Here is a 1,153,433-nt window from a genome sequence, read left to right on the forward strand (position 1 = left end):
CCTGTTAGCCAATTGTATTGTTCTTTCTTTAATCCCTTGACCAATGTATTATACCCAATTCCTTTAAATGTATGTAGAAATAGTGAAGTGAATATACTTCATGCCTAAAAGTGGCTTGCTAGAACATATCAAATAGTTTAAAAGAGACTAAATAAAAAACAATTGTCAATTTTCTTACAGAATGCAGTAGCTTTTTAAATGATGAAAACCTTATTATGGCTTCTTTGATGTTTATAATGTCCATAAACTAATTAGAAGTGATTCGTCTTCTTTGCCACGTGTAGACTCATATGCATGAATCTGTTCTTCTCCAGTTTAGAAAAAGAAGACTTTGTTTTTCTGCTGAACTTTTGCTGTTTCCTGTCATTGGTAGTCACATTTCTCATTGTATTGCCCTGGACTGTTTCATAGCAGTTAATCCCAAAGTTCTAACTATGATAATGAGCCCAAGCAACAATTTTATATGTTCTTTATCTTCACTCTTTTCCTATCTCTAACAAACAGTTTCTCAGAGAATAAAACATTTCTGGTAGAAGCTATGAAATAAAACCCATAAGAAAGATTAAATTAGATATTCTGTGTATCTCTCTCTCTCTTTTTCCTTCCTCTCTCCCCTCTCTTTCACTGTTTTTATCATGAATGTCAAGCTCATTTAAAACAACTGCTTCTTGAATAACAAAAATATTTGGATTTTTCATGTCCAACTTGATGCCTTGCACATTTCATAATGATCAATAATTATACCGTGGTAACAACTGGTTCTTTCCTTTCTCATTTGCCCCATGGTTTCCTAGGTAACAGGAGCAAGTGCACCACCATTCATGAGACTAAGGATGTTTTCAGAACAAAATCTTTTAGAAGACTTATTGAGGGTATTTGTATACAAAGAATTGTGTATATTTAATGTGTACAATTTAATGAGGTGGGAAATAAACAAACATTTATGAAATACCACTGAGATTTTTCACAAAGGCAGAAACCCATGAGGCAGAAGTAAGTTTGTAAGTTGATGGATTTTGTCTATCCATTTACAGAATGTGTTAGCCTAATAGCATTTTAATCACATAGAATGTGACTAATTCTCAAGATAACATTGTAGGAACTTTGAGAGATGAGTCCACTTAATTATAGAAAATGCAGCTAGGATTTTCTACACAAGGAAAATAAATTTCCACAAAAATGATTTTTTTACTAAGAACTGTTTAAAATCTAAGACCCAAGTGGATATTGACATTATTATTAAAGATAAAAACAGAATTAATTCAGACCGCCAATTTATCATTGCAATAGTTGTCCAAAGAGAGATACCTAGTCATTGCCATAATTGAGAAATTGTGTCAGGGGTTGAAATCTTAAGTATGGTTTGAGCATTTAGCTGGCAATAGCTATGCTATGACTTTCATCATCCACCTTTTTATGTGAGTATGTCAAATTTTATTTCTGTAAAAATAAAGACAAAACATAAAATAAAAACAAAACAAAATAAAAACACAAAAGAGAAAGAAAAGCCAGCTTGTACATAGTTTTCAATGAATGAATCATTTCTGTCAAACTCAAAATGATATAGAATCTAGAAGTAAAGAAAAATTATGTTTTCCTATACAAAAATGTTTTTATAGTTTGTGTGTAATCAACTATTCTCGGTTAAATATTGTTTTTTAAATAAGTTTTTATTGTGAAAATACCATACATACAAAGGGGTTACAATTACATGAGCAAGGTAATGAGTACATTTCTGATCAAGCATTGTTGCCTCCTCCTTTGTTTTCCCCTACCATTCCTGCCCTCCCATCTCCACGACTACACTCTGCCACTCACCCCGCAAAGTTGTAAAGTTCGTTTTTCAACATAGCATTTTGTACATCTCATTGTTGCACTGGGTCACCTGTGTCCCTATTTAAACAATTTGTTTTATTGCCTTCCCCTCCCCAAATTATACCAACATCAAATACAGTGAAAACAGGGGTTATACCTGTGAGGAACAATCACCTTATAAGTATGTTAGAAACAATAGCAAGAAAGAAAAAACCACTTGTGTCCTTATCTTGAGGTTTCTTTCGCCTAACATCATCTTATCTGATCTTTTCTGCTTGTCTCAGACATATACTAGTTATTGCAAATAAGGGAAAGCATGAGACCTATGTTTATTTGGGCCTGGCTTATGTCACTTAATATAATTTGTTCCAAGTCTTTCCATTTCCTAACAAATGGGGCAATGTCATTCTTTTTGATGGAGGCATAGAATTCCATTGTGCATATATATCACATTTTCTTGATTCATTCATCTACTGAGGGGCATCTGGGTTGGTTCCATATCTTAGCTATGGTAAATAATGCTGCAATAAACATAGTTGTGCTAGTAGCTTTAGTATGCTGAAAATATTACAGGAAGGAATAGGAGAAACCCTAGGTCTCCTTGGCACAGGCCAAAATTTTCTTAATAGAGACCCAGAAACACAACAAATCAAAGAAAGGTTGGACAAATTGGATTGCATGAAAATGCACAGCTTCTGCATGCCAAACGATGTAGCTGGCAAGATCAATAGAAAGTCTACGGAATGGGAGAAGGTCTTCACTAGCCATACAACAGACAAAGGTCTCATATCTAAAATATACCTGGAATTCAAAAAATTAAATCCCCCAACAACAAATTCTCAAAGAAACAACTGCCCAATAAATAAGTGGGCTAAAGACTTACAGAGAAACTTCTCTGAAGAGGAAAGAAGGATGGCCAATAGGCACATGGAGAAATGCTCAAACTCTCTAGCCATAAAAGAAATGTAAATCAAAATAATATTGCGATACCACCTCACCCCAGCTAGAATGGCTATAATCAAGAACTCTAATAACAACAGATGCTGGAGGGGATGTGGACAGAAGGGAACCCTACTGCATTGTTGGTGGGAGTGTATCCTTGTTCAACCACTTTGGAAAGTAGTATGGAGGATCCTCAAAAGACTCCACATAGAGCTCCCCTATGACCCAGCAATCCCACATTTGGGCATTTATCTAAATGATCACAAATACTGGGTTTTTAAAAATTTAACTGTAGCACCAAACATGTTTTAACTAAAAAAATTATTAATATGTAAAAATTTGTAGTTGCTAGACTTCAACCAATTTTGGTGACATTTCATCACAAAAGAAGCAATCGAAAATGACTATTATCTAAAAGACAAAAGATAACAAATACTAGTTAGGATATGGGGGAAGGGAGTTCGTCTGAGATTGCTTAAAAAAATTATTAAATACTTTCATTTAAGGGAGAAAAGTGTTGTTCATTTCACATTTCTTGACTCAGGACCAATGTTGTTAATGAGGATGGTTTGGGGTAGGAGGTCACAGAGGTAGAGTGCCTGGTATACATGAGACCTTGGGTTTGATCTCCAGGATCCCAAAACTGAGCTAGTAAGGTGGCTCAATACTTAGCATCCTACTTTGATGGGAGGCAGAGATCAAGAGGATGGTAGTCAGAGGACAGTTGAGGTCACAATTAGTTGAGATTCCATATCAATCAATGAGCACAGCTAGGCTTATTGATTGATAATAATGATCAAAATAAGATTGCTTAAGTCTTTGATCCCTATAGGTGGGAGGCCCAGATAGAAAGATTATGGTCTAAAGTTGATCCTTGAGTACAAAAGCAATAATCCATCAGAAAATTAACTAAAATTTAGTAAAAAGCCAGGTTGGTTGCGGGGGTGGGGCAAGTTGTAGAGGGTCTGTTCCATATGTGCAAAACCCTGCGCTCAAACCCTAGTATTTTCAAAATAATAAATAAATATAAAGAATTGGCTGAGAAGCTCTGATAATGTAGTTGGACACACTAAATTGGTCTTATTTGAAGTAAATCATCAGGATATTTAATATAGCTCCCTAGGCAGTAAGCATGAGAATAGTTACAGTAGGGTGAGTAGTTACAGTGTTCCTTGCTCCTCTTCTTCATGACTGCCTGTTTTCCTTCCCTGGAACAGAAACCTCTCAGGTTTCATGGTGACTGGTCAGATACCATCCACCTGCCAGCGCTCTATGGAACTAGGAGAGTATGTGATCGAAGCTTAGAAGGCCTGGGAAGGGGTCAGTTTTTCCACTTACATGTACAATGTAATCCTGGAAAAACAAGATCTTTGCTTAGTCCTGGATAAAATAAATGTAAGAATAGTACACAATCCACCCAAGGTTTTTGAAATTCTGGTTAAACAATATGTGGAGAAAGAAGTTTTATAGTCATAAAAACATGGATCTGTGCATCTTGGGAATAAACCATGTTGATTCTTAGTGACACTTTTGGAGAGCTACAATCAACATCTATAACTGAAGATAAAAACAATATTAGTTCTCTAGTCAGAGCATTCATTGACCAGTTCAGCAAACATTCACTATAAATATTTTTTCTTTTAAAATTATTTTTTATTTTATTGTTATCGTAGAGTTGATATACAGAGTTGTTACAGTTACATGAATCAGGTATTGAACACAATTCTTTTTGAAACGTATCTCTCCTTCCTTTGCTCTCTCCCAGTTTGTTCCTCCTGTCTCCACCTACAAGATGTACACTTCATTTTACACATAATGTTGAGTGAGTACCACTGCTGTATTTGTTAACCCTTTGTTCCAACTTTTCTGTGGCCCCTTCCCCTCCCCAATACAAAAATATGAAAAACAAAAAACAAAAACAAAAAACAAAAAAGAAAACCCAGCAACAACAGCAACAAAAATATCTTCTTTCCTTTCATTAAAATATACACATATATGTATACACACATATACAGTGATATGAAAAATAATATAAGACCCTAGATTTCCATAGACACAGGCCAAAGGAATGCACAGGAATGGTTGCGAAAGTCTCAATAGCTATGTGCACATGATCATATAAAATAATATTTTGTGAAATGAACTCCATTCACTATATTTCTATGGGCCCAGTATGACACAGATTGAGCATACAAAGAGAAGAAAGAAATCAGTGTTTCCTCTCAAAGAGCTTCAGTGGAGGTTCTTAGAAATGGTTGGATACACATAAACTCCTGAGTGATTTGATATGCTTTTACAAGGGCTAATCTTTGAAAATATGGAAGATAATTAAAGTAGTGGTGGAATTAATTTTTAAGTTCCTTGAAAAAACTGTTATGATGATTATGAAGTAAGAAAATTGGTACTATTTTCATGTGAGTTGGTCAGATATATATTATACATATAATATTCATATTATATGTATAATATATTCATATATTAATGATTTTAATTACTTAAACAAATGTCAGGGCATAGTGTCACACACAAACAACATTTCTATTTTTGTAGACAAGACCACAAGGAAAGGGAAAATTAAAAAAAACTAAATATTACAACTATGCCAAATGTAATAAGATATTTAGATACAAATCTAACAAAATAATGTGTAATAATCATCTCCTGAAAATAATGCCATGTTAATGAAAAAAAACTAAATATGTGACAACACTCTTTAATAAACATGTTATTCTTTACAAGTTGATTTATAGGCGTCATATGATCCCTGATAAACTTTTAGGGTGTCTTTGTGGCCATGTAGATATGTTTATTCTATAATATATATGGAAGGGTGAAGTCTCACAAAAGCTAATTTTTTTAAAAACTTATTACAAAGTAGATTGAATCATTTTTCTTTTGTTGTAAAAGTTATCAAATGACTATAGTAATAAATGAAATGTGACATTATTGAGAGAGGAATCTAGACACATAGATGAATGAAACAAAGTAAAAAACTAGAAATGGATGCACAGAAATATGTCCAACTGACTTCTGACAACGATAAAGCAATTCAAATATAAAAGGCATCCCTTCCTAAAAATGGTACTAAAGCAACTGATTATCTATTGGAAAACAATGTGAATCTTGAATTAACACTTATACCTTACACAAAGATTAGCTTAAATTTTTGTTAAATATGAAGAAAAATTTTAGGAATAAGGATGAATATTTAGACTTGATATCAAGAGCATAATCCATAAAAGTAAATATCAAGAAATTGGAACTAATCAGAATTCAAAATTTTTACTTTGCCCAAAAACTTTGGGAAAAAAAAGAAACCTAGAGGCAAAGAGAAAATGTTTACAAACAACATATTTGAAACAGGAAAATTATTTAGAATATATAGAACGCTCTCAAAAGTCAATATTACAAAACAAACAACTCAATTAAAAATGGGCAGAAGGCAAGGGCCACATATTTTTCTGAAGAATATGTACAGATGGCAAATATGCAAATCAAAATATGTTTAATCAAATTAGCTGTTAGAGAAATGCAAAATGAAGCGATAATGAATAATGCCACTGTCAAAGATGAGACAGGACAGGCACTGGTTAAGGTGGTAAGGTCAGATTTTAATCTGCAATACAGTACTGTGATAGGCGGAAGCATCCAGTATGAACTGATGTCAAATTCCACGTGTATAGATGTTACTGGGCATTTTAAAAGGAGAATAAAGGAATGTGGGGAGAGTAAGCAGAGACTAGGCAGTGTCAGGAGAGTGGAAAATTACAAAAAGCAGGAATTGAGATTGGTTCATATGAATTCATATGGATTTGTTACTGGTGATTATGGAATTCAGGCCCTCACTGCCTGAGGAGATGGGAGAAATGTGCCTATCTTCAATGTTGATAGAAACTTAAACTTTCAGAAGCCTTTTGTTTTCTCAAACAGGGACACTTTTAAAGGTTATACACTGCACAACTCTTCATAGATAATGTGCCTGAATTGATAATTTATAGGTATGAAGAACAGATTAGTGAATAATAGGAGTTCCAGGATGAGCTAACAAAACAAAGACCCTTTAAATTGCAGCTCCAAACAGGGATTGTAGTGATAAGAATACTCTCTATGTTTATTGTCTTATTGGTCACAGCTGTACATATGGAAAGAAGTAAATATAAACACAAAATACATGTTTGTGAAACATAAAATCTGATAAGGTCAGTGGATTGTATCTGCCATGTATAATTTTTGTATGCTCCAAAACTAATAGGAAATGTAATGGCTTTTAGTCTGCAGAACCTTTGGCAGGTTATTATGTTATGAGTGATATGATTATGTCAGGGAAACTAGCTGATGGGTACGTGTAATCTCTGCTATTTCTCAGAATCCAGGTGAATCTGTAGTTTTTAGAAAATTTAGTCCTAGAAGGATACATTGGTAGTGGCGCTGCAATTGACAGATTTCCAGGGTCATTGAACGAGTGTGTATGTGTTTACTAGGGAGGAAGCAGAGAAGAAAGTCGCCACTAGGTTATTCTTGGATTTCACTGATCAGAAGAGAAAACAAGAGAAATAAGTGATTGGAGAACAGTGAGAAATTCAGTTTTGCTTTTACTGTGCCTGATTTCTATTTAATCAACCAGGCAGAGTAGAAAAGACGAGAAGTCAAGAGGAAAGAGCAAGAGGCAAGGAAGAGATACCCAAATTCTCTGCTAGGTTTTGGATATCTAATAGTCACATAAACTTTCAACGTGAAAATGAAGATTAAAATATCAGTAATGTATATCTAAAGACAAGGGGATTTATTTTAAAAAATTAAGGGGCAAGACAAAAATCTATGAAAGTATCTGAGTGAATTCCAAATGCAGGCCAGATAAAATAAATTGTATTAGCATTATATCATAAAGAGGAAATAAGTAGTTTCCACGTGTTAAGTACTGCATCAGTACTAAGAAGTATTATCTTGTTTAAACTTTATAACAGGCCTTAAAAAGCTTTGTGTTAATATCAAATTTTCCTATTCATCGAATTTAATGCATTTGCCAAATGGAATAAAGCCAGTAGGTAATTTCTTGGGCTAAAATTTGAATCTACATGGAAGCCCCAACCTCACAGTCATTCCATTATAAAAAGAAATTTGTCTTAGATTAGGGAGAGGAACTTAGACCTTTTGGGAACTATGGACATTATACTTTTGTTCTTGTAAGGCTTTTAATGTTAAACTTCTACTTTTGTACTTATAAGTCTTTGATTTCCTCTGTTTATGTCCTTGGCAGAGTCTCCCAGGATAGCATATCATATGAATATTCATACCTCTCTGTTCTCTGAGTGACATGCCCAGCCATTGCTTGGAAGCCAGCTTTTCCCTGGATGACAAATAGTTTAAAATTTTATACTAACAAGTAGACAATCTCCTTCCTTTTTAGTTTTCCAGTCCACACTTCCATGAGCTTGTTCGCAAGGTACCCAAGCCCTTATGTTTTGTTAATGAGTGTCTTTTACTTAACTAATACAAAGAGATAAACAGTAGGACTCTTCAGTTCTGGGTCCCCAAGCTTACATAGCACATTAGTTCCAGCTTCATTAAGTACTAACACAGGAGTTACTAAACCTTCACATGTGGGAGCAAGTAAATAGAAACATCTTTCCATTTCTCTAGACAACCCTGCATATTATAAGGTTCTTATTTCTCCACCTGTGGTGATTTTCTCTGTTTTCTTGGCCTCCTGTGTTTCCTCCGAAGTGTGCCATTGAAAGATTTTTAAGGTTGCTACATCATGCCTATGATCTCTAGGGCCTGAAAGCCAATTTCCTTACAGTTCATCACAATCCAGTCAATTGAAGGCCAACAGGAGTCAAACTTAGCCTTGAAGAGTAAATATCATGTACAAATCAGAATTGTTGTCTAAATGAAAAACTATAAACCCTCTTCCCATCCCCACCCACCCCTGCCAGAGATCTCAGTGACGATGGTATAACGATGGTGGTTTGGTACACTTGATTTAATCATCGAAGGTATTTTAATAAGAAACTACATCTCATCTCATATCCACCTGCGCAAGGTCCACATTTGTACTATTCAAACCTGAATATATACAACACCAAAAAAAAAAAGTAGGTGATAGTAGGAATTTGACGCTGTAATGTGATTCGCTTCTTCCTTCTACCAGTTAATTGTTTGAACCTTCACCTTTCCTAAGCTACCAAACCTTAGGTGTGTAGAGTTAATGTCTCGCCATTTTCGCCATCTAGTGGCTATAAAGGTTATAGGTTTGGTTTTCAGATAGTTTTTTTTTTTCTTTCTTTTTATGACTTAGGGGGAAGGGGAGAGCTGGGGTCCAAGCAAAACAGTACCCGCCCCAAAAAAAAAGCTTGCTCAATTCAGATGACCGTCTTTCCACCCCCACTCACCCTTCACACTACCCCTATAGCTCCTATTAACCTTTGTTTTTTTCATATGCGCAGAGATGTCCGCGGGACCAAGGAACATACATCCCTGCATCCTGACATTGGGGGTGGGAGGGGTGGAAAACAGAATTCTTAGTTCTGTCATTTGCAAAGGACGGGGTTGGTGGCGGGGGGGGGGGGGGGTGGGGGGGACAGGGGAGGGAAGAAGGGTGGGGGAGAGTTTGTGCGAAGACCTCCATGGAGAAAAACACTGCCAGACTTTTCAGCAAGTTACACAGATGACCTAGTAACCCCAGCACCCTTCACATCGGCTTTGAACTACATAGAAATGAGAGAGAAAGGAAAGCAGTTTTAAAATAATAATAATAATAACAGTAATAATGGCAAAGGTTCCACCGCGGATCTTCGCAGGCAGGTCTTGCGGACCCCGTGGTGCCCAAAAGACAACCAACAACTCGTGCGTGGTCCGCTCTGCTCACCCTCCTGTGCCCAGCTTGAGTCTCCGATTTGATTTATTTGCTTATTTATTTATTTAGCCCCCCTTCCTCTTTTTTCCCACGCTCTCTTTGAACCCACACTTGGGGGTTGGGGGGGGGCAGAAGGAAAGGTAACCCGGGTCCCCTTCCTCCACTCCTCCACCAAACCACCGCAGCCCAGCGCGTGAATCTTCTCTTTGTTCATCCGAGGCTGGCTCTCCTCTACCCCCCCCGCCCCCCCTCCCCACCCCGGCAGAAGCACCTGCATGCTCTCCCTGGGTGACATTTGGCGCCGGGGCTGGTGGGTGGCTGGGGTGGAGCGAGCGGAGTCCACGGGGGCGGGGGCGGAGAAAGGTCAAGCCGAGGGAACAGGCAAGGAGACGCCTTTCCTAACCTGCGTGGCGGGCTTGGACCACGCGTGCGGATTTCTTTATTTCCTCCTTATTTATTGATCGCCCGAGCTGAGCAGCGCGGGGAGCTCTCAGGGGGGGGCGGGGTGGGGGTGGGGGGGGAGATGCAGGACCACCCACTGGCGGGGAAGCAGCGAGCAGCCCTCCCGCGCCCCCGCGCTGCCGCCCCGCGCCTGCAGCCTCCGCGCGCCTCCGAGAACCGCTGCCGACCCCGGCCCGGGTCCCCCCCGCCGCCGCCGCCGCCGCCGCCGCCGCCGCCGCTGCCGCCACCGCCGCGCCACCGCCTCCAGCCCGGCCGCCCCACGACGCACCGCCCCGGCCGGCCGAGGGGCGCAGCGGCCGCGCAGTAAGTTGGCCAGGAGCGAGCGTGTGTGTCCTCGGTTCTCGCCTCCCCCGCACCTTTTGAACTTGTTGCTGCTGCTCGGGGGCTCCACTGCGCCTGGATTTTTTTTGGGGGGGGAGGGAGGTGAGGCAGAGGAGGAGGTGGGGACGGGGTAGGGGGGGCACGGAGCGATGGGGGAAGGGGAAGAAGAGCTCGCTTGAGCTTTATTTATGCACCCTCGGCCCATCGGATCAGGCTGCTCCAGACCTGCAATCTCTTGTTCCTCTCGCTCGCTTTTTTCTTCCTTCCTTCCTTTTCCTCTCTTCTCTCTCTCCTCTCTTCTTTTCCTTTTCCGGGTGCACGGCGAGGAGAAAGTCTCTCTGCAACTCAGCCCCGGCGGCGCGCACTTCGCCAGGTAGGTACCGCGGGCCAGGCGCGTGGGGCGCCCAGACAGATGCTCTTGTCGCCAAGGCGGCGGCGGCGGCGGCCCGGGCGCCCAGCTGCTGGGCTCGGTGACAGTCACACTGCACCTGAGCTGAACTTGAGAAGAGAGTGAAGCGGCGAAGAGCAGAGAGAGAAAGAAAGAGAAAGAGAGGGGGCTTTTTTGACAAACACAGATGGTGTGCCGAGAGGGGCAGGAGGAGGATCTATATTAACGCCTCTCCACCACCGTGCTCCGGGGACCCTCATCTCCATCTCTGCAAAGACCAGAGGAGTAGGGGCAGCGAGCACACTTCCTGCGACCTGGGGCAGCTGGCTTGCAGAAGCATCTGGGAAGCTACAACAGGTCTTTCCCTCCCCCACCCTCATCCCCCTTTGGAGACTCCTTTGGCGGGAAGAACTACATGGACTAGAGGTTTGGAAGAGCTAAATGGGAAGGTGAAAGTATTCCACGGGTGACCCCTGTTGGCTTTTTTTTGGGGGGGGGTACTCTCCAAACTGACTCCATATATTCCCCAGACTGTGTGGTGAAGCTGTCAGAGACACCTGTCGCTGACCTGAAGTCACCTGTGTGCTTATTTGTGCCAGGAGGTGGCCTACTTCAAGTGCTGGCACAGACTTTGGGTTAGATTCTGTGGAGAGCAGTTGTTAGGACATTGCCATTTGCTTGCTTGTTGTTGTTGGTGGTGGTGGCTGTTTCCAATACCTGTCTGGGAAGGGCACTTGTTCTGAGAACTGAGACTTTGCTAGGCGCTCTCCCTTGGAAAAAGATTGAGAGCGACAAAGGCCCTTTCTAACCCAGTGTTCCCGTGTGACCCGAGGAAGGGAGTCAGTTGCTTCTGGGATTGACCACTGGTAGAAACAACTTGGTCCTCGTGGCCTCCAAGGGAAGGCGACATGGCGGCCGGTGTGGCGGCATGGCTGCCCTTCGCCAGGGCAGCGGCCATCGGGTGGATGCCAGTGGCCTCGGGGCCCATGCCAGCTCCCCCGAGGCAGGAGAGGAAGAGGACTCAGGATGCGCTCATTGTGCTGAATGTGAGTGGCACCCGTTTCCAGACGTGGCAGGACACCCTGGAACGGTACCCAGACACCCTGCTGGGCAGCTCTGAGAGAGACTTTTTCTACCATCCCGAGACTCAACAATATTTTTTTGACCGAGATCCTGACATCTTCCGCCATATCCTGAATTTCTATCGTACGGGGAAGCTCCACTATCCCCGCCATGAATGCATCTCTGCTTACGACGAAGAATTGGCCTTCTTTGGCCTCATCCCAGAGATCATTGGGGACTGCTGTTACGAGGAGTACAAGGACCGCAGGCGGGAGAACGCTGAGCGCCTGCAGGACGATGCTGACACCGACACCACGGGGGAGAGTGCCCTGCCCACCATGACAGCGCGCCAGAGGGTCTGGCGGGCCTTTGAGAACCCCCACACCAGCACCATGGCTCTGGTCTTCTACTATGTGACAGGCTTCTTCATTGCTGTCTCCGTCATCGCCAACGTGGTAGAAACAGTCCCATGTGGCTCCAGCCCGGGCCACATTAAAGAACTCCCTTGTGGGGAGCGGTATGCGGTGGCCTTCTTCTGCTTGGATACGGCCTGTGTCATGATCTTCACGGTGGAGTACTTGCTTCGCCTGGCTGCAGCACCTAGTCGTTACCGCTTCGTGCGCAGCGTCATGAGCATCATCGACGTGGTGGCCATCCTGCCCTATTACATTGGGCTGGTGATGACAGACAATGAGGATGTCAGTGGGGCCTTTGTCACACTCCGAGTCTTTCGAGTCTTCAGGATCTTTAAGTTTTCCCGCCATTCCCAAGGCCTCCGCATCCTGGGCTACACGCTGAAGAGCTGTGCCTCCGAGTTGGGCTTCTTGCTCTTTTCACTCACCATGGCTATCATCATTTTCGCCACCGTGATGTTCTACGCAGAGAAGGGGTCTTCGGCCAGTAAGTTCACCAGCATTCCTGCAGCCTTTTGGTACACCATCGTCACCATGACGACACTAGGGTAGGTGCCATCAAGGAAAGTGGGGTGGGGGTTGGAGGTGGATGGTGGGGTTGCCTGTGGACTTCATCGATGTTACATGAAATTTTGGAGATGTTAACTTTTTTTTCTTTCAAGGGATTTAGGAAAGTAGTATCTACATGATTTGGAACATAATTTTGACCTCTGAAATGGATCTGGCCTACAGATTGAGGTCCTAGGGGATTGTTGGCAAATAGGGATTAATGATGACTGAAAAGGACAAATACACAAAGAAGTTTTGAGAATTCCTCAAGATAGGGATTGTTAAAAACATATATTATGAGCACATAAAAATACAATGACAAAGTAAAGCAAAATGTATGTCCTAATAGGTATCCTAATTAACTATCTTCACCATACAGTGAAATGTGTAGAAAGTGCTTTGACACATGAAAACTGAGTTCCCTACATAGAGTGTAGTATTAGTTTTCATATTTATAATTCATGGCATGTATTTTTCTTCTAAGAATCTTAATTCTTAATTTACAACATTACATAAATAATATAGAGATTATTAGATATCTGTGTATATAAACATAAATATTGATATCCGAAATTTTTATGCCTCAGCACATGATCGCATATATGCACTGGAATTATGGCTGGTAAGTTATGTGTTTGGATATTAGTGCTGAAATTGATCGGCTCTACAAAATATAGTGGAATGGCATTTAGAACTCTAGATTCATAGTTACAAAGAAGCAGCACATAGCTGTCATTCATGATTTTCTTATAAGCTGCAGATCTTATCAGGCAATGGGTCCAAGTCTAGCACAATGGAAGATGGAAAAGTAGCTGATACCAATGCTCACCACAGCTAGGCTGCACTTTAGAATTTTTATCTTTATTTTCTCCTAGAATTCTCTCCTGTATCCTTTTATTTGGTTGTATAAAGTTTTGTGAAGCCAGAGTATATTCTGAATTCAGTTGGTATTTAAAATGAACTTTTATGGAGAGCAGGAACTTTCTTTCAATGATGTTGGAGAAAGAAGGAAGGTGTATAGTGATTAACAATGCTAATGAAACTTCAGAAAACCAAAGCATTTTCCTGATTAGAAAAATTCAATAAAATAAAAATACTGAGAGCATTTTATGCATTCTTAAATAAGCCAGATAGAGATCTGGGAGCCCTGTCTTCAGCTCCATGCTACTTTTCTGGCATAGGCAGTCAGCTCCCTAAGAATTTCATAATGGTTATAAGAAAAATGTTATACCAATGGTAGCCTTTTAACTCCTATGTTTCTGGTTAACTTAATTGATTTTGTAAAATGACATTATGGTTAAAGTCAGTTTAATTTTATTAGGCATATTGTATTGAATGGGATTTCTTTTGTTGTCTAATGACCAACAAATAGGACACTGTTATGTGAGGATACAATACAATGCTTCTGATGCTGATTTAGCCTTATGTAGATTTGAAGATCTATCTGTGGGCTTTTGAAAAGTGAACTGGTGAAATGCACACCATTTTGTTGATATTTTCCTTAATACTGTTGGCAACTTTAGGATGGCGATGAAGACCATGTAGACAGCATTAGCAGTGAGGTGCAAAGTCTTTTTAGAGGGTTTGTTTACTGTTTTTTGTATTGTCTCTGTGTCAGTTGAAATCAAGATTAAGGACAATTCAGTAGTGTGAGTAGCTGAGATTTTCATCATCTTACTAGTGAGGCATTTAATGTTACTTTCAGTCTTTAAGATTGAATTTAGGAATAATTACAATAAGTGTTGATGAATTGCTGAAAGTTCCAGATTTCAAAAGTTGCTGCAGCTTTAGAGGATGAGGTATGAAGTATAAACTTTTTGAAAATATTCAATAGTTTCAGCTAATGTCAAGATATGTCTGAGATATGATTAATCAAGAATCCTCCACTATTTCAGTGTTCTGATGCGGCTGTTATTATTAACAATGCTACAGTTGATTAGTTGTTGGCATTAGATGTGAAGAGGTGATCAGATCATTAGATGTAAAGAGGTATTTTTAGGAGTATTAGCTTATATAAACAATGTTTACATGGATAGCTAGAACTTTGTCATTCAGACTTAGCAGAATCACCTGATAATTCTTAGGTTAATTTGGTCACTATCCACTTGACTTTTTTAATTGAAAGGATATATTGTTGTATCTCAAATCTATCATGTATTTAAGTAAAAATTATTTGCTTCCTGAAATATGAAATAGAAGTTTAACCTTTCAGTAAAATTAATACTGTAAAATACAGAAATAAAAAGTATTTAGAATGGTTAAATAGTTCTTCTATTATCTTGTAATTTATTTATTCATTCATTCATTTACTCTTCTGGCCCCAGGGTGTTTGAACTCCAGGCTTCAGACTTGGTCTGCTTATACTCCACAACTTGAACCATGCTGCCGGCTTGGGTTTTTTCCTGGTTATTTTACATGGAGTCTGCTAGACTTTTCTGTCCTAATTGGCTTCAAGCCTTGAACCTCTGGAGCTCATCCTCCTAAATATCTAGGAGTGCAGGTGTGATACACCAGCCTTGACTTCTATTTCTTCCTTTGAGCATATTTATTGACTTACACAGGTTCCTGATTTCCTTTTTGCCCCTGACCTCTAGTTTTCCCTCAATAATGTCAGTTCTAATTATTGCCTGAAACTGTTGTAATAGGAAAAGAATCAGGAATTCCCCTTTTGTCCTAAACTTCTTTAAAAGATTACACACAGTTTGTATTTTTCATTCAGATGATGATATTTATATGTTGCTACATTTAGGAAATTTCTAAATGTCCAAGAATAAAAATAATTTTTGTGGACTGGGAAGATGGTTCAGTGGTAGAGCGCTTGCCTTGCATGCATGAGGCCCTGGGTTCTATTCCTCAGTGCCACATAAGCAGAAAAAGCCAGAAGTGGCATTGTGGCTCAAGTGGTAGAGCTCTACCCTTGAGCTAAATTGCTCAGGGACAGCTCCAGACCCAGAGTTCAAGCCCTGAAGCCCTGTGGGAGTTGTCCCTGAGCTCTTCAGCTCAAGGGTAGAGCTCTACCACTTGAGCCACAGTGCCATTTCTGATTTTCTGGATGGTTTATTGGAAATAAAAGTCTTATGGACTTTTCATGCCCGGCTGGCTTTGAACCATGATCCTCAGATCTCAGCCTCCTGAGTCGCTAGGATTATAGGCATGAGTCACTAAAATAAATTTTACTGTGTAAAAATTTATTTAGTAGAGTAAAACATTGGCTTATCATTTTATTTCATTCTCATGACTTTGGAGTTAGAAGTGAGTTCAGGTAGCATACTAAATATTTTGAGGAGTTATTACTGTATTGTTGGCCATGATTACTAACCATATTTAAAGTTTCTTATATATCATATTCATGGAATGAAACTGAAGAATTCACAAATGTCATTTCTATGGTTTATAATATCTTTAACTTTAAAATGTTATTTTTTTCAGTTTTCAATGTGGGAATGAAAAATGCCATGTGGCATTTATACAATAAAGTTTAGATTTAAAATGAAGTTTTGTGATTTTTATCTACATAAATGATTTTACTATTTCTGAGTAGATTTTAGAAAACAGAAAGTCTACTTTCTCTATCTTAAATAAATAGGATTTCTTTTATATTACATGTAACTTGTTACAGGTATGTATTTCATAAAACCCTCAGGAATTAGCTTTCTCAATTTTAATAAACTGGTGAATTATGATTTTTAAGAAATGAAATGTGGGGACTGTGAATGTAATTCTGTGTACAGGAGACCATGAATTCATTCCCCAGCACAAAACTAAACCAAACCAAAATGAAAAATTAATTTTCACAGCAGTTTTTCAAACATGGTGTCACTGCAAAACAATAGTGTTTGATCACTAGCCTTGAGCAAAAATGGTCACAGTGCCAGTGGCTAACACCTGTAATCCTAGCTGCTCAGGATGCTGAAATTTGAGGATCATGTTTCGAAGCCATCAAGGGCAGAAAAGGTCTGTGAAACTCTTATCTCCAATAAACTACTCAGAAAAAGTTGGAAGTGGCACTGTGGCTCAAGTGATAAAATGCTAGCCTTGAACACAAAAAGGCTCAGGGACAGAGCACAGGCCCTGAGTTCAAGTCCCAGGACTAGTAAAACAAACAAACAAAAAGAACTTTTAAATTTTCTTAAATTTATAAAACCATTATTTAGAGACCTTTAATATACCCAGCTTAATATTAAATGTCTTAATTCTGTTGTAGAGATTATTTGAATTAGAAATAATGTTTGACTAGGCATTCTAAAACAATATGTTTATTCTCCTAGCACATAAATCTTAAAACTTTAGCATGCATTTGATTGCAGACAGGAGTATGTCAGAAGGAAATAATTTGTGTTTTCTATACAGAGTAGAATATACTCTAGAAAGGGGACAGTTTATTCAGGGAGTCTGTTCTGTTAGGCTGATCTTTTCTTTTTTCCCGTTTCCTTTTAGACTAACAATTGGCTTGAACTTATTTTATTTTGACAGTCAAATCATTAATTCTGATCTTTCCTCCTCGTGATGTTCCTCTTCAAGCATGATTACTGAAGTAAAAAATTTCTAACTCCCTGATTATGCAATTTTAAGTGGAAAAATCCGAGCAGTTATTTAAATTTTATCATTTTATATAGGCAAAATTTTGTGTCTGACCCATAGTTAGTGACTAAAATAGCAATTCTTTTTGAACTTTCATTTGTTTGCTCATTTTTTTTCTGAAGATTGTTATACTCTAGTAATGTGTGCAATTATCTAGGATTGTTTTTGATTTTAGAGAGCTAGGCAATGGAATAAGTTGACTATTTATTCCACTGAATACTATGCATTTCTCTCCTAGGTCTATACTTTGCTACTTACCTTTCACGAAACTTCCTCAATATCGCTGCTGGCTTTATGTTTATATTACATAGCAAAAGTGGGCTTTGCTTTAAATATAGCCAGTCATCTTCATAGAATCTGGTATGAAACTTTGGTCCATTTGGGGGGAAAGCATTTAGTGACATCTGGCCTGATACAAAAGAAACTAAATCAATTACTTAGGTTATAAGAAAAGAACTGGCCTATGAGTAGCAGAAAATGTACAATTTGACCACTCATTCATTGGAAGAACAAAATAGTTTAAAAAATCACTGGAAAAGAAAGTATGATTTTCTCCCTTAGAATTAGAATTAGAATTAGAATTAGAATTACACATTCATTGTTTCCTTCTCACCACTCTTACAATGTTCTCTGAGCATGTATAGATAGAAAGATAATAGATAGATAGATAGATATGCTAATGTGAGAACAATGCATATGTGTATATATATATATGTGTGTGTGTGTGTGTGTGTATATATACATATATATATATGTATATACATATATGCATACAGCTTTAGCAGCTGTATTTGGGAGTGTAGGAAATAGTCTTGTATTGCCAAGAAACCCAATGGTGAAAGACCACCTCTTTGTTTCTGTTTACTTTGTGCAGCTCTTTGTGGTAATAGACTCCACTTAAATATTTTTACCTTTTAGTTCTTCCCTCTGAGAACTACCCTTTGCATTGGCCTTCTCCATGAAGCTGACTCACTCTCCCAATATTACATGTTTATTTGGAATTATCTTTGACACTGGTAAAATGCTATTTTACGTATAACTGATAGTTTTACTTCTTGTCTTCCTAATTAGATTGGCATGCTTTTGAGATTGAGTGTATGTATATCTCTTTTTTAAATTATATTTTATTGTAAAGATGCTCTAAGAGGGGTTACAGTTACATGAGTAAGATAAGAAGCTTACTATCCCTTCCCTCCCCTCCTCCCACTTCCCTCAACCCCCCTGTAAAGTTGTGAAGTTCATTTCCAATACGCTGTCTTGTGGGTATCATTGTTGCAATGGGTCATCCTGTGTCCTTGTTCCAGCATTTTGTTATTCCCCTTTCCCTCCTCAAGTTAGACAAATGCATATACCAGATGCAGGGTACCAAAATTAAGTACAGTGACAACAGGGAATATACTATAGGGAGAAGAACATGCAAAGGAAACAAAAAATCATAGTACACTAAAAAACAACAACAAAGAAAGGCCTCTTGTGTCCGTATCTTGGGGTTCATTTCACTTAACATCATCTTTTGTGGTCATATGTACATAGCTTTTGAGCTTTTCTGCTCATCTAATACAATTATCTTAGATGTATACTAATTATTGCAAATAAGGGAAATCATTTGTGACCTAATACCTGGTCTATTGCTTGAATATAGGAAATGATTTTGTGTTCATGTGTTAATGGTCATTGAGTGTGATGATTCTACACATCAAGGAGGGAACCTTATCCATGAACCTGAGGACTCACAATTAGCAATAATCTATTCATTTTATCAAACTCTTACCTTTGCTCAATGCCCAAAGTAATTAAATTTATTCTTTCAAGCATTTCCTTCTAAGGTACTGCTATCTTCCCTTATTTTTTTCTATTTTGACTAGGAAGGACTATAGGAATACTTCACATTTTTAACCATAACTAGTTCAATTGCAATGGTTAGAATGAGTGCTTGCCAGAGCTAGTTTTCTTAAATTGCTTGTTTTCTTGTGATGACAAGGTAAATTGTAAATACCTCTGGGAAGCATGAAGAGACTTCATAAAATAGGTCAATTAGCAAAGCAATAGATTGCCTTCAAGCTCATTTAAATATGAGGAGCTCCAGGAGACCTTGGCTCAAGAGTTACCTTGATGACACTTTATCACTACAAAGATGTTCTATCTCTTATCTGGAGCACACATGACATGTTTTGCTTTATCCAATTTATGCATAAAAATAGTGGAATGTACTGTCTTATAAATGTCACATATGTGACGTTGTTGGAAAGAAGTCCACATTGTAAAGGATTAAAAGGTAGATTATAAAGTGTAAACGTGAATATAAGTACATACTCTAGCATGCTGTAACCTATTTTGCCTTGGGAATTTTGACAAGTCTTATGTAATATAAATCTGAATCACAGAAAGTGTGGTGGGGGGAGTGCTGAACGAATTATCACAAGTTAATAGTGAGAAAAAATAACATTGAAAGAGTAGGATGGTAGTTGAAATGATGTCAAATCAGATGGGAAGGTTTTGTTCTGAAAACAGAAGGTCTTGCTTTTTTTTTTCTTCTGTTGTGTGGACTTAATTCACCCATCTCCCTCATTTTCTTCACTTTTAAGAGTTCCAGTAATAATTCTTTTGGAAATCCAAAGTAATACCAGTAGTTGTACTCTCAGAAAAAAAAAATGTGCTGTACATTTTCAGTTCATAATGACAGACTTTTGTGGATCACTTAGTATTTGTCATTAACACAGCAATGGATATAGAGTCAACCACTTAATATCAAGAAGCATGCATAACTAGAACTAGAATCCACAGAAAATTAAACAAAGATATAGTAGAGTAGCAGTGTGTGATAAGCAATGTGAAAGAAATAGATCTGAGACAGAAGTCTGCTTTCCCAATGGGATGACATTTGAGCTGCTGGCAAATGCAGAAGATGGAACAAGTCTAAGACTATCTGACATAGAGCTTTACAGCAGGACAGAAAAGTAGTGAGTATTATGTATATACCATATATGAAATGGTTGAGGTCACGGGGATTTTCATATTTTAGAGTAATGGTCATGTATAATGAGATCACTTGGGTAGGCAAATCAAATGTAGACATGAAATTTCCTTTATATTGCATTATACTAAACCTTCCTGCATTTGATATTTTTACTGTGACCTGTTAATTGTGGTGAGAGGTGGAATTTTTCATAATGGCTCTGGGAAGGTTACAGAGCGAGGAACATTTTGGATTTTAAAATTAGGGATAGTTAATATTTACAAAGATCTTAAGGTAGTAGAGAACTCCATACTTGAAACAAGTAGATTGAAAGGGCTGAGGAACCAATGGACTCTTAAGGGTGTTTGGGCAGAGATGAATTATAGACCACAGAGAAGACATCTGTGCTTTACAGTAGTTTTAATAGTAGATATGATTCGGAGGCTTAATGCAAACTTTTGTGAAGGTACTACCCAGTTCATTACTCAAATGTAGAAATAAGTTAAGTTGTTGGTAATCTTAGATTGAGATGTTCCTGAACACCATTGAATGCTCCACATGGAGCCTTGTACTGAATATTAGCAGTAAAATACCAGCACCAGTGGCTTATGACTCTAATCCTAGCTGCTTGGGAGGCCAAAACCTGAGGATCATGATTCAGTCAGCCCAGACAAGCAAATCTGAGAGATTCAGATAACTAATAAAAAGCCTGAAGTGGAGTTTGGCGCAAGCATTAAAGTATCAGTCTTGAGCTAAAAAAACTAAGTGAGAGTATGAGGCGCTAAATTTAAGCCACAATACTGACCCAAAGGAAAAAATAGCAATAATCTAGTAGTTAACACAAATTTAGATTTAAAAGCAAAAAAAAAAAAAAAAAAAGAGTTGGAAAAGCAAGACATAACATGGTAAGATACCATTACAGTTTTAAAATGAGCACAAATGCTAAAAATATTTTTCAAAAATTTAAATGACAGATTTAAACCTACCTTCTTTTTTGTACAAATTTTCACTTTTAATTAGATTTGCTGTTTTTACCTTCACTTAAAACTATTTATAAGATTGCCTAAAAATTAAGTATTTTATAATAGTATATAAATAACTTGTTTCTAACTCATTAAAGCTAGTTGAAATGAAAAAGTGAATATTTTAACTGAAAAGAAAATGAGTAGTGTTCAATAGATATGGAATTACAAGGGAAAATGACAGGATCATGTTAAAATTTTGAATATAGATTTCAAGATTAACTGCTGTCAATTCTAATATCAGTGCTGGAGAATATCACATTCATTTTGAATCTATTTAAAGGTTTTCCATTCCCCTTTTTTTAACTCACTTTGCAGTAGATACATATCTTCTCTAGGTATTTTGTTATTGTTATGAATTTGAAAGAGAAAATGACTTACCTGTCTTGAAATCTGTGAACACTGCCATATGTATTTTTCATTACAAATCAATTGGGAATATGTTTATAGCAGATGTATGATGAAAACTTGTACAGCTTTAAAAGAGCATTTGATTAAGAAACACCATGTTGGAGATTTAAACATAATCACAAATGGATAATTGAACAAACTTAGATTTAGAAGACAATAATTGAAGTCATATCACATACATACTGGCATTAATTTTTATTGCACATATATATGACATGATACATTATGGAGTGTATCACACACATATTCTTATATACTTGAAAGTAAGGGAATTGAGTGTGGCATCTTACTTTGGACTACTGTTTCCATGAAAACAGCTTCTCTTCATGTAATACTACATCCTGCCTAGAATTCTAAAAGGAAAACAAATTTCAAAAGGAATTGCTTCTATTACAAAAAAGGCTTAGTTATAGACTCCAAAAAGAATGTTATTTCCAGTTCTTCATAATTAGCCTCCCAATTTTGATCATGTTTTCGATAAAAGGCATTTGTTTAAAAAATAATTATGAATTTCGACTTGATACATGTTAAGCTGTTGTCTTTGTTTTTTAATGTAACATTCCTGCTTTGCATCAAAATTACATGGATTTGATGCAATATGTTAGAAGATTACACACTATTGTACTCTAATAAAAAAGAGTGCAATTTAGAAAGTGGCTATCAAATCTTTCTAACCAGAAAACATCTCAAGGTTGACGTGGTCCTAGCATACTGATAACTAAAAAGTCTATTGATATTCCAAAGAGCTTTACCATTTTCTTGAAAATTATCCAAGTACTTCATAGTCACCTAAATAAATGACAAGGTTATCTTATAAAAATATAAAAAGCAGGCTTTTTTCCTAGTCAGGTAGCAAATGTTCATAATATGTTCCAAAATATTTAAGTCAAACTTGGAGTAAAGTAAGAAATCATTTGACAGACTATTCAATTTTTCTAAACTTCTATTTTTCATTATTTCTCACAGTCTTCAGTGCCCAATTCCTAGAGGTATAAATGTTGCTATAAATATTACTGAAACATGTGAATATTGATGTATATTTTGGAAATGCAACATATATACAGAAGTACAAACACACAGACATGTGAATGAATAGTTTTTGCTTGTGGATATGTCTGTATATACCATTCTTCACATTTTTCTGTGAAAAGCCCAAATAAGCTATTGGTGATGATACTTCCAGGTGCTTTATAATAAATAAAACATGTACATGCAAAAAACAACTTATGAGGGGCTGGGAAGGTGGCTCAGTGGTAGTGTGCTTGCCTTGCATGAATGAGGCCTTGGGCTCGATTCCTCAGCACCAAATAGGCAGAAAAAGCTGGAAGTGGCTCAAGTGGTAGACTGCTAGCCTTGAGATGAAGAGCTCAGGGACAGTGCCCAGGCCCAGAGTTCAGGACCCATGACATTGGGAGGGAAGGGGGGTACTTATGACAGCTTTTTAGTTTCTATTTTCTATGTAACACCCTCACTAAATGTTATCTAAATTAATCTCTTCTACAATAATTCTCTAATTATTCATGAGAAAACCTATTAAATGCATAAAGTAATAGAAAATATACTGGCTGAAGAAAAACTACAAGTTCTAGTGTTAAGAACAACTAAATAAGAAAATATAGCTGCTTTGTTTTGGGGAGTTGGGACTGTGAGCTTTTAAAGTTATTGCTTTCCTAACACTGTGAGAGAAGGAAGACTAAGATTTCCTTAGAAAAAGATACAAGATAATGGATCAACAGAGCCTAATAAAACTGAGGAACATGGAATTAGGTTGGAACATCCAAGGAACAGAGGTGCTTACAAGAAATTAAAATGCAGAAAGTATGAAAGCAGCCTAGACTTCATAACACTTGCATACTCTTTGGTTTATTTTTCCTCTTTTTATAATTTTTGTCTTCAGTGTGAACAAAAAAGTTGGCTTGAAAGTATTGGATTTTCATCCTATGTATTGGATTTAAACTCTGCAGGACCTAAAGGTTAAAAAAATTACTGATGGATTCTTCGATTATAATTGAATATATAGAGGGATTTTGTAAAAATCCTACTGAATAATTGGTTTTAGATTGAACTGTTTAATTGGCTTCTCAGGTCTATACCAAGTGATTTTGAGTTTTTCCCATACGTATAGGTGAGGAAGTGGTAGCTATCTCCGTGAAAAGAGAACTGAACTTAAAATGCATTGTTTGACTATCAGCATAGCCGGAAATAAAAAATCATCCTCTCATCTCAAAGAGTGCTGTCGAAGCCATTTTTCAGTATTTTGTGGCTGTGGATACACGAGTTTTGGATATTGTTGTTAAAAATGGGTAAACCTATAATAAATGTAATAAATGTGATCTTATCACAGAAGTTTGGAAAATATCATCTCATGCAAACCCAGATGTTACCTAGGAATAAGTGACAATAGCAACAACTATGATGATAATAAAAATAAGTAATGAGATCTGAAGTGAAGCCTTGAAATTTGGATAGGAACTACTTTTAATCAAATGAGACAAGCTTATCCCAAGTTGGGTAAATAAGGAAGAATGTGTTATAAATTTTTTCTAATGCCTCTCTTCCTGAATAGAATATATGTGAGTAGAGAAAAGGAAGAAAGGGTAGAAGTAGAACAGAGGGAGAGAGTGGGGGATGGGCTAAAAGAGAGTAGAAGAGAGGGAGACAAAAAGGGAGGGAGACAGAGAGACAAGGGACAAAGAATGGGAGGAGAGAGAGAAGTGGAAGAATGTAATCTAACATTTTTGCTGGCACTAGGATCTGAATTCAAGGCCTTGAACTTACCAACGAGTCATATTCCTCCACTCTTCACTTTAGTATATTTTGCGGGTGATGTCTCCATTTTGTCTGGGCCAGCATCAGATCATGGTCCTCTCATACCACTGTGTCTGGCTTGTTTGCTGATGGGCAGGTCTAATTATTTTCTGTTTGATTTGGTTTGCTTTTCCCTTTTTTATTTACTTTTATTGGGAGGGTCTGGGCTGACCTCAAATAAGGATCCTTCCAAACTCACCTCCTGAGTAGTTGGGATTAAAATCATGAGTCACCTTTAATTAGGCAAAGGAAAAAGATATGTCTATTGTGCCCCTTGTTCCATGGCAGACCCTACCCATGGGAAAAAACTGTGTGCATTGTTTCCCTTGATTTGCTGCAGTGGTTGTGCAACCAAATAAAACAGATGAACCCAGACAATGACTAATCACTGAAAAATTGTTTAAGTTCAAGCACCGAAGCTAACTGAAAAGGAAAAAAAATCAAACTATTTTCATTAAAAGAAAAGAAATCAATAAAACATGTTCTGTAAAGCAAGTCCAGGTTTTAATATAAGAAGTGTTTTTTAGGGTAATGCAAGAGCAGATGCAGGAACAACAACATTTACAGGCTTGATCTCATGTCCCTGATCAGGTGTCCTAGTAGAACTTCATGCTCCCATTGGAGTCTTGAGCCACAAAATAAAGAGGCCATCTTATCTTCTCACACAAAAGATCAGTGGATGTGTGAAGAATCGCAGCTTCCTTTCCCCTGTACCTAAGGCCAGACAAAAGTATCAGCCACAGACCCCATGCAAAGGTCCTGACCCACTGTTCAGATTAAAAATATTGAAAACAGTATAGCTTCCAACCTTTACTCAAGATCTGTTTTAGTCAGCTCTATGAATCTTGTTCACCTTTCTTGTACTTAATTTGGAGGAATCTGTCAAATGGTTGAGCTACACATACAGTGTATTTTTAGTCAGTTATTTCTAAGCTGTCATTGTATTCCCATTTATATGTGGTGTCCTTAGGAACTAAATAAGAAAAGAAACACATGGTTCTGTAATGCTCTACCTGGAGCCATGTTATGCCTTAGGTGCCAGATGACAATTTTTTTTCTCTCTTCAAAGTACCCCAGACTTTAGTTGAAATCACTCCCACAGGTTTTATAACAATGCCTAAAACATTACTTTTTGGGTCATAGATGCTGAATAAAGATTTTCTTTTCCTTTGGCTGAAGAGTTAAAGGTCTGTTTAATTTTAGGAATGCCTTTCACTACTAGTACTTTCTACCTAGTTTTCCTGAAGCATTTAGATGTCTCTGATACCCAAAGCTCTGTAATCAGAAATAAACTTTCCACAGAAGCAGCGTTGAAATCAAACTACATCAAAAATTTCACAGGAGATAAACTTCTAGGACATTGACACTTCTTGGAAATGCAAATTCATTCTTCTTAAAACTATTTTCTGAACTCTTTCTTATTCATTATCTTTGACCATTGAAAGACATTGCCTGCATTTCTCTGCTGTTTCTCTTTTTTCTTTATGCGGTTGGCTTAGAGCAATGGCTATATGTTCTGGGTTATTTTTTCTAAGCTTCAGACAACAGCTTCTAGATTTATGTCACCAGGAAATGTTATGGCCTTGACTTTCATAGATTATCAGCATAAGAAATGGCCAATAGAATTTATCAATCTAATTTAAAACCATTATACTAGAATATTGTATATCTAGCGTGGTATTCCATATGGTATATATTAAGCTGTGCATATATATGGAAATGTATCTTCTGTCTTGCTTGTCAGTTCTATTAGTGTATACATAATTTCTGCCATAATTGATGGGAATTCATAATCATCATGGATGCATGCCACGATCAACAATTTCTGTTAATCATAGGTGAGAAACAGGCAAGGATTTCCTCATCTGCCATAAGCAATGATCTTAGTGTCAGATAAACACTGGGCATATTCTGTGCATTATGAGTAGATTTATTTGTTGTTCACATAGTTGTGAGATATCGACTGAACAAAATGTTGGAATCAATTGTCCCAATTTGAATTTAAATGCATTCTTTTATGAATGGATTCAAGAGAAATTATAGTAGCCCCAAATTAGCACTTTTATTTATACATTATATTTTTGTTTTATTTTTAATTTGGGGAAATGGTTTTCCCATTTTAAGTGGTCAATTCATGAAATAAATAAAAGAATAAATTATACACATTCCATGAATGTATATATATGTATTCTATGAATATATAAACACTTGATTCATTTAAAGATAGAGAAATATTATTCTTGCAGGATACAACAGTTGGCACAAAATGACATTTGATGTTTATTTAATGAGCCTCCCAAATAATATGTATTTTATGAGATGATGCTATTTACCTCATGTAGAATTCTTATTTATAGCCATTTAGCCATTTCTCACCACTCTCTTAAGATCATTATTCATTAACGTCAGTATAATAGCTGATGTGAAAAACTGAACAAATGTGAACACTGTCAGTTATCAGAAATAAATAAATTATCCAGAAGTATAAAAAAGAAATGCACAGTTGTATGTGTACCCATTGTAGCAAGTAAACACAAAGTTCAGATTTCAGTTAATTTGATGCATTGACACCGCCTTAAGAGTCTGACAATATTGTTGGCTGTGAAGGAAGTTATAAGCATAGGGAATTAAGTCATGTGTAGATGTGGGATTTTACACCAGTGATCAATGACCTTAAAACCAAGCTCTTCTCAGCAGCTAACCCTTCAGAGTCTCGAAGTTGTTTAAAATTTATTTGTGTTTGCATGAAATAAAAATTTGTAACAAATACTTCAATGCTCTGAAATGACCAATTTTCTGCTTGAGTTGAAAAGGTCAAGTCAAACATCAATTGAGATGAAATGTAACCTGAAATGCAACATTCTTCTGAGATTCATTTATCCAAATTAGTTTTTATGAGGCTAAATTGATTATGTTTTCATTTTCATACCCTTTCTAGGGTGGTAGTTAAGAAGATCTATTTTGCCTCTCAGACTTGTCATTTCTGGGCCTAACCCCCATAAGTCATTCAAACTTTGTTTTATGAAATGATTTTTGGGTCCTTCACTGTCTTGATTTTAATCCTTTGAAGTTGGTTTTACCAGAAAAGAGTATACTTGAATTTTGACCTACCATGACATCAGCAGTTTATGTCTCTGAAAAGAGCCCAAGTGCATTGACTTGCATCAATCTCCTCATAAAGTAACAGGTCTTCTATTTTTCCTTGAAATATGACAATATGCATTCTTCCTTTTCTTCTACTGTTACTATATCCTACTTAGGAATTAATTATACTGTATTTTTCAGCAATCTTATTACATTCAATCTTACGTATCTTTTATAATATCTGAGTCTTCTCATCAGTGTAATGGTTTATCTAGATTGTAGTGCTCAAAGTATCTACCCATATGTATATCCAGATGTTTAAAAATCCAGTAGGCTGGGAAGTGAGAAGGATGAGTACATTAAATAGTTATTCCAGCACTACAGTACGTTCCAGTTTTAGTGAACCAGAATCTGAGCTTTGTTCAGGTGTCTGATGATATTTCTCTTCATTCTGCAAGAGACATATCAAGAGACATATCTGAAGGACGTAATATGTCCTTCAGATAGAAGGACATGACCATAGACATTCTACTTATTTGATAAAATTCATTAAAAAACGAAATGGCCAAAGTCATCTTCTTTCATCATCATCATCATCATCATCTTTGATGCTCTCTGCTAATAAACTTTTTAAAAAATTTTACCATAGTCAGCTTGATTTTTATCTATAGTATTTTATTCCATGTAAATCTACATCATAGGCAATATGTTTATTTCACAGAGAAACAAATGTGACTCAGAAATGATTAGAATTTGTTCTTTTACCCAAACAGAAAGGCTGTATTATAAGCAGGAATGCATAGGCTTGGAAATTATTTTTAATTTTCACACAATTAGTAGTAGCGCTATAAACTGTCAGTCTAAAGTCTTTGATCAAAGCACTCAAGACTAGGAATAACAGAACTAAATTTCCTGCTCTTGAATTGTTTTCATAGACTATCATTGAGTATATAAGAATATTTTCTCTTGCAATGGACAGATTGATACTATTAAAGTGATATGTAAATTTTCCTCACTAGACATATGTTGATTTGTGATTTATGAAGATGAAAATTCCTAGTTTGAGTCATCCAGAATGAAAAAAAAATCTTAATATGAGCCTTCTTAAACATTTTAGTGGAAAGACAGATTATGCACCCATTTTTACTTTATCTCCTAGCACAAATAACTGGTTCTTGAAGTTATTATTTTCATATCTTGTGCTTGATGTTATTTTCTCAGCATCAGTAAAGTAATATATGACTGGATTGACCATATAACCATTATAATGGGAGGAGAGAATTGTTTATATTACTGTGTTAGAAATAGAAATTAAGCTAGGTTCTGGTGGCTCACACCTATAATCCTAGCTACTCATGAGGCTGAGTTCTGAGGATCGAGGTTCAAAGCCAGCCCAGGCAGGAAAGTCTGTGAGACTCTTGTAGAGATGATATTTAATACAAGAAGTTAGTTGTAGACTGCCTATTGGTCATATCAGCATTAACAGACATCTACTAAGTTTGAAAATGATATCAGCTTACCCTTACTAAATCAACAGAAAATATTTAACTTTTCTAATCTTTTTGCCTCCTGGAATTAATTTTATTATATCTATCATTATTATTATCATTATTATACTTCTCATGTTATATTATTTCTCATATTTGATTATACATAGTATGTAAAAGAAAATGCTATGATTACAAAATATATATGCATAAAGATATTTTCATCTCACTTAAAATTTAGACAGAGCCTTCATGGAAGTTATAGCAGGTATTTTATGCATAAAGATATTTTCATCTCACTTAAAATTTAGACAGAGCCTTCATGGAAGTTATAGCAGGTATTTTATAATGGATTCATAATTTGTTGAACATAAATTAGGATTTTATTAAACCCTATTTCTAAATTAAAATAATTTTAATCATTAATGTGATAATGCATTAAAAAAATTACAGTTGATAGATAAATGCCTTAGACATACTTTGTTTATCGTCTTTAAATTTCTAATATACATATATGTATACACACAATACATACATATGCAAAGTATTTGTGTTTTTTTATGTTGTAAACTGTTAGAGCACAAATTTTTGGAGGTCAAAATGAGCTTTGAATACATTGTTCTCTGGTTTTTATGTGTTTTTTGATGAAAGTACACAGTATTCTTTTTGTAAAAGGGAATTATCTTGACTTGGAGATAATGATTTTCAATAAGTAGCAATATGATTTCATATTGATGCCAAAGAAGCAAACTCAATAAAATATCAGTTTGGTTCAGATTTGGCTGCAAGACTATTTATTATGTTCAGTTTTAGTAGCTATTAGAAAATATCAAGATTCCCTTCTTTCCTTTATTCAGCAAATATTTGAGTAAGTATTCAGAACCATGTGTTTGCAAACTGTTAAGGTTGAAGATTAATGAGGCATATATTCTACATTGAAGGAAAGCATCTCTTTCTGTGTCTGTATGTCCGTGTGTCTGTGTATCTGTGTGTCTTGTGTGTATCTCTCTCTTTCTCTCCCTCTTTCTCCCTCCCTCTCCCTCTCCCTCTCTTTCTCTCTCTCTCTCTCTCACACACACACACATACTACACTGCAGTGCAAAAAGTACAGTAATAAATTTTTATCAGAAAATTATGGTATCTTGAGAAAGAATACCTAATCTAGGTGGAGGTCTTACTGAAGACTTGCTTATAATAAGTTCTGAATGAATTACTTAAAGATTAATATGAAGTATAGAGGAGAATGAGGATGGATACAGGGTAGATGGACATTATAGCAAAAATAAAGAATATAGGAAATTACAGCATAAACCCTAAATATTAGGTATTACATGTCCAATGTCTACTAGGAAATATAAGAAGTTGGTTTTTTTTAAACAAATGGGCTCTATAGTTTTATGCCTAACAATAGCTTTATAAAATGAGTGCAGTTTTTGTACTTGGAAGACAAAGCAATGAAAACTCATAGTACAAATGTTCAAGGAGCTAGAATTCAAATAAGAGAGTCTGATCCAGAATCTCTTCTGCTAAGCATCCTCATACAGCATTTCCATTTTGAATCAGGAAATCCCAAAAATTCAGAGTGGTTATAAACCATTCCCTAAGAAACTACTGGGCTGGAATCCTATAGAGAAAAATCATTGGAATTTTTGACATGAAAATAAAATTCTGAAATATAACCTACAACCATTTGTATGTTTTTGTAATGCATAGTACTGAAATTTTTATTATACTCTTTACACATTGAAAGGGTTGTTAGATCTTCTATATCTATTTATAGATAGATAAAGATATAAAAATAGATATAGATGGATAGACAGATATGTGCACATATTTTTCAGGCATGTATTTGCAGGTTAAGACTTGCATTCATATACAGTATATAAGAAACTAGAATATTGTATTTAAGGGTGAAATTTCTTTCAATTTAGGAAAGGTGTGTTCTGTACATCATACGTTTCTAACTGAAGTATTTAAGGTCATATCTCAAAATTTTCAGTGCTGGATTTCATTAAGTTATTACGTTTAATCCCTAGGACCAAACAGAGAGGGAAATTCCTATTAAATTTAATTTCCCCCAAATTAATTTCCCATTTCAAATAATTCCCCTGAGAAAGAATAAGTGCTAATAATTAGATTTACTTTATCACTCACTTTAAGAAAACAGAACTCAGTATGGGAGTAAGGTATGCTCAGATGGGAATCCTAATTGTTGATGTGAGAAAGCCTATTTCATCTCTACTAAAATGGTACAACAATGAATTCTGTATATTCATCCTAATTATCTAGTTCATACACATCAAATAAATTTGGGCAAATACTATGCACGTGATATTGTATACATAAGAGCTGAAGGAAGTAGTTTTCTAACACTCACAGAAATTGTCTTTAGATCATTGGCTAAAGTGTAAGGAAGCAGAGTCAGAACTGGAAATGAGACAGCATTTTTTTCTGGTCCTGGGACTTGAACTCAGGGCCTGTATTCTGTCTCTGAGCCTCCTTTTGCTCAAGGCTAGTGCTCTACTGCTTCAGCCTCAACACCACTTCTGGCTTTTTCTGAGTAGTTTATTGTAGATAAGAATCTCATGGACTTTTCTCCTCAGGCTGACTTTGAACCATGATCTTCAGATCACAGCTTCCTGAGTATCTAGGGTTACAGGCATGAGCCACCAGTGGCTGGCTTAGCAATTTTTTTAAAATTTTATTGTCAAGGTGATGTACAGAAGGGTTACAATTACAAATGTAAGGTAGCGAGTATATTTCTTGTCAAACTTGTTACCCCCTTCTTCATTTTTCTCCCACTTTCCCTTCCTGGCTCTCCCCCTGCCAAGTTATACAGCTCATTTCCAACATATTGTTTTGTATCACTGTTGCCTTGGTTCACCCTTTGTCCTTTGTCTCACCATTTTGTCATTCCTCTTCCCTTCCCTAATTCAAATAGATGTATATACAATACCCAGAATACCAAAATCAAATACAGTGGCAACAGGGGACAAACCACTTGAAAAAGAAAAAGAAACACAAAAGAAAAAGGAAATCACATAGCATATTTAAGATAACAACCACGAAAAAAAACCTCTTGTTTCCATGTTTTGGAGTTCATTTCACTTAGCATCATATTATATGGTTATATGTATATAGCTATTGAGCTATATAGCTATTAAGCTATTCTGCTAATCTGCTAGGATTATCCTAGACATATAATAATTGTTAGAAATAAGGGAAACGATACACCACACACACACACACACACACACACACACACACACACACACACACACACACACACACACACACACACACACCATTTTCTTGATCCATTCATCTACTTAGGGGCATCTGGGTTAGTTCCTAGTGGCTCACACCTGTAATCCTAGCTACTCAGGTGGCTGAGATCTAAGGATCTTAGTTCCAAGCCAGCTAGGGCAAGAAAGTCTGTGAGATGCTTATCTCCAATAAACCACTAGATATCCAGAAGTTTCCCTATGGCTCAAGTGGTAGAATGCTAGCCTTGAGCTGAAGAGCTGAGAAACAGGGCCCAGGCCCAGAGTTCAAGCCCCAGGAATGACAAAAGAAAAGAAAAATTCAATAAACATAGCTGTGCTGGCAGCTTTAGTATAGCCTTGTTTGTGGTCATTTGGGTTAATGCCCAGAAGTGGGATTGCTGGGTCATAGGGAGCTCTAAGTTTAGTCTTTTGAAGAACCTCCACACTGCTTTCCAGAGTAGTTGAACAAGTTTCCAACAGTGTAGTAGCCATATCCCCTTTTGGCCATATCCCCTCTAGCATCTGTTATTAGAGTTCTTGATTACAGCCATTCTAAATGGAGTGAGGTAGAATCTCAATGTTGTTTCAATTTGCATTTCTTTTTTTTTTTTTTCACAATGCACAACTCATTACTCTTGAAATGTTCTGAGTTTCTTGGATTTGTCACTTCATGCATTACATTAGTTTTGAGAAGTTCTCTGAAAGGATATATACAAAATTGGGTGACATTGTCCAAAAGAAATATACTTTTTGTCTGACTTATATAAGTGTAATCACTGTTTTTCGAGTAATTGTTTTTTTAAACTCACAGAATTGGAAACCTTTGGGTAGATTGGCAAAGAAAAAGATACAACATAAATAAAACCAGAAACGAAGGGGAAAGTATTACTACTAGCATTGTTATAATACAAAGGATTATAAAGAAAACATGAAGAATTTACATGAACAATTGCATCACATAGAGGATATGGGCAAATTCTTAGAAACATGCAATCAATTTGCATTTCTTTTATGGCCAGAGATTTTGAGCATTTCTTCATGTGTATATAGGCCATTCTTATTTCCTCTTCAGAGAAGTCTCTCTTTATGTCTTTTGCACCCTTATTTTTTTTTTTGAGCTGTTGAATTGGGAGTTTTTATTAGAAAGTCAGCATCTGCAGGTGGACTATTGTCACAAAGACCTGCAGCCCCCAAAGAGCTTACACAGAGCCTTTAAAAACAAAACCACATGCTTGGCATGGAGACCAAGACAACAAAAGCAGATCTTATTTGGACACCCTCAGGTAAAAGCTTAGGTACCAGGAGAACTTTTCCATCTAGGGAAGAGAAAGCCTCAACCTTCCAAATAGGGGAAATTTTAGAGGCCACTCAGGGGCCAGTGATTCAAGCTACTGGGGAAGTAATCAAGGGAGAGTCAGAGTATTTTCTATTCAAGTCATTCCTAAGGCCATAACGTCTGCATTTCTCTGAAGCAGAGCCCTTCTAGCTCACTTTGAGCTAGGCATCTGCATTCAATGAATAGCCTCTCTCACCTCTAGACTTTGCAGCATTGGTGGAGAACTCTCTCCACCCAACAAGAGGCACCAGGCTATTGTAAGGTCCATTCCTGGATGGCCAGCAGACCCTGCCCAGTACCTGCATTACCTAGGCAACTGGGACACCTGGAAGATGTCACATCTGCATCCGCTGAGGTCACATCTGGATCTGATGTGGCCATACTTTTCTCCCACCTGGTCCCACCTCCTCTTACCTGGTCCCACTTCCCTTTACCTGGACACACCTTTCCCCACTCCTACCCTAGATAAGGCCTAACCCAGGGCCAGATGCCCTCTTTGCCAGCCTCGTGGAGTTCCAACCTGGCCTGGTCCCAGCAGGTCTACTGAATAAACCTACCCCTTACCTGAATACCACATGTGTGGTTTTAGCTCCTTAATTAATAGGGCAGTTGTTTCTTGGAGAATTTGTTTTGGGGATCGAGGGCTCCTTGACATGGGCTGAAATTTTCTTAATAAAGACCCAGAAACATAAAGAAGTCAAGGAAAGATTGGACAAATTGGATTTCATTAAACTACAGAGCTTTTGTATTGCAAAGAACATAGCCAGTAAAATAAATATAAAGCCCACAGATTGGGAGATCATACAGAGGCCCCATATCTAAAATATACTTAGCATTTATTTAAAATGTCAAGAATAATTAATTAGAGAGTCCAACCCAGTGTCTTTATCCATTTATCAGTTATTTTCTTCTGCCTGACTGATTGCTTGCCTACCTGTCTTCCTTTCCTTTCCTTCTTTCCTCCTACCTTTCTTCCTTTCTTCCTTCCACCAGTTATGGGGCTTGAACTTTGTTCCTGGGTGTTGACCCTAAGCTTTTGTGCTCATGGTTACAGAACTCTGTTACTTGGGCCATAACTCCACTTCCAACTGTTTTGGTAGTTAATTGGAGAGTCTCATCTTTTTTCTGCCCTAGGCTTTCTTGGATCTCATCCTCTTGATTAGCTAAGATTATAGGCATGAACCACCAGTGCCCAGCTGTTCTTTTTTTTTCTACAAATATTTTTTTTGGGAGGCCCGGTCGTGGGGCCTGAACTCTGGGCCTGGGCGCTGTCCCTCAGCTCTTCAGCTCAAGGCTAGCACTCTACCACTTGAGCCACAGTGCCACTTCTGGCTTTTTTCTTTTTGCTTATTTGGTGCTGAGGAATCGAATCCAGGGCCTCATGAATGCAAGGCAAGCACTCTACCACTGAGCAACCTTCCCAGCCCTCTACAAATATTTTGAACTGCTGGTTTATAAGAATTATAATTCTGAAATGGAAAGGAGACATGATTCTATGGTTCTTTGTTGTCAGTTAAAATCTTCTTATGATGCCTCTTTCAAATCAGATCATTACAAGGAATTTCCCTAAAACAACTATTTTTCAGAATCTTGAATGTTTTGTGTATTTCTGCTCATATGTTTGGTAAATAGTTATGGTTTCTTGTGAGTTTTCAAACAGCCTTTGCTCTCATTAAAACACTTTGGAGCCATTTTTTTTTTGTCAGTTGTCGGGGCTGAACTCTGGGCCTAGGTGCTGTTCCTCAGCTCTTTAGCTCAAGGGTAGCACCCTACCACTTGAGCCACAGCAACGCTTCTGGCTTTTTTCTGCTTATGTGGTGCTGAGGAATTGAACCCAGGGCTTCATGCAGGTGAGGCAAGCACTCTACCACTGAGCCAACTTCCAGCCCTGGAGCCTTTTTTAATGCAATGTTTGGTCAATTGAGTAAGGACTAAAGACATACTTATAAGAAATATTCACTTTGTATTTTTAAATTAATTCTATTTGCAAATGTATTTTTACCTTGAAAATTGAGGTTATCACTATATTGAAGAAGGTTTTGTGAGGATGGAAATGCTGTATATCTGTTATGTTCAGTCCCATCGACACTAGCCATGTGACTAGCCCTGTTAACAATGTAGCTGAACTGACTGAGGGATTGAATTTGGAAAATTATTTACTTTAAATTTAAGTAGTAACATGTGTGATAGAAAGTTTCCAACTACTTTTCTTCTGGTTTTACTAGTCTGAATTCAAAATTTTGTGCTGCTTGGCTCTATTACTTGACCCCTGCCTTCAGCCATTTATGCTCTATGTTATTTTTCAGATAATTTCTCAAAATGTAACCAGACTGGCTGGATATTATGCTTCTCCTACTTATGTCTCTTTTGTAGCTCATATTAATAGCTTCAACCACCATGTAAGCTTGTTGTGTTGCAGCAGAATCTATCCGACATCTTCCTCTGATTTCTACTTTATCATTTGCTGGGATTATAGGCATGAACCATCTGACAAGACCCTAATTACTATATTTTAACAAGGTAGTTATTGAAATGCTGTCTTGCTAAAGATACATAATCAAGGTACTAAAAAGGCATCACAAGAGAGAGGTCTGGACACAAAGTTCCTAGGCTCTACATGGTCTATTCTATCCCATAGTAATTTCATGGTAACATTGAAATGAACACAAAGGAAACACATAACTAGCATCTCAGTTGTGTAGCCGTGTGACTGTGGTATTGAAATAAAAATGTCTCCACTTTGAGAACAACTAGAAATATGAAAAAACACCAAGTGCCACCGACAAAAGTTTTCTGACACCTTAATTCTATTCAGCCTAGCTGAAAAGTAGTGATTGATGGATTCATAATTTAAATTGAATATTCAGTGTGATTTGGATGATGGATGATTGGAAACACTTCCTCATGCACCCATACATTTCTGGTGTTCCTGCTAATAATGTCTTAAAATAAACATTAAAAGTCAATCCTAAACAGCTTTTTGGGATAAGGTGCTATTTCAACCCTTTCTTCTTGAATAACATTAAAACCATAGATGTTGGAGAAGAGAACTATTCCTTTCATGGTTAATTATAACAAAACTACAGAGAAAATTAAGAGCCAGTTTCGGCTTGTAGTCATTGCTATTAATCCAGCACAAATGTTAGAAAGCATTGCTTTTCCTTTGGTTCTGAGTCACCACTGCCAGAAATCTTAAGGATGAATTAGGTGGTTAGTGTCATTTCTTCTTTTGTGTTCTGTTTTGTTTCCTGTTCTTCATATATTATAAACTCTAGTAAAAAGAAAGTAGAATAGACAGACAAATACCATTCATAGACAAAAAAAATGGTTTACCACTGAGATAAGAACTTGATACATTTCTTAAGGTTCTAAGACTGCAGAGCAAATTCATTTTCAACCCTGTATGCTTGTGTGTGTATGTGTGTGTGTGTGTATGTGTGTTATAACATTTGTCTGTGACATTTCTGAACATTCAAAGTTTTTTCTCTCTTGCTCTTTTAAAGCCAGTGTTTCAGGCTGCTCTGGAATTTTCTTCATTAGAGTCATAGGATTCTTTATCTAGAATTTATCTCTGCCAAATTTAGTGCATGATTCTATCTTATGACTACTCTGGCTAATAGAACTCAAAATTTCATGTCTGTGCTCCAGAGAATAAGGCAAAAAGAGAAAGGAAAACCAGCAAAGTCCTACAGCTACTCTCTTTCAAGATATTTCATGGCAGTTGTCACTCAGAATTACTATTTTTAAGACTGAATATCACCATGCCTACCTGCAAGGTTGCTGATCTAGGACTTTCTGACAGAAAGAATGAAACATTTAGATCCTAATAATAGTGAGGTTTTCTTTTGAACATCAGAGTTGAACTAGAATGATGACCTGCCTTCTTTTAGAAATAGACTATTTTGGGCACATATTGGAACTATTTATGAGATATACAGGCAGGAGAATATATCATAAAAATATAAAACATACCAAGAGTATGTGTTGTAAGAAGTAGCCAAGTTGGTACTAAGAAAAGAAACAATGTAAAATGTGTTGGTGGTTGTTCATGAGAAAATGAGACCTGACAAGAGATTATTTTAAGAATATTTTAGAAGAGTCATTTCACTGGATTTATCAGTTTAGAATGGATTGATTTATGTTAGGTGAATAATATTTTTAATGTTTTAATTCTATTGTGTTGTAGCCAGAGAATAAGGGAGAAGAAAAAAGGAAAACTCAAAGCTTAAGATGAACTCTTTGGAACAAATACATGAAAGAATTGGAAGATGTATCCAACAGAATGAATCATAAATTCATATGCAAGCCAAGCACTGGATTTGCATTTTGATGGCTGACTTGGCAGAATGACTTAGAGAATAAAGGAAGAACATTTGGATTGCTATTTAAGAATAATGGTATATGTTGTTTTGATTTCAAAATTATCTGAAGGTTATTATTTGCCTTTAAAGTACATGGTGATATGAGTGCAATTCAGAGGGAAAACATTGAATATTGAGTATGTAGCCTAATTATGTTCTCGTTTTCATAAAAGTGGTCTTCATGGTAATTGATGCATTGTAAACATGTTCTCACCAATTTACAGATACAGCAAAACTCTTCATTATCATCTAGAAACTTAAAAGCCATTCTCTTCATATATTCCAAGTTCACAAAGACTGACATTTGGCGTCCAACTTACCCACTATGTATACTAGACAAAGTAGCGTTGGGCCCATGAAAATAGTTTACTTACTTTTAATACAGGAAGTCAAGAAGAAGTCAATCTTTCATATTTATACCCCTCCAGTTATGACATGTGACTTTTGAACTTTTTAAGGGAGAAAAGAGCCTGCAAATGAAAAAGTCCTCAGACCTTATGGGAACTACATTATACCATTATATCCCTAGATATCTTAATAAAAATCTGAAAAAAAATCTCCTTTGCAATGAGGAATTCCAGATAACAACCAAATCATAGCAAATAGCAAACTGTCATAATGTTCACCAAAATTTGTTTAAATATTTGTATCTAAATTATATATATATATGTCTAGAACAAGTTATGAGATCCGTGTTATAATTATTAAAATTCTCAAAATTATTAAAAAATAAAATTATTTTTATAGTCTGTGAAACTCTTTAACTTCTAGGCAAGACCATGTGGAATTTGTTCAGCAGGTATTAGGTTTTTCTGAGCAGCATGTTAACAGTGAGTCAGTCCCTGGCATTATCTGCTTAGTAAAGAAATGAAACATCCTATAAAGTCTCTTTCTCATTATCTCTCATTATGTTTTGTGTATAACATACATAATTCAAAGAGCATTTTATCTGTCTAATTTACCAATAATGATATCACTAGCAAAGACTTAGATAAAGGTCAAAACAGTTTGCAAACCACTTATTTAGATACATGATGACTTTCACAGACTTAATGAATTGTTGCATAAATTATATACTTAAATATTAGTGATTATGATATTAAATATAGCTGTAGAAATGGTATTTAAATCTGTTGATATATGGTTGAAATGTTTGAATCTAAAACAGTGATACAATAACTGCTTATTACTTTCAAATCCACAAGGTGATATAATAATATTATTGTTAGGACTCAAGCATAAGCAATATCTAAAAGCATTATACCTGAACTAGGAACATTTTCATTAATTCTGTCTGTTCTATAATCTTACCTATGGACATCCCAGGATAGAGTCAATGCATCAAAACCTATCATGATCAGGAGAGCTTATATAGACCCTAGAGATTGCACAGTCTAATTAGCTCATTTTATGGATGAGGAAAATGAGAATTAGAAATGTGAAGTGATCTCTACAAGGTCTCTACAAGCTGTTTAGAGACCAAGGTGGAACTAAAAACATTGCATTATGACCTCAGACTCATCTCTTCCAGTGCACTCACTGCATTTCCTTCCTTATGATGCATGTATACAATTTAAAGTTTCATGGTTAATCAATTTTACTTTGTGTGGCAGACAGTTGTTATAAAGGAATGGTAGGAAATGGATATTACAAGTCAAAGTGACTAGAAAAACTGTCTTTTGGCCATAACATTTCCACAGGTTACAACAAGGAGCGATGAGACAATTACTTCATGAAGGAGGATATACTGCAATATTTGAGAAAGAATAGATTGGGAGATTTATTCTTTGAGATAGATGATCAGACACCTAAAATTGTAAAGACAAAGGAAGCCTTACCTCCATATATCATGAAACAACAAATTGGTAATCTACCATAGAGTACAAAACTGTATTTTCAAATAGAGCTATTCAGTTCCTTTTTACAAAAGCTAGTTCTAATATGTTAAAGGCAAAACTCACTAAACAATTGTCCTTGCAAATTCAGATCTATACTATATATTATACATATATATGTATATATGTCATGTGATATCTGCATACCAGAGATAAAGACATATATTGCATATATACACAGGTATATAATGTGATATATATATATATGTATACAGTATGTGTATAAAATATATTTTTAGCCTCAAGAAAAATTTAAGAATTTTTCAATGTTCTGCCCAGGGTAAAAATTTTTAAGCATGATTAGGGGAAATGCTTTTTACCTTTTAGCTTCTCTGATACTTCAAGGTATAGACCTGTTTTCAAGGATGTTAGTCCAGCGCATACGAGAAATGAAGTTCAGACCCTGTCTCACTAAGTATCTTTGGATTGTATGAAAGCGAAAATGTGCTTTTCCTGAATGAGTATATGATTGCTTGTGCTTTGTGTTTCATTGTCTCTTAGAAAGTAAGAATTATGAACAATAAAACTGATATGAAAGCAATAAGAAGCACAATGGGACTTTTTTTTGCTCTCTTTGGGGTTGTTGGAAAGGTTAAATATGCTAACATAAGATAGTCAAATAAGGCTTTGCCTCATGATTTCCAAAGATATTCTGAAACTAGACCAAAGTATACTTGCTCTGAAAATGCATGAAATGCCCATTTGTTACTTGAGCTCCGGGACCAATCTACCCCAATAGGATAAATGTGCACCATTGCCATGGGCTTATTGCTTTCTATTCACCTCTCAGATTAGGAGAAAATACAACGCACATCTGTGTAGTTATAGCAGGAATAAAAGTACCAGTGAATCTAAACAAATATGTATGTGGCATAAATTTAGCCTTTTGAAGGAAATGAAGACAACACTAGAAATGTATTGACCTTTCAATAGATGGTTAGATGTAGAGATAGAGAAGAGTTCTAAATGTGGTATCTAAACCGCTAGCATTAACATCAGAGATTACTACTGATTGGATTTAGAACATTCCCCAAATTACAGTGTGTTGAAGGCTTTCTCCTTACCCTGATGCCATTAGAGGGGATAAAGCTTTGTGAGATGAGGTTTAATATGAGAACTGAGGCTAATGGGACCTACCCTCGATGGAATTATTGTCACACAATCCATTCTCTTTTCCTTCACTTCCTAACAGCCAAAAAGTGAGCAGCTTGCTTCATCAAGAGTTCCAACTAAGATGTACTGCCCCAAAGCAACAGCCAAACTGACTAGTGTCTAAAACCTCCCCAAAGATTAATAAACCAAAATAAACCTTCTTTTTCTAACATAGTTATTCTCACATATTTCTTACAGCAACAGAAGGTTAACAAACCAAATAACTATTTAGTAATGTTAAAAAAAAAAAATATCTGGAAGTTGGCCTTGTTGATCTTTAAATTGACAGTATTCCTGTTCCTGCTTATTCTGATGCCAGTTAAGGATGAAAAACTTAATACATTGGCATCTCTGGTCTCCCTTTCTCATTCATTCTGTTCTTCCTCCTCCTCTCATCTTCCTCCTCCTTCCTTTTCTCTTGCTCTTTCTCTTCATTTTATCTATCAATCTCAATTTACCGCCCTCCCTGCAACTTTTGTGCCTACTTACTCCTCCTGTGAATTGGTGGTTGAAACTAGGTATTGCATTATTGTTAAGCTGGAATAGTTAGTAAGTTGACCAAAGTACTCAACTCATTACCAAGAAATCCTGCCTAAAGTGGCGCTGTAGCTCAAGTGGTAGAGCGCTCGCCTTGAGCTGAAGAGCTGAGGGACAGCGCCCAGGCCCAGAGTTCAAGCCCCACGACCGACAAAAAAAAAAAAAAAAAAAAAAAAAAGCATTCTGCTCTAATACTCAATCTAAATAAAAAAAAAAACAAAAAAAAAAAAAAAAAAGAAATCCTGCCTAGTCAATAATACAGTGCTCAGCCCAGCAATATTCCACTGTACCCTGGTATGCTATAAGGTTGAAAAGCTCTTCAAGAAACCTTCTATTGTCAATATTATTGTCCTTGGAGACACTGTCTCTCTGAATATAATAGAATTTCAAAGCTTACTGATTTAATCTTTCATGCTTCAAATCCAGACAGTGCTCTATTCTAGGTGAAAGATTGCTATTTCTTTATTATTAAAGGAGGAATTGTGTCTTCTTAGCTATAATTAGTTACATCAGCCTTCACATCAAAAGGATTGTAATTTTCTGAACCAGGGCTTTACAAAGCAGCAAGAAAATAATTTTATGAGTGTCTTTTTCAAGAGCATGAAAATTATGAGGCTGCAGGTTTAAACTATTAAGTTGAAAATGTGTCCAACTTAAGCCAGATATGAATTTATACTCTCTCATTTTTTTCATGTGGCACTGTGCAGCTAAGATATTTTGTCTCACCGAAAGGCATTATGAGGAAATGGATAGATATACAGTGATTATTTTTAAAAAGCCAGCTTGCAATAGAAGAAATTATATAGTGACTTATTTTCAATTCAAAGACTAGGAAGGTGTTTTTTACATACGAATTCAGACCCTATAAAACCTAATTTGTTGTTTATTTTGCACTTAAGTCTCTTTCTTTATCTGAACTCGAGTTTTCAAGGGCAATTCCATTATTATTTTCCTTCTTAGAATCTTGAGGAGTTTTCAGAACCTGTGTTTTCCTATCTCTCTTCAGTTGTCCAAAATATTTCTTCTCTAGACTTCTATGATTAAATATCTCTGCTCTGCTCATGGAAATCAAGCCTCATACATTTTCCCCAGAGGCATTGTGTAGAATTATAGTATGTATAAGTTTGTAGTAGTGAACTTCCATATTGCTAACTAGATTTGATGTGCTGATTCAGGGCTCTCTAAGAGCACAGTCCAGTTGTGAGACTGTGTAATCCTCCCTGGCCTTTACCTTTGTCAACATCTTGATATCTGGAATGACACTGGCCTTAAACTTTGGACACATAGGACATGATGGTATAGCTCTCTGAGCACTCATTGAGGTGACAGGTGAAAACGGTTTTCATTTAGAATAGCTGGAGTAAATGTTAGCTATATTCATTTCCTACACTGCATGGCATTCTCCCAGTAGTTCCTTCACCAAGAATTGTGTCCCTTTTCTTAATGTGAGAAATCTTGTACTGTTTTATTGTGCAGAGCAATGTCACTTCTGCCTTACATGGAGTACACAGAGAGACCAAATCAATCATTTCAATGATTTTTAAGGAATTTGAGGAATTGGGGTACATTGGTCTGGGACTTCAATTTAGGGCTTTATGCTTGAAAGGCAAGTACTCTATTACCTGAGACATACCTTCAGCCCAGAAGTAAGAGAACTGAGTCATGTTTAACTATTGACTTAAGTTGGAGACTGAAAAACATGGAATGAAATATTATAACACATAAATCTTTCTATAAAAAGTTCTTTAGTAAAAGCTAACTTTAAAATAAGTTACATAAAGTATTAGTAATTTTTTAGGATGAAAGTCTCAGTTGTAAAGTCTTTGTGTATTCTGCACAATCAAAGGAAAATTTTATTTTACAATTTCCTGTGTTACTACTACTACTATGATGTTAATGTTGTAACAGTTTTTATGTAATTGAAAAACATTTTATTAGTTTGAAAATTAACTATCAACTATTACACTCGAATGTATTTTACTAAATTAAAGGGACTGCTATATATTTATAATAATATTTAGCATTCAAGTTACAGAAGTGTGTATTACAGAAGTGTGTATGTGTTGAACAATACAGTATTGCACTGTCATTCAAGTTTTAAATCTGAAGGACTAGTAAAAGATAAGAAGTTATTCACAGGGGAAATTAAATTACATTTCAACTACTAGTGAAAAAGGAAGAATATTTAGACCCAAGGAGCATTTGAGCTCTCTAGTCTTTTGACTAAAGTCACATTTATTCATAGGTTTGTTTAGAAAATCAATGTTGTGTTTAAGATTGGAAGTATATTTGTGTTTGACATATGTTCTTTAGAATCTTAATTTTTCTCCTGATCTGATTGCATTTTTGTGAACCTATTAGGCATATCTCCCTTTCCCTTTGCATAACTTTTTCATTACAAGGGAAAAAAAAAAGAAAACCTCTGTACCATTAAAGAGACAGAATGATGTTATAACTAAGTTTTCCTGTTTTTTTAATGAGGGGAATAACCATATTCAGTGTATATTTTTAGAAAGATAATAGAGAGACTTTTTTGGTTGTTGTTTTGAAAGTTGTTTAGCACCTGCACACATTTAGAATTTATGATGTTAGTACCTACCTGGGCTTAGTTTATGCATTTCTTGTAACATTTATCAAAATTTATTAAAATAGGGCATTTATAAAGCTATGACATGCAGTTAAGATCTACAACAATCAACAATCTTTTCTTCTTCTTGAAGATAATTCCAAGGCCCAGAGTTTTTATATCCATCTTATTTCTAAAATGAGAAAGCCTTTCCAGTCATGAAAAAAAGACTGTTGAACAAGTAGAGAAAAACATTTACCATGCCTATGTGAACACATATATGTGCATAATCCATGCTGCATAATCTACTCAGTAAGCATGCCCTGGACACCTGAGTAGAAAATATCAATGTGTAAAAAATTGGAGTTACTCTTTAGAACTGAAGCAAGCTTTAATAGGTGCTGCGCAAGCTTTTGAAACTAGACACCATGAAGATTCTCTGAGCTATTTCATTAACAAATTGTATCTCTGCAGCCTGCATTTTCTCCACGTATTTATTGAACAGATAATAGGAAATAACTACTTTTTTTGTGAAGTCGTAAATAATACAGCAGAAGGATATTAAATGCAGTGAGATGTGACAGAAGAGCTAGAATTTGTGGGTTTTAGAATTTTATGATGCAAGCCTTTCCCCCCCATGAGAATATGTAAAATAAACAGATATATTTGAGTTGTTTATAGGGACAATTATCAAGTTAACATTGCAGCTGCTGAAATGAGACTATCTTAAAACCAGAAATCTTTCTTGTACTATTTCCTGCAATACCATTTGCTGAAGGGCTTTACTAAAGAGAAAGAGGGGAAAAAAATCTCATCCTTACCCCAGTCCAGCTTCAAATGATGCAAAACCTTTTATCATTATAAAGGTGGTTTTATGTCCATGCTTCTCATAATCACTGTGTGGTTTCTATAAAGGTGAGAGGAGGGCACAGGCTCTCCTAGTCTAACATAGCTTTGTTCTGTTTACTGAAATAGTTCCAAGCAACGCCATGCCGAGATGATACATTACTCTTCTTACTGCTATCAGCACGGGAGCTCTTTTGGTTTGTCTTTTGATGGCTTAGCAGGATTTTACAATTATGTTTTAACAGTAAGTGAAGAAAAACTCAAGTAGAGATAAAATTACAGAACGAAGGTTTCCAGGGGCAAAAACATAGTGTGTGATTTTTTTTTGATTACCTTAAATTATATTGGCCTATATAATTTGTTGGTTCGGGATTTGTTTTCAGTTATTAAGTATTGGGAGATAAATATCCAGTAGTTGATCATTTTGGTTTTCTCATCAAGAACTCAGATTTTCACTGTTCAAAGAAATGTGAGAGGGCTGGGAAGGTAGCTCAGTGGTAGAGTGCTCACCTTGCATGCATGAGGCCCTGGGTTCTAGTCCTCAGTACCACAAAAGCAGAAAAAGCCAGAAGTGGCACTGTGTCTGAAGTGGTAGAGTGCTAGCCTTAGCCTTGAGCTGAAGAGCTGAGGGACAGCGCCCAGGCGCCGAGTTCAGGCCTCAAGACTGCCAAAAAAATAATAAATAAATAAATGTGAGAGAGCAAAGCATGGTATGACAGCAGCATAGTTAGAACTCATTTTGTCCCTGGCTAATTATTAAGTATGTAAATGGCAAGTTGATTCACTTCTCTAGGATTCAGGTTTCTGATCAGAATTAAGCAAATGAGGGATGCTGTTTTAAGAAGTTGTAACCTCATTAAACTGAAAACAAATACTGAAATGTATAAGACTATAGGAAAAAATAGAAATGATAAGTTGATGCTAGGAGAATGAACCCCAAGATAAGTATTTAAATGATTTTTTTTCCTTCATGCGATTGTTTCTAACATATTTATAAGATTATTTCTTTGTTGCTTTGTATGTCCCTCCCCCATGGTATAACTCCTGCTTTCACTGTATTTGATGTCGGTATAATTTGTGGAGGGGAAGGGGAAAAACAAATCGTTTAACTAGGGATACAGGTAGACCATTGCAACAATGAGATATACAAGTCGTTATGTCGAAAAACGAACTTTACACCTTTGGTGGGCGGGGGAAGATCAGGTGGGGGAAGGCGGGAGAGTATGGGAAGGGATGGGAAGGGGAAACAAAGAGGAGGCAACAATGCTTGATAAGAAATGTACTCGTTATCTTGCCCATGTAATTGTAACTCCTCTGTATGGTATTCTCACAATTAAAAAAAAAATAGAAATGATAAGAGAAGGCAGCAAGTTAATGGCATAAAATCCTATTTGTAAATATTTAGCATAAGATTTTAAGAGATGAGATGGAAAATATATAAAGTATATTAAATAACAGGTTAAAGAAGACAAATATTTTTAACATGAATACCAACAGAGAACAAGCTACTGTATGTCTGAGAAAACCAGAAAGGCTCTTGAAGCACGGATTATTTGGAATTTTTGAGTACTTGATTAGGGAGTGAGTTGCAAGTGTTTGTCAGGAATAATTAGACCTCTGGATCTTAGTCACACCTTCTGTTCACTAGTATATACTCTTGACAGACCCTTAAAGAAAGCATTTAATCTTCAAAGAAATCCAACCAGAGAATGTTAGGAGAAAGAAGAGCTTGGGATAGCCAAAGGCAGAACTGATGCAGCATATGAAAATAAGTTTTAACAGCTATGTAGCTAGATAGAGCTCTAAAAGAAAATGAAAGCAAGGTACATAAGAGAACTTCCATGAAGCCTAGATAAAATGTAACAGGAATTTATTGCTTATTTATTATGTGTTTGTCTGTCTTGTCTATCTATCTGTAATCTGTCTATCTGATGCAGCACATTTATCATCTACAAAAAGGTTCAGGTAGGGTTCTCAATAAGTCAGTAACTTCCAGATAACTAATTTAAATTTGTTAGTAGTTTAAAACTGGTTGTTGACAACTCTTTCTATTTAATAGAAATGAAAACTTTTATTTGGTCAAACAAGGCCTTTTTGTCTATTTACTAGTAATCAGAACTTTCTAGACATAGAAAAAATTCTTTATATTACTTTAAATTTACATATATTGTTCTTTTAGGCTTTGACTCTTTAACATCAATGCACTTATCACATTTGTGTGAATTTTTTCAAATGTCAACTGTTATTTCTGTAATTACTTTCCTTCCTCTTCTAGTAGAAACCACTGAGTACTTTAATCTCATGTTTGCAGTGAAAATAGAACATCTCCCTATGACAACTCTTATGACACTATCCACATCCTCCAGGGATCAGGAGGAAAAAGAGAAAGAGAGAAGGAAGAGGGAATGAGGGAGGGGAAATAGGAAGAGAGGCACTAAGGAGAGAGGGAGAAAGGAATAAAAGCAGGAAAGGAGAGAAAGATGGGGGAGTGATAGATATTGAGAAAGAGAACCTAAGAGGACCTAAAGAGAAAGTCAAAATGGAGATATTGGAAGGATAACATCATAAGTATGCAATGAAAGCCAGGCATCAATGGCTTATGCCTATAGTCCTACGTACTCAACAGATTGGTATCTAGGATTACTGTTAAAAGCCAGACTGGGCAGGAAAGTCCTTCAGACTTTCAATCCCACTAACCGCCCAAAAGCCTGAAAGAGAGCTGTGGCTCCAGTAGTCGAGTATCAAAAAAGCTAAGGGGGATCATGCAGGCCCCAAGTTTTAAGCCCCAGCACCAACACACGCGTGCATGCATACACACATACATACACACACACACACACACACACACACACACACAAGACAAAAGTATACAATGCCAATTTTAGTATGAAGACAGGCTTTGTAACAAATAACTAACACTATTTAAAACTTGATAAGCAAGATATCAAAACATATCATAGAACTTCCAATTGTAATATATCATGTATGCTTTTCCATTTTTAAGAAAAAATATTTTGATTTGATTTATCTTTTATGTATTTCTTTACAAGCAACTTTCTTTTAGAAGGTTGTTAGCAGTCAACGAATATTTTCCAGCACTCATACGGAAGGTTCTATTCCATATTATAATTTAGATTTTATCTTGCTGGTATTAGACTTTATATATTCTTATTTTTACAGAATGCACAATTGTTTCTTCCCTATTTGGGCTTTTGATGAATTACAATCATTCCAAAATTGAGCTATTGCTTACAGAAATCTTAAGAAATCTAGTAGCATTTTGATAAGAACAAATATCCTATAGATCTTTTACATGATTTTGAAGATAAAGCGGCCTTTTTAAAAATATAAAACAAATATAAGCATTTTAAACATCTGTCCACATTTTCCATTACAATGATAGTAAGGGTTTTAGTTATCTATAAAGACAAGTAGCTTAGAATAGGACATCGAAAAGCAACATTAATTTAAGGAAAACTTCAGAAATGAGTCCTAATGTTTTTGAACTGCCCTCCTTTAGTAGCAACAATAATGAATATTCATTGAGCCATGTACAATACTCTAATAAATACTATAAATAGACTATCTCCTCATACTCAGAGAATATAATACAGCAGACATGATCTGTGTGTATGAGTGTGTATGTGTGTGTGTGTGTGTGTGTGTGTGTGTGTGTGTGTGTTGTGCACGCGTGCACATGTGCACGTGGATGACAAAATTGGAGCTTGAACTCAGAGCCTGGGCACTATTCCTGGATTTTTTTTGCTGAAAGCTCATGCTCTTGATCTACAGCTCTATTTTCAGCTTATTTTGAAAGTTCATTGGAAGGAAGCTGTAGATGTGTTAGAGAGAGATCACAATAAAAAAAACTTTTTAATAAAAAGAAAAGAAATGCACTCATTACCTTGCTCATGTAATTGTAACACCCCTGTTTGGTATTTTCATAATAAAAAAATTATTAAAAAACAGATTTGGATATTTAAAATACTTCATTCTTAACCATGTCTACAAAATCTTGTATATCTAGATTCAAAGAATTACTTCAATTCTTCTTTCATTTACCCTAGTAATAGACCTTTTCTCCTGCTTTCAATAAAAGTTATAGGTTAGTTATCCTTTAGTTATAAGTGGCTAAGCAGTGTAATTATAGAAAATAAACTTTCAAGATAGTATTAAGTGTCATATACACAAGATGAAGTTGTATTTGGATTGGAAAATGAGTAAATTATTAGTTGACCCAATCTCCTATCAACTATATTCAATAGATGTTTAAGCATCCTTTAAAAGGATTGATGAAAACTTTCTCATCTTTTTTTTTATGAACAAATAGCAAGTTTACAGTAGTGGGCAGCTTTACCTCATTTTAAAGTATCTCTGATGATATAGATCAGTGAGAACTAGTATTTGAGGGGTTTCCCATTGTAAAACATCTTAAACAGCTATATTTACTAATGGTAGTTTGTTGATACATTTAGAAACTTATGAAGGAAATCTTCTAGTCATCAACTGTCTAATTAAACACTTATCATTTTTGTATACCATCACATGAAAATTTCACTGAGAATTTTCTTTCGCTGGTTTTCCCATAGATAGAAATTTTGTATAATTTTGTCTTGTAATTTCCAACAAAATTAGCATGAAACAAAATGATTGATGAAGATAATTACTTGCCCTCTTAGCATAGTAGATAAAATATTACTGTTTTGTTTGTGTATAAATGTCTATAAAATTACATATATGGCAGCTTGTTCCATTCTTAAAGGCTTTGGGGGTTGAAAATATTTGTTGTTAACTGGTTTGATCTAGAATAAAAAGATCTAATTAAAAGCTTTAAAGTGTGTTGTAGTTGTATTAAATATTGGAAGTGTAGTTATAGTTGGATTTAACTGAAACGACATTTTCTACACTTTGCTCTTTCTTTTAGTGGTAACTACATGACCTGCATGACAAGGACAGGAAGCTGTCTTGAAGTTAGCACTGGGGCTTTGTTAAGTGTCATAGGTTACTTTGTTCCTGGCTTCCAAGTTGCTTCTAGGTTGCCGCCTGATGGTAGAGTACATGAGCTTTGTTGTTCCTTAGAAAACACTGCTCAAGATGTCTCCAGGGATTTTTTTCTGTAAATGTAAAGATAACGTGCCCTTTTTAGAACATGCAACAAGTTTAGATCTTGTGATAGCCTTCTAAAACATATAAGCTAAGAGTTTATACTTCCCTGTCCAGAAAGATAAATAGTAAGTCATCCTTGGAATTTCAAATCTATGGAAGGCTTTGCTAGGACACCTTTTTTCTGTGTAAATTCCAGGCAAAGAAAAGATGGAAGGAAGGAGGGAGGATGGAAGAAGGGAAAGATGGGAAGAAAAATATGAGTGCATGCTTCAAATTGTTCTAAAAGATTTCTATGCCAAAGAAAAGTACTGGAGAAAGGAGGACTATTCGGATTTATTAAATATATTTATTCTATGAAAGTAGAATATGGACTGTATTTTTACCTTTCTAAAATGTAGATGCACTGCTGTGACTTGATTCAAACTAAGAGAAAATACAATATGGATGTGTCTTTTTCTAACTCATAATTTAAAAAAATAGCAAAATGGTTAATTTGTCAACGAGTTAAGCATAAATAATATTGAATCAAGTGAGTACTTTGTAATTTTTTGGCATTTCATATGTTTTATACTGATTATCCTATAGTAATCAAAAGAAGAAATCATAAATCCTGTTTTATGTATAGACAAACAGACTTTCGCAGCTAGATTGGTCATTCAGACAGCTAATGATGGCATAAGTGATGGACATATAAACAGCATAAACAATGGCTAAATAAGTATGAATTTGTTATTTATGTAGTACAATATACAGTACAAAACAGTGCATAATTATAGCATCTTTTCAAGATATAGGTTATATGGTAAGAAATCTAAAATAAAAATGAAAATTTGATGAAACGATTATTTAAAAAATTTGATGTGTTTCAGATACAAGGACATGTCTTTGTGTATTCCATCCCCATTAGTTATTTTGGAAATATAAGTCCTCTACTTTGCTGAAATAATGCCTACATTACCCTCACTGAGGCTTTAATTAGAGGCACATACCTGCACACACACCATTTGTAGAAGATTAATTTAGTACAATTATTGAAAGATATACTGACGTTATCAACTTATCAATTGATTAAATCTTAGCCCAACTTAAATTTCTTCGTAAAGCAGGAAAAGCATTTATATGTTTTTATCTATTTGAGATCTATGCAAGTTTCAAAGCATTAGACCTTGCTCAGCATTTCATTAAGGCTTCTTCTCTTCCCTTCTGGCCTACCACACATTCACAGCCTTGCTTCCTACTCTTATAGGGAGAGTTCAACAGATTAAAGAATTTCTTGGTGCTGGGAATATGGCTTAGTGATAGAGTGCTTACTTAGCCTTCATGAAGCCCTGGGTTTGATTCCTCAGTACTACATAAACAGAAAAAGCCAGAATTGGCGCTGTGACTCACAAGGTACAGCACTAGACTTTAATGAAAAGGGGAGAGTGATAAGGCCCTGATTCAAGCCCCAAGACTGATAAGAAAAAAGAAAGTGAAGAATTTCCTGTGATAATACTGGTCATTCACAGGAAACTGTTTCTTCATATTCATCATGTGTCAGTCTGAAAAAAAAATGTGTCATACAGAATATGGAATATTATTTAGGGGGCACAAGGGAGTGAAGGAATGTAGGATGTTTATCAGTGACAGCAGAAACAGAAAGAACATAAACCTTGAATTTTCCATAGCAAGACGGAAGACTCAGAAGCTAAAGGAGGCTATCTCAAATGTCTACTTCTTCAATTCATTTTGCTATCAATTCCATTGTTTGACATAGACAATTGTACACATATTGCCTATGAAATAGTTGGCAAATCTGGTATAGATCTATGGCAGAACTATAGCACAATCTAACGCTGCCCAGTATGGTCTCTGTATCAGCATGTTGCAAAGTTTATGGTCATAAATGATGACTTGGTAAATATATGGAAAGTTAAGCAATGAGATTTCAAATAGCTCAAGCTTATTTATATTTATTTTTGTTTGTTTATGTTTGTGTAATACTGGAGTGAACTCAATGCCTCATGCTCTTATTTGCCTGTTTTTGCTCAAGAACGGTGGTTTACTAATTGCTAGTTAATTGGAGATAAGAGTCTCATGGACATTTCTGCCAGATCTGGTTTTGAAGCATAATCCTCTGATCTCAGGCTCCTTAGTAATTAGGATTTTAAATGTGAGCCAACAGTGCCTGTATCATGTGTTTTTTTACCCCACATGAAATGGGTATATGTGAGTGTGTGTGTGTGTGTGTGTGTGTGTGTGTGTGTGTGTGTGTGTGTGTGTGTGTATGTACATGGTTAGTATTGAGATTATTATCATCCAGTGGCACGGAACTAAGGAACACTTACATTGAAACATATTAAACTGAAGATTATTAATTTATTAAATAACATTGTTAGGGCAGAATTTTGTAAGTGCATCAAAATTCCAGGTCTCTAACGGATAGAAACAAAAAGAAAGTTAACAAAAATATAAATGCACAAACTTATTAAACATTGGTATGTGGTACTTAAAGAAGGACATGTTAGAAATATTATTTGTTTATCCCCAAGTTTGATATATTCATAGGTCCAATACATTATTAAGGAAAATTAAAAATTAGCATTTATGTCCAATTGTAGACACTTACCAGGTAACATCTATCTTACCCGATCTCATAGATGGAAATCCAGGTGCTTTGGTTTTCATACCACTTTTCTTTGTACCTATTAAGATTCCGATTTTGCTCTAAAGAAAGAAAAAGAAGTGATACTACTGTAGAAGTTGTTTAGCATGCTATGTGATACAGAAGCAGTTTTCAGATTTACATTCTTTTCACTGCTTCCTTAAGCTCAGTTATTTTAACAAGGTCTTCCAAATTCCCCTAATGTTTTTTTCTAACTACCTCCAGGTTACATTTAAATCAAAACTCATTTTTGAAATAACTCATCCCTCCTAGACTTTTGAAGTTTTTGGCAACAGACTTATATGGAGGTGCTATTTGTAAGTGTGAAGTTTAGTATAAATAATTTTTATTTCAATGGATTTATTAGGTGTTAGGTAAAAGCCACTAAGGTAATTGTTAGGTTTTCATCTTACAAGAATATTTTCATATTATGTTGGAATGTAGGACACTTATTCTGGTTACTATAAGAACAAGCTAACTAAATTTTGAAAGCAAGTTTTTCAGAAATGTCTGTGGGAAAAAGTTTTCACTTGAGGTTTTTATATAAAGCAAAAACATTTTGCTGATAGATTATGCAATCCATGTAAGGCTTTTAAAATTATATGATGATATTCTACTTGAAGACAATTTTATATATCCAGTAGTTTCATTTCTCAAACTTCTGAAAAATTAGGAATATTTTGATGTGTTTTTATGACAAATTGCAAATATTCCAAGATGAATCAAAACAAGACAACTATCTTTTTTTTAAAAAATGCCCAGGAGGATACAGTAAACCCACTAGCACAGTCATGTTCAGTGGAGCACTATTCACTATACCCAAAATACGTAATTAGCCTACATGCCCTTGATGGACAAATGGATCAAGAAAAGGAGGTATATATGCCCAATGGAATTTTACTTATCCATTAGAAAAAAAAGTTATTGCATCATTTGTGAAGAAAAGGAAAGACTTGGAAAAAAATTATCCAAAGTAAAGTAAGTCAGGCACAGAAAAAGATGGCACTCACATGTAGAAGATACAATTGGTTCATAAATATATGTCAATAACTTGGATAATATGCAAGTGTACATAAATGTATTAATTCAATGATCGGAGAAAACTCAAGCCATGTGATGCCTTAGAAAGGTAAAATCAGGGCTGGGAAGGTGGCTCAGTGGTAGAGCACTTACCTTGCATGCCTGAGGCCCTGGGTTCAATTCCTCAGCATCACCTAAGCAGAAAAAAAAAGCCAGAGTGGTGCTGTGGCTCAAGTGGTAGAGCACTAGCCTTGAGCTGAAGAGCTGAGGGACAGCACCCAGGCCCAGAGTTCAGGCCCTACAACCAGAACCCAATAAAAAAAGAAAGAAAAGAAAAAAGAAAGAAAATGTAAATTAAATAATTCTGTATGAATGTCTGACTAACATAATTTTGATCATGACATATATCTGTCATACCAAACAAGTTTTTATTACTAATTGCAAGCACATTCTTCAGAATGGGGGATTGTATTATTCCCAGCTGAACATAGGTTGAATTACATTTCTGCTACCAGGAACATTCCATTCTAATTAAAAAGACCATTCACAATACTTACTTCTAACATGACTTATGAGTTATCTACTATTTTAATACATGTTTAGAGTACTCCAAAGGAAAGCAAATTGTCTTTCATCCTTAAATTTCATCTGCACATGATTTGTGTGATTCTCTGATTCAGTTGAGATTACAGTACATGGCTTCAGAAATTAAATTGTCTTTAGAGATTATTACTACTGTGCATGTGTAATTAAGTGTACTCATTACTGTCTATAAAGCTGTAAAAAAATACCACAGTTTTATGGAGAAAGTATAAAGCCAGTGATTTCAAATCAATCAGTTGGAGAAAGTTCTATGATGTTCTAACCATTAGTTTTGTGAGAAACTTTTAAGTCGGCCTACATGGAAAAAGTAGTAAAAAGCTATGCCATATTAATTAAACAAGCATTCATTAAGTAACTGCTGTGCATTTGCCACTCTGCTTTAATGTGTGAAGGCTGAAATGAGAGATGTCAGACTACTGAATATTGGATTTAGAAAGATGTTTAGAGAAAATCTTGGTCCAATTTTCTGCTTTAATTTTAAGACATAGAAAACGTAAGTGACTTAAATTCCCACATCTAAAATTAGAGTCAGTACCAGAATTAGATCTCATAAGAGAAAACAAAATTAAAATGAGTGAACCTAAGAGCTCAGAGTAGGTGTTGAGTTGACTAAAGATAGTAAAGTGTAAACTGTAAAAATTACACAGCAGTGTCATCAGCAGTAAAGTCAAGGAATGATTAAACAGAAAATTCAGTTTAGTCATTGCTTCTCAATCAAAATTCCTGTTATTAAAAGATGATTTTGCATAAAAAGATCAATATAATTATTTATTAATTAAAGTCACTCATAATAGCAATAGAATTCTGGATTGATAGTTTCATAATACTTTAATTAATTATAACATTTGTCTTACCTGTTTTTGAAGGGCAACTAGGCCAAACCCATCACTTAGCAATCATGAATAGTGTTCCTGGCTATGTACATTTCCTTATTAGGTAGGGTATCATGTCCAATAATACCTCTGAAATCGAATAATAATTGAATATTGAACCAAAAAAAAACTTATTATGGCTTTTAATGTAGGCAGAAAAAATTAATTGTTAAATTGCCTCTGTTGTATATTTTCTTGCATCTTGATGTAGAATATTTGAACAATGTAATAATTTCCAAGTCATTATAACAATATTCTCCACTTCAATAACTCTTATTATATAAACATTTTGTCTTCTACTTAAGTTAGGGGGGCTCATTTAAACAATATTAAAATATATATTTCTATCTATATTTTAATTAGAAGCATAACAACTTTTTATTTTTGGTTATCTTGGGGCTTGAATTCGAGGCTTAGGCACTGTCCCTGAGCCTTTTCATTCAAGGCTCACACTCTACCACTTTTGCCACAGCTTCACTTCCAGATTTCTGGGAGTTAATTGGAGATAAGCGTCTCATCAACTTTTTCCTGCCTGGGCTAGCTTTGAGCCTTGATCCTCAGATCTCAGCTTCCTGAGTAGCTAGGATTATAGGCACAAGTCACAAGTGCCCAATCACATAACAACCTTTGTGTTTGTGGAAAAGTTTCTTAGCACAGTTTTTTTTTAGCATTGAATATTAATGTATGTGTATTTTATCTTAGTTTTTAAATTTTGATAGGAAATAGATTGAAAACATAGTCAAGTCAGTCTGAGTGACTCTGTGAAACCTAACATTCAGGTAGTGGATATATCTGTAAAATAAACAACATTAACAAAATTTAAATTGCCAAATGTGCAGATCTGGGAATCGAGTGGAGAAGATAGACATGGAATATAGTAAAATAACAGTTGGGCATTCCTGGACAGTTGCAGAACAAACCATGTCCTTTTTGTATAGGGATATTGGCAAAAGAAAGATTCACAGTGGAAATGTCACTTTGCTATGGCTGGGTAAGAGAATATGACCTGCTCAAGAATGGAAAGGAAAACCAGGGAATAGCAGATGCAAAAGCTACAAGAGTTAGGAAGTGGCATGCCTACAGAATGGCAAGTAGTTCTGTTTGTGCCATGCTTCTGGGGTTGCCAGGGTGAAGAGATGTAGACAAGAAATTAAGAGAACAACCTATCCCGTTCTGCAATTTTGCCTTTCCCTTTAGACTGTCCAAGATGGAGAGTTACTAAGGAATTTCCAATCATGAAGTAACAATGTGGTTGCACTATAGAAAAATTGATTGAATTGGTTGACATTGAAAGCAGAAAACCAATTAAAAGCTTATTGTAATGGCTTAAAAGGGAGAAAATGACAGTGAAGATATAGTGAAGGAGACCGGCACATTTAGAAAGTAAAATCAAAGGCTGTAGTGACAAACTGAAATGGGGTTAGAGAGACGAAGGTGATGTCTGTGTCAAACCTGCTCAACGGAATCATAAGTAGATGTATCAACAGAGATTAAAATTGGCAAAAAGCATGTGTGCTGGAGAAGATAAACTTGATAGGGTATATGACATTAAAAGGTGTGTGCAGATGAATGGTGCTTTAAAGAAAATACTATATTAAATAAGCGAAACATCTTTCATTTGGCGCATGTGGCCAACCTTAGAATCCAGTTTGAGAATATGTGTGTTAAGAATATTCAATCCATACTATCTTCTAGCATTATTGCTATCATTTTCATTATTGTGCTCACTAAGTAGCTCATTCATAAAAGTTTTGTAAGTTTTTCTATGTCGGTACTGCAAGAGAATCAATAAAGAATATACGGCCAGATCTCGGTTAGTTTAATTTAGTAGGGAAAAACCAAGAAGTGAACTACTAATACTGTGTGACAAGTGATGGCCTCGCAAGTAGTAGCCTATTGTTTAATAGCATTATTTTAATTATTAGAGAGGGAAAACACTTAAATAAATATTATGTAACTGCATTTCCATCCATGACATCTTTAGGACATTTACTTGTTAGAAAATCCAGGTGCTTAAACAACTTGTTCAAAGAGTTTATGGTTTTTGTTACTAGTAGGCTTTATTTAAACTATTATCTTCCATTTCTTGCACTTGCATATTAGTTTTTAATTTATAATTATATTTTTACTTTTAATTTTAAAATATTTCTGGCTATAAGGTTTCCATGCATGAAAATATATTACATGATACCTAGTAGAAAATTTATACACAATTAGCATTTTTAAATAGTTTTTAACTTTATGTTTTTCTTCCTTTATATTTGCTCTCTAATGTTCTAGTTAGTTCCAACAGCATTATTTGTTCATGCATAAACATTTATAAGAAGAAACTGAGGTTTAGAGAAACTACAAACTTTATAAATATACACACTAGTGACTGATCAAAAAATGATAAATAAATAAACAAATGTATAGTGTTTCTTTTCTGGCAACACAAAAATTATAGATATTTATGCTTTCACTACTCTTTTGTGAACTATAGATGTAATTTTTTAAACTTAAAAATAGGTTAAATTTGAATAAGTAACAAAAACTGAAGAATATTTTTGAACTGAAGAAATACAAAAAAGTGGAATAAGAAATTAAGAAGTGGGATTTATGTACGATTCTTTTTCAGATTGTCACTTTCACAAGAGATATTGAGAATCACAGGGAGTTTTAATGGTCTCCCAATTCAGTCACTTTTGTACAGTCTTCTTCACCTTTCTACCACGGGGCAAACTGCTCTCTGCTTCTACTCACCACTTATCTGGAAATACTTTCTGTACGTTGCATTTACTCCATTAAACCATTTAATGAATAAAATATTCAGCAAGCAAAAAAAAACAAGATACGAAAAGAAAACAACTTGCAAAAATAAGCAGAAAAAGAGTGTAATACAACATCATAAAGTTTAGGAGGGTTTTTTTTTTGGGGGGGGGCAGGGTGAGAGTCTAATCTACTGTATGTTTTCTACAAAGTACCAAATAGAGATCTAGATAAATTATGTGGAGATAAAATGCAATTGTTTAGCCTGTGCTACTTTTGGATTTGGGCTCCTGAGATCAACAAATGAAAACAACACAATACTATTGCATATGCATATGGTTCAAAGTAGCAATGAACAAAAAATTTATCTTAAATGAGGAATTAGAAAGGAAGATAGTAAAGGGAGAAAGAAGTGGGTGATGATGATGATGACACCTCAGATTAATTGTTCTTAGGTAGCATATTTGATCATTCTTAAATTTCTCAACATATAATTTAGCAAACATCAAAGAACCTCACTTCTCTTAGAACCAACTATAACTTTTATTGTCTACTTCCTATGTAAGATGTAGTCAAAGATTTTCATTTTACCTTTAACTATTTCTGTTACTAAGAATACATGTTTAAAATATGCTGCCTAGTGAAAATGCACACTTTGATAGTCAGTTGGTTTATTTTTCTCATGTAAATAAAATGGGTGAATTTTAACAATTTTGGAGATAAAGACAAAGGAGAGGATCACACAGTCTAAAATAATTTTGAGCAAAATCTGAAAGCAAAGGAAAAGCCAATGATAAATTTCAAAGTGGGTTCTTAAATAAAGGTAACAAGTTTAGATCAAGTAGATCTTAGTATTGAGTAAAAGCTATTTCTAAAAATAGTAAAGTCAGCTGGATAAAGCTCTGCATTCATTATACACTTTCAATTGTCCCATTCCCAAGATAGAGCAATCATCTTAGCATTATTTATTTATTTTTAATATTTTATTATCTTTCAGTAGCTGTAAAAAGGAGTTTATGGATACAATTCTTCTTGATCACATCTTTCAAAATTCCCACCCATCCTTCCCAATCTTCCCCTTCCCTCTCCTTTCTTAAGTTTGTAGAGTATTCATTGAAGTTTAGATTGCATTCTCCACTTCTCTTTCTTCTTATGACCTCCTCCCTTTAACCTTACCCTATACCCTTTAAGTACTCTTTCACAGTGTTTATTTTGTTGAATGGTGACTTTGCCTTTCTAAGGGATTGAGTTTTCCCCTAAACCTACCATATTTCAGTTAATACATTAATGCACACTTGCAAACTATCCAGGGTATTTACTAACATGTTTATGAACCAATTTTAGCTTCTACCTATGAAAGAAAACATGCAACGTTGTTTCTCTGAACCAGACTTGATTGAGAAATCACTAGGGAATCAGGTGCTCCAATATTAAGGATAGAGTTATCATTTTATAGCTAATTGAATTTCGGAAATATAAACTAATTTTACAACTAGACGTTAATCTTTTATCTTTTGGTGAGGAAACTGACACTCAAAGATGCTAAATGCTCACATAAGATAGCTTATCCGGTTAGAGACAATATTCAGGGAAAAATTCTAATTCTCTTCCCTAGTTTCACTGTTCTTTCAGCTACATAGTCTTAACACATAGGCCTTCCTTTTGTGAATTTGAAAGTATTCTAAAAACCATTGCATAAAAAAAACAAAGTTATTTCTTCCTATATCAAATGCCATTTAGTTGTTTGGGGATTCTCAGTCCTTGAATTTTTAAAGGCAATTTTTGTATACTTAATCTAACCATTTTCAGGAAGAAATGTGTTTTATATTGTTTTTATTTTTCCACTGGTATTATCTAATATTTTTAAAGTCTCTTTATTTTGTTCTCTGTTTTAGATCATTATATGAATCAATGACAGTATCCCTTTCTCTTTTATCTAGTTACTTGCTAATGCTTTTTTGTCTTGAGTTAAAGTATTACTCTTGTGACACTGTAGTTTTGTCTTTAGATAACAGTCTGCAGCTAAATGACTTTGGAGTGTTAGATCAATGAATTCTTGGCATTTTATCCAATACACTGAGAATTTTGAACTGAATTCTAGATATTATTAAAACTAACCATTTACTGTAAATTTAATGTTCTCTTTTGTAACAACAGCAACAAAGCCCATTCTAGCACAAGTTCAATGTCTGCAAAATGCTTTAAAGAGCTGAAGGAAAAGTGATATTATTTAAAAACAAAATCTGCCATCTGTAGGGTAGGATCATTGGAGATTATCATCACTGAAGAGCCATTGACATGTAGAGGATGTGGAGGGGACCTTTGGTCACAAAGTAGCTCATTTCTTACATCAGGAGAAGGAAACCGACATCAAAGAGAAAACAAGAAAATAATAGTTCAATTACCAGTGAAATTAGCAACCATGCTTTCAAAGTCTTTCTTAATTGCACAAATTGATTTTTTTAAGGAAGCAAGTTTGAAAAATGATATGTATTTGGACTTGCATAAAAAAACTTATAATTGAAAATACCTCTGGGCACATTTTGTTTTCTCCAGTTAATATATTATTAAAATATTATTTATATATACATTTAAATATTTATATTGGAAAATGTATGATGTTTTATTTATTCATCAAATACGCCCTTCCTTGATTGGGAAGGGAACAGAAAATACCAGAATACATCCATACGCAGATGTTGCCTTTTTTCCCCTTTGGACTTCCTGAAAAGAGTCTTCTGATAATTCAGTATAGCCTTTTAAAATGTTCATTGTTAAATGTTTCATTACTTTATGAGAGTGGAGTAGAAGAACAGCTCTTCTTATATGCATTTGTCATTGACACCTGGTCCAAAACTAAAAGCAAAATACAGAAAATTGTGAATAAAGGGTTTTTGAATTTCAAAAGGAAAACCAATTATGTATACATAATATTATTTGAGTATATTTCTTTAACTTTTTCAATGGACAAAATATGCAGAGTTGTGCATAAATCTCCATGAATATGTATAGCTATGAAAGCAAAATCAAGAATAATTATGGAAGGGGGAAATACATTTTATCTTGTATTTACAACAAAGGATTAGAATTTCTCTCAATAAGGTTGTACAGATAGGTCTAAGCAGATTCAATCAGAGTATGGTTAGAAAATATTAGATAAAATAAATTGTTTTTGAGTGTCTCAAACAATAAAACTTTATTGTCCCACAGTTTTGGAGTCTGGAAGTCTGAAATCAAATTGCTATATATATCCACGTTCCTTCCATAACCTGTAAGCAAGCAATTGTTCCATGCCCCTCTTCTACCTTCTTGTCCTCAGATGGCCCTTGGCTTACAGACACATTGTTCCGATCCTCAATCACACAGGGTGTGTTCCCTCCTAAACGCCTTCACATCATCTTCCCTGTAGATGTGCCCAATTCTTGCTGCTCTCCCCTTTACAAAAAGGACACAAAGGGCTGGGAAGGTGGCTCAGTGGTAGAGTGCATGCTTTGCATACATGAGGCCCTAGGTTCGATTCCTCAGCACCACATAAGTAGAAACAGATGGAAGTGGCACTGTGGCTCAAGTGGTAGAGCATTAGAGCTGAAGAGCTGGGACAGCACCCAGGCCCAGAGTTCAGGCCCCACGACCAACAAAAATAAAAATAATTAAAAAAGGACACAAGTCCTATTAGATTAGGGACTATAGGGACTACTTTATGACCAAATTTCAATTAGATTACTTCTTCATGGATTCTGTCTATCTAAGGTCATTATCTGAGGCCCTGGGGGTTAGGACTTAAAGTTACAATTGCCTAAATGTAAACAAAACTTAACTCGTGGACCCAGGTGGAAAACAAGGAATAAAGCCAGGAGAAGCTGGAGGTAAAGTGTGGTTCTTTGGTAGATATACTTCAGAGAACAAGAATAAGATGATGGTTGCTGTTAGGGCTCAATATGAAGTAGGGATTCTCTCTTCTATTTGATGACTTCCAAGCGAGTAGGCCATAGGAACCTTTGGCAGCCTATTTTTGTGCATTTTTCTTGCCAAATTCTGCCTCAGCCTGTGGAAGGCACTGGGTTCTCTTCCACATGGGCAGCGTGTGGAATAGAGAACACTGCATCAGGTACAAAATGTATGAAGCAGTTGCTTTCTGAGTCTCAGGTTTGTTTCTCTATAGAAAGAGAAGAACATTTACTCACTCCCTACGTTGTTACCTACAGTAAACTCTGTAAGGAACGAGTCATCCAAAAAGTGTCAAAACTGATGATGGCTTCAACAAACTCTTCATCCTTAGCCCTATCCTCCCTCCATCCGGGGAACTTTAAGAGACACTGAGGCTTACACTAAAGTACCCTTATACAGTGCAGGTATAGGTGGATGGAACATGGTTGTTTCTCCAGAGAACACATTTGCTAGCTGCTTCTGGAATGCTTGAGAAGCCTTGGAGAGTTAATCAAGCAATGGAGTAGGTTTCGAGAAGAATAAAACTGGCTCTATTACCAACATTCCCTTTCCCTTGGGAGCCTTTGCCTTTCTGATTGTCTTGGGTGACGAGATCGGATTCACTTTGTCTCTCTTCTGAGGACAATCACGTCTGTTGATGAATGGTCTCTTTTAGGGTCCAACCTCTTCTATGTTTTGCTCTTTAGAAGGACAGAGTGGCTACATCCTACACAGGCTTAGGTGCTAGATCAACAGCCATCAGGTACAGAGTGGAGACATTTTATCACTCAAAAGTGGCATGAGTTGGATGCCTGTAAAATTCCAGTTTCATTTACTAAGACAGTGACTTCTCAGTGCCAGCCAGCCAGCCGGCCTGCCTGAGGCCACATCCACAGCTCAGGGAGTTCTCTTGAGCCAAGACTTGCCCCTCTCTTTCCACCATCTATTTCTTCCATGCTGTTGTCTTGTGTCCCCTACCCTCACTCCACATCTTTTGCTCACTTTTCATCCTGGAAGGTGTTCTTCAAACTCTTGGCCTTTGCAGTCACACATTCAGGGTGAGGGTAGATAAAATAAATTTTAATCCATGTTTCCTTTCCCATGTTCTACAGATATGTCCTGGGAGTTATTTGAATATTTCTTACTCACAGGAATTTAAATTTCAGGAAAACACTATTAGAGTCTTCCTGCCTTATGAAGTATCCTTGGCAAGTAACAGTGCTAAGACCATAATAGACATCCAGGAAACACTGATGAAAAGATAAGAACCAGAAAAAGAAATTATATATGACCATGTACTGGTGACTTAGGCCAGTGTGTCTGCTCTCCTTATATCTAGTGAGGATATAATAATATATAAACATACATATATGTCAATAAATGTTCAATTGGAATTATTAACATGCAGGATAAATATTTTATTTAGATTTTAGTCTTTGTTGAGAATAAATCTCTCTTCATTGTAATGAAGTACATAATTTGGAAGTTTCACTAAAGTAGATTGTAAACCAAAAGGGGAAAAAGACTAATCACCTAGCAGAAGGGAGAGAAGGAAAGAAGAGGATGGTAAGGTGAAGAAAATTGAAGGACATTACACATGTACACACATATACGCACAGACACTCAACACAGATACACACACATACACAAACACATATGTAATACAGTATATTGACTCAAATACAATAAAATATTTCGAAAATGAGGCAAAAGGGAGATGATGAATGGAAATGAAAGGGGGGTATTTGTTCAAAGGGCACTGAGTACATGTGTAGATGTATTACAATGAAGTTCTCTCATTACAATTGTATGTTATCTCAAAAAATAATAAGACAAAGAGAAAAGATAAAGAAAAATGGAGTCTAATTCTTTTTTGACAGTTTATATTCTGGATGTAAGGATGTGAATTTGAATGTGAGGTTGAACATGCTTACCTATAGTGACCTATTATCAGGTCAAGATTTTTCTTGGTGGATGCTGCTTGGTTATGACTGTAATCCTAGCTACTCAGGAAGTTGAGATCTGAAGACCGTGCTTCAAAACCAGTCAGTGCAGGAAATTCTGTAAGACTCATATCTTATTGACCACCCAAAAGCCAAAAATGGCACTTTGGCTCAAGTGCTAGAGGTCAAGCACCTAAACTGTCACAAGTAAATAAAGCAATTAATTAAATTAAATAAATAAATGAGGCAAAAATTTTGTCTTGCAGATAGTATAGTATAGGAGCTACACTAAACCATTCTACTGTAATCGCACAAATATGACTTTCCACTAAACATTGATTACTAAATTTAATGTTTTTCAATTTACTATATCAAAATTTATCTTAATTATTCCTTACTTACAGTAGGTGAACAGTTCATATTCCATCTCCTTAATTTGTATGAAATTATTCTCCCTAAACTGAAAATAAAAAGATAACACTTTTGAAAGCTTGACTAGAATCAATGAAATTACAGCAGCTAAAGAAATTTATAAATTAATAAAATTATAAGAAATAATCAATTCTAATACGAGAGTCATATCACATGCTGTTTGACCCTGTTATAGTCTTTCTTCATTTATTTGATTCTGTTTCCTGAGAAAAGTGTAAAAATATGTCAACTTGCTGGGTGCTAGTGGCCCATGCCTGTAATCTTAGATACTCAGGAGGCTGAGATTTGAGGATCAAGGTTGAACTCCAGCCCAGACAGGAAAGTCTGTGAGACTCTCCAATTAATCCACAGAAAACGGGAAGTGGTACTGTGGCTCTAGTGGTTGAGCGTTGACCTTGAGTTGGAGAGCTCAGGGACAATGTATAAGCTCAGAGTTCAATCCCCATGACTGGCAAAACCAAAACCAACAATAAAAGTAAAAAATATGTAAACTCAGATTTTTTTTTTTATTGGTCAGTCATGGGGCTTGAACTCTAGGCCTGGGTGCAGTCCCTGAGCTCTTCATCTCAAGGAAAGCACTCTACCACTTGAGCCACAGCGCCACTTCTGGTTTCAGGTGATTAATTGGAGATAAGGGCTTTCCTGCCTGGTGCAAGCTTTGAACCGTGATCCTCAAATCTCAGTCTCCTGAGTAGCTAGGCTTACAGGTGTGAGGCATGGGTGCCCAGCTTCAGATTTAAAAAGAAGAACATTATCACCACAGAAGTTGCTTTATTTTTGAAAGCTTAAGCATAATCTTATTTTTAATTATTGTGGAATTAAAGAATGAAATGCATATATAAAACTTTGTGAAAATATCAGCTTCTTGAGGTGACTCATGCCTCACTTCCTTCCTCGTTTGGGTTTGGTTAGAAACCAAATCTGCACATTCATTATTGCTAAGATCTCTCTGAGCTCCTAACAAGCACTTACCAAAAGCTTTATCTTAGTTTTCCCAGTTACTTACTGCCATTATTCTGCCTGTCACATCTCTATATTTCATTTCAAAGTTGTGATGTAATATCCTCACATTCCCAACTGAAATCCATAAGGGTCTTTTAGTAACTCAGTTTTTGATAGACGTTATATTGCTTAGTCCTACAGTCTACTACAGTTCTTATGGGATTTTGCTATTTTAAAAAGAGATATCGCTCCTAAAATATCCTCCTTTGGTCTCGGCGTGTGAATACAATGTGTATCCTGTTTAATTTATCATGAACAAGTATATTTTTGTCTTTTCCATCTGATATGCTTATAGGCATATTCTAGTTATGAAGGAAACCGTGCAACCTATGTTTCTTTGGATAATACTGACTTTGCTTCATATAATTTTTCCAAGTCTTTCCATTTAAATACCAGTGGGCTGTGCCCACTTCTTCTGATGGAAGAATACAATTCCATTGTGTATAGATACCACATTTTCTTGATCCATTTGTCTACTGAGAGGCACCTGAGCTTAGTCCATATTTTGACTATGCAGGCTGCAGTGATCATTGTGTTGGTAGCTTTGTAGATATTTTTAGGAGAGGATCACAAATTCTCAATTCCTATGTACATATGATCATACAAAATGCTGTTTACTGAAATAAACTCCAAGAATGGAAATAAGAGGATTTTTGTTATTTTACATTTTTGTTTTTGTTTTGTTTTCCCCTTTGTCACAATTTTTTATTACTGTACCTTTTTTTCTTGTGAGTTTATCTGTTTTTGAGAGGGGAAAGGGGAACACATAAATGACACAACAAAAGGTGAGCAAATGTACTAGATACTCACTAAATACTATTTGATAATGAGCTGTACAACTTTTGGGTCCGATCGTGGGCCTGAACTTTGGGCCTGGGCACTGTCCCTCAGCTCTTAAGCTCAAGGCTAGTGCTCTACCACTTGAGCCACAGTGCCACTTCCAGCTTTTTTTTTCTGCTTATGTGGTGCTGAGGAATCGAACCCAAGACCTCAGGCATGCAAGGCAAGCACTCTACCACTGAGCCACCTTCCCAGCCCCCAAGCTGTACAACTTTTGAAAGAGGGGAGTCAGAAGGGAAAAACTGGGAGAAAATGAGGGAAGAGGTCACACTGTTCACAAAAAATGTATTCATCACCTGACTTATATAACTGTAACCTATTTGTACATCACCTTTACAATAACAATTAAAATAGTTTAAAAAGAGTTACCAAATTTTTAGGCAGTCAAATTCATGATTATCTTTTATTACATACTTAATAGTATTTATTGAATATGAACTTCGCAGTAAGCTGTGCACATTATCTCATTTAGTTTTTATGAAAATTTTTTAGTCTGTTGAGGGGCTTAAACTCTGGGCCTGGGCACTGTCCCTCAGCTCTTCAGCTCAATGCTAGTGCTCTACTACTTGAACCACGGCACCACTTCCATTTTTTTCTGCTTATGTGGTGCTTTAGAATCAAACCCAGGGCCTCATGCATGCAAGGCAAGCACTCTACCACTGAACCACCTTTCCAGCCCTCATTTAGTTTTAAGAACAACCTTTTTGGGATAGATATAAACATAAGTGATAAAACATAAGTGATAAACATAAAGATATAAACATAAGTGATAAAAAGCCAATCAAAAAGAGAAGTATAAACATAGGAAGGCTTAAATTTCATTGAGTCAAAATCCCAATGCACTTTAAAATTGCCTTAGTGTTGTATTCTTTATCCTTATAATTATGCATTTTAAAGATAATATTTTAATAAGCTTATATTCTTCAATCTTGAAACTCAGTCATCAGTATTTTTTAACATATCATGATTTTGTCTCACTAAAGTCATCTGGGCTAAAGCCATAAAAATATCTTGATATAAATGGTTCAATTGGTTACTTATTTGCCCTATCTTAATTCAGTTAGGAATACCCATAATCTAGCTAATGGGCAGCCACTGCAATCTACTGACATGGAAATAAAATAATATCTTGTGGTAAGATGAAACTGAAAGATAATGAAAATATAACCAGCTTAGTATGTATTTATCCCACACATATTTCGTGATTCAGAACCTTAATAGGAATTTTCAGTGCCATTTGAAAATTAAGTTAAATCTGCCAGCAGTTTATTCTGATGCTGATTTCATGAAAATGAGAAGTTAAATAAATTTTAAAAGACGTTGTTGCTTTTCCTAGTAGAAAATGGAGGGATTTGGTCTAGTAATGTGGGACTGATATCATTTTTCTGGGCATTTTGTCTCTTCTGAACTGACACTTCTGCTTTCTCAAGTCATTTTGACAATGAGTGAACTATTCTGAGATCTCCAAAATTTTCAGTGATTCAATAAAAATCTTTCAAACTATCTTTATACCAGCCTTTCTAGGTGCCAAGTAATTGATTCAGGAAAGACAGAGAGAAGGCAGTAATTGATTCAGTATAGAATGCTATCACACATTTCTGACTTTTTTTATACCAGTGAATTTTGAATTTAGACAAATGTGGAAAATGCTTGTGGATTATGCTGTAAATTTGTATAATACTCACCCTGTGTAATTATTCAAGGCTATAAAAGTAGCATATATTCAATTTCATTTTGCATTTGTAGCACATTAATAGAAAGGTCCTGTAGTAGGGTTTTAGCCTCTGGGAAGTATTTATTCATTTGCTTGCTTCATTTTCTTTTCCACCAAACAAGATATATCAAGGGATCCACCCTCTAGAATGATGACAAAGCTCTCTCTGCAATCACTGTCTGCATAAACCTTGGGCAAGTTACTTAAACCTTTCATGTGTCACTTTCTTTCTCTTTCAAGTGATGATCATAAAAAATACTTAGTCTAGATGGATGTCGTGTGGAAAATGAGTTCATCTAAAAATCAATTCATTTTGAATACTTAGAAAACTGTCTAGTACATAAAAAAATCAGTAAGCCTTAGCTAACATACTATTCTCAGTATAGGCTTTTACATCAAACTCAAAACCTTCCAAGGGGGAAAAAACACTATAGGAAGAAATTATTCATTTCTACATCAAAAGAAAGGGATGAAAACCATATCGGTGTAGTAAGTTAAAATATTCATGCAGGTGCAGAACAATTAATACATGCAGATATTTGGCTATGTCATTATTTTATAAGATAGTGTTAAAATAAAAAATGATGCTTTCAGCACCTCAAAAAGTTTTTTGTTTTTTTTTTTTTTCTAATCCTGGGGCTTCAACTCAGGGCCTGGGCACTGACCTTGAGCTTCTTTGAACTCAAGGCTAGAGCTCTACAACTTGAGCCACAGTATCACTTCCGAATTTTTCTGAGTAGTCTAATAGAGACAAGAGTCTCTTTCTTGCCTGGGCTGGCTTTGAACTGTGATCCTCAGAGCTCAGCCTCCTGAGTAGCTAGGATTACAGGCGTGAGTCACTTGTGCCTGGCTCAAAAACTAATTTTTAAAATAGATCACAAACTATGGATGATACTATGTAAAACTCACCTATACTTTTGGCCCTAATAGCAATAAAGAATGACAATAATTTCTAACTCATTTGAAGAGAAAAATAACATGAAAATTAAGCTAAAAACCTTTAGCAGAAAATTGTTTATGAACATTTTTCTTTTAAAATCATTTTGTGATGTTTCAAGGCAATATTTCCTTCTGTTTCAACTTATGCTAGTAGAATTTGACAGTCATAACAGCATGAAGCATTTAAATGTTTTTCCAGATTGATATTTTCATCATATGTCTACTTTTATTGGTGCAAGTCTATAATAATTTTCAAAATTAGTCTATTTTCATTAGGGTATGAATAGTTAACAAATGGAGCAGTTTCATTTTATTTCCACACAGGTATGTAATTTATTTTGATCATATTCACTCCATCTAATACCCTTTCTTCTAATACCCTTCCTTCTCCCCTTTCATATTTTCATATGAATTCTATATGAGTTTCATGATGACTTTTTTTTTTAATTTGCATTTTTTTAATTTAATTTTTATTTTATTTGAGAACATACTGTACAGAGGGGTTACAATTACATGGGCAGGATAATGCATACATTTCTTACCAAGCATTGCAGCCTCCTCCTTTGTTTACCCTTCTCCTCCCTTCCCAGCCTCCCCCCTCCCCCCAATCCCAATCCTTCTCCTTCCTCCCCCGCCCCACACCGACATTGTAAAGCTCGTTTTTGACATGACATTTTGTACTTCTCATTGTTGCAACAGGTCCACCTGACTCCTTAAACGACTTGTTTGTCCCCATCTCCTCCACAAGTTATACTGACATCAAATATAGTGAAAGCGGGGGTTACACTGTGGGGGAAGGACATACAAAGCAACATAGAAATAATCTTATAAATGCGTTAGAAACACATGCATGAAAGAAAAAAAACATTAAAATACACATGATGACTTTTTACACAAACATCATTTTCTTTCCCTCCTTCATCCTCTTCTTCCTCTCACAAGTTATCATCCAACACCAAATAGCAAATCATTTATGCTCGTGTCTTTATGTTTCATATGCTATAGAGTCTGCATATAGGAAAAAAGGTGCAATATTTTTCTGAGTGTGGCTGGTATTTCTTAGCAGGATGATCTCTAGTTTAACCATTTTTTTCTGCAAATGACATAATGCAGAATAATACTGTATTGTGTGTATAAATTTCAGTTTATGCATGCATCTGTCACTGAGTATCTAAGCTGATTTCATTACTTGTTATTGTGGATAGTGATTCAAAACTCTAAGGTATCTCAATTGTACGATGACATATTCTTTGAATATATGTCCAATTGTGGCATAAAATAAGATTGATTTTTTAGTTTCCTGAAGAATGTCCATACTGCTGGGCGCTGGTGGCTCATGTCTGTAATCCTAGCTACTCAGGAGGCTGAGATCTGAGGATCACAGTTCAAAGCCAGCCTGAGTAGGAAACTCTGTGAGACTCTTGTGTCCAATAAACCACTAGAAAACTAGAAGTGGTGCTGTGGCTCAAGTGGTAGAGCGCTTGCCTTGAGCTGAAGAGCTGAGGGACAGTGCCCAAGCCCAGAGTTCAAGCCCCACGATTGACCAAAAAAGGGGGAACATCCATACTAATTTGTTTCTTTTTTGTTGTTTTCTTATGTATTTTTATTGTAAAGATACTGTACAGAGGGTTACAGTTACATGAGTAAGGTAATGAGTACATTTCCTATGGAGTATTGTTACCCCCTCCTTTGTTTTCACTTACCATCCTTTCCTTCCCACCTCCCCATCTCTTCCCTTTCCCCCCCACCTCCCCCTCCACAAATTACAAAGTTCATTTTCAACATAGTATGACTGCACTAATTTATCTTCTCATCAACAGTGCATAATATCCCTTGCCAGCATTTGTATTTGTTGATTTTTTTTTTTTGATGATAACTTTTCTTAGTGATGTGAGGGAAGAGGACAGAAGGAAGGATGGAAGGAAGGACGGACGGAAGGAAGGAAGGATAGACATTAATCCCTGACCTCCTTTTGCTTATAGATCCTAAATAATAATAATAATAATAATAAATTGTGGGCAATTGTTGAAAATTTATATAAACGCTTATATAAAATCATTTAAGAATATCTGAAATAAGACCTAGACAACCATTTTAAATTAAGATTTTAGCCAAGATAAAAATTTTTAACATGTTGAAAATCATTTCACCTCAAATACTATTTGAAATTACATTACTCGGTTCACCCTCACAGATTTGTTTGAATAGTGATTTTCATGTAGATTTCATCATTATGATGTTCTTCAATTAGAATATAGTACTGGAGAAACTAAGACCACCTCCTGATTCTTTTTAGAAACTTATGTTATTCTGATATGTTAGGTGATTTTAGGCTTACTAGTCATAAATTACCTGTAAAAGGGAGCTAAAATTAATTCCTTTACTTTGTATATTAGTTTTCAGTGTCAGATGAGTTTTTTTTGTTTATTTCAAAATTGAAAATGGCTTACAATTATCATGGGTTATTCATACTTATAGATTAATTGCTATAATTGTGTTCAAATTTTCACTACTTGTCTTTGTTCCGGGACATGTTAATTTCTCTATGTTCTGTAGTGCAAATGGTTATGACCAATTACCAAGACAGAAGTATCAACATAGATGAATTCTTAGAAATACAATTACATTTGTTGAAACAGTCCCTATATCATAGAATTGTAAGAAATAAACAAGTTGGGTCAATGAAAAAAAATTACATTTGTTAAAAATGACTTGAAATCTTATAACAAACTCAGTTTCTATAAATGCATCTTAGGAATTTGCTATAATATCACAATTTGAAATGTAAAAAAATGCAGTAAGTTTTGTAGAGATTTAATAGGAATTTTGCAGAATAAAGTCTACTAATTGCACTATTTTATACTAAATTTTAATGAATTGTATTTTAGCTATTATTTTACATACATCAGGACATATTTAGCATGTAATTCCCATTCGCATCAACATTTGGTTCTAGGTTAACTATTAGCATTCATAAAATTGTATTGTAATTGCCAAACTTCTACACTACTGCATGTATTTGTATGATCTCTAAGTTCTGTCTTTCAACACATTTTCCAAAATTTGTTTAGAGGCTAAAAAGATATTAGTGTGATTAATGGAATTATTTTTAAATAGCATGTAAATATAAAATCATTTTTTGTGAATGCCTTACAATAACATTTTTATATTGTATTTGTTGAAAGATACTGGGTTTTAAAGTATAATTTATCAGCTAGCTTTATTATGAATTTCTGATATAATGGATAATTGTAAAAGAAAGCGTCAATGCACTTAGAAGAATTTTCCAGAGGCTTGAAGTTGAGTCACATGAAAATTCAGAAGAGGTTTACGGTGGGGCTGGATATATAGCTCAAGCAATTGAGTACCTAGAAAGCACAAAGCTCTAAGTTCAAACATAGTACTGCAAAATAATTAAGTAAGTAAATAAAGATTTTTTTTTGCTGTTTTTATTGGATTCATTATGAAAGCTAAACATAAAGACACCTTGGAAGCTGTTACAGAGACCCTCTTCTTCAGCAAATAATGGATGTTCTCATAATTTTAATGGTGAAACAATTGAAATAGTTGCTTTTTTCTTCTGATGATACTCACTTATTTGGGAAAGGTCTCTGTGTTTCTGAAACAATGCACATAACCTTAATAAACAGATAGTAACTGTTTCTGACTTGAAGGACACTGGTTTCACTCAAGGTCAAGCCTAGAAATTACCTTCTGGGAGGCCTTAACAAAGCACCCACTGACACTCAGTAAAACCACAATTTTCATTTTCTAGAGTTTTCCTAAAAAATAGAGTCACCATAGATAATATGCCCACATCTACAGATATTTCACTGTCATCAACATCTCTCTAACAGGATCCAGTGTATCTATCCCATCATAGCCCCAGAACTCTAGCAACGTGCTGGGTTCAGTGTTCAAGCAGTTTATCTGCTTCCTCCTTGGACCCCACAACTGGAAAATATCGAGTCTTGTATTTAAGCAATTTAGTGCCAAGATTTTAATCTCTACTACAAAGAGAAAGTTTGACTTTTTCCTTGTCTCCCTCAAACCCTTTCCTCCGAAGTAGGCTATTGTCATTGTGAAGGAATCTATTCTCCAATATGGAGGTGACAAGAACCACATATAGTGCTGACTCCTTGAAGAATCAGCTGACTGTGCTAATTCGCTGTCAGGTTACCCTAACTGCTGCCCCTTTGGAGGATACAGTGAATCTGAGAGGGAGGAACTTGTTTTCAGGAAAATGATAGCAGGCCAGGGTTTGTCTGTAGATTTTATTTTATTTTATTTTTAATTGTGAGAATACCGTACAGAGGAGTTACAACTACATGGGCAAGATAACGAATACGTTTCTTAACTTATCTTGGAGTTCAGTCCCCTAACATCAACTTATCTGACCTTTTCTGCTTGATTCAGACAACTAGTATATTTTCAATAACTAGTATTTATTTGTAATTTATACTTTACTTGTCTGTCACTTATAATGTGAAGACTTTCATGTTACAATTAACAAGAAGATTCATCTTTTAATCACTGTTTTTCTTCTTCCTTTCAAGTAGGAAGGTAAGGTTTTACTTCTTATCAGTATTACTTAACTATAAAAATTCAAAATCATACATCCCTATTTTTTTTTGTTTTTGGCTTAACCATTAAGTTACTTAAAAATCCATCATATCAGGCAGGCCCTGGTGGTTCACACTTGTAACCATAGCTATTCAGGAGGCTGAGATCTAAGGATCTCATTTCTAAGCCAGACTAGGCAGGAAGGTCCATGAAGCTCTAATCTCCATTTAATCAGCAAAATGCCAGAAGTGAAACTGTAGCTCAAGTGTCAAAAGACTATCCTTGATCATAAAGGCTTGGAGAGGGTTCATTTTCCTGACATCACATTATCTGACCTTTTCTGCTTGACTCATACATATACTAGATATTGCAAATAAGGGAAACCATGGGACCTATGTTTCTTTGGGCCTGGCTTACTTCACTTAATATAATTTTTTCCAAGTTTTTCCATTTCCTAACAAATGGGGCAATGTCATTCTTTCTGATGGAGGCATAGAATTCCATTGTGTATATATACCACATTTTCTTGATCCATTCATCTACTGAGGGGCATCTGGGTTGGTTCCATATCTTAGCTAGGGTAAATAATGCTGCAATAAACATAGTTGTGCTGGTAGCTTTAGTGTGGTCTTGTTTGTAAACATTTGGGTAAATGCCCAAAAGTGGGATTGCTGGGTCATAGGGGAGTTCTATGTGAAGTCTTTTGAGGAACCTCCATACTGCTTTCCAAAGTGGTTGAACAAGTTTACATTCCCACCAACAATGAAGTAAGGTTCCTTTCTGTCCACATCCTCTCCAGCATCTGTTGTTGTTAGAGTTCTTGATTTTTGCCGTTCTAACTTGGGTGAGGTGATATCTCAATGTTGTTTTGATTTGCATTTCTTTTATGGCTAGGGATGTTGAACGTTTCTTCATGTGTCTATTTGCCATCCTTCTTTCTTCTTCAGAGAAGTTTCTCTTTAAGTCTTTCGCCCACTTATTTATTGGGCAGTTGTTTCTTTGAGGATTTGTTGTTGGGGGGTTTAATTTTTTGAGTTCCAAGTATATTTTAGATATGAGACCCTTGTCCGTTGTATGGCTAGTAAAGATCTTCTCCCAATCCGTGGGCTTTCTATTGATCTTGCTAGCTATGTCATTTGCCCTGCAGAAGCTCTGCAACTTTATGCAATCCCATTTGTCCAACCTTTCTTTGATTTGTTGTGTTTCTGGGTCTCTATTCAAAAAATTTCGGCCTGAGCCAAGGAGACCTAGGGTTTCTCCTATTCCATCCTGTAATGTTTTCAGAGTGTCTGCTTTGACTTTAAGGCCTTTGATCCATTTGGAGTTGATTCTGGTGCAGGGTGATATATAAAGTGGCTCAAGTGGTAGAGTGCTAGTCTTGAGCTGAAGAGCTTAGGAACAGTGCCCAGGCCCAGAGTTCAAGCCTCAGAACCGACCAAAAAAAGAAAAGAAAAATTTGTGTGGCTTAAGGAGTAGAGTGCCAGTTGTCAGCAAGGAAGCCAAGAAAGCAAAAGTCCTTGAATTCAACTCCCCAACCCCACAATAAAAAGGAAAAATAGAAGTATAAAAAAAAAAAAAGGCTTGGAGACAAAACCAAAGCACTGAGTTAAAACCTCAGACTTATATAGACACAAAATAAGCTGTCTTACCATTTATCACAGTAGTTTTTTAAGCAAATTCATTAAAAGCCTGGTCAAACTATAGTAGAATTTATTTAAAGACAATAAGCAGAAAATAACTCTAAAGAATTGGTGGGGGGATGAGAATTGAATTGGGAATTTGCACATGCCAGTCAAGTGATCTAATACTGTAATATATACCCTAGACAAAAACATCTGTAGACATTTCTAACTCTAATTATCTTTGTCCCTGTTCATAAGCACCATGCTTTCCTTGTCCCACATGATGAAGCTGAAATTTCCTCTACATGGTCTACATTGCCATCCACTATGAAAATAACAAATTTATTTTTCTTCCTATGTATAGTTATATATGTATATTATATTATGCATTTCATATATGCCATAACATCATGTGTGCATGTGTAATACATGACATTTCCTTCATGTATCATATGTATGAATTTATATAGACATTTATATGTCATGCACTAGTTGTTTTTTTTTTCCAGGAAGCGTGTCCTAGTCTACTTTGTGTTTAAAGATCTTTCTACTCTATGTATATAGAAACTTGTCTATATAGAGCAGAAATTTCTCTATATCCATGCTTAGTTGAGCTGTTTATTTCCTGTAGCACAGTAGTATAGAAATACAGTTCATGGCTGTGGTAGTTTATAAATACATAAATATCAAACCAATGTTTTGGGTTCTAAGCTTCAATTATGTCAATAAGCTTTCCCGGTGGAATTAGTACATTCCAGTTCCCCTCAAACTGAGTAGCTTTCTGAAACGTTCAGTTGTACCAGTGGTTGCAGGATGAAAGAATGAGAAAGATCTGTCAACTGCATCAGGATGGGGAAGAGGAGAGTAGTTAACTGAAGAAGAAACAGAGAGCAGTGTTGGAAATTATCTCTAGACGTCAGTATTTCTCAGGAATACTCTCAATTTTTAAATATAAAAAGTACTTTCTTTAAATCAGGTTTTATTTATAATTTAATCACATATATTGCCACAGGAATTGATAGCATTGTGTGACAAATCAATTAATATTTGCATTGTATTTTTTTTCTTTTTCCCAGTAAGCTTATACTATAAGTCAAAGGAGAAACAAAACAAAACAATAGATGCCTTCCTTCCTACCACACAACAGGATTGTGACTCATGGTATAGATAGAGCCTACATGTTTAAAATATCACTTATTTTTTTTGAAACAAAAACAATCCTATGTTATTTTCCCCCATGGCAAGCAGATGCTTTCATTCATTTGAATTTTACAAATGGATACTTTGAAATAGGAAAGATATTGTGAAAGAACTCCCATGCAAGGCTGAATCAGCACTCTAAAGAAGCCCTGTCACCTCAAAATATAGAGAACACTGGGGATAGAGAAACTATATTGCTATGAGAGTCAGGAGACCTTAATACAGATGATTAATAGATTTTTAAATATCTTCCCATTCTGCTTCTTCTCAGTAAAATTAGGAATTTGGGGTAGATTAGAAAACATTTTATTTCCATTCTTAAGTGCTATCTCTGTTAACCTCAGATTAGTTGAACCAAGAATTGAGTAAGTAGCCGGGCGCCAGTGGCTCACGCCTGTAATCCTAGCTACTCAGGTGGCTGAGATCTGAGCATCATGGTTCAAAACAAGTCTGGGCAGGAAAGTGCATGAGACTCTTATCTCCAATAAACCACTAGAAAACTGGAAGTGGCCCTGTGGCTCAAGTGGTAGAGCGCTGTCCTTGAGCTGAAGAGCTGAGTCATAGCTAGCACCCAAGCCCAGAGTTCAAGCCCCACAACCGACAAAAAAAATAAAAACAATTGGGTAGGTATATGTGTATTTAAAATATACATTTACAAAGTAGGCATATTGTGACCCAAACAGAACACAGGTATAAAACACATACAGAAAAACAGTGATTATCATTTTGCAAAAGTTTTAATGAGACACAGTTATTGTTTTGAAAAAGAAACTTTTTAATATTTTTCTGACATCATGTCAAGAACTTGCTCCTTTTGAGCAATATTTCTAAGGCACTGTATTCTTTTCAAGTTTTTAAATATTTTTAACAAGCTATAAACAATAGTCTATTTGAACGTGACATGCTGACATGGAGAATCAAAAATATCCAGCTGCCTTACATTGTAGAGTTTCACAGTAATAATTGTCCTTCTATCTATTAAATATAACATTTTTTACACAGGAGATTCCTGATAGGATGATCTTTAGATATTTGAGGAGTTTAATGATATCACTGAGTACTGAAGGCTTGTTATTCATCATTGCTGTACTATTCTCCACCATTCTAATTATGAGTATTTAATTTTCCCTTCTAACTTTGTCCCCATTATATACAAATTACAACGGTTGAAAACTCTTCTTCTTCTTCTTCTTCTTTTTTGATTAGCCATGGGGCTTGAACTCTGGGCCTGGGTGCTGTCCCTAAGTTCTTCAACTCAAGTCCAGCACTCTACCACTTGAGCCACAGGGCCACTTCCGGTTTTCTGAGTGGTTCATTGGAGATAAGAGTCACAGATTTTCCTGCCCAGGATGGCTTTGAACCACGATCCTCAGATCTCAGCCTCCTGAGTAGCTAGGATTACAAGCATGAGCCACTGGTGCCTGGCTTGAAAACACTTCTTAAATCCAGATGTAAAGCTTGGGTTTTGTTTGGATTTAATAGCTTATTTTGAGTAGTTCTAAGTACAGCCTTTTTAAAGTTGTGTACTCAGTCTTCACTAATTATTTTAAGGAGGAATTAATCTAAGAGCTTAATTTTATCTGAATTTTGTCTACTTATGCTTTTGTTTTTACCTTCAACTTTTTCTAGAGCATCATATAACAGTGATTTATGATGTTATTTGAATGTTCTACCTCTTTGTTTTGTTAATCCTCCCTTTCTGCTTGATTCAGATAATATCAGAGGTGGTAGGGTTTTTATCAACCCCATAGTCTTATATTAGAGATACTTGAACTATTTCATAATGTTTGATCTTTGTATACACACACTTTGGTAATATTTTAAAATTGATTTAGTTTTATAGCTACTGTTAAATTGTTGGTGACTAATGTAGTCATATGGTTTTATTCAGTAGACATATTTAAATGCATTAACAGTTGTCTGAGCTAGGCGCCCATGACTCATGCCTGTAATCCTAGCTACTCAGGAGGCTGAGATCTGCGGATCCTGGCTCAAAGCCAGCCAGGGCAGGAAAGTCCATGAGGCTCTTATCTCCAATAATCCACTAGAAAACCGGAAGTGGCTCTGTGGCTCAAGTGGTAGAGAGCTCACCTTGAGCTGAGGAGCTCAAGGACAGCGCCCAAGCCCAGAGATCAAGCCCCATGACCAACAAAAAACAAAACAAAACAAAAAAAACAGTTGTCTGTAGAGTTGGGTATGTCTTTCGAGCTCAGTAAGGAAGAAATGAGGCTTCTAATTTTATCATCGCTACTTCTTTAATCTCTGTGTTGTTGTAGACAATACTAAATAACCTCAACTTACACTTTTCTCACTGTAGACTATGTCAAATCTCCACCATTACACAATACTCAAGCACGAATAGAAACTTAGTATGAAAAAATATAAAGACTACAATGCTTGATAAGAAATGTACTCATTATCTTGCCCGTGTAATTGTAACCCCTCTGTACAGTATTTTCACAATAAAAATAAAAAATGATCTTAAAAAATATATAAAGACTACATGCATAATTAGATTGTTTGACCTTTAAAATTCTATAAAGTAATTTTGAGAACTTAATACACTGTATGAGGAACTATTAATTATCCTTTGGTTGTAGGCAATAATATTTCAATTATTGAGGAAAAATTTTAAATTCTCTTTAGATTTATGCATGTTCAGGAGAGCACTATGTGAGTTTTATCAAGCTTGTTATATTTTATTGATCATCTACACTTGTGTAGAATTGTTCTGACACTTTAGTTTCATTGGAGAATCATATGTACAAACACAAGAGTACACCCATGAATACATTAGGTGCCAGAAAAGTCACATATGCACTGAAGAAAAGGGTAAGGGATTCAGATCACATTTAAAATGATCATTAAGTAGTTGTACAAAAGTGATTCAATTCAACGTACTAGTTATGAGAATAATGTATCTACATGAATATGATTCCTTCCATCATTCTCTCCCAGCTCTCCCAACCCCAACCCAGGTCATATTTACAATCTAACTAGACAGAACTGGTGTCACCAAAGGCTGGAAGACGTTCAGGGGTGTGACTAAAGAGGTTATCTGGACAACAACATTCTAAAAATGGCTTACACCAGTGAGAGCCTTTAAAGGAAAAGCAAGTGTGTTTACCGACTAGTCAGAAGTCAGTTCATGGAGGATGAAAAATGAAGGCATCCATTAAGTCTGAAAGGACGTAGAATCAGATCTTGTTTTCACTCCAGTGCATTTTGGTCACTTGACATGTCTTGAGTTTTACACTTAGCATCTTTCCTTAGAAGATTCAAAACAGAGAAACAGTTAATATGACTTCAATGTTATGTACAATACTCTGTCTCTGGTATGAAAAGTACTTTGCACATTGAGGAAAGAAAAGCAGAGATGATTATGAAAATTCTAGTGAATAGCAATTATGACTTGGTGTCAGATGAAATTAACAGAAATTCTACTTATTATATTTTTGAAGTATTGAGGTTTGAAGAGGGTCTTGTGATTGCAGGACAGACATTCTACCGCCTGAGCTTTTGTTATTTGGGGGATAAAAATAATGGGCCTGGACCACAATCCTCCTATCTATAGTCAAGATAACAGGTATACCCCACTATAGCTAGTTTTTTGTTTTGTTTTGTTTTTGTCAGTCGTGGGGCTTGAACTCTGGGCTTGGGTGCTGTCCCTGCACTCTTCAGCTCAAGGCAAGCACTCTACCACTTGAGCCACAGCGCCACTTCTGGTTTTCCAGTGGTTTATTGGAGATAAGAGTCTCACAGTCTTTCCTGCCTGGACTGGATTTGAACCATGATCCTCAGATCTCAGCCTCCTGAGTAGCTAGGATTACAGGCGTGAGCCACCAGTGCCCGGCCACTATAGCTAGTTTTTAATGGTTGGAGAGAGGATCTCATGAACTTTTACCTATGTTTATTTGGAAAATCAATCTCCCCAATCTCTGCCTATCAAGTAGCCAGCATTTAAGGAATGAGCCACTATACTTGGCTGGAATTAATTTTTATGATAAATCATTGGATTTTGTGTATATGATAAGGTATTAAAACAGTATTTCAGACAAATTGCATATGGATTCAAGATTGAAAGAGTCTAAAATGTTGCCAAGACCATTGTCTCAGTGACTGATAAGGACTGAGTTATTCCCTGCTTAAATGAGAAATCTGAAAAGGTGTGAATGAGAAGAAAGAGTGAATGAAAAGTTCAGTTTTAGAAATGTCATTTCCAAAATATTTATTTACCATGCCAAGGAATGTGTCAGGCAAGCAGTTGGATATATGTTTCAAGGTCATAAAACACATTTGGATGAAAAATATCAATTTGGGTGACAAGGGCATATTGCTGTTACTAAATGGCATATACTATACTTCTAAGGAGTCAGAGAACTGCATGTAGACAAGAGAGGGGAAGAGGATAGAATGCTGAACTCTAGAAAATCTCAGCATCTAGTAATCTAGAGAAACAAGAAAAATCAAAATGGAAAGTGGGGTGGAACAGTAATTATCATTGTAAGAAAAGAAGAATTGTGTCATGAATTCCAAGGGAAGAAAATGTATCAAAGCAGGACTTGATGTTGACAAAGGAAGTTTAGTAAGAATTTAAAAAGTAACCATTGGATTTAGTAAATTGGATGTCATTATTGAACTTGACAAGAATCATTTGGTAACATAATCCAAAGGCAAAACAAAACTGATTAGAGAGGAATTAGGAAGAATAAAAGGGATGGAATTAATGCGAATAGTCAGACATCTGGTGTTTTACTATAAAAATGAATACAATACTTGGAATTACAACTAGTAAGCAAAATGAGGTTTTAAATAAAGATCACTTTTGCCATGGAAGGGATATAACATTTGTTTGCATGTAGTGATTATTCTATTCACAGTAGAAAAACAATAGTGTAGAGAAAATGGATAATTACTATGTATGATTTTAATAGGTAACAGGACATTGTATTAATACACAGAGATACGTTTTAAGGGACAGTAAATGTAATTTACTTTCAAGCTCTTGTTCCAAGACAGAGTAATATATGAGTTCAATTGTGCATGGATAGAAGTGTTTGTGAGAGTTTCCGGAGAGAACCTCTGAATTTCTGAATGGTGGCTTCAATTTTCTAAGTAGAATAAAAAATATATAAAGCAAAGTTGTTGATTATTTGTCATTATGAGAATAGAAGGCTGGAATTTTATGAAAGAAAGTATAAAATAATCACCCAGGATGAAGGAAATATGTGGGCTATTGAAATATAGTGTATTTCAGGCATCATTAAAAATACTCTAGCAATTTATTAAAATGAATTTAAAATGAGATTATTTAGTCATGTGATTTTAATAAGTTTTTTATTGTGAAAATACTGTACAGAGGGGTTACAGTTACATGAGCAAGGTAATGAGTACATTTCTTATCAAGCATTGTTGCCTCCTCCTTTGTTTTTCTCCTGCCCATCCCTTCCCTCCTACCTTCATTATACTCCCTCTACCCCCTTGTAAAGTTTGTTTTTCAACATAGTGTCTTAGACTTCTCATTGTTATAATGGGTCAAACTGTATCCCTATTTAAACATTTTGTTTTTTCCCTTCCACTCCCCAAATTCTACCGACATCAAATACAGTGAAAACAGGGGTTATGCTGTGGGGGAGAAACATGCAAAGCAATAAAAAAAAAATCACATGGAACCTTTATAAATATGTTAGAAACAATAGCAAGAAAGAAAAGAAACACTTGTGTCCCTATCTGATTTTTGTGTGTACCTTTCATAGCTTAAGCATAGTTGATGAAAAGTAGAGAGAAAGATCTAAGCCTGACTTTAAGTTTTCTGAGGATATGAGGTTGGGGACATTGAGAAGTATACAAGGTCTGTTGATTGAAGGGAATGGTGGGAGCAAATGCTGGTTAGAGCTGAGACATTAGGACAAAGGGGTTGCAAAGATAGAAGATAACGATTGAAGACTTGGATGAATAAAACATATCTATGGGAGTATGAGTATGACTGGTAATTAGTGGATCTAGAAATAATTGGTTTTCAGTAGTTTAGGTGAAAGTCAAGAGGTTGTAGAGAAAAGACGATCATGGAATTAAGAGGCCAGATTTTAAAGACTATCCTATACATGTACATATTGAAATTTGTCAATAACTTAAGAAGGGACCTTGATGAGTAATAGTTTATCACAAGATAAAATAATTGAGATGAGGAGTTCATGGCAAGGCTATTTAATGACTGTCATAGTGTAACCTGAGGACAAGAGATGATAAGCTAGGATTTACGGCAAGGAAGGGAGGAGCAAGGTTTATATACCTTTAGAAAAGTGGAAAAGGACATTGTAAGGTTTTGCCAAAAGGAACTACCACACGGTTCGGGCAGGAAAGAGTGTATTATCCAAACTGTGGGCCAGCATACAGTGGAAGGGAAGAAGGGAAAGGCGACTCCAGGTGGAACTGGGGTTTTGTAGGGAGAGCCGTGGAGAGGAGGTGTGGTCATGACAGATGGGGCTGTGACCTCAAAGTCTGGGAACCGCCCAAGGTCAGAAGGAGGCATGATGGCAGATTCCAGGATGTGACCTCAGAGAAAGGGGGAGGGGGTAACTGTGTGTCAGGATAGAGTAGAGATGTTTTAGAGAATTAGAGTATTAAATTTCTGAAATGGGGTAAAAATGCCCCTCAGAATTGTTGTGAGAGGGTATATAAAATGATGTGCATAAAGTTCTTGACAAAGAATGAGCATTCAATTAAATTTAGTTTACTCCTCAAAGTAGAGATTCAAATATTAACTGTACTTAGAGGGTACTGTAACAAAGATAGACTTGAGAGATCACCATTGATAAATGATTCATTAACTCATTCATACAACAACTGTGTGTTATGTCATGAACTATAAAATGTGTTTGTGGACCCTTAGTAATTTTCTTTTTCAATTTCTGGCTTTATATCACTTATTAAAACATAAAAAGCAATAATCAGAAGAAAAGCTGGTTGTTCTGTATAATACAAAATACAAAAGTATATTTTTAATATTTTATTCCTTTTTTACAAACACATGGGTTCATAATTATTATCATATAGAGATAAAGCTGAACATTTAAAATAATTTTGTATAGGATAAAACTCATATAATTGAGTGATATATCGTGTTTATTCTACCAGATATCCAAGTAATACTTTGCCTGATAAACCATTAAAGCAGGCTTTGAAAGATACATGAAACAAGGTTTATTTCAAAAGTCTTATGCCAGGCAATGGTAGCCCACACCTGTAATCCTAGCTACTCAGAAGGGTGAGATCTAAGGATCATATATCAATATAGCCCAGACAGTAAAATCCATGAGACTGTTATCTCTAAGTAGTCAACAAAAACTGGGAAGTAGATGTGTTGCTCAAGATGTGACTCAATCTGTGGCTGGAAGAGTGTAAATTTAAAAAGTTAAGGCAGAGTTCAAGCTGTTTACCTGGGTGCGTGTGTGCGTGCACGTGCGCATGCGCACGTACACACACACATTCTCTCTGTCTCTTTCTCTCTGTCTCTGTCTCTCTTTCTTTCTTTCTCTCTCTCTCTCTCTCTCTCTCTCTCTCACACACACACACACACACACACACACACACACACACACACATCTTGTAACAGTTCAAGTAGAAATAAACCTGGTGACTTCCAGTGATGGTTTCACTCTGAATTTGAAGTAGGGTTTAAAAAATGGGGCATACACACTTCTTAGGAAATGGAAAGACGTGGAAAAAATTATATCAAGTCAAGTAAGCCAGGCCCAAAGAAACAGGCTCCATGGTTTCCCTTACTTGGAATAACTAGTACATGTCTAGGATAAACAGAAAAGATAAAAAGCTATGTACATATAACCATATAAGATGATGGTAAATGAAATGAACCCCAGCATAAGGACACATGAGGTTTTATCTTTCTTGCTGTAGTTTTTCTAAAACTACTTTGTAGTTTTATAATGTACTATGTGATTTTTTTTGTTTCTTTTGTATATTTTCCCCCATGGCATAACCCCTGTTGTCACTGTATTTGATTCCAGTGCCCTGTATCTTCTATATGCATTTTTCTAATTCGGGGAGAGGAAGGGAAGTAACAGAAAGATGAAATAAGGATATAAGTTGGTCCATTTTAACAAAGAGATGTATAAGACACTATGTTGAAAATGAAGTTTACAACTTTGTTGGGGGGAGGGAGGAGTTGGGCAGGTAGTGACAGAAGGGGTAGCAGAGGAAAAACAAAGGAGTAGGTAACAACGCTGGATAGGAAATGTACTTATCACCTTACTCACATAACTGTAACTCCTCTGTAAGTATCTACAATAAAAATATGTATAAAATGGGGCATAGAAAATCTTCATATACAGACAAAAATGATAAATTGAACTATGTTCAGGTCTTGGTTACATACTAGAATGAGACATTATGTGTTTATCTGGAAACTGTAACTAGTCATGTTATTTTAAGCCATAATTAAAACAACATTTTAATATATTTAATTAAAAGGCATATATCAAATGCATATGCACTAAGAAGTTTGTCAGCAAATGCATATAAAGCTGAGTTCTATAGTTGGATTTTTTAAAATTTTATTTTAGGCTCAATGAGCACTATTTAAACCTGAAACTCAGGTGGCATCTTTTTATAGAAAATCATGCATAAACATGTACATGAGTACAAACAGATTAGCATTTATGCTTATTACCAGGCAAGCATTTAGCACCACAACCATCATTCAGCGCATCATCAACAGATAGATCCATGAGGTCTTAATAGTAGAGAAGAACTGTTGAGGTCATAAACTCAAAGAAATCAAAAGTTTTTGTTGGTATTTTTTCTAAAGAATTAGTTCATTCTAAATCTAAATCTCTATATATGTCCCATAAGTTCTGAGGTTCAACATAGTGAAGAAGGAAATATTTCCTGTTGTCTTAATTATATCAACTAGAATGTGATGTCTTGCACAGAAAGGGTATTGACTAGATTGTCTTATTATCTTGGAAAACAGCTTATTTTAGCTACAGTTAGAAAAGAGAATATCTAGTATGACACACAAGAGGATATACATTAGGAAACAAATTATGGAGAACAGACTATACCACCCACTCAGAACTGAAGCAGACCAGATGAAGTGTATCAGAACAGATACTGCAGTAATGAGAGCACAGCTGTTTGGGATCTACTGAAATGTAGCAAACAGTATTCCTGGAACAAAGAAAGAAAGCTAAGAGAACAGCTTTAAAGTAGCGCCTTCAGATTTAGCCTCATATTGCATATTTACATATTTTAATCACATCTCACTTCCTTCCAAAATAGACTTGAGGTCCTTTGTAACAAGATGATGTTCCAGTACAGCACAGACACAGATAAAACAAGATGGGCCAGTGGTGGAATTACACCATATTACTCATGGTAGATTTATCAAAAAAGGGGCAAATTTTTATTTAGGGCATACCCTGTTCAGCTAGCCCCTTAGTCCTAAAAAAGAAAAGGAAAAAAAAGGAACAATTATATTTTATATATTTGATAAAAGAAGTTTATAGGGTATTTTATTTTCATTTTTTAATTTTCCCATAATTTTGATTCCCGTGAGGGATTTGTTTTACAATTCTTTCTTGGGGGTGTGGGTGGAAGATCTTCCAATCCTGGAGCTTGAACTCAGGGATTAGGCACTGATTCTGAGCTTACAAGGCTAGTGCTCTACTGCTTGAGCCATAATTCCTCTTCCAGCATTTTCCTGGTTAGTTGCCCAAGCTGGCTTCCAACTGTGGCTCTCAGATCTCAGCCTTTTGAGTAGCTAGGATTATAGGCATGAGCCAATGGCACCAGCATACAACTCCATAATAATTCAGATTTACAAGACATGAATTCAACATCCATATTTTGTAAATAACAAATTTGTATATTTTGTGTGTCTCTATTGACCTCTTAGAATACATGGATAACCTTAAGAATCTTACAGAATTGATGCCAATTAACCCCCAGAAAACCAGAAGTGGCTCCATTATTCAAGTAGTAGAGCGCTTACTTTGAGCTGAAGAGCTGAGGGACAGCGCCCAGGCCCAGAGTTCAAGTCCCATGACCAACAAAATAAATAAAATAAAAATAAATAAAAAGGAATCTCACAGTATTAACTGCCTAGGCAATAAGTAAGTTGCATTGCAAATAAAACTGTAGGGGCTGGGAAGGTGGCTCAGTGGTAGAGCGCTTGCCTTGCATGCCTGAGGCCCTGGGTTCAATTCCTCAGCACCACATAAGCAAAAAGAAAAAAGCCAGAAGTGGTGCTGTGGCTTAAGTGGTAGAGTGCTAGCCTTGAGCTGAAGACCTGGGGGACAGCGTCCAGGACCAGAGTTCAGGCCCCACGACCGGACCCAAAAAAATAAAATAAAATAAAAAAATAAAACTGTAGTCCAAAAGAAAGTGTATCAAGAAAGTGAAAACTTCATAAAGAATGAAATGTCAAGTTAGTCTTATAAGTAGTTCAAGGATTAAAAGAAAAATGGACAGAATTTCTTTGGCTATCAGAACAAATCCTGAATGAGTTTTTTTCTTCAAATTAGGGGCAGAATTCTATTAGAAAAAATACAAAACAAAATAATTTAGATACCTAAAATTAGGAAGAATTTATTTGGTAAATAAAGAAGGACTAAATTTCCTAAATGAGAAATTGTTTCCTTTAGCCCTACCAAAACATAATTCATTATATTTTGTTCACCTCACCATACACATATCTACATATATGTAAAAAGTTGGAGATGTCCGCCAAAAAAGAAAGTGTGCATTTTAATTTTATTTTTATGTTGTCAAAATATATATAGCATAAAACTGATGAATGTAGCAATATTAATCCGCTTTCATTGTCCAATATGTTCACCTTCCATGTACCTAGAAGCTAGATGTAGTATAACTTGCAAAAGTGAGACACTACCCATTAAACAGCTCTCCATGTTTCTCTTTCTTATCTCAGTCCCTAGAAAATCATTATAATATCTACTTCTATCAATGTGCCTACTAATGAACTTTTGTATAAGTAGACAATAGTAAAATATGGTTGTTTCAAAATTCTTGTGCTGTTAGGTGCTTATGGCTCATGCCTGTAATCTTAGTCAGGAGGCTGAGATCTGAGAATTGGGCAGAAAAGTCCAGGAGCCTCTTATCTACAATTAACCACTAGAAAAGGCAGGACGTAGTGCTGTGGCTCAATTTATAGAGTGACAGCCTTGAGCAAAAGGAGCTCAGGGACAGTGTCCAAGAGTTCAAGCCCCAGGACCACAAAAGAAAATAAATGTTCTTGTTTGTGGGGTGGGGCACAAGGGGGCTGGGGAGTGGTGGATCACACCTGTAATTTGAGCTACTCAGGATGTCAGGTTTAAGGATTGAGGTTCAAAATCAGCCCAAGAAAAAGTCTATGAGACTCTTATCCTCAAATACCAGCAAAAAAGTGGAGCTGGACGTGTGGCTCCAGATGTAAACACAAATATGTGCCCTCTAAGATCATTAATGTGGCAGGGATTTCCTTCCTTTTAAGGCTGAATTATATTTTATCCATTCATCCATTCATTGAGAATGTGTTGATTCTTTCTTTTGACTATGATGAATAATGCTGGTAAGAACATGGATGTGCAAATATTGCTTCAACTTTCAGCAATTCTAAGTATGTGCCTAGAAGTAGAAATGCTGTATCATATGGTGTCTATTTTTAATTTTTGAAAGAACCGTCACTCAGTTTCCATGGTAATCACATCATTTTTATGTTCCTACCAACAATTCATAAGAGGCTTTTTTTTTCTTCCCCTATCCTCTTCAGTACTTATTGTGTTCCAATACTTACTTTGCTCTTCCAATAGGTTACCCTTATGAGTGTGATGTCATAGCTTAGTGTGGTGGGTTTCACATTTCTGTCAAAATTAGAAGTGCTGAGAAACTTTTCATATGCTTTTTAGTCACTTGCATATCTTTTGAGAAATATCTATTCAAAACCCATTTTAGATTGAGTTAGTTATGTTTTTAGTGTGAAATTTTGACTTCTTTATATATTTTAGATATCAATTCCCTATCAAATATTTGATTTGCAGATATTTTATTCCATTATTTAATTTTGCCTTTCACTCATTTCTGTGTATGTCTTCAGAATTTTTTCTTTGAATCAAGGAAAATCTAGTAGTTGAGACTCATAATACAGATGAAGAAAAGTGCATTCTGGAAAAAAAAAAAAACAAGAATGTGAGTGGCTAAATTATTTATGCAATTTCTATTTCAAAATATTTGTTGTTAATGCTCATGCTGAAAATATTGTGGTTATAGTCTGTAAATCCATATTCCCAGAGAGAGTATGAAGCCTCATACCATAGTTGAATTGTAAAATTTAACTTTTACCAAACTGGAGTGAGTGACCAAAACTTTTACTTGTTTTCATTATCTATCAATTTGAGCTGTTGCTTTGATAATTATCCTTTTCTTTCTTTTCATTTTTAGTCTTCAAATAATTAGTTACCATTATTGTACTCTTGATGTCTAGCCTTTACTATTCAAAATAGGATTTGGCCTGTTTACGTGCAATTAAAAATCACTAAGCTCTTATTTTGCATCTGCATCCTCTGTGTCCAGGCATGTGCTGCCTTGATAACATTAAGGAGTTGAGTGACTTCAAGAAGGCAGCTCTCATGTTTGGCAGTAGAAAGGTAGCTTTTCTAGATGAGCATTATCTGAGTCTATGCATGCTATGGCAACAGAGGACATCATTTGGGTTGCTTATAAGCAACACATTTTCTTAGAATTTTAGAGACTGAAAGTACAAAACAGTATATCAAAATGGTCAAGCTCTTAGTTGAGGGTCCTTATCTGAACTTGACTTCCATTGTATGAAAGACAGCTAGAGCTTGCTGGACAACTATTCCCATTAATGAAGAGCCTGTCTCATGACAACATGTCCTCTCAAAGACTACATCACCTACCATCATCTCATATCCATTAGGAGCTCAATATATGAATTGAGGTGGTTACATTTAATCTATTGCAGATATAAACAGAATTCTTAGATTCACCATAATATGGTTTATTTGATTTCAAATACAGTGGAAAATTGTCTTAGGGATCCCACAGACTACTTTTAACAGAATAAAGTTATTATACATGAATCTTGTCACTGTTTTTCTACAAAGGGAGCCAGTAAGAGGCCTGGTTTGGTGAGATTCCAACTTTCCTTGAAAAACCTTCCTTGATAGAGCTTTAATGGAATTCCTGATAATATTATTCAAACCTTTTAACACTTGTTGTTCAAATAATATTGCAAGATTAAAGAGGTCATTGCTTTAGAACCACAGAAAATAGGCCCTTGTGTTTTGTCAGAATTAATATATACTCTTATAAAAGCTAGGTGTTTGTGTAGGTTCTCCTGAATCTACCATTCTCTAACAAATAATGCCAATGATCACAAAGAAAGCTATCGTCACTCAGCTCTGTACTCTGTATCTTAAGATAGACTGGTTTAGCCATGATTGAAGATATATATGTGAATGATTCATAACTTTGCCTTTCAGAAATTTAAGATTCTGCTTTCATACATTTACTTATTTATTATTATTTAAATATTTAATTCATGGCATCCTTTCAAAGCAGCCTTACTCGTGAGCCTATCATCAGCATTAGATCAGCCCTCAACAATAGACAAATATTAATCGTGTTTTGAATATCTGAGTGAGTGCACATGCACATATACACATATTGTCTGATGTAGAACAGGTATTATTAGGTTCCATAAACATCTTATCATGTCTCACATTTAGGGAAGTACTATACAAGTGATGATAGCCTCTTTGTTCAATCCTACTAAAAGTTAGTCAATATTAACTTTCATGTTTTTACATCCATTTAAGGAATTTAGGACATTCTCTGCTTTCCTAATTTTTCTCTGTGACTAATTAGACAGACATCTGACAAAAGGAAAGAAACTGTAGACCAACACTGCTACATCAAGCTAACACATGCGCTCATATACACAGACATCCTCGAGATGCTTTCCTATGCAGTGTGGTGTTTTAGCAGTGTCTCTGTGGAATTAATGCACCTGTGTTTGTGTTTTAGCTTACTGGGTTAAATAATGAGTAAAAATGTCTTCAAGTGCATAACATCCTCAGATAGGTTTTTTTGGCAGACCACATTCAACTTTCACTATTTTCCCCTTAGAAGTAGTCACCTCTATGACTCTTCCTCAGAATCATTTTCCTGATGAGAGGTTTTCCAAGATTTCCTTCTTACCAAAGGGGACTTGGTGAACTTTTGTGGTATCATAAAGATCATGTAAATAAATTCACTCTTAGGTATCGTTCAGCCACTAATTTATACCAGATTTACCTTTATATGCATAGATATTGTACATAGATGTATTCATCACCAAGTAAATTGTAGAAGGATGCTGGACCCTGGGACTTAAATTCCATTACTTATTATGGTGTTTCTGTTATGCATTTCATTATGTTGTTTATTGTAGACATTGTATGATAGTGAAATTTGATTAATGTTTGCTCATATTTATTCCTTCTACAAAGAACCTTTTCAGTTCCTTAAATCTAGTGAATAGTAATGGAAAAATTATATTTGATATTGATGTATATACTACAGAGTAAGTAAATTTGTCTATTTTATTTAATGGATACGGATGTTGGTAACTATATAACATGAATAATGTATTACAGATAATCTTTCAGGCTTATATACAATAACAACTTTTTAAGAGATAACTGTTAGTTTTTAAAAATGACCACATCATTAAAGTTTTCATTTAAGTCTTTAAATTCCGATGCTCTAAGAGCTTCCTTAAAGAAAACAGGTATCATATTTATTGAAGGAGTATAGTTCATTTTCTCAACTAGTTCATTTTATTAAATTGTAGAATCCTATGCTAATATGATGTTTAAGATGGAAACTATTAACCTTCATAACTCAAGCATGTGAAAAGTTAGGGTTTTCATTGCAGCATTAATTTCCTACATTTCTTATGCCTTATAATAAAATGTACATTTAGAGCACTAACCAGCAATCCAGGAATTATATATAATCACTGTTGGACAAGTTAATGTTAATAAGAAGATCTTAACTTTCGTATCCTCTGATTTGTTTTTAAATTTACAGCTTTAACAGTACACTAATGGAAGAATTTTTGCATTTAATTTCTAATACTTTTATGGAGTAGACAGAAACAGATAATAAAGATGGAAAATCTGGTAATACTTATTTCAGCATGATGATGACTTCACTCTCAAATTTAGAGGCAACCTTGTGAATTTTTAATCACTGTATTTTATTTTAGAGTGTTTGTGTATTTAACACATTCGTGTTATTTCTATCTCCACTCTAAAGACAAATTTCTGCACCCACGTTAGCCTCAACCCTACACCTGTTACTATCCATCGCATATAAAATAAGTTCCCAGGTTCTGAACTGGGTACCAATTTGATGCATACTGATATAAACAACTTACCCTCAGGTCCACTAGACATGAAATGTAAACATGAAATGTCTTATCAACTACAACATCAACATGCACCCAAAGAAAAGGCTACAAATAGCCAAGCCCTGGTGGCTCATCCCAGCTACTCAGGAGACTGAAATCTGAGGATCATATTCAAAGCCAGCCTAATCTGGAAAGTCTGTGAGATTCTTATCTCCAATAACCCATAGAAAAACCTGGAAGTGGCACAGTGACTCAACTGGAGGCCAGGGATAGCACTCAAGCTCAGAGTTCAAGCCCCATAAGTGGAAAAAAGAAAAGAAAAAGAAAGGAAGGAAGGAAAGAAGAGAGGAAGGAAGGAAGGAAAAAAGGAAGGAAGAAGTAAGGAAAGGAAGGAAGGAAGGAAAAAGAAGGAAGGAAAGAAAGAAACAAAGAAAGAAAGAAGGAAAGACATTTAAAATGTACATATGATATTTACTAAACACTGCATATAATTTTGTAATATAATTAATTTTGTAATTGAATTATTTTGTAGACCATTCCAGTTCTCCCTCAAGCCCATGGTAGGTTAATACTCCTTCATTTATGGATATTTAAAAGAATTTGGGCTTAGAATTTTGTAAGCCTGAAAAAATAATGCAATTTAGCTTATATAAATTTATCTTGTGAACATTATTATATTTTTACATATTGTTGCTTGATATTTACATAGTATCCTACAAATTATGATCTATTATTGAAAGAATGTAAATAGGGATGCTATTAGGCATATATTTATAGACAGTTCAGAGAAATGTTTACATTAATCATTAAACATCAACTATATTTCAAATGCTATCATGGATTTTGTATATACACAAATGTACTTAGCCCACTGAAGGTTCAAATATACCTCAAATGGAAATATTTGCTGAAATATACCATGCAATTAACCCTGATTGCAGTTGTATCTGTAGTCAACATGAATAGAAATTTTTCTTCATAAAATTATATGTTTACATTATATTAGCTACTAAAATTAGTACAGATATTATTTAAAGTATAAAGAAAGATGCCAAGAAGTTATGTAAATACTATACCATTCATATATATAAAAAGGATTTGAACATCCTCAGCTTTTGGTACCCATGAGAGCTCTGAGACCAGGCAACCTATGAGTACCTATTTGACTTAAAATTGCTAAATTTGAGGATCTCTTAGTTTAGGAATAAGAAACATATACATATATATATATATATGTCATATAATGTTTATAACCAATTTGAAAACTCTTCCTATGAGTGATTTTTGATGTTTTTTTTTATTTGTGTGATGAACTAGTTTGTAGGGACATAGAACATAATCAATTTAAAAGGAAAGTGTGTCATCTCAAGAAAGTCTCAGTCTCACAGTTGTTCTAGTGGCAACCTGGTGTAGCCACTGTGTAATGAAGTACTCTTTTTTTCTTAAAATAATAACTGCATGCAGAATATCATTATTAAAATATAAGATATTCTAAAAAACTAAGTTTAACTGGCCAGTCACAACTACTACTATAAATTCTATAGCTCCCATATACTTCAAGACTTTTCAATGCTAACAGTGAAAAAAATAAAAATGTGTTTTTCATATATATGTAATATAATACAATATGTTTATAACTCAAAGGTCAAATATTTTACAAATATTTAATTTTATGCTGTAAATGTATAATATTCATTTAAAGTATAAGATGTAGTAATACATTTTAATGTAAAAGTATATGAAAAAATTATTGATAAAGTTTCAAATTGCACTCAATACTTACATTTTTAGTACTTGGTACTTGCTGAAATTTGATATTCAAAGAAAAACATCTACAAATGGTTTCTGCAAATGATATCAAAATTCACTTCATATTCCTAACTATATATCTGCGTGAAGCAGAATTTCTTCATATATTAAGACTAATATGAAGAAAATATGAGAAGCTACCTCTCTTCTACTAAACCAGTCATTAAAATGATTTATAAAGTTGTAAAATAACAGTATTCTAATATTTTCAGAAAGTGTAATTATTTTTTCATGTCAGAGATGTTATATTTGTGAGCAAAAATGAGGTTCATTGCTGTTCATTATAAATTAATAGAAACATTTCAACATACAAACAGATTGTAACAGTAATTTGGAGGTGCTCTCAACGTTAATTATAAGGAAATGATAATTCTTACAACATTGATTTTCAATAATGGGCTTTTATGTGAATTCCTTTTTTATAAATGAGAGTACACAATCACAGTCACATGCTTAAGTATGATCTTATTTGCCATAGGCTAATGTGATTAAGTAATTAATTAATAATTTTGCTAAAGACATCTTAATTAGAAATTCCCTCAGGAAAGCTTACACATAGGTGAAACATGTTGCATCACTCATAATTTGACAACTGTCCCAAAATATGTTCAAATACATAATATTAATACAAATTCTTGGTGAATATAAGGAAATAATTAAATTATTTTGCTAGTCACTTAATCATTCTTCTTAAATTGTGTCACTTCAGACAACTAAGAAGTGACCATACCCTTCTTCCTTTGCTTGCTTTAAAAAAAAAATTAGCTTTCTAACATGAAAGATTCTTCTACAGAGAATCCATATTGGAGCAAACATGCATTAATTGATTTTTGGTACTCTTTTTTCAAACTTTTTTTGTTTTGTTTTGTTTTGTTTTGTTTTTGCCAATCCTGGTTCTTGAACTCAGGACTGGGCATTGTTCCTGAGCTCAAGGCTAGCACTCTACCACTTGAGCCGCAGTACTACTTCTGGGTTTTTCTGTTCATGTTGTACTGAAAAATCGAACCCAGGGCTTCTTGCATGCTAGGAAAGCACTGTACCACTAAGCCATACTCCCAGCCCTTTTTCAACTTTATTTACTGTAGTTTTTTTCCATATATATTTTTATTGCAAAAATACTGTACAGAGAAGGGTTACAGTTACATGAGTAGGGTAATGAGTAGATTTCCTATGGAGCATTGTTACCTCCTCCTTTGTTTTTACCCTACCATCCCTTCCCTCCCCACATCCCTAATTCCTCCCTCCCCCACCCCCTGAAAATGTTAAGCTCATTTTCAACATAGTGTCTTGTACATCTCATTGGAATTCTATGCCTCCACCAGAAAGAATGACATTGGCCCATTTGTTAGGAAATGCAAAGACTTGGAAAAAATTATATTAAGTAAAGTAAGTCAGACCCAAAGAAACATAGGTCCCATGGTTTCCCTTATTTACAATAACTAGGACATGTCTAGGACAAACAATAAAGATCAAAAGCTATGTACATAAGACCATATAAGATGATGTTAAGCAAAAATGAACCCCAGGATGGGGACACAAGTGTTTTTTTTTCTTTTTTGCTATTGTTTTAACATACTTATAATGCACTGTGATTCTTTTGTTTCTTTTGTATGTTCTTCCCCCATGGTATAACCCCTGTTGTCACTGTATCTGATTCCTGTGTCCTGCATCTTGTATATACATTTTTATAATTTGGGGAGGGGAAGGGATATAACAAATGTTTACTGTAAATTTTAAATCCTTCTTGCAGATTTCTTATAAATTACAGTGAGTCTATTCCCTCCTCATATTTATATGATTTATACCTAATTATTTCATAGAGAATATCAGATACATTTTTTGTCTTTTACTCAATTCTTATAATAAGGACATTTAAAGTGTTATATTTTAGAAGCAAGAGCTCTAGGATATCAAAGAACTCACATGGATGAGAAAAATTATTTGAAAGGACAAACTAGTCTCAATGGGAGTATGAATTCTGTAATTCATATTTGTTAACCTTGAACTGGGAGAGGGCACTTAATTCTTTACACCAACCCCCTATGAATAATGCTGTAATGGAAGGCTACTGAGATCTTAATATATTCCCTGAGCAGAAGGAATACCATCCCTGGTGTTTACATAATTGCAATATTTCTTACAAAGGCATGAAATAATATGTGCTCTCTTAGCTATACCGTTAACAATATCATAAACTATAATTTCACTGCTGAGATATAGCTGCTTTATGAGTAATAACATATATTACACTTTTTCACCATAAACACAAACCTAAAGGCATTATAATGTGAACTCTAAATCATAGATTAATATGACCACAGTCCTATAGCAATACCTCAAGTCTATAGTCATTTAAGTCATGATCAATCAAGTCATATTGCCATGACTTAATTAAAAATATGTTGTTCAGAACTACCTAGTCTGGACTACCTAATTCTGTATTCATGTGGAATTTTGGGGAAGTCACAGCACTCATTAAGCCAAAAAAAAAAACAAACACTGTGAAATGAAATGGAACAAGAAAATACCCATGATTTTCTTTACCTGGTCCTCCCTTCCTATGGGCATTGCCTTGTTTCACCTTCTTAGCCAGCATGAACCAAGGAACATAGAGATCAACTCTAGCACTAATATTTTCCCTATTTATTTTGTTCCCTTTGGATATAAACCTGTAGGCAAATCACAGGCTCTGTGCATATCTACACATTATCTTTCCTAATTATTTCCAGGCAACATAGCATTGTGGAAGACAAAACAAACAAGAAAGTACATGCACAGGAGATGTGGTAGATACCGTTAAAATGTTCATGTTCATGATTGTGCTGTTGTACAATATTTTTTAATTTCCCTTATTAATGTCTTCAACTTCTCTCAAACAGCTTACTTTTGCTTTACTTTTAAATCTATGCATTTTTGGCTAATGTATTCTTTTTTCTCTTTGAACTATGGAAATGATCAAACATCACTATCATTTATTAAGCAAATGTCACAAGAAATTAGAAATGGTGTTAACAATCAGATTCCTTCTAATACTAAAAGCCAAGGTTATTATTGTCCAATTAAACAAATGAGGAAACTGATACCCAACATCTAGTTCCTAATTGAAGTTACCATGATTCAAACTCACTATATGTAGTTAAATCAAAACCAGTTCTTGTTTCTCCTATCTGGGAAGTATTTTATATTTTTCTAAAGAACACATTTTCCTCTTTGAGTATCTGAAAGACATTCATGCTTGAGTGCATGTATATAATCATGTAACATTATTCCAGCAAATAAAATATCTTTACATGGTAAGAAATGTTGTTAAAATAGATATTTTGTTTACTGCCTTTCAGATAATCAGCAAGGCCAGCACAACTATGTTTATTGCAGCATTATTTACCATAGCTAAGATATGGAACCAACCCAGATGCCCCTCAGTAGATGAATGGATCAAGAAAATGTGGTATATGTACAAAATGGAATTCTATGCCTCCATCAGAAAGAATGACATTGCCCCATTTGTTAGGAAATGGAAAGACTTGGAAAAATTATATTAAGTGAAGTAAACCAGGCCCAAAGAAACATGGGTCTCATGCTTTCCCTTATTTTCAATAACTAGTATATGTGTGAGACAAGCAGAAATGGTTAGATAAATTGATGTTAGGTGAAATGAACCCCAAGATAAGGACTCAAAAGATTTTTCTTTCTTTCTATTGTTTCTAACATATTTATAAGCTATTTCTTTGTTGCTTTGTATGTCCTTCCCCCACGGTGTAACTCCTTTTTTCACTGTATTTGGTGTAGGTATAATTTGTGGAGTGGAAGGGAAATTGTTTAAGTAGGGATACAGGTGGACCCATTGCAGCAATAAGGTGTACAAGATGTTATGTCGAAAAACGAACTTTACAACTTTGGTGCAGGGGGCTGGGGGAAGATGAGGGGGAGACGGGAAGGGATGGGAAGGGGAAACAAAGGAGGAGGCAACAATGCTTGGTAATCAATATACTCATTACCTTGCCCATGTAATTTTAACCCCTCTGTATGGTATTTTCACAATAAAAAAATAAAAAATAGAAAAAATAACAGAGGATAAACTATTATGATGAAAATTGGTCATAAGGGAAAGAATGATTGTCTAGGGATTAGCAAGATACAGATATATTAGTACAGACAGTAATAACTTGAAAAATCCTCTTGAAAGTGACATTAGGGTTTTGTTTGGAGTTAGAAATGTTTGTCTCCTTTCTTCTTTACTCATACCAAAGCTCAGCAAATGCTGTGTTTTAATCAGAAAACCTAACTCTGTACTGAATTGATTTAAAGCTAAAATGATCAGCTAATAGTAGTTAGAATAACCAATTATTATTATTTCTTTTCCTGATTTCAAGTTGTTTTTTTTTTTTTTTTTCATTTTGGTGCTTTAATGATTTTAGTATAAGGCTTCATTTTCTTTTTTTTTTTTTGGGGGGGGGGGTCCGGTGTTGGCGCCTGAACTCTGGGCCTGGGCGCTGTCCCTCAGCTCTTCAGCTCAAGGCTAAAGCTCTACCACTTGAGCCACAGCACCACTTCCGGCTTTTTTCTTTTTGCTTACGTGGTGCTGGGGAATCGAACCCAGGGCCTCATGCATTCAAGGCAAGCACTCTACCACTGAGCCACCTTCCCAGCCCAAGCTTCATTTTCTTGTCTAAGTTTTTTTCTTCTTTTCTTTAGCATGAATCTTGTTTCTACTATTTCAACAGTATTTCTAATGTACAGACACAGAGGCTATATCCAGCCTCCTGAATTTGCTTGTGAATAAATCTTATCTGCCCTCTCCCGCTCCTCTTTATTAAACCAAGTGTCAAGATGACTTTCAAGACCCACTACAATACAAGTCAGCCATGCCTCAAATTTGTAACAAGTGAATTTCTACTATGGGAATAGTAGTTTCATACAAAACATTTGATAATGAACTGTCCTACATAGATCAATAGATATCTCATGCAAATACATTTTGCCCTCACAGCTAAAGGCAAAGGTTTCATTCTCCTCTTCCAATTCTGATTAGCCCATTATTCATTGATATTGTGCATATATTACATGCATAGTGCCTATAATCAACATACTTTAAATTTCCACTGTTGACACCGGTAGAAGATGTGGTGTGGTTTAGACAAGATATTTTAAATGAGAGAGAGAGAGAGGAAGAAAATGAAAGAACCCCTTGTAAGCCATAAGTGGCAGAGATCTCCCGAGCTTGCTTCTTTCCTTTGGGTTTTTTGAGGACCTAGTAGTAGCACCAGAGTGTTACAGATTGGAGGATGTCAAGTTATAGTCTTCTGTGTTTCTCTTAGTTGGGACAGATTGAGTTCAGTTCACAGTTTATCTTATGAGTGGCAAATTTTTCTCTGTGCATATATTTTTGTAATAATTTTCTGCCAAGGAAGGTACATACCCCTTTCCTTTCCATAACAGCATACATTCTGTATACTACAATTCATGAAGATGGCATGCAGGAAGAAAATAAATGTTTTGGCTTTTTATTTTTTTTTAATGTTTTATTATCTTTAAGTAGATGTACAAAGCAGTTGTCACTTAACAAAGCAATTTATGAATAAAACGCATCTTGGTCAGTGTCAACTCCTTCACCATGCCCATGACCCTTCCTTTATGTTTCTTAATTTTGTCGGCTATACAGTGAGTGAATTCTTGACTGTAACCTCCCCCCCCCACTTCTCTCTTCATTCTATACCCTTCTCTCCATGGCCCCAATATTCTAGTACAAATAAATGGTTTCATATTTTACTTTCTATTGACCTTTGGGCTTTTCAATGTACCATATCTTCTGTCGCCCTCATTGTGGGCTACAAAGCAAATGGCATTTCTAGATGGGCAGGTGGCTCACACCTGTAATCCTAGCTACTCAGGAGTCATCACGGTTCAAAATCAGTCTTGGCAGGAAAGTTCGTGAGACTCTTATCTCCAATAAACTACTCAAAAAAGCCAGAAATGGCACTGTGGCTCAAGTGGTAGAGTGCTAGCCTTGAACAAAATAAGCTGAGGGACAGTGCCCAGACCCCGAGTTTAAGCCCAAAACTGGAGAGAGGTGGGGGAAAAGACATTTCTAAACATTTCAAGTATGTTGAGACATCATGATATTTCAAGATCTTCACTGTCTTCACAATGTTTAGTGTGTATAAAAGTTGTTTTATTTCGTCTGTTGTGGGACTTGAACTCTGGGCCTGGGCACTGTCCCTCAGTTCTTCAGCTCAAGGCTAGCGCTCTACCACTTGAGCCACAGTGTCACTTCCACAAGTTTTTAAAAATCTCAAATTAGCTCTAATTTATAAAGTATTTCTGTTCTCATTGTTCCTTTTTAATAAAAGAAGTAAAAAATAGTAATTAAGAAAGTAAAATTTACAAATCCTCAAAGAAACAACTGCCCAATAAATAAGTGGGCGAAAGACTTAAAGAGAAACTTCTCTGAAGAAGAAAGAAGGATGGCCAATAGACACATGAAGAAATGTTCAACATCCCTAGCCATAAAAGAAATGCAAATCAAAACAACATTGAGATATCACCTCACCCCAGTTAGAACGGCAAAAATCAAGAACTCTAACAACAACAGATGCTGGAGGGGATGTGGACAGAAAGGAACCTTACTTCATTGTTGGTGGGAATGTAAACTTGTTCAACCACTTTGGAAAGCAGTATGGAGGTTCCTCAAAAGACTTCACATAGAACTCCCCTATGACCCAGCAATTCCACTTTTGGGCATTTACCCAAATGTTTACAAACAAGACCACACTAAAGCTACCAGCACAACTATGTTTATTGCAGCATTATTTACCATAACTAAGATATGGAACCAACCCAGATGCCCCTCAGAAGATGAATGGATCAAGAAAATGTGGTATATATACACAATGGAATTCTATGCCTCCATCAGAAAGAATGACATTGCCCCATTTGTTAGGAAATGGAAAAACTTGGAAAAAATTATATTAAGTGAGGTAAGCCAGGCCCAAAGAAACATAGGTCCCATGGTTTCCCTTATTTGCAATATCTAGTATATGTATGAGTCAAGTGGAAAAGGTCAGATAATGTGATGTCAAGAAAATGAACCCTTAGATATGTATTTTAATGTTTTTTTCTTTCATGCATGTGTTTCTAACGCATTTATAAGATTATCTCTTTGTTGCTTTGTATGTCCCTCCCCCACAGTATAACCTCTGCTTTCACTATATTTGATGTCAGTATAACTTGTGGAGGAGATGGGGAAAAACCAGTTGTTTAAGGATACAGGTGGACCTGTTGCAACAATGAGAAGTACAAGTTGTCATGTCCAAAACGAGCTTTATAATGTCCGTGCGGTGGTGGGGGGGGCAGGGGGGGGAAGGAGAAGGATTGGGATTGGGGGGGAGGGGGGAGGCTGGGAAGGGATGTGAAGGGTAAACCAAAGGAGGAGGCTGCAATGCTTGGTAAGAAATGTACGCATTATCCTGCCCATGTAATTGTAACCCCTCTGTACAGTATGTTCACAAATAAAATTAAATTAAATTAAAAAAAGAATGTAAAATTTAAGAACTTTAATAATTGAATTTGTTATTATGAATGAACTTCTATATTTTTAAACTTATAACCTGAGAGTTTATTATGTGGGTAGTGGATAGACTTTTTTTGGGAATGAGAGAGCAGCACAATTCTCCATGAAACATTCTGGTCAGGCCACTGGGAAGGATGATGGTAATTGTGACCATCAACTCATTTTTTCTACAATGTAATAAGATATATTCTTACTGACCTTTAGTAGTAACTAAAACTCTGACAGATTTTTCAGTGAAAGGGAATAGATCTGTGTCTTTATATAAAGGAATTTTTTAGGTTCCTTGTGAGTTAAAATTTCCAGTGACCTCTTATCAAAGCCTATCTTTGATGGATGTGGTCTGAGTACCTCATGTTATAATATAATATTGGATCTCAAAGCCTTGATACAGCTATCAGTTTAGAGGTGCAAAACTTAACAAGATACTCCTACCATCTGTTTAAATATTATGTCAATGTGCCGGTATTATCCAGTGCAAAGACATTCACTTTAAAATTCAACAGACTAGGGTCTGGGAAGGTGGCTCAGTGGTATAGTGCTTGCCTTGCAAGCATAAGTCCCTGGGTTCAATTCCTCAGTACCTTATAAGCAGAAAAACCAGAAATGGTCCTATGGCTCAAGTGGTAGAGGGTGAGCCTTGAGCTGAAGAGCTGACAGCAGCTAGGCCTAGAGTTCAGGCCCCATGGCCAACCAAAACAAAAAAAACTAACAGAGTGTTCTAAATGAATTCTTAAATTAAGGCTCAAGAACAGATCTGTTGAACAAATATGCCTTTTTTTTTAACCCTCTGTCAATGACCCTAAAAAAATGTTTCTAAAACCTATATGCATCATTACAGGAAATGTGGCTCTTCCCTAATTCTAAACGTTGATGCTTATATCATAAACTATTTAATTTAAGCACAGCAATGTTAAGCTTCAGGATACAATAAAACAATAAATGGAACCCTTAAAGAAAAACATAGCATTCAAGGAATGAAATAGCTTTTTTTCTGATTTTACCAAATCAAAAACTTCAAATGACAATCGTTTTTGCTTTTGTTTTTCCTTTTCTGTGGTTGTATTTGTGAATTTATAATGCATAAGCAAGTGGGAAAAATTGATTTAGTGCAGAATTGGGCATGGTGGTATATGCCTTTAATACCATATATGCTGTAGTTGGCAATAGAATGATTATGACCAGAAGCTGGCTTCAGAAAAAATGAGACCCTATTTGAAAAAATAAACTAAAGCAAAAAGGGCACAGGAGGTAGCTCAGTTGGTAAAGAGCTGGCTTTCCAAGTGTGAAGCTCTGAGTTCACTGTACCATCAAAAATGAACAATAGGAACAACAAATAAAACACTAGGATACACAGTGGATTTAAAAAAAAAAAAAACACAAAATTCACAATCAAATTAAGTTCAGTTCAAATACCACAGCTTTCTGTATGGGCACATATGGTAAGACTTTTAAAACTGATCATTCATCATGTCCGTCTGTTTAACCTTGCACTAGTGTAGTGATGTTTATGCCTCTTAGAGCTATTCTAGTAGCTTTGTGACTATAGCCTGCCAGTTCTTTTGGTAATTAACTATGCCATGCTTGATCGAAAAATTGAAGCTTAGGCTTGTTGGCGAATTTCTATGAGTCTGCACTAGCCTAATATTTTTCTAGTTCTGAAAAAAATGTAAGTTTGGTTCTTTTTATAATAAGCAGAGTTCAGTCCTAAAGACTTTTCTTTTTCCCCCCAAATAACATAAGCTTAGAAATAAAACACAAGTTAATTTCTCAGTAACTCACCTAACTATATTAAATTTTCAAGGAATCACCTTCCAATGTTTAGGATGATAATTTGTAAAAAGCTATTGCTTGGAAGATGGAGCTTTGGGACTTGAAAATCTCAAGGCAGGCAGACAAGAATAAGCAACTGCACCACATGGTGACTGAATCACATGCTAAACATGTTGCCGGAAAAGGAGAAGGCCAGGAAAAGAAGTTGGAAAAGCAGACAGCCAAAAGCTGAAGTGCTTAAAAACACAACTTCAACAATCTCACAAACTGATTTGCTCTAATCGCCATTAATCCTTATTTGGCTCATTAATGTAATGAGAGAAGCTGTTTGAAAGTACCTTTCAAAGTAAGTTCTAATTGTATTTAAAGATTATAGTGCAGCTCATTATTTAATTACCTTAAGAAGTCTAGGTTATTTCTGTACTGTCAGAAGTGAATAGAAGGATTTTCAGCTCTGTATGAAGCTATTGTATTCTTTGTAAATCCAGTAAATATCATAGTCTTGTGAGGATTTCCTGAAGATGCAGGAAGTAGAGCTAAAAAAAATTAAAATGCAATCAATAGCCTTCTGTTGTCTACAACTATGGAAGGTTATAATTAACACTATTCAATATGCCCTATCCTGATGGCATTGAATCTAGTATCTTTTTTCTCACATCCTAAACCTATCACTACAAAATGAAGCCTTGGCTGAAGGAAAATACTGCTGCAGAAATCTTCAGGTTAAAGAAAACTGTGATAGTCCAGCACCCTCTCCATAAATAATTTTTTGGAGCTTTTATAATGTCATTGTTTTCCTGTAGCCTGACTCTACTCATTTAAATGTCTTTTTAAAAGTTATGTTTCCTCTAGTTTAAATCCTCGGTTATCTTACTGGTGTAAATCAGTTTTCTGCTTGAGGCTTTAACAATCCATAGTCCTGTTCATGTTGAGGTTAACTGAAGGTCTCTAAACACAACTAATTAGAGAGGAAGGAAAAGACAAAGATTTGTTTTCAAAGCCAGGAAAATGGTGACTCTCTGCTGCAAGTCTGGCATTTAATTATATTTCCCAATAAAAATATGTAAATAACATATGGCTGTTGCAGAATATGAATTATAGCAAAAAACAAAAATACAGGAACTCGACTAAATGGCTCTTTGCCCTAATAGTTTTCAGGATCCCTGGGTTCTTGCTGCAGCTCTGTAATAACTAGATAACTGACCTTTGAAAGCCATTTATCCTTCTTGAGCTTCCTCTTCCTCTAGGATAAAATAAGAGCTTGCTGGAGATGCTGCCCAAGGTTCTGAAAAGTGTAGAATTCTATGACATCAGCTACATATTATGGCTTACTATCAAATTTTCACAACAAAGAGGGGTTTATCTTTGGAAATGACAGCATTTGTTTCTTCGGAGCATGACTGTAAGTTGAACCATGTATGAGCAGAACCAGGAAGGTCTAAGAAGGGGGCTTTCCTTACAAAGGTACTAATTGGGAGATAGAGAGGGTAAGAACTGGGAATGGAAGAGGTGAATGTAGAGAAAAGACAGATTTTTCTTTTAAGTTGGCTCTTGTAAATCCTCACAGCTAAGAAGGTTCTCAAATTCCATGTGCTTAAAACTAAACTTCTTTGTTGAATTTTTTTTGTCAAAGTGATGTACAGAGGGATTACAGTAAGGTAATAAGTACGTTTCTTGTCAAACTTCTTACCCCTTCCCTCATTTTTCTCTTATTTTCCCTCCCCCATGCTCACCACCATCAAGTTGTACAGATCATTTCCAACATGTTGTATTGTGTATATCTGTGGCATTGGTTCTTTGTCTCACCATTCTGTTGTTCCCCTTCCCTTCCCTAATTCAAACAAACGTATATACAATACCAGGGTACCAAAATCAAATACATTGACAACAGGGAATATACCATCAGAGGGGAAAACATACAATAGAAACAAAAAGTCACATAGTACATTAAAAACAACAACAAAGAAAAACCTCTTGTGTCCATAAAGTTCCAATTTTCTTCTAAAATTTCTTCTAACCAGAGCTTAACACAGTTGACAAAAGCCCTCTCCTTTTTCACATTCCAGGTGGCTTTATGCTTAAAATACTGCATATACAGAGATCAGTCACTTCTTGCTTTTGTCATCTGTCACCCCCATTGTTCCAGTGGCCATTTACCCTGAGTTCCTGATCAATCATTGGCCTAATTCAACTTCCAGAGTGATTCTGTCACATATACATTTTTTTTGTGCTTGGAACCATGAAGAAGCTTTCATATTTGCACAGAGAGAAGCCAGTCTTCACAGTAGTCAGTATGCTATTACCTCCTCATCTCTCCTGGTTCTCTTATCTGGCATCTCCATATGTTTCTATCTCTCTGCAGTATCTTCCCAAATGCCCTTCCTGCCCAAAATGGCCCAGCCTCACCAGCATCTTTCGAAGAGGCTGTCCAAGAGGGACTCCGGCATGTGTATCATTTTGCATGCAATTCTTTCAGGATAATCATCTGGCAAAGATGATCTCACCCTGTATGTTTCTGCATCAGTCTTTCATCCTACCCATCACTTTCATCTGTTTTGTTCACCGAACTATCTAATCACCTAAAACAGTTTCTCATCTGCAGTAAATGCTCGGTAACTATTTGGTGAAACTCTCAATCTTAGAGTCTGTATTTTAACAACAGGGCTGTCTTAATACCATAGATACACATAAAATCAATCTGTGTGTCATAGTTTATAAACTTTACCCTCAGATTATTTCCTACTTCATTTCCCCATATTCTTCTTTGGAGGAAAACTCACTATTGTCCCATGGGCTATCATCCCACTGTATTCAGCTTAGTGACTTGAGGAGTTTTGATGTCATCAATTACAAAACAAAGCAGTAGTGTGGGGAGAAGTCAAACACCACCTGCAAAGGAAAAGCATCCATTGACTAGGAGCTACATTTTAGGAAGAAAAAGCCAACCTAAGATGATAATGACAGGAGAACAAAGACTGTCAAATGAAGAAAAGAAAAATTATAAACTATACAAAAATGTTAAATATAAAATTGAAATTGCAGACAGTTGTATAAGAGAAGTATTTAAATTCATAAGGTAGTGATATTATGAGGAAGGAAGGAAGGAAGGAAGGGAGGGAGGGAGGGAGGGAGGGAGGGAGGGAGGAAGAAAAGAAAGAAAGGAGAGAGAAAAGGAGAACGTGGGAGGGAAGGAAGGAAGAAAGAAAGGGCTTCAGATATGGGTACTAAAAGAGTAAGGGTAAACAGGAGAGTCAAGACCAGTGATTGTGTAAGACAACAGCGATTCCAGAGGTTTCCACTTAGTCAGGATGTGAGGGACCTGAGAAGACTGAAAGGCTCTCCTTTCATAGTTCACATACTCATGTATGTAATAGCTAGGTTTTTCCTTTTCTTTATAATACTTTCGCAGAGGCAGACATGTATTTGTATTATTGCAGCCAGTGGTTTGGTCAGGGTCCTGCATAATCTGCCAGACCCTGATTCATATAGGGGCAGAGGTGCTGAAGAATTAGGCCTGTGGGAAATGAAGGTAGAAATGAGAAAAATATGGGGATGTCATTTGTGAAAGTCCTTAATATTTTTTGACATGCATGGTTAAGATTATAGAAAAGAAGCAAATAGAAAATGCACCTACAAGAAAAGATAAATGAGAATTTTCAAACAGGATGCCCATGTTCTAAATAGAAGCACTGTAGTTAGTTTAAATGTAAATTTCTGTAAGTATGAAAAAATGGATGTTTCAGTAAAGATTCAAAATAATGTATCTAAAAAAATGCAATGTTGGAACTTTGTAGTAATTTAAATAGGAACAACAGAAAAATGTTAGTAGAACTTCGGAATTATTATCCAACATTTGTTTAAAATGTTGGATTTGAAAAAAATCTTCAGGGTGTGGAGCTGACAAGGTTGCCTCTTACCTGTGAATGATTTTAGGAATCAGTGAATTAAAGAGGTTGTTCCAGGTAGCAAACAGATTCAGAGAATATTACATGGAAAAGGAAACATCATCATGGTCAATGAGAAATCACTGCCTTATAATGTCTAAAAACTCATACAACAATATGTACAAGAAACAATGGTTCAAAAATTGGGGGACAATTTTTGTTTTTGCTTTTGTCAGTCATGCAGCTTGAACTCTGGGCCTGCGCACTGTCCCTCAACTTTTCAGCTCAAGGCTAGCACTCTACCACTTGAGCTACAGTGCCATATCTGGTTTTCTGGTACATTTATTGGAGATAAGAGTTTCACAGACTTACCTGCCCAGGCATATCTCAGCCACCTGAGTAGCTAAGATTACAGGCTTGAGCCACCGGTGCCCAGATGGGGGAAATTTTATAAAGATTTTACTACAACATTTTAAAATTTAATTTCATTGTCAAGGTGATGTACAGAGGGATTACAGTTGCATATGTAAGGTCCACTACAACTTTTGAGGGCGTAGGGGAGGGGGAGGAAGCAAGAGATGGCAGACATATTAAGGCCATCTGCCACCTAGCTAACTTTTACATTGTTTTCTCATATCGTCTTTCTGTACTGAATTTGAACTTCGTAACTATCTTGGTCACTTGCTGTCCTTAATTTCAATTTAGCTACTAAGACATTGGCCATGACTATGGTGAGGTACAGAATTTTAATGCACCACTGATAATTTATATGTTCAAAACATCATCTTTAATGTTACAGTTTTTGAGAGGGTAAGTTCTGGGGCTTGAACTCAAGACTCTGCAGTTGGTAGATTGGCACTCTGCCACTTGAGCCATTACCTCCATATGAGACACATACATGTACCAGGAAAGTTCTCACTTTGATACCTTGGTCAGCCTGGACTGTTATCCTTCTACTTGGGCCTCCCTGTGTCACTGGGAATGAGGGGTGCACGTGACTGCACCCAGCTATTGTGCATCCCTGTGGATGGGATAATAGGTCTGAGATGACACCCAATCACTGATTGAGATGGAAGGTAGCAAACTTTAATGCCCAGATTCGTAGTACCCTCGATTACTTGATCTTCTCTTCCCAAGTTGCTAAGTCTACCACCTCAAGCACAGCCACCAAGTAAGGCTTGAAACCCTTTCAGTGATGCAATGAGTTCTATGGTACTGACATAGCCCCCGGATTGGGAACGCTGTGTAACATCAGAGATAGAATGTCTACATGAAAAGAGGTAGTGAGTTTAAAGAAACAAATGAATTAGAAAAGGGCGTAGTCTCAAATCCCTTGGGTGTGGTCAGATGGTCTGCAGACAGAGGTGAGGGCAGGGCTGCATTTTTTGATTGGCCAACTGGGTTTGTGATTCAGTCACATTCAGAGCAGAGATTAAAAGTTACATGTCCAAGTAAATGTTAAAAGTGTTATAAAGTTAGAGCTGTTTGGGTTATCTCAGCTTGGTTTTATGGTGTAATACCATTTTGTTATGTTGAATTATGAAAAGGAGTCTGTTGTTGAGGCTCTTCACTTAAGATTTGCGTCATTCTTTAAGCCTTTACTAGAATGCTGGAGGCGGATGTGGAAAGTAGTAAGGGTTTGGGATTTTCGGAGAAGCTCCTCATTATTTCAGAACCAGGCAGATGCTTATCTCCAAAACTCTCAGTGGAATAGGCCCTCTGTGTGCTGTGTGCTCCCTGCTGGAACCCAATGAGTGGAAAAACAGTGGGTGTTCTTAGAAGACAACTAGCCTGGAAAACAGCAAATTAGCTTACATCTAGCACTCCCTTAAGTTCTTTGAACCTCTACCTATACATTGCTTATATAAATAAAACAGATTTGACCAAATCAGTTCCAAAATCTAGACATCTGATATTACTATTTGACTTTGGTTGGATTACTAATATTTTTATCATTTTTTCATCTCCTCAGTAGGTTATTTTTGCTAGGTTGGTTTTGCTTGGTGGTACTAGGGTTCAAACTCAGGGACTTGATAAGTGTTCTACCACTTGGAATGTACTCCCAATGCATTTGTCTTTAGTTATTTTTCAGATAAGGTATTATTTTTTTACTTAGGCTAATCTGTGGAACAGGCTGACAAAGACCACAGTCTTCCTATTTATATTTGCCATGTACCCAGGATGATAGGAATGAACCACAATACGTGGCTTAATTTTGAGATAGAGGGCTATTTTTTTTTCCGGGCCCAGATGGGGTGAGTGGCCTAGAACCCTATTCTTCCCAAAGATCTTCTCCTGAGTAGCTGGATCCTTTATATTGTTAAGTGGAATAATACTTGTCAACCTGATTCATTCCTCTATCTTTCTTTCACTTTCTCCATCCCTCTTTTGTTTCTAGAATCCAGCGAGGTAATAAACAGGAAAGCGTTAACACTTTTTGATGTGGTATATAATTATAAGCATTACTGCAGTATCTATAGGAATGCTAGCTTATAGCTGGCATATTATACACCTTTATTATGCATCAAACATAGTGCTCTGTGTTTATAATACATTTTCCTTTAGAGATTTGGTACCCAATACACTGTAGTTAACCATAGCCTTCTTAGAGATGAGAGAAACTCGGAATTCTTGTGAGTAAAGGGACATCATTCAAAACATAAATAGCAGGAATCAAATCCAGGCCTGTCTGTAACCTGCGGCTTGAAGGGAAATATAGTCATGCCGTAACCCAAAGGGGAAAAGTAGCAGAGACTTTCCTGTTTTGTTCTGAATGAATGTAATGATATGCTCTTCTATTTCATTTAAACAGAAAGATGGACAATGCCTGTAGGCAGAGGAACTGGAGATCATTATGGAATGATGGTCTTTTGCCCTCATGCCCATTTGCATTGTTTTAGGATCCTGTCATTGGAATTGAATTTTAATAATGAATAATAAAGAAGAGGTTGGTGACTGAGTGTCTGTGTGAGAAAATAGTTTGAAATGCACACAGATATAATATAAAAAGACTCTGTCTAATGTATATATATCAGACATACATACAAATAATAATAATAAACCTACTTTATACTAATATATTGTCTAAAGAATAACCAGATAATATAAAACAAAGATTTGATAGAAATAAAAAAGAAAAGCACACAGATGATTTAAGCAGCCCCTCCTCCCAATAAGAGCATCTTATATTTTGTTCATTGAATTAAAAAAGAAAAGATTTTTTCTTACACAAATCAGAAAATTTCATTCTAATTAATAAAGAACTGCTGGGCTGATTCTCAGAGACAGAAGACTAAGCACACAGAATCAATTAATTTCAGAAAATAGCGACCGATAAATTTTATGATCATTTTCCAAAGGAATCAGTAGTAAGGAGGTCACAGCTGTTAATAGCTAAATCTTTCTCTTTCATTGTCCCATCAAGGTGACCAAGGAAGGTTGCCTCTATCCTGACAAATACCTGCTTTAAAGGCTTAGGTTCCTTTGGGAATCTTTGTTGCTAGTGTGTAAAAAGGTCTGGCATAGTTGTTTGATTTGATACTAATTCAGTGAGGCAAGCCATAACCAGCGGTGTCACACCTAAATGTCTGGACACACTGCCCATCTTCCCTCCAGGACTGGTCTCAGTTTATAGGACTGCATCAAGCGTTGCTTGTTCCCAGTACTTCAGCCTCAGTTCTTACCTCTCACTGGCTGCAACAAAAGAAATTTCCAGTGTAGAGGGTCAAGATTTATGTAATTTTTAATAATCTCTTTATGTTACGTTTCAGATTCTTCTTCCAGATCCAGGGATAATTTTTCTCTTTTGTGATATACGGGAAAAAAGTTAATTGCTGTTTGAGAACATGGTGAGGAGTTTCTGTATTTCAATGCAAATTTCTTGGTTTTCAAAATATTTCTTGTAACGTGTGTGTGCTCCTGTGTGTATGTGTGTCTTTGTAAAATTTAGAACTTAGAGTAAACTTAGAGTACTCCTTTGTAAACTTGAAAACTTCATAAACTTAAAGTAATCCTTTGTAAGCTTGGAAATGTCTGAAGTAAGGAGGCCAGGTCTAGCCAGCGCCATATTGGCCACATGGTGGATGGTATGGTCTGGCATCTTGTCTTCGTGCTTCGGGAAGGAAACCCCTCCCCATTGCCTTGCAGGTAATGGGCGTGCTCAGATCCCTGGAGACAGGGGCGGGCACTTGGCTGATAGGTTACTAAATCTGTCAGTCCAGTGCCTGGGACTGGGAATTTCCTGAGGATCTGCCCCCTGCCCAACCTATTTAGGCCCAGATCAGCCTAGCCCAGGATTCCATGCAACCTGTGTCTCCGTGATTGTGTCCTGTGTCCTGTCTTCTGGCTCGACGAACCCCAGTCATCATGGAGTCCCAATTCAGCTCTCCATTGGAGCTGAATTGGCTTGTTGGTATTGTTCTTGTTATTTCTTTCCTCTTTAGTTCCTAGCTGTGTTGCGTGTATTTGCATGTTACAGGCCTTTGTAACAACTGGCGGCCTGTAGCCTGTTAACTGTATAATACAGACTCCAATATTCTATATTTTAAAATGTAACTTCTGGGATGATTTACATTACAACATGACTATCCTGCATTTACTCAAAAAGTAATTGTTAGTACAAGCATAAGCTTAAAGTATTTGAGTATTAAATATTTAACATAAGTTAAAAATTTTGAGCTTCTTACAAAATGTCATGTCAAAACCAGCTTTACAATGTCGGTGGGGGGGGGGGGGGAGGGGGGGTATGAATGGGTGGGAGGGAGGGGGGAGGCTGGGAAGGGAGGTGAAGGGTAAACAAAGGAGGAGGCTGCAATGCTTGGTAAGAAATGTATGCATTATCCTGCCCATGTAATTGTAACCCCTCTGTACAGTATGTTCTCAAATAAAATAAAATAAAATTTAAAAAAAAAAAAAAAAAAAAGAAATGTACTCATTGCCTTGCCCATGTAATTGTAACCCCTCTGTACGGTATTTTCACAATTAAAAAAATAAAATAAATTAAAAAGCTAAAAAAAAAAAAAAAAAAAAAAAAATTTTGAGCTTCTAATAGAGGATAAAACTTTCTCTTGTTCTAAACATATAAGCTCTCTATATGTTCCATTTAGAATCTCATAAGCCTTTATTTTTATTAATTGCCTATCATTTCTAAGTTGGCCAATAATTTGAAAGTGTTTTTAGGCAATTTGACCATAAGCCATTTTTTTTGAAAAACATTATTGGCATCCATTTAAAAAAGGAAGGGGTTGAAAAGAGGAAGAATTCTTTGATAAAGACACCAGACATGTTCATGAAAGATAAATGACAGAAATGCTTTGAAGAAAGCAATGGGACACATTAAATCATTATGTTTTACCTCAAGTATTTTTCCTTCCTCAGAGTTTTGAAATTTACTGTCCTAAAAGATGATGATTTGTGTGGATAGGCTTCAAGTGTTCATTTCCCAAAGTAACATGGACCTGCTGTTTGGACCACTTGAGTGTGTTGATGGATTTGTGTGGTAGACATGCATGGTCTTTAGCTTTCACTTTGTATCTTTGATGTTTTTTTGATAAGTATTTGTGAGCTCATGTATGAGAGTTGACAATTTGGGGGTGTTCAGATAAATTTATTGTAATGAAAAGAATTTGAAGGGCATGATGATTTGAAATTAATATTTCATTAGAAACATTTTGAAGTGTCAAAATGTATACCAATCAGCTTTGTTTGTCCTCAAAAATGCAAATCATGTGGCTAATTAGTTTTCTTTCATATTTTGCCTTAGTTTATTTTCAGCTCTGTGAAGTTAAAAAGATGTCCCACCCGTGGCTTGTTGTGTAAGGGTGAGAAAAGAAGTACTATTTTCATCTTCAAAAACAACAGCTTGCAGGGGTCAGTCTTTTAAAGTAGATGCTTTACTTGCTGAAATTATTAATCAGTTTCCTTCAGGAAATCTATGAAATTAAATATTAAAGTACAGATCTAAACAGTTCTACAGGCTCAGGGCTTCTGAGGGCATGGATTCCTTATTAGCTTAAAATAGCTGACCTTCCTCGATCCAAATGTAGAATCTGCATGAATAGAACATATTTCATTTTGTCTCATCATTTGGGCTTCATTTACCTTTTAGCACTTTATAGCTTTTTTAAATAGACACAGTTTCTCAGAAGCTAACTTTTAACAATGGCATAGTTAACTGCTAAACAAAGGTCTTCGTTATCAAAGGTCTTAGTTAACTCAGCCAACAACCCTCATTTTCCACCTATCATGTATCAGATGATCCTAATTGCTCAGAATCAATGAACAGGATACCATTCTCCTAAGACTTTCATTATGTGACAGACACAAGACAATGTGGTAAATATGTATCAAGTGCAATGTATAGTAGGTTAGAAAATGATAAATGCTGTGGAAAAAAAAGAACTAAGAAAATGTGGATGTAGGTAAGGGTTGTCACACTCGTAAGTGACTGTGTCAGGGCTTATGAGAGAATTGCCATTAAAAAATAGAGTTTTTGACTTAGTAAGATGTTGACAGTCAGAGAAAGCTATGAGAAGTTAGCAACCAGCATTCTGGAAGACAGAGTTGACCAGGTATTAGAACAGCAGGAGCAAAGGCCCCAAGTGCCAGTCACAAGGAGGAGCTGAAGCATTTTACCTGGAGTTCAGAGAAGTGGGAACAGCATGAGGTGGGATTAGAGGTGGAATGGGAATGGCTTGAGCACATAATTGGCTATTGTAATGACTGAGTTTACCTTGAGATAAGAAGTAACTACTGCAAAGTGTTGAGAATGGAAATGACATAGTCGGATTTACCCACTACAGTCAACAGCATTTTAAACAAATTATTTTTTATTTTAATCACCCAGTTATTTACTTGTAGATGTATAGGCACATTCTAATTACCACAGATGGAAAAAAACAAAACAAAAAACATGCAGCCAGTGTTTCTTTGGCTTTGGCTTACTTTGCTTGATATATATTTTTTCCAAGTTTTTCCATTTCCTTAAAAATGGTACTATTCTTTAGCATACAGAGGCCAGTGGAGGCTATGCATAGGAATGGTGGACAAAGGCTCAATAGCTAAGTACAGATGCTCATATAAGAAATATCCTTTGAAATGAACTCCAAAAAAAAGGAAACAAGAGACAATCTTTAGTTGCCATTGTTGCTGCTTTTGTTTTCTTTTCCTTTTGTCTTTTTCTTTGTTTCTATTTGGGAGGAGATGGGAGGACACATAAAAGGTGAAACAAGGGTGAACAAAGACAACAGTGATACTCACTAGACACTATGGGGAAAATGACCTGGATGTCTTATGGGTGGGGACAGGAGGGAAAGACTGGGAGACATGGTTCAAAAAGAATTGTACTCATTTCTCATTACCTGACTCGTATAACTGTAACCCCTCTGCATATCAACTCTACAAAAACAATAAAAATAAATTTTAAAAGTAAACAAATTATTTTCTAAATTCCAAATGATTTACAAGGGGTTTACAATTTAGCAATGTCCATTTATGTGTCTGAAGTTTCTCAATCTGAGTATCCCCATCAGTGGATTAGAATGGAGTTTAGAAAGATAAAACACAAATTAAAGGTGTTACTTGTAAAATATGTAGACATTTTCAAAAGTAATATTCGTAGCAAAAATTAATAATGATATTAGTGACAATATCATGCCTTACATTAACATGTACTGGATAACTTTATCTTACAAGTGCTGATTCAGTTACTTCCAAAACTTTCAGCCATTATTACTCCCATATTATTTTAGTATAGAGGCATGGGAAGCACAGAAAACTAGGTCTTTGCCCAAGATGCCGCTGAAAAGGGCAAATTTGGATCTCAGCGTAGGCATTATGAGAGTGTGTGCTCAGGGTTGACATTATTCACATATTGAAACAAAGATTATACCAAAGCCCAAATAGCAAAAGGTAAAAAAAGAAAAACTTCTTATATTAGAAGGAATCTTCATCTGCTTCTTTATAAGGGAAAGATAAGAGCTGAGAAGACTTGACAGCACCACAGAGGAGTGATTGTATTACTTCAGAAAGGTTAGCTCCAGCAGTGGAAACAGAAGTCTCTCACCAAAGGTTTATTTCTCCCTGGTGTTAGAAAACTCTGAAGCACCCACTGCAACTTCATTTCCTCCTATCTTCATTCTGAGGCTCTGGCTGACAAGGCTGTCCTTATCTGGGTCAAGCCTGTGTCATAATTGATAGGAAAGAAGATGCATCTAACCAGAGACAGCCTTTTAAATCTTCTGTCTGGTGGACAGAATTTGCCTTTGACTTCTGCCTTGACCAAAATAAATCACCTGGGGATGCCTGAGTTGAACAGAGTAATACTATGTACATACCACACTGACAGGCCCATAGAAGGGAAATGGAATAGTCAATGAATAGATAAGAATCTACCACGTTGCATTTTAATCATGCTTAATTATTGTGCAGCTGCTAATCTGAGGGTGTTTTGTACAAGTGGGAAGATATATAAATAAAGAAATGATAAAACAAATCCTAGCTACAACATGCTTCTCCTAAGAGATTTCTTAGTTTCTCTAAGCCAGTTTCTAAGCAGAGAACCCTCAGGGAGTCATTTGACTAACAGTTTTCTTGAATTAGGCCGTGGGGAGAGGTGGGAGAGGAATTTTTGTTTTTTTGTAAGTAAATTAAGTATAAAATATGAGGAGATTCTGTTCCTCGGAAAGAATATAAAAGACCATGCCCTATAATCTTGGTAGGTAATCTCAATTTCATCTGTAAAGGACAGGAGGAAGTTAGGAAGATGTAAATTGACTCTAAAGCCTGGCATGATATTATCTATCTATAATCCCAGATACTTTAGGAAGATCACAAGTTCTAATCAAGCAGAAGCCAAGTTAGGCAGACCCTTTAAAACAAAACAGAAACAAAGAGCCCAGAATTGCTGCTTACATGGTAGAACACTTTGTTAGCAAATACAGGACCCAGACTGCAATCTCTAATATTGGATGTAAACAAATACAAATAAATTAGTAAATATTGTTTCAATAATGAAGCTCTCAGCTTTCTGGAGCAAGTTTGCATCCCTATCAAAAGTATACTAATGTTCCTTTTTCCTCAGCAGCAATGCCAGCATCTAAATTGAGCTAATGAATATAGCTATTACATCATGTAGCCAATGTATTATTTTGTGGTAATTTAAAATACACTTTGATAATCTCTTTTAAGAATATAGTATATTGGTTTTATTGTATCTTTTTCCTTTTTTAAAAATTTATTGTGAAAATACCATACAGAGGGGTTACAATTACATGAGCAAGGTAATGAGTATATTTCTATCAAGCATTGTTGCCTTTTTTCTTGTAGTACTGGAGGCTGAACTCTGGGCATGGAGCATGCCAGACCATGATCTACCACTTGAACCATATTCACAGCCCTTTTGTTGTTGCTTTTTTGTATTTTTCAATATTTAGTTAGTTAGTTGATTGTGAGACTTGAACTCAGGGCCTGGGCGCTATATCTGAGACTCATTGTGCTCAAGGCTAGCACTGTACCACTTGAGCCACAGCATCACTTCTGGTTTTTGAGTGGTCAATTGGAGATAAAAGTCTTAAGATTTTCTGCCTGGATTTGTTTTGAACTGTGACCACAAGAGCTCAGCCTCTTGAGTAGCTAGCATTACAGGTGTAAGCCACCGGCACCTGGCTGCTGTTATATTTCATCTCTTAAGATAAATTCTTGATAACTTTGCCCAGACTAGCCCTAAACTCATGATGCTTCTGTCTCTTTTTCCCTAGTTCTTATGGTTATAGATATACTCCACTTTATCACACAATTTATAGCAATTAACCCTTATTATGTTGTACAATATATGTCTTGAGTGTATTCCTGCTAATGGAAGTTTGTATAGTTTAATAATTATCTGCCCCCTCAGCCCACACCTTCAGTTAATATAGGTTGAAAATTTCCAGATTCTACATGAAATCATGCAATAGTTATTTTTATGTAGGTATTTTATTTCACTTAAGATGATATTCCTACAGGTTCATCCATGTTTGTAGCTGAATAGTATTCCATTGCAGAGTGGTACATCATATATTCCTTATAAGCGTATGTGAAGGCACTTAGGTTGACTGTATTTTGGCCACAGTGCCTAATGCCAAAATAAACACAAGGGTACAACTGTCTTTTTCCTGTTTCATTTCATTTCCTCTGGCCATGTATCCATTATTGGACTTTCTGGATATATTTTACCATTTTATATAAAATGTGCAAGTTGTGTGGCACAGATTTTCTTGAGAGTTAGGATAACAAAATGATACATATGGAGAGGTCAATTTACTCTATTTCTTGAAATACTTGCTTTGCCTAGGATTCTCCTTTATTTAAGTCATCCACTCTATGTCCTCTTTAAACCCCTGTTCTCACCTCTCCACTTCTGTTATAGATTTAAAATTGCTATAAAATCAAATTGATCTGAAAAGGTAAAAATACAGACTTCTTTCATAGACAGTTACATTCAGAATGTATCATCACTGATCTTATGCCACTGGGCAAAGTACAGAAGAGTTTGCTTTTCTTTTAATCTCAAATTATTATACTCTGTGCAAAAGAGAATACATCTGCTTGAATAAAATTAGGAACTCAAGTTTCTGTGTTTGTTTTTATGAGATGACACCCATGAGGCTTTTGACACCTAGTTCAAACGGTAGAGTGCTTGCGTGTCTAAGAACGTGTGTTCCAAACTCCAGTACCACAAAACACAACACCACACAACACAAAACAAGAACAAAAGAATTTATCTATTTTAAATATAGAAAATAAAAATAAAAGTTGAGATGATTTCCTTCCTTGTTCAAACAAAAACTATAGATTTCTCAGATAATAATTTTCCTTTTTTGAAATTATAATTCTAGGATTTTTGCACAGATAATAAAATTCGTGGCTAGACATTTGTCTTTTTTGTTTTGTAGTGCACTCTTTTCTTATCTGAGAGCTTTCTTTCTCCATAGAGGAATAAGACTGTTAAATATAGCACTGCCAAATACTCCGGGATCAAAGCTCTTTGCTCAGTCCCCAAAATGGAAAAGCTGCCACCAGCCTTTCAACCACAAGTCTTTATGAAACTGGACTTTCTTCTAGAAGTAGAAGTCTGTGAATTGAATTCTCTTTATAAAAAGTTTTACTTCAGATTTTGCCCTTAGTTTCATTTTTCCCCTCAGGGATCCTTTATTTTTACTAGAATATTCTCTGGAAAATGATCCAGTACAGTGACTTATGCTGAGGCCTTTGCACCCAGTTCTTTTAAGACATCTTCTGGAGTCGTATTCATTATTAAATTCAGAACAGAACTTGTTTGATTTTTGTCGTGATTATTCCTCATCTGCCATTTTTGTCTTGCTTTCCTCTGATCTAGGATAGATTTCTGCATATATCATTGACTTACTTCCTTTTACTTCTATGAAGAAGGCTGAATACGACAACATGCTCTTTTTGTTGATTGCAGAATAGAAAGTAACTTGTATTTATTGGCTCAGGGTGATCCAGAATAACCAGGGTACATTCATCATCTCACAGTCAAAAGGAGGAAACTCTTTTATAAGAAGTGATTCATATGCAAATCCAAAACCACTTTACCTCATACTTAGAACTGACTTAGCTTTAAATTGCTCTTTATTCTGGCAGTTAATTGTTCTGGAGTATCATCAGTACAACTGGAAGGACGGGCCTTCTGTGATTTTAGGAAAGGTCCAAGAGTTTCTTTTCCACAGAAGGAAAAAGTCTTCGCATAAGTCTTGAAATCTCAAAACATCTAATATTTTCATAATTTGAGCATACAGATTCATGAATTGATTGCACAGTACACCTAAATAAAAATGTGATTATGTTAACCAAACTTAGCTAACTGACTTTTCCTTTAAGAAATTCATGGTTTCAACCTGATCTCAGGAAAAAATAGCATAAGAAATTGGCTGCCAATGCTTCCCCCCCCATTAGGGAATTAAAGTGAAGTAATTCTGGTCAAACTAAAATAGAATTTTTTTGTCTCGCTTATGAATTTTTTTGAAAAAAAAAAAACCATTGAAATTATATGGCAAGTATAGGCAGTAATTATATATTTTTTAAACTTTTGCATTTTCTAGCTATTTAATAAACCAAAGATAGTTAATGCTATTAATAGTTTAATTGTGTTTTAACTCAGTTTTGTAGTTAGCACAGTTTTTTGTTTTTGTTTGAACTTGCAAGTTGAAAGTATTTCAAATTGTCATCTAAAGTATCAAATGCAGGGCTGTGCTCCTTTCAAAGTAAAGTTTTCTTACTTTACCTTAGAATCCCATTGCATTTTGTTTAAATGTAGTTTTTGATACTTATGCATTCAGTAATAACTTTAATTTTTTAACTGCTAGTGCTTACTACAGTCACCTTATAGATATTCAAGTAATATATGTTGGAATAAAAATTTACAGGGAAGAATTGCATATTTGCATCTAGTCAATATTTTTTTTTCTTTTTCTTTTTTCTCTCTTTTGTTGGTCCTGGGGCTTGAACTCTGGGCCTGGGCTCTATCCCACAGCTCTTCAGCTCAAGGCAAGCTCTATACCACTTGAGCCACAGTGTCATTTCCAGTTTTCTGGTGGTTTATTGGAGATAAGAGTTAACAGTTTCACAGACTTTCCTGCTCTGGTTGGCTTTGAACCATGATCCTCAAATCTCAGCCTCCTGAGTAGCTAAGATTACAGGTGTGAGCCACAGGTGCTTAGCATATTTTGTGTTTTAAGTGAGCATTTACAAAGCTTGTTAATTGGCTTAGTTCTATTTGTAGTTTAATTTGGTGTATCCTCAAAATGGAGGCATGAGCTACAGTTCAGGTAACTGATGATATTTTCTCTGGTTATTTTTTTTTTAAATTCTGAGATGAGTTATTGCAAGCTCTTGTCTCTGTGTTGTCTGTCTGTCTGTCTGTCTGTCTGTCTGTCTGTGTCTCTCTGTTGCTGTCCCTGTAACTGCCTGTCTCTGCCTGAATCTGTTTCTGTCTCCCACTCTCATACTCTTCCTATAAACCAGTCAGTTTCACCTCCCAAACTGCCAACAAGTTAAGCTTCATATTATATACTTTGATCTTAACTAAGAGACTTCTTTAATGATTTCCCATTGATTTTCAGATAAAATTTAGAATTTTTAAATAACAAATCCTTTCTCATATGCCTAACCTGGAGGAAGGGTTCTAAATTACTGAAATATTTTCTTTGCCAAAGCATACTTTTCCTCTTGGCATTTCTGTACCTTTAACTGTTATCTTTCTTCTAGCCTGGGTACGCAACCTTTCCTTCACTCTAACGGGCCCTGCTAGATTTTAATAATCCTTTGAAATGTACATCTAATACTTCTTTGCTGAACTTCATCAGTCTTCATCTCTTGAGGCCAAACCCTTAGCCTGCTAGCCTACTACCTTCTATGTTCACAGAACCCAGTCCCTTCCTGGAAAGCACACATGGCCAGTGTCTACAATCAGTCATCTCTCTTTAGAACCTGAACACATTCAAGACAGCATTCTGTCCTTTGTCTTATGTTCAGCAATGTGTATTCTACTCGACTAAATTAAAATCTCTCAATCTATGAGAGCTCGACTTTGTTTTATGTCAGTATTACTCCCTTGCATGTATATATATATATATACACACACATATAGATAGATAGATAGATAGATAGATAGATAGATAGATAGATAGATAGATAGATAGATAGATATCTTTAAAGGCATCAGTCACATATCTGGCTCCCTATTACAAAACACTATTAAGAGAGCAGTTCATTTAAGAAAAGCTATTCACTGATGCCACTACTACAACACAGTACACTAGGATATTTAGATTCATTTCAGTCTTCCATATATAAATGCCAGGCAGCATAAAGCTTATTACATACCATACGAAGTCTTTTAGATCAAAGAATCATTGTTCACTCTTACTTCTTGTCAGTTTAAATGTACCATAGCAGTGGAAATATGCCTTTTCAATATGCTGCATGAACTTATTTCAAGGCTTGATAACTGAACTGTCAGAAATCCTAAATTCATCAGAGACTGCATTATTTTTATGTAGATAAAAAGATATGGGTCTCTATTCTATAACATGAATTGTCATCATAATATTACAGTTAAAGCTAATGAACCATTCTCTGGCATTTGAAAAGCCAGTTAACGGAGCATTTTCCTGACGAAGCTCAAGTTTATAAATGAATTAAGTCTGTTTGTGTGGGTGCTGTAATGATCATGAAATTATTCTTTAATGTTATAAAATATCCCCTTTCTGCCCCCAATTAAGGCCAGCAAGTCCTACCAAAAACAAATCATATTTATTTAATCAAAATTAGATATGTATGGCTTGAGAAAAAAAATATCCATGAGAGGAATATTAGTTGTCATAGCAAACTTTTCTTATTAAAATTAGAGTTGAACTCTTGGCTTCAATCAGTTTGTTTTTGTCTTCCTATCCCAGTCAAGCACAGACAGTAGCACACCCTTGACGTAAATTCATTTCTAATAACATTTTTGTTTCTCAGTCAAGAAACAAAAGAATGCTCCGTATTATTTTTAGATTCCTAATCAATCTATGTTGCAGACTCAATTTTTGGAATTCCATTGATTGTTTAATGACTGCAGTTATCACAAGCATGGCTATGTTCAAGGCTGAGTCCTGCTAATACTGTGAGCCAAGAACATAGTTTCAAGTTGACAATTCTTTTTTTCCATATATATTTTTATTATAAAAATACTGTACAAAGGGGTTATAGTTACATGAGTAAGGTGATGAGTACATTCCTATGGAGCATTTATACCTCCTTTGTTTTACTCCTTCTCTCCCCACCTCCCCAACTCCTCCATCCCCCTCCCCTCCAAAATTGTAAAGTTCATTTTCAACCTAGTGTCTTGTACATCTCATTGTTACAATGGGTCAACCTGTATCCTTATTTAATCATTTTGTTATATCCCTTCCCCTCCCAAACTATAGAAATTATAGAAATATGTATAGAAGATGCAGGACACCAGACTCAGATATAGTAAAAACAGGGGTTATACCGTAGAGGAAGAACATACAAAAGAGACAAAAGAATCACATAGTGCATTATAAGTATGTTAAAAACAATAGCAAGAAAGATAAAACCACTCATGTCCCTGTCTTGGGGTTCATTTTGCTTAACATTATCTTATATGGTCATATGTACATAGCTTTTTACCTGTTTTGCATGTCCTAGACATGTAATAGTTATTGCAAATAACTAAACTTATGTTTCTTTCCGCCTGGCTTGCTTCAATTAATGTAATTTTTCCAAGTCTTTCCATTTCCTAACAAATTGGGTGATCATTCTTTCTGATGGAGGCATAAAATTCCATTATGTATATATATATATATATATATATATATATATATATATGTCACATTTTCTTGTCCGTTCATCTACTGAGGTTGGTTCTATATCTTAACTATGGTGAATAATGCTATGATAATCAAGTTGGCAATTCTTGAAGAAATCTTTTAACAAATTTTTAGGAACCAATTTTAGGTTTTCTTTGTTTTACAAAGAGAATAATTATTGGAAAACCTCAAATATGTTCACTTATTGGTATTGGATATTGTCTGCCTGCTGTGTCTGTAATGAATCCCATTGACTTCTATATGAAATGAAACATTTATCTTCATAAATATAAGATAGTTTAGTATGTATATATTGTATATTATGAGATTATGAATATAGGTATATTTAGGTATAAATATGAAATATAAAAACACATTTGCCTTCTCTTCAAAATCCTAGCCTTGAACCCCCTCACTTTGAAACAGGAAGTGAACAATAATACTTAGTTTTAGCTGATGCCCATTGACTCCTCTTATTTCAATTCATTAGCTAATTTTATTTTTCAGGAATCGTGACAAGCTTCAGATTCAATCAATTTTATCTCAATGAGATGCTAAAGTAACAATATCAAAAAATTCCTGTGAAGGGTTTTTTTTTGAAGTCTCTACATATTCAACAACTCCTGTAAAACATTCCCAATTCCAGATAGATAGATAGATAGATATTTGTTCAGCTTTTCTGGTATTGTATTGGCAGTATCTAGGGCTTCTAGTGGATATCTTCTATTGGCAGAAATTTTCTTAAATGTTTTCGGTCAAAGACATTTTCAAATTTGAACTTAATATTTTGATTAGTAATATATGAGGTTTGTGAGAAAGTGCTGAGCTTGAAATCTGAGAAATTATGTTCAAATTCTGACTTACCTTCTATCAGCTGTGTGATATAGTACATGCCACTTGACTATTTCGATAGGTAATATCATCCTTTAAAGCTGAAAGAACTAATGCTGAGTTATGAAGGAACTCCTTCATAAAAGGAACTGGAAAATAGAACATACAGATTTAATTTAAATTGTATTACATTAAATTTAGAAGCAAATTGCTATGTGCAACCAGAGTATTTATCTCAGAATATGGTAAATTGTTTTTCCATGTAATTTATCTAGAAGTTGAACAAGGAAATATGGTGGATTCAAGGTTTCACAGCCAGTGTTTAAAGCAGGATTATTAAAACTTGATTCCTTCCCTGCTGAATAGTTTTCAAAAAAAACAACAACAAAAATAGATTTAATCAGAGTAGTATGTCACTAGAATTTTTCTAGTTAATGTAGAATATTTAATATACTCATTTTTTATATACTTGCTATTTCTTATCTACTTTACCTCAAGAAAAATAAAATAAGCATGTGATGTTAAGTCAGTGGGTTACAGAGTCAGAAAAAATTCAAGTTTATACTTAAAACTGATAGATAGTTTCTTTACCTATTTAAACTCATTTGTAAGAATGGAAACCCAGACTGTTCATTTTTTGTTGTTTTTTCTTTTATTGTAAGGATGCTGTACAGAGGGGGTTTCAGATTCATGAGTAAGGTAATGAATACTTTTCTAGAACTGTTGTTCTTTTAAATGTATATATTGTAAGAAACTTCATTATTCTGCCATATTTCAAATGCATTGCTCATACCATCCATTCTGCACACTAGAACCTTACCCAATGTCTTCAATTAGAATTGCAATAAACACCCAAAATCTACTCAGAAAATACAATGTGCTCAGTGAAATGTTCTCTGTCACAGTCATTCAGGCTGTGTGTCCCTTACTAAATGTAATGTGAGTCCCCTTAAATTTAATTAATGTGTCGTAATTGGTTGTTCTTTTTCAAAAAAGATGATAATTTTTAGACTAAAGGGAATGACACATATAAAATACTGAATGCATATGTAGGATCACTGTGTATTTCTTGATTCTGAGTAACAATAATGTGTCCTGTTTCAACACATGAAACACTGAAGCCTAATTTTGAGGGTAAACTAATAATTAGTGCCTCATTTTATTCATATGTATATGCAGAAACACATGTATCTCATGTATAACTTTTTTAATGTTAAGCTTTGTATTATAATCATTTATACAAACTATTTTAATCACCACATATTCTGATAAACATTTTGAGGAATATAAAGGTGATATTAAAATAGAAGAAATGCTAAAAATAACCACATGTTATATTACTTTCTTTCAATGGGTAGAAATATTAATGGGGATATTTGGAATGCAAACTTTAAGCCTGGAATCACAAATTTTTCAGATCTGTCCTGATTAAACTCATACCAACTGAAGTGTAAATCTGTTCCCATAGAGTGTTTTGTCACAGTTAGAAATCAGATACCAAATTTGTCCTCAGTGGCTTTGTCTCGCCAGTGAAGTGAACATACAGGCTTTTAAACATACGCCTAACAAAAAGTAATAATGATAGAATCACTCTTGTAAACCACCTTTGCCATGATGGATGTTCCTATACAAGTTAATCATGGATGTTCCTATTACAATACAAGTTAATATAAAGTACATTCACATAAGGGTGATTCTTTAAAAAATTACCTAGTTATTAAAACCTTTAGGTTTAATTTCTGACCTCAGCATGAATTTTTAAATTCATTACTAAGTCAGAGTTAAAAAATGCCAGCGTCACAAATATTTGGCAAGAATAATTTTCTCCTTTGTTTAAAGTTTTTTGCCTTATATATAGAGAGAAAATCATATATTAGAATGATTCAAAAGACTTAGAGGGTGATAAAATCTTACTTATAATATTTTCTAATAGCAAATGGCTCATGTTTTTTGCTTTTAAGTATACTTAAAATTTATGTCTGTTCTAGAGAAGAACAGAGTTGTAACTAAAAATGCAATAAAACTGAAATCAGTGAGCAGAAAATTTTAATACTTCTTTAAATAGATGCCGATTTCTACTTATGAACTTTTCATGTAAATACTTACTGTGATTTTTTTCTTCACATTTAACTTTTTCTTGGAAAGGAAACCAAATGATTCTGACATGCAATGTAGTACAAGAAAGTAAGACAGAGATTTTCTAAATACCGTGGAAATTCCAAATTTGAAAATGCCAGTAATTATTTTTTGGCTATTGATATGAAGCCTTTCATCCATCCATATGTACATAATAATATATACCAGAAAAAAGGAGTAATTTCTGAATTATCGCTATTCTTTGTTTGGGATTGATGGTAGGGAATGAAAGGTTAGATAATGTATCATGGTCCAGGTCAATTTAAGTTTCATGACATTAGATCCTTCTCAGTTGGTTCAATTGCTTAGATAGTTAAATATTATGGATTTCAGTCTCATGAAATACATAAAAATATTGCTCAAATTTGCCTTTTTTCAACCATTCATAAATTTTCCCTTTTGGTCAGACAACCTTTTAAGGGTTTTGATTGTCATTTCTACTTCTTTTTAATGTTTTCTTTATTTTTATTGTAAAAATGATATACAGAAGTGTTAAAGTTACATCGGTTAGGTAATGAGTACATTTCTTTTTGACAGTGTCAACTCTTCCCTAGCTTTCTCCCAGGTTTTCCCTCCCAACCCCATCCCCCCCAAAATAGTATAGTTAATTTTCAACATAGTGTTTAGTTTGTGTCATTGCTGAATTAATTTACCTACATTACCTAGTCTATGTAATGTTCTGCCTAATATGATTGAGAGATCACATATGATGTATAAGCAAGAGCAGGCAATCTACTTTGAAGTATAAGTCAATAGCTCTCTGAATGTCATGTATTTACATGGGGATCCTACTGAGACAAAGTGGATTGAATTACTTACTCTTCATAAATAAAATAGCAGGCCTGAAAGTTTGTCATGCAAACATACTTTATATTATTGAAATATACATTTATCATTGAAAATAATGAAAATATTCAGGCTATGTCATTGAGCTTAGGGTCTTCACTTATTATATAACCTACTTTATTCTTGCTTAGAGCAAAAATGACTCTATCTTCACTTACATATTTTTTTTTGTTGTTTCTTTCTGAAGAAAAGATGCCCTTTTCCAACAAAATATAATAAAAATGCACACCATATGTGAAAATAATTTTATCTATCTGTAAATAAACTTACAGAAGTTGGAATAAATCTAGTTTGAATTCTAGGTAATGTTCAGAAATACCCATTTCCCAAAGGGACAATGATAATTACAGAAATTTTATCTGAGAATATTATTTTAAAAAACAACTTTCCAGAATGGAATACGGAAATAAGAATGTACAAACCTAGAAACAGAAACAGTATGGACAGCATTGTGTGTTGTCCCGGTCTTTGTTCATTCATTTCTAGCTTGAGTCTTCCATTCATTTAAGAACTGTGTTTGTTCTGAAGGAAGTAGTGTCTCTAGGTTAGGTACAGTAGGAATAGAAACTTGGAACCTGACAATGGGGGACCTGTAGTGGTTTCTGATTCAGTACAAATGCTAACCTTGGAAAACTATTAAAATTATGCAAAGAAATGGACAAAGCCACATACTAACATTTCAAATGGAACTTATCATGGATTGTTTAGTACATTTCACTCCATTTTGTATATGATACTGCCTTTTGTGTGCTGTTTGGCATTTTAGTGCCACCCATTTACTTTTTTTTTTTTTTCCCGGTCATGGGGCTTGAACTCTGGGCCTGGGTGCTGTCCCTCAGCTCTTCAGCTCAGGGCCAGTGCTCTACCACTTGAGCCAGAGCCCACTCTGGTTTTCTGAGTGGTTTATTGGAAATAAGAGTCTCAAGGATTTTCCTGCCAGGGCTGACTTTGAACCGCAATCCTCAGATCTCAGCCTCCTGAGTAGCTAGGATTACAGGTGTGAGCCACCAGTGCCCAGCCACACATTTACTTATATGACCTTAATTTTTTTTCTAGGTTGTCTTGGGATTTGAAGTTCTGTCCTGTGCTTATAAGATACATGTTCTTACCACTAGGCAACATTTCCAGTGATGATTTTTTTTTTTGCTCTTTATTTTTGAGATAATACTCACTTCTTATCTGAATGCGTGCATGGGTGTTTTTCACCTATATAAATCTTCCTGATAGCTAGTGTAACAGGTACCCATTATATGGTGACTGCTCTGCCACTAATCCACAGCTCCACGTTCAGATTTTTGGTAGTTATTTGGACAGAAGAATTTTATGGACTTTCCTGCCTGTGCTGGCTTCAAACAGCAATCCTCCGATCTCAGCTTCCATAGTAGCTAGGATTATAGGCATAAATCACTGGTGTCCAACAAATAGACTCTTTTTTAATGCAGAAAATAGTTACATATAGTAATTATATTTTTACACACAGCAAGTAATTTAAAATTTTACTGATAAAAATATTAAAGACACTAAAAATAAGATGTTAAATATTTTTCAGCTATATTCTACTAAAGGGTCTGCTAAAGGCTTTATTATCTTTTTAATTTCATGTAAGGTCAAGATAAGTGAAATAGGGTGCTACTTGGACAAGTAAGACTGATCCAATGAGGGTATGGAGATAGGTATAAATTACATTTATGATTTCAGTTATATCTATGAAATCCTCAAGTCAGATAAAACATAATTCTAGCTAAAATAGTAGAAAAAAATTATGAAGAACCAACGTCTGACATTATCAGCAAATGATTTGTATAATGTGTAATTGTAAACTTTGATTTGACTGAAACTCTAATTAGACTTAAACATTCTTTTATGTGAGAAAGAATGTTTAAGGATGTAAAAAGCAATTTATATTTAATTATGTGTTATGTCAATCAATTGCAAGAAAGGAAATGCAGAAACTACTACGTTCTCATTAGTTCATCAGTAGGACATCCAAAGATGAGTAAACACAAAATCCAAATTTATCATCTTTTACTCGTGGGAATATGAATTAACATAACCAGTGCTTCCATATAGGTTATTTACTTGAATTTATAGTTCATTCATAGTTCTATCTAGGATGCCATGAATTTGGCCATGCTGAAAACATTTTCATTCTTCTTTGAGGGGTTTGTAAAAACAAAATAGATGATTATTGAGCATCTTCCAACCAAGAAAAGGTAAGTGCTATTTTTACTTTCACTTCTTAATTCACAAAAGATGAGATTTTAGAATATATACATATATATATATAATTATCCTTTCTTCCCACCACACAACCACACAAATTTCTCAGTGCTCAAAGTGTGAATATGAGAACTTGAGTCTAATTTTTCAAAATCAAAATCATTTAGGGTAAAAAGAGCAGACATATACCAGGAATGTGGTGAATTTCCTGAAGCCACTAGAACAGAGACATCACAGAGAAGTATTCCCTTCATTTCAGGGCAATTACAAGTGTTTTTCTCTCAAATGAGCAAATATGGCTAATTATTAGTAGAATTGAAATACAAATGCAATGAATGGTATTGGTAAAGTTTAAAAAAAACTCACTGACACTTATAGGCAACGTTTCATTTTGAAACAGAATAAATAAATGGCTTTAAAGGATGTGATGTTGCCTTTTGTCAACTCTTTAATGATCTAGAAATAGGTGAACTAGAAAGCATCCCAAGTTCAAATTGATATCAAAGGTTTCCAAGAAAGAAAACTGTTTTTGATATGCACTGTTTTACCCAACATCCACAGATTTTTCATAGGATTTTTCTTTGCTGTATAATTGCAGTTCAGTTGACCTGTGCACTGGTTTCCAGTTGTTCTGAAATGCGCTATTTTTTTCTTCCAGCTTATAGTTATTTTCAGGCTCAAACTGGAAATGAGCACAGTGACCATCTGATGGTACAGGCTCCCTCCAGCCTTCTTTGTATTCTAAGATTGAGCACACGTTATCTGGGGCTTGACACTCCATTATATTGATCCTAAGAATTCTGTGCAAGACTCACATTTTCCGTCTAGCCTCAGGAGTTTTTAAGGAAGACACAGCTATTGAAATGTAGCTTTGCTGGTTAGACTCAGTCAATAGCATTAGTTCTTTGGTAAGCTCAGGGATCATTGTACTCAGATCTCAACTTGAAAAGAAAACTAGAATATTTCAGAGTACAACAATCACTTTCAAGGGTAAAAATCACTCTCATATTTAGGTTTCTCCCACCCCATTTTTGACATTCACTTGCAGTTGCCCCTTTTATGTGATCTTGTAGGGTTGACTAACCTCAGGGCTTTTTTTAGGGGGTGGATGGGGTCCTGGGGTTTGAACTCTGGAAACTCTCCTTGAACTTTTGTTCTTTAGGTTAGAGTTCTACCACTTGAACCACAGCTCCACTTCTGGTTCTTCAGTTTGGTAGTTAAGTGTCTTATGGACATTCTTGCCTGGGCTAGCTTTGAACCAGTCTCCAGATCTCTTCTTTCTGAATAGCTAGGATAACAGGCATAAGTCAGTGTCGCCCAGCTCACCTCAGATTTATTGGTTCCTCTTTACCATTATGATCCTCTCTCACTGTTCACCCCTTTCCTGCCTCTTTCCACCAGAAGATGTCTCATAAGAGCTAAAGGTGCCTGGAAGTCAACAGAAGTTCTTATTGGACTGAGAACCACAGGCAGTGTCTCTAATAGATCCAGATACAATATTTTTTGGTCATCTATTAAAACTATTTCTTAAAATGACCAAAGAATCTTCCATATTTGGGAATTCAGAAACACTAGGAGCTTGTTATATTTATTATTAACTCATTGACCTATTATAAGTTTAATTATAAAACATATTAGGTATAGTATGATAATTTAGCATACATATACAACATGTATGATCAAATCAGAATAGTGGACATTTCCATCTCCTTAAATTGGAAGAGATTTTTGGTTAACACATAATAGTTATACATACACACATATATGCATATATATATTTATAAAACAGTGCACTATTTTAATCCATGTATAAGACATATTGATCAAATCTGTATCCTTAGTGTTTCTATCACTTTATTTTTGCTTTATATTTGGAGTATTTGACAAATACCATTTATATTTGTACTCTCCTGACAAACACTCAATTCTATAAACTTCATAGTTAGAAACATTTGATCATTTTTATTCCTTCTTTTTATTGCAGGTTTTTTATATTAAAACTATTTGTCAGAAATTTCCTATAAATAAACAGAGCAACAAATATTGAGGCACTATATTCTGTTTAACTTTCTTTAAAGACATTTAAACCATGAAGACCAAAAATGTTTCTGTTCTTCCTTGCCTCATTTCTTTATTTAAATGTAGTAATTTCAGTGTTGTTACTTTAGCTCAAGTAAACCATCGGAAACGTGGTCACTTGCTTTATTTTGTTTCAGGCTATAACATCATATCCAACAGTATTCATAATATAGCAGACTCTAAATATAAAACCATTATATGAATAAAAGAATAACGTACTGAATGACTCTATATGAGGTGGCAATTTAGCATGTCATATTAGTTGTGATATTTTCCAAATTACTGTCAAAACATTTTGGCATAAATCTACGTTTAGTAACTTTTTCCCATTAAAGGAAGAAGAGATTATTGCTTCTAAATAAAGCTTTGAATGGCAAAGAGTATAATTGCATTTTAAATAAATAAATTAATACAGATATTTTCAATCATTTTTACATCTGAATGACTATTTTTCCTCATATGTCATCTTATAAACTAAATAGAGATCTTCACAGTAAATCTCTTCAGTATTTCTTATAGCTATAACCTCAAGTTTTCTCATTACAGAAGCTATTAAAAACAGCATGAAATCAAATCTCTATTTTATAAATCACAGTGATTTTTTTTCAAACATGTCTTTCTGCAAATGACAGATAAAATTTGATGACCAGAAGTCTGGACAGATTGGTCACATTAGAAAGTTTTTTTTTTAGAAAGTTTACTTAAACAACAGTAGATTTATTTAATTGCTTTTATTAAAAAATAAACTTCAAGATAATTAGTACCCCATTCTTTCTTAGAAGAATGCTGATTTTAAAGGTCTCAGATATCTCATTTTTCTATTTTCTGTTCGCTCTGGGGAAAAGTAAAAATTCAAAGCATCAATCATGTACCTTTAAATTAATGTCAATGTGAAAGATTAGAGTGACGTGAAAGTTAACTTTTTCTCTCCAGAAAACATTTGTATATAATTGAGTCAATTTTACAAATGCAACTTTGTAGAGTTTTCTGTCATCAGTGAATATTTCTTCCTGATATAAATGAGAATTAGTGACATTCTGGCCCAGAAGTATCTCCAAAAGCCAACATGGAATATTTTATAGAGTAGATGCTCATTAAATGGATGCAGAGTGAATGAATGTTTGCAAGCCGGAGACCTAGCACTATGATTCTGGGTTGGTTAAAGACTATAGTTGGAAACCTCTTGGAAATCTGTTAATGGATTTCAGAGGGAGCACAGGAGAAGTAAAAGACAGTAGCATGGAAGCAGAAGACAGATGGAGAACATTAAATCTTTAGAAGGAGCCTGTGAGGAAGAATCACACCCCAGTGAAGATCTATACTAGAAAGTAGTCTAGATGAGCTAGAAACAAGATCCACAACCTGCACATACAGATACCCATGGACTATTGGAAGATGTTACCTTCCTTCATAAGAAAGAAGAATTGGGTGATAATCTTGATGATAATGAAGACGGTGATGATGGTGTTGCTATGGTGATCTCCACCATTAATGTAGAATTTAAATTGACAATATTGTAGTCAGCACCTTTTTAAATTTTAACTAACTTGATCTTCACAGTAGCCCTATGATACAGATACCATTATTATAATAGATAGTCTTGGAAATTTCAAATTATTAAGTGAAGGTCACACATTTCTGGTGTACAAAGAATGAAATTCGTTTAATCTCCATGTTATATGCTTCTTTTCAAAATATTATTTTGATGTTTCAGATACACAACACTGAATAATATAGTCCCAATTAATAATTCTAACTTTTAGCTTCTATTTTTATCAATGAATAAGTATAATTTTCTTTCACAACATATTTTGCTTGAAGAAAAATGGAAATGTGTCCCATATGACATTTGTCCCTCTTTGATTAATGAAAATCTAAAATGTATATGTGTTAGAGTAAAAAAAAAAAAAGTTTGGTTCTTATGCATTCCCATGTCTGCAATTATACTCTAGCAAACACTTGATTATAAAAAAACAAGATTGTAAGACTCAGTATTTATGGACTTATTCTCTACATAAAGTAATACAATTATCTCATTCAATGGCAGGCTTGCTCATAATTTTGATATTTGCATATTGAGTTATTTTGACCATATGTTTATAATGTTGTTCTCCAAAGTACTTTATATAAGAAAATATTAAATCATAACAAAGCCCTAGTAAATGACTCTGAAGTGTTTTACCTGTTAGAAATATAGTTATTTTAATATTCCAGTACCATTTTTCTTTAACTGACATAGTCCACCTTTTTCTTCATGACAGATTTGTGTTACAGTTACCGCTAGGTATAAAAATGAGTGTTTTTATTTAACATAATAATTATACTTAGAGTTTTAAAACTGATGTCATAAAATTTAGAAACACCAGTAATCCTAACCACTTGGAGAGGAATATTTCCTAATATATACTGACATGTAGTTATTTTACTCTGTGGCTTTTCCTGTTTTCTCCAAAAAAGTAATTGAAATGTGTGCTCTCACATAAAACACAAAATTTTTATTTTGATAGTTTCAACTTCTCTTGTTTCTTCAATTCTCCAATGTATGTAGGCTTTTGAGTTAATAACATTTTCTCACCGATTATATTTACTGTTTGACCTTGAGGAGATGTGTAATTTCAGTGAGCCTTATTTTATTTATATCTTAAAAATATAAATACTTACTTATAACTGTCATATTTACTGGGCCAAATAATATATTAGTATGTAATTTCCTAGCATAATACTTGGCTCTTAGTGAATAATATTATTATTAGTTCTTTTTAATCTAATCCTTTAAAAATAGTTGGCTTTCTAAATCTGAGCTTCCATTTTCTTAAATGCGCTTCTTAAAGATGAGCTGTTTCCAATGTTTTAGATGTTTGAAATAACACATGTAGCTTCTTTCCTCTCTGAGTTTCAGCTGATTTGAGCCCTATTCTACCTGTGCTGAATGTGAAAATGTACATGGACTTAGAATTTAGAACTTCTATGATGATCACTTTGTCTCATTATCTAGGCTACTTATGAATGATTTCACAAAATAATTTTCTTATTGAAACACGTGTAGATAATGTCATCAGGTAACATGTGAATAACATTAATCCCTTGCTCTTTTTAAGTTTCAAAATTTATTCTGAGAAAATGTGTTTCAATTCTCTGTGTGTAGACATTGAAAGACAAAATTCTTTTTTTCCTTAATCAGTCTTCAAAGCAGCAAAACATCTTGAATTAAAAGCCATTTTTAAAACTAAAACTCTTTTGACTTCATAAAAGAAAGTATGATAAAGTGAAAAGAGTGGCAATTTATTTTGTGTTTCATGGATAGTATTTATGTTTATATCATAATGATGTAAATCAGAAGAAACATTCTTCTAATTGTGACCATATACATCTTAAGATTACTAACATTTCTCTTCCCCCAAACCCCCTTAGTTGTAGGACATTTCTCTTTCCTATACTTTGCTAAAGTGATATATTTTTCTCTGCTTCTTCGACTGCCAGAAGAATGTCCCTTGGTACCATTCAAATTAATGATAGCAAATGTACATTCCTCTCATTGAAACGATTAGAACTCTTTAACCCGTTATATGCTAGATATTTATCTCTAGAGTAACTTTTTCTGAAAATTTTCTAGTTTTGAAAATGAGTGTAAGTAACATCTGTGATAATATGGCTCTGTTTCCAGTCTTAATTAAATATTATGTGGCTAACAAACCATATTTCTTTTCTTCCAATTTTATATATTTGGGACAGTTTTCAATACTATTCTAATATTCCTACTTAATCTAACTCAGTGTAACTACATGTTAAAGAAGTAGTCCCCTATTTTATTTTTTCAGGCTATAAAGATTAACGTTGGCTTAGAATATTAAAATAAATGTTTGTGCAACGTAAGAATTGTAGTTCTTACTTCTTCCCTATAGTCTCTCCAATTTTGTTCTCTCTTGTAAGTAAACAGACCATTTCACCGAGGGCTAACTTTTATGTGTCCTTGGAACTTCCAACAGAACAAACCCTAACAGGTTATACAGAGGTAAATAAGTTATACAAATGTAATAGCTGTACTTCCATATGAGGTCAAATTAATAGTTTTAAGATCTGCTATGGCTGCATGTAGGCTACTATTTGTTTAATGTGATCCATGCAGGTAGCCTGATTGGTCAATGTCAAACCAAGATTAACACTATTATCTTGTGTTGACCCCGTTAATTATAAAATCAATTGGTTTTCCTCTTAATTATTGCAGACATCAAGTGAGATTCTCCATTGGGCTTCACGAAATCAACTGGTGTGCCTTAGCTAATAGTTTCCTGATTCATGTTTTTAATATCAAGTACAATATTTTATGTTGTATGTCCAGTGTATCTTTCTGACTTAGCCTGAAACAAGCTCAAGAGGGTTGCCCTGTGGACAAGGTAGAACAGTTGGTCATATGCTAACATTAATAATGGCACTTATTTGATTAGTTCTTTTTAGAAGACTCTTAGACATTGGACAGAATTTGAATTCTTCAACAGGCTGGTATATTTAATTGTGTAGATTGATTAATATTTTTGAACATGTTCCAACATTAGAAAAATGTGACTTATGGCTAATTCAATTAAAATTAAATAACAGTTTTACTGTGTGTGTATGTGTGTATATACGTGTGGGTATGTATAAATATAATAGCTAAATTGTTTTTGTATGCTTAAAATGTGATCCCTATCTGTTATGGGGAAGCAATGTGGCAAAAATCAGCATCCTTGCATACCACAGACTATTGTAGACATGTTGTACAATGATCCAGGTATCAATGGGGTCTGCTGTTACTTTATTGAATGCCTTAAATCTTGTTTAAAATGATTTTATGAGTTTTATCATATCCCTGAAGGCTTTAGGAAGTTATTCACATTTAATTGCTCAATTCTGTTTAAATTAATCTCTTAGAGTTGTTCCTTTGTTGCTTATCTGATTTCTTTTTTAGAGTATCTACATCTTTCTAAGAAGGAAGTCCCTCCATCTGTGAACACATTTAATTCTTTGTGGAATAAATAATGATACCCTTGCATTAGGATAGATTGAATACTACCTATTATAATAGCCCATTCAATAGCAAACATTAGCAAATTTCAAGTTAAGTTTTGAGTCTTCCTCTTAAGTCTATTCACCAAGGTAGAAAATGAAATTTCATTTTTTTATTTTTATTTATGTATTTTTTTGTTTATTTATTTATTGTCAATCATGGGGCTTGAACTTAGCCTGAGCACTATCCCTCAGCTCTTCAGCTCAAGGCGAGCGCTCTACCACTTGAGCTACAGTGCCACTTCTGGTTTTCCCAGTGTTTATTGGAGATAAGAGTCTCACAGACTTTCCTGCTCAGGATGGCTTTAAACCTCGATCCTCACATCTTAGCCTCCTGAGTAGCTAGGCATGAGCCACTGGCACCTGGCAAAAATGAAGTATTAATACAGTATAGAATGTTCCCAAGAATCTTACTATAGCTCTGGCTAGAAATAAGTATACATTTTTAAAAAAGTATTACCTTTTTTCCATTCTGTAGTCTTTTACTAAAATTATGCATTCAATTTTTATTTTATTTTATTGATATTAACAAAAATTTAAAAATACATAAAAATAAAAAATAATCAGTTACTTACATAATTTGATGTAAAGCTTTAAACCTCTATAAATTCACATTATTGGAACAATTGTGTTTATAATATTGAGGATTTATAAAACCTTTAAATCAATTATCTGGGAAAAGTTAACACACATAATACACATGGTGCAAAGAGTTTTTACGGTAATATTCTTCAAATACATTCAATATATTGTTTTGCCAATAGGTAATCTACCTCTAGTGAATTTTCCAAATTAGAGTTTGAATAAGGTTGTGTGTCTGTGAAACACCATAGAGACGCTGGTATAATTTTATGATGCCTGACTGAGCAGCAGCAGAAATAGTGGCCAAAGCATTCTGGCTGTATTAACCTGACTCTTCCGTTATGATAGTGACAATTTTTGGAATTCATCTGCCTACCACATTGGTATATCAGGCTATTGCGGTTGTTAAATGCTTAAATACAAAAGTATAATGCAATAAGGAAACATATTATATGCTTATTTGACAAATTTAAAGGAAGTACTTTTATTATGTTTATCACATAAACACCGAACTACCTGCACTCCAATTCAACATTATTATGTTTTCAAAGCACAGCTGTCCAATAGTTTTCCACAATTACTGGGGCTGAGGAGGCAATCTTACCTTCCACGTATTCACAGGACCTTGGGCTTACTGTGTGAGAGCACCTATAATATTCCTTTCAGTCTGCCATTGGCCTGTTTTGTCCACTGGAATGTAATATTACACTCTTTTCATTCTGATACTTCCAGAAACGATCAAATAACTTACACAGCAAAAGCAATAAGATATTGTGAATGGCTATTACTTGATTAACTAGTCTATCCTTATTTTTTATAGTTTGTTGGAATTTTAAAATTACCTGCAAGATTTAAGTTTAGGTTTCAGATCTCTTACCCTGCATACAGATTTTAGTTCAGTAGATTTTATAGTCTTAAGAATATGCATCTTACAAGGATATCAGTGTTTCTGACTCAAGACCAAGTGTTCTTTAAAAGTGTTGATAATGTGATGAAGAAACTTTTATGAACTAGACACAAGTGGCCCATGCTGGTAATTCTAGCTTCCTAGGAGACTGAGACTGGCAGGATCACAGTTTGAAGTAAGCCCAGGCCAAAAACAATCACCACCACTACCACAACAACAAAGTCCATGAAATTCCATCTCTAAAACAGTCAGCAAAAATCTGGGCTGACGATATGGCTCAAGGTAGAGCAACAGTTGAGCCAGCAAGCTGAGCAAGAATGAGATACTGAGTTCCAACCTTGGTACTGGCAAAAAAAGAAAATAATAACATCTGGATTCAGGTAAGCTTCAGAAAATTCATGAGGCCATTAATTGTTCATTGACTATATGACTCAATAAGATCAGCGTGAATGAGGATTGATTGCTCAGGGAGAACACACTCATCAAAGCCCTAGCTCTATCTTGTTTGATTGTGCAAAACAGACTTGTGAGATCGCTATGAGTAGAAAGTACATATAATAAAATTTGGTAGGACAGCCTATGAATGTTTGGTAGGACAGGCAATGACTGTTTTTCTAATTGTATTACTCATTTACCAATGATTCAAAAAAACAGAAAAGCAGGATCTGAAATATTAGGGCATGATACTATCCCCCAATATACAGTTCAGGCAGGCATGTTGACCCAGGAAACAACCTTAGTGAGTCTTATCACTCCAGGTCTGGCCCATCCTCCTTCAGTTCCTATTGGTAGTTGCTTTCTTTCATGCTAGTAGATGGCACCTAGAAAAGCGTGTGCTGTTTCTGTTTCCAGAAAGAAAAGCTTTTCAGATGCTCCCCAGTGTAGAGGGCTCGATCTGCTAAAGTTTTTTTTTAATATTTTCTAGCATCTTTTAAACATGCTGTATATATCCTTAGAGTCGGAGCCATGCCTTATATGTCTCCAGGGGCAAATACTGGTAATCTGATACTTAGGAGCTCTTGAGATGATTGAGGTGATTAGCCAGGTGTGAAAGCTGTTTCACTGAAAAGCCTTCTTAGCTTTTTTTTATTAATGAATATTTTAGTGTATTGATATGATATCAAGACCCATCTTTCTTTCTCAGCCACACATCTCTGCCTCTTGCATACTACTCTTCTTATCTAGTCTTCATAGCCATGTGTCTAAAATTATTTCATGGAGATTTGCTTTCTAAATATCCAAACTTCTAGCCAGAGTAGAAATTTCCTCTGTTCCTTTTGCCATCCATTTTGAGTGTAATGGCTTACTTTCTCTCCTTTTGTCCTGGGCACATTCAAGTCACAAAATCACACACCCCTCACACTTCCTTTATCAGGCATGCCCACACAGATAGTACATTAGCTGTCCTACATTTCTTTAAAAATTATGGTATAATGAACATAATGTTGTCTAAATGACTGGCCAAGGTCATCATTAATCTTTTTTAAAAGCTGGCAAACAAGAGAAAGCTTAACAAAAACACAAAATGGTACATGGGCTCAGAATAGACAGGGATGGCTAAGACATTTTGCAGGCAGACATTTAAACAAGACCCTCTTCCTTTGTAATTCATTTCTGGGATAGTTTTAGCTGCTCCTTGGCTCACTGCTCCCAGGTACTCAGCAACTGTAAAGAATAGCCATCAGCAAAGCTTTTGAAATTTGCAGATGAAAGGAAATAAATTAAAGAAGCTTCTCAGGTGTGTCCCTGCCTCCAAAATGGATGCTGAGTAAACTCAGAAATCAAGGTCCAGTAAGTACAACATGCTTATTCTTGTAACTTATCGCAGTCTAGCTTTTGAGAAACATAAAGGTCTATTTTATATGTACTGGGAATTATCTGTAATAAATATTTTTCTCAACTGAAGCAGGGGGATAGTAGACTTCATCTTAATATGTGAGTGAGAATAGAGGGCACATTATCAGTCAGGTACAGTATGTGGATTAACACCATAGGAGTTTCTTTCTTTGGTTATTGCAAAGCTGATTTCTATTTTAAAGCTATTAGTCACATGCAGTTGTACCTGAGATTGAAATTTTTCATTATTCTCCAAAAATGATTCTGGTTTTTTTTTGTGGTTTTGTTTTTTGTTTTTTGCTTAAAGGGGAAACTTTGAGAATAAACTGCAATGCACTTTTAATGTTCCAAAGGACTTAAAATACACCTGTAACTTTTTATATATTTAATATAGATTTTTATATAGACTACTTATGTAATCTACATCTTTTAAATAGATTATTATTGAAAAACTGGAAATAGAACTGACATATGATTCAGCAGCCCCACTTCTGGGTATATACCCAAACGAGTGAAATCAGGATGTCAAAGAGAGTTCTGCAGCCAAATGTTTACTGCAGCAGCTTTTACTGTACCCAGGATATAGGACCAATCTAGGTGTCTGTGGTCAGATGAATGGATAAAGAAAATATGGTATTAATAGATTGTTAGAGCAAATGAGTTCACAGTAGAAGGGTTTGTAATCTCTTTAAAATTTGTAGCAAACATTCCATACTATCATTCCTGTTGATTTATGGAACAAGAATTCATTTTAGGGGGAGGGAATCAAGAGTGATTAATGGTACACATGAAACTAGGAAACATAACATAAAATATAAACATGCTTAACATAGATTAAAATGACTATGAAGTGTTAAAACTTTGTATTAGAAATCTATAAAATTTAATCTTGTTATTGTATTTGACGATATTAGTGCTCATACTATAAAAAAGAGAAAACCAAGGTTGACTACTAAGACCAAATATCTGCTATACATTTTCTCTGATATGAGAATGTTCATGGGCTGTCAGGGTAAGAATTTTTAAATAATGCAGCATTGATTTTTTAACCATGCCCATCACACATACCTTAATTTTTAAATACAACTCAGAAAACAACTATTTGTAGTATGTATCATCTGCTCTGTAACTTTAAATCATTGTATTCAGGAAATATTTGTGCCTCAGAGAAGAGGTGTTTACTTGTTTTGATGTTATTTTTCTATAATAATTATGGTCAATGGAAAAAGGAAAACTCTTTTCAGTGTTGAAAGTTTAAATCATATTCTTGGTGAGTGTTTCACTGTTTTTAAACTTTATTGTAAAGGTTATGTACAGAGGGATTACAGTTACATAAGTCAAGTAATGAGTACATTCCTTTTAAACAGTGTCTTCCCCCATTCTCAGTTTTTCCCTCTCCCATTTCTGCTTCCCCCACTCACAAATTGTATAGTTCATGTCCAACATAGTGTCTAGTGAGTATCTCTGCTGAATTGGTTCCCTTTTGTCCCACCATTTCTATGTTTCTCTTTCCCCTCCGCAAATCAGATAAATATATACAAGACAAAGGATACAGAAATTAAAAACAAAAACAGAAGGGAGTAAAGCAAAGAAAAAAGAAAAGAAGAAAAAAAAAAAAGAAAAGAACCACAAACAATACAACAAAAATTACTTGTTTCCATTTCTTGGAGTTCATTTCCATAAACCATTTGGTATGAGCCTATGTACATGGCTATTTGTACACTTGTTTGTAAATTCACTGTAGTTCTTTGATTTTTGTTATTGAAAAAAAATAAATCAGTACTTCAGTGTGGTTTTTCATGCCTGTACTTCCAACTCCTCAGGAAATGGAAACCAGTAGGATTGCAGTTTGAATGCAGTTCAGGTAGAAGTTGGTGTGCAGCCCCCATTTGGTGAATCACAACTTTGATCCCATTTACACAGGAGGCATACTTAAGAGAACCAGCTGATAGGTGGGAGGATCAAATTCTGATACAAAATCTCTCTATGCAAAAATACAAGAGCCAGTCTGAAAACTAACCTAAAGCAAATCCTCTGAATGCATGACTCAAGTGGGAGAGACCCTGCCTAGCAAGTGCAGGACCCTGAGTTCAAACCCATGTCCCAAAGGAAAAAGAATGAGGGAAAGAGAAGGAAGAAGAAGGGGAGCAGGATGAGAAAGGAAAGAGGGAGAGGGGAAAGAGGAGGAAGAGAAAAAGAGGATGTTATTGACTTGCAGCCAGTAGCATGCACATCAGTACTGTGATAAGCTCATATGAAATTCTTGATGTACAAGAGATAGGATGCATACGTTTTGATTTTCTAGAAAATGATGCAAATGTCAATCTACTTTTATGTTGCTTTTACATTTTCTCTTAAAACTTTGTGTCAAACATTTCAATGGTTTTCTTTAGTCCTTCCCCCTAAATTCTACCCTGAGTATGATTATCAAAGACTAAAAACATTCTGTTGAAAACTCAAAATTTATTGTTACCAGTGATCTGGCTTTGTCAGTAGCTTTGATTTCCCATCACTAGGACAAGATCAGCTACAACTGTCAGTATTCACCCACTCTCCTATAGCAGTTGCTTTGATTTTGTTCCCAGTGTAGGAAGGAGGAGTATTTTTACCTTTTGAAAGTGTTTTGATGGAGAATTGCATTCTGAAGAGTGAGGAAATGTAGTGTGGGGAAGGTTTGGAGGATATATCAAATCAGAAGTGACATATTAAATCTTATACTAACAGTAAACCATGGCTATTTCCTACGGCAAGATCTCCTGTAATTCTTTTATTTTTATACTTTAATTTATGAATATTCCAAAAGGTACATCGCATGTAGTGGTGAATCTTCTAAAATATTCATGAACGTCATCTAAATATCAAGGTTACTGTTTTCAAATTCTTAATGTAAGTAAATATTCCCTTTTAAATGTCATATCTCACGCCATAAGTAATAAACTATACTTAGTTACTTGTAAAGTGATCTTTTAATGAGTTGTTGCAAACAAAATAATACAACTCCATCCTGAACTGTGGACATTCCAATGTGCAGGACATGTGCTGTGTTAACAAGGCAAGCACCTGATCTTCTGAGAAGGGAAGAATGTAAATGATCTCACAGGGGCCAATGTAACCATGATGATTCTTATGTCATATATTAGTAAGTTCAGGGTTCTGTACCAAATTCCATGGTGTCAATGTCTTAAAAAACAGGTATGCAGATACCCCACATACTGTTCACTGTAGCTTCCCATGCTAGACAAAGCACTATCTTATACCATTCCTCCTGATAAAGACACTGGTCCATTTGTGAAGGCTCCATCTTTACAAGATGATTGCCTTCCAGAGATCCCACCTCCAAATAGCATAGCATCAGAGATGAGATATCCCTGTAGGAATTTGTAGCACCAATTTGTGGCACACAGAGGAAAGGGCAGAGGGGCTTACAGGGAGATGGCATGTTGAGAAAGACTCAGCTAATTATTGTTCATTTTGATGAGGGAAATGGGTTAGGGGCAGAAAATGGGGGTGCTCTACAAGTTAGAATGTGGGTGAAAAAGACTTTTGCTCCTAGATCCAGAAAGGAATGCAATTTACTATGACCAATTTGCAGACTTCTGGTCTTTAGAAAAAGGTGAACTTTTAATGTTATTTTCAAGCCACTAAGTTTGTAGTCATTATTTTCAGAAGCAATAGAGAGTGAGCATTGGAGTCAAGTATACAGGAACTTGGGTGTTTCATGGAGAATCAAACCATAGGCTGAATTCCCAGTGCTGGTCTGTGAGTGTCTCAAATGCTATTTCTTGGAAACTCTATCACTTAGAAGCTTTGGACATAAAAATAGAGACCCTTCTGAGACCCAATGAAGAGATAAGAGAAAGTAAAACACATGAACTGCTTTATCAATTCTCCTTTTTCTCTTTCAAAATGGAAATATATAGATATATTTTTCTTATTTTATATGAATATACATGGGTAGACATGAAATTACCACCCACATCAGTTCACCAAATGCTAACAACCTTCTACTCCAGTTCTAACAACCAACTCTGTTGCCAAAAGTTTCCAAGTATCCCCAGGGAGCAAAATTACTCTGGATGAGAACCACAGGGAAATAGAATCTGAGCTTTTGCTGTCATTTTTTGCAAGGAGAAGCTTTTTGCTAGTCATTATTGGTAGGCAAGTTCTGTTTCAGCATTCCTTATCAAGGCACCTACAAGTAGAACGCGTGGATGACCTCAGGGCAGCTCAGAATTTAAATGCTATATTTCCCTTAGAATCAGCCACGGTAACAAGGTTTCTGCTATTAGTCCCAGAGCACCTTCCATCCCTCCTCTCTACTCTTCAACACCTGTTTACAAAGTGCCCTTGATTTTATCCACTGACTTATGGAGGAATCAACCCCTGAGAAGTCAGATGTGTAGAACTTCCCTTATTAATTGGTGGATTGTTCTAACCCATGAATATGTTAAATCCATTTATTTTAAAAGATTTTTTAAAATTTTAAGTAACTATACAAAGCGGCTTCAACTCCACAAGTCAGTTTATGAGTACACTGATCTACTTTCATAGTAATATTCATTCACTACTTATCTAGGTTCCACATAGTACACTCTATTATAACTAACAAAATTCATGTTTACAGTTTAAGAAAAAACTGATTTGAGACAAAACTGGCTAAGACTACTTACATATAAATCATTTCAGAAAATTAGGGCTTATGGAATGATTGGGTTGTCTACAAGGTCTGAAAATTGGCCAGGCTCTCTAGAAGATATGCACTCTTCATCAATGCCTCTTCGATACAGTTCCTTGGTTCTCACTTTCTGCAGACTGCCTTGTTTTTGTGCGATAACCCCATTGCAATATGACTGAACCACAGTTCCCAAAGGTTTATAAGAGTTTCCTTCTTAAGATAACCCAAACTGAACTATAGCTCTTAATTTCCATTTGCAGTCACTGACAGAATTGTAACTACATGGAAAACAACTTGTCTTGCTGCCAACTCAAAACGATGTGTGCGAGGTGACAGCCAGAAAATGTTCCAGAATCTTTTCTAAATCACCTTTTTCACCAACTGATAATGTGAGTTGCCATGTTTCAGATGTATAACGTATGATTAGAAACTATTGTATATACAAGAACTTTAATTGGATGAAAGCAACTTAAAACAAGACTGTATCATTTGGGAGAAGAAAACACATTTCTCTAATTACATAAAGACACCAAAATTTCAAATTTTACTTATCCAAAAGACCATTTTAAAAGACATTAGGGCATATACAGTGAACATCTTCTGTTCAGTAGAATAGAAATTTAGTTTTTCTTCTTACAATAAACAGATAAAAATCACCATCATGCCAAAGGATTCCTAAAGAATTTATTTGTACAATATTGAAATTACTTTTAAAGAAAAAGACTATGTCCCTTATTAGCATTTATCACCGTGTGTCAAAATGCAAAGATACATTTTATGTAAAGCACATTTTCTTAGATTGCTTGCAAATTCATATTTCCAGCAGATAGCATAAATGAAACTATATAAAAAAACAAGAATGTGTGGATTATTTTTGTTTTCCTTGTAAAGTTGTTCTGTTTTATTTTCTGACAAGTTCATTGACAGTTTCAGAGGTAACTTCACAGCATCTGTACTTACCTGTCAGCCAGGAATGAGTCAGTCCTGGATTTATTAAAAATGACATGATCAACATGGCCTAATAATGAACCCTGTAGAGGATGTAAGACATTCACTGGCACCAGAGGCTCTCATCAGTGCCATGGGTTTTATTGATACGTGCTGTCTTTCTACCCTCTGCAGCCCTGATGCAATACAACAGATACATACTAAGTATCGTAGCAATATGACATCTCTTAATGTCAAGTACCTTTATTTTTTCCAAACTTCTTTATAGTTTGCCAGATTTTCTAGCATATTTTAAAGCTGAAGAAATAGAGCAAAATTATATTAAAAATACATATATTTTTGTGAAAAAGAAGAAAACAAAGGAGGAAGCAATAATCCTCAATAGGAAATGTACTCCTTACTTTGCTCATGTAAGTAACCCCTCTGTGCAGAATTTTTTTTAAATTTTATTTTATTTGTGAACATACTGTACAGAGGGGTTACAATTACATGGGCAGGATAATGCATACATTTCTTACCAAGCATTGCAGCCTCCTCCTTTGTTTACCCTTCACCTCCCTTCCCAGCCTCCCCCCCAACCCAATCCTTCTCCCCCTCCCCCCCACCCACATTGTAAAGCTCGTTTTTGACATGACAATTTGTACGTCTCATTGTTGCAACAGGTCCACCTGAATCCTTAAACGACTTGTTTTTCCCCATCTCCCCACAAGTTATACTGACATCAAATATATTGAAAGCGGGGGTTATACTGTGGGGGAGGGACATACAAAGCAACAAAGAAATAATCTTATAAATGCGTTAGAAACACATGCATGAAAGAAAAAAAACATTAAAATACCTATCTAAGGGTTCATTTTCCTCACATCACATTATCTGACTTTTTCCGCTTGACTCATACATATACTAGATATTGCAAATAAGGGAAACCATGGGACCTGTGTTTCTTTGTGCCTGGCTTACTTCACTTAATATAATTTTTTCCAAGTTTTTCCATTTCCTAACAAATGGGGCAATGTCATTCTTTCTGATGGAGGCATAGAATTCCATTGTGTATATATACCACATTTTCTTGATCCATTCATCTACTGAAGGGCATCTGGGTTGGTTCCATATCTTAGCTATGGTAAATAATGCTGCAATAAACATAGTTGTGCTGTTTACAAACAAGACCACACTAAAGCTACCAGCAACCCAGCAATCCGACTTTTGGGCATTTACCCAAATGTGTACAAACAAGACCACACTGTGCAGCATTTTTTACAATAAAAAACGTACAAAAAAAAAAAACAAGAAAGAGAAGAAGAGGAGGCAGAGGAGGAGGAGGAAAAGAAGAGAATGAGGAGGAGGAAGAGAGAAAGAGGAAGAAAAAGAGGAAAGATCTGTTAATAAATTAATCCAGAAGAAACATTTGTATCCTATCACTTCTAATAGCCCAGGGAGGCACCATCATACCTAGGCTAATGCTATAGTCCCAGAAATAACCTGTGTGTTCCTCTTACCTTATGTCCATTTTGGACATGGGTGATAGATATCCTATCACTTCTAATAGCCCAGGGAGGCACCATCATACCTAGGCTAATGCTATAGTCCCAGAAATAACCTGTGTGTTCCTCTTACCTTATGTCCATTTTGGACATGGGTGATAGAGGATAAGAATGCTAAGGTTCTTTTTGCATGAAAATTGATTTTTTCATAGTCTTTTTTGATAGCTTCAGCCTCCTTTCCTTCCTTCCTTTTTCTGCTTCATAAATATTGTTGGGAAAAATAACAAACACACCACAGTGATGGACACAACAGATAAAATCATGCGGGCCAGGGGCTGGAAAGTGGCTCAGTGGTAGAGTGATTGCCTTGCATGCCTGAGGCCCTGGGTTCGATTCCTCAGCACCACATAAGCAGAAAAAGCCAGAAGTGATGCTGTGGCTCAAGTGGTAGAGCACTAGCCTTGAGATGAAGAGCTGAGGAACAGCACCCAGGCCCAGAGTTCAGACCCCCACGACCAACCAAAACAAAAACAAAAACATGCGGGCCATTTCTCTACTACAATATTCCAGTGAATTCCTTCACCCCATTTCATATTAAGCTGTGCAAAATAGAAAAACAAACTACAGCAATGTACTTAACAATCTGGATGCTGCTTATTAGAAATTTGCAGGAGAGTAAAGGAAGAATGCAGATTTGTGATGTAGTCTGCAGTTAATATTATCTTGATATATGATACATGATTTCTCTTCTTAAATTTAATTTTATTGTAAAGATGCTGTGCAGAGGGGTTACAGTTACATGAGTAAGGTAATGAGTACGTTTCTTGTTAAGAATTGTTACTCCCTCCTTTGTTATTCTCCCGCTATCCCTTCCTTCCTCCATGTCCCTCACTCCTCCCTGCCCCCACCCTGAAGTTGTAAAGCTCATTTCCAATGTACTGTCTTGTGAGTATCATTGCTGCAATGGGTCATCCTGTGGCCTTGTTCCAGCATTTTGCTCTTTCCTTCCCTACCCAAATTGGACAAATGTATATACTAGATGCAAATCAGAAACACGAAATTTCTCCTGTGTGAGAGAATGAGAGTAAAACAGATTGTGTTGGTCAGTGCAGTCCACCATTCATTACATTCAATGAATTTTATAGTGAACACTTCCCACATACTACTTTGAGACAACTTTGCAAAGCTTGTCACTGTTCATATCTAAAGTGGTGAGTCCCTAATGTCTCCTCTTGACATTTTCTCAGGAGTGACTGATAGTTCGGTGCTCAGGTAAACTGTACGGTTCAATACGATGCTGACACCACTAACATTTAAAACCAAAGGAGACGGTGGGAAAACACATCATAGGGATTATTTTCTAATGTTTTGTCTAAAGGAGAACATAATATTTGTGTGAAATCAGAGCAAAAAATTGTATATCCACATGTATTTATGTAAATATTTCAAATATATGAGTAAATAAGCACTAATTGATGTCACTCACATATGCACCATTTCAAGGTTATTTCTACTCAATTCATAACAATAGATGTCACCTCAACATCAAAATTAAAAGAACAGATTTTGCATAAAACAATACCATCTGATCTGTCAGGTAGTTACTGAACTACTTGTCATCATTTGTCTTTCTAAAGGCAGACTCATGACAGATATTAAATGTAGAATGAAGGTAAGAGTATTCCATATGTTTCTTGGGAGTGGTTTAAACATTAAAAAATCTCCTGGGGAATTCCACATGCTAGTGAGGCTATAAATTATGTGGAGTGTTTATTGGTTTCTGTTGTGGTATGGCAGGCATTAGCTTATAATGAAAAAAGAAAAGGAAGCAGAGAAATTCCTTTGTTTGGAGCTTTCATGTTTTAGTTTCAGAAAAGCATATTTGTCTTGTAAAGGAACTACTTTAGACTTCAATTCTAATCTAAGGCAAAGTATTTTAACATAATTTAATTTCCACAGAGAGATATAACAATGTCTGCTGAGTACCTGTGGTGCATCAATAGTTAATAATAATGAGTGTAAGTTACCTTTACTTCTTGAACACAGTTCTTCTCATAATTTTGTCAAATGAAGGATTACTTCAAATAAAATTCACCAAGGCTTTAAAATATACACGATTTCCTTTTAGTAATCTCACTATCAACCTACTTGGTGAAACATAAAATATGTAAGCCCTCCATTGTTTGAAGTACTCTTTTCAGAGACAGAATACACAATAAAGCTTGTGATTTAGGAAAAATCTCTTCCACTGGTTGAGAAGAAGCAACAACAAATCTGTAATTTACAGCATGTCTCTTGTCTTCATTACCCTGGATTGATGGGGAGAGAAGGTAAGGGTATGCCAGAACTTATCTTTGTAAGCCAAAACACACGAATGTTAAGTTTAAGTTTCCTTGTCAACAATAGATATCTGTTACAAAGCAGTGTATTATCAATACCATAATTAATGGTTTAGGCAGCAACTGCTAAGTTCATGGAAGAAGATGGCTGTGGTGGAGAGGTGAGTTACACATTCATTCAAAGCTTGCAACTGAGCTGAGGGATTAGGGATGGAGGCAGAGCTAAAGTCAGGCTTCACTAGCTCAAGAACTGTACAATAGTCCGTGCCAGTGGCTCATGCCTGTAATCCTAGCTACTCGGGAGACTGAAGTATGAGAATGGTAGTTCAAAGCCACCCGGAGCATAAAAGTCTCCAACAGACTCTTATCTCCAATAAACTACTCAAAAAAGCCAGAAGTGCACTGTGGCTAAAGTGGTAGAGAACTACCTTTGAGCACAAAGAAGCTCAGAGACAGTTCCCAGCCCTGAGTTTAAGCCTCAAGACAAGAAGAAAGAAGATACAAGAAAGAAGAAAGAACAAGGGATACGAAGAGCACAAAATTCCCAAAGCTAAATTAGCTGAGTAACAATCATTTTTTTTTGCTTTTTTATTATTAATAAGTTTTTTTATTGTGAAAATACTGTACAGACGGGTTACAATTACATGAACAAGGTAATGAGTACGTTTCTTATCCAGCATTGTTGCCTCCTCCTTTGTTTCCCCTTCCCATCTCCCATCCTCCCAGCCCCCACCCCCCAGCCAAAGTTGTAAAGTTCGTTTTTCAATATAACAACTTGTACATCTCATTGTTGCAATGGGTCCACCTGTATCCCTATTTAAATAATTTGTTTTTTCCCTTCCCCTCCACAAATTATACCAACATCAAATACAGTGAAAACAGGGGTCATACTGTGGGGGAGGGACATACAAAGCAACAAAGAAATATCTTATAAATATGTTAGAAACAATAGCAAGAAAGAAAAAACATTTGCGTCCTTAGCTTGGGGTTCATTTAGCTTAACATCAACTTATCTGAACATTTCTGCTCGTCTCAGATATATACTAGTTATTGCAAATAAGGGAAACCATGGGATCTATGTTTCTTTGGGCCTGGCTTACTTCACTTAATATCATTTTTTCCAAGTCTTTCCATTTCCTAACAAATGGGGAAATGTCATTCTTTCTGATGGAGGCATAGAATTCCATTGTGTATATATACCACATTTTCTTGATCCATTCATCTACTGAGGGGAATCTGGGTTGCTTCCATAGCTTAGCTATGGTAAATAATGCTGCAATAAACATAGTTGTGCTGGTAGCTTTAGTATGGTCTTGTTTGTGATCATTTGGGTAAATGCCCAAAAGTGGGATTGCTGGGTCATAGGGAAGCTCTATGTGGAGTCTTTTGAGGAACCTCCATTCTGCTTTCCAAAGTGTTTGAACAAATTTACACCCCTACCAACAATGCAGTAGGGTTCCCTTCTGTCCACATCCCCTCCAGTATCTGTTATTAGTGTTCTTGATTGTAGCTATTCTAACTTAAGATATGTTAGACACAATAACAAGAAAGAAAAACCATCTGAGTCCTTATCTTGGGGTTCATTTTGCCTAATATCAACTTATCCTTTTACGAAGAAGGAGGAAGAAGAAAAGGAGGAGATGGGAGAAGAGAAGGAACAGGAAATGGAGGAAGAGGAGTAGGAGAAAGAAAAAGAAGAAGAAGAAGGAAGAATTTAGTTTAGAAACAGGATATTGTGGCTTTTCAATGTGTAGCCAGGTGATTTGTTTTATTGATTTTTAAATGAGAATTTGTCAGCGAAGTTTTTAAAGCAATAGTTTATGAACAACAAGAGTTATTGCTGATATAGGCCTCAAAACAGAAAGGAGATTTAAAATCTCAAATATATTTGAAAAACCAAGTCAAATTTTCCTTAAAACACATTCTTATAGAGTCCCCAATACATTAACATAGGTGGGGAACTGGAAGAGATGGACATACAACAGATGAATCTTCAATGTCCCTTGTCCTACAGAGCATTGGACAGTATGGGTACCTGTGAGCCAACACTACCATCAGCCACTGCTGACAGAAAACAGCCACTAACTCGAAGTTCTTTCTGCTCTATTGTATTTCAAAAATACATTAGTGGTTAAAAGTATAGAGGTTAATGAGAAATAGACATCATTTTCAAAGAGGTCACAGTGTAAGTGGTGTAATAAAAAACAACTCTCCCTGAAAGCATAAGATAGCTTGATGAAGGCAATATTGAGACTATCTGAATTTAGGAGCAGGCATCTGGTAGGGTCTAGGCATGTGAGCATGAACATGCATCCTAAATTATTGGCTTGTCATTATTGTATGGGAAAGTAAATTGTAAATAGGAAATACAGTGGACATTTCCCTCTTTCTCACCTCAGCCCTTTCAAGTATCTGCTTCCTGGTATTTTATTTTGTTGAACTTTGATTTTGGTTTTCTACAGAATTGTATTGAGATCACCTTTATCTACTGTAGTTCAGTTAGTACATTTGTATACACTTGCATACCACCCAATGTATTTAATTATGAGTTTGGAGGCGAAATCTAGCTTCCACATAGAAGGAAAAACATGGATCCTTTGTCTCTGGACCTGGCTTACTTCACTTAACATGATTTTGAATGAACAAATTTTCTTGAGTTATCTAGGTGGGATTTTTACAATCTTCTATAAACAATTGTATTTACAATCTTCTATAAATAATTGTATTTTAACAGGTGTAGGCCACATTATTGTGTTTGCCTGTTACCCAACAGCCAGATACATGCTGAGTAAGACAGTTAGATTCAGCCTGGCACCAGAGGCTCACTCCTGTAATCCTAGCTACTCAGGAGGCTGAGATCTGAGGATCGCAGTTCAAAGCTAGCCTGGGCAGGAAAGTCCAAGAGATTCTTATCTCCAATAAACCACCAGAAAAACCGGAAGTGGTACTGTGGCTCAAGGGGTAGCTTTTCACCTTAAGCTGAAAAGCTGAGCAACAGTGACCAGGCCCAAAGTTCAAGCCTCACAACCGACAGAAAAAACAAAAAAACTTAAAACAATATTGTGCTACAGTATTTACTTTTATTCCATCTTCTCCAAAAATAGATCTTCATAAAAATACTTTACAAAGAGTACTTAATTATGAGATAAACAGAAAGGAAATGTTTTATAATAGTTTAATTCCAATGTGCCTAAATCTTATAGTTGAGTCAGTCAGAACTAACACAGTTACATCAAACAAACCAAATAAAAACCCAACTCATAAAGTGGCATAAGTTTAGTTTTCATCCCTTCCCTCTCACAAATCTAAATGGTTTTCGCATTTTCCACTGGAGAGGACTTAGATTGCTATTTCCTGCGCATATGTTTTGCAAAGAGAAACCATGAGTCCCATTATATATTGTTAGGTCTTTAGTTAATCTATTTGTAAGATTTTTTGAATTAATTTCATCATACTATGTTACTATGTCATCTTTTCTTAACTTTGAAAAATATGAACATAAAATAAATGGTTTGCAGTAATTCTTGATGATCCAGTAAAGACTCATTTTCTAGGGATTTTCCTTTGTTTTAAAAATTTAATTTAAAAAATTTAAATGACCGCATGTAGGGGATAAAGTTAACATGCTTATTTATGTTGCCATTGCTTCTTAGAGTCTCCACGTTCATCAATCTCCCCCATTCCATCTTCCCCTTCTCCTAGACTCATGTCACATTTCCCACTTCCTTTACAGGGACTTTTCTGACTGTATTTGTCCTCCATTGCTTTTTTAAAAATACAGTTACCTCCTTTTGACTACATTTTTCCACTCTAAGCTTGAAAATAACTACCCTACTTTATCCCTAGTTTCTTGACCTTGCTCTTGATGCCAACTTCACTAAGGCTATGTCTTTGCTAAAGCTGTAGTATTTGAAGTATATTTCTGAATGCTTTCTCCATAGTGTTTGGGAAATGTTCCTTCAAGAAAACATCAGATTTCTTCCTAGTAAAATATCATCTGAACTTCCAGCACTTCCATTTGAGAACTTGCAATCCACACAAGAACAAAGCTTCTACAAAGCAGTGACAGTGCTGCTATACAACAGACAACATTTACTGTATTCACAGGCTGATTCAAAATCCATTTTTGGTTCTGCTGAAATCTTAACAAACTGAAAAGCCCTGGGAAATGTTCTATTGTAGAACATTTATGGAGGAGGAAGAGTGAGTGCCACTACTAGCACTCAACGAGAGTACTGTGGTCCACAGAATGTTTCTATAAGAAGTAGGATATTTAGGAAATGGCCCTGTAGCTCAAGTGGTAGAGTGCTTGCCTTGAGTTGAAGAGCAGAGGGACAGCTCCCAGGCCCATAGTTCAAGCCCCACAATTGACAAAAAAAAAGTAGGATATTTAACTGAAGAGTCAATGTTCACAACATAGATATGATTGATAATGGGCAATTAATAAAATTCCATTGAATAATCAGTTGAAAATTCTCTGAGTATTGAGATCAAAATATGAACAGTGGAAAAAGTTAATATTTTACTTAAAATATTTTTAAGCTGGAAAATAATAATAGCTGAGTGTGTTAGATAAACATATTGCAATGTTTAGGTTAATATTTGTAGGTATTACTGCATATACAAATTATTACAGAAAAATTCATAATGGATATATGAAATTTATTTGACATATAATGTTAATAGTAGTTCATTCATCCCAATTACACACACACACACACACACACACACACACACACACATATTCCCAGTATATACACAAATAATAGTATCAAACTATTAGTATAACATATCCAAATAACCAGAACATTTTTGTTCTGTTTTGTAGTAATTTATCCCTGTTCATGCAAATTATCCTTGAAATTCTGAAACAAAATTACACTTCAGTTTATAATAAAATATGGAAACCATTCTTCACATTGAGTACAAAAGAGAAATATGACTGTTAGTTAGTACTTGTTTTCTGAATAACTGAGAGAAATGTTTCATGTTATGTGATTAACATGGGTTAGCTAGGGTTCTCTTCAGAAGAAAGAAGGACAGATGAATCAATGTTTCCATGATTCTTTTAGGCATTAAAATATATGGTTCTGTCTTATTCCTAAAACTGATTTATTATGTTTGAGATATTTCCTAAGGCAGTATCTTTTTCTGTTGTTCAGGGCATGTACAGAAAGTCAATCTATTAGAATGAGTTCAATTTTTTTTATCTTGTGTAAAACCTGCTGATGAGGTTATAATTCTTCTGCTAGGAAAAGAACCAGAAAATGCACAATAAATCCTGCATTTGTGGAAAACCTGTTTCCCCTTTATCATTGTTGATAATTCTCATTTCATTGTGAGAACAGTATAATCGTGCATTGTATAAAAATATTTACAATAGTAATAGGATTACTCCAATAGGTAATTACCCCAATAGGTAATTTATACAGAAAACAGACAACTTGAAGCAGAAAAAATAAGTACTATAAATAGTTTAAATTTCACTTAAATCAAAAGCTATTTAAGATTGTTCCAAATAGTATCCAATAGTGAAAAATAATTATCATGATCTACATATGGCTACTTTAAAAAATTAATGTCTGCTGAATGTAATTTATTTCAGCTTTCCTATGACATTCAATTTCTATTGTGGCTGTTGGTTCATAGGCATCTTAATATTCTTTTATGGAACATTAAGATAATTATGGTACCCTAATTATTAGAATTGAATTTGATTGTTTATTATTCCTTTATTTTGTTTTGCTTTGTGCCAGTCTTGGAGCTTGAACTCACGGCCTAGGCTTTTGCATTCAAGGTTAGTGCTCTACCACTTGAGCCACAGCTCTACTTTTGGCTTTGGTTTTGGTGGTTAATTGGAAATAAGAGTTTCATAGACTTTTCTGCCTGGGCCAATTTCAGCTTCAAACTGAGTTCATCACATTTCAGCCTCCTGTGTAGCTAGGATTAAAGGTGTGAGCCATGAGCACCTGGCCAAAACTGTTTTTGTTTTTGTTGTTGTTGCTTATGTGTTTCTTTTTACTTTATCTCCTATAAGCTTCTATACTATATTTAGTTACTCATATAGCCTTGAACTATACTGATCCACCCAGAGTCACCTTCACAAATGATTAGAGAAAGTGAGATACTCCGGAAGCAATACTTCGCTTAATGAGACATCTTTACCCCTGTGGTCATCTCAACACTTCATTTACCTGTTACCTTGATGCTCTTGTCCTTAGACTCTGTCATTTCTTACTGTGATTCCACAGTGGCTATGTATGGTCACTTTTCTATCTTAAGATGGAAAAGTGTTTCCTTATTCTTTAGCCTCTCCATTCTTTTTTATTTCTTCTAAAGCAACATAGATTAATGCTTAGTAATCAATTGTGATATTAGCAAGTTCATGGAAAAACAAAAACTTCCCATGATCTATCAGCTTTGATCTTCCATCAAGAAAACTAGTCACCCCAAAGAAGCCAACTGTGAGATAATAATAGTTTATATCAAACTAATATTGCTATAGCTAGCTTGTGTTCGTTAGCCTTGTCTGAACTGTCAACATTGTCATGCAAAAATGCCGCTTTTTGTCTCTTACATTCTGAAAAGATTATTTCTACAACTCATTTGACCCTGTCTTCCTGTTCACAATGAATTTTTGTCTAACATCACATATCATGTTTCTTCTTTCCTCTCTGTGCCACCTTCTCCATGCTCTGCTTGTCTGCATTCTTTGACTATTCTGTTAAACAGAACGGGCTTCATTCTATCTTCATTCTGTAGTCTACTCCAGACTAAACGAGTCGGTGGCTCCCATGTTTCATTCCTTATAGAAAGGGAAAACCATCATCCATATAAAATGCCAGGGACCTTAAGAATCATTCTGAATAGCTTTGATTGCTTCTCCACATTATCCAGACCATTAGCATGCCTCCTTGATTTTACCCAGATATGGTTGAAAAACTTTTACTTCTGTACATTTCTAGCCTCATGACACATTCCTACCAGTGTATCACTGTGCATATTCTCTCACCTAGGCTGCTTCAACAGGGTCAATAGTTTCCTGTCTGGTCTCTGCACATCTCTAAGGGCTCTCCCTTTTTTTTTTTAATATAACAGCCAAAGAATTTTGAAAGGCCAATTATTTATTAATCATCTGCTATTTGAAGCTATTCTGCTTCACTCTCTGCTGCATCACTACTGGCCTTTACATGTTTGTTTGTTTAAAAAAAAATGGGCTAACCTCTGTTTAGCACCTTCTGTTTGGCTCTACTTCAAACGCACTCCCTATGTGTCTCCATTGTCATCATACTTGCTTCCTAATATTGATATGGTCATGGCTTAAATACCATTTCATCATGAAGTTGTTTCTTGATAGTGCCCATATAATTAAACCTCCACATTTCTCTTTTAAGTATTTTCCATAAAAAAGCTGTTTTGATACTAAGTATGTATTGAACTGATGATAGAGTTTCATGAGGGATAATCAGTACCATTTAACAAGCATTTGTGGAGTCCTTTGTATATGTCAGAGGCAATTTATTGTCCTTATAACCTATTAGATAGATCACCGATACTTAAAAAATAAGCAAAATTACATTTAAAAAATCTATAGTGCGCATTTCAGCTGAATGACTGTTTATCATGCACTTTTGTGCAAGGCACAAAGGAAAGACATAAATAAACTTTGCAGTGGAGGAAATCACATACTTGCAGAGAAACAGGTACATTAAAATGAGTGGGATTTAAGGAGGGGAGACTGATGAATGGGGAGGCAAATGAAAGGGGAATGGAGACAGAGTACTCAATGTGCATGTGTGACAGAGGCACTAGGAACTTGAAAGTATGGGCGGGGTCGAGACAGGAAGATGATGGAAGGGTTGGCATTGGTCAAGATGCACTATACTCATGAAGTGACTTATTGAATTGAAAATCCATTGGGCAACCATCTTAAAGTATTAAAATACGTATATTTAATTTTAAAAGTGAATAAAATAAATATGATCATCACATGGGGAGCTACAATTGAAATACTCACTTAGAATATTTATTGACGACAGGAAGTTTGGGGCAGCCTGGATATGTATTTTCAACTAAATACTGTCTGAATAGATAGAATATATCATTCCTAAATCACAGAAAATGATTGTACCCCTCGGGTAAAATTTTTTTAAAGTTTAGTCTTTGGAAGTAAAATTTCAAAGGAACTCATAGAAAAATAATGCATTTACTTTTTCTTGGTGGTCAGAATATATTTGAACTAATCATACTGATTTCCCCTCCTCCTCCTTGGCTTTTCATTTTTTTTCAGATGACTGAAAAGATTTATTGAAACCTTACGGCTGTAACTCCCTAATAAAGTTCTCCTTCAGTCATGCTGCTAATTTGGTTGACTGGTCTATTTTTAAAAATTAGCAGTTTTCAGAAACAGCCTCCAGTATTGTGGCTGTGAAAAATCTGTTGAGAAGAAATAAAAGGCTGAAACAAAATCTAATACTGTAAGCAAGTAAAAATTTTTTGGAATGATATACGATCTTTTGTTGTGCCAGTTTAGTCCCTGAGGCAGGAAAGAAAGCAATCTGGTTTTCTGAAACATTCAAATTTCTCACCTAAGCTCTGCTAAGAATCCATCATTATGGGAAAGCAGAGTGGAAACTCACCATTTTATCCTTTAATTTACAGTGTCAGTGGGAACAGCGAAACACAGATCGAGAATTCAAAGAGGAAAAAAAAAATCTGTCTTATGGCTGATATAAACTTAATTTCTTTGAACCAGGAGCCTAGGCCCTGCTGTGTAGATGTAATGATGGGCATTCCAGACTTCTTTTAATGTTCTTTTTCTGAGCTAAAGATACATGACAAAATATTCACTTAAAAGAAACTACTAAGTAACCACTTGGTAAAAACTGATCCAAGAAAAGATTTCTTTTGTTGTTGTTGGATCCTCAAGTATTTTACCTGTTATAAAAGAGAATGTTTTTAGATTGTCCTTCATGCAATACAAAAGGTCAATTCTACTTTCTACTTCTGCCCATTTCTTTCTAAATTCTATTAAGAGAAGAGTAGATGATTCTTAACGTTATCATCTTAATACCAGGATCTCAAAAAAACATTTATCTAGATATAAACAAGTACATATGTTTTCCCAGAAGGTTATATTCTCATTGTGATCATGAAGAAGGGCACGCATACATTAGCTACCATCACTTCACAAACTTGTGAAGAACTTCTTTATAATAATGAAATAAAGTGGCAGAAAATGAGGAAGGAGTAACATTGTTTAAAAAGATATGTACCCATTACCTTACTTATGTAACTGTAACCCCTCTGTACATAGTCTTTACAATAAATTTTATATTAAAATAGAAAAAGAGGAAGAAATAATAAATGAAAACATAGCTAAAGTAAGCTACTTTCAGCCATAAAAATACACTTTGGACATATTTTGTAATAATATAGTATTCCAGCACTCAAACTAAGTGATTTGTTAGAATAACCCTAGGCAAATAGTGATTTACAGGTATATACTTTCTTCAGATATCTCCCTTATCGAGATCTTGGTGAAATGTGCATAGGGTCTTGGCAGGAGTATTTTTATGTGTATGTGCCAGTCCTAGAGCTTGAACTCAAGGCCATGGTACTGGCCCTGAGCTTTATTTTTATCAAGGCTAGTTCCACTTGCAGCATTTTGTTGTTTAATTGGAAACAAAAGTCTCACAGTCTTTCATGCCTGAGCTGGCTTTGAACCACTATCCTCAGATCTCAGCTTCCTGCAAAGCTAAAACTACATATGTAAGCCATAGGTGACCAGCTGGTGTGATTTTGTTTTAAACCAGTTCCTGGTGATGCATGTATTCAGCCTAGATGGACAATAAATGCATGTTTGACCATAATACACCATTCACATGAGGAGCATCATCTGTGTTAACCAGCTGAGTTCTGAGGACTTCACACAGAACCTTATCCACACCTCCCTATGGGCCAGTTATGGTTGCCTTCTATTCATTTAATTTTCCCACCAGACACAGCCATTTCTTTTATATTCCAAGCATTGCTAAAATATGATGTTAGCTATTCAACCAACCAGGAAATTCACTGGAACAAAAAACACAAGTTAAAGTATTTGCTTGGCTAATTGGACACTTAGGTTTCACTGAATTTTGAATTGTTTATCCCATGCTTAAATCCTGTATTGGTGAAATAAGATATCACGAGTTGAACCCTATCTTTTGAAAAGTATATAATTGTTTGTGACAAAATTTTTTCATTTGTATTTTCTTCAAATAAGCACTTGTTTCCATGTATGTATATGTGTGTAAATATATATATGTACATATATATATATAGGAATGCATGCTGATGTATATAAATACACTGATGTATATAAATATCACCCACCATCTTTTATTAACCTGGATCTCTTTTTTTCTTGAAATAAGAGGAAGGAACACCTATACTACTTGCCTCTCTAAAGCTTCAAATACCATGTTCTAAGATTGCATTGGAGCCTAGTGATAAATTTCCCATTGCTTTTGTCTGTTTTAGGAAATGAAAATGAAAGGTCAAAAATCACTTCTATAGGTTTATTTTAGCATATAATCAGATAGTACATATTTTAGTATTGTATTATGGGGACTCTTGCATACCAAGGAATATCACTTTTACCAAGTTTACTAAGCTGGGTAGGAGAGTCTAATATGAGACTTCTCCTGAGGCCCATCCAAAATGTTTCATAACAATATTCAAAGGTATCATATATGTAAACACAAATATTTATGCCACATATAATATGGTGCATGCTTATGAGTATGTTTGTGAATACAGGTGGTCCCCAAATTACTATGGATTTACTATTTTGAGTGTATGATATTACAAAAGCAATGTGCATGCAGTAGATACCTCTTCTAAATGTTCATGTTCACCCAGATAAGCAATATGTAGCATGGTATTCACAAATGATGTTGGGCAGTGGCAGCAAAGGCAGCTGAAGTCAGCTAGGTTTACACATGTGGCTTTGCCATTCTCTAACAATTGACTTTAAGAAATGTCCTAAGCTAAATCTCAGTTTATTATTGCTGTTGTTGATAGTGTTATTGGTATCATTGTAGTTCTGGAGTCAGAATACAAGACCTTGCACTTGCTCAACTTGCTTGTTCAGTATTATCATTCTACCATTGGATCTATGCTTCCATAGTAGTTGGACTTTGCTGCCCAAGCTGGCCTTTACCATGATCCTGTATATTTTACCTCCCAAATAATAGGGTAACAGGTGTGAGCTACCAGCATATGGACTCTATAATTATTGATATTACATTGCAAGAAAGAAATCTTTATGAGCTGGCAATTTATTCATCATTCTTGTACATATATTTAGTGATTTAAAAGAACAGACTATAGAGAGGAGCTGAATTAAAAATGATAAAGAGGTATTCATTACCTCTTACACACAGACTCAATAGAACACTGTCTGGTAGTGTAGACACAATTATGGTTCCTGACAGAATTAATTTAGTTTAACTAAGTCTTCTTTAGGAGAGGAAAGAATAAAAGAAGAGGTTGCTGATGGTGCCTCTGCAGGAACTGTGCCCCCTCTCTCTTTCTCACCTTGCATTATTGCATGAGTTCAAGCGCAAATGAATATTTAATGACAAGTCATGTCTCAGTCTAACAGGAAGGCCTTGGGTGCATATAATCTGGGGAGAGCTTTAGGGGAAGATGCATATCTATCCGGAGTGGAGAGGAGTGAGGTATGGAGGGAGATGTATAAGCAAGGCATCTGGTCAACTTCTGAGGGGCCCGCGAGGCAGAGTCCAGGGCCATTCAGTCTTGTCGCTTAACTAAGGAGGTGGATAAATTGTCATCATCTCAATTCAGTTAAAAAGTAAGTAAAAGGCAAAACCTAATTGAGGTTGAAAGACATTATAAAGACTTAAGGAAGGGAACACTATCTACAAGATGATTGTTGACAAAAACAAGCTCCTAAATAGTGGGAATTAACATTTTGTATATTATTTGGGACATGCAAAATCATAAACTCACTAAGATTTTTAAGGAAACAAGTTGGAGTATTGAGTGATATTGTTATAACAATAATAATTTTACCAGTAACAATTATGATTGTGATGATTAATATGATAGGTATCTCTAGTTGATCCTACTAAAATGAATGTATCAGTAAACAATGCTAGGACATGAAAATACATTTAAAAGAGTATCTCTTGTTATTAGATTGCTTCATCTCAGCATATGAAAATTTAAGTTCCTGCCACTATTTAATGTCAGATACAACAGAAGTGACGTTCAACTATCATCAGCAGTGCTAATATCTATGTGTATTGAGCATTGTGATCACTTTTGCTGTAGTAATTCCACAGTAGATAATTATCTCTATTCTAGACATGAGACTGTGGCTTAGAAAGGTTAGGCAACTTCCTGGAGATGAATGTATAGAACTAAGGCTGGGACATTCTGCATTTCCAAGCAAGTATTTGGTGCATATATCTACCTTCCTGAAACCCAGGTTTCCAATCTGCATAGTAGATATAAGAACACATCCATCATAGCATTGTTTTTAAATCTTAATGAGAAAAGCAATGCGAAAGTGCTGTTAGCATTTATCATGCGATGTATCATTCTCTGATGGCACCTAGGAATCTGCATTTTCTAAATAGTCATGGGCCATTGCTAATTATCAGCTGCCTTTGGAAACCATTATTTGGAGAGAAGTCAGCAGGGACCACTGAAGGCCCTGTAGCCCCTCGATTTTGTTTGTTTGTTTTTTTTTACATCACTCTTATTTTTAGTTCTGACAATGTGAGCACAAGTCATCATTTCAGACTTTTCCCACTTTGACTCCAACTCACACCTTGAATTGCTGGGCTATTCTTCATTCACAAAGCTAGATAGAACCCTTCTCTCCCTATCCTAGGACATGTGCTAACTGAACCCAGCTGTACCCTCATAGAACGCAATGAGAGCTGTTGGCTAGTGGTCATTTCTTAAGGAGTTGAATATGATGAAGATCAAAAGCCATAGCAGACCTTCTGTGAAGTTCTATGTAGAGATCCAGCAGGATGGCAAGAAGGAAGGAGGCTGTTTAGTACATCTTCCTTACACAGCCTTTAGGAAAATTTTGAAGTTTATGAAATGTTAAATGTGGGGGGAAAATGAAGGGGCGGCTCCTCATCTGGGCCTGGCATATGTAGCAGGATTGAATTCTACACACACTAATGCAGAGATGCCAAAAGCTATATTCTTTTTCTGTTCCTCACAAGTCTTATACCATCCTGGGAGGTAGAAAAGGAGGTAAGATTTCCATAGACAGTTGTATTTAAAGCCATTTGTTGTTCTTCCAAAAACTTCAAGTCTCAAGAAAACATGAAATCTATTCAAGCTCTAAATCCCGTGTGTGATTTTGTTTTATTTTCTCCCTCCATCATTAATTCAGTTCTCTTTGTAGGACTGGAGAAAGCTTCTCCTTCAGTAGACTGTGCTATGGTTTAGAGATGGTTTGATATCGTGGGAAGATTGCTTCCTAGTGTGGCTAGGCAAAACCTACTGATAGATCCCTGAGAGTTCTGGATTCAGGAAGGATTAAAGTAGTTTTTCTGAGCCTGGTTGCTCCTTCAACAGTGAGTTGTTGAACAGAAGAACAGGACTGGCCTTACCTCTCTTTCTTACTTCTCTTGACAGCTAAACTCTCCCCTCTGCATGAGCAGCCACCTTTCTCATATCCATTAAGAGACCCTCTCCAGAGATAAACTAATGACAGACAGTGCCATCCCATTAAATCCTCAACAACAACAACAAAAACCTGAGCTACATCTCATTCTTTTCTTTGCATTTCCTATCCAGCCTTCATGACAATTGGATTGTGAAAGAAAATATGCTGACTCAGGCTGTCTTCTAGGCTCAGGTTGGTCCCATATTCATCTGATCCTGCTGTAGCTCATCTTGATTCTGGGTGAGGGGAAGTTAGGCCTACCCCGCTAAGTAAAAGATGGTGGCTTCCACATGGCAAGTGGGGTGAGTGACTCAGGAAGACACTTGTGGCTAATCATGTATGGAGATGGGAACCACTCCCTGCAGTACAAGTCCACCCTGTATCAAGAGGGAAGAAGCAAGAGACCCTGCAGACACCCAGCTCCAGGACCTTTCTTTGCACGAGGAATCCATTTTGCTGTTTCACAGCTTCTTTCAAATAAACCTTCTCTGCCTACTCTAAACACTTTCCCTGTCCTTTAATTCTCTAATCAACTGAGAAAATGAACCCAAACCCTAGGCAGCATCATTGGCATCTGGCATTGGTGCCTATTGAGCCTTTTCAATCCCATTTGGTTCTGGTTATTCAATATTAGCAGATCTTATTGATCAGAGGAGAATCCTCTTGTTTCCATCCTTTTCACCCACATCTCTGGACTCTGCCTCTTCTTTCACAGATAAGACAAAGCAAAACTTGAGGCTTTGGCACTTCTCCACTCCAGCCTCCTGCTTTATGCTTTCTTGTTCCCATTGGCTACTAGGTAACTAAGAAGAAAGATATCTGTCTCCTAAAGTGAAACTGTCCCAACTTACTTAATCAGCTTTTCTAAGCTACAGTTGAGAACACAAATCAAGGTCTTGATATCTGGCTTCCCTTCCGTGACCCAACTATTTTCCCTTAACTAGAACACCACACATCATTTACTTCACCTTCCTATAGTATGATGTTTTCACAATTTGTTACTTCCTCCCAAAGTAACCTTTTTCTCTCCAATTTGGGACTAATGAAAAGGCAAAGGAAAAATTCTTTTTTCATCAGTTTAATGTTATCTTATAAATAAATAAATATGTAACTATATATGTAACTGTATATGTATAGATAGATAGATAGATAGCATTTGATTTGGTACAAGAATCTAGAGAAAGATTTTCTTGAAGATGATTTTCAGACCAGAACTTTAGATCATTTCGCAATAAGAGCTTGTCCTCCTCTTAAAGATCAGTCCCATAAGGATACACATGAATTGATACCTAGGCAGGTGAGAGAGAGAGAGACAGAGACAGAGAGAGACAGAGACAGAGACAGAGAGAGACAGACAGAGAGATGGAGATACAGAGAGACAGAGAGAGACAGACAAAGACAGACAGAGAGACAGAGGCAGAGAGACAGAGAGAGAGAGACAGAGAAAGAGAGAGAGGGTAGTCTGAATACAGGAATCGATTTAAAATGATACATAGTTGAATTGGAACTAATTTCTTTATCTGCCTTTACCTTCAATGCCAAAGAGGAGGTAGTTTTCTCTTTCCTGATTGATCATTACTGGCTCTAATAACACAAATGATACATTTTATAGCATTATTCATTGACTTTTTTTGCTCTGGTACATATTACCGGAATTGTAAAATTTGGGTTTTGATCCAAACCAATTGGCTATTCTTTATTTTCAATTGAACTTTTTAACCCAATTTGAATAAAATACAATAATTTGGGACATATAAATATAACTCTTTACAACCTTGATACCAAAACTGCTAATATCACATTAGGGTTGGCTCAAAGATATTATCTTTAACTCTTTTCTATGTATAGAAATATGAAAATTGTAAGTTATTTTACAGGTCTTTCAGCAAATGGCTCATTACTCCATCTGTGTTTTCTCTGAATGCACCAATGTCATTCACAAACTGCTATAACTTTTGCTAATATTGATGGATAATTTCATGCTTATTGTAACCTAATGATACTATCATGTGTGATCCATTTTTAAGAAAAGGAGCTTTGAGTTCATTTAGATGAATCCCAATATTACCACTATTGGCCCTGTGATCTTGAGTATATTAGTAATATCTCTGAAATCATCTTCTCCAAAATATTTACTACTTGGCAAAACTGAATTAAGAAAGACTGTATAAGATGGAGTATATTAAAAAAAAACTGCATCAGCCTAAGTCTTATGGGCACAGAGAATATGGACACACAGTTGGTAGCAACTAATTAAGATGGTGTTATCTGCATTACCATGTAAGTCAATCACAACAAATTACAGTAGTGAGGATACTTTGTTCACATTGACTTCTATTAATGGTCACAAGCCAAGCTCTGAAAACCAAAGACTGACTTCATAGGAAGAAAAATGTATTTGATCTGGAGCAAATACATGAATAAATAGATGAGCTGCTTTGTAAACAAGGCCTTTGTACACATGGATGCGACCCCTTCTTTCCCGTCACAGGCAAAGTTCACGAATCAGCCTATGTAAGAAATTTGAACCGAGCTACCAATGAAAATAATAGGAGGTATAAAAATAAATGAAGTTACCAATAAGTTTCCAGCTTATTTGACAGTAGATGTGAAATCAAGTTTAATCTCTCCTTTAATCTAAAGGCAAACTATTTAAGGACTTGTTTTTCTCCACAGTTTGACTCAGAGCTAATTACATTTGTGCTTTAGCGGTTTACATTTTGCTAGTTTATCTCCACAGTTAATAAATCTGCTATCATAGGTTTCATCTGAAAAAAAATATTTCAAGGCAGTTTCCTAAAAGGGGGAACAAATGGTTGCAATTTTTACAGCGAACTCCAGAATCATTTTATGTCCCTGTTCTTTTTCAAAGCTGTGCGTAATTAGTTTCCTCTGTATTACATATTTGAATATTCTTGTCCTTCTTCCTTATGTTCTTCTCTGCTATGTTTATATTTATATAACAGGTGCAAACTGAGCGTATAATAGTGGAAAATAACAGTAATAAATAGTAATCTCTTGGCTCACTCCCTCTACCAAGATTACTAGAAATAGAGGTTGCCCAACCTGGTTCCATTATACAAAACCTGTTGCTGGCCAAGTAAGGTGCATTGGCATGAATGTACAGAATGTAATGTACAAAAAATTGCAAATATAGACATATATATGTGTGTGGGTTTGTGTGGCTGTGTATATATATATATATATATATATATATATATATATACACACACACACACACACACACATATATATATATTATAATTTATATAGTCAAGGACACAGGTATGTTATGCTTGCCTAAGATAATGTTTTCAACATTCACTCAATTAACAACTATTTTTGAGCTTTTAATATGCTACATAATGTGATATATAGAGTCATGAGCCAGTTGAAACAATCCACCTTCATGGTGACACAGTGCCTGAATCATAGGTTTGATTTGTAGCTACGCTGGCTGAACACTCCATCTGCTCCTTTAGTATAATATGTCATCTGAAGCTCTGTTTGGGGTCTGCCTCAGTTGCTCAGTTCTACTCAGATTCTCCCATTGTCACTTAGCACAGCAATGCTTAAACATTTCCTTCTCTAGACTGCACCTTTACCAAAGTACTATCATTCTTTGTAGATGTGTTACTGAGACATTAACTCAGGCCTCTGTTCTGCTGGAGCATGTTGATTCCTGGCTTGTGGGAAATGAACGGGTTTGCCCTTCTCCATCATTTCAAGTACTTAATCTTTCCTTTATGTATTTATTTGATTTATAATTCAATACACCTCCCACTCTCCTCTCTGCCTTGTCTTCTTTCCTCATTTTTGTGCCCAACCAATTTGTTAGAATTTGTTTATTTTATTTTTAGAATAAAGCAATTGTCCTAAATAAACCACCTGTTAAATATTGCTGTTTATATTTTAAAAAATAATCTTAGGTGTACTGATAATTGACTATTTTCAAAAACGAATAAGAAAAATTGTCTCTCAGATCTGAACTGGGAATGTCACCTAATTAAAGTTGTTTGCTTTTATAATGCTTTGATGAGTAGAAAGAAGAAAATTTTAAAAATAACACTTTTTATTAAGTATATATTTTCTAAAAGATGCCATATCACAGAAACATAAACATTCATTCATATGACATTGTCTTTAGTCTCAAAGGTAAGTATTTCTGTTTAATACATGTAACAATCAAACAATTTAGATTTCTTTGTGTTCCAAAGGCTTAGATAACTTTTTAAAGAGATTTGCATTTTTGTGTTTCCAAGATGGTGATTTAATTTGAGATTTGACTCTTAAAAGTTTAATTATAAACTTGAGTTCAAATATTATTTATCATATTTCTACTTGCCATACTGTCACATACGACTCTTTTTAGAAAAACATTCATATGATGATACTGTTTTCATTTTCAAGTTCTCCCTATTGTTGTAATGTTTTTCTGGTCAGTGGATGAATCTCCAAGGGAAGTGATTTTTATTGCTAAAAGCCTTGGATAAATACAGAAGTATTTCCTTGTAAGCTGGCCATGTTTTCCTCATTAGTGCGTCAATGTAGAACATGGGTCTGAACAAATCCCCCCATGCTCCAAGCATCCTTCTCACAGTTCTAGGCAAGCTGTACACCAGGGCAAGTTTTTACTTCATCATAAACCAGCATCTATCAATATTTACAGTAAATTTACAGCCTCTAAGTCCTTCACAATTCCTAATGCATAATTCATTTCTTTTGCCTTCTTCTTTTCTCCCCTGCAATGGCTTAGGTATGCTCTTTTGTAAGTAAAGATTTGAAGGTCAGTCTGTGGAGCTCTGCACCATTATAATGTAACTGTAACTAGTCAGCTGATCAATACATCTTGAGGAACTTTTACATGAACCTTAGACTAATCTTTTTGGCCTTCCTATGAGAACACTCTTTATACCATTAGTATTCAGAAGTGGGAAGCATTCACTTGGGCATGCTCATTTTAGTACTCTACCCACTTGTGTAATAGTGACAAACTTCTAATATCAAATACATTGAGATGGGAATGAGTAACTAAAAGCTTAATATCAATGTGTAGTTTTCACATGAAAAATAAAATTTGAAGAATATAGAAATGTTTACATAATAGTTTTTCATATTTATATTAGTATAAAATAAAAGTATAGAGAGACATGTGGTGTCAAGGAATTATCGTTACTAAAACAACAATATTTTAAGAGTAAGTCAGATTTTTGCTTGGTTTGCTACTAAAGTAATTTTTCAATTCATTGTTGCTGTGACTCTTCTGTAGAATTACACAGCTATCTAACAACTGACAACAATGACTATTATCTATCTCTTCTTTTGTCTTTGATACTTCTGAAAAATTTTAGTACAACATATTGTTAGCAACAATGCCATTTTGTATCATAATAAAATTTCCTGTCTCTATATTATATGCAGAGGTTTATGATAAAGCAAACATAAAATTTAGTAGGTTTACATCTTATATGAAAGTTATAGGGATGGAAAAATATACAAATATCGGACAGCTTTTATCAAATTCTCCAAGCCACAGTGTTTTTAATTTGAACAGTTTAAATACTTAAAATAAAATAATGTACATTTACTATATTCTACTGGAGGTTCTATAAGATGTCTATCAATTCATTCTGTAAAATTCTCCTCTACTATTAATATGCTATAAAGCTACATCAACAGATAATTACCTTAGTCACTGATGTGGTAGTCATTAATATTATTGATCTTCCATTGCTTCAGGCTTCACAGAGGCCAAGAATGCAGTGGAACAATGGATTCTTGTATGACACGGTAAATGGTGTAATAACATAGTGTTAGGCAATATAGAGACAGTATTGGGAGGTAAAAAAAAAGTGTTATCTAAAGTGAAGCCACAACAGAAGAGGGGCAGGATTAGGAAATGAGTATCAGAAGAAAAAGAATGTTCCACTCCAAGGGGAAAACCTATGGGTGATTAGTGGTTTGGACAAAAAGAAAATATTCAAAGTCTGATAATTTATAGAGCTTTATCATTATATTGATGTAAGTAAAGTAGGTGATAAAGACTGAAGGTTAGAAATGAAAATGTTACCAAGATTGAGCCTTATTTTACAGTATTACTAAATTCGTATTTTCATTTTCCTAATTACTGAAGTGTTCACCTATGGTACAAGAGCACTGATGAGTCAATCTCAACAGTTGAACAGAAGTCACAATAGATATTGACTTCTTTACTTGACAAAAAGAAATAAAGTAGGAAAGATTGAGAGAAGAGTTGAGCAAAAGTAATAAAGAGGAAAAGAAAGAGAAAGGTGTAAGGGAAAGAAGTTCAGGTCACTTAATAATAATAATGATGAAGAAGAAAATTAACAATTTTATTAAATGTCATCTGTATTTTAATAATTGGTGACAATAGGGTAGGTCTATAGATGTAACGTGCTCCGTACTCACAGTCACCAGGTGAATGAATGAAAAGTTTTGTTCGTTTATTTTTTGTTTGTTTGTTTTGTCAGTCGTGGGGCTTGAACTCTGGGCTTGGGCATTGTCCCTGTGCTCTTCAGCTCAAGGTGAGTGCTCTACCTCTTGACCCACAGCACCACTTCTGGTTTTCTAGTGATTTATTGGAGATAAGAGTCTCATGGACTTTCCTTCCCTGGGCTGGCTTTGAACCTCGATCCTCAGATCTCAGCCTCCTGAGTAGCTAGGATTACCACTGAGCCACTGGTGCCTGGCTGAAAAAAAGTGTTTATGTGATTATTTTAGCTGGAGTTTTTATATATGTAACAGTTGTGTTGTTTTATAATAAATCATTATTATTATCTAAATGAAAAACTGGGATAACAGTCATTGTTAGTTAGATTTGAGCATTTTGCATTCATGTTGCTTTTAAATACAATGATCTCCTCACTTTACACAAAATGTCTGACAGTATAGCATTCTGCCTTTGATAAAATTTGGGTTTTCAGTAAAAAGCAGGAAGTTATAAACCTATTGTCTACTACTGTGAGCTTGTCATTTATAATACCAGTTTCTTTGCTGAAATATAGTTTAAATGCTTTTTAAAATTTATTTATTTATTTATATATTTTTTTGGGGGGGTCCAGTCGTGGGGCCTGAACTCTGGGCCTGGACACTGTCACTCAGCTCTTCAGCTCAAGGCTAGCGCTTTACCACTTGAGCCACAGCACCACTTCCGGCTTTTTTCTTTTTGCTTATGAGGTGCTGAGGAATCAAACCCAGGGCCTTAGGCATGCTAGGCAAGCGCTCTATCACTGAGCCACCTTCCCAGCCAAGTTTATTTAGTGTAATGAAGTGAGAAAACTTTGGAACATCTACAAAATTCAGTGGATTAATATGTTCCAAATAATCTCTTCATGATCATACGTGGATAAGAAGATAAATGTCTATGCAAAGTGAAATTTTTAAGCAAGTAGATATGCTCACTTCCTTGTAACTGTAACCTCTCTGCACATCACCTTTACAATAAAAAATAAATAAAAAAAAAAAGATCCTCTTGTGTATATTATAGAGTTTAGGGCACTGGGTAACAGTTGGAAAAGCCACAGAGTTGATAGTTTTAAAATCAGAAATATATGCCAGACACCAGTGGCTCACGCCTGTAATCCTAATTACTCAGGAGGCTGAGATCTGAGGATCCTGGTTCAAAGCCAGCCCGGGCAGGAAAGTCTGTGAGACTCTTATCTCCAACAAACCACTAGAAAACCAGAAGTGGCACTGTAGCTCAAGTGGTAGAGCGCTAGACTTGAGCTGAAGAGCGCAGGGTCAGTACCCAAGTCCAGAATTCAAGCTCCATGACGAACAAACAAAACAAACAAACAAAAAACCAAAAAAACTCAGAAATATATTCTCTCATAGTTCTGGAGGCTAGAGTTTAGGAAGCAGGTGCTGACAACTTTGATTTCTCTTCAGACCTGTCCTTGCTCTGTGTCTTTATTTGGCCTCTCTTCTGTGTATTAATCATTTTCTCCCTGGTTTTATAAAGATGTCTGTCTTGTTAAATTATAGTCCAGTTATTACGACTTTGTTAATTTTGTTTCCTGTTTAAAAGCTATATTTTAAACAGTAGGGATTAGAGTTTCGCCGTAGGAATTTGATATGTGTATATGAGTATGATGGTAATGGGAAGGTAGGAAGGAATAAAATACACTCTTACTACAATTTGACCTCAAATTCCACATTGGCAATCAACTTTTAGCGCCAGCCTCTTGCCAAATTTTTGGTATAATATCAAAGAAAAATACCCATGAGGACTTGCTAAAGCTATTGAACTATTCTCCCTTCTTCCAAATCTACATCTTTATAAAGCTGTTTTCTTCACTCACATCACTGATAAGAGCACATCATGAAAAATTCAGTGCGGAAGCAGCTGTCATCTATTAAGCCACTCATAAAATGTGCAAAAATTTACAAGGCCACCATTCTGCTAATTATTTTGTTTTCAAAGACAGAGTAATAATTTGTCATATAAGAAAACATGCTGCTTGTTTTAATGTGTGATAGGGTTTTTATTGTTATTTTTGATGAATGAGTCAGTAAATCTCTGTGTTAATATTTAACATGGTGAATATCAATAATTGCATCACACATATAAAAAAGCTCTTCAGGGTCCCCAGTAATTTCTAAGTATCTAAAATGTTACTAACACTAAAATGCTAAACATCTGAAGCTGTAAAATAGCAGCTGGATGTTGGATATGAGGGTTTAGAGCTTGTGGTCATCCTGAAGCTGGCTCATCAACATCAAAGATCAAGTAAGAAATAATCAGTAAGTTGGTAGAAAAACCCAAGAGATACCTGCAATTAAGGAACAAAAGAGGAGAATAATTTGGCAAAGAAAGTAAAAAAGATAGATATGTTTGCTAGTATGCTGAACACTACATCTGTAGAAGTATGCTGAGCTCTGGATATACAAAAATGAGAAAAAAAAAACATGTGCATGCTTTCACTCAGTTTATAGTTCAATGGAAAATAATTTTCCCCCATTAGAAACTAGTTTTAAGGAGGAAATAGCTACCACTTAATGAAAAACTTCAGTTAGATAGACTAGAAAGTATCCTCTGTAGTATCAGTATAATGGGTTTGGAGTAAAGGTAAGAATTCCATGGTGTCTGCCTTTTCAGCTTTCAGGAGTAGAGCAACATTTAATCCTCACTAATGGAAAGGATTGTCCAGAGTGTTTGAGGGAAGAAGCGCTTCTGTATTTCTAAGGCTCATTATTAATTATTTATTTACATAACAATAACATTCATAATAATTATATGTTAATAAACATCAAGAGCTCCTAACTTACCTGTCCATCTGTCCTTTCCTGTTTGTTTTCTCTCTTTCTCAGTCTTTCTCTCTCTCCTGCCCTACAGCCCTATAGACACACACACATAATTTTCTATACACAACTAACTTCTCCAAGCTTGAATACATGTAGTAATGGAAGGATTGTTGCAGCACAAATCATTACTCATCAGTTTTAATTTCTGAAACATTCAAGCTGTAGGATGTATTTACATTTGACGCTATTAAATATATGTTTATTTATCTTAGGTATGGCTTTGAGTCAGTCAAAACATAGGTATGCTATATGGAACTTCAAATATTTGAGGGCAGTCATTATTTGTTCCTTGACTCTTTTGTCTATCAATATAAATATTACCAGCTTTTTCAAGCAACTCTCAGGTGACAAGATTTTCATTACTTCAATCCTCTCAGTATGTCCCCTCAGGACATATCTTGGCATATTAATGTCTCTGGTGAAGGTTGTCTATGGATTATAGAGTGTGTTTTCAGGTGTGTTTGCAATAGTGTGTATACATTGGGGCCATTGTTCTTCTTGACATAGACAGTACAATGATTCTAATAATGTAAAAAAACTAACAGTGTACATTTACTTCTTTAGAACAGCATGAATAAATTTTATTTTTGGAGCATTTGTTAAAGTGCAATAAATATACCTTTTATATGTGAGTCTGTGTGTGTATACATATTGTATTTTAAAGTAACTGGAGAATAGCTTTTCAAAGAACTGAACCCTGTTTTGTTGTTGTTGCTGTTGGTGGTGGTGGTGGTGGTGCTGTTGTTGTTGCTGCTGCGGGTTTTGGCTAGTCCTTGGGCCTGAACTCTGAGTCTGGGCAATTTCCCTGAGCCCCTTTTTGCTCAATGTTAATGCCCCACCATCTGAGCCACAGTTCCGCTCTAAGCATTCACACAGTGAGAACAAAGGAGGATGGATATCCTTAGGAGAGGATCACCGGGGTTCAATATCTATGTGTATATGATCATTTAAAATGATGCTTATCTCAATGAACTCCGAGCAATGAAAGTAAGAGTATTGTTATTATTATACAATTTGAGGTTTTTTCTTTTCTTATTTTCTTCTTTCCTATTTTATTTATTTAATAATTTCTATTTCTGTTTTTGATTTCTGTACTCTTTGTCTTATATAAGTTTATCTGATGTTGGGAAGCACAGAAATGGTGAGACCAAGAGTAAACCAATTCAGCAGTGAAAGACAGAAGACACTATGTTGAAAACGAACTCTACAATTTTGGGAAGGGAAGTCAGGAGGGGAAAAACTGTAACCCCTCTTTACATCACCTTGACAAAATAAATGAAAGAACAAGTTGAGGACGTAATTCTCTCTCAGTAGGTATTAACAATGACTCATTAGTTATTGTCAAGAGGAGTCAAAATCCCTGGAGGGCTCATGAAGTCTTTGAGGTGAGGGAGAAGAATGTGTACAATATGAAGAATTCTGAAATCTAGATGTTTTTTTCTCTGTTCACTTGCACCATACCCTCTTAGTGTAGCTGAAAGCTTGCTAACACAGGTGCTCAGCTCATTCATCCATACGTGGAACCATGGATGAAAAACAGCAGGATCCAAGGAGATTAGGTTAGGTGTTGAGATTTGTGCTTGAAACCTATGGGGGAACCAGGCAGGGTTCTGAAACAGCCCCGTGAACTGCTTTGATCAGAACTAAGACTGTGTGTATGTGACTATTATACTGCCTAGGAAGGGAGGAAGATGGGAAGATGAACTCTCCAATGAGGATTCACCATTGTCTAAGCCAAGAGGAAGGAAAATGGGAGAAAAATGAGTGAGGGGGTAACAATGTTTGACAAGAAATGTACTCATTACAGTAGGCAACTGTACTCTCTGTACATCACATTGATTTAAAATTTAAAAAAGAAAAAAATTATGTTAACAGTAATTAGCAATCATGTTATTGAACACAATATTATGAGTTCATTTTTTTTTAAATTCAAAATATTTTGTCAAGGTGATGTAAAGAAGGAATGACAATATTCTCTCTACTTGTGTACTTCACAAAATCCAAATTGTAGGAATCCTGCCCTTACATGAAACTGACTGACTTCTTTCATCCCGATCTATACCTCATTGGAACTGTTTGAACTATTGCAGATGGCTATTATCTGCCCATTTTTGTTCCCTAAAAATACCTTGTAATATAGGACAATCTACTAGTTCATCTGTAAGCAGGTATCACATTTCTTTTTATTCTTATATTTGTAAGTCTGTCTTACTCCATGAGTGTAGAAACTATGTGTTATTGTTATCATAAACACTGTGATCTGGCAGGTAATAAATGTACTCTTAATAAGTATTAAATGAAATGATGGTATTCTCTGTATGAAAAAAATCAAACCTAATATTAAGCAGTAATAGATTGATGGTATTTTCTAGTCATTTAAAATAAGCTTAGAGCTGGGCTTGGTGACTCAGGACAGTAATCCAAACTACTCAAGAGGCTGAGATCCAAGGATCCACTCAAAACCAGCCAGGGAAGGAACATCCATGAGACTGTGATTTCCAATAAACTACTGAGGAAAAGCTGGAAATGGTGTTATGACTTAAGTGATTGAGCCCTAGCCTTGAGCAAAAAGGAGCTCGGGGACTGCACCCAATCCCTGAGTTCCAGCTCCAGGACTGGCGAAAGGGAGGGGGACAGGGAACTTATTCAGGAAACAATTACAGGTCTGAAACTTTTAGATGATTTAATCCCTCTAATCTCCTATCCCGTGTCCTATAATGTCCTAGGATAGTGTAACTAAATCAGGAAAATCTGTAAGAAAAATGAAAATAGAAATCTCTTTTTGCTTTGTTTTTGACTTGTGTTTTATTTATTTTTTTCCTTTTGTGCTGTGAGTGAAATCATCAGATGAATAAAAGTAGCCTGCCAATGGTTAGAATTTCAATTTCTTTGACTATTGGCAAAGTAGCTTCCATAAATATTGGGGGCAGCTGAAGAACCCAGATACTAACCTCTGGTAGTATCCTATCTTTCTCCTCAATAAAACTTGTAGTACTGGAATCTAGGTTCTAAGATCTAATACTGAGGCTATGGTTAAAAAATTTGATTTCTAGCCAGGTGCTGGTGGCTCATGCCTGTAATCCAAGCTATCAGGAGTCTGAGATCTGAGGATTCTACCCAGGTAGGAACATCTTGAGACTCTTGTCTCCAACTGAGCCCCTAAAAGGCAAAAGTGGAAATATGGCTCAAGTGGAAGAGCACTCACCATAAGCAAAACAGCTCAGAAACAATGCCCAAGCCCTGAGTTCAAGATCAGGATTGGCACAAATAAATAGATTTCTAACTTATTTTACTTTCCTTTTCTGTTTTTATTCATCCTATAACCTATATTTTCCCTATGAACCCTCTGTTAATTTTGTTGCAGTAAAACACAATGACAATTGCACTAAAAAGAGAAATGGTTAAATGCATCCTATTATGGCTGGAGTTTATTGCTTGTTTGCCTTTGGACAGTGGCCTCTTGTGGGGACACAAGAGAGAGAAAGACCGTCATAGCTCATGGGTCCCAATGTGATGCTTTGACCTAATTAGTTTATTTTCACTGCTGTGCAAAAAGATCCTAGAGGAAAAAAATAGACCTTTCCAGGTGTGAGCTATTACCTTGAAATAGCATTTCCCACCTGCACCAGACTGTGATCATTGTCCATTAGTAGATGTCAGAGGACACATTGTCTTCTATCCAAGGCTCACAGGACTAGCAGACTTTTTTTATTTCCAGAGAAGGAATGTGATACCATTGCATAGTAGAAAAATATTCCCATTTGTTCTGCAAGGAAACAGTATGAATAATTTATCCTGCAAAATTTTAAATTAGCCAGCAGAATAGCAAAAGATAAAATATATACTAGATCCCATACATTTCTTCTAGTTTACATTATGTTTTAGAAAGAACTAGGAATTCTTGTTTACATTATGTTTTAGAAAGAACTAGGACTGCCTCAAACTTTTCCTTAAAAGGCCAGGCATAGAACAAGAACATCATCTCAACTTTATAGGAAATACAGTAAGACATAATATAATGATGGCTATAAGAATGAATAATCCTATTCCAAAATCAATTATGCCTTGATATAATTCAAAACCCATCCAAACTCAGATTTGACCTGAATAATAATTTTTAAAAAACTGAAAATGGGGCTCTGAACCATTAAGCTGTACTGTAATTTCTTCTGACTTGTATAAGCATTGGGTACCTATTACCAGCATCACTGCGGCCAATCCTTCCTGCCCTTTCTGACACTGCCTTTTCAATGAGGGTGGTTCATGGAGCATTCAAGCAATGGATGTGTTTCACTGGTTCCCCTAGTAGAGCTTACTGGACTGCACTGCTCACTATATTGTGGAAAAGAATAACTTAAAACTTAGAATCTATACTCATTTAAAAGTTTGCCTAATTTGATGAAAAAGTTAGGAAATTGGTCTAAGCATACAATGTGAAAGTTGAAGTGCTTAATATAATTTAATATGACTACAATTAAAATTATACTTCTTAAAACTAAAGACATACATCACAGTAAGAAAGGGAAAGATTATAAAACATTTTTTGTCTTTTGAGATTAATAACTATTCAATTGAAGATGTAGAAAACTATAAGAAGAGAAAGAAAACAGGGTTAGGTAGACAAACGCTCTGATAATAAATTTGAATCTATTCTGCAGTAAAGAAATGAAAAGCAATTTAATTAATAAAACAATTGTGATCTGGTAATGTGAATGGTTAGCATATAAGCAGCAGGAAATAATTAGGTATACTATTAAAGCATAAATAATACTATTTTCCATATATTATTCATAGATGTGTAACAGAAAAAAATCTCAATGCATAAGATTAGGTGTTTATGTAGGAGACATGATTTTCTGTATTTTCCTTTTATCTTTTTTTGTTCTTTGTTATTGTAAAAATGCTGTACAGAGGAGTTAGTTACATGTGCAAGATAATGAGTACATTCCCTGTTGGGCATTGTTGCCTCCTCCTTTGTTTTCCCCCTACCATTCCTTCCCTCCCACCTCCACAGCTACCCCCATCCCCCAGCCCCCACTGACATTGTAAAGTTCATTTTCAACATAATGTTTTGTACATCTCATTGTCACAATGGGTCAACCTGTAACCTTATTTAAGCATTTTTTTCCCTTCCCTCCCCAAGCTAGAGAAGTATATATACAAGATGCAGTGCACCAACATCAAATACAGTGAAAATAGGGGTTATACCGTGGGGAGGAACATACAAAGCAACAAAAAATCCTATGATACATTATAAATACATTAGAAATAATAGCAAGCAAGAAAAAAGATATTTGTGTCCCTATCTTGGGGTTCATTTTGCTTAACATCATCTTATATGGTCATATGTACATAGCTTTTGGCTGTTCCTGTTTGTCCTACACACGTACTAGTTATTGCAAGTAAGGGAAACCATGAGACCTACATTTCTTTGGGCCTGGCTTACTTCACTTAATATAATTTTTTCCAAGTCTTTCTATTTCTGTACACATGGGACAGTGTCATTCTTTCTGATGGAGGCATAGAATTCCATTATACATGTATATATATATATATTTTTTTTTTTCTGGAGGTTTCTCAAAAGACTCCACATAGAGCTTCCTTATTATACAACAATCCCACTTTTGGGAATTTACCCAAACGATCACAAACAAGGCCATACTAAGACTACCAGAATATCTATGTTTATTGCAGCATTATTTACCATAGCTAAGATATGGAACCAACCCAGATGCCCCTCAGTAGATTGACAAACATTTTTCTTTTTGTGAATTTAATTTAATTTGGGGCCTAAACTCTATCATTAGGCAGAATCTCGATCTCCTTTAGCTCTCTCTGACTGTCTTCCATAACTGTTGCTACAAAATTCCACATGGTGGCCATCTGCCTTTCATATCATCAGCTATTCTTACTGGCACCCACCGAGACTTCCTCCCTTCAATCTGGGCTGTGGTCACTGGTCCTGACTTGTTGCCACTAAATTTCTCTTGACTGGATGCAAAGGACACATTAGGCCTTGTGGTGCGTGTATATTTCCCACTGGATGAATTTGAGCTTCTCTGAATGGCTCCAGACTAAGGATAATTCTGAGCTGTCCTCAATCCAAATGCCTTGAATTTTCTTTTCAAGAGTTTCAATTCTTTTAAGGGGTTTGTCATTCTCTTCCAGGAAGGAGGATTATTCTGTGGGATTCATTCAGCAAAGCAGTCACAAGATGGAAACTCTTCATTTTTACTTCTTAATTTCTTCCTTTACAGCCTATGGACTTTTCCCTGGAGAAAGAAAAGACAGAAGAAGAAAGATCGGTTCACTCCTTTTTCCTCTTTCATAAAATTTTTGGATTTGAAACCAAAAATGTAATAGCAAAATATTACTTTGTTCAGATTCTGATGTGTTAGCCCCTACTCAACAAATTGAGCATTCTAACTGCTATTCAAATTAGGAGAGACATGAAGTAAAAGGAAATGTAAAGAAGAGAACTCACACTGTGCTAAGCCCCCAGAGATAATATTTAAGTAATTATATAAACTTATTAACCATATAACCTTGAGAAATGTGAGGATTTTTTATATTGGATGCTAAATGATACAGCAAAAATATTCTCAGATTGTAGCGTCTTTTATGGCATCACACTAAAATTTAGAACTGTGTAGACACATTTTGAGTGATTAAACAAATGTGATCTAGCTTTATCCTGAGGCAAATGTTGGAAGACTTTTGTGAATATGTGCTTTATAGATAACACTCCTTTTAAAAATCAGGTGGTTTTTTTGTTTGTTTGAAGGAACAGAGGTTAAAGAGAAGACATTCCATGTTTTGCTATGTGGTGATCTTCTAGAAAGTCTGGTTGTCATTTTGGTCATGAATTCAGGGCATGTGTTTTAAAAGTGAGATCAGCAGTTGTCAGGTGTTCCAAGTTACTTTGAAACTCAAATGGACTTATGGAAGCCCACCAATCTCAATGCAAAGTGATCCATAGGCAGCCTCATCACATTCTCCAGGAAATGATTTGAAATCAGCAGGTAATCAAAGGTTTAAATGAGTTCCCAGACTAGAGAATAGTGGTCACCAAGAAAAATTCAATCTAGATATTATCAGAAATTGGACATAATAATGGAAGAATTTCATAATGTTCTCCTGGAACATCTTTTACTCATTGAAAGGATGTTTGGTACATCTATTTAATAAAAATATGTTTACTTTATTGAAACTAGTGACATTATTTCATATAGGTCAACTAGAATAACTTTGCCAAAGATAAAGGCAATAAGGAAGTACTTAGGAAAATATATGGAGAGATGAAGGAATGGAAATAGATATAGATATTTATATATTCTGGAAGGAACTTGATAGACATTAAGTCCAGTATTTTATTATGGCCACTTCATGGTCATAAAAGTAATAAAACCATATGACATGCATTACTAGATTTCCTGCATGCTAATTAAATCCAAAATGACTTGAAATCATAAAGCTAAACATTAAAATACATATTGGGAGAAGGGGAAAGAAATATTCTTCCAGGGCATCTCCTTCTCAGCCTTGATATTGGTTTCACTGGAATTCTGAACTATTTGTACTCATTCAGATTGACTCATCACTTGTTGCTGATCATTTTAATTTAATGTATATGCAATTTAGAAATTATAAAGCATATTGCATTGCTGTAAACAGATTTTTTTCCACACTATTCATGAGTTTCTCAATTCACAACTATTTGTTGAGCTTATTCATATCAGAACTATCTTCTAGGAACCCAAATCATGTTTGCTGTGTCTTGGACTTGAAGGTTTAAGAAGGTTAGTAGCAAAATAGCTATGCTAGTGCTGCCATCATCTGTATATGAAATATTAGGCTGAAAAATAAAGCCTGTATTTATTAGGAAGCCAGACATATTTTGAATGGGATTGAACTTTAAAGTTCCTTTTAGGATAAACTAGAGTGTTGTAAGTATATATTGTAGATCCTACATTTGAGGAAATAACCTTAAATAGAATGTTTGTTTGTTTTTTTTTAAGATCTAGAACCTGTCACACTGGGATTTAATTGTGTTTTGCATTAGAAGATCTTCATTTTGTGTTTTATTTTATTTGGAATTTTTTCCCAGTAGTGAAATTTTAGGAATAATTCAAGGAATCTTGACTATTTCAAAAACTAGATGCGACAATCAGAAACTACCAAAACTCATTTAATTTTGATTATTTATAGTCAATGAATACTAAATATTTGTTAGAAAGGTGTCAGTTCTATGTACAATGAACAGTAAAGTAAACTGAGTGCCTCTGCTTCCTGAGTTGATATTTGAGTTCTACATTTTTTTCAAGTTCCCTATAACCTCTCTTAGGAAATTCTTCCATACAATATACTTGCATTATTCTTTCAACAGACGATTGTTATACTGTAGATCCATTTAGAGAAAATGCAAATTAGGCAGTAAAATCTAACTTTATATCTTTCTTTAGTAGTGTCTCTGTTGTCTTGCTTGCATGCTGCCTTGTCAAAATGGAATGTGTGTGTGTGTGTGTGTGTGTGTGTGTGTGTGTGTGTGTGTGTGTGTGTGTGTGTGTGTGGTTGTATACCTGTTGATTAATTTTTCTTTTGGTTTACCTATTGTGATCTCTTCTCAAACCAGGAGCTAGATATATTTCAATCATGAAAGATTCAGAAGCACTGATGATTTTACAGCAATACCTTCATCATTATGATTCATCACTCTCAAGTTACTAGAGTTGATCTGAAACTTTGGCAAAGTAGCAGGGTATAAAACTAACCTTCAAAAACCAATGGCTTTTCTGTATGCCAATATTGAGAAGAGCAAAGCTGAAATCAGGAAAGCAACTCCATTTGAATATCCCTCCCCCCCAAAAAATCCTAGAAATTAACAGCCAAAGAAGTGAAGGACCTCTATGATGAAAATCTTAAAAACCAGCCGGGCACTGGTGGCTCACGCCTGTAATCCTAGCTACTCAGGAGGCTGAGATCTAAGGATCATGGTTCAAAGCCAGCCCAGGCAAGAAAGTCTGTGAGACTCTTATCTCCAATAAATCACTAGAAAACTAATAGAGCTGTGATTCAAGCGGTAGAGCACTCACCTTGAGCTGAAGAGCTAGAGGATAGTGCCCAAACCCAGAGTTCAAGCCCCATGACTGACAAAACAAACAAGAAAAAACCTGAAAAGGGAAATTAAAGCGGAACCAAGGAAGTGTAGAAACCTCCCATGTTCCTGGATTGTGAGGATCAACATCGTGAAAATGGCAATACTGCCAAAGGCTATCTCCAGATTCAATCCAATACCCATCAATATCTCAACATCATTCTTTAACGAAATAGAGGAAGCAATCCAAAAATTCATATGGAGTAATAAAAGATCCTGAATAGCAAAAAAACAATCCTTAGCAGAAAGAACAGTGCTGGAGGAATATCAAACTTATCAAACAAATACCAGACTTCAAATTCTATTACAAAGCTATAGAAATATCTATGGATGTGTAGTGTGTTGTATAACAAGGAGTTCCATTTGATAAATAATATATCAAACCAAATCTTAACTCATTTTTATGATCCTTTTTTAAAGCATATTTTTATTATAAAGGTGATATACAGAGAGGTTACAGTTACATAGATCAGGGTAATAAATACATTTCTTTTTGAATAATGTCACCTCTTCTGTCATTTTTCTCCCAATTTTTCCCTCCTGAACCCTCTTCCTACCAAAATTGTATAGTTCACTTTCAATAGACTATGCCTTTAAATCTACAAGTAAACACAATGGATGGTGAATGAAAAAAAATTGCACCTGGACATGATGAATTAAACAGGACTGTAAACATTCACACAGTGAGACCTGTAAGCATCATGCCCACCTTTGGTCCTCAGCTCCACCCAGACCTGCTGACCCCTCTCTCTCTCCACCCAGACCCTGAACTCCCATCTACTTCATTTCTTACCCCCAGATCCTGCTGCTGCATAGATAGTGGAGGCTGCCATTTGCTCTCTCCAGGAGAAATATGGCTCCTCTAATAAGCCTTGCAATAATCTTCCTCCTGTGCCTGTCTGCCTCTGCGTGGTCCCCTGGGATGGGTGTGAGGGATCCTTTCAAGACCAAAAGAGGTTATCTTTAGGAGAGGATCACAAGGGCTCAATAGCTATGTGCATATGATTATATAAAATGATGCTTATCTAAAAAAAGTTCTATGGTCCTTGAATTGAGATTGGTTAGCCCTACTTAAATCTTCAAAATAACTATTATATTGGTACATTCCTGTTGTTGGTAAGGCAGAATAATAGGCAGAACATTTAACTTCAGCTTTGAGATGAGACCGTTTACCAAATTAAAACAGATGGCCTTGCATCTTGTATATACATTTTTATAATTTGGGAAGGGGAAGAGATATAACAAAATGCTTAAATAAGGTTACAGATTGACCCATTGTAACAATGTGATATACAAGACAGTATGTTGAAAACGAACTTTACAACTTCAGGGTAGGCGGGGAAAGTTAGGGAGGTGGGAAGGGAAGGGATGGTAGGGGAAAAACAAAGGAGGAGGTAACAATACTCGAGAGGAAATGTACTCATTACCTTACTCAAGTAACTGTAACCTCTGTGTACAGTATTTTTACAATAAAAACCATTTTAAAAAAGGAAAAAAAACAGATGGGTTCCATTTCAGAATGAAAATACCATATAGAGGAGTTACAATTACATGGGCAAGATAATGAATACATTTCTTTCTCTCTCTCTCTCTCTCTTTTTTTATCGTGAGAATACCATACAAAGGAGTTACAATTACATGGGCAAGATAATGAATACATTTCTTTCTCTCTCTCTCTCTCTCTTTTTATCGTGAGAATACCATACAAAGGAGTTACAATTACATGGGCAAGATAACGAGTACATTTCTTATCAACATTGTTGCCTCCTCTTTGTTTCCCCTTCCCATCAATTCCTATACTCCCACAACCTCCCCCGACCCAATCCTCCCCCCTCCCACCAAAGTTGTAAAGTTCTTTTTTCGACATAACGACTTGTACATCTCATTGTTGCAATGGGTGCACCTGTATCCCTATTTAAATGATTTGTTTTTGCCTTTCCCCTCCACATATTATACCAACATCAAATACAGTGAAAACAGGGGTTATACCGTGGGGGAGGGACATACAAAGCAACAAAGAAATCATCTTATAAATATGTTAGAAACAATTGAAATGATGGTTTTCTTAAATGTTTCTATTGTTGAATCTACTTTACTATAAAGAAACTGGGGAAAGGAATAAATGCAAGTAATGAGATACTAGCTATTTGTTTTCAAAAGGGGCATCACAGGCTAAAACGTGCACTTAGAACTCCTCTATCTCCATCACTTTCCTGAATTTTCCATTTATGGAGGATGTTCCAGGGCTTGTCCAATTAACCAGAGCCCAGCCTCCATCTGAAATACACCCATAATCACTTTCAAATCATAGAGATAATATAATGCAGATAAGTTTTCATATTTTTAAGTTTATATATTTCTAGTTACTCTTGTCTTGAAAAATAAGCTATTTAATATAAAAGACCACCTTTCAATAAGTAAGTAACCAGTAATGCTTGAAATTTGAGCATGTATGTTTTTGTTGTCATTTGTAATAACAGCTCACCTGATTGAATGATAGTCAAGAAACTTCTTGCTATTTGTTCTTCTTGCAGATGCAATACTTCTGGCCACATAGTATTAACAGTACAAGAGCACCATGCAGTTAGTACACCTATAAATCCCATGAAATACAAAATAAATTGATCCAATTCTCTAGCTTCCATATGGCAGGCTAGTTCAGTAGGGACAATTTTATAAGTATTGAAATTGAACAAAATTATTCTATAGAACAAGAGGAGTTTGCATTTGGACCCTGACTGCAGAAGTATGAAAATTTGCAAGTTAATGAAAGAGAGAGAGTGTATCTCAGGAAAAAACTTTGATTGTGATACTCTTTTATTAAGTCAGGTTTTAAGCCTGGGAATGAATGGCAAAGTGTAGCTTCTTTGAAGTTTCATTACACAAAGAATGATTATAAGCCTTATAGTTGTGTGTAAAATAATAAATGCCTTATAAAAATAAATGTGCATCTATCCAGCAACTCAGAAGAAATAGAACATAGAAAATTATCTTTAATATAACATGTGATTAACCTGTAGAAAATGTTTCTGTACTTAATTAGACAGCAACTAATTTTCCAGTGAATTTAACAAATAGCTAGATATGGAAATAAAATTAATTAAGAGAAACACTATTGTGTTTAAGGAGTAAGTTCATCAGAAAATAATGCTTATGTCTATGATTTATTGTTATCCAATATTCTGCCGATGGCTATAAATTGCCTTATAGCACCTTAACAATTGTAGGTCTAAGTAAACTACTGCAAAGATAGCAAGCCAGAAGAGAAAACTCTTCCTAGACTCCTTTCATTGTTATTACCCTTCTGTTAGCTATTTGACAGTCAAATCGACCCCAAGGACTGAGAACAATTTCCTGTTCTTGATGGCCAATGCCTGTGATCCTAACTTCTCAGGAAGCTGAGATCTGAAGATCTGAAGCCAGACTATGCAGACAAGTCCATGAGACCCATCTCTAATTAACCAGCAAAAAGCTGGATGTGGAAGTGTGGCTTAAGCAAGTAAAGCCCTACCCTTGAGTGAAAATTTTAACAGATACAGATGAAGCCTCTAGTTTAAGCCCCAGTACTGACAATCATGCATAAAGACACACACACACACACACACACACACACACACACACACACACACACACACACACACACACACACACACACACACACACACACACACCACTAGCATATGTTCTTTCTTATTGAAGCAGTAAGTGCTTCACCACTTTACTATGGTAAGTGGAGCGAGTCAGAAGTTCCAAAATGAGATGATCTCCATTTTTCAGCCAGCAGTAGAACAACAGTAGAACAATGACATAACAATGACATAACTGAAGGAGGGTGTTTTTATACTCTGGGATCTCAAGCTAGTTGTCTGTAGGTTGAAGCATACTACAATGTGTGTGAGTGGGTGTGTGCACACCTGTGTAAATGCATGTGCCTATGTCAGTGATGGCATAATGTGTAAAGAAGTTGAATGTTGTGGGGCATGTTCTGCCTAATTTATCAATTCCTGCTCTGACACCTATTACCTTAATTGTGTGGATCTGAAATTGCAACCCCTTTCTTTATTTGACAGGAAAATAATAAATAGAGGTTTTAAAGAATTTCATAAAATACAAAATGTCATGCAAAACTAAGTGGGAACCTACAAGTCAATGGAGTGAATAAAGAAAATAGCAAATCCTCTTTGAAGTAACATATAATTGACCTATTGAACATCATGATTTACATAGTTGGAGAGCAATTAATGACTGGCTGTAATACAGACTCATGAAATACTTTTAATAGATACCCACCTGAGAAGTCACATAGAACATTTTCAAGAGCACAAATGGCTTAGTAAGCCATCAGTCCCTTTGTACAGTCCCTTTGTACATGTGGTCCATCATTCCAAACCTTTGCTTTAAGGCAAACACAAGAAGAAACAATTAGCTATAAACTATTCAAATTTCTATTTGAAAGAAAATTAAGCTTAAAAAAGAAATTTAAGGTCTATAAATGTTCTCAGAATTACTAATTTTCTACCTTGCTTTATTATATTATAGGTGACCATGTTCAAAAGTGAGCAAGCCCAATGGATAGTAAGAGACAGATAATTACACCTGGACATGATTCATTAAACAGCAGACTAAACATTCACACAGTGAAAAATAAAGGAGAATATTATTATGAGAGGATCACAAGGATTTAATAGCTACGTGTGTATGATCATATATAGTGATGCTTATCAAAATGAACTCCAAGGAATGGAAGCAAGAGGTTTTTATATTGTGCTGTTTATGGTTTTTTGTTCTTCTTCTTCTTTCCTTTGTTTCTTGGGTTTGTTCCTTTCTTTAGTTGTTTTTGATGTCTGTACACTTTGTCTTGTATATGAGTATATCTGGCTTGGGGAGGGTAAGGAGAAACACAGAAATGGTTAAACAAAAGGTGAACCAATTCAGCAATAAAACATACTACATACTATGTTGTAAATGAACTATACACCTTGAGGTGGGAGGAAGTCCAGAAGGGAAAAACTTGGAGAGAATGAGGGATGGGGTGACACTGTTCAAAAGGAAATGTACTCATTATTTGACTTATGTAACTGTTACCCCTCTGTACATCACATTTACAATAAAATTTTAAAAATCTAAAAAATGTGAGCATGAAAGTATGTGCCTCTGTGTGTGTGTGTGTGTGTGTGTGTGTGTGTGTGTGTGTGTGTGTGTGTGTGTTTGTGATGTCTCTGTCATTCACTCTGTCACTTTCAACTGTTTTGGGACTCATTCGCCACTGATCTTAATCAAGAACTACGTAACCCAAGTAATGTCCATTTAGATGAACAACTTCAGGTATGCAGCTCTTTATGGCTAATCAGGATGAGGTATCCTGGAGAAATTGCATTTCAGGCATTGCTTTCCTTCTCTACCCCTCAAAAGCAGTGTTATTACGGGTAGAAGGGATTCTGTATTTGAAAGATTATATAGGTTTCCTCCCCTTCTCAGTTCCCAAGTCTTCAGGGAAAAAAAATGGAAAATGCCATTGCTTTGTTATTCCCAAGAGGAACCATAGCAGTAGTACAATAAATAAAAATATGAGTATGTTTCTAAGAGCCTCAGTCCATTGTGGAGAATGTGGTATATTCAGAGATTCTCTCCTTTTATTGACTACTTCTCAATTCACACTCTCCCTCCACTCCAACTTCCTCGCCAAGGAATGGCAAACTCTTCTCAAATTCAATCACTCCTTACTTTCAACACTTTCATTGGCAAAGCATACCATCCTTCTCAAAACTTTCAGTGATACTTTTTGCCTAGGGTGAAAACACACCACTCACTTATATGCATTACATGTGATGTCACATGTGATTTTAGAATCTGCTTGTTGTTCATTGCTTGTTTTCATAGGCCTTATACTCTAGTTTTGGTTCAATTATTTTTCTTCTTTTAACGTGCAGTGCTTTTGTTGTTTTCCAGCATATTTCCTGGTGTAACACTCACAGAATCATTTTCAGTGCAGTAAACACCAGCAGCACCTCTTAGTACGACTACCAAAAATGCCATACTCACTTCTAAATCTCTGGATAAATAACGTTAGTCCCCTGAGATCTGGCTTTGATCTCCAATTAAATGTGAAAAATGTTGAAAGCGGAGTAGTGACTCTAGAGGTAGAATATAACTACCTCTGAATACAAAACTGAGGGACATCTTACAAGCCCTGAGTTCAAACCCTAGAGCTGACATACACATGCACACACACATGCACACAAACACATGCACACACACACACACACACACACACACACACACACATGTGAAAAAAGAAGATTAAAAAAAGAAATAAAGTACCTGAAACTGTTTTAGAATCCAGATCCAGAATAATAGAATATTAATTTAAGGGTCAATGATTGGGTCAAAACACCTCAACATATTGAAACTATGCACACTTTAATAAATTTAACTTTATTTTTTTAAACAAATATATTACAACAATGTCACTCTGTAAAACTACCCTATAATGTAAAGTTTGATATTTTGAGGCTGTTATAGGGTAATGAGTTGGATTACATGAAGAAGGGCAATTGCACAATTCCTGGTAACATCAATAGACTCACAGGGTAAAATTCACACCTGTCTCAGTGGAAGCATGACCTCCACTGTCACCAAACATGTTACTTTCCATGGTGTCTGATTTTCTCCTCTAATTTGAGGCAATTTAATTTTCTGCCCAGTTCACAAAGAAATGTCAGGCTGGATGACTAGAGCATTGATGTTGAACATTCCCTTCACACATTGTACTTACAGGGAAATGGATTCTGTTGCCCTGGATATAATCAAATACAGGCAAAAAGTGTTGTGTTTTAATACATACATTTTCCTTGGAAAATGAGAATTTGAAAGCAAATTGCAGTAGACTTTAAACACTCCTTCATGATAATGTGAATGTTTAAGAGTAAATTCTATTACAACAAAAGAGGCAGCACTGAATAAAAATAATACTAATGTGTTCTGCTGAAATTTCAGGATGAACTATAGAAATTTGATGTGATTTAATGCTTAGATTCGGTGTTTATTTTTACTTTTACTAAACAGCATTGGTTGAAAGGACAGTGTCTGAAATCAGACTCTACAGATTGAGCTACTGGTTACCGCTCCTACATGTACTGACGCACATCTCATCATGAGGCCAAGGGTCTATAGATTAAATTACTGGAATTGCTCCATTAAAGGACTGGTGTGAGTTTAAAATTAATTAATGTAAAGCACTTTTAATAGCGTTTTTGCATAAGTTAAATAAATATGTGCTTAATTTTCTATTGTGAAGATGATGTTCAGAGAGGTTACAGTTACATAAGTCAGGTAGTGAGTACATTTCTTTTTGAACAGTGTCACCTCTCCCTTCCTCTTCTCCCAGTTTTTCCTCCCTGACCCCTCTCCTCTCTTCCTAAAGTTGTACAGTTTACTTTCAACATAGTGTCTAATGAGTACCACTACTACATTCAATGTTATTATCTTATTTTACGAATGACAAATATGCCATTGCAGAAAATAAGATAAATCACCAATTTTCACATCAGCTTTACTATTTTGATCTTTTAAACTATTTTCACGAGTTTTCCCTCTTATTCTATGCCAGCAAAACACTTTAATATGTATGTTGCAAAATTATTTTAGAAGGCAATAAACAAAAGTAGAACTGAACTGGTAATCTGCATGAAATATTTGTATCTCTCTTCTTTTCCCCTTGAACCTAAAGCAGCTATTTAATCAAGTTGTTGAAGACATAGACCAGGACTTTTATCTGATTCTTCATTCTTATCTCCTGAAACATATTTGGCACTAGTAGGCACTCAGGACATATTTGTTTAATACATTAATCTTCTCCAAACAAGTATGTCATTTAATTACTGCACATTTCTATCAAGCCAGTGAAACTTTCCATCCTTACTCATGCCCTGGATCCTTTGCTCTGTTTCCTTTATGTGTAGAACACTTCGAAATTTAACACATGCTGGCTCCTTTACAGTACTTCTGGTTCACCTTTGTCACAGCCTGACCAAACTACTCTCAACCTTGTTTAATGAATAGTTTAGCACTACATGAGTTTATGCATATTCAACTGGACCACATAAACCTAGAGGCAGAAATGGACTTCACACTTCTTTTTTAGAATCTTGCGCTTTGGCATCCTGAAGTAATATTAATTGATCAAAAATAACACAAGAATGTTTCTTCTTACTGGTCAAATTGTCTATTTAAATCTGCTCCAATTATTCACTTTCTTCTTCAGTTCTAGAATTCAATTGTTTCAATAGTAAAGGAAAAAAGAGCTTATCATATTGCGTATTTTGTACATACACATATTATATATATATATATATATATATATATATATATATATATATTATATGAGGTTGGAAACTGGGGCAGGACTCTAGTTTCTAATTTAGGGACACTAAATGACTGCATGTTTTCTTTATACTCATAGATTAACGGGATTAAGCACTTGGACTTTTACTCAGTTTGTACTATTAAAGGTGAGGGAAGACACTAGAAAATTATTTTGAAGTTTTCCATGACTCTCAGTTATTAATTATGCTAAGTGTTAAGATGGCATTGGTACAATTTTACTCACCATTTTCTGAAGGTTACAAACCCTTTTTTTTGCCAATTTCTAAATCTCTAAAGCAATTCCTAAAGAGAATCAACATTTTATTGTGAAAATAGTATAAAAGCCTAATGTTTAAGTATATAAATTATAGCCAACTATTTTATACTAAAGATAGCTGATATGAGTTGACGGAGAAACTATTTTATCCCTATTTTATAAACAAGTATACTAAAATTTCTATAAGATTAAATAAACATTAAACAGAACATAGGTTAGAAATTATAAAATTATGATCCAAGACTTGGCCTTAAGGAGTTTTACCTTAAATCCCTGGCCCTCAGTTGAAATGACATAGTGCTGGTAAATAATATTGGTTGCCTACACAACCAAAGAAAGTAATTACATACTTCCTTTAATTCCAACATAATATTCAATTCCTTTTTCTTTTTAAAGGCATAAAAATTCATATTTCTCCTACTTTTACCCAATGGAATTGGAAGAAATGTTGTCTGAGTCTTTAATTATTTTACACTGACAAAAATAAAATAAAATAAGATGCAAAGGATGTGTTAATAGAATCCTACTTTCCCCCTTAATTTTAGTCATTGATTTGTGTGATGCAGTGTTTGAAACTTTTATAGCCATATTACAACTGAAAAGAAGGTCAAAGGAATTACTGTTTATTTCTGTGTGTATGTATGTCCTTTTTTGTCTGCAAATAACTATCTATTGTTTAAGCTATTTTGGGTTGATATCATAATCTACAGCTCAAAACTTCCAAATAGATAAACATGTGTATTTGCAGTCTTTAAGATTTTTCAAATTTTCAGTTCTTAATGTAATATTTAATGATTCTTCCCAATTAGTACCCCTAAGTGAATATTTTATTTATCTTAAATTTCTTCAGGTTGTGATGAGTATGTTGATGTACTTGTGAGAATGCTATAAGGACAGGGAGGAATATTCTTGACTTTTTTTTTTTTGGTTGGTCGTGGGGCTTGAACTCTGGGTTTGGGTGCTGTCCTTGTGCTCTGCAGCTCAAGGCAAGCGCTCTACCGCTTGAGCCACATTGGCACTTCCGGTTTTCTAGTGGTTTATTGGAGATAAGAATCTCAGGGACTTTCCTGTAGACTGGCTTTGAACCTGATCCTTAGATCTCAGCCTCCTGAGTAGCTAGGATCACAGGTGTGAGCCACCAGCACCTGGCAATATTCTTGATTTTTGTGCATATGCCTACTTAGAATAAAATGAACGATATTTAAGGAAGATTCCATGTAACATAGGGAAATAGAGTCCAGGTTTGCTTGACCTTTTCTTTTCTGAGTTTTGGGTTGGTTTTTCTTTTTGATACTTCTGGGTTTGAAATCAGGTGTTGGTTCTTGCTTAGCTTACTTGCTGGCCTAACACTCTACTACTTGAGCCATACCTCTAGACCTGATATTTATTTGTATATTTTGGAGATAGAATCTCTCAACTCTGCCTGATCCACCTTTGAACAGCCTCTGGAGTAAGTAGAGCAATTGTGTGCCACCATTTGACTTTTTGTTTATTTTTTATTGGTTCTAACATTGACCTTTTGCTTACTTTAATTTATTCAAACATGGTTAATATTTTAAAGATCCATCTTCATTTTAAAAAAAGGAGTTGGATTTCTTTATAGTAAGCATTAAGGAGAAGATTAAATCCATTGACACTAATAGAAGCAAATGCCTAATTTCTACAATGTTAGATAAGAAAACCATCCATTAGAGAAACTTGCAGTTGGAAGTAAGAAGACAGTGGCTCCTAGGTGAAGCCTGCCACTTAAATTTCCCTGCAGTGCTTCACTACCTGTGATGGCAAGGACATAACCTTGCAGCTCGTTAGGCACATTCTACATCTAAATCTGGAGTGACAGCAGGCCATTTACAGCCTTGAGTAAATGCATTGTGCAAAACTCAGAGTTTTCAATATATCACTTTGTATAATTCGAAATGTGCAAATGGGAGAAATAGGTAAGGGATATATCATTTAATGTCTAGAATTAGGTAAGGTGAGATATCATATAATGTCTTTTGAAGAAAACAGAAGTGTACCACTTCAAGACACAAGCATAGAGAATTGCTTTCTGAATAGAAATCCTAATAGCTCAGGATATAAGAGGAAGAATTAAAAAATGGAATTGCATCAAGTTAAAAAGTGTCCATGCAGCAAAGAGAAACAATTACCAGAGAGAATAGATTGCCTAAAGAATGGGAGAAAATCATTGGTAGTTATTCATCTTATAAGAAAGACAAAGGATATCTAAAATATGCAAAAAACTAAAAATATTAAATGCTACAAAGGTAAGTGATGCAATCTATAAATGGGCAGAAAACTGACATTTTTTCAAATAGGGAGATACAAATGGCCAATGGATACATGTAAAATGTCCAATGCCTTTAACCCTCATGATGAGCATTATCAAGAAAACAAACAACAACAAATACTGAAAAGAATCAGAGGAATCATGTACACTGCAACTGGGAATTTAAATTATCCTAAGTGGTGTGGAAATCACTAAGCTTCGTGTTGGTGAGTGACTTATTTATGTCATCCTTGCTTTCAAGGATCTGAAAGATCATGGTTCAAAGCCAGAAAGCAAGATCACAAGGCCCTAAGTGCAAACTTTGGTACCAGCTAAAATGTTACAAAATTACCATATGATCTTGCTATACTTCTTTGAGTTGTATATCCAAAAGAGTGATCTCTAGCTTATTATAGAGATACATGTGTTCCTATATTTATTTTCAGCCTTCTTCATAGTAGCCATGTTATGAAATTAGTTGAGATTCCCATGAATTGATAAATGGATAAAGAAAATGTGTTATATCATAGACAACTGGAGTATTAGTAAGCCATAAGGAAAGATACCGCTGAATGTTAATGCCTCACTTCTACAGCACTAGTCCCTCAGGATGCTGAGATCTAAGGGTCAAAGTTCAAAGTTAGCCCATAAGCATACATTTTCAAGGCTCTTATCTCAAATTATCCAGCCGTATGTCAAATGTGGAAGTGTGGCTCAAGTCTAATAGGTTGTGAAAAAGCTGAGAGAAAAATCAAGACCTGGATGAAATTCAATAATGATACTATGTCAAACTTTAATTTCTAAAATTGGAATTGGAAAGGAACATATTAAAAGAAGGAAGATTCAACAAAGATAGATATCATCATTTATCTGTTAGAAGTAGATTTTAGGTGGGATAAATGTATGGGACCATAAAACAAGTTTTAGGGTGGGGAAAATGTAAACGGGATCTAGCATAGGCTAAGGAAGGGGTTGAACTTCTCAAAGTGCCTTATATGCATGCACGAAAATGGAATAACAAAACCCATATTTGTACAAATAATCCCTGCTATAAAATATTGGGTTATAAATGCTTAAATACATGTATTTTACTCAAGTGAAGAAAGTACTTATGTCCACCTGAGTACATAATAGGAATTCACAATATGTTAGCTGTTTGAAGTGCATGGTGGAATGGCAGAGGAGAGAGGAAATTTTCAGTGACAGAAGATGAAACCCTCACTGGCAATGGAGGGAATCTCTTCACTGATAGGTACAGAAAGATATAAAACAGCTATACATGGCACAAACAGAACCCTAGCTTTGGTGTGCATTATTTCTGTTTTTTTTTTTTAGTTTGATTTTATTTGTATTGCAGTGCTAGGGATTGATTCCCAGGCCTCACATTTGCTAGGCAAGCAGCAATTTACTGTGCTACACTGCCAGCCCTCTCTGAAGTGTACAAGGTCATTCCACATGATCAGATGTAGAGATATTAGAAGATGACAAAGAAAATAAGATTGGACCAAGGTAACTATACAAACCACCAAGGCAGTGAATTTTGAGTTTCATTCAGGCCACAGTACATTTATTTTGTTTCATATTTTCCAAAAGCAGTGAGACTTCTTATGCACTGCTAAATGATTTTCACTCAAGATTGTTTACTCTACCGCTTGATCCACATATCCATTTCTGGCTTTTGGGTAGTTAATTGGAGAGAAGAGTCTCATGGGCTTTTTTGCTGCCTGGCTTCAAACCATCCTCTGATCTCAGCCTCCTGAGTAGCCAAGATAACAGTTGTGAGCCATAGTTGCTTAGTTAGGAAGAGAGGGAAGTGCTTTGACTGAAAGTAAATAATAATAATAATAATAATACACCACATTTCTTACCCTTGCTCTTTCTTTCTCATCTCTTTCCTTCTCTCTTGCCTGTTCCATAGGCCAAGTATTTTTAACCCTTACCTGCTTTCCTTGCTGATTGTCTACCAGTGTCTATAAAGCGTAATTCAGCCTTCGCTAATTGATTGCAACACAATCACTGCCAATCAATCTGCATTGGTCCATGAAATCTATTCACTATCGGAGTGCTAGTTTGGCCTCAGTTTGAGCGAAATTCTTGATGTAGTGTACTTAGATGTCAATGAAAATTCCAGAATATTTATCCTACAAGTATTCTCCAAATATCAAGTTACAGCCTAAGCTACCACATAATCAGAAGAGTCATCTTTTGTTTTCTTCTTGTGTGTGAAATATTTAGATGGTCTCTACATCTGTGAGTATTCAAGCTGCTGGAAAAATCAATAAGACATTTGTACTCATGAAGTAATTCTTATTTAACTTTTAAATTTGGCCTATTTCGGAGTTCATTTTTCAGACTATAAGAGACAAAAATGTTTGAATGTAGGATAGACAAAACATAAGGAAACATAGGCTTTACTGACTTCAGTTTTAAAATGGAAGAGCTTCCAAATATAAAGTTGTAAAGTGGAGACTGTTACGTTTCTTAGTTCTTGGTTCAGATTATGACTCTCTAAATGCTTCCTCATATAGACTATCTAAGCTTTCCACTCTGTTCGTCTTGTCTGTTAGATTGTATGATGGAAATATTGGTTAAAATATGGATTCTGGAAGCCCCTAGAATTGGGCCTCCACATATACAATCAATTATTATTATTTACAGGTGGTTACTAATAACAAAAGAAAAAGTGAAATAAAAATCCTTTAAGCTCTTCATACAGAAGGCTAACCGTCCCCTAAATTAGCTCTGATTTCATCTAATATATATGCATAAATTTGACTAAAAATTTCATCTGAACAAAGAATAATATACTTTCTGCTTTTAGATGATTGATCTAATTAAAGAATGTTCTTCTCTAAGTATAAAAGGAGGTCTTTATAGGGTGAGGATCAGTAGGAGGGAAGAGAGGAAAAAGAAGATGTTGTGGGTGGAAAAATAAAAGATGATAGGAGAATTCGTCTGGCATCACAGTAGCAAGATGTTGTTATAATAAAAACAATGGAATTTAAATTAAATTTTTGTCAAAATTGTAAAATATAGGAAGCTTGTATCTTTTTTGTTTTCTCCCTAAAATTGTTTTGGAAACAATAAAAAAATATTCCTCTGGAAGTAATGAATTGATGAATTACATGAGACATTACCTAACTTCTCTACTACACTGAACACATTTCTGCAAAGTAATGGCATTAGCTTAGATAATTTTCCCCTAAAACTTATAGCCTACAAAATCTGTTCTTAAATTTGAATTCATAATTCAGAATAGACGTGATGCTCACATTTTAATTCTTTGGCATTTATCTTTAAATTTTTATAGTGTTGGTAACTTTCTAGCAATATTAGTACTTAGAAAAATTCATCTACATATTTGTGTGGTTTTTTGGCATATTTTCTATTTGGGAATATCACATTAAGTAAGTACAATTTCATTACTTTGAAAATGATTATTACATTAGTTACAAATTTGGAAATCATATTTCTTTTGATTACATGTAAAAGCCAGAAAAGTCAGAGTAGATTTAGGCTAATATTTCACCTTCCAGAATGTGTTATTGAAAAGTACACAAACATTTATTAAAGACAAGATATGCCAAAGCATTTGATCCCATTAAAATTAGATGGAAAACATTTGTGATTTCAGTTATTAACAATATTGTATGCACATGATCTAAGCTATTTTCCATAGTCTCAAGTTCTCTGTGACCTAAAAATCAGAAATAGCTTCCATTAATCTCACCAAACCTTGCATGATTTCTGTTCTTTCCCTTCATTGTGCTCCTTAATATTTTGCAAGTAGCAGATAGGAATTTGGAAGATAGCCAGATCCTTTCTTCTATTCCATTTCTCAGTAATGGTTATGCATTGTAAAGATGAAGTTGACATCCAGGCACTGGTGATTCACTTCTGTATCCTGTAACTCTCACATCTCAGTTTTACATCAAACTCTATTTCAGAAATAATCTGAATAAGAAAGAGAAACAAATGTTAAGTGTATCTGAGATACTGACTCTCCTGGCTATGTTCTTTGCAGAGGTCCTTGCAAGGTCAACTTCAGACCACAGCTCTGTGTCCAAGTCCCAAGGAAACCGAGGAACCCCATATTTAACATACTTTATCCTCTGTAAAGCAGTCTACTCTGAATGGAGACGCAGCAGATGAGAGAGTTCCCACTGGTGTTCAGGGATTTGACCATTCTCCAGTGCTCAAGTCCTTTACCAACACTGAGAAAATGAAAATCAGACCATTTCTGCTTGTCTCAGACATATACTAGTTATTGCAAATAAAGGAAAACCATGGGACCTATGTTTCTTTGGGCCTGGCGTACTTCGCTTAATATAATATTTTCCAAGTCTTTCCATTTCCTAACAAATGGGGCAATGTCATTCTTTCTGATGGAGGCACAGAATTCCATTATGTATATATACCACATTTTCTTGAAGTTGATATTAGCCGAAATGAACCCCAATATAAGGATTCAAATGCTTTTTCTTTCTTGTGATTGTTTCTAACATATTTATAAGATATTTCTTTGTTGCGTTGTTTGTCCCTCCCCCACAATATAACCTTGTTCTCACTGTATTTGATGTTGGTATAATTTGTGGAGGGAAAGGGGAAAAACAAATTGTTTAAATAGGGATACAGGTGGACCCATTGCAACAATGAGATGTACAAGACGTTATGTGGAAAAACGAACTTTACAACTTTAGCAGGGGTGGGGGACAGGGGCGGATGGGAAGGGATGGGAAGGGGAAGCAAAGGAGGAGGCAACAATGCTTGATAAGAAATGTACTCATTCATTACCTTGCCCATTTAATTGTAACCCCTCTGTATGGTATTTTCACAATAAAAAAAGAAAATCACTAAGGCCATCATTCATTTTTAAGAAGAATAAATTCTAATAATGATATCAGTAATCAAATAAGAAATTTGAATTTTATATGATAAAGAACTATGGGAACATTAAAAGGAAACACAAAATTCAAAGGATGAAACTATGCCACAGTAAATTGAGAACTACTATTCACTTTTAGAAACCTTTTAGAGTCATCTTTAACTCTTCCTCTTTCACCTCATATCAACCTACTAGCTGCAGAGTGCTAAGAATCCCTCAGTGTTTATTCAGAAAACTTATTTTTTTATTATTACTTCATAATTTATTTACTGAATTTGCATAAATAACCAGCCAAAATAAAACATGGAAATGGAAGCTTGTTTCTCCAAACATTCCAGTGTTTCTCAAATTCTTCCAAAAAAGAGTTTAAATACTTTTTTTAGGGGGGTGGGAGTCCGGTCGTGGGGTCTGAACTCTGGGCCTAGATGCTGTCCCTCAGCTCTTCAGCTCAAGGCTAGTGCTCTACCACTTGAGCCACAGCATCACTTCCGGCTTTTTTCTTTTTGCTTATGTGAGGAATCGAACCCAGGGCCTCATGCATGCAAGGCAAGTCCTCTACCACTGAGCCACCTCTCCAGCCCCAGTTTAAATACTTTTGTGGCCATAAAATGTCCTAAAAATGTTTCCTATGTTATCACAGCAACGAATACTGTTGCCACGTGATTACTCACTCTGCATAGTACCCACTGTGCCTGCTTGCTGTATTTCCAATGTGGAAAGCTGTACTCCTCCCTGCCTTGAATGCTTGTTCTTAACTCATACTTCCCCTGTGGCATAGAATGCTTTCTCCCAGGTTCTCCAGTTAGCAAGTTCCTTCACCTTACTTTGTTTTAACTCAATTGTACTTTGTTAGTGAACACACTATTTAAAATCTAAATGGCCCCCTTTCTCATTAGCATGACACTGCCATCTCGCTGCCTTGATTTTTATTTTTCCATAGCCGTTATTGCTTTCTAGCATTCTTATAACACTTGTTTAATTTTCTGTATTACCGTATACTATTTATATTCTATATTTCTATCCTCCACTAGGATAGATCAGATATCATTATTGACTTATTTGATTAGCGCTATATCCACAGTGTCCCAAAGGGAAAATTCCTGAGTTATAGGTGTACTCATAAATATTTTTCAAATAAATTATTAAATATTAAGTGTTGGCCTGTGGTATCAACTGACCTCAATTGAAGGGTAAAATCACATAGAGAGGTTTTTTTTTTCTGCTCTACTTTTAGCCCTGTACCTCAGGATTTATTTTCTTAGTAATTTTAGTATCTCCTATTTGAACATCATATTTTTATCCTCACCCCTGTGAACTCTCAGCCCAGGAATCCTTATTCTTTTTCCTTAAATAAATGCTAGCAACAACAGACTTTCCTTGTTCTCCAAACATCAGAGAGAAAAGAACAAGGAAACACACACCCAATATATGGACACTGCATCTCTTTCTTTATTCCATTTTCAGTAGCTCTTTTCTTCTGCGTCTTTTTCATATCAAAAGTAATCTAGGCAGGAGTATAATGGTAGGTACTATTTAGAAAAAAAGTATTTACCTTGTTCAAATTTGGAAAAAAAGAAATCTTTGGATTTTTTTCCCAGCGTATCCTGGCCACCAGCTTCTGTCATAAATAAACAAATCCTTATTATCTCTGTTTAGCTGTAGTGAAGCCTCTCTTAGAATTTTATTACATGTGGACCTTAAAAGAGGTTATCTTGAGGGATTTTCAAGGCTGTAATATAGTTTAATTCAAACAACAATATTGGTACAATTTCAATATTTTAACATTATGGTTTATAAAACTGAAGTTGGACAAAAATAGGCAATGTGGCCAAGGTCATCCATCTAGTGAAAGAACCTGTGTCCAAACTTATGTCAGCCTGATTCCAAAAATGCTTCTTTTAGTCCACTCTTCTGACTCCTGATTGCAAATATCTCTTCATATATCCAGTCTTTTTTGTCATTCCTGTTTTATCCTCAGCCCCCAAGGGCATCTTTCATTTACTAAAAAGCTTAAGAAAATTCAATTCACTATCAAGATCTTTTTTTTTAAACCTGCTTGAAATTAGTCCAGAATATAAACCACAGAAACAATTATCTACTTTTGAAGGAAGTGAGTTACACACACACACACAAAAGTATCCAGGGTATTTAAAAATTCTGAAACATGTTTCTTTTTTTAAGTAATAAAAGAGAAAGCATAATTTGAGGATTCTGTCTGCCCTTGACCATTTTCTTTCAATCTCAACAAAGAGAAACATATAGAAGACAAAAAGATTTAGAAAGTTTGGCAGTCTAAAAATTCAACCAAGACAAAGAGAGTCTTTTGTTTATAGATCATTGAATAAAAAAAATAGCACTTACTGGATAGTTAAGAAAACTGGCTTTTGTTACATTGATATATTACCTGTAAGACAAAAAAAAGAGGGAAAATGTGTGCTCCTTGTTTATTTCATGCTTTGTTATTAAACCAATGTGTGCCTTTTTTTCACTTGTCACCAAGCCCAGAGTTTCTGGACACCCAAATTCCCACGAGGCAGTGTGCTGCCTAAAGGCTTCTTTGGTTGTTGGTTCAGCATACTGGCTTGAAGTAGTTTCTGCCCTATCCTCTACTACCTCTGATGATTGGTACCTATTGACAAAATCACAGATAATTAGCCTTGGTGGCTTGTCAGCTTCTACCAAAATTATTCAGCCTCTTTGTGGAAAATAGGTTTTGCAGGGAAAATTGCAATTATGTCCTTTCTCAGATAAAACATTTCTTCCTTTGCCTCTGAGTATTCAAGCAGCTGAAACAACAATATTTCAGGTATTTGACCTCATCCAGCTTTCGTCTGGACACGTGTCTCAGCTCTCTTGGAATTTCCTTTTCATTCATGTTCTTTTCTTCACCATGCATATAATCTTAGATATTTAAGAAAGCTGCTAATATTTAAGATGCTATTTGAAGTAAATCACTGTCAGAGACTTCTTCTAAACACCAAAGATTTCTAAGAGGTTCAGGATGATTTTTCAAAGAAGACTATAAATATATATGTAGATTAATGGAAATTGTGTTATTTTTTGAAGTATAGAATGCTATTTTTGTTTAAAAAACAGATTTCTGCTCCCATTTAATTCTGTTTTTGTCACCTTTCTAAAATCATAATCTTCCCACTCTTGTACTTGTAGTTTTCCATTGCAGATCTAACAGATTAGTGAGTAAGCTTAGTAAATGTAAGGAAATTTAAAATATACTAGGAAAGGGACACGTGTGTGGATCCCTTTTTAAATATATCTCCCACCCAATTTTATTTCTACCAATCCAAATAGCGACTGAAGAATATAAGAGATCTGTAGAATTGTAAGATTTACTCTTACAATACAGTGAGATGGATAAGAAGGGATAACAGATTTTTGTGCACCCCCGGTCCCCTCCCTGAAACCTGCAATCTAACCCTGTGCTAAATATCCATCCTTAGATTTTTAGTTCAAATCATTCTAGTAGTGTTGTTCCATTCTACAATTCAAAACATGTTGTCCAAAATATCCTAGGAAAATAAATTTGACATCTTTTTGGTATGCAATTATGTGAAGAGTTAAGGCTTTCAACTTGTGTTTGAAATTCTACATCTAAAATGGATTCCTATAAGCAAGGTTATTAAACTTGAGAAAATTCTTACCAAAGAAACATCATCTTTCTCAAAATGAAAAGACCAACATGAATATTTACTACTCTACTTTTTGCAGAAATTGTAGAATTTAAGATTCATTCATCTTCACCTTGTTGAGGGAAAATTTGTAGCTAACAGTTAGCATTTTTTAAAGCACTGATAATGAAAACCATAACCATCATTAGGCTCTGGGCAGGAAGAAATATGAGTATTTCTAGTAATGTTTCTTTTATAGAATAACACTTATGAGTATCTAAACCCTTAAAATGATTTTGAAAATCTGCTCCTATAGAAAGTAAAATAATATACTCTCTGCTCTGAGCTTTCTTTTGGCTGAAATTTACCTTCCTAACATCCCATATTGAGACATAACTATCTCTATTTTATCATAGAAAGTACAGCTCTTCTTTCTACGAACAGAAAAAAGAATATTACTATGATAAAGATGCAAGAGATGAAAAATAAACTATTTGAAAAAGAATTATGAGATAAACCAACCACTACAGTAGCTTTCATAGTCTCAATGCTAAGTACAAATACTGCTTATGATAAACTATGCTGAACTCACTTGTGCTTTCCTCTGCTTTAATCCTGTTTTCCAAGCATCTATTCCATTCAACTAATTTTCCTACCATCTATCTGTCCAGCAATGAGAGATTATGCTGCAATAATGAATCACAAAATTCTCATATTTTACCACAGCATCAGCTCATTCTTTCCTTGTGAAGTCCTATGGAGATTAGTAAGGTTAATCTATAAATGCTAGCTTATTCAAGTATTCACTTAAAAACTTCCTTCCCATAGAGATGGAGATAATGAATTAATAATTTTAAACTTAGAAATATATCTCCTTCACGAGAGAGGAATTATACCCTTCCTTTTTTTATTTTGATGATTTAAAAGAATATAATTAAAGTTCTCAAAGTAAATGAAGCTAAAACTTAAACTCTTGTCCATTATTGTTGCTTCGATAACTTTTATTTTTGCATGTGGATCTAAAAGTCAGAAACATGGGGATATAAGTAATCCTTATACTTTTCTCATTTGATTGAAAAGAATACCCAGTAATGCATTGTGTTATGCAGAGTTCTGTGTCCATGGGTCAAACTCTGTGCTTTCTTCACATGTTAATGTTGCTAATACAAGAGGCTTTTATTTTTTAAGTAGCAAATAGGTATAGTTTAAACAAAATCATTGGACTGTCAGTCTTCTCTTCAGGCTCTTAGGGTGACAATTATAGTGTGTATATTACCAACAGCCATAGTATTTGACTGGCACAAAAAAGCAAAGGAAAATGTTTTGATTTTCACATCTTTTACAATTTATATTTCTGGTTTACCAAAATAAACAGTAGCATTGATAATTATTATAATTCTAGAATAGAACTAAGAATTCCTGGATTGAACTTTAAAGTTGTAGGTAACATTTTTAAATATAGAAAGCTATTTAAGACCATTCTGGACAATCCTGCACTGATGTTCTTATATTGTAGAAAAATACCATGGCTAGACACTGGAATGTTGCAAAGGTCCTTTGTTTTCTTCTCTGCAGTGTGCACTTTTGCTTTTAGGAAGAACATGCTTTGATCCATCTCATAATATGTCACAGAGCTGCCTTGTTTTCTCATCTGTCAAACTACCTTTCTGTCAAATTGGGCTGTCAAGACTCCTGCCCTTGACTGAGTCCATTACTAACATTAGTTGAATAGGTATGATTTGTATCCTCAGGGTTCTAAAATTCATTTCCCTAGAGCCAAGCCCAGAGTATGACTATGGATTCAAAGGAATCATTTGAATCTCATTTGTCTATGTATCCTTTGAATATTATGTGACTAACACACAATATAAATACTCACCAGCTTAAAAGCCAGCGGATGGGACAGGATGTGGTCAGTAATCACAGTAGTTGCATGACCTAAGGTATACACTCAAAGCGATTCACTATAAGGGCAGAAGAGCTGTGGTTGGCTGAGTTTGGGTATACCCTTTCATTTCTGTCTAAACAATTAACATAAATAAGCTGCTTAAAACAATAGCCATTTCCTATCTCAAAGTACTCCAGGTGAGAAGTCTAAGCCAGTTTGGCTGGGAATTTTGTTCCAGATCTCACATGACTGAAATCAAGCTGTTGATTGACTGAGCTGAGCTTCCATGGAGAGGCTCTGGGGAAGAATTGCTTCAAGTCTTATGATGCAGACGGTCAGCATAATCCAGGGCTTTGCAACTGCAAGTTTGAAGTCCCTATTTCTCTGCTTGGTGATGACTAGAAGGCCATACTCTGCTCCTAGAAGCCAGCTGCCTCTCCCCGTCCCCGGAACCAACATGGTCTACTTGTTTTTAAAAGATAACAATGGTCCTTAGAACCTCAAGCTTCAAATGTCTCTGCTTTCACCTATTGGCAGCTACAGAAATGTCTGCTTTTAACAAGCTCTTGTTATTAGATAAAGAACACCTAGGTAATGTCCTTAATTGAAGAACTTTTGGCTGGTAAGGGAATTACTTATTTGTGGAACAACATGAATAAAGGTCACAGAAGTCATTCTAGAATTCTATGTACTTCCTTTAGTCAAGAAAGCTTTTGCAAAGGGGAAATTGAACCTTACTATTTTATAGGAAAGGAATAATGGGAATATGTCATGCAAATTCTAGAGTGTTTGTATCTACAAGTGCCTGCATCTTGAGAGATGCTAAGTAATTTCATTTCATTGGCTTTTATCACTATGCAGCTAATACCACATGGCAAACTGTGTAATTGATATAGCAGTGGAGGCCGTAAGAACACAGAGAATGAGCATAGAGGATGGTCATGTCATTCAACCCTTATCAGTTGGTGATGTCAAGAGAGGTTTCCATGAAGAAATTTGAACTGGGGTTTAAACAATAGAGTCAAGTAAATAGATGAAATTCAATGAATGGAAATGAAAGGGAAAAATAAAAGATCAAAGACATGAAGAATTTAGAAAGGGAGATATAGCACATTCAAGAAGAACAAGTTCCAGGAATAAAAAAATAAAATGATATTTGCTTATGTAAAATCTAAGTTGGATAATACAAAGAAATAGAGATGCATAGCCATAAGTTAGAACTACTTTCCTAAAATGCTCCAGAAGCAGAACTGCTTAATTACAGAAGAAATTAAATACAAATAGATGATAATAGTGTCACTTGTAGTTGGTAGTTTTCAAAACCATGGATTTGAAAGATTTACTTGTTCTCTTAAAGGACAGCACAAGGACATAGATGAACAAAGTAGATTACTATAATAATTGAGTAATGAGAAGTAAAGAGAGTAGAAAATATGAGTAGAGACTTCTTTGCAATAAGCCCAGCTTGGAAATAAGTACTTAATGCTAGTTGGAAGGTGATTTATCTTCTAGGAGAAAGATTGCTAACAGGCAACAGCAGCAGTATTGACATTTGCTACTGGATAATTATTTGCTATGATGAACTGTCGCATGCACTGTTGATGTAATTTGGGCATCCCTAATTTAAAACTCTGTGGTTTGAAAAGCCCCAAAATCTTATTGTTTTTGAGTTTCAGTATGATATCACAAGTAGAAAATTCTGGTTGTTACCTTCTTTGATGGATAACACTTAATACATTGGTACATTACAAATCATACTTAAGGTTACTTTTCTACTATTTATATATGGTGTCTATAAAACATAAACAAATGTTGTTTTTAAGACTTGTGTCATGTTCCCAAGATTCCCCATGCTGTATATATGCAAACATCCCAAAATTCCAATAAATCACAAATCTAAGACAGTTCTGTTCTCAAATATTGTACTAAGCATACTCACAGTTTACAGTTTGCAATCATCTCTGATGTCTACCCACTAGATGACAGTAATGACCCCTGTCATTGTAAGCTGAAACAATCAGAATGTCCCCAAACATAGCGAATGTCTTCAGGGGGAAGGGAATCATACCTGTTTGCAAACCACAGCTCTAGAAGATGTTCCTTCTATCCTCTATAAAGACAATTTCAATTGCAAAATGGTAAGAGTGAGATATAATATTGAGAGACTTAGTAGAGAAATCAATCTACTTATGAGATCCTTTAGAGTAGGAACATCTAAAATGGAAGGAAATACATATTACAATATTATTTATATGTTTGAATGAAAGACAAATCATTTGAGAACACAGCCAATGATCTTGTTTATGATTCCTGATGGAAAAAGGAATTCCATCATCATGTGCCTGAGGACCAGTCCTTCTATGTGAATCCTAGATACCTTCCTTCCTCACCTGCTGAAGGTGATTCCTCTAGCAATGCTCTTTACTTACCTTCATTAAGAAACTACCCTTCTCCATGCATTGTTCTTACATAAAATAGTTTAAGATTATAGGTAAATTATAACTTTGGTAATTGTATGGAGGTTTCCCAAAAAACTCCACATAGAGCTCCCCTATGACCCAGCAATCCCACTATTAGACATTTACCCAAACAATCACAAACAAGGGTATACTAAAGCTCTAAAGCTACCAGCAGAACTATGTTTACCTCAGTATTATTTACCATAGCTAAGATATGGAACCAACCTAGATGCCCCTCAGTAGATGAATGGATCAAGAAAATGTGATATATATATATATATATATACATACATACATACATACATACACACACACACACACACACACACACACACACACACACGCACACACAATGGAATTCTATGCCTCCATTTGTTAGGAAATGGAAAGACTTGGAAAAAAATATATTAAGTGCAGTAAGCCAGGCTCAAAGAAACATAGCCCCATTTGTTAGGAAATGGAAAGACTTGGAAAAAAATATATTAAGTGAAGTAAGCCAGGCTCAAAGAAACATAGGTCCCATGGTTTCCCTTATTTACAATAACTAGTATATGTCTAGGAAGAGGTCAAAAGCTATGTACATATGACCATATAAGATGATGTTAAATGAAATGAACCCCAAGACAGGGACATAAGAGGTTTTTTTTTTCTTGCTTGCTATTGTTTTTAACATACTTGTAATGTACTATGTGATAATTTTTTGGTTTCTCTTGTATGTTCTTCCCCATGGTATAATCCCTGTTTTCACTGTATTTGATTCTGGTGTTCTGCATCTTGTATGTACACTTTTCTAATTTGGGGAGGGGAAGGAAAAAACAAAATGATTAAATAAGGATACAGGTTGACCCATTGTAACAATAAGATGTACAAGACACTATGTTGAAAATCAACTTTACAATTTGTGGTAGGGAGGGAGGGAGGAGGCACAAGGTAGGGAGGGAAGGAATGGTAGGGGAAAAACAAAGGAAGAGGTAACAATGCTCGGTAGGTAATGTACTCATTACCTTACTCATATAACTGTACACTATTTTTACAATAAAAAGTATTTTTAAAAGATTATAGCTAAATTATATTAGAATGTATATTGATTTTCTACGGTCACTGTAACAAATCAATACCTACTTAGTGTTTAAAGCAGTCCATACAGATTTGCACTCTTTGGGCCTAGAGGTTGTAATCTGACATTTGATTTTATGAAGCTAAATTCAAGGCAATTGAAAGTCCGATATTCCATCTGCAGGCTTAAAAGAGGATCCATTTTGTGTCCTAATGGCCTCTTACATTCTTTGGCTCATAAACTCAAACCCATCTTCAGAGTGCATCATTTCCACTCTTCCCATCATCCTCTCTTCTTCTAATGACTTGAGCTTTCTCATTTCTATGTTGGAAGGACTCTTAATGGATCCACTGGGTCCACAAGGCTAATACAGAATAGCCTTCCCATATGGAGAACCTTAATTTTATCACATTACAAAGTCTCTTTCATTGTGTAAGGTAATATGCTCACCTGTTTAAGGGATTAGTGTAGGGACATCTTTGGGGGCCATCACAAACCATATCACTTTATGTTACAAAGATTGTTATGATTATATGAATGCTAGATACATAGGATTGAAGTGAAGATTACATTTGGTAGATGGCTTATTTGCACAAAAAATCAACCTTTGATTATAATATGTGTGATTTATTAAAAAAAAGGTAAGACTGCCATCAAAATCCTGAATTGTCAAGGTTTCATGTTACTAGGACCAGTGTCCTTAAAGGAAACAACAATATGTTATGATGGTTGATGCTCAGTCTCTTTTATTCCCATTTTTTATCAATCTACTAGAAAATTTAGCAGTTTAATTTCCAGGACATTTGGAGGCCATCAGGTGTTCCTTAAATGCAACCTCTCAAGAAAGTAAAGTTTCAACTGAAACATCTGGCAAGCCTACATTAACAAGGGAACTGAATGGCAGGCACAACCTGTTTGGGAGATATGTTGCATTCATTTCTGTTAGGCACAAATACTACTAATTTCTAATCTGAAAGTGCTCAAAGGAGTTTACTGTAACATTATGCATTCTTTTATTAGCCATGCGAAACGCAAAGATTACCTATTCTTTTCTGTCACCTATGATCAGTTGCAAAATATATACACAATGCACACCGCTACTAAGCACAGGAGAGAAAACGATTGTATCCAGAAGTGGGTGTTGATGTCTAATACATGTAAATGTAGTAAGAAACCATTAGACAATGAAAGTTAGCTCCCAGATGGTACGACCATCTGGAATATAAATTCATAAAGGTACTTCTGTAGTATTTTTGCAATGAAAAATCAGACCTCACTGAGAATTTCTAATGGGCACTTACAAAGTTCACTGTTAACATGAGTGTTGATAAATGACAATTATGTACATATACAAACTTGCATTCATCAAGGTAGGTTCTGGAAACTCTGAAGCTCTGTTCAAGGAAAAGTGTATTGTAAACTAATTGGTCTCTGGGAGAATGCCTGCAGTTGGCCTAGTGATTGGAATGAGAAAATACAATCCCATATACGTATAAGAAACCATCTTCATCTATTTAGACTTTTCTCTTTTTGTTTTCCTGTTATAACTCTCACAGATATTAATGTAGTACTTAATTATTTCTTACAATTTCATTTCAAAGCAAGTTGCTAAGATAAAGAAAACAACTAATTCATTTTCAGCTGTAAAGTAAAGAGCAAATGAAGGCTCTCTGCTCTAATGTGATTTTTTTCTCTAAAGCACCGTGGGAAATGAGAAAGCCTTTGTCTGGAGACCATCATAAAGATTTCCTTCTCAATGTCATGTTATCCATAATACAGACTTTTAGCACTCCTCAGACTTTTTTGCAGTAATTATTATCTCTACTGATAATTTGTACAAAACTCCAGATTTTATACCTGTAACCTTGTGTTGGGAAATTATCAAATAAAATCTACTTAGAAATTTATTTTATAGAGTATTTTTTCAAAAATATCATATCCTTTTGTGAATATTTAAAGATCCATAGCAACAACAAGCCCATCCAGATGTTATGGTTTTATTTACATACTTATGTATAGTTTAACATCAAATTGGTTCCACTGTTGCTGATTTCTATGGAACTAGAGTTTAAGAAGTTAAAGACTGAATTTCAATGTGATCTATCTGAGAAATGTACAATAAACAGCAGACAGATTGATTTCCTAAAAACTTGTCATAATTAGACTGCTCAGTAATTCTGTCCCAGCTTCAGGCTTATCCTTCATTGATTCCTTACTGCAAGCAGGGATATTACTGACCATGAAATCCTTTTGTCTCTATACTACATTTCTCCTATACTTAGGAGACATAATCACTAAAAAATTAATAACATTCTGGACAGGTCTTTATGATAGGCACACACACACACACACACACACACACACACACACACACACACACACACGCACACACACACTACCTGCCTTTCATCCTCAAAGTACCACTCTCAGACTTTGCATCTGCAAATAAATTGGAAATTTACTAACTTTTGATCCATGATGTATTTTATGGTATGAAACCCTCAAATGTCAAGCATGAGTAATTCACAAAACATAGATGAATTGGATCCTCTCATTTGTGAAGCTCAACACTTCATCTTTGTCATACCCATATAATGGAAGAGGTTCAGTTATTAGCTGAATATAATTTCATAAAGATGTGTATTTGAAAGTCAAATGGAATTCATGATTTTGTCCATGAGAGGCATATTTAAATTCTGTTCACAGTGAAGTGCTACATATAATTTCATTTTTGGAATTTTAAATGTTTTTAGTGGATGCACAGCTTTTTAGTGTTAAATATGTACTGTGAGTTCATGCTTAGTTCTCCAGTGCCATCAAACTTCAACAAGAGGCTATGGGAGAGTCTAACCATGCTGATGCTGTTAGAGAAATCATCATTAGTCAATGTTCTGTTTCAGCAGAGGAATCGAAACTCAAGTCCCAGCTCCCTTTTTGTCTGTTTCTTTCTGCCAGATGCATAGGAAATTTCCCCAGAAAGCTCCAGTGGAATATGACAGAGTCAAAAATCTAAATTAACAGCCTCGTATTTTGGCCAGGAGCTGGGATGAAATAGATCAGCCCAGATTTCTCTCATCTCATCTGGACCACTTGTGATTTTTTTTCTGATTGGAATAATTATAAATCTGAAATAAGTAGGCTAAATCAAAACCTGCTCAATGAACTGAATGAAACTAGTATTGGCAGTACTCAAATGAGAGACAAAATGCCTGTCTTCTGTTTCATAACAAAATCAAAAACTAAGAGACTAAAATTTTGTGTCCCATTAACACTGGAAAACTTCATGTTGGCATGTTGTTTCATTATTCAGATTGAGAATATTACTCTGAGACTTTAAATTATCTGTGATAGGGTAAGGAATGATAATATTTCATTTCATCTTTTTACTTTTTAACATTGTTGATTCATAGGATAACATGACATCTTAAATTGTTCCTTTTAAACCATAATAAGATTGAAATTCTTTCTATGCTTACATGGAGTACCAAATAGAGCTCTAAATTTATGTAGCCTTTTGCCATTATCAGTTACAACTATTCAAAACAAAGGATGAAGTGCATATATATATATATATATATGTATGCATATATATGTATATATCTTGTCAAATGAGTTTACAGGATTAAATATTTGTGGACCAACAAAGTTTCTAAATCTAGCACATTTCTATAAGGCACAACAGAAGAGTGTCTGCTTTCTCCTGGTGAGCTGGTACCACCCCTTTTCTTTGTAGATAATGGTATTTTATGTTCTATATAAAGTGCAATAATTAAAATTTTCAGATATAATTCTGCAAATGATAATTCTCTGCTCTCCACAGCTCATCAATTTCCACTTTTACTTATTTATTTTTTTGGTTGGTTGGTTGTGGGGCTTCAACTCTGGGTCTGGGCACTGTTCCTGAGCTCTTCTGCTCAAGGCGAGTGCTCCACCACTCGAGCCACAGTGCCACATTCAGTTTTCTGGTGGTTAATTGCAGATAAGAGTCTGAGCCTTCCCAGGCTGTCTTTGAGCTTTGATCCTCAAATCTCAGCCTCCCGAGTAGCTAGGATTACAGGTTGAAGAAGGAACTAAGTGAAATCCTTTCCAATGCCTAAAGAGCTTAAACTTCTATAAGAAAAAATAACTGGGCTAAAGCCAGGTGCCAGTGGCTCATGCCTGTAATCCTAGCTACTCAGGAGGCTGAAATCTGAGGATCATCGTTCAAAGCTAGCCTGGGCAGGAAAGTCTGTGAGACTCTTATCTTCAATTAACCACCAGAAAACCGGAAGTTGTGCTGTGGCTCAAGTGATAGAGCGTTAGCCTTGAGCTGAATAGTGCAGGGACAGCACTCAAGCCCAGAGTTCAAGCCCCATTACCAACAAAACAAACAAAAAAAACTGGGCTAGAAAAAGCAGAGAATATAAATTATAATCATAGATTAAAATATAAAATAAGGGATGGGTTTGAGGGTAAGTCAGTCCATTTGTATAGAGTCATGCACATTATATCATTTGGCATTGTATTGGAAGCATGTATGTCATACAGTGTGACAGTGTATTTGAAGTGTATAATGAAAATTTATCCCATTATTGATTTATAGATTGTATTACAGCTTTGATAATCTCTGATGGCTAAGCCATTGTGCAAGCTTAATAAGGGTCCCATCAACATCTTACTAATTTAAAGTTTAAAAAAAACACTATTTTCTGGGTGTGTAATATTAAAATGATTTTCTATTATACGAGAACAATTAATAATCACCTAGGAAGCTGGAGTTAGCTAAAGGCTGATAGGAATATCAGTTATCCCAAACTTTGAGAGAGCAGAAGTTAACTGTTATGAAACAAGTAAATAAGAAAGTATTTTAATGTTTTGGAAAAGAATATACTTCCTCTTTCTTGTTAGTAGCTCTTGAGGAACATCTGGAAACTTGTCTTTATTTTTGTTGTCCAATTTCTCATGAAAGATACTAAACCTAAATATAACAATGGTTACTTTATTGAAATTGTTTTAGGAAGAAATGTTGGGTTAGTGAGGGTGAAAGGGGGTGATTTAAATGTTTTGTACATATTCATGAATACTCCCTTGTATGGCTAATCTATGCTAATAAATAAAATCCTGAATATAAAGATAGATTCAATGTGGCAGATGTCTAAATAGCAACTAATGGCTAATTTGTCTGAAATAGAAGTGAAATCCCACCCCCATTGCATAATTGTAAGAAAAGATCATTCCAAGTATCTCAAAATTTTCTCTAAAAACAAAATAAACGCATGAACTATTGACACCTTAAAGTCACATACATTTAGGACTAGAAATCAAGTTATACTGTTCTTTTTTCATTAAGAGCACATTGTATAATAAATGCATAGAAATCTGAGCATTTCCCACTGTTGCTATCTCTCTGCTTCACTCATAGTCAGACCACCTAATCCCTCTAAGACTTTAATTTACTATCACCGCATCCCCACTGTCTTCCAGATCTATGTCAGGAGGAGACTGATGATGACAAGATAACATTATTTGTTTGAAGAATAACTCTGTTACACAGAATACAGAATTCTATTCTCAATGACAAAATAGAACACTGTAGTGAATTCTGCCCTCAATTACAAAATACTAGAATGCTGTCAAATGTTTTTGTAGTGCTTTTAATACTGAGGACTGTAATGTGTTGGGGAAACCATGGATTTGGTAGATGGTAATATACAAAAAGGAACCTTAGGCCTTTAGAGGAATGATACAATAATGAATAGCACAACTCTTAAAGAATATTTGTCCAATGACAACTATCCTAATAAAAACAGACATTTGGTATGTTAAGTATTACCTTCCTATAAGTAGTACTGTTATTATCCACCCATTTAGAAATCTGATTCAGCAAAAGTTATATTATTTTTAGGTTATACTGCTACTAATGAATGATAGAGAAAGACTGCAAAATAGAAACTTTTGTACAATTTCAACTCCAAAAATGTGTGAACAGCATACTGGGGAAATATCAGATAAATTTCTGGAGTTAAAACCCTGTGTCAAAGTAGAAAGTACACTTGCTTCATCATATCATTCTTCTGTTGTAAATATTTATTCTGTTTCTGATCAAGGCCAGTTTAATATATTAAGTCCAACTTCTTGTAAAGTAATGATAAATTTTTATTATAGTATTATTGCAAAACTTGAAGTATGCTACACACACACTTTGTTCATTGATTCAATTGATTAAGTAGTTGGCCGATTTGTGTTTTCTAAGTTTAAGGAGGAAGTCTAGAGTCTCATAAGAAGATGAATAAAATTATACCTAGTGAACATGATATGAAATGTTAAGACTCAGTAGAATACACAATGGGAAGAATGACTGGAAATGCAGCACTGGCAGTTTTGTAATCCAAACCTGCACTAAGGTTATGCTTCATTAAAGGATTTGACCTAGGTCACTCACAGAGAACAATATGTCTGGTGACAGCCAGCAACAAAAAGCACCTTTACAGAGGGGATTCCAGATCAGGTTTCCTGGCTCAGAGATGCTACATTTTCCGTGACTGATTTTCCTTTAGGGTCACTTAGCCAAGTCTCCAGTCTAATGACATTTGAATCAGGTGTCATCTTAAGAAAAGAGGAAATCCTCTGATCACTCCACTGAACACTATCTCATTCTGCCCCACATCCTTCTGTCAGGGCTGCAAATTCCTTTAGAACATCAAATCAGTTAATATAATTTATGCCTGTGGTTAACCAGGAAAGCTTTTTGCATATTCTATGAAATGGTTGATAAAAAATAACTTTTAACTCAAACCAATTTGAACAATTGTAATACTGTGCAGGCACAAGCAAATGTAATACTTTGTAATGCTGAGGTAATGCCGTGTAATCCATCTCTTAGATATTCTCCCCCAAATCTTCTTCCCTCTCTGAGTAGTCATTGTATAGACTGGAAGAGGAGGCTTGTGTCCAGATAGAGAAAGAAGAGATTTAGAAGATAGAGGAGAAACTCTTCAGCTCCTTGGGCCATGAGATCATGTTCTTTATCCTGTAAGTTGTCATTCTAGATGGAAATCTATAGACATATATTGAGTGTTGTGACTTAATAGTGCTCTGCTCATCTAAGCTCTCAGTTCCCCATGGCCCCCTTGTGGTTCTCTTGTGGTTCTGTTAGCCTCAGCTTGGGAAGACCATGTCCTTTTCAAAGCCAACAACCTTGACCCTTTCGAGTGGTGTCCACCTGTGGTAGCTTCCTAGCCACAGCTATAGGTTTGGATTCTCCATGTTAGCTCTGGCCTCCCGCTGGGCGATTACTACTCCATCAAGTGCATGGGAAGTGTCATGCCCTATATGCACATCTTAGTGGGCTTCTTTGAAGAGTTTTGCAGGAGAAGTAGAAGCAGGAATATTGTCTGTACTTTGTGAATCTCTTGTCCAGCTAACATCCTCTAACCTCAGAAACAATGATCTTTATTAAGCTTCTCCAGGGAAGGGAAGGACTAGAGTGTAAATGTCATTTGTCCCTCTGCACATTCTTGTTCTAGTTTTGCTTAAGCCAGACTTTCATCACCTGATCACTTCAATGTTTTCACTTTTAAAGACAGGGCTTTAGATACCAGAACTGAGCATTCAACATTTGCTTTCTGTGAATTATTGCTGCAAGAAATCCTAAGCTTTTTCATGCACTTTATTTAGAGAAGTCTTATGTTCAGAATAGCAAAAGGAGAGGAGAAAAAAAGACTAATCTTTTAAAAACATTACCACTTGAGAAATGAGGTGATTATATTTTAAAAAATCATTGCTTCGAGTTATACATATATATACAGGGATATACTCTATTGTATGCATATGAGGAGAAAATGTTAACTAAAATTTGTTGAGTGATTGCTATTCATCTAGTTCTTCTTTTTATCATTTCACTTTGACTCCCTTAAATAGGAATGTTTGCAATGATCTTGACAAATGCTTTACATGTAACAAGCTAGGCACCTTATATATTTAAAGTTATTTGTCATGTAATATTTTAATATGCTTCGAAAATGCCAAGGCATTTTTATTTCATTTGTCATATCAGATCCTCACACAAACCTTGTTTGTGTGGGACAAACCATTGGTAGCTCTATTTTAGAGATCAAACAGATTCACAAAGCTTAAGCAAGTGATTCCAGTGTGAAATTTCAGAACAAGATGGGCTTGTGACTAAAATGTATGTAAAAATGTATTTTTGCTCTTCTCTTCCACACTTCCTTACATTCGGTCATCATACTCAGCATAATCATAAGCAGACAAAATTCATTGTTCCCTTATAAAAAGTATATAATACTACACTGTTATAACCCTACCCTCTATAAACCAGAAATTGTACTAAATTTTGAAAAAATCTAGACAAAGAAACAAAGTATTATAAAGATCTCATAAACTCAAATCCTCATGCCTCATATGATAGATTACAATTTCCAGAATAATGGGCATGGATAGAAAGACAGTTCATCAAAGCTAACCTTAAAAAATCCCTATTAATTTGTTTTAAGAAATAATGTATCTGCATTGAACAAGGAATTCCTTTGTAAATATTTCCCTTTTAAGTTTCTATGAGGTCTCATAGAAATGTAAGAATTTAAGAATTAGAACCTAAAGAGAATTAAAACTGAGTACCAAAATTTCCTAGATTGTGGACTACAGTCACATCTCTTAATCTTTCAATACTTCCATTTCTTTCATCTGTATAAACAGGTTCAATATGGTAGGAAGCTGACAGCACATAACCTTAAATTGTGGCAGGAAAAACTCAAGTGATTTTTAGCTGTTACTACTGGAAGTATATTTATTGTCTTTGGTCATTATTATGTTTTCTGAATTTCTAATAATGCTTGGTTTAGAATATCCCTTTAAAATAAATGTCAGTTAATTGAATAGTTATTTTAACAAATAAGCAAAGTAAGTAACTTGAAGTTCACACACACACACAAACACTACATATCTCTTGATGTAAATTAATACATATACTTGATCTACTCTTAAATTCCATCAAATTCCTGTTATGCTCTATGGGGGATAAGAGAGTATGTGTCATCATGAAATATTGCTTTTCTACATAGACTTTCTAATTTTATACCTACTCCAACTTTTAAAATATCCATTGTAATATATCTTTGCAAAGAGTTTCCTACTGACTTAAAATAGGGGATACAACCTAATAAAATAGAAGTAGTAAATTACAGCCAATAAAAAGAAAAGGAAAGAAAAAATCTCTGAACCAAAAGCATTGCCACAGTGTTTGTGTATCACAGTGACAGTTTTAAGTTTTTGAATGCTTTTAATTTTTCCATTTCTAAGCCTGCAGGCCTGGTCTCTTTTTATGATGGAAGTGGTAAGATAGGCAGCCACCACCACAGACCTAACGTCAATGCACCAACGTGAAGATAGAGATAGGTCAGGGCAGGGATGCAATAGCTTGTACTGGTTTAGAAGTGTTCTTACTACCTTACTATTTGCTGACAGATTACTACATGTTAACTGTGTGTGTGTGTCAGTAAGTTTAGAGGGGCATTCTGAGCAATAAGGCAGCACTACCTTTTAATTTTAAGAGACAGAGAATCAATAGCACCTGAACCTTACTATAATCTGTGGACATGGATGGATAATGTAAGTTCATCAATGGTGACAGATGAACCTCTATAGTAGGGATTAGGAGGACTTGGGGACTGAAGGTAAATAGGGAATCCTTGACCTTTCTACACAATTTTGTTATGAACCTAAAACTGTTCTATAAAAATAATTTATTCATTCTACAAAAGCAAAAATATCTGAATGTATTTACAGAATACATTGTAAAAATGTAAGGGGAAATCCACCATACTACCTGCATCATGAAATTTATTTTTGCCAGCTCTGGTGCTTGACTTAGTGCTTACATTGCTCTACCATTTAAGTTAAGCCTCCAGCCCACCTTGTAGTTGGAGATAGAGTCCTTGGAGGTTTCTACCCATTCTAGCATTGAACAATGATTCTCCAAAACTTAGCCTCATAAATAACTAGGATTATGAGTGTGAGATACCAGCACCAAGCTATGACTATACTTTTTCTCTTCTTTTTTTTTGGCCACAGAGGTTCAGAAAATTTACATAGCAAAGAACAACTGGCTATAAAGTTAAAGAATTCCTCAAAACTTTCTAGTATTAGAGGCAGTTCTGGGTAAGTGCTGGGTAAGTGCTGTAGTTGAGCATGCTGGACAATTTAAGGCAGCATTTATCTGAAGTTGAGATAATTAGAGTAACATAAAACTAGCTGAATAATTCAGCAACATTTTGCAGCATGTTCCCTATCTGAACTTAGTGCTTGAATTATTACATGACACTAGAAGTGGTGTCAAAGCTGGTAAGAGATGTGTTCTAGTTCTAAATTCAGCTCACAAACATCTCAATTTATTTCTCATTACTAACATGCTTCTTCAAAAAGTTCACAATGGAAACCATTTCATTTTATATGAAAGTCAAAAATATAAAAATAATAATAACAATAGTGAGAGGCTTCTACTCACTGACACACTATGAATTACATATTATTGATAATTTAGAACATAAGAAATAAACTTTATAAATCAATCTTACGTCTGCCTAATTTTTATCCTAGCCTTTAAGATGTTTCTAAATGTAGCCCAAGTCAAAAATACTTCCTAAAACATTTTTTACTAGTAATATAACTGTAGACATAAAAAGATATGGTATTTTCATATGGTATGTGGCACTTTTAAATTTTCATTTATCACCCATAAATTTTCACTAATGTCATACATTAAATTGCTCTTACATTACACACAAATTATTCCTTATTTATACTAATGACATCTTTGATATCAATATTAAATTCTGACACTTTTTGCTAAAAATACTTATCAATGAATAGCATAGCCACTCTCTTAAGATCCTGCAGAAACAGTGTCACTATGGTCGTATTTTCTTTATGCCAGATACCTATGGGACCTGTGAAAAGAAATTTATCTTCAACTTAAATATTGAATCATATAAAAAGACTTTCTTTGCTCATGAAAAGTAACTTTTTAAAATCTAAATCTCTACCACTCTGAATGAAGATTTGCATAAATATTTTTGAATAATGTAATTATAGTTATAAGAAAAAAATGAGTTTTCTAAAAGCTCTGCCAACAATTCATATCCCTGACTTTATAAGAGTTTCTTGTACAAGCCTCTGGCTATAATGTTTTCTATCAGAGTGGAGAGACAGGATCTTTTGTCTCTTTCTTATACAAGCCAGGAAAACAACCACAGAGAAGATTTTATAATTATAGCCAAGTATAATATAATAAAAATTTGATCCACACTTACTTAACAGTGTATTAAACCATTAGTATTTTCTCCTCAATTATGTGATTTTGTAGGAAAGATAGCACCTGAGAGTGCTTTTCTTGCTTAAAATGATAAATTCATTTGAATTTGATGCTAGCCAGGGAAATAAGCATTTTCTGCTTCTCTGCTGTAGGGAACAATTGAAACAAATGTATTGAAATTCATGACTCACACTTGACTACAGGCAATATCAACTTAAAATTCAAGGTTGTCTTGTTGCAGAGGTGTTGTGAGTCTTCCTGCATGCAGTTCCATCAATTAGAAACAAAGGAAACCAAACCTCATGAATTCTCTAACAGACTTGAAATGCAGCCTTTTAATACAGAACTATGTTTGTTTATTCAGAAAAATACAAATATATGCTAAAGATTCCTAGGTTTGCAAATAGACCAGGCTCTTAGTGTTTAAACAGTAATAGTCCTATTTTAATTATAGATCTAGGAGATGATATTTATCTCTATACAAATTTTACCAAGAAATATTCTATTAATACTCATGTGTCTGTGTATGTGTAATAGTAAGTATAATGTGAAAGCTACACTGAATAATTATCTTTGATATTCTTTGTAATAAAATTAGCCCAATTCTTAACAGATAAATTATCAAATGTGCAAATTTCTTTCTATTAATTCACAAAATATTCTACTAGAATTTGATTTTGAAATACTTTTTATTTTAAATGAGTTTCTAAATGAATAGAAATACAGACATGTGACTTGCACACACACACACACACACACACACACACACACACACACACACACACACACACACACGCACCAGTACTAGGGCTTGAACTCATGACTAGGCCCTCTCCTTAAGCTTTTTTGGCTAAAGGCTAGCCGGGTTACTAACCGGGTTACCATTTGAGCTATACCTTTACTTCAGGCTTTTGGTTTATTGGAGAAAGAAAATCTGTGAGACTTTCTTACCTGGGCCAGCTTTGAACCATGAACCTCAAATTTCAGCCTCCTAAGTAGCTAGGATTAGATTTATGAGTCATTGGATCCAGCATGGAATAGTACTTTTAAAAACACATTTTTTTTGTAAAATAATATCATGGAGGATTAAATATACATATATATATATATATATATATATTTGAGAAAATTGGAGGCAGAATGAAGAAAAACAATACATAATAATGAATATTGGTTAGGTTTAACTTCGTGATTTATTTAGAATTTGTTTTAATATTGCTCTCAAATTTTGTATGATAAGAGGAAGTTTTTTAAAGATCTTTGAATGTGACCATTAAAATTCATGAGTTAGTTATGTTCAATTACTTGCCATATTTGATATCAGATTTAATTTTCTGTGATCATTTATAACATTCCTAATAGATTTATCTGAGGAAAATATATCTTCAGTTCTATCTGATCATTAACTAGGTCTTCATGACATTTTATAGATTCTTAAAAAATAGTGTCTGTGATTCTTAGAAATATGCAAGCAAAATTTATTTTTGTTCTATGTTTCAAGGTGAAAATGACTTTTTCACCTTGTTATGTCTCTTCTCCTTCCATATAGTGTCTAAAGTTTACCTACAACTGTGAATATAGGTACGCTTGAAATTAGTTTATATATTAACTCATCTCTGTACTGTTTTATCCTGATAGTAATTAGAAGACAGATTAACCATTTTTGTAGCTACACAGCTGATACTAGCTGATACCACAAAGTCTGATAAGAAAAGTTATAAGAGGGGGTGTGCTTAACTGAATCTAAAATCTATTTTTTCCCATCCCTGCATTGGCAATGGTATTCCACCCAACTAGAAGCACATTTTACAAACTCCTTTTTCACTATAGAGAGAAAAAGGATGGCCTTTGGAAAGTCCTTTTTTCTTTTCTCTTCTTTTTTCCTTTTTTTGGTTGGTTGGTTGTTGGGCTTTAACTCTGGGCCTGGGCACTGTCCCTGAGCTCTTCAGCTCAAGGCGAGCACTCTACCACTTGAGCCACAGCACCACTTTTGGTTTTCTGGTGATTAATTGTAGATAAGAATCTCATGGACTTTCCTGCCTGGGCTGGCTTCAAACTGCGATCCTCAGATCTCAGCCTAGGATTACAGGCGTGAGCCACTGACACCGGGAAAGCCCTTTGGAAGGGAAGTAGCATTCTTTATAAAAGTTGTTGACATATCTCCAGCCCAAAGTGCCATTTTGGACTCTCCATTATGTACTACAAATTCTATTCAATGATAATAACTTTTTCCTGAACTTACTTTCTATGCATTGAAATCAGGGCTAATTTGTTCATGATCAACTATATATGATTCCTTCTTATCACCTTTATTACTCATAACTCCCGTTATTTTTTACATTCTAAAATTGAGAAATGAAAGCTTGACCAGTTCTAGTGACTTTAGAAAGTTCATATAATTTACACTACCAAACTTGGGGTGGCATGTCTTGAAAAGTTAGGTTTTTAACCACCTTGTGTGTAAGGCCTCTTGAATAGTAAAACTTTTCATTTATTAAATATTGAACTTGAAGGAAACACTAATAAGCTCTATTTTACTGGCTATCAGAGGCCTTAAGAAGAATGGGTTATTTGTATTAGGTGTTCCATGGTTTATGGTTTTCTGGAACAGAAATTTGCTGAAGGAGCAAAAGAGTAGGAAACAGTGGTTTAGAGTTTGATAAGTGAGATATCAGAATGAGAAGGAGGAAGAGCTTATAGGCAATTGGCATGTGTATCTAGATCCCTCAGTTTTATAAAGGTCAAAGCTAGGTAAGTACATCTGTGAGTTATGTGCATAGAAGTGATAGCTAAAACAGTCTACATCTGAGATTGCCTGGAAAGAGAAATAGGAAACTAAAAATAATACTGATGAAGACTTCTTGAAATTCCCACACTTAAAAGAAGATGATAATAAAGAATTCAGAAGAAGTTAAATAATCTAGCTCATTCAAGTGAAAGAGAGAAAATCAGTAACATTCAGTGTAACAGCCACCAAATAACAGAGAAAGAAAACAGTACTAGAAAATGCTACGGAGACATCCACTAGGGTAAGAATTCAGATGTACATAATTAAAAAGGGTATTTTTAAGATGAAAGCAATTTCAGCCAACTAGCGAAATGAAAGACTGTTTTTATTGGACCAGTGAATAAATCTGAGATGAAGAATTGAATACACAATGATATAATATTATTTTTGAAAGTATAACAAAGATAAGAGCAAGTTTGAGCATATCTGAATAGAAAGAAGGGTCTAGAGGAAATTTGTTGTCATTGTTTGCTCATTGTTTTTGTTTCCATAGGGAAATTTGAATGTCTAATACATGAGGCGAAGAAAAACTAGCAAAAAGCAGAAAGGCTGTGAAGAGAAATGAAAAGTCAGTCGTGGTTCATAAGGAGCAAATCCTAAAAGATGCAGGAGAGGAAAGCCTCAGTAAGAGCTGGAATGGATTATCATTACAAGTGAAAAACACAGAGCTGCCATGGAGATAGGAAAGAAGGGCCAGAGACGTAAAGGGAAAGGACACACTGATGGGCTTGTTAGGGATCTATTTCCATTTAAGTAGCTATTATCACCTAATCCTTAATTTCTACTTCTGGATTCAGAAAGGATTTATAGATATCCTAAAATGTCAAGGCGGTTGACAAGGTGTGTTTTGTCCTCTTGGTACCAGCTGTGGAGGGTTTTGCCCATAATTTGATAAAGGCTTTACATCTGTTTTCTTTATGTAGATTCTTTTGTGTGCTTTTATAACGGCTTTACACCTATTTTATTTATGGAGATATGGACTAAATCCTATTACATAGGAGGAGAAATACCTATTTTCCAACTAAATTAATTTCTGATTCAGAATGCCTTTTAACAAATATGTATTTTTCAAGTATTTCAGAGGCATTTTCAAAGTATAATGTGCCTGTCATATTTTTTGCTTTCTAAGAGATTTCTTTTTTCTTCTTTAAAAAAATAATATATAGAATCTATAGTACATTTTAACAGAACCTCCAACGAAAGAAGTTTTGGGCATGCCTATGGCCTCTCATTTTATTATTGTCAAGATATTAGTGTGAACAAATAGCCCCCAGTTGAGAAGACTGTGTCCTTTTTCTCAAAATAAATTACATATACAGACACTTCCACTCTCTGAGATCGAGTTTAACATACATTATATAATACAGAGAGTATGTGTGTGTGTGTGTGTGTGTGTGTGTGTGTGTGTGAGAGAGAGAGAGAGAGAGGTACACATACATTTATTGTGAAAGGGAAAAGAAAGTTAAACTAATTGAGAGGTTATTCAAAAATAAATTCAATATAAGAAATTTAATATGATTTTTGCATTTAAAGGTATTTTGTGTTTTAATCAATACATAAAATTTGTGTTGATATTTTCAGTTTCATTTTGAGATAAACTAGAAAATATTCTTATTTTAAGTAATATTTGCAGCATTGTAATCTTGTTATAGTAAATTGTGTATTAATATTAGTTATGAAAATAAGACCTATATATTCTAGATAATATTTATTTCTCCAACTTACAAAACTCTACCCAAAATATGAAATTTTAGTACACATAAAGTTAATTATTCTAGGATACATAAATCTCAATTGTCTTTTCAAATATTTCCAGGAATGAATTGCTTCCATGACAATGTAAAAGATTAAAGGAATAACTTTTCTTCTTCCTCTGTAGGTACCAAGATATTGACATCTTATCATTGTTTACAAAGCAATTAAGAAAACAATAGTCCATAACTTGCTCACACCAAAAGTCAACCTTAAATTATTTTGCACAGTACCTGCCCCTATTGGGTTCAGTGAACACAAAGACATATAACTTTTGTGTACTGACATTAGGAAATACATTTGTCAAGCTAGAAATATAAAAGAAAGCATGTATGACAACTGATAGCTTGTCTGAGTTTTGCTCAAAGTCCTTTTCAGAGGGCCTGGAAGTTACCAGACAGTTACTGTCTGGTAACTTCCAGGCCTTTAAAATGTCTTACTCTTTCCATAGTCATCAGCATGTATAAAATTTTCAACTTTTCCCTTCTAGACAGCCAAAAACCTGATAAAAGTGGCCCATCTCTATTGTTTACCTCTGTACACTAAAATCTATTATATAAAATGTGTCAATGAATATGAATGAACAGGTCTGAACTATTAGAATTCATTCACTCAAAAGTTAATGTTTAACCATATTAACGTTTAATATCTATAAAATATAGCAAATATAAAGCATTACAGTTGTGTCAAGCTGTTAGTTGAAAATTATATTTGGATAGTATTTAGGTTGTTGAGATAGGTCTTTGAAACATCGATCTCATATCATCTTCATTGTAAGTTATTAGTATAAGTTAAGAAGTGTGTTTAACTTTGCTTTACCAGGAAGCCACACCAAGGTTACTATAAATTAAATAACGGAAGGTATCAAACTGTGGGAATCAAAGAAAATGGGACAAAAACTGATGAATAAAAAAATACTGAACCTCTGGACACTGAAGGGCCAGCAGATAAATGGTAGTTGACTTAGCAGAGTAGAAATCTGCACCTACAAGTGATGGGATTCAGAGGGATGTGAAATGAACCCAAGTCAGGGACACAAATGGTTTTTTGTTTCTTGCAATTGTTTTCAACATACTTATAATGCACTATGTGGTCCTTTTATTTCTTTTGTATGTTCATCCCCCACAATATAAGCCCTGTTTTCACTGTATCTAATTCTGGTGTCCTGTATCTTGTATATACATTTTTATATTTTGAGGAGGGGAAGGGATATAACAAGGATACAGATTAAATAAGGATAGGTTGACCCATTGTAACAATGAGATATACAAGACACCATGTTGAACACAAACTTTACAATTTCAGGGGAAGAGGGAGGAGTTGGGGAAGTTGGAGAAAAGGGATGTTAAGGAAAAAAACAAAGGAGGAGGTAACAATGCTGGACAGGAAATGTACTCATTACCCTACTCATGTAACTGTAACCCCCCAGTACAGTATTTTTATTATAAAAATATATATAGAAAAAGAAAAAAAAAGAAGATGCACTGTAAAGGGATAAATGCTGCATAACATGAGGACAGCTCAGAAGTTGTAGGCATCAAATTCCTCTAAGAATGGAAAATTATAGTTAGGAGACCTGATTGAAAATTCAAAGGGAAAGCACCCATCCAGAGGAGTAGGAAGAGGACCCAATGCTTACCTTTTACAGATGTTGAAACAAAAAGCCAGACTGAAATACTGTAGAGTCAAAGAGGAACTAAAATACTGTAATTCTTTAGAAAGGTAAAATCAAGTTCAACAAAATAAAAGACCACAAATCAGGCATTTGAAAGGGTGAGATGGAGTCTAGCAGAAAGAGATAGATAAATGAACAGGAGGAGAGGAAGAGAATACAGTTAAGAACCCAATGTATAGCCTACAAAATTAAGATGAGTTGAAGGAAGTGATGAGTAGGGGAGGGTGGGTGAGAATGTTGAAAGAGATGATATTAATCATGAATATTAATTATGTATTCATAAACCACTTGTTAAATGGCAACTTCTTTGTACAACTGCATAAGGATAATTTAAAAATTAAAAAAGAAATATACAATGCTTTGTTTTAAAAAAACAAATCAAGAGTCAGTATATAGATTCTTAGACCCAAGTAGTACCAAAATGAAGGGGTAATATTCTAAATCATCTTTCCTTCATTGCTCACTTATTTATTGTCATTTTTATTTGCATAGCTTACCAGATTATCTGAATCAGTGATAGTAATTAAGACAATGCAAAGGAAATCTGCGAAGTTTGTATAAAGAAACTTCCTATCCTAGCTTTCCTTTTAAAGATATACCATAGGCTTCAAATATATGACTAGAACTTGAAGAATATTAGACATTAAAATGCAAAAATCAATGCAAGCTTTCAATCCCTTTTTAAATGATCAAAACAAATTTTTTCAAAAACCAGAGTTAAAGAGGAAACATGCAGCCATGGAACAATTTCAGTGTTCCTGACTGACATAAGCAAATTGCAACTATAAGAAAGATCAAGGCTGTAAATGGCTTTGAAAGCCATAAATTGTAAAATCAATATGCTAAGCTACTCTCGTAGCCAATGTGAAAAGCTCAACAATAAGAGAACTCCAGTGATGCTTTTCTGCTCCCACAAAAATCTGGCATCCATATTCTGGAAAATGGCAACAGATTTGCCTTTCTCACCAAATAGGCTTGTGGTTCTTGCTAGAGAAAAGGACATTCATGGGGGCAAGCAACAATTTAGCTTAAGTATCAGAAGCTGAACTAAATGATTGATTACCAAAGATGGCAGAAAATGAACAACGATTTTTTAGTGTTGAATGAAACTCATGTTAATTGGAGTTTAGTTTAAATTGAAACTAATTGAAGATCATCAAAACAAATTTAATAAAAGATAAGGTGGAATATTAAGAAAATGATTCAAGTAAAAGATTGTGTAATGTGAGAAGGGAGAGGTTCAAAGAAGAGGGAGGAGAAATGAAAAAAGAGAAGGAGATGGAGGAGAGGAAGAGGGAGAGGGAGAGGATAGACTAACAAATAGAATCTTTTTTTAAATTTTTTATTGTAAAAATACTGTACAGAGGGGTTACAATTACGTGGCAAGGTAATGAGTACATTTCTTATCAAGCATTGTAGCCTCCTCCTTTGTTTCCCCTTCCCATCCCTTCCCATCTCTCCCGCCCCCCTCCCCTCTCCTGCCAAAGTTGTAAAGTTCGTTTTTTGACAAAACGACTTGTACATCTCATTGTTGCAATGGGTCCACCTGTATCCCTATTTAAATGATTTGTTTTTGCCCTTCCCCTCCAAAAATTATACCAACATCAAATACAATGAAAGCAGAGGTTATACCATGGAGGAGGGACATACAAAGCAACAAAGAAATCATCTTATAAATATGTTAGAAACAATCGCAAGAAAGAAAAAATATTTGAATACTAATCTTTGGGTTCATTTCACCTATTTGTTAGGAAATGGAAAGACTTGGAAAAAATTATATTAAGTGAAGTAAGCCAGGCCCAAAGAAACGTAGGTCCCATGGTTTCCCTTATTTGTAATAACTAGTGTATGTCTGAGACAAGCAGAAAAGGTCAGATAAGTCGATGTTAGGTCAAATAGAATCTTATCAACTGTGTTGTCACTAGTTTCAAGTACCCTTGGGCTCCTTGTGCCCTCTTCCTATCAAGTTTGGAAGTGTCCTTAGCATAGGTAAGCTCCCTTATGATTTGTCTCTCTACTTCCTACACAGGTAGCCCAAACCTAAAGGCCACATTGGTAGTCCCAAAGCTGTTATCTAATATATAATGTCCTTTCATGAAAGATGATTTGGTTGTGTGAGAGGACTATCTCTGCATATGGACATCACCCTTTCTGTGCCTGACATGCTTAAAAGGACAATTAATAAAATACTGAGAGCATACTTCATCTTGCTACCTAGATTTTGTCTTAGCTAAGACTTTGCATTAAGTAATATGAAAAAGATCTGAGTATTCGTCAAGACTTATCAAAGCCAAATTCATAATTTCTTACTTAAATCACTTACTTAAAGATAATAAACGGAAAATACAGGCAAAAATAACAGTGGCTTTATTTTGATAGGAAAATTAAGAGGATATTTTATTGTTTAAAAGCTTGCTAGAGAGTATATTATTTAAAAATTAAAATACTTCCTTTTGTTGTTGGTCATGAGGCCTGAACTCTGGGCCTGAGCACTGTCCCTCAGCTCTTCAGCTCAAGGCTAGCACTGTACCACTTGAGCCATAGCACCACTTCTGGCTTTATCTGCTTATGTGGTGCTAAGGAATTGAACCCAGGGCCTCAATCATGCAAGGCAAGCACTCTACCACTGAGCCACCTTTCCAGCTCTAAAATACATTTTGTAAAATAGCATTTGTTCTTATTTTGGAAAAATAAAGCTACCTCATTCTTTTTATTCCATTTCCCTTATGCTTACTTATTAATTATGTATCACCTTTTATGAGTTGTCTTAGATCCTTTTATACTTGAAAAACAAACTAAAAAATAATCAGTATTTAAATAGGAATAATGTACATCAAAAATCACAATCAACTTCATCTTGATTTGAACATCTAACATGCTAATTATAGTCAAAGCATACTTTCTAGAATTTTAAAAAATAAGCACATATTCAGTAAATTCCCCTAAGTAATCTGTCCAATTTCACCCTTCCATTTGAGTGTATAGAATGTTAGATCATTAGAATAAATCAGCAATTACATCTAAATGTTAACAAGTATCCTGATTAAAATTACTACTCTACTTGAGATAAATTCAATCTTTTACATATATATTAATATTCTATATATTAAATACAAACCAAAATAATTCTATGTTCCTAATTTGAAAAGTTTACATTATGTCACTTAACATATCACATTTAAAACACATAATATAAATAGGAATTAATTCATAAATAACACAAATGTCCTATTTATCTGAAGATTAATCTTCTAGTATAACTCGATAGAACTATCTTCAATTAATACATGTATACACATGTACAAATGTATGTATAATCATATGAAGCATTTAACTTGAATATTAAGAAGTATCATACAAAATTAGTTCTGTGATTTGATTAGTGATTTCTTTTCTTTCTTTTAAAATGTAGACATTCACCCAGTTGATAGAGTGTGAAAGGTAAGCCATAAACATTATATTGAAATCAGTGATCATAATATGCTGCAAATAAATAACATTCACAGAATTCCTTGTCCCTCTGCCCTTGATGGGTTGCTCAAGTTGCTGACCTAGGCATATTCTGGGAAGTTATTTTTCTGAGTTACATTTACAGTCATTTTTATGGAGACTAAAATGCTTTCATTTACATTGTTGTTGCACACAGACTTATATTCATAACATAAGAAATACTAATCTTGAAGTTATATTTAAGTAGTTAAAAGTCATACTTTATGCCCCATTTCAAAGTATAATAGAAATTTTGAAGTAATACTATTGTGAGATTTGCAACTTTAAGGAACTAATGAAGATTTTATATATATATATATATATATATATATATATATATGTATTAATTTCTATTATGGGTGTATTTCAGTAATTTTAATTTAAATACAGAATATTTCTAAAACATTCTGTAAATGAGCTAGCACCTAATCTTAAAGTAAGCATTATCACACAGGGAAAAATAAAAGCAGAATACTTAAGTCATTGTATAACTCAAAACCCCCAAAACACACCTTATTAAACATAGCACAGAACTTTGTCAAAGGGCGGGAGGTCTCATTCCTGGAAAAAATACTTGGAATGGTTTTGGCTCTACAGCTACCCTGGGTCAGAACCTGGTCTGGGCGATATAATAAGAAACAGGAATTCTACTAATACTCTAGTATCCTAGATTTTCGGTAGAAACAAAAGTAGTTTTTGGCCCAAATCTCCTTGATAACACAAATACAGACAGGAAACACTAAGTTATCACTGTATTCTGCTAATATGTGTTGTATCATGTTGTAGTAGCAGCAAATAATATGAAATGTCACCTGAACACATCACTACTTTGGGATATCAGAAATAGTAAATGCAATCTAAGAAGTTAAGATGCAATCTTTAACAAAGTATCATGTCATTGTTTTAATTCTTAGTAATTTGCAATTTTACTATAATATTACTTGTTTGTTCTGGAATCCAATGTACTTTAGGACTGTGTTCAGAAAACATATTCACACATTTCACCAATCCAAATATAAAAAAGGAGCATATCATACATAAATCATCAAGATACTCAGAAAGCAAACTCTGAGTTAACAGCAGCATGGCGTCACATTAAGCTGACAGTAGAGTGATGTTTGGGCCCCCTGTGTATGGTTCTAGTCTGTGCTGGAAAAACTCCCCAGAGAGTTTGCAAAAGTGCTAAAATCCACTAGTGGATTGAGAGTGACTGGTGAGAAGAATGATTTACATAAACCACATATGGGTAGTTCATAAAATAATATCTCTCTCCCTATTAAGCTTTCGTCACTAGCACCTGGTACAAAACTCCTGTTTAATCCGTAAATACGTCATCCCATTGTTGATGTTACCCAAATGTGCAGAGACTGATTGTACTTGTCTCATAGCACACAACTAACCAAAAGCTTCGTGAATGCTTGCTGAATGTGAAGGAACAAGTTCACTGAGAACTGCTTCGATGTTTTTACTCTGGAGACACCATGAGGAAAAAAGCTCTGTCATCCAGCGTTCTCACACACACAAATTACTAATACTCCATATCCTCAAAAACACACTTTTTATCAGACAGGTATATCACAATTCCAGTCTGACTCACTTTTAAAAAACATGAGGATACACACATGTACAACACACGCCTGCCTAGTGTATTTTCGGTGGATTAAAGACATTACCTTAATCAAGAGAACTGCTGTAATTTGAATGTTCTCTCCCAATTCATGTTGAATGTTAATTGCCATTTTAATGGTGCAAAGAGGTAGATTAAAGAGGTGATTCAGTCTGAGAGCTTTGCCCTATGTGGGTTAAAGCCATTGTCATAGGAGTGGATTAGGTATCGTGAGACTGGATTTGCTTTTTGCTCTGCCCCTTTCACTCTCTTTTTTTCTTATGCACCATGTTATGACATTGCATGGAGGCCCTTGTACAATGCCAGGATTGTGCTTTTAGACTTTACAAACTGAAGACGCAGAGGAACAGATTTTATTTTTTGATGAATGGCTCAGGAAGTGGTACTCCCGACAGCAGGAGAAAATGAATCAATACAATTACATTTCACAAATATAAGTTTATCAATTAATAATGTAACAGGATGTTATCTGTTGCACATTATTGATTAATTACTAATGTGCTCTTCTTAAAGTAATGGTGCAGGTGTGTTATTACAAGCATTCCACTATTTGTAGTGATAGCCAAAGGATTTCTGTCCTTAGACATGTGATATTTGGCATTCTACTGTTGATAATAAACAGATAACCTTTTTTTAAAAAAAAAAAAGCTGGAACTACTGTAAATGAAAAGAAAAAGGTTTGGGGCTGGGAAGGTGGCTCAGTGGTAGAGCGCTTGCCTTGCATGCATGAGGCCCTAGGTTCAATTCCTCAGCATCACATAAGCAAAAAGAAAAAAGCCAGAAGTGGCGCTGTGGCTCAAGTGGTAGAGCGCTAGCCTTGAGCTGAAGAGCTGAGGGACAGCGCCCAGGCCCAGAGATCAAGCCCCACGACCGGACCCTCCCCCCCACAAAAAAAGGTTTATCCTTGACATATGGAAAAGCTAATCTCCATTTGTAGTGTATAATAGAGCATATTTTGTACAGAAATTTCCAAGAAATAGTGTCATTTCTTTAGTAATAACATTAAATCTTAACAAAATATTGTGTGGGTTAAATGCTGTAAACATATTAGCCCATTTTGGAAAATAAATTCTCAGAATATTCTATCTCTCCACTTTGATTTTAGTCTTAATTTTTATCTTTTATTTTTGGAATTCTTGATGCAATTAGGGAACCTTTGCAAGAGCTATTGCATATTTATGTGATTAATGCGATTTGCTAATTAATGTAAATAATTTCAATTTAGCAATTATAGTTTGTTATGTTTAATAAAATACTTAGAATGTTAAGAAACTTCATGTCACAATTCTATTTTTAATTTAAATCTTGGAGTATTTAATTCTTTCCTAATCAAGTTTTGCATTAATGGTGTCATGCAAACACTGTGTTTCAATTCCATCATTTCAAATAGAGGGGAAAAAAGCCATCTTAGTACCTTGCACAAGATTATGCAAGACATTAGCATTTGTCCAACCACACTATTTCATGGCCATCATTCAAAAAAGTAATTTATTTCCTCAGATTGTAGTCATTTCAATTCCCATTTCTACTCATTCTGTGGGAAGAGAATCTAATAAAAATACAAACACACACAAAAATATATATTCTCTTTAGTAAAATGAAATTTAAAAATATGTTATTTAGCAAGGAAGTTTTATAGTAGGTGAATTTCTTGTAGAAAAACTATATATATGTATATATATATATATATATATATATATATGTATATATATATATATGTGTGTGTGTGTGTATATTATATATATACATATGTATCTATGTATTCTCATAAAGTACCATTCCAAGAAACCTACAATGTGTTTATTAATGGCTTAATAAGTAATTCCAGCAAAAGGACTTGTTATTAACTGCAAAATTAAGAAATATATGGTAATTATTAAGAACTATATAATAGTATCTATTCAATTATATATATTAGAATTACAATGTTGATCATTGCAGATTGACAATAAATTATAGTCACCACCTGCAAAGAACTAAATTAAATAATTAAATAAATTAAATATAAATTAAATTGAAATTAAATATAAATAAGTGCAGACAAACTTGAATGAATAATATATGATTTTAAAAATAATTATTGCAAATACCAAATCAAAAAGTTTGCAAAACTCATAAACAGGTTATTTCATGAAAAAACTGACAAAACACTAGAAAATTACAGAACACTGCTTAATATCAGCAGTAATAAAAAACTATAAGTTAAATCTATGCAGTTGAAATGCAACATTAGATGTGCTTTTTTTTGTTTTTGTTTTTGTCATGGGGCTTGAACTCTGGGTCTGAGCGCTGTCCTCAGCTCTTCAGCTCAAGGCTAGCGCTCTATCACTTGAGCTACAGCACCACTTCTGATTTTCTGGTTGTTTATTGAAGATAAGAGTTTCATGGACTTTCCTGCCAGGGCTGGCTTTGAACCGCTTTTCTCAGATCTCAGCTTCCTGAGTAGCTAGGATTATAGGTGTTAGCCACTGGCACCCAGCAGACATTAGATCTTTTTAATTAAGAATTTTAGCATGAGCGCTGGGAATGTGGCTTAGTGGTAGAGTGCTTGCCTAGCATGCATGAAGACCTGGGTTTGTTTCCTCAGCACCACATAAACTGAAAAAGCCTGAAGTGGCACTGTGGCTCAAATAGTAGAATGCTAGCTTTGAGAAAAAGAAGCTCAAAACAAAGCCAAGCCCTGAGTTCAAGCCTCAAGTCTGGCAAAAAAAAAAAAAAAAAAAAAAAATTAGCATGAGAAAGACGTACAATACCACTACTTATCAAGAAATGCAAATATAAGCCACAAGAATTACCATCCACACCAGTTAAAATGACTACTCCCTAGAAGAGAAAACAACAAATTCTGATGGGTGTTTGCCAATGAAACCTACTTGCACACTTGTATTACTAATCTATTCTAATGAAAATGTTGAGGAAAAAAAAATACTTGACTCTGAGTGGCTCAGTGAAAGCAGTAATTCAGAACACTTCAGTATTTAGAGGATGCTACTAATCTCTTTCTAGTTTCTGTGATCTCAGCCATCAGAATTGAAAGTGGTTCCATTACCATTATAATGATGAACTTCAAGGGGAAATTTATAGATCCATTGGACATCGAGATAAAAATAGATATGAATATTTTTTAACAATTAGATCCTGAATCATTTAGCAATTATGTGGAGAAAGGTGACACTATGTGTGGAAGCCACTCCATTGTTGTGTGATTAAATGCTATCCAGAGATGCAGAAGAATAGAATAAATATAATCATTGCCTTATTGAATTATACCAGTAAAGCCAATGAAGAAACTGTCAAGGCTATTCACTGAGTCATGTACCTGGAGTTCTCCTGATGCACCTTTGAGAATGTCACATACACATACATACTGGTGCTCAGTCCAGAGTCCCAGCCTAGCCTGTATTAAGACACTGGATTCTGGAATGAGAGTATTCTGAGGGTTCACACTAATATAACTTTTTTCTCTTAAAGTAGGTGTAGTTCTTCTTTGTTTCAACTTATTAAAAATGATCAATAGTTTGAAAATTGGAATAAATATTAGCGTCAAAACATTTTGATTAAAAAGATGTAAAGGCCCTCTTGTGTATGACAGGTTTGGTTTTGTTGTTGTTGTTTACTCTACTCTGCTCTCTTTGCAGATTTGTGCTATATTCTGCTTTCAGAATAGTTATGCAAATTGAACAAAAACAATATAAGGAAGGAAGTTTTTAATAAAGAAATTGCATTTATCAATTATTTCTATAAAGAATAGCATTAGAAGCCGGGCGCCGGTGGCTCCCGCCTGTAATCCTAGCTCCTCAGGAAGTTAAGATCTGAGGATCACAGTTCAAAGCCAGCCCAGGCAGGAAAGTCCTTGAGACTCTCACCTACAAAAAACCACTAGAAAACCAGAAGTGGCTCTGTGGTTCCAGTGGCAGAGCACTTGCCTTGAGCTGAAGAGCACAGGGACAGCGCCCAAGCCCAGAGTTCAAGCCCCATGACTGACAAAAACATAAATAAATAAATAATAAAAGAATAGCATTAAATTGCCAAAAAAGTCAAATTTTAACCTGATGGCATCTTAAGGAAGAAATAAAAATTACTGACCAACAGCTAATTATACTCAGCATGAATGAATCTTAGAAAATAGAAGACCCATAAACAAAGAAATGGGACTGTTTGACTATATATAGGGTCAATTATTTCAACAAGCTTAAAATTTGGTAAAACTAAACATAATATTGTTTAAGAAAAAGTATATGTGGTATAAAAATTCTACCTTAAGGCAATAAACTGATAAAGGAAAAGTTTCTAATACCCTATTTCCTCTGGTGGGCAGAGAAAAGATTGGATCCGTAATGGACAATTGGGGGTATTTGAAATGGCAGGGACATCTAGCTACAAGGGAACTGATGAACTTTTTGAAGAGCACTGAATCTCCATGTCTTATAGTTTAGTGTGGATTGCAAGCTTTCTATGCAATGTCAAATAGGAAGTGGGCTTAAATATTTTTGTTACACAAAGCATGTTTAAACCAGCAACATTTGGAGCTGGGAGCTCTTTTTCACAATTCAAATCTTAGCACTCAGGAGGCTGAGGCAGGCGCATTGTGAGTTTGAGGGCAGCCTTGACTGCATAGCAAGATCTGTCTCGAAAGTAAAACAAGTCAGTATTTGGCAAGCTTTATAGAAGTGCCGCCATTTAGTGGAGAAAAAAAATCACCTGGTAAAGCTACATTTAGGTCAGACTAATGTAGTATACAGAAACAAATAAGGCTGGGTCAATATAAGAAGATATCTCGTCATATGGACACAGTTTTTGTTTGTCTCACAAATGCCCTAATGCTCCAGAGATAAGCCCATTTAAACAGTTTTTAAAATATCTAAATTCTCTATTAAATAGCCTTGCTGTGGAATCCAAATAATAGTTTAATCAGTTAAATATGTTTGTAGATATATTCTAATGCATTTTAAATTCTGCAGAAATTTGTGTGCATGGCACACTATTTTATCCGGCAGTCCGCTGGACTAATGCATCTTTATAGGAAATGATTATATCACAGCATTTTAAATGTTATCCACATGTCTGAAAATAGTTCAAATATATGTAAATCTGTATATCAAGTAGGACCTAATGGAATCATTTAAATAAGCTTGTTGAAGTTTGACCTGTAATTGTGATTGCACCAGTGTGTTGTCAGTTTTACTTTCTACTGCTCCTTGATCAGCAGAGGACATAAATAGCCATGGAGTATATAATTGGTGCTGTGTTGCCACAAGTAGTTATTTAAATACAGATTCTCTTCTCCCCTGAAATCGTGTGCATTAGTAGTGATAAAGCTGTGAAATAAGTGCATGCCTCAGAAATAGAATCCCATCCTTGAAATGATAGGTCTTTTTTTCTTTTTCTTCTGAGCCATGCTAACCTGCAAACCCTCATATTTATTTTTTTACAAAAATTATATTTAAGTCTATTCTACAAGCTTTTACAAAAATTATATTTAAGTCTATTCTACAAGCATGAGATAATTCAAGCTTGTTTTTAAGCACAGCATTGTTTCAAAATTTAATGAAATAAAATTTCTTTAAAAGAGGAATTTTGCAGTCCATTCTTCCCTATTTTAAAAGTTAGAATAGAAACATTTTTTTACCTCAATTCAATAAGATAAAGCTCTCCAATGACATCACCTTGATCATTGTGAAATAAGAAACGAAGCTGTCAAACCAATTTGCCCACGTGACTATGTCCCTTTTCAATCAAGAAAGTTGGGCCGGGCACTGGTGGCTCACACCTGTAATCCTGGCTACTCCGGAGGCTGAGATCTGAGGATCGAGGTTCAAACCCAGCCCGGGAAGGAGTCCGTGAGACTCTTATCTCCAATAAGCCACTAAAAAACCGAAAGTGGCACTGTGGCTCAAGTGGTAGAGCGCTCGCCTTGAGCTGAAGAGCACAAGGACAGCGCCCAAGCCCAGAGTTCAAGCCCCACGACCATCCCTCCCCCCCAAAAAAGTTGGAGCTGTAATGTTATTGACCCAGAAATACCCAGGTTATGCATTAGCATAATGGCTGATCACCTTAATGCATTTTAATGCCATTAACATTTCCCCATCCTTAGGAAAGAAAAAGAAAGAGAAAGTTATAGTTTTAGCTTTGTCATGGGCAGATTTCAGATGAGTTCTCTAGAAAAATGTGGTTAGAAAGATTGCATTCAGTTATTCTGGTTTAGGCCAAGATTTAGAGGTAGATAAGTAGGATAGAAGGTAAACAGAAAAATTCAAAATATTCCACCTGTTTTGTGCCACTCCTAATTTAGGATTAGTTTCTGCCAGAGTTAGATAAACGTGTGATCTCAAGTCTTGTAATCATTTCCTAAAGAGAACAAGGAGATAAAATATGTAGTAGAGTGAAAGAATAAAATAATTATCTGGGCTGGGAAGGTGGTTCAGTGGTAGAGCGCTTGCCTTGCATGCATGAGGCCCTGGGTTTGATTCCTCAGCACCACATAAGCAAAAAGAAAAAAAAAAAAAGCCGGAAGTGGCACTGTGGCTCAAGTGGTAGAGCGCTAGCCTTAAGCTGAAGAGCTGAGGGAACAGCGCCCAGGCCCAGAGTTCAGGCCCAACAACCGGACCCCCCCCCCCCTGCCAAAAAAATAGTTATCTATGTTTTGTCAGGACAAACATGGCACAAGTAGCAAATGTGTGACATATCCACGCAAGTATTATAAGAGTGTTGCACGACCACCAAAAATGGGTTTAAAAAGTTGGAAATAAAGATATGTGTATATAACTATTAACAAAGTTTGTTGAAAGCAGGTGGGCAAGAACAATGTCTTCTTAAAACAATACTTCAGTGAGAAAGCTTTAGAGACCATCTACTCTGATTTGGATTTTTTTTAAATCTTTAAGTGGTTGTACAAAGGAATTGCCATTTAACAAAGCAGTTTATGGGCACAATATATCTTGATGAATGTCATCCCTTTGAGTAAAGGTTGTTCTGTTATTCTGCAAGTACTCTTCCTAAGGAAGCAACATTTTAGATTCTGAGGCTGGGTGACTTAGGTGACAGGTTTAAAATCTAACCAGAGAATCTGGTGGATTCCAACCTCTCTCTCTAAGCTCCTGGTGCCATCCCTGGTCCAGGTGAGGCCACAGTTAGTGTCCCATGAGAGGACTACTTATTTTAAGCTGACTCCAAGTTATACCACACTGTACTACTACTGCGTTCTCCTAGAATTATGCCTAGTGTCTGTGTATTGGCTGAAACTCATCATTCCTCTGAATATCTCTTGTACTTCATAGCGAGTATCTTACCTGATTTATGTTATAATTATTGTGCCTTACATTCACTACAAGTTGCTAACCTTCCCAAGAGTTAGAATTAAAGGTAATTTGTATACACGCCTTGTACTACTTAGTAAAATGGTTTGCTGAGCTAAATACAATTCATTACCTAACCTCATGAAGAGATTTGAATCTGGCTTAATGATGATGATGGCATTTGAATTTGTCTAGATTCTTTTTAAGATAAAGATAATTAGAAAAAAAAAAAAGCCCTGTCATATATCTGGAATTATAATAACATCCTTTCTCTACTGTTATGTGTAGCATGTAAAAATACTAATTAATCATTCTCTTTGTTAACCAGACTGATGTGACATAAAAATAAAGCATACTGCTAACATTTAGAGATAAAGTGAGTGAGCACATAAGAACAGCAATTCTATCATGAGCTCTTTAACTGCATTATTGTTAGAAATGCATAAGTGTCCTATCCCCCTGTTATCTGACCTAAATTTTAAGAGATCAAGTTGTCCTTTTAAAAATGCTTTGCTAAGTCAATATGGTCATGATTGGACAATGAAATATTCATATGAGCATGTAGGTGTGCATGGAATTGCTTAGTACTGAAAGACCTTCTGAAAGACATGAGGCCTTAGAACACTTGAGAAGAGTTAACAGCTTGTATTTCATCAGATTAATTGTATTTGTTTAAGTTAGGATTATATTAATGAGCTTTAAACCACGTTTATGTTTTCCTGATGTGGTAGAGAAGTGTGAAGTATTTGTATCCCCAGGCACATTCTAATTATCCACCTGGCCATTCCCATATTTCAACATAATAAATGGAACTTTAGCTGTATAGTCAAGGTCTTTTCAACAGAACAGGGGAAATATCTATGTACAAAGTGTGTCAAATGTTCCACTACACTCCTGCTTTAAGGAATGGCCTCAGAAGCTTGCTCAGAACATTTCTAATAGCATTTTATTGATCTAAGTTAATCACATGGTCACACACTACATTAAACACAATAATTTTTCTTGAGGTGCTTATATGAACTCAGATAAAACTCGGGCATTTTGTTTAACCACTGAGGAGGAAGAGAGGAAGATATATTCAAGAAGGGACACCTGGCAGTTTGTACCACACAATGATGGGGGGGAGAGCATGTGGTTATTTAAGAAAATATACAAAAGAAGCAAGAATGGAAGCCACACCATCTTAATCATATCTGCAATTGAACATCACTTCTGGTAGATATTCATTTGCCAACTTTATGTATTTTTATCTATCTCTCTCTTTATTTATTTACTTTTGGTTGGGTTAGGCCTGGTCACTGTCCCTGAGCTTCTCTGTGCTCAAGGGTAGCATTCTACCACCTGAGCCACAGTCCCACTTCCAGTTTTTCAGTGGTTAATTGCAGATAAGAGTCTCAATGGTACTTTTCTGCCTGCGCTGGCTTTGAACCATGATCCTCAGATCTCAGCCTCTTGAGTAATTTGAATTACAGGCATCAGTCACCAACACCCAGCTTTTGCCAACTTCTTAAAAGTATTATGTATCGAGTATTTTGAAATAAGCATCTTGTGAGGCACACTAACTTCTGGGGGCTTTTGAAGGAGCATTTAATAAACAAAATGATAGCAAGGTAGGAGAAGACCTTGTGGAAGTCTATGCCTTTTAGCATTCACCCACTGAAAACCAGTGTTGCCAGCAGTATTAGGCTAATCAGTGCATGAAATTTTTGTGTTTTATTATTCATTTTCAAATGAATTATATGCACTAGATACAAATTTCAGCATGGTGACTTCAAGATATAAGTAAAGCTATTAATACATAATACTATTCAGTTAACAGGAAAGTCTTCTTCTGGACTAGCATAAGAAATCTGTGACTTGACTTGCATCCAAAATTATGGGCAGAAAGCAGTTCATTGGCATGAGCTTTGTATCATAAATTATATTCTGATTGCCTAACTTGTCAGGTTTTTATATGGCCACACATCCAGCTGAATTAAAGGGAAGGAAACTTTATTATATTCTGAGACGCATTGAAATGGATTCTCTGATAAGGGGAATTTTACAAAGCCAACTCCCTCAGACTATGGAAACTAATGAATGTTAGGGAAAAAAACACATTAGTGCATTTTACTATAAATTGTACCTCAATGAAAAGCAAATAATGAATTATTTGTACTTAGATAATTAATTTAATATTATAAACTTTCAAGATGAAGGACGAACTTTTCTACTTTCCTCATCTGAAAAATGATATTTAATTTCCATTAGGTTATATTTTATGATTTCTTTGGGATCTGAATGAAATGCATTAAGCCAGATACAAGTGAGGGCCCTAGAGTCCTGGCTAGTTGGGAGGCTGAAAACAGGGAGTTTTTGTGGTCTGAGGCCAGCCCAGGCAGTAAAGTTCACAAGACTCCTTCTTGGTGCATGAACCTGTCATCTTAGGCCCGCACATCATGGGTTCCATTTGCAGCCCAGGCAATTGAAACTCCATCTCAGTGAAAGACACTGGGTATTGTGGTATGCTCATGTAATCTCAAGTACAATGAGAACTCTATAAAAGAGAGTTGATAATCCAAGTACTTACTCAGGCAGAAAGTGAAATTCTATGTCAAAAAGAATTGGAGTTGTGGCTCAATGGTACAGCACCCACAAACCAAGTGAGGATTCCTAAGTTTAAACTCCTGTATCACCAGAAACAATAAAAGAAATAAAACAAGATTAAGCCATATTTCTTAAATCTTAAAATTATCTTCAAGTAATCATTGATAGGAATTCTTACAAGTAATGTACATCTTTGCTCATATTCTGTTTATCTAAAATACTTTTCCTTTGCAGTTTGTACCAATTCTCTTTGCCCCTTGCCTCTCCTCTGCCCACACTGTCCTCATAAACTCTCTCTCTCTGTGTCTCTCTGTCTCTGTCTGTCTGTCTCTCTCTCTCTCTGTCTCTCTCTCTCTCTCTCTCTGTCTCTCTCTCTCTCTCTCACTCCCTCCCTCCTTACCTCCTTCCCCCTTCCCCTCCCCCGGCTGGTATTGGAACTTGAATTTAGGATGGTGATCTACCACTTGGACCATATTTCTACTTCTGGCTTTTTGTTGGTTAACTAGAGATAAAATCTCATGGACTTTACTCCTGGGGCTGGCTTTGAACCAGGAGACAGACCCCAGATCTCAGCCTCCTGAGTACTAAGATTATAGATGGAACCCATCAATGTCCTTTTCATAAAACAAATACAACTTAACTTTCAATAGGCATTTTGTGTGTTATCACCAAAGTATTTTATTCTATCCTCTCCTAGAAGGATGCTATTTCTTTTCCCTCCTTATCTAATATAACATACAGCACAGTTCTGTCATAATATTTTATATTTCTAGACCATATCTCCATTACCTTCTGCTGAGCAAAGGCTATGTAACATATAGTGAATGCTCAAAAAAATGAAATTCAATAGTTATCCATGCAAAGAAGGACACTTAAATCAATACTAGATCATATTTGCATTTTATAGAATTATATTTTACTTGAAAATTTTTTAGTCACAAAAACATTATTTGCTCTGAGTGATACCATATTATTATTTTCTAAAGTAAAAATACTTCTCAGAGATGAGAGATTATCTCTAACCTTCATGTTTGGGAATTTTTAGTTATGAATCAAAAAGGGTGTATTTGCATTAAGAGCACAGTGCACTAATTGAAATAATTAATCATTCACCAACTTACCAAGTTTCAGCAATAAGCAGGGTAGTGGTAGGTACAAACTATTTTTATGTATCATCTTCACCAATCATTGGCATAAGTGAAAACTCTTGTCCATAACACTTTGCAATTTTCATGACTACTTTAACAGTGTCTATTATTTTCTTATCAGATGGTAATATACCATAGTATATTTTCTGATAATTTAACATATTGCTTTCCCCTTACCTTGGGGACATTCTTGTAACAAATTCAAGATCGTCCCAATAACCATTACTGGAAATTCTCAGTCTTACTTTTTGAAATACTTTCAGAGGATAATCTGGGCTAATTGTTTAAACACTGTAAATATCTACATTGTTTAACCCCAAAATGAAACAAAAAAAAAACTAATTCAAAAATCAGTAAGAAAACAGTAACTTAAAACTGAAAGTGTGTTTGACATACACTTCCTGAAAGAAAAGCAGAAATATAATTTGATATTTTACTTTATTTTATTAACAAATATTTTAGATAGAATTCTAAATTCAGTAGACTTTATTGAAATCTTTTTTAAAGGAAGGCTGCTGCTTCTGGGATCTGTTAATCATTGTTCCTTGTTTCTTGGTTACACATGCTTTATATTTTGACATACGGAATCTTGAGGAACAAACTTAGTACAGTAATGACCTTGCCAAGGACCAAGAGGTGTGTCTTTAAGAATTATAATCTCTTGTAACTCGATTTATGTGATTACTGTGTAAAACAGAACTTGTTCAGCAATGATGGATGGCAATGCTTCAGGTATTGACTGATCTTTAGAAATATTTATATGACAGGTCCCGTAAGGTTTTGTACATTGTAGGAGAGAATAACTGCATACAGAAAAGAAATGAGCTGGGGCTTGGCTTCCTGAGCAGTGCACTTAATTATCATATTTCTTCCCTGCCCAGTCTAAAACCGCACATTTGCCAATGCAATGCAACAAGCGGCCTTCAAATAAATTCCCTTTCAGAGTATCACCTCCACAAGAAAATACTTTCCATTAAAGAAAATCTGAAATTATTTGAAAAGGAAAGGAATGTACTTAAAACCCAAACCTACTTGAATGACTTAGCTTTGATTGTTTTCTAGTCTTGGAATTACAGATACCACAGACACACAAACAAAAGAACCTTATTTAACCTAGTCTGACAGTTTGTCTATAGAATTCCAACCTGTGCTCTTATATTTATCTTATATTTTATAATTATATTTCTATGATTGCTTTGTATTTCTCTAGGTGTAATATATACACTTTTATCTTAAAATATTTTTCCATCAAATATTCACTCCATAAGAAATATGTCTTGATGAAGTTGGAGCTTTATATTTTGAAACTGTTTTCCTGAATCAAATAAGCAAAGCATCTTCACAGAAAAGCAACTTATAATAAGTATAATAAGTATAGTAAGTGTTTTTTTTTAATGTACTAAATACTTTCTCTTTACTGTTGTGTTTCCCCGCCCCCTCCAAGGCTTAGCCTCTGTTGTCACTGTATTTGATTTTGGTTACCCTAGGTATTGTATATATGTTTATCTGACTTAGGGAAGGGCAACAAAAAAATTAGTGAGACAAAGGAAAAAGATATAACCAATGCGAAAGTGATACAAGACAATATGTGAGAAATGATCTGTACACCTTGGGGCAGAGGGAGGGAAAGTGGGAGAAAAATGAGGGAGGGAGTAACAAGTTCAACAAGAAATGTACTCACTACTTTACTTACCTAATGTAACCCCTATGTACATCACTTTGACAATAAAATTTAAAAAAAAAAATAGAGTTGGTAAAAGTCCTGAGAATGAGCTGGAAAATAGGAGTTCCACAGGAAATGTCTTTTATGTGTGTGACTACTTTTTTTTTTTTTTTCGGTTGTGGGCCTGAACTCTGGGCCTGGGCACTGTCCCTCAGCTCTTCAGTTCAAGGCGAGTGCTCTACCAGTTGAGCCACAGCACCACTTCTGGTCTTTCTGCGTCTGTGGTGTTAAGGAACCAAACCCAGAGCCTCATGCATGCAAAGCAAGCACACTACCTCTGAGCCGCCTTACCAGCCCTGTGACTACTGACTTTTAAAATGTACTCCATGGGAATGTTATTCATCTGGAGGCATGGAACCATTTCCTGTTTACATAGCAAACCCAGCCTGTTCTTTTACCAGATTCCGTACAGCACCCCAATCTCTGGCCTAATAGCCCATTTCTTTACTTGCCAAAGCAGAGCCAACTAAAGAGTGGCTACTGTTTCTAGGAACCCAGGGTATTGCCTTCCTCTCCTTCCAACACCTGAGTAAAGAAGACCTTAAGTCTTCCAGGGCTGCTCCAAAAGTGAGCAGAAAGGAAGTGCAGAAAAACTCTCACCAGTCAGATAAGAAGGTATAGTCCTCCTGGGCCCAGCAGGTTTTACATTTCTCACAGGGCACTTCACTGCCATTGTTGCCTGAACTTCCCAGGGCTTAGAGGAAAGCTTCCTGCTTGGGCATCAATCAGCAACTCACAAATCCAATTCCACCTTCAGTGGGCTAAGTGTCCAGTGTATCTTCAGTCAACTGGTCCTATGAGGAAGGGCTTTAGAATTTTGGTCTTGAACAAATGATGAGAATGCAAGCTGAGTCACAGAGCAGTTCCTCTGCTTAGCCCCCTACTGACTTCCAGAAAGGTGGTATTTGCTTGAAATGGCAAGGACAGGAAACTGGTTCAGTGTTTATGTCTTTATTTTGAAAACCTAGGAGGATATGCTCTCTTTGCTCTATCTATGACCTCGGAGTGTAGGCTGAAACATCTGTTTTTAGATCTTGGTACAGTGAATACTATCTACCAAACTTTAGACACTTAGCAATTATTTCACAAACATTAGAATGGGGATCAAATTCAAGAAAAAGAAGAGGTTCACTTCCTGTGTCAGAAAAAAATGTATGTGATTTTTCTGCAATTTCTATTTTACTTACAAGATAGAAGTTAAATTCTAACTTAAATTTAGTACTAATATCGTATCTAGGATAATAGCAAATAAATCCAGGCTAATGTATCATAGTTGGTATTTGAAGCCAATTGGTTCATAAATTAGTGGGAAGCTGTGACTAAAAAGCAGTCATTTTGTTTCAGGAGGAGGCAACAATGCTTGATAAGAAATGTACTCATTACCTTGCACATGTAATTGTGTAACCCCTCTGTATGGTATTTTCATAATAAAAAAAAAAAGAAAGAAAAGCAGTCGTTTTATAACTCTCGAATTCTTTTCAAGAGGAGGTATTTTCCTTATTTTAATTTTCTGCTTTCACCTTTTATTTCACAGCCTCGTATTCTTTCATTCATCTAATCACACTTGCTTCACAATTTTGCATTATATTCAGTGTTTCTCTTCTACTTTTTGTTTGTGATGGTGGTGAAATTTATTTGTAATTCCTCAGACTTGTATCCTCTCTGTTTCTTTCTCAAGGCCTCAGCTGTATAAAACCCAAAAAATAGCCAGGCTTTGATGTCTCATGTCTGTAATCCTAGCTACTGAGACAGAGAATTGTAGTTTGAACCCACACCAGGCTGAAAATTTCAAGAGACTCTTTAAGTAACCAGCAAAACAAGGAGTGTGCAGTACAAATAGTAGAATACTACTCACTACAGTGTGTGAGAAAGCCAAGTGAGAGTGTAAGGCCTGGAATTCAGTACTGGAATGTACTGACACCAAAAAGAGAAAGGAAAAAGAAAACTTCCAGATGATCAAACATATATGAGTGGACTCTGTTACATGAAGTTCATAACTTATGAGATTCAAAAGGCACTGCTCTTTTAAAAAATAAGATGCAAAATAAGGAATACTTAAGAATTAAATAGGAATAAACTTACCTATGAAGGTGAAAAAAATCTATGATAGAAAATTACAGGGCCTTTAAGAAAAAAATCAAAGAAGACACTTGAAGATGGAAAGATTTCTCATGTTCAGATTGGAAGAATTAATATCACGAAAATAGCCACACAGGCATAATCTACAGATAAACTGCATGCCCATTAAAGTCCCAATGCTATTCTTCACAGAAATAGAAAAAAATCAATTCATATGGAAGTATAAAGACTGCAAGTAGTAAAAGACATCTAAGAAAAAAGAGCAATGATGGATGTATCATAATACTAGACTTCAAATTATACTACCAATCTATAATAACAAAAACAGCATGGTACTTGCACAACAACAGACTGGAAGAGCAAGAATGCCCAGAAATAAATCACGCAGATATAGCAATCTAATTTTTGACCAAGGAGTTAAAAATATACACTTGATAAAAAACAGTTCTTCAACAAATGGCACTGGCAAAATTACTTTTATGCATGCAGAGACTGCAACCTGAATCTTATCTCTCAAATCACCTCAAAATTGATAAAAAAAAAAAAAAAGAACTGAACATATGACTTGAAACTTTAAATCTACTCCTACTATAGAAAAAAGAAAATCATGGGAATGTACACACAAGCAAAACTAATATCTGAATAGGACATAAGTTACTCCCCCAAAAGGATTGATTTATGAAACTACACCAATTTAAATGTATGTGTATCAAACAACAACAACAGCATTAGATCCACAAGACAACTAACTCATGGGATGGGAAAAAATTCACAACAGATATTCAATAGATAAGATATTAATACCCAGAATAACGAAGAGTTTCGTAGTTAAACAAAAGAACCATCCAATTACTAAATGTGCATGTGAGTTGAAGCAAAAGATAGTTCTCAGCCAAAGATAGTTTCTATATCAAAGAAGAGAAATGTGAAGCATTTTATCCACAAAGGAAAATACAAATCAACATTACACTGATGTCATTTCATCCCAGTGAGGATGGTCATCATCAGGAACAAACAGTATCAAATGCTAGTGAAGATTCAGGGAACAGGAATCTTTATACTCTGTTTGTGGAAATTAAAACTAGTGAAACTATTATGAAAGTCAATGTGGGAATTCTAAAACTAGATGTACCTTATGATCTTATGATACCACTATTGGGTAGATACCTGATTGAGTTTATTAACATACAAAAAAAAAAGAATCTCCTAAAACCCATGTTTGGCTTGAATCAGCTAAGGTACCCAATCACAAAGGAATATTACTGGGAAATATTACATAGAAGAAAAGAAATGAAATAATATTATTCACAAGAAAATGGATGGAACCAGAAATCATTTTGTTGAGTAAGATAGTGCAACCTAGAAAAAATCTAGGTATTTGGTTTTTGCTCATCTGTGAAAGCTAAGCCTAAAGAACACACATATTCATGAACATGTACGTAAGTATACATACATGCATACATGATTCTAACTACTTAGGAGAAGGAGAAGAGAGGAGAAAGGATGACAGACAGTTACACAGAAAATTTGCAACTATGTATTAAGATGGCCTAAGATCTCAATTAAAGCTGCTGGCTAAAAGTGAGGGGGGGATGCTCAAGGATGGGGAAAGAGAAAAGATTTTTATGATTAAGATATAATATATCTATACCTGAAAACTATCATGAAACAGTGAATACACTAAAATAAGAAAATGAACGACTGGATAGTAAAAGAATCTATTTGGGAGAGGTAAATAACAGCAAGAGTGGGGGAAAATGAAAGTTCTATGGATCACAGTGAATATGGTTGTAGATTGCTATTTGCTTTATGAAAATATGAAATAATATGTATACAATAAAGTTAAGGGCCATGGAAGGACTTTTGCCAGCAAAAGTCTTTGAAGCTTTGTTAGCATCAAAGCACATCCTCCTCTGCTTTGCTATATAAAAAGCTTTGAACAATCTTTGCTCCTTTCTTCTATCCCACTGAAACTGTCATAATTAGATAGCTGCTTTCCTATGCCTTTCCCTTAGGTTATATAAGAATAAATAATGAAAGAAACATGTTAGTTCAAATCTTCAGGATCAGATTCTTAAGTGGGTGTTAAATATAAAAGCCACATCACAGTAATTAAGTAACTCTTTTTTAGTAAGCACAAATGTAGTGCAGGAAAATAATTCTGGCTCATTCAAAGCCCTCACGCTTATATAACTAATAAGATGCCAAAGTAATATTACTATGTTTCTTAAAATAATACTTTAGTTCAAAATATATGATAAATAGAGTAATTTTTGGGTTCTTTCCTCCTTACTATACTAACAAAATTAGTTAAACACAATAAAATATACAACATATCAGTTTTTTTGGTATCATCATTATATAAACTTTAAAATTATAATCTCAAGCATATGAGTGTATTTTTGTCATTCATTGAAAAATGCCTTCTGCTTGCTTTTTCTTGTAAATAACTGAATTTAAAATGCGTGTCCCTCATGTTATATTTGATGCAGTTAATTGTTAGTTGGTTTTAATTATACATCATCTTCTTTGTTCTGGAGACAATCCAAAGAGTAGATCAACTTGGTGTGTAATTTACTCAAACAGTTTCTAGGCAGACTGCCATACTAAAGACCATGTGGTACAATTGTCATTAAAATTAGAAAAATATTAGTATACATGTTTGAATTTAGGATTAAGTCATGGTTCTGCAAATTATGGAATGCTCTACATAATATTACCAAGATTTGAGTTCATCCAAAAGCCTGATTTCTAAATATTGCCACAATACACAGATGTAGGTTGTGTACCTGTGATAAGACTTCAGTGAATGCTGGTAAAATTCAAATTACTCATGAATATTGATATGCACTATTTTAGCAGGTGAGTAGGTGGGTAAATGTTGCTAGCATCTGGATGTTGGATAAGATACAAAGAAATACTCATTCATTACACAATATCCAGAGCACTTTTGCCCTTTAAAATAAGAATCCAAAAATACTGAAAATCTTCAGATAGTAGTGAAAGTCAGAAATTCATTTTGGGGGATTGGAGGCATGGCTAAGTCAGAGTGCTTGCCATTAACCAAAAGTGTCAGGTACCAAGTCTGAAAGAAATCGAGAAAGAAAGAAAAAGAGAAAGAGAGAAAGAGGGGGAAGGTAGGAAGGAAGGAGGGAAGGAAGAAGGAAAGGAAGGAAGGAAGTGAAGGAGGGAGAGAGGGACGGAGGAGAAAGGGAGGCAGGGAGTAGAGGGAAGGGAAGAAAAGGAGGAAAGGGAGAGAGGACAAGAAAGAAAAAAGTTCTTTTTATGGAATACAAAACACTGCTCAGAAAAAAAAAAAAAAAACACTGCTCAGGTAGCCCCCGTTGAATAACATCATTAATCACTATTTTATTTTTAGCATTTTCTTTTGAAATTTAGTACATAGGTGTCAGGTAAAAACTATCATTGGATGGCCAAAGATAGTAACATCCTGTAGCCTTTTGTAATGAAAGATAAGCTCACCCTCTCCTTCTTAATATTTATCTTTACATTCTTCAAAGCAAATCTCAGAGCAGTTTACAGAAAACAAATAAGACAGACAAACAACACATAGTTGGGTAAGTAAAGCTGGCAGCTGCAGAAAAGCTAAGGAATTCAGTCATTTTTTTTTCTTTTAATCTTAGCATCATGCAGAAGACATATGCTTGTTTTTTTTTAAGCACATTTGACATTATGGTATATTTTAATATTTTTATGACTTACTGTTAATAAAATAATTATAAAAGTAGGTGCTGTCTAGTGTTGTATCCAGTAATGTAAATGAATTGTTACATCCTCCATAAGAAAAATATATTCCTGCTTTCCATTTCAATAACAGGGAAAAAGTCAAGATATTACTTTTTGTTTTGTTTCCTCTAAAAATTTGGAAGAGGAAATACATAGAGAGTAGGTTTTTTTCAGATAATTAAGATAGGATTATAGCTTAATTTAATAGATATTGAGCTCAATCCAAGTGTGTTAGATACTGAGTACACAAAAAGATAAATAGAATTGATACACGCAAACAGCTTATAGACAAAGACAGTGGCTCCTTAATTACATTAGAACACCATCCCAATGAAGTTAAGAACCCCCTCATGATCTAATTAGCTTGTCTTTGCTCTATGGCTATAGATTGCATACAGATTAATTCTATTCATGGATTTGTGCATTTGTACACTAACCAAAAGTAATTTAAAATACCATACAGTAATAAAGATGTACAGAATAAAAAAGTTAAGGGACAAAGTACAGCAAAGACTTTTGAGGCTTTATTTCAAAAATTTGTCCTTAATTTTAATGTCTGTTTGAGACTAAGAAACATATTAAAATTGAAATTTGCTGATTAATCTTTAATATGGAAAATAAGTAAAATGGTAAGATGTTTTAAATAAAGAATTTTGGAAATTCCCCCAATTAATACATTAGGTACTGAATCTTAAATATAGAATCAAGATTTAATAACACATAGAACTCTACACACACAAGTTACACAAGTAGAACTAAATTTTGAAGTTGAGACTGAATTGTTTTATATTAAAATTTTGTCAAGCACTATCTTATTAATTTCTTATTTAGTTATTACTTAACAATATTTGCTTAAGTCTTTAATTGGTTTCAGGATCATAATTATCATCATTTTATTTATTTGAAGGAAGGTAACATGCAAAGAACTAAGAATGAATTTTTGACTAAATGTTATAGCCTATGCATCTATTTCCATATATATCTATCATTTGCAAATCATTTATGACACATTCATCAGTTACTGGTCCAATTAAACATTTGTTCAAAATATTTATTTGACACTATTCTTGAAAAACACACTGGATGATGACACATCGTGAAACATTTATCTTTTATTCAAGAGGTTAAACATTTAGGAAAGTTACAGACTTCAAAAGCATAACAAAATGAAATTTGAATATGTAACATTTATGTCTAATATTTATAATTTCTGTACCAGATTTGTGCAAATGGAGACGTTCTTGATTTTTGTGTATCAGCATATGTGACAGGAGCTTCTGCTCATGCTAAATGTCTGTCTTCTCTTCTTTATTAGTAATATTTCTCTGACCTTAGCTGAACACGTGGCCCTTTGAACAATGACCATGTCTCTCAGCCTTTCTTGCAATTAGGTATAGCCAACCCATGAATAACTGCCAATAAAATGTGTACAGAAGTTTTGACTGGGCAGTGTGTAAGGCATGCTATTCGTAGGTGGGAACATGACCAATTCAATTGTCCCTCTTTGCTGATGGGAATGATAATGTGATTTTAACTTTATAGGAGATGCAGTTTTCACTCAAATAACGATGTGATATTTTCTGCATCCCCCAAATAGGAAACTATTATTTTTGATAGCATACCAAATGAACTGATCATCTTTCAGGATTCCTTGCTCAAAGAAGCTATAAAAGATGTTTTAAGGTCAGGCGCCAATGACTCACACCTGTAACTCTATTTACTCAGGAAGCTGAGATCTGAGGATGCAGCTTCAAAGACAGCCTGGGCAGGAAAGTCCATGAGACTCTTAACTCCAATAAACCACTCAGAAAATCGGGAGCGGCTCTGTGGCTCAAGAGGTAGAGTGCTAGCCTTGGGCTGAAAAGCTGAAGGACAGCACCAAGGGCCCAGAGTTCAAGCCCCACAACTGACAAAAAAAAAAAAAAAAAGATGTTTTAAGAAGTAATGGTATACATATAATTATCTCATTCATTCTACTTTCTTATTACAATTCACTACTTAATAAAATGAATTTTACTTTTTATTCCTGCATTTACATATTTGTTTTTTATTGTAAAGTTGATATGCAGAAGGATTGCTGTTACATAAGGTAATGAGTACCTTTCATTTATTTTTATATTTTGTAAAGGTGTTATACAAAGGGGTTACAGTTACATAAACAAGGTAATGAGTACATTTCTTTTTGAACAGTGTTACCCCCTCCATCTCTATCTCCCACTTTCCCTCCCCCATCTCTTCCCCTACATGTTGTAACGTTCATTTCAACATAGTGTCTAGTTAGTATCACTGTTGCATTGGTTCAGCCTTTGCCCATCATTTCTGTGATTCTATTTCCCATCCCCAGATCATATAAATTTATATATAAGATAAAGGGTAGAAATCACAAACAGTGACCATAGGGAATAAACCTGAGGGGGAAAAAAGAAAGATAAAAGAAATTACTGCAAACAGCATTTCCTCTCTCCACTCTCTGTGAGTGTGTGTGTGTGTGTGTGTGTGTGTGTGTGTGTGTGTGTGTGTGTGTTTCCACATCTTGGAGTTAATTTCTATTAGCTTCATTTTATATGGTCATATGCACATAGCTATTGATCTATTGTGATCCTCTGTCATGACTATCCTATGTGTATACTAATTATTAAACATGAGGGAAACCATGAAATCTATGTTTCTTTGGGTCTGGCTTACTTAATATGATTTTTTTTCCAAGTCTTATCATTTTCTTATGAATGGGGAGGTGTCATTCTTTCTGATCCACTCATCTACTGAGGGACATCTGGGTTGATTCCCTAACATAGCTAGGATAAATAATGTGGCAATAAAAATGTTTATGTTAATTTTCTCTGAGTTATGGAAAATAATTTAAAAACTGTTCCCAATAACAGGTAAAATGGTTGTTACCAATTATACAAATCCTATCCTGTCATGAAATTATGCATTTGCAGCTAACAATGTAATCTCTATGAACATAGTCACCAAGGCAAAATAGATTAATCCACTTATTTTCCTCCAAATACACACTCTCAGATTGAAAATTATAATCTGCATATATTTTTAAGAAGACCAGTTAAGGTCTTTTTAAAGAAAGGAATAAGGAGCGGGCTGCTCTTTTTACCATGCATGTCTCCAATTGCAGAGATTGGTCCAGAATAATACATCAGAAAAATCTGTCTGTGACAGTATATATGATATTAACTGCCAAAATAGGAAGCTTGCCCATCCCTGATTAGAAATTTGCTAATCACTGATTAGAAATTTGCCAATCAGCATATGGAATATATAAATTAAACTCTACTTATAATTATATTTATTATATAATAATTTGATGCTACAGGAGCTTAGAGACGTATGACTGATAAGTGTCATATGACAACCTTGATCAGATTGTGAAACAGAAAAAGAATATTAAGTAAAAATGAAAGAGATTTGAACCAAGTGGACACTTCAGTAACTAATTGTGTATTGATATTGATTTATCAATAATAAGAAATGTACCATAGTAATTTAAGTAGTCAATGGAGGAAATTAGCCACGGGGTAAAAGCAAATTTTGTACTGTAATTTTTTTTCCTATAAAGTGGTTTTAAAATGAAAAGTACCTTTAAAATAACCCTTTAAAGTATCAAATTCTTCCCACAGTAGGTGTATTCAAAAAACAGTATCTTCTCTAAGAATTGAACTGCCCCTCAAGTTATTGGATTCAGAAAGATCACATTTGACTACTTTTGACAATACATTACAGAGGGATGTATGGCTTTTTAGGAGTCAAATGATAGCTTCATTTTGTTGTTATTTATTAACATTTGTTATAATTGTGCATGCAATAAAAGGTATGTCTTAATAGATTAACAAGGCACTACAATGATTAATTGTATGTTATTTATCTTAGTGCAAAATACAAACAACATTAGTTGCGAATTTACTAGTCAAATTATTTTCATGTCCTTAAAATGGATTCTGTTTCTTGCACAGGAAATAATTACCAAAATCCTTTAAATGAGATATATATACATATTTAGGTGAAATATGGGTTTGGATATCACTTAGGATAAGTTTTTGGCTCTCTCTTCTACCAAAGCCTTGCCAGATAATAGGAGTTGTAGGGTTGATGTCGTTACCAGATACTTAGAATCTTTTGAAGGAAAAGCAATGCAGATGAAACCAAGCTAAGTACAGGGACTTACAGGCAATGCTTTAATGGGAGGTTAGCTCACAAGAAGGAAGGCAGCAATGACTCAAGAGAAGAGATGCTGCTCATCAAGCAGAGAGAGACAATCTTTCATGGATTTGCCAGGATGGACTAACAGAAAGTCATCATGTTGCCTGAAGGATTTCAAGCCCCTTAAATGCATGAGAGGAATGCAGAGGTTGAGGGATTTCACAAACTCAACGTGCCACACCTTCTAACAAAGTCATATGGATAGGACAGCTCCAATACTTGGTCAGTATATCTATATGCATAGCTCAATAGAATTTGACCCGTGTTTAAGGCATTACGGAAGACGACAAAAGTGACAAGCCTTTTCTTCCCATTCTAGTTAATCATCGGACAGCTGGAACCCTAAGTGAAGCTGGAGCGTTTATTTAGATTGTCCCCGGGGAACAGTAGCAATTATGACAAAATTACTCTATCTTACATGGACGAACTAGTCACTAAACCCTAAAGGAAACCAGTCTCTTTGTCTATAGTGGCTTGTGTTCCAGTACTTGTAGTTTAGTATGTCAGCATTCCTGTATGATTCAAATCTCTTTGTAAAACTGCTATGAAAATTAAAGCTCTGGCTAAGAACTCTTGACTTCCAAGAGTCTCTTGTTAGTGAAATAGGTTGACTGCAGCATCCTAAATGCAGCATATTGTACTTTTAGAGACACAAAAATATTATAAAAATTGTACATATATTGAAGTTCATATTTAATAGACTTCTTGAGGTTGACATTGTTTCTATCTGAGAAAACGACAGAAATCCTAATTTACTTGCCCCAGAGCTCCATCTAGTAAGTATGGGGCTCAAGGTTAAGCCCAGGTAGATTAGATCTAAGTTCTTGTCACATATTTCCTGCCACAATTTTCTGTACACAGGAAAATACGGAGGAGAGACTTGTTTGGTAAACTGTAAAAAATAAAATTGAACCCAATCATAGTTGAAAGTCTTTAATCATTTCATATCAATATATCAATTAGTAAGTGTATATATTGAAGTAGATACAATAATGAATAAACGAATGAATGTAAAAAGTGTGTATTTCCTGCAGTATGTACAAGGATACATTTAGCAGGGATTCTTCTCTTCTTTCATGATGGATACATTTAAAGAACAATTTCTACACCATTTGAATACAATAGTCATCACTACCTCATTTTTGACACAGCAGAAAGATATCTATATTCATGCCTGTGTCTCCTTTTAGCAGTAGGGCTGTTCTGGAATTTCACTGTGTACATGTTGAGATTGTTTTCTTGGCTAAAAAAATATGAGGATAACAACATATATGTGTTATAGGGAGGGGAAATACTTAAAAGCTATTTAAAATAGATATCAATAAGTAGATATAGTTAAAATAGGTATCACTATTTTAGTAGGCATAATTAAATAGATATAAAAATAGATATCAGCCATTTATGGAATGCTGGGTTAATATTGAACAGCTCATCAGCATTTATATCTCTCGGGGATTGGGAGAGCATCCCATTTGTATTGTATAATAGCAGACTCACCTCCTCACCATCATCTAAAATGCCTTACAAATGGAATTTCTTTTTAGGCTTCCTTTTCATTCAGATGATTGGGACAACCTGAGATAAATTGCCTTTGCACTAACCCAGGTGTATGAATTACCAACTGTTATTATTTATTCATGCCAATGCCTCTCTTCATTGACAATGAATAATTGAGAGTTGATTATATTTAGGAAGATTCATAAGCCCATGCTTCAATTCACTTTTAAGAGCCAAAAAAGAAAAAAAAACTCCCACAAACCTTCAAGGAATACAGAAGAATTAATGTTATTTCACTAGACACCAATGCAAGTGCTAAATTTTTACCTACATTGAAAGGTGGTAATGGCATTAGTAGAAAATATTCATAAAAAGAAAGAAGTGGTAGAATTGCATAAAGTATCTGTCAATACAGATATGGTTGGGTTTTTGTTAGAAAATTATATGTGAAACATTTCAGTCTATGTGTACATATACGTACATATCTATAGGAACATTCTTACCAAATATCATGATCAGATTTCAAAATATTCTGGAAAATTGAAAGCACAAACATTTCACTGAATGTACTGAGCTATATTAACATCACATTAACTTCTTCCAACCCTCAGAAATTAGGAAAAAGTAGTAATTATGCTATTAACTATTCGCTTTAGAATCAACTAATTAATCATTCATTGCCCATGGCACTAATAAGTGATTCGTCTTGTGGAGACTCATTATAAGGAACAATATGTAGATGGGTTCAGGCAGGTAATCCTTTCTGAATGTTGATGAGGTTATTTGTAGATGACACATGTTGGGATCAATTATAACAAATTAGTAACTTTCTCCTCTCCGCTTCATAAGGAGAGGGTAATAGATTCTGATGGTAGCAGTGGTTTAGGGATGTCTTTGCAATTTCTCCATAGACAAAATGAATAAAGACTGGAAATGCACCATCTCACACACACACACACACACACACACACACACACACAGAGTTGAAAGGTCTTTATGTGTCCATTGGAACAATTCACCAATTTCTATTGGTGAATATTCTGGGCACGTACTCTGAAACACATTCTGAGAAATACACATTTGGAAGGCTTTACTCTTTTCCTACCACTAGAAGTGATTCATGATGGCACTGCACAACTCCGTGTCTACTCACAAACACAATTTTATACTTTTAATTTTTCTTACATTTAGCTTTTTAATTCCATTTTCTACTTGTGAGACAGATTCAGATTGTACCTTTCATGAAATGATCCTCTAGTTTCACTAAATTAACAGAGAACTGAAGAGCTGTTTTGTCTTTGGTGGATGCAACATGATTAGTTAAGCAGAAAGCTATAGAAAAACCTTGTTCTCCTTAAAGCTATTGTAGTACTTGGGAGTTTTGTTTGTTTTCCCAAATAATAGTTCTTTGTGTTTTGTGCTTTTAAGTAGAGACAAATTCATCATTAAGATGCAATTTACAGATCCTGTGAAAATGTTATTTAATAAACCAACAATGTGATTTAAAATAGCTATCCAAAGGTCCTACAAACTAAAACTACTATATAGGTCAGGAATTGTTTTGAAGACTATTTGATTTTTATCCTGCTACCAATCTAGCAAAATTCACAGGCTGGTATATAATGTGCTGCTACTAAGAATTTAAATGCACTAATGAGCATTTAAATGTGTATTCATTAACAATAATGGCCAAGAATCTGCCCTTGGATGCTTACATGTTGCCCCCATTGAAGCCAATGGGACATATTTTTGAAAGTCTAAGTAATTGATATAATGATTTTATTGTTGTTCTTGATACTGAGGTTTGAAGTCAAGGCTTCAGATTCACTTGGGTTGTCTGCTCCCTGTTCAGCTGGTGCTCTACCACTTGAATCATGCCTTTACTCTGGTTCTTTTACAGATGGAGTCACAACTTTTCTGTTGAGACTGGCTTCAAACTGTGATGCTGATGTCTCAGACTCTTGAGTTGCTTGGTTACAGTTGTAAGCCACTAGTATGGCTAGTGATTTATTTCTTATCTCTAGCTTGCTAATGCTTACAATGTACACATTCCTAAAAGTGGTATTGTAAGTTGAAGTATGTTAAAATTTTATTTGTATTAAGAGATCCATAGATGTACACTGTAAGAAATGAAAAAGATCAGAAAGGAACTCAACAAACCATCAAATTGTATTTGGGAAGAAACTTTGGGAAGGGCAAGCAGGTCTCCTTCAGCCCAAGAGAAAGGGAAGTGGTACTTCCTTCCCCTTAAACCTAGGTTTTCTTTAAATACTAGGCAGAAAAAGTGAAGTCAGGCAAGGCAGATGGACGCCTTGTGAGATGGAGGCGGGGTGGGAGAGCAATGTTATTTTGACGGAGGAATTTTGAGGTCTCAGCATCAGACGTGGCCTTGGTCTCAGGCTCTCTTCCAAGACCACAGGATGTGTTTGTTCAGGGGGAAGGGCAGAGGAGATGATTCGGCCGGGGCTGCAGCAAAGACAGTTCTAAGATACGGTTGTCAGGGCAAAAGGTGAATGGTTTCGGTTTATTTTCCATCACATTCAGTGTACTTTGAACCATAATTTCATCTTATTTTCACATTAAAAATCTGGTAAGATTGAAAGTTTGGCTAATGACCAATCACCTGTCTATATTCAGACCTGTCTGCATCTAATATTCAGAAGGCCTAGAATATTTTGTAACTGTCAAAAACATGAAAAAATAGGGCTGGGAAAGTGGCTCAGTGGTAGAGCGCTTGCCTTGCATGCCTGAGGCCCTGGGTTCAATTCCTCAACACCATATAAGCAGAAAAAAAAAAGCCGGAAGTGGCGATGTGCACTAGCCTTGAGCTGAAGAGCTGAGGGACAGCACCCAGGCCCAGAGTTCAGGAACCATGATCCGACCCCCCCCCCCCGAAAAAAAAAAAGAAAGAAAGCAAACAAACCAGAAAGAAAGCAAGAAAGAAGAATGATCCTGCAGAGCACTGGTAGCTCATACCTGAAATCCTAGCTACTCAGGAGTGTGAGCTCTGAGGATTATTTAAAACTTGAGCAGGAGTGTTTATTAGACTCTTATCTCCAATGAAACTGGAAGTGGAGCTGTGCCTCAAAGTGATAGAGTGCTAGTCTTGAGCAAGCAAGATCAGGAACAGTGCCTAGGCCCTGAGTTCAACCCCACAACCAACAACAACAACAAACATCCACAAAAAAAATGTCCTGTCTAAACTTGGTATCATTTGTAAATCAGAAGTCCTGGTTTAGTTTTTCCAAAAAAATGCTAATAAATTGCAAATGTGCTAACTACAAACACCCAACGAATATGAGTCACAATAAGCCACAGGTATTTCTAGCTAGAATCTTTTGGGTCAAACTATTCCATTTAATCAATTATACTATGTATCCTTGTGAATTTGGGAAGCACTTCTTGAGGTTAATCTTCTTGCCTCATCATTTTTTGGTAGTGAGTTACACTCCAGATTAAAAATCAAAACAAAAACAAAACCAAAAAAGCAGCTGGGTGCCGGTGGCTCATGCCTGTAATCCTAGCTACTCAGGAGGCTGAGAACTGAGGATCACGATGATTCAAACCCATCTGGGCACGAAAGTTCATGAGACTCTTTGTCTCCAATTAATCACTCAGAAAACTGGAAGTGGCACTGTGGCTTAAGCTCTCCTGGAGCAGAAGAGCTGAGGGACAGTCCCCAGGCCCTGAGTTCAAGCCCCCCAACCGACCAAAAATCAAATAAAACAAAAAAACAGAATCCATATCAATTGTTTATAGAGAAAATTCACAGAAGAAATTGTGTTACAGAGTGGAAACCAAGAAATTTGCTAAGATACAGTCATTGCGAATAGGTAAGGTCATCTTTAAAGCCGGGAGGTCAGTGGAAAGTAGTTTGGATAATTCAACTTTAGAAGATAAGGAAAAGGCCCTCACATTTTGTTTGAAAATGGGACCCATATTTTTTTGTGTTGTGACTGTCTTAGGTATGGAGAAACTGCAGAGAAATGAGCCTTAACACTCTAAAAGCAAGGCCTTCCAGTTGACTGGAATTTAAATCTACTTCAGAGACTGAGAGCGAAAATATGGAGGTGGCTGTGAATGTAGAGATGCACAGCCAGTTCTGAGGTGGGGATAATAGGAGTCGAAAGCCAAGCAGTAAAATTGCATGTCCCTTTCCTTGTTCCAGCTATCTCTTGATTGGAGAAAAGTAGCAGGGAGCCAGTTGGCAAAGGGAAGGCCAGCCCCAGCATCCCAAAACAGAGCATGAAAGGTTCAATTTGACACAGAGAGATAATAACCTGAAAACCAGCACCTTCACATTTTAATTATACCTCTTTTCAGATACTTAGCTCTTTCTTCCTCCTAACACAGTGCTCATTATCTTATCTCCTATCAATTTCTAAGATCCTTGAGAATAATATCAAGATATAAGTTATACTGTGATCTTCACAGTTCCAATTAATATTTTTGAATAAATGAATATGTGAATTCCTTGAAATCAAAGACTTTCCCTTTTCAATTAGAAGTAGTGAATGTTTTATTGTAAAAGGAGATGATTGGAAAATTAGCTTTTCTTTTATTTGATGCTTCAAATAACTTCCTTAGGATTTTATTGAATATGCTTATTATAATACACGTGTCCAAACAAATACACAAGAGGATGTTCTTTTTTTAATTTAGTCATTTAATATTCTATATAATTATGCAAATATTGCTTCAAGTTCTCAATCTTATTCCTTTTTCCCTTTGCCACTAAGGGAAAATAATGAGAGAATCACAAAGAGACCCAGTGGTATTACAAAGCTAAACTAGCTGATAGAAGATACTGAGGTGGCTCAGTGGTAGAGTGCTTGCCTTGCATGCCTGAGGCCCTGGGTTCAATTCCTCAGCACCATATAAGCAAAAAGAAAAAAAGCCAGAAGTGGCACTGTGACTCAAGTGGTAGAGCGCTACCCTTGAGCTGAAGAGCTGAGGGACAGCGCCCAGGCCCAGAGTTCAGGCCCCACGACCGGACCCAAAAAAAAAGTGATAGAAGATACTGAGTAGACTCAGGCTTTTAGAGAAGAGAAAGTTCTGAAATGAAGACTTTAATGTTACTCCTATCCAGAAATAACTTACTGGCATGAGTCTATATGTCATGCCTGATTCTCCAAGTACTTTAAAGCTGAATATAAAGAAATAAATTGGCTGAATGACATTAACAAAAATGTCTGAATTTAATTAGGAAGATGATGGGAACTCCACTGTTGTCCATGAATGAATGCTCACATACATGAAAACACATACACAGGGACACAAACAAGAGGGCTCTCCTACTTAGGAGCTTCAGGAACACTTTCTGGATAAAGATTTTGTAATGTATCTTTCTATAACAAGTAATTATAACAGGCCCTATGGAACTGCTTGGCAAAACTCTTCATAACATCTTTGAGTACCTGAATTTGTTCTGAGAAGTATGAAATCAATGTTAAACTTGTCAAGATTTCATTTTCTTCTCAAGAAATCATTTGCCCCAGGAAAATTTTTATGGATAGCATGGCAGGTTCTAATCTACACGGCAATAGTAAACTAGGAATTGATTATTCATTTTACACATTATTGATTACACAATTTCTTTTATTAAAGAAACCTCCTTGTATGTTTAAAAAGCAATTACATTTGTCAAAATTGGATTTGCCTACAATTTTGTAGTTAACGATATTTTAGTAAATTAATTTGTAGTATCTGAGGCACCATGATGAAAGTTCGACATTGTTAATGATATATTCAAATCCTTTTTCAGAGAAAATAAGAAAGATGTTATTCTCTGTAGAGTTGTTGAGTCAGAATCTCATTTTCCGTAATTATTTCTGTAACTATGGCTCACAAATACCAATTCATTGCTGGAGTTCAAATTATAATTAATATTACTAAGCTGTGAAACATCAGCAAAGTCATTATTGAGTATCTGATTCCTAAAGAAATATTGTACACTAACCACCAAAAAAAAAGCATAGGATTTGGGTTAAGATAGAATCTTCACTCACAAACTATGTGGCTTTAGAAAAATGACTTAATTAACCTAAACCTCCAAATTACAAAATAAGAACATGGATATTCATCTTTCAAGTTGTTTTTCAGATTAAAGAAAATTTAGTAGGCCAAGTGCTTAGCACATCATTCATAATAAAGATAAACTATTATGAATTCACTGCTTCTGTAGTTTAACAATTTGATTTTATCTGTCTTCATTACATAGGTCTGCACAAATAACTTTGTATTTTCATTATAGGACTATTCTTACCTAAAATTCCTTTTTAAAACCATAGCCAGTTTTCAATCTCAAACCATAGTCCTTACTTGAAAATAAAAGTGTATATGCTATATATGTTCTTAGAACATTTAAGCATACAAAGTTTATTTTTCTATGACATATTGCTTATATTAATTTCTTGTATTCTTGTAGTCTTGTATTGTGTGGCTTCCATATGACTTTAGAGTAAGCAATCTGCTATACCTAGAGAGTCTATCAAACGGGGTGTATACCTATCTTTCTACAACAAAAATGTCATCAGGTAGCTAAAATGTGAACAAGAAATCCTACTTTGTGTTCAATCATACTAAACACTTTATAAGTTTTATTTCATGACCAACGTTTATTACTCTGCCATGAATTTTTATAAGGCAAATCAACACTATTCTTTCCATTCAGACATGTTTTCCCAGGAACAGAATTTGACTCTGTAGTGTCAAGCCACAGTCATTTTCATCATGAAAACATTTTTAAAATTCTTGAAATAATAAGACAAGTATTCACTACTTAAAATCAGGAACCTAAAAAAAAGAGCAAATCACTGGGATATCAAGCAAAGTATGTTAAATCAATCAACAAATTGTTACAATTTTTCACTTCTATCATCTAGAAATTCATTCAGTAGATCTTCTGAAAATGTGATTACCACACTGAAATATGTTAGAATGAAGTTCAAGAACAAAATTGTGTACAGTATATTTGCTTCATCAATAAAACAACTGGAGCTAAAAAATGTCATAATGAACCTAAATGCCATTATATTTGTGGAATCTGAGCTACAGAAATGAGCATTGAAGAACTGAAAACAGGAGTTTGTTTCAACATGACAGCATTTCACAGTAGACTTCTGAACTCATGCATACCACAATCACTGGAGCCACTGTGTGGATTCCATTTTTTTTTCCATACTGCTGCATAGTATTGTAGTTTGTGAAGAGTTCAGGCTTATCTGTTGGTTAAACATACTCTGATTTTTTTTTATTTACAGAAGGGACTACTACAAGGATGTTTTTGAGACTTTCTGTGTGAGATGCAATGACTTATTACTATGATTTGACTTTTCATAGAGTAAGAGACTTGCGTGGTACAACATGAGGGATGCGCATATGTTGGCCTATATGTAACAAAATAGCTGATGACACAGATGGAAGGCTTTTTACCTCTAAAAACTTTAAGCTAACACAATTATGTCATTTTCAAGAAAATGGATGGATCTGGTGGTCCTCATGCTGAGCAAGATAGCCTAACTTCAAAAAGCCAAATATTTCTGCTGCTTACTCATTTGTGACGTATAGACCCAAACTAGTAAAAATGATTATGGTAATGGCAGGATTGAATATTGTTTCAAATGAGACTATGCACATTTAATTAAATACAGCATAATAGCAAAAGCTAACAAATACTTCTTGAAGTTTGAAAAGGAAGAGGAAGGGAGGAGCAGGAACATTGAGGAAAGTGTAATTTTTTAACTGTACCGTGTATATGTATGGACATATCACAATGAAACCTTTTCAGATTACAAATGTAGGACATTTCAAAAGTGAAATAACAAAAGTGAAGCTTAGAGCCTTAACCCTATAATACAAGAATGCTATAAATGCAGTGAAAGAAAAAATATATTTTTCTTTAAACTAGCCCTAAGTATAATTTATAGTTTCTACAAATCACGAAGCTTGATAATTTTGCCTTCGTGGTACAATATATGAGGGCCAGTTTCAAACCTTTCATTTCTCGGTTAATGTTTCCTTTTAGTTTCAATTATACTCTCTGAATTACAAAATCACGAAGGAATGCTTTCTAAAACATTTAAGCATGTATAGTTTACCTATATCTGGTGTATTTATGACCATGATCATGTAGTGTTAAATCATCTAGTGTTAAGCTTTCGTAAAATTTAATACGTTATTTATGATTACATATTAAATATATTTGAGTCAAAATATGGAGTCACAATCGGCAAAGAAACAGATAAAACTGAATTTTTAAATGTATTCAGTTAGCATTTGAAAACGTTCTTTCCCAGGCTCTAAATTGATCACAATAATTGATGTTCCTCTTGTCTTAACAGAAAACTTGTTAGAACATGAGAACTGTTTTACACACAACTCTCTTTAAAACTATCTTATATATTTATTATATTAACTGTAAATGTAAGTAGCTTGAATGTATATAGATATACAAGCAGATACACCCATGTACATAGAATCATCTCTTATGTAAAATTGACAGAAAGCTTAATTTTTATGTTAAAATGATAGGAAAGTGTATTAGGAAAAAAATTTCAACAGACAACTGGTTTTCTCTGGGGATAAGAAAGACTAATATACTTAATTTTTTGTAAGTGAAAGCTCTCCAGGCCTCCATCTGTGCCATTAGCTATTTCATTGCCTAAAGGCAAGCAGTCTAGTCAGTATTTTCCCTCAAGTTGTGCTGTCCAAACCTATTACTCTATGAAAAGCCAAATCATAATAAATTGCATTGTATCTCACACAAAAGGTTCCAACAACTCATTCTTGTAGTAGTCTCTGCTGTACATGGAAAGGCTGATAATCAGGGTACATCTTCTAACCCCCAGACAAATCTGAACTCTTCACAGACTACATTATCAGACAGGAGCATGACAATCATTGGAGTCAGGGATAGTTCAAAGTATGAGAATGATTCCTGCTTGTCTTGTCCATGACAATACTCATCTACCTCGTAAGAGACACACAGTTCAAACTTAGAACTGTATAGTTCTCTCCTCTTAATCATTTACAATGGTGTGAATAAATTCCTCATAACTTATGCTGATTTATTTCTCCAGCCTAAACAGTACACTTTTCTCTTTTCAAAAAGACAAAAGAGTATAGTCAAGTATACTATAGTGTAAACTATACAACAGAAAAGCCTCATTTACAAGTTCCATCAAACTTTTGTAATCAAAAAGAAAAAAAAATTGTGCGAATATTATAGTTAATGTTTACAAGTCTCAAGAAGATTAGTCAATTCTCCCTATAAGCCAGAGAGATCAAAGGGAAAGTAAATTGATGGGTTAGCTCTCACTCAGAGGCACCTCAAATATCAAATATTTAATAAAGCCTTTCATGATTCAACAGGGATTGTTTACTTGTATATGCCATATATTTCTGATAAATAATCTACTGTACATCATCTCATAGATTATTGTGTTTATCTCATAATTTTCCATGCTTTTATGAAGTTTTAAAATTCAAAACTAGCATTTATTCGTGTTGATGTAATTGTTTCCTATTTCATATAACAGTCTAATCTTTACGATGAATTGTAAGTGGAAGGAATATAGCATTTATCTTGTAAGTTTTAGTAAGAGGAGATATTGTGATTACTTTATTCTTCATGCATTTTATCATTATTATAAAGGTGATGTACACAGGAGTTAGAGTTTTATAAGTCAGTTAAAAAGTACATTTCTTTTTTTTAAATGTCACTCTTTCCCTCACTGTCTCCAAGTTTTTCTCTCCCACCCCACACGCATTATCAACATAGTCTCAGTGCATATGACTACTACATTTGTTTACCCTTTATCCCACCATTTTTGTGCCTCCACTTATTCTCCCAAAGACAGATAAACAAACATACAAGACAAAAGGAAAATAAAGCAAAAATACCAACCAAGTAAAAAACTCTGATTTCCACTTCCTGGAGTTCATTTTGATAAACATCATTTTATATGATCATATGCACAAAGCTATTGAGCCCAAGAATATCATCTTTTGGTCTCACTATGTGAATATTCAGAGTTCTGTTTAATTTATCATATCCAATTTTAATTTTTTTGTCTTTTACCATCCATCGTGTTGACTTACAGATTTATAGGCACATTCTAATTACTACAAATGAAGGAAAATGTGCAATCTATGTTTCTTTGGGTTTGGCTTAATATAATTTTTCCAAGTATTTCCATTTCCTTACGAATGGTATAATATTATTCTTTCCGATGGAAGCAGAGCATTCCTTTTGTATATATACCACATTTTCTTGATCCATTTGTCCTCTGAGGGGCATCTAGGTTGATTCCATGTCTTGGATATATATAGTAAGCCATACTGCAATGAACATGGTTGTGCTGGTAGCTTGAATGTGGCCTTGTTTTTGTTCTATTGGGTAAATGTTCAGGTGTGGAATTGCTGGGTCATTGGGAAGGTCTATGTTTAGTGTTTTGAGGAACTGGAGAAATCTCATATCAACACTCTAATGGTGTACCTTAAGTTTCTTGAAAAACAGGAACAAGCTAAACCCCAAGCCAGTAGACAGAAACAAATAATAAAAATGAACTCAGAAATAAACAAATTAGAGAGAACAGAAAACAGAGTCAACAAAAGTTTTTTTTTAATTAACAAAATTGACAGAACCTTAGTAAGCCTAAGAAGAGAATACACCCAAATAAATAAAATTTTAGATGAAAGTGGGAACGTTACAACAGAAATAAGCAAAATTCAAAATATTATAAGGGAACATTTTGTAAATTTTTATGCCAACAATGTGGGCAATCTGGGAAAACTTGAAACATTCATAGAGAACATGGGTATACCCAAAATGAATCAAGAAGATTTAAACCAATTAAATTGACCAATAACAAGTAATGAAATTAAAATGACAATAAAAGGCCTGTCATTTAAGAAAAGCCCAGAACTCAATGAATTTACAGCCAAATTCTGTAAGGCCTGTGAGGGAGAACTCACTCCAATACTCCTCACACTCTTCAATAAAACTAAAAGGGAATAATCACTATGAAATTCATTCTGTGAGGCTATCCTAACCCTCATCCCACAACCATATAAGGATTCGTCAAAGAAAGAAAATTTTAGACCCATCTCTTTGATGAACACTGATGGAAACCTCTCAATTCTGGCCAACCAAATTCAACAACTAACAAAAAAAAATCATACACTACGACCAAATGAGAGTAATTCCAGGGATGCAATATATATTGCATATATATATATCGATATATATATATATATCGATATATATATATCGATATATATATATATCAATAAATTTAGTTCAACATATCAACAGAAGCAAGGACAAGAACCACATGATCATCTTAATAGATTCAGAAAAAAACTTTTAACGAAATGTTGTTATTAAATGCTTTGTTATAATGACCATAAACTGCTACATTTATGGGAAAACTAGGATGTAGCAGCCTTGTAAGAAATGGGACTGTTTCATGATTTGTTCCTTGGTATCTACTCTTACTCTGTTTCTGTGAACACTTTTCTAGGCCTGGGTAGCCATGTAAAATTACTAACAGTGGATGATCTCCCTCTATTTCTAAGCCTCTGAATGCAATGAAGATGAAATGGTACTCTTTCAAAATGCCTTTAGCTTTCAGATGCAAGAGAGTAAAATTACCTTATCGACCATAGTCGATAAGGTTCTTAGTATATTATGATAATCTTTCTCTACTTATTTGTTTACCTCTCTGCTGAGGGGACAAGAGTCTTTGTAGTCTCTAAGTCTTTGTTTTCCTATCATTGACGGAGTTCTTGGCTTATTGAAGGAAGATATTCAATTGTGATATTCATTAAAAGAATTATTTTAAAAAATTATTGTAATCTAAACTGGAATTAACTGTTACTTACTGGCCCGAATGCTAGAATTAAAACAAAATATATAGTTTCCAAACTGGCTTTGAATTTTCATCTAGCAAATGACCAATGCATGATCTTTGTATCTTGACTCACAATATTGTAGAAACATTATTAAAAGATAAGGAAGGAACTAGTTGAAGAGGTTGTCAATGGTCCTTTCAATCCAATCTGGCCCACTCAGGTTGAAGTATGTTATAAGTGTGGTATTTCCACCTATCTCTGGGAGGGACTGACTTCAGTTACTGCATACTATGTGCCTTAAGAATGATGTCCTGTTCTAACTATGTTCTGATTCCTGTCATGCAAGAGTATTTCCTAGAAATTCACAGACTAAAATTTTCTGTACATTTTTATTATAAAAGACACTCCCACACATTTCAGAAGAAATTAGTAATATTTACTTAAAATAATTAAATTTAAAAACTCAACATTTTGAATGTTGAATGGTCAATGTTTTTACATGGACTAAACTTTACCAAGAGTTTTCAAGTTTTCATAATTTTTACATAAAAATAACTGTAATTTGTATTATAGTAATTCAACATTTGGAAATTATTGATGACAAGGAGAATTTTTTTTGTAATAAAATAACCCTGAATCAAGGATTGTGAAATGTGAAATATGTTTAAAAGATTCAAGAGAAAAAATTCAAATCATTTTTAAATTTAAAAAGTAAATTAGTGTCTCAGAAAGGCCCATGTCAGAAAAACTGAAGTAATATACTAAGAATAATAAGTGAGTAGGAATTGAAGCCAGGCATGGTGTCTCACACCTATAATCACAGCTACTTAGGAGGCAGATATCTGGGGTTCAAAGCCAGACCAGCAAGTAAACTCCACGAAAAAGCTGGAATTTGAGCTGTGACTCAAGTGATAAAGCACTAGCCTTGAACTCAAAAGCTCATGGACACACCTAAGCCACGAGTTCAAGCCCCCAGGACTAGCATGAAAATTAATAAAATATAGAACAGAAGTTGAGAAATAGGAGTGGAGCTTTTCAGCAAACTAAGTATGCAACGATTGTGTTGCTTAAATTTTTTAATTCTATGCTGACCTTTAAAATACATGCTTTGAATGTTATTTTTTTTGACAGTCTTCAGACAGACAGTACTAAATACGGACTTAGCCTTCATTTGTTTAGGAATATAACTGCATTTCCCTTAATTACCATTATAACTGCTGTTATGGTGGAGCCTTGTTAATTCACGCTAATGACACGGAGACAATTGCTGAAACCTGAGCGTTACTATGTGAACAAACATAATAAAGCCATGTATATTTCATCTCAGGATGTACTTTCCTCATTTGTTTTGACAATTGCTAATTATTCTGATAACACTAGAACTGGCCAATATCCTCATGCATACTCTATGAAACTTAAATGCTCACAGAGCCAATTTCTTGCTGAGAAATTACTTGGGTTAGCTATCTTAGGATGTCAAATTATCCTAAGGCATAAGTAACAGTATTTTCACAATAAAAAACATTAAAAATAAATAAAGGTCACTCTATTGGGAATGTGTTCAATACTGGGACAGTAACATTATTTTAAGCTGGGCACTGGTGGCTCATGTCTATAATCATAACTACTCAGAGTGCTGAGATCTGAGGATCGCTGTCTGGAGCTAATCCAGGTAAGAGGATCCTATCTCTAGTTAACCAGTCAATAGCTGAAACTGGAAGCTATTTGTATAGCATCTGTCTTTGAAAATTTCAAACTCAAGAGCTAATGGAATTCACATTTCTTTTTAAATACTTAATACTTAAGTAAATACTTAATTTTTAAATACTTAAGCATGCTTAGCGAGCTGGGCGCAGTGGCTCATGCCTGTAATCCTAGCTACTCAGGAGGCTGAGATCTGAGGATCACGTGTCAAAGCTAGCCTGGGGCAGGAGAGTCCGTGAGACTCCGATCTCCAATAAGCCATTAGAAAAACCGGAAGTAGCGCTGTGGCTCAAGCGATGGAGCACTCACCCTGAGCTGAAGAGCGCAGGGACAGCACCTAGGCCCAGAGTTTGAGCCCCACAACCGTAAAACAAAACAAAATGAAACAAAACACATGCTTATCATGTGCCAGACCCTGGATTCAATCTTCTGTGCATGTAACAATAAAATATCTTTATTTACATGTCATTTGAAGTTTAATAACTTCAAAATTTTAATGTATTAGTGTAATTTAACATGAACTGTGTTTTAACTTAAGTAATTTCTATCACATGTTGGTTTGTGTAGGTATTACTATAGTATTATAGATCAGATGAAATAATGCCTAGAGACTGTCCTGTTTGCTGTCTGCTTCTCCAAATATTTGCTAACTATTATGACTCCAGACTCATTCAAGTTTTCAGACCATTTAAAACCAGACTTTTGCATCTTTAAATGATGGTTTGGGGAAGAATTTTTAAAGTTTTGAGACTGAGATGGAAATAGAAATGATTAGGTTCTGATCCTGATTCAGGATCATTAAACATATCCTTTTCAAGACTCTGTAATTTTAATTGATTTTTGAATTTTTAGCCTACTTTTTGAGAGAATTCTTTATTTCAAAAACAAAATTCTTGCTTACAATTCTGAGGATACAATTAAGTGTGCAACAAGAAATCTTAATCTTTTTCCAGGTGGCTATACACTTAGTAAATTTATACCTTTGCAAGATAGATCTCTCAGTACCCCTCCTATAGTTTTCCTGTATTAACATTATACAGACTTTTGTTCACTAAAGCATAAGATATCATATGCTTGCTATAAAGCCATTTGTTCATTCAATAATCATTTGCTAAATGAATGAGTAAAATTGAAAAACCTATTATACATGCCAAGTTGACCCATACCAACTCAATGAGCTCATGTTAAAACTTGAGATATTTTTTCTATGCACATAACGCTGCCCAACTTCTCCCATAGAGATTTTCAATGTCTCTACATTTATAACTTCATGGCAACTGTGTTTGTTGCCAATATTCTGTATTCTGTCCAGACATGTTCCCTTGCTGTCCTCTATCTGCTTCTAACTTAACAAATGGTAATGGCTTCCCATAAATAAGCATAAGATTTGCTATTTCTCAAAGCTATTCCCCACAGGGGAAGAGAACCTGCTGCCTTTCATCTTGACCCAAGGTACTATCCCCAGGCCATATTTCTTAGCATGCTGACATAGGACTGTGATCTATACATTCTCTTTCATGAATTTTATGTACAATTCAACAGACATCATTTTCTGATTCTGATTCAAATCAGAATTGAACTAATCAATATTGATTATGCATCTCAGAGTGCAGAAGAGGAAATGGATCGTAAATCAAAGGGTATAGGATGAGTCCCAAATATGAAATTTATGTGGCTTTCAGAAAAAAAAATAATTCCATTAAATTCTTCTGGAGTATCGCCTTAAAAACTGTAGCCAAGTTATACTTCAAGGTTTAAAAATGTAAGCAAGGAAACTTTATCTTATAATAACTTTTGTGTTTGTTGGTACTTGGTCTTACTTGGGACTTGACATTTTTGATTGTCTCTTTCATTCAAGACTGGCACTCTACCACCGCAGGCATACCTCCACTTTCTGCTTTTCACTGGTTAATTGGATGTAAGAGTCTCATGGATTGTTTTGCCCAGCTGGCTTTGAAATTTTATCCTCAGATCTCAGCCTGCTGAGTAGCTAGGATTCACTTTCTAAGCTACCAACACTTAACTTTTATCAGAAATGTTTTAATTGTGTTTCTTATTATCATCTTTGTTTCTGGTTGTACATAATAAACAACTTCCAAATATGTAATGAGCAGTACATCATGCACACTGAAAGAAACAGTTTAAATTAATTTGAAGAAATATGAGAAAAAAAATGGATACTTTCGTTTGTTTTGTTAAATATGTTCCCAATAAATAAATAAAATGACTCAGAAATGAAACTTATTGTAAGGTGATGGATTTTAATTTAATCTCTAAATATCTAATTTTGATAATTATCAATTATAAAAATTCTTACCAAAATTCAATTATTCTACGTATGTGTTATTATTCATACAGTACATTTTTCTTTTAAAAAATATGAAGAATTTTGATAAGCTTTTCTGTTGTTGTTTTAGTGTCAATGATTTTTTTCCCCATTGGCAGAAAGCACTGTAGCTGAACGCTCAAGTAGCTAACCATAATCAATTTAACAAGAAGGTAGTGTGTCTTTCCTATAGGTAAAAGCCCCCAAAATATTGGACTTCAATTCAACAATAAGACCCATAGATCATTTTAACTTTTGTAAGCAACAGGGCCAGTGAAATAATGAAGTGCATCAGCTTCATTTAGTAATTATGGTGGCACTTTATCAGATCTGCACAATGTGCTGGCTAAGGAGTCACATTGATATATTTACCCTAATGTATATTGTTAAGCACTATATAATAAATTCTCTATTTTATAGGCTTCTGGGAACTGAAGGAAATGATTGAATTAGCAAGAACACGTGAGCTGAGGGAAATTAAATCAACTTTAATAAAAACATCCATAAAACATGTTGCAAGCAAACTACAGCAGTCATTAGGGGCCTCATTCCTGGAAATCAATAAAACATTTCAAGGGTCATATTTTTATAACTTTGTCTTGCATGTTACTTGGACTTCGCTCAAGGGCATCCTTAAAACTGCCAAGTACCTGAGGACTCCTGACTTTAGAGACACTGTATCTCTAATGAGGTTGCTAAATATGCATTAGCTTTCTATAGGAAACTGGACCTCAGAAAGCTTCACAGCAAGTAATAGTGAATTTAACACATCATTGGTTGGAAAGAAACACAAGAAATTACTACTTTTGACAATCGCCTAAACCCAAAGTTTCCTGAACCAGAAATGCTCTTTATCCATTTATACTTATCTAGATTCTACTGTTCATTCATGATTGGGGAAATATGGATACTTCCAACTGCTCTTTCATACATTCACATATTTTTTCAAGTGTTCAAAATAACTATGCATAACTGCATATCTATGAATGAACTATGAATGAACTAGATAAACCTATCTTAAGCACATCTTAAACAAAGCCAAAACTGGGAATATAATCTTTCTCCACTGTCCCTTCTCCCCCCCCCCTGCCACCCCATTTCAATTTGACAACTATCTACAGTTAACTACGCTTCAGATTTTAGTGTGCTCTTCTAGAAAGAAGTCTATGTAATCAGTATAGGTAAAATACAGTTTTCTAATGTCACCATACATGTATTCCTAATTCAATATCTGGGACTATACATGTCATTTTAAATAGATCATTTTTCCACTATTGTCTAGAATGAAGGTAGTGTGACTTAATTATTTAACCAAAGGACTCAGCTATTTAAAAACAATCTCATGATTATTCATGGTTTTCTGGATTTCTGCCTATACTTACAGATTATTCTTTTAAGTTTACTTTTAAAAGTGATCTGTTTGTGTGAGTGTGGTATACAATTAGCTTGTCTTCGTATCTACCTAGGTCAGCATTTAAATCCATTCCAATTAATAATCGAGAGAAGAGAGCATTGTCCTTTCCTCTTTGTTCCATGTCAATCGCCTTTCCTCCAGGCTATAGTTTTTAGCTTTCTTTAAAGGAACTCAATTATGTTCTGAGTTATGTCTTTCGAGAGGAACTGTATATTGCTTATCCCTGATGGACTTTTTAGTCATCTGTCCCTGCCAATGTAGTATTTTCCAGTAACCCTTTATAGTTATATCCTATTAATAACATCTTCCTTACCTTGGAAGAAATTTGGAAGAAATTGGATAATCTTGTAAAAATATAACATTAACAGTCCATATATAGATTCATTTTGTATGTCTTCTAGCAATTAAAATAGATTCAGTTTTGAAAGGAAAAAAACTAATCTGCCATCTTGGATCAGTAGCTATTTTACCTTTGCAATTATACAAGCTATTCAAACGGACAAAGTATTCATGGCAATTTTAGGGCTCAGTTTGGGAAAATATCTGACACCTGAAGCCTTTTGAGATCTCCCCTTAGTCAGTGTTCCTTCCTCTTTGTGTTCCCATAGTTCACTGCTTAAACCTCTATGGCACCATTTATTACATTAAGAATTGTTTGTAATGGTGTCTCTGGCTATCTTTCTTCCACATTGGACTCATAGTTAATGACCAATTCATCTTCATATTAACAATCAAAGGGCTCTAAGTACAAGGAAGTATACTTAAAACAGGAAGGATGAGTAAAGTATAGAGAAATACACAAAGCATGAGAACATATTTATTAAATGACTTAAAGGAATGACTGGTATGGATCTTGCAAAATAAGCTGTCACAGATTCTTAAGCAGCAGTCCTGTAAAGCAGAGATATGAATCTACCCATGTTGATCACAAATAGCTCCTGTGACATAATTGTGGAAAAGCAGTAAAACAAATATTTAAAAAAATGTAGTGGTGATTTTGCTATCATGCTACACAAAACTATTAAAACGATTCAGATACGATTACTTTTTCTCTGTGATTTTAGAACTTTTCTGTTATGAGGACAAACATTGTTCCAATTCTCTCAAGCCCTCTGGGAAGGAAGAATCATTTTCTCAGTAGTTTCTATAAACACTGCTCTTCAAATTGGATCAGGAAGGGCTTCTGTGGAAATGACAACAGGCATAGAATTTAGACTCTCAGTTGTAATATGTCATTACATTTGAAGTTTTTTTGGTTCTCTTTTTCTGCTGGTGGAGAATGATTTAAGGTTGTATCAGGAAAGAGAATAACTCATTTTATATTTAAAAGAAGTGTTAAAAGTGATTCCTTTTTTTTTATTTTTTTATTGTGAGAATACCGTACAGAGATGTTACAATTACATGGGCAAGATAACGAGTACATTTCTTATCAAAGCATTGTTGCTTCCTCTTTGTTTCCCCTTCCCATCCCTTCTCATACACCTCCCCTCCCTCCACCTGATCCTCCCTCCATCCCCCACTAAAGTTGTTAAGTTCGTTTTTCGACATAAAGACTTTTACATCTTATTGTTGCAATGGGCCCACCTGTATCCCTAGTTAACCAATTTGTTTTTGATTCATTTTTATAAAAAAGTAGACTGCACCTTTTACACGGTGAGCTTGGCAAAATAAGCTTTCTAGTTTTAAGTTATTAAATGTACTCAATCAAACATACAATAGGACACAACAATATTTTTTTTTGCCATGTAAGTTTTATTTTTGAGTCATCCTGGGGGTTGAACTCAGGATTGTTAGACAGGCACGCTGGCCTAGAAACATGACCTTCCTGAATAGCCTTCTCATTAGTGAAAACTAACTGTTAGCAGCTGAGACAGATTGGTTGTGTAAGACATTATATGTTATTTAAAAGTAAGTACAATTGTCGTAGAAATAAGTCTTCATTGTTGGAAACCATACTTAAAATATTCTGGTTAGGGGCTGGGAAGGTGGCTCAGTGGTAGAGCGCTTGCCTTGCATGCCTGAGGCCCTGGGTTCAATTCCTCAGCACCATATAAGCAAAAAGAAAAAAGCCAGAAGTGGTGCTGTGGCTCAAGTGGTAGAGCGTTAGCCTTGAGCTGAAGAGCTGAGGGAGAGAGCCCAGGCCCAGAGTTCAGGCCCACAACCGGACCCCCCCCCCCAAAAAAAAAGAAAAAAAATATTCTGGTTAACCAGCAACTTCTAGAACAGGGACAGAAATGATCAAACTCTACAGAGATAATACAAGTAAATGATACATAAGATGATACAAACTCTCCTTTGTAACCATGATTATGGAATCACAAAAATTCAAATTAATTATTCATTCTTTTTGCTAAGAATATTTAATTAATAGCTGTCCCAATTTGAACACTTTCTCAGCTCCTCTCCCTCAGCCTTAATGTGCTGATGTATAAAGCATATGAAAGAATCAAATTGCAGGATTTGGGGACTTTCTAAATTGACAAAGATGTTTATTTACTTCTATAACTGATTATTTCCAACAGTTGTTTTACCACTAGCAATTAACATGTGGCTTGAAGCTGGAAGGTTCTACATTCTCAAAGTGAAATATTTATATAAGATTCTTCCTATTATTTTTTTCATCCCTGGTTCTGGTAAATTGCTCAATAAAGGAGGATAGTAATACCAATACTTGCTGAAGAATGTTTATCCTAAGGACACATTGCAAAGTAAGTTCTAGTATAGGCTAATTCTTAAGATGAGCATTCTTTTTTGTTGCCTGCTTCGCTTAGCTTCCTACAAACTCTGTTGTAATAAAGGTTGAGAGTAGACAGTTTCTACATTTGATCCTAAGTGAGAAAGATGTTTTCCTAATAGCTTGCTTATTCAGCAATGGAACTGAGTATTCTGAATTATTGCAAGGGAAAAGATGCCAGGATTTCAGATGTACTTGGGCCATTTCACCTTCACCCTGTTCTTCTCTTCTAGAAAGCTTTTCATGGCAGCATTCCAGCTGCTTTACTTCCAGTTGAATTTGAAATGCTCTATTACCTTGGCTAAATTTCAACTATGTCAGTAAAAATCCCAAAGAGCAAATCAAGCTAGCAGCAAAAGAGCCTTTCCTAAGTAAACAGACTGCTGACCCCCAAATACGAGAAGAGACATTCTGCCATTGGGATTATTTCATAGTCAGTTTTAATAAATACAGCTATTCTCTCATACATTGACTTTCTATTGTTAAGTCAAGTTGAAACTCAATTTAAACTAGGTGCTTGTCTCCTTGGACTGAGAACAGACCACAGAAGCATTTCAGGAGCATACTCCTTTGTGGCTGAATACAACCATAAACACACAGCCATTCAATTACTGTAAAATTTCAGAGACCAGCCCCAAGACAGAAAACTGTGTTTCCCTGAGAGGTGATTAGAACTAAGTCCACCATGACATTCATTCTTGCTTTCTTCAGGCTAAGGAATCGATATCTTCTTCTGAAATGGATACTTATTTCAAAACCCTGGGCTTTCTGATCATCGCAGCCACTGATTTTCATTGTAGTTGATTTCTCAAGTGTGTTCACTCTCAATGGAATGGCTCACTGAAGATACCTACCATTTCCCAATTCTTTGTCTGTTCATGGTGGTATTCATGTGGTGTTAGGTCCTTAGTCATTTTTTCTAAAGACCCTGTCTTCCATTCTGTCTCACATACAATTCTCAAGGCCTGGTCAATACTTATCATCCTCAGCAACATCTCTAAAACTTTAATTTTCAAATAATCCATTGTCTGACCACCCATTAATATCGTTCCACCCTACTTCCTTGATTAGTCATTTATTCAATCAATAATGGCATAAAACCAACCATGACTCCATCCCACATTATTCAGTTCAGCAATTCAAGGATTATTGCAATATCTGCAATTCATTAACTCTACAAATTTATTTTCTTTACCATCACTCACCTCCCTTCACTTCACTCGCTGCCCTTTTACATCCCTTATATTACGTAGTTTGTCATTTTAATAATTATTCACTAGCATACTCCCTCATGTTCCTGGCTGTTTTTGTCTTATCAAGCTCACCTGTCAAATTGCAGCTTTGGTTAAATTCTTCTCTCCTCCCACTGCCAGCCTACATCTGAGCAGCTGAAAGATGTTGGAAAAAGCCAACAGCTGTACTGACGGATGTTCAATTTATGGCTACAGATTGATGGGTCACACTGCTCATAAATCCTACTACATTTCTTTAGTCATATAATCCTATACTCTGAAAATGCTACCTGGTACTGTCTCTTCTCTCTTCCAAACTCAAATGTCTTTACCCCTTTCCTTATTCTCGAAACTATATCTCTTTAGGTAATACCTTTATATTTTTCCAAATACCCAAGTCCATCAACCTGCTTTTACCTTTGTTCACATATGTTTCTTTACTCCTATTTTGATGGAGGAATTATCTTTGATGATATTAAAATTGATAACTAATTTCAACTGCATGCTATCCAGTTATGCACTCAAATTGTGCCTGTCATTTTTTTTCCTTCTTCCTCCGACGAACTCTACACAGAAACTTTCTATAGCATGCCATCACAGAACCAAACATTTACTTAGCTAACTAACCCCTCTCCAGCTGCCACCCTGAGCAGGGAATTCCACAGGTCTTTGTATTTTTGCAATGGGTATTTCCAGTCCACTCTTTTCGGTGTCCCTTTTCTGGGCCACCAATGTTAGCAGTGCTCTTATGCCAGGTGTCTTTTTGTTGTTTTGTTTTTATGGTTTTTTTTGGGTCCGGTCATGGGGCCTGAACTCTGGGCCTGGGCGCTGTCCCTCAGCTCTTCAGCTCAAGGCTAGCGCTCTACCACTTGAGCCACAGCGCCACTTCTGGCTTTTTTCTTTTTGCTTATGTGGTGCTGAGGAATCAAACCCAGGGCCTCTGGCATGCAAGGCATGCGCTCTACCACTGAGCCACCTTCCCAGCCCTGCCAGGTGTCAATTCTCAGTGTCCTCACACTTTTTATGATATTTTTATATTTTGTATATCAATTTCTTTAATATTTGTTTCTCATTCTTATCACAAGACATACATTATATTGATCCACAATGATCTGATTGAGGACCTCTTGTCTTTAACTTACATTCATTATCTAAATGATCTTCTATATGCTAAATATTATTGTATAATTATGTACTATTTTCTCAAATTTTATCTTCTCCTTTGAGTTCCATTGCACATCTATAATTTCAGCTACTCAAGAGGTTGAGATCTGGAGATTTGTGGTTTGAGGGCAAATCAAGCAAACACTACATGAGACTTCATCTCAACTATTAGCTTTGTGTGGTGGCATATACCTGTCATCTTACCTATTGTGGGAAACTTACATAAAAGCATTAAAGTCCAGGTTGACCTCCAGAAAAGAAGTGATCATTTCTCAAAAATGGTTGGAGTCATTACTTATGTGGTAGAGCGTCTACCTAACAAGTGCAGTATCAAGTTCAAAGTGGTGACACAGATCATTATACAGTGTATTCACAAAACTGGTAAGTTTCAACCTCTTTATAGAGCAATCAAAATGAACTTCAAGATTAGTCAGATCTATAGAATATTATAAATAAATATATATATTATAATTATATATATTATAATATTATATTATTATAAATAAATATATATATTAGGAGTTAAGCCTGGAGTTACCATTACCTTAAATCTTCAGAAAGTTGATGATATAATATTAAAATTTTTACAATATCCTGTAAGTGTGTGTGTGTGTGTGTGTGTGTGTGTGTGTGTGTGTATGGTCCCAGGTATCAAACCAAGGACCTGATCTTACTATTCAACTCTTGCAACAGAGCTAAATTCTGTTTGGCTTCCAGTTTTATTTTCGCTTTTGTTTTTGTTTTTATTTTTGGTGAGACTTGAGAATTTAGGGCCTTGTACTTACAAGGCAAATTTCTACCTATTAAGCAACATCATCAGCCCTTTTGTGTGTAATTTTCTTTTTCCGATAGGGTCTCTCACTTTTGCCTAGGACCAGCCTCATACCTTGATCCTTCTAAGACCATTCATGTACCTGGATCACAAGCTTGTATTAACATATCTGGCTTACTGATTTAGATGAAGTCTCACTAAGTTTTTGCCCATGCTGTTTTTAAATTTGTAATCCTCCCCTTCTCTTCTGAAGAACTAGTGAGGGTTTCACAAATGAGCTACCAATCTGGCTAAAGTCCTGAAGTTTTAGATAAAAATCCATATGTCTCAAATTGTGTTTTGACATACATAATTTGTGCAAAATAGGATGATGTTTGTACAAGAAAAACAATGGAAGTGCCAAATTGAAATAAAAACATAATGTATTACTCACACATCACTGTCAAATCAAAGTTAATTATTACAATTTAGTGGGATTATAGTTCAGAAGAGTAGCATACAATTAGGAAACTATGATGAAATTATGAAATAAATCCACTATAAAAATAAGTGTAAATGGAAAAAATTAGAAAAATATGTGCATTTATATGAGTAATATAATTACTAAATAAATATGAATCATCATAATTATTAGTCATGCCAAATGTTCTTGGTAATATACAGCAAAGATATAGAGTAAGTTATTGTATAGTTATAATGACAAAATATGAAAAAGAATTAATACATGTGTATCACATATACGTCCTCAGGGATATCAGGTAAATGTTTAGAGTAGTTCTTCACTAGAGAGTGGAGAAATGTTTTCTTCTTTTTTTAACTTTTCTGTATTTTCTTATCAATAGTACTCTTAATTTTAACATGAACAGTGCTTAATACCAATTTATTATTTAAGCAAATCATTGGCTACCTTTGTAATCTTCAACTGTAAATCATTTACAACTTCTTTTCATGTGGAAATCAGTGACTTCATAACCACACTCACCTACCAATTTTCCAATAACTTTTGTCTTATATGAAAAGCTGTCTAGTGAGAGAGGTCAACCTTCTCATCTCTAGATTCTCTGTGTATCATCAACCTTAGTCAACCTCAGAATACCTTCACAAATTAGGTCATACTTTCCTTCCTCCACGTGGTTTTTGACATCACCTAAGTCTTTGGAGATGGTTCTTTTTGCCTATGATCTCATAGCATTTTCTGTAGTGTTGATCTGCAATTAAACAAAGGATTTGTACACTTTTATTGTTATTTTAAAGATGATTACAGAAGGGTTACAGTTACGTAAGTCAAGTAATGACAAAATTTCATTTTTAACAGTCACCCCTTCCTTTGCTTTCTCCCAGTTTTTCCTCCCATCCCCAACCACATTTACAACAAGTGTCTAGTGAGTTTCACTGCTGCATTTATTCACCATTGTCACCCTTGTCCCACTACTTTTGTGATTCCCCCTTACCCTCCCAAAGACGGATAAATGATCAAACATCACGAAAGAAAACGAAAAACAAACACCAAGCAATATTTAAAAAGAATACTTGTTTCAATTTCTTGCAGTTCATTTCAATAAATATTATTTTATATGATCAGATGCACATAGCTAGGGATATGATTGAATAATTATAATAAATCTAGCTTGGAACATCTCATTCTCATACAGAGGTTCTCAAAGTTCATTGGTACTGCTCTTAATAATGATGAATTGTATATGATGAATGTGCATTTAATAATATTTTGACATAATTTCTATTAATTGAAGACAGATGAATGGCTGCTACTATCATTGTACTATGAAATATATTAGTGTTATGGTAAGTTAAATGGTTCATATAATTAATGGAACAACATTACTTGTTTTTATCTATCCAGATTTAGCCACGGCCTCTCCATCCTGGCATATACATGTTTTCACAATTACTTGTTCAGATACCATTAAAAGAATGTAGCATCTTAAATATCAATAGCACCAGAGGATCTTTGATAAACAGTAGCTAGGATATGATAAATAATCATCTCCTTCTGAAAGTGGCCAATTTAAAATCATCCTCCTTACAGAAGTAGTAGGCCAAGGGAAGTCCTTCTGCTCCATAATGAACTATGCCATGAACAACTCAGAGATTTTCAAAAAAGCCCAAAACACAATTTTATTTGATAATATTCCATGATAACCTAGGAAATGGATATTATAAAATGTTCCTTGTACAAATCTCCTATGTAAATGAATTCTGGGAGGAAATACTTTCTAGGTTCTCTTCACTCAAACAGCTGAAAATTCATTCCCATCTCAGGAGGTAAGGCATGCTTGATCACAATTCCAAGGGTAGAAAATGAAACTTTAAAGTGGAGACACATGAAAAAACACGAGTCATACGTGTAATCAACAATGCATATTGATATACTAAACCATTGTAAGAGGTGATGAGAATGTACCTGGACCTCTGTGAACTTTCTGTACAACTTAACCCTACCCCACTCTAACCACAAGAAAAGCAAAAGGTGGATCTCAAGTAAGAGAAATACCATAAAATATCTGAAAAGATGATCTAAACAAGGACATTCTGAGACCCTAACCTCATCTGGGGGGCCTACACATACATGATACTATATATAATAGCATGTGTTGCATGGACAGAGTAGAGGAAATGGGCACTGAAACTGAAAGAAAGATCACAGGAGCTCAATGGTTATGTGCATATGATCGTATAAAATGATGATTATTTAAATGAACTCCAGAAATGGATACAATGCATCTTGATCAATATCATCCTCTTCAACATTTTCAATCCCTTTCAGCCCCACTTCCATTACTTTTCTTAATTATGATATATTCACTGAATTCTCCCCTACCTTTTCCCTTTCATTTGCCCACATCTTTTCCCTAGCCACCACCTCCCTTGCATGATGTTCCCATTTCCTAGTGCTGATTTTATTGGGCTTTGATCTAGTCTTTCTAAAAGGTTATACTATCTGACCTCTCCTTAGAGTCTATAATGTTGCATTTTCAGCTCTCCTTAAATCTGAATCTCTTCTAAAGTGAAGGTTTTTTTATAATTTAAAAATGTTTTACCCTCTCATAAAATATTTTTAATGTTTACAGGAAATACCTTACACATCATATCAAGCTGAAAAATAAATTTTTTATCTTTTATAACTACTATTTTCCAATGAATAATGTACTGGTTAAAGAAGAATGTAGTCTGGAAAGTCTTGCTATAACTCTTGTAAGATTGTTTTTTATGTATAGATTTTGGTTTTAAAGAGTTGTCACTGCTACAAAAGCAGTTGAAATGATGCCTCAATAAATAAGAAGGAAAGTGAACAAATCTCAATAAAGCTTTACTCTTATAGTAATCAGCTAAAGAATTATGGGCTATTCTACATCTATTGGATGTCTCCACTCTGCTGTGGTTAAAGCATGACTTACTTTGGCCATTATTTCCTCCTTCACCAACACACACACACACACACACACACACACACACACACACACACACACACACACACATTCTATTTGTTTTTCTCAGCTGACATATACAGTTTAAAGATGTAAACGTACTTCCACTGACTGGCACAATTTTAGTGATAAATGCTTTGATATTTTTCTACCTAGTGAAATAGTCTGATTTCTTTAAAGAAATTGAAACTGATAAACAATTTCACATATTCTAATTGGATTAAGTATTTTGTGCAATATTTAGATGATGACATGCCATTACGTTTTTGTAAAGTTTATTTGTGAGTTAATAAGTAACAGTTCACTCACCACAGATTCTTCATTTTGTGCAGTGAGAAACTAAGGCATAGAGTGCAAGTCATTCACGAGTGGTATGCACCAAAAAACAGATTAGGAACTGGAAACCCAATGCATCTACTGTGTCTAATAAACTTCTGCCATTGGTTTTGAAATATTTTGGATTTTCTAAAGCTACTTAAATTTCTGTTATATGATTTCCAATAGAAATCTGTTGATATTTTGACAAATTGTACCCTGTGTCATTTGTAGCTAAGAATAGGAAATAAATAAACCTGCTATCCATAGAGAATGAGGAGACCCAGCTGCAGAAGGGCCATGGACTGCAATGCTGAATTGTTATAGTGTGTAGGGCAGGGTGGGGGTGGGGTTCACATGCATGCACACCAGGCACAACGGCCAAAGAATTAACAAGAAAATACAGGCCACTATTTCTGTCGTGTGTGTGTGTGTGTGTGTGTGTGTGTGTGTGTGTGTGTGTGTGCTGGCACTTAGGCTGGAATTCAGGGTCCTGTGGCTCTTGCCTTTATCACTCAAGATTGGTGCTCTTCCATATGAGCCACACTTCCACGTCCAGCTGTTTGCCAGTAAATTGGAGGTCAGAGTATCTCAGATTTTTTTCTCCAGAGTTGCCTTGAACTTCATCCTTAGAAATTACTTTCCTCTGTATCTAAGATGACTGGTGTGAGCCACAGGCATCCAGTTATTTTTTGTCTTTTGTTCATTTTTCTATTAGAATGTCCTAAATAATAGATTTCTATTTAAGCTAATCATGCATTTATAATATCTTTTGAACAAAAAGTAATTGCACATAAGATTTTAATGATAACTCAAGTTTACACTAATTTTAGTAAGATATTTAATAAATTTTGTTTTATAAATGCATGAAGATAATGTCTAATAGGCAGATAAGAAAGTTAAATAAATTGTTAGGTATTATATATGCATACATACAAATCTTTATACCTTCTCATGAACAATTAAATCTTAGTAAAGGTGAGCATCTTAATCTAAATATCTAAAATTTGAAGTACCTTAAAATCTGAAATATTTTGATCACTGATAATGTGCTATAAATGGAAATTTCACATACAACCTAGGGGGAGGGGTTATATTAAAACATATATGTGCTAAAAACATTAAGTAAAATTACCTTATGGGAATATTAATAGTCTTATATTAAATGCAAGTGAATTTCTTATTTAAACTTGGGTCCCATCTCTAATATTTGTAAGCAAGTACTCCAAAATCCAATAAATTCTGAAATGTTTCTCATTTCAGATTAAAGGATACTGCTGTGGTTTGTGTATAATTTGAAAGACCCTCATTCATCATTATGATTGGAAGCTTGGTCTTAGAGAGTCAGTACTGGCAGGTGCTGTGGAATTTTTGAAGATGAGGCTTGGTGGAACCATCAGGAACATGCTATTGGAAGGTAGTTCTCTGACAGCCCTTGGGGGCTCTCCTGGGAGTATAGTTATACCCTCTATCCACTCATACCGTGAGATGCAACAGCTCACTACCCACACATCTACCAGGTTTTACCACCACTTGTTACTCTCACAAGAAGCCAGGCTGATGCCCTCCTACCCCAGCATCTACTCCTAACCAAATAGGAAACTTACCAAATTCCTACCTAAATAAACTTTTTTCTTTTTATGTAACCGGTCTTGAGTGTTTCATTGTAGAGATGCACATTTGACTAATGTATTTCTTTTCCTTGTGTCACTGATTCTCTGATGCTGCCTATTCACCTTGGGAATTCAGAGACATCTCTGACAGCCATCTGGATTTAATTGCCAAAAACTTTCAAGATGTAGAACCAAAGTCACCTTTGAAAATAACTTTGGGGTTCACATTAAGCTGATAATGTGAACTGTTAAGCTGATCAGGAGATAAAAAAGTTTCAATGCCTGTGATAGAAAAATGGAGCCAATTCTGAGCCTGTATAGGAACTAGGAGAACAGGACAGAAGGCCATGATGAGAACATTGGAAAACCAGGCTTCCAGATGAGTTCCCATTTTAAAAACCAAAGGTATGACTGACTCGTTACCATCCAAACTAGAAACCAGTAATGGTGACACAGAGAGAGTCTTGGATTCAATGAAAAGTCTTGTGCAATAGGTTTTTAAGGTATCCAAATAATGTTTTGATATATTTATACAGATAGTGAAATAGTTATTTTACTCAAGCAAAATAGCTTATTATCTCAGTTGCCTATCACTTTCTAGCAAGTGTTCTTATATTCCACACTTTTAGAAAAAAAATGATAAATGTTGGCTAGAAATGTGGCTGAGTGGTAGAGTGCTTACCTAGCATGCAAAAAGCCCTAGGTTTGATTTCTTGGTACCATGTAACCAAAAAGCCGGAAGTGGCGCTGTGGTTCAAGTGATAGTGTGCTAGCCTTGAGCAAAAGAAGCCCAGGAACAGTGCCCACGTTCTGATTTCAAGCCCAGGCCTGGCAAAAAAAAAAAAGGAAACAATTTAATGTTAACTATGTTCTCCTTGTCTAACATTAGACCTCTAGACTTGTTCATCCTGTATATCTGCTACTCTGTTCTGTCTGTTCAGTATTAGTCTCCTGTAGCATGCAGAACTGCTAGACATGCAGATTAACTTTAAGATTAACTAGTGAAGCCTAGTGGTGAGAAGAAGAGAAGGGTTGAAGGACAGAAAAGTTGGGGCTTCATTCTCAATTGATGAAAATTTTCTTCTGTAGGAAAATAAGACTTAGCTATGATAAACTTGAATGGATAGGAGTTAGGAAAATGAAATAATTAGAGAATGAGTTAAAGTAAAATATAACATTTTTAGTTGAAGACGTTATATAACTAACAAAATGCCAATTAAATTTATTAGACAAAATTAAAATATCCTTAAGGCTCTCTCTATACATGACCCTTACAATATAGATATATAGACTTTGGTGCATATTTAAATTTCTCATGCTATTTTTGTGTAGAGTTTATATTTTCTACCCTACTATATATAACCAGCTGATTTGTGAATGCCTCTAATAGCAAATCTAATGACAAATTTTTGTTATACTTTGCTGGTATACTAGCTTTGACTGTGTTTTGCAAACATGCCAACTGTTAGGAGTGACATTGTTTTTTCCTTAATTAGAGTTTTAGACACTTGGATGATAACAAAGGCTTAAATAAATATTAATACAAAAATTTCCCACAGTCCTTAAGCTGGTCACTAATGGCAATATTTACACAATCAAATTGATCAAAATAAAATGCTGATTCCATTCACTAGGATTGAATCACTAAACAAAGTGATATTGATTCTTCTGACAGTACTAGGGTTTTAATTCAGGGCCTTGAATTTGTTTGGCTGGTGTTCTATCACTTGAGTTATGCCTTTAGCCATGATTTTGGCTGGATTGTGTCTTGAAGATGTTATCTAGAGATTTTCCTGCCTAGGCTGATATCAAAGAACAATTTTCCAGATCCCAGGCTAGAATTAAATGAGAAAGAAAGTCTCTGGCTAAAATGACAACAATTGTAATTGATTTCAACATACTACAAGTTTATCCTTGCTTAGGTAAAATAAAAAAGCAACAAATTATAAACTTCCTGATCTGCTAGCTTGAAAATAACCCAAATATTCCTTTGTAGCTTCTCTACAACTTATTGGACATCATTTCATTATTCTATTAAAGTCATTCAAGGGCTGGGAAGGTGGCTCAGTGGTAGAGCGATTGCCTTGCATGCATGAGGCCCTGAGTTCGATTACTCAGCACCACATAAGCAAAAAGAAAAAAGCCGGAAGTGGCGCTGTGGCTCAAGTGGTAGAGTGCCAGCCTTGAGCTGAAGAGCTGAGGGACAGCGCCCAGACCCAGAGTTCAGGCCCCACAACCGGACACAAAATAAATAAAATAAAATAAAAAATAAAGTCATTCAAGTTATTAGAATGCTCTCAATTCTTTCAGAAAAAGTAGTGAAAAGTTGAAAAAATGTATTTGTGAAATGTCATAAATACACTGCTCAAGACATTAGGATTTTAAATCTGTGTCCAATGGGAGAAGAAAGAACTCCAGCTCCTTGAGTACCACTTCTGTAGAACAAATGCTAACCCAACCAATATCAGAAGGGCACTTGTCCAGCTTCGTAAAAGAGAAACTCTGTTCAGAGGGTGAGAGAGGTAGAAATATTTCCCCCGTATACTAGAGGGAAGAATTTTACCCACTCTGCAAGGAATAAACCTTAAATATGACCCAGACAAGTAAACCAGAGAGTTTACTTGTCCTGACTCTAAAATCTTCCACAGGTGTGAGAGTTTTCTGTGCTCATTGGTTTGCTCCTCATAAGCCCATACGTTCTTTCAATTGGCTGTCTCTTATGCTATGGTCAACTTATTTTCAAACTGCCTCTGGCCTCATGCCTAGAAATACCATGTGATCTGAGAGCGAGAAACTGATCTTGGCCTCAGTGGATTGCGTTAGCAGAGTTTGATCATTCTTCTGGCTGGAGGAAAGAGAATTAGACCACATTTGGACAGTAATCATCCAATTGTATTTACATGTGTTTGTGTCTGTCTGATAAAGCCAGAGGCATCAAAGGAAATTCACTTGACAGTATTTTATTTTTTATTTATTTTTAAAATATGTTATTCTCTTGAAGTACTTGTACAAAGGAGTTGCCATTAAACAAGCTAATTTGTGAACACACTATGGCCTGAGAACTGTCGCTCATTTCAAGTCTCACCAATCACTCCCAATCCAGCCCTTTCCTCACTTTTCTTAATTTTGTGTTATATGGGTTAAATTCGTTTTTACTTCATTCTTCCCTTCATGCATCTTTGCAATATTTTATAAATTATGTTATATTGTGCCTTGTATTCAGCATCTTTCTTTATGGTGAATCTATAAATCTGTAGTAGAACACTTTGCATGTGTACCCTAAACACATAAACTATTTTACAGTCATTTATTGGCTTAATGTAACATGTCTATAGCCTGCTCCATTAAATACTAAAAATGTGTTGATGTCAGAAACATAGGTCAAGAATTTGCTTTAAAGAAATTGTGAATTAATGGAGCTAGAAATAAAATCTGAAATTTCAGATCCTCAGGATTCAGCCCCAGTATGTCATCAAAGTATTATATTACTCAAGTTCAAAGATATTATATGTTATATGATATAATATTACTCAAATTTGTCTTAGTATGTTCTCACTGTATGGGTAATTTGATTTTATTTTCAAATGGTAAATACCACCACATAGGTGTTTTAAAATGCATTTTATAACAAATTTTGGGGGCTAATTTTTAAGTCACTTTAAGGCACATCCACTTCATTCCTATCCTAGTAGCAAAAGATTTCTAATATATTATTCTTGCACAACTATGAATAAAGTAGTAAAAATTACTCTGAAAACTCTCCTAATTTGGAGCACGGCAATAACATTGAGCAAGACCTAATGCTCACGTTATTTTCATTCACTACTCACATTTTCTTCAGTTTACCTCAGCATCTTTCATTTGTTACTATGAAACATGGCTGGTCAGCTTTTGACATCTCAGAGAGCTAGTGGAATACTTTAATCCCTAAATGGTAATTGACATAAACTTTAAGTATCCAGGGTACTTTTGGTAGCATCTTGCCCAATTTGGGTGCTTGAGCACATGCTTAGGAAACACAGTTAATATTGAAATAATACTTGTTGAAACAACTTGCACTGAATGCAGGAAAGGGCTACTATTTATTAATTGCTCGCTTGCTATGTGTCAGGTAGCATAATAAATAATGCTTTTATAGCATTTCAGTAAGATAATCATTCTCTGCTAACTATGTTAGTTGCCCCCATTTGCTCTTGACATAGCAAACACACGTGCGTGCACACACACACACACACACACACACACACACACACATGGTGGGGGTAAGAGGAGAGATCACTTCTCTGTACAGTACTGAAAGATTTTGGCCAGGCGCTGGTGGCTCACGCCTGTAATCCTAGCTACTCAGGAGGCTGAGATCCGAGAATCACCGTTCAAAGCCAGCCCAGGCAGGAAAGGCCATGAGACTCTTATCTTCAATAAACCACTCAGAAAACAGGAATTGACAGTGTGGCTCAAGTGGTAGAGTGCTAGCCTTGAGCTGAAGAGCTGAGGGATAGCACCCAGACCCAGAGTTCAGGCCCCACAACTGACCAGAGACAGAGAGAGAGAGAGAGAGAGAGAGAGAGAGAGAGAGAAAGAGAAGGAGAGAGAGAGAACTGTTATTAAGGCTACTGTTAATTCTATTGCATATATCACAGAAATTCTTTGGAATCTAAGCTGAGACTACTTGTAAACCTCAAAAGAAAAAAATCTAAGCAGTGTTACGTTCCAAACTTTATCTGTCATCTGCTGAAATCAGTTCTTTCTCCTTTCCCTTTTCTTTCTGGCCACCTCTTTTGTCTTTTCTTTGACTCATTTTTCACCCATGAGAGTTTCTTCATTTTTCTCAAGCAGAAAAATATACTGTAAGTTAGGGACTTTTTTTATTCCAGCTTGAAAATTACCTAAAGAAATAGTTTATGATCTTTAAACATCCATGGATTAATAATACCTAAGCAGCCACATGACTTACTTTGTATAGAATCAGTTAACAGCATCTTCGCCTGTCATCCTTTCATTACACTTTTCTAATTCAACAGTAAACTCACAGCACCTTTCCACCTAGGACAATGGAGAAGGAAAGGATGAGATCTGAACATTTTAGGATTATTTTCTCTGTTCAGATTTTCAATTGACACAGGAGAAACATGAGATTAAAAATCTTCTAACAAGTAAAATAAATAATTGCTCACATAATTAAAACATTAAAATTTTATCAAGAATCCTATTTTTTCTATTGTGTAGTAGCATATTGTTTAAGAAAGAAATACACCACAGTTCTAAAAGGCAAAGAGAAGTGCCAAGATCATAAGAAGTAACCATTATTGATGTCCTGGAGATTTTTAGAATCAAAATATGTCTGAACCTCTTTATCTTTCATTTTAGGCATGTTTTCATTGGTCATCTAAATACCTTCTTTAAAAATTTTTATTGTAAAGTTAACGCACAAAAGGGTTATAGTTTTGTAAGTTAGGAAACTCTAGGGCTTCTTGGAACAGGCCGAAATTTATTAATAAAGGCCCAGAAATACAACAAATCAAAGAAAAGTTGGACAAACAGATTTGCATTAAAGTGCAGAGCTTCTGCATGGCAAATGACATAGCTAGCAAGATCAATTGAAAGCCCATAGATTGGGAGATCTTCACTAGCCACATAACAGACAAGGGTCTCATATCTAAAATATGCTTAGAACTCAAAAAAATTGAATCCTCCCAACAACAAATCCTCAAGGAAAAAACCGCCCATTAATAAGTGGGCTAAAGAATTAAAAGAGAAACTTCTCTGAAGAGGAAATAAGAATGGCCAATAGACACATAAAGAAATGCTCAACTTCTCTGGCCATAAAAGAAATGCAAATCAAAACAACATTGAGATTCCACCTCACCCCAGTTAGAATGGGTATAATCAAAAAATCTAATAACAACAGATGCTGGAGGGGATGTGGCCAAAAAGGAACCTTACTGCATTGTTGGTAGGAGTGTAAACTTGTTCAACAACTCTGGAAAACATTATGGAGGTTCCTAAAAAGACTCCACATAGAGCTCCCCTATGACCCAGCATTCCCACTTCTGGGCATTTACCCAAATGATCACAAACAAGGCCACACTAAAGCTACCAGCACGACTATGTTTATTGCAGCATTATTCACCATAACTAAGATATTGAACCAACCCAGATGCCCCTCAGTAGATGAATGGATCAAGAAAATGTGATACACACACACACACACACACACACACACACTGGAATTCTATGCTTCCATCAGAAAGAAAGACACTGCCTCATTTGTTAGGAAATGGAAAAAAACATATTAAGTGACATAAGCCAGACTCAAAGAAATATAGGTCACATACTTTCTCTTGCTTGCAATAATTAGTACACATCTAGGATAATCTTATCAGATGAGCAGAAAAGCTCAAAAGCTATGTACATATAAGCATATAAGATGATCCTAAACAAAATGAACCCTGAGTACATTTTTTAACATGTCACCTCTTCCCTGGTTTTCTCTGGTTTTTTTTTCCCTCCTGACTTCCCTTTTCCTCAATTTTTATACTTCATTTCCAACATTGTGTCTAGTGAGTATCGTTTCTCAATTGGTTGACCCTTAATTTGCAAAAATATTGTAGTTTTTTTCCTTTCGTCTTTCTCTCTCATGAATAATAGATATGATTGGATACAACTGACTTTCATCCATCACTGATAAGATGCATATAGTCAATTAGAAGGAGTCACCTTCTATGAGCTTTTTGATTATATACATAATTGAGATAGACAACTGCTTCAACTCATTAATCTGAAAAACCTGACAGGGAATAAACATGAAGGTGATAAGCATGTGATTTCTCAAAGAAGAAATAATGGTAATTACTGTCTGACAAGTTTAAATTGTAATTTTTGACAAGTAAAAATTTTAAACCTGAAATGGAAGTGTTATTTTTTACTAAAGCAAGGAAAGAGAATAAAAGAGAAATTTTGTTTAAAGCACAAGGCAAATTCTGTTAAAGGGGAATATCAATGAGTACCCATGGCTCACACATATAATCATAGGTATACAAGAGGTTGATATCTGGAAGATCTAAGTTCAGAACAGTCTGGCTAGAAAAGTCTGCTAGATTCCATCTCAAACACACACACACATACACACACACACACATGCATTCACACACATGCACACACACAACAAAAAGCATGCCTGGCTGAAGTAGTATAATGCCAGTCTAGCAAGCACAAGGCCTTGAGTTCAAATTCTTCCAACACCAAAAATCAATCAGTTAATAATAGGGTCAATATACATGGTAAGGCAAATTGTAATAGGTCAAGAGCAAAAGAAAATAGGAAAGGACATTACATTAGAACTGAAAATTCACTTTTAAGATTCATTTTTAAGAATGGTTCTTGCTTAGATTAAATTATGAATAGATGCAATCTTGTAGGATATACAATCAGTTCTGTATATTAGCATCTATCAAAATACATATATTATGCTATCATTAACCTTAAAAATATCATGTATCTCAAAATTACTTGCCTCCTCATGTTGCCAATTCTCCGTCAATACAAGAAAGGTAGATAGTTGTATAGATAGATAGATAGATAGATTCTGTTACTAAAATCAGAAATGTAAGAGTTGCTGGGTCATCTTGTAATCAGTGTTTTGAATTATAAATCATAAATGCTGCACTAACATCTAAACAATAATTTTAAATGAAATTTAAGTGGAGTGACAAGAAAGCCATTTGATTTCACAGGACTTATATTTGTCTCTCTTCTTTTACATTAAAATGTCAAAGATAGAAAAGCAGCCTTGGAGGTACTTAACCAAAATTTCTGCAGCTTGAATCATGAATGCCAATAAATGCTTAGTGACTAAAGCAGTCTTCTTTCTGCTTTAGTGTTTTCTGTAGAAGTTCTTTATCCAATGTACCCTTTGATGTAAGTGGGGATATGGGGGTCAGGTTATCTTGTTTTCATATTTTTACTTTTCTTTTCTCTCCTCAACCACCTCTTACTCCAACAAAATGACAAGCTCAGAAATATGCTTATTAAAATCTCAGAAGCTACAGAAACTCTTTGTTATCATTAAAGGGTCCAATACATGTAATGGTAATAAGGATTTCACATTCAGCCTGCGGACCTGGACAAATTATTCACGTCTTTAAAAAAAAAGCATTACTTAAAATAACTCTAGGCAAGTAAGAATTATGTATGATGTACTATGGTTAATGTTTGGTGTATTAAAAGGTAACAGGTGCTTCCTAGGTGGCATCAATTCATCACACGTTTGGTGTGGTGCCAATACCACTTGAGAGGTGAACCATCTATGAAAATGGGAGGCGGTGAGCTTTATTCACCTTTGTATACCTTAGATATCTCTAGATATCACCTTTTCCCAGATGGAAGAGAAGCAGTAGAATTAGAGACAGTAGCCTTAGACTCCATCTCTAGCATGTCGTATGCCAGTCAGTGACACTTCCATACTCTGGGGACTCAGTCTCCACATGCCAATATCAAAGAACTTTCTCTGGCTAGTTGACCTGTAAATTGTTTTTATAAGGTAAAAGAAATTCTCTAGGCAGTAACTAAGTGTTTCATAGCATTGCCTGAAGGGAGTAAGTGACAGAGATTCCCGGAGAGCCTGTGTTTCGAGGGCAATCAAGACCCAGTTCAGCAGTCATGAGAGGAATCTGCAGACTCATTCCAAACAGTCCATCTTTCTCACTTTCCTAGAACTTTGTTGTTTGTCTTACTTTGTGTCAGAAGGAAACTGGCCTATATCAACGTAGTAAGAAAGAGGAGAGATGGATAATCATATTTCTAAATAGTGGATTAATAAAAATCACTGTTTAACCCCATCTTTATTCCTTCTTCTGTAACTAGAGACTAGAGAAGGCTTCTTTCTTAACTTAGGTGACAATATCAATGTCTACATGGAATGAGTTAGGAGAATTTAAATGCTCTCCATCTTCTAGAATGGCTTCTCTTCCAATCAGCTCATCACCTTCTGGCCAGCCCAGAATCCATAACGAAATCATTTGCCCAAGGGGTAACTGAGGCAGATGGCTCAGGACAACACAGGGAGAGCTGGGAGAGACATCCCTAGAAAACTAGCCAGAGAGCTGTAGCCCAGAAACCTGGAGCCTAGAAACCTGTATTAGTATTTTATTCCAATGGGTATTTCTGTTTAACGGTGGCTTAGATACAAATTCTGTTTTTTACTCAAGTTTAGATTCAAAAGAAGCACTCTATTGTAGGAGCTGAATCTTAACAAGATTGGTATCTGAATGAAAACTGACCCCACATCCATTAAGATGTCAGAAACCGGAGAAATAAGGGCTGACCCTTTTGAACCAGAAGCAGAAGCATCCCATCAACTTTAGACAGAGAGATTCAGGGGAAGGCGTATTTAAACCATGTTATAATTGAGCAATGATGGAAATTAGCAACTGGGCCATTTTAAAGGGGACCTACATGTTATGATCAGATTTAATAAAATATTCCTTTTTGCTCCATAGATCAGTCAGGATGATTTATGTGAATTGGCCATTTACCACTGAGGATACAAGTGAGATATGTGGAAAAGTTAAATGGGAGGTGAGTGGAACAGAGAGACAGAGACTTCTTTCCTCTCAGCCTAACGATACAGGGATACAGGATCTTCAGTCTTTGCCCATGGTGTTTGTTTGTTGATTAACACTGTTATAGTTTCATCTGTTATTACTTAACTGACATGTTGTTGCAAATTATAGCTAAAGCACAGTAGTGGGTTATGGATACAAATAACATTTAAAATAATTTCTTGCCTTTATACCTGGAGGAATTGTGAACTCAACAGCAGGTTTTTCCTTCACTCCAAAAGCATCCATCCTGCTAACTGAGTAAAATAGCTGTTTTTCAGATCATGCTGAGTTTTAAATGTAATATGTTAGAAGGTGTTTACTCTCTCACAGATTAGCTCCCATTAACATTAATGGGAGTTGCCTGAGCCAGTGCTCTATGAAGTATTGAAAATATAATCTTCCAAGGATGCTTTTTCTAGGAAGAATAAGGGTGCTTTCTTTATTTCAAGCAATAGTCTTTCCTTAACCTCAGCTATTATAAGTGTCACATTATTTATTGTGTTGTCAGGGCTTTTTAAATAGTATTGATAAAATGAAAGGAAAAAACAGTACCAAAATGACTATCATAAGGGGCATAAAGATGAAAGATTAAAAAAATACCTGAAACATAGGTAATTGAGTAATCACCAAATGTGTAGTCTCACACAGAGCTATTATTAGAAGCTTCCTTAGGAGAGAGATGGTAGATTTGTTTAGCACCTATCTTATACCTCCCCCAAATACTAAAAGATCCATTTACTCTACTGTCCTCTTTTATTTATTTAAACCTAGGATTAAATTTCACTTTTTTTAAAACAAAGCAATTCACTAAAAAAGCAACTTGTAAGGTTTGCTGAGAGAAGAGTACCACCCAGTTCAGGCAGAAGAGGGTTTATTGAGAAAGAAAAGAAAAAGGAAATCAAACCGCCAGCCTGCACCACACATAAATGTGCAGAGGAGGTGTGACCACAGTCCGGACAGAAGTGATCTCAGAGCCTGCAGAACCTCTCACTGTCGTAAGGAGGCAAGACCTGGGTCAGAAAGTGACATCAGAGCCTGTGGTCCTTTGTGGACTCACAGTCAGATGATTGGCAGTCACAGGTGATTACTGGTTTGGGGCAGATGATTTCTGGTAAGGCTACTACATGTTTTCCTTTATAAAGAGGATGGCAGAGGGGGCCATTCTCCTGGGCAGACCTAAGAACCTAGCCTTTTGATAGTTACAAAAGGCCACTGATTCTCTCTGGCTACTTCCTGCTGACAAGGGGCATCAATCTTAGGGGCAGAAGGCAGAGATGTTGTCTGGTCCAGAAGAAGGCAGCAGCAACAGTTCTTGCATGGGGAATACCTATATGTGTCCTTGGATAATGTCTGAAAGAAGTTTTACAATGTAGGGGCTGAAAAATAAGTAAAGAAAAACATTAGACGGCCTACAAATGGCACCAGGACGGGAACTCATCCATTCAGGGTAGAAAAGAGAAAAGGTTGGACGACTGGGCTAGTTTGAGGTGGATCATGTCCTTGACTACTTCTGACTGATTGACATCTGGCGACTGAGTAGAGGAAAGCATTATGGACTGGTTAATAATAAACAGTCAAAAGCGGGTACTGGATTGGAGTGCTTAAGGGCCAGGTGGGAGGCCTTGAACATTTCCTGAACTATGGATGTCCGGGCTATAGAGTATGGATGGGAGACCTAGCAAGGTGCTGAGTCACACTATCCTGAGTCAAGACTCACTCTAAAAACAGAAATAGGTGGTAACCAAGGCAAGAAGTTCCTGTCCACTTAGAAGAAAGACAGGTATGAGCATTAGGTAGGAGTGCTTATTGGCTATTTTCTTTTGACCTCCCAGGTCCAGTTAATTTTGAAAGGGCAAGCACAAAGTGACTCCATTTAGGATCTGACACCATCCCATCTTATATGCACAGTTTTTCCAACCACCTCTTGGTCCCTCGTTGTCAGCTTGGTCCTGAGGTCTAGAAGGTCTCCTCTTGCTGGGATAATGTCCCATTGGGTTTTTGCTTGTTGCTGGATGGCATGTCCCATTTGACTGATGGCACGTCCCACATTTGAGGGGACAGTGGCAAGACAAGGAAAGCTACCTTTCTAAAGGAGATGGCTGGATGCATATGCCCACTTATACCCTGTGTCAGCCATACAGGCCTGGCAGGCACAGGGATGAAGGTCAACAGGAGATGGAGAGAGGCAGACAGAGAGAAGGCCAAGCAAGCCAAACATATCCTCTGACCAATTACCATTGTGTTGGATGAACTTGTTGCAATGAAAATAAGGCATTCTGGCTTAATGGAGACCTTTAGGGGGAGTTTGGTGAAGATGTAGTGAAGAGGGATGTAGAAAGCAGGCCAATAGGCATACAGGGCCCCTAGGAATGGTGAGAGGGAAAGAGACTTGAACAGAGGGACCCATAGACGGGAGTCACTCACCAGACAGACAGGAAACAGTACATGGTGTAGTGGCTAGCAATGGTAGAGGCAAGAAGTCCGAGGCTGGGTTCCTTTTGCTTTTGGCATTTTGGGTCTGAGGAGGGACAGCAAGGAAATGGATTGACCCTAGGAAAGAGAAGCAGAGGAGAGCCCTGGCTGATACTGACTCCTGACACTATCCCCTCCTGGGTTTCTGCACCAGATGTAAGGGTTGCCAAGAGGAGACCACCATGAAGTTCAGGCAGAAGAGAGTTTATTGCGAGAGAGAGAAAGAAAAGCTGCTGGCCTGCACCAGATATAGATGTGCAGAGAGGGACTTACTGTTTGGAGGGAGGGTATATAGGAAGAAGGCGGGAGGAGGTATGGCTGCAGCCGATGCAGAAGTGACCTCAGAGCCTGGGAAACTTTCATGGTCCAAAAAAGGCATGACTGGAGTGGATGAGGATGTTACCACAGAGGAAGTGACTTCAGAGCCTGGGGAACTTCCCACTGCTCCCAGGTGCACCAGTTACCTGGGTGACAGGTGCTGGGTGGGGATTTCTAGAGAGGGCCATGTGTGCACAGAGGGAAAACAAGGAGGAAGGGGGCATTTCCCCTGGAAAGACCTAATACAAATGTCTTATCAAGATAGTTTATTTTACTGAAGCATTTATAAATAAAATTGTTATTCCCATTTCACAAATGAAAAAAATGCACAAAATTCAATTACAAGCCAGGAATTGACAAGATCATGCTTGTAATCTGAGCTATTCAGGGGGCTGAATTCTCAAAGATGGCAGTTCCAAGCTAGCCCATACAGAAAAGTATGGAGGACTCTATCTCCCGTTAACCAGTGAAAAAGCTGGACTGGAAGTGTGGCTCTACTGGTATGGCACCAGACATACTCAAAAAAACTGAGTGAGACACGAAGAGGGGTCCTGAGTTCAAATCCTGGTATGTGCACACAAAGAAGAGGTCAAATGAAGGGAAGGGAAGAGAAAGGAAGGGAAAGGAAAGAAAAGGAGAAAGGAAGAAATCCACTAGTGATTGTTATCTCTAATCTCTCAGAGCAGAAGTCAAAATATCAGAGTAAGATGGTTAGAACTGCCAATCACCAAAACTGGGCATGGTAACAAACACCTGTAATACAAGTTACTGGGAGACAGAGGAAGGATGATGAATTAAAGACCAACCATGCAGAGTTAATGAGACCCTGTTTCTCAAGTTATGAACAAAAAGGCTGGGGGACATGGCTGACGTTGCAGAGGAGTTGCTTGCTTCATGCAGAAAATGATGAAATGTTTCTTCACTTCATTTCCTATTTGGCTTTAAACAGTGAAAGCCATAAGAAGTGGCCAGAGGAAAAGATACAGAATGAGCAAAGTTCAGTTGGCCACATCTCATTGTGGGCCTATGTATCTGCTGATTTTCTAAATGATGCTTGACTTTCCTCAATTCCATTTTATGTTAAGAAACAAGAAATGGTTCACAACCAAGCACTTTGTAGTCAACCACAGGAGACCCTGACTGTTCGTATTCATACAAGCTCTTCAAGGGCTTCAGGGAGTCATTTCAGGATAAAACATGCCTTCGTAACTCCTTGCCTCCTAAAGTCAGAACAATTTGCCTTTATGTTTGTGGGATCTTCCTATCTGTTTGAGAGAGTACAAATTCTGAGGAAAAAGTCAAGGTGGTAATTCACTTCCTGTGCCTTTCCCCATCAAATAAATGTATGGAAGAAGCTGCTAGAGCAACCTTGAAAGAATACATCTGTAATGTTACGACTCCATTTAAGAGGACTAAATGTGAGCGTTACATCAGCAGTGGCAACACTCTGAAGGGAAAACTATGTTAATGTCCACAATGAAAGAAGAATTAAAAGTGAGGAGAATTTGCCTTTATTTACTGGAAAGAAATAGACTAGAAAAAAATGCCAGTGAACATTAAAGCACAATAAACCTCATAGATTTCTTTTCGGTTTTTTGTTTTGTTTTGTTTTTCTTCAGAAACCTTTTCTAACTTTCTTCATGATGCTATTCTCAAGAGAGAGACTCGTGGTAAAAAATGAAGTAGAATAGCATACTTGGAAATATTTAAACAATTATGCATTTTTACCATCATTAAGTAGATATACATTTTATAAATGGTTACACATTTATTAATCATTGTATTTATTGAAAGCAGGTCCCAACAGTCAGTAGTAGTGGAAAGTTCACCACGTGGCTATCCATCTCCCAAGTTTCCTTGAGTTGGCCACTTAGACTTACTCAGTTGTTGCCCAATAGTTTCTATGCCTTTCCACATGTCAGGCCCTGCAGATATTAACTTGAATTGTATGATCTGAATGCAAGAAATTGGAAATTGAATTTCTCTAGGGCAATAGCATTATATTTGTGAGTTAGTAATTTTTATGGGATAGAACTCTTAGGTTTATTTTTTTCATACGCAAGATAGACTGTCACATTCATTATAAGCTAACCTTCAGACTAAAAAAAAAAGCAAAAACAAACAAAAAACACTGAAGAATATTATTCTAATAGCCAAATGATTTCCTCCTGGCTAGACCATGAATGGTTTGGATATTTTAGGATATTCTTACCTTTCTTCCTATCAATCTTTGCCTACTATAAAATAATAATAGCAATGCAAGACAGTATCATTCTGAAATCTGTGTATTCAGACATTCATTCACCTCATGTTCATTGACTATTCATTATGTGTCAGACAAACTTTACTAAGGAGCTGGAAAAAAGATGAATAAGACAAAATCCTCACCTTCAAGTAGCCTCTGAAAAACAGCCCTTTCTAGAGGTCATCAGATGAGCAGGGAACAGAGAGTTGTGATAATGCGTCTGCCTTTTCCTTTCAGCATGCATGGCAGCAATGCAGTCTTACATGGAATTCAAGAAATAAAACGAGAGACACAATGATACCGTTAGGAAAAGATAATGGAATAAATGTCTACTCTCAAAAGAAATAAAATTGCTCCTAAGAATAAGCAAATCTTCATCTGGAATACTTTCTTATAATCCTATGTAATTATAGTATTGTGAATTACAGTGTGAGCCAAGTGTTTGAAAGAGCTGATGAGAACAGATAAGCATGGTGATTCTAGTATGCAATTCAGGGGGCGGAGGCTGGAAGATCATGAGTTAGAGGCCTTCCTTTGATACGTAGTAAAAGCCTAACTCAAAAATAAATCACAATCTACAAGATGAAGTTTTGTTTTCCCCTGTTTTTAGAGACAAACAAACCTGTTCTTTTTTGTGTGGGTTTAAAGGAGCTAGCTCTCATACGAGAGCTATATCATCCTTCAGGATAAACCGGGGAGTCCTTTGTGGTCTTACTAAACTCAAAGTACTCACTATGTCAAGGTACCATAGTTTAAAATAGCATGCTCTGAACAGCATAATCAATTCTCTTTTAAACACGTCTACCTACCTTTTGTCTTTACATTTTTAATTCTTTTTTACCTTCCTCTTATTCAATATGGAATAATTGACAAATCAGTATATTTAAGATGAACAGAGGAATGCTTTACCACATATACTAATATATATTATATAATATAGTATGGATAATACATAGTTCTTTTTTTGTTTGTTTTGGCCGGTCATGGGGCCTGACCTCTGGGCCTGGCCACTGTCCCTCAGCTCTTTAGCTCAAGGCTAGTGCTCTAGCACTCGAGTCATAGCGCCATTTCTGGCTTTTTCTTCTTATGTGGTGCTGAGGAATTGAACCCAGGGCCTCATGCATGCAAGGCAAGCACTCTACCACTGAGCCACCTTCCCAGCCCGGATAATACATAGTGTATATATACCTTACATAGTATATATAATTTATTTAATGAACTGATTTCACTAATTAGACTACTAAAGTTCTCCATCATCTCACAGGGCTAACTTTTGTTAACTTTAAAGAACACTTAGAATCAACTCTGTGCAAATTTCAGGTACTTAGTATATTATCATTATCCACCAATTTCCATATTAAATATTAGAGTTCCAGAATTTGTTCAGCTTATAACTGAAAATTCATACCCTTGGACTAAAAATCCTCCTATCTCTGTTTTCCACTCACCCCTAATCTCTAAGTTTGATGTTAATATGTTCCATAGGTAAGTAGGATCATACAGTATTTGTCTTTCTATGTCTGACTTATTACATTACCATTATTATGAGTAATGAAGCTTTTATAAAAAGCTACAAAATATTCCATTATCTCTATACCTGGACATATATCTAAAGATCACAGTTTGGTTAAACATTCACCCTTTTAATGGATCCTTCTTTTAAAATCTTGGCAACTATGAACACATTTAAAGAAGTTTGAACACTTTGTTTTTAGAACTAAGTTGTAGGTTCCTAAACTTCGTGGTTCCCACCCTCTTGCAGTACATCCTGTGTACTGAGGACTCACTATGAAGTTTTTGCTGCTACAGCTGCTGATGTGGCTGATAAATTCCTGTTTTGATCCATTTCTAAATAGCGATATGGCTCACATCTGTTAGGGATGATTTTAGGCCATCCTGTGAGCACGGAGATTAGATCACTCAGCAAACGAGCATGATTCTCAAAGTATTTGTTGGATGAAGTGAGATTTAAAAAAAAAGATGTGCTGGAATTATGCACATGATATAAGGAGATCTTTAGCACGTTCTCACACCCACATCATATGGTGCAGAGTCTAGTGGGAGCTTAGCTCTCATCCTAGGCATTGCTCATTTTCTTTCCTTCCTTCAACATTGTGTTTACTTGTGAAGATTTCTTCTATGCGAGCCTGGCTACGTTCTAGAATCACATACTCCTGTGACTTCTTGACCTTGATTAGCAGCTCATGTTCTCAAGGGCCAAGACATTAAATATGCTTCACATGGGAGTTATTGGTACTTTGTTGTTAATCCCATTAGGTTTAGCCTACTTTTCTGCTGAGCTCTAAGCTCAGTCATAGCCATAAGTATATAAAAATAATAATACTAATAATGTGGCTTAACTCCCAAGAGGTAGATTCTCAGCAAGTAAATAAAATTAAATCAGTAGAAAGGATATTATCAAAAGATTTTCAGCTGGGTGCTGTTGGTCCACACCTGTAATCCTAGCTACTCAGGAGGCAGTTCAAAGCCAGCCCAATCAGGAAAGTCTGTGAGTTTCTTATCCCCAGAAAACTGGAAGTGGCGCTGTGGCTCAAGTGGTAGAGCACTAGCCTTAAGCTGAAGAGCTGAGGGACAGTGCTCAAGCACAGAGTTCAAGCCCCATGATTAAAAAAAAAAAATATATATATATATATATATATATATATATATATATATATATATATATATCACAATTACAGGTTAGAGTATGGATTCTCAACCATGAATTCTCTGCAGAATTCTGAAGGGCCTAGGCAATGCAGATCAGTGGTATCCATTGACTCCCACCATCCCACCATCGTTTCTGGTTTGGGAGTTCCAGAATGTGCCCAGAATGGGTATTGCTGACAGATGGCCAGCAGATGCTGATGGCTCCAGTCTGAAGACTACACATTGATTACGAGCCTCTGAATGAGAGAAAGACTTTAGGGATTTGTGAAGACAGCCTCAGAATGAAGTCAAGATAGTTGCCACTTTACACATGGCAGTAGACCCTCTCCCTCACCATTATTATTATTGTTGTTGTTGTTGTTATTTTAGCAATAGCCTGGGTTTTCTTTTCTCTTAACCCCCTTCTCCATTTCCACTCTGAATTTTGAAGATCTTTGAAGCCCTAGCCTGTCCCACACGTACCTGTAGTGTACTCTTCCCTATATGTGCATGCAAATTTAAGGAAGTGTTAAGGAAGAATGTTGCAATACACCTACCAGGTCCTCTACCTTCTGACATCCTCACAGGGACAATGGTGCCCAACATTTCTGGTGTGTGCTGACCCCTAGTGGCTGATTTTGCTTTCTGCTTCTCCCCTGTTGACATTTACAAGAACTAAACCAGGAGAGGATTATGACTAAGGGTGATAGTTAACAGGAATCATTCATAATATTGACCTATTTCACTTTAGAAACAAACTAGAATATTTATTATCTTCCCTTCCTTATATCCTCTTAGTAGAAAAGTGACAATTGATCATTCAGCCTTCTACTTCAAAGAAAATAAAATCTGGTAGGTTGGTGTTCTTATAAATTCATCACAGTGAGCTCCTCTACAAAATCCAACTGTTTGCTTACCATTCACTTTCCTATAACTGTGCAGATTAAAATCTGGGTGTAAATGGAGGCTACACAGAGTTCCAGAAACTACCATTTAAAGGCATATTTAAATAGGTATGCAATGTAAATCAATGTGAAGATAATGATAGTTATTTCAGGGAACATTTAAGTCAGATTAAGTTTCCAATTGAGCTGCTCAATATTCCTGAGTATGAACAGATCTGCCAGAAAATTTGCTGGCTTTAGTACAGCATATAGTTTTTAAATCAGTAGGCCGATAAACAAAATTTACACATAGTTTTCCTTAGGACCCAAGATAACTGTAAAGAAGATAACATAAAATTCATTACATAGACCACACTGCTTTCATTTCTCAATCATAATTTTTAATTTAAAATGTAAAATTGAAACCTGAAAAAAAGATATTAGAAGTAATTGGAAACTCAGCAATTCTTGAATCGAAAGCAAATCTGGTGTGCAGAAACATGAAAATTATAGTAGAGTTATTGTTCACTTACACCAAATCTTCTAGACCACCATGATTTCAAGGAGATTTCAATTCATGATTTCAGTTACATGTGTCTGGGGATACCTATACCACCATCACAATTATTATCCTTCCATGTCTCAGTATCTTCCATCTTTCCCCAGTGAAGAGAAAAGACAGCACTAATTGAAAGCTGATGTCACAGAGTATACACACAGACTCTGACCTCAACAAGATAAAAGTACCCTAGCTGTTCCGCATATGAAAATATGAAGGGGAAGAAACCCTAGTGAAATGTTTCTCAGGGACATATGACAAGTCAGCTTGGGGAGTACAGTAAGACTGTGCATGTGCCCCTGATTTCAAAATTCAAAGATCTTACCTTAGATGACACAAGTCACCAGCCACAAATGTGCTTTGCTTTTATCACTGTTGCAAAGACTTGCGCTGGCTGGTTCTTTTAGAATATCAGTAGCTTTGTGGCTATAGTGCTTAGTTCAACGTGACATTTTGCTTTATTTGGATGTGAGAATAAGGACTTGCTACTAACCCACAAATTTTGAACAGATTTATTGTACATATGCACAAGAAATGGTATTACCTGAAAAATGTGCCAGTAAATGACCTAGACTTACGATATTAATAAAACAGATTTACCTGTATAATAGACAGAAATAGAAATCATTCCAGGGAATTTGCGGCATAAAGCAGAGGTAACTTGAATAGACATTTGACTCTACTCTCTTCACCCACATAGGAAAATTTGCATTTTTGTTTGCTTATTTTTTATAATGCCTTAAACGTACATATCGATAAATCAGCAAATGCAAAAACTAAGAAATTTCTTGCTATTGAAGTCTGTAAGTTAGGATTTAATCTCTGAATCCTGTGCGCTGTTATTCTTTGATTTTGCTTATGTATACTAGCATGTGACCCATACCATTGAATGAAAAATAGTTCATATGTTGTATGTTGCTTTAAAACTTATGTAGATACTTGAACATCAAATACAAAGAATGATAGTGTGCTCATATTAATTTTGCTTTTCTTCCTCTATTAGCCCCGCTTGAAATATCCTTCTTCATTTCCCTGTTGCTGTAAAAAAACAAGATAAATCTTTTCCAAAGAAGTACTTTATAACTTTCTAACACTTACATTTTTCATGTTTTTATGACTAATAGTATGCTTTGTACCTCCAACTTTCCTATTAAATTACATACAATTATAATACGTATGTACAACTCTCTGCATGTATCCTGCAACTGCTTGAGAGGTTCAGAACTTCATTTCCATTCCTGAATTCTTACTAGCAAAATAATAACACTAAGTGCTCAGTAAAAGACCTTTCCTCCAAATTTAACGCTAACACCTAGTCTTAGTTTGTTAGGCAGCTGTAGGCACATCTTAATAATTAGCAATTAAAAAGGAAGAGTATTTTGTAGTTTTTTAAATGCCAAACTTTTGAACAACTATGAGTTGAAAATTTGCATTTGCCCTAATTGGCTAGCTTCCAGCAACCTGACGGAGAAAATACACAGCATAGACCTTTTAGGTTTTTAGTAGCAATTTCCTCCTCAATGCCTTTTTTATTAGTATTGTTGTGGTCCTTTAGCTTCGTTTAAAATCCTCAGAAAATTGTCATGGAAATTTTCATAGATTGCTAATTCTACTTTTCTATAGTTTAGAACTCAGAAACAAGGATACACCTTCAGCAAATTACGATATGAATTTTTAAAGTAAGCTTTTATTTCATACTTAAATAAAAGTAATTGGAAAACTGTGTAAAGGAGGAAATAGAAATGGTCCTGATGAATCACAGAAGGGGAGGCGTTGCAATCATAGGTACTAGGATAAGACAGAGAGGGACAACCATCACACCCACGAATTACAGCGTTCTTTGTGACATTAAAAACTAGGAGAACCTTTTCCACCTACACATGAATGCATCTTTACCCTAACTGTTCACCCTAGAATTGGATGGGGGTGTTAAACACCTTATTTTCAGCTCACATTTAAATTAATTTTATCTATCGGTACATAACTTGAGGTTGGAGAACAAAGTAATGGGGATCTGCAGGATATATGTGAACAATTAATTAACCACATTGTTTCTTATAATAGCCACACTTCAACGGTTCTTTCATTGAAAATAATGGTCTATGTCCTATGGAGAAACAGATTGAGTCAACTGTTAACCGAGCATTTCATGTGATGAGCTGATAAATTTGTCCTTTAGAGTCAAGATAATTTGGGCCTTCAGTTTTTTTTCCACAGTTGTTTGTTTCCTTGAAACATCTACTCCCTTAGCCAATATAGAAGCAACCAAATCTCATGAAAACTAAAATATTTAGGAATATTAGAATTTCTGTTTTGTGCATGGCCGAATCCAATCTCTGGCACAAGATTTGTCACACCCACTCGAGTTTGACTTTAACTTCCTACAATCTTTGAAATTTGATACATTAACCTTCTGGATGTGATTGTGAATTGCTACAAATAACCCCCAGATAACTAAGCAAGTCCTTAATAGTAACTGTTGTCTGAAGGACATATTATAAAATGCACATAGCCCTTTGTAGGAGAAAGTTCTCACATGAAGGACAATGTTAATTTACAATAGATTATTTAATGCTGTACTAAAAATCACAACTTTCTAAGTTCTATGATAGAACTGGATGGCTTTCCTACTTCACTCTTGAAATCATAATGTGACTGTCTTTCATAAAAAAATAATTTTAGGCAAACAAAGCATATGACCCAAAACTGTTGGGTCATTCTCAGTTAAGATTTGCCATTAATGTGGCTGGCTCATAAATAATTCAACATTGATATAAACACTGCAACTTTCATATGAAATCTTTTTCCCAAGTCCCAGAAATCATTTTTTGCAGTTGGTTTTCTTACACAAAAGCTTCCCAGATATTAATCAGAAGGAACTTTATGTATTCAGGAGTTTTAAAATGCTACATTTAAAAGACCTGCTACTTTAAGTGGAACCATGAATCAGAGTTGATTTAAAATATTTTACCTTTAAAAAATTCCCATCAAATCATCAGGAGGAAAGTGACAATAAAATGTTGGAACTTGTCATTTTTAAAAGCCAATATCATCTTAAATGATAGGGATTCAATTTCCTAAGAAAGGAGTCCTTCTTAGACTCAAGGTCAAAACATTAATGTGATAACCAGCTTAAGCTAAATTTTTCTACTTTGTGGAGAAAAGGATTTGTTGTTTGAAATAGATGCAAATGCATGCTAAAATAGGGGAAATATTTCCGAATTACATTTAAAGAGCTGCCTTCTATAAAATCCTGTCTACCAGCCTAGCCTGTCTCATTGAACTAAGTATTATGCTGGGAAACCAAGGTTATCAGTTTAATATCCCTCTGCCTGAAATATTCTTCATGATATATTCCTCTCAGTGTGTCATATGTTAAGCTTTTTCTGAAGTCTATGAAAATCATACTTATCATGGAGAAATTTGTAATCCAGTATAGTAATTTCAAAGAAGAAAATAATCCAGATGTGTTAAGTAGCTTGCCCAGTGCTACAAAAATACTGAGTACCAAAATGTTAGTTTTGTTATACTGAGAATTGATCATTTGATAAGCTAGCCATTCATGCAATCAAGTCATAGCAGGTTTACAAATAGTAAGAATGAATTTTAAAATATACCAATATGTTTGTTTCTGTATGGTCAGTCTTGGGAGGAAAAAGTTACCTTAAGAGAATACACATATATTCTAGGTTCTCAAAAAGGTTTGCAATCCTTTTTTTTTTCAAAATGAGATTATATAATATTGATAAATTAATTTTTAACTACTGTACAACGATGAATAAATTAGAAATTGCAAAACATAAAAAGAAGTAGGTGAGCATGTCCTTGTTCTCATGGACAGAGGCAGAAGCAAAGACAGACATAAAGAACAGATGAATAGGAAGCACAATTAACAAAATGGAAATGTTTAGATTTAATACGTCAAAGCAGAGAGAGGGAGGGTGAATAATATCAATATTAGTTTTTCATATTGTTAGTTATTGTTCTAGGTAGTTAATAAAACAAATCTGAGCCGGGCACGAGTGGTTAACGCCTGTAATCCTAGCCACTCAGGAGACTGACATATGAGGATCGCTGTTCAAGGCCTGCTAGAGCAGGAAAGTCCGTGAGACTCTTATCTCCAATTAACCACCAGAAAACCAGAAGTGGTGCTGTGGCTCAAGCGGTAGAGCACTCGCCTTGAGCTGAAGAACTGAGGGACAGCGCCCAGGCCAAGAGTGTTCAAGCTCCATGACTGATCAAAAAAAAAAAAATCTGTGCATCAACCATACATACTCAGAAAATTTTCAAAAATCATGACCACAGGTCTGGGATAGGAACCAAGGAAGTTCACCTATAGAATGCCCATCCTTACACATTGATCAAGCTGGAATTTTTAAATAAAATTTTTATTGTGAAAATACTGTACAGAGGGGTTCCAGTTACATTAGCAAGATAATGAGTACATTTCCTAACAAGCATTGTTGCCTCCACCTTTGTTTTTTCCCTACCATCCCTTCCCTCCCACCTGCACAACTACACTCCCTACCCCCCACCCCTCCAACCCTCCACCCCTCCAGCCCCCCATCCCCCAGCCCATCTAAATTGTAAAGTTCATTTTTCCCCTGTTCTTGAGCTGGATTTTTTAGAGAACTTTTGGTGGTTGAGTGCCTGAGCAGTACCATTACATACTGCCTAATGACATTTTTAGTCAGTGATGGATGGACAGTATATCCCACAATCATGTTGAAGATCATATTGCACAGTGAAGTCATCGCTGTCTTAGCCTGTGTAAGAAAAACATGACAAAATTCTACTTCTCAGAACATATCCTTGTCATTAGGTTGGGCATGATTGAGTTTCTAAAACATATTGGGTGTTAAGGAGACTAAATTGTCTTGGGAAGGCAAAAGAATGGCCAGTTTCTTTGGACAGGTTTCTGTGATGTATTGAGGAAACAGCATTTGTCCAGTTTGGAAGTTATGAATACAGAAGTAGCAGTTAGAAAGTGACAAAATTTGTTAAGAAGTTATGTTTAGGGAGAAATAAGGCTTCCTGAAGCGCAGTCATTTGAGGAAATAGGAAAATAAACAAACAGCCAAGTGAAGTAAAGTTCAAGAATGAAAGCATGTTCCACAGTGATGGTTTCAGAGCAGATCAGAGGGTAGATCAAGACTAAATGAGTTAGTTGACTGACATACAGTAATTAGGTCATTTCAGGGCCAGAATAAAGGCATCCTGTGCTATGTTGCAGTGTGAATTAGAGGAAATTGGGAATTGGGGGTAAGATGGCCTCTTTGGTGAAGGCCTCTATTAAAAAGTGGGAAAATATCCAGCATTAGAAAAAGAAAAAGAATTTCCTGGATATTCATATGGATTTTTTAATATTTTAAATTATCTTTAAGTAGGTATACAGAAGACCTGCCATTTAACAATGAAGTTTATGAACACAATATGTCTTGATCAATATCACCCATTTCAACATTCTCATATCTCTACTCAACCCACCGCTTCCCTCACTCCTCTTAATTTTGGATGATATATATTGGATTCTTGACTACATTCTCCTGCTCTTCTCCTCCTCATTTTCCCACACCTTTCCCCTTCACCCTACCCCAAACATTTGGAGTTCCAGACTCCTGGTGTTGTATTTTGCTGAACTTTGACTTTGCCTTTCTAAGGAATTACACTATTTGAGATCTCCCTTGAATATATTATATTTCACATGGATTTTTATGTAAAAGAGACTTCAAGTTTTTCTCTCATCTTTAATTGACACTCTTAATTTTATTCAAAATTAAAATACTCTTAAATGATACCTAGTTACTACCATACACATAAAACAAATATGCTACAAGCTCTAAAATTAATGCAAAAAATCATAAAATACAAGATATATCTAGTAGATTTTCATAGCACAAGGTACTTAGCTTGGCTCTGAAAAGCCATGATGAGCAAATATATACACAATCAGAAGTAACTCCTTAGTGAACAGAAGAAAATATATCAAATTACTACAAGATAATAAAAGACACTGTATGCCATTAATAGTTTATGTGAAGTGCAGTATATTTATGAAAAAGTATTTGGAAGCTATAATATGCAAGAAAATGATCAGAATATCTGCAATGCAAGCAAATTTGAATTTGAAATTCCATGCAATATGAAATCAAAGTATTTTTACTTTCATTTTAACCCTGATCAAATTGTGTATTGTTTTATGTAGATAAAAGTTCTAATACTATAAGTATTTTAAATAGAATTCTATTTTACCTAGCAATCAAAGAAAATGCTACATTTGTCTCCTTTGTAGGAAAAGATTGCCTCCTAAAATTAGAAATTCAGTAGAAAAACACCCATGTATAACAAAGAAAAAAACGGTAAGGAGTGTATGTTTAATTCTTTGAATTCAATCAGGAACTACTTAGAAAATGGTATGATTTTTTGTTAGGAAATGGAAAAGCTTAGAAAAAAATATGTTAAGTGAAGTAAGGCAGACACAAAGAAACATAGGTCCCATGGTTTCCCTTATTTGCAGTAACTAGGGTATGTCTAGGATAATCTTACCAGACAAGCAGAAAAGCTCAAAAGCTACGTACATATGACCATACAAGATGATGCTAAGTGAGGTGAACCCCAAAATAGGGACACAAGAGGTTTTTTCTTTGTTGCTGTTATTTTTAATGTACTATGTAATTTTTTTGTTTCTTTTGCATGTTCTTTCCCCATGCTTTAACCCCTGTTGTCACTGTATTTGATTCCGGTACCCTGCATCTTATATATACATTTTTCTAATTTGGAGAGGAGAAGAGAGAAGAGAAATAACAAAATGCTGAAACAAGGATCCAGGTTGACCCATTGTAACAATAAGATATACAAGACACTAAAAGTTGGAAAACAAACTTTACAACTTGTTGGGGAGGTGGAGAGGGAAGGGATGGTAGGGGAAAAACAAAGGAGTGGGTAACGATGCTTGATAGGAAATGTACTCATTACCTTTATTCATACAACTGTAACCCCTTTGTACACTATCTTTACAATAAAAAAAATGAAAAAAATGCTGTGGTTTTCCAAGCCGGATCATATTTAGAAATATAATTAAATATCCCCCATCCACTATTAAGGAGGATATGTAGTCAGTTAATTCAAGAATAATTTAGAAGAAAATTTCATTAGTAAAGGGTTTGCTGTGGTTGAGTTTTTCTTTAACATAAAGTCTGTCATAGTGTGTGTTCTATCTCCAATGGCAATGCTGTTTCTCAGGTTCCCAACATATGAGGTACCATTCTGTACCATTCATTTCCCCTTCACTCATATTAAGTCCTTCAACTCCACCCGTCTGTGCATCGTTACCTAACTACCATGTATTACACAGACTTATCATTTTTTAAAGCCCATCAACTTGTCAGACTGCTTTCTAATCAACTCTTTCCCAATTCATTCTCCCAATCCATTCATACATGGATTGTTCTAAAATGCACATATATTTACAGTGTCTTGGGATCATCAAGAAAGTGAAATTCAAAATCCTCAGCATGGTATCAAAATCCTGAATAACACAACCCATGTTTTCTCCAATCCTTACATTCAGATCATCAGAACAATCCAAAGGTTACAACTACTCCAGAATTATTCTTATGGCTGTCCTTTGTAGAACCCGCTCCTTCTACCTGAAATTCTCTATCTCTATCTTCTGCTTTCTTTACCTGGTTAGCTCCATCTCCTTGCCTTCTTTCCTTTCCCCACATAGATACGTCCACCTCTGAAAATTCACGTAGGATATAAACTAATTAGGTATCTCTCCTTGTGCTCTTCTGTCAGCATGCACATATCCTATCAGAATGGTTCTAAAACTATGCCAAAATCCTCCCTGACCTATCTTTCTTTCTACTGTAGACTACTTATAAACATAAACTCTGACTTTGTTATTTTTAGGTATAAACTCTGACTTTGTTATGTTTAGGTATATCCCAGCAGAAAAATAACTGAAAAGGCTATTCTGCATGTAGTGTGCCAATAAATGTGAATGAATATCTTACTTTCAACAAACCACTGTTTTCACGTCCTTAGAAGAACAGAATTGCCCAAAAGATCAACAGAGATAATAAAGCTAGAAACCATTGATAACAATAATATGAATTTGCAATTCACGCCATCCTGTACATTGTGGTGGCATTAATAATTCCCTGTGGACTTGATACCATGAGCATGGATGCTTTAACAAGAAGCTTGTGATGCCAGCATAACATTCTTCATTCCATGGTGCCACAGTCTACATTCCTATGCCTATTTAGCAGTTTATCAGCCGAAGATTATTCTTAGGAGAAACTCACAATAGTAGCCATGACATAATGACTGATTACTAAAAAGCTGTTGGATTCATACAGATATTACTCAGCTAAGATATAAATACAAAATATTTTCCAATGAAATTCTTAAAAGATAGAGTAGAATAAAATGTGTTAACTTCAGATTCTTTGGGATTCATTTAACTCCAATATTTTAGCATGGGGATTTTTAAAATACTATACAAATAAGTATCTAAGAAACAATGGAACAAATGTTTCTTTTATGAAACTGAGAAATAGCAGGAATTATCTACATTAATATTGATGTAGATGTGTATAAGCTTTAAATATCCAATTCTCAACTCTTTTGTGTCTCATAAAGTACCTAGGATTTATAGTAAGTTCTACAGTTCATGTTCTCACTAATAGAAATTCTGATTCAGTATTGTCATTCAAGGCAAGGGAATTTACATTTTAATGAGAGCCCCAAATGATCTGATACAGCTTTCAATCCGTTCATTTTTTTTAGAATTTATAGAATGTGTCCACCTTTGTTTACTTTCTTACATGAAAATATATTTTTAAATAATCTCTAATATATTGATGAATGTATTTGTCTGTGCAGAGTGATATTTGTAAATACTTTTAATGAAGGGAAGGAGGGCTCTTATTTTCAAAACTTGCATTCACTTATATTTATTTAGAATTCAAGGAATGTATTTCTCTTACAATTCTTCAAATTAGGAATAGGTACTTGCATGATAGAAAATGATAATATCATCATGAAACTGTTCTGAGAGCTGGCAGTATATTTAAATGTGGAGTGAGCAATCTGATAGGGCCATGAGGTACCTCATGATGATGACCTGAATATCCTTATCTATGCAATAAGATTGAGAGATTTTCAAAAGAATCCTGGTATTATGGAGTTGATATTCCTGGTGGCCATCTATGAACAACAAAAGAAGGGCATCATACTATTAGTATAAACAGTCTAGAACAGTAGTAACTCCCTAGGGTATATCTTTCAGAAAAGACAATGAAAGCAAGGCTCTCTTGTTCCCAATATCTTTATATAATAGATAAATATATTCACTTGTGATGTAGGTGTATTGGATGCATTTCTTTGCCATGTCTCATTAGGACCCATTCATTGCTATCATCATTGATTTAGGAATTCATTCTGTAAAAATTATTCAACATAGAGTTGTAGTCATGACCGTGCTGTGGACTCTGAGATTCCATGATTTTTTTAAAAATGAAATGCAAGTCTAGTAACTCAGGAAGGAAAGGCCCGTAAAAGTCTTTTTCTGCAGTGCTCCTTCTCTGGTTAAAAAAAAAAGGCATAATATTATAAAATTACTGAATACTCATGAAAGATTCTGCTGTCATTCTAGATGTAGAAAAAGCAAATTATGAATTTCTGATGAATATTTTATCTTTGAGAAACCTCAATAAAGTCAGAATGAATCATCAATTTTTGAGTGATCTAACCAACTATTACACAGGTATTTTCTAATTCTTCAGTCTAAAAGCCATCTTAGTTAGCAAACAAAATATTAGAGCTTAAAAGCTGCAGATCTGAGACCACAACATCACGAGAGGTAGCTGATGGTTATATGGTCAGAAAGGGCTCCTGTTAAGCCCTCCTGTATCATCTACTAGTAGGAGATATACTAGCCCAAAGGACTTGTAGGTTTTTTGTTTGTTTGCTTGTTCTGTTACTGTTGAGAGCATGCCAGGAGCTTTTGTTTGGCATGACCTATTTCACTATGAAGTAGCACAGTTGTACAAAGACTGATAGAAGAGGTAAATTCATTGATCAAAAAGGTACTGCATTCTGCCTTACTCTAAATTATTTAAAGTAAAATAGCCCAAGCATTAGTACATCTTTTTAAACAGTATATCATTGTTTTAGCAAGAATTTCCATTACTAACTTTACATGAGTCATTGAGGCTCCAAGAAGTTAAATAAATTCAGCTTCTGATATGGAAGAACCAACATCTTCTTCATTCATGGGGACTAAAGGGTGTCCAAAACTCCCATAAAATCCACAGAGGCACAGGTCCCTGTACAGAAGCTTAGTGTTTCTCTATATCCTATCTATACTCCCATGTATTTTAAGCCATCTTTGAAAACCTCAGTTAGAAATCCTAGCACAATGGAAATGCTATGTAAGCAGTGTTACACTATGCTGTTAACAAAGTAGAGGAAAAAGGTTGTATATGTTTAACTCAAGCTCAACAATCAGAAGTTTAACTACACAAGCCACAGAAGGTATGCGAACTGAACTGACACAAGACCTGGAGAGGGACTGACGTGTGCAAGAGCAGCAGCTACAGCCAGTTTTCCCTATGTACCCCTTCATTTGTGTGAAGTCTGTACTCCATGCCCATCAAATTCAACTCTGTTACTGTGTAGTAAGCTCTCATATCCATGAGTTCAAAAAGGTGTGGACTAAAGTATTAAAAGCATTTAAAATTGAAAAGTTTGAAAGAGTCTCATTTCCATACATTTGTTTTATTTTTAAGATACAGCTTTCTTTCAATGTTTAAATTATTCGTCTTTCTTTACAAATGATTTTTATAGAGAGGTTTCTATAAATCAAGTTTAATATTTGTATTTTTACATAAACCTCTGGTAACAGACTAAATTTCTGTCTTATATGTGACATTCAGGGTTGTATTTCACAAAAGAGTGAAACAGAAAATACTAAGCACTGTTATATGAACTTGTATCACAATTTTTTGGCCTTTTTTAAATTTTTATTGTTTTTTATTGTGAAAATACTGTACAGAGGGGTTACAATTACATGGGCAAGATAATGAGTACATTTCTTTTCAAGCATTGTAGCCTCCTCCTTTGTTTCCCCTTCCCATCCCTTCCCATCCTCCCCCCAACCCCCCCACCCAATCCTCCCCGCCCCCCCCCCACCTAAGTTACTGTCTCACATTTTTAAAAGTTGGAAATTCTATTTTATCAAAACATCTATTTTCAGACTTATTTACCTGAAGGCATAAAAACCTCTTGTGAAAGAGTCTCTTGTCCTGGTCCTGGTTGTCTTTATCCATATTCAATGATTACTGGAACTAAGCCTTTTATTTTCCCTTCAGTCACTGAAATGATTGCTGTGCTTTGCATGGAAATATATGTTCTTCTTTATAAAAAAATCTATAACAGATATTATCATACCTACTCCTAGTCTGTGGACAGCCATATGTAATTGTATATACTTAATATCAATTCCTCAAAACCCCAAATCACAATTCAAGTATTGCTCAATTTATATGTTGACAATATATCCCTCTACTTGATACAAATAATTATCTTGGGTGAATTCATTGTTTTGAATCCATATATCTGCCACCTAAAAAATAGCCTTGGATCTGAGAAGAATATAAATTTGTTACCGATTGGACTCCAGAAATATATTTTTCTTTGAGGTAAACATAAAGCTTGAGCTGCAGCTCTGTATAACAAGAACACAGTAGAACATTTTCAGATTTCAGCTACCACAATGAGGATGTAACAAAACCCTGTGTATATGCAAACATTTTTACAGATAAGTATCTAAGCTGAGCAGAGTCTTCTATCTTCCTATTGGGAAGATAAAATCACACTCTTTATTCGATTATTTCATCTTCTCTCCAGTTATGTATATCATGCAGCAATGATGCTTGTAATAGTCTAGAATTAACCAGTATGTGTACGAAGGATTAATTTAGCACTTTCTTAAGTATGTCTGTGATGACAGAGCTACAGTAAAATGGTTGACACAAGCCAGTTTCCAAATTTAAGCATTGCAAAATTATCCCCAAATATTTACATAAGCCTTTTCTCAACATAAGTACAGGAACTAAGTTGAATGACTTTGAACAGGCAGCAAACAAAACCTTATTTAAACTTAAAGATTAATTTTGAAAATTCAGTAGTCATGAATGAAGGCTGTCCTGTATTAAATCAAAAATCCCAGGCCTAAATCTCTGTAAGTATTTTGTGATAAATTGAAAATCATTGGACCCCATAACTACTGAGTGTCTGATGAGACTGGCCGAATTCCTAGTTATTTTTGCAGCCTGTGCTTTTTCATTAGTAGCATAAAAGACTAATCAGAGAATAAAACTCTTCAACTTCAAATAATTCTAATGACTAGAAAGGAATAGAAAGGAAGGGATTACATTTCTTTTCCAAAGTACATTTGTGTCTTAATTTAGGGTAAAGGGTTTTTCTTCTTATTATTATAATCAAACCCAAGACTTCCAAAAGAATTATTAAGGTAGGTGGCAAATGTTCCAGTCCCAGAGGTATTGCTTTGAAGTACAATTAACAATCAGAATTAGAACCCCTAGAGTTGTATTGCGAAATAGATTCTGGGCCAAGCAGCCTGATCTAACTCTCCTTGGTATTTTTATCTTTAGCAAACTTAAGCAAATCATCTTATCAGTAAAGTGGAGGTAGGGCCTCCCTGGGTTCTTATGAGGATAAAGTGAGCTAATTTAGTAAGCAAGTACTATCTGGGTTTCTACTATGATGAAGGTGACGAGGATCATTACTAATGATTTGCTATGGGGAATTGTTTGCTCATTTACTCCATGAGGGCAGGATTCTGTCAGCCTGTTGTTTCTTAAAGCAGGTGGTAGGTTCAGCACTCAATACCTCTGATAGAATAAGTTATTCATTCCAAGCACCTTATCTCTAGCTAGTACCATCAGTTCAAAAGTTAAGAAAACAATATTAGAGTAAAAAAAATAAAATATTAACCTCAGGACATAGCATTGGTTTTCAAGCTGATCCAGGAAGAAGTTTGTAATTACATGTGTATCTGTCTTGTATAAAGGTATTCCTGAGGTGAGTAAATTGTCTTTTCTTCTTGTTTCTTCAAAACAGCATTACTAAAGATTCTTTACAAATTACTAAATAGTCTAGCTCCAGACTTCCTCGATTACTTACAACAGAAGCAAAACATTCCCTCCAGTTGTATTCTTAACAATATGATTTCTGTTAATGGTTGCCTCTGAAAATTATCTAATGATTTCCTGATTGCACCTTCTTATTTAGAATTGAAACTGAATATCTGGCATTATTATCTCATTTTGAAGGATCTTATCCTGTAGATGAAAGTCAAAATTATGACTCAGAAGTAAAGAATTTTTTAGCCTTCTGCCTTTTTGCAAGTCTGTTAGCCACCCAGGGTACACAGGCACCCACTCACTTCCGCACACACAAATAATAAAATGATGCTGAGTTGACCCGAGCTTCTCTGAGGTTGCGCTTCTATCATTTCAATTTCCCCAGTCAACTGGCACAGAAATACTAAATGGAAAACTCTTGAAATAAACAACCCCTAAGTTTTAAATTGCATGCTCCTCTAAGTAGAGTTATAAGTCACCCTTTTTCTGGCAATGCTCACTGTCAAGTAACTCCTACATAGCGGCCAAATGCTCTGTCGCAAGGCCTGTGTGCTCAACCTTGTATTGCCTCTTGTGGGCACTGGATAATCTCATGTCACCTCAAGACGTAGGGGCTCAGTTCTCAATAATGAAATATTTTGGAAAGGAGAACAGAAAAATATCTTCTATCACATACCTTTTCTGGCTACATATTGTTATAATTCTATTTCATTATTCATTATTGTGAACATTTTAGTACACCTGATTGCTGTATTGCTCCTTATCGAAGTTATGAACATTAGGAAAAGGCACAATGTTTATAAGGGCCAAAGGGGTCTGTGGTTTTATGTGTCCCTTAGCTGACTTGGAATGTATCTTATAAGGATAATCAGGACACAATTTCTACACAATGAATATAGAAACTGGCTTTGGACCAATAAATATAAAATACTACCACAAGAGAGAAATTCCTTATGGTTTCTAACCACACACCTAACTGGTATATCACTAAAAGAAAATCTGGGTTGGAGGAGTGTATACACACACACACACACACACACACACACACACATGTGTGTGTGTGTGTGTGTGTGTGTGTGTGTGTGTATTTGGCTTAAATTATCTTTCCAACCAAACACAATTTATTATTTCTGTGGAGATGATTTTATAAACTTGGTTTATCAATTGAGATTCTAAGATAAGGAGTATTGAGGTTGATTTGTAATTGGACAGACGCTTGCCCAGGGCCACAAGAGTGACATGTTGATTGAGCTGTAATGGAGACAGGGGACTGTTGGGATGAGGATTGATTTTTATTTGACAAATGCTAATAGTGCTTGAAAAAAGAACACTGAAACACTCCACACTCCATGTTTGTTGGGTAGCACATTACAGATATTTAGAAAAATGCCAATGTACTTCGTTTTGTAAATAATTTTTTAATTAATGTTCCTCCTGCTTAACATTTTGAAAGCAATTTATATTCCTTAGTTTGTATTCCTTGAAAGTGATTGATTTCTTCATAACGTATAGATATTAGACGTTTAGCCATTAGAACTTTAACCCTGGTGATTTTTAGTTTTCTGTTTCCCTCATAATTTTTCTATTTCAAGTAAATTTTGTATGGTACATGCATTTTTATCTTTGTTTCCTTCATTTTTACTGAAATCTCAGGATATCCTCTTCTATATTCATGTATAAAATTTTCAATCACAGATGCTTTCAAATATTTGACATTTCATTTATTTTTTATACCCTTACCTTTATTAAAGGGTACCATCCTCTCCAAATTTCTTAACATTCTACTTTTAGTCAGTAGCAAGTTTCTTTCACAAATATAATATCAGCCCTGCAATTAAAACCAGTATGACCTTCCTTGTCCTAGCTACAATCAAAAGGGAGATAAACACTTGGGATTCTTTAGCTATGTATTTTACTCATTATGTTTAAAAAAAGAGTGCTACTATGAGAACCAAAGCACTGAGACATTTGGCTACAAGTAGTCTCCTTCCAGGATTCAGAGCTGTACCTTTCTGTGACTTAAACTACTTCCTCCTCTCCCAGTGCCAACCATGACAACCACCTATCAGCATTCCTGGAAAAGACCTATAAGTTCTGATTCATTACTACTCACGTTCTGGTATCTTTGACGTGTCTAATATATGGACTATGTATGTCTCAAACATCTTTCCTAGTTCAACAGTTACTATATTTAGCCTTCACTTACAACTAATAAAGTTAGAATTAAATCTTCAAAGAGCCAGGTAGAAAAAGAGATTAAACATTAAAAAGTCTAATAAATGACCTAAAGCAGAAATCTCAGAAACATTCTTATTGGGTGGGATCTTGACACTACATATTTTTGAATACTCTATGCCATATATGAAGTGGTTATTTAATGAGTTTGTGGAAGGCAGGGAAGGAGAGAGAGCAGAAGCAGAGTGAAGAAGCCTGACTTTTCCTAGAATCAGTCATGGATTGAGAACATACTAATTTAACTAATCTCTGTCTCTGTGTCTCTGTATCTGTCTGTCTCTGTCTGTCTGTCTCTTTGTCTCTCTCTCTCTCTCTCTCTCTCTCTCTCTCTCTCTCCCTCTTTTACTGTCCCTCTTTCTCTCCTTTCTCCCCCTTTAGGAGAACATGGGCAAGAAACAACTTAAGGTTTAAGCTTTCACTGTACATAAAGCATCATGGCAAGAAACTGTTCCTCGGGGTCCCTTCGCATGTTAAACATCTGTCTTCTCTATCAAAGCAATATAACTCTTTCTCAATGAACCATCTTTGACAATATTCATCACCTAAACATCTGGCAAAGTAAAACTAATTACACTATTAAAAATAAAACAAGCTATGGCAACAATATGATCCACAAGTTTAGTATCCCTGAAAGGCAGGTACTTGTATTCCAAATATAATTGTGCGGATTTACTTAGTATTTCTTGCCATTTTTATCTTCTTCTGGCTTTTCTGTTATTTCACTCTTACTTTATCTCTGCCTCAAAAATCCTATTAAGGTGGTGGTAACACTAAGAATACTGACAAATAATAGCCATCAAAATAAACAGAGATTCCTATTTGCCTACCTGGAACATTTCCAATTCTATCTTCCTGACAGTTTCTTACTTCTGTTTGTCTGATTCACTTTTATCCACATTTCAGCTGGTCAAGTGAAATGAATGATTTCCTTCTTCTTACTGTACAAGTTTAGGCAGCCACCCAGAATGGATCTAATGCTTGACTTTTCCCATCAGTACAATAAGTTCTTTTTTTTTCAAGTAAATGAAAATACAGTCCATTGATTGTTTAAACAATGTGTAAAGACCATCTGTTCAAAAATGTTTTCCTAAAGTAATACAAAAGTAATAAAGCTAGATAGATAGGTAATGATGTTAGATTGGAAAGTGAAAACAGTTGTATCATTTTAACACTGAAATGACTGGCTGTTTATTTCAATGCTGCTGTTAAGCACTTAAAAACAAAGGTTAAGTTAAAGATCTATTTAGAATGAGGAACAAATACAACTAACTTAGATGAATCTCAAAGTGAAGTTGAAATTTAAGACATCTGATATTTTCATATTCTTTTAACAGTTAAGCAAGGACTAGTATTTTGATTTTTCCACAGCAAATATGTCTAAGATATTTATATGCTTAAGTGAAATTATTGATAGTTACTTACAATTTAGTTAAATGTTTTCGATTTAAAAGATGAAGGACTCTCTTTTAATCAATCTAGAATGTGTTGATTTGAGTTATATATTGACCATGGTAGCTTGAACTCAATCACTGTCAAGTAGTTTCTTTGACCACACAAATACAGAAGTACTTGTCAAGAGCCAATCTTCGCAGACTGCCTGTGAAAGATGATTTAAAATAGCAATGTCAATCCATGAGGAGGAACAAAGGAGCATAAAACTGACTGCAAATATGTCCACTGTTGCCTTCTCTTCTCTTTCCTTCTTTTCTTTCTTTTCTTCTCTTTTATTAACTGTATCTGATAAGGGGGAGCCATTCATTTAAGAGAAAGAGAAGTCTTCAGCATTTATTAAGAAGCTATTGTAACAACAAAGAAAACAAGTAAAATATATTACTCAACATTTCTAGAATGGGGATTCTCAAACTTGATTGCATCTTGAGATGAGTTGGAGGGGGGTATACAAAATAACACAAGCTCACACATTGCTTCTAGTTGAGTGCATTCCAGCCTGGGTACTGGCACTTTTATAGCTCCAGGTCATTCTACTGTGCAGCAAGCTTAAAGCCAGTGCTAAAACCTTTTCTCTCACACACTCCCTTACTTACATCAGTTTTTGCAAGGTCTAAAAAAATGAGTAACTACATTATTATCTGGGGAAAGAGGACCTAACATTTTCACATTTTCTTTTCTAATCATATTTCATTGACTTACCTAAATTTCACATATATATACATATATTATAAGTAATAATGGTCAAATAGATACAGTTATATATTAAAGTAATAATGGTCATGTTAACAAATTTCGGGAAAGTAAATGAATGAAAGAATAAATATGAATAAATATGAACCACTTGCATCTAAATATTTCCCAATATCCCCTTCTTTTCTGTGATAACAAAGATGTTTTCAATACCATATAATTTAAATCTATTGTAATTACTGCACAGTCTTCACTATTACAAATTCATTTAAATCTTATCCTATTGTTACATTTTGTCTGCCCCTAATATTTTTATTTCATAAATAATATTGTGAAGGACAACTGTATATTTCTTACATTGCCTCTAATACTTTCTGTTAGCTTCTATGTGGGTTCAAATATATTTGAGGCTAATTCTTTGTGTTTTCAAACTGGTTTTCAAAAAATGTGAGCGCTCATAAAAATTGAGTATTGTTTTTCATTTATGTATTTCACTTATGTAACTGTAGCCCTTCTGTAAATCACTTTGACAATTAAAACCATCTTTAAATTTAAGAAAAGATTAACAATGGAAGATTGTAAGTGATCAGTTTTATATGTCATTGTATTGATTAAGACAGAGATTTGCTATAGAGCCCCGGTTGACCTTAAATACATGATGTAGCTTGGGCTGACCATTAGCCCTTAATCTTCCTCTGCCTCTTCAGTGAAAGGATTACAGAAATGTACTGTCATACCTATCTTTGATTTTGTTTGTTTGTTTTCTCGGTCCTGGGGCTTGAACTCTGGGCTTAGGACTGGGTGCTATCCCTCAGCTCTTCAGCTCAAGGCTAGCACTCAACCACTTGAGCCACAGCACCACTTCCGGTTTCTGCGTGGTTTATTGGAGTTAAGAGTCTCGTGGACTTTCCTGCCAGGGCTGGCTTTGAGCTGCTGCGATCCTCAGATCTCAGTCTCCTGAATAGCTAGGATTACAGGTGTGAACCACCGGCGCCCGACTCTGTCATACTTATCTTCAGTTATATGTTTATCACATCTACGTGACAAATTTGAGAAGATATAAAACAAGAATATTAGAAGGCTGTTTTTCTTTTCCTTTTTGGATATATAAAGTTTTTATTCAGAAAGCAGGTGATCAGTCTCTCGCTTGCTTCCTCCTTTCTCCCGGCTCTGCATCCTCTTTCTGTTACTCAAACAGTGAGGCAAGCCAACCTGAAAACCTGCAGAACGCACGAATCAGACCGAGAGCACTGACTCAGCTAAGTGATGATCATTCAGACAGTCCCACGTTGTTAACAAACATGTGCCTTGTTCCAAATGGGTGATATTCTCTTTTATTCTTGAACACATTGGCAATTTCATCTTCTCTCAGAACTTAGGTGTATAAGGAAAATAGGGTCTTTTCATTTTATATTACAAGAAACCTCTTTTTTTAATGTCTGGCACATTAATATCTCACACTCTGTTTTATAATAATCAGTGAAACTGAAAAATATTCTTACAACTTCAGTATATAGGTATTTTAAATCAAAGTATAATGGTCAACCATACATTCTCTATTCCTAAAAAATGGAAGGGAATATCTTAATGACTTTTGTGTAAGGAAAATTGAACATGGATTCCTAAATTCAGAATCAAGAATTCATACTGAATATGAATTGTATAACTTTTAATAAATATCTTATATTTCCTATTAATAAATACCTTACATTTCACTGAAAAGGGAAATATAACTTTTGATGGAACTTCACTTAGATTATAAAATAAATCTATATATACATTTATAAATATACATAAATATATATACATATATATGTTACTTTATGAGAAGAACTTCAGTTTATCTCTGTTTGGAGAGAAACAATTCTCAACCTAATATTTTCCTTTTGCCAAAGAATAACATGCCTTAGTGCTTTAGTATTTGGCTCAAATGAAGATTAGAGAAGATGAAGAAGCAGTAAGTGATTTGCCTGGGATCTAAAATTGGTAGATCCTAAAACTTTATCAAACTGCAAAATAAAAAGGAAAGTAAGCTCTTGATCTTCATAATATTTCAAGATATTCTGCATCATTCTTCATCTAGAACATAAAGTGTAATTGCGCTTCACCTTTTCTCATGAGATATTTCTGGATCCCATCCATGGTTTCTCGGGTCCCACGCTTCTTCGCAGCCCTCTAGGATCCAAAGTTGTTTGTATCAGGACTGAAAATAGGAAAAACAACAACAAATACTTCCCCTGTAACTCTCTTCTCCCACTATTTCTTCTTAAGTTTTTCTCGTTTCTAGCAAACCTAAAGTTCAGATGTTGTATTAGTTGGTGGGTATTTTTTTTTGTTTTTTTATTCCTGGTTCAGTTGTAATATACACATATTTTCATTCTTAATATTCTGAAGTTTAACTTCGGCTATTAGCATGTGTGATATAGTGTTAACAACACAGATGATCAGCTGCTCATTTAACATGTATGTGCTTCTTTGCACCTTCTATTTTGCACCTGCATTTTCTATGAAGAACACGTCTGTATCTTCCATGAGTCTCACTCTATCCACTGCAAGGTCTTGGGTCTCTTCTAAAATTTCTGACTCCCACACTTAATCCACAAATTTATTACTCAATTCAAAACCTCTGAGACTTAAATTAAAATTTCTGACTCCTACTAGTCAACCTCTCTTTGATTTTTGTGTTTTGTTTTTTGTCGGTCGTGGGGCTTGAACTCTGGGCTTGGGAGCTGTACTTGAGCTCTTCAGCTCAAGGTGAGCGCTCTACCACTTGAGCCACGGCGCCACTTCTTCATTTACCTCTCTTGCTAGTAATTTTCCTTCTACCAATTCCATAAAGCAGCATTGTATTTCCTATAAAGTTAATAAAGAAAGAATTTTATTGTTCATTCTTGTCTTTTCCAGCTGCATTTTTAGATGTTCTAGAACCCGAAGATTTCTTTCTTAAATGGCTTTCAACCATTTCCTTTGTTTATAATACAGACTTCCTTCCTATCACTTTGGATTTTTTTATGTCTTCATGTGTATTTATCTTCTTCCCATTTCACTCTAAGTTCCTAGTGGGCACGAAGTCCATTGTATATATTATAGTATAACCTCCACTCCTATCAAATTTTTATTCTCGTCGTTGGCAAGTATTGCATCACAGTACAAGGCATAAGGATTAGACTAACAATTTCTCACCATTATGACCTCTTCCTGGTTTGATTAATCTCTTCAACACTGTAGGGTTACTCCATATTCATCAGCCTTTTCTCTAATTGTTCCTGATGACTATTTTCACTGTATTTCAATGTTAAATTGAAATATGTGTGTGTTTCATAGTATTGCTATAATGATTTTCAGATTTTAAGACTGAACCAGAAGTTATTGATTTGAAGCTCTGTGTGTGAAGCAATGTGTGTGTGTGTGTGTGTGTGTGTGTGTGTGTGTGTGCGTGTGTGTGTGTGTGTGTGTGTGGTATATTATATTGTATTAAATTGACAGGGTTGCCATAAGAAAGTCTGGGTAATTCTAACATCAGAAATGTGTATGCTCACAGTTTTGGAGCAAATTTAGAAATTCAAATCCAAAAAAATACCCAAAAAGGAGCAAAAATCCAAGACAAAGCTAGCAACAGAACTGATTTCTGCTAAGGCCTCTCTCTCTGACTGGATGGCTTCCTTCTTCCAGTGTCTCACATGGTTCCCTTACCTTCCTCAGTATCAACCTTTCATCTTGTGACAAGGACACCAGTCATAATATATTAGTCCCACAACGATGACCCATTTTTGTATCATTACTTTGGTAACAATCGCCCAGTACCTCCTAACTGTTACATTCTGAGATCCTGAGGGTTAGGACTTCAATATATAAATTGTGGAAAGTCACAGTTCTACCTACACGGGTACATCTTCAAAGAAATACATTGAAGTAAAAAATAAATAACTACATGCACACAGAAACTATAAAAGAAGAAGAAACACTAACTCTGCAGAGGCAAAAAGAAACTGACAAAATTCAGTTAATCATCCAGCCTCAGGTGTGAAAAGCTCATCTAGAAAGGCATAGGCATAGAGGATCCTAAAGGTCGTGATTCAACATGGGGCCTCAGCAATGAAACAGAAGTAGCTAATAGATTTGGTGAAATTACAAAGGGAGTTAATCATAACAGTTTTTATCCCCTTGGGAAGTTCTCATGAAACTGAGGCAAATTTCTGGAGGGCACAATCGACTGAAACATATGGAGCTCACGAATTACTAATATAAATAAGCTCCCTATCCCTTTCAGAAATGCACATTTCCACTGAATTACCTCATAGTACATATGTTGCTCATGTGAACAACAGTTTGGCATTCCTTGAAAATCCATTTCCCACCTCTGTCCCTTGGCTGAGGTCATTTATTGATTGTATTCACTCATGGTCTGTAATGATCATTTGTAGTCTCATGTTCAGGTGGCTCTCTGGGCACATTTTAAAGTTTCCTTTTTGATATTCCTGCTGTTATTTCTTAGGTGACTCATGTTGTAATTTTCCAAATGGGCTCTCTTAACAGTAAGAAGAAAAGCAGTCACACAGCTAAGATGGATTTTATGTTCAATGCCATTGTCAACAATCAATGGAAAAAGTGGAATGATTTAGCATTTGAATCAGGCACATTGGAAAGGATATAAAGATCTTATTTAGGAATTAGCTATCTGGGAAACAGCCTTTTATCAGCAGGTTTCACCCCTATTTCTCCTGAACACCTAATTTCTCACAAAAACCTAATGTTACTGTTCCCCATTCTAATCCTTAGTGCTTACCCAAGGTACGTGAACCCTCTTTCTCCCCCATCCACTGGTTATGACATTATTTCTGTTTCCGATGCATGAACAAAACACTCTGTCTCTCTGTCTCTCTCTTTCTAGGTAAAATGAAGTATTCATTAAAATAAACAAAAAGCTAACATGTACAATTGCATTTCATTTGTTAAAGAAGGCCTTATTAATTTGCACGAATGACATTGAAATGATGATCTCATATGATGGTAGGAAAAGAAAACTACATGGAGATGGGATTTTTTTCATATTTGCATCAACAATCCATATTTTGCTTATGGTTTTTTCACTTGAGTGGTGAAATCTACTTTAGAATGATGAGTTTTGAGAGTATTGGAGTTTGATAGGGTGAAATTGTATATATACCTCAGAGTTCAGGAGAGTTTAGGATACACACATCAGTGTTTGTCAGATTCCTACCTGGTTGGAAACCAGTCACATTACTAATACTTGCTTGTTTGTGCCCATGAGGAATACGGCGACATGAAAATATGAAAGTGTTGGGAAAGATAGTGGTATAAAATTCACCTCAAGGAAGAACTATTTGTCCCTTGGATGATTCACAAAGAAATATGGAGGAAAGACATAAAGAAAGGGAGAAGGGACAGTGATGGAAATGTTTGGGAATCACCTTAACAAGGGGCTTTGATGTGGGCAACTTTGAAACTCTTTAAATGCTTCAGGAGAGAGGAGACTATCAATTTGCCCACTTGCTAGCTATGACTTAATACAACATCATAAATAGCATGACGAACATGGGAGAAACATATTGTACTAGGAGTTTGTTCAAATTACTGGGATCTGAAACTTAGAGGAAGAAGACCAATTTGACCGTATATTAAGTAAGCCAGAAAGGACAGTATGTAACAAATGGAAGGCAGGTGCTATCCATGTAAGTAGGTTAAGAATTCCAGGAAGCTGGGCCAGGGAATCAAAAATCTGGGCCAAAGAATAATCATTCTCAGTGACATATCTCACTGTCCAGCTACTTGAACCATCGACATTCACCAAAAGCAATATTTGAAAGTAATACTAATGAATCCAAATTCTTGAAATGTCCATCTCTAAGAAAGAAAATGAAGGTCCCTGGTGTCTATGAGCCATTACTGGCTATTCATTTAGTCCACATTAATAAGAATTCCTCAGGTTTCACCATGGAGAATTGGCAGCCTTATAAGATTAATCCTTTAACTTTCTTGTGGCTCAGTCCAGCTCAATCATAAATTATCAGCTCAATCTCATAATCCTTTCTCCTGAAGAAAGCCAAAGGTTACAGTACTTGATTTCCCCTATGGAGATATTGTGTGATTAGTTTCCTAAAGATTTCAGGTATCACACAATAGAACACATATGATAGCTATAAGCTTTCACACACATACACACATATAAAACATATATATATACAGGCAATGCATAGTGGCCAAGTATTTACAAAATAATGACATTATACCCTCTTATGTATCCTAAAATTAAACAGTAGTGTCTAAGATATTTAGTTTTCATATATTTTTATACTGAGTGCTTTTACACTGAGTGTCATTTCCTCCATTTAAATACTGAATTTTTATAATTTGTTGTACTTGTCAAAGGACAAATAGCAAGCTGCACTTTACACATAAAGTACTGCAAATCTTTGTTCAAAATTACATTTACAAAGTAAGTTGTCATTATCCAAGTTACTATAATTGGATTCTATATGCCATTCTTGATTCTGTGCCAAAAGCCTAAGGTAAAATAAAGCGTTGTTTGTCACTTTCAAGCAATTAATTTCCCTTTCTTTTATTGAATTAGTCTGTAGACTAATTTTGTAGACTGGGAAATAGTTAAAGTTATATTATTAGTGATTTATAGCGTTTTATTGTTAAGATTCTGACTGGTTTCTCAATGGTTTCCTGACTTTCTTTCAGAGGGTGTTTTTTTGTCTTCTACTTTTACTCGTTTCCTACCAGCATAGCATTTTAAGTAGGTGTTATAAATCTCTGCCAAAGGCACATTCATAGCCTTGCTTGAATGGTTTCATTTATACTAAGAGTACCCTTACTTTTCAAGTTTCTTCAAGATCTTTATCATGGTAAAATAACCCTTTGTTTTCATGAAAGACTGAAAAGCCCAACTTCCTAAAAAGCTTCTTGAGAGACTAAATATAGGAGATTTCTTTGATTGGGGGAGGGAAGCATAGATCCAATACTATAATATAACTATCCATTTGAAATCCACAAAAAAAAATTGTACTTATATTTTAAAGGGAAAAGGAGGCAGTGACTTAGTTTTTAAGACTTTCAGTACTCGCATTCAATAAATCTATTTTGATGCCTGAATTCTGTAAATATTTTCCACAAAGACAAACAGTATGGTATTTGTTTTACAGTCTTAGTAAAACAATTTTTAAATACATGCATATGTTGCCAAATCCCAGAACCTTTAATGCAGTTCAAAAATATTGATTGAAAAATCACCAAGTCAGGAGAGTAATATAATGAGTCAGAAATTTAGAAAGGAAAAAACTAGAACTAGAAACCTACAAATTCTGTTGCAAACATAAAGACAGAGAATGCTAATTTCTTGAAGATTTTTTTTAAATGTTCATGTGTCTTTAGGTGCATCATCCAATAAATTAGAGGACTTTTTCCCCACATGAGTAGATTTCCTAGCAGAAATATCTTTTGTGGGGAAAAATCAAGTGCATGAGAAATACAATGATATTTATCTTTCAGCCATCACTTTATAACATCAGTCGTTGAGTGATCTCAACTTAATGAAGAAAAGACATCACTTTCCACTTGCTAAATGCTCATATCTTTATAGTGGTCCATTTTCAGAATGTACATAGTATTACACATGATGTTTTCCCAGCATCTGTAGTCTGCTACTGCATTTATTCTTGCCACTTGAATTTTTGTGATTTAAATAATAAAAAGAATAATTCCATGCAACATACAAACACCTGTTAAAGATTTTTATGGTTGACTGTAAGATCATCTAGAGTCTGAGACCCAAACTTAGGAGCCAAGGTTATTTCCATTTGTGGTTTTTGAAAAAGCAATTGCATTCGTTGTCATTCAAAAGAAACAGAATGCCAGCCAGAGTAAGAGATCCTTTTTTTACCCAATAAACAACAAAGCTATCTGTTTACACTTTAACTGGTCTTTCCTCTTCAGCTTAAACAGTTGTGCTTTGAAATTTGTAGAAATGTTTCTATGCTCCTTACGTAATGAACATTCACAATATATTTAATTAGACTTTACCCCCATAACATGAGTAATTAGTGACATTCCTGACTTTTAAGTTTTTTTCCCATTGTTTCACTATACCCTAACAAGTAGTTTAAAAGACCCTATGTCACTGTAATGTGTATCTTACAGTTCTAAATACTAAATTTTAGAATGCTACAAATGATTTTTTCCCTTTCTGTAGCACATACACAGTAATCACTGCTTTTTATTGGAGTTACAAATAATAATAGAGGGAAAGAATTACACAATTCCTGATCACTACCAACTGTGTTAAAATTGGGTGATACAGATAAACTTAATCTGGCATGTGCTGAGACTGGATTCTATGGTTGAAAGCAAAGCTCTCCCTTCCACCAGGACTAGAAGAGTTACAAATGGCTCTTGTGCATGTCATGATGTGTACATACATTAGCTGAGTGGATCATTCAGACTAGTATTTAGTCTCAGATTCTGAGAAACCACCATGATCTTGAAACTAAATCTGACAGACCACTGCTGGCTGAAAACAGAGAACAGTATTCACCCCAATACTTTTTGGGGAGAAGAGAATTGATGTGTTTCACAGTTGTGTTCATTCCCACGTCCTTCATACATCTGCAAGCTGAGGCAGCAAGAGCTTGTAAAGAAATTACATTTAGTCCTCGATTTTACAATGAAAACTTAAAAGGGGTTGGGGGAAAGAATGATGAAATAGACAAGAATAGGAAAAGGACTGGATTCATTTTGTACCATTCCTCATACATTCATTGAAATTTGTCATCATTTCTTGTAGACAAATTATGAGACATAATTATTCACCTGCCTGACAACATTTTATACAATAAATGCCTCATAGAACAGTATCTTGGGGCATTCAGAACATTATCTATTATACTCTTTGAAAAATACCGATATTATTTCCTACCATAGGAATGTGTGTTGTAATTATGCAAATTCATAAAACATAGTCAAAAAGTATCTACTCTTACCCAGCCTTTTGAAATATTTTTCTAAAGACATACTTTTATGTCTTTTTACTTTTCTAAAGCTGACAAAGGTTATTTCACCCTAAAATTAGGAGACAACACAAGTGTGTCTTCAAGGTATGATTTTGGAAGGCTGATCCCATATTGTCAGGAAATATGAAATCTTTACTTCCTAAAGTTAGAATCTAAGTTAACATTTAAACAATAGCTATTTGATTTGAATTATAAGTGTGTGTTTGAATCAATGTTTACTAGATCTTGAATAAATGTTTACTAGATCTTGAATAAATGTTTACTAGATCTTGAATAAATGTTTACTATGATCAATATACAATCTAAAACAAACATGGGAGGTGAATGAGCCTGCAAAGCACAAAAAGAAATAGAAATTTAAGCCTTGAAATTTCCATTTTTTTCACTCTCACTTTTAATAAACAATGTAGCATCAACCAGTGTATTGAAGACTTTAGTAGACTATTTCGTGAGGGACCATGCAGATTTTTGTAGCTTTGATTGAGCAACATTTGCCAGCCCATTGACTAAAAGTATTGCATTATCAAGGGCACATAAAGAGTCACTACTGAAGATTTGAGTCCCAAATCATTAAATGTTATGACAAACCAGCAGGTAGTAAAAGAAATTAATATTTGTTCATTTTTAAGTTTTATGTTCTTTGTAACATACACAAATTTACCTTTTGTGATTTCACTTTATATTTACATGATTTCTCCTCTGGGAAACATAAATGGCACATATGTCTTTAGAGTGTACCACTGAAGCCTTTTTAGGTGAATTATTTTAATTAACCTATCAGGTCTTACCTCAGACCTGAAACAATCTTACCACTGTAATTCAGTTTACTCCCATGGAAACTGGGGAGAATGGCTTTACTATTTCATAATGTTGAGTGGCAATCTGAGTAAGAGGAGCACATGAGTGCCCAATAAATATTGCTAATGTTATGGTGTTTTATATACTGCTAGACGAAAACTTTAAAGTCCATGTGGTGTGTTTCTTAGTTTTCAAAAATACTATCAGCTTTACTCCCTACAATGCATTCCCTCTCGCTTTAATCAGTCACAAAAGACAGTTTTATACCAAAGATTTAACCCTTCAGTTCTCTACTCTGAATCCTAAATGCCTGATTGTAATGAATCATATTAATGATGTATTTTGTTGAATTTAATTATTTTATTTTATTAATTATTTTATTTTATTAATGATGCAATAATTTAGTGAATTTAAGTATTTTATTTTATTCTATTTTATTTATTGACAAGGTACTGGAGATTATGAATGTTTGAATTTATAATACTCCTAGAATTTCAATCTGACATACTTTTTCTCATTAAATATACTTTATTATAATTTCGGTATGTTTTTTTATTGTAAAAATGTTGTACAGAGGGGTTACAGTTACATGAGCAAGGTAATGAGTACATTTCTTATTCAGTATTGTTGCCTCCTCCTTTGTTTTTTCCGCTACCATCCCTTCCCTCCCACCTGCACATCTACTGCCCCCTGCTGAAGTTGTAAAGTTCATTTTCAACATACTATTTTGTACATCTCGCTGTTAACAATGGGTCAACCTGTATCCTTATTTAAACATTTTATCATAATTGATGACTATATTTTTATAAGAAGAAGCTCCAATCAGAGGATTCATCTGAATCTCAAATGATTATGTAGCCCCCAACTTATATTTTTGTGAGATCATCTTTTTTAAAAAAAATAAGTTTTTTTTTTATTGTGAAATACTGTACAGAGGGGTTACAATTACATGGGCAAGATAATGAGTACATTTCTTATCAAGCATTGTTGCCTCCTCCTTTGTTTCTCCTTCCCATCCCTTCCCTCCCATCTCCCCCGCCCCTGCCTCGCCAAAGTTGTAAAGTTCATTTTTTGACATAACAACTTGTACATCTCATTGTTGCAATGGGTCCACCTGTATCCCTATTTAAACAATTTGTTTTTTCCCTTCCCCTCCCCAAATTATACCAACATCAAATACAGTGAAAACAGGGGTTATACCGTTGGGGAGGGACATACAAAGCAACAAAAATATCACGTGGTGCCTTGAGATACGTGAGAAACGATAACAAGAAAGAAAACACCACTTGTGTCCTTATCTTGGGGTTCATTTTGCTTAACATCATCTTATCTGACCTTTCCTGCTTGTCTCAGATATATACCAGTTATTGCAAATAAGGGAAACCATGGGACCTATGTTTCTTAATGGGGCAATGTCATTCTTTCTGATGGAGGCATAGAATTCCATTGTATATATCTACCACATTTTCTTGGTGAGATCATCTTTATACTCTGCTTTTACTCTTGATCTAGTCTATCCTCTCAGAAAATCATATAAATAAACTATACTAATCTGGCCTTTTATAATTTTTAAATGAGTCAAAGTTAAGGTTATGGCATCGCCATCTAGTTTCAACGGTAGATCGTGGTGGAAGATTTCAGTCAATTGTTACAAAGACTTGATGAGAAGAATCTTACTTTCAGGGAAAGTTCAGCAACAGAGGTATCACACTCATGCAAATAGGCAAATATGAGTTCATTTTTCTTGGGCTGCTAGAAAATCTGAACTGAAATTCGTATACAGATTACTTCGGATTAATTACTTTTTCCTACTGAGATGTCTCCTCCTCTATATTCCCCATGGACTTTCTGTGGAAATATAAAGAAATGAATAGCTCTTTCCCATGTACGTGCCAATAGTCATGTTTCACCTCTTTCAGTAGTTATACCTTGGCCTTCCACTTAGTGAGAATTACACATGAAACACACTTTAAAGTTAGTGTTTACCATTGGCTACTATAGTTCAAAATAGCATGCAAAGTATAAAATATACTTAATCCTACTTTACTTTATTCTGACATGTGGCTCCCAGGCTGTCATAGTTAGCACAAGAATGGACCCGCCTAGAGAAAAGCAGTGTGATTCAATTAGTTCCCCACTCACGGAGTTAGAACACTAGTTTTAGTCTAATTCATGGAATAAAAAGACTGCCTTTTCTGTGTCTGACAAAATTTTATTCTGACAATAATACTACTTTGCTTGTGTTAGGACAAATGAAATGGTATCATTGAAAATGCCATGAAAAGCACTATAGAAATACTAAATGGGGATACAACCTGCAGTTTGGAATACACTTACTCAACTGTCTTGCTTAAAATACAATCATAACCACATCAACCATACACTTTGAACCTGTGGCTAAAGGGCTCTCAAGCAAAACAAATGCATTCAGTCTTTATTTTGTCTCCTTTCACCATCTATTACTTTTACGATCTTGGCAGCTTTTTGAACCAGCCTGTACCTCAGTCTTCTCAGATGGTTGTTGAGAGGAATAAATGAGATAATACGAGTAAAACCTTCCAAGCAATAAGTCTTAGCCATGATTGTTAAGATTAATTCCTTTGCCTTAGCCTTAAAGGCAATGGGCATTACAAAAGGAAAGTTCATTTCATTAAACTAAAGTACCTATATTGTATGTGAGCCGTTTCACACAATAGCAATTGGTGGTGGACAAGATTTTACCACAATTAATGAGATTCTAGGCACTAATTAAAAATCTAATAAAAATTAATTTAACATTTTATGCAGTGATTTTTATCTAGCATAATAGCAGTGTACAGAATGGAGCTGTGATTGTTCTGTCAGAGGTCACCAAGACCTCAATGCAGCCATACGCAGCAAGTCTGACAAAATTGGTTCCCTCTATGCATAATGAAATGCTCTGTGAATCTATCATAGCTGTTATTAATTCCATAAAATTTTGGAAGATCCTCTTCTCTAGACAAATCACAATCTTACCTATCCTGACTGCACCGTGTATCTGGTTGGAAGCATACATCCAGACTGTAAAGGCTGCTAAGTATATCACTGTTAATGAAAATAAGTTATTTTGAGCTGTAGGAAATTAATAGGCTCACTTTGGAGTGCTTTCAGTGCTCCTGGAACTTTCTTCACTGCATTCATTGTGTTATAAATGTGTCCTGAGGAGATATTTAACATTTGTAAAGAGAGAAGAAAATGTCTGGTGGGATTACTACATAATCCTGATAAATATTCTTTATGCTCACATTTTCTGGAAGGATAGAGAGATAACTGTTGTCAAAACAAACTAAGAAATATCAAATACTATAAGCAAACTGTTTTGTTAAAAAATGTTCATAGAAAATGGCCAGTGCAAACAGTAGTAAAGTAGTTTGACTACATTAGAACAAATACAAAATTGTTTCAAAAGGCTTTCATGAAAATCCTATTTAGTTTAGCTGAGCAAAAAAAGAAAAAAAAATCCCCTCTCTGACAAACATTCCTCCCAGCGCTGACATTGGAACTCAAACAAGATGCATTACGTAGCAGCTAAACCAATCACGTGCTAATTGATCTCTTCATTGTTCCTAAAAAGCCCTTGATTTAGGGTAGAACAACCTCTTGATTGATTTACTAAGCAGTTGACTTCAAAATGAGCATTTGAGGAGCTAATTAAATTCCCCTAACAGAGGGGATTATAGGCATTGTTCCTATAGCCATCTTAGAGAAGAATTTAACAGATTCTGTACAAATATAAACTTTCTGTTACTTCTATTGTTATTAAGGCCAGGCTAAGCAATTCATTACATTAGGAATACTACTTCTATACCAAAAGACAAATTTAAAACCAAAAAGATACAACTAAGTCAAAAAGTTTTAAAGCTAGAGATCAGTCCACTCCTTACCCATATAGCAATAAATTCAATGCATTACATAAACGCATGTGTGTACATAGACATATACAGACAGGTAAGAATATAGACACAAATAAGCAAAAGATCTAGTAAGGCCATTTTTAAAATCCAACATAAAAACATGATATCTCCCACAGTACTCTCTTTTGATTACTTGCTCAGAAAATCAGGTTAAGCCTGGAATCTGACAGTTTTATACAGTTACTTGTCACTGAGAGTTGGGACATTGTCTCCTATACTGTTAAAGGAATGATAGCTTTCTACTGGAACGTTGCATTGCTCACCACTGCCAATGTCTACAGTCATCTCTTCACATCAGTATCAGCCTTTCCCAGGCTGCCAACTTTGGCACTCTCCTTTGTGACACACAAGGGACTTTGTTCTCTCTTAACAAGAGAAATCAAAGGACAGAGCATTGGGAACTCTAATAAACAAAGGTATGATCCCCAGGAATTTTCAAACACTGTTGAATGTAAGGATCTGAGAATGATGACCCTTTTTAATTTATTGAAAGTTTATTTCTATTATAATAATATTCCCTATTATAAATGTATGTTGTATACATGTATATAAATATACATATGTATATATCTGGATCATATGCAGGGATGTGTGGATGTGTATCAGGATCATATGCTAAAACTTTTGGAAAATAAAGGCCTCACTTCCAACCAACGAAATGTCATGCTCGCTCAATAAGCAAATCTTAGAAAATATTTATTTGGACTAAGTGTCATGCAGTAAAGACTTACTAATACATAGCAAATAGCAATTGGATTGATTCCTAGACACACAGCACAAAACCAGTATCTGTTGTTTAGTCTGTTATATAAAAAATAGTTTTGTGGCTTAAACCAGAAACAATTATTTTGCATTTTTTTATAGACTGGAAATCTGGATTCAGGATACCATGGTGAAGTTCTGGTGAAGTTCCATTCTGAGACAGAAATTTCCAACTTCTTGTATGTTCACATGACTGAAGATGACTAGAGACATTAATGGAGCCTCAAGCTCCTACTCTTGACATAAATTACTAGCTAACAGTACCATCTTTGAATATCACTATATTATGTAATGGTATATAGTGGGATACCATTACACACAAACAGATATTCAATCTGTCATACTTTGTATATGGGCTGGCCCCTGGAACTCTGGCAAACTGCCTCCACCAAGGCATTTAGCCTCATAGGAGTTTTCTTCCAGGAAAATCAAATCATTCCAAAATTACCACACTGCCACTGCCAGCTGTGTGTGTGTGTGGAGGGGGAAATATTTATTTGTATTTCTCCTTCATTCAGTAATAGTCTGGAGGAAAACTATGAGGAACTGAAAACAAGAACAGTTCATTGTACCACTGAAGAAGAATTAAATGGTTCACTTGGAAACACTATCCTTTACGACTAAAAGTTTAATAATATGTGTGTACATACTTTGCATGAGTGTATGTGTATAAGAAATCAGGGAATATTAACATTTGCCTTAAATTATAGTTCCTATTACTATTAGATAATGTAAATATCTCTCTGTTCAATAAACCTAACACACAGAAGTGGCACTTCATATATATAAATATATATATATATATTTATATATATATATATATTTATATATATATTTATATATATATATTTATTTATTTATATATATATTTATATATATATATATATATTAGTTTTAGTTTCCTATGGAGAAGGAACACAGCACACAGCTTATGCATTTTTTACATTGGGTTAGTGAGTCATTTGGTGGATATTAAGTTAGGAAACTGTCAAATACAGCTCTGTGTTTTGCATCTTGCCAAGCTGTAGATTATGCTCTCAGTTGCATGCTTCCTTTGTCACCATTTAGTATTGTCAGGCATGACATGAGGGCATTCCTTCTGTTTGTTTCATTTGATTTATGTTTTTACAAATAGTTGTTTAGATCTTTCAATGATTGTATTGTTTCCTTGATTTTGTGAATAAAGAGTTCTTTTTATATTTTGAATAAAGTTCTTTTGTTGCATGTTCACTTGAAAATACTTTCCACCTAGTTGCTGCTTGCCTTTCCTTACCTTGTTGATTTTTTTTCTTAAGCAGGAACTTTGTAATAGTTATAAGCACCAATCAACACAAGGTTTTTATTCTGTTATTTGCTCAAACATTCAGTATCCATTTTATGAAATCCTTCACTATTCAGGGTTTTTTTTTCCTTTTTGTATTATCTGAAATATGGTCAATTCAAAGGAGATCTCAAATACTGTAATTCCTTAGAAAGGGAAAGTTCAAGTTCACCATAATAAAACCGACATAACATCTTGTACATGGGGAGGGGAGGCGGTGATGGGAAATGATGGGAAGGGGAAACAAAGGAGGAGGCAAAAATGTTTGATAAGAAATGTACTCATTAATTTGCCCATGTAGTTGTAACCCCTCTGTATGGTATTTTCACAATAAAAAAATGAATAAAAATAAAAGCATAAACTTAAAAAAAATAAAAGTGGATACTTGAAAGGGTTGAGGTGGGGTCAAGGGGAAAAGAGTAAATGAATGAAGAGGAGAAGTGGAAAATGCAAACAAGAATTCAGAGTATGTCTTACAAAATTAAGAAGACCAAGGGAAAGGATAGGTAGGGGAGAAATGGGTGAGAATGTTGAAAGTGTGAAATTGATCAAGATATATTAATAAACTGCTTTATTAAATGGCAAATCCTTTGTATAACTACTTAAAGATAAGTTTTAAAAATCCAGTTCACTTAGGGGAAAACACACACACACACACACACACACACACTTTTCTAAACTCACCATTTTCTTTTGTTGATATATTTTTTATCATTTTGTCAATACTACTCTGTCTTGAATATAGAGTAATGTAATGAGCCAATGAGTCAACTAACATTACTGGTTTTCTTCAAAAATGTTCTTTAGCCAGGCACCAGTGGCTCACACCTCTAATCCTAGTTACTCATGAGGTTGAGATCTGATGATCACGGTTCAAAACCAGCCTGGGCAAAGAAAGTCTATGAGACTCTTATCTCCAATAAAACCACTGAAAAACTGGAAGTGGCACTGTGGCTCAAGCGGTAGAGCACTCACCTTGAGCTGAAGAGCACAGGGAGAGCGCCCAAGCCCAGAGTTAAAGCCCCACAACTGACCAAAAAAAAAAAAAAAATGTTCTTTAACTCTTCTGGATTACTTGTGTATCCTAAAGATTTCAGAATAAATTTATCATTTCTCCAAAACATTTCTTTTGAAATATTTACCAGAATTACTAATGATCATAAGTTTAAAGAGAATCAACAGTGAGTCCTCCAATTAATGAACTCAGTGAATTTCCCTCTTTACTTTCCCTCATCAATGTTTTCTGGTTTTTTAACATTAAGTCTCACATATATTGTTAGATTTATTTTGGTTTTATTCTAATGTTATGTTTTTAATCTCCAATTACTTTTTTTCTAGTATTTGTGGTTTATAGAAATACAGCTCTTCCATGCTATCTATCTATCTATCTATCTATCTATCTATCTACATACCTATCTATGTTGTATAGAAAAAAACTTTTTCTACAGTGTATCTTATTTTATTAAAGTTACCAGTTCTTGTAGCTTTTATATAGATTATTTGGTAATATCTATGTGTAGAATACTCTCTATGAAGATAGAAAATTTGTTTCTTTGTTGTTGCTATAGGTTACATTTTTTCTTGTATTCTTTCACTAGCTTCCCCAGTAAAATAATGAAAAGAAATGTTCAGATCAGACAGCTTTGCCTTACTTCTGATGACAGGGGAAAAATAGGCTTACAAAGTTTGTTATAACACTAATTCTAGGCTTTCTATACATGCCCTTTCCTAGGTAAAAATAAAAATGTAAAAAATTCTGTTAAAAATTTTCAGAATTTTTGTTCTATTTTATTTAAGATTTCACATTTGTATTTTCAGCAAGGTTTACTTTTTCTCTGATAAAGTCAGTATGATTTTTTGCCAGTCCTGGGGCTTGAACTCAGGGCCTGAACACTATCTCTGAGCCTCTCTGTTCTCAAGGCTAGCACTCTACCACCTGAGCCACAGTGCCACTTCTGGCTTTTTCTGTTTATGTGGCACTGAGGAACCAAAGCAAGAGCTTCATTCATGCTAGGCAAGCACTCTACCACAAAGTTGAAGACTAATAGTAAAAAGATAACATAGTTTATATCACTTTATAATATACATGCCATGTTCATGAGTCATGTTCTTTCCGAGTTGTGACCACATTGTTCTTTCTCATGACTATGCTCGCTGCATATCATAAAATGACCTGCTTGATGCTTCAATTGTAGAATTCTAGTGGAGGTGAGAAAAGTTTGTTCAGAGATGATATTTTTAACTGACCCAAGCAAGAGAAAGAGAGTGAGCAAGAGAAGAAGAGAGAGGATGGGTAGAGAAGAAGCTAATAGAAGAAAAGAGGAGGGAAAGAGAAAAGGAAAGAAGGGAGGAAGGGAGGAAGGAAGGAAGGAAGGAAGAAAGGAAGAAAGGAAGGAAGGAAGGAAGCAAGGAAGGAAGGAAGGAAGGAAGGAAGGAAGGAAGGAAGGAAGGAAGGAAGAAAGGAAGGAAGGAAGGAAGGAAGGAAGGAAGAGAGAAGGGAAATAAAAGGATATAAGATACAATGTATCATTGAAAATACAAAGGCAATAGTAAGGGTTTGTTTTGGTGGAATTTTTGTTGTTGTTGTTTAATTGCTCATTAATTCATTTGCTACTTAAAGTAGTTTTCAATGCACAGAAAACTCTGTCACATGAGAGAATACTTTTAGAGTCCAATCATTGTTAATAGCAGCTAATCTATGCACAAGGTAATGGCAGCTAAAGAAATCTACTCCTACGTGATTTTAACTACTATACAGCATAGTAAAATAACAGTATATGGCGCTTCTTTTATACTGCAAAACCACCTTGAACAATCCATTCTATCTTCCTCTGTACATTTTAAAAGTTATGAAAGAGAGAGAGATCCCTGTGGTTATCCACTAAGAGGCATTAAGGTGCCTCACCAACACTGAGTTAATGTCTTTTAGAATATATAACCACTTCTCACTTGGCTAATTTATAGGTCTGCCCGGTCACGTGTAGGACCACCATAGAATTCCATTCAGTGATGTTTGTAATTTGATCAGCTTGCAGAGTTGGATAAGGGAAATCTTGAAAGGTAAAACTGTCTAGTGAAGATAAGAGTAAATTTAAGACCCGAAGCAGCAGACAACATTAGTTATGATTCTTCCCTATGCACTGAACTAAACCTGCAGAGCTTCAGGCCTACTGGCAGAATGATTACCTCCATTTCCATCCTTTGTGGTACCCATGCAAATAATAAAGTGATGTAAATAGCAATAAGGGGAGATTTCAGAATCCCCTGTATTTACCATGTTCTCTTGTTTTAGAGAATCCATGGGGTGCTTAATGTGCTATTATGAAAAATGGTGGGTCTCAATGATCATCTAAATGTGATAAAATTCCATGTGTTAGGAGTCATTCATTACTTCTTTTTCTCGGGAAGTACCCTGCAGAGCTTTAGGGTACACTTTTCTTGATCGTTTTCCTCTTTGTCATCCTGCTCCAGCTACATGAGCTTCTGGCAACCACCTGTTCAATATACCTAGTTGGAGATAAATGATGACCAAGAATTCCATGACCCAACCTCAGCACTGGAAAGTAAGTTATGGAGTACTGAGTAAGGACAGAGGTCACACAAGCAACATGGAGGAGGATACTCCCCTTTTCCACTACAATAATAAAACTAGAATATTTTATAGTCTTTGGAATTTTCACTAAAATTATAAGTTCTAAATTTGTAATATAAAACATTCAAGAGAAATGTGAAGACTCCCCTTGAGAAAGGTGTTCTGCCTCAAAAACAACATCAATCTCTTGAGGAAAGACTGTCCAAAACTTAGAAAGACATTCTATTGTAAATGACACATAGTTCATCTCTTTTCCTCCAGTTGTTTCTATGGAAACATTTTAAACAAATTCTTGAAATAAGGTAGAAAAGATAGGAATAAAGACTCGGATACAGAAGGAGTTTGTGAGAGTAAATATTGCTTTTAGAATTCTATTGAAATGTTACTTTCTACTTCTGGGACAAAGATAAGAAAAAAATTCAGTACAAATTGTGTGAGGGATTCAATTATTATGAAACTAGACAGAAATACTTTAATGCAGCACAAAAGTTATTGGAAAAACTTACATAGTCTACATACAGAGCCTAGGACAGTAGAAAAAGACACCAAATGTAGAAAAAAAGTTTCTTATCTTTCTCATATGACATGTGACCTAGTAAAGTTGCTTAAAATTTCTGATTCTTCATCTATTCAATTATATAATTAAACCACAAGAGAGCCCAAGTTATATGTCACAGATTGCTATAAAGTTCAAATATATTAATACATGTGGAAACACCTTTTACAGCTCTTCAGCTTGGAAAAATTCTGCAGTGACTGTCTCTTTTTAAAATGAACTCTCAAAATTCCATAATGGGAAGCACCTGGGAGATATCCCCAGCCCAGATCCAGGCATTCAATTCAATTTCTCTGAGAGCTAATTAGAAATGACCCTGCATTGTGCATATACACATCCCTTGTGCACACAGAGTCTGGGGATGGTAGCAACCTTGTGATAGATATGCATTATCTGTTTTATAGTCCTATGAGAAGCATCTCAATGATGCCATGGAAAGAATAAGAGGTTAGCAATGCAAGAGGCAAGAGGGTCAATGTGCTCCATACTTGTGAAGCATGTCCATCTGTGACCTCACCCCTGGTTTTTTGAAGAGAGACAAGCATTACATACTGTTCTCCTCTAAATCAGTCACAAACTCCACTATCAAAAAATCACAGTGGTCATTATCACGGAGAAACACATCTGCAACATGCTTACTGGAGCAACTTCTATCAACTGTGGTAATATTGACATTGGAAATTCATCCCTGTATAATGAGAACTATCATCCAAATAGTGCCATTGGTTCCACACCAGTTTGTATTGTTTCAATAAAATGTTAAATAAGAAATTAATGTGATATATGAAGTTCATAAGTAAATAGGTTTAGATTTAGGACAAAAATCTCCCCACCACCTTCCTGCATGCTCTCCAACTTACTAAACTTCTATTTCTTTAGCAATAAAATTGGAGTCACCTCTTGAGCCATAGCTAATAGGATCATGCAGAAAATAAATGTAATTTAAAACATGTAGTACAAGACTTGACACATTTAATGAATTATAATATGCAAGTGATTACAATTACTCTGTGAGCCAAAGAAGGGACTCCTACCTCTAGTCTTTTTGCCTTGGTAATTTTAAACTAAGGTGGTGTCTCCTCATTTAGAGAAACCAATTTAGATTCTGCGCTCCCTCTTGCAATTAAAATAGGAACAGGTGTGCATTGTATTCTCTCGTCTTGCATATGCACAAGTTTAATTTATTTTTTATTTATATAATTATGCTTTAATCATTGTGCAAAGCCGTCTGAACATTTTTCAAAACAAAACAAAAAAAAACCTTTCTTGGCATATCATCCTTCATCTGAGAACTGCAAGGAGAAAAACATTCATGAACGTGACCTCTTCACCGTTCTAGTGTAACTTTGATGTAGGTAGAAAATACATTACAAATTATTCCTGCCTTGTTTTATTGTAGGTTTTTCTTTCTTGAAATACTATTGGATAATGTTTGTGGGTTTTTTGGCTGTGTGTGTGTGTGTGTGTGTGTGTGTGTGTGTGTGTGTGTGTGGTGTGTGTGTGTGTGTGTGTGCATTGATCCTGGGACTTGAACTCAGCTGTCTATGAACTTGGTTTGTTCAAGACTAACACTTTACCACTTGAGCCACAGCTCGTTTCTTGCTTTTTGGTGGTTAATTTGAGATAAGAACCTCACAGACATTTCTGCCTGGGCCAGCTTCTAACTGCAATGATCAAATCTCAGCTTCCTGAGTAGCTAGGATTATAGGCTTGAGCCACTTGCTCCTAACTTAAGTAGTTGCTTTTTGTAGTACTTTTGTTTGAACTCAGAGCCTCACACTTGATAGGAAGATGTTTTAGCTTACCTGCTTAGTTTTTTCTTTATTCTTTTCAGATACGGTCTCACTTTGTGTCTAGCCTCAGCCCACAACCCTCCTACTTTGGCCTCCCACACAGCTGAAATTATAGGTTATGATCACCACACCTCACTTGTTTTGAAATGTGAGGTGTGGTCCTGGCTAGCTTGAAAGCACCATTTGCCTGTCTCTGCCTTCTTAATAGCTGAAATTATAAGCAGAGACCACCATGTCCAGTTGCAAGTAAACTTTGAAATAAAAAAAATAATTCTTATTTTCCCACATCTTTTTTTTTATTTACCTTTTTGTTGTCGGTCTTGGGGCTTGAACTCTGAGCCTGGGCGCTGTCCCTCAGCTCTTCAGCTCAAGGAGAGCATGCTACCACTTGAGCCACAGCATCACTTCCGGTTTTCTAGTGGTTTATTGGAGATAAGTCTCACGGAAGTTTCCTGTTGCCTTTGTAGCTGGGATTACAGGCATGAGTCATTGGCACCTGGCTGTTCCACATCTTTTAAACATGATTAATAGATCTTCAAGATCTTTTCCCAGCATTACGTGTTTTTTATAGTAATGGTTCTCAGACAATTATTTATCCCACATGATACATTTAGCTGTCTAAAAACAGTTATACAAGCTCAACCCCTATTTAAATCTAGAATGTCTCCAACTCCCTGAAAAGAATCCCCACCCCCAACACTCTTATTTCTCAACTCACCGGTCCCATAAACTTCTGGCAAACCTTGCTTTTCTTTGAGTTGCTGTGAATTTGCCTGTTCTGTGAATTTTATTTCAGTGGAGTCATAGAATATGTGACTTACATATTCACTATCTTACATCTAATGATTACATACGGTATTAGCACAGCGTTAAATGTTATGGATTTTATGAGTATACCACGATTTCTTGTTCCATTGGTCAATAGAAAGATATGTGGATCGTTTCCATTTTTAGACCTTATTACATACTCTTATTAACATTCATGTGCCTTTGTGTTTTCAATATATACAGGATTGACAAGTGAAACTGATTGGCTGTATGTTAACTCAAAGATTAATGTGACTGTCAAGTTGCTTTCCAAACTGATTACCACAGTTTACATATCTGTTATTACAGTGTTGAGATTCCACTTGTCCCCATCAATAGTTGTTATTTTTTTGATTATAGTCATCCTAGTATGTGTAAAGTGGTATCTCATGGTTTCACATTTTCCTTGAAATTACTGTTATTGTGCTCTTAACGTGTTTATTGGCCATATGTATATCTTCTGGGAGAATATTCTACAGTATTTTTTCCACTTTAAGGTATTTGTGTTTGTCTTGAGCTCTCAGATGTTTCTGTATATCTTAAGTACAAACCTGTGTATTTACATATATGATTGTAAATATTTCCTCCTATTTCATGAGCTCAGTTTTTCACTGTTGTCCTTTGCAATTTTTTCTTACTTATTTTTTATTCTGGCTGAAACACCATTTTTCATTCTGCAACTAGAAGGAATTGCACCAATATCATCTATAAATTTTATACTTTAAACTCTTAAATAGATATTTGTTTCATATGGAGTTAATTTTTATATATAGTGTATATTAGAGGGTTCAATTTCATTCTTGTTTTGCTTGTGGATCCAAATGCCACTGCTTACTGAAAAATCTGTTCTTTCCCAAATGAATTGTCTGGTAAATCTGAATACTTCTTACCTCTTCATCCTTCCCAGTCCTTTCCCTTAGCCTTTGATGTTTTCAGAGATGATCTGTAGTTTTCAGTAGATTAGCTTTTATTTCTTTTGATACCTTTATTTGTTTCCAAGTATTTTATCTTTTGAAGTTATAAAATAAACATATTTTTCTAATTTCATATTCAGGGTACTTTTTCCTTATATATGAGAATATAATTTTTCCTAATTTTACCTACTGATCTTTCTTTCTACAATCATAGTGATTTCGTATGTGCACATGGATGTCACTGAGTGCATATGCATGGATGTACACTTGCGTGTGTCTTTCAGATATATTCTACCTACTGGTCATGTCAATAAAAATGAGTGTTTTATTTCCTTTCCAATATGGTTACTTCTATTTTCCCAAATCTTGTCTAATTACCATACCTGGAAACTCTAGTATTGTATTGATTAGAATCGGTGAATCTTTGTCTTTTACTTGATCTCAGTGGAAAATGTTTAGTATTTCACAATGAGGAACAGTGTTGCTGTAGATTTGCATAGATTCCTACTATTGAGTGAGTTCTCTTCTCATATTAGTTTAGCATGTGCTTTTATCATGAAAGGCTATGAACAAATTACAGTCTATGTGCTAGATTTAGCATGAGGAGGACTGGAATAGATAAGTTGGAGAAAAGGCATTTCAAGAAAGAAAATCAGAAGGCATAGTGGTTCAGACACTGGAAGAACACTGGAAAGGAAAAGAAGATGAGCAGAAGAATGGAATGTGCTAGCTTCCCAGTACCATGACACAAAGTCTCAGAGATAAGCACCAAAAAGGATGGAAGAAGGTTGATTTGGGCCTCCAGATTCAGAGGGGAGGCAGAGCATCAGAGCAGCAACTATGTCCTCACCTCCTGGAAGCTGGGAAGGCAAAACTATAAAAAGACAGAGGTAGAGCCAGGCTTCCGTTTCTCAATGAGCTAACTTCTTTCCACATCTTGTAGATAGAAACTAGTATCCACAGACTTGAGAACGAACATGTGAATTTTGGAAGGTTTTCTAGACCCACACTAGAGTTGAGAGTCACATTTGTGTGACTTTAGCTTAAAGCATATGACACTAGTACCAAATAAGACTGAAACAGCCTTAGAAATATGTTCATTTAGTAAAGATATATATATACACATATATACGCATATATACAGATATATGTTATGTATATATGTGTGTGTGTGTGTGTGTGTGAATATATATATATATATATTCAGTGCCAGACTAAGGAACGACATATTTTTCCCTGTAAGAGTAAAGAGTCACAGAAAATTACATAAAGAGACCTACACAGTAGAAAAAATAACCTTTATAGGAACATAAATACTTGAGAAGTTAATTAAGCTTATACTAAGATCAGATGTAAAACCACAGAAGATAAAATCAATATAAAAGGTGGAAAATCATAAATTAAAACCCAAACTATAATAAATGCAGGGATAAGGAGGAATGTCTCCCCACCCATCCCCGATTCAGATTCACTTGTAGATTCTTTTATGCTCTCGTTTGCATATAGTGTGAATGAATCCCCCGAAGGAACATATGCAGGAAACAGATCTCAGTGTGGTCCTACAGAGTGTGGGGACCTCTAAATGATGTCTCTAATCAAAGATGGTAAGGTTATGGGGCACTCCTTTTAGAAGATTACTGTTGGTCTCCCTGCTGGGGGGTTACGGGAGCATTGTTAAATATAGAATAAGAAATCAGACATCACTCCTTCATTACTGAAGAACTCACTGTGCTAGAACTAAGTATTTGTGTGAGAGCAGAATTTATCCACCCATTACAAAATGAAGATGTAATAGAGAATCTCCTGAACTATTGTTTGTCCAGTTCTATTATGCCTGTGATCCATCTGGGGATTATAAACACGATTCTGAAATCACTGTGGGAGGAACCTGGATTTCTACGCTGTCCTATGATTGCCTACATTGCTGGTTTGCTGAGTGTGCTTGAGAGACAAGGCCCTAGAAGAAACAAATCAATTACCTGCTTCGAGATAAACACAGAATAGATATACTATGCAATCACCACTCCTGTAGAAACTAATTACTTGAAAAGCATTGTTTATTCCATGGTTATTTCATTTGTAAAGAAGCTTCATTTTCTCTTTTTAAAAATGCATGTCTTCACATGGAAGGGAAACATTAAGAAGGTGTTGCTCATCTGCTCACCTTGTTTTTATTGCCTGGTTATGTAGATAAATGTGTATTTTCAGGATTCCAAATGCAGCCTGCCCTTTAGTTCTCACTCCACACTCAGCTGTCATTCTTAGAACTGCGGCAGCTTTGCATCTACCAAAAGCCATTTCTCACCTCAGTTCCAAAAACACCCATCTTGTCATCCCAACGAAATCACATATGATCTAAATTTTCTTGCATTTGAAGAGACAATAATTGCTGACTGCACCCATTGTCCTATATTTTTAGCTGCCCTCTGAGAAGACTGAACTGTGCTGCTTTATGAGAGTTAGTTAGAGGGCTGGACAGTTGGCTCAGTGGTAGAGTACTTGCCTTGCATGCCTGAGGCCCTGTGTTCAATTCCTCAGCACCATATAAGCAAAAAAAAGAAAAAAAAAAGCTGGAAGTGGTGCTGTGGCTCAAGTGGTAGAGCGCTAGACTTGACCTGAAGAGCTGAGGGACAGGGCCCAGGCCCAGATTTCAGGCCCCACGACCAGACCTCCCCCCCAAAAAAAGAAAAGAAAAGAAAAGAGAGTTAGTTAGAGCTGAAACTATCATGATGACTAAGATCTAACTTCCTTCCTGTTTTAGTATTTAATAAATTCCAAACCATTGCACGTATCATTTACTTACTAAATATTTTGTGTCCCACTGAAGCTTTTTTGTACTTTTTTGAAATATGAAGCTTCAAATAGATTTTTTAAATTCAAACATTCATGTTTAGTAAGTCTTAACAAAATATCTGGTGATGGGATATCACCTTTCAAAGGCCATTTGCAGTAGCTGAATTAATCTGGACCAACCATACAAGGTTGATGAGGTGGTGCTGTATATTTTCAGGGATGTAGGTTAGCAAAGAGATGAAGCTATGGCTGTCTGGAAGCAAGTGGACTGATGTTTTTTGTTGGTTACAGTTGAGATGAAGCATATCAAAAATGGAGGTAGAAGAGATTGCTCATAAAACTCTACAGTGTGTCCAGACAATCATGATTGAATGAGTTAGATTACAAAGGAACATATAATTCAGAACACAGACACTGAAACTTCAGTCCAACCACTATGAAAAGATTTTATTTTTTGTTTTTCACAATAAGGTGAAAAATGGACTTCATTGCAAAGTGAGTCTCTTGATAAAATGACCTTTTTATGTTTTTTATGGTAAAAATAGTATACAGAGGGGTTACAGTTACATGAACTAGGTAATGAGTACATTTCCTATACAGCATTGTTACCTCCTCCTTTGTTTTTCCCCTTGTCTCCCCACCTCCCCAACTCGTCTCCCCCACCATAGCTGCAAATTTCATTTTCAACGTAGTGTCTTGTACATGTCATTGTTACAATAGGTCAACCTGTATCCTTGTTTCAGCATTTTATTTCCCTTCCCCTCCCCAAATTAGAACAATATATATACAAGATGCAGGGTACCGATGTCAAATACAGTGAAAACGGGCTATTCCGTGGGGGAAGAACACACATGAGAAAGAAAAATAATCACATAGTACATTTTAGATATGTTAAAAACAATAGCAAGTAAGAAAAATCAAGGTGAGTCCCTATCTTGGGGTTCATTTCACTTAACATCATCTTATAGAGTCATATGTACATAGCTTTTGACCTTTTCTGCTTAAGAGACTTCCTTCTTGTGATATTTAAAATACAATCCAAGGTTACAAAACTCTGAATTATCACGGGACTCCTGCCAATATTTCTCTGAGAAGACCACAAGTGTTTGAAGATAAATATATATAGGAATAGACTAAATATATAAATATATATACATATGCTTAAAGGAAGAAAATTTTGTCATGTTTGGATTCCACAGATAGAGCTCTGCAGTAACAGCTCTATTGAAGTTTCTGTTCTCCAAAAAGTGCAATTCAGCACAATCATTCTGGTTCTACAGATTCCTAAATGTTCATCTTTCAAAATGAATGCAGAGAAGTATGTCTTGTACTTTCCAAATTTACCCAGTAGAGTACTTAACCAAGAGCACTCTGTACCCAGGATATATTTTTCGTGCATTGCTTACTACTAATGCACATAGAGAGAGTCATTACATCATTGCTAATTTGTCCCTGATTTTGTCTAAAGGGCTGGTAAACAACAGAGTTTGAATTTGAACAAGCAACTATGCCTGAAATAAAACAGAGGTAACTCATCTTGCAAATTCCCTTTGCCACTCACTTAAGCTTGTAGCGCATGAAATAAAAGAGTTAATGTTGTACTTTGGTTACAGAGCTCTGTCTCTCCACAACACTTTCATTTTATGTTCAGTAATGTTTCCCATTAAACAAAGTAATTAAGAAGCATTCAGCAGTGAAGGAAATAACATATAGGGTACACTGCTAAGGTACTAAATAAATGATGAAAGAATATTGTGACAGATGAACAAGCTATGTTATTTTGCTTCATTTCATTTACAATTAGTTCTTCATTTCATTTGCAAAATAGTTCTTTTACAATTATTTTCACATTATTTTTCCACTTCTATAATACTGCATTGAATTCACATTGAATTCACAAACACACAATGCAACCCAGATATCCACAATTCATTATCAAAACCCTAATTTTTAAGAAATGTATTTCAATCATGGAATTTAGTGTCTTAAGAAATAAGCCAGCCAGGTGCCCGTGGCTCAGGTCTGTAATCCTAGCTACTCAGGAGGCTGAGATCTGAGGATCACGGTTCAAAGCCAGCCCGGGCAGGAAAGTCTGTGAAACTCTTATCTCCAATAAGACCACCAGAAAACTAGAAGTGGTGCTGTAGCTCAAGTGGTAGAGAGCTAGCCTTGAGCTGAAGAGCTGAGGGACAGCACTCAGGCCCAGAGTTCAAGCCCCATGACTGACAAAAAAGGAAAAAAGAAACAAGCCACCTCTTACTGTGGCATTTAACAGTTTCCTATTGCCCTTATATTTTTTATTTTACAAATAAAATTTATAAATTCATGAGTAATTTAATTATATTGATTTCATCTAGATTATTTTTAAAGCATTTTAAGAAAGATAGTAAAATAGTTGAGCTTCTATTGATTAATGAGAAAAATGTTGCATGTATTCCTTGATCTTATTTCATAAATCATGTAATAAATTCAAATTGTCAAAAAAATCCCCAAGGAACTGCTTATTATAAAATACAATGGCTATGAGTCCTGGAATGGCACAAAGACAGCCAGAGAATTTGAAAGAAGTGTTTATAGTTTATGCAGTAGAAGACTGGATATTTTGGCATGGTCTGAAATTAGGGAATGCTACCAGCTATTTATATAGTAATCCATTCATAAAAACAGCAGAATATAGAAACTCAAAACGTCCGATAGCTAATTCCTGATCTATAGACAACTAGACAACTAAATATCAAGTAAATGATTGGGAGTGCATGATTTGCACACTTAAATACAATTGTCATTCAGCATTAGTTTGTCTTCTCCAGAATAAGCAAAGTCCTATTCCTTTAATTATTCCTTATTTTCCATATTGTATTCCATATTTCTTTATGTAGAGAAAAATCTGATTGTGAGATACATGTCTTATCTTCCTTACAGGGTCCTTTGTCATTTTCAGGAATAGAATTACAATCTTCTTTTATTTTCTAGGTTTTGTAGAGTTCCTAAGTACCATCATTTATATTCCTACAATGACACTAACTAAAGTCAAATTCTACATTTTATATCTGAGTGAATTTATATATTAACTATTTTTATCAAAGCACTGAAGTTTATTTGACATAAACAAATATATTTTTCTATTGTTGAAGTCTGCATATATATATATATATATATAACATTATGTATCATAAATAACTTTATAACAGTGGTTTAACCTTCATTACTATAATGTTGAAAGATTAGATTTGAAGTTCACTGCCTTATACTTGGCACAAAGAGCTTCAATGCAGATCACTGATCGTTATGAGATTTTCTGTTTGAACTGAACTCTACTTTAGTTATAATAAAGTCTATATAACTAAAAATCCACCTCGTCTAATTTTATTTGCAGTTGTAGAATTCAGCTGCTTCATTCAATTTCTTTGTCAACAATCTTCTGGATTTCATCTACCAACACATCCTTCTTTTAACAGTCCTAGTCCTTCTTCACTTAAATGTATATATCCCCCAATTCAAACACAATAAACATTGCATTGACACTTCATTTACTAACATAATATGGGCCAAGAGGTATTCAAAATCATAGAATACTTATGCTACAAAGTTTCCATCTTGATTATTTCTAAAATTAAGTAATTATAACTTGGAATTAAAATGAGCAAGAGTTTATTATGAAGTAAATTGCAACATGTGTATAATTTTTAAGACAAAACAGGAGTACTAAGAGAATTTTCAAGGAAAATTTATTTACTGGTTTGTTCTAAGGAAAATCACGATAGAAAGGTTTGATAGATATTAGGCTTGATGTTTTGTCCTATGATACTTTCTTTTAAATCAAAACACATGGCTTTTTATTATACAGACTGAATTATTAAGATTAAAAGCAAATCTCTCCTCTTCCAGTTACACTAAGATATTTCATGAAAGTGATTTTTTTTCTATTTGCTCCCCAAATCTATGAATAAAAGAGAGAATTGCCAGAAATATCAGTGAAAGAACACAGTATTTTCATTGATAGTCTTCCACTGGGAGCTGTGTTCACAATCCTTTAAGAACAGCTCTGGGTTTTTGATACTTTGTAAATCTCTTTGATATCTCCATTTCTAATCTAAAAAATTTATAAAATTGTGACTAGTTTATCCAAGAAATATAATATAAAAAGGTTAACTACATTACTCTAGAAGGAAGGAAGGAAGGAAAGAAAGAAGGAAGGAAGGAAGGAAGGAAGGAAGGACTCAAAATAGCTCAATAGCTAGGTATATATGACCATATAAAATAATGCTAATCTAAATGAACTCCAATTTGAAAACAAAATATTGTGTGTTTGTTTTTGTGGTACTGTGTGAAGTTATTTCTTTTTCTTTTATTTTTTTTTCCTTTTGTTTATCCCCTGTTGTCACTGTTTGTTTGTTTGTTTGCTCGTTTGTTTTTGGTACCCTGTGTCTTGTCTATACATTTATCTCCTTTGGGGAAGGGAAAGGGGAAAAGGGTGAACCAGCACAACAGTGATAATGCAACAGTGATACTCACAAAACACTGTTTGAAATGCACGTTACAACTTGCGGGGTGAGGGGGGAAGAGCCATTGGAGAGGAAAAGAGAGAAAAATGAGGGAGGAGGTAACAATGTTCAGCAGAAATGTTATCATTGTCTTATGTAACTGTAACACATTTAAAAACTTAAATGAACAAAAAAAGAAAGGGAGGGAGGGAGGGAGGGAGGAAGGGAGGAGGGAGGGAGGAAGGAAGGAAGGAAGGAAGGAAGGAAGGAAACGGAAACAGAAAAGAAAAAAAAAAACTTTTTTCTTCTCCAGGCAAAATGCCATTTTTCTTCCTGGAGGCCGACACTTGTTCTAGCTCTTTAGTGCTGCTCCTTAGTTGATAAGGGGTGATTCCTACTCTGATTGACAGATTAGAGTGGTCTGAAGTGCTGCTGATTTTCCCCAAAGCCAAGACTGTCTCTATGTTGTTTATCACCGTTTCCTTCATCATAACCTCCATAAATTCTACCTAAGATTATCAGAATTCAGTTCTCCATAAATCACTGCTTTTACTTCCATGTCATTGTATAAGAAAATAAGGGAGAGTAAAATGTAGAAATAATTGCTTCTCTAGGGCTTGCATTTCCTAATACTGTATTTTTATGGTATGATTTGAAACTGGGTCAGAGTACCTGGGCTTCTCTAAAGGAGTCATTTTGCACCCTTAGAATTAAGCCTTTGCCTTGAAGCTAATACATCTTGTATAATAGTATGCTAAAATGACTGGATATACTTTAACTTGAAAAGTTCAGATAGTTTTACTTCCTGGAGTTTGGTCGAGCATCAACCAAACATGTTGAGTCTTCACTGAGTTGTAACAAGCCCCATTTCAGAGCTGATGAGGAATGTCTATAATGTTAGTATACTGTGTAATAAAGTTCATATGTGCATATTTGTTTACTATGAGTTACAATATAATGGAAATACTTCTGGATACTGAACTTTGACTTTATCCTATCCACAAAAAAAATAATGATGATGAAACAAAATGTAATACACTCTTAATGCACTTGAAAAAATTAAGAAAAAAATGAGGACAACAACCAGAAAGGGCTATTAGTGCATATTGCCTTCACATAATCTACGTAAGAAAACAGGTCTCTCGTTCATCCAATGTTTTAGTCTCTAATATTGTCAGATTCAAAGTTTTACTTGCCTACCACATAAAATAGACGAACAATGACATTTTTTGTGGTGAAAGGAATTAAACCCAGGACCTAGGGAGGTGCTCTTCCTGATAGATAGTGATGCTTAAACTTGATGAAATTTACTTTCTAGTATGCAAGAGTAGATAGCAAAAGAAAATCTAGTAATACCAAGAAGAAAATAAATAGGATAGAAAGTGCTAGAGAAATAAACTTTAAAATAGTAAAAAAAAGAGTGAGTTCTCTAAGACATTGATACTCAAATGAATATGAAGTGTGAAAATCTCAACACAACCAATACATAGAGAGAAGAAAAACACTTTGTTCACAAACTAAAAGAGGACCACTGAAAGATGTGTATAGGGAGAAAAGACAGAAAAAAGGGTGAATCATTTAAGGTCTTAGAAGCAAAGGCAAAGACTGGATTTTAGTCAAAGTTACACAGATTGCATTTGAAAGATTATTGAGAAGGAGGTAGTTCCAGACTTGTCATTAAGTAAGATGTTTCCCTTTGCTTCTATGTAAAGAGATATTGGGGAGAAGGAAGGAAAAGAAGAGTTTAGGAAGTATACAATATAAGGATCTGAAGCAGAGTCATAGAAACAGACTTGAAAACAAGTTGTTTAAGATGGTTTTGTTTTTGTTTGTTTTCTCTCTCTACCAGAAGTTCATTCACTTCATAAATATCATTTTTGAGGGGTAAGGAGGGGCAGGTCCTGGCCCTTAGTTCAAGATTATGTTTTGTAAACAAATTGCCAATTGTTTGGTGGTACAACTAGAGTAATCTCAAATTCTGGCTTCAGCAATTGGGTAAAGTTGTGTAGAAGAAAAAGAATGACAACAGATTTAAGATTATTCTATTGTCATATTGATGTCTAGAAACATCCACAGAATGAGTTATCCATCATCAATAACCATATTCAAAAACTAGAGGCCAACAGGTGTCATTTCCGTCTTTGACTTGGTAGTGTCTCATTCACATCTGTGCCAAAACCCTTCTCCCTCCTTCTCTGTGTGACGACACAAATTCCTCTGGGGATCTTCAGCAAATGTAGAAACCCTTTGTAAATGCACATCAAATATGTTAAAGGGAATATTATATCTGTCTTCAGAATACATATAAGGTTTTCCTTTTTATTTGCTGCTTATTGTCACATGTTTCCTACTGCTATAGCATCGCTTTTATAAACAATATCATAGGTTAATAAACGCAAATAAATTCTTTTCCTTCAAAGTAATTCCTTTAGGAATAGGCTGCATATTTTCTACAGAAATGCTAGTTTTTTTTTCTTTTTTTATTTTGTTTTTTTTATTGTGAACATACTGTACAGAGGGGTTACAATTACATGGGCAGGATAATGCATGCATTTCTTATCAAGCATTGTAGCATCCTCCTTTGTTTCCCCTTCCCATCCCTTCCCAGCCTCCCCCTCCCCCCACATACACCAAAGTTGTAAAGTTTGTTTTCGACATGACAACTTGTACTTCTCATTGCTGCAACGGGTCCACCTGTATCCTTATTTAAACGACTAGCTTTGTGGACAATTTTTCTAAGATTTTCTTTGGAATTGTTTCCAGAAAGAATAGGATATTTTTTAATGGGGACAACTCTTCTTTAAACATCAATTAATTTCAACAACTCAAATATGGAGGAAAATATGGAACTCTATATTACATAATGGGTATACAAGGACCAGAAAATCAACAGTTTTCTTTGTAACTCATAACTGCTTTAAAGTGATTCCAAAGATTCATTTTATAGTATATTTGAAACTATTTTAACATCCCATATTAACTTATTTGTACATAATAATTTGACATTTTTCATATCTCAGTACTTCTAAAACACACAAACTTTCAGAAGGTAACACTAACTTGAATCAATTACTATAAGACTTTTCACCTACATACCACATATCCTTATTAATAAAAACTACTGTTAGTCACTGTCTTCAGCAAAAATGATCCTATTTATAAAACCATGTGAAATGGTAAAGAGTTCTCTCTATTGCTGTAATTATTTATGTATTCTTATTGTACAAGTGGTGTACAGAGAGGTTACAGTTACATGTCAGGTAATGAGTTCATTTATTTTTGAACAGTGTTACTTCTTCCCTTGTTTGCTCCTAGTTTTTCCCCTCCAGACCTTCCCACACATGTTGTATAACTCATTTGCAACACAGTGTCTAGTAAATATCACTGCTACTTTTGCTCACCCTTTGTCCCACAATTTCTATGCTCCCCTTACCCTCCCCCAAACAGATAAACGTAACATAGAAGAAAAAGTCTTTATCATTCATATCAAGCAAGTTCACAGACTTGCTTTGAATTCCCTGAGTTACACCAGAAGTGAAGAATTTGAACGTTACTAGTGATTTGATAGTAATGAAGTGCAGCCCTGTATCACCTGAGCCATTTTTTAAATAAGCAAAATATTACTCATGACTGCAGATTTCTGTGAGGCCTGGAACATAGAGCAATTCATTTCATTACCACATCGAGCAACACTAGAAATACTGTGTTGTCATTCAATGTGATACACATTAGAATGGAGAACATACAGATGCCCCAGTGCCCAGTGTAGCAGGGGAAATGGATGTTCAGTGTACTGGCTGAACACTATAGGGCAGATTTCAAATTTGCAGATTTTGCAGCTACCAGAGATAACATAGTCTTTTGCGCTATCATGAAAGTTACAAAAGATGTTTGGTTTAAGGACAGAGTTACGTGAGTTGCATGGTCAGTATGGGTCTGATACGGATTTACTGTCAATGACAGTGGTTTTGAAACGTTCCTCAGCTTTGACTCTTATTTCCTCTCCACTAGGCAAAGACAGTTATCAGTTCAGTATCAGCTTCTAGTATATTTTGGCATATGGCACAGAGATAGTCATGAAGAAACATTCTTGTTAGAATAAAAGAAGAAAGGGATGCAATAAGATTACTCTATTTTGGAGCCTTAATAATAGTTTTTCAATCAAACTCTGTGTGTTGATGTTTTGTTTACTACCTAGCTGAATTAAGAAAAAGTTAATTTGCCCTATTAAGCATTAATTTTCTCTAGTGGAAAATTGGGATACAATTTTCCTGTATTATAGTATTTTATTCTTATACAAAATTTAAGTCTGTGCCTAGTTATGTACTCAATATTTATTAAGACTTGTTCACTGACATTACTAATCATTTTTCCCAAGTACAGATCATAATCCATTATAAGTTAAGTTAAATCCACTACTTTCTAGGGGAACCAATAATTGTAAGGAACATGATAACATAGAAAACAAATTCTATTTCCACCTCATTTAACTAGAACAACAACAGGTAAACTTTTCCTGAACCTTTATTTACAATGTGTGTCCTTCTTTGTGTATGAGGGAGGGTGTGCTTGTGTGTCATCTTGCTTTTAGAAGACTTCATTCTCTAAAAACTAAATCATTTTAGCCTTGTAGCTCTTTTCTTGATTCTTGGTCCTTTACTTTGTATTTTTTTCCTGCTTTATTTATTTATTTATTTATTGTAAGAATACCGTATGGAGGAGTTACAATTACATGGGCAAGACAACGAGTACATTTCTTTTTTTTTTTTTTTTTAGGGGTCCAGTCGTGGGGCCTGAACTCTGGGCCTGGGCCCTGTCCCTTAGCTCTTCAGCTCAAGGTTACCGCTCTACCACTTGAGCCATAATGCCACTTCTGGCTTTTTTCTTTTTGCATATGTGGTACTGAGGAATCGAACCCAGGGCCTCATGCATGCACGGCAAGCGCTCTACCACTCAGCCACCTTCCCAGCCCGACAAGTACATTTCTTATCAAGCATTGTTGCCTCCTCTTTGATTCCCCTTCCTATCCCTTCCCATACTTTCCTCCCCCCCCCCCCACCAAAGTTGTAAAGTTCGTTTTTCGACATAACTACTTGTACATCTCATTGTTGCAATGGGTCAGCAAATTGTTTAGCTAGGGATACAGGTGGACTCATTGCAACAATGAGATGTACTTTGTATTTTTACTTCTACCCTAGTTGTTGGATTTCTCAGTCATTGAGCACAACAGTCACATTTGCACATACAATTGATCACAAGGTTCACAGTCATAACAAATAGATTTACCCAAGCCACGTGATCATCCTTATCTATGTTAGTCCCAATAACAACACAAAAAACATGCTTAGAACATGAGATGTGAGCCTCCAATTCTATAACATAAGAAAAGCAAGGCACTCTTTGGATGACATCACAGTTCTTTGCTGAACTTGTGTTACACCATGATGCCTTAAAGGAAATTGTAGTGAATATGGATTCTAGATTTTTCTAGATACTTTTAATGAAGCCACTTTAAGCCAGTTTTTCTAAATCTTAACCGGAATCAAACATTCAAGTATAAATCAGTGATTCTCCTACAAAAGAAAATTCCATACCTAGTTATGAAATATTTTGTTTTAATTGTAAGTCAGAAAATCTATACTCACAAAAACCTAAAAATCTGTGGAAGACGAGGACACCATCTGAAATGCCTACCCTTATGACTTAATCATTTGCTTCCAAAATAATGTCACTTTAGAGATGGCTCCTAATTGTATCTCTGGACTGAATTACAGTTTTATGACCCTTCAATGTCAATGTTTTAGTTATTATAGAAATTGTTTTAATTATTAATGTATTAGTTTATTTTATATTTTAAATTTTTATTGTTATTATAAAGATGATGAACAGAAGGTTAATGTTTTGTAAGTCAGAAAATGAAGACATTTCTTTTTGGATAATGTCACCCCTTCCCTCATTCTCTTCCAATTATTTTCTCCTATTACTAGCAATACTTTGTATATTTTGTTTTTCAACAGAGTGTCTAGTGAAACCACTGCCTTTGTCCCACCTTTTCTCTGTCCTGCTTTACCATCCCAAAGATATAGATGACCAAACAAGACAAAGAGAAGAGAAAAGCAACAGCAAAGAAAAAAGTCCTCATTTCCATTTAGTTTATTTATTTTTGGTTGTGGGGCTTGAACTCTGGGCCTGGGCACTGTCCCTCAGCTCTTCAGCTCAAGGCTAGTGCTCTAACACTTGAGCTACAACACCACTTCTGGTTTTCTGGTGGCTTATTGGGGTAACAGTCTCAAGGATTTTCCTGCCTGGGCTGGCTGTGAATGTGATCCTCAGATCTCAGCCTCCTGAGTAGGTAGGATTACAGGCGTGAGCCACTGGCACCTGCCCAGAGTTTATTTTTTAAGACTGTCAGATTTTTCACAAGGCCAAGATGTAAAATTACTTTATGAAAAATTCAATCTCTTATTTTGTGGTGTGAATTTACTCTAAGTACCACATTGGTGCTTTAATTTACACTGAAATACTGAAAGCTTTTCCAAATATAATTTAGTTTAAGGTAAACAAACTTTACTTAGCAATACTTTATTGTATTTCTGAATAGACATATGCATTAAGCACATAAGACAAAATATTTCTTCTTAGTTTCTTATGTACTCAAATTTAGACATTTTAGGAATATTTGACAGAAGAATATAAAGACTTGCACGTCCTCATTCTCCTAAGGAATGTTAGAATGTTTTATAAATCTATATCTTATGGGTAGTCTTGTCTTTAAGTATTTATTGAATAACTCAGTGAAGAATAAAATTGTTAATTGTATAAAATGGAAAGATAACTAAGGATTTTGCTCTAACAGTGCCTGAACTAAAGATTGAGATATATATGGCTGTTTACGAAAGGTACACATGTTAAATAAGCTTCAAATCATAAATACCCTTTAAGATTTTAACTTTGTATGAACTATGCAAATACTTTAAGTGCAACAACTGTTTCTGAGAGATGTAGAATAGAAGAATACCAACCGTTGGTCTAATAAATGCTGCTTTGTGCATGCAAAGTTAGAAAATACAATTTACAGACATGAAATTGAATTTGTAACAATGGCAACAGAAGCTAAGTAACGAGAATATAGTCACATGGTAGCTTTTTAAAGAGAATTAGCTCAGCAGAAAGGAAGTGTTGATTTTATTTTTCCTATTGTCATGACTGTTCTTGACTTGTATTCTTTTGAAAAGTGATTATGAACTTGTGAAATAAAATACAAAAACAAGCTTCATTTTGACTCTACTCAAGACTGTGCGAAAGGAAAGTATTTCTTTTACATATAAGATACTTAAGTTGTTGCCTTATTCACAAATCTCATAGTTAGGTAATGTGATTATCCTAGGCATGCATTAGATTTTGTTCAATAATATGAACAAAGGTTTATACTATTTTAAATGATGGGTTTCTTTTTGTTGTTGTTTGATGAACTTTTTTTAGAAATTTTCTGTTTTTTATTATATTTGTAAGCAGTTCTATAAAAGGGTTAGGTTACAATTTCATGTCGGGTTATGACTAGAATGCATCACTTCTTTTTTGCCTTTCCCCATTTTCCCTCTCCCATCCCCGACCCAAATTCCATAGTTCATTTTTGTTACATAGTGTACATTTAGTAAAATGACTATATTTGCTCACCCTTCTTCCATTTTCTGTTTTTAAAATATAATTTTATTATCTTTAAGTAGTTGCAAAAAGGGATTTCATTCCGTTCAATGTGTCAATTGATGAGTACCAGGCATCTTAATCAGTGTCACCCCTTCTAGCAGTCATTCTTCTCTGTATCTACCCCATACCACCAATCCACAAAAGTTGTATAATTACATTTTCATCGATATATATTGAGTGTTATCACAGTATTAGCCCACCACTAATCTCTCTAGAAATAATGGGTTTCTTGAGAATAACTTTACAATTACCAAATTTATGAAGAGGAAAAAAATCTCAACTGAATAATATTTAAAATTTGCCATTCTGACTGGCTGCCAGTGGCTCACGCCTGTAATCCTAGCTACTCAGGAGGCTGAGATCTGAGGATCACAGTTTAAAACCAGCTCGGGCTTTAGACTCTTAATAAAACACCAAAAAACCGGAAGTGGCTCTGTGGCTCAAGTAGTAGAACTCTAGTCTTGAGCTGAAGAGCTCAGGTACAGTATCCAGGCCCAGAGTTCAAGCCCCATGACTGACCAAAAAAGAAAAAAAAATTACCATTCTGAATTTTTTATTTAGAATGCTGCTTTTTGTTCTGTTGTAGAATAACAGAATTTTAATTCCCAAAATATTAAAGTAGAATTCTTAATTTTAAGAGCACTCAGTCATTTTCATTTATTTATAATCCATGTTGTCTAATCCGAGCTCATAATTTGGAGTTCAGAATAAACATTGAAAGTTGAAAGCCAAGTATTTCAGTACATTTGGGATATTGTTCACGCATATAATGTTTCACCCAGAGACCTCCAAAGTACAGATCAGTACATTCTAAAGCCTGTGGTGAATATTTAAGTTATGAGGGATTTAAATAAAAGTGACAATAAAGTCAAGTTGCCATTATTTTTATTTCTAAGATCCACTCATTTTAACAAAAAGTTTTATAATAAAATAATAATGATATTAAATGAAGTTTGTAAGTTTGCTCTCACCAACTGCAAATAATCCAAAACTTCTAGACAGTTGGTAATAGAAAAACACACTGTGAGACTGAGTATAAAGAAGGAAATAGGAAACATTGTAAGTTCAAGAAGAAAACAAGATTAAAGGAACAAATTTCAGCATCTCCATTTACAACTGCCATTGACTGATGAAGGCAGAGAGCCCAGGAGTGCTCTGAATGGGGCTCCTTCCTCTTTTATTCATCCTTTTGAAAGAATCCAGCTAGCCTCGATAATTCTGTGAAGAATGGCATTCAACTATATCAAAAAACATGAAAGGATGTCTTTTCTTTTTAATGAAACTATCCTCGCCTCTCAAAGGCTCTTTTCTTTTATCATTAATTCATTATGACCTCACCAATTTATAATTGAGTTACAAAACATTATATAGATTGTACAGGATTATGAGAAAAAGGAAAATGTCTTGGTCAAAATAATTCTTGACTTGAACAAGTGGTTTATTAATCATGTTAGAAGAAATTTCAAGCAACCTATGTCTGAATTTGCTTTAAAAATATTAACATATGTTACACATCTGTACAAGAATGGTTTAATTAGTAAGACATCAGTTCTAAAATTCAAAGATGCATGAAACTAATATATTTGTATTCATCATATTCTCATTTAAGAAAGAGGGATTCTAATGCTTCTTCAACAAGATATGACAGGACATATTTTTCCACCAGGATAATAAAATGTTTTTTAATCTAAAAATAACTCATCCTAGTATTATTAGTTAATTTAATTAATCATGGAAAGTATTGTATAAAGTCTCATAATTTCTATAAGTAAACAAATAAATAAAATGAATGAATTATATCCCAAGCCCCTCACCAGAGTCAGGGTACATAGAAAAATCATGGAATTTAAACATTAGCATCAGAGCCATATCTAAGCATTAGAATCACACTTCTATTTCTTTACACACATTCACAGATTTTGTACACACATATATGTGCACTTTAAACCTCTTCGCCTTCAGATTATTTGTGGCTAAATCTACATACTATTAAACCACATACTCTATCTCACCAAAATTTTTAAATATTCTTCTTTATAGGATTGTTAGTTCTCTGGTATTGTTGAAAAATACGTTTACTCTCTCTAAGCATAAACCTGAAGACCTATTAAGGTTTTGTAATCATGTTTGAGAGAAATATCACAATTGAATTAAAAAGCTTATATGTAAATAGTAATACAAATGATAAGGTTAGGCAAGATTACTAATCAAAAGATTAAATCATTTAGAATAGGTATGGGTTTAAATTCTGACTTGGGCACTAATTAGCAACTATTTAACCCCTGCTGTTTTTCTTGAGTTTTAAAAGAGAATATTAGTATCTACACACTGAGGTCATCATGATACAGGAAACAAGATGTGTTAAATGTCTAACTTTGGACAAAAGATATAGATACAGATATATATATATATAAATATATATATATATATATACACACACACACATATACCAGAAACCATAAATTACAGTTATTATTATTTCTTCTTTTTATATTATTGTTAAGATGTTGTATGGAGGGGTTACAGTTCCATGGGTAAGGCAACGAGTACATTACTTGTAGATCATTGTTACCCCTTCCCTTCCTTGTTGTTGTCCCACTATATCTTCCCTCCCCCACCTCCCACACTCCTCCGTTCCTCCCCCTCATCCAAAGTTGTAAAGTTCATATCCAATATACTGTCCTGTGAGTATCCTTGTTGAATGGGTCATCCTGTCCTTGTTTCAGCGTTTTGTTACTCTCCTTCCCCTCCCCAGATTAGACATATGTATATACAAGACACAGGGTACCAAAATCCAGTACAGTTACAACAGGGGATATGCCATAGGAGGAAGAACATACAAAGGAAACAACAAAAAAAAATACATAGTACACTTGAAACAATAAAAATAAAGACAGATCTCTTGTGTCCATATCTTGGGGTTCATTCCACTCAGCATCATCTTATATGGTCATATGTGCATAGTTTTGAAGCTTTTCTGCTTGTCCTAGACATTTACTAGTTATTGCAAATAAGGAAAACCATGGGACCTATGTTTCTTTGAGTCTGGCTTACTTCACTTAATATAACTTTTTCCAAATCTTTCCATTTCCTAACAAATGGGGCAATGTCATTCTTTCTGATGGATGGATAGAATTCTATTGTGTATATATACCACATTTTCTTGATCCACTCATCTACTGAGGGGCATCTGGGTTGGTTCTATATCTTAGCTAGGGTGAATAATGCTGCAATAAACATAGTTGTGCTGGTAGTGTTAGTATAGCCTTGTTTGTGATCATTTGGGTAAACTCCCAGAAGTGGGATTGTTGGGTCATAGGGGAGCTATGTGTGGAGTCTTTTGAAGGTTATTGTATTTATTATTATTAATGGTAGTACTAGACTCTTTGAATGTAAGAGACAAACACTCTGTCCCTGATCTGTGACTCCAGACTCTGAACCATGGAAATAACCTTTGCAAAACAAATAAATAAATGTTCATGACCAGAGGAGGGCAGTTCAGTATAAGTTTACCCAAGTCCCAAAGAATTAAAAAAATATGAATGTTAAATTAGGAAAAAAAATCCTGAGTTTAGAGAAGAATTTGAGCCAAATTGCAGGTATCGCAAATTGCAAGGGATGTTCACATAGTAATATAGTCTGTATACTTAAAATATAAGCTTTGGGGTGGGTTAAAAAGAATTGCTGGGCTCTGGTGTCTCACAACTGTAATTCTATTTGAGATCTAAGGATTGTGGTTCAAAGCTAGGCTGGGTAGGAAATTTTATGAGTCTCTCACGTCCAATTAACCAGAAAAATCACTTTGGAAGCCCCATGACAGACCAAAAATAAAAAAGAAATAAAAGCATGAATTTGTTGCATGGAGACTTCTGCAAATAGAGCATATTAATAAGGCCCAGTTTTTCCAGAATTTATCATATCCAGGCTTTTCTTCTCTCCAGACTTACTGCATTCTATTGAGAGATTCATATTTAGCATACATTTTTATTGCTGTAACAATTGTAATAAGACTGTAATTAAACAATCAATGTATTCAATTATTAATAACCCATGGTTGGGTATATAAAAAATAACCCATGTATCTATATTCTATAGCAAATACAATATAGAGTATAACATTTTTCAGTAATGGCTTTAATGAAAAAAGGTAAAACTCATAATGTTTTTGAAAGCAATTTTGATTATATTGTGAAATTATCGATACACATTTTGTTTATAAATTTATGAAATTCACAGCTGAGGAAATCACTCACTAATATATATCTCAAAATATGTACTGGCAATTTTTTTTTTAATTTTATTTTATTTTATTTGAGAACATACTGTACAGAGGGGTTACAATTACATGGGCAGGAAAATGCATACATTTCTTACCAAGCATTGCAGCCTCCTCCTTTGTTTACCCTTCACCTCCCTTCCCAGCCTCCCCCCTCCCCCCCACCCAATCATACCCCCCCTCCCCCCCCACCGACATTGTAAAGCTGGTTTTGACATGACATTTTGTAATTCTCATTGTTGCAACAGGTCCACCTGAATCCTTAAACGACTTGTTTGTCCCCGTCTCCTCCACATGTTATACTGACATCAAATATAGTGAAAGCGGGGGTTACACTGTGGGGGAGGGACATACAAAGCAACAAAGAAATAATCTTATAAATGCGTTAGAAACACATGCATGAAAGAAACAAAAACATTAAAATACATATTTGAGGGTTCGTTTTCCTAACATCACATTCTCTGACTTTTTCCGCTTGACTCATACCTATACTAGATATTGCAAATAAGGGAAACCATGGGACCTATGTTTCTTTGGGCCTGGCTTACTTCACTTAATATAATTTTTTCCAAGCCTTTCCATTTCCTAACAAATGGGGCAATGTCATTCTTTCTGATGGAGGCATAGAATTCCATTGTGTATATATACCACATCTTCTTGATCCATTCATCTACTGAGGGGCATCTGTGTTGGTTCCATATCTTAGCTATGGTAAATAATGCTGCAATAAACATAGTTGTGCTGGTAGCTTTAGTGTGGCCTTGTTTGTGATCATTTGGGTAAATGTGTACTGGCAATTTTTTGTATGATGTGTTTTAGTTCCAGGGTTGGGGGAATAGTAAAGGAGACTTGGCCTTCTTGTATGGTATTAGCATATAACTGTTACTTATAGCTATCGTAAAATTAATCCTCATAAGTGATGTCTAATATCAGATGATTTACTATATTGCATCACTTAGAACCAATGAAGCAGAGTAAGTAATTGGCATAAAAAAATAGAAGAATAGTGAGTTGCGAAGCAGGCAACTGCTGTTAACAAAACTATAATGATCTCATTACAGACACTATATGTGGGCTCTTGTCTAATTTCTTTTTTTTTTTTTTTTTTGGGGTCCAGTTGTGGGGCCTGAACTCTGGGCTTGGGCGCTGTCCCTCAGCTTTTCAGCTCAAGGCTAGCACTCTACCACTTGAACCACAGCGCCACTTTTGGCTTTTTTCTTTTTGCTTATGTGGTGCTAAGGAATCGAACCCAGGGCCTCATGCATGCAAGGCAAGTGCTCTACCACTGGGCCACCTTCCCAGCCCTCTTGTCTAATTTCTAAGTCTCACCCTTTCTCTCCAAGCTTTGCACCCGTATTATCTACAACCATAATTTTGGCTCTAAATGAAATATAATGTAAGAAGATATTTAGAATGGTATAGGTTTTATATTTATGTTACAGTGCTCCACATATATTATCAATTAGCTCAATTTATTTCTGGCCTCTCCTTTTCTAATCACAGATAAAGTAATTCATGTAAATAGAAAAGTGTGAAAGTGTGAGTGCAATAATTCATGCTATAAATGCAGGGGGAAATTTATTCTACTTAGGGGAAACTTAATGGAAATTGCAGAGAAATTTTTAAAAAGAAGGCCTTTCAGAAATGTGTTATTGGCTTTTTGAACTGTGAAGTTTGTTTAGAAAAATTCATGAGAATAACTTTCTTGTGAGACAAGTGAGGGAATTATGAATAGATCAGACAGAAATAAGAACGTGGATGAGAAACCTGAAAATCTTTGGAGTCTATCATGATACAAATTTTATACTTTACAGTCTCTAGCAGGAAAAATCCTAAGTAGTTTTTCCTAAGTTTTCAAGTTGAAATATGTACATTTTAAATGACTTTCAAAAACTAGGGAAATTGAGGGTGTGAGTGAGGTTGGGAGGGTTGGGAAGAATGAGGAAGGGTGAGACTGATAAAGATGCATTATATGCATTAACGGACATGTTGAATTGAAACCCTTCATACAACTACTTTAAAGATTTAAAAAGCTTAAAAGCAAAATAAAATAAAGTAAAAGCAAAATCACATGGGAAAAGTACAATTTTAAATATGTTGGTAAGTATATTTGAAAAGATAATGGTTATCCTAATATCTAAAACAATAGTATATTTAATAATTTTGACCATCTTTATACTTCTTATAGCTTTTTTCTGAAATGTAAGATTATTACTAACAATGTACAGGATGTATTAATATTTAATAGTATACATTTCTTGCATTCTCTGCTTTATTGTGTTATAAATAAATAGTTTATGAATTTTCTTGGTCCATTTTCATTTCTGCATAGGTAACTGCCTTGTAAGAAAAGAAAGTAAATATTGTGGGTATAGAATCAAAATATCTGGTAGAATATTACTTTGTCATTAAAACTTATCACAGAAAACACATAAAAGAGAAACATGGTCCCATTACTCAAGGGTCATAACACCCTTTAGAATTTTGTATATTGTTGTATATAATACTTCTAATGAAAAGTGGACAGTAAAATTGATCATAGGTAGTAGTAACCAAGATGGTATCTTAGATTAAGTGGCATTGTCAGTCAGCCCATTTAATTCCAACAATGGTGGCAATTAGTGCCTCTTAATTTCAGTTGCTCATTCCTTGTAGAGATTTCTTCTGGCAATGAATAATTTTCTGGAAAAAGGTACTATATTCTTCGCTGCACATTGAGATGCAATTATATTCAAGATTGACATCTAACTCACAGTGTGACATTGGCAAATCAATGTTTCTTTTTTACAGAATTTCTTCCTACTAAAAGAAAGATTGTAGATGTTCTATATAGCTCATAATGGTATTTGGGAGTTTAAATGATGCTCCCAAACTCCTTGAAAGTTATGCTATGCTAAAACAAACAAACAAACAAAAATAAAAAATATATCCCCACAGAGCTATTTGTAAAGAAAACTTCATTCCTGTTTCCTCTTGGTCTTTGAGCTCCCTTTAGGGCCATGATGAGCACTTCACAGCCTCAGTCTCTTTGAATTTGTCTAGTATTTTATCTAGAGTTGGTCAACATTTACTTCCATTTGTGCACAGAAATTTTCATCAAACACTCAAGGCTATTATATTGCAATACAACTTCAAATAAGTACTTTGTTCAACAGAAGCCTAGATAGAATTGGAAATTGAATTCACCATTTCCACCAAGCCTTAAACATCTGTCATGTGTCCAGCCTTGTACTTGTCCTGGGAACACAGGAAAGAAAGATACAATCTGCCCTTCTAGAGCTTTCCCTCTCAGTGAACAGAAAGGCAAAAGGATGAATAATCGCATCCTACTATACTAATATTTTAAAGATGAGTGAATGAGGCATGTTTATTCACTTCAACAGAAATACTTGATTTTAAGGGTTCCCATGTATTTCATAACAAGTAGTCCTAATCAATAATTTGGTACCATCCCAATTCTTGATTATATCCCTTTTTAAGTAAATGCTATTTTCAAACATGAAGTTCCTGTTAAACGTTGCCAACTACATTTTATTTGAATCGTCAAAAAAATCATTCCTTATTTAATTTGCTTGTCAATATCTTTCTAGCAGTTGAATTTATAAGGTTCCTGATGAACTGTTTCTATTGAATTAAAGTGATGTTTGACCTACAGTAGATTTTTAAGATGGAAAGATTATAGCAATGGACTAAAATGTTTAACCAATAGTTATGTGCATAAGATCATCTAAAATGATGCTTACTGAAAATGTAAGGAATGAAAGTAAGAGGCTCTTTATTATACGGTTTGCGGTTCTTTTCTTTTCTTTTTTCCTTGTTTGTTGAGGGTTTATTCCCTTCTCTCACTGTTTTTGATTTCTATATACTTTGTCTTGTTTATAAGTTTATCTGATTTGGGGAAGGGAAGGGGAAACACTGAGGCAGTGGGACAAAGGATAAACCAATTCAGCAGTGAAACCCATTAGACACTATGTTGGAAATGAACTATACAATTTTAGAGGGAGAGAAGAGGTGGTGACAAAGCCAAATAAGAGGAGAGGGGTGACATTGCTCAAAAGATGTACTCATTATCTGACTCATGTAACTGGTAACAACTCTGTATATCACCTTTACAATAAAAGTGTTTTGTAATAACACTTTTGAGTTGTATATAACAGTTATTGTGGAACATATCACTAACATATGGTTGTATAATATATAAATTCATTTAAAATGGACTGTATGTAATATTAAAGCCATTTATTAATTTATTATGAATAGATAAGAAAAGCTTCTATTCATAGGCACATAATAATTACTCTTGCCATCTATTTTGCCTTACAGAATCCAAGGTTAAGACATCAATTAATCTAGAATGATTTGCAATTTGGGTAACAAAAAAAAAAAGAAGTAGAAGAGGGGGAAAATTCTCTGTTAGGCCAGTAACTATGAAATTTAAAATCACCATAGTGGCTCCTTTGAGTTTGAGAAAATGCAAGAGAATTTTTTAAATCTAAGAAGCATTGGTGGAAGTAAAAGGAAAAGAGAAAAACAAAATTATAAGCCCCCAATGCATTATAATTTTTTAAAAGACTCAATTATCATGACAGTCTCCTCTAATGAAATGAAGTAAAGAAGCAGAAAACTCACAGTATAAAAATCAAGCCTTGCAAATCAAACCCATCCTGTTTCCAGAGCAATCAAATGACCTTCGGTTTGGAGTCCACATGCCTTTAGAGGACACCAGCGGCAGAGGAGGCTATAAGGCAGTGTGGACATTCCCCAGCCCAAGCATTGAGAGTCTTGGCACAGCCAAGACTGCCAAACCAATTAGCTGTTCTCACAGAAATCTCAGAGGAAATCCTCACTTTCCTATCATTTTTTTTTCCACTTATTTCGCTGCACATTCATCCATCCAAGAAACCTTACTAAAGTATTTTGGATATTATATGTAGGCACTGGGAATATCAACTAATTAGACATACTTGAAGAAAATCCTAACGTTTTAATGATTTCTTCTCCATGTAAATCAGGAATTCTGAGGACATTCAACATGCTAATTGGATGGCTGAAGAGTACTATTTTGTTTAGCGCATACTTGTCATTATTTTTTTAAAAAACCTAATGAAATCAGATATAGTCATAGACCTTAGGGAGGTTGCTGAAGGCAGGAGCTTTCCTGTGTATGCCCAGGAATTCTTCAGGCCTTGGAAAGCCCTCTCTTAAATGTATATATTTATGCGTACTACCCCAGGAGACTTTGATAATTAAATCCATATTTACCACGTGCTTCACACCATCACTTCATGCAGCTTTTCTCAATTAATTCAGTAAGTTTGTACTGTATTCCTAACTTGTGCCAGGTACTATTCTTTTATGCCAGTAATACCTCAGCAAAATAAAAATCAAAAAGACACAAAACCTAGGTGTTCGTGGTTCACGCCTATAATCCTAGCTACTCAAAACACTGAGATCTGAGGAGTGCCCTTGGAAGTTAGTTGGGGAAGAAAAGTCCCTGTGAGACTCTTACCTCCAATACACTACTCAAAAATGCCTCAAGTGGTGCTGTAGCTCAATTGGTATCGTGATTGCCTAAGCAAGAAGACGCACAGGATGCCTGGCGCCAGTAGCTCAGGCCTGAAATCCTAGCTACTCAGGAGGCTGAGATCTGAGGATCGTGTTTCAAAACAGCCCAGGTAGGAAAGTCCATTTAACCACCAGAAAACTGAAAGTGGCGCTGTAGCTCAAGTGGTAGAGCGCTAGCCTTGAGCTGAACAGCTCAGGAACAGCACCCAGGCCCAGAATTCAAGCCCCATGACTGACCCCCCCCCCCAAAAAAAAAAGAACAAGAAGCAGCAGCTCCTCAGGGACAGTGCCAAGGTCCTGAATTCAAGTGCCAGGGCCTGCAAAAGAAACCAAAAAACAAAAACAAAAGATACAAATGTCTGGGCTTGCATTATAAATAAATAATGAATGATATGATGAATGTTACTTAGGAAAATAGACTAAAGGTACAAAGAACATGGGCTCATCAAAGTAGTCTCTTGTAAAAGAAAACAGGGAAGATAAGATAGGAAAGAGATAGGAAAAAGAAATGGGGAGAATTTGATCAAAGTACATAATATGAATGAATATAAATATCACAAAGGTACCCCTTTGTACAATTCATATATGCAGATCTGCTGGAAGCATTTTCAAAACAAAGGAAAGATTTGAAAATGATCCTGAGGCAAGAAATCATTCAACCTAAATGAATATCAGAAAGAAGACTCAAGGATTGGGACAGGCAGGGTAAGCAGGGCGACCAGGAAGAACTGAGGTGGAGAGCAATTACACAATGAAAACAATGTAGACCATGCAAGTCTTGTGAAGAAACTTTTCATTTTTCTTTGAGTGAAGTAGAAACTAACCAATCTAGTTAGTGCAATCCAGAGTTCTATGTACAGACACTCGAAGTGTATAGAGTGTACCTTGGTGTGAATAGGCCCAACTAGGATCTGGACATATTTGGATAGTGTTGAATGAACTTTTAGAGTGAGGATTAAAGGGGTTTTTCTAAAGATTTTAGTCTTGAGAAATTAGAATAATGGGACTGTCTTTAAACAGACAGAAATGAAGGCCTTGATTTTGAACATATGAATGTCGACATTCATCGTTAGAAGAACTAATTGGAGATGGTGAGTAGCTAGTTAGATATAAGGGTTAGGAGTTCAGGGAAGAAGTTGAAGCTGAAGTTTTAAATTTGGGAATCATTAGCAGAAACATCATTAATGATCAAATGACTGAGTATACCAAAAAGAAGTAAGTCTCAGGATTGACATTTTTGCAAACTAAATGAGATGAGCACACCTCACTTATTAAGGGATACGGTGCCAAAAGACAGTAAACGAGTCATTTTGAACATGCAGCACTGGACCATGAACAAATAAGTCAATAATTAACAATTCACTTTCCTGATGATATAGTCAGTACAAATATATGGATCATGATACATGGATGCTTTACTCTTTGCAAAGTACAAAATCATGAACCTTTTGCAGTTGACCAAGTCAATCTAATAGTCTAGAAAACGAAATGTGAGACAGAATCTTCACATATAAATAGTGATTTGAAGAGTCAACATTATTATTAGATTATTCTAATGGGAAAAATTTTTCTACCTTGCCCCCAAACCACTCCACTTTTTAGATGGCACTATCCATTCTTTAATTACAGAATTATCTAGCTATGATTCAACATTGTTTCCATTCTTAAAGCCATTAATGGTAGAAAAAAATCATCAAGAAAACTCAGATCATTTTGGGTTATAAGCAGGCTTGTCGTTAATATTTCTATAAAGAAACCACTGCAAAACATAGTAAGTAAAATATTCAGACAATATCAATAAAATTTGTTGTTTGTTGTTTTTGTTTTTGAATGTCTGTACCATTAGGGACCAATCAATGTTTTGGAAGAATGAGAGGTGCTTGTACTAAAGGATATGGAGCCATATATATTTCAATATGCTTTCATTGTACTTTTTAAATATCTATGTTAAAATTATCATATTTTCATTTGTTGCGTTAATATGAAAATCATTCTTGCTGAAAGCATCTGTGACAATCTTCTAAAGGAGGGATTGAAGCTAGTAACATGCACCCGTTAATGTTTTAAAAATAACACTAACTACATCTGCTAACTAACTTTGTAAATTAGAAAATCTTTGATTTAGTGATCACATCGGCCTTAGGCGCTGCAGTTCAAAGGAGATTAAATGTAGTTCTAACAACTGCTTCCAAAGCTGTTCATAGCAAAGGAAATGAACACCTATTATCTTGAGAAATGTCAGGAAATAGGATCAAGGTAATATTTTAATCTTTATTCACTCAGGTGGTATTGTATCAAGTGTAGTGTGCCATAGAATACTGTTTTGCAAGTTTACATAATATTCTTACAGTCTTTATCTGCAGTCGTTATCCAACCAAATTTCTTTCTGAGACATGACATTATATTCATCCAGGAACATAAATACATTATATGAAGTAGCCCAATATTTAGTTACTGAATTACATTTTAAGTCCTGGTGAATTTTATAATCAAAACCAGAGTCTAAAGTTATTGAAACTTATTACTTGCATAGGTTTAAATTATGCAAATGTGAAAGACATTAAAAATTCAAGGTTTTATCTGAGCATTTTTTCACTTTTTAGGAGGATACATAGAGAAATCAAGATTAGCATTTTTCCATTGGCAAGAAAGAAAATAACATATTTTACATGATGAAAAGATTTCTTAAACAGTGTATTTAACTTTTATGAAATTAGCATTCTGGATGATATAGAAAATAAATGACTATTGCTTCAACTATACCTTTTACTGCAGAGGTTGACCTTTATAAATAGGAATTGTAAAGACATAAATTTATATAAGTATAATTACCCCATTATCAAAGCACCACATTCATTGTTTTCAACTTAATCTAGAAATTGGGATTATAGAACTCTCATTATACAAATGTAAAAACTTCAAAAAATTCTCAGAAATACTAGAGAAAGATCAAAATGATAGATTCTCTATTGTAGTAACCATTGTCCATATGTTACCCAGGTATTTAGGAAGCTGTGACTCCACAAAATGAAATCAGTAGGATATTGTCTCCATTCCTGATGTCAGAGTTCCCAAACTGGATTTTGACTCCAAGTCTTTGTCTTTGTTTTAACTAAGACCTCAATTTCCTTGGAGAATAAATGGATTTCTATATATTGTTATAACCTCTCCAGGATATAACATGGTTACTATATGATTATAGAAGAACAATTCTGGTAAATTGTATTCATAATGCAAAATCTGCTATTAAAGCCTCCCAATTTTCTATTGCTTAAGAAAAGGTGGCACAGAATATCTCATAATTCTTCAATTTGCTTTCATTAGGATGTAATTTCAGCAATATATGTACACACATAGCAAGCAGTAGAAAACAAAGGCTTGCTTCCAGAAAATAAAGAATTCTGCCTTGCATTTATATATACCTTGTGTCAAAGGAATTGTAAGTAGTTAAAGAAAATGAATTTTGAAAACCAGGCACAACAACCTGTAAATTGCAGTTAGTATTTTCTTTACAGAGGTGAAGCATACAACGTACAGAATAAGAAAAAGAATCTCACTGTGGTTACTTGAAGAGTGAGAGGACCATTCTAAATGTATTTTGCTACACATATTCAGTGAACTTACTTTTAAAAGATGAGTAAATGGTTATACAGAGTAAAAACCTCCTACATCATGGGTGATTTATGTTATTTGATTTTTACTAAATATAATAGTCCCACTGTATGTACAGTGGATATGTTCCTAGAACATTAATGGATGCCTAAAATCATGGGTTGAACTCGACTGTAGACATACTATGTTCCTTTCTATATTTAACTTATACTGTAGAGACAATGAGAGATTAACAGTGTTTGAGATAACAAATTGGAACCATTATACTGCAATAGAAGTTGTAGCAATTTGGAGCCCCTCTTAAAATTATTAAGACATATATTAATGTTTTTGCACAGTAGTCGATCACACAGAGTTGCAATGACAGAGAAGAGAATAATGAATAAACCATGATTTATTCATTAAAATAAACCACTGAACACTTAGAACATCCCAATGTATCATCTACCATTTCACAGATAAGGAATTAGACATGGAGAATGAACACCACTGAACTCACAGGTTTAGTCCAGAAAAAAAAATTCCATTGGAGTAAGATACTTGAGATGTTATTCCATATTATACTCAGTGTCCGAAAAGTTTTCCTTGGAATGCCTTCAATGAATGTGCACATTTGACTTACAAAACATAACAATATGAGGAAGACCTTGTAGGATCAAAGTACTTTATTTTCATTTTGAGAAAAATAATAATAAACTGAAATTCTTGGTTGATTTTTTTTTATTGTGAAAATACCATACAGAGGGTTACAATTACATGGGCAAAGTAATGAGTACATTTCTTATCAAGCATTGTTGCCTCCTCCTTTGTTTCCCATTCCCATCCCTTCCCATTCCACCCCCTCACCCTGCACTACCACCCCTCCCCCGCCCCGCACCACCACCCTTCCACCCGCCCTGCCAAAGTTGTAAAGTTCGTTTTTCAACATAACGTCTTGTACATCTTACTACTGCAATGGGTCCACCTGTATCCCTTTTTAAACGATTTGTTTTTTCCCTTCCCCTCCACAAATTATACCAACATCAAATACAGTGAAAGCAGGGATTATACTGTGGGAGAGGGACATACAAAGCAACAAAGAAGTCATCTTATAAATATGTTAGAAACAATCACAAGAAAGAAAAAAATTCGAGTCTTTATCTTGGGGTTCATTTCGCCTAACATCAAATTATCTGGGCGTTTCTGCTTGTCTCAGACATATACTAATTATTACAAATAAGGGAAACCATGGGACCTATGTTTCTTTGGGCCTGGCTTACTTCATTTAATATAATTTTTTCCAAGTCTTTGCATTTCCTAACAAATGAGGCAATGTCATTCTTTCTGATGGAGGCATAGAACTCCATTGTGTATATATACCACATTTTCTTGATCCATTCATCTACTGAGGGCATCTGGGTTGGTTCCATATCTTAGCTCTGCAATAAAATAATGCTGCAATAAACGTAGTTGTGCTGGTAGCTTTAGTATGGTCTTGTTTGTGATCATTCGGGTAAATGCCCAAAAGTGGGATTGATGGGTCATAGGGGAGGTCTATGTGGAGTCTTGAAGAAACTCCATACTACTTTTCAAAATGGTTGAATAAGTTTACATTTCCACCAATAATTCAGTAGAGTTCTCTTCTGTCCACATCCCCTCCAGCATCTGTTGTTATTAGAGTTCTTGATTATAGCCATTCTAACTGGGGTGAGGTAGTATCTCAATGTTGTTTTCAGTTGCATTTCTTTTATGGCTAGGGAGGTTGAACATTTCTTCAGATGTCTATTGGCCATCCTTCTTTCCTCTTCAGAGAAGTTTCTCTGTAAGTCTTTAGCCCACTTATTTATTGGGCAGTTGTTTCTCTGAGAATTTGTTGTTGGGGGATTTAATTTTTTGAGTTCCAGGTATATTTTAGATATGAGTCCATTGTATGGCTAGTGAAGATCTCCCAATCCGTGGACTTTCTACTGATTCTTGGTTGATTTTTGAATTCTCCAAGAACAATTAATTTTATGTTTATCTGGGTTTTTTTTTTCAAGATAGGGTCTGAGATGCTCTAGCCTTTTGCGTGCTGGGATTATAAGCATGTTACCAAATCTGATTTGGTAATAATTTTTCAAGAATTTAAACCATCTAAGGCAATAGAATATGAAGAATTCAGATGACAGTACTTTCTTAGGACTAGGGAGGCTCATGTAGAAATAAGTACCTGAGGCAGTGTGTTGGTAGTTCACTCCTGTAATCCTAGCTACTCAGGGGGCTGAGATCTGAGGATCTCAGTTCAAAGCCAGCCCAGGCAGGAAAGTTCATGAGACTCTTATCTCCAATAAACCACTAGAAAACTGGAAGTGGCGCTGTGGCTCAAGTAGTAGAGCACTAGCCTTGAGCTGAATAGCTGAGGGACAGCAACTAGACCCAGAGTTCAAGCCCCCTGACTGATAAAAGAAAGAATGGAGGGAGGGAGGAAGGAAGGGAGGGAGGGAGGAAGGGAAGAAAGAAGGAAGGAAGGAAGGAAGGAAGGAAGGAAGGAAGGAAGGAAGGAAGGAAGGAAGGAAGGAAGGAAGGAAGGAAAAGAAAGAAAGTGAGAGAGAAAGAGAGAAAAAGAGAGAAAGAGGAAGGAAGGAAGGAAGGAGAGAAAGAAAGAAAGAGAGAGAGAGAATGAAAGAAAGAGAGGAGAGAAAGAAAGAAAGATAGAAAGAAAGAAAGAAAAAGGAAGAAAGAAAGATAGAAAGATAGATAGAAAGAAAGAAACTGGTCTATAGGAAAAACTGCCTAAGCTCACAGCTCTGGTCTTCCTGGTCCAGAAGCCACATACTTTGATCTGGATTGATAAGTTTACTTATTTCTTATTCAATGATTGTTTTACTTAACAAATGCTCAGTGATCAGCAGTTAGAGATATATGACATATATGCCGAAATAAGTCAGGTGGATGTTAAGGCAAGATCTAAGATGATGACCACAAAAAGAAAAGACCCATGCTGTATGTGCATTACAAAGATCTACTTGATAGAAAGAATTTCTGCTAGCTTCACAATTCTCATTACTGTAATATAAAAAGTGTTCTTCCTCATTATGAAATATTTATATTTATACTGAAGAGTATGGTTCATGTTTCTCTGTATTTTAATAATGCTTCACGGGCTGTGTTTGCAGTGGATGCTATCATTTTTTGCATAATTAAGTAATGAAGCAATTAGCACAGCAGGCCCATGTCAACCACATAGTGGTTAAAATTTGTGATTAACTAGAAATTTTTTGCTGTGCTTGCCAGTATTTGCCTTATTAGCAAACGCAGCGGCACTTTTTTCATGAGGTAGGGACTGAGCTCACACCATTGAAGCTTTTTCCCATGGAATAATGTAACTTGATGAGTCTTAGTAAAATATCTTGACAACATTAAAGTATGTGCTGTAGAGTTATCTGTGAAGAGCTATCAAGTGAACTTCTAAGAAGTCATTTAAGTTAAACAACAGCAAAAAAAATTAAGGGATAAGAATTTTTCAGTATACCCATACTGGCAGTTTACTCCTTACCAATATACTAGGTATTATCATAGCTCTTTGACTATTGTACACTCCACATATAAATCCTCTGATAAACTGACAACCAGGCACTTTACAGTTAGGGACTTGCGGAATTATAAACAGGAAAACTTGGCATTATATAGACAAACTGGAGAGAGAAACATTTTATCCTGATTCAAGGGCCATAGGTGATTTTATTCTACAAACATACCTTGTGTTCTCACTTTGTGGCAAATCTTTCTTTTACTCTGAAAGCCAAGAAGTTGTAAATAAGAGGTTGTATGAAGAAACTAACTGGATTTGATTTACAGTTAGATCGCATTTGGAAACCTGTAATAATGGCACAATTTGAATGGTAAATCTAGCTGAGTCTGAGGCATTCTCTAATCAAATCTCTGTAATCTGAACACTAACTTTTTTTGTTTTTTATTTTTTATAAACTGTTAAAGAAGACTGCAATTTTTTTTGTCAATTGTGAGTGCTGAACTCTGGGCCTGGGCACTGTCCCTCAGCATTCAGCTCAATGCTAGCGCCTTACCCCTTGAGCCACAGCATCACTTCTGGCTTTGTTCTGCTTATGTGGTGCTGAGGAATTGAACCCAGAGCCTCATTCATGCGAGGCAAGCACTCTACCACTGAGCCAACTTCCCAGCACTAGAATCTTTTTTAATAGTGAAGATAATTGAAATTATATAAGCATTCATGTCTAAAGACCAGGTTTCTCCTCTGCTTCTTCCCTTGCAACTAGATTTAGAACTGATGATGAACTCAAAAATCATTATTCCTACTGAAAATTTTTATTTAAAAATTTTCTTTTCAAGCCATGTGCCAATTATAGCTGTGAGCTGTAATCCTAGCTACTCAGGAGACTGAAATCTGAGGATTGAAATGTAGAGCCAGTCTTCACTTTTCAGCCACTTAGGTAGCCAGAAACAGCTCCTCTTTCATTGAAAACTACAATGCTAATACTATATCAGCACAGAAAATATTTCATCTCTATCCATTACTGATATCAGCAGAAACCTAAGGCCACAATTTCTCTTGCCATTCCAGTGCTGGTTTATTTTGAATGTTTATAAGTAGATTTCCTTGATTTAATCATCTTTAGGTGAGAGAGAAATTCTCATAGAAATTCTCCTAGGATTTGGAAACGTGGTCTTGAGATTTCCTAAAATTATTTAATAACTTGAACTATCTTTATTCTTATCAACAGTCTGGCAAGTAGAATAACCATCACAGAGTTCTAGGACATCTTCCTAAGAGATTAGCTCCTGTGGGGCTTTCCCTGGGAGTCTGACAAAGATCTAGGGAAATGCCTAAGGAATGTTAAAATATAGCATACAGAAGCCAGCACTGGAGGATATCATTCTGCAACAACATATACACAGAGATATAAGTAAGAATAAAGACAAAGCAGACAATGATTCACTAGAATGAAGATCTTAGATTCTAATTGGTATAAATAATACAGGCCGAAAATATTATATTAAGTGAAGTAAGCCAGGCCCAAAGAAACATAGGTCCCATGGTTTCCCTTATTTGCAATATCTAGTATATGTATGAGTCAAGTGGAAAAGTTCAGATAATGTGATGTCAGGAAAATGAATCCTTAGATATGTATTTTAATGTTTTTTTTTCATGCATGTGTTTCTAACACATTTATAAGATTATCTCTTTGTTGCTTTGTATGTCCCTCCTCCACAGTATAACCCCTGCTTTCACTATATTTGATGTCAGTATAACTTGTGGAGGAGATGGGGAAAAACCAGTTGTTTAAGGACACAGGTGGACCTGTTGCAACAATGAGAAGTACAAGTTGTCATGTCCAAAATGAGCTTTACAACGTCGGTGCGGGGGGGGGGGGGGAAGGGGGGGGAAGTAGAAGGATTGGGATTGGGGGGGAGGGGGGAGGCTGGGAAGGGATGTGAAGGATAAACCAAAGGAGGAGGCTGCAATGCTTGGTAAGAAATGTACACATTATCCTGCCCATGTAATTGTAACCCCTCTGTACAGTATGTTCACAAATAAAATAAAATTAAATTAAAATAAATAAATAATACAGGCCAATTAAAGTGACTGCAAATGTTCAGGCCAGAGCATAAAAGTTGACAGACAAATATAGGGGTAAGATCTTTCCTCAGATTTTCTTAGATGTGTGCTGGTCACGAGCATTTTCCCAACCATGAGACACTTTTATCTTTCATGTTTTATTTCTATATAAAGTCCAGAAAAAAAGTGGGGATGAGCATATTCTAAGTATATTCAAGGTAAACAATTTGTGGCTAGCTCTGTATCTGATTTTACAGAGATTTGTTATGTACATAATACACTGAACAAAAAGCCAGATAAATACAAGATAATCCACATGCCCATTTCCTGGGTTGTGGTCAGCTCCATTAGACATGGAGTGAAAACAAATTTGCCAAAAGAAGACTCTTCCCTGATTTTGGGAGACGGAATTGGGTGCTCTGCCTAGCTAATAATGATGTATTTGCTCTACCACTTGTCTCAGGTGGAGACTAAAACTATCCCTTGGATAGATGTGGTATTTCCTCTCCGAAGCAGGGGTGAAGATACTGTTATACATATGATTCTTCATGATGCCAAATGACTTCTCTCTAAGATTTTTGAAAATAAAAAACCTATTGTAAATACAAAGCAGACTTACACTTGGCCCTCTGTACTTCTAAGTTGAAAGGTTTTCTCTCTAAAAATCAGAAAGAGGATTTCCCCCAGCAAGTGTTGCATACAAGCTTTGGAATTGATTATATGGAAATGGATGACCAATAAAAGCTTCGAAGCTAAAAGCATTAATTAAAATCCCATCATTGAGAAAAAAGGCATCTGAGCTAAGGTGAGTGAGCTAAGAAAGAGAGAGACAAACCAAATACAAAGAGAAAGAAAGAACTTAGAAAAGTAAGAAACAAGAAAAAGATACAGTTTGCAAGATTGGAAAGGTTCTCTTTTTTAAAAAAATTAATTTTATTGACAAGGTATTGTACATTACTTGTCCAGCTTGTTACCCCCTCCCTCATTTTTCTCACATTTTCCTCCACCCAGTACTCCCTCCTTCCAAGTTGTACAGTTCATTTCCAACAAATTGTCTTGTGAGTATCGCTGTTGCATTGGTTCCCCCTTTGTCCTTTGTCTCACCATTTTGTTGTTCACCTTCCCTTCCCTAATTCAGATAAACGTATATATAATACCCAGGCTACCAAAATCAAATACAGTGACAACATGGGATAAACCATAGGGAAAAAAAACACAAAAGAAAAAAGAAATCAAATAGTACATTAAAAATATCAACAAAGAAAACCTCATGTTTCCATGTCTTAGTGTTCATTTTGCTTATCATCATCTTATATGGTCATTATGTACATAGCTATTGAGCTATGCTGTTCATCTGCTAGGATTATCCTAGAAATATACTAATTATTACAAATGAGAGAAACCATGGGATCTATATTTCTTTGTGTCTGACTTACTTCACTTTATATGATTTTTCCAAATCTTTCTATTTCCCTACAGGCGGAACAATGTCATTCTTTCTGAGAGAAGTATAGAATACTATTGTGTATATGTTATACCACATTATCTTGATCCATTCATCTACTGAGGTGTGTCTTGGTTAGTTCCATAACTTAGCTATGGTAAATAATGCTGCAGTAGACATGGTTGTGCTAGTAACTTTAGCATGACCTTATTTGTGATCATTAGGGCAAATGCCCAGAAGAGGGATTACTGAGTCATAGGGGGCAGTGCGGGAGGAATATCAATACCAAACTTCAAATTCTATTACAAGTTATAGTAATAAAAAACAGCTTGGTACTGGCACAAGAACTGTCCCAAGGATCAATGGGCTAAAACTGAAGACAGAAATTAATCCACAGACCTATGATCACTTAATCTTTGATAAGGGAGCCAAAAATATAAGATGGCATAAAGATAGCCTCTTCAACAAATTGTGCTGGCAAAATTGGTTAATCACCTGTAGAAAAATAAGGCTAAATCCTTATATATCACCTTGCACCAGAATCAGTTTCAAATTGATCAAAGACCTTGAGGTAAAAGCAAATACTCTGACCTGAAAAAGGAAATTAAAGCAGAACTTAGGAAGTTGAAAAAAATTCCAAGCTCCTGGATTGGGAGGATTAACATCATGAAAATGGTAATACTTCCAAAGACAATCTACAAATGCAATGCAATACCTATCAATATTCCAACCTCATTCTTCAATGAAGTAGAAGAAGCAACCCAAAAATTCATATGGAACAGTAAAAGACCCCGAGTAGCAAAAACAATACTTAGCAGAAAAAGCAGTGCTGGAGGAATATCAATACCAAATTTCAAATTCTACTATAAAGTCAGAGTAATCAAAACAGATTGGTACTGGCAAAAAAAGGAGATACCCTGAAAACATTACAGCAAGGAATAGGAGAAACTCTAGGACTCCTTGGCACAGGCTGAAATTTTCTTAAAAAAGACCCAGAAACACAACAAATCAAAGAAAGTTTGGACAAATGGGATTGCATGGAACTTTAGAGCTTCTGCAGGGCAAAGGACATAGCTAGCAAGATCAATAGAAAGCCCACGGATTGGGAGAAGATCTTCACTAGCCATACAACGGACAAGGGTCTCCATATCTAAAATATACTTGGAACTCAAAAAATTAAATCCCCTAACAAAAAAACCCCAAAGAAACAACTACCCGATAAATAAGTGGGCTAAAGACTTAAAAGAGAAACTTCTCTGAAGAGGAAATAAGAATGGCCAATAGACACATAAAGAAATGCTCAATAAACATAGTTGTGCTGGTAGCTTTAGTGTGGTCTTGTTTGTGATCATTCGGGTAAATGCCCAAAAGTGAGATTGCTGGGTCATAGAGGAGCTCTATGTGGAGTCTTTTGAGGAACCTCCAGACTACTTTCGAAAGTGGTTGAACAAGTTTAGACTCCCACCAACAATACAGTAGAGTTCCCTTCTGTCCACATCCCCTCCAGCATCAGTTGTTATTAGAGTTCTTGATTATAGCCATTCTAACTGGGGTGAGATGGTATCTCAATGTTGTTTTGATTTGCATTTCTTTTATGGCTAGGGAAGTTGAGCATTTCTTCATGTGTCTATTGGCCATGGTTTTTTCAAGACCATACTAAAGCTACCACCACAACTATGTTTATTGCAGCATCATTTACCATAACTAAGATATGGAACCAACCCAGATACCCCCCCCAGTAGATGAATGGATCAAGAAAATGTAGGATAGACAGACAGAGAGACAGACAGACAGACAGACAGACAGACAGACAGACAGACAGACAGACAGACAGACAGACAGATAGATAGATAGATAGATAGATAGATAGATAGATAGATAGATAGATAGATAGATGAATTCTATGCCTCCATCAGAAAGAATGAGATTACCACATCTGTTAGGAAATGGAAAGACTTGGAAAAAATTATATTAAGTGAAGTAAGCCAGGCCAAAAGATACATAGGTCCCATTGTTTCCCTTATTTGCAATAACTAGTATATGTCTGAGATAAGCAGAAACAGTCAGAGAAGTTGATGTTAGGTGAAATGAACCCCAAGATAAGGACTCAAATGTTTTTTTCTTTCTTGTGATTGTTTCTAACATATATATAAGATGATTTTTTGTTGCTTTGTATGTCCCTCCCCCATGGCATAATCCCTGTTCTCACTGTATTTGATATTGGTATAATTTGTGGAGGGAAAGGGAAAAATCCAATTGTTTGAATAGGGATACAGGTGGACCCATTGCAACAATGAGATATACGTTAAGTCGAAAAACGAACTTTACAACTTTGGCACCAGAAGGGTGGAGGTGGAGATGGGAAGTGATGGGAAGGGGAAACAAAGGAGGAGGCAACAATGCTTGATAAGAAATGTACTCATTACCTTGTTCATGTAATTGTAACCCCTCTGTACGGTATTTTCACAATAAAAAAAAGAAACGCTCAACCTCTCTGGCCATAAAAGAAATGCAAATCAAAAAACATTGAAATTCCACCTCACCCCAGTTACAATGGGTATATTCAAGAAATCTAATAATAACAGATGCTGGAGGGGATATGGCCAAAATGGAACCTTACTGCACTGTTGGTGGGAGTGTAAACTTGTTCAACCACTTTGGAAATCAGTATGGAGGTTCCTCAAAAGTCTCCACATAGAGCTTCCCTATGACCCAGTAATCACACTTCTGGGCATTTACCCAAATGATCATAAGGCCATACTAAAGCTACCAGCACAACTATTTTTATTTAGGCATTATTCAGCATAGCTAAGATATGGAACCAATCCATATGTCCTTCAGAAGATGAATGGATCAAGAAAATGTGATATATATGTATATATGTATATATACATACATATACACAAATACATATATACAATGGAGTTCTATGCCTCCATCAGAAAGAATGACATTGCCCCATTTGTTAGGAAATGGAAAGACTTGGAAAAATTATATTAAGTGAAGTAAGCTAGGTCCCAAGAAACATAGGTCCCATGGTTTCCCTTATTTGCAATAACTACAAAGCTATGTACATATGACAATATAATATGATGTTAAGTGAAATGTTAAGTTTCCCTTATTTGCAATAACTACAAAGCTATGTACATATGACAATATAATATGATGTTAAGCAAAATGAACCCCAAGATAGGGACACAAGTGTTTTTTTTTTTCTTGCTTGCTATTGTTTTTAACATATTTATAATGTACTATGTGATTTTTTTTTGTTTCTTTTGTATTCTCTTCCCTCATGGTTCAAACCATGTTTTCACTGTATTTGATGTCAGTACCCTGCATCTTGTATATACATTTTTCTAATTTGGGTAGGGGAAGGGAAATAACAATATGCTTAAATAAAGATTCAGGTTGACCCATTGTAACAATGAGATGTACAAGACACTGTTGAAAACGAACTTTACAACTTGGGCGGGAGGGGGCTGGGATCAGGAGTTGGGGAGGTGGGAAGGGAAGAGATGGTAGAAGAAAAACAAAGGAGGAAATGTACTCATTACCTTAACTCATGTAACTGTAACCCCTCTGTACAGTATTTTTACAATAAAAAAACATTTTTTCAAAAAAGCAAATACCCTGAAAACATTACAGGAAGGATAGGAGAACCACTAGGGCTCCTTGGTACAGCCTGAATTTTCCTAATAAAGACCCAGAAACAGAACAAATCAAAGAAAGGTTGGACAAATAGGATTGCATTACACTCCAGAGCTTCTGCATGGCAAAGACATAGCTAGCAAGATAAATAGAAAGAAGATCTTCACTAGCCATACTAAAGACAAGAGCCTCATCTCTAAAATATACTTAGAACTCAAAAAAATTAAATCCCCCAACAACAAATTCTCAAATAGAGATTTTCTTTAGTAAAGTACTGAGGAGTGTTGTAAAGCCCACTTTCCCCAAATGAGTTTTATTGAATGGTGTCCTTTCATGCCAGAACCTAAATGTATACTAGAAGGAACTTCAAATGCTAGCACATGCACATACCTTGACATTACTGAACAAAGCGTGGAAGAAAGAGATTCTACATCAGCATTCATGGCGTTGATTGAGTATGTTGAAGAAAGAAAATTCTATTTTTTTCTAATATTATTCACAGAATACATGACAAAAGGAATAATTCTGGTGGGCACTGATTCAGAAGGTCCTCTTTTATATCGCATCTTTAAAAATGTCTCCTTTCATTAAGATATATTTTTAAACATCAGAACACCCAACATTCCAGAACTGGAAAGTTTGTCTTCCATAGTAAATAAGATGATGCCTTCTAATAAATACCACCATGAATCTCTGTCTCCTCATTGTGGAATAAGGGCCTCCAAGTTCTTTCAGGGAACACTATAACTCCATCATTTAAAGAAAAATAAATTGGCATTTGCCTCCTATTTTCCTATTGCTGTTGTTCACTTAACCTAGCTGAGAGGATTTCTTTAAAAAAATTGAATATTTATTTGTATGATGAAAACTTAGTAAACACATGAAATCAGTTCAAATATAAGATAGGAAAAACATTATTCTAATAAGCAAACCTTATTCCAATCTTCAGAAGCACACGAGAGTAATGCATTAGGTTAATCTGAATTGTCCCTCCTGATTACTGAAGTTTGTCTGCTTTATTTTACTGTGTGTGAGAGGTGTGGGGAAAATTATATTGTGCCAGTTCATCAGAACAGTGTTTTGAAACCAGTAATCACTATGCACAAACGGGGTTTTCTACCTTAGAAGGGTAGAATTTGTGTCAAAACTGTGTTTTTGTTTTGTTTTTTTATGTTTTTGCTTCCCTAATACTGAAAAAATAGGAGAGGTGAAGTGTTCTCTATCACTCTTATTCTACACATATGCATCACACAACTTCCGACACCCTCATTTTTTAGGCTTATGGATAGTTTAAATGTAGCTTTTTTAATAACATTGAATGCTTTCAAAGATTGATTATTCAGCAGTATTTCTTCCTTCCCTCTGTGGTTTTTGCCTACCCTGTGGAGTGTGTTGATGAAAAGTCTTGTAATATATTGAGCCTTCAGTGAAATTTATTGTCCTTTTTAGATGACACATATAAATATCCTAAATGAAATGTTGGCACCGCCATCACAGTACTAAAATATGTCATCATTCCTCTCTAGCAATTTCATTATTTTACGTGTGTTTGATGTTAATGTGAATGTTATATTCGGGTTTTAGTAAATATATGGTAGAAAGGAAAGAAAATGTCAATAGGCTCCTTGAACCCTTTCACTAAATGGTTGTATTGCATGAATATACATCATAAACATAAGAGGCATTGTAAATCTTGCATATCAGCATATAGAGTTCCACATACTTAAATGATTTATATTTACATAAATGGGTATTCCCAGAGAGGACTGGCGAATGTTCTAACACAAATTTTCAAAAATTTCGAGAAAAGGGTTAACTGTTTGTTTGTTGTTTTGTAGATGTGATTAGCTCATGGCAATAGCCCTTTGCTTTTGTTTGTTTGTTTGTTTGCTCTACAAGAGACTGCCTAGCCGTGGAACAATCTAGAGGAGGGTCTTGTTGATGTATGATATGTAAGTTTGGCTTCATGAAATTCACTTCTCCTGTCTCACAGGGGCATTGTACAATGGAAAATGAGTGAGATAGCTGAGGAATGTTATTTCTACAGCCAGTCTAGGCTTCTAATTATCTGGAGAAGTAAAATACATTGAAATCCTCAGGGCTTTGTGCAAGCCAGCTGCTTGGTTAACCCAAAAGATCCAATTACTTAGAATTGGTATAGATCTGGCATCAGCTCATTTAGGGGTTGTCATTTTGGCAGCCCTTAGCTAATCCTGTAATGTTGAACCCAAGGAGAACATATGGAGAAAATGAAACATGATGAACTTTCTAGAATTGCTATTCTAAAACCCTTTTCCTCCAGATCCCTGGAGACAGGCAGGCAAGATTTCTAGTCAAGAATTTTTAACCCCATGAGCCTGCTTTTAGAGACCAAATGATTCTATGACATTGTATGTACCACATTGACAATGGACATGATCTCCAGGTCCTAGCCTTTCATTCTCTCTAGGTATCTAGCTCCTACTGACTTTAATTTGAGATCACCCACAGGCTTGGAGAAGCATCACAGGAGAAATACCTCTGTTATAACCATTGGATAAACTTCAAAGGGTCACTAGTTAATATCCATGTGATAACATGAAACAAATCACAGGCACTATTAATAACATTATTATATCACTAAAGTGAGTTTTTGAACACTGAATGTTCCTTTTAAAGTTGAGAAACTTATTAAAAAGTCTAAAAGTACATTTTTTAGCATATACAATTCTAAAAATCCAATTTTAAAAACTTTCTGGAAAGAATAATCATTGATCTGTGTCATGAAGCATAAAAATAATGAAGAGAGAGAGAGAGAGGAAGGAAGGAAGGAAGGAAGGAAGGAAGGAAGGAAGGAAGGAAGGAAGGAAGGAAGGAAGGAAGGAAGGAAGGAAGGAAGGAAGGAAGGAAGGGAAAGAAAGAAAGGAAGGAAGGAAGGAAGAAAGGAATGAAGGAAGGAAGGAAGAAAGAAAGAAAGAAAGAGAAAGAGAGAGAGAGAGAGAAAGGAAGGAAGGAAGGAAGCAAGCAAGCAAGCATAACTCTTTCATGTCTATCCTACTAACACAAAGCCTGAAAACATGGCCATTGCCAAACCATTCATTAGTAGAATTAGAGCTCTTATGACTTTCTAGTTCTCATGGTGACTGGGATTTTGGATTTCATACTCCAAAATTCTTTTTCAGTAAAAAAAAAAAATCGCATTAGACTATTTCTGGATCTTTGCTCTGAGAACCTGTTTATTATACTCCTTTCTCTCTGTATCCTTAGTAGAGCTACTTGTTCTTTTTACTCTTTTGTATTTGAATATATCCTAAGGTCAAAATTAATGACCTTGTCTTCAAAGAGAAGTCTACGTCCAGACCCATTGTTTTTTAAAGTAATATTTGACCATGTCGTCTAATTTATTTTTATTATGTAAACTACGCTATATGGATATGATTGGATCCTTTAAAGAGAAAGACATTTAGCTTTAGTTTAAGGAATTTTTCTTTGGTTTGGTGATTTAACTCCTTTAGAGAGGGACCCAATTTTATACTAACAGCTGTCTATATCAAGGTTACAAAGCATTTTCAGCAGCAGTTCATTTAAATCTCATTTATCCATGAATCAAACATTTCAGATTGTAAATGTAAAACTGGATCACAAATAGGTTAAGATATTTACCAATATTCAACCTCTAGAGAGGAAAAGCAATTAGGACTTTAGTGACACTGTTTGATCTCAAAAATCCTCTAGATTTTCCCATAGAATATGTCTGAATTTCTATTAAATATTTCACCTCTACAAGTTTTTCTGCAGCTTCCAGAGCATGGGATTTGTTACAGAAATCTACCAGGTGCAAAAGTACTGAACTTTTCACATAATAACTTTAAAATATTTGCTAAATAAATAAGAAGATTGAAAAATTACATAACTGTAATCCTTTTCAGAATAAGATACTGTTTCCTAAAGTCATTCACTAGTCTAATTTGTAGAGTTAACTACATCATATAATATCAAAAGCATACATACATATTTCAAAACAATGAATTAGAAATAAATAATTCTGAGTTGCAAAAGCTAGCTCTGTTGAACTATGTACAATCTGATCCAGATATTTTATATCTTAAACTATATAGTGTTTCATTTTTAATATCCATGTGGAATTTTAGGAAAATAAATGACATACTATTTCAGACTTTGGGGAAACTGTACAACACCTTAAAAATCAAAGTCCTTTAAAAGGTCAGTCATTGCTTGGAAAGCTGACAAGATCACAACAACTTTATTTTTAAAGTTTAATTTAGATGGGTTTGTACTTCAAGGAAAGTTCATTTACTTAACAGACATGAGGCCCTGTGGTAAACTCCGAGCACTGCCAAAATAAATAGAATGTTTTCTGTTTTAGAAAATATATTTTTATTGTAAATATACTATATAAAGGGGTTACAGTTACAAGAGTAAGGCAGTGAGTACATTTCCTATTGTTACCCCGCTTTGTTTTCCCCCTACAATCCCTTCCCCCACATAACCCCAAGCCCTCCCTCTCCCCACGCCCAAGTAGTAAAGTGCGTATTCAACATAGCGTCTTGTATATCTCATTGCTACAGTAGGTCAACCTGAATCATTATTTAAACATGTTGTTATTTCCCTTCCCTTCCCCACATTAGAAATATGTATATACAAGATTCAGGGCAACAGAATCAAATACAGTGAAAACAGGGTTTATCCATGGGGGAAGAACATAAAAAGGAAACAAAAAAAAACACATAGTACATTATAAATACATTAAAAACAACAGCAAGAAAGATAAAAACCTCTTGGGTCCCTATCTTGAGGCTCATTTCACTTAGCATCATCTTATATTGTCATATGTACATAGCTTTTGACCTTTTCTGCTTGTCCTAGTCATATACTAGTTATTGCAAATAAGGGAAACTATGGGACCTATGTTTCTTTGAGTCTGGCTTACTTCACTTAATATAATTTTTTCTAAGTCTTTCCGTTTCCTAACAAATGGGGCGATGTCATTCTTTCTAATGGAGGCATAGAATTCCATTATATATATATATATACACACACACACACACACACACACACACACACACACACACACACACACACACACGCACACACACACACACACACAAACACACACACATATCACATTTTCTTGATCCATTCATCTACTGAGGGGCATCTGGGTTAGTTCCATATCTTACCTATGGTAAATAATGCTGTGAATAAACATAGTTGTGCTGGTAGCTGTAGTATAGCCTTGTTTGTGATTCTTTCTGATATTTTTTGGCAGTAGTGAGATCAAATTGCACACTTAATCTTGTTTGCCATGCCTTGTAACACTTAAATTACTACCTCAGTCTTCTTAGTTTATTAAATATTTAAACTTTCAGATTATTTTTTAGATGTAATCTTGCCATTTTGCTTGGGCTAGCCTCCACAACTATCATATCTTTGCCTCCTGAATAGCTGAGATTATAGCCATTCACCCCCACACCCGCACTTAGAATATTTTTAATTTAAGATCCAGGCCTTCCCCAGTGTTGTTTGTGACTCTAAAATGTATCCCTTCTATAATACTGGTACTGCAAAGTTACATCCTCTTTCAGTTACATTTTGATCCATAGTTGTTCATCTCATCTAAACAATGAAAGACAATGAATATTTATTAAATGCATTCACAGTTATTCTATTTCATGTATTGCTAGCTTCCACTACCATGCAGATTTTCTGTTCTGTCTCTCTTTAAATGTTTTATATGTCCTATATTAGACTTTAATGTCTCTCTATGCCTACTGCAATGACCTGAATTCAGAGGGCATTTGTTATCCTTTGTTAAATGACTCAGGAAATTGGTTTAGTAAAATAGATATAAGCTCAGAAGTACTTTCAATCCTCACAACAAAATGAAGAGTATGAACAAAACCATAGCCCTGGGTCCTAGTCTATAAAACCCTGCCTATCATCTGGCCACAGGATAAATGGCAGTTACTTGTCCAATGGAATGTTATCAAAAAATTAATAATCATCAAGTCGGTGGACTCTTAGCAAGTTCCATTTTTTTCTTCTTTTTAGAAGAATTAGAAGATCTTACATTTAGCAAGGTGAGGAGAGATACCTTATGTGAGCATCTGCCACCAGGATGTGGCTTGGCTATCTTTTGTGCAGACCTGGATCATGAAATCAATTCCCTCCAGAAAAACAAAAACTTGTGCCCTCAGGAAACTGAACAGAAGTATGCTGAAATTGTTCTGTGATCCAGACATTGCACCATAACAATCTGTCCCAAGCTTTTTTTCCCCACAGCCGTATGTACTATGGGAAGCTCCATTTAGCACAGCCCAATAAGTGATTGTTTGTGAATGAGCAATGAGCAGAAATTAGAAAAGCATTCACTCCCAAAACAACCATGCTGGAAATCACAGCTTTGCATGGCCCAACACCTTCCTGGTTCTTGTTCACCTTACTGAGAACTCCATTTATCTTTGCCTAGTGGCATAGATTTCTATTCACCTTGAAATATAATAGCCAAGATAACATCAGTGTCTCTATTTTCAGATTTTGTTGTATCTAAAGTAAGTTATCTTCCAATTTTCTTTATGATGATTTCTTTTTGGAGTCATTTCTCATATTTCTATTTGTTCTGTATGTGTTCCCATCTCTCTTTTATGCCCCCTATGGCAAACATGTAGTGAAAAGCCTTTCATACTCTAAAGTTTATTTGACCACATCGCTTCAATTTTACTGAGAAAATAAGAAGAAAATGAAGTGCAAAGATAACTTTCTAAATGAAGAAGCTATTTAAAGTCAAATGTAAGATGCTTTACAGATCGCTTGCCAGTGGGGAAAAGATTGACATAACTGTGGTTTTCAACCCAGCAAAGAAGTTCAATACCACATTAGTGCAAATTGTATTCCTTTAGAGAGACAACAATTTTTAAATTGCATTTTCTGCTAATCAAAATACAAGATTCACTTGGCTTCCTTAAGCCTTGCCTTGATTTTATTTATTCAGATATGTGTGAACTTATGGAAAGAAAGATTGAAGTCATTTCTTCTTAAAATTTTTGAACTCTTTCTCAAATTAGTTAAGTAGCATCCAAATGATAAAGGAGCTTGAGGAAAACGATAATGGATTGGGTTATTTATTTCACCTGATGCATCATGAGATAATAATGTCAACATTTACCAGGTCTTGAACTTTTCTTCAAGTACTGTGGAAATTTCTCTATTCTAAGTAAGGCCCATGGAATCATTTGGTATGAGGGTCTCTGCTAGGGCAACTGACGGTAGGTCTTGAAATAAAAAAAGTGCAGGATCTTTTATTGTGCCAACATGAATTTGTACTTAGTGAATCACAGCAGTAATGTAAATTTTGAAGGACAGGCAAGGAAAATTCGTTATGGGATAAACAGGACACATATGAGTATAGAACAGATACTACATTTCCAGTCAACGGCTGATGGCCCATCTGCCTGGACGGCAGTGAATTAGAACACTCAGTCAGTGCCAGGCAGGCTTGGATTGAACACAATATGACAGTGTTGATGCACTGTGATGAAATACAGTGATTTGGTGACAAATGAGAGGATGCTCAATGAGTTGATCTTCAATGACAGATGATGATGTTTTAGACTTTTTCGTTGGCACAGAGGATAACTGAAATTCAACCTTTATCTACCCAACCTTGATCAACCATCCTCAGAAAAACTCAGATGAAGATTAAATCAATTAACAATACACAGAAAAGACCTCAAAAGTTGATGATACAAGGGGTCTATGTTCCAAACCTATGTTGCAAGAATAAGTAGCAATTGGGATATAGTGCATTCATAAACTGCTTTGTTAATGGCAAATCCTTTGTATAACTACCTAAAGATATTCTTTAAAAGCTCTCTATTCAGTGGAATATAGAGAAATTCTAGAAATCGAAGGTACCTTATTATAGAATTGGCTGCCTCCAAACCTGGTTAAACATATCCAAATACACACACTATGTTTAATACACTCATGTTCAGTTACTCTCATTATAACAAAATACCTGGAATAAATAAACTTAAAAGGGAAAAAAGACTAGAAATCAAAGCTAAGTAATCACATCACTAGTTATATACACACTGGATAGTTATTAAAACAAGGGATATGACATCCTATAAATGACACCTACAAAGAAGGGCTCTTGCAGAGTGTCTGTCTAGTCAAGAGAAATAAATTAAGGTATTTTTGTTATTTCTGTAGTTTTTGAGGTCAGGAGCAAACCTGTGTGCTTAGTTTGTGGTAATATACAAACAATAATGAAAATAGTTAATCCAGCTCATCACTACAGCTCGAACTATGATAGACTCCATGAATAAGGAGACCAAAGAGACAAGTCACTTTCACTGGGCCTCTTTGTGACAAAGACATTATGAGTCAGGTAGAACTGAGAAAATTTGGAAGAAAGCTCAGGCTTGTGTAAGAGGGAGAGTTTGTGAACAGGCTCATAGTGGCTGCTGCAGAGCTGTTAGCACAAATAAAAATGTTTCAGGGTGTTAGTTTGTCTCAGAAACCATCATATTGGAAGTAATTCAATCTGATTAATTCAATCTATTGAAAAAAGCATTGAAGGGTTCTGCAAAAGATTTCCATTTTTTGAGATGAGACAAAGATGTAGCAAATAGTGTCCAACTGGCCATTTTCATTATGAAGATAACTGCCAAGTTTGACATGCAAAAGAAACTGCTATCACTGGAAATTAAGCCTGGAATCCAGGCAAGGTCTTATTTGAGAGACTTATTAATGAAAAGACTTGAGGTACCATTCAAAAAATTATGTGGCCTTATTACAGATGGGACTGCAGTGGCGGACAGCTCACAAAAAGTGAATCGTATTGGTCAAGACCAGACCCAATCATCTGAGTCTTAGTCCACGTAATTTAATTATATGCCAACGGAATCATATGCAGAGAAAGTCTCTGTGTGTGTCTCAATAACATGGTGTCAGTACTAGTGCTGTGCATAATTGTTTTTTGTCGAAAGCAGAAGTTTGATGGTATAAGGAGTTTGTGTAATGATTTTGATTCTGAATACAGTGACCTTGTTTCTCACTTCACAGCATGATGGCTGAGTCACAGAACATTCTCTTGAGAAACTGCAGGATGAAGCCAAACAGTTTGTGGAGAGGAAGGGAACTTCTGTTAGGGAACTCAATGATAGCAAGTGGCTGTGTGATGTGGATCCATGGTGGACGTTATTCCACACCTCTCAGAGCTGAATAATCAAGCTCCAGTGCCCCAAACAGCTTCTCAGTTACCTGCTTTAAAATTGAATCATTGGAGGCTAAATTAAGGCTATGGAAAGTACAAATCACTACCCTATGACCCAGAAATTCCACCCCAATAGAATTTATCCAATAAAACATGGCAATTGACATTTATCCAATAGAACACAACCAAGGTTACAGTAAAAAGAACACCTGTACTCTTTACCATAGCTGAGATATGCAATCAGCCCAGGTGCCCCTCAATGGACAAATAGATGGAGAAAATATGATATATATATATATATATATATATATATATATATATATAAATTTTACTTATCTTGTAAGACTGCATGGTTTCCTTCATTTGTGTTAGATAGCATGCACATACCAATCTATAAGTAAACATGTTGGGTGGTATGCAAGTGGTTACAAATCATTAACTGAACTGTAGTAAACTTTATGGAGAGCTAAATAATATAATCATTCAAGAAAGACAAGATCAACACCAAGAAATGGATCTATCTAAGAAAAGGGTGAGGCCAAGAGGAGAGGTCTAGACAAAGGAAGGGAGTAAGTCAGGGAGAGTTTAGTCAATACTTCATTGTATATACCACAAAATTAAGAAAAGTAAGGGAAGGAGGAGGTCAGAGGGGGTAAGAATGTTGAGAAGAGTGACACTGATCAAAATGCATGCCATTCATAACCTGCTTTCTTCAAAGGCATCTCCTTTTTACAACTACTTAAAGGTAATAAAAAACTTAAGGAATAGCACACTGCATTTTCTCATTCTGAAAGGACAAAGGTTTTATAGAGCAACTAGAGGTGCTGGTATCTAAATAATTAATTGAGACAGTTAATGAAAGATCCAAGGATGTGGAAAATAAGCAAGTGAACTGAACATCTTTGCTACCCCATTCAATATGGAACAAACTGATGTGCTTGATAACCCATAACATGTAATCATTCAGCTGCAAAGTGAGGATGAATGAAAAGAAGGTTCCCATACCTGCCCTAATGTTTCCCACACCTTCTAGGCACACTATGAATACAGCTTACTATAGTAAGCCAAAAAGACAGCACATCCATGTTTTCTAACTAAATATCATTACTAATAAGTGGCTACTCACTCTTTTAAAAATTAACTGCATTTCTAGCCGGGCACTGGTGATTCATGTCTGTAATCCTAGCTATTCAGGAGACTGAGAACTGAGGATCATGGTCAAAGCTAGCTCAGGCAGGTGAGTCTGTGAGAGTCATCTCCAAGAAACTACTCAGAGAAAGCTAGCAGTGGTACTGTGGCTCAAGTGATAGAGCCTTGAGCATAGGGAGGCTCAGGGACACTGCCCAGGCCCTGAGTTCAAGCCCAGGACTGGAAAAAAATAGTTAAATAAAAATAGTTACATTTCTTATAAAACCACTGTAATCTACATTGAGATTTCTTTTTTTTGGGGGGGGGGGGGTCCAGTCGTGGGGCCTGAACTCTGGGCCTGGGCACTGTCCCTCAGCTCTTCAGCTCAAGGCTAGCGCTCTACCACTTGAGCCACAGCGCCACTTCCGGCTTTATTCTTTTTGCTTATGTGGTGCTGAGGAATCGAACCCAGGGCTTCATGCATGCAAGGCAAGCACTCTACCACTGAGCCACCTTCCCAGCCCCCTGCATTCAGATTTCTAAGAAAACAATTTTGTAGAAAATTGGTATTACTATAAGTATAAATTAATAAGCCATCTAATCACATTAATGAGGTTTTGCATAGCTAATTGAATGTATCTTATAAAAACAAGTAAATGCATAGACTGATTGACACATAAAAAGATATTAAAGACAGGCTAATTATAACCTTTCCATTAAAAGTTAAAGAAGTTGAGCTTACAATTATGAGAAGATGCTCCTAAGGACACATGAATTTCTTGCGGAATTAGGGACTAGATCTAAATATAAGCATTATATTCAAGATATTTAGTCTTGTAATTTTTTCCATTTTGGTCTAAGAAATGTATCCTAATTCAACATTAGCAGTGATAAGATTTTTGTACTCCTATAAAATTTGGATAATATGAATATAATGTGATCATTCTAGTGAAGAAAAATACTTCTAAGAAAGTAATATTCAAAAGATAACACAATAGTCCAAGAATGGTGGTTTCAAGTAAACACTTGGAGAAAAAGAGTGATTAAAAGAAAAAAAGCAGCGGCTGGGAAGGTGGCTCAGTGGTAGAGCGCTTGCCTTGCATGCCAGAGGCCCTGGGTTCGATTCCTCAGCACCACATAAGCAAAAAAGAAAAAAAGCCGGAAGTGGCGCTGTGGCACAAGTAGTAGAGTGCTAGCCTTGAGCTGAAGAGCTGAGGGACAGTGCCCAGGCCCAGAGTTCAGGGCATGACTGGACCCAAAAAAGAAGAAGAAAAAAAGAAAAAGAAAAAAGCATGGATAAAGAAAAATAAAAATGAGCTGGGAAGGGAGGTGAAGGGTAAACAAAGGAGGAGGCTGCAATGCTTGGTAAGAAATGTATGCATTATCCTGACCATGTAATTGTAACCCCTCTGTACAGTATGTTCTCAAATAAAATAAAATAAAATTTAAAAAAAAAAAAGAAAAAGAAAAATGAAAGCAGTAAAGGACTTTAAATAGTTTTTCTGGAAAATTTATCAGCACTATGAGCCCCAGGGATTGAAAAAAAAATAAAACCAAACCCATGGCCTTATGGATCTTATAAAATAAAAACTATGAGAAAGAACAAATGATAAATGAATGTCTGAAAATACAGATTGGCAATGAAGATCAAATGGTAAATCACTTGCTTAGCAAGCTCAAGGAACTGGGTTCAATCTTAGTACTAATAAAAATAATCTGTGACAATTGTCTTATATTTTATGTTTCATAGGATGTGGCCTGTGACTCTAAGATGTTAAATAAGATGGAAATATGTGTCTACTATTGGCCTTTTCACATTATAGTATCATTTTCCTACCACCAAAGATCTCTCCTACAGATTTCTCTGACTTAGAATAATCAGTGAATCATTCATGTACTGGCCAAGGAATCTGGAAAGCCAGAGGTGAAATCCAGAATTGAAGCTATGGCTATAGATACATATATAGGCATTCAAATTATGTTGCACATGAATAAGCCATCCTTAAAAGAACACCCAAGAAATGGTCACTATAGTATTGGTAAAGGAGAAATACAAACTATTCACTATACTTGTTTTTTGAACCTGCTATTGTAGATACATTATTGTACATATAATGCAAAATTGCCTTAAATGAATTAACAAAATACCTAAAGCAGAATTTTCCCTCAACTATATTGTAATAATTTTTTTTTAATTTAATTTTATTTTATTTGAGAACATACTGTACAGAGGGGTTACAATTACATGGGCAGGATAATGCATACATTTCTTACCAAGCATTGCAGCCTCCTCCTTTGTTTACCCTTCACCTCCCTTCCCAGCCTCCCCCCTCCCTCCCAACCAATCATACCCCCCCTCCCCCCCCCCACCGACATTGTAAAGCTGGTTTTGACATGACATTTTGTACTTCTCATTGTTGCAACAGGTCCACCTGAATCCTTAAACGACTTGTTTGTCCCCATCTCCTCCACGTTATACTGACATCAAATATAGTGAAAGCGGGGGTTACACTGTGGGGGAGGGACATACAAAGCAACAAAGAAATAATCTTATAAATGCGTTAGAAACACATGCATGAAAGAAACAAAAACATTAAAATACATATTTGAGGTTTTGTTTTCCTAACATCACATTATCTGACTTTTTCCGCTTGACTCATACCTATACTAGATATTGCAAATAAGGGAAACCATGGGACCTATGTTTCTTTGGGCCTGGCTTACTTCACTTAATATAATTTTTTCCAAGCCTTTCCATTTCCTAACAAATGGGGAAATGTCATTCTTTCTGATGGAGGCATAGAATTCCATTGTGTATATATACCACATCTTCTTGATCCATTCATCTACTGAGGGGCATCTGGGTTGGTTCCATGTCTTAGCTATGGTAAATAATGCTGCATATATTGTAATAATTTTTGAAGTAAGGATTATTCTGTGATACACAAGGCTGGCATGTTCCATAACCCAGTTCCATACATTTGTAGAGAAAAGTTGGAATTTTTCTACAGGGATAGTTATTTTAATTATTTAAATTACTTTCTTCCTCACCAAGTAAACTACTATTACCTTAACATATATAATATTATAATATAATATTTTAAAAGCCAACATTATAGAGAGAGAGGGAGAATGTGTGCATGAGTGTGAGGGAAAGAGAATGAATATTTGATGGCATAAATGAGGCATGGAAATCAAAGGAAAAGCTTTTGAAAAGAAGAATATGTGATCTTCAGTATTTTCAAGATGCCCCCAGTAATTTCCAGTCCATTACTTACTCAGAGTGGCATTCCTAATTATTCCTTTGGAAAAAATGATAATTATTTTTCTGTAGTGATTACTACTTCATCACACAAGAGAAGCAATGCTGAAATAGGCATATCTTAAAGAATTATCACTCTAGTTTGTGATGAAATTGTTCATCTAGTATACTTTAGGGGAATATATTAATAGCAAAGAATCATGTCTTAAAGGAACATTGTACTTTCCGGGAAACTCTTGGGCTCAGTTATTGCTAGAAAAATGCATGCAGAGCCAGTTCAAAACTTGACCCTAGATTGTTCACGATCTCCTACCATTTTCAGACATGTGTGAAAAAGCCTTTAGAAACCAATGAGATGAATATCAAAAGTACAATCCTATCTATAAAAATGGCAGTAGATCTATACAGGAATCTATCATAAAGAAGTATACAAATGACCAACACGTATGTGAAAAATTATTCAGCTTCACTATTCATCAGAAATATGCAAATCAAAATTACAATGATAATCACCGGATGGTTATCGCCTAAATGACTAAAGATAAAAAGTGCTGGTGAGGATGTCCAGAAAACAAAATTCTTGCAGCTCTTGTTTAAAATGTCAGTTAGTGACATCATTGTGGAAGTTCCTCCAAAATTAACAGTGCAACTATCATAGGATCCAGCAATCCCACTCCTGGGTACAAAGGCAAAGGAAATGAAGTCAGTACGTTGAGAATACACCTACCCTTCCCATGCTCATTGCAGCACTGTTCACAATATCCGAGAACATAAACAATCTAAATGCCTTGATGAATGCATGCATGTGCACGCACGTGCACGCACACACACACACACACACACACACACACACACACACACACACAGGGATACTAATTAGTCATTAAAAAGCATGAAATTCTGTCATTTGCAATAATATGAGTAAGCCCAAATGTTACTATAAACAAGACATTGAAAGGCAAGTATTGCATGATATCACTCATATGTGGAATCTAAAACAGTTCATAGTATTTGAGAGTAGAATAATAGGTTGACAAAGACCATAGCAATTAGGGAAGATCAAAGAGAGAAAATGGGATGGGGAAAGGCTGGTTAATTGTATAAAGATGTTACAGTGTGCTATCCCACAGTAGGGAGACTATGAAGGGCAATCATATAATCTTTCACACACAAAAAGAAGAAACACAAGAAAAATATTGTAATGTTTTTGCCATACAGGTGTAATGAATGTTCAAGGAGATATTTTAAACCTGATGACATTCTGAACGCATGTGTCAGAACGTCACATGGTGGTCAGGCACAGTGGATCCTGCCTGTAACCTACAATATGTTGAAGGAAGATCTTGATTTAAGACCAGCCTGGGCAAAAACTTAGTTAAGACCCCATCTCAGATGACCCCATCAGACAAATAACCTGAAAGCACAAAAGGAATAGAGACATGCCTAAAATGGCAGATAGCACTTATCTAGCAAATTAAAAAGTCCCGAGTTTAAACACTAATAGTGTAACAAATCCAAATGATACCCAGTTACGATATATAATGTTTGTGATTTTATGTATCAGTTAAAGTAACTTTAAATAAAAATCACAAAGTGAAATGGCAATGAAAGTAAAATCCTTGACCTGCTTAAATAAATTGTACACTTAAGAATATAAATTTATTTACAAACTATTTATATACATACTATTCACAAAAAAATCCAGTGAGAGTTTCATTAGAAATATAAGAGGTAAGAAGTTTGCCTATTTAATTTCTGCATTTATCAATATTGTCTTTGTAAACACCCTAAAACACAAGTACTTTTCTTTCTTCAAAATTTAGATTATCCATTTCTATTTATATAGCTAATCAATTTAATCCTATAGTTCAAAATGAAATAATAAAAACCATACCTGGATTGAATACATTCCAACTACAAAATTTCTTGTATTTTCATTTGTTTAAACTGTGTTCAACAGTATATTTACTTACGTGCATCTGATCATACAAGATAATATTTATCAAAATGAGCCCAGGAAACAGAAAAAAGAGTTTCATTTTTCTATTTTGCTGTTTTTCTTTTCTTTTCTTTTTGTTGAGTTTGTTTTTATGTCTTTGAGAGTGTAAGGGAAGACACAACAATGGAGGGAGAAAGGATGAATAAATATAGCAATGGTACTCCCTGGACATTATGTTGGAAATGAACTATACAACTTGTGGGTGGGATTTGGAGGGAAAAACTGGGAGAGAATGAAAGAAGGGGTGACATTGTCCAAGAAGAAATGTATTCTTTACCTGACTTATGTAACTGTAATCCCTCTGTACATCACTATTATTGTAACAATAAAACTGTGTTCAGTCAGTCCATGTGGCTGTAGAAAGAATTTTAACCAACTGTGGACCTTTTAAACATGCCTTTGACTATCCACTTATAGATTAGCTATAGCTTTGCATTTAGTACTAAAATGAATTCCATTCTAGCACATATCCATTTTCAAAGCTGTTCTGGATTCCTTGGCCTTTAACTGCTGTATATTTATAAATGAGATGTTTTATAATATATCCTAGGCTAAACAAAATTGAGACAGTGAACACAGAAAATGTGTATATTCTATATAGAGACATGGTTTTATATGTATAAATATCTATGTCTATAAATATGGAGAGGGGAAGAGAAGAGTAGAGGCAAATGTGTACTCCTGCTTTTTACATTAAGTAGAATAGTATCTCTTTATCCTACCTCAGTCTCTACAACTCATGGGCATTTTACCAAATGATCCATGGAAGACTATTTCCTTTTGTAATCTGTCACTGTGAAGCAAATGTCTGAATCCGAAATGGCAGAAATAGATCTTTCATTATATTTTTAAATACACAGCGCATACGGAGATTAAGTATTTAGCATTCACATCCAAGTATATCTCTATAATGTATTTTAATAAGGTCATGAAAATGAAGAAATCTTTATACAGTGTGGGAAAGCTGTGAAGTGGAGTATCCGAGTGATATTTATCTGTGAGGTGTATCTGTTTTATGGCTCTCTTTTCATCAATTTCATTTCCACTTGTAGACTTGTGTCATACACAGGCTAATTAATATTATCCCATGGCCAGGCAGGGATGTGTCTCACTTTTCCTTTACCCTTTCACCTTGCACAGAATTATTATTCCTCTCAGCACCTCATTTATCTCTCCCTTCACCCTAGGGAGCCCTCGTGCAGAACAGCTAGGAAGCAGATAAAGGGAAGCAACAGCCTGGCGGCCTCATCATAAAAGGTGATATGTTAGCAACTTCCTTTCCAAGGAACCCATCCAGCTGAGACTGGAGGAGGCCTCTGGGCCACACATGCAAATACAGCAGGCTCACATCCCAAGAAAAACTTCTTTCTGCCAAAACAGCAGAAGGAAATAGCTTTCTAACAGAACTCACTCAGAGGGGCAAAACATGAAGAAATCATTCAGGGTTTGGGGTTTTTTTTTTGTTTTATTATGTTTTGTTTTGTTTTGGTGGGGGCTGGGGAGGATGGAGGAGGAAGGGGAGGATGGAGGAGGAAAGGGAAGAGATTTTCATGTAGTAGCCATGGGGCTAAGAGACATTGTTACTGGATCCAAAATGCATACAGATGATGTGTGTAGATGATGCTCAGTCTCTGACATTCTTACTGCTATGTTTGAGAAGAGTATTCATCTCAAATACACAAGAGCTGTTTTGAACACCTCAGTCCAATCAGTGAAGAATAATTTGAGTCTATGTTCTTAGGAATAGGCAGGTGATGTTTGCTCCTCGTAGATGAGGAAACAGGCACTGATGAACACAATTTCTCTCTTTCTGCCCTTAATTTGGGTATACCTGGTGTACATTTTCCACTTCATTTATGTCCGTTTGGCATGTGTTTTGCCTTTTGGCTGGTTTTCAGGAGGGGACAGAGCCATGCAGGCTTACCTTACCTGGGGTTATTCTTGATCATTGAAATACATTCAGAAGGAATTTTCTGGTGTTATAATTTCAGCTTGCTATGACACTTAGAGAAGTGAATTGGTCTGGATATTGATTAATATACCTAATCTACAATTCCAACAGCATTTGATCAATACAACTAATCACTCTCACATGAACCAAACTACACATGGATTCTTGATATTTCAAAAAAGAGGTAAGAATTTTCCAAGAGAGAGAGCTGTCAGAAGTGACAGCCATAAGCTCCAAAATGGCAGGCAATTGAGCCTGTCTTGTGTCTTGTTCCTGCCATGTCTCCAACATCTAGAAAAATTCCTATTGAAGGGATTTGGTGCAGACAACCATGCAAAATAAACTAAGATATAAGCATAGATGGACACTCCATTGTTTTACTCAAGTAAATTGAATCCAGCAAATATAATGCATAAAATATCTACAGTTTTAGACATAAAAGTTTAGCAATTCAGGTTTACGGTGAAAAAGAGAATTATTTTAAGTAATCAAGTTCTTTTTAAGTTATGTTGCCCAGCTTCAACTCAATTTGAGGTCTTTAGTTTCCACAATGACTGTTTTCCATAATATACATGAAAATAAAGTAATCACTTACATCAGCAGCCCCATCACACACTACATTCTCACTTCAGGCCTTGAAACAAACAGCCAGGCTCCAGTAGCTCACACCTGTAATCCTAGTTACTCAGGAGGAGGCAGAGATCTGAAGATGGCAATTTGAAGTCAGCCCAGGGATAATAGTCCCCATGAGATTTTATCTTAAACACTCAAAAACCAGAAGTGACTAGGTGGCTTAAGGGGGTAAAGCACCAGCCTTGAGCAAAAGAGCTCAGGAACACCCAGCCCCTGAATTCAAGCCCACAACACAATCAAAAAAATCCCGTCTTCTATTATCACCTAGTTATCACCACTAGGCCCTAACCCCAAACTGCCAAGTACTAATATTCCATTCCATACTACTGACCTTAATAATTAATATAATCATCTTGCTACTTTACATTAAAGTACTTTTATAAATCACTAGTAAACTTAATTCTAAAGCTATAAGACACATATCAGACATCATTGGACAGGATCTACCAGCAAGACTGCATGGATTATTGAAAAGTATTAAGAGGCAGAAAACTTTCACACTTAAACAAAAGTATAAAGGGCCAAGTATAGAACACAGGGTTTGAAAACTTCCTAATGTTTTGTGTAAAAATTCTCAGCCCGTGGTCATTTGGGTAAAATGCCCAGAAATGGGTCATACAGTTCTATGTTTAGTCTTTTGAAGAACCTTCACACTGTTTTCCAGAGTGTTTGAACAAGTGTAAACTCCCACCAACAGTGTAGTAGCTTTTCCTTTTGACCACAATCCATTCAGCATCTGTTGTTTTTTGATAATGGCCATTCTAACTGGGATGAGGTAGAATCTCAAAGTTGTTGTGATTTGCATTTCTTTATGACCAGAGATTTTGAGGATTTCTTCATGTGTCTATTGGCTATTCTTATTTCCTGTTCAGGGGCCATACTAAAGCTACCAGTATAACCATGTTTATTGAAGCATTATTTACCATAGCTAAGATATGGAACCAACCTAGATGCCCCTCAGTAGATGAATGGATCAAGAAAATGTGGTATATATACACAATGGAATTCTACATTTCCATCAGAAAGAATGGCATCACCCCATTTGTAGGGAAATGGAAAGACTTGAAAAAATCATATTAAGTGAAGTAATCCAGACACAAAGAAACATAGATCCCATGGCTTCCCTCATTTGTAATAAGTAATATATATATCTAGGATAGCCCTAGCAGATGAGCAGAACAGCTCAATAGCTATGTCCATATAAGAAGATGCCAAGCAAAATGATGTCCAAGACATGGAAACAAGAGGTTTTCTTTGTTACTATGTGATTTATTTTTTCCTTTGTATTTTTTCCCTATGGTTTATCCCATGTTGTCACTGTATTTAATTTGGTACCTGGTTATTGTATATACACTTACTTGAATTAGGGAAGGGAAGGGGAAAACAAAATGTTAAGACAAAGGACAAATGGCAAACCAATGCAACAGCAATACTCATAAGACAATATGTTGTAAATGAACTATACAAGTTGGGGGGCAGGGTTGGGCAGGAGAGAAAGTAGGAGAAAATTGAAGGAAGGGGTAACAAGTTCAAGAAGAAATGTACTCACTACCTTACTGCAACCCCTCTGTACATCACCTTGATAATAAAATTAAATTTAAAAAAAAAAAATGAAACAACAGCAACAACAATAAAAATTTCTCAGTGTAACACTGAATGTACAATTTTCCTACTGTTGAAGATTTCAATGATAGGGAATATTTCAGAGATCTATAATTCATGAGTGAAGAGTACAGTAAAGAAAAAAGAGTAGTTCAACAGTGGAATAAAGGGGAATAGAGAACATCATTCCACTTTGAGAATCTTCCCATTTTCTTCATATCCTTTTCATTTCTCCATCTTTTCACATATCTGTAACTGCTACGTCTTTCAGCTGGGTCGCTGGTATAAATGGGACTAGGTTGCTATTTGTCCCATAGTAGAGCTATGGTGAGATTCCTTCTTCCAAATACTATATTAAACTTGACTCTGAGTCACAAATGCTGCTGCAGATGACAACCACGTGCTCCAGATCAAAGACTTTATTCCAACAACCATGACTCTATCGAATGCACCACCTGGGAAGAAGTATTTGTGGGTACAGAATTGTCACATACTAAAATTCTGGATATACAATAGGAGAAATTGACTGCCAAATGCCTGGTTGCCTCACACATTTGCATTGTAATTGAGAAAGTTTTCTTTGATTAAAATGTTAGGTTGTAGTGTTGATTGCATACCATGAGGAAAAAAATAGTAAGTAAATTCCCACTGTCCTTCTTGTATGTCAATCAAATGAATCATTTGAATAGAAAACGTCTGTAAGAGCAGAAGAGGTCAAAAGCTATGTACATATGATCATATAACCTGATGCTAAGCAAAATGAAGCCCAAGATAGGGACATAAGAGATTTTACTTTCTTGTTGTTCTTTTTAATGTTGTTGCTGTTCTTCCCCCATAGTATAACCCCTGTTGTCACTGAATTTGATTCTGGTGTCCTGCTTCTTGTATATACATTTTTCTAATTTGGGGAGGGAAAGGGAAATAGCAAAACACTGAAATAAGGATACAGGTTGACCCATTGTAACAATGAGATGTACAAGACACTATGTTAAAAACAAACTTTACAACTTTTCAGGGGTGGGGGGAGGAGTTGAACAGGTGGGGAGGAAAGGGATGGAAGGAGAAAAACAAAGGAGAGGGTAACAATGCTCGATAGGAAATGTACTCATTACCTTACTCACGTAACTGGAACCCCTCTGTACAGTATCTTTACAATAAAAATATATTTAAAAAAAAAACAAAACATCTGCAAGGCAAATATAAGAAGAAAAAATAGTTGTGGACTTCCAAATTCTTTTCAGGCCATTAAAAAGTTATTTTCTGCAGAGATTGTATGGGTTTGGTGTGAGTAAAATATTGTTGATGATTGTGGTTGATACGTTTTAGGGAACAAAATAACTTGTTATAGATATGTGGACATAATATACTCCTATAGTTAAATTTATTATTCAGTCTACTATTTTTTTAAACTTAGTAACTAATGTCCAAGAGAGAAGCAAGTTTCAACTCACCATCAGTTCTAGTCATTCTTGAAATTGAAAGCAGTGAGCCATTGTAGTCTTCTGACCAAATAACACGCATTCTTTCATTTTTAGTTTTCAAAAGAAAAGCAAGAATCATGCAAAGAAAGTTCTTAACTAAAAGAAAAAAAACCTTTCATCTAAATGAAACAAAGGGAGATGTGAAAGGAATTTGCAATTAAGAATGGATCATTTATTTTCCTATATCATGACCTCCTGCTTTTTTCCAGTTGGTTGGCTTTCAATAGACATAAGTTTTATGTTAAGTTTGTTTAGCCTTAATTTGCTATAAAAACATAAACAGTGCCATTATTATTGATTAGGAGAAGGCTGCCAGGATGGCCTTGAAAGGCCATTATGTGCAAATGGACAAACACAGATCATTATATGAATTAAGCTTGCTTGTCTACCATAATATCAATGGTATAGTAGAAAGTCATTAAAAATTCACAGGAAGAATATGTTTTGTTATGCTCTGTAGTTTTAATCAAGGGATACAATGCACTTGGATTTGATTTAATGATTTATTTTGAAAAACACTTTTCTGTTGTATAGCTTTTGCCCTCAGCAATTAAACAGGGAGCATCCAAAGATATTTTCATTAGATATTAAGAGGTACAAGAGGAAGAACCTTAAATACCACTGTTTAAAAATGTTGCATTATATCAGAAAGAACCGCACATGATGTTTAATAGAGGGACATTTATGGCATCAATATATTTTATAAACATAGGAAAGCATAAACTTCCTAAATCTAAATATGTGCATGGGGTGGAATACTTTCAGGGTAAATTTAAGTCTCCTACTCCTGCAAATGGGGCATCTCATTGCTCCTAGAGGTTGAAACAAAAGCCTCTATTCCTCAACTATTTTGCAAAAAGAACTATGTGGTATTTATTCAGACACAAAATGTTCTAAAGTGCTATTCCCAGTCATGTTAGGGGCATGGGCTCCTAATAGAAGAATAAATGCACACCTGTAAAAAGAGAAAGGAGAAGATCAGAGCTGTGAGATAATCCCAGACTCAATTTATTCTCATTAATGGTACATCTATAAAAATAGATACCTAAGAAAATTAAATGATAAGAGGAAACATCTGTTATGGACAATATAAACTGTGACTAGACTTTTAAACTTTTGCCTATTGCTAAGGCACTGCCTTCAGAATTTTGATAATGGCTCTACCTCCTTTGTATAATTTTGAACCAATGTTCTTAAAACAGCACCAAATGGAAAAGGAGATCATGATTCTCCTCTTTCTTTTCTGGAAAACGGGCAATAAAGCAGGTGTTTTCCTGATATAAGAAATAAATATTCTGATCAACAAGGGTGGGAGATAGAGAGCAACAGAATTGTATTTTAATTATATTTGTGTAGTTGCCTTTTTTCATCCAGCATTTAGGCTTTGCCACATTTTTGCATCTTCATTTCCTTATGAAAGTTCCTATTTCATATAAAATTTACATTAAATATGTTTATACACTTTCCTCTTGTTCATCTGTATCAGTGATAATACTCAAGACCAACTTCTCAGAGGTAGAAGAAAATTTACCTCCCCTGCAGTATACAATCTTCTGTTACTATCAAGTGGTTATATAGAGAAAGATAGTAGAAATAGTAGATATTGCATATATTTTCTAAAATATAATTGATTAAGCATTGGAATCTTCTACTATATTCCCCTAAGCATTTGGAATACTGTTGCTTTTAAATGGATAAATAAATCATGATAATCTTACATTATTATCATGACCTTATTTATTATGTTATCATCATCATCTTATTTTAGAATAAGAAAACTCTGGACAGCTAAACTATATCTATATCCAAATATATCCCTCCAAGTATCACTCAAATGTTATGATTGTGTTCCACTCTCTATGACACAATTCTACCCAATGGACTTCTTTACTTCTTTGCCCTCTAATAGCCATGGTTTCCAAAGCAGGGGGAAAAAGATTTGTGTGCTTCTTATGTGTCAAGGGAACAAAACCGAATTTACATAGCAAATAGATTCATTTTGGGGTTTCTTTGTGACTATTACCCTAAATACATATGGACTATTCTTCAAACTCACTTCACCTTTCTTACTTCTTTATTTTTTTAATTGTAAAGATATAGTACAGAAGGGTTACAGTTACATGAATAAGGTAATGAGTACATTTCCTATTGAGCATTGTTACCCTCTTCTTTGTTTTTCTCCTACCATCCCTTCCCTCCCCAACTCCTCCCTCCCCCAACCAAAGTTGTAAAGTTTGTTTTGTACATGTTTTGTACGTCTCGTTACAACGGGTCAACCTGTATCCTTGTTTCAGCATTTTGTTATTTCCCTTCCCCTCCCCAAATTAGAAAAATGTATATACAAGATTCAGGGCACCAGAATCAAATGCAGTGACAACAGGGGTTATACCATAATGGTAAGAGCATACAAAAGACACACACACACACACACACACACACACACACACACACATATCACACAGTACATTAAAAACAACAGCAACAAAGAAAAAAAAACCTCTTGTGTGCATATCGGAGTTCATTTCACTTAGTAACATTTTATATGGTCATATGTACCTAGCTTTTGACCTTTTCTGCTTGTCTGGTAAGATTATACTAGACAACTACTAATTATTTCAAATAAGGGAAACCATGGGTCTCACTTACTTCACTTAATATATTTTTTCCAAGTCTTTCCATTTCCTAACTAATGGAGTGGTGTCATTCTTTCTGATGGAGGCATAATTATCAGTCAGAAAAAATAAAATGTATATCATGACCAAAACAAAAGAACAACAGAAAGAGAATTAAATCTGGAAAGCATGGATAGAATCAAGGTCTACATCTAATCTTGATTCTATACATACATCCTCTGTCTATAGAATTACAAGTACTGGATGTTTCTGTAACATGAAACATGTTTCTCAAAGGTTAAGTTCCAGGATAATATGGTTGTTAAGGGGTTGGTCATCTTGGGGTGAACCTTTTTCCCTGTCTTTTATCCACAGTTAGTATCCTGGTATGTTGATTAAAACTTAGGTGCTCAGTGATTCAAAAAGAGTAATAGAAAATTTGCATGCAATAGAATTCAGAAATTGTGAGTTAATGTCTCCCTTTCAATTTATTAACTATTTTGGCCTTCCTTCCAATACCAAAAGTTTTTGCAGCAGAACCCATATATGCAAGCATGTCACGGAATTTAAGTGGTTTCAGTAAGCAATTTCTACTATTGTATTAATGTTCTAGTTCTCTCAGATGGGTGGTTTTCAGTCTTATTTCCATCTTTTTTTTAACTACTAACTTTGCTTATTTGACCCACATCTGATTCTTTTTTCTTGCACAAAATACTTTGTAAACAAGCAAAATATTTAAATGCAGTTGCAATACATATGCTTTAGATTTTCATGAAAGTGGCCATAGTTTGTATATTTATATTTTGAATACAATATATTATTATGCTAATAGTAAAATTTGCACAAGTTATTTAATACCAGGAAAGGAAAGAAGGAATGATAAAAGAAGGAAGGAAAGAAGGGAGAGAAGGGAAGGAAGGAAAGAAAGAATGGAAGTAGGGGTGATAGATAGAAGTTATAAACCAAAAGAAGTGCATTTTTATTATCAACACTTAAAAGATAATATATGACAATAATCACCTAATTAGCAATAGTCAATAATACAGCTGCTCATATTTTAAGATAATAGGATATGTTTCCAAACACAAATACAATTAAAAGGGCCTGTGCCAAGGACAGTTAGGTTGGCAAGAAAACAGAATGTGTAAACTTTTGGTTTTCTTCCAGTCTTTAAGTTTCAGTTCTGTGTTTCATCTCTGGATACCTGGACCATCACGATTCACTAATTATTCTAAGCCAGAGGAATCTTTAGGAGAGATCTATGGAGACAAGGAAATGATGATATAATGTACAAAAGCGAATCATAAATAAGAATTTCCTGGGGGCTGGGAAGGTGGCTCAGTGGTAGAGCATTTGCCTGGCATGCATGAGGCCCGGGGTTCCATTCCTCAGCACCACATAAGCAGAAAAACCCAGAAGTGGCGCTGTGGCTCAAGTGGTAGAGCGCTAGCCTTGAGCTGAAGAGCTGAGGGACAGTGCCTAGGCCCAGAGTTCAGGCCCCAGGACCGGACCCCCCCACAAAAAAATAGAATTTACCAAGTTATCCTCTTAAAATTCCAGACCACATCCTATGAAATATAAGATATAAGACGATTTTCATTTTTTTATCAGTGCTAGAGATTGAATCCAATGACTTGAGCTTACTAGGCACTTGAGCTTATTACCAATCTGTATGTTCAGCTGTATCTCATATTATATTTAGTTATCATTTGTTCAGGTTTACACCTTTTATTTTATAAGATATGTAAGATTGGTTTAGTTAAACAAATTTTAAATCACTGGGCCCCATACTTGTGATCATCTTTCCAGAGAAGTTGAGTTGCTCTAGGAAGGCAGTGGCATGCTGGTTACTTCTTGCTGCTTAGTTTACAGTGCAAAGGAGATGATAGAGTACAGAACTGAAGGCAATTCCTTTGTGTGTCAGCATAATGAAATAAACTACAGAGTAATTGCCAAAATCATCTGGTTGTTGCTTATGAGTCGGTTGCTTGGTAAGTTGATAACTGTGTCTTCTGTAGCACTATATCCCAAAATATGCCAGAGAGTAAGTTGAATGTGATGTATTTATTACCTCTCCAAGGAAATATCCAGGCTTCATTTGTCTTATACATACCACTTTTACTTGTTACATCCATGTAATTTTCAGTTCCTCAAGTCGAGTTAATTTCTCATTAACTGGCTTTATTTTACTCAGTTGCCTGCCTGTTCCATGCAAAAAAAAAGATCCGATTACAGTCCTTTATGTACTTCCAAGTATTTTCAACAGCTTTTATTCCTTCAGGGTAGGAAGGAAAGGTGTTGTGTATGCCTGTGGACTTGCCGACAATAAAACCAACATAAAATTAGTTAAGGAGGAAGAAAGGGAATTGGGAGGCTTTCTGTGCTGCTTTTACTAATCTAAAAGAAATTGCTGGAGTCATTTACTTTCCATTCTCTTTACGATAATTGACTCACACAATCCATGTCTTTTTCTCCAAATAGTTCTACAATGATCTAACTAGATTGGATCTTTCTGTGGTTATGTCTGCTTATTACAAGCACAATTATTCAAATAACAAATGGGGAAATCATCCAAAAACATTACATCCAATCAAGTATAAATGCAGTTGCTTCATTAGTAATTAAAGATAATATTTCAAATGTGGCCCATATTTTTGCAAATAGCTTCATATACCAAATATTAAGTTCTTGATTAGGCAAATAAAATTTTAAACCAACCAGAAAATAATAATAGGGGTTAAGACAAAATTATTAAGGAAATTACTACTGTGTATGAGTCTCCTAGGAAAACTAAAGGGTTTTATTTTTAAAAGTCAAGCAGGTTCAACAATTATTTATATGAGGGTGTATTGTGATAGTGTAGCAGTCTATCATGACCTATTTTTGTGTTGCATTAATATGACATGTTAAGCATTATTATACATATACCATATGAGGAATGACTCAAATTGGTTGAACACTTTAATCTCTGGTGTTAAAATTCAAGAATAAGCAAAAAGACCATTATGAAATAGAAGAAAATAAATGAGTCCATCCTTAATACCTAGAATATGAGGAATAGAGCTGGGCAAGCTTTGAATATCTACAATGTGTCAAGTGCCAAGCTAATTTTTAAAGGGGCTAATGTAAAAGATATGGTTTTTTATAAAGAATGTGTAACATGCATGCAACTGAGAATATTCTCATTATGATTTAGAGACATCCATAATGCCCTGCAGTAATACTCTTCACATCTGTCAGCATAGTAGTCTAACCACACCTCCATCAGAAAGTGAGCATGTTACAATCTCCCCTTTTTTGTTTACTTTTGTTTTGTTGTTTTCTGTTTTCTGGGTAGGCACTCCATTGCTGAGCCACACCTCCAGTTCTGTTTTGTTTTTACACTAGATATTTCCGAGATAGAGCCTCACTGCCTGCCCAGATGTGCACACAGACCGTGATCTGCTAATTTGTGGCTTCCCACTGTAGCTAAGATAAATCCATGTGCCACCACATCCAGCGCTAAACTGAGAAGGAATATCTCAAGCTTTTCTGCCCAGAGTGACCTTGAAAAGTAATCCTCCCAATCCAGTGTGTGTGTGAGAGAGAGAGACAGAGACAGAAAGAGACAGAGAGAGGTGAGAGAGAGGGGGGGAGAGAGAGACAGAGAGGGAGAGAGAGAGACAGAGAGAGATGGAGAGACAGAGAGAGGGAGAGACAGAGAGAGATAGAGACAGAAACAGAGAGAGAGAGAGAAAGAGAGAGAGAGAGACTGTTTACCTGTCCAAGGGCTGAGGCTGCAAGGTGCACATGCTTTAGCAAACCTTTTGTAGACATCTTCAGAGTCCTGAGAATGTTTTCAGTCACTTATGGGTTAAGCTTTTCTATTGTGCCTACCTTTATGATTCCTTATGGTAATGAGAAAGAAGAATATCAACTTCATATTGCATGCATATTAAAACTGGCTGGGACTGGTGCCTTACACCTGTAATCCTATCTACTTGAGAGGCAGCTATTAGGAGGATTTGGGTCTGAGTTAGTATTACCTCTGATCCCAACCATAATCTCAGTCTGAGTTTTTGCCCTCCTCAGGCAAAAATGCAAAACCTTACCTGGAAAATAACTAAAGCGATAAAGGGGTGATGGCCTGATACATGATTCAAGTGATAGAGGGTCTATCTAGTAAGCATGATACTCTGAGTTCAACCAAAGTACAGCCAAAGAAAATAAAATCCCTAGAAAGCAGCCTGCTCTGTAGATGGATTACTCCAGATTCTAAGAATATAAAAACACCACGATGGATTAGATCAATGAGATTTCAGCCTTGTATTTAGGTCTCTAAGGCCAATCTTGAAACATACTGGAGAACATGAGAAATCTATTTCTCTTCTTACATAAGAATATTACAATATTTCAAATAAATATGTAGCTAGTGATACAGTTTCTGTCTTTACACAAAAGACATGAATATGCCTTAACTTGACACTCCATTCAAAATTTTTGTTTTGTTTTGTTTTTTGGTCAGCCGTGGAGCTTGAACTCTGGGCATGGGCACTGTCCCTGTGCTCTTCAGCTCAAGGCGAGCTCTCTACCGCTCGAGCCACAGCGCCACTTCCAGTTTTCTAGTGGTTTATTGGAGATAAGGGTCTCGGAGACTTTCCTGCCTGGGCTGGCTTTGAACCATGATCCTTAGATCTCAGCCTCCTGAGTAGCTAGGATTACAGAGGAGAGATAACACAGCCTGACATGTCGCTAGACTCCAGTACTACCCTTTTTTTCCTAACAAAAAGTACAAATCTTCTCTGGCAAGAGGAGGTAAGATAACTTGTAATAACAAAGTCAATCCATTGTAGTCTAACAGCCTGAAATAGAAGCAGAAAGAGAACATTCAACATCATATTAACCAAAATGTTTATTATTATTCCTATGGAACTAGGTAAGCATGCATACATTAAAATATGTGCACCTCGTGGCCCCAAAATAAAATCAGAATTCACAGAAACACTTTCCAATAATGGTTTAGGAGAGGTAAAAATATGTTAAGAATGAATTTTTCATGGAACAAGGTTGCGCCTTTAACTGGTGTACCCATATTATTAAAACGAATAGATTTTCTTCTCTGAGAAATTTCACACATCAATAGTAACATAAAGTTCAGTAATTATCTTCTATCTTCTATCCCTTTCACACTGTGTGGTGCAGTAATTCTTCTATGTCAAGATGTAAAGCAGCTGGGAATTGAACAAAATTAATATACATCTCACATAGGTCATAAGATGAGAGTTACTTCCTTTGCCCAAGTAAGTAGAAATATCTGGGGTGAAAGTAAGGGCTCCCTGGAAAATGAAAGCCATTGTAACAACAGGCATTTCACATAATTATCCCTATATTAAAAATGATGAAAATAAAATTCTCATAAATTAGAATAGTCTATTCAGATTTTTTCTTTTTAAAAAAATGGCTCCTATCATAAGACAATCAAGGTAGTTGGTTAAATTGTAAAATTACATTGTATCGGTTTAAGATATTAGTTCAAATCTAATAAAATTTTAATAGAAATGTGTTTAATGACTTTAACTTACTGCAGATTGAATAGGACCCTGCAGGATTTGATGGTATACGACTCGAGAAAAGATTATTAAGAAGACATATAAGGCACTTTTGTGAGAGATAGTTGTAGGAAACCATTAGATGATACAGAAGATCAATAATACCCTAGTGCCAATTTCAGCACCATTAAAATTACAGTGCTCGTTGATATTTATGATAGAGCTACTAAATCATTTCATCTTTATCTTTCATTTCATTGGCATTTTTCTTTGTTATCTTGAATCAGCTGCAAAATTTGATCCGTTCCTTTAAAAAAGATTTTATAGATGATCCTGTTTCCACAAAAAGGCAGTTCTCAACTTCAGTCTATTCTTTCTATTTCAGTATATAAATAGATTGGTAAAGATTTCTTTTCATAAAAAAATAATAATTGTAAAATATTAAGACATGTAAAATGGAGCTAAGCAGAACCAAGGAAATAGGGTTTAATAAACAATAGCCCAGCTTTCATTTTTCCTAGAGGAAAAGGAAAGACTGCTGATTTACCCACATCACCTTACATGTTTAAAACTAAAGACTAAACTATAATGCATTATTCAAAGTTAAATTCCATATGGCACACAAATAAATACTTGAGTTTCCAAATAACCTTCTCATGTCAACCCAATTATACAAACATATATGCATAGCTTACATTTACTCAGCTTCTAAAGTAACCTTATAATATTTAAAGTTAAATCATCTTATAATTTTAGCAGCTAAAATATTATTACCAAGGAATGATGGTGAATATTGTTCCAACTATTTGTTGATGTAGTGCTCTGGTTATAAGGAAACAAAAACTATTTGATTGTATGACTCAATCACCAGACTTCATTATGATTAAGGAGCATCAAAGAAATACCTCACTGGAAGGTGATCTACTACTGTTGTCTCTGTTGTCTCTGAAGGAATAATGATTTGTCTAACCTTAGAGCTTCTTGAGGTAGAAAATGTAGAAATATCAACTGCTAGGGGCAAAGTTATCTTGCTGGCTTGCATGAATTGTGAAATCTGTGGCAATGATAAGATCCTGAGTGGAAACTCTAAGATGTTAATCCATGCAAAAGTTCCTCTAAGTCATGCTTTGCCATAACTACCATCTGGTACATTTTTTTATTTTTTTTATTGTGAACATACTGTACAGAGGGGTTACAATTACATGGGCAAGATAATGAGTTAATTTCTTATCAAGCATTGTAGCCTCCTCCTTTGTTTACCCTTCACATCTCTTCCCAGCCCCATCTGGTACATTTTTCAGCATTGGACTCACATACACTAACACAAGAACAAAAACTACAATAATAAAAGACAAAGGGAAATATTGTATACACCTCTCATAGAATTTTCTCTAAAGGATGTCTACTGCCCATGGAGATAAATATGGGATCATAGTCTTCTGCAACTTGCAGTTACTAATTATATTGCATTTTGACTTAGAAACTTCTCCAATTACTGTTTCATCTAGACTAACATGTATCATTTTCAGAATCATATAGTTTCCTGAACTTAATATTTCAGTTCATTCCAGAAAGCTAAAAAAAGTGAAAATTTTGCTAATAGTTATCATTCGTATTTTATGCCAATTGAGAGGACTTTTATCTATCAATCCTTGGATATTGCTACATTCACACCTCTCACCTCTCAAATGTTGTGTACCTATTTATTTTTAGCTTATCATCCATTCATAGGATTGTTGCCAAGTAGATCACTGTCAAATCTACAAAGCTCTCTAAGAGTCTGACTTATTGCCTGATTAAAATCAGAAATTCACTACAAAATGATGCCCAGTTTCCCTTCAACTTGCCTACGTTCTTATTTTGTAAAAGAAATGAGTGTGTCACATTGGTTTTGTCACTGCCTTTGAAAAGACTGCCAGCCTCTAAGCTACCCTATAATTATAGTTACTTTCATCCATTCTCCAACTACATGAATTTCTTCATTCCTACTTCCTTATATGTTTGTGAATATAAATTTGTTCATTTTTCATGAGATGGGGATAACTTCCTTTTGAATTTGTTAGCCAAATATGTTGGACATGGGGTTGTTCAAGTTGAACTAATAGAGATCAGGCATAGAACAAATCAACAAATATTCTTGAATTAAAGAAGCAAACCAACTCACTGTCCAACAAATATTAAGTGCTTTCCAAGGCATTTGGTTCAACACTTCCTAGTCAACTAGTAAAAGGAAAATGTAAGACACCAGAATGTGTATTATCAAGTGATAGTAATTTGCAAATTGAACTTTCACCAAAACTCTATCTCATACACAGGAAACTCTTTAATAAACCAATACCCACCATTATTCCCGAACATATTAGCATCTATAACTCTGTCCCATTCAATATTTAAAAGTAATTGACTTCCTGAATCTCAACAACAATTTCTTCAATTTCCCTGCCTGTGGCTGTGACACACACCTCAATTTGAAATTTATTATTTAAAAATGCATCCCTTGCTGTCTTTGATTTATCTATTTCTTACCTAAGCACTTTTCTTTGAATTATACCATTTCCAGCACTTTCCTTATAATGGGTCCCTCTACTCATTCAAAAAGAAATCTTCCTTTGGATTTGATATTTGTTTCTTTGTTCTTGTTTTGCTTTGTTTTTCCTGGTGTTCAGGATCAAATCCAAGGCCTTGAACATATGAGGCAAACACTCTACTACTTAGCTACATCCAAGGCCTTGAACATATGAGGCAAACACTCTACTACTTAGCTACATCCTTGCCCTCCCACTGTTCATATATTCAAAATCCCAAATTCTACTCCAGAAACCACATCCATTAAAGTGATCAGGATAGTTCTTGTTATATACCCAATTGATTCATGTCAGACATCACAGTGACAGTAACTAAAGGTGTTGATTTTTGCTTTTACAGCATAATCACTTCATAAGTGTTCTACTGGTCTGCCTCTCTGAAGTATATGGCTCTATTTTCTCCTTTCTCCTTTCTCTCCACTCCATTTTAGTGGTTTGCTCCCTGCAACCTTCCTTCTTTTATATTTTCCTTGAATGATATTCCTATTATTATGATTCCATCTACAGTCAGTGCGTCATATTTTTATGCTAATTAGATCTGTCATAGGCTGTTGTACTCCTTAAAACTCATCATTTGAAGCTATAACTCTCAGATGTTCAAAATAGGACAGTATTTAGAGACTGGGCAATTAAAGAGGTGATTAAGATAAAATGAATCCATTAAGGTAAGCCCTCTCTCAATCTGACTATTGATCTAGGAACAAGTCTAAACTTATATATGTGCAGAGCACAGATTTTAACTAGATCCAGCAAGAGAACAGCCATCTGCTGGATGGATTTCTGTTGAGTGAGTTATCAAGTCTGTAAGAGAGAATTCTTGGCCTGTGGTAAAGTTTTTTTCATCTGGTGAACTAATATGCATACGAATTTTAAATTTCAATCATTTTCATGCTAGTAGTATGCAGTAACATACTCTCAATCCATTCTTGACAGTAATCATAAGCTATAATTTTCAATCAATGGAGGCTAGGTGGGTGTAACAAACAGCATCCTACATCATATTGTGTGCTAAACCATGATGTCATTAATGAATTTCTGACTTAAGATTTTTTTTACATATTTTTATTGTGAAAATACCATACAGAGGGGTTACGATTACATGAGCAAGATGAGTACATTTCTTATCAACCATTGTTGCCTCCTTCTTTGTTTCCCCTTCCCTTCCCATCCCTTCCCATCCCCTCCCGCGCCCCGCCCCCCACCCCGCAGCGCCAAAGTTGTAAAGTTCGTTTTTCGACATAATGTCTTGCACATCTCATTGTTGCAATGCGTTCACCTGTATCCCTATTTAAACAATTTGTTTTTTTCCCTTCCCCTCCCCAAATTATACCAACATGTTAGGCGAAATGAACCCCAAGATAAGGACTCAAATGGTTTTTCTTTCTTGCTGTTGTTTCTAACATATTTATAAGATGATTAATTTGTTGCTTTGTGTGTCCTTCCCCCACGGTATAACCCCTGTTTTCACTGTATTTGACTTAAGATATTTTTGAATAATGATGTATTTTGGGGACACAAGCCTATTGTACATCTGTGGAATCTGTATCACAGACTAACACAAAACATCCTTGTCCTCAGCTGCATACCCATCCGTGTAACAGCATAAGAATGATCACAAAATAGACGTCCCCAACACCGATGTGTTTAAAACTCAATTCATTTTATTTCCCTTAAATTTTATTTTCTTGTTTCAGTCTCGTAATGCTAGATAGTATCTTCCACTAACCAGGTGTCCAAAGTAGAACTCTGAAAGTCCTCAATGACATCATTCAACTTTTTCAGTCACTTGTTCTACTTGCTTATGAAATGGCATTTATTCTACAAATGCAAATCCATTCTTTCCCATGTCATTATGTATCACTATAACATTTCACAAACTTCTTACTGGTATCTCATGTTATTCTTCCCTAATATCTCACAATGTAGCCCGAATAAGGCTACCAGATATATATCTGACGATATCATTCCCTTGCTATAAATTTTTCAGTAGTTACTTTCCCCCTCAAAATCAATTGGAAATCCGCATTCTGACATCAGATGTCCTCTATGAATTAATGTCAGTATCAAATATCATCAATCTTTCCCAAATTATATTATATACATCCTGAACAATATTCAGGTTTTGAATGTTTAATAATCTTTCATCCATTCATTTATACAATTTCCCAAATAAAATTTGACTTTCAAAAGATAACATATAAAAAAATTAATACTTATGGGGAGTCTTGATTAGATCCATAAGCAAACTGGCTCTAAAAGTAACAAGAAAATCTCTAATAACAAGAAAAAGAATTTTGTGTATGTTATTACTTTACTAATAAGAAGAAAAAGAATTTTGTGTATGTTATTACTTTACTATATGAATATTCTCGTAGATGCTTTACCTTTTAGTCTAAGGTACTAAGTATAAAGTCTTTGAAATCCTTGTCTTTATGTCCTGAGGGTCTACTATGAGTTTAGAAAATACAAGTTGATGGAAAAAATGAATAAATATATGAGCATAGGTTTAGATATGTGAGCATGTGTATAGAATGTCCTGAAGGATAGGATATACCATTAGCAGATATAATAGGTATGTCCAGTCTGAGAATTTTCATATTAAATATTTTTAGATAAACACCCCAATCCTTCCAGTTATTAAATTTTTATCATTCTTATTAAAAGTATGTAGCCACATCATAAAAATAATTTTCTGGCATATCATTCTAATTCTACAGTTTAATATATGTCTTCCAGCTTCCTGGCCAATTACATATATATGCATTCACCACTGAAAAACTGTAGAAACTTTATCACTAAGCATAGTTAAAAACCCAAGAATTCATGTCACATGTGCCAATAAAGCCAAGGACCTCAGAGTGTATTTTTCTTATGCTCCCAAAAGTGCGAGTATGGGGGAGAATTTAACATTTCTAAAAAGAATGCAATTGTAATGTGGGCCTTTATGAAAAATTTATTTCAAAATAAATGCATCCTTGGTATATTATTTTGATTTTCATTCAAGTTTTAGAATTACTCTGTACTAAAACTATACATCTTACACTAGCTTTGAATAGAAATTTTTAAAGCCCCTATCTGTACCTTTTTTAAAAGTGAGTTTCTTTTCTTGTCTTTTTAAAGCAAATTTTCAGCTGATCACTCCTCAACTTTTTCATTTATCTAATTACTCAAGGTAAATACAAATGTTCACCTCTGTTCATACATATGAGTGCACTGTGATAATTTCTTCTGCTTTTTAACTCACGACTGAGTTTCTATTGTTTGTTACTGGTGAGTGTATGGGTACATGAAGCCTGTCTGTGGGATAGGTGACTGAATGAGCTGCAAAGACATTATGACACAACCAATTCCTTCTCCACCCTGTGCTCAGTCTTGTGGTCAAGCAGTAGTCAGGAAGCTTAGTATGAATCATTTCCAAGGAAGATCAAGCCAAGAAGCCACAAAACCAGTGAGAACCCAGAGAATGATTAAAATAAATAAGGAATGGACCACTGGTGAATCATAAATGCTCCAAACCCAGCTAGTCATTGTAAAATTGAGGGTCATGGAGGATCTGCTGTTGTCCCACCTGGAGTTGATGCTCAGAACTGACGTGCATACATAAGATATATGCTAATCTAAAACATTTTTAGATTTTATAGAACTCTTATGGAACACAGGATTCCCTCACCTCCCAGAATCATGCAGAATGTAAAGCAAATGAGGTCTATAAACCAGATGATGTCTCTGAGACATCATCTCCAATGGTTGTATGTGACGTTAGTACTCTTGTTTTTACTTTCTAAATGCTAAAAGACTAGCTGCTGCAAAGGAAGCTTGAAAGACGAGTGTGTGTGTGTGTGTGTGTGTGTGTGTGTGTGTGTGTGTGTATGTGTGTATGTGTGTGTGTTTTAATTCCTACATTTCCTAATGCCAGGTTATGCCTTATAAAGAGATGTCAGCTTATTTCTATGTTGGTAGGAATATGTATGGCACTTGTTATTTTAGGCTTAGGAAACTAATCAGTAGTCCATATAGTTTAAGCAGTGTTCAATCTATACACTTTATTGAAACATAATCATTAGTTTGTGGGCCAGTTTTGTTGAACTGTCAGTGAAATAAATGACTTTTATGAATTGAGACCAAGGCTGATCCTTCTCTGCATTTATTGAAAATAATAAGCCTTATCAGAACAGAACATATGCACTGTGGTACATTTGAGTTTCATTATGATACTTGAATATTAACTCTGAGATTGTTAGGGGATCTGACCTTAGTAAGAACATCATTTACATTTATACCGGCATTTGAATTAGGATCATACACTTCCAATTCTCTGGATGTGTTCGGTTATGGTTGGCTTATTACTACACAAATATATCTAAGTTATTTTTCATTCTTACAGTGTGTGTATATAAAATGTATAGCATTATATTACACACATAGAACCGACATATATGTATACTTATTCATGCAAACACATATACATTATACATATACACATGAACACTGCCCCTTCAATAGGGGCTTGTTTCAAAATAATGATCAGTTCTAAGAGCAGTGTGTATGTACCTTTGTTGACAACATAAAAATTGAAATTAGACTCAAAATTGTACTTGACATTAGAGTTACACTTGTAATGACTTACAAAAATATTAATATGACTTAAACCTTTGAAAAGCACTAAAAACATAGAATGTGAGTAGGCAGCTGCACGGCATACATGAAACAGGGAAATCTCTGTGCATTTTCATTGTGTTCATGTTATGCCATCTGGCTGTCTGCATGAGGCTTCATTTCATCACCTGGCTGTCCCTTAAGTTTCCTTGAGATATTTTTACTGAAAGAAACAATAAAAACACAAATTAGTTATATTTTTCAACATAATCTTCTTTATATACCAAAGGATCCCTCTCCTTTTTTGTGACTTCTACTCTGCTCTATTCTACTGCCAATGACTTCCATTGCCCCAGAGCTATCATTTTTAGACTGCTAATATTGTTTTCTGTTCACAGGGCTTAATAACTACTTTTTAATGGGTTCTGTTTACCTCAGAGACAGGCATTTTTGAGTATTAAGCTTATAGTAGGGTTGGATTCAAAACGTCTATGTGGCTTTGGGGGCTTCTTCCCTTAGAAAATTAAAATGGCTTAATTTTGGGGCTGAAAGAGGAACTGAAATGTTTCCTTTCAAAATGAGACACTTGGGGTTTGAAAGGAATCACAAAAAGAAGACAATTCCAAATGTATTTAAATATATACAGAGACAGAATATTTTATGTACATAATTATTTTAGTTCATTTAATTGCTCTTTAAAATTTTACCTGTTTAAAAAACTGTCTTCCTAACCAGCACTGTCTTGGAAGTTCTTTGCTAAGAAAGTTACCATGGTATCCAAATCACAGCTCCTTTGTGAAGGCTTCTTTTTAAACTCGGAGTTCTCTCCGTATCTCTTTTCCCATTAGTCATGAAAAGTCTATTTCATAAGTGAATTAAGTAATGCAATTTCAATACCAGGAAAAGGGTCTTTTCATTTAGCCATTTGCTCACTTAAACATACATTAGTCATGTGTCCCTAATCCCCGTACACAGTGGTAAAGGGGCACAGCTACCTCATCATAATGTAGCTATTGACAGAAGAAAGGAGTCAGAGACAGTTTAGGCTCAGGTACAGGTAGATAAGAAAATTAAAAAGGGAAATTGCATTTCATTTTAGACATGATTAATTTGCATAAGAAGAGTTGTTTGTCCTCCAGGACAATTTAAAGGAGAACAATCACCAATGGAGAGAAAAAAATAAACAGTAGACATCATTTGCCATAAACTTGCATAGGCTGAAGAGATAGACATAGGGAAAACACAGGTCTCACCTTTTAACTTAATGAAGGAAAACAATTGATTCTCATTTCCATCATATTTGGCTGGCAAAACATTTTTTCAGAAAAGAAAGCCTTCTATACTTACCATCAACTTTCTTGTTTTGTTTACTTACTCCTGACATGGTATTTTTTCAGATTCTAGACTGTGAGTCCTGTGAGGATACCACTGTCTGATGGATTCATTAAGGGAATTGGCCTTACAACAGAGGGCACAAAATAAATGCTTATTGATAAATTGTAAAAAGCTATCATGCAAAAAATCACGTCAAATGCCACAGAAATGGCATCTTCTATAGAGAACACTGCTACCTTAGAACCTTACTAGTGTTCAGGCTAGATTGATCCTAGACTACCATCTAACTACCCACTTGACTTTATTTACAAAGTTCTTGTTCCTCCCTTATTACATCAAATATTAATTTTTTTATTTTTATTTTTGTCAGTCATGGGCCTTGAATTCTGGGCCTAGGCACTATCTCTCAGCTCTTCAGCTCAAGTCTAGCACTCTACCACTTGAGCCATAGCACCACTTCTGGTTTTCTGAGTGTTTTATTGGAGATAAGAGTCTCATGGAGTTTCCTGCCTGGTCTGGCTTTGAACCGGGATGCTCAGGTCTCAGTCTTCTGAGTAGCTAGGATTACAGGCATGAGCCACTGACACCCAGCCATTAATATTTTTAAAGGTAATAGTAGTAATATATTTAATATGAGTAGTAGTATAATTAATATAAATCCTTTGGAAGAATAAAAGAATATGACAGTTTTATCCACTGCTATGAAAATACCTTCATTTTAGAATATAGCCTGATACAAATATGTATTGAATAAAATATTGAATTAATGAGGTAGAAGGAAATCACAGTAGGTTTAATTTCAGATTAGTTGCATTTAAGGCAGTCAAATATTGAATTAATACCTAAACAGTAGGTTTTAAATCACATTTTAGATAAATGAGGTCTCCTATGGTCTTAGGTCTTCTGTGTGACGTAGTAGAGTGGTACAACATGATAGTGTAGGGGTTCTATCAACAATAGGTCTATGTTAACATTGTCATGAAATTCTAAAGTTCAAATGCAATGACAGAGTATTTGCATCTTTTGAACAATTCACTCCTGTATAGCGCATCTCAAGGTATTAAAAAAAAAACACACACACAAAAATGCATACACCGTTCTCCAATAAGACTTGTTTCAGACTGGCATTTGGATGGGATGCTCAGGCCCTGGGGTGTCGGACCTGCCCAGAAATATTAATTCTGAAGGCTGGACTGAAGTCAGGATAGCAAACACTTGGCTGTTACTAAATGACTGAGGGGCCCTTGTATTTATCATTGTCTGTTTTCCTACTCTGGGGGTACTTTGTGGGAAGTACAGAGATGGTGTTGGTGGAAGCCATGATGCTTCCAAATTCTACTGCAGTCAGTATGAAAGTCTTTTTTGTGTGTGTACGTTTTTTATTGTAAAAATGCTGTAAAGAGCGGTTACAGTTACATGAGCAAGGTAATGAGTACATTTCCTATCAACTATTGTGTCCTCCTCCTTTGTGTTTCCCCTACCATCCCTTCTCTCCCACCTCCACAACTACCCCCCTTCCCCATCCCCTCCCTTGCTGTAGCTATAAAGTTCGTTTTCAACATAGTGTCTTGTACATCTCATTGATGCAATGGGTCAACCTGTATCTTTATTTAAGCATTTGGGGTTTTTTTTCCCCTTCCTTTCCCCAAATTAGAGAGGTATATATACAAGATTCAAGCCACTGACATCAAATACAGTGAAAACAGGGGTGATACCATGGGGGAGGAACATACAAAGAAACAAAAAAAATCACATGGTACATTATAAATACGTTAGAAGCACTAGCTAGAAGAGTACCAATCTTTTGCTATGCTGACATCCAGTGACACTTGTTTTGAATGAAAACTCAATATTACCTCAACAGTGGTGGTTCATGCCTGTAGAGCTAGCTACTCAGGAGGTTGAGTTCTGAGGATTGCAGTTCAAAGCTAGCCTGGACAGGAAAGTCACTGAAATTCTTGTCTTTAATTAACGACCAAAAAGACAGAAATAGAGCTGTGGCTCAAGTAGTAGAATGCTAGCTTTGAACACAAAAGTTCAGGGACAATGCCCAGACCCTGAGTACAAACCCCAGGACAAGGAAAGAAGGAAGGAAGGAAGGAAGGAAGGAAGGAAGGAAGGAAGGAAGGAAGGAAGGAAGGAAGGAAGGAAGGAAGGAAGGAAGGAAGGAAGGAAGGAAGGAAGGAAGGGAGGAAGGAAGGAAGGGAGGAAGGGAGGGAGGATAAGAGGGAGGGAGGGAGGGAAAGAGAAAGAGAAAACAAAAGAAAGAAGGAAAGAAAGAAAGAAGAAAGAGAGGGTGGGAGGGAAGGAGAGTGGAAGGAAGGAAGGGAAGAAGAAAGGGAGGAAGAGAGAACCTTAAAATTTTTAACTAAAAATAAGTAACTTGCATATCTACCTCCATAAAAATGAAGAAGTATTGTGACTTGAATACAAAGTTTCTAAACTACTAATTTTTATATGAGTTTTGGGCTTAATGATTTCTTACCATCCTCAGATCATAAATATTCTTACTTTCATTGTTAGAGGTCAAGAAGCCACTTTTTTATCAAATGAATTTCTAAGAAAAATCATGTAGGAAATGTGAGTTCTGGTTTTATATCAGAAATGGAGGGTCTTTTTGTAATGTCATAGGAGGAAATAACTTAGGCCAAATGTCATATGAAAGCCTTTATTTCCATTTCATAATAACGTAATTTGACTAACTAAGCAGCTAATACTAACTCAGGGATAATTAAATGATTTCTCCAAAATGCAGTTAAACTTTAAGAAGATAATAGTGCCATAGAAAAGATATTGTTTAGTAGTAAGTGATAAACTCTACATATGTAATGACTATAAATTACCATAATTGTAGACATTGTCATGATTTCAAAAAATATGTGAAACTTGGCTATTACAAAAGTTACAATATGTTGAAGCTGTTCTTTCATCAGCATAATAATAGTCATGTTCTTTTCCTCTTTATGTCAGCTATGGAGCACAAATATACCTTCACAGAACTTCTATATGCTTTCTCTAAGTACATATTATTTTTATTGCATCTGGGGATATTACAGAGAAAGGAGATAATATTAACAGATAAAAGAGTAATAATATCTCTGTAGTTCTCTGTGATAAATCAGATTATCATAACAGGAAAATGAAAAAATCAGTATTTCTGGTACATTTTTAATAACAATCACGTTTCCTAATTGATAAAACTCAGAGTAAATTGAAAACCAAGACTGTGGATTGAAAATGAATTTAAAATGTTCTAGGATGCCTGAATTGATCTATTTTTCTTCTGTAAGGCACACATAGAGATATTTATATTGATGCAGAGAGGAGACAGAGACAGAGAAGGCTGAGATAGAAGCAGAAAAAGAGACAGAGATGAGAGAGCCAGAGCGAGATTCGGATGCAGAGAGACAGATGCATAGAGATAAGGATGTATACAAAGACGAGATAGGAGTACTAACATGGAAGTGCTGCCTACATCTCCACACTCTGCACGAGAAAGAGACTCCTAAACAAGTGGGGGAAAGTTAAGATACTCAGAAAAGGAATAATTATGCATTGAACATAAACAATCCATTTGGAGTTGATTCTGGTGCAGGGTGAGAAATAGGGATCTAACTTAGTTTTCTATAAGTGTTTAGCCAATTCTCCCAGTACCATTTATTGAAAAGGCTGTCTTTCTTCCATCCTTTTGTTGTTGTTGTTGTTCCCTTGTCAAAGATTAGGTGGCTGTAGGTCTGCAGGTTCATTTCTGAGTCTTTGAATCTATTCCATTGGTCCTTAGGCCTGTTCTGGTGTCAGTAACCAAGCTGTTTTGAGTACTATAGCTTTGTAATACAGTTTGAGGTTCAGAATTGACATTCCTCCAGCATTGTTCTTCCTACTGAATTGTTTTTGCTATTCAGGGTCTTTTGTTGCTCCACAAGAATTTTTGGATGGCTTCTTCTATTTCATTGAAGAAAGAAGTTGGGATATTGATGGGTATAGCATTGAATTGTATATAGCCTTTGGCAATATTGTCATTTTCACAATGTTAATCCTCCTATCTAGGAACATGGAAGTTTATTCTACTTCCTGAGGTCTGCTTTAATTTCCTTTTTCAAATTTATGAAGTTTTCATTATAGAAATCCTTTACGTCTTTGGTTAAGTTGATTCCTAGGTATTTTTTTGAGGATATTGCAAGTGAAATTGCTTTCCTAATTTCAGCCTCTCTTCTCATTGTTGGCATAGAGGAAAGCTATTGGTTTTTGTGGATTGATTTTATACCCTGCTACTTTGCCAAAGTTTTGGATCAGCTCAACCCAAATGCCCCTCAGTAGAAGAATGGATCAAGAAAATGTGGTTCATATACACAATGGATTTCTATGCCTCCATCAGAAAGAATGACATTGTTCCATTCTTCAGGAAATGGAAAGACTTGGAAAAAAATATATTAAGTGAAGTAAGCCAGACCCAAAGACAATCAGGTCACATGAGCTTCTTCATTTATAAGACCTAGAATATGTAGAAGATACTCTTCACAGGGGATCTTAAAAATCCAAATGCTTAGTGTAAAGGATTATATATAATGAAGCATATTAACATGAACTCCAACTCATGGAAACAAGAGGCTCGCATTAGACTCCATACTTTTTGTGTGTGTGTGAACACAGTGTACAGAGGGGTTACAATTACATGGGCAGGATAATGCATACATTTCTTATCAAGCATTTCAGCCTCCTCCTTTGTTTACCCTTCACATCCCTTCCCAACCTCCCTTCCCAACCTCCCTCCCCACCCCCCCATCCAATCCTCCCCGCCTCCCCACCCCACACACACCAACGTTGTAAAGCTCATTTTCGACATGACAACTTGTACTTCTCACTGTTGGAACAGGTCCACCTGTATCCTTATTTAAATGACTTGTTTTTCCCCTTCCCCTCCATAAATTGTACTGACATCAAATATGGTGAAAGCAGGGGTTATACTGTGGGGGAGGGACATACAAAGCAACAAAGAGATAATCTTATAAATGCGTTAGAAACAAATGCATAAAAGAAAAAAACATTAAAATACATATCTAAGGGTTCATTTTCCTAACATCACATTAACTGACCTTTTCCACTTGACTCATACATATACTAGATATTACAAATAAGGGAAACCATGGGACCTATGTTTCTTTGGGCCTGGCTTACTTCACTTAATATAATTTTTTCCAAGTTTCTTTGGGCCTGGCTTACTTCACTTAATATAATTTTTTCCAAGTTTTTCCATTTCCTAACAAATGGGGCAATGTCATTCTTTCTGATGGAGGCATAGAATTCCATTGTGTATATATACCACATTTTCTTGATCAATTCATCTACTGAGGGGCATCTGGGCTGGTTCCATATCTTAGCTATGGTAAATAATGCTGCAATAAACATAGTTGTGCTGGTAGCTTTAGTGTGGTCTCGTTTGTAAACATTTGGGTAAATGCCCAAAAGTGGGATTGCTGGGTCATAGAGGAGCTCTATGTGAAGTCTTTTCAGGAACCTCCATACTGCTTCCCAAAGTGGTTGAACAAGTTTACATTCCCACCAAAAATGAAGTAAGGTTCCCTTCTGACCACATCCCCTCAAGAACTCTGACTCTATACTTTTTAATCTCTATTTTTTCTTTCTTCATTTCTCTTAGCTTTGTGTACCTCATCTTTTGCATAATAGGCAATACAATATGTGGAAGGGAAAGAGAATTGCAGAAACAGCAGGACAGCGGATGAACCACAGCAACATTGATACTCACTTGACACTGGGATATGAACATTATAACGTGGGGAGGATAGGGAGAGTTAAGTGAGAGCCAAATAGGGATGGGGTAATGATGCTCCCAGAAAATGTACTGATTGTCTTACCTATGTAACTGTAACCCCCAGCATATCACCTTTCAATTAAAAAAATTAAAAAGAACATAAATAATATCATGACTATCACCCAATGCAGATACCATTAGAAACCATATAGTATGACTTGCACATTCTATGCTTGAGAAGGTAAAAATTTTTAAGAAGCAAGAAAATTTAAGGATAAACTGCAAGCAATAAGTAAATTAGACTATCAAGTTATGACAAAAACAAGCTATAAAATGGAAACCTTAGTGAAATAGTAGAGCAGAATCACCTATAAACTCTGAATAATCAATAAACTAAATTCCTTTGTCACATAAGACAACTCGAAGCTGAAATAGCCTTGCAAAGCTCCAGCAGACTGCTGATAAAGAGCTTGACTATAGGTAAGGTAAGAGTAGGGAGAGAGGGGACACACGGTGGGTCCATTGCAGCTCATAGAATAGCTTTGGTTCTCTCCATGGTTGGGCCACTGGGATAATATGAGCCATCTCCACAGACAGCTTTATTTAGTAAAATAGTTGCAATAAGAGAATGAGACTTTCAAATAGGACAAATTCATCTTTATATTTCATTATATTCAAGTTAGCACACTGCATTTCAGTACCTGGGACCTCCTGACTCTGAACAAGTACTTAGAAGTTATTTTTAAATAGGCAAATAAAAATTATGAACTATACTGATAGACTATTATGACATGGTATGTGTTTTCTTCTTAGTTTGGAATAATTATAGAAAATTAGCAAATATATCTCAATATTCAATTCCATCCAGTTCTCACTTTAAGAAATCAGAGGATTTTGCAGCACAGGCTAGCTTTAGGTTGCACAAGGTGCTACCAGTCTTGGAGTGTACCTTTACTGCCTTTGGGTAGTTCTTTTTTGAGTGGTCTGTTGTAAACCAGGGCATTACTTAAGTTTCAAAGGTAATTTACAAGAAGGCCCCAAGAATAACCAAGAGGTCATACTGATAAAGTTGGAGACTGTTTATGTTCAAACCAGCATTAGAAGAGAGACAGGCTGTTTCCCTCCCTTCTTACAGATATGCTTGTTATTCACTGAACAGTTACCTAAGCCCTGGGATTTGGTTGGTCCTGAGGATTGCTCAGTCATTAGACCTGCCAAGGTTTAATGCACACACCAGTGCATGAGTTCTTCCAAGTCCTCACAAATCCTTCTTCTTGGGTGAGGTGCATAGAGATGCTTCTCTACTGCAGCAGACCCTGTAGCCCTAGCAGGTTGGATGACCTGATATCAGGAATCAAATTTTGGGGTTTTTTTTAGATAAATACCAGAGCATACAATTAATGATATAAATATTCAAATTGAAGGAGGACCAGTAATTATTTCTGAGCAACTTGTCACCCTTAGAGTCTAGTTTCAATCAATATAATAAGTGAATTCCATGTCTACTATCACAAAAGCATTGAATTGACTCTTCAGATTTATTTGTAACTGGTCAAATGTTTTCTTCTATAGAAAGGAGGAGGCCCTTTGAAAAAGCTGTTCTACAAGAGCAGTCTGATCAAGATATTTAGAAAAGAATCCTCTCCTAATAAGGAAAGAAAGAGTCTGATACTAGGGACAGAGCAAACATTTCTTACACCCCTTAGTGGAAGGAATTTTTCTTTGGAATCTGCTTTTGTCTTTTGCCCCAATCACTTATTTTATTTTATTTTATTTTTTAATTGTGAAAATACCTTACAGAGGGGCTACAATTACATGGGCAAGGTAATAAGTACATTTCTTATAAAGCATTGTAGCCTCCTCCTTTATTTCCCCTTCCCACCCCTTCCCATCTCCCACCTCTCCCATACCTCACCTTCTCCCATCTTCAGCCAAAGTTGTAAAGTTCGTTTTTTGACATAACGATTTATACATCTCATTGTTGCAATGGGTACACCTGTATCACTATTTAAACAATTTGTTTTTTCCCTTCCCCTCCACAAATTATACCAACATCAAATACAATGAAATCAGGGGTTAACACTGTGTGGGAGGGACATACAAAGCAACAAAGAAATCATCTTATAAATACGTTATAAATAATCGCAAGAAAGAAAAACATTTGAATGCTTATCTTGGTTTTCATTTCACCTAACATCAACTTATCTGACCTTTTCTGCTTGTCTCAGACATATACTATTTACCTCAAATAAGGGAAATCATGCAACCTATGTTTCTTTGGGCCTGGCTTACTTCACTTAATATAATTTTTTCCAAGTCTTTCCATTTCCTAACAAATGGGGCAATGTCATTCTTTCTGAAGTAGGCATAAAATTGCATTGTCTATATATACCACATTTTCTTGATCCATTCATCTACTGAGGGGCATCTGGGTTGGTTCCATATCTTAGATATGGTAAATAATGCTGCAATAAACATACTTGTGCTGGTAGCTTTAGTATGGTCTTGTTTGTGATCATTTGGGTAAATGCCCAAATCAAAGAAAGATTGGACAAATGGGAATGCATGAAATTGCAGAGCTTCTGCATGGCAAAAGACATAGCTAGCAAGATCAATAGAAAGCCCATGGACTGGGAGAAGATCTTCACTAGCCATACAACTGACAAGGGTCTCATAGCTAAAATATACCTGGAACTCAAAAAATTAAATCCCCCAACAACAAATTCTCAAAGAAACAACTGCCCAATAAATAAGTAGGCTAAAGACTTAAAGAGAAACTTCTCTGAAGAGGAAAGAAGGATGGCCAATAGACACATGAAGAAATGCTCAACCTCTCTAGCCATACAAGAAATGCAAATCAAAACAATATTGAAATACCACCTCACCCCAGTTAGAATGGCTATAATCAAGAACTCTAATAATAACAGATGCTGGAGGGGATGTGGACAGAAGGGAACCCTACTGCATTTTTGGTGGGAGTGTAAACTTATTCCATCACTTTGGAAAGTAGTATGGAGGTTCCTCAAAAGACTCCACATAGAGCTCCCCTATGACCCAACAATCCCACTTTGGGGCCCCAGTCCCTTAGAGGGTAGAGAAATGAATCTTCTTAGTTCTCAAGAGTACATTCAAGAGATTGTAAATATTTACCATCTGCCTACTTCCACAAGCAACTACACTACTCACAATGTAGTTATTCTTGTTGGAAAAGTTAGGTGTTAGTCCTAAGTGGGCACAACCTGTAGAAATATATTCTTCAGAATTTTTGGGGGGACCCCACCTAAAAAATTGGATTATAAATTAACATTAAATGCAGATCAAATATATGTTTAGTTTATTTTGCTTTCCTGTCTATTACAAATAAGGTTGCAACCAACAAGTGAGATTATCTCTGAGATTCCAGTTACAATTTTTAGCTATATAACCAGTATCAAGATTATGAATTTCTATTGTAATTTTTTAAAGACTCTTTAAATATTTTCCACAGTGCCTATGCCATTTTAAACACTCAAGTTCTTTCAATGAAATACTATGCAACTTTTAAAAGCAAGAAATCCTTCAGCAGCAACATGGATGAACTTGGAGGGTATTAGACAAGAGAACTAATCCAAGCACAAAAGAAGCACTAAGTGACTCTGTGTAGATGAAATGTTGAATAGAATGCTGGGAGTAACAAAGCAGTTCCCAGGGGATAACAGGAACGTGGATAATTGTTCTGTGTGTGTGTGTGTGTGTGTGTGTGTGTGTGTGTGTGTGTGTGGTTTCAGTTATACTAAATGAGTGCTAGTGAATTGCGATATAACATGGTGCCTTCAGTTAATGATACTAATTAATGATACTAGTTAATGATACTTAAAAATTGAGAGTAGGTCAAAAGTTAAGTGTTCTTGTCAAAATGAAAAAATTAAATTTTAAACTGTTACGAGTAATATTCTAATCAAGGGTTTTCTGAAGAATAAGGTCACATATAATGTCATCATCTTTATTCCTAGGGAATATAAATTGCAGCATACTTTTTTAAAAAGACACTCTCCTTAAAAGTATGTCTCAGCTATTTAATTACACTTTAAGTTTAGCTATCTAATCATACTTTAGGTGGTAAAGTGACGCTAGAGACATCACTATCACATGTGTAAAACAGGGAAAGACGTGAAGGTCTGGATTAGATGATGAAGTTGAGCTCCAGCTGAAAGCTGGGGAATTCATTCCTGTGTCTCAGGTTCACTCAAGCACATAAATAAATTTAACCTCATTAAAGACTAGACTTACAAACCAAAGGTAGACTCTTTACTGATACATTTGCCATTGAGTTTATATCTAATGTAGAGCATTCAAAGGAATCAGGCATCAATTTTTGAGAAAAGTTATGTTAATGATACTCTAGACTAAGGTTTCCTGATTTTTTTCATTGAAAGCATCAGATAGTAAATAGGTTCAGTTTTTCAGACCATATGGAATCTGTCAACACACTTGGGCTCTGTTGTGATACCAAAAAAGCAATCAGAAAAAAGACAAATAAATGTTTTTCAGCTCCAAGAAACCTTTATTTACAGACACTCAAATCTTTTTTTTATTCTGTTTTCCTATTGTAATCATTTAAAATTGAAGTTCTATTTTTACTTTTCAAGTTGTATAAAAATATGATCCAATTGATGTATTCACATTTATGACAGGTTACTGTACTGAGGTCTTCCTGGGCCTTGGAGATCTAACATCAAGCAAATGAAGCCTTCAACTGGTTATTGTGGACATACAGTCAATTCTGTTTGAGTAGGAGAAAAACACTTACCATGTCGCTTTATAGGTCCTTTGTTTCCAGACCCCATTGCAATTTCATAATGTAATTCTCCAAGAAAATATGTTCTAAAGAACAGGACATAAGCCCATTTAGAAACACAAACAGACATGCCTTCACCTCTCAGAAAATGTACTTTTCTCTTTCTTTCTTGATATTAAGAGTCTCCAGAAAGATCTTTCACAAAATTAATCACAGGGAAAGGAAGGATTTCCTCCTTATATACCAGAACTAGACAATGAAAATGGGGAGAAAAAGTTATATACAACCCCGTCCCTGTCATAAACAACAGTGTATTGTACATTTTAAAAAATGAGAGTGGACAACGTAAGTGCTCTTGCCATAATAAACAAAATTAAATAGTAATGTAGATGGGGTAACTCGGTAATGGAATAAAAGGCACACTCTAACACAATTCTGTCTTCCAAAGAGTGCCCTCTCTGCTTTGTAATTCCTCCAGCACTTTAGAGAACCTCATTATGGTTATAATACACCCAGAGAGTACCGTTGTATTGCAGTCCTATGAGAAACAAGACTGTGAACAGAAAAATGCCCAGCAGTGGGCCTAACTCAGATCTTCACTGAAATACAACATTGCATTTTCACCTTCTGAGCAAGGAAATGCAATATAGGACCCAAAATTCAAACGGCTGGCAGTTATAATACAAAATATCAGGAAATAATAGTATGTTTTCTTTTTGCTTATCACCAATCTTGGATCACAGCGAAATATACTACAGCAAAGATTTTATTTACTTTCTTTAAGTTGCTTATGCCTTAGATTTACATGTTGAAATATATTTACATTCTGCTTATTTTTTCCTTTATGCTAAAATGTTTTCATCTCCATAATCTGATTTCACAGGTAGGTATATTTTGCTTATAAAAAGAGAGTCTAAAGTCAGCAAGTATATAACATAGAGCTAGTATTTACATGAAATATACAATGAATCCCAAGGCATAAAATTTATGATGTAGGCTGCACCTCATTTTATTTCTAAATCAATATTCTGGTTCAGTAATTATGATTTATATGGAAACTTAGCTATAAATCATCACTATCCTTCTCTCTAAGCCTTGAACTTCCAATAATGCACCTCTTTATCCCAAGGAATATGGATGAGTAGAGTTTGTTTTTGTTTTTGATTTGTAGCCCTACTGTTTTCCTCTCTCTACAAAGAGAGGTTGTATTACTTACTGAAGAGGCAAATAAAACAAGAATAAGAGACTAAACAACTTTTTCTTATCTTGAGAATATTCCCCAGAACTACCTTCACAGAGCATCCTTTGGAGAAGCAACAGGCTTCTAGGTCCAGTATGTGGAGGTAGAAGAGCTTAGACAGCATCTCCAGATCCTGTTTCATTTCTCTTCTACCTCTGGAGAGGTCACATGACAGGTTCTGCCCAAATCAACAAACAATGCTGCTAGGCCATTCCCAGTGTTCTCCTTGGCACCTTGTAAACCACAGAACACATCTTTCTACATCTTTCTGGTATTTGAAAATGCTTTATTTTTGATAAGAGATGCAAGTGATTATAAATGAGTAGGTATAATAGACTTGGTATAATAGAATAATCATTTGGAAAGATTAAGTTAAAGCCCAACAAAATAAGTACCAAAAAATGGGTGCTTACACAGGAGATGAGGTGCCATGGAGAGAGAAGTAGAAAAATGAAGGAGGGAAGGGAGTAGAAAGCAGGTGATAATGCACTGTGTATAGCACAGAATTGAGAAAAAATAAGGGAAGGGAATGGTCAAAGGAGGATAAAGATGCATTGGATACATAAACGTATTTGTTAAATGGCAAAAAAAATTCAAAACATAACCTAAAAAGTAGGAATAGTAAAGGAAGGGGCTGGATGTGAGGGGTGGGTGAGAATGATGAGAGGTGTGATATTGATCAAGAGGCATAGCATTCATGAAATGCTTTGTTGAATGGAAACTCCTTTCTACAACTATTAACAAAAGTGAAAAAGTAACAAGGTTATTGTTCATCAGTAATAAGCACTTAGAAACAGAGTAACATGTAACTTGTCCATGGAAAGTTCGTGTGGGATGCAAGTGGAAGGGATATAGAAAACTTCCTTCTCCAGAATGAATGTTCAATTTGTCATTTATAAATAAAGCCATGCATATGGACGAACTATATTTCTTTTATGTTTTCATGTAACTCCTTCTATAAAGGAAGAAAATTCACAATATTCCTGGGCAGTACTTGCCAGTCAGTATTTGTTTCCAAGTAACATTGAGTGATTGGCATTGGAACACCCCGACAGCTGAGTTTCTGCAGTATGAAGAGTTTTAGATGATCAGAAGATTGGAAAGCAGAGGCCCATGAAAGAGGAGGAACCCAAGAAGAATTTGAGGTTCCAAAGCTAACAGAGGAAAGTTGCAAGGAGGAATTTACAGTCAATTAAGTCAAATGCTATGAAGGGACATACTGACTCCACACTTCCCTCACTTTCTTTTGGTGAAATGATAGGGAAAGGAAGTTAAAAAAAAGAATGTGGCTCTCTCTCTGCTCTTTTCTAGCTCTTTCTCAGCTCTTTCCTTCTCTTTCCTGGCTCTCTCTTTTCTAGCTCTTTTCTCTCTCTTTCCCAGCTCTCATAGCCCTCTTTCCCAGGCCTTTCCCCACCGCGTGGAGGACCTAGATGGCCTGGTGCCAGCGGGAATGAGGAATAAACCTACTCCTTACCTGAAAAAAAAAAAAAAAAAAGAATGTGAACAATGAAAGTGGATGAACTAAGGATGATAATCCCTTGAAAGACTAGAACTGTAAGAGAATGAAAGAAAGAAGTTGCTCAAGAAGGAAATAGACTTTTATTTTAAATAATATTTTATTTTATTACAAACATGACATATAGAGGGGTTACAGTCACATAAGTAAGATAATGAGTAATTTCTTCTGAACATTGTTACCTCCCTCATTTTCTCCCACGTTCCTTCCTCCACCTCAGGTCCTCCCCCCCACACACACATACCAGTTGTAAAGTTCATTTCCAACAGAGTGCCTTATAAGTATCACTGTTTCATGGGTTCAGCCTTTGTCCTTTGTCTCACCATTTTGTTTTTCCCCTTTCCTTCCCCATATCAGATAAATATATGTACAAGGCACAGGGTACCAAAATCAACAACAGTGGCAACAGAGATTAAGCCAAAAATGAGGGGAGAGAAAGAAGAAATAATTTCACACTTGTTTCTGTATCTTGAAGTTCATTTTAATTAGCACCATTTTATATGGCTATATGTACATAGCTATTGACTTATTGTGATCCTCTGCTAGGACTATCCTAGACATATACTAATTATTACAAATGAGCAAAACCATGGAGCCTATGTTCTTTGGGTCTGGTTTGCTTCACTTAATATAATTTTTCCAAGTCTTTCCATTTATTAAAACAGATTTAAGAAAGTAGAAAAGCCTCCCATGCTCCTGGATTTGGAGGATTAACATCGTGAAAATGGAAATACTGCCAAAACCTATCAACAAATCCAATGCAATACCCATCAATATTCCAACACCCTTCTTTAATGAAATAGAAGAAGCAAGCCCAAAATTCATAGAGGATAATAGAAGACCCCAAATAGCAAAAACAATCCTTAGCAGGAAAAACAGTGCTGAAGGAATATCAAACCAAACCTCAAGCTCTATTATAAAGCTGTAGTTATAAAAACAGCTTGGTACTAGCACATGAATAAGCTTTTGGCCCAATGGAATAGAATTGATGACCCAGAAATGATCCCACAGACCAAGTGCCACCTAAACTTTGATAAGGGAGCCAAAATCATCAGATGGAAGAAAGACAGCCTCTTCAACAAATGGTGTTGGCAGAGTTGGCTATACACATGTAGAAAACTGAAGTTAGCTCCTTATATATCACCCTGCATCAGAATCAACTGCAAATAGATCAAAGACCTTGAGGTAAGAGCAGATAGCCTGAAAATATTACAAGAAGTGGAATCCTGAGAAGCATGTTTGTTTGCTTGTCTGGTCCTGGAGCATAGGAGAAGGCACAGCATGTGTGAATCAACTGCATGACATTGAGATCACCTCCTACTGCAATAAAGATTATCATGATTGAATAATCTGCACTGGAGGCAACTCCTAAAATGATGGTCCTTGACCTGGTGGAGCCTTTAACTCTCAATTTTCTAGTGCAGATTTGGGCACTCTCTTTTATTCCTCATACGGGTTTATCTGTCAAAAAGTAACTCACTGTAATGAAGTAAAATAATACCTTAGGTTATGATTATGTGATATAAATATGCTGACAGCACCCAAAGTTCCCTAGCCTTGGCAGACAGTATGAGTAAGAAAAGAGGGTATCCAGGCAAGGTCATTTAACAGCAAGTAATCTCATTCCAGACCTCAAGGCTTCCTGCAAAGAATCTATCCCTTCTAGGATTAACAAGAAAAGAATTATTATCCAATAAGAGAGTATCTTGTTGCTTGAGACTGCTGACTTCTGGCACTTCATGGCAAGAGTTCTTATGTAGATGGGAACTTGGAGTTTTCTGTTCTCTCCAAACCACTGGGTCTGGGAGAGGCTTCAGCCCCTACAGGGTATTCCATGCTGTGAAGTAGCCTCAGTTCCATTCATTACTATGAAACTCCTATGAGGGAAAAAGCTTTATTTTCTATTGAGTGGTTGTAATGTGATTTAACTAGAGTTTCTGGGCAGCCCACTGCTTTAAACACCAAGTACATTTTCCCCCAAAGGAACAAAGGAATCCTTACTATTTAATCAAAGAAGGAATAAACCTCTCAGAGTTTACTAAAACTATTAACTACCCCACACACTCACCACATGCACACATACATTCACCAACACACACACACACACACACACACAGAGTGAACAAAAGAGACAAAAAAATTGAAACATAATATGTATCTCTTACTCCACTTCATTAATCCAGGAATCTCAAAGGCATAGAAGTACTCAGATTCATATATTTTTAGGCTCAATCCATAGATAACTAAATATTTACATTTTCCATTAATTTTCTGGGATCTACTCCAGCATAGTTGATTTTGCTTTTTATACTAATAGAAAATGCATTAACCCTTCTTTTATTCAACTTATAGTATCTTCTGCTGTATACTCAATAGTTAGGATTCTTATATCCATTTTACTCCACTTTCTTTAATGCTTACTTTTCTTGCTGAATGATAAATTGATGAAAACAGAGAACATCCTTAATCCCAAATATGGTACTTAGCAAACTAAAAGTGATTTAAGTATTTCTAAATAAGTAATATATAAAGAATCAGAGGAAGGAGGAATAATGGAAAGAGTTAAAAGAAGAAAGGAAAGAACCAAAATAACTACTATTTCATACCTGCTATTTCAATTAACCATCACCAAAAGCACAAACCAACCAAACAACAACAAAAATAAACCTTATTTTTTTAAATTTTATTTTATTTTATTTGTGAACATACTGTACAGAGGGGTTACAATTACATGGGCAGGATAATGAGTACATTTCTTACCAAGCATTGCAGCCTTCTCTTTTGTTTACCCTTCACATCCCTTCCCAGCCTCCCCCCTCTCCCCCTCAATCCCAATCCTTCTCCTCCCCCCCCCCCCACCGACGTTGTAAAGCTCATTTTGGACATGACAATTTGTACTTCTCATTGTTGCAACAGGTCCACCTGTATCCTTAAACTACTTGTTTTTCCCCATCTCCTCCACAAGTTATACTGACATCAAATATAGTGAAAGCAGGGGTTATACTGTGGGGGAGGGACATACAAAGCAACAAAGAAATAATCTTATAAATGCGTTAGAAACACATGCATGAAAGAAAAAAAACATTAAAATACATATCTAAGGGTTCATTTTCCTAACAGCATATTATCTGACCTTTTCCGCTCATACATATACTAGATATTGCAAATAAGGGAAACCATGGGACCTATGTTTCTTTGGGCCTGTCTTACTTCACTTAATATAATTTTGTCCAAGTTTTTCTATTTCCTAACAAATGGGGCAATGTCATTCTTTCTGATGGAAGCATAGAATTCCATGGTGTATACATACCACATTTTCTTGATCCATTCAAAAATAAACCTTATTATCCCTGTTTACAGAAGAAAAAGTCAACTCACTGAGATTATAGTTACACACTGGAAAATAATAGTACATCTTAGTTCTATCTAAGTTTCTAGAGTATTTGTCTCTTTGCTTTCTACCATACTGAATCAACAGGATACCACACTGAAAAAATAGAAAATAGGAAACATGTGATAGAAAGCAAAACTCAAACAATCACAAACAAGGCCATACTAAGGCTACTAGCACAACTATGTTTTTTGCAGCATTATTTACCATAGCTAAGATATGGAACCAACCCAGACCCTTAGTAGATGAATGGATCAAGAAAATGTGGTATATATAGACAATGCAATTCTATGCCTCCTTCAGAAAGAATGACATTGTCCCATTTGTTAGGAAATGGAAAGACTTGTAAAAAAATTATATTAAGTGAAGTAAGCCAGGACCAAAGAAACATATGTCCCATGGGTTCACTTATTTGCAATAACTAGCATATGTGTAGGACGAGCAGAAAAGGCCAAAAGCTATGTACATATGACCAGATAAGAAGGTATTAAGTGAAATGAACCAAGATAGGGACACAAGTGTTTTTTTTCTTGTTTGCTATTGTTTCTAACGTATTTATAATGAATCTGTGATTATTTTTTTTGTTTTGTTTTGTATGTTCCTCTCCCACATTATAACCCCTATTTTCACTGTATCTGATGTCGGTGCCCTGCATCTTGTATATACACTTCTCTAATTCGGGGAGGGGAAGGGAAAAACCAAAATACTTAAATAAAGAAACAGGTTGACCTATTGTAACACTGAGATGTACGAAACACTATGTTGAAAATGAACTTTACAACTTCGGCACGGGGAGGGGGAGATGGCGAGTAGGGGGGCAGGTAGTTGTGGAGGTGGGAGGGAAGGGATGATAGGGGGAAAACAACAGCAAAGGAGGAAGCAACAATGCTCATGTGCTCATTAGTTTGCTCATGTAACTGTAACCCCTCTGCACAGCATTTTTATAATAAAAAATGTACAAAAAAAATCAAAACTATATATATCGCAGAAGTTTTCTACCTATTGGGCCACTTTCTTTTAAAGTGAATTCAAACTATGCTGAAAATGTGTGGTTCTCTTTAATTATATTTAAAAAAAGCATGTTTGGCAGTAGAATATTTGCTGAGCTTAATATTTGGTATTTCCCCTGTTGATGAGACTGAAATTTCTCATGTTCCAATAGACAATTTTTATTCAAAGAGTACCTTGAATTGTCATAAATGTTGGCAATCTACTGTACTATCTACTGTTTTTTGAGAAGAGAAAAATTAGGCCAAGTTCAAATTTGCATATCTCTTCAATAATTTTCAAATTAAGCTCTTTCAACTATGACTAAGCACATGTGAATTGTGTGTGTGTGTGTGTGTGTGTGTGTGTGTGTGTGTGTGTGTGTGTGTGTGTACTGGTGATATTTCATTTTCTTCTACTTCCTCACACCATCTTCTGCATTCTCCATTTCTGCATGTAAGGATCTTGATTTCATTTACTACTAGTCCAGTTTGTGATGATGTAAGACTAATCAGAATACACACAAAGTATCTCAAAGTCAAAGTACACTGAGTAGAAGTTGATTGACCATGCTGCCATGAGCTGATTTCAAAAAGAGGTGTAAAATGAAATGCCAAAATAAATCAAAGATCCAACTAATCCTCATACACGGGGCACCACTGACTCAAGTTCCATGTCACATCAATTTTTTTTAATTTAATAGTTGCAATGGAAACCACTTCTAAGAGCATCAACTAAGGCAACCAGCCAGAAATGTCATTATCCCCAACAACATTTCTATTGCATATAGCTACATAAGTCCAACCATACCTTATTATTTTAGAAAGCTAGCTTTATTTCTTCAAGACAATCCAGTATAATATTATTTGCTCAAAGGTTAGAGTCTTTGTTAGTACTAAATGGATAATAAGAAATCATTTTACTCGGCTAAAATAATACTGTTTTCTCAATAGAAAAAAATTAATTGGCTAATCTTAAAGCTAAATTAGAACAAAAATATCAGGGAAAGATTAATATGGGGGTTCCCATTACTGATTATAAATCGCCTTCAAAAACCCACACAATATACTCCTTCTATGGAAACCAGTAAGATCTCTTAGGTCATTTTTCCCGTTAAAATTGGCCTCATTACAAAACTATGTGGACAGAACCTAAACACCCAAATTGTTGGTCTATTAATAAATTGCATACAGATTAGGAGGCAAATGTAATTACATTCCTGTTTTAAAAAATGGAATTATATTTATTTGCAAATAATGATACCATCCTATTTTTAAATCTTAAGAACATTTCATTTTACACAGCTTTTGTACCACTGAATCAGTAAATGTGTTATCATTTTTCACCCAGAAAAGTGTCGAGAGGATCAATCTTCCCAAAGCACTGATAAATGAGTGAGTCTGCATTCTAATTACAGAAATAGTTTATGTGTCTTCTCCTCTTGAATATGATTACTATGCAGTAAAGTAATCAGAGGATAACTTTTGATATAGCAACCAATAATTTCTGCATTACTTAACTAAGCATTTTTCCAGTGTTGATTTCTTGAATGCCAACCTCTTAAAAATTAATTTTTCTCCTTAGATGGGCAAAAGAGTTCCCTGTTAGATTCATCTGGGTTTATGGGAATTTTTTATTTTAATTATTTGTTTTAGAAGCTGATGTAGAGCTTGAAGATATTTTAGAAATAAATTCCTCATAATAAGGAGTCCCTGGTCTGATATGCTAAACAGGATTTAACAGCTTTCGCAGAATATCAATTTTTGCTATGTGCTTTAATATGATAGTCATGTATGTGGCAATGTACAGATTATCCTTTAGGGAGGTTTCAAAAAAATCATGACTGCATGTAAATTGCAAAAGCATAAAAAAAGCAGCAATTTACCCCAGTGGAACAATGAAGATAGAAGCTGAGGATTAATGACAGGATAAAAGTAAGAACAATTAACATGGCTGCGACATGTGGCTAAAGTGGAGGTGGTCTGCCACTGAATATAATATAAAATATTATATAGTCAATATATAATATAGTCAGAAGAGCCTGAGGTATGTAAGCTGCCGCCCGTGGCTCACATCTGTCATCCTAGCTACTCAGGAGGTTGAGATCTGAGGATTGCAGTTCAAAGCCGGCCCGGGGAAGAAAGTCCCTGAGACTCTTATCTCCAATTAACTACCAGAAAACTAGAAGTGGCACTGTAGCTCAACGTGGTAGAGCATTCACCTTGAGTGAAGAGCTCAGGGATAGCACCCTGTCCCAGAGTTCAAGTCCCATCACTGAAAAAATAAATAAAAAGAAGAAGAAGAACCTGAAGTGCAAGAAATATTTTTTAATGTTCTCTATCATCAAAATTACTAGAAATTTTAGAAAAAAATAGAAATTATACTTATTATTCAACTAATTGTGGTCAGAAACATCTAAACATCATTATATTTATTTTTGAAGAAATGTCAAGGGATAATTGTTTATTACCTCCAATTCTCCTATTTGGGGGCTGAGTATTTGAGTGTATAAATTTACTTTTGTGAAAACATTTAAAGCACCTTCAATCACAAGGCAGCTATAATAAAGTATGTAAGAATGAGCAGGTTAAAGTCATTCTGCTGAGCTTAAGTCAACTTGCTAATGATGAGATTTTGGACAATTTTCTGCAATTCTCTGTGCTTTATTTTCCCAATTTGTTAATCAGAAATAAGAGTACCAATAACTATCTCACAAAGGCATGAAGATGACTAAATAGAACTAAGAAACCTAAAACTATGAAAGTAAGAAACAGTGCCTGGTACACATTTTGTTTTCACTCTTTATGATTCACTCAGGAATCAGCTATTTCTGATTACTGAACTATAAAGTCTACCCATACTAACTCTGTATTAAATACTTATTTAATAAGAACCACTGCTGTCAGGTTGTATCATTAACAGAGTAAAATAGACTTAAGAGTAAACTCTAATATCAGACCTAAAACATAGGCCATTCTTCACTCCCCATTACCCTATAGAAGGAATTGACTAGACTCTAATGCATATCTCCATTACCATCAAAAAAAAAACCTTGCGGTTTGGGGGTTCAAAATTAGTAAAATAAGAAAATACTATTCTAAAAGAACTGTATATACTTGTTTGCACATGTGTTTTAATAGCTTTAACCGTTAGTGGGAACTTGTCATATAAAACTAAAACTACTTGAGATTGGAGATGAACAGAGTCTAGTGAATGAAAAATCTAATGAAATCAATGAATCCAGAATCCAGATGTTCCTTTTCATAAATAAAATGCCTCAGAATTCCTTCCTAGTGTTTCTGTAAATACTTCCCATTATCACAGGTTTAGCTGGCTAAACTAATCTGTAGCTAAATGGCTACAATGCCATGAAATATCAGCATGTTCTGTTACTCAAGAAAATACGTATTAGGTATATTGAGAATTAGGTACCTCTATCCTTCAGGTGGTTCCATGTGGTTCTCTCGAGAGAGAGAATGAGACAAGAAGTAAATACTGGAATTTAGGGTGAAAACTAGAATGAATAATTAATCATACTCAGGTGCCATAGCTTCCTAAATCAGGTGTTCAAAAGCTGAATTATTTTACTTTAATAATCATTCATTGTCTTAGCTCTGTTTATACAAGGTCAACATATTCAGGAAAAGAGTGTAAAACAGTCAAACATGGAATGTGGCATGCGCATATCCACTGGTGCAACAATTGTGGGGTTATAGCTGATGTCAAAAAGAGAAAGTGTCTGAACCACAACTCACATTTTCAGACACGTCCATTTTCACTGGCACCAGAGCTGGATTCTTCACAACTAACTTCCAGGCAAATTCACAACAAAATCTTAGTTAGGCATAACCTTCAGCAGCAGCTTCCTTTGGGAATTGCCCAAGGTCAGTTCTCCGCCATTTTTCTGTTGCTGACAGGAGTAAGCATTTAGCCATCACCCTCCAGATGGTGATATGTGAGGGCCTTGGCAAACTGCCTTGTGAAGGTTGTGAACTCTCAGGGAAAATAATTATCAGGGTATTGAACTGATTTTTTTCTTTTACCCTGTAGAGTTGAAATAATTAGGAATGATGCAACTATGTTAGTGAGTGTTTGGCTGGCCAATTTCTCCATTTCAATAACAAGTGAAAAAGATGACTGCAGCCTGTTCACCTGCTGTAGTGCTCAGGAGAATGGTTATCGTACAGCACTGAAACCTGAACTGGGGCCCTAAGTTCAAGAAGAGAAGAAGAGGAAGTGGCTCGCTAAGTGAGAAATTGGACCTTAATTAGAAGTATGTGGCATTCCCAGGAGGAAAAGTGCTGATACATTGCAGGTGGCTCTGACTGCACTGTGTTGTCAGCAATGTCACATCAACAGGTCAACTCCAAAGTCCACGGATCAATGAGGGCTCCTCCAGGGCTGGTGCAAAGCCAGCAGAGAGCCAAGTCCTATCCTATAGCTTGTTTCAGTGGCTTTACCTCACCACGGGCCTTCAATGCTGGCATACATCATAGAACATTAGACAAAATGCTCTGATCATTAAGGGGGCATCACATTTCTGGGAGTTTTCTTGACCTCTCTCTATGGCCAATTATAAAAATAGCTAGACCTCACTAAGACTTACTGAGCTTTTACCATATGCTTGGCTCTATGTGGACTTTATATTTATTTTGTCTATCATCAGCCATAAAAATGGCTGTTGGTCAAACACTATCCAGTCCTGACTACTTGCCTTCTAATAGAATGATGAGTGAAAAGATCTCTGTAAAGAATACCACCTTTCATAACCTCTATCTGTTTATTCAAGAAAATACAACTCAATATCTGTATAATCAATGTCAGAATAGCCAGAAGCAGTTTCAGAAAGACACATTTCTACACAATCAGAATTTCAGAATTAATTTTGGGTGTTTATTTTTCTTGATGATACATTCTTTTGAATAGTTGAATTTTCAGGACATTTTTTTCCCTAGAGGCTTAAGTATGTCTTTTAATTCTTAAACTTTCCGTTTAAAACACAGAAATGATTCCTAAACTTAGAACTGACCAGCTGAGTTATTTTTCTTCTAATAATCTTTTCTTCAAAGGCTATTCTGGCTCAATGATAAAAGACACAGCCTTGAAGTCTTTATGTACCAATGTTTCTGTTCACGGAATATTTAAAAGCTATCGGGCACCATGCTGATTTCAATGGAAGCTATAATCATTTCACAGAGAGTAAGAAACTCAAAATAACAAGACCATGATGTAAGCCAGGTCTAAATGGCAACCTTATGAATGTCCAATTTTATATATATCGAACTTCATTAGACTTGGTAAAATACGCATGAGTTGTAGTCAACATGGCCTGGATTTAAAAAAAAAAAAACTGCTTTGCCCTTCATGATTTGTGTAAGATTGTATTAAATACTTAATTTATCAAGGTTTCATTATCCCTACAAATATCAAATTAAAGTGACTAGGGGTTGAAAGTACTTTATGGAAAACCCCACTAGTATCTGAAAAATGATAAGTATTCTTGTCATTTGTATATGGCTTTGAAATAAATTACTTGAAAGTAAATCATTTATAGGAATGAAACTGTAGAATGAAATCTAAATATTTATTTAAAGAAGATTGTGTCTGAATTGCTTCAGCCGTACCTATGGTTCTGTTTTGAGAATAAAGAATGCGAATTACTAAATATGAATTTACAGGAACATGATGATCTCTGTCCAGCAGAAACACTAGGCTGCAGATGGAATTCTCTCACACTATCAAGATAGGTGAAAATTAATGAAAGGAAGTCAAGAAACCCAGATTCTTAACAAACAAGTATTCTGGAAACTTCAACTATATTTTTTAAGACCTGAATGATCTTTCTTGCTTGCATGCTTCCTTCCTTCCTTCTTTTCCTAACTTTTCTCCTTCCTTCCTTCCTTCCTTCCTTCCTTCCTTCCTTCCTTCAAAGAACTCTACTACTTGAGCCGTATTTCCAATGCTTTTGTTACTTAGTTTATTTTTCAGATACATTCTTTCAGACTATAATCTTCCTACCTCTGCCATATCAGGGATTACAGGTGAGAGTTACCTTGCCTGCTTGATCTTTGAGAGGAAGTCTCAGTAACCTTAGCCTGGACTAGCCACTCAAGTCTCCCATCTCTGCCAATCATATATTTGGGATTACAGAAATGAGGCACCATGTCTAGCTATGATTTCATTGAACTTAATACAAAATTGAGAGTTTTTTTTCACTAACTAAAAAGTTTTTTATTGTGAAAATACTGTACAGAGGGGTTACAATTACAAGGGCAAGATAATGAGTACATTTCTTATCAAGCATTGTAGCCTCCTCCTTTGTTTCCCCTTCCCATCCCTTCCCATCCTCCCCTCTCCCCCAATCCTCCTCCCCCACCCCCTGCACCAAAGTTGTAAAGTTCATTTTCGACATAATGACTACATCTCATTGTTGCAATGGATCCACCTGTAAAAATTGAGAGACTGAATTAGATCATCTTCACAGGTTCTTGTCTTAACTTTAAACAGTTATGTCTTTAAAATCACATATTGAATTCCACCAGCAGAAGTTAATTGCTTTGTCTTTAGACATGGCCAGGAAGCAAGGTAAATAAAGAGAACACACAGCATAGAATCAGATGAATGAATTCCAATCCAGGCTCATTTTCCAAGTATTTGACCTTTAACAAGTTACCTTCTCTAAGGCCATTTTCTCACTTATAAAATGTCTCTAATAGCTATCTTTTGGGAATATTGGGAAGATTAAAGGTAGCACAGGTATTCAATAATTGAGCTGGCATTTAATTAATTGTGGTTATTATTTTCCAGAGCTGTCCAATAAAATGCAAATTCATTAAGAATGATGATTTGGAGGACTTTTCTGGTTGACAGAAACAGACTCAACCCTCAAATAAGGGGTTTGAAGCAGGAGTGTTAGAAGGATCCCAACATAAATCTGATACAAAGGGTCATATAAAATGCTTGTTCAGGGGCTGTGAAGGTGGCTCAGTGGTAGAGTGCTTTCCTTGCATGCATGAGGCCATAGGTTCGATTCCTCAGCACCACAGAAGCAGAAAAGGCTGGAAGTGGCGCTGTGGCTCAAGTGGTAGAATGCTCACCTTGAAAGTTGAGGGACAGCACCCACGCCCAGAGTTCAGGCCCCACGACCGACCCCTCAAAAATGCTTGTTCAACACTTCATAGTAATGTTCGATGATAAGGAGATCGATCCTGGAGGTATTAGAGTTTTGAGAAACTCATGTAAGGTACAGAGAAACTGAAAGAGTAGGTGATGAATAAATCCTATACCATGACAACAATCATCATCATTATAACTGTACATGGAACTGACCTTGAGACACACAGCACAGCCTGCTAACTGTATGTCCAACTTAATCCTTTAGCCCAATTTTAAGATCTTCAACTGTCTCTGTACATAGTGAAAATAACAAAGGAAAGCAGAAGTAGAAAGACTTCAGCCTACATATAACCCTATGGTGAATTTATCTTTGAAGTTGAAGAGCCACTACTTCAAGAAAGGCCTCAAAGCCTTGAATCATATGTTTTGTTAACTTCACCATAAATCTGTCTCTGGTGGGAATAAATGAGAGGCTGTGATAGGTTGAGTACTCAGTATACCACTAAAGAATGATCATCTAAACTGAAGCAGGGCATTGATCCTGAGATGTCTATCTGAGGTCTCTTTGAGTTGAGAGTAAAAGCTACTCTCATATGAAAGTTACTGATAGGGTAAGATAAGCAACTGCAACAACCAGCTGTGCCTGTTCCAATAGTTAACCTGTTGATCATTCTACATTTGCTTGCCACCCCTGGATGCTTCTGCTTCAGCAAGACACCAGCTCAGAACTGGGACTCCCAACAAGTAAGGTAGTTTCAGATAAAAGATACAATAGAGTTATCAAGTTAATTCCAAGAGTAACAGAAAGGCAGACATGAAAATGACAACTCAAAGCAAAGATAGACTTTTTTCCTCATATTGATAACACTTGCTAAAATTAGTTACAATAACACTTGTTAAAATTAGTCACAAGCAGAAGAAAGCAAAAGACAGGAAGGGGTACTTTAACTAGCTTTCTTTCATGGAAATGCTGCCTTGACGAAGGACAGGCAGGGTACTACAAAACATAGCTGAGCCAGACACTCAGGAATTACAGACCTAGAATCATTCCTTAGAAACTGACATTCATATATGACACAAGACTATCCAAGGAGGGAGAATTAGTATAATGGACTGTACTATATACTCGCAGTCAGCTAAAATACCATTACAGAATGGCTGCGTTGATAATGAACTTCCTAGAAAAATACTTACACATACATTGTCTAATACAAATGAATGATGAGAGTAAGACTAAAAGTCAGACTAATGAAAATAATCAATCACGATAAAAGTTATATTCACTAGTCTTTGCTACTTGGACTTTAATCCTGTTTATCTATGCACCTTGTAAGACAGGGTGTTTTTTTTTCATTTCACTATTATCATTCTGGTTATTTCTCACATCTAGTATTATCAACTTAAATATTCTTCTACCCCAAATTAATTTAATCTCAACACTCTCCCCAAATATATCAAAACACCTTGATCATTATAGATAACACTGTGCATTGTGTATTTGGTTTTCTTTACTGGATTAATAGCTGTCTTTCCTTCTAACATAGAATCTGTTTTAAGGTAGAATCTGTTTTATTCCACACTGCATACCCAGAAGTTCAGTACCTATAGATTAGTTAAATAAACAGAAGATAAAAGATTTCAGGCCTAGAAATTTAACAAAGACCATAACTAAGTGACAAATCACAATTCAAGTCACACTCTTGATGTGTTCTGAACTCTTAGAAATAGCCACTACTAGGTCTCTTAATTCACAGATCAAATACAAAATGAAAACATGGGTACTTGTCTAAAAGCAGAGAAAAGTGGCATTAAATGATTAAATTTTAAAAAGTTTTCTCTTCATCCACTTTCTGGGCTTTTTTAAAATTATCATTCCATGATATGATTCAAAATAAAGAAAAATTAAAACATAAAATTATTACTATGAATTTTGCCATTCATCCTTAAATAGCTTAATACCAGGTTTAAATGCAGTGTATTTAATTTGTATGCCAAGCTAACAAAGTGCAAAATTCCAGGACCAGCACAAAACAAAAGTGAGTTATGAAAATATTTCATATGTGCATATACTATATTTTAGTCAGACTAATCCTCTCAATTGCTCCATTTCCCTGTCTGTCTGGGGCCTAAGGTTGTACAGCTTTCAGTGATTTTCCTTACATAGTCTTTATATAGAGACTCAGTGCAATTCAATGTTATTCATCCTTCATCGTTCTCCTTCCTGCTTTTTATTGCTCATTCTCCTAAACAATCCCTCAGTTGAATGCATGTCTTCCATGTATTTATTACATATATAAGAGTATGAGTACACATCTTTTAGGCCTTGATTCCACAGATAAGTAAAAACATGTATATTTGACTTTTGAGCTTGGCTTCTCTAACTCAACATGATCTCCAGCTCCATTCTTTTACTGCCAGTGGCATAGTTTTATTTTTCTTTATAGTAGAGTAACATTCTACAGTGTATATTTGGTATATATATATTGTATATCCATTCCTCTGTTGTTGAATATCTTAGATGATTTCAGTTTGTCCATTGTAAACAATGTTCCAACACATATGAGTAGGCTTATTCTTTGTATATATTTAAATTCGTTTGGGATATGCACAATAGTGGTGTACCTCCATATGGAGTTCCACAGTGGTTGCATGAGCGTACCTCTCCACAAACATTATACAAGGGGTCTTTGTATTGTGGATATGCAGGTACCAGAGAGAATATCTGTTGAAAAACTGGTGGAGAAATTTTCTCTTAATTGTGGTGGTAATCTCTTTTTCTGTATAGAAACTTTTCAATTAGATGTAATGCTTTATTTTCTGGAAAACGGAGGTTTCTATTCAGAAAAAATAATTATCTATGCCTATGGTACCTATGGAAGGTTCTATAGGTACCCTATGTTTTCCTGTGGTACATTCAGAGTTTCAGATATTAAAATTAATTTCTCTGATACACTTGGAGTTGACTTTTATACAAGGTGCAAGATTGGTATCGAGTTTCAGTCTTCTGCATGTAGAACTAACTCTTTCATGTTACGGGAAATTCTTTTTTTTCTGCACAACTTCGTGAGGACAAGTGGGCACAATGAGCAGTCTACTCTTACTCATGTTCCATTGTTCCACAAGATCAAAGATTAAAACCTAGGAAGGATGGTGGGGTAACAAAAATAAAGCATCAGAGCAAGTGAGGGCTTTTATCAGTGTGTGGGCCCTGTGTAACACAACCCACACTTCCATGAGGCCAGCCATGTGTATTCTATTAATCTGCTGCTTGTTCCTGTCTTGAACCTAGTGACACTATGTCTAACCTCCCACAGTAATGAATCACATTTTACTAAGATAAGGACACCTGATTCAAGCACACTGTCAGGACAATGAAAGATGACAAATGGTTCCCAAGTATCTTTCAAATTTCCATTTTCACTGGTAACAGAGACAGACATATGTTGGCACACTAGGAATGAGGAATTATTTTTATTTGCAGACATTTATAATTGCTTTGCCATTGACTAAGCCATTAAACATTCAAGTCTGAGCAGGGAGCAGGTAATTTAGTGCTGCTCTTTTCTTCCCCATCTCATTACTGAAATTGCACAAAAGTTGAATTATATAATAATGCAATTGCAAATATTTTAGACAGGAAGACATTGGCTTATCAGCCACTTTTGAAGAGAGAAAAGATCACAAATAAGGTCAGTTATATTCACATTGCTTTGGATCCTGGTTGAGTTTTCCTTTACTTCATATTTTTCATAACACAATCCCAGTTCAGAGTGCTTGCTTTGGAGCAGGCACACCAAAGGAAATTTGTCTTATTATACACAGTAGCTTGTAGCTGTGTTGATGTTAGAAGTCTAAGATATGTATTTAGGCTCTATCAAAAAAGTTAAACAGAATTTTAGGTCTGTTGGATGGTCAATAAAGCAGTCTCACCCTGCATTCTCTCAGACCACAAGGGAATAAAATTAGAACTCAACACCACAAGCCACCAAAGAAAGTCCTGTAACACATGGAGGCGGAACAACACACTGTTGAATCACCAGTGGGTCATGGAAGAGATTAGAAAGGAAATTCAAATGTCCATGATATTCAACAAAAATGAGCACACAAATTACCAGCTCCTCTGGGACACAGCAAAGGCAGTACTCAGGGACAAGTTTATAGCTCTGAGCTCCTACATCAACAAATTGGAGAGATCTGAAACCAACAATTTAATGAGACACCTGAAGCTCCTTGAAAAAGAGCAACAAGCTAAACCCCAATCCAGTAGATTGGAAAAAATAATTAAAATTAAAGCAGAATTAAATGAAGTAGAATCCAAAAAAATAGAAAGAAAGCAGTCTTATTATGTTTCAGTCAGTAACTCACATAACCGGTAAAATGCATCCCTAAGATCTGTACCCAGGGCTGGAAGAGACATGAATTTGTCTAATACTGGAAAGATTTTTAGGCTTTTGCTAAAATTAAACTATTGTTTGATTTTTTTCTTTAAATTAGACAATTTTCTCTGATTATCTTTAATTTAAATTAGACAATTATCTCTTAGTTTTATATACTAAGGTCCACAGTTTTATGTTTTTCTATATGGGTTCTCAAACAATGTCTACTCAGCTGCCATGATTTATCTGCAGATATGAACTACAGAAACATGTTCCTTAATCTACACTATACTCAGGCTTATATATGTTATAAAAATGCAAAATCTAGATGTAATATTTTCAGTATGTAGATATGACTATATAGTAAAATTATGTTATTCAATTAAACATAAAAAGGTGTGTGTGATGAAAGACATGAATGACTCAAGTTTAGCATTTTATCAGAGATTCAAAGGCATTCATATATTTCTTTGTTAAATTCTTGTAGCTCTTTATTAAACTTAAAAGTACATACTCCAGAGATTATACTAAAGAAAGCTCAGTTTCTTCCATGCACAAACTGAACTATTAACATGCTTCATAAAATCTACCAATAGCATTTTTAAGGGTGTTACGCATTTTATCATTACAGTGCCTGGGCGTATTTAGACCACTGAGTTTATATCCCACATCATGTGAGCCATTTTTATTTATTCAATAAAAATGAAGAGCTGTGCGTGAAGTATTGAAGGGGTAATGAGATGCATTGCCTTTATCAAGATGTTGGAGACTCTTCAGCGTTTGATTGCTGTGAAGGTACACTCATCCATACTATTTAAGGAAATCATATTCTCCTTGTCAAGAAGTAGAAACAAGTAAGTCATAGACAGTGCCACTCCATGGAAAAGGACCAATAGTTTTTCTTATCACCAAGACCTGCACAGGAAGTATTTCTTTTGGAAAAGTAAAAGACTTTAGATGTTTCTCATGCTTTATATGAAAATTCTGTTCCATTTAATTCAGACAATATTTTGATTCTATTGTTTCTAGTTTTTAATATCTGGACAAAAGCCATTCACAATTAATTTGTGGCTTTGGGGTGTTATTCTCATTGTTGTTTATTTGAATATGAATGTATTCTAACAACAGTACTGATCATTAGAAACGTAACTTGGTTGGTTTCAATGGCAAGTGAAAATTAGGCAAGTCAAGAGAATAAGAGCAGACAGTAAAAGCATATTCCATAGCAAACACAAACTCATTTTAAGGAAAGTTAGGATAATCAAGTATTTATCCTCCCCTGGATAACTGACAATTTGATGTGAAAGGTAAAATAAGTCAACAACCGGAAGTCTATCTGATATCACATGCTCTAATCTTTGCCAATATGGGTCCTAAAGAACTGAGAGGGGAAGCCAGTTCTTCTGACTTGGTGAGTTAAATTGGTGCTTGTACCTGAGGAACCTTTTTAATTCTTTAAGAATGGTAAAATGCATTTGGGCTTAGGCTTATAGTCCAAGAAGCATACAAATGAATAAAAGAATATTAGATTAGGAGAGCAAACAAAAGTCTATAATGAAAAGTATAAAACACTTCCACCTAAGAAAATAAATCATATTGGATTTTAAAATAGAGGGAACTAAAAGAAATAGTAATCTTAAATTGGAAGTTCAGAAGCTAGTTACAGGTCCCTGAAGTGATAGTTAGCCTAATTTTCCTGAACAGATTTGGAATCTATCCCAGTTTGCTTTTCTTGAAAAACTTTGGTGTCATCTGCAGGCCCCAAAATGCCCAGATTCAGATTTCTGCTGTCACCAAGAAGCATGTGCCATACCTATATGCATAGCATCATTTGCCCACTTGGGAGTCCTTTTAAGAACATGAGGTCACGTTCTTACTGATTGCTCAGCAGAGAAGCTACCTGGTTTCTCTCTTTTCTTGTGATTATCCTCAAAACAATTTAGCTTCTCTGAACTTAATTTCCCCTACCTGTATAACAAAGGTAATAATACTAGCTTACCATGAGGTTATGAACTTATTATAAATGGCTTTTGCATAAAAATTCTCACAGTGCTAAGGAAATTTTACTTACTGTTTAGCAAAAGTGAATTGAAATCCAGCCCTTTAGAAGAAGAACATCCTTGTCAATCTGAACCACCCTGTACCAACACAGCCCCCAACAGCAGCCTGCTCCTAAATAAGATAATGAAGAGTAACTGTTTCCATCACAAACAGGAGATTAACAGGGAACATGCTCATCCTCATATTTGAAAGAGTAGGAAACAATCCCAGAGAAATTAGATTATTAGGTACAATGGCACAGGACTGGTAGAGGGAAGAGCTGAGCTGTATTTTAGGTCTTTGAGCTTTCCAAAATAAAAAAAAATGATATATCTATATATAGAGAATAATAAAATTACTTCATGCGTTGCTTTAAATAAAATGTTATGAACTATGAAAACCCAATAGTGAACTCTAGGATTTGGTTTCTTTTATCTTTTTTTAGCAAAATCCATACAGGTTGCAAATGTGGCATGCAAGACAGCTATGCACAGTGACAAGTATGTCCATGCACACATTCAAATAACACTCCAGTCTCTTGATAATCTAAAATTTTAGCTGCACCATTTTTTTCTTCCAACACATAAAAGTGACATCTAGGCCTTATAGATCCTCATTGTCTAGAAGACTTTCTTATAAATGTGAGTTATGTGAGGCACAGTTGTGATTGAGAAGGCCAGAAGTTAAGAAAATCTGGATTGCAGTAACATATTATTTTTTGGTCTGGCTTAATTTTCCTGGAATACAAGAAGTGAACTGAGACACAGAAAATATAAAGAAATGTAGCAATAATATCAGGGTGATTAGAGGACTTTTCCTCTTTATAATAATTAATTCCAGAAGACCTAATAAGAGAAAGTTTTACTCCTATCTGTAGAATAGTAAATCTTTTAGAGTGCTCAATTATTACCTAAAATTTAATGTTAATAAATACACAATTAATACAAAAAAATGGAACACTTGCTTAATAATTCTGAGTCCTACAGACCTTTAGTTTTTCTAAATAAGTTCATGTATTTTCTTCCAAATTTTTCCCTCTGTACATGCTTCCTTTGAGAATGGTATAATCGTTGAGAATTTTTAATAAAGCAGCTGAAGTTGATCAGATTAACCTTCTTTTAGATGATAAGAAATTTTACAAAAGAAAGTAAATTGCTGTTTTTATCTGATGGTGTTAATAAAAAATGTGTTGATGATAGACCACAATGCAATAAGCACATAAAAGTGTAATTCGTAGATTAGATTGTACTACAGTGCAAGTTGAGTTAAGGCTGTACCTACAAATATCTATCCACAGAAACAACTATGTTTGAACTCAGCATTGCTTGTTATTCTGTAATCCTAAGAACTTCGAACTTCTGTATCATACCTTCTGTTCATAATATTTACGGTAGTTGCCTTTCCCATGAGGGATGATGATGTAATGAAGCAGCATAAGAAAAGGGTAAATCTTTTTTTTATTTTTATTTTTTTGTCGGTCTTGGGGCTTGCTTGGGCCTATCTCTCATCTATTCAGCTCAAGGCGAGGGCTCTACTGCTTGAACCCCAGCGCCACTTCCGGTTTTCTAGTGGTTTATTGGAGATAAGAATCTTATAGACTTTCCTGCCCAGGCTGGCTTTGAACTGTGATCCTCAGGTCTAAGCCTCCTGAGTAACTAGGATTATAAGCATGAGCCACAAGAGCCCGGCTTGAAAAGGGTAAATCTTTTTTTTTTTTTAATAAGTTTTTTATTGTGAAAATACTGTACAGAGGGGTTACAGTGACATGAGCAAGGTAATGAGTACATTTCTTATCCAGCATTGTTCCTCCTCCTTTGTTTTTCCCCTACCATCCCGTCCCTCCCACCTCCTCAACTACACCCTCCCACTCCCCCACCTCCCTAACCCCCCACCCTGCCTAATTTGTAAAGTTCATTTTTCAACATAGCATCTTGTACATCTCATTGTTGCAATGGGTCAATCTGTATCCCTATTTAAAAATTTTGTTTTTTCCCTTCCCCTCCCCAAATTATACCAACATCAAATACAGTGAAAACAGTTTATACAATCCAATGCAATAATTTATCTATAAAGGTAAGGGTCAAGGACAAGGGTATTTTTGCTGGAATTCTGTGCCTCCATCAGAAAGAATGACATCGCCCCACTTGTTAGGAAATGGAAAGACTTGGAAAAAATTATATTAAGTGAAGTAAGCCAGGCCCAAAGAAACATAGGTCCCATGGTTTCCCTTATTTGCAATAACCAGTATATGTGTAGGACAAGCAGAAAAGGCCAAAAACTATGTACATATGACCATATAAGATGATGTTAAATGAAATGAACCCCAAGACAGGGACACAAATATCTTTTTTCTTTCTTGCTATTGTTTCTAACGTATTTATAATGTACCATGTGATTTTTTGTTTGTTTGTTTCTTTATATGTCCTCCCCCATGGTATAACCCCTGTTTTCACTGTATTTGATGTCAGTGCCCTGCATCTTCTATATATACTTCTTTAATTCGGGGAGGGGAAGGAAAAAAAAAAACTAAAATGCTTAAACAAGGATACAGGTTGACCCATTGTAACAATGAGATGTCCAAAACACTATGTTGTAAATGAACTTAAAACTCGGCAGGGGGCTAAGGGAGTAGTTGTGGAGATGGGAGGAAAAGGATAGTAGGGGTAAAACACAGGAGGAGGCAACAATGCTCAATAGAAAATGTGTTCATTACCTTTCTCATGTAACTGAAATCCCTCTGTACAGCATTTTTACAATTAAAAAATGTACAAAAAGAAAAAAAAAAGAAAACAGTTTATACCGTGGGGTAGGGACATACAAAGCAACAAAAAAAATCACATGGTACCTTATAAATATGTTAGAAACAATAGCAAGGAAGAAAAACCACTTGGGGTTCATTTTGTTTAACATCATCTTATCTGAGCTTTTCTGCTTGCCCCAGACATATACTAGTTATTTCAAATAAGGGAAACCATGGGACCTATGTTTCTTTGGGCCTGGTTTACTTCACTTAATATAATTTTCTCCAAGTCAAAAAGGATAAATCTTAATATAGCAGCCATCCCTAGACTCTGAGAATTGAGACATCTTCCCAATTTTACTTCCATTTTGCAACACACATATACATCTTAATGGGTGGACAGAATTTTGAGTGTATTGAATAAAATTTTGTCATCTATAGAACCTTTCAAGACACCAATGGCTCATACCTTCAATCCAATCTACTTGGGAGGCATGATCAGAAAGATCAAGTTTTGAGGATAGCCCAGCAAAATAAAGCCTCTTCTCAACCAATAGCTGGGCACAGTGGTGTGTGCCTGATATCCTAAATTTTGTAAGAGGTTCGGGTTGGAAGGACTTTGGTTCCAGACCAAAGTGTACAGAAAAGTCCACAAGACTTTATGAAGAAGCTACACATGATGGTATACATCTGTCATCCCTGCTAGGATAGGAAGCCAAACATAGGCATATGCACATGACTGTGCAAGGAACATTCATTGGTAGGAAATGGGACCTTATGTCAAAAGCAAGCAGCCAGTCCCAAACGGATTGGAGGTGTGATTCAGAGGTAGACACCTGCTTAGCAAGAGAGGCTCTGAGTTCAACCCTGAGTATTATGGAAAACAAAAATTGTCAGAAATGTTAAGCAATCCTATAGTTCATAGTGAATTGAGAGATTAAAATTAATGATTAGGAATTAAGAACCTATAGTTTGAAGATGGTACAGAACAAATACGTGAGATTTACCTCTCATCTGTACCTTTGCAAGACACTGACAAGGAGCATTAAGGAGGACACAGCTTCATTGACCTGGCTGATGGAGGCAGATGCTACTATGCATGGCTCACATTCTTGGCTTGCATGTGGGAAAGGATTTGTCACAGTATTTGAAGTACAGCAGTCTTTAGGATCCCCAAGAAATATTAAGATTCTTTTTGAGAAAAAATAAAAAGAAGGAAAATGTTAATTGTATAATCAAATAGTATAAGAAATTAGTCAAGGGTGGCCCTGCCCATAGAAAACTCCTTAGTATTTATATAGCCATCTTATGAAGAAATAGGAACTATTGCTACACATACCCATTGATTTCCAGTTAATAAATTTTCTCTGCTGGGTGCTCCTTTCTGAACCTCTGGAGAGTGAGATGATCCCAGAATACACTGCCCTCTGAAGGGTGGGTGCTCTGTTTGCAAAGGCCAAAAACACAGATAACAAAACTCCTGCATTTGTTCTGTCACTTTCTATATAAAACCTTAGACTAATAGTCACTGCAAGATTGCTTTCATGGTATTGTCTTGGTTTGGTTTTTTTTTTTCTCTCTGGAGTAGGAAAATTGCGAGGAAGTTAAAATAACATGTCACACATATCATGAGAAAAATCACAAAACTTAAAATGAATACTTCCCCCCATGGTTTACATCCTGTCATGAGAGGTTCCATTTTAATAGGTACAGAGTGACAGCACTTCAAGAGGAGCTGGGTATTTTCTGACTTGGTATTGAGGCTGACAGGTAACTTTCTCTGTGTGTTCCTCACTTGGCTGTTTTCCTGAAAAGTACTAAAAGATTTGTTTGACTTGCATCACTAATTATAAACAAATTAATTAGACTAGTACCAATCCCTAGTTAATCAAGTTAACAAAAATCACTTAATCTTTAGATTATTAAAACAATGAGCTGATGAGAGGAACTGTCTTGTATTTTTCCCTCCTTTAGTAAATAAACAAGCTTAACCAAAATTCCACTCAAGATCATCAAATTTCAATGCTAGCAAGAATCCCTAATTCCTGAGCTTTGCTCTTCTTTCAAATCTCCCATAATCTTTTGGGATACTTCAATACATAAGCTTCACCAGCATGAAGAGAAACATTCTTTTCATATTTTATTCCTTCTAAAACATAAAATAATTGGCACTACACTATGCATAGTAGTCATGAATAAAGTTTGGAAATTATGCCAAAAATTGTTCTTCTCTGATTTCATTTTATAAAATTTAATTTGAGAAAGTCCAAAAATATTAGTAAATGCCATTTTCTTTTTTCATTTCCCTACATTAATTTGTTTATTAAGCTACCAATCTTGTCTCACAGAAATTTTTCATAAATGCATATTGACATGTCCACTGTAGACTTATGCAGAAGGAGAATTAATCCTCCATTGTGTAGCAGTCAAGTGCTATTTAGTGGTTTGTCTGCTAAGATCAATACAGGGTCTCCGTGGTGGTTTCGTTCACTCTTGCTAGACAAACAAATGCCTTTTTAAAAGTCAGACCACGGAATAAAGCTTTTTCTAGGCACAACCAGCCCCAGGCTGAAACTTTTGAATAAGCCCAAATTTAGATTGCAGTGCCCTAGCCTTCATGTGGGGACCTTCATGCCTTCTCTGTATACAACTTCTCCAACTTCTTCCTATTCAAACTTGCCTTCAGGAAACAATTATAGAGAGAGAGAGATAGAGAGAGAGATAGAGAGAGAGAGATAGATATATCTCCAATCCCCAAGATATATATTTGTGAATTCAAAGGCTTAATGTGCTACTACTCTGAGGAATGATTGCATTTTATGAAAAACACAAATTCTAAGGCAGAAATAGTCTCTAATTGCAGAGTGTAAATAGTACACAAAGGTACTGGGAACATGGATCTGAACAGAAGCCCTCTCAATATGTCAGCATCACAACAGAACTTAGTCTATGAGAACCTCCTGCCACTCAGAGCTGTCTTGAAGCCCCTGGACAACATAGCCCTCCAGTTTACTAGTTGACTAGTACCTTTTCATGTTTCTAGATTCAATTCTAATTTTGCTCCTCATAGAAGTATTTCTCATGTTCACGCCAACTCCCAGGGCTCCCACCATCATTTCTGAAAAAGCAATCATTATATTTACTTCACTTCTCCTTTCTTGTGTTTCTTCTTTCCCTACTGAAGGTCACTAAGAGCAAGGACTTTACCATTAATTTCTACTTTCCCTTACTGCGTACAATTTGGGACCAAGTAGCCCCTCCCTCTACCTTCTTACAACATTGATTCAATGAGAATCAACAAGCAGAGCAGCCAGTTCATTGTCCTTTTTATTCACTGTAAACCTGTCGTCAGCAGGTGGCCACCAATGTTGTAGAAGACACAAGTGGGGAAAGAACCCATGAGCTGGGGAGCAGAAGTTCCTCTTTGTGCTTTTTTCTTTTTCAGTTTTTGTTCTCTTCAAGCAGCTGAACAAAGGAAGTAGCAGATAACTAAGTAGTTTATAAATGCAATGCATCTTGATCAGTTTCATTCTCATTTTCACTCCCCTTCCACCCTTTCCCTTACTTTTCTTAATTTTGTGGTCTATACAATGAATTCTTGACTACATTCTTCCTCCCCTTCCCTGATTCATTTATCTACCACTCTCTCCTTAGCCCCACTCCCACCTCTTAGCTGTACCCATTTCTTGCTGTTGTTTTTGTTTGGCTTTGACCTAGTCTTTCTAAAAGATTACACTATTTGTTCTCTCCCCAGAGTCTATTATGCTTCAGTTAATTCATTTGTAACTACTTGCATATAGCCCAAAGTGTTTGCTTATAAATGCAGAGATATGTTCTATCTTCCACAAATAAGGGAAACCATGCAGCTTTCGTTTCTTTGGGTCTGGCTTCCAGCAATCCCACTCTTGGGCATTTATCCAATAAAATACAATCAAGGTTACAATGAAGCCATCAGCACAACCATAGTCATTGTATCACTATTCACTATAGCCAAGGTATGGAATTCTCCCAGGTGCCCCTCAATGGACAAATGGGTCAAAAGTGTGGTATATGCACACAATGGAATTTTATTCATTATTGAAAAGAATGATATTGTACTATTCATAAGGGAATGGAAAGACTTAAAAAAATATATTTTAGGTGAAATTAGCTTCTTTCTTCTTTAACCAGAGGCATTGTTTCCTAAAGATGAGAAGCAGGAAAATTTTGAAATAATATGTTTAACAATATTGAAGTAATGGTTAATTGAAAGGCTTCAACTCCTCTTAGAAGAAATGGCACTTAATTTTCCAATGTGAGTTGATTACACAAAGAATGTTCCTTGTAAGTCAGGTTTAAGCCAACTGTGAGCCACAGATGAAATGCAGTCCACCTCCTGGTTTTTACTGCTTGTAATCTTAGAAGCATTTTTACATAGTTACATCATTAGAAACAAATCACAGGAATAGTGTTTTGATATGTAAAAATGAATTAAAAATTCACATTCCCATGCCCATAAAGTATTACTGCATTTAGTCACCTGGTTCATTTATACTCTTTTTTGCACTACAATGAACTTCAGTACTTAAGACAGAGACAATGCCCAGTAAATCCCTCCTAAGTATGTACCCTCCTACTTTCCCCACAGAGACTGCTCTAAGTGAATACATTAGGAACAATAAAGGCAATGACATTGTTTACATTGCTCTAAAAAAAAAAACACCTAATGGAGAATGAGGGGAAAAAATGATTCACTTAGACTTGAAGAGTAAACCTCTAGGACCTTTCTCTTGAGGGTGAATAGCATGGATATAAGTGGAATAATTAACAATTGTTTCCTACAGAGGTTAAATCAAATAGAGCAGGGCCTGCAAACAGTAACCTTAGGCATCATGAGGGTAGAAGGGAAAATAGATACTAATATTTAGAGATCTAAGAGGATGAGTGCTTAATTATTGTTTTTTGCCCTAACTTCTTCATTGAGCTTTGAGAGAGAAAACAGGAGAGAAGCAAGGTTCAACTTATCAGCATCAAAACACTATAGGAAATTCATAACTTATTTTGAGAGAGGAAAAGAAAAGAGAAAGTAGGAAAATACATTTAATAGCAATAAAGGTTTCAGCATATGTCTTTTCCTTTTACTTGTCTTCTTTGCATAGTGAAGCTCACTAAACTAACTGTTCTTAACTAAGCTGATAATTTTATTTCTATTTACAAAAGCACTAGCAAATGGTTCGAGGAATGCACTACTGTTTGAAGTTTAGCTTCCTCTTCTCATGTTGAAAATCAATTCAATTGATCACATAGCAACTGCACTTATAGGATAGTGAAGTAATGAAAACCCAATAGGCTTCCTCCTACAACTACATATATGCCATTATCATAAGCCCTCATGAATGGTAGAAACATCAAGTTGCCAAATAAATTTTAAGGATATTCTAACTATTCATGTTAATGACATTTATAATGGAATCACTGTGCTCTTTCTTGTGTTTAATTTAAAGCACACATTGGATATTTCCATTTTATTGCCCAAACCCTTATCAGCAATCTTATATTCTCCTTTCAAAATAGGAACTTTTTTCATTATTTAAATTTATAACTAAGAACCAATCTCTTGCCATAGAGTTTCATTACTGTAATAAAAACCCAATAACAAAAGTAACAACAGAAACAAAAAACTTCTGTAACAGAAAGCTTCATGCACAACTGAAATTACTGTAGAACTGTGTGCATTTTTTAATGTAAGTGGCTTTACATGCATTCACCTGCCCTTAAAATATGGCTTTCATTTATTACTGTTGGCACTCTTGGTGATCTGTGCACAGATTCAGCTCTGAAATCATTTGTTCTAATTAAGAGCCCCTTGCCAGCACTGAGTCACCACCAGGCTTGGAAGCCCTAGGGACCAGCTTTCAATACACATTGTGCCCATTTCACACCAGAAAAACATTTTACAATCATCAGCTCTAATTTACATCTTTCTAACATGCTTCCTGTCTGGGTTTTTCCTACCCTCTCCCCTCACTCTGTCAAAACAAGAGTCTAAAAGTTATTTTAGTTGACAACTCATTGATATGAACATTTTGGACAAAACCTGCAAAGCCTTGAGCCCTCTCTAGAAGAAAGTCTAACCTTCACTGCACTTATAAGGTATGACTTGTGGATCTGATGCCCATAGAGGTCCTCTCAGGCTCTCTGCTAGGATTCAAATTCAATAACAGTTACTTAGAAATGGCTTTTGCCTTCTCTCCCATGCTAATTTTATTGATTTATTAATAAATAAGTTAATAATGAATATAATGTTTCTTTTTGTTCAGTTTTTTTTGGTCAAGTTGATGTACAGGGGGGTTTCAGTTACATAAGTAAGGTAATGAGTGTATTTCTTGCCAACCTTGTTACCCCTTCCCTCAATTTTCTCCTACTTTCCCTCCCCCCAGCCCCCAGAATGTCAGTGTATAATTGTAATATTTCTTGATCAATGTCACCCCCTTCGTAATGTTCTGCAATCTCTTCCAAAGCCACCCGTCCCTTCAATGCATATCCATTCAGCACTATTTTTAGAATCACTAATGTGGATATACTTCATAACTAGTTGCATGAAACACAGAGGGAAGCATATGACATACTTCTGGAGTTACAGGACAGGCACTTTCTCTCTTAAAGACATCATCTATTTTAATCTTTTAATTCTTATAGTACAACTGAGAGATGATTAAATTATACCTAGTTTATCAAACAGAAAAAAAAAAAAAAGAAATGGCTCTCGCCAAAACATCAGCTCTTTTCTTGGGCCTTTAAATATCCAAAGAGTAATGAAATAGAAAGAAAGGAAGAAAGGAAGAAAGAGAGAAAGAAAGAAAGAAAGAAAGAAAGAAAGAAAGAAAGAAAGAAAGAAAGAAAGAAAGAAAGAAAGAAAGAAAGAAAGAAAGGAAGGAAGGAAGGAAGGAAGGAAGGAAGGAAGAAAGAAAGAAAGAAAGAAAGAAAGAAAGAAAGAAAGAAAGAAAGAAAGAAAGAAAGAAAGAAAGGAAGGAAGGAAGAAAGAAAGAAAAAGAAAGAAAGACAGATGGGGCTGGGAAGGTGGCTCAGTGGTAGAGCGCTTGCCTTGCATCCCTGAGGCCCTGGGTTCGATTCCTCAGCACCACATAAGCAAAAAGAAAAAAGCTGGAAGTGGCGCTGTGGCTCAAGTGGTAGAGCACTAGCCTTGAGCTTAAGAGCTAAGGGACAGTGCCCAGGCCCAGAGTTCAGTCCCCACAACCGGACCCCCACACAAAGAAAGAAAGAAAGAAAGAAGGAAGGAAGGAGAGAGAGAAAGAAAGAAAAAGAAAGAAAGAAAGTGAAAGAAAGAAAGCAGAAAGAGAGAAAGAAAGAAATTCACTACCTCTGCCTTTATTTTACATTTGTCTTTGCTCTGAGCCATTTTTTCCTGCCTATACCTTGCATTCACCTTGGGTTCCAGGAAGGACAGGTATGATAGATAAATGTTTTATGGCAAAAATAGAAACTACCCACCAAGCAGTGATTACTCTCTAGTAGATGTACGGGGAGGTTGTTTCTGAGATGAGGAAACCAAATCAGACCTTTGACCTCCACACCTTTGACCTGGACTGTTTACTTACACAGACCTCTCATTCCCTGCTCTAATTCTTCCTCTATTTCAACCCAAATCTCATGTCTGGGTCCTGAATTGGGTTTGAAATGTTGGTTTTTGTTTGTTGTTCTTGTTCTCTTCCTGTGCACAGTCAGTGCATTAATAAATCTCCGTCCCCTGGCCTGCATCATTACTTACCTATTTAATTGGCATATTGGGGTGAGGAACTGAGCCTGACATGTTAGAAGCCCCAGAACTGAGCCTGTGACACAGAACTCCCATTACAATTCTGGTAAAATAGAATTTTCTGCCGTTAGCAGGAAGGCTGGAGAAAGTCAACAAAATAAATCAGCTTTGCATCTGAGCCCTAACATCTTAGAGCCAGAATAGACCTGAGCCAGTGTGTGGAGGGAGGGCTGGGGGTTGGGGCAGAGCACGGCTTTGGGGAAACACTCTTGGTTCCAATTTCCTTGTGCCTCTTACCAGCTGTTCAGATGCCAGCAGGCTGCAGTTTCCCAGGCTGACTTGTCATCTAATTTCCTGCCAGTTCTGCTAGAGGAAAGCATTGGCAGGAGATGAGAAGAGGATGGAGAGCGTGTATATCCCTTCCTCCTTTCCATCTTCTGTGGGTGTTCTAATCTTCCTTTGTGGTCTGATCCCTTCCCTGGTAAATAAAGGCTTGCTAGGAACCTGCCTCTATTCAAGTCTCTGCCCTTGAACTCAAAAACCTTTCTTCTCTCATTTCCCTCCTACCACCTACTCACAGTGACTTTTGCTGTTGGTAACTCCTGCCTGCTCTGTAATTTCATCACTAGGTGATGAAGATACCTCATTAAGTTTATTACCTTGTTAATACTTTAACTGTGAATACTTTTACTTTTGTTTAACCCAAGAATACAAACAATACTAATTTAAAATTAAAAACATTATGCTTATTACCTAAAATGATTTCCTGAAAATTATGTGTAGATAGGAAGTTACAACAAAATGTAAAAACATACATTTTGAATGTGATAAACATGGAACATATTCTGAAATGAAAAACAATTTAACTTAACATAATTTCTCTTTCTCAAAATGAACATGAGGAAAATGATCTTTATAAAAGAATTTTTGAATTGGTTTCTGTTTAGGTATACTTTCTTATTTGACTTTTGTCTTTTGACTTTGTCATTATGTTGTTCTTTAAGATAGATCCAACCAGAAGGCAACTATCTGAGATTTTTTTCATATAGATATCTGATTTAGTAGAACTACACAGGTAGACCATGAGTTACTAAAGATGATCTTTATGGATATTTTTCATAATTAATAAAAAGGATTGCCATTCAATCAACATTTCTGTGTGTGTGTGTGTGTGTGTGTGTGTGTGTGTGTGTGTGTGTGTGCTAGTACTTGAACTCAGAGATTATGTACTGTCCCTTAGTTTTTTTTTCTCAGGGCTGCTGTCCAACACTTCAGCCAGTTCATTTTCAGCTTTTTAGTGGTTAAATGGAGATAGTCTCATGGATTTTTCTACCCAGGCCGCCTTTAAACCTCGATCTTCATATCTCCTCCTCCTGATAAGCTAGGACTACAAGCATGAGCCACCAGTGCCTGGTTTCAATTAATATTTTAACTTTTCAGGATGATGCAAAATAATCAGAACACTAAATGTACCCAGTGTCCTTATTTAATCTTACGAGATAACTTTACTTGACATTGATCAGAAAGCAATTGTTCCCTAAAATATCTCTAATGTAAATATAGACCATTGGATTCTCATCAAAAACAAGGTTTGTTTAAGGATATAGAAACGTCTCAGGTTAAATTGAAGGACGGAATTTTAATGGAAATGTCTGGCTGTTTTTGAAAAGTTAAATCACAGCTTCTCTGCTCTCTTTTCCTTCAGTATTTAAACAGTTGTGACTATTTACATGAAATACCCTCTTATTACATTATTTATCCTTTGAGAATTTTGAAACTGTATATCAGGGAAAACTCCCTGGTCATTGATGATGAAGCAGAATGATATTCAGATGAGGATGGAGACAGTCAGGGCTCTGACCTGAGTGTGTGACTTGTGAAACAGGCAGTAGTAATCAACTCCAGACTGGACCTCTAAGTCCAGTCAGAGAAAGAAGGGTCGGAGCTGCCTGGGGCGGTGAGGGACATTGGCAGAGTATGCTATGTTCAGATCTGCCAAAAAGACACAATTTGTATTTGCAGTACCGCTATCTCCGTCAGACACTACTGCTGCCAGGAAGGCCTTTAATGCTCTACCCCAAAAGAGAGCTAAGTCTCTCAAGCAAAGAGTTTTGAGCATTCTTTTTTGTAAGACTTAAGAAGCAGACAATAGGATGCAAAATTATCAGGCCTTGGTGGGCAGAATTAGAACTAAGAGATGTGTTCGGTCATTACTGGATAATCCATAAGTAATTTAAAAAGTACAGTTGGAAACAAAATAGGCAGATACTTAATGACAATTTGAACGTGTCGTGAGGCCTATAGTAGCTAATAGACTTTACACTATACAATTTTGGGTGAGAGAAAGCAAACACCTTCCCATTAAACAGCTTCCCTTCTTGCGTTTAATGTCTGATCTACTCCAGCTAGGCCAGTGTTACAGGCCTAGACCTGGAGGTGCATTCTTCATTTTTCTAAGGCAAAGGTGCAGAGGAATCTTTGAATACAGTTTGAGTGATGTCAGCTAGGAGAAGGGAGCTTGGGGATTTTCAGAAGACAGTTATGTTCAAATGACCCCAGGATTGGGCTCTTTAGCAGACAGCCTGCAGGGAAGCAGCTTGACTGGAATACACAGGCAGGTGAGGGGTCATCCAACAGAGTTACCTTTCAAAGGAAAGGTACATAGCCAGGTGCCAGGGGCACACACCTGTAATTCTAGTTACTCAGGAGGCTGAGATCTGAGGATTGTGGTTCAAAGCCAGCCCAGGCAAGAAAATCTGTGAGACTCTTGTCTCCAATGAACCACCAGAAAAATGGAAGTGGCACTGTGGCTCAAGCGGTAGAGCACTCACCTTGAGCTGAAGAGTGCAGGGACAGTGCCCAGGCCCAGAGTTCAAGCCCCATGACTGACAGAGAGAGAGAGAGAGAGAGAGAGAGAGAGAGAGAGAGAGAGAGAGAGAGAGAGAGAGAGAGAAAGTAAGGCAAGGAAGCAATCCCAACAGGTAACTCCGTGGGACCGCAGCCATGGCCGTGTAAAAGATGAAACCGAACTATGCATCCTCTGGAAGCCAACCAGTCAAGCATTTGCTGGAATCTTGATGTACTTGTTGGGTTAATTTTTTTTTCATAAACCACAAGCATACCTCCTTTAACATACACCCAGAGTGAAACCAGAGAGGACCCAGATAGAAAGAATGAAGACCACACAATGGGATCTGCAGAGGTTTGCAGTCCCTACCTGAGACTATCAACACAGAAGAGAAGGACAGAGGAATAAGAAAAAGGAAGGCCATTATAAGAATGCTATGTGCGACACTGAGAACCAGTCATAGTCACTCAAATTGCTGGGCTTTGGAGAGACTAAAAATCTGTCAAATTTACAGGAGTAATCTGTATTTCAAAAATTCTGGTTATGTTCCTATTAAAGTGTATGACAATAGAAAACAAATTTTAACCAGAAAAATGTCAAGAACTTTTCACTTCTGTCTGGGTATAAAACTATCTGGGTTAAAAATGATTTCCCAGAGTACAAAAACCAACATGCACTAATAATGTTGAAGGAGGTTGTGTTGGACTTTTCATCTAAGTATCTAGATAGAAAATGAGAAAAATGGAGGGGAGGAGATGGTTCTGAACCTAGGGAAAACACAGGAAATCTGGTTAGAAGGAAAAGAGCTATAGACAAGTTATCTCCTCTCCAACCCTTCCATATTTATTGTGCACCATCAGGCCTTCCTTGACGGATTTATTTAAGCAATAAACATTTATTGAGTTCCAACTATTTGCTCAGCACAGGACAAGGTCTGTACTAAACCTGAGTTTATAATGATGACGTGATCCTTGACCTCATAGGCCTCATGGATTAGGGATAGTAGATAGACCCATAAAAAAAACAAATTATACTTTCTTGACTAGTTTCAAGCAGCATTGGAGTCATAGATAATAAGGGATGGATACTATTATTGAATAGAAATAAGATGAGCAAAAAATCCTTCCAAAGAGAACTGATGTTTGAGCTCTAGCAATATAAATTGGAGCTTACTGAAAGGATTTATGCAGTAGAAGTTCGGAAAGGATTATTCTAGAAAGAAAGCAAAAATGGAAACAACCACCCCCCCCCACACACACACACAAACAGCATTACAAAAGCATAGAGAAAGCATAGTATGTTCCAATAACAGAAGGTGATGTGTTTCAATTAGAGTATAGGACAATTCTGGGTAAGCAGTAGGGGGGAGGGGGAGGTGTCATGAAACACTGTGTTTATCCTACAAAGATTGTGAGTTTTATCTTACAGGGGATGGAGACTCAATAGAGGTTTTCTGTAGGAGAATGTCATGATCAGACTCAGAGATATGTGACTGTGACATTGAAAGGAGAGTTCCAGGCAACAAAGACTAGAAACTCAGACCAGATGAAAATATTTCCAGAGTCCTACAGCTGAGAAAAGCCAGCCCCTAGTACAGCTTTTGGTTCTTTGTTTTAATGTATATCCCACAATAATCAATTTTTTTAAATGAAAAGGTACTTTGAAAATAAGGTGACATTTTTCAAGTACTCTTCAAATAACCTCTTTTACTGATGACATTCATTTAGATAATGAGCATTTTATCAGGATATTAATGCCTCCATTTATTGACAAAAAAGCAAGTGGGGAACTATAAGACAACCTGGGATTTGCTTATTTAAACTGCATGAGACAAAGAAACAGTCTATCAGAGTGGGATGGAATGTGGAGGGTTTAGTGTGTAAGCCCTGAGTGAATGCATGCAAAGCATATTAGCGAGTTCCTTGATTTCCCCTTTCCTGTGCACATGCCCCATCCTTTGCCCCTAATTTTCACAAGGTCCCACTTAAGTGCTCTGTGTTTGTGATACCTTACATTTCAGAAAATCACATATCTTTGTGACAGAAACACAAAATACTGTCAGAATTATTTTTGAATCCTTTTGGAAATGCCTTGAAATTAGTCAACGAAATTGGTGGGATGTGGTATTGTTGAACTAGTTGCAGAGGAATAAGATGTCCAAAATATATCCTAAATGTTGAATGTGTGTAGCCACAGATAAGGAATTCATACAGGCAATTTATTGGAAATAGTGTTTCTCATTCTCAGCTTGTGGAAAAACAGCAAAGATCTGGTTGGTTTCCAAACTTTTATTTAGGATTTTATGCCCCTTAGTGGGTAGTTGATATTGTGCAGTTGAAAAATAATTTCACAGGCTTTTCCTTTGTGCACTTTGAGCTGACTCTGTGAAATTAACAGTTACAATTGTGTTGCTAATATTATTTGAGAAAAAAACATGAAGACTTTCACAAATTAGTAAGGACTTCATAATAAATAATTTAATTTTAAAAGTATCGTTACAACTAGGGTTATAACTCAGTGGAAGAGTATTTGCAAATGTAAGCCCTTACATTCTGAAGCAATACAGAATAAAAGAAAAAGAAAAGACATGCCTTTTTGGAATAACACATATAAAAATATATACTGTCATACACAGTTATGTGACTAAACTGGATTTTTTAATATTTTTTTAATTTTTATTTATTTTTTATTGTGAAAAATAGATGGGCAAGATAATGAGTACATTTCTTATCAAGCATTGTAGCCTCCTCCGTTGTTTACCCTTCCCATCCCTTCCCAGCCTTTCCCCACCCCCCCACTCAGCCCCCCCCCCAAAGTTGTAAAGTTCGCTTTCGACATGACAACTTGTACTTCTCATTGTTGCAACGGGTCCACCTGTATCCCTATTTAAACGACTTGTTTTTCCTCTTCCCCTCCACAAATTATACCGACATCAAATACAGTGAAAGCAGGGGTTATACTGTGGGGGAGGGACATACAAAGCAACAAATAAATAATCTTATAAATGCGTTAGAAACAAATGCTTGAAAGAAAAAAAACATTTGAATACATATCTTAGGGTTCATTTTCCTAACATCACCTTATCTGACCTTTTCTGCTTGACTCATATATATACTAGATATTGCAAATAAGGGAAACCATGGGACCTATGTTTCTTTGAGTTTGGCTTACTTCACTTAATATAATTTTGTCCAAGTCTTTCTATTTCCTAACAAATGGGGCAATGTCATTCTTTCTGATGTAGGCATAGAATTCCATTGTGTATATATATCACATTTGACTAAACTGGATTTTATCTAAGAATTCCTCATTCATTGACTTTCAGCTAAAACATCTAATTAGGGAAGGAAAACCTCTGGCTTTTCTTTTAATATATGCTAAGGTTGTAAATGTGGTCAACATTAGAAGAAGCTGGTTTTTATAAACTTTTAAGGGAATGATAACCCATAATTTGGCTGAAAATTCTCAACAGGACTAGGAATGTATTAGGGCTGATTCTATGGCAAGAGGAGAAATGAAATCAGGGCAGCATTTTAGGCAAACATTGATTTTCAAATGTCAAAGAGAAATCATTGCAACGTAGAAGTAATGCAGACCCCTTGGCAAACAACATGTACTGCAAGCAGGTGTTACACAGCAGCACTTTAAAAAGTCATTTACTGTTTGCAAACATTGCAGTTACTATGAAAATTATCCATCAAACCATGATCCTTCCGGAGTACCAAGCCGATGGCAGAAAATCCATGAATTACATAGCCACTGAGACCCTAAGGGCAAAACATTATTAGTTAAGAAGTGATCCAGCTCCCAGGTCAGAAGAAAGTATTTCATATATTCCTTGACCTAACACTAAGGTCAAAAAAATCCAAACAGAAAATCAATCAAGTACATAAATACACCAACTAATAATTAGTTACAACTTCTACTAGTGATATTAGACATTAAACATATTGCTTACTTTCAGATGTTCTTTGTTTTCATTTTTGCTTTTAAAATTGAGTCTCAGTCTGCAGTCCAGGCTGACCTAGAACTCCCTATCATGACTTTTATGCCTTTGGCCTCTTGAGACCTGTAGTTACAGGAATGATCCACCATATCCAACTTCTAATACCGTCTAACATTTTTTTGGATTTGCCTATTTTTCAAAAAAAATCTCCAATTAATGATTTAGGTCCTATATAAACTTGTTTTGTTTTTACTACTACAGTTATTGAGACTCACACAACATATAGGATATACCTGAACTTCTTCATGCCAGCATAGGATCCAGTAATTCTATTTCTTATCCCTGGATATTTTTAGTGTTTCGTTGTAGAAAATGAGAGGGAGAATTGAGCTATCCTATTCATCAGACTTATTTGAACTTGAGTATTTTGTTCTTGTTGTATGAAGATCCCTTCTACCTTCATGATTGTTTATTAGATCCATGATTTTTGTTACTCACAATCTCCATAAAAAGTAATTTCACATATGGAGAGTGATGTTTTATCTTGGGAAGTTTACCTTACACAACATCTTTCAGAAAAAAATACACATAGAAACTATTTGAACAGAACTAGCAATCTAAAAGTATTGAGTTCACACTCAAGGAAACAATTCTATACTTGAGATCTGAAGACAACCACATTCTAGCTATGATATTTCTGAAGAAATGTCAAGTAGGAAACTGAGTATACATTCATAAAATTTGTTCTGCAATGTATTATGTTTAAAAATTAGGCATATTTCTTGCCCATGCAATACTACATGATTAAGTTGAAAATATGGATAGGTGATACATACATACATACATGCATGCATACATACATAGATTCATACATACATACAAACAAACATACATTCATGATAGATAATAAGATAATTTAAGTGATTTGTCTAAATTAAGCAAATTATACCACATTTTTTGCATTGAGTGAGTAGCTCAATACTATAATTTGAGGACTTTTGGATGATAGTTGAGGCTGATATCTTCAGTAATCCAAAATTACCTTCTGCTCCTTATATGGCCCTCCAACCACTATGATATTTAACATGGGGCATTTTGGCCAAATATATTTATGCCATGTGCAAATTTAGAATTAGCATCTCTTGTGAATGACACTTCTATATTGCGCCTTAACTAATGTAAGGTTGAAAAGAAACAATTAGCTATTAGGTATCTAGGATGGAAATGAGTAGAAATGACTTGCTGTGGTTGTCTTAGCTTGGTGAATGTAGGAGGAAGAGGCAAAATTTAGAAGAGGTATGGAAAATAAAAGTATTGTGAGAAGCTTTTTGTCGACTAACAAAGTTCAAGTTGCTTTCTTACGTAAAACTGCCAAATAGCTATTCTCATATATTATTCTCTGGTTGTTTTCTTCTATTTTTAGAACAATATATTTATCTTCTTTGATCTTATATGCTCTTTATAGTCTTTGAGTCAATTTTACAAAATATATAATTTTTTGCATAATTTTAAGCACCAGGGGCTGGGAAGGTGGCTCAGTGCTTGCCTTGCATGCATGAGGCCCTGAGTTCAATTCCTCAGCAGCACAGAAACAGAAAAGGCCGGAAGTGGTGCTGTGGCTCAAATGGTAGAGCGCTCGCCTTGAGCTGAAGAGCTGAGGGACAGCGCCCAGGCACAGAGTTCAGGCCTCACGACCAACAAAAATAAATAAATAAACATCAAATCACTGTTAGATAACTCCTTTTGGAAACAGATATTTTAAATTACTCTTTCTTTCCATCCCCCAATTTGGGCTTTAATTTGTTCTTGTTTTTTTTTTTTTTCTAGGAGTTTGAAGTGCATCATTTGGCTATTTGAGATCTGTGTTTGGCTTATTTATTTCTTTTTCAATATGGCATGCTATATTTTTAAAAACTGTAAATATGGGCTGAGAAAGTGGCTCAGTGGTAGAGCAAGAGGCCCTGGGTTCGATTCCTCAGTACCACATAAGCAGGAAAAAGCCGGAAGTGGCTCTGTGGCTCAAGTGGTAGAGCGCTAGCCTTGAGCTGAAGAGCTGAGGGACAGTGCCCAGGCCCAGAGTTCAGGCCCCACGACCAGACCCCCCCCCAAAACAGCCGTAAACATCATATTAACTCCTGAAAAGAAATAAAAATAGGGGACTTAACATAAATTGAAGAAGGAAGATTTGGGGGAAATGAAGGGGTATTTTATGAAAGACAAAAACAAAATACTAACAGGTAACAATACAGCCAGGTTAGAAATCATTATTAAAAGATGGCAGTATTTTAGACATATTTTAAATTTTAATTGGTCTTTAGCTACAATAATCTTTCATTATAAGGCTTCCCATGCTAAGCTTCTCTTCCACTCTGTTTCAAGATATACTTCCTGAGATACATAATGCTGTTTTGCTTCTTAATGTAGTTTGAATATTAGTTAAAAGAGCTTTTTCATACCAAAAAAAAGCTAAAGAGTTATTTTCCTTCCCCAGTAGTTTCTGTGTCCAATTAATAGTTTGCACACAGAAAATATTTCTGTCTTTCCAAGTCATTTCTAAAGCAGAAAAGACACAAAATGCATAATGCAAAAACAGATATGAATCTCACTGCGTATTTCTTATCATCCTCCAATTCAAAGTAGCAATCGTGCTGAAAATATTACAGACATCAGCAGTAGTCCAATCTCAAAAAGTAAAAGAGCCAAGAAGAGCAGAAAGATCAGGGGCCTGTAGAAAGAGGCAGTGCTGTTCCTTGGGAATCAGCTTAATGGCTCAGGTTATCCTTGCATCTATAATCACTAGACACTCTGGATCACCTTGCACGTTGTGTGGTCTCTTTCCTTGAGCTCTGTTACCATCTCCTGCTCCAGTCACTCACAACAGCAGAGCCTTGGGGATCATCATAATTTGCTATAACATGGGAAAACTCTTTCTCTGTATCCAAGAGAAAAAACAATAGATGAGCCGTGAGCCCTTGCTCCTTCTTCCTCTTCCCACCTTAGTCATGTTAGTACAGCGTGGTACATTCAAATTTCATTACATCTCAAATGCTTTGCCTATGCTTTGTGAATTGTGAATGTTGGATTACAAAACAAATATGGTAGAAGTAAATAAATATAATTTCATTTATTGGATATTAGCATAGTTTTGGGCATTAAACACTCGCTAAAGTACTTTTTTATGATTTTGCAACCATGGATTATTCTAGAATGTGACTTTCTGCCTTCAACTTGGTTCATCTCCTGACTTTTCTTAATTTATGGTATACTTCCAAGTGTGCTGTACTTTCCTGCTTTATGCCATACTACACCAAAAAAAATCCAAAAATCTTAAATAAATACATTTTTACATCTCTTAGAGTAGAAAGGTGGGCACATATAGTCATAATATTCAATGTGCACATATGAAAGTGGATCTAGGTATTCTGAGGGGAAGGGTAGAGTTAAGAAATATGGGGAAGAATAATGACCGAGGTGACATTGATCAAGATGTACTCTACTCATAAATTACTATGTTGAGTTGAACAGCTACTTAAAGATAAGTTTTTAAATCTCTTGATGGAGAGACTCGGTGATGATTCATTTAAGTACTGCATGTGTTTATATTTTAAAGGCTTTCTTTAATTACATAGCTCCATGCCATTCTTTCTTGTCCATAACAATTGAGTTTTATTTACTTTCTTTTCAAGAAACACTTCTTAAATTTTAATTGGTAGGCATTAAAATCAAATCCCTTTTATTGTAGCTGTATATGTGTTTGTGTACATGTACATATGTGTGTTAGTCTTTACCAGGACCTATAGCACAACCAAAGAAAGGGAAAGGAGATGCTTATAGAATCCAGCCAAGAATTCAATGTGGACTATGGCTAGAATAGAAATTGACTCATACCATATAAGATGATGATAAGCGAAATGACCTCTAAGACATGGATACAAGAGGTTTTTCTTTGCTATTGTTGTTTTTAAGGAACTATGTGATTTTTTTTTGTTTCCTTTGTATGTTCTCCCCCATAAGGTATATCCCCTGTTGTCACTGTATTTGATTCTGGTACATTTATTTGATATAGGGAAGGGAAGGGAATAACAGAATGATGAGACAGAAGACAAGGGGGAGAGCAATGCAACAGCGATAGACACAAGACAATTGTTGGAAATGATCTGTACCACTTGGGGTGAAGATAAGGGGGGAGGGAAAATAGGAGAAAAATGAGGGGAGGGGTAACAAGTTTGACAAGTTTTACCTTACTTATGCAACTGTAACCCCTCTGTATATCATCTTGACAATGAAAAAAATCAGCACAGAACAAAAAAAACAGAATTGAGGGAGGTGATTGGATCTGCACATTTTTCTTTATGTACATTATACATCAGTAAAGAAAGCATATGGGGGTTGGGAAGGTGGCTCAGTGGTAGAGTACTTGCCTTGCATGCCTGAGGCCCTATATTTGATTCCTCAGCACCACATAAGCAGAAAAAGCCAGAAGTGGTGCTGTGCCTCAAGTGGTAGAGTGCTTGCCTTGAGCTGAATAGCTGAGGGACAGCGCCCAGGCCCAGAGTTCAGGCTCCACAACTGACCAAAAAAGAAAAAAAAAGAATAAGTTAAAAGAAAGCATATGACAAAAAAGAAATTGACATATAGTACAGAGCACTGTAGAAAATGCACTGATTTTCTATGTCCACCAACATATCTCTGTAATAAGTACATCCACCTTGTAAGTCTATTTTAGCTTTAACTGTTTCTCCATTAAGATAGTCTTTAGATTATGGAGTATCTTCCAAGTTGGACTACAAAATAAGATCTTGTTTTATGTGGCACAGCATTTCAGTTCTGACATTATTTATTTTTATTATATGAATTAATGCAGTCCTGGGGATATCAAATGCATCTCTGCTCAGTGTGACATCTTGTCATCCTCACTGGTGTTCCCTTGGCCAGTTCCTCTGAGACCTCCATCTCTGTGTTGACAATGTGCTTTCACAAGAACCATATTAATTAAAGTGATCATTTCCTATGCCACCATCAAAACATAATGCAGACCTTCCTTCTTGCTCCTTTAGTCAGCAAATCAACTCTAACTCTGTATTGGTAAGGAAGAGAAAAATCCATTCACATAACTAAAATGCACTGAGAGCCTGTTTTAGGCTAGTGATGCACACAGTAGAATAGCTCTTATTTTATCATATTATTTTCAATACAGTGAATGAAGACTGAGAAGATGAATTCATCAGAAATATCATAGATAATATAATATAGATATAAGATGATAGATAATAGATAAGAACCATAAAGATAATCAAACAGAAACTTGTTATAGATTATGATTAGAGAACAGAATAAAATTACTTTTTGTTATTGATGTTGTTGGTCATGGGGCTTGAACTCTGGGCCTGAATGCTGTCCCTCAGGTCTTCAGCTCAAGGCTGGGCTCTACCAGTTTTTGAGTGGTTTATTGGAGGTAAGAGCCTCAGGGATATTCCTGCCTGGGCTGGCTTTGAATCTTGATCCTCATCATAGCCTCCTGAGAGCTAGGAGTACAGGTGTGAGCCACCGGTGCCCGGCTAGATTACTCTTTTGTGGTTCTTTTCTTTTGTTTTGTTTTTTTCTATTTTTCCCCTTTTGTCATTTTTTATTTCTTAATCTTTTGTCATTTATCTAAGTTTAACTGATTTGGGGAAGGGAAAAGGAAGCACAGAAATTGTGGGACAAAAGATGAACCAATTCAGCAGTGATACTCACTAGACACCATGTTGGAAATGAACTTTACAACTTGAGGGAAAGGGAAGTCAGGAGGGAAAAAGCTGGGAGAAAAATGAGGGAGGGAGTGACATTCTTCAAAAAGAAATGTACTCAATACCTGACTTATGCAACTGTAACCCCTCTGTACATCACCTTTACAATAAAAAGTATTTTCAAGTGATTACTCTGAAAACAGATGGCTTAAAGGGAAGTTCTAAGATGAAGACATTTAAGTGCTATGTGATGACGATGACCGGGATCTATGCACAGCAGAAGCCCTGTTGGTTAGTGTAGCCACCAAACAGGAGGCTTGCAGGGGGGTGGTATAAAGCAGAAGTAGAACTAAATTATGTCATCCCTTGGAAGAAAAGTTACCAGGTTGAATGTTCAAGTTCATTGGAGAGGATAAACAAAGTTGAAACTACCTAATTTCCAATTTTGCAATTCTAACTCAGCTTCTATGTTGTAGAGTGGGAAATGTGGGTACTTCATTTTAGTTAGTTCTGTATCCCCACCTCTAGAAAAACATGAGGATGTCTTCAAATTTGACATAATCAACTTGAGAAATCATAGTTCCATTTCAGCAAACTGTGGGAAAACAGATTTGATTGGAGCAGAGAAGCTAAGGAAATAAGAAATTCAGTTGGGTCTCAAGCACCTAGGTATAGAAATAATCAGACCAGAACACCGAAGAGTCTGACTTTCAGGAAGAAGAAAGATACCAGGGTTATCAATATAATTTAGGAGATCAGCTATTATGTTTTAAGTTATAGGACTCAGTGAAATCATACAGAAAGATTAATATGGGGAAGGTAAGAGAGCTTAGGAGTAAAACCTAGATTACTCCAAGATTTAGAAATTAGATAAAGATAAAAAGAGACAAAAAAGGAGAAATGCAACCAATGAGGCAGGAGAATGATTAAAAATCGAACTCTAGTTCTGAAGCCAACAAAAAGTGTTTCAAGGACAGACTAGTCAACTAACTAATCAAACACAAATAAGACTTTGAGTAAGATTATCATGAAGAAATGGCCATTAGACTTCAAAAGTGAAGGTTAATGGAGACCTTGAAAGACTTATTTTTTAAGTGATTATATCAGATGGAAGGAATGTAATGTCCTACTTTTGTACTTAAATTTCATCACCAATCCAGTGTTGAGAATAATTAAGTGGAAAAATGTGTTATCTAGACTATAAATTTCAATGTAGAAATATTGACTATGAAATAAATGTACAAAACTATACCATATTTAAAGGATGAATTGAAAAGCTATCATTACATCATCTGGCTTAAAATATTTTCTAATTTCTGTGTTATAATAATTTTCTGCAAAGTTAAAAGGCAATTTTCATATCCAGATATTTGTCATTTCTCATCTTCTAAAGTCTGTACTTATGCATATAGCCATGAAGTAGAAATAGACATAGAAAAAATATATAATATATATACATCATATGTATCATATATATATACCATATATACATATATATATACCATTTGATCTGAATTAAAGCACTATTAATAACAGGTAGGAGTCTTTTATGACAAAACAATATGTATGTTTTTCTCTAACACAGGTATGGTGACATGGTGCCAAAAACCATTGCTGGGAAGATATTCGGTTCCATCTGCTCACTGAGTGGCGTGTTGGTCATTGCTCTCCCTGTTCCGGTGATTGTGTCCAATTTCAGTCGCATCTACCACCAAAATCAACGAGCAGACAAACGAAGGGCTCAAAAGGTACATGTTCAGTTCTGTGAAAACTGTGATTTCCTATCTCCTACCTCCTACACGCAGATTTGAATTTCCCTTCTGGTCGTTCAGTGTGAGACTGCCCTAATCCAAAAAGAAATTGAACTCTTCACTGACTTAAAACACAAAGCACTTTGTCAAACATCTCACAGGATCATGACTGGTCCAGCAATGAAAACATCAGCTTGGCAGTATACTTTGGCAGGACTAAAGGACACAGGTAGCACAGGCTAGCTTCTAGCAGTATCACCCTGGATGTGGACTTGACCATCTCTGTCGCAAGCAGATCATGTAGCCATGTCTACTTTTGGTGTGTGTGGTAGGGAGCTAGGGGAGGAGATTACATTCGGGCCAGAGGCAAGAAAGAAGAAGTAATTAGTGAAGAGCACCACTCACAGCAGTTAAGTTCAAAAACAGACTCATTGAAAATATTATGAATATCACATTTTTCCATATCATTCACTTAGTCTCTGTCCTTCAAGAGGTTAAACTGGTTACCATAAAAGAAAGGTCCAGTAAATGGATCTCAGACATTTTGCTTGGTTGACACAAGCAACAAGGAATATCTGATCATTTGTAGCTGACTTTTGTTTTCTTTACTCAGCAGTTTCCTGTTTCTCTGAAGTTCTTGCCAATTAATTTATCACTCTAAGAACAAGCACAGTGAGCACTCATCTGTAAAATGAGGAAAACAGTAAGGTTTAAGATGGTATTCAAGTGTATGTAAATCTATAAACATGATATTAACATCTTTGATGTTTCCTGATGTCTTACTATGTGCTAGATATTAGTCCAATGTTTTCTTTTTACAAAAAATAATTCTTATACTCTTCACTACAACTCTTGGAATTCAATACCATTATTCTTCCTATTAGACAGAACGAATCCAAAAGGACCCAATATATGACCCACTGTCACGTCACATATCTAGTAAGTTGGCAAACTATCATCCAGTCCAAGCCAGTCTGGGCTAGAGTAGGGAAACAAAGCTCTAAATGAGCTATAGATGTCTCATACATTCAATGTAAATTAATCAAACTATCTGAGACACATAGTGGCATCTTTTAATCACCTTTACCCTTTCCTATTGGAACTGTTAGAGTGGAGAGACTATATGAATCAGACCTAGAAATTGAACCTTAATTACACAATGGAAAACCACAATTGGCTGGTTTTCAGAAAAATGGACTAAACATTAGTCCTCTTCCTTTCTGCATTATTTGTCAAAATAGTTAGCTTTAGAGACAGGGTCCTTTGTACTTAGAAATAGTCTTGAAAGCTGGGCACTGAAAGCTCATGTCTGTGATCCTAACTACTCAGGAAACTAAGATCCAGAGGCTTGCCAGAACCAGCCTTGGCAGAAAAGCTCATTTCCAAAATAACAAACAGAAAGCCATGCTGGAGACTGGAAACATAGCTCAAGTGATAAAATACCAGCTGACCAAGAAGAAAACCTTGAGTTCAAACATTAATGCTGGCAAAATAACAATAATGGTGGTGGTGATGATGATGATGATGATGATGATGATGATGATAATGACAACAATGATAACAAGAAATTTCTTCTGCAGTTTATGTGTTCTTTCTTCAGTATTCTTCATAGTCATACACTTATCCTTTAAAGGTAGTCAGATTTTTTTTGAAAATATCCAAAATCCATTCATAACTATGCTTTAAGTGTAAGCATAACCCAAGCAATATGTTATAACTATCAAATATCTTGGGAGATCTAGTTGCATTTCATTATCAGCTTTGTAGGGATTGCCAGAGTGGATTTTAAATATGCTTCCGAGGAAGGTTAGCATCTTCAGTCAAGTATAAAATCTCACAAAGTAACGCTGGGGAAAATTCAAGTTGATCGTATGCTCACATTTCATGTTTTGCAGAGAATTAATTTAATGACTATTGTCAGTAAAGAAACCTCTTTCTCTCACAAAGCCTTACCCTTTCAGCCTTGCTTTATTGTATACCATCATAGGACAAATATTTAGCTTTTAACTATTACTACTAGTAGCATTACATATCACAGGTAACATTATGTAGAGGACTGATGATCCAAATGACAGTGAGTGTTAGCAAACCACTCTGGCCAATTGTAATCTGCAGGACATATCCCTGGCAAGCAGAGCTGGAAGGACTCATGTCTTCAACCAAGGACCCTTGTGCACTGCCCCTGTAACTGTGTCTGCACAGTGCAATCCTTCTCCATCATCCCAAACAACAGATAGCATCTAAAACTTAGCTCCCATCCTCCTTCTAGAAATCCCTACTTTACCTAAGAACTATTCTATGAAAACTCTAGGAAGCACAAATCTGACTTTTTAATGTATTTTTGGTAGTTTGTCCTGAACAATATTAAGGAAAATCTTAGAATATTTTAGAAGCCTTTTTGTTCTAAGTATTTTTACAAAGCAAAAGTAAATTCATACGATGGCTAATTATGCCAGGCACCTCAGATGTTATACCTGTAATCCTATCCACTCAGGAGATTGAGATCTGAAGATCACAATTCAAAGCCAGCCCTGGCAGGAAAGTGTGAGACTCATCTCCAAATAACTACCAAAAACTCAGATGTAGAGCTGTGGCTCAATTGGTATAGTACTAGCCTTGAGCAAACAAACTCAAAGACAATGACCAGGACCAGGCCCTGAGTTCAAGCCCCAGGACAGCATTCCCCCCCTCCATATATACATACACCAGTTAAAAAGTTTGTTCTGTCAAGCTTTAGGTACTTTTTTATTTTCAAGATAGGGTCTCTCTATGTAGCCCAGCCTGGTCTCTAACTTCAGATCATCCTGCCTCAATCTCCTGAGTGATAGGATTACTGGCACATACCACCATGCCTTGCTTGGTGTTTTTATAATATTGCTTATTTTCTAAATTGTTGCAATAATGCAATGAATTTTTCATGTGACTACTAAAAATGACTTAATAAAGCCAAGTACAATATGTCCAGAAAATAGTCTATGACCAATAAACAGAGTATAATCCTCTAAGAAAGTTCATAGCTAAGGAAAAAAGTAAGCAATTAAAAGATATTTCCTATTTTCCATCCTAAGAGACAAAAAAACACCTGAGACTAGCTGCCCATGAGGCTAAGATGATTTACATTTATCTGGGCCTGGGTAGTACTACAAATATCAAAATTATGCAAAAATAACCAGAATATTCAGTCAATCAAGCAACGTACTTAGTTAAAACTTGGTAAAAAAGCATCCTCAAAACTGACCAATTTAAGTAATATTGTGAAATTATTTTTCTATGTCAGAATTTTTTAGCTGTTTAGTCCCATTACCAACTTCAAACTCGAGCCAAGCATGAATTATATATAAATTGCAGTTGAGAAAATTCTCATTATCACCACTATCAGGGACAATTTCCTTCTGCTAGGCTCTTTCTCCCTTGCAAGTATTCTGTCTTCCTTACTTAATTTTTTTTTTAAATCAGGTCCACATCTTTTTACCTACAGATTTTCAGTTTGGGTCTTACACTTTTTCCAGGCCAAGCGAATCTGAAATCTGCACTGGGGTGAGTTCCTATGTGGACCACCAATTTTCCTACCTTGGCATTCCTGGAGACTGTAAGTGTTCTCCAACATGCCCACAAAAATTTGCATTTCTAACAAGCTCCCAGATGATAGTACAACCACATGTAAAGAGGCATTGCCTATTGTATTTAGCAATGCTCAAATCCAAAGACTTTTAAACTTCATGCTTGAGTAATGAAAAGGCAAGAAAGAACTTCTTGCTAAAGCCTGGTTATGACCTCTTTTAAATTATCCACTATAAAAAAACCCAGCCAATTCTTACCCTAAGCATCTATGAACAACCCTTTATAAAAGTTGTCTGTAGTTTAATGGCTACTTGTCACAACCCATGTTTGTATCTGTCGATTATATATTTGAAATGTTTACTAAGTTTCAGCACTATCTGCACTACCGAATTACCTCTGCCCTTAGATCTTTCTACTCCATCCCCTTAGTACCTAATGTAGTAACTTGTCACTTGGCAAATGAACTTGTTCAAGGTTGAAGAATAAGATCAAATGTCATCCCCTCCATGAAAATTTTTCTGGATATTGTGAACACCATTAGCTTCTCCCACAAAATCAAGTAGAATTTTTTAATAGGTCCTGGGGCTTGAACTAAGGGCCTGGGCGCTGTCCCTGAGCTTTAACACTCAAGGCGGGTGCTCTACCACTTTAAGCCATAGTGCCTACTTCCAGTTTTCTGGTGATTAGTTGGCAACACTAGAGTATCATGTACTTTCCTGCCCTGGCTGATGTTGAACCACAGTCCCCAGATCCTAGCCTCCTGAGCAGCTAGGATTAGAGGTGTGAGCCACCAGAGCCCAACTAAGTAGAATCTTTGATCCTGTGCCATTCTGTCTTGTCACCGTGCTCCGTCTCTGGACAGAGTGCAATGCCTGGAACAAAATCTTATGCCTTATTATTGGTTTATTTCCAGTAAAGAATATGTGTATGAATAACAGTCATATTCACCTCGACAGCAGATCCATTATTAGAACAGGGAAGACTTTTCCCCAGGTACTTAAAACAAGGGAATGAATGAGGCTCTGGGTTCAAGCTTCAGACTTAAAAACTATGGAGCATGATTTTGGCTGATACTTACAAATTTCCATTTTTTATCTTTCCCCACTTGGAGATTTCTTGCTGCTGATTCCTTTGTGCCATCATCATGAACCTCAGCTCTGTTTGTGCCCAGGACAAGGTCCTCATAATAACCAAGCTCTAGACCTGGGATAGTACACCATCTACCACTGGCTACAATCCACTCTTCTTTTGATTATTGTTTCACACTAACTTGTTTTGTTTCTGTGGAAGTAGAAAGATTTCAATAAGCTCTTTAAAATTTTAAAAGCTGATTAGGCTTAATATGCTAAATCCACATGAAGCATTTTACTGATCATTAAAATGAAAGAAATAACTGGAAGTGAAATTTCTATAGCACACGGTCCAAATCTTTGCCAAATAAGAAATTGTCTGATTACTAAAGAGAGAAAACTTCTGGACTCCAGTCAGCAGGCTGCCTAGGATACCTTTATCTTACAAAATTATTGTTTACAAGGTAGTCCAATAATCTTAAACTTTCCTCAATCTGCCTCATTCCTCATTTAGAAAATACTTGTCATATACAGAAATCTCTGTGGCCATGGTGATCAGATACTGGTTGGCAGCATCTAATGTCATGTGGTGGAATTGAAAAGCAAGGTTTTTGCTGAAAAATGAAGTTTTTCATTTCTGACACCTCCACAGTCAAAGAGCTCCATGTCAAATTAGCATTGTATTCGTCTGCTATCTCCTCTGGCTAGCTCCTCTGCTATCTCCTCCAAAGCAAAGAAACATGTTTCACAGTTCAGACTTCTCCATTCCAGAGCAAGATGATTGCCATACTGGTTGGTCTGGATTGTGCATACTGTACAGCTAACTTAGAGAAAGCTTTGCTTCTCCAAAGGAATTAGGCAACAACTAAAGTTATGGAAAATTTAATAAACAGGAGAAATGTGTCTAGGAGATCATTTTTCCATATACAACATCATAATTAGGTTGGGATTTTAGTTTTGGTTTATTTTTTATTGGTGTTGGACTGGAGTTGGAACTCTAGGCAATGGACTTGTAGTAGTCTCTAACGCTTTTTTCTTTCCTGATGGTGTCTTTTTCCACCTGGGGCTGCTCCTAGTCAGCAATTTTCCTATGTATGCCCCCTAAGCAACTTGTTTGTGAAGATGGGAGTTAGTATGGAGAGACTAGACTGGTCTTGAACCCATCCAGAGTAGATAGGATTGCAGGCATGAGCCACCATTAGTAATTACGCACCATTACTAATGTTTAAAGTGTATACATAATCCAAAGTAAATACAAAGACTTTAAAACTGATAATATGAGCCCTATTTTTAATTAGAACTTTGAAAGTCTTCTAACTTTCCATACAAACTAAAGGTTTTACTAAAATCTTGTCCAAATTTACATTCTTTTTGCTGGCATTTTGTTATGCCCAAGGAGGTTTTATATCTTTCAAGAATGGGAGTAGAAAATTGGACGATTGTTCTCATTTACCCTTTCAATTTCATGGGCAGAGTTGCCAAGATTGTCACACTGAGTAGGTCATGAGTAAAGTAATTTTCTAAAATATCTTTGTAAAATAATTTTCCTCAATTACATGCCGGAACCAAACATGTAATCACAGATCACAAAGGCTAACATCACACCGGTAGGTGGTACTCAGCTTCGCAAGACAAATTGGACCAATTAACTCACATATCATTCCAGCCAGGGAAAAGAAAAGTTATGATTGAAAGTGAAATGAGTTTTTTTTAACTTCATAACTTATTTAAAAATGGTTTTTTGTCTCAAAAACAACTTTTTCTTTTAGGTTTGAGCCCCTTCTGTAGTAGTAATTGCTACTACTGTATATACAGATGCTCCATTCCATGTTAACAAATACACCATTCTTACTGGGCATTATGTTTAGTTCATGTATGTGTCTCCATAAAAGGAAGTATTGTTTCCAAATACTAATGCTAAATACTTATAGAATAGCGGAGGTCATATTGGTAACTGTGATATAAATAAGATTTTCCTATACCAAAGAAAGAAAAGAAAAGAATGACAGAAGGGAAGGAGGAAGGGAGAGAATGAAGGGAGAGGGGAGAAAGGAAGGGAAGGGAAGAGAAGAGAAGGGCAGGGCAACTGGTTTCTAGAATTTATCAAGGACATTAGTTTAAATGAAAAGGAATTGGCTGTTGCTTTGTTGGGCTGCTGGGTGTCCATTTCATTAGTTTACTCAAATTGAGGTAAGTAAAAACATAAATTAAGTAATCTTGTTATTTTTCTTATGGACAGAAACACAAATAAGTAATTTGCTCTTACTGTAAAGACTAATAACAATTTTAAATGCCTAATGCATATCTCAGATCCAAGTTAATTGATTTTACCAATAAATATTAGCCAAAGTAAAATAATTGAAAAGGGAAGATATATATATATATATATATATATATATATATATATATATAATATGACTTACTTTTAAGAATAAGTATGATGAGCTGGGCATGCTAGCTCATGTCTCTAATCCTAGTAATCCAGGCAGCTGAGATTGAGAGGAGCTCAGTCCAGGCCAGCAGACCCTGTTGGAAAAATACTAAAAGCAGAAGGTTCTGGCTCAAGAATGCTTGCCTAGCAATCAGGAAGCTCCAAGAGGACAAACACCAAAACAGAAAAGAAAAAGTATGATGGTACTAGGGTTCTGCAAGATTGCATTCACTGTTTTATGAGAATGATACATAACTATTAACAGCACATTCTTTTTCCTTCATTAGAAAGCTAGACTGGCCAGGATTCGGGCAGCCAAGAGTGGAAGTGCAAATGCTTATATGCAGAGCAAACGGAATGGTTTACTCAGCAATCAGCTACAGGTACAGTAAAGTGCCCCATTGTGTTTAATGACCAATTTGTCAGTGTAATATTGATTTAGTTCTACTTAACCATCTAATTTTATTGTGTGTAATTATGAAAATGGCTACTGAAACAACAAAAGTGTCATTTTTTACAACTTGCCCACCTATACATTGTAGTTGGCCATGGCTGGTTAGAAACTGTACTATGAAACATTTCCAGAAAAAGCTGATTACTCTTCCCTTGGTCAGTATCTGCACTCTCAGGTGAAGACCTAAGAGTTGAAAAATGTTCAAGTAAGTCAGGCCGTGGGGGCTCAGTCAATCCTTTAATCCTAGCTACTAGGGAGGCTGAGAGCTGAGGACTGACCAACCAGAATAGAAGAGTACATGAGACTCTGTTCTCCAATTAACCACCAAAAAGCTATAGTGGATGTGTGGATCAGATGGGAGAGCAGCAGCCTTGAGTGAAAAAGCCAATGGAAAGCATAAGGCCCTGAGATTAAGCCCCAGTACAAAATATGGGTAATGACAAGATATCTCATGTTACTTTCTACTGGAGAGAAAGCATGATTCCGTTAGCATAAGGAATGTCGCATGATCCAATTACAAATTGAGAAACTTATCATCAAAACTTTCCTTTAAAATTCAGGGTTCCAATCATCTTAATAGTGACTTCCAATCATAATAATGATTTCAGGATTATTTGAGCACAACATTAAACTCAAAGATAAAGATCCCCATGCCTACAAATGTAGTGGTGTTGAATAAGTAAAGAAGAGGTAGATTTTCAGTTCAAGGAAATGACCAGACCTCAAACCAGGTCCTGGTGGATCACACCTGTAATTCTAGCCATTCAGGTTGCTGAAATCCAAAGATGGATGCTGGAAGTCAGCCCAAGAAGAAAAGTCCCATAAATTCCCCCTCTAAAAATAAGCAGCAGAACGCTGGGCTGGAGGCATAGTTCACATGGTAGAATCTCCAGTCAGGCAAACAAACAGCAAGGACAGAGCCGTGACAACTACCTCTAATTTGGTGGAAATATATGTGCTCATCATTCACTTAAAACTCCAAAGCAACTACACCATTACCTCTTTCTTAGTTAAAACAGTAAAGTGCTGCCAGTCAATCTCAGAAAATAGGCCATGTCTCTTTGCAAATGTGTATCTGAGAGTCTCGTTGTTTGCAAATAAAATAAAATGTTCTTCTGTCTTTGTGTTATCAGTCCTCGGAGGATGAGCAGGCCTTTGTTAGCAAGTCCGGCTCCAGCTTTGAAACCCAGCACCACCACCTACTTCACTGCCTGGAGAAAACCACGGTAAGAAGACCTGGTCAATGCCTATATACTCTTGGGAATTACAAACATACTCTTATTCTGCATTAGAAAGATATGCTAAAATCCTCACCGAAAACCCACCATGTTTGAAATTACCTTAGAAGTCTACAGTGACATTTCCACTAGGAAATTATCATAGAGATGCCTGAAGATGCTTTAGCCTTCGTGATCATCTTACCTATAATCTAAGCTGCCATTTAGATGCAGAGTGAGAGCTGTTTTCCAATAGCTAATACAATCAAATATTATTTCTTCCCTATTTGTAAAGTGGTGATTAAAAGAAGGAACAAAACAATGAAATTCAAGTGCTTCAGAGCGCTCCTTAAGATAATAGCAAGAGAAATAATCAAAGAGCGGGAAGGAAAGAATAACAGAATTCAAGCATTTATTTCTTTCACAGGTGTAATGGATAGGGGCAAATACTTAATATTTATTGGTTTTAATATAGAAATGATCCATTTAATACCTCCTATGGTTCTGGATGTCCAGGAGTGAATTTGCATTTCTCTCAGGTATTTTCTCAGTGGTATTTCCCATAACAAAGGTGTTAGCAGATGTCACAGCCTATGACCCATAACAGACCAGGCCCAGTCCCACATTTGAGTCACACAAAATCACTCACTCACAGTCAAGACATAATATGAATTGTCAATCCAATATATTTCTTGTCAACATATTTGCCATATAGCTACTCAGCAGACATATTCAGGATACATCATCAAATAAATATGAATTCAGTCTTCATCATACCTCTACTTATGGGACAAAACAGAATGTATGGATTTTAGTAGAGAAGACAGTGAGCAGTAGAAGCAAGGATAGATCCACTGTGGAATGGGGCAAAGAGCATGGAGCCAAAAAAGCCAGTCAGGATTGACTTCCTGGCTGAAGCGAAGATCAGCAGGATGATAGAGCTAATGAGGCAAAGAAATGAAGCCATTAAAAGGTGACTCATCTGAAAGAAGCAAGAATTTAAGGGTGATCAGAAGGGTGTCTAGCATGGTATAAAATAGGCATAGGAACAATTATCAGATGATGCTGGGCTTTCTAGACATTGGAAAAATTGATTTTTGTTCTATAATAAATGGGAAATTATGTAAGAGTTCTCAATAGAGTGGCTGCATAATTATATTTACATTTTAAGTAAAAAAAAAACAGAACAAAAACATAAGACAATGCATTGAAAATTAAATGACAGATTAATAGTACAATTATTTATGACTTGTTATTGTCTCTATTATTTTATCTCTATTGTATTTTTTTCCATTTTTCATTATTTTATCTTAGAAGGAATTTTTCAATAACAAAATTACTTTAAGATCATTAAGTATAGTTTAATTTGTGTGACCTACAAAGATATATGGTAATCAATTCCTAAATGATTTCAATTCCAGTCACTGATTAGATAAATTAGAACATTGAGTATTATCACTTGTATTATGTGTGTGAAGTTGCATGGTAACAGAATATGAATCCTTTGTGCACAATTTTATCTAAAATTAAATATTTACTGTAAAATTCTGTTTTATGTGATCAAAAGCTCTGGACTCTAAGCTGCAGAATGTTAAATTTCATGTATTTCAAAATGTTCTCTCAGCAAAGAAATGACAAAATGATTATCGAAAACAATTTATTCCCTATTAGCCTGTGAATTGCTTCAATTGTTTTGGTAATACTTTAGGATGAGAATTGGTTAGTGAAATTCAATGTATTCAAACTTTCCATTGCAAAATTATTTTTACACTCACAGAAATAAAACAGTAATTGAACTATTTTTCCTTCCATGTGTGAGGTAAAATTTTTGTATAGGCAATTTTTATTAAACATTTAATGTTTCTTTACTAAACATTTGAAAAGTAAAATGTATACTGTATATGTGTCAACAAAGTGTGTTAAATAGTACCACTACTGGTTGATTCTGCACCTTAAGTTAGAATAAGAGAGAGGAAAGAGTCATCAGTAGGCTGGGAACATGAGCTCAGCTAGAGTTGTGTCACAAAGAGACCTAGGAGGCCACCAAAGGGCACTGCTAATGACTTCTGAATCACACATGCTGACATATCTGCAGATTAATCATATTTTACTTAATGTACACGTTATAAAATATATTTTTCTATATGTTAGGAACTTTACCTGGGAAGGTGGCTCAGTGATAGAGTGCTTGCCTAGCGTGCATGGGGCCCTGAGTTCTATTCCTTAGCACCACATAAACAGAAAAACCTGGAAGTGGTGCTATGGTTCAATGCTATGGTAGAGCATTAGCCTTGAGCTGAAGAGCTAAGAGACAGCGTCCAGGCCCAGAGTTCAAGTCCCATGACCGACAAATAAATTAAATAAATAATAGGAACTTTGAGGAAGCACATATATAAATCAAAAGTGCCTGAAGTAGCTACTAATTAAAAAACTGTTTCAATTCATTTGAGGTACCTAACTTAAGACATTCTATTAAAATAATCTCTTCATTAATTTGATTAGCTCAAAAAATGAAGTCAATGTGGATTTATAAATTCTTTGTTGATATGAGTATCGTATATGTTATAATATTTTTATATATTATATTTAAATATAATATATGTAAATATAGAGCATAGGTAAATACTGTGTACATAATGCGGTATATGTAGTATATATGAATGAGTATATATTTATCTACTCATTTGTATGGTTTGGAATTTTTTCTCTTTAATTTGTATCTATTTTCTCAATAAGTAATTTATTAAGAAAAAAATAGTTTGTAAATTCACAGCCAATCAACTTTTCCATGTCAATCTCTTCATCTAAAGAGTTTTTATTTCCACACAAGTGCGAGCGTAAGTGGTTCTGATGTTTTAACGTTTATGAAAATGTTTTTACCTACCTCTTGAGTCATATGTACGTAACAAGAAAGACTATAGTCCAGTTTTAAAGATAAAGATATTTACTTCCTTTCTTCACGTTTTCTTCCAACTCTAACACAGAATCACGAGTTTGTAGATGAGCAAGTCTTTGAGGAAAGCTGCATGGAAGTTGCTACTGTGAATCGTCCTTCAAGTCACAGCCCCTCACTCTCTTCACAACCTGGAGTCACCAGCACTTGCTGCTCAAGGCGACACAAAAAAACTTTCCGCATCCCAAATGCCAACGTTTCAGGAAGTCATCGAGGAAGTGTGCAGGAACTCAGTACCATTCAGATCAGATGTGTGGAGAGAACACCTCTATCTAATAGGTAACTAACTGCCCTGGCTAGCCGGCCAGGTCCCCTGAAACCACATTTCTTCCTGTGTGTCACCAATTCCTAGGGTGGAAAAGGAAACAGAGCTAATAGGGGAACAGTGGGAGAACAGACCCATTGACATCACTATTGAGTATAGAAAGCAAAAAAGAGAGTTGGGCACACACAAATCTGTTTTACATCTTCCACCACAATTTTCTTACTTCAGAAGAGCCATTTCTCTCAGAAGTCCATGTATAATCTGGAATAGACTGAAAGGACATTCCATATCAGTAAAGACACTGATGGAATTTACATCATTCGACTGAAAATTAGTCCTCCAGCACCTGAAAATACATCAACACATCCAATGCAACAGTGAAAATTAAAACAATGACAATACAAATCCCCTTTATCAATCAGTGATTTTTGATGACATAAGTATTTGGGGCTATATCAAGCATGAAAACCAATCCCATACAAAAAAAATAAGTGAAATACTAAAGTTCTTTACCTCATGTATATCTGTGGAAATTTTATGTGAAATTTGGATACCAGTAATATTCTTTTTTTATGTCTCTTCTCTGTTTTTACCACAATAAAAAGGATACGTTTCAACCATGCACATCAGCTAAAAGATCAATTTTTGCCAGAATTTTTTACTTCATTCTTCAATTTGAATATTATCCATTCTCAGACTGATAGTCTATAAATTCTCTCCAAATTCTCTGCAGGCATCTTTGTTAAAATCCTGGAGTAGATTCTGAATTCAGGTTATGTTAATTACAAAAGTTAAACATGCCTGGAACCAGAATGCTAAAATTTAGAGCAGTGAATATTTTCTACCTTTAAGATACTTTGTCTTTGCCAGTAATGGTGATGAACTCAGAGCCTGAGGAAGACAAGATCATGGTGGAACACCAACCCAAGCAAAATATTTGAGAGGATCCATAGCAACCATTAATATTCTGTACATAGTGGCACATACTTATCATCCTAGGTAAAGAAGAAGCATAAACAGAATTGTGGATCAGGATAGCATGGGCAAAAATGAAGAATTTATTCACAAAACAACTAAAGCAAAATGGGAATGGTAATATGATCCAAGTGATGGAGGCTGTCTAGCAAGTACAAGTCCCACAGTTCAAACCTCAATACTACCAAAAAAAAGAAAAACAGTCAGTTGGTGGTGGGTTTGGTGTTGAGCATCTGTAATTCCAGCAACTCACTGCTCAGCTGCTGGTTACACAGAAATGGATGTATTATGGTTTAAGGTCAGCCTGGGGAAAAAATGCATTTTTATCTGAAATTAAACACATAAAGATTGAGTGTGTGTGGTTGAAGTGCTAATATGACTGCCTTATAAGCATGGGACCTTGAGTTCAACATCCGGCAGTACAAGAATGTCACTTAGGAAGACATTCAAGTTTTAGCTAGAAGTGTTAAACTCCTGGGGGCTCCGGCATAGGGCCATCACCCAGTAAAGGGATCAATAAACATTATTTATTTTTAAAATGACATGACTTTTCAGAGTCTGTCATCAAAATGATTGAGAAATATATTTGAGTAACCCTTTCATAATGATATCTCAATCCCCTTAAATTTCCATCTTAAGTAAAAGCATTTTATTTGTTCTATTCAAACTGATATTACCTGAGCCTCCCTCTCTGCTGCATTTGTGGTAATATGCTTTATTAGAGAAACAGTTATTGACCAAATTAACAGTAATCAACTGACTCCTGATCAAACTAACAGATATTAAGTTTTGGTGTTTTTTAATATGGTAATTTTCCTTAAACTTTAAAAGTATAATTTATGAGCATTAAAATATAATTCCTTCAGTTACATATATAAAAAAATTAAGGTCACTGCTTCCTTTCTTAAAGAGATTTTTTTTCTCTCTTCAGCCGATCCAGCTTAAATGCCAAAATGGAAGAGTGTGTTAAACTAAACTGTGAGCAACCTTATGTGACTACAGCAATAATCAGCATCCCAACACCTCCAGTAACCACACCAGAAGGCGATGACAGGCCAGAGTCTCCTGAGTACTCAGGAGGAAATATTGTCAGAGTGTCGGCTTTGTAAGACAATTGGAATAGATTTAAGAGCCTTTGAGCCTTGGCTATGGAAAGAATCTCAATGTAGAAGAAAGACCAAATGCTAAGCCCTTTTTTTTGCAGATTAAGAAAGCAAAGCATGAAGGTTGATAGTGAATCAAAAGTAAAGCTTCCAAACTAGAGGATGTGAATAAAACCACCAAATGGCATTTCTAGACAGAGTTTGACCTGTTATTCAGAGGAGTAATCTGTGGCCCTTTGACTTTGTGAATGAGCACAATGAAATGCCACCTATTAATGCTTCTTATGATCAGAACTCTTTTGTAATAAAACAAACAAAATAAATCTTTGAACATAATGTTCCAGTTGAATGCAAAACAAAAAAATATGGAAAACATTTTGATAAAAATTTTTTCCTGTTAAAACCACGAACATTGGCTAAGATGAAGATGATACATATGGAAAAAAAAACCTCATACAACCCATTTGTATTGACTGAGGAAACCATCTTAATGCATGCTAGAATTCTTTGGAACAGTGATCTCAGTTTCCTTATGTTGTCTTCAGATTAGGCATGATAAACTCTAATTGTAGAAAGGGGAAATTTCTGTGCACTTACAACAAAGTTGATTATTCATGTTCCATGGTGGGCTGTGCAAATAAACTCCTATTAGAACCGCAGTAATTTTCATGGGGATACTCATTAGTAAATCTAAAGTGTTCAGATAGTTCAGCATTAATTATGGTCTCACCTTGCACCTAGTTACTGTTACAGCTGCAATAACTCATTGTACACTTGTTATATTAGCAGTATTTTTTTATTTTGTGATTGGACTTTTCAAATCTTCATAGTTACAGTATGAGCCACATTTATAGACAAACTTGTGGTGTGGCTAGGGTGTAACTCCAAACTACTGTGTCATGAATGTTTTCAGTAGTATTCTTTGGTCCACTGTATTTCTGTGAACCTGTGCATTATTCGTTCCTGAACTTGGATAGCACCTTTCTATTGAGTTTATCATCACCAACAAGACTAGAGTTTATTGTGGTTCAAGTGACTTTCCTACTTTTATATTCCCCAGCAAGTTACCTTGTGTGTAGATTGTTATCAATCCCCTTGTCAAAAAAATGTGAGAAAAGGAGTTGACAGCTAAGAATTATCTCTAAGGTCTGTGGTATTTATGGAAAATCCCAGACCCTAGATATATCACTATATATTTCATAAAGAGAGCTGACTGGGATTAAAATCACAGGATCATTGATCTCAGAATCTTATTTGATGTATTATTTATTTTTCTTTAGATCTCGAATACATTTTGAGAATCACTAATGTGAACTGAAACACAGAAATATACTGAGAGTGCTTTATGTAGCAATATTTGACAAAAGCACGCTTTCGATGCCTTTCAGGAAGGCATTACTAGTTTATCTCAGACATGTTTCTGTGTATTGTGAGGCGCATGTTCTCTATGAACTTGGCAGGATCAGAGTTTAATGATGTAAAGTTGACCTCTATGTACATTGACGTGAAAAGACATGCTACCTTTTCACCCTTAAGCTGTATCAGCAGACATGTCTGCATGTGACAGTGTAAAAAACAAAAAAAAGTTCTATGTAAAATAAAATGTTTTGTTCATTCCAAACCACCACTGTAAGGATTAAAGCATAGTTTCTATACATGGAAAGAGTTGATAATTTTCCCTCTATTATAGAAATTTTTAAATACTTATCATAACTTATCATAAAGAGTATTTAACCCAACCATTTTCAAGTAAAGCCAGGAAGTCTTGCTTCCCATTTCTAGAATAGTTTCTAGAACAGTCCAGTAGATCCTATTGCTGAGTGAAAATAAGAAAATCTCAGCTGTTTTTTCAGAAGGACTGGCTTTACTCCTAGCTACTAATCTTTCAGCAATGCATTAACAGTTATATTAATATTGGCCTCTTATCACTTTGTGCTTCTAGAGCAAATCTATAGTCAGACTTCTTTGATGGCATTTATTGAAAACCTTTTTTAAAAAGTAGACTAAGGAACTACCATCAGGAATATTTAATGTCTTTTAATTCCCAATAAGAAATTCTATTTTCATGTTTTTAACATTATATGAAAAGAAAATACATTTAGGTTATTTTGGTTGAGAGTTCTGCTTCTTGTTCTGATTCATCATCTATCCATAATTATTAATTTCTTTAGACTTTGGAAAAGAAAAAACCTTTTGATGTTTTAAGTGATTAAAATCTGTACTGTTTTGGTGGTGAATGACTATTGACGACCGTGTTAGGTGCACCTGTATTGTAAGTGAAATGTAATTATTTCTGTGTGTTATATGGAGTAACTAAGGTCATTGTTTTTTGACAATTTTGTTTGAAATTCATGTATCTTATTTCAAAGGATAGCATAATATGTGCATTATGCTGGAAAATAGACCTTTGGAGAATACTTAAATAAAACATGTGCATGCCTGAACAGGACAATGTGGTTGACTGTGGCTCTATGTTTTCTTAGACTTCATTCCATTCCAGAATTGTATAATTTTTATAATATCCACTAATGTTATCCTCTTCTTTCTCCCACACCCTATTTTCTGGTTCCACCCATAAAAGTTTCTCTTTTACCTATCATTAAATAGGTAGATGAATAAATAGATAGTAGATAGATAGATACACAGATAGATAGATAGATACACAGATAGATAGATAGACAGATAGACAGATAGATAGATAGATAGATACACAGATAGACAGACAGATAGATAGACAGACAGACAGACAGACAGACAGATAGATAGATAGATAGATAGTAGATAGATAGATAGATACACAGATAGATAGATACACAGATAGATAGATAGATAGATAGATACATACATACATACATACATATATACATACATACATACATACATACATACATACATACATATATACATACATACATGGATACACAGATAGATAAAAGTTCTAGGTCTAAAACATGAGGTATTTTCTACCCTGGTGATGATCTTTAGTTCCATCCATTTTCTGCAATGACATCACTTAATTTTTCTTTATGGCATGTCTCATATGAATGGCATGTAACACATACACAGAGCTTAAAAAATTAAATATGAGCCGGGCGCCAGTGGCTCATGCCTGTAATCCTAGCTACTGAGGAGGCTGAGATCTGAGGATCACGGTTCAAAGCCAGCCGGGGCAGAAAAGTCCGTGAGACTCTTATCTCCAATTAACCACCAGAAAACTGGAAGTGGTGCTGTGGTTTAAGTGGTAGAGCACCCTTGAGCTGAAGAGTCCAGGGACAGCACCAGAGCCCAGAGTTCAAGCCCCATGATGGACAAAAAAATAAATAAATAAATATGAAAGTAACAAATAATCCAATTAACAAATGGGCAATCAAACAGAAGAATAAGGAACTACTAAGAAATGCAAACTGAAGTTAAGAGTCAAGTGAATGGGTCTTGAATTGGATAGATAAAACCATAAAATTTACATGTACAGTAGGTAGCTAACCAAGGATATTTTCTTGGACAAGCAAAGGATTTTATATCATAATACAGAAAAACATTTAAAGTAAAAATATCATTATGTCTCAATCTAAACTTAAAATGAGTTTATTTCCCAAAAACCTAGTGAGAAAACAATGCACAAATCACAGAACTAAAATCCTAAAACAGCCTTTTTAAAATAGGTAGTCTATACTAGATTTGTAGCACTAATAATGATGATGATAATGCAAGACAAAAGTAGTAATATTTCAATTGTTAAGTGAATTGGGCCAGACCATATGATAGTCACTTTCCATGTACCAATTCATTAGCTAACTGCATTGAACACATTTTCTATGAAAAAACTCAATTTTTCTGTGGACCAAACACAGAAAAGTAATGGGTCTGGATTTTTCTAATTTAGATAATATAACATTTTAAATTAAATCATGTTTTTTGTGACACAGTTTCTATTGTACAAAAACACTGATGGTACTTCCTCTTTTAGACTAAAACAGAAATTGAAAATAACCAGAACATAAGAACACTTGGTTATAGTCTCCCAGTCTATAGATTACAGTGTTATTATTAAAGACAATAATTTTTTTTTCCTGGTTTTCTTTAATCCAAAAGTTTTCTTACGCTAAAAACTTACTGCTAATAACTGCTTCCTGGTCAATTGTAGATAAATTTAAGTGAAATTTAAGACCCTAGGAGATATAGCACTGTCCTAATTTACAAAGATTTTTCAACAACTCAATATCACTACACCAAACACATAAAACTAATGTTACAGACACAGACATAATTTTGTGTGAAAGCATTTACCATCTCCCATGTATTCCTTTTTTTTTTTTGAACAAAGCTCTGCCAATATTTTCAGTTTTTATTCAGGGCTGTAATTGCAGCTGTAGTATCTACTTCGATAATGATAAAGAAATAGAAATACTTTGGAATTGATGTCAATAACTACAAATTCTCACCATTCATTATTTTTTTGTACCTTCCTGAAGTCCTGCAGGCAAACATTTGAAAGAATGACAACAAAATTTCCATTGCCAGTTAGTATCTTAACAAAATCAGGTACTGGGAGAATCAGATGTACAAAAGTATTCCATAATATGCCAAATTAATAGGATGCTATTTAAAATATTCCTGGATTTTTTTATTCTCACAAGAACTCCCAAAAATTTTCTATACACTGCTGATTTTTCTTTTTTGCCCTAAAAATAAAAAAATAATTCAAATAAAGGTATAAACACAGACATTTGATTTAAAAGGAACTATAGAAAATTTAATGTGCCTTTAAAATGGTGCTTTGGATATAACTACTTGCCATAAAACTTCTTAGAGTTTCATCGTTTGCTTGTTTTATGCTGCAAAATAACACTGGTCTATTAATAATATCTCTTTACCCTCTACTTCTTCACTACCTACTAATGTAAATGTATTATTGACTATATTAATGTTATGTCTCAAACTTCTAACTTCTTTTACAGAAATATGCTATAAATAGGTGCACATATATGTATACACATATATATGTGAACAACTATATAAATATGCAAGATAAATGTGTATAAGCATATATGTAAAATATACAGAGATCAGTTTATAATAATAATACACTGAACTTATATACTGATTTTAGTGTATTGTTGTCAAAACTGCACCTATAAAATTGTAATTAAAAGACATTTGTGAGAGAATCAGCATTTTATATATAACTTGTTATTGCTTCTTAGTGCCAAACTCTGATAATCATTTTTAAATATTAACATTTTATTATTTGACAAATTATAACTTTATAAACTTATTTTAAGTTTACGATAAAGTAATATCACATTTCCAAACTAACACACAAAAGATAAAAACTCCATTTTTTCACAAACGAGGAAAATACAGAAGGTAAGCCCTAATAAACCAGAATATAAAATCTCACAACCGCTCTACTGTCTGAAATGAAATACTTCTGTTCACCCAAATGTGCATGAGTCATCTAGCGAGAGAAAAAAACCATCAGTGACTGGACATACTAAAAAACACATATCACTTGGGAAACACCAATGTGAGAAGACTGAAAGGATTCCACCTTATGTTACTTTCTCTAGTAGAATTAAAGAAGATCCCTGATCTAGAATTCAGTTCATGGGCAAAGATTCTGGGAATTGTATTCAATTTCTAATGAAATTATTTAGCAGTACATATACACATAAAATTTGTAGGATATATAAAATTAATTCAAAGCATTTCCCTATTACCTTTAGTAACTACCTCAGCTTAAATCTATGCTAAATATGATAACAAGTGTGATAAATTCAATTTAGAAGACAAGGTTTAAGGCCACATGTCAAAAAGTAAGACTAGCTTCAGTTTATGTAACCTAGTCTGATTGTATTTTATTGTATTTTTATAATTATCTTCAATTCTAATCAAAATGTAAATTTAATAGGACTTCAGAACTGTTATTTATTTCTAATTGTTGCACTTCTTCATTTTTCTTATAACCAAGTGAAAATATATTCAATGCTCAAAATGTATCATAAATATTTTTACAACATAAAAGAACATCAGACAACCATCCATAATAGATATTCTTTATAATAGAAGCACATCAAGTAATAAAAGAAACATATGGCTTCCTAGGGAATGTCCTGTATGTACATTTCTATTTTTAATCAAAGTTTGCTGTATAATTATGTAGACATTTTGTTGTGAAATCTCTTTCATATCTCAGGTAAAACTCAGAAAACAAAACAAGACCCATACAAGCATGTGCGCGCACACACACACACACACACACACACACACACACACACACACACACATACATACACACCACATCACGCCTCATTATGAAACTATAACACAGCACACCAAACCACGCAAATGAAGATAATTAGAATTTGAATTTCCATTCATTTCACTACATGATGAAAACAAAATTTAATGCTTTTCTTTAAAGCTTTCTCTTTTCCATAACCATTATCTCTTCTCAGTGCTTTTTCTTTGTCAATTGTAGAGAATTATAATGTAGTGATGTCTAGGCTTTGAAATAAATCTTCCATTATAAGATCTAAAGCAGCATTTTTACTATTATCACACAGCATCATCTTTTTTTTTCCCTAATGCTTAAATTCTGTTGAAAACCTGAACCAGCACTATCTAATACAAAAGAGAAATGGAATAGCAGCAAGTTTGAGTGGTACATACGAAAAAGGGAAACTCACCGTCTATCATCTTGCAAATCTATTCAGAATCTGTGCTCCTAAGTTAACTTTTAAATAAAACAGTATATATGTATTCATAACATTTAATAGTTTCTTAGGTAACTTGTTTTAAACTTTAAGGTAAATATTTGTGGTATTTTGAATAAGGAACTATCTTAAATCCTTATCATCATTAAATTAAAAGACCTAGCAAAAAAATCAAATTCTTGCTTACAAAATGCATTTATGAGACAGGCACTGTCATCCTAGCTAGTTGGGGGTTGAAATATGAGCATTGCAGTTCAAAGCTAGCCTGAGGAAAAAAGTCCATTAGACTCGGATCTCCAAGTAGCCGGTAAAAAAGCAAGAACTAGAGGTATGGCTTAAGTAATAGAGCACTAGCCTTGAATGAAAAGTCAAATCATAGCTCAAGGTCCTGGGTTCAATCCCCAGTATTCATATACACGTGTGCACGTGTGCACACACACACACACACACACACACACACATGTATCCATGAGCTTTAACCTATGCTTTCCAAATGGTTGAAACAATTTCTTTCGACTTTATAACTTACAGGGATGTGAGATATATATATATATATATATATATATATATATATATATATACATATATATAATGTATAAAGTATTATATATATATATATATATCTGTGTATGTCCTAGTTATGTTCCCCAAAATAGAAACTATAATGTTAACAACTTAAAATGACATTAATTCAAGAGATTTTCTTAAAAGAAAGATTCTTTTGAAGAAATGAGCATTGGATGGCAGTTTAGTCATGGCTATAATTGCACAGCAATGGTACATAATATACCTAGGTAATATAGCAATCATATTCATTCACTTTCTCTGTGAGCACAGTGTACATTTCAGGTGCTATGCTAGCTGTTAAGGATAGACTGATATCATGTTCCTTCCTTCAGTAATATGTGTAAGCCACTTGTAACTTGGACCCAAGTTAAACTGAAATATAATTAAACAAATTAACCCTAAAGTAAACATATCCTAGACAATGACCAATTTTGTACTCAAATCATCAGTAACATAACAATAATATAACAGCAGCAATATCAAAACCATGGCTCAGCATAATAAAGGAAGGCTCCTAGCGAAAGGCAGATGAGATTGGATAAACGAAGCCAGCCAAACAAATTGCCGTCTGGCCTTCCAAAGCTGGGAAGCACACATGTATTTACCCTGCAACATAAAAGACCAACCTATTGTTCCCAGTAAAATTCATACTTTATTTTTTTCTTTGTATTGCCAGTTGTGCCAGAACTGTTCATGATTTTAACCTATAATCATTGTAATCAACCAATATGAGTCTTGCCCTCTGTTTCAATTCTCCATAAAACCATGCAAGCTGATGTTAGGCCAACCCTTTTCCAAGCAAGGTTAACAAAGTCCAGAGAAGTTAAGCAAGTGGCCTGAACCCTCTGCACTAGTAAATAACGAAGAGGATCAAACTTAGGTCTCACTAAAGAATCCATTCATTTAAGCTTTTATTATATTAATAATAAAATTGATTAGTATTGAAGCTGAGCACAGCCTACAATTTTAGATTTAATTACTGAAAAGTAAAATGGCTAGGAACATCTTGTAACTATTCATAATTAAGTTACAAAAGTAGCTCTTTTTAGTACTGCAAGGACTATATTTATAACAGCCACAGTTCATTCTTTTACTATATTAATTCAACAAATATTGATCAAGCACCTTAAATGTGTCAGAAGATTTGCTAGATACTTGAGATGAAGTAATTAACAAGGCAGATCTGATATCTGTCATGTTTCATTTGCATTTAGAAAACTATCATATAGTAATGAATAGAGAGAGAAAATGTATAATTGTAAATGGTGATGAGTGTTATAATTGAAAATCACGGAGTGCTACAAAAATATATAACCTAGGAATCAGTTAATATTCAAAGATCAGAAAAACTCTTTCCAAAATAATACTCATCAGGCACCAAAAGGAAATAGGATTTATTTTTATAATGGGAAAAGATTTCATGCATACTCTAGAGGTAAGATTATAATTCCCAAACTAGAAAAGTTCTTATAACATTTTAAACTCTGTTAAAAAGAAGGGGAAAAAAAGTTCCAGGTAATGAATGAGGGTAGCCATGACTACTGATTAGAAAGCAGACAGGGGACAAGGCATGATGAACTAATAGACCCTTCCACTTCAGGATATTGGAACCTGCCTTTGGTTCAAAGGGAAAGCATGAAGAATTTTGAGCAAAGGAGTGACATGATTCAATTTAGACTTTAAAAATGTCACTCTGGTTGCTGTGTGCCGAAGAATGACTTGAAGGAAAGGGCAGAAAAGGAAACAGGGAGAGCAATTTGGAAACCATTACAGTAACTCAAGTAAGAGTTAAGATATAGTGGATTTTCAGAGGACCAAAGAAAACTGTGTGATGGAAGGGACATTTGGAGTTGAGCAATGATTGGTATCTATGTGAGATATCTCTAGCGAAACTGTCAATCTCATTATTTTAGCAGCTGGGTGGAGGGAATGGTCATTTTCCAATACGGTCAACAGTCCTGCTTTAGAAGTGTCTGTGAGGTTTCCAAAAGGGGCACATACTAGCAATAATAAGAGGAAGAATAAGTCGAGTATTATTAAATGTTTACTGCATGTCAGGCATAATTTCTAAGGGCTTTACATATAGGCATTCATTATGCATTGGAAATATGTATAAAGTATATATGCTACTAGTTTATAGCTAATGAAACAGAGGAATAGAAATGTCACATAACTTGCATAGAGTCACATGGCAAATAAGTGTTACAGATTAGAATGAATCCCAGACTTCTGACTCTGACTTCAAAGCTTGAAAGTATAAAATTTCTACAGTTTTCTCTTTTTTTCTTTAACCAGTTAAGACATAGGGGTACAAGGCCACAAGAAGATTTGAGAGCTAATCATCTGGAAGCCAACTCATGGAGATTGAATTGAAATCAAGGGAAATAGGGAAGGAATAAGAACAAGATCCCTAGAGTGAACTGGATGAACTATGCAATAGCCTAATGGTGGCAGAGGGGGAGAAGGAAATCGGGAGAATGTTGAGGAATTTCTAAAAGAAGAAAATCTGAAAAAGCTGGGTAAATGCTGGTTGAAATGCCTTGCAGGATATGACCTGCAAGGACTTGGGAAATGTTCCCTCTAGTGGTCACCATTCCACTGAGCAAAAGTACATGATATGAAGTTGCAACCAAAATAGGAAGTATGGGAAGAGTAGAATCTGAGAAAGGAAGGGCATGAAATAAGAACAGAAAAGGAAAGCAGCCAGGAGGAAAGGAGGCTCTGAGAGTCACGTTCTGGCAGCTTGCTGAGGTGGCCATGTGTGACTGAGTATAAATTAGTAACTGAACACACTTTCTTGTTGCCTTCTGCTTGTATCCACTGATGGTTGGCTGAGTCTCTGGGAAAATTTTCTCATTTTTCACTGATCTGAATAAAAGGAGAAATTACCTAAAATCTGAAGAACAAGAAAACTTTGAAGCATGGAATCATACTAACCCCTAAGACTCCCAGCAAAACTTGAGAACACCAGACTTCTTCATTCCCCAGGGTCATCTGGTCCTATAATTGAAGGCCAATCAGTGATCCCAAGAAATACTCCAAGACTTGCTACTATGTAGCAAGCCCCTACCAACAACCTGAGGATCCCTCAGCTTCCTTTCCTAAAATCCTTCCACTTATTCTTTTTTCAGGTTGTCAGCAAGACTGGAAAGAATACAGTGTAATTATAATAACTCACGGGAAGAGACAGTGACTGTGCAGCTCCCAGGATATTTGCAATTGACACGAGAACACTTAAACTTAATGACTCCCTAGAGAAGCATAAATATTGAGAGACAATGTCTGTGGTCCTGCATATTCTCAAGAGCATCTTCACTTCTGCCTGTTCTATCTACACAGCCTATCAATCAGGATAGCCTTGTTTACACGGAAACTTATCAGATACACTGCTCTGGTACAGGAGCACACCAACTGAAGGCAAGCATAAATGCAAGACCTGCACTCAGGTATATTCCCAGATATACACTAACACATTCACCTACAAAGCGTGCACCACACACACACACACACACACACACACACACACACACACACCAGATATACATGCACATACAATCTATGATAATGATGAAGATCAGTGTTGGGTGATAGACCAGTGTTGTCTAGGAACAAGGGACTTAAGAAACCTTTTCAAGTTGGGCTCCAGTGGCTCACGCTTGTAATCCTAGCAACTCGGGAGGCTGAGATCTGAGGATTACAGTTCAAAGCCAGCCCGAGAAGGAAAGTCCATGAAACTCTTATCTCCAATAAACCACCAGAAAACCTGAAGTGGCACTGTGGCTCAAATGGTAGAGTGATCGCCTTGATGAGCTCAGGGACAAGTGCCCAGGCTCAGAGTTCAAGCCCCATGACTGACAAAAAAAGAAAAAGGAAAAAAAAAAGAAATATTTTCAATAAGGGCTGAAAATTTGACAAATTGAGGTAAAAATACTGAAGGAAGGGCTGACAAGACTTGTCCAGGGATTCAATATAAGGCAGAAAATCAGCAAGTAGGGAGATTTACTGAAAATGAAAAGGCTGAGGGAGATGCAGGAGATATCAAGAGTATTTCTTTTAGCCACGGTACTTTTTAAATTGATGTGTTCTGTGTGGAGATGTCAAGAAACAGCAGGGTATATAAAAGTAAAATTGAAAGGCAAGGTCAGGGCTGAAGACAGAAATACAAGAATTATGAGAATCGGGATGAAGCTGTAAGGTAAGCTTGTACATAAAGAGACTTTGAGCAGATGGGAGCCCCCAGCCTTCAAAGGCATACAGAGGAGGAAGGCAGCAACAAAACTAGAAGGAGCTATCAATGAAAAACCAGAAAGAAATAGCAAGAGAGCTTTTATCTGTTTTTATCAGTTTTACTAGTGTGTGAACCAGCTGAAAAGGAATAAATCTACTTTATGTGTTTTCTCTTCTTGCAAGAGCTGAGAATTTGAACGAGGAAAAGTTGTGAAGCTCTCTTTACAAATTCTTTGATATACATCCATCCAAGAAACAGAGCTTAATTTCCCTTCCCTGTGTGGGGAGGGGGCCAAGCTTAAGGATTCATTTTTCCAGTTGGTTGAATCTGGCATTTGTACAGAATATCTTCAAGATTAAATTGTTAAAAGACTGCAGCTTCCATCTCAGGAGCACTCTGCTGCCCTTGCTCTCTCTGAGGTCATCTGCTCTGAGGTGAGCTGGCTGCTGTGTAGAGAGGTCATCCAAGTGGAGTACGGAGAGCCCTGATCCACAGCCAGAATCAATGTGCTCAGCATGGGACTGAGCTTCCTGGCAGAACATCTTTCAGTCCAAGTTGAACCTCCAGGTAACCACAGTTAACAGTGGATATCTTTCCTTCATCTACCTTCGAGACTCTGAACTAGAATCATCCAACCAAGTGACTCTCTGAAGCTTTTAGATAATGAAAGTTTTGTGATTTTGTGATTTTTGTGTTGCTCATTTTGGGGATGATACATTAGGATGCATTAGATGATGAATCTATTAGCATAATGGAGCAGAAAATGCTCTTTAAATATGTGCAAAAAGTGTGCCCCGGTGTTCTTACCATTTTCCTGCTATGGGAAGATGAATCCAAGTTGGTAAGTATATTTGGAATCAGTGTCATTTTTTTCCTCCATGCCAAAAAAGATGAGATTCCATGGCATGATCTAGGTGTGGTTAGTAGCATCTTCCACCTTTATTCTGACAAACCATTGTCTTTTGAGGAGAATTTATGATTAATGATACATGATACCTAGAGATCAGTTCCAATATATTATGAGCTTGCTAAAGAAATCCCAGAGAGGATCACTGTAAAACTTCCCCAATTTCCCTGAAAGTGTAGGATCAAGACTGACTGAGGGAACAGAAAGAATAAGACATGGAAAGGCTGTAAGGTATAAAGAAAAAGCATCACAAACTCCACAGCCTGGCTGTGAGGCTGTGGGACATCTATCCAGTCTTTGGAGCCTCAGTGCAAACTTCTCTAAGATGAAGTTTTGTCTGCCTTGCAGAGAGATAAGAGCATTAAATAAAATGAAGCATGTGAAAGCCCCTTTAAGCTTTCCGAACTACCACACAGGCCATTCCATCTACTTTTTCCATTCATGGCAAGTGGATAGGGAAAGTAAATAAATCCCAAAGAATTATATTGATGATAAATTCATTTGCTCACTTGGCCCTGATGAACCTTTTTCAACTAACTTGGGTACTGGGTAAGTTTACCATTATCATACTCTAAAGCACGCATTTCTGCCTAGGGGTCTCTATGTAACCAGATTCAGCCTTGCATTTTACTTTTCTAAAAGCTTGTTCTTTGTCCTCTGTGATAATTTTTATATGAGCTCCTCTATTGAAACTGACAACATAGAAAATTCCAGGGAATATTCAAACCTGAAACAGAACAGCTAATGTTCCCACCCTCCCTCTCTATTCTCATTTCTAATAATAATCTCCAAATGCAGATGGATGATCAAATTCAAGGTGACTTCCTCAGATAAAACCCATGCTCTCAGAAACCCTTCAAAAAATTGGAAGACATGGGACTGGGGAGGTGGCTCAGTGGTAGAGCGCTTGCTTTGCATGCATGAGGCCCTGGGTTCGATTCCCCAGCACCACATAAGCAAAAAGAAAAAAGCCGGAAGTGGCGCTGTGGCTCCAGTGGAAGAGCGCTAGCCTTGAGCTAAAAGAGCTGAGGGACAGTGCCTAGGCCCAGAGTTCAGGCCCCACAACCGGACCCAAAAAAAAAAAATTGGAAGACAACATATGTGTTCATTGTTATTGAAATAGCTATGTAACAGTCAGGTTCTTCATTTTGTAGGATTTTCATTTTTATTACTCTTGTCCTGCCATTTACTATGAGAGAAGAAGGAATGACTAGATTACACTGCAAGTCTTCAAGACAGGATGGATAAAACCAACACATCAACAGATCTATTCTTGGAGCTGGTCAAAGACAACACACGATTTACAATTCTTCACAAACACTAAATTAGGGGGAAAATCATTTATTCATCTTCTTTTGTTCTTATCTTCTTAAAAGTGTGTGTGACTCTGTGTGTCTCTGTGCGTCTCTGTGTGGGGGTCTGTGTGCGTGTTGCTAAGGTATGAACTTAGGGCCTTACTCATACTACATTCCTAGCCCAGAAATAATTTTTAATAGTAAAATCTTTCTTCTTTTTTTTTTGAAACTGACTGTTTCAAATGTTAGCATTTTTTTTCAGTGTCCATGTATTACCAACATATTTAGCTACAGCTGTTAGTTTCAGTCAATTGTTTAAGGTATTAAAATGTCTTAATAAGAAATATTTTGAAAATATAGACAACTAAAATGAATAAACATTTGTGTTCACACCACTAAGATCTACCAAATGTTGGTGCTTTGCTTTATTTCAGATATGTCTCTTATTGGAATATTTTTGGTACAATATGAAAGGTTTTAAATGTTCAGAGAGTTATAAATATCAAAAGAAAGAATCATGTGTTTGGAGTGGAGGTATTGTGTGAACTGAATAGATTTTTTTTTCTGTTTTGGTCAATCGTGGGGCTGGAACTCTGGGACTGAGTGCTGTCCCTCAGCTTTTCAGCTTAAGATGAGCACTCTACCACTTGAGCCACAGTGCCACTTCAGGTTTTCTGGTAGCTTATTGAAGACAAGAGTTTCATGGACTTTCCTACCTGGGCTGGCTTTAAACCATGATCCTCAGATCTCAGCCTCCTGAGTAGATAGAATTACAGGCGTGAGCCACCGGTGCCCAGCAATAGGTATTTTTTTTAACCCTCGCCTTTTTGAAAGATTTCTCCCAAACACAACCAAACAATTCGTGGTAGAAACAGTCTTTCTTATGATAGAATGCAATTCTGCTGCTATCTACCTGGTGTTAGCATCAGATCTTGCAGGAGAGAGGCTTAGACCCAGAAACATAGATAGGTACGCTTATGTCTTTCCACAATGTCAAAATGTATTGAATAACTATAAATTAACAAGGTATATCAGTTTCATTAGCTTTAATTTGCCAAGTACTACTGAATTCATGTGGTTTGCAGGTGATGATTATTTTTTTTCAGTTTTTTCAGGTTCTTTTCATGTGGTAGCCTTTGACACATACAAGTTCATTTATTCCAAACTTAATGTCGACCATTCATTCTCATCTCACACAGTATACTTCTCTTATTGCTGGGATAACATGTTCACACTACTGCACACAATAATTGATTGAGATGATGAATTCTTGAAATTTTTATGACCAGGGTAGCTTCAAATCTCCATCTCCCAAACCCCCCTCTCAATTAGCTAGGATAATAGGCTTGAGAAACTATCCCTAGCTCCTGATACCCACTTTTGAACCTTTCATCTTATTCTTCCTCCAGATAGACACTGAGCTGCTTTATTAACTGTAGATTATTTTGACTTTTCATGAGACATGAATAGAAACATACAGTTTCTTTAATTATTAGTTGACATATTTTACTCAGAAAAAATAATTTTTACTTTATTTTTTTGGGGGGTCCGGTTGTGGGGCCTGAACTCTGGGTCTGGGTGCTGTCCCTCAGCCCTTCAGCTCAAGGCTAGCGCTCTACCTCTTGAGCCACAGCACCACTTCCAGCTTTTTTCTTTTGCTTACGTGGTGCTGGGGAATGGAACCCAGGGCCTCATGCATTGCAAGGCAAGTGCTCTACCACTGAGCCATCTTCCCAGCCCCAATAATTTTTACTTTAATCTAGTTGTTTGTCAATGGGTCATTCTTTCCTATTGCTAAACTTTTCCATGAAGCATAAGCTTTATTCATGTATCAATAGTCCATAACTTTTTGTATTAAATTACGTTCCATAGTAAAGTGGCCATAAATATGGAAATATACTTAGCTTTGTCCTGGATAAATAGGACTAGAATGGTTTAACCATTTTTAAATATGTTCAATAATTTTAAAGTATCTATCCGCTTCTTTTCCAAATGATATAGCTATTTCACATTTCCTTCAACAGTGTGAGAATTCCAATTCTTCTAGGCCTCCATCTCCAATGGTGTTGGGGTTTTAACTTATCTTTTCCTGATGAAGAATAAAGAGCATTTTATCATATGACTATTTTTTTTCAACGTGTGTATCTTCCTTATGAAGTATGTGCTCATATTTTTTGCTCATTTTTAGATGGAGGAGTTTTAAGTCAAGTTTAGAATCTTTTATATATTCTGATAAAAAAAATTTAGCATGTATCAGGTGCACATTTTGTAAATATTATTCTTCCAACTTTGCTTTACTTTTCAGTTTACTCATTTATTAATTACTTATTAACTTCTGCCCTTATAGTTTCATTTGAATATTAGAATTAGCTTTGTAATTTATTTTCTTTCTATCTATCATCTAAGTATCTATTATCAATCTTCTTTTTGATTAGCAATGCTGGGGTCTAAATTCAGGATTCACTATTATGAGGCAGGGACTTTACCATTTGAGTCATATCTTTCAAGTCTTTTTTTTATTTTTTTTTTATTTTCAGATAGTGTCCTGTATTTTCACCTGAGGCCAGCCTCAGATGGTGAGCCTACTATCTATTCCTCCCATCAAATTGGCATCACAGGTATAGGACACTGATGTCAGGATACTGTGGCAATTTCTACGAAAACTTGAATTAGATTTTGATTGGGATTGCATTGAACATAAAGGTACAAATTTAAAACAAATTGTCATCTCAGCAACATTAAAGTTCTTGTTTTGTTAACAATCCATACATCCCATTTACATATATTCCTTAATTTCTCTCAGCAGTGTTTTATAGTGTTAAATATACCAGGTCTTACTCCCCATTTCTCTAAGAATACCTCTTAATATTTAGACATATTGATGTTACTAGTGTTCCAATTTTCATTTCTGGTCATTGTCAGTGTACAGAAAAACAGTTAAATATTTCTTACTGGCTTGGTAGTTTTACCCTTGACAACATTCTTTTATTAGTTCTGGAAGATGTTGGTAGATACCATTGGGTTTTCTACAACAACAATCATGTTGTCTGAGAAAACAGACACTTTGGATGCCTTTAGAATCCTTTTATTACTTTGCGCAATAAGAAAAGAGTCCTATATATTTGCCAGGGTAGTTATCATTTCTAGTGCTTTTCATAGGTATATGTTTTTGTCTAACACCATTTTCTGCGTATCTGAAGGATTCCTGTTAATAGCTCTTGCAATGTGGTTTGCAGGTGATGATTGTTTTTTCAGTTTTTGTATGTCTGAAAAGATTTGTTTTGTCTTGTCTGTCCTTATTGGAAATGTATTTTTGCTGGGTAGAGAGCTTTAGATAGACAATCTTCTCTTTCTGTAGAAGATGTTATGGTACATATACTGCTTCAGTTAAGAAATAGTCTCCATCCTCTGTTACTCTGTACCTACTGAGATGATTTGTTGCTTTTTTAAAGATGTTTTTAATATATTTCCTTTATGGCCAAAGATAGTGAGCACTTCATGTGTTTATTAAATATTTTTATTTCTTTTGAAAACTGTTAATTCATTCAACCTTTCTGGATGTTAATCCTTTATCTAAAGAATAACGATGAAAGATCTTCTCCCATCAAGTAGCTTGTTTCTTGATTCTGTCTATTGTTTCCTACACTGTGCAGAAGATTTTTAATTTGATTCTACTGTACCCCTCCTGGGCATACATTTGACAGAATTAAGACAGCATTACATTCAAGACATCAGCACACTTATGTTTATAGCACCACGATTCACAATTTCTAAACTATAGAATCAAACTACTCACCTATACACTGATAAATGGCAAGAAAGATATAACACATGTACACAGTGGAGCTCTTTATTTACCCACAGAGCAGTAAAATTATGTCATGGAGCTGGTGATAATCATGTTAAGCAAAACTAGCTGGTTTGAGACAAATATTCTATGTTCTCTCTCATATGAACCATATAACAGAGAGAAAGAGAAAGAGAAAAAGAGAGAAATTAAGAGAAATAGAACCAATGAGAAAGAAGGACTCTAAGGCAAGACTTGGAGGATTATAATCAAAACACTCTATACGCATGTACAAAAACAGAATGATGAAATTCATTAAAATTAATTAAAATGGGGCAAGGATGGCAAAGAAGATCAACAGAAATGTGATCAGAATCAATTTTTCAAATAAATAGCAATATCACAGTAAAACCCCATGTTACAATGAATGTAAAAAGATTTTTCTATCACTCTTTTTGCGCAAAAATTTTATCTTCCCTAGTGGAAGTTATATTTCTTGGATGTTGTTGATGCCTTAAAATTCAAATTTAAAAAATTTTTCTAAAATTATTTCAAATATTTATTCATCTCTTCTCCTCTTGATAACTGGAGGTGATCAAAACTTGGAGATGCTGCTCTTTCATTATTGTCTTTCTCTCTCTTTCTCTTCATGTGATTGCTGTGTCTTGAGATGTACTAGTCGCTTTCACTACAAGGAAAAAAATCTGTTCTTTATCCTGCCCAAAATACTTTTTATATTCTACCTTGTAGCTTTGATACCTAAAAATTTAATTTGAATCTTTCAATACCTTCCTTTATCTTTTCTTAAGTTTTTGTATACATGAATAATCTCTAGAATTATTCAAGTTAATGTTTCTGTCTGAACACTGTAACATCTTTGTCGGTTCTTGCTCAATCTAATTGATATTTTCTTCTCCTTATGGTCACAGATTCCTAATTTTAGGCATGTACAGTAATCTTTGGACAGCTAGTATGGTGAATGCTTCTTGGTTGGGTGCTGAATGTAGAGGAATTTCTACCAATATTCATAAGCTTCTTTTTAGATGAAGTTTGACAGATGTGATACTCCATGGTGCTTTGAACATTGGTTAAGTGTCAGTACTTCCTTATTCATTCTACTGTCATCTGTACTCAATTTCTAAGATGAGACTTTTATGTGTACTGTACCCAGTGCCTTGTGAATTATGAGATTTTCTGGTCTGACTGGTGAGAACAGGACCATTCCCACCTTTAGCCACCAAGAAATGTCCTCCTGATCTCTTTGGATGTGTTGATTGGAACTCTGCTGAGTACTCAAATGGAAAGCTTGACATATCCCTGTATCCCCTCTCTATTCCTCTACCTGCGTTGGTCTCTACACTCTCAGCTGCATTTCACTAGTTCATGGAGTTCTCTCTGCTCTACTTAGGTTTTCTCTCTCTTTATCCCATCTTGAAATTTTTCTCAAGGCAGTAACTAGTAGAACCACATAGCTCATTGTATTTTTATCACTTTCTTCAAGGTCCTGCATACTTTGATGTGGACTAGTTTGCATGCCCATTTCACTCAGGAGGATAAATCTGGCCCCTGTCATTGATGTCTGGAAGATAAAGTCTCATTTTGCCATTCTTAAAATAAACAGTGGAATTTGGGACATTTACCCAAATGATCACAAACAAAACCATACTAAAGCTACCAGCACAACTATGTTTATTGCAGCATTATTTACCATAGCTAAGATATGGAACCAACCCAGATGCCCCTCAGTCCTTCAGTAGATGACTGGATCAAGAAACTGTGAGATAGATATATATATAGATATATATATAAATAAATATATATATATATCTATATATATAGTGGAATTCTATGCCTCCATCAGAAAGAATGACATTGCCCCCATTTGTTAGGAAATTGAAAGACTTGGAAAAAATTATATTAAGTGAAGTAAGCCAGGCCCAAAGAAACATAGGTCCTATGGTTTCCCTTATTTGCAAAAACTATATGTCTAAGACAAGCAGAAAAGGTCAAAAGCTGTGCACATATGACCAGATAAGATGAAATGAACCCCAAGAGAGGGTCACAAGTGTTTTTTTTTTCTTTCTTGCTATTGTTTCTAACCTATTTGTAATGTATCATATGATGTTTTGTTGCTTTGTATGTTCCTCCCCCACGGTATAACCCCTGTTTTCACTGTATTTGATGTCAGTCTAATTTGGGGATGGGAAGGGAAAAAACAGAATGTTTAAATAAGGATACAGGTTGACCCATTGTAACAATGAGATGTACAAGACACTATGTTGAAAAATGAACAATTTAGGCAGGGGGTGGGTGTAGTTGTGGAGGTGAGAGGGAAGGGATGGTAGGGGAAAAACAAAGGAGGAGGCAACAATGCTTTATAGGAAATGTACCCATTACCTTGCTCATATAACTGTAACTGCTCTGTACAGTATTTTTACAGTAAAAAACTTATTAAAAAAGAATAACGCTATTTCCACTTTGAAAAATGAAAGAAAATAAACACTGGAAGATTGAAGGCATTTACGCTATAGAATTAAAGTAAGGATGTATGTCTCCCCAACTCTCAGAATAAAATAAAAATAAATATATTTACAAGAATCTAGATTATCCTTGATATAATATATATATCAATGATGAATTTATTCATACATCTAAAACATATGAAGATAACTTGTACATATATATAAATGAAATACTTAAAGAATACAAATTATCAACTTAAACCATATAAAACCTTTATATATAATTTAATATCTCTGCTTTTACTTTTTTTATAATACTGAACTCATTGGGATTTTTTAAAGAGTAGGTGAGATACTGTTTGGTGCATTTATTTTCAAGTTGTGTTTTTTTTTAATTGCATAGAAATGAACAGTTAGTAACAATCTCCCATTTTACACCCTCTAGGGATTTTCTGGGAGACAGGCACTCTGGTAATACACATTACTACTCACACCAATGTATATTGAAAGCTCAAGGGTCTGAGGTCAGTTGTAAAAGCAATTTATAAATTTAAGACACTATTATATTATTAATCCACAAATATAATTTGATAGCTCATTCAAACATTTATAAGACTGACTGAGCTTCAAAGGTATGCTGCAGATCCAGTCTTCATCCATTTACATTAAATGAGTACTTAGCCCATGATAACTTAATGTCCTTTGTCCCAACCAAGGAAAATAGATAGCTTCCTTTACAGTGGTTGTTCCTTATTGGAATAGTTTTGGACAATAGTTTTTGATTCATTTAACTAGCTCATGCTCATGCATATATTAATTAATATACACAGGGAATAAATAGACAACTCATACATAATGAATATTGCTAAGGCTTATGCAAAATGCTGAGTGGAAAAATACTGATACAAAATATTTACTCTCAAGAGAAATCAGACATACAGCAAAAAAAACAGTATAAATGAAAAGTAGCATTATAAGAGAGAACCATACTAGGATAAACTAGATATTATAGCAAACAATAAATGCTGAGCTAAGAGGAGAAAGGAATGCTATGGGCTGCAGTGGACAGAGGAAGAAGCTTCTAGTAGAAAGTGGCTGCTGAGCTGGGATTTGAAAGTCAAGTACAAATTCAATCTTTAGAAGTGAGTTTCTGCCAGGTCAGGCCAAGAGGAGTCAAATCAATAAAGCAAAGGGCTCATAGGATTTTAGAAGCGATGAGCAGACCATGGTTGACCAGCTAGCTAGAAAGTATTGGGGTTTTTGTTTTGGGAAAATGTGCTCCCAAGGAAGATATTATTCCACAGTTACACAGAAGTGAAGAAGAGACTTGCTAATTGATGCCAGTGCACATTTTCTCCTCAGTCAATGATCATACAATGACATGGTTTTGCTAGATGAATAGATAGCCAGAAGAAAGAATGTGATGGCTTCCTACTAGACATATGACCAGAGTGCTAGTGAAGTCTACATAAGGGTATGTCCTTCGAGGGTAGAGGTCTGCTTCCTTCTCTTAAACCTGCCTCTTTATCTAGCCTGCTGCATGAAATGAAGAAGTAGAGATGTGAGCTGAGAAACAACGTAGTACAATAGCAGAAAAGCAGGAGAAAAGCAGTGAGTGCTTCAGGGTACCAAACTCTGGGCTACTCACATGTGTGCTTTAGGAAATATTTTATTTATTCCATCGTATGTTGAAGGTTCGAACAATGAAGCTGCATTCTACATGTTGGACTACTGCTTGATTATGGCCTAGCAAGATTTGGCCTCTGAACTTCCAAAGTGCTGTATATATGACATACACACAAATGTTTTGGAAAGGTATGTGTTGCATTGAACAGAGAGTCCTTGCAAATGCTTGCAAGAAAGTGACAGGAAAAGAATTGTATTTTACATGAGCTCATTCGATTGGTATTTAGCATATCTGTGCTAACAGAGGCTATGAATGGGGATTGCAGGATTTACATAAGAGGCAATGGTATTTTGAGATAGTAAAATTGTCCTATATATTGAGTGTGGTCATGGTTATATGAGCATGTACATATATATATCATATATATATATATGATATATATACGTACAAATACATAGGGCATATTACCTGTAAACATAAAATTGATGTATTATGCACATGTATTCCTTCAATGAGGTTGACTAAAGAAATTAATTTGGCTCTGTGCACATGCCTAGATTAATCAGTGGAAAGAACCAGAGGAAGTCAGAAGAGAGAGCAATCTATGGCTTCAATCAAAGCTTTAGGTAATTTGGACTTGTTCTGGGAAGAGTAGGAAGAAGAAAATGTAATTCTGGAAGGAGGAGTAGATTTTGGAGAGCCATTATGCCCAGAGATATTGATTGACACACAAAAAAAATACTTGCTTTCTGTTGTAAAGAATCAGCAAAGCCACACTACAGGCTGATGATGATGATGCCATGCTCCAAGTGTGTGTGTGCAGGAGGTTGTGCAGGGCGGGATGGGGGGGGAGGGGGAGAAGTGGAGCGCTGCAATGTACTCACTAAACAGCCTCTGCATCATTCTTCTGCTTGTAAAATGGTACTGCTATTGCCTACAAATTTCAAAGAGCTATGCAGAGCAAAGAAGATACCTATAAAGCAACTTGCATACAACTTGCATCTGATACCTGACTCCTGGTAGTCTCTATGAATGTAGGAAGGTTCAACAGCCATCAGTAGATTAAAATAGAAAGAAGTGAGCTTTCAAGATAATACAACAGGTTTTCCCATATGTGTTTCTAAGATCCACTTGGATGTGAGGAAATAATAATTCAGTTCCTAGAAAGAGAAGTACACTTTCAAACATGGGCTGAAGAAGGGGCAGGGTTAAAGTGAACAGCATGGCAGTGAGAAGTACTTCTAAAAAGCAGTATGCTCATTCTGCCAAAGAAAAGTCAATAGATTTTCATTTCTTATTTCTTTACCTTCGTTGACTCATAAGTAGGAAAGGGAGTTCCAACAAAAAGAAGTTCTAGTAGCCATCCTGCTTAAGATTCTCTTCATATGAGATTTGGTTCTCAGCCCATTTTCTGTCAGGCTTTGTGAGATGGAAAAGCAATGCATAAAACTTCTCAGGCTCTACATTGAATTCTCCTGAGTGCCAGACTGGAATTTACAGCTGCCTGTGGACACCTCCATCTGCATGTCCTGCAGGCTTCTTCAGCTCAGTGTGTCCCAGACCAAATCAATTTCCCTCCCACATGCTCAGTGGGACTTCCAGCCTTCTCTCTGGGCTAATACTATTGCCATGTACAAGGTGTCAGTTCTTTTACATTTTTCATGCTCTCCAAGATCAATCTGCTGTCAGTCTTGGGAAAGGATTGCTATAATCTGTTTTATACGGATGGTTTCTTGACTTTCATTGTCCTGTGCAAATCTTCATTCTTCTCCAAAGCATAGAAGGATCACTCCTGAGTCTTGATCCTCCCACTTCTTGAGTTTTGCATAGTTGTATGGCTCCAGGATGCTCCACTTACCTAGGTGCTGGTAAATGACAGCTTGACCCCAGAGAATCTTGAGCCATGTCTTCACGTCTCTCGGTTTCAATTCTCATTTGATGAATACTATGAAGTTTCTGACATATGGCTTATTATTTTCCAAAGACATTTCAAGGGCTCTTCTTGGAACCTACTGAATGATACCCCTATCTCAAACATTACCTATGCCCTTTCCCATGGTGTTTGTTCTAAATCTGATGTGTTCTATCTAATCACACTGAACTGTAGACCATGGACCCCAAATAATAATGAATACTGTTTTAACTTCAGAGCCATGAGTCACGGCCTTACAGAATGTTTTCTATGAGCCCACCCCCACTGCTCCTTCCTGACTGTGCATTTCCTTGGTGTAACTACTTATTCCCACTTTCCTCACTCTCTTCTTCCTGAGTTTGGCCCTACTCCTCAAAGTCCTTTATTTCTTTTCCCTGTGGTTATCCCAGGCATCTCTCACTTAGATTTTACAAGGTTTATGAACAGACATCATGTCTAATTGCCATCTCTGTGTCTCCAGGGCACTTTGAATTACCTTTTAATCAGTCTAAAAATAATCTTTTTCTAAAAAATTGACTTGAAAAGTCAAGATTTTTTTAAACAAAGAAAGCTTTTTAAAAATTCCCAAAGAAATAGTTAACAATTTTGTTTGCACAGTACCCAACTAGACAGCTCCCTCAGCTTTAGGGCATTAAATATACTTCTTAAAGTTCCTTGCAGTTTTATTATCCCAGGTGCACTGCTACTAGAAGAGGCCTTTGTGGACCACTGCTATAAATGTCATTTGTTCCCATTAAGCAAATGTATTTGTTATATATAAGCTGACTCTTTAAATTTATGGAGACTATTCTAGAGAGTAGTAAGCCAGGTACTATGTCAAAAATATGTAGTCTAAAAAATGTGGAAATCAGCTTTTATGATTTGAGGATTTTTTTTCTAAACTCAATACAAGCTTGATCATTCAATAACTATGAGATACATTAAAACAAAATTTCAACATTGTCTAAGCACTTCTATTGAAACAGAGCAATCTCAGCTGCTTGCATAAAGCATGTGATACTATGCTTGCTAGACTATTAAGAAAATTATAAAGGGGATTCTTTTGTTTCTAATTGATCATACAATTGCTCAATTCATTAAAATTTGAATCCATGAAAGATATTAAAGTTGGCAGTTAATTTCAAATGTTGTATTCCTAAGATTCATTCTCTTTTCCTTTCCTTTCTCCTTCACTCCCTTCCTCCTCCTCTTTCATACCTCCTTCTCTTCCTTCTCTCTATCTCTCTTTCTATTTTCTCTCAATTTTATAGCAAGGACTCTTGCTGTATCTTACCCAGATTGGCCTATACTTCATGCATTCAAGCGATTCTGCTGCCTCAGTCTCCTAACTAGCTGGGAGTACAAATATATACTACCATATCCAACTAGAGTCATTCAAAAATTAATAATAACCGCAAAACCTAGGATATCAAAATCTTAAGAAGATAAATTAGCATATACGGCCATTTGGGGCCTTTGGCAGTCTCACACTTGCTTTGTTTGCTTGCTTAGCTAGTATTCGACCACTTGAGCCATGCTTCCAACTCTGATTTTACTCTTTTTGTTGGTTATTTAAAAAATGGAGTACCACAGAATTTTCTACATTGGCTGGCTTTAAACCATGATCCTCTGGATTTCAGTGTCTTGAGTAGAAGGCTGACAAGTGTGAACCACAGCACTCAGCTGGCACATTTTTGAATTATATCAAACTATATTATTTCTAGCTTTAAAAAAGCAAGATTGAAAAATAAACAAGGTTTATTGTTGTTGTTGTTTTCAGTGAAGCTAACATAATTATACAGATTAGTTCCAGAGTTCAGAAATTAATCCTTTTTAAGCCATTCTTTCTTACTTCCCCTCTTGCTAATCTTTTCAGTAGTAAAGGTACTTTTAATGTGTAAAAAGTAGGCATAGACCAAATATTAACTCTCTATAAAATATTTATTGACACTTGTTTTAAGATTTTCTTTCTATAATCTGAGAAATAAACATAATACAAACAAAATACAGTAAAATGCACTTTTCCCATTTCAAATAAATATATTCTACTTTTGTAAAAATGTATTAATCTGTGTAATCTGCCATGGTAATTAGTGAAATAAAGCAAAGGTAATCTCTAGTTAATTATCACTTATTTGAATGGATCTCAAAAACACTTTTCTGGAGAAAGAAAACTATTCTCTGTAAAATAATATCATCTTGGAGATTCTCTTTTTTGAAAAAAAACAAATATAAGGTCTTTTTAAAAAGCACTTATTGTCATAAAAGTGTCCTCACTTGGGAGAAAAATAGCATCCAAATTTTTGCTGAACAACTAAGTTATATGTAAATTTTTTGTTAATACTTCCTAGAGAGCAGACTACATGCAGAATTACAATGATTCCATGTATCACACTGGTAATTTTCAAAATTAGTGGTTAAGCATTTAAATTAACAGATATGAATATAATATAGACTCAAGACAGAATTTAAAAACTCTCTTATCAAGAAAGGCTAAAAAGAATAGTGCTATAACGTATAAATTTATCCTTTCCACAATTCTTATTCTTAACATTATAACAACTGAAATCTACTGAATTATACAGACTTATCACAGAGTTATATACATATGTATCCCTGATCAGTTTAAGGCAATGTGTTAGTTTGCTATTTTGAATTGTGAGAAATTTTTTGTTACCAACAAAATCACATTTAGGTAGTCACTAATCTTGAAAGTTTCCTTTCATATCTTGGATTATCTAGTCACCTTCAAAATAATATATTACCAAGTAATAAAAGTCATTAGTAATGTCTAAATTTCTATGTTAGTTAATTGATAGTTTACATACTAGCAGATGAAGGTAAATCATACTTTATGGTAGCTCCAACTTCATCATTCCCATGGTTGTAAAAATGCTGATTAATCCAAGCCGTCGTGAAGCATCACTAGGCTCAGAAAATCTTATAAAGGATAAGATGGAAATATCAGGAGTATCAGAACTGTCCTTACTTAGCATTATAAAAGGCACCAAGTATTATCCAGGTGGTCATGTATAAGTTTTCCTGGATTTTTTCTTTTATGGAAATAACTTTATGTCCACAATTTTCTGAGACATATAATGTACTCAAAAACTCAAGTCCAATGACAAAAGTGTGTGATTTCCTTCCTTGCCTTTCTTCATAATTCCTCCATCTCAAAATGTGTGTTAAAGCTGTTTGCCATTGATGTATGTTCAAAGATCCTAGAAAGGCTTGGTTTCAATAGTTCTACTGAGTGGCATGACAGGTGTTGAGAAGTGTCAGTCTTCAGGGACATCATTTGGTCTGTACCAGGCTCCCTTCTGTCATAATACAGAGCCCAGAGCAGAGTTATGGTGAGAATCATGGCAAGGATTTGTGTCACTCCAATGGAGATCCCCAGAAACCTTAGTACTTGTAACTGTTTGGTTCCTCTCAAGAAAGAATACATTTTCTTCCCACAACCCTGTAAAAGAAATAACATAGTCATTTGGATAAGTCAAAAATAGTGAAAACAACTAGAATTAGTTAATTAAAATTATAAAGCTCAACACAATGACCACCAGTAGGAAAAGCTATTGGGGGAACAAAAGCCTACTTGCTTAATCATGACCAGCCTATCACTTGTTTTCCATCCCAAAATTGAAATCCATTCATACAACCAAGTGTCTAGAAGGGGTTGGGAAATATTTTTGTGTATGTACAAAGGTCAGAGAGCAAATATTTTAGGCTTTACAGTTCATGATCTCCTCTGTAACTATCTGCTTTTGCCACTGTAATAGGAAAGCAGTCATGAATAATATGTAAATGGACTGAGGAGAGGATGACCCAAAAGGCATTACAACAGTATTGGCATAAGCCAGAGATTGCTGGCCTGCTAGACTGCTCCAAATTTTTTCAAAGTAAATTATTATCTTGAATAGACTGCAGTAACCAGCATCTCATGTAACTAATACTGGTGGCTAATTTCCAGTAAAATAGACAGACAAACAGACAGATGAATATAGATAGAGAGAGAGAGAGAGAGAGAGAGAGAGAGAGAGAGAGATAGATGATAAATAGATGCAATTCACTCTTCTAGAGGGAATTTAATTATAAATTAAGGTGAAAATCTAAGACAGTTTCTAATACATTTCAAGAACTTTTCAAGACTGAGATTATGCTCTACTTAGAAGCTAACAAATTAGCCTGCCACAATTCAATAGACACTGAAGGAAGAATGGATGTTGCCATTACTCATAACAATGACAAGCAGCAGAGAACATGTCAGTTCCTCAGGTTCCCAGGACAACAGGAAGAAGGACATTTAATGTCTTCATATCAAGCAGATTGGATTTTAGGAAAGGAAGCCCAAGTTTATAGAACCCTAGTGTTTTATAATGGGCAGTATAGAAAAGGTCAACAATGTAAGAAACGTATCTGCAAATGGTTCTTAGAATTGCACACTATGAAATGCTTTCGGTCCAGTATCATTTCAACTGACTCTTTACAATAGTCTCTGCATCTTAAATTTTACCCATATAGTTCTTTAAAAGAAATGGCATAAAATCTCCCATCTTTTTCAACTAATTCATTTAAAGCTGAGAAACCATGTGGAAGAGGTATTTTTTAAGCCTGTGAGTACAGTAGAAATTAAGAATGAAGTATAATTTGTTAGGCCTTGTATTTCGACATAGTGGAAAAATCAATATTTTTTTAAAAATCACATTTGATTTTTTTGAAGATATGGTAATTATATACCACAGAACAGTTTGTGAATTAAATATATTAGCTAACACTAAATGCTGTGGAGTGAAAATGGATCATTGAAATCAGTGTGTTCAGCTTTTTCTCTTGGAAAAGTAAGTTTTACAACACTTCTTCAGTGGTATCAACAAAAGAAACATAGGGGTCTGAACAGTTTCTCCTATATGTAAACAACGAAGCTATAGCCAAAAAAAAAATGGTCACACTCAAATTTTTCACAACTCTGGATATAAGCCCATATTTGTAGCAATCTGAGAAGCATTTATTCAAGAAAAGCACCTGGATCTTTGGGGAAAATAGTAAGCTTTGTTACATTTGAATGTGCCCTGTTCCCTTTCCCTTCCTCTGCAGGAGTCATGAAAAACAGCAGCCTGCAAATCATTCTGAAAACTGGCCACACCACATAGAATGGGGTTGGAGCTCCTTCAAAGCCCCATTCCCTGTGAGAATTATTTGTCAAGTCTGGTAGTTCCCTGGAAGACCCCACTTACAAGGCTGTCTTTGTGTGACCTGAGTTGGAGCCCAACCATTGGAACAGTCTTCTCCCCTACTAGTGTTTACCAAAGACAATTAGAAACAACTGCTGATCATTGATGCTAGTCCAGGAATTAAATTACAGTTGCACACTGAAGCACTAACCAAAAAGCTTAAAAAGAAGCTGGGAGTAAGTTCATGGGAGGGATTGCCAAAGCTCGCTAACATATTTGTGAGAGGATCTAGAAATTTACACATATACCCAGGATTGTGCCCATAAGACCTGGGAAGGCCTTCCACCTCAGGATGCCCTTGAGGTTCTGTGCAACCTTGGCAAAGGCGGGAGACTCGCTGGTTCCTAAGTATCTAAGGAAATCTCTACTCATTCATTACCTGACTAGTAAACTACTTAAGAAGTGACTTGAGTGGCCACACATGACAAAGAAAACAGACCTTATAGAACTTGTTTAGAAAAGTTACTCAACTCACAATTGAGTAACCACAGCAAGATTCAGGTGGGGGAAAGGGGAAATCTGATTTCCAGAGATGTCCAAAACTTCAATCATGAAATTGACTTATAATGAGAGGACACCTTTGCCTTACTCAGCAGTCCCCTCAACACAGAGGAACAACTCTAATGCTTGACAGTCATTTCCTGTTAGAACCTGTCTTCCAAACAGGATGCACTGCTTCCTGTTCTGCCCATAGGCCACCCAGTTACCATAGAGTTAGAGTCACAACTGACAAGACAATATCTTCTCTTAAACCAATCTCTACTCTAGCCTAACTCTTCTGAGTTCCATTAATATTTCAAATCTATGTCCACCACTGTGATAATCCATTCCAGAACTGTATTAATTTTGACAATATTTCCTGGAAAGTGTCATAGACTTTTAACTTTTAAACAGCTTGAATAAGCAACAAAATTTTTAAGCTAATAACGGCTATTTTGAATAGATTTGAATCCTAATGAAAAATTCACTTTTGGGGGGGTCCCCAAAATGTCAGTCATGGGATTGTGCTGTCATACAACTTCTCTGGGACTTAGATTCCTTCCAGATTACTGGACCCTGAAGATGTTCTTCTTATCACTTCCTTGTTTTGTTTGTAAAGCACACAGACAACCTTTAAATGACACAATTTTAATCCACAACTTTGCCCTCAGGAAGAAGTATAAGTCTAGAGATTATGAAATGAACTCTACAATTAGGGGAGGGAAGCCAGGACGGGGAAAAACTGGGAGAGAATGAGGGATGGGTAACACTATTCAAAGTGAAATGTACTCATGATTGACTATGTAATTATAACCCCTCTATACATCACCGTTACAATAAAAATCTTAAAAAAATGATATATTACCATCTAAAGGCACTTTATACTCAGCCCATCAAACTCTGCTGATGTACAATATATAAACCTAGACTTGTATCAATTCTCCACTGAAGTGTACTTTAATGATACATATTGAGGAACTCTATACAACTGCTCCCTAAAATCGGTGAAAAATAAAATTGAGGATATTTTGCTAGATTACTTAAGAACAGCAGATATACAAATTCACTACAAAGTACTTTGTTTCTTTTCAATATATGCTTTCCTCCTTTATGTTTGCTTCCCTTCTGACATTTGAATAATGCAGATGCGTGAGCACCCTCTTCAGCTATCAGAAAGCTCAAAGGTCAGCAGAAAACTCAACTACAGAGACCCTTGTCCCTTCCTAGCAAGCATGTATGCTTCCTTTTCCCCTTAGCCTTAAATCCTTTATTTAATAGCAGAGATGCACGGTATAAACTTTCAACTAGTATCACAAACTCCTCCACAGTGCATTCAATTTAATATTGCTTTGATAATTCAGAGGCATTATAAAAAACTGCACGATAAAACTAACCAGCAACATGCTAGATTTCAATGTCATTTACCAGAGTACTTAATGTTGTGAATTAACTTTCCATAGAAACACTCCTATTCTTCATAGAAATAACTCCAGCATTTAGGGTCAGTACCACAATGTCTCTATTACAATAATTCAACACAAACATCACCCTAAGGTTATTTTGAGCCAGTTCAAATGATTATGTACATGTTTTTTTTTTTTTCAGTGTAAACACAGATGCTTTTGTTGAAAAGCAAGTACTAAGTCTAGAGAAAAATAAATATGTTTTTATATAATCTGCTATCTTATTCACAGATATTTAGTTGCACAAACAAACTTCTGTTCAGTGAGTCAAAAGAGGAAATAGAAATGTTAGAGATCAAGCGTGCACTTCCTTTCACAACAGGTATTTTGTTCAGCATTTGGAAAGAATGAATTGCCCTTACTTGCTTTGTCAAATTGAAATATTCTGAGTTGATTTTGCTTGAAAGTATTTTCTTCCCCATAGAGCTATGCTAGGCCTATTCTAATAATCTCAGATAATTCAAAGGTCTGAATAGAACTTGTTGACAAACTGACTTGCTGCAGCATTGAAGTTCTGGCCAATTATTAGTTGCAAATAATGACACTCCCTTTATCAGAGAAAAGGCATGGACTCCACATTTCCTGGAGTCTATTTGAAGGCATGTCAGGATGCTTCATTTCACTTGAGGAAATTATACACTTGAAATTATTCTCTGATCTATCTCCAAAATGAGTTTCTAAATTTGGAAGAACACCCGTGGCTTTTCAGTACTCGATATTCACAGGCCACATCAAAGAGTCAGGCAGCCTTTTAAGCTTTATGAAGATAACCTATAAATAAACTCTAGGTACAAATACATGCAGGTCTATATTGATATTTCTGTAATTTATTTTTTAGTAATAAACATGACTGTCAAATTTGACATGACTGTTAATTATCAGATAGTTATGTAATTTTCCCCTTATTTCTCTACAGTTCAAGGACACAGTGATGTGAGCTCATGAGTTCATGAGTTCATGGGTGTTAAACAGGCTGGATCAAGAATTCTCCACAGATAATGTAAGTTCTTCAAGGAAGAAGTGCTTCTTCAAAAAAAAAAAAAATGAAATCATATAATAAAAACCCTAACCGCATTTTCTTCTTAAAAGTGTAAAATTAACCTGGGTATAGGAAACGTAGTAGAAAAGTTATTTTATTATTCTTTAATATATAACAGATCCTTACATCTTTATGCCTAACTCCTGTGACACCCTCTTCCTTCTCTCTTTTCTCTTTTCTCTTTTGTTTGAGGTACTGAAGTTTGAATTCTGGGTCTCACACATGCTAGACAAGCACTCTACCACTAGAGGCATACTCCTAGAACTTTCAACTACTTTTTAGATAAGGACCAGAAATTCTACCTGGGCTAGCCTGAGACCACAGTGTGGCATAGTCTTTAAGAGAAGATCTCACTAACTTTTTTTGCTCAGATTGGCCTGGAATCCAAGAACTCTTGAATCCATCATCCTCTCTCTACTTCCTGAGTAGCAGTGATTGCAGGCTCTTTGATCTTCACAACTTGATAGGTAGAATCATCACAGACTAAATTTGTTGAATATTTTTTCAGTTTTACTGAAAACTGTGGTCATAAAAAGATTAGTCAAAAAACATGAAAAGCTTCTTTCTCACTAGTGAGGCCTATGCTGTTAACAGGAAGCATTGCTTGCTTGGCAAAAAGTTTATACATGGGCTCCTCATGCAAATTTTCCTCCCTAACTGTTCATCTATAAAAAGTTAAAAGGGAAAGGACAAACCAAGTCGTGAAAACTATCCGAAAAATCCACCTTTGGCAGCAAAAATATACTTATAAATAAATAAAATTTCTGTCATGATAAGCAAAGCCAGGGATAATTTAACTAGTTAAAAATCTTCTTGTAGCCATCCAATTTTTCTATCTACTTGTGGTTGTTGTTGGGCCTGGTCACTGTCCCTGAGATCTTTGGCTCAAGGCTAATACTCTACCACATTGAGCCACAGCACCACTTTTGGTTTTCTGGTGGTTAACTGGAGATGAGTCTCATGGGCTTTATTGCCTGGCTGGCTTTGAATCACAATCCTCAGAACTCAAACTACTGAGTAGTGTTATAGGTGTGAGCTACTGATGCCTGGCTCTATCTACTTTAATAAATACATCAATAAATGATTTTCACTATTATCATTAGCTACTACTATGCACTGAAAGTGTGATTAGTAAGCACCAAGTGGTGTTTATCTTTGCACCATTACAAAGCAGTGGTTGATATCTGATAAGGAAACTGTGGTGCAGAAGCAAAAATTTAGGTCAGCTCCTGACAATCTGAACATTTTAATATCTACAACACTGGGTTTTGGAATCAAACAGATTCAAGCTCATTCTGAGCAGCTGCCCAGTGGATTTCATTTTCCTCACCTATAAAGTGCTATTGAAAATACTGGACTTCCTTTGAAGAACTATTTTAGATTTCTAACATGGTAATGTACTTTGAATCCTCACCAATGAAACTGTACAAATAAGTGTCCTGTTTCCATTCCATTGGGTGCTGGACACACTTTCCCAAAACATGGTGCCTTGACATGCTGTGTATTTTGGAGCAAAAGAAAACTGGGAGCACTGCTAAGCTGTGGTTTCTCTGCCCTATTCCCACCCTCCTTTCTCAAGTTTCCTTGAATATGGTATTCTTCTCTAAAGCAAAGCACAAAACCTAGGAATGATTTCTCTGGACTCCTCCCTTTTCCCCTGAAGATCTACATGTGACTCCCCACAACTGGAGATTTATAGAGGGGCTAACATTATAGAGATACACAAGAATGAATCTGCAACTGGTCTTGCTAGAGTTCTTCATCCCCAACCAATTACCATTAGATCACATCCTTTGTTGTTCAACTACATACTTCTTTCTTCAGATGTAGCACAGACACAATTTTCCCTAGGTCTTCGGTCTTCACTTTTGAAGACTCTTGCTTACATGAAGCTTTCATTGAACAAATGTGCTAATGTATCTTTTCTGATAGGAATGCCAGCCATGAACCTTAGGGTGAGTAAAGAAAAGTATTTTTCTGTCTTTGATTTCCTTGAACTCACAGCTGAAAATGGTCATGTCTATTGTAGGCATGCACCATTCTAAAGGCATTAAATATGCTAATGTGTTTAAGTCTCAAAACAAGAAAAAGTCAGGGAGAAAAAAGGAGAAAGAGGAAGGAAGGAGAAATGAGCACTGTAGCTATCACCATTGCTAAGTATGAAAATGAAAACACAGAGAGATTAAAATTTTAACTAGGGTCACATAGGGAGAAAATTGAGATTTCACTTCAGGAATTTGGCTTCAGAACCTAGTCAGTTTCTGGGATATAGTTCTTTACTAAGAAAAACATATTCCTAAGCAACTCATTTCTTCTTGTTTTCCATTTGTCTTACCTAGAAGAGGAATGTCTCCTATTTTCACAGTTGGTATTCCCAGAGTTCCATCTTAGAATGTATATGTTATGGCATCTCTATGTGGTTTTGTCTCTTTGCATGTTTTCATTACGTCCTACATACTAGTGACACTTACACAGACTATGATGAGGCCACATCACCCACCCAGGCTCTTCTGTACATAGATGCTTAATTACACCATATGTTCTTGCCTCTCTTGAACTAAATGAGATCATTGGTCCCTGCAAATGGAATGTGAACTTGGGCAACGGGTATAGACTTTCAAGCAATGAGTACACTCTTTACCCTTGGATTAAAGAAGGAATAAGTCTGGAAGGCAGGTGTTTTTTAAAATGCAAAGTCAGCTCACTGCATTAGCCCATGGTTGAACTTGCACTGCAGAAATGACTGTCAGCTGGATGAGCTGACTGATCTATGACTGAAAAACTCCCATCATCTGAGCCACTGCATAAGTCCTTTCCACTGGCACACACAAAACATCTGTCTCTCTCTTTTGAGCTCCTGTCACCTACTGAGTCTTACATGTGGATTACCTGACCAAAACTTTAAACTCAGAATTTTCCAAATGGAGCAAATAGAGCACAGACTTTCCCCTCCATAAATGGCTTATCTTTCAGGGCCCAAATGAAAGCTTGAAAGTTCCTCGTCTATCACTCTCCCCCTTCCAGCTGTCAGTTCTAACTTTTAAATATCCTTCATATTTATTCTCTCCTATCCATCAATTTTCCAACCTAAGTCCCAGCCCTTCTCATCACAAGGATAACCCACTACAGTCTCCTACCTAATTTCCAAGTTTCCAGACACAATCCATCACTTCACCCTGCTGACCCACGCATTTCATTGTCTGTAACGCTACCTCATCATTTTAAAGCACAAATCTAAAATTATTGCTGTGTGAGGTAGTTTCTCAGGTGAAAATATTACAAAGGCTTTTAGATCAGTGCACTGTGAGGGTAAATATCGCACAAGAGGCAAAGTTGTTTGAGTGAACAGTGAACAGTGCACAGGAAACTCACAACTGAACTGCTAAGAGCCTGAAAGAAAAGAATGCATTTATACCCCAGAAGCAAAACTGGCAGAACTGTTCCAGGCCTGATTAGATCAAGCAAAGCCAGATGATAAAAGGGCTCTTCCCCCACCCCCCTACCAAGCCCAAACTGGCCCTGCAGGGCTTTGAATGATAAAACAGACAACACCCCAAGCCAAAGTCAACCTGATCCTGCTGGCAGTTTAGATGGAGATAATGAAGTCGACAGAGAGGCAGGAGGGAGTATCTTTGACTTTATATAAAAAGAACCCTGAGAATAAAACTTCTTGGGGATATTCCATCTAAATAACCACTGAGCCTGAAAAAGTGCCTACAGTTTGCTATCTGGGCAGCAGGCGTGATGTGTTTATCGGAGAGCAGAGTTGCATTATTAATAAATCAGAATCTGATGACTACTCTATCCTAAGCCTTCCTTCCATAATAATGCCTCAGATTTGTAAAGACATCTGCCTTTTCATCTGGCAACAACTCAGAGACTTCAGTATAGAATCCTGGTACTGGCAGATCTAGAGGACTCTCCAGCTCAGCCGGGCCCTGTGCATCCCAGTGACATGACCTTGGCCACCCCAGTGCCCCCACAGTGCTCATCTACTAACTCTGATCGTTGCATCTTGGCTGTGTACCTCACAGGCTGCCATACCTCTCAGCCCCATGACTTCAACTGTTTTCTGCACCTAACACCTTATCCTTTAAGACTGAAAGGCCAGGGAGATACTACTCACTGATGGGAATCTGCTTGGTTTTCCCAACTCAATGTTGCTCCCCTGCCTGGGCCTATGACCACCCTCTCACCACTGCCCTCCCCAAATTCTCCCTCCTAGAATCTTAATCTAAATGTGAAAGCCCATTCCCTGATCGCACCCTAGTTCCTAAAAGTAGGCCACACCTGGATGAGCTACTAACCTGCACAATAGGTTCCTGGAACCAGGCCACTTAGGCCATTATCACAAATTCTCAAGGCACCCTCTCCCAACTCTTCAGATACCTGTGGCCTGACCCCACCCTCGTGTTGGAAGGTGAATCATCCCAGAAGCCATATTTTGAAATATGGAATATTGGAGTCTTTATTATACAGTTAACAGCCTGCAGGCAGCCAGTTGCTACAAAGACCTGCAGCTAGGAAACAAGCTAAAGAGGAAAGAAAGAACAAAAACAATACCAGCAATCTAATTCAGCTCCAATGGAGAGCTGAATTGGGACGCCATGATGACTGGCTACGAGCCAAGAGACAGGAGACAGAAAACAATCACGGAGACACTCGTGGCATGGTGTAATGGCGACTGGGCTGGTTTGGGCCTAAATAGGGGTTGGCGCAGGGAGCAGATACACAGGAAATTCCCAGTCCCAGGCACTGGACTGACAGATTCAGTAACCTACCAGCCAAGTACCACCCCTGTCTCCAGGGATCCAGGCACACCCATCACCTGGAAGGCAAGTGATGAATGGGAGGTGTTTCCTTCCCCCAGCATGAAGACAAGATGCCAGACTCTACGATCCTACTATGTGGCCAATATGGCGCTGGCCAGACCTGACCTCACTTCACCCTACTTAAAGTCCCTCCAGCCCTGTCCCCATTATGCCTTGTGTCTCCTGAATCTCCTCAGGTTACCATGGCATCCCTGTGCAACGTTTCATGAAGGCTGATCTAGTCTGCTGCAGTCAGTATCTGCATCTACTTTCATTCTTCTAGCCTTTGCAAATCTGTTCTTTTCCAGAACACTCCACTATGTCCCATCCATACCTATCTCAGTTGTAAAAAAATAAAATAATAAATGAATCAATTAAGTATTTCCCGGGCCCTCCCAGGTCCTGTCAGTGTCCACCTTTAAGACGGCCTAATTCCCACCTGATATTTTTGCTGCTCATGTTGTAGTGGGGAAACTGGAATTTTACCGCACAACAATGTGGGGATTTGGTCAATCTGAAATTAGTATATCTAGAGGATACATGGGTGGAAGTTTGAGCTATTATTTCTCTGTTCCTTACATGGACTGTCAGATTTCCTTTTTAATTCTTGCCCCCAGTTTTTGGTTTTGGTTTTGGTTTTGTTCAGATTTTTGTTTGTTTGTTTTTCTGCATCAGATGACATTTTTTGGTCCTTAGGAGAATTTCAGTAGCATCCAAAGAGCAGGAGGAATTGAGTGAAAATAAATCGACTCTAACTAGGAAGAGTTTGTTAGAAAAAAAAAAAAAATCACATCCCATTTCCAACTATGGCCTTTTTACCCAGAATCCTTTGCCACGTTTCCACTTCTGGCTCTGAAAGTGTTGAACATTGCATGTGATGAGAAGAAAATAAAAATAGTTTCTATTAGTCAAAACAAATACATAATAATGTTGATTAACCTTTTCAGTTGATCAAAGGAAAGCAATATTAAAACAAAAAAAAAAAAGGAAGAAAAAGCATTAAGGACTAAGATACTACCCAGAGAAACAGAATGTGTAATTATTATAAAACAACTACTGCTCACCTAATAAAATCGTGTACACAGGTGAGAGACCAGGATAGGGCCTTATGTCATAGGTTTCTCAGTCCACTCATCACATAATACTCAACTAAGAAAACAAAATCATTAAATGGGATTGAAAAACACACTCTACTCGGGCTCTCCTGAGCTCTCTATCATCTCTGGAATGTCCAATTTTGGAATGGATTCTGTTAAGTTCAATTGTTATAATTGCCCATTCTTCATGTGAATCATCTTCTTGCTTAAAACACATGTGATGCCTAATCACAATGGCCTGCCTTCAACAGGAATTTTGTTGGGTCCCATTAGCCAGAATTTCCTCTTATTTCTAATGTTACATCTTAGAAAATTTACACCCAGTTATGCTCAACATGCTCCTTGATCATATGAAGGCCTACTTAGTCCATGCAATATTCAGAGCTGACTGTAATCTGTCTCCTTGGTGCAAGACCCCGTTACAGGATCATATGTCTATGGAACTGTTGAAAATTTTATAAACAAAATTTTCTTGCTGTCTGACAAGGATCATCAAATCGTTTTTCCTTTGACACTCTGAGATTCTTCTACCTAAGGGAGCACCTTATAGCTTTGGTTGTGTTCTGTAAGCCTTAGAAATCTATAAATAACTTGTCATCATACAGATTCATTGTCCTAGAAGGGAAGACACAGAAAAAGTACACATGGCTTCACTTTTGAATCCTCCTGACCTTTCCTACTGCCTTTATTTTAGCTGTTTCCCAGCAATGGAAGAAAAAATAAACAACTATATAAAAAAGTAAGATATCATTTAGAGTAACATTACTTGTCACAAAGACAATTACTGTGAGGGTTTGAAATTCATACTCAACACATGGAATATAGGAAGTTTAAGAGTTAAGGCAAGGCATCCCCAAATCATCCCTTTTGGTGGTGAGAATGTCGCTTTTTCTCTAGCCCTTACATAAACCTTTGCAAATATTACATTTCTGAAGTAGTCAATAGATATTTTAGCCATAGTCTTTCTTGTAAATCCAAAGCAAAACAATAAGTCTTTGAAGAGAGATTTTGCTTGACTTTGTGTCCTTTTATTCTGAGTGGGTTCATTTGAAATAGGGCTGTTGTGAGTCTGTAAACTTCCATTTTTATTTCCCAGGTAGCACACAGAGGAGCCGCGTGGGATTTCAATCCCTTTGAGGGGTTCTTCATACTTGTTTGCTATCTGAGATTAAAAAACAACAAAAAGTACTGCAACTCTTCTCCAAACCTGAATCTGAAGATGCTGGAGATGTATTGATGAAAGCTCTTCCTCCTCCCCTCACTGATGAAAATGTCTATAAACTACAGAAAATAATTTTAACTGTAGCAACTTTTCTATCCACATCCATCCAAGAAGCAAAAGGTTGGGAGTCCCTTCTCCATGAAGACTTATTTTCTACCTGCCTTCCTCACTCTCTTTATTTTCCTTTCTGCTTCTTGAGATCAAATCTAGACACACTTTGGTAGCAAGAGAGGCAGAAAACTTCAGCAAAGAAGAGATGAACCTTAAACTTGCATTTTACCAACTTCAAATCTGAATACAAAATTGAGGCCAAGTCTGACACTTAGTATTTACAGAGCAAGGACACACAGATAATGCCAAAGAATACGGTGAGTATGCTTTTAATTATTATAGGCCAAACGCATCTGAAACTTTGTACTTGTAGTTCTTGAGGCCAAAAATGCTTTTCTGAAGACTTTTTTACGGCTGGCTCTTTCCCATCAATTTATCTCCATTCAAATACTACCTTCTAGGATGGCATGATTTTATCAATCTCAAGTAACTCCCTCAGCAACAGAGCCTGACCTATTACTCTGTTCAGAGACTTTACAGAGCTTCCTATCACCTGCAATTGTTTTCTATTACTTCTTTTGTTTTCCTTATTAATTATCTGTATCACTAATGAGAATATAAGCTCTAGAAGAGAGACTTTTGTTTTCTTTTTTGGCCTGAAACATTTTCCACTACGTTCCCAGCATTAAAAATAGTAAGTAGATAGCTGGACACCAGTGGCTCACGCCTGTAATGCTAACTACACAGGAGGCTGAGATTTGAGGATCATAATTCAAAGACAGCCCAGGCAGAAAAGTCCATGAGATTCCATCTCCAATTAACCACCGGAAACCGGAAGTGGCTCTGTGGTTCAAGTGGTAGAGAGCCCTTACCTTGAGCTGAAGAGCTCAGAGACAGTGCCCATGCCCAGAGTTCAAGCCCCATGACCAACCGAAAACACAAAACAACAACAACAACAAAAAACAGTAAGTAGAATTCCAGAGACAATCCAAAAGTATTGTTGTGAATGAATGTGCAGACCAAAATTGAGGGTCAAGCATAGTTTCTTTGTGTGATTCTGAAGCCTATACTTTTATACAGATGTGTAGCTTATTACAGATACTCAAGGAGATGTGTGCCAACCTCACAATATCTCTGATGGGAACGTTTCTAAAATGTGCAATACATGCTGTATTTCTGCTCTATCATTTTTCACGCGTTTCAAAATGTGTCATAAAATATTATTGGGTCAGGGACCAGGCAGACCACCAGATGGTTGAGAATGATTTATTTCCTTGATTTCAGACTCCTGAAGAAAGACTATAGGAAGAAAGCTAGTTCTTATCTCTGTGTTTGCAGAATATGAAAGATCAAAGGCCCTTGAAGTTCATCCAGCCCAGATTCACTCTTAATTTAAAAAGTCATTCTGTAACACCAAGAACGTGGTTATCTGACCTTGACTTTAATATTTTTAGTGATGGGACACTCAATGTTTTACAAGATAACCTGTCTCACAATCAGACTGATTTTGATGATCAAGGTCTTCCTTCTATTGATTCAAAGTTTCTTTCTTGTAATTTTTGGCCCTTGGGTCAACATGCCTAAGTCTAGTTCTTTTCTGAATTATGAACTTTGAGATAGATGAAGACATCTAAAATATCCCCCCCATAGTGTTCTCAGCTTCAGATGAAGAATCACAACTATTTCCAGCTGTTTATAATTCACTTGTTTCTCCTTTTAGACCCACTACTTCCTCCTGGATGACCTCTAGACATGCTACAATTAGGAGACATATGTCCTCTAGGGTAAAATGGAATTAAACTGCATTTTTTATTATGTATTAATTGTTCTTGGCCCACACAGCTACTGGATGATCCACTTTTGTAAGTCAACTATATATATGTAATTATGAACTATATCATTATGAATATTAGCATCCATTATTAATTATTAAGTACAAAAACAGTTTAGTAAACCACTACTCAAATGAAAGTCTATATTGAGAGAATGTATTAGATATGACAATGCCAGTTAGCTATTGGAAAGTCTTTTGAAAAAAGTATGAAAATATTCAAAGTGAACTGGAATATCAATTTGCACAGGCTAACATTGTGACTTCTTTCAGTCTTTCAGTAGTAGGTAACTTGAAAGTAAATTATCCAATTACAAGGTACTATTAATGAAAATAATCTAAAGAAAACTAAAAATAAAATAAATTGCATTTGTTACAATAAAAATTATAGTAAATATTAAGTTGAATGCTTTTAAAAATAAATTACACTTGCTACAAGAGGAAAAATATATTAAATGTTAACTTGAATACTCATTTGGTTAAATAAAGTCAAAATACAGGGAATTCAGTCATAGTCAGACATTGTAGGAAGAACTTGTACACTCATCCATGCTTTCCTTATGATCTTAGTAATGTTTATAATCAGATCATCATTATTAATCACTATAGTAGAAAAATTTCCTATAGTGTTGTAACACAATACTTTTCAAAAATGATTTATTACTTCTAAAAGCCAACTAATAAGAGTTAAATTCAGGCTGGGAAGGTGGCTCAGTGGGAGAGTGCTTGCCTAGCATGCATGAAGCCCTGGTTCGATTCCTCAGTACCACACACACAGCAAAAGTTGTGAGTAGCATTGTGCCTCAAGTGGTAGAGTGCCAGCCTTGAACAAAAGGTTAGGACCAGTGCCCAGGCCCTGAATTCAAAGCCCTACAACCAGAAAAAACAAAACAAAACAAATTCATACTACCAAAAGTTGATAGGCTTCAAGTCATATGTCTATGCATGATTATATTGTTCTAAGTAATTTTCACTGTAGCTGAACATCTACAATTATCTGCAGCTAATACTACCCCAAAAATATTAAGTACTGTTTTTATATGAAATAAATGTGACTGCATCATATTTACTAATTGACCATCCTTCTATACACATGACTCAATAGAGCAGTCAGCTTATTTCTAGAACAAAAAATACAGGATAACCACCAAAAGAACCTACAACATTAACTCAACAGTGTTTTGTTCAATGAACTAATTACTAAACATAATATATTCAAAATGATAATATTTTGAGTGCCCTTTCAGTAGTATGAAGGATGACAAAAAGGCATTTTGCTCATTTTTTAAAAATAAACAAGCTACGTTACTTAACTATCTCATTAATTCTTGTCATGAAGTGGAATATGCCCTCGCCATTCATAGGTGATTAGTTTGTGATTTCCATAGCTCAGAATGGATCTTACTGGAAATATGGTAGCTACAGATGGAAAGAAGATGAAGCCACATTGGAAAAAGATGGCCTGAAATATGACTGGTGTCCTTATAAAAGGGGGGAATTTGGAGGCACACACACACACACACACACACACACACACACACACCCATCCTTTGAAGAAGGGTCAGACCAAGGTAAAGCTTCTATAAGACAAGGAATGTGAGTGAAAGTTGTAAACAAATCAAGAAGCTGTTGGAGAACTGTGTGCAACAATCTTCCTCAGAGTCCTCCACAGGACCAACCCTTCACACATATGGACTTTGAGCTTCCTCTCTCTAGAACTGCAGTAACATTAATATCTGATATCAAAGCTACTTAGCTTGCAGGGCTTTGTTATAGCCCTTACAAGCTAACAACACAATTTTTAAAGTCCTTCAAAAAAAGTTTGAATATCCTTAATTGTGGCATATTTTTGTCCTTTGAGATAATTTTTTTTAATTTTTATTTTTTATTGTGGAAATACTGTACAGAGGGGTTACAATTACATGGGCAAGATAATGAGTACATTTCTTATCAAGCATTGTAGCCTCCTCCTTTGTTTCCCTTCCCATCCCTTCCCATCTTCCCCCTGCCCCCCCACCCAATCCTCCCCTCTACTCCCCCCCCCCCCCCGCACCAAAGTTGTAAAGTTCATTTTTCGACATAACGACTTGTACATCTCATTGTTGCAATGGGTCCACAGCCAAATGCTATTCATATCTAAACTGTGAGTAAAATAGAACATGTCCATGGGGGGAAGGAACATTCTTTTAAATAATGAATTGCAGCTTTTAGATTCATCAATTTACAGTATAAACTGTGTATATGCAGAAGTGACTTTGGTAGGCTGTCTAAAAAATGTTTTGAATGATAATATTTCCTGGGGGGAAATTTTCTCCTAACTTAATGTTCTTGGAATACATGGAACTGTCTATCTTACAGATTCTGTTATGTTTCATTATTATAACCATTCTCCATGTATGTGTACTATGCAATGTATATTCACATTATACTGTGGTTTTGTGATATACGAGTACTTAACTGACAATGTACCTGAGAAGGGATCTCAGTCCTGCATCCCAAATTGCTTCCCTTGTATCAACTGAGTCTAGACCTTGACTACCCAATAAAACTTAGTAAAACAATGAAGATGTCCCCTGTATGCATGTCCAAAACATAAGCCACTAGTTACAAGTGACTGTCCAGTACTGCAAATGCAACTGGTGAGACTAAGGAACTGAAATGTTAATACAATTAATTATAATAGATATAATCACATGGAGCTATTAGTTATTGTACTGCATAGTGCAGTTCTAAATTTTAATTGGAAAACAAGATTCCACTAATAATAGTGTTAAAAATTCTCTCTGAAAATGAATGAATAAATAAAACTTCTGCTAATAAGGAGTTGCTGACCATTTGGCTAATTATCTGAGAGTGCAAAGCATGCAAATTTCCTGGCACATGGTAACTGATTTAAAATTCAGTGAGTATAAAAAATTTCAGAAGCTGAAACTGACATCTCAGCATCAGCCAGCAGGGGGAGTAGTAGAGCAGTATGTAATATTTTCTCAGGAGAATTTTTCTTCTACAACTGTGGAGGCCCTCAAATATATATTCTACCCAGAACTCCTGTGGTACCTGTGAATATCAAATACCAATACAGTACCTGTGATATTCAAATTTAGCCACAAAATCTACGTGTTATTGTTTTCAATGCATTCCTAGGAAGAGGCAACAGAGTTTTGCTATCAACAACCCAGTTCAAATTTTAACTAGTTATAAAATTTGGTCTTCCCCACTTTTATGGAAATGTGATTTGTTCATGTTTTTAGCTTATTCCTGTTTCTCCATCTATGAAAGAGAAACTGGGAAGCCTTCTAGATTTACAGAGGAAAGGAAAATGTCACTGACATAATGCTGATTCTTTAAAGTTATTTTAAGAAAAGTTTAGTCTATGATGGGTTAGTGACATATGGCCTTACCTCTTGATAAAGGTCACTGAGATCTTCCTGGTGGGCCTGTTTGGAACATCCTGGGAATTCCCTGAGACAGCAGGAATCTGGAGGCCAGTCCATCTCTGTCATTTCCAGCCAGTCAGTGAAATACACCACTCCACAGCACTTAAACTGCAAAAGAATTATTGGAAACACTCAGGAACTACAAAAAAAATTATTCATAGGAGATAGAGTTCTTAATTTTTTTAACTGAGACCTAAGCTCATTTCTATCATCATTTCATGATAAGTGGATATTATCTGTTGTTGATAGAAATGTCATAAGAGGGGCTGGGAAGGTGGCTCAGTGGTAGAGTGCTTGCCTTGCATGCCTGAGGCCCTGGGTTCGACTTCTCAGTACCACATAAGCAAAAAGAAAAAAAAAGCCGGAAGTGGCGCTGTGGCTCAAGTGGTAGAGCGCTAGCCTTGAGCTGAAGAGCTGAGGGATAGCGCCCCCCCTCCACGACCAGACCCAAAAAGAAAAAAGAAATGTCATAAGAGAATACCATGGGTAGCCACCCCATAATAGAACAATTCTAAGTAGTAATGTCCCTAACACCTCACAAATCAATCAGGCATGACTGAGTCTTTCTAACTCCAAGTTCCTCTACTGATAATCATATAATGACATATTTAACACATACACTAAAAAATTTAATAGCTGAAATTTTATCCATCATTATCTTCAAACTACTAGAGAGTTATTCCCAACCAGTTATACCAACTGGTGCAATTGCTCATGGAAAGTTTCTATAATATCTGAGAAAATTTATTTGATCACCAAGTTAACCTGACTTGTATTCCTTAACCAGAAAAGTTTCTATAAATTTTGGGAAATAAGTATAGGTTCGGCCAGCTAATTCTCATTCAGCAGAGTGCTATTCTTGAAATAAACTGTCATATTCTGTCATTTCAATCTCAGAGACAGAGGGGAAAAAAAGATTGGCTTCCAGATTGAATGAAGTTTGATTTAAGAAAAGATAGATTAGCCTGGCACTGGTGGCTCACACTTGTAATCGTAGCTACTCAGGAGGCTGAGCTCTGAGGATCCCAGTTTGACAACAGCCTGGACAGGAAAGTCTGTGGGACCCTTTTCAGTAAAAGCCAGAAGTGGTGCTGTATCTCAAGTTGTAGAGCACTAACCTTGAGCAAAAGAAACTTAGGGATTAGGGACTAGTGCCAAGGCTGAGTTCAAGCACCAGGACTAGCAAAAAACAAAAAAGAAAAGACATATGCCTTCTAAAACTGTATTTAATATTTAAAACAACTATACTTTCTCTTTTGTCCAACATCACCACAGATTAGCAAAACCTTTCTCTGATTAAAATTTAGAAACACTGCATAAAGACATGAGCAGGTTAAATTGAGAATAACAAACTCTCAGGAACAAACCTTTGCCCTTGGATATAGGAGGGGCATTCCCCATATAGTCAAAAGAAAGAATTGTGTTTAGTCACCAAGGTCTTTGCCAAATGTGACTTGCTATGCAAAGTATGTAACATAAGAAATCAATCTGTACAAGATAAACATGAAATCACCTAATATCACAATATACTACCATTTCAGAGATCAACTAAAATCAACTTTAAAAAATTATGAATTTCTCATGCACAACAAACACAAGGAAAATACTACAATATATATTTTTGCCTGTCTACATATCTTACATTTTAAAAGAAAAAAGATATCATCTTAAGAGTATTATCAATCAAAAAAAGATATCATCTTAAGAGTATTATCAATCATAATTACTGAAAGCCATGAGTGATACTACTAATGAAAAGCTATCAAATGATTCTAGCATTTCTCTTTTATGAACTTGTCCTCAAAGCCACAGATGTACCACAGACATCACAAACTAAGTCCTGAGAGTCAAGTAGAATGTAAACATTATACCTTAAGTCAAATGCTATTTGACATCACATATTTAATATACATAATTCATCACTCAGTACCCTTAAAACCACATATGTGGTTAAATGACTTCCCTTCCTAAGCCTCAGAAATGACTTCATTTCCATGTCACTCTTTTTAAATCTTAATGACCGGTGTCCTTTCTGCCTTGATGACAGAAGGCCAGCACTTGGAACACTCTGACTCCATCTCCAGTGAAACAGCCCATTTATCTGGCTTTGTCAGGAAATGAGTTGTTCCACAGAAATGACTTTCCCAACTAACTTAAACATATCATGTTCAGTGCCAATTTTTTTGGTAGTTTCATACGTCTCGAAATATTTTTCTTTTATGTAGTTATCTTTCTTCCTTCTTTCAACAAAAGGTGATGATTTTTGTACTAAAATATTTTCCTGAAACCTCCTTTAGGCTAAACTCAATATTTATACCAACGCATAACTATCTTCTATAAACCCTTCCTACGTTTTTGTCACTGTTAATATTGCATTGTAAGATAGCTCTACTCTTGTTAACACAGTGTCAAGCTCTAGAAAATGCCACATAATCATCATTTGCTGTATGAAAGAAGAAGAAGAAAAAAAAATCCCTCGCTGGGTCAATCAATTTTCCAAGGCCACAGGCCAGTCTGTGGCTAACATATTGATCCTAAAGCCTCTATTCCAACCAAAACAGGTATTAAACAAATGTCAGTAGGTATTATGCAAGAGTCTACTGAGTCGAGGTACATGCACAGAAAAAGCGATGGATGAGGGACTAAGCAAAGTCAAAACTTGACAAGCTAACTTTCTGCTCTATGACTTTCTTTGGAAGAGGATGTTATATATAGGCTGAGTTGTATCTTCTTCCTCCCCCACCCTCCATATGTTGAAATTATGATCCCCAGTATCTCAGAATATAATTGTATTTGGAGACAGTTTTTTATGTATATATAGGAGTAATTAAGTAAATAAGGTCATTAGGATGAGGCTCACATATGAGTGATAGCCTTATAAAAAGAGGAGATTTAAACATGAAGAGGAAACTTTGTACTTGACTATAGCTATACTAGTGGACTAACATAAGACACTTTGGAAAACTCTTCTAGGATGTTCAAAGTCTTTACCAATCATTTTATGTAAAATTGTCTTAGGAGATACAAAGAACTTGCCATATGACAAGTCTAAAAGTAGCATGTGATCATTTGCAGTATTTGTACATTGTTCATCCAATGAAGGCCTCTTCAGGAAAAAAAACATGAACCACACATTGATTTTTAACTCATTAATCATGATCTACTTCATAAATTTCAGAAAATAAAAAGCTCTGGACAGTAGCTGAACACATCTTACTATAAATTCTCTAATGTCTCATTGGATTCCCTTTGGATTGTTTTTAGTACAATTGTACAGTCAACAAACTGTCAGGAAGCATTGAAGTAAACAGGAAATCTGTGTTACAATGATCATGTCACCATATCAACAATTATAAAGAGAGAGATTTGGAGATTGTCCTGGATGTGAACTTCTGCCCAGATCCACCCTGGACAAGTAGCTGAGCAGGGAGCTGGCTATTAGGGAAGGTTCTCACTCTGAAAGGCTTCATGGCCCAGTGCCAAAACAAATCAAAGGAAACAAGGATACTTGATCATCTGAGGATATGACTCAAGACACAAGGAAATTACTTGAGAGAAGGGCTTGGTTTGAAACAAAATTGATGGTTAACTTCAAATCACCAGATTTTAAACAACTAAAAATGGTCTCCATTTGCTACCACTGAATGCAGTACAATAGAATAGTTAGGGATGAAAAGCCACATGTTTATTGTGAATAGCCACAAGCTAAATGAGATCAACTTTATGAATTTATTCAATCTAATGAACACTCTAAGAAGGTAAGTATTCTTAGTGTCCAAATTTTATAGATGAGGAAAATGAGATTTAAGGGGGTTAAGTAAATTACAGAGACTCACTGAACAGTAAGTGTTCGAGTTTGGATTTAAACTCAGGTCTTACTGACTAGAAAAGCCATGCCTGGCACTGATGGTTTATACTGTTAATCCTAGATACTCAGAAGGCTGAGTTCGGAGGATCATGGTTTGAGGCCAGCCCAGGCAGACAAATCAGAAGTTCTGATCTTCAATTAACCAGCAAAAAGCTGTAAGTGTAGGTGAGGTTTAAGTAGTAAAGAGTCACCTCTGAGTGGAGGAGAAATAAGAGCATTATTAGGAAATAAGGGAAATAAGACCATGAGTTCAAGCCTTACTAGCAGTTTCAAAAAGAGAAAGAAGAGGAAGGAAGAAAGAAGGAAAAGAAAAAAAGGAGGAGGAGGAAGGAAAGGAAGGAAGGAAGGAAGAAAAAGAGAGAGAAAGAAAGAAAGAAAGAAAGAAAGAAAGAAAGAAAGAAAGAAAGAAAGAAAGAAAGAAAGGAAGGAAGGAAGGAAGGAAGGAAGGAAGGAAGGAAGGAAGGAAGGAAGGAAGGAAGGAAGGATGAAATGAAAGAAAGAATGTAAGTAAGTCAGTCAGTCATCATGGCCTTAGTGTATAGACTCCAAATTCCCAAATGAGAAAAGTCTATAAAAAAGTTAACATTTATAAATATCCTTAAGAATTATAAGAAACACTTCTACTCACATTTAACAATGGATGTTTATCAAAGAATGCTCATGCAAAATAAACTTCATATTAGTTTAGTAAAATGACTTTTAAGTAATGTGAATAGCCAGGTAAAATGAAGGGGAAGTGGAAGGTAGATGTGAGGAGAAAGCCAAGCCCTGCAGTGACAGGAATTCCTCAACTAAGACTTTTGTGACAGTGCTAATGGAATCCAAGGCGATCATTTGCAACACAGAGTTACTCAAAGCAAAACTGTGAAAACCTCCAGAGACACACGGAGAGCACTTACCTCTCTCTGAAAAAAATTCCAAGCATGAGTAAGCCATCGATATCTAGGTAACCCATAATTTGTCATTCTGGCTTTCAGAGTAACCATATCTGACCACTGTACTGGAACCTAGAGGTAAAAAGCAGAATATCAACACACAAACATGCACTCAGACACAGATACACTCCATATTTAAAATGCACTACGGATCACAAATACTGGTGATATACTGATTGGCAAAAACTGTTGTAAATTTATTAATGCTTGACATTCAAACAATGACATAGAGATCAAAACCCAGAAAAGAAAAAGGGAGAGATAAGAAAAAGATTGGGATAATTTTGAAATCTTATTACTAAAAAGAATAAATTAATGTAGTTTAAAATACAATACACACTGAAGTTCCTAAGTTTTTTCTTTGACAGTCTATGATGGTGATGATGGTGATGATGATGATGATGATGACAACGACTACTACTACTACTAATAGTACTACTATACTTAGAAATAAATAGCACAAAAGAAAATACCCAAACACTTGGGTAAAGAATTTTGTCCCCCAAATCATGAGTTAATTGAGGATACTCTGTGCTCATATGGCACAGTTCAGCAAACTAAGGTAAGCTCAAGTAACTCATTCTAAATTATTATTGTCTCCTCTCCTTTGAGACATAAAATAAATTTAAATGAAGTAAAATTTCAAGAAATGTATCATTTGAAACAATTCATATTATCTATAGGTTTTTATCTAGAGAAGACAAAACAGGCAAGAAGTGAAAATTACAACCAAAGTCATGAGAAAACAGACTGATGTCAAGCGTCTTGATTTAGTTACTAGAACAACTTTTAAAATCTGACTTTCCAAGATAAATATAGGTTGTTTCTTTACTCTGACCGCAATCAATCTGAAACCAAATGTGGCAAGAAAACACAAGAGACCATTGAGATTCTGACCCAACTACTGGGCTCTGGCCCATAAAGCAACACAGTGATTGGATCCTTGTATGGAATAGCCAAAAAGCACAAAGCCCATTCTATGTGAAAACTGGCTTGTGCAAAGTTTGGCAGATAATAAACTTTAATGGCACTTTTCATTCTCACTGTTATTAGTGCAGAAGCAATAAAAATGTGAGCAACTTAAAAAAAAAAGACTGCTTTCCACGTCTTACTTTTAAACACCCCTTGCCTTATCCTGGTGATGTAATGGGAAAGATTTGCACAAGAAAAACAGTAATCTAGGCTCAAATGAAATGACAGTGTGCCTTCTGAGTACCCCAGGACTCAGAAGCCGTTGGTGACTGTGCCTTACACATATGTAAACAAGTATAACTTCCTTCTAGTTCATGGTTTCTTAGAATTATATTCAAATCACTACACTTCCTTTCAAATGCTGTTAATTTATTGGTTTTAGTTCAGCCACCATTGGGGAGATTTGCATCTTGCCACAGGATATACCCAATCCATTTTTAAAATTTCTATGTAATAAACTCGTTTTTTTGGGGGGTAGGAAATCTTTTAATTACTAAACAGAATTAAAAAGCTGATGTAACAAAATCAAAAATAGATTTACTCTTTTGTTGCTTACATGTCATGGGTGTAATTTTACTCTTTGAAATCAGAGAAACTGAGCAGAGATGATCTCTTTATCACTAAAACACAAAAATCAAGTCCCCGGTAATTTTTTCACTTCCCTATCTATACAAAATTTCTAGAGGTGGTGTGCAAATGTGAATCTCAGGGACAGCAAGAGAATAGTTGGGTTAACAGGTAGAAATGCATACGTAGCTAATTAGAAATTGCCATGACTTCAACTTTTCTCAAATTCTCTCATCTTGCTCAGTCACCATTCATTGGGAGCATGAATGTCTTCACAGAGCTGCTCTGAATGGCACGGGCAAAGCCAAAGCATCCAGGCAATGGAAAATGCAGTGTTTCTGTTCATCTATAGTAGCCACCTCACAGTCAAAAACAGTTTCATAACACAGTCTCCTAACAGTCTCTTTAATGATTGTGTTAGTGTCAGAAATGATGTCAATTTTATTACACAAAGGCTAATGTCTCTCTTGGCTCTGAAGCAAACAAAATAATCACCTTCTTTCTCTACTTAAGAGGTCCTGAACTTTCAAATGTTTAAAACTCACTGGGGAGGACCAGGTTCAGTGATTCATGCTTATAATCCCAGCTCAAGAGACAGAGATCTAGAGGTAAGTGTTTGGAGACAACCCAGGGAAAAAAATTAGCAATACCCCCATCTCAATTAACAAACTTGGCACGGAGGTTCACACTGGTCATCCCCACTAAGTGTCAGGCATAGGTAGGATGACTGCAGTTTGAGCTCTACTCTGGGAAAATATGTGAAACCCTAGCCAAAAAAGAAAAGAAAAAAAAAACACCTAGAAATGACTAAAAGGGCTGGGGCATGGCTCAAGGAATAGAATGTTTGACCAGAAAGTGAGAACACTCAACCCCAGTGCCACAAGAAAAACAAACAAAGCAGAAAACAACAATAAAAATCTCACTGGGCCAGGAATCATAAACACAGACACCAGTCTTCGCCCTCTCCCACTCTTCCATTCTGATTCAGCAAATCTGGGCAGGAATCCAGGAACGCACATTGTTAAGAATACAATGTAATGGGTTTCATTATTCTATTTTCATATATGCATATAATGTGAAAGAAGAATCGAAGGAGTGAATTTGATAAATGTGCATTATATGCTTGTATGGAAATGTCACACTGAAACTTTTTTGTGAAAGTAGATTTTTTTAAAGTATACTTAAAAAATTACCTTGCGTGAGTTCTACTGCAGATGGCCCAAGCATTATCTGTTAAAATGCATCATTTTATTGAAACAGAATTGCTTTACCACATTTCTGGTGGAAAACTCTTCCCTACCTATAGCCATCAGTCCCAGACATGGGACTCCATGTTTGAGAATAAGTGCTCACTGATGTGAGCACACCATGTAAATAACACCTAATGTGAATACGCGAAGTGTGAGGTAAGATCTAAAGACTGAAACTGTTCTCTTCCATTCTACCACAGCGATCAAAGTTGCTACACTGGAGTCAAGAGCTGAAAGGAAAGAGAAAAGTTGCTGCAGAGTTGTTCGCAAGCAGCCAAGTCTCAAACTGTGAGGGCAATCTGGAGTGCAGCAAACACATAGTAACTCTTTCAAGCACATTTGTAGAAGCGGAATGTGGTTCCTGGTGTGACATCCACACAATGCTGGCCTCCTAGTCACGAGCACCTCCAGTGGTTATCTTGTCAGACTCTAAGGAAGTGTTCAAGCACTCTCAAACAAATCACGTTGCACATGCAACTCTTTCCGTCACGTAATGAAGAGTTCAAAAGATTAAAACATTAAAGACAGACACCTAAGAGAATATACCAAATTAAACACTATCCATTATGATTTGGAAATGTGCATTAGGTGCAGAAAAGAAAATATTACTTTTTCCAAAATAGCAGGCTACTCAAGGTGGTTATGTAACAAGGATGTTAAAATTAATAATCATATCCTTAAAGTATTGGATTTAAAAGATTACACTGACTATTGTTTTGGGGTTGTGGTCATATCCCACTTTGAACTCACCATAAGCTCCTGTTCATATGTCCAAACACCACAAGCCAGCTCTACACAGAAAATGACAAGTAAGCTTCCAAAGTACTATAGAAAAATAAGAAAAAATGTGCCATTATTATACAATCAAAATTAAGTGTGGTCATCAAAGACAATTAAATCTTTTTCAGTGCTGTATTTACCTCATGGACAAGAAAATAGGCCAGTTTTCAAGAGGCAGAATAGAAAAATTTTAAGAAAGTCAGCTTAGGTAATCATTTTATGTCCTGGAACACATATTTTATAAATAACAGTGCTTTCATTAGGCTAAATAAGAATTTACATTTTAAATAAGAATTTACACTTACATTTTACTACATCAAGTTTTCTGAGAAATTGTGCATAGATTCTTTCAAATTAAATAACATAAGATCAACAAGTTCAGCATTCTACCTATGATCATATTTTAACTCATTCTTCTAGGAAAGGGAAGAGGAGGTCCTTTGTTTTCTTAACAGAGAGCAATAGAGAACAAAATCTCAACTACTGATGACAGTTTCAACTACACCATTAATTTTCTATTGAGAGAAAGGCACTTGGAATCTATTAGAGCATATCAGAAATTCCCAAAGGCATTCATGGAACAATTAAACAACACAAAGCTGAATATAACATCAAAAACTGAAGTGAAGATGACAATAAGGATTCTAGTAAACAGATGAAAAATCATACAACCTCATAAACAGCAGGGGAAATTAGAACCAAGAGTAAACGGAATTTTGAGAAAATAAAAACCATGAACAAATATGGAGAAGCCGCTAAAAAGTACAGTAAAGTCCTTAGGGACAGAAAACAGATCCATCTAGCAAAGGACAAACAGTAAACCACCTTTGAAAAACAGATGAAGGGAAATTATGATAAACTATAAATAACATGTCAATAGATTTTAAATCTATCACAGGGACAATAAGATTGTATCTCATTAAAGTTTCTGAAGATGGAAAGTAATGACGCACAGATAAATAATCGTAGGACTCTAACTGGTTGGAAGGAAAGGCTTGAGCTAATGGGTCGAAAATCCTATAAAAGGCAGCAAAAAGGAGGAATAAGGTGAAGTACTGGATTTAGAGGGTGAGTTTGTAAGTACATGGAAAAGAATAGTGTCCAGTGATATAGCAAAAGAAAACTGATTGGATTTAGACACTAATGGGGAAAGAAGTATCTCTATAGAGTAGAGAAATGGGGAGGGATAACTAGCTTCGTGGGGAGATAAAAGTGCTCACTTTTTTTGAGCGTCACAGAAACGTATCTGAAACTATAGGGAATGTTGATTTGGAGACAGGTACCGAACATGAACCTGGAAATTATCACTACATGTGGAAACTAAAATAACAATCTTTGAGAGCAAAATGATAGGACTTTAAAAATAGATAGGACTATCCCATTTTACAAATGAGGAAAATAATGCAAAAGAAGTGAGAATCTATCTGAAGAACGTGCATAGTCGATTTTGAAAGCTGGACCACTGTAGTAGGAGGAGTTCCCTTGGACAGTGATCCAGAAGGGCCTCCAGAAAGGCAATGATTAGGCTGAGTCAGTGAGAGAACAAGTAATCCAGGAAAAGAAAGCATGGAACCCAAGGCCATCTTACAAGGTGAACAAAGTACTTCACACTCAGTTCTGACTGGAGTGTTGAAGGGGCTGGGATGAGTAGAAGGAGTGCAAATAGATGTGAAGGGACACAATGAATCACATGACTGTAGACCAGGGAAAGGACATTGCATGTTGTTCTTAGTGTCAGGGAAAGCCATTAGCAGGTGACAAGATGTGACACATATTATACAAATAATTCTGCCTCTTTTGTGGAAAACAAGAGAAAAAGCAAAAGTATGATAAGAGTGGTTTACATAAAAGCTACTGAACTTGGATGGTAGCGAGAAAGGAGAATATACAGATGGATAGAAGACTATGAGCCATCAGAGCTTATATTCTGAGTTTGTTTACTCATAATTGCCAGGTTAAAAAGGAGAGTAATGAAAGGTAACAAAAAAATTAACTGTCACTGTATTATTTCTATGACATAGTCTTTATTTACAAATATAAGTCCATCAGTACTAATAGTTTTAATTTCTTCCCTTCCTATCATTTTCATCTGAGAAATAAAGAATTCATAACTGCGTGATTTCTGAGACTTAGCTTGAAAATAATAACTGGTTCAAAAGATAAAGTAGCATTTTGTTAAGAGGATCCTATTTTACAGGTTAACTTTATTTCAACATTTTTAGAACTGATGGTCAGGTACAATACTCCTATTAATTTCCAGGCACTTCCAGCATTTTATTCAAATGCTCAATTTTCTTACCTTTGATAAGAAAAGACCCTAGGATATAGTTAAACTTTTAGGAAAAAATTACACTGTGAGACATCTTTGCTCTCTCAGATCCTTAACCTAAATTCTTTTCAAAACTTCCTAACAAGGAAAAAAAAATAAGATCTCTCTAAGGATAAAACATGGTCATGGATGGTAATTATGTATGCTAAATGAGGATAGGAAATACCCTGACTTTGCCTTGGGGATAACCATGAGGATTTCTGGACTGATTTTATATCCTTTGAAATTCCACGTTAGTCATCATTCTTATTTCCTGCCCGTCGGAATCACTGGTGTGTTGTGAATACTCTGCATATCCCCAGCATAGACCTGAGGGGATTCAAGGAATCCTCAGATTCAAGGAATAAGTGTCATACTTAAGTAATTGCCAGCCCTGTAGATCCAAACAACAGTCATATAATAACAATAGGTATATTGTCACCTTTAACTTCTCAAAATGAGTGTTAAGTTACAATGATCTTCCAATATATTATCTTAATCATCCACAAGAATATATGTGTAAAAGTAAAACATATACATCCAAAACAATCTTTCATTCTAAACTCAAAACAGAGATCACCAATAATGGGAGGGAAGGGATGAATTCCCGATGATTTGGGGAATCTCTTTTAACTCTGGGAAAATGCCAAAATAATTATATCCCTAATGTTTCTAACGGTTTCATTTGATGCAAGTTCTCCCATACAGAATAACAATACTGTCATCTCACCAATGCTTAAGTGCACTGATTTGCTTAAGCTTGAGTTTGAAACTACAAGTTTCGTTTACATGCTAAAACGTTCTTGAAGTAAACTGTGTGAAACTTAATTAAAATAAAATTATTTTACTAATGATGTTAGACTTCATTTGATCAGCAGTGCAAATATCATACAGTTGAATCAATGATAACTAATTTTTTTATTGACTTAGCCTGAAATATCCAATCTTCCATCTCCAGAAACACTTTAAATATCAAATCCATCCTTAATACCAAAAACCAGATCAACTACACTCACTTCTAAATCTTCCTTTTAAAGGAGAGTCATTAATTAGGTCATCTCTAATACTGTTCATTGCATATAGAATCATCAGTCATTGATTAAGGATAATATTTGAGGCATCTTAATGAGTGAATAGAATGAAAGTAGGAAAGAATGCAACAACTCTACAGAACTTTGCTATTGTGTGAAGTGGGTAGTGGTACCATATTTCAATACACAGCTATCGGCAGTTTGGAAACATGATTGCATAGCCTCTAGAGAGCGGTACCAGTCAGCATGTTTTACTTGCTCAATGCATGGGGTTTAATGAGGTGGCCTGGCCCTCTACAGTTGGGGAAAGAACTTTGAATTCAAAGTTAAGTTTAAAACCAGCTCTAAAATGAACTGCATGATTTTTCACAAATCATTTAACTGCCCTGGCACTCATTTGCCCATCTATGTAATGGAGATTAAAAAAGCTCTCTCTTCAGTTGTCAGAGTTGATTTGTTACTTGTGAAAGTGCTTCAGAAAATGAAATGTATGTTCTCTTGTACTAGTTGAGAAACACAATCTAGTATTGATTTTCTTCTCTTCCTCTACAAAGCCTTCATTCCCTGCAATGTGGCACCTTTTCTTCCAGGGCGTTGTTGGGGACCATTTTACTCTTCTCTCTCCCTCAGAGAACAAGGCTTTCCTCATCTGCTGAATTTTGGCCCTCAGTACCCTTGACTTTAAACCACATGGCTGCTTTCCCCACGAATCACCATCCTTGCTCAGCTGGGCCCTGGCTGGCAAGGTCTTGCTCTTAAACATCATTTTATTTTCAAGGCCTGTCACACAGCAGATATCCAATAAATGTCAGTGGAAATAATGATCAGTTTACCAAACTGAAAAGGCCAATTTCAACATTTCCTTGGGTTTCACTGCCTAATTTGAACCTTGAGTTACTTGTTAACATTTGACTCCTTTTGGTTTCTGCTTATGCATTTCTATTTCAAATCGTGCCTCTCTGTTTTATGTGTCTACTTTTGTAGGCTGTCATCTCATAATCCAATGTGCCTTGAAGCATTTGAGAGAATTTACACAGTTAAAAGAAAAGGAGTAATATGTACACGCTTTCCAGCTTCCCAGGACCTCACCACTAAGCATTTTAAACAAACGAGGAATGAGAAAATGTCTGTTTATACAAGGAAATTAGAATGTAATTATTTGCATTACCATTTTATTTGCTGTACAAAATTGTTCTGTACAAGGTTCCTTAAAATAGCTAAAGTCCTCTATTATGACTAAACTACAATTTGTGTTCTTCATAGCAGATTAACCTCAAAGCAGGTATTGATAAATATATATAAACATATTTACATATAAATATATAATATATACATATATACAAATATATCATAAGAAAATTTGAAAATAGTACACAGCCTTATAATAATGCAATTAATTATAGATTCTTCATTAGATCTTTCAAGCTTAGAATAAATTCTTTCAAAGATATTTTCTATTGGGCTAGGGAATAAAAACAATTAGCTAAAACAATGTACATCAAGTTACTTTGGTGACTTTTTATTCAAAAGCTATATAAATAGAAGAAATGGACCTTGAATTACATGAAGTTTCAGGGCTTCTGTATGGCAAAGGACATAGCTAGCAAGATCAATAGAAAGCCCACGGATTGGGAGAAGATCTTCACTAGCCATACAATGGACAAGGGTCTCATATCTAAAATATACTTGGAACTCAAAAAATTAAATCCCCCAACAACAAATCCTCAAAGAAACAACTGCCCAATAAATAAGTGAGCTAAAGACTTAAAGAGAAACTTCTCTGAAGAGGAAAGAAGGATGGCCAATAGACACAAGAAGAAATGCTCAACCTCCCTAGCCATAAAAGAAATGCAAATCAAAACAACATTGAGATACGACATCACCCCAGTTAGAATGGCAAAAATCAAGAACTCTAACAACAACAGATGCTGGAGGGGATGTGGATAGAAGGGAATCTTATTTCATTGCTGGTGGGAGTGTAAACTTGTTCAACCACTTTGGAAAGCAGTATGGAGGTTCCTGAAAAGACTTCACATAGAGCTCCCCTATGACCCAGCAATCCCACTTTTGGGCATTTACCCAAATGTTTACAAACAAGACCACACTAAAGCTACCAGCACAACTATGTTTATTGCAGCATTATTTACCATAGCTAAGATATGGAACCAACCCAGATACCCCTCAGTAGATGAATGGATCAAGAAAATGTGGTATATATACACAATGGAATTCTATGCCTCCATCAGAAAGAATGACATTGCCCCATTTGTTAGGAAATGGAAAGGCTTGGAAAAATTATATTAAGTGAAGTAAGCCAAACCCAAAGAAACATAGGTCCCATGGTTTCCCTTATTTGCAATATCTAGTATACGTATGAGTCAAGCGGAAAAAGTCAGATTATGTGATGTTAGGAAAATGAACCCTTAGATATGTATTTAAATGTTTTTTCTCTTTCATGCATTTGTTTCTAACGCATTTATAAGATTATTTCTTTGTTGCTTTGTATGTCCCTCCCCCACAGTATAACCCCTGCTTTCACTGTATTTGATGTCGGTATAATTTGTGGAGGAGATGGGGAAAAACAGGTCGTTTAAGGATACAGGTGGACCCGTTGCAAAAATGAGAAGTACAAGTTGTCATGTCGAAAATGAACTTTACAACTTTGGTGGAGGGCGGGGGGGGGGGGGGGGGGGGGGGGGAATTGGGTGGGGGCGGGGGGAGGCTGGGAAGGGATGTGAAGGGTAAACAAAGGAGGAGGCTGCAATGCTTGATAAGAAATGTACTCATTATCTTGCCCATGTAATTGTAACCCCTCTGTACAGTATGTTCACAAAAAATTTAAAAAGAAACAAAAAAAAAAAAAAGAAGAAATGAACCTTGACATAAAATAAATCTGTCTTCACATTCTGGCTACTTTACCTACTAGCTAGATGATCTTGGGGAAACCAAAAGCCTTAATTTTCTTATTTTACAAAATGAGAATATCAAAACTACTTTGTATTGTTGGGTTTAGGATTGAATAAGATGCAAAGTCGTGGTATTTTAGCCACTCCATAACTGGTAGCCATTAATAATCATATTATAGAACATGTTACAACATAGATTTCAGCAAGATGATTACCTTCAAGTACCTCACTTCTTTGCACACACTGTTTAAGTTATAGTTTTGAACAGATGTAATTATACAATTGGAGAACAAGAAGTCCAAAAGTCTTCTTCCTCCTGAAACCCTCAATGTCACCCACACAAAAGAGCATCTAATCCCAAGAGCTATTTGGTAAAACCTCTGTCCAGTGAGACTATAGCTGGTATTTATCAAAATGTCTGTATTAGAAAACTAAAGCAGAATGGGTGTATAAAGGGTGAGGGAGCGAACTTCCTTTAAAAACTAAAAGACTGAAATCAATGTGTTATTTTAAGCTAACTAGCATTGGCCACCAAATCCTAAGCATGGTTATGGTGACTAGCTTTTATCCATTGCAAGTATCTGAAAAGAAAGAGACATCCCTGGCACTCCACTTTCCCCTTTAAGCCCTTGGTGACTTGTGTGTAAATACATCCCCCAATAGAATGACATCTCACATCTGATGTAAAACTGCAGGTGTCAAAATTAATAGATGAGGGTTTATAAAGCATTTTCAGACATATAAACTTTAAAATATCTCCTATGTGCATTTTTTCAGGAAACTACTGGAAAATGAGATAATAAACAGAAAGACAATAACATGAAATCCAGGAAAAAGTATCAAGAATAAAGGGAGACAGAGGAAATGCCAGAATAGTAAAAGAACATCTTACGATGGCTACAGTTTAAACAACTTCAAATTGTAACAAGTCTAGAACATGAGAGAGCTGAAAAACAAAATCAATAAGATTCCAAATGTATTTTTAAAAGATTGTACCAGGGCTTGTACCAAGAGAAATAAAGGACTTTTTCTTAATTTGTTTCTTTTTTTCTTTTTCTGATGAATCTGTATTCTTTATGGTGAATTTATATATGGTGAACTCATGTGCATATCTGCAGGAGGGCGAAGGGAGGGCACAGAATTAGAGGAAAGGGCTGAAAAGTACAGCAGTGGAGCATACACTGGATATTGATGAAAATGAATTATGCAATTCATGGGTGGGGATGGGAGGAAAGTAAGGAGAGAGAAATGGGGGGGGGGGCCCACGGGTAATACAGCTATATGCCACCTCTAAAACAAGAATCATGTAAATTATTTGAAAAGAAGCTAAACAGAGTCATTGATTCCAAGAAAAACAACCTATTCTTCCAGGAAGAAAATGTAAGCCCAGAATTTTATCTGGCCACACTATGAAAAGATTTTTTTAATAGTCATTATTGTATCAATACTGATCTAAACAAAATTATGTTGAGGTGGGATAAGAAATATGGTCAGAGGGAGAGAGGAAAAGAAGCCATGCCTTCATATTTCACAGAAGTCAGTAGAGGGTGATTCAACTAAAACTGAGAGAATGAGAAGAGATACATAAATATGTGATTTCAAAACATGGAAATAAATTCCAAAGGAATCTACTCAGACAAAACTGATAGCAGTTGCCTTTGGGAATTGTAAATGGCAGGGTGAAGGACTGTTATATTTCATAAGAAGGCATTTAGCACTAAATTAACTCTTCAATTATGTGCAGGAAGCACTTTCCTAAGAGTACAAACAAGAATGAAAGCAAACCATAGCACCCCTTCAGCCTTGACACCAAAGGGAAAAGACTAAGTAAAGGTTTTTAAATATCTTTTACACAGAAAATATAATCCTAAGGGCTGAAAATCAAATAGACCTCAGGGTTACTGAAGTTAAAGTTGATGAGATGCAACTGAAAACTTTGTAAATGATAAGGTACTATATTCTTTTTGCTAAATATACTTTCATTAATTCAAAGTAGGAACTAGAGCTATAACAAAATACACAACAATGTCTATTTAAATTTGATTTATTGATTTAATCCTAAGTGGAAATTTGGGGTCTCTCCTGACACATTGTTTCTTAAAATCAGACATACATTCTACCTAAATGTGAATGAGTTGGATTATTTTCCAGCTCACTGCAGCCATTTCGGTTCATTTCAATCCCATTATAAAAGCATAGAATTCTGTGTCAAGGGCAATTCACTCTGTGACTGAAGCCTAGATTTATTTCTTGAGATGACATTTTCATGTACGTGCATAATCAAGTATATGTGTGTATGCATGCATAAAAGAAATGAAAGGCAAAAGTCAAGAGTATATATATTTTCAATATATAACATGTATATGTATATGTTTATGCAGCTATATGTACACGGATGTACATAAACATGTACATGCAGAAGTGATTCACTTATTATATGAGAGATTCATATATATTTATATAGTTTACTTCCTCCCCAATTATGAAGTTATAATTCTTTCCATTCTTTACAAAAGAGAAAATGGGAACTAGACCCAACTAATCCTTGATTGAGAGGCAACAGGTTACTAAGTATTTGCAGTACCCACTCTAGAGTTAGAGATGCTAGATTCAGATTGCAGTTCCACCACTTAGTTAGGAAGATCATTTAACCTCTCTGTATCTCCATGGCCCCAGCCATAAAAAAGAAATAACATAGTGCCAAGCTCATAATATAGTTGGAAAAATTTGATGAATCGATATATGAAAAACACAAAAGAATGGATACCATATAGCACAGATTACACTTGTAATATTGTTAGTAGTTTGGGTGCTGGTAAGCAATACTTCATGACCCAATTTCCTCAGACTGAATTTTCAGTACACATGCACATAAGTAACACGTCTACACATGAGCATGCAAAGCCCTTCTAGGCTTTATAATGGGGAAGAAAGTCCTAAAAGATCCTCTGTACCCATGTTTGACCTTTTCTACTTAGAGAATAATTTTAAAAATACATCAAAATTCTAAAGATGGCAAAACATCCTTTTTGTTCCCCTACCACCAACTGTGGCTGATGAAATGAGTAATAATGCTTTTAGTTACTTTGTCAAAATCCTTGACAAATTTCATCACACAAAAATCCCATCTTCTTTTCATTATATTCTTCAAACTAGTTTCTTTTTGACAGCAAAATTAATTTTGCTGTTACTTGAATTAAAATTTTTCATAATATGATGTAAAAACTAGATAAAGAATGAGTCCTCAGCAGTTCATTAAACTGAATATAGCTAAAAGCACTAATAAACGTAATTTCTCTCTTTCTATACATTTACCTGTTCACAGTTAACTGATCTCAGCAAACTTTTTAAGAAGGTAATAGTTGCTTTTGTAAACATTATTAAAGTAATTTTCCTATTTGTGCAAACCTGTTTCTTTCTCAAGTTTTATTTCTAATGTAGGCCAATCTGATGAAAACAAAAAAGCAATCTTTCCTAACAAAGCTAATCAATTTAATGAGTGTATAGAACCTGCTTAGTCATAGAAAGGCACAGGAAAAGAAAATTTTAATGACAAATGGCACTCTTAAAGGAAATATATTCTACCTTTTGAAAACACTGTTCCATTCCATTTCATTAGCAGAGGCCTCTGGGATATATATAATCTAAACTGATCAAAGAAACCCTATATCAAGTCACCGCCAATAGACAAGGCCGTTGTTTTTCTATATAAATGTCTTCTACGCGATCTGTTTTTCTACATAAATGCTAACTGAAATAGCATTTTTACAATAAGACAAAATTGTGGTGTTTTCCTTGAGTACATACCTACGTGTATTTTGTAAGCAAGTCAATAATTAAGTATTAGAGAACCTTGTCAGTAAGGATAGGTTTCACTGACAAAAAAGGGGGGAAAAAGTATACATACCATAAAAGTTATTTTGTCCTGCTACTCTTCTAATTTATAACTAAAAACTCAAGGGTTTGTTTCTTTTTTCACAAATGACATTCAACATGATTTAAAACCACCAGTGTCAGAATTGCTTATTTTGGGGAATTAACACAACCTGTGCTATACCTCCCTTCCACATAAAAACTATTTCAAATATAATATACTAGACATTTTACTATTTCAAAAACACAGACCCTTTTGACTTCTTTTACGTATTATATAACCAACACTTGTAATAAACAAAAAAGTTTGATTAAAGGTCTATGCTCACTAAATGATAAACAATAAACTCCAGTCTCCAACTTGTCAAATACTAAACTCTGCAAGTTTTCAGTGCTAAGTATCTTTATGACAGTTGTTTATTTTTCCTTTCTTGGTGATTGGAGGTTTAAAAATATTATATTACTTATAGTTAGTAAATAAGGGAATTGCAGTACCAAATATTTGTACAAGATAATGGAACAGCCACCCTTCTGTTAAGATTTTACAGGGTCTAAAATACTAACAAGAATATTTGTTGATTAAAATACATATACACATAGCCCCTGTTTAACCAATTCTCAAAGTAGTGTTACAGGCTTGGTACTATATGCAGGTCTATCATTTACCAAGTCTAATGTCTTTACAAAGTTTTTCAAGAAAAGGTAGCACTCAATGTCCTTTCTTTTAAGAATCATAAGTAGAACAAGACCAATCTAGTTTCAAGAACAGATCTACAGAATAGTTTTTGAAGAAATAGATTTAAGCTCAGGTAAGTTTGGGTCTGATGTGGTCCTTTGTTCACACTTAGTACTCGAATGAACATAAAAGACCATTTCTAAAGATATATCTTAACTTACGCCTTTTTCATTTTTTTCCTACACTAGTCAATGCTGAGCTAATTTCTTTATCAAAGGTGTTAATGAAAAATTCAAGTTAGCATTTGTATCACATACCGTTTTAACCGCCAGACAGAGAAACACATAATGCCAGGACCCGAGGGTCTGGCTGAGTGCTTCAAGTTCCTGAGGTCAGTGACCTCTATCATGAGAGGTAATGCATTAAGGGCAAGGCAATAAAACAGCTGGACAGGCAAGAGAGGTCACCCTGTAAGGGCTTCTGTTGCCTTGTCAGCTAAGTCTGCAGGCTCAGCCCCGTCTCAAAAGATTTACAGGCTGTTACTGGTGTCTGAAGAGGCTATCACTACAGATTATGAGGCTGTTCCTCAGAGTGTGAGACAGAGGTCCCCATGATCAGAACCTGTACATGAAAAAGCAACAACGAAGCCAGCCTGAAAAACAACCTAAGCCCCAGCCAAAATAATGGCAGACTCACTTCTGACCCAGACAACATATCTCACTCCATCTAAACTCAAGTCTAAACTCTTCCACGGGTTCATTATGGCAGACATTATTATGACACTTTCTAGAAGACAACAAAGTAGGAAAGTGGAAATTTTAAAATATGATTTTTGATTGGGCAAAAAAAGGAAATTCATACTTTAACATTTGCAAATAACTTCTACACCCATCCGGAACTCTGCGGATATATCTTCTTAATCACATTCTTTCCATCATGTTACTTTTATTAACTTATTTTTAACTTTAACTTATTTTTATATATTTTCCATTAATGAAACCCTTATTTGTTAAAGAACACTTAAGGACATAAGTTTATATTAATTCTGTAAATTGACTTATACAATTATCTACTACAAATTGAAAGCCTTGCTCATTTTTTATATAATAAGTTGATTCAATTAAATATACTTTCTTCTTGACCAAAAAAATGGATTTTTCTAAAAAAGAATTTATTGCTAAGAGAAAAGAGTAGCTTAAGAACAGCCTCTGGGATTGTTCCAACCTGATTCCCTTTTCTGTTTAATGTGTAAAGAAAAACAATAACATGTGAATAAAGACCAAATCATTATATCATCTAATTGTCAAAGCACACTCTAACAGACTAACAGACAGAACAGCATACGCTGAGCAGCATGAATTAGAAAACAATTTTAAGAGAACGCAGTGGAAGAGCATGGCCCTGAGTTCAGTCCTCAGCTTTACAGAAAAGACAAATGGAAGGAAGGAAGGAAGGAAGGAAGGAAGGAAGGAAGGAAGGAAGGAAGGAAGGAAGGAAGGAAGGAAGGAGGGAAGGGAAGGAAGGAGGGAGGAAGGGAGGGAAGAAAGGAGGGAAGGAAGGAAGGAAGGAAGGAAGGAAGGAAGGAAGGAAGGAAGGAAGGAAGGAAGGAAGGAAGGAAGGAAGGAAGGAAATGCACTTTCATCAAAACAAATATTTGAATAGATCAATACTAATAGTAAAAATCTTGAAGATCTGGGCTGGGAAGGTGGCTCAGTGGTAGAGCACTTGCCTTGCATGCATGAGGCCCTGGGTTCGATTCCTCAGCACCACATAAGCAAAAGGAGAAAAGCTGGAAGTGGCACTGTGGCTCAAGTGGTAGAGCGCTAGCCTTGAGCTGAAGAGCTAAGGGACAGCGCCCAGGCCCAGAGTTCAGGCCCCACGACCGGTCCCAAAAAAAAAAAAATATCTTGAAGATCTGACTTTATAACTAAACAAAGATTATCTGAACTATTCATTGTTCTCAGTGCTTCCTCCCTGCACTGACTTGCTCGCAAACAAATGATTAAAAGTTTTGACCATCCTCCCCTAACACTAATAAACCGTTACTGGAACTTTTTCTTGGTATAGGATAGAGTCTTTTTGTAGTCCAGACTAGCCTCCAATTGGTGATGTCCCAGCCTCAGCCTCCGCAGAGCCCAGGCATGTACCACTATGACCTGCTGTTCATAGAACTTCTTTGTTCCTCTGAGGCTGGAATATTGTTCAAGTTTACCTAAGAACTATTATTATACTCCTCCAACAAAGTCCCAGTTGCTGGCTTGACTCCTGAAGGGTATGTTAACCTAGCGCTAATTTCTGGGTGCCTAATATAGCTGGCTTGCTATAATTTTGCTATTAAATCTGAATTCATGACACTCAGATTAATAGTTTTAGTTATAATGGATGCCTTCATTCATAAATAAAGGTATATTGTGAGAATAAATGTCTCACATTTTCTCTTCTATCCTTAAAGATGGTTCTCCACACCTGAAGCCCCCATAGCCCCTTATTGTACAATCAAGTACAGGCAATTGAGCAAAAGGCCTAGAAGCAAGTAAAAACAAACACTGTTACCAAAGAGGTGAGCAGAAGAGAAGTGAAATCTCAACACACTCTGCTCTCAAAACTTGAACTACAGAACCACACATGGCATTCAAAACTGTCCATGACTGGGCCCAGCTCTCACAGCCAATGGCACAGCTATACCTGATACACATCCACCCTGTGGCAGACAGTGCCCTTCTCCAAGTCCACCATCAGCTTCTCCATGTGGTCACAATTGCTCCCTCCACTAGCCTTACCAGGCCTCAATAAGTACTCTGCTCTAAGCAAGGGCCACTGAAAGCCATTACCCTATCCCTGTTCACCGTCAAATCTTTGTTCCAACAATTCCTTATTATTTCGTTTTGCTCAATGCTCTCATAGTACAACATTGTTGTCCCTTAAAGTTCTTCCACAGTACATTTAAAAACAGAAATTCCACAATGAAGAGACTTAACGATAAAAGGCAAGTTTCTCACTGTCTTATTAGAAGTCACCTCCCTGTCTTCAAATCAGTGGTGTAACTCCTACACAAAAGCTGAAGTTTTAACATATTTCAAGAGCTGGTTTCCTGAGTCTTAAAACAATTCGCATGTCTACTTAATTAAAAATGGGTCTTAAATTGGCAAATATCGTGTAATAAAATTTCAAAAATGGGCCTTAAATTGGCAAGTATCACCTAATAAAATTTCATACCATTTTAAAGACTACGTTTCCAAACCATCTTCACAATTATAATCACTTTGAGGAAATTTTTTTGGCTTCCAAACTTTACAGTTTGTGAACAGAAATAATGACAATCTAAAGAAAATACAGGACTAGCCAATTATCTGACAAGGGAAAGATGTATAAAAGATGAGTTTTTAAAATAAAATTTCTAAAATTTATGTCATTTCATGAAAAGAGGCTCTTTAGATTTATCTTATGATTGAGTCATCAGTTGTATTAGATATTGCACATAAATTAAAAGTTAAACAAGATTTTTCCACACAGTTTCTCTGGAAGTTACTTGTCTCACTGAATAAATGATGTCATTCTCTCTCATCCTTTATCCTTGTTTGTTCTCACCTACATTGTTTGTTCTCAGCTACTTGTTGTAACTCCCTTACATTCAGAGGTAGTGCTATCGAGTCTTCCTGACAGCTCTGTAGTTTTTCAATGAAAGTCTACCACTTTATTTTTGCCAAAGAAATCCAGTAAAGAGAAAATATGGATGCAGTTGAGTAAGCATAGCATTGCACAAGGGCAAATTCAACTCCCAGTGGGACTGGCTGGACTAGTGACCATCATTCACAGGTAGAAAGATTTGGTCAACAGCATATGCTAACACAGCAACATCCCTTTTTCACAAACTAAAGGCAGTCCCAAATCAATGCATATAGGCTGATTTTTAATCATATCCCAAACATATCCAGGAAACCATAAATAGAAAGGAATAAAATCCACAGATAGATAATAGAAAGGTCAGAAATACAAAAACTGAAGCTGCTCATATGTCAAGCTGAAGTAAGAAAAAGGCCCAACAAACTTCCCAAATTCTGTCATAATCACAAACACTAAAATGAGGGAAGAGGTGACACTGTTCAAAAAGAAATATACTCAAATGTATCTGGCTTATGTAACTGTAATTCCTTTGTACATCACCTTTACAATAAAAATTAAAAACAGAAATAAAAACAAAAAACACTAAGGCTATGAATCTCATACGATTGTCCTGAGCCTCAGTCGCTGATATACTCTGATATACAGTCTGCTTATATACTTTGTGAGGGCAAATTAGAGAGAGATACCAGAATCCCTTAAACATAAATGGTCATGGAATTCAGTCACAGGTTGTTAGGCTTTCAAAATCTATAGTGTGAGTTCTAAGAGGGTAGTTGCACATCTATTTCCTCTTGCCCAAAAATGTAAATTATTTCACTCCAAATTGGAAACACCCAATGGCTCTCCATAGCTCAAGCAACAGCATCAGACTCACACAAAAAAAAGCTTCACAACAGAACTAATATTACCTTATTCTCACTGTATATACCCTGCATATACCCAGCCACACTGACCCCTATGTTTTTACTAAATTCACATTATCCTTCACTCCTCCATATTTGCACACATTCTTTTTGTCTTTAAGTCCTTTTCCTATCTCCTATCTCTTCCAGCAAGTCCTAATGCATTTTTAGTATTCACTTCAAATATAAGACTCTCACGTGAAAATTTTCTAGAAGTCTTCATCACTCTTGATTCTGAGTCTCCACAGTAATTTATTTATAAACATCTCATGTTATGCCTTGCTATTTTCTTTCTACTTTCCTCTTTCATCTTGGTCTCTCAAGTGTCTATCAGTGGCTGGTTACTTAATAAATGTACAAGGAGGGAAAAGAAAAGGAGAGTGGGAAGGAAGAAGGGAGGAAGGGAAAGAGAGCTGCTTGATTCTTTCACAACATTAGATAGAATGATAACCATAATCAATGTTTTAGAGTTCTTTATACAATAAAGACACTGAAAGATCATACTTTAAAATTTAAATATCTACTGAATGCTTGAGAATGACAAATGAAATACAGTTAAGTCTTGCAGAAACAATGCCAGTAGCTAATTAAATGTATTATAACAGTGGTGTGCAGTGAAATATGCAAGGCTTTGAACACAGACTACATTTGAATACTAATGTTACCAGCAGTGTGTCCTTACGCATGCTCCCTTTCTTCCTTTAAAAATGAGTCTAATGACATCTATTTGCCATGAATATTTTCTGAGGAAACAAAGGTTAAAACCTGGCTAGATGCTGAGTTTGATTCAGAAGTAAATTTATGAGGCTCTCAACCAAAACTATGAACAAAATAAGAACGACATTTAACTTAAGAGTTTAATTCCAACTTAATCACTTGTGACTTGCTGTGTAATTATAAAATTTGTAACTACATGACAGATATCCTTAAATAGAGAATCTGTAGAAAAATTAATTACTATTTAAAAATACCCTGGATTCACATTATGATTTAAAACAACAATACTACAGAGGAAATTTCTTCAAGGCTGTTGAGATATTTACTTCATTTCCATAAAGGAAATTATACAGATCTGCTCCAATCATTCTATAGGTTAAGAAAGCTTTAAAAATCCTGTCACAGGGGGGTTGGGCAAGGAGGGAAAGAGGGAGAAAAATGAGGGAGGGGGTAATGAATTCAACAAGAAATGTACTCACTACCTTATGTAACTGTAACCGTACATTACCTTGACAATAAAATTAAAATTTTAAAAAGAGGACCAAATAAAGAAAAAATCCTGCCACAAAATCAGTCATTATATGCAAATTACTTGCTAGTTACTTACGTTGAAAGAAATAATCTTCCCTTCCAAACCAATCTACCGGTATTAAGCATGTAAGGTACGTCTAATTTCTGTGGTTTGTTGCAGGTGAGGGTATTTTAGCATCACATTCTGATAAATTACAATCTCCTGATGGTGACATTCAGCTGATGTGAACACTGTAAGCTTGTCTACTCAATCTGTTTACATTCTTCCTGAGCAGGCACCTCTTCCTAATGTCTGCCTTAATAGCAAGGCAGAACTGCAATAACAGACGAGCTTCATTTAGTCTACTGCTAAAGCCTGGGAAAGTACCCATCAAAACCTTAAAACCAATTTCCATTTAGCTTCAATTTCTCTTTTAAAGAGAGAAGGAATTTCTGCTACTGAAATCACTTTGAAAATCATTGCCTATTTGAGTTCCTTTGCCCACTCATGTCTGGTCTATGTTCCATTATAACAAAAATTGTTAGAGGGTAGCAATGTTCAACACGAATACAGGATGTACACTTAACACTGAATTGCAGGTAAACAACAAATAAATATTTCTGTACATGTGAATCCTACACACCAGCACAGGATATACTCATATGAAGGCATGTATTGTTTATCTGAAGTTAAATACAGTGGGATATTCCATATCCTGTTGGGGAATCTTCAGGGAAGAGTGTTTTAACAATTTGCATCTATAAAATCTATAATTCAACAGAAGCATCAAATCCATATTCATCAAAAATATTTTCCAAAATGTAGCCTCTTAATTTGCAGAGAGATTTTATTACTACTATTTTTTTTCCAGTGGGAAGAGGGGGTTGAGGTAGGCAAGGACAGAATGGTGACAAAGATTTGAGGGTTTTTCTTTGTTTTGTTTTTCTGTTTCTTATTTATTTGGCAATACTAGGGTTTGACTGTAGAGCTTTACACTTTCACTTGTGCCACACACACACACACATATGGGATATACATAGAGACAGACAGACAGACAGATATGGATTCTTCAGGACTTTCTGGCCTGGCCAGTCTTAAAGCATGATCCTCCAGACATCAACCTCCTGGGTAGGTAGGATTGCTGACTTGAGCCACCAACAGCTGCTTAAAGATTTATTTTGGGGGGAAATTTCTCATTTTTTAAAAACCTAGATAGCTTCAGCAGCACCATAGCCGCTCAGGATCTTTTCTCATGGTCATTTAGGAGATAATACATTTCTCATAGACACCAATTTACTTTAAAAAAAACAACTTTCTCATATTAGCCTCGCATACAAATCTTACAACTGAAAGACTGAATATAGGGACATGGACATGGTAGATGAATACATTCTGCATGCTTAAATATTTACATATGAAATAAAAGTATAGAACTGCCTTTTTTAATTTAGCTAAAAGACTAAGAAAAAAACATTACAGTTGCCTTGCAAATATTTGCTAAACACCTAATGTCATGTCATATTTCTCATTAATTTATCCCCTATTAAATCATTCTTGAAAGGCTTTCTAACAGCCAAGCTCCTTCCTTATACCCTCACCAGATGTACTGGTCTCCTTACTCCTTAGTCTCCCTGCCCTGATTTCCTATCCATTACTGAACTTATTACAGCAATGGGCAAGGTAGAGGGCTTCTATTACCATGCTGTTTGTTGTATGGAAGTTTGCACCAGTCATTTTAAAAAAGGATATCTATAATGAACGCCTGTAGACTGGATCTCAAAGATGGCGACAAATCCACTAGAGACATCAGTAAAGTCCCATTAACCTTGGCAGTTGTGGTCTGAGATCTGAATTCCAGTTTCACTGTTTATTTCCAGTGTCCAAAGTCACTGGGAAAGGTACATATTAAATTAGGGCTTAAAGAGCTGGGATCTGTCACCGAAGATTGTGTCAGCTTGAAAATAATCAAATCTAAAATGTTTTATATGCTACAAGATTTGCAAGAATTTGAAGTCAGCAGTAAAAGAGTATAATAGCAAAAACTTTGTTCATATGCTGTTGAAACTGTACTACTGCAGCATGAATAGCAAAGCCTCTACTGCATAGCTTTGCAAATTCAAACAAGTCACTATTCTCTAGGTGCCTCATTTCCTCATTTATATTATCTGGCAGTAAAACTATCTCATTGGAATTGTAAAAACAAAGCTTCCTCCACTCTAGCTCAGCTTTTCTTGCACATGGTTGGCATTCTACTTCTTGAGCTATGCCTCTAGTCCAGAATTTTTCTAGTTAATTGAAGATGGAGTCTCTGATTTTTCTGCCTGAGCTGACTTCAAACCATGATCCTCTAGGCCTCAGCCTCCTGAGCGGCTAGATTATAGGCATGAAACACAGACTGATTACAACTGGTAGATAACTGGGAGTTGAGACTATATTTTTCAGCAAGGGAAGATCCGTGCTGCATTTAGATAGGGCCATGTCTACATTCTTGTCATGCATAGAGAAGCGATGCAATGAGAATAGAGAATGAATTGCCAAAGACAGTCAAAGGAAATGGAAGCTGTGGATGACAGCTATGGACATAGGGAACAGCAATGAACAAAAGGCTGTTTCATAACAAGAAAGCATCCAATAAGCAAAGTGTGTGTGTTGGGGGGCGGGGGGGGGGGGGGAGGTAATGACAATAACAGGGTATGGCTCATCATTCCCTATGTGACTCCTATCCACAAAACTATGTAAAGGCAGTGCCAAGATCACAATCTGTATCTGTTACCTTACCACCTGAATCTCCACATGAGATAAAACAGGATGGGTTGTTTTAAAAAGAAGAGAAAGAAAAACAGCTCCATTATGCTATCTCAGTGCTAGTCCAGAGGGGCCTTTCTGCGTAGTAATGAGATCTGACACTAAAAAGAACGTATGCTTTCAAATGAAAATGTCAACACGTAGCTGGAGTGAAATAATTAAACAGCATCCAGATTCCCCTACCTCATCATTTCAGTACAGCAAATAGTTGCACTGAAATTATCTACCACAGAAAGAAAGGCTCCCTTCTCAGAGAATGCTAAACAATTACCACAGATTAGAGTTACTGCTATCACAGTTCCCTAGCAGACCCCTACAGGATGTTGTGGACTGATAGGAAAAAAATACATTATCATTCCATCTTTTTAACTATAATAAAGAGAAGATATAAACAGCATACCCATGCAAGAAGCAATAGATTTCTTTTCACTGTTCCACAGTATCCCAACATCCCCACAATGATAAGGAAACAGCAAACGGCAATCATGACGGGGTGAACCACGGGGAAGTAAGTCAGGATGACCGCCTCCTCCACCCTGAGAGAAGAAAAATAATGTTATATTATAAATAAAATACAACTGAAATACAAAGATGCAATTGTGTGTTGTGATTCTTCATATGATTATCCCCCAAAGCTGGTAATCCTACTGCTATTTTTAATCACTATACTGTGATTTGTGTTTGTTTGCTTGTTTTCTTTAATCTTTGTTTTCACTTTGTTTTGACTTTATTTAAATGGTAGTACTCTTACTCGAACTTATTTAAAACATAAACTCTGAAGTCACTGCCTAGTAATTCACACAGGAGTCTTGACTATTTCCCACCTCTAAAGAATCATCTTTATTACCTAAATCTTGGACTCACTTTCCTTCTTCCTGACAACTAATTCTCTCCCAAAAGGTAAAGGACTGCCATCCGAAGGAAACTGATCTACATTTGACAGAAAGAAGGAAGTAAAGACATGACTTTTGCTAGAACCCTATGAAAAACACATTAACCAGAGCCAGCAATAACAATGATAACAGTGCTTAACCATTATTAAGTGATTTCCAGCTCTACTGTGTTAAGGACTTTACAGAAAGATATCTTTCTTAATCTTTACTACAATTCTGAGCAGTATATATAACCATCTGCACTCAGGGAGAAGGACAAATCATTTGTCTCAACTGACCTGAGAGGATCAACCCTTGACATTTGAGAAGAAAATGGCATTATGAGGTTTCATTTTCATTAGCTGAGGAATATGAAGTGAGAATTTTTTAAGGGAAAGTAGCTAAGCTGTTATTCACACATAAATACATTATGACTGACACACAGTTGGCAGGACAGGCAACTGGTGTGACCATACCCAGAAATGTCCATTTAAACATTCGGCCACCAGATGTACTCAAGACTCCATGAGAATGCTAGAAATGCTAGTATCTGCAGTGATACTGCAGAAAACAAACCTTCTACAGGATCTATAGGCGCATTACCCTATAAACAGCTGAGAACAAAAGTAATTTGAAACCAGTATCAGAGGAAACTGTAGAATTCAATCAATAACTCTACAGCCTACCTGGTTTCTGCAGTTAAAGTCAGAACATTATTCAGGTAGTCCCTCATCCAAGCTGAAACTGCCAGCACACTGATGGACATTAACTGTGGGGAGAAAAAAAAAGCCAACCACTTAGTAAGAATTTACTCATCACTATAGGACTAATGACTTAAAGTTTAAGATTTTTGTGAGATATTCTTTGTATGTTTTCCTAATTACTGCTTGCTAAGCACTGAAATCTGTTACTTTTATGGATATCTGCCATTCCCTTTAGTAGTAGCCAATAAAATAGATTGCCACAAAATCGTTTATAGAAAATAAACTATTCAAGAGCTGATTTTAGGTTTTGGATGGAAATCACCTCAGAAAAGACTACAAAAAAACTAGTTTATCAAACTTGTAAAAGGATCTTAAAACATGTTGCCATAGTTATCAATAAAATATAACTACTAAGCAATTAAAAACTGTCAAAAATTACAAAGGTTAACTTAAAATTACTTTTCTTGGCTAAATTCAAAGAATATGAACATTAAAATGCTGGCAATAATAAAAATAAATACAATTCTTTGAATAATAGCAAATGTTCTAAAATCCAAGGGGGAGAAGATAGTTAAGAATTCACGGTATACACCACAAAATGAAGAAAAGTAGAGAAGGGCTGGGTTGAATGGAGATCAGAATTGTGAGAGGATGAAACTGATCAAGATGAATTGTATTCATAAACTATGTTGTTAAGTGGCACTTCCTTTGTACAACTACTTAAAATAATAAAATATTTTAAAAGAAAAAACCTTAAGCAAAACTCAATTTTGGTAACATTTCTAGAATGTTGGACTCTGATTACTCAGAAACTGGGTACGAATCCCCCATTTATACTTAGTTTTCCTACATAAACTAAAGGGAGAAACAAAGAGTAAGCAAATCATTTTAGAGAAGGATTGGGTAAAAATTACACTATAGTACTACAGTTTAACAAAGCTCCTCTAAAATGATGGGATGTTAAACAAAGTTCTTCCATGCCTACCAAAGTTATCAAGTCGTTAATCTTACAACTCTGTAAACAAGAATCATCTAAGTTAAGCAGGCCTATACTGGGTCCACCCATTTTGGAATGGGGTTTGGGCATCACAAACCTCTAAAGGTGCCACAGATATTTCATAAGCCCACAGTTCAGAGGAAAATTAGGCCAGCTCTTGTTCTCATTTCTATTGAGAATAAAGAAAAGAAAGCAACCCTATTTAAAAGTTGCCAAGTGGCCTTACCACAGTGCATTAGCCATGTTTCTAGCTATGTAAATGATGCTTTAAAATCGGTTCAGCATGTAGATGCTAAATAACACCTGATTTTAGAGAACATGCCTGAATCACCTTGCCTAGACCTCCTTACTCCCCCATCATCCACCCTCTCACTGGGAGAAGTCTCACTAGGAAAAGTACCTCCCTAAGATGTACTTTTTGATTACAATCATCCCATCCAAGGGATGGACCTACCTTACCCAGCCCTTACACTCAGAACCACTATACACCTTACCTAATCACTCTAGGGCAAATTAATCAAACTAGACACTCCTAAAGTGGCCTACCCTGTCTTCCCATCCCTTCTCACAAAAGCCTAGCTCCTGACTCTCTTACCATCCCGTTTCTCCATCAGTTGCCTGTGGTCAATATAGTGCTTTTGGTTTTCTTCTATGTGGCTATGGATGGATCTTTAACTACTTGTTACGTTTTTCAGAAATATGATAGTCTACAGACATGCTATTTTACTTCACTATGTTAAATTATTTTTCAGCCATAAATAGCTCTCACTTTTCTGTTTTTTCTCTGTTACTCTTCAAAGCCATTCTTTTCTCCATCCTGCAATTTCTCAGTCAATAGTCAACATTATAGAGCTGAGTCAAGTATCAATTAGTTATCATAGTCATCATCGGTATACAATCTATTAGCACTGGTTAACACACATCTACTTACAAAAATAAGTTCATTTATTTTGAATCATACAATCTAAGTCATTTCTTGTTTGGTAGATTATTAAAGCCTTGAATTTGAAGTTATTCTTTCACTCAAAAACTCTCTATCACTTGTTCTTTTTCCAGTACTGTGTTAGATGCTTGAGATACACTGACGATAAGAAACAAAGACAACTTCTACCCTGTAATTAACTGAGGATAAAAATTAATCGGTTCATCAAAGATACAAATATGATACTCCACACTGTATACAAGTTGCTTTTTAACAACCTCTTTTGGAGTGTCTGGCCTACTTTACAGGGCCACAGGATTTAAGAGGCCTAGGATCTCTTCAGATCCTATCAAGTTAATTAAGAAGAGAGGAGATGAAAAGAAGATTACAATCAGAAAGAAGACCAAAAATCCCAGGGAATTAATATGTTGAAGGAAGATAAACTGACATATTATGATAACACAACAAGCAGGCAGAGTCAAATCTCAACCTTAGAAGCTTCCTAGAAGGGTTATGGTCTTGACTACAATGGCACCAACAAAGGGAACTAATAAATTTGGAATTCTAACACTATCCCTTTTCAGGTATATTACATTGTATGTCATTTAATCTTATTTTAGCCTGATTTTTTTCACCAATAAAGTGTTATAAAAAATAAACTGTAATTTTGGAAGGTTCATGTAATGAAAAAAGCCCCCTTAAATATCATCAGTTATTATCACAAGTTAACTTTGACCTAAGAGCTTTCTTCTAATCTTTCTCGATCAGTTTAAGAAACCAGACAACTCCTCCATCAGTTCCAAAGTGGAATCTTCAGATATCTGAAGGTCGATAGCACGTCAAAACCGTACTTAGCTCCAATCAACTCAAAACTTGAGCATCCCTCTCCCTGCATTTCCTAGGTCAGTAAATGGTACAATCAACCCTCAATCACAGAATTGGCAACTTGGCAGACAGCCTGAACTCTCCCTCTTCCGTAGCCCGATGTCTAATTAGTTCACAGTCCTTTGGATGGTTCCTGAGAAGCATCTGGAAAATTCCTCCCCCTTTCCTACTGCTCCATACTAAATCAGGCCCCTGTCCTCTCTTGCCAGGACATTACAATCACCTTAACAATAAATCTCTCCAGCTCACAGATTCCACAGCAAATTCCCCCCTTCAGTTACCTTGACAGCACAAAGATCAAGCAGTTCAACTCATAGCTGTCCTATATGACTGCCTCCTCTTATTTCCTCTTCCCCCCACTCCTTCATGGAGCAAAGTTGAAACGCTTCAACAGGTTACATAAGAAGGCCCACTGTCACCCTTTCCCCTATAACTTTAAAGCTGTTTCCTGCCAACTCCTTCCCATACTTGGACAATGGCAAAACTGCTTGCAAAAGGCAACATACACATCTCCCAATGCTTGCTTGTGTCTTCATTCACATATCCCTTCTGTCTGGAAAGCCACTGTGGCCAGCCTCCCTATCACCTTGAGCCGAACAGCTTCCACTTCTCTCAAGGACAGCCAAACACCAGTCGGAGAGGAAAGATGGTCTCCCAGATCTCTCCTTCCCCTCAACACTCTCTCTACAATCCTAGTAGAGCAGTCTTGCTGGTCTTTTCTATTTTTACCCATCCATCACACCCAGTCAAAGGCACAGGGGCCATTGCTCATCACACAAAAGAGCGGTAGGTTATAGAGCATAACACAGATTAAATGAAAGAATGATAAAATAATTAAATAAAGGGGAGATTGTTTCTAGTTGCTAGCCAGAGGAACAGAGATCATTAACAAAACCAGGAGATGCTTTACGAAGAACTAAGCTTTCTATCTATCTATCACTGCAAGTTTTCCAGTAGAGAGATGCTGGCAAAAGACAAAAGATTTACTGCTCAGGTTAGACGCTGGCTTAGGTCTTCTCAGAAGTTCTTTAAACTACAGACTTTGCATTTTATTCTCACTTCCTCTCCTCCACAAAAGCAGCCGCAAACACTGCAGCTGTGTAAGTAAAACATTAGTTAAAGTAAATAATATCAACACATAGGCTTATCCTAAGGTAAACAGGCAACCCTGAGAATAAACAGCTCTTTTTTTAGACATTAATCCCAGTCACTTCGAATGTCTAAAAACAGCTTCACCCTCAAAGTGTGATTTTATTCACTGAGGTTGACAAAATGGTAGTGGCTACTACAGCCTGTTGCAAGAAACCAATGTAAAATGAAATTGAGGAGCCTCAATAATCCTGATCTCATTAAAACAAGCTTCTACAATGCAGGCTCCTAAGTAGTAATGATCATTTTCCAGGTTAACTGCTTGCCATTATGAGTGTGATTATTATTTGTATTTAGTCTTTTTAATCACTGCAATACTGGTACACATTCCTAGGGTAAGTTCTAGTATTTCAAATGTGTATGCGATGTGTACTGATCAAGTCAGGGAAATCATTTTCCAGCTGGTAGGCACAACGTAGTTATTGTAAGTAACTAGGCTTATAGCCCCCACAGCATTCAAATCTCAATGAAGTATTTAGAAAACAATACAAATATTACTTTATAAAGAAATTCATAATATTTTTCTAAAAAGTATATTTGCCACATTCAGACTAACAAAATGCATAGGAAACACCAGCTCTCAATAAACACATAAAATGTGCTGCATTAGGGATATGGTCTGGTTTTGTTTGAATATAATTATGTAAAAGCAAGCTGTGAGGCAAGTTGTTTTCTAAATAAGAAATATATACATGTCTACATTGGCTAAATCTTCTTATAAAGTATAACCCTATAATTTCCACAAAATATTCAATAAACAATAAACAATATTTTGACCTGGTGATCACAACAACAAAAAAAGCTTTCAAAGTTTTCAACTGTCTATATATACTGTCTATACATATCACATGGCCACACAAAGTGAACGTAACACATTTCTTTTTAAGTATGTCTAAAACCTCCAGCATAAGCTTTTCTTTTATGTCAAATCTGTTAGCAAGACACAGAATGCCAGTGATATGAATCGACTTACACTCTGTTGCTAAAAAAAAAAAAAAAAAAGCACTTAGAGAATTCAAAGTTTTAGAACCTTTGTTTGCTCATCCTGAGAATGTACAAACTGGAGTTGCAGCTTTCCTTCTTTAAAACTTATTTATGTATGGAGACATAAGTGTAAAATAGATGTTTAATGACTAGAAGCTGACACACAATGTGAGTCCGGCTTCCTAACAACTATTCTTTCCCTTCCATCTGCTTCCTTCTGTTTGTTGTTGTTGTTGTTGTTGTTGTTTTTATGATCTGCTCTCACTCTCTGGGCTTTTCTTCTGCCAAAGGATGGCAAAAGCAAAGAGAGCATGCAAGGTAACTGTTACCAATGCTGATAAAGAATAGGCTATGTTAATGATAGCTGAAATGGGTACCATTTAAGCATGAACATGTATCAATTAAGCTGATTTAATCAGTAGCCACCCAGAGCTGTTCTAATGGTAGTTTTTATAAATCACCCCCCCCCACCCCATACTAAAACAACTATTCTTCCTACTCTCATCAGAAGAGGCTCACTTTAAGTCTCTGATGTTCTGGCATAATTAGTAGAGAAAAGCAGTCTCCTTCATGACAGATGTGGTGGTATATGTCTGTAATACCAGTACTCAAAAAGCTAAGGCATGAGGCTCTTAAATTTGAAGCAAGCCTGAGCTACATGGAGAGGCCTTCTCTCAAAAATCCAAAGGAAAGAGCTAACGGCATGGTTCAAAAACATACAGTATCTGCCAAGCCAGTCAAATCCGTAGCAAGAGAGGGGGGACCTCTTCCTTTCACTCTCAAAATGGTCCTAGTTTTAATGATAATGTGTATCAGCCTACTGGATTAAGGTAAAAGAAGGACAAGATGTCTCCTTCTAAACCGCAGTTTCTTTGCTCTCAGCTCCATTCCCCAGTGTCTGAGCTAGGAATCCCATCATGAACGGAGATGAATAAGGAATCTACTGCTCCAGGCCTCAGCAGGAACAGGATGGGCTCTAGAGAACTTTCCATATCTTCTCTTCAAATCCATTCCTATCAGCACTCAGTGGCTCATGTCTTTTCCAGTGGTAAAATGCTTGACAAAGTCAGCTTTGCCCTATAATCCACTTAACACTGCAGCAAGTATTGGCCAGCCACAGTGGCTTGCATCTATAATCCTAGCTACTCAGGAAGCAAGGTTCATGAGGACAGCGGTAGTAGGTCACCCTAAGTAAAATGTTAGTAAGACCTTATCTCAACAAAACAAGCCAGGCATAGCGGCATAGGTCTGTCAACCCAGCTAAGCAGGAGCCATACCTAGGAGGATCAACATTAAGGCTGGCCAGGAATAAACAGAACACCTTATTCTAAACATATGTAAAGCCTAAAAGGCTGGAGAAGTGGCTCAAGTGGTAAAGCTCCTGTTTTGTAAATGTAAGGCACTGAGTTTAATGCCCAATACCATCCAAAACAGATGGGGTGCATATGCTACATTGGTTTGTTCTGTTTATAATCCTGAGAGGTCTTAGAGCTCATACCAAAGCTTTGCTCTTGAAAGATAAATAGAGGCACAATGAAGCTTGGTTAGAGATGCTGAAAACTAATAATGAAGTTCAGTGGTACAGCATTTGTCTAGCATGCACTGGTCCTGGTATTTGATCACCAACACCAAACCAATGAATAAGAACTAACTCTAGGGGCTGGGTGTGTAGCTCAGCGGAAGAGCGCCTGTCTGGCAAGCACAAGGCCCTGAGTTCGGTCCTCAGCTCTGGAAAAAACAAAACAAAACTAACTCTAGAATTGGACTTCGACACACTCAATCTGAGTCTGCACTTTAAAGGGCTGCTCAGGTATTTCCATGCTCACTGCGGACTGAGAAGCCCAGTTCTGGAGAACTTGGAATGAGCAGGTGGACAGCTAATCCCTTCCTACTGAGAATGTTTACTTGGATTCTCCACTGCAAATAAATCCATCGCTGTTTCCAATGGTACAACTTTGATGGGAAATACAACTGGACTTTGAATCCTTCTGCTGTTGCTTGCTTACTAGCAAGGTATTGAACTTCAGTAAGTACCAGTTTCTTTAGCTAAGAAAGAAAGAATAAGAATTATACAGGACTGTTAGGGAGCTCAGAGATTAGAGTATGATAAGGAGGCCTGAGAATAGGACCAGCACAAGTCTGCAAACATTTTATTTGGAAATAAAATGAGATCTGCAAACACAACTTTAATAATATAAGATATTACCAGTTTTCCCAAAATTACCATAAAAATTTCACAGAATTTTAACAAAATCTCAGTATACATTTTAGTTGGATTAGAAAAAAATCTTAATGTCTATATGAAGAAATTTTAACTGAGACAAGAAATGTAGGTGCTATAAAAAGATCATACAAGAATGTATACAATCCTACAGAAAACATATTAAAAAGAATAGATAAAAATTTTCTTTAACTATTACAGAGAAGCATCTAGAATAAATAAAAATAAGAAAATGTAAGTGATAAGTATGAAGTGCTTAATGAAAATGAAGTATAAAATGACATATAAAGTATATATCTACATATATATTTTATATATAAATAAAAACATCAGTATATACATAAAATGCAATATACTGATGTTTTTAGTTATATATTGATATTTTCATTTTATTATATATATACATATTGGGATACACTGATGTTTTTATTTCCTAGTATATATTTATATACTCCCTGGATGAGATTATTGGATCAAAGGGATAATAGTGCTGATAGCAGTCACAGAAGAACTAACCATAACAGTGATCATTATTATCCTTATCCAGAACACAGTAGCAGTTTACTTTCTGAGGATCAACTTGAGTACAATCAAACTGAGGTAATCACGACTCCCATACTCCTATGACATCCACAGTACCTGCATGTCAGAGTTCTAAATCCTTTACATAAATGAATGCTAATTTTCACAACAGATCTTTAAAGACTAGGAAATTGAGATATTAAATATGCCTGGCAAACATAGCTATAACTACATCTTAGCTATTTCATATGCTAGTTATGTATGCTAGCTACTTTTGCTTTATTTTTGTTACCATTATATATCTTTAACAGCAATCTCACTCCTATGACTAGCCTAAAAGAAAAAAAGCAGCCAACAAAATGAAAAAAAATATGAATATGTATGCATGTGGGTGAGTATATTTGGACAGCTCTAACTCTGTATCTGCGTAAAACAAGTTGGAACACAGAGGAAGCATGCTAAGAAAGTAACCTGAATTGCTTCTTGGAGAGGATATAAAAACTGAAGAACACACATCCTCAGAAAGGTAGAACTAAGAAAATTCAAGTGTAGGATAACCACAAAGAAATGACATTATATGTTTTCTGGCCAGACAAAGAACCCTGTAAGAATTTAAGAGGTGTTTTTAGGAAAATTTCATTTCTCAGAGGAACATTACTTTTGTTAAATAGTTAAGTGTTTTTGCCTCTCACATATTACAGATTATTAAGAAAATTTCCAAATCTTTAGTTTTTATTGAACAACAACAAAAATATCTCAGTAATGGCAAGTTTCAAAAACAAGTAAGGCTACAGGTTAAAGCCCCCGCCTAGGAGAAGGAAAGCTATAGTCTGTTCCTGGCACCAACACCAACACCACCACAATATCTGACCTTTGACATATCATTTAACTTGCTCTTAATTTCCTTGCTCACAAAGAAAGGAAGTTCAGCCAGGCCATCTTTAGAGCTCTTTTTTGAGACAGAATGTGCTGATTCTATAATTAAAAAGCACAGTGTAAAAAAGTAAAAGCTAGTAGTACGTAAGAGTAATAATTATATATTTTAGGAGAGAATTTGGAATCTTAGTTCCTTATTGCAAGTATTCAAGTGAAGAAACCACTTTATAGTGTACATTATTATTAAAAAAACAAACAGCAATATCAATTAGTGATTATACACATCCAAATTGTAAGTCTAACTACTTAATGGTTTCATTTTCATGCTGAGGAATTCAAGTTGCTATTTTTGATATTGTTCTGATCACTGATTTATCCATTTCAGTGCCATTACATAGAGTCCTAGAGTCACAGGCACTGGAAAAGGCAACTCAGTATGAGACAACTGGCCAAATAAATAATCTGAACATTAAAATTTGCTGGCAGGAAAATCTGAATAGAAATTATTGATAGAACACACACACGAAATGGTAATAAAAAAAACTGCTTAAGCATGACAGCTTCCTGAAGTAACAAAGTTTCCATTTTATATTTCCATAATCTTTATAAATAATAATACAATCGTTATCAACACTTTATGAAAATTCACGCAAGGATATAAGGCATAAAAGTCACTAACTCATGGGGCATAAAGATTTCCAAGAACTTGTTAAATTTTATGTATTTTATTTCCTTAAATGGTTATGGGATATTTCCAAAAGCATACAGAAAATTCCTTAAACTTTGCCAACATGGAAATAGTTACATGAAAACCACCTTTCAGACTGTATGGAATCCTCTAGAAAAATTTATCCCGTCTTTCGATAGGATGTCTAGGTACGAATTCCTGTAGAAGCACATTCAGAATGCTCCAACCAAGTTTTTATAGGCTAGGGTGACGTAAAGAAAAAATGCATGGCTTGCACAGTTATCTAAAATCCCTGCAAACAAGAGCAGGTCAACATTTTCTTATCTACCAGTAGAAGCACGTGCACCTATTTATATCCCTGGATTAACTTCATGTCTAATTTTGCTGCCTAGCTAGTTAGCATCCAGAAGAAGATTTTTTTTTCTAATTGGAAACGGAACCTGAGCTAGATCAAAGACATTTTAAGAAGGTCAGACATTACTCCTGGCGTAGGGTGGATAGAGGGTGTGATCCCGTGTAAATTCATTAATGCTGAGCCATTCTCTTTGGAACATTATCTAAGCGGCTACAAGATAACCCCCGGGCCCAGCTGTACCCACCTGTTGGGGCGGCGGAACTGTTCGACTTACCCAAAAGAGCAGATTGAGGGCGTAGAGCAAGCAGCGCAGGCACTTCACAGAATCTTCTCTGGCCATGGTGACCCTCGGGAGGGTGAAGCCCCATTCTTTCAGCACATCCTAACCCCAGGGACAAAGCAGCCAGGGTCTGCCGGAGGGAGGAGTGCAGTTAGAACCCGAATCCGCACCGCGCGCGCCGCGGACACCCCTGCCCCCCTCCTCCAGCCCTCACCTGGGTGGGGGGGGCGGAGACAGCGAGTCCCCAAACTTAGTTCACTGGAGCCATCGCTTGATCAAAAGTCATGTTGTTAAAAGTCCCAATAGACACTGAGCCTCCCCCAAGGACCCACCTGGCTTCGGATAACACCTGCTGGGAAGAGAAAGGACTGGCCCTCGGGATGGGCAAAGGCGCACAGCGAAGTGCTTCCCCGGGGACCCTCTGCGCGCGGAGCAGCACTTTACAACCTTCCCTAACCCACGCCCCCCTCGGGGGTAGGTCTGCCCGCAACTATCCTGAAGGACAGACACCCACTCTGCGCCCCCCGCCCCCCGAGACCTCACCCTGTGCCGCCCGCGTCCCTTCTCCACGGAACAGTCCAGACGCCACCACTACCACCACCCTGCCCAAGTCGGCCGTCCTGCCCCCCCCACCCCCTCCGCCCCGTCCCGCAGCTTCGGGAGTCGAACGCGCGCAACCCGAGGAGGCGCAGCTGGGAGCTGGATTCTGCCCCGAGGCGGCGACTAGAGTTTCTGGGCCAGAACGTGAGAAACGCCGTTTTCCGTCCCCAGAATAATGGATTTAGCCCGGGGCGGGGAGGGGACGTCGGAGGGGTGAGGCGGGGCGGGGGGGGGGGGAGGACCCGCGCAGCTGTGCGCACGCCGGGCTAGCCCCTCATGCCTTCCCCCCACCCCCGGCGCCCCTGCCGCCCGCGGAGCACAAAGCCCGGGCGGTCACCCGCCCCGCCACCGTCCGGGGCCAGGTCTGCGCTCCCCCGCCCCGTCCCCGCCGCCCAACCACCCCCGGCATGGCGCGGGCGACGGCGGACTGCTAGACCCGCCTGCAAAGTGGCTGAGCCCGCACCCCGCGAGCGCCCAGGGCAGCCGCCCGCAGACGGGACGGGTCGGGGACTGGGGAAAGCCCGGAGACGCGCGGCCACTCACCGCCCGCGCCGGGCTCCGTGCGCCACCCTCGCCGGGCGACACTTGGGGACGCGCGGCGGAGACTCATCCGGGCAGGGACCTTCCTCCCCTCCGAGAGACGAAACGCTGCCTGGGCTCCGGCCAGCAGACGCTTCCTTCTCTTCCTCTCCCCACGCCGCCGCCGTCGCTGCCTCCTGGGAAAAAAGAAGAAGGAGGAGAAGGGGGAAAAAAAAGTCCTGGGCAGCAGTTGCTGGAAAGTCTCGGCTCAGCCACCTCCCAGCGCCGCTGTCCCTCCCCAATCCTGGCCAAGTCCGGACGGAGGCAAGCCGCGGGCGGCAGCCAGAGCCAGCTGCACGCGCTCTCAGCGCATGCTCAGCCGCTGGCCGCCCGGGTTGGGTCCTAGTGGGTGTTTCTTGCCCCCCCCTCCACCCTCCCCGCTCACCCGCAGGGAGCCCCCCAGAGGGACCTTCCCTGCCCTCACCTCTCCAAACTACCATCCAAAGGAGAAAAGACACTCCTGAGATTCCCCCCACCCCCCCTGCGCCCCCGCGCAGCCAGCCCCTTGAAAATGGTGGTGTCCCAGAGAATGGAGGCTGGGTTATAAGCATGGGGAAACAGGTTTTTATGATATGAAAATATTTGCGTTTGAGAAGGGGGGGCATGAAGGGGAGGCCCAACCCAATTCCTGCAGTGAGAAACTGGTTTTCACAACCTTTACAGAGCCACCTCCTGTGATATGTCATTAACAGGGTGGCCTATGATCCTTCTTGCTGATTTGTTTCCTTTCTAAAAGGGGGGAAAAAAAATCTGTTCCTGTTCCTTGCCCCCCCCCATTGTCCACCAATGTCATCTGTGTGAAGTGTAATGCTAGCTAGCACGCGGAATAAGAAGAAAAGTATATCTTTAACTCTCTCACAAGTCATCCCAAGTTTCCAGAATTTCCCAAATGGGATTACTTTTTCAGCTTTAACTGGTGATCTATCTTGACATGTGCACATAGTAGCGAGTATTTTGGAAAGCCACATTTTTATGAAACTAACATTTCATAAAGCATCTCCACCAGCTACAAGAGAATCGTCCTTTCAAATATTTTTTTTTCTTTAAAGAAGAAATTGTATGCATTTCTATGATTAGTTCTGTGCATATTGGATGGCAAATCAAACATTACCAACAGATGTGAAGTACCTGAAATTCATCATTATGGAAAAAAAAACTAGTCATTGAATGACTTAAATATTCTTCCAGAAAAAAAATAAAGAATATTTTACCTTTGTCTAGGGTCAGCTTCTTGTCATGACAAGCAGTATCATTTAAGTAGAACTAAAGTCAAAACCAGGAGACAACATAGGTGTCTGGATATCTAGATTTAGACTGTTTTATTCCCCTGGTACTAGGTTTTGAATTGAAGACCTTGAACTTGACATGCTCTTCCGCTTGAGTCATGCTTCTAGTCCCTTTTGTTTTAGTTATTTTTCACATAGAGTCTCAGGAAGAATTTTGCCCAGGGCCATCTGTGATCATGATCTTCCTACCTCAGACTCCCACATAGCTGGAGTTACAGAACAACACCACACAACACACACACACACACACACACACACACACACACACACACACACACACACACACACCTCAGCTTATTTGTTGAGATAAGTCCTGCTAACTTTTTGCTCTGGCTGGCACTGAACCACAATAATCCTCTTTCTTTCTGCCTCCTCATTGGCTAAGTTTACAGGTGTGACCCTTCCTATGCCCACACATCTAGGCTAGGAACATTCTCTGTGAGCAAATCCTTAAGTAGTATGTAAAACAGCAAGCCCAGCAGAGCTCCAAAAATATAGCCATCCCCAAACAAAATTTGAAGAAAAATGTGGTCTTCCATCAGATAGCCACCAGTTTTGTAACAAAGAAGCTTTTGACATTGTGGAGAAGAGAAAGAATTTTCTTTATCCCTTATTGGTTTCTGCCCAGGTTAGAGTGTAAGCATGTTTTATATAGACTGCTGACACAATGTCAGTCTGCATGCAGTTAGTGCCACACCACTGAGAGCTACAAAATTCTGTCAGGGAGGAAAGTCGGACTGCCATCAAAATGGAGAAACAAAGCAATAATAGCTCTCATGTCTCAAAACAGAGACCTTCTTCCATCGCTAGACAGCAGTTGATTGCCTTTTCCTCAATTCACAAAAAACAGTCCAGAGTACAATCTGGAATCACAACTGTCCAACCAAGGCACTCAAAATCACTTTATGTACAAACCACTTTCTCACAAGCTTCCAGAAATTCCTAATGCTCTGCCACTTAAGTGCCACTCTCCTGGCACTTAAAATCAGAATATCCACAAATTGTGGCTTCAGCACAATGATGTCTAAAAGCTCCCAAGGGAATTCTAGGGTGCCACAAAGTTGAAAATCTACCTCAATGATGGCTTTATAGATCCCTGAAAAGAAGCAAGACAGCCTCTTCAGGTTTAACTGGATCAAATACCTCATCTATGAATTGATAAACTGGGATTATTGTCTCCACTTTGCAAGAGAAGAAGAAGAAAAATCTGTTAACTATTGCTAATATTCCTCATAAATGACCATGAGAGTGTTTGAGTCACCACTAAGCATTTCAGTATGAGACAGTTTTGATGATTTCACATTGACCATACTTCCCGATAACTTCCACTCCTCCCCAGCCTGAGCAGGCCTTTCTCCCAGGAGACACCTCTTCAGATGCTTGAGGGCAGCTGACCCTCTCCCATTTTCCCCTCCCTTTTCAATTCTTCTCCAGGATCATATGACTTGACCTCACAGCTGTCATTCTGAAGAATTTCTATTTTTCTTGGTGTGAACCACTTTTTGTGTGTGCACAAAAGTCACAATTTTGGCCATAACCACTTGAATATGAAAAAGCATAAAAGAAAGACTGGAGAGCGCATTAATCGCCCTTAAGGCAAGAGCCCCTTGTAAGGCAATGTGCATTTCAATAAATATCAGTTGAGAACTAAAGTGGAACACAGTGGCAGACTGCTTGTTTGGTAGCCACAAAGTTCTGGGTTGGAGCACCAGCAGTATACATATAAGTCAATAAACACATGGACAAACTATTATTTGAGCATATGCTTCAGATTCTCATGTCCAAACACCAAGTCTTTGTATACCAAGAAAAGCCAAAAAGAACCCCACAAAGCCTGTTCAGTTTATTTAATGATAATAATGTATAGAATAATAGGATATATATTTACAAGCCAATTATAGAGTAAGCTCAGCTATGCACTAAGGTAATCCAAGTTCTTCAATCTACAGGTCATTTGTGCATATCTTTTTCTACTGACTGCCCAAGATGGAGACAAAAGGAACAGCATAGATGTTTGGATTCAGAAATGACTTTCTGCTCATTCTTAGTATAAGACCTTAAAGATACACTTAAAGGAAAGCATTTCTTTTAATTATAGAAAAGGGAACTAATACATTCTTTAACAAGGTCTATGTATCTAATGGAGTAGCTACTTCCCACATTGAAGTATTATTTCCTGGTGAGATACAGTTGAGATCACCTGGACCACATATATAGTAAGGAGTTTCTATGGTCATAACTGGAATCTGATTTACTCTCTCATTGTTAACCCACATTACAACAACAATTCAAAAGTGGTAGGGATTCATTGACAGGTTTTTGAGTACCCAAAAACTATTTCAAATAAACTTACTGAAGCAGTGACTGGTAAAGATACTTCACTTTTCACAACTGAAAGAGTATATCCAATAAAACCCTGAGAAAATTCTTCCATTACTGAATTAAATAGACTTCACTCTATTGCAAGTTTAGGACTGCCAGATAAAATGCAAGACATCCAATTAAATTTAGATTGCAAAGAAATACCTGTTTTTAGATACAATATTTCTCCAATACTGCATGGGGAAAATATCATATTGGATGCACAAATAAAAAAAATTATATAATGTCTATCTGAAAGTTACTCATCTACATCCTACATTATTATTTACTAAATCTGGAAAAACTAGGTAGCCTAGAAAATTCCACTCAACGTGCTACAACACTAAGTGAATATAACATTCTACATAATAGTAAATACAGAAATAGCAATTTATCCACTCAGAAATAATATAGGTGAGTTATTTGCTCTCCTCATTGATCTAATATGCGTATGCAATCACAGTGTCCTTACCTACCTCTTCTCACAGTCACAAAATGACTGGCAATCCAGCCACTACATTTAATCAACACCATTCTGGAAGAGAAGAAATTATTTCCTTCCATGAGTCTCTTTTAAAAATCAAGAAAGCCACTCCTAGGAGTTTTACAACAGATTAACTCATTATATCCACGGACTAGAACACTGTCATATCTACTTGTATGTGTCATCTATTTTTTAATTATACAAGAAGTGTGGCTCTACCATGAATAGTTTTAAATCAGTCAAGATAAAATCTCTGCGACTGGGCAATGCTTCTCTCAAGTTCAGACATTTGGAAGGATTACACCAGAGGCCTGGGTAAAAACGATCGAGTTCTATTCAATAAAAAATCTATTGAATTGTTCCTGAAAACTCAGAACTATACCAAGAGAGAAGAAAAAGTTCCAGAATAATTGTGACTCTCAAAGAATCTACAGCTTCATTAGTGCGCTCTCTTCAGAAAATAAAACTTAGAAATTTTAACAACTCTTTTCTTCTGTGAAAAGACTTGTTATAATTATAAAGGAAAGGAAGAGAAAAACTACAGATAAATTTACAAACATCTACCAAGGCCTACTTTTTATAGAAAGAATCCATAGAAATATTCCATTATACCATATTTTCTTTGCCACAATATAGCTAGAGAAAGATAAACAAAAAGTGACTGTGAAATTAGCTATATCTTTACCCTGTCTCTTCAATACCCTTACTGTGTTTTAAAACTTTCAGATTATTGTGAAACTATACTGAGTAATATTGACTTACTTATTTACAGTAGGTAAAATGTTTACTTTTTAAAATGGTCTTCAGTTAGCTAAGCAGAACTCAAAAGTACCCTCATCCTATCATGTATAAACTAACCAGTTTTATGAAATAACGTCAGTTGTAATTTGGGGATTAGCTTTGACAAGAGTTTTGTCATTGAAACTTAACTTTTCTATTCCCAAGTGTATGTATGTATGTGAGAGCTTTCTATTCCTATGTTTGTGTGTATGTGCAAGTTTTCTATTTTTATGTTGTGTGTATGAGTGCATCAGCCATAACTGTATATGGTGAATTTGAAAGGTAAGGGATTTCCATTTCATAGGTCATAATATGAATACACATGATTGGTTGACAAATAAGAAAAGAACTAATATCCTTGATCTCCTTTAGCTTCAGTGCTGTACTTTACACTGAAAAAAAAGTCATTGCTAATAATGACCAGTATATTTTATCTTTGTATGAATGGTTTTCTTTCTTAGAAAATAATATTAAATGAGTCCTATTCATAGTAATAAAGAAGTGATATCATGTTGGGAATAAAAATTATACATAGAAAATTCATATAGTTTTAATAACATAATTATTTCCATTATTTGAACCCATTTTGTAGCTTTATCATTGATATTATCTACAATAGCTGACTAGAGAAGGTTTCTGAGTTGACTTATAAAACACACACATAAGCAGCCTTGGTAGCATAGTAGGTAGAACATCAGTCTCATAAAACACACACGTGTGTGTGTGTGTGTGTGTGTGTGTGTGTGTGTGTGAGACTGTGTGTGTGTATTCTAAACCAACTTGTAAGTGGAAATAAAATTATGTATTTTTGGTGTGTGTTTTCAGTTGGTTGTGCTTTATGAGTTAATGTTACCTTAGCACTGGGTCACAGAGATGTAGCTCCCAAAGTATGACAATTGTGAAGATGAACTGATTCTGACTTGGAAGAAAGGTGACCTGAAAATTAAAGTCACAGCAGGCAGCCCAGGGCTGAAAAGCTGACTGTATGTTGACTTAATATCTGGTGTGGCAACAGCTATTCCCCAGATCACACAAAGAAACTGAAAATTTATGTCAGAAGCTTCGGTTACTTTGGTTTACCCTCTTTCTCTATCTTTCCTTTCTAAATTTGTGTGTGTGTGTGTGTGTGTGTGTGTGTGTGTGTGTGTGTGTGTACTTATAAATTTATTTATAAAACATTTCCTCCTCTTGTACCTCTCCACCACCATTATTTCATTGGGCCAGCGTTCCTAACCATCCGTCATGAATTGACCATGTTTGCAGTACATGCAAGCTTTCTCAAACGTGCCTCAGTCAGTTATGGGAGCAGGCGTGGATATCCAGAACCTACAAACTAGACCAATCAATTAGAGTGTGACTGGAACTTGAGCAAACAGTCATCAAAAGGCAATGTAAATTCAGGCAGCCAAGCGGAACCAAGTATGAGGGGAATGCATTGGCAAGCCCTAGGTGGAAATCTCGGCAGGAAGACAGATGGCAGTGTCAAAGAGGCCCAGCAAATGGTAGTAGGCAGGTGCCCTGGCAGACAGACAGAGCTCATTGGTAATGGATTTAGACAGCAAAAATAAAAGTAAAAAGTTTGCTATAGCAAGGACTACCCTGAAGATCAAGGTGATTTGGTCATTCTCTGTTCAGGCCCAGGTGGTGAGGCTGGTTCAGGAAGGTGAATTCTTGTTCAAAAAAAAAGCAAGACTCAAAAATAAGAAATAGAACACTAGAGAAATCTGTGTACATTCTAATTTTAGAAATATTGTGTTCAGGTTTGAAAAGAAGGTCTCAAAGGCTGGGCCAAGGATTTTGACTTTTAGCTAGAGCTAATGACAACCACCTTGAAGCATTTTGATATGAGCAAAAGAAGAATCTAAGAAACACCAGCAGAAGTTTGAATTTGAATGTTAGCTTCTTCTACTTGCCACTTTAGTGGTGTGGTCAAGAACTTATTGCCCTTACCTCCTTGAGTCTCATCTTATCTGCATACCTGTCTCTTAAAGTGGCTATGACTTTTTTGTGTGAGTGGCTTAAATTTAGCATGGGTCAACTGCCCTTTGAGACTTAAATAGAAAAGGCTGAGCCTCTTTCCCAAAAGCAATGGGTAAAAATGTTTTCCCCTTGCATTCCTTCTGTGGATTCTAGAATGGCGAAGAAAGGACAAAATACTTCTAGATTGCTGAGTGCCTTTCTAGATAATTTTGCCCACCGTGGTAAGCTAACCTTTAAATAAAGATTCCGTCCCAAAATATAGCTGGCACCATTCCATGAACATAGCTGATTTTTAACTAATATCTCAAAAAAATAAGAAAGAATTTTTGCAGAAGCACCACAAAAAACTGAAGACAGCTATCAAAAACTCTGTGCTTTCTGTGGTCCCACTTATTTCTTTTTTAGTTCCCTTCCATAGCTTCCATGTTACCTGCCTTCCCTTTTCTGATCTCACTCACTTCTTAACACCAAATTCCTGGAAACTTCTCATGCAGACAGCATAGCTATCTTTTTCATGGTATAGTCTACGTTCAGCCTAGACCCCAGAGGTTTCAGCTTTCACACAATCCTTTCCCTAAGAGACATTCTGATGCTTAGAAAAAAATCAGAAAATGCTGTAACAGTGCTTACTATATGCTGTAAAATGTTTTAAGCAGTATACAAATAGTAATAATTTAATCTTCAAGACCCCATTTTCTATGAGAGGCAACTAATACAAGTCAAGAGGTTAGTAAATCTCAGAGTGAAAATATAATGCAGGGTTCTCTTGCTCCAGTTTTAGATTAGCTGCTAGGGCCTAGCAAGGTATCAGGAAATGTGTTGTGTGTATGGTTGTTAGGAAATATTATCTGGCTGTAGGTCAGATGTAGTGGAGAAAAACAGACCATTAGAAATAAAATTATTTAGCAATATTTAACCAAGAAATTTCTACAGATCACTAATCCATTAAACATTCTAAGGGCAACTGCCTATAAAAACAAAAACTACTGCATTTGCTTCCCAGAACATAAGCAAACTCTTCAATCTACTAAAGGTTCTCAGAATTCCTGTATAAAAGAAATTACTTTTACTTTGTATAAATAAGCAGGAACTTCCTAAATATATTTGATCAAGTAGTATGTGTTTGTGTGTATGCTCCTATTGAGAAATCAAGAGAGAAATTCTAATAGTGAATAAACCTAATATTTTATTGGACAGGCTGTGAGAAAAGCTAATTTCTATAAATAGTGAGTCATTCCAAAAGGACATGGCAGCTAAACAGCTATGAGCCACAAAGATATAGAAATACATGAGAAAAATAAGGAAATTGAACTTGACCCTGAATACTAAAGTCTGCTTCTCATGCCCATAGTAATGTGAATGGCCTGAATCCTACTGTGAGCTAAGGAAATGGCAAGAGATGACAATATGAAGGAAGAGAGAGAGGAGAAAGGGAAGAAACAGGAAGGACAAGAGAGAAGGAGGGCTGGAGGGAGGAAGAGAGAGAGGAGGACAAAAAAGAGAAATGAGAGGGAGAAAGGGGGAAGGAAGGGAGAGAGAGGGAAGAAGGGATGAATTTCTCATGTCTGTCTCATCAGAGATAAAGATGCTAGTCTTTGTCCTCCTCAGCAGTCACTTGCTAGGTTTCTGAAGTCCCTCTTTTGTGTGCTGGTCCTGACACAACCCTCAGGTGCAGATGGTATAACAGGCAGAACAGGTCTACTTTCCACCAGGGCTTTCTAGAATATCCCTGACTTCCAAGTTGTAGCCTATTCCTATCAGCCCAACAGCACTGAATAAGCATTATTTGTTAGCTTCCACCTCTACTTTTCCTTCCTAATAGTGTGATGTGAAATCCTGATTTAAATCTGACATCCTTCCTCAGATTCCATCTTCTTGCTATCACTATTCAGGAGCTATTCGATGTTGCTCCTTATGTTACAGCTGCACCCCTTACTTCCCAGGGACCTGTTGAGACTGAATTCTCAACCATTACCATGTTACAACTTGCTTAATGTGTGAGTTGAATAATCAGTTCCCTCTATGATCACTCTTCAACTACACATTGCAACACACATTCCAACACACACACACTCTAACACACACACACACACACATTCCAACACACACACATGCACACAGTGTTTGACCTCCCTGGATACTAAAAGCTGTAAGATGCAAGTGTAATTCTGGCTAACCATTTAGACATGTATCGCTAACCTTAGAACTCAAGTATTTACCCTGCTGTTGCCTGTGTAAACTTATGGATATTAGTTTGGCTTCTTTGTTTTCATTTGTTTGTTTATGCATGAATGTGCAGAAATTTTTAAGAGTGGATTTATCAGAGTCATTTTTGTAATGTTGATCTCATAGTATATGAAGGTAAATACGTTGTCAGCCTTTTTTACTAAGAGCACTCATAACCGAATTTTCTGTGTTCTCACTCACAGGCTGGTTTTTTTTTTTAACTTTTGTCTATCATAATGTATTTGCTACAAACTACACAGCTCTCTGCCTCCCTATCTCTTGCTCTCTTTCTTACAAAGGAACAGATCTTCAAATCTACTTTAAGCAGATTTGGAGAAGCAAAAGAATAGAATGGAACACTACTTCATAGAAAGTACACTATAATGCAAATTTAGAGAACTCTGTGTACTTTAGCAAAATGATGTTATAATATCTATTTTTACATACAGATTTAATATGAAATTTGTGTGTATGTGTTTGCTCATCTATGGTCTGTGTAGTTAAGGTTCTACAATAAGCAGCCTCTGGAAATGAAAGTATTAGTGACCTAATCTTTGGGGGGAAAACTCTGAGAAATTATTTGAAGAGAATTCTACTTTCAGCTATTTTTGCATTTGAAACACTTTAAATCTATATAGTGAGAGAAATATCTAGTGAACTGGAAAGCAAAATCTTAGATTTGAATCTGCCTTTCTCCTAAGCCAGGAAACCTACAATTGTTTAACAACTCTCCATCTGAGGTTATATGATAAGAAAAAGCTATTCTCATCCCTTTGATAACTTCATCAATTTTAATATTTTAGCTAAACTATTTAGATATTATCCCAAATATTTAAAATTCTATCCTTTCTAGTTTGCAAATATATTCTTAAAATAATTTTTGAGTCAGCAATTTTTAGAGGAACAATATTCATGTGCTGACATCATTTTCTAAAATCTAAGTACTAACTGCTGATCTAATATGAGGAGTGTCCTTTAATTCTATTGGTAATAATAGTTTAATATTTTAGAAAGACAGATCCCATCTCAATTTGTAAGGATTTCAAAGATATGCAACACTTATTTATATTTTCTTCTCTTTTAAAAATTATTCAAAGCCAACTTCCTTTTTCCAGGATAATTTTAGAAATAGTCTCTGTGTGACATAAACAAAATATTTGTGTTTCCTATGGATGTATCTAGGAAATTTAACTAATAAATTTGCTTCCTTTTTTCTTTCCCATTCCAAGTTTTAAGATGACTATAATTAGAATATAAAGTATTCACACTTATATGTGAGTCAATAATTTTATACATTAAACATTTCTTCATTGTATACTTTGACTTTATGAATCTGTAGCAATTGATAGCTAATAGTTTCCTTTGTTAAATCAGAATCAATTCTATAAGTAATTATTAATTTAACCTGACATTTTTTCATTTAATGGACAAAATGACAATATTTATCATTTCATTTTCATGATTTGACAACTGTCACAAAATAATTAGTGCATCAGTAATCAGCAATAACTTAATGTAAGTGCCCATGAGATTCTCAATCCAATAGACTGAGGAAAATGTATGAATTCCAAAAGGCATGTTTCCTGCTAAAACTAACAGTAGTGCCAAATGTTTTATAAATTTTCATAATGTAGACAGTAAAACTTGAATGAATTCAACTAGAAATATCAAACTCCTTGCACATAGCTGGCTCATCATGAAGTGCCACATTTCCCAATTTGCACTATGCCTCCTTCTCCAAGTGATTATTGTAAAAGAAACACTTAACATGCCCTGATGAATACAATTATTAACACAAAAGAAATCATTAATGCATCAGAACAGAAAGAGGATGGTCTGTTAGCATCTAATTAGGTTTCTTCTGTAATTATCCTCCTTTTGAGAAAATTTCTTAATGTAAAAATGATAAAACAAATTAGGAGTCTTCATGGAGTTTAATTAGTGAGCAGAGCTGAAGTTCATTTAGCTTAATCCTTACCCTTTGGTATGTTTTTCTAGGATTCTTAATTATACAAAAGCTGAATATTTTAACTTATTCAATCATTCACAATGTCTACATCATAAAGCCTTCCTCAGGCATGCTGATCTCCTATCCACACAAAAACTCTTCCAAATGCTCAACGTTGTACTGAAGTGTTAGAGGAGGAGAAAAGGGAAGCATGAAACAAATTATGACTGGGGCAAAAAGGTAGTCAGGGGAGGAAAGTAAAGGGGGAGAAGAAAAGATACTAAGAAGAGTAAGGCTCAAAAGGGGAGGAGAGGATATTGAAGTAAAGTAAGAAGAAAGGTTCAGAAAGGAAGAGTAGATGAGATGTCTGGAAGGATAAGGAGCAGCAACACAAGGTTGTTTTGAGGTCAGATTACTCAGTAATCGTGGAAACCTTATTTCAAACAAGTCACCTAGGCCAGGCTCTCCTGGCTCACATTTGTAAACACAGCTATTGAGGAGGCAAAGATCTGAGGATGATGCTTTGAAGCCAGCCTGGGCAAGAAAGCCTATGATAATCTAATCTCCAATTAACTACCAGAAAGTCAAAAGTGGCACTGTGGCTCCAAGTGGTAGAGTTCTAAGCTTAAGTGAAAGAGCTCAGGGACAGTGCCTGGGCCCTGAGTTCAAGCCCACGATAAAAAAAAAAAAAAAAAAAAAAAAAAAGAGTTACCTAATTAGTTTACTCATCACCTACCTGGCAGTGAAAACTGGTTATTAGTGTAGTTGGTTAATGGTTTCTTTTTTTTATTTTTTTAATCTTCCTTCTAGTTCTTGGGAAAAGCAGATGAACTAAGTTCCACCTATAATGTTCCACAAAAGAATAAACTTCAAGTTGCCGAATAGTTTATTTTCTTCTGTAACCAAGGAAGCATTAAGCTATCCCACTGGACTAAGTCAGTCCTATTGCTAGGATCTCAAGTTCTTGCTCCCCCTGCTTGAAAATGTGATGCTTGATCACCAAGGATTATAAAAGGATGAGAGAAAAATTCATGTCAGTGCTTGAAAAAAATTTTAATGTGCATGCTCTATTTTGGTTGGTAAGGAGTAGGGCCCTAATCCACTTAGACATGCTGTTCAGAACCACAAATAAGGTCAGTTCAAGAGTCAACCAATACAACTTGAATTCTTGAACATTGAATTTTCTCTTTTGCAAAGTCAGCAAAAGAAAAAGCAACCATTCCTTTTACTAATTTTTGTAATTCATGATCAGCGAAGATTATTTTGTCATTTGATTGCTTTAAAAAAAAACAAAATATACTTGGAAAGACTGTGCTAAATAATCCTCCTCTCAGCACATGTCTAATGGACCCAAGGATGCCAAATGAATGTGTACATTAAAATTTTGTTTCAGTGCTAAATATAATCTTGATTCAGACCAATAAAAGCCATTTTATAATAATTGAATTTTATTATAGATCTGAGGTATAAAAAAGTTTCAATGGAGTAGTGCTGAAATATTTTCTGCTGTGAAAATTATTTTTTAGTAAAATAAATACATGGTGAATGATGAAGGATGCATGCTGAGATGCATTTTCTGAAGTAAAACATAAAAATTGTTGCTGGACACCAGTGACTCAAGCCTGTAATCCTGCCTACTCAGGAGGGTGAGATCTGAGGATCTCAGTTCAAAGCCAGCCTGGGCAAAAAAGTCAATGAGAATTTTATCTCCAATTAACCACCATAACACCAGAAGTGGAGCTGTAACTCAGTGATAGAGCACTAGCCTTGAGCACAAAATCCTGGGACAGTGCCCAGGCTGTGAGTTCAAGCCACACACAGAAACCAACCAAACAACACACACAAATGTGTGTATTTGTATGTATATATATCATATATATATGTATGTGTGTATGTATATATATACACACATATACACATATATGTATGTATGTATATATATACTATGCCATTGATTGATGCTTTCAAGAAGGAGAAAATAATGGGAATTCTGGATTCTCTCATATCTCATACTTACCTGACAAATTCTTCTGAACTACATGGTTGCAAGATGCTGTGCCAAGCTCCTTGACTCTCTAGATACTTTAACCACCATGCCAAAACCTTTGCAGTAATTAAAAAGAAAACATTTATATTGGGGAAACATATGTCCTCCAGGATCTGTTTCAAGGCTTTGGAATATCCATTCCAATTTGTTGGAACCATAATAGTATTAAATAATTTGATATAAACCCTTCATAGTATATGTATGTGACTTTCATCAATATGTCAGACTATGGTTTTAGGGCCAAATAGCATTAAATTTTTGTGTTTTTAAACTGCAAGTTTTTATATCCTTTTTTCCTGAAGCAAGGTGTATTTCCTCTCACCCTGACTCTAAGTATCTTTAAAGCATTCTTGCCCACACACAGGTACCAGATTCCAATTCCACTTTCATTTCCACTATTGACTTCATTCCCAAACCTGTTGCTCTTGGTGATGCTGTACAATCATGACACTGTGCCTTCTTTTTTCCATGTTCTTTTCTCCTTCTCTTTCCTTAGAACCCTGGAGCCCAGTATATTCTACCCCAATGTATTCCATCAAACTTGGATAAAGAATTCTTTGCTTTGTTCCTTGGGAGAAACTTTTGGTAGGGCTGGTTTCAAGATACCATAAGTAATAGAAATCAGCCCTCCTAATTAACATACTTTGAGATCTCTCCTACTGTATACTTTTACTCTCTTCTTTTCAAACTGAGTTCCCTGGAACAAGAATCAGTGTTGAATTCTTCTTTGTTCTAGTGTTCATCCTCAAAGACTTGCTTAGGTGTAACGTGAACACCATGTCGGCAGGAGGCAAATAAAGACTTCTAGGCACCACCTGGGTGTGAGATTTTTGTTAAGAAAATGGATTGCTACTCTGCCATATACACACAATGAGGCCCACAGTAGCAATGTACTTTCTTCTTTACCTCACTTAACCTGTTCATGCTAACTATCATCTTTCCATCCTAATTGTTCCATCCTAATCAAAGACATGTTGGAGTTTATATTTTACATGCAAACATATAGAGTCACTGACTGAAGTAACATAATTGCCTTTTCCTGAATTTTGTGAGAAAAAGACTTTGCTGGTGTAAATTCTCATTTGAAATTTCCTTTCTTGTCTCCCCATTCTCTGAAAGGGGTTTCAGGTCAGAAGTGATGGAACACTTATGTGTCATATGAAACTTTCCCTTTTCCACCCAGGACTAAAGAAAATATTTGTCTTTTACTTAACTAACAGGTCTTTTCTTTAAAACTTGCCAAACTTGTTTTTTAACTTAGTAACTTCAGTACAGACCCTAACAGGGATGCTTTAGATTTTCATCTCTTTTATGCCTTAGAAGAAAGAAATGAAAGAAACCAAACCCAAACAAAAGGTCTCCAGGCTCAGAGGCTAAATAAGGAGAATTAAGTTTCTTCCTTCATAAAATAATCATTTTAAAGCCCTTATTGACTCATTATATGATTGCTTTTCAGTAAATACCAACCAGAAAACTTACCCACTCAAACATTAAGGACATAATATGCCTAAACTATCAATATAATTCTACTTTCTTGGATAACGATGGATAAAACACATAGAACAATCATGCTTCATTAACAGATGAATAGGACTTTTGGATTTTAATAGTAGTATATTCTAATTTGAGTAACAAACAGAGGCAATTTTTTATACCTTAAAACACCCTTTTTTTTCCTTGAAAATACTCTCTGTCAGTCTACCCAGATAGCTATTTTAAAAAAAATGTGAAAGTATACACAATTCAGCATCAGAATATTTTTAAGCAGTTTTATCCACTCAACAAAATTATTCCACTGAAGCTAAACAAATAGTCATCAAGTTACTACACAGAAGAGACTGCAGCTGTTTCTATTTAAGGCTTTCATATATGTCTCTACTGTCCCCTCCCTTGCCAAATTAACCCAGGATTAATTTCCAGAGCACCTCCCTGCCGGGCACAAGAAGATGAGGGGACAGAGAGCAGCTGCATTTTGTGAGCCATTTTGTCCCTGCCCAGTTATTTTCTTTCAGTCCCCAATCTTTTCTTTACTTTAGGTGATCTCCATTAGTTTTCAACTTTTTCTTCTTGAATGACTTATAAACACACATCCCTCACCCACAACTCCACATTCTGGTAACTAAGCTGCTATCTTTCACGGTTAATGTGTAACAACTGGAACTCTTGTGTCAGAAGAGTCACATTATTTCTACAGAAATACTAACAACTATTCAAACTATTTTTTCCATACACACTTAGGTATTGTCCTTGCTTCTCCTTCTTATGTTTATTCCTATATAGTGTTCACTCTAACAATAAGTCCTATCAAATCCAGTGCAAAATAGGCCTCAATGCTCTGTCTCTGTATCCACTGATACCAAACTATCCAATAAAATTGTCATCTTTCCACTAGATTTCTTCCATAGTCTTTGCCATATTTGTATTTTCTCTTTTTAATCTATTCTCTATAAAAAATTAAAGTGGTAGTCATAAAACACAAAAATAAAATGAAGTGATTCGTAGGATTAAACACTGACATTCCTTTCTCTCACATTGAGAATGAAACACAAACTCTTCCCATTATGGTTATTAAGTCTTTGTTGGGTTTGTGACTTCATATATTTTCAACTTCATGTCCCTCCCTGTACTAGAGCATCACTTGTCTACACTTGATTTCTCAAACACATCAACTTCCTTTTTCCATATATCTTTGCACTTGCTGAGCCTTTTGCCAACAATACTTTGTCTTCTAACCTTCCTATGAATGACTTCTCATTTTAAAAACTTGCAAGTGTCCTCTAAGACATCATATTTCCTGACCCTAAAAAAGGCGATCCCATTCCACTACTCCTGCAGTTAGTTTTTATTTCAGTTCTTATTCAGTTTGTGCTACTAAACCATCTCAATGAACATTGAATGAGTAGTTCTTACCTTATTTCCCCATCTTACATTTAAAAACTCTGAGGTTCCTAATGGTAAATAAATTTGTCTGAAGGGAATTTGCATGTTTTTTGATGACTGAGCTGAAAATTCTAATGGACAAAAGTCCAAGGCACTTGAGCTAAAAACTGAATCTGAACAACACTGAAAATGAAACAAGGTGAATTAAGAGGCAGAACTATTTTCCCCATCACATGTAACTGGAAAATGGGCCTGCATGCTTTTAATTTAAGATTCTTTTTACTAATCTGTGTCACAACTCTGTCATCCCAATATTGATAGGAATAGTGGACAGAGGAATATTTTTCTGGACTTCCAAATGGATCAGAAAATGGAAGCATATAAACACATAACACATATATACATACACACAGTATTATACATATTTTAAATATCCAAATGCAAAGAACTTATGAAGGGGAATAAGAGAGTGAAAAATTATAAGTAATTTATATTTTCCACAGTTTTCTGTTTTTTAAAATAAAAGTCTCCATCATGAGATGCATAATTAACCTCAAAATATTATTAAAAGTTAATTGATAAGTATATATTTTATGCCAAGAAACCAATTCTTTCTAAGCCAAATTGGAAAAAATTCAATGAGTTGAAAAACTTGTGATTCTGACACACCAAATCGAAGATTATCAACAAAGTGTATTTGAGATGATAGTCAAGTATTGGATTTCATTCCTCCAAATTACCGTTTGGAGGAATCAGTGCCAGTTTTCTTTTGGTATTAATTAGATTCCACCTCAATTATTCTGTGGGGGGGGGGGGGAGGAGGGAGGGAGAGACAGACAGACAGACAGAGGGGGGAGAGAGAGAGAGAGAGAGAGAGAGAGAGAGAGAGCTCTAGTGCTTGAACTGAGAATCTGGGTATTGACTCTGGGTATTGACCCTGAGCTTTTGTGCTCAAGGATGTGCTCTACTGCTTGAGCCACAGCCCCACTTCCTGGTTTGTTTGTTTTTGGGGTTTTTTGTTTTGTTTTGTTTTGGTGCTTATTTGGAATAAGAGTCTCATGGACTTTGCTGCTCAGGCTTGTTTCTAATCAGATGCTTGGATCTCAGCTTCTTGATTAGCTAGATATGAACACTGGTACCTGGCTTCTATTATTGTACTTTAAAGATGTCTTTATATGTACAGTAACTTCATTCGAAAATACTGAATGTCAATAAGGCTGCCATGATGGATCCTTTTTCCTTTTTCTGTAACTGTTGCAAAAAAAAATTGTATTTTCTGCATCAGCATCTTATCAGCATCCACTCCTAAAACATCCTTCTGAATTCCAAATCATCCTGTTCAACTCTTTGAACATTGTTTTAGAGTTAGGGCTTGGTACAGAATTCCACTATCAGAATCAAATCAACCACAACAATATGTAAAAAATAATCTTTTGATGTTTTCCATAAAAGATAATAACATCAGATTCTTTGTCTCAAACAACCATGAAGAGGATAAAAGAGAGACTGTCTCTATTCACAAACTAACATTTGGGTACATGATTAGTGAAGTAAAGAGACCCTAAGGACTGAAGTAGGTAACCCAAATCTATATGGACAATTGTTGGGTTTTCTTACTCTGGAGAAGTATGGCAGTGTCGATATGTTATCTGGGAGATTGCCTGAGACTCCAACCCCACGAAGCCTGAAGTTAGAGTTCCGGCAGGGTATCATTTACGCTGTGCAGATCGTCGCCTAATGTTGCCGTTGTAGAAGGATCTTTGGAGCCTCTGTTTGGCAGACAGCCATGATTCACTGCAGTAGCATGTTGTCAAAGCAGCTGGTCACACACACACACACACACACACACACACAGAGAACACTGAAAAAAATTAACCCTTTTTTTCACACACACGCACATAAGCTGAACACTGAAAAATTACCCCCCACACACACTTTTTTTCGGTCTAACAACACCCTTATCTTTGTTTCTAAACTGGCCATAAAATCACATTTGCACTTTGGATGCCTTACTTAAATCCCCCAGGAATGCCTCTTCCCACTAGAAGAAAAACAAATCATTCCTATCATTCACTGAAAGCCAGCTATGAGACAAGAAGTCTTTACATACAATATTTCTAAGCTTTCCAACAACCCTATAATATACATATAATCACTCAAGTTAAAAATAAGCTATTAAGCCAAGTGACAGAGCCTCACACCTAGCTACTCAGGAGGCTGAGATCTGAGGATCAAACTAGCAGGAGCGGAAAGTCTGTGAAACTCTTATCTCCAATTAACCACCAGAGAACTGGAAGTGGTGCTATGGCTCAAGTGGTAGAGTGCTTGCCTTGAGCTCAAGAGCTCAGGAACAGCACACAGGCCTGGAGTTAAAGCCCACAACTGACAAAAATAAATAAATAAAAGAAATAAAAATAAAACATTAAATATCATGCCAAAATTCTCAAAATGAGTACAAAGCTGACTTGGAATGAAAAAGGCCTGTCTAGATTCCAGCCTCCTTGCCTGTTGATAGCTAATGACCTGTTCCTTCATCACACTAGGAACTGAAGTAAGAATAGATGGCTCAGTGCAAGTTGCATAAATAATACTATTAAAGTTATAAGCTTGTCTGTCTTATTTCCAAAGCTTATTTCTTTGGAAACCATGAAACATATGGTTATCACTCAAAAAAATGTTTTAATTTCAATGATAGGTTGCATTTTTGTAAATATTCAATTATTTAAGGTAATAACTTATTGTATAAAAAGAAAACAATAAAACAGTGGCAAGTGTTCCTAATGCCTTCTGAAAGTAGCATGTTAGAGATTTGTTTCCTATCTCTCAAGCCATCCCAGCCTAACATTGTCTTAATGAATTCCAAATGCTTAATCTATAAACTTGTCACAAGTTTTTGATATCAGAAACTTGATTTGTTTCATATTAAAATTAATTCTTATTCAGTGAGAGTTTTGGTTCCTCCAGACTAACTCTAACATAGAAAAAATTATTAATAGATTATTAGCTTTTAAATTCAATTTATTAAAGCTGTATATAAAAGGGTTAGCTTTTCAGTTTTGGTTCACTTTATGATCTTTATTATTCCATTTATAAAATTAGAACTTTTTTATTCACTTTAAAGCATGCCCTTAATTATAATCTGGACCCAATTTTCAAAGCATTAATTAAACTCCTGTTACTATTTTAACTGCATTATTATCTATAATATATTCAAATTTTATATAATGTAATTTATCTAATAAAAATATCTTGAGCATTAAGCAATGCTTATTGAATATCAAATGAAAATTACAAAATGGTTTCCCTTAAGTTGTCTTAAATGTTCAAATTCTGTGTCTAAAACCTAGTTATATTCTGTTTAGGTGTATGATTTCAATTTAGTTTTCGACTAGACATTTTTGAATAATGTTTTTGAATGGTGTGTAAGGTTTGAATTATTATTTTAACATGTCAATATTATAATGAATATGAATACAGTAATGTACAAATACATTTCTAAAAATAATTTTGTCTTTTCAGATACAAAAAACACTCTTTCACCATAGAATCATGCCAGCTCACAAAATGTAAGCAATTTATAGATAAAAGAAGCAAGCAAATTTGGAGATGAAGAGAGAAGAGGCTCTCTATTCTTACTCCTATTCAACACTGATTCCCAGTAGACAATTGACTTATCGTGACATCTTAGTATTGGAACAACAAAAATAAGCATGTATGACATTATGCTTTTCAAGTGGAATCCTACTGAATAGCACTTCTAAAAGTTAAAATATATTATGTAAAACACAATTCCATGATTAAATAGGTTTGGGAAAACCATAACAAAACAAATGAATATTTTTATAGGACCTACCAGTACCTTTAATATGCCATTCATAGATACTGTACCTCATTTAGTCTAATTCCTAATTAATTTTTAAACAGAATAGAAGATTTTAATAAGTAAAAATGCTGCCAATTAAAATGTGACACAATGATGTTGCCATTCTTAAAGATGAGGCTTTAAGTCATTTTATTTCATGCTTACTAAAAGCTCCTAATAGATTTATTTAGACAACATTTCAATCATCGACCTTTCTTCTACTTATAGTCAAAGAAAAATAAAGCATATAAAATATTTCTGGTTGTATTTTTACACTCCAATATTAACTGCACTTGGCTGATACTTTTATGGAGCTGAGCTGACATAAATGCCATCAGGAACAGCAAGCTTGTGTTGGTAATGAAAGGTAACACCAGGCTACTTCCCTGCCAACATTAGAAGATGCCATGGATTTTAATCTAATGATGTTAAAAATATGAAAAAATGTGTCTTAGATTTATAAAATATAATGTTTACCAACCACTTACTCTTCACCAGACATTGAGTCTGTTGATTATACAAATCAACAAAATAAAGTCCTTGTAAAGGTAGTTCCCAAATGTTATTTCCCAAATACATGTCATATGAAATCTTTATGTTTCTCAGAAGACACAATAAAAATTTCAGTAGAATTGCTTCAATTTTACAGAAGTGTTTTTCCCTCATATGCTTTTATCATCTACAAGCATAAAAATGATAGAAAATTTGAAAGCAAAAATAGCAAAACAAAAACACAAAAAATCACCCATAGTCTAAACATGATAAAATTACTGTGAATCTATCCCCACTTTATGTGCATCTGGATGTAATTTGTTGTGTAAGTTGTAAAAAAAAAAAAACAGTACTTGATTTTAGCATAGGAAAATAATTGGAGATTTCTTAAATATGTCTAAAAGTAGATGGGACAAACCTACCACTTTTTTTTCTGTCCTATTTTTTAATAGGCCATGAATGAAAGCTAATATTTTAAAAGACCATTGTGTTCTAATTTAAGATGTGAGGACACAGGTATTTAATTTTGCTATCCTGCTCACAGTTTATCAAAACTAAGTAAAACAGAATTTTAAAAAAACTTAAATACCCAACAATGGAAAGAACAGATAAACATACATAAGAAAAAAAATAAGAATGCAAAAGAATGAATAGGAATTAATTTAGTAAGCTGAAAAAAGACATGTCTCCAGCAATAATTAAAACTAAAATCAACTCAATTGAAATTGTAGAGTTCTTTAAAATGAAGAATTTAGCAGCACCATATACCTCTTTCCCTGGAGTTACATGAATTAAAATCTGTAATAAGCATTGATGAATAACAGCCACGGAACGGTCATAAGCTTTAGTTCAACCTCTTATTCCTTCCCCCATCCTTGGCACTGTTAGAATACAGCCCCATTAGAATACTACTTCTCTAGTATTCTGGCTAAAGACTTTTCATTGGAGATGCATAGTTGGCAAAATGAGTCCTCTACCCAAAACAGGACAACTGAAAGCCATACTGTACCTAGGTTTTGGATACAGATGTTCCTCCCCTCTTTTCAACAACCTTACATCACTAGGATACTAAGAAGAGCTACTGGGAGGTAAGAGAGCCTTCCCTTGAAGACTCTATTCATCCCAAGAGCCCAGGACAAAGCTACTGTCATGACAGATTTCAAAGCAGCTAAGCCATGTCACTTTACAGTATCCTATTCTAACACATACAGAATCTACCATCAGCAACCCTCTATTGTGCTCAGACTTCCCAAATGTAATTTTAGTCTTCCAACCTGCCTTCTAAAAAATGATAGCCAGACATAGCAAATGAAAGTGCAAGAATTCCAGTTAAATTTGAATTGTAGCTAAACATTTTTTTAAAAAATGAGCATTTCAGACATTTTAAGCATCCTGAAAAAATATGCACTATTTATCCAAAATTCACGTCAAATTGGGTATTCTATATTTTCTCTGACAACACTAAAAACAAGAAATGTTATCAAATGTTATCAAGATCTTGATGAAAAATTGTTACTGGTCTATTAAGTGATAGATTAAACCTAGTCGAAATTTCATTTGAATGTAAGCATAAAATATGTTCATCAAATCATCAAAATGTTAATGGTGGATCTCTCAAGATGGTGAGATTTCAAGTGATTAAAATGGTCCTTAGTTGGTTGTAGTTTACTGAACTTGTATATGTAATTTACTTTTAAATATTGTTATTATTGAATTATACTTCTATACATTTACTTTATTCAAGTTAATGAAAAGAGGTTGAGAGTTTAGGTTGGTGGCAGAATGCTTGTTTACCATGTAAGAGGCTAGCTTCAATTTCTTTACACCAGGAAAGAAGGAAAGAAGAGAGTGAGAGAATGAGAGAGGGAAGAAATATAATGCATTACATGGATACAAACCTCACTGCTATTGGCAAATCTGTATCAATTTTCTATTACTCTATAAAGAAAAACCACAAACTAGTGGCTTAAAGCAACACATTATCTTACAACTCTGGAGAGCAGAAGTCTAACACAGGACTCAGTGATTTGTAATAAAAAATTCAGAAGAGCTGATTTTTTTTTCTGGAGACTCTACAGGATGATTTAATTCTTTATATTTTTCAGCTAGGATAAGCTATGTTTATTTACTTCTCCTTCTTGTATCTCTCTGACCATTCTTCCTCCATGTTCACTCACTTAGAAAGGTTCTTTAAGGACTCAACTGGTTAGGTTGGAACTATCTGGGTAATCCAAGAAAATCTCCCCTTCTCAAATTCTGAAAAAGGAATCACATTTTCAGCATTCCTTTATCTATGTAAGATAAGTTCCAAGAATGAGAATAGGGACATCTTTGGCTACTTATTATTGCTCCTACTACATTTGGCTTAGAGATATAGTAATCTACAATGTGCATTTGTCCATAAATATTTTTATTATTTTTAATTTTTTATAATTTTTAAACCAGGAAACATATTTTCCAATAGGGATATAATTTACTCAGATTAAAGTCTAAGAAAAAAGCACAGAACACTTTTTAGAATTATGATTAGTAGAAAAATAGTCACATTCATACATTGTTAAAAAAGTAGCAATAGAAGTACTAGAAATTCAGACTTTATAGATTGTTAGGCTTTGTTAAGTATTGTAACATAACACTTTATTATTTTTATGTAGTTGTACATAGGGATTTCAATTCAACATGTCAGTTTCTAAGAGGAATGTATCTTGAACAATGTCACTTCATTTATCACTCTCTTCCATCTCTCCCAGCCCCATAAAATATTTTTCCAATAAGCTTTTTAAAATACCATATAAAAATACAAAGTGGATATACAATGTGTATTTATGGATCAACATTAACTTCCTAAACTGAGTAAATAAAAGACAAGGGGATCTGTTGATATATACAATTCAATTCTCTTTTTATAACTCATATATTATCTGTGTTGAAAATTCTTCCAAAAAGGAATCATTCCATTGCGTTTATATCCTCTCTGTGAAAGTAACAATTCTCATAAGACAAGCTAAATATGAGCAAACACCTTGCCTTTGGTTCAATAAAAACTAGGATAAAATTTGTTCATTTGAGGAGGAACATCAAGAAGTTAGTAGTCGGTCATTGAAATGAAAAAAATAAAAAATCTAAGTGTCCCTTATTTTCTGTTTTTTAATGTATCGTTTTCTACCAAAAAAACATGTAAGTCATAACAACCAGCTAGAGAAAAAATAAATGTGTTGTCTAGAGGCTTTTTTACTGAGTTAAAAATTATAATATTTTGGTCAGAGAGGAGATTGACAAGGTGTTCTTGATGAAAGAATATGAAAACTAAATATAATGCTACAGAAATAGAAATAGTATGTATCACCTATTATCTGTCCATCATTGATCCTGGGCGTGCCTCGTGTTTTATATCATTTTACCTGAAGCACCCATTATTTCTTATATTAATAATAATAACAACCTGAAATTAACAAATACCAGGAAACTATTACGAAGCAAAGATATTACATACAAGATTACTTTTGCTTCTGTTCAGAAGAGTTTGGAAGCTTTATATCACTCGTTGGCATGTTCAGTAGCCTCATCTGCTTTCATGTCTGTGCTATGTTTAGCATGCTGAACTATCTTCCGTAGATCAAAGGGAAACTGGCTGGACATTATTTACAAAGGCAAATTTAAAGGGCAATCAAGGTACTTATTTTATTAAACTGACTAGTGCCTTTGAACTACTATCTTCACTGATCCATAGACCATGCTTCAAATGCAGAAGCTTCCTTGAAACTAGAAAATGGTCTTTGCTTAATTGACACACTTTCTTTGAACTGCATGCCATGAATTTTGTGATACTGTAAGTGCACAACAGAAGTTCCTTCAGGACCCAGGGGTTGCTAGTGTTCTTTAGAAATACAAAAGCAAAATAAATTCCAAACAAATAAATAAAGTAAAACCAGGAATACAAAAGTGAAAATCCACATCTCAGTATCAATAATGGAACTAAATAAGTATAACATTAGTGGTTTTTCCAAAATTAATGTCCTATCTGTGTTTATCAGGAAAATGCTTTTATTTCCTATGTCATTTAAAAATAAATGTAAAAACGCATATCTGGGAAACACCGTGAAGCAATGCTGATGGCAAGTCCCAAGTGCCTTGGGGGCCAGGGCTAGGCAAACACACTCATTCTACAAGTGACCAGAGAAGGAAAGATTATGTGGCTAGTGCAGCTGGAGATTTCCTGCCTGTTGAATGTGGTTGGGAGCAAAGCTACTGGGAGTTTGAACTGTGTACTCTCGAGAGGAAAGAAGAGATTCATGGCTCTGAGTCTTTCCCCTCATGAAAGATTCCAATTGCACTGTCATGTTTGGAGTGGTGCCTTAATCAAGGGACAAGGACCAGCTCCCTGTTCTAGCCCCAGGATGAGGAAAAAAATCTAAATCCTATCCACTGATTCTTAACCTTGAAAATGGGAAATCATCCTCCTCAAAGAGATTATCAATTACAATCAGAGCTAAGACAAATAAAATCAAACTGAACTAAGCACAGCTCCAGGAAACTCTTATAGGGGTTTCTCAGAGAGAATTGGGGATTTAAATGTGAATAAATGCTTTTGTCAGAGAGTAAACAGTTCATCTTGATTAACTTTTTCCTGAAATTGCTTAGAGTTGAACTGATTGGTGTGTTCAGAATATTTTGTAGCATACAAAAATTGACCATGACCATCCTCTTCAGGAAGGTTCAATTGCATAAGAAAGCTGAAAGGGCCGGGTGCCAGTGGCTCACGCCTGTAATCCTAGCTACTCATGAGGCTGAGATCTGAGGATTGCCGGTTCCAAGCCAGCTGGGGCAGGAAAGTCCGTGAAACTCTTACTTCCAATAAGCCACGCAGAAAACCAGAATTGGAGCAGTGGCTCAAGTGGTAGAGCGCTGCTTGAGCTGAAGAGCTAAGGGACAGTGTTCAAGCCTCAGAGTTGAAGCCCCATGCCTGACAAAAAAAAGAAAGAAAGAAAGAAAAGAAAGCTGAAAGGCTAAACAATTGCTCCAAAATACAAAATACATACATTAGAGGTAGAATTTGGAGAAAATTAATATCTCAAATATCAAGCCCAAAGAAAATTTGATGGAGATTCACTTTAGGTTTAGGACAAGTAGAAAGGTCAAACTCTAGAATTGACTTGTCTGTTTAATCTTTGAGCTACAAATATGGGTCATAGAACATGGTGTACATACAGATAACTTTTGCTATTTATACTTTCTCTTGCAAGACCACCTAGTTAAGGCGAAGGTCACTCTGCCAGATGTTGCTGCTGTAGAACTGAACTGTAAATAACCCTGTACTGGAGGAATAGGTCCACACCCAAAATAGTTATTCTCTAGCAGAACTCAAGCACTGCTGATTCACTGCTCTGTTTTCCTAAAGCACTTTATGGCATAGAAAGTCCTTTGTGATCCAAGTGTCCATTGGTTGGTATCTTATCAAACTTACTCAGATCAGACAATAGAAATATGGAACTTTCATTAGACCAGGAAACCTAGACCTTTCTAACTAGAAGATTCATTCCATAAGGTTAAAACTGCCTGAAGCAGTTTTATTGTGATCCTTTTAGCTATGCCAGTATATAAAGTGTGGATGTGCATGTGTGTATGGGGGTGTTTGAGATGGAGGAGAACTATGTGTACATAGAACTATGTGTGTATTGTCTGCTAAGATGTTGATATTTGTGCATATGAAATAAATTGATGAAAGGTAATAGGAAACTATGTTTGATGTGAGCAATATACATTTATGAAAAATAAAAAATTTATAGTAGATGCTTGACCATAGAGGTTATATCTTTGAAAGTTCTTTGATAGGGGAATTTATAGCTAAGAAAAATAGATCGTAGTAACTGAAATTAGAAATTAACCAATTAAACCAGGCCCTGGTGTCTCATGCCTATAATCCTACCTACTCAAGAGAATGAGATCTGAGAATTGTGGTTCAAAGCCAGCCTTAGCAGGAAAGTCCTTGAGATTCTTAACTCCATTTAACCACCAGAAAACCAGAAGCGGTAGAGTGCTAGCCTTGAGCAAAAGAGCTCAGAGGCAATGCTTAAGCACTGAGTTGAAGCCCCACACTGACAAAAAAAATAATAATAACAATCAATTAAAGCTTTTATACTTTCATGCTCACAATATAATCCAGAAAAGAAACTTACTATCACTGAGAACAAGGTCAATGATGGTTAATGAAAACAAGTCACTACTTGTTTTGTGTAATTATTTTACTCATCACCTAAGTCACTATTGCAGCTCCCTTTTTTCACTGCAGACTCAACAAGATGCATGAACAGCTGTTGGATCAAGCTGAGGATTAAGCACAAAGTTCATGTAATGTTTATAGAGTCCCAGTCCATGAGGTCCAGGGTCAGATTGGCATCGAAGCCAGAACACAATGCCAAAGGTCTTCATATGTATTTCTGAAAGTTTGCAAATTTCAAGCACTTTTATCACAATACTTGAAATCCTTCTTCACTCTCTCACCAATTCTTTCTCATAGAGTGACTTCCCTGCCACTTATTCCAGAATTCCTCCAAACATTTGCATGCGGGTTTTAGTTTTTAAACTGCCTTAGTATGCAAATTGTTCTCTTTGGATGCACTTTTCTTCTAATAGTGAATCTTAAGAGCTGTAAAGATTAGGGTATAAGAAGAAATCTTTTGCCAGGAAGATGATGTTTTGTCGCAGGCGTTAGTACTTCGGATTGATCCGTGCACTTGGCTGTGTTACTTCTGTCCACTGGTTGCAAGTGCCTCCTTTCAGTTCTCAGCAACAGCTGCTTCCACATCCTGTTCACAGTGGTGTTGGATTGCACCAAGGATCATTGAAATGCCACAAGACTGGCTGTGAGCCAGGATCTTGATGCTGTTGATATTATCTAGTCATTTTAAATCAAGTATGTCTCCCATGGATGGCGATGAAATACATTATGAATCAGATACTGTAATTATGACAGATGGGATCTAACAAATATGCAACAGGCCATAAACTGCCACTGTGTTAGGAACCTCAAGCCAATTCTATAGATTCCTGTCTTTCAACCTAGCCAATTTTGAGTTACTCTGTCCTTTAGTGCACTATTTAACAACGTATACTCCCTAGATATGCCTGTAGTAATAGCTTTAATTCTAGCTTGGCTGATATAAATGTTCAATACATATAATATGTCCATAGCATAATGTTCAATTAACCCTTTAAAGTGGCTATTCAGTGCTACATGCCAAAGCCAGAACTTATTTCTGCATGAATGTTGTCAGCCTAGATGTCTCATGTTTCTGGAAACCTGGCCAAAATATATTGGATCATGCATGGATTGATGCTTGATCTGAAAAAAAAAAGACCATGCTCAGTAACTGCTAAGACCTCTAAGTCATGTTGGGATAACTGTAGTATAGTAGGGACAAATAATGATCATGGACTTTCTTTTTAAAGAGACTATGAAAACAATGCAAAGGCTGAAGTTAGTAAAATAAAACAAAACCAACAGAAACACATATTGGCTGGGTAAAGAAGACAAAACATTGAGACTAGGATCAATGCTCAGAAGATCTGGCTTCAAGCAGGAAAAAAAAGCAGCCAAAAACCTCAGTCACAAATCTTGATTAACCTTTCCAAGTACCATGGGTTGGTAAAGAAGATGATGGATTTTATGTTCCAATGCACACTGATAATACAGTATATGTAGTATTAACTTATAAAAGGTGATCTTTTTACTCCCTCCACCCCCAAGGAATGAATGCAGACATTAGGAAAATCTCAAGTACATATTTTATTTATTTAGTCATTTATGTATTCTCCTCAAAAGATAATGTCACTCTTCTTTATGGCTTACTAATACTCTACTGTGTGTATATACATATACAAATTATACATATATATGTTTATGTATTGTCAGGGTGCATTTTTCCTTGATCCATTCATCAGTTATAGGCATTTGAACTATTTGCACAATTTAGCTATTGTGAATAGTACTACAATAAACACAGGTGTACATATGCTTCTATTTGTATCCTTATATATCTCTTGAGATATATGCCTAACAGTTTTAAGCACAGGACATTGGTGTGCTAAGTTTTTATAGATAATATCAATCATTTGTGTTTACCATGATGACACCACCTATTCTCACTGTAAAACTTCATAACTGTTTTTCTTTTAGTTAGTAGTTGAGGGAGACATTGTGATACTATGTAAATATCTTATTTCTTGTGATACTTTTGCCCAATTCATTCTCCAAGTTTATTAAAATTGGGTTATTTGTTCTTTTGCTGAGGTTTTCCTACATTCTGGATGCAAATCATTTTGTTAATGGATAACCTGACAAAGTTTTTTTCTCCAATTCTGTGAGTTGTTTCTTGATTCTGGTACTCATTCCATTTTATGTACACAAAAGTTTTAATTTGATACAATCCCATTAGTCAATCTTTACTCTTATTTCCTAGGTAATTGGAATCCCCTTCATTAAACAATTGTTTATGTTTGTCTTCAAGTGTTTTTGTCTATGTTTTCCTGAACTAATTTCAAAGTTTCAAGTCTTACATAAAGATCTTTGATCCATGTTGAGTTGATTTTTGTACATAATAAGAGATAAGAATCTAGTCTCGGGCTTCAATATCATTCTTTCAATATGCAGTCACTGACTGTCCACTTAAGGAGTGTTTTAATCTCTCATATGTATCCCAGATGTGACTAGGCATAGATCCTAAAGACATCTTAAATGTCTAAGTGATCTAACTGAAAATATTTGAGATAGATTGATATGATATCATGAAAATACATTTGACCTTTGACCTTGATTGGTAGCATAAACCTAAACCACTAGAATTACTAAGTAATAGGAATGGCTTTTTATACTTACAGTGAGCCCCTTCCAGCCTTGCTATACCTGAGCTTATGTTCATGAAGTGGCGTGGCAGCTCCTAGATTACTCCATGATGGTGGGACTTTTGTTGTATGCCCTAAGCCCCAACCTTGTAGTACAGAGTGGATGGGCTGGAGACTAAGTTCAATAATTAGTGGTAAATGCTGTAATCAATCATGACTATAAAGTGAAATTACAATTTAAAAAAATAAACTAAAAACTGGAATTTGGAGAGCTTTCATGTTGATAAACACTAAACGGATCAGACTTAAAGGGGTTCATGAAAATTCTGTACAAGTCATAACCATCTTACTTTTCTGTGTTCCTATTTCATTTGGCTCTTCTTGAACTAGAAACTGGTAAGTAGATGTGTTTTGCTGAGTTCTCTGAGTTCTAGGAATTATCCACTGAGCTTAACAGAGGGGTTTTGTATCTCCCCAAGTTATCACAAAATTAAACCAAGTCTTAATAGTCTGGGGTCCCAGGACTTGTATTTGACATGAAGGGAAGGTCATGAAACATGTTCTTTGGACCTATAGGCCTGATGCTACCTTTTGGTAGTATCAAGCTATCATTGAATTGAAGAATACGCAGATACATCCACAGAAAATGATAGAAACTTCTGGAGTCAGAAGGACCTCAGAGTGAGGAGAAACCAGACACCAAGTTCTAGCTTATATCTTTTCTAAAATAACAAAGCTTTTCAATGACAAACATATCTCAAACGAGAAAAGCGTCAATTACCCTGGAGAAGAGAGACAGTTAAGACAGAGCGTTTCGGCCTTCAGCCTCGTCTTCAGCGTAGTGCCTCCACTGCTGCTCTCAGGTTCTGATTTTCTCACCAAGTCTTCATCAGCTGTCTTAGAAAATGAGGCGACAAACTCAAATTTTATAGCTGAGATTTGTCATTTATAAGAATGCAAGGAAGAAAGAACAGGATATAAAAGTTAAATGTGACTGCTGAACTATATAGTTTAGTTTCTAGCTAGACTTGGCACGTGTGTAATTTTTATCCAAAAAAGGAGCCAGGGTTGTTTCTTTAGGTACAGCAAGTCATAAAACAAACTGATCATGGCAGGTAGTGCTGACTTATAGGCTGATAACCAATGGAGTGCTGATAGTATATTTTCAGGGGCCACAAAATGTCTATCCAAAGAAAGTAAAACTACAAGGACCTGATCTTTTTCCTTAGCATCTATCTGTCTATGGAATATGGATCATTATAGAAACGGATTTCTTTTTAGAAAAAGGGAGATATTAAGTGTTAGAAAGACCAAAGTATTGTTTTTTAAAAGTCTTCATAAAATAGTACAAACTGTCCTGAAATCATATGGGCACAGTGACCATGACAGTCTCTATATTTCCTGCACCAAGGCTGTTACCATATCGTTGCTAGGTAATAGTTGTGTAATCTATAATAACGCTGTTCAGTTACTTGTTGACCAGTGATTCCAGTGTGATTAATCTGCTTTATTGATTTATTCACTGACTGATTTCTTCCCATTCATATTAGGTTTCCTGTTTCTATAATGGAGCAGACACACTCCTACCTTTCTACCTTCAGTTCTTTCTTCCCTGAGGACTGGCCTGACTCAATGTCCAACTCCTGCCACTCTCTATTCAATTGTCTTACTTTCAGTGATGTCTACATTGGCCACTCAAATTACAGAAGTACTCAAAAGCACAGGGACAGCGCCCAGGCCCTGAGGAAAAAAAAAGTACAAAAGTAACCTCTGCTCATCACGCCATTCCTGTTCTACATTAGCTCTTCCACGTGAATGTTGTTATTAACTTCTATGTTTCCTTTCTCTTCCACTAGAAAAAAATATGCTACACAAAGGAAAGGCCTTTGTTTTGAATTTAACTAGGCCCTAGAATGATTCATCAGTCTGAGTTTAAATTTTTAGTTGAATTAGTGAATAGTAAATAGCTGAGCTATTCTCTTTCCATGAGATCATGTTTCAGGAATTTTTTTACAAGACATGGTATCTCTCATGAATGTAGTTTTCTGTTCCCTTACTTCCTCCTGTTTCCTTTCAATAAACTTCCATCATTTCAGTCATTTTGTAGATTAGAAAAGGTTAAACCACATTATACTAAACTTCATTTTGGGAGACAGAAGATAAAAATGTGGCAGGAGTCTGAACAATGGAATTTTGCCCTTCAAATTCTGACCAAGTTCTAATTGCTTCAGGTGAGCCTCTTACCTGTTTGCCTCCACTATCCCTTATCTCCCACCCTTTTTTTTTTTTAATGTTTTCTTGCTTATCTATCCTTAACTATTTTATTTATTTATTTTTCTCTAACTATTAAAGGCAGGTAAGCATAAGGCTACAAAGAAACAGATTGAAAAGCTAAGGACTAGAAGAAGAGGAAGAGAAACTATTTCAGCTTCTTTCCCCCTATGTTTTCCATTTATTTTATTTTATTTTTATTTTTTAATTGTGAAAATACCGTACAGAGGGGTTACAATTACATGGGCAAGGTAATGAGTGCATTTCTTATCAAGCATTGCAGCCTCCTCCTTTGTTTCTCCTTCCCATCCTTTCCTATCCCTTCCTTTTTCCCCTTCCCCCTACCTTGGCCCAAAGTTGTAAAGTTCGTTTTTTGACGTAACATCTTGTACATCTCATTGTTGCAATGGGTCCACCTGTATCCCTATTTAAACAATTTGTTTTTTTCCTTCCTTTTAATTCAATAAGCTTCCAGAGTAGTTTATTAGAAATTGCTACAAGTTTATATGGCTTGCCCAATGAGCTGTTTCAGGAATTTTTAATGGGAAATGCTCTCTCCTGTGAATTTCATTGAGTCACTGATATATAGTTTAATAATATCTTCTAAGGTTCTAAGTTAAATCAGGAAACTATTTCTTAAAGAAATAAGTTTTGCTGTACTTTCCTATGGATTCAAAAAATTTAATGAAAATTACAGTAAATAAAATCAAGAGAACCAATTAATTTACATTAGCTATTTTATATTTATTCTAAAATATACATTTGGAAGAATTTAAAGTCACTAATTACATTTTACTCAGGTTTAAAATTTTAATTCCCATTCAATATTGTAAGTCCAAAAATAGCATAGATCATTTATATAATTTGCTTTCTATTGACTTTTGGAGAATTAAAAAAAATCTACAGGGGCTCATATTTATAATCCCAGATACTTGGGTGGTACAAGCTGTGTATGTACTTATAATCAAAACTATGCAAGATGTGTAGATAAGAGAAGTGCAAGCAAGGCCAATCCAGGCCAAAACAAACAAACAAACAAAAAACTCAAGGCCGTATCTAAAAATAACTGAAGCAAAAAAGGGATGGGATTGTGGCTTGTGTAGTACTGTGCTTGCCCAGCAAGTTGTAAGGCCTTATCTCACTAAAATAATTAAATAAATAAACCCATTGTTATTTTCCAAACATGTGAGACAGTATTCTTTGTATAAATAAATACCTCTGCCTATGATCAAATCAGTTACAGAATGACACTACTTTCTCTATAAATACACTGGATTCTGATACTATATGCCAGTAATCATTCCACTGTTAGGCAAAATTGCTTCTTATCTAGGAAAATGCATACTGAAATCAATGAAAGTGCCTGGAAAATGCAAACAGTAATCTCCTTCTTGTATGACTTGTTTGCTAGCATTCGCTTAGTGAGAGAGCTACAACCCCAATAAAGAAAAATTCTCAAAAAGTATACAAGTACATTTTGGAAAACAAAAACTCCCCTCACTACAGTCAACCAGACCATATACAGTTCAGTGAAGTTAAAACTCTTTGTTTTATGTCTCTGAGTATTTGATCCAAGAGAAGGAAATTATATAAATCACTAATGATTAAGAAACAGATCATACTGAGTAGTGTAAGGCTACTAAGCTTGAAATTAAAAATTCAGTTTTAATTTGGAGTGATCCAATAGATACTTCATATCACAATCATGCAGCTAGTAGAGTAAAAGAGAAAAATGTCCATAAATTAGGAACTGAAGATACAAAATTTATGTTGGACTATGACATTGACAGATTTGAGGCACAGAATCAGTATTAAGCAGTTAAAGCTTTGACAAAGACACACATATCATGTGAAGCAAATTGTGTTCTTACCAATGTAACTCAAAAGGAAATGAGAATACATTTCAGATTGTCTAGGCCCAAATCCAAGAGGAAGAAGAAACTGAAGGCTCTGAATTGGTCATACCTATAAGAACTTCCTAAGATACATATGGCATAAATGTGAATTCAAATCACTAGTTTTGCCTTTTTTTCCAAAAATTTAATATAATGTGATTTCTGTGAGACATCTTCCTATTTGTACTAACCTCTAATCTTGAATTTTGGCATTTTTCCTCCAAAAGCTTATTTTCACCCTTAGGGGAACCAGGAAATGTTTCAAATTGTTATTCCTTGATCTAGAAATCATTAACAAAAAATTACAATAACTTTCAAAGTGTTTTGAAGTCTTTTTATTCCAGTTGTGTTTCCAGAATCTTAGTATTTTTAAATTATCTTTAAGTAGTGTACAAAGGAGTTGCTATTAAACCAAACAGTTATGAATATACTAGATTTTTATCGATGCCACCCCTTTCAATAATCTTACCCATCCTTCCCTTACTCACCCTTCTCTCTCCCTATTTAATTTTGTAGGACTTACACTGGATTCTTGTCTGCATTCTTCCCCTCTTCTTCTGTTTCTTTGTCTACCTTTTTCCTATCCCACCCTACTTCACCCCTTTGGAGTACCCATTCCCCAGTATTTTATTTTACTGAACAATCATTTTTCTATATTTCAAATTTAAAGAATATATAATTTAATGCTTTGCAAAATTTGTTTCTATTGGAGCTTCAAAAGCACCAGAAAATCTCTTGGAGGTTTGAAGTCTTCTTTATTTGGACCCACATTAAAACTTGGTAATATCCTACCTTCAGGTAGCTGTGGAAAGATACTAACTAAACCAATTCACAAGATACAATGGCTTCTGAAAACTGTCAAGAAATTGACATTGCCAAAGCTACTTTGGGAATGAAGGATTTCCTGCACAGATATACGGCAGCCTTGCAAGAATCCATCCCAGATAAAAGAACAAGTGTAGAATTTATTATATGAATTATGAGGATATTTGAACCAAATGAACCATGGGCTTATAAAGACAGAAGAGCTGTGTTGCTTCAAATCACAGTGATTTTTACTCCTGACCTCTATTTACTGGTCATTGTAGAAGTTGTGTTCTTTTTAAACACCAAAAAGATACTATTGTCCAAAAATTGCTTTGCTTTTTTTGCTTTCTTACTTCTCTTCACCTTAACATTAAATCTGACTCTTTGCTTCAGTCAAAAAAATAATTTAGGAAGAGGCAATGTGGCTTAAGTATTAGAATGTTATTCTTGAACAAAAAAGCCAGGTGAAAGCATAAGGCCCTGAGATCAAGCCCCACAACCACCACATACATACACACACGTGCGTGTGCGCACATACACAGTCTCTCTCTCTCTATCTCTCTCTATATATTCTCTCTCTCTCTCTCTCTCTCTCTCTCTCTCACACACACACACACACACACACACACACACAAACACACACACTTTGAAAGCTTTTAAAAACACACCTGGAATTTCTGAACATTATTGAGTGTCACATGGCAGATACAGTACAAAGACTTGCTTTTGTCTGATGTGTTCTACCACACCCACTGGCACATCATTACCATTGTTTGCCTGGTGAGAAAATAGTTGCTTGGATGACAGAGAAAACAAGTTACTTGCCAGTGCCAACCACGATAGAGAAGAAATTAGAGTTCATACCCTGATCTGGCTAACCTCGGTGTTTATACCTATAACTATTACACTATTGTGTAGGCCCCCTCTAAAAACTCCAGATAACCACTCTTCTAATCTTCACAACATCCCATGAAACAGGAACTACTATTAATCTATTGATCTTATTTATAAATCTAAAAAAGGAAGAAAGAAAGGTTAAGTAATAATCAGGTATTTTTCAAGAGGTAATTTGTCCCATACTTCATAAAGACATAAAGGCCTACTTCATAAAGACATGGGACAATAGCTAAAATACCAAAGTCTCAATACTTTGAAGGCATAGAAATATAAAAGCATTTAGGAACAAGTCAAACTTATATCTTGTATTTTCATAACATTAAAAACCAACAAATCATATGCTATTAAAAACTTTTGTGTATAGAAGTCAATCTTTAGGGACACCAATATTTTAATGATACAAAAGTAACACTCTAAAATCACATTGTATTTTAATTTAATAAGACAATTCCAAAACAGGTTTTTTAATTATTACTGTTTTTTTTTTACTGCATTCACTAACAAAATGTTAAATTAAAGCAGGTCTTTAAACCTTTCTTGTTTAAGGGTTAATCACTTTGTGCTAATAGGAGTAGTCTGTTTTCAGAATAGAAGAGAGAAAAAAAGGGAATTATGACTAATTCGGCTGCAAATGAAATTAAAAGAATGATATATTTTCTCTAAATCTGGAGTAAAAGTCAAGATTGAAGATATACATAAATTCCATTTTCCTGTTCATGAATCAAGTAATTAATAAGCCCAACCATGAAATATATGTTACTATCCAAAAATTAACTTATTCATTTGAAGCTATTCATAAATGTTAAAGTACAATTTTCCATAAAACTGACATATTTATGGTAAAGCACTATTTAATCAATAGTTATCATCAAATTTCATTTGTGGAAAGCTATTTGGAAGAGTTTACATGAAGACAGAGAGCACTGCAGTACTGCTTTTGAGAATTTGTGTGATGTCAAAATCCTAAATCAAATTATGTGTGTGACTCTGTGTTCCAGTACTGATTGGAAAAAATAGCAGCATGGTTCTGAGCAATAGAAGGCTTATGTAAATGGTTCATTCTTAAGAGGAGGTGCAAGACTTTATAAAATAATTCAGTGACCCTTAATTTTGCAGTCCTGAGTTCTAAAGAAATAAGAGGGAATGTCCATTTAAACAAAGAACTCTTCATAAAATAACAAGAGAACAAAGTATAGACACCTAAATGAGTAGACACCTCTAATCCCAGCACTTCAGGTAGAAGCTGAGGCAGAAAGATTGTGATTTCAAGGCCAATCTGGGTTATTCAGTATCAGACTAGCTTGAGCTATGTAGTAGACTTTGTCTCATAAACAGTAAAAACAACAACTACAAAATAAACAAAAATCTGAAAAGCGGTAACTTTAAGTGTTGTGGACACACAAATCCTCAAGAACTCTTTTTCTACTAGACACTACTATGCAGCTTTAATCTATTGTAAGTGAAAGAAAGAAGTCCCTCCTACACACAAAGTTCACTGGGATCCCTCACAAAAGAGTTAATTTACATGATATATGGAAGTTCTCAAAAATTATCCAAAACACTAAATAAAGACTGAAGTGAAGAATTTAGAGAGATGATAATGATTTGGGGAATTTGACAAGAGAAAAAGCGTACTGAATCTTCTTAATTTAGACAAGAAAGCCAAAGATAGGTTCAGTTAAAGAATAATTGTTGCAACTAATGATCATAGGGTAAAAGAGAAAACAATTTTGAAGTATTTTATGCTTCTATAAATTATGCACTAAATATACTTTATTGGGGAAAAGATAAAAAACTGTCAACACTAAAAAACAGAAAAGATACAAGATTAGAACTAAATTTCAAAAATAACTGTTATATCATAAGCAGAATACATCTATCTATTATATTGGCTGTAAATTATAACCAACCAGATAAGAGAGACATTTTTAAACTAAAATTACCTTAGAAAGGTTGAAAGTAAAAGGGCAAAGAAATGCTAATGATGGGAAAAGCAGGGTTTATTATATTTTTTGTAAATTATACCAGGCAATTATGAATTCAAGGATGAGTGCAAAAAGAATTAAAAGAAAAAAATGGCTACTTAAAAACAATAAAGGCTACATCTGCAAGAAATAACCCTCAAAAATCTTTAAGAGTCAAATAACAGCTTCAAAAACATACAAACTATAAAACATTCAATATAATTGAAAATTAATCATATGTAACTTAACATATGCTAAATTAAACATACAGAAAATTAAAAAAAGATATTAACACCTCAAGTAAAACAAATATAGTAGAACTTCCAGGCCTATATTGAATTCAATATCCTATACAATTCAAATGACATAAAAAAGGAGACTTTGTTTCAGTGAAGTTATTTTTGGCTAAATAAAAACATTCCATATCTGATAAGGTCAAGCACTTAGAGATAAATCAGATATAATCAGTAAGTTCATCAACTGTTTAGAAAGACTCACAAACCAGATCTAGAACTACATAATCAAGAACAATAAAAAGTGGAGAGAGTGGACATCCTTATCTTGTTCCTGAGTTAAGAGGAAATGGCTTTAGTTTTTTACCATTAAGTATAATGCTGGCTGTAGGTTTGTCATATACAGCCTTTATTGTATTGAGGAATGTTCCATGGATTCCTAATTTTTCCAAAACCTTCATCATAAAGGGGTGTTGGATCTTGTCAAATGCTTTTTCTGCTTCTATTGAGATAAGCACGAGGTTCTTATCCTTGCTCCTGTTCATGTGATGAATTATATTAATTGATTTGCGTATATTGAACCAGCTTTGCATCCCTGAAATGAATCCTGTTTGATCGTGGTGTATGATTTTTTGGATGAATTGTTGAAGTCGGTTGGCCAAAATTTTGTTGAGAAGTTTTGCATCAATGTTCATCAAAGAAATGGGTCTATAGTTCTCTTTCTTTGATGAGTCCCTGCCTGGTTTTGGGATAAGGTTATGATGGCTTCATAGAATGTGTTCGGTAGTGAACTTTCTCTTTCAATTTCATTGAAGCCACAGTATAACCCCTGCTTTCACTGTATTTGATGTCGGTATAATTTGTGGAGGGGAAGGGGAAAAACAAATCATTTAAATAGGGATAGAGGTGGACCCATTGCAACAATGAGATGTACAAGTCATTAGGTCGAAAATGAACTTTACAACTTTCGGGGGGGGGGGGGGGGGGCGGCGGGGAGGATGGGAGGGCGAAGGATGGGAAGGGATGGGAAGGGGAAACAAAGGAGGAGGCTACAATGCTTGATAAGAAATGTACTCATTATCTTGCCCATGTAATTGTAACTCCTCTGTACAGTATTTTCACAATAAAAAAAAGAACAATAAAAAATACAAGACTGAATTGCATATAGTTACCATTGCTAGTAGACAAAAGTTGTAGCTTTACCATCAGCTATGCATGATGTGTGAACACCACAACTCTTAGGATGAATTCTTCATAGTGCCTGCTTCACCATTCATATCTGACTCAGTCTACTATTATTCATTGATTAGCAGAAGTAAGGCAACATGCTTGGCTAGTGTGTGAATGTGTCTCCACAAATCATTTGTGTTGAAAGTTGACTCCTAATTCAATAGCTATGAGAAGTAGGAGTTTCTGAAGGTGATAGTGTCTTGAAGGCTGTCACCTGAGAAGAAGATAACATGTCCTCATCAGACACCACATCTGTTGGCAGCTTGATGTTAATCAAGAACCACAAGCAGTAAGTTTTGATAGCTTACATAGTAACCAGTATAAAATATTTTGTTATAGTAGGGAAATCTGAGAAAAAAGCAACCATCTGGAAACCACAAGCTCAAAATTTCCCCAAAGACAAGATATTTGTTGACTACGTAAAAATATCCACCACATTTCACTGGATTGGCTACCCACAGTTCATACTTCTTCCAGAAACCTAAATGTTTATTTTAAATTTTATGGATAAAAACAACTTAAGGCAACCTAATGCTACTATTATTCATCCAATGGAAGCAAGTTCACCTATCCAAAGGGGACAATTCAAAATCTTAGAAATTATTACAAGTAGTAAAAGCCATAGGGTTAGAGGTTAGACATTTGGAAAGTGGACCAATCTGATTTGAAACCATTAGTTCCAGGACTCATATTCTGGGTCAACATTGTGCTATAGAGTGTTCTTAATTTAATGTATATATAGTGAATCCTATAATATAGTACACCAACCTTTCAAGTATCTTTCAAGTGAATTGAGTTTTCAATTGACCATTCTACTGGCCAATAGCACATATTTTGGGGGAGATTATTATATGGTAAGATTTATGTTACAGGAAAATTAACTTGCCTCTTGATTTATTTCATTGTGAAATAAGTTATTGAATAAGATGCAATGATATAATTAGATATTTAGTCAATTCATAGATGGTGGTGTTGGCAGTACAGGGTGACAGGAAAAGTCAATCAAAATTGCCTTTACTCCACTAAGGCAAATACCATTGCTCTTTCCAACTTAGAATGTTCCACATTCATCCACAAGCTGTCTGGATTGCATAGACTATAAAATTTGGAACATAATACAGTGATGTCAAGTCAACTTGAGTGATGAAAAGTGCTTCTGTTGAACCTAAGTGAAGTCTATCTCCTTGCTATAGTCCCACTGGGAAATACTCCAGCTTGACTAGGAAAAGAAATTCACTGACATCTGAGTTGAGCCTTTCGCTCAGTAGTTTATTGAAAGCCTAGCTTGTTGTGGATGTCTTTGTGAATGTTTATGAAACAAAATATCCTCTCACATGGAATCTGTCCCATAACATTTTCCCCAAAGCACTAGTTACCTATTATCCAGCAGCAGTTTTCCAAGTCCCAGATCATTTGTCACATCACTAATCACATCTATGAACTAGTTTCTTACCTCATGTGACACTCTCTCACATTCTTCTATTAGATTTTCTTGAATCCTATTCACTCTCTGCAATCACAGCTTTTACTAATGCCTTCCCTCTCATCTGACTTTATCACAGAAGGGCTTTGTAACCATGATAGTATTCCAAGCACAGATGTTACCACCACCTCACTCATCACCTTCTGGTCATTTTTTTTTAATTAATAATTTTTATTGTGAAAATACCATACAGAGAGGTTACAATTACATGAGCAAGAAAATGAGTACATTTCTTTTTTTTTGGCAGGCGGGGGGGGGAGTCTGGTTGTGGGGCCTGAACTCTTGGTCTGGGCGCTGTCCCTCAGCTCTTCAGCTCAAGGCTAGCACTCTACCACTTGAGCCACAGAGCCACTTCCAGCTTTTTTCTTTTTGCTTATGAGGAATCGAACCTAGGGCCTCAGGCATGCAAGGCAAGCGCTCTACCACTGAGCCACCTTCCCAGCTCCAATGAGTACATTTCTTATCAAGCATTGTTGCCTCCTCGTTTGTTTCCCCTTACCATCCCTGCCTTCCCATCCACATCCTCCCCTCCCCCGCCCTGCCAAAGATACAAAGTTTTTCAACATAATGTCTTGTACATCTCATTGTTGAAATGGGTCCACCTGTATCCCTATTTAAACAATCTGTTTTCCCTTCCCCTCCACAAATTATACCAACATCAAATACAGTGAAAACAGTGGTTATACCATGGGGGAGGGACATACAAAGAAGGAAAGAAATCATCTTATAAATATGTCAGAAATAATAGCAAGAAAGAAAAACAATTTGAGTCCTTATCTTGGGGTTCATTTCACCTAACATCTACTTATCTGACCATTTCTGCTTGTCTCAAACATATACTAGTTATTGCAAATAAGGGAAACCATGGGACCTATGCTTCTTTGGACCTGGCTTACTTCACTTAATATAATTTTTTCCAAGTCTTTCCATTTCCTAACAAATGGGGCAATGTCATTCTTTCTGATGGAAGCATAGAATTCCATTGTGTATATATACCACATTTTCTTGATCCATTTATCTACTGAGGGGCATCTGGATTGCTTCCATATCTTAGCTATGGTAAATAATGCTGCAATAAACATAGTTGTGCTGGTAGCTTTAGTATGGTCTTGTTTGTGATCATTTGGGTAAATGCCCCAAAATGGGATTGCTGGGTCATAAGGAAGCTCTATCTATGTGGAGTCTTTTGAGGAAACTCCATACTATTTTCCAAAGTGGTTGAACAAGTTTACACTCCCACCAACAATGCAGTAGGATTCCCTTCTGTCCACATCCCCTCCAGCATCTGTTGTTATTAGAGTTCTTGATTATAGCCATTCTAACTGGGGTGAGGTGATATCTCAGTGTTGTTTTGATTTGCATTTCTTTTAATGGCTAGGGAGGTTGAGCATTTCTTCATGTGTCTATTGGCCATCCTTCTTTCCTCTTCAGAGAAGTTTCTCTTTAAGCCTTTAGCCCACTTATTTACTGGGCAGTTGTTTCTTTGAGGATTTGTTGTTGGGGGATTTAATTTTTTTGAGTTCCAGGTATATTTTAGCTATGAGACCCTTGTCCATTGTATGGCTAGTGAAGAGCCTCTCCCAATCCATGGGTTTTCAACTCTAAAATTCTCCCTTTAGGACATTCTCTTTTGGATTACTGCTGGTACCATGTGCCTTAGTCAAGGTTCCTCTGAAAAGAGAGCCAATAACTTATTGAAATTGCATATACTGGGGGGTGGGGGGAGAAAGAGAGATATGGGCTGGAGATGGAGGCTGGATAGAGGGTGAAGATAAGGAGAAGAATAAGGACAAGGAGAAAGAAAATTAAGGACTTACTGATTGGCAAGATGTTGGGGCTGTTGAAATCTTAAATAGGGTAGCTAGATAAAAATTTGATTGAGAAAGATGTAACTGACTTTTATCCAGAGTTTAACCTGAGGTAGCAGATTATGCAGACAGATACCTGAAAAATAAGTTTACAGAAAGACCTCACACATATATCATTACCATGTTTCAAGGAACGGTGTAAAGATCATCATGTCTATAATGAACTCAGTGTGGTAAAACAGAAGAAAATTAAACCAGAAAAGTGCCAGAAGGATACATATCCGAGGTCCTTGTGGATCATTGTATGGACTTTGGTTTTTCCTGTGAGTGAATGAGAGTCTAAGCAAAGGTGAGTTCTAAGCAAAGGAGAAAGATCTTGAGACAGCTTTTTAAAGAAGGAACTCTGCCAATTGTGTAGAGAATCAGCTTCAGAAAAGAAGAGATAGAGATAGTAGCAGAAGAGGAGGGCAGTTAGAACAGTCTTACAATAACAGAGATAACTGCAGATTTTTCCAGTGGGGACCAGTCCTACAGCTTTCAATTTATAATGGTGCTAATCTCTAACATTCCAGAAATGTAGTATCAGTTTGAGAACTAGATAATTTTTGAGGTACTGGTAGGTTAGATAGGGTTATTTATTTATTTAGAATATTTTTATTGTAAAGATGCTGTACAGAGGGGTTACAGTTACATGAGTAAGGCAATGATTTCATTTCTTGTTGAATATTTTTACCCACTCTTTTGTTTTTCTCCCACGATTCCTTCCTTTCCCTTACCCACCCCTCCCCCAAAAGTTGTAAAGGCCACTTCTGACATAGTGTTTTGCATCATTGTTGCAATGGGTCATCCTTGTTTCAGCATTCCCCTTTCCCTTCCCCAAATCAGATAAATGTATACACAAGACACAGGGTACCAGAATAAAAGACAGTGATTGCCAGGGATAGACCAATGAAAGAAGGAAAATGAAATAAAATAAGAAAAAAGAACTAGGTACAGTACATTGGCAGCAACAAGGTCACAACCCCCCAAAAATGACCTGTTGTCTCCATGTCTTGAAGTTGATTTCAATTAACATCACTTAATATGATCATCTGTACATAGCTATTGAGCTATTCTGCTTCTTTGCCAGGACTATGCTAGATATATACTAATGATTACAAATGAGGTAATTTCCTATCATTGTTCCAGAAAAAGGATTCTCACAGATGCTTTATATATATTTACATAAATATTATCATAGACTGAGTTCAGAGTAGAACCGCATCCACTATGAAAGATATTTTGATGAAAACACTCAAGAAAAGTTGGTTTACGCATTAAAATAAAATCAGTCCAAATATCAATCAATCAAACCAAATATCTCCACCTTATCAGAATAAAAAAGAAAAACCAACAATATCACAAGACTTAGACAAAAGTATTGACAAAATCCAATGCCAGTTCATTATTTTGAGAGACAACTTTCAACAAGCCATGAATAGAAAGAAACTTCTTTAAGTGGATAACTGGTACGTTCAGAGCTCTTACAACTAATGGTGAAATATTGAACATTTCCCACAAACTTAGAAATAAAGCAGAAAGTGTTCTTATTTCTGCATGCAACTCTATGAAAACTCAGTGTAACTGAGTAGAAAATAAACTGTTTTCTGTCCATTTCCTAAAGCTGCAATAACAAATCACCCAAAGGAATTTATTTTCTCCTAGTACTTGAACCAAAAATCCTGAGATCAATATATGGCAGGATTCATTTCTTCTAAAAGTTGTCCTTCTTTTTTCTTATATCTTCTTCCTTTTGTTCATGTTTGTATCCAAATTTCTTTTTTTAAAGTCATTATTCTTTTTGGATTAATGCCCAAACTAACGACCTCATTTAAATTGATCTCCTTTGTAAAGATCCTGTCTTCAAATGCAGTCACCCCCAGAGATACTGAAGGTTAGATCTTCACATGTAGAGTTAGGGAAGAGACACAATTCACCCTATAATGTTGTCTTGTTCATGGATGACATGATTATGTTAGAATAACATACGGAATTTCCCATAAAGAAAATATACTGAAACAGTAAATTTAGCAAAACACAAAGAAAAATCAATCTCTATACTTTTAAAATTAATTATGCTTCATGTACCATCATGAATAAAGGATGACAGCCACACAACAGAGGCAGCAATCATTACTGATAAAAGAAGAATCTCATGCATATAAAAATTATGGAAATGGGAAAGAGAGGAGGAGATGATAGAGGAGATGGCATGATTGAGAGTTACAAAGTAATTGAGGATACAGTACGAAAAAAAAGTAGAAAAGAAATTAGAAAGCACAGAAAGAGGGGACAATGGACAGTAATTAATGGTGTTAACATAAAACACATTAAGAAGTGGCATGATTATGATGGAGTGTTATAAAGTGATGTTGAAAATGCTTTTCTTTAGTTGTTCCTAGAGTTATATAATATTGTAGACCTAAGAAAAGGTTCTTTGCCTAAGTATCCCGAAATACTTGGAATGATCATAGTCATTGAAAAGGTGCTTGTTTTGTGTTTTTGTTTTTACCTGTTAGAGTTAACCTATTGCCAACCTAAGAAACATTAGTTATAGGTAGAACATAAAGTCAGCCAATCTGATTGTAAAGGTGTAACAGCAGATGAAGGGTAACAAGAAGAGAAGCTTCAATAGAAAGAAGAGAAAAAAGGCCAGGCACTCTGCTCAGCTTCCCAGGAAGAAGCCAAGAGAAGTTAGTTCAACTTAATAGAGTTAATGTTAAAGTTTATACTTAACTTCCTGAGAGTGAGTGTGCCAAAGATATTCTTAAATATGAAATTAACATTTAAAAACAACCAACACAACAATTATATGTTCAAATCCTGAAAATAAGCAGAACATTTTAATTATCTGTGTTCTCATCTCTTGTATTATAGCTTACCCCCAAATTAATAATTCATCAAATTCATAAACCTGTAATTTTTATTTATAAAGGCAACCACTGGAAGGAAAAAAAACATAACCTCCAGAGAATTGAAAGGTGATAGCAATGAATAAGTCTCAGAAGTCTGTTGTATTTTATTATAAGCTCTTTCGTATTATTACCACACATACACAATTCTTTTAAAAAGTCATCTATATAAAGTGCCCATCATATCTAGACATAAAAATTTGGAGACAACTGAATAAGCATTTAGAAAATGATCATTGCAGATGGTTGTTATTTTATAATATTTTACTTACCAATGGACGCAGTAACAACAAAAAATAATTTTCACCAAAGGGACAAGTAGGTGAACTGAATATTAAAAATGTCCTATGTCAAACTGACTATTTTGATTATTGTTTTGGTTATTTAATTTTAAAAGATTAAGGAGAGAATGTCAAAGTTGAGTGCAAAGAGTACCAAGATGGGAAAGAAAACATACTTTTGCAGTTGATTTAAGATGGAGACAGGGCGGGAAAGCAATGTTATTTTGACTAAGGAGTTTTACCATTTCAACAGCATCTGTGTCCACCAGAGGTGTCAGCATCGGATGTGTCCTGGCACTTGGGCTCTCTTCCGAGACTTCATTTTTTTTCAGAGGGAAAGGCTGGGGAGACAATTCAGCCGGGTAAGTATTGAGGACAGTTCTAAGCTATGGTTGTCAGGGTGGAAAATGAGTGTGCCAGCTTATTTTCATCAATATTCTCAAAGTTAACAGGATTGAGTGCAGCAGTTTCCCCAAATGAGTTATTGCATAATAGAATAAACTACCAATTTAAGTATAATCAATTATATGCAAGTATTAAAAGATAACATGTTTCATGTTCACAATATTTAAATTCTACTGCTAATTTTGGTATCTGCCAGTTCTTGGGCTTGAATGTAGGGCCTGGGCACTGTCCCTGAGCCTTTTTCTGAAGGCTAGTGGTTCTACCACTTCAGCCACATCTCCTACATCCAGATTTTTGGTGGTTAATCGGAAATAAATCTCACAGACTCTTCTTCCCGGGCTGGCTTCAAACAGCAATACCCAGATCTCAGCCTCTCAAGTAGCTAGGATTACAAGTGTAGGACACTGTTTCCTGTTATGTTTATTTTTAAAGACTAAGTAAAGTCGAAAGAACTATACAACTTGTAGGTAGGCTTGGGAAGAAAAAAATGGGAGAAAGTGAGGGAAAGAGTGACATTGTTATGAAGAAATGTACGCTTTACATGACTTATGTAACTATAACCCCTCTGTACATCACTTTTACAATAACAATAAAAAATAAAAAAGAAAAGGAAAAAAAGAGTATGTAAAAAGTTGTAGATGACAGAACCAGGGCCTGTCATCTATTATGTCATATTTTATCTACAGATAATTCTTCTATCTATGAAGTTCTATTCTGAAATCTTTATCATTGAACTAAGACTGAAGTTGTTCTCAGCAGGGTGCTGGTAGTTCATACTTGTAATCTTTGCTACTCAGGGAGCTGAGATCTGAGGATTACAGTTCAAAGCTAGCCTAGGCAGGAAAGTCTTTGAAACTATTATCGCTAACTAAATCACAGAAAAAGCCAGAAGTGGCACTGTGGCTCACGTGGTAGAATACTAGCCTTGGGCAAAAGGAGCTCAGGGACAGTGCCCCATAAAAGGCCAAAAAAAAAAAAAAACAGAAAAACTTGAAGTTGTTCTCTATTGTTATTATTTTTATTGTGCTAGAGAAATAGAAAAATGAATAAAACTGAGAAGAAAATAGTTAAGGAATTGACTGGTGTTGATAGACATGAAACACTGACTCAAGAATATGAGAAACTATTTAACTACAACATCTGTTGTAGTTTCCCACCTTTGGTGTTATTGACATTCTAGACCTGATAACTATTCAAGTGCCTATGCTGTGTATTGTAGTATATTTAGAAGTAGCTTTCATCTCTATCCAATACCCATCAATGGTACTTCTCCAGGTCATGCCAACAAAATGTTGGTTGAGACCCACTAGTCTACTATTTAACAATCATATCTATATGATAATGGTCTTGTTATTCATGAAAGCTGTAGGTATTGATCCTCAATACCTGATGATAGATCTTCTTATAACCTATACCTTGGTGACATACAGGAGTGCTTGTTCACTCCATGAGTTTAATTCTGAAAACGCATTCTCACACGTTGACCTGGATTTCTAAATAATTCAAGTGATATGAATGTCATTGAGTGTGTTGTTTCTTTCATCCTTTCCAGCTATGTTCACACAATCATCACAATACAGTATGTGCAGAAGTATAGCCTAACCTGAGTCAAAGACAGATTCTTGCTGGTATCCTTAATTACTTTCAAAATCTGAATTTTGCTCCTGCAACCTTAGATGACCTTCATTTGGCATTTTGAATGTTGTCCTGTGCTCTAGGATTTGACTTAGAAGTAATTCTGTTCCTCCATAAGTACTTGACCTCATTTCCTAATTGTGTGACTGTTTCCCCAAGATTCAGATCTTTATAAACAGTAATGGGACTCACGAATGCATGCCTTCTTTGCTTAACGACCTGGCTGGGTATTTTGAAACTTGGATACCATCTGGCACCCTGATAACAATATTAACCCAGCATGAAAGACTTTAGGGAATAAAATTGATTTGGAAAGAAAATTTGTGAGATATTTTCCCAGGATTTTAGAAACCTGAAAAATTTGTGAGTACAGAGAGAACACACTGCTTTAGGTTGCCAGTCTTGCTGCTGCTTTAATTGTGTACATGTTTATATATGAAAAATATATTTCTGATTATGAAATAATTCTAAATTTCAGGAGATACACTTTAAATCACAATCACTAACAACCACCATCATTTAAACATAACTACTGTTGACTTTTTTAATGCAGACATCCATTGAAATGTAAATATGTGTGTGTACATGGCTGTACACATACTTTTTACAAATGTACTATCATATTGCACACTGTTTTATAAAATCTTCTTTCCATAAGGTAGCTAGGAGTGATGTTTCAAGTAACCAACAAGCCTTATTGCAGAGGCTAGACTCCCTGAAGCAGTCTTGGGAGGCCAAGTGTTAACTCAATCATAGTTTACCCATATAAAATCAGGTAGAAAGGTCTAGGAAAGCCAGAGTGAAAAGCCATTTAGATTAGAGTAGCTTGATATTTTTTAACACAATCAATTAGTTTGTATTTGTGTGAATCATTTGGTAAATGGATCTTGTATGTATTATATTTTAATATATACTTAGAGTCATGCACAATATAACAGTTTAGTTAAGTAGGGACTATACAGGAGGCCTCATATGGTTATAATGGAACTGAAATTTTCTTTTCTTCTTGTATTTACTGTGTCCTTTACATGTTTAGATACACAAATAGTTATCATTTAATTGCAATTGCCTATATATTTTGTACAGTAATATGCACACAGGATTTTTTATAGATTTATTGTCTATGAGCATTTATACACTGATATATACATATGTGTATATGTATGTACATATAATGTATATACATTGATATAAGTGTATATATATGTACATATATAACATGCTATACACACATCATATAGCCTAGGCAATAGTATCTAGCTTTGTGGAAGTACATGCTATGATAGTCATGCCGTAAGGAAATAATATAATGATGCATTTCTCAGAAGGGATCCTTGATAATCAGTGCATGGTTTTTGATAGTAATCAAAAAACTGGTATTTAAAGACTACGAAGGATTTGTATCTGTGGATATTTTATCTACATCCTTATTCTGATGTTCATCACCTTATCCTTTTCTTGATATATTCATTATTCACCAAAGAAACCACAATCTCAATAGAATTTATGCAAATTCTTCTTGAATCATCTGGTCATGTTCTTGAAAATTTGAATATAATATGGCACCTATTTCGCTGCATTTAAATTATTTCTATAACTTTCTGCATATCTTAAAAGCTATCCATCCTGAAAGATGTGAGTATGGATGAAGTATTGTATTAGCACTGTTTGCTTTCAATAAATATTTATTGAAGTAAACTGTCACATGTTCTTTCTTGTTTCCTGTAGAAGTCTTATCATTCTGGGTTTAAAACTTCAGAGGATTTTTAAAAATATAAGAGCAGCATGAATTACCATAGTGCATTTGTTTTCCTTGCCTACATTTTTAGGCAAGCTAATTAAAAAGCCCTATGAAGGGATTTGACACACTCCATCAAAGTCTTCTATTTAGAAAATTCTTCTCAGCATTTTTGTCCATTTACTTGGATGTCTACCTGAATTTTTATTTTTTCACAGAGTGTAGTAGTTAACAAGCCTGACAATTTCATGTTGCCCTCTCTAGTTTGAACTTGAGAACTTATGAACTTGTGCTAATGCTCATGCATTCATTCATTCAATAATTCATCACATTTTTATTGAAGTTGTATTACCTTCCAGGTCTGTGAATCAACAGATGAATAAAACATGGTCTTTGCCCTTAAGAAATTCCAAATTAGTTGGGGAAGCAGGTCCTTTACTACAATGTAGGAAGCCTCATTAGATATTTATGGTAAAGACACTTTTTCATTGAACTTTCCCACTCTATTTCCTCAGTGATAATGTCCTAAACAACTTTAGAAAAGTATTTCTGTCCCTACTAGCAAAGTAAGGATTCCTAAGCCTTAGATTAATTACAGACAAGATAACAATAAAAATTACAAACAGTTTGAATTTCCCAAGCATCACTTCAGATTAATATCATAGGTAGATGATAAGAGAAAAAATAAAGTGGGTTGGAGTATGTCCAGCAGTATTAAAAATTCTGTGTTCAAATGTTTTCATATTGCACACAAAGAGAACATTTTTAGTCCTTTACATTATCAGTCTCATGAAAATCAATGTAAGAAAGAGCCTAAAGCTATCAGATTCAGAGAAATAGTTACAGACGCACTTATTGTGTATAAAGAAATTTATACCTGCCCTATAAAAGAAGCATTTAAATAACTATACCTAATGTATCTGATGCCTAGAGTAAATAATTCTTATGCTTCTGTCTGTAAAATTATTTTTAAAACTTTATTAAGAAATTATAGGCTGAACGTATATAACTTAAGTGGCTAAGTGGGTACTTAGGATATATGGAGCCTGAGGTTCAATCTCCAGTACTAAAAACTAAAGCCAAACCAAGAGATAGCATGAAATTAAATGAATAATGATAAAGGACAGAAAAAAAATTTACTCAATGTAAACTTCTAAATTTCATGAAATAATCAAGCATATAAGTAATTAATTAGCCATGAAGAAAAAATGGTAGAAATAGACTGTTTACATTATTGACATCTTTGATAATTATGTTGACTCTAACATTTTATATATATATATATATATATGGAACACAGTGAAATAATTCAATAATATACAACATGTAATCATCAAAACAATTAGCATTTCTTTGTGATAGAATCCATTGTCCTCTCTTCTAGTTATTTAAAAATATACAATATATGATTAGGTACTCTACTGTTCTCTAGAAGACTTGATCTCATTTCTCATGTTAACTATACTTTGTACTTATTATTCTATACTCCACTTCCACATACCACAGTAACCACTACTTCACTATTCTTTAAGATCAATAAAAAATAGATTACACAAAATATAAGCATTTATTTTTTAGTTTGATGTTTTTATTGCTGTTATAAAGGTGATGACAGAGGTGTTAAGTTACAAGTCATGTAATGAGTGCACTTCTTTTTGAACAATGTTATCCCTTCCCTCACTCTCTCCCAGTTAGCTTTTACATTTTGAAAAAAAAATTACTGATCTGTTCTACCAATAAATAACTACAGTCAAATTTTATAGCAGTTAAGTAAAAAACAAGAATAAAAAAATTAGGCCAAATATCGTGGTTGTTTCATGCCGATAATTTTAATTTCTTAGGAAGATTCATGTTTCAAGCCCATCAAACAAGCCTAATGTGGTGGTAAACACCTGTAATCCTAGCTCAGAGGGAGATGTAGGTAGGAATATTACAATGGAGGATGGCCCCAAACAAAAGCGAACAAAAACAACAAAAATGGCTGGGAACCTGGCTTAATTGGTACAGCATTTATTTTGTACTTAGCAAGCTTAGGGTCCTAAGATTAGGACTGCCAGGCAGAAGGAAAGAATAAAGGAAGGGAGGAACAAAAGGTGGTAGGAGAGGGGAGGGAAAGGATGGAAAGAAAAGAAGTGAGGAATGGAGAAAGAGAGGGGAAAGGAAGGAGGGAGTAGTGGAGGGAGGAAGGAAAGGAGGGAGAAGGAAAGAGAAAGGAGAGAAAGGAGTATTTAAAAAAGGAGAAATATTTTTAAAATAATAATATACTTCTATTTCCAAGATTTTTAAATATATTGACATATTTCAGGTGTACGATAAATTTTCTTGTAATAACATTATTACAAACATTACCTCACACTTTCCCTCTTTAAATTTAAAATAAAAAATACTCCATGTGGTCATGTAGAATGAATGTAATTCAACTCACTCAATTTCGATGTTTTCATTTTGTCTATGCTTCTTATTTTATTCCAGTCCACTATTTAATAGGAATATCTCATCTCACAGTTGTTAAAAATTCAACCGAAACTGAAATGATTGTTTAGATCTTACACCAATAACCTATTTTTCTGTGGAGAAATATTTATTACTGACATTGTTTAGAATTTTTGGCACATGGAAGTAATAAAAAGCGGGCTGTAAATGTCTATTTTATTATTTTTAACATCCTCTGCAGACAATGCATCCTCTTACTCTGGGTAGCTGCTTCCATTGCAAACTTTTGTAGGTCACTTGCTAGACCTGTTTTGGTACTCCCAGATCTACAAATAGCCATTTCATTATTTCTTTATTTGCTAGGCACTGGCTATGAGTGTTGGGACATTATCACCCTTTTGGGCTGTTACAATCCTGTAGTGATGTAATCCTCCCAATTGATGGATTAAAGACCACCACATAGATCTTGGGTATTTTGTCAGAATCTGACCATTCAAACTAGGTCTGTCAGATTTAGAAGGCTACAGACATCCAATACTGCTTTTAGTTATGATGCAACTAACATGCTCCAATACAATCTGCTAGTTTAGGAGTAGAGTAATTCACAAGAAACAATCTGTTGACAAAGAGCTCCAAGATGATCTAATCCCTCCACTTTTCCCAGAGGCAACCTTTCTCCTACTTCTATTATCAGTTACACTTGCCTGTCTATCTTAGGGTATTCTTCCACATATCAGTCTTTCTCATACTTCTGCCTCCTCTGCTTCCTACTTTCTCTTCTTCCTATTTCCTCCTTGTCGTCCTTCTACATCCTTCCTCCTCTTCCTTCTACTCTTCCTACATACATCCTCTGCCTCTTTCTACTTCTTCCTATTTCCTCTTCTGTCTCTCTCTTCTTCCTCTTTTATTGCCACTATCTCCTCCTTCTTTTCCCTTTTTTTTTCTCTCTCTGGAATGCCTGTGAATCAGATATTAGAGCTTTCAGATTGATTCTCCAATGTTAGTAACTTTTTAAATTTTCAATAGTTTTATCATTGTTCTACTTTTGAGTTCATCAATCATCATTTCTAGTATTTACACTCTTAGAATTCCCTTGTTTATTTTACTAACAGCTTCTTAGAGGCTTCATTTCTCTCAGTGACAAGTGCAAGTGAAATTGAAATGTTCTTTGAAGTTGTTCTTTGTGCCCTAGAATGAGGAACCATCTTAATGGACATTATTCTATTTACTGTTATGTGGATCCCTTCATGTGTCACCAGGTTCTGACTTGAATGTCCCCCAAGGGGACATTCGTTCCCAGGGTGGTACTATTAGAAGGTGATGTGGACCTTTAAAAGATGGGACCTAGTGAAGGGTCCTTAAGTTATTATAGGTGTGCCCTGAAAGAAGGATTGCTTCTTCTTTTCCCTCCTCTATCCTCCTCCTCCCCCTTTCCCTCTTCCCTAACCTCTCATTCTCCTCTACCCCAGCCCCTGTAGGAGCTCCAGAGCCCCCAACAGCACATTGGACTAGTTCAGGAAATCCTAAAACCAGACAAATGCAAAAGAAATAATTTTGAAATATCTTGCTTCTGCTGCTCCTTAATCCTTCTGGTTTCATTAACCTTCCAACAGTCCTAGGGAGATGTTTTTCATAAGGGACCTGGAAGACCTAACAACACTGGAGGGTATGGGCAGCCCTGATCTGTAATACTGGAAGGTGTTGTCTGACCTGAGCTGTAACACTGGCCCGCACTGTCTGTCCTGATTTACACCCCAAGCAGGAACGGGCTTCCTCTGAGCAGCAGCACTGGCAGACATTGTCCACCCTGAGCTACAACACTGGAAGCATTGCATGATCTGAGCTACAATATTTAGCAGGTGTTGTTTGCTACAGAGTTGTAACCCTGGTGGTCTCTGAGCACCGGTGAGTGGAAAGAATTGTGTGGACAAAATTCTGTATCAATATGGTCAATATGAACCCCAAGATAAGCATTCAAATGTTTTTGCTTTCATGCAATTATTCCTAACATATTTATAAGATGATTTCTTTGTTGCTTTGTATGTCCCTCCCCCATGGTATAACCCCTGCTTTCACACGTATTTGATGTTGATATAATTTGTAGAGGGGAAGGGCAAAAACAAATTGTTTAATAGGGATGCAGGTGGACCCATTGCAACAATGACAATGAGATGAACAAATGGTTAAGTTGAAAAACAATCTTTACAACTTTGGCGGAGGGGGGGATGGGAAGGGATGGGAAGGGGAAACAGAGGAGGAGGCAACAATGCTTGATAAGAAATGTACTCATGAGTTCTGGGAAGATGGCGGAGCAGAAGCTGGAATCTGAACAAGCTCTTGCATAGAAAACAGTTTCAGAGTTCCAGTGAACAGTCCCAAGCCAGAGAATCACACCAAGTGTGCCATCACAGGACAGAGAGTTAGTCAAGAGAGGGGAAGCCAAGCAGACACAACTGAGCGCTTGCCAGCAGCTGCCGCTGCGATGGAAGGGTCGCAGCGGCGACCACCGCCACGGGGGCACACCTGAGACACAGTCCGGGACGAAGGAGCCAGATGCAGCAGATGAGCGGATTCTACTCAACACCAGCAAGAACTGACAAGGAGCAGACAACTTCATCCTGCACTTTGCAGACCAGAGACGACCCAGGATCCAAGACTCTGGCGTGAGTAGAAGCCCGACTTCCTCACTCCTTCTCAGGGAGCAGAGGAGGGAAGGCCACCCCTCCCCCGCCAGCACCGGTGATCTCCATCTTGGATACCGACAAAGCTCGGAGGAGCGGCTAGCTCCAGCTCAGGCCTTGGAATAAAACGAGTCATTTAGCAGGTCACAAGAACTTAACGGCGAAGTGACCTCACAGACTCAGTTCCATCCAGGGAAAAGTCACCCAGCTCAGGCGCCAGCCATTGGAGTGGCTCTCCTCACCGGGTAACCAGAGCCAGAGGCTGCCCCTCCCTCTAGCAGCCACCACAATCAATTGAAAAACAGAAACCCTGAGAATGGCTCCAGGCTGGGTGCTGTGAGTTTTTTTACAAAATAGCCCCAGGGAAAAGCTACTGTTTGTTGAAAGGCCTCAACTCTACCCAGAACCTAGCCTCATCACTGCATCCCCCTCTTTTGTGATTCTCAAAGCAGATCACCCTCCCAGTAAACTAACCTGGGAGGGGGAATCTCAAAATCTTGGGTAAAGCAGAGCATTTTTCTGCCTGTTCCAACAAACTGACTTAAGAAACCAATCAAGTCACAGGACCTCAAGCTGACCAGAGACTCCAACCAGACTCTGGTTACAGACAAAAGGGAGATACAGGACTCTTCCCACCCCTCCCCCCCAAAAAAAACAAAATCAAAGAACTTTTTTTTTCTTCTTCTTTTCTTTTTTGTTTTGTTTTTTTTTTTTCGTTTTTTGTTACCTTATATATATAAAAAAAATTTCCTTTTCTAAAACTTTTATTAATCTTTAATTTTTGCCTCTTCTGAAAAAATAATAGTTTTCCAGTAACTTTTTTTTTCTCCTCTTATAATTTTTATTGTAGGAATACATGAATGTGTGTTTTCCTTTCTTTTCTTGTCTTCTTTCTCTTTTTCTTTCATTCTTAATTATCTTTTTGTTTTTTGTCTAGCTCTACTGAACTTCTGATCTTTTCTTCTCACTTTCCTATCCTTTCCACCTTTTCCTCTTTTGTTCTTCTTTATGTGACTTAACTCTTGTCCTGCACATCCTCAGATAAACCCGTAGTTAACTAGTAGACCCTATCCCCCATTGTGTACACACTTAATCCACAAACTTATTACTCAATTCAAAACCTCTGAGACTTAAATTCATTAATAGCAGTACTACCTCTTTAAACCTATATAATATTTTAAGCATTTTTTAAAAGTTTTTCACATCTCCTCTATGTCCCTCCCTTTCTCTCAACATATTCACATTCCTCTCTAAATAGATAGACTTTTAATCTCTATAATAACATTAATTTTACGTTTCTATTTTTTTTCTGGTCTCTTTTCATTCCCCTTTCCCTTTCTTCTTTTTTTTTCTCTCTCTCTACTTGCATCCTACCCAACCTATTTCCTGCATTGTGATTAGGACATAGTTAACTCTCCCTGTGCCTCCCCACACCAATCTATTCCTATTTTTTACCCACATCTCTCCCTAACCCTAATAATTTCTGGTTTTCCAAATTCTTCTCTGCGGTTCGAAGTCCTTTAACATATAGTTGTTTGATGTTGAATAGATGTATCTGTTGAACTAGATTGTATCTGTAGACTATTGACTGTACAAATGCAAACTTTGGTTGATGGTTGCCTTAAGATAGTGTTCTAGCACAAAACTGGTGCTATCTTCATCTCAAATGGGCAGAGTAAGCCGGAAAAACACAAGAAAAATGGCAAATTCGGGTATCTCAATTCCCAATCTTGATAATTAGGGGTTAGAACAGATAATGAATAATCCAGAGGAGAGTTCCCAAATAGCTCTACAAACACTGCTGGCAAACATGATAAATGAGAAGTTTGACAACGTACAAAGGACTCTGTATGAGCGTGATAGGGAGAGAGAGGAGGCATCCCAGAAGTTTATACAGGAATATCATAAGCTTGAGGAAGCTACTCAAAAACTGATACAGGATTTGCGTGAACAACTTGAGAATACTCGAAGAGAAAGGGAGGAACGGCGTGAGCAGGCTGAGAACACTCAAAGAGAACTGCAGGAATCCCACGAACGGGAGGAAGCTAATCAAAGAGTAATACAGGAATTGAGAGACCAGGTAGAGAACACACAAAGATCACTAAAGGCATTCATGGAATCCATTAACAAAGAGCTGAAGGAAGTCAGGGAGACCACAAAGGGAATGCTGAATGGAACCCAACAGAAGGAATGGGAGCCCAAAGAAACCATAACCAATCAAATAAGTGATTTGAGGACAAACACTGAACACCAAATTAAGGAAGTAAAGAAATTCATACAAGACCTAAAACAGAGCTTCAGCAAAGAACTTGAAGCCATCAAAGCTGACCAATTAGAAGGAAAAGAGATAAAAAACAAAGTAGAGAGTCTTGACAGCAGGTTAGACCATGCAGAAGATCGAATCTCAGGGATTGAAGACAGCTTAGATATTATAGAGAAAGAACATACAACCATCCAAGACAAGTCCAAGAAATATGATAGATCTATCCAACACCTGGAAGACACCATCAGAAGGCCTAATCTAAGGTTAATGGGTGTAGAGGAGCACCTAGAAACAGAAGTTAATGGTCTAGGAAATTTGTTTAACAGGATCCTAGCAGAGAACTTCCCAAACATGCAAAAAGATAGGCCTGTCCAGATACAAGAAGCCTTTAGAACCCCAAATAGACCAGACCAGAATAGGACATCCCACTGTCACATTATAATCCACACAGGATCAACTCAGAACAAGGAAAAGATCCTTAAAGCTGTCAAGGAGAAAAGGGTAATCACCTATAAAGGGAAACCAATTAGAATCACCTCAGATTTCTCAGCAAAGACAATCAAAGCAAGAAGAGCCTGGAATGATGTATGCCATGCCCTAAAAACAAACAACTATCAACCAAGAATACTGTACCCAGCTAAACTCTCCTTCATAACTCAAGGCCAAATAAAAACCTTCCATAGCAAAGAAAAATTGAAACAATACATCTCCACCAAACCAGCCCTACAAAAGATTCTTAAAGATGTCCTACACATAGAAAACCAACAAGACCGCAATTAAGGCCAAGAAACTGCACCCAAACTGAGAATCCAAGAACCATAGGAAGAACCCAGTTTTCGCAGCCCCCAAGAAGGTGGATAACATGGCAGGAACTCCCAAATACCTCTCAGTCCTATCTCTTAATGTTAACGGACTGAACTCTCCAATTAAGCGACATAGACTGTCTAGTTGGATTAAAAAACAAGACCCTTCTATCTGCTGCCTGCAGGAGTCACATCTTGCCCGTAAAAACAAACACATTTTCAATGTTAAAGGCTGGAACAAAATCTACCAAGCAAACGGACCCCATAATCAGGCGGGAGTTGCAATCCTAATATCAGATAAAATAGACTTCAAATTAAAATTCGTGAGAAGAGATAAAGAAGGTCGCTACATACTAATTAAAGGATCTCTCCTTCAGGAGGATATTACAATTCTAAATATCTATTTGCCAAACAATGGAGCACCCAAATTTATCAAAGAAACACTACTTTCCCTCAAATCCCATATAGATCCAAAGACATTAATTGTTGGGGATTTTAACACACCACTCTCCCCACTAGATAGATCAACTCGGCAAAAACTCAACAGAGAAACCGCAGATCTAAACAGCTGCATAGATCAACTAGACTTAACAGACATCTACCGAACATTTCACCCAGCAGCATCAGAATACACGTTTTTCTCAGCAGCACATGGAACGTTTTCTAAAATAGACCACATTTTAGGCCACAAAGCAAACTTGTCAAAATTCAGAAACATTGAAATTATACCTTGCATTCTCTCTGACCACAAGGGAATAAAATTAGAACTCAACACCAAAAGCCACCAAAGAAAGTCCAGTATCACATGGAGGCTGAACAACACACTGCTGAATCATGAGTGGGTCATGGAAGAGATTAGAAAGGAAATTCAAATGTTCATGCTATTCAACAAAAATGAACACACAAAATACCAGCTCCTCTGGGACACAGCAAAGGAAGTACTCAGAGGCAAGTTTATAGCTCTGAGCTCCTACATCAACAAATTGGAGAGATCTGAAACTAACAATTTAATGACACATCTAAACCTCCTTGAAAAAGAGCAGCAAGATAAACCCCAATCCAGTAGATGGAAAGAAATAATCAAAATTAAATCAGAATTAAATGAATTAGAATCCAAAAAAACTATAGAAAGAATCAACAAAACAAAGAGTTGGTTCTTCGAAAAACTTAACAAAATTGACAGACCCTTAGCAAATCTTATCAGAAAAAGAAGAGAACACACCCAAATTAATAAACTCAGAGATGAGAATGGAAACATCACCACGGAAACAACCAAGATTCAGAACATTATAAGGGAATACTTCTCAAAACTTTATGCTAATAAGTTTGAGAACTTGACAGAAATGGACCTCTTCCTAGCAAATATTGATATGACAAAACTAAACCAAGATGAGTTAAACTATCTTAACAGGCCCATATCAAGCATTGAAATAGAAACAGCAATAAGAGACCTCCCAGCTAAGAAAAGTCCAGGACCAGATGGTTTTACAGCGGAATTTTACAAGGCCTTCAAAGCAGAGCTCACACCAATTCTCCTCCAACTCTTCAATGAAATTGAAAGAGAAAGCTCACTACCGAACACATTCTATGAAGCCATCATAACCCTCATCCCAAAACCAGGCAGGGACTCATCAAAGAAAGAGAACTATAGACCCATTTCTTTGATGAACATTGATGCAAAACTTCTCAACAAAATTTTGGCCAACCGACTTCAACAATTCATCCAAAAAAATCATACACCACGATCAAACAGGATTCATTTCAGGGATGCAAAGCTGGTTCAATATACGCAAATCAATTAATATTATTCATCACATCAACAGGAGCAAGAATAAGAACCACATGGTTATCTCAATGGACGCAGAAAAAGCAGTCGACAAGATCCAACACCCCTTCCTGATGAAGGTTTTGGAAAAATTAGGAATCCATGGAACATTCCTCAATACAATAAAGGCTGTATATGACAAACCTACAGCCATCATTATACTCAATGGTGAAAAACTAAAGCCATTTCCTCTTAACTCAGGAACAAGACAAGGATGCCCACTCTCTCCACTTCTCTTCAATCTAGTATTAGAATGCCTAGCTACAGCAATAAGACAAGATGCAGACATAAAGGGGATCCAAATAGGGAAAGAAGAAATAAAACTCTCCCTCTTTGCAGATGACATGATCTTGTATTTAAAGAATCCCATAGACTCCACTCCTAAATTACTCAAGCTGATTCAAAACTTTGGCAAAGTAGCAGGGTATAAAATTAACCCCCAAAAATCAATGGCTTTTCTGTATGCCAACAATGAGAAAAGTGTGGCTGAAATTAGGAAAGCAACTCCATTTGTAATAGCCCCACAAAAAATAAAATACCTAGGAATTAACTTAACTAAAGAAGTGAAGGACCTCTATGATGAAAACTTTAAAATCTTGAAAAAGGAAATCAACACAGAACTTAAAAAATGGCAAAACCTCCCATGCTCCTGGATTGGAAAGATTAACATCGTGAAAATGGCAATACTTCCTAAGGCTATCTACAAATTCAACGCAATACCTATCAAAATTCCACCCTCATTCTTCAAGGAAATAGAAGAGGCAATCCAAAAATTCATATGGAACAATAAAAGACCCCGAATAGCAAAAACGCTCCTCAACGGAAAGAACACTGCTGGAGGAATATCAATACCAAATTTCAAACTCTACTATAAAGCCATAGGAATCAAAACAGCTTGGTATTGGCATAAGAACAGACCTCAGGACCAATGGAATAGAATTGAAAACCCAGAAATGAACCTACAGACCTATAGCCATCTAATCTTCGATAAGGGAGCTAAAACAATAGAATGGAAGACAGACAGCCTCTTCAGTAAATGGTGCTGGCAAAACTGGTTAACTACATGTAGAAAACTAAAGCTAGATCCTTATATAATACCCTGCACCAGAATCAACTCCAAATGGATCAAAGACCTTGAAGTCAAAGCAGACACTCTGAAAACATTACAGGATGGAATAGGAGAAACCCTGGGTCTCCTTGGCTCAGGCCGAAATTTTCTGAATAGAGACCCAGAAACACAAGAAATCAAAGAAAGGTTGGACAAATGGGATTGCATAAGGTTGCAGAGCTTCTGCAGGGCAAATGACATAGCTAGCAAGATCAATAGAAAGCCCACGGATTGGGAGAAGATCTTTACTAGCCATACAACGGACAAGGGTCTCATATCTAAAATATACTTGGAACTCAAAAAATTAAACCACCCAACAACAAATCCTCAAAGAAACAACTGCCCAATAAGTAAGTGGGCGAAAGACTTAAAGAGAAGCTTCTCTGAAGAAGAAAAAGGATGGCCAATAGACACATGAAGAAATATTCAACATCCCTAGCCATAAAAGAAATGCAAATCAAAACAACATTGAGATATCACCTCACTCCAGTTAGAACAGCAACAATCAAGAACTCTAACAACAACAGATGCTGGAGGGGATGTGGACAGAAATGAACCTTACTTCATTGTTGGTGGGAATGTAAACTTGTTCAACCACTTTGGAATGCAGTATGGAGGTTCCTCAAAAGACTTCACATAGAACTCCCCTATGACCCAGCAATCCCACTTTTGGGCATTTACCCTAATGTTTACAAAAAAGACCACACTAAAGCTACCAGCACAACTATGTTTATTGCAGCATTATTTACCATAGCTAAGATATGGAACCAACCCAGATGCCCCTCAGTAGATGAATGGATCAAGAAAATGTGGTATATATACACAATGGAATTCTATGCCTCCATCAGAAAGAATGACATTTCCCCATTTGTTAGGAAATGGAAAGGCTTGGAAAAAATTATATTAAGTGAAGTAAGCCAGGCCCAAAGAAACATAGGTCCCATGGTTTCCCTTATTTGCAATATCTAATATAGGTATGAGTCAAGCGGAAAAAGTCAGAGAATGTGATGTTAGGAAAACGAACCCTCAAATATGTATTTTAATGTTTTGTTTCTTTCATGCATGTGTTTCTAACGCATTTATAAGATTATTTCTTTGTTGCTTTGTATGTCCCTCCCCCACAGTGTAACCCCCGCTTTCACTATATTTGATGTCAGTATAACATGTGGAGGAGACGGGGACAAACAAGTCGTTTAAGGATTCAGGTGGACCTGTTGCAACAATGAGAAGTACAAAATGTCATCTCAAAACCAGCTTTACAATGTCAGTGTGGGGGGGGAGGGGGGGTATGATTGGGTGAGGGGGAGGGGGGAGGCTGGGAAGGGAGGTGAAGGGTAAACAAAGGAGGAGGCTGCAATGCTTGGTAAGAAATGTATGCATTATCCTGCCCATGTAATTGTAACCCCTCTGTACAGTATGTTCTCAAATAAAATAAAATAAAATTAAAAAAAAAAAAAACAGAAATGTACTCATTATCTTGCCCAAGTAATTGTAACCCCTCTGTACGGTATTTTCACAATAAAAAAAATATGATCTCTGGCTTGTTTGGACACAGGTGTTCCTAAGGCTGTGTTATCTGCTACCTTTAACAGAAATAAAATTCTTCCTCAATATTCAATCTTAAGCCTGCAAACTGAGATAAAACTTTTCTCTTTGTAAAGTTTGTCTTTTCTAGTATTTCATTGTAGTAGTGCAATTTCATTGTAGTTGACTAATTCATCAGTCCAGCACAATTATTACTATTTGTTTTGGTAAAAGAAGCTATGGCATTTGCAATTTGGAATCCAGATGTAGTTGTGAGATCTTCTGCATTTCTCTTCAATCATGGTCTTGGGTAGATGGCAAGCTTTTCATTGTTTTTTCTAGATGATTCCATGAAAAAAAAGCAGCCTTTTGTGATAGCAGTTTATTGCAAGATGGCCAGCATTAGCTTTCTACCAGTAGATCGGAAGTTTGCAATATTTTTTACTCCACACAATCTTTTGCTCCACACAATCACAACACCAACACCATGAATGTGGGGGTGCAACTGAGTGGCAAAGAGAACACTTAAGCATATGTGAGGCCCTGGGTCTGATCCCTAGCATTAAAGAAACAAACCAAGCCAGACATGGGATTGTACACCTGTATTCCAAGCTACTTTGGAGACTAAAGCAGGAGTGCTACATGAGCCCAAAGGTTGAAAGCCTGCCTGGGAACATAGGGAAACCTCATTTTAAAGCAAAACACAACCACAATAATCCCTCCCTCCCCCCCACCAGACCTAAGTAATTAAGGCTTCCAAACCCCCAGTTCTATTTCTACTCTTAATCACTGCTAAACTTCAAAGTGTATTGTTCATTTCTGGTATCTGTAGAATTTTGTTTTCATCCTAGCTTTTTCTTATAGTTTATCAAGAATTTGTGGTTAATGGGAATGGTGTTGTGTCAGTTTCCTATGCAATGGTTAATCTCCCACCCACTGAACCTTTAGAGCAATCCTCTCTACAAAATCCCCTGAACTTTCTTCAAATGTCACTTGCCTTCTTCCTCCATTCTCTTTCTCTAGAATCTTCAGCATCCAGGAACTAAGTCCAGACAAGTGAGCCTTCTTAACCGTGGTTCCTTTATTGAGTATAGGAGGGAGAAAGACCTCATAAATCCACAGATGTGTAAGGACATTCATTCTGTTATTTCTTATAACCAATCCAGGGAATGGTGATGGATTAATGTGTAAATAAAACCAGTATTTTATTTTGCTAGCTTATTACAAAGATGTGTCATCAAGACACTCTGGCTGGTTCAAAGTTTAAAAACAAGATCTTAACGTCAAAGTTCTATTCACAAGAATCTCAGCAGTTACATTCTCAGAAGCACAAAGTTAAAATTGGAAGGCATAACTCCAGGAAGGAAGTAGAAACCATGTGCCAAAGTGCCTTTTGCCAAAGGGGGAAAAGAAATCACAACTTCTAAATCTAAGAAGCAGTTGACATTTTTGAGATGAAACAGATTTTCAAGATCTAAAGAAAGATGATTCCTAGGTCTATGCGTCACTGTTTCCAGGTTAGTATTTGTTAAGTTTCCATCTACTTAGGGTTTTAGTCCAAGGTTCTTGACTTCCATCCTAACACAGGACACAATGGTAAAACAAACAAAACAAAAAAACTTGGCAGAGCTTTATTGAGTAAGCAAGTAAACAGGCAAGCAGAAAGGCAGAGGTACACTCTGAGTGTGGGTGCTCTTTGACAGCTGTGGTATATGAAGAAAACATTTGTCATTTTAAAAAAAGTTATTTTTGGGTGTTTTTCTTTGTTCTCACCCCTAGCCCATTTAATCACTCATCACGTTACATTGTTATCATTTGGACTTAGAGCCTGTAAGACTGACCAGCTCATTAAACATAGGTTTTGCAGGGCACCGGTGGCTCAGGGCTGTAATCCTAGCTACTCAGGAGGCTGAGATCTGAGGATCACTGGTTCAAAGCCAGCCCGGGCAGGAAAGTCCGCGAGACTCTTATCTCCAATAAACCACTCAGAAAACTGGAAGTGGCGCTGTGGCTCGAGGGGTAGAGCATTAGCCTTGAGCTGAAGAGCTGAGGGACAGCGCCCAGGCCCAGAGTTCAAATCCCACGACCGACAAAAAACAACACACAAAAAAATAAACATGGGTTTAGCATCCCTTCAAAGAAAGGATATATTTTGCCATACTCCCCCACCCCCCAAGGAAAAAAAAAACCACCTGTACATCCTTGACTAAATGCTTTTCTGGAGGAGTTATTTTCCCAAGTATTTGCTTTTCCGGGATATATGCATTTTTTTTAATGTCCTTGCTCAGTTTTATTTTGGGCCAATAGACAAGGCCCTATGGAGATGGATGCTCTTTTTTATCCCTTGTACTAATAGTGCAGCTTATGTAGGAGTGTGTGTTTCTGAACTCCTGGCTGCTGTTTACCGTGCCTCATTTCCCCGAATCGAAGTAGACACCTCACGAAGCCTATTCGCTCCATCTAAACCAAAGTTCTTCCTAGAACAGGCCACTCGTGCGGCATTAACTTTCTCCCATGCCCGTGGCCCATCACCGTCGGTGTCCTGGGAGGGAGTGCCACGCCGGTATCCCTCCGTTACCACGGCAACCAGCCCGCACGGCCACAAGGACATTCTCACGCGTGATCGCCGACGACTACGGCGGCATCCCGCCAACTAGGAAATGTAGGAAGAGTGTTCACTCCCCGGTCTCAGGATGAACTATCTCAAAGTTACCGACTGTCCCACTGGTGTTTTTAGGAATGACACCGGAGGACCCATTCCAGCCGCATTCCGTTTTAAAGGATCCGAATGGCCGGACCAGGTCTGATTATTCCGAAGCTTGGAATCTTTGATGATTTGCCCAGAAATCCATGACTCACAAACGTCAGGGCCTGGAACGATCGCAGCCCAGGGTCAGGGAAAAGTTGTTCCAAGTTGTCCCGCCCGGCGCATACAACTCCCGTCATCCCCGTGCACAGAGAGAAAGGGGAGAAAACAGTCAACAAATGAACACGGGCACCGCGTTTTTGCATTCCGCGGGGTCTCGTGTGCAATGGCGCCTGGTTTTCGTAGTTTTTCCACCGAGAGACGCCGGCGCCTCCATCTCTGCCCGGAAGGAACGGAAAACTACACTTCCCACAAAGAGGCGTGGCCGAGCGGCGGCCCGATGACGTCACGGGCCCCGGCAGCCAATGGCCGCTGCGGGCGGCCGTGAGGCAAGCGCCGTCAGGCGCCAAAGTGGTTTTTTTTTTTTCAATTTTTTTTTTTTCCGGAGTCGAGCGGGCGCTGCTAGCGGAGGCGCCATATTGGAAGGGACAAAACTCCGGCGACAGCGAGTGACACAAACAAACCCCTGGACCCCTTCGCGCCCCCTGCTCCAAGCGCCGCGATGTTGTACCTAGAAGACTATCTAGAAAGTGAGTGCGCGGCTCCGGCAGTGGCCGCCCGTGGGACCGGCGGGCGGACGGGCGAAGGCGCGAGTGGACGGGCGGGCGGGATGGCGGGAGGGAGGGGGGGGAAGCGGGGGATGTTTCTTTCTCACGGTAACTGGCAGCCTCGTTGTGGGCTCGCCGGCTCCCTCGATGCCCTCCCCCCACCGCCGCGCACACGCACGCAGTGACGCAAGCGCGTCCTGCGCTCGCCGTTGGCTCCGCCCCCTCCCTGACGGACTCTCCACTCGGACAGTGATTGAGCAGCTTCCCATGGACCTGCGGGACCGCTTCACGGAGATGCGCGAGATGGATCTGCAGGTGCAGAGTAAGTGTGCGCGTTTCCCTCGGCTACGCTCGACACCTGCGCCTTCCAGGCCACGCCGCTGGTGACGCGTGTCACAGAGCCAGCGGTGCCAGATGCCCGCCGGGCTGCTGGGTGCTGGGTTTGGGTTTTGGTGGTTTGGTGTTCTGGTTTTTGGCTAGAGAAAGTCATCAAGGAACATACTTTTTCTTTTTTTCTTTCCTCCAAAGTTTGCCATGGGCAATAAAAACTGCATCTGTGTCTTAGTAGAAATCAGCATACACGTGGAGAAGGTTTTCATTGCGGATGCTTGGAACCCCAGCCTTCCTAGTGGTGTGGAAGTGCGTTCTTGATGGGAATTTCTCTAGCGTTGTAAACAGGAAGGGATCTTTAGAGAACCTGGCGAAGTTGGGATGGAGTATTATGCCTAGTTAACACAAGTGTCAGCAGCAAAATCATCTTCTCAGAATAAGTGAGACAAAATAGAATTGTACTCAAAGCTTCCTGTGGAGTGAGGACTGGAGAGAGACAGCTCAGGGTCCACCTGCAGTTGCTAAGAACTTACCCTTTCTTCCCACAACTGTGCATGGATTTCTCCACTCTTTGCTCAGGAGCTTTCCCCCCACCCCGACGCTTCCAGTTTCTTCTTTTGGGCATATGGACAGTTGGATTGTTTCCCAGCTACCTCCCAATCTACTTACTTTGATGTCCTTAAAATGTTAAAGACTCAGTGATCACTGAGGTCCTGTTCTCTACAGAATGGAGTACTGTACAGACTTTGAAGTCAGATCTGAGTTTAGGACATTATTAATTCACTCATTGACTTTATATTGCCACATCAGATGGGTTTTTATTGTAACAAAAAAGAAGAATCATTTGAAGGTTTAAATAATACAAATGAAAATGTGTAATACTTGATACAAGGCAGACATTAAATAAATGGTTGCTATTTTAAAACTTTCTGTGAATTAATTTTAATGTCCTAGTAATTTGGGTTTCTCTTAGACCAACTGTGGGTTTGTTCAACTTAATTTTTTGCAATTATTGGAATTTTCTAAAGGTAATTGGTGTCGTAGGTCAACAAAAGATACCAGCATGTCAGTTTTTAGAACAATCTTATTTGAAGGAAAATACTGAAAATAAATGAACTCTTAAGAGTTTTTCAGAATCTGAAAAACTATTACGCAGTATATTAAGCTAACTTTAAAAGATGTGTAGTAAAAATATTTTTAGCCTCTCACGTAATAGCAACATTCATTTTGCTTATTTTTTTCTTTTTTAGGCAACATCCAGTGAGATTATTATTCTTGGCACACACTTTTGAAAAAACTTATATTGAATAGTGTGTTAAGTGAATAATGTATTAGGCGAATAAATGATTATTGCTACTGCTTTCAGATGTGATCTGAGGTGATGGTATGCTTAATGATATATGAAAAGTGCTTACAATTTTTTTTAAAAATCATTTTGTTTTGGTTTTGCAGTACTGGGAATTGAACCCAGAGCCACGCTTTTACCAGGCAAGCTCTCTGTCATTGAGCTACACCCCAGCCTATTCTTATCATTTTTGTCATAGAAAAATGTTAAAATTATCTAGTACTTTCAAAAAGCAACTGTATTTTGCCATATTTAGCTGAGGTGATAGAATTAATTCCAAGACTGTCCTATAGAAAAGCTATGATATAGATCCCGCTTATGTTATTGGTCTTATTTTAATTATTGAGAAAATTTTTGAAACAACAAAAAATAATGAATAGGAAAAATACTTTTTAAAAGTAGGTAATGAAGGCTTTCTATGTTACTTAATCAAAGTTTTTAAAGTGACAGCCAGTAAAGCAGTATGTTTCATCAGATGAGTTTTCTTTCCCCAAATACATGTATTTACACTTGGTATATGAATTTGGCTATCTAAATATGAGATGCTTTTATGATGCCAGATGCAATGGATCAACTAGAACAAAGAGTCAGTGACTTCTTTATGAATGCAAAGAAAAATAAACCTGAGTGGAGAGAAGAACAGATGGCATCCATCAAAAAAGTAAGCCAATGATGCAGATGACTTGTCAGTAGATATTGGGACCTTTGACAAAGATACTGTAAAGTTGAATAGATTTCAAAGTGATACAAACTTACCAGTTGCTTAGGTAGTTTATTGTGGCTCATAGCCTATGCATAGGAATTTTTAATCATGGAATCATTTTTACAACTTTTTACATTGTCTATGTAACTGTTACCTAGTGGAGAATTGCAGAACTAAATTCAAATGTGTCTTTTTTTGGTCAGTACCGAGTTTGAACTCAGTGGATCATACATGCTCTGCTTGATTGCTTGCTGGCACCCTACCTCTTAAGCCAATTTTTTTTGTTGTTGTTTTGTTTTGCTTTATGCTGGTTTGTGGGTGAGGGGATACTATCAGATTTTACTGTGTGTGCTAGCCTTTTCTTGTGGTCCTCTGGACCTCAGCCTCCTAAGTTACTAGGATTACAGGCATAATCCACTGATACCTGACCAATTTAACATTTTTTTCTAATTATATAATTAATTTGTCTTATAGTGATATAATACTGTTTTCCAGTTTGGCCACAAATGGGATAAAATCAGATTTTGAACATATTTTATACATTTTTTAGGTATATAAGTTGATGAACACAATCTCAAGGATCCTAAAAAGAATATTTCACTTTACAACTCTAAATTTTATTTTATTTTTTTTTACTTTTTTAAATTTTTTTCATTTAATTTTAAAAATTATAAATTTACAATTACATGGGCAAGAATAACTCTAAATTTTATACAAATTAGATCTAGAAATACAATTTAAGAAAAATGTATTCATTTTATAGGGCATTTTTGAGTTTTTCTCCAGATTAGAATGGAGTTCTCCCCATCCCAACGTTTGTTTCAGGGTATGATCTAGTTTCTTTAAGCATGTATTGGAAGAATAACTGAAATGATCTGTTGGTCCTGGCTGCCATTTAGCTCTGTGGTGCTGGTTAAGTCTTTTCACTGAGTGGTAATGCCTCCTTATACCCATTCTTCATTGAATTGTTCAAGGAGCAGTATGAAATTAGTTTAGATAGGACAGATTCAGTAGTTGTATTATTTGTTCTATCATGTGGGGAAAGATTTTTTGCTGTTTGGAACAAAAAAATTAACATCTGTAAGAGAAATGATCCTGGCTTGGAAGGTATCCAGTGACCTAGGTGTTGTGAGTATACACATTACACATATGCACTCCAAAGTCCTTGGTCACCCTTAAGTCTTCCCGCCTCTTTTCTTTATATCAGGGATTGATTGTAGGGTGTTGCACTTGGCTTGGTGCTATACCACTTGAGCTGTACTTTCAGCTCTATTTTTTGCTGGATAATTTTGGAGATTGAGTTTCAGGGACTTTTCTGTTCAGTCTGGCTTAAGATCATGATCTTCTGGTCTCAACCTCCTGAGTATCTAGGATTCCAGGTATAAGACACTATTGCCTGCAAATTTGTTAAATATATATTCCCAAATGGCTGACACCTCATAGAAATTCATACATGTTGTTTCTTTTTTTAAAAGGCAATTTTCTTTACACTCTGGAGAAATCCAAATGTATAAATGTATGAAAATTTTTACCTAATTGGAAATGAGAGATAAAACAGTTGGGTAACAGACAGATACAGATCAGAATCCTTTCTGTAGTTAGCTTTTCTTTCTTTCTTTCTTTCTTTCTTTCTTTCTTTATTTTTTTTTGGGTGGTCCGGTCGTAGGGCCTGAACTCTGGGCCTGGGCGCTGTCCCTCAGCTCTTCAGCTCAAGGCTAGCGCTCTACCACTTGAGCCACAGCACCACTTCCAGCTTTTTTCTTTTTGCTTATGTGGTGCTGAGGAATCGAACCCAGGGCCTCGAGCATGCAAGGCAAGCGCTCTACCACTGAGCCACCTTCCCAGCCCTCTTTATTTATTTTTTTGTGCCAGTACTGGGAACTCAGGCCTCACAGTCCTGCTTGACTTTTTCACTCATGTCTAGTGTTCTACTATATAAGCCACACCTTTAGTTTCAGCTATTTTCTGGCTAATTGGAGATAAGAGTGTCTTATATTTTTCTGTCTGGGCTGGCTCTTCAAATCTTAGTCTTTTGAGTACCTAGGATTGTAAGTGTAAGCCACAGGTAACCAGCTGTACTTTCATTTTTAAAACATTACAAAAGTAGAATATAAATCTGCCTTACGTGTTAGATAAGTCTTAGTTAATAATGGTTTTTTTATTCTTTAATATTATTCAGTAGTTCCCATATCATTTTGCAGTAAAAAGGCTAGACATGCAACAATATTTACTTGTATCTCTTCTAGGAATTCTGAACATCTTTCTTTAATCCTTGGCCATTGTCTATAATTTCTAAACCTTCCTTAATCACATCTTCTCACTAAGAGGCTTTTCATTGCTAATGTAGGATGTCTTGACAGTGATAGGCATGCTAATGAAAATGCAATTTATATCCTACATAGCATATTTTCAAATTATTAATTTATTCTTGAAATGAAAATGTTTCCATTTAGGACTATTATAAGGCTTTGGAAGATGCAGATGAGAAGGTTCAGTTGGCCAACCAGATATATGATTTGGTAAGTAAAGTGAGTGCATGTGAATACTATGCCATAACTACTGGAATTATGGATTATAGTTTAAATTTCATTAAATTAAATATAGTAGGAAGAATAGAGTAAAACTAACTGCATTGTTCTCTTGATCATGTGTGTATGTGTGTGTGTGTGTGTGTGTGTGTGTGTGTGTGTATTTTACTTTCTTTGTGATAGAGAATTCCCTGTGTTTAATTGGTCAAGACCCTTGCATATCACAAGAGACTATTGTAAGGTTGTGTGTGGTTCAGTACTTGTGAGTGCTGTGAAGGCAGGAGTTCTTGGCAGTCTGCTTAAGATGAGGAAGAAGTCAGGCACCAGTGGCTTGGGGCTAGAATCTTAGCTACTTAAGATGCTGAGATCTGAGGATCGCTATTTGAATCCAGTTTGGGCAGGAAAGTTTGTGAAACTCTTATCTCCAATAAACCACCAAAAAACTGGAAGTACATCTGTGGCTCAAGTAGTAGAGCCCTAAAATTAAAAAAAAAAAACAAAAACCTCAGGGACCTAAGCCCTGAGTTCAGTCCTCAGGACAGACACAAAAACATAAATAAAAATGAGAAAGAGAATTTAAGTCAGTGTTTAGCTAAAGGATGTTAATAATTTTCATTAACTAGCTCAGGTGGTAAACATGTTATATTAGACTATGTCAAATTTTTAAAGAGGTTATTTCTTGCAGCTTTGCTTGAGAAAGATTGAATCTACCAAGAAATCAGATAGAATGGACAGTTATTTCCCAAACTGATGCCTTTATGGTGACACGTTAGTATTTAAGTGAAAAGATACTAATTTCTTTTTGTACTCAGAGCAGAAATAGAAAACAAATTTCCATTTGGGGTTTACTCTGGCATATAGAATTCACATTTATTTTGCAGTCTTATGGGAGATAGTTTTATTACTGAGCAAGAAAATTTAAATAAAATGTCATTAATGATTATGACACAATAACAATGTACATCTGTATGTTAGACATAAATGCGTATGCTAAACTAAAAAAACCTTTGTCATGTACAACTACATAGAATTTGATTGTTTTTATACAGTGGAATGGCTCGGTGGCCATAATAATGTAGGCTTTTTGGTTCATATAGTTATAAAAATAATTGTAAAAGATAAAGTGAACAAAAGGTTAGAGTAGGCTGTAACTTGATTTATTTTTTAATAAACTCCAAATCCTTAACTGTTTCTGTCTTAAATGATATCTGCAAACATGGAAACAGTAATTTACATTTTAGTATAAGAATAGTTTATAAAATTCATCCTTATATTTAATGACTATCCATCTTTAGAAACTACCTGCTTTTTTATTGTATATCAATATAACTGTAATTTATATAACCAAGTTGTATTATTGGCTTACTTATTTTTTTTTTACTACTTCTTATTCTTTAATAAAGGTATTTCATGAATTTACAAAAAGGTTTATAACATTTTTCTATGCTTTTTAAACATGTGTATGTATTATTTGGCCTTTGTTGATTATGCTGTTCTTCCATCTGTACCTACTATAATGAAGTTTACCTGGGTATAATGGAAAACTAAAAAGTATTGGCCAGCAAGGACAGAAAAGTCCAATGAGACTCCATCTGTCAAATAACCAGCAAAAAACAGGGCTAGACACTTGGCTCAAGTGGTAGAGTGTCAACCAAGAAAACAAACAAAGTGCGTGCCCCTGAGTTCAAGGCACAGGACCAGCAAAAAGAAAGTAAAACTAATAATGAATTCTTCCTTAAGGTTTTTGCTAATTTGCTGGAAAACACATTCAGGAATTCAAGTGGCAAACCCATACCGAAGGATGTAACAAGTAAATATCAGTGGGATTGAGTACTAAGGGGTAATTTCAGTTTTTCGATTGAATTGTTACACCCAGTTATCAGTTGATTTCTTAGAGGAGATGACATGAGTTTTGGAGTGTCCAGGGCTAGATTAAGTGTTGTTTTGAGGAGAAATTCAGAGATAGTGGGATTGAGTACTAAGGGGTAATTTCAGTTTTTCGATTGAATTGTTACACCCAGTTATCAGTTGATTTCTTAGAGGAGATGACATGAGTTTTGGAGTGTCCAGGGCTAGATTAAGTGTTGTTTTGAGGAGAAATTCAGAGATAGTGGCATAAACAGATTGAAATTAAAAATCTGCATATGCAGATTACATCTGGTCCCTCGCAGTTTTGTCTGAAAGATTGGATTTTAAAAGAACTAATAGCAATGGCTATTGCTTTGCCATGAGAAATAAGTGGTCTTTTTTGCTGAAAATAATAGAAAAATTTCCTAATCATCTATTTCTTGACCTTGTAAATCTTGGTCTCTTCAGTTGCCACATACTGAAGCTGGACATACCTTCTGTGTATTTCTTTCTTCTTTGTTACTCTTTTTATCCAATGCCACTCTAGTTGAGTTCTTGAACTCTTCTGCATATTTTCCAGTGTCTCCCACTTTTTCCATGACTTTTCTTACTCTAACATGTCACAGGCAACTGCACAACTACTCATGTGGTCATAAAGTTGCTGTCACTGCAGATTTCATCCTTTTCTTTGATGCTACCTGTTAGTCTTTGCATTTTGATTTAATTTCTCTCTTTCAGTGGATATTCCAAAGGTATGCCTTGCATGTCAGTAAACACCCCCTCCCCAATCATGCAAATTTTTTTTTTTTGGTTTGTCATAGGGCTTGAATTCTGGGCCTGGGTGCTGTCCCTTAGCTCTTCAGCTCAAGGCTAGCGCTCTACCACTTGAGCCACTTCTGGTTTTCTGAGCGGTTTATTGGAGATAATAGGCTCATGGACTCGCTTGCTTGGGCTGTCTGAACTGCGGTCCTCAGATCTTAGCCTCCGGAGTAGCTAGGATTACATGCATGAGCCACCTGTGCCAGGCTCAGTAGGCGCCAGGCTCAATCGTGCAATTAAAAAAAAAAACCTTATACTGTCAATAGTAGGTTTTTGGTGGGAACTTCCTGAAATATCTTATATTTATATAATCTACAGATTATCATTACTTTCTATGTTTTACTTTCTTTCCCATAAAAGTGAGGCGTTTCTCCATTTACATCCTCTCATTGGTTTTTTTTTCCCCACTACTAGGATTTGAACTGAGGGCCTTGTACTTGCTCAGCTGGTGCCCTATGTGTTGAGCCATACCTTCAGTCCTTCTTTTTGCTGATTATTTTGAAGATAAGTGTTTTATAAGCTTTTCCATTCAAGCTGACTTCAAATCTTGATCCATGATCTCAGCTTTCTGAGTAGCCAGGATTACAAGTGTTAGCCTTTGGCTATGGGAACCTAGAACTCTGTGGGGGCTCTTACTGGTTGTAGGAGATTTGACTAATGTTTCTATGATACTAGAAGATTTGACTAGTGTTTCTATGATACTAGTGGAAAGCCCTGATTGTGTGGAGGCTTATCTTTTTCCTAAAACCCTGATTGTGAGTGTCTGACCTTCTGTAATAATCCTGTGAAAAGACAGGAGGAATCCTTGTATATACTTATTTCATTGTTTTCTGGTGTCCTGAGTATGTTAATCTTAATACTTCCTGCTTGTTACCTACCTCTTGGAATGTGTCCTTTTGTTTATTTTCCTATAATAATCTGAGTCTAGGGAGAGACATCTAGGTTTAATATGCCTGTCAGTAAACCCATTCCTAATCCTATAGGTAATATAAAGGATTAATCAACGCATGGGCCTCTCTTCATCTGTCACCCTGAACCTGCTAGTCAGAACTAGCAATTGGCATCTGGCAGTTTGCTTCTTCTTTTGAGACAAGAGTCCCCTTTGTATATTCCTGCTTTAGTCCCCTGCATATACATTCTTGTGGTTGTTTCAGCCCTTTCTCATACCTTCTATGACGTGATTCTATCACTTGTTTCTCATCATGTCATCTTAGTATACTAAGTGACTTTAAAGAAACATATTTAAGAGGAAAACCTATCAATTGGATACTTAAAGATGTGAATGAGAAACTAACATTAGTTATGAATAATTATTAAAAATTTAAAGACAATTGAATGTCTTATGCTTATGCTTTACAGTATTTCTAGTATCTTGTGTTTGATCATAAGATAGAAGATACCTGGCCAAATGAGCTCTTTTCCCTGAAATATCAATAGAAAACATCTTAAGTGAAAGTCTAAAAAGACAGGTTTATGTTTCTTTCTAAAATGTTTTAGAGAAGAAGTATTTCAGATTTTATTTTTAACTTGAATAGTTGAATAAACTTTACTAATTGAATACTTCTAATCCAAAAACTCAAAATATAAAATGTTCCCTATTACAAAATCTTTTGAGCATTGACATGATGCCATAGTGTAAAATTTTACATCTGACTCATGTTATTAGTCTCAATCAAAATGCTGGTGTACGAAATGTCTTAGGCTTTTAGGCTATATGTGTAAACTATAATATGAAATGAAAGTTTGTGTTTAGATTTAGGTTCTTTCTCCAAGGTATCTCATTATGTATATGCATGTATTTCAAAATCTGAAAACATGAATTCAGAAACACACCTGATGTATGACATTTCCAGTGACAGACACTTGCATGGTATTTCATTACTTTTTTTTGTTTTTTTTCAGTCACAGGTCTTGAACTCGGGGCCAGGGCGTTGTCCCTGAGCTCTTTTGCTCAAGGCTAGAGCTCTACCACTTGGGAGATAGGAATCTCACAGACCTTTCTGCCCAGGCTGACTGAATCCTCAGATCTCAGCCTCCTGAGTAGCTAGGATTACAGGCGAGAGCCACCAATGCCCAGCTTCATTGTATTTTTTAAGTAAAATATTTTATTTACCTTTATCATTAATAGTAAATTTAGTCTGTGTAGTATACTGATTCCCTCATTTAATTATTGTGCTGATTACCTCATTTAATATGGAATGAAGCCATACTACATAATATCAGCAAATGGTAATAACAAAAATCTTAACCTGTTAAAATAATTTCCTTGTAGAATCCTGATATACATAAATAGTTATTAAGTACTTATTTGTGTTTCTCAGTCAGCTGTCACTATCATAAGGATGAGTTAAATGGCAATATAAAATAAAGTTGATTTATCTGTGCTCTGATAAAATTTGAGTGTTAAGTTAAGGCGTGAATGATTTTAGCAGTCTTTTGGAGTGCTCAATACCCTTGAACTTGCTTTTTTTTAATATCCTTTCCCGTTCCTAAGATGATTGTATTTCAGACCCACATTTTGCCTATAAATTTGAGGGCTTTTTCTGATAACTCTAATTAAGGGAATATGTAAGTTTGACCTTTTGATTTGTCTCTTGTCCTTATTTGATTTGTCCCTTGTCCTTTTAGCAAGGCGATTAGATGATAGTTTATGTGCTGAGGCCTCAAGTATTTGGAGCAGCCTAAAGATAGGTCACAATTTCATCTACTTTAAATATAATTTAGAGATGTAAAGAACCATTTTTACGACTTCCTAGAGAAATACTTCGCCATTATAGTTTCTTTTCTACCCCAATTTACCCTTCTATTCGCTATAACAAAATTGTCACGTGGATAAAAATTTTATCTCTTATTGCTATGGATTTCAACTTAGAATCTCATAAACTTTTTGCTCATTCTAAAAGGTCAACCTGGATATCTTTTATTATTATTATTATTATTAATTTGTCCTGGAAGCGACAGATCCTGTAGAAACTATAAAAAGCTTTTCATTTGCATCTTCCTCTTATTTCTTTTTCTTTTTATTTTTTTTTGTTGGTTGTGGGGTCTGAACTCTGGCCCTAGGCGCTGTCCCTGAGCTCTTCAGCTCAAGGCTAGCACTCTGCCACTTAAGCCACAGCACCACTTCCAGCTTTTTCTGCTTATGTGGTGCTGAGGAATCGAACCCAGGACCTCATGCATGCAAGGCAAGCACTCTACCACTGAGCCACCTTCCCAGTCCTCTTTTATTTTTTTACTTCACTTACTTTTACTTTTAATTTGCATGTCCCACTGACACATTTAAATACTTAGTATTTGAAAAGTGATCCAAAAGAAAAAGGAATGAAGTATTATAACTGTAAAAATATTAGAAGACTTTTTTCTAGTTGTTGGTTTGTATAAAATTGCTAAGTAGAACTTACATTTTTTAGGAACATGAAAATGTTAAATATTTCCTTTTTTTCTGAAGAGTTTAGGAAAAGAATAATCAGTTAAGTTTGACCATGAAAATTTGAAATTGTATAGCACTTACTGATATTAAATTGGAAATAAATCAATAATTAGACTTTGGGGTTAGGCCTATGTTGGGAATCGAAGGCTGATGGAAAAATTTCTCAAGTAGACGACTGTCCTCTTTACTACTATGTCAGTCTTCTGAATCAGGGATGTACAGAAGGTGGTATAAGACTAGGTCCTTGCTTTTCCTAATAAGCATTTAGTCACCATTGTGGTGATTGGGGTAGGTGCTTTACCAATTCATATAGGTAGAAGAATTCATATAGATAGAAGAAATCATTTGGTAGAGGGAAGGCCTGTAACAGATTTCAATTAAGTTCAGTTTAGCTTTTATTATGGCCATTTAATATTGTTCAAGTATCCTGGTATTTTATATCTTAGGTTAAATCTTGTGATCAACTCTCTGACTTCTAATTTGATTTAGTATAGCAATGATAAAGATAAAAATAATTGTCATTGCTTAATAATTGCTTATATTATTAGTCTGTTCATGTTTTTTTTCATAAGATGTAAGAATAACAGAAAAGTACTACAAAACTGCCTACCTCCAGTAACTAAGGCTTCTCTGTCTAACTGGGAATTTGCTTTTGAAAGTTATAAATTCTTTGAATTCTGTTTTCTTTTCTGAACTATCTAGTATTAAAACAATTTTCCATGCTTTCATGTATAATAAACTTCATCAGTAATTTATTTATTTAATTTATTAAAATTGGAAATTTTAAACACACAAATTTCAAATGGTATATGTATATAAAAAAGTCTTCATGTCACCCTCATACCACCCTTCCAACAGAGCTTGCCCTCTCTAGCATTTAAATTATACCATTCTTTCTTTTTCTCTGGGTGTAGTGTTTGTCTTCAAGTCACTATACTTTTTTTTTTTTTTTTAATTACTACTCCTTTCCATTATTTAAATACAACCCTCATTCTTTCTACCTCGTTTAGTCTACCACAGCCCAGTATTACATTTTTTTTCTTTATGGACTACTTCTGATTGTTGTTTAACTGTTACTTTACAGAACTAGACATAAATTAATCTTTGTTATGTTAAAAACCTTATTTAAATCTATTGTTGGCTAAGTTCAAATTCCTGTCAAAGCAAGGGATTCTCATTGGCATTTATCCTCCATTTAAGTCAGTGCTAAGTACATAATAGGAGTTCAGTATGTATTCATAGAATAACTCTAGGTAAGAAGATTATGGACTATTTTCATTGCATTAAGAATTTCAATATTTGACTCATTTCCCCAGAGATTAAATTCTGACAATCAAAGAGATATTCTTAAATACTGGAGGTCTGTGTTCATACTTTCTAATTGAAATAGAGATTCCATGAAAGGATGCTCAAATACTACCTTCATGTTCTTTGAATAGGAGCAAGTATATCCTTATCATACAGTTTATAAGGCTTTAAATATAACAGTAATTAACATATCTGCTAATTTCTAAGAGAAATCTGTATGGGAAGCAAGAAGGAAATGACTTAAATCACTGAAAAATCACAAATATAATTGATCTTAAATAATACAAAATAAAAATAATGGGACAGTATGACTGGCTTTCCAAGTTTAGTTATTTTATGCTGAGTTAAAAAAATTTGTCCATTTCCCTATGCGGAAGTTCAGAGGGCATACGAAATGTAAATGATGAACTATAATTTATCACACTGAGATCAGAGTTACATTTCATTTCTTAATACTATTAACTGTTTGACTAAGGGGATGGTAGATAACCCCTGTGAACCTTAGATTTTTCTCTTATAAAAATGGAACTTATTTTTCTCTTATAAAAATACAACTCTCCTCAAGAGATTAGAAGGAGGACTAGAAAAGTTATGCATTGAATGCACCAAACTCTATGCATTACATGATCTCTTCATCAATATCTAACATAATATATTTTGTCTTTTGCTAATATGTCCCTTCTCCTTCATCTTAGATACACATTACTTATTTGAATTTCTTATTTAAATTTTTACCTTTTACATAATATTTGTAATGAAGTTTTTCCTAATTATAGCAGGGATTTAGTGAATCTAGTCTTTGAAAAAGTTGTCAATAAAGAAATATAAATATTTGAAATAATTTGGACTGTATTTTGTTTCACTTAAAAGTAGCAAGTTGGAAATATATTGAAAAGATATTTAACATTTATAACAAGACATGGCTTGTCATAATTATGAAGTGTCATAATTCTATGAAATTCATTAAAAGAACTTTTTAAGTAAGTGAAGAAGTAAAATTCTTTGATCTTGACCAGGACAGTAGTATATAAATAAGATCATTTTAGCTGGGCACTGATGGCTCACGCCTGTAATCCTAGCTATTAAGGAGGCTGAGAGCTGAGGATTATGGTTCAAAGCCAGCCTGGGCAGGAAAGTTCATGAGACTCTTACCTCCAGTAAACCACCAGAAAACCAAAAGTGGCTCTGTGGCTTCAAGTGGTAGGAGTGCTTGCCTTGAGCTGAAGATCTAAGGGATAGCACCCAGGCCCAGAGTTCAAGCCCCATGACCGACCAAAAAAAGCCATAAATAAGATCATTTTAGACAAGTTTTTTGGGAAATAACATTTTCTGGCCCAAATCACCTTTCATTTGAGCCATTACAACTATAATGGACCTGCTTTCCTGCCTTAGAGAAATATAGGAGCCTCTTGGTGGACTGAGGCTTTAGTTGTTACCATCTAAGTAACAGTTCTGATGTAGTACTATGAATGGCTTTCTTATAAGTAGAAGAGATTAAGCTGGAAGTAATAATTAAATATTCGGAAAATTAATCAGCCCTGTAGTTCCTCCTCACACACTGTAATCCCTAGACCTAGTTTTCTTTTGTTTATATATTTTAATTCTCAGTATTGAGCCTAGAATATTTTCTAACAAATTGAGATTCTGATTTCTTAAAAATGATATTTGGGAGATTAGTTCCATTAATATATTCAAAACCTGTGAGGCATAGGTTAATTGACTTATTCAAGGATATTTAAGCAGATTTTCTAAAAGAAACAAAGATCGAGGTTTCCTCACTAAACTGACACATTAGCAGAATCCCAAATTTTGGTGGTTATCTTTGATCTTCTTTGAAACAGGTAGATCGACACTTGAGAAAGCTGGATCAGGAACTGGCTAAGTTTAAAATGGAACTGGAAGCTGATAATGCTGGAATTACAGAAATACTAGAGAGGCGTAAGTAAACTTTACAGTTTTCCCTCAATATTGGATGATAGATGTGCGTATCACTTTGTCCTACAAGAAAAATTTCAGATCTGCCCTTTGTGGGTGGTGGTGTCCAGGTCATATAACTTGGAGCCCAGAAATGGGAACTGCTTAGGTCATGGTTACTGAGAGAAATAATGTAGAATATCATTCCACCGTTTATGAAAATAAGTCATTCCTTTTAATTATTTATTTATATTGCTTGTTCTGGGGATGGAGATCTCATTATGTAGCTTTGGCGGCCTAGAACTTGCTGTAGCCCAGTCTGAACTCAGACTCTATCCTGCTTTAGCTTCCCAAATAATCAGTATAGTAAGCAGGCGACCATCATGTTGAGCAAGTCATTCCATTTTTAAATGTCTACATAGGCTAGTCAGAAAAGTGGTAAGAGCAAAACTTAAAATCATCAAGAAACAAATTTGCCACTGTCATTCATTTACTCATTTTTGTAAACCTTTTTTTTTTGGTTGGTTATGGGACTTGAATTCTGGTCTTGGGCATTGTCCCTCAGCTCTTTAGCTCAAGGCTAGCACCCTATCACTTGAGCCACAACACTACTTCTGGCTTTTTTTCTGCGGATGTAGTGCTGAGTAATCGAACCCAGGGCCTCATGCATGAAAGGCAAGCACTCTACCACTGAGCCACCTTCCCAGCCCCTGTAAACTTTTCTTATCAGGAACAAGCCAATATTAATATTTCCTTGCTAGGCTCACTTGATCAGCTTACCCCTAACTGCCTCTTAAGTTCAACACAAGAAATTCTTGAAACTGGCAACAGGGGCTGTTTCTTTCACTAATGTAAATGTCTTCCAATCTAAAGTGTCAGTTACATAAAGCCAGATAGTGTGATGCTAGCTAGGCCCAGAGGAGGCACTCAGTAAATGTTAATAGAACCAATTAGTGACTGATTTTTACCAGAATTTAATTAAAGTGTTCAAATGTATTTTTGTTCCCTTGGTGCATTTCAGTAGGACAAGTATGTTCCCTTTTTTCCTCACAGATGAAAGATTTGACAGTTCTAGGTAATGGATAGCTCTGCTTATATGCTCTGGTGAGCAAGCTAGAGAAGACAGTCACAAATACATTTCACTATTCATAGTTAAATTTTGACTTCAAAAGTAGATCCATCTTTTTGATAACCATCTAATTTATTTGTGATACTTTGATTCTGAAGGAACCCTGTCCAAGGACAATAACTATTTGTGGACAAGATAAAATAGTCTAGTAGAGCTGTTTTGATTTTTGTTTTAAATGCTGATGATAGCTGTGAATAATGACTATCCATGCCTATTCAGTACTGCAGGAAGGTCGATAAAGCATCCTCTAAGAACACAGACCTCAAACTGAATTGAATAAGTTATAAAAACTGCTTTATCCTACATCTTGCCACAATTTAATCTCAAGGGATCATAGACATACCTAGAGAATTTCTTTAGAAATGTTTTAAAGCTTGGTATTAAAGATTCTATTCTTTCCTTTTTGCAAGCAAAATCCCTAGCTTCCTTTAAGAAGTCTTTAATAATTATAGAATTTCCTTTCATGTAGTCATGTCCCCGTTGACTAGAACTTTGGGAAAAGTTCTCATCTCCACAGTAAATGAAATTTTCTAGACCAGACTACTTAGAAGGATTATACTGTTTCTTCTCCCACTAGTGAGACCACCATTCTGGTGAATTCCCTAGTGAGATAATAGCATGCCTTGAGCCATTTTGTTCTTGAGGCAAAAATTGAGAAGAGACTGTCTTTACTTTTGAGACACAGAAAGTTGTAGTGGGATTGGTAATGGTAACTCTCAACTGGCTTACAGGTGATGCAGGCAGGTATATCAGAGCTTGACAGTCCTCTGTTGGGGAGGGAAGGTGTGTCTTACTATAGTTGGTTGACATGGTTATCTTTTTTTTTTTTTTTAGGCTCTTTGGAATTAGATACACCTACACAGCCAGTGAATAATCACCATGCTCATTCACATACTCCAGTGGAAAGTAAGTTTGATTTGGTTGCTGATTTTTAAATGTAATTAAAATCTTGCTAATATTACCTATATTATTTGTTTTTATAAGTTTTTTTTTTTTCATTTTAATTACAGACTTCATTTGAGAAATTCCTATTTGATTTGGGAATAGAATAGCCTGTTTTCTATGAAATTAATAAAGAGAATATATATTTGAAATATTAACATGTATAATTCATAGCTACAGAGGTCTGGTTCTCTCTAGGAATGTCATAACTGAGCCAAACAATAAACTCTTTCATATAGTGGGGTCTTGGTCTTTTTCATCCTTCCTTTCTAGTTATTAGTGTAGTGTTTGGCATATAGTGATTGCTATCATTATTAATGATCACCTTGATGACTATTGGTGTGTGTTTGTGTGTGTGTACTTTTTTTCTTTTTTTTCCAGTTGTGTGGTTTGAACTTAGGGCCTGGGTGCTGTCCCTGAGCTTTATGCTCAAAGGTAAGGCTCTACTACTTGAGCCATAGTGCCACTTCCAGTTTTTGAGTGGTTAATTAGAAATAAGAATCTCAACTTTTCTGCCTGGGCTGGCTTCAAACAGTGATCTTCAGATCTCAGCCTCCTGAGTAGCTAGGATTGCAGGCGTGAGCCACCTGTGCCAAGATGTGTGTGTGTGTGTGTGTAGAGAGAAAGAGAGAGAGTAAATTTAATAAGAAAGAAGGGTTAATTCAAAGCTATTCAGAATGGGAGATAATGATATCGAAAACAGATCTTCCCTCATGTTATATGTCCATCGTGGGTGATCTTTAGTAGTGTTTTGCTCCTGAAATATCTAAAATGTGTACTCTGCAAATAACATACATCAAGCAGAGAGTTGAGTTTGTTTGTTTTTTCTGAGTGAATAGTGTCCCGTGTGTCATGAGGAGCCCCAATCTTGACTACATTGGTTTATGAGTGGCCTTGTCCATAGTTCTCTAAAGTTTAAAAACAGCTGAATTTTTTTTATTTATTTTCAGAAAGGAAATATAATCCCACTTCTCACCATACGACAACAGATCATATTCCTGAAAAGAAGTTTAAATCTGAAGCTCTTCTGTCTACCCTTACATCAGATGCAGCTAAGGAAAATACACTGGGTAAATTTATTTTCAATATTTTTCTTTTAGTTGTTTGTATTAGAATAAGGGGAAATGAATTCAGAGTTAATGAATTGTAACATTAAGAAAAGGGAAAGATATTCCATTATTCCATTTACTGTATAATACATGAAGAATTTAAATTTAATGATTATTCTGTTCTGGCAAGTAATATATTTTTAACACTGTAACAGTATGTTCTCTGTAACCATTTTTATTCTTCTATACAGGTTGTCGAAATAATAATTCTACAGCTTCTTCTAACAATGCTTACAATGTGAATTCTTCCCAACCTCTGGCATCTTATAACATTGGCTCGTTATCTTCAGGAACTGGTGCAGGAGCTATTACTATGGCAGCAGCCCAAGCAGTTCAAGCTACAGCACAGGTAAAAAATACAAAGCTTAGAAACAAAAGTATTACCTTTTGTTCACATCAGTAATAAACTTTAATAGAAACAGTTTCAATGTAAGCAAATGGTTTTCTGACATTGAATAGTTCCATTTTTAAAACACTTTTTAATGAAATAATAATTAGGAGTCACCTGGCTGAAAATGAAAAGTGAAAAACCTGTTGAATATAAGAAATTGTTCGGACTCTTGGGATTTTTGCCTGTGTTTCATAGAAGAGCTGGGACAATTCCATATTCTCTGCCACTCTCAGAGCTTGCTCTTGGACCTTTTGTTTGCTACAGTCTGTTTATTTCTGTAGTTTACTTTTCTAGCAAAAGGAGAAGTTATTCTTTCCATAGATACTTCCTCATTTAGTATAAAAACTGATTTTAAATCTTAACATGAAATTGCTTAACTGATAATGATGAAAATAACAGTTTAAACAAAACAGACCAATATTACATAAACCAAAAATAATAGTTGTAATGTAAAACTTGCAAAAGAAAAATCTATGTATTTTTATATACTAATGCTATCAATGAATGTCTACTTAAGATGAAAGAAGGGCGGAGAACATCAAGTTTAAAAGCCAGTTATGAAGCATTTAAGAATAATGACTTTCAGCTGGGAAAAGAATTTTCCATGCCCAGAGAAACAGCTGGCTATTCATCATCTTCAGCGCTCATGACAACATTAACGCAGAATGCCAGCTCATCAACAGCCGACTCCCGCAGTGGCCGAAAGAGCAAGTAAGTTTATTGTACCATAAGCCATCCCTTTGCAAAGTACTCAATATACTTCATGTCCCAGCTATGTTAACAAGAGGTGTGATATGTTAGAAGACATGTTCCTTTATAGTGTCTTACTTTGAAAGAGTAGTTTGAAGATTTAAGTTAGAATTGTTTTTAATGTTTCTATAATATTAGATTGAGTTTTTAAATAAATGACTTCTGTTCATTAGGATAAGAAATTTCATAATGCTGCTTTTCAGCTATTCTATTTGTTCAAGGTCAATTAATAGAAAAATAAATTATATCATGGGAATTTCTTTAAGATTTTTTTTCAATTTGGTTAATAGTAAGGTCCCCAGTTTTTTGCTTGTATCCCCAAAATTGATGATATGAAAATGTGCCTTACATAGGTGAGTCTCTTTGGATGAGTTGTAAGTAGGAAAACAAGCAGCATTTGGCACTATCCATCTCAGACTCATAACTGAATTAGAAAGTTGGGTATTTATGAATAATGAAAATTTAAATGTTAAATCTAAAGAATTAGTTATCTAATAATTGTATTACAAATGTATGTTTAAATGTATTTTGTGTTAATAAACTCTCAAAAGAATTTTAAAAAAACCCTACAGAATTGTTAAACATTTTAAAAAGTCAGTTGTAATAACTCAGATATAATGTGTCTGCTGTTGATAAATTTATCTATTTAAAAAATTTAATTTAGAGTATTAACTGATGTTGAAGTCCTGTATTTTAACATTTGTAATCAACATTGAGCTAATTAGAGAACTTATGAATTTTAACGCACTGGGTTTCCTGTCTGGATTGTCATAATGATTTGTATTAAATACCTTTGTGCTTTTGTAATTTAGTAGCCACAACTAGTACTAATTCTTAAGATATTACTAACAATTTAAATCAATGTTAGGTATCAATGTTCATATAAATTTTTATTTTAAAAACCCTTTCTTTTTAAAGTGGCCTAAAAATGACCTTCCTACTTACATTTCCTACATAGCTGAAATGGCATGTGTGCACTACCATACCCAAATGAGATGAAGTTTCTTTTTGCCTTTACTGGCCTTGAACTGTGATCCTTAGTTTCTGCCGCTTGAACAGTTACGATTACAAGCCTAAAATGCTGTGCCTGGTGGAACCATGGAAACGTTTTTAAGGGATTTTTCTGTTGGATGTTCTTATTCTCCAGAAAACAATATAAATAAGCTACTATAAAATGATGCTTTTGTTGTACTAATTACAGTGTATTTATAATTTGATTGCTTTAACTCAGTGTTAGAAATTCATTTGTACATTTATTGTCATTTCATATCATTATGTAAGAGTTATTCTTAGATAACTTACCATGATGAGCTACTAAAACTAATTATCTTTTTTCTAGAAACAACAACAAGTCTTCAAGCCAGCAGTCATCATCATCTTCCTCCTCTTCTTCCTTATCATCCTGTTCTTCATCTTCAACTGTTGTACCAGAAATCTCCCAACAAACAACAGTAGTTCCAGAATCTGATTCAAACAGTCAGGTTGACTGGACTTATGACCCAAATGAGCCTCGATACTGCATCTGTAATCAGGTAAATGTCTGGTCTGTGCCTTTATGAACAAGTAGAAGGAAGAGAGCTGTTTTGTTTTCATTTTTCTTTTTTTTTTTTTTTGCTTTCTTCTTTTTTGGCTTGTCCTGGGGCTTGAATTCTGGGTACTGTCCCTGAGCTTCTTTTGCTTAAGGATAGCTCTCAACCACTTGAGCCACACCGTCACTTCCAGCTTCTTCTGAGTTTGTTGGGGTTAAGAGTCTTCATGGACTTTTTTTGTCCAGGCTGGCTTTGAACCACAATCCTTAGAACCCAGCCTCATGAGTAGTTAGGATTACAGGCATGAGCCCACCAGTGTCTGGTGCTATTTAATTTTTAAGTGCGCTTTATACTCTTGCCGATACACTTTTCTCCTTTCCTTCTAAAACTGACATGTTTGTTATGTTTACTATAAATGCAAAAAAGGATAAGGATAAATGAAAGTTATCCATAATAGTTCATTTTTACAAATATTCCTTGCCCCTACCCAAAAAGCCTTAGAAAAAATTATACCCTATTTCAGTATACTTAATATATAATATAACTGTGTAGTCAAATATTTTCTCTATAGATTCTAATATTGTAAACAACCAGTTTGGATTTCAATACTAATTACATAGTCATAATAAAATATTTAATATTTTTAATTAGGTATCATATGGAGAGATGGTGGGCTGTGATAACCAAGATGTAAGTATTAATTTTTTCTAGTTGGAAATGAAAAGAGTCACATATTTTATATCTCTAATCTACAAATCATTTATCTATAAACCACAATATATTAGTACTATTCTTTAATGTGTTCCATATTTACATTTTAAAAATTAATTACCTGATGCTCTGTACAGATTATATTTTTTAACAGTAATAGCATTACATTATATGAAAACTAAACATCCTTTTTCTCTGTGTGCTAAAGATACTGGGTTTCCCTAGAGTCTGGTTCATTTATCACATTGAAGATACAACTTTAAAATGTATTCTTATAGGAGGCAAGGTCGTAAGGAATAATTGGAGGATAGAAGGGAAGTTATTACGCTCTTATTAGTAGTGTAAGTGGTATTTCTGAATGCATGCTAGAGGCCTCAGCTGACAGGAACTAATGATATAAAAAATGCAAGACCGAAAGAATTTCTATTTTAGGAAGCTTAATTTTAGTTAGATACATATTAAATGTGGAGACTATATCTAATAATTTAATTCCTTCCTTACAGTCTTACAGCTTAACCTCTTTTTGTCTGTCTATTATTTTGAATATTATTTAAGTATTGATCAATTGTGTCAGAATCCTACAATAGCTTTATCAAACACTCTAAAGAACAAAAGAGACTGTCTTGGTCCAATAACGTTTATACCTTTCCCTGCCTTGACAGGATAGGGCTGTTGCTGGTTATTTGAAAACAGTTTTACCTCACCATATAAAGAATACTACCCTATACTTTCTTTTCGTGCAGTTGGTGAAAATGATAAATGAGATTTCTGTACATACCAGGACCATAACTCGTAGGATTCCCCGTTGCACCTGCTATGCCCCTGAGTGTAAAGACTTTTTGTGGAATTGTAAAACTTGTGTAGGTTTCAGAGAGGAAATTTTTTTTCTATATATTTTAACTGTATAAAAGCACCTCAAAAGGAAGCTCAGGGCATACCTTTTTGTCTCTTGTTTTGGACTGTATTGTATTTTTAGCATCTGTCTAAGCTAGGATCTTTGCTACGTAACCCAGGCTGGACTCAAACTAAGGGTTGTCCTGCACCAGCCTCATTAGTGCTAATGACCAGCTTCCTTTATGTCTTTAATTAAAACTAGTTTATTCTATTTCATAATGGAGCAAATAAAGTGGTAAATATTTTTTTAACCTTTAAAATTTATAGTACACTTACTTTCTTAATAAAAATTTCACCTGGCTGTCCACACACACACACACACACACACACACACACACACACACACGCGCGCGCGCGCACGCGCGCTATGTACGTATGCTCTGGGAATGTATCCCAAGAATCTCCAATATCAAAGAAACATAATTTTTATGTGCCTATGTTTTCTTTTATATGAAGTATATCCATTAGACGTAAGTGGTTTCTAAATAATCCTATAGCTAAGAAAAGCTTATTTCACAAATCCCATTTTTGTTAAGTGGACTAATCAGTCTCTTGGACATATTTTGGTATATTATTGGTTCTTTAGAAGTACCAAACTTTGATTTGTAAATTTTCCTTTCCAGTGCCCAATAGAGTGGTTCCACTATGGGTGTGTTGGATTGACAGAAGCACCGAAAGGGAAGTGGTACTGCCCCCAGTGCACTGCTGCGATGAAGAGGAGGGGCAGTAGACACAAATAAGGGCAACACTTCATTTAAAGAAGAAAACAGCGTTAGCTCAGCATTTTTTTATAGGACACTAAAAAAGAAGAAAGAGAAAGAAGAAACAACTCATTTCCAGGCAACTACTTAAAAAGATTTACACAGACAATCCTACAAGATCTTGAGCTTAAATTTTATGGGTTGTATTTTAATTATGTAAGTAAATTATTTATGCACTCCTGGTGTACTATGAATATTATTCCAGTTAGCCTTGGATTCTTTCTGTGGCCAACATATGCAGACATTTATACTCCTCAACCATTTCCTCAAAGTAATGGGCATTCTATAATTTAGACTTCAAAGAATTCCAGCAATGATGATTTTAAGAGAAGTATTTTATATTCAACAGGTATATTCTGCTGCATGTACTGTACTCCAGAGCTGTTATGTAACACTGTATATAAATGACTGCAAAAAAAAAGTTAGTCCTTCAAAAAAGAATTTAAGATAATGATTTTTAAAATGCCTTTATAATAAGCTTTGTTTCTTTGTGAAACTAATTCAGCAGGCTGAAGGAAATAGTTCATGTATTAAAGTGGGCTGGTATCCTCTAGAGTACCTGGGTACATAAACAGAAACTCCTGTAAGTAAAAGCTAATTGTGCCATTAGTCTTTATATGTTTCTGCATCCAGATAGAGTGCAGTTCATGGGGTGGGGGCGGGGCTGAACAGGAAAGGGTGTTAAAGTCATTTTTATACCAAATGTGTTTATTTTTTTGTGCAAGTAATCCTTAAAATTGGAATTGTATTAGGTGTTAAAATAAAGTTTTTAAAAAATTACTTGTATTTATACTTTACACACTTAATAATGAAAATGTCTTAATTATAGTTAATTTCCAGTTTTCGTAATCTAAAAAGCACAGAGAATTGGGACACAATGCTGTGTACTCTGTGATTTCTATTTAATAATGCTTGGAGATTGTGTTATGATTATAAGAGAAAGACATTTTTAATGTAAATGTAAAGTGCCAATGTATTTTTTAACCCATTTCTCTGGTTTTTCCTTCAGTCTAAGGGACATAGAATAATCCTAATTACAGCAGATAAAATAGGAGTGTTAGTGATGGATGTTTTCACTGGAGGCATTTAGGCCATCATGAATATAGAGACCCTCTAGACTGGAGCTTAAAATTTGGCTCCATTGTTAATTCCACAGCATAGTGGTGTGACAGTCAGTTCCATCTTTAATCACTGGGCCTTATGAAACCAGGGTGATACCGGCTGTAGGATGTCTTTAAAGCACTCCTAAGGTTTTATTCTAGAGGTGCTATTTATATAGATTTTACATAGCAAAGGTTTTATGTAAAATGTAACACTAAGTCTGGTAGATAAAAATCCTTACAACTTCAAGGGTAGTTACACTATCATTTTTCCTTTTGTACTGAAACTGTTTGATTCCATCAGATTTGTGCTTTAATTCAAAGAACTTACCCAAGTGACAGTGTAAAATCTATGCAATGCTACCCAGAGGATGAGATAGGAGATGTCAAAGGTCTCTTCCAGCTTTGAGATCTGTGGGGCTGAGATACTGTGGTCTTATTTTATAACTTTCAGCTTCCTCCAAAAGTTAGATTTTGATTTGCAATCTCATGATTTTGTAATAGCGTGGGTATTATGTATCCTGATAGTATTTTCATGGTAATATTATTAGCCTTTAAGAAGTACTCTTTTAGTATTATGTTCAGTTAGCTTATTAATATGTTGCCTTGAGTTGCTCATGTGAATAAGTTACATCTCATTTTATAATATAAGTTTTCTGAAATTGGTTGAAATAAAAGGGAAAAGCCTTATGCATAGCCTTATTTTCAGAGGAAGTTCTTTGGCTGAGTCAGGAACATTTGTTTCCAGCTACTATAACCCCTTTGTTTTCTAAATTCTACTTCTTATAACATTCTGAAACACGTTGACAAGTTCTGAACTCAAACTGAATATGTTATGAATTGTATATAAAGAGCAAAACCATGATTATGTGCAAGTATTAAGTAATGAGTAGAACCTGTTAATAAATTATATGTATATATACATATATATACATATATATATACATATATATATATATATAAAATGGGCCAAACATAAAACTACCTCATTTAAAACAGAAGTGGCCAACTATTAGTATTCTCTGTTCTTTACACCAAGGGCATTCAAAATTTTTGTTGTACAGTATTCATGTAACAGTTGGTGGCATATAAAGTCCAAATGTGGTTCACAATTTATAGGTGATGAAAATTAAGGCCTTATTGCTGTAGAGTGTATATCTAAATGTTCATGGTGACACATTTGAAGCAATAAATGGGTTAATTAAATGCCTAAATGAAGCTGAGTGTTTGATAAACATATGTCCATTCTTTTGAAGGGCAGTTAACTTTGTGGCTCTTTACTTCTTGAAAACAAACTCCATGTAGGTTAGATTTTCAGCCATCTTCAAATAGTGCAGCTTTAGTGCGCTCTGTCCTTGGACAAATTAGTATGTCATGCATGAGTTATGAGTGGCTTTTGTAGATACTACAAAGTTTTAAAGAAGAGATCTCTTAGCCATAGGTGGATTTTAAGAGAAAAGACTATCCTCCAAAGATCCCTATGAGGTAGATGTGATAGGAAGAGAAGAGGAACAGTGGGATCCATCATGGTAACAGACAGTGTGATGGTTTACTTCATGCCATTGTAGATGCAGAAAGCGCAGTGAACCTTGGGAGCCAGGGAAGTTAAGGTCAAGAAGACTTAACAAAGAAGGTATCATTTGAACTCAGTCCTGAAGACTGAAGTAGGGAAAGTTTTCAAGATGGACTTCAACGCCATGAGTGTCTTGGCCAGGAGTTTAGAATAGTCGGTCCTTCTAGAGGTAGATGGAGGAGGGAAAGACATCAAAGACTGAGGAGAATGTGTTCCTGAAGCACTGCCATGGAATTCTTTTGAAATAGTAACATTTGTTGGTTAACCATAGTTATATTATTAATAGTTTAATGAAGTCATAGCATTCAAAATAATAAAATAGAGATGATCTAAAATTCATCTGTAACTTAGTGCTAAATGTTATACTTAGGGTTACTCTAATTTTAACTACATTAATTTTTGAAATGACTAGTTAGAATTTCTAGTGAATCAGAATTTTTAGCTTTCTAAGATGATAAAATCTGAATTACTGAAACAGTTTGTGGTTCAGGTATAGAGAAATAAGTTTAAAGTGACTCAAGATAAACTCCTTATTTAGTTTGACAAAGGGAAATATCACATGGATATTTCTGATTTAAAAGTAGAAAGTCATATGTGTTGTTAGTATTTTAACTAATACATTACTAGAAGTATAGGCTTAATAAAAACATTTCTTCAAAAGTGGTTTGTTAACGTTTTTAGTTAACCTTTCTTCCTTGCCAACAAAGGAAACTATAGGTGAGAACATTATTATAATCGCTCATTTTTTTGCTGTTGGTTGAAAATTTAAATTAGATTCAGGTTAGACTTGGAATGTGGAATAAGAGGAGGAGTGAGTGTGCTTGTTTAGGTCTTGTTTCCCGCCCCTCCCTGTCACCTGTATAGGATTTGTTAACCGAACACCACCACTTAGAGAGGTGTACAGTTGCTACTCTTTAAAGCAGAAAGTTTAGTACAGTAGCAGGAAAATAAAATTATGATCGAATTTTAATTCTTTTTACATTATTAAATCTGTTCTAATAAAGGAGGCTTTCCACATTAAAATAAGAATAGTTGTAAGAAGTACCAGGTGACCTTGAAAGTTGTTTGTCAAATGTCATACAAAGAGCCAGCCAGAAATATTTCCAAATAAACTTGAGCAGAAACAGGCATTTGATGAGCAAAGTTAGGTTTTTATGACAGCTTTTCCAGCATGTTGCATTAGAATTCATTAAAATTTATGTTCATGCTCCTGAAGCCTTTTTTTTTAATCTGTAACATGACAAATTATTTTCTTGTGTAGTTGAAGGAATTGATTTGTTAGGATTTTTTTTTTCATGCGTTTCCCAAGTGTATCAAAGGTGCTTGGGCCTTACTAGTGGCTGCCATTTACAAATCTTTTAGTAGACTAAAAGCAATTGAGATGAGTTTGTTGAAAGCAAGAAAAAGTTCAGCTAGTCTATTGTTCCTAGGACTTAGATTAGATGTAATCTTTTGACTTTCTGTAGTGGGCATTTGACTAGAGATCCATATTCAGTCAAAGAATGTTGCCTCTTACCCACCCAGATTAGTTAGCTAAATGAATGCCAGCATTCTTCAGAGTAAACAGATAAGACCTATTCCAGATAAGGGAAGGAGGGAGGAGCCAAATTACGTAGCTGTCTTAAGACACTTAAAATGTATTTTATGTTTTCCAAGGAACCATTAGGGTTTCCAAGGAATAAGTTTCAAATTGAGAATGGAATCTGATACTGTCATGTACCAAAAGCTAAACTTGTTGAAGGGATGAAAAAACAGATTCTAGCCCTAGGTCAAGATATACACTGTCCTGAAGTAAATCAAACAGTAAAATTCAATGGGCTATCTGTCTGCCTGCATGTCTGAGAGTATGTTTATGTATGTATATATGTAGACACATTCTTTATTATGTGTGTACACATATATATACATACACATAAATATATATATTCATACAGACTTAAAAGATGAAAATTTTGAGTTTAAATAAAATCATTCTCAAAGGTACATTTGTTTTGAAGAACAGTACTTATACTGCTCCCCAAATTATAAATGGATCGAGAAAACAATTACAATCTCTAAGGAAGCAAATCATGCCATTGCCACAAGCTTCTGAGGATTTAACCATCTTTTTGGGAACTTCAATTTCCTGGCCAAAGCACTTGGGACATTTTGTGCTGTTGGATGTTGTGGGCTAGAACACAGGTACAGCAGCACCACTGGCCTCCACTCAAGAATTCTGCCACTCAGTTGTGTGAGACAAGTCTCTAGAAATGACCAGATATCCCTCAAAAAATGCATCAACTAGGTAAAATATTATCAGGATGTGAAATCTTGAGGAAGAACGATGGGAATAATGGAAAGCATTTGAATCAGGTAGCCTTCTACAATTACAATTTTTTTAAAAGCAATCTTTTGTAAGAAAGTATTGAAGGTATTGCTTGAAACTACTAGGGCATAGAGACTGGAAAAGCAGTTCTCATTAAGCAGTTTCTACTCTTACGGGACATACGTGCATAATAAACAGGATTCATATATGATAAAAGTAATTTTAGTATTTGTACAAGCAAATTCAAAATATGTGTATAGATAGCTGGGGAAGTAAACATTGTGACCAGTGGAAAGCTGTGGAGAGCTAAGAGCAGATGTTCCATTAGAAAAGGCAGCACCAAGTGCTAGCATGTGAGTTGGCCAAAGGATTGCTGCTGATCTAAAGGACAATCCAAAATAAAGCATTTGATTTAGACCCTTACTATAGTTAATTGAGGAACACAAAGATTGTAGATTGTATTTATTTAAACAAGACAAAAACAAAGTAGAAAATTATCAGTTGGGTATTTTGCATATATAAAACTTGAATGGACACAGAACAATTCTTCTGACATGATTGTCACACTTTTGCTGTATTTTGCTATGGCATCAGCATTCCAGATGTGGAACCACTGGAAAGGAAGGGGAAATTTTATTTTTAGCCCTAATCAATAAAACTCCATAAAATATTGAAGACTTTAAATTGAAATCCATAGCTTGAGCAGCAAGTTACTCCACTTAATTGATTCAGAGGGAAGCAAATTAAATTGGAATGAAGTTAAGCAAGTTTTAGGGTTGAGTACATTAAAACTTGCAGAAAAATGCAGAACTGAGTTTGTTGATTCATCTCCAGAGTATCACAAAAGTTTGATTGTAGAATATGAGTGACAAATGAAAACTCTTCAATGTAAGTGAAGGTAAACTGAATGATCCTAAATCTGATATAAAATCAGGTTTGCATAGCTTTGTGGAAAATACATACTCATTATTTGGATATGTATTAACTGAGTATAACATTTGCCTTCTAAGGCAGCGACCTGATACTTCTCAATTTTTCTGTTCAGTCATGAATATATTTCATGCTACTGAGAGTAACCACATGAACTTGAAAAATCTCACAGAAGAGATTTTGCTTTGAGAGTTTATCGTTAAAATTAGTGCTAATATATTTTTATTGACATTCTACCTTGACAATTATGAAATCTTCATGAATAAATCCTCTAGGAAAGAAAATTCTGGTATTTCTACAAGAAAAGACTAGGCTACAGATAAAGATGAAACTCTTAAAGTTGTAATTACAACCATTCTTGATCTTTGCTTAACATTTTCTAGCTTTATTTTGGAAGTCTTCTGCTAAGACATAAAAATTGTGTTTTCCCTTTTGTAGCAGTTGAAATTCTATTAACTCTTCAAGGCCCACTTGAGAAAGGGCTGCTTTTCTAGTTTTCCTTATCATCTCCCCCAAATTATGAATTCCCTATTTTTGTTTCTTTAGAACACTTGGCTTAACTCTTTCTTCTGTAGGACACTTGGATGAAGGGAGGTGACACTAACATATGTTACTATGGTTATCCCTTTGTTTCCTTTTCTTCCTGGGAAGTAGATGAACCTCTTTTCTCAGGTCAATTTCCATTAAGTCCCTGTTATCCAACTCTGGCCAAGAGACTGGAAAAAGGGACATATGCCAACTTGAAGACTGACTCCTAAAAGACTTCCCACACTCTCTTCCTTGTCTTTCTCATTGCTCATCAGTTGTAGAATTCAGAGGATCCCAAATGGACATTGAAGATTTAAGTCTATACAGTCACCGGGTAGAAAGATGCTGGAGACCAAATGTCTTATTGAAAGTTGACAAGCATTGGGAAAAATGTATGCGAAATGAGCTTTTATAGTAACCAGCTGCCAAGATTTCAATGTAACATCATCTTCCTCTGACCAGTTCATTAATGTTTTTTTTTGTTTGTTTGTTTGTTTTTTGGGTCCGGTCATGGGGCCTGAACTCTGGGCCTGAGTGCTATCCCTCAGCTCTTCAGCTCAAGGCTAGCACTCTACCTCTTGAGCCACAGCGCCACTTCTGGCTTTTTTTCTTTTTGCTTATGTGGTGCTGAGGAATCGAACCCAGGGCCTCAGGCATGCAAGGCAAGCGCTCTACCACTGAGCCAACTTCCCAGCCCCAATGTTTTTGTCATGTTCAAGTCTTCTGTTTTCCAATGTCTAGGGTGATGACTTTGAACAATAGAGATTTGGTATCTGATTCAGAAAACTATCCTATGTTCAGAGCTTATAGGAAAATCCTAGAGTGATCTTTAGGTGAGAGATGTAAGGAGCTCAGAAGGCAGCACTAGACAGCATGTCCAGAACTCGCCTTGAGTAACTACAGCTGGATTTTACATCATCGTCATCACGAGGAGCCTTCCTGAAAAGAAAAGCTGTCCCCTGCAGGAAGCAAAAAGGACCTTGAATCTGAAGATTACAATAGAAAAGAAATATTCATTTGAATGTATCTCTACAAACATAATTTTTGGATCCTTGTGTTACCATTTGAGGTCATCTATGGGCCATCGTAAAAGCCCCTATACAATGAGAAAGCAGAGACGCAGAGATGTATATTACTCCACTGGAATCTTCTCCATTATACATTTATTACTCTACTTTAAAAAAATTAAGTAAAAAGTACTTTAAAGTATCTTTAAAGAATCTTCTCCATTATACATACTTTTATTCCCCTATTTAAAAAAGTAAGGTCAAAGTATCTTCTTTATATTCTCAGCATTAAGGAGGCAGAGACTGGAGAGGATCAAAGGTTCAGGCCCAGTCTAGGTTCTATTGTGAGATTCTGTCTTCAACAAATAAAAAATAAATAAAAATAAAAAACAGGACTGAAAATGTAGCTCAATGGAGTATTTGACTATCATATGCCATGTGTCATGTCCAAAATCCTTGGGTTAATCCTCAGCACTGCAAAAACATAAAACCCATGAGTATAAACTTTCTCCTATTGCCACTCAATTCTAAAATCCAATATGAGATTTGGAAGGAATATCACCTCTGTGGAACTTTGAAATGCTGTTTGTCAATCTATTGCCTTGATGCTGCTTAAATTCATGCCCTTGAATATTGAAATTACTTATGAGCAATAGAACTGAGCAGACATAATTGCCTCACAGATATATTTTTTGAAAAGCTCACCATCTCTAGAGGGAAAATGCAAAAGTCAAGTGAGATGTTGCCTCACACATCTCACACATGTACACACATGTACATGTACATACAAGGTTCACACCTGTAATGCTAACTACTTCGGATGCTGAGATGATAAGGATTGCAGTTTGAGTCCAACCTGGTACAAAAGTTCCTGACATACTTTTTTAATCTACAGCTGGACACGGTGGTGCTCAACTATAGTCCTAGCTAGGTGAGAGGCTGATATGGGTAGGATTGTGGTTCCAGGCAACCTGGGCAGAAAAATTCGTGAAAATCCATCACAACAAAGAAGAAGCAGGTTGTGGTGGTGTTTGTCATTTTAAAAATACCCTATTTTAGGGTCAGGCAACTGTCAAAGCAGGAAGCAGGACCCTATCTTAGAAATAATTAGTGCTCAGAAAGGCTGTAGATATAGCTCAGCAGTACAACACGTGCCTAGGTGTGAAGCACTGAATCTAAACGTCAGCACTGCTAAAAAATACAACTAGAACCATGATCTAGCAATAAATAGTTGAAGGAAATGAAATCAGTATGTCCAAGAGACTCCTGCAGCCCCATGTTCATTACAACACTAATCATAAAAGCCAAGAAATGGAAACAATTCCTAAGTGTCCGTCAACTGATGGCATGAATAAAGAAAAATGTTGTTCAGCCATAAAAAGAATGAAATCATGTCATTTGAGACAACATAGAACTGGTGATCATTATGTTAAGTAACAAAAGCCAGGCATGGGAAGGCAAGTATCACAAACTCTCAGTTATATGTGGAATCTAAAAACGGAAATTGAGAATAGAATAGTGATTACCAGCTGCTGGGAAGGATGGAGATGGTGGAGGGATGGGAAAGATTGGTCAATGTGTATGAAGTTATAACAAGAAGTTTGGTGCTCTGTGGCACAATCTCATAATTACACACAATGTACTATATATTTCAAAAAGCTAGGAGAATTTTCAATGTGTTTACCAGAAAACAGTCATACTTGACAGTGGATTGACCTGATTGGAACATATGTATGTATTGAAACACCAGATGGCACCCTGTCACCCCACTAATGTGTACAATTTGCATTATTTATTTATTTTTAATTTTTGTTGGTCATGGGGCTTGAACTCTGGCCCTGGATGCTGTCCCTGAACTCTTCAGCTCAAGGCTAGGGCTCTACCATTTGAGCCACAGCACCACTTCCGGTTTTCTGGTGGCTTATTAAGATAAGAATCTCACTGACTTTTCTTGCCAGGGCTGGCTTTGAACCGTGATCCTCAGATCTCAGCCTCCTGATTAGCTAGGATTATAGGCATGAGCCACTGGAGCCTGGCAATTTATATCTTTTATTAAAATTAAAAATAATTAGAGCTGATCAGAATTTCACCTTTTTGTTAATCATTTGAACAGAGCAACTAGATTGCAGCCTCTGAGCAGTGGTACGGCTGGCTTGAATTGTTTGCTTCAAAAAGGGCTGCCTTGGATTTCAAGAGAAATCTTGAGCTTCACTTTGATGGGCAGTGAAGGAATCACAACATGTGAAAATTATTAAATAAAAATTTATTGACTTCAAATAAAAAATAATTAAAAAACAAATATATCTGATCTACTCCTCAAGTATAAGTACCTCCATGTGTGGTCCCCTTACACTGATTCCATACCATCTTTACCTTCATCCTCTCAAGACAGCATCTGTCATCCACCTCCATCTCAAAAAGTGAAGGGAAAAGAACAAATACAAAAGCTAGTGTTTGCCTTTGATCTGATATATCCCCTGAAGCCAGGTATTTGATAATTACTGGGTTATGAGTCTGAGATTAAATGATACTTTACTCAAGGACTGTTGAGTATGGTTTCCAGAACTACAATGTAATAGATGGGAATTCAGGATCCTATTCCCTCATCAGCTATGTCCAGAATGAGTAAGTCTTCCTAGATGCCAACAACACTTTGAAGGGGTTACCTTATGGTACAAATGAGGAGGGCTGAGACAAAAATTACTAGTTGAAGAACAGCAGATAAGAAGCAGTAATACTATGATTCATATTCAGATTGGTTTTTCTCTAAACTCAGAACAGGCCTGTAGATCTCTCTAGTCTGTTTGGTGACAGCTCATACTGCCCTTTCTTTCCTAGCTCTTTGCACCTCCTCACTCCAACAAACCCCTATCTTGCTAATACCTGTCTTCTACTTCTTCCCCTACTCAGCTCATCAAAATGAGAAATTGGGTTCTTCAATTGACCAATATCATTTCTGCCACACCACTTTCTCACCTTCTTTTTGGTTCATAACATTGGAAGTTTGGCTATAGCATCTGTTTATATTTTTCCATGCTATTGTCTTTTACTTCCCCCCATTGCATAGGCAATTTTATTTTAGCTCCTGACTAAATCTTATGTAGGCTGAACGCAATAATGTAATGATGCATGACTCTTCACATGCCTGAAACCTTGAATATTCTGACTTCTGGCCTCAATAAATAGATCTACCTACTTACCTTATATCCTCCAGTAAAAAGCTTCTCCACATCCTGGATTTCATCAGATCGATCCAATGTATTGATCACAAGTCCTATTATCTTTCAAATCCTATCGTATCCACAACTGTATGACATTCAAAGCTATTTTTTACGCTATTTCCTCTTAAAGCTTTGTTAGCTTCTAAATGTCAAGTGGCACTTCACTTTTCTCTATTCCTTCATTTGTCCTGGGATCAAGGAGTTTCATCTATATAGCCAGTAATATTAAGCCAGCTAGAGGGGACACATGAAGGACTTGTGATAAATCTAGTTTAATTTTTCCCCTGAAGCTATAATAGCTGGGTACCTCTAGGGGGCGCTCCGTCTTACGAAATAAAAGCCTGTCTTGGGGATGGTCTCATTCTTAGGGTGTATTTGCGGAGAACTTAAGCCCGCAAGAAAGGGTTGGTTCAAATTTGGTTACTAAACTTAGTTAGATTCAAAGTCTTTGAGGAATGCTTGCTGTCAACCTAAACCAGGCTTCCAGCATGGTCCTCAGCTGCCCCAGCCAAAGGGCATAGACTTTCAGAATTGCACTGCTAGCTGCTCATCTGAGGGTTTGTAGAGAATTAAATTGAGCTTGAACTCGGGACAAAAGCATGCTGGGAATACCTTCCTGCTGGGTTAAAAAACAAACAAACAACAACAACAAAAAAACCTCCCTGACACCTACTAGCATCCACTCTTTAAAAAAAAGTTTGTGCAATTTGCCTTTGAAAGACCAGTCCAGGACAAGAGCATAACAGTTCAATCGACGGTCCTGTGGTCCTTTCCAGCTTCTTTCTGCGGTCCAGACAGTACTTGTGACCCTCTTCTCTTTCTAAGTGTAACCACAATCCCTTGGAGAGATGAATCTCCCGATTTATTCAGAGAGGACTTTAGTCTCCTCTTTGACCTTTGGCATCAAATTGGGAGATACTTGTTTGTTGTTGTTTTTTTTTTCTTCCCTCTTTCCCAGTGCTGTGTGAGGGTAAAGCAGACATCCAAGGCGTGCCTCCATTCTGCCGCTCTGGGCAGGCAGGCACACTCCAAGTGCTCTTTCCAGTCTAAGAAAAAGCCCAGGGTTTCCGACCTAGACCTGACAGCGTGGCTCCAGCTGCCCGCAGAGAGCCAGGGCTGCTGGGCCTTAGCTCCGCCCCGCTCACCCCCCCCCCCCCCCCCGGGGCCAGGGGTGACTCTGCGATGATGCCCCGCGTCCTGTGCTCCAGCTCCGGGCCAAGGGTGCCGCAGGCGCGCACGGGCGGGTCCGTGTGACTGTGTGGGAGTTGCGTGTGTCTCTGGGTGTGAGATGAATTCTTGGAGTCATTCATCTGGGTGTTTTCTCGGAGAGGTTTTGCTTCACAATCCTTTAGGGGATCATGGAAACTTTCCCCCCCTTCTTTTCTGGCTAGAAGGATGAAAACGGAGTAAGTACACAGAACTTTGAACTTGAATGGGATGGAAACCAATACAAGCAAAGATCCTGACAGTAACGCTGTCCTTTGCCAACCACGAGTCCCATTTTATGTAAAAAAATAAAAAATAAAAATGAAAGAGCTTATGGGGAAGTGGCCATTTAAAGATCGAATGGAGGGAAGCAGGGGAGAAACATAAAAGGCTGGGAGCAGGGAGGAAAATGAAAAACTCCTAGGGTACCCTGGCGCGCGCCCAGCTGTGCCACAGGCTTTTGGGGTTTAACCTTCTGCGTTCTTGGGCGCTGTGTTCTGACTCCAGATTTGTTTTTTTGGGGGGGGGGTGTTCTCCCTTGTTCCTGTAATGCTGAGATAGAACTGGACTCCCTAACTGTGAGTTTAATGGAAATAAGGCATTGCAGGAAGCAACAGTTTGGCAGCCTGAGACGCCCTCCCATTATTAGTTACAACTTTTTTTTTTTTTTTAAAGCAGTCCTCCATGGAAGGGCTCTCATTAACCACATCTGACTTAGGGGACCTATGACCCCTGGGCATGACCCTTTCGGGAAGTTCTTAAGCAAAGATGGAGCAGACGTGATTGGAGTTGTGGATAAAGAAGACAGACTTGTGGTACTTCATGCTGACGACAAATAGCTGCTATGACTTTTCCGACAACGTGGAAAGTGGCCAAGTGAAGCTGAACTGGTCATGGTCTGTCGCCCAGGGTTCCTTTGTCGTCGGCGATTTTGCCCTCGGCCCTTCTTGTTGGGCTTGGTGGTGGCACTCTGTCTCTTCTATCAGACCCTGACCCTCCGTGGGGCGAGGAAGATCACAGCCCCTGCTCCTGGGGCTGCCCCCCACACCCCCACCGACAGGCACCCAGGATATCCATGCAAGCAAGGATACCCAAAGGACGAACCCTGTTTCCTTCTCTCCGGTAATGCACAGGAAATCAAGGAGGTAAGTCTCAGAGCGCCAGGTTATGCAAAGATTGCATTCTGCCCTCTCCGTAGAACTAAAATTAACTTCCAAGAGGTTGGACAGGGAGCCAGGCGAATAAACAGCCCAGAGAGTGGCCTGATGACAGGCCAGCACAGTTACATAAGCTTCTATTTGTTAAATTTACTTCCAGAAAGTTCTGGCTTTTATTTTTATCAGCCTTTTTTATTTCATTGTAGTGGAATGAAATAGAGCGATTTCAGCGTGTCTCCGTGTGTGCTGGACTCCTTTCTAGGATATTAGGAATCTAAAAGATGAATGGAGGATGTATAGACAAGAGAAGTAGATTAAAACTTTAAACTTTGATGACTATTGAGTGTATCTTTCCTTAAGGTCGTCGATTTGAATGCCTGGACCATTCTAGACTCAGACACTTCAAACTTCAGTTTTGTTATCAACTACATCAGTATCTTAATCTTGCATGCATTTCTAAAGTGGCATAATTATTTCTGAAGCACTTAAAAGACTAGTGTCACAGGCTTCCTTAAAATGAATTGATGCTCTGTTTTATTATCGGTAGAGTTAGGGAACTATGAAGGTAAATACTACTAATCATGCCAATTATAGGATGAAACAGAAACAAAGAAAACAGAGTATCCCCTTTAATAGGCCATTCTGTTCAGGGTAATCAGTAAAATGATGACTTTTGAAACAAAAAGAAAAGAAAAACAAGGGGGAAGAAAACTCAGGCACACAAAATTATAATAGCAGAGACATTAGATTCTATATTACCACCAGAAGTTATCATAGCAAGAGAGTTTAGAAATCTCTAGGTTATATCCAATATCTGTGGTAAACACGTTAATCTTCTGATCCTAGTCGTTGTTTGGGTCACAATTTCCTCTTAGAAACCAGCACCAACACCTGTACCATCATGAGCAACCATCATTATTCATTTCACGTCAGATTCCTAACACTATGACACATGAATATGTGAGAGGAATAATCGCCATCAACTGACAGCATGATTGACTCTGAAAGATATGTCAGCAGACATGGTGGCAGGAGGATTCCCCAGAGGAAAAGAAATAAGAATCCCTAGGACCAGAATGTGCGAAATAAAACTCAAAGCTCTTGTAATAATTTACAAAACCATAACTACAAGAACATCAGAACAGAAAATAGCTATGAAAATAACATTAGATGAAAGTAAGAAAATTGAAGACTTTTAAGTGTCTTCTTTTTCTTAGCAAGAGTACCATAAGCCAAGAAATTTGGAAAGAATAGCAGATAACGTAAGTAGAGACTCCTTGACAGGAAACTTGGCTTGATCATGTAAATCAGTTTTTCTGTGGTATAAAGAATTAAAGAATGTGGATTTTTGATTCATTTATATTAACATTAATTCTCTTTTTCTTGGACATATCCAATTGATGATCATTTTAATTGACTTTGAAAGTTCTGTTAGTTTCTACTTCTTGGAAGTGTAATTTCTTTTGGTCAAGATAGCTTATATTTAAGCCCTTAAAACATTTTCTAAGACTTTTCGATGAAAGGCTTTATTCCTTAGCTTACAGGCTTTCTTATTCCCCTGCGGGACTTTCTGTAATTCCTGCTTTGTTTGCCATATAAGCATATGTTAACCATTACTGTAGACTGTCATAGAAAATTCCATTTCTACTTTGGATTGCCTGCTACTTACAGCCATCTGAAACAGATTGGCTGTTGGTATAAAACATTCACTCTAGAATTTTCTTCAACAAAAACACCAAACATGTGATGACTTGGGTTTTCAAATGATTCACAGTCTTAAATATTTAAACATAAGCAAGATTGCAGATGCAAAATTATAGTTCAGAAACCCAGAGGTTATGGAAACAATATTTGCAGTCATTCTTTGGGTACCTACATTTTAGACCTTGAGCCAGCCACTGGTTTAGAGCTAATTTTATTTGAGTTACTAACTCAAATAAATTCTGCTTGCAATAGATATCCTTTCAAAAAAGAATCAAATAATAACCCATTGGAATAATTAAATGTACTTTCATATATCTAAAATAGAGAAACATATACAGATATTACTACATTTGGATCACTATATTATAAAAATACCTATTTATACAATTCATTAAGAAATAAATGAAAGACACAGTATAAAATGTTCCTTAAGATTTATAACTACCCTTTGGTATTTTTAGAAGTAGCATTGCTTCAATCTACATGTTTTGAAATTTGTTATTACTTTTATTAGCAAGCCAAAATATTAATGTTGATAAAGCAGTCGCTTAGTTGAATTTAGAACAACTGATTTGAATCTATAGTTCACAGATTCAAAATGTATTTGAATATATAAAATAAATATAACCCTAAGAAATTTTATGCAACAGTTCTAAGAATATGCATATGAAGAGCTCCAGGAAAATTAGTTATGTTGGTCCAATATTCAGAATTAAAAACTAAAAGCCATTCAAAATGTTTAATAACCAGTATGTTTAAAGGTGTAACCGATTGTCATTTTAGGTGTGCAAATTGCATGTGGATAAACTTAAAATGAAAAATAAATTTTAATTAAAGACATGTGGGCTTACAATGAGTGTGTGTGTACGTAGTATATGTATGTGTATTTCAGTGAATTCAGTGAAGTGTGCAGAACTAAATGTTCAGAAATCAGAGTGTGCCAGAATATATCTTGATCAGTTTTTATTCATTGATGAGGAAGCAGTAGGTAGTTTCCAGTCTGTTTTGGTTGCAGTTGCATCCAAGCAATATCCTTTTGCACTCTATCAGCCTAGAAAGAGTGTTCTATAAGCAGCAAATATCTGAACCTGAGTAACATTGCCCTCCACAGCTTTACCATTGGGATCTGAGTCAATCTCTAAAGCTGTTTTCAGTATAAACTGAGGTCATGGTATACTATCTGCCAATGTTCAATACTAAGGAAGTTCTCTCCCTCTTTATGGCCAAGTTTTAATTCATTTTCCATTTGAGTGTTCCAAAGTGCCTTGTTAAGCATTGGTATAACTGCCATTTCTTCTATATGGTCCTTCAATATTAGATGTTTGAATATTGTCTGATAATCTGCCCAGTCGTAGAATGATTCCAACTTACATATAAACATAGTTTATGTTGTCTTCACGGAAGGCAGTTACCACTCCATTCTCCTACTCTCCTGGAATCTCACACCTTAACATGGCATAACACAGAGAACACATTAAATTACAAACAGACACAATGGGAGAAAATCTCTTCAGTACATGCTCCTCTAATGGAACTTTGCTATTTGAGGAACACATCTGTACTTCTGAGAGCCATGTGTTTCTCATTATCTCCTGTTGAGGCTTCACAATGAGAAACACTATTTCTTTGACTCTTGCTTGACTATTTTCCATGCCTTTCTGCGTCTCCATTCTATTCACTAACTGTGCTATAAAACCTTGACTCTTTGCCTCCCAGAATCCAGCCCTAGCCCAATGTAAATAAGTCAGTGTTATTATAAATGTTCTGATTAATTTTGTTTGTACTTCTTCTTGTAAATGGTGCATTTAACATTTGAAAATGTCTTCAACCTTAACTCATTTTGTCAAGTATTCTTGGAACAGAAAGCTCTGTCAAACTCACACATTGTCTACTTTAGTGGAAAATGCAACCCCAAGGCTATAAGGGGATGAGAGGGATGATAAAGGCGTAGAAGGGACAGCAAACAGGAATGGCTTATTATTGGGAGTCACAGCCACGGAAGCTGTCCATAATTATTGCATCTCAGAATAAGCCTCAGAGGTAATGGGAAGCAGAGACTAGCAATGCATCTCCTGGCTTCCTCTGCTTCTATCTTTCATTGCTTGGAGTCCATGGTAGTTATAGGTAGTAGCCTGGACCACAGGTGGCCACTGGAGAGTCCAAGTCCATGGATTCCATTTTCCAGTGAAAAGCAGAAGTGGACCATCTCAGTCAACTAATACTGTCATAAGAGTCAGGCCATTGATGGCAGAGGTAGTAAAAGCAGAGTCTGTAGCTTTGGAACTGCAATAATGATGTGAAAATTGTCATGCCTGAGTGAGGGGGTTGTGAGTGAAGGAGTAAATGAGCAAAGCCACGTGATCCAGTAACCACTGATACAGGAGTGATAATAAGTTTATTTTTTATAAGAGCACTAAAAATGTCAAAATGTGCTCTTACTCTTGAGAAATTGCTCAAGAGTGCTTTCTTTAAATAAATAAAACTGTAATTATCTCACTGAAAACCCTCCAGTTAGGCTAAAAAGAGAAAGAAAAAAACCTTACTTCTTTCTCATTCTTTTTCCTCTTGATCCATCTCAGTTATTCTTTCATTTTTTTTCATTTACTTAATAAATATTTATTGGGAAATGTGTAGGTATCTGGCTCTTTAGGAGATACTGAGTATACAGAAATAAAAACTACCATGAGACAAATAAAAAGAAACATAGCACTAGGAAACTGATCATTATAAGACTACTTTGGGGGCCAAGTATGATGGTGCATGCCTACAACCTCAGCTACTTGCAAGGCAGAGATGAGATTACAGCTCTAGGCCAGCCAAGACAAAATTTAGTGAGACTCTTTCTAAAAACAAACTGGGTGTAATGAAACACAGTTACAATCCCAGCCACTAGGAGGAAAGCAGAGGTAGGAAAATCATAACCCAAGGTTGTCCTGAGAGAAGGAAAAAGACAAGATGAACTTAAAAACAGACTAAAAACAAATGGACTAGTCTCATGGTTCAAGTAGTTGAGTGCTCGCCTAGCAAATATAGGGCCCTAAGTTCAATACCCAGCACTAAAAACAAAAAAAGACTACTTTTTGAAAGGAGCTAGAGAAGGGGCAGCAAAGAAGCTAGAGAAGATGAAAGAAAGAAAAAAGCACTACAGACTGAAAAACCGACATATGCAAGGAAAAATCACGTAGCCTGGTACATAGCACAAAGTATTTGTTATGGTGTGGTGGTAGTGGTATATGTGGTGTGTGTGTGAGTGTGTGTGTGTGTGTGTGTGTGTGTGATTGAAGGAAGCAAGAAGGCTTTTACATAATGCAGAAAGGCCAGCAAGGTCTAGATGTTGTAAATATGCACTTGATAACAAGTCTGGATTCTGAAAGCAACAGAGAATCTCTGGGGAATTTAAAGCAAAAGTTGGAATGAATAGATAGATGCTTTAGAGAGAACATTCTAGAAAACATTCTCTACGCAAGATGGACTAGCGCAGTGTGGAACTCAAGGTCTGAAGACCAGTCAGGAGCCATTTCATCTCTCTCTCTCTCTCTCTCTCTCTCTTTTTAACCAAATCTCTTTCTCATGTGCTCTTTAATACTCCTTCTGTAGCCTTCACCAGAAGTGGCTTCACAGTTACCCTATTACTGATAATATTTCCAACTTTGAACCTCTCAGTTGGGTCATTCCCTCTGCCAGTAACCATACCTGCAACTATTAATGCAACAGTAAGCTTTCTGGGTAACTGGCAACCTGCTGAATGTACTTGCTGCTTTATTACTAAGCAATGCTGTACCTGTGATTCATGGCTACCTATCCATTGCTATCTTTGCATTTGGTGTTTGCTAGCAAAATGTCTTCCATGGTAATCCCTGATGACCAGGCATGATCTTACACTATAGGGCATCAATTCTTAGACGTTCAGTTTTGAATTCTGTGACAAAATCATCTTGTACCCTCTCTGGATAACTCACTTTCTCGGTTCACAGTTCATTCTTTCCCTCTGACAAGAAACATAAATATAGTTGGACCTCTACATGTCTTGCGCCATCCTTCTCATGATGAGTGCATGATGTCTCATTCATCGAGGACAAATCACTCATCACCTCAATCTCCAATTTCCTGTTATCTCTTCTAGAATTAGAAAAACTATAAAAAAATTAAATAAATTCCCTAAAAAAACCATTCTATGTCAAAATCACATCTCTGGACTTTCCTATTTCCATAAAGGGGGCTATTCTGCTTTCCAGGTTGCATGTTTTTTTAAAGTATAACGTTATCCTCAATATTTCTTGCTTCTTCCCTACCCTTTCCTCATCAACTCCATTGAGCCTGCCAATGGCCCACGTAAAAAGGTCACAATATTCTTTCTTTCTTAAAAAATATTTCAGAGATTTAATAGGGATAAAACTCATCCATGTTATAAAATTTATTTTCTTAATCCTCTAAGTATACCTTTGAGTAATATTACTATATTTACATTGTGTGTCTCCATTCTATCTCATTTCCTTGGTTTGTGATCCATTCTTTGATTTCCTCTTCCTAGCTAATGCATTGACCTTAAATATGGTGTTCTTTTTTTAGCTCTAACTTGTGATTTCTCTCTGAGACCATGAAGCACATTTAACCTTTATTGTATTCAACATGTTTACTAAATGTCACTTTAGCACATGCCTTTGTGGCTGGTATAAAGTGGAATTGTTCTGAACCCAAAGAGATCAGATTGTAGTTGGATTCCAAAACCTTATGGACTACCTTTATCATTTCAATGCTGTGTACTCATCACCAATAATCTAGATGAATTAATCCTCCATCTGTACACTCCATATTATCTATTCACAGCTGTCCTAAAAACCCTGGTAAAAAGTTTTTTTTACTAGTTTTCATGTTGATCACTTGAGTAGAATCCACTTTCCATTTCTCACCCCAGCATAATCTTGCAAAACTGTCTAGTCTTGCCTCCAACTTTGCCTCTGTGTGATAGAGCTATAAGCTAGCCCAACACCCATTCTCCAGGCTCCAACATCTCCCTTCTGCCTTGTCCCTTGAAGAAATCAAATCCAGTGAACTTCTCTAGAAATCTTCTTGATGATTATTAAAGTCTTCCACCTAGGCAATTTCACCTTCATCAGAGCTCATACCTCCACATGTAGAGATGCTCTCAAACATCCCTAACAAAACACTTTTCTTTATTTTCTTTAAGGATTTTTATGCTTAACACCTTGCAGTGATAAGGGAGGAAAAGAGGGCCACATTAACAACTTGGTATCTTGTTTTTAAGACTTAAGATGTGTTTTATCTACTTCCATTCATTATGTTATGGGTTGAATTGTCTTTGCCTCCCCTGCACCCAAAAATGGTATGTTGAAGACCTAATTCCCCACTACCTAAGACTATGACTTCATTTAGAAGTAGAGTTGCTACCAATTCAATTAGTGAAAATGAGGCCACAGTAGAGTAGGTTGGGCCTCTGGTCCAATATGATGATTAGTGTTCCTATAAGACATCAATAAAAAGACAGACACAAAGGAAGGAAGTGCTGAAATGGTAGAGTAGGAGCTGTGGAGCTGCACACCAAATAGTACCAAGGATTTCCAGCAAAGCATAAGGAATTAGGAAGAGGCAAGGAAGATTATATCACAGGTTTCAGAGACATCATGGTTTTTCCAATGCATTAGATTTCAGGCTTCTTGTGTCCAGCGCTGTGACACAATAAATATCTTTGGTTTTAATCTACCAATTTTGTGGTACTTTGTAACAGGAGCCTTAAGAAACTAATAACACTGAGGAGGCAGAATCGTGAAGCATGAAAAGTTTGAGTCTCAAATTAAGACCATTTGTTAACTTGCTACTTTGGGCACATTTCTTGACTGCTCTAGGATTTAGTTTCCTTCCTTGAAAATGAATATATTATTACCTACTTCCCAAGGCTAGCAGGAAGCTTAAATGAGATAAATCATATAAAGCACTTAAAATGTCTGGCAGATGTGGAGGACTCAGTTAACTATTGGGAAAATTATTATTTAATTTCTTAGAAGACTTACTTATCTCTGCAGCCCCTAAAAAGCCTATCATTTGCCCTTCACAAAGCAGGCCAGCAATAAATAGTTATTGCAATGAACCTAAGTCCTTGGGAAAAGAGTAACTGTGATGAAAGTCTCTTACCTTTTTACGATCAAGCAAACATGTAGAATCAAGACAAATCAAATGAGGCTTGCTTATTTGTAGTCAAAGTCTTACATGATGCCTATTTTTTTCTTAAATCTGAAATCTGTTAGAGCTGAAGATGTGTAGAGGAGACTTGGGTAGGGAGTGGAGGAAGGAGGTTAAGGTATTGGACCCTGAATGAATATACCCAGTTATCTATTATAGTTTGTTTATTGTCTTTCTCCATGTAATATAAGATCTTTCAGAGCAAAGACTATTTAACTTGTTTGCTGCTCTATGTCCAGTGCTACAAAAGTATCTAATATTCAGTGTGTGTTACATCATATCTTGCTAAGGCATGAATTAATGAATGAATGATGAATCTGAAGGTCAGAACAGACCAACTAGAGGGCAGAGGCCAGGAAATGGGAGGAATTCCTTTTGTTCTCTTGGCTGAAATCTAAGTTGCCTCTTCCTGCACTATTTCTTGGATTTCGGTTTAATGAAAGTCACTCTGCTGCCTGAATTGTTTCATTAGCTATCACCCATCTCTTCTGTTGCCTTGAGTTCCTTTGTCTAATTGGGATCCTTAATCTACAAACATCCTCAAGTATCTGCTGGGTATATTTTTAAATAACATATTTTCCCAACCAGCGTACCTTTCCATACTTCCCATCTTTCTTGCTCTCTTGGTCACCATCCTCTAATTTCTCTATTAAGGAATTTCCATTATTTGAAAAGATTGCTTTAGATTTTGAGCTTTCCTTTTTATATATTAAAAATATCTTAACTGGATTTGAAGGCATAGATTTTAAAAATCACACTGATGGTCTTTACATTCAGGCATGAGTGTTCAGGAAGCTCTCAGGAGGTATTTTCAGCACAGTAAGTGTGTGGGACTCTCTTGGGTAAGTTGGGTTCCTTGATGAACATTTAATGCCTGTGGATTTCTCTGAGAGAGCTGATTAGAGTTGTGCTAAATTTTTTTTATAATGAAATATGCATATGGTGAAAATTTGCTTGTTCAGAGAGAATTTTAAACAAATTCATACTTGCTTATCTTAGACAAATTTTAATGAGGGCTTGATGAAGCTCATAATTGAATGAGGTATATTGAATTTTCTACATATCAAGGAGTTAATCATTTCCTAGGTGCCATTGTTCCTCGTTCTTTCACAGGAATGACAAAAGCTTCTGCTTCTTTCTCTCACCAAGCAATCCTGATAGAATTGGAAACTCTTGAGGAACAACCCTTCCAAAATGAAAGCCACTAGACACATTGATATTACAAAAAAAAAAAAAAAAAACCTTTCCGTTATTAACTCTGAATCTGTGGCCTTGTGAGGTGAAAAGAATGTGCTGTTTTCATATTTCCTATTGGCTTTCTTTGGATTTTTTTTGGTGGAGCTGTTCTTACTAAAAGGATGAGCTCATGCTGAAGAATTTATATGTTCCCCGACAAACACTCACCAAAGTTAGAAATGTACAAGGTACATGATACTTTGACAACAGCTGTACTTTTGGGAGACTTGTTCAAAAGTAAAACAGCATTTTGACTTATCATTCTGGAGCTTAAAAAGGGAATATAATGATGAATGGTTTATTGAATGATTTCTGTATCTCTAAGAACCTTTCTGTGTTTATGTGACAGGATTTTACTATGCAGCCCAGGCTGGCCTCAGATACAAGATCCCCCGCCTTAGGTGTGTGCCATGACATGCAGCAACATTTAAACATCATGTGGTTTTCTTCTCCTCTCTCTTTCTTTCTCTCCTTCTCTCTCTCTCCTTCCTTCTCTCCTTCCTTCCTTCCCTCTCTCCCTCCCTCCCTCCCTCCTTTCCTCTCTCCCTCCCTCCCTCTCTCCCTCCCTCCCTCCATCCCTCCCTCCCTCCTTCCTTCCTTCCTTCCTTCCTTCCTTCCTTCCTTCCTTCCTTCCTTCCTCCCTTCCTTCCTTCCTTCCTTCCTTCCTCCCTTCCTTTTCTTTCTCTCTTCCTCCATCCTTCTTTCTTTCTGTGGTGGAGATCAAACTCAGGGCCTCACACATGCTTCACACATATCAGGCAAGCACTCTAGCACTAGGCCACAGTCTTAGCCCTTATATTTTAAATAAAAATCATTTCACTTTTAATAAAATTTATCAGTGCAGGCTTGAGCTGCTTATGTCTGAAATAATAGATGAACTGCAATAATTACAAGTAAGAGAAAATGGGTTTGGAAGTGCAGACTGGGCCTCATCACGTTCTCTGAACTATTACTATCTCTGCTATCTCTTGCCCTTAGGTAGACACTCTTAATAGAAATCACCAGTTTACTCATGTTAGGTTTTTAAAAAGAGGTAGCCAAGTAAGAACAGCACCAGCATGCACGTGGTATTCAGGTAAGGGGTAGGTTTATTCAGTAGACCTGCTGGGACCAGGCAAGGTTGGCACTCCACGTGGCTGGGAAAGAGAGAGGAAAGAGCTAGAGCAGAGAGAGAGCAGAGAGAGCTAGGAAAGAAGAGCAAGAGCTAGAAACGAACAGAGAGAGAAAGAGCTAGAAACGAACAGAGAGAGAAAGAGAGAGCCTGGGCCTGAGCTAGGCCTTATCTAGGGTATAGGCGGGGAAAGGTGTGGCCACATCAAATTCAGATGTGACCTCAGCAGATGCAGATGTGACCTCTTCCAGGTGTCTCAGTTGCCTAGGTAACGCAGGTACTGGGTGGAGACTTTGCTGCGAGGAGGGTGGAGTCTGCTAGCCATCCAGGAGCGGACCTTACAACTCAGTGTTCTGCTTTGCATGTGGATTGACCCAACTACCTCTGGAAAATCAAGCCTGTTAAGCATGTACATATTCCTGGTTTCAAATTCCTTTTGTCATTAGCTGTCTAGAGGACTACAGGCAAACTTTTACTATTTCTTGTAACCCCAAGTTTTGTTTTAAAATTTAAAATTTCTTTTTTAAAACATTATCTTTAAGTGCTTGTATAAAGGAGTTGTCATTTAAAAAAGCAGTTTACGCATATGGTATATCTTGATCAATGTCACCCTTTTTAACATTCTCACTTCTCCTCCCCTCCTCACCCCTTCCTTCACTCTTCTTAGATTTTTAGGACATACATTGGACTTTTGATTACATCTCTCCCTCTTCCTATCTTCATTTGTATACCCTTCTCCTCTTGACCCTGCCTTACCCCTTTAGAGTACTCCTTTCTGGAGTTTTACTTTGCTTTTTTACTTAGTCCTTAACAAGGACTATTACTATTTGAAATCTCCCTGGAATCTTCCTTATTTCAGTTAATACGTTTGCATATGGTTGTATAACATTTAGTGTGTTTCCTTATGAGTTTGTAAGCTAAATCTCCCTGGAATCTTCCTTATTTCAGTTAATACGTTTGCATATGGTTGCATAACATTTAGTGTGTTTCCTTATGAGTTTGTAAGCTAAATCTAGCCTTTACGTATAAGGGAAAAGATGGATCTTTTGTCTCTATGGGTCTGATTTACTTCACTGAACATATTTTTTTCTAAGTCTTTCTACTTCCTTAAAAATGGTACAATTTGGGACTGGGAAGGTGGCTCAGTGGTAGAGTGCTTGCCTTGCATGCATGAGGCCCTGGGTTTGATTCCTTAGCACCACAAAAGCAGAAAAAGCTAGAAGTGGCACTAAGGCTCAAGTGGTAGAGCACTTGCCTTGAGCTGAAGAGCTGAGAGATAGCACCCAGGACCAGAGTTCAGGTCCCACGACCAACAACATCATCAAATAAAGGTACAGTTTCCAAGTCTTCTTATCAGAAAAATGAAGCTTTATAAATGTTACTTGTAATAACTGAATCAACTCATTATATTTGAAAACTTCAAGCATGCTGATGGGCTAGAGTTGGTTGGCATCTAGAAAACACTTGACTCTCCTCTGCTCTTAAGAAGCTGGGTGTAATTTTTGACCTCCCTGAAAAGTACTTTGTATATTTTTAAATATAGATACAAACACCCAATATTTTTATTCTGTGCTTGTGTCCTTTCTTCCCTAACTTTTGCACAAGAACAAGCTTAAAGCTCCTTGTCCTGCAGTAACAATTCCATCACCTTTCCAATGTGACAGCTATAGACACAGAAAAGTAAGTGTAAAAACATTCCACTGATCTAGGTTGTGCAGGCTACTTCGTTTCTATTCCGCTTGAGAAAGCATGTTTGATAGGTGGAATGGAGCATGCCTTTCTTGATTTATAATACCATGGGGCTTGACATGGATGTAAGTTATTCACCACATAGTCTATTTTAGCAGTTTTCCTGGATAATCTCATGTAACCCAGGTCACTGCTGGTATCGACAGACTGAAGCTAATGTGTGATGCTGTAAGAATCTTGTGAATATGTCTGAGAGAGAAAAAAAAAAACTGGGATGAAGTAGCCAATACAGGAAGGGAGAGTCAGGGATTGGAAAACGGATGATAGTGAATGGTCTCTAGAAGAAAATAAGGGTTACTTAAACAGTAGTATTTCTGGAGATTTCTGATGTGTCATATTTGTTTTGACACAGGAACAGATGTGTGGTTTGGAGACAGTGGCCTGGATACCTTGAAAAATCTCCCCAAACAATCTGCATCTGAAACAGATCCTGCTTTAACCCCTTTAATCCCTGAAGGTGAAAGAATGCTATTAGGGACTCTAATTGGGAGACTGAGCTCCATACTGGAGATGAGCTGTGTACTGGAGTTTCCTGTGTCTTGGAGATGGAAATGTCTGTTGCAATGAGATAAAATTATACACTCTAGCTGAGAGTGCTTTGAAACACATCGGGATAATAAAGGCAGGGGAATTAAATGATTATATCCCAAAGGAAAAAAAAATCATGAAAATATTCTCATGCGATTGGCCTCTCTAGAGAAAAGAATGCATAATGTGTACCATAAATGTAGTTACTAGAAATATTCTCTTTTTTTCATTAAGAAGTGATAGTGTAGTGTGCCATACAGATGTCAGGTTATAAAGTTACATTTCAATAGAATATATTTCAGTAGAAGTCTAAAATTGTGCTGTCGTAATTGAGTTTCCTTCTGATGTTTCACTGTTTCTTTAACAAGCAATAGGAAGTATAATAACATTCCAATAGTTTCAGCCTTAAATCTGCTTTTTCCCTAGTAGAGATCTAGAATTAATTTAGCCAAAGTGCCAGAAAAAAATGGAACAGGAAATTAACTTTTCTGCAGCTGTAAAGAAACTTATTGACCTTCACAAAGCATCAGTGAGAAAAGTTTACTTTCATCTGGAGCAGTGTGTTTCCTACTGGAGACATTCAGGAGACAGAAGTGTTTTCCAATGAGTTTCCCTTCATTCTTTCACTTATTAGAACTTCAAGAACTATTTTTTAAACACGCCTGAAACTCCGCACTGTACAGGGTAAGCCTATTTTTCCAAGTTTTTGTTTTGAACTACATTGGCTATTTAAAGCAGATAAATTTGGAACAAAAATACTTTTGTTTATGGAGAAGTGAATAAAGATAATGGCAAAAGAGGTATGTTTTCTATGTTTCTTGCAAAGGATGTTAAAAGAATACTTCCTTTGCTTTAAAGAAATTTTATTTGTTGGAGAGATATAAAGCGCACATATGAAATGTGTTCTTTCGCATGCATAAACTGGTGCAACTAGAATGATCTCCTATTATAGCATTTCATAAGAAGACTTCTTTTCTGCAATAAAAATGGGAGTATGTTACAAGTCCCAAAGATGTATACATGATCCTGTGAATATGATCTTAAGGACAAGTCTTAGTAAAGTCTAAAAGCATTTGTAATAAGACAACTACACTCTGAAAAGAAATTAAAACAAAAATTCATATAAATTACTGACAAGTGAATTAGGGCACAGATGAAGCTCACACGATTTCTAACACATACCATGTCAAATGAATGGATGAATGGGATCTAGTACATGTTCATGTAGTGAACACAACATAGAATTCCCAGTGGTGGTCATCAACACTGAATTATTTTGTGCTTTCCATAACTTTACCTCCCCATGTTAGTTTTCTGCCATTTAAGTGATGGACTCATCTAATGCTTTATTGAGAAGGCTAAAGTAATCTAGATTAAGTGGTTTTTGTTATACTCTTTAAGAATTAACTCGATCCCCCCCCCCCCCCCCCCCCCCCCCCCCCCCCCCGCCCCCTACTCCTCTGGCCAGTCACAGAAGAAAGCCAAAAGCTATGGTGCAATACAATCTCTCCTTTAATGAAAGGATTAAGAGTTTAGGAATTTAAAAATCTGATATCAGTGTTAGATAACAAGTGTTTATATTCTGGTATTACTGCATATTGACATTGCCTGCCAAGTTTTGATTTAGGAACATGAAGTTGGCCATAATACTTAAGCATTTAAGAATGAATGGGGAGCTCTAGAACTAATCTTTTGAGGAATTTTTGTCGATGTGATAGAACAGCTTCTGGCAATGGAAGCAGGAGCAAGCAAAGCTGGGTGGGACTTTCAGAGGGGAAGAGGAAGAAGGGGTCATAGAACTCAGTCCAGCTGGGAAAAACATTACCAAAGGTTATCTCCAAGGAGAGCTAAAGTTGTATATTGGTAGTGGCTAACAAACTAAAAAGACTAGATAAGGAGGCTGTATGGTGAACAGCCGTGCGTTTCTTTAGAATAACCAAGAACACAGAATGAGTAGCAAGACATACCTAGGTGCTCCAGCAAACTTGGCTAATCCCTCCTACATGGAGCGTAGTGATTGGAATATTTAATACACTTTCCCCCATTATTCTTAATATTTTGATTCCTGAATAAGACTTTTTCTCTGGGTTTGCAGTGTGCCTGTGTCCTGTAATTTGGCAGTCAACAAGAACTAGAGTTGACCTCGATAGCCTTGAGCTGCCTAGAGTATGGTTACCATCTATCTTTAACCACCTGGAGTTCTAGGGAAAATCCAGTTGGACTGATGGGTGTAGAGATTTGAATGCCAAGACAGAAGTGAGAGATGTAATCCACATGGGGACTGATTCCATTAAAAAGGTAAAGTGAGCCGAGAAACCTATCCTTCTCTCCCAGGGAGTATAAAAGTGGCGGCTGGATAGACAGGGGATAGTGAATCTCTTAATCCCCAACTCAGTGCCTGAATTCTACCTTATATCCGGCAGGTGTTTCCTTCGGCTGGCCTCTGCCCAGGGTAGAACATTTGTGCTCTGATGCCAGAAAGTGACTCCGGGACAGCAGCCACATATTCTCCCTTGATGACCCACTGCAGAGATGACCTGAGCGAGGACAGTAGTGCTGGAAGGACAGTTGGGGTCAGGAGCAGGAAGGCTGATGGGAAGCTGAGTAGCAAGCTCTGTAGTTGAGAATGTGAAAGGAAGAGAAGGAATATTCAGTGAGGAACTCAGGAATTGAATAGGCAATTACTCTGGGAAGGTGCCAAGACTAGACAATGGTGACCACACATTCTAAGTCATAAACAGGAAGTATGTTTGATAATTTTGAGGTTTAAAAAAATAATTGGCCTTTTTTTTTTTTTACCATCAAGAGGTTCTTTAATCTTGTAACCTCTTCAGGAGATGCTTGTTTAATAAGGCTTATCTTTGTAAGAGACTATATATTCTTAGAGGCTCTTACATAAACAGTTTGAGTCTTTTTTTGATTCTTGCATGAGTCTGACCCACAAAATGAGAGGTGATGGTGCTTCTTTGTAGATGAGGAAAGTGTCATACATCCCTTAGTGCTTATAGAGTATTATTTAATAATGAATGGAGAACAGCATAGAGAGGGAGACTTGAAATTCAGATAACCTTGGGGTGTTTCTGGAAATGCCTCCAACTCAGATTGAAAGTGTCAGGCATCTATGAAAATGATGGGCCCATTGCATGCCTGCTTAGGTATTGAGATTAGTGTGCTAATGGCCCTGATGCTCTTTCTTTCCTGTTACATTCCCTTTGTATAGACTTACTATTTTAAGGCTGAATTGCTGAATTGACTCATTGTTTAGGCCATCAGTGGGCAGATACTTGCTATTAGTTTTATATGATTCAAAGGAACAAGGTCTCTCCTTGTGCTCGGTTATTTCATAAGAGCAGATTGTCAGTCCCATATTTCTTTCATGATGGATGATGCTCTGTAACCAGGACTGGCACTGGGGTAGGCAGGAAAGACAAAGGGGAGAGTCAGCTGGAGTCAGTAGGTCTCTGAATGTGACTGGGGGCTTCTGGTGGCAAAGACAGCGACTTCTTCCTCCGGTTAAGCTGTACATGAGTGTGTGGGGTAGAGAGGGGCAGGGAAGGGACAAGCATGTAGCCAAGAAAGAGCAAGGCAGAAGGAAGGAGGAGAAACTAGAAAGAGACACTAAGGAACGGTTTTCGTTTGTTCCAAAATAGAGTAGCTTCAAAAGTGAAGAAGAAAAAAAAAAAAACCCAAAAAGCTAAGCATGTTCTTCTGTTCCGTCTCCTTCATTTCAGGTTCCCTTAGCCTTAAAAAAAAAATATGTATCTTGAACGAAGCTATCAGGGAGACTATCTCCCAGCTATTCTTGTGTTTATATCATCTCAGCTGGGTCTTTGTTATGTCTGGAAAGTTCCAGTAAATAGTAAACTGATGGTCCCCAGCTGTGCGTCGTGGGTGGTATTCCAAGGCAAAAAGTCTTGAGCTAGTGGGAGGGAAAGCCTGGAGAAGAGGTTGAAAAACATGCTTTATATGAGTTTAAACATAGCTAAAAAAGAGAGAACAAGGGCAATTGGGGAGAAACAGAGAAGAGAGGGGACAAATCCCTTCCTATTGGTAGAAGAAGGCGGCCATCTGAATGAGAATGGACATGGAGGGAGCCACCAGCCACAGCTGGACCGGGATTTGCTTTGTTTTGTTTTTTTTAAATGTCTCTTAGACTTTAAGATCTATGCTGTGTGTGAGGGTTGGCCTGCTTCTCATCTTTCTAAGATGAGCAGCTCATGGACACAACTACATTTGCTGGGGTTCACAAGGTTTGCTCACGTCCCTCTTCCCTGCTATGTTGTGATTTTTAGTAAAAGGAATCAAAGTTGGGCCTACCCGTAAAGACCAACATAAACGTACTCAACTTTTATATTCTTGATTAGCCACTAAAGTTGCCTTTTCCTAGCTACAAAATAATAATAATAATAATAAATAAGTAAAAAAATTTATCATGCTGGGTGCCAGTGGCTCTTGCCCATAATTCTAGCTACTCAAGAGGCTGAGATCTGAGGATGACTGTTTGAAGCCAGCATAGGCAGGAAAGTCTTTGAGACACTTATCTCCAGTTAACCACTAGAAAACAGGAAATGGTGCTGTGGCTCAAAGTGGTAGAGCACTATCCTTGAGTGGAAAAAGCTCAGGGACTGTGCCCAGGCCCTGAGTTCAAGCCTCATAAATGACAAAACAATAATATCATTGCCAGTTTTTTTCTTATCATGCCTGACTATATTTGTCACTCAAAACAACAACAACAACAACAACAAAGCCCATGGTGTTGACTTTCAGGACCACATGATTTAATTTCTGTTTCCATCTTTTTCTTTCTCTCTCTTTTTTTTGTTTCTTCCTTCTTTCCTCCTTCTTTCCTTCCTTCTTTCCGGCCCATCTCTCTCTTTCTGTAAACAACATTCACATTACAGAAAAGCAATGGCACTATGCCATCCAAAAGATCTCCTTCTTAAGTCATTCTTTAACAGATCATAATCAATATCACCATAAGAAGTTACATGATTTAATCAATTGTTTATTGCTTCTCCTGCTGAGCAGCAATTCAGGGAAGACTGGAGCTTGGATCAGATCCTTCATTGTTATATCCCCCCTATTGGATGAGTTACAATATAATAGAGGCAAATTAATGAATAAATGCATGATGAGAGTCAGAAGATGGAGAGAGAAAGAGAAACAGAGGGAGGGAGAAGGAAAGAGAGAGACTAGGGATGTGGAATGAGGTGCTAAAAGGGATTGATATCAGGGATGTAGAGGCAAGGACAGACTTGGGGTGAAAGGCAACTGGGTAGCTGGGAGGAGGGACAGTGTGGAACAAGAGATTAGCTGTAATTCAGAGAAGGACTGGATTTTTTCCCTTATGGAAATGTTATTTCTTTTTTCTTTCAATTTTTCCCCCTTTGATTTATCCCCTGTTGCCACTATATTTGATTTTGGTACTCTGTGTCTTGTACATGCCTTTGTCTGATTTGAGGAGTAAGTCTGTGTGTTTCTGTCTAGTCTGTTGGCTACCTCTATAAAGGGAGAAGCAGGGTTATATGGAGAAATTGCTGCAGAATGGGAAGGTTTGTCTCCATATTGAGAGTATGAGAGAACTGAACAGAGCAGCATAGAGTATGAGAGTCTGGAACCTGCGGTCAAATTCAACTGAACTTTCTCAAACTGGTTACGCCAAAGGCAACTCTCTGTATCCCCAGCCCCGAAATATAGAACAAGGTCTTCCTCAGGTCTCCCAAATCAGTGCTTTTATAGCATTCTCTACCTCACAATATCCCCACCTTTGCATAATTGTTATAATCCACTGCTCATGTACACTTTCTGTGTTGAATTGTTTGCTCTGTTGAGGGCAGAGACCCATTCTATTTGTTTCCTGGGGGTTCCCAGCTCCTCGATGTCTGCTGTTTTGCTTTGAGAATCTGATGCAAGTGCAATGGAACATCGCTGCAATGGATCTGAAGAATGAGACCAAAGTGTGGACCACAGACACTAAGCTGCAGGAAAGGAGTCAAGCAGACATTGAAGATTAGGGGGGCATGATTAGTGGTATAAATGAGATAGGATAGAAACTAATGAGTATGGTCTGGCAATAGATGATTTCATTTCATAACTTTAGAGGAAGGGCTGTGTGGACAATCACAAAGTCCAAGTTGTTACTGGAATGAGCAGTTGAAATGAATTAGAGGAGACAGTTATTGGTGATGAGAGATCATGAAGATTTTGTGGACTGAAATGTAGATGTAAAGCCTCTGTTGAGAATTTTTTAGAGTATTTTTTGCACCCAATAGTAAGCAAAAAAAAAGTAAGAACATGAGTGTGTTTATAGATAGTGAATTCACATTTTTCCATCTATTCATTTATTCCTTCATGCATGTATGTCCTCTTATTTAGATCCTGGAAGTAGCTGCATGTACATGGACAGAGCACAAAAGTCTAGGCCATTTTGAAACCAAACATTAGGAGAGGCAGACTTTTAATGAATAATACGTAATTAGTCTTGTGAAGGTTGAGAGATCAGTGATGATGGCTTTTGGCAGTGTTGCTTTGAATGGGTATTGCTTTGTCACAGCTCTGTTAGGGATAGTTTTGGTCTTTCTTTTGGTCTGGCTATAAAAGGTCGGACTTAGTCTCTGATGCTGACGTAGCAGTGTTTAGTGTGGCTTTGGGAAGGTGTTTGGAGCATGAGAGAGAGCTTTGATCTCATCAATTGATTACTTAATTGATGAGTTACTAGGAGGTGACAGAATCTTAGGAAGTGGGATTTCGTTGGAGGGAATAGGTCCTTCACGGCTATATCTTGTCCCCAGCCTGTCTGGGTACGCTTCTCACTGCCCACCACCTCGGAATCTTTGTCATCATGAGATATGTTGATTAGCTATCTTACATGTTTCCATCATGAGGTTCTGCCTTACCACAGTTCTAAAAGGAGTGGGGGCAAATTATATTGGACAAAATCTTCTAAAACCATGAGTCAAAATAAACTTTTCCTCTTGTTCCCCTTACATATTTGGTACAGCAGCTTAAAGCTAATATAACATTGAATCTTCATTGCTTTTTCTTCTCTATTATTTCACAGATTATCAGACTTGTCTAATGTTGGACACTGAAAGCTTAAATATCCCCAATATATAGTTTAGGAGTGCCACAGTCAGAAAATGCTTAGTAACAAACAGTAAGTAGTTGAGGGATATGTTTGGCTATTCTACGATGGGTTTGAATTTGACCAGAATCAACTTAAGACACAAACCAGGGCTCACTGATGCTTCATTTAGGTAAGGATCCTCTGAAGAGGCTCTGTTGCATATCCAGAACTGAGTAGGTACAAAAGTGTCTTGCAATTATAAGACAAATATTAATTAAAAAGTGTATGGCATGAATCCTAAAAAACCTCCTTTATTTTATTTCCTGCCTTCCCTAAAATAAGTGTACATTTCACCAATGGAGAAAAGAATCTGTATTTTATTCTCATAGTAGAAAAATTAAAGCATAATTCACCAAGATATATCCTGTAATATTTTTTAAATGCCAAAAGTCTGGACCAGGAAGGCAAATTACCTTTTAGTCATCTATGACACACAACTGAAGTCCACTTTGTGATTTGTATTTGAGCATCAAAAGCTATCATAAATATATAGCTACCTCAATAAATCCACCAAAATCCTTTCTGTTGTATGGAAAAAACATATTTTATTTTTCATCCCTATAATACTTTAGTTTTATTTCTTGGTTTTGTGGGCAGGCCAGGTGGAGACTTTTCAACACTATTGCTAACTAAAAATATAGTATTTTGATAATGTTATTTTTATTCAATATTTTACTACATGTTAATTATTTTGTTAGAATATTTAACTCTATTATGTCATACTTACTATAAGTCATAAGTATATAGAAACAAATTCCCTGGTACAAATCTTAACCACTTCCTATTGCAAATATTTCATGTGAGTGTCATAACAAAAATTGTATGGTTTGATGAATAAAATGTATGATTTCATTAATCAGAAATATTTTTTCTTTCTAATGTCAATTGCTGTTCTTGGGTAGGAGAAAACAAAAGTGAACACAACATACTATATATGTATTTCCATTTAGATGACATTCTTATGTAGGGACTCAGGCAATGAACATAATATAAATAATAAACAGATAAATATTTCTGCATTAAAATATGACTCTTATAGAGGTAAACATATATTGGTTATATGGAAATATATAATTTATTGCAAAAATGTTATTCATGACAAACACCAAACCATGATAGTTGAAAGGCTCATAGAATTTCTAATATAGAGAACTCCAATATAATATTATTATGCAACTTGACTCAGACATTTAGCATCATTTATTGGTATAGCACTGTGCTGTATGTATGTGCAACCTCACAAGGTAAGATTTGTTCCTCCCTCTATACGCAACAGAAAACCTGCCCCAGTAGATGAAGCATGAAGTGACAGAGACACAATTCAAGTCTAGATTTGGAATTCCCAATCCTTCTCTAGTTTTATCCTACATTGCTACATCAAACCTCTCAGTAGATTATTTGTAATATTCTGTTCTCTACTTTATCTAAGGCAATTAGGTTTTCAGATTTTGAAGGTCTCCAAATACAAGTAAAATGTGCAGTTATAAAACACCTTTCACATAGTTTATCAAAGTGGTTTCTGCGAAAGCATATTGCAGCCGGGCGCTGGTGGCTCATGCTTGTAATCCTAGCTACCCAGGAGGTTGAGATCTGAGGATCACGATTCAAAGCCAGCCTGTGCAGGAAAGTCTGTGAGACTCTAATCTCCAATAAACCATTAGAAACCTGGAAGTGGCTCTGTGGCTCAAGTGGTAGAGCGCTAGCCTTGAGCTGAAGAGTTGAGGGACAGCGCCCAGTCCCGGAGTTCAAGTCCCATGACCGACAAAAAAAAAAAAAAAAGAAAGAAAGAAAAGAAATAAAGTATATTGCAAATCTCTCAAGAAGAGACTTGAGAGATCATAAGCCCCCCTTGTTTTTTGAATTGTGGTCATCTGGGTTGTACAACTCAAGTTAAAGTGCATTGATGGCCAGTGGGCAAATTCATTCTTCTACTAAAATATGTCTTCAAAATGCCAGGACCAAATCACAAGCTCTTATTTTCCAAAGCACTGCTATTCACATTTGGTAATCCCTCATTTGCTGGTGTGGTTGACATAATTGTTCACATAGTTTTTATTGCACTTATGCAGTGTGTGCACCTGTCATCAGACCAGCTAAAACTGTTCTTGCCCTTTGGTATTGAGCCATTCTGCTGATACAGTGTGTTATAAATATTACGAGGACAAGAACAGTTTGAATTACAGGATAATACAACTTTTTTATTTTTACTGACAACCTCATTTCCTATTAATTCTCTATAGTCTGAAGAGGTGACCTACAACTTCAGATCAAGTTACAAAGGTTATTTACAAAACATTGCCAGGAAGTATACTTTATTTAGAAATTGCTTAATAGAAGATAAACTAGTAGAAGTTACAAGCTCTTGCTTAAGTTGATCCTGCTTGGAGACAAAGAGTGGTAATATCTTCTAAAATTAAAATTAAAGTTGCGTGAAATTCCTGTGAAATTCCAGCAGTAACAGAGAAGTCCATCCTGTAATTATGCAAGAACACAATGTGAGACGGGAAATGCGGATGCTATGTGATTTGCTTGAGTAACACTGATATATTTGGAAGCATCTGTCTTTCCCTTTCACCTAGACGCCTGTTTGTTTACTTTGGCCTGTAAGGACTACTTGGTTCTCAGAGGATCAACTTATGGTCCCTGTCAAACACTCCTTATAGGTTTATCATTACAATTAATGACACTGGTAGAGAATCAAGTCCCAACTTGCAGGTGAAAATCTTCAGTTTAAATGGTTTCATCCTCAGTATAACATAATATTCATTAACATAGGAAAATATCTAATCAAACATGCTTTCCTAAAGTACCATGGACAGATAGTTTGATTAGCTAGTGTGCTAGTCCTTTCTGTTACAGTCATAATACACAAAATAAGTACTTCTTAGCATGTAACGAGGAGGGCTCAACTTAGAAACTTTCTTCAACTCACTCTTCTTTATAATATATTATTATATATAAAAAATACACATACCTGACACTTTCTATGTGTTCAAAGCACTTTGCAAATATTGACTCTCAAGTGTAACTAATACTCTCATTAGGAAGATATTATCAAAGATGACACAAACAGTGCTTGTGGTGAGGGACAATCCAATTCTGGTCCTCAAGTTTTGAGTCCTCTTGTACTCAGTAGGCTAAACTCTATACTTTCAAATGGCAAATAGTTCAAATGCAACAAACAATTAGATATAGTTGCTTCCCTCAAAGGATTGGCCTCCAAATCCATTTCTTCTCATTTCCATACTTTCTTTCAAAGATTCTGATAGAACACTACAGTGTGTTAATTTAATAAATATCTTCTTTTGTTAAGTATGGTTGCATATTGTGCACTGCGACAGACATGACAGATGTATAAGCATTGCAGGTCTGTGTTTTAGGGAGCTACCTGAGGAAGAAATGCAATATCCTTTCATAAATGCTAAAGAAAATACATACTTCAGAAAAAAAACTGTCAAAAGAGTATTTGAAAATTTTGGAATGAACCAGAGTTGAACAACAGCCATAAGCTGCAATAGGAAGAATTAGAATTATTACACTTAAATAGCTCTTCTTTTCTCACACTTGATGACACATCTGCCTCACTGAGATACATTTGAGTTTTGCTATATAATAATTAAGAAAAAGAACTTCATTGTATATCTCTAAAGAGCTCCTAGACTGCCTCTTAGCAATATTCTCTCCTGACCTATTTTAGTAGTAGTAGTTGTTGAACTCAAGGCTCATACTTTCAAGCTGGGTGCCGGTGGCTCACACCTGTAATCCTAGCTGCTCAGGAGGCTGAGATCTGAGGATCGTGGTTCAAAGCCAGCCCAGGCAGCAAAGTCCCTGAGACTATCCCCAATAAACCACTAGAAAACCAGAAGTGGTGCTGTGGCTCAAGTGCTAGAGCGCTTGCCTTGAGCTGAAGAGCGCGGGGACAGTGCCCAAGCCCAGAGTTCAAACCCCACGACTGACCAAAAAAAAAAAAAAAGCTCATACTTTCTATATGAGATATATGTGTAGGTGCTTTATCACTTGAGCCAGTTGGCTTTTGTTATATTTTAAATAGTGTCTAAATTTCTAGCTAGGCTGGCTTATGTAGAAATTTATTCGCAATCTTCTCAATCTATGCCTCCCAATTAGCTAGGATTACAAACCACCACACTCAGCTCTATTTATTCTTTTTTTTCCTATTTATTCTTGACCATGTCATTTCAACATGAAAACCATCCTCTCTGAGTTGTATCTTCTACCTCATGTAAATAAAATAGCTATTAAAGATGATGAAGCTGGAATTCTTTTATAAAAGCACAATAGGGATGACAGTCATTGCTATTAATTTATGTTTTCAGTTACAGTTGAACTCTGTGTATCTTGCGATGTTGTTTTTTTCCTAAAGAACTCTATACTTATTGGCCTACGTTTTTAAAATTTTTTCAGTAACAGAACAATTCAGCTCTTACATATGAGATTGTTTTTGTTTTTTTCTTCAGTCTTTCAGTGAATTTGTCTTTCATTTCTAGGAAAAAAAATAAAGAATAACTTCTGTAATTGGCTCATGATTTTTCATGACTAATGACCTTCAAGAACATGTATGACTTTTTTTCCATCCTGAATTTTTATGTCTTCTTTCTTTTCTTAGATTGAAAAATTAATTGAGGCACACTTTGGCCATGATGGCAGAAGGGCCATCCTCTACAAGCCTCCTTCTTATAGAAAAATGGCACTGGAGCTATACCAGAAAGTTCTTGCGCAGCATGGCTACACAGTTGTCATCACTGAAGAAAAGCTTGGTGCTGATCCAGAACTGGGGCTGCTAGAACAAGGTCAGAATAATAAGAAGCAATTATCAAAGTCACTTGAAATCTCATGTAAATGATTTCAAGCATGGGCTGCTCTTTCCCTCTAAAACAATTTCACAAAAATAAATTTTTTATAAATGATCAGTTTTCTCATATCATAGAAAAAATGTAACTTTAAATTTTGTCACAACTTTTCTTTAGCTAGACTTCTTTATTCCTGAAATTATTATTTTTTGTTTATATTTGCGTAGCATTTTGGAGTTGCTCAGTTCATATTTAAGTGCTACATTAAAAATGTTTATGTTTATGAGCCTGAATACATATTCTGCCTAACATCAAACTGCTTCATATTTTAAGGAAATTGCTACTTCATTTGACTGCTGGTAGAATTTGCTGGAAATTGAGAAGCTGGCTTAAATGTGATTCACAGATGGCTCTAAATATAAAAGAAGTAAGGATATTTATTATACATGCCATTATTCCTTGAGTACTTTTATTTCTATCATTTGAAGAGAAAAATAAGAGACAAGTTTTTTAAAAAGTCATTTGAAATTAAAACTGAGTAGATAGTGAGAGATACAGGGAGAAAAACAATGGCAGCAAATGTTTCTTGAAGAGCTGGCTATGGGATAGATACCATGCTGAAATCTGTACCCATGACTTTATGTAACACTTACTCTAGCCCACTGAGTGATTAAGAAATACCAATCCTGTCCAGATTTCAGAAGAAGAAACTGAAGCTTTAAAAGCTGAAGTCAACTATTATGTATCTGCTGCTGGGGAAGAGGGGAAGACTCATGTCCCAATTTCTTTTCTGTGTTCTTCCTCTTTTTCCCTTGGTGGTTCTTGGCTCTCCCGTTATCCTGCACAGAGCTGTCATCATAGATGCTACAATGATGTACAGAAGACTTCTCCTCAATATCTGGAGGGAATTGAGTCTAGGAATCCCTGTAGGTTCATACCATAATTCACAGGTATTCTCATCTGATGTATAAAATAGCATAGTATCCTATATTCCCTATATATTTTAAGAACAATACCTACAATTAATTTAATAAAGTACAATACCTACAATTATAATACCTAATTTAATGCAGATACTATATGATAGATTCATGTTGTGTTATTTATGGAATAAAGGACGAGAAAAAGTCTGCATTGATACAGTATTTGAAAAATATTTTCAATCTCCGGTTGAACCTGTGGATATAGAAGCAGTTGATATAAAGGGCTGACTGTGTGTTTATTTTTCTACTTATTAAAAGGGAAGGGAACATTTTTGAATGAACTACTGATCTTTAAGATAGTTTCCTTAGGGAGAGAGTAGTCAAACCCTGGTGGCAAATTCTTTTCTTTTCTTTCCTTTCCTTTCCTTTTCTTTCTTTTTTTGTTGTTGTTCATGGGGCTTGAACTCTGGGCTTGGGCACTATCCCTGTGCTCTTCAGCTCAAGGCCACAGCGCCACTTCCGGTTTTCTAGTGGTTTATTAGAGGTAAGAGTCTCATGGACTTTCCTGCCCAGGCTGGCTTTGAACCGTGATCCTCAGATCTCAGTCTCCTGAGGAGCTCGTATTACAGACGTGAGCCACCCGTGCCAGGCTGCAAATTATTTTCTTGTTATAACTTTGTCATAACTATGATGCTGCTTTTTTAGTTAGGTAACTCTTGATGGCTTATGCTGGTGGAAGAGTTAGAAGAGTGTTTCTGAGAAGGCCTGGAGAAGGGTGGTCTACTTTGTCAGAAAGCACCTTTTCTACCAAAGTTTTGAAGGATTAGAACCCCAAAGGATATATTTGGAGGAGAAGGAAGAATGTCAGTCTGCATAGAGTATGGACCCTGAGGGCACTCAAGCTTCTGAATATTATATACTGGGTCTGTCCCTTCAGGAGTAGAATGAAAGCACTGATATTCTAGAATCAAATGAGAAACATAGACAGGAATATGTAAGCTCTGGAATACTAATGAGAGTTGAAAACACACTTTGCAAACATCATACCTTTGTGGAATTGGTTCCAATATTAAGAGGGTAAATCTGAAGCTTTTGAATATCTATGAAAAGTATTATATAAAACCCATTCATTACCATAGCTATTGGTTTAGAGAAAAGAGTGGGCTATCCTCTCACTAGAGGTTTACTCCCACCAATGAGTGGGGTGATGGATTGTTTTACTGCCACATGCTGCCATGTGAGGGTGTTCTGTGTGAGCAAGTAGCCTTGATGACATGCTACCATGTCTAACATTCCTGCTGTCTCTGGCCTTCTCCCAGCTGCCCCTGAGTTGCTGTAGATATATAATGTGAGCTGTGTCTGCATTTCAACATCAATTCACTCTCCATTTTCAATTTTCTCCAGCTGTAACACAGATGGATTACATCTCCTCTCCCCCTTGAAATCTTTAGGTCAGTTAAAAAAAAAAAAGGAAGAAAGAACATAGAGGATTACTTCACAACTTCCAAATATCAAGAAGTGCAAAGACAGCCAGAAGGCAGTAGAACATGGCAGCCAAGGAGCTGCTGGACAGATAGCAGACGATAACTACAAGGTGTCACCAACATTTGTCAGTGTAAACACTGACATGGTGCCCTTTTCCCACAACTTTAAATGTCTTCTCCTTAACTCTTTCTTGGTTTTCTTTGTGCAGTTTCATACAGTACTGCTCCTAGATGTGCCTCAAGAATGGGTAGCCCTTTCACTAATTCATAAGTATGGAAACTGATTTTGGAGTTGTCACTATGTGCAGCCAAGGCATAAAATAAAACATTTCTGTGATTCTAATATGAAATTTGATTATTTATGATAAAGAAAATTATAGCTTATTTTTCATGGTCACCAATTTAATCTACAAATTATGTTTGTATTGAGGCACATAGTACAAAAAGAAAAGCAATCCTTCCTAGCAATGTGAGTCTTAGAGAATTTGTTTTGCTTTATTATCGTAAATGCACTCTTGGTTATCATACTGTGTATACCAACAGTGTAATAATTCTATGAGCATGCTTAAACTTAATCTCCCTAGGTAAGCAGTCCCAAGAGTAGACATGATTCAGAATCTATGACAACCTATTCCACATACTTTTCATTTTTATGACTGCAGATTCTGCTGTTTGCTAATCTGTAGTTTGGTAATATTACATTAAAAATCAAGTAGGTACTCCCTCTTATTCTAATGAGGTTCAGGGTTGATCTGTTCATAAAATGCTTTCATGGATATTGCAATATGAACAAAAAGTATATTTTCCTTTGTGTACCCAGCCATTCCCTGCTTTCTTTTCTACTCACGACTTGACCTTAGTCACTTCAGCTGACATCTTTGCACCATCATTTAGTGTAGCAGTGGCCTTTCTCAGCTTGAAGATATTGAAAATAAACAGTTTTAGGACAGAAAAGAATAAATATTAGTGAAAATGAAAAGGACCACAGGCCAGACAGACAACAATATTCTACTATTAAATGTAGTCTTTACTGATAGAATAACTTTGGAATGTTGTGTTTTTATTTCCTACTACATTTTTGTAAAACTCTGGCTGTATCAGTTTCTAAAGGAATGTAATACTATGTATTTCCCTCTGTAATTCCATACTGTGGTTGTAATAAAGGCTGATCTATTGGGACAGGGATTGGGATTGGGATTATGCATATATGATCTTAAGTAGCTTTAGTCCTCTGAGTCTTACTTCCCTGTTAAAAGCAGTAGTGATATTTTCATTTTTAATGCTTTATTGAAGTATTTATTTAATTTATTAAGTTGTACAAAGAAGTTTCAATTCTAGAAGTCAAGTTCTGTGTACAATGTATCCTTAAAAAATAATTGTATTCATTAGGTAATATGTTGAAGTAGTTGTACAAAGAAATTTTCATTTAATGAAGCAGTTTGTGAATATAGTGCATCTTGATCAATGTCAGTCCTTTCAACATTCTTACCCATCCTACCCCTAACCATCCCACCCCAGTCTTTGAATTTTGTAGGATAGTTTCCTCAGAATAGCTCATAGTATGGATTTAACTACTTTCTCCAACCCAATCAAAGTTCTGGAGGCAACAAAGCAAAGTCAAGCCAACATTTTCTCTTGTTTAGTAGTCTGGGAATAGGGCCTGGAATTTTATATGTGAAAAAAAGACACAGGTGGCACTTATGCATGTAATTTGAAACCCCACTATTCTAAGGGATATAATATTGCTAAGGATTCATAATTTTGAGGATTAATTCTAGAAATAAAATTATTTAAGAGCTTGCTTGTTATCATACATTACACTACTTAATGTTTAAGTATGCATGTGTTTAAAATCACTATAGCATCCGTAAGTAGATTTTGAGAGCAGTTAAGTCTACATGATGCCATAGAATAAAAACATACTTTTATGGTTGTCCAATCCCTTGATTTGGGAAAAATACATCTTATGTCCTTCAATTTGTGAGAATCTATAATTCACCAACCAGTTATTCTCTTTCTTACCATGTATGTGCTATTTATTAAGTTGGAATTTCAGTGTATCATGGCCTGAAAAAGAATAGAATGCTTTTCAAAAGTGGTAAACTTAATCTTCAGAGTGAAATCCACGTGATATGTGGTCCAAAGGATGCTGACTCGGGGTTGACTTTATCATTGGATTAGAGTTATGTATGTATAATTGAAGAAGAGAACATGTTTTTCAACTTTCAAATACTTCTTGTACTTTCAGATTCTGAGTATTATAATCCATGTGAGCAACAAAATGCAAACCTGCAAGCAAAGCTGCAGAACTGGAGTCACAATAATGGTTTAAAATTACTCTTATTTCCATGACTTCGAGGATTTACATATTTTAAAGGAATACAAAAAAGTGAAACATCTTACTAATTTTCTTGCCAGAATTGGCAAATTGTAATTCTCTAGCCAAATCTAACTCACTACTTATTTTTATAAAGTTTTTTTGTAGCATATGTATATTTATTAATTTTCATATTATATTTGGCTGGCTTTTTCCTACAACAAATTTGATTAATTGCAACATAAGCCATAAGTATTTGTAGTACTGGGCCTGTTAAAAATGTCTTCTATCTCTGATAGCTAGACTAACTGTATATAAACTTGTCCCATATCATAGGTTTGAGTTGTTTAATTTCTATACATATTCTAAATCCCATTCAAAAAGAGTCTGATGGGGCTGGGAAGGTGGCTCAGTGGTAGAGCGCTTGCCTTGCATGCCTGGGGCCCTGGGTTCAATTCCTCAGCACCACATAAGCAAAAAGAAAAAAGCTGGCAATGGCGCTGTGGCTCAAGTGGTAGAGTGCTAGCCTTGAGCTGACAAGCTGAGGGACAGCGCCCAGACCCAGAGTTCAGGCCCCATGACCGGACCCCCCCTCCCAAAAAAAAAAAGAATCTGATGGCTTGCAATAAATATATAATATGAAAATTACCAAGATGGAGGTATAAAATTAGGATTCTCTGGAAAGATCATCCTCTAAGTTAGCATAATTTAGCCTTAGTTTTGGCATTGAGCCTCCATGTACCTTAGGGCAACAACAGGAAAAAAAATAGACTTTTCCTCTCAGGAAGAAGGCAGAGTTACATTCCTCCCCTCAACTTCCCAAATGCCTAAGTAGTGAATTTTAAACAACATTTACAAAAGGGGTATTAAGTGGACAGCATTAAGTAATGCAGTAGATCAAGATATAGGACAATATTTACATTGTAAACAAAGAAGATGTTCTGTCTTGGTTCCCAAAACCAACTCCAACCCAAGCTGGGACATACCATTCTTCAAATAGTGAAGAGATTTCTAGTTAACACCAGTTAACACTATGATGAACAGTGTTTATCAGTGTTTTTATTGATATTAAACTTGACATATTGTATGCTGGTGAATGGTATTTTAAATGTTTCTTCACAGCCTTTTTCCTCTAGTAATGACCCTGTAATTTATCCAAATGTGCTCTTAGAAAACACTATTACAAGTTATAGTTAATGGACTGAAAGATACAGATCACCACTTAATGTTACTAAAAGGAAAAAAACTATTTTATTCCTTGATTAATGTATTTTGGTCCTCCTATATTTTTATTTACATTCACTTGCCCCTTTAAAATTGTCCAACCTATTTCTTTATCACTTGAAATTCAGTCTTATTTTGACGATTTATTTGTAGTGGCTACTGGAAAAGCTGTTTCTGATATTTGTATGGAATCAAACATCTATTACAGATTAATCTTAACCTTTGTAATAGAAAACATATTTTCTCTATTTATATTTAAAATTGTTCAAGGAAGTTGAGATTTAAATTGCACATAAGCAGAAATAGTTCAGTCACCATAATGACTTTCTAGGGGAAGTAGTGAATGATAGTAATTAAAAATTATACACCTTATAGCAATAGGTTGGAGTAACTAGTGTTGGCCCTTTAAACTTTTAATAGTTGCTGGACCTTGGACAAACTACTTAACCTCTCAAAGGCTAAATTTTTTTGGTCTTCAGAGCACGCAATAGCATACAGTGAGCATCTTACTAACGGGCAGTAATGGTGTTACTGCCGTCATGAATGAGTCACAACAAGGAGATGGCATTCCTCTACAGGAGGTATAGTTAAAACAGGAAGTAGCATAAGGGACCTGTGCTGAGTGTTACTGTGGAGTTAAAAAAATTGATACGTGTTTTTAAATTAGTCTCTTTCAATGTACATGTTCTTACGAAATGGTTTGGCCTGCAAACACTCCTGAAATAATGACAAACACACTCCAGGATCATTGCATTAGCAAAACCTCAGAGCAAAAACAATCTGCAAGGCCAGGGATCATGCCTGTCTATCACTTAAAAGTTTCAGAAAATTTATATTAAAATTTAGTGCATAAGCCTTTTATTCATGTATAGCTTTAAAATGATGCTGTATTCATGTACAAATCATCTCTTAAAAGTAAAATAAATGTAAATATAAGTATAGTAGTGTGTCAGAATGGTATTTTAAGCATCATCTGATTCTAGACTGTAGGGACTTACACATCCTGTGGATATTGCTCAGAATTACACCTTTTTTTTCTTCCAAAGTTCCTTTATCATATTTCCTATGTTACGTGACTTGTTTCTTTTGGGGAAGGACTGATAGTTCCATTGTAAACCTACTTAATTGTAGGTGTTATGAGCTGCTCATAGAAAAGCTTATAACAGAAACTCACGCAGAGAAGCCAGGGAAGAAAATACAGATTTGTGGGGCTAGTGTCTTAGCGGTAACAATGAATTCTCTGAAGGGTTAATATTCCATAAACAATGTGACACACAGTGTTACCTAAAAATGCTCTTCAATAAAGAACTCATGGAAGTAAGCAGATGGCTTTTGATGTTTGTGATCACAGAAAGCAATAAAGGGAAATAGTCAAGAACTTCATCCCTGCCCTCTGCATTATTCTCTGTAGTTCTTTTCTTAATACAATGTGAAGCGGTAAATTTATGGGAACCCTTTTTCCTTTCTTTTTCTTAACAAAATATATCTTATGAGCTATGGTTTTTTTTATGATGTATACTTCCCTAAAGCCAAATATAGAGACACCATCAAATTACTCACTTTCATATCACCCAGGTACTAGTAGGTAAATCAATGTTTTAGTTCACAGAATGGTTACAGCAGCCTAAAAGAGAATAGGTATTTTCCAAAAGTTTTCAACCTTCTCCCAGGGTAAGGTCTAAGTAATATGTAGTTCCACAGGCTGACATAGAGTATATTTTATCATTGAATCAGGATTATTTATGGATCCTTGAAGGGGTATTTTTATAGCAGCACCAGAAATTAGGACTATAGAAAGAACGAATAAAGAGGAAATAGATGATTTCAACTTTCTGGGAGGCCTTAAAAGTAGTTGGATCAATGTTTTGGTATTCTCATTGTTGAATGAGTTGCTTAAGCCTAAGATTTATTTCTAATCACTCTAGAAGGTATAACTAGGATCAATCAATCAGGATTGTTCCTCAGTGAAAAAGGCCTAAAAAACTCAAAAGTCTGACTGGAACAGAAACAAGTCTGTGATGAAGATGAGAAAGTTGCTACATAAGAGAGGAGAATGACCACCATCAGAGACCATCAAAGTCTTCAACTCTCCAGTTCATGATTCAGTCTAACTCTTATAAATCCACAATGAGAAAGCAAGATGAAAATGTTAATCCTTGTTGTTATTGTGAGTCTTTTCTTTAGTTTTAGCTTTTATTCTGGTGTTATATGGGCAGGAAAGTGGATAAGGGGAAAAAAAGGGTCAAAAATATCAGCCTAGTGGTAGACTTGGAGGTGGCGCCTTTGGCTGTTTGTACATATTTATTGCAGATGTTTCTACTGGAATTTGAAAGCTTGAGTCTAGTCTTTTCTCCTCTAGTTCACCAACAGCACCCTGCTGCTTTCCCTGGCTTTATTTTTCTATATAATCAGTTAACAGGAAGACAAAAGAGTAAAGGTCACATTTAAAAAGCACAGTGAATTTGCTTTGTGTTTCTCCCAGAACATATTTCACAAACATATTTTATTGTGCAAGTAATAGGCTCTGGGTAGTATCTGAAGAGCTTCTGTACTTTTAGTTAATCAAACTGAGGCTTAAAAAAAGAAATTGAATCAAAAAACTTATAATGCTACACCATTCTATTTTATTATATTATTATGACACTCAGTAATTGTGTGTTCAAGTTTATTGTTATTTTCCTTTCTGCATATGGAATTACTGATATATTTATAACCAAACAGAATTTGTTCTTTAATTGGCACATTGGAGCTCAAGGGATGTTTATTCAACCTTAACTCAGTTGTTTATACTACAAGGACTTGGGTTCAATTAACTCTAAATTTGAAAGAAAAAAAAAGCTTTCTTATTTATAAAAGTTGATCTTGGAGTGACCCTTCCACTGTGTGGAGAACAAAAAGACAGTGTCTCCTTCTTTTTGTTTTTCTCCAAAGAAACTAAACTGCTTCCTTAAATGGGTTTGTTCTTAAAGTTGAAAATGGCAACCAGATGTTTACTGAAATCTGTAGCATTTCTCCTTCAAGCTTCTTTGTAATTGCTTGATTGATCTTTTTAAGTTTCATTGAAACCAGATTGGGCATGTGAATTTTCCAAAGCTGGGAAATATTTAATACTACTTTGAAGATCCTGTCTCTGAAACTTTTTATTAAAAGTATTTTCCTCTTCTTATAATTTTTAAAAGAAGATGCAGCATTGAAGTTTTAATAATTTATTTCAAGTCAATATTTTCTTCATATATATTTTAAAATAGAAACTTAATTTACACAAATTAGATATATTTGTTTGATTTTGCTGCAGACTAGACTGTACTTTGAGTGGCAGAAGTAATTTGCAAAAATAAATAATAGTTTTATTATACTTAGAGGAAAGACTCCAGGAAAGAAAAACAAATTTGTTTAAATGAGAACTTTCAAGAGACAGTGTTTGTGAATTAGCTGGAAGAGAGTTAGAGGACTGGAGGCATAGAGCACTCATTACGCTAGTGAGGCATCTGATTTAGCTACTTCAAATATTTTGACATTTTCCACAATCTGGAAGGAGTTTGGGAGCATGGCAACCCAAAGCATCTAACTAATCAAGACTACTCGATTTGTTTGCACTGCTTTTATTTTCTAATCTCAATTTTATAAAACTACTGAGACTTTCCAACGTACTCTCCCTTTTCAGACCTTACTTTTCCCAGATAGACATCCTTTTTAGTTTCATCTTCCTTAGTTAAACCTGCCACCTCCCAACAATGTCCTCTTGTGGATATCCAATCCACAGTTTGGGAAACAGAAATTTCTAACTCTTCCTATTCTGACCCATCTCTTGTAGTTTTCATTTCAAAATTAACCAAGGAATAATAGTGTTTCCCAAATTTGATGAATTGCATAAATCATTGGGATAAGAACTATGGGGTTGGAAATTTTCTTATGAATCCTTTCTCTCTTAAGTTCTTTATTTTTGTTAGTCATTAGACCAGCTCAGGGCACTGTCCCTGAGCTCTTTTGCTCAAAGCTAGTGCTCTACCACTTTGAGCCACAGCACTACTTCCCATATCCTGGTGCTTAACTGGAGAGAAGAATCTCACAGGGACTTTCCTGCCTGGGTTGGCTTTTAACTGTGATCCTCAGAGCTCAGCATCCTGAGTAGCTAGTGTTATAGGCATGAGCCACCAGTGGATGTCTTCTCTTAACTTCATAATACTGCTTTAATTTACTTCTCCCATCTTGACCTCTGCTTCCTTAATATGTGTAGTCTTCAAGATATTTTTCTCAGTCATATTTTTCCTCATCATTATACTCAATTAAGACACTGTTTTGTATTGTATAAATTCAGTAATTTTATCCGAGGTTATAGTCCCCAAATAATGTTGAATCCTAACCTGTGTTTTACGGGAAGAGTTTTTTCCAGGTAGCATACAGATGCTTGTAAAGGAATATACATGATAGAGAAGTGATCTTCCTGACCTAGCCACAGCTGTCCTTCTCCTCTGACACACTCTTTCCCTCTCCTTCTCCAGCTCTAAAGCTCATTTTTGGATCCACTGTATCCTTTGACTGAAACATATGGCTGCACCAAGCCCTGGGCTGTGTTCTGCCCAGGCTCCACTTGTTTTGCAATTGCTTTTGTCTCTGTCATGTGCTAGCACACACTGTTAAAACATTCTCTCTCATTTCCTACCTAATAAAACACATAGTTCTTCGTGTGACATTCAATGCTTTTCATGCCATGGTGTCAGGAGCTTTCATTTTCTTGCTATGCAGGTTCTCATGCCTGTTCACACATTTGAACTGCGCAGATGCTTAGAAAATGAAAGACTCAATGTGCAAACTGAACTTAGCAAATGAAATCTGAATTTAGGGGAAATAAACGAGTCTTGGCAACATTACTTCCAGAAAAGAAATAGCTTCTAGTTAGGATGGAGCACTGTGGGAATTTGTCCCTTCACATTTCAGAACTTTCTATCTTGCATGGCTGTTTCGTGTTTTTCTTCTCTAAGGTTTCCTTTTGTATAAGTCCCTTACTTACTTACAGGAGGAAAGATCACATCTCAGAACAAGAAGGCAGAGAGACAAGGCGGGGGGGGGGTCCCCAAATACCTTCCATGCACATGCCACCAATTAACCTAATTGGGGTCTCACGTATTAGACCTGACCTCATTCTTGTCCATCCATACCATCTCCCTTTACTTCACTGGTTTCAATATATAAAACATGAAGAATATCCAAACCATGTCCAAACCATATAAAGTCTTTTTGACATTCCCCAAATCTAAGTCAATGTATGAATTTTTCCAGAAGGCTTTTCCTCAAATTACAAAGGATAAGTTACCTGAGGCCTCATCACGTATTACTTACACATCTCTGAGGTCTAGAGTTTGCTCTGTGCAATATTTTCAGTTACTTTTGTGTACCCATTTTATCTCTCCTTTTATATTATAAATGATAAAGCAAGGAATATTTTATTTTGTTTTATCTGGGCAAATAAGTACCTTGCTTATTGGGAATATAAATGATTGGAAAAACAAACTCATAAATAACTGATAAAATAGTTGAATCATTCCTTTAGACATTCACGTTCTATTTTCTCTCATGAAGTTTAGGGAGTAAAATAATTGAGAGTGATAGGGAGTAGCTGTATGACAGAGCAACCAAAGGAAGAACAGAGTTCTGTTCTGAAGACCAGAATTCCTACCGTGGGGAAGGCTCTCTGTAAGCTTGTTTCAGATTCAGTCAAGAATCAGTTTTCCGGGCTGGGATGTAGCTCAGTGGCAAAGCGCTTGCCTAGCAAGTGCAACATCCTGGGTTTGATCCCCAGTACCAAAAAAGAAAAGACAAAAAAAAAAAAAGAATCAGTTTTCCAAGAAGCATGAAGTCTACCGACAAGTTAATAATAACCTTTAAGTAATAACTCTGTTGAGTTCTTTCCCTAATGAAAAAAAATAGGAAAGGCATATGGGATTCTCTTCATTTATGTAACAAAATGTTCCATTTAGAGCAGAGAACTCATGGCATTTAAAAAATCTTGTTTAACATTCCACCTTCTTATCAGAGTGACCAAACAGATGATTAAGGGGTACGATCAACACAGAGATCTCTGGAAAGGAGCACTTGCACCTCTAATTTTCACAGGCATACGTTGCTGTTTTCAGAAATCAGAGGGAATCCCTGACTAAGTATTTGCTAAGGAATATGATTTTGGCCAAGTTCCACCACAGTACTTTGTGCTTTAGCTGAGATGGTGATTCTCAGAGTTGCAAGGATATGGATTGTCTGGGAGGCTTGTTAAGTCACAGAATGCTGGACTCGATTCAGAGTAGATCTGACTCAGGAAGATGAGAGGTAGTTTTAGAATTTGGATATCTAACAAGTGTCTGCATAATGATAATGTCTGGTTCTAGGATTATGTGTTGTAAATCACTGTCTAGGCAATATGTTATTATGGATATTCAGACTCTCTTACAGGAGTGATGTAAGCTATTTGTTAGTTCAGATAGTTAATAAAAAATCCATCAGCATGACCAGAGTGCTGAATCAGCCTTATACATTGTTAAAAAAAAACCTCATTACATAAGTTGATTTGAAAAAGTTTGGTAAGGGTTGGTTTAATTCTATACAGTCAAGACCAAGGATCTCATTTGAAACATAGCAAGAAGCCATTGAATTTAAACTACCTTGGGATACATTGAACTTACTGAAAGATAGTAAGTAGCATTAAACAAAAATAAGGACAATTTTTTTTTTTTGTCAGTCATGGGGCTTGAACTCTGGGCTGGGCACTGTCCTTACACTCTTCAGCTCAAGGCAAGCACCCTACCGCTTGAGCCACAGCACCACTTCTAGTTTCCTAGTGGTTTATTGGAGATAAGAGTCTCATGGACTTTCCTGCCTGGGCTGGCTTTGAACCACAATCCTCAGATCTTAGCCTCCTGAGTAGCTAGGATTACAAGCGTGAACCACTGGTGCCTGGCAAGTGATCCTCCCTCTCTCCGTGTCTTGAGACAGGGGTTCATCTCACTAGTAAAATCTAGTCATGAATTTCCAATTCTCCCTGACTCAGCCACCAGAGTAGATGTGATTGCAGGTGTACCTCCATACTTGACTATATTGATTTTTGTTGTTCAATTTAATTTAATTAATCTCTACAACATCCTTAGCTATTCATCACACTTACAAAATTTTGCTTTTGTAAATAAGGAACCAGTAATATTGTTTTGTATATGAAGCTTATCTACATTCCTAATTATTTCTTTTGCGTAGACTTCTAAAATTAAAATTACTGGAAAAGATAAAAAATATATCATAAAGCTCTTCATTCATGTTGTTAAAATTCTCCCTGGAAAAGTTAAATAGTATTTTTGTCAATAGCACAAATATTTGCTATCACACGAAAACTCAATATTAAAATTCTCATTCATGTAAATGAAGCTATTTAAGAATAAGAGCATTTGCTCTATATAAGCATGATATAAAAATCCAAATTCACAGCTGTAGTATGTAACACATGATATTCTTCTAGAAAACTGACTCTTTCTTCATAATAAGAATGCTGGGAATGCTAAGATGGCAGCCACGTTTCACCGTTATCCATAATTTCATGAGAGCCGAGGCCCCAAGAATAGAGTGTTTACATTCCCATTGAGGTGTTTGCCCTAAGATTCTTATTCAATGTTTGTCCATCTTCTGGAGAAATAGCATATGAAACTTTATCAGCAAGGTCTTGTGTGGTGCTTAAAACCTCTAATTTATAACTATACACAGCCTAGTAATAACATGCTGTTCCAGGCAAAGGAATCTTCTGACCTTACCACTTGGAGTGTTGTTAAGCTACTCTATCTTACATCAGAGATGTTTTGAATTTGATAATGATCAAAGTCTTTGTTAAATACTTAAGCATCCATAATATTTGGTTGATATTTCCAAATACTTTGAAATAAACACATTGGGTGAGATGACATCTAATTTTCTGTACGGTCTGAATTTTCATTTCCTGGATTGACATTCAAGCTCCATATTTAGAAAAATTACTTTCCCGATGATGTCATTTGTTTATAGTAGAATATTCAGGCAAATTTTGGCAAATACAAAAATGAAATTGAAAATTCCACCACTGAAAAGTGACATGGTTAATGATATTGTGTATGTTTCTGTGCATCTAAATATAACACACACAGATTCACACACATATGCACACAGATATGTGCACACTTATGTATACCAATTGAAATAGTTCATCATAATAAATACTATTTACAAAACTGCTTATTAGGGAGACTTTTATACTAAGTATATGATTAATCAACTCATAGGAAAATATCAAAACAAAGAATGAAAAATACTAATTCAGAAAGAGGGAAAGACAATTTAAAGTGTGGCATGTCATTTTATATTCATAGCACAGGCAAAATCCAAATTGACCATATTTCTTATTGCTAATGGAATTCTGAAAAGAGAAATTCTCATATATTGCTTATGGAAATGTGAAATATATTCTTTCTTTGAGAAAGCAATCTGGAAAATCTATAAAACTTAGAATACTTGTACTTTTTGAAGCCAACAGTCTTTTATTCTTAGGAAACCAGTATCAATGTCAGTCTATATCTTTCTTCATTAACACTGTTGATTTAATAGAGAAAGTGATTTTAAATGATGACAAGAGTAGATTACTGTACAAACTTTTAGTAGTAAATAGAGGGAAAACAAACACACTGTGTTTCAAAGCATCTGTGGGAAACTAGAAAATTAGTGTTATGAAACTATGATTAAGAAAAGTCCTGCTAATCTACGTGGGATAAAATACTTTTTAGACGTGTAGAAACAATTTGCTTCAATAGTAACTGGCATAGTTTTCTGTTGGCCTCAATATGCTTCATCTCATAGATGACAGAATTATAAGCCTCAGGAGATTCTCCTTGATTCTGCGAATACAGCCTAACTTAGAAGAATGGTGAAGTGGATAAAACTTGTCTTTGATGGTAGCCCTGTTTGCCACTTGCCTATATCCTACCTTATCTAAAACATTGACATTAGGCTCCCAAGTGCTAGGTTGAAAATATATATTCCTCCATCCAAAATGCCATCCAATCAAACATTGTGCCTATAAAAGAAAATAGTTGGGCCTAGTTGTAGGTATTGTAGACACATTCTAACTGAGGTCTTTTCCTCTCTCTCTTCCTTACAGCTGACTGGATGTTGAATTAATACATCATCCCAAGGGAGGCAGATATATTGAAGAAGGGTGGGAGGAAATAGGAGAGCCTGTATTTTTCAGATTGCCCTTATATCTCTCTGATGAGAAGCCTTCGAAATAGGTTAGCCAGAAATATAGGTGTTATTTTCTGTTTCTTCAAACTTCATCACTTAAATCTAAAATTTTACTTATTCATCTACTTTTGCTTTAAACAGATGCTAATGCAAGACTTATAAATATTAGTTAGGATGTGGTTCTAAATACTTTGCAAATATTAAAATCATTTTCCCAGCTGGGCACTGGTGGTTCATACTTGTAATACTCGTTACTCAAGAGGCTGATATCTGAGGATTTCAGTTCAAAGCCAGCCCAAGCAGGAAAATCCATAAGATTCTTCTTTTTTTTTTTTTTTTGCCAGTCGTGGGGCCTGAACTCTGGGCTTGGGTGCTGTCCCTCAGCTCTTCAGCTCAAGGCTAGCGCTCTACCACTGGAGCCACAGCACCACTTCCAGCTTTTTCTGCTTATGTGGTGCTGAGGAATTGAACCCAGGGCCTCATACATGCAAGGCAAGTACTCTACCACTGAGCCACTTTCCCAGCCCTCCATAAGATTCTTATCTCCAATTAAGCACCAGAAAACCAGAAGTGGTGCTGTGGATCAAAGTGGTAGAGCACTAGCCTTGAGCAAAAGAGCTCAGGGATATTGCTCAGGCTCCAGGTTTAAGCCCCATGACTCCACACCTCCCCCCCACCACCCCCACTCCCACAACCAAACATTTTCCCAAACATTGGTATCTTTATTATTACTGAGGTATATGATTCACATGTATTTTTTAGAATGACTTGAACAACCTTGAGATTGCTTGATTTGAAAATAGCAGATAAAACTTCTGTCATAAGTATTTCACAGGAACATTATGATAGGTTAAATAAATCTCCAAAGATTATTGGAAATAATGTGTATGCATAGAAGATGTTAGTAATCCTGAAATGCTTGTGGGATTAAGTACTAACCTATCAAGAAATATTTAATTCTTTCTCTTATGTTAGTGAATTATATTTTCTTCAGCCTTAATTCTTATCTGATCTGATTTAGTATGGAATTATTCCTGGAACCAGATAGAAATCAATGACTCCCTCCTCTTTCTCAGATTGCTCACAGTCCCCAGTGAATTATTATACAATGTTAGGCCAGGTCTAAGTTTTATTCATTGCATTTCCATGAAGTCATGCAAAATAATTTTTTTAGAATAAGAAGAAGGAATAATATTTGGTTAAATGAAGTGTCAATGCTAATTACACACTAAGCCTTACTTTTCTATTCTGTGGAATTTAGTTAAGTACTGTCTGTCAGAAAATCATGTTAAGCATTGAGCTAATAAAAGAATCAAATTTAAAACATCAATGTCATAGCAAGAATTAGGAGGAAGGCATTAAGATAACTACCTATCCAAGCCAAGTATAAATGACACTAAACAATCAACTTCTATTTAACATAGTTATCTAATAAGAACATACAAAATGTGCTAACTATTGGGAAGAATTACATGGCATTGTTTCTCTAATTTTCATAGCACTTGAACCAGCTGAAGATCTTTGATAAGTGCTGATTTGTAGGTAGATGTTGGGTTCCTAACCTTACCTGTTTCTACTGAGCTTTCAGCTGATCAGTCTGTGAGCCCATTTACCAGTCTTGTACGAGTGTCCATGTGTAACTGTAAAATCAGTTACAATGTATACAATCTTAAAGGCAACCAGAATAAAATATTTTAAAAGAATAGAAAATTAATTGGCCAATTCTGAAATTGGGGATTTAGGAAAGCAAACTTATGTAAAAAAAAATATTTTCTTAAGAAAATACTGGAAAAAAGTGCATTGGGCAGAATGAACCTCATAAAAGAGACAAAGGAATGTTAAACTTAGTAGTTTTAGGTACCAACAAGAAGTAGGTGTGGTAGCAGAGAAAGAACTGTGTAAGAAAGAAAGGGTGTTGTGGGCTATGTCTAGAAAGAAGTCTAGAAAACAAGATTAGGGGCATATTAATTCTGATCATCATAAGATCTATATGTGAGGTGGATACTGCTGGCAGTAGGGAGGTTGAGTTATTAGAGAATGAAATGTAAGTACTAATGGGGACAATAGGAGAACATTTGAAGATGGAAAAATTGTGATAGCATTTAGAAAGGTCAGAAAACAAGTAAGCCACTTTTATTTAGAATTGATGGGGTTGAGAAACAATGGGCTGTGGAAATGAGAGGCAAGTACAAATAAAAAACTGACATTATGCTTTCTAGTTTGAGGAAAAAGAAAATGGCTTTACCTTTGGTAATAAAGACGATGGGAAAAGGGCAAGAATTCTTTCTTTTTTTTCTTTTGACAGGAAAGAGGATAATGAAATCAGATATGCATGATTCAGCAGGGCACAAGTGAGTTTCTCTTTTGTAAAAGATTTTCTGCTATTATGCAATAAAATGAATTTTTATTGTCTTTAGCTGTTAGCCCTTCTCCTTCCTCAATACCCACCAGGCATAAATTTGGTCTTTTAATTAAGTTCTGAAGTTCTTGCAAACTCCTTTCATAATTCTTGGACTGTTTGTATAAGCACTTTGTCTCTATTGTATCTACTTTGTCCCAAAGCCCAGAAATTCTGTCTTCTATATCATCTATTCTGTTAATGACGCTTTCTACTTTACTTTTTATATTTGCCTTAAGTTTCATCTTTTTACAGGATTTCTATGTCTTTCTTGAGGTACTTTTTCATACCTTGTAATGACTTTCTTACTTAATTTGTTTATCAAAGAAGAATTTTTAAAAATGACATAAAAATCTTAAAAATCACTAATAAAAAGCTTGCAGAAGGAACTATATGCAGCTTCTTAAACTCTTCTGAAGGAGTTTATTTCACAGAAATAACTTATCTATGTCTTTTTATGCTCTTATTAATGGCAAATTTCTTCAGAGGGAGAATCTTTTATTTTGCAAGACTTAGAGATAATGGTAGTTTCTTGAATTCATCGGAAGATTAAAATTTTGAAAATTTCAGGAGCTCAAAATTCTTCCTAGATCAACCACATTAAGAATACAGAATAAGATGTTGTTCTAGCTAACCTGAGAGATTTAAGACAAGATATGGATATTAACAATGACTAATTTATATCTAAGCTATCTTGTGGTGGAATCTAGCATGTATACTAGTTTATAACCAATAAGTCAAAAATGTGCTTAAGAAGGTAATACTGCCGGGTGCCAGTGACTCACAGCTGTAATCCTAGCTACTCAGGAGGCTGAGATCTAAAGATCACAGATCAAGGCCAGTGTGGGCAGGAAAGTCCGAGACTCTTATCTCCAATAAACCACTAGAAAGCCAGAAGTGGTGCTGTAGCTCAAGTAGTAGAGCTTTCGCCTTGAGCTGAAGAGTGTAGTGATAATGCCCAAGCTCAGAGTTCAAACCTCACAACCGACAAAAGAAAAAGAAAGTAAAAAAAGAACAAAAAGAAGGTAATATTATGGTAAAGGATGGATACATTATAAGTAAGATTTTGCTACTTAGCAAAATTTTTATAGTTTAATTGTGAAAAGAAGGGTAATACAGATAGGACAGTGAACATGTGAAATATATATTATAAAGATGTGTTATGAATTATTCAAAATTAAACATCTTGGGCCTAGGAATGAAGTACAGTTAGGACTACTTGTCTAATGTGCACAACTCCCAGAATTCAATCCCTAGCATGTTAAAAAGAGTTGGCCCATCAAGAGAAGCAAATTAAACATCTTACAGACTTCGCCTTGAAAAAATTAGAAGATATTCTAGTTATATTATTATGGAATATGGTAGTGTACTACAGTGAATAAGTAAATGAAATTTGACTTTGAAAATATCTTAGAAATTCTTGGATAAGTTTATTTTCCAAACTATATATTATAAATTTGTCCTTCTATAATAAAAAATGTAAGAGTTCATAGAAGGGTTTCTTCTTATGTAAATCAGTTAACATTAGCATTTAGAGTTATAATTCTTTTAAACACAATGAAAGGTTCTGTTTATTTTTTCTGTATTTCCTTAGATACATTTATATCTTAGATTACTAAGAACCAAAATGTATAGTTATGTTCTTTTGCAAACACTAGTGTTTCCCAGTATACTTCCATTTTTAATGCAGAATGATTAATAATTAGATTAGCCTCTGTGTGTGTGTGTGTGTGTGTGTGTGTGTGTGTGTGTTGTATGTGTGTGTGTGGATGGGCATGGATGTAGTGGATGGAGGTCAAACCCAGGAAATAAACTAATTATTTGTCTGTTACATTTAGCTTTTCACTCATTTATACATTTAACAAATAATTTAGCCAATATTCTTAATTCCAGGCATTATCATGGATACTAAGACTAACAATAAATGAAAAGTCTCTCAGGGAGCTGCTATGAAAAACAGGGAAAGAGAAATAACAAACAATTAGATAAGAAATTCATAATCTCTCAGGTGCTAGTACAATCTGTGGAGAAAAAAAATGAAGGAGAACTAGACTTAGTATATTTGATTTTCGTTTAGTGTGCCAAAGTTCCTTGAGCATAAACAACATTTCTATCAGTGATGCTAATTTGACTGCTGGGATTTCAGAGTCGTCTGTTTCCTCTGTATTAAATTACTGGTCATGCAGACCATATCAATGATGAAGGCCCTTTATGAGCCAGGAAATAATCGTTTGCTTTTCCTGGACACTTGCCCATGGAAGACAAATATTTTAAGGGCAGCTTGACTTCTTAAGGCAGATATTTAAATAAATAAGTAAATAAATAAATAAATAAATAAATACTTGAAATAGTTCTTACTTTTAACACTAAAATGTTAGCTAGTTTCTGAGAACACTTACAGGATATACCTCTAGTCAATGTCACATTATAGCTGAAGGAAAAAATTAAACTGAATCCTCACCCCTTCAGAAATTGTGATGTCTTTGTCTTTCCCAGAACAAAAGCACTATGAAAATGCTTCTACTGGTGATTAGTGGAATCAGGACTTTCATTTTTTAGTGTTTGGTGAGGAGCCTGGGGAAGATTCATATTTTTGTAATTTTGAAATGGAGAATGGAATACAACCTGTTTCCTAGAGCTATGCCCTGTGACCTTTTCATTAAAGACCTGGGCTAGTCTAATCATCGAGATTTGGCTTCTTTGTGATGGGAAAAGAAATGATATTAACCATCTAAACAAAATATCTAAGGAAGTTTTAGGGATTTTTGTTTCAAATAGAGGTGGAAACCAAATTAGATATAATTTCTGAGTGCATGTGCAGTTGAGTATAGCTCCTTTTACATATGAAGATTTAGTTACTTTCGTGAGTCACATTATGATTGAAATGCTGTCTGACAGTGTAAAATTACACAAGTTGTATGTACCTGCTGTAGTCATTCTGTCCTCCCTCCAAGTTCCCAAAGGAACAGTAACTGAAAAAAAGATGAAAGCTAGATGAATTCTCTCCTAGTTTCTTCAACTTGTATACATCTAATCATTATTTCTACCCAACAGAGTGGTTGGAAGTACTTCATAAATCAGCAGCTATAAGGTTTCAATCACTATATTTCTCTTTTGCCTCCCTGTGTATTGAGGGGATAATGATGTCAAGAACATGACCTCTAAGCCTAGTACTGAAATTATTTCTCACCACTAACTAGATGGATGACTGACCAGATGACCGAGGCCAAATTATTCATTTTTTTGAACCTCTACAAATAGAGCAATAATATTCAGTATAGTACTATGTATAACATTTGTCTTAACACAAAAACTTTTAAACAATGCCTGGCACCATTTAAATGCATAAGAATTACTAGCTCAGATCCTTATATATCACCCTGCACCAGAATCAACTCCAAATGGATCAAAGACCTCGGAGTCAAAGCAGACACTCTGAAAACATTACAGGATGGGATAGGAGAAACCCTAGGTCTCCTTGGCACAGGCCGAAATTTTCTTAATAGAGACCCAGAAACACAACAATCAAAGAAAGGTTGGACAAATGGGATTGTGTGAAATTGCAGAGCTTCTGCATGGCAAAGGACATAGCTCTTAAGATCAATAGAAAGTCCATGGATTGGGAGAAGATCTTCACTAGCCATACAACAGACAAAGGTCTCATATCTAAAATATACCCGGAACTTAAAAAATTAAATCCCCAAAAACAAATCTTCAAAGAAACAACTGGCCAATATATAAGTGGGCTAAAGACTTAAAGAGAAACTTCTCTGAAGAGGAAAGAAGGATGGCCAATAGACACATGAAGAAATGCTCAACCTCTCTAGCCATAAAAGAAATGCAAATCAAAACAGCATTGAGATACCACCTCACCCCAGTTAGAATGGCTATAATCAAGAAGTCTAATAACAACAGATGCTGGAGGGGATGTGGACAGAAGGGAACCCAACTGCATTGTTGGCGGGAGTGTAAACTTGTTCAACCACTTTGGAAAGCAGTATGGAGGTCCCTCAAAAGATTCCACATAGAGCTCCCCTATGACCCAGCAATCCCACTTTGGGACATTTACCCAAATGATCACAAACAAGACCATACTAAAGCTACCAGCACAACTATGTTTATTGCAGCATTATTTAACATAGCTAAGATATGGAAGCAACTAGATGACCCTCAGTAGATGACTGGATCAAGAAAATGTGGTATATATACACAAAGGAATTTTATGCCTCCATCAGAAAGAATGACATTGCCCCATTTGTTAGGAAATGGAAAGACTTGGAAAAAATTATACTAAGTGAAGTAAGCCAGGCCCAAAAAACATAGGTCCCATGGTTTTCCTTATTTGCAATAATTAGTATATGTCTGAAACAAGCAGAAAAGTTCAGATAAGCTGATGTTAGGGGAGTGAACCCCAAGATAAGTATTTAAATTTTTTTTTTTTCCTTTCATGCAATTGTTTCTAACATATTTATGAGATGATTTCTTTGTTGCTTTGTATGTCCCTTCCCCACAGTGTAACCCCTGTTTTCACTGTATTTGATGTTGGTATAATTTGTGAAGGGGAAGGAAAAAAACAAATTGTTTAACTAGGGATACAAGTGGACCCATTGCAACAATGAGATGTACAAGTCGTTATGTTGAAAAACAAACTTTACAACTTTGGTGGGGGTGGGGGGAGTAAGGGATGGGAAGGGGAAACAAAGGAGGAGGCTACAATGCTTGATAAGAAATTTACCCCTTATCTTGCCCATGTAATTGTAACTCCTCTGTATGGTATTCTCACAATTAAAAAAAAAAAGAATTACTAGCTCTTGATATACTTACTCCTATTACTTCTTTAGTTATTAGGGCTTTGGTTCCCTAATCTAATGTTGAAAGAGTAAGGCTAAATTACATAGAAATTTTCCTTTTTACAAGCTAGGAAAACTTGAGGAGCTACCACCCACTTGGCCAGTTGGTCTCCCGTGCCTGTTTGTTCCCAAACACACTTTTGACTTCTCAGCTCTTATCAACTCAGTGTTCATTTTCTAGAAGCAGAAGAAAGATACCGAGAAAGACACCAAAAAAATAATATTTACCACTGTGCCTAGAATGTTGACTCTTTGGCCACTTATCATGGGTTGGAGCATCCCTGAGGTGGGCTAATGTAGAAAGAGTCCAAGCTGATACTAGGAAGGAGAAAGAGAGAAAAAGATGAGGTCAAGGCCAGCACTGGTGGCTCATGCCTGTAACGTTAGCTACTCAGCAGGCTGAGATGTGAGGCTCTCGGTTCGAAGCCAGCCTGGGCAGATAGTTCATGAGACTCTTATTTCCAATTAATCACCAGAAAACTGGAAGTAGAGCTCAAGGTGGCAGGATGCTAACCTTGAGCAAAGAAAGCTCAGGGACATCATCCAGGTTCAAGCCCCGTGATTGACCAAAAGGGGAAAAAAGAAAATATGAGGTCAGCCCACATAGCAGTGACTCTTCAACCACTTTAGCATTCCAACCTGAGAAGGTATAGAACAAACAAGATGACCAGATATCCTTTTTATTTATACTTTGAGAGGAGGAAGACTATACAGACCCCACTTCAGGTCTTGCCAAATTTAATGGTTATTAAAATGTACCTGGGTTGAAATGAACTTCCTTGAACTCATGGAAGAGTGTGTCACATCCATATATCAAAGGATGAGTTCAGACATCTCTCTATGGCCAATTGATCAAATATCATTTTGCTTGAAGCCATTTCAAGAAAATGGGTTTATTTAATAAATAATTCTAATTAATTTAAAGCTAAGACAAAGGATATTAATTTACCCATTAACCAGTCCTGGAAATTAACCCATATTTTGCACCCTGTCTGAGACTTGCTGCTGCTGATGACAAAGCTGACACAGCCTTAGACCAGGTGGAGACCACGTTCAGGTTTGGCTCCAGAGTTTGATGCCTTTCAGAACACAAATTCTGCTCCAATGAGCTTCCACATGAATCGAAATCTGGATTTTATGTGAATTCCGCTGACATATGCGTTATGAAAGATATTTAGAATTAAAGCACAAACAAAACAAACATTTTGCAGATCAGATTCCTCCCACCTGAGGGCTGGACTTGCCTGTGGGCGTCTCTGCTGCAGGGCCTAGGTACAGGAGTGTTAATGGCTCATACTTTCTGGTACTGTAATGTGCCCCCTCCCCTGCATTGTATATTAGTTTATAAGTTTGTTGAGGTTTTAACTTATGTTTTAAGTGCTCCAAGACTTGCAGCTAGGTGTAGATTTACTTAGTGAATGTGCTCTGTTCTCTACCTGGTTTTTAATTAGCAAAATAGCTTTTTACTTTCTTTAATTGATTTTGAGGATGTTGTACTTCTCATAAAAATTTTTTTCTTTATAGGAAAGCACAAGCATTGATGGAGGGAGCTGAATTCTGAGATAGAAATGCAGAAAGTGAAAAAATTTACTAAGTGTTTATCTAGCAAATAGAGATGTGCAGTTGAGGTAGAATTCAGTGATATTTTGAGCGAAAACAGTGAGCATATTTGGACCAGAATAGCATAATTAGGGGAAAAGTGTATGAAGAGATCCCTTGAGAGATGAAGGGTCACTCTTAGAATTGCTAAGAAACTGTAGCTTGCTTTGTAACTTTCCCTAAATTCACTATAATATGTTATACCCCTCGGATTGCTGTTGGCAGTAATTGCCTTTTTCTTTTCTTTTTTTTTTGTTTTCTTTCATATTTAGAATTCAGTGTTCTGCTCACTGCAGTTTCTTCATAAATTGAATGCTTTGAATTATTGAAACATGTCTTTTGGATTTAAATATTTATGACTTAAATATACATTTCTTAATGTCAACTCTAGAAACTGTGTCTGTGTGCCTTCCACAGGGAGGGAAGCATGCTTAGAGGAATATAAATATGCTCTGTTCTTAAGACCCAGACAATGCAGTCCTTAATTTGAAAATCCTTCTCATTTTTCATTTCTTTATCTTCTTAAAATGTTTAGGTGGGAATCTTATGACAGGAAGTTTCTTTTAGGATTTTAGAATTTCCTGAGCTTGAAATCATATAGGATAACAATAGTCTTTGTGTTTTCATTTGGATCTATATCAAAAGCTTTGGGCTGAAAATGCCAGCTGCACACTGCAAATAAAGGACTGGAATCATCATACTGAATTTGCTATGAGCTATAGGAGTTAGTTGGAAGTTTTCTTCAGTTAGGAGGATTGGTGCAGGCTCCATCTCCCTGGTGTAAAGCTGGATAGCTGTTATACAAATGAGATTTCACTCTTCCCAAGTCATTTGTGCTCACGTTACTTGCCCTTTGGAACTGTTGGGCGGTCTCTCAGAATCTTGGGACTCAAAAAGCAGAAAAGTCTGCGAAAAGAGCTTGACTTCAATTGTCTGGATCCCTTTTTCTGAAAGTTCTCACTTCTAATAGCAATACAATTAAATACCAAAGAACTCATAGACCAAACACCACAGGACTTGTCTAATGGAAAATTACTTGGTTGATGGAGAGTAAACTTTATTTCTCATTGTCATTTATTGCTCTTCCTTATCAGTTTATTCTAGAGAATATTGTACCTCTTCAATAGGAAACTCTTCTGAAAGGGAATGGAGAAGTTAATTATCTCCTAAGCTTTTAGGAGCCACTGAAGCTATTGTATGAGATGAACAATGAAACCCAGTTACTTGAAGGAACATTTAACTCAGTTACATGAAGAAGCATTTAACTCAGTTGATCAATAAAGAGACAATTTATATAGCAATTGTTTTCTAATTGAATCTCCATATTATAGGGTAAAAAATTTTCCAAACAGTGTTAATTCCTTTACTATGTTCCCCCATGTGGATATTTAAAATTTTTTTCTCTTTAATTATAGTTTATTTTTAAGTGGTTGTACAAAGGTTTTACCATTTAACAAACCAGTTTGTAAGTACAATGATTCTTTTTTTAATATATATTTTTATTGTAAAGATACCGTAAAAAGGGATAACAGTTACATGAGTAAGGTAATGAGTACATTTCCTATGGAGCATTGTTACCCCCTCCTTTGTTTTTCCCCTCCCACTCCTTCCTTCCGCACCTCCCCAAATTCTTCCTTTCCCCACCTCCAGTTGTAAAGTACGTTTTCAACATAGTGTCTTGTACATCTCATGGATACAATGGGTCAACCTGAATCTTTGTTTCAGCATTTTGTTATTTTCCCTCCCCTCTCCAAATTAGAAAAATTTACATACAAGATGCTGGGTACTGGAATCAAATACAGTGAAAACAGGGGTTATACCATGGGGAAAGAACAAAAGAAACAAAAAAAATCACATAGTACATTGAGGTCATTTTTATATCATTTGGAAAATTAAAAATTGGATATATTTGTTTCCTCTATAAGTGAAAGAATCCATTCCCTATCAGAGGTTCATTATTCGGTCAACTAATACTTTTAAAGCATCAATTATGTGTAAGGTTTGTTGATAACTACACCTAAATAAATCTAAATGAGTAAGAGTAAATAAGCCTATCAATTCACACAAATGTTAATTTGAAAATGTTTAGATACTGTGCAAGAATATAGTCATCTGGGATTATTTTGGCCAGTTACTATTTTTATTCTAAGGAATTAAATGGGGTCTTTGAAGTATTTGGAGAAAATGTTTTCCATTACTCTTTTCCTATTAGGGGATTTGGGCTCCTGGGACGTGCTCATTTGCCTGCCTTCTAGGACAGCTGATGCAAAATCCTGCATATCCAAGGAGGACCTGTGCCAGTTAGCTCCACATCAGAAGGTAAAGGCTCCCCAAACATACACAGATTTATTAACACTATGATGTTAACGGTGGTAATTTTCAGTCCATAAAAAATCTTTACATCCTTGAAAAAAGTTCCAACTAGTTATGAGTGTTCATATCTGTTCTCTGTCATTGTAACAAAACACCTGGGGAAAATCCAACTTATAAGCAGGAAATACTTTGACTCATAGTTTCAGAGATTTCAGATGATGATCACTTTGCTGCCTTTGGCTCTGTGACAAAGCAGGACAGTATTGCAAAGAGGGTTTGAAACAAACAGGAAGGGCCAGTGTATCAATAGCCTTTTCAAGAGGACACCTCCAGGGATCAAACTCCTTCCTTCTAGGCTTTGCCTCCTAAGTATTCCACCACTTCCCAATAGTGCATCAGCCTGGCAATCAAGCCTTTAGCACAGGAAACTTAGAGGGAACATCGAAGAGTCAAAGCCATAGACTGCACTTTACCAGAAAAAGATGAGCATTTTTTGCTAGATAAGACTCCCCAACGTTATTTGCTGCCATTTCTGTAGTTTTACTCAGTGGGCCTCCATATATTTATTACGGCTTCTGTAGCCTATGTAATGTGGCTTACCCTAAGCTTCCTATTCATTCAAAGTAGCAAAGTTGTTTTTTTTTTTAAATTTTTCCCCATCATTATTCTTACTTTTTCAAACCTATTAACTTTAAATTTGGCCTTTAGTATTTATGTGTGTCTATATGACGTGAGTATGTGCTTTTAGAAAAGTTAACCTGAAAAATTACCCAAAGACTAAAATTCTAGTCACTAAGCTAGAAAATTTACGTAGTTTTGATACTTATATCAAGTTTGTGAGGAAAGTACCAAAGTCAAGTTACTTTTCAAGTTTATACTTGGAGTTGGCGTAGCCTACCCTGAGTACTCAATATTTTCCCAACATCAAACTAGGTAAAGCCTTCTTGCTCTAATTCTATTCCCTTGAGATTTGGTCTATGTATTTGAGTTTCTGTACATCTTTGGCCATTCCTTATCAATGCGTGTTTGTTTTGTACTGAACAAACAAAACCAGAATATCTTGTATGCTAGACCATTGCTCTACTACAGTATCATTCTCATTTCCTTCTTTATCTTAGTTTAAATTATTTTTGCCAGTCCTAGGGCTTGAACTCAAGGCATTGTCCCTTGGCTTCTTTTGCTCAAGGTTAGTATTCTACCATTTGAGCCACATTCCCAACCCAATTTTTTGGGTTTGCCCAATTCTTAAATGCCCATATTTCCTAACACAATAATTTTAAACAACATTTGTAGTTGGAAACTTCCAAATCTATATCTAAATTTCTTTACACTTCCTCATGCTTCAGGCTTATATATGCATAAATACTTCTTCTTGGATGTCTCATCGATGTGTCAAGCTCAGCTAACTCATTGTTGGATCACTATTTTCCTCAGTAAAGTTACTCCTGCATTATAAGTTCTACTGAGCTTCTCTTCTGCTGGTCATAATCTTCATCCACCTCTGTCATTTCCTAAGGTCAAAATCTGCCTTGAATTTCAAGCCTTTCCTTTCCTGTGTCATCTACATTCAATTACTAGTCAGTTAACACCTCAATACTCCAAAAAGCATTTATTTACTTGATATATTTACTATGCTTAATATGATTAGATAATCAGCACTTTTATCTGGATTTTTGTTAAATCTTCCTGATTTTTTTCCTGAAACAAATATTTTACCATGTAGCCATTTATGCCTGCTTTCCAGTTATCAAAAGACAAATATAAAACACTGAGATCATCTTGTAATTTTTGTACTTAAAATCTCAAATAGCTTCTCATCGACGGTACAGGCCACAGGACAGGCTGTGCCTAAGTATTCCAGAAAAAAAGTAGATACCATACTCAAATGTCAAAAGTCAGGAGAAACTAATAATAGAACAATATTATGAATTAAAAAAGAAAATGATCCATGTGATAGCCCCAAACCAACAACATTCTTGTATTTCCCCACTCTGCGTCTTAAGAAAGCTAAATAGAAGGAATGAAGTAACCAGAACCTAATGAGATCTAGAGCCAAGAAAGAGATGCAGAGGGAAAGAAGTTGTAAACTCAAGAGAACTTTCCCAAGTTGCAGGACTACAAAGAGGGTGCCTGAGAGATAAGTACCCAAACTTTCCTTCCTCCTTCTGCCTCCCATTGGCCCATGTTTACTTCTAATCAAAGGAGAAGAGCTAATGTAATGCCACTATGAAAGTCAGCTTACCGAGAACAGAATAGGGAGGAGGCATTTAGAGATATTTAGCAGAGTTAACTCTTGAAAGTTCTCTGTGGATGGATGGCTCCTGCCTGACAGTACCCTTCTTTCACTCCTTCTTCTTGGGTGTAGTGCTACAGTGATTTTAAACGGATAGATACACACCTACGCTGAATTAGCTATTCTTAAATATCCACCTCAGTAATTTTTCACCAAAAAGGATTTTGTCTCTTCTTTTAATATTTGGTAGTACCAGAGACATTTTTGGTTTTGTTATGGGTAGTAGGATAGATGTGGTACTGGCATCTTTGTGTCCAAAGCATGGATGTTTCTAAGCATCATTTAGTGCTCACAATAAAGAATTATGAGGTCTAACATGTCAATTGTATCAAAGTTGAGAATCCCTGTTTGTATTCCATTGGTCTTCAGTGAGTGCTTACAACTTTTGGAGCTCCCTGGTCTTTTTCTTCCTACATACTCCCATAATTCCTCATATTAATCTTAAACTTTATATGCATTATATTAGTTATCCTTTATCTTTGCACCTACCAATGCAAACCAGGCTTAATCAGCTAATGAGGTAAAATGAGCTCACATCGACATTAGATTTGACATTTATTAGGTAATTCAGGTTTCCTTTAGCAACTTCTCTATTTTCCCAGAAGTATCTGCCATCTTGTTAGACATAGAATTTTCCATGTCTTGTGCCAGACTCACAGTCCCAGCAACTATACCAAAGGCACCTGAGAAATGCCCCATGCTGGTCCTGATGATCTGGTGGTAAATATCTTCTGTGTCCAGGATGCCATTTACAACTACAGAATCTCCAAAATCCCCAGAGTGCTTGCTATCCATCAGTTCTAGCTGAACTGGACTCAGATGCAAACAAGGAGACTGTCCCTTTACCCAAATTGGTCCTTTGTTTTCTAGAGCCTAAAACAAATTGCTTGCAACTTGAGCATCCCGAAGTCACCCATGAAAAATATCTCCTTTAACTTTTATATCCTTGTGTCCCTGGGACATTCATAGTAAACTCTTGTACAACATTGATCACTTGAAGGATTTTGGTCATGTTTAATCACTGTAGCCTGCAGTGTTTTATCTAAGAAAAAAAAAAAACAGAAAGGTACCAGCTTCTAGGCAGTCTCTAAGACATTGCAGGAAAATGCAAATATAATAATGAGTTGACTCTTAAGTTTAGCGGCTTATAAACCATGGTATGTTCATCAGAGCTAAGAAATAAATGTTCATGCAAACTAAGTACTAAATTATAGACATTATTTGGATTGCCTTTTTTGCTCTAGGATCCCTTGTTACATGTATTATGATTTCTCTGTGTGTCTAGTTTCTGATGATTCCTCAGTTCTTATTTGCCTTTTATGACTCTGTTATCTTGGGAGAATATTTGTTAGGCATTTTGTAGAATGTCCTGCAGTTTGCCAATACCTGATGTTTTCTCATGATGTTATGGAAAGAATACCATAGAAGTGTTATGTCCTTCTCAGTTTAAAATGCCAGGAAGCATACATTGTCTGTTTTTTTGCTGGTAATGTTCACTTCCATTGTTTGGCAGAGTTAGCGTCTACTAGATTTCTACACTGTGAAATCCTGATTTTTCCCACTTGTAACTAATAACTATCTTGGGAGCTGATATTATATGAAAAGTCATAGTGATTTCAAGATCATGAAGATATTCTGTTTCTCCAGAACATTTTCCCACTCATTTGGATACCTAGGAATCGATCTTGCCTGGCGTAATTATCCTGTACTTCTAATGATGATTTCTCTCATTCCTTCTACAATGATTAATTGAACTTATTTTGTTCAGGAAGAGGTATTTCTATCAGCTCTGCATGTCTAAGTTCTTTTCACTTAAAAATGAAGCTTCACTATTGAGACTGATTACCTTGAGGATTACTTTTACAAGTTTAGCCTAATACCATTTATCAGGATAAAGGCCACAGAAACCCTGAGATACATTCCATTTTGAGTATCTCAGTAATTTTATTACTAGATTTATCAACTCAGTCATTCATTTATTCATTTGTTTACTCATCTGGACTTTTATTATTCTAAGAAATAAAACAACCAGAGCTCATACTGAGGCAATGTGACCTCAAATTTCTGTTTTCTCAATCATGTCAATAGAATCTTTCAAGATAATTATTTAGGCTCTGAACTTACAGTCCAACCTAATGATTATTCTTAAAGAATACAGAAATTCTCAGTGATACATGTAGATAACTATCATTTTGGAAGTGTGAATAATTTGAAGCTTTATGAGCCATAATTCATTTATCTATAAAGCATAAATATTCAAAACAGAATTTTCGTTGAATTTGTTGAGGATATTGCAGAATTGTCAATGACTTTAAAATCAACAAGGAAAGAGTAACTGCGCACATTAGAATTACTAATGGCTTTAGAGCTTTGTCATTTTCGTGCTGTGCAAGTGATCATAAAATCTGTAATAGAAAATGAGTAGTCAGGAGTCTGTAGTCGGGAGGATAGGGACATGAATTTAAAACAATCTTGGTCTGTATGCTGCTGAGAGTGAAGTAAGCCCCATAATTTGAGGGTCACTCAGTTTAGTAACCAGGACTCTATCTCACTCATCTCAGCCAGGTTCTAGTGTTTCAAATGTAGAGAGATTCATTTTTAGCTTTAAGTATTTGTAGAATTAGCAGTCTCTGTTTTTAGTACTTGGAGCACCGAGAACTAATGAAATGACTTATTTAAAGCATAGCATGGAATTTTTAGGTGACTTTGTTAGAGTGCTCATTGTGTAGAAAAGAGGGGAGAAGAGACTTCTTTGGTTAGCTGGCACTCCTGGTTTCTTGTCATTCCTTTCTTTGTGGACATTGAAGAACTTTGAGAGAAGGTTTGACTTTTAATAAAAATAGAAAGCGTGAAAAATCTCTACAGACACAATGAAAGAAAGAACAATTCCCTTATGATATAACATGAGGTAAAGCTCACTCTTAATCTTTGAAGGACCGGAAAAACTATCCCAGGCAATTTGTTATACTGCATCAAGTAATTCTCATTCAGAAGTCTACTCTCCTTAACACATTAATGATGTGACTATGGTGTCAACTTTTTTATAAACACTTAACACATTCATATGAAGAATATATTTTTACATTTTTACTAATGACTCATGTCTCAAAAGAAGAGTGAGTTTTTACTTTTGCTTTTAATACATTTTAATAGAACAATTTATGTGCAAAATATCACAGATTAAGTTTGTACAAAGTTTGTTGGGACCAAAATACTTTAACACATTCATTCTTCTCCTAATTATAACTCTTAAAAGTATGCCAGGGACTGAATATCATGATCACCATTTTTTTTTTTTTTTTTTGCCTGAACTCGCCACTTCCGGCTTTTTCTGCTTATGTGGTGCTGAGGAATGGAACCCAGAGCTTCATGCATACAAGTCAGGCACTCTACCACTGAGCCACCTTCCCAACCCTGTCATGATCATCTTACACATGCTTTTAATCCTTTCTAAAAGGTTTGATACCAAGTAATCTACTTACAAATGCATATATGTTTTTATAGAAAGGATTCAAACCTAATACAAGATTGATATTTATTAAAACTGGTTGACAGGGGCTGGGAAGGTGGCTCAGTGGTAGAGCACTTGCCTTGCATGCATGAGGCCCTGGGTTCGATTCCTCAGCACCACGTAAGCAAAAACAAAAAAGCCAGAAGTGGCGCTGTGGCTCAAGTGGTAGAGTGCTAGCCTTGAGCTGAAGAGCTGAGGGACAGCGCCCAGGCCCAGAGTTTAGGCCCCACAACTGGACCAAAAATAAAAAAATAAAAAAAAATAAAACTGGTTGACAGATGATATATGAAAATATATTCATGAAGTCTAGCAAATATACCATTCCACTGAGCAATGTTGATCCTACAAAAGGTCATACCTGTGAGGAGACACAAGGTAAATATGCTCTTTATATACTTTCTGCTCAATTTTTCTGTCAACCTTAAACTGCTCTTAACAAAATAAAGGCTATCAAGCTGGAAATGAAGCTTCAGCTCAAGTTGCAAGAGTGCTAGTATTGAGAAAAAAAGCTGAAGTTCAAAGCCCCAGATTGGCAATAAATAATAATGAACAAACAAACAAATGCAATTAAAATAATTTTTAAAATGTTGAAGCAGAAATAAACGTCACATAAAAATCAGCCAGTCTGGATTACACTCCTGTGATGATATTTCACTTGATAATGATATAGATATATTTTGTAGCATACACAAAACTAAAGGCACTATAATAGAGCATCCTTAGGTCTGACAAATATGTAATACAGTTGATTCACAACAGCTGTATGACTTGTAACACTTGACAATTTCCCCTCTGTGCTGTGCTGCTCATTTTGACTGCTTAGTTTGGTGGTCAGTTCACACATTAATGGAGGTATCTTTTTGGTATGACACCACCATTAGATACCTCTTCTTCAATTTTGTGACTTCTAAAGTCACAGAATACAGAAGAGAGAGGAAACATCTTTGGGTGGCAGTCAGGAAAACAGAAGGCAGCAATGTAGATCTGTTTCCCTTGGTTGGCTCTGAGTTTTTTTAAGCTTATAAAACTGATCTTGAGTCAGTTCAGGAACCACATATCACAGGGAAAGTCATTTCTCTGACACGACTCAGTAGCCTATCCTTCTATTGGTAATTTGTGCTAGCTGTCCACTGCCTGTTTGGTTATCTGCATAACTTGTTCTGGCTCATTCAATCAGTTATCTGGTCCATTGTACCAGTGTCTTGATTCTCTTCAGTTTGTGCAGAAGGTGACGATGTCTCATGTAGCTACAGTGGCAGCACTTTTTCAGGAACCATTTAGAAGTAGCCTGAAATGTACATGAACATGTCTCTGGCCTTCAGTGCTGAGAATCTAGTGCTGGTTCTCTGTTCGGATCCTTCTAATGTTAAAGATAATGAGAAGACATTAAGCAACTCAGTGATTTTTGTTTCCTGTGGAGAAAAATTACTCAATTTTATCGGCTTTTGAAGTTTCTCACAATCCAATTTGAAAAAAAAACTTTTTGTGTTAACTTAAGAAAATGAAAATTGTCTCTTTTGTGTGTTTTCCACACTTCCTCAGTACTCTGCCTGTCCCTCTAGGCTTTCAGAAGAATTCTAAATTGAAGAGTCAGGACTTTATATGAAAGCTCTTATTTTTCTTCATTTAGTCTGAACGTTTTCATTTAGAACTTGACACATATGAATAATTCTCAGACTGAAAGTGTACTACAACATTGATGGTCTTCTGTCAGTTCTCAGTGCAGAGGCCATGAGTGATTTAAGCTCTGGCATTCGTATATACTGAACAAAATGTAGTAGTAGTTATTCAGTAGTAGAGCTTGTGCCTAAAAGTTCAAATGTGGTCTTGTTTATAAGATCTGGCCTACAATTTGTCTTCCTCTAGCTATTCTTGGGAAGCAGAAAGTTTTCCAAGGAAGTGAGTAGAGTTAATACAACTATAAATGTTGGAGAAGATTTCATCAACGCACTATTTCAAAACACTTTGATTAAACCTTTTATTTTTCTTTAAAGGTACAACCAATCAAAGAACTGATAAAACTCTACAGCAAAACTGTAAGATAGAGACTAAAGGTTCTACATGTTTGTTTTTGAAGTGAAGAAATTAGAAAAGAAAAAAAAATGTACTTCTGGTTCTATCAAGTGTAGAATTGGGACTATCACTATATAGCTGGTTATTTCCCCCTCCCCCACTTTCACCACCCCGCCCCAAACACAGCTGAATACTTTACATCCAGTCAGGTCAATAGAGTCCCATGGAGAAGCTACAATACTTTATTAGGATAGAGTGAATTAGCTAGAAAGTAATCAATAATGTCTCAAAAATTGATCTGATTTTCAAGCTAACTTAAACAGGTTCCCTTTGTTATGTTTAATAGAAGTCTATCATATTTGGCTTCAGGTGAGGATTTCAGTGATGATATTAATTTATCAATACTGTAAATTCACATGAGCAAAAGAAGTAGATTTGTTTGTATCTTTTCTCTACCTTAAAAAATTCTATATTTGATTTTATTACAACTCTAAAGTTTGCTAAGGAAAAATTTCGGTCAAAATAATTTTATCATAACTGGCTTTTATATTTGGAAGTAAATGGCTTTCAGCATGAAGTATAAATATGAAATTATGAAATGTTTTGCCACTGAATTACTACTGAAAATCTGTCTAATGGAGATAACTAAAGGCCTTTGAACTTTGAGGTTTAGTTGGCCTCGAGGTTTACTTAGTGCTTTTTTTTTTTAGTGATACAGCTTTGCAATTCTGAAGTTATTGGTATTACTCTATTTGCCCTAAGTTTTTCCTTTTATTTATAGTAAATATGGATTCAATGTTCGTATATGGATTTTATATGGATTTTATGTCTAATAAATATAAAAGATTTCAAATACATTCCCAAGGGCAGATTTTACTTTGTTATTTAATTAGCCACTTTCTTGTGATGAATTTGAGTGTAGACTGGAAGAGTCATGAAGGCTAGGTTTGGATGGTGTAGACAAGCTTTACTTTTTACTATGAATTTTTGTTTGCTTTGTGTCGCCATTTGTGAATGTCTAACTCATTAGAACTTTTTTCTCATTTTTTATTTTCAGATAAACATATTGCCAGAAATACAGTATCAGCTTTGCAGAAAGGAAGGACTGTGCCAATTAATCAGAAGATTTCCAGGTAATCAATCTTTAGTTTGTTTCCTTGTATAAGCATAGTTCAAACATGAGTTTTCTTAAAAGATACTAGCTAATGACATTTCAGAATAGCTTCCTGATTTACCAGATGCACTCATATAAATCAGGTTTTACGAATGGGAAGTTCTTACTAGTAAGTAATAAGAGCCTAAAAGTGATATATATGTTTAATTTTGACTTTTGTTTTGTTAAATTTCATTTTGTTTCATTTTGTCTGTCTTTTAAAGCATTGTCTTATTTTAAAGTAATCACTTTAATAGTTCTTAGTTATATAAAACTTGAAATTAAAAGAATGTTTATAATTAAATGATTTTGATCCTAGAATTTGTTACAGTTTTCAGAAATCCACTCTGTTTATAGGTTTAAAACAGGATATTAAATGAGTAAATTCTCTGCCAGGGCTACATTAGGAATTTGGGATGAAAATTACTATCTCTAATTTCTGCATAACTTTCCATAGTAGAAAAAAGAAGTACAAGATATTAAGCTGAAAATGAACTTTACAACTTTGGGGTGGGGGAGGGGGAGTTGGGGAGGTGGGGAGAGAAGGGATGGTAGGGGAAAAACAAAGGAGGAGGTACCAATGCTCCATAGGAAATGTACTCATTACCTTACTTATGTAACTGTAACCCCTCTGTACAGTATCTTTACAATAAAAAAAATATATATACTTAAAAAGTATCAGCAGATATTTGAGCCTGCAGAGATAAAATAAACCCTCATAAATGAAATTAGAGTAAACTTTAAAACTCATTAGTGGAAAAAGTTATCAAATTTCTTGTTTTAAGCTCATTTACTAATTAATAGTTTATTTCCCTAGAAAGTATTTTACTACATTTCTAAACTTTAGATCTATTTACCCTTAATTCTGTTTTTCCTAAGTTAATAATTATCCTATTAGAATCAGAAAAGATTACATTTTAACGCATTAGCTTTTCTGTAGGGCTTTTGCCTCCAAATAAAACATAAACCTTATTGCCATGAACTACTCCAACTACTGTAGTCTTTCTCCATCACTGACCAGATGAAAAAGCAAATGGATTAGAAATTCTACTTTTAACTTAAAATGTACTTTTAAACAAATACTGTATATATTATTTTTATAAGGATGATATTATATAACAAAATATAGCTAACTACATAACCCAATATTTTTGTAACCTCTAGATATTTTTGTTTCATAAAAAGTAATGTTTTTATGCATACAATAAAAATAATTATATTAATATGAAATTACTGTCAGATTCCAGTGGCTCACACCTGTAATCCCATCTACTCAGGATGCTGAGCTTTGAGGATCATGGTTTGAAGCCAATCCAGGCAGAAATGTCTCTGAGACTCTTATCTCCAAATAAACACAATAAATCTGGAAATGGAGCTGTGGTTCAAGTAGTAGAGCTCTAGCATTAGGCATAAAATCTCAGGGACAACACCAGGCCCTGAGTTCAAGCCATATGTGTGTGTGTGTGTGTGTGTGTGTATGTGTGTGTGTGTGTGTGTATGTATATATATATATATATATATATATATATATACACACATATACACATATGTTTTAAGGGATCCTTAAAACAATTCAAAAATTGTTTGCATTTTGAGAGAATTTATGTATTTTAAAGTGTGCTTTCTTTGTTGTTTTTTACATTTAAGAGTGATTGAGTTGGGTGCTAGTGACTATGCCTGTAAGTAAATGTAATTACTTGGAAGGCTGAGAAAGGGATCTAAAATCCAACCCAGTAGAAATGTTCAAAAGACTTTCTCTCAAACACACACACACACACACACACACACACACACACACACACACACACACAAAACTAAGGCTGGAGATGTAGTCACAACTCACATAGTAAAGCATCAACTTAGCAAATGAGAAGCATTGAGTTCAAGCTCAAGTACTGCAAAGAAATATAAATAAATAAGGAAGATTTTATTAAAGTTTTTAATAGCATTGTAGGTAGCAGAATAGAATCATAAAATTAAAGTATATTTATGGTTCAAAATGATTATTAATTAAGAAAATTCCTCAAGCAAGTTTTATATAAACTTATATTTTAGATTTCCTTCCATAAAATTACAAGGTAATCTTTACATTCTTTTCCTTTAAACATTTTTTATTATCAAGAATGTTTACAAATTCCTATAATCCCTTTTCCTACTCTGTCTAATGTGTCAATTTTTCATTTATCTTTGTGACTAATGAGATGGCTTTGTGAAATATGCAGCCTTATAAGTGAAACATTTATTCTATCATGTTTTCTTTCTCTAGCTGAAGATAATTTCTTAGATGTGTAGTTTTAAAATGTCTACTGCATTATTTTCTGAGGTGAATTTTATCAACCATAGCTTTTGCACCAGCTTGTTACTGCAATAAATATGTAATAGCTCAAAAATAAAATATTTACTGATGAAAATACTGAGGAGTATTAATATTGAATGCAGATTAGGTGTCAGTACCTTAGAATATTGTATTGTCCAAAGGCAAAATAAACCAGTCATGATGTGGGAGTGTGTGACTGTACTTCTAGTATCATGCCTCTTAAGACCAGTCTGGATAAGATCCTTTCTCAAAAATACCAAACCACAAAAACAACAAAGACAGCTATATAAACAAAAAGTAGGTAATAAAACTAAACATCGCAATCTGGAGACATTTTACTTAAGTCCAAAACAATGTTAAAGCTGTGTTTTATTTGGAGGTTGATCAATTGATTGTGAAATTAAGGGTTCAAGCTCTGTGACCTACTAGCTGTCCAACAGCTTCAAGGGATTTGTTTTCTTGATTTTTGTTTCCCATCGACAAAGTACAGAGAAAACAATACCAATTTCATTGGTTTAATTTTTAAATATCTAGTAGATTCTGTTTGCATGTATATTTGTGTATGTATAATTTAACTTGAAGATTAAAACACACTTTGTAATATTGTGTTAATATATAACGCTCAAAGTTGAACTAAATCATTCTATAACTAAAAAACCAAACAGTAGGCCTTACAATACTTAACATTTTCTCCTCTTACACATGTTTCTCTCAAAAACTGTAAAACGTCTGAGATTTTACCCTACTCCTAACTCACAAGTAATCTGCCAGTTTTATGGTTCTTCTCAGAGACACAAGATGCCTAAGTCAGAGACAAATGTTTTATTTACAGCAGCAGCACTAGGCAAACTACCAGCCTTTGTACAAGGTCACAGAATCCTAGTCCCAGTTAAGTACTCAATAAATGGAAAATTAAGAGAGAAATGCCAACTTGGAGAATTTGAATCTGTTTTTTTCAAGGGTAGCAAACAAAACTACCAGAGGAATATTGGTTTTGCTAAGCAGGCTAAGAAACAAAGAACGTTTCCTTCAGTTCTTGACACACATTTCTATCTTCAAGACTATCCACTGCATCAATACCTGTGGAAAGATGTTTCAAAGCAAAGCTATTAGTGTCACTATACAGAAGTAGGGATGATGCCTAGGGAGAATCTGTTTCAGATCGTGCCTGGCACATTCTAGCTTGGAAGCATGATCAGCCCATAATACTGAGAAAGGTTTCAAATGCAGTTCTTCTACAGTTTTCTAATCTATAAAGGTCCTTCTCCCTTAGAGATTTGCTGTCCTAAGCTGTATTTTTGCAGCAGAGACATGGATGCTAAGGCAGGAAGGTTGATTATGATGTGAAGTTGGTTATGACCCATGCAAATGAGATGGGACAATTTTGACCAAAAATAGAAGAGTGACTGAATGTATGTAATGCTAACACGATCTGTTCCTCCCATGCCCAAACAGCGTGTACCTGACCTTAGACTTGTGAGTCACATGGAGGCAAATATCCATGGAAACTTTTCTGGCTAGCAGAAAGATTTATTTTTATCTTGCCATTTAGTGCTTTTTTTTTGGGGAAAAAAACTGTTTCATCATATGTAGTTGGCTTAAACTTGGCATTCATGCTTTTTGTTGCTTTTTATGAAGGGTTTTATTTTTTAATAAAAATTGCTTTCCCATATTTGAACTACAAGTACGAAACAAAACATAAGAGAACTATTTTACTTGGGTAGGGAGTTGTTTTTGTTCTTTTTAGTGCAACTTCACCATCCAAGAAATCTTGCTTAGGAGTGTGCCAAATTTTTGGCCATAACTCATTCTTTCCAGTGGTTTTATCGTAGTTCTGTGTACTAAGATTTGTACTCAAAGATAACACAGTGAACAATATAAGATCTATGCCCTCATTTTTACAGTAACAATGTCATTTTACAGAGAAAAAAAGAAATACAGCATGAAATTTAACACATTTTTATTGTATCTAAACATGATGGAATTTTATAACTTTCTATATTTTTATTAACAAATGTAAAGTATATTGTTAAAATAACTTAGGGAAGCTATTTTTAAGCACTGTGGTGTAGTCCTGATTGATTTTAATATTTCATGTCTAGTGTTACAAGTAAAGAAGAACAAAGCTTGCTTGCTCAGTGTTTTCAAATTCTGATCACCCTTCATATGTTTTTGGGGGGAGGAGGGGCTTCCTCAGGCTTCTCTCACTCCCCAAAACTCTCACCTTCTGTGCCACAAAACATGCAAAACATTCCCCTACCCTCAACCCCCAAATAAAGCTCTTGGCTCTTTAGTATGGCTGACTTTAACAAGGTGATAGCAGGAAATAAGCTGATGGAACTAATGCAGACGAAATTACACCCTTCCTGTAGTCCTAAGCCTCTTACATGTATTTGCATTTTAGAAAATAAGTTTGCAAACCCAATAAATTTCTATTTGGTAGAATTTCTGGAAGCATATTCAAATTTTCTTTTAGTTCTACAGCAAGGCACCCATCCCCAAAGCTTACTAACCTAGCCACTTTTCTCCCTGTCTAAGTGGATGCTCTCATATTATTTCTACTTATTTTCTTCTTTCTGCAAAATCATGTCCATTATTCTCACTGTGACCAAAAGGACCTTATGTCTGCATTAATTTTTTTCTATGTTATTCAATCAAAAAAAAAAATCTCATGCTTGTAAGGATTTTACTACTTGAGTCACATGTCCAGGCCTTTGATTTGTATTTCTGTTTGTGAGATAGGGTTTTGCCAACCTTGTCTGGGCTGGTCACAACTTGTTTTCCTTCGGCCTATCTAATCCCAAGTAAGGGGCCACTAAGATGCTTTGCTTACGCCTATCATTTCAAAAATAACTAAATGATGTAAAACACTGGAATGGGATGCAGGTTGACCCATTATGATGATGAGATATATAGGATACTATGTTGAAAACGAACTTTACAATGTCTGGGGGGCGAGGGAAGAGTTGAGGCAGTGGGGAGGGAAGGGATGGTGGGGAAAAATCAAAGGAGGAGGTAACAATGCTCGATAGGAAATGTACTCATTACCCTACTCATGTAACTGTAACCCCTCCGTACAGTATCTTTATAATAAATATCTATCTATCTTTCCATATATAAATAAGTAAATGAAATCCATTAGATGTGCTCACAGAAGTCTATCTAGTGACTGAAACAGCAAGGCCCAGGTAAGCAGTTCTCTGAATGAGGTTCTGATTTGATCCAGAGATAGATTTTATCTAGAACAGAAGTCCTTGTCCTGGCAAAAATATTTATTTGGCTTCTAAGCATTGAATATATAGGAAAAGATAAGGTAATACTGAGCAGCCACACTAAGACATAGCCCTCAACATAGTTATAATAGTTGCAATGTCAGAAACCTAAAGGATGCTCCCTATTACCATAAAATTCAGTGACCATTTGATCTCTTCCAGCAGCCAATTCTTTCCCACTTTTCTGACTCCATACTTCTCTTCATGTTTTCATATTTCTACAAGTTTCTGCCAATTCTTCCCTTTTCCATACAAAACAAGTTTGCTAAACCCAGAGGACAATGAAGCTGGGTTTTCTAACACTGGAATTACAGAGTTAGGAGGGAATTTCAACATTACTTTGTCAACTTATTGTCATCTATAAGGTTTGAGCCATCATATTCAATAAGGAAATTGCCACATGAGTTAACTTCTTTCATTCCAAATCTCCATCATTCCTGTGCTTTTGTGTGTGTGTGTGATTTTCTACCCTGCATTTTGATTGCAGGGATTGTACTTAGGGCCTGTGTACTGCTCCTGAGCTTTTCTGCTCAAGGCTACTGCTCTACTACTTTCAGTAACGGCTCTACTTCCAGTTTTCTGGTGGTTAATTGGATATGAGTCTCATGGACTTTCCTCCCCCGGCTAACTTCAACCTACAACCCTCAGATCTGGCAGATCCTGAGTAGCTGGGATTACAAGCATGAGCCACCAGCACCTGGCTAGTCCTATGAATTGTGATGTGGACACAGATGACCCTCTCATCGTCTTAGCTAGCCATTGTCCCATCTACCGCCATTGCCAGAAAAACTAGCGATCAGCCCCTGAAGCAGCCTATCCCAATGACACTCTAAACTACTTAGGAAAACAGATATCAAAATTTTAAAAAATGACTCACATTATAGGTATCTGTGAAGAATGTCCACGCATTTGAAGGCAGATGGGGATAAATTACAGTTCTTGATGCCTGAGTTTAGTACAAGTAAAAAAAAAAAAAAAGATGATGCTAAGTGAACTGAACCCCAAGGTATGGACACAAGAGGTCTTTCTTTGTTGCTGTTGTTTTTAATGTACTATGTGGTTATTTTTTGTTTCCTTTGTATGTTCTTCCCCCTGTTGTCACTGTACTTGATTTTTTACCCTGCATCTTATATATACATTTGTCTAATTTGGGGAGGGGAAGGGAAATAACAAAATGCTGAAACAAGGACACAGGATGTCCCATTGCAACAAATTGATACCCACAAGACTCTATATTAGAAATGAACTTTACAATTTCATGGCAGCGGGAGGGGTGAAGGAGGTGGGGAAGGGAAGGGATATTGGGAGAACAACAAAGGAGACAGCAATGCTTGGCAAGAAATGTACTCATTTCCTAACTCATATAACTGTAACCCCTCTGTACAGCCTCTTTAAAATAAAATGAAATTTAAAAAGGCAAAAAAAGGGAAGAAGATTCACTCCTCTGTGGTCAGGATATATTTCAAAAAGTGTGTGTTGAGAGTCTAAATGTGCTTTGTTAAAGAATGTCTCCCTAGGGTTTTACACACTTATCAGTTGGACTAGACAAATTAGACACCAGGAAATGCAGCACGAATTTCTCTTTCAGTCATAGACTTGAGGGAAGTCAAATGTCAAGACCCTTTCATTTTAAAATGAAAAAAAAAAAAAGAAGAAAGAAGAAAATAACTGTCTCAAGGTCATTGACCTAGAGAAAAATCACTAGGGACTATTTTGTACACATTTTTCATATCAGAAATTCAAAGTGTTGTTTCTGTAGACATTGATTCAAGACTGTCTTAGGAATGAGGTCCACCTATCTCCTCAGATATATTTAAATTCTTTCTCTTATGTCATGATTTTACCATACACAAATCTCCAGTGGATATTGTCTCCCTGAAATGATTTAGATTCCCTAAATCTGGTTGAGTCAATGTACAATCAAGTCACTAGTACGTAATAGTCACTTCAATATTTTTAAATGTTGGACATTAATTGCATAGTAAAAGTGTACTGAAGGTGGTCAAAGTTGTAGAAGGGGAGCCCTGGCAGTCAGGAGAAGATCTCGTAAAGGCTTAGATTAATCTACTCATTTACTTGCTGTGAACTCTGTTGAGCTGTTGCTGTGGACCAGAATACCAAAGCAAGAAGAGCAGTGAACTGCCTCAGTCCTCCATGTTATACTACCTGTTTATAACATGAAGACATTTATATCTATGGAAGAACCAGAGCTGTTCTAATATTACTCACAAGCCAGGGAGAAAGATAACAATAAATTTCATGATAGAGTACTAACTTCTGGATGAATTCTTTTCCTCAAAAGACTTATCATCTCATTGTTATGGAAAAGACTAGACTGAGCCTGTTCTCATGTTGCTGCTTGGTCCTCATGCATTCAGACTGGAAAGGTGAGAGTAATTCTCTAAGGCAGGCTCATATTTCAACCCAAACATCTTCAAATATTTCTTCATCATTTATTTTGAAGAGAAAAGCTAAGTGTAGACTGCCAGAGGAAGGAGCAGGAAGACAAAGGAGAGAGGTCCCTCTCTTTACTTATCAATGGTGTTGCAGTACTTATAGATTTGCTCTCCAGGCAGTTTCTTCATCTTAATGGTTCTGTATTGAGGCCAGAGGACACAAATCTACCAGTTTCTGATGAGTATTGAGTTTTTAGCTTCTTTTATGGATCCTGTGAAGGAAAGTGAGGATGTGTGAGATACAGCTTGCAAATCGAAATCAGAAAGAATGAACATCGATCTAGATTGCAGTAGATATTGGTGGATATATTTTTTTTTAAGCTCTACCAGAAGTAGGCAATGGCCAGCCTGTGGGTATATAAGGCCTGCAAAATCATTTGGGACATGAACAGGAAGACAAGTATGCTTCTTGTTGGCTGTGTGTGGCAGCATATCTGTGCTGATAACCTTTTTTTTTTTTTTTTTGCCATTTTTTAAATTTCATGCCAGAAAATAAATACAACAGGGAGAGTGCCCATTTTTATAGGAACACTGAAGCTAGAAGAAATATTAGTATCTTTCATCATTAGTGTGCTGATAATCTTGTATGGACTGCAAATGATGTTATAACTATCCAACTTCTGATCACCCTTGGCATGCATGCATGTGCATGTGTGTGTGTGCATGAGTGCATACATGTGTGTGCATGCACACACACAGAGATCATACTCAGGAGTTTTATATGGAAAGAAATCTAATTGTTTAATATAGGTTAGGCTCTTACCTTCTTCATTCTTCCCCTTGTTCTTTCTTTCCTATTGTATTTTGCAGATCATGACAAAAATGGAACTTCTTTTCTCTTCATCATCTGCATGTTATTTTCACCAACACTGATTTGGTATATGGAATTCAATATATAATCATGTCTCTAATAGTTCATATAAACTTTTCTACTTTCTCCTAGACCCTAATTTCTCTAACTATTCAGCTTTTTCTCTGTATCCTATTGGCATATACCTCAGATAAAATATATGCAACCTAGATGTCTAGAATACTGTCATTTGTAAGTATGAAGCCCAATTCAATTGAATATGAGCAAAAAAGAATTCATGGCTAACTAGTGAATCTGTGTTCAAGTTAATGGATTCCAGGGGCAAACTCTAACTATCTTTGTCTCCCAATACTCTTTTTGTGTGTGTCACATCTCTCTACTTAACTTCTCCCTGTATGTCGTCCTCCTTTCTTTCTACAGAGAAGTTTTCTCCGTATGACAGAGAAGATTGCTGTCAGGTATGCCCAGTTCAGAAACCCAACCATTTCTTCTCCATCTGCAAAATGAGAGACCATCAGGCCACAAGTCCACACTGGTCAATACTACTATCAGTAGAATTGCTTTAATTAGGGGCTTAGCTGAGAATATTCTCACATTTACTGTGATAATTTACTTGGACTATTCTAACAAAGTACCACAGACGGGGTGGGGGCCTTAAACAACTCCCCTTTGTCTCTCTCCTGAAACCAAAAGTACAAGAGGAGGGTGTCAAATGGCTTGTTCCTCCTGAGACCTCTCTCGTTGACTTGCGGGGATTTTCCTTCTTGCTATGACCTTATGAGGCCTTTATGTTTGTATTCTCTCCTCTTCTTGTCACCAGACCTTCTTAGGTCATCATACCTATTAGATCAGGACCCACCCTCGAAACTTCACTTAATTGCCTATTTTAATGCCTTATTTCCCAAAATAGTCATATTCCCAGGTACGGTTAGAACTTCAACATATCAATTTGGGGGCACTTTTCAGTTACTAACTGCCCCAGACGGGGAGAGTCGTCAGAGGTAGTATAATTGGGAGTTTCACTAAAACCACATGGAGAAAAAAAATTCCTCAAGATAGAGAATGTTATTTGACAGACAAAAACAAACAAACAAACAAAAACAGCAGCCCTGTATTATTACATGGTTAACAAATATTTTTACTGATTTAGTTATGGGATTCTTTTGGCAGAACTACTCTTATCCTCAAATAACTTTTGAGGTATGGGAATATTGATATTATTTTTTCTTAAGCACCAAGATCTCTGATGTTAGACCCTGCCTACCCGCATGCCTGGTGCTGGGTTAGCTGCAGATCTATCTTTCTGTGTTGTGCTAGGTTATTTGCTCCTAAGACCTCAGTCCTCACGTGCTCTCCCACACAGACAAGCTGATAAAGCAATCAGTACTACTATTCTCTCTTCTCCTAGATATAACCTTTATCTCCAAAGGACGTAATTCCACCCAAACTCATAATCAATTGGTGAGAATTTCAGACACAACTGCATGCCAGGAAAGACCCCAGAGGAACTGTTGAATTGTTCAATGCCCTGGCCACCCACACAGCCTGACTTACTCATAAAACTCACAGCTCAGCCAGGAAATCATGAGTATCTAACTAACTCATCACAGCAACAAAAAATGAAGATTTTTTGAGCAAGTGATAGCCTATCCTTGATTTTCTTTGTTTTTCCATTGAAAGTGAGAAAGAAATAACTGTTGCTCACTGTAGCCTGTGAGCAGGAAACCCCATAAATCTTCTCCCCATTTGACGTACGTACACTGCAACTGTGGTATTTTTCCCCAAATATATTCTTCCTGAGTCACTGTACATGTGACAGAAGAGGAGTTAATCTGAAATCTTGATAAGGTGTCTGAAAAATGTTGTTTGCTTCAAAATAGATGATAACATTTTTGCAGCAGTGACCAAACCTTTTTTTTTTTTTTTAAGCTCCCATGGACTCCCTTTGAGATTACAGAACTGGGTTAAGAAAGGTTCGGAACAAATCAGGTTCAAGGATTTAGCTGGTAGGTGGTGAAAATTCCTTCTGGGACCTTCCTGTTTTGTGAGTAAATCCAATTTATGTCAAAGAGGACTCCACCGTACTATGGCTTTGATTCCTCTGTTTGGTGCATTTTAAAATCTACTCATTTAGCCTTACATGTACACACATACATAAACAAACGTGTGTGCACACAAAATCTTAAATATAGCTTAGTTTGGAGAGCTACAGAATATTTAACTCCAAAACAATCACTTTCTCTTCCTCCTGATGGTAGAGGGAAATACTGAACAACAAGAAAAAAATTACAAGTATTTTTTTTTTTTGGGGTCCGGTCCTGGGGCCTGAACTCTGGGCCTGGGCGCTGTCCCTCAGCTCTTCAGCTCAAGGCTAGCACTCTATCACCTGAGCCACAGCGCCACTTCCGGCTTTTTTTCTTTTTGCTTATGTGGGCTGAGGAATTGAACCCAGGGCCTCATGCATGCAAGGCAAGTGCTCTACCACTGAGCCACCCTCCCAGCCCTAAAAGTATTTGTTACAAGACAAAAACAAACAACTGGGTGCCAGTGGCTCATGCCTGTAACCCTAGCTATTCAGGAGGCTGAGATCTGAGTATCACAGTTCAAAGCTGATCCTGACAGGAAAGTCTGTGAGACATTTATTTCCAATAAACCACCAGAAAACCGGAAGTGGTGCTGAGGCTCAAGTGGTAGAGCGCTAGCCTTGAGCTGAAGAGCTGAGGGACAGCACCCAGACCCAGATAGTTCAAGCCCCATAACCAACAACAAAAAGAAAGAAGAAGAAAGAGAGAGAGAGAGAAAGAAGGAAAGAAGGAAAGAAAGAAAGAAAGAAAGAAAGAAATAAGGAAGGAAAGAAAGAAAGAAAGAAAGAAAGAAAGAAAGAAAGAAAGAAAGAAAGAAAGAAAGAAAGAAAGAAAGAAAGAAAGAAAGAATCTGAGTAACTCTGCAGTATTCATTTATTTTCATGGACATCCATGACAGTATACCAACATCAATATTCAAAAATAAAATTCACTAACATGATACATTAGCTGAAGTGCATACAACTTCATATATTGCATGTATGTAATGGATTATTCGTGGAAGGATACTATTTGTTATGACTAAGTCCCTTGAACTTCTCATTGTAGCTGTAGTCATTAATAATACAATTTATTGGGACCAATGCATTGTAATAGGCATTTTGTCACTTTCAATTTGACACATCCTGCTGAAAATATATTGACAATAAGCCAAAAGCATAGCTGCAGCAAACTATAGGCAATGTGAAATGCCTTTCTGTCCCTACATAAAATCCTTCATTTGTAGCTGAAGTTGTGAGTCAAAAGGAACCTATCCTGGAAAATGTGTAATTAACTGAATGATGGAGTAGCTTTGGAGGAGGTTTTACCCTTTAATGATGGGTTAGGTGTGCCCCTGTCTGGGAGAGAAGCATAGACTGTTCTATGGTGAGCCCCTCTTTAGCCCTGTAATTCATTTTATCAATACCCTCTGTGACTGTTTTCTTTAAACTTCTTCTAGCACCATCTAATGGTGAAACAGAGAACTTCTTTCTTGAGTCTTTTTTTTTTTTTTTTTTTTTTTTTTTTGGGTCCGGTCATTGGGCCTGAACTCTGGGCCTGGGCGCTGTCCCTCAGCTCTTCAGCTCAAGGCTAGCGCTCTACCACTTGAGTCACAGCGCCACTTCCGGCTTTTTTCTTTTTGCTTATGTGGTGCTGAGGAATCGAACCCAGGGCCTCAGGCATGCAAGGCAAGCGCTTTAACCACTGAGCCACCTTCTCAGCCCCCTTGAGTCATTTTTAACTATGGCAGTTATGCAATACCAGTGCTCAGTCATTTCACTAGCAAATGTGGAGCATTGCAAGGGGTCAGCATATCCCTGAAAGGACCAAAGCTTGTAATCCGCCCACATTAACTGAGAAGGCCTCTTCACAGCCCATATTGTTTCAGCTTTGGGGGGGAACATGAGTCAGAATGGACATAGTAATTGCTAACCTAAAGACTCAGCGTGAAAAGAGAAGTCAGGAGTCTTGATGGTCAGGTAGGAAGAAACCAAATTCTAGTTCCACAGCTGCTGGATAGAGCTATTGATTCTAGGAAAGAAGCTTAACCTATTGCACCTGCTTTCCAGACTTGTACAATGAGAACAATTCTGCTGACCAATCTATCCTCACAGAGTTTTCAGGCAAATGCTTTACGTAAGTATATGTGTTATAAACCTATATAAGTCACATATAAGGTAGTATTCCTATATTATTGAAATACCCATGAACTGAGTTGCAAAGAAAAACTGAATGAGTCTTTCCGTTTTCCACATTGATCTATCTATATATCTAGCTAACTAGTTAGCTAGCTAGCTACCTATCATCTATATTGTGATCTTTCTCAATATCTACATTTGTTTTTGGAGACTTTCTGATTAAAAAATAAGCAAGTAAGTAGAACTTAGAGATTAAGTATAGTCACCAAACAGAATTGGTGCTAGTTTGGGGCTTGTTTTACAGGTAATTACAGTAGAATTTAGTATTTATGGCTCACAATTATTTTACAAATTACCCTAAATAATGGCCAGGGGAAACATTACTGTTTTACTTATCATTACACTCTGCATCAAGTACTCTGTACATTTCATTCTTTTAACCTTGTGTAACCTTTTTATCAATACCCTTCTTCGGTTAGTAATGGAAACTCTCGCCCGCATAGATAACAAGATCCACATGTAAAACATGTTGTATAAACTTGATCTGCTATACAATATTTGAAGTAAGTGTTACACAACAGAAAAGAAGAGCTGCTTAATGAAAACATATCTGGATCTGATGAGATGTGGATTTTATGTATCCTTTCTATTGTTATTATTTCATCAACTAACCCATTCCTTTTAATTTTTAATGCATCAAATATTTGCACACAGACAGGGTGATGTGCATTTGCTACAGACAGAAGATGGTTTTGTTGTATTGCTTTGTTTTGCTAGAGAACTCAACAGCAGATGAGAATTGCACTATGCCCATTCACCAACATACTCCTTCCTTTGAAGGTTATTCCTAGCCTTTCTTCTGCTACTCCCTATCTGATGTTATTCCAAACTCAACTCTCCAAATCAACTACAAATTTTTGGACAGTAAAGAAAACCTTTAAACTAGGGTCATATGCTGAGTCAGATGTAGGTAGCCAGCAGAGTCAGGTTTGGTCCTACAGCAAAATAGTGACCCCCCCTCTTTTACAGTCACAGAAAGAGTTGCCAAGCTGGTTTCCAAAGCACCCATATGACAATGTAGATTAGTAAGTATTTGTAAAGCCATATTATGATTGAAAAGAAATGCATAATCTGGGTGTAATTAAGGGATTTTGAAAATGGTTTTTAAGCTAGTAATTTCTTTGACCTGGTCACAAAGCTGCTGGAGGACAATGGTAGATATAGATAGAGCCAGATTCACCTGTGTCAGTCCTATCTTGGCCACTTAATAGCCCAGTGTCTTTGGGCAAGTCGCTTACTTTCCCTGTGGTACAGCTTTCAGTCTGTAGTTTAGAGATGATCGCGATTCTGTCCCATTGAGTAGTTAAAAGAATAGACAAAGTTAATACTAAGTGCTTGGAATAATGCAGAGTGAGCACTTCATCAATGTTAAATAATTATGATTGTCCAGTAAATATCTCCATAAGTATTGCCTGATAATTGCTAGCTACCATTTCATTTAATTGGGAGAAGCCATGTTTTTCAAGACTAACTGGCAATAATTTCTTGGATATGAAAATGTTTGCAAAACTAGCTCTTTTCCTTTATCTATACTTGCTTCACCTGAGATCCTGCTACAAACCACACTTGAGTTCTATTAAAGCTTCTTCCGTATCATACCTCCCACTGTCTTTGGATAACAAATATTTAATCTTCATTGGTATGGAATGACATAGCTGTAAATCATATACACACCTGTTTTAACAGACCAGTAAAATGCCATAACTCATATAAAGGACAAATAAGAGAAAAGTAATTTATAAAAAATATATTTTAATGCAGATATTTAACATTTGATACAATAAGGTGTAGTAAAATGCTCAAAAATTTTCACTCATATTTAGATTCATTATGAATGTGACAGCCATTGTAAGAGAAACTAAGGTACCACAGGTCACATTGCTTTTGTTGATGAGCCTTGTGAAAATAATGAACAATTCTTGAGAAAGTCACAAATGAAAGAAGGAAGGAAAGAAGGAGGAAAGAAGGAAGAAACAAAGAAATGGAAATAAAAATGGTCATGGAATTTAATTCCTGAAATTTTCAGTGTATATTAAAGTGAAAACTGAGTTTATACATGCAAAGTTGAGAAAAGCTCTTGTTGAGAATAATTATCCTTGAGTCCCAAGGAGACACTCAAAATTAGCATGGAAAATTACATGCAAGTAATTTACACCTGTAGTCCTACCTGCTTAAGAGGCTGAGATCTGAAGGATTATGGCTGAAGCTAGCTTGGATGCAAAATTCCATGAGATTCCATTTCCAAAATAACCATCAAAAGCCACTGACTCTATCCTGGCTCAAGTGGAGCACTGGTTGAGGAGTACAAAGGGACAAAAGGTGGTAAGTTCGAGTCTCTTTACTATAAAAAAGAGGGGGGAAAACCCATATGGTCAAGAGACAATTCACTGTTTTGCAAAGCGATATTTAACAGAGTTAACAGCCATTTCAGAAAGTATACCAGCCACTGAACTATTTAAACAGAATGCTGGACTTTCTACCTTATCACTGCATTCCAAATAAACCCTAGAGTTTTCCTATACAAGGCATGACTTGAATGAATGTATATGCATCTAGTCTGTTCAATTTCAGTGGCATGTCTGATTGCTATGATATGCCAAGAGAGCCTCTTTATCCTGAAAGGTGTATCTTACTTTCTCATAAGTAGTCCTCTCATACTTGGAGCTATCATTCATTATTTTCTCTACTTCTACTCTAGGACCCTGTGCTCATCTCCTTGTGTTGCAGTACTGGTGGTCCTGTCCCTGGAGCCTATGTGGCCTGGGCTGTCTGGGCCTGTGATGTCTGAGGTGCCATGATGAATGTCAGGGATGTTCACATCTATGCAGTACCTTCTTTCCCTCTCACTTCTCTTCTGGTCTTGGTGTCTCATTCTGTTGCAGCTGTCTCTGTCCCGCCTGTGGCCTGACTGTCCCTATGTGTTCTCCAAAGCCCTCAAATAATCAAAAGTAAATTGCTTTCTTCAACGCGTTAGGTATCACCTTTGTTTTACAGTTTTCATTTTGTATGAAATGCTCAACAATCAATATGAAGCTGAAAAATGTACACATTATTTAATTGGGGGGAGGGCATAAACCCGAAGAAAAATTGAGTCTAGGGACTATAAAAACAATGTTCTAGAAGTGTTCCTACTCTTCCATGGCATCCTGTTCCCTTGCGTTTTTCTTGTCTTTCATTTCCTTTATGTGGAGACAAGATTCCCTGTTACTAGGCCCTCCTTACTAGTTTTTCCCATCAAGGCCAGCTCCAGTACATGGCTAGAGAGCTTAAATTAGCTTCACACTTAGCTCTCCACACCAAGAAATTAAAAACTAGATCTCATCTTGCCATCTAAAATGGACCACAGATCTTAAAAGGGGTAAAAATTGGTGCTTTTTCTTTTTTTTTCTTCTGACTTTTGGGAGTTGTGATGATATGTTTAATACCACTAAGTTCTAACTGTGTCACCACTGGACCTGGCATATTTCCCTTGAGCAGAGTTCAGATACAGGGATGTATTTACCCTTCAAATAGAAAGCCATCTCTGTTTACATCCTCGTGTTCCAAATATTGCAGGAGTAGGGAAGTTTACTTTGAATCTAAATACAGAGTTGAAAAGAGGGAGAAAGATGACATGCTTAAGTAAACTGTCGCTACCCAATTTATCTTTTGTAGTGCAGGATTTTCTAATGTTTTTGTTTCTATATTTCTCTTTGCAGTCCCTGTGGGTCAGTCAACAGCCAATTTTAGACAAGTTTGGTGCTGTTTAAAGGAAAAGATTTTTCAACTCTGTTTATAATGTCTATAAAATGCAAGATTCTACCTACAAAAGAGTATTTATATTTTTCCAGTTATACAATTTGTTGGTAGATCTACAGATGTGCCCCACCAAGAGGAAAATGAGAAATGTGCCAGGTGCAGTCTGAGTTTATAATTAAAGGAAGTTTAACTTGTTGGATACATTTTAATAAGGTGTTTTGCTGTTTGTAAGCTATTGAAACAACATTTTAAGCTGCTAGTGGGGAAAAGCCCTTAATCATATAGAATGTGGGGCCTGCAATGAAAAGCAAAAAGAGGAGCCAAGGAGACTGAAGTCAATTTTGGAAACTTTTAGTAAAAATAAATGCCCCAATGTTAACCCAGCCCCCCAGGACTAATGGATACTGTGAATTTTTAAAGTGAATCAGGAAAGGAACATTAGTTTAAAGGGAGAGAAGCAAACACTAAATAAAGAACAATTTCTGTGAGCGATCAGCAGGAGCTGCAAGTTGAGTAGAGAAGAGTAGTTTTGAAGAAGAGTGCTGAAAAACTTGAATTGCAAATCATCTGGTGGAAAATGGTGGCCATGAACTTCAGTCACTTTTCATTCCAGACCTATGAAATTGAATGAACACTTGGACGTTCAACTTCAGTCCTAACAGAAACTTGGTGTGCTGTTTTACTAAATAGACATACTCAGCTACCCATCACCCCACCTTGCTTTCTTTTTCCTTATAGACCAGAGTTCCAGTATTGCCAGAGTCCTGAAGCCTACCCAGGCTGTAGAACCTGACTTCAGTCATAGAGACAGAGCTGGCCATGACAGGAGAGCCTGGTGAAAATGATACTTTAAGAAAGCTGGTTTGCCAGGCACTAGTAGCTCACACCTATAATCCTAGCTACTCAGAGGTTGACCTCTGGGGATCACAGTTCAAAACCATCCTGGGCAGGGAAGTCCGTGAAACTCTTATTTTCATTTAACTACCAGAAAAACCAGAAGTGGAGCTGTGGCTCCAAGTGGTAGAGTGCTAGCCTTGAGCAAAAGAGCTCAGGGACAGCACTGAGGCCCCGAGTTCAAGCGCCATTACCAAAAGAAGAAGAAAAAGAAGGAAAAAAATCTAGGCTTTAAAATAAAATGAAATGTTTAAAATAAAATCTTTAAAATAAAATGTTCCCTTCTAATAACGGAACTAATTCTAAAATCCTTGAAGAATAATATAAAATTTTAAACAGATTTTTTTGAGAGAAAAGATTTGTAGCCAAAAGGCACTATGGAATTAGTCTTATTTAATGCACAGTAAAACTTCTGTCAAATTCTACTTTCTTTCTCATTCTTTTTTTTCTCCCTTCTTTTTTTCTTCCTTCCTTCCTTCCTTTTTTCCTTCCTTCCTTCCTTCCTTCCTTCCTTCCTTCCTTCCTTCCTTCCTTCCTTCCTTCCTTCCTTCCTCCCTTCCTTCTTTCCTTCCTTCCTTTCTCTTTCTTCCTTTTTGTTGATCACCGGGTTAGAACTCAGGGTCTGGGCAGTGTTCCTGAGCTCTTTTTGCTCAAGGCTAGTGCTTTACCAATTTAAGCCACAGCTGCAGTTCTAGTTTTCTGGTGGTTAATTGGAGATAAGAGTCTCATATTCTTTCCTGGCCAGGCTGTCTTTGAACCCTGATCCTCAGATCTTAGCTTCCTGAGTAGGTAGGATTACAGGTGAAATTCTATTTTTTGTAAGTGTCCTTTTCCAAGCTCCAGTACCACCTTTCCCACCCTACTCCTCATTGGACTCTTTGTCCACTCTTCTCTCTTACACTCACTTAGAATATTCAAGCAGTTCTTATTGTTATTTTATCACTACCCCAAACAACACAATGAAGTCTTGGTTTCCAAATAGCTGTGCATTCTTCTTCCTTAAGCAGTGGACTAAGGAAGAAAAATCTGTCATTCAGTGTTTTTTTTCTTGTTATTAGCACTCCTTACAAACCAAGCTTCTAAATCCTATATCTATTTGCTAAGTCTACTCAGCCAAAATAACAGAGTTTGAATGATTATCTCATGATTTGGAGCCCAAATAATGCTCACTAGACAGTTAAAGCAATGACTATGTAGCCTCAACTTATTAAAATTACTGAGATGTAATTAGGTACAAAATTATTTCCCCAAGATATCTAACACATTTGAACCCAATAAATGGCAAGATATGAACCATTTCTTATCCATCATCCACCTATTCCAAGGAATCTAAGCTAAAATAGGAAGTTTAGGTCTAAAATTGCTGTACACAAACACAAACAAGTTATATTCGTTGAGAAGATGTGTTGATTGCAAAAGCATAGGTTATATCTCTGGAAAATAATAAATAATTCTCTCCCTATCTACATAAACACATTTGACATAGGCAGGTTGAAATCAACTTGGTAATACTGCTAAAGATGAGAGATGTTTGGTAACCTTAGAGTATCTACAAGAAATGGTCATTTGAGTTTCATGTTCTGGTTATTCTGTCTGGAAATGAGACAGGTTAACTTTAGAGGTTAAAATACAGACAAGGATAGCAAGTAATAATTCAAAATTTAATTACTTAATTAACATTTTTAAGGACAGCAATTATTTAGCTCTTTAGCTACAAAGTCCCCTCCTCCTTTGCTTCAATTAACTCAGTTAATTCTTTAGGCATTCACAAGACATAAAAGAGGTCAGATGTCCTTGGCTAATTATCTGTTTAGCTAGCTAAGGTTACAAAGTAAGACTCAGTTTGTGGAGTTCTTGCAGGGGAAGACTTACCAGTGACTTATACCCTGGTTTCCTTATAACTTATTAGATGTGGACCCTGGAGCTACAGTGCTTCTCCGGCAAACCCATCTTCCAGATTCTAATCATGGTAGCTCAATTAGAGGCAAAGAACCTCAGGATAGGAGGGATTGGTAATTACATGTTTGCTTAATGTCCTAACCAAAAGTCTTTCCTGACACAGTTCCATGTTCCTGGTCTATTTTTGGTATTGAGGTCTTTGGCTCTCACTAGACTTTATTTTGGCAACTGGCTGTAGTCTCTAGATCATGTGTATGCTTATCTTACCATCGGCACAAGAAGAGATCCTGATGTTTTAAGTAAATTCATGCTTTAAATATAGTACATTTACTTGTAAAGAATGTAGAAGTAAAGAAGCAAATGACAGTACTGCAGTATACATTTTACCATCCCAACATATGGCTTAAAAATTATAGGCTAAAATGCTCTATGAAGTTGGTATTAAAGAAAACATATATCTGTTGGGTTGTTTGACTTTATCAGTGCTGGGATTTGAATTCGGGCCTTTGCATTTGTTCGGTTGACTTTCATATGGCTGGTGCTGTCCCACATACGCCTCCCATCTTGTTCCTCTTCTGCTGTTTATTTTGGAAATGGAGTCTTCTAGATTTTTTCTGTGTAGAAGTCTTCAAACTTTAATCCTCAGATTTCAGCCTCCTCAGCAGCTAATGTTGCAGGTATTAGGCACTGGTGCTTGGCTAAAGAAAAATATATTCATGCATGATTTCATTTAAATAGGACCTTTAGTGTTCCTGGCTTATATTTATATTAGAATTCACCTACGATGCACTTAGAATTTAGAATCATGACTAGGAATTCTAAAAAGTTGTTCATTATTCTGACCTAAATTGTATCCATTTTTCATGGTTTATTCCAAAAATTGTTCATGAAAGGAAAAAGTTGAGTACAAATAATGTGATTAACTCATCTTCCCTGTGGGTTGGCTGAGGCAGCTATGTTATTGTCATATTTATTGTACTCTATGTATTAATATTTCCTGGAAGTTGGATTTCAAGTGGTTATTAATGATGATCATTAATTTGTATCAGTTTATTCATCCTGGGCCTCCCTCAAGTAGTCAACATTATTCCTTTATAAACATTTCTTTTCCTATGGAAAATTTGTGAAGAAAAGTATCAAGTGAAAATCAAACTGCCAAAAAGTAATAAAACAATCTTTCATGCTGTTAAATCATAAGGCAAGAAAGTTGAAATAGTAATCTAGTCATAGCTTGTATGTGTATGTGTGTGTGTGTGTGTGTGTGTGTGTGTCCGGTCATGAGGCCTGAACTCTGGGCCTGGGCGCTGTCCCTCAGCTCTTCAGCTCAAGGCTAGCGCTCTACCACTTGAGCCACAGAGCCACTTGCAGCTTTTTTCTTTTTGCTTATGTGGTACTGAGGAATCGAACCCAGGGCCTCATACATGCAAGGCAAGCGCTCTGCCACTGAGCCACCTTCCCAGCCCTAATCATAGCTTTTATTAGGAAAATTTGGAAAATGAGCAGAATTCAAGGTTCTAATGGTATTATTGTCAAAACATAGAGAAGTCCATGGGAAAGTTGTTCGCATAGAATTGTATGACTTTGACACTTCCATTGAAAAAGAACAGAAAGCAGAACATTTATGGCTTACATTTACTGGACTTTCAGTGGGCATATGATTGATGGGTTGGTTCATTGTTGGAAATTTTATACAATGACTTTCTCTTTAGAACACATCACTGTGTTGTGGATCTGGTCATTTGTATAGATCAAATTATGTCTCCATTTATATGAGGACACAGTCTGCCTCCCATTTCCTAGAATTAAATTCATGTTATTGTTTTTCCTCAGACAGATTACAATATCTAAGTACTATGCTATTTGTATTTGTGGTTTAATGCATCTTCTACGTGTTAATAGTATATCAAAGATATTCTGAAATCATAGGGAGAAAACTGTACTCTCTATGTATGGTAGAATACACTAGTATATTACTACCAAGTATCAATTAATTTCAGATCCTGGTAGATTAATTACTAGCTCCCTCAATTATGCTATAATTATTTGCTAATGTGTATACCTTTATGTGATTGATGTGTACAATGGCTCAAAGATAGTCTCGACAATACTGTTTTCATCAAATAGAAGCAAAAATGTCTTAAAAGATTGATATATACAGATTCAAAAACTGTATTATTTAAGCTCAAATATAGAACCAAAATTGTCTAGAAAGTTTTGTCTGGGTGTTACAAATCTGTTGACTAACAGTGAATTCTATGATAACTTATATAGTTTCCAAACTGTCTCTTTCTTAGAACAGATGCAGAGGAAAAGATTCAACTATTTCACTAACTTGGTTAACCCCAGACATTCTCCAGTTATAACATAAGACAAAATTCAACCCAATACCGAATTTCTTTAAATAAATGAAACCAAACTCAAAGTGAACAGTTTTTTTTGAGCTGTAATACTAAATCAGAGGAAAGTCACCAAAAACAGAGTGCATATCTTTACAGTTTACTTGTAAGTGAAAATACAGTCTTAGATATAGTCTATACATTTGTCCTTATCAGATAGAGTTCCTGTTTTGTTCTTAGAGACTCATTTCAAATACTAGATGTTCAAGTATCACATGAAAGATTTAGTAGATTCATTTTGATCAAATAGTGAATTGTGGTGGCAGCCACTTCATGTTGAATATATGAAAAAGGAAGAACATTTTAGCTATACTTTAAACTTCAATTTCTTCCTACCAAAATAACCAGAGATATATTCATTGATCATAGGGAACAATGACAACAAAAAGCTATAGCAATGTAAAGAACGAACAAGCCCCATGCTGAAAGTTTTACTAAATTTGCACGTGTAAACCTACAGCTCACATGCGGGATATGTGTGTAACACAGGCAGGATTGGTGTTCCCATAACATTACAATGTGGTATTCTCCCCCTCGTATTCACTCTGGATCCTTCTCTAAGAAGTTATTTTCTACAGATTGCAGCTACATGATTTCCCAATCTTCTGACTGTCAAGAAAGCAATTGCAAGAGGAGGAAACAGTGGGGTATTTTTTTTCCCTGAGTACTTCCTTGGTGGACCCTACCTTGGAAAAAATCTATGTTCCCCTACCTGTAGTATAGCTTCTGTTTAGTGGTTTCTTCCAATTCTAGGACAGTTGATTCTAGCTATGACTTCAGTTTGCAGATATGTATGCTAAATGACATTTGCTATGCATGTAAATTCTGAGGTTATGTTTATATAGCTTCAGTCTTCAGGCTAATTATTATGACTAGTAAACATCCTCAGGCAGGAATAACAATTAATGTTCTTATAAACAGCATATTTACACTCTTAATCTCAAAAGTAAAATTGTTAATTGCTAATTACAGCCTTTATCCTCACTGGAAATTTTAGAAAAAGAAAATACTTGCTAAGTTTAGTTTCTTAATATGAAATGCAAGACAATATTCAAGTATTTCTGAAACATAATTATATTTGCACTATTACTTCCATATTAATTATTAGCTATGGGGCAAAACATTAAATCAAATACAATATAAATTTGACAGCTAATCTTTGCTAGTACAAGTGTTTGCCAGTGCTTAGTCTTTGCCTGTGGTATATATAATTATATGCCACATAAAACAGGAATAATAAATAACCAAAGAAAGTATATTTAATTAATTAGAATAGTATTTTGGTCTCTAACCACAGATTGACTGGTCCACTGCTAGAATAAACATTTTCTGAAAACTATTGTTTCAGGGCTGTGTTTATTACTGGGGAAAGTTCAGAAAATTCGTAAGAATCACACTCTGGAATCTAGAAGATTCCTTGACAAATGTCACAAGCAGAGTTAAGTGTTAACTGGAAATAATAACAATGAATGTTTAGATCTCTTAGTTCTGATTCAGTCTTTCTTGTCACAAAACTTCATTCCAGTGATCTGTAACTCAGTACAGAGCCAACCAGATATTATTATAACCCGTGAGAAATGGAGTTACCATGTATTTTCAACAAATAGTTCATTTTTACCTTAGATAATCAGTAAGGTTTCAGGCTCTTTAAAAGAAGTTATGAATAGTCAATAAATAAAAGTACAACACTATCCACCCTATGGTATTTCACTTCAGAATCTGTTTTATACCCAGTCTTCATATTTTGGGATGATGCTGTAAGAATCCAAGCTAGATGCTTCACTTCATTGCTTGCTACAAACTTTAATAATAACGTGTCTGTGAGTCACAAGTCTGTTGGAAGACTCTGTGTCGTAAAGTCTCACCTCCTAAATTCATTCTAAACCCAGAAGCTAAATTCAGCATAGTTTATAGATTTCTAGACTTTTTTGGAGTATGCTGAAGAGATTTGAGGAAATAAGAATAGAATACAAAATAATGTTTTAGGTTTAGACTGGCAATTCTTAGATGGATTAATATGTCAAGTAAAAGATGCAAGAAGAGGATGACTCTAAAAAAATTTGGCTCTGTTAAATAAAACTAGGATATTAATGCATGCCGCAATTAATTATACATGACTCATAAGAGGCCAAGAATTGGAAACAAGAAGTTTTCTTTGTTGTTGTTTTAAATGTACTATGTGATTTCCTTTTTCATTTGTGTATTTTTTTATGTCAGTGTATTTGATTTGGGTATCTTGAGTATTATATATACATTTATCTGAATTAGGGAAAGGAAGGGGAACAACAAAATGGTGAGACAAAGGACAAAAAGCGAGCCAATGCAACAGCAATACTCAGAAGACAATATGTTAGAAGTGATCTGTACAACTTGTGGATAGGGGGTTACAGGGGAAGAGGGAAAAGTGGAAGGTGTAACAAGTTCAGCAAGAAATGTACTACCTCACACATGTAACTGCCACCCCTCTGTATGTCATCTTGACAATAAAATTAAATGATAAAAAATAGATACAGCTTTGCTAGACTGCTTACTTCTAATCAAGAGAAATGGGAATTGTTTTAAATGGCATGAGATAACTAATGATAACATTTTTATAAATGTTTTTGTTATTTATTGTTCTAAGAACCACAAAAATAACTATCATCCAGTCTCATCCAGCTTCAAATAATACAATTGGAAGCCTGGAATTTATCAATAAATATGTAAATAAAGAAATAAGGAACATTTACTTAGGCAATATTCATTCAATCAGTTTCAAGTTCTTGACAATTTCTTTATTAGACTCCTTCAGATTTATGCAACATGCTCCTCCCCTTGAGCTCAACCAGACAAACATGATGTAAAATTGTTTATCCTTTTGGTATTTACTCCCTTACCATCGCTGATTGAGATACTAGCAGGGTGAACCCAATTTTGTCCATCTGATTTAATATCAGCTTGGCTTAGCTTCAAGTTGATTCTGTGCTTCCTAGTAGCAAAATGAAAGGAACCTTAGAATAAATTATACTGTTTTCATGTTTCTTTGTTTTTTTTTCCCCCCAAAGAAATCTACAACTAAGCTCTTTGGTAGAACACGTTTTCCTAATACAACTTCTAAAATTATAAGTCTTCTTATTGGGTTTTTAATTAAGGACATTTATATTTTCTTTCTGTAGCATTGAGGAAATTTAGTGCCATTTCACTGTTTTACCTTTGGTGATAAGGACAGAAGCCCAGGACTTGTCATGTTAAGAATTTACTCTACTACTGAGCTACACTCACATCCACCATTTTAACTTTCTACTAGTTCTGAGTTCCCTGGAGAAAAGAAAAAGCATACTGCAATATCTCTTTGTTTGTCATCTCTGAAACACAAAGCTATTTGAATATTTTTATTATGATGTATTAGATTTTCATTCTTACAAATAAGTTATGAGTTTTGAGCAAGATCACACTGTGCTAAATAATGAAGCAGGGGAGTGCATCAAACAGCTTGACTTCTGCTGACTTTTACTTAAGGGGGTGAAGCATTTTAAATTAGACAATGTTAGTATCGATGAAACATGCATAGGAGGGGAAATAATTTAAAGGCTTCATTCCATTTAGAGAGTTAGATAAATTGATTTAAAAATAAAGCACTATTACCTGGAAATTAAAAAAAAAAAAAAACGATTCTTGTATGCTCGTGGAGAGAGTAGAAATTGGGGCAATCATTTTAGAAGGCAATTTGGTAATGACTAACAAATTTACAAGGGTAGACCTCATGACCTAAGAATTATGCCTGTTGAGAAGATAGACTTGTAAAGGAAGTACATCAAAATAAACACATAAGAGTATTCATTACAGTGGGAAAGAAAAATCTTACAAAAGGAATCTAGATATATAACAAAAGAAAGTATAGCTAAAGCAAATGTTCACTCATTTAGTAGAACACCCTAAGCTTCTTCAAATTGTGTATGTGCTAATTGTGTATGTGAGAGATGGATTCAAAGGGAAATAAGTCAGACATAATACTATTATGATGTCTCTTTGGTATAATCTTAAAAATAGATATATATACTCTTAGGTTTGTGTAAATACATACATATATATGTCAAATGATCAATTTACATATTTTTAAAAGCAGATGCAGCTGACCTATTGGGATGACCTAGATGTTAAAAGTTGATACATAACTCTTGGTTTCTTGTGGGGTGTGTTACTAGGTAATAGTGAATATGAAGGTGCTTTTCTTTTTCTCATAGATTTCTATAAAACATTTCTAACCAACTATATGCCATACTTTTACTTGGCCCTATCAGGGTAGCTGTTCTTAAGAAGTTGGTATTAATATTTTATGAAATACTTGAAGATTATAGTAAGATACTAAGGTAATGAGGCATAAAAAACAAGAATTTTCAGGACATCAATCTAAATTTTCATGTAGTATTTAAAGCATAAACAAGGATCAATATCCTGGCCACTTTCCTTTTAATTGATAGTGTATCTCCTTAGCTGTGTGAATGATAGGTCAAATTGGTGATGGATGGAGATGGACATTTACAATCAGTTTTCACAATTGTTTTCCTAGATCGTGGTAAAGAATACACTACAAAACAAAGCTCCTAGCTGGGCGCCGGTGGCTGGCTCAGGCCTGTAATCCTAGCTACTCAGGAGGCTGAGATCTGAGGATTACGGTTGAAAGCCAGCTCGGGCAGGAATCTCCCTGAGACTCCATCTCCAATAAACCACTAGAAAACTGGAAGTGGCGCTGTGGCTCAAGTGGTAGAGTGCTCACCTTGAACTGAAGAGCTGAGGAACAGTGCCCAGGCCCAGAATTCAAGCCCCACGACTGACAAAAAAAAAACCACAAAAAAAAACCAACAAAAAAACAAAGCTTCTCTGGACATGCATTCATACTTAAATCCAAACTGGATTCAGAATGGAGGGGAAAATGGAAGTGAATTTCCCATAGACCACATAACTGAACAGAATATCCTCTAGTTTGAAGGCCATGACTGACTACCTTCTGCACTTACTTTTTATTTTAGAACTGAAACTTCCTGTGAATCCCTCTGTGTGTGCAGATCCTCGAATGCAATTACAGCCCAATAATTCCAGTCACGTGTTAAAATCACTGAAGACGTATATTTGGAAAACATGGGACTGGCGGCGTGAGCAGCTGTAAGCCATTCATTTCGAACTGTTCTAGCTGGCTGGTATCGTTCTATCTGGTATGCATTTCAGGAGACTAGAAAAAAAAAATACAAAGCAGATCTGGGAGATTGGGATGGGGGTACAGGCTTGAATTTAGCTACTTAAAAGTTCAGTATCCCTCCTTAATAAAAAGTACCATTATTGACTTTATTCTAGACTAATTTAAATTTCTCCTGAAATAGTATAAAGATTTGGGTAAATTAGACTGTTATCTAGTAAGTTACATTAACATAAATTGAATTTAAAAGCTTAACAATGTGAGACTATAAAGTTTTACCTTCTACTTTATCCTCACCTGACATCTCCTTAGTCTATGAACTTGGATGAATGAAATTTTTTCTATTTTTTTTTTTATTGCTCCCAGCTTCTAAGAATGAAGATGTCCAATATACCTCCAGGAAAGTGATTTTTAAGATGTAGGTAAATTATAGGGAAAACTAGAGCTTTTAATTTTCATATCTAAGACATAAATGAGTTTTCTTCACCTAATTTTATACTTATTAGCTAGTATTTCAGAAGTTAATAGTATGTGAAAAATCACATTCGGTTTGTGCTTATGTAAACTTCAAAAGATAAAATACAACAATCTTTACCACCCATCAAATTAGATCAAAAGATGGCAAACTTTTGATGGAATTGTTATATTTTTGACACAAATACTATATTTTGACACAAGTGTATTTTATTTTTGATTGTATATATAATTTGCATATAGAAATATGCTATAGAAAAACAAATGTAGATTTTGGTATTATGCATAATGAAAGCCTATTTTGTTTCACTACAATACACAGTCTTTCCCAGAGTAAATTGTTTTAAGATTTTATTTTATTTACAAGAGTGAGGGGTATTATATAGCCTCCAACAAGTGAAGGGTGTGTTTTTGCATCTTCTTAGAGGCCTGGGCACTAATATAAATCTTAACATCTTTTCTTATAGAGGAAAATACAGAGCAGAGTTAGGCATGTGAGAAAAAGGAAATTTTCAGAAAATATTTACTGTAATTTATATCACTTCTGTTGTAACCAAACCATCAATCTAAGGTTATGTATAGTATGGCTATTGGACTTTTAAAAATCTTTTTTTGTTTTTTTTAATGAAAATATATTTTTATGATTAATAAGCGTTTTTATTGTGAAAATATGGTACAGAGGGGTTACAATTACATGAGCAAGGTAATGAGTACATTTCTTATCAAGCATTGTTGCCGCCTTTGTTTTTCCCTTACCATCCCTGCCCTCCCATCTCCACAACTACACTCCCTCCACCCCTCCCCACCAAAGTTGTAAAGTTCGGTTTTCAACATAGCATCTTGTACATTTCATTGTTGCAATGGGTCCACCTGTATCCCTATTTAAACAATTTGTTTTTTCCCTTCCCCTCCCCAAATTATACCAACCTCAAATACAGTGAAAACAGGGCTATCCCATGGGCCATGGGGGAGGGACATACAAAGCAACAAAAAAATCACATAGTACATTATAAATACATTAGAAACAATAGCAAGTAAAGAAAACCACTTGAGTCCTTATCCTGGGGTTCATTCACCTAACATCAACTTATCTGACCTTTTCTGTTTGTCTCAGACATATACTAGTTATTGCAAATAAGGGAAACCATGGGATCTATGTTTCTTTGGGCCTGGCTTACTTCACTTAATATAATTTTTTCCAAGTCTTTCCATTTGCTAACAAATGGGGCAATGTCATTCTTTCTGATGGAGGCATAGAATTCCATTGTGTATATATACCACATTTTCTTTTTTTTTTTTTTTTTTTGTCGGTCGTGGGGCTTGAACTCTGGGCCTGGGCGCTGTCCCTCAGCTCTTCAGCACAAGGCGAGCGCTCTACCACTTGAGCTACAGCGCCACTTCCAGTTTTCTGGTGGTTTATTGGAGATAGGAATCTCATGGTCTCTCCTACCCGGGCTGGCTTTGAACCGCGATCCTCAGATCTCAGCCTCCTGAGTAGCTAGGATTACAGGCGTGAGCCACCAGCGCCCGGCTATACCACATTTTCTTGATCCATTCATCTACTGAGGGGCATCTTGATTGCTTTCATATCTTAGCTATGGTAAATAATTCTGCAATAAACATAGTTGTCATGGTAGCTTTAGTATGGTCTTGTTTGTGATCATTTGGGTAAATGCCCCAAAGTGGGATTGCTGGGTCATAGGGGAGCTCTATGTGGAGTATTTTGAGGAACCTCCATACCGCTTTCCAAAGTAGTTGAACAAGTTTATACTCCCACCAACAATGCAGTAGTGTTCCCTTCTGTCCACATCCCCTCCAACATCTATTATTGTTAGAGTTCTTGATTATAGCCATTCTAATTGGGGTGAGGTGGTATCTCAATGCTGTTTTGATTTGCATTTCTTTTATGGCTAGGGAGGTTGAGCATTTCTTCCTGTGTCTATTAGCCATCCCTTTTTCCTCTTCAGAGAAGTTTCTCTTTAAGTCTTTAGCCCACTTATTTATTGGACAGTTGTTTCTTTGAGGTTTTGTTGTTGGGGGATTTAATTTTTTGAGTCCAGGTATATTTTAGATATGATACCCTTGTCCATTGTATGGCTAGTGAAGATCTTCTCCCAATCAGTGGGCTTTCTGTTGATCTTGCTAGCTATTTCCTTTGCCGGGCAGAAGCTCTGCAACTTCATGCAATCCCATTTGTCCAACCTTTCTTTGATTTGTTGTATTTCTGGGTCTCTATTAAGAAAATTTGGCCTGTGCCAAGGTGACCTAGGGTTTCTCCTATTCCTTCCTGTAATGTTTTCAGGGTGCCTGCTTTGACTCTAAGTCTTTAATTCTCTTCCTCTTGTCCCTGTTCACCCCCTAGTGGTGACACTAATAATTTGTAGAAAATGTTAAAGGAAACCAACACACTGAGGGCTGGATCCATCCAACAAAGTATAGAAGGGCTTTACAAAGCTTTTAGGTAATTTATACGTTGTGTATCAATCCCAAATTATGGAAGCCTAAAAATGCTGTTTTATTTTTCTTTTAGGAAGCAAACGAGAGACCTTGCTCCACAGGAAATAATCGTTAGAGCTGAAGAACTATCTGTGATTCTCAAAGCATACGTATTAGTAACGTCCTTTACCCCTTTGCGTGCTTTTATTCACTCAACTGGCACGGTGTGGAGTCCACCAAAGAAAAAACGCTTCACTGTCAAGGTAAAGACGCCATTATTTCACATAAAGTACGCTGGAGATAAGTAAAGTGACTTGGGCTGCCATTTTCTGACCTTTCTGGTTATCAAATCCCTTTGAATAAAGATTGCATCTTTTTATTGCAGCAAGCAGAGATTTTCATTTAATAAGTTCAGGTTCAAAAATGAACTGGAAATAGCTCAGTTCACTCAGGATCACAAAAGCTGTATTGTTCCCCCCCCCCCCCAACTCAACATTTTAGGTCTATCTGTTGACCTATTAGAGCTAGTTCTTGTGGCTATACTATGGATTTTTTTCTTTCTGATTTTCCATTTATATAAGAAAAATATAATCAGTGCAACAAATGAAAGCATAATTCTCCCTTATGCTTTTTTGCTTCATCCTTAGGAAGCATAATGCCTATTTCATTACACCATTCAATATGGAATATTTGCTGAGTGAAAAATAAAAGTCTGGAGTGTGCCTCATATAGCATGACCTGGCATAAAGGAAAATGACCAAGTTTTCAGAGAACAGCTCAATAATAGCTCAGAAAAGTTTAGTTATAAACTCAGGTTAACTCAGGGGAGGATTAAGTTCTCATAACAACACAGAGGATAGAATTTAGGAAGCTTTGATTTTAGAGAATTCACTGTTCAGCAGACAAGGGAAAATAGTAGAAACACAATGCACTGTGGCCCACATGGTATCAAGAGATTCAAGAATGTCTCAATTTGATTTCTTTGAATTCTTACATGAATTGCACTTTCAACTCTGGAAACAATTCTAGGAATGAAAAAAAGGTGAAAGACCTATTTAAGCAGTGTTAGCTAAAAGATAATAGATAGGTTAACAGAGGTAGGTGTTATATAACATAATAAAATAGGCAGCTCACATCTTAAGGAAATTGTATTGATGATGTAGGTTCTTAAAGTTTTTTTTATCTTAAAAACAATAGGTTCCACGGTTTCCTTTATTTTCAATAATTAGTATACATAAAGGATAATCTTATCAGATGAGCTGAAAAACTCAAAAATCATGTACAAATGACCATATAAGATGATGCTAAATGAAATGAACCCCAAAATATGGACACAAGAGGTCTGCCTTTATTGTTACTGTTTTAAATGTATGATGTGATTTTATTATTATTTTGTTGCTGTTGTTTCCTTTGTATATTCTTTCCCTATTTCCCCTGTTGTCACTTTACTCAATTTTGATACCCTGCATCTTGTATATACATATGTCTAATCTGGGGAGGGGAAGGGGAATAACAAAACGCTGAAACAAGAACACAGGATGACCCATTGCAACAAAGATACACACAGGACAGTATATTGGAAACAAAACTTACAACTTTGGGTGGTTAGCGGGGTGCGGGGTAGGGAGGATAGGAGTGTGGGAGGTGGGGGAGGGAAGGGATAGTGGGACAACAACAAGGAAGGGAAGGGGTAACAATGATGGACAAGAAATGTACTCATGGCCTTACTCATGCAACTGTAACCCCTCCGTACACACCTTAACAATAAAATAAAATAAACCCCTCCCAAACAATCATCTATCTCAGTTTTGTATCAACATCTAAGTTTACAATTAATCTTGACAAGTGGAATCCAATCTGGCATCTTCCCTGTTATCTCCAACAGTAGAGTAGCCTTTCACCTTTCCTCAAGAACAGCAATCCCACTTTTTGTTTACTATTAGGCTAAATTACAGGAAATTGCCGATATTTGGTCAATTGGCAGAAAATATGGTTCAACCTAATGATTAAAACTCACAGGGAGATGAACATCATCATCAACAAATAATTGAGTCTTATAGATTATATATGTCTTTCCGTGTGAGAGTCCTCTCATTGTGCCCCATGTCTTTACTCCATTTTATTTGTATCCTGCATTTAACTCTTCTTGTCCTCAAAAATCCACCATTGCAAGGGTTTTTTTTGTGTGTGTATATAGTTCATATTCTCATAGGAGAGGCATTTTCTTTGTAGTTTCTTTGTTGTTTTTGCCCATCTTGAGACTTAAAGTCTGGGCACTGTCTGTGAGCTTCTTTGCTCAGAGTTAGCACTCTACTACTTTGAGCCACAGTTCCACTCCCACGTTTTTAAATTTTTATTTTATTGTAAAGATGCTATACAGAGGGGTAACAGTTACGTGAGTAAGGTAATGAGCACATTTCTTGTCGAACATTGTTACCCACTCCATTGTTGTTCTCCCATATCCCTTCCCTCCTCCACCTCCCTCATTCCCCCCCCCCCCCCAGCGCCGATGTTGTAAAGTTTGTTTCCAATATAATGTCTTGTCAGTATTATTGTTGCAATGGCTCATCATGTGTCCTTGTTTCAGTATTTTGTTATCCCCCTTTCCCTCCCCAAATTAGACAAATGTATATACAAGATGCAGCATACCAAAATCAAATACAGTGACAACAGGAGAAAGAACATACAAAGGAAACAAAAAAAATCACATAGTACATTAAAAACAACATTCTCTCACACTTAAAACTCAAAAAGTGTTCACCTTTGATTAATTCTTTGAATATGCAGTCAACCAAGGCTCTCAACAGATAAACCTTATCATGAATATATTACTTTTATCATGTGATAAATGTAAGTTCCTATGCGTAAGTGAAGCTGCCTTTGAGCTCTGCTTTCTTTCCAGTTGGTGTCAATACAGCAATAGAAGCTGTGCCTCTTTAATATTAGTTTAGTTAGTTTATAAATGCTTATTTTTCATAAATATATTAGAATACTGTATTAGTCTGGATTTCCAGAGAAATAGAATCAATATACTATGTGTATGTGATTATATATACGTATGTCTTTTTATGTACACAAGGAGACTGAACGGATAAGGGGATTTATGTATTAGGTTATTGAGGTTTACCGCTCCATGATTGGCCATCTGAAAGACAGGGAACCATGAAAGTTGGTGGTGTAATTCTGTCTGTCAGGAGTCAAAGGTATTAGAGAAGAGACAACCAGGGGTCAAATTTAAAGGTCAGGGACAGTATCCCATGTCAAGAAAAAGGTACCAGCAAACTCCTTCCTAATTGTTTGCTCTGATATGCTTTCTTTTTTTAACCATCTTTTCCTGTTTCTCACCATACAGCTCAAATACACATTTAATGTATATAACATTCAATGTTCACCATTCGTTTGACATGCATTCATGATTATGTTTATATTTTTCCTTATGGTTTTTTTCTTTCTTTTATGGGGGGCGGGCAGGTTCTTCCTATATAGTCCAAGCTGGCCTGTGTAACCCAGGCTGATCCTTTTGCCTGAGCTTCCTGAATGCTGGGATTGGAGGAATGCACTACCAAACCCTGTGCGCTCTCTCTCTCTCTCTCTCTCTCTCTCTCTCTCTCTCCGAAATCATTTATCTTTTCTCTGCTCTCTCCAAGGCTTCTTTTGTCTAGTCTACTTTCCCTGCCCCATTTTCACAATGTAAAGTTTTTATTTCTAGTTGAGATCATTGTTTTTCCCTGCTGCTCCTTTTTTTCATTAAAAAGCAAACTTTATCAAGAAATTAATCATCCTTAAAACATCTTCTTCTACTTGCTTCTGGTATGAATGATTTTCAATTTTGTACTTGAAGTCTTTAATCTCTGATTTCAAAATTTTTATTAATTAGTTAATTAATTTATTGCTTTTTTTGAGACAAGACCTTGCTGTGTAGCCCAGGCTCGCTACAAGTTTTCAATCCTGAGAGCAGATAGATGTACATCATTATACCTTGTTTATTTTCATTCTTGAAATATTGTTCTTTTTCCCTCCTTCTTCTTTGCCAAGATTCTGAACTTCCTATTTCTTTTTTGTAAATTTTATTTTATTGTAAAGATGCTGTACACAGGGGTTACAGTGACAACATTTCTATTATTATTATTTTGTTTTTCTCTTAGATTTTCTATCCTTTGATTTGAATTCTGGAAGCATTTTTTTCTAGGAGAGTTCTTTGATCTTATCTTCCAAATGGTGAAGTTCTTACACTGTATCTGTCCTGCTATCTATCTGATCTCTTGTTTGCTGTATTCTAGTCATCTGTTTCATGATATATGTGTAGGATATTCCAATACCCTTTAAATTAAGAACTACCTGCATTTTTAAAAAATCAATTAATTTGTGCTGCACTTCATCATTATTCTTTATAACAATTTCTTTTCATATTGCATTTTGCTACTATCTTTCGTTGTTACTGGCAGTATATGAATCATGCTTATCTTAACTTCCTACTCTGTCCATTTTAGTAGCACGATATGCTTTGCTCAATTTGTCTCTGTTCTCCCAAGATAGTTGTCCTTGCCCCATGTCCCCTATTTTCTTGTTTGAGCTTAAGCTCTCTGTGGATATTGTTTATTCCAGCTGGTATAGCATTTGACACACTTCAGGCATTGTAGAACTTCTCTGGGCTACTTTCATTAGTTCTCATGCAAGCTAACTTCTCTGATTAGAATTTCATCTGCTAGACAACTTGAATTTGGGGTCTGGGCCTAGTATCCTCTGTTTTGTCCTAGACAACACAAGGTAGAGGCAGGAGGAAAAACCCTGATTGCTTTCCTCTAGTTTGTTCTTTTTTTCTAAGCCTCCAGACATTCTTACCGTTAACCTATAGAGGTCTATCTATCTGTAGTCATCAGCAGCCAGAGTAGCTTTGAGAATCCTTCCATACCATTTCTCCTGTGAACTACTATTTGGATATAAGCTCTTATTTTGAATATTTTAAGTATTCTTACTTTTGTTGCTTTTGTTGTTGTTTATTAAAGGCCACTCTACCTTCCACAAGAGAAGTTATCAGAAGGTCTGAAAAGCTTTTGGTGAGAGTATTTTTAGTGATTTCTTGAACACAAATCATGAAAAAAGAGAGCCTTTTGTGATAAGATCTTTTTCATGTTTTCATGTCTCATTCACTAATGTGTTTCTTATTCATCATTTCATTTTTTATTTTATTTTTTGCCAGGCCTGCAGCAGATGCAAACTGTGGCACAGGAAAACATGAGGTTGTTGTCACTTACATCCTGTTCTCGTGACTTATTTTTTCCAAGATCTAGCTCAATTATTTTGTGCTAGCACTGTTATCTGTTCTCAAAGGGAGGCAGAGCTACTTCTTGAGCTAAAAAGCAAGGAGAAAAGTTTTCTTTTCTAGGTCAAAGTTATGCTACGTGTTAAAGCTAAAACAAATAGACCATTCTCAACTGCTCAATCATTTGACTATTACATAAAATACTACTTCCTTCTGGTGTTTTTAGATATAAAAAAAATACCCAGAAACTTCTCACTGCTAATATAGGACAAAACCAAAACCCACTTCAAAGAGTAACCATGTTATATCAGCATGCTATCAAACTACATTCTTAAATTCCACAGAATGTAATTTGTTTATGTGTATATGTGTCTGTGTTATGTTGAATTCAGAGGTGAAATTGTTTAGCTCAATCAGCGGTGATTTATGCACTGTTTAGTGAGGCAATCCCCCTAAACTGGTTATCAGTGGCCATTTATAGAACATTCTGGCAGCTAAAAGAGGTATGAAAGCAATAACAGATATAACTATGAGCTCATTTATTTCCAATTAGGTCTGCTGCAGAGACACTTTATCTCATAAAGCTTACGGAAGAGAAGAAAAATATCAAGAAATGCAAATTTGAGAAATAATGAGTCTTTTATAACCTGGATTTTAAAAATTATTTAGAATTAAAATCTTAAAAAATCTAAGTGTTAGATATTTCCCAAGGTTTTTCAAATTTAAGAAGCACTAGATACAAAAACTTAAAGAAGGGCTGGGAATGTGGCTCAGTGGTAGAGCACTTGCCTTGCATGCCTGAGGCCCTGGGTTCGATTCCTCAGCACCACATAAGCAAAAGTGAAAAAAGCCGGAAGTGTTGCTGTGGCTCAAGTGGTAGAGTGCTAGCCTTCAGCTGAAGAGCTGAGGGACAGCACCCAGGCCCAGAGTTCAGGCCCCACGACCGGACCCCCCCCAAAAAAAAAGAAAGAAAAAAAGAAAAAGAACAAAAACTTAAAGAAAATTAATAGCAAATTTGATTTGCTACTGTGTCTTTTTAAAAAATGGCAGCAGTGGTGTTAGAACTTGGGATCTAATTTTTGCTAGGCAGGTGCTCTATCACTAAGCCATGTCTCCAGTTATTGTTTGTCCAGATTATTTTTTAAATCTAATTTTATTGACAAGGTGATATACAAAGGAATTACAGTTACATGCATAAGGTAGTGAGTGCATTTCTTGTTGAACTTGTTACCCCCTCCCTCATTTTTCTCCAACTTTTCCTCCCCTCCAACTCCCCTCCTCCCCCACCTCCCGTGAAGTTGTTCAGTTCATTTCTAACATATTGTCTTGTGAGTATCACTGTTTCATATCACTGTTTCATTGATTCGTTCTTTGTCCTTTGTCTCACCATTTTGTTGTTCCCCTTCCTTTCCCTAATTCAGATAAATGTATATTCAATACCCAGGGTACCAAATCAAATACAGTGCCAACAGATGATAACCATAGGGAAAAAACACAAATGAAAAAAGAAATCACACAGTACATTAACAAGAACAACAAAGAAAAATATCTTGTTTCTGTGTCTTGAAGTTCATTTCACTTAGCATCATCTTGTACAGTTATATATAGATAGCTATTGAGGTATTCTGCTCATCTACTAGGACTATCCTAGACATAGACTAATTATTACAAATGAGGGAAACCATGGGATCTATGTTTCTTTGGGTCTGACTTACTAACTTAATGTAATTTTTTCCAAGTCTTTCTATTTCCTTATGAATGGGGTGATGCCATATTTTCTGATGAAAGCATAGAATTCCATTGTGTATATTAACACATTTTCTTGATCCATTCATCTACTGAGGGGCATCGGTTTGGTTCTATATCTTAACTATGGTAAATAATGCTGCAATAAACATGGTTGTGCTGGTAGCATTTGAATGAATGCCCAGAAGTGGGAGTGCTGGGTCATAGAGGAGTTCCTCAACAGATTAAACATAGAGCTCCCCTGTCCAGGTTATTTTGAGATAGAGTCTCACTTTTTACAGATTTCACTGTCAACAGTGAAGTGAAAGAAAGGTCTCCCAAAGTAGAGTGTCCTCAGAGTGCTCTAACAATGTCCTATACCTGATCTGCCTATTTTACATTTCCTGTTGTAGCTGGAATGAAAGCAGATGCCACTCTGCCAGCTTCTTCTGTTGAAGAACTCTGGCCTTGAACCATGATCCTCCCCATCTCAGCTCCGCAGGTAGCTAAGATTGTAAATGTGAGCCACTAGAACATGGACTGGCTGTTATATCTTTTTATCTGAATTTAAAACAGCCATATTTGCTGCGGAGAGTGAAATATCACTTTCTTGGTCAACATTATAAATCGGATTTTAAACCATATTTTATGCAACAAGATCTATCTTCCTCAATGTGTAGAAAGGAAATAGTCACATATTTTTTAAAAAATCTAGTTATATCTGTTAATTCAAGAGTAGAAGGCTTTCCCAATCCATTCTAATTGGTCAAATGTATCCATATCTGTCTTTATACACAGATCATATAGATTAACTATAAGAAATGCCATCAATTTAAATTTGGTTCTTAGAGTAAAAAGTCACGTTATCATTTTTTTTCCAGTGTAAATCACAGAACAAGAAGTTATCCAATAACAGAAAACTTTAATATCTGTAACTTTTTATCAGGCCTGAAGTTTCTTTACCTTTTATTTAATTAAAATGTATTGCTGAAGTTGTTTGTAACTTTGGGCAGTAAAATGCTTTTACCAAAGACTTATTTTCTCTAACTGAAAGAACATTTTTATGAAGTCATTATTACTTCAGTCATTGATATCTGATATCAGATATAACTGAAAATGATTTTGTATAAATAACCATTTGGATGCATGAATCTTCATTGAATTGAATCAGAAGCATTGTAGTTATATAAAATTGTTTGACTCTATCCTTAACATTTCTATGTCAGACACTCTATTTTGCAATGACATATAAATTGCATGGGTAAATAGTGTGTGAATGATAATTTAGTTTACAATATATGCAGTAGAGAGATGATATAATCTAGATTCCTGGGCAGGGTAACTTTGATCAGAAAAGGGCAAAAACAGAGAGATGCAGATATTCCTCAAGTCAGTATCTGTGAGAATCATTTTCAGTGCAAAGCCAAGTTAAAGCAAGTTCATTCACAGACACTCAGCCCAGCTCTAAATCCCCTGCTCCCCACTTGGGAGGAAGGGACAAGGGAGTGTGTCAGGGGGCAGGGAGGAGAGATGGAGGAGAACCCTTCTTCCATTCTTCCATCTCTTTGCACTTGGACTTGCCATTGTTATCAGTGCAACAGCTCAAGTGCCCAGAAGAGAGGGAGGAAGCAGCAAAGGGGTGAACATGCTTGTTTACAGCATCTCTCTTAAAAGACGCACCTATCACGTATCCCTTATTCATTGGGAAGCATGGCACAGTGGTAGGGTTGAAGTTAGCCTCATTTGTTGCCAGTATTTATGCAGTGCCTTTGATAATGTCAGGTGAGATCACTCATATATTCCCAGGATAAAAATGAGTAATGTCTTTGGAAGCAGTTATAAAGTTACAGTATGGTTTCTTAGCATAAGCAGTGTTCTGATCTTCATTTTATGTCTGAAACTGCAGGCTGTGGAATGGACCTTGTAAAAGACTTCCACACAGAACATCTGGCCAGTCGGTCAGTAGGCCTGGGAGATTTATGTCCCAAGTAGAAAGAATGTGAATAAAAGTCTTCTCCCCAGAGTTTGTAAAAAAGAGTTGATGTATTACTTAGCCTACTCTTGCTGGGATTAAACTAAAAACCCACATCAGGGTGCTCATTTAAATTCTGGTTTTCTATAGATAGAAATGGTAGATGACCAGCATATAAATAAATAAATCAAAGACAGATGCTGACTTAGATTAAAAGCAGAAACTTACATTTAAGAACTGAAAACTGTAACTTACTTAGTCTGCCTACATTGGTGTTAATAATGATTTTAAATACATAGTTTCTCTAGAAACTTACAAACTTATAAGCTTATAAACTTATAAATGCCCAAGTTATTAAAGAACAGTATTTTAACATTATTTTTGCCTGTAATGTTGCTGTTGGTGGTAATTCTGTCTTAAAAAATAACTTCCTCTCATTCGTTCATTTCCAACTTCATTCTATAAAAACTTGCGATATTATTTTGCAATGCATTAATTTTTAATTCTTGACTATTATAATTAGGAAAAATAGTATTCATTAATCACGGTCAGGTTTCTTTTGTGAGAAATGACAATTCAAGCAGATGCCCTTAAACTTCAGTGCAATCAGCCAAGTGTCTGAAGACCTCACAAAATGCCTGTCAGGTGCTTAAAACCATGTTGATTAATGAACAAATGCCTGTTATCATCATTTAAATGAATGGTTTACTATTGATACTAACATTTAGGAAATATCATTTAAGAGTATATTCTGCAACAGAACATTATGATGAATTTACATTTATCATTTTGCTCATTTGAATATTTACTATCTTCAAAACTAATGCAATGAACTGAAAGGTGTATGTACAAAGAATTACCTGATTTTATCTTAGTCTGTCTTTTGATGATAATATTACAATACCACAGACTGGGAAAATTATAATGAAGATAAGTTTATTTTTGGCTCACAGTTGGAATCCTTTTTTTTTTTTTTTTATAGTGGTGCTTGGCTAGGCAGATGATCTACTACCTAAGCTATGTTCCCTGACCCTTCTTGCTTTAGTTATTTTAGAGATAAGGTCTCCCATTATTTTTCCCCAGCAGGCTTAGCCTGTGATCTTTCTATATACACATCCCCCATGGCCAGGACAAAAGGAGCATACCACTGTGCCTGGCCATTTGTTGAAATGGGGCCTTCAGAACTTTCTTATTAGGCTTGCCTAGAACTATGATCTTCCCACTCACATCTTCACAGCACCTCCCAATGGGAATGAGACCTGAACACATGTTTCAGAGAAGACAACTCATAATGAAATCAGAGCGGATATGTGTGATTTATGTGTGTGAATTCATTTATAGTATATCATGTGCTATATGCATATATGTGCATATGCATACAGAACAACTTTTGAAAAATCTCCATATTTTAGTTTATAAATGTAAAATGTTTATTGTAAAGATGATATGCAGTGTTGTTACAATTCTATCCTTCAAGCAGGTGTTTACTTTTTATTTATTTATTTTTGGTAGTATTGAGAATTGAGTTCAGGGTCCTCTACCACTTGAGCTATGCCAGCCAGTCCTTTTGCCTTTAGTTTATTTGGGGATGGGTTCTCAAGTTTGTCTGAGGGGTAGAATTGTTTATCCTGGCTTAAACACTGAACTGAAATGGTACCACATGGTACCACATAAATATATATATATATATATATATATATATATATATATATATATATATATTGGCTTTTGTATCAGTTAAAAATAAATTTATAGCAGTGATACTTAATGGATACTATGTTAAAAAATGAACTATATAATTTGTGGGTGGGGAAAACTGTAGGGAGGGGAGGGGAAAATAGCAAAGGGAGGGTGACACTACCCCAAAAGAAATGTTCTCTTCCCCTGACTTGCATAATAGTAACACCTCTGTGATCCTACTGTCTTTGCTTACTGCATAGCTGGGGTTACAGGTGTGCCTATTATCATTTCTGGAGGGTGGAAACATTCCACCTTGTTTTGTGCAGCTTTTTGAGATATATGGTGGGCTGTTGGTATCACAGCCACAGCAGTGCATAAGAGCGCAGAATGTCTTGCTCCTGTCCAACTGTAAGTGAGCACTCATTTACTAACCTTCCCTCATCCTAGTCATTACTTCTTTAATCAGTGAACCAGCTGAGCAAGAAATATGTTCAGACATAGCACATTTTTAATCCTTTTTACATTCCCTTTGTATGATAAAGATGGATCTTTGCTTACTGGACTTATGAGTTAAGGCAAAACTTCAGGCAAGTTTCCTGAATTTCTACTCAGGCACCTTTTTAATTTAAAAATTGTCTATCCCTAGATTTTGGAATTATCACCATCATTGGTTATGTTGAATATCAAAAAACAGGAAAAGTTGACTTGCCTAAATGTTTTGAAATCCTTGAAAGAAGACAGGGTGTTTGCTGTTTATTTAACTAGAAAGCAAGACTTTAGTGTTAGGCAGAAGGAAGAGAGAAAAATGGTTTGGGACTCCAGTCAACGAATGGTTGAAGAAAATAACACATCACAAATAGTAACTCCCTTACCAGGTGATTTGTGAATAAAATGTAATAATGGTAAAAATGAGGGAGGTGGGAAGTGAATGTCCACAAAATAATTCTGTTAATGCATTTTGTTACAGAAAACGTACTCCTTGGGGGAAGACAAATGATACTTACTTTCTTACTTAGGGTAGAGTAACAAAATAAGTTTTCACTAGTACAAGCTTGTTACATGTTTGCCATTTTTAGCATTTCTATTAGCAAGTTTCTTTTATTTGTCTGTCTTAAAGGCTGTGACAAATTCTAAATATAAAATGCCCTCAAATATGCCAGCTAGGTAAAACTGACTTGTCTGCTAAAAAGACAGACTTTGCTCCCTTCAGAAGAAAATTTGACTTGCATTTGTCTTATGTGATTTATGCATTGTGGGTTTAAAATGAAATACAGTGTTTTTCCCTCCCATATATTAAAATGTGGCTTCAAATTTGGAAGAAACAGCAATTTTCTGTTACCAAGGAAACCAACATCAGTATCTGAAGCAAAAAAGTTACAGTATTGCCCTCAAGTGGTTATCCTTAGTATTACATGAAGGGCCTGAACTGACCAAAGAGACAGACAGACCACACACACACACACACACACACACACACACACACACACACACACACACACACACACGAAAAAAGAAGAAAGGAACAAATGATTAAACAGCAACACTGTAATATTCTGTTTCCATTGTAATATATTTTAAGGAGTTATTTGATCATTTGTAATTGTTGGAAGAAGATTATACTGCTAAACAGACATTCTGAATGATAATAATTTTTCAGTGCAATTTCACTTGCTGATGCCAGAAAATTATTTGGGATGATTGCAGCATTTATCCATGGTTGGATGTTCTTTTTCCATTTAAGAAAACGTTTCAGCACACAAAGGTTTTAAAGTTATTGTAAAGCTAGTAATGACATTTTAGACTCATGATATAAGATGGTATTACTTTTATCCCTGTACATTTGTATTGCTTCTTTTGATTTCATTCTGAACCTCAGATCTATTGGTAATACCAATTCCTGTGAATTATATAAATGGTCTAACAATGTGGAATAGAAATCAAGATCTATCGCTCATTTCTCTGAGTGCTGCCTAGGCAGACAGAGCAGGGCTCTTTCCCAGATTCTGCTTGCACACACAGTGCCCTCTTCTGCACTGCCTCACTGGAAAGCCGTATTTCACTACTTGCTTAGTTGTACCTCTGCAGCATCTGCAGGTGAGTTCCTCCTACAGGATGTGGCCATTCTCTGAACTCCCTGCTGACTCTTACTCCATCCTCTGTCTCTTACAATTGTCCTCTCTCTCCCCAAGCCTGTGAAGCCAGTTCTTCAAGCTCCATAAAGTAGGTCTTTACATTTTTCCGAAATGGACTGAAAACAGGAAATGGAAGTTCTAGTGTCTGTATATGTACTCACAATATGTCTCCTCCTTAATATCAACTTTCCCAGGCTTGGAATCTGCTTGCCTAAATTCCAGTAGTTCAAGGCCCCTTAGCTCCTTTGAAAAGAAAGACTATTTCAAACAGATGTGTGAGTATAAAATTCTAGTAGAATAATTTCTACCAGATTTCTTCCCAGGTATATTTGAAAAGAGTGAGAATGTAGCCATATGCTTGATTGCTGGTTCAGCTACATGAAGAATAAGTAGTCAAGTCCTAGAGTCAAATCATTATCTCTACTCAGGAGGCACAGAAGAAAACATTATGCTAAGGAAATATATTTCAGCTTCATGCTTTCAAGGGGCTACTGTTAAAGGAAAAAAAATGTGATTTAAAATCTGAATAGGACAATGATGACTCCTTTCAGGCTGAGCAATAAGCAAATATTCCATTACATTTGTACTCTAAGGAGAGAAAAATAAATCACTGATGTGAGGCTATAGTATTGGATATTCAAGACCCAAAAGAAAACCCTCAAGGTACCACCACCTTAGAAGCTTAGGAATTAGATGTATGGTACCAAAGAGATGGGCATATCAGGAGGCTGGAAAAGATTTGTGTTTGTTTGTTTGATCTTTTCAAACTGCTATGCTAATGAAAAGATTTTTGTGACAGGGTCGAACTTAAACATCAAACAGGAAAGTATTTAAATTAGAAAGGAATAGTGTCTTCCTTGATGGTTTTGTTCCTAGAATAGAAGGATTTTTCAAATGGAGGAATGTCCTTTACTAATGAAGGTATAGAGACAAGATGATTCCTCACAATAAGTTGGTGAAAAATTAATGCATTTAACCTACATTGTCTGCCATGTATATAACGTTTTGTTTGCTTTTAAAATTTGATCTCGGAGCCAAAAAGAAGGGAAAGCAATATTGAGTATTTCAGTGACCATTCAAAATTAATCCAGCTCAGTTGTATTCTAAAACTGTTTATAGGATATATAATATGTGTTTGGCAATGTACAGAGAGGCCCAGAGAAATAATAGTTTTTTAAATGCAATGGAACTCATCCATGTGAGACATACATATTTATAACTAATACAGGGTGGAATTCAGTAGGCCATTCTGAGTTGCTAGGATAGTAAAGAGTAGGAGAGACGTGTTCTTGATGTGGAAAGTGAGGTTGATTTTACAGAATGGATGCCAGCCATTCTGAACTGGAAGATAAATGGGCTGATTTGGAAGATGGGGAAGACATAAACCACACAAGGAGAAGCATACATTACAGTCTCGGCACTATGGGCTTCTTCATTCAGCTAAAATGTGGATGTGGATGGAAGCTGGAGAATTGTAGTGTGGCCTGAGGACAGGTGTACCAGGGCATACTAGGATCTGAACCTGGAATGTCCAAAGTCTTGTGTGTTGAAGGCTTGGCCTCAGCAAAGCAGGGTTCTAGGATGGTTGGATGGTGAGGCCTGCAACCTTATCAATGGATTGATTCACTGATGAATTAATGGCTGAATGGACTATGGGGACTGTGGATACTATAGAAGGAGGGTGGAGGTGGAGAAGTGTAGGTCATTAAGTGGGCATCCCCATGAAGACTGAATTGTATCTCTAGCTTCTCCTCCCTACTATCTCCTTCTCTCCTTCTCTTCCCCCCTCCCATTATTCATACCTTTCTTCACAACTTTCATGAGGAGAAGAGCTTTGTGTGACCCACCACATGCTTCTACCATAGTGTTCTGCCTCCCCACAGCCCAGAAGCCAAGTAACCACAGAGAAACCTCCAAAACCATGAATCACAATAGGCCTTTCCTCCCCTTGTATTGTTTAGGACTGGTGTTCTGTCATAGTCAAGCTAAAGGAATTAAGAAACATCCTTTAAGCTGATTTTCTCATGTATTTGGAGACCAGGAAGGAGAACAGAACGGGGGGGGGGGGGGGGAGGAATGTGAGGTCGTGTGGAGTGGTTGAGAGCAGACATGGTATCTTAAGAATCAAAGCCCACTTGAATTTTATGGAACATTAAATACAAATTGCTTGTCATTTTATACTTCTGAACATATTCTTAGGGGTGGTCCCATTTGAAACTTTTAAGGAATTTAAGATAGAGTGATATGTTCATACCCATTCTAGGTGAGGAAATGAAGAGCTATGATCTAGCAAAGGTGCCAACACTCATGAAAAACAGCAAGGAATCAAACTCAGATTTCCAGGGAATAGAGTCTGTCTTATTACTCCTGGATAACTTGCAGTGCCAAGCAATCATGTGCATTTCCTCAGGTGGAGAGATGACACAGAACTCCGTGGCTGAGGCTTGCTCTCTACATTCATGTTTGTTCTTCACCTTATCACATGCTTACCAAATCAATTGGGGGAAAAAATTGCTTGAAAACACTTCTGGTAAAAGTAAGTGTGGGTCTATTTCCCAACATTTGTGGGACAATTGCAAAACCTAGAGGTATTCTTCCCTGACATTTCTTTGCAAATGTCTGAGTTTTGGCTTTCATTCAGTTAAACCAAGGCATTACAGTTAAACCAAGATATCTGTAAGTTAGATGTCTTGAAATTCCAGTTTGTTTTCCCATATGCAAATAAAAAGGTTTTGGTTATATGACATAAGACTGGATGAGCAATAAGGCTTTTTATTAGTTGAACAATATTTAAGAGCTTTATTGATACTTGTTGAGTTCTCACATAAAGCAATGCATTTTGTAGCAAAACGGTAAAAGAACTATTTTTTGTTTGTTTATTTGTTTTTGTTTTTAATGCTATTTTGTCCTTGAGTACTGGGATTTCTGTGCTTCATGAGTAGCATTAGTGCATGACTCAAATTGAAATTTGTAAAGATGCTTCAGGAACAATGGAAAAAGAAATGGTCAGTTTTAGGGAATTCTGAATGAGTTCTCAGTGCACAGGAAAGCACTGATTTGAGGTACAGAAGACTAGCATTCTGGGTACCTACATACTTAATCATGAGCTTTTAAATTATTTATTATAGTTACATGCTCATTTCATATATCATATAAAGCAACAAATTTTGTTTAGTTTAGCAGCATAACTGAGATGAAAGAGTTATCCGAAAACAGTAGGGGGATGTAATAAATGTAGTGTTGATCCATTAGAGGAGCTCATACATTAAGCTAATTATCCCATCATTTTCTCTATTATTGTAGAAAGAGAACCCATTATTTCTTATAATGAATGCATTTTCCTCTTATTTCTATTTGACCATAAGACTTAACAAGACCTAAGTTAGATAACCTGCATAAAATACCCAGAAATCTTTTCCATTTTTTCCTCTCTTATTTTGCTGAGAGTATTTGTAGAAAAGTGAACCAAGGATCTTTCAGCCAAATACAGAATATCTGTGAGGATTTATACTGCCTGTCTCAAATATTACCAATTTCAATGTCATTTTCTAGATATGGCCATTAATAATATGGAAAGCTTTCAAATCTTCTTTTATTGAAGCCTTAAAAAAGGCTTGTGTTTTAACTTTAATGGAAAAAGTTGTGACCTGTTCGAACAATGGCATTCACATAAAGAAAATGAGTGGGCATATACACAGAGAATTCAATAGTAAAATCTTTACAACTTTTGCTTTTGCTCTTTTCTGTAAATGCTCTTGGCTACTTTATACACCCCTGAGAGATTCCAGAGGGGGTAATAAGAAAACCTTCCAGTTCTCTGAAAAGATTTCCTATAATGCAATCAAGGTACCACCATTCAAAGAAAATAGTTAATTCTTTATCCTACCCATAGCTTTTTGTAGCACTGTAGCCTGCTTCTGATCAATTCTTTCATGTTCTTGTGGTAGAATTCACAATTTTCCTCTGAGAAACTGCTTAAGTCACATAGAATCTGAATTTCCAAGTTTAACACACATAGTTTAAAGCATAAGATTATTCAGAAGTATGAACAAATAAAATTAATGTCACTGGAAGCATGAAAGTTACTTCAATATTGAATTTTTGATCTAATGCCAAGGAACAAGTAAAATGAATCCTAATTTAAGTTCAGCTAGTTCAGTTTTTCTGTGGTATATCCTAAAGCAAGCCAATTTTCAATGAAGTAAAACAAATGATGAGAATATTTGTATTCTGAAATCATTTGATTTAACAAGGACTTTTTTTCTTGATCTAGGCAATTTCAGTTGCAAAACATCTTAGTATTTCCAAAAGGTAATTAAGGCTCCAGCAATTCTCAAAGTTTTGAGCTGATATTTTAGCTGTGTGGTTGTAAAGGCATGTGCTTGAGAGTTAGGACAGTTCCAAATGTATTTTCCATAGCAGTAAAAACATGGATGATTCATTCTTCTTTCATTTGGAGTCTGTCCACGTTGCTAAGCGTGGTGCAGTCAGCAATATAAGGCCGGAGGGCAGGCGAGGCTCTGCAGCCAGGCTACAAGCTTCAATACCCGTGGCCTTTATCCCAGCTGTGGAAGCCTGGGCATGGAATGTGAGTGTCCACTCCCAGCTTCTTCATCAACCAAACACAGAGAAGTGTCATCCTTGTTATCACAGCAAAGCTATGAAAGCAAACAGAACAGTTTGGTGAAAGGAAGGTTTTCATGTTTTAAGGGGGGAAAAAAGCTTTTTATGCAAAATAGACAGGTACAAATTCTGAGGTATTTGGATATTTTAGATAGAGAGTTCATGAGAGTTTTGGCAGGCAACAGACCCTTGGTTCATGCTCCTAATTCTAACTGCTCTGGAGGCTGAGATCTGAGGGTTGAAGACAGAACATTCATGAAACTCTTCTCTCCAAGAAACTACTAGAAAAGCTAAAAATGAAACTGTGGCTCAAGTGGTAGAGCACTAGTCTTTAGCAAAAAGAAGTTCAAGAACAGGGCCCAGGCCTTAAATTCAAGCACTTGACCAGTATACACACACACACACACACACACACACACACACACACACACACACACACACACACACACTTTTTTTTTCAAAAAGTTAGGAACAGATTGGTTAGAACACATAAAGAGATCCTGTTGAGTCCAAAGAAGTCAATAATAATATTCATTAAGAACAATTAGCTTAAATTCTAGGGGCATTAAAACTGAGGAGATTTGAATGTCCTCTCTAGTCCCCCTTAATTTGGACAAAGAACATAGAAAACTGGAGGCTATATATTTGGGTGCTCTACCAATGAGCCAAATTGACCCTTAAAGGGTATTTCCTTTTGAGCATTGACAGTGACCTGAGACCCTCATTGCCTAGCATCCAGTGCCCTGCTCTCAGCATTCAAGCATGATGTTTGCTGCTTCACCTTGCAAATGAATAAACACAAAGTCAAGGGTCAAACTATATTCACAGATAATGAAGAGATGAAGCAGAGGCACCATGCACATAGAGAACATTGGTAGTCTTTCAAGAGCTGAGAAATGGAGCCAGGGAAAAGTTGTTATCTTTTGTTCTGGTTCTTTCTAACACTTCTAACCAGTGAAGAAAAGGAATGTTCTTTTGGACTTTCATGAAACACAGTACACTATTTTTTGGAGGGGGAGGCTTTTAGAGGCAGAATCTTATTTTGTAGCCAACTCTATCTTTGAACTTGTGACCCTCTTGCTTCTCCTTCTTGAGTGCTGGGATTACAGGCATGCACCACCTTGCTCAATTATCAAAGTCCAAAGTCCAAAATTTTCAACTTTTTCCTCTGTCTTATATTAAAATTTTAACTCAAAAATCCTCCCAAACAGTGAAAATACATTATTACAACCCATTCAGAAAATGTATTTCATTTTTCTCTCATGGATGCAAGAAAGAAATACGGTTGAATCTATTCATGCTTGGATTGTACGTATGGGAAGTAATACTGAGAATTCCAGGTCTTCTACTCTGATGCAAGCTACGTCGCCAGCCCAATATGAGGTTTTACAATTATGGCATCCAGAAGGAATAATAATTTCTTTCATCCAGATCCTTGTATTTTCTGTATTTTCATAGGTAGGATGATTTATTCAAAGACATTTACTGCTTCTCCTGTGTTATGTAAGCACTGCAAACCCAAAGACAAATGAGATGTTTCCTGGCCTAAAAGATCTTAGAAGGAGACATGAATGTCATCACGTTTGACACAGAATGAGTGGCATGTGTTGGCACTGGGAGTGATTTATCTACTCACTTATGTGAGGATGGAGAGAAATGGTGAGGTGGAACTCAGGAGGGGAACAGGTGTCAAAGATGAAGAATCAGTAATTAGGGACTTGGAAGTACTTAAGATATCCGATCCACAGCCGTAGCTTTCCTTTAAGTTCGTCCTCAGCTCTCATGTCCTTTCATGGTTAATTGATAATTTTGGACCACCAAGTTATATGTCAATAAAGTGGCTCAAACGGATCAATGTCATAAAAGTGCAAATACCTTGCTGGTATTGTCTGAATTTTATGCAAGTACAAACATTGATGTTTTTTAGCTGCCTGATTTTACAACTAGGATCTTACAAGGTCGTTTTCTGTACAATTTACTTTGTATTAGATTTGGAGTTCATTGTACAGCAAAGTGGGGGAATTTACAGTGTCTATAATAGTGTCAGATTAAAAGTTTTGGATTTTGTTTTCAATCTCACTGTCAAGGCATTGCGCTCCTTAGGAATGTGTCCTTTCTCATTTCCTTAACCGAGACATTGATTGGAAGTGACTGTACAGAGAGGGAGATGGCTACTGAAAATGTGCGTTTGTGGCATGATTATTTTAAATCAACAGCCAAGGTGAACTTGCTCTGTCAAGGATTTGTGCTTGCATTAGGAAAACTCTTACGTGAAATGTGCTTTTCAGATGTTGCTGACTGTGGGTGGAATGAATACTAAATAAATTCTCCATTTAACATTATCTGATGAGATCACCAAGCCCACAGTGTCTTCTGTCACCATGCTCTATAGAAAATTGAGATGTACAGAATTCATCAGCACTGACCAAGAGAACCTGACCAGAACAGCATCGTTCAGTGTAACCAGACACATGTAGGTCTCCCACTTCGTGAAAGTGAAGTAGTTAAAGGAGATATAGCTGTGTATGTGTATTTGGTAGGCTTATTGGAAATTGATGATTCAATATAAATATGTAGAATGTGGTCTCTCTATATACATGTATATATATATACATATATGAATTTTACCCATCTATCAGAAATAGTAATATAATGCTATTTGCAGGGAAATAGATGGACCTAGAAAATAATAAGTGAAGTAAATCAGGCTCAAAGGGACAAAATGGCACATATTCCCTCTCCAATGTGGAACACAAACATACATAAACTTAGGGTTGTATAAATAATAGACAGAAACAAATTCATCAAAGGATGCTATAGCCTAATGGTGTAACTCCTCTAAACAGCTAAAGAGCCAGTTACTGGGAGCCAGAGTACCGGGAAGCTGACACTTGCTTTGTTTTGTTGGGGAGTGAGGGAAGAAGAGAAGGAGAAGAGGCACATAAATGGAGGGAGGAAGGATGAGTAAACAGACTTCATATTCAAAGAATATGCATAGGTAGCAAAGATAGGATAGGTAGGATGGGGAAGAATGGGGAGAAAAATGGAAAGAGAGACACTGATAATTTATACTCATATCTGACTTGTGGAACTGAAACCCCTTTGTACAACTACTTAAAATATGTATGTATATATTATATGTATATTTAAGAAATATAATTAATATTTTAGAAATATATAATGTATATTTATGAACTATATTTAATATATAATATATTAAAGAAATATATCATGTATATTTAAGAAAAATGCATATACCTACCTCTGTATTATTCTGGCATATGAAGCTTGCTTTCCACTCTACTCAATAAATAACTCTACATAATAGGAACTAATCCCACAGAACCAAATCTGAACCTGGGCTTTCTGCGTCCAGAGTGTCTGAGTTAGCATTGTGCTATGCACCTCAGGTTCCAAGGCTCAGACCACAGTGCTTTCCCCGGGGTAGAATTCTCACTGAAAGCTGAACAGAAAGAATGAACTGAGTAGCATATTTGTCAATGCTTGCTGTTCCTGTCAGAAATTTTAAAAACAGAAAACAACCATTTCCACATTCAGAGTAACATAAGGAATTAATTTACTCCTCTCTTCCACCATTGTAATCTGACTCCCAATCAGCTATGTCTAAATGTTAACACAGACAATTTCAACCCCATTGTTTTGTTTACCCTCAATATACAGGTAACATTAAAATGGGAAAATACAATTATATCTCTGATAATCTTCTTTAAAATCATACAGGAAGCAGAATAAAGTATGACGAGTTGCATTTATTTAAAGAAACACAATGTGGTTCTCTTTTGATTCAAGGGTGTTAAACTTTGTAGTGTTAGCATTCATTTATTTTCTTTTAATTATACAATTACTATATGCCTTTTCCTTAGTAACATGGAAAAACATCCCTACTGCCAAGTTCTGATGATCTGTTCTAGAGTCATAATGTGTAGTCTCATTAGGTTTCTGTTTCAGCTGGGATGTTTATGAAGTCAGTGTTTATTTTGGGGGAATTTTGTTTGCACATTTTAAAGATACAGTTACAATTTTCCTTAGACAACTTGCACCAATATTTACCCTTCATTATCATAGCAACAAAAGTTTTACACTTTGCCATCTTACGCAAATCTGATAAGATATAATCTGTTCTTCCAAAATAAATTAAAAGAACACCTGCTGTATGTTTTCTCACTAAATATTTTTTGTTCCTCATTTTTAAGAGTATGTTGATCTCAAGAAAGTCTGTGAATAAATGAGCTATGTTTTTATGCTTATTTAAAACATTGACTTGCACTCAAGTTAAAGTTCCTCAAAAGGTTCTTCTGTTTTGTGAGAGTTTGAGCAAATATAAATAGCTATTTATGATATATAACAGTGTTCATAAGAAAATGTAAGAAAATGGTATGGGCTTCATATCTTTAACTGCCTTTTCCTCTCCATCCACATGAAGTCTTAAATTTAAACATGAGAAACACACTCGATGCCCTTAGGTTCTTGTCTAGTTGAATAGATCCCTCAGGAAAAAATGCAATGAAGAAGCAACTTTCCAAAGCTATTTTGACTCTGATACATGCAGGAAATGGATAATGAAGAAAACAATATAAAAGAGAACACAAAGATTCAGAGAAGTGTAGCCAAATCCAATGTCCTCATTAATAGTGTTTTGTGCTCTGACCACATCCTTGTGAGTTCCACAGTGCTGGCCATGATTAGACATTTGAAATGAGAAAAATAAAGCAGCGCAAGCACTAATGACAAAGTAATTTATATCACAGCATATTTCAACCTGTCTCTTTCAGCTTGTAGTTTAAATATCCATAAGCCTTAGGTTATCTGACTTTTCCTGTATAAGGAGGGTTTGTTTTTTTTTAAATATATGTATCCTAAAAGATCCCTTTTTTCACACTTATCCAGGTTGACAATCATGAAGAGACAAAGACTGTTATTTCACCATGTGAACCATGTTCATTTTTTTCCGCAGCTGCAAACGTTTTTTGAGACATTCCTGAAGGCCAGTTCGCCACTGCAGGCATTTGATAATATGAAGGAGGCAATTAGCAAACTGCTGCTGGCAGCTGAAGCAGTCAGTGAAACCTCTAATCTGGGACCAAAGACCTTCCAAAGGTGAAAATCAATTTTACTTAACAATATTCTAAGCCGGGCGCTGGTGGCTCACGCCCGTAATCCTACCAACTCAGGAGGCTGAGATCTGAGGATTGCAGTTCAAAGCCAGCCCGAGCAGCAAAGTTCCTGCGACTCTTATCTCCAATTAACCACCAGAAAACAATATATATATATATATATATATATATATATATTAAAACATATTAACATGGGCTGGGAAGGTGGCTCAGTGGTAGAGCGCTTGCACACATAAGCACCACATAAGCAAAAAGAAAAAAGCCAGAAGTGGCGCTGTGGCTCAAGTGGTAGAGCGCTATCCTTGAGCTGAAGAGCTGAAGGACAGCGCCCAGGCCCAGAGTTCAGGCCCCACGACCGGACCCAAAAAAAACAAAAAACAAAACAAAACAAAAAGCAAAACATATTAACAAATAACTCAATTATCACAGGTTTTTGGAAAATTTTGTCTCTATGTAAATATGATCTTCTAAATATATAGCACCTAAGTTATAAATCCTAAGTCTAGAGCATGTAACACTTTCAGTGTCCAAATAATGGTGACAAGCAATACAAAAGTTTTCAGAGTTAATTTTTAGATTTAAATTTCCTTTCATGTTCAGCTAATGTGATCATAGGTACTGTTTTTGTTATGTATAATTTTACCTATACATAATAAATTTTGTTTTCAATTATATCAATGACTTCAAAACACAATGAAGGAAACGTAAACCTTTCTTAACCACATTCAATAACTTGTAGCCTCCTATCTCAGCTTATTTGCATATAATTTATTGCCTTTGTTCTAAGGAAGTGTTCCATCTTCTCTTTCAAAGAAAGAAGTGCCTTAATTTATTACACTCATTATTATACTTTATATGTCAAAAGGGGTCTATCATGTAACAGTAGAAGAGTTTTCTTCTCCACGTTTAAATTTTCCTAGACTAACTTCATTGATAGTTCAATATGTTAGAAATAGCTTATATAAATTTGTATTTTCTGTGAGCAATGAAACAGATTCCCAACCTAAGAACGAATTACAGGTTATTTTCAATTATCCAAGCTACCACTTTCTAAAAAAATCAGTACAGACATTGAAATTGAACTATGACAATTATCAACAATATAACAAATCATAGAATAATGTAGCAAAGAGAATGTATTTTCATGTTCCCTTGTGTTTTTCATTTCAGATGTAGATTATGTTTTCAGCTCTTAACTTTTGATATTGGTTACAGCAGTTTCAGGTACCCTACAGTTCTTCAGGTGAGTATGCCAGGGGTCTCTTGAGTAATGTGGAGGGGGGGAAGAAGGGGATGAGAGATAAAAAGAGGGAGAGAGAGAGAGAGAGAGAGAGAGACAGACAGACAGACAGACAGACAGACATTCACTTATTTTAAGCAATGGATAAACAGAAACCTTCACTAACACCATTAAAATCTTCTCTGCATTCTGGTGCAGGGGACTCATTAATATGTGAGGAATCTCTGGGTACCAATCTTTACTGCATGTACCATACAATGAACAGGAATTGTCTGTTGTTTAATCATTATGTATGCAGTAAATATGATACAAAGCAAAGCAGATATTAAGGGAGAAAAGCAATATAGTTAATAAATTTTCGATTATCCAGGGTGCTTAAATGGTCTTATGAGAAAGGTAACTGCTTTCTTTACATTGGAAACATTGCATTTTAAATTGGTTTATGCTTTAAGTTCTAAAAAGAAAATAGCTTGGTGCCAGGGTGTCTCATGCCTGTAACCCTAGCTCCTCAGGAGGTTGAGATCTAAGGATTGTGGTTTGAAACCAGCTGGGGCAGGAAAGTCCCCTTGAGACTCTTAACTCCAATTAACTACTCAAAAACCTGAAGTGGTGCTGTGGTTCAAGTGGTAGAGTGCTAGCATGGTAGGACACTTGCCTAGCATGCAAGGAGACTCTGGCTTCCATTCCCAGCCCTGCAAAAAATTTAAATATAAAATTTTGTTTATTTTAAATGATTTTCTAGTGAAACTTGAAGATATTTCTATACCTTTACATTCTCATTCTTCCTTGAATTATAAAAGTTGTTTTGGATCTCCTCTCTCAGTATGTTTTCTCCTATGATAATTTTCCATGCTCATGATATAATGAAGGAAATATTCAATTAGTACACAACAAGCTTTATTTGGATTCCTGAGTAGGAAGAAAAGTAGAGGGACACCATAAAGTTATGAGTAGTCAAAATTCAGCTTCAAATAACATGAGCCTTCAAATTGTAATACAGAGAAAGAAGTCATAGAAATTTAGTTCAACAGCTTTAATATTTATCTATAAATTTTCAGATTTATGATATGACCATTTTACTGGTCATTTATTCATTATTTTGCACACATAATAGTATTGTACTTTCACAAATGGATATTTGGACCAATATGTTTGCTATTATTCAAGAACAAATTATTCTATTGTAAATGTTGCCATGATAAACTAATATGATTCAGTATTAAGATTCATGCATTAAAGAATTGTATCTTTCAAGGAATATTCCTTCCATTTATAAAACTGTTGACCTCCAAAAAGACCACTAGATGTCAGTTCTGATCTACAATCCAACAGGAAATACACTATGTCTCAGAAGTAATACCACTGTATTTGATACCACTTGAACATAGTTGCTATGCTTTTTTATTCTTTCAAAGGTACATGAATATTTACATTTTCAAGATGGTGACAATATGAATTTTGAGGACCAATATATAGAAGAATTCCTTTTAAAAGATACTTTCAATTTTCTTTTCTCCAATGATTCTACGCCTCTCATATTTTCTGAGATATTTCAAAAACTTTATAGATCAGGTGTATTTAAGGTAAGTGTCTGTTTTTGAACTGAAAAATACCTCTTCAAGTCATTATGTGGAATGTTATTTTTATGGTTCAAACAATTTGATCATGTATTTGAAATTATTATTATTTTATATAATACCTCTTATTTTTTCTGACTTAAGGACCAACATTATTTTGAAAAATATATATTGAAAATGAAGTGAAGCAGTTCCTAGTTCTGAAAGAATGCTTTTGGATATTACAATTAACACATATTATACATTAAATGCTTTAAAAGAAATGTTAGAAGATTTTGAAGGTAGCATAGAATAATTGAGAGTGCTCAGGATTGACAACAGTTTATATGATATAATTACAGAAAGAATTTAAAGCACTCATAACTATTCACATGTTTGGCTAGATGCTGATATTTAGGATGTGGTGTTTTAGAAGCACAGTCTTCTTGATACATTAAAAAATATTCTAGAGCCAAGTACCAGTGGCTTATACCTGTAATCCTAACTACTCAGGAAGCTGAGATCTGAGGATCATGGTTCAAAGTCAGCCCTGGCAACAAAGTCCCTGAGACTCTTTTCTCCAATTAACTACCAAAAAATTAAAAAGAGGCAGAAATGTAGCTACGGCTCAAGGGTAGAGCTCTAGTCTTGAGCAAAAGATCGGGGACAATGTCAAGGCCCCAAGTTCAAGCCCCACACATACACACACAGACAATTGTAAAGATTAACAGCATCTTGTTCCTTGCATACTTTTTCTGTTTCAAAACCCATATTTGCAGAGTTTGGAAGAGTATAAAATGGTATTGATACTTTTACATCAATCACAGTCTTCTCTCTATAGAATATCCATCCTTCTCTCAGTAATGAGCTGGAAAAGAAATGAATGTAGCAGAGTATGGATTGGCAAGGTCTGCTTGCTAGAGTCAATGAAACTCCACAGCAGTTAACACCCCCACCTGGGTGGGTTCCTATGGAGACACACTCATTTAGAGCTCTCTCACCTGTAGATCCCTACAGGCCAGACGAAACCCACCTACTTTCCCAAACAGTCTGTCTTCCTGTGCTTACCTCCCTACCCTTTCTTCCAAAGCATTATTGAGCTATTTCACACAGGTGTACCTTGCAAATTGTGTTTTCTTGTAATCAGATAGAACTGTGACAAATTAAAATTCCTATGCTTCATGAAAAATTAATTAGCTTAGCTCTTTATAGAGTTCAAAAATAAAGTGGCTTATGAAGTGGAAAGACACTGGATAAAGATGATTTAACTTTTTTTTAACAATTATTTTTTTCTCTCCCCAACACAGGGTGAAAACTATCAAAAGGAATGTTTATCTTTTGAGGAAATTACCTCAGTTATGACGTTTGTAAAGGAACTTGAAAGTCTGGGACAATTCCAACTGGTAAAACAAGAATGTCATTTTTTACTCCTTTTGCTAACTGGATTTATAGTAGATCAGTGACTATCTGCTTTTGACTTCAACTAGACAAAGATATTTCTTTGCAAAATAGCAATCTTTTGTCTACTTTATTCTTCCTTTCAATGACAGAAGTAGTAAAATGAGAAAGGCCTTTATTCTTTAGGAGTTTGTCAACAATATGACATGTTGAAGGTAAAATTAAACATGTAATTCTTATAGCTTCCAGAATTGTACCGTTCTCAAGTGAGAAAATGTTGTCATTTTGTTCTAAAGAAGTTTGATTTTTATCTTTGGGACATTTACATGAAACCAATATTTTCTACTGCTTAAACCTTTTAACTTTGAGTAAAACAAAACATAAATGAACATAACAGGATTTTTTTGGGGGGGAGGGTCATGAGGCTTGAACTCTGGGCCTGGGTACTATCTCTCAGCTCTTCAGCTCAAGGCAAGTGCTCTACCACTTGAGCCACAGCACCACTTCCAGTTTTCTGGTGGTTTATTGGAGATAAGAGTCTTAGGGACTTGGCTGCCTGGTTGGCTTTGAACTGTGATCCTCAGATCTCAGCCTCCTTGGGAGCTAGGGTTACAGGTGTGAGCCACCAGTGCCCAGCTAACATAATAGGATTTTAAAAAATTGTGTGAATCTTAATTTGTTGTAACTCTAGCAAATAGCAAAGCAGAAAAAAATGTAATAACTATAAACAACTTTTACTATTTTGGACCTTTAAAGTGCATGTTTTGTCTTTTATGTATTTTCTGGAGTCCTGTTGACTTACTGCTCAGGATCAAAGGATAATTTATTACATGTGAAAGCCCATATGCATTTCCACTTATGCCCTTGGATAGAATATTTTTTTTTTACTTTTCACCTAATTTTTTTTAATAAAATGTGATTTAAAGTAGCATTTTAGGTTTATTAACAATTCATTGGGAATCTGATGTTTGATTCAAGCATTTATTTTACTTATTTTTAAAATCTATGTTTATTTCACTACTTTTATGAATTACAGCCAGTTTACTAAGTTAATTAAGGAATATTTGGCATTTAATTTTATAATTTAGTCCCACATTATAGAGGGTTTGAATTAAGCTTATTTATCCAAAGGTAATTTAATTGATATATCTATCATCACAATTAATTTATGAATAACAAATGGTACATTCATTTAATTTGGCCAATACTATAGAGAGCTAGTCAAAGAAACTCACCTTTCAGGCATTTATTGTTGAAGATACTGTGAACATCAAGGTTATCTCTTGGCATTAAAGACACTAAGCAATTACTTTGCAGGCACATGGGAAGATCTCATTTTCCTATCTCTCAGAATAGAAACTAGATGTCTATAGATCTCTTTTTGTGAAATGTAATGCCTGTGAGATGTAACATTAATCACCTGTAACACAAAAAGAGTTCACCCTGCATTTCCAGCTGCCTGTCTCCCTGTTACTTTAACTGTTTGTAGATAACCATTTCAGGAGGAGAAATCACTCAATGAAAGAAAAGAAAACTCATCTCATTTGAAAATATGATTGTCAGAAAAATTAGTGGCATTTACCTTCACAGTTGCACAGAAAACTAGTATATGGTACTAGCCAATGGATTTTGAGTCTATCTCTGAGTTTTGAAAATATTTAACTAAATTCCTCATTGGATTGTGTTTTCAATGTACTTTTCAACAGCTCTGATGGCATTTTGTGTTTGAAATTTCTTCTCAGCTCTTCCCACCTACCACTCCGGGGACTCAGTCTGTGATTCGTGACTTTTATGATACAGAACGTTCCATGGGAAAACCTGGTTCAGTCCTGGCCCGATACTCGTCACTTTTAAATGTATTTGAACAATTTTGGCTCATGAATAAAAAAGTACAGCTCCATCCACTAGAATGGTAAGATAGCCACAAATGTAGAATTGTGCCATCCAAAAAAAAATCTCTAAAGATTTATTTCAAAAAGCTTTGTTTACATTAAAGAAAACAGAAAAAAGGAAGTACATCCCCAAATCTATGCTCTGAAGAATGAATGACATTAAGGCACTGAAACCATGAAACCTTATTGATGCTAGTGAACTTCAAACATGGCAACAAAAATATATCCAACAGATTTTTCAGGCCAAGATTTGACTCCACTGAAGAGTAATTTTTAAAATTGAAAGTTTCAATTCAGTTTCTTCCCCTGCATTGTGGAAGCATTTGGCAGAAAGAATTAGGTGATTTTTTTAAAAAAAATATGGATTATCAGTCAGAGTAGAGCCTGATGAGTAAGCATTATATATATAATATATATGTACATATATATACACACACATATTTGAGGGTCTTGAAGGCATGAACTTAACTTTTGGAAAATCTTATATATGTGTATGCACGTATATGTTCTGGTTGTAAGAAGGATTTTAGATCCCCTCTTCCTTCCTAATGAGAGGTAAGAAGGAGGGAATGAGAGGCAGATGAGCCAGGTAAGATATTATTGCTCCAAGTAGTTGGCAAAAAATCAGGGCATCCATTCTTTTGTAAGGATGGAATTAAGGGAGCATTTGACTTTTCTACTGCCAGGAAAACAGAATTAAACCTAAGCCTCTGAGGGAGATGAAAGAGTAATGGACATGCCACACTCATTTACATCTCTTGCAGTCACCCTTGGGAATGGCTTCCATTCTATTGGCTTATGTTTCATCTCCTTCTGCTCCAGGAGATGGTGAATATGGTTCAATCAGATTCTCTCTCTCTCTCTCTCTCTCTCTCTCTCTCTCTCTCTCTCTCTCTCTCTCTCTCTCTCTCTCTCTCTCTCAAGAACACAAATAATCACATATACTAAGAGTTCTTTGGCTGTCTCCCAGGATCTGAATTCATTTTCATTGTCACTGCTTTATGAATTTGGCCTTAAACATTACGAGTAATAGTCCTGACAGAAGGGATTGTTCATGGGCTTGGGTATTATGTTTTAAATAATATAGCTCAAAACCACTTTGTTTTTAGTTTGTACTTAGATAATCCAAGAGTGTCTCATTCATTATTAAGATATGAGAGGAGCACATTTGATTTCCCAAGGATCCTACTTAAGTATTGTTTTTAGCTTGGAATAAGTTCCCCTGAGATCTGCAAGCTTTTGAACATTTGTTTCCCACCAAGTTTGCTTAAGCACCACATATGTTATAAAGTTAAGCAATGCACAGATCTGAAAACCAGAAGATCAGATTACTATGCAAAATGGTAATTTGGTAATAATGGTCAGTATTCAGTATAATTACAAAGGAGCAGAACTTTTTATTTTGATCAGTTCAGACTTGAGTAAAATGTATTAATTATAGTAGGAAAGGTTCTGAGCTTAGTAAGACTGTTTCCTCATCTGTAGCATATGGATGATCCCACCTGTCATACATATTGCCGGTAGAATTATATAAGAGTTTCCATGAATATCACAGGGAGGCTGGAAATATCAATACACTTCTACTTGTGTTTTGCTAGATGATCTCACAGTCACTTTAGCCTGTATATACTATTTTGTAAGAAAAGTAAAACATATTTGAAAGCCTTATCTATTTTAACACTGATCAAAAAGCTATCAGGAGGCTAACTTCAGTAATTTGTGCCTGCAGATGGCAAGTCAGGAGGCAGAGATTGGGATGATGGCAGTTCAAAGCCAGCATGGGCAAAAAAGCTAGAGAGACTCTATTTTCACAAATAAGGCAGATGACTGGGGATGTAATTTAGTGCTTGCCCAGCATGTACAAGGTTCTGCGTTCAATTCCCATGATCACCAACAAAACAATAAAAAGCAGAATTTGGTTTTGCATTCATGCAATCCCAGTTTAAGCTGGAGGTGTAGGAAGGAGGATCATGGCTTGAAGCTAACCTAAGCAAGTGTGCAAAACTCTATCTGAAAAATAACCAAAAGCAAAACTGGAGACATAGTTCATATAAAAATGCTCCTAGAATGCTTCCAACAAAAAAAAACCCAAAAGCTCAATTTGAATTAATAACAATTCATGCCAGGAGGATTCACACCTACAATATACATCGTCTAAGTGAGGAAAGAGTGGTTCTAGAAAGATAGATTGTTCAAAGATGCAGCTAACACACAGTAAGTCGGGATGAGGACCCTGGCCTTCACCCATGGTCCAGTGCTTTCTTCCAGTACCACAAGCAGTCAAAGAAGTCACTGCTACTCTTCATGATGGTCACCACCATTTTGTTATGTAACAGTATGTAACAGTTTTACATACTCATATTTACTCAAGGATCTAATGATTTGATCTATCCTTTAAAATAAAGACCATTTGCTTACAGCAATGAAGTGATGAAAGTCAGGAAAACAATAGATATAGGTAACAGTTCTGTGCGTGCCCCAAGGCTCACACTTCAGAGGAACTGGAATAAATCTGAGTGGAAGGGAAATCTTAAAACAAGCATTTGCGCACCATCTGCTAATCTAGCAGGAAAGAAAGTTGCATGTGTACTTTGCTCTAAGGAAAGGCTTTCCAAAAACAAATTTATTCTCAAAACTACCCAAGAAATCACTGCAAGATGGCTTTGTATGCAAAATGTCTCCTTCAATAAGATAGTAATGTTTCCAAAATTCAGTTTATGTGCACCTCAGGTTTGTATTGTTTTTAAGAGATTCTCCTGGAGAATTCTCTTTTCTTGATGGAAATTCTAAGAATTTTATTTTTAATTTGGCTTGGCTCCCAACTGGCTCCCAGTTGGACTTCAACCTAACATAGCTCACTGGGAAAGTATTTTCCTACCATGCTTGAGGAACTGGGTTCTATTTCAGTATCTCTTAAAAAACAAAAACAGCATCAATCAAAATAGCCATATCTTATACCATGCTTGCTCAATCCATTTTCACATTTTGCGGGGTGCGGGGAGGGAAACTTTTCTAAAATAAATCGTAGACATCATTACTTTAATTTCTACTTCTTTGTACATAGCAAAGAAAATAAAGACTTTTAAGAGAAACAGCAATAAAATCATCACACCTTCTGGCATTAGCACTGTATTTAATTTGTCTCATCCTTTATTTCTTGTTTGATGGTTATATTTATATGGTAAAGAAATTGAATGTACCAAATTTATCTTTGTTTTGATACACTATTCTTTACAAGGTCCAGTGCAATAAAAATGTATAGAATGTTCTGTAACACAGAGAATTTTATATAATTCTGTAGTAACCCTACAAGGTAATGCTACAAGGTACATGGTACCATTATCCCCATTTAGGGGAATAAAAAGAAAAAATTCATATCAGCACATGGAAATCATGTCAGCAGTTGGGAGACCATCATATCCTGTGTTATCTAATATCAGGGGCAGATTTAAGGATTTAAAGGCACTCTGCCCAAGCTTTTAGTTAGTTACATAACAGAGAAGATGAAGTGAACACACCAAGATATGACTAACTTTACCACTCACCAGTGATTATCAGAGTTTAAGGATAGAAGCCATGGCATTTGCTCCTGGCAATCTGGGATATGTTCTCAGAGGTTCTAGGCATTGTTTTGCTTCCAAGCTATGGAACATTTGCCAAAGATACTGATAAGGATGTGTGCTCTTGAATCATTTCTGTTGAATCCAGGCTTCCAGAGGCTGCTACAGAGTTGGACTACAGCATGCCTGCTTGCCCTGGTTCTCTTCAAATGGGCTTCTCTTGATTACAGATGATGGAGAGGTCCACCCACCTTGTCGGAGGCCAAATTGCCAGCTTTGAGGAATGAAATCCAGAGTGATTTTCTGCCTTTATCCAAACAACTATACCCTCTCAGTGTGCTTCATGTAATTTCTATGATTAACTTTCATTTTGTTCACATCATTGATCCAGAGTTGTCTGACGTTGTATTTGCAGGAATTCTTTCACAGAAGATGCGAATATTGAAAAACCACAAGTGCTATTTGGTGCAACTGAAAATGAAAAAGGTAAAAGCACTCCCCCCCCCCCCCCCAGTCAGTCCAACATATAAAAATGAGCATTTCCTGGTCAAAATATAAAAAATGTTTAGTTTCATTAGCAATAAAAATGAAAACTAAGCATGGATCATCTGCAGGCCATGGATGACATTCACCCCATTCATTTGTTCCCTTTATTTTTTTATTGTTGAAAAAGCACTCATCTGAGCTTTGAGTCAAATAACTTTGCTTGAATATTTATTATAGAAGTCAGCTTTACTGATTTTGCTCCCTGATGTAATAAGAGGAAAATAAAAAGTGTGCGCTAATGAATTCCTTTTGAGATAACTAAAACATAAGATAATTAAAAGTTGAATTAACAGTTTTTTTAGTAATTTATATTTGTTTTTTTAGCTGCAGTTCCTCAAGTTTTTAATGAAAATGAAGATATACATTGCAACAATGGTGAGTAGAATTTAAAGAATTTCAGCATTGTAAGCTTTCCTGCTTGAAATAGAATTATTTTATCGTCTTTGGCAATCTTTAGGCTTATAACTTGTTTTAACTGAATTTTGAGAAGTTACCATATTTCTGATTGGGTCAATGTGTCTGTCAGTTCGCATAATATTTTTCAGTTTTTAGCATGAATATTATGCTCCTTTTGTTTGTGTCAATGCTGGACTTTGGAGTTTAGGGAATTGCTCACCACTTGAGCTGTGCCTGCTCCCCTTTTGGCTGTAGTTAGTTTTCCTCTAGGGTCTCATATTTATTCTTTGACCATCTGAACCATGGTTTTCCTATTTATTTTTTGCAAGTAGCTGAAATGACAGGCAAGCACCAACACACTCAGCTTTATTGGTTGGAACTTTTTTCTCTAGACTCGCCTGGACTAGCTAGAATCTTCATTTTCTGAATAACTAGGATTACAGGCATGAACCACCTCTGCCCAGCCATGTCTATGTCCTGTTGTTTTCTGTTCTGTTTTTTTTGTGCAGTGTGATCAGTTTGCTTTGATTTAGTATTTTAGTAGAGTGCTTCCCACATTTATTCTGAGACCTTTGAGGTTCCCAGGCTTTATGTTCAAGGAAAAGTTTGGCACATTGGCTTTGTACATTGATCTTTAAAGAGCTCACCATCCAGAAGTGATTTATTTCTTGTCATGTGGTTATAAGATTCAGAATACTGGAGTTGGAGTAGACTTTTCTTTAAAACAAGTGAGAGATTTTTTTCTCAAGTTATAAATATATTTTCTTAAACATTTTATATTTTTACTAAGACATAGTAAAAGAACAAATGCATTGTATGTGTGTACATACTTAAATTTAAAACTAAGTTTATTCACTCTGAGTAAGGCTAAGTACATTCTCTTTTTTTTTTTTCTTGGTGGGTTGTGGGGTTTGAACTCTGGGACCTGAATGCTGTCCCTCAGCTCTTCAGCTCAAGGCAAGCTCTCTACATTTTGAGCCACTGTGCCACTTCCAGTTTTCTGAGTAGTTTATTGGAGATAAGAGTCTCACAGACTTTCCTGCCTGGGCTGGCTTTCAACAGCTATCCTCAGATCTCAGCCTCCTGAGTAGCTAGGATTACAGGCGTGAGCCACCGGCACCCAGCTAGTACATTCATTTTATTCCAACATTAATTTTTAGTTTTATTGGAATTGACTTTATTTGTGAAAGATTAATTTTTGAAGCATGTTTTGACAATACATATAGACCTGTAAATTGATAGCAGTAGACATATTTAAATAGAATGAGTATCTGTCTGCTGTGACAAGCCCTAGGTTAAATTTGAAATGGCAAAAAAAACCAAACTTACGTCACTGGGGGCTCCTTCATTCTCATTTTGAAATAAGAATGGCACTGGTCATCTTTTTTTTCAGTTCCTGGGTAATGAGGTGCACATGAAGTGAATATGTTGGATAGCTCTTCAACATTTTCATATTAATAAGTCTAGACCTGGATCTACAAAACTCATCTTCCTCCTTTAATAGTATGATATCAGATTATAAAAATGAACAATGATAGCTAAAAATAGGTGGGATCATCCTTGAGAGTTTAGGGTGTTCTTATTATTCAATGTGAGCTACGATTATCCCTCAAGAAAGCAATAAAAAATTCAATGGCTAAAAGAAATCCACAAAAAGCAACCAAAACTTCACACACAATTTCCCATGTATACTTGCCAAATAAGCAGCCTGCTGCCATAGCCCCTCATGTTGGGTCTCTGTAGATCTAAGGTATGCCGGACTGAGACAAGTTTAGACTTGGCTGGGAAAGATGCCAAGGAAACACCAGGTGTTTGTAGGCAGCGAGTCTGATGATTCACTTAAAGATGATGTCAGAGCCAAATCAACTTGCAAGCAGGAGTCTGTCACACTGCACCCGTGCCACAGGTGGAGAGCTCCTGAAGTCATTTCTTAGAGAAAAAGGAAAAAAAATGCATTTGCTACAATCTTAGCCACGAAAATAATTGCACACTTATTTCACTTCATTTTGGGTGGTGGGTCAGTTTATAATGGGTACACGCCCCATCAACACTGTGACTATAAGGCAAATATTAAAGAAATGTTAAAATTGTACATGGCAGGAAATCACTTCTCAGTGCATTTTTATACAATGTCACCTAAGATTCTGAAGAAAAAGTTATTGCATTGTTATTCATTTAGTGTTTCTTTTTTTAGCACAAAGGCACAGCGTAAGTATTTGTATTCCTTCATGGCTAGGCAATGGGACTCTCCACAACACAGTGCATGCTCCTGCATGCTCCAATCTAGCCTATCTAATGTCATGTTGGCTTCACAGCATCCATTTGGATCAAATCTCATGATTCATAACATCCTATTTTTACTGAGTTTTTCTACTATCCTGTACCTAATAGAATATATTGGAAGGGAGAAGCGAAGGCAGCATATTAGAATACTTGTAGAGACTCATATTGTAAGCCTAGTCACTTTGGGTACTGAGAACCGAAGGATAATGGATTGAGGCCAGCCCAAGTAATGAAGTTCACAAGACCCTCGCCCCTCAACCCACAGCTGAGCACAGTGATATTTGACTATCATCTATCTATCTATCTATATATCATATATAAATATATAATAATTATATTGTATATATTTATCTCAATGGAAAGCAGCAGATAGTAGTGGTGATCTCCTGTCAGGTCAACTACATTGGAAGCCTAAAATAGGCTGATCATTGTCTGACCACCTGAGTGGTCAGGAAGCAGGACACTATCAAAAAAAAAACAAAAACCAACAGCTGGTGAACAAAAGATCTAAAGGTTGGCTTAACAGGAGCGTACCTGTCTAGCAAGTTGGAGGGCTTCAGTCCAAACCCAAGCACGGCAACAATGAAAGGAAGGAAGGAAGGAAGGAAGGAAGGAAGGAAGGAAGGAAGGAAGGAAGGAAGGAAGGAAGGAAGGAAGGGAGGGAGGAAGGGAGGGAAGAGGGGAGGGAGGAAGGGAAGGAGGGAAGGGGGAAGAAAGAGAAATAAATGAATGTATTATCTGAATCTGAATTAAAAGCTACGATCCTCACAGAATGAGCTGTGATAAAGCAGTGCCCATTCTTGATGTATTTTCCCCTCTTCTTTCATAAAAATTCAGGAGTTAGTATGAATAATAAAATTATAGATATAGCCTATTTTTCAGATTCTATAGAATTTTCTATATTTGTGCTGAAATTTTGTTGGTTATTAAAAGGAACTGATGGAAAAAGGAAATTATGAAACAAAAGGGTTGTATCTGTTTTACTGAAAAATAGTTTACTCGTGGGTTATTTATGTATTCTACACATTAACAATGAATACAATTTAACAATGGGTGCTGTATCTGCCAGAAAAGCTATTTTTCTTTTTTTTTCCCCATGGAGATACTGCTTTATGCATTACACTATCAGGGAGAAAGATTTGTTTTTTGGTCTTTGAGGCAGTGGTATCATGTCATATTCTAGACTCAAATGGGTTTGAGTAGCATGTAGGATGTCCTTCTGATACTTCAGCACATTTTTCCATGTTGAGATTGGCCTGGGAGAGATGTATACCAGGGCAGATGCTTCTATCTGAGTGTTTGGTATATTCCTGGGGAGTCACATTCATTATTCCACCCTGCTGCTTATGTATCAACCGAATGGCACTTTAGTTCCCTGGAAGACATTTTCCTTCCTCATTGCCTGCTGGTTTCCTAATGGCACCACCCTGAAGAGCCATTGCACCCATTCACCCAGTTTGATGTTTGCCACAAATATTGTGAACATGTTATCAACCCACAGGAGAGACATTGCCTTTTAACTTTCAAGGGCTGAGGGAAAAAAAAATACTGTATAAAACCAGCTAAAGTCAATGGCTGGTACATGGTAGTTCTAGAAAATTGAAAATCCAGCTGAAGCCACACACCCTTTCTAACCAGGTGCTGAGTGGACAGTGATCACTGAAACAGTTGAAGAAATTAAAGCCAGGTGCCATTGGCTCACGCCGGTAATGATGGCTACTCAGGCAGCTGAGAGCTCGAGGATTATGGCTCGCAGTTAATCAGGGCAGAAATGTTGAGACTTCATCTCCAAAATAACCAGAAAAACAATTTTTTTAGTTGGCTGTGCAGTTCAAGTAGTAGGACATCATTCACGAGCAAGCAAGTTGAGCCAATGGGAGGACCTAAATTCAAGTCCCAGAAATAATTATCCAAAAAAAGATCTAACCATTTTTTAATTGTTTTCTTAATATATATTATTGTAAAGATACTGTTCAGATGGGTTATAGTTACATGAGTAAGGTAATGAGTACATTTCCTGTCGAGCATTGTTACTACCCCCTCCTTTGTTTTTTCCCTACCATCCCTTCCCTCCCTACCTCCCCAACTCCTCCCTCCCCACCTGCCCCCGGAAGTTGTAAAGTTTGTTTTTCAGCATAGTGTCTTGTGCATCTCATTGTTACAATGGGTCAACCTCTATCCTTGTTTCAGCATTTTGTTATTTCCCTCCCCCTCTCCAAATTAGAAAAAAAAAAATGTATATACAAGATGCAAGAGAGATCGAACAATTTTATAGTTGTCTTTGTCATTCTCTTGTATTTCTTAACAGACAAACACACGTTGTGTCATCTGAAGCAGATCTACACACACCCGCGCTTGGAACTAAACCCTGAATTTAATTCGAAAATCAGAGATTATTACTCTGAGGTGCCATTTGATGTGGTGACGGTGACCATCCGCGCAGAAGCTGCTGACTGCCAGTGCAGTGTGCACCTGCAAGAGCGAACAGGCCCAAGGTACAGGCTGGGGATGAACTGAGACCTCGAAGCTGAGAGCTGACATGTGACCCAGCCTTTAAAAATGGCTCAGGAATAGGTGAACTACATGGAGGATTGCCAGGGTATGAATCTATCCCTCTTCCAGGCCTAATGTGCTTTTAAAAAGCACAGTTAGGGGTTGGAGGTAGGGCCCAGTTGGTAGAGCACTAGGCAATGAGCTTAGCATCAGGTACCGAATCTTGAGTCCTGGTCTCTCCGCCTTCCCCCACTACCCCCTCCCCCAAAGCACATCTATGCCCTACTCAGTTATTTACAATCTGTGACTAATCTTTGTAATGATGTAACAGGAGAGGATCTTGTTATATGACATATCAGGAGGAACCATTAAGGAGAATTCTGTTTCTTACCATCTTCATGTTCTCAGGTTGTTGGAGTTACTCCTGGACAGTAACCCCAAGCCAACTTCTCTCACATCTAAGAATCATCAGGGGTTCGTTGCTTAAAAATGATAGTGACATGTTTGAAAGTCTTTTTTGACTTTTTGTTTGTAATTCTGAAAAGAAAATAGGACCTTATAACATAAATGCTCACAGCTCCGTGTTGTAGGGAGAGAGGCTCTAGGCATCCCAGATACCTGAGTGTTTAGAAGAAAGAAAAGAAGGTTCAAGCCACAGTAGTAAGGATTCTAACCTTGGTTCTTTGGATTTTGTGGCAGTTTGTTCCCAGTTCTATGTAATAGTCTATTTTCATCATTCTAGTCAATGAGATAATGTGAACCCTGACAATTGGTTATTCGTTCCTTTCCCTTTAGCCAAGGGAGGGCAGTACTTGCTCTCCTCAAATCTTTATAGAACAAATTTAATTTTCCTTTCATTGTAGAAGTGTTCTGAAGTTGTACAGATCTTATCTATGTTATGCAAGTAGAAGTCGTTTAATAAATCATGATATCTGAGTCATTTGGGCTGAGTTAAATGTACCTCACTCATATTAATTCTGTCTATTCATTCCTCTTGTCCGTGTTGGTCCCTAGCTCTGCCAACTACCCTCTGGGATTAGGAATAAACAGAATCTCAGTGATAGTGGTGGATGAATCTCCAGCAGAGGGGGAGACACGGATCACCTATAAACTCACCATCTACAGAGAACACCGCCCAAGTCTGCCTTTCTTTGAGGACTTCACAGCCTGCGGTTTTGTGCAGGTAAGTGAACTTTACATTTGTGCTTGAGTTCAATTGGGAATGATTTGTTAACCCAGGCAAAAAAATGCCAACTGAAAATTGTTGCCGGAAATCATGTGTTCTCAAATCCCAATGCGGTCTGCACAAGAGCAAGAGTGTGAGGCGGGCATGTGACACCTCATCCTGACTGCTTTTCTTTCTAGTGAGGTGGCCACTCCCTGTACTCCTTGCATTCAGAAGATTTATTGTGGTTCCTATTTTGACTAAAAGGTCTGAGTACTAACACTTCATTTTGAAATTCATTTCATGTTTCCCTTTTAAACTTTGCTGTTTTCCTTGGATTTGTCCCCAGATCTACTTTTGAGAATTTCAACTACGTTCAATGGAATTCATCTTAAAGAATGAAAAGAAAACTTCCAGGACTTTTTTTTGTTTGTTGGTTTAACAGATGGGATACTGAATAAGTAAAATTAAATTTACTTCTGGTAGATGTATTTCCCATTCACTTCTCAAACCTCAATCATATCTCAAGACTATAGTTTCTCCTTTGAACAACACATGCCATGTTGGTGGGTAATCCTTGCTAGTTTTAGAATTTTTTTTTGGTGGTTTTTCCCTCTGCTTTTGACTTTTTATTTTAAAGGATTTTATGTGTAATCTTCTACATTTTTTCATATGATATATACCCACACTACAGATGATTGTAGAGAAGTAATAATTGGTATTCCTATCACTAATCTATTGAGCAGTAGAATCTCTAAAAGTAAATACACTTGAGTAATATTGAAAGAATGAATGTCATATACTGGGAGCTTTGATGTACAGAATCATTGTTAAATTCTAATTATACTTGGGTGGGTAGATTATACTGTGTTGATTTTGCTATCAATTGGCAATAGTCACAATAGTCCACCACTACCACTATCTAGGCTTTTCCCAATATATACTTTCCAAATATTTTATAAAGTGTATATCCATAAGATTTTTTTTAATATGAGGAATTTTATTTTATTTTTTGTTAAATACTATGAGTCAAAACAGAATTGATGCCACACAAAATAACTTTATTGTCCGGCGCCAGTGGCTCATGCCTGTAATCCTAGCTACTCAGGAGGCTGAGATATGAGATCACGGTTCAAAGCCAGCCCGGGCAGGAAAGTCTGTGAGACTCTTATCAATAATTAACCACGAGAAAACCAGAAGTGGTGCTGTGGCTCAAGTGGTAGAGCAGTTCACCTTGAGCTGAACTGCTGAGGGACAGCGCCCAGACCCAGAGTCACGCCCCACACCCGACAAAAAACAAAAACAAATAAACAAAAAACCCAAAAACTTTATAAAATATCACTCACATCCTATTTGATCAGATTGACAGCATCTGTGCATGTTAGGGGTTTTGTAAAACACTATGCAATATTTCAGTATTTTTACATACACACAGTAAGAAACAGAACTGTTAGGGTTTTCCATGAATTTTACTGCAAAAATAGTGCAAAATGCTTAACCTGGTAAGCTTTAACAACTAACTTGTTAAGGACCCAGCTAAGCTGACACATGGCAATGGATGCTCAGTGTCTCAGCATGGAGCTTTCTTCACGTTGTCTTGTCCGTGCACAGCGCCCTCTTCAGGTCAGTGTGGTGAGTACAGCCTCCCGGAAGCTCCCAGGCCCCTGGGTGGGCCTGGCTGGGTGGAGTGGAGGTGCGGAGCTGCTGCACAGCAGTGGTACCTTCAGAGTTCTCAATGAGAACTTGTGATGTCTGAAGTTAAGATGCCGTGACTTTTACCTTCGAGCTTAGAAGCAAGGGGTATCCACCCTCTGGGGGACATAGAGAAGGAAACGGTGGAAGCATCATGAACAGGATCTGCAAATTACTGTCTGCTGACAAGCATAGTGTCTTCTTCCTCAGCTGTGCAGGGGAAAGTACTCTAATGAGGGCAACCTTTTGAGCCAGATCTTGCAGAGTTACTTTTATTTGCTAAGGAAACTCATATTTTAAATTTTTGAATTGTCATTCAATCAAAGGGAATTTCACATTGTCTAAAAGTATAAAGCAAGTAAAAAAATCACTTTGGAAGCTATTAATTAATATATTTTAAAGAAGGTAGACTAGAATTTCATGTCCAAAAAGGTTTATGAGACAATGGTTTAGATGAAGTTATTGTTTTTAATGACAGAACCTCTCTGAAGCTTTAGTATAACATATTTCAAGGGGCAGTCCATGAAAGGGAGAATACATAGTGTGTTTCATTTTCCTGCTTATCCGATGTCACTCTAATAAGATAAATATTAATATTGTTCTGCTGAGAAAATATTGGGTTAATTTAGAGAAAATTTCAAAATATGCCCCTCTTAATTTTCTGCTTTCCAGTTTCTTCTATTTTGGTTGTTGTATCATCTCAGTCTTTTTCTGATTTTGACAAACAGATAAGGGAGCCATGAAAAAATGCTAAAACAATGAATAAAAACTGAGATAAAGTTGAATTTGTGTAGATGTGGACACATGTTTGTAGGCATATAATTATTTTCAAACCAAATATTCTTACCTTTTTGGTGGAGCAATTTCTCTTTCGCTGGTTGGACTAGAAAATGGTTAGTGACTTTGGAAAACGTTGACTATTTATTAAAGTTAACTTCATACATATCCTATAGGACTGTAGGATAAACTAGTTATCTACCCATGATGCATGAAGTTGTACATATATCAACAGACACATGTGAAAGACAATCAGATCAGTTTTGCTCAGCTAAAAGGTAGAATTAATCCAATAAGGAAAATGCTGACTCTAATACCACATTGTCTACACACTTGCTAATAAATTAATCAGTGATACACACATCATGATGAGAATAAAGATTAAATACAATATAAAGCTGTTATATTTCATTTATATGAGGTTTACTTGCCAGCAAAGGTAGTCTATGAGTCTATGATGATATCAATAAGAATGGTAGTTATCGTGATGGTATGGGTTACTCTAAGCATGAGGCAACTTTTGAGTAAATGTCTCCAGTCTTGACTTTGCCAGTGTTCACATGTAACTGGGTATATAGAATTATGAAACCTTAATTGACTATATACTTATGATTAGGGCAATTTACTGGATATAAATTATATACTATGTAAAATATGCAATATATGGAGATACTTACATATAAACTTCAGCTCAATAAAATTAGAAAGAAATGTTAGTAGGAAGGTATGCATTGTTATCTTCGAAGATATGCTTGCTTCCCTTCTCAAATAGCATATTAATCAGAAACAAGATAATTGCCAGGCATTTACCCTGGAGAACAGATTATGTTAGGAATTTATTACTATAACGAGAAGAAAAATAACAGAAAGTTCTTGTGGGATGAATCTTATAGGTGATTGCAGAAAAGTAATTTAGTCATTTATAAGGAACTTTTACAGAAGGTCTTAATTTAAAGTTTATGTGTGGTCCTAAAATAAGTGGTATATTTTATAACATGGAAAAGTGTCTAATAAGTACAAGTATTCTGGAGGTTTGCCTTTTCAAATTGTCAAATGAGTGAACAGGACAAAAACTGGCATGAATATTATAGTTTGGTTTGGATACTTAAGCTAAGCCAAACAGCCTCACAGACTGGGAAAATCCAACAGCGCAGGTAGCATTTTCTCACCATGTGCTGGAGTGAAAATGCTAACGCAAAGCTCTTTCTCCACTTTCTTTTATGTTTAATCTTATTAGGGTGTTTAGGCTCATTGAAAGCTAATATAGCCCAACAAAGGCTCTTATCTAAAGAAACAATGGGATAAAAATCCCCTGTCAATTCTTGGGTTTTTGAAAATTTCCAAATTAAGCTAATATATAAGCAGTTATATATTATAAAACTTAAAAACATTGAGAATGAGGAAACAGAAGACACTGTATGAAAGAAAATGTATTCATTACCTGACTCAGGTAATTCTAACCCCTCCGTATATCACCTCTATAATAACAATAAATTAAGTTAAAAAATAATATTTACACACACATACACACACACACAAATATTGATGTTCAAACTGTTCTTTGGTTTTTCTGTCTACAGCAACAGTACTCTCACTGTATTCTCAGGATTGAAATCCACAGTTGAATGATTGCAGATTAAAATGCTAGGTTGTTTTATTTGAATATCCAAAATTTATACGTGCAAATCTAAAAGAATAATTAAATGTTCGTGATAGTTGACTTATTGGTAAGGAAGAAAACATTGCAATTTCTCCTTTTAAAGTAGATTTTCATCTAACAGACTATTATGAAATTTCAAATAAACTTTGTTAAGCATTTGTGTTGCTGTAACAAAATTCCTGAAACTGGGTCACTATAAATATTGGAAATGTATTCCTCATAGAATACACTGATCTTGGAAACCCAAGATCAAGGCCCTGGCCTTTGTGTCTGATGAGGCCTTATAAATACATCCATACTTGGTGGAAGTTTCCAACAGGGAAAAGGGAGAAATGTGTCCCCACAAGGAAGAAGAGCCAAAGAGCAGAATCATGGCCTAACTTGGTTCTCTCCAGCCCTTTCATGAGGCACATGATCCCATTCACAAGCTAATCATGTCCCAAGGATCACAGCTCTTGTCATCAATACAATAAGGATTAAGTCTCACCAAATATATTTGTCAGTTGCTAAAATTTTACATTAGTGATTTCCAAGTTTTGAACCTAGGGCTTCATCCTTACTAAGCAAACACACTACTACTTGACATTTTAGTGACTAATAAAATAGTTAATTGTTAGACATTTACATTGTTCATATTTTCAATCATTAAGTACCTGCTTAGCTATAAAAATCTCCTAAAAATTTACTTAATGACTATTACAATTATTATTATAATAATGAAAAATTGGGTATAGTAGCCACAGACAAATTTCAGTTGTTTTGGGTGAGGGAGAAAGAGGTAATTTAACTGATACAAAATTGGAAGCAGGGGGCAGGGGAGGTGGCTCAGTGGTAGAGCGCTTGCCTTGCATGAGGCCCTGGGTTCAACTCCTCAGCACCACATAAGCAGAAAAAGCTGGAAGTGTCACTGTGGCTCAAGTGGTAGAGCACTAACCTTGAGCTGAAGAGCTGAGGGGCAGCGCCCAGGCCCAGAGTTCAGGCCCCACAACTGACAAAAAAAAAAATGGAACCAGGGGTTTCATCGCCAGCACTGTTGACAGGTGGCACTGGGTAATTCTTTGGGAAGCTGGCATGAGGGCTGACTAGTGACACCTGACACAGGATTCCAGTAGTGTCCTTCCTCCAAATTGTGATAGCAAACTCTGTTTTCAAACATTGCCAGGGTCCCTGTGGGGCAACATCAATCCAATTGCCAATCACTGATTTAGACCAATTAACAGTTCCTGTTCTTGTCCTGTGTATTGATTAGCCGCATGAATACTTTCCAAGTAATCCTTCCACATTATGTGTTAGAGAGCCATTATCTGTTTTCGTCTTCATACTTTTAATCATTCCTAGTCAGTGATATCATTCCGGCAGTTCTTTATTCTACTCATCAATCAGCTATCTTTCCCGATTGTAATGCAATTAATATAATCACAAATGTGCATTCAGTTGAATAAAAAGTGCTCTGACTGAAACATAAAAGCATCATAGAACATACTTGGACTGTTTTTTCATTTTGATTTACTCATAAGTATATAACATTTTGCTGTTAAGAGGAATGATTTAGGTAGTAATAAATAAACTTATTGTGGCTGGAAAATGTCATGCTCAGAATTAAGAAAACATATTTATGTTCTAAGGAAATGAAAATACATGTGGAGAAGTATTTCTCTTTATTCCATTTCCTAAATCTAAGTTTTTGGCATGGGTAACAATAAAACATTCACTGAGGTTCATTTGTATAACTAATCCATGGTCTCATATACATTTTACTCCTGAAGTGTTGTGTCAGAATAAAACTATAAATCAAATCTACAGAGCAGTTGGACAGCACAAGCCCAGGTGGCTATATTTCATAGACCTATTTGCTAAAAATCAGTTTTCATTTTAAAATATATTACAATTTGCCAAATAAAAACAACACATGAAAAGAAGATACAATGTATATACACATAGATAAATATAAATATATAAATAAAATAAAAATATAACTATGTGTGTATATTTGTATATATGTATATACTTTGTATTTTGTACTTGCTAGACAAATGCTCTACCACTTGAGCCACAGTTCCAGTCCTTTTTCTTTTCTTTTTTTTCTGATTTGTTTGATTTTTTTAAGATACTCTCTTGGTTTTTTTTTTAACCTTAGTTTGTCTTTTTTACCATGACTAGCCTCAAAACATGCTCTTCCTGTGTTCTTCTCTTGAGTAGCTCAGACTACCACACAGCAGGACATATCACTTTTTACAAAAGACTTGTCTGACATTTGTCTACATGTTTAAAATTGGTTTGCTGATTTATAAAAAATAATTAGCCCTTTAGATGGTGAGTTATTAAATGGTGTGTGAATGACTTCAATTACAGTATTTGGAAATGCTTTATAATTTTCTCATTTATTTTTGTACTCTTTCAGTACCACAGAGGAGTATTATAAAATACTGCAAAGTGATAGTTGCCTAATGTCTTGGCATAGGTTCCATAATAAGAGAACAGAAACTCACTTCTCAATGATAAAAAAAAAATGTGTGTTAGTTTTCCAAGCTTTAATATTCATTAAATGCCCATGTTAGCATTTTTTAAGTCACAGTGTCTACTTCAGCTTATCAAGGAATGTGATTTCATTTTCAACAATAGAATCCGTGCTTCAGGGAAATGCTCTTAACTAGTACGAAGTCATTAGGTGCAAAGCTTTGTTCTAAAACACAATCTGTGCTGGGGAGGCAGGGAATGCTGAGCAGTGGCAGCACAGGCATGCAAGGCGCAGTGCAATGCCTGTACAACTTGTGTTTGTGCAAAGCATTAAGCACTTTACCTTCCTGTCTTATTCAATGTTCCCCACACACCTATAAACAAAGGTGATTTTTATACTGTTCCCTTTTTTCTTGTAGAAATACTAAGGCTTTAGTAAGGTGAGAAGCCTTCTCCAAGCTCTCTTAGTGGCAGGGTGGGATTTGAATCCATTTACAATGGGTCTGCATCCTGCTAAGCCCTTCCATGTGTTAAAAACCCATGTAACTCACCTAGCCTACTACATTGTAGATTCACTTGCCTAATTAAACATGCCTATTCAAACATTTTCATGAGCCACAAACAGTGTCGTGTGCCATAGGCTGTGTGCCTACCATGGCTGGTAGCTAAGCTGACATTCCTCTTCTATTTTGGCCTGATGGATGCACTATAGACATCCATTGTATTACCAGAGGCCTGGGATGGATGGGTTATTTCAAGTCAGGTTAAGTGCTGTTGACTTCCACACTGAACCTTTTGAATGATTTCAAGTTCTGTTGGTGCAAGTTTGTTCATGAACTGAGAAATCATTTACCAGCTTTCCTCAATGGTCCATCTGGAGGCTGAGATTGTTAAGATCATGTTTCAAGGCCATTTTGCACATGAAATTTTATTAGATACCGTCTCAATAAAAAGCTGGACTTGGATGTGATGGTGAATGCCTGTCATCCCAGCTACAACTGGAAGCCAAAAAATAGGCTGGTCAGTGTCTAGGCATTAGCCTGAGCAAGAAATGAGGCCCTATCTTAAAAATTAGCAGCTGAAAATAGGGACAGAGACATTGCTCAGAGGTTAGAGTACCTGCCTCATAAGCCCAAATTTCAAAGCCCAGTATTTTCAAAATTAGTCCACCTAGAAGAGTAAACAAAACAAAAACACCTACAACAAGGAGGGACGTGAAATGTTATTTCCACAAGCACAGTGCAAACTGGCATTTGGAATATATAGGCCTTCTCGATGGCCAAGAAGCATTTACAGATATCCAAGGCATGGAGATTCTTGGCAATCATTTTCTTATAAAGCAAGCAAAGATATGAGCAGTGCATTCCTTATTTCATGATCTATTTTAGCACTTGTATAAAAGATCTTCCGGTCTTGGTGAGAAAGTGATGTTAAACACTCATCGCCTGAGTTAATATAACTTATGGTCAGATAAGTTACTATTTAAATAAAAAAAGCATGCTCAAAACATCTGTTCTATGTTGCTCCCAGCCACATTTACTTCTTTGACTAAGAAAAGCGAAGTTTTACTACTGTTAACCTAACAGAGCCAGTACAATGTGGAAGGGCATTGTGTTTTCCCAGCATCTAAGAGCATCCAGAGTTTACAGAATACAAACTTCTACTCTACTGTATTTTCTCCTTTTGTTTTCTTGAAATTTATGTTTTGGCAGAGAGTTCATGTTCTGATTTCTTAACCAGACAGGAAAATAGAAATGAGCCCTTAGAGGGTATTATTATTGTTGTTGTTTGTTTTGAAAATGCCTGCTGGAATCATTGTATTTCAGATCTGATGTGAGCTTCTGAAGGAGGTTGTAGATAGAAGAGAAGCACATGGTGATGCCCTTGGGTAACCCCAAGCTGGAAAGCCCCTTTTCTGTAGGCATTCATGGCTTGAAAAGGCCTTTGGCTATTTTATCTTGCATTCTCCGTGTTCCTCTCCATTTTCAAGTCCAAACTAATTCCAGCAGAGATACTCACCAGGAGAGCAACAATGGCGAAAAATGGTAGGTGCTCAATTAAGCATTTTTGTGTCTCCATAGTACAACCAAACCAATCCTAGAATATGATAATCAATAAATGACATTTTTAAACAACATAGTTTAGTTCTTTGTATGACACGTTCAAGCAATTAATTCCTATGAGCCCATTCAGAGTAAATATGAATATCCAATACAAGATTTGACTGAAGAAATGGCATGATACCCAATGCTGTACTATTTCTAAGGTTTGGAAAGGAAGCCAGGCATAAATTCTATCTTAGTATTTCACAGACCAAAGCAAAATACCACTGCAAGTGACAAACACAATAAGAATAATTTCATTTCTCATGTAAATATACATAGTTACAATTCAAGTTACTTAATGCCTGTTTTGTTCCAGGAACTATACTGTTTACATATATTGTTTAATTTTGTTAATAATGAAGACATTACCATCTATATAACAGCACAGTACTTTGGAATTTTGTGTCATCTTTCAATGGTCTTTGTTAGCGCAGAAAATCAACAATCATTTATATTTCCCAAAGCCACCAAACCTAATGCTTGCCTTAGAAATAAATAGTAAGGAGCTATCTAGACATTACTTTTTTTCTCACAAGCTCAGAAAGTAGTATACTGAATTGTACTCCTGGAAACACATGGAAAGTTAATTGTGTATCATTGGGGCCATTTATAGAGTCATTAGTCAACCATGTCGATGTGCTTTCTTTCAGCAGGCTGTAACAAATTGCTTCTTGTTCAAAGAAAGCTTGGCCCAGTGTTTCTATTAGGTAATGCCAAGAAAATGTTCCTGTGCACTGACCAGTAAGGTTTGCTAGTGAGTATGTGCTGTAGGCACAGAAATGAGAATGCAGTGCTCCATGCAGAGGGCCGGGCCCACCTCAGAGGTTCAGGCTGCTAGCATACATGTTCTCTGAAAACAGAGGAGGACGTTTTGTTGTAAGGTAAATCATCCCAGAAGCCACATTTTAAAATACAGAATATTGGAGTCTGTATTATACAGTTAACAGGCTGCCAGTTGTTACAAAGGCCTGCAGCATGCAAATACACATAACACAGCTAGGAAACATGCTAAAGAGGAAAGAAATAACAAAAACAATACCAAAAGCCAATTCAGCCAATGGAGAGCTGAATTGGGACATCATGCTGACTGGAGATGAGCCAGGAGACAGGACATAGGACACGATCACAGAGACACATGTGGCATGGAGTCTGGCAGCTAGCCTGGCCCGGGCCTGAATAGGTCGGCACAGGAGGCAAATCCTCAGGAAATTCCCAGTCCCAGGCACTGGACTGACAGATTCAGTAACCTATCAGCCAAGTGCCCAACCCTATCTCCATGGGTCCAGGCACTCCCATTACCCGAAAGGCAGGTAATGGGGGTGGGTTGGGGGCACTGTGTCTTTCCCCCAGCATGAAGACAAAAGGCCAGACCTATAATCCAACACGGTGTCTTACACAGGACAGTTACTGAGTCCAGATGCACTGAGTGCCTGGAGTTTCCCCTTAAGGAAGTCAGTCAAGCAAAAACACTGATCCTAAATTACAATGCTTGATGCAACTCCATGGCCTTATTGGTTAAATTTTAGTGGCATATGTCTTGATATATCAAAGTTTAAAGATGATAAAAAAGATGTTAACAAAAGAAATGCAGCATATTTGTGAGAAAATACTAAATCATTACTTTAAAAGTCTCCTAAGATGAACCTACTTTGCCAATCACCAAGTCTGCAATAGCCAATCAACAAGTGAGATAATTATAGATCAGAACATTAACATAGAAGGCATAATTATTATTATCAACTCCCATAGTGTTTATGGGCTTGCATTTTTTGTTAGGAACTACATGAATACATTTCTCTGTGTCAATATTGGCAATGAATGAAAAACTAATTATTGGTGTAAAGCCCCCAGAATAGCCTGACTGCTTAGGACCTTGGCATCCTCCTTTTGATACTAAGTCCTTCTGTGATCACAACCCCTCAGTCTGGCACACTGCCCTCCTTGGCAACTGGCTACACACTGCCAGTGCACAGCCTCTCACCCCCTTTCAAAGACAGAGCACAAATATTAGATGAATTTCCTTTGAACCTTGTTTCCTTTTGGCTTTTAACATAGTCTAGCTGCTTAGAAGGAACAGGTTCCGGGAGGCACAGGAATGCTTTCCTAATCATCTTTTTTTTTTTTTTTCTTTTGGAGAAAGAAGCAAATACAAAAAGAATCTTTTACATTTCTCCAAGATATTTGGTATTCTTCACATGATTGGAAATGGTGTCTTATCTCTTCAGGATTTCATTAGGGCCTTATACTGCAGAATGTGCATTACTAATTATCTAGCCCATATATGGGGTACTTGGATTTCTCTGGGCAACAATAGTAGAATTAGTAATAATAAGCCTCAGTCAGCTTCTACATCTTGCTTCCTCTGAGATCCTACTTCTTCTAGCACCTCCATGTGCAAATAGACAGATATTAGCCAATGTGTATGTAAATGATTCCATTTAATAAAATAAGTGTCCCACGTTAGGAGGAAACATTCCAGAATGTTATATTCTTTTAACACCATTATCCAGTTAGAACATTTTAAACCATAATGATAATAATTTCCAGCTGTCCCAAATCCTAAAAGTGAAGTGCCAACCCCCCCCATATATTTTGTTACTGAAACATGTGTAAACAATTATGAATATCTAAACCGTACTGGTATTCATTTCCCAACTCTTTCCAAACGTTAGGGGGAAGAATGCCTCTAATGAGTATGTTGATAAATACGTCCAACTTCAAACGTTGTTTTGGCAGACCCACACAGTGAAGATTTCACTTTTAAAAGAAATTGGTATAATAAAAAATGGTATAAAATTTAAATTCCACATTCAAAAAGAGAAAAAATGCATTCATGCAGTTTATCCTTCTGATTTGGAAAACTTGGGATTGCCAAGACTGTTCTGGAGGTCTGTCTGCAAGTGAGCGTTGCGCAGCTATTTTCAGTGAGATTTTGATTGGGGGAGAACAATGGGAGACTCTAGCTCAGTTCCTGCAACTTTCAGTCTTGTTCATCCTCACTACTCTCAGCTGCTGACTTGGACCCTTCCCCCACTTCTCCCAACCCTCCCCTGTGCTTACTTTATTACTCACAATTGCTGGGTAGAGGAAAGAGTAATCAATTCTGACTGACTAACAAAAAGCAGAAAAACATAAAACAATACATAGAATTGGGAAATTGAGGGGAGGACCAAGAACCAGGAACTATGTAATATGTAACAAAAGCATCTTGTCACACTTTGGGAAATAACTGGTCTGGATGGCACTCTAACGCCAGCCATCGACACTGTGCACACTTCCTTTGCCAGATACCAAAGGCTGGTGTTTCTGCTTCAGGTGCTGGACATTAGGGCTACAAGCGAGTTCTAAGCTAATCCTTCTTATTTGTGTCATCTGTTTCAAGTGTAGCATTGTGATGGGAGATCAAGGAGGCTAAGTTTAGGTCCCGTATACTTGTCTCACTTACCAGACAGAGAATGCAAAAGTAACAGAGTTTAGAGTACAGAGTTCTCCACACATAAGATAGAATTGAAAATGGGTAATATTTACCAATGTCCTTAATCCTAGTGTTTGATTAAGTCTGCCAAGAAGAAGATAGTTACTAGTTCAAAGTAAGGAGTCCATTCTCATGAGACAAGTCACCTGAAGAAGCAGAAAGTTTTTCTTTGAAGTATTCAAAACATAGACTAGTTGATGATTTGGTGACAGTCTTAAAAAATCCTTGGGTATTACATGGCAATGGATCAAGTGACTTTTTAAAACTGACTAATCCAAATATTTTAAATAAATGAAAATCTAGAATGCCTTCAGTCTGAATTTATTGCTACCCCTGTTCTCTTTGTTGTCTGGTTAGGCGTTCATAAGTACCAAAGCAAAAGTTCAGGACATCCCATGTTTGATTCCAAGGGGCCTGATCAGATCCTGTGTCCTTATGCTTTTCCAGATGGCACAGGGCCTACCCACTGGCTGATTTGGCTCAAGGTTTAAAAAGGGCTGTAAGCCATACTGGATTTGAGGATTATATATGCTATTTGCCATTCAGTTCCTCTCTAGTCTAGGACATTTCTGTAGTTGGCTTTTTATGTTCCCTGTAGCTCTTAGTTTCATTTTCCTTTGCTGGCTGCCTTCCACATATTTCAGTGATACTTGGTTTGGAGTCAGGACCTCATGTGTGCTAGACAGATGCTCTACTGCTTCAGCCACAGTTACCCCTTTTTTATTTCATTATTTTTCAAGTAGTATCTTGCATTTATGCCTCCACTACCCTAGACAGCAGTCCTCCCATTTCTGTTTTCTGTGTGGCTAGAATGACAGGATTATAGCACCATGTCCAGATTTTTATTGGTTGAGGTGGAATCTGGGGACCATGTTGTCTAGGCTGGCCTCAAAACAAAATCTTCCTGATCTCTGCTGCCCCATTACCTAGGACGATAGGCCTTAGCCATCACACCTGACTGCAGGTGTGTATTTTGGTGTTCACAGAATTCTTCCTCTGAAAGACAAAGGACCATTCTGACCAGGGCCACCCTTGCCATAGCTGGCTGCGTTCACTTTTCTCTCATTCTTCTTCTGTTATTTCTTCTTAAGTGAACGATTCTCAAACTTGAACATACATTGAAATCTGCTGGGTTCTTAGAAGAGATTGTTGGCCTAATCTCCAATTCTGGCATAGGTAGGTCTAGAACAAAGCTCAACTGAGTTTGTAGGTTATGCTGATGCTTTGTATCTAGTCCAGGAAGTGGACTTTAAGCTTATGCTCTTCCCTTTTTCATGTTCAAAACAATGTTTGTTCTAGCCCAACACAGTGTCTCACTGAAATCTCAGGTAAGGCCAGCAAGAATAGTACTCCATCTCAACACAAAGACTAAGTATGGTGACATATGCCTGTCATCTCCATTATGAGCAAGAATAAGCATGAGGCTCATATTCCAGGCAATCAAAGGTTAAAAAAAAAAGAGATGATCCTATCTAAAGAAATAAATCAGTAAAATAACATGGCTGTGGGTATGGATCAAGTAGTATAATTCCTGCCTAGCAAGCATGAGTTCAAATCCGACTACCTGATCCCTTCACTCTCCCACTCCCTCTCCCTGAAAAAAATAAGCACCTGCTTTCAGGATTATGCAGTTCTGGAAATTTCCCTTTTAAGTACAGTTCTGTATTCCATTTAGTAGGCTGATAAGCCACAACGTCACTTCTGGCTTCTTCTACTTATGTGGTGCTGAGGAACTGAACCCATGGCCTCATGCATGCAAGGCAAGCATGTGGGTAAAGCCACAAGAAGTGGGTTTCTCTGGGGAGGCTTCAGAAGGTCTTCTCTTATTTTGCCATCCATGAACTGAAATCTCCTAAACTGTGAGCCCGAATCAAGCTCTCTGCTTATAAGCTGATAAACCCAAGTTATTTGTTCTAACAATGGAAGGCAAACCAACAACGTGGAGCTTCTAATATGATTTCCAATCCTCTATGGACCACTGTTGTCCTTTTTGATGCAATATTGTCTAGTTCTTCTTTGAAGTGATTCTGGAGAGCAAATATTATTTTCTAAGTATATTTTCCTTGAATTTTCTAAAACAATGTCAAGGGAGTGCATGATTTGTTTCTGTAACATGTCACAACAAACGGAATATTGCAATTATTATTTTGATATCAGGAATTACTATAAGTCATAGTTTTATGTGCCTTTATTAAGCATTACTCAAATCTATAAAAATTAAAAGGGAACTAAAGCAAAAAAGGGAGAGGTCATCAAATATCAGGTGAAGAACTGCCAAAAAAAATGTAGTGTAGGCTGGGAAGGTGGCTCTGTGGTAGAGCGCTTGCCTTGCATGCATGAGACCCTGGGTTCGATTCCTCAGCACCACATGAGCAGAAAAAGCCAGAAGTGGTGCTCTGGCTCAAGTGGTAGAGCACTTGCCTTGAGCTAAAGAGTTGAGGGACAGTACCCAGGCCCAGAGTTCAGGCCCCATGACTGACCAAAAAAAAAAAAAAGTAGTGTATTTAGGATATAAACTTCCTCTAAGTATTTGGTATGTGTTTTTGTTTATACCTGTTTTTTAAAGCAACTTCTAGGCCCAGATTCTAAAAGCAAACATATACTTTTTGTTTTTTCGGTCTTGAGGCCTGAACTCTAGGCCTGGGCACTATCCCTTAGCTCTTCAGCTCAAGACTAGCGCTCTACCATTCGAGCCACAACACCACTTCTGGCTTCTTCTGCTTATGTGGTACTGATGAATTGAACCCAGGGCCTCATGCATGCAAGGCAAGCACTCTACCACTGAGCCACCTTCCCAGCCCCTAAACATGTACTTTCTTTTACTAAAACTTTGAAAATTGGAAACTCCCAGTTGACAAGTAATAAAAATAAAGACTGCTTATTAATGGAATGCACTCACTTTTGAGAACATAATTTTGCATGGACATCGCAAATAATTGATATCCTATTAATCCTTGTATTTAACTGTGTAAGAGTCATACATGCATGTGATATCAATTGTCCAATATATATATTATTTAAAGAGTCCTCTTATACAATAATGTTCCCTACACTTTAACTTACTTCTCTGATGTTTTGTTTCCTTCCTTAGAGACCTCACACCAGAGTTCAACTACATTCATGTCCTTCTTCAAGTCTCAAGTTTAAACATTATTTTTTCATTTTCTTCTTTTACTCATATATGTATCTCCCCTTATATATCTATGAGGGGAGATAAAAAAATTTATAACTCAAGAAAAAGTCCTGAAATATTGTGAGGTTGAAATTTGTGAAGATTAAGTATTTCTTTGGTTTCAGTACTTCCTTTAAATCATTTGTACTCCATTTGTTAGATTGCAACTCTCTACAGCATTAGATCAACACATAATTTCATGTATCTGTGGCTTTTTATAAAATTGATTGCCATTCAAGGTGGTAGAAGCATTATAACGAATGTGGCTATTTTGATGAAGCAGCCTCCTCGTTATTGAATGTTCAGTAAATTGATACTGTTAACTTTTGAATGCGCCTTTGAATCAACACAATTTACCTACAAAGCTGAGCCATTTGGGTTTTTTGAGCAATTATTTTTTATATTATAAAAAGTACCACTCATACACTCCATTTTGTAAGATATTATTCTCTCCTATATGTGGATTGGATATGGTATCCAGAAGGCCTGGATTTGTGATCCGGTTGTCTCATTTAGATTAACTTGGAAGCACTGAGCATGCCACTTAACTCCCTAGAAAACTGTCATCTTAACTAAAATATTGATAACACTTGCCTCAATCTACATTATTGGATTGTTATTAGAATAAGGTGATAATGGATGTAAAAATCTTTCTGGATGTAATGAGGTATTACAAAGCAGAGAGATATTGTGTCACATCCCTTTACATATTAGACAAATAAATTAATTGTAAATGATTCCAGTTCATTCTGCTTTAGCATTTCAGTTTAACACACATCTGAACATCCTGCTTCATCAGGGGAAAGACTGCTTGTTTTCTTTGATAATAAACTGTAACACGTAACCAAATTGTATGATATTGAATAGTAAAAACAATTCATGATGGTATTGCCTCTGACCATTTCAAAGGATGTTTATCTTTGAATTTTAAGAGGTAAAATTATTTGGGTTCCTTTTATCTTTGGAGTAATTCCGTGTTTGTCATTCCTTTTAAAGTTAAGATCATAGAGTAATAAAGAAAATATACAATAGGTGATGGCATTTTGTTAGATGCTACAAGAAATCAAGGCAGGAGAAAGTCCTTTAATGTAAAAATTCCTAAGTGTTAACAGATCATGAAAATCAGCAACAACTGTTGTGCTAAAGATCACGATCCACAAGTAGAGGGCAGATAATTCCCCTCAGATAAAAAGGGTGCGTCTGGTGTTTGAGCTGTGGCCACATTTGACTTTCATGTCCTTCAGGGACCCGACACACTTTGTGAGAGAAGAAAGTCAATGCAGCTGCTTTTGCTAATCAGTCAATACATGTCAGGTCCTCAGGGAGGAAGGCTAGAAACCCACCAGCCTGGCTGATGAACAGCAAATGCTGACAAAGTTACCCTCCAACTCTGTCTACTCCATCAGGTCTAAAAATGTAATTTAGATGATTATCTCTGTGCCTATTAAACCTATGACCTACTGCAGTCCGTTTGAAGTCAGTCTGCTTACACTTGTTAATAGGAAGAAAAGAAGGATTAACTCAGGTTCTGAAACTAGAACGAATGTAGGAAACCATCCACTGCCCCTTCAGGAAAGAGCAAGAACTCTCAAAATGAGGAAGAATAGGAAACAGAATTTCTTTCTTTGGGGGTAAGGAAGGAGTTCTGTGTTTTGTTTACTTTATAATCATACTCTAACAAGGTAGGACCTTCCATTCAAGATCACAAGATTATGGAGAGGGATCCTAGTAGAAATTCTGCTTGAGAAACCTCATGGTCACAGAGACCTTGTCTGCATTCAATAACAATTTGAAGCAGATGGTTTCACATATTTGGATGTAGGATAAAAGTTAAACCATTTTGTGTGGCTTGCAAGGTCTGATGGAACTTAAGCCATTCATTTGCAAGTCTGTTGCTGCTGCTGCTGCTCTGTGTGTGTGTGTGTGTGTGTGTGTGTGTGTTGTGTGTATGTTCTCATGTGCCTGCACACACATGCATACCAGTCCTGGGGCTTGAACTCAGGGCCTGGGCACTGTCCTTGAGCTTTTTTGCCCAAGGCAGGTGCTCTACCACTTGAGCCCCAGTTCTACTTCCAGATTTTTTGGTAGTTAGTTAGAGATAGTCTCATGGACTTTTCCACTTGGGCTGGCTTCAAACTGTGATCCTCAAATCTCAGCCTCCTTAGTAACTATGGATTAAAGGCATGAGCCACAGGCACCCAATGGAGTCTTCTGCTTTTAGACTTTCCAGAGCTAAAGTCAATTCCAGGTCCTTACCTGGTTAGACTGTTTGTACATGGAATAATTCTTTACTGGCTTATGTGTGAGACCTCATTGCTACAGGAGCACTTCTTACTGGTAGAGTTGTAATATGTTGAGAAAGAGGCTCAGATAAAATCTGATTATCTGTTTTTTTTTTTTTTTTTTTGTCAGTCTTGGGGCTTGAAGTCTGGGCTTGGGTGCTATCCCTCAGCTCTTCAGCTCAAGGCGAGCGCTCTACTGCTTGAGCCACAACACCACTTCCAGTTTTCTAGTGATTTGTTGAAGATAAGAGTCTCACAGACTTTCCTGTCTGGGCTGGCTTTGAACCGTGATCCTCAGATCTCAGCCTCCTGAGTAGATAGGATTACAGACATGAGCCACTGGTACCCGGCTAACTGCTGTTTTATTTGAGATTTCTTGTAAACATAAAACCTACGATGATCATTTAAATTCTTAAGATGGTAGCAAGATGTTAATATTTCAAAATTAGTCTTTTCCATTTCCAAACTTCAACACTCCATATTCGTTTGAGTTTTATTGTATAAACCTAATGACTCCTAGCTTTCATTCGTCACTCTTGTATCCTCATGCTTGACAGATTGTCTGACATACAATGAATATTGAATATATATTTGCCAAATGGATAAATGAATGAGCACATTAATCTGTGGCTGATGTGACCAGAGTAGAGAGTGGCAGCCAGAGTGATATTTTTTTTCTATGTGTGAAGAAAGAAGAATAGTCTTAAAATATTATTCCTTTCAGCTTTGACAAATCAATTTTGAATTAATATCCAAGGTATAATCTTTTATAAAATTGAAGGGATTGTGTTTGGAAATACATTTTATTTTCCCAGGACAGAGGACTCTGGCAACGTAAACTATTTTATCAATGTCTGGTGGGAATAAAAGTCAGATATCCTTGGCTAGATAGATAAGGACACAAAATAGTGGGCAGGACTGTCTCCAACCTGGCAGAGGAAAGTTACCCAGCCAAAGATACTTGTCTTGTTCCCATTAGGCTTCTGGTCTTAGCGCATTCACCCTGTGCTTGAACCCCTTGCCTCTATCCTATCAGGAGTCCTTTCCTCTATACCTGTGGGTAGAGGTAAGAGAGCCAATCATAGGGAAACCAGTGTTTGTGCTTTAGAGTGAAGGAACCAATCACGAGTCTCCCTGTAGTGCAAGTCCACCCATCAACCAATCAATCAGTCCAGGAGCCTGCCCTTAGCGGGAAGAGAACCAGTGACTAACTGTATCTAAGGCAGGCCTAAGAGAGAAACTGTAGTTTCCCAGTTCCAAGGCTTCTTCCTTGTATATGAAGTCCATTTTATTGTTTTCTCATTTTGAATAAATCTGCTCTATCTTATTTGAATATTTCCCTGACCTTCAAATTTTCATTAGTGGAGAAAACAAAGCTGACCCTAGAGGATATGTGAAAAACAAAACAAAACAACAACAACAAGAACACTTCCTCCTTTGACTGTTCCCTCCCACTGTCCTTTTGCACACAACTTGGTGACACTTCTGTGTACATGCATATTACTCTACATACTTCTTACTTGTCTCAGTATCCTTGTCACTTCACAAAGTGTGATGATGATGATCCTGAGTGCTGGTTGAATGTCTAAGTGGTGAAGAATAAATTCATACAAGAAATCTACATAGTTTTCAGGTGATTAAATTATCAGAAAAGACAGAAGCCTGGTTTTCCTTTGTTGTCCTAAACAAAAGAGGATGGATCTCGGAGTCCTATCTTCATCATTTATTTAGAGAACTTGACATTTCTCCTTCTAGATCCTATGCAGTTTGGCTAAAGAATCTTTTATTTCTGGGTATAAATGTAGAGTTTTTCACTTCATTATAAATTTATATACATATTAACTCCACTAATATGATTAAATAAGCTTAATAATGATAGGTATATCATACTTACACAGAGCCTGACAATAAAGTACCCAGTGAAAGTAAACACATTATTATAGTGTTATTATTACAATATGCTAGCTATAATGCTGATTAAAATAAACCTCATCTCTTTCTTTGCATAGCTTGGAGTGTAGTGGGAAAGAATTATATTCAAAATGAACACTAACAAACCCATTATAACTGTCATCAGTACTGTGGTGAAGACCTGCTTCTATCATTCACTGAAATTTCCAAGAATGAGAATGTTTTTGTGCTTTGTTTTCCTTTTGTCTTGATTTTTTTGGGGGGGGGGTGGTCTGGTCATGGGGCCTGAACTGTGGGCCTGGGCGCTGTCCCTTAGCTCTTCAGCTCAAGGCTAGAGCTCTACCTCTTGAGCTACAGCGCCACTTCCAGCTTTTTTCTTTTTGCTTATGTGGTGCTGAAGAATCAAACCCAGGGCCTCATGCATGCAAGGCAAGCTCTCTACTACTGAGCCATCTTCCCAGTCCATCTTTTGTCTTGTTTTAAGGCTGAGTTTCTCAGAATGGGATTAGCCTGCCTCCACCTCCCAAGTGTGGGAATTCCAGACATGCATCCCCAGGTATGGCCCAGAGATGAGATCTTTATGTCTCTCTACCACTGAAATTTAGAAGAATCTCTAGGGTAAACCTTTAAAGTTACTCAAGCATAGATGTCTGCTGTACTCTATCTAATTTTAGATATTTTTCCAATGGACTGGGTGTGTTTTAACCTATGGAAGCTATAACATTTTAGATTATTAAATGAAAAATGTAATGTCTAAAGTTAAAGGAGACCATAAAGTTAGTTTATGAACACTTATATAACCAATTAGGTAGTACATTTTTTCTGATTAAAAAAAAATCTGTATCTTTATTGCCAAAATGACCATTTTCCAAATTGTGTTATTTATATGATTTCAGACTTTATTCCAATTAAGATTTTAAAATATACAATTATTTTATATCTAGACATCATTTCTACTACCTCCTGAGGTTTCCCTCTCAACATTTTCTTGTAGGGAAATGTTATTAAATAAAACATGTTAAAGCCTATTTAGACTTTATAAATCTCATTCAATAAGTAAAATGTCTTCTGAAAAGTCCCTGAGCATTCACAAACATTTCCTAAAATCCCAATCCCAGACCCATACTGTGTGTGCCTTCCGATCATGGTGGATAAGTAGTGTTTCTTACTATTTTAAAACCAATCAATGCTTAAACATCTTGATGTAACAATTCCTAAATGCCGTTTTAAGATCAGTGATTAACTATTAAATGGACTTGAAATGCCCAGTGATACATTTTCAACTACCATCATGACTTTGGAATTTAGAATCAGAAAGTTTGATTCCTTTTCTTTTAGAAGCCTGTTTTCTTATACCTTAACTTGCAAAGGAAGACTTTGAGGTACCTTATGGTGACAGCCATATAAAACAGACTGGCAAGATGGAAGTTAAGGACAGCAAAGATAAAACAATCTGTCAAGCCAAGCTGCTTGCACCATTCACAGATCAGATCCTCATGTCAGCCAGTCTTCTCTGCATGCTGAGGAGAGTAATTAGGCCTGCTCAGAAAGCAATTTCCTATAGATTGAGTGTTTGGAGATAGGTATTTATAGCATTTGAGATAATGGATGATTCTCTATAAAACCAGTGCCTAATTCACAGATAGTGAAAACCACACATAATTTTCTTTCATCTCACAGTTTTATTGACAATGTCCAGACCAAAATACTTTTAATGTTTCCTTTAATTTTTATTTTTGTGTGCCAGTTCTGGGACTTAAACTCAGGGCCTAGATGCTATCCCTGAGCTTTTTAGGCTCTAGGCAGGTACTCTACCACTTGACCCAGAGCTCGACTTCCAGCTTATGGGTGTTTAATTGGAGATAAGAGTCTCACAGACTTTCTTGCCCAGGATGGCTTCAATCTGTGATACTCAGATCTCAGCCTCCTGAGGAACTAGGGTTATAAGCATGAGCCACTGGCACCTGGTTCTTTCTAATTATATTTTAGTATTCTCGTTAAATGATTGTACAGATGAATTTTTATTCGACAAATAAGTTTATAATGTATCTTGATCAATGTCACTCTTTTAATTATTCTTCCTCTTCACTTCAACTCAACCCCTCCCACAATTTTCCTAATTTCATATGATCTATATTGACTATTATGACTGCATTCTCCCCCATTCCTTAAAATTTTAAAATTAGAATTGTACTAAATATTTTTTCTTTAATATAATTAATATATCTCACACAAATGTTTACAATCACAGAAAATTGCTTTCATATATAAAGGCAGGGCCATGTAACCAAAGTATTTTAGGAAACATTATTACAGAATTTTGACTTACTTACCTGTTCTTTGAAAATATAAGGAGGACCTGAGATAAATGTGTAGATGATAGGTCAATAAATAGCTTAGTCTAAACACTTTCATATTTTATGTTTCAATATTATATATCTTAATCTGATAAATATCAGTCACAAATGAGATATGGCCTTATGAAAACGTGAACTAAGTGCATGTAGTTTATTACTAAGTGAAGGATAGATCCAGTCCTCTGTCAAGCTAAGAACACTCTAGACTTAGTATCAAATGTTTTTCATATTTCTAGTGATAATTTCAATTTTGTATAGAGTAAATGAGTTTGAAGGACACATTCGACAATTGTTCTTTTTCTTTATATGTACTATATTTAACTTATAAATAGAAATTATCCTTGAAGATAAAGGTTATTCATTTTGCTTGAGAGCTGGACAAATTTCCATGCCTTCTTTTGTCACTTGTCAGTGACTTGCAGTTTTTCATGGGTGCATTTTGCTACTCAACCATAAAATGATTACATTTAACCATGTTCATGGAATCTTAAAGTTCTGTGAGGCACACACTAATGGCACCCTGATAGTATGGAAACAAGTCACAGGGCAGAATCTCCATTAGTCAGATTTCCATTACTTTGACTAGATACCTGTGATAGTCAACAACTTAGAAGGAGGAAAGATTATGTTTGGCTCAAGACAGAAAGATGTTACAGTGCATAGTTGATTGGCTAGCTGCTTTGAGTGAGCAAAACATGATGGCTGGGAGCACATAGTAGAACAAAGTTGTTTACCTAGTGGCATCAGGAAGCAAGAAGAAAGGGAGAGGGGAAGTGAGCAAGTGAGTGAAAGAGCAAGCAAGTGAGTGACCTATTGAGAGAAAGAGAGAGAGAGAGAGAGAGACAGACAGACAGACAGAGACAGACAGTCAGACAGACAGACAGACAGAGAGGCATGTATCCCAATATCACCTTTCAGTGCAATGAATTTCTCTAGCCTCATCTCATAAAGGTTCCCCTGCCTCCCTACAGAACTAAAGATGGACAACCAAACCCGTAACACACAAGCTTGGGAGGGCATTGTAGATCCAACAGTAGCACATTGTAGATACAGTAGTATCATGCCACACAGGATGGTGGGTCCTGAGCTAATGCAAGCAATTTGGTTCCACAGTTAATTTTCTATTCTTTTTTTAAATGTTATTATAAAAGTGATGTACAGAGTGGTTACAGTTATGGGCATCAGGTGATGAGTAGATTTTTTAATATGGTTTTTTATTGTAAAAATACTGTACAAAGGGGTTAAAGTTACATAAGCAAGGTAATGAGTCTATTTCCTATCAAGCATCGTTACCTCCTCCTTTGTTTTTCCCCTACCATCGCTTCCCTCCCACCTCCACAACTATACTCCTTCCCCCACCCCACCTAAATTGTAAAGTTCGTTTTTTCAACATAGCATCTTGTACATCTAATTGTTACAATGGGTCAACCTGTACCCTTATTTGAGAATTTTGTTTTTTCCCTTCCCCTCCCAAAATTAGAGAAGTGTATATACAAGATGCAGGGCATGACATCAAATACAGTGAATACAGGGGTTATACCGTGGGGAGCATACAAAGAAACAAAAAATTCACATGGTACATTATGACAAAGAACAGTTGAAATCCCACATATTGGGAGAAGATCTTCACTGGTCATATAAAGGATAAGGATCTCATATCTAAAATATACTTGGAACTCAAAAAAGTAAATCCCCCAACAACAAATCCTCAGAGAAATAACTGCCTGATAAATAAGTGGGCTAAAGACTTAAAGAGAAATTTCTCTGAAGAAGAAATAAGAATAGCCAATAGACATATAAAGAAATGCTCAACCTCTCTACCATAAAAGAAAAGCAAATCAAAACAACATTGAGATTCCACCTCATCCCAATTAGAATGGCTATAATCAAGAACTCTAATAGCAACAGATGTTGGAGGGGATGTGGACAGAAGGGAACCTTACTGCATTGTTGGTGGGAGTGTAAACTTGTTCAACCACTTTGGAAAGAAGTATGGAGGTTCCTCAGAAGACTCCATATAGAGCTCCCCTATGACCCAGCAATCCCACTTTTGGGCATTTACCCAAATGATCACAAAGAAGGTCATTCCAAAGCTACCAGCACAACCATGGTTATCACATCATTATTTACCATAGCTAAGATATGGAAGCAACCCAGATGCCCCTCAGTAGATGAATGGATCAAGAAAATGTGGTATATATACACAATGGAATTCTATGCCTCCATCAGAAAGAATGACATTGCCCCATTTGTTAGGAAGTGGAAAAACTTGGAAAAATTATATTAAGTGAAGTAAGCCAGGCCCAAAGAAACAGGTCCCATGGTTTCCCTTATTTGCAATAACTAGTATATGTCTGAGACAAGCAGAAAAGTTCAGATAAGTTGATGTTAGGGAAGTGAAACCTTAGATATGTATTCAAATGTTTTTCTTTTCTTTCATGCGATTGTTTCTAACACATTTATAAGATTATTTCTTTGTTGCTTTGTATGTCCCTCCCCCACGGTATAACCCCTGCTTTCACTGTATTTGATGTTGGTATAATTTGTGGAGGGGAAGGGCAAAAACAAATTGTTTAAATAGGGATACAGGTGGACCCATTGCAACAATGAGATGTACAGGTTGTTATGTTGAAAAGCGAACTTTACATCTTTGGTGGGGGGGAGGATTGGGTCGGAGGCTCAGGGAAGGGGGGTTAGGGGGGAAGAGATGGGAAGGGGAAACAAAGGAGGAGGGAACAATGCTTGATAAGAAATGCACTCATTATCGTGCCCATGTGATTGTAACCCCTCTGTACGATATTTTCACAATTAAAAAAAAAAAGAAAGAAAAAGAAAAGGACCAGGACAACCTAAAGTAAGACAGAGTTGTTTATGTGATTCCTCTCATGGAGATTTCTGCAGTCCTTGGAAAGGAAGTCTCTATGACAATGGTGAGCTGACCAGAAGTGCTCTACTGAACAGAAGGATGCATAACGCTAAGATATGTCTGTCACATTTTAACTTACAGCTTCTTAATTTTACTACAAACAAAGCAACACTCCTCTGGCCAAAGGAGAAGCACATTGTGGAGGAGCTTACATTTTTATAATGTTTGTTGGCACTGCCTATTCTTTTTTAATGTAAATTACCACTGAAATTCAGATCCAGTGGGACCATATTATTCTCTGGCATTTTTTCTCATTTGGTCATGGCTTCCTAGTAAGAGCAATATTCTTTTCATGGCTCTGTCACCAAATGGGAAAAATAAGATCTTACTTCCCTCGCTGCAAGGGTAGTAGTGTGTGTGTGTGTGTGTGTGTGTGTGTGTGTGTGTGTGTGTGTGTGTGTGTGTGTGTATACTTGTCCAGTGCACAGAAAGTATTGAATTGCCGTAATTTTTCCTCATCCATTCCTCCTCAGGGTCTACAAGAACATTTGAAGGCAAATCTTTAATATAAAACATAATTGTACAGACAGATTTAAACATATGTGTGCAGATAGATGGTCAGGGCTTGGTGCTGCAGCCTTTACCTTAATGGAGATATTCAGGAGCATCCTGACGACAAAGTAGAAACACAGAATACAGGAAATGAAAGAGCCAGAGAGAAAACACAATCGAAGGCATTAAGTTTAGATAATCCAGGGTGAATGGAGTCCATATATATATATATATATATATTTATTGTATGTATGTATGTATGTATGTACGTATATACGTATATACACACACACATACACACACACACACACACACAAAAGAAAAGCTAGAAGAACTATCACACAATGAATTGAAATCTAAATAAGGTTAGGATGGGGAGGTGGGTGTTATTGATATCAAAATAAGAAGTCTAAACCAGATATGACTATATAAAGACAAGAATGTGAGGATAGAAAAAGCAAGGAGCCACCATGCAATAGAAAATATGGACAAATACCTAGGAACGAAGGCAAGCTATACCATGTTTTAGAAGCCCTTGAAAATGCTGTATGGACAGGGAGTGACAGGGACATAAAAGGCTGCAGTGTAGAGTGTGTGAAGGTTGGGGCAGAGCAGGGTGGGGGAAGACTGAGCTGAACTCATGGCCTAGTTAGTTAGGCGGTTGAAACCTTCAGATGAACTGTATTCTTGAGACAGTCAGAAAGAACGAATACATGAAGACATACACTCTCTGCATGAAATTTGGCAGTGAATGAGGTTGAGAACAACAATTGGAGCGAGGTCAAACAAAGTATGCCAGAAAGAATCCAACTTAATGTAAACCCTTATGCTCCAATGTATATGTGTAATAAAGTTAAATTTACTACCTGAAGAAGAGTTTATGCCCCAGATTTTGCTACTATCATAATAATGTACGGATGGAATGTTTCTGGTACTTTCTTTCAAATTGCTCCAGAATAGTTTTCATGTCTCTGAATCTTTAAGCTTTTTATTGTGGAAGTTACTTTATTACCATCATATCTTTATTTGATGTTCTGTTGCCTGAATAAATTAAAGCATACCCAGACATTTAGGAGAGATGGATAATAACAACTCACTGCTAATGTCTTTAAACTCAACACAGCAGTTTAGAGTTAGTTGTTGGGTCATTATGTGTTGACAGTTATTGGTGTTTAGCCCTGGTACAATAAAACATTAAATTAATTATATTACTTTGGGGATCTGCAGTATGCTCTGATTATGTGCTCTTTTCTTCTTATTTTATAGCAATACTGTATTTTTCTTCAAAGTTTTATTCCTGTTCATTTTTCCGAAATTCTTTTGTTATTTCAAAAGCAAGCAAACAAACTTATTTGATTTTCCTAGAAAATCTTACCAAAATGTCAGAACTTTAAATGACCACCAGGAAACTCAAACATGTGAAGGAGGGTGAAGGAAAAGGGAAATGAATGGGAAGAAAAAGTATGGGAGAATTCAGTCCTAATATTCAATGAACCTCCATGAAGATGGAATCAGGTAACACGAGAGGATGGGTGGAGTGGAGAGATGAGAGAGAAGAACGGAAGGGTGACGTTGTACTCATAGACTGATATGTTGAATTGAAACTCCTGTAGATAATAATGTCTTAAAAAATGATTGAATTGTCTAGAAACTATAATCATTGCTGTAAAGATAACATGTTCTAGAACTTATGGACTTCCTTTAAATGATGAGCAGGTACTTTATCTCAATTCTGTGGGCCCCTCTCCTATCATTTGACTTATGGAAACTAGATGGGCTTTTTCCTTTAAGATTTCTAGGTGTTTCTGCTTTATTCCACTTAGGAATTCGATGGAATGGCATATGGCAATGTTAAATGCAAAATCGAAGTAATATTTGCTTCTGTTTCAGAAACTTTTGAAAGCTAAAGTTGGTGACAATTATCAACCAAGACATATGTACCAAGTATTAAGCATACACAGATATGAGAATATAAGGGTACTTTGCCCTTAAAAATCTTCCTAAATGAAGGAAGGAGAGTATTAGGACTTTCAGCATTGGAGATATCCTTGGAATATAAGAATAAGGCCTAGTCTTCTAGAAATTGTGCAAAGCAAGGAAAGTTTTTCTCTGTCAACTCACAGGTCTAATAAAAAATAGCTAGCACTGGCTAGTGAAGAGCTATAGGAAATTGCTTATGTAAGTGTTTAATTGATGTGATAACAGTGGGGATTAGAGATGAATAAAACTATTATCTTCTAGGTATTTTGATTTTTATGATTCCAATTTTAATTTTAAAATATAGCATTTTTAAATATAGTTTAATAATTTTAAAATATAGCAATTTTAATTTTAGAATATAGCATTGGGCCAGACTCTAGGTGGCTCATGCCTTTAATCCAAACTTCCCAGGAGGCTGAGATCTGAGAATTGTGGTTTGACACCAGCCTGGGCAGGAAAGTCTTTGAGACTCTTATCTCCAATTAACCACCAGAAAACTGGAAGTGGAGCTATGGCTCAAAGTGGAAGAGCGCTACTTTTGAGCAAAAATTGGTCAACAATGCCCGGGATCTGAGTTCAAGCCTGATGACTGACAAAACAATAACAACAACAAAAAAGGATAAATCATGGGATATACTGATGCTCTGAAAACTGAAAGAGTATTGACATTTTTATTTAATATCTCTTCTTTCTATTTGGTGATACTTTGCCAATTATTTTCCATACTTTTTTGGTTCTCTTGTGCACATGCATGTTTGTGTGCACATGTGTGGGGGGTGGGAGGATGCTCCTAGAACTAAGTATTTTTCACACTTCTTTAAGTATTATTTCTTCATGTGACTGTTTTTCCAAGAGGAAGGAAGTGGACTCAGAGTTGAATTCTTTACTAGGAAGTTTTTATTTAAACATGTTCCTATCATTTTCCAACTGATAGAACAACATAGTAAAAGCGGCAAAGGGTATTCTGAGCCTAGTTGAGAATAACAGAAGGCAAGTCAACAGTTTCAGTGAAATTAAATGTAAATGTAATTGAGATTTTGATCCAGTTTCAGATAAATGTGAAATAAAGTACTATTATTATGTAAATACAATCCTAAAGCTGTATTTCATTATTTCTGTGGTTTCTCATCAAAAGCCCATGCAATGTTTAACCTTTCTTGTTAAGTTCTTAAGGGGACTAATGTTTCCTTTTAATAAATTTTGCATTATATTTCGTACAAAAAAACAGTGGGTGGGTTTTTCATTTTTCCCAGCTTTAACAATATTAGAGATAATTGTGTTTTCTGAGTTACACTCTGAAGACACTTAGCAATTGCATTCATCAATTAGTTGGAACAAAATTAGAGTAAGAATTGCAGGCAAGTATCCAAAACTTTCTTGCAAAAGAAGGACAGTAGCAGAAAGAAGTGTGCTTAAATCTCATGGCAGTGAATCTGTAAAGAAATACATGAAACCACATGAAAATAATTATTGTAATGCCTAGAACAGCTCAATTCTTATAATTAAATGGAGAGTGGAGGGTACACAGGGATTCCCTTTGGAAACTAACCTCACCCTTTTCTGTGGCTAGAAGCAGACACAAGCCTACAACAAATCTTTTCTAACATGAATGTTGTCCATCATAAATGATTGCACAATGAGAGCAAAAATGGTATGGTTATTATAAGAGTCCTTACAGCTTTATTTTACATTTTTGATAGCTTATGGTTCCACCAGAATACTGTCCCTGAGCCAGTATAATTTTATGATTTCCTGGTGCCTGGAAAACTGAACACCAGCATAGGATATAACTCTTGGAGGATTCACATCAAAATGTGTATATGTACCAAAATGATCAAATGTAGGGTCTCTCCTAAGATCCAAAGCAGAATAAAAGTTTCCACTGTACTAGCATCAATTCTGTGTATAAAGAACAGTGTATAGTCCCTGGAAATTTTCAGGTACAGTGCACAAATATGAATATTTCCTAGATTGAAAATATTATAAATGATTCATTTCATACAGAAATAGCATAAGCTATAAAAAATTCCATTCCCTCATGCTTTAATAGATACTCCTTTCCTTCTAAGAAATGACTGTGGAAAATAGCATAGGAAGATACTCATTGTACAACTATTTGGAATATCCATTTCAAATATCCAAATGAACAAAATGTTTAAAGCCATTTTATTTTATTACCTAATAATTAAGAATATAGTTTTCAGAGTTTTCAAGGCAAACTAGATAGAAAAAACAATAATCTTTGGTATGCTATTTCCGGCCCTTCTTTCCCTATTCCTTCAGGTAGTGTAATTTGAGAGTAAAAAATCTCAGCAAGCGACTGCAGGTGGTGAATGTTGGGCAAACTGTGCATCTTCTGGGGGTTCTTGTGAATGATTGCCACTGCTGACACATGCCCCATTATCACAGTTTCCTAATGGGAGCTTTAGCTCCACAGCATGTGTCTGATAACTGAGACTCTGCTCTTAAACAATCCATCCGCACCAACCCAGTGAGAAGAAAGGAAGGAATTCATTGGGAAAATTCAGGGCCCATGCAGTAATCTGACATGAGGCATCTTGAGTGTTTTGTAAACAACTAATTAGCTATACATGATAATGTAGCTATACACGATAATGTAGTCATTAAAAATGATACGTTAGTAAATATGGGTTATATCCTCTCCACTATCCATAGTGTCATTGAAAATAAACATACAAAAGTTTTGTATGTTTTTATTTACTTCTCTCCCAAACCTTAATGCATATCCAAGATCTTGTTACATGTTATCCTTTTAAATGGATAAAAAAATTGAAAACATTATCCAAGTTTTTGCCATAGCTTGTTTTTCCTTCCCTGTTTTTGGTAAAATATGCCATGAATTTCATGAGCAATGAGAAATTTATGAGAAATGAAAAATTACATCATTCTGTAAAATAACCTTAAATAAATCAAGCGTTGGTGGTTTACACTTGTAATCCTAGCTATTTAGGAGCATGAGAAGAAGATCTCAGTTCAAACCTGTCCAGACACTCCCCCAAATCCTTAAGAACCCACTGACAAAACCAGTAAAATGCCAGACTAGCCATGTGCTTCAAATGGCAGAACACCAGCTTTGAGCAAGTGAGAGGTCTTGAGTTCAAGTCATAGTATAAAAGAAAAGAGAGAAGGAAAGAAAGAAAGAAAGAAAGAAAAGAAAGAGAGAGGAGACAGAAAGAAAGAAAGAAAGAAAGAAAGAAAGAAAGAAAGAAAGAAAGAAAGAAAGAAAGAAAGAAAGAAAGAAAGAAAGAAAGAAAGAAAGAAAGAAAGAAAGAAAGAAAGAAAAGAAAGAAAGAAAGAAAGGAAGGAAGGAAGGAAGGAAGGAAGGAAGGAAGGAAGGAAGGAAGGAAGGAAGGAAGAAAGAAAGAAAGAAAGAAAGAAAGAAAGAAAGAAAGAGAAGGAAGGAAGGAAGGAAGGAAGGAAGGAAGGAAGGAAGGAAGGAAGGAAGGAAGGAAGGAAGGAAGGAAGGAAGCTCCAACCATTTTTGTACTATTTATTTTGAGATAAGGCTTGGCTTTTTAATCTTGATTTTTCCTGGACCTTGAGCTGATTAGTCTTCCCACAATAGCTAGAATGATAGTTGCTTACCACAGCTCCTCAGATTTTTCTGACCTGGCTGTCATGTAATCACAATCCTTTCAAGTCCTGTTGGTAGCTAGGATGACAGGTATTTGTTCAATTATGGGTAGAGAAGGGTTTTTCATGTATGCTTAGGCTGGTCTAGAACTACAGTCCTCTCAATCACATCTTGCCAAGTAGTTAGGATTACAGGCATGAGCCACTGGCACCTAGTAGTGAGAGAGCTTTTGCCTAGCAAATGGCCCTCTATTTTACCCCAGACATCAAGATGAAAGACTCTGGGTTTTATACTGGCAAAGGTTTACTCAAGCCAGTCAATAGCTGGATTTCTTACCCGGTGATTTAAATTGGCTAAATTTGTCTTTTTTAGAGTAGAAAAGAAATTCTTGACCCAGTTACAGAAAATCCCTCAAAGATGTCAAAATCCAGGCAATTTATATAAGTATACATCTCAGCTTGCTGGGGTATTTTGCTAAAACCGATTTTGTTATGCATGGAGACAACTGTGGTGCTTTCTACATCCCAGCAGTCCATGTTAGAAATGGACCCAGCCAAGGCCTACTCTCTCACATACCTGACCAGCTCTGTACCCCATTCCCTTATTCTTTTCATTCTAGATGCAACTCTCTAGGTTGTCAAAAAAATAACTATGTAGTTTCTCCTAAGTACTTTATAATCGAGACATTATTAAACAAACCTCTAAATAAGTAATATCAGCTTTACAGATACCTCCCTGTGATGACGTATTTCAAATAAAAGGAAGCTGGTCAAAAAGAAAAGGACTGGACTAAGGAAATTCCATGTATAAGAAACTTCTTGTTCAGGAAAGAATTTAGTTTTGGCAAAGAAAAGCTTAACATTTTAAAGAAAATGTCGAAAGATCAGTGTGGTAAGTGTGAGTGCTAAGTATGAAGGAGTGAGAGAGAAGATCAGATCCTATGTACTTTCATTTGCTCACTTTTATTACCTGGTACCAAAGAGATATGGAGGCCTTTCTGGCCTTCCACATCATCTCCCTCAAATAATATAGTATATCGAACTCTGAAAAATGAAGCCAGATCTGAATTGCTCTACCACCTTGAACAAACATCTAGAGTCTGAAACCTGGAAGTGATGACAGAATTTTAATAAATCTTGATGAAGTCATGGTAGTGAAATTGAAAATTAGTTTACAAAAGTCACCACACATCCAAATCAGGTTTTCTTCCCACGACCAAGTCGCTGCTGAGTTTAAAGCGTGTCTGGGTTAGTCTTGACTATTATAATGTTGTTCCATAGCTTGTAAATGTCAAGGTCACTTAGAAGTGAGAACCATGTAGCTATAGTGAAAAAGAGTCAAAGGAATGAAAATATTCTCAAATCTCAGAGTGGAGAACTTGGTGGGATAAATGAGAGAACTGTCTGATTCATGATTTTTTTGCTACCTTACAGAATACAAACAAAAATCTAAAAGAATGAACAAGAAGAGATTTATAGAGATTAAAAATGTTTACAATGCTTGGTAAGAAATGTACTCATTACCTTGCTCATGTAACTGTAATGCCTCTGTACAGTATTTTCACAATAAAAAACAGATTTAGGGCAATTCATGTTTTAAGGAGCAAAGTACATTGCTAACCTAAACCCTGCACTCTACAATGTAAAACGCTGACTACTGACTGAGTAAAGAGCAACTGAGCTGATTTTGAATATGTGATGGCCAGGATGAATAGTGTAGTTTCCTGATTGACTATAGAAAGTTTTGGTGGTAATTTTCCTTTGGACCACCCTCAATGATGGGTAAGTCTGGTTTTCCCATATAATATTTTTTATTTATTTATTTTTTATTGTGAAAATACTGTACAGAGGGGTTACAATTACATGGGCAAGATAATGAGTACATTTCTTATCAAGCATTGTAGCCTCCGCCATATAATATTTTTTGAAAATATTTAAAAATATTTTATCATTGAATTTTTGCAAATTTTCAACTTTTAATATTGAATGTTCAAAAATTTTTAAAATTTTTTTCATCTGGATTTCTAACAACATCTTCTCTACCTTTTATTGTTCTAGACAATGATTTTCTAAAGTCCAAATATGCTTTTATTCTGTCCATAAGACTCTCGCCCCTTTTGTCTTCAGGGTAAAGTCTACTCTTGGGATATCTGCCATGCTTCAAATCCCATCTGTGCCCTCATGTCTGCTTTTATATTTCTCCTAATTAGCCATTTAAACCTTTACAAGTGCTCCTCTTTCTTTGAAAAACTCTCTCGCCTGTCACGTTCATCTCTCTTAAACAATCTTCCTCAGATCCTAGACCAGGGATGGAAGAAATTCTTCAGGTTTCTCAGTTTACTTTTCCTTACCTGTCTGTCTCAGTCTGTTTCTGCTACTATAAAAACATGCTTTCTACTGGATAATGGATTGGCAATAGAAATGTGTTCTATCATTTCTGGAGCATCCAAGACTATGGGTTCAGCAGATTTGGTGTATGGCAATAATCAGTTCCATAGCTGGCATTTTCACACAGGTCAGAGAAGAGAGAAAAGGTACACGTAAGGTTCATACGTCAGAAGGCATCGAAGGACCAGAAGCCCACATGATTTAATAACTTCTCAAAACGTATCAGTAGAATGAAAATTAAATTTTAACCTGAATTTGGGAGAGATGCCAACATTACAATCTTAGCAATGTCACGAAACATTACAAGAGTGTTGCTCACAATCCAAGAGCTTCTGAATGTCTTTTCCTTGAATGCTATCAACAACCAATGGATTGTCTTCGTGTAGCTGAATTTCTCAGTAATATTTGTGAAATAAAACATGTGAATATGTTTTTCCCTAAACACCAAGCACGTTTCTAATTTTCAAATAGTGAAAATATATGAAAAAATCACAATAATTCCTGTAACTTCCCACCTTTTTTTTTTTTATCTAGCACAGGAAATGTGACATTTTAGATAAAAAATTTTTTAAGTATTTTAAGAAAACAATTATTGGGTAAAAACTTAATAAAAATTGGTATTTGAAAGGTTATTGTTTTTGCAAAGTGTGCTTTGAATTGAAAGTTTTGGGGATTGAAGTTTGCAATAAAAGTGAAGGAATAGAGCCATATATAATCTATATTCTTTTAAATATACTTTCCATCAATTGTCCAGACTTTTTTGGGCTGCTGGAATGTCTGTGGCTTTCAGAATAGTGTACTAAAGCTGAAAAGATCTAATTCACTCAAGTTTCTGTGGTTACTGGTTGCATGCCTCTGCAGTTCTTGTTTCATTGAGTCTGTTCCAAAATTCTGGGAGGTATATCAGTTTCAGACCTCAATCAGAATGTATTTTTAATGGGCAAGCTCATTGAAGAGATTGGGAAGGATAGTATAAAGGGGAAAAAAGGAAAACTATTACATGAAAATTCAATGTAAGCATTTTCCTTCAGCTTAATTTCCCTGGCTTAACAACAAAGTGACATTGCAACTAGGTCCACAATAAATATTTCTATTAAAATGTTGTCTGATCTCTTGTTGAAGTGACAGCAACAAAACCACTTTCTGGGCAAAAAAAAACAGTACCATAAATGAAACTTTTCAAATACAATGAAAACATATTTTCACATACAATGGAAGTGTCTAGTATGGGAATCCTCCTTTTGGTGTGATGGAAGCCAGAGCAGAGAAGAATGAAATTTTAGAGGAGATGCCAGGGATTGTTGGTATATGCCTGTAATTGCAAGTAATCAGAAGGTGGAGATAGAATATTCAAGGTTTGAGGCTGACCATGGCAAAAGCTCAAGACACTATTAAAAAGCGAAATAAAGATAAAATGAGCTGGAAGCCCAACTCAAGGGTTAGCACTCGCAGGTTTGAGTTTCAAGGCCATGTAGCTAGAAGTTCTATTAAGCTCCAATATCATATTTGGATATGTGACTATTGACCAGAACACCTGTAAGCCATTTTGTAAATATGATTAAATACTTGTCTGTGTAGCCTCATTCTTCTGCAATCCCTTACCCCCTGTTATGGAAAGATACAGGTACACGTAAACATGGAGGAAGATACTGCTGCTGATACATATTTCCTTAAATCAAATCTACCTTATACTTTATACTCTTCATATAGCTTAATTTTATTTAAAAATGCTTGGCATAATTTGTTCAGATCTGAATGACTATAGTCAGATTTAAGGAGATGGTAAATTTTTTGGGGGGAGGGGGTCCGGTTGTGGGGCCTGAACTCTGGGCCTGGACGCTGTCCCTCAGCTCTTCAGCTCAAGACTAGCGCTCTACCACTTGAACCACAGCGCCACTTATAGCTTTTTTCTTTTTGCTTATGTGGTGCTGAGGAATCAAACCCAGGGCCTCATGCATGCAAGGCAAGCGCTCTACCACTGAGCCACCTTCCCAGCCCCCAGAGATGGTAAATTTTGGGGGAGTCAGAGGAGTGAATGATAGAGAATGAAATGATAGAGAAATTCACTTCTGTGTCTGGATATAAAATATATTCTTTAAAATAATAGATAAGCTAGGAAGGTGGCTCAGTGGTAGAGCGCTTGCCTTGCATGCTCCAGGCCCTGGGTTCGATTCCTCAGCACCACATAAGCAAAAAAAAAAAAGCCAGAGTGGTGCTGTGGCTCAAGTGGTAGAGCACTAGCCTTGAGCTGAAGAGCTGAGGGACAGTGTCCAGGCCCAGAGTTCAGGCCCCACGACCGGACCCCCCCAAAAAAATAGATAATTAAATAAGTATGTAATAAATAAATAACCATTCCTCATGATAGAGAAACTGCTCATACAGGAAAATTCAATAAAACAGAAAAGGTTGTGGGGTTTTTGTTTAAAAAAAAAATCACAGGATACTTTCCCCTAACCATCTGATAGTTTGTCACCAGTCTCAACCATTTCATTTTCTGGGACCTTGATCAAGGAAAATTATTCTAAAACCCCAAAGTATTTCCAAAATGAAGATCAAGTTTCCTTTGGGGTCGGGGATTTGACCCACAGAGTATAGAAATCTTTAAAGAGGGATTAATTTGTATTTTGTTCTTCTAATCTCTTTCATTTATCATTTAGTAAGTTGACAAAGGTTCTGAAATGCACAGAGACCATGGAGTATCAGATTGCCCCAAAAGACCTCTGCTGACTCATAGTTGTGGTTCGTGCTTTAACCATCACCATGGTTAATTTCTTTTTTTTTTACAATGTGTATGAGCAAATGTTCAATAAAAAATTTAAAAGAGCAAGAACCAAAGGTGAAATGTGAGAGCTGTTAGAGTGTCCAACTTTTATTAAAGATACCAAACTAAATGACAGAAGATGTGAATAATTTGGATTCTTGTAGCAGAAAAAAAAAATAAACTACTGATAGTAGTCTAATTCTTGAAGGCTTGTTTATTAGAGGGAGAAGCTTTTCTTTCTTTTCTTTGAAATCAGTTTCTATTTGCTCATTTCTATGAGTAAAATCAAAATCACATTAATGCAATTCATTTTAAAATGTCTTCTTGTGGGTCATCTGAAACTTTCAGTGATGACAGAGTGTGCCTCATGATTCTACAGCAGGCCATAGCCAATGGAAGGTAACAGGCACAAGGTAGAAGAAAGGAAGGGGATATGGAGGGAGCCACCATTTCCAAAGTATCTACAGGATGGGAGGCCTGATTAAGGACTTTGAAAAGATTACTTCACAATAAACTCACTAATTTTGGGTAGTATTGGTGTTTGAACACAGGGCTTTGTGTTTCCTAGACAGGCACTCTACCATATGAGTCATACCCTCAGGACTTTTGCTTTTGGCTATGGTACTGTTATTGTGGAATAGGGTCTTATTTTTTCCCTGATCGGCCTAGACTACAATCGTCCTATTTACTCTTCCATCATAGTAGGATGACTGGCACATGTCATTTTGTCCTTGGTCAAGATGAAGATATCACAACTTGTTTTTCAGTCCTGTTCTCAAACTGTAATCCTTCCACTCTCAAGCCTCCCACCAAGGACAGACGTAAGCCAGCATCACCAGCTTGGAGTGTTATTACCTCAGCTTTACAGATGAAGCATTTAAGGATGTCAAGAGGCAATAACTTGCCCCCACTAGAAGAGGTAATGATTTAAACCTAGTACTGATATAAGCCAAAGTTCTGCAACTACCTATTTCCTCTGGGGTTGGGGTACGAGAGTATGACATGCCTAATATAAAAACTCAGAAGTAAGTCAGGTGTATTTTATAATAAAATAAGAATTAGAAATTAGCATACTGACCTTTATTAACCTAGACAAACAAGCAATGGCAAAAATATACTTGCAAAGGGTAGCAGTAGAAACTGTTCATGGCACTACCTGAATAATACTGATTGTAAGTAATTTAATTACTGCATACCAAACTATAAAGTTACTCTACCAGTTTTCCAAACCATTGAAGTAGAACTTACCCTGTCTCTACACAGCAACACTGTGATGGATGATCATTCTTATTAGTTTTCCTTTTCTATTAAACATGTCAAGTTCCACAACTCTATATCTCATTGCTTATTAAAAATGAATTACAATATGAAGAATAGCAGTGAATTGCAGATTGTACTTTGGAACTTTCTAGTACCTCATAAAAGGTAAAGGAGTTTAACTTGTAGAAAGTTATTAGAAAGGAATAAAGCTGGCCTGCTACATCACTTTTTTATTTATTTTCTACAATTATTATGTTTTTCTTTCTTAATATGCTGCAAAACACTATTCTAAAGTCTCTTGGTTTTTATTTATTAGTCTTTGAATCCTTTGAAATTAATAGCTACAAAAATAAATGTATGAGACCGCAGATTTGTTTTTCAGACAAAATAAGTACACATATACGTACACACATATAAATGCATATATTCTACACAAAAGGACAAGATTAACCCAAGAAACCCTTGTGGAGAGGTACTGACCTCATTGTCAAGACATGTAAGATAATTTAAAAATATTTTCCTTTGTTCCTCCCACATTTTAATTAATGTCATTTTTTTAGAGATTGTGGGAGGAGCTTTAATTATTTCATAGCACATATCAAAACAAAGAATTATTCATTTCCCAGTGATTGATTGAGGATCTAACCATATAAATAATGCTGATAATTCAAGCAAAGACTTCTCTTTTTTAATTTAATCATTTTAGGTGAACAGAGAAATATGTATAATCTATTGTTGCTAAACTGTCTGTATGAGCATCTGTTTTAAAGGATGGTTCTGAAGTGGAATAAGGAAAAGTTTGGACAAGCTGTAGATTAACCACACTGCTGGGCATGGTAACATACACCTGTAATTCTAGCACTTCGGAGGCTGAGGCAGAATTGAGGGCAGACTGTGTTACACACTAAGCTTGGGGTCTTGAATCTAAATTTTAAAAATAAAATTGAAAGAGCTTTCATCTCATAGTGACAATTAAGAGAACAGGGAAATTTCCTTATGCATTTATTTAAGAAATCTGAAGAACTTCTGGATGGATCTGAATGTTGTAGGCATTATCCTGCCAGTATAAAATAAATAGATGTAAGTGTATTGTTTATTATTTTAAAAAAACACTACTTACTGCTTCTTTCTGCCATCTCAGTTCTGACAGAACCTCGTGCTGGGCTGGTGTTTGTCTGAATATGTGTACTCTTGAGCACACCATCAGCTGACCTTGGAGCAGTGGGATTTTTCTTGTACTAACTTCCCCATCATTTTGGTGCCTTCAATGTTGACATATAACATGGCTGTATGGCTTAAAATGCTGCTTTCCTAGAAGGAAGGGGGAGAGGGTGTTTAGTGGGTCTGCTGGCTGAGGAGCCAAAGTAAACCGTGGTATAAGCAGTGCCTCGTGGTGAAGTACATTCTTCTGCCAAGCATGTCATTCAGTTTTCAGAAATAATTTAGCTGCTGTGGACCATGTGGTGTAGAGAGGGACTTTGCTATTGGTTGCAGGGAAGATCTTGGTGAGGAAGATGGTGGGAAATTGATGCCTGTGAGCAATCTGTTGCTAAGAGCTCTAGAGAACATGACTTCCGTCTGCCCCGTTGGCACTAGCTGTATGCCTGCAATCTGTCAGGAGCCAGTGTGAAAGCGACCTGCAGGCCGCAGTTGAGTAGGCAGACAGCTTCCCTTGTACCTTCTGGCTGCTTGCAGCCATCAGCTGAATGCCTAATCAGTAGCTTTCGAAAAAGAGCACGATTAATAAAGCCATCAAATTGTTCTTCTCTGATTAGAGCAGCAACCATGTGGCAAAATCTATTAGAGCTTAGTTAGAGACCATTTTCATGGAGAAAATAAATTATTAAAGGGCAGATTTGTAGCACTGTAGGAAGACAGATTTGGCTGGGCTATTCCTTTCTCCCAGCTGTGAGAATTAAATGGGAGTCTGGGGACATGTTAAATTTAGTGCAGGACAGAGTTATAACACAGCAGGGGAAACCCTGTGACTGAAAGCACAAGCTCTCCTCAGCCAAATGCACATTGATTTTCCAAGGCTGAATGAAAAGAGTTTTTGCAGTTCTCTGCTCCTCTGGACACACTAACTGAAAGTTCTGGACTACACTTCATTCTTATCTCCCTCCCATCCCTGTTCTGTTTTTAAATCTCTTCCTGAAAATCTGGTTCGTCAGAGCAGAAGGTTCTTAATGAGACAAAAGGCAAAACTGCAATCAGGAACTGAAAACCATTCAGTTATCATTACGCTTAGCCTGACTGAACTCAGTTTTCATTTTGTACAAGTTTCTGCTAGTTTAAGGGGGACCAATATAAATGAAGACAGGGAGGAAAATGAGGGAGGGGGTAACAAGTTTGACAAGAAACGTACTTATTTCCTTACTTATGTAACTGTAAACCTTCTGTATATCACCTTGACAATAAAAAAATGCAAAAGTAAAAAAAAAAACGTAGTAAGTGAAGACAAATGTTGGTTTCTCCAAAATTGCATGCTAAAATGAAGAGCGTTCAAACTTTGCCAGCTAACAGACTTGTGTTTTTGTTTTCTTTACTTGTTCCTTAAGAAACTAATTCTTTTTTCCTAAAGGATACCAGATAAATCCTGAAACTGTTGAAAGAAATTCCAAACATGGTACTGGGCTCGAACTTGGGGCCTTGTCCTCTCACTTGGTTTGCTCTTGGGTCATGCTCTACCAGTTCTGCTAGCCTGGTTTTTGCTGATTATTTTGGAGATAGAGTCTGTAGGACTTTTCTTCCCAGGCTAGTCTTGAATGATGATCCTCTAGATCTCTACCTCGTATCTTGGATTATGCCTGTGAGCCACCAGGACTAGGCTCTAAAGCAGTGAGGGAAAAATAGTAACAAATAAGTTCCTTGATTCTGATTTCAAAATTTCTTGTTTTATGATTTTAATACTCTTGTAACCATAAATATTTATTGATTATGCTATTTCAGATCCCAGTAAGTATTACCAGGCATATGAAGTAGTAACAGTAGCTCAAATACTTTTGCCATAATCAGTATTGCTAATACAAAAAACATTCCTGGAGTAAAAATAATAGAAATGTCTTAGAAAGGACACACTACGTATCCAACACTTTTCTAATCACTATAGAGAAACTAATTTATTCCTTATAGGAACAAAATGAGGAAGCCAAGCCACAGAGGACAAGGCTCAAGTCACACATGCAGGATCGAATCAGCAAAAGTAGGAATTATTGAGACAGAATTTATAATCATATGGTGTGTGTGTGTGTGTGTGTGTGTGTGTGTGTGTGTGTGTAGAGGAGAAAAGGCATAAATGTGCTGAGAAAAGTCCTGAGAGTGTCCAGATTATGGAGAGTTAACAGCTCTGGGGATAAACTTGGAATTGAGCGGTAGCTGGATGTGTAGATGAGGCTGGTCCTGGCAGGTCACAGAGGCCCAAACACAAGCTTCAGGTTTGCTGATTGTAAAGCAGATGAAGTTGACTATAGGAGATAAGACCAGAGAAGTAGATTGGGCCAAATTGCCAAAGCCTTGAAGGTTAATTGTAGAAGTGTGGCTTTTGCTTAATGCAAATGGGAAATTATTTACTTTTGTTTTCAGTCTGGGGGACAAGAGTTCAGAAATGCATTTAAAAGCTTAAATTCGGTAACAGATTATACTTGGAGATGGAGAAAGAATGCAACCAGAGGATTAGAATAAGATTACAATGAAAAAGGCAATAAACAGAGTCTGGGAAGGTGGCTCAGTGGTAGAGCACTTGCCTCACATGCCTGAGGTCCTGAGTTCGATTCCTCAGCACCACATAAACAAAAAGAAAAAAGCCGGAAGTGGCGCTGTGGCTCAAGTGGTAGAGCACTAGCCTTGAGTTGAAGAGCTGAGGGACAGCGCCCAGGCCCAGAGTACAGGCCCCATGACCGGACCCCCCCCCAAAAAAAAGGCAATAAATAGTGTTTGGTGGGTGGCAGTTACTATATAGAAGACAATGTAGTTTCAGCGGTATGTTTTACTATCAAGAAAAATAATATACCCTGACCTTGAAGTACAGATCTTTGTAATCCCAGCACTGGAGAGGCTGAGGCATGAGGATGGGTCTAAGGCCAATCTAAGATATTCTTGTCTTAGAACAAAAGAGAAATAAATCCAAAACCATCAATATTTTATACCTTGTAATCTGTAAGCTATAAAGGACTGAAGCAGCCTGATAAGATAGGCTTATTTATCTGCTGTTCAGACTTAAACTCCTCAATGTCTTGGGTATCCATCTCTCTTTATGGTTTCTGTATCCCTTTAAATGCAAGCTCATTTTTCACAATTACATTTGGCATGATTTCTTGGGTACAGACTACGGTTCTGCCTGAAAGATGAGTATATCAGATCCATTTTCCTTGCAATTCTTTTTGGATGGTGAGTATGAACAACGCAAGCACGCTTTTGTCTGATTGAAAGCATCTGCAGTGTATTCTCCATGGTGGAATTCCCTGCTTTTCACTCTGACTCATGCTTTGGAGATCAGTGCCCAGATCCTTCTTATTTTCCTTTCCATTCAGCCTTTACAGCAGCTGCTTTGAGGGCAGCTACCCTTTGGAATTAATTGAGCTACATCTACAGCCTTCTTTATATGGTCATGTGAAGTGCAAGTTTTCTCAAACCCCTTCACCTGGCTAGAGATAGAGTACCACAAGGTACTGCACACTGGCACAATAGTTTTACAGACGTAACTTGTCAGGTGGGACTATCCTTCGAAATGCAACATGACTTACCAACGTGAGTTTCATTCTGAAGTGTCCATCTGTAACTGATAAATGATGTCCCTCCCTATCAGGTATTGCTGACCTTTGCTACACAAATCTTCAAAGTTTAGCATGCACCTTGGAGGATCCTCTGAAGCAAGTAGCATCAGGAGTGTGGATTTTAACCTCTACTGGCTTTTGTTTTTCTCTTCCTCACTAAGGAATAGTGGTATTCTGAATCATAAGAGACAGTGATGATCCTTTCAGCAAATATAGATCAAATGCCAAGGAAGACCTCTACAGTATCTAAATGCCCCTCAAACTAATGGCACGTACACAAATGCCACAACAATGATTGCTTTCAAGTAGAAATTACAGGTACACCTTGGCATTTCAATTGAGGAGCTGAGAAGACCCTAACAATTGGTCTCACAAAGTCAATATCAGTGTTGCACTGCTGGATGTGGTTCTTTGTGATTTACAACTGGGAAAATCCACACCTGCTGGGCTATAATAATGAGCAAGAGTGTGAATGCCTTGGAGAATAAATTCCAGCTCATGGGCTTCTCGAGCCAAGTCCAATCCTTTACTTGCCAAGGAAATTAATTTAGCGAACAAGTGTGTTTTGATGTTGTCATTAGGTTTATATTCTGTCCACGGGCTGTAAGTACTAAATATTAGAGAGAAAAAGATAACGTGAGCTACATGTAGCCTTAAATTTTCTAGTAGTCACATTTGAAAAGTAGTGAAGAGGTGAAGTTAATTTTAATAATACATTTTTTCAAGAAAATATAGTTTAATAATATATTATGCTATAACATTTATATTTCAGTATGTAATAATGTAAGAATTATTGGTGAATATTTTAAATTATTTTTCTATATTGTCTTCCAAATCTGCTGTGCATTTTATAGTTACAACATATCTCATAAGTAGCTACATTTCAAATCTTCAATATCCAGACATATCTGATGGCCACCATAGTGTTACAACACAATCCAGAACAGCTAAAAATACAGCTTTTATAGAAGGTCTTTTTAGGTGATGATAAAAAATTAAACCTCGCAAACATCACAACATTGTACTAATAGTCATTTAATGAACCAATTATGAAAGCACTTCTAAGAGTGGTGTGTAATAAATACTACTTTTCCTATCAGCTATTATGTTAAAAGTAGTACTGAGTAACTGGACTAAGAAATTCTGGAATAAATACAATTTCTTTTGATTTTCTGCTGGTGAAAACCTCCATGTTCAAGGTTTTATGTGTACATTTCCTATGCTTAATTGGTCATGAAATTGTATTTCCACAGAGCATCTCTCAGGACTAGTGTTACAGGGAACACACTGTGGAAAATGCTGACTTAATCCCAAAATAAGTGCAGTAGGAATTTGGAAATCAGAAAAAGGCTGAATGGAGATGTCCAGGGAAGGCTTTATGGGATGCAATGTACCTTCAGTTAATTCTTCTCCAGTGTTTCCAGTATGATCTATTGTCATATTTGGCCCATTCTGCACTTCGATGTCTCTCTCAGAAGTTTGTGTTCATTAAAATATTCTCTCCCTTCTGTCACTTGGGGTAGTGCACAATTATCAGCAAATAGAAGTGAATAGAACTTTTGTTAGAGATCAATGTAATGTAGAGCACAGAAGGGAAATGCACTTAGTAAGCCCAGGAAGAGCAAAACATAACACCAACAAGTGGACATTAAAAGGAACTGACAAGGAGGGTAAAGTGTCACCCTCATGGACACAGCAGACAATAGCCTCTCAGCTCCTTCTTAGCCCGTGAAGGATCTGTAGGTCATTCAATAGGAAATGTCCACATTAAAGGCACATGTGATTGGAAGAAAGCAAGGAAGAGCACTGAGAGACGGTCTCACAGAGTAAGGTAGGGAATTGCAATGTCAAGCTCTAACAAATAGCTTAACATGGCTTCTTCTGCCTTTTGACAGATAAATCTGAGACACAAGGCAGGAGGAGACACAGGAAATGTAGGCCAGATTAGAAAAATGTGGGAAGATCAGATGAAAAGGATGAAAGAAAAAAAATTTGCTTGGAGAAGAATGTCTAAAAAGCATATGTTTCCACCCAGCTAACCTAAGAAACACAACATTTACAGAAATGAATGATTTACAGATGAATGCCCAGGAAATTACATTCTTCACAGCTTTTTGCTTCTCTTCTCACATCGAGATAGGGGGTGATTAGTCTGTATCCCAGCCTGGGAAGCACTCTAGGAATCCAATTTCCCAATCTAGTTGTAAGTACAGCAGTTTATGGAGGAAGACAAAGCAGAAAGCAACACCACGTTATTTCATCTTCCCTCCTCCCTGTGTTCTTCACTTAACCATAGCTCCTATTTTCTTTTATTTGAAAAGTCCTTTCTCTAGAAATAGACTTCCCCTTTGGCCTAACAGGAAAGAAGAGATTTTGCCCACTGCTCCTGTCTTCTACCACTGATGACAATTGTTTAATGTTAGGTGACAGAGATATATTAAACAATATTGAGATTCTAAAGGAAGTTGGGTGTCAGTATAAAGTAATGAATCTTCAGCCATAAATTTTAGCCAAAGACAGTTCCCAGAACTCTTGAGTACATTTCAGAGAAAAGTGTTTCTACTCTAGACTCAGACCATCAAAAAGAAAAGGCAGTTTTCTTCCTTCTACTCTCAGAAAGCCTCTCCAAAAATGACCTTTGATTTAGCTTCCTATCCCCAGACAGACTCACTAAGCTTGTCCTTCTTATGTTTGGACCACCCAAAGAATGCACCAGGCTGAAGATCAAAGCACTCTGCAGTTCCCACTTGGCGACTGGGACAGCTCTGTGTTTGCCTCTGCTGGAGTTGGCACTAGATCTCCATCAGAAGAACCAGTCACAAGAATAGGGAGACAAGTTAGGGGAGGCATGAGGAAGTGGCAAGGATCCAGTATGCACAGTGTGAAGTCACCCTCTCTGCTTCCTCCTTGCGCACAGTGCTGGCGGGAAATAGTACAATGAGAAGTTCAAGCCTGGGAGCTACTCTGGCATCACGTGCAGTTAGTCTTCATCCAGAAATCATGATATTGTGATAGTCATGAGGACAACAGGGCAAAGGTTTCCCGGAAAACAATGTGCTCTTATCCATTCTTTTCTAGAGATGAGCTTCAGAGTTTTCAAAACACATTCTGATTTACACCAGAATCCAGGGCAGAAGGGCGAAAAAGGGCAGCAGTGGAGTGTACTGCATATTGATTAAAGTGAGCTATACAACTGGTGGGTAGAGATGGGAGGGAGGGAACAGGAGAGCATGAGGGAACAGATGACACTAAACGAAAGGAAATGTATTTATTACCTAATGCATGTAAATTAAATCCCTCTGTTTATCACCTCTGTAATAACAATAAAGCCAATTAATTTTTTAAAAGTCTCACTGTCACAGTGAGAACAAAGGAGGATAGTCTTTTTTATTGTCAAGGTGAAATACAGGGGGGTCACAGCCTTATAAGTAAGGCAGTGAGTACGTTTCTTGTCAAACTTGCTACCCCCTCCCTTCTTTTTGTCCTGCTTTCCCACCTCCCATTTCCCAGGTTGGACAGATCATTTCCAACATATTGTTTTGTGTATATTGCTGTGGCTTTAGTTCCGCCCCCCTCGCCCTTTGTTGTTCCCCTTCACTTCCCTAATTCAATTCACTTCCCTAATCCCTAATACAATACCAGGGAACCAAAATCAAATACAGTGACAACAGGGGATATACCAGGGAAGAACATACAAAAGAAACAAAAAATTACATAATACACAAAAAACAACAACAACAAAGCCAAACCTCTTGTGTCCATGTCTTGGAGTTCATTTTGCTTAGCATCATCTTATATGGTCATATGTGCATAGCAATTGAGCTATTCTGCTCATCCGTTAAGATAATCCTAGATGTATACTAATGATTGCAAATAATCAAACTATGGGACGTATGTTTCTTTGGGTCTGGCTTACTTCACTTAATATGATTTTTTCCAAGTCTTTTCATTTCATTACAAATGGGGCAGTGTCATTCTTTCTGATAGAAGCAGAGAATTCCATTGTGTGTGTGTGTGTGTGTGTGTGTGTGTGTGTGTGCGCACGCGCGCGCGTGTGTGTATCACATTTATTGATCCATTCATCTACTGAGGGGCATCTGGGTTGGTTCCATTGAATAATGCTGCAATAAACATAATTGTGCTGGTAGCTTTAGTATGGCCTTGTTTGTGATCATTTGGGTTTATACCTAAAAGTGGGATTGCTGGGTCATAGGGGAGCTCTATGTGGAGTCTTTTGAGGAACCTAAAGGAGGATATTCTTAGGAGAAGGTCACAAGGGCTTAATAGCTATGTTCATATGATCATACAAAATGATGCTTATCAAAATGAACTCTAAGAAATGGAAGCAAGAAGTTCTTTATTGTTTGTGGTTCTTTTTTTTTTTTCTTTGATTTATTCCCTTCTGTCACTTTTTAATTTCTGTACCCTTTGTCTTGTATATAAGTTTATCTGATTTGGGGAGGGGAAGTGGAAGCACAGAAACCATGGGACAAAGAATGAATCATTTCAGCAGTGAAAACCCACTAGACACTATGTTGGAAATGAACTATACACTTGAGGGGGAGTGGAGCTGGGAGGGGAAAAACTGGGAAAGAATAAGGGAGCGTTCACACAGTTCAAAAGGAAATGTACTCATTGCCTGACTCAAACAACTGTAACCTCTCTTACATCACCTTTACCACAAAAAATTTTTAAAAATCTAACCAAAAAAATAAAAAAGCAAAATGTCATTGTGTACTTTTAAGATAAACATTATCATGTTAGAAAAGACATATAGAGTGAAATGGGTATTATTTTAGAACAAACATACCCTTCATCAGACATCGCTGTCTGTTGCAAGAAAAGTACTGCATGATCTCATATAGGGAATCTAAAAATGCGTACATAAGATAAAGAATAAAATGTGTTTACTACCAGGGTAGGGTGGGTGATTTTGCTAACATGGAGAAATATAGGTCAAAGACCACAAAGTAACCTTCTATTTTTAGTATTTATTCTATTTTTATTGCTTATTCTACTTTAGGATTTCATTGGCCCCTGTGGTTAATATGCAGGGTAGGCAGTCACTAGACTAATAGAAACCTGACCTAAAGCCAGATAGTATCCTTGAGTGTCCTTTTCTATCCTACCTGCAATCACTGACACAGCGCCTGCCAGGAAGGGCAGTGAGTATTTGTTGAGTAAATTAGTGGATTACTCATTGCCAAAGGCAGAACAAAGTTATTAAGTAGCAGTGTTGGTGCACGGGTTTTTCACTTATTTTCCAAATATCCTCTAAGCCTTTTTACCCAACAACTTTCCAAGATCTACTTGGTTCTCTATGCACCCACTACTTTTTCCCCCAGAATTGTACCCTTCTCTCAGGCTTAGGTTCTTGGTAATTCTGAAAGCAGTTGCTCCTATTTTAAGACCCACTGGCTTGCAGCCCATCATAAATAAAGATGACACACCTGGCCCACCACCAGAGGACATGATCCATCCATGTCAAATCTTTTCCACCCTTTCATCCCTACGCCCTAAGTCTCAGCAGATCATTAGCAAGATCAAAGTCAGCTGGAATGAGCCCGCAGTCACCCGAATTCTTCTATACCACCACAGATCCCACTCAGAGAGATGAGAGCTTCTTCCTTCCTCAAGAGGCTCCTTCCTCTCTGTCCTGTCTACTAGAATCCTGGCTCCCAAAGTGATGCATCAAAATCATCCTTTCTACTACCTCATTCTTCCCAATCAGCGAACATACAAGTCATCCCTATAGTTTAAAAATCGTTATTTTTCTATCTTGACTGCTGGGGCTGCTCGATTCTCTTTCCCTCTCTATCTCTGTCACCAGCTAAGCTCCCTGTGGTGTGTCTGCCCATAGATCACGCTATACCATGACAGAGGCCACAGTGGACTCCTCACTGCCCTCATGGTCCTTTCCCGTAAGCTAATTAAAACACCAACGGCCTCCAGTGCACTTTGGCAACTTGTCCTTACTCCCTTGTGCACATCTTCACAGCTTCTGAGTTCATGCGATTGAGGCAACTCTGAGTTTTATGTCTCAGGGAAACAAAAGCCGAAGAAGTTGTTAATAATTTCATGACTAGGCATGGGGGGGAGGGGGAGAAGAGTGGGCAAATGAAGCAAGGGAGACGATGACAGGGTTCTATTTCATTTGAATGTTCAATGGCAGCAGAAGAAGAGATGATACAGAAGAGGAGAATGAGGACACAAAAGAGGCAGGAGGCTGCTTGCCAGCTGGGTATCACATTACAAGGCTGGCTCCAGGTCTGAGGTTGGGCCAGCACAAGGTCAGAGAGCCCACAATCCCCACTTCCACTAGAGATTTTGCTTTTGCCTCTGCTTCCATCCGCTCCCTCTTCCTGCTCTCATGGGACTGAGGCAGTGTCAGGCTGAGAAAGAACAAATCCACCAGTTCCTACAGCACCTCAGGCACTCAGCATTCTGGGACTGACCCAGACCTCTCTCATCTACTCTGTGATGTCCTTTTGTTCCTGAATTGGAAGGGGAGGGGGGTTTCAAGTAAGAACTCAGGTTCATTTTCGGACTAAGTAACAAACCTTATGGTATCCTTTTCTTTCTTTTTGTCGGTCATGGGGTTTGAACTCTGGGCCTTGGCGCTGTCCCTGAGCTCTTCCACTCAAGACTAGAGCTCTACCACTTGAGCCACAGCACTACTTTTGGTTTTCTGGTGGTTAATGGGAGATAAGAGTCTCACAGACTTTCCTGTCCGGGATGGCTTTGAACCACAATCCTCAGATCTCAGCCTTCTGAGTAGGTAGTATTACAAGCGTGAGCCACAGGCACCCAGCAAATATTGTTTTTGTTCTTTTTTTTTTTTTTGGCCAGTCCTGGGCCTTGAACTCAGGGCCTGGGCACTGTCTCTTAGCCTCTCTGTGCTCAAGGCTAGTGCTCTACCACTTGAGCCACAGCATCACTTCTGGGTTTTTCTGTTTATGTGGTACTGAGGAATTGAACCCAGGGCTTCATGCATGTTAGGCAAGCACTTTACCACTAAGTCACATTCCCAGCCTTCCTTTCTTGAAAGGATATTATGTCTCTTGAAAGGACATAATCAATGATCTATAATAAAATTTCTGTTTCTTTTTTGTGTTGATTCTCGGACACTGTCCCTGTTGGGCCTGGGCACTGTCTCTAAGCTTTTATGCTCAAGTCTAGGGCTCTACTACTTGAACCACAACCCCACTGTGACTTTTTTGTGTGTTACGAATTGGAGAAAAGTCTCAAAGGTGTCTTGCCTACATTGGCTTTCAATTGTGCTCTTCAGATCTCAGCATCCTGAGTAGCTAGGTTGATAGGCGTGAGCCAGCAGCAACGGATAGTTCATTTCTCCTCTTTAAAAAAAATTTATTGTGTGGAAGTGGTGCTGTGGCTCAATTGGTAGAGGGCTAGCCTTGAGCTGAGGAGCTGAGGGACAGCGCCCAGACTCAGAGTTCCAGCCCCACGACCGACCCAAAAAAAAAAAGTTGATAAAAAATTTGATTGTAAAGGTGATGTACAGAGGGGTTAGAGTTACATAGGTAAGGTCATGAGTACATTACTTTTTGGACAGTAATATCCCCTCCCTCATTTTCCTCTGTTCACCACCCCCAACTCTCCCACACGAACTCACTAACCCCCCAACAGTGAGTATCACTGTTACATTGATTCACGCTTTGTCCCATCATTTCTGTGATTCCTCTTCCCTTCCCCAAATCAAATAACCTTACAAACAAGACCAAGGGTACAGAAATCAAAAACAGTAACAACAGAGAATGAACCAAAGAAACAGAAGGGGAAAGAAAGAAATATGAAATAAAAACAAGCAGTACACAAAAAAAGAAAAGGGAAAAAATTCTCTTGTTTCCATTTCTTGGAGTTCATTTCGATCAGCATCATTTTATATGACCATATGTACATAGCTATTGAGCTCTTTTGATCGTCTGTTAAGAATATCCTACACATACTCTAGTTACCATAATAGATCTACAAAGCAGGATGTCCTGAAGGAGAAAAAAGAGTCAAGGCCTGGGAAGGGCAGAAGGAAATTATCTACAAATACGTATGATCAATTTTGCCAATGAACACACACACCTCCTGGAAGCCCTGTCTTTGGCTTGCTTCATGGGTGAATATTCTGAAGTGTCCCATCTTCCCAACTCTGAACTGATGCTCGAGTGAAAGGCCTTTAACCACAGATCCTGAGCCGTGTTCAGATTGCTTGGTGTGTCCCTTCACAGAGTGTAGGTTAGTAGCCTGATGAACCCCCAGAGAGAGGCACATTATCTCATTTCCCTTGGCTACAGTACTGGTTAAAAGTGGAAAGAGTTATAAACAGAGTTACAGCTTCATTAAGCCCATGATGCAGGTCAAGTTTCCTGGCAGCAAGTTCTGCCCCAGGCTAGTGCTAGACATGTAGTCATTTATAGGCAGAAATAATAGAGGGTTATATAGCCCTTTCTTCACCATGTGTTGAGGCTTTATGTAATTGTTAATGTTTCTTTCCTGCAGAAAGCGGTCGGAGAAATAGAACCCTTTTCAAAGGTCATTGCCTAATCTTGCTGACTCAAAAGGGGGCTGCAGGCCACCCTCATAAAACATGGGTTTTCTTTTTGGGGACACACTTCCTTTTCATTACTAATTCAAGAAAAGACTGACCACTCTGGAAGGCAAGGCTAATTTTGTTCATGAAGATGTTAGATGAATTTTAATTACATCTGAAAACTACATGGTTGAATCCATTGATTGGTATAATACTATTTGGATTTTTCTTGGTTTTAAAGATTTGTTTCTCAAACTCACATGTTTTCAGACATAAACAATATGCCCGTGTTTTGTGAGCTCACTTGAAACAGTCTTTTATTAACTAGATATAGAAAGAACACTTTTTTTGGTGATATCAGAGTTTGAACTCAAGGTCTTGCCTTTGGTAGGCTCGTGCTTTGACATTGAAACTGTGACCCTAACCCTAATTTTTAGTTTATTTTTCAGGTAGGGTCCTGATTTTTCTCAAGCTGGCCTCAAACTATAATCTTCCTACCTAAGCCATGTACCACCATGCCCAACTTGGCTTTGGAAATAGGATCTTTTCTGCCTGACTAGACTCAAACCGATGCTCTCATCTTCAACTTCCAACTTGCTTGGATTACAGGCATCAGCCACAATACTCAAGCTGGGAATGAAATAATGTCATACAACTTGTGGATTTATTAGACGCACTTATCTCTCAAAGAAGGGATGCTTCCATTTTTTTAATTTTTACTAAGCTATTTACTTCAACTTTCCTTTGCTTTCCTCTCTATAAGAAATTCTGAGTTGTTTGTTCATTTTCCCACTACTGGAAGATTGTGCAGGTGCCTCTCAATTGATATAAAAACTTCTCTCTTCACAGGTATTTTGAGATACTATCTTTTTTTCATACTTTTAGAGATTTCTGGCATTGCTGTTGTTTTTATTTTTATTTTATTCCTGCAAACGGAACTCCAATTATGACTGACACAATTTACTCATTAAGGTCTGAAATAGCATCTATACCTTAGATTTTTTTAAAAAATAAAATTTATGCCACTCATTTTGTTTACTGTTTTGGAAATGCTCTTAACAGGCCTCCAGTATAATGGTTATTGTTCTTACCATAATGCTTTGTTCACTCAGAAATTTTTGAAAGCTTAAAATGTTTTATGAATCTGTTCAGTTCAAACCTATTATGAATATGCAGAAACTACAGGCCTCTTTAAAACAAGCATTGCAAATAGGTAGGAAGCTGAGGGTTCACTGGCCCATTGTTTACGCACAGCCAGTTCAATGCTGAAAGTTGAATTTGCGCCAATCCTAGACTTTACTATCTATGGAAAGTCAGCTCAGGCTGCAGGCAGAAGTGTCCATCTCCACACTTGCCGTCCTAGAAGCTTTGCTCTCAGAAAAATCTTGTCAGATGTTCAAAGTGTGTGAAATCAGTGACAGTTATTCTCATTCCTCCCTTCTTAAATATAAACTAAGTTAGATTCAAAAAAGCTTCAACTACCTGGACATAGCTCTTGGCTCAAAGAGGAAAAGAGGAGTTGAATACAGGGAACTGAAAAATGGAGAGCTTTTCTTGAGATGCTAATCAAAGCAAAATAATGATATTGCTCTCCATAAGTGTTAAAGAGATTACTAAGAAACTTTGACTTCTGTTTTCAGAAGGATGAGCATTAAGTAGGTCAAACTGAGCAGCCAAGCATTATGAAAATTAATAGTACCAATGAGGTATAGTCACTTTACAGAAAAATACTTTTTAATGGACACCTACTCCTCAAATTAAAATATAGATTTCTTATACATGGTAAGAACATATCTATAGTATACAACAGTTACAGTGATTTTCTAATCAATGATTATTTTACATTTTTGTTTTTTCCAAACAATACAAATATATTGTGAATATGGTGTATATGGCAGATTTTTTGATGCTTTGCTATATGCATATTGCCACGAAGATCACACTGAGCTGGGCACTGGTGGCTCATACCTGTAATCCCAGCTACTCAGGAGGCTGAGATCTGAGGATCGCAGTTCAAAGCCAGCCTGGGCAGGAAAGTCCATGAGACTCTTATCTCCAGTAAAACCACCAGAAAACTGGAAGTGGCGCTGTAGCTCAACTGGTAGAGTGCTAGCCTTGAGCTGAAGAGGTGAGGGACAGCGCTCAGGCCCAGAGTTCAAGCCCCACGACCGACCAAAAAAAAAAAAAAAAGATCACACTGAAAATTAAATGTTTGTCATAGGAGACAGCCTGAATAAAGACTATTATTTGATACACAGATACATAGAAAAATTGCTACAAATAAACAAAAGGGTATATTCATAGAATATATGGCTACAATATGTTCATAATATGTAACTTTCTGAAAAAGGAAAACATGCAGCTAATTCAAAGTTTGACTTATTCCCAGGAATAATTTCTTCGTTATGCCAAATAAGTATTTTGCATCATAAAATATCTTTTGTTTCTAATTTTTTTAAATGAGTAAATAGATGACACTTGTTTCCATATAGCTTTGAAGTACTTTCTTTTAGTCATTGCTGCTACATATGAGATTTTGTTTTTTTCACTCATGAGTCAACACAAAACAAATGATTCCAAGTGATTTCTTAGCTCAGTGATTTTTTATATTCCTCCTCTGAGCAGCTGGCTGAGTATATATTGGTTGTGATTAAGTTTATATGAGTTTCTTTGATAGATTTCATAAAAAATTACTGTCTCATGTCAGGCACTAGTAGCTCATGTTTACCTATAATCCCAGCTACTCAGGAGTCTGTGTTGCAAGACAGCCCAGGCAGACAAATTTATAAAAATTTTATCTTCAATGAATCAGCAAATAACTGCAATAGGAGACATGGTTCACGTGGTAGAGTACCAGATGCAAGTCAAAGCTTGAGGCCTTGAGTTCAATCTCTAATATCAGCAAAGACACACACACACACACACACACACACACACACACACACACACACACACACACACACACGACTCTTTGAATGACTGAGCTATCACCATTTTTTCACAATGGCAACTTGTTCAACATATGAAACACATAATGAGGGATCTTTTGCCATTCTAATAATTTGTATAGCATTTATTATTCCAATAAACTTTTCAGAGGACAATTAAAATAGAATCTTTAAATTTCAGGGAATACCATAGTCAATGGTAAAAACAATGACCAACCTATGAATAGTTTAGCTTGGATAGTAATTTTTCCCCAGTGATCAACCTTCTCTGTGAATACATTTGATTCTCTACACAACGCTAATTAATATGTCTACATGGAGCGATGTAGAGGACTCAGTCAGAATCATTTGTGTCTAATGCTAGGCTACTTTGGTTTGGCTCTGTCAAAGACAGGCCACATAATGAAGTCTTAAGACACAGATGGCCTTTGAAAGATAAATCACAGAAGAGCAATATATTATCAGATCTGGGCACAGTACAAGTCCAAGATGTAGAACAAAACTAGCTGTCTGACTTTAAAGGAGTATAACCCAGTTCCTGCGGTCCAGGCAAGCATCTGTGCTGAATGACACCAGGATCTGAGAACAGCTGTGGCCTAATGTGGAGAAATGACATATTCTGGAGATCAGCTTGTGGATTATTGAGGAGTGGGAAAGGGGGCAGGTCTATTGAGCATGCTACAGGGGAAGGAGGTGAGGCCCAGTGACTTCAGCTGGAAGGGGAGAGCAACATGAAGAGCAAAAACTGTGGAGGCTTACAGAGATGTGATCTGTATTATACAGATGCATTTGGCAGAACTGGCCTTTGAATGAAAGAGTCACTCATCCCACATAATAAGTTGTGACAACCCCATAACAGTAGTGATCAAGTCATAGACATGGCATTCAAAATTCAGGAAATAATGAGCTAATTTATAACCTCCAGGGAGTTTAAGGCAAGCTAAAATGGTAACTATATACCATGAAATCTCCCTAGGATAACTTCTGTCTTAACTGGGGCCATGACCCCTAACCTTCTTTAAAATATACCATGCCAAGGACAATAACACATTTTCCACAGGGAAATGCCATCTATTCACTGGGCATCTTAGCTGACAGTATCAAAGCCTGAACTGATATAGCTGGATTGGGTTCTGAACAAAGTTCTTGCGTAACTGTCACTGTCTGCTTTATATGTCTCCAAACAAGCTAGACAAAGTCCACTTCCAATCTATTCCAGATTGTCTTGTATATTTTATGGTGGACTAAATCACAAGCTAATTTGTCAGTCAGGGAGGGAAAAAATAGCAATTTATAAATCCAAATTCAGTCTCAGAACTAAAGTACACCCAGTTCTTTTTGCAGGCAGGAACAGATGCTTGGGTCTCTCCTTTCCCCTGCATTCTGTTTTCTCTTCTGCTTGGAAAGCTGTCTACCTCCACCTGTGTCTGGTGAGCTCCAATCTACTCCAAGTACAAACTGCATTAACTCCTCTGTAAAGCAGGCTCGATCTTGTTCTTTGTGCTCACACTGTATCTTTTTTTTTGGGGGGGGGGTTCCGGTCGTGGGGCCTGAACTCTGGGCCTGGGCGCTATCCCTCAGCTCTTCAGCTCAAGGCTAGCGCTCTACCACTTGAGCCACAGTGCCCCTTCCGGCTTTTTTCTTTTTGCTTATGTGGTGCTGAGGAATCGAACCCAGGGCCTAGGCATGCAAGGCAAGCGCTCTACCACTGAGCCAACTTCCCAGCCCCAATTATATGCTTTTTTTTGTCGGTCTGTGGGGCTTGAACTCTGGGCCTGAATGCTGTCCCTGCACTCTTCAGCTCAAGGCAAACACTCTACCACTTAAGCCAGAGCACCACTTCACACTGTATCTTAATGATAGCATGCAGACTTTCTGAATGGAACAGTCTTCCTAATAGCATTCAAGGCTTTCTACTGTGATGGTATGTTTACATATCTGATTTCTCTGCCAGTACTTCCTGAGGGGAAAGGTGGTGGCTGGTGCATGTAGATATTAAAGCAAATGTCTGTTCATGGAACTAACTGAAAAAAGAAAAGAAAGAAAGGAAATGTCATTTAGTATCTATTTCCTTGGAGAGCTGAAAACACATGTCAGATGAACGTTGATGATTTTGAAAATCATATTAAAACATGTATTTTCCTTGATGATAGGCAATGATATATAAATATTTGTTCATTGTCTACCATGACAATTAATTTAAAATCTTCAGTTAATGAGCACATCCCTAGTGTGCCATTGTTGAAGGCAGAAGTTAATGTATTTGTGCAGCATGAAATGGAAAGTTGCTTTGTGACATTTTTCTGCAGGAGGAGTAAGTCTGTCCTGAATTACTCAGACTCTTGCCTTGTCTCACTTTGGACCAACTGTAAGCATTTCCCATGCAGCTGGTTATGTTTAGAAATGCCATCTGTAGCCACGGTGAAGACTTAATTGGTCTGTAAATATTTCACAAACACAACCTTTGTTTCTTCATACAGTGTGCTTTGCTTTATTTTGTTTTTGCTTTTCAGTCTATGAAGCATGGTTTGAAGTCAGATAAAGCCATACTTCAAACTCCGAACTGTTCCATTTTTTAAGCTGTGTGACTTCAGTCAAGCCTCCTCCGAGCGCTCCAAATGTTTGTTTCCTCATCTGGTAAATGAGAATAATAACTTCCACCTGAAACACTTGCAGAGCTTGCATGCTTTGATGGGTAGGAAGTGTTTCACTCAGATTCCTTCAAGTGGAATTTCCCTTTCCAATTGCTCCCCTCCCCCGAAGCTATCCATAGGGTAAGGCAGTCCTTAGCTCCATGTACCTTAGCTCTTCTTGAGCCTATGAACTGTCTTCCTTCCATTCCTACATATTTTAAAAGCAAATGCCTATTGGTCTCAGTTTTTACTATGGACTGCTTGTGAGTACCAATAAAATGTGACTATATGGAGCAATTTTGCTGCTGTAGAAAATAGAGCGTGATTAGAAATCTCTCACAAGCTAGACTGTCCTACTGTGAATGACTTTTGTCTTCAAGAAAATTTTCAAACAACTATCAAACTACGCTGAATGGGTCTTAATTTTTTAGTAAAAATTGATTTTGGTGGTACAGAAAGTTATCAGATTCCTTTTACTAGTTTCCCTTAATCTTAGCATGATATATTTGACAATACTAAAATTTTAATATTCGTATAGTATATCTAACTTAACCAAGCACTTTGAATTTACTGTTTTCCTTCAAGTACTCTGTGTGTGTGTGTGTGTGTGTGTGTGTGTGTGTGTGTGTGTATGTCTATAGGTAAGGTTTCAATATTGCTTTTCAGTTATTCTGTTTGCTTCTCTAGTCTGGTCTTTCTTTGTCTTCCATGACATTGACATTTGGAAGAATAAAGGTCAGTGACTTTGAAGAATGCATTGTAAGTTAGAAATATGTGAGGTTTTCTACTGATTAAGTAAAATAACACATTTGTGTAAATTATGCTTCAGAAAAGTCAGGCATAGTTGCTCACACCTATAATCCCAGCACTCAAGAGACTCAGTCAAGAGAATCCTGAGTTCAAGGACAACCTAGCCTAGCCAGCTAGACTATGTCTCAGGAAATAATAGTGTAGAGGCATTTGTGAACTTCTGCTCATTGAGTATGTTCAGTAGGCTTCTCCAGTATAATGTCACATTGCCCATGTGTAATTGATCAATATTTTATAAGACTGACCTTTGGACTCTTCCTGACGCATTTGTAAAGGCATGATTAGCATGTATAAAAATGTAAGAAACTGCCCTGTTATAGACACAAACATTTCATGGGTGCATAATTTTCATTTGTTAAAATATTTAAACTAAAGATAGATATTAACTTTTGATCTCATAATTATGTATCTATATAATTGCAATTAAGTTTTAATATTAGCATTTCCTCCCAGACAGAACTTAGTTCCTCTTAACATGATTTGAACTTAACTATGATATACCATAAGCTGCTCAGTGAGTAATCTCTGCAAAATTAATGAGTATTGAGCAATTTCTATTAAAGTTTCAATAGAAAATAGAATTTATAACTTTAAGACATGTGACAAGATCATTGTTTGCAGTGTAATGTATTCCATATGTTGTATAAACTAACTAGAACTAACTAGAGTGGTGGAACACAAACTTTTATACTGGGCAATCAAGTTCACATGTGGATTAACCAAGCTCTTTTTTTTATTATCCTTCTATTTGGTTTTTTTTTTTTTTGGTTGGTTTTAAGGTTTGAACTCAAGACCTGGGATCTGTCCCTGAACTTTTTCCCTCAAGGCTAATGCTCTCCCACTTTGAGCCACAGTGCCACTTCCAGTTTGAGAAGGGAGAGAAGGTTAATTGGAAATAAGAGTCTCACAGACTTTCTTGCCCAGGCTGGGTTTGAACTGCAATCCTCAGACCTCAGCCTCCTGAGATGCTAGGATTACTGTGTGAGCCACCAGTGCCTGGCCCTTCAATCTAGATTTCAAGCATGTTTAATTGTTGTATGTTTGTGGTTAGGACCTGTGAGCTCTGCTCACAAGTATGTAAGGCCAATGTTCCAGTTCTATCCTCTGAGCTCCATATTTGTTTCTACCCATTCAGGGTAATGAATAAACCCCCAAAACATTGTATGTATCAGGGCCTAATAGGAGAATAGTGAGACTATGGCAAGATATATCATTATACCTGGAAAAATATACTCAGTTCAATATAATGTTATCTTCATAAAAATTTTAATCAGCTAACATATTTAGATGTAAATAAAATTAGCATCCCCAAACAGCGAAAACCACATGCTTTATCACGTAAAAATACCTCAAAGACATGGATCACATAATAGCTACAATTTGAGATTATGCTTTAAAAAAAGCTGAACTTTGCTTGTGGATCTAAGAACACTGGCTAAAGCAGCATTTGTAATAAATGTACTAATTGTGATGTATTTGTTTTTTCATTATTACTTATTAATAAGCATATACTGTAATTTAAAGTCAAGTCACTGCTTCAGAGTGTTAATGGAGCAGAATAGTACTTGATACCATTTTTTTGGTTGAAATGTAAGACGAAATTGCGAAACTCAAAATTATTTGATCAAGTTAGAGGCAATAATTAGTTTGTTTGAAAGGTGACACATTATATATTTCAAAAAATTGTAAACTTTTAGTCATGACTATTAAATGGGAAGTTAGTTTAAATGATAATAATTTAAATAATGGCAATAATACCATCATTAATGACATCAATACCCTAACAATATAATAGTGTGGAAATTTCTGGGGAGCAGGTAATGCTCCAAGTTCAAGATTTCTGTGAATTTTACTGCTTCTCATGAGACTGTGTTATATTTGTTGGCCATTAAACCATATGAAGCATTAACTGGGCTCTAAGTACACATTACTCTAAATAGTGTGGCTACTTACATTTCTGAAGAATTTATGAAATGCACAGAAGACATGTGTGTGTGTGTGCATGCACATGTGTGTATAGGAGTAGGTGTATTTGTGTAGCTGTTACCACAAAGAATGCAGATTGGAAATGTCCATATGGTACCCATAGCTAGTAGAGCTGCATGTTTTACTAAATATTCAACTGTCTTAGCACCACTCAGAGAGGACATTTCTTCCAAAGCTACATCTGTAAGGATCGGAACTTCATATGCTTTTGTAGTAGATTATTTATAAGTTGAAGGACTTATTCAATTATTTTCAGTAGGACTAATCAATATTTCCTGGGAAGACCTGCTTACTGCTTAAAATATGGCAAATATTTATTATTATGATTACTGTCACCATTGTTAATAAGTACACATCAGCTAAAAGTTGTCCTTAGAAATGTCTCTAACTTAAAGCCTATTTCCAATCACTGCCATTTCTGCTTTAGCCTACAAAGAATTAAGTTTGCTCTTTGGAATATTAAATAACATTTCCATGATGTCGTTCTGTTGTTGTTATTGTTTTGTTATTACAAACTGATCCACATTCTTCAAAGTACAAGAGAACCCAAAACAGCATGATGTCCAGCGCCAACTCCACACTTCTTTTGTTCACAAATCAAAGAGAACTGCACATTTTATCTATCTAAACATATAAACTTTGTCTTTTCACTTGCCTTTACATCTACCCTTCTGGATTCCATCTGGAACCAAAACCAAAAGTGCTCAGCAACCACAATAAAGGCTGCTTTCCACAGGGTTTCTAAGCTCACTGAAAGTGGGAAACAGTGATTTCACAGACCCCATCTCCTCAGATTTTCTAGTGCAAATATTAGTGTGCATTTCTAAGCTGCATCTAAAGGTACCTTTCATGATCGATTATCAGCATCTAACACCCCATAGGCTCCTTCTTAGCTGATTTGAAAACTATTTAGAATAAAAATAAAAGAAACTTCCTATTAGCTCAGAAATTTGGAATGCATGATAAATAAGAAATAGTCCACATTTTGATGTCATGTCAGTATATGTAACTGGAAATCTTGAATTCATTTGCTTATAATTTGTTTTAGTTTCCCTTCTTTCTGAGTTCTTTGCAGATTAACTTAAAATTCTACTGTAATAGAATGTATGGCCACTCTTTAAATTATTCATATTTAGTGAAAAAAACCACATTGTCTCAAATTAGAAAATAGCCCATTACTATGTGGATCTAATGTGTGATCTAATGTATAAATGAATGTGTAATCTTATAAATCTCTGAATATCTTCACTCTGCATCCTTCTTTTTTTGCTACTTAATAATTTTTTTATTGTGAAAATACCGTACAGAGGGGTTACAATTACATGAGCAAGGTAATGAGTACATTTCTTATCAAGCATTGTTGCCTCCTCCTTTGTTTCCCCTTCCCATCCCTTCCCATCTCCCCCCTCTCCCCCCGCACGCCAAAGTTGTCAAGTTTGTTTTTCAACATAACGTCTTGTACATCTCATTGTTGCAATGGGTCCACCTGTATCCCTATTTAAACAATTTGTTTTTCCCTTCCCCTCCCCAAATTATACCAACATCAAATACAGTGAAAGCAGGGGTTATACCGTGGGGGAGGGACATACAAAGCAACAACAAAATCATCTTATAAATATGTTAGAAACAATTGCAAGAAAGGAAAACCATTTGCATCCTTCTTTTTTTAAGAATTATGAAATGTCATACTGTGGAGATGTATTAGGGATTATTTATCCATGTTTGTAGTAACACATACGTGGGTTCATGTCCAGTTTTCTGTTAGTATAACAAGTACTCTACTAAATTTTCTTTATACTTTATTGAATGTATTCTTAAATTAGGTATATAATGAATTACTAGTCTATAAGTATGTGCAAACTAGGTACTGGTGGCTCACACTTAACAATCCTAGCTACTCAACAGGATCTTGGCTCAAAGTCAACCTGGGTTGAAAAGTCTGATACTCCATCTCCAATGAAGCAGCTAACTGCCAGATAGGAGGTCTAGGTTAAGTGGTTGAAGTATCAGCACAGGAAAGCAGAACAAGTGCACATTCTGATAGAGGGAAGGGGGAGTTAGTACAAATCAGGAGCAGAAGGCTCATCCTGTAATCCTAGTAGGTTGGGAGGCAGAAGATGGGAGGCCAGCTCAGACAGAAAAGTTGGGGAAACACTTCTCAACCTGTAGCTGGGTGCAGTGATGCATGCCTATTATCCTAAGCCTTAGGGGAAGATGTTGGTTTCAAACCAGCATAAGTAGAAAGGTCCAAGAGACTCCTTCTCCCTGGGGAGAAGCTGGGTGAAATGGTGTGTACCTGTGATCCCAGCAGTTAAGAGGAGCCTAATGGAGACAGAGTGTGGCTCAGGCATGTACCTCAGTTGGAAATAAAAGCCTATCTCAAAACTAGTCAGTGAAAAACAAGGGCTTGGAACCATGGTTCGAGTGGTAGAGCACCAGCCTAGCAAATGTGAGGCTGAGTTCAACCCCAATACCTCCAAGAGTAAACATAAGTCTGTCATTGTATAGGCATTGAGAGACATTTCCACATTGTCCCTAAAAACACTCAGTTCTCTTAATCTGAATGTACATACATTTTCTTCAAAACATTCAGTTATGTGTCTAGTGTTATATGCAAAGGATGATTGCTGTAATTATGTCTTGCCAATGTGTACTTAAACTAATTATTCTGTAAATATTCATTGGACTTCTAATGTTGTAAATCACATAACCACTATCAGTAGTCTATAGATGACAGAATGTAATACTAAAAAAGCAGTTGCTAAATTTGGAGGCAATTTGGAGGCAGAAATTAATTCATTTCTTTGCAATAAGAGTCAATTCTGTTCAAGGAACCCACTTAGAAACTACTTCGAAAGAAAAACGCAAACATAGAAGAGTGAGGTAGATAATTTGTCAGTTATCTGGACAATGTTAAATTTAGAGTTATAGGTAATGCCATTCCAATACCCTAAAGAAAAATGTGTATGTATGTGTACATGTATGTGCATTCTAAGGGACCTAATCACCTCATGTTTACATGTATGCCTCATTTCTTCTTTTCTGTTCTTTTGCTTTTTTGATGAGGACCCCTAAATCCATTTTTATTATTTCCTTCCATTGATCTCATATATTGACAATATCTTCAAACAGCAACCAGAATTTAAATGCGTATTACACACCCTACGTTATGCAAAATGCTATGAACACAGGATACTCACTGATTTCCTGATCTGGGCTTACATCATGGATGGACTCACACTGAACCCTGCCCAGGCATGGCTGTATCTGAAAGGGCATCATGGTATGCAGGTTAACTGTGAATAGCTAGCTCTCATCTGGGATTGGGATGATGGTGGAGTAAGAGGTAGAGAATGTACCAAACACTTCCCAGAATGATTGATCAAAGCAGTGATGACCTGTATTTAGGCAAGTCAGCAATGTGCTAAGATGAAGGCCTAAAGGGATAAAGACCTGCACTGAACTCCCAACTCAGTCATTCAGTATGTTTGTTTTCTTAGCTCTACAATGAGGGGAGTAGTTGTTATAAGAAAACAATGAGATAATCTTTGCAAATATAAGATGATGTTAAGCGAAAAGAACACCAAGATATGGACGCAAGAATTTTTTTCTTTGTTGCTGTTGTTTTTTAATGTACTGTGTGACTTTTTGTTTCTTTTGTATCTTCTTCCCCCCTGTGGTATAACCCCTGTTGTCAATGTATTTGATTCTGGTGTCCTGCATCTTGTATATATATTTTTCTAATTTGGGGAGGGGAGGGGAAATAACAAAATGCTGAAACAAGGATACAGGTTGACCCGTTGTAACAATGAGACATACAAAATACTATGGTGAAAATTAACTTTACAACTTCAGGTGGGGAAGGGAAGAGTTGGGGAAGTAGGGAGGGAAGAGGTAGTAGGGAAAAACAAAGGAGGGGTAACAATGCTCAATAGGAAATGTACACATTACCTTACTCATGGAATTGTAACCCCTCTGTACAGTACCTTTACAATTAAATATATATATATATAAGAATATCTAAAAGATATGTGGCATGTAGTGGATGCAAAGAGGTATAGTTATTTCAACTATTATTATGAGTACCATTATGTTCCAGCTCCAAACTTGCAAACCTTGATATTTATATTACAGTTTTTTTCACATGGACAGCATGTTAGAAATTCAGCCAGGAGCAGATAGTCATTCTACTATCCAGAAAATATTTTCACAATATAGCTACAGCAAAATAGGAGCTCAACTCATATTTCACAAGTAAATTATGGTCTATTAATTGCTCTCCCAGTTTGAACTTGTTGCTTTTATAACAATACAAAACTGAACAGTTGTGTGAGAAATAGAAGTACATATCCTAAATATATAAATGACCACATTGAGATGTCTCCCAAAGTTATGCTGTATTTATAAACAATTTTATCTTAAAAAGCATCTTCAATATGGATCACATACAATTCAAAATGTGTAAACTGCTTTTAAACATGCTTAAAAAATCTTGCCTAAAGGAGATTAAAAATGTTTTTTTTGTAGGATTTATATGTTTTCATGTCTGTTTTTGTTTTTGCTGAAGGGGTTTGAGCTCCAAGTTTGTTTTTGCTAAGCAAGCATTCTATCACTTGAGCAGCCACCCCCACTCAAGCCCTTTCTGCTTTCAGTTATTTTTCAGATAAGGTCTTTGTGCCTAGTGTATTCTCAAACATGACCCTACTACCTCCATGTTTCATATAACTGGAATTACAGGTGTGTTACCACCATGTCTGGCTTGTTTTTGAGACAGTCTCGCTAACTTATTTTTTTTTTCTCCAGGCTAACCTGAAACCATGGTCCTCCTCTCTGTCTCATAAGTAGCAGGGATTGTAGCATATACCACAATTTCTGGCCTGAGAGAGAAGTTTTTAAATCAAAATTATAAGTTGATTTTTCACAGGAGAAGCTAAATGAAGTTAAAAGTTTTAGGGAAAATTAATATAAGTCTCATAGTCCAAATCTTTTATGATTTTTCATTTTATAGTATTTATCCTAAAATATATCTTTCCAGGCACTCAAATACTTTCTCCAGTGCTGGCTATGATTAATTTATAAAAAATAAAAAATATGATTCTCTTTCCTTTATGTGTAAAACAAATGAAACATTTCTAATGACTAAATGCACTGTCCCTTAAAATAATGTTTACTCAGTTTGATTCAATGAAATTTAATTTGGTTCATTCTAAAATTCTGCGGTAATCTTTTAGGAGTACATATTCTAAAACACAAATGTGAGTGTCATAAAACAGGCCTTGAGAAGGAAATACTATCATTAACCTTACTTTGTGGCTTTTCTCCTAAAGAATGAAAGTTAACAATGACTTTTTCTGAAGGATTCATGAGCTTATGGGAAGTCCCATGATGTAGTTCCCATGATACCCTCTTTAAGTTGGTCCTTTAATGCAGTCATGTGATAACAACATCTGCTATACATCTGCCCTTTCCTAGGTCTATGTTATAATGACTAAAACTACAGAGTTAGAATTGGAAGGAAGGAAGAAAGGAGAAAGAAAGAAGGAAACAAAGACAGAGGGAAAAGGAAGGGAAGAAAGGAAGGAAGGAAGGAAGGAAGGAAGGAAGGAAGGAAGGAAGGAAGGAAGGAAGGAAGGAAGGAAGGAAGGAAGGAAGGAAGGAAGGAGGGAGGGAGGGAGAGAGGAAGAAAGGAAGCAAGAACAAAGGCAAAGAAAGAAGGAAAACACAAAAAGAAAGAAGGAAGGAAGGAGGAAAAGAAAAAAGAAAGAAGGAATGGAAGGGAAAGAGAGAAGGGAGTGAGGAAGGGAGGATAGGAGGGAAGAAAGCAAGCAAAGAAAGAGAAGGAAAAGAAAGAGAGAAATAAGGAGAGAAGATGGAATAAAAGAGGGAGAAAGAGAAGGAAACAAGAGGGAAAGAGGTAGGAAAGAAGGAAGGAAGGAAGGGAAGGAGAGAGAAAGTGAGGGAATAAGAGAGGGAGGAGAGAAAGAAAGGAAGACAGAAGAAGAAAAGAAGTGAAGAAAAGAAGGAGAAAAGGAGGGCGGGAAGGTGGATGTTGTGCATATGACTAATGGGGTCTATCACTGTAATTGAGATTATTTGATTCAGTTATTTTTTCCTGCTCTCACTTCACCATATTCCAATGAGAAAATCAGATCACGTGACTTAATATCATACAGCCAATTCAGGGTACCTTCCATCCACAAGGGTTATTAGAGCTTAGTGAGTGGTTTATGCCTATAACTGCAGCATTCAGGAGGCAGACAGGAAGATGGCCAGTTTGTAGGCCTGTCAGGACTACAGCGCAGCAGTCTGTCTCAAAATTTAGAAAATGGTTATTTAGCACAGAAAATATTATTATTGGGCTGGGAAGGTGGCTCAGTGGTAGAGTGCTTGCCTTGCAATACATGAGACCCTGGGTTCGATTGCCCAGCACCACATAAGCAGAAAAAAGCCGAAAGTGGCGCTATGGCTCAAGTGGTAGAGCGCTAGCCTTGAGCTGAAGAGCTGAGGGATAGCGCCCAGGCCCAGAGTTCAGGCCCCACAATCGGACCCCAAAAATATATATTTTTTTTATTTCCATACACGGTCAGGTGAATGACTATAACAATTAATTTCTCTCGCTTTTTTTTTTGCAGGATTGCGGTTTGCTGATTCACCCCGAGGAAGCCTGTGGGTTGCAGCCCATTTCTTCAGACTACATTGAAGCCATTTCACACCCTGAACTGAAGAGCTGTCCATCTGGGGACACAAAAGGTGACTATCACATTGGATACCATGACTTTTAAACAAACATCTTTCATGTTTGTCCTTGTGATAAAAATTAGGGTTTTGTGGGAACTGCAATGCATATGATGAGTATAAATTCAGAGTTTCAACATGTGAAATACTTTAGTTAGCTGAATTCTTTTCACTCCTCCTTCTCTTCATAATATTCATCTGCAGATTGCAAGTCTTTATGCCTTTAATTCATTCTCTTATGTTTCATAACATTCTGTGCCTTTTGCCATCACAATGAGAGACATTGAAATAACTACATATGTCATTAATTGTGCGGCATTCCATCAGAGATATCAGCCTCATGAGGACAGTTTGCTTTGTTCATATGATAATAATTCACTTGACACCATAATTTGCACAAAGTTGGTAAGAAAAAAAATATCAAAGAACGGCCAAGGATACAAGTTTAGGTTCAAAGAATTTTTTTCACAAAAATAATCCTTAGGGATGACTATTGATATCCCCCAAATTGTGATCATTAATAGGGGTAGGAGAATTAAGACAACAGAGTCAGATTACAGTGTTAAATCCTGCCTAAGCTCTAAGTAGACCTGAGACTTGTGTGGTGCTTCTCTCTTCGTTCTGTTTGATCCTTCTACAGCCATCTTCTTTCAGTGGAGATAGTGGGGTCAAGCCAGAACTAGGACTAAAAAAATAATGCATCCAAAGTGATAAAATAGCAGGGAACATCTTCTCCAGGCTACTTACCTGGTTACTGTTCCACCCTCCCAACCTCAGGTCTGCCTTCATCTAAAAACAAAACAAAAAAAAATCTAAGAAAGCACCCAGGAGCACTTCTAACCATGCCATGAACTTCACACTACTGCTGGTTAGGAAATGTGTTTCCCAAATGAGCAGGGCAAATTGCAATTTGGCACGCACAGTTACTAAACATAGGAATGTCCCTGTTCATGACATGTGTTCTAAATAATAAATTCCAGCCAGTGCGTGGGGAGGGATTTACCCATTATGGTGTGTCAGGTGGTATGATTTGTGAGTCTCTGCTGAAAGAGACATACGAAGGACATTGTGATATATCCAGTTCAATTTTTCTAAATTAGATAACCATTTATGACAATCATAAAACAAGTTAATTGTATTCCTCCTACTGCAGCAAGTCAAAAGTACTTTGACAATCACTTTCATAAGTGTAGGATTTCCTGTGTAGTGGCTGCTTGTTCTTGCCCGTTCAGTGTGCAGTCATGTCCGTCCAGCTCTGCATGTGATGTCTCTGCGTTTAAGACCTTGAAGGAAGGGTTGTTAAAGACTAGCAGACTTGCTGGTACTAGATCACATGGGTTTAACATGGCACAAGATTGGTTCCTTCTAGGAAAGTCCTCCTATGTTGACTGCTAAAGCAAGCTTGAAAATTCAAGCCTTCTGTACTCATTACCTTACTCATGTATCTGTAATCCCTCTGTACAGTATTTTTACAATAAAAAAATATATACAAAAAAATTCAAGCCTTCTTCTTCCAGTTCCTTTCCTACCTCTCTTACCACCTATCAGCCTCTTTGCCTCCATTCATACTGATAAAGCTGTCTCAGGGCTCCTGGCTCTTTTCCACACACTTCCTCCCAGATGAAAGACCTATTCCTGATGCTGTATCTTCCTCTCTAGGGAGCCTTTCTCCACCACATTCCCTGTCTACCTTCTCCTCTGTGTTCCAGAACAACCCTAGGAACAAATCTCCAATGACACTTGTCACATTCTGTTTGTGTGCTTACAGGTTTCTCTCTCTCTGACCATCAGGTATGGGGAGGCCACAACACAGGGGAATTCAATGTTGGGAAAGCCAGTAAAAATAAAAATGTATGTTCATTTCCTTTTTATCTAATCATTTTCATCCTTAAGTTTTATAATTGACGTAATACATAAATACAGGAGTATCTGTACATATATTATTACAGTGTGCGTGGACTACTACGTCAAAGGTGCCTGAGACATGCATTTTACTGATGACTTCCCTAGATTAGTTGTTTCTCCAGAGCTTGAATTGCCCTTATTATTCATCCTGCAGTGTGTAATATATGACTAAGTAAGGTTACTGAATTGAAGACCCCCATTGTTCTCTCCCTTCCACTGAAGACATTGAGCAGAAAGGGCATAGTCACCACGATGAACTTTTCCTCTCATGGCTCCTAAAGACCCACAGATGCAGAGTTATTGAGTGAGGTCAGGCTGCTGTTCAACAGAAGGTATTATTTGTTGTCAGAGATGATTTTTTTCTTTGGTTGCAGAACCCTGTTCTGTTGAAAAGACAAGTTGTCTTCGACAATAGCAATGGAAGGATGTGTTTACTTAGGAGGTCTAAGTTTAGCTTACATGGTCAAACAGACTGGTCCCCAAATCCCATTTTAATAGCAAATTATAGTTATTTGAACCTAATGTCCCCCATGGGCTAAGCAAACACTCTACCACTGACCCATATCCTCAGCGCCAAGGAATCTATAGTTTTTACAAGACAATATACTGATGTAAACATGTCTTTTACAACAACACTAGCTAATAATATACTTTTGAATTCCTGTGTTTTTATTCTGATATTGATCAAATAACTTATCTGTAAGATAAAGTCTGTGACTTGAATACAATGTTCAAGAAAAAAATAATTCTATTCTGGAGAATGAAGAAATGTTTATTGTGATCACTGAATGAGAATTAACTAAGGACAACAGCTCAACAACTCAAATTGCATTTTGTGTGTGTGTTCACTGGTCCTGGGGCCAGAATTCAGGGCCTGGAGCTTGAACCTGAGACCTGGACACTGACCCTGAGCTTTTCTTGCTCAAGGCTCTATTATATAAGTCATAACTCAACTTCTGTCTTTTTGATGATTAATTGGAAAAAGAATCTCATGGACTTTTCCACCCAGGATGGCTCTGAACTGTGATCCTCAGATCTAAGTCCCTGAGTACATGTGAGCTTATTATATTACAGGTGTGAGCTACTACCACCTGGCTCAAATTACATTTTAAAGGAGGTAAATAATGAAAATATTTCATTATGCTTTTTTTTTTTTTGCTGGTCCTGGGGCCTGAACTCTGGGCCTGGGCACTGTTCCTCAGCTCTTCAGCTCAAGGCTAGTGCTCTACCACTTGAGCCACAGCACCACTTCTGGCTTTTTCTGCTTATGTGGTAATGAGAAATTGAACCCAGGGACTCATGCATGCAAGGCAAGCACTCTACCACTGAGACATCTTCCCAGCCCCCATTATGCTTTATTTGTCCCAGTAAATGATGACAATATTCTAATAATTCTAACACTGAATGTATAGATTTTTAAATTCGTAACAAAAGCCACTTTTGTTTTTGACAACTATAAAGCCAAGAATCAGTGATAATATTTACATGATTTGTATATAACTGTGGACCCTCAATAATAATATTTGACTTTTTTCTTAATTATTATCACCCAATCGATTCCACTACTATATCTGAAATCTAACTTGCATTCCACATACACCCATAACTACAAAAAATAACTTATCATACAGCTTAGTGTCATTCCTTAGAATGTTATTCCTTAAAACATGTGTCATAGTCTACTTCAGAAGGCATAACCTTGATTCATTCAGTGTTTAAATTTATAACATAGAATTTATATCCCTCCTTCTGGACAATTGTAGTCAAGAATTGGTGTCATTTAAAATGCCAGAAACTTCCGTCCTACAGATGTTATACAGATGGCTATTTCGAACAGCCGCAGTAGTTCTCAATAAATAAATTCACAAAAGGCAAAGGTTATGATGGTATAAATATATAGTTGGTAGAACCATTAGTCTTCAGAGACCAAATCAGGCATCTTATATATGCATATGATTTTATGCCCACATACTAATTACAGCCATATTTGAGTCTTACTATGAACCATTATTTTCTTCATACTAAGCAGCAAGGGCCCAAGGGGGGCCTCCATGTGCAAAAATTAGCTATCGGCAAGGATGGGAGATACAGAAGGTCTGGGCGTTCATAGGACATGGATACTCTGGGATCTGGTGAAACTTACAGAAAAACATTTATGGCCCTCACATACTGTCATTCCATTAAAAAGAAAATCAGCAGCAGTTGTTTAAACATAGTCTTAGCCAACACATGAGCCCTTTGAATAAATTCAGCTTTTTAAAATAAAGAAAAAATCATTACAACAGCCAGTTTGTGTGTTTTCTTATCAATGGTACCAAAGGAACCATTGTACATATATTATTTTCAGCTTATGATTTTGCACTAATCTAGACTAGCAGGATAGCAGCACCAACAAATTGGAGACGTGATTTGGTCAGGTCTGCCATGAGCTGAATGACTGATGTATAATCTATTTAACTCTTTGTGCCTCAGATTTCTTCATCGGTAAGGCAAGAGGGTGGAAAGGACAGGCTCTATGTCTCTCCTCAATCAAGCAAAGCTGATTCTGTAGATCCAGTGGTTGCAAAGTTTGGTAATAAAAAGGCTATCTTGGGGCTGGGAAGGTGGCTCAGTGGTAGAACGCTTGCCTTGCATGCATGAGGCCCTGGGTTCGATTCCTCAGCACCACATAAGCAAAAAGAAAAAAGCCGGAAGTGGCGCTGTGGCTCAAGTGGTAGAGCGCTAGCCTTGAGCTGAAGAGCTGAGGGACAGCGCCCAGGCCCAGAGTTCAGGCCCCACAACCGGACCAAAAAAAATAAATAAAAAATAAATAAATAAAAAGGCTATCTTTTCTTCAGGGGGATTTTCTTAAGGCATCTATCAACAAAGTCTAACTTTGAATCAAATAGTACTGGAAGAAGCCAAACAACGATGTGGAGATGGTAGATTGCTAGTTATAAACCATGTATGTCAGACCGAAATTAGAAAGCAAAGAGGTGCTTAGAATGAAAAAGAAAAGCTATAAAAATGATTTTGCCAGTGAAACAGGCACTGAAGATAATCTTCACTTTGCCATTCACAAATTGAAACTTCTCTCACATTTATTTTAATAATATTGCTACTCACTACTTATGAAAACTTTGGAAATATCTTTTGCCTAGCAGCTCTAGTTTTTCCTCAATGGATATAGTCTATGTAGGGGCATGTCAGCATTCTGTCTTGTTTCTGTCATGTTTACCCCTTCATTCTACAGTATTACTATCATAGAAAAAATATCTCTGAACTTACCTATCCGTAAAGCTCTGTTCACATCATTCTCTCCATAGAAGCTTACAGAAAACCCTTACCTCCATGACATTCACTTTATTCTGAACCACCATGGCTTACTTGGAGTTGGGCATGGAACATGGAATAAAAGATACTGATAACCTACTAGGTAGTGGGTACATGGCAGATGCTGTGCACAGTTTTCTTCTAAATAAATAAATTTATTTTCTCTCATCTGTGGAAGCTAGACTTCATTTATAAACATATAAGTAAATATGTTAGGTGGTATGCAAGTGTATACTTTTGTATACAAAAGTATTAATTGAAATATGGTAGATTCAAGGGGGACTCAAATAGTGTAATTTCTTAGAAAAGAAAAGTTGAATGAAATAAACACCAGCAAAAAGGTACTTGAAGGAAGAATGGGATTAAACGGAGAGGAGTAGATGAGTGAAGAGAAGTGGGGAGAATTCATTCAAGAATTCAATGTCGGGGCTGGGAAGGTGGCTCAGTGGTAGAGTGTTTGCCTTGCAAGCATGAGACCCTGGGTTCGATTCCTCAGCACCACATAAGCAGAAAAAGCCAGGAATGGCACTGTGGTTCAAGTAGTAGAGCACTAGCCTTGAGCTGAAGAACTAAGGGACAGTGCCCAGACCCAGAGTTCAGGCCCCACAACCAACTAAAATTCAATGTATGTTCTATAAAATTAAGAAAAGTCAGGGAAGGAGTAGGCTCAGAGGAATGGGTGAGGATGTTAATACATTTTATTTAAATATTTATTTTAAATAAAAAACTGTTTTATTGAATGGTAACTCCTTTGTACAACTACTTTTAAAATAATTTGAAAAATAAATTAAATCATGAATAAATTAAAAATAATTTGTTTAATTTAGGCAGTAAATTGCAACTTTGGCTATATACTAATGGAATCACCAGAAAAGTATCAATAAAGCCACTTAGACCTATGTCCAGCTCCCATGCCTAGGGATTCTAATTTCATCAGCTTGAGCACAGGAATTTTAAAAAGTTTTTTGAGTGACTATGTTGCAATTAAGCTGAAGTGCACACAGCTACTTGGAAGAGACAGAGTTCAGATTTATGTTGCTTTTTCACTACCAAATAATTGTACTCAATTACGCATCACCTGTTAAGATGCTATAATTAATTTTACATGAATACATTGTCACCCTTAAACTTGAATATCAGTTGTTGAGGTTCAATATTACAGCTAAGACTATGGGCTCTGGAGCAGGTCATTGAGCTTAACCTGGTTCTACCACCTCCTTGTTAGAAATCAATAAATTACTTAAGCTTTCTGAACTTCAGTTAAAAAAATGATAATAGAGTTGTTCTGAGGTTTAAAAAAATAACCAAAGATATGGAAGCACTTAAATTAATCTTGGCATTCAGGAGTATCATAAAAACTGTTAGTTATTTTTAAACTATCTTGATTTTTTAAATGCCAATAGCAGATAACACTTTAATAGGATAGATGCTTAATGCTTTCAATTAAAATACACAAGAGAGCTGTGTTTGTAGAAATGGAGTACCATTTGCCATTGCTGAAACTATGTAGAATGTACTTAGTGGGAAGATATTCAATAGGACACTTTTCTGGTATTCTTATCACACTTAAAAAGCAAATTAAAGAAAGCCATTATTGCACCTGCATTTCTTTTGAATTTCAGTTCTATATTTCTGCTTCAGTTGACAGTATGTCACTAATGTGGTTCTGTTGTACACATTCTTCCCTCTACTGCAATTCATAATCCTCTCATCTCCTGTCACTTTTATTTCTTTTTTTCTCACTTACTTTCTGTTCATATGTTCATACATTTTTCCTTTGGCCAGTTAGTAAAAGCTGTAAACTAGATTCCCTTTTCTATTTTATTATTTATACCTACTATTTTTACACAAGCCCTCACATATACAAGTCTGATACCTCCATGGTTCCTGACTATAAATTTACCTTATTCATGGCCTGAAGGTAGAAATTCTACCAACTAAAATTCATAACACACCAGAGATTTTTTTCTAGGAGAATACAAATACTACCTTTTCTTTATAACTGGGAAAATTTGCCAGTCACTAAAGGTAAATATAACATTAACTATGTTAGGTCTTTTATATACATTATTCTATTCTGTGCTCATACTGGTCATGTGAGAATACTGAACAGATAAGAAATAAAAGAGACTAGTTAGAAAAGGCTGAAGATTCTTGCTGAACAGACTGTCAGTCAAATTAAGAACTAATAGCTCATCTTCAAAATAATATATCATTGAAATACTCACAGAGTATTCTTAATGTCTTAAATCTCTTGAGGGCAAGGACTATATCTATTATTGGACTCAAAATCTAAATGCATTGGATTACTAAGTATTCAAAGCCACTGATTATTTGAGAAACTCCTAATGTACTCTGATCCTACTGACATGCTTAGTGTTTGAAAGTAAGTCATGGTTGAGTGGTATCTGAGTACTTAGGATACTTTTTACAAGTATATGGTTCTATGTAACAGAGCTTATACTTGATGTCATCATGAATGTGTTGTGTTGAATCAATACTATATGTATCTCTTCTATTTGGTTGGCAGGTGGCCATTCATGAACCCAGTGGATTGATATGATAAGATCAAATCTTCTCACAGTAACTGCTATAGTTGTGTGCCATATACTGAGTTCTAAAGCTACTTGCAAGCCACTGTTTCACAGGTAGACACCTAATCAATGGAAGTGTTGCCATCTGTTCCAGGTCAGTGGATTGTGCCTTGCCTAAGCTGTTCAGACAACCGGACCTGTGACTGGAGAGAAATAACTTGGCAGCCCCACGACTGCCAACATGCTATCCTAACTAAGCCTCAACTTCAGCAATGCCTGGGAGGAAGGAAGGTAGGTTCTAGATTCAGCCAAAGAAGTCTTGAGGTCTTGCCACCTGCAGCACTAAAATCCATACAGTTGCATCTGCTAGACCAATTTCTGCTCTTTTCCTCTTCAGAGAAAAACTAATCCAATGCAATTTGGATTTTGGAATTATGTGTGGATATGATCATAGAAGAACTTTAATAATTCTTGCTCAAGATACTGATTTCCCTCCACATCAGTCAATTTGACAAGTGGTGGAGGATATTAAAGTTGTGTCCTGCGTAGACCAATCCCTTGCTGTTGCCACAGCATATATTGGTAAGAACTTCCCATGCCAACTTACGGTTGGCAGTTCAGAACAGCCGGCCTTGTCATCTGTGGCTGTAGAAGGCACTTCTGCTGAAACAAAGATCTGTAGCTCAGCCCAAGAAATCCAGTGTTCTTGCATGCCAGACTTACTACTAGAGCTTACCAAGTGCATGGCATTGTGTTTAACCCTCTAATCTTGCTGATGTTTTTTCACATTCCTGGGCAGGTCTCACGTGGGCCTCACTGGGCTGGTTTTCCCCTTAGTGAGGCTTCTAAGCTGATTTCTTGGACTTGCAGTGTCTTCTTGCTAGGCATGCTCTGAATAGATAGAGTCCGGCAGAACTCTCAGATATGCGAAATGGGCACATAGACTGAGATGCTTGGTTATCATCAAGTAAGTAATCTTAACTAGACTTTCAAAGTGTTTTGATTAGATGGGCATGTCTTTCCTTGTGTACTGTTATATAAGCTGTGATATCTGGACAAGCCTGATTTCAAGAGCTGATTTTTTTTTCTGAAATGGCATTAAAATTTTTGTTTAGACATGGGTTGGTTAAGAAGTGTACTCATTCCCTTGCCCATGTAATTGTAACCCCTCGGTATGGTATTTTCACAATAAAAAAAAAGACAAAAAACACGGGTTAGACTTCTCTAATAAAAATTAGATTAAGAATAACAGGAGGCAAAAGGTAAGACAAGAAGTTAGGTAACTTCTTCATGATGTCAGTAGAAAAGCACCAACTTCCATGGTTGAGAATATGTAATGGTAAAGCAACAATATTGGTTTTTTAACAGGAAAAGGGAAGAAAATAAAAGCTATTTAGAAACATTCTCATACAGTAGGTCTCTCCAAAAATTAGAGTTTGTGGGGGTAGGGAGTATATCTAATCCCTGCTATAATCTCATTGCTTCAAGCAACTTAAAATTGATTGTATCTATCTTCTACATAAGGAAATTAAAGTTCAAAGAGATGGAGTAATTCACTGGAGGTCATACAAGCTTCCAAGTGGTTGTGTTTCATGCCTCATACATTTCTAACCACCAACACAGACAGTACAGCGTCCACACCTTAGACATAGACCCCCATCTAAGCACCGGGGCTCAGGGGCATAGCAGCCTAATATCTCTAAACTCCAAATGCCATTCTGACCTCAGAATTTAGAATATTCAAGAACATTCCAAGGAGACGCCAGAGTCCATTAACCTGGAGAGCAGTGGATCACTACCCCATTGGACATGACATGTTTTATTTTTCAGGTTCATTCTCTTCATCTATAAAACGTTAACCCTCCACTTTCGATTAATCGACTTTGTAAGAAGCCAAAGACCTTCTTCCCTGTCTGGTTTAGCAGTAATAAAATTCCATAGACTAGGTGGTTTAAGCAACAGACATTTGTTTCTCATAGTTCTGGGTTGTAGATTCCGAGATCATCATGGTCAGGATTTAGTAGCTTCCATCTTTGCATGACAGACAGAGAGAAAGTATTCTGATCTCTTTTTCATATGATATGAACCCCAGTTACATCATTAGGCTTTCCTTGCATCATTTATCTAATAAGTATAATGACCACCTAAAGGCTCCACTTGACACAAGAACACTGGCAATTACCATTTCAACATAGGAATTTGGAAGGGACAGAAACATTTCATCCATGACAGTGTCTGGTAAGACTGATTCCTAACAACTATACGAGGGAATGGTAAAAAGGAATTATCCCTTTTTCTCTTTAAGAAAAGTGTTACAAAAACTGAAAACCAAAGCCAGGTTCTGGTGGCTCATGCACGTAATCCTAGCTACTCAGGAGGCTGAGATCTGAGGATCAGAGTTCAAAGCCAGCTGGGGCAAGAAAGTCCTTGAGACTCCTATCTCCAGTAAACTACCAGAAAACCAGAAATGGTGCTGTGGCTCAAGTGGTAGAGCGCTTGCCTTGAGCTGAAGAGCACAGGGACAGCGCCCAGGCCCAGAGTTCAAGCCCTACTACCGAAAAAAAAAAAAATCTGAAGACCGAAACCCATGGTTAGATTAGGTTAGCAGAGAGCAACTGTCACCTTAGCAAAGAGCCAAGTATCTCTCCAAAGGGCTAGTATCTCGCCTAGTGTGCAGGCCTCTTGCAGACAAGCATGTTCAAAGATAAATCTTCAAACACTCTAGCATTGGCCCCCATAGAGTCTGATTTGTTTACTTAGAAGCTCATTTATTTTATACACAACAGGGAAGCACTTTCCATTTTTAGAAAAGAGTGGCATAACCAGAAGTAGGAAAAAAATCATCTCACAACGATATGGAGACTGCCTAAAAGAAAGCAATGGATACTAAAGAAACAGAAGTTGCTTAATGGAAAATATCCAACAAGCAGTACTACAAAGGCAAAGCAAGGGTTACCCAGGCAAAGAATATATTCAGCTATGTAAAAATGAATACAGATGTACAAATATGATTACACATGGAGTAAACTTCTAGAAATAGCAAACAGGTAAGAATAAATGCATGGGTAGAAGAGAGTGGGAGAAGGGAGGGTGCAAAATAGAAATGCCAGACCCTATATTCACAAATTACTAAACATTTCAAGACAATAGTATATCAATAAACCAAACACAGAATGCTTGCAAGCATAGGCAGGTCAGAGGCTCATGAAACCAGCTTCAGTAGGAAAGCCAGAATGGTGTCATGGGACGAGATTTTTTGAAGTGTTTCCGTATTGTTTTCAGTTTCATAATGTGTGAAAATCCACCTAAAAGTCTCTATTTGGGGGATGGAGGTATAGTTTAATGGTAGATTACTTTTCTAGCATGCATAAAAATCGTGGGTTTTGCAACACCACAAATGAATAAATATAAATATAAGCAAATACAAAATCAGAACAAGCAGAGAACCAGTGGAAATGCCAACATGGGAGAGCCTAACAGATATTTTCTATTCAGAATTGCAGGTGCTTATAATACTAATGAGCTTCAGAACACAGGGATAGATTTGTAAGCATTTCCAGTTGAACTATTATACAGCACCTACTTGAACAGGACTTCATTTATGAATTGAAGTAGGTGAGGCAAAGGTTTTCCTAGTACATTTGTTCTTCCATGAGAACAATAAAAATACAGCCAGTGATCCTCTTTTCTTTTAGGCAGTCTCCATACCTCTGTGAGATGAATTATTTTTCTACTTCTGGTTATGCCACTCTTTTGCTAAAAATGGAAATGTATTCATTACAAAGTTTTCATCCCACCTAGAATCTCTTACCATCACCTTGCTACTCCAAAGACAAATGTTAAAGCAGGGCAATTTTAAAAATTAAATATATAAATATTTCAGTATTTTTCTATTACAGCCAACTATTGACATTATTTGCCTCTTTTCCTACTGTGTCAAATGCTCAAGTAAACAAACACATTATGTAAGCTGTGTTACACAGACTTTATATGGTATATGGAGAGCATGGTAGTAATGAAGTATGAAGAGCCTGAGATTAACCATCAGGAAGTCTGAGATACACAGTTCCCACCAGTTGAAGTGATTTTTTTTAGCATTATTGGGTCTTGAATCTGGATATTTATTCTTGTTGGGAAGATGCTCTAGTGGTTGATCCATGACTCTAGTCCTTTTTCCGCTCTGGTTATTTTTGAGATAGGGTCTCTATTGTTGGCCCAACTGGTCTGGATCTGCAATTCGTTCTAAACTACATAGCTAGGATGACAGGCATTTCCACCATGTCCAGCCACTTGTTGAGGTGGAAACTTGCAAACATTTTTTGTGCCAGGCCCTCCAGAACTTGGGTTAAAGTTATGATCCACCAGCACCTAACAAGCAGTAAAGCAATATTTTATTCATTAAATTTACCAGATTAATCCTGTTGCCATATCAGAAATATCACAGTATCCATTATCCCACGTTACCACAGAATCCAGTGATCATTAACAAAGTTAAATGTGTAATATAAGTTACAACTTTTGTGATGCCTCCATTTAACCTTTTTAGAGGTAGAAGTCTGACGTGTGAGTTAACAACAGGTTACTTCATAATGCTAGACTTCTGATGAAAGAACAATTAAGAGAAACAAACATTGCTGTATGGCATGATAGAACAATAGTAGGGAGATGCTCACAGTGGAAATCCTATATACCTGTGATGCCAGGCATGTGCCACCAGGCCCAACTATTGGTTGAGAAGGAGTCTTGCAAACATTTTGCTGGGGTTGACCCTGAACCATGATCCTCTAATGCTAGGATTACAGGCATGATAATGGCATTAATAAGAAGCTTAGAGCTGGATGCAAGATCCAGAGTGGAAGGATCTAGAAGAGTTGCTAGGCAGATGGCAGGTAGGCAGAACAGCATTTAAGATTTGAGGTGATCTGTGGGAATGAATGGGAGGTTTGCTGATTAAGAGATAGGGAACCAGCAGGTGAGAAAGCACCGGAGACAATTCCAAGGTGCTCATTTCTCAGGAACTTCTGTTTACCTACACACCTCGGATGTGATAGGGCCCATAGCTAAATGTGTAACTTCTAGTAACCCGACTAACTTAAAGACCTTCAATTAGTATGAAAAGCTTAGTTTTTTTTATTAACAGTAAGGCCCAAATTATTTTGTTGCCCTACACAAATAGTTCAAATGTACTGGGCTACAAAAAAGGCAATTAAATCCAGTTCTGGAAACCATAAGCTTTTGGAAAGATGCTAAACTGAATTATATTTCTCCAAAGAATCAACTTTAAAGGTAACAGGTTGTGACCAGGCCATGGAGAATTAATGTAAAGTTAGGCATTCAAAATGTATAATGCTTTCTTTAGAATCTCCAAGTAGTCGTTTAGCTTACTTGAATTTCCTTATGCTGTTTTTATGACCATTTCCACCTTTTTCCTACTGTTTGCATTGATAAATGCCAATGCCATACTTGGAACTGCAAGCCCACATGTAGGGAAGTCACAGGACACAAATCAGTTGAGATTTAAAAGGAGTTAGTTCAGGTTTCCAGTAACTTTGACCAGTACCCCTAACTGTGCTTTCTAGCGTATGAACAGGGCTATACCCCTACACTTCATTTGGTGTATTTATTGAATGCTAGGGGCCAATATATATACAGGCTAATCAGAGGAAAGATAAAACAAGCTTTTTCACTATGCATTCATATAGTTCACTTCTACAGCAAAATGGAGGACAGAAGAAAAAGCATTTAGTCTATCCCACTTAATACAGAGATTATGGTGTGAATAAAGCATAGGTAAAAATAAAAATAATTGAAGTTGAAGTTTGAACTTGAAATTTAAAAGTAAATCTCAAGCCAGGCATCAGTGACTCACACCTGTAATCTTAGCTACTCAGGAGGCTGAGCTCACGGTTCAAGCCAGCCCAGGCAGGAAAGTTCATGAAACTCTTATCTCCAATAAACAGCTTGGAAAAAGGCAGAAGTGGTGCTGTGGCTCAAGTGGTAGAGCACTAGCCTTTAACACAGAGAGGCTCAGGGTTAGAGCCCAGACCCTGATAGACCCTTAAACTCGAACTTTATCTATATATGAATTCTTCATTTATAGGTTTAGGTAGATAGACAGATAATGTTTTGTGATATATAATTATATTGAATAAAAGCAAAATTATTTGGTAAAGGTAGGTTGTCGATTATACTTTCATGCATTTCTCTAAATAGATAACCACCTCTGACTTATTAAACTCAGAGTGAAACATTGCAAAAGGTACTTAACTTTATGATCACCCTGTGAATTACATGGAAAATAATTCAGATTTATGACTATCAAATCTACAACTTAAAAAGCTCAGGCCCCTAATCAAACTGAAACAATTCCTTATTTTGTTTATTAGTTGAAAATAGTTAAGAATTTAATTCTATAGTAAAATATCTGAAAGAAGAGAGTATTTAATAAACACATCAACTTATATGAAATGACAACAGACAACTTTATTCTAACAGAGAAGAACATGTTTAACTGATGTTAAACAGATTGCTCTGTTTTTTCTTTCGTTGCTGATTTTTACATGTTTGAGAGTGAGCTGCTTAAATCTTAAGTATGCATTTGTTTTATACCCCAAACAGTAATCTGGCTGCTTACTGATAGTCAATTTAATTAAAATACATGATTGGAAAACATTCATTATACCCATATCACATTTCAGGGAGAGCTGCTTTGTTGATTTTCATCATGACCTAACTCTAATTAGCTATTTGATGGGTCTCAGCTTCATATTACAGCTGAACCAACCCTGTCCTCATTTAGAAATGTCTATTCATCTTGAGAGAGCTTCTCAGCTCAGGGCTCCTCAGAGTCATTGTGAAGGTTTGGAAACAGAAGCTGTGCTTGTGCCGAACTAGCTGTGATGAATAGGACTCGCTCTCAGCTCACTTTTGTTTTCTTTCTTTATTCTAATGGGAAAGCTCACAGTAGGTGAGTTTAGCTGGATTATTGGACAGATGAGCTCTTAGTGTACTCCTTTCTAATGTCCCCACTTTGATGTTTCTGTGGGTTTGTCTTAGCTGGGCTGAGTGTTCGTGTCTATCTACATACATCTCATTGGAGCAAAACAAAATTCCATTTCTTCAAACTTAAGGATAGATGCTATGAATGACCGACAAAAAAAATTAATTTGAAAACAGTGTCCTAGCTTTTGATGACTCTAGAAAACTGTGATGGATTTAAATATTCACAAGACTAAGAATTGTTGTTTCTCTTCATTCAGGATAAGATAAAATAGAATAAAAATCATTTCATCGTGCATTGAAACCAAAAGATTCTCCCAGGTCTCGGTTGTGTCTTTACCAATGAATAATTCCTCTTATTAATTGTCACAGAGAACCACCTTCCCTGGGAAGATGTCATGGGCATCATGAAGATTACAAATTTAACCTTTCATATGTTCACTCATAGGTGGAATGATATGACCTCAAAAGACTATTTTTCCCCCAAAAGACTTAGCATGCAAGACAAATGTGGCAGAAACTAGCTAAATGTTCATCAAACTTAATTCTTCTTCCTAGAACACAGCTTAACAATGTTCTCCAACCTCCCTTGAGTGTGGTCATGTGACTGAGCTCTAACCAATAAACTGGGATTAGCTGGGGTGGGCCCAGCTTCCAGGGCTAGTTTTCAGAGAGAATTCTGTTAGTGCTCATTTCTTTCCTTCCACTTCCTTCTACTCCTAACCACATGTTAGGAGGCCACTGTCAATCACCCTGGGCCTCTGAAGGAAATCCACACATACATCATTTTTTAAAGAGACAAAGTTCAGTTTTATCTGAGCCACTATACATTTTCCATCTCTGTTTGCAAAAGCACTTATTCTGTCCTACTTAATATAGAGACTAGGGTATGGAGAAAACATGAATGAAAATAAAAATAATTGAAGTTGAAATTTAAACTTGACATTTAAAAGTAAATCTCAAACTAGGTGTCTATAATCTGAGTTACTCGGGAGGCTAAGATCTAAGGATTGTAATTCAAAGCCAGCCTGCTAAGAAAAAGCTGGAAGTAGCACTGTGGCCCAAGTGGTAGAGCACCAACCTTGGGCACAGAGAGGCTCAGGGACAGAGCCTAGGCCCTGTGTTCAAGCCCCAGGACTGGCCAAAAAAGTCTCTTGCTAAAAAATAAATAAGTAAATAAATAAGCAAACTCAAAGGTTTGATAGAGTCTAGAGGACAATGTGCCCCTGATATATTTAAATGGAGTACATGATGTAATGCTGATCCCGTGGTAGTATAAAATAAAATGGGGCACAAAAAGGCCAAACACCATCTACTAGTCAAACTGCATGCAGAACAGAAGAATGCTCGTATATGAATATCTTTACCTCTAGTCGAGATCCAATCTCTCATGGCATGTTTATAGCACAGACGTTTGTGTTCCTTCTCAGGGGTCAGGCTTACCTGAAAGGATCACAAGACCAGAAGAGAAATGTTACATAATAGGAAAAAAAATCAACAGTTAGAATTAGGAAATTGATGTAGTCATCTACAATATGATCACTGTTACCTGTTCAATGTTTAAATCTTAAAATGTTGCTCTCCATAAAGTAAAATGAACTTTATTAAGCTGATTAATAATAAATTTTATTTTAGAAGATAGGATTATAGGCAAGAGTCGCCTTATCTGGCTAATTTTCAAAATATTATAAGCAAAATAAACTTATTGCTGTTGCAACTGGTGATATCTTCACTTTTAACATAAAAAGCCAATACATGTCTATTTTATTTTAAGAAAAAAGCAAATACTCTCATGACATCATTATTTAAATGATTATTATCTTTCAGGATATTTTCTACACATATTTTATACTTCCAAAAATGCCATTATAACTTGTATTCTGATTGTTGTCAGGAAATCTTCCCGATTATAATGTATTCATATTCTAAACTCATTGTCAAAAGCTGAAAAGAAGCCAGGTATCTGTGCTCATGCCTGTAATCGTACCTACGCAAGAGGCTGAGATCCGAGGATCACAGTTCAAAGCCAGCCTGGGCAGCAAAATCTGTGAGACACTTACCTCCAATAAACCAACACAAAACTGAAAGTGGCACTGTAGCTCAAGTGGCTGAGCGCTAGCCTTGAGCTTTTCAGCTCAAGGACTGTATCCAGGTCCAGAGTTTAAGCCCAATGACCACCACCACCAACAACAACAACAAAAAGATGAAAAGAATATAACCAACCATTTGTTTGGGAACATTTGTGCCATTTCCAATTTATTTTAATTTAAAATGTATTTTTATAAGTAGCTATAACTATTTCCTAGAAGTAGAATTCCATAAAAATATACTTCCAATCCATAAAACAGCAGCAAAGTTTTAATTCATCAATTTATCCAATGAAAATATACTTTCATGCCAGGCAAAAGAATTCAACACTCTAACAAAAGAATACAGACAAGTAAAAAGAAAGAACCCAGTCTTCTAGTACTTACTGCAGGTATGGGTTTGTTTCCAGAATTCACAGTGTCCCTGGGCTTTTAAAATCTTTGTGACTTTGGTAGTGAGAAAAGCTGGTTATTATAATGTTATATTATTACTAAAGTATATTATTTTTATAAATGTTTAATAGGTATTTGTAATTACTTACCACATTTCTCTTTTGATAGCTTACACCAACAGTGTCTGTGCAGGCTAGAATAAGGCAACAATTCTCATGGGAGAAAGGGAGAGTCATTTTTCAGTTATATGGATTGTCATAAGTATTAGATTGTGATAACTTAGGCCTTTTAAAAATAGAAATTGTGATAGAGCATTAGACTAGAGCTGAAGAGCTGAGGGACAGTGCCCAGGCCCAGAGTTCAAGCTCCATGACAAAAAAAAAATAGAAATTGTTCTTTGAACCAATCTCCCCATTTCTTTTTTTTCAGAATTCAGTATATTTGAACAATCTGAAAGATACAAAACTGAATGTGAGTCATGTGAATGAGTAGAACCACACTTCAATTCATAATATTGTTTGTGTTCTAGGCACTTCTACCAGCTTGCATTTTCAAGTTATGTACTTTTTGTCAGGAATACCAATTCACCTCTTACAAAAACTGCTATACACAGAAATATCAGCTTCTTTAAAAAAAACACCATTGCATTTTCATTTTAGTTATACTTTATCTTTCTATCTTTCATAAATAGAAAGGCCCTGGAATAAAATGAACCCTTTTAAAAATGGTCTTCCCAAAGCTGTGTCTGGACAACTATCTAGAGCTATTAGAAAATTCTATCTAAATACTTCCAGTTTAGGAAAGCTTGTTCTGCCAATGATGGTGGGAATACTTCCTTCTGGTATCTGTGCAGCTTTCACTAGTTACTCATCCCCGGTGGAGATGACAGGGACCTGTTCTCAGAAGGTGTTCTGTCAGCGTTTGCTCAGGATAGCAATCTGACTTCTAATCCTCCATCCAGAACTCTGGTTTCTACAGCAACACTTCAAGTCCTGCTGAGCTCAATTGGGAGCAGGCTAAGTAGGGCAGAAGAGAGACTACTGTGACTCAAATGTTTCCTACCTTCTGTAACATGTTCTCTGCAGGAGCTTATAAATGTAAAGCACCCTATGAGGTATGAAGCAGTTGAGGCTGAATGCCGTTCCTATATCTTAACACCAGCTCTCATTTGCCGTGTGTTGTGTGCCAGGATTCACTATTGCACGTCTCACTGAAGTTCTCTGCAGTGCTGCTGCTGTTGGCTCCATGTTACACATAAGGAAATATGCACATCACTTATCTAAAATACCATCTAGTTAATAAACATCAGTGTAGAGGAACTCAGAAATGGACCTACCTTGCTTCTGACATACTATGATAGGTTGATTCCTCAGAAATAGCCATGCAGAAAGTCTGGAAATCTAGACATGTTCTTGTTGCTTTTCCCTCAGTAATATGCTATTTTTATTTATTTATTTATTTATTTATTTATTTATTTATTTATTTCTGTCAGTAATGGGGCCTTGAACTCTGGACTTGGGCGCTGTCCCTGAGCAATTCAGCTCAAGGCTAGTGCTCTACCACTTGAGCCACAGCACCAATCCAGTTTTTTAGTGGTTTATTGGAGGTAAGAGTCTCACAGATTTTCCTGCCCAAGCTGGCTTTGAACCTCGATCCTCAGATCTCAGCCTTATGAGTAGCTAGGATTATAGGCGTGAACTACCGGTGCCCGGCTATGCAACTATTTTTAACTCTCTAAACCTTGATATCTTTCCTTATAATACACTATATGTACATATCAGTGCTTATGACATCTAGTATCATATTAGCTGTCCAAGAAGGATTGCATCTTGATACTGATAAGACGCTACAAGAAAGAAAAGAAAAAAAAAGCCCTGGTGGCAATGGAGCAATAGAATTTAAAAGCTAGATATCAAAATTCCTTTCATAGTTCTACCCGCTGAATGGTATCATTCCCAGCAAGCCATCGGGTGCTTATACTGAGTTTCTAATCTCCAGTAATTCAGATAGTTTACAGATAGGGTCTGAGGGGTACCTAATCCAATATGACCAGGATAAATCCTCTGGAAACACAGGAGAGAGAGAGAGTCAGCCATCCACAAGCCAAAGAGGCTTTCAGAAGAAAACAACCCTGTCAAGCCCTTGTCTTTTGTTTTTTGTTGTTGTTTTATTTCTAGCCTTCAGAAATATTTGAAAATAAATTTGTGTGGCAAAAAGCCATTTAGTCTATGGAACTGTGTGTTAGGGCAGTCCTAGCAAATTAATACAGACATGAATAGTTATTAGTACCTGAAATTAAGAGGTTTTCTTTTCAAGCCCCACAACCAACCAAAAAAAAAAAAAGTTTTCTTGATGATTCAAAATCTCTCTAAAAATATTCAGAAATCTGTGCAGTTACAGTTCAAATCTAGCAAGAATAAATTCAATTTATTTTAAAATGTATTGTTATCACATTTTTGCCAATACTGGGGCTTGAACTCATGGCCTGGGCATTGTCCCTTAGGTTTTTTTTCCACTCAGGACTGGCTCTCTACCAGTTCTGTTGTTTTTGATGGTTAACTGGAGGAAAGAGTTTCAAGGACTTTCCTGCCTGGGCTGCATTGAACTGCAGTCCTCGGATTTCAGTCTCTCAGTTATCTGGGATTACAGTCATGAGTCACTGGTACCTAGTTCAAAAATTATTTTCCTGTGTTGGAATTTTAGTACCCCAAGAGGAACTTGACTTTAAAGCCATTCCAGGCCTGGACACGCTATTCTGTTTGGCCACATTTGAAGCAACAGTGTTGGATCTGAAGGCAAATGGAGAGACTTTCGAGATCTATTTTTTCACACAGCTACTTTTACACACTTACTGAAAAGAGAAAAGGAAGCTTTATAAATTATTTTTATTTTTATTGTGAAAATCCCGTACAGAGGGGTTAAAATTACATGGGCAAGGTAATGAGTGCATTTCTTATCTTATCAAGCATTGTTGCCTCCTCCTTGGTTTCCCCTTCCCATCCCTTCCCATCTTATATCTTGTAAATTCTTATTTCACTGTGGACAGACACAGGTAGAAATATCTGAGAAACAATGATCGGGCTTCCTATTAAAATTAGAAGAAAATGTGTGCATGACTAATGGAAAAAAACAATCTCAAAGAAGCAGAAAAAAAATGTATGAATGAGTTTTTACCCTGATCAGTTAAAGCAGTTGTCCATGGCAAAAATCTCCTTTACTTTCAATTTGCCCTGTATTTTTAAAGCCTATGCATGGTACTGGGTGGGAAATTAAGATTCAAAAATGACCCTGATCTCAAATATTTCTAGAAAAGATGCAAGGGGAAAAAAAGGACACCAACACAAGTAGCCATAATTTCATGTAGAATTTGATCAGAATCTATAAGAAAATTGAAATGGAAACAGAGGACAGAGAAGGTAACCCTGGCTGGAGGCACTGGAGGAGACCATTTATAGAAGTGCCATTCATGTCACATCTGGGGTTGACAGGTAGGATTGCAGAGGGAGGAACTTTTCCAGCAGATGGATTAACACAAGGAAAAACAGATGTTGTTGAGTGCAAATCATGTGTGATGAAAAAGTAGAAATCTGTCATGATGCTTTGAGAGGATGGGCTATTGACCCTGCACTTGAAATTAAAGGGCCTGGGTTTGAGTCCTGTGTTAACCATTTATGAGATTTATGACTTCAATCTTCTTGAGTCTCAAATTCCTCATCTATGGAAGTCTGAACATAGCAGAGAATGATAGGCAATCAAAATTCGTAAAGGTTAGCTGGACCTCAATAGTTCAGACTATCCCATAGGAAAGACAGATGCATGCAATTTTGGAGCATGAAAATAGGACATTTGAAATGAGTCCTGCAAGACTGTGTGTTTTTGAGGGCAGCCACAGTATGGAAAGCAAGATCCATTAGGGGTTACCATAATACACCTTGGAGATAGTGAGAAACTGAGGCAAGGGGTGCTGGTAGCCATGGGAAGGAGGTGATGCTGTGGAGCACTAGCACTGAGATATAAACGCTAGTATATGAAATGCTGTTCCGAAAATAAGAATCTCGTCCTTTGATATTTTTTCCAAGGGATAGCATGACCTCTAGAAAGCCGCTCTGTGGACTCCCAGTCTTCACATTCATGAAAGAGGTTGATAGATTTTTTTAAAAAATCATGAATATAAGGAAGGAGATGATTAGAAAGAGGAAGAAGAGGTGCAGAAGGAAGAAAACGAGAGTGATGAGGGAGAAAATATGATTAAAATCATATACCTTCATGCAAGTGTAATAATGAAGTTCATTATTTTGTATAATTTCTACACAGTGATAATAACAGATTATAAAACACCTCAGGGTTCCTATATAAGTGAAAAATCTCATTGGCTTCTTTCAATCTATAGGGTTCATTAGCTGCTTAGATGAGAAAGAATGAACATAAGGGAGAGTAATAAATTAAACAAAAAAACTTCACACGTTAGTGGGTAGATAAATGATGTTTTTGTTATCAATAGAGAAGGGAGGAAAATGAACGGGCTTAGAAGGAAACATGATATGTGACATTTCTAAGTTGGAAAGGCTGTCCTTCAATAGACATGTAATTTAATGATGTGTAAATTTTCAGTTAGATGTGTATTTATAGTTAGCTTAGAAAATAATAATAATCACCATTGCTAAAACTATTTTTAACTCTTTTAGACTATCGTATAACAGGCAAACATCAAATTTGAAACAAATATGTTTTCTTTACAGATTCTTTTTATTGGTGATTCAACCAACAGAGGGATCATGTACTATCTGATTGAAAGACTGAACGAAACGCTACAGGAATGGCAGAAGGTGCATGGCACTAAACTATACCCCAATGTCAATGGCGGGAAGACCTGGATCAGCTACTCCTACTATCCTCAGTTTTGGATAAGCCCCTCAATGAGACCAACATTTGAGAAAGCACTTGAGCATCTCTTGCAAAGGTACAATGGAACTATTATGAATGGCAAAATGCCACAAGGCACTGATGTTTCCTACTAGCAGCCATAACTGTTCACTGTATATCAAATGTGCTGAAAAGCTTAGATAGCCACTAATGTGGCTGAAAATGACTTGCAAATGACAAGAGGCCCTGTGATCAGGAAGCCAGACATGGTTCAGTGAAATGTGAGGCAGTGCAGTTAAAATGTTTACCATCTGTTTTAAAGCAACATGTGTTGTTTTTCTTTCTGGATTTCAGATCACGTCCCCTAGAGAATACTGGCCAGACAGTATTGGTTGTTGGTGGTGTTCAGTGGCTTAATTCCCATCACCTGGAAATTATTCACAGGGTTTTGAAGAGGTAAACTTCTGCAGCAAAACCTGCCATTCGTATTTTATTATTTTTAATAGAAGGCACAATTGATAAAACTAAGGACAACTTTGTCATTTAAAATTAAGAACTCAAAATCTAATTTAAAATTTTTTTATGTTTAAATTTATTGTAGAGGTGATACACAGAGGAGTTAGAGTTACATAAGTCAGGTAATGAGGACATTTCCTGTTGAAGAATATCATCCTTTCCCTCATTCTCTCCCAACTTTTCCCTCCCATCTCTCCTCCCCAACAAGTTGTATAATTCATTTCCAACATAGTATCACTGTTAAATTGGTTCACCCTTTGTCCCACCATTTCTTTGCTTCCCCATCCCTCCTCAAATCAGATAAACTTATTTAAATGCAAGACCGAGAGCACAAAAATAAAAATATAGGTTGCATGGTTTTCCACATTTGTAATAATTAGAATGAACCTATAACTTTACAAGTAAACCCAATAGATAGCAAAAGACAAATAATTACACTTAGACATGACTAATTAAACAGCACTCTAAACATTCACACAGTGAGAACAAAGGAGGATTTTCTTAGGAGAGGATCACAAGAGCCCAAAAGCTATGTGCATATGATCATATAGAATGATGATTATTGGAAGGAACTCCAAGAAATGAAAGTAAGAAGTGTTTTATTGTACTGTTTGCCATTCTTTTTTCCCCTTTCTTCCTTTCCTTTTTTCCTCTGGCTTATTCCCTTTTGTCACTGTTTTTTATTTCCATACCCTTTGTCTTGTATATAAATTATTTTTTAGTCATTTTAAATTCAACTGCAATAGAGATTGTTGGCATCCAAATTTAAAATTACTACAGAATAAAACAGGTCTTCTATCCAGATGTGGTAATGCACATCAGTAGTCCCAGCACTTGCAATGCTGAGACAGGACCTGGTTGGAGAGTTCAAGGTCAAGACCTTGTCTGAAAATCTCCAAATAATAATGTTAAATTCATAATAACATGACTACTGACACACAAAACTATCCAGAAAACATATTTAGTGTACATCAAATCTATAAAATGGTATGTAATTCTTTATGCAAATTCTCACATTCTATTTTTTAAAAGTCTATTGTATTTGTTTCTGCAATTAACACACACAGAAGAAAAATGTTTGTTAACTTCAAGTTTGTAACTTTCATTCAGGGAAAATCTACTCCATATCCTAGTGATCATCAAAACTTTGGGCATTGGATTTCACCTGCCAGTGCATGGAGTTCATGTATTAACCAAGGTGAGCCCATTTTTTTCTACACTATGTGGATTTCATGTTTTCTCTTCTTAGAAGAGATTCCTTGTAGAAGATGATCCAAAAGCTCTATGTAATATTTAGGAACCTTCATAAAAATCAAAAGGTACCAAATACTTCTGGATTATGATTTCAAAGCAATTACAATTATTACTGTAGGAAAGGAGACAATAGCCCACAAATGTGTTGTAAATAATGCAGAATTCATGAAAGAAGGATAGCAGCCCAAGTTATGTAAAATAAACAAATTGAGGTACATGTGAGGGAGGTTGAGCCTTATGCATCTCTTTAGCACACCAACATCTTATATACTTTTAAAGATTTTGCCTTTTTCCTCCATCAGACTGCAACCACAGGTGAAATTGCCAATGTCAGTTAGTCCTTCGGGTAAAACGTGGCCTTAGAAAATGCTTACTTTAAAAGTAAAAAACAACTTCGGGGTAGTGTCATTGCTTTTTCCTTCATTGGACAGTCACAAATGAAAGGAGTTGGAGACAGTTGACCCATAGTTAAATAAGATAGTGAATTCATCTCAATACAGATTAAATGTCCTCAAACAAACCTTAAACTGTTCCAGAGGGCTCTTGAAGCTCATGGACCTGCTATCCCCTTGCTCCTGATAGAGCTTCATGTAGAACAAGGCATATATTCCTCTAACAAATAGACATATTTTATATATCTGTCTTCCTACTATAATGGTATATCTCAGGGCAGGGCCTGTGATTTATTTATCTTATTTATTTATTCCTGTTGTGATATATCAAATGCTGGGTTTTGAACATGAGAATTTTAAATATTTATCATGGGCAATAAAATTAATTATTTTTCATGGAAAGTTCAAAGTAGTATATCTCTATAGATATGTATGTGTTGTGTTTTGATGTATAAATGTATGTTAACCCTAACATGCTGAGTTTAAATAGTAAAAAAAATCTCTGCATGTAAGACATGCACAGGAAATTTTTTCATGTTACAGTATGCACAATCTCTCTTCAAAAACTGACATTTATCATTTCTCTTTTGAGTTATTGAATCACAAAATAACCTCTGTTAACAAACGGTTGCCTTTTGCTTTGCAAAACAGAGTGACGTACAGAACTTATGGAAAGAAAACTTGGTTCTTCTGAATGCTGCAAGAAGCTATGGCTATGAAGTAGTTGATACCTTCACTCTAACAATGGGGCGATACAAAGAATTTCTGCAGGGCAGCTGTGCGTGCCATTTCCATGAGGTTTGTATTCCAATCTCTGCTTCTCACACATTTTGATTGCATTTCAAATAGCATTTATGTTGTATCTTTAATTGCACCATCCACCTCATTTTTCACAAAAAATGATGTCAAGCAGAGATTAAATTAGGTGTTCATCATCAGTCAGCCAAGGCATGTAGTAATTAAAACTTTATCTACAAAAAAAACGGAGATGATAACAAATCAGTGTTTAGACACTTGAAAACTTACATCATTGGTGGGAAGAAGGGAGTGTGGAGAAGGGTACTTAATCTTAAAGACTTCAATCCTTCCTTCCCACAAGAAATCTCATCAAAAAAAAAAAAATGCCAAAAGTCTTCAGCTTGAAAATCAAGTTTATTTAATCGGCTAACCAACAAATGGGGTAGGGAACACATAACAGACAGGCCCATGTTTTGAGTATTTTTTCTTCTCCAAAGATAATAATGATCTTATGTATTATCAGTAATTAAGTAACAGACTTGGCAGATAAAATAACAACAGAAAACAAGTCAGCATAACCCAGAAATATGCTTACTGGCTATAGCATATTACTTCTTTCTCTTATAAGCGTGCTTTTGTGAACTTGAAAAGACCTCCCAATGGGACCTGTTGGCTATAGTTTTCTGATGGAGGCAATGCACTCGTGCAGCTGGATTCCCTCCCTGGCTCCTTGGTGACCAAGTGTCCATCACTCTGCTGGAGGTCACTCTGCCCCTCCAGGCAACCTCTTGGAAAATATTCAAATTGGCACTAGGCTTGTTGTACTTAGTTGCTCGCATTCGGTTTACGGAAACATGCACACATCGTTCCTTTGCTGGGAATACATCTAATTCCCAATGAAGCCATCTCTCTTGCTCTTGTTCTGACTTTCTCATTCTCTCCATACCTTACAACTAATCTAGAAGAGTCCTGTGAAAAACCTTTCTCCTCTCTCTCTCTCTCTCTCTCTCTCTCTCTCTCTCTCTCTCTCTCTCTCTCTCTCTCTCTCTCTCTCTCTCTCCCCTTTGATTTCCTTGCTCTATTCCTTGGATGAAACAAGGATTAGCATAATTGGCTTTGTCCACACCTTTGCAAGTCCCTCATAAACTGTTCAGAAGTTACTTGAAATCAGTTTCCTTGGCAACCATTGCTTCGTGCAGGTCTCAGGAAGTTCTGCTGGCCCTGAGATGAAGAGTACCTCAGTTTACCTTCCTATCTGAAATTCACTCATTCTTTTTTTGTTTTTTGCTTCCTTTATCAAGCAGAGCACATTCATTCCAAATAATTTTTACCTCTGATCCTGTTTCAGCTTTTAGCTGACTGTCAGATTTCATCTAGGCCCCCAGATTCTCATAAATATCCCCAAAAGCTGCTAGCAATGCATTATATCGATGCGATTTGCTGATGGGCTCCTTCCACGTGGCCAATGGGATTGTATCTCAGAGAACTGAGAGCCAGCAGCCACAGCAGAGAACATGACATTTTCAGTTTTGATCTAGCAGCATGAAATTTGGCCATGCTGCTACAAAACAGATTTTAAGTTGTGCATACACTAATTTCTTCCACAAGAAAATATGCCTCCCGCAGAGCACTTGTCCTCTTTGCAAAAAACCAATACTTTTTTTTAGCCTGGGAGAGAAAGGAACAATGAACTTGCATCTGAGCCAGCCCAGGATCATTTGCTCACATAAACAGCAAGCCTATGGAGGCCAAACCCACAGAAAATGGGGACTTGAAAGACAATATACAGACTGGGGACTTTTTTATTTTTGCCTCTTTTAGAAAAGCTGTATTTATTTATGTTTATGTAATATGTCTTTAATTAGAATTTGGGGTGAGGTGTCTGCTTTTCTTGTTCAGCTTTTGTACTCGGAAAGTCTAAAAAGGAAATGTCCTCCAATGATTTCCAGCACGGCTGGAATTAAAAACAGAAAATGTCTTTCCCAAATGGGTGCGTGACACGCATCTCCTGCCACAAAACAAACCAGTCAATACTAATCTTCATTTGCAAACCACAAAAAAAGAGTCTTTGAACCAACACCACTAGCATATTGATTCATAATTATTTCTGGTGAAAATGTTTCTTAATTCGCAAAACAATGTCAGGTGACATTATGACAGTTACTTGATTTGATCGTTTTTTTTGTGTTACCACTATGAACAAATTGCTTCTTGCAAACTCTGCCTGTATGGGCAAGCTTCTTAGATCTTTCCCAGATTATCTCTGTTATTTGTGAGTAGTGGGATCCGTTGTAAAGTTTGTGTGGTTGAGCTGAACTGTGGGTCCTGACCATTGCCCTTCCAGTTACAATAGAGAGTTAATAAGATCCTCCTTCTCAGCTACATCTCTTCATCATAGAGTGTCAAGCACTGCACAGGAATAACAGCGACTTCACTCATGACAAATTGTATCTCTGGTACCTTAGGAAGTCTCTGATACTGACCCTGATGCTGTATAATATTTCTTTTTTTTTTTTTTTTGCCAGTTGTGGGCTTGAACTCTGGGCCTGGGCGCTGTCCCTCAGCTCTTCAGCTTAAGGCTAGTGCTCTACCACTTGAGCCACAACAGCACTTCTGGCTTTTTCTGCTTATGTGGTGCTGAGGAATTGAACCCAGGGTCTCATGCAAGGCCAGCATTCTACCACTGAGCCACCTTCCTAGCCCCCTTTATAATATTTCCAAAGTATCACTCAACATCTTAAGTCATTATTCACTTATTTAAAATAATCAAAACTTCTAAAATAGCTGAAGGCCTGGCTCTGGGAAACAGTGCTTCACTAGCAAGCACAAGGCCCTGAGTTCAAATGGCAGTACTACCAAAAGGAAAAAGTCCAGTTGTGGTGTTTCATATTTGTAATTTAACCTACTTAAGAGGCAGAAATTGGGAGGATTGTGGTTCAAGCCAGCTTAGATAGACCCCTTCCCAGAAAATAGATACCCAGGCTGGACTGGGCAAAAAGTAATAGTAAAGCAATGCCAATGCCACAGTCACTTACCAAGTGAGAGGTTCTAACTTTAAAATATTTTTAACACACACACATACAAATAAACTTAAAACTCTTTATAAATGATTGTTTGATGAGGAATATAACAAATATTCTGTTAAAAATAATTCTGTGCTCATCTCATCAGTCTGATGAAAAAGATACCATAAAATAATAGCAAGAATGAGAAACATGTATAAGAAACATTAGAATTAGTATCTTCTAGTGTTCAATTAAGCCCTCCTCATAATAGAGTTAGAGATCCCTGAGAAGAATGATTATGTTAAGTAAACTGAGACCTTGACATTTCTTGTTTGTTTTTTGGTCAGAATTCTACTATAGACATAACAAATCTGTTTCAGTGAGATCTTATTGCTGTAGGTTAGATTAAAGGCCTTGAAGCATCACTTTTATCTGCTAGTTACCAAAAGACAATATGTTGTCACTGAGAATCTATAAACAGTTTCTCAAAGATGTGTATCAATGTTGACTAAAGGTTTCTGTGGAATAGAAAAGCAGCTGTTTCTCTTTATGGGTGGGAATGGAATTTGGTTTTCCCAGTGTTTACTCATGACAGCAAAAAGGATCCAGGTAGCTCTTACCCCAGAGGTTTTGGATAGAGACTTACATTATGTGACAAACATCTATGGCAAACAAGCAAAAACCTGGAAAGCATTCAGACATACATCAGCCCAAACTTAGTTGCAGAAGAGGCAAATCCACAAACAGTTCCTGAGTGATTAATTAGTTCTAATCAGTTGTACATCCATTATATAATATATTCAACCAAAAAAAACATCTGGCATCATGACCCAGCTCTAACACCAACATGTTTCCTTTGATTCTGGCACATTGGAAAGAAAAAAGAAAATTCTGATCTGTTGGAGATGATTTTCTATTCTTATTTAATCTTAATCTTATATTCTGTCTTTAACTTAAAGAAACAAACATTATTTGACCTATAAATATTTTTTTCTCTTTTGCTTTTTAAACTTTAAAAAGTTTATTAACTAAACAATGACAAAAAATAATTCTTTGAATTGGGAACATAGCTCAATGGTGGAACACATTCCTAGCAGGCATAAAATTCTGGGCCTAATTCCCAAGCAACACACACACACACACTCATTTTTAAAACTTTTAAAGTTTATCTTCCTAAAAAGACACCTGAAGCAATTACTTTTTTAGGAAAAAGAACAAATGAAGTAAATATAGTTAAGCTGGTACTGAGTATCCCAGAATTCAATTTGCGTTAAAAATAATAAAGGTGTTTTTTTTAAATATCATTGAGTTTATTCAACAGATGTTTTTGAGTACGCACTTTACTGAAGCATTTTACAGTACTTCTGTAAAGTGAGCTTGAATACCTTATGGAATTCCCATAAGCACTTCAAGAGCAATATGCCCCCAAAAGAATAATTAATATTCTGTTTAACCTTATTCCCCTACTTTGCATCACAATTTGCTAATTAAGCAAATTGACTCATGTTTATCCTTGTTCAGCCAGCCCCCTTAACAACTCAACCAGGCAAATACCAAGTCCTGTTTACTATTCTTCCAAGTCTTCCCTCTATACTCTGTTCCAATTACCTCAACTTTATTTATTCTTTTATTTAATCATTCACCTGTTGTTCAGTTGGTCCAGTTTGTGAGCTAAGTAGTAGTGATCAAAAATAAAAAATATTGCCAGGCACCAGTGACTCACACCTGCATTCCAAGCTACTCGGGAGATTGAGATCTGAGGATTGCAGTTCAAAGCCAGCCTGGGCAAGAAAGTTCTTGAGAGTCTTATCTCCAACGAACCACAGAAAAAGCTGGAAGAGGCACTGTGGCTCTGGTGGTAGAGTGTTAGCCTTGAGCAAAAGGAGATCGAGGACAGCATCTAGGCCCAGAGTTCAAGCCCCAAGACTGGCAAAAACAAATATATAAATAAATAAAATAAAACATAAAACACATTCTCTGTCTTCAAAACATTTCTATCAACTGGTAAAACATAAAACCCCATAGTATGAAAGCCTGTGAGGTGGTGTGGTGGAGATATGAAGAAACACCTAACTCAGATTACAGAGTGAGAGAACCCCCCCCCCTTCTTGAAAACTCATGTTTATTGTTGAAGAATGAACAGACCCAGGTCCAAGTAACAGGAAGCTGACAGAATGAAGAGCGCTCCAATTCCATGGCACAATATGGGGTTCTGAAGTCACCTGCCCTTCTCAGAGAATCCCTGCCATTCTGATGCTTATAAAACATCAACCACGGGCTGGGAAGGTGGCTCAGTGGTAGAGCGCTTGCCTTGCATGCATGAGGCCCTGGGTTCGATTCCTCAACACCATATAAGTAAAAAGAAAAAAGCCAGAAGTGGCGCTGTGGTTCAAGTGGTAGAGCGCTAGCCTTGAGCTGAAGAGCTGAGGGACAGCGCCCAGGCCCAGAGTTCAGGCCCCACGACAGGACCAAAAAAAAAAAAAAAAAAACATCAACCACAAAAGGAAATTGAATAAAGGAAACGAGGACCAAGTGATGTTAAGAACTTAAACTGTATCCCATAAAGATGTATTGAATGGGGTTTTAGTCTCAGAATGAAGACTGGTAGCATGAATTGAATCAGGGAGAAAGGTTATATTTCTTGCAAAATGAGTTAGAGAAAATAAACTCCTATATCAGTCAAGACAGAGACAGCAAGTACAAAAGAGATATTGACAAATACAAGCTCTACTTAAGAAAATCATCTGTATGCCCTATCTGTGGAATGTGCAAGCTGGAAGAATCTAAGATGATCCCTATCTTGCATGACTTACTAGAGATCTGAAAGAGCAATTGAGACAGAGAAAAGCTAGAAAGGTACCAGCTTAGGGAAAACATAACAAGTTCAGTTTTCAACATGTTGTATTTGGCATGCCTGAAGGACATCCAGGTGATGATCTTGAACTGGCAGTTGGATAACAAGTATGAAGCTCAAGGGACAAGTTGGTACTAGAAGTAGAATTGGGAGTCATCAGAAATAGGTAATAGTTGAAGGTGTAAAAATAGACCATGAGTAATAGGAACATTTGGTTTTAGAGCATAATCTGTGAAGAGAAAATTATAGAAAAGTATGGAGCCATAGAAAGCAAAGGAGTAAAGATTTCTCCAGAGGTCTAGATAGGCTCAACATTGTCAAATTAAATAAGTCAATTCAGATAAGTGTCTCAAAATACAGATTTTTTTTTGGCATTAATAAGGTTTTATTGTGACCACCTTAAGAAGCACCATGAAATGCTAGCTGCAAGAATTCAACTATTATAGATTGAAGGGAGATAGAAAATAAGAAATAAGGGCTCACAAAACCCTTTAACAAATCAAAGTAATGAAAAGGGAAAGAGGTTGGGAGTACAAGAGAAAAGTCTGGCAAGTTTGTGAACAGAAGAGAAAGAATCGATAGTAAGGCTCACTTTAATAACACTGGAAAAAATAGGACTGTTATACAATCTTTTAAGCCAAGATCAGGGCAAGGACAATGATTAGTAGCCAGTAGGTATTTATAAATGTATAAGGGGGTGAAGAGGGAGATCTCTTCTCTTCTATCTTTTTTTTGATAAACTATGATAATATTTTTATCCCAGAGTCACTAATTCCAACCAGTTGACCACCTGAATCCATATTCCTTGCCTTCCCTCAGCAAGGGAGTGTTCTCATACATCAAAACTTGAGTTTGTCCTTTAAAATCCATAAGTGGCTCTATACTGAACAGAAGTCACAGATACTTTCACTCTGCCATTCCTATACCCACTTTTTAGAAAAGTGATGTAAGAAAGCTTTCTATTAAAATGATCAGTATTCATTCCATCATCTATTAGTGAATTCTAAGACTTTCTACCAGCTAATTAGAGATCAAGGCCCCCTGAAGATGAATTCATTGGCCATTGGAAGACTCCAGTCCTTTCTAAGATGGTTGAGTACAAAATTCGGATTTAAAAGGAGCATTTTATGCTGAACGGTGGTAATGCCAATTAAATCAGGGTCTCCTTCTTAATAAGGATAAGGAAACAGAACGAACAAGAAGAGGATCAATCATTTTATATTAAACTAGTAGTATTCTACTGGAATGTAGAATGTCAGCAGGGCTAAGAACGAGGAGAAACTGATGTTCACTAGTTCATGTTCTATGCAATAAAGCCCTGTCTATGGCTATAAGTTTTCTACCAACCTTAAACCATTGAATTAAGACTTTAAACTGTCATGTATAGCATTTCCTATATTATATTTTAATGGTCTAGCCTAGTAGAGATCTGTGGTTTAGGAAATATTACTTATACTAGTATCTGGATTCTCAAGCAATAATACTATGTTGAATAACATCAAAGGCCTCCCAGTAAGCAGTTTAACTTTTTTCCAAGAGACTACATTTCTTTAAAGCCTTTATAGTCTCCAACATATCTTTGTTTCTTAAGCACTTACAAAGCACAGTCAGAGTATCAAGCAGTAGCACTTCTTTTTCAACAAACAATGGAAAATTCTTTTCTGGGGCTGCCACAGAGGCTGAGCCTGCAGATGCTCTCTGCCAACATGGCGCCATGGTGTGTCTGTGAGTGGCACAGAGACTAAAATAGAAGAAATAGTGACTCCACATCGGCCCTCAGGGTTTTACAGACTTGTATTCCTGCATGCTCTGATTTCTTATTTTTTAATTTTCCAAGAAGGGCATTCCATTCAATGCACAATGGGAAAACAGGCATAGAGAATAAGGCCTAAAATCATGCATAGAGTATAGGCTGACTGTGGCAGAATGACCACAAGCATGTCTCTTCTCTTCCACTTGAATCTCCATACACACAAAACAATTACTCTAAAGACATAAAGCTATTTGCATCGCCCATCCCCACAAAGACAGAATTAGAAATAACTCAAAACAGACAAGAAATTTGAAATGGGATTTTATGAAATATAACTTAGCAAGCAAAGGAAGCTACAACTTAAAGTTCCTAGGAAGGAGAAACATGAACCACTGATTTCCCAGATGGTTCACAGCCAGAAGTCAGTGCAAACTTGCTAAGACTCTCCCCTGCCCTGTCTATTATGCATTCTTTTTTATTTTATTGAATTTTTTATTTTAATTTTATTGTAAAGGTGTTGTACAGAGGGAGTACAGTTACATAAGTATGGCAATAAGTGCATTTCCTGTCTAACAGTGTTACTCCTTCTCTCATTTTTCTCCCACTTTCCCATTCCCCTAACTCCCCCACCCCTCCCCAAGTTGTAAAGCTCATTTCCAATATTGTGTCTTGTCAGTATCACTGTTGCATTGGTTCACCCTTTGTCCTTGGTCTCACCATTTTGTTATTCCCCTTTCCTTCCCCAATCAGATAAACGTATATACAAGTCTCAGGGTACCAGAATCAAAAACAGTGACTCTTTCCCCAGGCCATGCAGTCAAGAACCTACATCTGCACAGACATTAACTTTTAAACAAGACTGCAGAGTTTGATCTCAGAGACACAAGTGTATTTGTGAACAAATTAATTTGAATACTGAAAACAAAATGAAGGTAAAGTTGACACCCAAAAGCTAGAGCCCCTAAACTCTTCAGACCTCCTACCATAAACTGGTCATGAGGCTGGAGAATTCTTCTGAGAGATGACATCTTTTTAAATGGTTGTGCCAAACAAGTCTCTACAGTAAAGCCAGCAGTTGAAGACCTTGGATCCCACAAATTGTTTCTTAATGACATTTGAAGAAGGCCTTATTCTTTGATGGAAGTTTTCAGTTCAAAAGATATAGCTGAATGGAAAGACTTGGAAAAAATTATATTAAGTGAAGTAAGCCAGGCCCAAATAAACATAGGTCCCATGGTTTCCCTTATTTGCAATAACTAGTACATGTCTGAGACAAGCAGAAAAGTCAGATAAGATGATGTTAGGGAAATGAACCCCAAGATAAGGATACAAGTGGCTTTTTCTTTCTTGCAATTATTTCTAATATTTATAAGGTACCATGTGATTTTTTTGTTGCTTTGTATGTCCCTACCCCACGGTATAACCCGTTTTCACTGTATTTGATGTCAGTGTAATTTGGGGAGCGGAAGGGAAAAAACAAAATGTTTGAATAGGGATATAGGTGGACCCATTTGTAACAGTGAGATGTACAAGACACTATGTTGAAAAATGAACTTTACAATTGCGGGGGGTGGGTAGAGGGGAGGAGCGGTATGTAGTTGTGAAGATGGGAGGGCAGGGATGGTAGGGGAAAAACAAAGGAGGAGGCAACAATGCCTGATAAGAAATGTACTCATTACCTTGCCCGTGTAATTGTAGCCCTTCTGTACGGTATTTTCATTAAAAAAAAAAGAAGTGTACTTTTTATTTTGCTCATGTAATTGTAACCCCTCTGTACAGTATTTTCACAATAAAAAAAACTTACTGATTAAAAAAAAGATATAGCTGGGGACTGGGAAGGTGGCTCAGTGGTAGAATGCTTACCTTGCATGCATGAGGCCCTGGTTTCAATTCTGCAGCCCACATAAGCAAAAAAAGCTGGAAGTGGTGCTCTGGCTCAAGTGGTAGAGCACTAGCCTTGAGCTGAAGAGCTAAGGGCCAGCACCCAGACCCTGAGTTCAGGCCTCATGACTGGCCAAAAATAATACATATATATATGGCTGGAACCAAAAACCTTTGAGTTATCTTGAAAGAAAGAGATTCCATATCCTAGAAGATACACGCAAGTACATTAAGGTAGATCTTAGTGTCCAACCAGTGAGACCAAGGATAGTCATTCAAATAGTACAAAAATTCTCTGACATGCCTGGTGCTGGTGGCTCACACCTGTAATCCTAGCTATTCAGAAGACTGAGATCTGAAGATCTTGGTTCAAAGCCAGCTGGGGCAGGAAAGTCCATGACACTCTATTTTTAAAAATCTTTATTGAAAAGGTGATGAGCAGGGGGGTTACAGTTACATAAGTAAAGTAGTGAGTACATTTGTTTTTAAACAGTTACCCCATCCCTCATTTTCTCCCACTTACTCCTCTCTACTCCCCCCCACCAATTTGCAAGGTTCATATCCATCATAGAGTCAAGTGAGTATTAAAGTCGCATACTCTTATCTCCAATAAACTACTCAGAAAAAGGTGGAAGTGGCGCTGTGGCTCAAGTGGTGGAACACTAGCTTTGCAAAGAACCCAGGGACAGTGCCCAGGCCCTGAATTCAAGCCCCACTACGGCCAAAAAAATAAAATAATAGAATAATTAAAAATTGTGTGACATGAATATTCAAACATTTTGGAAACGGAGTTTAAGTCAGGGAGTTATTTTGTAGACATAAATGGGAGAGCAAGATAATGCCGTGTACCCATGTAAATGATCATTTTCCTTCCCAGAGCAGAATTCATTCCTCAATCCAAAGCTGCGATGGACTGGGAATTAGTAGTAGAGTAAGACACAGAGTCAATATAGTCCTCAGAATTCTAACAACCCCAAAACAGAACAAAGCTGCTTTATTTAAAATTTGTAAATCATGTCCCTAATCCTCTGCATTTTTTTCACCTGTTTTAAGATTGGACTCCCTTCAATAAAAGCAGTTTACTTAATGTGCTCATAATTAAATATTTCATGAAAAGTTGAAATGAAAGAATTCCCTATCATCTGCCAAAATTGCATGATGTCCTGTGACGCAATTATGGATTATGAAAACAGGCATCTATTGTGTGTTACTTAATTTGGATTTCATTTCTATTAATTCTTTATTTTCAAGCTGGCCATAATTTTTTGATTAGAACTTGGATTGAGTGTCACTCTTCACAATAATGACATCAAATAAAATGTGCTCATATCTATTTATCTTAGACTATATTAGCATAATTTATTTGCTCAGTCTAATGGCTTGTAGCTTTAGGAAATCATTCTGCTCATTTTTCTTCATACCCTACTTGTGATCTCTCTAATCCAGTCTAGGGTAATTCTTGCATACAACAATTGTTTCTATTTTGTTCTCTGAGTCTGGAGCCACATCCAAAGTTCTTTGGAGGTTGTTCAGGTCAAGATGGGTTTTAGGGAAGGTATTTGCTTATAATCTGCCTGACTGGTTTCCAGCTCATCAAGCTGTGTCCTTGGTACTGGCTTTTCAAAACTTCAAAGTTACTTCAGATATAGATAATTACTAATCATGGTCATTAGCATGTCTTATAAAAATATATGTGTACCCAAGTTTTTAACTACATGGAGATAAAGAAAGATGCATAAATATAAGCCGAGAGATCATATAATGTATTAGAAACCCATAAAAAAAGAAAAGTTACTTTGAACTTCTACATTTCTAAGCATAGAATTTCAACACTGGAGTCACAGAAAAGAAAATCTGATCATCTGCATCGCCTGTAAGTTGATAGCTCACAAATTAAACTATCTCAGTTTCTATAATTAGTCTATTGAAATATAAATTATTTTGAAACATTATCATTTTTACTCGATAGTTGATACCTACATGCAATGTCATCTAAATTTAAATTTTGCTCTAAGAAAAATATTTTATCATGAAACTTAGGGTAAGTAGTGTCAACATTTTCCACACGCGGTGGCACATGTGCTCTTTATCACATGGAGTGGTTTCTTTTCTTGCAGGCAAACATATCTATTTCTCAGGGGTCATTTCATGTGCACTCAAACTTAAGAGAAGCGTTTGGATGAGTCAAACCACTAGAATCTGTAGCTTTTCCTAAGTTTTTCACCCATGTGTTCTAATAGCTCTTTTTATTGTTTATTATCATTGTTATGCCCCAGAGGTAACCTAACATTTGGATTGCTAGCCATCTTTTTCAAAGCTACATTCTAATGCACACTTCAGTTAGATTTCAACAATCCCCAATCTTCTTTGAGAAAGACTTAACTGGGCACATTTTCATGCAAGATCAAAAGAAAGAAACCATTTTATTATTGTACAGGTATCAAAGTCTTTCGCTGATAGTAATATTTCCAAATCCTAAAAAAATGGATCTGAAAAATGGATCTTTCTCCTCCACTCTAGACCCTCTATGAGTAGGCAATACAAGGTAATATTCTGGAACATAGTTAAGAGCTTAACATTAATACTGATACCTATTTTTTCAGATAAGTTCAAAGAAATAATAGCTGTGTAAACAGATTATCATGCCCACCATAAATTAGTACTAAGTCTTCGTAATGTACTAAAAGACTATTCATGACATGGAAACAACATGGTGCCTGACCTTGCAGAGCTAGTCTCAGACAATGTCTTTGAAGTTACTTCATTCTTGTTCTTACTTCAAGTATCTTAGACATGTGTCTTTATATAGCCCCCTTGAGGACAGGGACCATATCTGAATTACTCCATGTGTTTTCCAACGTAGAGATCTCTGAAAATATGAGGGGAAAAAATTTTCAAATATTTGTCTTGTAAGAAACAACTTTATTTTTTTCTCTTTTGATTTTCCATTTCAAAAGGACTACAAAACTTTGGTCTATTATAACTATTTAAATGTAAGTATGTACAATAACAATAATTTTTCCTTTGATGGTTAGAGTCTATCAACAGTTTGATGCATACTCATTTTAAACAATGTTCTCAACTGTAATGTCATGAAATTAAAAATATAAGGATGTGTACATTTATGACCATTGGATTTATGTGACATTTATCTCTATTTAGAGCTACCATTTCTGTAAATGTTTCAGGTAATAGTAGCAAGTTGTGAAATGCATTTTAATCTGTAGTCCTGTTCTTTCCAACTGAATTCTACTTATATTCCATCACTTTCTAGAGAGCATGTTGTTTCAGGTTACTTTCCACAAATAAATTTGCAATATTTATCTAGCCATAATGCAATAATGCAAGGCAAAATGTACTTGACAGTTTTTACAAAAAATTTATTGAGCATGTAATGTATACCAGATTCTCTGACAAATGTTATTCATTCAGATCTATGACCTCTGACAATAAACTAAAACACAAATACTTTCCCTACTGTATACACTACCCATCGGCCATGACTCTGCCCACACCTGCTCACACAGCCACCTCTGATTCCTTGTTGTCTCCAAAAGCATAGATACTGCATCCAGCTCCAGTACTAACCATTTGCCAGGCAAATCCTCTCAGGGCTCCAAATCTGTGCCATTCTATGTGCAGCCTTTCTCTGTCCCTTTGTGATTTCTCTCTCTCTTTCTCTCTCTTTCTCTCTCTCTCACTCGCTCGCTCACTCTCCCTCCCTCTCTCTCTTTCTCTCTCTCTCTCCTCCTTCCCTTCCTCCTTCCCTTCCTTCCTTCCTTCTTTCCTTCGTTCCTTCCTTTCTCTCTTTCTTTAATACTGAACTAAGCGTTGCTCCTGACCTCCTTTTTGCTCAAGGCTAGCACTCTACCACTTGAACCACAGTACCACTTCCAGTTTTTTCTGTGAGTAATTGAAGGTAAGAATCTCAGAAACTTTCTTTCCCAGGCTGGCTTCAAACCGTGATCCTCAGATCTCAGCTTCCCGAGTAGTTAAGATTACAGGCTTAAGCTACTGGCGACTGCTGTGTTTGTGCATTTTCAATATGGGCTTTTCAAAATCTGGGCAACAATGAATACTGTTAGGTGAGATATTTCTTTCAGCATTTAGTTGCAGATGCTTGGCTGGCCATGGAACTCAGGTAACCTCACCCTTTGGATGTGAGGTATGATGAAATATATCTGAAGTTGAGTAGCAGATATAGCCTAGATTCCATCTTGGGAGGCAGCTCAGCCCTCATAAGTAAAGGAGCCCAGAAGGAATGCTTGACTGTCTGAGCATTACAGAGGCCATGTATGACAGTGTATCCCTCATCCAAAACTTGGCACCTTCCATGAGAACATACACTATTCTTCCATCCTTGTTCTTTTTCCTGTCCCTGGGAGACTAAATGATTCCAAACTGAGTAGCTGATCAAACCTGAACTTTTGATCAACAGAACTTCTGTTCATAACTAGGATAACAGGATTAGAACTGTTTCCAGGATATTAGTAAATATCTACATGAGAGAGATCTCAGGAGAAACTATCCCTGGGTGACATGAGTCTACAAAGAGCAGAAGCAGGAGCTGGAATGAAGGAATGGCATCCCAGAGTTGGCAATACAGAATTCAGAGAAAATCAAAGCACTACTGGGGATTTAGAAATCATGAACCTTGTCTAGGGTGTAGCTCATTGGCTGAGTTTATAATTAACATGTGTAAGACCCCTGGGTTAAACCTCAACTGTCTGTCCCTCTATCAGAACCAGATGAAACAAACAATAGTGCAACCAACTATGCTGCTAAACCTCTATTGCCCCTACTCCACACCTCCACCCACTGGAGAGGTTGTGGGAAAATGAAGAAACAAGCAAATCTTCCGGCAAAGTAAGATTTCCATTTTGACAGAAACAAGTGTGAGTAACTTCACTGATGATGGTGACTATAGAAACCATAAGAGGTTTCCAAAGGAACTACTGAGACACAAAAGATCCAGGTGGAATCACAGAGCTTGGGAAAACCAATACTGCTCTAAGAAATTGATGGTAGATTTGAATTGTGATGAGTCGTGACGGTAGATGCAAGTCACAATGATGCATGCAGTGTTGACAATGAAAGTCTCCCTCATAAATTATGTATCTTCTTAAATAGCCCTGATTATTTTGCTACTTTTTTTCTTCAACATGTGTTTAAGAAGTTGTTATCATGTTCCCCACAAATCCTCATGTGTTTATCATTGGAGTAACACAGTAATTAATTTGGGAAGCTTTGACTTGCTATGGATTTCCATCCGCTTGTATCTCATTAAAACTTTCAAAGCATTCTTTACCTGCATCGCATAGACCATTGAAAACTTTAGTTGTTTAGTTGGTAATGTCAACTTTTAAAATATGTCTTATTAATTATTGACAGAATATAGAAAAATCTTTATCATTTTTAAATGTTAACTTTATAATAAATATTTTTCAATAGGTTCATCCGGGTTTTCAGAGAGAGCAATCATATAGGTCCACACAATGCTTTGATAGATTCCTATTGATGAAGTACTTCATTATATTGAACCATTTTATATTCTTGAAATAAATTGTATATGCTAATGGTATGGCATAGAATAGTGCTGGATTTTTTAATGTTCCTGGATTTAATTCACAATGACATTTTGGAAGGATTATTAGCATCTGTATTTTGATAAATGAAAACTCAAATAATTCTCTATAGATTTGGGTCAGTTTATAAGACTTAGTATCAAAGCAATAGTGACTTAACAAATGAGGAAAGATTATCTTCAATTATAAACTGAAAAAATTAGTTTTCAAAGAAAACCAAACTGTTGGCCATTTACCAACACCCTATAAAGAGTCCAGTTGAAACCATGTAAGAGGAGCATTAACAGATTTGGAAGCAGTAGCTTAGACTGCAGAAAATGAGAAGCAGTCCTATTATCCTGTCTCAGGAATCAAACCTACAAATGGAAGTAAATTATCAACATCATTGATACTTGGTTAAATATTTGAACTACTTTGGAGTGAAAGCTATTGATCTCAATAAAAGCACTGGAGATGCATATTTCTTCTTATCCCATTTATGACTTTATGTAAGTGGCTGTAGTTTATAATGTATGTAGTAAGATTGCTATAGTCATGACACTAACCTTATCCAACATAGTTTTAAGGCAACCCTAAAATCATAAATCCTTAAAATGTTTAAATGAATATAAACTCTTGCATTGTGATGTACCTCTTCTCTTTTGCATGTAATTAGCATGCAATTGCAAAACCCACAAATTAAGATAAAATTATGTAAACAAAACAGGATTTTTTTCCAGCTTTCCAATCACTGGAATAATATTATTTCAAGGTTGAATGTTATAGTTATGCTTAAGAGTTTCCTTAAATAAACTCTGGAAGATTGTTTGCTAATCTTGAGTTAAGTACAGAGCTCCTACGCAAAGGGAAAAAGCCTTCAAGAAAGCAATGATGCCCATTCCAGCCTAGGACATTCATACTTACAGTACAACTAGATAAGAACATCAAGAACCGCACATAACAGAGAACCCTTGGGATCTGGAATAGTAATTGGTGGTTAACTGCAAACTGAGCCCTAAATTACTATCCATGAGGATTCTTTGCAACAACTTCCTAATGTCACTTCCATTCTTAAGAGCCATTGGCTCCAGAAAAAAGCTAACTTCCCAGCACCATAGGAAAGCAATTTATGTCTTTGGAATTAGCAAAGTGTAATCATTTCTTAAATATGTATGTACTTAACTTTTTCCTCAAAATTTAATAGCTTTGGCTTTTTATGACTTTCAAGTAATACACATTCACTGTGTAATAGAAAAGATTTGGACAAAAAGTCAGAATATATTTAAAATTGCTTGAATTTCATCCTCCAATAGACCATGAGTGTTAACATTTTGTTATAGATATTTACAGATTTTTTTTCATTCAAATTACTCCTCTAAATTCCTTGCAGTGTAACTAAAAAAGCATAGATCCTACCTAAAAACAATAAAACTAAAAGGTCTGAGACTATGGTTCAAGTCTCAGAGCTAGACAAGCACAAGGTCTTGAGTTTAAATCTCAGTATGGCAGGGAGAGAGAGAAAAAGAAAGCACTTCAAAGGATAATACAAAAGACTATGTTATCCAGCATTATTTCCTTTAGTCATTAATAATAAATAGTTCATTGCATCCAAATGTTTGACAGGAAGAAATATTTCACAACTGCATTAAAATAAGAGAACTCATATTTTATCAAACCATCTTTACCAGTATTTTCTTTTCTATATATATTGAGTAGCTATGTGAAACAGAGAAAGGAATAAAACTTTAGATTATAAATGCTTTATAATATCATCTATTCAAAAAGCAAGCCTAAAAAAATCAAACCTGTATCTATGAATGTACATATATGTGTGTATGTATATACAAAGTCATTAGCTTAATAAAATATAGGGAGTTTCTCAGATTCCATAGTGTACTAAGTTCCAGAGAAATAAAAGCATAAAAACATAAAAGCATAAAAGCATAAACTGCGGCATTGTCACCTTGTCATTTACCATGTGGTTATAGTTACTTCCTTTTGGAAGCATGGGACGATAAATTTAGAGTACCTCTAACACACACACACACACACACACACACACACACACACACACACACACACACACACACACACACATGATAGAGGCCTTGACTGCTGTCCCAAAGTATGAAAACTGACAAGAACTGTAACTTCAACCTTGATCTTTTTTGAAACATATGTTACCCTGGTTCTTGGTTATGTATGTCACATATGTACCCATTGAGTGCCATTTTAATAGTAAAAACACAGCTTGGAAAGTTAGTTAACATCACTATATTTAGGATACCAATGTACTTGATTTATCTCACCATTTTCCTGGGGTTTTCTTACAGGTGGTGAAATCAAAATTATCCAAAGAATATCAGTTTATTAAAATGAAAGTATCGAAGAATCATATTGTGGGAAAATATTTCAGCAATCAAAGCAAACTACGACAACAGCAAGACTCAGTGACAAATTTTCAGTCATCTTATCATGTCAGAGGTCCAATAAATCAGGTTTGCTCTGAAATCCTTCTCAGCAGGATGTGTACAAGTAAAAGGACTATGGAGACTTCATGAAGGAGAATTGAATTTGGAGTTGGTGTTGCTCTTAAACAAAGATCTGGGAACAAGACAATGTGCCTCACATGGATTTTGGATTGACCACATGCTCATGCACAGGGATACAAGCACACACCCCAATATACACTGAACTACAATGGAGCAATAGCACTTTTCATAAAGCTTTAAAAAGTTAAGATATGAATTTGAACATCCATTTGTTTTGGAGTGAAAGGCAGAGCTAGAAAGGGATTACTTGAAATATCATAATCTAGGACCACTATGGGCCACCTATTACATTATTATACACCAACACTTGAGTTCCAGGACAAAGAGGGCTGTGTTGTTCAGTAATGCCATGGACGCATTAATATTAAAAGGATGAAGGAGTACATACATTCCACTTGCAAGCAGGGATTACATTTCTGTTCTTTATGGGGGGAAATGTGACATTTTTGATGGTTTAGTCTTTTGTGGACATGATGCTTATGAAAAACATTTCTTCTTTTGCTTTCAAAATTGTATGACTGAAAGGAAAAGAGCAAAAGTGATGCTCCACAAGGGAATTTGAGAAGATTCCGAGAGAGAGAAGAAGTGGAATGTTTTATAGTTAAAACATCAGTGTATTTAACTCTGTGCTCCTTATGTTTCTCATAAACATTTCCCCCTGTCCTGTCTATGAACTTAGGTGGGAAACAGCAGTCTAAATGGAAGAAATACATCATTTACAGTGAGGAACAGAGCATAATTCCTCATATATTACTTTACCATATTTCCTTGATGGCCTTATTTAGGATAATCTTTGTTTTTCCATCCTGCACCTATATAATTTAAGATTACACATCCGTTTTAATGTAACTATTTTCCACAGGACTACAGATTCACAAATGCATAAGCATAAAGCATTTTTTTATAACTTGAAAGAGTAAAATGTTACTAGTAGCTGTATTTTTATTTTCTTGAGTAATTATATCTAGTACAAATTTAGAGTAGGCATAAAATTATGACATACCTATAAAACATACCTAATTGTAGTATTGAATTCTATCCTTTTAGGATTAGAATGGTAAGAGTCCTTATTATGCAAATGTTTAGCTATGAGATAACGTCTCACTGCTATGGTTACTTTTAACGGATTACTTTTCTTTAGGGGAAAAGTGGCTGAGAGGCATAATTCGATGTATGGCTGAAATTACTAAATGTACAAATACCTCAATCTTGTTGCCATACAAAAATAAGACTATTTTGATTGGTTGGTACTTTAGAATGAATATCCACCTTCTTTAAATATTCTATTTTTATATATATTTTTATATGAATATAAACACATTTTAATTGTCTTAAATTATATTTAAATGCAAATATCACTTGGTATAAATAATAAACATACATTTTACAGATGGAAACATTCTTTTCAAGAATGGTACAGACAGAATCAGTTTCAAAATGAAAGGTTTTTCTGCACCTATATGGAAGCATCATTTTTAGGTTTACAGAGATGTATTTAAATGATATAAAATATTACCAGTTTCTGCAGTTTCTCCACCATGTTTTCATGTCTTGGAAATTATAAGTAACTTTCTAACTTTCAGTCTTCACTTATTGTAGATTAGTGTTTTCCTGACAGAAGCAATAATCTGACTGAGGTTGGTCTAGCATTTACCTCACCATTGACATCATAGTAGACTTTAGAAACCGTTGTAATGGTATTTTTAATAAATATCTCACTAATAACTTGGTCTTCAGAGAGTATCTTTTATCTTTCTTTTTTCAAAGGAATGCAAACATATAAAACACAACTCTTGACATGGATACTATCATGTGGATTCCAGCATGGGAGAGTCATGATACAAGTTTAACTATGTCAACCCTTCAACTGTGGTATTCTCTACATGTCTGTTCAGATGAAAGCAACAATCTAAAATGATGAATCAGCATAGTGTAGTTATAAATTTCTAGATTTTTTATTTTAAGATTAGGCCTGAAATTCTAATGGTAGTCTAAATTACTTATTAACTGAAAAAAATCACCATATTATTTTACATTGGGGAACATTGATGTGTGTGTGTGTGTGTGTGTGTGTGTGTGTGTGTGTGCACATAAGTATTGTCCATGTTTAGCAAGTATTTAATTTGAGGGGAAAATGGGGAGTAAGCATTTATGAATATTTTTAGGTATGAAAGTTACAGGAAGTGTTTTTTGGTAAGAATTGATCGTTATCCAATCTAAACTAAAGAAAACAATTTAGAAATCTGGAGTATTAAAAGTTAAGAATAAATGTACAAACATTGCCTATCACCACTTCTGAGACTACATGTGTATGGAGAGAGAGAGAGAGAGAGAGAGAGAGAGAGAGAGAGAGAGAGAGTATGGTGTACTGGGCATGGTGTGCTTCTTTTCAGTAGGCAGCAGCTCCTGAAGAGACATGCTGGAGCAAGGCTCAGCATTTCTTCTTGTTTGGATTATGTTTGGGGCATTCATTGTTTCTCATGATACTTGCCCATATACCTAGGTATCTTCTCTACAGAACAGTGATTCCCACTTCAAAATGTTGGAAGAAATTACTAGAAACTATTCCAATAATTTTATGGAGAAATAAATGTCATTCTGGGTCTGAAATTTCCTCTTGTAATTCAATTGTACTTAAAGATTCTAGAAGAAAATATAGAAATGGATCCAACATTGTATTACCAATGAGTCTTTTCAAAGCTTTAAAGGTTTGATATGGGAGAAGGAAGGTGATGTTTTATAGTAATAAAATCAAGAACCTAGATCTTATTAAATGTAGTGTTAAAATCTTATTTGAACAAATGTTCAAATAAAGAAAAATTAAAAAAAGTAATAGAATTCAACAGATAGGACTACTTTACTTAAAATAAACCAATATTAATGAGTAAGTTCCTATGAACTGGTAACTCCAAAACCATGTATCCAAGTACAAGATGATACTGTCCCAGGTTCCACCATTTTGTTTGGCTTAATAAATAAACGCTCTGAAAATGCTACTGCAGCCTCTTTTTATTTTTAATGTCTGGTAAAGTTGCAGTGCATTCAATTGCTGCTGGAAGCGAAGGCATTTTGATAGATCATTTCAGCTTAAGAGAATGAAGCAGAAGTTGTCAGAAACCCCCTGAAGACCAACTAAAGACAACTGGATTCTCTGAGTGCCTATAATCTAGATTTGATATTTGGCAAGGCTTCCAAGGTTTCATACTGTCAAAGAGCCTTTTATCATGTTTTTATTGCTGTCATAACTGCTATTATCAACTTCCATATTTCTTTTATGATTCATTTACTTGGTGTAGGGACTGCAGAACACAGTTTTCTATCCAACACAGCCAATGCAGTCTTCCTGAAAGGGTGTTTCACATGTTTTCTTCATGTTCAATGGAAAAAAAAGAATTCATTTTATGGCTCTCTTAAATGCCAAATGACTATGCCTTAACACATTTGTCACACAATAGAAATACTAATTATGATCACTTATTGAGAGTAAAGTTTGGAAAGTCTATTTGCAATACAAAGGAACACAATTTCTTAAACCTAAGTAAGAGCAAGAACAAAATAGTTACATTTTGAGAATTAGTATGAGGAATTCCTACAAGATGGTACTGTTTAGGTTGCGTAAGTTTTTATTTTGATTTATACTGACTGGTATTTTGCCTTCAGTCTGTAATGCTCTTCACAGAAATGTTTCCTTGGTTTTCATGTCTTTCTTACAATTCTATGCAATATATCCTGGAATGCTATTGCACTTGACATTAGATTATGAGTAGACATTTGATTTCCTTAAATGACTTATGTGTAACATCATATTATTCTTTTCATCATAGAAAATAAAAATTATATACTTTTGTTGCAAGAAAATGTAATTTACATTCCTAGGAAATCCATAAAATGTGTATGTATCCATTAACTATACATTTTATGTATATGCGTGTAGAGACAGAGAGAGGGGGAAGGTAAAAGTAATTACAAGTGATTACTGGTCATCTAGAAGTAACATGGCTTCATAAACATAAAGTCACTAACTTAGTTATATTGTATATTTTCCTACGTTATGATTGGTTGGTGAAATGGATTAATTTGATGCAGATTTTACTTTAGATAAACGGTGATGGAATATGATCAATTTAGATACTTTGTTCACTTGTATTTCTACTTTCACTTTTATGGCACAATCTGTACAAACCAACATGCTGAAATCTCATTTGAATTCATATTTGTATGAGCATAACATCAATATTGACATTTTCATTCTCTTTAAACTCTCTAGTTTTTATTTGGTCCATACACTGACATTTTTAAAAATTTGAAGATAATTTCAAAAATATAAAAATGAAATAAAATATAAATCATGAATTTGATGTACAGAAAAATTTTTATCATACACAGCTTTTATAATATTGTTCCATGGATTTCTAGTTTCTCCAGCGCTTTCATCATAAAGAGGTATTGGATCTTGTCAAATGTGTTTTCTTCATCTGTTGAGATGAGCATGTGATTCTTATTCTTGTTCCTGTTGATGTAATTAATTGCATTAATTGACTTGTGTATATTGAACCAGGTTTGCATCCATGGAATGGATCCTGTTTGATCATAGTGTATGATTTTTTAATGAATTGTTGAAGTCAATTGGCCAGAATTTTGTTGAGAAGTTTGCATCGATGTTCATCAAAGAAATGGGTCAATAGTTGTCTTTCTTTGAAAAATCCCTGTGTGTTTGGGGGATGAGAGTTATGCTGGTTTCATAGAATGAATTTGGTAGTGAGCTTTCACTTTCAATTTCATTGAAGAGTTGGAGGAATATTGGTGTGAGCTCTGCTTATAGAATTCATCTGTAAATCCATCTGGTCCTGGGCTTTTCTTGGATGGGAAGTCTCTTATCAAAGAAACAGATCCCATGGTTTCCCCTATTTATAATAAATAGTACACATCTAGGATAATCTTGGCAGATGAGAGAACAGCTCAAGTGCTATGTACATGTGGCCATATAAGATGATGCCAAGCGAAATGAACTCTAAGACATGGACAGAAGAGGTTTTTCTTTGTTGTTCATTTTAATGTACTGTGGGATTTCTTTTTTTCTTTTGTGGTTTTGTTCCCCCTATGGTTTATCCTCTGTTGTCACTGTATTTGATTTTGGTACCCTGGGTATTATATATACATTTATCTGAATTAGAGAGGGGAACAAAAAAATAGTGAGACAGAGGACAAAGGAGGAATGAATGCAACAGCAATACTCACAAAACAATATGTTGGAAATGACCTGTACAACTTGGGGAGGTGGGAGGGGAGTGGGAGAAAAAACGAGAGGGTCAGGGGTAATAAGTTCGACAAGAAATGTACTCACTACCTTATTTATGTAGCTGCAGCCCGTCTGTGCATCACCTTGACAATAAAATTAAAATTAAAAAGAAACATTTTAGAGTATTAAAATAAAATGAATATGTTATATTACATGTATATCTGAAAATCTCCATGTGATATAAAAGGTTGGCCAATTTCCAATAGATCTTCTCATCTTAATAGCTGGAGATGGCAACTGAGGGTTCTTGGGTCATTTTCAGTAAATGCATGGATGAAGAGGATTGTACGAGTTCCAGTGCTGAATCTAAGGTACAATAGACCAGGTTAGTTCCTGACATCCATTGTGATCAAAACAGGGCTGAAACAGTCATAGGGCCTCACTAGGCCCTAGGAAGGACACAAATCTTAAGTTCTGTCCAGCTGCCTCTGAACGATCTTGATATCAATCATGCCTTCTTTTTCATACATGAGTCACTGTGGAGGGTCAACTTACTCTACAGTGTAAATCCTAAGTGATAATTTTAAGTCCTTATTGGGCCCAAATTGATCATCTAGATAAATTAACTATCAGCTGAATGTGCTTTCAAAGATACATTATTTCTAATCAGGAAAACAGAAAATATGCTGTACCAACATGATATGGCCTCTGGAACACATGAAATAGCAAAAAAAGAAAATGCTTTTAGTCTTCCACATCCCCCCACCCTTTATGATCCCCCCCCTCCATTCATCCATCAGGACTATTCCTGTTTGTCTTTACCTTTGCCATTTAAATGGAATACATTCTGTATTCTTCTGTGTGTAGTTAGTATGCAATATGTGTTCCAAAAGACTGTTTGGTCAATTTTACAGTATCATAAAACAAAATTTATGAGCCTTTTGTTAAAAACTGGTGCCAGTATCATTGGTATGATGTGAAACTGTTTGCAACCACAGCTTCTATGTTTAAGAAAAGAATTGGTATGAATTAAGACTACTATGGGGGTACTTAAGTAATACCTTCATACCCCCAAATGAATTCAATGATCAAATGACCTACACATTTCAAGCACATGTGTGCCCCCTTGGGGAAAGCCTGATATATGTTCACACTTGCCTCCCCAAAATACCCATTTCAGTGTTCACATTAGCTATGCAAAACCAGTGGCAGTGTTCATAAGGGTATGGATACAACCTTAGCACAAGTTATTCCTGCCAAGAAAAAGAATTGTTTCAATTAGATAGGTTTTCCAAGGCCATGTTATTGGTAAACACCCAGAACTCCTCCTTGGCCACCTATGTGCTGAATAAATTGATACCTCCCATGAATTATTTATGGATTCTGAGATGAAGCTTTGATACAGATATTACAGCTCAGGTTTCATTTTCCCAGAACTGTGAATTTCAAATAGACAATTGGCTGTTGTGGTATTTTTCTGTTTTCTGAAGCCACAGAAATCTTTAAAGAATTGACTTCCTTGAAGTCGAGTTCTCTTCCAATAGTACCGTCCCTGGGCTGAAGATGTTCAGTAAACTGTTGTCAATTAAAACAAATGCCTTCCCTTCCCCACTGATCAAGGACTTGTTATGCTGCCTTTGAAGACTAGAAAGCCAAACGTCACTTTCCTGGTTTTGTCTGAGTAGAATGTGTGTCAAATAATGAACTTAAAAATGGGAAATTGAGACTATTTTTAAATTAAAAAAACCTGCCCATACTTGATAAGTACATACACACATGAAAGTCATGTGTATTGAGCATGAATGTGTACACCTGTCTATACACACACACATTCACACACACAATGAAAGAGAAAATAGAGAAGTACCAATAATTTTATAGCCTTTGACTTCGACTAGTTAAAAGGGTGCTCTAATTGTTTGATTTACAGAAGTATGCAAACCCTTGGGTGTTAACAGGTTCCATTATCTCAGGATGGCTTTGTTAGGTGCTCATCTGGACAAGTAGGGAATGTGAATTCTGGCTTGCACCAAGAAGTAGCAGGGCTGGGGTGGATGTACTAGGAAAGAGGTCAGCTTTTGAGAAACCATCAGGTCGAGAAAATGCTATGAAATGTTGGACTGCAGGGTCACACCAGCTGCAACTTTTAAAACTCCACAGATCTCAGGGAAAGAAAATAAGCCGGGTACCTTGATATTCCTATGAAAATTAGTAGATGGATCTACCGAGATCTTTGGGGGAAGCCAGGCTTTTCAGTGATGCCTACCGAGTACTCTGCCTCCTTTCCTACTTCTCCACTTCGGTTACCTGAACACCTCTCACATCAGTGCCTCTCCCACTGGCCAATGCTGAGTTGAGTGGCTAACAACCACAGTGTCACTGAATCCTGTAAGCTGTGGCAGAAGCCACCACCAAATGCAGGACACTACTTGGCAAGATCACAGTTCTACCATTCATTCAGTTAAAGCACAGTTTTAACCTCTCTCCAAACTAATCTATATGGCCTCTACCCTATTGACTGGATAGTCCACGCCTCTGTGTTTATCTCTATCACTGAAACTATCACTGTGTGTTACTACCTATAATTATCTGTGAATATGCTGCCTCAAGAAAACTGGGTTTCTTGAAGTTCAAGATAGGCAGACTTGTCTTCCAATTGAACAATGTTTTATACAGAGGTGGGTATTATCAAATATTGCTTTCTCCTGTCTCTTCACCATAGGTGCTGTCTCTTCTAGCAGTCTTTCTCTTATTTTTCAATCATTTCCTGGTTAAAGTGCCTTTTCTTTGTGTTTCCTTAGTACTCCCTGCTCACCCAAAGCCCAGCATTTATCTCTTGGTTTACTCATGAACCACAGAAAATATTAGCTCCTTGAGGAAAGGACTGAAGTTTTTGTGTCTTTGGTAGGGTTTATTCATGATTCTAACTAGTCTATTGAGGTATAACCTACTAACCGCAAAGTTTATTCTTGAAGTGTATAATATTCAATTGTTTTTCATATAAATACATAGCTTGGCAACTATCACAACAATCTAACCTTAGAACATTTTGTTTCCTCAAAAGAAACATCATATGGTATACTTTCCCTCCCATATGTTCCAAACATTTTTTACCCTGGATCAATGTACTATCTCTATATATTTTGTGATCTTGGCTCTTTCACATAAATAGATGCATAGAAAGGGTTGTCCTTTGTGACTGTAATCTTTCACTTAGTATTGTTATATTTTAATCTTAGTGTTTTATTTAGAAATGAATTAGCTAACACGGGAAAGACACTCAGTGAATTTGTATAAAATAGAAAACTAAATGCTCTAATAAACTCTAGCATTTCCTTAGGTTAGGAATTATGTTCAAAATAGAACTTGCTAAAAGGTTTGACAAAGATTCATGTTGGAAACAAGATGATTAATTTAAAATATTAGATTACCCTTTCTTAGCAAAGATCATGGTTTATTCTCAATGGGCTTTGAGGAATGAATGCAACACTGAGGAAATAGGTAAGAAAGATATGAATTACATCCTAAAGTTGTCCACCTAGCCTTCATAAACTAGATGCTGACAGGCCCCTAGGTCAAGGGTACCTGGGCAGGTCTATGTTTCCCAGGTCTTCTCTTTACTGAATAATTGCTTGTTTTTGAGTGAGTGGATGTACTTTCCACCTTATCCCTATCACAAGTGGAAAGGGTTTGAATTCATGCACAAGACTAAATGAATAATCAGGCTTCCTACCTCAAGTTCACACAAGGGTGCTAAAGTTGTAAGAAAAGGCCAACTCTGACATTCTTGGTTGTAGAATTTCTGGGAGCATCTACCTGGAACTGGGGCTATTGGAGGAAGCGGTGGGGGTGTGTCATTGAACTGATTCCAGAGACTGGACCAATCCGCACACCAAAATTCCAGAAGGCATGACAGAAGATATACTACCCATACTCAGACCAGTCCATTAAATGGAACTTAACCGTTCAGAAAGATGTCCCTATGGGCTCTGCCCCAGTGGCACACACATAATATACAAGAGTATTTCTACTACCTTTCTTTTCCTACTGTTCAAATGTCAAATGCAATATTAATGAAGCATCAAGATTCATTTTATGTCATAAATCTACTTCTAATTTTATATGTAATAAATACTTACAGATGCAAATCATGTTTAAATAGAAGTACTTAATGGTTAAAAGAAGTATTGGCCATATTGTAGTGATTTTGCAAGCAGCTGTTTCAAGTTAGCATATGTGTATTCCAAATCTTGTGTATCTGAGACACAAGTCAATGTCAACAGTACATTAACAATGCAACTGAATTTAATTATGGAACTTAAAATGCTGTGGGTAGAGAGATCACATTTTCACTGAAATGCATAGGTGGGAAACATCTGTTTCTTATGGGTTTCAAACAGGTACTTGATTCCTTTATTCTTACTCATCAATTCAAAATTTTTTGCAACAATAATTAATGAAAAGATTTTCTGCATATTTATCCTTACAACAAGATGGCAGACATATTCTTCAGCACTTTAATCTTCCAAGTAGCATGGTATATGCCTTTGAAATATGAATCTGTAGCTGGGCATGGTGGAGCATGCTCATAATCTTACCACTCAGGAGGCTGAAACAGAGGATTCACAGCCAGCCTAGGCTGTGAGATCCTGTCTCAAAAAATATAGAAATCAAATAAAAATCAGTAAGTATGAATCTGGTCTTACTAAAATAACAGTAAAGCCTAAGAATGGTTCTAATACTTTCACACAATTGTGTATGAAATTAAGGGAAAAGAAAACTGCCCTTGCTTTGTTACCAAATGATTCCATAGTGGATCCACAGATTTTACCAGACTGCTGTATGAAACCCTCCTAGTTACTGAAATTACTTAAATTAAGTTCCCAGATCTCTTAAGATGCTAATGTTTTTGAGGAGATTGGGACCATCAGACATTTACACTTTGAATGAATTTAATCACATTGTTTTTCTCCTAACAGTTGGCTAAATACAATGCTAATGAGTAAACCAGGGGATGGGTATGATTTTGAAGGAAAGCCTTTATCTGGGGGATAAAGAAACCTGAGAGACAAGCGGGGGCATTAGCTGTCACAGAATCACTGTAATCTACTGTGAACAGTCACCTTTAACATAGACAACAAATGACTAGGTGTATATCAACAATGAAGAATCGCTAAATTGTCACAAATCATTTACCTGGAGAGCTAAAATTTCTAGAAGTGACCTGATGGGTTTACACTTATTATCTGTGGATTTGCTTTTGACCACCTTGCACAGAAAGAATACCTAATAAACATCACATGGCTGGACTCTCACCCTTTCTCCATTTGCAGTTGCCCACTGCTGCCTGATATAGTGATTCTCCTTGTCATACTTCACGGTCAGGCAATAGTCCACTGCATCTGCGTGCAGACCACTTAGAGTGCCCTTAAGAGCATAAAACAATGTCCAGCCTGAGACACTCATTTGTTCAAGTGGTGACAGAAATATGATATTTATATTCATCCTTTATTGCTTAGAGAGTTTGAATGCAATCTGGAAGAGATGCCCACTCTCAATGAGTGTCTGCTCTGGTGAGCCTTATAAAGGTCCTGCTTTAATTCTCATGGTCCCGTGCTTTTTTCAACTAGAAAAAGAATTATTCAAACAATTATAAAGTAACAACTGTCCTTTTACAAATGCTAAACATGCTATGATACGTTATTTATATGAGATCAAGCTTCTAAGACATGGTTAGGAAAAATACAATTTAAAAAAACCTGCTTGAGCTGGGCACTGTGGCTTATGCCTGTAATCCTGGCAGGAGACTGATCTGAGCATCACGGTTCAAAACCAGTCTGTGTAGGAAAGTTTGTGAGTCTCTTATCTATAACAAACTACCAGAAAACCTCAAGTGGTGCTGTGGCTTAAGTGTTAGAGCACTAGCCATGAGCTGAAGAAATGAGGGACAGCATGCTGGCCCAGAATTCGAGCCCCATCACACACACACACACACACACACACACACACACACACACACACACACACACACGAAAACAACTTGCTTGAAGCCATTGAAAAACTAGGAATGCTGAAGAATACAATGTACAATGTTGACTATTTTTAAAAGTACTCCTTAGAAAATTTTAATTAGATATTCCCATTGTCTCCATCTTCCTGAGAGATAAGGTACTCAGTAACCCTAGGAGAGACCCAAAAATGTATGTACTGCTTCTTTCATGCTAATAAAAAGAAGGTAATGTAAATAAAGTTTGTCCACCTTTGCCATGTTTATTTCTACATTTCAGAGCATGATAACTATTGTCCACCTGTCTGTTAGAGAACAGAAAGGACCCCAACACTTGAAGCACCAATTCTTATGGGTTCAGAAGAATCTGGGGAGTGAGCTTTGTTATTGATATTGTTTTTGTAATTTGTTTATTCTCCTAGAACCCCAGTTGATATGATATGCCCTTTTTGTCTATCAGGCTATAAGAAAAACAAAAGAAAAGAGGCAGAACAGGAGAGGCAAAGACTGAAGAAAGGTGGGGGGGGAAAGAACAAAATGAATTAAAGGGAAAATGAAAAAGGGGTGTCAGAACTCTACAGAAATGATGGTTGATTTTTTTTGTGTGTCATAATTACAAGTCAGCTTCAAGTCTTAAAGGTTATGCAGAAACAGGCAATAAAGAATCCCAGCCTTTAGTTGAAAACTAGAACTGATTAACCAGATGTGTCTTTGGTTTTAGCCATGAAATAACTGCTCTGCTGACAGAATATAAAGATGGTCTTAATCAGCGATCGGATAATGGTAGTCACAAAAGGAAAATAAATGTCTTGTGTTGTACAAACTAATCTGATTAGTGGTACTTTGTAAACTGATTTTTTAGAGGACTAAATCTTTTCTTAGCTTTGTCTTCAGAATAATGAAGTTTCTTGAATCAGAAATAAGCTTCAGCTACTGCAACTCTTCTGTTCATTGTGCTTCTTACATCTCCCAGTAAGGAAGTAGTTCTTTATTCTGACTTGTGTTCCCAGTGTATTAATTTGTGCATGTAAGTCTATTTCAATGAATCTGTTCAATTGTTGTTCAAAACTGATCACGGTTTAACATTCTTCCTTGCATACTGTCCTAGATGCTTTACTCTAAATTATCTGCCTGGGACCCTAAATAATATCTAAAACTTAATTTCCAGGTTTTTGAATTTCTAATACACATTTCAAATGGTATCTATGTACAGTACCTATGATTTGAAACATTGCCACTACCACAGGAATTATAGTTAACATCTCAATGCACCAAATAATACAGGTAACTACTAGAATTACTCCAATTAAGCACATCCAAAAGAGCAATAACTCAGGAGGAGAATTTCAGTACTTAACTCCAAGACACTCTCAAGTCTTGCTTGGTTATGATCTCGTGCTCTTGCCAAGATTCCATGTTTTCTCATACCAAATATTATCCATGCTTCCTTGTCCATTGTTCCTATCTCACTGTCATCCTGGTTTCAAGCTATCATTCTATAATAAGAGATGATGGCTTAAGTACTATATAGCCGATCTGCCCAGATGGAGTCAGAACAAATGAACACACTTCAGCTTTAGCAAAGTACAAAAGGGAGAACTGTGGATGGGTACTCATGGATCAGACTAGATGGTGTTCTAAGAATTTTAAATGAAGGAAGTCATTCTCTTACAAGATTTAAGAAAGATACAGTTACATGTTGCTTACCAATTAAGGATACATGAGAGATGTGTTGTTATACCATTGTGTCAACTGTACATACAAGTATATTTTTATAATCTTTGATGGTAATAGTTGCTATATACCAAGGCTACCTGGGAGTATCAATCATATATGTGGTTCACTGTTGATTGTAACATAATTATACTATGCAAGACTATATAAAGTTGCCAAAGAAATATATACAATCAAACGAAAAAAGAGTTTCAGCTGCTAAATTCTTGCTGAAACTTACATAGACTTAGTAAAGAAATAAAAAGTTCAAAAATAGCTCTGGTCGAAGTATTACATCAAGTGTTTACAAAGAATTATAGCCATCTGTTCATATCTTCACAAATTAAATAGAATCCTCATTTTAATTAAATTAAATAAAAATGATCTTATTTTTATATATTAAATGAAAAGCTAGACTACTAAAACTGTATGTATGATATGCTATTTTGTGTAAAACATACACAAAACCAGAACAAAAATCAAAAGCACACAAGTAAAATTGTCTGCCACCAAGAACTATACTGATTGTAGTATCATAGTGACTTTTGGCCTATCAGAATATTCTAAGCTTTCTAGACTGAGTATGTACTCTTGTGATTAAATATTTTCAGAGAATAATCAAATTACTTTAAAACCTAGGAAACAAAGGAAGTTAATAAAAATGAAAACAATAAAAAGATAAAACATTACCAAAGAGTTCCTGGCATTGAAAGAACCTAATCAACAACATGATTTGTCTGAGAAATAAGTCTGTTCTATAGAGTTTCTAGCTAAAGGTTATGGATTAACTATGAATATTTACTTTTGTTCTTTTCTAAAAGTCCACTATAACTGCAGTAAATTAATGTTTAAATAGTGTCAAACCTAAGGCTAAAGAATAAGAAAATTTATGAAATGTGAAAACTGTAAGTCACCAAGATGATTGAGCGAAGATTGAATTATCTGTCCCAAGTAAGTAGAATCACAAGCCATTAGAGAAGACCAGGAGCCAACCTGCTTGGTACACAGAATTTGCAAAAAAAAAAAAATCTCAGGAGCTGGGAGTTGCATAATCTCTACAAATCAATTTGGAAGTGTGGTTTAACACAAAGGGATGGGCTGAAAGTCTAGGAAACAGTTAGATCCCAAATTGTTTTCCACACAGCAGAAAACTTATCAAATGTCAGATCCGGGGTATTTGGACTGAGGGATACCAAAAGTGAGCATACAGATGTTACAAAAATTTAGGATCATAAAAGGTATGACCTACTAAAGCCCTCTTCCCCTACTAGACTGAAGAACATTAACCAATATATAATCAAAATAGCAGTTAGAATTTTTTTTTCTCTGTAGCAACTGACCAGCCTGAAAAACAAGACATAAATATAATCTTACTGGAGCTTTGCCAATAAAATGACTCATCAAGTTGCCATAAACTAACAACCCAAGTCAATAAGAACCACCCACTTTTGGAACTGCTAATTAGCTAAGGACTCCACTTGTAATCATGAACAACTACTAAGGATTACCCGTCACTGGTAGTAAGCTTCTTAACTGGTGGATGGAGACAAAATCAACAGTAAAAACGAAACTTGGAGTTCAGGGAAGAAAACTTCACAATGACTCACTGATATATTATGTGAGAGAGAGTAATGGTCCCTCCCCAAGTAGATGCACCTCTGTGTTGGCTTCTTCATAGGGCTGCTGAAACCAGAAGCGAAGTGGCTTAAAACAACAGAAATGTATTCTCTGCAAGTGTGGAATCAGGATGCCACTGGAGCCATGCTCTCTTGGAAGCTCTAAAAGAAATTCCTCACCTTTTCCTGTTCCTTCTGGCTCCATAATTGCCTTGTGCCATTACTCCAAGCTCTGCTTCCTGCGCCTCCACCATCTTCACCTGGCCATCTCCTAATCTGTGTCCCTTCTGTGTAGCCTCTTCTGTCCTTCATGAAAACACGTGTATCATAGTTAGGGAGCACCCAGATGATCTAGGATGAGCTCATAATAAAATTCATAATGTAATTCCATCTGCAAGATGCAGGTGTCTTTTTACTGGTCATCATTAACAGCCTAATCTTAGAAACCCACACAAATATAACTTCACATGCCAAAAAAATACTTTGCAAATGTGATTAAGTTGAAGATCTGGAGATGAGGAGATTTTTTTCTGGATTGCCTATGTGATCCCAAGATGACAAGAGTAAGGATCCTTGCAAGGAGGAAACATGATCAGAGAAGGAGATGTGGTAACAGAAGCAGAGGTCAGAGTAGTGTGGAGATGAAACCACAGGCCAAGAAGTACAGATGATCTCTAGACGCTCAGCAAGGCCAGGAAACAGACTTCATCTCTACAGCCTCCGTGCAGGTAGGCATTACAGCATCTTTTGTCAACTCCTGACCTCCAGCAAGGAAAAATGAGAAATAGATGTTGTTGTAAGCCATTAAAATTGTGGGAAATTTTTAGAGAGCAAGCGGAAACTAAGAAATACATGACAGGTAGATAGATGACAGACCGCTAAAATCAGAACAAAATATTTCATTTTTAAAAAGAAGATGTACAGAACTAGAAAAGAGCTCTTAGAAGTCATACATATATTCATGCCTACAATACATATACACATTTCTACACATTTATATATATATATATATATATATGTATATATATATATATATATATATATATATATATATATATATACACACATGACAATGTAAACCTTACTAGAAACTAATAAAAAACGTAATCAAGAAAATCTTCACAAGATTCAGAAAGTGAGATTTCTACACAAACACAAGGAAAACGTAATCACGGGGATGAAGATGAAGAGGGTTCCTGCAAAGCTGCATACCGGGTTTAGATACTGCCAAGTCTGGTTGAAATAGGTCCTTGGGACATTGTGAGACACTTTCAAAAAGAAGCTTCTAGCACTTCCAATTCAGTTGAGAGAATGTAGAAAACTGGGGAGTGTGGGGGTGGATTTGTGGATGCACATTGAAGCTAAGCAAATGGAAATTCATAGAAGCAGAGGAAACAGTGGATCCCAGAGGCTGGGGTGGAGAAACCGGAAAATGTTGGTGGAAGGGTACGTAGCTTTCTTCGGTCTACTGCCTAGCATAATAACCAGAATTAATACCGATTTATTGTCTACTTCAAAATTGCTGAGTAGATTTCCAATGTTCTCACACACACACAAAAAAAATGATGAAGATTTGAGCTGATGACTCTGCTAATCAGCTTTATGTGCTGGTTCTACATTGTATACATATATCATTACATCACTTAGGATCCCATATATGTGGAATCTAAATTCTGTAATTAGAATATGTCTATTTATGAGAAAACTAAGTAAATGGGAAAAAAAAAACAAGGAGAAAAAGTAAAACAATTAAAATACATGGCTTATCATTCAGCTAAACATAATTTTTTAAATCCATATTGTACTAGAAAGGATCATTTAAACAACATGTGTTTAGGGCAGGAGTAGGGAGGAAATTGTACGCAATGCTTAAATGTTAAAAAATAAAAAGTTAAAAAGTCTAAGTGTTATATTTAATAAATTGAAGAAAAATATCAGAATAATCTGTTGAAGGAAGCAAAAATTGTTACTTCTGTCTATGGAAGAGTACTTTAAATAAGAAATTATTTTTCATTAAATAAATGCTTACTCTATATGATTTTTTAAAAATCTATCATGTTGTAATTTTCACAATAGAATCATTTTTCTTGAATTGTTTTGGAAAATCTCTTTTGATTCTCTCTTAGATGCTTTGATTAGCCTACCAAATAACACAGTTACAATATAAGAAAAAAGAGCTGCGTAGATAGAATCCAATGCTTGCTAAAAGTTACTGCATAAAAACTAAGCCTGAAGGACAAGCAGCATGGCTGGGTTTAATCTTACTACGTGCTTCTTCTGTTTTCTCCAGCTGTGAAATATATCTATGACTCACAACTCTTTTATTTCTTCACTTTTGAATTCCAAGCAAGACACACCTTAAAGCAAACAACTACCAAAAATAACCCTCCTTTGCAAGTATTTTCAAGTGACTTACATTATTTCCCCTAAAATGGTGCATTTTCTTCACACGCATCCAGTCTTCAGCATCTAAAACATGTTTTATCTAGTCTAAGATCTATCAACAATTGTGAAGATTAATATTTTCATGATCATCAACATATATTAACACTATGTTTAACATAGTGATTCTTACGACCTTTGTTGATCATCTGTTGGGGGATTTAATCTCTTCCAATTTTCCAATTCCATGTTAATTAGTTTCCCCATATTTTTCTGGGCCACTTGCCTAAGATGACAAAGTATAAGGAATCAGGAATTGATTATAAAGGAAACTTCAAACAGAAAAACAAACTAAAGGATTTGTTCTAAGATTTAAAAAGGCAGACATTGATATTATGTAGGATCATCATAAGCTTTGATGGAATCATCTTTTCCTCTGAGTTAACCTGTGTAGCAGAGAATTATTGATCATCAGAGCATCAATGGGTAGTGCCATCATGGTTCTCTCTGAGCAGTCAGTACATCTGCTGCCAATTTTTACCATGCAACTTGCCTTTGGGTTCTTAATCTGCCTGCATGTGTATTTTGAGCACTGGAATCACTATACTTTGTAGTGGGTTAATATCTCTCTGCCCAAGAAACTGAAGGCTTCCTTTACACTTCCATATTCTTCTTTCTTCATTCTAGTTGAGGAATCTGAACTCGAATCTACTACCTCCTTCCCTTGGAAAAACAGCGGCCAATCAAGTTGTTATTGTTGTTTTTAATCATGATTGAGTGTCTCCAAAGTAAGATGGCTGCATGCTCCCTCTTCCTAGACTTCCATATCATCCAATAGAATGATCTCTGCTCTTCACTTACTGTGGCCCCTTCCTAGTTTCTTTCCTCAGAATTAGTGCTTGTTAGAGATACTGTTTGGTCAGGAATTTTCATGATGGTTCCATTGACTTAAAGCTTCTCAGACTGGGACAAGGGGAGGACATACTGGCTCAGCTTTGACTTTTCAGCTTGTAGTTTGCAATCCAGCAAGAAAGAATAAGAAACTTCTTTTCACAAAGACTAGCACCACTAGGAAGCTTTGTCCTTGATAAAGCTGATACTTTGCCCAAACCAGTGCAGTTCTCTAAGTACATGCTTTATTCATCAGAACTCCTGGGGCAAAGCTCCTGGAGTATGAGGGTAAGATTCCAGCCCTACGCCCCACCCTCAACTGCCAGCAATTACTAGAAGATTAAGATATGCAGAGGACCAAATCAATTCCTGAAGGGAAACTCTTTCTAGTCCCAGTCAGCTGTAACTCAGTTAACCTATAAGGCAAATATCATCACTCCCCCAAACAGCATTAAAACATGGCTCCACTGTGTTTGTCTGGTGCTGGTTTCATAGTGTGCCCTGGGGATTTCAGACAATGCACTGGTGCTAAAGTAGCAACTGGAATCTTTTACTCAGTCAGCTGGACTCTGACTCTGTTCTGGCATCTGGCCCAGTATATCAAAATTGTGGTTTTCCAGCCCATTTTGGAAGCTGTTTTACTAAGCCATGTGACAGCCCCAAAAGTTGGTCTGGCACCAGGAGTCTTCATCAGATTGTGAACTCCAAGAGTCTGGGCTGTTTTGGTTATTGATGCCTCCTTTCTGATCATGAACAGAAGGTGATGGGTCTGTGTCAGGGACACACCTCACACCTATTCTGCAGTTGTGTTTATGTCTCTAAGCCCTCATAAATCTCCTGGGATCTGTGTGCTTGCCCACTCCAGTGAAAGCTCTCTCTAGGGACAACCTCCAGGAAGAGTTCGAGTTGTTAGCCTCCCTTCTCAAACTTACCTGGAAGGAGCACCTGGCATGGCCACAGATGTAAAGGATTAAAAGACTATCAGCATACTTACTGATCTGGACACACTAACAAAAAATGAAGCTGTGGAGACTGCAGACATAGCCATCTGGTGGTCTCCCTAGAACGTGCTGGAATCATGTGCACATACTACACACGCAATAGATACAAGACACGACAGATTTCCCTTTGAAAAGCGGCAAATTAGTAAATTATGTCAATACTGACAACTCTGGATTTAATGCTTAGTTAATTCCATTGTTCTTGTGAGAGACCCCTTGTCGAAAAAAATCACAACCACACAACTGTTACTGAAATCCTGCCATGTAATTGGTCATGTGACAGGCAAATAGGTGATGGGGGAGGGGGCACTGTAAAAGGTTACTCATCCTCCTTGATTTAATATGCTCATAAGCTAATTGATTGCAAATTACCAAAGCATGTTAGGCCAAAAAAAGCAAGAATAAAATTAGGTACAAATTTTGTGGTACCTAAGGTACAATAGGAATTGGGAGGAGAACATAAACATGGTGGTAGCCTAATGCAGAAGGATCTAGAATTAGCAAGATTGGATAAGCAGACAAGAAAAAGATCTAAGGTTGGAATCAGTGTTTGTCAAGAAGTTGAGATCGAATTCTTCAGTCCTGTTTATGGAAAAGGAAAAAAGAAGTTGGGATGCTTAGAAAGAATGAGTTACAAAGATATGGAGTGAACTTAGTAAAAAATTGACACTGTGGGTAAATTCTGATTGAAAAAGTTTAGACATCAAACCAAAGGGTTGAAAGTAATGTAGGAAAAACAAAAGCAACATTTCAGTCAGGAAAATGAAAATATCAAGGCCAAATTTCTGTGTTTCATATAGTAACTATGAAAAATATAGAGATTGAGGGATAACTAATACCATTTAACAAGTCCTACTTTCACTTGCTCCTACCTTAATGAGGATTTAATTTATGAACAACCTGGTATACCAAAGTAATAGCAGGCTGTGCTGATTTTTGACTGACTTATTTGGATAAATCTACTCTGAAAGTATGAATAATCCATTTTTGAAGTTGGTTTCTTGATAACTTGGTAAAAAAAAAAACCAGTCATAAGTCATTAGCTGTTAGAGTTTCATTGCTTTATTTGGAAAAATTCAAACATAATTAAAGACTCCAGACTGTCTATGTACCTCAGGGTTATGAGTTGTGCTTACTTGTACCCACAGTGACTTTCCCTGTTTCTCAGGAACTGTTGTCATTCAAAAAACAAACAAACAAACAAAAAAAAAAAACAAAAACAAGCGACTACAGACATTGCTAGAAATGAGACACTTTGTTGTCATATTGGAAGAGCTTTTATACTTTGTTTAAGCAAGGTTGCTAGAAAGGTTAGAAAAGGGGCAAGTCACTTTGTATTAACAGTTTATGAGGCTTCTTCAACCTTGAATTGTAAGACCAAAAAAAAAAAAAACACACAAAAATTCTTAACTTCTGAAGTTGTGAATATTAAAAACAAAAACAAACAAACAAACAAAAAAAAGGTATCATGCCTTTCCAACTCTTGATCCATCCTTCTGGGACTATCACTAGTGTTGCCTCTTCTCTCCTACAGAGAGACTCATTTATTCCTACAGGACTTTCAGGTCAGCAAAGGACAGCAGGACATCCAAAATGTTTTGTCAGCCCCTTCCTAAGTGCCAGCGGTCATAGACTGTGCTCTCTCCCACACTTGCAGCATCCAGGTGGAATTTAAAATAGAATGGATGGAGACCCAGTTATGTAAAAAAGTCACCTCTCGTCTTGTGTTCTATCATGGGAACTAAGACCAGCTGGGATGCTGCTGGTGTCAGTTACCAGTGCATAAGTCTCTGTGATCTGCAACAGAAATTCTTACAACAGGGCCCTTAGAAGTCTTGTCCTCTGATGGGCTGCCAGAGCCAGAGTCCAAGGCATATCTGTGCAGGCAGAGTTTTTACTGAGTTTCCCAGGGACGGAGAGAAAACTACCAGAAGGAACAGACTCCCTTGACTTCCCTAGCTAATAATCTACATGTGCTTGGGTGAGAGAGAGGTGGTGTTTATGGCCAGCCACCTATTTATCTGGTTTAGCTGTGTCACCTGGTCAGAGATGCTTGCAGTCTACCTTCAGGACCTTGTAAAAGCTCCTTTGAGTGAAATGAATGTGCTTGAAACCTACCTTTTCCTTTTCTAAATCCTCTTCCCACAGGATAGTGCAAAACACCTTCCTCTCTGTGAGGAAAGTAAGTTAAAGTATATGTCCTCCTTGTGAAGTCTAGACATTACATATGTTGCCTGTTCTTGTCCATCAAGAGTTTGAATGAGTATCATAAGGCCAATAGAAAGCAAAATGGTTGTTAGCTACCTAATTTTGTGGACTTTTCCTTAAAAGTATAATATATTAGAACTTTTTAGGGCCAATTAATGAATGAGACTTTTAGTTTTATACTGCTTCTCTATTCATGTTGTAATTCTGTATCTTATAGGGAGCGGAAACAGGGAAGGGTTCTACTGTTGGGGAGGGGGGATTGTTTAAGAACATCTGTCAGACTTTATATTTGTTTGTTACAATAAAATTATTTTTAAAGTATCTTTTAATAAAAAAAAGAAATTACAAACTCCTTGATTATTATTTTCACATGGTACTGTTCTTAATGACAGTGATCAAATTTTGGGTGCTGAGCTCAAATCATAAGATGACTCCCAGTTCTTCAACACCTAATGCCATGGACTTTAAAACTTATAGAAATAGGCACCTGAAGACTTGGTGTTCTGTATGTAATACCACCTACTCAGGAAGCAAAGATTGGGAGAGTCTCAGTTCAAGGTCAAGCCCTATAAAAAAAATGATCAAGACCTCATTTCAATCAATATTCTGGAGAGGTAGTAGGAGGATGAGGGTCTGAGTCTAACCTGATCAAAAAGCCTGAAACACTACCTAAAATATAACTAACCATTTAGAAAAAGACTGGAAATGTGATTTAAGTGGTAGCGCATCAGACTACCAAAACTGGGGTCCTGGGTTTAAACCCTAATATCACTAAAAATAAGTAAATAAATAAATCAAATAAGAAATGGATAACTCAACCTTTGAAAGCTTATATAAAATGCAAGCATCAAACCATATTTAACCAGTTAATGCTTTGTCTGCTGTGCAAATTATAAAATCAGCAATATTAAATAGGAAATGAAGCTTCTGCTCTAGCAAAAGAAAATTTTTTCAACAAGTTCTTTTAAATTAACTCATCCCAGAGAGCCCCTCAAGAGATGTCCCTGTTGTGTATTTTGTTTACCTCAAAATAAAAGTCAAATTTTAAATGATAGCTATGAATTCTGATGTAAGGAACCTTTGAACATAGATGACAAATCCAGTTCTGAGACCTAGGGATATGAGATTTGGTCAGAAAACACATACATACACACATACATACATACATACTCACATATATACACACACACATATACACACACATACATACATACATGCAAGCCTTGAATTAGATTATGCAGCAATGTATTATGGTGAACACAACAAGTGCTGTAGGATAAATTCATTGTTGATTCTACTATGCATTAGAAGAGTGATCTTAATAATTTTCTAATCCCCCTAATTAATATTCTTATCTAATAAATAAGCAGTAGTGGCTAGGGGAATAGAACTTTTATATGAAGAGAGAAAATGAGGGAGAGAAGGAGAAAGAGAGGGAGAGAGGGAGAAATGCTGAGAACCAGTGTCAGAGATAAGGAGGTAGTGCAGGGACATAGAATAGAGCAGGCTCGCAGCATATGAAAGTTCACAGTACATCACACAAAATAGGTACTCATATGAATAAAATCTTCAGGTAGATCAGCTCCTGAAAAATACATCTTTTTTGCTTTCCAAGTATAAACAAAACAAATCCTAAAACCCTAGACCCTATGAAAGAGAGATGCAGAACCCCTAAAGTTCTAAAATTGTGTCTGGTATTTGAAACTTTTTGACCTATCTGATTAAAGTATAGTATTCACATGTGTGAAATACCAAGTTGAAATCCCTTTTAACTATTAACACAGGCTTTTAAAAAATGAATGAAGAGAAGGTAAAACAGGTGCTGTCTAAGGGGTAGGAGAGAAGAGGGGGAAGAGAAAGGAGAAAGGAAAGTGACTGTGATCAAAATGGTTTATGGATGTGTGTAAATGGAACAATGAAGCTTGCTGAAATTGGTTCTGGAAGAGGGGAAAGAGGAGAGGACAGGGTGATGGGGGGGGTGAGTCAGATCAAAGTACGTGTCATGCATCATGGATATGTCCATATGAAACCTTCTCCAAGAACTAAATAAGTAAAGAAATAGATTCATTTTTTAACAGGGGAACAAGGAAAGAAAATGCTGGGTTCAATGTTCTTATACTTAAAGAATAGTACATTTTTCCAAAGGCTTTATTTGGATGCCTGCACAGTGCTGGACCCCTGCAGTGCTAAGGAAAGAAACATTCAGGATTCTTCTCTCTGGACTCTTACACTGGCTTTTCTTTCTTGATGTCCCCCTGGCATCCATCCTTCCACCATTTAATGCATTGGACTGCAGTTACCTGCTCACTCTTCTGTCTTGTCAAGTAAACTGAACTCCACTACTATGTGACTTGGTGCCATTCTTTTTAACCCATGACTGAATCTCCTCAATATGTGTTTTTAATGGGATAAAAATCAGCCAACCTCTTTCAAACATTTACTACGGTTGACCCTAAAATCAGGTTAAGGGATCTATGTTCTGCGTACTACCCCTGCAATGCCAAGTGCACCACTCCCCTCCCAATCACTGTGTGGTTCTTCCTCTTGTTCCAGCATTTAGGCCTTTTCGGTATTGGCTCAAGATCTTCCTCATCAAGTTAATCTACTCAGTAAACTGTGCTGGAACAAAAGCAAAACAACAACAAAAATAAAACCCACCAGAATCTCAAGTAGTGGGTGTAAAGGTAGCTCAACAACGAGTGCTCCATGGCTCCTCTTAGTGACACAGAATACAGTGAGTTTCGATGAAGGCTCCGATTTTCGGAGAGCCCACTAACCGTTAGCCAAAATATTTCTGGATCAGTAACTATACCCTATCATCAACTTGACTGTCTAAAAATTACAATGTGGCTTTAGGACCTGGTACACAGTGTACAAAGCAATAAATATTTGTTGGATGCGGGAGTGATGGGAATTCAGGGAAGTTTCATTGCTTTAGTTTGATACTGGGGGGAAGCAGCAAATGTCATTGTTCTTGCTAGTAAGTCTGACTAGAGGCGTCCAGTGAGGTCGGCCTGCTCCTGAAGTACATTTGGCCCCAAAGAGTATCCTTCTAGCCTCTTCATTACTGTTATTTCCAAAGTATTTTGTTTTACACTTGTGTGCTTGGCTGGCTTGTACACTTGGGGAAAGGGATCCTCTCTTAGATTTGATGCCAGGATGGAATCTTCCCTTTGGGGCAAAATAAATGCACACATAAATGACACGGAGTGGAAGCCTAGCCGCATCCACCCACGGAGCGTCTTCCGTACGTGAGATTTCAAACAGAGGTTTGGAAAACCAACTTGTTTGGGACTAACCCTGACTCACGAAGATTGGGGGGTAAAGGAGAAGCAAAGGGGGAATGGGACAGACATCCTGTTCAGCCACTCTACTCAGAGTGTAATCCAGATGCGCCTTGGGTGAAAGCAACTCCTATCTCCCATCAGAACCATGTTTTCATCCAGGATTGTGAAGACAGAAACACGCCTTATCAGTTCTGACTTGGATCCCTGCTCAGCCAGCTGTAACAGGAGGAAAAATCCTGACACCCCACCCTGGTCTAGTAGCAGTATGCAGGCGGGGCAAGGGTCTCAGTTCCCCCCTGCAGAGTTCGCTCAGCCAATGGGAGCCTGGGGTTTCAGGAGGATGAGTTGCGGGTCTACTGCTGGGCCAATCAAGAGCCAAGCGCGGTCAAAGGGGAGGAGATGGGAGGGGGAGCTGCCGCAGGCGATGGCGTTGCAGAGACATCCACAGAAGTTTCTCACCTTGGAGTGGGAAGGGCGCTCCCGCCTCTCCCGCCTATCTATAACCCTGAGCAGGAGGAGGCCCCCTGACCTACTTCCTCCATCCCCACATACTGCTGGAGAGGAGGGGGTGGGGGGGTGCGAGGAAGAACCTCTATCATTGTTGGTCTTCTTTTCATGTGGTCCGCACAGAGAACACAGACTAAGGACAACTCAGTACTAGGGAAGTGACCTCCGACCCTGCGGGGGGCCCCTGGGGAAGGAGGGTAGTAGAGGAGTGGCCGGGGTTGGGGACTCCATGCGGGGGCCATGGACACAGCGGCACTCCTGGCTCTGCCCCGCCTGTGCGCGCTCTGGGCAGCGGTGCTGGCGCTCTTCCCCTGCGGAGGCCAAGGAAACTGGATGTAAGTATGGGGGCTGCAGAAGCACCGCGGGAAAGGGGGTGATCCGCCCCGCATCTGAGCCCGGGGAAGGAGGGGCGGAGACTCGACTAACCCGAGAGAACGACCGTGGCTGGGACAGGGAGCCCGGGCAGCGGCTGACGCTAGTGGCGGTCGTGTCTTACAGGTGGTTGGGCATCGCCTCCTTCGGGGTTCCGGAGAAGCTGGGCTGCGCCAACTTGCCGCTGAACAGCCGCCAGAAGGAGCTGTGCAAGAGGAAGCCGTACCTGCTCCCCAGTATCCGCGAGGGCGCCCGGCTGGGCATTCAGGAATGCAAGAGCCAATTCAGACACGAGAGATGGAACTGCACGGTCGCCACCGCCACCACCCCGGCCCAGCTGGGCACCAGCCCGCTCTTCGGCTATGAGCTCAACAGCGGTGAGTCCTAGGATCCTAACCAATAAACCGTGCTAACCACTCGACGGCCTTAAATGCTCACAGGGGTCTTTTAGTGCCGGGAATTGGGAACGACCGAGGCCAGATCCCAGGGTGCAGGTGAGAGCTTGGGAAGGGTGATTCCCCAAGTCCAGATCCGAACGCTCTGGGGAGAGGGTGGGTTTGCAACTCTTCTTCCTTCCTGGGACGCTGGACTCAAGTACAACTTTGGAGCCGCCATCCCCACCCCGCCGACCCCAGCGGACCCCGAAGCGCCCCCCTATGTGAGTGGCCAGCTGGAGAAACATGAAGTTGGCCTTAGGGAATTCTGCTGCCCCATCTGCTTTGATTTAACCAGCTTCGTGCGCAGCGAGTCCAGGACCAGAGGCTAATGCACCGAAGCGCCCCATTTATTGACTCGTGAGATCGTAAGGTTTACAGAACATAGTCATTTTTTAAAGGCCCTCTCTCCGACAGTCCAACCTGCAGCTAACCTGATGAGCACACCTCCTCCCTCCCTCTCTCTCTCTCTCTCTCTCTCTCTCTCTCTCTCTCTCTCTCTCTCTCTCTCTCTCTCTCTCTCTCTCTCTCTCTCTCTCTCTCCCCTTTCTTCTGTTTCCCTTTTATATCCCTCACTTTCTTCTCCATGCGCTCTCCGTAGGCGCGCGAAGAAGGAGCGCAAAAACAAAAGTTCTCTTTTGGCGCACGTAGTGACTCAGTGAGACTAAAGGTACCGGGAGTCTGGATGGTTCTAGAAATAACAACAGAGTCTAAGAATTGTAGGACTCGATTGCTGAAAGGCACTTGGTCGTTTTTTGTTTTTTTTTTTTTAAAGTTCATTTCCGTTCTTTCTCTGCCTTTGACCCTTTCCCATTCTGTTCCTAAGGACCCTGAGCTTCTCGCTGCCAAAGATAGCATTTCACCAGTGCGTTTTGGCCCACACTTGGGACCCCACAGAGTGTGGAAGGTGAGGGTAAAGAAGAAAAAGAAACTTGCATTCTAAAGAGTGCAGACGAAAAAAACTGGTTGGAGAAAGGTTGTGACACCTGGTGAAGTGCGAATCCCTGGAAGCGATCTTGCTTGTCCCTTTTATTACCATTTTGATGCAGCGTTACCTCCCAAAGATTTGTAGTTCAAACTCCCCTTCAAAGGCATCTATTTCAGTTTAGAATATTTTTGTACAACAAATTTATTGTTGCTAATGAAATTTCAGTTATATTACTTCCATTAATTATCTTCCAGGAGGTGCAGCCAGCCCTGTTTAAAATGTTAAGTGTTTCATGGTAACGATCTTGATTGTTATTCATGGTATCTCTCCCTTTCCCTCACTTAAAAGAAATTTAGTGTTCAATTCGAAAGTAAATGCTAACATTCATCTACTAATTTTCTTGGTCTTAATTGCATTCCAGCATGCATTATTTCTTCAAACAAAACTTTCACCTTGCACTTTTTGGGTGTAGCACTTTCAGATTTTAAAAGATAACTAATCTATTTTCAAAGCTTTTTTTTTAACCATTTAGAGTATCCATAGGAAGAATTTTGAATTCAGTGTGTATTATTGAGCTGTTACTCTCCATTCAGCACTAAACTAGGTGAAGAAGCCTATTTTTAAGTTTAAAAAACAAATATGATCTTTAAGGTACAAGGATAGTGTGTAACAATAAATAACAACTCTGGTGATTAATCTTTTAATACCTTTTTAAAAGGCTATTCTAGTGGAAAATCCTCCTTTCTAAATATGTGTTCACTAAAGTATCCATTGTAAACAGTTGAAAAACTGCCTGGTAAGGATGAGTAGCAGGCTTTGTTCTGAGCATAAGCAAAAGAGACAGAGCTCCTTAATTAATCTATCCATGTTTTATTCTAGGCACCAAGGAGACAGCCTTTATCTATGCTGTGATGGCTGCAGGCCTCGTGCACTCTGTGACCAGGTCCTGTAGTGCAGGCAACATGACAGAGTGTTCTTGTGACACCACCTTGCAGAGCGGTGGCTCAGCCAGTGAGGGCTGGCACTGGGGTGGCTGCTCCGATGATGTCCAATATGGCATGTGGTTCAGCAAAAAGTTCCTGGATCTCCCCATCAGAAATGCCACAGGAAAAGAAAGTAAAATACTGCAAGCCATGAACCTCCATAATAACGAAGCTGGGAGACAGGTATGTAGTAGAAATGAAACCCAGTCAGTAGGGAAATAAGACTAGGGTTGTACTTCTAGGTGAATTAGTACAAATGGCTTAAAAACTGGCCACTCACAGCTTAAGAAACATAGGTATGTAAATATAATAAGAAATGTAGATTCAGTGGGAATATATATTCACCTTGGTTTGGTTTAGGTAATGCATCTAATATGGGCTGAAGCTTTTTACAGAATAAATCAGTGGTTGTACATTTTTATACCTACAACATGAACTATAAAATAATAGTATGTTAGTGCCTGCTCTGTTATCTTCTACCCTCCTCCCCCTTAACTGGTTATTAGCCATTTCAGGAGAGGATTTGCAGTGTCTATCTTTCTAATGAGATTAACTCAAATGTTACTTCATCAAATTTTGATTTTGGTTATAATTTTTAAAAGCAACTTTTTAGTAGGCAATGGCTCTTGAACATGCTAGTTCTGTACTTATTTTCCCTAGTTTTATACTTTGTTAAGGAATTCACAACCACTATCTAATGTTTTCTTGTGCAGCAAAACTTTTTGGGAAACAGTTATTTTTGTGAAGTAATGTCGGTTCATGTGAAAAGTTCATAAAGTACCAACAAATGTAAAGAAGTAATAGTTACATTAAGTGTAAAGGGATTTTCTAATGTAGATATAATGAAGGTAGGTTGGCGGGAGGTAAACTTGACGACCTATCGCCTAATTAAGTTCTTTTTATAAGTTCTGATTTTTTACATTGTTTTCTTAAAATGGAGTATGTGTGTAGCTTAATTTAATTTCATATATTTACATTACTGAATGTTGAAGCAATAAAGTTTGAATTTTATAACATAGTTGGATTAGTTGGCAATTCCCAGTGCCTTTCCTAGAAGGCTGTAACTTTTACGAATTTATATTTTTCTGTATCATAATAAACTTTTCAGGATAAGAATATCAGCATCTATTATATATTGTTGTAAATATCTAATAACCTGTAAAGGTCCCAGAGCAGTCATTGTGATCTGCGACATTCTCCTGAAGTAAATTAAAACAAGTTACAGCATCTCTTAGGAATATTAAAGTATACGTTACATTTGTTTTACTTTTTTGGCAAGTCACTAGCGGGGGTTCACACAGAAGAGCTGCAGCGTCAGCCAGTGCTCAGTGTTCTTTCCTTCACTGCCTTGATTTAAAGCACAGAAATCGAAACGCCAGGAAAGGGGTCATCATAACGCTCCAAAGTTCCAGATAAATTTTCAATTCAACTTGAATATCCAACTCAAAATAGTAAAATAGAAAACAAGGAAAATAATAGCTCTATAAACTTTCCATGTTTTTCTTTAGAAAACTTTAAATTGTTTTGTGTTATTAAAATAACTCTTGCTTAATATTCTAGCTATGCAGATGTCTTCTTCCCCTAAAGTTTTACCTCAAAAAAATTAATGAACAAGGTATTGGTTTGATTTAAATATTATCCAGTAAAAGAATAATTTTTTTTTATCAAATTAGAGATTAAAGGTAAACAACGTATTTTCTTTAGTTTGTGAAAAACTATAAGATATGGCAAATTAACATATTTCAAAAACAAGAAAACAACTAAATGAATATTTTGTATTGACATGGAACATGTCTTCTGTAGCCATTCTTTAACTAATTTGATGGTTTTAAGCAAAAAGCCAAAATTCAGGAGCTTACGGTGTGGTTAAATTTTTTATGCAATACTGTCTCCAAACTTAGGAAAAGCACTAAAGTATTTTAAAATGTATCTTTATCAGTAACTTTAGGCAGTAACTTTCACTTTATCTTGTGTGTTTTCCTAAATTACATGGCCAATCTGTCTTTGCAACTGTTAATATAGATCTTAAACTATAAATTTTAATCTGACTTTATTAAAATGTTTCAAAAATTAGCATCAGATATAATCCACTATTTGTTAATGAAACCCAATTTCCTCACATTGTGTTGATTTTTGCTATTTTTCCATCTAGGTAGAAAATATTTAAGCCTGCACACACACACACACACACACACACACACACACACACACACACACACACACACACACACACACACACACACACACACACACACACACACACACACACACACACACACACACACACACACCACATTGAAAATTTCAAAATTTTCCCTATTGAATCCTTTTTGTTTTTATAGATACTGTTTGAATAGAGACTTGAAATATTACAAAATATTTACCTGGTTATTTTGAGTGAACTACACGGTGTTTTCATTGGTCTTTTCTCATGAGGTATTATAACTCAAAACATTTTTGTTTTCTTTTCCATTAGTGGCCAACACCCTGTCTCCCCTTCTACTCCCCCCACGCACAAGGGATGGAAAAAACCAAGTTTCCAAGTTATTATCTAACAAGGAAGCAATCTATTCAATTTTCAATATCGGCAATTAAGATTTTAATCTATCTGGCATATTGGTCTGAGTCATGCTCAAAGTCTGCATTCAATTGAGCTGTTTTTTAGTCTCCAAATCCCAAACTCAAAATGTAGGAAAGTGTTCAGAAAAATGTGGGTACTGGCGCTTAGTAGTGCTCTGAGCAGGATAGATGGTTTTCTTAACCGCTGACCTTAAATACTCTGATTCCCACTTGGTTTCTGACACCATTCCTAAAGTTATGACTCCAAGAATAATGTTGCTGGATGATGATTGGCCAGCAGGATGATGTGATGTCTTCCAGGGGCAGAACTTCTGGGAATAATGTGACTTGGAATATTTATGGGTATTGCTTTTGGTGTGCTTAAAATATTTCCATTCTTACCATGTCCACCTCATAAACTTTTAAGTTTCCCTACCCCATAATTTGTTTTATGATGAGTAACTCAACAAAGTGGAAAGGGCCAACCCCAAATTTTCATTGACCTGCTTCAAGAATATTTATAAGTAGTTGAACAACACATATGTGTTTTGCTTTTCAGCAGGTTCAAATATATTTTTGGAAAGAAAGGGACAAAATGAGTCAGAGGAATTGGAATCCTCTATCCATATATGCAACTGTATGTTGCAGTTTTCATAATTAAGATGGATCATCTGATAGTTGACAAAATGAAATGTTAGTCACGAAACACTCCAAAACAATTTTCTGCCCATTCCTGGTAAAGTTTGGGTAAAGTAATCGTGGGCAAATCGTCTCTACCCACTGCATTACCTCGGAGTCCAGTTTTGAGACCAATCCGTCCTTAAACCACTTCTAAAGCAGTTTTTATTTTCACATAAAGTATTGATGATATGCCTTGCCTATTTCACCTCATTAGAAATGGATCAAAGAAAAACTTACAGGAGAAGTCGGCTACCTTAAATGCCACCTTCCAAATTACTCTCCCATAGTTTAAGAATATCCCATCAAATTGTGCACATCTGTTTGTAATAGTTAACAAAACATTCCTCTGTTAATATCGTTATAAACCTTAACAACTCAACAACTAGAGAAAGGAATTTTCTCATAACCACACATAACTCATTTGGTTACTATTCTCTTAACTTTTCCTATTATCAGAAAGTGACAGAGCCATCACTACAGATCAGAATGACTATTTAATGTAAATTAAAAATCATAGGGGGAGAAAAATCCAGAATATGCTTTTCAATGAACGTTCTTGTGTTTTCTTTAAATATACTTCCATTTTCTACTTTCATTTTTCTCTGTTCTACTAACTTTATCTTGCTGCATATGAAGACCTTGTGTGATGTATCTCCAACTTACAAAACAGTGTCTTAATCACACTGTTAATATTTCTGTGATTGAATCATAGTTAGGTATGTTTATTAACTGACTACAAGGTCCAAAGTATTTCTTCCCTAAAAACTGACAATAACTTATGAAAGTATTCAAGAAACACTGTATTCTATAGGTTAAGTGCTCTCTGTCTCTGCCCCCAACCCCCCCCCCCTTGCCGCTCTTTAATTTCTGTTTGGCCAAGTTCCATTCTTGGAGAGTTGTGGGAGTTTAATCATTTAAAATTCAGGTCAAATTTCTGAGATTCTTCTCCTTGAAGTTCATTTATATATGCAGGTTCTAAAATAGTAAAAAGAATATTTGTGCAACATACATGATAAAAATGCTATCTTATCTTACTGCATCACAATTCACATTGAACAGAATGATTTTTAAATGTGTATCACTGAAAATTTAGAAACTCCAAGTTTTTAAAGGGCTTTTTATCTGGGATAGGGAAATCCACCCAAACTCTGAGTACAAATTCAGCAGGTGGTGAAATGAATTTGAAAGTCTCTTTGTATCTTGCACCCTGTGAAGCAGTGTATCATTTAGTGGACTAGATTAAAGGGGATGGCTTGGAGGTGAGCCTGTGGGCTCAAGATCTCCCAGCATCATGAGCAATGGGTCATTTCTTCATGAGAGTAATTTTTATTACTTGCTACATGCAAGTTACCCACTGAGAATAAGTTAAGATTGCTTGAGTGAGCAGAACTAATTATTTAATAAGTATTCGAAGGTATCTAACCTACCTTCTGCTTTGCAAATTGACAACTTTACATAGTGTCTGACCTGGTTATTAAAGGGAAAGTTTGCTCCCTGCCATCATCCAAAACAAATGACAGTGACCATACAGAGTGATGATTGGGTTTGAGCACACGCACACACACACACACACACACACACACACACACATATATCCCTTCATTTGGTGCTTTCTTAGACAATTTATTTTATTACCTAGCTCTTTATCAGCTAAAACCAACACTTTATTATTCTCCTAATTCTTCGGTACTACTTAAAATTTGAATAAAAGTAGGCAGATTGCATAACTTTCAACATTAATTTGCCCAAAGACTTAAAGAATCGAGGGCTTTGGGAATATCATATGTCAAAAATAAACCAAATAAGCCTGTTCAGCATGCATTATAAATTTCTCTTCTATGACTGTAATGTATTTTCCCCCCTCCCTGGGTCACTAAGAAATGCATTCATTTGTTAGCATCTCTGTTTTCTGAATTTAAAAAGAGCAAATGTGTTGTATTCTATAAAGCACTGGCCTCATTATATTGTTTATTATTCAAACACTACTAAAAAAATGCCTAACATTGTGAAAACCAAAGCCACCTTCTCTCATTTAAGGTTACAAATAAATCTCCATTGCTAAATCTCTGTGTTGCTATTCAGTTTGGGGAATTTTGTTAAATTGTCAGAAAAGGTCATTTTGAAATCATGTCCAAAGTAAGTTTGGTACAAAGTTGCCAAGTGTGGCCCCTTATTATTTCACAGTTTTGATAAGTGCTGTGAGCAGAATTTAAATTGTGTTTTTTTTTTCTCCTTTCTTTGGTAAGATTGCATACATAATTTTCAAGTCACTGAGTATACAGATCCATCTTTCATTTTGTCCAGCAGGTTGATGGAACGTCAACTCTGCAGCTGGTCGTAGTGGCTTACTAGTCTTCTCTGCCTTCATCTGGAAGGAAGTGATACTGGCTTATATGAGCCCTAAAACTTTTGACATTGCTATATTGGGTTTGCAGCATTTGGACCATTGCAACATTTTATCTTAACTCTTACTGCAACTGTTTCTTTACAGAGGGGGTCATTTAGCTCTTGCAAGCAGTGGGATTTTACAACCATACATAATCTAATAAATTCATATAAACTGAGCTCAATGTTTAGAAACAAAAATTATAGAAACATCACCTTCTATTTTCTAGGCTGGAGGATAGTGCTGATAATCCACTAAAAATAAGACATATATTTTAAATTGATTTTCAAGAAAAGATGAAGAATCTGCTGGGAGCAGTCATACTCTCCAGTCCTTTCTCCATTTGTACAAATTTAAATTGGTCATTCAGGGGTTCTCACGTGATGAAAAAGGGCTTTTCTGTGATGAGGAGATGATCCCAGAATCAAAGTGACTTTTACAGTGATGGCACCAAGAATGAGTAGCTGTCATCACTGACCATCTCATCCCCGTCATTTAAACCAGAATCTCAAGGGTTTCAGCATTGATTACTAAAGTCCTGGGGATATTTCCATGCATTATGAGAGTTGAGGACAACCGCTCTCTCAGTTCTCAAATTTTAATGCACACATACCCTTCAAAGGCACTCATTAAAACTGCAGTTTTTGAAGGTCTAGAGTAGGGTCTGAGTGTCACAGTGTCACATGGACCAGTGTTGCTCTCCCTGAACCATATTATCCTTTTTACACAGGTGGGAAGGGATCCATTAGGTGAGTAGGCTAGCCGAGATTTTTGTGGTCAGATCCAAAACTTCACGAATGACACTTAAACAGAATCCCTGTTGGTTTCAGGCTGTGGCCAAATTGCTGTCAGTTGACTGTCGCTGCCACGGAGTTTCTGGCTCCTGCGCCGTGAAAACATGTTGGAAAACTATGTCTTCTTTTGAGAAGATTGGCCATTTGTTAAAGGATAAATACGAAAACAGTATCCAAATATCAGACAGAACAAGGAGGAAAATGCGCAGGAGAGAAAAAGACCAGAGAAAAATCCCAATTCACGACGATGACCTGCTCTATGTTCACAAGTCTCCCAACTACTGTGTGGAGGATAAAAAACTGGGAATTCCAGGCACGCAAGGCAGAGAATGCAATCGCACCTCGGAAGGGGCCGATGGCTGTAACCTCCTCTGCTGTGGCCGAGGCTACAACACCCACGTGGTCAGGCACGTGGAGAGGTGCGAGTGTAAGTTTATCTGGTGCTGCTATGTCCGCTGCCGGAAGTGTGAAAGCATGACTGACGTGCACACTTGCAAATGACCCTGCCTCCAGCCGCAAGAAGAGTTCTCAGCCACATCCTACAGGCTCGCAAGCAGGAGGAGACTGACTGGGTGGGCAAAGGGACCACCTGCCTGGGAAATGCTCAGAGCTTTGAGCCTCTCTAGGGTTTCTTTTACCTGATTGTCATCCAACCCATGGACTTGCAGATTTCTTGGGATTCTGAAGTTGAAAAGGTTTGCACTCATCTTTGGGTGATTTGGGGGGTTGGGGGGGGGATATAATTTGACAGGCAAGGAAGAGGAATCTGTTTCCTCAACTAGAAAGAAAGAGAAACAGAGCCCTTATACTGGAGATCTGGTCCTTTCTCAACCTAAGATTCTCCAGTAGGGAACGCAGTCCCTGTCCCTGGGACTTAACCATGCTGGGGCAACATTAGTCATGTATTAAATAATGATACCTTATAGCAGTGAGGAGCACTATGAATCACACTTATTCTTTCAATATTTTAATGGAAGAAATGCTACTGTTTGTACATATAGTAAAGTCAAAAGGCTAATTAAGTGATGGGTGCTTACCTACCCAATCAAGCACTTCAAAAGATGGACACTTGGGAAGAATCTTCATTAAGTGTTATGCTATCCCTAAATAGTATTGGTTAGAGATGTTTAATCACTGACAAAATATTAAAATGTAAACAAAATAAAACATTTAATTGGAATTTAAGTGCCTCCATAAAGTGTAGAGCAATCTTTCATAGTTGGATTCATAATTCAATTATAGACAAAGCTCGACTCTGGGATACTCAAATTATGAAAATGTGGGGAAAGTAGAGATAAAAATATAAATGGTTCTCATACATTGTAAGAGAAAGCATTCTTTAAAATGTGTAAAGACAGTATTTTTATAGTATTTGGCTAAAAAAGTCTTATATTTTGTACATACAGTATTTAAGTTATATGATATGTATTCAGACTTACGATATTTATTGCCAAAGCCCAAGAGCTCAGGCAATGATAATATCTCAGAAATAAGACCAGGCTCTGTTTCTATTCAGACCTTTAACTCTGACTTTTCTTGAACATTGAAAAAAGAAAGTAATTGAGCAAGTAGTTACATCAATGTGAATTTCTTGACAAAATAACAGCTTTATATACTACAGATTAAAATAGGTTGCAAAAGAATGAGAATTCTCTTTAGTAGCCAGATTAAGTAAATTCTCTTTCTGCATAGTTATGATTAACTTGTGAGGTTATAATAAATTATATAGGTGAAGTCTTAACTGGAAAAAAGAATCTAAACCAGAGTGAGGATCAATTTGGGGATTTGATATCCTGGCTATTTATTATATTGTATGTAATGCTGCATTGGCATTTGAATGTTGAGTGGTCTTTCTTGTTTTAATATTCATGCATGTATATTTATCATGTTTTACAAAGTCCCTGATGAAAAAAATATCCCTGGACGGTATTTATAGTTGCATTTTAATGAAAATACTTATATTTTTAGATGTTGTTAAAGATTTCAGTATTATGTAGAAAAAATAGATTTTTTAAAAGTTCAAAATATCCAAAGAAAGAATTCTTTTCCTTATTAAAAAGATAAAGAAATGATTCCCTGCCCCAAAGTCTCATTCTCTTTCCATTAAATTTTATTTACCAATTCAAAGTAGTAACTTGTGAAAAAGAAAAAATAACATAGAGATTGTTTCAGTTCCAGTATTAAAATCAAGACTCAATACCTAACTATGATGCTTCATGTTATTATTTACTAAATGAAGGCTTGGAAATGACTAGCTATGCTAGTGTTTAAACATGGCCATCCATTCAGTAGAGAAACCTGAAAACTTCTTTTCATGTCCTTTTTATGAAGTAAATGTAATTTTTATTGAAAATAAGCATCTTTTCTGAAAGAGGAAGATTGTTGTGTCTATTAATAACCAATGCTTCTATTAGCTAGGAAACTTTCCTGTACGAAAAGCAAGCAAGCAAACAAATGAAAACAGAACCTGCTGCTAACTCCGGTTCCCCTTTCTTGGATGCTATGTACCAGCACCTCCTGGTTCCTAAGATGTTTCTGTTGGTTCTTCTTGTCCTTCTTATCCATAGCCCTAATCACAAAAGCCATCCTTGAGACATTTATCTACTGGTCTTACTGGCTGACAGTCAGACATTAGGCCACCGTCTTCCTTGTCACTGTAGGTGCAGTACCATGGTAATCCTAGTAACCCAGTTCTGAAGCCTAGGGGCCTAAGCAGTCTAGGCTATTTTGTCTGGATATGTGAGTGCTGTCTAAATTGCAAGTAGCAGAAAAATCAACCCAGATTGACTTAAAGATGAAAGCAAATGTATTGATTGGCTAAGTAACTGCAAAGTTAAAAATTGTAACTGTATCAGGTGAAGCTTGATCCATAAACTCCTACCATGTCCTTAGCCCAAAGTCAAAGTCAAAGTCAAAGGCTGTTAACAATAAGGATAATAATAATAAATAAATAATTCAACTTATCTGAAAATTTTAAACTACATAGTAGAGGCCATGGTAGAGAAACTGGTGCACCACCAAGTACAACTAAGCAAAATATTAAGTGGCATTATGTGTAATTGGCTAAGTTTTCTAATAGCAGCATTTTATATAATATTAATGACAAGTTAGTTGCTTGAAATATAAACAGCTGCATTATTTCCTTACTCTTAATGGCATGTTTTCAGGGACTCTGATAGCTAAATTGGGATAGAATAAGAAAGAATTTTTCATCATGTATGCTTAGCTTTCACCATGTATGTAACCTCATATGACTGGCAACCTTCAAATTATACACAGTGAATATTGAAATGCATTTGAATATTCTGGAGTACTGTCAGTACTGTTTTTCCTTAGTTTAAAATGTGGAAGTAGAAAAGCTTCTTGTCAAATGTTGCTTTCTAGGCCACTGGTGAGTTGTGGATCCTTTCTGCATCACCTCTCAAAGGTTATCAAAGATTGAGATTAATCCAACCATTTGGAGCCAGTTAGTTATACTATTATGAGTTACACTTGGTGGATGTGAGGGAAGGAGCAATCAGATCCTTTCTCCAGGAACCAGTCATACACACCAAGAAAAGTCCTTCCTAAGGAAAGTTGGCTAAGGAGCCTTGAGTCTTCCTTTTCTTTCTACTTGTACTATAGACCAGGTGTGATGCATTATTTCTTGGAGGAGGACAGCCTGTGGCAAGCATGAAAAGGGATTATAATGGCCACCAGGGAGGGACTCACTTCCTATGAAAGAAAACAGAGCCTTAGCGAACACTATGAGCCAAGCAATGGTCTCAGGAAATTATATATATATATATATTTAATCTCACAACAACCCCACCATAGTGGCCCTCATTTCATGAATGAGAGAACTAGACACAGTAACTGTAAACTCAATAAATAATCAGCTGAGATGACTCAGAATGGACCCAGTATGCAAATTGTCAGTAGACTGCTTTGACAGTACACAAGAGCTCAGAGAATTTGCTAATAAAAACTAGAGAACGCTTCTTCACATGTGGTTATATGAACTTGGTTAAGGAGTGGGGAGTGATGGGACAAACAAGAACAGAGATTTGCCATGAAATATAATTAAAATATGCTGCTTCTTGATTTCTAAGTTCTAAGTGATTTAAGCTGACTCGTAGTTTAGATTCCCAATGGACCTGAGGTTGGATTTGGGTTTAACGTTTTTTTTTTTTTCTTCTCCAAAAGGAAATGACTCCGGGTAAAGATCATCATAATTTAGTTAGACATAAAATAAATACTTACATTCTTTTTATTATTGTGCTTACAGCCAATTATTACATAAGGTATTTTCAATAGATGGATAAAAATTTACCATTTGTAATGGTTTATATTCACATTCAAAGAAAAACCACCAGAGGTTTGCCCGAGACTAAAATCTTTTGAAACAAATTTGCTCTAGAAAAAGCAAGCCCTCTCCATGTGGGGGTAAAGAGAAAAAGACATTAAAAAATGTAGACCAAGTCAACACAAGCCAGTTTCATATGTGACTTATTAATCTGCAGAGTAAGTGGGCAGGTATGGGGGATAAAGGCCTGCCTGTTCTCTGTCAATTCTGAGTCCTCAGGGTGGCTCACCTCTCCAAGAGTTCAAGAAGTCTTCTTATGTACATTTTAGTAATAACCTAGCTCTCATAGTTTATAGCTACCACCACTACCACCCCCAGACTCCAAAAAGGAAACTCACTGTTCCTAGGCTATTTGATAAGACAACTGGGTTCTTTTCAGTGGTACTAAGTAGGGTTTGAACTTGGGGTCTTTCATTCTTACCACTGGAGCCCTCATCTGCTTTAGTTTAGGGTAGACTCGTGTTCCCCCCCCCCTATTTTCGCAGGCTGGTCTCACATTGGGATCCTCCCACCTCTGCTTCTAGAGTAACACTAGAGCCACTACACCTAGTTTGATCTTTAAAAACTAGTTCTTGCTGGGCTTTTTTTTTTTTTTTGGTTTGGGCCAGTCTCAGACCCTATGTCAATCCCCTGTCTCTACCTCTCAAGTAGGTGGGGATTACAAGTGTGAACCCCCTTTCCCAGCATTAACTGCACATGTAACATTGCTGAACATGCTGGCACAGGCCAATTAATCCCAGTGGCTCAGGAGACAGAGGCTGGACTGTGATTTTAAGTTAGTGAGACCCTGCTAAATAGGTTTCAGAGCTGACACTGAAGGTGATTCAAAAGGATTTGTTAGTATAAACATCTATAAATGATAAAATTTTAAAAAACTGACATGAGATCTGGGATGAGAGAACTTCTCAGGCTCACATTATTGTTAAGACCTGAGATCTTAAGAGTCAGCCATATACCCTTCTGTGCTTGGAAGATTCAACAGAAATAGCGTTTCTGTTTAATAGCTGACTCCCACATTGATCATTTGGTGGACCTTGGCAGGGATTCTCCAGTCCCAGGATGGAGTTGGTTCATCCCAACACACCATAGCCACCGTAACAGCAGCAGTACTGTTTGAATGCACATTGCCATCATGGACAACGAAGACCAGATGTACGTACTTCAAATTGATTTACCAGCTTCAGCAATGTTTTGATTACAGAAAGAATAATGTTTCCAAATTCCTAATCACTATCTGCCTGCTCTGCAGCATTTGGTGGAGAGTTGGGTTTTAGTAGTAAGTACCTAGGTCTGTGCTCTTCTGGGGAGCTCTTTGTATTTCCTCAAAAGCTAGGTTAGCAAGGGGAATTCTCATGTGACCACAGGAAATGCTGACTCCCTGGGGAGACAAAAAAACAAACTTTACATCTATGTATGAAGGGGCTTTTGGTGTCTGCGTGTCCTGAATATAAAGGTGGAAAGCATGGGCAAGTCAGAGGTCAAGGAAGCCTCTGGTAAAAGCACCATCGTCTCCCAAGATCTTACTGCCCAACCCATGGAACAGTTCCCTTCTGATCTGGAGTCTTAAGAAAAGGGATTGCAATCAGGAACAAGTGATAAGGAGGGAAGCAAAGCCTGCTTAATTGAGGGAGTTTAACTATCAACCATCAAAAACCAAGTGCGTGGCAGAAAAGTCTTCCTGCCAAGATACAAGAAAAGAATCCTTCTTAGCAATGCTTTAGAAGAGGAAATCTCCTGGGCATGGTGGGACACACCTGAAGTCCCTGTTAGTATGCAGAAGTAGGAAGTTAGTTCAGTAACAACAACAAAGATGGGAGAATTGTGTGAGAGATGTGGCTCAAGTGACAGCACAGCTGCCCAGCAAGCTAAGAGCCTGGAATTCAATCCCATCATGGAAGGTTCAACAGTCCCTTTACTCTACAGCTATTCTCATCATGGAAGGTTCAACCAGTTCCTTTACTCTACAGCTATTCTCATCATGGAAGGTTCAACCAGTTCCTTTACTCTACAGCTATTTGTAGGTCATCTTGCTAAGAGGCTAAGATAATTGAACGATAGGTACCAAATTTTACCTGATCAACAAGCAAGTTTTCTCTTCCATATTCTACCAGTTTTAGCCTCTCTCACTAAACACAGCACATTTCTCATCTTTAAAAAGGAATGAGTAGGGATAAACCAAATAGAATGAAATTAAAACAATTTTGGGTCAATTTGTGTAAACATTTCAAGTATAAAGTAAAATACAGGCAAAGGGATTTAACTTCCATTTAATGCATTCACTTACACATAAACGCAGCATAAAAAATTGTTAAGTTGCACTTTAAACAAATTGAAGTCAGAAATACTAAGGCTGGATCAATTTTGCTTTAATTTCTCAAATATCATTTATTTTCTGTTTCCTTTTGCAGTCAGAACATTTATATAACACACTTGCTTTAGGACAGCATCTGTAATTACAAACAAAAATGTGCATTCACAAGCCCTTAAAACACCACTTAAAACTAAATGTCAATGTCAAAGTTCTAACTTTAATAGTGAAACTTCTCAAACATTCAATGAGAATCATTTCACTTCTACAGCTGACTTTACAAAGATCTGAAAATAAAATATAGTAAAATTATTGCTTCCAGAGTTAAGTTGGCACAATCTGTACAAGACAGAATTCATATGAAAACAAGCTGTACCAAAGTAGTTACATAACCAATCTTTATCCCTAGTTTTCTGACATTTTATTCACCTGTAAAAGCTGAGTTTTACTTTAAAACCAAAAGGATGGCCTTCAATGAAGATACTCAGATTTTATACATGTTGAGATATATACAGAGGATACTACTGTGTTTAACCACAGGAATGATTTTTTTTTTCATGTTAAGCAGTAAAATGTTTTTTGTAAAAAAAAAAAAGATCCTTAGTGTGAAGTTCCGTAGGAATACTACTTTCCTAGTAATAAAAAAATTCAAAATGTAAAACCAAGAGTATTTTCAATACTAAAAAAAAAAAAACAACATTTATTTTACAATCCCTAGAACTGTAAAACAGGTATTTTGTGAGTTTACAGAATCAAGGGAAGTATTCTGAATGTCAAAATATACACAGTGAATGTGATTTAGTATATAAGCACCAAAAATCTGAGGAGTTTACAAAAATGGGTGAAACATAGGTGGTGAATTTACTTATGAGTTACATTCACTCAGAGGGAAGAAACAGTCCCCAAAGTTCTTTAGTATTTAAGAAAGAGCTGAATAATTTCCAAATAATGAACATTGCTTTTCATTTTTCTTATACATACAAACCATCTAAAACGTAGGTTCAGAATTTAAGCACTGCCTTCTTCTGGAAAAGGTAGTTTAATCAGGTTGATCAGTCTACACTCTGGGATACTTCATAGACAAGAGCTGTGTAATACTCACACACAACAGGATGATTTAATGCCCCAAAGAAATTTATAAAGAAGTGGAAATGTAGTCTTGTAGTAAACTTGTGACAGGAAAAGTTAGATCTCCTTTTTTTTTTTTTTTTAATATATATAGAATTAAGCATACAGCCATTTGGGAACAAATACAATTACTTTTTAAATATGACTCTACTTGAATTTTCTAAACATGACACTATCGCTTCAGTTAATAACAATTACATAGTCAGATGACATAAATACAGAATTTGTTGGTTGACAAATTAAAATTAATATGACACTAGAGAATGCCCCTGTTCAAACAACCTGGCCAGTGCTGGTAACAATGACATAAGGGAAATGAGCTTGTGGGGCTGAACATACGTTCACTGCCTTCATTCTCCTGAATGGCCTCCTAGGGTTGAGGAGGGGATATGGTCTGGCTCCCGTGTTGCCATGTTGCAACATATCCCACCTGAAGCCTTGCTCTGTAAAGCTTATCACTGCTAACACAAAGTCCAGGGCTACCGTCCTGAATGACATCACCTTTATATATTGACTTTGACTGTGTGCATTAAAAAAAAAAATTGGTTGTGCTTCTCACAAATCTGATATAAGTCTTCATATCAAACATTTTATTTCTTGGTTCTTAAGAAAGAAAAATAAAAGAAAGACATCAGAAGAAGTCAGATTGTAAGGTTGGTAAGGTAACAGTACATATACTACTAGTCAAATATCTTTAACTTAAAAGATATTATCATCACAAAGCAGATAGTTATATAAATATATTTATACAGACACATACACGCATGTGTGTATCTATATCTCCTCCCTAAAAGCCTATTGTTCCATGATAAGTTTTTCACAGCTATTAGTACATATATATATGCATACCTGTGTATATATATATATGTAGACACATAATTTTGACAATCTGCTCAGTAATCCACTGAGTGTATTATTACCATAACAATCTAAACATTGTACTTCTAGGGAAATGTGCTTAAAAATGGTTCAGTGATTTGTTCCAGATGAGGACTATTTACAAAGATAACTTTTTATGTCAGCAATAAATAATCCCAATATCAACAGAGACAATGCTCATGCACACACCAAGATGGCTGCATGCTATTAAAATATATACATGTAGTTTCTTCTTTACAGCTCTCCCATTAACAGTGAAAGTGCATTTCTGTCAGTTTTCTCCAGTCTTCAGTCCTGCTTCTGCGGGATGCATCCTTCCATTTCTACAACTTCAGGCCACCCTTCATATTTGTTTGTATCCTTGTTATTCTTAATATGCTATCGGAATACAATAACAGTGTATAGTTAAAAAAAAAAAACCAACAACTTTCCAAGTTGCTCATTTGCCATAACATGACTCACTCTCACTTCAGTAACATTCATGTCAACAATGAGGTCATATAAATTATCGCTCAAGAAATTAAATGAGTGACGCTGGAGGCCTGGCACCTATGTGACAAACTTGCAAAAAAATAGGTGAGAAACAAAGTCCTGTAGATATTTTTAAATGCTTATTTATTAGTCAGAAAGTCAAGTTTATATTCTGTGAAGGCTGCAAGTATTTTCAAATGGATTCTAAAATCCAAAGCTTAACTGAAATCCTTAATAACCAGTATGTTCCCTTCAAGTCTTAAAAGGAACCCCATCTCAACACACTGGAGGGCGTGGGGACAAATGCGCAATTTAATTTTAAATTGTGAAGTTTGAGAAGTGCTCTGGTACTTTCAAATAAATGACTGGCAAGCACTGATGAAAAGCAAATGAATATATTCAATATCTGCCTAACTTAATTTTCAAATAACCAGTGTGGGCGTATGTCCCACAGTTTCACACATTATTTTTGTCCGTGAGTTATCAAAGTGCTTCAGGACACTCACCTGTTCGAAAGGGCTTTTTGTTTTAATGCCCTTCCCACCACAGAAGACCCAGTTGTCCCTAAAACCAAGGTTAGTAATCGATGTGCTCCCCAGTTCTGCAATTAGCTTTCGTGCCTCTTCATTGAGTCTTAAAACAATAAAGAAAGAACAGAACAATGATTAGAGGGTACTTTATGTAATTTAGCTAACTCTGATTCATTCATCTAGGATATTTAGATCAACAGCAAAATGGGAACTCGCTAGCTTACATAAGAGAATATAAACTAACCAAGAGAATTTTCTTTCATAGCATATTCCTATTTGAATTCTTTAGAGATGAATGACACAAAGTACAGCAACTAATTTTAAAGTTATTCAATTAGGAAGTATTTTCTAGATGTGTCTTTACCTTCATTTAACTATTTTCCTTATATTTAATCAAATAAATAAGGAGTGGTACTGTTTTCATAGATGTCTACCTTGGCTACACCAAGGTCTTCAGTAACCAAGACCTTTGTAAAACCATTCATTTGAATCTCCATTAAGTCCTTTGTACGATTTACTTACATGTGGGTAAACTAAAAGTAAATGAAAGGGGCTGGGAATGTGGATTAGTGGTAGAGTGCTTCCCTAGGATGCCTGAGACCCTGGGTTTGATTCCTTAGTACCACATAAACAAGAAATAAGTAATTTTTTTTAAAAAAGGAAATGAGGATAGAAATATCTAGCACAATGTTTTAAGACAAAACAATTTTTGAGAGTAGAGATATAACATTGTACTTTAGTTATTTGAAAAATGAAAATATAACTCACAACTGTGTACACTAAGGAAGAGTGCGGTGACTCCATCAGCACAGGAAATTGCCACCGCACTGATACCATCCAGAATTTTGTGTGGATTATCATTCTAACCATTGAAGGATTCCCTTCCCCCTCCTTTCTCTCAGAGGGGAAAGGAAACTCAATAGGAATGCTAACTGTAGAGCTACAAAGATAACAGAGATAGCAAAAGGAGGATCACCTGGACGGGTTATTGATATGCACTGCTATAGTACATTCCTCAAACAGCAGTTCCTCTGAACACAGGCTTGTTCTGCTAAGGGAGTATTATGTTCGCAAAGAGCAGAAAAGTTAGTAAAGAAAGTATGGATTTATGCTTCTGTTCTGTTAACAATCCAAGCTAGTATCTCTCAACTTCTTCAGTACCTTAATCAAAGAAATACTGGGTATAGTCTCTAAAGACAAATGGCATGCTTTATTTATTTGTATTTTTTAAACAATTCCAGTAATGAGGGGGCTTGCTGAGAGGATGTGCAAGGCAAGTGTTGGTTATTTTAGAAAAATGCGAAGTGGACTGAACTGGGCCACTAGTGGGTCACACTTGTAATCGTTGCTACTCAGGAGGCTGAGATATGAGGATGAAGGTTTGAAGCAAACCCTGGCAGATAAGTTCATGAAACTCTTATCTCCAATTAACCAGCAAAAAGCCAGAAATGGAGCTGTGGATCAAATGGCAGAGTGCCAGCTTTGAGTGAAAAAGCTAAGCAAATGTACAAGATCTTGAGTCCAAACACCAGTGTTGGCATCAAACAAAGGGGGAGGAGGAGGAGAGTAATGAGGAACCGAAGACATGAAAAGTTAAATATTTCCAGTTTCTAAGACAAAGAAGATTTTAGCAATAATGGTCCAATAAAACCAATCTTAATTCCTACCCACAGTCTAGAACAGAAGACAAGGAAGATCGTGCAGACCCTACAGATCCTGAAAGCACAAAAGTGCAAAGAGGAAGGAAGGGGCACCAGTGGGAGAGGAGGCAAGCAGTCAGTGAATGGCATCTCCGCTGTCTGCGGCAGAGCGGGGAGCCTCCACTGCTGTCCTCTGTGGATTGTACGTGGGCAACTGAGAAGCCCAGACAGTAGCTGCTGTGCATAAAATAATTAAATGGCAGATGGATGGCACCCCCTTGGCCCTGTTCGGTCAGTCATCTCTGCAGGTAATTACTAGATGAATCTCTCGTATGAGGTTGACTCTAGCAGGGTGGCCCCATGCCCTTGGTAAATGTTTTCATCGAGGACTTCTATTTAGACATGGGGAAACTTTGGAGGGAGTACAAAGACAGACTCACGAAACCTCCGAGGACAAACATGAGATCCAAGACCAACCAGGTCCACATCCGCAAAGTTGAATTTAACACGAATAAACGAATACAAATTCCTTCATCTAAATTAAACAAAAACTCAAGTTCTAAATGGAGAGAAAGACCTGGCTCGGCATTTTTTTTTTTTTTTAAGAAAAAGTCTGAGATCAAATGAAAAGATCTAAAAAATCTAACTTGACCAAAAACTCACATGAGCCAAAAATATGATGTGATTGTTTAAAGAAAACTAATGCTAAGCTACATGAATATTCAAGGAAATGTAATCTCTGAAAGATGGCAAGTTATGGTCTCTCCATTGGACCATGTACTGGCCAGGCCACATCTGGAACACTGTGTTTAATTTGCGACATTCACTTTAACAGAGACAATAATCAACTAAAGAATGCCTAAGAAATATAGCCAGGAGGGTAAAACAAACTAGAAACATAATATGATAAACGATGAAAAGAGCCTAGAAAAGAGCAAACTAAAAAAGAGACACGTCAATTACCTTCAAATACTTGCTGTATCAAATGACTAGGGGAACATTTTTATTGTTTGGTTAATGACTATTGGGAAGAATTCAGAGCCAGCCCACCCTGAGAACAGAAAGTTTATGGATCTTTTTTTTTTTTTTTTTTTAGCCTCTTGTTGGTTTCAGATAGAGAGGCAAGGCAGCAAGGGGCCTGGCACCTTTAGTAAGGGAGGGGTCCTAGAGATATAATTACAGAGGCATTCCAAAGAAGACTGAGCAGGTGGATCAGCAGGAGTCAGGTAGCCTAGAAGGTCTTTGCTAGTCCAAAGCATCCACCATGAAATCTGTCACTTAGGGTAACTTGGAATCAGCATATTAGGACTCTCAAGAACAGTTCTGATTGTCTTAAAGAATAATGAAAAGAAGACAGTGAAGAAAAAGGTATGTGTCTTCAGAAAGGGGGGGCTTTTCAAAAATGTTAAAAGCGTCACATTACACAGGTAACACCTTATTCTCTCAGCTAAAACAAAAGAGCAAGCCAAACACTTGTGCTTTTGAAAAAGAAAACCTAATTACATCCTCTTTGGCTCTCCACTGCTACATAGAGAATTTGTCATTAACACATGAACCTTCAATTTACAGATTTAGTAAGTCCTTAAATAAGGTAAGATATGCAAACTGGGCATTGGTGACTCACGCCATCAATCCTAGCTACTCAGGAGGCTGAGATCTGAGGATCGCAGTTCAAAGCCAGACTGGGCAGGAAAGTCTGTAAGATTCTTATCTCCAATCAACCACCAAAAGGCTGTAGTAGAGCTCTGGTTCAAATGATAGAGCACTAGCCTTAATCACAAAAGCTCAGAGACAGTGCTCAAGCCCTGAGTTAAAGCCCCAGGACCAGCATGCATATACATTCATGCATACGTGCACGCATGCACGCATACACATGCGCGCATACACACATACACAGATAAAAATGTACAAAGTCAACAAAACATTTGAAGACCTTCAAAAAACAGCATCATTTTCCTAATATAAACTCACAATTGATAATAGCCTAAATGATGCTTACAAATCAATACATGTCAACTTTAAAGTTCAGAAGACAATTTAAAAAAGAAAATACAAAAAAATTTTAATCCAGCAATCTCACATCAAAAAAATCTGTATTTAGGAAATGATATCGTTTACTCACTTTTCAGACAATGCATTTGGTTAAGTATAAAAGACTGGAAATAAGCCTATGGTCCAGCAATAGACCTCCTGATGAAATAAATAATCAATCATGATACAAGGTTAAAACTGTACTAGGCAGCCATGGACAAGTCCATTACGGGGAACTTCTATGTGCAAAGACAGTCATCGCATGAGTGGAAAGGTTCGCCATACTATGTCCACATATTTAAAGGAAGAAAACAGGCATATATAATCATCTGGCATGGAAAATAAAACGTTGAGGTTATTCCTGCATGAGAGATGAACTATAACTCATTTTTTATGCTTTTCTGCATCTTGCAAATCTCTATAATTTATAGCTTTCAGAGAAAAAAAACCATAAAATTAACTTTACTTCCAGAAATTCCTGAAGCCAGGTGCTGGTAGATCAGTCCTACAATCCTAGTTACTCAGGTAGGGAGGGTCACAGTTTGAAGCCAGCACAGGCAGAAAAGTTTGTAGAGATTCTCATCTCCATCTAACCATCAAAAAGCTGTACTGGAAGCATGGCTCAAGTGGTAAAGTACTAGAAAGGAGCAAAAAAACTGAGCAGAAGCTCAAGGTCCTGAGTTTAAGCCCTAGTACAAGCACAAGCGCGTGTGCACATACACACACATACGCACATACGTGTATACACACACACACACACACACACACACACACACACACACACACACACACACACACACACAAAGCCAGAAAGATATTTTCTATACGAAAGTGCTATCACAATATTATTGGATTAAAAAAAATCTGGCAATACAGGAACTTTTAAATACAAGTGATACCATGTGACAAATTTGGTGAGGCAGAAAAACATGCTACTGAAGAATCTTAAAGCCAGAAAAAGCTAGAATATAAACGTATTTTTAAAATGACATACAATATGCTAGATGCAGTATTTCATGCCTATAATCCCAGCTACTTGGGAGGCAGAGATTGTGAAGTTCAGGGTTTTAGGCCAGCCCAGACAAAACGTTATATTGTATATCACACAGCTAAGCTGGCAGGGTAGCACAGGCCTACATTCCTGGAGACTACTGAGATCGGAGGATCAGAGTCTAAAGCTGGCCCTCAGCAGAAGTACAAAAGAACACAAGCAAGCAAGCAAACAAACAAAACTAAAGCAAAAAGGCCTTGGGGTATGACTCAAGTAGCAGAACATGCTGGGTAGGCCTGAGGCCCAAGTTCAAACCACTTACTATCTCCTGCTTGACCAAATGTATAATGTGATTCTAATTTTCACACATTAGTAATGGCAAATATTTCTACAGAAAACAGGAAGACAACTAATGGGGAAGGGAAACAAGCAGAAGGAACACAAAAAATGAACAAGAACCTTTAGGGACGGAGAAGGGCTCTAGAGGAAGAGAGAAGGGAAGGAAGACCTGGGATGAAGAGATGGGTGGACAAGTCAATGTGTCACCTACACATGAAAGTGCCTCAGGCAACCCGCCCATTTGTACATTCAGTATGCGCTTACAATGCAAATTAAGCAAAAGGATAAAGAAAGGAAAGCCACTTTAAAAATGCAGCTGGAGTTCCTCTGTTAGCCGGATCACTTGCTCCAGTTCACAAACTGTATTTGTTTTCTAATGCTGAAGGGCAAGCTGGAGGAAGTGTTGGTTGCCTTACTTGGTAGCGCCATCGTCGTATGTGCCCATTAAGACTATTGTCCCATCCTGGATGGCCTTCAGAAACTCAATAAAGGGAGCCACATCTGGCAGGGGAAAAAAAGAAAACAAGAAACTGAATAGCCATCACCAGAGTCCGTAATGTACAAAGCACTCAGAAGACTTGATTCCTAAAGGAAAGTAATCCCACAGGACTGCTGTAATCCAATGGTCAGACCTATTATGTCTTTAGCCCGGACATCCCTGAGGCTGGTAGATATTGGTAGCAAAGTCTGACTAGAGAGTAACTAAAGAAAGAACCTGAGAGTTCTCTATGATCTAGAGATCAGAAAGCCTGATTCTGATATCCAGGGTAAGTATCAGGGAATAGAAAATGGGCTTGTGGAATCCGTGAATATATGTCAAACTACCTGTAAAAAAATTGTTGTGTGGTTTGAGTTCAGGGCCTCATGGTTGCTAGGCGGAGACTCCACAACTGAGCCACACCTCTAACCCTTTGTCTACACTGATTATTTCTGTGACAGAATCTCACTTCCTGCTCAAGCATGCACCTGAAATCTTACCCTTCCTCGCACAGGTGAGATGACAGGAATGGGTCATCGTGACTAGCTCCTGGGTTGAGAGGGCTCTTTTGTGTATGCCTGGGCTGGCCTCAAACCACAATCCTCTCAATCTCAGCCTCCCAACTAGCTAGGATGGTAGGCACGAACCACTGATGCCCAGTTGCATAAGAACTTCCCTCAAAAGAAGGGACAGGGCTTTTATCCTATTTCTCAAAGAGATGTGTAATTTTAAAAATGAAATTTTATAAATGCATACACACAAATTTAGAGACTTTTCCAACTCTATCTATCTGCAATGAATAGTGAGAGGGGAGGGGAAAAAGGAATGGAGCAAGTCACTAAATGTCAATCTGACAGTGGCAAATATTATCATCATCTTATGCAACAGGACACAGAGACTTCAAAATAAACCTCTTCAGTGACTAGAAACTGCTAAAAATGCCAGGCCAGACACCAGGAATCATTTTCCATCTTGAATGTTGCAGCGTCAAGTTTCTTGATAGCCCTCCAGTCTAGCTCTACTTCAAAACTAAGTTACTTCAAATTTACTCCAGTTTTTCTTTCCCCATAGCAAAGATTCCAAAGGCTTTCTCTCATTTCCCAAAGCAAGCAGCTAACAAACTATTCCCATTTAAATGCAAAGAAGATCACTTGGCAAGGGTTTTCACGGGGGGGGGGGGGGGGGGGGGGGGGGGGGGGGGGGGGGGGGGGGCATCTGTCTTTAATGGGAGAGAAGAAGGGGCTACCAGAGCTTCCAGTTACATGGCTGATTAACCGCTTTGGGAATGCGTTTCTGTTTTATAAACTTTGTAAGAACAATCATGCCACTGCAATCTAAAACTCAGGGTAATATTTTTGGTTAATGCAAACTTTTGACAGCCCTAAGCGTTCTCGATGAGTATTCTTCCTTACTTAAGGAAGAAATACACGTAGCATCTTATTATAAGCTGCATGGTAGACAAGCAGAATTGGGTGAGAACTGGTGACATAAATTTCAGGAAGCTTAATAGTCGGTGACTTAATAATAGCTGTTGATGGGAAGGGAGAAAATAGTCCAGGAGGGAAAAGGTGCTGGCCAGTGCAGGCTGTCCATCACGTGTGAAGAAAAGGGTGGCCTTCTCCCTTGGGGGCCAACTCCTTTCCTGGCAAGGCCACCTACTGCTTTCTACTCTTTCAAAGATTCCAAATACAGAGAGACAAAACACTAAGTCCAGTGAATTACAAACAGCATTCTATTCCTTCTCTCATCTCATTAACAGTTAGCCACAGTACTGAGGTTAGCAAGGAGTAGGCAGGATTATTACACTTTATTTGGAGTGTCCTAGGCTCCTCTATCAGGTTATTTTTGAGACTGAAAGAAATCAAATGTGGACAAATGAATCCAGTTAAAAATGCTGACATTGTTTATGGTGGTCTTCAAATTTATTCCTTCTACATTACAGACAGCCTTAAAGCAGCTTCAAGTTTTAAATTGTTGTCCTGTCGAAAACAAGATTCAGATTTCTTTTTCATTGTTTTCCTCAAATATTTGTACAAAAGTTTCAACTGCACATGTCACTGTATGCATGTAATGCATCTTGATTAGTCATGATTCATCATTCATCATTCTCCCTCCGTCTATCCCATATCCTCGAGACTCAGACTTGCTGAAGTGCATTTTTTAAGAGTGGTCTTATACTCAGTTGCATACTGCAAACAATTTTCCTGGTGAAAACAAACTACAAGCAATATGACTGATCGCTTGACTACAGCAGTACACTAAGTCAAGAAAGCAGGAGACTCAAAGTGAACACCCGCACGCCACTGCACCCTGCCATGACCTCTGCCACACCTGACGTGATCACCGCACCGCCCCAAGCACAACAGAGCCATCAGGAACGCACGTACCTCCTCCCCACATGTCAAAATATCTTGTGTCCAGTACTTCCCCCGTTTTCCCTGAAAGAGAAAGCATTTGGGTGAGTCATGCAACTGAGATCCACCCCACACTGCAGAAGACCAATGATCTGATTTACCTAAGGATCACCATGAATTCAGTAGCAGGGTAGGAACTACTTTAGGAACTTAAAATCCAAATTGCACACATCACAAATATATTTTTAAAGAGTAACTTTTGGAAAGGACTTGTTCGTTCATCTTTGATGCCAATGAGAGCACAAAAAAATTTTCTATAAACTGCAGACCATTTCTACTCAACGCTAGAACATACTTTAGTCATCATTTTATTCCAATTTAAGAAAGGAAAAAAGAAAAAGAAAAAAAATTCTCTTTACAAAAACAAAAGAAATATCTATCAGAATCATATTTTGTTCTATAATAAAGGTATTTAAAAATTATGCGTATTTCCCCTTTAATATCAATTAAGTAGATGACTAGATATTGAACATTTTGGAGTAGAAAATGCAGAAGTTACAAACTGAAAATTGACTGCTTGGGAAAGAAGTACAAACTTCTTTTTCTCTGCTGTGCTGTAGGTAAGGGGCTGGCTAGTGGTTTCTAGTCAGTCCACCCACCTTCACATGGCACTTATCTATGAACCAGAACTAAGTGAACTCTCACTCGTGGCTTGGATTTTCCAATTTAATTTCACAACACTAAACAAACTCAAGATTCAATGAACTTTATATGAATAAGCCTATAGGAATATGGACTGGGAAGTGGCACTGTGGCTCAAGTGGTAGAGTGCCAGCCTTGAGCTGAAGAACTGAGGGGCAGCGCCCAGGCCCAGAGTTTAAGCCCCACAACCAATTAAAAAAAAAAAGGACCATATGGACCATAGAAAAATTTTATAATAAATTTTATCTTCATTCCTCCTTTTACCTAGTCCATCACCCTTTACCATGTGACATACCCCATTCCTGCCTACCTTGTCTTCATGCTGTGCTAGAATTCCTAACAGTGAAGCAACATTTCATAATTTCTCAATTTGGCCGCTTGCTGACAACCTCTGGGAAACTCTCCAGACAAGGCACCAGGCAAGGATGCATGCTGGGAATATTTAGATACCAAGTCTCCATCTATGTTGCTCTGGAAGAAGGTCAGGGAAAGCCTTCACCATCCCTAATGGTGCTTCCTAATTCCACCTCTTCACAGCATTTTCCTTTAGGACACATGTATTAAGAAAAAAAATCCACTGATGATTTTCATGAATTACAAAAATCACTCTTACCATTTGCCAAGGCAACATTGATGCCTCTTCCAACATTATTCTTAACACCACTCATCAAACTGAAGGGAGAAAAAGAAATCAAGAGACATTTATTAGTATTAGATATTACATAGGAACATATCACAGGAAGTCATGTAAAACAAAGGATTATACACATGTAGCAATTGATTATACATACATATCAGCTGCACTGTAGATAAAAGTAAAAGGCCTTGCTGGGCACTGGTGGTTCATGACTGTAATCCTAGCTATTTGGGAGACTGAGATCTGAGAGTTGTGGTTCAATGCCAACCTGGGCAGGAAACACCATGAGACTCTTATCTCCAATACATACACAAACAAAAAGATAGGCAAGAAGTAAAGTTGTGCTGAATTAAAGCCTCAGGACCAGTACCAAAAAGAAAAAGGGAAAAAAGCCTCTAAGTAAGAAGACAGTCTAGTAGTGAAACAATTTAAAGCAATGTCTTTAAATAACACTTCACAAATAACAACCTATATCTTAATACTATATATATGGTTCAAGTGGTAGCGTGCCTGCCTAGAAATCACAAGGCTGAGTTCAAACCTCAGAACTACTGAAAACAGGTACTGGGGGTCAAAATACCACATTAGTGCTTGCAGCTCAACTAGGAGATACCATTTTAGAAACTTCATTCTGCATGAAGACAGTGTGCCTGTGTTCTCCATCATTCTCAAGGGTCAAACGACAGATGAGCTCTTTTCTATTTTCTACAGCATAGAGACCTGGCCAATACTCCCTAAGTGCTTTATAAGCTGAGAGCAAGAGAAGGGCAGTATCATATTTCATGAATGTCTGCTTGTGATGGCTCCCTCAGTCATATCAATGTAAACGTGCTCTACCCTAGAAGGAGAACCACTACGCCACACTCACTGATTACCGCATCTGACCACAGCCATGCTCCTGAGATAAGCAACATCCATTAGAGCTCACAGACTGCAATGAGATGCTACTCAGACCTGCTACTCAGTGAGTTAGACGGTAACCAATTCTGACAAGGATATGGACAAACTGAAGCCCTCCATTCAGTGCTGGGAGAAATGTAGACTGGTGCAACCATTTGGAAATAAGTTCTAAAGTTGTGAACAGTGACAGTCTGAACCAAAATGTATCCTGTATGTACATATGAAAAATGAAGTTGTTTCTATCCCAAAACATGTAAACAAATGCTTACAGAAACATTACTCCTTTTACCCAAAAAGTGTAAATAGTCCCAATATCTATCAATCAATAAGATGAATAATAAAATGATGAATATCTATACAATGGGATATTATATAAGTATAAAAGGAAGTAAGTCCTGGTACACACTCCAGCGTGGATGAACCTTGAAAGAGACTAAAATGAAGCATTCAAAATAAGCCAACCTACGGATAAATAAACCAAAGTTGGTATCTTAGGTGCCAAGCGGGATGAGATAGCAGGAGGGCGGCAACAACTGGAGGGCTCAGAGTTTCTTCTGCTAGTATAAAAATGTTCTAACACTGCACCTTCCTACAACTGTACACTTCATCGGAGTGAATTCAATAGGAAAGCCATGTGAACAAAAGACCTGGGTCTTGATTATACACAGAGGAAGGGTGGATTTTGGAACATATTAGTTCAACTGCACCAAAGAGGAACATCTCAAAATGCTTCTTTCTGGCTCTCCACCTTTCAGAAATACGCTAGAAAGTAAACTCCATTAAAATTAAGAAGCAAAAGTTCTAGGTAACTAAGAAACGCAATGACACACGATTCCCACAAGAGGGCAGCAGCTGATCAATTTTTGAACACTGAAATTCAAACGAAATCCATAACTAAATGAAAAAAACCACTGAAGATGTAAAATGTCTAAGGGTTAGACATCCTGCTAACAGTGATTAACACATTTTCCTTAATCTATACACAGGTGGAATGTGAAGGCCCTGCCCCATCCATACCTCTGACCAAAACCATGAAGAAAATGGTAAGTATGTTCCAAATACAGACTATGTTCTAGCTACTGCTTCTTGAAATGATTAAAGATCTGGCAGACGAATTTCCAAGCCAAATAAATTCATTTGTTGTTTTGTTTTGATTTGACTTACTCCTCCTTCATGAATAATGTGTATAAGGTTACATTCATACCTCAACTACATGCTTCATTTTACTTCTGAACCTCATGAACATAACAGCAATCTTATTTTTATTCTTATTTTTTTGCTGTGGTTGTTCATGGGGCTTGAAGTCAGTGCCTCAGAGTTGTCCCTGAGCTCTTTCACTCAAGGCTAGAACTCTATCACTTCGAGTCACAACTCCACTTCCAGTTTTCTGGTGGTTAATTGGAGATAAGAGTCTCACAGACTTTGCTGCGTGGGCTGACTTAGAACTGCGATCCTCAGATCTCAGCGTCCTGAGTACTTAGGATTACAGGATTTACAGGTGTAAGCCACTAGTGCCCACTTCTGGGTTTTTGTTGTTGTTGTTGTTTTTATTTATTCCTCAAAATAATCTAAAAATTCTTGTACCAAACTTTAAGAGTATACTATAAATGAAATCACTAATATTAACTTCATACAAACTGAAATCCAAGACTTGTATCATAAACAAAAGCAGTACCTTGGACCTACAAGAGTTCACAGGGTCTCTAATCAAGAAAGGAAAGCTGTAATTGCTGCTATGTGTGGGAACTGGATTTACACCTCGTGTCTCCACTAATGGGATGTTTGAAATGCATCTTAAACGTGATGACACATGGAGAACTAACTCCTAGGCTTCACAACAATCTTTGTGTCCGTTTCTCAAACCTGGCTTAGAGTGACAGCATTGCTGTAGGCAGCTCCCCCACAGCTGTGACAAATGACAATTACCCATAGGGAGCAAAATCACCCCATGGAGACACTGGTCTAGAATATTCCTCTCCAGAGAGAGCTGCATGTACTCAGAGCAGGTGCAAGAAACAGTTAAATTTCTACTCATGCATTTGTACTATTGACTTACGTATTTTACAAAGTATAAAAACAGAATTGTGCTGGTGGCTCACGCCTGTAATCCTCAGCACTCAGGAGGCTGAGATCTGAGGATCCAGGTTTGAAGTCAGCTGGGACAGAAAAATCTGAAAGACTCATATTTCCAATTAATCAGTGGAGCTGTGGCTCAAGTGTAGAGCACCAGTCATAAACAGTAACACAAAAGCTAAGACCTGGGTTCAGTACCACCACAAAAATAAAAACACAAATCTGTCTGTTGTGGATAGAAAAGTATTACTAAAGAGCTGGATGGCAGAAGCTATGACCCTCCTATTATTATTTCTAGTCCACTGGATTTTACACAGCAGTCAGATGATAATTTTCTACATAGCTGAAATGAACCTTTCCACAGTCTCAGGAGAAGTCAACCCCTTACCTGCACTACCCAAAAGTTCCTACATGGCCCCATGGCGTTACCCACTTCTCCCCAGAGCTCCCAGACTGCAGGACCTTTTAGAACACTCCTGTGTAGGGGTCTCTGCCCATTCTCTACCAGCTGCTTTCCTTCTAATCTCTCAGTTCTCAGACTACATGATAGACTCTGACCCCAGAATCTGAGTTCAGACATTGCAGCTCCATTTCCCTCACTTCCACACACCTTGCTGTGCCTGCACAGCTGGGCCAAGAGTTATAGCCACTCATTTGCATTTGCTTTCTAACTACCTGTTACCCCTCCTAGATCCTAGGTTTTCCACAGAGGAACTGTGCTCAATAAATACTTATTGAATCAGACAATGAAAGATGCTTGGGAAATTCAGACTCATCCTTTTCTTTCTTTGATTTAGTAAACAATGACAACAATACAACTATTTGTACTATGTGTTAGGCTTTCAATATAGAAATAGAATATTCTGGAAAAAGCATTGGATTAGAAATTGGTCCCTGCAGTATCTCTACTGGATATCCCTGGCCAATTATTCAGCACTCCTATGGGGACTAGCTTCAGGACCTGAGGCCTATCTAAGAAAATCACATCAATTATTTAATCTTAAATGACAATGGCAGAGTGATGTTTGAAAGGCAGCTAGCTCAGTGGCCAGCCTCAATTTTATGGTTAAAGAAACTGAAATACATTTTAAATTCTACATGGCATGCCCACCATGCCAGACTTCCAGCCCAGTATTATTTTACCACGTCCTGCTGTCTGTCTGCTTTCTCTTTCTCTTTCTGACCCATGCAATGTGTAAGAACAAAACCTGCCACTGAAAAAGCTTGATTGCTTTTCTGCATCAAATGCACATGTTTTAAGGGGAAAGAGTAGGTCTAAGGATGGTCTGTGGCACAGTGTTACCCAGAACTATAGTCCTGGTCCTTATTATTTAGAATCAAACTTGGGGTCTCTGAAGCCAATCACAGTGAAAATAGAGGAGAATGTTTCTAAAAACTAACAAGTTCTAAAGCCTAAGTGCTTTGTCACACACCAGTAAAACAGGACTAGTACAAGAAGGAATCAGAAGACAATGGATTAATATGGAAGGAAGTAGCATGAGGGAAGACAAAGGATCAAGAGATCTACAAGAAAAGTGTTATCCTGCAAGGCTGACTAACCTTCCATAGCTAGCACAATGCAAAAGGGGCTGGATAAAAATCTAAAAGCTTCTACATCAAAGAGACACACAGCGCTGGGAAACCCATCTAGCTTCTCTGTTCTGTCCTGTTGCCTCGTTCTCTGTTTTACATAATTAAATGCCAATGTATTATTTTACACAAAGGTAGGTGAATTCATGGTTCTACTTTTCCAGGCAGAGAGTAAACTGGACAATGAGAAGTGGTATTTGCAATTTTAGGGGCAATAACTTAATTACAAGTGAAGGTGGGTATGGAGGTAGGTCATTGAAAAACCTGCAAACCTGCAGAGTACCTCAACTGAGAAACCACCCAGCTCGATTCCAAGGCAAGCACTTTATAAGCCATCATCAGAGGAGCATTTCACCCTGAGCAAATGATATTCAAATATGGAAAATGGAAGAGGATGGGTTACAGGGCAAAAGCTACCAGCAAGACTGTCCTGAAATGAATGCATTCTCTCTCTGGGCTCTCCAATTCGCAGGCCATGAGCCACAGGTGGCCATTAGATACTTGAACAGTGCCGGCAGTTACTGAAGAATTGAGCTTTTGCGTATGTATGTATGTATGTACGTAATTTACTTATTTATAATCGGGTGTGGGGCTTGAACTCAGGGATTGGGCACTGTCTTTGAGCTTTTGTGCTCAAAGACTAGTACTCTACCACTCTGAGCCACAGCTCCACTTCTGGTTTTCTGGGGGTTAAATGGAGGTAAGAGTCTCAAAGGCTTTTCTGTCTGGCTTTGAACCATGATCCTCAGATATCAACCTCCTGAGTAGTTAGGATTATAGGCATGAGCCACCAGCACCCAGTGAACTGAGCTTCTAATTTTAATCAAGTTAAATGAATTAACTTTCTCCTTCCTTTTTCAGAATCAAAAGAGCTACTTGAGTCTTGGCGACTTCCAAATGGGGCAGTACTTACCTACATAATTCGCTAGAAGCAAATATCTTATCTCTATGTGAAGCTAGATTGATTGTGTGCTTAGCCACTCTCTGAAAAACTTAATAACTTAAAGTCTTCTTAAATAAATGGGGAAAAAGCATAGAATGATAACAGAAATCACTGCTCTTAGGTCCCACTAGCTGTAACTTAATAATCTACCTCAGCGTTCCAAACCAGCCAATACTTACACATTGTCTTCCAGGCAGATCTTGGGGCCCACCACATTGGCTGCACCACTTGCCATTTTAAAGGCAAAATGCTTCTCAGGGCAAGCTTTGGAGATCCCGCATTTATATCTGGGAGGCTTTGTAGCTTTGAGGAGAACAGATGAGATTTGTTTCTTTAGAATACAAGTTAACAGACTATAATCAATTTGTTTTGCATTTATTTCAAAGCACAAAAGGAACATTAGAGCAAACGCACAGTTTTAGACACATGCCAGAGAATTTTTCCTGAGGGTTTCAAAGAGCCTCAAAACAACAAGGACACAAAAACAAAAGCCAGAACCTCTTGGGGAATGAACTAACAACTGACATAAATAGATCAAGTTATCTAACCTCGATGATCACATGTGTGTCTAATCTAATTATTCTGGAGTGTATCTTTAGATTTTGGGATGCCCATCTACAGCTATGCACCAACTGGTTAGGTCAGAGATCACTAAAAAAACCTAAGACCCCCACTGACCCACTGACTCTCTGCCCACAGACAGTTCTAATTAAGAAATCTTTTAATCTCCATTACTGGCAGCACTTAGAATACTGGAACTAGACAGTATCCAAAGAACAAAATACCATTTCTGAGGCAGTGTCAAGAATCCTGGGCTGTCAAATCATAGACTCCACATAAATCTAAACTGTAATTTCCAAATCAAGTTTCACTCATATTCAACTGTCAGCACTGCTTAAAATATAGGCTTGCTGGGCGCCAGTGGCTCACGCCTGTAATCCCAGTTACTCAGGAGGCTGAAATCTGAGGATCTCGGTTCAAAGCCAACCAGGGCAGGAAAGTCTGTGAAACTCTTATCTCCAATCTACACTCAGAAAACCAGAAGTGGCGCTGTAGCTCAAGTGGTAGAGTGCTCACCTTGACCTGAAGAGCTGAGGGACAGTGCTCAGGCCCAGAGTTCAAGCCCCACAACCGACAAAAAAAAAAAAAAAAAAAGGCTCTCATAGGCCTACAGTAGGACAGAATAAACCATTAGTAGAATATTGAGATGGAATACTTACAGCGAGCAGCTGTGTCCAGTGCTGATCTTGCTAAGAAAAGAAAATGTACCTGTGTTAGCATGAGCATATTGGCAAATATCTACTTCTTAAACAGCTTTAGAGATTCAAACAGGCCTATAAAAATAGGTTTGAATGACTTCTTAGTGTACAATTTTAAAATATAATATCACTTCAGAGAAAGAGCAACTTAAGAGTAACTTTACAGTCTATAGTTTATTATAAACAATTATGTATAGGAATCACGGGAGCAGTGTTGTTTTTTATTTTTAACTGATACTTTACCTTTTGCTTTGTTTAGTTTCTACAACTTTAAATCCCAATCATAAAATTATTCTATCAATAGGTACTTGATGAGTATTTCTTAAGTTGTTACAACTTAAGTTCTTACGTTGTTAAGTTGTTATGTGTTTCATACACATAAGCATGCAGTTACACAGAAACTTTTCTTGGTGGTTAGGTAACCAGTTTGGGGATAGAAAACAAACTAATGAATGGTGTACAGCTTTCATTTCTCCAAAACAGACATGTACTAGGTATACTAAAAATAGTTAATGTCTTAATACTAAATGACTGTTATAATTCTCTAGGTCACAGAGGTCAGAAAGTCAAGTCTTACTAATAGCAGGAGATTATAACCTGGTCATTAATTGCAATCGCATGTAAGAGCTTTCTAAAACAATATCTGATCCCAACCCAGGAAATAATACTTACATCATCAACGTTTTGTGGACAGTTGTTTCCTGATTTGGCTAGTAAGTATGCAGTGTGATAAATGTTAGCTAGCTGTCTGACTATAAATAACTTTTGTACTATTTTTGATAACTGAATTTCCTGTAAGTTCAGTATTCAAACTGGTTAGTAAAAAGTGAAAGCTGAAAGTATCTAAATGTTTTAAAAGAAGAAAATGGCCAAATGAAGCCTCATGTACTCTATAGAACACGCAGCTGAATATTTATTATACATTAAAGTCACAGAAGTAATGCAGAAAAAGGTTAATGTATGAGATAAAGCAGAAAACAAACTTCATCTATACTCTAGCATTAGTACTAAAATGAAAGGAGATTTGAAGGCAAAAAAAGGAAAAAAGGACGAGTTTGTAACTCAGGTGGTTAAAATTACTGGACTTCATTATCTGAATTCTATCATTTTTCTTTGATTACACGATAAAAGGGGGAAAAATTAATTCCAGAGTTGTGTCCCAAGACTCTTCTTTCTCTAAATGACAAAATGAAAGCTTAGAGCAATCAGTCTGCAGGTCAAAGATTAGAAATGTGCAACTTCACTATGTCCTGAACAACTGTATCATCAGACATCCAAGAAGACAGAGATGTGAACAGGCTCACAGGATACCTCATTCACACTGGCTGCACACTCTGCCAAATATCTTTGTGCACCATGAGTTCAGTACCATGACTGTTTCAGAGGCAAGGAAACTGAAGACACCAAGGTTTACTGGTTTGACTTGTTTCAGGTCATAATTATGAACTGGTAAGCGTAAGCATTGAAGGTCATCTCGAATGTAACCTCCGAATTCACATTTTCCCATCTTTCAAAACGGCAATGTCTGAGCTCTGGTGATCACATACAGAAACACTGCTGATCTTGGCAGGAGTCAGAGGCTCTTCTCACCAGAGGAAGTGAAGACTAGAGATGACAAGTCAACACAAATTCTAAAGTCATCCATATAAAATGGGCAGTTTGTTGGGGGAAAATGCAAAAGGTGGTAACTGGGTTGGAAAAAAAAATAGACTGATTCAGAGCAACTAAAAACACAGCATGTGTAAAACTTAGGAATGGACCAGACAGGGGGATAATGGAGTCAAGGATGCTGACTGATCAGGGAGCTGACTACAGCAGTATTCATGTACTCATTCTCAAGAGCCACTGAACAAAAATACTTTCTCTGCACCGAGATCTTTGTAATTGAGATGGGGTGAGAATAAGTGATAAGTTCTGTTGTGGGACTTTAGCAAGATTCAAGAGGAGCAGTATAGAGAGGCCAGCTATCCACAGAACCTGTGATTACACACAGGAAAATACCGTTTACTAAAGTTAGACGCTAAACAAATGGCAAGGATAACTAAAGTAGTCTGAAATGAACATTAAAAATTAAGATTAATTTTTCACCAAGAGATAAGAGTCCAATAAAGTTTTTTTTTTGGGGGGGGAGGGTGGTTCCAGTCGTGGGGCCTGAACTCTGGGCCTGGGCACTGTCCCTCAGCTCTTCAGCTCAAGGCTAGCGCTCTACCACTTGAGCCACAGTGCCACTTCTGGCTTTTCTTTCTTTCTTTTTTTTTGCATATGTGGTGCTGAGGAATTGAACCCAGGGCCTCAGGCATGCAAGGCAAGCGCTCTACAACTGAGCCACCTTCCCAACCCCCAATAAAGTTTTATAGATGCAGCATTTTAGTTCCAACATCAAAATAAACATCTTTCCTATGAGTGCCTAAACCATGGTAGCTACAACGCATACACTAAAACCTTGCAGGTAAACGACGGGAAATGTCAAAATGAAAGGAGACAACTACTCTAAAGTAGACGATATTGGTGGATAGCTGACTTCAGTTATTTCCAACTAATACAACGCTCTATGAATCCCACTTTCAAATGCTGTTCCTTCCCCCATGAGAATCCAACCCATCAATTATCCACATTTACTTTCACTCAAGCAGAACACAGTATCCAGAGCCCAGCACTAGATAAAGTTGGGTAAAGAAATACGACATCACTGCCTTCAAAGATTCATTCTCTGACGGTAGGGAGGCAGAGAAGCAGACACATGAAAAGAAAAAGTTATCTGTATGGCAGAATAAAATCACTGATCTAGGTGCTATGTAATTAGAGCAAACAGTTCAAAAATAGGAGCAACACAATGAGATGATACCAAGGCAGCACCATGGAAAGCAGATGGCCTGGGGAGATACCGCAGGGTGGGTGCCGCATCCACATGAGCACAGGTGAAGGTGTGAAGGAACAGGGGGCTTTGTGGTGTGCATGGCGGGGGTAAGATGTGGTAGTGTGCTGGGGAGATCTATCAGAAGGGCAGGAGAATCGGTGTCATCCTAAGCAGACACTGTATTTGATTCTCCAGGATTGACAAATACTAAAGGTTCATGAGTTTACAGAAAATGGCTCTTACAGTGGTGAAACACGAAGGTAGTAAAAATGAAAAATTGTTGGAGGGTCATTATGTGGTGTTTATAAAAACACTCTGGACTAGGATGAAGTTCTAAACCAAAGAGACAGAGACAAAGGGAGGGGACAGAATACAGACATGAAGATTACTTCAGGAGTCTCTACCAGCTACTTGTGTGTATATAAGAGTGCCACACTGACTTTACCCTGTCTCCTCTTCACCCCTTTCTGAGAGCAGTAGGCTTTCCCCAAATGCTGTAACGTTCCTATTTGTATCGTGGCCACACTCATTTCTTTCAGGAACCCAATTTTTTTTCTTGCCTTTTCAATCTCTTTTTGTTGATCTGCTACTCAAAAATTTTCCCACAAGCCTGACAGCCAAGTAAGTGTTTTACTTTAAAAGAAAAGCATGTGACTTGCTGGAGTCATGATCTATAATCTTAGATGAACTACTTATACACTTGCTTCTGAGGCAATACGGAGTAAGCCCTGGAAGTCTTCGGTGTGGTTTCTGGCCCACTGTTCAGTGAGAAACTAGCTGTATTCTCTGAGGCTACCAGGCTGCCGAGTGCAGACCAGAACAAGTCAAATCACATCTCACTGTACTTGGCAAAAACTACTTTAACCGGAATCCTGCATATTTCATTTTATGAGGAGTGCTGAAAACAGACAGGTTCTGGAACAAAGTGATCAGTGATTACTTTGAAAGAATGGAGACTTGCAAGGAGACCAGAAGAACCAGGAGTACTATTTAATTATCTGAGAGAGCACCGATGTAGAAGCTCCTACGCAGAAACAAGATCAGTGAGATGAAATTGCTTAGAGCACAAAAGGCAGATTCAGTGCAATACAAAGGAGCACTTGTAAATAGTTACTGTTAGAAAAACCTGCCTCGAAATGCTTTTACCAACCTTAAGGACTGCATATTGGAATGGTCTATAGCCTCAATGCTCAGCATAGGACGGTCCAGCTTACCTGGTTACCTGGGAGCTCCTGAGAAATGCAAGCTCTCAGGCCACATCCCAGACATAAGGGAGAACTTGCACCTGCCAAGAATCTCTGTATACTATGAAGGTTTGGGAGACACTGTATAATGGTCTTGAGAGTATATTCAGGAAACAAATTAACCTTGGTGATCCCTTCTAGACATTCATAAATTTATGGAATTCAAAAAACTCAATTCAGAGACCTCAAAGTCCTTTCATTTGATTCTGCCTGTTAGTTCAAAATGCTGTTCCTGTGTTTCAGTCTCACTTTTTTATGTCTTAACAGCCAAAGCTTATTCCATGTTACGGCAAGGATCTAAGAAGACTATTTATACCTTCTCTAACTTCAAGCAATGAAGGCCTGTGGTAGCTAGAAGAGATTCTAAATTGCATCTCTAGACTTATTATTTCTCATTTGAATACATCAACATTAAGTTCTACTCCTTATTCTCCAATGCAGTTTCAAAGATAATTGGTTCTATTTACCAATTTAAAGATGTTTGTTAAAAACTGAGTTTAGGGCTAGGGATGTGTAGTTCAAAGGTAATTACTACCTTAGCAGATGCAAGGCACTGAGTTTGATCCTTGACAAAAGAACAAACAAACAAAATCCATTAAAAATTCCTGAATACCTTGTAATGTACCTTGTAATGGTACATTTATAATATGGAAATATATTATATGAATGGAATAAAAGGAGAATTCACAGAAAGAAAATAAGATCAATGGTGATGATCATTATTAAAATTCATTATTATGACTCCCTGAAAACTGAGGGATATGGGTGGCAAACAGAAATGATTTAAAATTATGGGTGCTGTGATTATCTTTCAGAATGTTGCCCAGCATGTATGAAACAGAATCATTAAATGTTTCAAATGTTAAACAGAAGGTTTCTTGCTTTAACTGCCTTAACTCTAATAACCTATGCATTTTAGTATATTCAAATGAACCACATTTACTGATAATTCTTTTTCTAAATGACTAAACAGCAGAAAATAAATGAAACTGAAAAAAAAATTAAAAAGCTACATTAGAAATTAGTTCTAAAAAGGGAAAAACCATAGAACTTACCAAATAGATTTCCTAAACTTGCATCCATTTTTATTTCAAATACTTGAGAAATAACATAAAATGTCAGTAAAAATACTGCCACAGCTACCACCAACTTTGCAGCTCCTGGGTAAAAGGAAGAAATAATTCAGCATGAGTTTATGAGCCTTTGGCAATAAATATCAAAGGTTACATGTCAAAACTCCTATTAATCTACTGGACCTTAATTTTATTTGGCTTACAACAAAAACTGAACCAAGAGGGATTTTTCCTGATCCTCAAGGTAACCAAACACAAGTCTGCTAGAGACATCATTCTAGCTTAACACTCAAAATAATCATCTAGTATCAGTCCATCAGCCACTGGCTGATTACGCCAAAGTATCTCAGCCAATGGAGGAGAAATTCCAGGGAAGTGAGAAAAATACTGGACCTTATGGAGGTATCAAGATCAGGAAATCCATCAACTCAAGTTCTCAAGTGAAAGGTAAGATGCTTATTGTCCTATCACCATCTCTGGAAGTACTTAATTCCTCACAAAACAGTAAACAACAACAACAACAACAACAAAAAAAGTCTTCCCCTACTTATTTTCTCGTTAAAAATAGGCTCCCCAAATTCCGAAGGATATAATTTGGCATCTATACAGGGTAAGCACTACAGGTTATATTCCTCATCTTTAAAAAAAAAAAAAAAAAGGCTTATTTTTATAGATTTTTTTTTGTTATCTCGTATTATATTTTAGTTGTTGCACAAAGTTAGTTACCATTTAAAAATCAGTTTCTATAATTTGTGGAGGGGAAGGGAAAAAACAAATTGTTTAAACAGGGATACAGGTGGACCCATTAAAACAATGAGTTGTACAAGACCTTATGTCAAAAAATGAACTTTTCAACTTTGGCGTGGGCTGGGGGGGGGAGGGGAAACAAAAGGAGGCAACAATGCTTGATAAGAAATTTACTGGGGTCACTGTATATTATGGGCTGGGAAGGTGGCTCAGTGGTAGAGCGTTTGCCTTGCTTGCATGAGGCCCTGGGTTCGATTCTTCAGCACCACATAAGCAAAAAGAAAAAAGCCGGAAGTAGCACTGTGGCTCAAGTGGTAGAGCGCTAGCCTTGAGCTGAAGAGCTGAGGGACAGCGCCCAGGCCCAGAGTTCAGGCCCCATGACTGGACCCCTCCCCCCACCCCCCAAAAAAAGAAAGAAACAAATTTACTCATTACCTTGCTCATGTAATTGTAACCCCTCTGTATGGTATTTTCACAAAAAAAAAAGATCTCATCCTGATTGAAGTTCATCTTTTCATCATTCTCCCTCATCCCTCCTAACCCAGTCCCTCCTCTCAATTTTTCTTGGTTTCATAGGATATGTATGCAATATTATGACTGTATTTTCTAATGTATTCTTTTTGTTTTTTTAATTTAATTTTATTTTATTTGAGAACATACTGTACAGAGGGGTTACAATTACATGGGCAGGATAATGCATACATTTCTTACCAAGCACTGCAGCCTCCTCCTTTGTTTACCCTTCACCTCCCTTCCCACCCTCCCCTCTCCCCCCCACCCAATCAAACCCCCCACCCATTCTAATGTATTCTTATATAATATTATATTCTTATTCTTTTCTATCTTTAGTCATGTTTGAGTGCCTTGTAAATCATTGTTACTGACATTACATTGTTAATGTTTAATATGAATTATCTCTTCTTTTTCTTCACAGCTAACCAATCTAGGAGAGAAAACAACAAAATACAAAATTGGAAAAGAAATGGGAAACAATAGCCAAGAAATACTGCCCGCTTAACCTTTGACCTTCCAAGATGTGTTATCACCTTATTTGGGAAAAATATAAAATGTGTCTATACTAGCTCTATCTCCTCTCCCAGTAATGGCTTGGGGTTAATTTGTGTTGACATAAAAGAGATGGAATCAGCAGTCACCTCACTATCTTTACTCCGAGGTGAGATAGCAGCCAAACAAATTAGTAGCAGCACAGACTCCAGAATCCAGGTTCTCTAATAAAGTCTGGTGGTTTGTACAGTACTTGGCCCTAAAACCAAATTATACATTCTTCAAAAAAAGAATACCAGGCTCACTTTATTAGACAAGGAGAAATTTTTTTTAAAAAGTTTGTTTTAATTTCAAAAACCTAAAGAGAAAAGATTGTATCTTTAAATGGAAAGAGGATCTTTACAAGGAGCTGATGATGCTCAGAAAGGCTGAGAAGAACGCTGAGAAGATAAAACCTACTCATTGCTATTTCAAAACACTCAATGGCTGCATAGTAAGGGGCTGGGTATTAAAAGAAAAAGAAAAAAAACAAACATTCCATCAATATAACAAGGACATGGCAATGAAGAAGTATTACTACTAATCCATTTCTGCCTCTCTCCTACATTTCCTAATTTCTTCACCACGCTTTCTGTTTTAAGAGCAATTCCTATGTCTATGATTTCAGTAAACAAGACAGGAAAATTCCATTAGGCTTTGAGTTCTTCCCCTCAGGTACTAGCTGAGTGCCTAACACAAAGTAATAATCTGAACAACTGCTTGTTAAACAGGTAGGTGGAATATTCTTTCTTGATCATTTAAGCCCACTCACTTGAAGACTGTACCTTACATGACAGTTTATAGATTACTTTCTAGCAACCACGGGTACGTACAGAGACAATCTTTTCATGTATATCCTATGAAACAGTTATTAATACTAAAGTTATTAAAATATCAAGAAACCTGAGGGTTCTAAGTTTTACTCAGAGCTAAACCTAAGCCTTCACTAAAGCTGTGTGCGTATATACATATACACACACAGAATATGAGTATGTATATGTGTATGTTTGTAAGACATACATACTATTTTCTGAATGCTTACTAGAGAGCTGAATGCTTTATAACTACAATCTTAGTTGCACCAACATTATACTATTTTCACTTGAAAAATGAGGAATATGAGGCAGAAATTTTAAGTCACTTGCTAGTTCATAGAACTAAGCAGGCAAAGGTCATGACACAGTCATTTATACAAGACTAACAAGAAAGGAAAAATTTAACAAGAAAGAAAAATTGACAAGGAAAAGCTCTAAGGAAAAGAAAAGTTGGCAGAGAATCTATATTCAGTGTGGTCTCCATAGTGTTAACAATTCTGGGACTTCCATTGCAAAAGGTCTTCAGAACTGGTTTGCCTATTCAGTTCCAAAATGAAGATGATTCCCATTCTTAATTTCCCATGAGATTCTCTCTTGGTTCTAGCCAGGGTCTGTATTACTTTGAGTGTATTCCTGTTTTTCATAAAGCCAAAAAGTATCAACTTGAGATATAAGTATGATGGCTCAATGGGTATTCAAGCAACAGGACCTTCTTAAAACATAGAAGAGACTAATTAGTTAAAAGCAATAGCTAATCTTTCTTATTTGTTCACTAAGGGCAATTCTCCCAAGACTTACTTTAGGAATTGTGCCAAACATAAAATTAGCACTCTGTGAACAATTACTCATCAATTAACCTGGGTATTAATTGTCAGAGTCAGAAAAATGGACGAGATGACAAAGGTAATTTCAACTAGAATGAGTTTAGAATTATGTACAAAGAGAATATTGCTTTCATTCAAGCTGCTATGCCTAATTAGGCAACGTATTTTCAAATCTTCTGGATACAGAATCATAAACAGTCCTTGCGATATTAAAATGGAAAAAAATGATATTGCAATAGTTTAAAAAAAAAACCACAGACACTCTCACTTGTTTTCTGGTAATATTTTCCTTCAACAATTATGTAACTCCTTAAAAAAAAAAAGGATGTTTTGTAATTTCATAGCAGACATCCAGTTTTTCAAATTCCTACAAAAACACTTCTAACAACATTCAGTGTGGTTTAATAACTTTGATTCGCTATGCCTCATCCTATATAATCATACCCAAGTATGAAGACATCTTTGCTCATCTGCCTTGACTTTAGGCAATTTCTAAGACATGCTTTTGTAGGAAAATATTTAGTTTACTTTGAGAGGTGATCATTAAAAGACCAAGTACACTGATTTCGAATTACAAGCTATCTCCTATGTTGGGCACACAAGAGAAATCCCTTGGTGAAAATGTGCACTGCTGTGGTTGTCAAAGAAGGAAGAGTGTTTTGGGGAAGCCAAGTTATTTTTGTTTCAGGTGGGAAGAGGCCACCAGGTATTTATGAATTTGTCCTAATGTAATGCTTGAAGATAACTACATGAGCACCATGATTACCCAGTGATGTTCTCCTCACTTTTCCATGCGGATTTGATTATTTTCACTAAATCCTGTGAGGTACACGCATCACTTTTAGTTTCACATAGGAGAGATTTCAACTTTTAAAATTTAGAAACTAGTTGTCTCGATAGTCTAAAACTTAGTAAAACAAACATTAGCTTTCTTACAGTGTCAAAATCATTTGTTATATGGCTATTTTGTCATCCTTTAAGTTTAATGTATGAGAAATAAACATTAAGACCATAATTTCAAAGATTTAGTATCATTTCAACAAAAGACAACTATAAGCTATAAAAACTTACATAAAACTCATTAAATGTCCAGTTTATGGTTTGCTGACTATTTAAAAAGACAAATAAAAAAGGCTAAGGAATGTTTAAATGTAGCGTAGTTTGGCAATTGGCATGAAGGAACACTGAGCTAGAGAGAATAGATGGGGTCGAGAGAGAGAAAGGGAGAATGAGGGAACTGGTGACACTGATCAAAGATGTGCTAATAAACCGATACCTTGAATCGAAACCCCGTTATACAGCGATTTAAAGGTCATTGAAAACCCATTCAGCTGAGCACATGGTACAAACCTATCATCGTAGTTATTCGGGAGACTGAGGGAGGAGGATCAAAAGTTGGAGGCCAGCAAAGACAACATAGTGAGACCCCCGATCTCAAAATACACAATCATTATTTAGCCTCTCCTTTCATCATTACTAAAATTAATAAACAAGTAAAAATAAATCAAGTTACATAAAAGACAAAATTACTTTTCTGGATTAAATATCTTACCTGCTACCCTCATGTTTGGTTTCTTAGTTTATGGCACTTTTCATTAAAGAATCTCCTAAAATCAAAAGAAAAAGACAAATACTTTTAGTTGTTTTTTGTTGTTGCTGTTTTGTTTTTGGTCAGTCATGGGGCTTGATCTCTGGGCCTGGGTGCTGTCCCTCAGCTCTTCAGCTCAAGGCTTGCGTTACAGCACCACTTCCGGTTTTCTGGTGGTTTATTGGTGATAAGAGTTTCACGGACTTTCCTGCCTGGGCTGGCTTTGAACCATGATCCTCAGATCTCAGCCTCCTGAGTAATTAGGATTACAGGTATGAACCACAGGCACACTTTTATTAGTTTTAGAATGAATATTCCACATCAGATTGGGTTTGGAGTGTATATGTAAAATTAATTAAGCAAATGTCATGACATTTCTAAGTATTTTGCCAATATGACATTTAATTTAAAAAACAAACAGGGCTGGGAATGTGGCTTAGCAGAAGAGTGCTTGCCTAGCATGTATGAAGCCCTGGGTTTGACTCCTCAGTACCACATAAACAGAAAAAGCAGGAAGTGGCACTGTGGCTCAAGTGGTATAGTGCTAGCCTTGTGCAAAAGAAGCTCAGGGACAGTATCCAGGTCCTGAGTTCAAGCCCCAAAACTGTCAACCCCCCCACACAAAACAAACAAACAAACAATAACAACAAAAACCAAGCATCACTGCCCATCTCCTTCCACTAGGCCTCAAAACCGCAAAAGAGAAGCCTGGATCTTACTCCACAGCTCCCAAGTGGGAAAAGAAATGAGAAAACTTGCTATCGAGCCAGTGGCTAGAAGATACACAGATTTTTCTTGGTGATTATAAGGCATTGTGGACACTTAGTAAATCTGAGAAGTATATCGTTGAATATGACTATTTCCCACCCAGAGAAACTGAATAGTGAGGTCAGATCCGAAGAGATTTCTCTTTATCTAGTCATGGAAGGGATTATCTGTAGAAATGGCCTCCAAAACTTTAGGTTGGCAGGCTCTTGCAATTATGTGACACCACTTCATTTTTTTTTTTTTTTAGTTAGTCGTGAGGCTTGAACTCTGGGCTTGAGCATTGTCCCTGCACTCTTCAGCTCAAGGAGAGTGCTCTACCACTTGAACCACAGCGCCACTTCCGGTTTTCTAGTGGTTTATTGGAGATAAGAGTCTCAAGGAGTTTCCTGCCTGGGCTGGCTATGAATTATGATCCTCAGATCTCAGCCTCCTGAGTAGCTAGGATTACAAGCATGAGCCACCAGCACCCGGCAATTTTTTATAACATACTTCAGCGATCACTACAATAAAGATCCATAGGCTTATTTTGTACCAATTTTCTCTCATGTTTTTCAATGTGCATTTGCAAAATAATATATCCACAAGTACAGAATTGCAATTTTAAATATTTCAGCAAATAACTTATTGATTGAATGATGCCAAAGATCAAAAGAAGAAAATGTTCTTTGATATTATTTTATCCCACACAATGGGGAAAACACCTATATGTATAGGAGCATTTCCCTCTTAAGAAATAACTCAAGATCGGTGACTTTTTATCGTATAATGGTAAGTCCATGCGTCTGGTAGTAACTCCACATCCAAGGTTACCTAGCCATCTTCCACATCAACTCAGCCTCCTGCAAAGGAACAGAACTCAAAGGGAGGTGCTGTTTAATGGCTACATTAATCAGAAGAATGTTATCCCTCTACTTCAAATTGTATTTTGATATTTATGGATCAATGCTGATATCCAACCTCATTAAGTTTTAAAAAGCTGCAAATCAAAAACAATGGTTCATACTCAAAGAACAATGAAAAAGAAATAAAATGTTCAGTTTTCTTCGTCACTGAAAAAAGCCAGGGGAAAGAGGAGCAGTATAGACAGCACTCAAAGGTGCAATGCTCATATTCTGGCTCTTTTTCTTCTACACAATCATTTTTTCCCCCTACACAATCTACCCTGAAGGAAAAAAAAAATCAACACTTAACTGAGTCATTCTTTACTGATTTCTTTCCCTTTCATAGCTATCTGAACATCTTTCACATAATAGCAAAAGTCAATGTCATATATCTATTTAAACTACTTAGCCACAGGCTAGGAAAATACTGAAAGGAAACGAGAGATACTCAAGTCTCCCCAAACCATCACATAAAAGCAGAAGAAGTGGGGGGAAAAAATTCTTGGCTTTCAAATGAAAACCCCACCAGGTTATATAAATCCTTCTTTGACTCCCAGTGAAATTGAACTCTGCTTTTACCATACACATGTCTCTCCTCCCAGCTGATATTCTATAATAACTTCATGTGTGATCTGTGTGTGGCCTAGGAAAATTTCTTTGAAAATGTGGAAGCAGCTGGCCACCAGCCACCTGCTGATCTACTTCAGTCTCCGTTGAGAATGTACCTGTGTGATTACACACTACCTCCTCACCCACCTGCCACCTCCTTGTACCGCCCAACAAGTTGATTTCTGTACTCATCACTAAGGCCACAGTGCCAGCCAACAGAATCGCACGGCTAAGTCTGACTCCCACAAATATTTCTTAAGCGATTAAGAGAATTAATATTTTATAATTTCCAAAGTAAAATCTTACCAAATGAAAATAGAAGAGACCCAGAGTAATGAATATAAATAGTAACAAGACAGAAGGCCTTTTGCTAAAAATTGAAAATCTTCATCTGGTATCAGTAGCACATGACTGTTATCCCAGCTATTCTAAAGGTTGCATTCTGAGGATTGGGATTCAAAGCCAGCCAGGGCAGGAAAGTCCATGAGACACTTATCACCAATTAATCACCAAAAAGCTGGAGGTGTAGCTTTGGTTCAAATTGTAAGGTACCAACCTTGAACAACAAAAAAAAAAAACCAAAAACCAAAACAAAACAAAGAGCCCAGGCCCTGAGTACAAGCCCCAGTACCAGAACAGAGTACTGAGATTAGAGCCAGTTACCTACATCAGAACATTCATGGTAGGAATACTAGGACAGATTAAAAATACATTAAAACAAAACACACACAAAAAAATCCCTCAGTACATTTATGCAATGTATTTGCTCCAAAAAGTATGCTGAACTTAAGGGGTGTCATCAGCAGCAATGAGGGCCAATGTGGTGCCCTCGGCGCAAGGAAATACTGACCTGTGTAAACACTAAGTGTGAAGCTGAGACTTAAGGAGGAGCCTCAACCAGGGTCCTGCTGGGAGACCTATACCTATAAATGTTTCCTAACTTAACCATTTCCTATAGCCCACCTAGTTTGGTGCAACTGAGTTGTTTTGTTAGTCAAGCACAAATTGGGCAGTTATGTTAACAAGAAAGAATGGTCTCCAAATGTACGATACTTTAAGGAACAAGAGATAAAAATCACAGGTCAAGAGGGTACTTCCACCCTCCTTAAAGATTCTAAATTACACCAGCATCCTTTATCAGCAAATACACCCTAAAACAATTAAATGGGAGAGACCTGTCTCACCAGAACAGACGCAATGCACATGCACACATGTGCACATATGTATGTGTATGTATGTATACACACACAGTTATTTTATGTAATCTTCCAGCCCGCCCTCTAGGTATAGTAGGTATTAGGGGTAGCATTATAGCTGAGGTCAGGGGATTTGTCTAAGGTCCCATGAAGGGGGAGGGAAGGCCCACAAATCCACCTCTTTTTCAGTCCGGCTGCTCACTGACATACTAATATTAAAGGGATGTGTTGACAAAATGCCATGTTTGGCTTTTGCAAATTGTACTGGGAAGTGCTAATCTCTGCTGTAACTAGCTACTCCAAAGGTTTGACAGTGTGTCAGAATAACTAAGCTTGTATATCTGAACCCTCCAACCTCAAGACAAAAATTATACAAGATGCAGCAAACACTCATTGATATAGTTAAATTTTTTTAAAAAACCTAAACTAGAAGAAAATGGAGTATACAAGTTATATTCCACAAATAGGGAGAAATTATAATTTAACTCCACTCAACTTTAATTCCGTGTTGGCAAATTACAACTTTAAAATAAAACAGACTAAATTCAGATAATATAAGTCAATTGATGGGGCTTTTCAAGGCAAAACAAAAACACCAAAACCCATACATAGAGTATATTTAGGCCCAATGATGGTAACTTTAAAATAATTGGGCCACAGGTTGTCCACCATATATTTAAACACTTTTCCAGTGTGTCTGGAAGAGTGTGGATAATAAGCATCTGAATTGCCTTCCTCAATCCATGGGACACACACACACACACACACACACACACACACACACACAGACACACGTACACTTGTGGTCTGGCTGACAACTCCCCCGCCAAGGCAGATCACAAAATGTAAAAATACCCATTCTCACTGCAGGTCACAGAAACCTTCATCTTTTCTTGTCTTATAGCTTGCCATTAAAAAAATCACTTACAAAAAACTTGCCAGCCTTGATTGACATTAGGCATTAAGACCTTCCTCAGCCCAAGGGCTCCTGACCTATGTAGAGGACTGCTACAGGACAAGACTGGCGAGTCTGCCCACTAGCTCCAGTATCATTCAAATCATCCCCTTCCTGTTCAAGCACAACGTCACCAACGTCCGTCACAGAGCTGTGGATACCTGAATCATGCCTATGCAATGAAGTCTCCATAAAAACACCAGAGGACAAGGGTTGGATGACCAGAGTTTGTGGAGAGGGCGTGGAAGCTCTCCACAACTCCCCACCTCCCCCCCAGCCCTATGCATCTCTTCACCTGTGCCTTTGTGATGCCATTTCTAACACACGTGGAACCTATGCATCTCCATGGCCTGTGAGCCACTGAAATTAGCTGAGCCAGTGGGGAGGGTTTTAAAGACTCTACACCTAGCTCAGCTGAAGTAGAGGTAAAACAACCTGGAGCAATTAAGATTGGGGGCCATCAAAATCGATGCTATCTCTAGGTAGGTAGAGTCAGAGATGAACTGCATTAGAGGACACCCTGCAGGTCCTGCTGCAGAACTGATTTTTTTTGTTTTCTGGTGGAAAGTACTTCCCACACATTTGGAGGTCAGTCTTTTGTACAGATGGTGGTGTGAGGACAGAAGGCAAAACATAGTGCATGGGGGTAAGGAGGGGGTGGGGAAGGTTCCCATAACAACACCCACAACAACAGAGGGAGGATGCAATCCGCCAATTAGCTGGGACAATGCCTTCAGGCATTCCAGGAACCACACCTTCAGCTCTCGGAGTGGTAACGTTGACAGCAGTTCCTAAAACTTCTCAGCTTCCAAGACCATGAAGCAACTCCTTGTAATAATTAAACTATACACAGTATGTTAAAAGTCCATAGACATGTACAGTGTATTATAAAGAACATATACCTCTATACATATATCTGTTAAGTATGTGTAGACAAAGATACTGGCTGTTTGCATGGAGAATCCATGCAGACCTCCCCAAGATCAGAAGGGAAACAAACTTCATCCCTAGAGCACTGAAAGTGCAAGAGGATAAGCTAATAGTGAATAAAAAGTTCCTAACTAGAAGAGGCATTAGAACCATGGTAAATGGGTAAAAATGCTTAAAAAGGGCTGGGAAGGTGGCTCAGTGGTAGAGCACTTGCCTAGCATGCATGAGGCCCTGGGTTCGATTCCTCAGCACCACATAAGCAAAAGAAAAAAGCCGGAAGTGGCGCTGTGGCACAAGTGGTAGAGCGCTAGCCTGGAGCTGAAGAGCTGAGGGACAGTGCCCAGGCCCAGAGTCAGGCCCCCCAACCGGACCCCTCCCCAACCGAACCACACACCCCCAATGCTTAAAAACAACCTAGTTGTGATAGAGAAGTACATTCGTGTGAAATAAACAGAAGAGTGGTGGGAACTTTCTGTGAAGGGAACAAACACCTGTTGTACAGCTTTAGACATAAGAAATAATGATTAAGAGGAAATTTGGTCAGTCACAAACTATTTTAAAAGTATCTGTTTCAAAGGAGTTGAGAAAGGGAAGAAAAAATTCCAAGTCCTGAAAAGTCAGCCCTCAAAAGGTAAGAATACAGAGCACCAGACCAAAAACATAATAAATAGGTCAAGAGAACCAATAACAGCCTTTCAGGATATATGTGTAATGTTCTACTGAAACTCTTGGGAAGAGAGAGCGAGACAGAGGAAGAATTCTGTTTTCATTTTGCTGTTTTGTTTTGGTGGGGCTTTTTGAGTCATCTCAGAAGCTTATGCAGCCCAGGCTGGCCTTAAATTTCCTCTCTGCCTGCTTCTGCCTGTCTCAACTGCTGGGATTTAGGGCATGTGCCACCATACCTGGCTATGTGTAGATCCGGGACAGTTATCTGAATCAATGTCTTATAGCTTTTCTTAGCTTAAGTAACAAAACAGTATTGTTATTACTGTTGTTGCTGCTGCTGTTGTTTCTGTGCCAGAAGAACTGGGCCTTGAATTCAGGTCTGAGCACTGTCCTTTAGGTTTTCCACTCAAGATGGCATGTTATCACCAATTGAGACACAATTCCATTTCTATCTTTTTGGTAGTTAAGTACAAGAGACAAGAGTTTCATGTACTTATGGGCCCAGGTGATGGCTTTTGAACTTCAGTCCTCACATCTCAGCCTCCTGAGTAGTCAGGATTATAGGTGTGAGCCACTGATATCTAGGTTGATAGTATATATACACATACACAAAAATATATACATGTATATGTATGTGTATATATGTATATATACACATACATTCACACAGATATATATATGCATATATATATATATGTATGTATGTATGTTGAGGGAGGTAGTACTGCAGTCTAAGGCCAGCCTCAGAAAGTGTGAGACCTAGTGGCTCAGTGGTTGAGCGCTTGCCTTGCATGTAAGAGGCCCTGGGTTCAATTCCTCAGCACCACATAAGCAGAAAAAACCGGAAGTGGCGCTCTGGCTCAAGTGGTAGAGCACTAGCCTTGAGCTGAAAAGGTCAGGGACAGCACCCAGGCCCAGAGTTCAGGCCCCACAACAGACAAAAAAAACAACAAAAAACTTTATGTGAAAGGGGATATGGCTTATGTGGTAGAAAGCTTGCTTAGCACAGGGCTCTGAGTCTAATCACTAGAACATGAATGTATCTAAATGTGGCTAAGACACCAAAACACAACTAAAAACATACTGTGGAAAGTATAAATGAGCAGAAAGTGTTTCCAACCTCCCCCATCCCTCCCCCACCATGGAGTCTTGTTAACCAACAATAGATGTGAGACAGATTGCAATTACACTGGGAAAATTTTGCTTTTCTCCATACAGAATGAAAATTGTTTTACCTAACATCATCTGCTTCTTCTTAGTAGAGACTAATCCTCCAGAAAGCTGCTCTCTGCTCTCCAACAGATCAGGGAAAATCGACAATTGCAGCCACTGTCCCTCCATCTCTAAACAGGTTAGGGAATACCACTCAGTCCAGGAAGTTGCTAGGTAAGACCAACTTTGTTACTAAGGCCTAGTGGAGAAGTGGCCAGACCTGACAGACCACACACATCTAACACCAGTCACCCCTGGTCAAAAATTCCACAGTACAATTTCTCCACGCCATGTGAATTGGTCCCTCTTTCCACTGTCCCCCCACCCCCACAAACAGTGAGATATCCAATTTCTAAAAGATTCCAGATGATCAACAATCATTCAACCACGTTTCCCAAAAACAGCTTAAGGGATTAAAAAGAGAAATGTACCCGTGTTCTGCTCCTTCCTGGGAAATCTAAACCAGCTAAGCAACTTTCTCCACAATGGAAGGACACACAGCACAGCACAAGCAGCTAAGGTTGCTTCTTACTGAAGTTTCACCAAGGGGGAAAGATTTGTTCTAAGCTATACTCTTACAGAACACACCAAATGCCACCAAAGCTTTTGAGTTGGCAAAGAGAGCACTTTGTGTACTCTGACACAGACTAATTCTTACCTTTGTTACTGCTATATCCTACAACTACTTATCAATCAAGGAAAGATGTGTGTAGTTGGTGTATATGTGTATAGTCAGCTAGCTGGCCATATAATGGCTATCAATGCTCTGACTGAACAAAGGCGAAAAGAAAACCAGAAATCAAATGATCATGACTCACCTGATTGGTCACCCGATGTCACAATGTGGCATTAACTAAGACACTTCGGTGGACTCATGACTTCTAAACTTCTGAACAATGTGTCAATGACTAGAAGTGAGTCTGAAGGTCATGAGGCCAGACAGGAGTGTCTGAGCTGCACCTTAAAGCCAGATCATCAGAACATTATTTATGCATAGATGTCCAGTGAGGACACCTTATAAAACTGTTTTAGATGTGTTTTAAATAATAATTTTAAAAAACCCTGAAGAAATGCTGATATAATTTATTATCTTATATCCTGTTTCTTAAAATAATCCTTTAATATAACTGAGGAGTCACTTTGGCTCACAGACAGCTAAAACCATGCACTATTGATTTCAGGGCACACTACTTCCCCTAGCAACACCTCTAAACTGAAGTGAGGCTTGCAACCATGTTTCCCCAGTACAATATAAACTAATGGTGTACTTTACAAATGATGGCTTCCCAGATTCAGTGAAAACAACACTCCAAAAAGCCCAACTGCAGAAATGCCCACATCATGGCAACCAGAATTTCCAAAGTGCTCTTTAAAATGCAAATTCCCAGACTTGGAGAGAGAGAAATCACAAGGAATGGGGATGAAAACTCTAGCAAAGTTAAAACGCTTCCCAGGTTATACTCATTCAGGCTCAGCTGTAAGAATTTCAGAGCTACATCAAGCCAATTCAAATATACTGAAAATTTTAAGGGGAACCAAAGGGAGGAAGAAGAGGAGGAGGAGGAAGAAGAAGAAGAGGAAAAGGAGGAGGAGGAAGAAGAAGAAGAAGAAGAGGAGGAGGAGGGGGGAGGAGGAAGAGGAAGAAGAGGAAAAGAAAATTCATATGACAAGAATTTTCCTTCTTTTCACCCTGTCTCCAGGCCAGGTCCCCTCTGAGATGAGTAAGCCTGGAGACAATGTGGTGAGGAATGGGGAAAAAGAACTCTTGTGTGCAATGGTAAAACAGACGACTAGATTTTAAATTATCCAGCTATTTTCTTGCAGTTCTTTTACTCTACCAAAGCAGAAGTTTGCTTATAAAGTCATAAACCAGTTTAAGAAATTAAATGGTGATTAGATTCCTATAACCCAGAGCATAAACATAATCTAAACCATAAAACAAGACAGAAACCTACAAAAATGACAGGTTTTGCCTGCTCTTTCAGATTTCTACAGTTGTTTCTAAACTACCTTAATCCTGCAGTAAATCCTTTGGAGCAGGGGTAGATCTGTGGGCAGGTAGGAAGACAGAAATAAATATTGTCAAGAATAATGACAGAAAGAAAAACAAATTTTTAATTATAGGGCCATGCAGTATCTATCTTGTAAACTTTACAAAAAGATTAGAGAAGGCTAATCTCATTACCTATAACTACTTTACTTATACCAGTTTCCTATCCTATGTTTTAAGAATTCTCCAACAAAGCCACTCCTTACACGGTCTTTAATCTGCAAAACTGAATTGCACCAAGATAGACACAATTCTCTCTGTGAAACCTTCGGCAGAAAAAAAGAGAAGTTGAGTGCTTTCCACTGCTTAAAGGCCCTGAATGAAACACAGTATTAATATGGTATTTCTTTTTTCTTTTTTGGGGGGGGGGGGGGTCCGGTCATGGGGCCTGAACTCTGGGCCTGGGCACTGTCCCTCAGCTCTTCAGCTCAAGGCGAGTGCTCTACCACTTGAGCCACAGCGCCACTTCCGGTCTTTTTTTTCTGCTTATGTGGTGCTGAGGAATCGAACCCATGGCCTCATGAATGCTAGGCAAGCGCTCTACCACTGAGCCATCTTCCCAGCCCTTAATATGGTATTTCTAAAACACACACACACACACACACACACACACACACAGGTTAGCAGACATTTGCACAGAAAAGAGTTTTCTAAGATAAAGTTTTCTGAAAACACACCAACTGCAACAATTAAGCTCATTTCAACTGACCAGTTAATGACAATAAACTACAGGTAACAATATCCTTAAGTTAGCACACCTGATAGTATACTACTTCCTTATGATTTTCTTATGAAAATCATTAAGATTGAGATATTCATATAACTCTCCCATAGCAAACAAGTCCACTAAGGAATAAACACATCAAAAATCAAACTGTGGTCTTGTAATCATTTGGGGGGGGGGGGAGGTAAAGAGTTGATTCTGGACTAAGAGATCTGACCTTTTGAGTGATGGTTCTGTATCCACCAACAGTCAAGATACTTTATTGCCACAAGGAAACTTTCCTGTTGCCTTTCTACACCTTTTATTTCTTCCCATCAAGAAATACTTGTCTTTCAAGAGTTGAGAGACAGTAAAAATCTATGAAACAAAGCTCCTAATAATACCTGTATAAACCTAAATCAACTGACTTTAACTCGTGAACAGATGGAAAATTCAGACTGGCAATCTCCAGAAAGGTGCAGGTCAGCGCTATCACCAAAGCCAGATGCTGCTTTGCCAATTCTGCTCATTTCCTGTTAAATGGCATTCGGTGAGTTATTAACTTCTATTTTATTAGTTAAATGGCCGTGTCTGAATTCTGGAAGGCACTGGATTTTAACCGCGTCACACGAGTCCCGCAAAGTGTTCACAAGTGCTTGAGAGTTCATATTTGCAAGTGCAAAACGAGAAAAGTAGATAGAGAGCCTCATCCAATGAGTTATGAGAAATACACTTATATAGGAAAGCCTGTGCCCAGGATATAGTAAACAAGTGGTAGTGACATCCTATCTATATTCTAAAAAGAAAAAAAATCCAAAAACCTAAGAACAGATCCCATGATCTTATGAACTAAGAGTGGAGTCCTATAATTTAGTGGGGGGTAAAGAATCCCCCCACCCCCAAACAAGTCATAGCTGGAGATGTCAATTTCAAATCATCAACACTACTCAGGGAGACGAGCAGGAATCACCAGGCACACCCGGAGGTGTGGATACAGTAGCAAAAACAAAATGCCAAGAAATAAGAGAATAAACACACAAACAGCAGCGGCAGCAGCAGCAGCCAGCAGGACCGGCGCACGCACGGATCGGCCAGGGCTCCTCTGTTAGAAGGAAAAGCAACCTCCAAACTTCACAAGCGGAGTCCAGACTCGTCCAAGCACAGCGCCCAGGTGCATCCCCGCCTCCCTCCCGCCCCAGATCACAAGAACGCCGCCCCGGATCTGCATCTGCAGCGCCGGGCTGACGAAGGGCGCCCGCCCGGGAGCCCGGCGGACCCGGCGGACCCGGCGGCGCGGCGCCCACCGCCCGCCCGCCCGGCGCAGACGCCGCCCCGCCCTCCGCCCATCCGGCAGGCGACCGGCCCGCCGGCCCGGGATGCTCGGGGCGGCGCCGGGGGACCCAGGCTCCCCACGACCCGGGCCCGGGGCAGCTGCGGACGCGCCCCCGGCTAGCGAGCTCGGGGAGCCGCGGGAGCCCCCGGGAGCCCGGCGCTGAGGCGGAAGGTGGGGGTCTGGGTGGCCCTGCCTCCCTCCGTCCCCCCCCCCCCCCCGACCCTCGGCCACCGCTCTCCCCGCGCGTCTCACCGGCCTCCCGCCCGCCTTTCCGCCTCCCCGCGATCAGTCTTGCCGGAGGCTGACGGGAGCCACGGCCACCTCCAGCTCGCGCCTCGGAGGCTCCCCTTCACCCCGCTACCGGCCCGGAGGAAGCCAGCTCGCCCTGCGGGCCTCCTCCCACGCTTGCCCGGCCGCGACCAATGGGGCCCCGACCACCGGGAAGCCGCGCCCGCCCCCTGGCGGTGGAGGACCGAGCGGACGGGCTGGCAGGCGGGAGGCAAGCGGGAGAGGCCTGAGGGCCGAGGGGGCGGGGCTGGGAAGCCACGCCCAGACCCCGCCCGCGCCGCACGCCCCGCCCACGCCGCGCGCCCCGCGTCGCTGTAGCTGCACTTGCCACGTGGGAGCTGCCACGTTGGCAGTGGGTGGCTGGGTGGCCGGGTGGCACCCGGGGGAGGGGAAGATGATGACCCGGCTTCCCACTTTCCCATTCACACGAGCCCACCTTAAAGGCAGAGACTTTAAGACGACCAGCAAATACTAGAAACCCAGCAGTCAGGGCATGCCACCAACCTAGCACCTGAGGAAATGTCTCCTAGCCTCCAAAACCCAGGTAACTAATCACGGAAATCCTGCGAGTCCCGGACGTTACAATCACTTTGATAACCTTTCATGTATAACCCCAGAAGGCGTTTTATATCTGACTAATCAAACAAGTGCCCTTCCCCTCCCCCTTAGGACGTTGTTCCAAGACTGTGTTGATTTACTGGGAAATTAATTCAACTTTTACTGTACAAAACCTGAGAACACAAAATTATTCATAACTCACAACCACTTTTCAGAATAATTAATAACCATTAACTGCTGGTGCGGTTACATTATTCTACCAAATCTCACCTTTACTCCAAAAGCTCTATGATTCACAACCTAAATAATACTGATGAAATTTGGAGTTTGTGATTCCCAACTGGGGATGAAACCAAAGTCCCCTCTGTGTGCCACTTGGTGCTGCCTTAGTGCAAGTGCTCTCACCTTACGCCTTAATGCAAGTGTTCATACTCGGAACTTAGTGTTAGTTTTGTATTACTTTACCAAATCAAAAGTCCCAAACTGCAGTTAAGTTATTTGCTCAAAGTATAAAATAGTAAGTAATGAAGTTGGGCTATCTCCAGGTCACTCCAAACAAGAAAATGCTTTATTTATCGTGGTAAACAAAAACAAAACAGTGATGGGTTGGGGGAGTGGGTAGGTGCATTGCCCTGCATGTGTGAGGCCCTGTGTTCCAACCCCAGAACTAGCAAAATAACAACAAACAAAAAACAAAACCCTCCATGCTTATTGCACACATGTTTCCTGAAGTCTCTACATTTCACTGAAATAATTTATGAAGCATAATTGAATAGTGAGGTCAGTCTGACCATGACCACAAGAGAGAGAGAGCTTTCTGCTCTATAACCCACTAGGATTGTGTGGAAATTGCACTTGTGGTGCTCTGACAGCCCCATACCTGAAACTCTTTTTGCTCCTAGCATAGTTTATTTGATATTGTTTCCTGTGGACAATAAGGTTTAATTTAGAGTCTTTTCTTTGGTAAGTAATGGAATTAAACCTTAGCCCAATCAACTTTCTGTAGGACAAAGAAAAGTTCATGGCACGACCAGGAGATCAACACCGTTCTTAAAACATGTGCCAGGCTCTGTGAGTAACTGAATACCAATATGACGTATAACTTCATAGGGGTTGATGTTTTTAAAATTTGATAAAGTACTTCTTTAGAGCTCCTATCATTCCATCTCTGAGAACAAACATAATTTCTTAATTTTATTTATTAGAGGGCAAGGAAAATTGAGAATACAGAGAACTTTATGAGTTCAAGAGGTTTAAAACTATCTAGTATTACCAGGCTATTATAATAACAGCTAAAGTAAGAGTTTACAATTTTAAACTAATGTTTTATATACTTACTATATGCAAGGAACTTAGTCTAAGAACTTTATATACTCATTGAATCAGCATAATTCCATATATAGAAGAGAGAAAGGAAGATTTAGAAAGGAGTGTTCCCAGAGACCTACTGTTCGGACCTAACAGCCAAGATTCATGCCCATATGACTGTTTTCAAAGCCCATCTCTTACTTGCTTGAAAACATTCTTCAATGAGTACAGAGCCTGATATAAAACTTTAATCTGTACTATTTTCCATTGAAGAATTATACAATAATGTTAAATATAAAATGTATTTTTTAAAGCTCTGAATTTTATTTGGCTTCTGTTGGAATCATTTTTTGGTATCTGGAATTGTACATGGTATATAACTATGGCCAACAACAATTCCTCCCAATTGTACATGTTTATGTTACTTTTCCCAACAGTAAGTGATTCCTTTATACCTACCCTCTTGAGTCTTAGCTGATCCTAGGATTTGTTTTAAGCAATAGGCTGTTGTGGAGTTGGAACCCTGTGGCTTCTTAGGTCTTAAGCTTTATTGTACTCATTTTCACTGTTAGGATCTACTAATCACATAAGGCAACTCAGATGTTATGGGATTGGATGATGAGACACTACATAGAGAAAGTGTAGGTGCTGGGGGAAGGCTGAGGGGAGTACAGTCCTCAAGCCCTTCTAATCACACTTGTCTGCGGAGACACCAGATGTGAGAAAAGTCATCTTGCACCTTCCAGCTTGTTACAGTTTGGGTAAATAACTTCCACACATTATAGTCTTACTTGCCATCCCTAGACATTGTTGAAAAGTGTTGGACTTCTTAAGTGGTAAGCCCTAGGGGTGGAGGTTAGGTTAGGAGGCACGTGTTGGCGAAGGGTTATTGAGACCCCCGCTGCGTCGCTCTGTCGTTTCCGTCTCTATGGAATGTGCAGTTTCATCCACCATGTGCTCCCACCACAATGCAGTGTCATGTCATAGCCAACAGATCATAGACGTCAACCTCAAGAACACGTTGCTAAAATCAGATTTTTTTATTATTTTTGTGAAAATACCATACAGAGGGGTTACAATTACATGGGCAAGGTAATGAGTACATTTCTTATCAAGCAGTGTTGCCTCCTCCTTTGTTTACCCATATCATCCCTTCCCCTCTCCACCCCCCCTACCATTCTCCCCCCTCCCCCACTCCCTTACAAACCCAACCCCCCCCCCCCCCCCCCCCCCCCGCAAGGTTGTAAAGTTCGTTTTTTGACATAACATCTTATACATCTCATTGTTGTAGTGGGTCCACCTGTATCCCTATTTAAACAGTTTGTTTTTTCCCTTCCCCTCCACAAATTATATCATCATCAAATACAGTGAAAGCAGGGCTTATTTTTTTTATTGCTAGATTATCTATAGTATTTTTGTATAAGGACTGAAAGCTGACACAATCCCAGATAAGCTTCTAAATGAATGTATTGCAAAAGTCACCCTAGCTACTATCAGAACTTCCCATCTGAACAGCTAACCCACAGAATCTTGAGATGTTGTTTGTTACATAGCAATAAGTAATTGAACCATGGAAAAATAGCTTTATATGTATGTTGAAAAGCTGCCCAGCTCTGGAGTAGGCTTACCCTTCAATGTTAATACATAGCCTGACACCAGTGGCTCATGTTTGTAATTCTAATTGCTTAAGAGGCTAACATTAAGATGAGTGTGGCTTAAGACAGCCAAGACAGAAAATTTCCTAAGACCCTTTCTCAGACCCTTTCAAGAGGTCTTTCTAAGACCCTTTCAAAGGTGGGTGTGGTGGAATGAGCCTATTAGCCTAGCTAAGATATATGCTGTGTTCCAGCACAAGAAACAATACCCTACTTCATAAAGAACCAGCAGAAGAAGAGCTGGAGGCATGAGTTAGCAGCACAGCACCTGCTTAAGCAGGACTTGAATCAAAATCCTATACACACACACACACACACACACACACACACACATATTTATTCACATTGAATTATAAACTCAAACTCATAAGTTATAATCAGAAACCTAGCTTTTGTAGAAGAGCCAGGGAGCTGGATCCCGGTGGCTTATGCATGTAATCCTAGCTACTCAAGAGGCTAAGATTGCAGTTCGAAGCCAGCCCAGGCAGGAAATTCTTTGAGACTCTTATCTCCAGTTAACCACCAGAAAAGGAACTGGGGGGTCAAAGTGGTAGCCCCTAAAAGCAAGTAGAGCAAGGGAATAAAAGCTGACATGAGAAATGCAAAAGCAAACATTGCAGCTTTTATATTTATATTGGATAGAATACAATTTATTTATGGTGAAAACTATTCCTCAGAATTTTTATAAAAATGTATTTCAGAACTCTCCAATTTCTTTTTGTCTATAAGAATAAAGAATATACGGAGTTCTCATAAGCTTCACACCACTGTGTTTCAGCACACTAGCAAGACAGTCTATTAGGCATAGGGAAGATTAGTGATCTATGAGACATAGGTAAGATACCATTTGATCCTATTGCATATTACCACTTTGCCAGTTACGTGCAATAAAATTCTTTGTATCATAACATTTAAATCTTTAAATGCTAACATCTGTATTAAGTTATAAGTCACATTAGATGACACCCTGTAACTTACATGTCAAAATTGTATTTAGTGACTACAGTTTCCCTGTCTGTGAAATTATGTACATACATTTTTATTACATGCAATTATTAAGATTGTTAGTGGTTTCTTCAGAAGAATAATACCTCCTAGAAAAAGTTCAGGGGCTGGGAAGGTGGCTCAGTGGTAGAGCGCTTGCCTTGCATGCCTGAGGCCCTGGTGGTAGAGCGCTAGCCTTGAGCTAAAGAGCTGAGGGATAGTGCCCAGGCCCAGAGTTCAGGCCCCATGACCGGACCCAAAAAAAAAAAAGAAAAAAAAAAAAAGAAAAAGTTCAGGCTCAATATAATAATTTTAAGAATACATTAAATCTTATATGTCAATGTGAACTGTTTGTGATACAAAAGCTATGGGTCAGCCTGAACAAGCATACACAGATGAACTCACTCAGACATACACAATCATAGCATATCCATAATGTGAACATGATCTTAGGGTATTTTAAAATTTGGATTTGTCAGATTTCAGGAGGAAAGTTTTCAAGTTTCTCACTACTCACAGCAAGTGAGAAGATCCCTGATGTTTATAGAATTCTTTAGTAGAAACAATAAATAATCCTCCAGTCATTTTAAAATGCATCTACTCACACTACATTAGGAGTAACAAAAAGTCTGCTGGAAAAGACTGATAAAAGAAACAATGGAACAAATGCTGGAAAAAGCCTGTATTTTCCTAAAACAGAATTGTTTCAATCTGTAACTTCAGTTGCTTGATTTTAAAGTTAGTATGTCTAAACACAAAAGGACATCTCTCCTACATTAAATGGATATGTTTGGCTCAGTTTGGAAGACAAGGCAGTAGGAATATATGTAAAAAAAAAAAAATTGTTGGTACTATGCTAAGAGCCATTCTCTAGTGATTTCCATGGTCACTACACAGAGTTCAGCAACACTCTAGGGACTAAAATCCCCTGTGGCCAAAACAGGTCTAGGAAATACACAAATAACAAAAACATACAGAAGAAAACTTACTGCATTGTTTGTTTCACAATATTTGTGTCTTTTTAATATGTGGTATCAAACACTCGTAATTCTATTGGAGGTTTTCTGAGTATTACTTATTTCAGTATCACTTGCCCCAAAGTATTAGATGGAAACATTGGATGAGAGACAATTCCACTGACCTTCAAAGGTTACAAAGATGCTGGCATTTCTTCTGTAGTGTGCCTCTCTTTGAGATACCTTTGACGTACATAGGGAGCTGGAATCACCCTACCCATCCAAATTTGTTTTTCTTAACTGCTTTTCCAATTCTAAGTCAGTTTCTATTGTGGTTTCTTCCTTCCCTCCACTCTACCATATCTGAGCTATTCTGAACTTGCATCCTGATTAAACATAAAAGATTCATTATGAGTCCTTCGCTGTTCAGTTTTTTATATACTTTTCTTTTGAAATATTTTCTGAAGAAGTACTGTCACTTCACTGAATCATGGTTCATATTTTAAAGTGAAGTTGATTTATGCAGAGGTCTGCTCAAACACAGCATCTGGTATTTTGTAGATGTCTATTCAATATTAAAAATTTCCATCTCTATTCATGAAGTCAAAGCCAGGGAAATTGCTCTCACTTCAGTGAAAAGCCAGGGGTGAGAAATTACACTTTCTGAGTTTACAGATTCTAGGATAACCACACTGTCCCCACTCCTCTTCTCCATTGTCCACCCAGGCTAGGCTCTCTGCATCCTCCCTCCAACCCCTTCTTTGAACTGAGGATGACTTATGACAGTATCAGATTTGGTGTCCCAGAGAGGAATTTGAATCCTGGCTACTTCTTTTTTTTTTTTTTTGGTCGGTCGTGGGCCTTGAACTTTGGGCTTGGGCATTGTCCCTCAGCTCTTCAGCTCAAGGCAAGCGCTCTACCACTTGAGCTACAGCGCCACTTCCTCCTGGCTACTTCTGTTACTAGCTATTAAGTCACTTCTAGCAAGTTGCTTAATCTCTCTAAGCCCATAAAAATTTCCTCAGGGCTCTCCTCTCCTCTCCTCACCTCTCCCCTCCTCTCCTTTTTTGTCCCTCTCTCCCTCCCTCCTTCCCTCTCTCTCTCTCTCTCCCTCCCTCTCTCCCTCCTCCCTCCCCCTCTCTTTCTTTCTTTCTTTTTCTTTCTCTCTCTCTCCTTCCTTCCTTCCTTCCTTCCTTCCTTCCTTCCTTCCTTCCTTCCTTCCTTCCTTTCTTTCTTTCTTTCTTTCTTTCTTTCTTTCTTTCTTTCTTTCTTTCTTTCTTTCTTTCTTTCTTTCTTTCTTTCTTTCTTTCTTTCTTTCTTGTGTTCTTGTTTTCTTCCTCAGATCTCAGTCTTCTGAGTGGTTAGGATTACAGGCTCCTGGCAGGGTTTTCTTTAATTTGTTTTCTTTCCTCTTAATATTGGACACCATTAAATAAAACTTTCAGTACATAAAGTGGAACTTATTTGCCCAATCGGGTCTGAGTTGCCTGAATTATATTCCCCTGACTTGCATGCAAATGGTGAAATATCTGGTCATGGGTGGGGCTCCCTGGTGTCCAGGAACTCTTACTTTGCCACTCTTCAAAGACATTTAGGATTTATTTTATGATGAGATTTATTTGTGTTGTTCATATCTTTTCTGTGCTATCACATAGACTGCCTTGATTTACAGGAAGCCACGTCTTGTCCCTTCCCCCCTTTCAACCCAGAAGTGTCACCTCTGCTTTACTGAAGTTAAACATACCAAAGTTATGCATGTCACCAGTTTATCTGCTCCCATCTAAGACTGGAGCCACTTGGATTCTGGCTGTACCTGTGTTTGGGCTTCCTCTTCCCAAACCTTAACTCACATGTCAAGTTCCCTCCCAGCTTCTCATAGTTTTGAAAGGCAGGTCATTTCCCCCACTAAATACTTAACATTTCAGCCCCTTCATTAGAGATTCTTACTTGATGTCTTTGGGCATTTGCTGAAGCAATGACTGGATACTTCCGGCATCATAATCCTCTCAGGCACAATTGTCTCAAGCATTGTATGCTAGGCAAGACACCATTTCATCATGTATGACTGCTGAAGAAATGACATATTCTCTGGATACCAGGAAGTCAGACTTGTTACCCATTTGTGTGATTTTTGTCATTTCAATAAGCTTATATAAATGGAATTGTTATAATATGGAACCTTCAGAAAAAGACTGTTTATCTTAGCATAATTCCCTTAAAATTGTTAATTCCTTATCATCAAGAATAGCAGAAAAGGAACAAAGGTGGATGGGGAAAAAATGAAAGAAAGAGAGAGAAAAATCACAGCATGGCGTTTGAATTACACAGGTGAAAATCACATGCAGAAATGGTTACAGTGAAAACTGAGAAAATCTGAATAAGATTGGTAGATTTTCTCTCTCAGTAACATGATTGTGATATGGCACTATGGTTTGCAAGAGGTTACCTTTTAATAAAGAAGTGGGTAAAATGTTTGTGGCATATAGATATATATATATTCATAGGATTGCATGTGAATTTACAATATAAGGCTTAATTAAGAGCACGCTTGTATGCACACACACACACACACACATCTCCATTTTCTCCCTTTCCCTCTTCCCATCTTTTAGTTGCCCCACTAGATCGTCCCCATTTTACAGTCATGTCATACAGAAGTACATCATATATTTCATGAAAATAATACAAGAGCATGTAGCTAAAGCAGTTCAGGATGTAAGGGGAAGATGAATAAGAAAGAATAATACAAATGGAATGAAAATGAGTGTTGTAAATATCACATTGGAGCTTCTTTCTGCAGTTAAATTATAGAAATAAAAAGACTACAAAACTAGTGCCTAGAATAGTAAGACAGTTTTCCTGAAGAATCATGTAATTTGATGACTATTTTTGTCAGAGCTTCAGGGATTTGTATCTGACATTATAAACAATTTTTAATTTGTTCCATTATCCAATCATTTCTTTAGTTCTAAGATAAAAACAAATTTCCTAGCTGGGCAACCGGTGGCTCACACCTGTAATCCTAGCTACTCAGGAAGCTGAGATCTGAGGATCGCCATTCAAAGCCAGCCGGACAGGAAAATCCTTGAGACTCTTACCTGCAATAAACCACTCATAAAACCAGAAGTGGTGCTGTGGCTCAAGTGGTTGAGTGCTAGCTTTGAGCTGAAGAGCTGAGGGACAGTGTCCATGCCCAGAGTTCAAGCCCCACAACTGACAAAAACAAATAAACAAAAAACCTTATTATGTAAAAACTGATAGTGACTAATTTCTACAAATAACCCAAAATAATAGTGGATACATTAGCTACCTAGTGCTGCCATAGCAAAGCACTACAAACTACGTGGACAACAGAAATTTAGAGCAATACAACTTTATTCTCACGTAATCCTAGAAGACAGAGTCTATGTTTCCTTTGGTGACTCTATAGAAGAAAGAATCCTTTCTTGAATTTTACAGCTGATGGAAATTCCAGGTGTTCCTTGGCTTGTAGTGACTTCATCACATAGGAGGTAATCCAGAACCACCAATTCCTTGCTTATGCAGCATAAATAGTTTTTAAAATTAGGTCATCTTTGAAAGTCCCAGGGGTTAGGATATGGACATTAATTTTATGGAAAAGTACAATTGAATTCACTATAATGAGCAATAATAAATTCATCCATTCATTCCTTCATCTCCTAATAGAAAGGTACTACCATCATGAAAATGAAAGTCTGTGCACTATAGCATATAAATACTGGCTTGTAGTCACATCATGGGGAAAATACCTGCCAAAGTTTATGCACAGTAGATGTAATGCAGTAATGCATGAGCCAACTGAGGGACATGGTCAACTGTGGGAGCCAAGAGAAGTTTGGTCCATTGTAAACTGGTTTTAGATATAAAAAATTTGTATGTGGATACAGTTACTCCCTTTACTTTTCTCCCTTCTTTTCTTTTAGCTCTTTTGTAAAAAGTTAAGTAATTATATTTATATTTTGTGGTTCTCTGTTCTATTCCTTAAATACATCTGTATGTTTTTGCCAATGTCAGTTTTCTTTTACTATAAGAGAATTCCACAGGCTGAGTATTTATAAAGAAAGAATACTGTTTTGACGCACAGGAGGTTGTCTAAGGGCATAGCTATGATATCTGGCAAGTACTTTTGGGTTATGTAGTCACATAGTTAAGTGGGGAAAGGCAAGGAAAAGCATGTAACAAAGAAAGAATTCGAGTGCCAGACTGGCTTTTATAGAGACCCATTGACTCAGTTAGTAACATTAATCTTCTCACAAGAACGACAGGCTTATGATCCAATTACCTTCTACATTTTCAAATCAGCTCCCAATGTAAATTGGAGGAACATAGCCAAACCATAGCACCTAGAGTGTCTTTATGACTGTAGTTTACTAATGTCTTGATGTAATCTCCTTCCCCCACCCCAGAAAAACACTTTGTTCTTTTCCTTCAATATTGACTTGCCTATTCTAGATTTTTGGCTCCTCACATAAAATTTAGTAAAAGTTTCTCAATGTCTACATAACTTGTTCACATTGAGATTGTATTGGATTTACAGACTAAGTTGGGAAGTACTAGCATCTTGACAATATTGAATTATCTTATTCATTAACATGGATGATTCCACTTATTTAGTTTGTTTATAATTTCTTTTTTATTATGAAAGTACCGTACAGAGGGGTTACAATTCCATGGGCAAGGTAATGAGTACATTTCTTATCAAGCATTGTTGCCTCCTCCTTTGTTTCCCCTTCCCATCCCTTCCCGTCTCCCCCTTCCCCCCTCTCCCCTTGTTTATAATTTCTTTCATTAGTTTTCAAGCTTTCCTTAGAGATCTTTGTACCCGTTTTAATACTTACACTGTATATTTCATTTTAAGAAATGCTAAAGTAGTAATCTATTTTTAGTCAAATTCAACTCATTAACAAGGAATGGTGGCATACACCTGTAGTCCAAGCGACGAGAGAAGCAAAGGTAGAGGGTACTTGTTCAAGACCACCTTAACTCAAGGTGAATCAAAAAAGGAAAAAGGAGGAGAGAATGCAGTCACAAATCCATTGTATATACTACAAAATTAAGAAAAACAAGAGAAGGGGTGACCAAAGGAAAGGGGTGAGAATGTTGAACGGGGTACCACTGATCCAGATGCATTTCATTTATAAACTACTTTGTTATATAGTAGCTCCATTGAAAAACCATTTAATATAATTTTAAAAAACCCTATCTGAAAATGAAATTAAAAGCAAGAGGACTCAGTGTCTGATTTAGTGGCCTTGGGTTGAGGCCACCGTATATGGGAAACATATCTGATTCATTGCTGCTACCCAGGAAAGATATTAGCTTTTGTATATTAACTTTGTTTCCTACATCTTCTATCCTAAAACATTAGAAATATTCATTAGTTCTAGGGTAATTTTATGTCATTTCTTTCAGATTTTCTACAAATAGTTATGTCAAATGCAAAGACAATTTGATTTACTCATTTTCAATGTGTAAACCTCCAATTTCCTTTTCTTACTGTATTAGCTAAAATCTTTGGTAGAAAGGAGGCATTTGTTCATAATATCCATTTATTAGCATTTTAATGCCTATGAGACATAAACCTTGTGCCATTTCTTGTGTGTGTGTGTGTGTGTGTGTGTGTGTGTGTGTGTGTGTGTGTGTGTGTGTGTAAAAGGGCTTGAACTCAGGACCTTATGATCTCACTTGGTTTTCAGTGTGAAAGCCAAGACTGGGGGCAGAATGCTGAGAGGGGACATTTGGGGACATTTGGTTATTTAGAGATAAAGTCTCAGACTTTTTTGTCAGTCTGGCTTTGAACGTCCATCTGGTCTCAGCCCACTGGGTCACTTCTGATATTTGTAATTTTGTGTCTTTGTTATTTTTATATTTTGCTGGGTAGCACATTATTTATTTTATTGTTGTTCCCAAACAATTTGCTTTGGGGATTTTATAACTGTTTTCTTTCTTTCTTTCTTTCTTTCTTCCTTCCTTCCATCCTTCCTTCCTTCCTTTCTTTCTTTCTTTCCTCCTTCCTTCCTTTCTTTTTTTTTTTTCAGACCTCTTGGTAAACTTCAGTGGTGATATCCTGATGGAACATTTTGCTGGGAGATTTTCTTTTTTTAAATTATTAATACTTTTTTATTGTGATTCTGTTTTAACCTGCTATAGAATTTTGCTTTGGGATTTTGTCACTGTCCTGAAGTTTCCAATGATAAAGTTGTGAAACATACCACTCTATTCCCTGACGTTGCACTGACCTCTTTCTTATTTACATTAGTTTGGTGTCTGAGTTTCTCTGGGTCTATAAGTTGCACAGAGCCTCAGACCTGTGATGTCAGTGTGTGGTGAAGAGTGAGCCAGTAGAGCATTCAGTGTGGTATCACAACATATAAATCCCTGCTCTATGTTGGCCTGTAGGTTTTGTCAACTGAAGAAGTACTTCTTTTGCATCCTATATATATAATTTATTGGTATTCTCTCTGAATTCCTGTCCAAGATTTATGAAGTCTAATACAGTCGACCACTTCCCTGTCTCTCTGACCTCATTCCTTCCTCTTCCCTGTTACTGTATTTGCTTTCTATTTGTCCCTCAACATGTCAGACTGGCTCATGTCCAATGGACTTGATTCTTGCTGTAGCACTCAGTAAACAGCATTCAAAAAACAGAAAAATTACTGTGAGTAATATAGTATCTTCCCTAGTGAAAAGAATCCTAACACAAAGTACAGAGATGACAATTGCTTCTTAAAAGCACTATTCTGAATCATCAAATTAAATTCTCTGTGAAGTGTTATTCTCTCATGAGAGGCCATGTTAATCGCCCTGTATACCATATGAAGAAAATTTTAGCTAAATGTTAGAAACAGTTGCCTAGCAGGAACAACGCCCTGAGTTCAATTGCTGACACTGCAGAGTAAATAAATTAGTTAAATCAAGAGTACTTAATTTAAAAAATTAATATTGTGCAGTGGCTAATTCAGTTAATAAAAATGTACATCCTTGCTATGTACCATGCATTGTGTTTGCAACCAAGTTTCGCCAGGTTATAAAATGGAATCATATGCATGAAAACAAATAACCTAATTCTGGTGTGTTATTCAGCTTTCTGTCCCTACAACAGATAAATGTAATAATTGGATCATTATAACATTGGTAGAAGATCCAGTTCCATGATCTATTGACTCTTTTTTTGTTTGGTCTGCGGCATACAGGACATGATGGTGAGTGTGTGGTTGATCAACGGGGGAAAAAATAGGAAGGGGTTGTGTTCATCTATTTCTATTAAGTGCATTTTACTAAAGACCTCATGACCCTCTTGGAGACTTCGCAACTTCCCAATAGTGCCACTGTGGAGTAACAAGGGCTTAACACATAGGCCTCAGAATTTGAACTATAGTATGCACTATAATGAATCAGGATTTTAAGTGATCTAGATGGCCGAAAGTTGCTATGCTGCAGTATTCATGCAGCATAAAAGATGCTTGTGAAACGGATTTTTGCTTAGGTCTATACTCTATCTTTTCTGTTCTGTATTCCCCCACATTTTCTTGGTGGTGCTTTGTTTTAGCCACCCTTACCTACAGATCATGCCCCTTGCTTTCATTGTCTTTCATTCCCATGCTGATCTGTTAGCTTGCCATATGTGATGTCGTGTGACTGACAAAGAGCATAATTTCTGCATAAGCTGACTTGGCATATTCACTCCTCCTTCTCTCCCTTCATGAGTTTAGCCTGACAATCCAATTTCACCATTGTCTTCACATGACACTGTCTTGTGTTTGTTCACCAAGACTGTGAATCTACATGGTTTTTCTTCATGCTCTTCTTCTTTCTTTGCCTATATTTCAAGTTCTTTCTCCATCCATATTTTAAGTCCTTTCTCCTATCTATATTGACTTCCTTAATAATAGAATCCTTTTCCTGAGAGCATTCATATTCTATGCTCGTTAAAGTATTTAGTTGTGAAAATTGTCTCTTTTGTGTTAGATTTTTTTGTCCTCCTCAGTCTATATTGTAACTCTGGAAGGGTTATGATACATTTTCTTTCTTCCTGTGTCTCCTTCACAAAATTTGACATAGATTATTAAAGAATGCGCTTATTCCATAGGATCTGTACAGGTTAGGGGAAGGTGATACTTAGAGAACTTTGCAGTTCTACTCTATGAGGTCCATCGCTCAGGAGCTTGTTTCTCTGTTATTCTCTAGGCTTCCTCTGGTCAGAATGGTCCAGGTTACAAGATGATGCTGGAGTAAGAGGAGTGGAGAGGAAGCAGTTTCCTTTAAGTAAGTGAAGCACGATGCTTCTATTCGTTTTTATTGCATGGATTAGTCATGTCCAGGTACAGTGGAGTCTGGGCATCTGTAGCTGGGTGGAGATGTGCCAGAAAAAACTCCATATTTATGAAGTAGGAAGAACAGATATTTGTAGAAAATTAATAGTCAATTACAGTATCATAAAATCAATGAGTGCTATATATAGTGACATAGTTTAACTTTTTTATTATGATTTTTGTGTCTCAGAAAAAAAACTGGATGCTTCTGCTTTAAAGATTGATTTCATGGGAGATGATATCATTTCAAAAGAAGAGAAAAATAAAAATAATTCATTAAGCTGAACATGTAACTATATCAATCACCAGTACTTATGTATCTAACTTACATGATAAAAATTCTAATAATTTATAATGTTAAAATGTGAAACATTAGTAGTTTAGTAAATTAATCTTCATAAAGCAAGATAGAGTCCCCTATTAACTAGATTGGCCAATTAGACATTTAAAACAATCAGTATATATCATAAGGATCTTGACAACTTCAGGTTTTATAGAATCTAAAGCAAACAAAAGGTTATGCCATTAAAACACAAAACAGGAAAAGTTTATTGTGCTAGTGAAAGTTCTTTTATCTGTTAAATCTAATTAATTCTGAACTGTTATTATCACCACTTGGAAGAAGCCGCAAGCAAAAGTCTTGCCAAACTGTGGGTAGACCTATATTTTCCCCAACCTACACTGCTTTTATTTTAGTCTCTTAGGAGCTGTGAACAATCAGTCTGCATTTATAAAACCACAGAATTTTATCTCTATCAGATTTTAGCACCTTCTGTTGCAGGAATTGGTAGCATTAAGAATAAATGTGTCTGTCTCCTGTCCCTGTTCATATGTTGAAATCATAACCCATGATCTGATGGCATTTGGAGATAAGTCCTTTGGGAGATGACTAGGTTGAAATGAAGTCCTGATGACAGATGTCTACATAATGAGATTAATCCTCTTCTAAGAAGAGGAAGAGAAAGCAGAGCTCACTGATTAGAGCTTATAGCAAGAAGATGGCCACTTGCAAGCTGGGAAGGAAATTCTTACTGTGAAACTAAATTCTCTTATCCTTTACTCTTGGACTTCAAAACCTATGAAATATAAATCTGTTTTATTAAAGCCACCCGTTCTATGGTATTTTGCTATGACCATTCTATGGTTTGGATCTTCAGTGTCTCCCAAAGGCTCATGTGTTAGAGAATTGGTTACCAGAATTGGTGCTATTGAGATGGAACCTAGTGGGAGGTACTCTATTAGCTCATTTCATGAATTTGGAGACTCACTCAGCCTCCCTAAGTTGTTTACCATCTATCGAGTAAAAGTGTTGGATAGTATGCTCTCTAAGGTCCATCTAATTCTAGATCGAGGCTTATGTGTTTAACATTTTTAAAAGTTTTGTCCCCACCTATAGAACTCGGGATATTTGGTCTACATCATCTCATCCATCATTATTCATCTTTCAAAACAACATTCAGCTCTGTTGGATTCCTGTATATTCCTTGATTAGTGAAAACACACTCTCTACCTAATGAATCTCAACTTAGTATATTAAAATGCTTGGAAACTATTCTCACTTCCTACAGGTCTGTTCAGCTCATCTGAAAGTCAACACTGCACTTAGCTGCAATGGTTCTTATCCACTATTCTCTGTCTACATTAATCACCTTCTTGCTGATAAAAGTCACTCCAAGTAAACTGGCTTCCTTTAAGACCATGACCACATTCTTTATGTGGTTTCTCAGGGTCATTCAGGAGACTTACTCTTTTTGGTGATTTTTTTTTTCTCAAATTTGCTCTCCTAAAAATCTCTCCCATGCCTCTTCAACTTCTCCTCATTTAAGATGATGCAATCACTATTTTATTCAAGATAAACAGAAATCAAGGAAGGAAAGGGGTGACATCCAAAAAGAATTGTAGTCATTACCTGACTTATGGAATGGTGACCATGCTGTACAATACTGTAATAATAACAATAACATTATATATATATATATGTCATATATATATGTCATATATATATATATGTCAGTTGTGGGTCTTGAACTCTGGGCCTGGGTGTTGTCACAGCTCAAGGCTAGTGCTCTACAATAAAATTATATTTAAAAATAAAAAAAGATAGTAATAATAACTTCCTCAGTTTCCCCATCACAAAATATGCCACTGACTAGAACAGATTATTGCATCATCTTGTTACAATGAGAACTGTATTCAACTTTCTTTCAAATGATTATGCCAGCTCCTGAGCTGAGGGTCCTTCTTTCCTTCTCAAACATGGTGGCCATAAAACCTGTCTTTTTCTCTCTGCATCTTCTTACCAGCATGTACACATTCTCTAGTGTCTTCTGCTTAGTAATGACAAAATATGTAAAAACTCTTACCTCAGGTATTATACTTCGGTCTTCTTTTTCTTTGAAACTTTTCTACCACCCGTGTATTTTTCTCCTCAGTCATGTCTGGCTTCTGTCTCCACTTACCATTCTCTTTCATGTGGAAGCTTCTAGGTTGGCACTTTCTGTGAGCCTCTCTCTATTCTAGGTAGTTTGACCTTTTCTTGCATTGATCAAAGCTGATTTCTCTTTTTCTCTTGGCTTCCAGGAAACTATCTTTTTTTCATCTTTTCTCCTGCTTCATGATTGGTAATTCTCTTACTCCTTTGGAGACTCTTTCATATTATTCAATCTTTAAATGCTTAATTGCTTTAGGGTTTTGGTCTCAGGTTTTTTTCCCCTCTACTACATTACATACTTGAGTAATGTTACCAAGTCCTTTGGCTTTTCAAACATGGCAATTCAAGTATGGCCATCTGTGTTAGCTTATTGTCACTGTGACACAATAGCCAAAAGAATCCACTTATAAGAAGGACACTTTATTTTTGCTCACAGTGTCAAAACTGACATCCCATGTCACTTGACCCTGTTGCTTTGGGCCAGTCGTAAGCCCTTCATGGCAGAGAGTACTTTTTGGAGCAAAGCTGCTAACTTCTTGGAAGTAAGAATGCTGAAAGAGAGGGTAGGAAGGGCCAGAGCTCAATATCCCTGTCAAGGTCAAGCTCCCAGTAATCTAACTTCTTTCTACTGAATCCTATCTCTTCAAGGTTCCATCAGCCTCCAGCAGCACAACCATAGGTTGTTGGCCAATACATGGTCTTCAATACATAGTTGTTGAAGCACCATCATCATGGTCCATGATGGTCCTTCAGCCACAATGATCCATACTATACCACTACCCTGTAAAATTAGAATATAGTCATTAGGGAGTTATCCAAATTGAGTTGTTACTTGAGATTCTGAAATTAGAAGTGATCACGTTAAAATTCAAGATGAGGCCTTAAGACAGTAATGCTGTGTATTTGATTTTTGGTATAAGAAGTACAACTAGAAAAACATTGATCAGAGAATGAAGGGCAGGAAAAGAAAAACTATGAAATAACAAAAAGGAGGTACATAAAAGAAATGGAGTGTTTCATATCTTACATAATAAAATTCTGCAGAATGTTTAGGCTAGAGGATATAGCAAATGTAAGGAAAGGAGGTTGCAAAATTTGAAAGGGCATTTTTGGTAGGTCATGAAATTGATGGATGGGCTTCTTAGTAAGGAGTGGCATGAGAAACCTAGCATTAGTCACTCACTTGCTAAGTTTGACAATGGGAGGAAAAGTTAAATGAGTTTGTGGGTTTTAAATGGGAGGAAGGGTCAATCTTCTCTTTGTTTCTTTATTCTATTTTTTGGTTTTAAATATGCAGTTTATTGGAGTAGAGAAGAATGATATTTATTTTTTGTTAGTGCTGATCCTGGAGCTTGAACTCAAGGCCTGGGCATTTTTTTGAGTTTTTTTTTTTTTTGCTCAAAGCTCATGCTCTATCACTTGAGCTTTTCAGTAGTTAATTGGAGCTAAGAGTTTCACAGACTTTCCTGCCTGGGCTAGCTTTGAACCATTATCCTTAGATGTCAGCATCCCAGGACTATAGGCATAAGCCATTTATGCCTAGCTTGAGGGATGTTTTAAAAGAAATATAGAGAGAATAAATGATTAAATTAATTTTAAAGAAAGCTTAGAAAATTAGAGAAGAGAGAAAGATTTGGGCCTTGCAGTCATGAACAAGTAGAGGGATTCTTTCTAGGCATCGAGAGCTATTTTTTTTTAAAATGAAAAATCTGTAGAAGGTGAGAATTGGTGGGATAGACTAAAGATGATACACCAGATATTTTACTGTGTCCCAGGAGGCAGAGTCATTTATTAAATGATCAAGGAAACATTAATTAATAAATTAATTTGTGTGTGTGTGTGTGTGTGTGTGTGCCTGTGCACGCGGGCGTCCTGCGCACCAGTAAAAGGGCTTGAACTCAAGGCCTCATACTCTCCTTTGGCTTTCTTGCTGAAGGTATTCTACCACTGAGCTACGCCTCCATTTCCTGCAAGGAGAATTTTGGACTTGAGTAGCATCAGAGAAATAAGGAGGCTTGCTGAAATGTAATAGGTAAGAGAAAAGAAGTCTAAATTGAAAAGTTGAGCAAGCTAAAGTTTCTCTGTGACCCCAGTCAAGTCTATGAATTTTAGATTTCTCCTTCTATTACAGGAAGAAAATGGACCCAAACTTTAAAGTCTAACATTGTGTGTCTGGGATTTAGAATGCCATTTGTAAGAAGAGTGCTTACTGAGTCAGGGGAAGTAGGGGGTGGGGGAAAGGAGGGAAGAAAGGTTTCCAGTAATAGTGTGAAGTTCCATAGAAACTAACAGATGCTGAGTGAGATGTGAAACCCTGCTTATCTTCCTCTAAGAAGCACCAAGGGCCAGCGAGCAGCAGTTGAGAAAACACCTCACTTCTTACCATGGTAATTACTTCTTGCTGTGATGCCCCCCAGTTCCGTGAATTGCCAGAAATCAACACATTTAGTCTAACGGAGCGGGAAGTATTTATTATAGACCATGCTGCTCTGTGGGAGGAGAAAGTCTAGTTTTGTAAAGATGGTTCTAATGGCATACAGTGAATTAAGGAACACAGAAGGCTTAGGGCCTCTTTGAAGATAGAATGCTGGTTGCAGGCTACAGAGAAGAGGGCAGGAAAGGCTTCGAGGATTTGGAAGTACAGTGACTAAGAGCTCATATTGAACCGCAGAGACATTTCAATGCCTGTGAAAGATGAGATCTGACATGCTGCTTTCTGTTAGATAGATGATGGTACATAGAAATGAGAAGGAGAGTTCTTGATTATAGCCATTCCAACTGGGGTGAGGTGGTATCTCAGTGTTGTTTTGATTTGCATTTCTTTTATGGCTAGAGAGGTTGGGCATTTCTTCACGTGTCTATTGGCCATCCTTCTTTCCTCTTCAGAGAAGTTTCTCTTTAAGTCTTTAGCCCACTTATTTATTGGGCAGTTGTTTCTTTGAAGATTTGTTGTTGGGGATTTAATTTTTTGAGTTCCAGGTATATTTTAGATATGAGACCCTTGTCCATTGTATGGCTAGTGAAGATCTTCTCCCAATCTGTGGGCTTTCTATTGATCTTGCTAGCTATATCCTTTGCCATGCAGAAGCTCTGCAATTTCATGCAATCCCACTTGTCCAACCTTTCTTTGATTTGTTGTGTTTCTGGGTCTCTATTAAGAAAATTTCGGCCCATGCCAAGAAGACCTAGGGTTTCTCCTATTCCATCCTGTAATGTTTTCAGAGTGTCTGCTTTATATTAAGTGAAGTAAGCCAGGTCCAAAGAAACATAGGTCCCATGGTTTCCCTTATTTGCAATAACTAGTATATGTCTGAGTCAAGCAGAAAAGGTCAGATAAGTTGATGTTAGGGGAATGAACCCCAAGATAAGTATTCAAGTGTTTTTTTTTTTCTTTCATGCAATTGTTTCTAACATATTTATTATGATTTCTATGTTGCTTTGTATGCCCCCCCCCCCACGGTATAACCCCTGCTTTCACTGTATTTGATATTGGTATAATTTGTGGAGGGGAAGGGAAAAAACAAATGGTTTAACTAGGGATACAGGTGGATCCATTGCAACAATGAGATGCACAAGTCGTTATGTTGAAAAACCAACTTCACAACTTTGGTGGGGGGAGGTGAAGGTATATGAGAAGGGATGGAAAGGGGAAACAAAGAGGAGGCTACAATGCTTGATAAGAAATGTACTCATCTTGCTCGTGTAATTGTAACTCCTCTGTACGGGATTCTTTCAATTAAAAAAAAAGAAATGAGAAGGAGATGACAAACTTAGTAAATGTGCCATCAGGCAGTTTAGTAATAAGAATACTGCAACAGCCGAGGCCATTTCTAATGGAGAAACAGATTATAAACTTAGATTGTAATTGTGGTAAGTGTGGAGATGGTCTGAATAGTTGCTGATCTTTAGAGTTGAAGGGTGGAGAGAGATTGCATTGTCCACAAAGCAGTGTGCACGTAAGGCTACTCCAGAGAAATGAAATGAGGCAGAACACACACACACACACACACACACACACACACACACACACACACACAGAGAGAGGGGGGATGGGTACATTGTACAATAAACCCACAGAGATTATTAGGAGAGACAAAAGAAAGAGGCAAGTGAGTGAATTACTTCACCCCCTTCATAGGAGGAGAATGGGAGAAGATAAGGGCACCAAGTTACTGAAGGAAGTAGAAAACAGGTTTCATTAAAAAGAATGGGAAGAGATGAAGAGGTAGATAGACAATAGCAGCACTTAGGGCACCAAGGAAATGCAGCACTCCATATATTCTCCTGGATAGTAATCATGTTTGTTTTAATGCATATCTGTATCTGCTTTAATCTTGTGAGATATTTTTATGATGGCCCCAACTCTTTCGATGCTGAGAAATTGAGAACAATCCAATAGAAGATACCTGGTGTCAAGATCATAAGGTTTGCAAATTGGGCCTGGATTCCCACCTAAAGTTGGGGAACTGAGCACAGAATAGATGTTTTGGAAAAGCCAGAAATCAAATGACGGGAAGACCAAGAACTAACTTTATATTTAAAAGGACAAAAGCAGATGAGCTTTCTTTACTGGGTCAAGAGTTGGATGGAGTGGGGTGGAGGAGAGTTCAGATGAGGAACAAGTGAGGCTTAAGGAACACTCTCAGCATTCCAGAATACAAACATATATCAGGACATACACAATTACTACTTACCATTTGAAAATAAAATGGAAGAAGGAAAGAAAAGAAAGAAAAGACAACTTTACTTGTTGGTTTCATTAGGTCATTGTGTGCAGGCACATTGGTCTGGCTTTAGGAATAAACAACGGGACAAAGTGTGATTTCTTTCTTTCTTTTTTAGTTTTTTTTCCCTTTTTATTAATATCTTTAAGTAGTTGTTCAAAAGAGCTGCTGTTTAACAAAGCAGTTGATGACTACAATGTATCTTGATCAATGTCACCCCTTTCAACATTCTTATCCATCTATCTTCCTCACTTAGAGTATTTCTTTTGGGGCCTTCATTCTATAAGTAATTGCTCGTGTTTCAACCTTGTGTTCTGAATCTCAGATGGAATTTACAATTCACTTCCTATACATTACACAGTGTCAAACACTTAGTTAAGAATTTAAAAAGAGCCCAGCATCATTGGTTCACACTTGTAATCCTAGCTACTCAGGAAGCTGAGATCTGAGGATCTAGGTTTGAAGCCAGCTGAGGCAGAAAAGTCCCCATTAAAAACCAGAAGTGGTGCTGTAGCTTAAGTAGAGTGTTAGCCTTGAGCACAAAGAGGCTCAGGGATAGTGCCCAAGCATTGAGTTCAAGCCCCACAACTGACAAAAAAAAAAAAAGAATTTAAAAAGATACCATAGGGTTTGATTTTTCTAAAATAGTTGCTTTATTCTTTTCTACATGTTCATGTTTCTCTAAAGGGAAAAAGAAAATGAGGAGAAAGGTCTTCTACTGCAGATTCCTATAGACACCATGAGATCTCCAAGCAACTTTTCCTCTACTCCTGGTGCTCATAATTTCACAGATTCCAAAAGAGGAACAAATCTGTGGATGTGTTCTATTTTGAGACAGGTTTTTTTTTTTTTCTAGATTGTTCATTTCCATAAATGGGTGTCCTGGGTCATACAAATCAGTACCAGTCGGAACCTTCCTCCAGACTGGAGAACATTTCTCCTTAACTGCATGACAAGTTTTCCCTACATATTTGTATCTTGCCTGGTTTTTATTTCTATAACTGGCCTTTTCTCTGGAACTCTTATCAGTTCTCAACTCATGATTGATATGTTTATTTAATGTACTTTTCCTAATCATCCTGGTACTTTACAGAAGTAAATCTTCTCAGTTTGTTGTTTTTAATATAGATAGTTCTCAAGACCCTCTTGATTATGGGCATTATATTTCTTAAAGATCACAGATAGCCTTACTAGAGACATGTTCTCCCTTTTTTTTTTTCAGTCGTGGGACTTGAACTCTGGGCCTGAGCGCTGTCCCTGAGCTCTTCAGCTCAAGGCAAGCACTCTACCAGTCAAGCCACAGCACCACATCCGGTTTTATGGTGGTTTATTGGAGATAAGAGTCTCACGGACTTTCCTATCTGGGCTGGCTTTGAACCACAATCCTCAGATCTCAGCCTCCTGAGTAATAGGATGAGCCACCAGCACCGGGCTTATGTTCTCTTTTTTACTTATTGTCCTGGGCTTTTCTTGCCCTGTATTTAAAGTTTTCTAAATCTTCCATGCCTGTTCTAGGATCTCTCTCCCTTCCTTCGACTCCCTTGATTTTCAAGGAATTTTGAAATTTCCTAAATTTTGCAAAAACTTTTAATTTTTCATTGCCTCAACACTTCCGGATCCAACTGAGCTCTGCGACTCAGCATCGCATCGGGGTCTGAGCCAAAAGCCAGCGATTAAGAAGCCTCCCTGTGTAATGGAGACAAGTTCAAGTCATCGTTTTATTTTATTTTATGTTATTTTATTTTATGTTGTGGGGCCAGGGGTGCTGTCCCTCAGCTCTTCAGCTCAACCACTCTACCACCTGAGCCACAGCACCACTTCAGCTTTTTCTGCCTATGCAGTGCTGAGAAATCAAACCCAGGGCCTCATGCGTGCAAGGCACTCTACCACTGAGCCACCTTCCCAGCCATGAGTCATCATTTTAAATAGCAGTTTTTCCTTCCTTCTTCAAATGCATTGCATCCAGAGAGAATAAAAGAGGGAACCTTCTGGCAGGAGACAGTTGTGTTATAACAACAGACAGCAGCATTTATCCTAGAAGAGTACAATAGAGTAAGAGATGAAAAGCACTTCTGAGCTAGAGGTGAGGAAGACTTTGTCTGTTAATACTTTAGAAGAGGGCAAAATGGGAATTTAAAGAAGACACATTTTACATATATAGGGGCTTAGAAACATGTGTGTATACATGAGAAAAGCAATCTGCTTGTCCAGAATCCTAAGCAGTACATTTGTGCAAAGCCATTGCAAAGATTCTATAAACAATTATATCCAGGGATACCTTGGAAGAGCCTTGTGAAGAACTGAGAAGTTTTGCTCACAGAAGTTCCAACACAATGAAGTCCTGTGATTTGCTGTCCAAAAGAGCTAAAACACATCTTAAGTGACACCAAATACAATTATAACCTCCTTAAAGATGTACTACTGATATTCTATAATATTAACAATGGGCAGTATAATCTGTAAATGTGTTTATAACATTAATGAATTGTCTGTTAGATAAATTTTATTTGGTCATGTGGAAATATGGCAAGGAATTAGTTGTATGAAGTGAATGATCTATCTACTATTTTGTGTTAAATCTAGGGAAATCCTTATTTGAGGTTGTTTTCTTTTTTTCACTTCTATGGAGATGTTCCTGAGAGAATTATTATAATTTTCAAAAATCACTCTTCAAGTTAGATGATGAGTATGAATAAGATATTATGTGAGGAGGATCAGAAGTTGAAATCCCAATAATTTTAATTCAGAGCAAACAGCTTCCTTAGCTGGTCTTTCTCATTTTCCTGAAAGAACAAAGTCACCGTAAGTCCTGGAAAACTTCAGAATGCTGGGGACAGAAATCATCCAGATCTAGAGGCCCTAAATAGTTGACCTGGATATTGCAATTGAGCCAAATGAAAGAGCCCAGCTTCCTGACATCTCAAGATCTGTGAGAAGTTTACTCCTTACTATCTCTCCTGAAAACCCTAGGCTTGGTAACTAAATTGCCATAGGAATGTCAAGTAATTCACAGTAAAGACAATGCTGAATGAGCTTTAAAGGACAACCTTATTTCTTTATTTAATGAGGTATTTATATATTTATTTTTCTCTCTGGTCAGAACAGGCAGAATGCTTCATATACATTGGGAAGTACACAGCATGGTATTTGAGTCACAGTTCCATCCTAGAGACATCTGACTGCCCCTTCTCAGTTCCATGTAACACTCAGGGTATTTCCCAGATACGGCCCAGTGTTGCAAAAGGCCTACGAGACCCAGCTGCACTGTTGGGAGAACAAAACCACAATCTAGAGCCTTAGTTCTTCAGCTGTAACATGAAGGTTGGCCTAGATGACATCTGAAGTCTTTTTCAATTCTTACTTGTGCAAAGTATCGCAGAAAGAAAAGCTTTATTTTAAATGAATGTATTTATTATAATAGCCTAGAACAAGTAGGCATAAGTAAAGAGCAATTTCAAGCTGACAGCCAAATAAGATAATTAGGGTTCCAAAGCTGAATGTTTTCTCTCTGTCTAGCACTATGAAAATAACCACTGTCAATCTCTCTCCCACTTTTCTACATGCTTAACTAGTATTTCTCTAGCACATTAAAAATGTTCCCATTACCCTGTCCACCTGTACATATCCCAATGATTAATTATATATAACATTACCTTGGAGAGAGAGTAACAAGTGGACGAAGAACATTTTTATAAAATAGACAGTGGTCATAAACTGTAGCTAAATATCTAACTCCAGAACCTCTGTACAATGGTTTTACTTAATTAAGATAAAAAACATAAAAACAAGCTTTGAGCCAATACATCTAAAGTCAAAGTTGGCTAATAGTTCCCAAACTTCATTGCAGCTGGAATCATCTAGAGATCTTTTCCAATAGTGATATTTGGTTCTGCCCACTTTTACCAGACATGACTCTTTTTCTTTTTTTCTTTTTGATCAGACCTAAAACCTAAAGCGTTTTAGATGATGCCAATGTGTAACAAAGTTTGGGAACCACAGGAATTTGGTCCAAGTCATGTTAAACTAAAATGAGCTTGAGTAACATCTGTAGTCTATTTCTTGTAATGGTTGGACCTGCGGCAATAGGATTAAGGTCTAAGGGATTTGTGTGGGAAAGTTTAGCATCTTAGTTATTCTCTGCCTCTTCTGGTTCTCTCTATGGCCTTACACTGGCCAATTAACTCTTTAGTTTCTGCCTTAAATTCATCTGATGATAAACATGTCCACTTAATAGGGCTGTCCTGAGAACTGAGCAAGTTTGGAAGGTTTGGGGAAATGGTTGGCAGTTGGCAATGCTTGTATGGTAGCCAGAATTCAATGCATTCCATCCAGCATTTTATTTATTTATTTATTGATTTATTTATTAGGATTTGGAATGTCTATGTTTCATGTTTATTAAAAAGGTTTGGAATAAGTCCCCTGAGTAAGTCCCCTGAATAAGTCCTCCTTTTGTTTATTTTCTAGAAATATTAAAATTATTTCTACAAAAAGAAAAAAATACCTTTCCATTTTCTACCACAAATTATATTATGCATCCTTCTTCTGTTTACTTCTATTAGAAATAATTTTGTGACAGTACTTGGCAGTCAGAAACTAGCATCTAATTTATTTATTTTTTATAAATCTAAGTCAGTAGGTGCTCACAAACAGAATTTAAGAACTTTTACTAATTTTCTAGTAGTTTTTAAATTTTTTTGTCTTGATTATTTTCACACTTAAGTTCACAGCAGCCTCTATAGCGTATTACAACATGCTGTGGAAATATTGTCATTTTTCATTGTCCAAATGTGGAAAAGGTGAGAAGTCCCACTTATAGAGCACTGATTTTTTTTTCCGTGATTCACTACAATTAAAAGTTGTTTCTTTGTCTTGGTTTTTTGTTTTGGTGAAACCATGGGTCATTCTAATATTCAAAGAACAAAAATTTTGTTGGAATTTTGACCATATCAAAAAGTTGTATAATTTTGATGTTCTTTTTAATTTTGAGGGACAACAAAATTAGAGATTATTGGCTATATGATAGAGAGGGATCTGTACTTTATTATAATATCAGAAAACCTGGAATTTCTCAGCTGGGGAGAACTGTGGTTATCCTAACATTTGAATGATTTATTTTAGTGAGATAAAAAATATATCTTTTCAGGATATCTTTTAAAAATGTAATCAGTATTGCTCCCCTCACAGATTTATTAGCATTTAATTACAAATTCTTTTATATCATTCAATGAATCAATAAATAAATTATATCTTTCTTTCGTTTCCCAAGGTTTATGTATTGCTAGGCTTTCAGTTGAACTTTACTTCAACCTTAAAAATAAATAGAGAAGAAGAAATATAGCTTGGGTGGGGACTGAGACAAGGAATGTAGAATTCTAAATCAGGGCTAAATGAAATTGAATGGTTTTGGAGACAGGATGTGGTCATGAATAGGAAAATGACAAGAAGATTGTCCATAAACCAGATTTGGGTTCAAATACTAAAATTTTAGAACTTGAAATAACTTTGGAAAATTTAAGTGAAGAAAGTGAGAACCAAAAAGACTGTAGATTACAGCTCAAGAACAGAGTGACATTATTTTAGCAGTAATACCCCTCACCAGAAATAATTCTTCTACCCGCAAATGTGGGTAAATATCTCCAATATTAATCCTGCGCCTGAAATGGGATTTTACAGAGACATCTGGAAACAGCCAGGCTCCAATTTGGCCTCTCCCAGTTATTTCCTCTTGTTGCAATTTGACCCCGGCCCCACCTACCTTTTCCATCTCCTTCCCTGTCCTGCCCTCCTCTTCCACAACTACTTCTTTTCTTGCATTTTAAAATACACATAATTCTTTTCTTCGAACAACTGAAAGATCTCTTGGAGCAAGGCTTGAGTCTTCAGAGTTGTATTTTAGGGTATAACATAATATCATGTGCCACTTATTAAACATTTTTTTTTGGGGGGTCCGGTTGTGGGGCCTGAACTCTGAGCCTGGGCACTGTCCCTCAGCTCTTCAGCTCAAGGCTAGCGCTCTACCACTTGAGCCACAGCGCCACTTCCGGCTTTTTTCTTTTTTCTTATGTGGTGCTGAGGAATCGAACTCAGGGCCTCAGGCATGCAAGGCAAGTGCTCTACCACTGAACCACCTTCCCAGCCCCTTAAACATTTTTTAAAGAAACAAATGTCAAGGACCAAAGAACCAGAAATCAATCCAAAAGTAGAAACAAATAATACAAAACAACCAATGTACCAATTTAATCAGACTATGAGAAAATGGCAATTTCTAACATCTGTAACCATAGTCTCTGCCAAGACCCAGCAGAATTGGTCTCCAAACTCACAAAAGCAAATGTTCCTTTGAGGATATATAAATCCACAGTGGCCTTACAGAGTTAACAGAATCAGCATCTGACATTTCAGTTGTTTAGGATAGCAACTAGCAGGCCCTTCATCTCCCTTTGCGCTTTGCATTTCTTCTTCACAGATCCTTTGGTTTGTTGTTAGCAGAAAAGTAGTTTACATGATAGACTAATCAAACACATTTATCTCCTTCCGGAAACCACAGGATAACAACAATAAAGAACATATGCAAAGGAAAAATAAGACAAAGTTAGCTGAAAAACTTCAGAAGATTTTAGCCATGGGAAAGTATGGAGATAACTGTTTAGGGAGGAAAACAGTGCTCATTTGTCCCAAAAGATTGCAGTGAGGCCAAAAACCATTGACAGTGAGAGATGGCTTTGTGAGGGGAGGGGCAGGAAGATCTGCAGCCTGAAGATTGGCCCCTGCCTTTTGCTTCTCCCCCTCTGCTTCCTCTGTAGCTTAATTGGTTACTCAGCAGCTCCAGCTTCTTGGCCCCTGGCAACAGATCCACTGCTTCTGCTCTAAGAAATTGTATGACGGTATGCAAAAACGAACACTACTTGGCTGCCATTGCTGTTCAATGACTTCCACCCCAGACCAGACCACTGGAACCAGCCTTATGATCTTATACATGAACTATGTTACAAGACGCTGTTCAAAAAAGAAATGTACTAATTATCTGACATGTAACTGTAACCCCTCTGTACATGCCCTTTATAATAACATTTTTTTTAAAGAAAGATTCTCTGCACTCAGTAGTTTGGGGAGGAAAAGTTCTGGAATGATTCTCACTGAATTGTCTTGGCTGTCTGCTATTCTGAACCAATCACTATGACCAGAGGAATAGATGTTTTGATTAACCAGACTTGCGTGATATGGGGTGAGAGAGGAGGTTCCACAAGTAAAATACATGGGATATGTTACAAGAAAACAAGTTAGTTCTGGCCATAAGGCTAAGGCAATGATGATATTCTCTGTAATTCCTCTCCGTACAAAATGCCTTGGTTGAGTGGGGCTCTCATTCACTGAGATGAATCATGCTTCATTGGAATGAATTATGTTTGGTGGCTTGATAGGAGACAGAAGCAATCTCTGGCACCAAATCTGATGGCATAAACATGAAAATAGATGCACAATGAACTGTAGCTGAATATCTTTTCTCAGAAAGGTTGAAAAGTGTTTTACAAAGAAGGATTTTCTGCTTTCAATTCCTTCCACAGAAGATTGTTTAAACTTTCCTAGTATCCTACCTCCATATACTTTTCCCTTCAGGAAATTAACTTCTATGCTGTTTTTAATCTCATTTAATTCTTCTGTTCACAGTATTTTTCAAAGTAGCAGGACAACATGCTCCATACAACATGCATGCTTATGCTTGAAGCTAATTATACAACGTTCCCCCAAGATGAATGACTTCTGTTTCTTTGGCCACATCATTTATTTCCCAATCCTTTCATCATCTTTGTGTCTTTCCTCTGATCTGCCTCCAAATTCTCTGCATTTATCTCACACTATAGAGTATAATGCTGCTTGCAACAATCCAGGCAGATGCCCATAACAAAGTGTGTGTGTGTGTGTGTGTGTGTGTGTGTGTGTGTGCATGTGTGTGTAATATATGTGCAATTGCTTAAGGAAATGTTATTTTTGTATAACACTTCATAGATTTGAAAGAACCTTCCCAGGCATTATTATATCATGTGAGTCATTTTTCTTCTGAACTCTGATGGTTGATGTGGGTCTACAGTCATTTAGGTTCAGATTGAGAAACCTCAGTGTTTCAGTTGGTTCACTTTGAAATCCAAGGTGGTTCTGAGGTCAGTCTAAAGCTATTTCCCTTGGAGCAGAAACAGTTTTGAAATTGGGATAAATCACAGGGCCTTACTACGACGTGGACCAGTGCTAATTGACTATTCTGAGCTGATGAAATATTTTATATCTGTACTGTACCTTATGGTGGCTGCCACCCATGTGTGACTATTGAGCACCAGAAATGTGGTTATTGCGAGGGGAGAAATCAATTCTTACGTTTATATAACTATTTAAACTTAAATTGAAGTATTTGTATAAGGCTAGCGGCATATTCTTTTTAATCACCTTATTAAATTGTTGGCTGTTTTTTTTATTTTTAATTCAGCTATGGTGATGTCCCAACAGCGCTTTAATCACCTTTTAGTGTCTCAGCTAAGAATGGATATCTCAGTCCTGTTGCTGCTGAGGAAGCTTTGAGTACAAATGATACTCTTAGCTGCTCTGTAAGCTGTCCTGTGTTTGACTTGGGCTTCCATTTCTGACACATACTGCTCCTACTAGTCTGTCTCAAGTACAAGTGATCCCTGACTCATTTCATCATGTCACTAATGGTTCCTCAGAACAATGAATCAGATATCTCTAGCAGCCTCTTCTTTCTGCCTGCCACAAGCATTAGACCATCCTTTGGTCTGGGTCTTAGAGGGACTGGAGATTCTAAGACTCAAGCCTAAGGCACTTTTGTAACTCATACTTTAGGATGATTTTGGTGGATGAGAAGCATCTTAATGGATATCTAGCATTGTCTCATCGTACATTCCTCAGGAATGTTGGTGTTGTAGAAATAACTTACGGCTTTTTTCTTCAGTACTTAGCGCTTTGCTTAGGACAGTTAAAATGTTCTCAAGTACGTTTTTGTGGGTATAGCAACAAAACCATTGTGCTACCTAGGTGGTGACTAAGCATGTTTTGGCAAAGAAGAAAAGAGGCTGAGTTCTAACTACCCATCTGAGACCCAGACCAATGCAACTAATCTGTAAGACAGGGTAGCTTTTCATTCATGCATGACACATTTATTGGCATAAAAAGGTTTTATTAAAGGATATATATGTACAATGTGAATCTTGACTAATTCAATTTAACTTCTGCTATATGTTTGGACTATATTTTTTGGTGAATTTTGTTTTTAAAGCATATTAAAAACCAGAAACAGTGAAAAATTCAGCAAAGATTTAAGTGAAATATGTATTTCTATTCCCAGAGATGCATTCTCCAGATAGTAAATTTGCAGAGCTTTTACTTGATAAGCCTTTCCCCCTTTGTTAGTCTTTGATCATCAAAAATAAATATAGTTTTCTTTTCTCTCAAATGGAAAGTAAGCTCTGTGGTTTTTTAAATAAATGTATATTTGTGGACCTTATTACTGCTTTCTTCCTATGACCTTTTCTTTTATACAGGTTTGCTTCTTTCCTGACTGACCTTAAATTTCCAACAGCCTCCCTGGCACCTTGCTTCTAGTTTTACTAAGAAAACAATTCAGAAAGTTTTTCTCCTTTTTCTAACCCCGAAATGATTAAGTGACCTGCTTTTATATCCATGCATTTGGCTTTGCCTCATTTTCTGGTGGATGATGTCCTGTTCATGGGGCAATTTAAGACCAAGCCTAGAACTTATCTCTTCTAACTGTTGATTGGTTTTTCTTCTGATATTATCCCTTTTTCAAGACTTTTCCACTGTACCTTAACTAGGTCATTCTGATTATTCATTTGCTTTGATGTCACACATATTTACAGAACAGCAATCATGGTAAACCTTAATTCCTATATCTCCAGCTGTTGGATTATAACTTTGTTTCATTATACAGCTAAATTCTAAAATATCATTCTCTATATACAATGGTTCTACCTATTACCTGTTATTCTCTCTTATTGGTGTGTGCTCATGTTTGATATAAAGTATATTGTTATGAAATTCATTAACTGTACATTCTCTTTAGGTATATGTTTTTATTTGGAAATAATTTCAAATTTTTAGGTAAGTTGCAACATTAGTATAAAAAAATTCGGGCTGGGAAGGTGGCTCAGTGGTAGAGCGCTTGCCTTGCATGCCTGAGGTTTGATTCCTCAGCACCACATAAGCAAAAAGAAAAAAGCCGGAAGTGGCGCTGTGGCTCAAGTGGTAGAGTGCTAGCCTTGAGCTGAAGAGCTGAGGGACAGCGCCCAGGCCCAGAGTTCAGGCCCCATGACCGGATCCAAAAAAAAAAAAATCATGCATGTCCTAAATCATTACCATTTTATTACATTTGCTTTCATATTCACTCTCTGTATACATTTTTTACTCTTAAATATGGTAATGCCCTACGAAACAGGAATATTTTCTTGGCCATCACAATAAAATGACAAAAATGATTGTAGTTATCAAAAAATTAGATTGATATAATTATCAAATCTAAATTCTGTGTAATTGGAAGCTTTTTTCCTGACCGTATACTTTCTTATAAAACAATATCACCAGCCAAACTGGACTAAGATCTAATTTAGGATCCTAGCATTTACCCTTTTGTGTGTTCCCCTCCTTTTTGGTTTGGACTTAGCTACTAACTTGATTCTAATCAACAGAATATGGCAGAAGTAAAGCAATATTACTTCTGTGATTAAGTTACATAAAATACAGCCTTTTTTTCTGGCTTTGAATGTTAAGAAGACCCCTGTAAGAGAAAAGTTAGAGAGAAATCTAGACTATATCCACCTACAAATGAAGGACCTCATTCCAATAGCCTTTGGGACCTGAAATTCTATCAACTGCCATTATAAGCTTGACATTCCCCAGCTGAGCCTTCAGATGAAACCTAAGCCTGGCTGATACAGTGATTATAACCTTTTGAGATACTGAAACAGAGAATGTATTTGAAGTATACTGTGATTTTTGACCCATAGAAATCACGAGATATTAAGTAAGCCTTGTTGTAAGCTCCAAAATTCATGGTGATTTGTTATATAGTAATAGACCTTAAATGCACTATTCTGTCATATATTGCTTATCTGGTATTTCTTTCTCTTCTTCTGTAAGACACATTAGAAAAATTTTGGTGCCCCTTTCTAATCCTTTTCTTTCATGTTTATTAAAATCTCTTGGTCTCTCTCTGTGTTTTGTACTATGAGGGACTTCTTCTATTTAACTGGGTTTCTTTGTATTTTCTAGCTTTCAAGATTTCCACCTTTTAATTCTATTGTTCTCTTTTCTAAAACTTCTACCTTATTTTATAAGTATTTTTTGAATCAGTAATAAGACAAGATTATTTCTTGGAATATTTTATGCCAGTATATTATACAGTTTTGCTGAGGTAAGAAAAGTACTCGAATGGATCATATTTTCTAATTTTTAGTTCTGTTTTCTTACATCACTTTAGCTTTTAACCACTTTGATTTAATGTTAGTAAATAATAATTTCACTTATCAAACATAAGTATCCCTTGATTATAATCTGTTTAGTACCTGATTCCAAGTCAGACGATTCTATACTTCCTGAGAAGTTCAAAAGAGTTTGACAGTGTCTGACTCTGACAATGTTTGAGTAATAAGAACACATACAATAATAGTAGTATAATGATTGACTTTCTTCCAAGTTGAGAAGCTATAATACAAGATGTCCAGGTTAACTCAGTTGTTCTTGTGTCGTATATCTGACTGTGCTGATGAAAGATATCAAAATTATTGTCCCAATTTGGTTTGGGTTTCAAGAGCCTGTATTGCCCTTTTTCAAGAGACTGAAGAGAAACTCAACACAATGCAGGGAAGCTAATCAGTCATTCTGTTTCAAAAGCTATTCAGTTTTCCAAAGTCCTTGAAAGACTTTGCTTAGATTTTTGAAGAGCCAAACAACCAAAAAGGAACATTTTAGTGTTTGATCATTGCTCAAGTTACTGAACACCTGAATAACACAATGCCCTACTGCTTGTGATAGTTACTGAATGGTGGTACTTTCTAATAATTCCCACATCATTCTTTTAACTCAAAGGTTACATATAAAAAGATTTTTAAAAATAGATGACAGAAGTGCATTTCTGACTTGTAGAGCACACAGAATCACTGTAAAAGCCTAAGAGCTGAATAACTTGGTAGTAAATGACACCAAAAAGGATGACTCTGTATAATCATTATGTAACACTCAATTATCCTTTTATGTATTATTCAACTTGGTCTTGGGCACATTGTTAATTTATTTCAAACCATTCCAACAACATGAAAATGTCTTAATTATTCAATTAGAATTTTAAGGGCTTAAGTTTCAAAGTTTCCTAGAAACATAAACAATTGTATCTCCAACAGGCACAGAAAGAAAGGAAGAGATGTGAGACTGGAATCCTGTAATCCCCTTCAAAATTAAATTCCCAGTGGTCTAAAGATCTCTCACTAGGCTCAGCTCCTAAAGCTTCCACCACCTTCCATTACACTGTCCTAGGAGCCAAGCCTCTAAGAGACACTCATTCCAACCGTAACAAATGTTGACTATAGTTACTAATACTGTGTTTGATATATGAAGCGTTGGTTCTATTTTCACAATATGTATAATGTGTGGGAGATGTGAAATGATGGTAATGTGAGTGTGCTTCACTATGATAATTATTTTACTATACACATATCAAAATATTACATTGTACACAAATATATAAAATTCTTGTTTGTCCAGTATAGCTCAATGGAACAAAAAAAAGAAGAGCAGAACGCAAGGATTTCGTCTCTGGGAGGGGGTTGATCAAATATGAGCAGTCTTCTTCTTTTTTTTTTTGTCGGTCGTGGGACTTGAACTCTGGGCCTGGGCGCTGTCCCTCAGCTCTTCAGCTCAAGGCGAGCGCTCTACCACTTGAGCTACAGCGCCACTTCCGGTTTTCTGGTGGTTTATTGGAGATAGGAGTCTCACGGTCTCTCCTGCCTGGGCTGGCTTTGAACCACGATCCTCAGATCTCAGCCTCCTGAGTAGCTAGGATTACAGGCGTGAGCCACCAGCGCCCGGCTTGCAGTCTTCTTTTATACAAAACATTTTTCCTATTTTTTCTACCCATATATATTTTATTGTAAAAATACTGTACAGAGGGGTTACAGTTACATGAGTAGGGCAATGAGTACATTTCCTATCAAGTATTGTTACCTCCTTCTTTGTTTTTCCCCTACCATCCCTTCCCTCCCCACCTCCCCAACTCCACCTCCCCCCCTTGAAAGTGTAAAGTTCATTTTCAACATAGTGTCTTGTGCATATCATTGTTACAATGGGTCATCTTATATCCTTATTTAAGTATTTGTTATATCCCTTCCCCTCCCTAAATTATAAAAATGTATATACAACATGCAGGACACCGATGTCAAATATAGTGAAATAAGGGGTTATACCATGGGGGAAGAACATACAAAAGAAACAAGAGAATTATATAGTGCATTATAAGTATGTTAAAAACAATAGCAAGAAAGAAAAAACCGCTTGTGTTCCTATCTTGGGGTTCATTTCGCTTAGCATCATCTTATATGGCCATATGTACATAGGTTTTGATTATTTTTGCTTGATTTAGACATGTACAAGTTATTGCAAATAAGGGAAAACATGGGACCTATGTTTCTTTGGGCCTAGCTTACTTCACTTAGTGTAATTTTTTCCAAGTCTTTCTATTTCCTAACAAATGGGGCAATGTCATTTTTTTCTGATATATATATATATATATATATATATATATTCCATGCCTCCATTAGAGGCATATATATGTCTATCTATCTATATTTATCTATATCTATCTATCTATCTATCTATCTATCTATCTATATATATGTAGAGAGAGAGAGAGAGAGAGAGAGATCACATTTTCTTGATCCATTCATCTACTGAGAAGCATCTGGGTTGTTTCCATATCTTAGCTATGGTGAATAATGCTGCAATAAACATGTTTGTGCTGGTAGCTTTGGTATAACCTTGTTTGTGATCATTTGGGTAAATGCTCAAAAGAGGGATTGTTGGGTCATAGGGGAGCTCTATGTGGAGTCTTTTTTTTTTTTTTTTTTTTAAATTTTATTTTATTTTATTTGAGAACATACTGTACAGAGGGGTTACAATTACATGGGCAGGATAATGCATACATTTCTTACCAAGCATTGCAGCCTCCTCCTTTGTTTACCCTTCACCTCCCTTCCCAGCCTCCCCCCTCCCTCCCACCCAATCATACCCCCCTTCCCCCCCCAACGACATTATAAAGCTGGTTTTAACATGACTTTTTGTACTTCTCATTGTTGCAACAGGTCCACCTGAATCCTTAAACGACTTGTTTGTCCCCATCTCCTCCACATGTTATACTGACATCAAATATAGTGGAAGCGGGGGTTACACTGTGGGGGAGGGACATACAAAGCAACAAAGAAATAATCTTATAAATGCGTTAGAAACACATGCATGAAAGAAACAAAAACATTAAAATACATATTTGAGGTTTCGTTTTCCTAACATCACATTATCTGACTTTTTCCGCTTGACTCATACCTATACTAGATATTGCAAATAAGGGAAACCATGGGACCTATGTTTCTTTGGGCCTGGCTTACTTCACTTAATATAATTTTTTCCAAGCCTTTCCATTTCCTAACAAATGGGGAAATGTCATTCTTTCTGATGGAGGCATAGAATTCCATTGTGTATATATACCACATCTTCTTGATCCATTCATCTACTGAGGGGCATCTGGGTTGGTTCCATGTCTTAGCTATGGTAAATAATGCTGCAATAAACATAGTTGTGCTGGTAGCTTTAGTGTGGCCTTGTTTGTGATCATTTGGGTAAATGCCCAAAAGTGGGATTGCTGGGTCATTGGGGAGCTCTATGTGGAGTCTTTTGAGGAACCTCCATACTGCTTTCCAAAGTGGTTGAACAAGTTTACACTCCCACCAACAATGCAGTAAGGTTCCCTTCTGTCCACATCCCCTCCAGCATCTATTGTTACTAGATTTCTTGATTATAGCCATTCTAACTGGGGTGAGGTGGAATCTCAATGTTGTTTTGATTTGCATATTTTTTATGGATAGAGAAGATGAGCATTTCTTCATGTGTTTATTGGCCATTCTTATTTCCTCTTCAGAAAAGTCTCTCTTTAAGTCTTTAGCCCACATATTTATTGGACAGTTGTTTCTTTGAGGATTTGTTGTTGAGGATTTATTTTTTTTTAATTCTAAGTATACTTTAGATATGAGACCTTTTGTCCATTGTATGGCTAGTGAAGATCTTCTCCTAGTCCATGGGCTTTCTATTAATCTTGCTAGCGATGTCCTTTGCCATGCAGAAGCTCTGCAGTTTCATGCAGTCCCATTTGTCCAACCTTTCTTTGATTTGTTCTATTAAGAAAATTTCGTCCTGTGCTAAGGAGTCCTAGAGTGTCTCCTATTCCTTCCTGTAATGTTTTCAAGGTGTCTGCTTTTATTTTGAGGTCTTTGATCCATTTGGAGTTGAATCTGATGCAGGGTGATAAATATGGACCTAGTTTTAATTTTCTACAAGTTTCTTGACCAGTTTTGCCAGCACCATTTACTGAAAAGGCTGTCTTTCTTCCATTCTAAATGTATTTTTGAAGTTACTGGCTGATGGTAAAACAAGGTCCCAAACTCATTTGAAACAACAAGCAAGAAACCTTGTTCAACCAGTTTGACCCTCAGCTTTTAATGTTACACTAGAGCAGAGAAAGTAAAGATCTCTTGAACCAGAGACATAGGAAACTTGAAAATAGGTCAAAAGAGGCCCTGACAAGTCAGTGCTATAGCTGTACTCTAAAAAAAAAAATGCTCTTAGGGATCATCAAGGAAACTACCTTTTGTTTTTCTCTTAAGAATTAACAGACAACATCCGGTCCCAAGAAAAGGATTTCACAAAAGTTGGAGCCGTAGCTGCCAGTTCCCCTCTCTTGCCCACCCATACTGCCACTAGAATTTCAGCCATATGGTGACTACATAAGCAAGGTGCATTTTAGTTGCTTTTATTATTCTTGTAAATTCTTGATATATTTTGGTCCCTTGGGACAGAGGGCTATCATCACCCTATTAGTTACATCTCTACAGAGTATGTAGTGGGACTGTGAGACAGCAGGGTAGGATATGCCTTGGTCTGGGAATATTTAGCCTCATGTCTAGGTCAACTAAAAAGCAAAGGGTTCTTTGGAAGGGATCTATTATCTATAGTAGAAGATCAGAGGGATTACTAAAATAGTTGATGAGAAGTATAGGGAGAAAAGAGCCAGAAATATAAAAAGAGGGCTCAATGAAAGATGTATGCAACTGAGTTCAAGGGAGAAACAGAAGGAAATAATGGCATATGAGCAAATCCCTTATGTACCCTGGAATGAAGTTCAGTGTGCATCTTTTTAAAGTTGATTTTGGAACTTAGAAAGCAGAGATTTCCAGTAAGGTAATTCATGTGTGATAAGCTAGTGTCCCAGCAATAGTTCATACTTCTCCACATCTTTCCTTGCCCTAGTTCTGTCTAGATCTAAGTGACTCTGAGTTGAGAGGCTGACTTCCTTTAAACTAAGAAATAATGAATTTCGTTTTCCATTTTGATTAAGATGAGCCACTGAAAATTATGTTGATAAATTTTTTCAAGGAACCTCCAAAATGAGTTAAACATGGCCCCATGGAGAATATGAGAAATAGTCCATTAATATTTTGAACTATTTAAGAGATACGTTAGTTTTCTGTCTCTGTGACAAAATATCCAAGATAAACAGGGAGAAGTGTTTATTTTGGCTCACAGTTGTTGGAGGTTTCAACCAATGGTTTGTGGCTCTACTCTTTTTGAATCTGTGGTAAGGTGGAATATCATGGTGGAGTGAGTGGAACAGAAAGCTGCTCACCACAAGGCAACAGAGAAATCCTTAAGTAAATAATTGACCCAGGGCTCTAACATCCCTTTTAAGGTCAAGCCCCTAATATTCTAACTTTCTCCCATTGAGCCTCACCTCTTTAAAATTCCATCACATCCTCCCAACACTATAAGCTGGTAACACCGTCTTCAACACAGGGATTGAAAGAAGACATTTTCTAAATCATAGCAGCGGAGAGCAGCTGTGGCTTTCTATAAATTCTCCTTAGTGGCCATCATAATGAATGTGGTGACTGCATGCATCATGGCTCTGGACCAATCAGGTAAAATGGGTGGTACTCTGTTAAGTTGTGATGATATTAAATAGTGTTCAATGCCAAAACTTTAAATGTGAAAACCAATGAGCTGTTCTCCTTTCTGTTAGTTATTTTGACAGTGTATGGTAATTATATATTAGTTCCTTTATTCACTAGATTTTTTTCTTTTACTATATAATATATCATTTGGATTGTGATGGAAGTGGGGAGATAATGTTGGTGAAATAAGGAACAGCAAGGAATAATATGATTACTGAATTTTCACTTACAGACATTTCCAATGTTCCCTTTGATTAACATCTTAAGTGGTTATCTCAGTATTTTATATATATACTGTACTTACACTTTTGTAAATAGTCACATTTATTTTAATGAACAACATTTATTTTCCTGTATTGGGGCTGGGAAGGTGGCTCAGTGGTAGAGCCCTTGCTTGCATGCCTGAGGCCCTGGGTTCGATTCCTCAGCACCACATAAGCAAAAAGAAAAAAGCCAGAAGTGGCGCTGTGGCACAAGTGGTAGAGTGCTAGCCTTGAGCTGAAGAGCTGAGGGACAGCACCCAGGCCTAGAGTTAAGGCCCCACGACCGGACTCTCCCCCCCAAAAAAGTATTTTCCTGTATTATACCTATTCAAAGTATTCATGTACTTGCTTCCTAATGATTTTTAACTTTCTTTGAAGCTTTTCTCGCTGAAAAGGATGTAATTTTCAGATTACAACTTACATTAACATCATAGGCCATTTGAAAGTAAATGGCCTGTTTTTTCATGTCCTTGAGAGATGGTAATCCTAAACTGAAGTGATATTCTTGCCTTTTATTTTATAGACAGAGGAAATCTGATCACTGCACAGAGATCTTAGCCTTTCCCTAATCCAACAAGACTCTTGGATTCCTAGCTACTTTGACTTTTAATTCCTTTAATGCAGTGTCAGTGCTTCTTGATACTGATCCTTGTCTTCCATTGGATGGGATGTCAGAGCAAGTAGAGACACAGAATATTGGCAAATCCTATCATGTTATTAGGGCTATGTGGTAAGCAGACAGCCCCATAATTCCCTCTCTTCCTGAAAGGATATGATTACAACTGTAAATCATTAGTCAATCAGAGTAAAGTGTTGTACTGAAATAATACTAGTGTCTCTACTTAATGCAAGAAAATATCCATTAAGCTGTATTTACTTGAAATCTGCGGGTAATATTTTTCAATTCTCAGTCATTTCGTATAGCTACACCCTTATGTAAATTACCATTGAAAGCTGCTGTAGTGACATTTAGAATGTCATGATTTTCAGTTTGAGAAAAATAAGCCAAGGATCGAAGAAATTCCTTTAAAAATGTTCTAGCACATTGGGTTACTATGGAAGGTACTCATGGAGGTGTAACTCTCCTATTTCAGGAAATATGCAAGAACACTTTCAGATGTTAAAGACTTCAACATCTTGGGTATCATATTAGGGAAAAGGAATGATTTCAAGAAGAGGAACCACCAACCTAGATAAGAAACACAACATGAGGAAGTTGTGATTGAAACTGAAGAAAATCCTGGAAGTTAGTTGTCTAAAAAGGTGTAGGGAAAAAGGCTATAAGTCAGTGTAGGGATGGCTCAATGGTGAAAAGGAAGATGCTACCTACTTTAGAAGAATGGGAAAATTCCAGAAGCAGTTGATGTATAGTAATAAGATAATGGAGATCAAGTATGTTATTTTTACATTAAAATTTTGATATGTTGAGATGGAGGCATGGCATGTACCAGCCAAGCAAGCAAGTGAGCAAGTACACAAGGCCTAAATTCAAGTCCTAGGGGAAAAATGACACAGTAAACAAAGCCATACTAAAGCCACCAGCACAACCATTTTCATTACCACATTGTTTACCATAGCCAAGATGTGAAATCAACCTAGATGCTCCTTAGTGACAAATGGATCATGAAAATGTGGTATATATATATATACACAGTGAAATTCTATGCTTCCCTCAGAAAGAATGATATTTTACCATGAAAGGTCAGATAATATGATGTTAGGAAAATGAACCCTTAGATATGTATTTAAATGTTTTTTTCTTTCATGCATTTGTTTCTAACTCATTTATAAGATTATTTCTTTGTAGCTTTGTATGTTCCTCCCCCACACTATAACCCCTGCTTTCACTATATTTGATGTCGGTATAATTTGTGGAGGAGATGGGGAAAAACAAGTCGTTTAAGGATACAGGTGGACTCGATGCAACTATGAGAAGTACAAGTTGTCATGTCAAAAACGAACTTTACAACTTTGGTGCGGGGTGGGGGGGGATTGGGTGGAGGGGACGGGGAAGGGGAGGCTGGGAAGGGATGTGAAGGGTAAACAAAGGAGGAGGCTGCAATGCTTGATAAGAAATGTACTCATTATCTTGCCCATGTAACTGTAACCACTCTGTACAGTATGTTCACAAAAAATAAAAAGAAAAAATTATAAAAAAAAAAAAGAAAATGGAAAGAAATGAAACCAATTATACTAAGTGAAGTAAACCAGACCCAAAGAAACATAGGTTACATAGTTTCCCTGCCCATAAATCTACAAGTAAACACACTGGATGGTAAAAGACAAAACAAATTACACTTGGACATAATCAATTAAACAGGACTCTATTGAGACCAAAGGAGGATATTCTTTGGAGAGGATTACAAAGGCTCAATAGCTATGTGCATATGGTCATATAAAATGAAGTTTATTGAAATGAACTCCAAGAAATGGAAACAAGAGTTTGTTTTGTTATTTTGCTTTGTTGTTGTTGTTGTTTTTCTCCTTCGTCACTGTTTTTTTTTTTATTTCTGTACCTTTGTCTTGTATACAAGTTTATTTGTTTTGGGGAGGGTAAGGTGGAGCACAGAAGAACAAATGCAACAGTGATATTCACTAGGCACTGTATTGAAAATGAACTATACAATGGAAAGTAAAAAACTGGGAGAAAATGAGGGAAGAGGTGACACAGTTAAAAAAGAAATGTACTCATTAGCAAATTTATGTAACTCTGACCAATCTGTACATCATCTTTAGCAAATTTATGTAACTCTAACCAATCTGTACATCATCTTTTTTTTTCTTGTTGGTCATGGAGCTTGAACTCTGGGCCTCGGTGCTGTCCTTCAGCTCTTCAGACCAAGGCAAGTGCTCTACCACTTGAACCACAGTGCCACTTCCAGTTTTCTGGTGGTTTATTGGAGATAATAGTCTCACAGACTTTGCTGCCAGGGCTGGCTTTGAACCACGATCCTCAGATCTCAGCCTCCTGAGTAGCTTGGGTTACAGGTGTGAGCCACTGGTGCCCAGCCTTCTGTACATCATCTTTACAATAAAATAAATAAAAATTAAAAATTATATGTTAAGTTCTGTCAATAAGGTTTACAGTTATCTTTTAAATAATAAAAGGTAAAGAAAATAGGTGGGAAAAGAAAATCAGAAGTAAAAGAGTGATTAAATCTTAACTTCAGCTTAAAGGAAAACCAATAAAGGAAAGAATTCAAAATATGAATCAAATTAGGGCCAACTTATAGTACAATTATAATGAAAGCAATTCTAGCTATTACTTGATAAAGTTTCAAATATTCTCTCTCTCTCTCTCTCTCTCAGTAGAACAAATCTATTTTCCACATCACTTCCAAAGCACGCCAACTGCATTTTGCTTATTTCCTTGGTTCAGGTAACATCTATGTATATATAAACTATCGCCTAAATGGAAAGATTTAGTGATAGTAAATTAGGCACTCAAGCAAGTAATTTTCAGTAACTACATAAATAATATGTTAAATTACTCCTTAGTGCTCTGAGCTGTCTTCCAGACTGTTGGAGTTCTAGTCTGGGTTTGTACGAATGAAAAAAGCTTCATGAGACTGTATTATTACATTGGCTCAGATCAATGTGTTTTATCTTTGTCAGAATATAAGTGCTCTAATGGGAGAAATCTAGTTTTCTTTCCACAACATTCACCACATTTCCAATACTTGTCCTAAAATAGTCCTGTGAATCTTTTCTGTCATAAATGAATAAGACTGAGTAAGCAAGCCATAGGTCCTGACTCTGAACACTTTGCAAGAAGAGCCATAATGCCTAACACTGTGGTAAACTCTTAAAAAAATCTTAGCAAAACTTCAGTATATCAACAAACCTATACTAAGTCTGATAGATATAGAATGACTGCTAAAAGGACTTTAGCAGGAATTAGTGAATTTTTGCTTACTTCTGACATCACTCAACACTTTAAGAAGAAAGAAAAGTAGAATGACATTAGGGGTCAAATGAGGAATCTGTGCAACACTTCTGTCACTCAGGATATACGAAATAATGTATGAAGAAGGGATATATGAAATAGGAACTAAAACTTGTAGATTTCTGCCCTAAAATTGTTGAGGCAGTGTACTTGACTGATACAACTTATAAGGAAGTGACCACATTTGTTTTTGTAAACTAGATCCTAGATACTGGCTTTTAGTGGGATGGTCATCTGACTAGATTTCTTTTTTTTTTTTTCCTTTTTAGTTAACGACAATTGAAATTAACTCAATCGATCAGAACACTCCTCCTGGAAATCTGAGCTAAAACAAGCAAGGCAATCACCAATTATTAGTAGAGGCAGAAACAGATGAGGGCCCAGAAAGATACAGCACATATTTGTTATAAGGAGTAGCAATGAAACATGAGCAGAGGAAGCAGGCCATGGAGAAAAGAAGTAAGTGGAGACTCCAGCAAAGCAGAAACAGCGTTGTGAAGCAGCAGCACAAAATAAGTCTGGCACAACGGAGGCAGGCACAGCCTGTTTCTCAAGTTGCCTTTGACTGCAGTGAACTTTCACACAAACCTTTACAGTCATTCCTTGTTCTCCTGGCTGAGACAAACAGTGAGATGCACAAAGGCCTTTTAGGACCTATCTGTTTTAATCCTCTTCACAAACTGCAAGAGAATCATAATTAACCCAAGCCTGGATAGGGACATACAACAAGCTGAATATATTCAGCATGTTAAATTACTCAGCTATTTGAAAGAGGAAATAAAAGATCTAGGCAAATCCAGCTGAAACATTTTATTTTTTACTTTCGTGTGTGTGTCTGTGAGTGTGTGTGTGTGTGTGTATGTGTGTGTGTGTGTGTGTGTGTGTGTGTCTCACTCTTTTGCCAGCTCTCACCTTAAATTCAAGCTCTTAGGTCTCAGCTCTTAAGTAACTGAATTACCATGTATCCCTATGGGCTGTCTTGCCAAAAATTAAAAAAAAAAGTGTAATCATAAATAAATGAAAGGTACTTACTGAACAAGCACAACAAAAATTTAACTGCTTTCTTCTGTGTTCAAAGCCATCCGAGCTACAAAGCAAACAATAGATAAAATAAGTTAGAAAGTTTTAATAAACTAAAAGCAAAATAATTGAATAGGAAAAAAATTATGTAATTTACCAGTGCGTTTTATGAACTGAGTGTGTGTGGATTTTTTTAGTTTTTAGGATAATATGTAACTTAAGAAATAGATATGTTAGACAGAAAAGCATTTGTTAGCTGTATTTTATAGCACACCTTTCCAGGCCTTCATAGCTGGTCAATGTCTATCATGTGAATGCTGATGTAAGCATGAATTATGCTATGATGTATGGATTTCTCTCTTGGCTGGAGAGGAACAGGGAGCCATATTAGCTGATTACTTTGTAGGGAGAGGTGAACTTTGAGTCTGTCTTGGGGATGGATATTAACTCCATAATTTTGTAGCTATAGTTGGTACTAAGACACTTCCCATGACTTCTGATTTAGGTTTCCTCACCTACAAAAGTATTCATGATAATACCACAAAACTATCTCAAGGAATATTTGCATAAGCTAAATTAGAAAGCAACTTTTTAATCAGGATTCGGTGTTAATTGTTTTTTCCTTTAAGGATGTACAAACCTTTGTCTAGGAAAGTGACACACATTAGAAACTTTCAATAAGACACATTTTAATGCCCTCAAACTCACCCGCAACCTTATCTCAAGAAAGCTCTTTTCTTTTCTTTCTCTTTTTCTTTTTCTGGCTAGTACTTGGACTAGAATTCAGGGCCTATGGCTCACTAGGCTTTCTTACTGATAGAAGGCACTCTACTAATTAAGCCACGCCCTCAGTCTTTCCCTTCTACTTCCCTCTCCTTCACTCATTATCTTCTCCTTCCCTCCACTCCCCTCCTTTTCTGTCCCCTCCTCTCTCCTCTTCTTGAATTTTCCCCTTTCCCTTCTCTTTCCTTCCATTCCATTTCTTTTCCCTCTTTCTCCCTCCCTTCCTCCATCTTTTCTTCCTTCCTTCCTTTCTTTCTTTCTTTCCTTCCTTCCTTCTTCCTTCCTTTGTTCCTTCCTTCTTCCTTCCTTCGTTCCTTCCTTCCCTCCTTTCTTCTTTTCTTAATATTTTTATATAATGTAGAATTAGATTCAGTAATTTATTGTCAAATAGATTTTAGTCTACTTCTTGTTTTAATTAATTTTCTCCTCTAATTTATTTTCTTAACTGACAGGAAAAAAAAGATGAAATGCTAAATCCAGAAAGAGAGGGAGAGAGAGAGAGAGAGACAGATAGACAGAGACAGAGAGACAGAGAGCGAGAGAGAGACAGGTAAACAGACAGAGACAGACAGAAAGACAGAGAGACAGAGAGACAGAGACCTAGAGACAGAGACCGAGAGACAGAGAGAGAGAATGAGAACAAGGTGAGGGAACAGTGGACTAGAGATGTTAACCCACTTTGGGAAGACGGGAGTGATAGAAAGGAGTAGGCACTGATGTGGAATGTGAAAGAAAAGTTCCACAGAGGAAGCAAGCCTTAAAAAGTCCTTGGACTTGAGTCACCAGGCTTTAGTGAGGGCCAGAGTTAAAGTCTGAGGAGGAGGCAACAATGCTTGATAAGAAATGTACTCATTACCTTGCCCGTGTAACTGTAACCCCTCTGTACGGTATTTTCACAATAAATAAAAAGAGGGAGCCTCTTAGGGGCACGCCTGCCCTTCCCTCTACCCTCCTTATCTGCAGGAGGAAGCCAGCATATTCTCTGGAGAAACTGAAACTGAAAAGTCACTTATTTAGGCAAACAGGAACTCTGAGAGCAAGGGAATAATGTGAGAGAAAGAAAATGGAACAAAATACCCAGGGCCCAGTTGCCAGGCATACATCTGCCAGGCAGGAAGGGAGGAACAGAAAGGAGTGGAGGAGGGAAGAGAGAGGAAGATGAGAGGAAAGGAGAGGAGAGAGGAGGGAGGGAGGGAAAGGGAAAGGAAAGGAGGAGAGGAAAAAAAACGGGAAAGAGGAGAAAAGGGAGATAAAGGAGAAGAGGGAAAGCAAAGGAGGAAAGGGAAAAGAAAGAGGAACATGCGAGGCAGAGAATCATGAAGGGAAGATGAATGACATCCTCAGTGAAATTTCAACACATTTGGGCACTGTTCACCACCATTTACCAAAAAAGATAAAAGTAAGGCTATATACAAGAGGTTAGGAATTAGCATGATATTAGGCCATCTGAAAACTGTATGATCCTCAAGAAATTCCTTCAAATTTTGGAGAAAAAAATATATATCTCACTCTGACATAGCATCTGATAATATATCTCATGGTGCATTTCACTGAAGTTTAAGAATTTTCATCATACAGAATTCAAATCCTTCCCTCTCCTTAACATCTCTTGAATATTTGTGGAAAAGAATGGGTTATCTTATTGTAGTAGTAACTTATTTGCTTCTTTTAGTTTATTATTATTCATTGCTGTTTTATCTCAGCAAACCTGATTTAAAAAATAACAAATCTAGGACAGTTTGGGGCCCCAAGTTGGATATATGGGAAGCTCATGTGTCACATACAATGTGCATACACACCTATTCTTGAAGGTAGAGTAAGTACAGTAGGGTGAAACATGCCCCTAAGCTTACCTGTTGAGTATACAATGTGAACATACAATCAGGATACAACATGTGTCCTTGATTCTTGGAACCAGGGCTTTGAATGCAACTTATAGTATGAATTAGCAATCACCATGAAGTTGGGGTTTAAAAATAGAGTTGATTCTCTTGCATCACAGAGGCAAAATCCAAAGTCAAGGTTTTAGCATAACCACACTCTCTCTGAAGGTTCTATGAGGTATAGCATGTGCTGTTCTTGATGTGGGCAGCACTATACCAATCTCTGTCTCTCCATATGGACTTCTTCCTTATGTCTCCCATGTCTTTTACTTTCTCTTGTAAGAGCACTGATAATTCATGTCTTACCTGTATTTATCCAGTATCAACTCCTCTCTATTCTTAATTGTACAGCAACGTTAAATAAAGTTACTGTTTCCAAGCAAGTTCCCTTTCTGAAGTTGCTGATAATCAAGACATTTGTGGGAACATTGTTCACTCCTTTATATATGGCAAAAATTTTTGCAGATGTAATTAAATTAAAGATCATGAGATTTGAAGATTCTCTTTCATTATTCAAGTGGACTCTAAATGTCATAATTGTCTTAATAACGTAAGAAAGAGGCTGAGAATAGATTGATACAGATGACAACAAAAACCAAGGCTGGAATGATACAGCCAAAAGACAAGGAATGATCCAATTTCTAGAAAGAAATAACTCATCCTCAAAAACCTTCTGAGAGAGTACAGGTTAATTGAAACCTTTGTTTCATATTTCTGGCTGTGAGAGAAGAAATTATTGTTGTCTTTAAACTATCAAGCTTGAGGGTAATTTATCATAGCAAACACAGGAAACAAATACAAGAGCTGTATCCGACATAATCTTTCATGTATTTATTGCCTTTCCCATACACGTACTTACATAAGAAAAATAATCCTCCACTGAAGGACAAGCATACACTCTCACAAATTGTTTGTTTAAACCTGTAAGAGAAGTGAATGTGATAGATTTCATTAAAAAAAGAACTCTAGCTGGGCATCTGTGTCTTGAGCCTGTAATCCTAGGTACTCAGGAGGATGAGATCTAATCATCGTAGCTCAAAGCTAGACTGGTAGGAAAGTCCATGAGACTCTTATATCCAATTAACCACCAAAAAGTCAGAAATGGAGCTGTGGCTCAAGCAGGAGAATTCTAGTCTTGGGCATGAAAGCTGCAAAACTCTAAGAGGCTGCATAATTTTTTTGTACTTTTAAAATTTAGACTTTCAGAAAACAGTGCAAAAAATACAAGTCTATTATATATTCGTGTACTAGTCAAGGTTCTCTAGTATACCAGTATAATTATGTCTCTATGCATATTGGATGGAATTTGCTCACAAGATTACAGGGGCCAACAGGTCTTATGCTCTGCTGTAAGCAAGATGGAGAATTAAACATATTTCAGCCCAAACCCAAAAGCCTGATTGACCTTGTGTCACCTACTAGTTGAATACAAGAAAATTGCAAAGGCAATCTTAGTTCTTTGGAGGTTTCTTCTCAAAAATCCAGTACATGTAAGGGCAATAACCACTGAACTTGATATATTAAAGATGAAAAGTCATTTATTTGTTTTGTTACATATTGTTCCAGATTTTTTCAAGAGACACTAACACAGAACATGGTAAGGAGGAGGCATATGTGGCTTCTCTTCCCACAGGTTAAGCATACCTCTGGCTGGGCCTGCCCACTGCTCTTTTTCTTTTCAATGAGCCAATAAAGGCCCACACTTTATTCTACTGAGTGGGACATGAAAGTGTCACAAGTGCTAGATAAAACAAAGAGTAATGTTCCTTTTGTGAACAATGCTGGCTGTTGAAGAGGACCACAAAGGGAATTTGCTCTTCTTCTATCTTTTCTTCTTTGGGGACCCTTAAAAGACTTTATGATCAATGTTGAAGGAAAACTTTTACTCAGTCTACCAGTCCAGATGCCAGTTTTTTTCTGGAAACATCCTTAGGGACATGCAGAAATGTTTTCATTGGCTATCTGACTAGCCTTAACCCACACAAATTTGATCATTGCAATACTCTTTAAAGAGTTGCCCCTGGAAGCAGAATATCTGATTATTTTTGTGGTACTGAATTTTGAATCCAAGGCTTCATATTCACTAGACAAGTACTTTACCACTTGAACCACACCTCCAGCCCTTTTTGCATTAGTTAGTTTTTAGATAGTGTGCCCCACTTTTACTGAGGCTGACCTTAGACTGTGGTCCTCTTACCTATATCTCCTGCATATCTGGAGGAACATACAAATCCCACCCTACTTGGGTTCTGTGTTGAGATAAGATCTTGCTAACTCTTTACCTGGACTTGCTTTGAACTTCAGTATTCCTGATATTTATCTCCTAAGTATCTAGACTTAGAGGTGTGAGCCACCTGGCCCAACCTAGATGTTAGAATCTTACATAACCATAATGCATTGATTGAAATCAGGGAATTATCTTTGATCAGTTCATTAGCTAACCTATAAATCTTATTTAAATTTCACCAGTATTCTCATTAGTCATTACACAAACAAAGTAAGCAAAGTTGCTTCTTGGAGGCCCTTTCTAGAACATGTGTACTTGTTAGGAATTTGCTCGCAAGATTATAGAGTCTAATGTATGTATATACAAGATGCAAGACACCGGAATTAAATGCAGTGACACCAGGGGTTGTATCATGAGGGAAAAACATACAAAGAAACAAAAAAATCATATACTACATTATAAGTACATTAAAAACAACAACAAGAAAGATACAATCTCTTGTGTCCCTATCTTGGGGTTCATTTTGCTTAGCATCAGGTTATATGGTCATATGTACATAGCTTTTGACCTCTTCTGCTTAGATGCATGACCCATTGTAACAATGATATGTACAAGACACTATGTTGAAAATGAACTTTACAACTTTGCAAGAGGGGTGAGGGAGGAGTTGGGGAGGAGGGGAGGAAAGGGATGGTACGGGAAAAACAAAGGAAGAGTGACAATGCTCACTAGGAAATGGACTCATTACCTTGCTCATGTAACTGTAACCCCTCTGTACAGTGTCTTTACAATAAAAAGATATATTTAAAAAGAAAAAAAAGAAGTGAAAATGAATGATTAAAAAAAAGATTAGAGAGTCTAATAGGCCTCAGGGATTTCTAAAGCATTCCCAAATGGGCAGCAGCATTATACTTTCTCCATATGATGTCTAAATAAGAATTCTATTTTTAAAAGTTTTATAGAGAGAAGATAAAAGCACATGATAATATCTCTCTCATTTATTTCCTAATTTTGGAGGATGGTTTGGAAAATAAGGACAGAGCAAAAAATGAGATGTACAAGACATTATGTTGAAAAATGAACTTTACAACTTTGGTGTGGGAGATGGGGGTGAGGGGGAAGGGGAGTTGAGATGTGAAGGGATGGGAAGGGTAAACAAAGGAGGAGGCAACAATGCTTGATAAGAAATGTACTCATTACCTTGCTCATGTAATTGTAACCCCTCTGTATGGTATTTTCACAATTAAAAAAAAAGAAAAAAGAAAAAAAATTTCTCTTAAAACATACTATTTATCTACCAAATTTATTTATAGGTTAAAATTTTATTTATGGGTTAAAATTTACTTTATAAGTGGGTACATAGATAGCCCCATTAAATAACCCAACAAATTTTCTTATTCTATCCATGGACATTCATCATGTTCCTCTCCTTTTCCCTAAAAAGCCCAAATGAAGGAAAACAACCTACTCCTGTCCTATTGTGAAAGAATAGAAGTTATTTATTTTGTAGGCACTCCTTCACAGGGAGCATCCATTTGGATGAATTTGAAAATGTCTTTCACACTGAGCCAGAACATACAATGGTTTCTTCTATCCCTAAAGTAAATATGGTAGTTACCCAAGCATTACGAGCGTTTTGTACAAAACTACATTGCGACTCTTGCACATTCCCCTTTCATTCTATACTTAAGAACATTTTTGATTTCTTTCATTCTGTCCCTGGAGTGTAACTGCTATACTCCCTGTAGTAGCAGGCCCTAATAGCCCAGACAAATCAGCCTCATGAAGTCAGTCTCAGAAAAGAAATGTTCATATAAAGAGATCTTTCAGTTCTTATTATTTCTTAATGATCATATATTATTGATACCCTGGGTGCTGTTTCTACATTTGCATGTAGCCTAAATGTAAGTGATTCCAGGAAAATAAAAATCCATGGGGACTGGGAAGGTAGCTTAGTGGTTGAATGCTAATCCAGCATGTGCAAGGTCCTGGGTTAGCTCCCTAGCAACACACACACACACACACACACACACACACACACACACACACAGATTTTAGGCACATGCCTTTAATGCAATCTGCTGAAGCAGGGTAGAAAGTTGGAGACCATCTTGAGTTACATAGTAAAACTTTGCCATAAATAATAATAATGAAATCTACAGAATAAAAATCTTGATAGAAAATTAATTTTTTAGCCGGGTGGTGGTAGCTCACAGCTACTCAGGAAGCTGAGATCTGAGGATCTCGGTTCAAAGCCAGCCTGGGCAGAAAACTCCATGAGACTCTTATCTCCAATAAACTGCTCAGAAAACCAGAAGTGGCACTGTGGCTCAAGTGGTAGAGCACTCGTCTTGAGCTGAAGAGCTGGGGGATATCACCCAGGTCCAGAGTTCAAGCCCCATGACTGACAAAATAATAATAATAATAATAATAATTTTATTTTATTACTATGGAAATATACTGTGTATCACCTTGCTGTGTCCTCCGTAAAAAAGGGTTACAAATTAAGAACCATAAATAGAAATATATGGTCTCACCATTCTTTCTAGAGGATAGAAGTCTGTGATCAAGACTTCATTCAGCAAGGTAGATTCCTTCTGAGAACTGTGCCTCTCATTTCCAGGTAGTCTTCCACGTAGGTGACATTCTTTGTAAGTAGGTGACATTTTCTCTGACTTCACAATATCTGTCCTTTGGGAATGTCTATCTCCTGGGCTAAATTTCCCCTTTTTATAAGGACAGCAGTCTCCATGGATCTAGATGCAGCCTAGTAATCTCTTTGGAATATGATTATCATATATAAAGACCCTGTATAAAGCCACGTTTTGAAGTGTGGGGAGTTATGACTTCAACTTACTTTTTCAGAGGAGACAGGATGATTGGTGCCAGCAGATACTGCCCAGAGGCTGTGAGGCTAAGAAAGAACAGAATAAGCTCAGCTAACAATGGCCACAAACCTAATAAAGAGAGTATTATGTCCAGAGAAAGTACTGAGCTTTAGGCTTCTCAGTTTCACTCATGTCTTCAGAAAGCAAAACCAAAATGTGGCAGTTTTCAAAAGCAGGATACTAACCATTGCTCAAATCTTGTAACATTTTCATAATCAAATCATTAGTTGAAGAAATAAACAATATAGATATGGCTAAATAAAAATCAGATGACATTTAAGCTATCTTCTTACAGAACATGTTTAAAAAACAAAATTGTATAGGTAGGAATACATCTAACTCTAGCTACTCAGGAGGTAGAGAAAGGGAGGATGGCTATTGGAGGCAAAAAAAAAATGTTCCCAAGACTTCCATCTTACCCAGTAAAAGTTGAGTGTAGAGGCCTATGCCTTTCATCTCCGATACGTGGAAAGCATAAATAGAAGGACCACTCTCTAGCCCAGGCAAGGCATAAATGCAAGACCTTGCTGGAAAAACAATACCAAAAATATCTAAAAGAGATGGAGGGGTAGCTCATGTGGCAGAGCCTGCTTAGCAATCCCAGCACTTCCCCCTGCCCTGGAAAAAATATATTGTCTACATTTTCCATGGGAAATGAAGATGAAAATGTCCTGAGTGGTTGAAATCCAATATCTCATTCATCCATGCATCTTTACTAAGTAGGCCATGCCAACAATGCAACGGAATATTTGCAAGTGCAACTTTTGGATTAATTTTTGCTCCACTAAAATGTTATCTCCCTATGGGCAAGCAATGCATTTTTATTTTTCAGTTACTTTTTGGTTCCTAGGACTGATCAATAAAGCTTTTCAAAGAAGTGATACTATTGGAATATTTTCTTGGAAAGAATGTTGAGTAACTGTTAATCACCTGGCCAGTGATGGCAGATGTAGACAAGTTTAGGTTTGGGGGACTTTGAAGCTTACACAGTTTGGACACTTTAAAACAAAGTAAGGGACAAGGATGTAGCACACTGGGTATTTGCCTACCATGTACAATGCTCTGGGTTCAATATCCAGCAACACATACACCCCCACCCCCACCAGACAATCAATCAATCAATCAATCACTAAACTAAATATCTATTTAAAGGAAAACACAAGCTGGGTGTGGCAGCATTACCAGGCATACTGAATGATGGGAATTGTAGCTGTAAGCCCACTACTCAGTAGACACAATTGGAAGCTCAAAGATGCCTGGGCTACATAGTAAACCCTGTCTACAAATCCAGCAAAATAAATAAGAAAGTAAAGTCACTTAAATGCTATAAATGTCAGAAATACATCCGAATATTTTATTCATAGCTTGACATTAATAAAATATTTGTTTATACTTTAAATCGGAACACTTAGTAATGATCTCTTCCTATGACAAGTGACAAAATTTTCTGTAGAGGAAACAAAGATTTTTTTTCTGTGTATAGTTAATTATGGCCATTTTCTTCTGCAGACACCATCATCAATATGGAAGTTGTTTATAACCACAAAAGCTATGAGGGTTTCTTCTCATTAACGAGTAACCAATCAGTCATGCAGAAGATACCAGCTGGGTGTCCTCTGACTCTGTCACATAAGTTGAGGATTCAGTGTCCAGCACCCACAACTACCACTTCAGATGTCAGTCAAAAGTTCCAAGTTGTTTTACCTATGTTTCTGACTAGTTACTTTTTTTCTTTTTCTTTTTTGTCAGTAGTGGGGCTTGAACTCTGGGTTTGGGCAAACTGTCCCTCAGCTCTTTAGCTCAAGGTGAGGGCTTTACCGCTTGAGCCACAACACCACTTCCAGTTTTCTAGTGGTTTATTGGAGATAAGAGTTCATGGACTTCCCTGCCGGGCTGGCTTTGAACCATGATCCTCAGACCTCAGCCTTCTGGGTAGCTAGGATTACAGGCATGAGCCACCAGCACCCAGCTTGACCAATTAATTTTCTAGAGCAGCTTTCAGAAGTCATGAAATTCTAGGTTATTAACAGATGACTTGATGCACAGGACTGTGCGGGGGGGGGGGGGGGGGGGGGGGGCGGGGGGGGAGGGGCGGGGGGAGGGGGGGCGGCTAGGGGCTTAGCACGTCCATGGGATTGATTATGGAGCGTCACTTTCCAGAAACCTCTGGATTCAGCTATGCAGAAGTTCTCTAAACCCCAGTGGGGTTTCAGTGGAAACTTTATTTTATAGGCAGAACTGAAGCATGGTCACCTGTGTTAAAATATGATTAGACAAAAAATGGAACCAAATCTTCAAGTTTGATTTTTTCTTATTTAATATGTGCGTATGTTGTTGTTGTCCTCATCTTGGGTGCTTTTTATTTGGTTTGGTTTTGGTGTTTTCAGTTTTTTGAAACAAGGTCTCACCGTGTATCCTAGGCTTACTTCCTCCTGCCTCAGCTTCCCGAGTGCTTATATCCAAAGTATGTATGACCAGACCAGGGTGAATCTTCCTCTTCAATCTGTATGCATTAAGTAATTAGAATAGTCTTTAGAAAAGCTGCTGGCTTTACACTTTGAAATTTTTGCCAGTGCTGAATGCTAGAAATATGTTCATATTAAGATGTGACCTCTGTTTTCTATCACGGATGGGTTGAATCAGCGTAGTCAGCAGTTGGTATCGGATATTAGTCTTCACAAGATTAACTAGAAACCCAACAGCCTCATAAGGAAGTCTTTTTCAAACCCTCATCAGTTGTGAGGCTTGAACTCTGGGCTTGGGCACTGTCCCTGTGTACTTCAGCTCAAGACAAGAGCTCTACCTCTTGAGCCACAGCACCACTTCCGGTTTTCTGGTGGTTGGAGATAAGAGTCTCATGGACTTTCCTGCCTGGGCTGGTTTTGAACCTCAATCCTCAGATCTCAGCCTCCTGAGTAGCTAGGATGATAGTTGTGAGCCACCAGCGCCTGGCTTCTCTTTTTTATATTAGGTAATTTTGGGGATCATTCAAATGCCTCATGACAAGGGAGGTAAGGAGTGCTTTGAAGAAAGGAATGGTAGAAGGAAGACAGAAATGAACATGGAGATGAAGTAGATTATTATTTTCTGTTATAATTTGGATCTTGCATATTTCTCAGACCCATGCTAAAGCCTTAGTCACCAGCCTGTGATGCTGCTGAGAGAGGTGGTAGGTCATTGGAAACTTGCACTTGGAGGAGATAATGGGACCCTGGCTCTTCTGTAAGGAACTCTGATGCTAAGCCGTGAGACCTGGAAAAGGTTTGAGAAGTTTGAATGCCACCTTGACAGTACTTGGAATGCTGAGAAGTGGCCATGGAAAGGTTAAAACAGCCAGATCGGGAGAGAGTTAAGGGTTTGGAATACTGCCCCCTTTCTTAATGATGGAAGGGCTGAGAGGTGGACCTTGAAAGACAGGTGAAGTATAACACATGTTTAAATTATGCCTCAATGGTAGTCTTTGCTCCCCAAACAATAAGGAAGCCAGTTATCCACACAAACTCTGTTTGGTCTGTGTGATTGAAATAACAGTTATAAATGCCTTGTTTTCTGCACATACCCATGGTAACTTTCTCTGTACTAACCTAATAAATAAGCTTGCTTACAGAAAATTGGAGTTCAGAAACTGATGAGCAATAAATTCCCTGATTTTGCTCTAACATGCACATACTCTCTCTCTCTGTTTCTACATGTGTGTTATATGTGTCTGTATTTGTGTGTATCATACTATGCCCCATCAGTACATATGATGGTTAAATTCTATTCAAGTATTTTTTAAAGGTTAAGGAGATGGAAACAATAACCATCTCAGTTTGATCATTACACATTTTAAACATGTGTTAAATTATTTTTTACCACACATATACATATACACAAATACACAACAATAAGATTATACTGTCTTTTTAAAAGAAAAACTGAATGTTGAAAGAAAAAATGAGATTAATAATCATAGAAGCAAATCTATGTCTGTAATCATGTAGTTTTAATTTTACAGGGTGACTATTAACTTTGAAAGACTTTTCAGTGTGTGGCGAAATTCACATACAATGGATCCTTTTCTCCATGGTGTTATAGTTCAGAATGCTAAACCTCTAGGAGATAAAATGCAGGCACTGGGGCGATCTCATGTCTATGAGAAGCAACAGGAAGGTATCTGCCTGGCAGGGAGAATCCATTTTAGCCAGGAACAAGGCAGTGGATGTATTAAACTTTTAGTCATGGCAGTGACAGGGCAGTTTCCTAATAGGTCCAAGGCAGAGTTCCTGGCACAGAAGTGACAATAAACTGGTGGCAGCTGCCAAGTTTCCCTTAACCCTCAGTGGGAAAGCAGCAATGAGAGAGGTTGGTTTTTTTTTTTTTTCATCAGGCCAAGTGTTTTGTGAGATGTTGGTCTTTAATCCTGAAACCTCAGCCTTAAGTCTGGTTTGCTAGCCTTCCCAGCAGGTTGTTTTTTTATTTAAATTTTGTATTATCTTTAAGTGGTTGTACAAAGAAGTTCCCATTCTACAAAACAGTATATGAATACAAAGTGTCTGATAACATTGTCCAGCAGTTTTGCGATTTTTGAATATGTATTGAATAAACTCTTTTGCTTCATCAGTAAGAGTCGTCATCTGTTGATTGCAGTTGAGAACCAAAACATACATGTCCTGTTTGGGTGGGTTTTGGAGGGTTGGGGGGATGATTTCCGTATAGTGTTTCTAAGTAGATGCTCTCTTGCCTGGGTGGTTTCAGTGATGGCTTCTCATTGGGGGAAGAGGAGTACCATTCCTCTTAAACAACTGGGTATAGGGATAACAATGCCCTTGATTCAGAACACTATTCTGAGTGCAGTTGCTAGGTAAAGCCTAGAAAGACCATATTTGTTTGCCAGGTCTGCCATAACAAAATATCAAAGACTAGAAGACAATTAATAGAAGCTTATTTTCTCCTAGTTTGTGGACTGGCAGTCCAAATGAAGGTGTCAAAAGGTTTGCTTTCTTCTGAACTGTCTCCTTGTCTTACAGTGGCTTTCTCATGGCCTCTTCATAGATAACCCATGAATCCCATACATATCCCTTTGTGTAGTTATCTTCTTATGAGGATAGCATACAGATGTCCTTAGATTGCATTAGTGTGCCCTAAGGTTCTTGTTTTAACCATTCACCTCTTCAAGGCCTCTGTTTTCAAATACAGGCAGACCTTGAGTACTGGGGTTAAGACTTCAACTCTTGAATTTTTCATAGAAACAATTTAGTTTGTTACAAACTCCTAGCTTGGCCTGGCAAGAAAATTATTGCTTTGGCATATCATGGCATATCAAAGTACCAAAAAGAAACAAAAGTAACGAAAAGTATATGTACTGGCTGTCTTCACAATTGACCAAACTGGCAGCATCCTGATGTTCTTTAATGGGTAAAGAAATGAAGAAATTCTCTTACATCAATATATGGAATATTACTCAATTAAGAAAGAACACACTACCAACACATAAATCATTGTGACTGAGCCAGCAATACATTTTTGCTAAGTGACAAGAAGGCAGTTTCAAAGCTTACATATTGAAGAGTACCATCTAAAATATGATATTCTTTTTTTTTTTTAATTTTATTTTATTTTATTTGAGAACATACTGTACAGAGGGGTTACAATTACATGGGCAGGATAATGCATACATTTCTTACCAAGCATTGCAGCCTCCTCCTTTGTTTACCCTTCACCTCCCTTCCCAGCCTCCCCCCTCCCTCCCACCCAATCATACCCCCCCTCCCCCTCCCCTCCACCGACATTGTAAAGCTGGTTTTGACATGACATTTTGTACTTCTCATTGTTGCAACAGGTCCACCTGAATCCTTAAACGACTTGTTTGTCCCCATCTCCTCCACATGTTATACTGACATCAAATATAGTGAAAGCGGGGGTTACACTCTGGGGGAGGGACATACAAAGCAACAAAGAAATAATCTTATAAATGCGTTAGAAACACATGCATGAAAGAAACAAAAACATTAAAATACATATTTGAGGTTTCGTTTTCCTAACATCACATTATCTGACTTTTTCCGCTTGACTCATACCTATACTAGATATTGCAAATAAGGGAAACCATGGGACCTATGTTTCTTTGGGCCTGGCTTACTTCACTTAATATAATTTTTTCCAAGCCTTTCCATAAAATATGATATTCTTAAAAAGGCAAAATTATAGAAACATAAAATAGATCTGTAGGGCCCAGGGATTTTGGGTAGGGGAAAGTATTGATTATAAAAAGAAATGAAAGAATCTGAGAGTGACTAAAAAAATTTGTATCTTCATTTTGGTTGTATACTTTTTTCTAATTCAACTTAGTATAGATTTTATTGTATGCAAATTTGAAAAAGTGAATTAATAATTTAAAAGCTAATAAGACTGGACACATATATCTTTTTTCTTTCTTGCTATTGTTTCTAACATATTTATAATGTACCATGTGATTTTTTTCTTTGTATGTTCCTCCTCCACAGTATAACCCGTTTTTACTGTATCTGATGTCAGTGCCCTGCATCTTGTATATACATTTCTCTAATTCGGTGGGGTGGGGGGGAAAAAGGGAAAAAACAAAATGCGGATAAAGGTTGACCCATTGTAACAATGAGATGTACAAAACACTATGTTGAAAATGAACTTTACAACTTCAGTGGTGGTGGTGGGGTAGTTATGGAGGTGGGAAGGAAAGGATGTTAGGGGGAAAACAAAGGAAGAGGCAACAATGCTCAAATGTACTCATTACCTTGCTCATATAACTGTAACCTCTCTGAACAGCATTTTTACAATAAAAAACTTACAATCCCTCCTACTATGCAAGACAACTACAGATTCTTTTTTTTTCATTTCTTTCTTTTTTTTTTAGTTGTGAAAATACCGTATAGAGGGGTTACAATTATATTGGCAAGATAATGAGTACATTTCTCATCAAACATTGTTGCCTCCTCCTTTGTTTCCTTTTCCATCCCTTCCCATCCACCCCTCCCACTCCGCCCCCCCCAAAGTTGTAAAGTTTGCTTTTTGACATAACGACTTGTACATCTCATTGTTGCAATGGGTCCACCTGTATCCCTATTTAAGTGGTTTGTTTTTTCCCTTCTCCTCCACAAATTATACCAACATCAAATACAGTGAAAGCAGGGGTTATACCGTGGGGGAGGGACATACAAAGCAGCAAAGAAATCATCTTATAAATATGTTAGAAACAATCGCAAGAAAGAAAAAATATTTGAATACTTATCTTGGGGTTCATTTTACCTAACATCAACTTATCTGACCTTTTCTGCTTATCTCAGACATATACTAGTTATTACAAATAAGGGAAACCATGGGACCTATGTTTCTTTGGGCCTGGCTTACTTCACTTAATATAATTGTTTTTCCGAGTCTTTCCATTTCCTAACAAATGGGGCAATGTCATTCTTTCTGATGGAGGCATACAATTCCATTGTGTATATATACCACATTTTCTTTCTTTCTTTTTTTTTTTTTTACCAGCACAACTATGTTTATTGCAGCATTATTTTTATTTATTTTTTATTGAGAAAATACTGTACAGAGGGGTTACAATTACATGAGCAAGATAATGAGTGCATTTCTTATTAAGTATTGTAGCCTCCTCCTTTGTTTCCCCTTCCCATCCTTTCCCATCCTCCCCCGCCCCCCCCCCCCCGTTCCCCCACCCAGTCCTCCCCGCCATAAAGACTTGTACATCTCATTGTTGCAATGGGTCCACCTGTATCCCTATTTAAATGATTTGTTTTTCCCCTTCCTCTACACAAATTATACCGACATCAAATACAGTGAAAGCAGGGGTTATACTGTTGGGGAGAGACATACAAAGCAACAAAGAAATCATCTTATAAATGTGTTAGAAACAATCGCATAAAAGAAAAAAATATTTGAATACATATCTTAAGGTTCATTTCCTTAACATCACCTTATCTGACCTTTTCTGCTTGACTCAGACATATACTAGATATTGCAAATAAGGGAAACCATGGGACCTGTGTTTCGTTGGGCCTGGCTTACTTCACTTAATATAATTTTTTCCAAGTCTTTCCATTTCCTAACAAATGGGCAATGTCATTTTTCTGATGAGGCATAAGAAATCCATTGTGTAAATATACCACATTTTCTTGATCCATTCATCTACTGAGTGGTATCTGGGTTGGTTCCATACCTTAGCTATGGTAAATAATGCTGCAATAAACATAGTTGTGCTGGTAGCTTTAGAATGGTCTTGTTTGTAATCATTTGGGTAAATGCCCAAAAGTGGGATTGCTGGGTCATAGGGAAGCTCTATGTGGAGTCTTTTGAGGAACCTCCATACTACTTTCCAAAGTGGTTGAACAAGTTTACACTCCCACCAACAATGCAGTAAGGTTCCCTTCTGTCCACATCCCCTCCAGCATCTGTTGTTATTAGAGTTCTTGATTATAGCCATTCTAACTGGGTGAGGTGGTATCTCAATGTTGTTTTGATTTGCATTTCTTTTATGGCTAGAGAGGTTGAGCATTTCTTCACATATCTATTGGCCATCCTTCTTTCCTCTTTAGAGAAGTTTCTCTTTTTAAGTCTTTAGCCTACTTATTTATTGGGCAGTTGTTTCTTTGAGGATTTGTTGTTGGGGGATTTAATTTTTTGAGTTCCAGGTATATTTTAGATATGAGACCCTTGTCCACTGTATGGCTTGTGAAGATCTTCTCCCAATCTGTGGGCTTTCTATTGATCTTGCTAGCTATGTCCTTTGCCATGTAGAAACTCTGCATTTTCATGCAATCCCATTTGTTCAACCTTTCTTTGATTAGTTGTGTTTCTGGGTCTCTATTAAGAAAATTTCAGCCTGTGCCAAGGAGACCTAGGGTTTCTCCTATTCCATCCTGTAATATTTTCAGGGCGTCTGCTTTGACTCCAAGGTCTTTGATCCATTTGGAATTGATTCTGGTGCAAGGTGATATATAAAGATCTAGCTTTAGTTTTCTACAAGTGATTAACCAATTTTTCCAGTACCACTTACTAAAGAGGGTTTCTTTCTTCCATTCTATTTTTTTTTAGCTCCCTTATCAAAAATTAGATGGCTATAGGTCTGTAGGTTCATTTCTGGGTTTTCAGTTCTATTCCATTGGTCCTGAGGTCTGTTCTTGTGCCAGTACCAAACTGTTTTGATTACTATGGCTTTGTAGTAGAGTTTGAAATTTGATATTGATATTCCTCCAGCACTGTTCTTTTTGTTAAGGGTCGTTTTTGCTATTCAGGGTATTTTATTGTTCCGTATGAATTTTTAGATTGCCTTTTCTATATCCTTGAAGAATGAGGTTGGAATATTGATAGGTATTGCATTGAATTTGTAGACAGCCTTGGGAAGTATTGCCGTTTTCACGATGTTGATTCTTCCAACCCAGGAGCATGGGAGACTTTGCCTTTTTCTAAGTTCTGTTTTGATTTCTCTTTTCAAGTTTTTAAAGTTTTCATCATTGAGATACTTCACTTCTTTGGTTAAGTTAATTCCTAGGTATTTTATTTTTTGACAACTACAGATTCTTGGATTCTCATTTTTTTCAATATGTTTTTATCCTTGAAATAATGTCAATTTTAACATTATTATAATTCTATAGGAAGTTATAAAAATAATCTGTATGAGTCCTATGAGTGTGTCTTATCTAGTAACTCTATGACAACATCTTAGATAATGGTAATTCAATATTTAAATCTGGATGTTGGCACAAGAAAAGAATATGTGTGTGCAGGTTTCTGAGTCTGTCACCTGTGTAGATCTATGTAAGTATACTTAGTCATAACATACAACTACTTCATCACTACAAAGATGTCCAGCATGCTGCTACCTCAGACTTACATCTACCCTCCATATACATCTCTAATTGTCTCTTGGTAACTACTTCATCTGTAATCTATCATCTGTAATTCTATCATTTTGAGGATGCTGTGCAAATGGAACCATATAGTATACAAAAAGGCTGAGAAAGACTTTTCTATCATGGCCTGAGAGCCATCCACATTGTGTGCATAACGGCAGTTACTCCTATTGTTGGATAACATTCAATGGTATAGATATACCACTATTTGCTTAATCATATACCTATTAAAGGACATGTTGGCACTTTCTGGCATTTGGCTATTATAAAAAATCTGCTCTTAATAGTTGGTTTTTGCCTGGTAATTCTTGTTTTTAAAGCTAAACTTTATTCCAAATTTGGTTACTAAAAATTCCATCAACTCTGATATCCTATTTTTTAAATGTGATCTGATTTCAATATAGTAAACATTTTAGAACACAGTTGTATGAGTTTTAATCAAGGTATATAATTGTGTAACTACTACTACCCAGTAAAACCCATATGGAATGGTGTCCTCACATCATTCATTGTACACTGCTCCCTCCCTCCCAGCAACCACTCATTCTCTCACTGTAGTTTTGCTTCTACTCTCTTTCAGCTGTGCCCTTTCAATCCTTCTTTATTTCCCTTTAAAGTGGAAGCAATGAACTCTATTCACAGAGCCATACACTACAGTTAATAGAAGGTAATATATTTGAATATTTTGTTTCCCTTTCTAGTCACATGTATTTGTTACACAAAGTAATTTTCATACCAATATATAATGTACTTTGATCATCATCACCCCACATTGCCTTCTCTAGGTCTGGTATCCCAGTGCTCCCCTTCCTCTCACCAATAGTCCTTCTTCTGCATTCATGTCATTTTTTCTTATTATTTTCCTTTAAAAAATATCTAAGCTGGGTGCTGGTGGCTCATGTCTAAAATCCTAGCTATTCTGAAGGCTGAAGTGGGAGAGTCACAGTTCAAAGCCAACCTGGGTAGGAAAGTCTATGAGGCTTTTAACTCTAATTAACCACCACGAAAATTGGAAATAGTGCTGTGGCCCAAAGTGCTAGAGTGCTAGCGTTGCTTAAGAGCTCAGGGACAATGCCCAGACTCTGAGTTCAAGCCCCATATCCAACAAGAACAACAAAAACCTTAGATTCTTCAGGTGAGAGAAAACATGTAATGCTTCTTTTTGAGTCTTGTTTATCACATTTAATGTCATGATCTTCTGTATCAACCATTTTCTCACAAATGATATACTGTTATTCTTAAACCACATTTTCTTTATCCATTGATCCCTTATTAATCTTTAGAAAAAATCCTTAATTTTGATATTGTAAGAGAATCTAAGAATTTGGCATATTAATGTGTTCTAAACTCATCCTTTTTCTACCTCAGGTCTAGTGTAGGTTTGTTTTAACACCTATGCACTTTAAGAATAGGAAAACACAAATATTTTGTGGTTATTGTACTGAGTAGGACTTTATTTCCTTATCTTATTGTCCAAAACATCAGAGATTCACTTATTTGACCACAAGAGAATTTCTTGCAGGATATTTGAAAGATGGAAGTGGGCAAGTCATTTTTTCAACTATAACACATCTCATTTAACTACGTGACTCACATCTAATCATGTACTATGTGACACCTTGACATCTGGACACTCATCTATTTAGGGTGAGGTGTGGCTAATCCTGCAACTAGTTCACTTCTCTCTGATGGTCTTTCAGCATTGCTGTCTTTGAGTGAAGTATGTCAAGAAAAAACTGACTCCTATAGCACTTCCTCATCACCAAGATCAGAGAAAACACAAGCTTAAATAGGTTTCACATTGTCCTCATGGGCTCTGCTCATGCATTTGAGTTCCAACTTATCCTTATTAACTTTACATCTGTCTTCTTCTGTCCTTGAATTTATGTCCTGTGACCTTCAAGCTCAGCTTCAGACATGAAATAACATTTGTAAGTGTCCAGTAATGTCAATTTTGTAGCAAATTCTGTTGTATGTATGTGAGTATTTATAGATGTATGTGCGTTCATGTTTGTACATGTTTGTACATGTTTGTACACATATATAGTCGTGTGTAGATACACATACATTCATTATCATAATCAGATCCAACATCAGAAAGGAAAAGGCAGAGCTGGAGTGTAACTCAGTGGTAGAGCATGTGATTTGATTAGGTTAGGTAGTTGGCAAATACTATTTTGTTTAAGCCTCAAGATAATGGCATGGAGATCAATAATGCTGCCAGTATTTCACTGAGGATAAGATATGCCCAGAGAACTTGCATAACTTGAATCTACATGTCTATGGAGCTGGGTATGTCTATGGAGCAGGTATATCGCTCTGTAAACACTCTCTCTGTTAAACTGCACTGCTTCCTTCAGAGATCTCAAGTACGAAAGGATAATGATAATAAGGTCTAAAGAAAACATAGATCTGCTGGAAATGTCACAGAAGCTCTACCACTTGAGCCACACTCACATTCCTTCCTGCTTTAGTTATTTTTTAGGAAGGAGCTTTTTTAATTTTTATTTATTTACTTATTTATTTTGCTTTCGGCTAAGCCAGACTTTGATCTTCCTACTCATGCTTTCCATATATAGCTGGAATTGCAGCATTCATCACTTCAGTCATATTTTGTTTTGAGATAGGATCTTGCTAAGGTTTTCTTTGTTTGTTTTTTGTTTTTTTTACCTTGGTTAGTTTCAAACTGTGAGACACCCAATTGCTGTCTTCCTAGAAGCTGGGATTATAGGTGTCAATCAATGCAGAGTCTTTGGAAATATTTTTTAAATACATGATGCCCAAGTTCCAAGTTCCAATGTTATATATATTGTGAGCCCTGCTCCCTCAGAAATCAATGCTTCAAACAGGAAGTATCTCATTTCATAGCATCAAGGTTTAGCAGATTACACATTATTCTTAAGGGTAGATAGTGATGTCTACATGCATTCCTAATATTTAAGATTGTTACAGATGAGAATTAGGAAGAATATTCTGGTTTAAGCCTAAATTATTCTCCTAGGCAGTCTCCTGAGGCTAGATTTGATGACTCACTCTAAGCCACCTGGTTTCTCTGTCCATAGAATCCTTGAAGTATGAAAGGTGAAGGATGAAATGCAGGTAAATTCTACTTTTTGATGGAAGCACTTGACTTCATTTTATCATTTTTTTTCCCTCTCGTCACTCTGCAATTATTTGTCTAGGTTTTAAGTTGCTTTTCTCTCTTATTAGTTTCAGAACAATACACATTTTGGTTCTGAAAACATGAAGTTTTATCATCATCTATCAGAAGTACTTTCTTTGTATGTCTCGGACATTCAGGAACATTAGTTACTTTTGTTCAATAACATCAGTTCCTCCATAACACAGGTTATATTTCAGTACCCACACTGTGTTAACTTAGTAACCACATACAATTCGTACTTGGTTGCTACTGTGTTATTCCACAACTCACTACATAAATAATAGACAGTCACCTGAACCTTTACCTTCATCTCATCTCTTTCATGTCTTCTTTTGATTAGTTGCTATACTGGTTACTCAGTTCACACACACACACACACACACACACACACACACACACACACACACACACACACACACACACAGAGGGCAAAACCCTCAGTGTCTTTACTGCTGGTTTCTTAGTTCACCAGAAGCACAAAGATGAAGTAGTTGCTCAAAGACATAGTAGAACAAATTTGGTTTTTGGTACCAAATACAATTCCACTAAGATAGCCTGTGGGCCAAGGAACATTTTTAAACTTTTATTAAAATCTCTTTTCTTATATAAAGTTTGGGAAATCTTGTAGTTGCTACAACTGGAGATTGCACAATTTACTCAGCTGAGTTTGGGGAAAATATAGCACACAACATGGAAATGGAAACAGTTAAGCATTATGACAGTAAGCAGAAACAGAGCCAGAACAGTTACTGCATGCTGCACATAATTTTTGTAGAGCACAGATCAAAAGAAAACAGGGTTGACATAGCTGCCTGTGTTAGTCAGCTTTCTGCTGCTGTGGCATAATACAACGAGTGGAAGAAAGAAGGACTATTTTGGGATCCTAGTTTTGGAGGTTTATTGGCCTGTGCCAAGACAGAACAACAGGGTAGAGAGTGTGTAATAGAGAGAAGTGCTCATCTCATGGTAGCTAAGAGAAAGGAAGGACCAGAGCCTAATCCCTTGTCAATGGCACACCAATGGTCTAACTTCCTCCCATTAGGTCCCACCTCTTAAAAGGCCTATTACCTCCCATTAGCACCTCCCTGACTATCTAAACCTTAACAAAGGGGCTGCTGGTAGATGCCCTAGATCCAGTTTATAACACTAGCTGGGGCATGTTGGCCCAGCCCATTTAAGAGGCTCAGCTCAGTTTGCCAGTGTAACTTACTGGAAGTGAGCTCATTAGCTTAGGGTGGAAAGAATGCAGAAGTTCCAGAAGTGACACTAACACAAAACTTCATATTAAAAGAATTCTTAGAAGTATGTTATTTTTTTTGAAAGCACAAAAGAAAAAACTGCTAGAAACCGATACAAACCTAAAAAGGGGTTTGACTATTCATCAAAGTGAAGAAAGATATTTGCTCTCTATTTCTTTTGTTTTGTTTTTCTGTTTTTGCCAGTTGTGGGGCCTGAACTCTGAGCCTGGGAGCAGTCCCTCAGCTCTTCAGCTCAAGGCTAGTGCTCTACCACTTGAGCCACAGTGCCAATTCCAGCTTTTTCTGCTTATGTGGTGCGAAGGAATCAAACCCAGGGCCTCATGCATGCAAAGCAAGCATTCTACACTGAGCCATCTTCCCAGCCCCATTTGCTCTCTATTTTAAGTTAAACAACTAGAAGAATCAAGCATTGTTCATACTGTTGTGGAAAGTTCTTTTATTTTTCAAAAAAAGGACTTTCATCATCATTGTTTACTTTTTCTCTTAAACATGTACACTGTTTTTGACATACTTGTATATTTATAATTGACAGGAAGTTCTTAATATTATAGTAAAAATTTGAAAGGTTAGTAAACAATCATAATTTTTTCCTTGACTAAGATTGCTTGTAGGGATTCAGTATGTACTGCTGTTTTTATGATTCTTCACTATTATGCAGAGTGAAGACTATATAATTATATAACAAAATATGTATATTTATTCAAAACAGCCTTTATAAATAAATTTAAAATTATCTAGTGATTATAAGTGCTATAATGACAATTAAAGCTATGGAGCTGGATAAAGAGCACATCAGGGATCCCCTTGAAACCTCAAGTCTAAGATGACATCCAACATGAAAATGCAGAGCAGAAAAAAGAGAAATCCAAGGAGAGGAAATCGTGAGTATCCATAATTCTCTCTTATTGATGATGATTTAAAAGAATGTCTTCTTGGTAACTTGAAAGCTGTGTCTTCTACCAGAGTCATAGCCTACTGTTCTATTCAATAGTACATAGAGCAGATACCACAAACAGCTGGGCTGTAAGAGTCCACTGATACATGTTCCCCTCAAAATATATCACCTCCGATCCTGCTTCATTTCCTAGCACATAATTAACAGAAATAATTCACTTAACAATAGCAATCCTAGCTTATGTGTGTGCCAGAGTTTTCAAAAAGTGCTTTTACTAGTTAAATCTTCAAACAATCTATAAAGTAGAAGCTACTATTATCCTTCATCTTTAAATGATGACCAGACTGAGAGAGCAAAGCCCTAGCAGGTGTGGGATTTGCATGTGGTTGTGGAACAGGTTGTGGGACCCTAGAGACTGTGATCACGATCCCACTTCAATCCCATATTGGACAGAATGAAAGGGCCCAATGGTCTCAGTGAACATGTCTCACAGAATAAAGACCTGGGGAAGTGAGAATTTCTCTGTATACACTTCATCTTCCATATAGTGATAGGTGTATGTTAGGACTCAAAAATGGTGTTAGGGTGTAAAGAAGTTGTCTTCTCACCTTATACCAACTTGAGCACAGGCAAAAAGTTTTTTCTCAGAGATGTATTTATCTACCTAAAATCATATATGTAAAAAAACCCTCATACCTGTTTCCAGTCTCCTTACTGTTGCTTCTTCTATGATATGTCTAATCTTGCTCAGAAAATTAAATTTCAGTAGGAAGATGTCTAGGACATAGACAGCTTTGTTCCTGGCTATTGAATATTCTTTGCCCATTCATCTTCTATAAAAATAATTTACTACCTTTCCAGGTTATATATTGCTCTTTTTTCCCTTCTATATATAAATTTCTGTGTATCCCTAGGTTATTGGAAAATTGTTTTCCTATGATATCTCCATGTACCTAAATAACTTGTCTGCTTTTTCTCCTTCTTACCTGCATCTTGCCAGTTTACCTCAGCACATTTAAAGACAAAATCTTTAGAGAAGAGATTGGAAACTTCCTTTTGCCCATACGTAACACCAATTCATTTAAACAAAATACAGAAAAAGATTAAAGCTCTGTATTCAGCTCAATATTCTTTGAAAAACACAAGGCGGATGAGATGGTTCAAAATAATAATTATGTTAATAAAAAGTATATCTTAGCTCTTATGCTCACGCCTATAATCCTACCTATGTAGGAGGCTGGGATATAAAATTTTGGTTTAGAGTTAGCCCAAGTGGACAAATCCATGAGAATATTATCTCTGAATGTCCAGCAAAACACTGGAAGTAGAGGCATGGTTCAAGTGGTAGAATACCTGCCATGAGTGGAAAAGCTCAAAGCAGAGCTTGAGGCGGGGTGTTCAAGTCTCAGTACCAACACAAACACACACACACACACACAAACACACATACACACACACACACCAACTTAGAAAGCTTAAGAGATGCAGCTAAGATATATCTTTTATACTTGTACATGTATCTCATACGCAGCTTTTATATCTGTGTATGTGACTATGAATGTGGTGTGTGTATACACACACACACACACACACACACACACACACACACACACACACACACACACACACACACACATAAATAGAAGCTCTCCATACACAGTGAAAAAAATCAGCCCGAGGTATAGACAACTGTGAATGTTCCATGGTGCTAATAGAATCAAATAGTTATTGTCAAATCATAGGGCCTTTTGGTAATATACAAATAGGCTTTTTTTGTAATTAATACACATATAATCTTCCTATTAGCTTTCTTTTTTCCCACCAGAAGTCAGACACAACAAGAAAGCATCTTTTTTCTTGGAGGCCAGATATAACAAGAAAGCAGCTCTTAGATACTACATATGAAGATGAAAGCTTACCTTCCACTCTCCAGGTTTACCTCCTGTGTCAAGGAGGTGGAAGGATGCCTCTCAGGAAGCAAACATTCCTCTACGACAGGAAAATGACTTGACTGTGATGCTGCCAACATGATTGTTATGTAACTTTCAAGCACACAATAAGGCAGAATTTGCCTTTTCAAAAATGTCTTTGGTGGAGCTGATGTGAAATAATTTGGATTGCTCAAACTGAGTAATGTCTATTCTCAAGAACCTGAGATCTACCTAGTCAGTCTATTGAGTAGACAAATATATACTGGATCTGATGTGAGTGCACAAGCTCACACACATATAACCTCCCATTTCAATTATATGTGCTCTTTAAATGAATGGAAGCAGTGAACCACTTGCAGTCCTTGCCTTCCTGGCATTCAGTGGATGGATGTTTCTTTGTTTGGGGGGTATTTTTTGTGGCAGGAGGCTCAGTGACTAATTCTAGCAAGTGAATTGTGAATAGAGAAGTACTATGTGACAGCTCCGGGCTGGTTCTCTTAAGTATCTCTGCCAGACTCATTTTTTTTGGTCCCCTTTGTGACACAAACAAGCAGTAATTGAGATAATGACTGCTCTTGAAGTTTGGGTCCTTGATGACCAACATAAGTAACGTCTTATTGGCCAACCTGTGTTGGTCATGGAGTAGGAGCAAGAGATAATACTGTGTTATACTAAGCTTCTGATAATTTCACTTTCTTTGTTACCATGGTATGATCTATATGTTCCTGACTGATACTAACCAAACTGAAGCCAACAGTCAACACAAGAACAAATGACTAGCTAATAAAATTGCAGAGATTAAAAACAAAGGCTATGCTGGCCACCGGATCAATGTTGAAAGCCAGCCTGGGCAGGAAAGCCAGTGAGACTCTTAGATCCAGTTAACCACCAGAAAGCCAGCAGTGGATGATTGCTCAAGGGGTAGAGGGCTAGCTTTGAGCAACTAATGCTCAGGGATGACCCACAGTCCCGGAGTTCAAGCCTTTGGACTGGCACCAAGTAAATAAATAAAAACAAAGGCTGTTCCTAAAGAGAAAACTTCTTTTTTTACATAAAGAAGGACAAACCAAACTACTAAATAACCAAACACAAAAAAGGGGGACTCCAAGGCAAGTATCTGAAGCTGTCCTTTACAAAAAGACTCTCCTAGCTAACTGTACAGTATTCTGAAAACCCTGAGAAGATTCTAAGAGCTGTGAGAGAAAAGCATGGAGAAGGAGAGGGAGGCACAGAGTAGGGGACAAGGACTTGAGTGAGGGACAAGGATCAATAGATGAAGAGAGGGAGAAGGAGAAGAGAGACAAGAAGGAGAGAGGTAGGTAGAGAGGAGAGAGGATGAAGAAGAGACAGGGAGGGAGGACAAGAAAGAAGGAGGGGGGAAGGGAACGAGAAATGGAGAGAGAGACAGACATATCCCAGTTTATCTAGGAACTAAAATTCTTTCATTTCCTACGTCCTGTCCAGTGAGAACCGCTGTTGCAGTGGTTCACCCTTTGTCTCACATTTCTTGTGATTCACCTTCAATTTCCCGAATCAGATAAACATATATACAAGACACAGGGTACCAAAATAAAAAACAGTAACCACAGAGAATAAACTAATGGTAAAAAAAAAAAGAAAGAAATAACTGCAAACAGCACACACACACACACACACACACACACACACACAAAACACATTAAAAAACAAAAACAAAACCTCTTGTTTCCAGCCAGGTGTGGTGGCTCACGCCTGTAATCCCACCTATTCAGGAGGCTGAGATCTGAGGATAGTGGTCCAAAGCCAGCCTGGGCAGGAAAGGCAGTGAGACTCCTATCTCCAATAAAGCACTCAGAAAGCAGGAAGTGGTGCTGTGGCTCAAGTGGTAGAGTGCTGGCCTTGAGCTGAAGAGCTGAGGGACAGTGCCCAGGCCCAGAGTTCAAGCCCCATGACTAACCAAAACAAAAATCCTCTTGTTTCTATATCTTTGAATTCATTTCTATTAGCATCATTTTTATATGGTCATAGTTACATAGCTATTGAGCTATTGTGATCCTCTGCTAAGATTATCCTAGACATATACTGATTCTTACACATGAGGGAAACCATGGAGCCTTTGTTTTTGGGGGATCAGGCTTAATTCACTTAATATGATTCTTTTTCCAAGTCTTTCTATTTCGTTTTGAAAGACACTATGTTGGAAATGAGCTTTACAACTTGGAAGTGAGGATAGTCGGAGGGAGAGAAAGTGGGAGAAAATGAGGGAAGGGGGTAATACTGTTGGAAAAGAAACATACTCATTACCTTTCTTATGTACTTGTAACTCCTCTGTACATCAATTTTACAATAAAAATTTTTAAGTAAAAAAATCTTTCATACATCAGCACTTTCTGTTATCTAGAAGATCATTATCATTTTCAACCAGCTAGGAAGGAAGAAAGAATGCATGCAGGAAAATCTTTAACCAAGACCAAAAAAAAATCCTATGTACTAACATTGTGTTAATACCAGGGCAGTCACGACTCTAAGAAAGACTGGAACATACACAGCTTGTGACCAGAGCAAAGAGGAGTAGGGTGGGGGAGCAGGACTGGTGGTGACCAGCTGGCGGTATAGAGGGAGCAGAAAACCCAATGGGGCCCACTAGCAGCAAAAAGCCTGGTTCCTTTCAGGATTTAAGGAAATGGATGCTGAAATAAGGATACAGGATGGCCCAATGCAACAAGGAGATGTACAAGACACTATGTTGAAAATGAACTTTACAACTTGGGGGTCGGGAGGGAGGAGTTGGGGAGGTGGGGAAGAAAGGGATGGTAGGGGAAAATTAAAGGAGGGGGTAACAATGCTCAATAGGAAATGGACTCATTATCTCGTTCATGTAACTGTAACCCCTCTGTACAGTAACTTTACAATAAAAATATAAATAAAAACAAAACAAAAAAAAGGAAATGGAATGGTGCTTCCATGCAGGTGAACAATTGTACAACAGTAATGAACATCCCGAGTAGCTCAGGATGCTCATTTGATGCAATCACGTTGATGTGACGGGCTATAAAAGCATGATTTTGTATGCTTTGTTTGATGGCACCTGCTGTTTGGTACATGTCAGATGAGCTCTTTGGAGTTATAAGCAATCATTCTCGCTTAGGAAAAGCTTCAAGAAACCTCATCTGGGAAGAGGACTCTGATGGGAATCCTGAGACGGTTCTCAGGATATTTGGGTTCTCAGCTTGCCATTTTCTTAGTCAATGAAGTCACGCTCTGCAGAGACATTTGCAACAGTGCTTTCATCCTCTGATAAAAATGAAGAATTGCCTACAAATGTTCACATGGATAAAAAAAAATGTCCAGTCTGCCAATGGACACCTTTGAGAACATCATAAATCATTTTTGCCTATGAAGAGTTAAAAAATGTATTGCTATCAGTCCTTCCTCAGAAATATGCTGGAGGATGTGTTCCAACAGAATGAAGAAGTAAACCAAGAAAGAAGAAGCCATGGAGACAGAAAACAGGGGATCCATCCGAAGAGATAAAGAAAACCCTCATAACATCTATTATTTAAAAGCCTCTTTGAGAAATGGCTCTTTGAAACAGCCATCAGTAGATTGCCAGGTGTGTTTAAATGATTAAGACAAGATTTATACATCAGTGGGAGTTCATAGAGAATTAAAAAAAAAACAACAACTAGCATTAAATCTCTACTAGAGCACATTGCTATTTCTCTTCCTTTCTAATACTTCCCTGTTTTACTGCTCTTTCCATCCCTCCATTTTCCTGCTCTCTTATCCCTTAAATGTTATAAGATGTGCATACATATATAAAAAAAAAATCCCAGAGGAAATTGTGACAGAGCAAGAACAAATGAATCATGAAAACAAGTTAAACGAAACTAGTTTATCCTTACACAAGGGAAAAGCAAAAAGTAAGGGTCAGGAAGCCTGCAAAAACCTGCTGGTGAGTTTGTATTAATGTGCCTATTCATTGAGGATGTCCCTTGTATTGAACGAAGGGCACAGATGTGAGCTTGGAGGCTGATCATGTTGCAGGTGAATGTTGGTCAGGCAATGCTTTGAGCCAGGTGAAGTTTAAATTCCCTAAAGATGAAAGCACTTTAGCAACTGCTGAGGAAATAGCAAAGAAGTAATTACCTTTTCCAAGATGAGTTACATCTACTTTATAGTTTTCTATTTTATTATTTGTCTAAATAGTAAGTAGTGACTAAATTTTTTGTTGTATTGCGGCCACTAAGCCATGCTTACTGCTAATAACTATGTTGTATGACTGTTCTCTCTAGGGTAATGTGAGCAATCATTATGGCCCATTTCCACCCTAAAATATATTACACTTTATTACTTAGCTCTCTTACTCTTCAAGATAACTAGGATGCTAATGATCAGATAGTGAATATAATACTTTTAGGATAACAGCCATTTTTAATCTGGTTCTTGTAGAATTATGTGGAGAAAATTAGAAGTAAGCCATCTACCAGGATAGTTAAGTAAGAAAGGATTGGTGTTTTTTTTTTTTTTTTTTTTTTTTTTTTATTGTAAAGCTACTATACAGAGGGTTACAGTTACATGAGTGAGGTAATGAGTACACTTCCTCTTGAACATTGTTACCCCCTCCATTGTTTTCCCCCTACCATCCCCTCCCTCCCTACCTTCCCCAAGGTTCTTTTTTTTTTTTTTTGATTGTGATTAAATGATTACATAATTTCAAAGTCACAAGTTCATTCTAACTTCCCTGGAGCAAATTGTCTACCACAGTCTGTAATATATAACAGTGTTCACATGTTATATACCATATTTGTGATCAGCAGCATGGGGATATTTAGTAGTGGTTCAACCAGATGAGCGGGAGTTCTTTGTTTCTTAAGTCCTGTTAGTTTTGTCTTATCACCTAACATTTTGGATTTAGCATCCACTTATCAGGGAGACCATGTACCGTTTGTCTCTTCGTTCTTGGCTTACCTCGCTCAACATGATTCCTTCTAGCTCCATCCATTTCCCTGCAAATGCCATTATTTTGTCATTTCTAATGTCTGCATAATATTCCATTGTGTATAGATACCACAATTTTTGGATCCATTCATCTGTGGTGGGGCATCTAGGTTGTTTCCATATCCTAGCTATTGCGAACAGTGCTGCAATAAACATGGAGGTGCACGTGTCCTTGTATATTGGTTCCTGTTGTTCAGGGTAGATGCCTAGAAGTGGTATGACTGGGTCGTAAGGGAGGTCAATCTTTAGTTTTCTAAGGACCCTCCAGACTGCTTTCCAAAGTGGTTGTATAAGTGTACATTCCCACCAGCAGTGTAATAGGGTTCCTCTTTCTCCACATCCCCTCCAGCATTTGTCGTTGGCTGATTTGTGGATGTGGGACATTCTGACTGGGGTAAGGTGGTATCTCAGGGTTGTCTTTATTTGCATTTCCTTCACCACCAGGGATGATGAACATTTCCTCATGTGTTTCTTTGCCATTTTTATTTCTTCATTTGAGAAGTCCCTCTTTAGTTCCCTTGCCCATTTAGTAATTGGTTTGTTAGGTTTGGGAGGGATTAGTTTCTTGAGTTCCCTGTATATACAGGATGTTAACCTCTTGTCTGATATATTGCTGGTAAATATTTTTTCCCAATTAGTTGGTTGTCTTTCTAGCTTAGTTGCGATAGATTTAGCTGTGCAGAAGCTTTTTATTTTAAGGTAGTCCCATTTGTCGAGTCTCTCTCCAACTTGTTGTGACCCTGGGACTCTGTTCAGGAAGTTCCTTCCTGTGCCTATTAGTTCAAGTGTCTCTCCTACTCTGTCCTGCAGTAGTTTCAGAGATTCAGGTTTAATGTTAAGGTCTTTAATCCATTTTGAGTTGATGTTGGTGCATGGTGATAGGCTGGGGTCCGCTTTTAGTTTTCTGCATGTGGCTGCCCAGTTTTCCCAGCACCAGCGGTTGAAGAGGCTGTGTTTCTTCCATTGTATGTCTTTGGCTCCTTTGTCGAATATCAGCTGGCTGTAGGCCTGTGGATTTATATCTGGATCTTCTATTCTGTTCCATTGGTCTTCGGGTCTGTTTTTGTGCCAGTACCATGCTGTCTTTGTGATTATAGCTCTGTAGTAGAGTTTGAAGTTCGGCATGGATAGCCCTCCCATATTGTCTTTATCCCCTAGAATTGTTTTGGCTATTCTAGGTCTTTTGTTGTTCCATATAAATTTTTGGACTGTTTTCTGTATTTCAGTGATGTACGTCATTGGGATTTTAATAGGAATTGCATTGAATTTGTATATTAGTTTTGGAAGTATCACCATCTTTACTATATTAAGTCGGCCTATCCAGGAGCATGGGAGGTCTTTCCATTTCCTAGTGTCTTCTGCAATTTCTTTCTTTAACTTTTTATAGTTCTCATTAAATAGTTCTTTTACATCTTTGGTTAGGTTAATTCCTAAATATTTTATTTTTTGGGAGGTTATTGTGAATGGGGTTGCTCCCTTTATTTCCCTCTCTTCCTGTACGTTATCAGTGTATAGGAAGGCAACTGATTTTTGTGGGTTTATTTTGTATCCTGCTATTTTGCCGAAGTGACTTATGATTTCTAAAAGTTTGGGGATGGAGTTTTTGGGATCGTGGAGGTATAGTATCATGTCGTCTGCAAAAAGGGATAGTTTCACTTCTTCTTTCCCTATGCGGATCCCTTTAATGTCTTTTTCTTGCCTTATTGCCCTGGCTAAGGGTTCTAGGACTATGTTGAAGAAGAGTGGAGACAGTGGGCATCCTTGCCTTGTTCCTGTTTTTAGGAGGATTGGTTGTAGCTTTTCCCCATTAAGTATAATATTGGCTATTGGTCTGTCATAAATGGCTTTTATTGTTTTTAGAAATGTTCCTTCTATTCCTATTTTCTCTAGAGCTTTTAGCATGAATGAATGTTGAATTTTATCAAAGGCCTTTTCTGCATCTGTGGCGATAATCATGTGATTCTTGACCTTGGCTCTGTTGATATGCTGGATTACATTTATTGACTTACGTATGTTAAACCATCCCTATGTCTCTGGGATGAAGCCTACCTGATCATAGTGTATTATTTTTTTTATGTGTTTCTGGATTCTGTTAGCTAGAATCTTGTTAAGGATCTTTGCATCTGTGTTCATCAAGGAAATTGGCCTGTAATTCTCCTTTTTGGTTGGGTCTTTGCCTGGTTTGGGGATGAGTGTGATATTGGCTTCGTAGAATGAGTTTGGGATAGCTCCCTCCTTCTCTGTTTCTCTGAAGAGCTTGAGGAGTATGGGTATAGTTCTTCTTTAAAGGTCTTATAGAATTCTGCTGTGAATCCATCTGGTCCTGGGCTTTTTTTTGTTGGAAGACTTTTGATAGCTTCCTGTATCTCATTATAGGATATTGGCTTATTTAATTGGTTAACTTCTTCTTTGCTCAGTTTGGGTAACTTGTATTTCTCTAAAAATGCATCCATTTCCGCCAGATTTTCTTCCTTTAGAGAGTATAGCTTTTGAAAGTAGTCTGTTAGAATTGTTTGGATATCTTGGGTACGTGTTGTGATGTTTCCGGTGGCATCCCTAATCCTATTAATATGGGTTTCCTCTCTTCTTTTTTTTAATTAATCTTGCCAACGGGCCATCAATTTTGTTTATTTTTTCAAAGAACCAGCTTTTTGTTTGGTTTATTTTGGTTATGGTTTTCTGATTTTCTAATTGGTTAATCTCTGCTCTCAATTTGGTTATCTGGCTTCGTCTAGTAGCTTTAGGTCCCATTTTTTCTTGTTTTTCTAGCTGTTTTAGTTGCAACATGAGATTATTTACTTGGTCTGTCTCCATTCTCTTGATGTGGGCACTGAGGGCAATAAATTTGCCCCTCAGGACTGCTTTTGCTGTGTCCCACAAGTTTCTTTGTGAGGTGTTTTCATTTTCATTGAGTTGTAGGAAATGCTTTATTTCTTCTCTGATCTCTTCTGTTACCCAGGCCTTGTTAAGGAGTGTGCTGTTCAATTTCCATGTATTAGAGAAATTTCTGCGGTATGCTTTGTTATTGAGAGCTAGCTTGATTCCACTGTGGTCAGATAGGATACAGGGGATTATGTCGATCCCTTTGTATTTGCTTAAGTTCCTTGCATGAACTATGATATGGCCTATTTTGGAGAAAGTTCCATGAGCTGCTGAGAAGAATGTGTACTGTGTTGTTTTAGGGTGAAATACTCGGTAGATGTCAGTTAATTCCGCTTGAAGTATGGCCTCACTTAATTCGGTAGCTTCTTTGCCAATCCTCTGGTTGGTAGACCTGTCCTTTGGTGAGAGTGGCGTGTTAAAGTCTCCTAGTATTATCGTATTGGGATCTATTTTATTCTGTAAGTTTGAGAGCATTTGTTTAACATATCTGGGTGCACCGATATTTGGGGCATATAAGTTGATGATGGTTATATCCTCCTCTTGGATTGTTCCCTTTATTAATATGTAGTGTCCGTCCTTGTCTTTCTGTACTGATTTTAATGAAAAGTTTATTTTGTCAGATATCAGGATAGCTACACCTGCTTTCTTATTGGGGGAATTTGATTGGTAGATCCTTTTCCACCCCTTCACTCTGAGTTTGTTTGTATGTTTGGCTGAGAGGTGGGTCTCCTGAAGGCAACAGATGGATGGGTCTTGTTTTCTGATCCAGTCCTCAGTTCGTTTTCTTTTAATTGGCGAATTCAGCCCATTTATATTAAGAGAAAGTATAGAGAGATGCATTGTTGTCCCTGCCATTCCGTTTTCCTAAGTTTTTCTTCTTTCCTTTCCTCCTGTGCTTGCTCAGTTAGACTTTGAGTAATGCCTGTTTGGGGCAGGTCCCAGTTCCTGGTTGCTTTCTTCAGGTTGTGTCCCCCCTCTTAGAATTCTTTGTAATGCTGGCTTAATGTTTATGTATTCATTTAGTTTTTCTTTGCTATTAAGTTTTCAGTTCTCCATCGAATGTGAATGCTAGCTTTGCCGGGTATATCAGTCTGGGTTGGCAGTTATTGGCTCTCAGGGCTCGTATGGTGCTTTCCCAGGCTTTTCTTGCCTTCATTGTTTGTGTGGAGAGATCTGCAGTGATTCTAATATTTTTCCCGTTGTAGTATAGCTCCTTCTTCATTTTTGCTGCATGCAGGATTGTTTCCTTATTATTCAGATCCATCATTTTTACTATAATGTGTCTAGAAGTGTTTCTCCTGGGATAATGCTTGTTGGGTGTTCGATAAGCTTTTGTGATGTAGTTAAGATGGTCGTTTTTGAGGTGGGGAAAATTTTCATTGACTATCTTGTTAAATAGGTGTTGCATTCCCTTGCTCTGGAATTCCTCACCTTCGTCCACTCCGATTATGCGAAGGTTAAATTTTTTAGCATTATCTGCTTGCTCTTGAATTTCCCTTTGGTTTAATTTGAGTGATTTTTCCATATCTGTCACTTTTTGGTCCAGTTGGTGTATTCTGTCTTCTGTATCTGACACTCTACCTTCCATTTCATTCACTCTGTTGACCGTGGCTTCTATTGTGGTTTGCATGGAGGAAATGGATCCCTTTATGGATTCAATGTTGGTTCTCAGAGTACTGATCTCACCTCTCAATGAGGTGAGATCAGTATGCATTACCTCTAATTTGGCGTTTATCTCACTTCTTACTGAGGTTTGTGCAGCTTCTATTTTTGCATCCAACTTTTGTTTGATATCCTGTATATCTTTTGATAGTTCATCCTTGTGCTCTTTCAATTTCTGATCCATTTCTCGCTTTATTTCTTGAGTCATTGCCTCCAGCAACCCTTGGATGTAGCTTTTGTCTTCCATTCCTGCTTTGCTCCCACTGGGGCTCTCTCCTGCGTGGCTGCTGGCTTTTGAGGTGAGCTTGCTGTCCTGGGTAGTGGTAAACCTTGTGATTTTTCTCTGTGATTTTCGCATGGGGGTTCAGGAGACTGCTCTTCAATCTTGTTTTGGTGTGTCTGTCTTTGCTTGGTTGCTGATTCTGTATTGGTAGAGAGAGTCTGTGCCTGATCTGGGTTCTGTTGGGAGCCTATTTCCAGCTGCTATTCTGAGTTACTTAGGATTCTCAGCTCTCTGCTGTAGATTGCTGGCAATTCCCGCCTTTGGAAGGGTTGAGCAGCCTAGACTGCTTGTGTTTGCTCCTGCGGGTGCTCTTGGGAAGATCAGATGCTCTGGATGCACTCTCCCAAATACTGGAGTCTGCTATGGGCTCCTGATGTGTTTTTGTTTGTTTTGGGCTGGTTGTGGGCTTGAACTCTAGGTTTGGGTGCTGTCCCTCAGCTCTTCAGCTCAAGGCTGGCACCCTACCATTTGAGCCACAGCACCACTTCTGACCCTTTTTGCTTTGTTCAGGCGCCGGTCCCCGGGCCTGGTTCCGGCCCCAGCCTGGAGCGCGCTCGTTAGGCCTGTGCTAATGTGTATACCACCTAGGTTATGCAGCCTGGAGGACACAGTTCAAATTTCTTCTACTGTTGGTAGTCTTGACCCAGGGGCGCTGTTCCTGGCTTGGGCATAAGCTCCCTTCCAGGGGCACTCTTGCTCTGGCCTGGCCAGCAGAGTGTGCTCCACCGGCTGGTGGAGCTCTTGAACAGTTCCCAGTTTTAGTGGGTCCTGTGGTCCGGGTGTTGGGGTAGGGAGTCTAGGTCAGGGTCTGGGGATTCCCTCCAGCTCTGGTCTCCCTTGATGGATTCACTGTCCCCTGTGGGGTACTCACCCTGTAGGTCGTCAGTTGTTGTTGCAATCCGAGTTCAGTTGGGGTGGTTGCGGGCTGGGTTGGGCGGCCCCCGCCGGGTCATTGCGATCGCGATTGGGCGGGTGGTCTGCCGACAGGTCCCTTTGTCGCGCTGCTGGTGCCGGGCGGCTTTGGCGGGATGGAGCCTCTCCGCTCCGGTGGAGAGTGAGGGGTGGGGGTGGGATCCTCATGGAGACTCCTGGCTGGTAGGTTTCTCTGTTCCTGGCGATCTGCTGTTCTGCAATCCGGTACCTGGTGATCTGCAAGCAGCCCCCTGTGTCTCTGTGGCTCCGGCAGCCCCCGCCGGGCTGGCTGGCCGGCGGCTTGGCGCACTGCCGCGCGGCCAGTAAAGGTTGGGGGAGGGGTCTTCGCTCTTCTCTGTTCTGAATTTCTTCTTTTCCTCTCTTTCTTTTTTTGTTATTTTCCACCTCTGGTTTTTCTCTGAGTGTTCGTCTTTTTGTTGTTGTCAGTCTCTTGGGGAGATTAAAGGTTGGAACTCGAACTCTCTTTTTGGTTGGAGAGAGCTGTGGCGTTTCCCTACTGCCCCGTCGCCATCTTGGTCCCCCCCTCCAGGATTGGTGTTTTATGGCATATTTGTTACCGCAGCATGCCATAATTAATCAACCAAATGGATAAACCTGAATCTCACTATGTGCATCTGAAAAATAGAGCAGTTGAATTACATTACTTCACTTTTGACAGGAAAGTATATTATGCCTTAACCTTAAGTTAGCAATGGCATTTTTGTAAATATAGTCACACATTACAGAAAAGTGCCTAAAATCCAGGTATTCAGACAAACTGAAGACATCTACACAAATAAAGAAAAGAACTGGCGAATCCAAGGAACTCAGAAGAAAGGATTCCAAGGGAAGCAGGGAGATAAGCAGACTAGACAGAGTATATAAGATGGCCAGAATTCTTCCTGGCTGCAAGCCAGGTGCCGCACTTCTCAAAGCAAACAGAGAAGCTTTGTGCCCACAAAGAACAAGAGAACGTAGCCTGATAGCTTGACTGAGGATAGAAGCAAGGCTAACATGAGAAAATTAGACAAGGAAAACCCATGTTTAGCAGGCTTGGAAACTGGAAACCCGTCGAGAATTATTGGGACCCAAGAATGGCTGCTATGAGTCAGAGCAGAGGACCAGCAGCCCACATTTGTTTTGCCATTGTTGACCTCAAACATGTACACTCTTTGCCTCTTTCTGTTTTTATTATACTCTGTTGACAGCGCAGCAGCAAAATTTGCAAACAAAAGTAGAAACCAAATTCCACAAGAACATAAACAGTGGTTTTATAGGGAGATGGAATAATAGCTTCAGTTTGTTGGAAAAGCATTTGCTTTATCTCAAATTGCTTGGAAGTGGAGTTGGGATGTGCAGACAATGAGCAGTGATGACAGAAACTATTAAAGAAAGAAATTGAAGTCAGAAGACTTTCCAAGGAACCTTATGTAGAGCTTTGACACTCACACGTGCATGAACATTTGCACGCGTGCGCGCGTGCACACACACACACACACACACACTTAACAAAAATTCTCCAAATAACGTCATTATGAATAGTCAGAGTGGCCTTATTTGCAATGGAAAAAAAAATCTAGAATCAATGCAAATGAAAGAATTGTTGCCTTATTGAATTCTCTTCTCCAGTGGACAAGACCCCAGAAAAGCTAAGATCATGACAATTCTTGTAGTGACACTTGCTGAAACGGAGTATTATAGTTCTCTTATACCCTTCCAGGAAGTATATCTAATACTACTTTTTGTCATAAGTCATAGGAACCTGGTAAGAAACATATCACGGGTTCAGACATTTTATACAGAGACACATTGAGAAATAATTGTAATCCTCTCTACCCTATTAGGCTTCTCAGACTTGGGCCATCATAAGAACAAAGGAAGTGAGTTGGTGGTTTAGACTAAGTCAAAATTTCAACAGTACCTCTGGTTTAGGAGGACTTTGCATGAAGTACTTTCAGATATTCTGTAGCAGCAGCTCACTAAGGGTTCATAGAGCTTGTGCCCTGCAGGTGGTAATTGAGGAACTTCACCTGACTCAAAACAGCTCATCAAGGAGTCTAGTAGTATATGACAGAGGTGAACACCAGTAATAACGCACAGTTCCTTAAGGGAATTTCCCCTGATTTCTATCATAGTGACCCTAAAAAGAGTAACAAACAAACAAACAAAAAACAGAAATCTTTCTGACAGGCAATGAGAAAGAATAGCCAGTATGCTAATCAAGGAACTCACTTTACTTCAGAAAAGTGAAACAGCCTTGTACGCTCATGTTGTTCACTGATGCAACTCATCGTACAAGTCACAGCTGCTGGCACAGACAAATCTTGGCTCCTTTCCAAACACTGTAAATATCTGCTCAATATCAGAGAGCGCTATAATACGCTCTTCATGAATTCTCTCTACCTATCTTAGTTAGAGACCAATTGTTTTTGTGAGGTGTGTAGATTTAGTCAAAGTATAAGAAAGCAATGGAAATTTCTCAGAAGACAAGTTAAAGGAAGGACATGTACCAATTTCATGAAAAATAGACTTGGTTTGGTTTTTCAGTGTACATGAAGCCTCAAATTTCCTTTTCTCTCTCAGTCTCACTCATAAAATATCAGTTGCCTCTCTTAAAGTTTTGAGAAGACCACATAAAACTTGAAGGGACAATTGTCTCTGTTAGGCAAAATGTTTTTAGGTCAGTTTCTAGTGTGCTTTGAAATGGAGGCTAAATCTAGTGGATCTCAAACTTTCTCACATAAAACCATTATCTGGTTAGGCATTGTACCTTTTACTTATAATCCCATTTACTAAAGATAGGAAGATCAAGAGGATCAAAAAAATCTAGTGAGTTGTCATATCAATAAACAAGCCAGACATAGTGGTCCATGTCCATAACTCCAGTTACACACTGTGCTTAAGTAGGGGGTTCATAGTCCCAGGCTAATCCTGGGTAAAAAAAGGGGGACTGAGGATACAGTATGTGTCTCAAGTAGAAGACCAGTTACCTGGTAACTTTGAGACCTGGGATTCAAGCTTTAGAACTGACCAAACAAAAAAGATTCTGTAATGGGCCTAGTGAGACAGATTATAAACCACTCCCAGAGCTTGATTTTGAAATTCTGGGCAGGGTCTGAGAATTTGCATTCAGATGAGTGTTTTGGTCATGGTAATGCTGTTAGTCAGAGGTAGCCTACTTGACCAAATATTCATTCATTCCACCATCTTCTAACTGGTGCAGACTCCAGAGGAAAGACCATAGGGCCTGGTAGAAAGCTGTCACCTACTGACAGATAGGACTGACATATAGGAACTGGAAGTAGTTAGGAAACCTAAGTACAGGATAAGTGATTTTGAAGTTGTTTGTATGATGAGTCATAATCAGAAATACCTTTATGAGAGGAGAGATACTTGTGTGCTTGGAAGGTATAAGAGTTAGAATCCCCTAGACTCATGCTAGAATTCTTTTTATTTTTTATTGTGAAACTACTGTTAGAGGGGTTACAGTTACATGAGCAAGGTAATTAGTACATTTCTTATCAAGCATTTTTGCCTCCTCCTTTGTTTTTCCCCTACCATCCCTTCCCTCCCACCTCCACAACTACATTGCCCCCTCCCCCCAACCTAAATTGTAAAGTTTTTCAACATAGTGTCTTGTACATCTCATTGTTACAATGGGTCAACCTGTATCCCTATTTAAACATTTTGGTTTTTCCCTTCACCTCCCCAAATTATACTGACATCAAATACAGTGAAAACAGGAGTTATACTGTGGGGGAGGGACATACAAAGTAACAAAAACATCACATGGTATCTTACAAATACCTTAGAAACAATAGCAAGAAAGAAAAAAAAACACTGTGTCCCTATCTTAGGGTTCATTTCACTTAACTTCATCTTACCTGGTCATATGTACATAGCTTTTAACCTTTTCTACTAGTCCCAGACATATACTAGTTATTACAAATAAGGGAAACCCTGGGACCTATGTTTCTTTGGACCTGGCTTACTTCACTTAATATGATTTTTTTCCAAGTTGAGATTCCACCTCACTCCAGTTAGAATGGCTATAATCAAGAACTCTAAGAACAACAGATGCTGGAGGGGATGTGGACAGAAGGGAACCTTACTGCATTGTTGGTGGGAGTGTAAACTTGTTCAACCACTTTGGAACGCAGTATGGAGGTTCCTCAAAAGACTCCACATAGAGCTCCCCTATGACCCAGCAATCCCACTTTTGGGCATTTACCCAAATGATCACAAACAAGACCACACTAAAGCTACCAGCACAACTATGTTTATTGCAGCATTATTTACCATAGCTAAGATATGGAACCAACCCAGATGCCCCTCAGTAGATGAATGGATCAAAAAAATGTATATATGTATATATATATATATATATATATATATATATACACACACACACACATACAATGGAATTCTATGCCTTCATCAGAAAGAATGGCGTTGCCCCATTTGTTAGAATTCTTTTTATTGTGTGTCTCATCTACTTCTAGAAGTACTCATCTTCCTCATAGCCTGCGTCTCTTCTGATTTACATATCTTCATGCTGTCATTACTGGCAGTGCTCCTTCTACTCGCAGAGCGTGTCACTCCAGACGTAGCAGATGGCAGCCACTCTGCACCCTCCTTCCTCTTCTCTCCACTCTCAAAATCAATTTGCTGGAGATAAAAGACCTGAAAGCTAACCGATCCATTGGTTGGTTAGCAGCAAGTCAGATTCTCAACCTTAAAAAGATGCTAGAAGATGGTTAGGGATGAAGCTATGTTATGCCAAGGTCGCAGGACCCCTCCCCGCAAGAAGACCACTGAGAGTCAGACTCTACAGCTGTTTTATTTAAACGGGCTGCAGCTCGGGCCTAGTCCTACACTCCAACACAACGGAGCCTAGGAGGAGAGCCCGGAGCTCAGGATTTATATAGGCACACAATCAACTAGGTGTTTTGATTACCACCACGTGTTGCTTTGCTAGACAGAAACAAGCAACATGTGGTGGTCACTGCCTCAAACTTTAACCTTTCAGCTAGTGATAGCAACCTTTCAGCTAGTGATAGCTTCTGCACGGAAAAGCCACTGGAGTTCAGTGTGGGGGAAGACATATTTCACCATTGTCAGAATGAGTAAATAGGGAAATGTTGAGGAGTGAGCAGGCCAAAATAGAAAAGCCCTTTGAGACAGTGCACACGGCATGGCCACTGTCCTTGACTTTCCCCTTTTCAGGGCCTGTACTGGACCTGGCTATAAATATCTCTCAGGTTTCCACGTGGTGGTGGTGGTGGTGGTGGTGGTGGTGGTATGTGTGTGTGTGTGTGTGTGTGTGTGTGTAGATGTGTTTGTACATGCGTGTATGCAGAAGCAGGGCTTTAATTCCAGGCACCTGGTTTACCATTCTTGCTCACAGTTGTTACCTATCATTTTAGACTCACCTCCAGTTTAGCTTTTTGCTGTTTAATTGGAGATGAAGTGTCTCAGACTTTTCTGCCTTGACTGGCTTCAAACTGTAATCCTCTGATCTCAGCTTTTGGAGTAGCAAGACTCCAAAAGCTTAGACTGGCTAGGAGTAGCCAGTGCCCTGCTCCCAGGTAGTACTGTTATGCAACCATCTTACAGAAACTAGCTTGAGAGTGGTTCCTTTCCCTTGCAAGCAAAAGAGCATTGAGCAGAACACTGCTAATATAACATGGTCAAATGTGCCCCCAGGAGGCCGGCATGGCCCTGGCTCGGCTCATCGTCTTGGCTTTCTGAGTTGTAGAGATACTTTGGGCCTAATATCTCTCGATTTTCTTTGGTTTTTCTGTGCTTACTTCCTTGCATCCAGAACCACGTTGGTACTTTTGGGGTTCTTTGTTTTTTTAAAAAAAAACTATTTTTATTACGATTTTTATAATTTCAAACAATCTTTTTCAGTGTAATCCCATAATATACTTTATCTTTTTCCCTCTGTCTGCTCCCTCTTTTCTTGTTTGGTGGATTTCTTTATGCTCAGTGTCTTTCTATTTTGATCCTCTTCATCCTCTGTCTTATATCTCTTCTTTCCTGTCCCCCTCCCAGCAAGTCCCCTTTTAGATTTTTCATATGTAGAACTGTTGACTAAAACTATCAGCTGCCTTTCTAACACTTTCTAAGAAAAAAAAACCTGTGGGGTGTTTCAGTGAAGAGGTGACAAGATTTCCTATTCATAATCCAAACTACAACACAAACTATAAATAGCTAAGAAGTACCATCTGTTTCACCTATTTTTATACCAACATAAATGAAGACAAAAATTGAACTTGAAGTCACCAACTTGATGCTTTCAGAATTGTTTGCTATGTAAATATTTCTTTCAGTTTGTCCACAGTGCCCCTAAACTCACACAATAGAAACTGCTTGTACATTTACAGCACAAATGACATGTATTATTCAAATATAAATGGGATCCAATTAAGATTTATTTTCAAGAAAAATGTATATCTTCCTTTAGTGGGTCTAAATATTAACCTTGACGTTCATTCACTGTAACAACCCTGTCTTTGTTGCTTACCTATGAGTGCACAAATATGAAAGCTCCTTAATTTACAAGCATATTATCTCTCAAAGTGTTTTATTTCCACATTGATTATCTAGGAAACAGAAATGAAATTTGTCATGTAAGTTACATATAATTTGTCAGTTTCATTCTCAAACTTAATCATAAGGACTCTCTTCCGCCACTCTCTTCCACAGTCCATTGCCTTCCAAGTCCAACTTCACCTTTGCCAGCTGAGTGAAGTTTTAAGGGGCCCAATAAAATGAGGTCAGGTGGGGCTGAAGTTTACATGTGACACTGGATTGGAAAATAGAATTATAACAACTTGGAGGAAAAAGGCAGAAGTTGTATGAAATTCTTAGGAAATGTTCGTTTGGAGCATCATTTCATAGAGCTTATGAAAGTAGTTCATGCAAATGGAACATTGCCTTCACTGTGCCATGAAACTTGGCATTTAACGTTTAATGCCATGAAGTTCTCTACTCTACCCTATCCCGTTCTCTTCTACCACAAGTATGGAGAATAACAGGAGACAGACTAGGTCTTAGGTATAGAGTTACTTACATAGAAAGACCCTTAAAGTACTGGGATTTGGTATTTAATTTTGATTTACTTTGAGATTAATTGGTGCTTTAAGATGAGTTCACATTCAAAAGGAAGAGAAACTATTATAACAAAAATTTTTCTTTGTATGTTTCATTGTTTTTACCTGAAACAAGTCCCCCCTCTTTATTATTAACTAATACTAAACACATTTGTATCCTTACAGAGATATTCACATCTATTATCTCTCTGCCTGTCTATCTATGGAACATCTGTCTATTGTCTGTCTGTCTCTAGCATCTATATCTCCTTTCTTCTTTTATGATATATATATATTTTTTGCTTCCCCCTTTCTTATAAATTGTTTCTTATAAATAGTTTTTTTTTTAAAAAATTGTGTAACAAGTTTCTTAACTCTTGTTTATAATTTGCACCTCATAAAGTACAAAAGTAAACCCTTAGGTTGAGCTCTCTTAAGTTGAGAACTGTCACTGTACTCATTTGGTTTTTTCTCCCACTGCTTCAATTTGCTTAGTTTCTGTAGACCATATAGTCTATAGAATGAGTCTTCAAGCTCATTAACTTTATAAGTAAACTACATCATGGGCTATACTGACTTACTCAATGCTTCCAATAAAATTAGGATTATAGACTTTCAAACTTAATTCTACTGAATTTATATATGTCTCTCCCCTCACTTATGGTGAAAATACCTGCTAATAGAAAGATTTGCTTTGCCCATTGTAAGTATTTTAGTTTCCAAATTATAGTGCAAGTGTTACTACACCACCAACACATTCCTTAACTGTAATCTATCTCCATTTGCATATCTTTTTACTCTCACAGTAGGCATGCATCATAATTATTGTCTTTTTTTTGGTGGTGCTGGGCTTTGAACACAGAACTTCATACATGTCAAAAATCATCATTTACTGTGTCTATTCATTGGGTGTGATGATGCCACTCACAAATTTCTTTTGTTTCTATTTGCTGCAAATATTTAAGGACTTGAAAAATACGTTATATTTATAAGTAAGTAAGTAAAATCTACAAAATGTTGTATTACTTAGATGTTGTATTACTAAGAAGTCTGTTTTTTAAATATTTTTAACTTTAAGCAGGAGTTCAAGGAATTGCCATTCAACAATAAGTCTAATTTCTAGCCTTCTCTCCTCTCCTCTTTCCTTTCTTTAAATGTAATTAACTGAGCATATACAGTCTTCACACTATTTGGAAAATAAAAAACAATGCTTTCATGTTCCCTTTATCCTGAAGAATAGTGTACAGTGGGCATCCTTTCCCTTAATTTTACTATCATAATTCAACAATTCATTCAGGAGATAGCTCCATATTATGTAAAAGTTATATTTTTACATATTTTTTAAAATGTGCATATCACTTTGTTGTGTGGATGCTCTATAATTCATTCACTGTGTCCTATAATCAGCCATCTGGGATGACTTCTATTTAGCTATTCTAACAAATGGCAATAAATCATTTGAACCTACGCACATTCATATCCTGCCAGTGTATGTTTGGGAGTGCATCCTGGAAGAGTCGATGGGTCAAAACGTAACTGCATATGTACTTTTATTACAGGCTGTCAAATTTACCCCTAAAGGGCCTGTAACAAATCTCAGTCACACTAGCCCTAAATGAGAGGGTCTCTTTGCCTGTAGCTTCTTCACCAGCAGGCTAGGGTTTCAATTGAATTTTTTGTCCATTTGGTGGGTGAGAGAAAAAAAAGAATTTCTTCCCCTGCCAAAATCTTGGGGTTTTCATTTACACTGCAAAGAACAAATTGTAAACCACTTTGCATAGTGTCCCAGCCCCAAAATGAGGGTTTGATTTACCATATAATTTATTTCTGGTTCATATTTCTGTTCTGAACAAGCTTTTGGGTTTGAGGTTATAAACAAAATAATTTGAATGTTTACTTATGGTTGAACAAATGGCATAAAAGCACATTTGGAAAAAAGTCTTTTTTGAAAGGGAAAAGTAGGGCAATAGCTTCTAAAAGTTGTCATCTCTTTGTCTGACATTTATTAATGTCATAAAAGCTCTTGCTTCCTGTCATAATAAAATATTTTCTAATAAATAAAACTTTAGGTCTTTAGATAACAGAAATTATCTGATAAGCATTTGATTTTTAAAAAATATTTATTATTATTATTATTATTTGCCAGTCGTGGGGCCTGAACTCAGCCTGGGCGCTGTCCCTCAGCTCTTCAGCTAAAGGCTAACGCTCTACCACTTGAGCCACATTACCACTTCCAGTTTTTTCTGCTTATGTGGTACTGAGGAATCAAACCTAGGGCCTCATGCATGCAAGGCAGGCACTCTACCACTGAGCCACCTTCCAAGCCCAGCATTTGATTTTTATAGTCGTTCTCATGTGTCTAACTTGGAATAGATTTTCTTTCACTTCGGCTACATCTAGTTCTTCTCAACCTTCCTACACAAGACTTTTATGTTTCCCTTCCTTCCTTTTTGATCTATCTTTTACAAATTTTATTGATATTTCTTCTTTTATTTTGCCCAGGTTTGCATTGATGCACATATCTAACTTTCATCTTGGTTTATTCCTTTCGTGTGCCCTAGCCTGATGTAAGAAATATCTTTCACTCAAATCTTGCTTTATATCTGTCCCAAAAGAAGGCATTTTTTTTGTTGTGTTTTTATTTTTTTGAGATGGAGCTGTCCTTGTGAAGCTCAGTCTGGCTTCAAATTTTCATTCTTCCTGTCCCAAGTGCTAGGATTACAAGTCGTCTTGCCACTGCCAGATCAAAGCACTACTTTTAAGGAAAGGTCTCCATGCTTGTTTTCCTTCCTTCATTTACCCAAAGAGCTTAACTTTTATGACCTACAAGGGTTTGCTGTGCAGTAGTGTCAGGAAGTCTCATTCTCTAGAAAATTTCTGCCTATATTCTTGACACTCTGTAATTCTCTGTATTTTTCTCTTTTTCCATTCCCAAAGTGGTTTGGTGCTGGTCAAGAAGGCTGCTGAATTGTTCTGTACATTCCCCCATTTTACAACTCTTTACCACAGATTTTAATTGTGTTCTTCCTTAGAGCAGAAACTCCCAGAGGGTACAAACAGGTCTCTCTTATTAACTACAGGTCACAGCACCTAATCCAGTACCAGCCACATAAAAGATGTTGAAATATTCTCTGAATGTATATATACATAACCATATAACATGTGAAATAAACATGCAGGCAAATAAAAGGAAACAAAACACACCTTCCAGGGAAAATGGAATAGACACCGGTGCCCAAATAAATTAACCTTGGTGGAGCATGTAATGATTATTTTACTAGAAGCTATGTTAGTTCTAATCTCTTGGATCTTTTAAATATGTTTTAAAAACTACCATCGATTGGTTTAACTACCTTTAGTGGTATTGATTGTACCTGTAAAAGTCTAGTGAATATTTCTTTAGGAAATTTAGAAGCAAATACAGTGATAAGTCTCGTGAATGTTAATAGTAATATCTCGTAGCTCAGTAACACTTATATCCAACTATAAGACCAAAGACTTCAAGAATAAAAGGCTTCTGCATACTTTTAGTGGTGATGGGGTATGAATCCAGGGCCTACATTTATTAGGGAGATGCTCTACCACTCGAGCCACACCCTCTGTCCTTTTTTGCTTTATTTTTTCAGATAGGGCCTTTTATTTTTTCTTGGAGTGTCCTTGGACCATGATCTGCCTATCTATGCCTTTCAATAATGGAATTTCAGAGGTGTGTCATTATTCCCAGCTGGTTGGTTAAGAAGACATCTTTACAACATTTTTGCCCACACTGGCCTCAAACTATGATCATCTTGATCTCTACCTTTTGAGTAGCTAAGATTAAAGCATGAGTCACTGCTCCTGGCCCCCCAGCATGCAATTACCAGCTTCAAAGATCAGAGTGAGTTGTATGTGCATATGGGAGGAATGCATTCTTGCCTTCCAATAATGTGCCGTGCCTCTGTTTATAGTTATCAAAACATCAAAAAATGCTTTAATTTCTTAGTGTGCTCATTAAGAAGTATTCTTATGATTTACTCACATTCTTTAACTTATTTTAGTTTTTTTTTTTTAAAATACTGGCAGGATACTAGGGGGAAAAAGCACCATTTAGTGACTAAAGATTTTGTTAGCTTATGACTTTACCAAAAAATAACCTATTTTAATTTTAATTTATAATGCTTTTGGAAAATATCTTGATTTTAAGGTTACATATTGACTTTTATGTTATTAGAAATTCATCTTTTTGAAACTTACCTTTTCTCCAATTTTCTCATACCTATTTTCTGTGAATTTGAGTTTGATGGAAGCCATTCGATTAAGTTAAGTAGGGCACAGAAATTGGGAAAAGGTAAACCCTGAACTGGGTGGAAATTGCGAATTACAATGTAAAGACAGTATCCAGGGGACCCAAAAGTAACTCAAGACTATGAAGAAGTGGCTGCAACCAAAAATTCAATGACTGTGAAATTTTCTGAGCGCTAATCTATATAGCTTGTTTTTCCATAAGTCTATAGCAAAATGTGATGGAATAATAACTTTTATTAAAGGATTTACCAGAAACAAAAGTAATGGATGATTTCTTTGTTGCTTTGTATGTCCCTCCCCCAGGATATAACCCCTGTTTTCACTGTAGTTCGTGTTGGTATAAGTTGTGTGGAGGGTGAGGGAAAAAACAAATTGTTTAAATAGGGATACAGGTGGACCCATTGCAACAATGAGATGTACAAGATGTTATGTTGAAAAACGAACTTTATATTTTATATTTTAACTTTCAAAGAGGCTGTTGTAATTTCAAATAATTAGAAGACATTTTCAAACCTGACTGTTATAGAGGACATAGAACCAAAGTACAAAGGTGGTCAATGGGAGAGGCTATAAGTTTGGACAAATGGGAGTAGGTTAAAGGGTAGGAAATTGTGTCTGTGTAGGAGAAATAATAATTGCCTATTAGTCTTTAATTCTGGTGGATAGCATAAAAACTAGTTAGCAATGTACTATATTCTATGGAAATATGCTGAAAAGTAGATTTTAGTACAAGTAACACTCACAAAAGGTAGTGAGCATTTATCTGCATATATTAAAACATCATGTAGCACATATTAAATATGCACAACTGACATATGGATGGATGCATACGTATATATGTACTTATGGTGTATATAGAGAGAGGAGGGAGAGAAGGAGGGGAAAATGGGAAGGGAGAAGGAAGAGGGGAGAATGGGAGAAAGAAAGAGAAGAAGGAGAAAAACAGACAGGGGAAGATAGAAGGAGATAGAGGAAAGGAAAGGAAAAAGAAAGAAGGAGGAAGAAAACAAAAAAGAAGGAGAGAGAGGAAGGCAAAGAAGGGAGAGAGGGGAAAACAGGAAGAGACAGATGGGGAGGAAAAGGACAGAAAGGAAAAGAGTGAAAGAGAAGAAGGGAAAGAGAGAGAGAGAGAAAGAAAAAGACAGACGGAGAGGGAGAGAGGAAGAGAGGACATATTATTTAGAGGCTCCTTTCTTGAATTTTTGCAGTGATGGTGGAGGGAAACAAAATATTAATGGAAAATTATATTTTTGAGATAATAAAATGCAATAAAATGACTACTAATTTTAAATCAGAATTTTACTTCTTAGTGTTGTAATTATTCCCTGGAAGAATTTTTCCTTTTCAAGGTCACAATACATAGGATTTACACAGCAGGTCTCCTAGAGGATAATGTATGGATAAGTAATCAGACTGCTTTTGAGATTTCAGTAAATTTTGCTTAAAGTACACATATCAAATCTTATCTATGTTTTGTTCAATATTAGACACACAATATAGTTTTTCAACCATAATTCAATTAATTTATAAAAATGTTGGGGCCAGGCCTGGTGGTACACACCTAAAACCAAAAAAATTCTGTCTAAGCCAGACCCGGGACGCTAATGCCTGTAATCCTAGCTATTCAGGAGGGCGGAGATCTGACAATCGAGATTCAAAGCCAGCCTAGCCAGAAAAGCCCTTGAGACTCTTTAATTAACCACCAGAAAACCAGAAGTGGCATAAGAGAAATGGTAGAGCGCTAGCCTTGAGCAGAAGAGCTCAGGGACAGCTCCCAGGCACTGAATTCAAGCCCCAAGACTCACGTATGCACGCGCGTGTGTGTGTGTGTGTGTGTGTGTGTGTGTGTGTGTGTGCGCACACACACACACACACATACACACACACACACACACTTTGTCTGAGGCCAAAGTTAGTAGACCCAATCTGGAAAACAAACTAAAGGAGAAAAGTCTTGAGAGTGGTTAAGTAGTATAGGACTTTGCCTAACAAGCAGAAGACTCTGACTTTAATCCTCAGTACTGAAAAGAAACAGAAGAAAGAAAAAAAACAACAGAAAAAACTAGATAGCCACAAGTTTGTTTCTTTCAATTAAATCTAATATACCCCAGGTCAGTGGTTTTTAGTTGAGGAGATGCACTATGAAAACAGGGAATTTTATTAGCAGAATGTATATATAGCCTTCTCTAGACTTACTGAGTCATTTTATTAGGTCATCTTGATATATTCTTAGTGTAGTCTAACTGTATGCTTGGTCAATAATGATATATATTTCAAGATTGTCTATGAAGATTATGGACATTCATTTATATAAATCAAGCATAATACCTACTTTTGAAAATAAGGTTATGTTTACATTTATAGGTATTTTATCTGTAACTTCATGGATTAACTTTATCTGGTGTGTCACAGAAGTAACCACATTTCTTTCCCAAGTGCATTACTCTTATTACAAACTGTCTTCAGAGTTTTGGAAAACCACAAAGAATTAGTTAACCACACTCACTGGATCATCTGCAGGAAGTTTCTGTTAGATGCTTAAGTGTGTCCCTGAAAACGTTTGCCGTCAGCCACAGGCCAGAGCACCCCATGGCCGATCTGGAGTTGTGTCTGCGCCATGGAGAAGGTGGATGCGGGCTATCACTGCTGCTGGTGCATGGTAATTCCATGCTGGGATTTCCAGAACTTTAATCAAATGAACAAATGGCTTCAGATGATTGCTAACTCAAGACTGAGAGGAACCAAAATTTATTATACAGGATTCAATAAACTAATGGGAAATAGTTATAGTATATGGATATCTTTCTCACTTTTTTTGTTATTGTTGTTGCTCTTAAATTTTCTGTAGTTGTTTCCTTCAGTGCTGGGTCTTGAACCCAGGGCCTGCATAGGCAAGAATTCTACCACATGACTCAATTCAGATTTTCATTTGTTCATTTTTTTGTTTAATTGTGTGTGTGTGTGTGTGTGTGTGTGTGTGTGTGTGTAGAAGTAGTAGAAGTAGTAGTAGCTGGGATTATGGTTGGGTGCCTATAACTTACAATAATTTAATATGTAATATTTCCAAACAAACCAAAATGTAACATTTTGCCTTTGCCTATCCGTTCTAGAAACCAGAATCTCTAATTAAGTATTCTTATTTTCTTAACAACATAGCTCTATGCATATATTTAATAAGAGATGTTTCTCTTGTCATGATCATAACAGGGCATAAATGGAAACGTTGCAACCTGTACTGGGTCAGCCTGTTATAATAAAAAATGATGTTTATTTAATCAGGTATGAACAATTAAGAAAATAAAACTAACTTGATTGAGTCAGTGCTTACAAAGTTCTCTTAGAAAAATGGATCTGCTTCCTGGTTTATAATACAGGTCTTACAGTTCCTTCTTAGCGTTACAGTTGAGTAAGGAAGGCTGCTTTCTGGTAGTTTCCAGAACCTTAGGGTATTTCAGGCTCCTTATATATAATATATAGTCATTTGAGGTTGGACCTTATTATACAATTTAGCCTTCTAGCCCCAAGAGGCCTATAAAAGTCAAATCTAGAGTTCCTAAGGGTTGGAACTCTACCCTTAGCTATCCTAAGGATAATTTCCCCCCAAAAAACACTTAATGAGTATATGTTAAGTTACACTTTTTACTGTATTTGTGCAAATAATCAGGCCAAACCCAATAAAATCCACCTTATTTGTAATGTGAGATTTTTTTCTAAGGCAGTGAGGGGACACTACGGCTAGAACTTGGTTTCAGTACAATGTTATACGGCACTTCTTTGGGTTATCAGAACGGTTGTTCTAATAACAATTGTTCTGATAATTGTTTTTATCCTATTTTGCTCCACTTTGTAAATTGTAGTAGCTGATGAATATGTTAAACTCTGATATGTTTGGTGGAGATTTAATTGACTTCCTTTTCTACTGCTGAAAAAACTGGTTTTGTGACTTCCCTATGATTGAACTTAATCTTACTACCTTGGGCAACCTATTATTAACCTTAACAAGTTTTCAGTTCTTCTATTTTCCTTCTAGTACTTTCTAGATGGATGTTTCCAACTTTTCTTTTCAGTTTGGCATCACTAAGAACAAAAAAATCTCTCTGAAGATCCTCACTGATATTCCAGGCTGTTTTGTGGTTGGCTTTTCACCTCAAGAGCTGAAGATCTAAAACCAGTTGATTCATACCTGAGGGATATACTCACCACTACAGAAACCCACACATGTGATGCTGACAAAGGCTATGATCCTGTTTCTCTCATAGGTAAAGTAGCCAGGTGCTAATGGCTCATGCCTGTAATCCTAGCTACTCAGGAGCTTCACATCTGAGGATCATGGTTCAAAGCTACCTAGGCAGGAAAGTCCCTGTGAGACTCTTATCTCCAATTAACTATTAAAAAAAAAAATGGAAGTGGTGCTGTGGCTCAGAGTGGTAGATAGAGTGTTAGCCTTGAGCAAAATTACTCAAGAGACAGCGCTCAGGCCCAGAATTCAAGCCCCACCACTGACAGAAAGAAAGAAAGAAAGAAAGAAAGAAAAGAAAGAAAGAAAGAAAGAAAGAAAGAAAGAAAGAAAGAAAGAAAGAAAGAAAGAAAGAAAGAAAGAAAGAAGGAAGGAAGGAAGGAAAAGGAATTAAATAATGAAGTACAGTAAAGAGCACACTTATTGAAAGCAAATGTAGAGTACTGACTCTCCATAGAGCTCAGCCTCAGAGTTTGGAGTCCATTGAAGTATTCCAGGGCAGTAGCTTTTATTTTGCTTTATCAATTCTCTTCCTACCCCAGGACACGACTAACGTGTTGAGTTGGTTCTCTCATTGGTCTCTGCCACTGAGCACAAGAGCAGAAGTAATTCTGATGGATCACACCTGATCATGCGTGAGACATAACCTCACTGCTGACAAAGGATTTTTGGGCTAGAACCCAGGGAGGACATTGTGGGAAGAAGAAGCAGGGTGATGGGCCACGTGTTTTCTGCCATGCATTATGTTCGCCATTTTATGTCCCTATCTAATTAACAGTTCATCTTTCTTTCCCATACATGAATTGGATTTCCCCTACCCAAGTCACTCTCTAGGTCACTAAGACGATCCCATTATAATGCTCTTGCAGGGCCTTAAGATACATTACCAAGAACAGACAAAATTACTAAGAACATCAGCTTTTTAACAAGAAATTCAATATGTTGTGCCAGGTAATTGAGGGATTGAGTCTTAATGTCCCCTTGATGGAATGTTCTCAGTCCTCAGCCCTTGGCTTTTATATTAACAATTCTATTTCAGACCTTCCTGTTTAAGATGCCTGATCTCTAGGATTCTTCAACTGACTCCTTGCCACTTTCTCTCATGGAATAAATATATTAAATAAAGTCTTCAGACTCCATTGGGTCACACCTACTTCCTCCACTGGCCCCAGGAGACAAAGTCAGAAAGGAATCAACTACAATGTGTTAAGTTGAATATTGTACCCCATCAATTTTCTAAAATGCAGTGGATTCTAACCTTCAGTCAGCATAACAAGTTAGTGGAAATTTCCTCCATTTTAACCATATCAGGAACTTGATTCAACAAATCCACTTTATGTTCTGTGTTCCTATTTTCTTCATGCCCTTTTCTTCCTATAAAGCTAACCTGCTCTATTTGGCTCATTGGAACACTCTACCATATAGCATGAGTTGTTGCCCAATTCTAAAATCAGTAATAAAAGTCAACGAAGATTTTAAAGTTGTTGTAAATTTGTCTTTTTTTTCTTTCTTTTTAAAAAAAATTTTATTATGAAAATACCATATTCAAATGTTTTTTTACTTTCATGCGATTGTTTCTAACATAAATTTGTCTTTTGATAGTAGATTCAATTGATTTTTTAAAATACCATGGTAACAAGAATCTTTAAGAGTATTTCTTAGATTCTATTCCTCTCACATCAATGGTCATTTCCAAATTCAGTAATGATTGAAACTCATTTGTTTTGAACGAAGAAGGAGAGTAGGCTGAGCTATCGTTAAAACATGTTAGCATTTTTTTTAATGATAAGTTAAACAGGAATTTAACCATTTGCATAGTGAGGCGGAAGGAGGATATTCTCAGGAGAGGATGACGGTGAGATTCGCCAAAAGGAGCCTGCCCTGTGGTTCAGGCAGAAAAATGTTTATTGGGGGGGAGAATAAACTGCCATCCCACACCAAGTGGAGGTGTGAAGAAAGCAGAGAGAGCAGACAGAGAAGAGAAGAGAGGGAACTTCAGGTTGAGAGACAAGATATAGAGAATGGCGGGGAGGGGTGTGACCACAGTGGATGCAGAAGTGATCTTGGAGCCTGGGAACCTCTCACTCTCTGAAGGTTGCAAGACCAGCAGTTCAGGAAGTGACCTCAGAGTCTGGGTTCACTGCTGACTCAGTCAGATAGTTGACAGTCAGGTGATTACCGGTTTCTGGAAGGTGATTTCTGGTAAGGCTACATGCTGTCCTCAAAGTGGGGAGGGGCTGTTTTCCTGGGCAGACCTAACAAGGACCACAAAGGCTCAATAGCTATCGAAATGAACTCCAATAAATGAAAACAAGAGGTTTTTTTTTGTTTCATTTTTTGTGGTTTCTTTTTCTCCCCCTTTGTCACTGTTTTTTTTTTTTTCTTTCATTTTGTATCTTTTGACTTGTGTGTATATTTAGGTGATTTGAGGGTTAGGGGAAGCACAGAAATGGTGGGACAAAAGGTGAACTAATTAAGCCGTGATACTCACTAGACGCTATGTTGAGAATGAACTATACAATGTGTGGGTGGGGGAGGGGATGGAAAAACTGGGAGAAAATGAGGAAAGAGGTGACACGTTCAAAAAGAAATGCAGGGCTGGGAAGTTGGCCGAGTGGTAGAGCGCTTGCCTTGCATGCATGAGGCCCTGGGTTTGATTCCTCAGCACCACATAAGCAGAAAAAGCCAGAAGTGGTGCTGTGGCTCAAGTGGTAGAGTGCTAGCATTGAGCTGAAAAGCTGAGGGACAGCACCAGGCCCAGAGTTCAGGCCCCAGGACCGACCGAAAAAAAAATGTACTCATTACCTGACTTACATAACTGTAACTCCTCTGTCATCTCCTTTACAACAAGAACACACACACACACACACACACACACACACACACAAAACACCTCAGCAACCCTTCCTTTCATGAATTCCCCCACTATTTGTATCTTACTACAGGAAAAATGCTTCCTAATAAGACTTAGGTATGATTCATAGTCCACTCTTTCTCAGGATTCCAAGATTAGGCAATTACTTCCTTGTGACCTGTGATATGGGAAAACCTTGACCTTTCTTCTTTGGCTTGAATATTTGAGAAAGCCAGGCACAAGGCATTTCCCATGTTACCTCCAGTCACCTATCTGATCATGAATGATTAACTTAAGAAAGATAGTCCTGGGTTGGTAATGAGCACATTTCTTTTTTTATTTTTTTTAAAATTTTTTTTATTGTGAAAATACCATAGAGAGGGGTTACAATTACATGAGCAAGATAATGAGTACATTTCTTATCAAGCATTGTTGCCTCCTCCTTTGTTTCCCCTTCCCATCCCTGCCCTCCCATCTACCCCCCCTCGCTGAAGTTCATTTTTCGACATAACGTCTTGTACATCTCATTATTGCAATGGATCCAACTGTATCCCTATTTAAAAAATTGTTTTTTCCCTTCCCCTCCACAAATTATACCAACATCAAATACAGTGAAAACAGAGGTTATACCATGGGGGAGGGACATACAAAGCAACAAAGAAATCATCTTATAAATATGTTAGAAACAATAGCAAGAAAGAAAAACCATGTGAGTCCTTATCTTGGGGTTCTGCTATTTTATCTAGCTCTGTAACAGAAACTTCCTTAGCAGCAGAACAATAGCATAGTGAACCTCAAGCCTGCTACTTCATCTTTTTTTTTTTCCTGCAGAAACATTAGGATCCACTGATTTGGGGGTCTTTGCTTTTGCAGCAGCCTGAATGAAATCACCTCTTAATTGTCTGGTACATGTTGTCTCCAACAGCTTGGAAAGTAATCCCAGAGTGCCAGGGGAATTCTGTGCCAGAGGAACCATCATGTTCTTTCCTCTTCACTTCCTGAAGAAGAGACATAGAAGCAAAAAGATGCCAGGGCAAAGAACCACTCACCACACACAACCACCACAAGTTTTTAACATATTCTTTTGCCAGGCACCAGTGGTGGCTCAGGCCTGTAATCTTAGCTACACAGGAAGCTGAGATTTAAGGAGCATAGTTGGAAGCCAGGAATAGGCTGGAAAGTCCGTGTGACTCTTATCTCCAATAAAGCACCAAAAGCCAGAGAGAGGGCTCTGACTCAAATGGTACAGCATTATCTTTGAGCACAAACCCTCAGGGCCAGCTCCCAGGCCCTGAATTCATGCCCCAGGACCAGCAGCTTAAAAAAAAAATAATACTTTGGAAAGCATTTCTACTTCAGTTATGGAAAACAAGCAGTTCAAAGGTTATTTGTGTGTGTGTGTGTGTGTGTGTGTGTGCGCGCGCGCATTAGTGTTGTTGTGATTGTTTTTGAGCTGCTTCCATTACCTCCAAATCAATGATTATGTTAGTATTTTAGTACTACTTATTGAGTGCATGCTTGAGCATCTTTGGTAATACCCCAGCACTATGACTCAGTGGGGGAGCTGGCGAAAGAAGAAAAATCACATTGTTTGTGAAAGAGGATCAGACACATCCATCCCAGGGGACCATGCAGAGGCATCAGCCACAGGAGAAAGGTGATTATGAGGTTTATTAGAGGAGCCATATCTCCCCCAAGAGGGAGCACATGGCCTCCGTCCCCATCCAGGTAGCAGGAGGGTCTGGGGCGGAGGAAGTGAGGTAGATGGGAGTTCAGGTGGGTTTGGGGAGAGAGGGAGGGGCCAGCTGTGTGGTGGGAACTCCAGGAATGGGAGGGGGGCCAGGTCTGGGAGGAGCTGAGGACCAAAGGTAAGCATAGCACTAACATTCCCCTCTCTGTTGTTTAATAAGTACAGGGGGGTACCAGGCCGGTGGGGGGGGCAGGGTGGAGGTCATTTCTTCTGGAGCTACTACCTGCTGTCAAGGGGTGAAGTAGTCAGGGCTCTCTGCTTTGTTGCTTGGCTGGGTACCTCCATGAAGCATCTGTTTGACAGTTTGGTTGGTAAAGGTCCTCCTTTTTCCATGGCAATAGTTATCTAAAATATAAGACACAATTAATATAAGGCAAAATTGCTGTTAAGGCAAAAATTGTTGTTAGCAGCCCAAGAGAGGAATATGCCATGGAGGGATTGATTTCCAGAAGGGATTGTCAAAGACCTGAATTGCCTTTCTGTCTCAGATTGGAGACATAGCATGATACCTGACTCTTGACATCCTGGAGGAGGGGGAGTAAGATTTTTCTGCTTTAGGATCACAGTACCATGAAGAGGGGGTAGCAGAAATATTTAAAGGTACCAGAGCCAACGGGTGTCACGGGCTCTTTTGGCTACTTCCTGCTGGACTGGGAACATCAAGGAATCCCTGGAGCTGGGGTCTTTAGGGTCTGGGTCTCCTGTGGGCAAGGCAGGGCAGTGTAAGTGATGTCTCTGGTTGCCTGTAGGAACAGGATGGCCGTGACTTGTTTCCAAGTGGTATCCTGGACAGGAGATGTTACCCTGTTGAAAGAGACTTTGGGAAAGATCAGGCACAAAGCTGACAAGGTGACAAGGTCAGTTAACATGAATGATATGGGAGAACACACATTGGCCATGGGCCAGAAACGTTTCATTTGGAGCATAAAGCCCATTACAGGGAAGGTGAAATAACTGGACTCGGGGCAAGAAGGCAGAAAGGGGGGTGTCTAGGGACTTTTGGGCAACTGGGTAGGGGAGAGTATAACGGACTGGTTGGGAGTACCAGTCAGAAGCTACCATAAATAGCAGGCAACAAAGGTAAGACTGCTAACTTTCTGTCCAGTTAGAAGGTGGACAGGTATGGACATTAGGTGGGCAAGCAACTATTTCTCTTGATCTCCCGGCTCTGATTTTTGAAAGGACAAGCATAAAGTGACTCCATTTAGTATGCCATCTCCTCTTACTCCTCGTTTGAAGATCCAGTAAGTGTCAAGTCTGGGCTAGACATCTGTAGTCACTTACTCCTTGTAACAGCCTGGATAACATAGGTATTATCTTTATTTGAGAGGAAGGAACTAAGGGAGGTGGAAACTGTTTGCCTTCCACTCAGGATTATACACCTAGGAACTAATAGACTTAAAGCCATGCTCTCTCAACGCTTTCCATGTCTTCACAGTCAATACTTCAGGAATCAGCTAATATTCTCTCCATTTAATTATCAACTCAATTAATATGATTTATCAATCATATCAAATTAATATTTTATTACTTTTACAACTCCTTAAGACAAAGAGGATTGGGGTCTACTAGTTACATAGCATAGATAGGTCAAAATCTATTAAGTATCCCAAAAGATAATAACACTAAAAAAATGGAAAACTTTTTCAGATATCAAACTCAATGTATAAATTGTATTTATAAAATACATTTCATGCTTTGATTTTCTTGGTATGAATCAGCATTCAGGTTAAACAAAAAGAGATAAGTGAAGAGTTACATCAAAACTAAGGTCCTTGATTCATAGTTACCATAAAGTTTAGATTATTTGACACTTTTGATCAGAAAGCAGCTCTTTATAGTCCAACTCTGGGGAAAGCATGAGTAGATAACAAAGAAAGATGTATTTATGTCTTAAAGGTTTGTCTTTAGAGCACTGCAAAATATCCTTGGGCCCAAACATAAGAGAGCTCATCTGGTCTAATTGCCACTTCAAGCAATTGTGAAGTTTCTCCTAGTCTTGAACACTTGTCTGGGCTTGCCTGTGTAGGATGGACTCCACCCAACTCTCCCAGGTCCCCTGGGTCCAATTCTATCTTTCTAATCCTGCTGGTGGGAGAGTTCCTCTAGCCCTGTGAACAGATAGTAGTTTCCTATTCCCGTTATCAACAGTGACATTCTGATTAAATAATGAATGAACTTGGAAAACAAATCCATTCTATATGTTAGTGGAAATTATTCACTGCCCCAGCAGTCTGGAAGTTAGAGGCTGTTTCTCAATCTCAGCAAAATAAAGACTTCTACTTTACTTGTTTGAGGCCATAATTTCCCAGCCCACTTCAATGCTTCTTCTCACGTGACTCTTCAAGTAAAACTATAATTTTATAACTTTCAGTTATGTGGCCTGACAGCAGGATCAGGGGGTGGCCATTAGCTTGCTTATCTGACCGTAGATAGGGCACCTACATTCTACCAGCCATTGTTTTTAATTGTCTTGCAGATATTTATACATTATAAATGTATAATAGAGTAGGGAAAAAAAAAACTTTTACAGCTGTACTAATGTAGCATTTGGAGCTTGGCAGAATGCTAGAGGAGCAGAGTAATCATTGGAGATGGTTCATAAGTAGAGAAGAAAACTACTTTTGAAACACTAGCAATGCTTAAATAATATAGCAATAAATAGAAATAATCAATGAATAAATAATAAAAATAAAGCTAGCAATGCTTAAAGAAAATAACCAGAGAGAAGTATGTCTTTAGGTACAAATAAAATACAAAATGTACAGCAGGAATTTGAAAAAAAATTTTTTTAGAATTAAGTTATTCTACAAGTTAAGGACATGCGCTTGGCTCTTTCCGGTGTGCTAGTATACTACGTGGGGCTGTTATTTTGGGTGCTCCTGGTGCCATCTAGTGAGCAAAAGACGCAATAGCATCTGCATTTGCCCCATATGCTTTGTACACCTAGCAGGCTGCTTCAGAAAGACTAGGAGGTAGAGCCATCCCTAATAACTTTCCAAAATTTGTTCTGAGGCTAAAATAATCATAATGTAACCTGAATATGAGTTTAATATCATTCACATCATTAGACATAGATATATCACCCATTTCAATTATACCTTTACCTTTGAAATTCTTATCTATCCCTACTATAATCTTTTCTTCAACTACATTTTGCACACTTTTCTTACTAGAATGAATGGAAGGCTAAAATACAAATTTGAGATTCTAAATTGAATGAAAATGTCTGTTGTAACATGGAAAATAGGAAGAAGTGAATTAACATTTTAAGACTACTTAACATTTCAAATAGAAATATGGTACTTTGTAATGAAAGAAAAAGATTGGATGTTTTCTTCCTGAAAAGAGACTCTTGATAAGGAAATGACATTGCTACCAGAACAAAGGTACATTAGACAGAAAAAGAAGTTGGTTTTCCAAAGGTTGAAAATGATGAGGGGCAGAGGGTCTGAATGTAAAAAATTAAATAAATAAATATAATTGTCTTTTGAGCTTTTAATACCACAACTTCTCAAAAAGTTACAAAGATAAAAATAAATTAACTTACTTGTTCACATATTATGTAAAGAAGATACATTAGTGAAGATCTTCTCCCAATCTGTGGGCTTTCTATTGATCTTGCTAGCTATGTCCTTTGCCCTGCAGAAGCTCTGCAATTTCATGCAATCCCATTTGTCCAACCTTTCTTTGATTTGTTGTGTTTCTGGGTCTCTATTAAGAGAATTTCGGCCTGTGCCAAGGAGACCTAGGGTTTCTCCTATTCTATCCTGTAATGTCTTCAGTGTCTGCTTTGACTCCAAGGTCTTTGATCCATTTGGAGTGGATTCTGGTGCCGGGTGATATATAAGGATCTAGCTTTAGTTTTCTACAAGTGATTAACCAATTTTGCCAGTACCATTTACTGAAGAGGCTGTCTTTCTTCTATTCTACTTTTTTAGCTCCCTTATCAAAGATTAGATGGCTATAGGTCTGTAGGTTCATTTCTGGGTTTTCAATTCTATTCCATTGGTCCTGAGGTCTGTTCTTGCGCCAGTACCCACGCTGTTTTGATTACTATGGCTTTGTAGTAGAGTTTGAAATTTGGTATTGATACTCCTTCAGCACTGTTCTTTCTGTTAAGGATCATTTTTGCTATTCGGGGTCTTTCATTGTTCCATATGAATTTTTGCATAGCGTCTTCTATTTCCTTGAAGAATGCAACTGACAAGGGTCTCATATCTAAAATATACTTGGAACTCAAAAAATTAAATCCCCCAACAACAAACCCTCAAAGAAATAACTGCCCAATAAATAAGTGGGCTAAAGACTTAAAGAGAAACTTCTCTGAAGAGGAAAGAAAGATGGCCAATAGACACGTGAAGAAATACTCTACCTCTCTAGCCATAAAAGAAATGCAAATCAAAACAACACTGAGATATTACCTCACCCCAGTTAGAATGGCTATAATCAAGAACTCTAATAACAACAGATGCTGGAGGGGATGTGGACAGAAGGGAACCTTACTGCATTGTTGGTGGGAGTGTAAACTTGTTCATCCACTTTGGAAAGTAGTATGGAGATTCCTCAAAAGACTCCACATAGAGCTCCCCTATGACCCAGCAATCCCACTTTTGGGCATTTACCCAAATGATCATAAACAAGACCACACTAAAGCTACCAGCACAGCTATGTTTATTGCAGCATTCTTTACCATAGCTAAGATATGGAAGCCACCCAGATGCCCCTCAGTAGATGAATGGATCAAGAAAATGTGGTATATATACACAATGGAATTCTATGCCTCCATCAGAAAGAATGACATTGCCCCATTTGTTAGGAAATGGAAAGAATTGGAAAAAATTATATTAACTGAAGTAAGCCAAGCCCAAAGAAACATAGGTCCCGTGGTTTCCCTTATTTGCAATTACTAGTCTTAGACAAGCAGAAAAGGTCAGGTAAGTTGATGTTAGGTGAAATGAACTCCAAGATAAGGACTCAAATGTTTTTTTCTTTCTTGCGATTGTTTCTAACATATTTATTAGATGATTTCTTTGTTGCTTTGTATGTCCCTCCCCCACGGTATAACCCCTATTTTCACTGTATTTGATGTTGGTATAATTTGTTGAGGGGAATGGAAAAAAAACAAAATGTTTAAATAGGGATACAGGTGGACCCATTGCAACAATGAGATGTACAAGATGTTATGTCGAAAAACGAACTTTACAGCCTCACTCTGGCGCTGGCAGGGGGTGGAGGGATGGATGGGAAAGGGAAACAAAGGAGTAAAGGAGGAGGCAACAATGCTTGATAAGAAATGTACTCATTACCTTGCCCATGTAATTGTAACCCCTCTGTATGTTATTTTCACAATTACAAAAAAAGAAGAAGAAAGAAGATATATTATTGGAGAAGACAAGATTACATAGAGGCACAAAATGTCTCAGTGTTTTTCTTGATGTGTTCCGTCATAAATCCAGATCAAAAGTGTAGCAGAACTGATACTGTAGAAATTTGACCTGAGGATCAAGGCATCTGTTCTGTCTTCCAAAATAGGTGGCCAAGCAAAGCCCCGTTGTGTGCATTTAGGCATTGTTTGCTTGGCTACTCTTGTAGCCTAACTACGGCCCTTTTCTATTTTATTTTATTTATTTATTATTTTTTGTCAGTCATGGGGCTTGAACTCTGGGCCTGAGCACTGTCCCTCAGCTGAAGGGGAGCACTGTATCACTGGAGCCACAGCACCACTTCTGGTTTTCTGGTGGTTTATTGGAGATAAGAGTCTCAAGGACTTTCCTGCTGGGCTGGCTTTGAACCTCAATCCTCAGCTCAGCCTCCTTAGTAGCTAGAGTAACAGGCGTGAGCCACCTGCGCCTGGCTAATATGGCCCTTTTCTATGGTCAGAATTTGATGGAGGAAAGGAATATGATGCCAACAACTATACTACAGATTTAGACATTTCCCTTCTTGTTTTGGTGAAAAGACCCTGTAGGTAGAGTGAAGTAAATTTTATTTTTTATTTTTTGTGAACATACTGTACAGAGGGGTTACAATTACATGGGCAAGATAATGAGTACATTTCTTACCAAGCATTGCAGCCTCCTCCTTTGTTTACGCTTCACATCCCTTCCCAGCCTCCCCCCGCCCCCCCACCCAATCCTCCCCCCCACACACACCAAAGTTGTAAAGTTCGTTTTCGACAACTTGTACTTCTCATTGTTTCAACAGATACACCTGTATGCTTAAACAACTTGTTTTTCCCCATCTCCTCCACAAATTATACGGACATCAAATATAGTGAAAGCAAGGGTTATACTGTGGGGGAGGGACATACAAAGCAACAAAGAAATAATCTTATAAATGCATTAGAAACAAATACATGAAAGAAAAAAACATTAAAATACATATCTAAGGGTTCATTTTCCTAACATTTCATTATCTGACCTTTTCTGCTTGACTCATACATATACTAGATAGAGTGAAGTAAATTTTTATAACCTGGTGAAGTAACCCATATGACACAGAAATAAAATTATTTTGTTAGTCTAGACCCTTGAAAATATTTATGATGTATAAAAACAAATACATGGAGAAAATCTTTTAAAAATTGGAACTTTGGAAATCTGAATAATTTTTATACTTATTTAAGTCAAAGCTATGTTATTGATATATAAATTCAGTTTCCCTTAATAGTTTTCTAAGTTAAATAGTGGGGGCAAATGTATCTTTGTAATGATATAATTTAAGAGCAGATATAAACTTGTTTTATCAGCCAGGACATCTCTTGTCTCCTTTCAAATACAATATTCAAAATGCTTTTGCTAGAGCAGGCCCTGGAGACTACATACTTGTAATCCTAGCTACTCAGGAGGTTGAGATCTGGAAGATTACAGTAAAGATATGTGCTTAATACGTACTTTAATACTTACTACTGTCCTTTAAGTCCAAATCTAAAGATTATCATGCTTAGTGCTGGTAATTCAGAAGAAAATGGGGTAGGAAGTTAAAAGCTTGATTTAAATATTAGTACACAGGACTTGAGTTAGGTTATTTATGGTGCATGAACTTTGAGTTATAAAGGTTTTCCTGTTACCACATCTGCCAGGACATTTACAAATCATCAGTACTAGCATAATTATTTCCTCTTCAATGTCAAGCCACACAGGTGTTTATAATGGAATTCGAATCAGCAGCCTGTTAAAGCCTGGAGTGCAATTACAGCCATTACTCACCCTGCTTCTAGGTTGTTCTCTTTGAGGGGCTGATAGCTTCTAGAGGATATTGTCGAAGGATACCAAAGACCCTGAAGCCTTGGCTACTTGGAAGGGTTGCCTAAGATTCACCACTTAGTTCTGCGAGAACCCTTTCCTTCTCTGTAGAATGAAGCAGAGGGTCTCTCAGGATGGCTTGGGACTAGTGTAGAGCTTTCTCATTAAAGTGTTTATTGAGGGATTGGCAATGAGTGTTCATTTGTGCTTGGCTTTCTGTTTCTGACTTTAAAAAGAAACCCTAAGTTATTGAAATGAAAATGTCATGCAAATACACAAAATTTACATGCAGTGTTTTGTTTCCTTAAAAGAAAATCATACTGCATTCATTTTATAAAGCAACACTTTGCTCTTCTGTAACATTTTTTTTTTCAAGATTGTTTTTGGCAGCTTAAGATGTAATCAGGGATTTAAGAAACACATTGACTTTCACTAATATTTTGGTTTGCTCTCGTTACATGGTAGATGGAGGCACATTAACTAGGAGAGAGTTTTCTGAATGTTCAATGAGCCATGAGTTGGGAGCCTCCAGACCACAGGTGATTTAGGACTCTGATGTAGGGGTGGACTTTTATAAACTGAGCAAGGAAGCAAGGCAAAATATATCTATGGTTGTGTGGTACAAGTGCAATAGTAATTTTAATCACATCATCCCGGTACAAAGTCTCCGGGGAGTGATTCATTAGAGATTTCTGATTATCTTCTCAACATTCAGACTGAGTTGGCCTTTGATTCGCTTACCTGGGAGCCCAAGGTGCCAGAATTGCCTCAGCCTAATTACTTCATTTTGCAATTTTCCTTAACACTTCTGTTTCTTTCAAAGTCATTGTATAAGTTGTCTGTTTTCCCACATATTGTATCTATAGAATGTAGCTATGAAAAAATTAGAACAAATCTCTGCTACCATTTCTAATTGGCTGATAACAAGTTTCGGTAAACAATTTGTTGGGTTCAGACTTTTCACAGCTTTGTGGAGCCATAGTCTTACTTGGTGGACAGTACTTACTACACAGAGGAAATTTCCCTAGGAACTTGAAAGCCATTCCACAGCCCTGGGAAAGGAAGCATTCTGGTTAATTAACACAAGTTGTCAGAGGCCAGTCTTGGACCACCATCCTCCTACTCCCACTTCCCAAGGAGCTGGAATTGCAGGAGTATACCATTATACCATTATAAATAAATAACTTATTGTTATTTATTTATATATTTACTTATTTATTTATTGGTATTTGGGATTAGATTTAGAGTCTCAAATGTTATAGGCAACGACTCTACCACTTGTGCCCTGCACAACTTTGTTCTTTCTCTCTTTTTTTCTTTCTTCCCTTTTCTTCCTTTCCCTTTCTTTCTTTTTCTTTTTATTTCTTTCTTTCTCTCTTTCTTCCATTTCCTTCCCTTCCCTTCTTTCTTCCCTTCTTTTTCCTTTCCCTTTTTCTTCCTTCCTTCCTTCCTTCCTTCCTTCCTTCCTTCCTTTCTTTCTTTCTTTCTTTCTTTCTTTCTTTCTTTCTTTCTTTCTTTCTTTCTTTCTTTCTTTCTTTCTTTCTTTCTCTTTCTTCCCTTCCCTTCCTTCTTTCTTCCCTTCCTTCTTTCTTCCCTTCCTTCCTTCCTTCCTTCCTTCCTTCCTTCCTTTCTTCCTTTCTTTCTTTCTTTCTTTCTTTCTTTCTTTCTTTCTTTCTTTCTTTCTTTCTTTCTTTCTTTCTTTCTTTCTTTCTTTCTTTCTTTCTTTCTCTTTCTTTCTTTCTTCCTTGCTTGCTTTCCTTCTTTCTTTCTTTCCTTCTTTCTTTCTCTTTCTTTCTTTCCTTCTTTCTCTCTTTTCTTTCCTTTCTCTCTCTGTCTGTCTCTCTCTCTCTTTCTGGTACTGGGACTCAAACTCAAGGCCTGATCTCTATCTCTGTGTTCTTTTGATCGAAGCTAGTGATCTACCGTTTTGAGCCAGCTTAGGAATTCATGTATTGTGCATAATGTCTATGGGTTTCAGTTGCACTTAGCAGGGGCGGGGGCTAGAGACTTCATCCCAGCACTTGTGTGGCAGAGGCAGGAGAATCACAAGCTTGAGGCCAGTCTTGGATACATAGCAAGACTCTCTCCCAACAAAAGAATGACAGAAAAACAGTAGCAACAAAGCAAACAAGCAAGCAAGCAAAGACACTTCAACACTACTTTGATAGCATATCTTGTTGCTGGTAGGACTCTGCAGCTCTGCAGGACTATCTGGTTTTTATATGGAATATCCACTAAGTATCTTTTATTATATGGAGGTCCTCTATGCTGAATTTCACTTACAAACATTAAAGTTTGTCTACCATGGAAGGAAGTAAAATTTCCCTTAAACCTACTAAATTATAGTCTTGTGTTTATGTCAGTGAAATAGATCCCATAAAGCAGATTGGTTGGTGTCTGTCCTGATCAGACAATAGATGTGCCATATAAGGTGGGATAGTTAAATATCTGATTTCTCTGGGAGGGTACACAAAAGCTTTACTCCCATGCAACTCTGAGAGGTCTGTAAGTGCTCCAGAAGGAATGCTCAACATCTGTTAGAACTCAGAGAATCCTTAGGAACAGTTACATGCACCAAGTAACCTAGAATCAACTATCACTTTGCCAACTAAGTAAAATTGGTTCAAATGTGCTCAATTCATTCTCCTGTGGCTTCTTTGGGCCAGTTAACCAAAACCTCAATTTCATAAGATGTAACTTTACCTGCAGTAAACATAATATTCAAATTCAGTCATATAATCATTTTGAAATGATTCATTGAAAATAACATCCTTTTTAAAAATTATGCGATGACCGCCAGACTTTTATTTTAAGTTTTGAAACAAAAAAGTTGAATCATTCTCATGCAAATAATTGGAAACTTTGACTGTGGGTGGAATTCTCTATCTGAATTTTTCAAAATTCAAATATGCACCCATTAAGGTTGGAAATGCTTTGACATTGGGAAAAATATGGTGGTCCTTTCATTATAAAAACAAGAACTTCTAAGGAAAAAAATGAAGCAACCACAATACTGCTTTTACCAATGGAAGAGAGTAATTATTGATGGACAATAGTTTCGATAAAATGTGGAATTGACTCTCAAATTTATTATGATGCAAACAGAAGGAAGAAATAAGACTTGTGAAAATTATAAAAGGTATCAGAAGTTCTCTTAAGTGACCATAATTAATAGCAGCAAAAGCAGATTGGAATTAATTAGATTTGCAAATTCTTGTTTGCTTTTTTTACCAGTCCTGGGGCTTGAAGTCAGGGCCCGCTCCCTGTCCCTGGGCTTCTTTTGCTCAAGGCTAGCACTCTATCACTTGAGCTACTGTGCCACTTCCAGCTTTTTCTGTGTATGTGGTACTGAGGAATCAAACCCAGGTCTTCATGCATGCAAGGCAAGCACGCTATCCCTAAGCCACCTTCCCAGCCCAGGTTTGCAACTTCTTGTCCCACACTAGGCTTACTCACTCAATCCTAGATATGGGTTCTAGCAACCTGAGCTTAGATAAGTCCTCAGATAATTGTACGTATATGAGTACTCATTAATACCTCTATTTTATGCCAAATGGAAAACGTTTTTGTTTTTGTTGGTTATGGGGCTTGAACTCTGGGTCTGGGCACTGTCCCTCAGCTCTTCAGCTCAAGGCAAGCGCTCCACTACCTGAGCCACAGCGCCACATCCAGTTTTCTTGTGGTTTATTGGAGATAAGAGTCTCATGGACTTTCCTGCTCAGGTGGCTTTGAACTGTGATCCTCAGATCTCAACCTCCTGAGTAGCTAGGATTACAGGTGTGAGCCACTGGTGCCCAGCAGAAAAAGATTTTAAATGTTATAAATGTGTATATATAATTTGCTCTCTTCATGTAAAAATATAAAAGTATAATATATGTATCACATACACATATGTTTCTGTTCACATATATTGTTTGTCTTTTAGTTCAAACATTCATAAATGAAATAAAATATGCAACTTTGTACTTCTGAATTCGATTTAATTTGCTTAACAGTTCTGTCCATTTCCCTAAAAATGACATACTTTCATTCTTTATGGAAGAATAACACATGCTACCTTTACTATCTTTTATTGTTGATATTGTTAGTGTGGGGCTTGAACTCAGAACCTTGGTGCTGTCCCTGAGCTCTTTTGCTCAAGGCTAGTAGTGCTTTACCCTTTTTTTTTTTTAAATTTCTTTTTTTTTTTTTTAATAATTTTATTTTATTTGTGAACATACTGTACAGAGGGGTTACAATTACATGGGCAAGATAATGCATACATTTCTTACCAAGCATTGCAGCCTCCTCCTTTGTTTACCCTTCACCTCCCTTCCCAGCTTCCCCCCTCCCCCCCCCACCCAATCATATCCCCCCTCCCCTCACACCGACATTGTAAAGCTCCTTTTTGACATGACAATTTGTACTTCTCATTGTTGCAACAGGTCCACCTGAATCCTTAAATGACTTGTTTTTCCCCATCTCCTCCATAAGTTATACTGACATCAAATATATTGAAAGTGGGGGTTATACTGTGGGGGAGGGACATACAAAGCAACAAAGAAATAAAGTTATAAATGCGTTAGAAACACATGCATGAAAGAAAAAAAAACATTAAAATATCTATCTAAGGATTCATTTTCCTAACATCACATTATCTGACTTTTTCCGCTTGACTCATACATATACTAGATATTGCAAATAAGGGAAACCATGGGACCTGTGTTTCTTTGTGCCTGGCTTACTTCACTTAATATAATTTTTTCCAAGTTTTTCCATTTCCTAACAAATGGGGCAATGTCATTCTTTCTGATGGAGGCATAGAATTCCATTGTGTATATATACCACATTTTCTTGATCCATTCATCTACTGAAGGGCATCTGGGTTGGTTCCATATCTTAGCTATGGTAAATAATGCTGCAATAAACATAGTTGTGCTGGTAGCTTTAGTGTGGTCTTGTTTGTAAACATTTGGGTAAATGCCCAAATGCTTTACCCTTTGAACCACAGTATCATTTCAGTTTCCTAGTGGTTAATTGGAGATAAGAGTCTCACAGACTTTCCTGCCTTTCTCCATATTACCTTTTCTCAATATAGCTGTCTGTTGTGGAGCATCTGCACTGTTTTCATAACTTGGCTTTTACAAATAGTGCTGTAATAAACAAGGGTATGCAAGTGTCTCTGTTATATCTGGATTTATTTCATTTTTATGATATATGCCCCCCAAATGCTATCACTGTATGGTAGGCAGGTCTGTCTAGGTTTTTGAGGAACATCTAGAGCTCTCTGCATAGTGGTTGTATTATTTCCAGTCCCCTCAAGTGCATTAGTTACTTTCCCCACCTCCTAATGAGAAACAGTTGATTTTTGTGTTCTTGGTGATAGCCATTCTGACTTGAGTAAGAAGAAATCTCAGTGCTGTTTTGATTCATATTTCTTTTATGGCCAGGGATGTTTAGCATTTCTTCATGTACTAAACTTCCTGATACAAGTTTATTTTTGGTTGAGTTGAAAAAAAAAAAGGGAAAAATGTGCTATCAAGAGATTTTGCTTTACTACTTGCTTTGGTCAAGTCAGTTGAGAATTTGAAGTTCAAGACCAAGTAGGTACTACATACTATTAAACTTTGTATATTCATAAAGAGATACATTGTAGAAGGCCCAAAGTTATGTGGTACGCTGTCATCTGGGGAAACCAAAAGAGCCTTGAATAGCTTTGTTTCAGATTCCCTTCTTATTCTGTCCCTGAAGAAAAGATCCTCTAGCCCAAGGGCCACATGATTTCCTTATCAAGGGAATCACACCTGCTTCCTGCTTATTTCTTAATAGTGAGTTTAATTTCTTGTCAGATCACAAGACTATCCAAGCAAGCCCTTTACATGCTTTCATAGGAAACAAAGGTTTTCTTGATCCTGCAAGTCACCTTGTCATTCCCTCTGCACCAGAGTGCACTCCTGTGAGTGTCCTCTGAAACCTCCAAAAACAGGATCCAGAAAGGATCTCCCTGCTGTTTCAACTCAGGTGTTTTTCATAGTGACAAAAGCTGACAAACACATCGACTCATCTGCAGTCAACGTGAGAAAAAGCTTCTTGTCTCATATTTCTCAAAAACTTCTGTGAGGGAATGCACAGCTCATGGTGTAGTTGTGTCTCATCAGCCTGTGTTAGAACTACAAAGCATGCTGTATAAACATCTCATGTGATTTCTGCTTCTCTTCTCCCTCAGATCAATCTATCTCTTGACCTAAGTAGCAGGAGGCTTATGTAATAAGAGAACTTGGCATTTTTAAACCTCCCCTGGCATCTGTTGTCCACTGTGCATTGTAATTGATCCTGTGGACTTTCAGCACTGGGCTTTAAACATTCTCTAGTTACTGCAGCTCCAATGAAGCCTCACAAATTACGACCCACGAAGCATAGCGGGCTTTTCACCCCCTAATTGGATTCCTTCGTATATGTGATGTGTTTCTGTTTCTTTTGTGCTTTCCTAGGAGCCAAAGAACCTATAGCTTATCCTTGGCATAAATTCTGTTACTCTGTGAGCCTTGTCTAGGATACCACATTCATCATCTCTACACTGCCATTTTGACACCTTCATTCTGCCCTCCCTAGGGGACAAAACACATTTCATCTCTTCACAAATAAAATAAAATATTAAAAAAAAAAACACATTTCATCTCTTATTTAGAATCACCTAGACTCATCTGGTGCTGCTCATGTGAATTCTTCAGGCTGAGGATTCTCTACCTTTTTTCATAATTACCTTAAAATCACAGTGAATTCCTCCTCTATAGATATGCATTTCCTCCAGAGAAAACACCACAGATCTCTCTTGAGTGTAAGGCGGGTTGTCTACACTTTTATTTTTTGTATCCCGCCATCTAGTTGGCACTTGTTGAATATGGTCCTGTGATACTGCACATATATTTATACATATACACACACATTACACCTATGGGTATTTATGTCTTGTTTTTTTCCCCAACAATATCATATATTGGTTTTAGGTTTTTAACTACAGTTTACATAAACCTTCCTCATTTTTTTTTTAAAAAAAAAGAAATTCAGAGCATTTTCTTTAAGCCTGCAGGTACCTACAGTAGTGTGTGTCTAACAGACTTTACAATGGGGACAACTAGAATCCTGAAATCCAGACAGCTAGGTCCCTACAGATGGTGCTGACATGTCTCTTCTGCAGGACCGACACTGCTGCCCAGCCCTTGCTCCCCCTACCCACCCAGCAGAGCTAGCAAACTGTTCCTTTGTACCATGAAGGATGGATAGAAGGAAGGCAAGGGTCTCTCAGTACTCCAGGGGAGATACTAGGGCAAGAGAAAGTGAGGAAGATCAGAGGTGAAGTTGTTTATCTTCATGGCTGCAAAGAATGTGCCAGTCTTTTTTTTTTTTTTTTTGTCAGTCGTGGGGCTTGAACTCTGGGCTTGGGTGCTGTCCTTGCACTCTTCAGCTCAAGGCAAGTGCTCTACCACTTGAGCCACAGCACCACTTCCAGTTTTCTAGTGGTTTATTGGCGATAAGAGTCTCACAGAAGTTCTTGCCCAGGCTGGCTTTGAACCGCGACCTTCAGATCTCAGCCTCCTGAGTAGCTAGGATTTTATAGGTGTGAGCCACTGGGGCCCGGATAAATGTGCCAGTCTTAATCCTTTTTTAAAAGATTCTTTACAAATGTAAAGGATCAGTGTGCAAACTGTTTACAAATGCTATTATTCTTTAAAAATTACATATAGTCTCATGATTGCAAACTAGATTTGCATATTTTCATTGAATGGCTACTATAAGTTAATAGCTATTTAAGGAATGGTTTGTTGGTGAAGGTAAAACAGCAAACTTTGTACTAAATGATTATTTCATAGCAAGTCAGATTCCACCAGAGCAAGGATGATTTGAAAATGGGATTCCAAACACTGCTGTTGATCCTTAGCCAAGCCCCACTTGTTTCAAATAGTACTCGGCATGATAAAACTCTACTAAGACAATAGAGATTTAGGACAATCCTTGAGGGTTTATGCTAATTGGATTTGCAACTGGCTTTAAATCTGTTCACTTAAAAAGATTCAGCAGAGTTTAGAAAAAAGATATTGTATGCTAGGCAGCTCAGTTACATGGTACAGCAGGCTTTGCACATGGTATTCACCCATAGGCTTGTTTAACTTCAAGGAAACAGTTATGCTAGGACATTTAACCCAACAAATTCAGTCTCTGATAAACAGTAAAAAGTGGTAGGTGTTTGTTTAAAGAATGACTTAGATGCCCAAACAAACAGCTACACTTTCAGAAATATAAATATATTTTTTCTTTTGTTCAGATTATGACAAAGGGAAATATCTCTGTTACTGTGATCACTTTTATGGTTATATCTCAGTTGGAATACTGGTTGAGCAAGCACTTTCATTCTAAGTTTCTTGTACCCCAGGGGCCCCAAGTTTCTTCTTGTTATTTTCAATCCAGAGCCGATATGTTTCTCCCTTTCTTTTGCAGAGTTTAATAAATTTCTATGTGGCTCATTTGAGATTATTGGAACATTAAAAAATGAGTTTTTTGTTATCAGATAGGCCATTTTTTTAGGTACTCTGGGAATTGTTAACTTAAATGATTTTGAAAGAGTCAGACTTGCTTTGGAATGTAATTATTCAAGAAAATTACTTCATAAGAAGTAAGACCAGTGAAAACAGTAAGTTTATTGAGAGTTGGAGAAGTAGATAACATGGAGCCTGAATAATTGGATTCACTATAATTTGTTTAATCAGCTCTTTTCTGTGGAAGATAGCAAAGGACATGAACTTGGATGTTCTTTGGCTGTGTAGATGCCCCTCTCCTAATATGAAGGAAGGGAAGGAAAAGGGAGGGGAGACAAGAGGAGGGAGGGAAGGAGAGAGGAGGGGAGAAAAGGAAAGGGAAGGAAGAGGAGGGGAGGGAAAGAAAGAAAGGGAAGAAGAGAGGAGGGAGGGAAGGGGAGGGATATTGGAAAGAAATGCCTCCTTTTAGAGCTTTGAGGGTGTCAAGGAATTTGAAATCAGTCTCATCTCATTCTTGTCCAGATCTGTGCCTTACTTCCTCATAGAAGTCACTGATTTTTACAAAGTCTTACAAAATTAGAGACTGTGTTGCTCTTGAAATTCTGGGATTCTTCTTTCCACAAAGCCACCATGTTAAGTCTCTTGTACTCAGCAGAGTATGGCTTGTGTTGACAGTTAATTTTAGTCTCATTTTATTTGGAAATAGAGAATAACCTGCATTGTTGCCAGGACAATAAAGTTTCCTACCAAAAAACAAACAAACAAACAAACGAGTAAGAGTATTTCATATATTAAGTAATCAAAAAAACCCTTAAGCATTTGATTGATCTGCTGAAGACTCAAGCAAATTTATGTTGCTTTAGTATTTATTTTTTCTAAGGCTAAATGACTGACTGACAGGTAATGAAAACATCTGAGGTAGCTGAAAATCAAAGAAGGAGCTCCAAAGGTAGATGATCAAGATAACTTTCATTAAACAGGGCTGGAGATGTAGTTCTAGATGTAGGCCTAGCAAGCATCGAGCTCTGAGCTCAAAACCCTTGAACTATCAAGAAATAATGATTCGTTTAGTCAAAATAAAATTTAACAGGTAAGAAGAAGCATTGCTCTTTTAAAATGTCTTGTAAATGTGGAATCTCGTGGAGTGTATTATAGAGCTCATTGGCATGCATCTCCTTGCTATGTGCAAATTACACATTTTAATGGTATTGACTTAAAATCTTTGAACTAAATAGCATGAGGATGAAGGAATGAATACAAGAGACTATGAATCTAACAGTCATTCAGCTGGTTGGGATCATGGTGGTTAATGATACCACTTTTCCTTTTTGTTCTTGTGACCTCTATATATGATGCATTTATTTTATTTCTAAAAGAGTGATTATTTCTTTCTGCTGCAGAAAGGTGCACAAAGAGCTATTTCCAGTTACTTTAAACTGAGACAGACTTCCAAGGTCCCTGTGGGGAAGCAAGCTTAAGATTCATACTGTGCTTCCTTTCACCCCTGGAAAACAGAAACAAGAGAGAAATGACTTCATTTCAGTTCAGTCCACGATTCCACATGCTTCCTGACAGAGAAGGTACTGCTATGTAAACCAAAGTAGATCCAGGTTTACTTTTTCATTTGAGATGGTAATATCCCTAACATAAATAATATATTCACCCTCAACAATATGACTAGCAATCGAATTACTTCCTTTCTCTCTTGTCACAAATCACACCATGAAAGGAGATACCAAATAATATAATCACTATGATAAAAAAAATTGTACAACTTCTATTGTTATAATACATGTTTTACTATTGATATTGGGGAAATAGAACACAAACAAGAAAATTAAAAATTATGATAAAACTTTCCAGAACTAGATATTTGTTGTGTATTCTTTGTCCTATTTTTTTTCTGTGCATGTATATGGGTTCCCAAATTGGGACAATAATGAACATGCACATCACTTACATTTTTTTACAGTCAATTTACTATTTATTTTGTAGTTTTTTATTGTAAAAATGCTGTTCAGAGGGGTTACAGTTACATGAGCAAGGTAATGAGTACATTTCCTATTGAGCATTGTTGCCTCCTCCTTTGTTTTCCCCCTACCATCCCTTCCCTCCCACCTCCACAACTACCCCCACCTCCCCCTGGCCAAACTTGTAAAGTTCATTTTCAACATAAGTGTTTTGTACATCTCATTGTTACAATGGGTCAACCTGTATCCTTATTTAAGCATTTTGTTTTTTCTCTTCCCCTCCCCGAATTACAGAAGTGTATATACAAATATGGTGTATACATCAAATACAGTGAGAACAGGGGTTATACTGTGGGGGAGGAACATACAAAGCAACAAAAAAATCACATGGTACCTTATAAATACATTAGAAACAATAGCAAGAAATAAAAAAAAAACACTGTGTCCCTATCTTGGGATTATTTTGCTTAACATCATCTTATATGGTCATATGTACATAGCTTTTGGACTTTTCTGCTTGTCCTACACATGTACTAGCTATTGCAAATAAAGGAAACCATGGGACCTATATTTCTTTGGGCCTGGCTTACTTCACTTAAGATAATTTTTTCCAAGTATTTCCATTTCCTAACAAATGAGGCAATGCCATTCTTTCTGATGGAGGCATAGAAGTCCATTATGTATATATAATATATAATATATGTATAATTTTCTTGATCCATTAATCTACTGAGGGGCATCTGTTTGATTCCATATCTTAGCTATGTTAAATAATGCTGCAATGAATATCGTTGTTCTGGTAGCCTTAGTATGACCTTGTTTGTGATCATTCAGGTAAATGCCCAAAACTGGGATTGTTGAGTCATAGGGGAGCTCTATGTGGAGTCTTTTGAGGAACCTCCATACTGCTTTCCAAAGTGGATGAACAAGTTTACACTCCCACCAACAATGCAGTAAGGTTCCCTTCTGTCCACATCCCCTCCAGCATCTATTGTTATTAGAGTTCTTGGTTATAGCCATTCTAACTGGCATGAGGTGGTATCTCAGTGTTATTTTGATTTGCATTTCTTTTATGGCTAGAGAGGTAGAGCATTTCTTCCTGTTTCTATTGGCCATTCTTATTTCCTCTTCAGAGAAGTTTCTTTTAAGTCTTTAGCCCACTTATTTATTGGGCAGTTGTTTGAGGATTTGTTGTTGGGGATTTAATTTTTTGAGTTTCAGGTATATTTTAGATATGAAACCCTTGTCCATTGTATGGCTAGTGAAGATCTTTTCCCAACCGTCACTTACATTTTTTAAAAGAAATAACTAAGAATGTATAGGGAAAAGTTGTCTATTATGTGAAGTGATTTTTCAGGAACACAGTTGTAGAGATGAGGCACTGGCAAATCAGATGGAGAGAGAAAACCTGAGATTCATTTCCTGCTTGTAGAGCAAGTACAGGTATAGAGCAAACGTGGGCCTTCAGCTTTAAATTTAGTCTTTTACAGTCATCGAACTGTTACATGGACTAGTTATTTGATGCATCTAGAGCTCAGTTTCTCATCAGTAAGATAAAATACACAGCTTGCTTTAGGGAGACAATGACATAACACATGTGCAGCATGTGGCTGAGTTTGGGCAGGTACATGGTACTCATTTATTATAGTTTTTTTAAGATTAGGTTGTTTAGGGAAGGATTCTCTATTTTCCAATAAATAATTTCCAACATGTTTTAGTGGATCTGTTAGGAATGATGACAACTTACTGCCTATTGTTTTTGTTATAAATAATTATCTAATCCTGAAGCTGGTGATTCACGCATGTAAGCCTAGCTACTAAAGAGGCTCAAATCCAGATGGAAAGTTCATGACACTCCATCTCCAAAATAACCAGCAAAAATCCAGATTGGAAGTGGTAGACAATAAATGAACAAGCAAGCCAAACAAAGAGCAAGAGGCTCTGAGTTCAAATCTATTTACTGCCCCAAGAAAGAAGAAAAAAATTGTCCTACTGTCTTCTGGCTCCATTTTTTTTCGCCTTTCCTCTTAACTCCAGTCCCTTAGAAAAGACATGCTTCAGCTTCCTGGCATTGATTATTATTAAACTGTCTATTAATTCTTCAAAGGAGTTATTCCATGGAAATCATATATTTTGACTATGTATATAGGTTTATGGTTCATTATGTGTCTTCATGTCTTCATGTATATAGGTTTATGGTTCATTATGTGTCTTCATGGTTACTTATATAATAGGTATAACTTCCTCATACGAGAAAAATACATCTTTTGTCACTCTGAGCCTGACTTATGTCACTCAACATATTTTTTTCTAGGTCCATTCTATTTCCTTGAAATAGCTGGCTTTATTGTATCCTGACATGCAATCTTTTGGATAAATGACCAGGAGTGGTATTGTTGAATTGTAAGATAGTTTGGTTTTTATTTTTTAAGGTATCTCCTTACTGTATTCCATAGCACTTGCAGTGATTAACACTTCTACTAACAGTGTAATAGGGTTCCCTTTTCTCTCCACATCCTATTAGCATTGGTTATTATTTGTATTCTTAGTGATGGCAGTTTTAACTGGCCATATAATTTCAATTCCATTTTTGTGTGCTTTCCTTTATGCCCAAGGATGTTGAACATTTATGATCTTCTTCACCCAAGTCACCACAATTCCAACTTTCCTGATCCTGAGGCTCCATCAGTTGCAAACAGTTTTGCAGGCTTTTACTTACATGCATGATGAGATCCGCTAGTGCTTTTACAAGCATGTGCTCTCAGAGCTTTTGGCTCTGTGTATGACAAGCTATGTAATCTGATAAGACTGGAATAATGAAATACTATATAAGCTGCTGTGAAGATTCAATAAGTGAAGGCGTTTAAGATCTATCAAACACTTATGTCTTCTGTCTTAGTTATGTTCTATAGAAACAAGCATACTACATGGACCAGAATTTACATGTATTTAAGATACATATGAATATGAGTCAGGAATGTGAAGTAGTTAGGTTCTTAGGTTCCGAAGTCAGAAAGACCTAGGCTTAAGTCAGGCTCTAGCATTTTACTGCTTTGAACAAGCTACTCATTATTTTCCCTCTTCTGTAAAATAAGATATTCTTATCCTTACTGGCATGATGCAGCTACAAAGAATGAAGACAAAAGCAGAGACAGAGCAGAGACACTCAATCCTTTTAAGTAGTCAGCAAAATTGTTTCTCAGAGGAGTTGTGTATAAGCATGAGTCTGAGGAATAGCAGTTGCCCCTGGGACAAGAAGGCTCTGAGGAACAGAGCAGGGGTTGTGGCAGGCTAGAGAGGCAGGGAGAGCTTCATTCCTTTGGGGTGCTAAAATGATTTCACAGGAGCTGGGACATTCATGCTATCACAATGACAGCTGTCATTATCCATGGCTAGTGTGAGCCAAGGTCTAGAACACGTGCTTTTAGATACATCATTTAGTTTATTCTAAACATTGCTGTGGGGCAGTTATTATCATTTTTTATTGTTTTTAACAACAGCTAACATTTTTAAAATAAGTTTTTTGTTGTGAAAATACTGTACAGAGAGGTTAGAGTAACATGAGCAAGGCAATGAGTACATTTCTTATCAAGCATTGTTGCTCTGCCTTTGTTTTTCTCTCCCATCTCCACAACTACACTCCCCCTCTCCCTATTTTTGAAGTTCATTTTTTGACATAACATCTTTACATCTCATTGTTGCAATGGGTCAACCTGTATTCCTGTTTAAACAATTTGTTTTTTTCTCTTCCCCTCCCCAAATTATACCAACATCAAGTACAGTGAAAACAGGGGTTATACCATGAGGGAGGGACATACAAAGCAACAAAAATCCATGTGGTACCTTATAAATCCAATAGAAACACTAACAAGAAAGAAAAAACAACTTGTGTCCTTATCTTGGGATTCATTTTGCTTAACATCATTTTATCTGACCTTTTCTGCTTGTCTCAGACATATACTAGTTATTGCAAATAAGGGAAACCATGGGACCTATGTTTCTTTGGGCCTGGCTTATTTCACTTAATATAATTTTTTCCAAGTCTTTCCATTTCCTAACAAATGGGGAAATGTCATTCTTTCTGATGGAGGCATAGAATTTCATTGTGTATATATACCACATTTTCTTGAACCATTCATCTACTTAGGGGGCATCTGGGTGGCTTCCATATCTTAGCTATGGTAAAGAATGCTGCAATAAACATAGTTGTGCTGGTAGCTTTAGTATGGTCTTGTTTGAGATCATTTGGGTAAATGCCCAAAAGTGGGATTGTTGGGTCATAGGGGAGCTCTATGTGGAGTCTTTTGAGGAACCTCCATACTGCTTTACAAAGTGGATGAACAAGTTTACACTCCCACCAACAATGTAGTAGGGTTCCCTTCTGGCCACATCCCCTCCAGCATCTGTTGTTGTTAGAGTTCTTGATTATAGCCATTCTAACTGGGGTGAGGTGCTATCTCAGTGTTGTTTTAATTTGCATGTCTTTTATGGCTAGAGAGGTTGAGCATTTCTTCATGTGTCTATTGGCCATTATTTCCTCTTCAGAGAAGTTTCTCTTTTTTTAAGTCTTTAGCCTACTTATTTATTGGGCAGTTGTTTCTTTGAGGAGTTGTTGTTGGGGGTTTTAATTTTGTGAATTCTAAGTATATTTTAGATATGAGAGCTTTGTCCATTGTATGGCTAGTGAAGATCTTTTCCCAATCTGTGGGCTTTCTAGTGATCTTGCTAGCCATGTCCTTTGCCATGTAGAAACTCTGCAATTTCATGCAATCCCATTTGTCCAACCTTTCTTTGATTTGTTGTGTTTCTGGGCCTCTATTAAGAAAATTTCGGGGGCTGGGAAGGTGGCTCAGTGGTAGAGTGCTTGCCTTGCATGACTGAGGCCCTGGGTTCAATTCCTTAGCACCACATAAACAAAAAAGAAAAAAAGCCAGAAGTGGTGCTGTGGCTCAAGTGGTAGAGTGCTAGCCTTGAGCTGAAGAGCTGAGGGACAGCGCCCAGGCCCAGAGTTCAGGCCCCATGACCAGACCCAAAAAAAAAAAAAGAAAAAAAAGAAAATTTCGGCCTGTGCCAAGGAGACCTAGGGTTTCTCCTATTGCATCCTGTAATGTTTTCAGGGTGTCTGCTTTGACTCCAAGGTCTTTGATCCATCTGGAGTTGATTCTGGTACAGGGTGATATATAAAGATCTAGCTTTAGTTTTCTACAAGTGATTAACCAATTTTGCCAGCACCATTACAGAAGAGGCTGTCTTTCTTCCATTTTATTTTTTTAGCTCCCTTATCAAAGATTAGATGGCTATAGGTCTGTGGGTTAACTTCTGGGTTTTCCATTCTATTCCATTGGTCTTGAGGTCTCTTCTTGTGCCAATACCAAGCTGTTTTGACTATGGCTTTGTAGTAGTATTGATATTCTTCCAGCACTGTTCTTTCTGTTAAGGATCGTTTTTGCTATTCGGGGTCTTTTATTGTTCCATATGAATTTTTGGATTGCCTCTTCTATTTCCTTGAAGAATGCAGTTGGAATATCGATAGGTATTGCATTGAATTTGTAGATAGCTTTGCAAAGTATTGCCATTTTCACGATGTTGATCCTTCCCATCCAGGCGCATGGAGGTTTATCCACTTTCTAAATTCCAATCGCTAACATTTGTTAAACACAAGTCAGAGCAATTCCATGGAATTCAACTGACAAATGTGCTGTTTATTAAAAAAAAATACCAGGTGCCAAGGGAGGCCAGAAGTTCTGAAGACTGAAATGGGCACAGGGGTTGGGTACCTAGGACATGATTGGTGACCTATGAGAGAGAAGTTTATCATGTGCTGGGACAGGGAGCAGATTGCAGAGCAGGAGGAATGAAAGGCAGGTGAGTCTGCAGAGAAGCAAATCTAGATCTTATTTCCCAAAGATAGGCAGGGAGAAAAAGAGAAAAGAGAAAAAGAGGGCAGTGGCTTGGGAATGGAGAGACTGTCACCCAGAGACACAGGATGAGTGTGTTTGAGAGATTAATTGTGAGAGGTGTGTATTCACGTCTGTGTGCGTGTGTCCATGCTTGCATGCCTATTTATCTGTATGTGTGGGCTTGTCTAAGTGTCTGTGTTCGAGTGTGTGACAATGTGTATGTGTGTGCATGTGTGTATGTGTATGCATATGTGCATGGGGGGGGTAGATTGTTCAAGTGGAATGGCCTTGAATGTATTCCTCGGTTGAGGAGTCAGTGAGAAGATTATTGGGGTTTTTAATCACAGGAGGAGATGGCTTACGTGGCTGCAGTGAACATTACTTTCTTTTTTTCTTTTTTTCGGTCATGGGGCTTGAACTCTGGGCCTGGGTGCTGTCTCTGAGCTCTTCAGCTCAAGGGGAGCACTCTACCACTTGAGCCCCAGCGCCACTTCTGGTTTTCTGGTGGTTAATTGGAGATAAGTGTCTCACAGACTTTGCTGCTCAGGCTGGTTTTGAACTATGATCCTCAGATCTTAGCCTTCCGTGTAGCTAGGATTACAGCGTGAGCCATCTGCGCCTGGCTGAACATTACTTTCTTACCATGTATTTGTACTTGATGAGGTGTCTCATTCCTTGAATTCCTGCTCTTATCTTTGTCTTCCAACTTTCCCACCCCACTTCTGCCAAGTTGCTAGAGATTTAGGAAGACTAGGCTACTTTTTATTATCAGTGAGAATATTTGAGTGTGTCATAAAGACAAGAGATTGCTTCCTCCATTTTTTTCTCATAAAATATTGTTGGTACTCTCTTATAAAGAACACCTCAGAGAAAAGTGACCAAGTGATATATTTATTCATTGAAAGTAGAAATAGTCTCCAGACACATATTAATTTAGAATGACTCCCTCAAAAGTGTATAGGATGATAATCTTGAAATTTGTACTCTTGTGTTGAAACTTTTATTTGTTCATTTAAAAGAACATTGCTAGAATTCAGTGGGGACACTGGGATCTATATTACAATGAATAAATAAAGAGCTACTGTTTGCAATTTGTCACTGTCTAAAATTCTCAGTGACAAGGAGACATATTAAAAGGGTTTATAGTTGTTAGAACACAGTAAAAGAGGAAAACTTTAGAGAAGTACTTTTTTGTATAGAAGATGTCTCTGCTTTGAAGGATGTGATCACACACAAGAAAGGATTTTTTTCCATTGCAACCCTGTATTAATGGAGATGTTAAAAATATACAGGCAAATTAAAAATAGTGAAATTGTAGGTATTTTTATTGAAGAGTCTAAAAATTCACTTTGAATAGAGGGTACATATGAAATACTCAAAAAGCAAAAATAAAGAAATCTAGTGAAAAGAAAGTCTTCTGATTCTGATCCCCAATCAACACATTCCCACCTGAGAAACAACCACTGTTCTGATTCAGTTCTTCATAAGTCTGGGAACATGCTTTGCTTTTATTAGTATGTATGATTGATCTTCCCTTAGTAGCAGATATGCATTGTCATTAATTTTGCTTGGTTTGTTTTGTCTTGAATGCCTCTTAAATATAGGAAGTAAAAGAAAGATTACAAACCTGAAGAATTGGCACATGGGTATGTATAATCACAGCACTTGGAAGCTGAAGCAGGATTGTGACTTTAGAGTAGCCCTGAGCTACAAAATGAGAAAGAAAGAAACAAACAAAAAGAGTAACATAAACATAATTACAACAATAACACATTATGTTGGCCCAGCAGTTCTGAGTGTGCCTTCTGCCTGGCCTTCCTCTATTGTAATAAAGGCTTCTGTTTTCTATTTGGGCTCAAGTGGGTAGAGAGGTGGAGTCTGTGGTTGTGGGCAGCTAAGAACGAGAATCTGGGTGGGACTTCCCCAAGCTAAAAAGAATGGCAGGACAATAATGGCACTCCTTTTTGGGAGAGATTTGTTGGCTTCAAGAGAAACAGAAGATGGCTAAATATTACTTTTCTGGGGGAAAAAATGGGCTGCTTCAGTGTCTTGGGAACCAGTGTGGCCTGGGAAGAGAGAGGAGGCTATTTCCTCCACTTCCGCTGGGAAGTTAGCACTGATCCTCCATGCCTCAAGCCAAAGAGCCAAGAATTTGGAAAATTATATGCCAGTGTAGGAAAGGAAGGGAAAGGCAGACACCACAGAGTTACAGATTGGGTTGTGGGCATGTGTGTGGCACCCTTTTTAGAAACTCCTACAAAAGATCTTGGTGATACTTGGGGATGTGCTAACTACTAGTCATCAAAACCATCATAATCTGGGCATAAAAATGGACTGCAAGTTCATTATTATCCCAATCTGGTGAGGCCTGAGGAAACTGAGTTGTATACAAAAATAGAAAGTACAAAATATCAAACCTTGTGACAAGTTGGAATGTTAGGTTGTAGGACAACAAATTTCTGTTCTAAGTGAAAACCCTGGAGCAGGATTTATGAAGTAAGAAGCTAGGAACTATCAGATCATTCTTTAACTCCTCAGTCAGAAAGATCAATGGTGGAAAAGAAGATGGAAATATACCTTTTTAGGAAGGTTTCTTCACAGTTACATTGTCCCTATCTCTTATAAGGGCACATTTTAATGATGGCCGTTGCTTACCTGAGGCCAGTTCTTTAACTGGACCACCTTGAAAGTCTCTTCTGTATTCCTTAAGGTGGAAATGGACTGGTATCTAACGCAAGGGTGAAAGATGGGGGCAGAAGGGTGGGTAGCCATGTTAGACAAGCTGAAGAAAAGTGGTTGTACTAGTACCCACTCCCCCAATACCTGCAGAGTTCAATGGGGCTAAGAACAGGTGTTTCCAATTGAGGATCTTGTGAGCTGTGCATGAAAGAACTTAGCCCTGAAGGCATCAGAACCCTTGTCATAGGGCTGCAGAAAGATGGTAGAGATATCTCTGGATCCTAGGGGTGAGGGGTTGAGGGGTAGGAGGCTGAGGAAAGTGTACAGAACCACAGGCAGAGAACTTCAGGTGAGTAATTAAGTAGATTAAGCAATTAAGTAACACTCTGTCTGTCTCTGTCATCTCTGTCTCTATCTCTCTGTTTCTTTCTCTCAGTCTCTCATTCTCTCTGTCTCTGTCTTGCTCTCTCTCTCTCCTGCTGCATGCCTGAAAGGCCCAAGAACTTTGGATGAAGATTTTCCTGAGGAGGAGGAGAAATATCAGGTGGGAAGGGAGGGAGCTGACCATAATCCAAAGTTGACAGACCTCAACTTTCACTCACATTTTGAGTTTTTGTGACTACATGGAACTGAACATTTTAACCAAGTTCAACTATTTAGCAGTTGCTGGTAAATGTGGTGGCCAAATGTTTTCATTTTCATCCATAGGCTGGGCATAAACTATCTCTACTAAGCACATAAAGACAAAGCTGTAAGATTGTCCCGAGAGCTATGTTTGTGCTAGGTACAGACATGAAGGGAAAACAAAACAGAAGAAATCCTTTCTTTCCCAGCATCTTTCCTTCTATCTCCCAGAGGCTGCCTGCTTTGATGGATTTCTTTCTTATAAGAGCACTAGCACTTGGCGTTGCTTTTCTTTCTTTATTCTCTCAGGTTTTCCTTCGTTATCTTAGACAGTGTCCCTTTTACTAATTCTGCTTTCCTGAGATGATTTGCTCATGGTCCCTGTAGTATCAGGGGTGGCGGCATTAGTTGTTTTCTTGGTATTTTCTTCCCTTCAGTAGGAACAGATCATTAAAGGAACAGCCTAGGCACATTGCCCCCCTTCTCCCCCCCGCCCCCCGCAACACTGCAGCCATTGAAGAGTTTCAGTCTTGGGATTCACAGCAGAGTTTTGGCTGATCCATGAAAACCAAAAACCTCTGAGTGGATTGCTCCTCACAGCCATTACTGTGGATCACTGGTTCTAAGCAAGTCATCAGTTTGACAGATTTTAGGGCTCCAGATTATAAACACCTGAAGAATTAGAAACATCAGGCCATTATACCTGGTGGCAAAGAGTTTTCTATCTCCACTGTAAGGTGCATTTGGCAGATCCAAGAATATTACTTTACAAATTATGACAGTGATGCCACCTTTTATCACATAGGCGAATATAAATATGTTTAACACTGTTCTAGTGTTAAGTAAGCATTGCTAATATAACTCTTGCTCCTTTTCATTAAAAAACAAATCCTGTTTCTTGGTTTCAACTACTTAAATATTTCTCCTTCCTTCCTTCCTTCTTTCCTTCCTTCCTTCCTTCCTTCCTTCTTCCTTTCCTTCCTTCCTTCCTTCCTTCCATGCTCCCTTCCTCCCTTCCTGCTTTCCTTCCTGCTTTCTATCCCTCTTCTTTCCTCCTTTTATCCCTCCCACCTTCATTCTTTGTTTCCTCTCTCCCTTCCACCCTCCTTCTTTCCTTGTCTCTTTTCTCTCTTTCTTTATTTTATTTTATATTTTTTAGTTTATATTGATATTTTAAGGTGATGTACAGAGGAGTTGCAGTTACCCAAGTCAGATAATGAGTACTTTTTTTTTTTTTTAACAATGTCCCCTCTTCCCTAGACCTCTCCCAGTTTTTCCTTCTTGGTACCTTGAATTATATGGAATTTTTTCCCTATCCCAGGGATATCTTCTATTTTCCAAACTAAATCTGTTTATTTTTTCAGATTGTTTTTCATATTTTTTGATGATTAAAATGAGTCATATATTTATACGTTGGTTGGTGTAATCATTTTAATGAACATGTAAGGTTAATGTTTTACCTTGTGAATGTGTACTACAAGTTACATGTACTCAAGAATAGTTTCCACACAGAAATTTTTATTGTAAGTCAAATTAATTTACTTAATATATGTATTACATGCTTTTTTTGTTTCATTTTGTTTTCTTTTTGATAGTAATGAGATTTGTACTCAAGGTCTCAACCTTACTGGGCAGGTGTTCTACCACTTGAGCCACTTTTTAGTCCTTCTCTGCTTTTTAGTAATTTTTTGTTTGTTTGTTTGTTTTATCTTGGTCCAACCTCAGGCCAGGATCTTCTCATCTATGGCTCATACACAGTTGAGACCACAATGGTACATGACCATGTCTAGAATATTGATTAAGATGAGAGTCTCACTGTCTTTATGCCTGGGTTGACCTGGAGTGACTAACTTCCTGATCTCTGAGATCATGGGTAGCTTCTGTGTAGCAATGATTATAGGCATACACCACTATGCCAATGTTTTCCTTTTTTTGTTTTTTAAGCGAAGCTTATAACTAACTTCCTAGAGGAACTTAAATGAGGTAAATGTACGAATTTCCTCCATACCAAAACAGAAACTGTGTTCCAGTGAATAGACAAGTGAAGTGTTTATAACTTCTCTTTCCATCACTCAGAAACTGAGAAAGCTACTCATGCCAAATAGGAGCAGCACCACACTTAAGGTTCCATTGTGGAATCTCACTTCCCCTCCTTTCTATGCAGTTATCAAACAGCAACATGACTTCTTAAGTTACATTTCTCTCTTGTATCTTCATATCTCTTGCCCTTTCTAGAGGTTGAACTTCTTGGCTGGAGTGTCTGCTCAGACTGGGCAGAGCTGACAGTTAGGAGTTTGCTGGATCAAGTTCTGACCTACAGCTTCCACTGGAAGTTCATTTTCAAGATGAACTGTAAAGCAGTTGAATTCTCATTGGCATTCAGTCTGGATTTGTTTGAATGAGGTCATTGTTTCATTCAGGACTCCTCACAGGTCCTCTAGGCCGCCCTCATTTTGTCATGAGCCTCCTCCATCTTCAGGTACGTGTCCCGGGACTCCTCCTTCATCATCTCGGCAGACAATTTAAATGACTTTCAAATGATAATCCAGAGAACTGGGTTCCTGCAACATACTTCCTTCCTGTCTAAACTTAATGTCAACGTTACAAAGTATGAAAGAACATGATTGAATTATAGATACTAGATCAACAGAATTCCTTCAAACTTCAACATCCTCATTTCACATATGTGGCTGGTATTTCCCCTCTCCCCACTGTCTTGTTTGGTTCACTTCTAAACTGTGGTGGAGGTTTAAAAAACTACTTCTGGAGATGACAAGTGCTTTAGACTGGCACTTTAAACCATTGCACTGGAATTCTCAATAGATTACCTTCTCGAGGATAGGTCAGACCGAAATTTCATTAGCTCCTAGGATGACCACTGGTCTTTCTTTCAGGTGTATTTGGAATGCCAATTTGCATATTATATTCTTTACGCCATGATTATGGGTGATGGATGAAAAAAAATTGAATCTGGGAAAATCAATTGAATTAGAATCAGAAGAATTACAGAGAACTCAACAAAAGATACCATCCTAGAAGTGCAGGGAAGTACACAACTCCATCACTTTTCTGAAGGTTAATTCATTTCTACAATAACTTTCCTAGCCATTCCATAATGTTATAGTAGAATTTCTTTTTAAAAAGTAGTTTGCCGGCGGGGTAGAGTGGTGGTAGAGTGCTTGCTAGCATGCATGAAGCCCTGGGTTTTATTCCTCAGTGCCACATAAATAGAAAAATGTGGCACTGTTGCTCAAGTGGTAGAATGCTAGCCTTGAACAAAAAGAAGCTCAGGGACAGTGCCCAGGCTCTGTGTTCAAGCCCCAGGACTAGCAAAAATGTAGTTTGCATCATTATACAGAAGGGGTATTTCAGTGTTTCATTTCCACTTGTTCAAAGAATATTCCTATCAATTTTACCTCCCTCTATCACTCTTCATTCCTTGGTTCCCTCATTCATTCAACAATTGCAATAGGTTTCATTGCTCTATTTTTATATTTGAAACAATCTGTTTCAGCTACATTCATTTTCTTCATCCTCCTTTGAGCCTAACCTCTCTTATAGTAGAATTTATTACAAAAGTGAAAATCAATCTGTTGGGATTTACCTACCCTTTGAAATAGTGATAACTTATTTTTTTGGATAGATAATATAGCTCATGGAGGTTGTTTACCTTCTTGATCTGTAGTCAGGATGTCTCTCTAAGGAATGGGCAAAAGTATCTTAACACTTTCATGAGTATCTGTAAGAAAAATTGTAGATGAGTGAGGGAATCTGTAATTTTTTTCTCAGTGGTGGTATGCTTATATTGACATATAGTTTTAGTTTAAATTCTGCTTTGGGGTTTAATTATAAGCATGTTAGTCCCTAGGATCATTATTATAAAATTGACAAGCTAATTCAACTCCCTTTCTCAGAGTTTATAATTTAAATGGATAAATGCAAAGTCTTATGACAAATATTCTACCAAAATAAATTTTTCATTAAGTTAGCTTTGAAGGAACATAGCCTTAGGGTTAAATGTTAGATACTATGAATAAGTCTAAAACATTTGTAGCTAATAGATGAATCTCACAAGAGCATTTCATACCCGTGGTCAACCTTCCACACGCAACAAGGCAAGGACAAGTCTAAGGTCTGACTTAATGAACATATAGAGATATAAGAAAATATTTTTACATTTAGACAGTCTCTTTTTTTGGACAATGAATAGAAAAATGAACCAAGGGTGCCACCTGCTCACCATCCTTGCCTTGCATGCCAAAATAAGCAAAACAAAAGAATGAAAAGTCACTAACACTGAAATAGTAAGGGGCTGGGTGACTTCAATTTGAATTGTGGGGTCTTTCCTTTATTGAGGACTCAATTTCAGTGAAATAGTTTCATTTCTGTAGCTTGTGCTAAGGGCACCAGATAACCTCATACTTCCTTAAACCTTAGAAGGTGATAAGAAACTTTGTTTTGCAGCAGTCACACGAGGGAGATAGAAAAGTCAGTGGGAAGTAGCTGTGAGGTCACCTCTCACCTTCTTCTATCACAGTAGAATTACTCAGATAAACGTAATTGAAGCCTTCACCTCCATAAATTTGTATAGTGTTTCCAGGGCTGTTCATAGCATCTTCCTTTGTAAGCCAGTTAGATGGAAGTGTCATTCAGAAAATAAGGTACATAAGTTTAATAAAGTTTAATGAAACTGAACTTGAGGGAGGCTTACTTGCTAAGGATTCTTGTGTTGCTTACCACTTTAAGGTGACTGGTATATTTGTTCTTTTATTCTGACTACAGTGTCATAAATGTTCTCATTACTCTGAATTCTCCACCTCCTTCTGCAAAGTCTTCTCTTTAACTTTCCTTTGTGATCTATGCTTTCAAAAAACATCAGCCAATTTTAAAGTAAGGTGACTAAGTTCATAATAAATATCTCCATAAAGTTTATACCAGAGCAAACTTCTCACCAGAGATATTCAAATGAGAAGCCAAGACTTAAAATACTCTAAAAACAAGCAAAACCAAGGTCTGTTTTTCAAGATAACCAGTCATTTACAAGCCATTTTCTTTTACATTGTAATTTGTTCTCTTTATATGGTAAGTAATTAACTGACAGATTTGTCTATTTTCTATCTTTTTGTCTTAGGATCATTTAATGAAACATGGATGTGTTTCTCTAATTGACCAGAGATAACCAGATAATCATTAGGTGGTACTTTACAACAAACAAAATATAGTAACCAAGAACACAGTAGAAGTCCATATTCTCTATGGTTCCCTGAGGGCCCTTCTCTTTCCTGTTGTTTAAAACAATCCAATACATTCTGGAATTGAAGGTCATTACTGTTGGCAATGTGACAAATGCTGACCTGGGACTTACGATGGCTCTTGAATTATTAATTTAATAATTAGTATTTCTAATTTTAGGGTATATGAAAACTATTGATTAACAGAAATGAAAGAAACATTTTTCTCCAGTGTGAACTACATAGAAGTAAGAAAAAAGTAAGACAAAGAAAAATCACTATATAAAGTCTTCTACAGGGCAGCACACTCAAAGCTCAGTGGTAACATTAGGAGATGCTGACATCTATTTATAGAATTAGTGCCACCAAAGCCATGATCCATAGTCCAACACCTTCTCTGAAGAATGTCAGTAGTGAAATTATCCTGGGCTGAACATCTTCTTTCTTATCTTTGGAGGTCTTCATTGGAAACTCCATAAACCCTACATTTTTTTTGTATTATTTAATGACTTAAAGAAGAAAAGAGAAGGTTTATGAGATAGTACCTATGAAATCTATGGTAAGTGAAGTTACAAAGATGGTGACCATACTTCCTGGTGAGGATGGAAGCCGAGGGATTATCAATTTTTTTTCTTTTTGTATGTGTTGTGAGTTTTCTGGTGCATGGATTAATTCTCAGATTTGATCATTAATGCCCAGAACATCCTGGAAGAAGCACTGCTCCAGGACAAACATCCTTAAGCCTGTTTTAAATAAAAGGTAACTCTTAGAGAAGGGGTGGAACGTAGGCTCTGAAGGGCTGATTGTGAAATAGAACTTCAGGAAACCACAGTGAATTATCTGGCAAGTAAAGCACACTCCATGGATAGAGCCAGAATCCCAGATTAGGCTCAGGGCTTTGCTTTAGGTTGGGCAGAATAGCCCAAGGAGCCTGACTGGTTTTGTTCTAAGGCCTTAGTTCCCACCTACCATCAGCCTTCTATAATCCTCTTTCAATGGGAGGTGGTATCACAAATGCCGCTTCCTGAACCATGCATTAGAAAGCAATCAAATTCACTATATTTACCCTGTCCTTCTGAAACCAAGAGTCTCTCATTCTAAGACTTTTAAACAAAATTCAAAACCGTACTCTTGGAGCAGAATTTCAAGGGAGGCCGCTACAAAGCGCGCCAACTTGGTGGTTTTCACTAAAAGGAAACCCTCCTCAGTCTTTTGAAACCTGGTTCAAGTAAAATACCGTTCTCATACCAGAGTTTGAATCACATTTCCTCTGTCCACACAGCTTCTATGTCTTGCCAGGAAGAGCATTTTACCCCTCTACTTCCTGATTTAAAAAAAAATCTGGCTGGCCTATTTTAATATGCTAATACTCTCCATCTGTAAGTGTTCCCTGTTCAGCTTTACTTGGACCAACCTCAAGTCCCAACAATTGTTCCAAGGGGTAAAAAAATCTTGGTATTCACCTTATAGCAGAAAGCTAAGTTTCATAAGGTGAGAACTAAGCATTTTTACAACTAAATATAAACATGGTCATAAAATAGCAATTGGACTTTTAACACCAAATGTTTTTGAAGATGATAAATTTATAAGATCCTGGTGTTTTTCACTTTGTTCCTATAAAAAGTAGTCTTTCAGCATCCTACCAGTAGGACACTTTCAAAAATGTTCTCAGACACACACACACACACACACACACACACACACACACACACACAAGCAAATCATTATCAGTTCATCTAAGCAGTGGAGGCTACGTGTTCTCATGTGTTATGGTCTGCCATGATATTTTGACCAAAGACCGTGTACTTAGCTAGAAAGATTACATGGGCTACCACATGAAACCTCATACTGTGTGAAAAATAAAATCATAACCTTGAAAAGTGAACTCTACTTTCAACACATTTTCTTTGGCCCCTTACAATTTGTTTTTAAAATCAAGGAAAGAGGTATAAAGTAAATTTCCAACTTTTTTAGTAGAAGCACAGTTTCATACATTCTGTTTGATCAGGAAGTAAACAATCTAGATATTGATTAGTATGATTTCCTTTGGATGAGGATAATAATTTGAAAAGACCTTTTAAAAATTATTTTATTAATTTGATCTTTTTAACTCTCTCTTTGCAAACACATTTTGGTATATTTTAGAAATCAGAGAACATATTTTATCTTCTTATCTTTTCAACTTTAAATTTACTTAAACTAATAAAAGAATAACATTTTACATATTAATATGATACATATTAATGAGGTATCATATTGTATTTTGGAATATGTATGTATTATAATGTTTAGCATTGCTTTATGGTGAAAACACCTAAATCATTTCTTCTAGCTTGCTTTTTCCTTCCTTCCTTCCTTCCTTCTTTGCTTCCTTCCTTCCTTCCATCCTTCCTTCCTTTCTTCTTTGTTCCCTTCTTGCATTTCCTCCCTCCCTCCCTCCTTTTCCCCATAACTCTTTCTAGCCTAACATTTGGTAGCCACTATTTACTCTCACCTTCTATGAACATTTTAGATCGCACATGTAAGGGAGATACCACATTTTACACAACTTACTTGTGAGTAAGTTGTTTGTCTTCTATACCTGGCTTATTTCACTCAGTATAACATTTTACCAACCTACTCATCCTGATGCAAATAACAGAATTTCTTTCTTTTTTTTAACTGAATTTGATTCCATGGTAAAAATGTAGCATGCTTTATCATTCAATGCACATTTAGGTTGTTTCCATTTCTTGGCTATTATGAATTGTGTTGAAATAAACATAGGGCATGCAGTTGTGTCTCTTTTAACATATTAATTTTATTTATTTTTTAAATGTATACACAACATTTGGTTTGCTAGACATATGGTAGTTCTATTTTTTACTCTTGGGGGAGCTTCCATAGTGTTTTCCACAATGATTGTGCAAATTTACTTCAACAAACCATGTACAAGGATTCCTTTTTTCTCATACCTTTACCCAGTACTCATTATTCTTTGTCATTGTGTGCGTGTGTGTGTGTGTGTGTGTGTGTGTGTGTGTGTGTGTGTGTGTGTGTGTGTGTGTATTTCAGTACTAGAGCTTGAACTTGGAACCTTTCACTCTCACTTTTTTTCTGCTCAAGGCAGGTATTCTATCACTTGAGCCACACCTCTATCCTCTATTTCTAACTTCTTGCTGGTTAATTGGAGATAAGAGTCTCAAGAACTTCTGCCAAGCTGGCTTTGAATTACAGTCCACAAACAGCCTCCTAAGTGGTGAAGATTACAGGTCTGAGCCAATAGCACAACAGGTTCTCCTTTGACTTTTTGATAAGAATTATTTTTTTTTTTATTTTATTTGAAAACATACTGTACAGAGGGGTTACAATTACATGGGCAGGAAAATGCATACATTTCTTACCAAGCATTGCAGCCTCCTCCTTTGTTTACCCTTCACCTCCCTTCCCAGCCTCCCCCCTCCCCCCCACCCAATCATACCCCCCCCCCTCCCCCCCACCGACATTGTAAAGCTGGTTTTGACATGACATTTTGTACTTCTCATTGTTGCAACAGGTCCACCTGAATCCTTAAACGACTTGTTTGTCCCCGTCTCCTCCACATGTTATACTGACATTTGATAAGAATTATTAAAGGAGGAGGCTGCAATGCTTGGTAAGAAATGTACGCATTATCCTGCCCATGTAATTGTAACCCCTCTGTACAGTATGTTCACAAATAAAATAAAATAAATTAAAAAAAAAAGAATTATTACTTTTGGAGTGGATTTTTTTTGTTTGGATTTGCATTGTCCTTGTGGTTGACTCTGTTCTTTTCCATCTAATACTTAGGACCGATAAGATTATTTGTGCTCTCATACAAACACAAGGGCTTTTATTTTTCTAATATTTTGATTAGGGATTGTACTAAATCTGCAGATCATTTTAGGAACTGTGGGCATTTAAACAATACTCAACTCATGGCTATGGGATGTAGTTCTATCTATTTAAATTTCCTGCAACTTCTTTAACAATATCTTTTAGCTTTCTGATAGGTATCTTTCGTCTCTGATTAAGGTTAATCTGAGATATTTTATTTACTTACTATTTATAATTCATTATTTATTATTATTGCAGGATTTTTTGACAGTATTGGAGTTGAAGTCAGGGCTTTGCACTTGCTTGGCACTCTATCACTTGAGTCACACTCCTGGCCTCTTTTGCTTTATTTACTTTTTTTCTTTCTTCTTTTCTTAAACTGAAGGTCGACTTTGGTTTCCAATGATGTGATGACAACAAATTAACATTCACAGCAAAAACAGGAAAATGAATTTAAGGAACTGATAAAAACTTAATAGAACATATATGCTCATTTCGATACATGCTGTAGGATCTAAAGTTAAATGTGTAAATATTTCTGTCTTTCTTGTTCTAGTTGACATTATAATGAGAAACTTAAAAGGGCTTTTAGTTGTTTTTGTAGCTGCTATGTCTCTAAAATACTAGATCCATTATTCTTAAGGCCACAATGATTATTGGATCAGAACTTGAAGTCTGGTTTTAAGCATGCTATGAAATTCTATCCCAGGATTTTTTCCTTTATATCTTTCCCTCAGGCTGTATTTTAAAATATTTATGAGTCTTAGAAATTGGCTACATTGCTTAGAAAGCCTGGAACTCAGAGATATCAGACACCAAAGAAGAGACTAAAACAGTTGGGTGAAAAGTAATTTAACTGAATGAGAGGTAGGTGTTGGGGGAGGGGGACTCTAAGTTTTGTTTGACAAGTCTTAGATTTAGATTTATTCTATCCTTTTTATTGTCCTTTACATCTGGCCAAACACTTCTGGCCGGATTGCTTCTTTTCACTATAACTTATTTATTTATTTTTTACTGGTCATGGGCCTGAACTCTGGGCCTGGGCACTGTCCCTCAGCTCTTCAGCTCAAGGCCAGCGCTCTACCACTTGAGCCACAGTGCCATTTCCGGCTTTTTCTGCTTATGTGGTGCTGAGGAATTGAACCCAGGGTCTCATGCATCCAAGGAAAGCACCCTACCACTGAGCCACCTTCCAAGCCCTCACTATAACTTAAATTGCATTGAACAGACCATTTTGATTTGAGGTCATAAATAAGGGTGAAATCATAACAAATTTTTACAAGTGTATTGGTTTATGTTTTTGTAAACTAGAGACAATTTCTTTAGAAGCTTTAGAGTGCTGCAGAGTATTTTCTTTAAGAAAACATATGTTTATTTTAAAATAATGCAGGGTCATTGTAGAAAAATTGGGTAAAATATATATACCACAAGGCAAAAAGCTAAAATCAATTGTAATTCTACTGCTGTTATAATTCTTTTGGTGGGACCTTGTTGGCTACTTATCCAATGAAAATTTCTATGTTTCTTCTCTAAAATATATGGCAACTGAAGTATCAATATGCCCTGCCTCAGATGATACATTTAATAGAAAAGTTTCTGGTGACAATTTTATTTCCTTGTTTGAACAATCATGTGAGTATGTAAGAATTCAAGCTGAGAAAGCCATTTTGTAATCATAAAGCAACAAGTCAAAGGCCCAAAACTAATACAGAATATAAAACACAGTATATAAAATATGTGTGTGTGTGTGTGTGTGTGTGTGTGTGTGTGTATATATATATATATATATATATGTATGTATGTATACCCATTAGGTTAAAACAATTTGCTGTTCACAGAATTGAGATAGTGAATGAATATTAGTATAGTCTACCTCAAGACTTTTTGCTAAAATATCAGCCAATATCCTTCTGTTTAAAGAAGTTATTAATTGGATACTGATAATTAAGCTTAATTAATCTCAAACTCATACAGCTAATAGGTACCTTTCTGGTATACAAAAAAATAGTATTACATGAAATATATAGCTTTTTCAGCCTGGTTTTCTTCCCTGAATATTTCAAGTTAACACATTTTAATACATATTTAAAAAATTATGGTCACAGTTTTCTAATGTATATTTAATGTTCAATCATTTGTATTGTTGTAATTCTAGGTTTTTGCTTTTAAACTATATTGTAAATAGTTTTTTTCTTTATTTTTTTTTAATTTGCTGGTGCTCAAACCCAAGGTATAGTACTCTATCACTGAGCTATACTTTAGTCTTAGGGTTTTTGAAATGGATTTCCTATTGTAACATAGGCTAGCCTCAAACCCTTGATCTTCTTAAGATCAGTTTTCTTGAACTCAATCTCTCAAACGTTGGGAACTATGTTTTCACACTCAATGATAAATACTGTGAAAAGAATATTCTTTTATCTGTTTATTTTTTAAAGAAATTCGTATTCTGAATCTACTTTCAGAAGTAATTCTAAGAGTGGAATTATGTAAGGCTATTACATTCATCATGTGTGAGAGGGACCTTCAGGGTGGATTTGTGCTTAAATACTTCTCTTTGTTACAAGGCTCAGTGTCAAAACCTAAAATTCCTTGCATTTCTTGAAATGCAAATGTCATTCTATCTATCTATCTATCTATCTATCTATCTATCTATCTATCTATCTATCATCTATCTATCTGTCTTCTCAATATTGGGGTTTGAACTCAGAGTCTGCTTGCTTGCTTGACTGGTGCTCTGCCACCTGAATCATGTCTGTAGACCTGATTTTTGCTAGTTATTTTGCAGTTGGAATCTCATGGACTTTTCTGCTGAGGCTAACTTTGAACCGTGGGGCCTTCAGTCAGTCACCTGAGTACTTAAAATTATAGTCAGGATCCATCAAAGTCTGGCTGTCATTTATTTTTATTTTCTCCTAGACTATAAAGCAACAGATATGAGAGATGCTGTCTCAGAATCTTGAGCAGCATTGGTTGTTAGAACAGATATCTGGAGTTGTGGGTTGTTCTGTAGTGTCAGCGAGTGACCTTTGTGACAGTAGCACTAGGTTGCTCTTTAACACATTTCTAGTTGCTCATGTTTCTATTGCATGAGTTACTTAAAGTGACAGACCTAAGCCTGAGTTTCCTCTTGCCTAGTCAGTACTTAGATATGCTTTAATTTAGTAAGGCAAGTATTTCACAATGAAGATAAACAGTAACATTTTAGCTTGTGATTTTCAAACCAGCTTTTAATGGAATAAATTCTGTCAGCACTTACATGTGTCTTGAGACACAGGGAGTCTGAATTGGTCAGTGGTAGGGCTTGTACTTGGGGCCCAGACACTTGAGCTCTTTTACTCAATGCTAGCTCTCTACCACTTCGAGCCACAGCTCCACTTCTGGATTTCCGATGGTTTACTGAAGAGAAGAGTTTCATGGACTTTCTTGCAGGGGATGGCTATGAATCATAATCCTCAGATCTCAGTCTTCTGAGTAGCTAGGTACAAGTATGAGCCACAGCACCTTGTGCTCTAAATTTCTTTATTTTGATAATGGGTGCTTCTTGTATATATCACTCTTAAAAATACCATATGGATTGTCTTCATAGACATTGAGACATAGAAATTGAGACATATGTGTGAACAAATAGAAAGGTTCACTGTGGATTCAAGGACAAGATGCACACTACATGAAACCAGCCAGTATTTATTTGGAATAATACAATTACATAAAACATAGAGACACATCCCAATATCTTTGCCAGACCTTCAGTTCTCATAGAATTTGTTGCAATCTGGATTTATTCTCAGTAGACATAATGGCCTCTGATCACAATATTTCAATATCAATCACAATATTGATCACAAAATTCAAACTGGTATTCTGTATTATTTATTGCACACTGTGTCTTACTGTTGAATATATTTAGATTACATCACTTATGTAATGGCCTATGTTGGGGGCATTTGTGATTGGTTGCAGAAAATCTGTTTGCAAAATGCAATCTCTTCTTCTCCTGATAATTCCTGCTTGTAACTCTCCTGTTTTCTAAGAGCATGTTGGTAGAGTGTGAAAAGGATGGAGATGATGACCTAAGAATCAAGGAACTGGATTTTGAGGTCTAGTTCTGTCATCATACTTTGCCCTAAGTCACTCCATCACTCTCATCTTTTGGATGCAGTTTTCTGGATGATTTCCAGGTAACCTGATAATGAGGTTGTGTGGGTAGGGATTTGAGGAACAGGCAGTCGAGTTGAAGAGCATATGCAGGTAGTAAAATGAAGCTGAAGTGCCAGTAAAGTCAAGGAAAGTCTTGGCAAGGGCACAATACTGAATGTGTTTGATCTGCTATCATTATCAGATGATCTAGGCTATAAAAGCAGGGGAAAATAACAACATCACCAACAACAAAGAGAGCCCAAAAAGTAGAGCTCTCTTTTTATATCTAAGCCAGATAACTTCTTTATGGGTCATTACCCTTGATAGGTCTATGATTACCTGGAGTTGGAAAAGAACTTGAAATTGGTACAAAATAATGCTTACATGTTGGAGGAGTTAGAGGAAAAAAATGTCAACTACATCCTCTGACAGTTCAGCAGTTACACGCTTTATTTTGCTTGAGGCAGCCAGTCAAATGGCCTCAAGAAAAACAAGCTAAAAGCACTTATGCGTGTCCTCTAACCTTGGTCAGAAATGAGAAAAGCTAGGGAGTTTGCTTCCAATTTATTTGTTAGAATCGCAGACTTGGTTGTGTCACAGGGGATGGGGCTCAGATCACTCTCTTTTAAAAGGAGATGCACAACACAAATGCTTCTTTATGAACACAGCACAGTTTCAGATCTCCAATAACAGGAAGCATTTATTAGACACTGTTGTGTGCTCAGCCTTGGGCAAAATCATATCATAACTGCCTTTTGTAGTAGATTCCCTTATTATCCCCACTGCTGACATCTTGGTTGACACAAAAAGAAGCTACTTGGAGACAAAGATTCCAAAGAAATGTCAATCTGAGACTGAAAATCCAGATTAAAGATATTCTAGATCTTTAACTCTTTGATCCAGATAACCTGTACCTGAAATTGGATTTCTAGCACTAACCATTTCCATTTAGCCATCTTTGTTTTCCTTTCATCATATTATTTCATTTCATGTTATTTTATATATAATGTGCTTAACACATCACCACATATATTATTATAAAGCATTTATCATGATTGTATTTTTATTCATAAATGACCTTGTTCCTATTTACTTCTGATTCTATATTTATTCCCTCATTGTCCTCGGACCCTTAACAATGAGGGGGTGGTACCAAGTAACTGTCCAGTGCCTACTTGTTAAGTACATTTGCAAATAGGGTCTTGTTGAAACTTCTTGCAGTACTTTCCTTTTACTTATTTTAAGAATTAGTTATTATTTTACTATTATAAGAACTAGTATTATTATACTACTTTTCCTTTAGCTGTCATTTGTGTTCATTTTATCTATTCCAGATATTTTCTAAACATGTACTTTCTGTGTGTATGTGTGCATGTGCATGTGTGGAGGTGTGTGTGCACATGTGTGTGTGTGTGTGTGTGTGTGTGTGTGTGTGTGTGCTGCCTGAACTCTGGGCCTGGGCGCTGTGCCTCTGCTCTTCAGTTCAAGGCTAGCGCTCTACCACTTGAGCCACAGTGCCACTTCTGGCTTTTTCCTTTTTGCTTATGTGGTGCTGAGGAATCGAACCCAGGGCCTCATGCCTGCAAGGCAAGTGCTCTACCACTGAGCCACCTTCCCAGCCCCCAGATCTAAACCTTCTGATGCTGAGATCACAAGTGTGAGTCAATGGTGTCCAGCTTTGGACTTTAGTGTTAATGCTAATAGAAGATGAGGAGATTGATAGTCAGAAGGAAAATAAATGTCTAATAAAATGTAAAAAAAGTTAAAAAATTTCCCCTAAATAGAAGATAATAAGATAACACCAGTTCAAAATATCTTACAGAATGGGTAAACAGATGGGTAAATGGGTATACTTTAGCCAGGGAGAGAAAAGGTCACTTTGATGAAAAATTCAGCAAACTTTCATCAGAAAATTGCACCCTCATTTTGAAGCTTGAAGGGCTATACCTTCAGTTTTGCATTTTACTTCAGAAATAACTATTTCATCTTGCCATTCCACAAAGATATTTACTTTAGAGCTTTCATTTATGTGGCTTGAAAGATTTCTTTTTTTAATAAAAATTTGTTTGTACTCTAGCTTCTGGACTCTTTAGGGCGACGAAACAAAAGGTGACTATTTGGGTTTTCAACAGTACTGGAATTTGCCTCAAGAAAATTTAATAATTCAGGTACAATATAAATGCGAGAATAATAACTTTTTTCATTTACTGCTGTCTGACCCAGCTTTGAACTCATAGACCAGTGTGACTCATAGAGTCTGAGTCTTCTGGGAAATAAAAGCTGTTCTGTTCGCTGCTTGTTGTCCTGGATGCGTCTCTTTAGCCTTGTGCTTGCTGTATAGGCCCTCCTCCCCCAACCCATCCCCAAATGTCAGTCCCACCCACCCTCTTTGTCATCCTTTTGGGGTTCCTTGTTCCACCCTTAATGTGAAGCCTGACTGGAAGGAATTTGGACTTTGGGTGCTCTCTGGAGACTTGGCTCCTTTTCAGCCTGGGGTTATTTTATAGCGTTTGGCCCCTCTGAGTGTAATATTTTGTCCCTGTTACTTTCGATCTTCAAGATCCAAACTTGCCATTAACAGCCAAACACAGCCCACTCCATTCTTCCTAGGAATTTTGGCAATTATTGACTCTGTATGTTTATATTTACTCCAAGTTTGAAAGTGTTTATGTGTCTGTATAAGGTTGGGAATTGGGCTTCCAAAGGTGAGAATGAAATCATCAAAATCAACTCAAGTTGCAAAACAAGAAAGATGGGACGACAAGGTAAGATGCTAAGAAGGTAAATGACTTTCCAGATACAATGCAGCTCATGTTCCAATCCCCGAAAGTCCCAGGGTGGTATTCTGTATGGCCAAGCAGGGATATGCATTCCCTAGCTTGAATATATCAGAGCAAGTGCTGGATTTTACTGGAAGATGGCACATGTGTATAATGGCATTAACAAAGCTCAGCTATCACTTGGTTCTTGGGATTTTCTCTGCCCAAGTTCAGGCATAATAAGCAAAGGCTGATGCCCTTCAAGAGCTCTGGCATTCACCATCCAACACATGGAGCAAGATGGTCTTTTGCTTGGGTACCACTTGGCAATATACTGAGTCTTGAGATGAGGTCTTCAAAATCCTACAGTGTGAAGAAATGCAACTTGGAAACTGACAAAGCATGAATCAGCAAAAAGCACAGAGAATATTCTTGTTCATTTATTACTGTCAACAGAGGGTGGCAAGGCCAAAGAGCTGTGCTTAAGCTTCATGAATATATGCTCTATGGCTGAGGTGCTGGCCCTGTATGAGAGAACTTGGAAAATGTGAGGGACCTAGCGTTCACCGTTCACTTGGGATTTTTGTGTTGTTTGTTTATAGATATTTTCTGGGAGAGACAGTTTTATTATACTGGCTGAATCGCATCATAGTGATCATACTATTTTAGATTTGCTTAAGAGTTGACCAGCAAAGGGATCTGACTTATAAACAATTATATAATGAAGTTTCAGTTCCATATTTTTTTCCCCAGTCATGGGGTCTGAACTTTGGGCCTGGACGCTGTCCCTTAGCTCTTTAGCTCAAGGCTAGCACTGTACCACTTGAGCCACAGTGCCACATCTGGCTTTTTCTGCTTATGTGGTGATGAGGAATTGAACCCAGGGCTTCATGCATGCAAGGCAAGCACTCTATCACTGAGCCACCTTCCCAGCCCCCAGTTCCATACTTTTACCATGAAAAGAAACCAGGAGATGGAAACCTTTTGTGTAATTTTGATTTAAGCCATGTTTTGAAATAAAAGTGACACAAATGGGAAGATGATACCTGTCATATAAATATAAATTTTCATTATTATATCTAAGGATGATACAACTGTGTGGGTCACAAATTGTAAGGTATCTAACAGTGACTGTTTCACCTAATTTTGGGTGCCTATTTTCTATGACTATGACATGATCTCCTCAATCAAGCAACCAATTAATCATCCTATGTAAAAGAATATTGATCAGAATATTTGAGGATAATAATAGCAAAATAACTTCAGCAAGCTTGACACAAATGGGAGAACTTTTATGGAAACCAAATAACTAGCATTAAAGCTAGGGGTCCCAGGAATCTAGGGCTGAACATCATGTGGACTGTCTATCTCTGTACTCTTCTTCATTCTCTGTTTGGGGCTCATTTCTTTAACACTCTCCTTTATGTATGGAGGCCTTAGATTTAAGGCCAATGTCATCCCATAATGCTTACCATGGGATAAAGAAATTTCTTTTCCTATTTCAAAAGAAGAGGAGAAAGAGTGGGAGTTCTCAATGTAAGAAGGGAAGGGTGCCCATGATGTCAGGCAGTTATTGAGCACTTAATATAAAACCTGGCCTTCATAGTTATATTGTATTATCTACCGAATCCTAAACTAAAGATTAGTTTGCACAAAGTTAGAAAGCCTTAGAAGGGAGATTCCAAAAAAGGGGGTTTCTTCCACTGAGCTACCCTTTCTCTTGTTTTAAGGCAACAACTGTGCATGGTTTTGCTTTGCTAATTTGATCATGCTACTTGACAATCACTACTTTAATTGTATTTCCCGGGAATTCATTTAAACATTCACAAGCTCAATTAAAGTTGTTTTTTAAAAAATGTGTCAGAATGAACTTGAATCATATTTTTACATGAAGATACTTCTCTTAGCATTTCCTGAAGCAAGGCAATACCTTTCTATGAAAGAATTGACTTGCAGATGCATGCATGGCACAGTTATGTAAAATGTTGGGAATAAAAATTCATATGTAAGTATCTTGCCAACTATAACTCTACAACATTTGTGGAATGGAACAGGTAGTGAATATTCTGGGCTTGAATCTCAACTTATTTTATAGCGTGATGAATACTGAGTTGAGTGAATTTTAAATGAGATGTGTATATATAGATATATATATAGAGAGAGAGAGAGATGAAAACTAATTTCAGAGTCTTACAATTGCAAATTTTGCAGCATTTTTTTTTTTTTTTGCCAGTCCTGGGGATTGAACTCTGGGTGCTCTCCCTGAGCTTTTTTTGTTCAATTCTAGCATTCTACCACTTGGGCCACGGCATCACTTCAAGCTTTTTCTGTCATTAATTGGAGATAAGAGTCTCACAGACTTTCTTGCCTGAGCTGGCTTTGACCACTATTTCAGATCTCAGCTTCCTGAGTAGGTGGGATTACAGGTGTGAGCCACCGGCACGTGGCTTGCAGCAACGTTTTAAATACTTCTGGACAAAGCACCATTTAACATTAGTTACTAAAATTCATATGCTTTGGAGCCCACACAAAGTAAAGACTATGAATAAAACCTTTGGTATTATATAGACAAAAACAAAGTTTTCTGAAAAACTTTAACATCTCAAAATGGTGAATCAATCTTTTTTTTTGCTTAAAATCCAGGACTAGGCTTGGAATAAGAAATATAAAAGCCCAAGTCTATGCACATATAGAATGGAAATAAAATGGATTCAATTCAGCACAGCTATTGAAGCTCATTGTTTCCCAAACAACTGACTTGGGAGTAGAATGCTCTCTTTTTCTATCTGTACTCAATTACTTAAATGTATCTAATAGATTTCACCCAGGCATTTTGTTACCATATTACATAACACTCTTCCATTCCCCAGCTTGCAGCATGTGGCTGTTAGGAAAGGCAGCTACCTTGTTCACTGTTCTGCTGTCCCTGCTAGGGACTTGGCTACATGGAAGTATGGGCTGGGCTTCCTTGATCAGAATGACCACAAGTAGCTGGGCATTTGCCTATCAGCCCATCTGTGAATTCCCAGCTAAATCAGAAAAATGTTTCCTAGGCCAATGCAGGGCCATGACTAACAATGAGCTCAGATCATGTGATACGTGGATCTCTTAGTTTTCTAAAATATTGTGATAAGGAAATACTATTTTGACATGATGGACATAGTACTTACAAGATTTAGTGTAGAGTTAACTGCAAAGGGTAAGGGAAGTAAAATTAAGCATATCTAAATTTTGATATGCTTTTAGGAAACTTGCAACTTCTCAAAGATACCTATCTTCAAATAGGAAAGAAAGTTTAGTGGTCATTAGGATTGGTCTCTCAGATGTATAAACACTAAACAGAACATTCCAGATTAGTGGTTATCTAGTCTCAGTCAGAACCCATCCAGTGGTATAAACAGTCATTCCATTTCAGTAGTTGGAAAAGCAAAAAATTAGGGCAGAAATAAACATTCCAAAAACGTTCCAGGAAAAAGAGTGTTACAGGAGATCCATTACCACTCTCCACAATTTGGAAGGAGTGGCTCAAGTGGTATTCTGGAAACCAAGGTTGTAAGGTCTATAGAAATTTGAAATTAGTGGGATTAAAAAATACAAACCCAAATGACATTGATGAAAACCTAGGGGTAGAATGAGGCAGTAATCCTGAAAATTTTCCATAATGAAAGAGCTAGCTCCTGGTGTGGACAGAGCGATGGGACCGGGGGCAGAGGGTGTTATGGGGGTATGCTGGGTCTCAGAGGTATGTATTCTAAAACTTATTTCTGATGAGTCCAGATAAAGGGCTGAATTCATCCTAAGATGCAACTAGTAATAGGGTTGTGTGAAAAGAATGGGTGGGAAAAACTGGACATACCTAAATTCTGGTTACATTTATATAAAATCTTCTGTATTTTGGATCTGTATAATGGCTGCCATTCAGGCATCTGACAGCAGCCCTATACTGTCATCTACTGGTTGTTCGCCATTTTCTCCCCCATGATCTTCCCCCAGATCATAATGTACATTCACTCTCAGCTGCCTTTCAGTAATCTTTTTCAAATGGAGATCCCAAATCCAAAAATCTGAATTCCAAAATGATTCCAAATCTGAAACATTTTTAGGGCCAACATGATGCCATATGTTAACAATCTCACACCATGAGACTATTTCCCATACAAAATTATTTTAACTATTACATAACACGATCTTAAATCTATAAACTATCAGTATTTCCCAGCATTTGAATAAAGGATATTCTACCTGTATGAAAATATCTTAGAAATAACCCATTAAGGATTGCCTTAGAGGACAAATTACAACCCATGAAAATATCTATTGGACATCTGGAACATTAAGCCTGTGGCAGAAGACATGTCATTCTATTTCTATTCAATAAGCTGGGGCTTATTGAATGAAGCAGGTGCTGTCACCGCCTCTCTGATTTTCTTTGACACTCACTTTCCAGTCCTTGCCCAAGGCTTCCTTCTGCAAACACCTCCACCCTTACCTAAAGGCTTTCCCTCTGCCCCTGTGTGATCAGGCCTGAAATGAAATGGTCTCTAGAGCAGACTTCAGCAGATGACAGTGAGAGTGGAGAATAAATAATCCAGCCTCCTGCCCCCGCACACCCCCTTCTCTAAATGTACAGTTCTAGGTCAGGTATTCCAGTGTCTTCCAAAGATTCCCCCAGGAATGAGCCAAAGGTAGCGACAGAGAAACCATCTGGGAAATGTGCCCTTGAGTCTCCTCCTTCTATTACATGTCTGACTTCTCTACCAGTGTTTTTCTCCATATTAACACTACATTCACTAAAATCCTTCCTTTCAGGTCCTTCTTCAGGCGAGTCTCACACAATGCACCTGAAAATTGAGAGAATGTGAATGTCAGCAACCCATTTTCTTCTCCTCTAACCAGAAGGAATCGTGTGTTGTGAGTTGGTACTCACAATCCAATATAGAATCTACCTCAGATCTACACCCAAAATCCCCAAGATGGATAGATGTATTTCTTCTAAAATTTTGATACTAGTTACTACTTGTAAAGTTCAGAACTCTCTTGAGTGAAATTTTAAACTCCCTGGAGACAACTTCAGCCATTTTTTTTGGCTCTTGAGGTATAGAATTATTTTCGTTTTATGAAAGTTTGATCTGCATTTGAGTTTATTTTAGGTGAAGATAACTGAGAGTCAACATACATGTAGCAAATATTTATTGAATCCTTAGTATGAGATTGTTTGTGTAAGTAGAGTACCGTTATTACCATGGTTACTATTTTGAACTCAGGATATTTATGGTATAGTCAGAAACCAAATAATTACAATCCAAGTTAAGTATATACACTTAAAGGCTTTGGAGCTCAGGGAAAGGAAGCTCTGAATAGAGCTACAGCCTGTTTGAGGATTTAAAGTAAAACTAGGATGAGCTAATAGACGAGGAAGGAATGAGCATTCATTCTAAGGAGAAGGAATATCTCCTCCAGCTGACAGACATTAAGCAAATGGCTGTTACTGAAATATTCACCAACTTGGATGAAACTCCAGGGCATTATGCTGAGTGGAAAAAAGCAAATTCTGAAAGGTTCCATGCTACAGGATTCCATCTGTAGTACATTTTAGAATGCTTTTATTATCATAATTTACTTGTTATAAAAGGGTTTCATTGTGGTATTTGCATATATTCGTATAACTCTCTTTAATGAAATTCATTCTCTCTATGTTACTTTCCTTAACCTCATCCCTCCTCCCCATTTTAAGAGTTTTTAGTGGGTTTCACTACATATGTATGTAGTTTAATCTATACTTATACATATATATTATTTTTATATAAACATATACATATTTCTGTAGGTGTCAGATAAACTAATATGTATGAAAATAACAATGAAATGTATATCTTATATAATATACAATATTTTCATATAAATAAATATACATGTGCATATATGTAAAGAGTAGACTAGATAGAAGGGGATAAATATGTAAATGGTCCTGGGATCCTTCTGGTGTGCACAAATCAGTATGTCAGTATGTATATGAGTATGTTAGTAGGTATATGAACCTACATAGGTGATGAATTTGTATAGAACTTATACACACATACATACATACACATGAGTAAAAATAAGACTCCAGAAATTTGAATAAGCTTAATCTATTGTATCAAATGCCAGTATACTGGTTATGTGATATTATAGTATAAATTTTTTCAAAATTTGACCTCTAGAGGGAACTTATCATGGTATCTCCCTGTGTGGGACTCCTCGGCCTCTGGGAACTATGAAGAAATGCATGGAGGATGAATGGTTACAGCAGAAAACTGCTGGTTATGTGACTGTTTAGGCTAAGTGTATCTGATTTTCTGCAGTAATCCTGTCAAATGACAGGAATGAGTGTTTTTATATACCTGCCTTACTGCTTCCTGATTTTTCTTATGTACTTCTTGTAATGTGCTCTTTTGTTTATTTTCCATAATTACTTTAAGCTATTTCTAGGATAATCTGATGCTATAGAAGTTGAGGGTGGGTCATCCCAGTTAGAATGTCTATAATCAAGAACTCTAAGAGCAACAGATGCTGGAGGGGATGTGGACTGAAGGGAACCTTACTGCATTGTTGGTGAGAGTGTAAACTAGTTCAACCACTTTGGAAAGTAGTATGGAGGTTCCTCAAAAGACTCCACATAGAGCTCCCCTATGACCCAGCAATCCCACTTTTGGGCATTTACCTAAATGATCACAAACAAGACCATACTAAAGCTACCAGCACAACTACATTTATTGCAGTATTCTTTACCATAGCTAAGGTATGGAACCAACCCAGATACCCCTCAGTAGATGAATGGATCAAGAAAATGTGGTATATTTATACAATGGATTTCTTATGCCTCCATCAGAAAGAATGACATTGCCCATTTGTTAGGAAATGGAAAGACTTGGAAAACAATTATCTTAAGTGGAGTAAGCCAGGCCCAAAGAAACATAGGTCCCATGGTTTCCCTTATTTGCAGTAACTAGTATATGTCTGAGACAAGCAGAAAAGGTCAGATAAGTTGATGTTAGGTGAAATGAACCCTGAAATAAGAACTCAAATGGTTTTTCTTTCTTGCTATTGTTTCTAACATATTTATAAGATTATTTCTTTGTTGCTTTGTATGTCCTCCCCCACAGTATAACCCCTGTTTTCACTGTATTTGATGTTGGTATAATTTGTGGAGGGAAGGGCAAAAACAAATCATTTAAATAGGGATACAGGTGGACCCATTGCAACAATGAGATGTACAAGTTGTTATGTCGAAAAACGAACTTTACAACTTTGACGGGGGCGGGGGGGGGGGGGGGGGGGGGGGGAGGGAGGGTGGCAGGGTCGGGATGGGAAGGTCTGGGAAGGGGAAACAAAGGAGGAAGCAACAATGCTTGATAAGAAATGTACTCATTACCTTGCCCATGTAATTGTAACCCATCTGTATGGTATTTTCACAATTAAAAAAAAAAATGAAGTTGAGGGTGGGGAAGACAAACATGTTCCTCACATGGTAGTGGTATTGGAATATTAATTAATATGAAAATATTAAATATGAAATATCACTACGTGGGCATTTCTCCATCAGTCAGCCCAGTATTTACTGGTCAGAACTGACATACTTGAACTGTTGAATGCCAATGTACAGTTTTATTAATTAAATTTTTATTAAAAATCTCGAAGAATAGTGAATAGACAACGCCAAACATAGGAAAGAACTGAAAAGTAATTTTCTGAAAGGAAAATGAGCACAAAGTAGGTTAAAGAGCAGTGGAACAGTGGGAACCAGTGTCAGAAAAGCCGTTGAGCAGATTGCGAATAAAAGTCTGAAATTCTTTGAAATCACCTGCTCAGGAATCCTGAGGAGACTGAATCTCAAACTTGCCTCTCTAGAAAAACACCATCTGATGTGTGCTTGATAGACCGTAGTAGGGCCAGAGAAGATCATTTCAGAGGTCCTGTAATAATTCACATCTGATTTGAAAACAGGCTTTATCTTGGAGGTACCAACAGGAATAGATAGGGAAAAGTAACTGTTTATCAAGACTAGAAAATAATTAACAAAGCTTGGTATGGGACTTTAAATAATATAAATTGTGAGAATCCAGTTAAAAGAGAGCCACAATTCTAAAACAATGATCCTAAGAATTCAGTTGAATGTGTTAGGAGGTAGATTCTATTTAGGTAGCTTGGATTTGATGGGTTAAAATTTCATCAAGGCTAAAGCTAGGCTCCAAACTATATTTTAGCTCTCTTATTATGCAAATTTTTTAAGTTCAAGGTGATGATAAAATATTTCTAGTTTGCTGTGGACTTTGTCAAGCATGAATTCAGTGTTTCCTCCTCTGTCATTTCCTATATTGTACCTATATTTCTGGCATCAATGAAGGAAAGGTAGGGCCAAAGGCTCTTGGCTATCACTAATCCATCCTAGTACCTGCTACTTCAAACTTGTTCTTCCTTATCTGCCTTGAAGAGGAATCTAGGACACAACACATAAATGTCTTTCTATCAGCTAGTTCTGTGGTTCTGCTTCTGCCACACAACATCTGTGAAAAGGACTCGGGTATCCTTCGGCTAGGTAGTGTTTCACATGGTAGAAGAAACAGAGTCATTACATTGAACAGTCATACCTAAAGTCTCCTAATTATGAAAGTATAATATTTTCTTATTCACCTCCAGGTAATAAAAACATCTCTAATGGGTGAAGATCTTCAGATCTATGTTACCATCACAATTTTAATCTTTACTCAAAGTCAAGACTTTATCAAGTTTTCCAGCTCTAGTCATTGTTTCTTCTCTGATATTAATAATTAATACCATTGTAAGCTATTTGGAGTTCTATCATTTTTTGGCCAAAGCTTAGGGTTGGAGTATATGGACATGGATTCTCTAAAACTCCTACCTATAGGATAATTTTCCTACAGTTCCCTATCGTGGAGCTAGTCCAGCTATATTCCCACTTTAGGAGCATAAAAGGGTTCATAGCTCATGTGCATTTCTCTCACATCCAAATAGTTCAAAACTTTGGTATAATCTTGAAAAGGTAGGGGCCAAGAGTCAGGTGATGGCTTTTCAGGGTCTGATTGTAAATTTTGCATTGTAGACTTCTACCTCCCTTTGAAACAGGATTTATTGAATGAGAGTCTCGGCTGACATCCAAGTCATTTTGAATCATGCTGAGTATACAACTGTCCTGTAGATTTTTCAGGACTATTGAAGGCCCTCTTGTTCTCATTGTTATATTGTGGGTGAAAACTCACAGGACACTCCAAGGTCATTGACAATGCTGAGAAATAAACGGTAGCTATAGATTCAGTAGCTGGCTTACTCTAAAGCAGCATCAACTTCAAGCCAGAATCTCTCAACATTATACATGCCTTCAGCAGAACAGATATTGATCAGACATTAGAAAACAAAAAGAGGCAAAATAGACCCCTTATTGATTTTCAGAACATTTTTAATGCATGAAATCATCTCCATTTCCTCTCTGAAGCATTTCCCCTCTGTTGAGTGTGTAGGAAGTATGAACAGAACAATAGCATTATAAATAGCTTCTTTAAACAATGATGCTAGAATGCCAATAATTGCTTTGCACTGATTATCATAGTTTTTCAGTAAAATATGCAAAATCGTATTAAATGTAACATTTCAGTTTAATTTTAATCTCTCATATCAGAGTTTAATATTTCAGAAAAGAGGGCTTTTGAAGGTTACCAAATTCAGTATCTCATACAACATCTTGTAGCAGCTCTGACTCGCTTCGTAGCGTGTTGCTTGGACACTATCACTGGAGGAGGAGGAGTGGGAGGAGGCGATATCTCTACCCACAAAACATCCAGGGGTTTAGATAATTTAGTCACCAGATGAATGATTGGACTGGTTGATGGAGAATTTTCAGCTCTGGAATCTACTTTCATACCATTTGTTGTTCATATTGATATTTTGCCAATTGAAAGATTATCTGGCATCTGCTGGCCTCAATGCTATTAATAATAATCCATACTACATATTTCCAAGGAATATTTGAATTGAAGTTTTCTATTGTTATAGAGATGAGCAGTAAGACATTTGGTAGCAAATGCCTTGTCAGTGCATTGATTTGTACAGAATCTTCGTCCTTTAATAATAATTTTAAAAATTCAGTTGTGGATGTGGATGTGTCACCTTTAAAAAGTTGCACATAATTCCATAAAAAATTTTAAATTTTCGTAAGAAAATCTGTTTCTGTTTCTTCTTCAGGAAGTCTTTTGTTGTTGTTGTTGTTGTCAGTGATGGGGCTTGAATTCAGGGCCTGGGACTGTCCCTGAGCTCTTTTGCTCAAAGCTAGCTCTCTAACACTTTGAACTACAGCACTACTTCTGGCTTTTGAGTGGTCAATTGGAGATAAAGGTCCTGTGGACTTTTCTGCTCCAGCTAGCTTTGAACCACGAGCCTCAGACTTCAACTTCCTGAGTAGCTAGCATTACAGGTGGGAGCCATTGGCTCCCGGCAGGTTTCAGGAATGTTTTTAAAAGACAAGTAATGTATTATTTGTTTAATCTGAATGCAAGCCAAAATCCTAGAAAACACTAATTCACATAAAGACAGTGACCAGTGTTATAAGGAAAGCAAAGAATGACTTAAAGATGGTTTCTCTGATGATGTCTTTAATTTCCAAATGACCAGACCAGCATGCCCACAACTGTGCCCTATCAAGCTTAGCAGTTGCTCAATTTATTTCTTTAGATGTCAGTAGACTGTCTTATGACATAAAAGAGTTCCATGGTCAGTCTAGAAAGTGTGTGTGTGTGTTGTGTGTGTGTGTGTGTGTGTGTGCGCGCGCGTGCATGTGTGTTGTATTTTTCCATAGAGGTAAAGTTGTCTTAACACATGAAGAGCATTGAGAACTCTCACAGCAGGAAAATAAAAGTTCATTTTAACGCAGTAGTTGATCAAAAGACGCTTTCCCCCCTAATAACTATTAAAACATGTTCCATAAAATGCAATACTGGTGCCTCAACCTGTATCTTCCTTTCCAAAATAAAAAAAATTGTGGTGACTAAATTATAATGCATCAAGTATAATCAGCCATAGAAGGGAGATGGAATGGTTTATTATGTCATTTCTCTTGTCTAGTAACAAGTGCAAAATTCACATTTTGTGTTTATATTTGTTGGTACTAGGGCTTGAACTCAGGGCCTGGATACTGTCCTTGAACATTTCTTGCTCAAGGCCAGTACTCCACTCCTTGAGCTGTGTCTCTCTACTTGTGGCTTTTTGGTAGATTTTCAGAGATTAGCATCTCACAGACTTTCCTGCCTGAACTAGCTTTGAGCTACAATCCTTAGGCCTCAGCCTCCTGAGCATCTAGTTAGGATTACAGATGTAAGGCACTGGCATTTGTCTACCATTCACTTTTGTAAATGTTATTTTATTGTTATGAGGTAGTGCCGAGGGGTTACAGTTGCATGAGTAAGGCAATGAGTGCATTATGTGTCCATCATTGTTACCCCTTCCCTTCCTTGTTGTTGTCCCACTATCCCTTCCCTTCCCCACCTCCCCCACTCCTCCCCTCTTCCCATCCCCCCCCCCTACTCTGCCTTCCCCCATCTGAAGTTCATTTCCAATAGACTGTCCTGTGGGTATCCTTGTTGCAATGGGTCAACCTGTGTCCTTGTGTCAGCGTTTTGTTATTCCCCTTCACCTCCCTAGATTAGACAAATGTATATACAAGATGCAGGGTACCAAAATCAAGTACAGTGACCACAGGGGATATGCCATAGGGGAAGGAACATACAAAGGAAACAACAACAACAACAAATAAAAATCACATGGTGCATTTAAAACAATAACTATAAAGACAGACCTCTTGTGTCCATATCTTGGGGTTCATTTCACTTAGCATCATCTTATATGGTCATTTGTACATGGTTTTTGAGCTGTTCAACTCATCTGATAAGATTATCCTATATGTATACTAATTCACTTTTTACAAGCTGCTATTGACTTGCACTAAGTTTACTAAAATATCTCCTAAATATTTTTTCCACAAGTAAAATGTGTGCTTCTTGTTAAATACTTGTAAAGACATAAGCAGAAAACGTGGCATGAATTCCAGTTAAACTCTATTCTATTTAATTTAATTGATTCTTTCTTCCTCCATAGACACAGACATTAAACCAAGGAGGAAAACTACACTTTTAGTACGGTGATTTAATTATATTTTGAAAACTTTTCCATTTAATTTGTGTAGCCGTATAATATTTATTTATTTAAGTGTCATAAAATATTTAAAGACACCATACCTTTCTCATTAAAAAAGAAAATTAAGTCTAACAAAATTGTCACAGTCAAGAATTTTATACTTGGCAATCACCCTTGTGAAAAATAAAAGTCAGACTCTCACTCATAACTTGAGAGACCAGCAAAAGTGGAAAAGATAATACTGATTTATTGATAAACTCATTCTTCAATTTCAGAATGTTACTGGACAGAAAATTCCAATTAAACCTAAATGCTATCTGAGAGCCACACATTGTAAAAACCAAAATAGAGCTGACATTTCTCATTTGAAAATTGAAGTGGAATGTACAATAACAGAGCTGGAAGGTAAAAAGACATTTGAATGAGCTTAAAAAAACTAAGAGAAAAAAATGACTCACAATCATTAAATTATATTTCCAGCCACACACTGCTATAATAAGAAAATTATGAAGAGAAAGAAGTCTTTACATTTAAATATATTCAGTATTGTATGTAAATGTACAATACAAATGTGGTAGATTGGGGAAAAACATTAGAAAATTATTTCCATATTGAGGTCATATTTGACACTTAATTTTTTTTTTTTGTTGTTGGTTGTGAGGCCTGAACTATGGGCCTGAGCACTGTGACTCAGCTCTTCAGCTCAAGGTTAGTGCTCTACCACTTGAGCCACAGCGCCACTTCTGGCTTTTTCTGCTTATGTGGTGCAGAGGAATTGAATCCATGGCCTCATGCTTGTGAGGTAAGCACTCTACCACTGAGCCACTGAAAAATTTTATAATAGCTTTGCTTGCTTTTTTGTGAAAAAAATTATATTTTATTGTCAGTTACTAAAAATAAAAATTTCCCCCAAATTATCTGCTTAGCTTTAAATGATGAAAGAAATATTTTTGTGCTAGTTTTCTTGTGTTTAATTGGATGCATTTATAAGCACATCTTATATAAATACAGTTTTGAGCAGATATTAATTTCATATATTCTATTTTCATACCATTTCCACCTTAGCTATCGATATTTTTAAACTATGAATATTTTATGATATAAAATATGGAATTATTTTTCAACCACAATATTTTAAAGTATGTCCTTTTGTGTCAGAGAGTTTGATTTTAGATAAGCTTCTCATCTTAAATGATTATACTTTAGCAGAGCCTGGTGGCAATTGCCTGCAATCCCAGGATTTAAGAGGTCGAGGCAGGGAATCGTGAGTTCAAGGCTATCACGGGCTATATGAAAAGACCTTGTCTCAAGTTGTGTTGCTCAAAACCTCTAAGATGAAAATGTATTACATATACATTAAGACAATTGTTATAATAATGATATAAAATAAAAATATAATTAAATACAAATGGTTTTAGTATACATATTGCCAAAAATCTAGAGTGTAAATTTCCTTTTCTGCAGTATCCAAATCAATATTAGCATCAGCAGAATTATAATTTTTAATCTCTGTAGATAAATTGCATTTTCAAGGCTATTCTATTTGGAACTTTTGAGTAACACTATGAACAAAATTACTTTGTGGGAGTAGAGAGAAATAAGAGTTTCTGGCAAAGTAAACAATTGAGAAAATAGGAAAATTATCCAAAAATAAGGAAATAGCTGTTTTCAGGTCATATAAAGCTGATATGGAAAATGTCATGCCAAACAAGAAGGATTGAAAGGTTTGGGAATAGAAGTTATCATTCAAATATTTTGCTATATGTATCAACAACTAGTGAGTGAAAAGATCGTTCAAGTTGCACATTAGCCCATTATTCCATATCAATGCACAAGGAGAGGAAAATAGCTTCAGCATGACAAATGGCTTTATATATTAGAAAAACACATTTAACTGATGGAAAAAATTCTTATTCCATTTCTTCTGCAGAATATCTGACAATCCATGTGTAGAAAATACAGTCTATAGGAAACAGAATTATTTGTGTGTTCTATGGTAAAAGGAACTGTTGCCTAAAGAACTACAGACCAAATAAACTAATACATAACTTTTTCTTCTTTCTTTAGTGATAATAATTAAGAAAAATAATTTTCAGGAAATTCTAAAAAGGTAAACAAACATGTCAAATATTCCTAGGCTTGCATGCTGGACTCTAGAAAAACAACCATTTTACTTTGCAACAACCTATCCAGAAATGGAGCCTTAGAAACCTGCCATCTTCTATCTAATAACTGTATACCAGGTTTATTGGAATTCTCATGGGATCCTTCAGCTTGCTTTCTGCTGATCATGGATTGTTACAGATTAACTAGATGAAGGAACTAAACTAGATTATGTGCTCTGGGTCCTTGGTTGCAGAGTAAGGCCACTTATTGAGCCACCTTCAGAGATTCTGATTGTCTTGCTTTTAGGCTCAGGATTTTGGAGTATTTTTATATCCGCTGGTGACTAGACTGTTACGTCAGAGCTAAAGACAAGTTATTTGGCAATGAGCAGAGTATGAAAGAAGGCAGGGTGGGGTGTGTGGCTAAAAGAATCAGTGAGTGTCAAACTGATGGAGGAAATAATACAGAAGAGTTCAATTTGTTTCTAGTTTAGCAAACAGATGATTGAGGACAATGAAAGAAGCTTCTATTTTTTTCTATCACTGCTACTCTCTTTCTTTCCTCTGCAAAGTGTAGACTTAGATACTCTCTCAACCCATTTGGCTTTGGTGGTTGAGGATGTGATCTGGGGAGAGTTATGGCTACTGTGGAGGTGAAAGTTGTTCTTGCAATAGATTGTGGGATAAGTACTCAATGCTTACATTTCTTAGGAACAAGACTTTTAACATTAACTTTTGTGATTTTTTTTTTTTAAGTACTGAAAATGATCACAAGTTTATTTTGGAGGATTAATGTGTTTTTCTGCCTTTGAGGATCAAAGTTCCTTCTTCAGTGAATGTTTAAATTGAAAGTAATGTTTTGGTTACTGATACCATTAATCACTAGCTACGTATCTGAGAGTATGTTGAAGCTGACAGAAATTTCTAAAGCAAATTTTTTGGCCCCATACCATATGAGAATTATAGAAAAAAGGTAACTTCAGCAATTTGTTTAAAACTATCTTGCAAGAATTATAATCTTTGAAATGAGAAAGTCCTTCCTAAAACATAAAAATGCTAAGCATGATAAAAGATAGATATGTTTACACAAATGAGGATAAGGAATTTCTGCCTCTAAGCAAAGACAATTTTTTAAAAATGGGAAAATTAGAAACAAAGAACAAAATGCAAAGAAAAAAAATGATTCAATAACATGAATAGCCAATTCAGAGTGATCAAAATGCATATGAATGGCTCTCAGACATGTGAAAATATGTGCATTCATAATGAGATTCTTGAAAATTACAAATACATTGAAATGAATGCTATTTAACAAAATACAAAAAAAAAGTCAGTCTGGTAATCAGGTGACAGTTAGACAGTAGAGAAGCAGGCATTTTTTATCCTCAGCTAGGTATAGTTCTTAACGAGGAAACCATGGCAATCTCAACTTTCGTCATTTCTCCAACTATTTTTTTGCCTTATTTATACCCTATTTTCACAGTAACTACTACTGTCTCAGTATTCATACTTTTGTTTCTGTGCATGATCATTCTTACCTCTCTTTTTAAGAATTATTCCTGTTGAATTTGGATATGTAAAACCTATTATCTAACCACATTTCCTGTAGTTATGCCTCTATGTCACTAATACAAGCACACTGGTTTCCCCAAAATATCATCCCAGGTTTAGGACAGACTTTTTTTATTCATGGTTCTCATACTTTATTCTGCTTGCTTTTTCATCTCAATTGTTTTAGGAGGAGGAGGAGGTAGCATTTGAGACTAAGATAAGACCAAGTTAAGATTCCAAATGATTCTTCAGGACACTAAAATGCAAGATCCACTATTCTGAAACTTAGTCTAATACGTAATTCATATTTTCATACATCGCTGAATGCAGCTTCACATTGCAGCTCTATCATTTCTTGATTATGCTGGTCTTGGCATAATCACTTCACCTTTCTAAGCTTCTTATCAATCAAATGAAAATACTATTACTTTCCTTGTTGCCAAGAGGATAAAAAATAAACTCTGTATAGCATAAATGGAAGTAAATTTGATTGCCTTTGTTGGAACTAAGATTAAGACAAAAAAGTATAATAAAGAATGTAACCAATTATATTCCCATAAATGCATCCTGATAATCTGACAAAGCTCACATGCCTGTCTACTGAGCAATCTCCCTTCTGGATGGTTAAAGTAAGAGAAATGAATGAGTCAGCCACCTAGTGCACTGCTCATCGTTCATGTGTAATGAGTCAGACAGGGGCACTGGTAAGACTATAAATAATCATAGACCCTGTCAAAGTTCTTTTCATAGCCCAAAGCAATTGCACAGTGGGGCATATGACTGAATTCACTGGGTAAGCTGCACAGCAGTCTTACATGGTGACTGTAGAAATGACCAACTGAATGTCCATTTTTTAATAGGCAGGTACCGAGGTCAATTTATAGCAAACAGACTGACTTTGACAAGCCAGTTCTTACATTTATATCTAGGACAGAGAAGCCAAATGAGTCAAAAGTGTAACATTGGTAATCTCTTTAGAGAACTATCAAAACTTGCTTTGACTACACAGATTGCACAGGGCTTAACCATGTGGGCTCACCTGGGAAAGGGCTACTAGGCTGTGTCCCAGATAGAATCTGCCTAGTGACTATTGCTCATTTCTGAACCCACATCAGCTTCTCAGCTTGCAGCCTTGGAAACTTGACTTGTTTTTCTTGTACTTCTATTAACATCTCAATGGAGAACTACAATGGTCTGCAAAACTGATGTTTAATACCCAAGTATTAACTTGTTAACTGAGGGAGAGAATAGCTATTGTAAGGAACAAAATTAAAGTACATAGTTAATGCATTCTTTCCGCATTAGAAGAGTTCTGTGGAAAAAGAGTACACAGTACATTGAATCAGAGAAAAGGAAATAACTCAAGGGAATTGGATATTCTAACAGAATCAGAGTGAGCATGCATTCAACTTCTGGATGCATTTAGCCTTTCAGTAGAGGTAGTCTTCATGACAATAAAACTAGAATGCTTTGCTTCTTTGATAATGCCCATCTTAGCTGGATGATGATTGAGATAGACACATCTAATAATGAACTCTGACTCAGGTCACTCTAAAGGGATAAAGTATCAAGGGTAGGTAAAGTTTAGAGGTGGTTTCTGATAAATCCAATAGTAACACTGTTAGAGAGATCATGAAAAACCCCAAAGGTGATGGTTAATTGGCTGACTTACCAGATCAAAAAATAACGTGAATAATCGAACACCTATAATACATCAGTCACACTGTGCAGAGTGCTCCAGATGAATAATATTAAGAATAAATATTAACTTTAAAGAGTTCACAGTCTAATTGCAGAACAGATCAATTCAGCAAAGCACTCAACAGAGAATAGTGTAGAGATAAATTGAAATAACAGTAGAGTATAATATAATAGGAGAACATTTTGTTTATATCTACGAAATTCAAAATGTTCTCTTTATATCAGGGCTGAGTATGTAGCTTGAGTGGTAGGGTGCTTGAATGTGAGACCTCAAGTTCAAACTCCAGTACTATCAAAACAAAAGCAAAAACAATGCTCTTTTCTTCAACTGAAATCCTTTTATTTGTGGGGAGGAAGGAAGTTAGGGATGGGAGTTATGATCTTTATTGAATTCAGCCACCAGAGTGACAATAATGTGTACACTGAACTGCTACTTTAAATTTTGCATCATAATTGCAATACAGTTTTTTAAAAAACTATCAACTCTATCAAAACCCACTACATCAAAATCAATAGTTTCCCGGAAGCCACAATAACATGTAAGTATGGGTAAGATTCCAATATAGACGCTTTGCTGGTAGAAAAGCTAATTAAACTTCCAACTGGCTCAAACAGAAAGACAAAAATTCTAGTTTTGTCCAGAACTATAGTCTGTGGGAAAAACCAACACTGGACGGCTGTTCAAGGATTTCAAGTTCTGAGATGTTAAACAAGGCAGACTTTTTAAAGACAGTTTTCTCTCCTACCAGACAGTTCAAGCTTCATTTCCACAAATTCAAAGTGGCAGGAGAAGAGGGGTAAATCTGCTTTACCTTTAAGTCCCTTGATGTATTTCCTCCCATTCATGTACCTCTGGGGTAGGATACTCCAGGATAGCGGCACAGTATACACCAAGAGTGGATCCCACATAACCTCCATGGTTGCCTGTCCTAAATTTCAGATGTGATGAACATGGCCCATGGCCCACGCAAGATGACTCTATGAATGGGAAATTGCCTTTCTTTGGGCCTTCCTAGCATCACCATAACCATTTCAAATTCCCCTGAGGCTCAGACAAGCAAGGGCAGAGGAAGGACTAGTCAGTTGCAGTATGATCCCACCTCTTTGTTCCTTCCCACCGCGATCCAAGCTGTCTTAATCCAAGTTGTCCTTCTTATGTAATCTTCTGAGTTTGTCTCCTACTAATTTGGAAGTTTAACAGTGTAGGAAAGACAGCAGACAGAACTGAGCCCCATGTATCGGGGGCACATGTAACAAATCTGGGTCTTGGTGGGGGATGGAGACCTACAGTGTTGGTGTCCTCCGTTCCACCCACAGCTGCTTTTTGTGTGTGGTCCATTGCTCCAGTGAAGGCGTGCCTTCCATGGCAAGGATGCTCTATGCCTCCCCACAGGATTCTTTGAACCACAGTGAGATCTAAATAACTAGCATAAGGTATGCTTGATCAAAGACACAGTCATGTCTATTCCTACTAAAGCCAGTCTTATTGGAATATTCTTTAGTTAGACAGACGCAGTGTGATTCGCATATTTCTGGATGGAGTGAACAGAGTTGTTCCCCTCCTCTTTCCTTCCACTTTGTGGGAGCATTGACCTTGCTTGCCTTGGAAAACGGCTCAGTGGTCTGACATCATGGGAATTTGCTGAGCCTGTTCTGCAGAGGTCATTTCATTGTCTCAACAAGGGTCTAGGCAGGAAACTTTCTATATTTATTTGCTAATGAACCCAAAATCACCAGTCCAAAACATTGAGACTGTCTTTCATTAAAACAGCCTTTCCAGAAAATAGCCTGTTGCCAGACAACGGCTAGTCCTGCTTTTCTGGTCGAAGCTGGCTTGCATAAGCTCTGTCCAGTCCCAAGTGGGTGCTTACCTCACATAGCCCTGAACTTGCAGTATCAAGCAGTTTGCAAAGTTTTCCCTAGCAAAATGTTGCTGATTTTATACTATGTGTCAATCACCTCTAAGGAGGTGAAGTGGAATTTCTAAATACTAAGAAAAATAACCAAAAAGTTAATATGGGTGCAGTGAAAATCATACTGTAAAAATACCAACAGAACTCATAGATTTTTCGTATTATTTTACTATTTTAAGTATTACAATATTAGTATTAGCAGTATAGTGTGAATGTATTTAAAGTGTTAACTGATTTTTTTTAATTTTCTAAATATCTTTTTTTTATTGTGAAAATACGGTACAGAGGGGTTACAATTACATGGGCAAGGTAATGAGTACATTTCTTTTCAAGCATTGTTGCCTCTTCCTTTGTTTACCTTCTCTTCCCTTCCCTTCTCCCCCCCTTACCCCCCCATCCCCCCCCTCCCCGCCAAAGTTCAAAGTTCTTTTTCGACATAACGACTTGTGCATCTCATTGTTGCAATGGGTCCACCTGTCATCCCTATTTAAACAATTTGTTTTTGCCCTTCCCCTCCACAAATTATACCAACATCAAATACAATGAAAGCAAGAGTTATATAGAAAGCCCACAGATTGGGAAAAGATCTTCACTAGCTATACAATGGACAAGGGTCTCATATCTAAAATATACTTGGAACTCAAAAAATTAAATCCCCCAACAACAAAACCTCAAAAAAATAACTACCCAATAAATAAGTGGGCTAAGACTTAAAGAGAAACTTCTCTGAAGAGGAAAGAAGGACGGCCAATAGACACATGAAGAAATGCCCAACCTCTATAGCTATAAAAGAAATGCAAATCAAAACAACATTGAGATACCACCTCACCCCAGTTAGAATGACTATAATCAAGAACTCTAATAAAACAGATGCTGGAGGGGATGTGGACAG

General features: G+C 36.5%; 6 protein-coding genes across 9 annotated transcripts; 4 read left to right on the forward strand and 2 right to left on the reverse strand.

The window, feature by feature from the left end:
• The first annotated feature begins 11,692 nt into the window (after nucleotides 1–11,692).
• Nucleotides 11,693–487,397, forward strand: Kcnd2 (potassium voltage-gated channel subfamily D member 2). Its single transcript, XM_042696032.1, has 6 exons — nucleotides 11,693–12,807; nucleotides 473,197–473,359; nucleotides 480,712–480,807; nucleotides 482,012–482,104; nucleotides 485,080–485,327; nucleotides 487,220–487,397. Exons 1-6 carry the CDS (start codon nucleotides 11,693–11,695, stop codon nucleotides 487,395–487,397), a joined length of 1,893 nt encoding a protein of 630 aa, XP_042551966.1.
• A 25,417-nt stretch (nucleotides 487,398–512,814) lies between these two features.
• Tspan12 (tetraspanin 12) lies at nucleotides 512,815–572,191 on the reverse strand. Of its 2 annotated transcripts, none has more exons than XM_042696076.1 (8): nucleotides 571,878–572,191; nucleotides 570,729–570,864; nucleotides 560,838–560,920; nucleotides 559,680–559,815; nucleotides 539,897–539,971; nucleotides 536,322–536,429; nucleotides 531,519–531,662; nucleotides 512,815–514,355 (listed from the first exon to the last, which is right to left on the reverse strand). In XM_042696076.1, exons 2-8 carry the CDS (start codon nucleotides 570,792–570,794, stop codon nucleotides 514,050–514,052), a joined length of 918 nt encoding a protein of 305 aa, XP_042552010.1. In that variant the 5' UTR covers nucleotides 570,795–570,864; nucleotides 571,878–572,191; the 3' UTR covers nucleotides 512,815–514,049. The 2 variants fall into 2 exon arrangements, with proteins under 2 accessions (XP_042552010.1, XP_042552011.1); XM_042696077.1 differs by lacking the exon at nucleotides 571,878–572,191 and adding an exon at nucleotides 570,949–571,048.
• Nucleotides 572,192–636,553: 64,362 nt separating this feature from the next.
• On the forward strand, nucleotides 636,554–661,513 carry Ing3 (inhibitor of growth family member 3). 2 transcript variants are annotated; one of them, XM_042695973.1, is made up of 12 exons: nucleotides 636,554–636,731; nucleotides 637,000–637,071; nucleotides 638,985–639,085; nucleotides 641,581–641,646; nucleotides 650,902–650,998; nucleotides 652,938–653,009; nucleotides 653,996–654,115; nucleotides 654,346–654,503; nucleotides 655,063–655,256; nucleotides 656,635–656,827; nucleotides 657,476–657,514; nucleotides 659,053–661,513. In XM_042695973.1, the coding sequence occupies exons 1-12, from the start codon at nucleotides 636,704–636,706 to the stop codon at nucleotides 659,167–659,169; spliced, it is 1,257 nt and encodes a 418-aa protein (XP_042551907.1). In that variant the 5' UTR covers nucleotides 636,554–636,703; the 3' UTR covers nucleotides 659,170–661,513. The 2 variants fall into 2 exon arrangements, with proteins under 2 accessions (XP_042551907.1, XP_042551908.1); XM_042695974.1 differs by having other exon boundaries at nucleotides 636,578–636,731; nucleotides 654,035–654,115.
• A 9,562-nt stretch (nucleotides 661,514–671,075) lies between these two features.
• Cped1 (cadherin like and PC-esterase domain containing 1) lies at nucleotides 671,076–911,321 on the forward strand. Its single transcript, XM_042696039.1, has 23 exons — nucleotides 671,076–671,260; nucleotides 671,736–672,205; nucleotides 696,494–696,677; nucleotides 722,931–723,037; nucleotides 731,906–731,981; nucleotides 759,055–759,187; nucleotides 762,223–762,391; nucleotides 784,499–784,641; nucleotides 785,829–785,901; nucleotides 787,314–787,481; nucleotides 788,762–788,857; nucleotides 790,595–790,764; nucleotides 794,720–794,790; nucleotides 795,175–795,225; nucleotides 799,838–800,024; nucleotides 801,037–801,205; nucleotides 866,800–866,917; nucleotides 874,808–874,944; nucleotides 888,872–889,092; nucleotides 889,350–889,451; nucleotides 890,622–890,709; nucleotides 891,809–891,955; nucleotides 909,286–911,321. The coding sequence occupies exons 2-23, from the start codon at nucleotides 671,954–671,956 to the stop codon at nucleotides 909,511–909,513; spliced, it is 3,090 nt and encodes a 1,029-aa protein (XP_042551973.1). The 5' UTR covers nucleotides 671,076–671,260; nucleotides 671,736–671,953; the 3' UTR covers nucleotides 909,514–911,321.
• A 23,274-nt stretch (nucleotides 911,322–934,595) lies between these two features.
• Nucleotides 934,596–944,182, forward strand: Wnt16 (Wnt family member 16). The gene is made up of 4 exons (XM_042695946.1): nucleotides 934,596–934,690; nucleotides 934,854–935,104; nucleotides 936,969–937,255; nucleotides 943,529–944,182. Exons 1-4 carry the CDS (start codon nucleotides 934,596–934,598, stop codon nucleotides 943,991–943,993), a joined length of 1,098 nt encoding a protein of 365 aa, XP_042551880.1. The 3' UTR covers nucleotides 943,994–944,182.
• A 6,943-nt stretch (nucleotides 944,183–951,125) lies between these two features.
• Fam3c (FAM3 metabolism regulating signaling molecule C) lies at nucleotides 951,126–991,005 on the reverse strand. Of its 2 annotated transcripts, none has more exons than XM_042695948.1 (10): nucleotides 990,853–991,005; nucleotides 979,247–979,301; nucleotides 974,247–974,351; nucleotides 969,052–969,081; nucleotides 968,011–968,134; nucleotides 962,302–962,360; nucleotides 961,020–961,070; nucleotides 958,571–958,655; nucleotides 953,130–953,256; nucleotides 951,126–952,530 (listed from the first exon to the last, which is right to left on the reverse strand). In XM_042695948.1, exons 2-10 carry the CDS (start codon nucleotides 979,257–979,259, stop codon nucleotides 952,441–952,443), a joined length of 684 nt encoding a protein of 227 aa, XP_042551882.1. In that variant the 5' UTR covers nucleotides 979,260–979,301; nucleotides 990,853–991,005; the 3' UTR covers nucleotides 951,126–952,440. The 2 variants fall into 2 exon arrangements, with proteins under 2 accessions (XP_042551882.1, XP_042551881.1); XM_042695947.1 differs by having other exon boundaries at nucleotides 990,838–991,005.
• Nucleotides 991,006–1,153,433: the final 162,428 nt, after the last annotated feature.

Source organism: Dipodomys spectabilis, unplaced genomic scaffold, assembly GCF_019054845.1.
Source record: "Dipodomys spectabilis isolate Male_0828 unplaced genomic scaffold, ASM1905484v1 ptg000197l, whole genome shotgun sequence".
Classification (NCBI taxonomy): domain Eukaryota; kingdom Metazoa; phylum Chordata; class Mammalia; order Rodentia; family Heteromyidae; genus Dipodomys; species Dipodomys spectabilis.

Bases quoted from the DNA above. Each gene is read 5' to 3' on its own strand.
- Kcnd2 (XM_042696032.1), top strand. From the start codon at position 11,693: ATGGCGGCCGGTGTGGCGGCATGGCTGCCCTTCGCCAGGGCAGCGGCC. The intron at 12,808-473,196 runs GTAGGTGCCATC...TCTCTAACACAG, and splicing joins GTCACCATGACGACACTAGG to GTATGGTGACATGGTGCCAA. The intron at 482,105-485,079 runs GTAAGAAGACCT...ACTCTAACACAG, and splicing joins ACTGCCTGGAGAAAACCACG to AATCACGAGTTTGTAGATGA.
- Tspan12 (XM_042696076.1), bottom strand. From the start codon at position 570,794: ATGGCCAGAGAAGATTCTGTGAAGTGCCTGCGCTGCTTGCTCTACGCC. The intron at 560,921-570,728 runs GTAAGTCGAACA...TTCTCCCCACAG, and splicing joins CCCTCAATCTGCTCTTTTGG to TTAATGTCCATCAGTGTGCT. The intron at 539,972-559,679 runs GTATGCTGTTTA...ATTTTTCTATAG, and splicing joins ATCTATTGCTTCTTGCATGG to TACTTTGGAAGCTTACTTGT.
- Ing3 (XM_042695973.1), top strand. From the start codon at position 636,704: ATGTTGTACCTAGAAGACTATCTAGAAA. The intron at 636,732-636,999 runs GTGAGTGCGCGG...CCACTCGGACAG, and splicing joins CCTAGAAGACTATCTAGAAA to TGATTGAGCAGCTTCCCATG. The intron at 657,515-659,052 runs GTAAGTATTAAT...TTTCCTTTCCAG, and splicing joins TGGGCTGTGATAACCAAGAT to TGCCCAATAGAGTGGTTCCA.
- Cped1 (XM_042696039.1), top strand. From the start codon at position 671,954: ATGGTCTGTCGCCCAGGGTTCCTTTGTCGTCGGCGATTTTGCCCTCGG. The intron at 785,902-787,313 runs GTGAGTATGCCA...ATTCTTTCAAAG, and splicing joins GGTACCCTACAGTTCTTCAG to GTACATGAATATTTACATTT. The intron at 874,945-888,871 runs GTAGGTTCTAGA...TTTTCTTTACAG, and splicing joins AATGCCTGGGAGGAAGGAAG to ATTCTTTTTATTGGTGATTC.
- Wnt16 (XM_042695946.1), top strand. From the start codon at position 934,596: ATGGACACAGCGGCACTCCTGGCTCTGCCCCGCCTGTGCGCGCTCTGG. The intron at 934,691-934,853 runs GTAAGTATGGGG...CGTGTCTTACAG, and splicing joins GGAGGCCAAGGAAACTGGAT to GTGGTTGGGCATCGCCTCCT. The intron at 937,256-943,528 runs GTATGTAGTAGA...TGTTGGTTTCAG, and splicing joins ATAACGAAGCTGGGAGACAG to GCTGTGGCCAAATTGCTGTC.
- Fam3c (XM_042695948.1), bottom strand. The intron at 962,361-968,010 runs GTAAGTATTGGC...TTCTCCCTTCAG, and splicing joins ATCTGCCTGGAAGACAATGT to TTTGATGAGTGGTGTTAAGA. The intron at 953,257-958,570 runs GTAAGGCAACCA...TATTGTTTTAAG, and splicing joins TACGACGATGGCGCTACCAA to ACTCAATGAAGAGGCACGAA.